Source organism: Pelodiscus sinensis, chromosome 3, assembly GCF_052426305.1.
Source record: "Pelodiscus sinensis isolate ZL-2025 chromosome 3, ASM5242630v1, whole genome shotgun sequence".
NCBI lineage: Eukaryota > Metazoa > Chordata > Testudines > Trionychidae > Pelodiscus > Pelodiscus sinensis.
Genome location: NC_143054.1, coordinates 12,694,741 through 13,848,173, shown reverse-complemented (window position 1 = coordinate 13,848,173; position 1,153,433 = coordinate 12,694,741). Strand labels below are relative to the sequence as shown.

Sequence of the window (1,153,433 nt, the reverse complement as noted above, 5' to 3'; positions counted from 1 at the left end):
ACGATGTAGCCTTGCCCATTACCCTTTGTGTGAAGGAAATAGTGTGTTTCTTATTGGTCTTATGAGGGTGAGCTAGCCACTCCTCTCACAGCTTGTTTGGAAGTTAGGACCTTGCTAGCCTGGGAGGAGGTAGAAAACATTTCTGTGTTAGATCGCCTCTATTTCACGTATGTGTAAAAATCTTCTGTCTCCGTATGGTTTTGGGTGCTTTCCAACCTTTGGTAGACAAGTAAAGGTGTCTCTCTCCATCATGGTCTCCATTGAGTCCAAGGCCAGAAGGGACTACTGGATCATTTAGTCCAATGTCCTGAATAACACCGGTCATAGAAATTCCCTCCAATAATTCCTAGAGCAGATCTTTTAGAAAAGCATCCAGTGTTGATCTAAAAATGGTCAGTGATGGAAAATCTACCATGACCTGGTAATTGTTCCAATGGTTAATTACCCTCAGGGTACATCTACACAGCTGGCCTAAAACTGAATTAAGCTATGCAGCTTCAGCTACCTCAATTGCATAGCTGAAGTCGAAATAGCTTAATTCATCTTTTCGCACTGTCTACACAGCAGGAAGTCAAAGGAAGAACACTCTTTCTTTGACTTCCCTTACTCATAAAATGAGGGTTACCATGAGTCGAGTAAGAAGTCCTCCAGCTCAACAGTATTTCGAAATAAAGGCTGTGTAGATGTGAACTATATTATTTTGGAATAACGTCAGTTATTCTGAAATAACGCTGCTGTGTAGACATACCCTTACTGCCCAATGTATGTCTTATTTCCAGTCTGAATTTGTCTAGTTTCAAATCCTGGCCACTGTAATCATATTATGCTTTTGTCCGATAGATTGAAGAACCCATTGTAAAATATTTGTTCCCTATGTAGTTACTTAATCCTACTCTATACTAGGGAGTTATTTCGAAATAATAAGCCAGTTATTTTGAAATCTGTACTCCTGCTTTCTTTAGGGACTAACTCTTATTTTGAAATAGTTATTTTGAAATAGCAGTAGTGATTTGAAGTAATTTGAAGTAATCATTCTCTAGTGTTTCCTGGGGGCTCTAAGGGTGTGTCTACACAGCAGAGTTTAACTTGAACTAAACTACGCAAATTGAGCTATGTCAATTGTTTAATTTATTTTGAAAGAGCTTATTTCAAAATTGGGAGTTTCTACACAGCACTTATTTCGAAATAGAGCACGAGGGTATGTCTACACTTGTACCCTCTTTCGAGAGAGGGATGCAAATGAAGACATTTGAAATTGCAAATGATGCCAGGATTTAAATATCCCGTGCTTCATTTGCATGTTTGCATAATGGCGCTATTTTGAAATAGCAGATGCTGTAAAGACACAGCTATTTCAAGAGAAAACCCTTTTCTCGAAATAACCCTTATTCCTCATTCAATGAGGTTTATCAGTTATTTCGAGAAAAGGGTTTTCTCTTGAAATAGCTGTGTCTTTACAGCATCTGCTATTTCAAAATAGCGCTATTTCAAAATAGCGCCATTATGCAAACATGCAAATGAAGCATGGGATATTTAAATCCCGGCTTCATTTGCAATTTCAAATGTCTTCATTTGAATCCCTCTCTTGAAAGAGGGTGCAAGTGTAGACATACCCTTATTGCATACAATGAGGGGTACAGGATTCACAGTAAGAAGACCTTCAGCTTGGTAGTATTTCGACATTATATTGAAATAATTGCCTGCTGTGTAGACGCGAACTAAGTTATTTCAAAATAATGACTAATTTCGATGTTCCCCCTTAGTGGGGACATGCTATTTCAGTTTTATTATTTTGAATTTAGTTATTTTGAAAGAATTGCCTAGTGTAGACATGCCCTTACAGACCGTACTCAAGTCATCCCATAATCTTCCCTTTGTTAAGCTAAATGGATGGCGCTCCTTTTTAAGGAAGGTTTCTATTCCTGTAATCATTCTTGTGGCTTTTCTTGGAATCCTCTCCAATTCCTCCGCATCTTTCTTAAATTGTGGACACCAGAACTGGACACAGTATTCCAAAGTGGTTGCTCCAGTGCCAAATATGGAGGTAAAATAATCTCTCTTCTTACTCCAGATTCCCCAATTTGTGCATCCCAGTGTCACACTAGTTCTTTTGGCTACAGTGTCACATTGGGAGGACTCATACAACTGAATAGAGCAGCAGGTGCTGAGAGCAATTCCTTCAGTGGCAGCTTCCTGCCTCTTCAAGGGAAATGCACTTAGAGAGGCTTGAGTTAAAAGGGAATTTTTTTTCCAGGCTGCGGGAAGGGGTTGATAGGAGTAATGATGTTCTAACTTGAAAGCTAAGCCCTTGAAAATAGGCCCTACGGAGAGTGATTGTCTGGTCCCTGGTCCCAGGCTTGATTTAGAACATCTGTGAAAAGTGAGTGTAAGACCCCCTTAGAAAGGGGTACCACCATCTCAGCACGGGAGTAAATGACTACACCAGGAGTCAAACAGTGGCGTTTCAGTCCGAGGCAATTTGTAAGAGAGAATTCTGGGATAGTACAATTTATAAAAGGGAAGGGGCTTTACTCACTTCTTTCATTCTTAGCCCAATTGCTATAGGGAGTAGTTACCCGGGGAGTTAGGAACTGACTTCTGCCACCATTTTGGTTCATTGCTTTCTGTGTCTTACCTTTTGTTGTGCTGTAGTTAGAGATTGACGTTCTGTTTGTAACAAATGCAACACTGTGTGCCTCAAGACAGCTCTAGGCCATACAATCATCACTACAAATTAGTTGTTGAATTTAGCAGAGGGGGAATAGATCAAATGAAGATATGTCCTCTTAGCCCAAAAGAGAATTGAAGCAAATGGGTAAGTCAGGGTAAGGGTAGGTTGACTGTCGTACTAGTTTTGTGGCTAGACAGAAGCTTTCAGTCCTCAGATCTTCTGCCAGTCAGAAATATTTTTAATTAATTAAAGAAGAGATGTTTTATATATACTAGCCAATAAATGGCTGAGTTTCTTATGAGTTATATAAAAAACCTACCACTTGTGAGACAAACCATGCATCATTACTGTGGCTTTCTTGAGAGCCAGCAATGGGCTCAAAGATTTAAAAAAAATGTTTTTCTTGCTAAAGGCGCCTATAATGTAGTGCAGAAGCAGACAAAACCATCCAGGAATGTATAACACAGGCTATATAGATAAAATATACTGACCTCTTGAGGTCCCTTTCAAGCCTATATTTCTATAGGTATGTTTACACTACAGGGCAAAAGTCAAATTAAGATATGCAACTTCAGCTAGGTCAGTTGTGTAGCTGAGGTTAAAATAGCTTAATTTGGCTTTTGAGCTACCTACACAGCAGGAAGTCTAAGGAAGAGCACTCTTCCTTCGACTTCCTTTACTCCTCGGGAAATGAGGCTCATAGGATTCGCAGTAAGAAGTCTTCCAGCTTGATGTTATTTCAAAATAATGTCACTCATTCTGAAATAATGCTGCTGTGTGGATGTACACTATGACTCTATGAAGACTTGGTGTATGAGGTCTAAGGTTTAAGGCTGATTAAGGCTGATTACCTGTATATTTGTACAGAAAGTAACATTCTCCCTGCACTACAGAATGTTTTCCTTCAGTTCTCCTCTCTGCTTATTTCTTACCTTGGAATATGAAGTTATCCAGTGGCCCTCCAATAATCTCTCTAATGCTAGTAGTTAGTGAAATTCATAGATTTTAAGGGCAGACCAACCATTAGATCATCTCCGCTGACCTTGTGTTTAACAAAGGTTGAGGCCCCTTTTTCTGTCCAATACTCTGTGGAGAACAGTTAGCAGCACTGGGAGAGGATGGGGTAGGAGATAAGAGGAAACATCCCCTATGGGTAGTTTATCCTACAGTTGCCCACTTTAGGGTAAATGCACATTCCTTTGAAGCTTCTGGTGCTGGACATTGTCACAGACAGGATGCTAGATTAGATGAGCAACTGTTTTCACTGAATATGGCAATTCTTATAGTTCTGTGAATTGATAATTGCCCATGTAAACAGAGCTACTGTGAAGGAATCCATAATTGATGTCACATTTGCTCCACCGTCGGTCTAGACACATTTGTCTAAACTATTGTTTTTAAAAAAGAAATGAAAATATGAAAAATGTCAGTGAGCAGTATAGAGGGAGTAGAGGATAAATACAGACTGGCAGCCTCTTTTACCTTTGATCTCTTTTGTTACATTCTTAGTTGTTTTCTCTGGGGCTCAGGGATAGATCTGTTGCAAGTGGTTTCCACACTATGTTTTTTTCACTTTCTTGGGCCTTAGACTTATGCTGTCCTGGGAGGCTTCACACAAACGAAAATCTTTAGAATTCTACAGGGAACTTAATAAAAAAGCCACAGAATTCAGAGTCCTGGAGATCCCCAATTCCCCCCTTCTGTTGTGCTTTACTCATCCAGCTCATGCCAGTGCTTTATGTTTACATAGCATCTCCCAGCCAGAAGGCTTTCTAATCATGTCTCTCTATACCCCGTACATGTGTATAGGAGTCACTTCATGCATTTCTGAAATCTAGCCACCCTGGGATGGAATGCAGCACCTGATTAAAATGATCAGTAACAATGCTGCACAGGATAAGACAGAAATTAAGACTGGAGTATCTAATTGCTCAGTTCAGCTGCAGGGGGAATTTAACTCAGCAGAATGAAGTTGCTCCAACCTAGAATACAGGAAGTTAAAGATGAACTTTTCTGAAATTCCCCTATAGAGGACTATGTCACTGATCACTGTCCAATATTATCATCTACTAGTAATATGGTTTTGTTTTGATTTACTTGCAGAGACACAAGACCATACTATGTATTCTAACTGCAGATGAACTTGCCAACCTCTAATATAGTTTGATAGTCTGAATAACTTCTGGCTGTGCTAGAGCACACCTTTTGGAAAGACATTCAGTCTTGATTGAAGGACTTTGCACAATGGAGAATCCACCACATCCCTTGGTAAGCTGTTTCAATGGTTAATTACCCTTACTGATAAAATGTGCTCCTTATTTTCATTTGAATGTGTCTAGCTTTCTCTTGTAGACATTGACTTTTGTTATGCCTTCATCGGCTATTGAAGACTGCTTATGTAGAATGATGTTGGAAATCGGACCTTAAGAGGTCTACAAGATAAATCTTCATTTTAGACTTTAAATAACATATTTCCACCCTTTACCCTGGCTCAGGGAAAATGCCACAAATCCTAGTATCTCCTACCATCTTCTTTACAATGAGAGATTGTGGTGAGCTTGTGTGCTATAAATTGCAGTCCCAATACACTGGCTACTGTTCTCTTTATTGAACTGTGATTTTTGGGATCAATAAACAGCTGCAAAGTCAAATTAGCACTGTTTACTGTCAAATTATCATGGAAAGTGATACGTTCAGTGCTTTGTTTATAGCTCCTGCACAGCCCGCGGAGGCCCTGGAGTGACTAAATGAGAACGGACAGCTCCCAATGGTAGATGCTCTTTTAGATCAAACAGCAGGAAAATTTTGTTTGTCTTATAAAATAAACAGTATCTTTTCAGGTTCATGGGCTCGGAATAGCAGCGATTATATTTCACCAGCTGTTTTTTATTTCATTGCTAATTGTATGTCTCCTTCTCCAGCCGACTCGCAAGCCATTGTCCCCTTGCCGATGTTGGTTTAGGGGGAGAGAGAGAGAGAGAGTCTATTGTGTGTGTAAGGGCAGTGGGGAGATGTCTAAGTGGCTAGGAGAAAGAGAGTGGCTTATACTCATCAGTTTGCGGTACACCAAGCTTCTGAAGACATTCCCTTGCTTTTCAACACAGTCTCTTAGTTTCATTCTGGGGGATATGCTGTAAGAAGGATCCCGGGCACATGCTTGTGACAGCTCTGAAAAGCCAGCGGAGGTCCTAGTTCAGAGACGCTTTTTTTTAATGGCGCCTCACGCTGTAGCACAAGGGATACGATACATTTTTCATGTCATATTTGTGAGATTACTAAATTTTGCATGAAAAAACGCATTTGCTTTTTTAATCAGCATTTCCATTAGAAAACTAGAAATACTGTTCAGCGTGGAAAACACGACCTTTCACCTTTATTTGGCTCCATTTTTTAGGGACCCAGATAATGGTAGGAATGTTTCCTGCTCCCACTTTAGGCTTCATACCCTTTTCCATTCTGTTTAAGAACATAAGAGCATAAGAATGGCCATACTGGGTCAGACCAAAGGTTCATCCAGCCCAGTATCCTGTCTGCCGACAGTGGCCAATACCAGGTGCCCCAGAGGGAATGGACCGAACAGGTAACGATCAAGCAATCTCTCTCCTGCCATCCATCTCCACCCTCTGACAAACAGAGGCTGGGGACACCATTCATTAGCCATCCTGGCTAATAGCCATAAATGGACTTAACTTCTATGAATTTATCTAGTTCTCTTTTAAAACCTGTTATAGTCCTAGTCTTCACAGCCTCCTCAGGCAAGGAGTTCCACAGGTTGACTGTGTGCTATGTGAAGAAATTCCTTTTATTTGTTTTAAACCTGCTTCTTGTATCAGGAATGCCTTTTTTATCCTGATGCACTAGACTCTCTTCATTCATTCAGCAGGCTCTTCATTCCATCCCCTCCTTATTAAAATATCTCCTCCATTCAGTTCTTTTGCCCACACATTCTGACAGTAAAAGCTGTCATCACCCAAAGAAATCAACAGCTGTATGGCCTCAATCCTGCAAGAAGCTACAAGGGTTTATCTGCAGAGGGCTCCTAGGATTGGGACCTAACAGAACAGCAGCCAGTGGTGCGTATCATGTCGCCCCATTGCCTTCCTAGTGAACTTCAACTCTCAGGTGCAGGGAATGTCTTCCTTCATGTGTTGAGCAGTGCTTAAAACACAGTGAATGCTGAACAAATAATTAAGAAGTGAAATCCTGGACAGGAAAGATGAAGCTGGAAAAGATATTTAGACTCACAGCTTGCCTTCACTCCATGAAAGATGGACACTGCTACAATTAATTTTCCGGAGTTTGATTTAGTGAGTCTAATTAAGACTCACTAAATCAAACTCAGAGGGTTTCCCCCGCTAGTGACCGGTACTCCTGCTCTTGGGAGGAGTAAGGGAAGCCAACGGGAGTGTTTGCTCCCATCAGCCTCCCACTGTGGGGATGGCACCAAAATCAGCTTAAGGAAAGCCAACTCCAGCTATGTATTCTACGTAGTTGGAGTTGAGTACCTTAAGCCGAGTTTCAGGCTCTAGTGTAGACCTGCCCTCAGAAATCACACTGATTTTGCTACAGGACAGCATGAGCTGGCAGCTAAAAATTAGAGAAAAAGTCACTCTTGTATATTGATTAGTTTATTTATTAACATACATAATGGTTTGTGGGATTCCAGCCCACAGTCTTCCCAATCAGCTACTAGCTAATGAAAGTGTTTCCTTAGATGACACACCATATTCAGTGTTTCTAATCATTCCTAGTCAGCCAGTCCCTTCAGATCCTTAATCCTTTTTTCTGCTTCTCTCTGAAGTCCCTTCAGTTTGTCAAGCTCTTTCCAATATGGATTTTCCTGTTTCATTTTGTCATGAGTGCTGAAGCCTATGCCGCATTCTATAGTGAAAAGGCATCACTAGGCAGGACAGCCAGCATGTTCTTGTTCAACCACCACCAAGGCAGATTGGAACCTGGGATCTCGGGAGCTGACTCTAGGAGCCTCTACCCGCTGAGCTAAAAGCCAGCTGGCTCCCAGCCCCTGCTGTAGAGGTCTCTTGATCTTAACTGTTGCAGTGATCTAGGTGCCACTTGCAGTACACAGTAACCACACTAGTTGTGTGGGTTATACTTGCACCTGGATCCTAACCATTTCCTAAACGTTTATTATGTTTGGGTTCAATCCTGAAGGGCTCCAAGAGGCGGAGAGGCGCTGAGAGTTAGACTCTGCAAGCTAACTGCTGTGCATGACTACAGCTTCACTGAAGATACTATTTATGAATAATATGACATGTTGCTGGGTGCCAGCAATGCTGGGTGCCCCCAGCAGTTCCTCTGTCATAATGGTTTTCATAGACGTGTTTAAGAAAGGGCTTCTAGTTCCACAGGGCAGAGCTGAGAGCAGAGAACAGGCTGTGACTCTTCCTGCTGAACTGTGTGTTTGGGACAACGGGGAAGGATTGGGCAGGAAGCAGTGGGCTGACCTGTCACCTTCTCAAGCAGCTAGAAGCTAATTGACGTACCCGATGAAAAGTTGAACAATGGGACCAGGCCTGCAAGTCCTTACTTTAGAATATAGCAGTGATGAAGAAGGAAGGAGAACACCTGGGAGAGGCTTGGTGGCAGGGACATCGTTACCCAGATGCAGCCTACACAGCTGCGTAGGGCACCTGAAAATTTGAGGCACCACTGGGTCTTAATGTCCACCCACCTGCCGCTTCCTGTCCCTTTTTTGTGGCTTTGCTTCCTCTGGAGAGGATCTAGTGAACTTACAAGTGAAAAAGCCTGCCAGAGCTATTAGTAGAACATCAAAGATCCATTCAAGTGGTAATAAATTCATTTAACAGGCATTTGCCAACTCCAGGTATATACTGTCGGTTTCTGAATTTAATGTGTTAGTCGACAGGGCCGTAGTTTAAAATGCGCTTTAAAATATTTTATTGGTGTGTTGCTGAAGATCATAAAATCACATCTCTAAAAAAATCCCCCCCCCACCAGTGTCTGTGGGGCAAAGGGGCATCAATGTAATAGCGCTAAGTAGGGCCCCATAAATCCTAAGGATGGCTCTGCTTGGTGGGGCTAGAACAGGGCCTAACTTCTGCTTCTCATCCCAGAAGCAGAAACTGCGGGTCTTCTAGGTCTGAGGAGCCACATGAATCCAACTGAACCCAACAGCCAGATCTGGATCTAACGTTCTAGATATAACAGCAGAATCAAAGAGTTCTGGGACTTGGTAATTCATCCCAGCTGTCTCTCTCTCCTGGTGTAACAGCAGCCTGCTCTAAAGTAAATAACGTATCGACACACACACATCCACTAAAATATGTTTGAATACTGGAAGTGCCCATGGCTTTGTGTCAATGAGTGAGACGGCTATTCCCCAGATAAAAAGGGCTTGTCTTTGTAACCCCTCCTGTTGGGAGGTTATTCAGCATAGGGGAAGCTTGTGACTTCTTACACCACTGTGGGAGGGGACTAGGCCTGATGCTGCTTGGTGTGCTCTGCGTTGTGTATGTGTGAGTGCACCTCAGACCAGACCCACTCTGACAAGTCACCAAGAACAGGCTTTATTCTGTAAAAACACAGAAGAGGAAAACAGTTCAGCAGCCCCTTCTCTCAGCATGCAGCCTGTGTGCTGCTTCTAGCACAGTCCTTGCTGAGACCCTGCTGGGGGCAGAGGGCGCACCCTGGCAGGAACCAGGAAGTTCTCCCAACATGCCGCAGTTTGTAGTCCACAACTTGTAGTTCCCAGGGCTGCTGCTGAAACACACTGGACCTTGGGCTACACCCTGTTTGTTCGATTGCTCCAAGGTTGAGCTGTGACACGCCAGGGAGGGATACATTGATGAACATTTGTCTTCCTGCTTCTCATTGCCCTATTTTATCAAATGGACGCTCCTGGCTTTCATTGGTACGTTTTCCAATGCCTTATTACGAGCAGAAATATTTCAGTGGAGCAGTAATGGTTGTGATTTTTTAAAATTGTCTGTTCTTATATTGATACTTTACGACTAGGGAGAGAAAATGTCAGGGCCGTGAGGTATGTCTGTTCTGCATCTGAGAAGCAGCCTCCTAGCCCAGGTCCCTGTGTGTTCAAAAGAGCTGTGTAGATCTTCCTTTGATGTTGCAACTCTGTCTGGAGAACAACCTCTGAAACCCACCCAAGCTCAGGTGTGAATGGTCAAGCTTCAGCCAGAGTCACAGCATCCACAAGCCTTTTTTTTTAGTGAATTCATGTAACTCTGACAGGCAGAACCAAACCTGGGACCTCTGCAGCTAAGTGCATGAGCCTCTACATCTTGAACTAAAAGCCAGCTGGGCCCCCAACTAAGGCTGTAGAGAAAACTCATTCTCTCTCTCTGTGTAAGCGGTCTCAGTGCCACTGCATGGGACAGTACACAACACCTAGTAGGTCTGCGGGTTACATTAGCATGAGCCCTACTAACACTAGTCTGTCAAACCGGATTGGGAGGCTTGCTCCCAGATACAGTGTAGACATACTCATAATGGAGCTCCATTTCAGTTTAGCATCTTAACGACAGACCTGGGGGACAGAGGAGAGGACTACTGGGAGAAGGGACCTGATGTCAGTTTGTGATTTTGGAGCTGCTGGCACTGCTCAGGGTGAAGGAATGATGCTTTGAAATATGGGTGGATCAAGTTCCCCTGTCTTTCAGCCAGCAGGGTAATATGTAGCCCTAGGCCTTCACAGCAAGGCATGCTGGGAAGATGGAGCTGGCTATAAGAATCCTTTTACCTCGTGATAGTGGAGACTGTGGAGCGACTCCTGCAGCATAACAGTGAGCTATGGGCTTGTAGAAAAGAAGGAAGGTAAAGAACCTACTCAGACAGCTTTCAATTTAAATAGGCAGAGTACAGATAGGGGACTGGGAGGGAACATTAGAGAAGCAACTGAGCATTGGAGATAGCAAACGGCTTGTCAGGAATTCCACAATTTTTATTCAGAATGCGTTGGTTTTTCTTTTATCTCACCTCTATTGTTAACATTACCTTGAGGAGAGGACTGACTTTATACAGGCCTTTTGGAAGAAGGGTTGTTTTAATGAATGTAATGAATTCCTGGAAATATTTGTACTAGTTGATTATGCCAAGTTTTCATTGGATCACTCTCACTTGGCAGAGATGGAGATATCAACTTTGATTTTAAAGAAATAGCTGCTGCCCAATTTTCTAAGTCAACATTTTGATAATTAAAAATATGTGTGTGATTGTCAGTTGGCTGGGAGGCATTTTAAGGTGTATGCCTAATCCCCTTGCGGGGTTGGAAGATTAAGGTGTAACAGCTAATGGGCTGGAATCTGCTTTCTGTCACACAACAGCGTAAATCTACTTAATTCAGGGAAGCAACGTGGGTGCCACACAGGGCACAATATGGCCCATTTTGGTTTTTTTCAGGGTTTAGAGGGGGAAAGTATTTCATGTGCATATTTTCTCAACAAAGTAAACAAAAAGCCATGTCTTTGAAATGAAATCCATGCAGTCTTGTTGACTCTCTGCATGCAAAAATCAAGGGCTGAGAGAGGCTGATCTATGATCTGTTGTTGGGGGTTCACTGATCATATTTAATAGCTGAGATGGCTGCTGGTAGGTTCTGTTCAGTCAGAATATTATAATGTCACTGCTTGTTACAGGGCCGGTGAGGATCACCAGAGCTCTGGATGGCTGGTTGTGCCTGCCAACAGCTAGCCTGGAAGAGATATATCCCGTACTGTACGTACATCGTGTGTTTTACTGCAGTGCCAACTCCATGTTGTAAAGACAGCAGCTTGGCCAAGTGAGGCAAAGCAATGCCTCCTAGCTGAGCTCTCCTATGCTTGCCTTGGGTGGAATGCACTTTTCCCTCCTCTTCCAGGAGCTCTGTGGGGGAGGAATGACCAGGAGTTTCACTGATGACAGGCAGACAGACACTGGAGTGGAACAGCCCAGTTTTCATGCCAGGGGCTGGATTCCCTGTATGTGCCACTAAGTTTCTCTTGCATGACTTTGCAGCTGAAACTTGGGTGTGGACTCTTGTATGCAAAAGGCTACCAAGGGAGTCAAAAGGGAAGGTGGCTTCCTTCTGGCCTAGCCAGCCAGAGCTGTGCTGAGTGGGAAGTTACTTTTTGCAGAGCTTGGATTCGGGGTGAGGAACCTAAGACCCAGGGACTGGATATAGCCCCCGGCTTGCCAGGATCCGGACCCTGAGACTCAGGGCTCCATGCCCGAGCTTTGGGGAGTTTGTTCTGGCGCTTGAGCCTCTCCCCCGTCCCACTGTGGGACTGAAGCACACAAAATCTACTAGCCCAGGACTCCCTAGGCTCTGTCTTTCTCCTTCTGTCGGGGGCCACCTCAGTGAGGGTTTTGTTTTGTTTTTTTGTTTGTTTCTCACTTGTGTGCGGCCCCCGACTGACTTTTCTGTGGGTCAGCGGCTCCCGACCCGAAAAACGTTCCTCCCCCTGACTTAGAGGCTGCATCTCGCGCTCCATTTCCTACCATTTTGTGTCGCGCTTCGTAATGACCTAAGATTTGGGATAAAAGGTGGACACAGGAAAGCCCGCGAAAGGTTAAAGCAGCCTCCAGCAGAGCCTCTGGCTCAAGCTCTCACTGTGTTCGCGAATGAAGGCAGGCAACACAGAAAATGCTGGTGGCGCGCTCCAGCATTCACTGAGGCCACAGACGTTGCTTTCTACATTTTTCTTTTGAGTTGAGACAGCTTCCGTGGCTCAGCCTATGATTTGGCTCCGAGTGCAAAGCTCAGCCCTTAGACTTGGCAAAGTCTTGGCTTGGGTTTGGCTTCCTCTTCTAGCTTTCATGTGAGTCCAGATCTCTTCATCTTAGCTCTCTGAGAGCCTGCGTGACAATGACCCTCTAAGTGCTTTCCACACAGATCCTGTTCGTGTCTTGTCTTTTGCCTTAGCACCCGGGCGCTAGGTGCCCTATGGACCTATAAGCGGTGCTGTGCAGCAGGCTCCCCCTTCAGCCCCAAATTAAGGCTTTCAACTCCATGAGGGTTAAGCTTCAGTGAGTCTGTAATATTAAGGTTCCTCCCGGTTGGAACTAATTGGAGCCATACTCCAACATTCGTGCTTGTTTCCAAAAAGGGTATAATGATACCAGCCAGACTGTTTGCTCAGTGTCAGTCTGAATTTAACTCCCCACCACTTTGTTTTATTTTAATTTGACATTATTTTCATGTTTATTTTACCTAATAAGTGAATCATTTAACTATAAAAGACTCATTTTGGAGGGTTAAGGGTGGAATTCAGGAATGGGTGAAGTCTGGAATAACCACTGACCTGCTCAATTATGTTGGAATACGGCATGAACAATGATGTCACGTCAGTGATGCAGGCCAGACACATAAGGATAAACACAGGCCTGCCGTTCTCCCTTTGGTGGAATTGAAAATGCCAATATACTTGCTCAGAAGGGGGGAGGAGTGGTATTGATTTCATTATAAAGACACCATAAAGTCTCCACAAATTAAAATGTGTTGAGCTTACTGTACACTTTTAAATCAGGGAATAGATTTTAGGAGAATGTTGTAGACATTAGCCTCTGTGAAACACCAATCCACCCAAAAGCTATATAATGCCAAAGAGTACAATCAAGACTTTTAAAGGTCACTATTGGCTTGGGGTCATTTTCTGGTTGCAAAACATATTAAAGGCACTTCATTCTGAGAGATAAGGACCAGCACTTTTCTGAAAATGGGTTCCCTTTAAGATCCATTCAGTTGAGTACCCAAAATCATGAGTCACCTCGGACCTAAGGGATTGATTTTCCTCTCAGTTGCAAAACGGCAGACGTTGTAAGTAGTGATTCCTGATTTACACAGGCAAGTAGGTGCAATTTTTTCTGAGAGACATTTTGATATCTACTAACTTGAATTTCTGTCCATCTGCATTTGCTTGTGGATGAAAAATTAAAACTGTCCAAAAAAATGAACAAAGGTTTCCACAGAAATTTTCAACTGTCAATTGAAAATCTAGAAATGATTTTTTTTCAGCTGAAAATGCAAACCAGGCACTTTTCCCACACACACGCTACCAGTTCGTTGGGCACCCCTTCCAAATAGTTTCACGTGAAAACTTTTGAACAGCCCTTTAAAAAAATATATCATTACTTCATAGTCCTTCTATATTTCATAGGCGCTGATGTCTCCTCTTGCAATGGGGTGCTTGCCCCCACATCCCTAAGCTCAAGTAGCTAGCCCCATTTCACCCCTTTTCCCGAACTTCCACCCTGCTCTTCCCTTCCCACCTCTGCTCCACCCCTGCCTTTTCTCTTCTCTTCCTCCTCTCCTGAATGCAGCCCATCCCCACTCCTTCCGGAACTTGAACACTGCAAATCAGCTGTTTGCAGCACTCAGGAAGCACTGATAGGAAGGTGGAGGAATTGGTCAGCATGGAGCCACTGGCATGTGAAAGGCATGGGGGAGATGGGTAGAGGGGAGACCTTGATGCTGGTGGGTGCTCTGCACCCACTAATTTTTCCCCATGGGCACTCCAGCCCTGGAGCACCCACAGAGTCAACACCTTTGCTTATGTTTCACATCAAGAACACATAAAAGGAAAGAAAGGTGGACTTGAACTGTTGCCCCTCAGAATGAAAATATACTAAAAAATCCATGGCCAGCTAGGATTGCTATAGAGCCATCGTATTTTAGGCCCAAAGGAACCATTAGACCATTTTTAGTGTGACCTGGATATCAAAGGCCATTCATTACCTTTTTACTGAATCACCCAGGTATTGAGCCCAATAACTTGTGATTAGGCTAAAGCATCTCTTCCACAAAGGCACCCACTTTAAATCTGAGGACATAAGAAGATGGAGAATGCACCACGTCTCTTCGTAGCTTGTTCTAGGGGTTAATCATCCTCCCTATTAAAAAAATCTAATTTGAATTTGTCTAGCTCCAGCTTCTGGTCATTGACTCTGTTTATGCCCTTTCCTGCTCTTTTAGGGTATGTCTAGACTGCACTCTAAACTCAAAATAAGATCCGCGATTTGTGCTACACAAATTGCGGATCTTATTTTGATTTTATTTCAAAATAAGCTATTTCTAAATTTGGCACGTCTACACGGCGCTAAATTTTGAAATAAAGCTCTATTTCAAGACATCCCTTCTTCCTCACGGAATGAGGTTTACAGAGATGCCGAAATAGCATGTCCATTATTTTAAAAATTATTTTGAAATATTGGATGTGTTGCTTGGATGCAGGGTAGCTATTTTGGGATACATCAAGCATAGGAAACATTCTTTAGCCATCACACCACGCCTGTGACTCTTTTCTACACTCTGCAATCTTTCTACATCCTTTTTAAAATGTGGACACCAGTGAAATACCGAGTATTCTAGTATTAGTCTCACCTAAGCCATATTCAAAGGGAAAATTGCCCCCAGTTCCTATTCACCACTCCCGTTTTATACATCCGCAGATTGCATTAGCCCATTCTGCCTCTGGGATGTCATGTTGAGTTGCTTGTGCACTGTGACTCGTAAATCATTTCCAGAGTTACTGCTTTCCAGGACACCATCACCCATTTTGTAGCATGGCCTGCATTCTGCTACATTTAGCTGTATTAAATGCACCTTGTTTCCAGCCCAGCCTGAGCAGCCCCTGCCTGTGCTCCCCCCTACACTTGTTGGGGGCCCAGGCTCACAGTGGACAGAGGCTGCTGGAAGACCGGAGCAGTCTCTGTCAGAAGCGCTGATAGGACTGTGGAGGAGTTGGTCAGCATGGAGCTACTGGCATGCGAGCAGCCCCTACCCACAGCTGGTGGGAAGCTGCTCTAGCCTCCACCAGTTAATCTTAACCAGCAAGCCTCATCCATTAAGGATGAGGTTTACAGGTTAACCAGTTAACCGTTAAACCTTCCCATCCCTATTTACCACCCAACTGATCTTAGACTATGTGTACACTACACTGTTCTTCACAGAAAAGCAAGCTTAAAGAGAATATTTGTTTGCAATTCTCATAAAACTCCTGAGCTTGATCTCTGAGTGGAGGGAGGTGGAGCATCCCCCACCCCCAGGCAGTAAAAGCGTTAATGTGTACCTGAGAGGCCAGTTATGTTACCTGGTGGCCCCTAGAGGGTGGGCCAGGTTTCATTAATGACTCACCCCATCTATGGAAGGAGTAGAGTGGTGACTATGAAGGAAGGAAGACCAGATTAGAAGGGAGCTGCAAAGAGAGAGAAGAACTTTGTGATCCTTCTCAGGGTTGCAGAGAAGCATCAGGAGAGATTTGACACCCTGACTTCGATGGGACAGAGTAGTAGGGGTGAAAGAGATGCATGAAGTAGGCCAGAAAAAAGGCAAGCCACCAAGGAAGACCTTCAGGGTAGTGTAAATGTGAGGATCCAGACAGGGAGCAAGACTGTAGGACTCAACCCCTTAGCCTACATCTACACAACAGCTTCGATCAACGCTCTGAAATTGATCCACTGGTGATCGATTTAGTGTGTCTATTTCAGATCCACTAAATCGACCACAACCTGTCAACCCTGTTACTCTACCCAGGACAAGAAGAGTGAGGGTATGTCTACACTACAATGTTAGTTCGAACTAACGGACGTTAGTTCGAACTAACATTCATAGCCGCTACACTAGCGCTCCGCTAGTTCGAATTTGAATCGAACTAGCGGAGCGCTTAGTTCGAACTAGGAAAACCTCATTTTACGAGGATTAAGCCTAGTTCGAACTTACTAGTTCGAATTAAGGGGTGTGTAGCCCCTTAATTCGAACTAGTGGGAGGCTAGCCCTCCCCAGGTTTCCCTGGTGGCCACTCTGGCCAACACCAGGGAAACTCTATGTCCCCCTCCCGGCCCCGGACCCCTTAAAGGGGCACGGGCTGGCTACGGTGCCCGTGCCAGGTGCAAGCCTGCCAGCACCCAGCCGGCAGACCCTGCACCTGGCACAGCACAGAGCCACCCACCCGATGTCCCCCAGCCCACCCCCTCTTCCCGGGACCAGGCTGGCGGCTCCCGGGAGCTTGCCCGGGACCGCAAGAGGCGGGCACCTTCCTGGGCTAGTGCGGACATCGTGGACCTCGTCCACGATCTCCGCACTAGGCACAGGAAAGTGGCCGTCTAGGGCAGGAGAGCTGCCAGCCTGGCCACCCAGGAGCAGGTGTGCATGAAAATCAAGGGGGTCCACTGAGACCCCCGACCCTGAGCCCTGAGCTTACAATGGCCGTCCTGGGTCAGACCAAAGGTCCATCTAGCCCAGTAGCCTGTCTGCCGACAGCGGCCAACACTAGGGACCCTGGAGGGGATGGACCGAAGACAGTGACCAAGCCATTTGTCTCGTGCCATCCCTCTCCAGCCTTCCACAAACTTTGGGCAGGGACACCACTCCTACCCCCTGGCTAAGACTACTCCATGGACCCAACCTCCATGACTTGATCTCACTTCCCTTTAAACTCTGTTCTAGTTGTAGCCTTCACAGCCTCCTGCAGCAAGGAGTTCCACAGGTTAACTATTTGCTTTCTGAAGAAGAACAACTTTCTCTTACTAGTTTCAAGCCTGCTACCCATTCCTTTCCTTTGGTGTCCTCTAGTCCTTCTTTATGGGAACTCATGAAGCACTTTTCTGAATGCACCCTCTCCACCCAACCCCTGCTTTTAGAGACCTCTATCCTGTCCCCCCTCCGTCTCCTCTTTTCTAAGCTGAACAGTCCCAGTCTCTGTAGCCTGTCTTCATCTGGGACCTGTTCCCAACCCCTGATCATGTTAGTTGCCCTCCCCTCTCCCAGCCTTTCTCTTCCCCTCTCCCACCTCCTTTTCCCAGTCTCCCCCAGTTTTGTTCAATAAAGACAGAGTCAATGTTGGAAGAAACGTTATCTTTATTTTGTACATCAATAAAAAGGGGGGCTAGGGAAGGGTAAGTGGAAGGAGATGAGGGAGGAATGGGGTACGAGCCCCCGATGGGGAGGACTGGGCTGGCTCTGCGGGCTTCTGGGGGTGGAAGCTCTCCTGCAGCCCCCCGATTGCCCCCTCTCCCCAGATGGCAGCCTGCGGCAAGTGCAGCCGGGCTGATGGCCGAATGGTGTGATGTGCCCGGTGTGGGTACTCCGGGCACTCCAAGCCAGAACTTCTTTGCAAGCGGACTGTCTGTCCGGGGTGGGGGTCGGGACCCTTTAAGCGCAGCCCTCGGCTAGCCTGAGACAGCATCTCCACGCTCTAAGTCCTCCTCTGATGCCCTGCCGGCACTGCTTCCGGCCATCCTTAAGCCCTGTTCAGGGTCCACTCAATGTGGACTTGCTAGTTCGAATTAGCAAAACGCTAATTCGAACTAGTTTTGAGTTCTAGACGCGTTAGTTCGAATTAGCTTAGTTCGAATTAACTTAGTTAGTTAGTTCGAATTAGCGCTGTAGTGTAGACATACCCTAAGGGAAGTCCAGGAGAGAGTTTCTCCCATCATCCTCCCCCACAGTGTAGAGCCCGTTGTAACTCAACTTAAGGTATGTCGATATCAGCTACGTTATTCACATAGCTGGAGCTGTGTAGCTTGATCTGACTTTCTGCAGTAGTGTAGATGCAGCCTTAGACATGGGGGGTTAAAAAGTTCAAGCTTAGGAAAGTGCAAAAGTTGTTTCTGGGGTGTTCATTTTGCTTCTAGAATCATAGAATACTAGAACTGGAATGGACCGTGAAAGGGCATCGAGTCCAGTCCCCTGCTCTCACGGCCAGACCAAGCACTGTCTAGATCATCCCTGATAGATGTCTGTGTAACCTGCTCTTAAATATCTCCAGAGATGGAGATTCCACAACCCACCTAAGCAATTTATTCCAGTGTTTAACTGCCCTGACAGTTAGGAAGCTTTTCCTAATGTCCAACCTAAACCTCCCTTGCTGCAATTTAAGCCCATTGCTTCTTGTCCTATCCTCATAGGCCAAGGAGAACAATTTTTCTCACTCCTCCTTGTAACATCCTTTTAGATACTTGAAAACCACTATCATGTCCCCTCTAAGTCTTCTCTTTTCCAAATTAAACAAGTCCAATTCTTTCAGTCTTCCCTCACAGGTCATGTTTTCTAGACCTTTAACCATTTTTGTTGCTCTTCTCTGGACCTTCTCCAATTTCTCCACATCTTTCTAGAAATGTGGTGCCCAGAACTGGATGCAATACTCCAACTGAGGCTTAATCAGTGCAGAGTAGAGTGGAAAAATGACTTCTGGTGTCTTGCTCACAACACTCCTGTTAATGCATCCCAGAATCATGTTTGCTTTTTTTGCAACAGCGTCCCGCAACTCATGTTTGACTTGCCATCCACTGGGACCCCTAGATCCCTTTCAGCAGTACTCCTTCCTAGACAGACGCTTCCCATTCTGTATGTGTGAAACTGATTGTTCCTTTCTAAGTGGAGTACTTTGCATTTGTCCTTAGGAAACTTCATCCTGTTCTAATTTGGCTGAGGGACTCCCCAGGGTAACCCCTGTACTCACCGCTCTCACAGAAGAGTGGAATGCAAGAGGAGCCCTGTAGGGGCAAAAGATGGCAGGCTGATGACAAGAGATGTATGAGATACATCTGTATGGGACACTAACACCATGGGAGGTGATCTGACTGTAGCGATGAGTCTTTCACTACGTGTCCAAAATGGTGATAAGCAGAAGGTGCTCCATGACAAATAAACTGCTCTCTCAGCTACGTGAGCATCTAAGAATGGCTGCTAATAATATAAATCAGGCATCTAATTTCTTATTTCCAAGTTATTGATCCAGTTGGCAAATGGCTGATGAGGAGTCCACCTGGCTTCCTAAGTAGCTCATCTGAAATAAAATGAATAGAAAGCAACAGGAACTGAGTTGAGAAGTTCCACAACTTGGCCCTTTCCAATTCTTTAAAAAAAATTTAGTCTTGTGTGCACTTATGTAGACAAGGTACAGCGGGATAAATTCTGCTGACTCTGATCTAACAGGATAGATGGTCATGTGGACAAGGCACTGGATTGGCACTGAGGATATATGGGTTGAATTTCTGACTTTGCTTCAGTCTTCTTGTCAGTCCATGGGAAATTGATTTTAATTGCTCTGGGTCTTAGTTTCTTATCTGCACAATAGGGCTAATTCTACTTCATTACTATCAGTGCTGTCCATACAAATTATGTGGCCCTACGTAGCCTGAGCACCTGTACCTGCAGGGAAGCCAGCTGCTCCATGGGAGGAAGGGGCTGTTCTTCAGGGCTGCAGAAGGAAGGGAGGCTGGCAGAGGAGCAGGTGGGAGGTGCAGACACCCCTGGAAGGGGGAACAGATGGTGAGCTGTGACTGGATAGGCAGCACGCGGGGGGCGGCATGGGATGGGGCTGGCTGCCAGAGCTGGTGCTGTTGCCCATGAAACACACAGCTGCACCATTGTCCCAAATTCCGTGGCACCCTGAGCAGGTGTGTATTCCACTTATGTCTACAGATGGCCCTGACTACTGTCTGGGGTGGGGGTGGGGGGTAAGGATAATCTAGGGATGGCTGAAATATAAGGATCTAGCTCAATCTGATTCACATTTGTATCTGATGTCAGGGGTTTCAGAGAAACATTTCTGACCTACAGCCATGTCTAATGAATTTCATTTAAAAAACTTTCTTCTGCTTTTCTCAGATTGAAGATGGTCATTTTAGAGTGAATTTTTAGGATTGACTCATAACATCTTCTATAGCAAAACATACAAGCAAGCTGCAAAGTTACTGACTTGACCATCTTAATTTGCATAAATACTTAATTTGCATTCCTCCATTGTAATAAATGTGAACATAAATCTTTCTCTACAAAGGAAGGTACTAACAAGGACATAGTGTGATATGACAAGAAGATACATATATTACAGCTGTGGTTTCTGTCACCTATTTTTATATCGTGTAATAGATGATGCACAACTAGGAATGATGTTCACTTTTCTTTAGGACCCGCTTTATTCTGGGTACAGATCTATATAACTTCTATTATTGTTGATGAGAGAGATGTGGGGATCAACAGGAAAAGACACCTCAGTGCAATCAGATAACCTGCACCAAATCAACTGGGTTAAACAAATTTGTCTGGCTGAGGCTGAGGTTGTATTGGACTATCAGCCATACTGTACCACAGTAATTGGATATTTAAAACTTTCACAATTGGCTTTGGCAGGCAGTCCTCCATCGTCCTCTTCCGATAAAACCCTAGACAATGGGGTGAAAAAAAATCCCTTCAAAGCTAGTGTGCTAGCACATGATTATAGTGGTTTGTGTAATAGCATTTGGAGGAAAACATTACTGCTTAGAAATTGGCCTTGGTGGTGTGGCGAACACCATGGGGTCTTCTAATTTCAAAGCCTAATATGCCAGTTAGCGGATGACAATACCCACTTCCTTGTACCTTACTGAACTTACTCACTGTGCCTTTTGAAAATAATCTTTTCTACCACAAGTGACTCAAATGATAATTCCTCTGCTGAAAAAAAAACACATTAGGAAGTGTACCATAGAGTAACATATGCCCCTGTTTACACAGGCTTTGACGTAAGTGAAAGAGCGCTGACTCTGAATTTTCTAATTTTAGTATAAAATGTTTTTCTGTTATTTTTCAACCTCTCAAGAAATTGAACTCTGCCCTCAGACATACACATGAAGTAAAGGAACAGACAAGTCTAAAGGCTTGGACCTTCATGAAGTGTAGAACTACAGAAACGAAAGGTGTCTGTCTGTCTGCCTATCTAGGTCAGAAAGCACTCATCAGCTTTAATTATAGGTGGGACTATTGGCACGATCTTGTATTAAGATTGGTTGACATTTCCCATTATAAGATCTTGTTTTCAATTGTTTGCAACTTTGCCAAAATTGAATTGTTAGGACTGAAACTTTAACCATTTGGACTCAGCTATTAATAGTTATGAGCATCACAAAAAAGCTTACAAGGAACTTAATAATTTCTGTCTGCAGAGCAGGGTTTGAATTGAGTCACCTTGTGATGCATGGGGGGATTTTCTGTAATTTTATGAGCTAGCTGTGTGACTCTGTACTTAACACCTTTACAACCACTACCCACTGGGAGGGAATAACTGATTTTCTCTCTAAGATGAGACATTCGTCTGTATATTTGAGAAATAGAAACAGTAGGGCTCTCTGTCTGAAATTAACCATTTGATGCTTAAATAGAAGACTTTACAGAGACAATGGGAACCCTGATGACCAAAAATTAAAACCTAGTTGCAGAGGCAGCTGGACACATGAACATAACATGGCTGGGTCCAGAGAACGAAGACAAGTGGTGTCAGATGTTTAAAAAAAACCCTGAACTCTCAGAATCATAGAATTGGAAGTAACCTCGAGAGGTCATCCGGTCCAGTCCCTACATTCATGGCAGGGTCAAGCACCAGAGACACGGGCACACGGACCTGTACATATAGACAAAGGTCCAAAGACAGAGAGTACCAACATGGCTTCTCCAGGTAGTCCTGGCTTGGTGCTGGCCTGTCTAAACTCTCTCTTAATCTTTGGCTCTCTATGCTAACCCAACGATTTTCAGAGTCTGTGTGCCAGGAGACTAATACATGGTTGTCTTGCTTTGAAAAGGCTCTCTAGTGTCACTTCAGAGACTCACTGACAGCTTGAAACCCTGAGGGGTACAGTACAAGTCTCCCACAAGAGTCTGGGTCAGCTAAATTCAGTATAGGGAGCCCCGAGGGAGACCAGGATGGATGGGTCCTGATGGCCCAATTTGAGAGTCCTGGAGGCTATAGATCGTCCCCTGTGGAATTGTGTGGGTTCTTGTAGCCTGCCACAGCACTGGGGTCACTCCCAAAGGACTGGTTACAAGCTGGGGCATAGACCAGACCCTTTGGATCCATGACAAACCCCAGGTTTTATTTACTATGCACAATAAACAACAAGATAAAAAAACCCGACAAAATATGGAATAGTTTTTCATTAAGTGTGCATGGAATGAGGTAGGTTTCCTGTGGAAAAAAGCATGGGATCATGTAATTAAAAGTATCATGATTCATACACTGAAAGGGGACAAATAAAGGTTCCATGGGCATTTCTAAACATGAGTACTTGACTTTTCAACTTTAGTAATGTTATTTTTAATGTTTATTGTTACTCTGTGTGTGTGTGTGTGTGTGTGTGTGTGTGTGTGCGCGCGCAATATCTTAGACCGTTACAAATTCTAAATTATGTACACCAGGGGCTGTGCAACTCATCACATTTTACCTCTCAAATTAAGGTTTGAATTTCCATTGTCAATGATAGATTTGTGCTGGGAATGCAGATCTAAAGGAGTGGATTTTGCATTTTGATTTGATGGTTTTATGGAGAGTCTGATCTCCTTCAGCAGTGAGTTCCACTCGTTCAGCCCTCTGCGGAGAACACAGTTCCAGATCCTTTTCTTGTGGGATCATTATCTCAGAGTGGTCATCAGTCAGCTCAGTGAGTAAATATTCAATGGCGTGTGAACCAGTGCTGTACTCTTTTCTCACTTATCACTGTAGTACTTTTAGATCACCTTGCTTCCCAGAAAATTTTAATAATTGGACAGTCTCAAAATGGCTCCCAAAATAACTTTCATCTTTATCCTTCAAAATTAACTGAAAGTTAACTTGTTCCCATGTTAATACATAAGAAATGAGGAATCCATCTCAGTAAAATTTAAAATGAACACCTCCCATCCAGTCCCTCTCGGTGTTCATTGCATGCTCCCCAAAATGTTATCTGAAAAGTTTCAAAAGTATCCAAATTAAAATAGGGTGATGGCCCATAAATGCTCCCTGTTTTTCTGGTCTTTTAGTTTTCAGGAATAGAAGGTTTTTAATTTTCCTTGTTTTCCTTTTTTCCCTCTATTGGTTTCATTATAGAAAAGCTGTGCCAAATAGATACATCATGTTGTTCTTTCTCTCTCTCACTCACACATACGTTCCAGTTCATGTATGTATAATGGATGGAGCATAAAAAAATCGGAAACCCCAATCTTTATATTAGTATGTATCTCAATGAGTGCAAGCTAAGAATCCTGAAGTGTGGGAGTGTTCTATTACAGCCACTAAGCCTGTATGTTGTAGCCTAGATATGTGTAGTCTGTTTGTGGCTTTTCACACTTCCTTGACCACAACAGAGCATGGAGACAAAAATCCGTCGCTGAGGCTTTGTAAAAGCTATATTAGATTGTTGAACAACTGAATTCATGAGGCTATATTTGTTTCCTTCTTTGTGGTGTCTCTCCAGTTTCCTAGACACGGAATAATAAGCCGTTGATTAATGTATTTTTATCTAGTTATACTTTTGCAGAGAATATTGAGTGTATGTGTGGGGAGAGGGGTGTGGGAACCAAAAAATGAACTTGAAATATTTTAATGCACAAAAAGTAAAGTGAAAAGGACATTATTACGGTTGCATTGCACAGTCAAACATTCAAGTTAGGAAATGCAAGAATGAGGCTTGTCTGTGCAATGTCAGTCTGGCCCCCTTGAGCACATGCATTATGACGCCGTTTGTAATTATATGATCATGCTCGCATATGATTTGGTTCCATAGATGTCCTCCCTGTCTCATTCCAATGCATGGGATAGACCAGGCTATGAGAATGACTGGATCGTGAAGGAAGCTGCCTGAAGGATCCCTGCCTGCCTTGTGTCTTGCAGAAGTTGGCAATTGTGCAGTGAAGATTGTGTATTTAAATTGTATTTCTCAAAGGCTTATAACTTGGCCAAACATGGGCAGGCTTTCCCCAGGAGAGGAAAAGGCACATCCTTGGCACCAGGCAGGCCTGAGGTCAGAGGGGGAAGCAAAGAGAGCAATTGCCCTGGGGCCCATTGATTGAAAAGTTCCCTGGGCTCCCTGCTGTGCGGTTGCTACTGCAGCTGCAGCCAGAGCCTTGGGCCCTTTAAATCACCACCAGAACCCCTCATGGCATGCTCCAGACCTTTGGGGGCTCGGTCCAGGCAGCACTGAGGGCTGGCTACCCCCATCCCCACCTCTTCTACCTGAGTAGAGCTTCTCAATGCAATCCCTTTTGACATGGCAAAGTAACATAATTCCCCCTTGCTTCCTCCTCCGACATGGCTGAACCATTTTTGCTAGACTATGCCCTAAGGCACAAACGCAGCATGGAAAACTTCAGCCCAGCTTTTGGCAGAGATATAAGCAACTGAAAATATAGCCTTATAATGGGAAATGCAGGGCAATCTTAACTATAGGCGGCTTCACACCTATTTTATGTATTTATAGCCACATAGACAGCTATACATGATCCTCCAGTAGGATAATAATGGGCCTATGTTAAATGAAGGGATTTGTCAAGGAGAATGGGGCATTTTGAGCTGATGAAAAATTATATTGATTCATAATGTTGCTGCTACCCCTTTATTAAGCCAGAGAGGTTCTGAAAACCACAATTTACAGAAAGGCAAGCTATTCAAAGCAAATAACAAATACCACAGTGTTCTCATGGCTATCCTGAGATGGCATTTAGGGACAGAGACAATATTATGTGACTTAGATTGCCAGTCATAGTTTAAATGTCAGCATTTCAAAGGAATATCCTTAGTCAAGCGCAGCTAGCCTTGGGCCTGATCCAAAATCCGTTGCAATCAAGGGGAATAAGTCCCCTCAAGCACACTATTTATTATGTAGGAGGCGTCAGTGGCAGAATGAGGATGGTCATAAATAAAGAACAAGATTCCTGGGCCAGAAAAGGGCAGAAGTCTAACTCCAGCATGCACTGAGACTTTTCTGCTTGAGTCCTTGGGGAAACAAGTGGGACCATCTTGGTACAAGCCACTGTGAAATGGTAGAACATTCTTGTGGTTGGCTCTGTTATAATTTGCTTTAAAAATATTTTGGATGTCTTCACTCTTTTGTGTGGCAGGGAGAGGGGGGGAAAGAGGAGGAAGAATTTGAACCTTTAAACCCAATGCTTTTGGCTATGTCCCTGCTTACAATAATATGAGAGGAAGAAGGAAACATCTAAGTTTGACAGAACAATAGGACTGATTGAATTATGTGTGGCTGATAGTAGTCATGGAGAATTTGACATTTTTTTCATCAAACAATTATTGTCAATTAATTTTTCCCATCATTTGACTGTCTCTGAAGAGCAGAAAAATTAGGATTAAAAAAAAAAAAAGAATAAAAAGCATCCCCGCAAATACTTAGAAATTCAAAGAACACTTCTGGGATTCTCCCTTCTTCATACCGTAGTTTCCGCAAAACATCTCCTGATTGCTTGTAAGGACAGTAAAACGTCTATAGTAAAACCATATGACAGCTGGGATTTCACGACTGTCTCTGTACTAGACACCAATATAAGAACCTGGAAAGACAGATACCATGTCAAAACTCCATTTCCACAGCAAGGGGAAGAGAACGCACATCCAACCATTTCCAGAGTACAGGTTCTCGTTATGTGAGCTGTAAGAACTTGTATGAGCAGTTAGCAGTGTAGGAGGCAGCGTGAGCTAACTCAGCTGACAGAAGAGTAGGACTAGGTATAGCTGAGCACTGTTCTTAGCTGTAAGTCACTTCAACTCTCTTTGCTTCCCTTTCTGTAACGGGGATAATGATATTGCACCCTTTCAATGTGATTTCAGAATTGCTGATAAAAACACCATATTAAAACAGGATAGTTTTATTGTATTTAAGACATAAGAATATAAGAATGGCCATACTGGGTCAAACCAAAGTCCATCTAGCCCAGTGTCCTGTTGTCCAAAGGTGGCCAATGTGAGGTGCCCCAGAGGGAATGAACAGAACAGGGAATTATCAAATGATTCATCCACTGTTGCCCATTCCCAGCTTCTGACACCATTCCTATCCATCCTGGCTAATTTATCCTCCATGAATTTATCTAGCTCTGTTTTGAACCCTGTTAAAGTCCTGGCTTTCACAATATCCTCTGGCAAGGAGTTCCACAAGTTGACTGCACTGTAAGAAGGATTACTTCCTTTTGTTTGTTTGAAACCTGCTACTTACTAATTTAATTTGGTGAGCCCTAAATCTTGTGTTTATGTGGGCAAGGAAATAACTTTTCCTTATTTACTTTCACTACACCAGTCATGATTTTATGGAACCCTATCTTATCCCCAACATCCCCCCATTTGCTAAACAAATGACACAAAGTTGAGCAATTCTCATTCCATTCAGCAAAGGGCATTTTATATATAGATACTAGCCACTTACAATCACGATTTGAGAGTCACACATCAGAAGTCATAAATCTGGTCTTATGGCTGCACAGTATAACATTTCTATAGGATTTGTGCCAGTTTCGTGGAAATTTTTTAATTAGCTACAGTGAAACTTCAAACACATTGGTGCACGGGTCTGCAACACTTACTTTTGGGCATAGTGTTTATTATCATGAGTGATCACACTTGAGGATCATTTGCTTGCTGGGGCTGTGCAGCCAGGAATCCCCAGGTCAGGGCTCCCCAGCCACTGCCAGCCCCACTGGGGATCCCCACACCTGGCCAGAGAAGATTGGAGCTCTTTGGTCCAGCAATATCCATGGTCCTGCTGGACCACAGATGTTGTCGAACCGGAGAGTCCTGGATTGGAGAGGTAGAACTTGTAGCAGTAATTGGCACCTTGGTTGACAGTCTTAGCTGGAAAGCCAGGGCCTAAATGGAAATATCAGTTACATTCACCTGAGAAACGAACACCTCAGGTCAAGATTGAGGGAAAACTTGAAAGAAAATATAGATATTTACTGGGGACATATCTTTCTCTGTTTGCTACAGACCAAAGCACAGTGTTTCAGACTCTAGCTTAGCAGGGCAATTCAGGCTAGAACAAATATGTAGATTTTGGAAGGTCCAAATAGGCATACTTTCTGTCTTGCAGCAGGATCTTTTTCTCATTTTTTTAATATCATCATAGAGACGAAAGACCCCAACCAAGATTACTGCTCTATTTGTACAAACATGGAGTACAGAGGAGTCCCTGCCCAGAAGAGATTACAATAAACAAGACAGACAAAGGGCGGGAGGAGAAACAAAGTGATTTGCCCTGCTCACACAGTGAGGGCAAAACCAAATCCCAGGATCCCTCAGACCTGGCTGCTTGGAGTGGCTCATGAGCACAAGTAACAACCTGAAAGCAGACTGGGAAGAAGTTTGCCATAAACCCCAAACTGGTTGTGAGTTCCATGCTTAGATTTCAGCAACTACATATCAAGTGTAAGCTCCTTACGCCTTAAAGCAGCTATACCATGGAGTTACCGGTAGTCCCTTCAGCTTACCTTGCCATGCAGGAAAGCTTGATAGAGGGCCTCTTACATCCAACTCACAACAGTATTCAGGTTTCTCCTAGTCCCAAAGGACCAGTCATTTGTCCAGGTCAGTTGTACACTAGATCGCTCACCAATGACAATGAGCGTAGCCAATCCCACAATAAACTAAAGATTTATTAACTAAGAAAAAGAAATAAGAGACTTATTTAAAGAGTTAAAGCAGGTAAATATACACTCCTGAGGCTACGTCTAGACTGCTCAGCAGAGGGATGCAAATCAAGCACTTCAAAAATGCAAATGAGCCCGGGATTTAAATATCTTGGGCTTCATTTGCATACTCACGTTCGGGCACTGTGCTGATCAAGCACTGTTTCAAAAGTGAATGTGAAGTCTAGCCGCAGTTCTGCTGACAACGGGGTGCTTTTTCGGCAGATCCTGTAAACCTCATTTTACGAGGGGTAAGGAATCTTTCAAAAAAGGCTTTATTTTTCAAAAGAGCCGCATCTAGACTGCCGGGTTTTTTTCGAAGAAGCTCAATTTTTTTTTAAAAAAAGCGGTGGCCATGTTTATGCTAATGAAGTGTGGGATATTTAAATCCCCGCATCATTAGCAATTTCGGCATTCCTAATCTACATCTCTCTGTCGACAGAGAAGTGTAGTCTAGACACACCCAAAGTGAGGTATGGTCCTAGTTTTACTAGGGTAATAGAAGCTGCTATAATATGCAAGTTCTATAAGACCTCTTGGGTTAACCCAGTCCGAAAAGCTGGGGATCTCTTGCTTATGCTTAAGACTCTTTGCCCCTCTGGATTCAAATGGCATAGAGGTATAGTTCCTTATTGTCAGGGATTTTTATTCCCTCTTCCCCAACTGCTGATTTCAAGCACATCTCCTCTTCTTGGATGTGGGGGCGCAGTCAACAAAGTCTTTGTTCTTTGATATTTCACAGTGGCTCATTTTGGTTTCAATAAACAGGACCTTCTGTAGGAAGCCAACATGAATTTTTGGCATGAATTAATGCTCATTTCCTGCTTGATGACTTACACAACCACAGAGGGTGACAATCCAAGCACCCCTTATAACATGGGGTATGGATTTTATAAACCAGATTAACACAACCCTACAGGCATTTTACGAAGTTGGAACGCATTTTTATGAATCTAACACTTATTTAAAGAGAGAGAGTGAATCTAACACAGGAGAGCCAGAGTGCTATGCATTTGTGAGGTCTTTGGACCTTAGCATGTACTGGCCCCTGGTCTGCCAGTGTCATGATATATTATGTAGTAGGGTTTCAATCTTACAGTTCTTGATCATAGAACTAGAGTGACCAGTGAGTTCAGTCTCCATGCTTGTGTGTGATTGGGCTCTGAAGCTGCAACATTGCTCCTGCAGTTCTGATTTCATTTAGCACATATTCTATTGAAGGGAAGGTTCCTGTCGCTTATGGAAAGTCCACACATGAAGCAGCATTGGACCACATGACGTGAAAGTGATCATGTCTCCATCTGACCCTTCCCCGGTTTCTATTTTATTCCATGATAGAAACCAACAAAATGGCTGGGAAATTAATCACCTATGCAGACTGTTTGCTTCCAACCAGTAGGTTTAAATTCCAAAAGCCAATATCAACTGCTTTAATGTTTCTTAGCTATATATAATAAACTGAATTAGTAGGGCTTTTATCTGACCATTTTGTGAAGAAGAAAAAAAAAAGAAAGAAAAGCCCACAACTCGGTGGCTTGTGTGGCGCATTGCCCATTTGGATCATTGTCCATAAAAATATTAAAAACCAGAACACAGAATAAAATAATGACCTGGGGCTGACTTCAAGCCACAGAAAACAAGAACATTCAGAGTTAAGGCTGCCACTAAATCTATAATGCAATCTTTTGTGCTTGGTTTTTGGAACCTCAGGCTGAAAGCAGCTGTATTAAAGATAAGGGAAGTATGGCACTAGGGCGGGGCTGTTTGCGTTTTAAACAAGTAGCAAACTGAACTGTTTAGCTTAGCATCAGAAGTATTCATAAAAAATTGTGAACAGGAGAGTGGGGGAAATGTCAAGCTATCAAAATCACGAAAGTTAAAATCGTGTGCATGTTTGCCCTCTGAGCTTCTCTCTACACCCATGAGGGTGTGAAATTGCCTTTCCTTTTTTTTTAAGGGGAGTTGAGATTTTTACATAATCAGCCAGTCCAGAAGCTGGGAACTAAAAAGTGCACCTAGTATCCTGTAACTCGTGGTATCATCATGAGGCTTGCAACATAGCAGTGGACATTTCGATTGAGGGAATATTTGCACAATTCCATCTTGGGCCTGTATTTTTTTAGGAGAGCAAGGAATGTATTGTTATCATAGTGAGGCTGGAAGAATACAATGTATGCCTAGTTTGCAAGACAATTTTGTAAGGCAGTGAAAAGGTTGAGCTACTGGGAGGATTGTTAAAATGCCTGAATGGGGAGGATATGAGGTTGACCCATTCTAGTTTGTGGGTAGTACCATCTCGAGGCAACTTGCCTCCAGAGGACTGAACGGGAAAAATGTTGTTTGAATATTTTATTTTTAATTGAAAGTGCCAGAAAGCTAGTGATTTCAGAAGTATCATCCTGAGTTAATGTTAACGTGTAGGCCCTGATTCAAGGAAGCACCTTGATTCAGCATGCACTTATTTAGTCTCAATCTATCAGCAAGTCACGCTGTATCGAAGGGGATATGGGTTGTATTCCTGGCTCTGCCTCTTGCCAACTGGATGATCTTGCACAAGTCACTTTGACATCCTATGTCTCAGTCCCTTCTGCCCCCCACGGTAAAACAGAGGTAATGATACTGACTTGCTTTGAAAAGCGCTTTGAGCTCTACAGATGAAAAGGGTGATATAAAAGCTTGGTATTATTAAAGAAGTAAAATATTACACATTAGCACATCCCACTGCTTTTCTGAACAGGGAAGGATTTAAGCATTTGCCCAAATTCTTTCCTGAATAAGAGAAAATGATGTGGAAGTAGCGAGGTCTTTTGTCTGCTGGTATCAAAAAAATCTGATGAGACTGAAGTTTCTCCAGAACATCTGTGTCTCTTAAAAGAGAATCCCCAAGGGGAAAGGACTAAACAAAAATATCTCTGGTGCTTGAAATTAAAATAATAAGTGATAATGGCATTGCAAGTTTCAGATAATGGTTGATGTCAAGTGACTCTATTAAAACAAAAATGATAGGCTACCATGTTTCTTGAAGTAACCAATATTTTCCTCTTATTTTGACTGGAGAATCAAGGCACAGTGCTGGTACTATAGTTTATTGTCCTTGCTTCTAGGGGCAAAACACCTATCAAAAGGCCTTTTTGCAAAAGAAGGCTTTGAGGTTTTTTAGTATGAAACAATGTGGTACCTCAGAATAATCTGGTGTAGTGGTTAAAGCAAAGAAATGAGAGACAGGAGTCAAAAATCAGAGCCCCACAATGATAAGAACAGACACATTGAAAGCGAGTCCCTTCCCAAACAGCATGCAATCTAAATAGAGAAAAAACTTAAAAACCAACAAAGGGTCCTGCAGCACCTTAGGGTACGTCTACACTACAGCGCTAGTTCGAACTAACTTAGTTCGAATTAGTTAATTCGAACTAAGCTAGTTCGAACTAACGCATCTAGAACTAAAAACTAGTTCGAACTAGCGTTTTGCTAGTTCGAACTAGCAAGTCCACATTGAGTGGACTCTGAACAGGGCTTAAGGATGGCCGGAAGCAGTGCCGGCAGGGCATAAAAGGAGGACTTAGAGCATGGAGATGCTGTCTCAGGCTAGCCGAGGGCTGCGCTTAAAGGGTCCCGACCCCCACCCCGGACACACAGTTCTAAGGGGTGCCCCGCTTGCAAAGAAGTTCTGGCTTGGAGTGCCCTGAGTGCCCACACTGGGCACATCACACCACTCGGCCATCAGCCCGGCTGCACTTGCCGCAGGCTGCCATCTGGGCAGAGGGAGTAATTGGGGGGCTGCAGGAGAGCTTCCACCCCCAGAAGCCCGCAGAGCCAGCCCAGTCCTCCCCATCGGGGGCTCGTACCCCATTCCTCCCTCACCTCCTTCCACTTACCCTTCCCTAGCCCCCCTTCTTATTGATGTACAAAATAAAGATAACGTTTCTTCCAACATTGACTCTGTCTTTATTGAAAAAAACTGGGGGAGACTGGGAAAAGGAGGTGGGAGAGGGGAAGAGAAAGGCTGGGAGAGGGGAGGGCAACTAACATGATCAGGGGTTGGGAACAGGTCCCAGATGAAGAAAGGCTACAGAGACTGGGACTGTTCAGCTTAGAAAAGAGGAGACGGAGGGGGGACAGGATAGAGGTCTCTAAAAGCAGGGGTTGGGTGGAGAGGGTGCATTCAGAAAAGTTCTTCCTGAGTTCCCATAAAGAGGGACTAGAGGACACCAAAGGAAAGGAATGGGTAGCAGGCTTCAAACTAGTAAGAGGAAGTTGTTCTTCACAAAGCAAATAGTTAACCTGTGGAACTCCTTGCTGCAGGAGGCTGTGAAGGCTAGAACTAGAACAGAGTTTAAAGGGAAGTGAGATCAAGTGATGGAGGTTGGGTCCATGGAGTCCTATTAGCCAGAGGGTAGGAGTGGTGTCCCTGCCCAAAGTTTGTGGAAGGCTGGAGAGGGATGGCACGAGACAAATGGCTTGGTCACTGTCTTCGGTCCATCCCCTCCAGGGTCCCTAGGGTTGGCCGCTGTCGGCAGACAGGCTACTGGGCTAGATGGACCTTTGGACTGACCCAGGACGGCCATTGTAAGCTCACGGCTCAGAGTCGGGGGTCTCAGTGGACCCCCTTGATTTTCATGCACACCTGCTCCTGGGTGGCCAGGCTGGCAGCTCTCCTGCCCTAGACGGCCACTTTCCTGTGCCTAGTGCGGAGATCGTGGACAAAGTCCACGATGTCCGCACTAGCCCAGGAAGATGCCCGCCTCTTGCGGTCCAGGGCAAGCTCCCGGGAGCCGCCAGCCTGGTCCCGGCAAGAGGGGGTGGGCGGGGGGCATCGGGTGGGTGGCTCTGTGCCGTGCCAGGTGCAGGGTCTGCTGGCTGGGTGCTGGCAGGCTTGCACCTGGCACGGGCACCGTAGCCAGCCCGTGCCCCTTTAAGGGGTCTGGGGCCGGGAGGGGGGCATAGAGTTTCCCTGGTGTTGGCCAGAGTGGCCACCAGGGAAACCTGGGGAGGGCTAGCCTCCCACTAGTTCGAACTAAAGGGCTACACAGCCCTTAGTTCGAACTAGCTAGTTCGAACTAGGCGTTAGTCCTCGTAAAATGAGGTTTACCTAGTTCGAACTAAGCGCTCCGCTAGTTCGATTCAAATTCGAACTAGCGGAGCGCTAGTGTAGCACCTATTAAAGTTAGTTCGAACTAACGTCCGTTAGTTCGAACTAACTTTGTAGTGTAGACATACCCTTAGAGACTAACACGGCTCGCACTTTGAGACAATCTAAATAGAGAAGACTGAGGAGTGCTGTTATCCCTATGTTATAGATGGGGAACTAATGTTGGGTCCTTTGCACACAGCAGCAAACCTTATAGTCAGAGGAGGAATGATGGAAACCACTTTTCTTGTGAAAGTTTACTCCAGACCACATTAGAGTCACATTGGAGCACGTACCATTAGGACTAATTCTGAACCGCCAGAGGGGCTGGGTCGGATGATTTAATGCAGGGGAGCCGACAGCCACTCTGGGCCCCTGGGCAAGGTGAGGGGGGACGGCTCCATGCTCCCCTCAGTGCCACCCAGACTGCAGCGCCCCCTCCCAGCACTGCCTGGAGCACACCACACAGCACCCCCACCTCCTCAGGCAACCCTAAGAGTTGCCTGGAGCACACTGCATGGCACTCCGGTGGCGATGTAAAGGGTTTGGAACTCCAAGAGCTGCAGCAGCAGTGTCCCCTCCTGTCAGTGGACCTGATTGAATAGGTCTATCCCATCTCCAATTTCTAAAAACCGATGCACTACTTGATGCTGGGATAGATGCCCATAGTGCTTTTCCTGCAGCTGCAACTCAGCATCCTTCTGTGTTGGAGAAGCAAACAAGATATAGTCCTAGGTTTCCTCTTCTTTTTATTCTCATCGAGGTATGCTCTCTTCTCTGTCTTCTCAGCAGCTGCCTCAGTGGGCCTTGCGCAACAAACGCTGATGCTTACAGAACAGCGTGACATTTGCCCTGCCAATCACACCGGGGATTGAACTGTTGACCTCCAGAGCTAAAAGCAGGAACTGCTATGACTCGAGCTAAAATCCCCTCACTTGGAGGCTGTAAAAACGCAGATCTTTTGAGTGGGACCTATAATATACACTTACCAGTGGGTTCCAAAAGCAACAGAAGCACAGGGCAAAATGACAAGTTAAAGGCAGACTACTGGTCCCAGTGAACCAGCGGGAGTTTTGCTTTTGGATTTGGATTTTACCGTAACCAGATAAAATGTCTTTTTTGTATCCTTTCCTACCCTGGGTTTCAGTTTTCAGGCAGTGAAATGGCCGCCTATGCATTGCAACTAAATACAGCTACATCTTTAGGTAAGCATGATAATAATGGGTTATAGAAATACAGTTACCACAAAGTCAAGGCATAAGTCATAGCATATGAGAAGACCCATGTTTAGGGCTAGGTTTATGAGAAATGAGGACCTGAATGATGCTGGGCTTGCGAGTCATGGGTCTCATGTTTTCATAATGCCAGGAGTGATTTATTTCTTGTAAACAGTTTTGCTCAAGTGGGGCATCCAATTACTACAAACCTTGTTTGGTATAAAAACTAAGTGCATAGAAAAATATTGCTTTAGCAAGGTTTAACTGGTTGTCAGCCCAAACATGTGGCCGAACACGAATTCCATCGCTCGAAATATCCTCTAGACGTTCAGCAACATCTTAATGTCAAGAGGAGATTATAGTCATCACTCCCGTTGAGCCATGACTCAGAGGTAGTGTATGGAAAGAGGACATTTCCAGCAAAAGCATGATATGGAAAGTAAACACTGCAGTGCTGGAAATCTTCCCTTAGGTAGAAAAAAGAAAATGCAAAAGCCAAATCTCTTTGAAGTGCTGTTGTTGGGAACATTGTATATAACTGTGTTTCACAGCACATTTCATCACCTACCTTTGCCCACCTTTTTGATTAATAAAAGATACACACAAAAAAGTACAACCTAACAAAAATAAGAGCCAAATAGATGGAAGTTTTGAACATTTTTGAAAAGTGGAAATGTTGATAACTTAAAAGCACAAGGTGGTTTTGCTTGCGTTGCATAAAAGGAGCTATTAACATATTTTAAATACTTTGGAAAGCATGGAAATGTTTAACAACGTGGAATGAAGAAATTGGCTCCAATGACATTTACATTTAAAATAGAAACACACAGATGCTAAATATTCCGTTACCATTTTTAATATTTTACCCCGTAGGTTTCCTCGCAGATACGTAATTATTAGCTGTATTTGTGAGATGCCCAGCAGTCATGCATTCTGATGGTAAGCGCATATTTCCTTTTCGTATCTAAGGGGGATATTTTAAAATATATTTTTTTTATTTAAGGTTGTGACCATGCATATACTTACACACTAGTGTAGCCTAAGTCCACTGGGACTGCACACATGCTTTGAGTTACATACATAGGTTTTTGCAGGATTGGTGGTGTTTGGAAATAGATATGGTCCAAATCAGTTTAGAATAATGTGAGTAAAGAAAAAATTGTTATTATTACGATATACTTGTTGGTTTCTTTATTTTCAGAACATCATAAGTGTACATAACACTTCACAGACAAATGAAAGACATAGCCCTTGCCCGAAGGAGTTTAAAATTAAAGGTTCTGATCCTGCCAAACTTCTTAATGGAATCATCTGCCCAGAGTGGAAGTTTCTTCCTAACCCTGGTCACTTAGTAGATGATTTAAGTCCTCACACATATATCCCTTTGAAGTATTTGTTTTTGCTAATGTAACTCTGGGTGTTTGTCTTATCCATATAGATGTCTAACCCTTTCTTAGTATACCAAGGTCTTAGTTTCAAGGATTCCAGGGGCAATGAGTTCCACAGGCTAACTGTGAAATGCATAAAAAGTTCTTTCCTTCCATTAGCATTACATTTCTTTCCTTTCAATTTCTCTGATTGCCCTCTTGTTCTTACATTGTATTGATGAGTAAAATAGGAGAACCTGGTTTCTTTTTTTGTTCACACTACGGCTACACTACAAGCTTTTTCCAGAAGAGGAAATGCAAATGGAATGCTCATTTGCATATGTCGCACTCTCATTTGCATTTTCTCTTCCGATCCTTTTTGAGGAAGAGCTTTTTGCACAAAAAAGCAGTGTGTAGACAGCGCCTTTTTGTGCAAAACCCCTCTTTTGTTCAAGAGCCCGTCTTTCTCAAATTTAAGTGGATCAGTGGATAGGGAATGGCATACCCAGGATGCAGCTTTTTAAGAAGAGCTTTGAAGGAGGACTATGGGATAATTCTGCAAATGTTTACAGGGGTCTCCTTTCAAGCATGAGGACAGCATAGGAGAAGCATGAAGCTGCTTGTTAGAAAATGAAATAAGTAAGTTATGAAGACTTGTGTTATTGTCTTATTGGAATTAGGTATCCTTATATTGATATCTAGTCCCTATTCAACAGGAAGCCTCTTTTGAAACATCTGTGGAGTTATCCCTTGATTTGCTCTGCAATAATTTGGCGGAGAATTGAGCCCAATGTCATCAAAGACACCATCCCATCTGGCATCAGCTGGAACCCATTTCATATATGGATAAGCATATGCATGGAGGGCATGTATAATAAACGAGCCCATCAATTGAGAGGTGTCTTCCCAAAGCCGGGTCAGAGCCTCATCTGCAAGGCAAAGTGGTGAAACTTGTCTGGTTAATCCTTGTGCTGTATGTGGTCTGTGCATAAAGAGAACACTCCAGGGCTGCCAATTGGACACCTTTCCTGAACACTGTATTCACTCTAAAAAAATAAATAGTGCTGGGCCGATCAGTGCGCTTAGCCCCAGTGAAGTCATTAATGTGGTTTCTAGCAAACTGCTCATAAAATTCATGGCAGCACTTAATTGCTACCATGTTCTTCCTCTTCACATGTTCTTACATTTTAGAAAGAGCCTAAAGCCATAATAAATTGTGCAGAGAAAAGAAACTATTGATCCAAAGAGAGCTGTTCATATCAGCACAGGTACACGGGCCAGTTGTCAAATGGTGGATCATGTGTCACTTGCAGGGCATGGGAATAATGGTCCATGGGAGACCTGTGTTCTCTTCCTGGTTCTACCATTGACTTGGTATCCAACCTTATTGGCTGCACTCTTATGCAGAGAGCTAGCACAATGCTGATGCACTCCATAAGTCTTTTGGCTCTCCAAACAGGGTCAAATATCATCCTGTGTACAGGCTCTCTCGTTCAGCACTCTCTGGTCTGGCAACATCTTTGGTCCAGCATGATTTTAGTTTGCTGGATGTCCACATATCATGGGCGTGGCCAAGTTTCCTGCAGGTTCATAAAGTTTGTTTACAGACACCAGTCTTGGCTCTCAGTGTTTTGTACTATTATTTAGCTCTAATTCATCCCTACATGTCTTCTAAGAGCCCAGTAAGCAGTGGAGGTGTGGGTAAAGACAATATTGACCTCAACAAATTCTCTGGTTTGGCACTGGTCAGGTCCCAAGGGTACCAGACCAGAGAGGTTCAACCTGTATCTGTTTTTCCTTGCCTACTAAATGGAGATAATAATTCTTACCATTTTTATCTCTAGGGGTGAGTGCTAGGTAGTTGATGTCTATGCAATGCTCTGCAATCCTCAAATAGAGGATGCTATATAAGATGAGCATTATTAGTGTTAATATTTTTGTCCAAGGGAGTTGCTGTCTGTTCACACACTGTGTGCTTGATTCACAACTTAAAGGTGATGATCAGGAGCTCCCTCTCAGATGATTACCACCGGCTTTCAAGACGGTACATGCTCAAGCTTCTATGCACACTTTTCCCAGTCAATCCACACTAGAAAAAGGATGATCCAGCTGTGAGGAGATATCAACCTGATGGAACAAAAATCAGCTGAGGCAGAAGGTTGCAGTTCATTGCAACTCTGGACATTATGTGTCTTAGAGATCTTCACAAAACCCAAAAACCTGGGGATGGATACAATGCGCTAGTAATGGATTAGAATGGCATGGCACAGTCCATGAGGTCCATGCTTCATCTCACATGAAGGTTAGCATTATCTGCTAGTTTGAAGTGACCATCTCAGGAAGGCAGATGGAATTAAACATTTCTCTAGTAACTGTGGCCCTTCACCTTGAAGAAAGAAGGAAGGCAAAGGCTATCTGAAAGCCAAGGAGAAAGCAGGGCTATGGTCACTTGCTTACAGGAAAACTAACTTGTGAGTGGACTCCAGCCCCTGAATGTTTAAGTGGGGATACTGTGCACACTTCATGTTATTTAAATCACATGCAAACTTTGGGATAGGGACCCGTGGCTCCCTGGGTATGTGGAGAACACCTATGGCAGTGTAGTTGTTATAAAATAGTGAAGTCAATGGATTAACGTCATTCATGAATCTGGCCTCACATGTCTAACATGTCTAACATGGCCTCACATGTCTAACTCATGCATACCAGATTGCAGGAGGATGTTGTCAGGTACACAGGATGTCCATTCATTTAAGATAAATGCTTTGTTACACCTCATTCAGAATGTCTGCATGCAATTCAGTCTACCTTTACAGTATCCTCTAAACCAGCATTTTTTCAAACTGCAGATCCCAACCCAAAAGGGGGTCACAAGGCTATGAGGGGGGGAGGGAGGAATCACAAGATTAAGGTTTATCATACACCCAGGTTTTCCCAGACATGACATCATCCAGGTGGATTTTTGAAATACAAACAAATGTCTGCGATTTTTCTTTGCTTATCCTTTTTCCTTGCCTTCAGAGCAGGATGGCTGAAAAGCAGCGGCTGCTGGCCAGGTGCCCAGCTCTGAAGACAACACTACTGCTCAGCAGCAGCACAGAAGTCAGCATGGCATGGTATGGTATGGTATTGCCACTCTTATTTCTCTGCTGCTGCTGGTAACATAGTCTTCAAAGCTGGATGTCTGGAGGGTGACAGCCCAACTATCAAGGTAGTGTCACTGATAGCAGCAGCACAGAAATAAAGGTGGCATGTTACGGTCACTTACTGAACTTACTTCTGATGATAGACAAAAAGCAAAGGGCTTAAATTGCAGCAAGGGAGGTTTAGGTTGGACTTTAGGAAAACTTCCTAACTGTCAGGTTGGTTATACACTGGAATAAATTGCCTAGGGAGATTGTGGAATCTCCAACATGGGAGATATTTAAGAACAGGGGATGATCTAAGTGATGCTTGGTCCTGCTGTGAGAGCAGGGGTCTGGACCTGATGTCCTCTTGAGGTCCCTTCCAGTTCTAGTATTTCATGATTCTATGAAGGAATCTGCACTGATGCTGAAAAAGTAATGTCCGATACCAAGATTGGGGCAAGAGGTTGTCATAGCCTAAAATATTTTCAAGAGGAAGGCTCGGTAAAAAATGTTTGAGAGTGTTTGCCCTAAAGTATTTCACTCCACCTTGCCCTTGGGTTCTTGATTAGGTTAGAGTTTCTCAGTGGAAGGGTTGGGAGACTGGCTATTTTCAGCTGTAGAAGTAATTTGGCCTACTGCTGAAAAGCAGCCTGTGGCAGCGTATAATACTACACCACTCATTTAGGGCCATGCTGTGAGACAGTTCCTTCTTACAGACACTGCATAGCCAGACTTTGCAGATAGTCAGAACATCATTACCCAAATTGGAATTTAGAGAGCGGGATAATGTAGCCTAGAAGAAAATCTATTTGCATCACCTCTCCATCGAAGCAGATATTGAAAGCTTAGCAAGAAGCTTCTACCAAAAATGTGAGGGTTAGCTTTAGCACAATAATCGCAGTAAAGAAAGAGAGTGAAATACCCTTTTCACTAGTAACTTGTTTAATAAAAATAAAATTCCTCTTGCATTTCTGACATGGGACTATAATCACTCCATCTTAACCCACTTTGGCACACTAAGATCTATGAAGTAAGAGGAAATTATAGAAATTTATCATGTCTGGGTCTCAGGATTGATTACGACTCACTGCTTTTATCTTCCAAACAGTCACTAAATCTAATTGCCTTGTTGTAATGGATTAACCTCTGTGGTCCACAGTAGCATTTATATTATGCTCCAAGACAGCATTACAGCCTTAGAATGCTTTTCTCAGCAACATACTTTCATAATACACAAGTGCCCTTGGGGTGAAACTCACTCTTATTAAGGTCTTCGGGCTTAAATTGGTGAATTTTACCCTTTGAGTGGCACTGTGCAGCAGCTGGCGGTGTAATTCCCACAGCAGGTGGACAGTGGGTTATCTCTGCTCAAACTAGCAAGTTTAAAAGTAGTAGCATGGCCATGGGTGCCACAGACTAGCCGCCTGATTACATAGCTAGAGCCTTATGCATATTGTACCCCAAGCCACTGCTTGTGTTGCCACAGACACACTCGTGACTTTTAGGGAGGAAGTGGTGCTTGTTCATGACTGTGAACTGATGATGGAAATTTCCATTCTGGTCCCTGGAGTGGGAAGCACTCCCCTAGATGCTATATAGACCTTATGTATCCTTTGGCTGGGCAAATTTTTTTCATACAATTTTGGTGGCTATTAATCAATATTTAATAATCAGATTTTTTTCTGTTTTTATTTAAAATGTTCACAGTTGGGCAAAATTGTGGGGCTTATGCATTTCCCCCTCTTCTTTTAAATTTTCACAGTTGCAGGACATCATGAGGAGAGCCCCCAAAAACTATTTATTGATAGTAGACACTGGGATTGAAAAGGTTCACCCATCCCATGTTAAAATAGGCAATGTAAATACCCTTATGTCCAACGCTGATTCGGTCTCAAGCAACATTTTTCTTGTTTTGCCTAATTGTACATTTTTGTTTTCATTGATGAAAATATGTTTTCATTGGTTGGTACAGGTTGGACCTCTCTAGTCCAGGATTCTCTGATCAGGTAACATCCGTGGTTCGGCATTGTCGGGAACCCCTGGGTGCTCCGGGGTCAGAGCCTTTACTGGGAAAAACTGGTGCAGCCGGACCAGAGAAGTTTCCAGATCAAAGAGCCAGGCCTGTGTCTGGGGTCAAAGCTCAGTAGCCAGAGCATGGGGCTAGCGGCTGGAGACCAGGAGTAGAGCCCAATGGCAAGGAGATGGTGACTCATATTGTGGGCTGGGAGCAGAGCCTGGTGGCTGTAGCCCAGGGGCTGGTAGTAAGGGCTGGTGGTTGGTAGTAGGAACCTTTGGCCAACAGCAGAGGGTCCATCATTGACCTCCTCTGGTTTAGCAAACTCCCTGGTTTGGAACCAATCAGATCCCGATGGCGCTGGACATGGAATTCCTAATGTGTATGTTCATGCTGACATTTACTGGTAAAAACCTACTCTTACCTAACCAACCTACTCTTAGTTCATACTTCTTTTTCGACCAAATATTGATCAACATAGATGACCAATAGCCTTTCGATAATATTGTTAGTTCTTTTTAACTGAATGCAAACCCATATTGCAGCCCCATTTAGAAATACTTTAAATTAAAGCGCTCGCTTTGGTGAACTGAGATTCATGGGATCAGATTTTTCTCTCACTTTATGTCTTGGTAAATCAGGAACCATGCTATTGACAACAAAAGAGTTACACAATTGTGAAAACCACTAAAAGTGAGAAGAGAATTGGGTCTGAGGTTTAGAGATTTTTTGAATGTAATGTAGTCTAACTCCCACTTCGATGAGGTGTTCACCAACTACAGGACTGGTAGGAGTAGATGATCTGGTAGGTCTTCCCTCATAGGTCATGTTTCTAGACTTTTAATCACTTTTGTTGCTCTTCTCTGGCATCCAGAACTGGATGCAATACTTCTGTTGAGGCTTAGCCAGTGTGTAGTAGAGCGGAGGAATTCTTATATCTTGTTTACAACACTCTTGCTAATACATCCTAGAATGATGGTTTTTTTTTTCTTTTTTGTTTTGTTTTGGTTTTTTGCAACAGTGTTACGCTGGAGTCTCATATTTAGCTTGTGATCCACTGCAACCCCCAGATCCTTTTCTGCAGCAGTGCTTTCTAGGCAGTTGTTTCCCATTTTGTATGTGTGCAACTGACTGTTCCTTCCTAGGTGGAATACTTTGCATTTGTCTTAACTGATTTTCATCCTATTTACTTCAGACCATTTCTCCAAATTTTCCAGATAATTTTGAATTTGAATCCTATTCTCCAAGACACCTACAATCCTTCCCAACATGTGAATAGCTGTGTAGACCTTGGTCCCTGGGGTGAAACCCAGAGTAAAGGGTGAATCCAGCTCCCCTATCAGCCAACGGGATATGGCAAATACCAGGCAGAGGACAGCAGACTGCCTGGAATGTTTTGGTCCAGGAAAAACTTTGTTATATGCCTCTCTGGGAAGGGGAACCATGTTGTGATCTGGCCAGATGGCCAAGTAATGAAAAGAAGACTTCAGTTCCTGGAGCAAGAGGTGCCGTAGGGCATGAGCATGGTGGAAGAGATACTGCTAGAAGACAGTGCTCCAGCTGACCAGAGCTAATCCCCAGGAGTGAATAAACACCATGATACCCACCTTCATCCAGCCCTTTGGCATGCAACTGATTCTTACAGTCTAGAAATGATCTCTCAATAATGTAAAAAAAGAGAAAGTGAGATCAAGCAAATGGGTAGATCTGGTAGAAATGTGAATATGATGTTTCAATAGGTTTTGCACTTTCCTTCTAGTAATGTCCTCTAGATCACATCTCTAGTTTGCTTATGAAAAGATCTTGTGGTGGAACTGTGCTAAAAGTCTTATTAGAATTCAAATATTATCTGTCTGCTACTTCCCCTCCATCCAGTAGGCCAGCAATCCTGTCAACGAAGGAATTTTGGTTGGTTTGCCATGTCTTCTTCTTGACAAATCCACATTGTCTATTACTTGTTTACCATATTATCCTCTACCTGCTTTCATATTGTTTATTTAATCATTTGTTCCAGTATCTGGATACGTCTACACTGCAACACTATTTCGAAATAACTAGTACTATTCCAAAATAACTTAGTCTGCGTCTACACAGCAGGCAGTTATTTTGAAATAGTGTCAAAATACTATCTAGCTGGATGACTTCTTACTCTAACTCCTGTAACCCTCATTGTATGAGGAATAAGGAAAGTCAGAGGAAGAGGGCTCTATTTTGAAATAAGTGCTGTGTAGACGCTCCCTATTTCGAAATAAGATACACAATTGATGTAGCTCAGTTTGCGTAGCTTGTTTCGAGTTAAGTCCTGCAGTATAGATGCACTCTATGTCATATGTCAAAGTTAGGTTGACTGGTCTCATTTCCCAGTGCCTGTTTGATCTCCTGTTTAAATAAAGATATTATTTTTGTCTTTTGCCAGTCCTCACTCATCCTCCAAAAATTGCTGAAGGTAGCCATGGATGCAGTTTAAAGCCTGCAAATTTGAAATTTAGAAATTTTTCATAAACGTTTCATTGATTAGCTCTGCATGTGAAGTCATATTGATGTCAAACTGGTTTAAGTGAGGTCAGACTTATTAGACTTTCAAGGGTTTATACCCACTTGCCAACACAGTTTATACCTACTTACACAACACCTCTGGCCCAGGGGTGAATTTCAGGAAGATGTAAAATTGCTTTTATTGTAACTCTTATCTTACAACATGTTGGCCCCAGCATCTTTATGGCTGACCTTGAACAACATTTCCTCAGCTCTCGCCCCCTAGTATCCTTACTCTACTTACAGTACATTGATGACATCTTCATTATATGGACCCATGGGAAAAGAGACCCTTGAAGAATTCCACATGGATTTCAACAACTTCCACCTCACCATCAACCTCAGCCTGGATCAGTCCACACGAGAGATCACTTCCTTGACAGTACTGTACAATTACATGATGGACACATTTCCACCACCTTATACTGGAAACCTACCAACCACTACACTTACCTTCCTGCCTCTAGCTTCCATCCCAGACACATTTCTCAATCTATTGTTTACAGCCAAGCCCTAAGATACGGCCGGATTTGCTCCCATCCCACAGACAGAGACAAATATCTACAGGATTTATACAGAGCATTCTTAAAACTGAAATACCCACCTGGAGAAGTGAAGAAACAGATTGACAGAGCCAAAAAAGTACCAGACATGAACTACTTTAAGACAGACTCAAAAGAGAAAACAACAGAATTCCACTTGTCATCATCTACAGCCCACAACTTAAAACCCCCAACGCATTATCAACAATCTATAATCTATCCTGGAAAATGACCCCTCACTCTCACAGGTCTTGTGGGGAAGACCAATCCTCACCTATAGACAACTTTCTAACATCAAACAAATTCCTTCCAGTAACCACACATCACACCTCCATCATAATCATCCAGGAACCCACTCCTGCAATCAGCTCTGGTGCCAACTCTGTCCACACATCTACACAAACGATTTCATCACTGGACCCAACTACATCGGCCACTACATCAGGGGCTCATTTAACTGCACATCCACTAGTGTGATTTATGCCATCAAATGCCAGCAGTGCCCCACTGCCATGTATATTGGCCAAATTGGACAGTCTCTATGGGAAAGAATGAATGGGCACAAATCAGATATCCAAAAAGGCAACACACAGAAACCTGTTGGAGAACACTTTAACCTGCCCAGGCTCTCATTAATGGATCTCAAAGTCACAGTATTGTTTCAGGCCAATTCCACAAACCAAATACACAGAGAAGGGTTGGAACTTAACTTCATTTCTATCAGGAAGGAATAAATAAAGATATTGGCTGGCTTGCACAGTGCCTTCTATATCCTAATGTCTTAACCAACCAAACAAACAATGGGTACTTATAGAAATGCAAATTGTTCTTATCAGCCTCTTGTAACTTGAACAATCCAATTCACTATTCCTCCCCTCTTCCCCCCGCCGCCTTCCCTTATTTATTCTTGGATCTGGACTTTCAATACTCCAGTCATCTGAAGAAGTGGGTTGTACCCATGGAAGCTCATGATACCACCTACATGTTTTGTTAGTCTTTAAGGTGCTGCTAGACTATTCATTGTGTTTTAAGTTTTAACATGTTGGCATGTGAGCTATCCTGACTTATTCAGTAAATCAAATTCAGGTGTGCTAAAGGCATGTGTATCTTACACATCACTCAGCCTAGACGAGTTTGAGGCTATGTCTAGACTATGAGTTTTTTCCGGGATACTGGAGGTATCCCAGAAAAACTCTGCTGCATCCAGGTGACATGTCTGCTCTTCTGCTTTTTTTTGCAGAAGAGCAGACACGCTCTTTTGGAAGCCCTGTTTTCCTCCTCCCACGAGGAAGAAGGGCTCTTCCGAAAAAACTATCGGAAAAAAGTACACAAATTGTGGAGCACAATTTGCGTACCTTTTTCTGATAAAGCCCCACAGTGTAGACATAGCCTTAGAGAGTCTTACTGGATCTAAGAAGAAGAGCCAAATCCTCAGCTGGTGTAAACGACTGACGGCAATGCAGCTACACTGGTTTATACTGATTGTAAATGGGTTTATTTTACATTATGAGGGATGGGGAAAGTGTAGGATTCACTAATTTAGACTTACCTCTGAAGTCTACTTTGGTCCAGTGTGCCTAAAGGTTACCTCAGGAGATTGGAATGCCTATCACTAATTTTATGTCATCTGATCCATCCTTAAAGCTAATAATTTTTCCTACCATGGCTAGCAGTCATAAGGATTTGCACAAGCAGGCAAGGGATTCCTATGTCTGAGGCTACATTATTGTGGGATAACCCTGACATCTCTCCAATCAACAAAGCTTTCTTATCTGGGAGAAGCTTAACTGTACTACTCAGACGCTGTACTGCAGAATAGTTTATTACAGTTCAGCAGGTTGGCAGCTGATATGGAGAAATAAAACAATGTTTTTAAGTAGCTCTTCCGCAGCTTGGGTTAACTGTTTCACTGCCTTTTCAGGGACCTTGTTAACTGGTTTAGGTCTTGGCCTGCTCTGAATGTTCCTTATTAGAATGAAAATCCAGTACTGCGGCCCTTAGGGGAAGACAGCATGGCTTAGTAGATACCACATTGAGTTGGGATTCAGGAAACCTAAGATCTACATTTGAATCTGTTGCTTGGGGACCTTGGGCAAGTCCCATCACATCTTTGTACCTCAGTTTCCCCATTTATTAAATAAAGATAATGATATTGACCTCCTTTGGAAAGCACTTTGAGGGTACTTCTACACAGCAACATTATTTCGAAATATCTAGTGTTATTTCTAAATAACTTAGTTCGCATCTACACAGCAGGCAGTTATTTCAAAATAACGTCAAAATACTGTCAAGCTGGAGGACTTTTTTACACCAACTCCTATAACCCTCATTGTACAGGGAGTCAGAAAAGTCAGAGGAAGAGTGCTCTATTTTGAAATAAGTTCTGTGTAGATGCTCCCAATTTCAAAATAAGCTATTTTGAAATAAGCTACACAATTGATGTAGCTCAATTTGCATAACTTATTTTGAGTTAAGCCCTGCTGTGTAGACATACCCTAAGACTATAAAAGTAGTAGCAACCTTTTTTAAAAATCCTACTTAAATTAACTCTGGGTGTTATCATCTATTGCTGTTTTGACTACTTAGCTCTTGGTGTTAGTGATACTTGGCGGCTGCAAGTATCATCTGTTAATGAAACGTTTTGTAAGGGTGTTTGCAGAAAACCTGAACAATGAGAAATTAACTTAAAAAACAACAAATAGTATGGTAGCATTTTAAACACTAACAAAACATGTAGATGGTATCATGAGCTTTTGTGGGCACAGCCCACTTCTTCAGATGACCGGAGTGTACTATTTGTTGTTTTTTAAGTTTATCCTGTACAGACTAACTCGGAAGCTATTGAGAAATTAGTTTATTTTAAATTCCTTGTGATATCTAGGTTGCTGCTTCACCATACCAGTCCCAAAGAGAATATGAATCATTCAGGACGTGGATGTGAATTGCAAAGATGATTACATTAGGAAGGTGATGTCTGGGCCAGTGTCTAGCAAATCTGTTGGCCATGGCTCCATAGGGATTTGACTGCACATGGTTGAAAGAGGCCATGAGGGTGGGACGTGGGTATGTGTTAAGGACAAAGGAATAAGTCCCAACAGAAACAAAACTAAAAGGAACAAATGTACAGACTCAGGACGAATATGATGGTAGGAGTCTTTGCCCATGCTCCGAACTCTGGAGGCCCACTTGCTGGCAGAGAGCATCTGGAAAAACAAAGAGTGGGCTAATGAATAATGTGGAACCAATGTGGCAAACTGTATTTAGGTTTTATACCAATAGCTTAACCGTTTCCATCTGCAGACTGTGGGTTTGAATTGCACGAGGAAGAGGTGATTAGAGCTGTGGGTTTATTTATTTTGGGTTGTTTTATTTTTGATCGTACTGTATAGAGCCCTAGACTTCCAAGTATGGCTTTGCCCATGCCCGACACACACTAGCAGGGGTATATGCTGGGACTGTTTTCACGTCTCTAAGGCAGTGAAGGAGTTGTCTGCTCTGTACTTATTTAGTAGGTTTGAAGTTCATTGCTTTATTAGAAACTAGCTGGAAAACAGCTACTAGACAGTAATATCCACCACATGTCCGATAAGATACCCTTCTGCTGAATGGAATGAGTGATGAAGAGTCTGGGTATGTTCTAAGTGTAACTTGGCTTTTTTTTTTTACACATACATATCTCTCCTAGAACAGGCCTGCTTACAAAGAGCATGCAGGGTCGTTCATTTTTCAGCTCAACGTCAATGCCTAGTTACCAGAAAGCAATCCACATCTAGAACTCGCTCCAGCCAGTGTGCTGATCTGCACTGCTTCCCACAGATCCCAATGGCCAAGAACGGCGATCCGTGGCCAATGGGAGCTGTGAGCAGCCATACCTGTGGAAGTGCATGTAAATAAAATGCCAGCAGCCTGCCAGGGGCTAACCCCAGAGAACGGCCTCCAGCTTATTGCCCGCCCTGTCCTAGGGGCATCATGAATATTGCTAAGATTTCGGCCACAAGTGCAGGAGTCTGCCTGGCTCCGGGTCTGTGCCCAGCCTGCATCTGCCACTCCAGGCTTAGCCCCCGATGCCAGCACCAGCCACTGCTTCAATGCCCTGCCTCCTCATGGGCTACCAATCCAATCATGAGGCACTCATCAGGAGAGGTACCAAGGCTGTTGAGGGCTAGGCAGAAGGGGTGGGTGGAGGGTGCGGAGAGTTGGGCACAACATATGGGGCTGAGCAGGATTGTGGACAGGGCCAGGCAGAGGTGTGCACAGTACTTGGGGCTGGGTGGAGCCAAGTGGGTTGGAATGGAATGGGGGTGTGGAATGCCGGGGCTGAATAGGGCAAAGCGACTCAACAAATGGCCTGTGGCCCATTTGTTTGTGGCCTGAGGTGCGGTCTGGGTTTATGCAGGGCTCAACACGCGGTCCGCAGGTGGGATACTTTGAACATGACCTCCACTGGGAACATGCTCCACAACAGCGAGGCATCTCCCAGGCGGGGTGAGCACTGAAAGACGCAAGCGAATGGGCTGGCTGGAACAGACGGGTACAGGGTGTTGGCGTTTCTAGCCCCCAGGGAGGAACACTGGGGCATTGTGGGAAGTGCTTTGTATTCATGTCCATCAGTGTGAAAGAAGCTATTTGCATTTATTTGCATATATATTTGCATGTATATGCAACCACACTTAAGTTGCAGTCCTCGGCATGTGCTGTGAGTATCATTGTGGCCTCCGGGGCTTCCAAAGTTGAGTAGCCCTGGACTAGGGGGTGCAGGAAGAGCTGAACTGAGGGTGCATTGTGTGGGGGACAAAGTGCAGGGGTGAGCTTAGAGAGCCCCACTCTGTCCTGTGGAAAGGAGTCCACCACCCCTTGTGCAAATGGAATCAGCCCCACTCCCCATCCCGGATGGCTTAGTACAGCCCCCCTGGGACAAGAGCTGTCCTCTGCCACAGCCCAGGAGTCAGACTGTTCCTATCCCTTGGAGGTCTGTCCTTAGGGTACAGTAACCTCGGCAGCCCCAGGTGAGGGTCTGCCCAAACAGCCTCACAACCCGGTTTTACAAAGTTCTTGACTAGGGGGTATGTGACAGGTTTTCTACTCATCTCTGTGGCACCTTTTTGGGGCCACATATGGGGATTAGCTCCTGATCAGATGCCCCAGGCTGTGGTTTCTCACTCCATGGTCTGTGTCTGTCTCTGGACCCATGTTACTTCCCCTTCATAACTCAGGATGCTCCCCAGCCTGGCTTGGTCTTTCCTCTTCTGGGATATGAAAGTCTCTCTGGACTAATTATCTTAGGCAGTCTTCTGATCTACCACCTAAACCAGGGGTGGCCAACCCGTTGCAGACAAAGAGCCAAAATAGTGGTCGATACAGCACAAAGAGCCAAGGGAAAGAAGTTGTTGAGAAAAAAAACCCGCTGCCCCTTTAAGGTGTGTGGGAGCCACAATTTTTCCTTGAAGAGCTGCATGCAGTTCGTGAGCCATGAGTTGGCCACCCCTGTACTAGACTGTGCCATTTGCCCAAGGGCTGGTAGGAGAACCCAGCCCCACCACGATTCTGGGATTCTAAGACTAACAACCACAGTTTGTGCAACACTTGACCCTAGAGATGTTTCCCCAAGCTGCTTCCTACCTTTCTTCTCTAGCTCCAGCTCCCCTCTAGGCTGCTATTGGAGCTGCTTCAGCTCCCTGGAGCTATTTCACCCTTCCTGGGCTTGCCAGAATGTATTGTCCAAGGCAGAGTCTCAGGGCTCACCCTCCACTTCCCCATCTCTACAGAGTGACTGAACGCTTTCTTCCTACAGCCTCTTTTTATCTGTCACTTCCTGGTTTTATACCAGCTCAGTCTCCTCCTGCCCAGCTAGGATTCACCACCAATCAGTTTGCCAGCCCTGACTCTCGTCTAGGTGCAACTTGTCACAGGGGTTAATTGGCCATTTTTATCCTCTTGGGTTTTGTTCTGTTGGTTTCCAGAGGGCCTTTTGGGTTCCAGAAAGTGGGCAAGCATAAGCCTGCCCATAGCTAAAGGATCCCCACCTTTGGGAAGGATCCACTGAGCCGGAGCACTCAACTAATTACTGAGGACAACCAAAACGCAAACAAGGGCAGGTGTGAGGGTCCAATCATCAAAACAAGGGAACCTGAAGGGGACAGCACCCACTTCTCCACAGAGGTGTCAAGAGAGCCCCGGACAGCACCCACCTCTCCACAGAGGTGTCAAGGGAGCCAGTGGAGAGCACCCCGAGTGATACTGCCCAGATATGTGAGGAGAGCAGACTGGAAATAGACCCCTCAGCCAACATTTTCTCCCTGGTGATATGGATGATGGCCATCACTCGGAGGAAGTTGGCAAGGAGGTCCCATGACTTTATGGGTCCATGGATGGGGTGTGCATATCTGAGAAAGTGGGAGGAGAAGTGCAGCCAAGTCCACAAAAGTAGGTCGAGGAGCAGCCAGAGAAGGCAACTACCTGGAACACTCACGGTAATCATGTACCAGGGTCTTCCTAATGCTGCAAAAAGGACAGGCCTCAGGGACAGGGGGGAAACCATGCCAGGTACATGCCCCTGTTCATGGCTCTATGAAGGAGCCACCAACTGCTATCTCCTCCCTCAGGCTTTGTGTGGAGAAGTTACCTTGTCACAGAATGGCAGCAGCAGGGAAGATGCCGGGCCTCAGCCATCAACGTCGAAGAGGGCAAGAAGGGGGCTTCCAAAGTGAAGTTTGCAAAGGACAGCAGATGGTTTTGAATGGCCTGTGCTTTCCTGTAACCGTGATGTGACTATCTAGGGCCAGATATTCCTCTGGTAAAATCCTACATGATTTGGGAAATAGTGCTTTGCCCCCTGAACTGTAAATCCAGGGTCTTACGTGTAAATGATAGACATTACAAAGATGGCTACTAAACAAAAGCTTGGAGAGATGTCAGTGTGCCCTGGAATTCCTGAGGATTTAGTTCCTGTTGTTTTAAAAGGGTTTGGATGGATTAGCAGGGTTGCTTTGAAAAGTAAAATGGAGTAGAAGGTTTTCATCTGTAGCCTGTGCTCGTCTGCTCCAATATTAATAAATGTTGCATGAGCCCGAAAAAAAATATCAAGCTGCTAAAAATAATGATGAAAGTATTTGGAAGAGTACTTCCATTTTGGAAGTAAAACAAAAGCTTCAAGTAAATGCTGAAGAGTAAATTACATTTAATCCTGAAACCTGTCCATGAAATCTGAAGAATGTTTAAAAATTTATTGTTTCCTTATGGTCAACTGAGTCACATAAACTTATGAACATCGGTGTAATTAGGCATCAGGCGTATTGCACTGAATGTCCCAAGGAAAAAAGCCCCAACTGCAACATATTTCAGTATAAATAAATATCTCTCTCTATACATATTTTTGTGTATTTCGTGAAAGTTTCTGGCTGTAACATGTAAATTCTTGGCTCCCAAGACTACTCCACATAGATGTTGAACTTTAGTCAGCAAAATAAGCAGAACATTTCACTTCAGACCTTTTCTTTTATGCCACACCGTTCCTTGCTGTTTCCCTGCCGTCCTTTCTACCAGCTACGCCATAAAGAAACCTGGGCACAAATATAGAGCAGTTTCCTTTGCTGGCCAAATAGAACATGCTGTGAATGAAGCCTAGATTCAAGAGATTTTCATGGGAGACAGGAGAGATCTTTTCGCCTTCAGTAATGCTTTTACACTGATAAACGCCAGTTAGCTCTTCATGTTTCACTTACTGGAGAAGGCCTGAGAAGGCTGAATGAGCTACTTGTTGAAACTTTACCTTTACTCCCAGCACCCTTTCACTGCTTTTATGACACACCATACTAAAATGGTGTTTAGTATGTTGTGTCATATCTGTGTTATGGAACATGCAACCAGCCTTCTGAGCTAATATGGTCCCTCTGTTCTGCTGTTATTAGCAGAGCCTACTTGATCTTGCAAAGTCCTTGGCAGTGCACTCTTCTGACAACAACGGCATTTCATCCACTGATACTCGCAGAGAATTTGGCCTATGGTATTATTATTTGCTTTCACTGTATTAACACGGGGTGGGATTTACCTAAGAATTTTGGTCTCTCCCAATGGCAAATACCCTGTTATGCTAGATGCTGTACACACATAGACTAAAAAGAGTGTCTGCCCCCCCCCAAAGCTTACAATTGAAGTCAAGAAACAACAGATGGAGGCAGACTGATGCAGGAAAGTGTACAAAGAAATGGTGACACAATATTGGTCATCCTGGTAGTCAGTGGTTTCAGCACTTGAGCAGCGTAATGGTTTTGTCAAGATTTTTGTAGGCATCACAGCAAAGAGGAGTTTTGGCCAGCCCCTCTGGGATCATGCAAGCTAGGCCTGTTGCTGGGAAGTGTAAAAGTGGCAATTGCTCCAAGGCTGGGCCATTCAAAGGGGTCCAGGGCTCACAGCTATTGCCACTACTACTACAGCAGACCTTTTAAATCACCATTGGAGCACTGCACCATGCACTCCTTGCAACTCTTAGGGCTGGGGAGGGTGTGCTACGTTCTGGTCAGTGTGGAGAGCTGGCTGTCTCCAGCCCCGCCCCTTCCATCCAAGATCCCACCCATTCTGGGAGCACAGCGCGGCCTCCCCTCACCTTAAGCAGGGTCCTGTGCAAGCTGTCGGCTCCTGTGATGCAAGCAAGAGGCTGAATACAAAGTATCTTTCCCATTTTTGCATCCAGGAGCCAGCTTCAATTTCAAGGCCTTTTCTCAAGAGAAGGGGCAACTCTGGCAGCGCTAGCCAGCCCAAAAAAGGCAGCAGGAGCAGGGATAAAGTGGGACTGGTGTCCGATTTCCTCACCCCACCCCAAAATAGCCAGATTTGTTGCTGTCTGTGCTATACCCCTGAGAGCCTCAGAGAATGCTTTCTGTTGCTTCCCCTGAAACATTAGGGTCGTGACAAACCCTTTTCAGGCTGTGGCTTAAATGCCACACTCACTCCCACATTTCATAGTGTTTTGTGAGGAAGATTTCTGTGTTAAATGTAAACCTTAAAATACCACACTTTTCTCACTGCAAAGTCAACACCATAAAAAATATTAAAAATATGCAATGAAGCCAGGTTAATGCTGAATCAGATCCCGTGTGATGTTAGTTTCCATGGAGTTGCACCTGTTTACACCAGCTGAAGAAACTGTAACTTTTTCAATGTCCTTATTTCTGTGTGCTTGATTTCTCACCCTTAACTTTGCATTTACATTGGGTTTTGCACCTGATTATAATTATTTCTATAGCCTGTGTGTTGCAGGAGCTCAGATGAAATCATTTATGAATCACACAAAAACTGCACGCAAAGAGCATTAAGGTTACAAACATCAAGCACTCAGAAATAAGTAAATGCCAGAATTAAGATGGCCCACACAACCTGAATTCAGCCCCTTCCTATGTATGCATTATGATATAGTCTTTAATTACATGAAGGGAATGGAATCCCCACCACTGGAGGTTATTAAGAACACAAATGCCTGTTAGGGATGATCTCAATATATTTGGTCTTGCCTGAACACAGACTGCTGGACTAGATGACCTCTTGAGGTCTCTTCCAGCCAACATTTATTGGATCCATTATCTTTTCCCACAGGACTGCTGCCTCATTCAGTATGTATGTTAGAACCGCTCTAAGGAGGAATCAGGGTTGTATAGTAAATGAAGCCATTGTCCATAGAACCCTACCTCATTTATTGTGAAGTTGGAAGGTGTGTGTCATGAATAAGATACAGGATTGCAGGAAGAAAAAGGGTGGTCTCAAGGCAAAGGCAGCTGAATACTGTTCAACAGTCTGATACCCCCAAGCTACTCAGCTGATCTCAGTTGTCTTTTGCCCTGTTCCTTGTTCAGCCAGTCGCATTCTCCTCTCCCACAACACTTCCTCATCCAACCCTCACACCTATTTTTAATATGGGCAAACCAATATGTTTTTTTCTCAACCTCATTCTTAGTCATGGCTAAACCATTTTTGCTGAAACTTTCAAGAGAAGAGTAACTGGAGGCAGACACCCTACTCAGAAAAATTCAGTCTGAACATATTAAAGTCTGACAGTTAAAAGCAGCTGAAAATAGGATCTTATAATGGGAAGTGTAACTCTAGGCAGAGCTACTTTAATAATTTTTGTCTTTGTTATTCAAAGCTTGCTTCAGTGGAAGAGGACATTAGGCAAACTAACCTACTTCCACAAATGCTGCAAAACCTTTGTCTTCAGGAGTGCCTTTCCACATAACAAGAATGACACTCAAAGCAGTGCCTCCCCATTCCAGCCATAACTCGTTACCCTTTGCCCTCTCCAAAAAATCAAACCTGTAAGAAATACAAATTCAGGAAAACTCTAAGGCTACATCTACACTATGAGTTTTGCCAGAAGAAGCAATGCAAATGAAGCACAGGTTGACATTATCTCATGCTTCATTTGCATACCCTCTTCTGATCCGTTTTTGCGCTAGGGGATTTTGTGCAAAAACAAGGAGCGTGAATGTTTGCTTTTTGCGTAAAACCTCCTTTTTGTGCAAGATCGGTAAACTTCCTTTTTTGAGGCATAAGGATCTTGTGCAAAAAGGGGTTTTTGCACAAAAAGGAAACGTCTGTGCTGCTTGTTTTTGCGCAAAAATGGATCAGAAGAGAGTATGCAAATGAAGCACAAGAAAATGCTTATCTGCACTTCATTTGCATTGCCTCTTCTGGCAAAACTCGTGGTGTAGAAGTGTGAAGATGCGCCAAATTTCAAAATAGCCTATTTTGAAATTCAATCAAAATAAAAGATACAATTTGCATAGTCCACATTGCATATCTTATTTTGAGTTTAGGGTGCTGTGTAGATGCACCCTAGAAGACCCCAAAGTAGTGAGCAGGTAAAACAATCAGCTTCTGCCATGTAGAGCTTCTATACCCCCCAAAGGGAAAAGACTCAGTATGTCAATGGAGGTCACTAGCAACTTTACTATTGATAATGTGGTGATGGACAGCAATATAAATTCCCTAAGCTAGGTAGCATAAACCTTGATACACGTAGAGATCAAGTCGCTACATTAATAGGCTTTGTCTAGACTACATGCCTCTGTCGTCAGAGGCATGTAGATTAGACACATAGGCAAAGTCAAATGATCGCGGCTTCATTTACATTTACATGGCTGCCGCGCTGAGCTGACAAACAGCTGATCAGCTGTTTGTCCACTCAGCGCGCTAGTCTGGATGCTCCCCTGCTGACATCAAAGCCCTTTGTCGGCAGCCCCGGTAAATCTCGTCCCACGAGGAATAACGGGGCTGCCGACAAAGGGCTTTGATGTCGGCAGGGGAGTGTCCAGACTAGCACGCTGAGCGGACAAACAGCTGATCAGCTGTTTGTCGGCTCAGCGCGGCAGCCATGTAAATGTAAATGAAGCCGCGATCATTTAAATCGTGGCTTCATTTGACTTTGCCTATGTGTCTAATCTACATGCCTCTGACAACAGAGGCATGTAGTCTAGACATAGCCATAGTTACCAGAAGTGATTTCTACGACAGGCAAACTATCTTTTGAGTTTTATTGATCGAGTGTTTGTTTATTCGTATTGATTGATTGATTGGTAGCAAGAGGGAATAGTCAATAACTTGAACTTTATAAAATAATCTGTTAACAGAGATAGAGATCAAACTGGTCCAACACACCTGGAAGTATGGCTCCTCTTTCCTAACATTACAAACTATTTGCTCAAGACTTGTCAACCTCTTGGGTTTTAATTAATGGAATTCCTGTTAAGGACATTTTTTTTTCATCACTCATTCTATTCCAACACATTTCTTTCATTTGGAACCTGAGAGCTCTGCCAAACAGGCCCATGATCTCAGAAGGGGAGGGAGAGCCTGCCTAATCTACAGTCCGCTCTCTGTTCAACTTGATTCAATTTAGTGGAATTTCACTTTGTCAAATGACAAGATGCTGTATTTTGACAGTTGCCTATTTATGCTAAAGTGGAGGCATAAAAAAATCAGTTTGGTGTCTGGCTCACTTTATCTGTAGCTTTTGCTTAAGAATTTGATGATCCTTTTTCATTTTGACTGACATTGGTATTTGGTTTCTGGTTGTTTGTTTTTAAAGGACAGAATACCTAGGAGGCTGCCATTCTCTCCCTGTAATACACCCCATTTCAACTGCAAATGTGGAAAACTAAAAAAGGAGATAAAATGCCCTCCCCCAAATAAAACAAACGAGGTGGTTATTTTGACGGTCGTGCAACAGGAAGGAATTTGTTTATTGGAAAAAATAACTATGAAAGGTAAACACAAAGTAAAAACAATACTGATGCAGCAAATGTAAAAGCAGGGATTATGGGTCCCTGCAATTCTAACTGAGGGAGAATTTCCCATTGATTTCAAAAGCGACTGAACAAAGGTTGACAGATTCTGATTTTGTAATTGATAGTGTATTGGACTTTCTGTATAATAAGGTTACATCTGTTCTGTTCAGGTTCTTACACTGTTCTCAACACCATAGCATATATGAGTTTTTCGGTAGTGTAGTGAGGGACATGATCAGTGATTCTTATTTGTTCTTTGTCCACTCCCCAGGAGGGAAAATGTGTAGAAAGAAGGGTTTTGTTTTGTTTGGGTCCCCCCTCCCCGCAGTATGCATGTTTCTATGTATTTATGGCTGAAAAGGAAGGTCAAAGAGATGTGCTTTGCACTGGGAGGGGAATGTGGGTAGGTTTGTGATGATTCTTAGTTCTTGGATTTCATACCATATTCTCAGACCAGACTCTCCTGCATAAATGAGTATTACCCTTACTGCAGCAAAAGTTGTCAATGCTTGTCTTCAATCCCATGCTTAAGAAGATCTTGTGGATTCTTTGGGGACAGGTCACTGAATGCTTTGAAGATAAGGAGTGAGGCCTTGAACCTGACTCAATAATTCTTTGGGCAGTCAGAGTAGAAAATGGAGAACAGGGTCATCAGAAACAACAAACGTGTTCAACAGAAACATGAAAAGGCAGTGGGGTTTTGAGGTGCAGACGGGAACTCTGGACTGGGGGTAGAGCCAGGGGTTCAGAGTCTGGAAATGGGTCCCAGGCTGAGGCAGAGGGTTGGGATATGGGACAAGGTATGGGGTGTGGGTTAGAAGTGCAGGTTCCAGAGTAGGAGCAGAAATTGTAGAAGAAAGAGAGGGCAAAGAACTGGGCAGAGATAATCCCTATAATCACCTGATGGAGGAGCACCCCGTGACAAAATCTTACTCCAGACCCACTGCTATATTTGGGGTGCACTTAGTACAGCTGATCAGAGGTGGGAGTAAAAGACAATTTACCAGTTTTAGGGTTTGTCTGTGATGAGCCAGTCTTTGCTGGTTGGCCATTGCTGCAGCTAACAACCCTGGGGAGAAGCCAAACCCCTGAGTTGGCCATAGGTAGATGGGAATGGCAAAGGAGTGCTTGTGACAGATTTATGCCACCCACAAATTCCATCACTGGAGAGTCCTGCAATGGCCAACGAAGCCAGCTTTAGGGCAACTTTGTGCCAAAGCAGCAGGACAAAGGTACCAATAATCTAGTGCAGAGTCTGGCCCGTAGTATTTGGCTAAGATACTGTATTAATAGAACAGTGCTCCAGTTAAGCAATCTGTACTCTTCCACAGCAACAGAGGCAAAGAGGAGCCCTCATCTCAAGCCACAGGAGTCAATGATCTACAGTTGGCAAGTGTGTAAACCTAATCCTGCCAGACCCAATGTTCCCCAGTCCCAGCCTAAACCTTAATGCTGGAGTGTACCCAGTTTTGTGCACTGAGCAAGAGATCATCTGGGAGATCCCAAAGGTCTCTATTCACTGAAATCAGTAGAAATTAGCCTGAGTTAGACAATTTCGGAATTTGCTTGAAAGAGAGGAAGAATCAAAATTAGTAAAATATTTAAGATTATGTACCAAGAGCTCCAACTACATAGAAGTTTGAGCTCACTACTTCTCTATCTAGTGCCTGAGGAAGATTTTCCCATTCCTCTGCTCAGTCAAAGAAAAATAGTTAGTCAGATATGTTAACCCTATATTGGGCTGGATTTTGCTCTCAGTTGAATTTTTAAAGTATTCACTGAACCTTTACCTCTGCAGTCCCAAGCCTACTTCAAGGGTCTTCCTCAAGCCAGACCTCATGTTTCTTCATTCAGTGGCGTCTGGGATGTCCCCCTTTTTTACCATGGTTTCTAGAGAATTGTGAGGGGTAAGCTGTCCCACATCTAGGCTGTGTCTAGACTACATGCCTCTGTTGGCAGAGGCATGTAGATTAGACAGATCAGCAAAGGCAAATGAAGCCGCGATTTAAATGATCGCGGCTTCATTTACATTTACATGGCTGCCGCGCTGAGCCGACAAACAGCTGATCAGCTGTTTGTCAGCTCGCCGCTAGTCTGGACGTTCCCCCTGTCGACATCAAAGCCCTTTGTCGGCAGCCCCGTTATTCTTCGTGGAATGAGGTTTACCGGGGCTGCCGACAAAGGGCTTTGATGTCGACAGGGGGAATGTCCAGACTAGCGCGCTGAGTGGACAAACAGCTGATCAGCTGTTTGTCAGCTCAGCGCGGCAGCCATGTAAATGTAAATGAAGCCGCGATCATTTAAATCGCGGCTTCATTTACCTTTGTTGAACAAACAAATCTACATGCCTCTGCCGACAGAGGCATGTAGTTTAGACGTACCCCTACAGTGCCATTCATTGCCTAAAGCCATGCATGATCTCTGTTATCTTGAATAAGACATTCCTGCTAGCTGTGTTCTATGTTTTATGACTTGGGTTTGATTTCAGATTAAATTTATAGCCTCCTCTTTGGTACTCTCTGAACACACTGGTTGGTAACATCCCTAATTAATTATTGTAACAAATATTCATTTATTTTAGGCCATCCATCTCTGCTGATTATCATAATCCCTGTTTGTCATGCAGATAGAACAATTATTTCAGCCAAACTAGCCCTGCAGTCTGAATGGAAGAAAATCAATTCCCACCCAGACGGTTTGAAAGCCAGCCATTAGGAGGTTCCCAACTCCTTCCCTAGATTTCAGTCCTAGACACCACTAATTCAAATTTGGTTCTCCCATTCCCCCATCCCCCAGTAGAAATATTGCAGGATGTTAGTCGTTAAATGCACATGAGTGAGAGTTGTTCCTTCTAACCTCAATTAGTGTAGATCAAATTAATTAGTGCAGATCTATTTTGCTTTATTAGAACAAGGGGAAAAACAGAAGAAAATGAACAACTTTTTTAGCCACTGGAAGAGGGACATTTAAAAACATTCTTATTATCAGGTACAAAACCCTTTCACTGGCTTGAAAAAGTCACACATTTAGGGCATGTCTACACTAGGAAATTATTTTGAAATAACTTATTTCAAAATAATAACTCCCTAAAAAACTATTTCAAAATAAGCATTATTCCTCATGTAAAGCAGGAGTTATTAATACGAAATAACCAGCCCCTTATTTCGAGATAATGGGCTTTGTAATATGGATGCTCCACTTGTTATTTTGAAATAAGGGGAGTTATTTTGAAATAACTCCCTAGTGTGGACCAGGGCCTAGTGTCTTCTCACAGCTCCTGTGTGACTATCAGAGATTGTCCTTACCTATAGTCTATTATGTCACGCGAATATCAATAATCATTATTGTTTATATTAGACTCTTCTTAGGAATTGATGCTACAAATACTTATTCATGAAATTTGCCTTTACTCATGGGAATAGTCCTGTTTTGATGGAGTCACACACATGAATAAGGGTTGACAGGATTTGGCCTTTAAGAGGAAACCTCAATTCACATCCCAATTGAGGCCTAATCCTGAAAAATACGTGTATGTTTTAGTCCCATTAATTATTGTGGGATCATGGCTCGTTGCTCACTTTGACATAGGCATAGAAAAACAAAACTGCAACAGACCTACCATAGTTCATTTGCAGAAGGGCTTATGGGATAGGAAATGAATCTTGCAAAACTAGTTGAAAAGCAAGAGGCGCATTTATTTTAAACAGCACCCTTAAAAGTGTTTGAATTCCAAATGAAACAGGGAAGAATGCAAAAATCTAGAACAGACGTGGCTTCTGGCTTAGTGCCAGAGAAACTTTCCAGGCCAAAAAGAAGAAAACACCTCCAGGTCGAGACATTGCAACTTTTTCTCTCACATATCCCCAGCAGAGAAGAGCATGGGACACTGGATCCTGTTATTGTAAAGAGCTTAGAATTCTGCTCATAAATAAACACAGAAAACCAGGAGCCAAAGGCATAAGCACTATCATGAATACACTACGCCTGATTTTAAAGGTTCTGCGCATCTGCCGCTCTCACTGAAATCAAAAGGAACTGAGGGTGTTTTGGCACCTCTGATATCAGGTGATTAGTTAGGAAGAAGAAACATAGAACAATTCCACTTCTCAGCTTTGTTCTCAGAAATATCTGACTTCGGCTCTAATATCTACCCTAACCCCTTTGAAGTAAGGTTCCATCTATTTGTGTAGAAGTTTTCAGTTGCATCTAATTATATATGAAAAGATGAAGGCATGGTTGGGGAACAAACCCCCCATAATTCACTCCTGGGAGGGAGCTAATGGCAGGGTGTTCTTTGTTTCATCTCTTGAATGTTGTTTCCTCCACCTGAGTCCATGAGAGCGTATTTTTGCTAGACTTCTAAACCAGGGGTGGGCAATAGTCTGGAGATGGTTCACCAGGGTTAGCCCCTCGCAGGCTGCTGGCACTTGATTTACTTATGCATCAACAGGTATGGATGCTTGCAGCTCTGTTGGCCGCAAATCACCATTACTGGCCAATGGGAGAAGAGGGAAGTGGTGCAGACTCAGATACTGCTTTCTGAAGGTTCCACTGGCCAGGAACGGTGATCCTCATTGCTTATTACCTAGCCCTGTTCTAGACTCAGGATCATAGAAATAAAGAGATGGAAGGGACCTCAAAAGGTCTAGTTCGAGCTGATGAAGGATTAAATATTTCTAGACCATCTCTGACAGATATTTGTCTTATCTGTACTTAAAACCCTCCAGAGGCAGGGGTTCTCTTGGTAACCTATTCCAGTATTTAACTATCTTTATTGTTAGATTTTCCCAATATCTAATGTAAATTTCCCATGCTGCAAACTAATCCAATTACTTCTTGTCCTTACCTTTGTGGACATGGAGAACAATTGATTACTGTCCTTTTAATGACAACCTCTTGAATATATCAAAACTGTTATGACTTCTTTTCTCTAGATGACACGTCCAGTTCTTTTCCCTTTATGCATAGTTCATGTTTTCTGTGGAGCTTTTGTCAATTTTTTGCTCTCCTCTGGACTCTCCCCAGTATGTTCACATCTTTCTTAAACTGTAGCACTCAAAACTGGATACTCCAGAAGACGCTTGGTAATATACGTACTTCCTGGTATTATGTAAAATGCTTCTATGACTACATTTCTGAATAATATTTGCCTTTTTCACTGCAGCATCACACTGTTGACTCATGTTTAATTTGTGACCTATGATATCCATAGATTCTTTTGTGAAGCATTGCTGCATGGCCCGATATTTCCCATTTTGTATATGAGCATTTGGCTATTTTTCCTTTGAGTGTAATACTTTGTGTTTGTCTTTATTGAATTTCATCTTTTTTATTTCAACCCAGTCAATGTATACGATCACTAGAAGATTTACCCATCATTGATTGGATCCTTAACTCAAATAATGTTTGTTTTTCTTCATTTAAATCGTTGCTCCAGGGTGGGGCTGGGGATGAGGGGTTCAGTCTGTAGGCTTCCCTGGAGAGAGGGGGCAATCCCAGCCCTCTCTCACCGCAGCAGGTTGGGGCCAGGTGAGAAACACTTGATTATGGCCACTACAGCTGCATCAGGCACAGTGAGGGGAGGGTGCATGGCCCTGGGCTGGGGGATAGACAGACACACGGCCAAACAACCCACAAACTCTCTGAAATATATAGTAGGTAGTTGTCCCTTTCTCCACTCCTTCCCCCTGCTGGCCCAATAGGGTTATAGCTGTCCTGGTTCCCATCTCTAGCCCCTTGGGTGCCCCCTGTGGTCATTCTACAGTATAACTGTCCCTTTTACCAGACTCCTCCATTTCCATTTGATGAGAAACAATCTTCCATTGTCCTGGCACAACCAAATCCTGACCTTGCTCTAAGTTAGGGTGAGGGGAAGCTACATACCGAATTTGATGGTCCTAGCTCTTACCATTTAGGAGGAGTTCTTGAACAAATGGACTCACAGACAGACAGACAGACAGCTGCACATTTCTAAAATACATAGTAAGAAGATTTGAATTCCAGCCTTGTCCTCCAGAGTTCTTTCAACGACTCCCAACGTTGTCATACGTAAATGTTTCAAGCACACTTTCCACTCCATCATCCAATAAATAAAAATTGAAGAGTACTGGAGCCTATGAACCCACTTGATAGGTTCTCCGAGTTTAACATGCTGCAAATTACACCAGCTGAGGTATCATTAGATGTACCATGCTCACTATTCAAACCTTCATAATTTTCCTTTTGTAATCAGTTAATGCTAATGGTACATAATTCATAGTATTTCCTTGTCCTATTTCCATTACTACCATGGATACAATAATTTCTTGCAATTGGGGGCGATAACGATTTTAACACTGAAGAGTTAATTTGTCACGGCATAATTCCATAATCAGCTTTGCAGTACTTGTCTATAGGAGAAGCTATTTACAGTAAAGACCATCATTATTTTTAAATTATAATTCACCTTTTCCTTGTTAGCCCTCCATACTTTTGTTAGCCAAAAAGAAAGCAACATGATAAAATTCTCCACTGCCAGATAGGAAGCAGATGCAAGGCGTCTTAAAGGTTCTTTCCAAGGCCTGTTATAAGTTTTAGCTCAAATGTCAACATGAGTCAACTTTTTTCTTTTAGTGACAGGTTGGTTTAGTTTCCTATTTAGTATTGGGTGAAATTCTGTAAATCCACTTGGAGACAAAATATTGAATCCTTAATAGAAAATTGTTCTAAAAGCCCCAGTGAATTTTTCCAATGTACTTTTGTGCATTTTCTCCCCATTTCCTTGAAATTGCAGTGAGAAGGAATGCTGTGATCAAAGTGAATTGAATTGGCAGGGCATGGAGGAATACAAACCAATAAGGCTCCCATTTTCAGTCTGTTTGATGAGATCCATGCACTGTTACTAAGTGTTCTGCCCGTGGGGTGAGCCAAGCCATCATGCTGCTAGTGCTATTCCATCGGTACATTCCAATTGCCCTTTAATCCATACAGAACTGAATCCAGAACCTGCCCGGGGTCTTGTACAGCTATAGTGGGTCACTCCTATGACATTCCTCAGTCTTTTGCTCTGTGATAAGAGATTCCTTTTGGCTTTCATAGTACAGTAATAGTGTTTGGTCTTTATGGAAACGGCTCCTGAACAGGAACGTAGCTTCTCAGGCCATTGCAAGTAGAACTGGCTGGAAAACAACAATTCCATTTCATGAAAATATTTAACGTTGCAACATTTGTTTTTGTTCCAGTGAGGAAAGAAAACAAGCTCTTTTACAGAAAAGCATGAGAAAGATTCACCCTCTAGAGTCCAGTAGTCAGGCATTCCCCTCACATGTGAGAGACCCATGGTTAAATTCCTGCCCTGAATGAGGCACAACAGAGACTGGAACCCGGCTCTTTCCTCTCCCAGAAGCATGGGCTATTGGTTATTCTAGGGTGAGGCTTGATGCTGAAATTCCATTCTGCACCTGGAAAGTTTTGTCAAAATCGATACCTTTGTGCAAAAATATACATTTTGGCAAAACAGCATTCCATCCAAAAAAAAAAAAAAAAAGAAAGTTCCAAGCAGCTCTACTTGCAATGAGCTTCCTTTGGCAAGGAAGGGGGTATGTAGCCCATTGTTCAGTATGTTTTATGGGCCCCTACTCTATGGCTGACCCAACTGGGATACAACAGCCCCCTGCTTCTTGTATTGTTTGCATTAACGGAGTTAGAAATTTGTCCAGCACACATTGAAGTCAATGGAAATGGGGCTGTTAGTCTCATCCACTCGGGTGAGAGATGTCTGTGCTGCTGTGCTGATAGTCCTGATCAAACCAAGTTTCTGGACCAGGATGGAGTTCCTTACAACATCAAAACAGGGACTTTCACTGCTGTGTGACAATATTAAGGCTATTCCATTTGATTCTGGTTTCTGTGACATTTGTGACCAGTGGAGCAATAATACTAATAAAGTCCATGCAGAAAGATTAAATAAAAAATACTCCCGAAGTTTGAGTTAACTTCAACCATCCGAGTGCACAAAACCATGAAACATAGGATGAAGAGATTAGGAGTCCTAGTGGTCTGCTGAGCTATGTCGACCATTTGTTAAGAACTTGGTGCTAAACTGAATTATTTGCTCCTGTTTCAGACATTTCACTTCACTCTTCTTTGTCCCCCTAATGCGCGGTTCTGTTCTCAGTCCAGCAGAAGGTTCAGACAGTCTCCCTCATTAGTGGCCATGCCAGCCTGGCCCCACCAAGCAGGGCTTGTAAGGGAAGCAGAAGTTCTGCTTGCACAGACTGTTCTTTGTTGCCTGTAGGGAGAACTCATTGGGGTCCTGCTCAGACAAGGCTGTTGACTTAGTGCTATTGAGAGAAGAGCACGTCATGCTGAATAACCTCGGAGCCAAGCCCAGGCGCTGCTGAATGAGGTTCTGGAATCATTTGCCTGCACTGAGGGCCCAAATCTTGAGTGAATTTGAACAGATTTAAACGTAAACATTATTAAAAAATATTCATGTTCTTTCTCACTCTTCAGCTACATCTATATAACATTCTTCCTCAAAAGCCTATGCAAATGAAGTGCAGATTAGCATATTTCCATGCTTCATTTGCATAATTAATTAGGAGCCGTTTTTACGCAAGAGGTTTTTGTGCAAAAAGGCACAGTCTACACAGAGCCTTTTTGAGCAAAGACTCCCTCTTGCGCAAGAGTCATTCTTCCTCATTTTTTCAGGGAGAATGGCTCCTGCGCAAAAACCTCTTGAGCAAAAACGGCTCCTAATTAATTACGCAAATGACGCGTGACTAATTATGCAAATTATGCAAATGACTTCATTTGCATGGGCTTTTGCGGAAGAGGGAAGCTGTGTAGACGTAGCCTTCATGAAATGCCACAGTATGTTACCTGTTTGAGGTCAAATGATTCCCTTACTCACCACTATTAATTATTGCTTTGTTATGACCTTTTATAAAGTTCTCATTTCTAAGTGAAGTCTCTTCTTTGCTTAAAAAGATATGATTTCATGGAAATCTTACCTCAATACTCAAGAGTGTTTGGGAAGATACAGTGTCCAGCAGTGACCTCCTCTGTACAGTGTTTTGAGACTTACAGATGAAAGTAATACATCACAGCTAGGTGAAAGCAGTACTAATAGTATGTATCAACTGTTAGCAACGTCTAACATAGACACAAAGAATCATATGAACACAAAAAGAATTTGTCTCCGGGGTAAGGTTGGAAGATGCAATTTTGGGGAATTTAAGAAACCTACATTCTCTCATACAGAAGGAAGACAACTTACAAGGGCCCATTCAAGGTGGAAGTCTGTTCTACATGACACCATGGCTACCTTATAGTCAAGTGAATCTACTTGTGCTGCTGCTGTTGTGTGTTGGTGTGTGAAATTGTTGAACCTCCCTGGTTTTTTGTCCACATTCTGTTATCAGTCATTCTATCTTCCTTTTTGTGTGTGTGTTTTCTTGGGGGTAGGAGAGAATGTATTTCTAATTTTGTTTCAGAATCTTAGGCACACGATGGGAATGTTTTTCCAAATCAAAAATGAAAAAAAATGGGAGTTTTCAAAACCAAAATATTTTGGTTTTTAGGAATTCTTTTTCTAACCAAAAAAATGAGCGTACTTCAATAAAAAAGTCTGTCAATGAATACTGTTATTGTTATTATAGCCCATCCCTCTTTTTCTCCTGTAATTTATTATGATCACCGACATGCATCTGACAAAGTGGGTCTTTCCCCACGAAAGCTTATACTCCAATAAATCTGTTAGTCTGTTAGGTGCCACAGGACTTCTTGTTGTTTATGCAGATTCAGGCTAACATGGCTACCCTTCTGATACATATGATCACTAGGTGCATCTTTTCTTAAATCAGATTATCCACTCTTCATGCCAGAGACACAGGTAACTTCTGGGATGGTGGGTAGGTGGGAATCCTCTATCCATTCCTCTCTGCAGTCTTATTTGTAGAGGACATTAAAATTGGCTGTGCCTTCACCTGGACCCAGTACACACTCACTGGTGTGCCTAAGGAGCCTCCAAGAGTAAGCCTGGGCTAAATTATGCAATGGGTCAGCAAGCCAGAGTTCTGGCTAATGGAGAAGACCACTCTCCCTCTTCTCAGACTCAGACAACCCCTAGTCTATTTGCTTGCAAGTACTTTCCTATACCAGGGTCATGATTACTCACACTGCCTTTACCTCAGTCCGTTCTAAGTACAGCAACAGACTCTGCCCTGCTTCCAATGAAACCACCAGCCACCTCCTTGCTTATTCTCAGCCCCATCATGTTCTCAGCAGCAGCTTGTGGCTTCCTACCAGCAGTTAGCAGGAGCTCCTGGTACTGATAGTGCAGCACAAGCCAGGAGAAGTCAATGGAATAACTCTCCTCAGTTTCAGTGAAAGTCAGATCAGGCTACTCAATTGGATATTAGGAAGATGCAATATAGTTTTGTGGCAAATATTGTACCGGGCTTAGAAACGTGACATATAGGAATAGGATTTTCAGTTACGTTAGCTGGGATAAAAATGAGAGAGGGTCATCTGAGGATATTTATAGACTAATATGTAAAGCTGAAAATGACTCATAAATAGCGACTTAGAAGAAATATCTATTTAAACTAGAGAGAGCACAGCCTGGGATAATAAAAATGGTAAATGCAACAGAACGGCCCATGTGTGAAAGGAATTGACCAAAACTGGGATTATTTAGTCTTTAGAGAATATGATTGAGAAAAAGGCATGGAAGAAGAATCGAAACTAAATAAAGATCATCATAAATGAACATTGATCTATATGAATGTAAGTGAATGTCCTGTAGTTCATGGCATTCCATTTAAATGAAGAAGGACTATATTATATAATGTGAGAGAGGGATTGTTTCTGTGGTTAGAACACAGGCCTGGGAGCCAGGAAAACATGGTTCTGTGCTCATTCCAAAGATAAGTGACCTTGACCCAATTATGAAGGATAGAAAGCAATTTTAGAAATATGGAAATAATTGATTTTCTTTGTTAGTCCTGAGACAAGCTGTCACAATCTTTCTAGTTAAACTGATCTCTACAATCTGATAAAGAAAATATGCAATCTGAATAACAAAGAAGAAATCAGACGTTTTCCCTTTTAAGATGCACAAGGAACAGTCAGAGCTAATTAGTTTCAAAATATATTCCAACTACCAGCACTTCATCCAAACTAAAAAGAAACCAGTCAAAAAGGTTTGAGAACAATGTGCTTGGCATCCACTCTGTTTCCTGGAGTCATTCTTTATAAATGTTCAGGGTAGGATTTTCTATGACTTCCCTTTTAGTTTGCACAGGAACCAGTTACTCAAAAATTCAGTCCGTCTCCATGAAAATAGGAATTTCAGTTACGTTGTTAATACCAGATCTCATGCAAAAGACCAAATTCTGGTTCATGCAAGGATTGTGGCTTGGTCCCCTGAACAAGTTGGGGCATATACACTCAGCAAAACCAGCACTAGTGTCATATCTTGCTCATGCCACTATTACACACAGCCATTTGTGCTTTTTGTTGATACCAAACAAATGTTCAAGATATTCTGTGTAAGGATCGTGTCTCCAGTTAAAAAATTATACAGACCACACCCTTTTCTATGGTGCAGGTCGAATCTTTCTGCTCCAGAACTCTGGTCTGGAAACATCTGTTGACCGGAATGATTTTAGTTAGCTGGATGCCACTTTTCATGGGTGTGGCCAAGTTTCCTGTGATCCCATAAAGTTTGTTTACAGCCACCAGTCCTAACTCTCAGTGATATTTAACTCTAATTTACCCCTAAATGTCCTCTAACAGCCCAGTAAGCTGTGGAAGTGTTGGTAAGACTGCTAGACAATATTCACCTCCCATCATCCGGAAAATTCTCTTGTTTGGATCCTGTCAGGTCCCGAGGGTGCCAGACAAGAGAGGTTCAACCTGTACTTACATGGAGAGTGTTATAGTATATGAGCACCTAATGACATGTCTCCACTGCATCTGGGAATGAATCTCCCACTCCTAATTCACAGACTCTTGCTAGTGCTCTATAAGTAGCTGTGTAGACTTTGCAATCTGGGCTAGAGCTGACTGGGCTCGAGAACTTGAGCTGAATTATCGGCACAGCAATTTTTAGAGCACTAATGTGTCTGTGGACCTACATGGGGAAGGTCACTCCCAGATGCAGCATGGACATGCCCTAAAAATCTTGGAACATGCTTTTTAGCCCCTTACAGCGTTGTTGTGTAACTAGGCCACATCTTTGCCTGGGAAATTGAAACTAAACAACCTGCTCAAGTTCACACCGAGGCATACGGGGGAGCACAGAATTGAACTTCAGTCTCCCAAACTGGGTCCTCACCACTGAATCTTTTGATTACTTGAATGGAAACACATCCATTCAAACTGAGCCAAATGTAAGCATACTTACTATCCAGGCAATGCACATAGTTAAGACAGTGCAAGCAAATAAATACATACATAAATAATAAGGATCAGCTTTTGTTGCCCTTCCTTATGTTACGAAGTACCACATTCCACATGCAGTCCCATTACTCACCAAATAAGAAACTACACAATTTGACTGTGGGTTGCAGAAACTGGGCCTGCAGAAGTTATTCAGAATTTGCCCCCATTGTGTCCTGTAATTTTTCTTGAACAAGTAGACACTAACCTTCTTGACAGCATTCCTTTAAATGTGCTAGATATTTTTATAGTGATAGAGGATTAGAGATACGTAGGTAATTAAATATTTGGTATCCAGATCTACCTGCACAAGTTTTAATAATGACTTGCCAGCCTGTTTTTATGTTGTGTGTCACTTCTGGGAGGCAATATTGCTAAAGGTGACATCGAGACACATGCTGGTTTTAATCAGAACAAGAAATGGCCTACATTTAGGAATGCTGTTCTTACCTATAATACAGTATCTATCCACAAAGTTAACAGTAAATCTTGTCTGTGCAGGAGACAACGTTCTCTGAAGGCAGCACTAGAGCTGAGGTGCAGGGATAGGCCATGGATCAGAACCAAGGGCAGAATCCATAGGCTAGCTACATCAGTATCCTAGACAGGAACTAGATGCAGACAAAAGGTCAAAGCTGGTGAGGCACCAGTCTGCGTGTCTGGGAATCAGTAACAGGCCTATATCAAGGTTTGAGTAGGGTCCAGACTAGGCTAGGACTGAAACAGGAACCGGGCAAGAACAGGCTGGGAGCCAAGAGACTCTATTGCATTGAGTGGAAGCTGGAAGGCTCCTGGCTAGGTAGTGCTGTTGCACAGACTAACTTGCAGCTCTGATAGGGTTGTAAAGGATCTGGACCTGGAGGTCATCTGACCTGAGCTCTGCTCAGGGATAGGCTGCTGCAGCATGCCTGAGAGCTGAGTCACTGCAGGCTCTGTTCTAAGGGTGAGTCTTAGTACCTGGGCCGGCTGTGGGTTTGCCTCACAGCTGTGCTCCAGGAATGATTCTGGGGAAGTTCTATGGCCTGGGTTATATGCAAGCAGCCTAACTAGATTATTACAATTAGGGGAGCTGATAGCTATGCCAAGCTCCTGGGCAAGGTGTGGGGAGGGGCTGGCTCCATGCTCTGAAAAGGAGTGGGACTGAAGGCATCTCCCGTCTCCCCAGGCAGCCCTAAGAGATGCCCGGAGCACACCAAGTGGCCCCTTTGCCTCCCCCTGACAGCGGGCCTGGTTACGATGGTTCCTTCAGCCCTTGGAATTTGTGACAATATGGGTAGTCACATTGCTACAAGGGTGAAAGCATAATTCAATGTACTCAGTTACTCAACTTACATACTTGATTCTTCACAGAGACTCCCATGCCATTCTATATATTGTCTGTCTCCTATCATGGTTACAATAGCTCAGATCAGCTAAAACACGGAGCACCAAAGCCCCTCCAAGCTGTGTGATCTAGTGGCAGCATGAACCTGTGGGTAGCTCAATAAACTGGGTCTGAGGAGACTTGGTTTCTATTCCTCTCAGCCACTTTCCTGGCTTTGTAAACTTGGGCAAGTCATTACACCGCTGCATGCCTCTTTCTCCTTCCCACTTTTTGTCTGCCTTGTCCGTTTACACTGTAAGTTCTCTGGGGCATATCCTGTCTCTTCCCATGTGTTTGTACATTACCTAGCCAATGGGAACCTGATCTCAACTGGGGCTTCTCGGTCTATTGAGACACCAAAAAATAACTGAAAACAAATGTCGTGGCTGGTCAGAAATTGGCTGAGGAAATAATATAATTATTAGGAAAAAATTAAATAAGGTGAAAAGATTTCTTTGTTTTAAAGCAATGGTATGATCTGGGGGAATGTGGTTCATAACCTACAAGAGGAACAATAGTCACAGTTGGGGTGAAGAAAATGTTGGGACCCTGTGCAGGGAAGTACTAGTACAAACTAAGGGTAAGTCTACACTACAGCGCTAATTCGAACTAACTTAGTTCGAATTAGTTAATTCGAACTAAGCTAATTCGAACTAACTCATCGAGACTAAAAAACTAGTTCGAATTAGCGTTTTGCTAATTCAAACTAGCATGTCCACACTGGGTTAAGGATGGCCGGAAGCAGTGCCGGCAGGGCATCAGAGTAGGACTTAGAGCGTGGAGCTGCTGTCTCAGGCTAGCCGAGGGCTGTGCTTAAAGGGACCCGAACCCCACCCCAGACAGACAGTTCTCAAGGGTGCCCCACTTGCAAAGCAGTCCTGGCTTGGATTGCCCGGAGTACCCACACTGGGCACATCACAGCACTCGGCCATCAGACCGGCTGCACTTGCCGCAGGCTGCCATCTGGGGAGAGGGGGCAATTGGGGGGCTGCAGGAGAGCTTCCACCCCCAGAAGCCCGCAGAGCCAGCCCAGTCCTCCCCATCAAGGACTCGTACCCCATTCCTACCTCACCTCCTTCCACTTACCCCTCCATAGCCCCCCTTCCTGATGTACAAAATAAAGGACAATTGTGTTCAAAAATAGACTCTCTCTTTATTGAACAAAACTGGGGGAGACTGGGAAAAGGAGGTTGGAGAGGGGAAGAGAGAGGGTGGGAGAGGGGAGGGCAACTAAAATGATCAGGGGTTTGGAACAGGTCCCATATGAAGAGAGACTAAAGAGACTGGGACTTTTCGGCTTAGAAAAGAGGAGATGGAGGGGGGATATGATAGAGGTCTATAAAAGCATGAGTGGGGTAGAGAGGATGCATACAGAAAAGTTCTTCATTAGTTCCCATAAAGAAGGACTAGAGGACACCAAAGGAAAGGAATGTGTAGCAGGCTTCAAACTAATAACAGAAAGTTCTTCTTCACAAAGCAAATAGTCAACCTGTGGAACTCATTGCTGCAGGAGGCTGTGAAGGCTAGAACTAGAGCAGAGTTTAAAGAGAAGTGAGATCAATTCATGGAGGTTGGGTCCATGGAGTGGTATTAGCCAGGGAGTAGGAGTGGTGTCCCTGTCCGAAGTTTGATGAAGGCTGGAGAGGGATGGCACGAGACAAATGGCTTGGTCACTGTCTTTGGTCCATCCCCTCCAGGGTCCCTAGGGTCGGCCGCTGTCGGCAGACAGGCTACTGGGCTAGATGGACCTTTGGTCTGACCCAGTACGGCCATTCTAAGCTCAGGGCTCAGGGTCAGGGGGCTCAGTGGACCACCTTGATTTTCATGCAAACCTGCTCCTGGGAGGCCAGGCTGGCAGCTTTCCTGCCCTAGACGGCCGCTTTGCTGTGCCTAGTGCGGAGGTCGTGGACGAGGTCCACGATGTCTGCACTGGACCAGGCGGGTGCCCGCCTCTTGCAGTCTTGGGCAAGCTTCCGGGAGCCGCCAGCCTGGTCCCGGGAAGAGGGGGAGGGCTGGGGGGCATCGGGTGGCTGGCTCTAGCCGTGCCAGGTGCAGGGTCTGCTGGCTGGGTGCTGGCAGGCTTGCACCTGGCACGGGCACTGTAGCCAGCCCATGCCCCTTTAAGGGGTCCGGGGCCGGGAGGGGGGCAATAGAGTTTCCCTGGTGTTGGCCAGAGTGGCCACCAGGGAAACCTGGGGAGGGCTAGCCTCCCACTAGTTCGAATTAAGGGGCTACACACCCCTTAATTCGAACTAGTAAGTTCGAACTAGGCTTAGTCCTCGTACAATGAGGTTTATCTAGTTCGAACTAAGCACTCCGCTAGTTCGAATTAACTTTGCAGTGTAGACATACCCTAAGAGCCTAGAATAGACCTGCGTTAGGAATTGAGCCATGAAGGAACTTAGAGGTGAAGTGACTTGGTCAAAGCACACAAATCAGTGGTAAAGCTAAGGGTACCTTTAACTGTTCTTTGCGTGCCTATTGCTGCATTCTAACCATGAACCAATGCTCTTTCCAAATACCATGCACCAGAACTGGAATCATTTATTCGAGATTTACTTGATTTTAGGATTCTGGTCAAAGAGAACATAGATCTGAAGCATTTGATTTTTGGTTTCACAAATAAAACCCCAACAACCTGAATTACTGCAGTTTTTGAAAACCAAAAACACCCTTTATTTTGTCCACATTTAATTGCAAAAGTTCTGGCAAATAGGAAGCCTGGGTGTAGATTTGCACCTCTGAATTACAAGACAAATAGCACTATTTGTATTCAACACATTATAAGGAGCCCTGGGCCTCTTTGAATCACCATGCGCCAGGGCAACTGTCCCCTTTACTCCCTCAATTGGCAGTCCTGACCATAACCATGGGACAAAGGAAACCACCTTGATTGTCTCTGAACTTACATCCTAGATTTTGAACTTCTAACCCTGTTGCTATAGTTTGCTACTTCTGCAAAAGTCTTGTATTAGTCACACAGAAGAGGATATGAGCTGCTGAAGTACACCAGTCTGAAAAGCAGTGGCTCCTGGAAAGAGCATGCCTGCAACTCTCTTTTATTAGATATGAGACGCTTTCTGTTGAATTATCATAATGTAAAGAACAGGAGCGATTTAGTTTTTGATGGTACACTTGCAAAAAGCTCAGGCTGTACAAATAAGTGCCATGCGGTAACTGAAAGTCAGGGCAAATTCCAGAAAGGATGGGGGGAGTCATCTTGATGCGTGTCAGCCTGTGGTTTTGTACTAGAGTAGTGAAAACTCCATACAAGATAATTACATTTACAGTAAAGCTACAGGAGTTTTCCCGCAAGGTAGAGCAAAGCCATAGAGGATTATTTAACCTTCACAGAGCTAACCATGCAAGTGTTTCAGAGGGCCAAATTGGCATAAAAGGGATCTATTTTTCCATAGTGGCAAATGCCATTTAGATGCCAATGAAGCTAGTTCACATGGCCTAGACTGTGCATAGTTAGCACAAGTTTACTTCTAATTATATTTAGTCTGCTTTAAATGGGCCTGTCCCTCAAGGGGAGATGCAGATACTCAGAATCTTGTAAGAACAGAACATAGAGCATGTTAAACACAGCAGCAAAAGTTCCCAAAGAGATTGGCTATTTGTGGGTGCTTCCATTTTAATCTCCTTTGGGGGAGCTGATTTTTTTAGGAAGAGCAGGTTTTTTACAGTCACTAGAGACCAAGCTTGCTGTGCAACCTTAATTGGACCCCTTTGTGCATGCACATTATGATGCTATCTTTAATTAGAAGATCACATACTATTTTTGCAACAGGATTCTGGTCTCATTTGTGCACAGGATGGTCCTGTATTGGGGATAAATCAGGGGCTGTAGGGAAAGGGGTTGTTGTCTATAGGTTCCCTTCCAGTTTCATTTGTTGCAGATGCTTGAAGCTGTGTAGTGAATGAGTCTGAGATTTGGAGACAGAGAACAGATGGTCTCATGGTGAAGTCGGCTGGCTGCTGTCCCAGGGGAGTGGATTCTGTCCCTGCCTCAGGGGTGTCACTAGTTTTGTGCTTCTTGTTTTCTTGGGGTGTCTGAGTTAAGGCCCTGGGATCTGATTTGCAGAAGGGCTGCTTGCACACGGGTGCGATTGTGACCAATGAGAGCTATGATCTGAGCATACAACGTGCTAAGAGCTCTGAACAATTGGGTCCTAGTCATCTTAAAATTAGTGGCTACTTTTGGCCTTCATGCCTTTGTGGTAATAATACCCCCCTCACCTCACAGGCATTTTGTAAAGATCAAATAATTAATATTTGTGGAGCACTCAGGCTATGTCTAGACAGCGGTGCTATTTTGGGATACCAGAATGTCTTTACACGCACCTGTTATTTCAAAACATATTTTGAAATAATGGGAGCACTATTTTGGCATCCCCAAAACCCTCATTCCACGAGGGTTAAGGAACTTGTCAAAATAGCACTTAGTTTCGAAATTCAGCACTGTGTAGACAGTGCCAAATGTCAAAATAAGCTATTTCAAAATTACCTCAACATAAGCTATGCAATTTGTGTAGCGCAAATTCTGTATCTTATTTTGAGGTAAGGGTGGAGTGTCAATCACCCTTAGGGTATGTCTAGATTGCATCCCTCTGCCGGCAGAGGGATGCAGATTAGGCAGGTCGACATTGCAAATGAAGCGGGGATTTAAATATCCTGCGCTTAATTTGCATAAAAAGGCTGTCGTTTTGCCAACTCAGCACTTTGTCGGCAAAAGGCAGCAGTCTAGAGGGGGATCTATTGAGAAAGAAAGCCTTTTTCGACAGATCCTGTAAATCTCCTTGCAGGAGGCATAAAGTACTTCCAGTATCTTGAAATAGCACTGCTGTCTAGATATAGCCAAAGGGAAAACAAAATAGTGAATAGCAGTGAATAATGAATAGTGAATGAGAACTGTTCAGTTTCTACCACAATGAGGCAGGCATTAAGTGGCCTACCCAGCATCATGTGGTAACTCTGTGGCAGAAACAAGGATGGAATCCAGTACACCAGGGCAATCATTAACTGCCTTAACCATGAGATCATCCTTTCTAGTCCTCTAATGCTCTGTGTCATCCACTGCTCACATTCCAGTTTCTGCAACTAATGAGGCAGTGGGTCCAGGGGAAGCAGTCAGCCACACCAGGCACCTTGGCAAAGCATGGGGGGGAAAGCTTAGTGCTCCTGGAAGGGATGGAGCCTTAGGCAGAAGGGGCGGAGCCAAGGCATCTGGCGCTCAGTGCTACCTGGGCTGTAGTGTGGCCACCTGCCTCCCTCCATCCCTCAACACCATTCCACAGTGCTGCCAGCAACATGTTATGCTACACTCTGGCAGCAATTTAAAGGGCCCACAGTAGCAGCGATGGCAATACCTGGGAGCTCTGGGCCCTTTTGAATTGCCAGGCCCTGGAGCAGTGGCCCTCTTTTCCCCCACATCAGCGGGCCTGAGTGGGTCTTACAGCCTCCTTGGCTATCCAGCCCTGATTCATCTCCAGAGCTGATCTATCCTAAGTAATGAATGAGGCAGGGATCCTGTAGAGGGAAAGTATGTGATCATTAAATAATAGACTGTATCATAATACATAGACAGAAAGGGGAAGGCTGCACAGGCAACCTTAATTCTGGCATAGCCTAACTTTTGAGTGTTTGACTTTTCAACTGTGATAATGTTCTTTTAACATAGTTTGCATCTGTGTGTGCAATATATATAATAACTAGCCAACCAAATAATTCAGGGGGAAAACAAGGTGTCATCCTGTGGCACCTTAGAGACCAACAAAAATATATATGGTATCATGAGCTTTCATGGGCAAAAGCCACTTCTTCAGATGAACTTGAGTGGAGGGAAAAAGGGGGGGGAGGGACTCTCAGAATTTATAACAGAAAAAGAAGGGAGATGGGAAAAAAGTACCTGTCAATTTTAGTGTCGGTGCTGAGGGTAACTGAGTGGGCTGGAAGTATCCCATACTTAGCCTGTGATGTCAGTGAGCTGTTAAATGCAAGGAAAGCTGGTTTTATAATGGGTCATCCCATTCATGATTTTGTTCAGGCTAAGGGAAACAGTGTCAAATTTGCATATGAAGATCAATTCCGCACTTTCTCCGTAGTTGGCTTGTGAAATTCCTTTGTAGAAGAATGGCTACTTTTAAATACATTCATGAGTGCTTAGGTGGGTTAAAATCTTCCCCTACAGGTTTCTGTGTGTTACCATTTCTAATATCTGATTTGTGCCCATTTATCCTTTGCTGTGGAGACTGCCAAGTGTGGTCAATATACATGGCAGAGGGGCATTGCTGACACTTGATGGCACATGTTATATTAGAGGATGTGCAGTTCTATGAGCCTCAGGGAAAGAAGGGAGCTTTGAGCAATCAGGTCATCTATTATAGACAATTCACTACCTGCACATCCTTCCAAGAAGCTGCTGCATGTGTTTTACTTCTGGATTATTAAAACATACAGAAATCTGTAATGCAATGTTTATTTAAAATCCCTGTTTTGGGAAATCATTGAATCATGTCTGTCTTGAGGCATTTGTGGTTCAGTTTCTAAATACTTCTTCCTGAAGATATTTCACTGTAAAACAACCAATCTCTAGACTACCCAGTCCACAGCCTGGGAAAAATGGTTTGCAAGCAAGAAATGGACTAAAAATTAGATATCCCTTTAAAAAAAACAAATCTCCCCCTATTGTCATCAAGGTCTAACTATAGAACTGCTTGGGGGAAATTGACAAATGTATTTTATGGATTTTCAAGAACGTACTTTGGGTACAGCAGTCTTATATTTTTCAGGGTGATCTTGGGCACATATGAAGCCTTCCAGGGCCCTTCTGCTGAATTAAATGGAATTCAAGATTTGTGAGCAAAGCTCGCTGATCCCATTTATAGTCTCAGATACAGGCGGACGCTATGGAAACAGAAAATCCCTTGCTGCACTGTTCAACAGGCACACAACGAACAGCTCCTCGCTAGAAATGGCAGGATACCAACAGGCAGAACCTTATAGGGGGCTTGGAACCATGATGCTAAGCAGAAGGCTGAGTAATTAAGCATGGGAGCCCCTTGGAAACAATGCTGCAGCAAGAAGGAGAGGAAATATCGATTTAAACGTTCACACTTCCCACACGTGGGAGGGAAAAATCGACCTGGACAAGCAAACCTAGTAGAATAGAAACGGGGTTGCTGAAAGTGAACAGATTGTCCAGTAGGTCCTTAGAGGAAAGGAAGTACTTTGAAAATCCATTGACTTCAACTGGCCCTTGTGTTGTACTTCTGCATCAGAAACTGACTTGCTCTTTGGGCAGTGCGTAGCCACTACAGTCAGACAGGCAGCTGGGGTCTAGTGGATGGCATGTGGTTCTGGAAGAGAGGGTTCTGTTCCTAACCCTAGTTGCTAATGTTCTGTGTAACCTCGGATAAATTATGTTGGAAACAGGCCAGATTCTCTGTTGATGTAATGGATGCAAGTCAGTGGAAATGGTCCAAATTCCCTGCTAGTGAAAACAGGCCCAGCACATTTGTCAACTGTTGATGCCCAACGTTAGGCATCAAAATCCCCACTTGGGCCCTGTAAATAAAATTGGCCTGATTGTGAAGGCTGCAGAACTCCCACCCGTTCATTTGAAGCCAGTGGAAAGCAAGTCGGTAAACACTGATCCTAACGTATCTGAACTTGAGCTGCTCCACAGTTACCAAGTATTATTACAACTGGTTTGGAATATATATTGGGCCAGATCCTCAGGCGGCGTAAAGCAGCAGTGTTCACTGACTAGGAATCTACACCCTCTGGTTTCCAAAGGAGGGGAGAAAAGCTCTTCTTTTCCTGGTTCTTCATTTCTGGTTTTCTTTTCTGTATTTGTCATTCCCTTTGTCTACAATTTTTAAAAAGTTGCTTTTTACAGCCTCCCAAGAGAATTTTAAATAATCCAAAAAGTGTCAACAAAGGCATTGTAAACATATCCATCACTGAGGGTTAATTAACAGAAAGAGACACTCAACCGGAGTTCCAAAACAGCACATAACGCAGGCTGGTCTAGCATAGCTAAACCAGTAGGACTGTCTGCGCTGTGGTGAAGTTGAATGTGCCAGTTCTGGGCAGAGAAAGGGTCTGGGCAGCACCTTAGCTGTCAAATTAGGTAGCCAACGAGATCCTCAAATAATGTTTCCCTCCAGTGCCAGTTCATCGGTTCTTAATTAACCAGCCAATGCATAGGATGCCAACAAAACTTTAATGCAAAATATGGATTACTCCTTCACAGCCCACCACTCTCTCTCTCTGGGACTGGCTTGTTTAAAAACGATATTTCTGCCTAGGCATTCAAAAATGCAGAGAGCCTCGAGCAAACTAGTAGAATAAGCATGTTTCTCTACTGTTTCTTGGCAGGCTCTGCAGCCCGAGCCCTGCTTTAAATTAAGGCACATGTGGCTTGAGTTTAGCATTATCATGAAAATGAAATTACCACTTTAGAAAAGTCAAGTTATTTTGGAAGTGAAAACTGCAGGTCAGAGCCCACCAAAATTCCAAAAAACTTGCCCGAGAAACATCTTGTGAAAGGTTCAGAAATGCTGCAGGACTCAATGCATCCCTTCAGGGTCTGATTTATGGAGACTTCTCCCACACAGTTTCCTACATTTGTTACATCCTTTAAGGAAAACCTTAAAAACCTCAGCTCATTGTCACTTTGACTGCATTTGCGTTCCCCCATGGAAAGAGAGAAATCCCTCAGACACCAGCTAAATTGACTGAGGCTCATCCCGTTGTTTTGAAGCTCTTTTGAAAACAACCCTGGTGGGCGGTAACCGAAAACCATGCAAGTGCTGGTGGTTTGCTCAATGCCTATTACAAACAAGTTAATTGTCTTGCCAATAGACTAGCGTTGCCATTGTTTCTGGGCTTTGGAACCAGTTCTTGTGTGCTTTAATTGATGCCCAGAGATTTAAGTGGGTGGGAAAATTCGCATGTTGCAGGGACATGGTGGTTAGAAGGGGATTTTTGTTTGTTTAAGTCCTCCATTAACAGCTTTTTTTCTCTAGGCTTGTGCAGTTCAAAACTGGAAACTGCAGGTAAAAGTGAATCTGAACGGAAGTCGAGTTATACTGGTCTTGGCTACAGGAGGAGCTAATTTCCATTCATCACACAGTCGTAGTAATAATAATAAATGTGCACATCAAGCCACTTGCTAATAGCAGAACTGAACATGGTTTACCTGCATGCAAATTAGACCATCTGGGTCTTTGCTCCATTTACACCTATTTTAGGTCTGTGTAACTCCAGTAAAGGCCATGGAATTAAACCTGTGCAATAGCGTGGGATACTGGATGCAGTGTTGCCAGTATTACTACTAATGGAGATTGCCTGCTGAATTATATAACCCTTTTGGTGCCTGTAAAATGATTGTGCAGGTGAGCTCAGCTCTCTTTTACTCTCTTAGGGTATGTCTACACTACCCCCCTAGTTCGAACTAGGGGAGGTAATGTAGTCATACGGAGTTGCAAATGAAGCCTGGGATTTGAATTTCCCGGGCTTCATTTGCATAAAGCCAGCCGGCGCCATTTTTAAATGCCGGCTAGTTTGGACTGCGTGCCGCGCGTGTAGCCGTGCGGCACGGACTAGCTAGTTCGGATTAGGCTTCCTAATCCGAACTAGCTGTATGCCTCGTGGAAGCCTAATCTGAACTAGCTAGTTCGTGCCGCGTGTAGCCGCGCGGCACGCAGTCCAAACTAGCCGGCATTTAAAAATGGCGCCGGCTGGCTTTATGCAAATGAAGCCCGGGAAATTCAAATCCCGGGCTTCATTTGCAACTCCGTATGACTACATTACCCCCCCTAGTTCAAACTAGGGGGGTAGTGTAGACATACCCTTACACACAAAGAGAGGGCAGGATGCCTTATAGAAAACAATTTTTCCTCTAGCAACCTCAGAGACATTCCTAAGAACAGGGGAACAGTGGGTGCTAAGAAAATTTCCCTCATCTAAGAATTGCTATTACTAAAAATAATAGTGTTCTGTTTTATAGAACACTTGAGGATTTACCCGGTGTTGCTCAGGTCCTTAACTGAAATAATTTTGTTTTTCTTCATCTAAATCATTGTTCTGGGTGGGGCTGGAGATGAGGGGTCCAGTATGCAGGAGGCTTCAGGGAGAGAGGATCACTCCAGCCCTCTGTCACTGCAGCAACTTGGGGCCAGGTAAGACACGCCTGTCCGTGGCTACCGCAGCTGCAGCAGGCACAACTGGGGGAAGAGTGCATGTCCCCCATGTGGGGGACAGACAGCTACACAGATAGCCACACATAGTTGATAGTCTGATAGCTGTTCCATTCTTCACCTGTACCCCCTTGATGGAGCTATAGTTGTCCCAGATCCCAGATCCCATCTGTGACCCCTTGCTGCCCCCTGTGGTCATTACATAGTATAAGGGTACATCTACACTAGCTCGTTAGTTCGAGCTAGGTAGGGTAATGAGGGCAAGCGGAGTTGCAAATGAAGCCCAGGATTTAAATATCCCGGGCTTCATTTGCATGTTCCCAGGCGCCGCCATTTTTAAATCCCTCTTAGTCCGAACTCTGTGCCCGCGGCTACACGCGGCATGGAGTAGGTAGTTCGAATTAAAGATCCTAATTCGAACTACCATTACTCCTCATTCCACGAGTATGAATACATGAGGAGTAACGGTAGTTCGAATTAGGATCTTTAATTCGAACTACCTACTCCGTGCCTCATGTAGCTGTGGGCACGGAGTTCGGACTAAGGGAGATTTTAAAATGACGGCGCCCGGGAACATGCAAATGAAGCCCGGGATATTTAAATCCCGGGCTTCATTTGCAACTCCGCTTGCCCTCATTACCCTACCTAGCTCAAACTAACGAGCTAGTGTAGACGTACCCTCAGATGTAAAGCAGATGTTCCTCTATGGGGACTAATTTTGAAATGAAAGAAAAATGTACTCTGGTTACCAGGATCAAGATTCATAACACTAATTTCTGGCAAGGTGTAATTGCGGTTTCTGATTGGCTAAGTAATTGACACATTCTATTAGTTTATTACTCTGTCTCCTCCACCTCCCACCTCCTAAGAACATAAGAACGGCCATACTTGGTCAGAACAAAGTTCCATCTAGCACAGTATTTGTCTTCCGACAGTGGTCGATGCCAGATGCCCCAGAGGGAGTGAACAGAAACAGGTAATTATCAAGTGATCCAGCCCCTGACAAACAGAAACTAGGGACACCATTCTTACCCTTTCTGACCACATTCATTCATCTCATCCGTCTGCTAGGTCTTGCCTTTTAGACTTTGGGCAGGGAATATCATTTAGTATATGTTTGTACAGCAGCTCACACAATAAAACCCTGACATGGTTGTTCTTTAGCTGCTACCACAATACAAATGCTTAGAAATTATTACAGGTTGAACTCTGAAAACCATTACTCTCTGGTCCGGCAACAACTGTGCAGGACAACAAATGGTCCTGAATCAGATAGCCCGGGAGCCTAATGCTAGGAGGGCCAGTAGCCCGGCTGACGGCAGCGGGGTTGGAACCCCACAAAAGTGCTGGGGCCAGGCTGGAGAACCCCAGCACCCTGTGGAAGTGTGAGACCAAAGAATCGTAGCAAGGTGGGGGAGAACCAGACCTGGATGCCCAGGGCAACCTGAGGCCAGGAAGCCGGCAACAGCAGGGTGTAAAACCTGGCTGGCTCAGAGGTAGGGGAGCCAGAGGCTGGGGGCTAGCTGGCTTGGGGCCAGTGGCAGGGGACACCTCTCCTGAACCAGAATATTCTCTCATTCAGAACCAGTGAGGTCCCAACGTTGCCAGACCAGGGAGGTCCAACCTGTATTATTATTGTTATTACTACTACTAATAATAATAATAATATCAATAATAAATAATCTTGATGTAACAATATATCCCAAGTGAGGAGGTAGAATCCCCATTGCAAGATTCATGTGAAGCTTCATTGGACAAAGCAATAAAACCAAATCTTTCATTGACAGGTGGAAGGACTGCATGACCCCACTTTTGTAGAGCTAGGAATAGAGAAAACAAGCAATTTTTGTCATGACTGTGGGCCTAATGGAAAGGCTCCCATTAACTATTGTGGGCTGTGCATCAAACCCTATGCCAATAAGTCCTACCACTGATCACAAATTATTTTTATGGGTCAATTCCCTATTTGTGTGTGTGGCTTAAAAAGATGAGGCATCCTGCCTTAAATGTAAATAACTCTCCATTCACATCATCGATTGATACTTTTGCAGTGACAATAATATTCTTCCGCTTTCCATGCTTGCTATTCCTTGTAATGCATATTGGACATGATTGCAACACAGAGGTGAGAAGAAAAGTTATTCCACTGTGCAGGGAGGAAGCCATTCCCAGCTTGGAGGATGCGCAAGCATGGTTTGGTGTGCTTAATCTAGAGTCCAGATTGTTTGCAAAGGACAATGGTGAGTGAACTAATGGGCTTATTGGGTTCATTTTGAATAAGAATTCCACCTGTCCACCCTACCACTGCTCCCACCTAGTAGGCTGAAAACTGACTCCTGTTTGTTGTGGACTAACAACTACTGGCCAAAAGGACATGGAGATGCTGACCAGAATCATAGAATCATAGGGTTGGAAGAGACCTCAGGGGGTCATTGAGTCCAACCCTCTGCCCAAAGCAGGATCAACCCCAACTAAATCATCCCAGCCAGGGCTTTGTCAAACCAGGACTTAAAAACCTCTAGGGATAGAAATTCCACCACCACCCTAGGGAATCCATTCCAGTGCTTTGTCATCCTCCTAGTGAAACAGTTTTTCCTAAAATCCAACCTAGACCTCCCCCACTGCAATTTCAGACCATTGCTCCTTGTTCTGCCATCTGTCACTACTGAGAATAGCCTCTCTCCATCCTCTTTTGGATCCCCTTTCAGGTAGTGGAAAGCTGCTATCAAATCCCCCCTCACTCTTCTCTTCTGCAGACTAAATAATCCCAAATCCCTCAGCCTCTTCTCATAAATCATGTGCTCCAGCCCCCTGGCCATTTTTGTTGCCTTCTGCTAGATTTTCTCCAATGCGTCTACATCCTTTCTGTAATGGAGACCCAGAATTGGACACAATACTCCAAATGTGGCCTCTCCGTTGCCGAATAAAGGGGAATAATCACTTCTCTAGATCTGCTGGCAGTGCTCCTCCTAATGCACCCTTATATGCCATTGGCCTTCTTGGCTACAAGGGCACACTGCTGACTCATATCCAGCTTTTCATCCACTGTAATCCCCAAGTCTTTTTCTGCTGAATTGTTCCTTAGCTAGTCGGTCTCCAGCCTGTAACAGTGCTTGGGATTCTTCCATCCCAAGGACAGGACTCTGCACTCGTCCTTGTTGAACCTCATCAGATTCCTTTTGGCCCAATCCTCTGATTTGTCTAGGTCACTCTGGACCCAATCCCTATTCTCCAAGATATCAACTTCTCCCTCTAGCTTCGTGTCATCTGCGAACTTGCTGAGGGTGTAATCCATCCCCTCATTCCAGTCATTAATAAGCAGTCCCCTTACATCTTTTAGAGGCACAGAAACACAAAACCAAAAGATGGGAAGGACAAAGATCCTTGGCGTAGTCCTCGGATGCTACTCATAGATACTCCCATCTCCTAGCAGACTAATAACATCCAGTGTTCCATGTGAATGGAAACTGCTCTATGTCCATGCCCTCCAAGTTCCTTATCAATATGCCATGACTGCAAGAGTCATTCCTGGAACTACCTTGCACAATAGGTAGTATTTTCCCTTCATTGCCTGCCTACGGCAAAGTGCGCTGAAGTCAGTGGGAGTCTGTATTGACTTCTGGTGTGGGAGGAGCGGGTATGAATCAAGCCCTTTAAAAAAAAAGTAATATTAGCATCCAACGGGAAAGAAGGGAATCAAGGAAACTGAGAAAGTTGGTTTCACACAAATGGGAGGTGGGTCAGTAAGAGCACATGCTTGATTTCCCAGGGCCCCATCAAAATATCTTTCGGTACATAGTGAAACATGTTTTGTAGCTATTCAGGAGGCCAAGAAAGGGCTCAGTAGAGGGGGGTGGGTCTCCTGTTGAAGGTGGAGCAGATTGATTCCTGGGGGTGCTCTAAGGTGGTTTATAAGACAGGAAGTTGTCTAAGCAGTGTAGTCTATTTCATTTGCCCCACTGTATCAAACAGTAAGAAAAATAATGTATTGCAGGATTACTTCAGACCTCTACTGCCCCTACACGCTCCCGCTCTATAGCTATGAGAGAATGAGAGCGACATATATAGACTCTCTGGTAACTCTATTATTTGGTTAATGGCCTGTAAGTATTTAAATGAGCCATTTGGTGGCTCTCCACATCATGATTGGTTAAGCTATTTAACATACTTTATTTCCTCCTTGATTTATTGCCTGATGAGGACACTCAAGCCGGGCTGAGAACCTCTCTGGGATTTACTGAGCTGGTACATATTTTATGCTGATTTCAAATAAATCAATGTCTGTTGCAGCCTAAAAAATAGGCGCATTGGAAAGAACATTGAAGAGAACTATTTCCGGAGCTTTGTGTTCTGCTTCATGCATACGGCATGAGGGCTTCATTAACATGGAAGTATGTGCATGTGAACCTTTAAGTCCTTATTAATCATCTTTGTGACTAATACATGGAACCCAATGATTCCCATAAGCTTCCCTAAACTGAAGCATCATGTACATGCTGCGTGTGTAATGTTTCCTCAAAGCAGCGTGAAAAAATAATGAACTGAGCTGGGTGTGTGTGCATGTGAGTGTGTGTAAAGGGATTCTCTAGATACTCAGCTATTCATTGTTTAATGTATAGTTCCCACCCCACTCTCTGCATAAGAATCAACCCCACCAATAAATGAGTCAGGAATATCCCAGACAACGCGTGGTCACTACACAGTCTTGCCTCATTTACCACCTATCCTGCTCACTCAGCACCTAATCTTCCACTAGGGAAGTCAGTAGCAACTTTGCTATTGAATTCAGTGGGGGCAGGACTGAGTCATCATGGCTGCAGGAGTCCTTAATAGGTGCTTACAGGGTTTAAGGCTGTTTTGTGATGTAGGCACACAAAGGGCCAGAGTTAAGGTGGTGAGACGTTTGACTGATTCGCTTTGCAACATTTGATCAATAGTGTTACTTACCTTAGCCAGACAGTCCTTCCAGATATGGAAGGGGACATACACCCATCGCCATACCCACTTGTGTTACCTGTCCAGATCAGCACTCTGGGAATAGAAGGAAAGCTGTCTCCTTGGCGATGCTAATCGTATTACAGCCACATGTGCAGGGGGATAGGGATAACTCACTTCTTTGCCAGGTCTGTCCCCAGAGGGATACAGCTATGTGCCCTCCCTTAGACGGGACAAGAAGTAAGGTCTCACTGTAGCCCTTAATATTCTTTTTTAAAGCCTTGTGTATGGTATGTACTTCAATAAAGTGTATTATCAATGTCACTATTATTGTCTCATCTAGACCTCATTGTGCTAGGCACTGTGCATATATTTGGGGCATATCCACACTAAAGGGGAAGATTGACTTGAGAGACACAGCTCCAGCTACATTAATTACATAGCCAGAGTCGACATATCTTAAATCACTATCCACACAGTGGGAGGTGGATGGGAGCAAACACGCCCGTCAGCTTCCCTTACTCCATGTGAGGAGCAGAACTACCTGCACTGATGGGGGTGCCCTCTCAGTTTGAATTAGTGTGTCTTCACTAGACCTGATAAATCGAACCCTGGAAGATCAACCGCAGCATCATGGATCTTCCTCATAGTATAGACATGGCCCTAGTGAGAGACAGTTCCTACTCTGCACGGAATACAGGCTTAAGAGGTAAGACAAAAACAGGCAGTGAGAATCAAGCATTATTTTTCCCAATGTGCAGATGGAGAGCTGAGGCACACAAAAGTGAGTGTCTTCCCCTAGGTCACACAGGAAGTCTGTAACAGAACTGGGAATGCAATCCAGATCTCCAAAGTTCCAATCTATCGCTGCATCCTTCCTCTCTTGACTGTGTCTGATTTCAATTATAAGTACCTTGGATCAGGGTTCATGTTTGTTCCTATTGCTGTGTGGAGCGCCAACCACACTTGGCACTCAGCGAGCAATAAATAACATGGCTTGCATTCCAAGAGAGGAGGAGGCTGGAGTGAGTCTCACTTCCAAACACCGAAGACGCTCGCTCGTAGAGTACACCATCTGCGTGCGTCAAAAAATCGAAACGTGTGTACAGCGGAACTTGCAAAACTACGCACTCAGTAACTGCTGTGAAATGCCTGTGCAGCAGGAGCGCCGTGGGTGAGGCAGCAGCCCTGTAGATGTGGCTTAGTCCTCCAGCCAACTCATTTGAAAGAATTCAACCCCTTCCAGAGTTGTGCAGTCAAAATCCAACCGAGACACCAAGAATCCCCTGCCTGGCCCCGGGCTTGGCTTTCAGCTCCGTTCCCAGTGTACATGCTCTCAGCAGCAATCGCTTGGTTTGGTGCCTCACAACAGGTTCCTGGATTTCAGTCAAACCAACTTTAGGGGTCAAGCCCACTCTTCTACAAATGGGCTCTGGCAGACTACCATCCACCCTTCAGCCAGGCTTCTTGACACACCCAGGGGCAGCCTTCCACATCAGCCTCCAAATATTGGGCTCCCCCACCTCTTTAAACCCATCTCTGAGGCATAGCACCTAGCATCGGTGTAGCAGGGCCAGGCTAAATTAGCCCATAGCTACTCTTTAACCCCTTCCTTTCTGGCGTAGTGTTTAGACACCCCATCAGTCTGAAAATACTTTTGCAGTATGTGGTGGATATTTTAGCACCACAGTAGGCAAATGAGATTAAATATCATCCTGACTTCCTATGGCAGTCTTCAGCAACACTTTATTATAGTCTTCCTGTAATATCGTTCCCAGGCGAGCCATCTTCGGCTCCACTGGAACTGCTGCTCTCATGTGCAAAAAAGGAAATAGATTCACTTGCCTGTAGAAAAATCTGAACCGTTGATTACTCAGTTCACTAGGGTTATTTGGGGAGACATTAGAACAATCAAGGATAGCAGAATGTCCTGTTCTGAGTCTAGTGAAGCAGGATAGATAGGGATGAAATTTAGCAATTGGTCTGGCCTGAGATTACAACTACAACCTCTGAAATATGTCTAGTATCCTGAAGCCCTGGAAAACCTGCTACAGCATGGGGTGTCTCTAAAATATGGTGTAAAAGGAGTGCCGTGGGGTTTTTTGTTTGTTTGGTTTTGGTTTTCTTCACAAAAGTTGTTCTGAGGACACAAAGTTCTCATCCAGACTCAGGAGTCATGTCTTGAGTTACAAGAGCACAGGAGAACTGGCAAGACACTAGGAGCCTATGTGAATAAACTAACAACACAACAGATTTGCAATATTTAATCAAATTCGTAGTGATCACAAATCTTGCAACACATTCCAAGACTACTAAAAAATGTTTTGCAGAAACCAGCTGAGCCAATATTTAAAGCCTTTTTAATTTAACAGAACCCATTTTTTATAGTATCCAGGATATGTTTCTGGCTTTTGTACTTGTCACATGATCTCCTGTCCAGATGTGCTGGTGTATATCTAATAGTGGACCAGCCAAACCACAGTCCTTTCCTCCTGCTTGTAGCTTGTTACTGTAATTCAACCATACTTCTCTCGGCTACAGAAGCACTACATTAATATGCGGTATAACAACAATAACACAGGAGGGAATAAAGTTAACCATAACATTAATAAGTATCAAAAATAACAATAATAACAATGATATGACCCGATTCAGACACTTTTTATTTTTCACTCCAGTGAACAAATACTGAATATAAAAACCCCAAGTGTTGTTTGAAAACTTCTCCTTTTTCTCACCTACAATAGAAAACTTGTACGCAAGGAGAAGATTTCCTGTAACTTTCTCCAGGAAATTAGCCAGCTCCTTTGTTTAGATCTGCAGATTGCACTGCACATTCTTCAGTGCTTCCTGGGCCAGGCAGCTCGTTCAGCTCTAGTACATTTAACTGGCAGTGGTGTTACTCTTGATTTCCTCTGGTAGAAGAGTGGGGGAGTATCAAATCCACAACTGCTGTTTTCTGAAGGCCTATGGATTGACTGGCTGGATCCTGTACGGTGTGAGGGCACAGGGCCCTGTAATGCCCTTGGTGTCAATAGAAGTTGAGGGCACTGAGCACTTTGGAGGATTAAGCCTTAAAAGAGCACATGGTGAGGGTCAGTATAGCCAGGACTTCAACCCAGACCTTCCATGCCCTTATCTATCAACCTAACCGAAGAGTCATCCTTTTATATGTTGCAGTGGTACAAACCATAAAGGCTGGTGGCCATTCAGGGCTCACTCCTCCATCTTAAGTATGCTGAGTGGGAACTTACTCTCTCAGTAGTCCTTGGGACTAGGACAGATTGTAAACTGAGTGGGAGTATTGTACCCCCAAGTTCCTGATTGGTGCTTCTTTTTGGCACAAAGCTTTCCTGGCTTATTTATTTGTTTTTGTTTTGGTTTGTATTTTCTCTTCAGCTGCATGTTAGAGCAAGATGCTGGCTTAGATTATACTGACTCTGCAAGGGAGGAAGGAGGAATAAAAACGCCTCCTTTCACGTTTTCACAAGCGACCCGTAGCTTGGGTCTGGAAACACAGGAGCAAGAGAGCTGTGTGCCTGTGTATTCCCTCTTCTTCTGTCAAGCAGCGGGCTCTGCCTTCCCAATGCACCTGACAGCATAGCTGAGTTGGTGTAGATGACTCTTCCCCTTTGCCTAGGGGAGAAGTGTGAGTCAAGAAGAGAATCATCTCTCAGGGGGCTGTGTGAGGCAGAATGCCTCCCATGGGCAGTGGGTGAAAGTCCAGCTGGGGAAGGCCAGCCTCAGCCCCACCCTACCTTGCCCCTTCTGCCTGAGACCTGTCCACCCCCAGCCCAATCGTTCCTGGCCACGTGGAGGGCTGAATCTGCAGTGCTGTGCACCGGCCCCATCCCTCCCTGCCGGTGGCCTTAGCCTTTGGCGGTTGGGCATGTAGGCAGTTTTGGGAAGGATGCGCCTTCCCCGACCTACATTACTGACTACCCATGATGCCTCCCAATGATTGTTCTGAGGTGCCTAAAGGTCATTCTTCTTTCAAGTAATTCAATTAGAAATGCGCTAAGTGTCTATCTCCCACCACCCATTCCCCCCGAGAATGCATATGCCCCAGAACAGCAAAGCTATGGAAGCTGGGTCCTAAGCCCCAGACACACTTCCCCAGGAACACACACCACACTTGCCACGGCACTGAGCATTTAATTAGATTTTTCTTCCCCACCCCCTTTGCTTTTCATTTTGCATGATTTATTTCCTTTGAGCACCAATCCTCTGTACTCAGGTCCTGCTCAACTTCAGCTTGAACCGCGATACTGAAAGATTTATTTCTCAAATTTTCTGCAGGGAGTGGTTCACAAAAAACGTATTGTTTCTAGCTGGGATTTACACCAAACTAAAAAAAAAAAAAACCCAAACCCTATGACATAAATCCCTGCAGAAACAATATTGTGTTTCTTCTTTGAAATCAGTGACACTGAAAAAAAATCCTGTTTATTCCTTCCATACAAAAAATCTTGAACTCACTGTACAGCACTAACCTTCAGTCAGGGACTCTGCCTTTATTATTTTAAGTTTCAGCAATGATATATGACTATTTTAAAGTGCTTCTTAGTTTCGCAAGGCTAACGTGTGTGTGTATATATATATGTATATACATTTTATAGATACATACCTTTTATACATGTTTATATATATTAATAAAACTTGTTTAGTCAGCAAACTAAATGGATATGATTTACAGAAACACAGGATCAAGTTCTCTTCTATTATATCAGTGCAACGGCGACTGTGAAGCTGTCTGCTATGCATTAAACCTACTATCAACAATTTCATTGATTTCAGCAATACACGATCAGCACTGTAATCGCTTTTCCAATTGCACGCTTATTTTAGCCTGCATTTGGTCTGTGTGATAGTGATTTGCAACATGGTTCTGATACATACCTGCATGCATCATAAACATGTTGGAAGTCATCACCTCATAGAAGAAGTATGAACTAAAGGATGTTTGTAATCAAAAAAAGGATTGTACTACCGGTGCTAATCTTACACTACTGATGTCCATGAAAGCATTGATGTAGACTTCAATACAGGTTGAATCTCTCTAGTTTGGCACCCTTAGGATCTGACTGGTGCTGAAACAGAGAATTTGCTGGGAGATCAATATTGTCTAGCAGCGTTACCAGCACTTCCACTGCTTACTGGGCTCTTAGAAGTAAATTAGGGATAAATTAAAGCTAACTAACAACACAGAACACTGAGATCCAGGACTAGTGGCTGTAAACAAACTTTATGGGACGGCAGGAAACTTGGCCACACCTGGGATAAGTGAACATCTGGCTAACTAAAATCATGTTGGACCACAGAGTGCTGGACTAGAGAAGTTCAACCTGTACATAACAGGCATATTCATAGTCAACATATCTACATCATTGCTGTTGCACTAATGTAACTTGAATCTATGTCCATGCAAATCATACCCATTTAGTTTACTGACAAACAAGTTTTATTCCTACAAGCCTTACTGAATCAACACAGCTATAGGGAGAGTGAGCCAGACTCTATTCTGGCCTGTCTATCATCTGTGAAATTGTCAGATAAGTTCCGGAGTCAGAGTCTTTATTACTATGAGAGATTTAGTAGGAAAATGTAAAAGAATGGGAAAAAACACATCATGAGAATCTTGTGGTGCATTTTAAAGCTCAGAATTTTAAGGATATTTCAAGAAAGTAGGTGAAAATTTATTCTTCCCATTGGCCAGTTCTACACAACAATTTGAGGATACTTTTGCAGGGAAGAGAGAAAAGGAAAAGAGAGAAGAGGATACTTGGTTCTTGACTGTATAGCATTTCTGAAGCTCAGGCACAGAGGTAAACTATCTGAAGGTGCAACTGCAAACACATTCATGGAAAAAGAAAAATTATGCAACCTAGAATACATCTGTGTCATTTGGAAAAGCATGCAGGGCTGAGAAAAGAAGTGAGGGCTAAATAAGAGGGAGGTTTGGGAGAAGAATATATGAGAGGATTGAATGGATGTCTATGAGTAAGGCAAAATAATCTCCAAATACCTGGTGTGGGATTTACTGACCTAGGAGCATAAGTCCCATGGAAAGTTAATGGGATTTTTACTCTCCATCATTTAGGCACTTTTGAAAATCTCTCCCATAGCATTTTAAAATTTTATTCAAAGCTATGTATATTGCAGGTGAGCCACTGGATCTGATTAATTAGTAGGATAAAAATGAATGATTTGCAGCAGATGATGCAGGACTGGAAGGATGTTTTAAGAAGCCCTGATTTTGTGCTTTTTTAATCAATATTCTGGTAGCCATAGATCTGAGTAGATTTCAAGAAAAATGTAGTAGTTGTGCCCTGTGTCTGCCTGGCAGTTTATTAAGCAGTTGTATTGGTATCACAGAAAGAATTTAACCTCTGCACCTCTCTTGAAAAGGTAACTAACAGAATTAAAAGATCATCAAGCTCACGCATCAGGGTGTGAGATACCAACTCAGTCATCAACTGGCTGTGAATGATTTTCTAATGACTTGACCTATTGACCATTTGCTGCAGTGCCCTGTGTAGTAATCATCTCTTTAGCCACTGTTGGAAGTAAGGGTAAAAATTATCCTGCTGTCCCCATGAGACCCTCTGAATCATCATTTCTCCCCCTCCCTTGGACACCAGAGAAGATCTTTTGAGAACTGAGGAGTCACTCATAGGCATAGGACTGCCGTAGCCTACAGGGGGATGGTGCAGAACTGTGGTGGGCAACCTGTGGCCCATGGTCTGTATGTGGCCCATTGAGCATCTGGGTGTGGCCGGCAAGACATTTTGTTTACTATTATTGCCTACGTGCCAGGTTGCCAGATTCCATGGTTTCCATCCACATCATTTTTTTTCCTACCAGTATTACAAATGTGACACGCGCGTAAAGCAAGGTCCTGTGATGTGAGGTGCATGCTGATTGCACACCTATGGACTGTGAGAGATGTGCGCGCCCGCTGAATCCAATCAAAGCGCTGCTACAGTTCTGTTGTCACGCCCCGCAAATTCTAGGCACGCAAGTACAGTTAGCAACACTACCAGGGCTGGCCTTACCATGAGGTGAACTGAGGCTGCTGCCTCAGGTGCCAGACTGGGAGGGAGAAGGGGTGCCACTAGGACCCAGTGTGTAGAAAATTGTGTCTGCTGCTGGTGCATATGTATTCTCTCTGCAGTGCCATGAGAGGAGTAGAATAAGAAAAAGGCAGAATTGAGACTTTTCAAAGTTTTAGCCCAAGCAAGGGGTCAGGTGGTGTCATTTGAGCTCCAAAATGCCAAAATGTTGTGGGCTGGCCCTGAACACTACCCTATCCTGGGAGACCATCTTGGTTATGGCAATCTTGCGGCCCTCTGAGATGGAGGGCCACTCATATGGCCCACTCACTAGCTTAGACTGTCCATCACTGGTACAGAGCCATCTGTTGAATCTCTTCTGTGGACAGCTGGTAGTAATCCCAACCACTGGAGGAATTTCTGGAGCAAGGTACTAGAAGGAGAACCAGTGGGTATATAGCTCTGATGTAACCATGGTGCCACAGAGATAAGAGAAGTCCAGAGAGCCTGGATATACAGAAGCTATATCTCTCCTTTTTGTGGGGTGGGGCCAGTGCTCTGGCTAGTTCCATGAGGAAGCAAACCCCACTTTTAGCTACCACAGACCTCCCAGAAGCAACTCAAATGCAACTCCACAAGAGGAGTCTTGTGAAGTTGCTGATACCCTACATGGATTTTTCCTATATATTTGATGAGCTAGGCCAAAGTTAGAGACCCAACCCTGCTCCTGACGAGGAATTTTGCTGCAGCTTTTAATGGGAGTTGGATGTTGAATGTGCAGCTCTGAGAGTTAGAAAAGTCATCTCTTATTTTGTAACCAGAGCGCTTCTGATATAGAACTATAGAGAGAAAGAGCAAATATGGGACCTACAATATCATCTTCACAGTCCCTTTGCTGATATAGACACACTAGCTAATCAGCCCAGAGCCCAGAGTGAGTCTAACAATGTTACACTATCTAGCCACTCCCATAAGGTGTTTCAGGTTTATGGTAGGTTCTGCCCCACATGAGGAAATACATGATGCTCTCCAGCAGTCATTGGTAAATGATTACTACTCACACAAGGAGAAGCACTGTAATTCACTGCACCGTCTCTGCTACTGGCTAAATTTCACTCATCAAAGAAATGTGTGTGGGAGGGAAAGAATGCTCTTCAGTATCTATTCATCCATCCCTCCATTGCATTTCTATATAGTCTGTCAGCTTGGTAGCTGTGCTCCATACGACAGCTCTGAAGAAAACATACAAAGTCTAAAATGGCATTTTCCTCCCCCTTGGTGGATGTTTCTATAGGAGTCTTTAACTAAAGAAAGACTTTATCAAAAAAGCGTGGTTTTTATTTTGATTTGAGCAAAGGATCTGGATTCACTCTGACTTCCTTCAACAAGGTGGCCCGCTGCTAACAATTGCCTTATCCCTGCACCTGGAACCCTTACGCCCTGTGTCTCTTCTGCCGCAGCCTCATTAGAAACCCTTTTAAAATGCTTAGAACTATAGCACTGAGGAGTACGCCTCGGCTTGATGGAATTATAGTTGCACAGCATTTTAGTACTTTGGAGCCCTCTGCATGCTAAGTTACTTTACACTCTGATTTTCATATTGTACAGTCACCAACTCTCCTCTAGATTCAGAGGGTACGTATTCCTGCATGGACATCTGTCAGCCAACATCTGGCCACCAGATCTGGCCATGAGGGCTGATTGAGATTGTGGCTTGCTGACCATGTCCTCCTTTCCCTGGTCATATCTCCAGCATGTCCTCTATTCCCGAATCCATGAGAGGGTGGCACAGGAACTCCTAGGAAGCCAGCTGAGCTGGATTTAAGGCTGTTTTGCATGGCAGTAGTGACTGACAGGGGTCAGAATCTGGCTCTCTGTTTCCAGGAAAGATCAGAATAAGGCATGAGAGATGGCTTGGCACAGACTCTTCAAGGGATCCTTCTGTACACGAGGGCAGCATGGAAAAGGGTGTGGAAGCCGGACAGGAAGTGGCTACCATCTGTTGTTGTTTTGTTCAGAGGAGGCACAGAACGGGATATTTTCTGAGTGTAATTCATAGAACTGCTCTTTGAAGCTCACAGATTATTTCGTCAACTGTGAATTTATTTGGATACCGTAAACCCATAAATCCAGATGAAGCAAGAGCTTTATAGAACTGAACCAGCAAAGCCACATCTCTTAAATGTAAAAGGAAAAATCAGCATTTTAGTACCCCAACCTAGATTTTTCCTCTCCACTAGCACCCCAGTGACTGGTTTATCTCCTGCCCCTCAGTTTGAGTATGTGGCATATTCAAATTATTCAAAAGAGAGTCTCCCTGGAGTATGGATCCCACATGCTCATAAACACTGGAGTCTTCTGCTGGCAAAAAGATCACATGGAAACAATGAGAAGGAGGAATAAATGGCAAAGAAGAGTTTTGAAAAGAGAGGAAAAAGATGGGAAAAGAGAAAACTTTGTGGATTGTCATAGAGTCCTTAGAGGGCCAGATAGTCCAATGGCACCTAGTATCACTTCTCACCAGGAAGGCCTTGCGGTTCAGCTCCTCACTAAGGGTATGTCTACACTGCCACCCTAGTTCAAACTAGGGTGGCTAATGTAGGCATTCGAAGTTGCAAATGAAGCCCGGGATTTAAATATCCCGGGCTTCATTTGCATCTTGTCAGGCGCTGCCATTTTTAAATCCCCCTTAGTGTGGATTCCGTGCCCGCGGCTACACGTGGCACGGAGTAGGTAGTTCGAATTAGGCTCTCTAATTTGAACTACCGTTACTCCTTGTTCCACAAGAGAGCCTAATTCGAACTACCTACTTTGTGCCGCATGTAGCCGCGGGCACGGAGTCCGCACTAAGGGGGATTTTAAAATGGCGGCGCCCGGCAAGATGCAAATGAAGCCCGGGATATTTAAATCCCAGGCTTCATTTGCAACTTCAAATGCCTACATTAGCCACCCTAGTTCGAACGAGGGTGGCAGTGTAGACATACCCTGAAGAAGAAATGTAGCTTCTTGAGTTGCAATGTCCTTGCCCACTTATTTTCGAAAAGTAGAGGTGGACTAGAGTAGACATTTGCCCCTCCTAAACCAGGGGCAGTTAGCAAGGGAGCCTCCCCCTCCTTTGGGCTCCAACCCAGTGCTAGCTGAACCTTCGGTCAGACCTAGCCTGGCCACTGTTATGTTCTTTTAACCCAGGCCCACCTTCAGAAATAAGAACTGACAGGGACATGAAGATCAGTGTCCTTGCCAACGGACTGAGCTTCCGCAACCCTTTACAATTCAAGCTGCAATTTATTGAGGAATTTTATCCACAGGAAACATGATCCCTGTTACATATTCCAACACAGCAATCAATAGTAGAGGAGAAAGGGAGGGGAAGATTAAGTGTAACCGTCTGAGTTTTGCAAAACGTCTTTAGATTATTTTTGATAAATGGCTTTTGGGTGGAGGACATTTTCCCTTTAATGAGCATCATCAGCCAAATCACAGTTAAAGCATGAGATAAAATATTTCTTCAGTTACAAAAGGTAACCATTATTCTAATTAATGTTGCTTGCTGAATGGCATCCATTCTCTTCGTTCCCACACCCTCTTTGCAGTCCAGTTTCACTGCAGTTTACTAACATTGCAAAGTCTGTTCTGGATAGTCTGCCACCTCCCTCATCCCCCAACTAATTTGTTCATCTGGTTCGAGACTATTTGGGGGTAACAACAAAATCAACTTATAGCTCTGTAAAAAACAGCTCTAGTCTGAAAGGCAACTATGTACAAGTAGCTCAACAGATGGGCTGATGTTGCTGACTTTGGTGACAAGAAATTTGTCTCTCCGGCTAGCTTTGCGGAGTTGATGCAGCTAAGAGAGAGCGTGAGCTGAAGTCTGCTTCCTCTTGTGCATACACAATTGTTTAATATGTCCCAATTTTATTAAAGGTGCTGGGACAGGACAGGGGTGGCTGGCAGCCAAACGAAGGCCAGTTCTAAGGTCAGTGGGAGTTTTTGGAAAAAACAGGATATGGATTTCAAATCCAGTGAGATCTGAGAAAAGGTGAAGAAGGGGAAAAGTGAAAAAAAAATCTAAGAGAGAAATCCAGTAGTTGTGTAGTAATGCCTAGAGTCCCCATTCAGGATCAAGCCCTTGTGACGTAGGCACTTTACAGCACAGAGTGAATGCGGAGATAATAGATGCTCCAAAAGTAAAGCTGCATCTATTTCCCCCTCCCCCCTTTAACAGGGTCTTTCCCCAACTGCATGTAGAAAATAGTTGATTTTGTGACAATATTTATTGCCAATAGGGAACTTATTTATGACAGTTCTAGAGTCTCTCCTGGACGTATGATAGATTCCTCAGGAGCCAGAAGCACATGTTCATGAAAATGAATTCAAAATGGGGCATAGGTTTAAATTTCCAGGACAAAAGGGAATCAACAAATTCAGACCAGTTCTGTTAATCTTGCAACCCCCAAAAAACAGTTTGAAATTTCACTAGCCCCGAACTCCAGAAGGCTCACCTCTTTCTATTGGCCATTACTTAAATACCGGTCTAACACTTTAGTATAAACTTCAGTTCCTGTCTCCTGACAGCTTTCTGTAGACATCTATCACAGCACCTTTGGCCATTATTTATATAAGCGACATAAATCCGACTTTTAATCTTGGTAAGCACAATGGAAACCAGCTAGCCTTTTCAGAATGTGCATAGAAACCCATCTATTTCCAATGCTGTCAGTGACTCACAGCCTTCTATTAACTGTCTTATCTGTACGTACAAATCCAGTAGAGGGAGGCATTACACAGATATGGCTCTGGAGCTGAGGAATTATCTTCAGATATTTGGAGTCAATACTGGGAGGTAAGACTGGAAACAACCATGTCTCCGCTTAGTCCAATGGAGAAGTAGGGAGCTTGTGGGGTGAAACATTTTAAAGGAAGAGAAAACTAGCTTCTTACAACTGCACAAATGAGCCTTCCATCGCTAGAGCCATCCGTGAGGGAGAATAAATTGTGAAAAGTGAGAGCCCTCAGAAAAAAGAATTAGTTTAGATTTTTCAGAAAATGTGAGGAACAAAAAAAGTTTTCTGGGAAATCCATCTATTAAGCCCATGTTTTCTCATTCTTTTTTTAGCAAGTATCTCCCTGTAATATTCTTTTCACGCCCACTTAGTGGTCAATTTTTATTTATTTTTTTAAAAAAGCTTCTATTTCTTGTGTCTGTTTCTATTTTTATTCTGACCAGTTTATTCCATAGTGTCAGAGCTTTGGCAGCAGCAACAGTTTTTATAATTAAGGCCCTGATCCTGCAACATATAGACCACGAGTAGGCTGTTCTTCCCACGGGCCACCCATGCAGTCATGGCCCTGTTAGAAACCCTATTTTCAATGCCCTGCACCATGAGCTTTGGAAAGGGAAAAGCCTTCTTGACCTGCAAGTGTGCATGGCTTTTGTTAGAGAGAAGAGAAAATGTTTATGATGTTTCAAGGCAATGAAGGAAACCATTTTATTAGCATTAGCGAGATTTCTTTATTATTATTACTGATTTGTATAATTCTCATACCTAGAAGCTCCAGCAGAGTTCAGACCTCCCCTGTACCCGGCACTGTAGACATTCATTGTGAGAGTACTTACAATCTGACTAGGCTGGATAGACAAAGAGTTGGCAAGGGGATTATTGTGGCCCCCAACGGTACAGATGAGAGCTGAAATGTAAAGAAATGAAGTGACTTGTCAAAGTTCAGCAAGCCAGAAGTAGCACCTTGGTCTGCTGAGTCCCATTCCAAAGCCTTAATCATAAAACTCGTTTCTCTTTCAGTTTTAGGTAATTCTGTCAGCAACTTCCTCTTATCGACCCATTCTTTCATCACTGTTGTCACTGTGGCTGTTCCCCTGCTATGTACATGGCTATCTTGCAATTATCTTTCACATCCTGATGTGCAGTTTACTGGCTTCATAGTTTTTTTTACTCTTTCCCAGTTTCTTTCTTAAATAAAGCCAAATTCAGATGTGAGGGTATGTCTACACTACAAAGTTAATTCGAACTAACAGCCGTTAGTTCGAATTAACTAACAGCCATTAGTTCGAATTAACTTTAATAACGGCTATACATACAAACCACTAGTTTGAATTTAAATTGAACTAGCGGGGCGCTTAATTCGAACTAGGTAAACCTCATTCTACGAGGAGTAATGCCTAGTTCGAATTAAGTAGTTCAAATTAAGGGCTGTGTAGCCACTTAATTCGAACTACAGGCAGTCCCCGGGTTACATGGATCCGACTTACATCGGATCCCTACAAACGGGGTGAGGCAACCCCGCACTAGCTGCTTCCCCCCAGCAGACCAGGGAGACACGAAGCTAACGCCCCCCCCCCCCCCAGCAGACCAGGGAGACGCGGAGCGGCTTTTCTCAGCAGACACCTCAGCTTGAGAATAAAGGACTGAGGGAAGTGAGGTGTGGGAGAATAAAACTGAGCTCTGGAGAAGTGTTTGGCTAGAGTTTCCCCTACAATATGTACCAGTTCCGACTTACATACAAATTCAACTTAAGAACAAACCTACAGTCCCTATCTTGTATGTAACCCAAGGAGTGCCTGTAGTTGGAGGTTAGCCCTTCCCAGCTTTCCCTGGTGGCCACTCTGGGCCAAACCAGGGAAAATCTTCTGCTCCCCTCCCGTCCCCGGAGCCCTTAAAGGGGCACGTGCTGGCTACGGTGCCCGTGCCTGGTGCAAGCCTGCCAGCACCCAGCCAGCAGACCCTGCACCTGGCATGGCATGAGCCAGCCACCCGCTGACACCCAGCACTCCGCCTCTTCCCAGGACCAGTGTGGCTGCTCCCAGGAGCCTGCCCGGGGCCGCAAGAGGCGGGTGCCCGCCTGGTCTAGTGCGGAGATCATGGACCTCATCGAGGTTTGGGGGGAGGCCTCCGATGTCCACGATCTCCACACTAGGCACAGGAATGCTGCTGTCTAGGGCAGGATAGCTGCCAGTCTGGCCACCAAAGGCCACATGCGAACCCAGGAGCAGGTTTGCATGAAAATCAAGTTGGTCCAGTGAGACCCCCAACCCTGAGCCCTGAGCCTAGAACATAAGAACATAAGAATGGTCGTGCTGGGTCAGACCAAAGGTCCATCTAGCCCAGTAGCCTGTCTGCCGACAGCGGCCACCACCAGGTGCCCCAGAGGGGATGGACCAAAGACAATGACCAAGTGATTTGTCTCATGCCATCCATCACCAGTCTCCCACACACAGAGGCCAGGGACACCATTCCTATCCCCTGGCTAATAGCACTCCATGGACCCAACTTCCATGAATTTATCTAACTTCTCTTTAAACTCTGCTATAGTTCTAGCCTTCACAGCCTCCTGTGGAAAGGAGTTCCACAGGTTGACTATGTGTTATGTGAAGAAGAACTGTTGCTTATTAGTTTTAAACCTGCTACCCATTAATTGCATTTGGTGTCCTCTAGTCCTTATATTATGGGAACTAATGAAGACCTTTTCTTTATTCATCCTCTCCACACCACTCATGATTTTATAGACCTCTATCATATCCCCTCTCAGTCTCCTCTTTTCTAAGCTGAAAAGTCCCAGTCTCTTTAGCCTCTCTTCATATGGGAATTGTTCCAACCCCCTGATCATTTTAGTTGCCCTTTTCAGAACCCTTTCCAAGGCCAAAATATCTTTTCTGGTGTGAGGAGATCACATCTGTACACAGTACTGAAGATATGGCGTACCATAGTTTTATACTTACCCTCCTCCTTCTTCCCCTGGCTTCCCCCTTCCAGCTCCCTCCTCCCAGGTTTCCCCCTCCCCTGTCCCACCCTCTCTCTTCCCCTCTCCCACCTCCTTTTCCCAGTCTCCCCAGAGGTTAATCCCCCCCGCCCTCAGTTTTGTTAAATAAGGAGAGTTTCTATTTTTGAACACATGTCCTTAATTTTTTACATCAGGAAGGGGGGCTAGGGAGGGGTAAGTGGAAGGAGTTGAGGGAGGAATGGGGTACGATCCCCCGACGGGGAGGACTGGGGTGGCTCTGCGGGCTCCTCAGGGTGGAAGCTCTCCTGCAGCCGATTGACCCCCCCGGATGGCAGCCTGCGGCAAGTGCAGCCGGGCTGATGGCAGAGTGCTGTGATGTGCCGAGTGTGGGCACTCAGTGCACTCCAAGACAGGACTGCTTTACTGTCCCTCATCGAGTTAGACAAGCAAGCAGGTAACCCTGAGAACTGTCTGTCTGGAGTGGGGGTCCGTTCCCTTTAAGCACAGCCCTCGGCTAGCCTGAGACAGCAGCTCCATGCTCTAAGTCCTAACCTGATGCCCTGCCGGCACTGGTTCCGGCCAGCCTTAACTTCGGTTCAGGGTCCACTCAGTGTGTACATACTATTTCGAATTAGCAAAACTCTAATTCGAATTAGTTTTTAGGTCTAGATGCACTAATTCGAATTAGCTTATTTCCAATTAACTAATTCAAATTAAATTAGTTCGAAGTAGTGCTGTAGTGTAGACATACCCTGAGTTACACCCATTTGACACTGTTGCCTACAAGGAATTTGTCCTAACAGTACTGAAGGGTTTGGCCTTGAAGAGTTTATGGGCCAAATTCTGCAATGGTTTGTGTTAACTTTAGAGTGATTACCTGTAGTGTATGTTAGTACAGAAGCTGTCCCTACCTGTTTTGAGTCCCACAGTGCATCCAGAAACTTCAGGATCTCTACTATGCATTTATAAACCTCAGCTACCCACCTGGAGAAATAAAAAAACAAATTGAAAGAGCCAGACGAATACCTAGAAACCATCTACTTAAAGACAGACCCAAGAAAACCAACAATAGAACACCACTTGTCATCACCTACATCCCCCAACTTAAACCTGTCCAACACATTATCAATAAACTACAACCTATACTGGAACAGGATACTAAACTCCGAGAGCTCTGGGAGACAGACCCATAGTCTCCTATAGACAACCACCAAATCTCAAGATGATTCTTACCAACAACCACAGGACATACCACACTAATACCAACCCTGGAACCTTCCCTTGCAACAAACCCCATTGCCAGCTTTGTCCACATATTCACTCTGCTGATACCATTATTGGACCTAACCAACTGAGTTATAAGATCAAGAACACAGATTCTTGCTCATCCAGAAATACAATTTATGCTATCATGTGCCAAAAGTGTCCGTCTGCTATGTACATTGGACAAACATCTCAGATACTTCGCCAAAGAATCAATGCCCACAAAACAGATATTAGACAGGATCACAAAGAAAAAACAGTTTCTTGCCATTTCAACCAGAAAGGGCATTGTCTCAATGACTTGATTACCTGCATCCTGCTTCAAAGACATTTTAACACCAGACTTGAAAGAGAATCCTCTGAACTGTCATTCATGCTTAAATTTGACACTTTACACCTAGGTCTAAACAAAGGAGGTATCTGAGCCTCTATCTATCATTTTTGGAAAATCATGGGAGACAGGAGAGATCCCAGAGGGCTGGAAAAGGGCAAATATAGTGCCCATCTATAAAAAGGGAAATAAGAAGAACCCAGGAAACTACAGACCAGTTAGTTTAACTTCTGTGCCAGGGAAGATAATGGAGCAAGTAATTAAGGAAATCGTCTGTAAACACTTGGAAAGTGGCAAGGTGATAGGGACCAGCCAGCATGGATTTGTAAAGAACAAATCATGTCAAACCAATCTGATAGCTTTTTTTCATAGGATAACGAGTCTTGTGGATAAGGGAGAAGTGGTAGATGTGGTATACCTAGACTTTAGTAAGGCATTTGATACGGTCTCGCATGATATTCTTATCAATAAACTAGGTAAATACAGCTTAGATGGGACTACTATAAGGTGGGTGCATAACTGGCTGAATAACCATACTCAGAGAGTAGTTATTAATGGTTCACAATCCTGCTGGAAAGGCATAACAAGTGGGGTTCCGCAGGAGTCTGTTTTGGGACCAGCTCTGTTCAATATCTTCATCAACGATTTAGATATTGATATAGAAAGTACGCTTATTAAGTTTGCAGATTATACCAAACTGGGAGGGGTTACGACTAATCTGCAGGATAGGGTCATAATTCAAAATGACCTGGACAAATTGGAGAAATGGTCTGAGATAAATAGGATGAAGTTTAATAAAGACAAATGCAAAGTGCTCCACTTAGGAAGGAACAATCAGTTTCACACATACAGAATGGGAAGCGACTGTCTGGGAAGGAGTACGGCAGAAAGAGATCTAGGGGTTATAGTGGACGACAAGTTAAATATGAGTCAGCAGTGTAATGCTGTTGCAAAGAAAGCAAACATGATTTTGGGATGTATTAACAGGTGTGTTGTGAGCAAGACACGAGAAGTCATTCTTCCACTCTACTCTGTGCTGGTTAGGCCTCAATTGGCGTATTGTGTCCAGTTCTGGGCACCGCATTTCAAGAAAGATGTGGAAGAATTAGAGAGGGTCCAGAGAAGAGCAACGAGAATGATTAAAGGTCTAGAGAACATGACCTATGAGGCTGAAGGAATTGGGTTTGTTTAGTTTAGAAAAGAGAAGATTAAGGGGGGACATGGTAGCAGTTTTCAGATATCTAAAAGGGTGTCATAAGGAGGAGGGAGAAAACTTGTTCATTTTGGCCTCTGAGGATAGAACAAGAAGCAGTGGGCTTAAACTGCAGCAAGGGAGGTTTAGGTTGGACGTTAGGAAAAAGTTCCTAACTGTCAGGGTGGTCAAACACTGGAATAAATTGCCCAGGGAAGTTGTGGAATTCCCATCTCTGGAGCTATTTAAGAGTAGATTAGATAAATGTCTATCAGGGATGGTCTAGACAGTATTTGGTCCTGCCATGATGGCAGGGGACTGGACTCGATGACCTCTCGAGGTCCCTTCCAGACCTAGTATTCTATGATTCTATGAAAGACATTAATTACCTTACCCATTACAAAGATAGCTTCCCCAATTATCACCTCTAATATCATTAGCTCACAGACATTTAACCTCCCCCCCCCCATCCTCCTTCTGTTCTGAAATTTGATTTGTCCTTTTCATATGTGTTCATTTTTTTTATTATATCCTTTGGTATATATGGTCATGCCAATTTTCTTCCACTATTTGATCTGAGTATGTGGGTCTGGCCCACAAAAGCTCATCACCTAATAAACCATCTTGTTAGTCTTTAAAGTGCTACATAGTCCTGTTTTTTGTTTCAGTGCATCTTTGTTTCCTTAAGGGTTATAAATATCAAAGATAAAAATTTCTCCTTTCTCTTTAGCCATTTCTTTCTGAGGTCAAGGATAGACAGTGCATGGTCCAACACCTTTTTCAGCTAAAGAGTTTTTAATCCCGTGTCTGTTCTGACACAATCCTAATTTCCTAATCCTAATTTATCTCCAAATCCCTTTGTTCCTTACAAACCTTTATTGCTTGCTGTCTAGTCCTTCACCTCTATGAAAACCAAGGGAAAGAATTTTGTCCAAGTATTTCTTTTTTTGTCCATTTACTTTCCTTTTACTAAAAGCAAAATTTAACTCTGAAATCCTCACACAAGGACAGAATCCAAACCATTAGCAGTTGATGGGAGTCTTCATACTGACTTAGGGGACATTGAATCAGGCCTACGTTGCAAGGAGATTTAGAGGACAGTGCCATCAATATGCAAATGACACCCAACTCTATTTCTCTGTGACATCGGATCCAGGTGTGGCAGCGATCAATCTGAACCCATCTAGAGGTAGTGATGAACAGAATGAGGTTGAAGCCAAATACAGATAAGACTGAGTCTTGTGGATCGGGAAGCCATCTGTTTGGGAATATGGTGTGTTATCTGTTCTGGACAGGGTCACACTCCCCCTGTAAGAACAGGTACGCAGTTTGGGAGTCCTCCTAGACCCTTTTTTAACATTTGAAAATCAGATTTCCTCAGTGGCAAGGAATGCTTTTGGGCAGCTTTGGCTGATCTGCCAGCTGTGACTCTCCCTAAATAAGAACGACTTGGCTACAGTGATTCATGCTCTTGTCATCTCCTGATTGGATTACTGCAATGCGCTCTATGTTGGGCTGCTTTCGAAGCATCCTCAGAAGCTTCCACTGGTCCAGAATGTGGCTGCTTGAGTTGTAACTAATACTCGTAACACGGAGCACATTATGCCGGCGCTCTGGCAGCTGCACTGGCTTCCGGTATGTTTCCAGACACAATTCAAGATCTTGGGTTCTGACTTATAAAGCCCTAAACGGGATGAAGGACCGTATCCTCCCATACGAACCAGCCCAGGGATTGAGGTCAGCTGGGGAGGTTCCTTCACTTATGGAGATATGGTTGACATCTACGTGGATCAGGGCCTTCTCTGCCTTTGCCCCTAGCCTATGCAATTCTCTCCCCTGGAACATTTGCCTTGCGCCAACTTTGGCACTGTTTTGGTGTCAGGCCAAGGCCACCCTTTTTACCCATGGTTTTATTGGTGGTTAGGTGTGCGTGTGTGTGTGTGTGTCCCTCCTCTTGAAGTGGTTTAGCAGGTTTTATGGCCTCCCCCTTGGGGTCTTGTATTTTACTTTATATACATTTATTTATTGTGTTTTTTAAAAAATGATAAGCTGCCTGAACTATTTTAAATAGAGAGGCAGGGTAAATATATTTTAAGTACAGGCAGTCCCCGACTTACGCGGATCCGACTTACGTCGGATCCGCACTTACGAACGGGGCTTTCTCGCCCCGGAAGTCGGGGCGAGAAAGCCCCGTTCGTAAGCTGCTCCGGTGCCCCTGGTCTGCTGGAGACCGTCTCCAGCAGACCAGGGGCACCGGGCGGGTTCCCGCGCTTCTGAGGCTTTGCCAGAGCAAAGCCTCAGAGGCGCGGGGAACCGCCGCTGCTGCCGCTTCAATCTGGGTGCCTGTGGTCTGCTGGGGACCGTCCCCAGCAGACCACAGGCTCCCAGACTGAAGCCGCAGCCGCGGGGGGGTCCCGCGCCTCTGAGGCTTTGCTCTGGCAAAGCCTCAGAAGCGCGGGAACCCGCCCGGTGCCCCTGCTCCTGGGGACGGTCCCCAGCAGACCACAGGCACCCAGATTGAAGCGGCAGCAGCGCGGTTCCCCACGCCTCTGAGGATTTGCTCTGGCAAAGCCTCAGAGGCGCGGGACCCCCCCGCGGCTGCGGCTTCAGTCCGGGAGCCTGTGGTCTGCTGGGGACGGTCCCCAGCAGACCACAGGCACCCAGATTGAAGCGGCAGCAGCGGCAGGGTCCCTCTCTCTGAGGCTTTGCCAGAGCAAAGCCTCAGAGGCTCTGCTCCCCATGTCCCTGGTCTGCTGGGGGGGGAGGGGTGCAGCTAGTGTGCTCCCCCCCCCCCCAGCAGACCAGGCTTTTGTTTTGGACTCTGGGGCAGAGCAGCTGGGGCGCTGCCGATTGGTCCTGCAGCGCCCGCTCTGGGCACTACTGGACCAACCCGGCAGCACCCCAGCTGCTCTGCCCCAGGTCCTGATTCAGCCGCTGCTGGTCAGTTTCAGCAGCGGCTGAATCAGGACCCTGGGGCAGAGCAGATGGGGTGCTGCTAGGTTGGTCCAGTAGCACCCAGGAGCGGCGCTATTGGAGCAACCCAGCAGCACCCCAGCTGCTCTGCCCCAGGCGTCCCCAAGTCAGCTTCTGCTGAAGCTGACCAGCGCTGACTACAGGAAGCCCCAGGCAGAGTTGCTCTGCCCCGGGCTTCCTGGAATCAGCTGCTGATCAGTTTCAGCAGCAGCTGACTTGGGACGCTTGGGGTTCTTAAGTTGATTCCGTATGTAAGTCAGAACTGGCGGTCAGTTTCAGCAGTGTCTGAATCTGGACGCCAGTTCCGACTTACATACAGATTCGACTTAAGAACAAACCTACAGTCCCTATCTTGTACGTAACCCGGGGACTGCCTGTAAATAAATGTCCTTCACTGTTCCTTAGTTAATCAAAAGATACTTAACTACAGTAAAACCCGTGTTATCCAGCACACCCAGGGTATGTCTACACTACTACCCTAGTTCGAACTAGGGTGGTAATGTAGGCATACCGCACTTGCAAATGAACCCGGGATTTGAATTTCCCGGGCTTCATTTGCATAAGCCGGCCGGCGCCATTTTTAAATGCCGGATCGTTCGAACCCCGTGCCGCGCGGCTACACGCGGCACGGGCTAGATAGTTCGAACTAGCAAGCCATTCCGCACTATCTGTACGCCTCGTGGAACGTGTACAGATAGTGCGGAATGGCTTGCTAGTTCGAACTATCTAGCCCGTGCCGCGTGTAGCCGCGCGGCACGGGGTTCGAACGAGCCGGCATTTAAAAATGGCACCGGCCGGCTTATGCAAATGAAGCCCGGGAAATTCAAATCCCGGGCTTCATTTGCAAGTGCGGTATGCCTACATTACCCCGCTAGTTCGAACTAGTAGTGTAGACATACCCCCCGGGATTAGGGTGTGCTGGTAACCTAAAAATTCTGGTTATCTCAGTGGGAGAGGGCGGGAGCCATGCAGGGCCTACTACGGGAAGGGTGGGGAGCACAGGAGCCATGCGGGGCCTACGGAGAACCATGGGATCCGTGCGGGACCTATGGGAGGGAACGGGAGTCATGCGGGGACTGGGATGTGGCCTGGTAGGGGAGCCATGAGCCGTGGGGGGAGCCGAGACACTTGCTTCTTGTTTCTGACTGCCGTTCACCCCTCCCCCAGGTACATGCTGCATGCTTGTCTAAGGAGCATCCCAGCACTTAAAGGACCAGTTTCCTCCCCCCCCCCCCCAGGTTTTTTTGCCAGTTTCTACAGTTTTCCGGATGCTTAAGTTCCAGATAGCACAGGTTTTACTGTATTTCAACTTACCCTCTTTCCTCCATTACCAAAGTCCTTATTGCTTTAATTGTCCCTTCCATGCTCTGAAGTTTCTTCTGTCATCTCTCCTGCTGATATTACTGGTAGTTTTGTCAGAGTAATAAAGGCAGAATTAGACTCTCATTTTATCCAGATTCAAGTCCTCTCCTACTTTGTGTTTTATACCTTTTTTAAGAACTCAGTAAGACCGCTTGACCCACCAAAATGTGTATCTAGATCTGGCAACACAAAACAAACATCATCTAATTGTGCAATGTTCTTGAGACCAAATAAAAAATAAAAATGATGGTTTATGACTCAGAGCATGAGATTTGATTACTTTACTTTGCTGCAGATGATTAAATAAGCCTACCTTTTTAACTCCAGCCACTGACCCCCTATGGTGTGAATCCCTTGTGTCTCTTATCCTCAATTACTGTTCTGCACTTCATTGTTCCTTTGCCTCAGCCCTCTCTAACATTAGTCCATGCATTGTTAAGCAGTGCACATGGCACTAAGGAATACATAATTGTTCTTTGGACATGTTCTTTTCCCCCCATATGCCCCATTGTTTTACTCCATTCAGTTTCACCCCCACACTTCCTGCACTGAATTCTTCCACTGTTTCATCTGCTGAAGTGCTGCATACTTAAGTTTTCTCTCCATAGTTCTAATTACAAACCTGAAGGATTTAGCTAGAATTTTCATGGTAATATAATATGTTGCCTAGAGCCAAAAAAAGTAGTTGTTATTTTAAAACACAGTGAACAGAGCAACAGATCGGGGGGTGTTAAGACATAAATGTGCAAAAAGCATTTGAAGAGACCTTTATCCATAACTTAAATTCATGTTCTTTTTCCCACCAACTGATTTTATTAGGGAACATTTAATTTAAGAAATTGAAAGGGGTTTTTTTCAGGCTTTATAAAGAGAAGAAACTACAAAAATTTAGATCCTATCTCGTGCCAAAATATTATTCCAGATCTTGCCACCCATTTGTGTTTCAGTAGAAATATTTGCCTCCCACTTCTTGGCACTGAACCAAAACCCTCTTTCTCAAAGGAGGTGCTGAAAAAGCATCTTGAGTATTAATTTGTCTTTTGTGGGAGGTTTTAGTACTTGTTATAAATCATTCTAAATCACCAATCAGGCTTTAAACAGGAGGCTTCTTAAGTTGCTCTCGCTGTGTAAGACCGTGAAACTGAAAATCTTGAAGCCAATGTTATGTGGATGTGGCGTATTGTAATAGTCTATGGCAGACCTGGATTCTCACACAGCTGACCTTTTCATTCAGACAATAACGAGAAATGTGTTGGGCATTGCTTGACATACTGATGACTGTGACCCAATATAAACACTGAGTCCTAGTTTGCTAGGCTGACTTTCTTGTGTGGATGCATCTCATGAGAACTGTAAGCAATAATTATTTGTCGCATGTCCAATGTATGGTCTGAGTTTAAAATTCGAAGTGCTGCTAATTATTATAAAAGTGTGCTGCTTATTATGATATCAATTATATAGGGGTATGTCTACACTATGGGACAAGGTTAAATTAAGATACGCAACTTCAGCTACGTTAATTGCTGTAGCTGAAGTCGAAGTATCTTAACTCGGCTTTTGGCGCTGTTCACACTGCCGGAAGTCGAAGGGAGAACACTCTCCCTTCAACTTTCCTTACTCCTCATGGAAGCAGGACTACCGGCATCGACCGGAGTGCCCCTCTCAATTTGAATTAGTATGTCTTCACTAGACGAGCTAATTTGAACTCTGGAAGATCGGCAGTGGCAGCTTTGATCTTCTCTATAGTATAGACGTACCCAATGTGTGATTCAATAGAAAGAACCTTACCTACAGTTCTTATAAACCCAAAAAGAGACTTACTAACTTCCATTCATCTAGCATTTTTCAACCCAAAACATTTTTCTAAGCCTCATATACAAGTTACACTAACTCTTCATTTCCTCATTAATTATCATCATTACTATCATTTACCCACTTTGGCCTTGTCTGGAGTGAAATGGAAGAGCAGTTTAACAAAGGATCATCAAAATTACACACCAGTTTAGGATAAGAAGTGAAGGATACATTCATAAATAGAAAGTGTATAGTGAGTTTAGCTAGACAGTGTTCCAAGTTGGAATTTGGCCAGGACACCAAAGTCATTGCAAAAAGTCATGAGATTTTTAATGACCACAAGTGTTCAGGACCTCCTCTGAGTTTTATGAGTTTAATATCTCATCCAAAGAGCAACTCCGCCAGCAGCACAGGGCCCCACTGCATTGTGCAGGAGCACTAGATCAGTAGTAATTCAAGGAAAAGAGTACCACACTGACTCACTTATGCCACTTTACCCAACAACCCAGATTTTCCTTGTGTTTCTCCCATCTAAATATCACAGCCCTCCTTAGTTCATGAGATATGGCAAAATCCCAGTAGAAGGTGATATGGCTTCAAACCCTCTGAGACAAAGGGCTTTAGTATCGATGGCATTGGTCCAGATTCACTGAATTTGGCATAGCGAGATATAGTTTACACCTCCATAAAACAGCCTGACTCCTTGCATCCCAATGGAAACTTCATTACCACTCCACCAGACAGTACATGGCTAGGGGAGTCTGCCAGGGTCTAGAATTTAGCATGAATGTAGCCCTATGATTACTGATTTGGCAGTTCTCCCTCCCCCCGATAATTATAGTGTGCAAACAAATACCTATTATAGTATAGGCTTTTTCACTTAGCTGTCCCATATCAACCCAGCCTCAGAGTTCTCATGCATCCTTTTGCTTTTGAACTATTTCCTGCCAGCAGCTAAGTAGGGCTGCATCTGCTCTCTGCAGAGAAGAGGACCTCAGATGAAAAGCAATGTGATGCATGGCAAATCTTGAGAATCAGCTCAGGCTCTCATAGCCACCATGGTGACCCTGGACCTATGCCAGGAAGCTCCCATTTTAACTCACATACTTGGCCACATTCTCAGTCTATTGGTGGGGCTGGAATTGAAGGTGAAAATTAGGTCCATGTTAAGGGTCAACCATCAGCTCCTATGTTTTGAAGTTGAAGCCAACCTACCTTGTTTGGTCAAGGGGTGTGTTGGAATGGCACTTCCTTGAAGTTTGATGGAATCAGAATAACAGATGGTTTCTGTCCTGTGCCAGTAATTTGTCTAATCATTTTCCAGTCTTCCATTTGTGTTCAGGATTATAGAGTATGTTTTCAAAGGGTATGCCTACACTTCATTCCTCTTCCGAGAGAGGAATGCAAATGCAGACACATGAACTTGCAAATGAAGTGCGGAGTTGAATTTCCTGTGCTTCGTTTGCATAATCGCATTATGGCGCTTTGCAGAATAGCACTATTTAGAGAAAAAAGGGGTTATTCCGAGATAAAAGCCTTCCTTCCAAATAACCCTTACTCCTCATTTTTTGGGTTATTTCAAAGGAAGGGTTTTATCTCAAAATAACCCCTTTTTTTCTTGAAATAGCGCTATTCTGCAATAGCGCCATAACACGATTATGCAAATGAAGCACGGGAAATTCAAATCCACGCTTCATTTGCAATTTTGGGTGTCTGCATTTGGATTCCTCTCTCGGAAGAGGAATGAAGTGTAGACATACCCAAAGTGCCTATGTAGCACCAGCATGCAGAATCAAACTTGGGACCTCTGGAGCTTAGCATATGAGCCTCTACTGGGTGAGCTAAAAGCCAGATATGTATTGGCTAAGGCTATACTTTCCAATACACAACATGCATGGTGCTGCAGACCCAATCAGTCTACTTTAATTCCATTGACATGTAATGAACTTGTGATAACCACACCTTTCAAAGTTTCTTTATATATGGGCACACACTGCTTCTATACACAGAGTAAATATTATTTCTCTGCTGTTAAAATGCTTCATTAGCATCTACTCCTGTTATTAAAGCCATCAATAGACTTTAGTGGGATTGCAGATATTGTGGAGGTTTATGCATTAATATATTAAATCTATTGGCTCTCAGTTGATCATTTCACGGTAATAACTCACATCTTAAGATACACAGAAGGCAAGGGAATAGCACATGCTCTCTGATTTGGAAAACATCCTGCAGTTAAGGAATGAGAAAGACACAAAGTTCTCTTTTGCCTCTTGCACATTATTATTTTCTGTAAAAGACAAATGGTCCAGTCCCCCATCCCAGGCTAGACAAATGTAGCTTACAGAGCTCTGTGCACACAGCACTTAATAGATCTGCTTTACATGCCCTGTGGCCATCTGGAAGGGGCCAGCTTCCAATACATTGAATCTGAGTATTCTACATTTTAAATGTTACCTGTAATAATGGGGGAAACACATGCTACATACTATTGTGGTCAGACTCCTTACCCACTACCCAGGCTGCATCAGTCACATGTTTTCAATCATCGTTTCAACAAGTTATTTGTGGTATGAAGAAAGGGGCGGTCATTTCTTCTTTATGTCTAGCACGGCACTTAGAACAATATGAAAGCTGGAAGAGCTGTACCTGGAAAAAGAAATATAATCAGTCATCTTGTGGAAAATATTGATGCTATGCTTCATCAATTACTAAGAGGTGGCATTTGTCTTAAGATCAGTCAGGAGCGATTTAGCAGGTTTCCTCAGATGGAAACCCACATATTAATGGTGTGCTTTTGTTTTTCACTTGTAACAAGAAGAGGATGAGATTCTATAGAAGGAGTAGAGTGTTTGCAAAGGTCAGCAGAGCCAGTGAATGGGTGGGTGGGTGAGATTCCTCACTGGCTGAGTCAGTACTGCTTCTGAAACTATGCCCCAGTATGGTGTTGGAGGACGCAGTGGTGTTGATGGGTGCCCTCTCTCAGATGAGATGAACATCTGAGATCCTGACCGTTTGTAATCTGCCCATCTATCACAGGCATTTCTCTTAGGAGAAAGGGTTGTACTGCCCAATGCCCTAGTTAAAGTCCAGTTGGTAATTACAGTTAAATAGCCCCATTGGGAATACCAGATAAATATTTTCAATTGCATCTATTTGGCAACTATGTTTTAGTACAAGACAGGGGGTCTATCTATCAGTGCTTCGGTTTGGGGGGGTTCATGGTGTGTGAACAGAAACCAGCAGAGATTATCAGAAGGCTTATAATGGAATCTACAAGAAAGAAGTCACTTTCCATACTAGAGGTAATTACGTTTGTTTGTTTGTTTGTTGCAGTAGTATCTAGAGGCACCAGGCAATATCACGGCCCCAGTGTGTTAATTACTGTGCATACGCATAATAGGAGATAGGATAAATAAACAAGAAAGAGGGATACAACATACAAGCAGAATACAGGAAACTGAAACATAAAGGATAAGCAACTTAGAGCACATTTGGACACTGTGGTAGAGCCATGAAATTATTCCAGAACCTCTGCTTCCCAGTCTGGTGCCTAAATAATAATAATCACAATAATTAATATCTGTCTCAAATAATTAATTTTCCACAGATCTCCAAGTCTTTTACAAAGGAACCAGGCTGTCGCGGTCATTCTTGACATTTTACAAGTGAGGCAATGAGAAGTGATTTGTCTGGAGTCACCTAGCAGACTTGTGGCAGTTCCGGGAATAGAACCCAGGTTTCCTAAAAGTCTGACTGAAAGCCCTGTCCCTGGGGTCCCACTGCCTCAGCCTACCTCCCTTTTTCAGTAGTGGATGAAGTGAGTGATGGATAGAGTGTTAGGGAACCCATTAGGATGTAACATGCTATGCAAACGTAAGAAGTATGAGTACCAGAAGGAACACAATGGTCTTCCTTGTTCCATATGTATGCATCCAGGAGTATGCTCGTCTCCCAGTAATGTCAATGGCAGTAATGTGCATGAATTAACCTGGAGCAATAAAAACGTACCCTTCAGTGAGTCGTCACAAACGCCTATCTCAGAAGGTCAGGGTGATATCTGAACTTGACTTTTTCCCTGCCCTCTCATCTAAATAATCTCCATTAATGATAAAAATTGAATCATGAATGGTCTGGGAAAGGTGAATAGCAAAGTGTATTTTTTACCGTAATAAAGATATTATTTACCATTTCCCACAATACAAAAGTCAATGGTCACTCGATGAAATTGATAGGCAGGAGCTTCTAAAAGTAGACAACTTTCCTCCTAGTGAACAGTGAGAAGAAGAGATGTTCTGTGATGGTGCCGGCCAAACACCTAGAACTTTACATGATCATACTAAAAAATAAACAAATTCTGACACTGGAGGAGTGCAAAGCTATATTTTTCCTACTAAGAATGGAGCTCTGGATAGTGTTATATTTATTGGTTTGTTAAGCTCCATTTCTTTAGGGTGCCATTTGAACCAATGAATAGCGCTTTTAAAGTTTTCAGCAAAAAGCATTTCATTCTGCATTTTGTACTCCTCTCTTATAGCCATATAGCACAAAAAAGAGATTTATATTGTACTCTTCTATTTAATGTCCAACCTTTGTTCCTCATAATCCTTAACAAAGACTTTTTAAAAACATTTCTGGATCTTTCTTTCTCTCTCTTCTTCTTGCCCCATGGAAATAACAAGTTCATGGACAATGCCTGACATAATTTAGACATTGCACAGCTATATAGATACTAGATATGTCTTTGCAGAATTCAGTGGTTCATCATTTTATTCCTACTTTATGTGTGGTGGTTCAGAAACTGTAAAGAAATTAGCACCTGACTATATAGGAATTGGTAAGAAGAAATGAGTGATGATAGAACTTTTGGTGACACATTTAATTGTCTCTTCTTATAAGGGAAACTGGTCCTATTTTCTCCTAATGTGTTCTCCAATCAGTCATTACTTACTAACTGCTTATTAGTTTTTTTCTGAACATTTACAGGTAATTTCTATTGCTAGAAGCTTTTTCCACTGAATGCAGAGCTGATCATCTGTAAACTCTGCATTTACTTATCTTGTCCAGCAAACTGCTCTTTTGATTGGTGTTTGTGAGCATGCATGTATGTATGTGGGAGGTGCACAAGAGGTCGGTGTGAATCATGCCCTCAGATTCAAACTCGACTGAAAACCAAACATGAATCCCAAATTTACAAATGGCCTAAATTCAGAACTGGTGTAAAGCAATGCAGCTCCACTAACTTCAATGGAATTATACTCAGAATAGACCAGCTGTGAATTTGTTCCCCTCCTTATCTAATAGGCCTATTATATTTTCTGAAACATGCCACTTTCAGGGACAGATCCTGAACTAGTATAAATCAGCCTGACTTCAATGGAGCCATGCCAATTTACTTCCTCCACTTAGAACTGAGTCATTTGGGGGGGAAATTAGGTTTGTGTCAATCAAAATGTTATGTTTCGATTTTGACAGTTTTTAAAAATAAAAGGTAACTCCAGTGAGCTAACAATTTAAACAAAAAACATTTTGAAGAGGAAAACCAGAATTTTTCATTTTGAAAATGCCCAAAGGGCAATTCAACAATACATAAACTTACTTTCATAAAAATTTAAGTTAAGAAATTCCACAGGTCCTTTCTCATAAAAACTTTTCACTTCAATGAATAAGCAATGTTTTTACAAAAAAACATGGTCAGAAATTCCCAGCCAGCACTAACTGATGCTGACATATTTAAAGGAGCAATACTCACGAAACAATGATACTATCTCCTGATGATTAGTTAGCCACTAACACTACAGCTAAAACCACATATACACAAAAGTAATCTGTTAGTCTGTAAGTTATGTGTCCCCTTCTATGCCTAAGCCCCAGAGGATAGTGGTATGTTATAGCAATGAAATAGAATAGCTTGGCTCTTTTGTTCAAGCTGAAGCAGATCATTAGATCTATGAAGATAGCAGCTATCACATGAATACTCCCAAACTTTGAGACTTCTGCAGCAGGCTCTGAGTCTTGCATCTTGAGCCTGTCTCTTATCTGTTGCATGATAAACTCCAACAAATTTGTCCAGGAAAAATTGCAATCAAAACGAATAGTTTCTAAATGTGAAAAACACTGTAAACAAATGCACAGATAAGAAAGAAAAAAGAAATGAAAACCCGGGAAGAAAACACAAAGAAACAATAGCACAAGAATGAAAAAGGTCACATTTGATACATACAGAGTTATGGTGCAGAATCAAGAATGGTGTACAGGTAGTCCCCGGGTTACATGGATCCGACTTACATCAGATCCCTACTTACAAACGGGGTGAGACAACCCCGCACTAGCTGCTTCCCCCCAGCAGACCAGGGAGACGCGGAGCGGCTTTTCTAAGCAGACACCTCAGCTTGAGAATAAAGGACTGAGGGAAGTGAGGTGTGGGAGAATAAAACTGAGCTCTGGAGAAATGTTTGGCTAGAGTTTCCCCTACAATATGTACCAGTTCCAAGTTACATACAAATTCAACTTAAGAACAAACCTACAGTCCCTATCTTGTACGTAACCCGGGGACTGCCTGTATTCTCATAACCCTACCATAAGCAACCCACACAAGATAGAAACTTGTAAAGGTGTCTAGAAGTTAAAGCATCAGTGCCTTTCCCATCCTGACTGTTGGCTTTGTGGAGCACTGCCCAAAGCAGTAGCTGATGTGGCAGAGTACAGTAGTCGTACAGTGCACCCGTGAACTGGCTGAATTATAGAAATTAGAGCTGGAAAATACCATTAGGTCATCTTGCCATTGCAGACTTGCTCCCTACAATATGTTCCTCATTGCTTTGTCTAGTCAGCTTCCCCCATTTCCCTAGGGAGACCATTCCACAGACTAATAGACCTCATTGTTAGGAATATTTTTCTGATGTTCTGCCAAAAGTTTCCTTGGCTCATTTTCATACCGCTACTTTTTTTAAAGCCTCCTGGACAGCCCTAAACAACTTTTTCCACTCCACAGTCCTTGTTCTCAGCCACAGGATACCAGTAATTCCCACTGAATCAAGCCCTTTGGGCTTAGTAAGTAACAATAATCATATCAAGCTTCTATATCTCTATTGTGATAATGAATATAAAATTTATAGTAGAACATAAAAATTCTGTTAGTTTATACGGAGCTTATGAAGTAAAAACTGTTTGCTCCTATGAGGGGCCATCAGAGCTGGCTTAGAGAGCCACCAGCATTGTGCAAGTAAAATTTATGGGCGCAGGTTTTCATCTGGTGTAAATTAGCCTGGCTGCACTGAAGTCAGAGGAGCAATGCTGATTTACATCAGCTGATTATTAGCTCCAGGGGTTCCAATTCACAGCGGGTGCCAGCAGTGGTAATGTGACATGGCTATGTGACAGGTCATTCCAGGTATTCTGTGCCCCTTACTGGAGCCCCCTGTCTTGGCTCACCCTCTCCAAGGCAGGTGGGGTAAAAAAGAAAAAAAAATGGCAAAAAGTTTAGACCTCCAGGAGCTGCCTAGAGAGGCTGCTTAGGATCAGCTGTTGGTGTGATCAGCCAACGTTGGTCCTCCAGTGGCTAAAAGGACCCAGCAGGCAAGATAAAAAGTGCTGTCTGTCTCCTCCAGTGTGGCATTTCTGGGTGAAGCTGGCGCAGAAGGAGAAGGGTCTCTCTGTCTTAATCAAAAGCCCGGCATGTGAAGGGCCTAACCGAATTACACTATTTTGTTGGAGTCAGTGAAAGATTCTTTTATTTCATTTTATATAAAGCCCAGAGAGTATCGAAAGGTGAATATAATTTGACTGCAGTACCAATTAAAGGGAGTTTGCTTTGAGAGCTGCGTCTGAGGCAGCCTGGTAAGGTGCATTATTTCCTACAGCTCAGGAAGCCTTTCTTTGAAATACTGGCTTAAGTTTGTGGAGGAGCTGACAGATTTGCTGGGCCCTGAGAAGGAGCCCAGCAATGCGCTCCCGGAAGGGCTGGGGCCTCAGGTGGAAGGGGCAGGGATGGGGGCGGCCAGTCCTCTGCACCACCCAGAGTGTGCCATACTGTGCTAGGCACTACCCCTCTCCCCCAAGCCAGCCCTCAGAGCTGTCCAGAGCATGCCGCCTAGTGCTCCAGCCATGATTTAAAGGGCCCCAGGTTCTCGCCACTGCTGCTTCTGTGGTAGTGGCATCAGCAGCCAGTGAATTGCTGGACCTAGGGGCAACTGCCCCTTTTGCACCTCTCCCCATCCGCAGTTCTGATTATTTGCAATAAAGACCTCTACAGAGCCGTTTCAATGAGTCATGTGAAGTTTTATTCACAGTTCCATCATAAAAAGGAATCAAAATGCAAGAAAAACTTCAAAAACACATCTCTCAGAACTGCAAAAGTAGCCAGAGACTGAGGAAACTGAGGAGACTTAGCAGCTATGTGGAATGTATAGATCATAAATTCATAGATTCAAGGCCTGAAGGGACCATTACGATCAACTGGTCTGATCTCCTGTACTACACAGGCCACAGAACTTCCCCAAAATAATCCCTAGAGCAGATCTTTCAGACAAACATTCACTGAAGTTTTTAAAATAGTCAGTGATAGAGAATCCTCCACAATCCTACATAAATTGTTAATTATTTTTGCTGTTAAAAACTTACATTGAAAAGTAAGGAATAAGTAGGAATAAGAAATCCTCCGGAAAAGGCTTTATTTTCCGAAGAATCACGTCTAGACTGGTGCTTTTCTCCAGCTTATCCCCAAGCCGGAAAAAAGCGGCAGCCAAGTAAATGCAAATGCCGCGGGGGATATTTAAATCCCCCGCGGATTTGCAATTCCGACTGGTCTAATCTGCATCCCTTTTCCAGAAAGGGGGTGCAGTGTAGACACAGCCATATTGTTTGCTTGTTCCAATTACCAAATAATCCAGATTACTCTGAGTCAGTAACCTGCCCTCTTCATTATTCCCTCAACTTTTATGTCATATGCAAACTTTATCAGTGATGATTTGACACTTTCTTCCAAGTAGTTGATCAAAATTGTATATAGTAAAGAGGCTAAGACCTGATCCTTGTGGGATTCCACTGGAAACACACCTTTATGATGATTCCCCATTTACAATTACATTTTGAGGCCAATCAGTGAATCATTTTTAATTAATTTCATGTGTGCCATGTTCATTTTCTGTTGTTCTAGATTTTTTATCAAAATGTGTGGTATCAAGTCAAATGCATTACAGAATTCTAATTAGAATTATCTCGACACTATTACCTTTGTCAACCAAATTTGTCAGCTGATAAAAAAAAACAAGTTAGTTTGACAGGATCTATTTCCTATAAGCCCATGTTGATCTGTATTACCCTCTTTTAATACTTTGTTAATTGAATCTAATATTAGCTGCTCCCTCATCTTGCTAATGATGACCTATCAGGCTGACAGGACTATAATTACCCAAGTCAGCCTGTTTCCTGTTTATCAGAGTGTATGATATACAAAATACAGCAAGCAATCCCAGCTAACTGTGAAGCACTTCCACAAACAAAAACAGCAGAGAAAAGTTACTATTTATGGCCAGAATATTTTTGAGATACTGTTTGAAACAAAATCCAGCAAGAGGCTGTGGTACAATCATCCTCTAAGCTAAAATGTAGACCATTGAATTCAACTCAGTTGAGATGAAGAATGCATTTTCAGTGTATACCAACAAAATGTATTTAAATTTAAAAAACACTCTTTAATAGAGGCCTTACAGGTAACGAAAGAAAGAAAGAAAGAAAGAAAGAAAGAAAGAAAGAAAGAAAGAAAGAAAGAAAGAAAGAAAGAAAGAAAGAAAGAAAGAAAGAAAGAAAGAAAGAAAGAAAGAAAGAGCGTCACCAATTTATACCAGCTAAGAATCTGTCCCAGAATGTCTTGTTCCACTTTTTCTCCTTTGCCCAGACACCAATTACATTGTTTTAGACCCTGTTCTCTTGACAGGGTGGTAATGAAGTCACTGGTTTAAGTTTAAGAACACCATGTAAGGTCTAGAGAACATGACCTATGAGGGAAGACTGACGGAATTGGATTTTAGTTTAGAAAAGAGAAGATTGAGGGGGGGACATAGAATCATAGAATCATAGAATAATAGGACTGGAAGGGACCTCGAGAGGTCATCGAGTCCAGCCCCCCGCCCTCAAGGCAGGACCAAGCTCCGTCTACACCATCCCTGACAGATGTCTATCTAACCTGTTCTTAAATATCTTCAGAGAGGGAGATTCCACCACCTCCCTTGGCAATTTATTCCAATATTTGACCACCCTGACAGTTAGGAATTTTTTCCTAATGTCCAATCTAAACCTCCCTTGCTGCACTTTAAGCCCATTACTCCTTGTCCTGTCCTCAGAAACCAAGAGGAACAAATTTTCTCCTTCCTCCTTATGACACCCTTTTAGATATTTGAAAACCGCTATCATTTCCCCCCTTAATCTTCTTTTTTCCAAACTAAAAAAGCCCAGTTCATGAAGCCTGGCTTCATAGGTCATGTTCTCTAAACCTTTAATCATTCTTGTCGCTCTTCTCTGTACCCTTGACATGATAGCAGTTTTCAGATATCTAAAAGGGTGTCATAAGGAGGAGGGAGAAAACTTGTTCATCTTGGCCTCTGAGGATAGAACAAGAAGCAGTGGGATTAAACTGCAGCAAGGGAGGTTTAGGTTGGACATTAGGAAAAAGTTCCAGCTGTCCGGGTAGTCAAACACTGGAATAAATTGCCCAGGGAGGCTGTGGAATCTCCATCTGTGGAGATATTTAAGAGTAGGTTAGATAAATGTCTAGCAGGGATGGTCTAGAGAGTATTTGGTCCTGCCATAACCAATTTGACAGCGGGTCTTAACAAAGACGTTAATTATTATCCATTACAAAGATAACTTCCCCAATTATCACCTCTAATATCATTAGCTCAGACATTTACCTCCCCCCCCCCCAACCGCCCTCTGTTCTGAAATTTGATTTGTCCTTTTTATATGTGTTCACTTTTTTTTGATTGTATCCCTTTGGTATATATGGTCATGCCTATTTTCTTCCACAATTTGATCTGAGGAAGTGGGTCTGGCCCATGAAAGCACATCACCTAATAAACCATCTTGTTAGCCTTTAAAGTGCTACATAGTCCTGTTTTTTGTTTCAGCTATACATTTATAAGGCACTTAGCACAACAGGACTCTGATACTGCTTGGGGGAAGCCTGCCGCTTCGGTCACATTGATATTACATTTTCTGAGGGATCTAACACAATACAGCAGAACTGGCATAAAATTAGGAGACTCGTCCATTGATAGGGTGATTAGGAGGAAGTCCACCGCCCTGGTATGCTGCACGGCATCTCCATAGTTACTCTCTGCTCCCTGGGGCAGAGGCTGAGGGCTGATATACCCACTGGACTAATAACACCAGCCTGAGGCTGTGGCAGAGTGACCCTACCAGAGATCTCAAACCTGAGAGGAAGGATCTTCTATCCCCAGATGCCCAGAGAGAAGTCTTTTGCAAAATCTATTGGCTTGGGCTTTGTCCAGCAGTCAGGTTAGTTCCTGTGGATGTGCATTCAACCAGTGTTCTGACATGGGTGGCCTGGCCCAGTGCTCATAATCTGAACTAAATTAAACAGAAGCTCAACTAACTCTGAAAAAGGCTGTGGTAAAAGCTCTAAGGGGAGATTGAAGGCATGCAGGCCACATTACTTTGTGGGTTGAGACAGGGATCCTGAAGACTGTACCAGCATTATGCCTCACATGATGCTATACACAGAGTGTCCACAGACTGTACCTGCATTATACATCGCAGACAAAAACACACTGAATAACCATCTTATCCCTAGTAGTGACTCCATGTCCAGGCAGCAGGCACTGCCAGCTTTCAGTGAAGAAACATGCCTCCTTCAGTCAATCTGTGCTTTCTCCCACTACGTACAACTCTCTGGCTTCTTGCAGGAGTTTCCATTGGGACACTAGGGCTACGTCTAAACTACAATCCTCTTGCGGAAGAGCAAATGCAAATGGAGTGTTCATTTGCATATGTTGCACTCTCATTTGCATTTTCTCTTCCTTTCCCTTTTGTGCAAAAAAGCACTGTGTAGATGTCACCTTTTTGCACAAAAACCTCCTTTTGCACAAAAAGGGGGGGTAGTGCAAAAAATGAGGAAGAATGGCTCTTGCGCAAAAGGAGTTTTTTGTGCAAAAACAGGGGGTTTTGTGCAAAAAATGAGGAAGAACGGCTCTTGTGCAAAAGGGGGTTTTGCGCAAAAAGGTACCATTTACACAGCACTTTTTTGTGCAAAAATCTCTTGCGCAAAAGGGAAAGGAAGAGGAAATGCAAATGAGCGCTCCATTTGCATTTCCTCTTCCGCAAGAGGATCATAGTTTAGACGTAGCCTAGGAGATGAAGGTATGTCTACACTACCACCCTAGTTCGAACTAGGGTGGTTAATGTAGTCATCTGAAGTTGCAAATGAAGCCCGGGATTTAAATAGCATGATAGCCAGTGATGGCTCCCTTGACAAAGAAATCAATGCCAGGATCTGGAAAGCCAATCAGGCATTAGGACGTCTGAGAGCACAAGTGTTGAATCAGCACAATATTTGACAGTCCACTAAACTAAAAGCGTACAAGGCTGTAGTCTTGACCAGCCTCCTATATGGATGTGAAGCCAGGACCTTGTACAGGAAACGTGAAACTACTGGAGTGCTTCCACACATGCAGCCTGAGGTCATTACTGCACATGTGATGGCAGGACAGAGTCACAAACTTGGAAGTCCTTGACAGAGCAGGAACCACATGCATTGAAGCCATGATTCTGAAAGCCCAGCTTCGTTGGATAGGGCACGTCATTCGAATGGAGGAGTCATGAATTCCTAAGCAACTCCTCTATGGTGAACTCTCCCAGGGCAAAAGGAATCAAGGTAGGCCTCGCAAGAGGTATAAAGACTGTGTAAAGGCCAACATTGCTCATGCTGGATTAAAGCCAAAGCAGCTAGAGCAGCTTGCAGAAGACCGAACAGGCTGGGGTGCTCTCGTACGACACGTGTATGACAACTTCAAAGAGCAGCGATGCATACGCCTGATTGATGCTCATGAAAGGAGAAAAGCAACAGTAGCAGCCACACTGACAGCCAGGACAATTCCTTTGCACCCACTGTGAACGCCCATTCCGTTCAAGGCTTGGACTCCTCAGCCACATGCGAGTCCACAACCAAAGAGCCTGTGCAAGCTCAAGATGTCATTGTCGGACATGACAGACTACCGTTATTATTATTAGGAGATGAGTGTATAAATTAGGCTCCACATAAAATTGCTAAGCTTCTAGTTGCAACCTAAGAAACAAGAGAAAGGAAAGGAAAGCTCTAAGTCTCAGAATCATTCTTTTTGTCCATGAGAGGAGCGGGAACTGGAAATTTGTTTTAGCCTAATTCCACTTTCCCAGCTACTGATAAATCAAGCAGAGGGCATAAGTGAAGCTAATATTTAGATGTGACACCAAACTAGAGTCAGCCATGAACACAAAATATCTCTGTACAGTGTCAGTGTATGTGTAGAACAGCCGATCAGCAGAGCTATTCTCAACAGTTCACACAGTGTAGTTGTAGATTTTAAGATCATTATGAACACAGTCTGATCTTCCGCATAACACAGGTGATTCCTGCACCAAGCCCACTCAGGCTTGTTCATAGTGCAAAGGATGTGAGAAGTTTGGGAAGATTTAGAGAAGAGCCACAAGAATGCTTAAAGGATTAGTATAAGTGGGTTTCATAGAATCATAGGACTGGAAGGAACCTCGAGAGGTCATTGAGTCCAGCCCCCCACCCTCAAGGCAGGACCAAGCTCCATCTACACCATCCCTGACAGATGTCTATCTAACCTGTTCTTAAATATCTCTAGAGAGGGAGATTCCACCACCTGCCTTGGCAATTTATTCCAATATTTGACCACCCTGACAGTTAGGAATTTTTTCCTAATGTCCAATCTAAACCTCCCTTGCTGCACTTTAAGCCCATTACTCCTTGTCCTGTCCTCAGAAACCAAGAGGAACAAATTTTCTCCTTCCTCCTTGTGACTCCCTTTTAGATATTTGAAAACCGCTATCATGTTCCCCTTTAATCTTCTTTTTTCCAAACTAAACAAGCCCAGTTCATGAAGCCTGGCTTCATAGGTCATGTTCTCTAGACCTTTAATCATTCTTGTCGCTCTTCTCTGTATCCTTTCCAATTTCTCCACATCTTTCTTGAAATGTGGTGCCCAGAACTGGACACAGTACTCCAGCTGAGGCCTAACTAGTGCAGAGTAGAGCAGCAGAATGACTTCATGAGTTTTGCTTACAACACACCTGTTGATACAACCTAGAATCATATTTGCTTTTTTTGCAACAGCATCACACTATCGACTCATATTCAACTTGTGGTCCACTATGACCCCTAGATCCCTTTCCGCCATGCTCCTTCCTAGACAGTCGCTTCCCATCTTGTATGTATGGAACTGATTGTTCCTTCCTAAGTGGAGCACTTTGCATTTCTCTTTATTAAACTTCATCCTGTTTACCTCTGACCATTTCTCTAACTTGCTAAGGTCATTTTGAATTATGTCCCTATCCTCCAAAGAAGTTGCAACCCCACCCAGTTTGGTATCATCTGCAAACTTAATAAGCGTACTCTCTATCCCAATATCTACATCATTGATGAAGATATTGAACAGTACGGGTCCCAAAACAGACCCTTGCGGAACTCCACTTGTTATCCCTTTCCAGCAGGATTTAGCACTGTTAACAACAACTCTCTGACTACGGTTATCCAGCCAATTATGCACCCACCTTATTGTGGTCCTATCTAAGTTATATTTTCCTAGTTTATCTATAAGAATATCATGCGAGACCGTATCAAATGCCTTACTAAAGTCTAGGTATATGACATCCACCGCTTCTCCCTTATCCACAAGGCTCGTTATCCTATCAAAGAAAGCTATCAGATTAGTTTGGCATGACTTGTTCTTCACAAACCCATGCTGGCTATTCCCTATCACTTTATTACCTTCCAAGTGTTTGCATATGATTTCCTTAATTACCTGCTCCATTATCGTCCCTGGGACAGACGTTAAACTGACCGGTCTGTAGTTTCCTGGGTTGTTCTTATTCCCCTTTTTATAGATGGGCACAATATTTGCCCTTTTCCAGTCTTCTGGAATCTGCCCTGTCTTCCATGATTTTTCAAAGATCTTAGCTAAAGGCTCAGATACCTCCTCTATCAGCTCCTTGAGTATCCTGGGATGCATTTCATCAGGACCTGGTGATTTGCTGACATCTAACTTTCCTAAGTGATTTTTAACTTGTTCTTTGTGTATCCTATCTTCTAAACTTACCCTCTCTCTTCTTGTATTCACTACGTTAGGCACACCTCCAGACTTCTCAGTGAAGACCGAAACAAACCACCATGTAACTCACCACCATGGCACTTCCTGTTGGTCACTCTGGGAATAAGTCCTTAGCAGGGCTTTAGAAGCATTTGGAAGAGCGAAAAGTAGTCAGGCATAGTCAACATGGATTCATGTCATGTCAAGGGCAAGTCTATGACAAGGTAATCTTCTATGACAAGGTAACTGACTCTATGGATATGCGTAAGGAAGTGGACGTGATATACCCTGACTTTAGCAAAGCTACAGTCTCCCACAGTATTCTTGCCAGCAAGTTAAAGAAGTGTGGATTGGATAAATGGACTGTAAGATGGATAGAAAGCTGGCTAGGTTGTTAGGCTCAAAGGGTAGTGATAAACGGCTCGATGTCTGGTTGGCAGTCAGTTTCAAGCAGAATACCCCAAGGATTAGTCCCAAGGGCTGATTTTGGATGAGGGAATGTATTGCACTCTCAGCAAGTTCACAGATGACCCTAAGCTGGAGGGAGAGGTAGATGCGCTGGAGGGTATGGATAGGGTCTTGAGTAACCTAGACAAATTGGAGGATTGGGCCAAAAGAAATCCAATGAGATTCAACAAGGACAAGTGCAGAATCCTGCACTTGGGATGGAAGAATCCAAAGCATGCTTACAGGCTGGGGACTGACTGGCTAAGCAGCAGCTCGGCAGAAAAGGACCTGGGGTTTATAGTGGATGAGTCAACAGTGTACCCTTGTAGCCAAAAAGACTAATGGCATATTAGGGTGCATTAGGAGAAGCATTGCCAGCAGATCTAGAGAAGTGATTACTCCCCTTCATTCAGCACTGGTGCGACTACAACAGCTCCCTTCACCAGCCAGGTGTGAGCGGTACGCACAGAATGCAAGCACTTTCCCCTCACTCCCTTAGCATCTGGGGAACCGATTAAAAGCTAGCCAGGTCCCGGAGCACACGGCTGCTACCCCTCCTACCCTCCCGAAATGGCGCCCTTGGCTGTGGACTGTGTAGGAGCTTCACCAGGAGATGTCCACACAGGCTCTGTAGGTGGTTTAGCAGGAACTGCATTGAGACCTCAGTTCATCTTACACCCATTGAAGAGTAAAAATCTTTAGTCACTAGAAACTTGAGCTGGATTTAACTGAGTGACCTGGAGATAAGGGTCCTGTATTTTATCACCAATCTCTTAAACTAGGGACTATGATGCTTTATAGCAAGGGAATAACAGTTTATATACCATACACAGCCAAAGGCACATAATCTTCATAGGTGCTGGGCCTCTATATTATCTACAGCCACACTGCGGTTAATTTTGACTTAGAAGCTTTGAGATGAGCTACAGTCCCCAGCTGTTCTAGACCACTTTCCTGTTCTTCTGAGGTAGGGAGAGTACAACAGATTTCCCCTTACTAGCAAAGTCTTGGATCCCAACAAAAAGCGGGATGTGATCTGGAACCTGACAATAAGCGGAAGGCACTTGTTTTCAGGGAGATACATTGAAATATAAGCATAGAATACTGTACATTGTAAAGTGAATTTTCTTATTAATTTGAAGTTTGATGCAAGGTGCTAATGAAGATGAATTGTGTCACACAGAAATGGCTACAGTATGTGCTGTACCTCGATGCTGAGAGCAAACTTGGGAAATCTCTGTTTGGTCTGGAGCCCAAAGAAGGCAACAGCATGCAATTCTATAAAGAAAAGCCATTTTTAAACCACCAAAGAAAACGTATGAAATGCTGACACGATAATGTCTTGGCATGCTGAATAGTACTGTACTTGCAGTGAGGTCTCTTCCTGCGTCACATGGAATAAAACATTTTTTACTTGTTTGCAATGTAAAAATAGATTAAAAACGTCTTTAAGAAGAAAATGTCCCCATTGTTTTCTGCTTTCTGTGCTTTGCTTCCTTGACCTGTAATCCTCCTCAGTTTTGCACATGGCCTAATAACCTTTCTTAAAAGCATAATTGTGGCATATTCTGTGGAAAATGTCCACAACCTGTGACTGTTCTGTAAAGGAAGGCTCCTCTGGTTTATCATCTGATGCATTATCTTCCTGTGCCCCTTGTGTCACATCAGCATGTGGGCACTTCACGGATACTATTGTCTCCAGGAGTTCTGGATCAGTGAGCTCATACTTTTCATGTGCAAACAACTATCAGATTCAAGGATGGGCTCCAATTTCTCTGCTGTTAGATTTTTAGGGACTGAAACATCAGCTAGCACATCAAAGCCTATAGGGCCAGCATTTTCTTTTGCTGCTACAAACTTTCCCTTACTGAAGCAGCTGGTTTTGGGGAAAAAAGTAGCCAGCAGCCCATGACTTGTCAGCAAGAGGAAGTGTATCAGTCAGTGTTGTAGATGTAGGCCAGCATCAAAAGAGGGAATGATGTGAGCATTAAAGTGAACATGGTGGTGACTTTTCATGGCACCCATGTCCATCAGCTACATGAGTGAGGTGGCACTGCATTAGCAGAATGAGTTAAGCAAGTGTCTCCCAATTTTATTTGGCCATGGAACCCTTTTAAACTCAATTTTATTTTGGCCATGGAACTCCTAATAAGTCTTATATATGGAGCTGAAAAAGTAGACCACAAATAAATAAGGATAATAATAAACAAATGCTAAACAAAGTCACGAGAACAACATTTAGTTTAATTGCACATAGATTAATCTATCGTAGTCAAATTATATTTGTCATGGTTACATTTTTAAATACAAGAAATTCGGTGATTAGACTGAAGTAAAGTATTCGCGAGAGCACTCTGTGCACTCCCATACAAGCAACTGGTTTGACAGCTGAAGCTTCGATTTTGTCTGACGTGGTGCTAGTATATTTGTATTCAGTCACCCACGTGATCCACGCTCCCTGAGAGTGAGTACGGGGATTTATGGTGGTATATAACAGGCGAACACACTACTGACTAACTGCGCGCGTAGCGCTGAGTAGTGACATTATCATCCCCACTCTCTGGCTCCGTTGGCATTACACAGGTACGCTTATTGTGGCAAACACAAATTAAAATTATTTTCAATAAAATTCATAAATTCTTAAATATTAATTATAATTTTTTTAAAAAAAAATCATAAAATGTTATTGTAATGGAATTTTCACATGGAACCCTTATTTTCACTTCACGGAACCCTGGGGTTCCTCAGAACACTATTTGGGAAACACTGAGCTCAGCAATTGTTCATCAGTAGACACGTGTGACAGTCTTGTAGGCACAGCTCTCTGTTTCAGCTCTTCCCAGAATAAACTGCATCCATCCATACATTCACAGAGCTTCTGTAGATCAAGGACAACTTTGTGTTTTGCTTAGGAAAACAAGGAGTGCATTTGCTCTTTCCAGTCACCATCAGAGGCCATCTCTTCATCCCAGTTTATGGAGTGCAGCAACACACCATGGTCCATAGCTTTTTTCTCTCCTGCAAACCCTTCTTCCAGCCTGTCAGGAAAGCCCCAGCAGAAGAAACCAGTTTCATCTGCACTGAGGATGTCAGATGGCTGGAAAGCCTCTAGTACTCTTGGTGTCATTCCACAGCTGCCAGAAAGTCAGTGTCTTGTTTCCTCACAACCTTGTGCTGGGCTTTCCAGGAGCGAGGCCAGGCAGGCCTGCAGGAGCAAAAGCGCAATGTTCTTGGTTCCACAGATGTTTTGACTGAGCAATGGCAGAAAAGGGATGCTAACTCTTCCCAAATCAAGGAAGTCTTAATGGGTGGGGACAGAAATAGATCTGTGTACCTCCATCAAGCAGCATGAGTGGGAGAATACATCTGCTTTTACTAATGCAGCCATAAGTGGTACGGACAGTAATGGTTCTTAAATTGCACTGTGGCAGCTGGCTTATTCCTTGGGTTCCTCAGAAGGGAATTGTAATGAAACCCAATGACTCACTAGCTAGATTGTTCATTAAAAAAAAAGGACTCTTAAAAATGTGCTTGAAACTCTGAAAAAACTGGTAGCACGTTACTAGATGTTCTTGCAACACTCTAGTACCCTGTTGAAGTACAGCACTATCCTCAAACCTAAATTGTCTTCTCTGTGATGCATAATGTCACATGATAAAATGAACCGGTGCACTCGGAACATGCTTGTGTCGGTGTTGAACATCTCAGGTAATGAAGGAATTTGTGATGGTAGAAAAAAATATAAGTATTTCTCAAGAAAAATTTTAAGAACAAACTAAAAAAAATTATTTCACTCTAATTTTTATGGATTTCTCCAGTTTTTCAATTAAAACAAAAAATCCAAAATTTTGATTTTGATTTCATTGTCAAAAACTGATTTTTTTTATTACTAATTTTCAGGGTATTTTCCCCTTGCTACTTCCTGACAGGATCACCAGGGTAGCTAAAAGAAATTTTTACCTTACATTATTTGCCACATAGTTGAAAACTTGCTAGAATTAACACAATCACACACTGTGTATTCAACAACTTTGTAATTTATATTACACTGGAAGCAAATATACCATCATAGGGTAAAACACTATTCCTCGGAACCCGGTGTCCATGCCAATAAATATTCAGGCATTTCCCAGTCATGTAACCTGATACAGCAAAACTAAAATTGAGTGTCTTGTTGGTATGTTCAGAAGCTTTGGGGGGTAGCCGAGTTAGTCTGTACAAGATAAATTACAAAAAACCAACAAAACATATAGATGGTATCATGAGCTTTTGTGGGCACAACTATGTGTATTTCATAGGAGCACTTGATGGCCTGTGATGATATCTCTGTAGCAACAATAAGCAACTTGGCTGACTTGACTCAGTCTAAATAGTCCAGTCTAAAATAGTCACACATGGGATAATCTGGCACATCCTTTCCCAGGTTCAATAGGAGCAGGTAAATACAATCCCCAAACAGTAACCCCCTGACTTGAGAACACAGCTTAGGGAACAGGGGCTTTCCTGAAACATTTGACCAGTCTCTGTAACTAAAAGATGGTGGACTCAGAGTTGCACTTTGTGCGACTGCATATATGGTGCACATGGATTGACAGAGTAAGTTCAAATCCTTGCTGAAGTGATTGGTTTCAGTAGGCCCAGGAGCCTTGGCTCCAAAACCACAGCTCTGTAGCAGCTCAGCTGCAGGAGAATGTTCATTACGTCCATGGGAGCAGGGGACTGGATTCGATGACCTCTCGAGGTCCCTTCCAGTCCTAGTATTCTATGATTATCATTATATGCTCTCTAGGCCAGCCTTTAAAGAAAAGTGTTATATAGACACAATAGTCAATGCATCACTTACCCAGTTTGAACATCTGGGCTGTGACTAGACTGGCCAGTTTTTCCGGAAAATCAGCCGCTTTTCCGGAAAAATTTGCCAGCTGTCTACACTGGCCGCTTGAATTTCTGCAAAAGCATTGACTTCCTACTGTAAGAAATTAGTGCTTCTTGCGGAAATACTATTCTGCTCCCATTCAGGCAAAAGTCCCTTTTACACAAAGCTTTTGCGCAAAAGAGCCAGTGTAGACAGCTCAGATTTGTTTTCCGCAAAAAAGCCCCAATCACGAAAATGGCAATCGAGGCTTTTTTGCAGAAAAGCGCGTCTAGATTGGCACGAACACTTTTCTGCAAAAAGTTCTTTTGCGGAAAAGCGTCTGTGCCAATCTAGACGCTCTGTTCCGAAAATGCTTTTAACGGAAAACTTTTCCGTTAAAAGCATTTCCGGAAAATCATGCCAATCTAGACGCAGCCCTGGTGTATATAGTCCAGGCATGTACAGCACAGTCTAATAGAAAGAGAGCAACCTTGTTTTAACACCTTTTGTGAAGCCCAAATTCTAGCCCTAACATTTCCTGGTAAGCAGCACCCAGATGTGTACAGTAATACACAAAATCCTCATTTTAACCTCGCCGGGGGCTTGTTAATGGATTTAAAAGTAACCATTCTTCCATGAAGGGATTTCAAAACCTGTTACAGAGAGAAAGTTCAGAACTGACCTTCATATTCAAATCTGACACTATCTCTCAGGGCCTGCGCAAAGACGTGGACTGGATAGGCCATTATATTCAATACCCAGTTGACATAAAAGCTAAGTATGGGACACTTCCAGCCCACTTAATGAGCCTCATTAGCCCTGGCAGTGCAACTGACAGGTACTTTTCCCCTTCCCCCTCTTCCTTCTTTTTCTGTTATCTATTGAGAGGTTCCCCCCTTTTTTTCTTCATTCTGCTCAGCTGAGGAGGTATGTTTTGCCCACAGAAGCTAATGGTACTATATGTATATTTTTCTTAGTCTCTAAGGGTATGTCTACACTACCCCGCTAGTTCGAACTAGCGGGGTAATGTATGCATACCGCACTTGCTAATGAAGCCCGGGATTTGAATTTCCCGGGCTTCATTAGCATAAGCGGGGAGCCACCATTTTTAAATCCCCGCTGCTTCGAACCCCGTGCAGCGCGGCTACACGGGGCTCGAACTAGGTAGTTCGGACTAGGATGCCTATTCCGAACTACCGTTACTCCTCGTGAAACGAGGTGTACTGGTAGTTCGGAATAGGCATCCTAGTCCGAACTACCTAGTTCGAGCCCCGTGTAGCCGCGCTGCACGGGGTTCGAAGCAGCGGGGATTTAAAAATGGCGGCTCCCCGCTTATGCTAATGAAGCCCGGGAAATTCAAATCCCGGGCTTCATTAGCAAGTGCGGTATGCATACATTACCCTCCTAGTTCGAACTAGGAGGGTAGTGTAGACATACCCTCAGATGCTATAGGACTACTCGTTGTTCTTTAGGGCTTCACACAAGGAACACAATTGCCTATGCTGAATGCACCATGAATTTCTGGACAGTTTTGGAACCAAATCATACTGCCCTTACTCATGCAAAGTCCATGGGAATCCTAGTGGCAGATGGTTGTGTTTTTAGAGCTTCTATATTTAAAACAAATGCCCAGTGTTTGGAGCTTTGGCTTACATGGACAACCAGTCAGCAGCAGGCACAGCAAAAAGCAGTTCCCGAATTAGCTGTTCAGTGACTTTACTATTTGCCTTGAGGCATGACAGATTGAAGAGTTTACTCTCCTGGAGCTGGTTGCCAACTCCTGCCTGCCGATAGTTAAGTGGCTTCAGACACAAAATCAACAAAGAAGAGGCTGAACAGGCAAGCATGCTGCTGTGCATGCTGGCTGGACACCTTCCCCCAATCTGCAAACAGCATACAAACCAGGGGCCTGATCCAATGCCCACTGAAAACGTTAGGAAAACTCCTGTTTGGATTAAGCCCTACATCTACATGACACTTTGATGCAGCAGCCTCTGAGGGAAATGCAAGTGCCTGGAGATCCAGGTTGTGGTTTCCAGCTCTGTATTCAGTACTGCCCTCATAACTGAATTTGGATGTTATGTAGAATGTTGGGTAGTGCTGAAAAACTATAGGAATGGGCATCTCTATATAACACACTCAGGTAGATTTTTAAACCAGTGCAAATATTAAGGCACTGTCATGGGTACAAAGACCCAATTAAGTAACAGTTCTAGGAGAATCTGAGTAACTAGGTGTTAACATCATATTATTGCTATTTCTCTCACTGTTGTTTGCAATGGTGGTGTAGTCATGATTGTTCCAGGATGTTAGTGAGACAAGGTAGAGGCGGTAATATCTTTAATTGGACAAACTTCTGTTGATGAAGGTATAAGTTTTCAAGCTACACAGAGCGCTTCTTCAGGTCTGATGAGCTGTTCCTCCACTAATGTGTACTTTCCACCAACAGAAGCTGGTCCAAGAAAAGATATTACCTCACCTACCTAGTCTCTTTCATTATTTCTGGCGTCTGAAAATTCTGATGTTGTAAAAAAAAATGTTTTCATTATAGGCAAGTTTGTATTCCAGGTAGTAAATTGACACTGCAAATCAAATGAAGCTGAAAGCTTTCACTCTCATTTCTGTGGCATGTTAACACCAAGAGCAGTCAGCTCTTTAGAAGTCCATCTTCATTCCCCATTAGAATCCAATTCTTTTCCTAAAGAAAAATCATGTGTGGACTGAACATTTATATGACACTTTAACATGCATTTAAGTCTCCGAGATTTGTATGGAAAGTTACTGCAGTTTTCTTGAAAATTTATCCTTCTTTTGGATATTGGCTTCCTTCGTTACAGACAGACTCTGTCTATACCAGAGTTCAAACCATGTTAACTAGAGATGGGATGAGGAAGCTGGGTTTTGGCTTTACAAAATCAAAACAAAAATGAGAGGCGCTTCAATTCCAGCTTCCATTTGTCTCCAAACCACCAAAGTTTGTGGTATTTCAGAGAAAAAACAAAACAGATTTTGGTTCAGCTCAAGTGCCAACCAGAATAGTGTTGAAGGGCCATATATAGACTGGTTAATCCGTGTCTACACTGCTCAAAGGAACCAGGCTAAGTGAAATGCTTTTCAATACGTGGGTGAGTAGATGATTCAACATTCCTTGAGGAAATCTGGTTTAGACCTAGGACTAAGTAAGCATTAACAAATGATCTTTAAAAGCTAACTGCTAACCTTTTATAAAAAAGTAGCACAGTAAAAATCTTGTCTACAACTGTGCTTCTCATCAACCTTAACCATAGCTCCCACCAAGGTGCACTCCTGCGTGGCTGCACACAAAAAATTCTTCCCCCGCCCACCTCATCTGGAGAGCCACACACTCGTGACTCCGGTAGGCAGGGTCGGCTGAGATGGCATGGTGAGGGAGCTGCTACGGTCACGTGGTGGTGGTGGGGAGGCCTCCTCCGGTGGCCAGGGCTGCCACGTGGCAGTGGGGGCTGGGGCCTGTTCTGGCAGCTGGGGCCAGGAACAGGACCTGCCACACGGTGGGGGTCCGAGGGGAGGGCAAGGTCTGCACTGGTGGCTGGGAACAAGACATACTGCATGGTGGGAGTGGGGTGTCTGCTCCAGCAGCCGGGAACATGTGTGTGTTAATAAATTGGGTACCACGGTGGCACCCATCCAAACCAGTGCACATGACTTCAATATTGGTGCACAAGCCAAAACTCACTCCGCTTTTGGTTGGAAAATCTTAGAGGGAACACTGCCCTTAACCCTTTTTAAAGACACTACTCATCCCTCGTCTAGAGCCAAGCCTTCTTTGAAATCTTCTTTAAAAACTTATTTCTGCTGTGATGCCTGACAGTGCTGATACCAAACAATGACTAAACAGATGGCATGCTGAGGTTGTCTGAGAAGGAATAGCATCTGTATTTAACCTTTCAAGACATCTTAATTCATTTCGGGTTTTGGTTTCTTTGTTTGCTGTGCTTGATCATTGCTTTTATCTAGCCTGTAACCAAACTAAATCAAGCTGTGATTTCTTTGCCACTCATAAACTAAACAGGGCTGGATCTGGTAGAAGGGAAACCTCTAGTGTAGTGGTTCCCAAACTTTTCAGCATCACGTCTCATTTTTGATTTTTGAGAAACCCTCACACACACACACACCAAAAAAATTGCAGCAAAACTTGTTGAGCAAAAAAAAAAAAATTGCCCTTTTAAGAGCAGAGGAGGCATTGCCCTTTGAAGTCTGCCTTGGGCGCTCCAACCTCCCCCTGCCCCAGCAAGCCTTGGTGGGGGGAGATTGATAGGGGTGACTGGGTCACCTCACAGCCCCCCCTGGAATTTCTTCATGCCCCCCAGTTTGGGAACCTGTGCTCTAGGGGGGAAAACTAAGGCCGGATTTTTCCATTGCCATTGACTTGTGAACTTGTGTATAAATGTTCATCGGAGGCTAAACTGCCTCTTAATACTCCTTTCTCACTCTCTGTGCGTAGTTGCTAATGATGGCAGAAGTCATAAAGCACTGGAAAATTAGCCTCAGGGGACAAACACTGTAGAATCAGCCCCCCTAGAGTGCTGTAGTAAGTGTGTTGGAAGTTCAGTAGGTGGTGTTCTTGCCAGTGAGTCAGTACTGAACCAATGCCCCATTATAATGGTAAGGGGTGCTTTCTGCAAGGTACTGGAATGAGTAATACAACTCCCACTAATGATCTAGCGTGTTGCAGGTGTTCTTGTATATTGTGTTTTCTGGTTGTGTTTATAAAGCTAGATTAAGACTGTGTATGTACACCTCACTCTGCAGCTGCTCCTCAAGACAGCTGCACCACACTACAGCCTCATCTTTCTGATGAGAAGTGAAGCCAAAGTCCTAAAATTGTGGTACTTGAAAATCCTATGTCGTGAGGGTTCTGTTGTCATGGCTGCACCCCAACATGGGAATATACCTTCTGCCTCTCTAAACCCATCCATTTCAAGGGTCCGGCAGCTTCAGTTGCCATACAATGTTCTAAAGTTGTGAGGGTGTAGTATCACACTGTTAACCAGTTGCTGTGCAGCCTTACAAGTGGCTGCATCTCAGCTCTGTGAAAAATCATTCCTGGACGCTAAAGTATATCTGAATGAAAACATGGATCCCTGGATTTGTGTGTGTGGTTTCAAAACTTGGATCTAATTCCAAACTTTATATCTTGCGCCTACCTCTTCATTAGAACTCCCCAGAACCCTGGATCTGAATATTCTTTGGGAGTGGGGATTGGAAATATATATATAATCAATGCAATAGCATTAGCATTAATTATCCTTGCATTAATATCTGGCTTTGATCAAGCCAGGCTCCCATATACTCACTTGGGAACCCATGTCCTTTTAAAAAAGGGTTTTTAAATTCCAAGACGCTGAGATATTTAATAAAATAATTAATTCTATACATTTAAATTCTACCCATTCCAAACTGTAGGGGCATGTACTAAATATTAATTAGAAAATCCAGACCAGATGACCAAATGTTCAAAAAATAACACACACACACACATGCGTGCACACATAAACACCACCACCATAACTCTACTTCTGAACTCAAACCCTCTCAGCATTCCACAAGAAAAAAAATGAGAACATAAATGACCTTTGCAGAGTTACAGGAAGCTAGCCAGATCTAGGCTGTGGTGGACCAAATTGTGACATATGCTCAGAAGTTCAAGAATCATACCAAACTTGCCCAGCCTCCATATCTCTACTGTTTAAAGTAGGGCCTGGTCCACAGTAAAGTGGCAGGTTGACTTAAGATACACAACATCTATTTTAACACAACGTCAACTTAAGAACACAGTCGCTGTATCTTAAATCACTGTTCACACAGGAGGAGTTTGATGGAAGCACACACTTCCATCGGCTTCCCCTACTCCTCATGAGGAACTGGAGTACTGGTGCCAATGGAGGTACCCTCTCATTTCAAATTAGCACGTCTTCACTAGACCCACTAAATCGAACCCCACAAGATCAACCGCAGCTGAGTTGATTTTCTGTGTAGTGTAGACATGGCCTAGGAATCTGTTAGCTGAAGTACCTCAGATAGGCTCAGTCTTCTCTACTCTGACTTTTTCAAGTAGCCTTTAAATGATCTGGTCTATCTTTAAAGGCAATCCATGGCTTTCTGTATGAGAGAGGAGCCTGTTTGAATTCCTCATGTACAAATTGTGGTCTGCTATCTGGTTTTCTCTCTTCAGGTACAACATATCAAGCCTGGCTGGGATGGTATTTTAGGTGACTAATCACATTATGACTCCTGCAAAGTTGTGCTCTTTCAGAATCTCTTGAGTAAAAATCTATTATGAGTAAACACTTCTTCCCTTTTCATGTGAACAAACTTGTTCTCATAGTTTGTCATGGGCAGTCCACTGTTTCATCTTTCTTCCTGGCTTTATATCAATTAGTTTTTATTCATTCGCTGACATAGATGAGTCTTTATCCATTTGCCTGGGAAAAGTAACGGCCCCTTTGGGACTGGGAGTAAACTGAATATTGTGATTTTTGGTATAAAATACCATCTATCATAAAGGCAGGCTTGTCTGGCTGGCAAGACAGATCAGGGTCCTTAAGGCTACATCTACACAGCAGAGCTCTTTCAAGATACTTCTGGTATCCCAAAATAACTATTCTGCATCTTAAGAGCAAGCCCGTTATATCAAAATATAACAGGCTCACTATTCCAATGTCCCTGGGTTAAGGGACATTTTGGAATAGTGCCTTATTTCAAAATTTGGCACTGTATAGACAATGCCAAATTTCAAAATAAGCTACACAATTTGTGTAATGAAAATTGCTTAGCATATTTCAAAAAGTGCTGTGTAGACACACTCGAAGAGTCCTGTCTGTAATTCCATGTTAAGGCTATTAAAGTGCTTGAGGAGTTCACACTTGATCCAATTATGGAACAGACAACCAATTTGGGTTGGTTTGTAGCAGCCTGCCCTGAGGTTGGCTTCCACATTTGTTAGCCACTTCAGACAGTTTGACAGCTAGTACCAGATGCTGCAGAGGAAGGCACAAGAAGACCAGCAGTAGATAGTTAGAGAATAACCAGCCCCATGGGAAATTCTCCCCAACCCCCATTAATTACATGTTCACTGATTCAAAGGGCAGAAGAAACCATTACATCATCTCCTCTGACTTCTACTATGTAGAATTTTATATACTTGCTCCAGTATTAAGACCAATAGGTTGCTTTGAACCCTGAAGTAAGAGTCTATATCCATTCAAAAATTCTTGGTTTAGGGTGAGGGTTTTTTTTTTTTTTTTTTTGGCTACTGCTTGTTTGTTTCAGAGTAACTTTGAAAGTTCTTAGCACTCCTACAAATGTCCACGCTTCTTTCAAATCCCTCTACACCCTTGGGCCTCAATTAGATCTTGTGGCAATGAGTTCCTTAAGATAACATTACTGTGGGTGTAAAACAATGCTCCCTCTAATCTTTTCCTCCCATGAGCAGAATCATTTTTTTAATGTTCACCAAGGCATATGTGAATAGAAATTAGCTACGGGCACTCTGCTAATCAACTGGGCGGCATTTGGATTTCTCATGAGCAGCCGCACAAGGGCACAGCTTATGGTGAACACTGGTATAAAAGTATTTCCTTTTCAACAACAGATTTTCAACCCCAATTAACCAGGTAGCAGCAGTTTCCCCACAACGAAAGCAAAGCAAAGCAAAATGGTCCTAATCTGCCGGCATAAACTGGCTTCCAGACAAATATGAGCACAAACATAGAATCATAGAATCATAGAATAATAGGACTGGAAGGGACCTCGAGAGGTCATCGAGTCCAGCCCCCCGCCCTCAAGGCAGGATCAAGCTCCGTCTACACCATCCCTGACAGATGTCTATCTAACCTGTTCTTAAATATCTCCAGAGAGGGAGATTCCACCACCTCCCTTGGCAATTTATTCCAATATTTGACCACCCTCACAGTTAGGAATTTTTTCCTAATGTCCAATCTAAACCTCCCCTGCTGCACTTTAAGCCCATTACTCCTTGTCCTGTCCTCAGAAACCAAGAGGAACAAATTTTCGCCTTCCTCCTTGTGACACCCTTTTAGATATTTGAAAACCGCTATCATGTCCCCCCTTAATCTTCTTTTTTCCAAACTAAACAAGCCCAGTTCATGAAGCCTGGCTTCATAGGTCATGTTCTCTAAACCTTTAATCATTCTTGTCGCTCTTCTCTGTACCTTTTCCAATTTCTCCACATCTTTCTTGAAATGTGGTGCCCAGAACTGGACACAGTACTCCAGCTGAGGCCTAACTAGTGCAGAGTAGAGCGGCAGAATGACTTCACGAGTTTTGCTTACAACACACCTGTTGATACAACCTAGAATCATATTTGCTTTTTTTGCAACAGCATCACACTGTTGACTCATATTCAACTTGTGGTCCACTATGACCCCTAGATCCCTTTCCGCCATGCTCCTTCCTAAACAGTCGCTTCCCATCTTGTATGTATGGAACTGATTGTTCCTTCCTAAGTGGAGCACTTTGCATTTCTCTTTATTAAACCTCATCCTGTTTACCTCTGACCATTTCTCTAACTTGCTAAGGTCATTTTGAATTATGTCCCTACCCTCCAAAGAAGTTGCAACCTCACTCAGTTTGGTATCATCTGCAAACTTAATAAGCGTACTCTCTATCCCAATATCTACATCATTGATGAAGATATTGAACAGTACGGGTCCCAAAACAGACCCTTGAGGAACTCCACTTGTTATCCCTTTCCAGCAGGATTTAGAACCGTTAACAACAACTCTCTGACTACGGTTATCCAGCCAATTATGCACCCACCTTATCGTGGCCCTATCTAAGTTATATTTGCCTAGTTTATCAATAAGAATATCATGCGAGACCGTATCAAATGCCTTACTAAAGTCTAGGTATATGACATCCACCGCTTCTCCCTTATCCACAACGCTCGTTATCTTATCAAAGAAAGCTATCAGATTAGTTTGGCATGACTTGTTCTTCACAAACCCATGCTGGCTATTCCCTATCACTTTATTACCTTCCAAGTGTTTGCATATGATTTCCTTAATTACCTGCTCCATTATCTTCCCTGGGACAGACGTTAAACTGACCCGTCTGTAGTTTCCTGGGTTGTTCTTATTCCCCTTTTTATAGATGGGCACAATATTTGCCCTTTTCCAGTCTTCTGGAATCTCCCCTGTCTGCCATGATTTTTCAAAGATCATAGCTAAAGGCTCAGATACCTCCTCTATCAGCTCCTTGAGTATCCTGGGATGCATTTCATCAGGACCTGGTGACTTGCTGACATCTAACTTTCCTAAGTGATTTTTAACTTGTTCTTTGTGTATCCTATCTTCTAAACTTACCCTCTCTCTGCTTGTATTCACTACGTTAGGCACACCTCCAGACTTCTCGGTGAAGACCGAAACAAAGAAGTCATTGAGCATCTCCGCCATTTCCAAGTTCCCTGTTACTGCTTCTCCCTCCTCACTAAGCAGTGGGTCTACCCTGTCCTTGGAACACAACCATAGAGTTATAACTTTCACTTAAAGATTTCTCCTCTGTAGCTATAGAAAGGTGAGTTGAGAAAAATAGAGTCCTCTCATTCAATGGGAAACAAAACCAGATTTCTTTTTCCCTCTGCTTTTGGCTTAAGGCAAAATATTGTGATCATTGTGAAAATTTGTGGGGAGTGGAAATCAAACCAGCTCTTTCACTGTAGACATTTCAAAGCCCACTGGAAACAGAATGAAGATAAAATATCCATTCTTCATCAAATACGCTGAACATTTTCTCATTGCAAATGTGCCATTTTATCAGATGATATAGTAAAGTGAGGCTGCTAGCTAAGCAATAATTATGACATCTACTAAACCAGAATTCATGGGCAACACTGAAAAGGACTGATTGTATTACCAAATAACTAAATTATGCACACCAGATTTCAGAAAATGGTAACATTTAAAGTATGCCTATCAGTAAGTGTTCTCTAAAATAGACAATCCACAGGTCATTCACATTTATTGTTATGATTTGCTCTTGCATAGATAATGTGAAAGTATCTAATTTAGCCTGGATATGTTGTTGTTTTAGATTAGTAAAACAACAAAGCAAGCAAAAAATCAAGCAAGAAATAAGGAACAAATATAAATTCCCTATGTAGGAGGGAGTCACTCCCAGGGATTAGATTGCAAACAGATTAAGAGGCCTGAACAAAGAACATAGAAAATAATCTTACCTAGCTATATACATTGCACGTGAGGAGAACACTATGACTTATATTTCAAACACACATACACTTCTGAAAGCACCTTGTCTCAAGGCTGGACTAACACAAAAATAAAATACACAAGTCTTCAGTTGCAATGCCCAGTTTCAGTGTAATGGGTATCTTACTTGTAAAACAACTGAGTCCTGGTCTACACTAAAGGGGAATGTCCTTTTAAGATACACAACTCCCGCTACTTTAATTACATAGATGGAGTTGAAGTATTTTAAATCATGTTTTGTCACTGTCCACACAGCGGGAAGTTGATGGGAGCACACGCTCCCATTGACTTCTCTTACTCCTTGTGAGGAGCAGAACTACCAGCACTGATGGGAGTGCCTTCTCAGTTCAAATTATCAGGTCTTCACCACACCCACTAATTCAAACCCCGGAAAATTGATTGTGGCAACATAGATCATCTCCATAGTGTAGACAAGCCCTGATTGAACATGTATTTATTTAACACATAATTCTTAAATGATTTAAAGATCCAAGTTAAAGTTAGCAAACATTAAAATTAAATGAGGCCCTGTAACCTAAGAATATCTCTGTGCCAGAGGGCAAAGAGCTCCCCAATATCTGATGGTTTAACCTGGTTTGGCCAGATTGGTCATTAATTCATTAATATAGTAAATTCACATAATGTATTAATATTAGAAATGAAATGACCAGTGTGGTCATTAATTCATTCATATCTTAGACTGTAAGGAATCCCCATCCTTACAGGTTTGTGAGGCCAGGCTTGACAGAGAGCTGGCTGGAATGATTTAGTTAGGATTGGTCCTTCTTGAGCAGCAGGTTGGGCTAGATGATCTCCTGAGGTCTCTTCCAATCCTAATCTTCAAAGATTCTATGGTTCTAGCTGAGGTGTATCACATAAGAAATCTTTGGAAAACTAATCACACTCATCATTGATATTCTTGCATGGTTGAGGTATGGTGAAGGAAACCAGGGATTAAAATAGGTTTACTATACAAGTCTGGAGAGTGGCTAAATGGGTTTCTCCCAGACAAGCCAATGCATCCTGCCAGATGTCATGAAAGTTGACTGACAATTATATGTCAGGTGGTCATTTATTTACATGGGGGAAAATGGGACAGGAATAGATCTGTATTGCATTATACCATAAACCAGTTGGGGAAGAAACTAATGTGGAACTTCCTCCACCACCCGACTCTATGTCTCCTTCCCTAGAACTTGAATGAACTCTTTTTGGGGAAGGGAGGGTAAGTTTCAGAAGACTCCATTTCAAAGGTTCACTGGACTATCCAAGAGAAGGGCAAAGAACTTCAGTGATATATTTCCTAAGAAGACAAAGGAATTGAGCTCTTGGGACTTTGTGGAAGATCCTGTCCAAAGGGGTGATTAGCCATCTGACATGGGCCACTGTGACAAAATTGCCACCTCTGGGGCCCATTATTTGTGTATATTACATTAGCATCAGAGATTATAGAAACCTCCCACCAGTGAGCCATGTCCCTGTTGTTACATGTGGGCTGCTCCAGAGTAAATTCAGCAATCAACACAAATCCAATAGATGCAAGAAAGAGGACATGGAAATGCTTAACACTTTTTTACAGCAATTTAGACTGAGGCAGCACATTATACCAGCAACATGTCTAGAAAGGTTAGATGGGATTCATATTTAGTTAATTAGTTGTTTGTTTGCTTGCTTCAGATTAGTTTTCTCTCTTTACTTGTTCCTTTTGGAATCTTTGAACACGCACAAAAAATTAAGATTTTGATTAACTAAGCCTAATAATATTCATATGCTGTTTTGCCTCTGGAAAACATAAGACACATGGTGCAATTTTATGGTTTTAATAACCAGTGAGTCAAGTCTGGAAACACAGTACCTATGAGTCAATGAGATTCCAGGTTCTTACAAAATGTCAGACAGGAACATTGTTCAGTAATATGCATCCGTGCTTCCCCTACCTAGTTCTTTCTGTCTTCCCTTGCATTGATTTTTGAAGGAAACTGCTATCAGTGTCACCTTGAACCCAAGTTCTGTTATGGTGTAAATGATATTACCCGTCTCAATGGGCTGTTGAGCCTATGATCTCTGCTGGAATAAAATGCGATTGAATCTAGTTTCCAATGAATTTGAACCAGCCAAATGCATGAGTGTAAGGTGATCTTTAATTCATACAGAGAGTACATCACAATTTTGTTACTAGCACAAGCCAATGGTGCAGTGGTCCATTTTGCCAATAACATGTCTCAAAGTGTGGACACCAAACCTTCAATGAAAGATTCATAGATAGTAAAGCCAGCTCAGCATTGCGCTCATCTAGCCAGCTCTCCTTTATAACCACCCCCAAGTTATTCCTGGTTGAATTAGAACATATATTTCAAAATAAATTCATTTTGATTTTAAAGTTGCCAGTGACTTTAAAAGTGCCACCACAACCTTTCATCAATTGTTCCAGTGGTTAATTACCCTCACTGTTACATTTATGGGTTATTTTCAATCTGAATTTGTCTAGCTTCGACTTTTAAACATTGAATCTTGTCTGATTTTTGCCTGCTAGGTTGAAGAACCCTCTATCAAATCTTTGTTACCCATGTAGATACCCCATAATCAAGTCACCCTTTAACTTTATCTTTCTTAAATTAACAGAGAGAAAGTCATCCTATCTGTAGCTGGTGATCAGTTTCTACCCTGAAGCACAAAAATGTCTGCTAGTTCTTGTAATAAGGAAGCAATAAACAGAAGGGCCATATTGACTTTTACTAGACATAAAAATTTGAGTATTAATAATGAAGTTGCTGAGGCAGACTTTTCATCTTTAAAGTTCTGCAGAACATGAATTGATCCCCACAAGATATCTTTAATCACTCTCAGTTTTACAGCTGAGTAAAGTAACTGAGTAATGTTGAATGTCCATGCATAGCGTGCAAGGAAGTAGCAAGCAAGCTCTTTTTTCCCTTTGTGCAGGTACAAGCCTTTGATGGGCTGGGAAGTGAAGGCCCTGCTCTCTTCCAGTTCCCGTGTGGTGCTGCAAAGGAGCAGAAGGAGGGCAGGGCTATGACTAAATACAGTAGAGAGCATGCTACAGCTTCTGCAATGTTAGTGTAACTGCTACCCTAATGTTCTACGTGATGTTGGACAAAGTCTGCTTATCAGCCTATGATTCCATCTGGATGTCCTAAAGTGTTTTCTGCTTACATTCAGGGTCTGATCTGTCTATAAGTGTAGCAAAACACTAAATGGGTCATGGAAGTCAATACATTTGCATCACTTTCCCAGAATGCTTCAGTTCCAGAAGAACCGTGCTGCCTCTATAAGGATGCTTCCACCAAATTGCACAAATGGGGGAATTCTTCCCATATTCACACAGTTTACAGTAATGATGAAGACCCAATTACAGTTTGCATCTGAACTCCCAGAGCATGCCCATGCAGCGACATGAGATCCAGGGAACGGCTCGCCGCACAAAGACAGGTGTGTCCACTGACATTTTTATTCTTCAGCATGGCCCAGCCAGAAGGGAGTTCTTTTTAATCATTCCCCAGCAGGGGGGCTGACAGCTTCCATGGGCTCCTAGGCCAGGTGGGGGAGAGGCCAGATCCGTGCCCTGGGAGGGGGTGGGGCCTTTGGTGGAAGATATGAGGCTGGAGCAGCAAGTTCTCAGCCCCACCTAGACGGTGGCGCTGGATCTCTAGCCCTCAGAACTGCACGGAGCTGTGCTCCAGCAACAATTTAAAGGGGGTCAGGACTCTGGTCACCACTTCTGCTGCAGACAGAAACCTGGGGCCCCTTTGAATCACCACATCGCAGGGCAGCTGCCCTGTTTCTCCCCAATTCCCGTCGGCTTGCCTGTTCCCCAGCGTAACACACCAGGCCCCAGCTTAAAGATCTTACACACAATTGTAAGGAGGCAGAGCGAGCCCTGCAGATATTTCATCCTTTGAAAAGTCCTGTTCATTTTCTTTGCTGTGCTTGGGATGCCTTGGCATGTGCACTGTGAAATGAAGAGGCAAGAGAAAATGACCGGTTGTGTAGCAGATAAATATAGTGTCCAATATATTTTCCAATATAGGATGCACAAAATAAAGCAACAATACTGTCCTGCTCTTTGATAGCACTTGCCCTTAGAGGACCTCAAAGCGATTTTCAGACCTTCATGAATTTAGCTTTTCAGCACCCTGGTGAAATAGACCAATATCATCCCCAGGTTATAACTTGGGAGACTAAAGGCAGAGAGACTCACCCAAGGAATGCCGCAGGGGGCAGGCAGGCAGAAGCCAGGTCTCCTAACACGCAGATCTGTGCCTGCACTTTAAAAACAGCATTCCTCTTTTAATAGTTAAAACTATAATGGCCTATAGCCACCAAGACTTTATGCCTTCACCCACAGATACAGGCGTCAACCATTGTCATTTGGCTCCCTGCTGTTCCCCTTACCCTCAGTTTGAGTTACTATGTGACCTGGGTGGGCTAAAGTACGTTTCCTCATACAAGAGTCCTGAACCGGCAAGAGATCGACAGTCGACAGCTACCACCTGTATGCAGTGACTCCTGGTGCTCATTCATCCATTGCCCTGCTGATGTACCTTGGGACCCAGACCCCACTGAGCCAAGGATCTGCTTTGGTATAAGCAGGCGAGCCTACAGACTCGTTGGGCTCCTGGGAAAGGTGGGGGAGGGGTGCTTCCAGAAGGGGCGGGGCCTTGGGTGGAAAGGGTGGGTGGGGTCAATGCAGCCCCCTCAGTGCTGCACAGACCACACCACCCTCTCAGCACCATCTGAAGCACACTGCACGGGGCTCTGGCAGTGATGTAAAGGGCCGGGGGCTCCAAGCTGCAGCCGGCGGTGGCCCCAGGACAGTTGCTCCCTTTGCTCCCATCCCCGTTGGCGGGTCCTAGGGATATACTAGGTTTTTCACAACACATTCCATGGGCAACAGCACTGAGGGTGTGTTTAGCAGGGAGAGATGAAGAAGGAGCCAATTACATTGAGAAAGCAAGAAGGATGGAAGAAAAAGCCTGTAGTCTCCCTAATTCTACTTCCCCCACATGTACACCCCTATTCTGGCAACCAGCACAGTGAGCTGTTACCCTTCTTTTGTTGATAAAGAGTAATGACAGAAGTCCTGCTGTCTGTCCATTCAACCCTGAGCGCCATTGTTTCTGCCTAGTCAGAGTGCTGTGACCTTAAGTCCTCTGATTTTCTGACTGAATTGTACAGCACTTTTGGATCCTTTGATCTGAAAGATGGAAGATACAAATCTGGACCTTCTCTTGCCATGATTTCGTAAAGAGCCTGAACATATTCCATCCTACAGCTCAGTGAGAGGATCAAATTCTCATTTACAAAGGAGTAATTCCACTAAGGTCAGTACATTTACAATCAGTGAGAGAATAGTAATGAGGAGAAGAAAAAAGTGGCCCACAGTCTATGAACAACCACAGTAAGGATGGGAAAAAATCCCTTTCTGATGGGTCAGTCCCTTTAAAGGAGGCAAATAGAATGTTGGAACTTAGAACATTCTCTAGTATTTTGAGAAATTGACAATTCGCTCGGAAAGAAAGGGTGAAGCCGCAAAAGGTAAGGTCAGATAGAGACACCTGAATAGGGGAAAGGCCTAGCAAAATAAAGCAGTTGATGAACTATGCTATCAAAATCTGCCATCACACATGGGTGAGATTGTACAGACAGGTATCAGCTCAGTGAGAGCCTGAAAAATCTTGTTCTCACTAGCATGGGAAAATTTAAACCTCAGAGAGAACCATGACTAAACCTGAGAAAAGAGAATGACTGCATGGAAATGTTTAAGGGATGACTTTTGTTGATTAATGAAACAAAAGGCCACAGTTTATAGCATGAGACACTGGAAAGAGGCTGTGAAGTCAGAAGGCAGGGAATATTTTTTTAAAATAAACAAGATTTTAGAACAGCTTGTTTGGAGTCTCATTCAAAACTGATGTTTTCTTTAATAAAATATAATGATTATTGAACAGCGAAAGTGTAACATTGGCTGAGAGCTTGGTTGCTCAGAGGTCCAGGTTCCTCGGCAGTAGGTTTGTGGGATTTACATTAGAAGACTTTACCATTTGGATTCTTAGACATGTCAGCAACTTTTCTGACTGGAGCCTGGTATTATTTGTGTGTTGAATTATGCAAACAAGCAATAAGCCCTAGCCAAAAAGGGTGTAACCAGATCCCTGTCTGTACTTTGAACATTCCCAAAGTTTGTATGTATTTAGATACAGAGTCTTGGTTTGGATCCATCTCTAACACCAGAAATATATACATATGTCCAACCATTTCTTTTAATGAAATGAGGACATAAGGGCACAAGGCACGCATTCCACGGGGGTTGACTCCTACACAAGCAGCTTCTCCCTTGCTTTTGGGAGCTGCTCATTTTATTTACTAGACTGCCTTAAGAAGAGGGGGGTGATTCTGGCAGCAAGAGGAATCTTCAGTATGCCAAGAGGAAGAAAGGCCAAGGGGTCAGCTCCCTTGTAAAAAGAAGGCTGCATGATTAACTTTATGGAAAGAAACGGAGCAGTAAAAAGTCGGCATTTTGTCTCTAACAAGGCCTGAGAGTCAGGAACTCAGCCAGCTGGGTAGTCTGTGCTAACCCATGACTATTAGAACACCAAGGTCAGAAAAAACCAGGACGCCACCAGGAATGTGAGGAGAGAGACTGTCTGCCGATGTGGCTGTATGGAAGAACTGAGGTGCAGCTGCTGAGGTCCAGAAATGAGTCAACAGGCAAACTAAGTCCGAATCCAATCTTCGAAGAAAGAGAATTAAGTCTTCCAAGACAAAAAAAAAAAAGATCTCCTCCCCCCAAGTCTGTCTATACATCTGTACTGCATACATATATTACATCAACGCAGAGACGGAGACAAGACAGAGAACATATTTCAAGAGAGCATCACCATTTATGTTGTCAACAGTCTTTGTGGAAGAAGATACATATTAACAAATGACTAAAAGACTCCAGAGAGTTCCTGTCTTGCATTCCCTATGTCTAATATTGTCAATAGAGTCTGACAGCAGAGGTTTGTAATAAAACGCTTAGTTCCAACACACTGAACGCAAGTCATGGATGGGCAAGTCATTTGACTTTGTAATTAGAGATAGTCCTTACTGAAAAATCCAAATGTGGACAAGCCCTCTGACACAGCTGTGATCCAGACAGGAAGACTGTCATTAGCCCTCACATTTTGCAATGAAGTTGAAACACCTCATTCTTTGAGATGCTTGAGTTCTGCGGTGAGCACAAACTCCAACTTCGGTATTAACCTCAATTCTCCATGGCCCCCAATTCAATAAAGTATTTAAAAAACCTGCTTAAGTCCCATCAAAGTCAAGGGAAGCAGGCTCATGTGATTTTCTGAATAGGGATGGACTACAGGATCAGGGCCTATAAGGGGTTGAACAAAATCCCAGATCTAAACAGCCTCAACCCACAGTTTGAAAAGTTTGAATCCAGATCTAAATGTTATGTCTTGGATCCATCTTTAATTGGGATGGTTCTGATGAGGGAAGGAGAAGGGAATCTGTTGTAATTAAAACAAAAATCTTGAACCACACAAAATAAAATGTTTGAAAGATCTGGCTGTGATATGAGCCTGGAAATCCATAAGAACAGCCCTAATGGATCAGGTCCATCTAGTCCAGTAGCCTGTCTTCCAACTAGGGATGTAAGGCTGTGTCTAGACTACATGCCTCTGTCGTCAGAGGCATGTAGATTAGACACATAGGTAAAGGCAAATAAAGCCGCGATTTAAATGATCGCGGCTTCATTTAAATTTACATGGCTGCCGCGCTGAGCCGACAAACAGCTGATCAGCTGTTTGTCCGCTCAGCGCACTAGTCTGGACGCTCCCCTGCCAACATCAAAGTCCTTTGTCGGCAGCCCCGTTATTCCTCGTGGGATGAGGTTTACTGGGGCCTCCGACAAAGGGCTTTGATGTCGGCAGGGGAGCATCCAGACTAGCGTGCTGAGCGGACAAACAGCTGATCAGCTCTTTGTCAGCTCAGCGCGGCAGCCATGTAAATTTAAATGAAGCCGCGATCATTTAAATCGCGGCTTCATTTGCTTTTGCCAAAACAACAAATCTACATGGCTCCGTCGACGGAGCCATGTAGTTTAGACGTACCCTAAAAGGTTAACCAATAACCCTTAACGGGTGAGGCTTACCAGTTCCAGTTAACCACTACATGCTGGAGCAGCTCCCTGCCTACCCTTGGCAAGAGGCTGCTCCAGCCCTGTGGGGCCCATCACAGGCAGAGGCTGCTCTGCCCCTATCTTGGCAGGGCTGGCCCAGCCCGGCCCCTCCACCACAGCTGCCTGCAGAGCATGGAACAAAGGCTTTCTGGGAGCAAGACTGGCAGCCCCTGGTTGCCCTGCTTCTAGGGAAGCTTCGCTGTGGACTGCAGAGCGAAAAGCACGTGGAACCATGGAGGGCCAGATTAAGACCTTTAGAGGCCCTAAGCACTGAAAAGCTGATGATACCCCCCCCCCCCATATGTAATTCAAAATAAAAACAATACTATACCGTAAAATCTCGGGGGTTTTTTGGTCCCCCTGCTTTGCTGGTGCCCTAAGCACGTGCTTAGTCTGCCTATTGGGTAATCCAGCCCTGGAACCATGTACCCGCTAAAATTTTTAGAAGGTCCATGGTTACCTTTTTAAATGACTCTTTACATCCCTACTTCCAATAGTGGCTATGTCAGAAGTTTCAGAGGGAATGAGCAGAACAGGGCAATTGCAGGTACTCCATCCTCTGATCCATCCTCTGTTGTACTGTCCCAGCTTTTAGCAGTCAGTGCATTGGGTTGCATCTCTGGCCATCTTGGCTAACAACCATTGATGAACCTATCTTCCATGAACTCATCTAATTCTTTTCTGAACCTAGTTATATTCTGATCTTCATAATGTCCCCTGAAAATAAGTCCCACAAGTTGACTGTATGTTGTCAGAAGCGCTTCCTTTGGTTTTAAACCTGTTGAATATTAATTTCACTGGTGACCCCTGAATCTTGTGTTATGTGGAGGGGTTAATAATTCTTCCCTAGTCACTTTCCTTGTACCATTCATAGAATCATAGAACACTAGGACTGGAAGGGACCTCGAGAGGTCATCGAGTCCAGTCCCCTGCCCTCATGGCAGGACCAAATACTGTCTAGACCATCCCTGATATACATTTATCTAACCAACTCTCAAATATCTCCACAGATGGAGATTCCACAACCTCCCTGGGCAATTTATTCCAGTGTTTGACTACCCTGACAGTTAGGAGCTTTTTTCTAATGTCCAACCTAAACCTCCCTTGCTGCAGTGTAAGCCCATTGCTTCTTGTTCTATTCCCAGAGGCCAAGATGAACAAGTTTTCTCCCTCCTCCTTATGACACCCTTTTAGATACCTGAAAATGGCTATCATGTCCCCCCTCAGTCTTCTCTTTTCTAAACTAAACAAACCCAATTCTTTCAGCCTTCCCTCATAGGTCATGTTCTCTAGACCTTTAATCATTCTTGTTGCTCTTCTCTGGACCTTCTCCAATTTCTCCACATCTTTCTTGAAATGTGGTGCCCAGAACTTGACACAATACTCCAGCTGAGGCTTAACCAGCGCAGAATAGAGCAGAAGAATGACTTCTCATGTCTTGCTCACAACGCACCTGTTAATGCATCCCAGAATCATGTTTGCTTTTTTTGCAACAGCATCACACTGCTGACTCATATTCAGCTCATGGTCGACTATAACCCGTAGATCCATTTATGCCATACTCCTGCCTAGACAGTCGCTTCCCACTTTACATTTGTCTTTATTAAACTTCATCCTGTTTACCTCGGATCATTTCTCCAATTTGTCCAGATCATTTTGAATTATGACCATTTTGAATTCATGACTGTATAGACCTCCATCATAGTCATTTCTGTTATAAGCTGAACAGTCTGAATAGTCCTAGAACTTTGTGGGTTCAGGCAAAGACTAATTTTTCATCAAAGGACAAGATGGAATGGGCTTAAACTGCAGCAGGACTTTCAGAAACACTGATCTAGACTGTGCTTGGCCCTGCCATGAGGGCAGGGGACTGGCCTTGATGATCTCTTTTGGTCCCTTGCAATTCTAATATTCTATGATTCTATGAAAGCCTCTTAGATGCAGCATGCACCATACAGAATAGTCCCTATGTTTCTCACAGCTCTGCGTTGCTGATGTACAGCAGTGTGAATTAAGTGGGGAATAGAAACATTAACTTGGAATTTCCCGGCTTGTGTTGATTGGCTGTTCCATGTACTGTAATTTAGCCTTCTAAGCGGGAAAGGTACTTGAGGAGCAAAAAACTGTGTGGAAGAGCCAAAAAATATATTTACCTGGTCTAACAGGATAGCAATATCATGAAGCCAGTTGGAATGTCAGATGCTGAGGGTCCGAACTAGGGAGATACCAAATTCCCTCAGATTGACAAAGGGAACTACAATGAGAAGGACTGTTTCAAGCATCTGCTGGACGCCAGCGCTGCTTTGGGAAACCAAAAAGCCCAGTGGAGTGCCAAGCCCCAATCTAGAGCCAAGCAATTACATTGTTGAGGGACAGCACTCGGTCTACAAATCATTTCTTTTCATTCCTATGATTCTGGTGAACTGCCCCAAAAGTGCTGGGCAGAGATACTGCTGACATCCCCTCAGCAAAATGGGAAACCATCACTCAGGACTTGTCAATGAGTTGTTCCATTAAAGGCCAGTTTATCTTGAACAGATGAAGCAGACTTGAATTTGGCCTGAATCCACAGCTTTATATCTTCCTCTATGTGGGTGTTATATGAAAGGAGTCATTCTAAGAATCTGTGGCCTGAATAAACATTTTCCAAATGGACGCCACAACCAATGTCTCATTCCTCTTCTTCCTTCCTTTCTCAATAGGGACACATTCAGGGAAAAGGGTACTCTTTCCATCAGATTTCTTTCTCACTTGCTTACTCCAAAGCATCTGGGGGCAAATTCTTTCCTGGTGCACATCTGGGGTAAATGCGGCCTGCAGAACTTTTTATTCTGCACTGGATTCTCCTTCCACCTACACTGACCCTCATATTTAAATACTTTGCAATATAATTTACTGGCATACATTTACTAAGCTTTACTGATATAGCTTCTTCTGTACAAGAAATGAGGACTATCTGTATACTCCCTTTAAATGATGGCCACTGTGAGTGTGTCTACACAGCAAAGTTATTTCGGAATAATGGCTGTTATTCCGAAATAACTATGCCAGAGTCTACACAGCAATTCCATGATTTTGAAATAATTTTGAAAAACAGATGGCTTTTTCTGACTTCTGTAAACCTCATTCGACAAAGAATAACACCTATTCCAAAATAGCTGTTTGGAAATAAGGCGTGTGTAAATGCTCCACTTCTGCTATTTTCAAATAGCCCCTCACCAGGGCCATTCTAAGTTATTCCTCCTACAGCTCTAAATCGAGATAGCATGTCTACATTAGGAAAGCCTGCTTCTCTGCAGTGTGGACGTCTTCTTTTGAAATAAACTATTTCAGAATAGCTATTCCGGAATAGTTTATTCCAAAATATCTGTGCAGTGTAGACGTACCTGTGAGCCTCTTAACAGACTTGGAGCCTAATCCAGCTACTTTTAAAATCAGCTTAAAGACTTCAGTAAGAGCTGGATCAGACCCTGCATTTCCAAATTTTGAGAAATGTGCACATGATATATTGATCACACTTGGAGTGATGGCCTAAGAAATAGTCCTTTTTCAGCAAGCATGTAAATCATTGTTTTTGTTATAGTATTGTCCAGGGATTCCAGTCAAAATCAGAGCTTTATTGTATTGCACATTGAACAGCGCATCTCCTCCAGTAGCCCTCCTTCTCCTGTAAGCCAAAGAATCCTACCATAGTTCTCTGCAACAGTGTCTAAGCAATTATGTCCTACCATAAGACTATTTTTTTTCTGTTCTCATTAATGTTAATACACCTTGGATCACCACCAAATGCTGCTGACAGAAACGTAGCCCCTAGGCCAGCTGTTGCTGTCAGTTGTACACATGCAAGACCATAAATGAGTCAACAAGCGAGATAAGTCAGATCCATTTAAAAGTTAGTGGAGCTTCATGGGTGCAACTGAGAATAGAATTTGGCTCCATATTTTTAAAACAAAAAGTTTCACTAATACAGCTAGACCAATGTGCCTCCTGGGAATCCTTTCTTTGGAATGAACCTAGTGTTTTCCTTGACTTCAGTACAAATACTTACAGTGCTTTCTGTCAATGTAGAAGTATACCTACTCCTGGTGAAAGTGGAGATGCATGCACAAAGTTCAAAGTTCTCTTCTCAGTATGGAATTCTGGTTCTTATATATTTCACAGAGATTTCTCTGATTCAGATATGCTAAAGGATTTGCCCTGAGTTGGAGAGTTAAACTAACTCTAGCTTTAGTCTTTCTCAACAGAAAGGGCATTCAGAGCTGGTGTTTTGGCTCAGGAAAAGTCATTCTAATCTACTTGCTGTATTTTCTACAGAGTGATAAAATCCATTTCCCATAAACATATTTACTTCAGCTAGACACGCTTAGGTACCGAAACACCAGTCCCTTTTACTTCACTGACTATAACAAAATACCTAAGAGGCCACAGTGCTGTTTGTAATAGTGCTGTAGAAAATTATTCTGTGTATAAATTGTGCCTTTGCCTTTTTGTTAAAGGAACATTAGCATAAAGATGGAGCCTTTGTTGATTTAATTGGCTACTGTGTACTATTTTTTCATTAGAAATCAAAATAGTTTAGCTAAGATATTAGTTACTCTGGAGATGGTTCTAAGGATTATGGTTTAAGGTAAGGAATAACATTAGTGGCAGAAAAGACTCAAGGTTTCTGTTTCTATTTCATGCAGGATACCTACTAAGGATGAGAGAAATAATAATAATAATAGTTAATAATAATAAATATGTCTTCATCTTATATTTATGTTATCATGGATCAGAACTTTGCTAGGTGCTATTCAAACATTAAACAAACAGACAGTCCTGCCCCAAAAGTAACCATCTAAAACATTCAGACATATTGCAAGGTCTTGCAATTAAAACATAGGACTGGCAGTCAGGAAATCTGGGGTCTAGTCTCAGCTGTTTTACTGATTTGTGGCAAGAACATACTAAGGGTATGTCTATACTGCAGAGTTTTTCCGGAAAACGGCTGTTTTTCCAGAAAAATGACACTTATGTCCACATTGCTATTGCATTCTTTTGACAGAAAGTAGAAAGAATAGAGGGGTTTTTCCAATAGCAGTAAACCCCTTTCTATGAGGAAGATGACTTTTTCGGAAAAAGCTTTTTCGGAAAAAGGCATATGTGGACGCGGAAGAGAGTGGTTTTTTGAAAGAAGAGACCTCCAGGAACAATCACAGGTGCCCTGGTGGCCACTCTATCCACAGTAATCACAACTGAAATGTGAGATAGCATCCAATCAGTGTGGACGCTATCTTTTGAAAAAGTAGATCACTTTTTCATTGCGCTTTTGCTGTGTAGATGCTCTCTTTCAAAAAAAATTACTGGAAATTCTCTTCCAGAAAAGCTTCTTCCGAAAAAAATCTTGCAGTCTAGACATAGCTTAAGGGCTGAGTTCCTGAGCTCCTAAGGAGTTTTGTCCAAGTTAGCACTTGATGGATAAGCTCCCTGCCATCCAGTTTTCCCCTCTGTAAAATGGTATCTGGGGAATGTGATGTTTCATTCACTGTCTGTAAGTCCCATTGAAATGTTTGCAGAGGAGGTTTTGTAGAAATGCAAAATATTATTGCCTCCTTATTATAAGGAAAACTGTTTGAAGTTTATCACTATATATCAGAGTCTATTCCACTTTGTATCAGAAAAGTTAATGGTTAACTGTGCAGGATCCAGATTCAATACAAACTTCCCATAGAAATCATTTATGATATCCGTTTTTAATGGGATAGGGACAGAAGCAGGTGAGAACTACAATTAGCACACAAGGTCCAAAGGAGTTGTCTCCCATTACTAATGCACCCTAGGAGTTACCTAAATTATCACCTGAGGGCTTTGGGAACACAAGGAGGCTGTGAATTGACAACTCTGGAAACTGAATTGCTCTTTTCTTCCCCTACACTGGTGAAACATGGGCCGCTCCTGGATGACCACACCACCCTGAGCTCTAACCTAAAGAAACCAGCTGTAGAAATGGGAAGAGTACTTTATTCCCCATAGCCCATTCCGTCCATGACCTCTCTTCTGAGATCTTACCAGTGCCAGTTATGATGATGGTTTTGTGGTGTGGATACCCGTCCAGATGAAACTAGGCTGAGATCACCAAACCCATTTCCTGCAAGCCACTCAAAAGCCTTCATAAGCTAATAGCTTGTGGCCGTGACGAGGTTCAGACTGGTGATGCAGTGGGAGAAGATGCTTTCATCTTGTTGTCCTGCTAACCTGTGCATGACAGGGATGGAAGAATATCAAGCAGGGGCTATAACTGCATTTCATTGTTAGGTATGTGTGCATGTGAAATGAATTCTGCTGGTCTTTCCCTACCTCCATACACATCCCATGTAAAAAATCTAATTTTGACACTCTCAGGTGCTTTGCCAGCCAACCACATGTCACCTCAGAGGTGGCCGCTGGTCAGTGTTTGCACATCAACCCACCTAATCAGTGTTTGCAAAGGGCTTTGATATCCCAGCATGAAAGGGCACTATATAAATGCCCCCTTTCATTTAGGTTACATATAGTATAGCAGCAAACAGAAAAATCATTTCCCACAGGTTTAGAAAGGAGTATTCCTGTTTATTAATTGAAGACCACATAAAGAATGCTTGGTTAAAATGTTCCTTTCTGAGATGGCATTTCAGTGCAGGCCTAGTGAATGAAAATATTGCATGAGCAAAAGGTTCAAATATAAATTTTGCACAGTTCTGTAGAACAAAATTTCCTTTAAAAGTACAATGTTTTTATATGGGTCTTTTCTTGTTCTACAGAAGTCTATGGAAATTGGGGGCATTCAGATCTTTTACCAGGTCAGGTACATATTGAAATCATTTTCCTAGAGATAAAAGTTCATTAAAAGCAGGAATGTAAAAGGATCTACATTTTAAACAGAGATACAAATTAATGTATTTTTTTATTCTTAGCAGCTAAACTTTGCAGCACACATTGTTGAGAAAATGTAACTCCTCCGATGGAATTGTGGTATAGTAAAATATGTCTATGCGTTGTTATAATGGAAAAACGTTCACAGCAAGTACTTATACAAGAGATGCACCAAAAAGAGGATAGATGTTTGGAAATTTGGTCACTCTTTTTTAGCATGCTCAGAAGAGGAGGGTTCCCCAGCAAGTAAGCCAGAACCTATAGCCAGATTTTTTTAATTTAACTTTATCCTGAATAAGTAATAAGTAATAAGTAATATAAGATGCAGTATGTTAACATTTTATTGCAGCTCTGCCTTAATAAAGTTTCCAAACAAAAAAACCCCACCAGAAATGCAATTTGTATATTACAGTGCATTGAAAAAATCTGGAAATTTCAATATATTTCACAATAAACCAGATAACTAGGGCAAAATGCAGGACAATGTAGCACTTTAAAGACTAACAAGATGGTTTATTAGATGATGAGCTTTCGTGGGCCAGACCCACTTCCTCAGATCAAATAGTGGAAGAAAATAGTCACAACCATATATACCAAAGGATACAATTAAAAAAAATGAACACATATGAAAAGGACAAATCACATTTCAGAACAGGAGGGGGATGCAGGGGGGGAGGGGAAGGAAGGAAGGTAACTGTCTGTGAATTGATGATATTAGAGGTAGGGAGAGTGGGATGTTTGTGAGTTCATGGTATTAGAGGTGATAATTGGGGAAACTATCTTGGTAATGGGTGAGATAGTTCAAATGTTTGTTGAGTCCTTTTTGGAAAGTGTCGAATTTTAACATGAATGACAGTTCAGAGGATTCCCTTTCAAGTGCAGATGTAAAAGGTCTTTGTAGCAGAATGCAGGTGGTTAAGTCATTGGGAGAGTGTCCTTTCTGGTTAAAATGGCAAGAAACTGTTTTCTCTTTGTGATCTTGTCTGATATCTGTTTTGTGGGCATTAATCCTTTGGCGAAGTGTCTGAGATGTTTGTCCAATGTACATAGCAGACGGACACTTTCGGCACATGATAGCATAGATTATATTTCTGGATGCGCAGGAATATGTGTTCTTGATCTTATAACTCACTTGGTTAGGTCCAATAATGGTATCAGCAGAATAAATATGTGGACAAAGCTGGCAACGGGGTTTATTGCAAGGGAAGGTACCAGGGTTGGTATTAGTGTGGTATGTCCTGTGGTTGTTGGTAAGAATCATCTTGAGGTTAGGTGGTTGTCTATAGGAGACTATGGGTCTGTCTCCCAGAGCCTCTTGGAGTATGGAGTTTCTATCACTATTCCAGATAACTAGGGTCACTATATGTACGCTACTTTTTTGTTTATGTGCATGATCCATAACCACACTGAGAACTGAATGTTATGAATGTGTTTTTATATAAGCTAGGCCTGTATAAAATTTCTCTCTATCTGGTCATGTACTTTTGAGTAGCCCTCTTAGTTCATTTAAAGAGTTATGTTAAAACCCTTCTGTCTGTTTTCTACTATAAGAATATTCAGTGCTTGGAAGATGTCCATTCTTGATCTCAGGAAGCATGGGATGTTTTTTTTTCATATCATAACTATAAAAAAATTACAAAGCAAAATGGAGATAAGACACAGGCTTAGGCTGCCTTTTGAAGATTTATTAAAACAAACTGATATTTCTTATAATGTGCATGTAACCAGAAAGCGTAATTGACAATGATAATCATTAACAGGGTACTAATGTTATTTCAGCACCAAGAGTGCAGCAAGACAGACTAACATACCATGCAGACAGTAGAGGAAAGCCAAATTGCAATAATTAAATACAAATAAATCCTGGGGTGAAATTTCCTGGTCTTCCTAAGATAAGAGAAATATATTTCTATCGTCTATACTTCATTTATTTCTCTTGAAGACTCTAATTTGTTTTTAAGCTAATAGATCAAACATTCTCGTAACAGTTCGTACAACTGTCTCAAATATGTGCAAAGTACCCGCCAGGCTAGGACCACCAGCAATTTTTATGATTTCTTTACACTACAAATATTTGGCAGAACTGAAATCACCCAATAAAATAAACCTGTGGATTCATCTGCAGTTTTAGACTCTCTCCAAGTATTCCCTGGACTCTTTCCCAAAATAACTGATGCTCATCATATTCCAATATCAAATGAAAATATGTCCTAATTTTCATGTCTCACTACCCCCATCTGTTATTAAAGAGAAAGTCTTCTTTTTCATAGCCAGCCAGGTGGCTTGGCAGCAGCCATGCGGCCATGAGAGAGGCTCCGGTCCTGCAGCACCTTTGGTTCTCGTCACCGCCAGACTGGCGGAGTTGAGACAAGTCGCAAAGGCAGAACACTGACGCTGCGGTGGTGGAAGAGCAATGCTTCCGGCATCAGCACCTCCTGCCAGCTAGTACCGAAAGAAATGCTAGCATCAGAACATAGACACTGGAGCGTTTGCATAGTGTTTATGTGCATCCAGGAGACAGGAAGTGGAGAGTTTAATTTGGGAGAATCATGTCAATCTCTCTGCTGGAAAGAAGGATTCAGGAGTCTTCTCTGGAAATGCCTTTGGTCAGAATTAGGCAAAATTGAGGGAGGCCCCCATGTGTGTGGAAATTAACACTGAAAGTTGCTTTTAGATCAACAAACTCTATCACTATGCCACTTGAAGTATTAATTTGGGACCTGATCCAAAGCCCATCAACCCCAATGGGAGTCTTTGTATTGACTTCAGTGGGCTTTGATGATTTAGAATCCCCACATTTTAGCTTCACAGGGTTAGACCCATGAGAATGTGAACATTAAAGTCTCTCTCCCCACCCAAGGTGTATTTATTTATAAACCTACTAAAGCCTGTGTTCTCTATGCCATTGCCTTTGGCAAATCAGAACCAGCTTTACTTTCTGTAGAGCTCCAGTCAAAACATCCAAGATTGCTTCCCTTGAAAAGAACTAGGCTGCATTCTGGACAGGTGTTCCAGAGTTCATTAAAGCCTTTTCCATTGCATAACACTCAGATTGTGCATTTATAGCGCTACTTACAGTAGGCCTTGTAGATCCCATAAAACTACTGGAACATCTGGTAAATGGTGTCGATTTTACAGGTTTTCCAGCAGAAAGGAGCCTGACTTTTGTTTCCATTGGCCACCAGCTGTGTGGGTGGGCCATGCATTTGTGAGTAGTGCTGATTAAGGTTGACAACCACCCTGACCATCATAAGGCACTCCTGATTTTACAAGGCTTCTCTCACACCCCATTAGACTACTTGGCATGTTGGCTAGTTTACACTAGTTGGTAGAAGAAAACCCTTTGCTTGGTGATTTGGTAACACTGACATGATATTGCATGGGTTGCAGTCTAAGACATTTTGATGCAGCAGCACAACTTTGTCACACACAAAATATCAGGAAAAGGTAGTGATGAGAACTGGTCAGGAACTTTCCATCAAAAGATGTCTGATGTAAAATGCAGTTTCTGCAAAACTGGTATTTTCCATCAGAAAATGTTTGTTTTGCTGAATGTCAATTGGGAAAATCAAAACAAAGCATTTAGTTTTGGGTCAACTCAAACTGAAAACCGTTCATGTTGAGTTTTCCCAAATTGAAAACTCCTAGGGTATGTCTACACTACAAAGTTAGTTCGAACTAACAGACATTAGTTCGAACTAACTTTCATAGGCGCTACACTAGCGCTCCGTTAGTTCGAATTTAATTCAAACTAACGGAGCGCTTAGTTCGAACTAGGTAATCCTCATTCCACGAGGATTAAGCCTAGTTCGAACTAGCTAGTTTGAATTAAGGGGTGTGTAGCCCCTTAATTTGAACTAGTGGGAGGCTAGCCCTCCCCAGGTTTCCCTGGTGGCCACTCTGGCCAACACCAGGGAAACTCTACTGCCCCCCTCCCGGCCCCGGAGCCCTTAAAGGGGCATGGGCTGGCTACGGTGCCCGTGCCAGGTGCAAGCCTGCCAGCACCCAGCCAGCAGACCCTGCCCCTGGCACGGATCGAGCCACCCACCCGATGCCCCCCAGCCCTCCCCCTCTTCCCGGGACCAGGCTGGCAGCTCCCGGGAGCTTGCCCGGGACCGCAAGAGGCGGGCACCCGCTTGGGCTAGTGCGGACATCGTGGACCTTGTCCATGATCTCCGCACTAGGCACAGGAAAGTGGCCAGCTTGGGCAGGAGAGCTGCCAGCCTGGCCACCCAGGAGCAGGTGTGCAAGAGAATCAAGGGGGTCCAGTGAGACCCCCGACCCTGAGCCCTGAGCTTACAATGGCCGTCCTGGGTCAGACCAAAGGTCCATCTAGCCCAGTAGCCTGTCTGCCGACAGCGGCCAACCCTAGGGACTCTGGAGGGGATGGACCGAAGACAGTGACCAAGCCATTTGTCTCGTGCTATCCCTCTCCAGCCTTCCACAAACTTTGGGCAGGGACACCACTCCTCTCCCCTGGCTAATAGCACTCCATGGACCCAACCTCCATGACTTGATCCTCACTTCCCTTTAAACTCTGTTCCAGTTCTAGCTTTCACAGCCTCCTGCAGCAAGGAGTTCCACAGGTTGACTCTTTGCTTTGTGAAGAACAACTTTCTGTTACTAGTTTGAAGCCTGCTACCAATCCCTTTCCTTTGGTGTCCTCTAGTCCTTCTTTATGGGAATGAATGAAGAACTTTTCTGTATGCACCGTCTCCACCCAACTCCTGCTTTTAGAGACCTCTATCCTGTCCCCCCTCCGTCTCCTTTTTTCTAAGCTGAAAAGTCCCAGTCTCTTTAGCTTCTCTTCAAATGGGACCTGTTCCCAACCCCTGATCATTTTAGTTGCCCTCCCCTCTCCCAGCCTCTCTCTTCCCCTCTCCCACCTCCTTTTCCCAGTCTCCCCCAATTTTGTTCAATAAAGACAGATTCCATTTTGGAAGACACATTATCTTTATTTTGTACATTGAGAAGAGGGGCTAGGGAAGGGTAAGTGGAAGGAGGTGAGGGAGAAATGGGGCACGAGCCCCCAATGGGGAGGACTGGGCTGGCTCTGCGGGTTTCTGGGGGTGGAAGTTCTCCTGCAGCCACCCAATTGCACCCTCTCCCCAGATGGCAGCCTGCGGCAAGTGCAGCCGGGCTGATGGCCGAGTGCTGTGATGTGTCCAGTGTGGGCACTCAGGGCACTCCAAGCCAGGACTGCTTTGCAAGCGGGGCACCCCTGAGAACTGTCTGTCCGGGGTGGGGGTCGGGTCCCTTTAAGCACAGCCCTCGGCTAGCCTGAGACAGCATCTCCACGCTCTAAGTCCTCCTCTGATGCCCTGCCGGCACTGCTTCCGGCTATCCTTAACCCCGCTCCAGGGTCCACTTAATGTGGACGCGCTAGTTCGAATTAGCAAAACACTAATTCGAACTAGTTTTTAGTTCTAGATGCGTTAGTTCGAATTAGCTTAGTTTGAATTAACTAATTTGAACTAAATTAGTTCGAATTAGCGCTGTAGTGTAGACATACCCCTATTTATTTTGGGTCTGCATGTCCTAAACTCAAAACTCCGGTCATCTGAAGAAGTGGGCTGTGCCCACAAAAGGTCATGATACCATCTACACGTTTTGTTAGTCTATAAAGTGCTACCAGACCATTTGTTGTTTTTTTCTGTACAGAGTAACTTGGCTACCCCCTAAAGCTTTTGAAAATGTTTTGTTTCCTCTGAGGTTCAACATTAACCTGAACTTATCTAGGCTGTTACAATGTATCAGAGAAGTCCCATAACTGCTGTGCATCATGGGAAGCATTCTCTGGCCAGGGAGCACCATGCATCCAAAGTACAACTCCTGCAAACTGGGGCAGCTCATGCATCTGCAATTAAATGTTAAACCACATGGCAAATAAACATTTTAATTCAGGAATGTTGATGTTCTAGAATCAGACTCGTGAGGGGGTGGCAGGTGATGGCAGGACAAAGAGGCTGAAATTGTTACATGTTTGTAGAATTACAGAACTGTAAGGAACCTTGAGAAGTTATCAAGTCCAGCCCCTTGCACTCATGGCAGGACCAAGCACCATGTAGACATCCCTGACAGCTGTTGTTGTCTCGACTGCTTTTAGAAATCTCCAGTGATGGACAGTCCACAATCTACCTAGGCAATTTGTTAGTGTTTAACCACCGTGACAGGAAGATTTTCCTAATGTCCAACCTAAACTTCCCTTGCTACAATTAAAGCCCATTGCTTCTTGTCCTATCCTCAGAGATTAGGAGAATAATTTTTCTCTCTCCTCCTTGTAACAACCTTTCAGCTACTTGAAAGCTGTTATCATGTTCCCTCTCACTCTTTTGTTTTCCAAACTAAACAAACCCAGTTCTTTCAGTCTTCCCTTGGAGGTCATGTTTTCTAGATCTTTAATCATTTTTGTTGCTCTCCTCTGCACCCTCTCCAATTTCTCCACATCTTTCCTGCAATATGGAGCCTAGAGCTGAAAATAGTCTAATCAGGCCTAATCAGCCCAGATTAGAGTGGAAGAATTACTTCTCATGTGTTACTTACAACACTCCTGTTAATACATCCCAGAAACACGTTTGCTTTTTTTGCAACAGTATCACATGATTGATGCATATTTAGCTGTGGTCCACTATAACCTGTAGATCCCTTTCTTAAGTACTCCTTCTTAGGTAGACATTTCCCATATTGTATGTGAGTAACTGATTACTCCTTCCAAAGTGGAGTACTTTGTATTTGTCCTTCTTGAATTTCATCCTATTTACTTCAGATCATTTTTCCAGTTTCTCTAGATCATTTTGAATTATAATTCTGTTCTCTAAAGCACTTGCAACCCCTCCCAGCTTGGTGTCATCAGTAGACTTTACAAATGTACCCTCTATGCCATTATCTAAATCACTGATGAAAATATTGAAGAGAACCAGTCCCAAAACTAATCGCTGCAGATTCCCACTTGTCATGCTCTTCCACCATGACTGGGATCCTTGATAACTACACTCTGGGAATGGTTATCCAATCAATTGTGCATCTACTTTTCAGGAGCTCCATCTCATTTGTATTTGGCTAGTTTGTTAATGAGAAGGTCATGCAAGACTGTAACAAATGCCTTATTGAAGTCTAGATATACCACATCTACCGCTTTCCCCTTAGCCACAAGTCTTGTTATCCTATTAAAGAAAGTTAGCAGGTTGGTTTGATGTAATTTACAAATTCATGTGTTTTACAAATCCATGCTGTTAATTATCACCTTATTATCTTCTAGATGTTTGCAAATGGGATTCCTTAATTTTTTGCTCCATTATCTTTTCTAGTACAGAAGTTAAGCTTTCTGGTCTGTAATTCAATGGGTATTCCTTATTTCCCTTTTCATAGATGAGCATTATATATGCCCTTTTCCAGTGTTTTGGAATGTTTCCTGTAGTCCATGACTTTTTAAAGATAATAGCTAATGGCTTCAATATCTCCTCAGTCAGCTCCTTGAGTATTCTAGGATGAATTTCATCAGACCACGGTGACTTGAAGACATTTACCTTATCTACATAATTTTAACTTGTTCTTTTCCTATTTTAGCTTCTGAACCTACCCATTTTCACATGCATTTACAATGTTAGGCGTTCAATTGCTTCCAGCCTTCTGAGTGAAAACTGAAATTAAGAAGTCATTAAACACCTCCACCATTTCCACATTTTCTGATGATGTTTTATATATATGTTGTTTATGTTACTACTCAGTAGACTTTTTGCACAGCTGCTGTGCAGATTAGATGAGAGCAGCCTAACAGCTCTGCTGCTTTTACATGGATAGATTCCAGCACCAGAAGGGACCACAGTGAACATCTAGTCTGACCTCCTTACATTAGTCCCACATGTCAAGTTTTTCCCAGACACCCAGCCTGAGTATCAGCACACTGTAGAATTTTGCACTCAATGTTCCTTCTTGGCTAAGCCATGCCCATTTGGGGGAGGGGAGGAGGACTACCTCAGAGGTATCAGCTTTTGTCTTGACCATCACACTAGGGCTTTCCAGAATTAGCTGGTGCTGGAATGCTCATACCAAGGGGGACTTGTAACACATACTCACCATGTGTTACACACCCACTGCACACAGGCACAGTGGCTTACACATTGTGCCACAGAATGGTGAATCAAGTCCATATCATAAATGTGGACAGAAGAGTGAAATGGTTCTCCCAGGTCCACTCCATAAGTCTGTGGCTGGAATCTCATAACTCAGGAGCCCTTGGCTCCTCGTTCAATCTATGCTGCCTCCTCTAAGGCATAATATATTGGGCTCATTGTATTAAAACCAGACCCCTTTTAAAAAGGAGTGCATGACAGAAGCAGTCAAAATTAACTACTGCTTTTGTCTTTTATTTCGTGTTCAAAAAGTAATGGGGTCAGTTTTGCAAAAGGTACATTTGTAAATTAATTTTGCACAATTTCATTAGGAAAACTCCTTCCCAGAATAAAACTCTATAATGCCAAGTTTCAGCCCATAAGGGTGTTTTTGTTCCCCTTTTTCTGGCAACGATGTTAACCCCTGAAAATAGAGGTTTATTATGGAAATGCTGACAGCTCCTTAAGCAGAGCATCACATTTGCAACTCTGTAATTATGCCTACTTCAAAATTGCTCCAAAGAAAACAGGATTTTCTTGTTCAAACAAATCTTGAATGGTTTTAGATCCCGATTTAAACCATTCAGACCAAGAAAGGACTGCCTTATATATTCTAAAGCAGGGCTATACATGGAAGATGTTCTTGGAGATAAATGCCGACTAACTTTACAACATTGCTCTAATTAGATCCACAGCTCTGCCTTTTTCTCTTGAATGAGCAAAGCCCAGATTAACCTTGTTATTAAGTTTATTTGATTGACTTAGAAATTCAATGTGGATTAAAGAGAGTCTAGATGTCGTCTTCTAATCACCACCCAATATGGAGCCAATCAATATGTCTCTGTAAATAATGATCTTGTTTTATTTCATCTCTCAGCAAGATACTGCATTATTAGATATAAGGTTAGCTGAATTAATGAATGGCCGTTAAAGCAAATGGAGTTTAGTAATTTCCATATTGCATTTTTTTTCTCCCCACAGAATACCACACATCAGATTTTCCATGGTCTTAAAGATAGTTACAAGTAAATGTGCGGTGCCTAAAGTGTGTGGCACATTTAAATTATAGAGCAACCAACTTTCCTGGTAAAGGAAGACATATGCCTATGTCGAAAGCTTTTCCAAGATCTTATTTCAATAGCATGTAACCAAGGCACCGCTAGCCATATGTACCCATATGTACAAGATATACAAAAAATCATCAAACTGCATTGAAAAGCGTAAAATAAATTATAGAGGGGAATTTTCCCTCTCCTTCTGCAAGCTGTGATTTTTGTCGTGATTGTTGTTTCTAAATAATAATTCTTCCTAATCACATTCATTATACCCATTCTTTACTACAGATAGTTATAAGCCTCAAACTAAGGAGTAATTTGGTTTCACTGTGGTCCTCCTTTAAAAAAAATTATATGGTGGGCGGAATTACAAGTGATTCTACATCTTGTTACCATCTTGTTCATCTACCCATGGCCTAATCCAGCTACTCAGACTGGGTGCTAGCATGAGGATTTGGTTCATTAGCAACCAAGAATCCTCCCTGACTACAAAACACCTTGTAAATTTTCAAAATGTAGGTGGGTATCTTGTGTATCTTTCTTGGGAGTGGTTTTTTGTACTTCTGATGTGACAGGGTACCTATCATGAAGACACGATGTTTGGGGTTGTCCTTTTGGTGGCCTCATTCCTCCATCTCATGTCACTTTCTCCTTTGTGGTTGCTTACTGTTCTGGTGCCTCCACAGCAAAACCTCCTGAGAGTCTGGAGAAAACCCCACAAAAACCTGAGTGGCTCAGCCAAAGACTGAGCATCAGCAATTAGACCCCTCCTACACCCTTTCAAACCATCGGGCATGCCTCCACTTATTCCGCTGGCAGACTCAGAACATGGGGCAACCACAGGTCTTGAATTTAGAGAGTTCAACACCTGAAATTATGTTTAGCCCCTCCATAGGATTGCAGTGGGGGGCACAGACTTGGACCCAGGTACCTCCATTAGTCCCCCATGCCATAATCCAGCCCCATGTGTGTGGTGCCCAAAGCTATGCAAGTATTAGGATTTTATTTGCTCTCTACTGCAGCCTTAAATTTCAAAGACAGCTAGCTGTCTTCAGGAGCAGCCTCCATTTTGGGATGCAGACATGCCGCATGCTGCAAAGGAGTCAAGCCCCCAGTGCTATTTACTTTTGTTTTTCCTCTGCCCTGTTGTGGTTCCCTTAGCCTACCATAAAGGTAATTTAGACTGAAAGTATTTGGTCTTTGTATATGGAAAACCGTGACAATTTAGCTTCTGTATTAGCCACATAGATACAGGAAGGTGCTGCACTCATTTCGGTACAGGAACATGACTGCAGATAGTCCATTAGTTAAAGGTGCAAGCCTGGGACAAGGCAAACTAACATTCAGTTTTCTGTCTCGATACAAGCTGTCTGCGTGACACTGCTTAAGTGACTCAGGCAGAGACTTTTGCTTCTCTCAGTATTGCAATCCCAAAGTCTTATTTTCAAAAGTGATTTGGGCACCCTGGTGCCTAAATTCCCAACTGCCTTTTGTCTCCTAAGTGCCTAAATCCCTTTTGAAAATGAGACTTAGTCTCATAAATCAGTTAGGCATTACAACATCGAACACAAAAATACCTAAATACCTTTAAAACTCTGGTACTTAGTCTCTTTGGGCATGTCTATACTAGGAAATGATTTAGAAATAACTAAATTCAAAATAACTCCTGAAATAACAAAATTGAAATGGCATGTTCCCACTACAGGGGAGCCTTGAAAATTAGTCCAAGGTAGGCTCTGTTACTGTGGACGTACTATCTCGACTTAAAGCACTGGGGAGTAATTACTTCAAATTACCCTGGGGAGTAGTTATTTCAAAATAACAGCTGTGTAGCGTCCACACTAATGCTAGGAAAGCAGGAGTACATATTTCAAAATATCCATCCTGTTATTTCAAAATAACGGGCTTGGTAGCGTGGACCCTCAACTTATTATTTTGACATAAGCAGGTGTTATTTCAAAATAACTCCCTAGTGTAGACCAGGGCTCCTTGCCTCAGTTCCCCACCTGAAAAATGGAGTAATGGCACTTTGCTGCCTCACAGGGTGTTGTGAAGATAAGTGCATCGAAGACTGTGAGACACTCAGATAATGGGGCTCATATAAATACTCACCTTAGTTAGAATCTAGAGCTGAAAAACACTTTGGGTATGTCTACACTGAATTCCTCTTTCGAGAGAGGAATGCAAATGCAGCTAAGCGAAATTGCAAATGAAGCGCGGATTTGAATTTCCTGTGCTTCATTTGCATAATCACGTCAGGGCGCTATTTTGAAATACCTTATTTCGAAAAAAGAAACATAGTCTAGACACAGTTATTTCGAAACAGAACCCTTCTTTCGAAATTACCCTTAAACCTCATTTTATAAGGAGTAAGGGTAATTTCAAAAGAAGGGTTTTCTTTTGAAATAACCGCATCAGCTGCATTTGCATTCCTCTCTCAAAAGAGGAATGCAGTGTAGATATACCCTTCTTCATATGCACTAACAAAGCTAGTTTATCAGCCTTCCAAGTCTCCCTTCCTGTATCCACCAGAGTTTCATCTCATTTTAGACATAATCTGACTGAAAACTTTCTGTCAAATGCTTTTGTCAATGGAAAACCGGGCTTTAGGCTGAATAAAACTTTTCGAGGAAAGTGTTGCCTGAAAACAAACAAAAATCCATTGAAAACAAACCAACATTTTCTATGGATTCTTCACCTTGCCCCCCTTTGTCATTTTCTAACCAGTTAATCCAGAGGCTAATAGAACTCACTGTCAGATGGTTGTCCATGACACTCACCTGAATTTTCCAAAGAGGAAAGACAATCTTGTGTTAATGTGTGGGCTGGAAATCAGGAGATTTGGGTTTAATTACCCTCTCTGCTATGTATGTCCTTTATGTGTGTCCTTGGGCAGGTGACTTAGAATGTGCCTCAGCTTCTCATCTCTAACGTGAGGGTAAAATATATTCCTTTTTCCCATCCTTTATCTATCTCGTCTATACAAAATGTTAACTCTCTAGGTAAGGACAATCTTTTGGTGTGTGCATGTACATCCCTCACCAAACCAGATTCCACTTTCAATTCAGTCCTCTGAATGCACTTGTAATGTGGTATACATAATAATCAAATTCAGGTATGAATTCTAAAACACCCAAGCTTTTTTGAGCTGAAGATATGTTTTATTTAACCCCCTGGAAGAATGCAAAATTTGAATTCTGATTAGAGTTTGCAGCCACTTTTGGATCAGGGGTTATTTGGACACATCTCCAACTTTTTCTTCTTCATCTCTTGTCTTTATCACTAGCTGTATTATTCCATTTCATACACTAAATAACTACTGTCTATGTGTAACCCCTCCTGTTCACTAGCCCAGTGTGAGGTTATTCATCATAAGGGAAGCAAGAAATTCTCCCAACATGCCACAGTTTGTAGTCCACAACTTGTAGTTCCCGGGGCTGCTTTTGAAGCACACTGGACCATGGGCTACATAGGCTCGGGTCTGGAGTTTGGTTTGGTTTGGTTTTTTTACAAAGGAGAAAAATTTAACCTAGGAAGGCAAAAAGTTCTTGCTGGTCTCTCTGCTGTGGGAAGAAAACAGGATGAAGTGGCAGGGACAAGCTGTGAAAGCAATAAATAAATACATACATAAATAAAATCCAAGTAAGAGAAAAAAGGTATCTGTTACATCATCAGTTTTTGCAAAGAGTCAGCCAAGGTTTGCTCACTTTAATAACTACATGGGTGAGCGTGAGCTTGCAGGATCCTGCTAATAGCGGCGAGGAAGTTTTGTTATTGACATAAACTCTACAGTGCAAAGTTTTAGACCCCAAGCTACACCAGAGTGCATTTGCTTTAGTAAACCCAGTAGACTAGAGGAACGAAAGTTCAGATGAAGAAATTTTATGGACACCTTATTCAAGCAAAACTTCTAGCTTAGTGGCAGTGGTCATCAGTGAGGAATTGTAATATTGTGGTGATCTGTACCATTCAGCAGCAAACCCCAAATTCCATATGATTCTTTGCTTCTTACTGACACTTCACAATATAGATTTTAATAGATTATAGATTATAATAGGATTTTTTTCCAGTTGGGGTAAAGGGCTGGCCTTTGAAATCAGGCAGAATCCAACTACAGGCAGTCCCCGGGTTACGTACAAGATAGGGACTGTAGGTTTGTTCTTAAGTTGAATTTGTATGTAAGTCGGAACTGGTATATATTGTAGGGGAAACTCTAGCCAAACATTTCTCCAGAGCTCAGTTTTATTCTCCCATACCTCACTTCCCTCAGTCCTTTATTCTCAAGCTGAGGTGTCTGCTGAGAAAAGCTGCTCCTCATCTCCCTGGTCTGCTGGGGGGGGGGGGGGGGGGGGGGCGCTAGCTTCGCGTCTCCCTGGTCTGCTGGGGGGAAGCAGCTAATGCGGGGTTGCCTTACCCCGTTTGTAAGTAGGGATCCGATGTAAGTCGGATCCATGTAACCCGGGGACTGCCTGTACTCCCATTGCTGAGCTATGTTGTAACTAGCTTCCTCTTGCAAGTGGCAATAGCTCCTTTGGAGTTTTCTGAACTCCTGGGGCGTTTTCCATTTTTTATTTTTGAGCATGTGACACATTCTTAGAGGAATGCAAGATCTGGACACTAAACTGCAAATTTTAAAGTGTGTGTGTATATATTGAAACAACGTCAAGATATCTATCTACTCTGCCATTATCTGATTTGTAGGCTCTGTTTAGTTTACTACGCAGACCTTGGTCTTGTTCACAAGAAGCTCAAACGTATCCACTTTTTTTAAATACTGGAGAGACATTTTGTAATTATTGTATTTATACAGCAAATCCCACCCCCTTCCAAAAAAGCCCCAAAGTAAAACAAAAGCCCTTATATTCACAAAGCAGCAACAGCAATGACAATTTGTAAAGCCATGATAGTGTTTTTGGATTGCTGCTCTCCTTCAGGAAAACAAAACAAAACAAGACAAAAGTCTCAATAAAATGGATGGCTTAAGAAGAGATAGCAGTTCCACAGCAATTCAGGCTCCATATGGAATTTATATGGAATGCAAAACGCATTAAACAATAGCACACACAGATGAATCTGTGGATGTTCTCCAGCTGTCTGCCCATGTCTTTGATGGTAAGCTACAAAGTTCTTTCCCTACATAGTCATCAGGAGGAAGCATGAGGTGACTCGCTATGTTCTTGCATTGACTGTAGCAATGGAATAATAAAAAAGGAACCCGAATGCTTATGAAGCCCCACAGTATTGTACCGAGCTTTGTTTTCCATCTGGTCAACACAGTATACTTCCTATTATTTAATTCCTATTAAAATGAGCTATAGAGTGAATGACGACAGTGAAATGCTGTATGACGCATATCCATGTTTTCCCAGTGATATGTACCTTGAAGCAAATACTAACATAGGTTCTATTATTGCCGGCCTCATTGGAGACAGCAGGCAACCAAAGCTAGATTTCTCCAACCTACCTGAGCTGTGTGTGAATCATATATGAGCTAGACATATATATCTTGATGCTTCTTGGACCAGACTGACTTGCAAAGACACTAGCATAGAGTCTGACTGGGCTGGAATGAAAATGCTGATCCCTGAAACAAGCAGTAGCCACTTCATTCCTCTCAGGTTTACCACTGTTCTGACTCTACACCGAATTTTGCTGTCCTACATGGGAGCTTTATTGAACTAAGGTCTACAGAATTTGGTCCAGATTTTTTTCCCCCTGCTTGGGAGCCAACCGCAAACCAGCTTTTTAGGGTAAACTCATTATTTTCAACAGGGTGATGGCACTAGATGTGTTGCAGCATCAGGAGTGCTAGAAAAATCTGTATAGTGGGGGGTGCCGAGAGAGGTTGAACCAATCTGCAAGCCCTGTATATAATGGAAACCAGTTCAAACCAGAGGGTACAGCAGCATCCCTGGTTGCAGCATCTATATGTAGGACATGTGGGGAAACACAGGCTTGCACTGAACTTAAGGCATTCAGGGGGTTGCCTAAAGAAAACAAAACCCCAGAGACTCTAGAAGTTCTACAAACAGGGCTACTATACCCTTCATGACAGCCTGGGATGCATCTAGATATATTTCATGTGATAAGTCACGTAACTGCCTGAGATCTTGATCTCTTTGTCTGGCATCATTTTACTCAGAATTTACACCAGCATAGACTGCTCACTGGAATCCAGCATTCTTCATCTCTTTCTGCATCTGCAGGCTGGCGACAATAAGGCTAACTTACCTATTCCTTACGGGACTATCAAGGGGACAGCTTGGCCCATGCTTGTGCAACGTTCTGAAGATGTAAAGTGTTCTGACCAGAACTTTCACAAGCATGCAGCGCCCAGACTCGGCACATTTTCCAAAAGTGCTCAGTACCCATCTAGGGGTCAGAATCAGTGGGCACATATTTAAAAAACCTGAGCATACTGGAGGCAGACACCTTTGAAAATCTGGTCATTTCAGAGGAAGCAGCGAAAAGCGAAGCACTTCTGGAAAATCTAGCCTTTTATTTGGGGCTTAAATGGGAACTGGGCTCTTTTGAAAATCTAGAGCCACTTGTAAGTGCTGACCCCCAGCATGGTAAGCTTTTCTGAAAATTTGGCCTCACATAACTGGTGATTTGGGAGCCCCATATCTTGAGGTCCTTTTTCCCAATCCCTGCTCAAACTAAACATTCATTGGCTTCAGTAGAACTTTTCTCCTCATATGGACTGATCAAGGGGCTCAGAATTTGGCTCATTATTATTATTGTGATTTGGGGACATTGGATAGCAGAAGGGAAGGCTTTGGCCTGTTGGAATCCAGCTTGGGTGAAAGTGAGAGTTGTTACACTCTGGAATGATGCCTGTTCCAGAGAAGCGACTTGAACTGAGCTAATGTTTTCAGTCCTGCTCCAAAGCAGATAGATGTCCACATAAAAAATGCAGCCTTGCTGCAAACCTCCAACCACCCCGACGCTGGTCCCATCAGGCTGTTTCTAAGAATACTTCTGTTATCACTGCCCAGGCTGATCTGTTCTACGCCATGAAGGCACAACTCTTCAGAAACACGCAACATCGAGGGCATGTCTCCACCGCAGAAAAGATCAACCCTGCAGAGGTCGATCGTCTAGCGTTCGATGTAGCAGGTCTAGCGTAGACCCCCAAATAGAACGCTTAGGGCAGTCCTTGCTGGAGTCCTTTACTCCTCATTCTGTGAGAAGTAAGGGAAGCTGATGGGAGCATGTGCTCCCATTAACCTCCCGCAGTGTAGGTGCTGTGGCGGCTCCACTTAAGGAAAGCTGTAGACCAGACAAAGACAGCTACATTTTGTAAAGCTGTAGCAATGGGTCCTCAGTTACCACCTCCATGCCACAGCAACTACATGGTTTTTACAACAAAGGGAAACGCAGGCAAAGCAGAACGTTTCATTGACAAGCCTGAATCAATTTGTTGAGGGGGAATGTGGGTCAGTGGGTAGAGCACTGCACTAGGACACGGACCCAAGTAGTTTCTGACTCTGGACAGATTACATCCCTCTCTGTGCCTGTCTGCCTCCCCATTCTTTGCCCATCTTCTCCATGTAGACGAGAAACTATTCAGGGCAGAGACGGCTTCTAGGTGCTACTTAAATGCAAATTATTATTCATAATTCTGAAATATGTGTAGTAGCTACTAAATTAGGCCCAGATTGTGCAAACACTCATGCACTTTGTGCACGTGAACCCGTCTCAATAGGATTACTCATGGGCTTCAATCCTGCAAGATGCTAAGGACTCCTGAGAGCTGCTGACGACCCTTCCACTAGCTTCATGGAAGGAGAGGATGCTTGATCGACCTGAATGTGCATAAAGTCACTCATATGTTGGCAGGAATAGACCCTCAGAGTGGCCAGGTAGCTGTGTGTTATATGGATTCCTTTTCAGTAGTGAAAATGGACGTGTGGGGGAAAGGAATCTCAAGAACAGTCTTTTATTAGTTAATAGGATATGGTTCAAGATTTCCTTATGCTGCAGCTTCCTGCTTACTGTATTTCCAGTCCGACGCCATTGACTTGTGCGATGTTGTGATGCTTGGCTGCTTCTCAGAAGATTTAACGGGGATTAGTGGTTCCCATGTTACAGATATAAACATCCCCCTGCCAATCACTTCATCCACTCTTCTGATGCCAGCAAAATATTATGTGATCCTGCTCACTTTCCTTCTACATTTCATTTTATTGTACAGATTTTTTCCCCTTTTTAAAAAGAACATACAGTGAAATCAGGGTGGATGATTAATTTAACTGTTGAGTTAAAATCCCGGACTGGTACACTTGTTTGCTTCTGACCAATGTTGTTTTCAGAAGACTGGAATGATCCAAAAGAAAGTGATAAGTGTTAATATTCTACATTCAGTTGCTTAGTACTTTTGCTTATTCAGTTAGAAAACAGTGAGGGCTTTTTAATCAGAAATGATAACCTCATTACAAATGACACTGAAATGGTTAAATTTGGGAATAAAGAGCTTTGACTGAAGGAAAATGTTCAAACAAAGGCTTTCCTGTACAGGCAATTGCATTCAATTACTCCTACAGCCCCATAAGTTAAGTGAGCATTTTTTTAATAGTAGGTTATTGAACTGCTGTTATGGAAAGCTCTGACTTTGAGAGAATACTATGCAAGGTTTCTGGCACAGGCTGGCTGCAGTGTTCCACCTAAGAGGTAGTTGCATTTCCACTGTGTGGCTGGGACTACGTCTACACTACAAGGTTTTTGTGCAAAAATGGCCATTGTTGCTCAAAAACCCACAGAGCATCCACATCTCAAGCACATTTTTGTGCAAGAAAATCTACAGTCAATTGACAGAACAGAGGGCTTTTTGCAGTGTAGGTAAACCTCCTCCTACGAGGCAGCACTCCTTTTTGCACTATAGCTCTTGTGCAAAAAGGCATGTGTGGATGCTCCACAGGGGTTTCTTGTGCAAAAAGAGCCTATCCAAAAAACACAGGTGCTCTGATGGCCATTCTGTGAATAGCCATCAGAGCTTTCTTGCGCAAGACCGTCCATGCAGTGTGGATGCTCTCTTGTGCAAAAGCACATCGCAAAAGCATTGCGCTTTGAGGTGTGGACGTGCTTTTGCACTTGACGTTTTTGTGCAAGAACTCTTCTGCAAAAGACTTCTTGCACAAAAACCCTGAAGTGTAGATGTAGCCCGAGTGAGGGATTGCTATATATTTTGGGCTATGTTCTGATCTCCTTTGTAGCAGTGTCATTCTGAAGTAATTCCAACTCACTTCAAATGAGTTATTCTGGGTTTCATTAATGTAACTGGCCCACAGCCTTGAAAGGACTTTCAGGTTTAATGGAGGAACACAGTGTAGAAATGTGTTTATTTGCTGTTGCAGCATGGCTTTTCTATTTTTATTGGCTGAAACACATTTGTATTCTATTTAACAACTGTGGGAGGTTAGGACAAAGTTGGTTTTACATGAGCACTGTGACTTTTCTTCTTACAGTCATCTTACAGTAGGCTTGGCTATCAGTGTAAGTTAGAGCAGCCCCAGAACTGTTCTAACCTCCTCTTGATTCCAATAGTCTCATACATGCATTTGCAGAAGCTGAAAATAGCTGGAGTACAGCATGCTCTGGCATGACTACAACAGAGACAACAACAGAGACTGAGGGGCACCACAAAGATGTTCTGGCAGTTCATGGCCACTGGAGGAACCGGTTTACACTAAGAATATTTCCTGTGGACCAGACATAAGGTCCCTGGTGGGGTTACTTGCTTAATTGATAGTAAGGAAGAAAAATACATAATATATCTTTAGTTTAGTAAGGCTTTTGAAGAAAGTAAATGTTGTCTAAATAAAATGCTGTGATGTGGGTGTACAACTGATTGAAAAACCACACTGAAAGAGGAACTATCAGCGGTTTGCTCTCAAATGGGGAGGATGTAGCTAATGGGGGCCCCATAGAGTTAGTCCTTGTCCTTCACTATTCATTAATTTGCATTAGTGACTTGGATAGTGGAGCGGACAGTATGCGTATGTCATTTGCAGGTGACACCAAATTGGGAGGGCTTGAAAGCTCTTTGGGGGACGCAGTTAGATTTCATAATGTCTTTGATAAATCAGAGAAATACTCTGAGTTCAACAAAGATAGGAGCAAAGTTCTCCATGTAGGAAGGAAAACTGAAATCCACATCTGCATAACTGGGGATAACCAGATAAGGGGTAGTACTATTGGAAAGGATGATAGTGGATCCAAAATTGAACATGAGTCAACAATGTGATACAATTACAAAAATCTTCTTGCTCCATGGAAATAGCACAAACTCCACTAAGTGTGAATTCCCAGTGCCATTGATTTGAGTTCCCTTCACTACCAAAACCATCCAACAACAGTCTGTTTACAATATCCTCGGTGCTTTCGGCCTGCCCCTCTGGGTAGGAGAGGTTTTCCTTCCCAAGGCCTCTGGGTATTATGTCTACATGGCAATTAAAGACCCGTAGCAGGCCTATGCCAACCAGCCCAGTCTCAGGACTGTTTAACTGCAGTGTAGATATTCTGGCTCAGGTTGTAGGCCAGACTCTGGGACTCTCCCACCTCATGGGCTCCCAGAGTCTGGGCTCCTGCCCAAACCCAAATGTCTACACTGCAGATGAACAACCCACTAGTCTGAATCCCTGGGGGCCCTAACCAGTTGGCATGGCCCTGCTGTGAGTTTTTAATTGCAGTGGAGACATACCCTATTACCCCCATTCTTCCCCCTGCACTCCCTTCCTGTGTCTTTGTCCTTCTGGGTGGCTGGACTAATGCACTTTTTCACTCAAGGCAGCCTGCCAGACTGATCACCTAATTCACTCAGGGTATGTCTACACTACAAAGTTAGTTCGAACTAACGGACGTTAGTTCGAACTAACTTTCATAGGCGCTACACTAGCGCTCCGCTAGTTCAAATTTAATTCAAACTAGCGGAGCTCTTAGAAAAATCATTTTACGAGGATTAAGCCTAGTTCGAACTAGCTAGTTCGAATTAAGGGGTGTGTAGCCCCTTAATTCGAACTAGTGGGAGGCTAGCCCTCCCCAGCTTTCCCTGGTGGCCACTCTGGCCAACACCAGGGAAACTCGTCTGCCCCCCTCCCGGCCCCAGAGCCCTTAAAGGGGCACGGGCTGGCTACGGTGCCCGTGCCAGGTGCAAGCCTGCCAGCACCCAGCCAGCAGACCCTGCACCTGGCATGGATCGAGCCACCCACCCGATGCCCCCCAGCCCTCTCCCTCTTCCCGGGACCAGGCTGGCAGCTCCCGGGCGCTTGCCCGGGACCACAAGAGGCGGGCACCCACCTGGGCTAGTGCGGACTTCATGGACCTTGTCCACGACCTCCACACTAGGCACAGGAAAGTGGCCGGCTAGGGCAGGAGAGCTGCCAGCCTGGCCACGCAGGAGCAGGTGTGCATGAAAATCAAGGTGGTCCACTGAGACCCCCGACCCTGAGCCCTGAGCTTACAATGGCCATCCTGAGTCAGACCAAAGGTCCATCTAGCCCAGTAGCCTGTCTGCCGACAGCGGCCAACCCTAGGGAACCTGGAGGGAATGGACCGAAGACAGTGACCAGGCCATTTGTCTCGTGCCATCCCTCTCCAGCCTTCCACAAACCTTGGGCAGGGACACCACTCCTACCCCCTGGCTAATAGCACTCCATGGACCCAACCTCCATGACTTGATCTCACTTCCCTTTAAACTCTGTTCTAGTTCTAGCCTTCACAGCCTCCTGCAGCAAGGAGTTCCACAGGTTGATTCTTTGCTTGGTGAAGAACAACTTTCTGTTACTAGTTTGAAGCCTGCTACCCATTCCTTTCCTTTGATGTCCTCTAGTCCTTCTTTATGGGAACTAATGAAGAACTTTTCTGTATGCACCCTCTCCACCCAACTCCTGCTTTTAGAGACCTCTATCCTGTCCCCCCTCCGTCTCCTCTTTTCTAAGCTGAAAAGTCCCAGTCTCTTTAGCCTCTCTTCATATGGGACCTGTTCCCAACCCCTGATCATTTTAGTTGCCCTCCCCTCTCCCACCCTCTCTCTTCCCCTCTCCCACCTCCTTTTCCCAGTCTCCCCCAGTTTTGTTCAATGAAGACAGATTCCATTTTTGAACACAATTGTCCTTTATTTTGTACATCAAGAAGAGGGGCTAGGGAGGGGTAAGTGGAAGGAGGTGAGGGAGGAATGGGGTACGCGCCCCCGATGGGGAGGACTGGGTTGGCTCTGCGGGCTTCTGTGGGTGGAACCTCTCCTGCATCCCCTCAATTGCCCCCTCTCCCCAGATGGCAGCCTGCGGCAAGTGTAGCCGGTCTGATGGCCGAGTGCTGTGATGTGCCCAGTGTGGGTACTCCGGGCAATCCAAGCCAGGACTGCTTTGCAAGCGGGACACCCCTGAGTGGGGGTCGGGACCCTTTAAGCACAACCTTCGGCTAGCCTGAGACAACATCTCTAGGCTCTAAGTCCTCCTCTGATGCCCTGCCGGCACTGCTTCCGGCCATCCTTAAGCCTGGTTCAGGGTCCACTTAATGTGGACATGCTAGTTCGAATTAGCAAAATGCTAATTCGAACTAGTTTTTAGTCTGGATCCGTTAGTTCGAATTAGCTTAGTTCGAATTAACTAATTCGAACTAAGTTAGTTCGAATTAACGTTGTAGTGTAGACGTACCCTCAATCAGCTTTCTCCAAGGGAACTAACTGGGGTTTCAGTGACCTGAGTGCTAGCCCATCTAATGGCTCCCTGCTCTCGGCCACATGGGCTGTGTCTAGACTGGCCAGTTTTTCCGGAAAATCAGCCACTTTCCTGAAAAAACTTGCCAGCTGTCTACACTGGCCGCTTGAATGTCCGCAAAAGCACTGACTTCATCCCATAAGAAATCAGTGCTTTTTGCAGAAATACCATGCTGCTCCCATTCGGGCAAAAGTCCCTTTTGCGCAAAACTTTTGCGCAAAAGGGCCAGTGTAGATAGCTGAGATTTGTTTTCTGCAAAAAAGCCCCGATCACAAAAATGGCGATCAGGGCTTTTTTGCGGAAAAGCGCGTCTAGATTGGCCATGGATGCTTTTCCGCAAAAAGTGCTTTTGCAGAAAAGTGTCCGTGCCAATCTAGACACACTGTTCCGAAAATGCTTTTAAGGGAAAACTTTTCTGTTAAAAGCATTTCCGGAAAATCATGCCAGTCTCGACGTAGCCAAGGTGTTTAACAGGAGTGTTGTAGGTAAGCCCTGCTGTGCTCCACTCTGCTATAGTACTGCATTCAATACTGGGCAACACACATCAGCGATGTGGACAAATTGGGGAGAGTCCAGAGGAGTGCAACAAATATGATGAAAGATTTAGACCTGTGAGGAATGGTTTTAAAAAAAAACCCTGGGCATGTTTAGTTTGGAAAAAGCAGACTGAGGGAGGTGCTGAAAACTGTTTTCAAATCTGTTCAGGGCTGTTCTAAAAAGGACTGTGATCAATTGTTCTCCATGTGCACCGAAGGGGAAAAGAAGAAAAGGGCTTAATCTGCAGCAAGGGTGATTTAGGTTAGACATGAGGAAAAAGCTTTTTAAGTCTAAGCATAGTGAAGCTCTGGAACAGCCTTCAAAGAGAGTTTGTGGAATCCCCACCACGGGAAGCGGTTAAGGACAGGTTGGACAAACACCTGTCAGGGAAGTTCTAGGAGTGTGTGGTTGTGCCAGCGCAGGTGGCTGGACTTGATGACCACTCTAGCTCCCTTCCAGCCCTACATTTCTATAGCCATGTCTTCACGTGCAGTACCGGAGAACAATCTTCTGGTATTCACTTTAGTGGGTCTAGTTAAGGCCCACTAAATCAAATGCTGAGAATGTCTCCAGTCGGTGCCAGGGCTCCTCGCAGTCACAAGAATTAAGGGACGATGACAGGAGCATTTGCTCTTGTCAGCCTCCCTCTGTGAAGATGGCACCAAACTCAGCTTAAGGTAAGCCAACTCCAGCTATGTATTTTATGTAGCTGGAGTTGCGTACTACCTTACCTTCCAGGTCTAGTGTAGACCTGGCCTATGTCTCTATGGGCATGTCTACACAACAGGGAAAACGTCAAATTAAGCTACGCAACTTGTAAATCAAAACAGCTTAATTCGGCTTTTGGCACTTTCTACACAGCAGGAAGTTGAAGGAAGAGCACTCTTCCTTCAACTTCCCTTACTCCTCGTAAACTGAGGGTTACAAGAGTCAGAGTAAGAAGTCCTCCAGCTTGCCATTATTTTGAAATAATGGCTTTCAGTGTAGACACACTCTTTGTTATTTCGGAATCATGTTAGTTATTCCAAAATAATGCTGCAGTGTAGACATAGCCTCAGATTCTATAAAGGCCTCAGAGCAGAACACTAAATCTGGCCATGCATCTCCTTAAGGTTGGACTCCATAACTTCTAATACATCATCAGCCTCTGAAATTTTAAACTGCTATAAAATTCCGGTGGTGTTTGATATTATCCCTACTGTACAGCTGGATGAACTGCCCGGTGTCACCCAGGTATTCTCTGGCATATAGGGGGATACAACCTAAGAATCTTAATGCTCACTCCTGTCTTTTTAGTCAATGTCCCTCCCCACTCTAGAAAAAATAATAATTCAGTTTTGTTTTCCTGGTGATGATGTCTTGTGGCCTCAGGGCTTCTCCACAATAATATAATTGAAGGAAATATTTACTAAAGAGGTTAACATGCTCCAGATACACAACAGAGCAGATCAAAGCAAATGATCCATCATCTCTTCCTGTGTATGATAAATAACTTCACAGCAGATGTCCATCTTAAAATTAGTATCAGGAACGTTGTTTCCTTTGTGAAGGGCTGAAACCCCATTTTCAGGGCATTCGCTCCAACTGTGAAGCATTAGCGTGTGTGACTGTCAGTTACCCCAGGGTGGAGAATATGTTTCCTTTTGAGGTTAATGCTATTCTCTGCTGCCATACCGCACTAGGCTGCAATTTCATCAGTTCTCACAAGCCAAGCAAGGTAGGTCTTGGGGGAGTAAGTGGATAAAAGACTTCCAAAGAGCGATTAATTGCTGCAGCAGAAATATAACACTTCAGTGGGATTTCATCAAATATTTGAAGTTAACCACATGACTCAGATTCGGACCTAAAGCATTAGGGCTTCCATCATCTCTTAGGAGACCGTTCACAGTCTAGTAGGGATCACCATTAGGAAATGTTTCCTAATGTTCAACAAACGTTTTCCTTTGCTGCTTCACCCCAACATTTATTACAATATTTTCATGCGCCACCTTAGGTAAATTTTCTCCTTCCTTGGTATTTGCATTCCTTAAAATACAAATGTGCTGTTATAGTTTCCCCTCATAGTCATTGGTTTTGATCAACCTTGCTCATTCACGTGCTCACCCTTTTTTTCTCTGAGTATATATGGCCAGATTCTGATTTCAGCTTAAGCAATATAGTCAATTTCCATTAGTATATATGAGATGAGACTCCAGTCTATTACATTTAATCTTGGTCCCAGTGAAATCAATGGCCAAACTCCTACTGATTTTATTTGGACTGATTTGCTCCATTATGTTCTTTGAAACTTGCTCTGTATCTCACAGCCTCAGATCATCTTATTCATCTTTGTTGATCTTATCGGAGTTGTCTTCTGTTTGTCAACATATTTCTGCTCTCAACTTCTAAGGCCAGCTGTACACTAGACTCGGCTGCTCAGCTTAAGGTAGGCAACTCTAGCTATGCAGAATACATTGCTAGAGTCGGCTTACCTTAAGCCAAGCTTGGTGGCATCCCCACAGCAGGAGGCCTTCCCTTACTTCTGGCAAGAGCAGGAGTACCAGATGCAAGTCTTAACTAGACTTGCTAAATTGAACTCTGGAAGATTGATCCCGGCAGCATCAGTCTTCCATGGAGTGAAGATGTGTCCTAGATGTCAGAAGTGGGTGCTATATTTTGGCTGTGGTTTCACCAGGGCTTCAAAGAGAAGTGAACCCCTTGTAGCATCTCACGGCCTTTTTATCTTCCCAACAGTTTGGTGGGGTAGGACAGCGCTATTCTCATTTTTTTATTGTGGGGAAATGGGAGCTGAAAGAGGCTAAGTGTCACAAAGGAAGTTTGCAATCAGAATGGGAAGTTGAACCCCAATCTGTCTTTACCCACTGGACCTTTTTTCCTCTGGCTGGCACAAGAACATGTAAATTGCCCCTTTCTGCACCACCAGGGTCCTCTGTTCTTAGGAGAGATTTCACCACAAGGAAATGAACGATCTTTCTACTGCTGTACACTCTTGGGCACTTGTACAGCAAAAACAGTTTTATTTTCCATTGACAGCTCTGCAGAAGACCCACTAGAAAATGTCACAGGGTGGAGTTGCTGATATGTACCGTTATCAGAATATTTAATAGCCTATATGAATTTCACCTTGGGCTATGATCATGTTAGAGCCCATAAACTGTCATATCCCAGCAAGCACAGGGGACCCTTAGCTGTGGATCATCCAGCTCCAGATATCCATGGGTATGTCTACACTACCACCCTAGTTCAAACTAGGGTGGTTAATGTAGTCAACCGAAGTTGCAACGAGGTGTAATGGTAGTTCAAATTAGAAAGCCTAATTCGAACTACCTACTCCGTGGCGCATATAGCCGTGGGCACAGAGTCCGAACTACCAGGGATTTAAAAATGGAGGCGCCCGGCAAGATGCAAATGAATCCCGGGATAGTTAAATCCTGGGCTTCATTTGCAACTTTGGTTGACTACATTAACCACCCTAGTTCGAACTAGGGTGGTAGTGTAGACATACCCCATGAGACTACAGGTTGAACCTCTCTAGTCCAGCATTCTCTGGTCCAGCTATATCTGTGGTCCAACATGATTTTAGTTAACTGGATGTCCAAGCCCGAATAATGATAACAGAAGAAAAAATTGAAGAACTGGAACAGTAGATATATTCGGGCCAAGAAGTTAATATGCACCAAGACCTGAACAGAGAACTCTTGTGAAGTATTCGGGCAGGATGGTGTGCATTCAATTCCATCAAGGATGTCCTCAAAGGAAAAATCGATAAAACCACACGTACAAATATCTTCAATTCAACAGTGCTGCCAGCCATGTATGGCAGTGAAACGTGGGCACTGACAAAGAGAGAAGAGCAGCGACTATTGGTAGCTGAAAGGGCAATGGAGCGAACTATGTTGGGTATTGACCGCCCGTGGATCAGCAAATTCTCTCGTTTGACATTGGTCAGGTCCCGAGGGTGCTGGACTAGAAAGGTTCAACCTATACCTGCATCCAGCCTGTAACATGGGTGTTGCTGACTGGGAAAAAGTATGTTTGACATGTCTGGATCATTTGCCGGCTTGGTTCATCTCTTGGGCAGCCTCCCAACCTGCCCTTCTCTGTGCGTGAACACCCTTCGTGGGTTTAGCTATACCTGCTGGGCCAGTAGAGCGAGGATTGAGTCCGGCTCAGGAGGAGTGAAATGAGTCCATTGTACAACACTTCTGGATGAAATATGCTTTATATATATTATATTTATATTTATTTATAAAATTTTGTATTTTCCATAAAGATAGTAGCCACATTTGCTTAATGCCATGGAGTGATTCACTTCTAAGGACAGGTCTCACTCAACCAGTGTGAGAGGAGAGTCTTTCTTATACATTTGTGAATGGAAAGTTGCCTTTCTATAAATGTCTGGAATTTACGAAAAGCATTCTTGGGTCAGATCATTATCTGACCTAGTGGTGAATAATGCCACAGTATGATATTGCTGATGATAGATGACTTGCGTTGACTTCATTGACACAACTGATATCAGAATCTAATCCCCTATATTCACACTTGGTGAACAATTGATATAATTTTCAGAGCTGATAAGGGGATTTAATCACACAGCTTCCACTCAAATGAATTAGATTTGGGAGAGGAAATCTAATTCAACTAGGGGTGTGAACGGGAAGTTAAATTTGACTACTTTTGGCAGGGCATGTTCTGTGTCCCCACGGTCATCTCAGGGCCAGAGGAGTTCTGTGACCCTGATGATTACTGAGAGGGTCTCCCAGTAATGTCCATGTCTCTGATTCCAACTAGCTGTAAAGTGTTCTGTAGCTATTGCTGAAATATAAGGTACTGCATAGATGACATTTTCAGTGTGAAATTATGTGACCCAGTGTTAGTCAATGAATAATTCTCCACATTTCAGGAGAGGAATCAACTCTAAGGCTATGTCTACACTACAAAGTTTTTTTGGAAAAATGGGCATTTTTCCGAAAAAAATTCACTTACATCTACACTGCAATCACATTTAAAAAAATCAAAAGAACAAAGGGGTTTTTCTGACATTGGTAAACCTCTTTCTACAAGGAAGAAGCCTTTTTCTGAAAGAGCTCTCTCAGAAAGTCATGTGTGGACGGGGAAGAGGGAGTTCTTTCAAAAGAAAAGGAAAGAGGAAAAAGCACAGGTGCTCTGGTGGCCACTCTGTCCATAGTAATCACAGCTTAAATGCAAGATAGCATACATTCAGGCTGTGACTAGACTGGCCAGTTTTTCCGGAAAATCAGCCACTTTTCTGGAAAAACTTGCCAGCTGTCTACACTGGCCGCTTGAATTTCCGCAAAAGCACTGACTTCCTACTGTAAGAAATCAGTGCTTCTTGCGGAAATACTATGCTGCTCCCATTCGGGCAAAAGTCCCTTTTGCGCAAAACTTTTGCGCAAAAGAGCCAATGTAGACAGCTCAGATTTGTTTTGCGCAAAAAAGCTCCGATCGTGAAAATGACGATCGAGGTTTTTTTCCCCAAAAGCGCGTTTGGATTGGCCACGTACGCTTTTCCGCAAAAAGTACTTTTGCGGAAAAGTGTCCATGCCAATCTAGATGCTCTTTTCCGCAAATGCTTTTAACGGAAAACTTTTCCATTAAAAGCATTTCCGGAAAATCATGCCAGTCTAGACGTAGCCTCAGTGTGGATGCTACCTTTCAAAACAAGCGGATTTCTTTTTCGATGCGTTTTGGCAGTGTGGACACTCTCTTTTGGAAGAAGTTTTTTCGGAAGATCTCTTCCGTAAAAGCTTCTTCTGAAAGAAGCCTGCAGTCTAGACATAGCCTAACATTGGATCTGCAAGTACTTCAGGCAGATAAATGTTCCTCTACTCTGCACTTCACTTCTGCAAGCAAAATGTTTGCACAGAGCAGCAAAGTATGAGAGTTTTTGGAAAGATATAGCACAGGAGAGCCAAAGCTTTGCAGTTGCCATCATTTTCACTGCAGAGTCACTGTGATGTTATAGTTATGAAGGCCACATAAGAACATAGAGAGAGGTGCATCCCACGGAGACATCAGATATGAGTTGGCATGTCAAGGATCAATCCTGCCAGATGCCAAACTCCTGAAAGCGCTCATCACCCTCATTTTTGAATGAAGCTGAGAGTTGCTCAGCACTTAGCAGAATCAAGACCTTTGCCTGCAAGCTGCATTTGGGTCACCCCATTTTAACCCAATTATTGAAACCGGGGGCATTTATAGAGGTGCAGGCCTGCAGAGTAACTATAAATGCTGTGTTCTCACGAGGATGTTTTCATTATATCTTTGTAAACTGCAAGGGCTATGTTGGTGAAAGCTGCCTTGTGGTTCTCTCACCTCTCAATCAGTTGAGATCTAAACAACATGTGATAAAGACCCAAAACAAGATTAAAAAATAGCTCAAGAGCTGAAACTGATGGGTTTCATATGATTAGCATGAAATGGCATCAGAAGGATAATTGACTGTGGTGGGGTGGCTATGATGAAATGACTAAGCATTTCCTGTGTCTCGAGTTGTTTTTCTCATTTTGAACAGGCCGGAGTTGAGGTGTAACAAACAACATCAGTTTTGCCACCAACAAAAAGAAAGCATTTCTTGATAGTAGTCTCCCAGGGGCCTTGTGTGGCTTCATTAAGAAATTTTGTAGACTGATTTGGAACACTCTGTTGCCAGGAGCAAGATTAGTTGAATTGGTGATAACCATACAATCGTAGGACTGGATGGGACCTGGAGAGATTCAGATTCCTGCACGCATGGCAGGACTCAGTGTTATCTAGTGCAGGGGTGGGGTCACTGCCTCATAGAAAACTCATTCGAAGGCTGCACACAAGTGAGAAGCAGGGGGGAGAATCCCTCACTGTGGCCCCCAACTGAGAAGGAGAAAAACACTCCTCACATTCTCCTCACACACAGAGCCTATGGGAACCAGCCAAGTAGATTTTGTGTGCTCCAGCTTCGCGGGAGGCAGCAGGGGGGCTGGAGTGCCAGTGCAGGCTCTTCTATGCTGGAGGCAGCCCTGAGCCTCAGGGGCCAGATCCAGGCAAGCCGAGGGCCACATCCGGCCGCTGGGCCTGAGGTTCCCCACCCCTGATATAGAGCTTTGTTATTGCACAACCACCCTCGCCAATTTATTTCTGTGTTTAAGAACCCTGCCAGGATTTTTTTTCCTTAATGTCCAGTCTAAACAGCCCTTGATACAATTTAACCCCATTGCTCTTTGTTACTGATTAAAGAGAACAAATTTTGTCCTTCCTCTTTGTAACTACTTTTCATGTACTTGACAACTGTTCTCATGTCCCCTCTCAGGCTATATCTACACTGGCGCGATCTTGCACCAGAGCTATGCAAAAGAGGCTAAGCGTGGAACGCCGAGCCTTATTTGCATATCTAATGAGCCGCCATTTTTGTGGAAGAGGCTCTTGCGCCAGAAGGAGCTGTCTACACTGCCCCTTCTTGCGCAAGAAAAACCCTCTTGTGCAATGCCATTACGCTGATTATTTTCAGGAATAACAGCATTGCACAAGAGGTTTCTCTTGCGCAAGAAGGGGCAGTGTAGACAGCTCCTTCTGGCACAAGAGCCTCTTCTGCAAAAATGGCAGCTCATTAGATATGCAAATGAGGCTTGGCGATATTCCACACTTAGCCTCATTTGCATAGCTCTGGCCCAAGGTCGCACCAGTGTAGACATAGCCTCAGTGTTTTCTTCTCCAGACTAAACACATTTTTAACTCTTCCCTCATAGCTCATGTTTTCTAGACCTTCAATTATTTTTCTGGATTTCCTCCATTTTCTCCACATCTTTCCTGAAATGTGCTCCCCAGAATCCAGTTGAGGGCTAGTCAGCATGCAGTAGAGAGGAAGAATTATTGGAATTATACTCATGTCTTGCTTACAACATTGCAGTTAATAGATCCCAGAATGATTTTTTTTTTTTTTTGCAACAGAGTCACACTGTTGATTTATATTTAGCTTGTGGTCCATTATGATCCCAGTTCCTTTTCTGCAGTACTACCTCCTGAATAGTCTTTTCTAATTTTATATATTTATGCAACTGATAGTTTCTTCCTCAGTGGAGTGCTTTGCCTTTGTCTTCATTGAATTTCATCCTGTTTATTTCAGACCATTTCTCCAGTCTGTCCAGATCATTTGAATTATATTTCTATCCTCCAAAGCACTTGCAACTCTTCCCACTGCAAACATGTTCTCTCTATGCAATTATCTGAATCAGTGGTTTTCAAACTTTTTTGTGTGTGACCCAGTTGAAGAAAAATATTGATGGCAGTTTCCCAACATAATTATATTGGTTAATTAAATTATGGGATCTGATGTGGGGCCAGGGCTGAGGAGATTGGGGTCCGGCAAGGTGTGTGGGGGGGGCTCTGGGCTTGGGAGGGGCTCAGGGCTGGGCAGGGAGTCAGTGATCAGGATCTGGGGCACGGGCTTACTTATGGCAGTTCTTGTTCAGCTGCGCAGCAGGGGACTTGGAAGCAGCCAACAGCAAGTTCTGGCTTCCAGGGAGAAGCGCGCAAGAGGCTCTGTAGGTTGCTCTCACCCACAGCCACTGAACCTCCAGCTCTCATTGGTTGGTTCCCAGCCAGTGGGGTACTCAAGGTGGGGGCAGCATGCAGAAGCCTCTGGCTCTCCCACCGAGGAGCCTGACCTGCTGCTGGGTGCTTCCAAGGTTCAGTGCTGTCTTCAGTGTCATGACAGGCAGGAAGCCTTGCTTAGCCATGCCCCCTTGCCCCCCATTGGTCAGCTGGCCACCCTACTGCTAGGCAACCCAGTGCCTGACATTTTGCAACCCAGTTTGAAAACCACTGATGGAAATCATTGATGAAAGTATTGAATAGAACTGATCTCTGTGAGACTCATGCAGTACGTCCTTCCAGTCTGACTGTGAACCACTGATAATTACTCTCTGGGAACAGTTTTCCAACCAGTTATGCACCCAGCGTATAGTAGCTCCATCTAGATCAGAGCTACTCAACATATGGCCCATGAGCCACATGCGGCTCACGGCCCATTTGTTTGCAGCCCGCGGGCAGTTGGGTTTACACTGGCCTGAACATGCAGCCTGTGGGTGGGAGCCAAAACAAAAAAGTAGTCAATATAATAGTCTTCTGTTGATATGTGTTGTAGTAGTTAAATTCCTGGACTGTCATTGGAAATTGGGCAAATATTGTATTTTATTAATATCAGTAGAACTGATTTAAATGGGGCCTATGTGTTGTGTAGTCTTGCCTTAATCTTTGTATTCATTCCCATCAGTGTGAAAGAAGCTATTTGCATATATATGCAACCACACTTAAGTTGAGACCCTCGGTATGTGCTGTGAATATCATTGTGGCCCTCAGGGCTTCCAAAGCTGAGTAGCCCAGATTTAGATTGTATTTTCTTGGTTTATTTATGAGATGGTCGTGAGATAGTATCAGAAGCCTAACTAAAGTTAAGATATGCCACATCTACCACTTCCCCCCAGACACAAGGCTTGTTACCCTGTCCAAAAAAAAAAGCTATTTTGGTGAAAACTGAAAGACAAGAGGTATTTAACACTTCTGCCACTTCCACATTTTCTGTTATTACCCCACCTTAGTGTGAAACAGGCCTACCCTATTCTTGGGCTTTCTCTTGTTTCTGATGTATTTGTAGAATGTTTTCTTGTTACACTTTGTCTCTAACTCGTTTTGTGCCTTGGGCTTTCTAATTTCATTCCTAAGCATTTGTGTCATTTGTTTATATTTATCCTTTCTAATTTGACATAGTTTCCACTTTAATCATAACTGTATTATGATTTCCAGGCAATCGGTGAAATACGTTCTTTTGTTTAATTAAGGCAGGTGAGGTAGATAGCAGATTTAATGCAGAAGAAAGGGACAGCTGCATGAACAGGATAGAATACATTCTAATACCAGGCATTTCATAACAGATGGAAACATTTCCAGTAGCGAGGGGTACAGCTCACCCCTTACAATCTCGGGACAATGCTTGCAAATATTCTCCACCCTCTGCAGATTGATTCATAAACATCCTGGTCGGATAAATGTGGCATACTAGATTGACAATTGTGTCTTTATTGATAGTGGTGAAACTAGGCATGACCTCCTCCTTCAGAAATGCAAAGGATTCTATGCCAAGCCAATTATATCCGGTTCTACCTGCAGAATAATAATAGGGAATTGGATTGTTTGTGCAGAAAGCTGTCTGCATCTTCTTTCACTGCCAGGAAATATAAGGGTGTTAATCAGCAAACATCAGGAGCCAGATTGTCTGAAGCCGGCATAAGAAAGTGCACAATTTCCCACTTACCTCCAGCAACTGAGCTCCTGGGGGTAAGAAGTTTCCTGCCACCATTTCATTCTCTAGCTCCCTGCCAGGAGACAGCACGTTTGGTTGAGGGCCAGAATTTCATTGATCATTGATCTATATAAGCTACTGAAGGACTGTCTTGAATCACCCAGAGACACTTCATAGACAGCAACCCCTGCTTTTTGTTCTATGCTGCCTCTACCAGAGAAGAGGTTGTAGCTGCTTCCCACTGCCAAAGCCAACTCCTCTGCTGAACTTTCTGCAGCTGGTGTCATATCCCTGGCTTTCTAGCAGCACTAACACCAAGATGCGTCCGTCCTGAGGGCTTGACTTAAAAAAATTTGACTAACAAAGCTGAAGATGCTGGAAAGCTCTCCCTCATTGGGGGTTCCTGGTGGAGAAGAAAGAACATGGTATGTCTTTGGAGACCCAGGCCTCAAGGACTATGTCTACACTCGTGGCTTGCACGAGAAATATGCAAATGAGACTAAGCGTGGAATATCGCTGAGCCTCATTTGCATACCTAATGAGCTGCCATTTTTGCAGAAGAGGCTCTTGCGCCAGAAGGAGCTGCCTACACTGCCCCTTCTTGTGCAAAAAAAACCCCTCTGATGACTCAAGAGATGGGTCAACATACCATCAGGACTCTGAAATTTTGGAATGACAATTTTATGGGTTAGAGATGTCTTTCCTGTGATACAGTCCCTTTAACTTTCAGTTAGCACAGCTTCCACATCAATGGATTTTTAAGGCCAGGAGGGATCATCTTTTCTGTCTGCCTGAAAGATTATCCACTGCTTTGACAATCAACGATTCACATAATTGTGCCCTGCGTCTTCGGCACCAATATCTCATTCTTCTCCTGAACCCAACACGATCTGCCCAGGGACAAAAGAACTACACAGTGAGATGTCCCAAAACTCTTTGCCAGTAAAGGCAATGTTCAACTGCAATTGGTTGCCTCCAACATAGGCAAACCCTTACTTACATTCAGACACTCATTGTCTTCATTGTGATTACTCATATGGGTAAGGACCCATCCAGTGTGTCAGGACTGCAGGATCAGACTACAGTAGACTTCCGATAATCCAGCACCTTTGGGACCTAGGTGGTTCTGGATTATCGGATATGCTGGAGTATCAGGAGGTACTGCATGCTCCCAACCCAATCCCCCCCAACCTTATGCTCGAGTCCCGGAACCGCCGGTACAGACGCACGTCTCCCTCCAGGCACTGGGGCATGTGTGTTGAGTGGCCGGCTTTTAAATCAGCTGGCTGGGACATCATGCGTGACCTAATCCCCCTCCTCCTTTCCCTCCCCTTCCCTGGAGCCAAACACTTCTCCCAGCTGTAACCTGATCCGCCTCCCCTTTCCCTTACCCGGAGCCAAACACTTCTCCTCCCTGTGTAACCCAATCCCACTCCCCCCCCCAACCTTATCTTCGGGTCCCGGTACAGCTGTATGTCTCCCTCCAGGAGCTGAGGCACCTGCGCTGAGTGGCCGGCTTTTCAATCAGCTGGCCAGGATACCGTGCGTAACCCAATCCTCCTCTCCTTCCCTTTCCCCTTCCCCTTCCCCGGAGCCAAACACTTCTCCTCCCTGCTGTAATCCACGTGAGAGTGGCTGACCTGAGTGGTTCTGGGTTCCGTCCTGGTTCCATCAGGAGTGCTTGCCCTTTTGATACCGGACCATCGGGAGTGCCAGACAATTGGGTGTCAGACTATTGGAGTTTTACTGTATTTATTTGTATCATGTGATGGCCAAGAAGTTGTCACGCAAGCTCCTGTAAGTCTGAACTTTCATTATAAACTTCCAACTGTAACATATATTGACTTTAAATTGCAATTTTGGAAGTCACGCACTTCACGCAAGGACATTAATTCCATAAACATAAAGCATCTCATCTTTTCACAATCCCTATTCTGAAATGATCCCAATGACTTCAATAGAAGCACATGAGTGAGGAGGAATGCTCTTGCGAGCAAGGGGCAGCTGGACCTGTTAGCCCTTCATAGTTCAAAGGATGATTAAGGAAACAAACAAATTTAGTGGCATAAGCCAAATATGCAGTATGATGGGTCTATGACGCTTCTGTTGCCATTAGTTTGCAAAGACCATGTTGGCAATACGATCTTTGTAACTCCCACTTAAAAGCATGTTCTATTCACATTGTGGGTATGTCTACACTACAAAGTTAATTCGAACTAATGGACGTTAGTTCGAACTAACTTTGATAGGCGCTACACTAGCGCTCCGCTAGTTCGAACTTAATTTGAACTAGCGGAGCGCTTAGTTGGAACTAGGTAAACCTCATTTTACGAGGACTAAGCCTAGTTCGAACTTACTAGTTCGAATTAAGGGGTGTGTAGCTCCTTAATTCGAACTAGTGGGAGGCTAGCCCTCCTCCCGGCCCCGGACCCCTTAAAGGGGCACGGGCTGGCTACGGTGCCCGTTCCAGGTGCAAGCCTGCCAGCACCCAGCCAGCAGACCCTGCACCTGGCACAGCTCGAGCCAGCCACCCGATGCCCCCCAGCCCTCCCCCTTTCCCGGGACCAGGCTGGCGGCTCCCGGGAGCTTGCCTGGGACCGCAAGAGGCGGGCACCCGCCTGGGCTAGTGCGGACATCGTGGACCTCATCCACTACCTCCGCACTAGGCACAGGAAAGTGGCCATCTAGGGCAGGAGAGCTGCCAGCCTGGCCACCCAGGAGCAGGTGTGCATGAAAATCAAGGTGGTCCACTGAGACCCCCGACCCTGAGCCCTGAGCTTACAATGGCCGTCCTGGGTCAGACCAAAGGTCCATCTAGCCCAGTAGCCTGTCTGCCGACAGCGGCCAACCCTAGGGACCCTGGAGGGAATGGACCGAAGACAGTGACCAAGCCATTTGTCTCGTGCCATCCCTCTCCAGCCTTCCACAAACTTTGGGCAGGGACACCACTCCTACCCCCTGGCTAATACCACTCCATGGACCCAACCTCCATCACTTTATCTGTCTTCTCCTTAAACTCTGCTCTAGTTCTAGCCTTCACAGCCTCCTGCAGCAAGGAGTTCCACAGGTTGACTCTTTGCTTTGTGAAGAACAACTTTCTGTTACTAGTTTGAAGCCTGCTACCCATTCCTTTCCTTTGGTGTCCTCTAGTCCTTCTATTATGGGAACTAATGAAGAACTTTTTCTGTATGCACCCTCTCCACCCTGCTCATGCTTTTATAGACCTCTATCATATCCCTCCTCCATCTCCTCTTTTCTAAGCTGAAATGTCCCAGTCTCTTTAGCCTCTCTTCATATGGGACCTGTTCCCAACCCCTGATCATTTTAGTTGCCCTCCCCTCTCCCAGCCTCTCTCTTCCCCTCTCCCACCTCCTTTTCCCAGTCTGCCCCAGTTTTGTTCAATAAAGAGAGATTCTAATAAATTGTCCTTTATTTTGTACATCGGGAAGGGGGGGGCTAGGGAGGGGTAAGTGGAAGGAGGTGAGAGAGGAATGGGGTACGAACCCCCGATGGGGAGGACTGGGCTGGCTCTGTGGGCTTCTGTGGTTGGAACCTCTCCTGCAGCCCCCCAATTGCCCCCTCTCCCCAGATGGCAGCCTGTGGCAAGTGCAGCCGGGCCGATGACCGAGTGCTGTGATGTGCCCAGTGTGGGTACTCCGGTCAATCCAAGCCAGGACTGCTTTGCAAGCGGGGCACCCCGAGAACTGTCTGTCTGGGGTGGGGGTCGGGTCCCTTTAAGCACAGCCCTCGGCTAGCCTGAGACAGCAGCTCCACACTCTAAGTCCTACTCTGATGCCCTGCCGGCACTGCTTCCGGCCATCCTTAACCCCGGTTCAGGGTCCACTCTGTGTGGACATGCTAGTTCGAATTAGCAAAACGCTAATTCAAACTAGTTTTTTAGTCTGGATGCGTTAGTTCGAATTAGCTTAGTTCGAATTAACTAATTCGAACTAAGTTAGTTCGAATTAGTGCTGTAGTGTAGACATACCCTGTGATACTTATACTCTGGGTAAGTATCAACTTACAGTGCACACAAAGCAAATGAATTCATAAGCATTTATTATCAGCCAGCAATTTATCTTCTTTCCTAAAACAATACAGTTACAGTTACATTGGCCAAAATTCTTTCCCAGAGTGGTAAAGTAGCACGCTGTCGATACTAGTACTATGCATTTCTATATATTTCTTGACTAGACACCAGTATTCCTCTCTGGAATAGTTGCAGATCTTTAAAAATAAGCGAACACATTAAGTAAACAAAACTAGCAAAGTTGAGCGGTTACAGAGAAAGATTTATTCCAGTCTCATGAATCAGTGATTGTTCAATAATTTCAGCCATAAATTAAGGTGCAGTGCAAAGGGGAAAGAAATTGTGTGAGCAGAACAGGCAGGAGGTAAAGGCAATAAAAATATAGCAATTGTGCTTCCAAGTGCCTGGTTTATTTCTGAGTTTGCTTTGGAATAGTTTAGCTTGAGCAACTACCCTTGCAGGGAAATAGGAGCTTTGGATGGAAAGGGGCTGCAGAAAAATAATAATACTTACCTATAAAAAGCACTTTTAATCTCCAAAGCAATCAATGGACATTGGCTAATTTATGGATTCATGGATTTTAGGGTTTTAAATAATCCTGGTAGCATGCCTGTAAAGGAGGTAAAAAATATCTCTACAGCTGAAGAAATAGAGGCTGAGAGATTATCCACCAGAGGCCTCCAAGAGAACTGAGATAAGAACTCACAGCTAGGGCAGTGTAAAACTAGTGGGAAAAAAACGTACACACATTTTTGCCATTTAGGGATATTTAGGGATAGCTCCCAAATTTAATTTTCTTCTATGAAACTTAATAACATGTCTATCTCTGCATGAATAAAAGGCAAGTGTGTGAAATTGGATCTTTCAGTTCTGAACTCCAAAGTTATATTTGGTTTGGTAAGAGATGGTCTCCACGTAGAAATCGGTTCCTGCCTAGTGGAAAAGTGGCCCATCTTCATACAAAAACAAAATGGGGGAAATTGGAGGCAAAATATGCCCTTTTTCTGATGCACGAATGAAAGCAAACAAAATGCAGATCTCAAGTAAGTCCCAGTCTACACTGGGGTTTCTATCAACAGTATTTACAAGGGCCACATTATCACTAGTGCTATAGCACCTCTCATTCTTTAATTGATTTATCCTTACAGCACCTCTTGTGGGCTGGGGGAAAATGTGTGTTCCTATTTTACAGATGGGAAAATGAGGCACAGATTTAGAACTTGCCTTCATACAGCTTTTGCACAGGCTTAACTGAATTCGGCCATGTCTAAACACACAGCACTGCAGCATTGCAGTTGTAAGGATACAGCCATGCCACTACAGTTTGTGTGGTGAAGGTGTTCTATACGGACGGGAGACAGCTCTTCCATCGGCATAAAAAAACCATACCCGCAAGTGGCAGAATGTATGTAGACTGGACAAGCTCCTGCAACTCGCATAGCACTCGCATAGCACTGTCCACAGGAGTGTTTATGCCCTGTCCTAAGAGCATAAGAACGGCCATGTTGAGTCAGATGAAAGGTCTGTCTAGCCCAGTATTATGTCTGCCAACAGTGGCCAATGCCAGATGCCCCAGAAGGAATGAACAGAACAGATAATCAAGTGATCCATCTCCTGTTGCCCATTCCCAGCTTCTGACAAATAGAGGCTAGGGACACCATTCCTACCCACGCTGACTAGTAGCCATTGATGGATCTATCCTCCATGTATGTATCTATTTATATGTCCTTACAATAGACATTGTGACGGTCCCATGCAAGCTATTAGTTTTAGCACAGGCAGAACAGGATGAATTTTCATCCAATTACAAGTTAAAAGAATTCCTCCAATATCTAACAAGTTCGCTTGTCCCAGGTACCAAAGTAATGAGTCAGAAGTGAAGCCCAGGGTCAAAGCCTACTCTTGCTTAGGCAGGTGTAAAATTGGAGTAACTCTTCTGAAGTCTCTGGAGTTATTTCAGATTGACACTAGCATAGGTTAACAGAATTTGACCTTGGAGAAATGATCCTATCTTTAAACACCCATGTAAGCCAACATAATGCAATGGATCCCCAGGGAGTCCTCTTGAATAAATGTAAACATATGTTTCTACAGTCATTTTCATACTAATGGTGTTTTACTGTAGATTTCATTTAAAATATTCCGAGAAACTTAACAATTGATACTACACTTCAAAATCCTCCTGGGTGAATTGATTCTGGAGAAGATGATAATATTCTTCCTACAATATGTGGATTGGACCTATTATTTATTCATTTGCCTTTCTGGGAATAGCAGGAAACCATAATAAATTGATAGTTATGCAGTTTATTCATTCAAAAGAAAACTGACAGATTAAACAAATCCCATTTTGTAACCCTGACATCTATTTCATGTGCTAGCCCAATGTATTAAATGAATGATGAGTCAAAGTGGAACATGAATTAAATTCTTTGAAAAGATAGAACTATGTCATAAGAGCCTCTGCTGATGTAAACTGAAGCTGCTCAGTGGAGCTACTTTGATTTACATCAGCCAAGTATCTGGCGGAGTTTCTGGCTTTTTAAAGTTGGCACTTTTGCTGGATGCTTGTCCTGCTCAATGAAAAATTCAACTCCCCAATATACATTATAGTAAAGTACTTACATAGTAAGGTCTTCAGAACGGAGGCCTTTATACTTATCTGCAGTGGGCACTGGGAGGGGTTTGGTCACAGAGATCCCTTGAGTCTGTCACTTGCTGGGCTAATCATATCACTGAGGCCACCTACCTCCTCTCTAGGGTGTTCTAGTACCCTGTTCTGCTGAGCCAGAACCTCTGGTCTCCCTCAGTGATGGCACAGAGTTAGAATCACAGCCCACAGCAGAGAAACACAGACACTGAGAACGGCTCTGCTCTTGGACGGCTCAGTCACAGGGCCGTGACACAGCCCCCAGGTGCACAGCCTCAATGGGACTAGAGCCCCAGAGAAATCTGCCTGACTGTGTATACAAGTTTTAGACACAGCAAACTCATAAGTTGTCTGTGCCTTTTACCAATGAAAGAGAGAGAGGCACAGCTTTGTCCCCAGGTAACAGTTATTTACACCAACACTGAATTGAATAATAAATAAAAATGGTTTTATTAAATTTGGAAAGTAGAATTTAAGTGGTTGCAAGTGATAACAGACAGATCAAAGTAAGTTACTACGCTAAATAAAACATGCACACCAGATAAGCTTAACACTATAAGGCTACGTCTACACTGTAGGCTTCTTGCTTTTCTTCTCCCGTCAGCCTTCTGCTGTGTGGACAGGGATTTAAGATATGTCGACTCCAGCTACGTATCTTACTTCAACTTTCCCATGTAGTGTAAACCAGGCCTAAGAAATTTTCTACATGCAATTTCTTACCCTAATAGTAGTTCTAATAATCTTTTCTCACAAGCTAGGCAGTCTCCTAGATTGGGCATGATCCTTCCCCTGTTCAGTCTGGGTGGTAAGTTGTGGATATTTTAATGTCTGGCAACTACCCTACTGTTTGGTTTTCTGTTTATAAATAAAAGCAGCCTGTTTATCTTTTATTTCCACTAAGTATTTCCTTTTTCTTTTTCTTAAAGATAACAGTGACTACTAAGCACTGCCATTAATTACCTTTTCTTCTAAGCTACGTTTAGACTACAAAGTTTTATTTAAAAAAAAGGGTATACAAATTGTGATCTGCAATTTGCGTACCTTTTTTCGGAAGAGGCTTTTCTGAAATTTGGCTCATCTACACTGGGCCAAATTTCAAAAAAACCTTCTCTTTCAGAAAAGCCCTTATTCTTCATGAAACAAGGAATACAGGGGCTTCTGAAAGAGTACGTCTGCTGTTCCACAAAAAATGTTGGAAGAGCAGATGGGTTCCCTGGATGCAGTGGAGTTTCCCAGTTTTCTTCTCCCCAGTGCCCCCTAGCCAACGAGGGGCCTGTTTTCTCACCCTGACCCCCTTCCTCTGCCAGGGTCCTGTTATCTCCCCCCCCCCCCCCGTCCCTCTCTCCCCCAGCCACTAGGGATTTTCTCCCCACTCCCCTCTGGTGGTGCAGAGGGAGGGGGGCAGAGAGATGGGAGAAGGTTTGGGGCAGAGGGGCTACTTACCAGTGAGCTCATAGGCAAGATGGCAGAGGCCCAGCCCTGCTGACCACTACCGTGGTGGCACAGCTGCTCCCAGTGGCCCCTCTGCAGGATAGCTCTCGCCTGTGGGCTCGGTGCCCTTCAGTGGCCACTCTCATATTGCATCCCTCCAAACAGTAGCCCCTTTCTTTACATGTTATGGAAAACAGTCCTTTCCCTGGGGCTTCCTCTTGTCCTAGCAAAACCAAGTCCTGACCTTGCTTTTAGTTAGGAGAAGAGGAAGCTGCATGCCCAATTTGGTGGCCCTGGCTCTTACCATTTAGGAGTTAGAATCATAGAATCATAGGACTGGAAGGGACCTCGAGAGGTCATCGAGTCCAGCCCCCCGCCCTCAAGGCAGGACCAAGCTCTGTCTACACCATCCCTGACAGATGTCTATCTAACCTGTTCTTAAATATCTCCAGAGAGGGAGATTCCACCACCTCCCTTGGCAATTTATTCCAATATTTGACCACCCTGACAGTTAGGAATTTTTTCCTAATGTCCAATCTAAACCTCCCCTGCTGCACTTTAAGCCCATTACTCCTTGTCCTGTCCTCAGAAACCAAGAGGAACAAATTTTCTCCTTCCTCCTTGTGACACCCTTTTAGATATTTGAAAACCGCTATCATGTCCCCCCTTAATCTTCTTTTTTCTAAACTAAACAAGCCCAGTTCATGAAGCCTGGCTTCATAGGTCATGTTCTCTAGACCTTTAATCATTCTTGTCGCTCTTCTCTGTACCCTTTCCAATTTCTCCACATCTTTCTTGAAATGTGGCGCCCAGAACTGGACACAGTACTCCAGCTGAGGCCTAACTAGTGCAGAGTAGAGCGGCAGAATGACTTCACGAGTTTTGCTTACAACACACCTGTTGATACAACCTAGAATCATATTTGCTTTTTTTGCAACAGAATCACACTGTTGACTCATATTCAACTTGTGGTCCACTATGACCCCTAGATCCCTTTCTACCATGCTCCTTCCTAGACAGTCGCTTCCCATTTTGTATGTATGGAACTGATTGTTCCTTCCTAAGTGGAGCACTTTGCATTTCTCTTTATTAAACTTCATCCTGTTTACCTCTGACCATTTCTCTAACTTGCTAAGGTCATTTTGAATTATGTCCCTATCCTCCAAAGAAGTTGCAACCCCACCCAGTTTGGTATCATCTGCAAACTTAATAAGCGTACTCTCTATCCCAATAGCTACATCATTGATGAAGATATAGAACAGTACGGGTCCCAAAACAGACCCTTGCGGAACTCCACTTGTTATCCCTTTCCAGCAGGATTTAGCACTGTTAACAACAACTCTCTGACTACGGTTATCCAGCCAATTATGCACCCACCTTATCGTGGCCCTATCTAAGTTATATTTGCCTAGTTTATCAATAAGAATATCATGTGAGACTGTATCAAATGCCTTACTAAAGTATAGGTATATGACATCCACTGCTTCTCCAATATCCACAAGGCTCGTTATCCTATCAAAGAAAGCTATCAGATTAGTTTGGCATGACTTGTTCTTCACAAACCCATGCTGGCTATTCCCTATCACTTTATATTACCTTCCAAGTATTTGCATATGATTTCCTTAATTACCTGCTCCATTATCTTCCCTGGGACAGACGTTAAACTGACCGGTCTGTAGTTTCCTGGGTTGTTCTTATTCCCCTTTTTATAGATGGGCACAATATTTGCCCTTTTCCAGTCTTCTGGAATCTCCCCTGTCTTCCATTATATTTCAAAGATCATAGCTAAAGGCTCAGATACCTCCTCTATCAGCTCCTTGAGTATCCTGGGATGCATTTCATCAGGATCTGGTGACTTGCTGACATCTAACTTTCCTAAGTGATTTTTAACTTGTTCTTTGTGTATCCTATCTTCTAAACTTACCCTCTCTCTGCTTGTATTCACTACGTTAGGCACACCTCCAGACTTCTCGGTGAAGACCGAAACAAAGAAGTCATTGAGCATCTCCGCCATTTCCAAGTTTCCTGTTACTGCTTCTCCCTCCTCACTGAGCAGTGGGCCTACCCTGTCCTTGGTCTTCCTCTTGCTTTTAATGTATTTATAAAAGGTCTTCTTGTTTCCCTTTATGCCTGTAGCTAGTTTGATCTCATTTTGTGCCTTTGCCTTTCTAATCTTGCCCCTGCATTCCCGTGTTGCTTGCCCATTTGTTCTTGAACAAATGGAGGCACAGACACACAGATAGGTAGAAGCACTCCAAAATATATAAATAGATAAAAGGTTTTCCAGTCACAGGAATAATGATCATTTTTGTTGACTGTACAATTTATAGAATCTACGTTCCAACTCTCAGTTGGAGAAGGCTCTCTGCAGCTATTAGTGCTGTCTTTACAGTGAAATGTAAAACCAAAGTTCCAACCCCTTGCAATTGTTGAAGGGCTGATGGCAATTTTGTCAGGATCTGGGTTATTAACCCTGATAGTTTGACTAAAGTACTTTTTGAGCGATGGCTACACTATATCTATAGTCACCCTGCCCTTTCATTTAGATCTCTGCTTGGTGGTGCTGTGCCCTGCTAAACAGTTACATATTCTACTTCAAAGGTGTCTCCTTTCATTGATGTGTGAAGTAATTCCACTATTTATCTTTCTGTTATCAGCCTATTGCCAGGGTAGCTATCTATCTACTCTACTTTGTGGTCTGTGAAATTGTAATCCTAAAGACAGTTTTGATGTGTCCAGAATATCAATCAGTAGTAGAGCTGAGTGAAATGTTGCAGCTGAAATGCCTTTTCAATGAAAAATGCAGATCCAGCTACACAAAAACATTTTACCACATTGTTTGACAATAAAACAAAGAACAAACCACAACAAAGTCTGATGACAAGCAAATGTTTTGTGTTGACGTTCTTGCAACAAAATGTTTCATTTTTTATGTGAAATGGCTTTTTGCTCTGAAATGTCATTTAATTTTCTTTTTAAAAAAAGATAAAAATAAACAAAATTATTTATTTCAGGTTCAACCAAATGTTTTATCTGATCTGAAACAATTTTTTTTAACTTTTTATGTGAAAAACATTTTGAAAAATATAATTTTTGTTTTGACACAAGTCATTATATTGATTTTTTTTCTGGGATTGTTAGTGAACCAAAATCCATTAGTCACCCAGTTCTGTGAACAGGTGCAGCTAACATGGAGTTTGTGAGGGAGTTCTCCAGGTGAAGGAGGAGCAATTATGGGACCCTTGTGATAAGTGGCTGTCTGTTGTGTTTGTATTTGGGGGTTACTTGCTGGTTGCCTGAAAGATACTGTGTGCTGAGCTTGTGTTTGTTTATTTGGAGATCCATATGCTGAGCTGTATGTATGAAGGACCATGTGCTGAGACTGGCAGTTGGAAGCTGTGAGCTTCTTAGCTAGGATTTGAAATCTAGAACCCTCTGTTCATTAGTTAAGCCTTAACCAGGGGGCAGGGCTATCTGGAAGGGAAGGCCAGGGCTATATAAAGCCACTACTAAGCAACCAGGGAGCTTAGTGAACAGGAGCATCTAAAAGGGAGTTTCATGAGGGAGTTTAGAGGGGGAGTTGGAAGAGGGCTAATTCACTTGACATTCTTTTAAACTAAACTAAAACCAAAACTACCTCATTTAAATAAAAACCCTATCAATATTCTAATTATCTGCAGGAGAGAATGCATTCAGAAGCCCAGCAACAGAGTGGGGGCTATCCTGTTTATTGCACCCAATGTAGTGTGTATGATTACCTGCCCTATGAGTGGGTGGCATATGTGTACATTTGGTGTAAGGAGCTCCTGGGCTTAAGATATAGCATATAAGCTTTGGAGGCTAGGGTGGCTGAATTGGAAAAGCTAAAGGAAGCAGAGAGGCATGCAGATGAGGCTTTCCAGGACACTGTAGAACTGTCCCACCGCCAGTCAGACAGTGCCTGGTGCTGTTAAGGAGGATGGCAGGCTCAGGGAAGGAGCTCAAGACTGTGGCATTTAATTTCAGAAAGGTACAGTGACAAAAGTAAAATCCTTGCAAACTGTATGGGAACTTTTCAACTACACCATAATAGAGGTCCAAATTAAAAAACACAGTAAGAGAACCAAAAAAGTGTCACTGTGGCTTAAAAACCAAGTAAAAGAAGCAGTGAGAGAGAAAAAGGCATGGTTTAAAAAGTGAAAGTTAAATCACAGTGACGAAAATAGAAAGGAATGTAAACTCTGTCAAATTAAGTGTAAAAATATAATAAGAAAAGCCAAAAAGGAGTTTGAACAACACCTAGTCAAAAAATCAAAAAGTAATAGCAAAATGTTTTTTAAGTACATTAGTAGCAGGAAGCCTGCTAAACAACCAGTGGTGCGCCTGGACAATCAAGATGCGAAAGGAGCCCTCAAAGATGATAAGATCGTTGCGGAGAAATTAAATGAATTCTTTGCTTCGGTCTTCATGGCTGAGGATGTCAGAGAGATTCCAAATCCGAGACATTCTTTTTAGGTGACAAATCTGAGGAATTGTCCCAGATTGAGGTGTCATTAGAGGAGATTTTTGGAACAAATTGATAAACTTAACAGTAACAAGTCACCAGGACCAGATGGCATTTACCCAAGAGTTCTAAAAGAACTCAAATGTGAAATTGTGGAACTATTAATTGTGGTTTACAACCGATCCTTTAAATCAGCTTCTGTACCTAATGACTGAAAGATAGCTAATGTGTCACCAATATTTAAGAAGGGCTCTAGAGGTGATCCTGGCAATTACAGACAAGTAAGTCTAACGTCTATACTGAGCAAATTAGTTGAAACTATAGTAAAGAATAAAATTGTCAGACACATAGATGAATATAATTTGTTAAGGAAAAGTCAACATGGTTTCTGTAAAGAGAAGTAATAATTTACTAATCTGCTAGAGTTCTTTGAGAGGGTCAACAAACATATGGACAAGCAGGATCCAGTAGATATAGTATACTTAGATTTCCAGAAACCCTTTGGAAGGTCCCTCACCAAAAGCTCTTGAGTAAAGTAAGAGGGATAAGAGGGATAAGGTCCTGTCATGGATTGATAACTGGTTAAAAGACAGGAAACAAAGGGTAGGAATAAATGGTAAGTTTTCCGAGTGGAGAGAGGTAACTAGAGATGTCCTCCAAGGGTCCATACTGGGACCAGTCTTATTCAACCTATTTATAAATGATCTGGAGAAAGCGAGGTGGCAAAAGTTGCAGATGATACTAAACTGCTCAAGATAGTTAAGACCAAAGCAGACCATGAAGATCTCACCAAACTAAGTGATTGGGCAACAAAATGGCAAATGAAATTTAATGTTGGTAAATGTAAAGTAATACATATTGCAAAAATAATCCTAACTATACATACAATATGATGAGGACTAGTTTAGCTATAACTACTCGAGAGAGAGAACTTGCAGTCACTGTAGATAGTTCTCTGAAAACATCCACTCAATGTGCAACAGCAGTCAAAAAAGAAAATAGAATGTTAGGAATCATTTAAAAAGGGATAGAGAATAAGACAGAGTACATCTTATTGCCTCTATATAAAACCATGATATACCCATATCTTGAATACTGCGTACAGGTCACCTCATCTTAAAAAAGATACATTGTCATTGGAAAAGGTTCAGAAGAGGGCAGCAAAAATTATTAGGGGGTTTGGAACACGTCCCATATGAAGAGAGATTAAAAAGACTGGGACTTTTCATCTTAGAAAAGAGACTAAGGGAGAATATGATAGAGGTCTATAAAATCATGACTGGTATGGAAAAAGTGAATAAGGAAAAGTTATTTACTTGTTCCCATAACATAAGAACTAGGGTCATCACATGAAATTAATAGGCAACAGGTTTAAAACAAACAAAAGGATGCTTTTCTTCACACAGCTCACAGTTGGCCTGTGGAACTCCTTGCCAGAGGATGTGGTAAAGGCTATGACTTTAATCTGACCCAGTATGGCTATTCTTATGTTCAATATATTAAACAAAAACAGGGGAAGGATGGTATTGTGGCTAATGAACACAAGTAATATTAACCATTGTCAAGCGATAGTGACCTTTGCCAAATCGCTTATCTTTTCTGTGCCTCATTTTATGAATGCACAAAACAGGAATAATTCCCTCACACACAGGTTTTGTGAGGATTAATCAGTTAATAGCCCCAATACAGTAACATATTTAAGCACATGCCTAGCATTAAGTATGTGAGTAGTCTCATTGATTTCAAGGTGACTGAGCATATGTGCAAGTGTCTTGTGGACTGGTGTAGAGAAAGTGATTAACGGAGTGTAATCTATTTCTTCCCATAACACAAGAACTAAATTAAGAGGTATCAGGTTTAAAAAAAACAAAAGGAAGTATTTTCTCACATAACACATAGTCAACCTGTGGAACTCCTTGCCAAAGAATATTGTGAAGGCCAAGACTATAACAGGGTTTTAAAAAGAGTAAGATAAATTCATGGAGGATAGGCCCATCAATAACTATTAGCCAGGATAGGCAGGAAAGATGTCCATGGCGTCTGTTTATCTTAAGCTGGGAATGGATAACAGGAGATGGATCAGATGATTATTATTTACTAGCAGAAATACCTGTTGTCACCAGGGGAAAATATAGTAAAAGGTGTGATGAATGAACTACATCAATGCCATTTTCTCTTAGGGTACGTCTACATTTGCTCCCTAGATTGAGCTAGGGATGCAAATGTAGGCCACCGAAATTGCTAATGAAAAAGGGATTTAAATATCCTGTGCTTCATTAGCATGATCTCGCCGGTGGGTTACTCCACTCAACAGATGATTCGAACCAGGAAGTACACGCCGGGATGCATTAGTTCGAACCAAACTAACATTACTCCTCAAAAAATGCACCACCTTGACCCCAGCCCCAGCACCCTGCCACCCACCCCAGGACCCTGTCCCTGACCCCAGCATCCTGCCCCAGCACCCCACCATCTGTGCCAGCATCCTGCCACCCAGCAGCACCCTCTCCCCAGCCCCAGTACCCACTAGCACCCTGTCCCCTGCCCCCACCAGCACAGGTGTGAGGCTTGGGCGTTTTGGAGGGGGTTTTTTGCATCTCACTTGTGTGACCCCAACTGACTTTTCTGTGGGTCAGTGACCCTTGACTCAAAACAAGTTCCCCTCCCCTCTCATAAATAAAGACAATGCTAAAACCTTTTGGCTACGTCTACACTGGCACCCTTTTCCGGAAATACTTAAAACGGAACAGTTTTCCGTTATAAGTATTTCCGGAAAAAGCGCGTCTACATTGGCAGGATGCTTTTCCGGAAAAGCACTTTTTCCGGAAAAGCGTCTGTGGCCAATGTAGATGCGCTTTTCGGGAAAAAAGCCCCAATCGTCATTTTCGCGATCGGGGCTTTTTTGCGGAAAAGACTACTGTGCTGTCTACACTGGCCCTTTTCCAGAATAGTTTTTCCGGAAAAGGACTTTTGCCTGAACGGGAGCAGCATAGTTTTTCCGGAAGAGCACTGAGAATTTTACAGTAGATCGTCATTGCTTTTCCGGAAAAGCAAGCGGCCAGTGTAGACAGCTTTCAAGGTATTCCGGAAAAGCAGCTGCTGCTTTTCCAGAATAAGTGGCCCAGTGTAGACACAGCCCTAGAGTTTGACATAATATTTTATTTAAAAATGAAGCCTGGCCAACATGCCTCCAATTGGGTCCAAATCCCCATCTCACTGCAGCTTCATAACACTCCTGCACCACCTGACCCCAAATCTGAGCCTGTCATACACTGGAACCCCCTGTCCTGAGTCTCTGACATCCCCAAACTCCTGCATCCCCACATCTTGTCTTATGCCACAACACTCCTGCACCATCCGCACACTGCAAATCTGTGTCCTGAGCCCATCATACTCACAGTCTCCTTGCCCTGAGCCCCTCACATATCCAACCCAAACTCCTGCACCCTCACATCCACAAGCCTGTGACTTGCTCGGCATCCCAACCTTCCACCTGAGCCCAACACTCCCCAGCCTGGAGCCCCCTCCCCGAGCCAGCATCCCCTTCTCCTGCATCCAAATTCCCTCCCAGAGCTTGCACTTTTCACCCCTTCCCACACCCAAATCCCTCATTCCCACCCCAGAGCCCGCACCTCCTGTCTCAACCCAGTGAGAGTGTAAAAGGGCTGGGGATAGCAAGTGATGGAGAGGAGGGGAACAGAGGATGGGACCTCAAAGGTGTGGGGCCTCAAAGGAATGTGATTTTCATGCACTGGTGGGTTCCCCTCCTTTTTATTTTTATTTTTTTGCTTGACAAACCTAGGGGTTCCCTTAAATTCTGAAAAGCTGAAAAGGGTTCCATGGCCAAATAAAATTGGGAAACTCTGCTCTAGGATCTTGTAGTTGTGGTTTATGTGACACGCTTAACAGAAGAGTCCAGCAAATGCCTATGATCAGGTGCTACTAAAAGCTAGATATCAGTGGGCCCAATTGGGGTTCTGGGGGAACCGATTTTGAGATATAACCAATCCAGTTATTGAAGTTAGGAAATCAGTAGTATCAGTGCAAAATTTGGTGTTTCTAGCTCTTACCAGTTCAGAGATCTTTCATAATTATCAGTGGGCCCAACTGGGGCTCTGGGGGACCCAGGGGAACCAATTTGGAGATATAACCAACCTAGTTATTCAAGTTAGGAAATCAGTAGTATCCGTGCAAAATTTGGTGTTTCTAGCTCTTGCCGTTTCGGAGATATTCAGGAATTATCAGTGGGCCCAATTGGGGCCCTGGGGGAGCTGGGGGAACCGATTTCGAAATATAACCAATCCATTTATTTAAGTTAGGAAATCAGTGATATCCATGCCAAATTTGGTGTTTCTAGCTCTTACCTCTTCAGAGATCTTTCGGGACAAACAAACAGACAAACAAACAAATAAACTTTCAGAAATATTTATAAGAAGATTCTGTTCATTCCCTTTGGGGCATCTGGAATTGGTCACTGTCAGAGAACAAAATACTGGGCTAGATGGACTTTTTCCAGGACCCTGTCTGGCCATTCTTTGGTTATGTTTTTATGCTGTAAAGCCTTTTGTTGTAAAGTACTTTCCATTTGAGGATTTCAGTCTAAGAGTGGTTGTGGACTAATGGATTGATCATGATCTAGGCTTTGGATCGTATGCCTGAATTTTTCATTCTAACTCTCTGTGTAACTTTGGCCAAGTTCCTTCAGCTCTGTGCCTCCATTAACTCTTATGAATAGAGGGTGCATTAATACTTACCTATTGACATTAAGTACAATTTAAATACAAAGCAGTAGCAGTCGATATTATATGTAAATGTAGAACATTATTATTTTTATAGTGTTGCATTATATAAATAAAGAATAGCATTTTATTTTAGCATGCTTCTGGATGTGTTTAGTGATATGTACATGTTAAATACAAAGGTGTTCTCAACATAGTTTTACATAAACCACTGCTTATTCATCTCTTATCTCCGTACAACAGAAAACATTCAGCAGACTAATTAGGAAGACAGATTCCCTCTATAAACATTTTCTGCTCGTGTGAATACTTTTTTTCTTTTTCTAGCCCTGTGGGATCATTAGCAACAGCTTAATAAATCTTCACCATCTAGACCCCTTATAAACGTGATTCTCTGCAGTTCGCCATGTTACAAGAAGTATAACTAGAACCCATTCATCTGATAGATTAATGAGAGGAGCTGCAAAGGCTAGATAGCAGTATATTAAACACCTAAATATTTCAGTCACTGAACCTAATATAATAATGAAATAGCACATCTTCAGTAACAATTATAGTCATTTCAGAATATTTATTCTTTAAAGTGTATCAGTTTCATGGTACATTTTTACTGTGCCTTGGTATAAAAATTTATGCTTGTGGCTTGGCTCACCACTAAGTATACAACATTTTGTCTTATACCAGGATGGCCTCAAATTCATGCACATAAAACACTGCATAGACTTGAGCTGCTGAGAATGTGCATTTGGCAATAGACATATCTTAGAAGGACTAACAAATAGTCTTCAACCTGCTTCTTAAAGCTGCTATGCACGAGAGAGACACAAAAGATAGAGTTCCCCAGTGGTGACAACATACACAGCAATTTTAAGTGAGCACATTCGATTAAGCTGTGTTAATATACACTCATTGGGGGTGTCTTTGTTAATATCTTTAATACCATTTAAGCAAGTGGATTGCATGAAACTGATCAATGCTGATCAAATAATTCCAAGTCTGCACTATAGGTCCAATACTGCTCCTATTAATGCAATCTCAGACTTTTGTAGACTTTATTTGGGGTTAGGGACTGGCTGTTAATAAGCTTCAGGATGGACAGGGGATTGTTGTTTAAATAGTGATCCCTAATCAGGGATCTAGACCCTATGAAGGAAGGCATTTTACACATTCCTATTCCTCAAAGAGCTAACAGTCTGAGATGACAGACATCTGGTTCTTATGAGCATAGTAACCAAAAGAGTGCCCAGAACAATGGAGTTTTTAGGAGATAATCTTATAATATATCACCAGCAAAACAGGCTAATGCATGGTCACTGTTGGGATGGGAAAATGGACAGAAGACACAAGCGATGCACTAGGTAGAAGGCTTCCATTCGGGTCAGAAGTGATCCTCTCCCTTTGTTAGAATGCATGGCACTGCACAACAGGAAACACTGTCTTAGGGTACATCTAGACTAGCCCCCTAGTTTGAACTAGGGTGGCTAATGAGGGTGACCGAAATTGCTAGTGAAGCACGGGATTTAAATATCCTGCGCTTGATTAACATATTCCCGGCTGGTCGCCATTTTGGAAACTGACTATTCTGAAGTAACTGCCAGTGTCTACACGCAGCAGAGAAGCGGGATTCTGAGATAAACCTCTTAGTTTGAATTAACTGTTAAACCTCATTCTACGAGGAGTAACAGTTAATTCAAACTAAGGGTTTATCTCGGAATCCTGCTTCTCTGCCACATGTAGACGCGGGCAGTTACTTCGGGCTAGTCAGTTTCCAAAATGGCGACCGGCCAGGAATACATTAATCAAGCACTGGATATTTAAATCCCACGCTTCATTAGCACTTTTGGTCGCCCTCATTAGCCTCCCTAGTTCGAACTAGGGGCTAGTGTAGACGTACCCTTTGGGATAAAATGTAAAACTAGTGTTCTGATGAGAGATGAAAAAAAATGGAAAATTATTTACTTGACAAATCCGTTTTCAACCTTTGAACAGATATTTTGGCTTGAAATTTTCCATTTCCATTGAAATTTTCAGGTTTTGTTGAAAAGTTTGTTTTTGAAAACCAAACATATTTCCAATTTTGGTTTTTTATGAAACCCAAAAATTCAACAAAAATGAAAAATCTTTGTTTCCTTCAATATTTTCCCAGGTACGGAGATGCCTAGCAGCTCTAGTCCTGATCAGTTATAAGCAGTGTTGCTTTTTGCTGTGATCAATGTGACAGATAAGAGGGTCTGGCTTGGATGCATTTAAGAAATTACATTTTGTTTGTCTACACTGACAGTGTTTTATTAATATTGTGGTAGAAGGTACAGTTCCCAGGCATAGATCTCATGGTAGTAGGTGGTTATCCAACCACAAAATAGAAAGATAGTCCTTGCCCTTCGTGCTATTATATAACTAATTTCATTAACAAATCTGCAAAGCAAAGGTGCAGCAGTACTGAACAAAAGTGTTTGTGCATATTATTGGTTAACATAATATCACTGCAACAAAGTCTAATTTCAAAATAACCACAGCAAAACAAACAAAATAGAAACCCTCAAACACTAACCCAATAAACGAAACAAAAAACCAACGCACAGCTCCAAGGCTGACCAAATCACTTAGTAATCTCCCTATCTGACTTATCCATTCAATTTCAAGGGTGTATAGCATTCTTCACTTCCTCCGGAGATTCTGTGTGGTGTCCTTGTGTACTCAAACCTCTGTTATGTTCCACCCACATTTCAGTGTTTGGTGAACTTATTCCTTCTAAATTGGTGAAGTTTAAAAGGCACTTGGGGATCCTACTGGAAGAAAGGGACAATTGAGAAGTTTGCACGCATATAGGCGCATTCAGTCTTGGATATGAGCTATCAAAATTCTAGATCAATATAAAGAAGTTACAATTACAAGACTTTTTTGGTGTAACATAGAGCAGCACACAAATACTTTCTAGAAAGGGGTAGTGTAGAAAGTGAATGCATCAGAGTTGGATTGTCTCTTGTTGGTAGTTATTTTGCCCCTAACACCGGGCTATCTGAGCACTTCAGTCTTTAATCTATTTATAGTCTCCCAACACCTCTATGAGGTTAGATAGTGATATTATTCCCATTTTGCAGATGGGGAACACACAGAAACTAAAGGATAGATTTTAAAAGCTATTTAGGTACTTAAAGAAACGGTGGGGTATTCAAAAGCACTGAGGTGTGTAACTCCCTTTGAAATCATATGTATCTTTAGGTATTTAAATAACTTTAAAAATTTGTTCCTAAGTGACTTGCCTAAGCTCACACAGTGCATCTGTGACAAAGCAGGAATGGAACCTCTTTCTTTCATTGCCCAGGCTAGCATTCTAACCATTGGGACCATCATTCATTTGCAGTATGGCATGCTAATCAAAACAACCCTGCAACTCAAATGTGATAAAAGTGGAGACAAAAATTCTCACGATCTCGATCCAAAGAGGTGAGACAGGAGGTTGAGGCAATAATGGAAGAATAAAAAGTGTGTATTGAGTCAGAGATTAACGCAAACAAGTAGATTATAAGGCAAGTTTTGAAGAAGAAAAAAGTGACTTAGAGAGTTGGAAAGATGGTTCCAGTTAGATTGGGCAGCCCAACTGTAAGACTTTGTCTACACTACACATTTCTGAAGCAGAAAATATGCTAATGAGGGAATCTTTAGCATGAGTTGTGACATCATTAACATATTTTCTGCCTTTTATTTTTGCACAAGGGGTTTTTGCGCAAAACGAACCAGTGTAACTGCTTCCGTTTTGCGCAAAAACCCCATTTTGCGCATGATCCTTATGCCTTTTCGGGACAGGCGTAAGGATCTTGCTCAAAAACCCCTTGCGCAAAAAGAAACAGCAGAAAATATGCTAATGATGTCACAACTCATGCTAATGAGTCCCTCATTAGCATATTTTCTTCCACAAAAATGTGTCGTGTAGACAAAGCCAAAGAGTTGATAGCTCTCGCTCTCTTTTCAATGCTGGGAACTGGATAGAAGAGAGGAAGCTCAGACTGAAGCAGCAAAGTGGATAAGTGGGGTGAAACACAGACAGGTGGATAGAAGGTCAGAGATAAGCTATGTCTAGACTGCAGGCTTCTTTCAAAAGAATCTTTTCCAGAAGAGATCTGTAGTATACACCCACACAAACACACGCACACTTAGTTACACACGCTCACCCACACACCCAGTCCCCACACCCATACCTTTAATTACAGTTTTGCCAGTATCTCTACATCTTAAGTATGAAAAATAACTGGAACCACTTAGATCTGAAGGGCTACACTCACCTAGCAATTGGTGGAGAGACAATGGACCAAATAAGAGGGAGCATCATCAGCTTACACCAAGGCAATGTTGGGTCCCATTGTCTCTGTTTTAGGAGAAACCAGCAAAACATTAGATGGACCCTCAACCAGCAACAGTTAATATCTTCTAGTCACTGGTATTGTACGTATTGCTTGCCTCAGATTTGGCAGTGGGATACTGAGCCTTTTTTACCCTCACACCACCAGCTCAAATGTGACTCAGGTTGGTGGTTAGCAGAAGTCGTTACTATCTGATTATCATTGTTAGTGGTTTCTGTGAAATGAGATGGATTTTCAGTTGCTAGTGAACAGGTGGTCTGCATCACAATGGACATCCTTGTGAGTAGTTTCCAGTAATAAACAAGGAGTGAGGGAAGTGGGTGGGGAAAGCCACCCTATCAATCACCGAAATAACTTTGTGGAAAAGGATGGAGGCATTTGCGAAGGGCACTGGAGTGAGTGAGGCTGCAGAATCATGAGAATGGAAAATTCGTCATGGGGTCATCTAGTCCATCTGCTGCAACTGTGGCAGGACTAAGTAATATCTAGACCCACGGTCTTCAGATGCTATTCACATGATCCAACTGAACAAAATTGTTGATGCTCACAACCCAGTATAATTATATCTTTTGAGTGTAGGTTCCAGGATGGGGTCAGGGATGAGGGACAGGCATAAGGATCTTGCTCAAAAACCCCTTGCGCAAAAAGAAACAGCAGAAAATATGCCAATAATGTCGCAACTCATGCTAATGAGTCCCTCATTAGCATATTTTCTGCTGCAAAAACATGTAATGTAGACAAAGCCTAAAAGTTGCTAGCTTTTACTGCCATTTCGACTCTGGGAACTGGATAGAAGAGAGGAAGCTCAGACTGCAGCAGCAAAGTTTCTGAGTGGAGTGAAATACAGACAGGTGGATAGAAGGTCAGAGACAAGGCTACGTCTAGACTTCGGGCTTCTTTCAGACGAAGCTTTTCCAGAAGAGATCTTCCAGAAAAACTTCTTTCAAAATACAGCGTCTACACAGCAAAAGTGAATAGAAAAAGCTATGTGCTTTTTCGAAAGATAATGTCCACATTGATTGGACGCTATATCGCATTTAAGTTCTGATTACTGTGGATGGAGTGGCCACCAGGCACCTGTGCTTTTTCCTGAAGGCCCCTTCTTTCAAAACAAACCACTCTGTTCCGTGTCCACACGTGCCTTTTTCCGAAAAAGTAATCCTCAGCAAGTAATCGTCAACAAGGAGTTTCTCAGGTTGACATAGTGTGTGAAAATATTCCCTTTTGTTTGTTTTAAACCTAATGCCTATTAATTTCATTTGGTGACCGCTAGTCCTTGTGTTATGAGGAGTAAATAACACTGCCTTGTTGACTTTTTCCACACCATTCTTGATTGTATCTACTTCTATCATACCCCCCCATTGGTAGTCTCTTTTCCAAGCAGAAAAGTTCCAGTCTTATTAATCTCTCCTTATACAGAAGTTATTTTGTACTCTTAATAATTTCTGTTGCCCATTTCTGAAGCTTTTCTAATTCCAATATATCTTCTTTGAGATGGGGTGATCACATCTGCACACAGTACTGAACATTTGGGTGTATCATGGATTTATATAGAAGCAACATAATATTTTATGTTTTATTATCTATCCCTTATTTAACATTCCCCCAACATTCTTTGCTTTTTTGACTGCCGCTGCATATTGAGTGGATGATCACTGAGAACTATCCACAATGACTCCAAGATCTCTTTCTTAAGTAGTAACAGCTAATTTAGACCCATCGTTTTATATGTATAGCTGAGATTATGTTTTTAATAAGCATTACTTTGCATTTATCAACATTGAATTTTGTGAGATCCCTTAGTAGCTCTTCATAATCTGCTGGGGACATAGCTATCTTGAACAGTTTTGTCTCATCTGCAGATTTTTCCCCTTCACTGTTAATCCATCTTCCCAGATCCTTTATGAATATGTGAATAGGACTGGTCCCAGTACAGACCTGTGGGGGGACACCACTAGTTACCTCTCTCCATTCTAAGAACTAGTAAGAACAAGAATGCGGGATAAAAACAAGCTATTTTGTAGCAGAGTCTGTGTTCTTCTCTAGCCAAACCTTGACTTACACTGTTGCTGCAGATGCAGATCCCAAAGAGCTGGTGATAATTGGGGAAGCTATCTTTGTAATGGGTAAGTCAGTTAGCATCTTTGTTAAGGCCCATTTGTAAAGTGTCAAATTTAAGACTGATTGACAGTTCTGAGGCTTCCCTTTGTAGTCCAGTGTTAAAGTCTCTTTGAAGTAAGATACCTGCAGTTAGGTCCTTGGGACAATGCCCAGTCTGGTTGAAATGAAAAGAAACTGTTTGTTCTTTGTGAAACTGTTTAATGTCTGATTTGTGGGCATTAAAGATAGCTTCCCCAATTATTACCGCTAACATCATTATCTCATAGACACTAACCTCCGCCCCTCCCTCCTCTGTTCTAAAATCTGATTTGTCAATTTTATATGTGTTCACCTTTTTTTTATTGTATCCCTTTGGTATATATGGTCATGCCAATTTTCTTCCACTATTTGATCTGAGGAAGTGGGTCTGGCCCATGAAAGCTCATCACCTAATAAACCATCTTGTTAGTCTTTAAAGTGCTGCATAGTCCTGTCTTTTGTTTCTGCTAGACCAGACTAACACGGCTACATCTCTATCAGTATAAATCAAGTTACAGTGGGGGAGGTCTAGGTTGGATATTAGGAAAAACTATTTCACTAGGAGGGTGGTGAAGCACTGGAATGGGTTCCCTAGGGAGGTGGTGGAATTTCCATACCTAGAGGTTTTAAAGGCCAGGTTTGTCAAAACCCTGGCTGGATGATTTAATTAGGGTTGGTCCTGCTTTGAGCAGGGGGTTGGAATTGAAGACCTCCTGAGGTCTCCTCCAACCCTATGATTCTATGAAGCAACATCATTAACCTCAGTCGTTACTTAAGGTTTACAATCATAACAATGTTTATAATCATAGGATAAAGAGTCTTGTGGATAAGGGAGAAGCGGTGGATGTGGTATACCTAGACTTTAGTAAGGCATTTGATATGGTCTCACATTATATTCTTATCAATAAACTAGGCAAATGCAACTTAGATGGGGCTACTATAAGGTGGGTGCATAACTGGCTGGATAACCATTCTCAGAGAGTAGTTATTAAGAGTTCACAAACCTGCTGGAAAGGCATAACAAGTGGGGTTCTGCAGGGGGCTGTTTTGTGATCAGTTCTGTTCAATATCTTCATCAACAATTTAGATATTGGCATAGAGAGTACGCTTATTAAGTTTGCAGATGATACAAAGCTATGAGGGGTTGCAACTGCTTTGGAGGATAGGGTTATAATTCAAAATGATCTGGACAAACTGGAGAAATGGCCTGAGGTAAATAGGATGAAGTTTAATAAGGACAAAGGCCAAGTGGTCCACTTAGGAAGGAACAATCAGTCTCACAGATACAGAATGGGAAGCGATTGTCTAGGAAGAAGTACTGTAGAAAGGGATCTAAGGGTCATAGTGGTCCACAATATGAGTCAACAGCCTGACACTGTTGCAAATAAAGCAAACATGATTCTGGGATGCATTAGCAGGAGTATGGTGAGCAAGACATGAGAAGTTATTCTTCTGCTCTACTCTGCGCTGATTAGGCCTCAATTGGCGTATTGTGTTCAGTTCTGGGTGCTACATTGCAAGAAAGATGTGGAGAAATTGGAGAAGGTCCAGAGAAGAGCAACAAGAATGATTAAAGGTCTAGAGAACATGAGCTATGAAGAAAAACTGAGAGAACTGGGCTTGCTTAGTTTGGAAAGGAGAAGACTGAGAGGGGACATGATAGTAGTTTTCAGGTATCTAAAAGGGTGTCACAAGGAGGAGGAAGAAAAATTGTTCTCCTTGGCCTCTGAGGATAGGACAGGAAGCAATGGGCTGCAGCAAGAAAGGTTTGGGTTGGACATTAGGAAAAACTTCCTAATTGTCAGGATGGCTAAACACTGGAATAAGTTGCCTAAGGAGGTTGTGGAATCTCCATGTCTGGAGATATTTAAGAGCAGGTTAGATAGACATCTATGATTCTATGATAAATGAAAGAAGAATTTGTCCCAACATATATTGAAACAATGAGGTTTTCTTTAAGCAAAAAATTACACTAAAATGTTGGTTTTGATTCAGTTTTTAATGCTGTCAAAGGCCAGAAGCTGCAATGATGCAACAAAGGGTTTGGTTTGTTTTAAACCCAAGCTTTTAGTTTTGGAAGAGCCACTGAGTGTTCCAGTTCTATTTACAGTTTTGACGTGTTCCATTTCTTCAGGACAACAGTACAAACCGAGCTGGGGGCACTTTCTGAACAACAGCATGGAGCCTTGGAACTGGAACATATGAATCTTTTTTGTTACGAAACAGCTTAAGAATCCCCCTTCACAGTCGAAGCATTTACGGGACATTCGCGCAAGCTCAGACATCTCACAATCACACAGCCTCAAACCACAGTGTCAGTCACACAGGCACATACTGTGCCACCCACTCTCACAAACAAGATACCTGCAAATATGTCTCACCATGCTCTCACAAACTGAAAGCCACATTCTGTACTATACACCCACACAAACAGACAAACACACGCACACTTAGTTACACACGCTCACCCACACACCCAGTCCCCACACCCATACCTTTAATTACAGTTTTGCCAGTATCTCTACATCTTAAGTATGAAAAATAACTTGAACCACTTAGATCTGAAGGGCTACACTCACCTAGCGATTGGTGGAGAGACAATGGACCAAATAAGAGGGAGCATCACCAGCTTACACCAAGGCAATGTTGGGTCCCATTGTCTCTGTTTTAGGAGAAACCAGCAAAACATTAGATGGACCCTCAACCAGCAACAGTTAATATCTTCTAGTCACTGGTACTGTACGTATTGCTTGCCTCAGATTTGGCAGTGGGATACTGAGCCTTTTTTACCCTCACACCACCAGCTCAAATGTGACTCAGGTTGGTGGTTAGCAGAAGTCGTTGTTATCTGATTATCATTGTTAGTGGTTTCTGTGAAATGAGATGGATTTTCAGTTGCTAGTGAACAGGTGGTCTGCATCACAATGGACATCCTTGTGAGTAGTCTCCAGTAATAAACAAGGAGTGAGGGAAGTGGGTGGGGAAAGCCACCCTATCAAACACCGAAATAACACCATGGGGGCAGGGGACTGGACTCGATGACCTCTCGAGGTCCCTTCCAGTCCTAGTATTCTATGATTCTATGAAAAGGATGGAGGCATTTGCGCAAGGCACTGGAGTGAGTGAGGCTGCTGTTGAACTACAGAATCATGGGAATGGAAAATTCGTCACGGGCTCATCTAGTCCATTTGATGCAATTGTCGCAGGACTAAGTAATATCTAGACCCAGGGTTTTCAGATGCTTTTCATATGATCCAACTGAACAAAATTGTTGGTGCCTACGACCCAACATAATTATATTTTTTGAGTGTAGGTTCTAGGATGGGGACAGGAATGAGGGGTTTGGAGTCCGGGAGGTTGCAGGGGAAATGAAGGCTCTGTCTGAGGGAGCAAGCTCTGGGGCAGGAGGTGATGGGTTGGGATAGAGGAGGGGGCTCTGGATTTAGGGGTGCTTAGAGCTGGGGTAGGTAGCTGGTGCTCAGGGTTTGGGCATGGGCCTACCGCTGGTGGCTCCTCATCAGCAGTGCAGCGGGGGTGCTAAGGCAGGCTTCCAGCCTTTCCTGACACCACAGACTGCCCTGTGCCCTAAAAGCAGACAACAGCAGGTCCAGCTCCTAGGTGTAGGCATGCAAGTGGCTTTGCACAATGTTCTTGCCCACAGTCACTACCCTTCCACTTCCCATTGGCCAGTTCCTGGCCAATGGGAGTACAGAGGCAATGCTCAGGGCAGGGGCACCATGCGAAGCCTTGTTGCTCCCTGGTTTAGAACCAGGACCTGCTGCTCGGAGCTGTCCCTACTGAGAGGCAAAACTTGCAGCTGCATAGGGCACCATTAAATTTGGGGCACGAAATTGCCCCAGATTTCATGGTGCCCTATGCAGCTGCATGCTGCCTATGGACTCCGGCCACTCCCGGCCCCATCGTTGGGCTGCCCACCCCTGGTTAAGCATTGGTCCAGCCATCCCCATCCTCATCCCCCGGCTGCCTCCCCAGGGCTCAGCGCCCAGCCCTTGCTCACCAGGCAGAGTTGAATGGTCATCACAGGCTGGAGGACTGAGGAGGGGGTAGCAGCGCTGCAGGTGGCTAGAAAGAAGCAGCACTTTTCCCTTAAAAGCACCGCTTCTCTCCATCTGGCTGTGCTGCTCCTCCGGCTGCACCTCCCTCTCAGCCCTGCTCCAGGTTGCCAACTCTCCTGGACGAGACATCACTACATGGCATCCATCCAGTAAATGGCGTCCATTCCATCCAGTCTGAGAGAGTTGGCCACTACTTTCCCCCACAGCTTCAGCCCCTCTGGTCTAGTTCAAGCACAGAGCTGGGGTACTGGACACCTGGGTTAAATTCCCAATTTTGACTTCCCCTCTGACTTCCAGAGTAGTTGTTCAACCTCTCTGTGCTTTCACCTGCCCAGGGATTGTGGTAAATATTGGAGGGCACAACACGGTCAGGTAGAAGTAGCATCCTTGGAGCAGCTCCATGATGTTCTCTCTGCCTCATATTAAAGATTCTTTCCCTCTCATTGTCGTTCTCTCTGCCTCATATTAAAGATTCTTTCCCTGTCATTGACCACACTCATGTCCAGCTACATTACTGAGGTTGAGTGCTCTGGTGTGTTTCTGTGCACTGAAGCAGCATATGGTCCCTTAATGCTGATGTTGAAATATACCTGAGTAATTTATCAATTCATCTCTGCCTCTCTCTCTCTGCACAGAAAAAGTACACATAATCTACTGAGAATCACCGTGTCAGCTGAGGTAACCACAGTTGATAGCATCATACCAGTCACAATAGAGTGAAGTTCCCAGATCTCTCTCAATCCTGCAAATCTACAAATATCTGGGGCAGACCAGGGGGGAGGAGGGGAAGGGAAATGCAGGTCAAGGCATTTGCCGCTTTGCACGTCAACAGAGAGCATGATGTGCATTTTAGTCCATCCTGGTGAAATGGCTGAAGAGTGTTTGAATTCAGTGAGTAACTGGAGGGAGGCCAGACCTTGGTGAGATTATGGCATTTTGCACAAAGTCGAACCACTTTATGCTATATATAATATAGTTGAATATTAATTTTCTTCAAAGAAAATTGAAACAGCCACATGTTTTACCTGGCAAATGTATTCAGAGTGACTCATTCCAAGAACACTCTGAAAAATCCCCGCCTCCCTTTTACCTCTAGGAAATTCCCTTTTCATGGGAATGAAAATCACAGCTCCCACGCCCACAGATTGCAGGGCCTTGGCCCTTCGAAAGGCTACAGAGACTAATCAGCCTTGTAGCAACTGCAACGCTTTCCCCTCTCCGGGTCATATTTTTCAATCTGAGCATTTTTATGGTAGGCTTAAGCTACTTCCTATGTTCCTATTGTTGCTTTTAATTTTTTCCTACTTTGGGTGAAACCCCTCCTGGGGGAACTGCACAGGGGAAAAAAGAGAAAGAGAGAGAATAAATAAATAATGAAGAAAATGTTTCTCTTTCCCCTCCCAATGTAATGAATGTATGGAAAGCTTTAAGCTGCAGCAGTATTTTGACACTGTGCACAGGACTGCTCTGCCCCCACCCCCTCTATTCCTTTGAGGTTCATCTTTCAGACCACAGCTCTGTTCCACTGCCAACTTGTTGGAAGTGTTTAGTGACTGGAGAACTGTTGCCTGCTCTCTTCAGAACTTCACACTTCATTTTTCCAGATCCCTGCGAGCAGCAGCAAATATTTCACCAGCCTGGTTTGCTGGCTACCACCATAAATCAGACTTAGAACGCAAAAAAATATCCAGGCCTGTCAAGGCATTAAGCTTTTATTTTCAGGCTGAATCCAGTGGTAAATGAGGGCTTGTATTTTCCTTTAAAACTGTAAAGGGATTTTTAAGGATTGTCGTTGGACAATGGCCAGATCCAAAAGATACAATGCAGAATGTAACTGGTTAGAGGAGATTTGAAAAATCCCTAAGTATGAAAAATGGCTTTTCTTAAAGGTTGTTCAGTGAATGTGGGACTGGGCTTGAATTTCATAAAGGCGTTGGGCATAGACGGCTTATAAGGAAAACAAGAGGAGAAGCACAAGAGGAAGATCTTTCTGGAAGCATGGCTGGCTATTTGTTCAGGCCGATGGGCCCATTCATTAGCCCATCGCTTGCCATAATTACTGTCAATAGGTCAGTGAGGAAAAACTGAAGTAGACATATTTCTTTTCCTGGAAGTAATTCCTTTAAAATGTTGATATAGAATAGGGGACCTCGTGTAACACAATTGTGGGAATACACTGAAGTGAGGTGCAATGGATCAGGAATCTTGTTTTCAGTGTGACCGCTGTGGTGAGAGTAGAAGACAGGAGGCTAGTGTTTTTTTACATAAAAGCCTCTTGCAGCAAACAAGCCGAACCTCCCCTCGCTCTGCTATTCATTACTGCAAACAAATAGCGGCGCAGCTTAGTGAATAGACGCTAGACTGGTAGTCTGGAAATCTGGATTGGATTTCTCTGCCACTAGCTTGCTGTGTGGCCTTACACCGTCAAGTTTTAGAAAGCTGGTGGTTTTATGCAAATGCCCTAATTTGCATATTTGATTCATTTAACTTATTTACACAATTTAAATGATAACAAGTGGCCTGTATTAAGCCTGGCCAGTTTCTCTCCAGCATGGAATGAACTGTAAGAACACAGGAAGTGCTATACTCCTGACAGGCTCCTTGGTGTCCAGGAAACTGGTGGCTCAGTAGATTCTGCCTTTGATTGCTCCTTGTCGTAGGCAATGGCCGCGGCTTGCTCTGGGCTGGAAGGGGAATCTGGCTGGGCTCAAACAGGGATCTGGTGACTATCTCCAGAAGCCCCTTTGCTCACTGGCTGAGGTAAAGGAACAAGCTCTGACTGACTTGTCAGAAGACTGAGGGGGGGACACGACAGCCGTTTTCAGGTATCTAAAGGGTGGCATAAGGAGGAGGAAGAAAACTTGTTCATCTTGGCCTCTGAGGATAGAACAAGAAGCAATGGGCTGAAACTGCAGCAGGGGAGGTTTAGGTTGGACATTAGGAAAAAGTTCCTAACTGTCAGAGTGGTCAAACACTGGAATAAATTGTCCAGGGAGGTTGTGGAATCCCCATCTGTGGAGATATTCAAGAGCAGGTTAGATAAATGTCTATCAGGGATGGTCTAGACAGTATTTGATCCTGCCATGAGGGCCGGGGACTGGACTTGATGACCTCTCGAGGTCCCTTCCTGTCCTAGTATTCTATGATTCTATGACTTCAAGCAGCTGCCTCCCAGCTTTCCTACACAACAGCTGCTTCATACGGAATTTTATGCTCAGGGCAAGTCACTTAATGTCCCCTGGGATCAGTTTCCCCATCTCTACAATGGGGAGGATGACACCTACCTTTCTGTGGTGATATGCTTTGAGAGCTAAACACAAGAGCACTACATAGTTGCGCATTCTTCTTCATAGTATGTTCAATGGTTGCCTTGTGGTTAACTCACTGATCTGGGCCCACCAGATCTTAGCCCTGCCACAAACTCCCAGTGTGAGACCTTGGGCAAATCACTTCACCCCTCTGTGCCTCAGTTTCCCACCTGTGAAATGGGGATAAAGAAATGTGCCATGTACCAGTGCAGTGAAGCTAAAATGATGGGTGTTTCAAGAAACTCATTCTTTGTGGCTATAGACAAAGCCACCAAATATATAAAATGTTGCAAATATATTGGAATCGTTTTTTTTAATTGAGCCAAATAGCCCTTTCCCAGTCTGCATGCTGGACAACTGTAACTGTCCATGGCATGTTGGTTTTGTAGCTGCCAGCTTCAACCAGGGCTGAGAGCAAAAACTGACTGCAATTCAAATTAAATCAGCACGGCAGGGTATTGTTGTTCCCCCACATGCTGCTTGGTGCTGCTTTTCCTGATGCCCAGGGCACTTGGGATAATAATGAATAGCACTTCTAGAACACTTTGCAAACATTAACTAATCATCATACACACACGCAACTAGGTCAGAGTAGTTTCTTCAGCCCCAAATGACAAGCGTGGAGAAGCTGAGTGATTTGCCGGATACTACACACACTCAGGTCCTGAAAACACAGGGGCAGGGACTGTCTTCCTTATCTTTGTAAAGGATCTTACATGCTCAGTGTGCTCTGTCCATAACAAATAATAACCAAAAATACGGGAGCCGATTTTATTTGGAGAGACTGATTGGTTGTAAATAAAATTACTGAAGCCACGGGAGAAAAATGGTGATGACAGATACCTAACTGTTGTTCCTTTTTATGACCAGAATGATTGCCCATGGGCTTATTCCCAAACAGATGGCATGTCTGTGAACGAGCTACATAATTTAAGATTTCTTTACCAGGCAAGAATGCTGTGCATTGCTCAGTGGATTCACAAAGATAATCTTTGATGTGCTCATTGCAAGCCAGGAGAGAGAAAAGGGGCATCTCTAGACGCATGTACCCCATGGTGAACCAGAAGCATTCCCAATTAAAAGACATAACCAGCCAGCCTCCCCTTCTCCCAAAGAACACAAACTTCTCCTGAGGTCTCTGACTTGCCTCCCCTGGCTGTGTCTGATCTGAATGCTTTCCTTTTTATGTTTCCTCACCGCTGCCCGTATTCCGCTCTGCTTCTGGCTCGCTACATTTGTTGCAAACTTTCCCACCTCCTCTGACCTGGCTGCTGCTGCGTCTTGGGTGTTCTGTATTTGCGGCGGCTGCTGCAGCAGCAGGCTCTGAGTCAATTAATTTTCCAAATTATAGCTAACTCAGCAAGCCGTTCACGAGCAGCAAAAGCAAGGAGGTTAGTTTGCTTGGCAGAAAAGGAGTTTAATTGCTGGATTTTTTTTTTTTTCAATTTTTAAGCTTGGAGTATGGTGAGGGCAGGCAGGAATGGATGGGTGCTGCTAAGCATGACAAATTCCAGATTAGGCAGCGTGCACCAGATTTGTGATTAGGAAAGGGACTGACTTTCCTCTCATTAGGAGAGCCAGGCCCTGGGGAAAAAATCCTCTTCGTTTGGAACTGTTGCAGGGCTTTGCATTTGGGGGAAAACTTGTCTTAACTGGAATTACTCCTGATTGACACTACTGCAGAGCAGAAGTAGGGCCAATCTCTTGCTTTATTTTTAATAGCACTGAGCACACAGATGGTGCTTAACAGATATGTTAGTTAATAATCATACTAACTAACTGGAGAAGGAAGGTCTGGTGGTCACAGTGCTAGCTTTGGATATGGGAGATTGATGTTCCTTACGTTGCTCCACCATAAATTTCCTGTGTGACCCAGAAAAGTCATATAGGGCTAAATCTTTAGTAGTACCTAGGCACCTAACTCCCATTGGCTTCAATGGGAGTTAAGTGCCCAAGCACCTTTAAAAATCTGCCTCTTAATTGTGCTGTGTTTCAGGTTCTCATGAGTAAAATGAGGATTAACAACAGTGCCTTACCTTGCAGGAGTATTTTAAAAAATAAACATATTAAAAATTATGAGGTAATTGGTTTCTATAGTAATGGTGGGACATAGAAGTACTTTTGATAAACACCAACAAAATAAACTCTCTTTCTATCTAGTTGTCACTATATAAATTACATTTTTAAATTATTTGTAATTTGTCTTCCTTGTGTACCACTGCTCTGTAATATGGAGACTTAGAAGCATGGTACAGTACCTTTGTGTGTGAGGGTGTGATGAACAACTTAACTATATGGTCCTTGCACTTTCTCCCCTTCCTTCAATTTAACAAAAACAGTGGTTGTCACAGACAAATCTGCAAGCATATCTGCATGTACTGGTGGTATGTGGCTGTCACTCATACATTAATTTTTTAAGGTGAAGGCTATCTGTAACATAATTTCTCTGCCTAGAAAAAGAAAACATTCTTTATAAACAGTGTAGATAATTACAACATACTCACATGTAATCTAGCCCCAAATTGTACATCTCTAAATATCTCCTCAAAGATTTAATGCAAGTAAGAGCTGGGGGTGGCATTTTCAGACATGTTTTCCATGATTCTAATTCTTCTGGCTGCTGTAAAAAGGCCCTGGTCCGTTGATGTTGCGATTGTTCATAATAGCCTACAGAATAATAGCACATCTTCCCAAACACGGCATACCTATCTTCAAGTAGAATATAGAAGCCCCAATCAGGAATCCAAACCTCGTTGTGCTAGTCAGGGTACATCTAGACTACAGGCTTTTGTCGGCAGAAGTTTTGTCCACAGATACTGTAGACAAAGCTTCTGTTGACAAAGAGCGTCTAGACTACATTCAGTTCTGTCGACAAAGCAAGCTGCTTTGTCGACATAACAGTGTGGACGCAAAGGACAGTTTTGATGCAATAATGCCTTCTATCGACAGAACTCTGTCAACAAAAGGCATTATTCCTCGTAAAATGAGGTTTACCAGCGTCAACAAAACTGCTGAGTTCTGTCGACATTATGTCGACAGAACTCAGCGGTAGTGTAGACGCAGGTTTAGTTTTGTCAACAAAAGTCCACTTTTGTCGACAAAACCCTGTAGTCTAGACACACCCTCAGTGAGCACAGACACTAAAATAATGGTCATATCATGCTGAAGTGCTATCATTTTTCTGGGGTGGGAGGAAGTTTAGTGGAGGTTGCAGGCTGAATTGAAGGCATCACTAATTTTCCACGCAGGTTGCTCTAACAAAAGAACAAAACAAATAAAGACAATGGTAGAGTGCATCTTCTCATCACTGAGTTCCTTTTTGCCTTTAGTCTCTCGGCTAAAAATAGGAAAGTCTTTGTTCTGTACTCTTTGGATCATATTAACAAACAGGAACCGTGAAAGAGTCTTTCAAATCTTAGTGATTCTCCTGCAAGAAGGGAGGCCATTACACAAACAAACAGGCTGTTTTGTTTGTTCATTCTCTGAAGTCACAATTTCTTCCACTAAATGTTTATGCATTCCAGAATCAAGTAATTTGACTTGCTTCTTGGGAACCCAAGGGTGGTGATTCACACTACTTTACTACAAATCTGAAGATGCGTGCTTGATGGAACTTTGGTCAATGATGTAATTAACCTGTTTTTAGTTGAGGTTTAACCTTCTGCTGAAATCAAAACACAACTCACATTTATTTGGATGCTAATGGGGGAATTTTTTTTTAAATAGTAAATTCAGTGCTGGTGGAAGGATTCAGACTTTGGCAGTCTTTCAGAAAGAAAGACTGATGCTGAAGTCCCACTGATGTTAATGGGAGTCATTCCATTCCTTTCAGTTTACTTTCCCTCAGGCCCTCTAATCCAACCAGGGAACTGATAAGACAATGCAGGCTTGTCACATGACCTCCTCAACCATGAACTGGAGGAAATGTGAGAAGAGCTTCATCTTAGTGGCCCAATCAGGGTTCTTCTTGGAATGTTTCAACCAGGGATTCAAATTACAGTGCAAGTTTCTGTGTTGTGCAGGGATCAAATGAGAGCGTCGAAAGCTTTGTCTTTGGCTAGATTTGATCCAGTGACCTAAAGGGCGGGACTCTGTTCCCCATGCAGATTCATTCACTGCGTTTCGGCCATTTCAGTTACCCATTCATCTATGAAGCTGTTTCTTTTCCTTTATTTTTATCTCCCCTACTCTGTTCATCCTGATTTCTCCCCTGATTTTTGTTATATACAAAATAACTAAATACTGTTAACCCCACAGTATTGCTATCAGGCCATTATGGTAGGCATCATTTAAGAAGTTTCCCTTTGTACACTTTCCTGTTCATGTATTTCAGACATTCAAGTAGCATAGGCAATAAACATTCTCAGGCTAATGTCCTATCCCCTTTACTGTGGTTGTAAAGCCTTTCCTATGGAAAGAACTGTATCATATTGATGGCATGTGGTGTAATGCATTTTCATATCAGGATGAAAGCTGACAAAATAAACTTTGTAGTGTGCTGTAGGAAAATCTCTAGATTTTCACTAGGTGGTGTAGCATGTACCTTTGCATATGCTGCAGACAGCGATTCTGCTTTGGAGTGAGGACAAGGTGATCTAATAGGCCTTTTTCAATTGAAATATTGATGATCGATTATTACTGTAACTCTACTCTGTGTTGTGTCTATTCTGCACTGATTAGGCCTCAACCGGAGTATTGTGTCCAATTCTGAACACCGCATTTCAAGAAAGATGTGGCAAAATTGGAGAGAGTTCAGAGAAGAGCAACAAAAATAATTAAAGGTCTAGAAAGCATGACTCATCTAAAGAAATGGGTTTTGCCCATGAAAGTTTATGATTTTATATATATATATATATATATATATATATATATATATATATATATATATATATATATATATATATATATATATATGGAGAAAATTGTTCTCCTTCCTCTGATGGTACAGCAAGAAGCAATGGGCTTAAACTGTAGCAAGGGAGGTTTAGCTTGGATATTAGGAAAAACGTTCCAACTGTCAGGGTGGTTAAAAACTGGAATAAATTGCCCAGGGAGGTTGTGGAATCTCCAGCACTGAAGATATTTAAAAGCAGGTTAGAAAGATCTCTATCAGAGATGATTGGTCCTTCTGTGAGGGCAGGGAACTGGACTTGACTTCTTGAGGTCCCTTCCAGTTCTAGTATTCTATGATTCAGCAGTGATTGTGTTTGTATGTGTGTGTTTAGTGTTATTTCTATCTGCCATTCAGTGTCCCACATGTTTCCACAGAACTGGCCTTCCATCCTGTCTTGGTAGTAAACGAGATGGGAAAGCAATTTGTGGACCTGCTCCTTCTCCAGCAGCTAGTTCAGGAGAAATGGCTTGTTCTCCCAAATCTTTGAGGACAGCAAGCGCGGTAGAGGCACTCCATAAGGGACCTGCGCTGGGATGAGCTGTGCGTCTGTATGCGGGAGGGGGGACATGTAAGGTGGGTGAGTTGGGTGTTTTCACAATTCAATAAATAAAGGTGTGAGAGAGATGGGAGGAGAGATGAAGTGGTGTGTGTTCGTGTGTATGGAGGAAGGCAGATATATGAGGGCAGTAAACAAGCATGCAGAGCAAGCAATGCACTGCTCAGGAGAACAATAGCTGGAGTATCTCCCTTTACTCATAATTATAGCTTCTTTGCTGTTGAAGTGAAGAAGCCCAATGTGTTTTCAGTTGTAGGATTTTGAGCCATATTATCAGGAAACTTAATATAACTGACACTTCAGACTGAACAGATTTGTAATCCCTGTTGTTTGGCAGACATCTAGTGTCCTTGGCAATGGAGAGTACGGTGATTATTTCTTTGGGGAGACAGGAGGCGGGAAGGCTACGGATAAGAGACGGCAGCTGGAGAGGCTGGTGCATTTGGCCTCTTCTGTTAGCAAAAATAATGTGTTGCCTAATCCCTCCTTGCACGTCTATGTCCATTTCCAACTTTGCTGGTCACTGTAGGTCTAATCCGCTTCCCATTGCAGTCTGTGAATGTCTTTCCACTGCCTTTCCTGGAACATGATTGGACCCCACCTCTTTTGCTGCATTAGCAAAAAGAAAAAAAATCTACCCAACCAGTTCGTCTTCGGTGTCATTTAATTATCTTAGAGTTCATGACCTCACAGGGACTATGAATTATGTTGTCACAGATGCTGAATGGCCCAGGCAAGAAGAGTGAGTATGTGTATCAACTACTTGACAAATATATTGAGAATCAGCAGTCATGGGAAAGGGAATACATATGGAGCCCAGAAACAGGACATACAAATTGTTTGTTACAGCCCAGGCTAGCCACCTGCTCTAAGCCCTTTCCTTGTAAAAAATGTGCACGATCATGGGTTAATTAGTTAATGTTGGCATAACACTTTGATAATATTAATGTGATCTGAAGTCCTGGAACAGAGGAAGGACATGATGTGGTCATCTGACCTCAGAAAATGTCTTTGTTTTAGCAAACAGCCTTTCTGGGATTCAAGACTGTCGCACTCTGGACTTTAAATTTTTCCAAGGTGCACTTGGATCAACCTTGCCCATTGTTATCCCCTGGATGTCAGTTCGATGCTGCTGCACATTCTTACCAGCATACACATAGCTAGTAGGAAAATGGTTACACTGGTTTCTCATGGATGCAGAAGTGACTTTATTTCTCTCCTAAACTGTCACACCAATGTCCCTGAATATGTTCATGAAATAACCTTAATTCCTTGACTTAAAAAAAAGTAAATCTGGGAAGTAGATGAAGTGAACAGTTTAATGGGTACATGTTTTAATAGGGCATTCCATGCATAAAGGACATCATCCAGTAAAATCCCTCCTTGTGTCTGTTATTACTCTAGTCATTTCCAATACAGAAATATTGTGGGAAATGGTAAAATGAAAAAAATGGAATGTGGTTCTCTGTCAAGGAGTCTATATTTTATAATTAATTATGTAGCAATTGAAAAGAACTTCTAATGGAACACTTTTTAAATATATTCATTATATATTCAGAGGCAACATGGCTACTGAAAATTTTGCAGTATTAATTGTATTTATTTGATTTCATATTATTTAGCCATGTGTCCTGTTAATTACCCTTTTTTAATTCTTTCTTTCATAACATTTAAAAATATATATAAAAGATATTTGTTAGCAACTGGTGGATACTACGGTTGCACACATCCGAAGAAATGCACATGATCTCAATATTGGTGCACAAGACAAAACTCACTCCGCTCATGGATGGAAAATCTTAGAGGGAACAGAGCTACCTGTGGAAATCTCTCCATGGAATATGTATGCTCTGTCTTGGATTGTGCGAATCAGGGCATGCACTTGGCTCATTAATGCAAAACGCCCACCTGGCACCAAGTGGCTTGCTACAAGGTACACATAGTTTGTCATTTACTTCAAATCTGATATAATTACTTGGTTGGTTGGTTGATTTCTTCACTTTCTTGCTATTTACAGAAATATGTAGTATGGAAATAGGCCTTTGTTTTAGGTGCTACCGTTTCCATAATCCATCATCACTACTAGTATTTTGTGATCTAGTTTCTTACATTATTAATTGGCTCATAATTTAACACTCTTTAGATTTTGGCTCTTTGCCATTTCAGCCTCTGCTTCTCCAGTTTCAGATAGTTTACTTCTCTTTCTATGCTTTCCTCCACTTTTGATTCTCTTATGTTTAATTTAATTTGTGAGATGTTACTCTGCAGCCTCTGTTTTCATGTGTTTCCTATTAATTCCTTTAGTCTTCTTGCCTCCTCTCTTTTGGGATCTCTTATCTCTTTCCAGGCCTTCTCTCCTTGTTCAATTTTGCTTTATTCTGATTGTAATATTTTGGGTTGGGGTTTTTCATTCGTTGAGAAGGTCACTTGTTTGTTTTTTATGGGTTTTTTTTCTTCATTTTTTTTTAATTCACATTCTCTCCATTTGCTTCGCCCTTCTGCCAACACCCAAACTAAGCTCAAGTCAAGACTCTTCTTTTAAGATATTTTGGGGAAGTTCTACGATCTGTGTTATGAGGAGGTCTGTCTATGCTTGGAATCCACAAATCTCCGAAGTTAAAACAGAAGTATTTTTCCCCGCTATTTTTGCACATCTTTGCACTGCTTTGTTTCTGGCCAGGACAGAAGGTGAAGTACCAAAATACAAATGACGAGACTGTTCTCATGGGACGTGACTGAAATCTCACTCTACTGCCTTCACTGGAATTACCACAGATGTTCATCTATATTTTGGGCAACTCTCCATGGTAGTGGGATAGGGATTATTTAACCTGAACCTCAGAACTCTTTGAGGTTCTACAGTCTCTATTAGTTAGTCAGAATCTGAATAATTAATTACTTAATTTTAATGAATATGGTCTCATTGTTTATTTGTATACATTAATGTGAGGGGTGGCTTTCATCTGCCCCTCATGCACAAGAAATTATCCCCCATCCCTATCCTTCTCATTTGACTTCTCAAAACAACTTGGTATCTACCAGTGAAAGGGAACTCTTTACACCCAGTGCAGAAGTTATAATGCTTCAAGTCATGGCTGCTTGTTAACTCTCCATCCAGAGAGCTGAAGCAAACTATCAGATGGCTCTATGGTATGTGCGTTCATTTAACTGAGATTGGTGTTCTCAATCCATTTCTTAGTGGGGAAGCATCCGCATCACTTTTGTTGGTACTCTCAATAGACAGAACAAAGAATGGAATGGGCAATGGAGAACCAACAACCCCTAGCACCAAGAGTTAGAATGCTGCAGATCAGTGTTTAAATATGTTGGTTGGAGAAGGCTTGATAAAAAAAAATGCTTCCACTTTGCTGATATCTGAGCTGTACCTGTTTTGTGGGCTACAGAGAGGTTTTCAGCTCCAGCTGGCACTTTTTCCAGCACTAAATTTACTTTTACGCAAACCAAAACCTGCCACCAACAGCTGGAGGCAATATTTGTTCCTTTCTCATATCTAAGACTTTTTGCCATCAAGTGCTCCACAAGAAATGAATACTTTTTTCACAGCAAAACAGTCCCCCGGGCTCATGATATAAAATATTATTATTTATTTTTATTCTGATAACACATCTGTTCAAGACTAGATGTTGTACATACATGTGGTTGTCCCTTAGCAGGGCCGTACGGGCTATACAGGTGAACTAGGCAGTTCCCTAGGGCTTCAAGCTTTAAGGGGCACCAGGTTAGATGGATGTGATTTTTTTCTCTATTTAAAATATATGAATAGGCTATTTCTTATGAATAAAAGTATTGAATATTATACTTGTAAATCAGTGCAACATTGCCATGTCAGAAGTTGAGTTTTATTATTTATTTCACATTGTGGAACACAGCTAAATATGTAAATACAGTTAAAATGAGTCACGGCCAAGCTTCAAAGGAGCACTGCCTGAGTTTGCTGCGTGGGGGCGGGACCTGGCAGTTCAGTCATTCTCAGTAGCCCAGTGATAGCCAATTGTGAGGAGGGAGGGATAGCTCAGTGGTTTGAACATGGGCCTGTTAAACTTAGGGTTGTGAGCTCAGTCCTTGAAATGGCCATTCAGGGATCTGGGGCAAATCTGTCAGGGATGGTACTTGGTGCTGCTTTGAGGGTAGGGGACTGGATTCAATGACCTCTCAAGGTCCCTTCCAATGAGATAGGCATATCTCCATGTATTACATTAATTACAAAGTTGACTCTGTGTTGCTCTCACCTTAGTGAGGGCCAGTCAGCCACCACAACAGCTGTTCTGTCACATTATGTCCCAGTGCCAAAGGGTTACAGCTCAAAACCCGACTTTATTCAGTATCAAGGAAAAAAGATTTTCATAGCTTCCCAAAAACCAAGGAAGAAAACAGTTGCTACTTGAAATGAAACTATTTATAACACTGAGTGCAACTCAAAACAGTTAGGCTACATCTAGACTGGCATGATTTTGCGGAAATACTTTTTACGGAAAAGTTTTTCCGTTAAAAGTATTTCTGCAAAAGCGCGTCTAGATTGGCACGGATGCTTTTGCGCAAAAAGTGCTCCTCATCCCACAAGGCGGAATACTTAATTTGAACTATGGAGTTAGTTTAAATTAACATTTAACTGCTGTGTCTAGCCATGGGCAGTTAGTTCGGACTAAGGGGGATTTAAAAATGGCGGTGCCTGGGAACATGCAAATGAAGCCTGGGATATTTAAATCCCGGGCTTCATTTGCAACTCTGGTTGCCCTCATTTGCCTACCTAGTTGCCTACCTAGCTCGAACTAACGAGCTAGTGTAGACATACCCTTATATAATAGTAAACATGCACTGACGTGGGCCCCAAATGAGACCACATTCCCCTTGCACACCAGAGCCTGCGGGGCCCAGGCTAGTAGATTTTGTGTGCTCCCAGCACTATGGGAGGATGGCAGAGGGGCTGTAGCACCAGCATGTGTTCCCCAATGCTGGAGGGGAGCCTTGAGAGCCAGATCCAAGCAATCCAGGTGCCTCATCTGGCCTCCAGGCCTTAGGTTCCCTACCCCTGACCTAGGGCATCAAATTCCCTTTGGCCAGCCTTGTCTACTAGTCCTAGCTAGGTATTGCCTGTTCTTTTGCTAATGTTTGGATGTTGCAAAACCCTTTCCAGAATAGCCCAACCTGGCTTTACTACAGTGCCTGCTTTATTATTTCACTGTTTACTGTGGATGGTATGTGGCATGGTATTTTCTCTGGAAAAGCATCACCCTGAGTTCCTGTAATCAACTGAAATCTCATTTTTACTCACAAATTTTACATTGGAGTTTTTTACTGCCTTGCTTCGTCCCTCTCTGGACTGTGCTGCTGAATTCTTAATCCTCGTCTTTCTGGTTTCTGGGGCATTTGTTGGAGCTAACATTTTTTGTTTCTTTTTGCAAAACTCCATCTTTTTTCAGTATTTATCCCATCACATCCTGAGTTTATTGATTAAAAAAAACAAGACTGCCATCTTAAAATCGAGACTAAGCCAACGGCAAATCAGATAAACATGCTCAACAGAATCCAAGTCTTTCTAACAATATATTTTCCTGTATAAGGAGATTTATTCTATGGGTAAGAACAGGGGGCTGTGCATCAGGAGATGTTTAAGTTATCTTCCAAACTCTAAAAGAGACTCGTGTGACCTTGGGTGAGTCACAAATTTTGATTCAAGCTTATCTTCAGTTGTGGGATTCCTAATACTCAGCTATTAAGTTGGCAGAAGTAATCATCAATGTGACATGGTCCTTAGAAGGAATGATAGATGGTTCATTCAGTGGATCCAAGTACTTGGTGTTCCAGAGCATTTGAAAAGTTAGCTCACCACAGATTAAGCCTTCCTGAGAGGGTAGAATTACCACATGCCTCTAAATTCAAAAATTTAACAAAAATAACACACACTCTGCAAGGCTTTGTAGATAAGTCAACATCTGGAAGTTAAGAAGAGGAAAGCTTTTATTATTGCTACCTCTTTGACAATAATTAAACTCCTGGATGACTTACATTGAGAAAGACAGCATGCACTTTGGATGTTGAGGTGCAGTTATTAGGTAGATACAACGAAGCCTAAACTGCCCCTTTTCCCAGTACCATAATCAGTGAGGACTTGTCAAGTGGCAATGTAGAGCACTAGAGCAAACGGAAACTTTCAGCAGAGGCAGTGGGACAGAAATACTAGGAGTGAATCTCATCAGGTCTTTGTCACCTTAGTGAAGGCCCAGAATTTAGGTTCCATAAAATATGAAATAGTAGAAATGTTCAATGGATTATAAAACAAAAGCCTTAATCATAGAATCATAGGGTAGGAAGATCCCTCAGGAAGTCATTGAGTCCAACTCCCTGCCCAAGGCAGGACCAATCCCAACTAAATCATCCCAGCCAGAGCTTTGTCAACCTGAGACTTAAAAACCTGTAGGGATGGAGATTCCACCACCTCCCTAGGTAACCCATTCCAGTGCTTCCCCACCCTCCTAGTGAAATAGATTTCCCCAATATCCAACCTAGACCTCCCCCACTGCAACTTGAGAACATTGCTTAACCATTCCCTTGTTCTGAAACTCAAACCAAACAGCATTGTTTTCCCCCAGCAATTCAGCCACTTCCCCTACCTCTTGTGTTTGCAAAGCACAATTCTTACCTGTGGCGTGGGATAAATGAGTGCCAATACCAATACATATAGAACCCACTCTACACCAACGTGAGACAAAGGAGTCCTGACCTACTGCCCCAGACAGTAAAGCACAAACAGTGAGGGTGCATCTAGATTGGAAAGATTTTGCTCAAAAGCGGCCGCTTTTGCGCAAAAACTTGCCAGCTGTCTACACTGGCTGCTTGAATTTGCACAAGAGCACTGACTTTGTAATGTTCAAAAACAGTGCTTCTTGCGCAAATACTTTCACACTCCCACTTGGGAAAAAGCCCTCTTGTGCAAGAATACTTGCTCAAGAGGGCCAGTGTAGACAGGGAAGAATTGTTTTGTGCAAAAAAGCCCCGATGGCTAAAATAGTAATCGGGGCTTTCTTGCTCAAAATTGCATCTAGACTGGCCACGGATGCTTTTGCGCAAAAGCATCCATGCCAATCCAGACGCGCTTTTGCAGAAATACTTTTAACGGAAAAACTTTTCCGTTAAAAGTATTTCCACAAAATCATGCCAGTCTAGACGCAGCCATAACGTAAAAGCGAATAATGAGGTCACACTCACATGGCTCAGTCCTTTCCTCCATGCTATTCAACGTCTGTGAAGCTGTTTGGGCAGTTGGTGGCATAGCAGGTGTGGCAGTGCCGGTAATACACAGATGACACGCAGCAATCCATCTCCTTTGCGTCAGATGTCAATAACAGCATCTTCTGAGGCAAAATCAGGCAAGTGGCAAAAACAAATCACAGACAAAATGGGCCACCTCTACAGAAATGTTTGCCCCCACATGCATGCCTTGCCTCAGTGATCTGTGCATTTGTGATCTCTCAGGTCGTTTTATCTTGGAGTGAAGACACACATCTAGAAAAACCTCCTCTTGTCAGGGCTGGCCTTGCCATGAGGTGAACTGAGGTGGCCACCTCAGGTGCCAGACTGTGAGGGGGCGCCACTAGGACCCAGAGTGTAGAAAATTGTGTCTGCTGCTAGTGCATATGTATTCTCTCTGCACTAGATGCACAGAGATGGTGGAGTGCTGTGCTGGAGGACAGAGGGCACAAGAGACATAATAGGCAGGCAGGAGAAAAGGTGGCATGAGGGCCTGCCCTCCCTCTTGTACAAAGTGCAGCAGCCAGGGCATGGGAGCAACACCAGCTGCTGTAACCACATCCCAATGCAGCTCCATTCTCTGCACAGGCTGCCCATTCAATCTGAAATCTAGTTCAAGGTCTCTCTCCTGATAGTCAAAGCCCTATGTAGCTTCAGTCCCAGCTACTGGAGAGGTCTTCTCTCTTCCTGCAACTGTGACTTTCCACAGCAACACCGCACGGGCTCAATGGAACTGCTGAGCTATACAAGGAAGCCTTATGAGTCTCCTTCTCTTGAAGGCTTCAAACCAAGACTGGATGCCTTCCTAGGACAGTGGTTTCCAAACTTTTTCTCTCATGAGCCAGTGGAAGAAAATTGTTGACGCCTGCAATCCAACATAATTTGACTGGAGTGTGGGCTCCAGAGTGGGGCTGAGGATGAGAGCTTTGGTGTGTAGGAGAAAGCTCAGGGCTGGGATAGGAGGGGCTTACCTTGAGTGGCTCCCAGTTACCAGTGTAGTGAGGGTGTTAAGGCAGCTTCCTGCCTTTCCTGGCACCACAGACCATGCTGCACCCCAGAAGCAGCCAGCAGTAGGTTCCCAGCCAGTGGGAGTTCAGAGTTAGTGTTTGGGGCAGGGACAGTGCACTCTCTCTCTCCTCACATCATCTAGGACTGGGGTGGCCAACCCATTTAACAGAGAGCCAAAACAGTGGTGGAAAAATGTGAAGAGCTGTACCAGAATTGTCAAGCAAAAAAAAAATAAAATTTTTTTTTTTAAATGAGGCTGCCCCTTTAAGATGGCCGCCATCTTGGGTGCCATTTTTTAAACACTGCAGCTCCGACCCGGTAAGCACAGGAAAGATGGGGGTTGGTGGGGAGCCAGCACGGGGCCTTTTCAGGGGCACAGGAGCAGCTTTACGAGCCGCGCTTTTGGGGGGCAAGAGCCGCATGCGGCTCACGAGCGGCAGGTTGGCCACAGCTGATCTAGGAACCAGTCCTGTTTCTGGCCATTTCTGAGGTGCAGTGCAGGACAGGCAGGTACCTGCCTTAGCACCCCCACTGGTTACCTGATCCCCCTGCAGCAATCAGACCTAGTGCATGACATTTCGGCTGTGTCCAGACTCAGGGGTTTTTTCGGGAAAAGTAGCCTTTTTCCGAAAAAACTTCACCTGCGTCTAGACTGCAGCCGCGTTCTTTCGAAATTAAATCGAAAGAACGTGGCTTTTCTTTCAACGGGGGTAAACCTCATTTCACGAGGAAGAACGCCTTCTTTCGAAAGTGCTTCTTTCGAAAGAAGGCGTTCTTGAATGTAAATAGGGCTTCTTCGAAAGAGAGCATCCAGACTCACTGGGTGCTCTCTTTCGAAAAAGCGGCTTGCTCTTTCGAAAGTTCCGTGTGCAGTCTAGACGCTCTCTTTCGAAAGAGGCTTGCAGTCTAGACATAGCCTTCATGACCTAGTACTAGGTCATGACCTGTAATTTGAAAACCACTGTCCTAGAGGACCTGCTTTACCCAAGTACAAGTTATTGGCTCAGTACAAGTGTAAGCGGGGGAATGGTCCCACTATTGTGGGGAACTTTCCTGGCTTATATACCACCCCGGTGAAATGGACCAGCGAAAGGATCTGAGTCCCCGCTCCCACTTCCTTTATCCACGGCTTCCCTGATCCTGAGGGCTCCCCCTCGACTCTCCTGAGTAGCAGAGTCCTCGAAACCCCAACAAGGCTGGGCCCAGGTTTCCTGGGGCTTAATCCCCGACCTTGTAGTCACTAGGGGCAGGAGTTAGGGTGTCCCCACTCCGAGGTGCTCTCTTTACACTGCAGGCCTTCTTGGCCCAGTGATGATTTCATCAGGTTCAAAGAAAATACAATTTATTAAACATCAACTGATTAAAGAGAAAAGAATAAGAAAAAAATGAGACTGGTTAAATGAGAACACACAGCCCTGCTCTGTAGCACAGGGACATCAAAACAGCAGCCTGCAGAGTGTAAGGACAGTTCACAATCTCTTCCTTATAGGCCCCTTAGAGGCCCTGAATGTGTTGCAGGGGGGCTGCAGGTTGGACACTCTTGGTGATATCTCCCTGCCCAGAGCCTCTCCCCGCACTTTGCTGGTCCCAGCTCCTCACCACACCCAGCTGTAGGCTGTGCTGCCTTGTCAGTCTCCAGCTCCTTGCGTTGCTTCTCTGTCCCCTTTGGCTCTCTGAGCACTGCCAGTCTGCTGCTCAACAGAGGGTCTGTGCTCCTTGAGCTGTGTGTGCCTGGCTCTATTGCTGCAAAACTGCCTCTCCACACAGCTTGCACTCCTTGGGCTGTCTGAGTCTGGCTCTGTAGCTGCAGGACTTCTTCTCCACACAGCTTGCACTGCTCTTAGCTGTCTCTCAGCTCTCTCCTTGCTCAAAGAGACCCAGAACAATCCCAACTCACAGGGAGGACGGGGCCTGGCCTCTTGCTTTCCTCACTGGCCTGTCCAACCTGTCAATCAGGCTGAGCTGGAGTGTTGGCTGCTTTCCATTGTCTCTGGGGTCTGTCTGTCTCAGGACCCTTCCCCTTTTGATACTGGGAGCTGGCAAACCAAAACTCCCACAGAGTTTTAGTAAGGGGCTAAAAGTCGCCTTACACAAGGGTAACTAAGTGAAATTCTATGGCCTACAGGAGGTCAAACTAAATGATCAAAAGGGCCATTCTGGCCTTAAAATCTATGCTTCTGAATGCAGTAAAGGCCTGTTTCTGCAGTAAATAACTCAGTCCTAGAAGAAAAAAGGCCTCTGCATTTGACCCAAATGCAAAACTAATTTCTTCAACATCGCTTTCTCACAATAATGTTTTCACACTTTCACACAGCCCGAGAACTCACAGATTCACTTTCACTAAGAAACATGAACCCACCCTCCCAACCCAAATGAACTAGTCAAATTATATTAGTATAAGCTAATCAAACTATTTCTTTGCCAAGCTGGGAAGACAACAAGTGTGAGGAGGGTTATTATTTCTATTCTTAAATATTTGAATGGCATGTGGATAAGTCAGTAATGGGTGCTATATGAGTATCTAAATACAAGTTTTTAATATACAGGCCCTTAATCCTTGGGTACAGCCAAAAGGGCTCATGGCTTAAGGAGAAGTAAAGGCGGCCTTACAAAATTTGCATGCCCCCCTGATCCTGAGGTAATAGCAAGGTCGGTGTGGTCCCCAGCACAAAGTAAGTTAATGTAAAGGCTGCGTAAGAAATGCACATGCAAAGCTGTATGCTCATGCAGTCATGTTAAATGGGAGCACAACTTCTCCATGCACATTTGGATAGATGCTGCTACAGTGTCCGCACTTCTAAAAACCAGATGCAAACTTTCCAACCCATCACAAACATCATTAATCTACCAAAGCTGTCATCTTTGACCATCACTCAGAAGCAGAGGGGAAACGTAATTGTGACTCATCTGATGAAGTGGGTTTTTAACCAATGAAAGGTCACAATCTTATATATTTTGTTAGTCTCTAAGGGTATGTCTACACTACCCTCCTAGTTCGAACTAGGAGGGTAATGTAGGCATACCGCACTTGCAAATGAAGCCCGGGATTTGAATTTCCCGGGCTTCATTTGCATAAGCGGGGCTCCGCCATTTTTAAAACCCCGCTCATTCGAACCCTGTGCCGCGCGGCTACACAGGGCACGAACTAGGTAGTTCGAACTAGGCTTCCTAGTTCGAACTACCGTTACGCCTCATTCCATGAGGAAGCCTAGTTCGAACTACCTAGTTCGTGCCCCGTGTAGCCACGCGGCACAGGGTTCGAATGAGCAGGGTTTTAAAAATGGCGGAGCCCCGCTTATGCAAATGAAGCCCGGGAAATTCAAATCCCGGGCTTCATTTGCAAGTGCGGTATGCCTACATTACCCTCCTAGTTCAAACTAGCGGGGTAGTGTAGACATACCCTAAGGTGCCACAGGACTACCCAGTGTTTTTAAAGTTGCAGTCTAACACAGCAACCCCTCTGAGAGCATAATTGTAAGGCACACAAACCCAGCTCAGCTTTTTCCAAACCTAGGTCAGCTGGTTCTCTAGCCCTTTCCATACAAGCATGCAAGAGCACATTGAAATCATCAGTGGTTTTACTGTCATCCCCTCACCCCTCTATCAGGCTGTGTCTAGACTACACCTCTCTGTCAACAGAGAGATGTAGATTAGGCACGTCGAAATTGCTAATGAAGCAGGGATTTAAATATCCCGTGCTTCATTAGCATGAAAATGGCCACCACTTTTTTTCAAAACTGAGCTTTTTCGGAAAAAAACAGCAGTCTAGATGCAGACCTGTGGAAAATAAATCTTTTTTTGAAAGATCCTGTAAACCTCATTTTTTGAGGAATACGGGATCCTTTGAAAAAGGGTTTATTTTCGACAGAGCCGCATCTAGACTGCCGTTTTTTTTCTTCGAAAAAGCTCCATTTTGAAAAAAAGTGGCAGTCATGTTTATGCTAATGAAGTGTGGGATATTTAAATCCCTGCCTCATTAGCAATTTTGACGTGCCTAATCTATATCCCTCTGTTGACAGAGAGGTGTAGTCTAGACATACCCTCAGACAGGTACCGTGGTACCAGTGGTGCCAATGAAGGAACTGAAGCACACAATGTTTTCCAGAGAGTCTGCCGAAGAGCTGAGAATTGAACATGTCTCCTGAGTGTAATGTAATGCACACGGCAACGACTTTGAACAGGGATGGAAGCAGAAGCACAAAGTGGATTTCCAATCCTGATTCTGTGATCTTGCTGCCAAACGGGTTTGCAAAGCAAAGGCCTCTGAAGATTTCTCATACGTCTTAGCTTAATCTCCTGGTGTTCATCTTAACAGAAATCAGCTGTTCCCCTTCTCACTTATCCAGTTTGTTGCACGGTAGAATTTAGCATCTGGTCTGCCTAGTGTTAAAAATAAGAACATCCCTGCTCAGTTAGAAGATCACCACCACTGGCAATAAAAAGACAAAGACCTTTCAAGATTCCAGAGACCTGCTTGAATTATTCTCTTTCCACTTTGCCCTCAATGGACAGAGCCCATTCCTTGCCTTTCATATTCCCTGACGTTTCCTTTGCTTGACATTGTGTGCCTGATTTCCTAGAATTTGGAGTCAGGATCATTCTGTTTTTGAGACAAGCTGCACAGAGAAATTAATCTTGCAGTAGCTGGATGCAATAGGATGAGATCAGGACGCTGAGGACCTGTTTTTATGTTTGGTGAGGTTTTAGGGGGTTCTTTTATTTGTTTGTCTTTTTGGGGTGGTTTTTTTTACCATCGCAGACAAGAAAAGGAAAACCACTGGTGAGGGAGAGGAGGAGCAAGGGGACTGAACAGAATTTTGGGGAAGGGGGTATGCGTGTGTTTGCAGGGCCGGCCTTAAGCCGATTCGCCCAATTTCCCAGAATCGGGTCCCGCGCCTAAAGGGGCCCTGTGCCCTGAACGCAGAAGTGTGCCAGCGCGCCATGGGCGGTGAGTTAATATTCAGAGCCGGGGGCCCTGATCCACCAATATTTGAAGCTGGGTCTCTTCCCTGGCTCTGCCTGGAGTGGTCCCTGGAGTGGTCCCTGGCTCCTGCCGGGCCCCCCGCGCATCCTCCCAACCCAGCCCCAGAGCATCCCCCTCAGCCCCGGATCGTCTCTGCCATGCACAGCTCTCAATGCGGATCCCCTTCACCAGCATGTGCTGTGCTGCTGCTGCCGTGCGCAGCGTTTGCAGGTGAGTGGGGAAACGCCCGGGTGTGACGTGACTCACAGCCCGGGACTTTAAAACTGCTCGGCACCACATGGTGCTGCTTGGACTAGCTCTGGGTTCAGAGTCTGGGGCCCAAGTGCAGACTCCGGCCCCACAAAGTGGAAGGCAGAAGGTAAGGGAGGGGGAAAACTAGGGGGAAGGGGTGGGAGAGGAAGGGGTTTGTGCAGAGAGGGGAGGGGGAAGGGGCTTGTGCAGAGGGGGAGGGGGAAGACAGGGGAAGGCACCAAGGGACAGTGTGGAGGAGAGACAAATGCCAGGGAGCCAAGTGCAGACAATGAGGAAAAGGGCAGGAGGGGAGGTGTCAGTGGGAGGGGGGACAAAGTGATGCTGGGAGAGGAGAGGAGAGAGGAAGGGCATTGGGGGCTAGAAAGGGGCAGGAGAGGTGCTGGGAGAAGGCTTGAAAGGATGTGTGGGCATGGGAAAAGTCATGTGTGAGGGCACAGAGGGGCAGGAGGGGAATGGGGACAGAGAGTGGTGAGGGGTAGGTATCAGGGAAAAAGAGGGCAAAGGGGGCAGGGGCAGTAAGGGGAGGGGGAGGCACCAGGAGGGCGCAGGGGTAAGGGAAGGTGCAGGTGCCAGGGGATTCTGGGTGTGGTTTAAAGTAAAAGGTTCGGAAATGTGGCTAGTCCCAGGGAGGCGCAGAAACAGGCAAACTATTACCAAATATCTTTTAAACTTTTATTAAAGTGCTTCTATGTATAAATTATTATTTTATCAATTTCTTACATACATAGGCACCAAATAATTATTAGAATGTCCAATAAGCAAAATGCAATACAGTAAAGAAAATTCCTTGAGGTTTCTCTAAATCCCAATAGTTGTTAACAAGGGACTAGGGATTATTAACAGTTACATTTACATCAGTCTTACTTATAAGAGTAATCATTTATCTAAAACTTTTAACACTACTACTTAACAATACCTCTAAACAATTTCAGATAACAATACTTACATTTAACAGATACACAAACTACAACAACAACATATTTGGTATTCGTTATATTTGGTATACGTAACGCTCTACAGGAACTCGTTTGGTTCGGTGAGCGAGAGGTGGCTCTAGGGTGATCAGTCCTCGGACCTGGCTCATATTCTGCCATCCAATGTTTATTCGGGTTTCCTCAATTTGATATAGGAGGGGTAGCTGTTTTATAGAGAGAGCTTTTTGTTCACTTTTTGTGATAGGCTAGCAGACCCTGTCTGTGAAGTGACAGGAGTAAGGGGGTGAGATGGTTTCCTGTTTTTCCTTTTCTGCCTTATCGGACATGGCACAGTCAGCACAACCAGCACAAACTTTACATGAACTTTTTGGGTCTGGTTTTGGTTCCCGTTCGTCGCTGACCTTTAAGTTACATAGTGTAAGGGTTTTCATCAAGGGGAACTTGACCTTTTGCTTGGATGGCAATACGCACCGCGAGAGGCCTGGCCAGCAAAGAGCCTGCTTCCACACTGGGGTGAAGCAGAAGGGCAGACACCTGCAGGGGAGAAACCAGCACCAGAGGATAGAGGCAGGGCAGGTGTGTAGAGGGAGGTGTTAGAAGAAGGGATTAGGAGTGGTAGCTTACATGATCAGAGTGGGTCTACTGGAGGAGTGGGCACAGGGAGGAGAGAAGGGCTGGTGGAGGGGGAGGCCGGTTGCAGGAGGGCTGAGGGCAGTGAGATGGGCAGGAGTCAGGACAGCAGAGGAGGGTGAGGAGTTGGAGGGCAGCAGGCACCAGGGGAGCTGATGAAGCAAGGGGAGGAGACATGGCAGAAGAGAGAAAAGGTAAAGGTTTATAAAATGTTTATTAATAACTTGGGTGCCACAGTGGCACATCCAAACAAGCCACATGAACTCAGTACAGGTGCACAACACATAACATATTCTGCTCATGGGAGGAAACTCTTAGGCTGTGTCTACACTGGAAGCTTCTTGCGCAAGAACATCTTGCACAAGGGTTCTTGCGCAAGAAAGTCCAATGGCCATTTTAGCCATAGGGGTTTCTTGCGCAAGAAATCCCTGCCAAGGATCCACACTGTCCTCTTGCGCAAGAGAGCCTACTCCTGTTAGAAAAGAGTATAGCTCTTTCACGAGCCACCCTTTCTTACCACGCCATACTGTAAATTTCCTTGTGTGAGAGCAGGTGGGCAGTGTGGCTGCTCTGTGGTTTCTTGCGCAAGAACGGCTGTACTTGCGCAAGAAGCCGTGAGTGTAGACATAGCCTTAGAGGAAACACTTCCCCCAGCCTCTCTGCCCCCAAGTTAATGTCACACACATTGGGTTACTGCAATTGCAGGATAGTTGCATGAGGGGAGTTTGGTGGGGGGCCAAACTAATCCCTGTTGGTAGGAGGATGGTGGGAAAAGTCCCTTGAGAGGGGTGAGATGACACCTTTTACTTCTGGTCATGTGTCCTTCTTGCCCTGAGCATGTCACCCTCCAGAGGCCTGGTCAACGGGGGTCAGGAAGTGTTGCTAATAGAGGTCTGGGCATGGTTAACAGGGACAGGGGGGTGTGGCTAATGGGGCACCACCAAAAATTATACAAATCTGCTGCCCCTGCTGGCCCAGGAGAAGGAGTGTGTCGGCCGCCTGTGCGGCAGGAGGTGTGAGTTTAGTACAGGGTTTTCCTGCGCTCTGTGTGTGTGTGTCTGTGTGTGTGTGTGTCTGTGTGTGTGTGTTGGTGGGGGATTTTGTACTGGGTTTTGTTGTTGTTGTTGTTCAACCAAAATTGCTGCGGAGACCCATTGAAATTGTTCTAATTGGGCCCCGCACTTCCTAAAGCCAGCCGTGTGTGTGTGTGTGTGTGTGTGTGTGTGTGTGTGTGTGTGTGTGTGTGTTTAAGTGCACAAATGCCAGACTTTGTAGGACTACAAATGAAGGGGGACAGCTTCAAAGCCATAAATGAGTGTGGCACTCAATTCCCATTGACTTTTTATGGAATTTGGGCACCTTCCTACTTTGTGTCTGTAAGAATCTTCTCCCGCCCCCACCCTCACCCCCACCCAAAGAGCCACATGGTGCCGTCCCTTAAAAAAATCACTGTTGAAGTCCAAAGAAAAATTCTGACTAAAAAAAAAAACTGGTGGAGTAATAAAACCTTACGCTACTGAGGGATATCAGCTGAGTCCCTGCGGACGTAGGTATAATGACAATTGGAATCCAGACTGGTTAACCATAGACAACCTGACAAGTTACTACATAATGCCAGTGTTACATTTTATTTTACTTTTTCCCACACGTTGGGTCATTCTATCAACTTTTCTTCTGTAAATTGATTATTCTTTCTGTTTGCGAAGAAGTTGAGAATTATGTTCAGTAAGGGTACGTCTAGACTACATGCCTCTGGCGACAGAGGCATGTAGATTAGGCTACCCGACAGAGTAATGGGATGAGGCATACCTGGGTTGTCGACAACTCCCTTTGATGTCGGCAGGGGAGCGTCCAGACTATCGCGCTGAGCCGACAAACAGCTGATCAGCTGTTTGTCGGCTCAACGCGGCAGCCATGTAAATTTAAATGAAGCGGCGATTATTTAAATCGCCGCTTCATTTTACTCTGTCGGGTAGCCTAATCTACATGCCTCTGTCGCCAGAGGCATGTAGTCTAGACGTACCCTAAGTGTAGACCAAATTGTATCCTGCTCTGAGCTACACTTTTGTAAATCCAACATTAATCTGTTGACAGAACAGAATTTGGCCTTATGTCTGCATTGTTATTGGCCAGCTCAGCAATTTGCAAACTTGGTGAACTTTCTGTAAACATGTGGTTTAGAAGCACACTGTTTAAAGAGATACTGACAAGTGGCTTGGGTCCAAACACCAAACTTGCAATAAAAAGGGAAATTAAAAATAACAAATAGCATGTTGAAAGCACTCAGTAAATATTAACTAAGCCTCAGACAAGCCTGAGAAGTAAAGCAGTGTTAATCTCTCTATTTTACATTTGGGGAAACTGAGGCACAGAGTAAAGCTGAGGAAGCAGGGGCAAAGCTCTGACTTCCCAACTCCACACCCCAGGTTCATGACACTCAACCTTACAATGTCTCAAAAATATAATTAAACTGATAACGTTTTTTTTTTTTAACTAAATAGTTCCATGCAGGACTAGACACCTAAATGCAACAGCTTTGTGATTGTATGTGAGACCCAGAAAACAAATCCAGTCGGTCAAGATTCACTACCCAGCCTATGTGAAGTGCAAATAATCCCCCAGCACTAATGGTGAAAACAGTATCAAATTCTTTCCATTATTTGGGGATCATTAACAATTCGGGGAAAGATGTTTTGGAGGCAAGTTATTTTAACCTAAATCTGCAAGTGGCTAGTGATTTTTGGTGCTGATTTGATTGTGGGAGCAAGGGGTGGATGCCGAAAGGGAGGGAATTAGTGGTTGGGTGGGGTTTTTTTAAGAGCTGAGCCACTTGCCTTCTGAAAATTGGGACCTTTTAAAGGGCCTCAGGTTAGACACCCAAAAAGAATACAGGTGGTAAACTCTCTGCATGGGAAGAATGGATCAGCTTCATGTCCCACTGCCCAGCCCGGCCCAAGGAAGCTAATGATCCAGCCAACAGACCCATTTCAATAAAGAAACCTGGGCAAGAAGCAGCTCTCTGCACTTATCTGTTGAATGGGGATAACAACTCCGTGTTCACAGAGGCTGTGTCTAGACTAGCCAGTTTTTCTGGAAAATCAGCCACTTTTCCGGAAAAACTTGCCAGCTGTCTACACTGGCCACTTGAATTTCCGCAAAAGCACTGACTTCCTACTGTAAGAAATCAGTGCTTTTCGCGGAAATACTATGCTGCTCCCGTTCAGGCAAAAGTCCCTTTTGCGCAATACTTTTGCGTAAAAGGGCCAGTGTAGACAGCTCAGATTTGTTTTCCGCAAAAAAGCCCCGATTGCGAAAATGGCGATCGGGGCTTCTTTGTGCAAAAGCGCGTCTAGATTGGCCACGGACACTTTTCCGCAAAAAGTGCTTTTGCGGAAACGTGTCCGTGCCAATCTAGATGCTCTTTTCTGCAAATGCTCTTAATGGAAAACTTTTCCGTTAAAAGCACTTGTGGAAAATCATGCCAGTCTAGACGTAGCCAGAGAGTGCTGTGAGGCAGAAAAAAAATTGAAGCTTGTGAGGGACTCAGATAACACAGTGAATGGGGGCCACATACCTACCGAAAAGAGCTAGTGGGATTTGGGAGATAAGCCCTGTTCAGATTCTACAGCCATGGAGAGAGATTTATAACGATTGTGTGCCAACAAGAATGGACCTTGTATGCTATATTTCTTTGAGCACAGATTTTCCCTCTACATTCATGATGTGCTAAGGGCTGTTTCCTTCAAGGTGCGGAGTTGAGCTGCTCAAACTCTTCATGCAGACCTTTTATTTCCTGGACTCTTTCTCACAAATCATCTGAACAGCTCACAAGTTTTTAACACGTTTATTTGTTATTTGAAATTGTCCAACATACTTTTTACAAACAAATGTTAGCCTCTAGTTCATGGGCAGTGGGTGAAGGTAGGATTGAGGGGGACAAGCCCTCAGCCCCACCCTTTCTGCCCAGGAACCCCCCTTCCCCCCCAGCACCATGGGAAGGTGGGGCAAAGTAGTTTTTTAATCCACAAGATTAAAAAATAATGCAAGCTGATACAGTGAGGCTAAAGAATTCTGTGGGAATGCGCCACCAGGGATACTCTTCACTACAGGCCCCTTGAGGAGGCAGTGAGCAATCCAGTGAGGCTCAATTTATCGCGTCTAGTATAGACATGATAGATCAACTGCCAATCACTTTCTTGTCAACTCCAGTACTCCACCAGAATGAGAAGAGTAAGGGGAATAGATGATGGGGTTTTTTCTGTCAACCCATTGTGGTGTGGAACCTGGGTAAATAGATTTAAGCTACATCAATGTGAGTAATGTTAGAAAACGCAAAGTTAGTAAAATTTGAGTTTTCTAACTTTACTCAAATTGTGTTGCATAGACTGACTTGTCCCCGCAACGTAGACCTGCCCTTAGATGCAATCAATGCAAACAGCTATATGTTCTCTTCCTCCATACTCCACATGGTCCTGTGGCAATGCAGCAGCTCCTACGTCAAGTTGCTCTCCCACTGCTGGTGCCATGGAGAGAAGAGGAAAAGTTAACTTCTCTCAGAACTCCTCCCCACAAGTTAGACCAGGTGCAGGAATCAAGTAGAGGTGAGAGTGCCAAAATCCCTTCAAGTTCTACCCCAAATCCCATTCTCTGCTCACTCTGCCACATGAATTGGCTGTTTCTGCTAAAATTCACCATTCGGTTTCAGAGTGATCACTCCATTAAAATGAATCAATCAGTTCACATCCTTCTGAGAAATTGTGTTAAAATTCTGTCTATAAATTCAGGCTCGGGAAAACAGTACTTTCAGGGTCAGATCTGGAAGGTTTTCTTTGCAGCCCCCCAGATTGGAAACTTATCTTGATGTTTAGATGAAAGCTTACATTCTGCAGAGAATGAAGGAACAACCCATTAATTTTTTATATAGTAACCCATGGCATATCAGCTCTATCTAGTCCTTGACTGTTCATGTGTATTACTTGGATAATTAAAGAGACAGCCAGAGGAGAAGAAGCAATGAGGAACATTAACAAAAAAAAGCCATTTTATTGAAAATGAAATTCAAACTTCAAATTAATATTACAACCATGAGAAAATGCCAAACAATTCAATTTACAGTTGCAACATACAATACAAATAGTCCCTTTGAACTTAAAGTAAACTCATCCCACAATCACTGTCTGTGGCACAAAGCAGAATGTGTTTGTACAATATGTGCATGAAAAGCAAACCATGGGCAACCGCATTTGAAAAAATAAAACAATTAAAGCTTGTATTTACAAGAAATGCTACAAATGTTTTGTTCCAGCAGAAATTCAAGACTGGTAAAACATAATTATCAACAACAACAAAAAGGAATGTCACTTGTATTACCTAAAACAAAGTTACTGTAAAAGTATGGTTTTGGCTGATATACTTAAAAGTATTGCATTTCTCTTAAAAAGCAAAGAGTACCTGTAAACCTGGAAGTAAACAAACATCTAAAAAAGTTCTCAGAAAATGTTAAAATGAAATGCATCATATTAAAAAACAGTAAGAAATTCAGGGGTTCAGAGAATCGGGCTTCTTTGATCTTGTACTCATAGCTGATGTAGGTTACAATTATTGCTTTAGTTCATGGCTTATTGTCGGTCTGAATCCTGGCACATCATGTCACCTGGATTCCATGGCAGGCTCCAGTAATCAAGACAGAGCCGTATTCCAATAAGTATGACAGTGCAAAAGTTTCCCCACTCAAAATGGCATCTTTGAGACCACTAAATCTTTGCTTGGGAGGCTGCTGTCAGGAAGTTCAAGACTAAGAAGTACACAGCAGCTGATCTGGTAAAATAATCTATAAATGTCACATTTTAGATCAAATCCAGCTTCAACACATGTGGTCCCATTGACTTCAGTAGGCCTACTTACATGGGTATGAACAGCTGGATTTATCGCTCTGTTTTGCATAAAGGACATCACACCTGTTCTGATGTAAGTACATCTTTGGTAAAATCTGAGAGAGCTGGAGATTAATAAAGACAATTCTTTCTTTTAAAATCCATGAACTGCACTCACCCTTCTACTCCTCGAGGAAAAGGACTCTTGTGCCACTGAGGAAATAATCCTCAGAATAATCATAATGTAAAGGACATTCTATGATTAACTCCATAACGCATAGTTACCTGAAATCCTGAACCAACATTTCCAAATGCACCTGGAAGCATTTTCCAGAAGCTCAGACATGCAATTGTCCACTGATGTGTTTGTGCAGTTACTCCTAATCACCAATACAAATATAGGAGATTTCTTAAAAATGCCAAAGGGATTTAGGTGCACATGTCCATTTAAAGTCAAAGGGACTTGTGCGCCTAAATCCTTGGGTGCTTTTGAAATCTCCTTCTTGGTATTTGTCTGCTTACATGAGCAGAATTTGCCATTTGCCTGTGTGATTCTGGCAGCTGAGACTATATCTACACAAACTATGGCATCAAACCCCCTTCTGCAAAGCCTGGTCAACGGACTCTGGGTCGGGGGTGGGTGCTTGTGACATTTGTGCTTAAAGCCTAAAAAGGGGGGTGAACTTTAGAGCCCAACTGCAATGTGTAGGCATCTATTTTTAGTATGAGTACCCTAATCCCAAGTCTGTAGACCTGGGCTGGAAGGTGGGCTGTGTCTATACAGCCTGCCACAGCATAAGTGCACAAATTCAGCATGCATTTTGTATTGCATAATTGCATGCTTAAGCTCTTTGCAATTCTGTCCCTAATGGTCAAGTTTAACAATGTGGTGACACAAACAGATGTAAGTACTGAGCAAAACAGAAATCAGGTCTATGGTAGATTTATCCAGAAATGAAATGAAGTGCTTGAATTGTTCTACAAAATCTTTAAGGGGAAAAAAAATTCGGGGTTGCTGCCTGCAGCCACTCTAACAACATTTCAACACAAAAGCATCCTTAAAAATTACTTAATATGCATACAGTAAATCTTAAAAAAGCCCTTCTCAGCAATAACAAATAATGTACAAATATAGTACCTTTTATTAAATAGGAAACAGCTTGCACTGGCAGTACATTTTTTTTCTTTTGCTTACTAAACAAAACACAAAACTGAAATGTGTAACCAGACACTGGCTTTTTAAGTGCTGCTGAAATTCGCAAACGTATTTTATAGTTACAAATAAATGGACAGTGGCATGCTTCAAGCTACCACAAACAAACAATAAATAGAATCAATTACAGCTTCCATCTTTGAAGGAAAAACTAAGTATTAGAAAAGTTACTTATTTAAGCATACTTAGTATACAACCTTTAGAAGGCAAAGACTTTTTGTTTTTTAAGAGCAAGTAATCACACCAAATTGTGAGGAATGTACCATGATGATGTTAAATCCCTGTAAGTTGACTGGCTAAGTCATTAACTGAGGATGACAATGTGTGTATTGTACAAATAAATTATTATACTGGAGGACCATCGTTGATTTAGTATGAGGGTTACATCCTCATTTTCAACAGAATTTCAGCCCAAGGAGGATACTGTTTACTGGACGCAATTAAGGCTAGTTGGACCAACAGAGAGCACTGCATGCTGGGAGTATAGAACCAAACAGGCTGCACTTATTAAACACCAGGGTGGCTGCAACCTGATCCACTCTATGGCCATGATTCAGCAAAACACTTAAGTACATGCTTAACTTTAGGCGCATGCCTCATTTCCATTGTCTTCAGTGGGACTTGAGCACATGATGAAGTGTTCTGCTAAATATGGATGGATTGCTGAATCAGAGAGGAATATATACAGTAGGAGACTGAACCCAAAGCCCATTGAAATCAACAGAAAGATTGCCACTAACTTACAAGGGCTTTGGGTCAGGATCCGACTCCTGAGAACTTACCAATGCAGCCCTTGATTGGCAAAATTTGAATACCTCTGTTGATGAATGGTATTGGGTATAATTTCATATCCCTGTATTAGTGTACCATGCTTAATAGCCAGGAATGGGCTTTAAGGTGACTTTCATCTTCAGTATTAAGTGTGAAGATCTGAGTATTGCTGAATGCTGTACTGGCAGAGCATTGGTCTGCAGAGCAGTTTTTCCCTTGTGCTTATCTCTGCAACATGACAACTGCCATAGCTATTTAAAAGTAAACAAAAAAGAATCCTTATCACTCTAGCATTTGATGCTAGTGAATTGTGACTACATCCAGTCAAGAGGCTAGCTACTTTTAGTTTTTATTTCATAAACTGATTTATAATATACAGCTGGCTGAAATCTCAGAGAAAAAACATTGATGGGATTATATCACAATTTCTCTCCTTATCCCTTTTCTAAACAGCTGTTAGTTGAAATGTCTATGAATTTTGAGATGCGGCAAAAATTTTGACAGTGTTTCAAAATTAGAAACCTGTTGTCAAAATTGACATTTTGAATGAAATATTTTTCAAATGTGGATGAAAAAAACAGGGAGAAAAGAAAAAAATAAAGCTCTCATTTTTCCTTCCTGTTTTCCAACCAGCTCAGCTTTTTGAAAGGCAAAGACTGTGTTGAAGGCAACCAGATAGCTAATAACATATTAAACACAATATTTCCTTCATAGGTTATTTTTAACAAAAAGCTACATCCAAACTAATTTGATATGGATGCATTTTGGCATGGGTGGGCGGGTTAATTGTGTTGTAACCAGTTAGCACTGGAACTGTTTTTCAGAGTTCAGGTACAGGTCTGACGTTCATACCCTTGAAGAAATTTAATATTTTTTTAAACAACCCACTTTTAGAGACCGAAGTCAACACAGCATTACATTAAGAGACATTTAAAGGGTCCAAATGTCATTAAATAATTTAAAGAAATATTTTATAAGTTATATGATGATTTATGTTAGCAAATAACTTCAAATTTCACACATTTATAACTTAAAACAAAAAACAAAAAACAAACACAGCCAAACACAAGTACTACCTATACCATTCTGGCTCGAGATTCATATATTGCCATTTTTATTTTTTGCATAAGTAATAAGATTTTGCTTTAATTTTGGAGGGTTGAGGGGATTTTGGTTAATGGGACAAAGGCAAAAATAATTATAGAAAAAGAAAGAGGAAACCCCAAGACTGTCTATTCAGATTGGTACCTTGAAGACTCATTCTTTTTAAGTACCTCCCTCCCCCCCAAAAAAGCCATGAACTGAAAAGTTCAAACTTTTATGTGCAATAAGGCTTGGATAGAAATTTTGAACAGCTACCATGATCTGAACGTACTATTGCAAAATGGAAGCAATTTGGTCTGTGCTGTCCGTTTCATGTGCACCAATACAAGCCAGTTGAATTGCACTATGTGAGTGAACAGGGTCCCCATACATTGTATGATTGCAACTGTATCTGGAGTTCAAGGTTTTTAAAAAATAAAATGGAGCACAACCTTTGTCTTGCTTCACCATGTTTTTCCTGATAACGGGGGGAGTCCGTTTTCTCCTTATTGGCAAACGAACTCACTATTTATTAAAACAGTCTAGACAAAAAAATGGATTTTTTTGTTTGTAAAAAATATATTTTAAATATAAAACAAGGTGTAAAATATTTCCAAGAAAAATATGTGATTTGATCCACATAATCTGAAACATGGATTGTGCTTGGTTGGTCACTCTTGTGTTATTTAGGGCTATTACCATCTCATCTAAGCAGTTGCACATAACAGAAAATCTATTTTAAGAACAGGCACTTTGTAGTTTGTCGACCATTTGTTTTTGGCTCACGGAGATTGGGCTACACGGAGGAAATTTCAATATGGCCTCCACACGGACTCATCCATTCTGCCACTAGAATTCAAAACAGTTGGGGAGCTGCTGTGGCTTCCATCAGCCTCCACCCCATCATTCTGGTTAGGCAAGTTAGGATTTAATAGTGTGCTTCCGTTTGATGTGGTGGTGCAGGGAGGAAGCATTCTGGAAGGCGAGCGGTCTCCTCCCGGCACCATGGGGAACTGGTATGATCCTGATGAAGTGCCATAGTAGAGATAGGGAGTGCTGCTGGTCTGGAATGGTCCACTTTGGTTTTGGGAAGAGCCTGGGTAGGGTGGTGGTAAGTAGGTGTGGTAGTGAGTGGTTGCTGACATACCCAGTGACATGCCTGAGGTGACGGGCGGTGTATAGGTAAAGGTAGCTGGATAGTGCATTCGTGGGTTGGAGAAGCGGCTTTCAGTGAGGGATGAAATGCTCGTGAACTGCCTGGGATCTGAAAATGGCCCCAACTCCGAAGCACCTAAAAATTATAACAAAAAACGGGGGGAAATTCTGTAAATATAATTTTTTATAATAAAGTGATTTTAAAAAGAAAAGAAAACCCACTTACTTTGGTCCCCAAAAGAACAGCACATCATATCAAATAATACATTGCAAGGAACAAAATCATAGGCCTGTCTTGTACAAATGCTGGACCAAAAGCATTCCTAGGGTAACTCCACTGATGAGAATGGTGTCAGTGGTATTGACAATGGCAAGTACTGAAAAAACACTTTCTCAGACCTCTCCCCCGAGACTTTAAAAAATAATAAATGCTGAGTTATATTGTATTTGCCTTCTGGTTTCTGAGCATAGAGGGTGCACTTGGGTCACCTTTTCAGGCTTTCCTCTGCAACCAGGAGGGCTAGAAACCTTTTGTTTTAAAAGACAGCTAAGTCTCCTGTGAGCACTTGCCTTCAGAAGCTGGGGTTTTAAGAAAAAACAAGTAACTATCCCTAGACTTACAATAAAATCACAAGGGTTGGCCACACTGAGTTAATCATGCCATTACCATCAACAAGAGTTAAACCAGGGATAACTATGCCCCTACTCCACTTATCACACAATATATCTCCAGTGGACAGGGTTTTCATCTCTGAAAAAGGCTATTGGTTGGATTTCAAGAGCTTTAAAACAAGGTGAGCCACCAACCTGCTAGGAAGTCCGAGTGTTTTAATTTTCTGCACAGTGCATGTTAAGTTGAAAGCCCTAAACTCCTTATTCACAGAAGCTGCCTGCCTATAGCGTTTCTTCCATATGGATGTCTATAAGACCCCACAGCATGTGCTTACTCCAATGCTCTCGATGGTAACAGTCTACAATACATTTGTCTCTGACATGAAGCAGGAATGGGTGAACTCATTCAGCTCAATTTCCAATCCACTCCAAACATCCGGGGTTTGAAAGTACCCTTGGAACTCGGAGGTTAAAATAGGTTGGGTGGTCTGCTTAGGAAACTGGAGGAGAAGGAGCAGAATTAGGAATAGTGGAAGTCAGAGAGCTGGCAGAATGAAAATGGGGGGGAGGACAGAGAAAAAAATCTAATGAAAAACTACAGCACAGTCTAGGGCACTTAATTTTGCCAGAATACCTTTAGAGGCTGTGTGTGTGTGTGCATGCACACACACACACACGCACAGAGGGAACACTGGTTTAAATTGCAGGGAAAGTGTTCATGAGCTAAAACTGGTTTGGTCCTATGCTCCTTTGTTTGTGAACTTAGCAGCTTTGCAAAACTTCATGACCCATGAGGTTAACCCATCTCCTCTCCCAATGCCACTAAATCTATGGTATTATAGAGGGAATTTAGGGCTCCTGTCAGGTGCCAGATGTCTGCACTGAACACTGAATACCTGCTTATCCACGGCATATGCTGCCCATGAGAAAGCAGCAGTGCTTTCCTACACCATGACAACAATGCACCTCAAACCTGCCCTGCAAACATTCTGTTAAAACTGCCATCAGCTGGCTTGGTGGTTTTTATGATTTCAACACCTCACTATGAGAAACTGCACCAAGACGACTAGCTCATTTGACATAAGCCAGTCAAATGCTGCCGAGTGGTGATTAGAAATGTACCAAACAGCAATGTTCAGAACTGGGTTAGCCATAGGGTTAAATCACGAGGTCTGACTGAGAGTGAGGGAGAAAAGCTGGATTAAAAGTTCTAGTGTGGGGCCGTTTCTAGGTGTGATCATTGTTTGATTACTACCACCTGATCAGGAGTTTAATCAGTGACCTAGAGGTGAATGACTTCCTATCCATTGCCTGTCTACTAACCCCTCCCCCCCCCCCCATACACACACATACGTATATAGCTTGTACAACAGAACCTTAGAGTTCTGATCTGCCTGGTCACCATGCACTTCATTTCAAATCAGAAGTACACTTCAACCTCCATACTCCAGGGCTATGTCTACACTACAGGCTTTTTGTGCAAGAACTGTTTTACACAAGAGTTCTTTCCCTCCCCCACAACTTCTGTAGTGGCAGGAGGTGGTTCCTGGGAGTGGCATGGTACACGGAGCCATGTGTGCCCCTGAGAGCAGGGTGCCAGGTAAATGCCCCATCCCCATCCCCATCCCCCTCGTAGACCATCCCGCTTTCCCTCTCTCCCAGATCCTGTCCCAGCACCCTCCATGGGCCACAAAAATTCCTTAATCCAGCATATCCCATTTCCCAGGGTTGCTGGATTAAAGAGGTTCAAGTGTACACAATCAGCAGAGACCACAACAACAATAAAGCAAAGGCAAGCACCATGTTAAACATAATCTACTAAAAAAAGGGAAAGTTTAAAAAAATGGACCAGATAAGGAAACTGTTCCTATGCTTGTTTCATTTAAATTAAGTTAGTTAAAAGCAAAATTTTTTCTTTTACATATTAAAGTTTCAAAGTTGTATTCAGTCAATGTTCAGTTGTGAATTTTTTAAAACAACCCTAGCGTTTTGGTCAAAGTTACTTACATTCAGAGTTATGAACAACCTCCATTCCTAAGATGTTTGCAAGTCAAAGCTTCTACTGTACCTTTAGAGCAAACACTGTTTGTCTACTTCAAATTCTTTAGTTTCTAACTACACACAACAGCCTAAAGCTAAACCACCCAGAAACAAAGCTATTATTTTGGAAAACTATCATGTTGCTCCCTTTATACTGTGAAGAGGTCTGATACATATCAGGAAATGTACGATTATTGTACAGTTTCTCCAACTGCTTGAGATACTGAGTCAGAATCTGTTAGTGTTTATGATGCTCTCACATTAGTGTAACTCTACTGTCTTGAATGGAGCTGCTCCTAATTTACATTGGTGCAAGTTAAATTCAAAGGTAGATATGAAATTTGTACAGTTTTAAGTATTTATTTATTTTTTGCAACCACTTTCTGTGTGTAAGTTTAAGCAAGTACATAACTGTTTGCAGGACTGGGACCTTAGACAGTAAGCTTTTGTGGGCATGGAATCCCTTTATTTGCATTTGTGCTATGAAATGGCATGCACATAAGTAATGATGATGAATGAGAGATAATAATTTGAAAGCACAGTAAAGTATGTGTCTTGAAATACCTCCACCCTCCCACAACCCCCTCACCTGGTCTCATTCCACAATTAAAAATTTACACTGATTTTTCTGATTTAACAGTGGTAAAAATAGTTTGAATGTGAGGCCTCCCAGTCTCACAAAGTGTCACTTTCACATTAGTGCCATATGCAACCTATAGCCTATTAAAGGACTGAAAGCTTTACCTAAGCTACTCTTATTTAGTGAAAACTGCATCACCTCCACTGCTGTTGCAAGGACATGAAATGTAAATCTACATCTCTAATACAATTTCTGCCTTCTATGATATGACCATTTTAGGGAGCTTAATCTACTATATATTTGAGAGAGTTTGTACATCTGTCTGCCTGTGTATTCGTCTGTCCATTGAAGATCTCCTCCTAAATGGTAACAGCTAGGACCACCACATTTGGTATACAGCTTCCTCTTATAACTTAAAGCAAGGTCAGGGTTTGGTTGTGACAGGACAATGGGATGTGCCTGGAACTGGATTGTTTCTCATAAAATGGAAAAGGAGGGGTCTGATACGAGGGATAGTTACTCTGCAGAAAGACCACAGGGGGCAAAGATGGGGATCCACTAGGCCAGCAGGGGGGGCATGGTGGAGAAAGAGATAGCTATCTACTGTTTATTTCAGAGTTTGTGTGTGTGTCTGTTTGTCTGTATGCCTGTCTGTCCCCGAGCCGAGGAACATAAATCCTCCCCCGGCTGTGCCTGCTGCAGCGGCCATGGATGCTTCTTACCTGGGCCCCAGCTGCTGCAAGGAGTGAAGGCTGGGGTGGTCCTCTCTCCTGGGCAGTCTGCATACTGAACCCTTCATCCCTTGCCCCACCCCAGAGTAATGATTTAAATGAAGAAAAACAAAACTTGAGTTAAGGACCAGAGGAGCAACACCAGGTAAATCTTCTAGTTAACCACATAAAAGAAAAATCAAATCAAAGTTTAGCTCTTTATGCAAAGCATTTACATCTCAAAAAGTTTAGGTGAACAGTTTTAAAATTTACTAGCTAAATTCTGCATAAATGTAGTTTGGCATGCAAATCATCCATGAAATATAAATTTGGAACAGAAACGTAGTCATTTAAAATGTCAATCTCCACACTAAAGCAGTAGGCTAGTATATACTTTCTTTACCGAAGACCATGCTGCTCTTGTGTGTTTTGTATTTAAAATAAGAACAATTAAAATTCCATGTGGTTTCACTTATTTTGATGCAGAAGCCTCATTAAAAGCCCTAGACTTGGGAGCTTGCCAGTAACAGTCTAGGACTGGTTTTGAATGAGATTTTTTTTTACCTGTTGCAGCTTCACTGATATATTGTTTACAGCACAGCGTGTGCCATGGTCATTTTTCCATTTCAGTTTACGGATGCCAGTTAATGCCAGTTGACATTCATTTTTCAATTAATGAGCGTGGCTTGTCGTTTATAGAGAATAATGCAACAAATTTCCTCCTGGTTTCAGCACTTTGCCCAATCACTTCCAATTATTATGGACTGTAATGTACTGTGGGTAGATTAACTCCTTCTGGGTACAGCAAGCTGATGTGGACTTTAAAAGGATTATAGGATCATTTTATAACTTACAAACATTGCAATTTGCTGGAATGTGCTTAGTCATTTTTTTGTTATTGGGACATTACTGAAAAAACAGTCCTGAAACATATTGCACATGTCTGCTGTGGAAGGGGATTTTAAAAATCCAGTGCAGTATGTAATTATTAAAAAAAAAAAGTATGAGAAAATACAATGGTGTTTGTCTATTCTGTGCCATATTAGAAAACAACTGAACCTCAGCTTGGTATATTTATAATTATCTGTAGGGACTATTTTAATAATTATATTTTACCTAAATAGTGTACCACAGCTTTTAGGCTTTCTGGTATGCCTTGCACTGTTTAAAGATTGCAGTAGTTCTTGTATATTGAATTCTGTGTTCAGTAGTTATTCTAACCTAAATAATTAGGGATGTAGGATTAACTGATCTGTTCAGAATTTTTTCTTCTCTAATGTCTGTGATTTACTTATAGACTAACCAATTTATTGGAGCATAAGCTTTCGTGGGCAAAGACCCATTTCATCAGATGCATGTCGACATGCATCTAACGAAGTGGGTCTTTGCCCACGAAAGCTTATGCTCCAATAAATCAATGAGTCTATAAGGTGCTACGGGACTCCTTGTCACTTTTACAGATTCAGACTAACACGGCTACCCCTCTGATACTATGATTTACTTGTAGGCTGTGTCTAGACTGGCAAGTTTTTCCGCAAAAGCAGCTGCTTTTGTGGAAAAACTTGCCAGCTGTCTACACTGGCTGCTTGAATTTCCGCAAGAACACTGACGATCTCATGTAAGAAATCAGTGCTTCTTGCAGAAATACTATGCTGCTCCCGTTCGGGCAAAAGTCCTTTTGCGCAAAAGCTTTTGCATAAAAGGGCCAGTATAGACAGCTCAGATTTGTTTTGCGCAAAAAAGCCCCAATCGCGAAAATGACGATCAGGGCTTTTTTGCGCAAAAGCGCGTCTAGATTGGCCACGGATGCTTTTGCGCAAAAGGACTTTTGCGCAAAAGCATCTGTGCCAATCTAGATGCTCTTTTCCACATATGCTTTTAACGGAAAAACTTTTCCGTTAAAAGCATTTGCGGAAAATCATGCCAGTCTAGATGTAGCCGTACAGTTTAGCTTATTATAGGCAGAGGTGATAGCACACCTACTATAGAGGTTGCCTGAATCTTCCCATTATAAGATTAAAGGTTCTGGTTGTTTATAACACATTTTAAACCATTTAAGATGAAATTTTCCATATGGAGTCTCTGCCTTGGGCTATTATTATTATTTTTATTATTTCAGTCAAAACAGTTGTGTTATTTCTGAGAATGAGGCTAGTAGAAAATAATTGTTAACCCTTATGGGGAATAGGGCTGGGTCCAGGGCAGGTTGGTGGGAACAGAGAAGATGTCATGCTTGGGCGAAACAGTGGCAAGAGTCTTTGTCCAGGGGAGCCAACAGACAGGCTGGGCCTCTGGCAAGGTAGAAGGGGGCTTAGCTCTGCTCTCTCAGAAGGGGTGGGACCTCAGGTGGAAGGAGTGGGGCTAGGGATAGCCAGCCCTCAGTATCGCCCAGAGCATCCTGCACCCTTTCAGCCCCTGCCAGCAATCAGAGGCCAGAAGTGTCGGTAACGGCTGGAACCCCTGGACTCTTTTGAATCACCAGGCCCCAGGGCAGCTGCCCCCTTTTTTACCCCCTGATGGCAGGCCTGTCTGTGCCCCCTAAAGTCTTCGCAGGCCCTTGACTTCAACGAGGCTGCATATAGGTACAAGGGTCTGACTGTGTGGCTCCAACTGCAGGATTGGGGCCTGAGATCAGAGGCAATACATGAGGGGGAAAAAGATACAGGGTCACCTGCCCCCCTTCAGATTTGTGGCTTGGGTTTTTTACTCACTATGCTTACATGGACTGAGCATGCTCAGTAATACTGAGGAAGTTGGCTACCCTCACTCCATCCTCACTGCCCACTATGAGAAGCCATGGGCGGTCTCTGCCTAAGATTGTAATTTCCAAGGGGCACAGGGTGCCTCCTTTATTGTCTGTTAATTGGCATGCACGCATAGGCTCTGATGCTACACACACTCACATATATGCTTACCATTCTGCACACGCTCAGTATGACTACTTGTAGGCATATAGCTGAGCATTTATATAAATACTGGCAAGATTGGGGACTTGTAGTCCTAGGGAGATAATTATCATCATATTGTTTTTTCTCAGTGTCTCAGATTCTCCATTTTGAAAGGAGAATAATACTTTCCTAATGCTTGGGCTAATTCTTAAGAAACCCCAGGTGTACTTTCACTAAGTGCTTCATAGTTGCATAGTGCTAGAGAAACAAAAAATTAGTTGAATGTATTATTAATGTCATTATTCATACAAGTGACCTTCATAACTTTTACCTCATGAAAATAACATTCTGTGAAGTCTGGGACTTTGTTTTTTAAAATAATTCAAAGTTTGTATAGCTACTACATTATATCACAAACCAAGTACATCTTTAATTAAGGGTTTCTCAGCCAGTTATGCTGTCAGGAAATTATATATTCTTAGCAAAGCCAAAGGAAAATTGGGAACATCTTTAAAAAAAGTGAAATAGGGAAAGATGTTCCCCACAATTTTTGCCGTGTTCCACTCTTTTCTATACTGTGATGCCCAACTAACAGCACAGTAGAGTTAGGGGATCTCCCTTTCCATCTAGTCATAAAGAAAGGCTGTGACCCTCTACAATCTATTTGAAACCTCCAAATAGAAAACCCATTTTTTTTATGTAGTCAGAGCCTTTTTCAGGGGTATTGTTAGCCTTCTCCAAAGTGGAGATAGAGTACATTGATGCATAACTGCCTTGTTGTAAGTGAGCTGAAAATATTTTAATAATAATACAGAGATACATTTATTTTTATAAGAGCTGAACACAGCTTTTGTTACAGCTGACAATATCCAGACAAACAATAGCAGCAATAGAAGGATGAACTGCTCTCCCGTTTGCCTCAATGAGATGTAAACTTCATAGCCTGAGTGGAACCATTTAAATTGTAATATTGAACACATCAGTCTAACAAAACTCAGCTGAACGTTTTAACTCTTCATCTGTACCATTATAGCATTTTTCCTGGTCATATCTTTCCTTCATTTGAATGTGAATTTATGTGATACCAGTTGAACCTCTCTAGTCCAGCACCTGGAAACATAACTGGTGTCAAACCAGAGAATTTTCCAGACCACAGGAGGACATTATTGTCTAGCAGCATTACCAACACTTACATTGCTTACTGGACTCGTAGAAGACATTAAATTAGAGCTAAATAACAGCACAGAACACTGAAAGCCAGCACTGGTGACTGTAAAAAAACCTATGGGACTGCAGGAAACTTGGCCACACCCATGATAAGTGAACACCCAGCTAACTAAAATCATGCCTGACCATGAATGTTGCCAGACCAGAGAGTGCCGGACTAGGGAGGTTCAACCTGTATTTCACTTTTTTTAACGCTGACTTGTGTGTTTTGGTGCTTAGGCATGATGAAAAGCAAATTAAAATATCATCTGTTTATTAGCTAGATAGATTAGACAGAATTGTCCTTGAATGATTAGACAGAATTTTTCCTTTCTCTTTGGGTCATCTAATGTCAAACGTCAAAGTATACAACAAAGGGGAGTGATTCCTAGGCATATCAGACAGACCGCTTAGCAGGTAAAGTGATGTCTTTTCACTTTCCCATTTAACTCAGCATTGATTCTATCTTTACTCACTCCACTCCCTTAATAAGACTTATCTGCTACAGTGGCTGGACAGAAAGAAGAAAGAGGAAATCCTGTTTCCTTCTTTATGTATTTTAACTATGTTTTGGCCACTATTGCATATCTGTGCACTGGTTTACACTGAGTTCTCTGAAATGGCATGAAAGTTTTTCTCCTGATAGTTAGTAAATGTAGAAACCAGCAACATGAATGAGTAGCAATTCATTCCAATGTGTAATTCCTTGTACAACACCACCCCTGTGCATGGACTGCTGACAGCAGGGATCGAATCAGGGATCTCTGGTTATAAAATGATGAGTGTCTATTACCTGAGCTAACGAACCAAAATACCTTAGTGCTCAGGCTATTGCAGACTCCTAATGCTTTCTATATGTGGCCCAGCCCCTGAAGTAGAACAGAGGGCATACTGTGTACATGTAGTTTGCATTTGTCAAGAGGGAATTTCATCTGCCATTAAATGCTACCCATTCAATTTGCATTATTAGGCTCCTTGCTGTCTTCTCTAGTTTTCCATGTCCTATCTTCCCCACCATCCACATGCCAACCCTGTGTGATCATGGTGGAGAAGAGGAAGTGGTTATATTTTGGAGGTGTCAGGAATCGGTTCTCCGCTAGCTTGACTTGAGAAATTTAAACCTTCCTTAATGCGGGCACAGAGCTGGCTTCTGAAACAATGGAATTTAAAAGCCTGACACTTCTATGCATTGAAAAACTATTTGTAAGTCATTTTTATATAATATACCCCTCAAAAGAACTATTCACAAATAACTATTGGCCATGGATGATGTGAACTTATATAGCTGTAGCATGGAGTCTGTCATATATAGCACTTCTCCCACCACTGCATTCACACAGTATTTCAGTTTCTGTTGCAAAATGCACCCGTTCCTTAATAGTTTAGGGTACGTCTACACAGCAAAGTTATTTCGGGATACCAGAGGTAACCCGAAATAGCTACCCCACGTCTTTTGAATGCATCCGCTATTTTGAAATATAGCAGATACACTATTTTGCCATCACTGTAAACGCAGGGGCTATGTCTACACTGGCCCCTTCTTCGGAAGGGGCATGCTAATTTTGAACTTGGGAATAGGGAAATCCGCGGGGGATTTAAATATCCCCCGCGGGATTTAAATAAACATGTCCGCCGCTTTTTTTCAGGCTTGGGGAAAAGCCGGAAAAAAGCGTCTAGACTGGCGTGATCCTCCGGAATAAAGTCCTTTTCCGGAGGATCTCTTATTCCTACTTTGAAGTAGGAGATTCCTTTGAAGTAGGAATAAGAGATCCTCCGGAAAAGGGCTTTATTCCGGAGGATCGCGCCAGTCTAGACGCTTTTTTCCAGCTTTTCCCCAAGCCTGAAAAAAAGCGGTGGAATGTTTATTTAAATCCCGCGGGGCATATTTAAATCCCCAGCGGATTTCCCTATTCCCAAGTTCAAAATTAGCATGTCCCTTCCGAAGAAGGGGCCAGTGTAGATGTAGCCTGGGAGTAAGGGATGGCTCGAAATAGCACTTTATTTTGGAATTTGGTGCTGTGTAGACAGCCTCAACTGATGAAATAAGCTATTTTAAAATAGATTTGAAATAAGCTATGTGATTTGCGTAGCGCAAATTGTGTATCTTATTTCGAGTTGCAGGTGCTGTGTAGATGCACCCTAACTGTGCACAGCAACACTAACACAAACTAAGTCAGTCCTTTTACTAGAGTTCATCGTTACTTGTACCTCTTTATTAAGGTAGGCAATCAGTGCAGTATTTTGGAAATAGAATATATATAATACTTCTTGGAACTATCACAAGCAATCTGGCAAATCTGCAACACTGCAAAAAAAAAGCTATCACTTTGTGAGGTCACTCACACACAAAATACACACCCTGTTCAATTTCCCAAAAGTTCACCACTTGAATTTTGGTTGCTGCAGTTTTTCACCAGCCCCAATAACGAGGCACTATGGGGAAAGTTTGAGGCTTTTCTTGGACAGCAATCTAAACAGAGCTACATACGCAAAGCTACAGAGCTGAGATCTTTAATGCACAGTAATAGAGAGTCTCCGTACAATAATTCTGTGCAACTCCCATGAATGGGAAGATAATATACAACAGGGATAGGAGCCCAGTTTATTGTTATTATTATTATTATTATTATTATTATTATTATTACAGACAAATGTGCCTTAACAATCCAATATAAATATTTGTTTCCCATGTTGTCATGAATTGTACTTTTCCACTGCCTGCTAGCAACTCTCAGATTCCATCTGATCCTCAAGCCCAGGCAAAGAAACTGTGCTGTGCAAGGGGGAAAATAAATCTTGGCATTTCACTGTAACTTCAACCTTTAAACCCCCTCTTTTTTTTCCTCCCTTGCCAAATTTTCTATTAGTATCCTGTTCAAATAATACACTTCCCTTTTGTGGAAAGAAAGACAGAGGATTCCTTGCTGCTGGTTCTTGATTAAGAACTTTTAAGAAAGCGGGAAGGAAGAGACTCTTTGAAACTGGATCTACTGTAGGACAGAAGCCAACACACAAGACACCGTGTCTTTTAGAGAAGGCCACACACAGTGCCACTGCAGTCATATGACTTCTCTGACACATCCTGAAGCCATTTCCAGCCCGTGCGCAAGTTTGTACTCCCATTTAGAAGAGGATGGGATATATTGGGAACACACACATGGAAACACTTTCAGGGAATCAGTTTCCATGAAATCCATAATGAGCCAAGTGGCTTCAGATGTGGCGGCATGCCTCAGATTAGCAGAAAGAAAGAAAGAAAGAAAGAAAGAAAGAAAGAAAGAAAGAAAGAAAGAAAGAAAGAAAGAAAGAAAGAAAGAAAGAAAGAAAGAAAGAAAGAAAGAAAGAAAGAAAGAAAGAAAGAAAGAAATCCACCCTTATTTCAGTTTCAGAAAAAAATTAGAAGCCACTAATGACTTATGGCTACCAAAACATGAAGCCACATACCCCCAAAGGAAGGGACAGCCTTCTCCTCTTCAATACAGCTTTTTTACTGATATTCTTATCCATTGGATGGAACTACTTCTCTCATGGCATTAGTTTGCTTTTTCTGGAGTGTTGCTAAAAACACTGTGGCAGTGAGGTGTGGGCAAAGTATGTGTATGAAGTCGGGAGGCAGTTTTTGCTTTGACAGCATGTGTGGTCAATTAAGATAGTTTCCAAAATTGTCCTTAAATGATAAACTATTGGGCTGTGTCTAGACTACATGCCTCTGTCGGCAGAGGCATGTAGATTAGACAGATCAGCAAAGGCATTCATTTACCTTTGCTGAACAAACAAATCTACATGCCTCTGCCGACAGAGGCATGTAGTGTAGACGTACCCTTGGTGAAGTAAATGTCTCCAGAAAAGCTGGGTTCAGATGGAACATCCTTGTATTTTCCTTTGGCCCATATTTGATATAACGGGGTCCTATGCAAAGCAGGATTTATGAGCTGGCAGGTATGTGGTACATCACACACTAGTGCCTGGTGGAGGCGTGTATCCACATAATGTGCTCCAATGTCAGGAAACTTACAGTTCAGGAGCAGACCTGTGCCTGCCTTGCTGAAGGTTCCATGTGATGGGGATTGGAGGAGTAGTTCTCAATCTAGATTATCAACGAACCATTCATTATGGATCCCAAACACTGAACTGGAGATAGCACTGCAGTGTAACCAACAATATAGTAAGGACTAGGAGTCAGAATTACTGGTGAAAGAACAGAGTTGAAACCCTCATCCCAATCTGAGTATTAAGTCAAATAGTTGGAATTGAATAGCAAAGGATGTAGGGAGCACTGGGAATTCATGAATTGACTGAATAGGGACATTTAAATAGGCACAAAAAAGATGTTGCAGGTATCTTTTATTAGAGTGGTTATATTTTTTCACTAGCAAATATGCCCAAAATTTGGCAATAGCCCTTAATTTGGCTACGATCATGTCACTGTTACTTTCCTGAGACAGGTCTACACTAGATCAGGCAGGTCAGCTTAAGGTATGCAACTCCAGCTACATGTAAGCCAAGGCATGGCTGGCATCCACTCAATGGAAGGCTGATGGGAGCATAAGCTCCTGCTGGCTTTCCTTACTCTTTGCAGAAAAAGGAGTACCAGACACCTCAGCATTCGATTTATCGGTCTATATTAGACCTGCTAAATCAAATGCTAAAAGATGGATCTCTGGAGGGTAAATCTTCTCGCTAGAGCAGACATGCCTCCTGAATAGTAACTTGCTCCTCAGACAATCGCTATGCTTTTAGTAAGATTACTTGTGAAACAAAGGGTTACCCAACATTAGAGTAAGTGAATCAAACCCTCAAGTAACCAGGTTGGATCTTGCTTGGGCCTCAAAAAGTGAAATTGGAATATAAAATCACAATTAATTTTGAAGCGTGTATCTATTGTTGCTGCTGCTAAGACTTAGCGTGGAAAGTCTGAAAGAGTTTCATACTCCATTAGTACAATGCTCTTCTCAACTTCCGCCTCCAAAACTAGATTTGAGATTTGTTTTTCAGACTGTTCTTTCCACTAGAGATCAGCACAGTAAACTAACTCAAAACTTCTGCAGCAAGGAAAAGGTCTCTCTTCAAAGTTTAGTTTGGCTTTGCTTTCAAAGAGCTGTCTGTATATTTTAGAATATGTAGAATTTTCCTTTGATTTAAACTTCCCTTTTAACAATGGACAAGAGATGATTTCTCTGCTGAGTGATTTAAACAAAAACAAATATATTTTGGTTACTCAGGGCCTTGTTCTTAAAGTGTTTGAGCTTTTTTTTTTCCCAGGAACAAATCAAACCTTACAAAATTGTTAAGCTTTTGACTAAAACGTAAAACTCCCAACTCAGTACAAGTTTATCCTTCTTATATTAACTAAACAGTACAAAAGAGCAGAAAAGGTATTTCCTTTTTCCACACATATGTAAAAGGACTTCGTGTGTAAGGTAAACAAATGCCAATATACTGTTCTAGTACTGAAATAATCTCTGTCTCTTACAAAGTACATTTTCAACCTCCATCTCTTTCCATTTCCAAAGCCCTTGGTTTTTTTTTCTTTCCCCCAGTGTGAAGTTCTCTGTCTCCTGAATGTAAACAAATACACCTAATTCTGTTTTAAGGTGTCTGAAAGCAACTCCTTGTTTTCAGAAAAAGAACTATGTGGAAGACAACAGGACTGAAGCCGTAGGAAGCAGGAACAGTAGCTATTGAACTGTGTGGAGAGTTTAACATGTAGACTTCTGAGTATAATGGAAAAAATATAGGACTATCTTAGGTCAGGTCATCTCGTGTAGGGCAAAATACACAGCTGTAGCTCAACCAATGGAAAGAAAACTTTGATGGTAAAGCAGAAGGAGACAAGTGAATTTGATGATGGTGAACATACAGTGATTTTTCTAAATGATATCCAAACCTTCTTATTATTGGCAGCAGGTTTGAGGTAAAATTTTCAAAAGTGCCTAAGTGACTTAGGAATGTAAGACCCATTTTTTTTCCAAATGATCTTAGACACTTAGCCCAGATCCTCAAAGGTAGTTAGGCACCTAAATTCCAATGGGAGCATAGGTTTTCTTTGAGGATCTGGGCCTTAGGAATCTACATCCCCTTGTCATTCTATGAGAGTTATGTCTTGTAGACACACAAAAGTTGTACCCATTTAACTGCATCAGTACAGTTCATTTTATATATATCAATATAGTTAAAGCTGTACAACTTCCTCATGTGTGGATACAGTTATATCTGTATAAATGGGATTATTATGATAGGGTATGTCTACACTACCACCCTAGTTTGAACTAGGGTGGTTAATGTAGGCAACCAGAGTTGCAAATGAAGCCCGGGATTTGAATTTCCCGGGCTTCATTTTCATGTTGTCGGGCGCCGCCATTTTTAAATGTCCGCTAGTTCAGACTCCGTGCCCGCGGCTACACGTGGCACGAACTAGGTAGTTCGGATTAGTCTTCTTATTCCAAACTACCTAGTCATACCCATATAGATTATTTCAATATAGGAAAGGAAAGAACCTATAGTAGTATAAACCATCTTTATGTCAGTATAAGCACGTCTATATATTAGGCTATGTCTAAACTGCAGGATTCTTTCAGAAGAACCTTTTTTTGGAAGAGATCTTCTGAAAAAACTTCTTCCGGAACAGAGCGCCCACACACAAAAGCACATAGAAAAAACTATCTGCTTTTTCAAAAGATAGTGTCCATTCAGTGTAGATGCTATCTAGCATTTAAGATGTGATTATTATGGATGGAGTGGCCACTAGGGCACCTGCGCTTTTTCCCATTTCCTCTTCTTTCAAAAGAACTCCCTCTTCCCCATCCACACACTCCTTTTCCCAAAAGAGCTCTTTTGGAAAAAGGCTTCTTCCTCGTAGAAAGAGGATTACCAATGTCAGAAAAATCCCTCTGTTCTTTCAATTTACTTTCAGAAGAACGAGATTGCAGTGTGGTCTTAACTCAGGTTTTTTCGGAAAAATGGCCATTTTTCCGACAAAACTCTGCAGTGTAGACATACCCTGCATAGACCTTCATCACTACTGGGCTAAATCAATATTCTCTAAGAAAACATTAGCTGAATTGGCCCAACGCCAGGAGACCATGGAATGTCTTCTTAGAAGGGAATTTGGAGATGGGAGTGTCATGGAAATATTGCTCAGGATGTCTGCAAGTGGGGAGAGAGGAAGGTTTTGAAAGCATCCTCCTCTCATCCAATCACTGCAACTGCTTACAGAGGGGGAATGCAACATGGTCCTTAATGCAGAGTTATTTTCCGTATCTGACACTGACTTGCTGTATGCCATTCAGCAAATCACTTAATTTCTCTGCCTAAATTTTGCCTCTGTCATATGGTATTCCAGTATGCTATCTGCCTGACAAGGTTTAATTAATTAATGTTTGTGACATGCTTTGAGATCTTCTCATATGGAAACTGCTAGGCTATGTCTACAGTACATGTTCTGTTGGAAGAGGCAATGCAAATGAAGCGCTGATTAGCATTTTGTCATGCTTCATTTGCAAAATCTAGTCCAATCCCTTTTTGTGCAAAAATATGCAGTGTTGATGTGTCCTTTTTGCGCAAGATCCCAGAGAGGCATATGGATATTGTGCAAAAAGGGGTTTTTGTGCAAAATGGACACTTCCACACAGTATGTTTTTGTGCAAAAACGGATCGGAATAGATTATGCAAATGAAGTCCGACAGAATGCTAATCAGTGCTTCATTTGCATTGCCTCTTCCAACAAAACTCTTAGGCTATGTCTAGAAAGCAGGCTTCTTTCGAAAGAGGCTCTTTCAAAAGCATCTTTCGAAAGAGCCTCTTTCGAAAGATCGCGTCTAGACTGCAGGCGGATCTTTCGAAAGAGAAATCCGCTTTTTCGAAAGAGAGCACCCAGCGAGTCTGGATGCTCTCTTTCGAAGACGGCCTCTTTACTTTGAAGAACGCCTTCTTTCGAAAGAGGAGCTTTCGAAAGAAGGCGTTCTTCCTCGTGAAATGAGGTTTACCGCCATCGAAAGAAAAGCCGCGTTCTTTCGAAATAATTTCGAAAGAACGCGGCTTGAGTCTGGACGCAGGGGAAGTTTTTTCGGGAAAAGGCTACTTTTCCTGAAAAAAACCCTGAGTCTGGACACGGCCTAGACATAGCCCTAGAGATAGAAAGACCTGAGGCAAACCAATAATACCTTAGAAAACCACTTCGGCAGATTAAGTTGAACAAAATGTGGAAACCACAGAGCAAGTGGAGAACTCTGCTTAAGACAAACTTCCTCATTCAGTCACGACATATAAAGTACATTTGAGATCTGAAAGGTAACAGCAATCAATCCGCAATATCTGTTGCCTTCAGCTGCTCTCAGAGACAGAGTGGTCTTAACCCAAACATCCCCAGTTCATAAGCACAACCAAAAGGGGCTACAAAATTCAGAGCCTGGCCAAAAGCAGACCTCAGGCAGAGTTTAAACTCAATTTCTAAGAGCCTGTCTACACCGTGAGTGACTGTAAAGGAAGATATGATGGGCATCTAGAGTGCACCGGCTTGCTGTTCAGCAATGTCTGAGGAGGATGCTGCTTAGAGCAAACTGAAACTCCCGGGCAGCTTAGCCTACTGTGCTTTCAAATAGTAGGATGGTAAGCTGCATTCCAGGATTTCCAATGTGTTGTAGCACTTGGGATGTTACCATGTGATGATCTGGCGTGCTGTAGATTCACTCCCCTAGCTTGCCACACAGTAACTCACCAAGTAGAATAGTGATAGAAATGTAGCCGTGTTAGTCTGGGGTAGTTGAAGCAAAATGCAGGACAATGTAGCACTTTAAAGACTAACAAGATGGTTTATTAGATGATGAGCTTTCGTGGGCCAGACCCACTTCCTCAGATGGGTCTGGCCCACGAAAGCTCACCTAATAAACCATCTTGTTAGTCTTTAAAGTGCTACATTGTCCTGCATTTTGCTTCACCAAGTAGTCGTGGCCTAAAGTGAGACTGCAGCTAGCACCCTTTTAGTAAACACTGTTCAAATCTATTACAGAGAGAGTCTGCAGAACTTGACAGATTTGACACTGTTACCCTGGACTTAAACAAAGACATTAACTGGTTGGAGCATTACAAAGCCAATTTCTCCTGCCTTTTACATCTGCATTTCCACATCAAAAGTGATGAATGGGATACATTCAGCCCACTTAATTAGCCTCATTAAAATGGATACTACAATTGACAGGTACTTCTACACACACACACACTTCTACACACACACACACACACACACACACACACACACACACACACACACACACACACACACACACACACAGGGGTTTCTATTATTTTAACTCCAATTCATCTGATTAAGTGTGTTTTACCCATGAAAGCACATGATTTTATATATGTTGGATAGTCGTTAAGGCGTGGACTACACTAAAAGGCCTAAAGGGGAAAGTTGTTAATTACGTAACTGGGGTCAAAGTATCTTAAATCGCCTTTTGGCATCATCCACGCAATGGGAGATTGACGGACTAACATGCTCCCATCAACTTCCCTTACTCCTTGTGAATAGTAGAACTACCAGGGTCAATAGGAGTGCCCTCTCAGTTCAAATCAGCAGGTCTTCACTAGACTTGCTAATTTGAATCCTGGAAGATTGACTGCAACAGCCTCGATCTTCTCTGTAGTGTAGCCGAGCCCTTAGATGCCACAGGACTACTCGTTGGTTTTAAAGTTACGGACTAACACAGCTATTCCTCTGAGATGTTCCAATGCAGTTTGGCACATCTACACTGGCTGGGCTCAACTAGGAACTAGCTGGGCTGGGCCCATATTTAAACCCTTGTGACGTAAGCAAGGGTTGTTATGCCATGTTCACACATCAAGAAAGCAGGCAAGTGCCTGAGAAGGTGAGTTGGGTGGGAGGCAAAAGGATTTAATGTTAGTGGGTTAAGTACAGTTACTGGGAGTTGGGTCCAGTGTTCCCTCTAAGCTCTGTGCACAGAGCTCACTGACCGGGCAGGGCTGATTAATCACCTGTGAAGCTGTGCTGCCCTGAAGTTTAGCGGGAACACTAGTTGAGTCTGATATTAGCTGTTGCCACTGATTCACTGTGTGGTCTTGGGCAAATCACTTAGGCCAATGTTTTCAAAGGTGGTTGCCACGAATGGGAGTCAGAACATCTGAAAATCAGGTCACTTGTTTAGGTGCCTTTATATGGATTTTACATACATGACTGCGCATCCATACTTGAACATTTTGGCCTTTATCTCTCCAGGCACAAGAGCTGTCAATGAGCTAAGCCTACCTTAAAGGAGTAAAGAGGGTTGAGGCAGAATTCATGTTTGTACAGCACTCCTCTGAAAGTCATAACTAAAGTATACACACTGGCTGTGTGTAGACTGGCCAGTTTTTCCAGAAAATCAGCCGCTTTTCCGGAAAAACTTGCCAGCTGTCTACACTGGCCACTTGAATTTCCGCAAAAGCACTGACGATCTCATGTAAGATTGTCAGTGTTCTTGCGGAAATACTATGCTGCTCCCATTCGGGCAAAAGTCCTTTTGCGCAAAACTTTTGCGCAAAAGGACCAGTGTAGACAGCTCAGATTTGTTTTCCGCAAAAAAGCCCTGATCGCGAAAATGGCGATCGGGGCTTTTTTGCGGAAAAGCGCGTCTAGATTGGCCAGGGACACTTTTCCACAAAAAGTGCTTTTGCGGAAAAGCATCCGTGCCAATCTAGACGCTCTGTTCCGAAAATGCTTTTAACGGAAAACTTTTCCATTAAAAGCATTTCCGGAAAATCATGCCAATCTAGACGTAGCCACTGTCATTAAGAAAAATAAGCAGTCCTGTAGCACCTTAGAGACTAACCAAAATATACAGAATCCTGGGTAAAACCAGATGACCTGGAGTGGAAATAACAGTCATTAAAGCACATGCATGGTAGCAATGGATCTGGAACCACGTGGGAGATCCTGGCTCCCAGGCCTCTGCTCATTCCACTAGACTGTGCTGTTATCACCATGTAAGACCATTCCACTGAGGCTTCCCAACTGCACCATGGGCATGGCCTCAGTTCTGGTGATACTATGGCCTCCCCGTGTTAAGAAACTCACCCGTGAGCTGCAAAATACAGGCAGTCCCCGGGTTACGTACAAGATAGGGACTGTAGGTTTGTTCTTAAGTTGAATCTGTATGTAAGTCGGAACTGGCGTCCAGATTCAGCCGCTGCTGAAACTGATCAGTTTCAACAGCGGCTGAATCTGGATGCCAGTTCTGACTTACATACAGATTCAACTTAAGAACCCCAGGCCTCCCCAAGTCAGCTGCTGCTGAAACTGATTAGCGGCTGATTCCAGGAAGCCGGGGGCAGAGCAACTCTGCCTCGGGCTTACTGTAGTCAGCCGCTGGTCAATTTCAGCAGTGGCTGACTTGGGGACGCCTGGGGCAGAGCAGCTCGGGTGCTCCCGGGTTGGTCCAGTAGCGCCGAGGAGCGGTGCTGAGGGACCAACCCAGCAGCGCCCCAGCTGCTCTACCCCAGGCGTCGTGGGCAGAAAAGCCTGATCTGCTCGGGGGGAGGGGGCACTAGCTGCGCCACCCCCCCCAGCAGACCAGGGAGACGCGGAGCAAAGCCGCGGAGGACGCCCGCAGCGGGACAGCCCAGGCGTGCCGCGGCTGTCCCGCTGCGGACATCCTCCGCGGCTTTGCTCCGCGTCTCCCTGGTCTGACCAGCAGACCAGGTAGACGGGGAGCAAAGCCTCGGAGGCCGCCCACAGCGGGACAGCCGCGGCACGCCTGGGCTGTCCCGCTGCGGGTGTCCTCTGCGGCTTTGCTCCGCGTCTCCCTTGTCTGACCAGCAGACCAGGGAGACGCAGAGCAGCTTTTCTCGCCGCGGAGAACGCGGGCGGCGGGACCGTGGCTCATCTGGGCGTCCCGCCACTCCCGTCCTCCGGGGCGAGAAAAGCCCCATTCGTAACTGCGGATCAACATAAGTCGGATCTGCATAACTCGGGGACTGCCTGTATAGTGTTTTCCATAGCAGGACACCAAAGATATTTCAGAGAATTAAGTGAGTTTCTATGTAGAAACATGGGAGCCACTCCCGTTCACATAGGTGAAAATGTTCTTTGTGCACAAAGGAACAACTGAATACAGCAGGTGCTTTGCCACATTGAAATAGCAGAAGTTAGCTGTACATAGGGAGAGACAATATCTGAAAATATGGGAGAAAGGATGGTCTGGGGACAAAGGCTCTGTCTCTAGACCTATACGTCGTAGATTCAATACCCTGTTCTGTCACGGTTTCCTTGCGTGATTTTAGGCAGGTCATTTGGTCTCCCTGCCTTTCCGTGCCACATATCAGTAGATCTGGGAGACTTGTAATTTTGCCACTTCCTGTGTTTATTTGGCTAGTAAGCTCTTCAGGGTTCTTATTATGTGTCTGTAAAAAGCCTACCAAAGTGGAACCCGATCTCAGGTGAAATCTCTCGGTGCTGCTATCATATTATTCATATTCATTCATCATAATGAAGCAGGTCACATGAAGAAAGTTGCCGGTGTAGACCTGAGCATCAGGAACCAAGAGGATAAAAAAGAGCTGGTCAGCTAGGCTGCTGCGTCCCCCCATCCCTCTCTGAATTTTGCTCAGAAGACGATCAGCAACAAATGGCCCATTTCACCATCAACTCAAACATCAGCTACTTATCTTCTTTCAGGCCCTTTATGACTCATCCCTGTATCTTCCTTATTGTCTCTTATTCCGTACTGAAATTTGACTCCAGCTTTCAAACCACCTGTGTCACAAGCATCTGTTGTCTGCCTGTTACATTTTTCAAATAAGCACTCGGTGCTTTCTCTCATGTTGGCCCTCTCTCTAGGAAGCCGTAAACACCCCCAGAGCTATGCCACTGTCCTCCTTCAAATCCCTCCTTCAAAGTCTCCTTTGATCTGATGCCTGCAAAAACTTGACAGTGGGTAGGCTGCTGGCATGATGCCTCTCATCGTGAGTGTTGCTGCCTTGTAGCTTTCTAGTGTTCTCTCATCCGTCTATCTGTGTCCATCTGTCTGCATGCAGTATTGTTGTAGTCCTGGTGATCCCAGAACATTAGAGAGACAAAGAAGATAAGGCAATACCTTTCACTGGACCAGCTTGGGCTGGGGAAAGTGACAAGTTTTTGAGCTTACACAGAGCTCTTCAGCTCTGGGAAACGTACTTGGGCTTTGTCTACACTTGCAGCATTCAAGGGCTGCTGTGGGAGGGCATCAACATGCCACTGCTCTGGAAAAGTGTGTATTAAGAAAAACAAAAATGCAGCTTGGAATTTGCAAATGCAAAGCTGCACCCAGGTTCAGCTCTCAGAAGCCCTCTGCTTCTACCACAGAAAAGGGCCAGAATTTCATCCGGCATGGAATTCGAATAGGCCTGGAGTGGGCCATGTGTTTCTCAGTGTATCCTAGTCCCATATCCTAGTTTTTCCTGGGCACATTGCTGGGGCTGATGTTGCTCTGTGTTGAGAATGACACCAGCACTTGGCCTCACAACATGAATTCACACAAGGTGGACTTCCCTCCACCCACTTCTCAATATTCTGCTGCCCCCAGTCCAGATGTTAACAGATATTTGTTGCGTGAAACATAATGCTTTTCCAAAGATGACATCATAAAGCGGAGGTGCCCATGCATTTGACAGTGACATGCCAGCTAACCCACCAAGGACATACAGTTCAAATTGCTCATGTGTCGTCACAAACAACTTCACCCCTTTCTTTAATCCCTTGCCTGAGAGACACCATGTTGATGCAGATACTGATATGTTGCACCCAACTGGCAAAGACAAGCAAGAGAGGGACTTTCCAAACAACCTCCTCTTAATTACTGTGCGCTGTTTAAACACAGGTGTTATTCCACAGACAACAACATCAGTCTTTCTGAGGGAAGAATCAGTTTCCGGTGGCCCCTCTTCTGCCAGTGCCAATATGCTGTTCAGAAAGAAGGAGTATCCACAGTCCAATTAAGACATTCAAATAGGAGCTGCCCCTCCACAGCCACCACAGGGCGAAGGATCAAGCTATTTTTCCTCTTCCTAGTCTCAAAGATGTTGTTGATGCGCTGTATCAGTTTGGATACCCTCTGCTGCATCATTATTATTTACGTCTCATAAAACAAGAACTAGGGATTCTAGAACCCAATGAAATGAATGGGCATCAGGTTTAGAACAAACAAAAGGAAATTTTTTTCACATGCTATGTAAACCTGTGGAACTCTTTGCCGGAGGACGTTGTGAAGGCCAAGACTATAACAGGGTTCCAAAAAAAGAACTAGATAGGTTCATGGAGATTAGGTCCATCAATGGCTACTAGCCAGGATGGCTAGGAATGGTGTCCTTAGCCTCTGTATGTCAGAAGCTGGGAATGGGTGACCGGGGAGGGATCGCTTGATTCCCTATTCCCTATCCTTTCTCTCTGGGGCACCTGGAATTGGCCACTGTTGGGAGACAGGATCCTGGGCTGGATGGGCCTTTGGTCTGAGCCAGTTTGACTGTTCTTATCTCCCTCCCAGAGCCATCTCCTCACTGTGATATCTACTCATGGCATTCCCCTTCCCCATCATCCTAAGTCTGGGCTGCCATTTCAGCATCATCAATCTCAACACCTGACAAAGCATCTCACACTCAGCTACTGGCAACAGTGTCCACATTTCCGGCAGGGATGTGGACTCCAGCCTTCAGCCCTGACGTAGGTCTCCTTGGTTTCTGCTTGATCATAGTTGAGCTGGATCATTCAAGAATGTTTTGAGTAAAAGTACCATGGGGGCTTGCAGGTGGACGTGCCTGCGAGGAAGGTGGACAATGCTGATGAAGTGAAGCACGCTTTGCTGCTGCTTCCACCGTGTGCATCTGACAGTCCCTTGAAAACACTGCAGAAATGGCCTGCGCAAATGATGTCTCTGCTTCTGAAGTTGAATTTCTTTGTGCGGCAGGGGCACTACCTACTCCCCAGAGAGCAAGGGTTGAACTGAGTCTCTGCTGCCTCACGCCCTGGCACTCCTGGTGTGTGAGAGAGGAGGAAGCTTTGGAGAGGCTGGGCTCTATGTTTATAGGCTGTAGCAATGGACTGACCCACAATTTATACTTAAATAGCACAGGTTTGTAGTGCTGAATGTTCTTGGCCACACAGGTTTCATTCCAGGTGTTTAGAGGCTCCATTAGGTTATGATGCAGCGTGGAATCATGTATGATCGTGGGGCTGTTGCCAGTACCTCAAGTCCAGTCTTCGAGGCTTGATGTGCAAGAACTTTATCTCTGAGGCAAAAAGACTCAGCCAGCAGTGACCAATAATGGCTTCATTCCTCTTGAGGCCAGTTTGCAATAATACATCCCTATTACTGATAAAAATCAACCCCCCACAAGCCCAGTAGTCACTGCAAGTAATGCATAGGAAATGCTTCAAGCCTTCTTATGTCTTGTTTCAGCAACATCCATGATTCAGAGCTGTGTAAGAGTGTTGGAAGTCCACAGGTTTGACAAATCTGTACTTTTGTATAAGATTTCACCTTCTTTTTGCTCCATGTCCTAAACAGGTCTTTCACAGCTGAGGTGACTAAACTGGTCCTCCTTAGGATGTCTGGTTGGTTCAGGACAATTGACTGCCTACACAGATGAAAACATCCACTGGTTCCCCAGTTTGTCTGGAGGCACAGAGGTACTTTTGCGCCGACACTCTGGATTTTTGTTTCTCCCCAAGTAATCCCCAAATAGAGAGTTTTGTCTCTGCTTTCTGATGATGTCCACTTGCCCTAAGTTTTGAAGAAAAGATCTTGCTGACTGTGACTATGTTTTTCTAAGGGAATGGCCAAATTCAGAGCAGAAGATGCAGGAAAATGTGTGTGTGTCTGTCCAGGAATAATATTCCTGCCCTTCAGTCTGATGCAACAAGACAGGTCTAATATCAGTGAAACAAGTAAATTTTCCTGTGTTAAACTGAGTGATACTTAGGTCAGGATGAGCAGGAAAACATGACCACTATAGGAATTTCAGAAAATAATTACCGTACCAGCCTACTATCTGCAAGATATAGGGTGAGGAAGGGGTGAAAATCTTTCCTCAGTGGAGTTTTGTGGATGAACTAGAAATATAGCCTCTTACTGATAAATCAGATTGCACTAAGTCCTGTTAACCTGACCTTACTGATCTTATCAGACAAGCATAGCCAATTAGGGACAGAGAAGTGTCATGTCATTTCCACCATAGGATGCATCCCAACACAAGCCAGCTCAGACTCAAATTACACTTTGAACAGCAGCCTGAAAAAAATTCTGCAAGCAGCCAAGTAGAGAAAAATAACTTCCCCAAAAATCTCCAGTGGGCAGTTTGCATATTCCTCCCCCCAACCCCCCACCCCGACACAGTTCTGACAAAACACTGGGAGGGTGTGAGGTCTGAATAGAAAGGTTTTGCACAGCACTTCTCTGGCCTTTTGGCAAGTTAAATTGTTGAATTTTGTTCTCTGATTTGATTTTGATTTTTCATTCTCTATCTTCTGTTAGATCCCTAAGACCCACTACAGAAACTGGTTTGTTTATGCACCTCTCTCCTGTGTCTCTGCAGTAGTAAATGTAAACATTCCAAATATTAACCTGATCTCAACTGCTGTTCTCTCCTTAAATCCATTGCCACTAAAATCCCTGGCTTTTCAAATACAGTGACAACTCTGCATTTCATACTTCCCGGCATGTCTGCAAAAGTTAAAATTTATGCACACTGTATAAAATGGCTCTAGTTACAAGTGACCAACAAAAGGTTTTTATCTTCCCCGTGGCTCTTACTTTTGTAACAACCCTATAACCTATATTATTAGGAACTTAGGGACAAGTTTTCAGAAAGGAGCCTCCCTTTCTCAGTGTAAAATGCTTCTCTCGTATTACTCTTGCTCTTTAAAATGCAGTTTCGGGTATTCTCCTCCACCTCTACCTTCCTTTCTGACTAGGTTTTGTCCTTTTTACTACCAGAGGAAGTATGACTCATTGTCTTGGCTCTTATCTTCCATTTCTATCACAAATATCAGTTATTCTTTTTAATCTCTCAGTGAACAGACAACAACACCTTGCCAGTTTTGCTTTTCAGCTGAAAAGTTCAATTCCGAATCAGGAGATAGGTGAGTGTCTAGTCTCTATGGCTCTTCATTTGCCCCATCTGTAAAATGGGGATGAAAATACCAGCTCATCTACCTCTGAAGGGTGTTGGGATGGTTTATTAGGCTCCAATTCTGCAGCCTTCATAACAGGTTAAATTTTGCACTGGTTGCAATGGGTGAAATTACAGTGAAAGTCAATGGAGCTGCACCTGTTTACACTAGCAGAAGATATGCCCTGTTGAGTTGGCATTATGACACATGAATCAGGGTTGCAGAGTTGTGCCCTTTAGGGTATGTCTAGATTGCATTGCATCCAGAGGTATCCCAGAAAAGCAATGCCGCATCCAAGGAACATGTCCGCTTTTCCGGAAAAAAAAATTGAAAAAGTTGACGCGCTCTTTCACCATCCCTGTAAACCTCATTCCACAAGGCATGAGGGATGTGTCAAAAGAGCAGGTTTTTCTGAAATTTGGCGCCATGTGGACATGCCAAATTTCAGAAAAGCCTCTTTCAAACGTAAATCGGAAAAAGATACGTAATTTGTGTACCACAAATCGCGTATCTTTTTCTGATATAACACTGCAGTCTAGACGTTGCCTTAGTGTGCAAAGCTTTTGGAGACAAGAGAGTTGTCTTCAGCCTATGCTGCAACCTCAAGCATACTCGTACTGTTACAGGACTGATTCTCCACAGCCCAGCGCCCAGATAATTTCTACCAGTGTAAGACAATGCAAATGATTAAACAAGGTGCAAGTCCCATGGATTTTAAGGCTAAGAAGAGACCATGATGCTCATCTACTCTGACCTTCTGCATAATACAGGCCAGGGGACTTCATTCCTAGAGGTTTTTAAATCCCGGCTTGACAAAGCCCTGGCTGGGATGATTTAGTTGGGATTAGGTCTGCTTTTTAGCAAGGGGTTAGACCCAATGGCCTCCTGATTCTATGACCTCGATGACCTTCCAGCCCTGTGATTCTATGATTCTACATAATGATTCCTGCACTGGAGGGAATTACTCTCCTTATTACTGATAGGAGTGCCTTCAAACCCAGCAATTGGTGCACAGGCCTGAAGACGGTCGATCTCTCTGCAGCTGAAAAGTTTTCATCCTCATTCATGTCGAATTCTTGTTGATGTTGATGGGACTGACATGTACACAGGGAGGCAAGAGAGCCCAGCATAGCACTGTATTTAATCACCCTTTGATAGTTTCTGTAAGTAGAACCAGTGCTGGATGCTGGAGGAGGAAATTCTCACCACACACCATAAAGGGGTATGTACTAATCTAAAAAGTAAGCCATCTTCCTGAGAAGAAAAGTCACAGAGGTCCACCCAGCAGGACACAGAAATGGATGTGTACCTATGTATAAAAGATAAGATGGCCAAATCCTGGAGTCATCATGTGAGTAGTTTGTTGACTCTAATGGTACTACTCTCATAACTAAGAATGACAGAAGAAAGCACTTTTAAGTTTCTGGACTCTGGCTGTTCTATTGTCCCTACTAGTAGTTAATATTCTATTTACAACAGGCAGCAGAGGCTGGTAAGAATAATCATTACAGAAATGTTCAAACTATGAGGCCTTATTCCGGTTTTAAGTTCATATAATTTTAATTAGCTCTTCAGAAAAGGCCTGGCACTTATGGAAAATATCCTTAATTAATATCAGATGCTAAATTAGTAATAAAAAATGAATATCATTTGGTCTCAAGCTGGAACTAACGTATGTTTTGGCATCATTACTAACTGTTAGCAGCAAGTTCTGGAAACAGATGCAAATCTAGATACGTTTCCTAAATATAAAACACATTGCAAAGAAAACTCAGTTAAAAATATATCTATACATACCCATATATTTGAGTGTGCTATTTCCTGTCTGTATCAGCAACAAATTCATTCCACTTCAAGTTCCACTTGTTTCTTTCTTTTCTGTTGTTTTTAATCCCATACTTCTGGAATAAAAAATCTTTGCCTCTGCCCCAAGTTCTGCTATTTATTTCATTTCTCAATGGTAATTTTAATAAATGAAATGGGGATACAGTGAGCACCAGGACTGGGTCCTTCAATTCAATTGGGATCTGAAAATCAGGCCTTTTATTTCCATGTCTAAATATAGATGTGGTTACCTAATTTTAGGCCACACATATTTGAAACATTTGGCCTATATCCTAGAGGCAGGGATCATGCAACCCAGCTTCTGGACAATAGTTCCAATGAGAGCATCCTCTGTACAGAAACACTTCTATTAATGTTCTACATGTCAGTGCCAACGGGGCATAATGCCTAGGTGTAATTAAATGGACAAGAGGGGCTAAAAATGGACAAACTGTGGTTTGCAAAATAAATAGGGCCATTTTAAAAATATGACGAGTCACAGGTTTAGGTACAAATGATAAATGAGAGTTGTGTCTGAACAGCACAAGTTTATCTAGAATGTCCCACATGACATTCTCATAAGCAAACTAGGAAATGGAGAAAAAATTACTATAAGACGTGTGCACTGCTAATTGATCATTTTTCTTTTAGTATGATCTTTCAATGGTTTGCTTTCAAACAGGGAGGCATATCTAGTGGGATCCTGCAGGGGTCAGTCCTGGGTCTGGTACTAGTCTATACAGGCAGTCTCCGGGTTACGTACAAGATAGGGATTGTAGGTTTGTTCTTAAGTTGAATTTGTATGTAAGTCGGAACTGGTACATATTGTAGGGGAAACTCTAGCCAAACATTTCTCCAGAGCTCAGTTTTATTCTCCCACACCTCACTTCCCTCAGTCCTTTATTCTCAAGCTGAGGTGTCTGCTGAGAAAAGCCGCTCCACGTCTCCCTGGTTTGCTGGGGGGAGGAGGGGCTAGCTTTGTGTCTCCCTGGTCTGCTGGGGGGAAGCAGCTAGTGCGGGGTTGCCTCACCCCATTTGTAAGTAGGGATCCAATGTAAGTCAGATCCATGTAACCTGGGGACTGCCTGTAGTTTCATTTATTTGTTATATAATGGAGTGGAGAGTATTCTTTAAAAAGGCATTGTTTAAAAAGTGGAAGTTAAATTCTACTGAGGAAAATTGAAAAGACCATAAACTCTGTCAAAGTAAGTATAAAAATATAATAAGAAAAGCAAAAAAGAAGTTTGAAGAACAGGTAGCCAAAAACTGAAAAAGTAATAGCAAAATGTTTTTTAAGTTCATCAGAAGCAGGAAGCCTGCTAAACAACCAGTGATGCCCCCGGAGGATTGAGATGCGAAAGGAGCTCTCAAAGACAATAAGGTTATTATGGAAAAACAAAATGAATTATTTGCTTCAGTCTTCATGGCTGAGGAGATTCCCAAACTTGAGCCATTCTTTTTAGGTGACAAATCTGAGGAATTGTCCCAGATTGAAGTGTCATTAGAGGAGGTTTTGGAACAAATTGATACACTTAACAGTAACAAGTCACTGGGACCAGATGGCATTCACCCAAGAGTTCTGAACGAACTCAAATGGGAAACTGTGGAACTATTAACTGTGGTTTGTAACTTATCCTTTAAATCAGCTTCTGCACCTAATGACTGACAGCTAATGTGACACCAATATTTAAAAAGGGCTCTAGAGGTGATCCTGGCATTTACAGACTGGTAAGTCTAACATCAGTATAGGGCAAATTATTTGAAACTATAGTAAAAAGTAAAATTGTCAGACACATAGATGATCATAATTTGTTGGGGAAAAGTCAACATGGTTTCTGTAAAGGGAAATCATGACCTACTACTCGACTAGAGTTTTTTGAGGGGGTCAACAAATATATGGTCAAGGGGGATCCAGTAGATATAGTGTACTTAGATTTCCAGAAAGTCTTTGACAAGGTCTCTCGCCAAAGGCTCTTAAGTAAAGTAAGTTGTCATGGGATAAGAGGAAAGGTCCTCTCATGGTTAAAAGACAGGAAACAAAGGATAAGAATAAATAGTAAGTTTTCAGAATGGAGCCAGGTAACTAGTAGTATTCCCCAAGGGTCCATACTGGGATCAATCCTATTCAACATATTTATAAATTATCTGGAGAAATGGGTAAACAGTGAGGTGGCAAAAGTTTCAGATGATACTAAACTGCTCAAGAGAGTTAAGACCAAAGTAGATTGTGAAGAGCTTCAAAAAGATCTCACCAAATTAAGTGATTGGGCAACAAAATGGCAAATGAAATTTAATGTTGGTAAATGTAAAGTAATAGTTGGAAAAAATAATCCCAACTATTCATACAATATGATGGGCATTAATTTATCTACAACTACTCAAAAGAGAGATCTTGGAGCCACTGTGAATAGTTCTCTGAAAATATCCTCTCAATGTGCAGTGGCAGTCAAAAAAGCAAACAGAATTTGAAGAATAATTTAAAAAGGGATAGAGAATAAGACAGAGAACAACTTATTGCCTCTATATAAAACCATGGTACACCCACATCTTCAATACTGCGTACAGATGTGGTCGCCTCATTTCAAAGTAGATATATTGGCATTGGAAGAGGTTAAGAAAAGGGCAACAAAAATTATTAGGGATTTGGAACGGGTCCCAGATGAAGAAGATTAAAAAGACAGGGACTTTTCATCTTAGAAAAGAGGAAACTAAGGGGGGGATATGAGAGAGCTCTATAAAATTATGACAAGTGTGGAAAAAGTGAATAAGGAAAAATTATTTACTTGTTCCCATAACATAAGAACTAGGGGTCACCAAATGAAATTAATAGGTAGCAGGCTTAAACAAATAAAAGGAAGTTTTTCTTCACACAGTGCATGGTTGGCCTGTGGAACTCCTTGCCAGAGGAGGTTGTTAAGACCAGGACTTTAACAGGATTCGGGAAAGAGCTAGATAAATTCATTGAGGTTAGGTCCATCAATGGCTATTAGCCAGAATGGGTAGGAATGGTTATCCCAAGCCTCTGTCAGAGGCTGAGAATGGGTGATGGGAGAGGGATCATGTGATGATTCCCTTTTCTGTTCGCTCCCTCTGGGGCATCTGATATTGACCACTGTTGGCAGACAGGATATGGGCTAGATGGACCTTCGGTCTGACCTAGTATGGCTGTTCTTATGTTTTTAAAATGTTCAGATGACACCAAGTTGGGAGGGTTTTAAAGCTCATAAACTTTATGATAGGCTAGGATTAGAATTCAAAATGACAGACGGATTGGAGAATGGGTTTGAACACAGTAAGGTTAAGTTCAATAAAGACAAATGCAAATACTCCACTTAGGAAGGAAAAATCAAATGCACAAACAGAAAATGGGAAATAACTAGCTATGTGATAGTATTACTGAAAAGGATCTCAAAGTTATAGTGGATCACAAACTGAACAAGAATCAACAGTGTGATGCAGCTGCACGGAAAGCTATTCTGGTGTACAGTAACAGGCATGTCATACGTAAGACTTGGGAGGTAGCTGCCCCCTGTACTCATCATTAGTGAGGCCTCCGCTGGAGTACTGTGACCAATTCTGAGCACAACACTTTCAAGAAAGATGTTGACAAACTGGAGAGATCCTGGGATAGTGCAACAAAAATGACAAATGGTTTAGAAACCTGAGGAAATATTTAGAACAATGAGCATCTCTCCCTTGAGAAGACTCTGAGTAAGTAATAACAGTCTTCCAATATGTCAAGGACAGTGCTATAAAGAATATAGTGATCAAGTGTTCCCCATGTCCAGGGAAGGTAGGAGAAGAAGGACAGGCCTTAATCTGAACAAGGAAGATTTAGGTTAGACATTAGAAAAAAAAAACTTGATAACTACAAGGGTAGCTAAACTCTGGAATAAGCTTCCAGGGTTAGTTGTAGAATCCCTGCCACTGGATATTGTTATGAACAGATTAGACAAACATCTTTCAAGTATGGTCTCAATTTACTGGGTCCTGCCAAAGAACAGGGGATTTTCGGATATCCCAGCCCTATATTTCTACCAGTCTATCATTCTACAGTAGACTTCCGATAATCCAGAACCTATGGGACCTAGGTGGTGCTGGATTATCAAATATGCCGGACTATCAGGAGGTACTATAAACTGGTTATATATATACTGTATACATTATATACTGTATATAAAGTGTTCTTAACCCTTTTTATTGTACATACTGTATACAGTATACTGTAATATTTTAGGTTTTTTAAGCTTTTTTTACCCTTTTAGCTCAGTTCAGCTGCTGCCACTGTTACCTTGTGACTCATTTTTTGCTGAAGCTCACTCACAAGGCTCTTGCCATTTTGATGCCGGACTATCAGGAGTGCCGGACTATTGGATGCCAGACTATTGGAGTTTTACTGTACTTACACAATCCTTTGTGATTTCAAAGTTCCTTTTGGCTGTTTAGTGAGGTGTACAGAGGAATATCCAGGAGAAGGGGGGAACAGGCAAACCTCTCCGTTGCTCTTGCGCATCAGCTTTTGTTTAAAAAAATGAGTAAGGCCAGATCTACACTAAAGAACTAAGTGGACCCAACTATGTTGCTCAGGGGCATGAAAAATCCAGACGGTTAATCATACTTAACCCAACCTAACCCCTGATGTACCTAAGGAGGAAAAAGAAAGCAAGGCGGGCCAAGAACTGGGGGAAAATACCACAATTAGCAAATAACTATCAGTAGCGGAGAAACTGAACTGCCCAGTGGCTCAGCAGGAACTAAGGCCTAAGTTCTGAAATGGGATCAAAATAGTGCATACTTTTTTTTCTTTACAGGCAGATGACCTTTGATGCAAAATTTCAGTGTCAGTTTTAATGCCCTTTCTAAGTCTTTCTAAGTCTGACTTTTTTCATTCATTTTTAATAGTGACTGTGTGAAAGTGGGCTTTAGTTAAAATTTGTCCCTGCTTTTTGTCAGCTATGTTTTAAGAGAAACAGTTTGAACCTATTCAAAAATTGGCAGATAGGAGACTCTTGAGCAGATTAATAGGTAGAATTTTAAAAGAAATATATTGGTTTTATGAGTCTTTTGTCAGTGTTTTTAAAAAATGAAGGTTTATCTGTCAACAGAAGCTGATGAATAAAATCTTCTCATTCAGAAAAATTCAAAATGGCTGCCATTTCCCATCATTCTCTAGGCCCGGAGACTGAGGCCATACATCAAACTGCTACAATTCATAATGCTAAGGGGGATAGAGTGGTGAAGAAGGAAAGGTAAAGCGGTAATATGGTGGTTGTAAAGAATACTTTGGTAAAAAGGGGTGATGGAAGGCTAGCATCCTCTGGCAGATGAAGTTTAGTTTATGATCTGTGAGTTATGGTAGCTGAGGTAGTGGCAAAGCGTGTGCCTGAGGGTGAAGGGGCGGATGGGTGTGCCTGTGGTTTGTACTGTTAGTTGGCTGACTTCCTTGCTTGTGTGTCAAGTACCGTAAATGTTTCATGACTAAGTTCTTGTGTATTAATGTTACTACTTATTTACCATTTATTGGCCAAAGCCTGCAGTTGCTGAAGGCCTTATTTCTGCAAGTCCTTGTGAGATATACAGGATAGTATTTGGGAAGTTAATCCGAATCTCTGTCTGCATCACTGTGACCACACTGCTATTTTTAGGCATTAGCTCAAGGAAGGTGCATGAATCCACTTGTGCTAGGAATTACAGCAGCACTTTTGTACACATGTCCTTAAAATGTGTTAGCTGGCATGTGGTACCCAACACTTTCTCACCAAGCTTAAATATCAGTCTAAACAAAGCTGTACAGGCCACCAGCAAGGACTACAGTGATATGTTGGTATATACGGGACATAACTGAGGGACGGGTCAGTGAAGAATTCTGGGACTGTGGACATGAGGCCTGATTCTGAAGTATTACCTAGGAATGTACTTTTTCTTCTCAGAAGCCTGGTTCTACTCTGAAAAAAATGACTCTGTAAAAGTGGATGAAATGGATGAGGATCCAGTTTTCTCAGTTTACAAGTGATAAGTTGGTTGCTGCAACTGCCAGCCCAGCAGACTCAACCTAGGTTTTTTTCCTTCTGACGTCCTCTTGCCAGTAACAAAGTACAGCCCAGTTTTTCTGCTCGGTTACACCTGTGCATCTCCACTGCATTCAGTAGAGTTATGTAAGTATTTCTGTCTAGCTGTATTTGTGCTAAGGGGCAAACAATATTATTTGAGCCCCATACAATCATTAGTGATTTTTATACTCTGTCTCATAGGGAGACATTAGCCCCATTTTACAGATGGCAAGATGAGGCACAGAATAGATTAACTGACCTGCCCAAAGTCGTATAAGGAATGTGTGGCAGGAACTCAGGTCAAAACTCTTGAATCCCAGGCCAGTGCTCTATCCACAAAACCATCCTTTCTTATCTCACCTTTCAGTGTGGTTGGGGACCTGAGGCCCCAAGTTTGGGACTTAGTTAACAAAAGGGTTGACAATGTGTGAGGAGGGCTATAATCAAACTCCCCTCCCAGAGCTATGTTGGTTCCACAGGGCTGAGAGAAGAAGTAAAAAACAATGCAACAGTTTTCATTTGCTGAAGCCAGCAGTTAGGAACCGTCAGGAGTCCAAAGAAAGCACATTTCTTGAGTAAGAAGGTGGCATTTTCTGCAGTCACAGAAGCACACTTTAACATTCCACTCCACACTTCATAAACAGCATGGGCCAAATTCAGCCCTCGTGTGTTTGCCATGGCGCAATGGAATTCACTGTGTGGCTGGGGCATGCAAGCGAAGTGCCAGAGTTTTCAGCGTGTGCTATAATATGTGTCTTTGCTGTTTGAGAGTCAGATCTAGTCCTCAACCTAAGAAAGCCACTGGCTGCCATTCTAAATGGGAGAGAGTTAACACGTAGTATTACAGATACTCTCAGATCTTCGTGGCAGATCTAACTCCTCTTTGGTCGTTTCAGGACTCAGTGACTAAGCCAGCTTCCTATGTTGGGAAAAGACAAAAACAGCAAGAGAGGCTGTTCACCAAGTTTATGACTACACTGCTGATTTTTTTGCAGAAGAGGACATGCAAATGGAGCACTAATTAGCATATCTCGGGCTCTCATTTTCATATGCTCTTCCGATCCTTTTTTGCAGAAGAGGTTTTTGCACAAAAAACCGCAGTGTAGATGGGGCCATTTTGTGCAAAAAAAAAAAAACCCTGAGGAATAAGGGTTCTTGAGGAAAAGTGTTTTTTTACACAAAATTGCCCCCTTCTATACTGCATTTTTTTGCACAAAAACCTCTTCTGCAAAAAGGATTGGAAGAACATATGCAAATGAGAGTGCAAGATATGCTAATTAGTGCTCTATTTGCATTTCCTCTTCCACAAAAAAGCAGCAGTATAGACGTAGCCCTAAAGGTGAAGGACAGGAGAAGTGGGGATAGTTTGCTGTGAAATAAAATACAAAAGTACTGCAGATGGTCCTGTACTGTAAGTTAGGTCTTTCATCCATTATGTGTGTGCCCCACATGCTAGGCACTCACGCTTGAATACACACACACAAACAAACAAAGGCTGCAGGGTAAGTAACTTGTACAGATGCTGAAGTCTCCGTCGGGGCCTTTCCCTGCAGCTATTGCTGGGGACACAAGTGCTGAAATAACTGTTTTGACCGCACAGGCCCACGCAGCCCATCAGGAGTCTCAAACTAGAAAGACATCCATCTAAAGCAACTGCATCGTTTCCTCAAAACCAAGTTTTGTTTTTGAAGCCAAATGAGCATCATAATGAAAGGCTAGAAGGGCCTGTCGGGTTCTGCCAGAACTGCTGACCCATATGGAAATGCTGCATTCTCTGAAAACCCAGAGAGTGCCAGGGCAGGAGATCTTTGGGGCTATTTGTTTGGGAAATAAAGCTTCCCTCCTCCAAGATGAAAGAAAAAAAAGGAGTCTAAACTAATCAAATCCTGCATGCCTGTTGGCTGGCGTTCAGTTTGTCCAGGGTGCTCAGTGAAGTGAGTAACATTTACCGTGCTATGAGCTTTGTGGAAGGGGGAAAAGAAGACAGAAATAAATTCACCTGGCTGTAAGTAAAACAGGTGTATGGGGCTAGAATCTGAGACTATAATTGTGTCTTACAAACATGAGAAAATAGAATTAAGATAAATTCTTATTCTTTATAAATAATTGTAAAAGTTCTCTTTATATTTTACACATCCTTTTGGCAGATATCTGACCGATATTTCCACACCTCTGTTTAAAATTGTAATGCTCCAGCTAAAACACCTTCCCCCCTTTGCTACCCTCAAACTGATAAAATACACCAGGCGACTTTCTGCCATTGCATGCTGTATCTCACAGTGGGGCAATTGGCTTATTATACACAGCTGGATTACCTTTGTGACCATTAGAACAAGGGCTGTATGTGTATTCATTTAATAATGTCATTGCTGTTTAGTGTGTAGACTAAAAATATTTCCTCTCTCCTTTATCATTTCACAATTTGTCCAGTCTTCCCAAGATTGCTCGGTACCCTGTAGTAACTCAACCGGTTTCTGATAGAGATCCTAATCACACATTAAATAAGGAAACTGGCTATCTTGAACCAGTAAACTGAAATAACCAAAAGTGAGCCTTGCTCCTAAATATTAAAGAAACGGAGGCCATAGCCTATAAGACAAATCTAATGTATGAATCAGAAGTTAAAAAAAAATTAAATGGAGAGATTATCATAGTTGCTTCACAACAGATAGACAAGTGGCCCCGTGTTGAAAATAGCATGATATGGTAGTTGAATCACACCATAGCCTGACCTAAATTTGACCTTCAGACCCTCAAACGACACACTCAGAATAACACAGCAGCACTTTAACTTGTGAATCAAAACCTTAAAATAAAGAGATTTTGACCCTTTTACAATTCAGAAACTCTGGTACCACAGACCGATCTTCATTTTTGCTGCTCAGCTGAGGCTGCTTATGTGGAAGCTTCCCTGTTCCTGTCTGCATCAATATTTTAGCTGAAGCATGGTCTTTACCTGAGAGGCGTCTGGGCACATCGGTGATGGCAGGAAGGCCTGTGCCTCGTGAAGAGGACAGGGGAGTTGTGGAATGAATGGATGGTGAAGTCATCTGGCTCAAGTAGGATGGGTAAGACTGGTCATAGGACCATGGAGGGGATGATTGTGCCTGTCTGGGGTCTAAAAAATAAAACAAAAAAGAGAAAATTAAAAAAGAAATGAAAAGACTGAGGCTCCATGGCAGCTTAAGCAATGATGGTGGCATCACAGAATCTAAGTGCATCATGTCTGATAAATAAAAGCATCCAGAACCCTTCCCTTCTCCATGGCTCTAAGTTTTTCACCTTGGAAAATAAAATGCATAGTGCACAACAAAGCACTTGCGCTCAATTTCTAGTCGCAAGCAGAATTTTAAATGTGTGGCCAGTGTTCCAGAAATTCTTTCACTCTCTTGTCCAGTCCTAATAAAGCATCCCTCCAGCAGCTCAGAGCTGTGTTAATATCCTCCATGTGTGTGGTGGGGGTTGTTTTGTTTCGGGGGGATTACTTTTCTTTTCTTTATTTAAAATGCTGCAGCTAAACTTAAAACTGGCTTTCTCGGAAGGGAAGGAGAACTCAAAAGTTGATGGCCACATATGTCAAGTTGTTATCCAGTTTCAACATGAAACAGAAGCGTTTTCAACACTGAGAAAGTGATCCAAGAAGGAAAATGTCATTAATCCTATTAGCGTCTGCCCAAAAATTGTCATGTTTGGATTCTAGCCCGGTTACCTAAAGTCACCATCAATATAGTATGAAAATGAATGGTATGGAGTAACTATTGAAAGCTAATTATACCTTTTTTTGTCATTTTTACAGCATGCCTTGGAGAGAATGAGTCAAGGGCATTCAGATTCTCTTTTCCATTGACGTTCTGGTGGGCTTCACTGGGTGAGAGAAGAGGGTGGGCAGTCTTATTTCCTTGCCACTAGGTTTGGTAAATAATTTTGCTTTTAGTCAATAGCTGGTGATTCACTGCTGGCAGGAGGAATTACTCATCAGCATTTATTTTTTTCTTTTACATTGGTGAAGACCTCGCAGCATTTCCTAGCTAAGAGAACTAGGAAAATTTGTCTAGTAAGGTAGGGGGTACACAGGAGAACTGTCTGCACGGCTGCCTTTGGATTACTTTATATATACTGCAACACATCCAGATTCTCTCCACTGTTTACCAAGTAGCAAATCAATGCCAGTTTGCCTCTCGAGAAGTTGCTAAATTTGAGCAGTGTCTCAAGACTCCACTTTATTGACAGAAACACAAAATCTGAATGGCATAAGCAATCCTCTCCCCATTTTTTTCATCTTCAGAAAATTCGCCTTTAGGGGTAGAAAAAAAACTTTCTTTCTGCTCTTCCACATGGCAAAACCTTGTAGTGTCATCTATTTCTTGTTTATTTTCTTTGCTCGGACATGATTTGTTTAAAGAGATGTCTGGAAAGCAGATACTTCCTTGAAGCAAAATAACTGTAGAGAGACAACCAAAAACATCCTTTCCAATTTAATGTTAAGAGGATTTTCCTTAGGTTTGCCATTTATATTAGAGTGGAATAATATAAATGGTTAACATAAATGCTCCTCAGAAATCTTCTTTGTTTTAATAATTTCAAGGCCAGGGCTGTATAGATCGGCACAATGTTAAAGCTGACTGGCTATTATTGTAGCTGATATTGACACTTCTTTCTGCCTCATACCAGTAATAGAATTCACTTGTTCAGTGAATGGCAAGTGGTCTTAAATTGGGGGTTGGGGGAAAAAGGTTTATGCACAATGGCAAAACAATATTAAAAGTAATGATGGGTCAAAACCAGAGCCTCAAATCCAAACTCCCTCAAATTCAAGGTTTTCAATCCCAATATTATGATCCAAACGACCCTCCCTTATGGTTTTGATTCTAGGCCACATGTCATACTGGAATGGGCTTAATTTCCCTTTCAAATGTGGAAGCAATATCCAGAGAATGGAAATTCTCAAAGGATTTGGGTCCACGACAGGGAGAATCTCATGCCTACAGTTACTCTCACGGGATTTCTGCCACTGAGAATTGTAGAAGTCTCATGGGAGCAGAAGTCTTTGATACATTTGTGCACCATCACATCTAGAACTCAACTCCTCATCCTCCTTTGGCCTGGGACCCCAAAATCTAGCCTAGCCCTAGATCTCAATACAACCTCCTTGCTCGTCCTGTCTTACCATAAGAATAAAGGCTTTTAGGGTCATGTAAGCAGGTTCTTCTTTTTGATACTTGATTTCAGCAATTCATGCTTGTAACAGTTGGAGTTTTATAAGCAAAAACTCTTTCAGAATAAGAAAAGAGGGGCTCTCATTTGGGGAAGACACTGGATTGTGACTCGGGAGTGCTGGATTCAATCCTGGCTCTGTGACAGGCATAGGTACTGGAACTAGGGGTGCTGCTGCCTCCCCCCGTGACTTGAAGTGGTTTCCATCATAGACAGGTTTGGCTCAATGGCTCTCAGCTCCCCCATTAAACAAATTGTGCCAGCATTCCCAGCCAGTCTCCTGAAGTGACACTGGTCTCCCGAAGTCACTTAACCTTTCTGTGCCTCAGTTCCCCAAAATTCTCTCTTTTTCCTACTCTTTGTCTTGTCTGCTTGGTAAGGTCTTTGAAGTATGGCTTGTTTCTTCCTATGACATTAGGGCCCCTGATCTTGGTTGGAGCCTCTCAGCCCTGATAGGTCAGTGCAGAGACCCATGCCTGCCAATAGCGGGGGGATGCAGCGAGGGTAGCAGCTTCTGCAGATGTAACTGAGCATGCTCTGTACAAGCCAAGCAGTAAATGGGGGAGGGACACACAACCCCACATTCCTCCCACCCCATGTCACCTCTGGCTCAATGGCCACATATTCCAATGTGACCCCTTCTCAAATGGGAGGGAGAGTAAGTTCTGCCTGAGATCTGCAGAGAAATGAGGGATCCGTTCATCTCTGATTAGAAAAGCAAGCAATTGAAAAGAAAAATAAAAAACCTGAAGCCAAGCCAGGTCCAGGCAAAAAGTGATAGAAAAGTCACTGCTGGGGAGGAAATCAGGGCTGTGCCAGAATAGAGAGTCATAAGACTTCTTGCTCTAAGTCAGCGCTGAGGTCACCTTTGGGGCAGGGTGGAGAATCTTGCCCTATGGCTGGCTGGCTTTGTTCACTCTGGGTGGCCTGTTAACAAACAGGAAACTGATGTGTCTAGCTTCTGTGAGCAGAAGAAGCCTTCAAAGCAATGCCACTAAGAACAGCAGGTGTGTGCATGAGTGGGGGCTGTGTGGGGGAAGCTACACCCCAGCTGCCTGCCAAACTTGCAGAGCCGAATGGTAACCTGCACTCCTGTCACCAAGCTGGGCCGAACACATTCATTCACCAGGCCACATGGGAAATTCAGTGCGCAGACTTCCAAAAGAACTTAGTCCTTCAGGCCACTGGCCTGTGAGAAACCCATAAGGTGGCACTAGGGAAAGGCTACACTAGAAGTGCTATAGCTGCGCCGATGCAGCTGCACTGTCGTAATATGTCTGGTGGAGAGATCTTCTCCGTCGGCATAATAAAACCACCTCTGCAAGAAGAGAGGGAGACGCTCTCCTGTTGTGCTTTCCACGCCGGCGCTTAGTTGGTGTAACCTACGTCGCTCAGAAGATGGTGCATTCATATCCTGGGGCAACATAAGTTATACCAACATAATCTGTAGCGTAAACAAGCCTGAACATAGATTCCCAGAATGCCAGTGAAGCAGGAACATAGGCTATAAGAGATCAAGCAATCCTATTTGTTTGGAGGGGGGGGTTCCACAAACACCACAGTTGTATTGAAAACAGAGCCCAATACAGAGAGGAAAACCTGCCCCTGCAAGCCCCACCGAGCCTGTTCATATCCCAGAGTTTGCTCTCAGACTGATGTTTTCTGAGACATGTGGCAAAACTGGGCACAAGCACTTAAGGGAATCACAAAGAAGTTCTGGAGAGTTCTGTTTTCATTGCTTCTGTGCTGAGTGATCACTTAGCTTGGATATACTGGGTATTTAATGTGCACTGGTGGAGTGCATATTAGCATATCAGTGTGAGCATATTAGTTGGAAGCTTTTTCTGTCTTCTGTACAAGAAGCAAATTCTCCTGTTAGCTCTACCAGGGGGCGGGTGAGATTTGCCAGGTGATCTGGGTGTCGGAGAGCTAGGAGCTTTGCACTGTCAGATGAAAGATCCTGGGCGCTGACAATGGCAGCATTTTCCCAATTGTTAAAAGCCTAGACGTCCCAGCCAGAACGGTTACCTAGAGGAAGTATGACTCTGCCTAAAGGAATCCCCAGCACACAAGAAAATAAAAAGCATACTGAGCAGGTGTGTGTATGGGGGTGGTGAAATAACCTACCCACCTGTCTTGAGGCAAACACTAAGAAAGGCAAAGCACAGTGAGGTGACCAAAGCCAGGCAGGTCAGGGCTATCATATTTCTGCACGTCAGAATTTGGAGTGATTACTAAGAACAATCCTCCGTTTGTAAACATTTTTGTTATGCCTATGTGGGTGTGAAAAAAGTGCTGCTTTCGTAAGTCATTCACAACAGGGCATGTCATGCAAATACTCCTAAACTTCATGCACAAATCGGCTGCAACGAGTCAGCAGGGGTGAGGTCTAAGCTAACAAGCACACAGCTACTTCCTGTTTGCAGTGCCAGGTAAGCTTCTGTGAAGCAGGAAATATCAAAAGACTGCGTATTATTTCATTCCTAGGCTTCACTGCCACATTCAAAGTTACCGCTGGTAAATTTACATACTTATTTGTCAATTGCTTCCATGGTCTGCTGAACACATGCTACTGGATACTTGGGAAAACAAGGGTGTTTAGAAATTAGTCAAATGTTGGATGGACTATACAAAATTAAACATCAATGTCCCAAGTCATTTGTCAATTAGACACCGTTTCCTACTTAAGTAGCCTTTTGCCATGCGTTGGCAGTAGGTTATAAGACATACATACATCTAGAGTGGAGAGAAATCAATTTTCCATTCCCCAAACAAGAAGAGTACAGGTTGAAACTCTCTTACCCGGGATTCTCTGATCTGGCAACATCCTTGATCTGGCATGGACCAGAGAGTCCCAGTATAGGGTGAGCCATAAGGCTAGCAGGGCAATGGGCTGCCTGCAGGGAGCTGATGGGGTGGGGCGCTCAGCACGTGGCAGCAGGACTGACGTGCGGGGTTGGGAGATCCGGTGTGTGGCTGCCCAGCACGGCTGAGCGCTCTGGCGTGGGGCTGTTCACGGAGGTCTTGTATAGTGTGTGCGCCCACTCAGGAACCCCAGCAAGCAGCATGTGGGTCTGCCCAGGGAGCCCTGATGCATAGCTCTGTTCATGGAGACCCAGAGCGTGCATCTGCTCAGGAAGCCCCAGCACACAATGTGTGGGGCTGCCTAGGGACCTCCAGCACCCAGTGTACGCAGCTGCCTAGAGCCCCAGAGATGGCTGCCCAGTGGGTCGGCAGGAAAGTGGGGCCAGAAGGAGTGGGGAACTGGCTGGGAGGCCAGTGGGTGGGCCAAGGGGACCAGTGGCAGGGGTCCAAAAATGACCTTCCCGGGTCTAGTAAAATCCATCATCCGGGACCAGTCAGGTCCCGAGGGTGCCGGACCAGGGAGGTCCAACCTGTACTGGAGAACATGATCACAAGGTGATCATTTCTCACTGAAGGGCAGTAGCCCTCAAACTGTGGGGCATGCCTCCCTGGGGGGATGTGGAGAAACATGTGGGGGATACAGTGGGGCTCAGGCCAGACCTGAGGAGCGGTGAGAAGGGAGCACACCTAGCCCCGATCTGCCCCCAGCTCTTCTCTGGCTCCAGCCCCAGCCCCAGCCAAGGCTCCAGCTTCAGCTCTCGACTTTGACTCTAACTGGGGCCTCCAACTGCAACTTGGCTCTCAGCGCCCAGCTTCCAGCCCCCTCCCAGCTGCAGCTCCAGCCCTGGCTGCGGCCATGGCTCCTCTCCTCATCATGGCTCTGGCTCTAAGCCCCGGTCTTTGCTTCTTTGCCATGGCCCCGGCAGGGCATGGACAGATTACATTATGGGCAAGAGGGGGTGACAATAAAAAGTTTGGAGACCAGTGCTGCAGAGCCTACAATCCAAAAGAGCACATGCGGGCACATATTGGATATTAGGAAAAACTATTTCACCAGGAGGGTGGTGGAATGGGTTCCCTAGGGAGGTGGTGGAATCTCCATCCCTAGAGGTTTTTAAGTCTCGGCTTGGCACAGCCCTGGCTGGGATGGTTTAGTTGGGATTGGTCCTGCTTTGGGCAGGGGGCTGGACTTGATGACCTCCTGTCCTGGGATTTTATGATTCTATGATTTTACACAACGTTCTCATCTGAGTCTGTCATCCATTCACCTCTGATGCCACATCTGCTTGTTGCTGACTGGATTAATGCTACTGCTCATGCTGAGAAACAAGCCGTCTGCGACCTCTCCTCAGTAAATATTTAAAGCGATATAGCCTCAAATATGGTCCTAACAAAGCAAAACTGCTCTCTGCAGGAGTAAATGGGCTAGAGTGGAACACTCTCTTCTCTGAGTTTCTCATGGACCCTTAAACATTCTGGGCCAGATCCCTTTGTGTGTGCCCAGACTCGACCCATTGGACAATCACTATGACAAGTTGCCAGTAGCATCAAGGATGCAATGAAGCATCAAACAGTGCAACAGACTGCAGTTCCCACTGTCCACAACATGGAGTAGCAGCCTACAGCTCTCATTGCTTTATGCTGATACATGTAACCAGGCATGCTTGGTCCTCTCATTTCTACCAGCCACATCTCTGTATTAAAGTCAAAAGCAGCCAAAACTTGCTTCTCTGGACTAAATTTTGGACGAACGTTCTTTATGGATAAAATTCAATTCAGTACAGAGGGTCTAGCGCTGAGTTTAAAGGGCACAGTGTCATGCATGCTACAGCTAATCTCCCCCTTTTGATGATAAAGGGCTGTTCTGGGCTATGGGAAGCGGTATCCTCAACAACCTAGTCCACAAATCATTAGATAGATTTTGTACTAAAAGCAGCTTGCTTCGTTCCATCAAATTCCTGACAATCTACAGCAGACGCCTATAAAGCAATGCTGCTAAATGTAGAAAAGCACCCCGCCTAGAAAAGAAGGCTCTCTTTCTCTCATCACTCTGCAGCTAGATGGTCAGCACAAGGCCTATCAACATTTAGCACCTCAACATCAGGACTAGTGGTGTAGAATTATTGCCCAGGGTGGATTTTTCTCTCTGGTAGTCTGTTTGCACTCTAAGAACACACCAGCAAAGAACTTTCTTGGCCTGACAGAGCAAGTGAGTTCCCCACACTGACTGAAGGGTAAGTAAAAGCAGAAGGATCCAATCCTCATGGCATTAACTCTGCCTTCTGCCACCCTAAATGTCATAAATGTCATGAGTCAATAAGGGAACGTGCTTGGTCTTTCCCTAGTCTAAAAAAATGAAGCTAAAGGTTGCTGGGGAGGGAAGGGGAGGAGACGAGAGGGAGGGGGAGAAACATGTCTCACACAACCTGCTTTTGAGTGCTGTTATTTCAGTTCCTAAAGTCACAGATTGCCTATAGATCAGATGGGCCTTAGTGGTGATGGAGCATGAAACCTCACTTAACTCCCACTTTACAGTTTCTTCTTTGCAGCTGAGAATCTTTGCAGCCGCATTCTTGCCCTTACGCCTGTGGCTTTTCCCATCTGATAGAAGCTAATCCTCACTGGTTGTATATTAGGGGGAAAAAACAACATTTTTTTTCTTTGTTCATGTTTAAGAATTGATGCAAAAGTCCACTGGTTGAATGGGAGGGAAATTTGATACGCAAGCAAGTCCTTCGAGTTCCACTTAAAAAAAAAAAGTAGCAAATGTACCTGGATCCAAATGGGAATGGACGGGAGTCTTGATTTATGAGCAATATGCAGGGTTTAAATTGGATCTGCACTACCTCAGCAAAGGTATCTGCTTATTGGATGATTTGTTTTTTAATGACCCTTCGATGTTGCCTTTGCAGAATAACAGTTAAAATGCCATGTTGAATAAGGACAAGTCTGTGCTAAGCTATGCTTGCCCGGCAACAAGCTGGTCTTGTATCAGGTTCAAGAACATGGTGTATTTAAAAAAAAGTATTTAGATACTATAGGAAAACAAACACAACCCAGAAAAAGAAATGTAACAGTAAACCAGCAACTGTGTTATGGCATACTCTTACTTCTTTACTACTCAGCAGGGAGATGGCCAGATTTTAAATACTATTTGTTTGATCTTACAATGATCATGCAAAACCTAAATGGGAATTAAACAAAAGAAGTTTAACTGTGCTTAACGGTGTTACACACTGGCTTTTACAATAAGGAAACAATTGTGTGCTACTACAGTTGGTAGGAACTAATGGTTTTCTTTTATCTTAATTACTAAGTAAAAAATTACCAAACTAAGACATTTGCAAAGCAACACCTGGTCAATTTTATCAAATGTAATAAAAAGCCTTTCTTTCTGTACAAAGGTCACTTCTCTTTTTACTGCACACCCAAATCCTATTCATTCAAGTGACTGTGCCAAGAGTGCACTGGATAGAAAAGGCAAAGTTGTTCTTGATTCCTTTCTGGAAGTGTGCAGAGTATTGCATGTTAAATGGAGAAAATACAGTACCATAGGGAAGCACAAACAGCACCTATCCCAGGCTGCACTGCCCCCAAATAAGCACACATTCGGCAATCTTCCATGTTCATGCAATAAATGGATTGAAGAGGGGTGCCTCCCTCAGCTTTCTGGGCTGCAAACCTTGTCTCCCTCAGGCCTATGTTCCTCTGCAAGGGATTCCACTAGCCACAGTAAACGCAACCCCCAAAAGTGCACACAGGGATTATCACAAGCAGCGCCACAGCCATCATGGTAGTAGAACATGGGAAGAGAAGTGTTCCTGAAAGCAGCCCCATCCCACAATATAGCAGGTTATACAGATTAGAATCAACACCTTGAATAGTGCCCCAAAACAGATGCAATTCACGGAGCACCGATGAAGTAGGCTCTCTCCCTGACGGCTCTAGTAAGCAGGTGGGCTACCATCATGCTAGCAAGTGGTCTTCAGTGGCTGAGTGCATTGCATTCATGCAACCAGGGGCAGGCAAAGCGTGGGGGGCCGTGGCGAGGTCTGAGTTAGGTGGTAGGAGTCATTGCTGCCACTTGTGGAAGTGACAGCCGTCAGGGATTCATCAGTACCCCACAAACGTGAATCTCTTTGACAAGGAGTGGACGGACTTCACAGCTAGAAGTCGCCCCTTCCTGATCCAAGTCACTTTCCCTTCGGGGGGAGGGGAAAGGGGGGAGGAGAGCCAACAGGATTGCCAGGGAAGGGGTGGAGCCTCTGGTGGAAGGGGCAGGACTGGGGCTCAGATGGCATTGTGTCCTCCCCGCTCCTGCCGGCCCTCAGAGGAGTATACCATGTGGAGCTCCGGAGCATGCGGCACAGCGCTCCTACGGCAATTCTAAAGGGCCCAGGCCTCTAGCCATTGCCATGACAACAGTAGCAGCAGTGGGAGCCCTGGGCCCTTTAGATTCGTTGGGCCCTGGGGCAATTTGTCAGCAGGCTTGCTTCTCTCTGCCCCAGCAGCCCCAGCCTGAATCTCAGGCTATGTCTAACGTAGCACTTCTGACAGTAACACCTCTGTGGGTCGGGGAGTGTGTGTGGAAAACACACATCTGATACATGTTTTACCAACAAAAGCACCAGTGTGGACAGCACTATGCCAGCGGGAGACACAGTCCCAGCAATATAGCTACCGCTGCTCCTTGGGAATGGTTTAATTATGCCATTGGGAGAGCTCTCTCCCATCATCATAGAGTAGGGTGACCAGATAGGAAGTGTGAAAAACTGGGGCAGGAGGTGGGGTAATAGGCACCTATATAAGACAAAGCCCCAAATATTGAGGGTATCCCTATAAAATCAGGCCATCTGGTCACCTTAGCATAGAGCAGCTGGTAGACCTTACAACAGTGCGGCTGCAGCTGGCCAACTGCGTGGCTGTAAGATCTGAAGTGCAGACATAGCCTCAGTCAGCACAGTCTTCATCACTTTTATCTGTTGACTCTAACCATGCCGTGAGTAGTAAAGACCAAGGCTTTGTCTGCGCTCAGACTTATTTGAACATCTGACGTTTTCACCTCCAGGATTTGTACGTGCTGCTGCTGATTCATAACGAGGCAAAGAAGTATATTATTAATCAAACCCAGAAGCACAATTTCTACAGGAGGCTTTTATGTGAATGAGAACAGCATATGAAGTTACACTTAGCTAGGATTAAAGTTACAAGGGGCTCTCTCAGTCCTTCTCCTTCAGGCCATAAGCTGATCACCAGATGCGGGTCAAGAAGAATTATACACACACACACACATGCATCCCGGCCTTAACGGTGTTGCACAATAGGTAGACTCCAGAGAGGCAAAAAGAAGAGGATTATGGTTATGCCTTTAAGGGCCTTATCCAGATGTTCTGAAGTGGGAACTCTGTCCCAATTTTTCTGGAAGTTAAGGCGAAGCCTCATTTAGTGTCAGAAACAAGACACTAGACTAAAGAGATCACCGGTCTTTTGGTCTGGCACTTCTTAACTATAGCACTATATGTAGCAAAGCCCAGTTTTCAGATGCCTAACTAATGAAAGGGAAGCCTGGCAAATGAACCTGTTATGAGAAATCAGTGGATGGCCGGTCCCATGATATCTCTACATATTATATTCATATTTCACAAAAGTTAAAGCAAGAATTCTAGAGCTGTGAGAAACCTGGCAGTTTCCATTCACCAAGGTTCATGAGAACAATTATTTTTCAGTTTCAATTCTCATGAGGTTTCATGTTGAGTTTTGGGTTCAAACAAAAACCCACTTATTCTTTACTGCAAATTAATTTACCAGTTGAACTTTTAAAAAAAAACCAACAACAACAAAGCCACAACATTTCATCTAAACCACTGAGTTTCAGCTGGTATCATGTCAAACCACTTGAAACATGAAACCATAAATCTTCCCAGGTTGACTCACAATCAGGCACAGGTTGTCTGGAAAAAGTTTGCAAAACTTACTAAAGTCTTCGTGTTTTTAACAAAATACTAATCTCTGTGAGTTTTGTATGCTTTAGGGTTTTGTTGCGTATCTCTGGCACAATTATAGTTAAAATCCCATTTCACTTTTGTAATTTGTTACACACAGTAATTTATTATTACTCTCAGCACAGTGAAATCCCATCCCTCAGCATGCACTCAGAACTGCTGCATACAATCCTCTTTAGCAACCTAGGGAGATTTTCATATGCTCCAGTTTGTGGATGGTGACAGAGATATAAATGGGCACTAGAGAGAAGCCACAAGGTTTGTCTAGACTGCATCCCTCTGTCGGCAGAGGGATGCAGATTAGGCAGGTCGACACTGCAAATGAAGTGGGGATTTAAATATCCCACGCTTAATTTGCATAAAAATGGCCGCTGTTTTTGCCAACTCAGCACTTTGTCGGCAAAAAGTGGCAGTCTAGAGGGGGATCTGTCGAGAAAGAAAGCCATCCCATATGCCTCCTGCTTTCTTTCTTGACAAATCCCCCTCTAAACTGCTGCTTTTTGCTGACAAAGTGCTGTCGGCAAAATGGCGGCCATTTTTATGCAAATTAAGCACGGAATATTTAAATCCCCATTTCATTTGCAATGTCGACCTGCCTAATCTGCATCCCTCTGCCGACAGGTGGATGCAGTCTAGACATACCCACAGTGTGAGAAGGTTGCATTGGTATCATGATCTCGTCAGTACAATGTTGGCCACTCTTTTCCAGCAAAGTAAAGAGCACAGCTAAGTAAATATGTTCAGAGAGACTATTTCCACATATTGCACCACTGCACATGGGTGGGTTATTTCAGAGCATCATGGTGCTTGGATTTCATCAGATTTCTCCCCTATTTGCTGTATTTTGACACTTTGGTCTTTTAAAAATATTAATTGAAGAAGAGAAAGACATGTGCATCTTTAAATGCCCCAGAATAATCTGCTCCCCAGCTAGCTTTGATTGGTGCATATCTCTCACTCTGTAACAGCCTCGCTTCCCTATAGCCGACACAAAAATATCCACAACCAATTACTACCATTGCCTGTGCAAGTTAAACCTATGGTTCTGTCTCTTACCTGTAATCTGACTCTGTCCTTGTGGATTAAAAGGACTTGGTGCAGAGTTCAGAGAGGGCCGTGGGCTCTGAGTCGGGACCCCTACTCTCATACTGGGATGAGGAATGCGCCCTAAATCACTGAGGCGTTCAGAGAACAAACTAGGTTTAGAGTCATCAAGCTTCTGTCTGTGCCCTGGAAACAGCAAATCATAAAATAAAAGGGTTATTAACACGTCTAAACAATTTACCATACAAAAAAAAATCCCCAACTTATCTGTAAAGACCTATTTACTGTTTTGGGGTTCTCTAGGCATTTTGGCTAGAGACAGAAACCAGCACGGGTCAAAGCAAAAGTGGCAGAGTCTTCTGTACAGTGGTGCACCTAAGTATTAAAAACAGTGCCGCAGATCGTCAGCTGGTCTAAACTGTTACAGCTCCACTGTTTCAGCTACGACAATTCAGACTATCTGAAGATCTGCCCCACGGTGAATTCTGGAGACTGAAAGAGCAGTGTGTAGTCTACACTCAGACATTGTGCTGGTAAAGCCAAATTGATTAGAGGCGTCATTTTTTGGAGACAGCATTGCCAGTAAAAGTCCTAGTGTGGATGCAATAATCTTATCATATACTTTACAAATGTGTGTTTGTCTGTCCGTCCATCTGGGAGTACATTTTCCCAAGAGCTCCTCCTAAAGAGTAAGAGGTAGGACCACCAAATTTGGTATGCAGCTTCCTCTTATCATAACTTAAAGCAAGGTCAGGGTTTGGTTGTGCCAGGACAATGATATATGCCTGGAATTCAATTGTTGCTCATAAAATGGAAAAGGAGGAGTCTGATGGGAGGGAATTATACGGTAAAATGACCACGGGGGGGGGGGCAACAAGGAGCCACAGATGGGGATCAGGACAGCTATAACTCCATTGGGCCAGCAGGAAGCAGGGGTGGAGAAAGGGACAGCTACATTCTATACATTTCAGAGAATTTGTCTGTTTGTGTGTTTCTTTGTCTGTATGTCCGTCTGTCTCCCAGCTGAGGGACATTCGCCCCACCCCCAGCCACACCCGCTGCAGCGGTCATAGAAAGGCACTTGTCAGCTGCCTCCAAGCTGCTGCAGTGAGAAAAGGGGCTGTCCTCTCTCCCCGGGGCAGCCTGCATACTGAACCCCTCATCCTCAGCCCAAACCCAGAACAATGATTTAAATGAAGAAAAAAACCACTTATTTGAATTAAGGACCCAAGCAATGCTGAGTAAATCTTCTAGTGCCATTGTAAGTATATACCTATGGCGTCTGGTTTTTCTAGGTTTATTTATTTCATTTTCTGGTGTTCATATTTTGCACTTTTTCATTTGTATGAGGATGTCCAAAACCAGTATTTTACGGGGTCTTCTCTTTGCATACACACACAGTGTTGTTTCAAACAGCACTATGGTAAAGAGCACTAGGGACCTCTTAGTGTGCACTAGCAATAGTCTACACAGACCAACTAATGCACGATTCATTGGTGCACTTCAAAAAATCACACCCTTGTAGTCCACATTACTGCTCCAACTAGACAAGCCCTGAGATACAATCCAGGGAGCAGGGATATCACCTATATACAGTTCTGCAATGGGAAAAGGGGGAAGTCAATATGAATTGAGTAACCATTTTTGGTATTTTTCCAGTGTTCACTGGATAAACACTGATTTCATTTTTGTCTCTGTGAGTGTTGTTACTAGCGTTTCTTAGTTGAAAACCTAAAATCAGAAGTCCTATGTCTACCACATCCACTTCCCAAATCAAACTGAACTATATTAGTATAAGCACTTTTATACTGGTAAACCGTGTACATACTGGGGATTTTTTACTGCTTTAATTATACTGGGATAGTTAAACCGGCAAAAGTTTCTTACCTAGGTAAACCTCCTATCCATATATGTGTGCGAGTGAGAAATTGTTCGAAGGACTGGTTCTATTTATTACAGAGATTTTCACTCAGCTAAGAAAATCTGACTTTTTTTTAATTACTCTGTTATAATTATTCTTCATGGCTCATTTATTATTCTGTAACTTTGGAGTTTATTAAAAAATCAGAACTAAAGAGCCCGTCTCTTTTAAGAAGCCAAAAGAGTGGTGTAATAAGGGGAAAACGGTAAAGAGACATCTGGTGAAACCAATCCAGCTGGGTTCCATACCTCCCTTCACTTAATGGACTACCCCTCATCATATCTCCCTCTCCAGCTTTTGCTAGCAGCTCAGCTGCACAAATGCTGCCTGGATTAACCAGGAATGCTCTTTAATGTTGTGCAGTTGTTAGAAGTTAAAGGGGAAAATGACATTAATCAAAAATAAGAATGCCCACTCCAATGTGCTGATACTAGAAGTACTTTTACTTAAGATCTGCCAGATCTGTCACAGAAATTATGCATCATCCATCATCCTATTTGTATTCAAAGACTTGATTCATTTTAAGGCATTTCCATCATGCTCATCACCAGAGTATGAGAGCACTTCACCACGTTTAATGAGTAGACCCATAAGTAGGGAACAGCTAGAGTTCGTTTCCCCTATTTTACAGAGGGGGAAGCTGAATCACTGAGAGGTGAAAAGGGCTAAGTCACAGTGAACTCAGAAGATAGAATCCAGGTCCTATGGCTTGTGCTATAACTCTAGAATCACACATTTTTATAGCATGCATCATCTGAGTACCCGAGTACCAGGGCATCCAACTGGAACCCTGACAACAGGCAAGCAATTCTGGTATGAGTACTACAGGTTGGGTCTCACTGGTCCAGCACCCTCAGGACCTGAGGGGTACCTGATGAGGAAATTTTCCGGACCAAGGAAGGTCCCCTGTCACCAGCCCCCTCAGCTTGATGGCTCTCCCTGCCACCGGCTCATTCAGCACTGCTGCTGACCAGGCAACACAGCTACTCCAGCTCCATTGCTGGCATGGCAGCATGCAGACCTGGCCCGGCTGCCGTAGCACCAACCCTAGTGGTGGCACGTAGCCCCGATCAGGCTGCTGACCCCAGCTGGATTGCTGCAGCCCTGGTTCCATTGCCAGGCTTCCCCGGCTGGGCTGCCACGGCTTGGTATGCAGCCCCGGTCAGAATGCCGCGGCACAACCCTGCTGCTGTGCCGGCACACACGAGCTGCCCCGGCCCCAGCGGGATGGATGAGCTGCTCCTGCCCCACTACCACAGCCCTGCTACCACCACCGGGTTGCTGAGACCCTGGCTGTGCTACTACCAGCCTTGCTTTTCACGGGGCTCTCGGATACTGGCCCTCCTGCCCCAGGGCTCTCTCGTTCAGCAACCCACGGATGTTACCGGAGAGAGTCCCAGTTCAGGGAGGTGCAATCTGTAGTACAGGACTCTAGAGGAATCCTATTTCAATACATAAGATTGAGAGGCTGGAATGAGCATGTGCAGAGAAATTGATCTACCTTTGAGAGTTGAGAAGAATCTCAACCAATTTTTAAGATTCGTGAAACCAATGTATTGACCCATTTGCCTGTCACTCTACAGCATGTTTTCCCCACAACCTACAAACATCTTTCCTCTTCCTAGATAAAGGGAAACAAGTGCTACATATTAGAATAAGCCACCCAAAATTAGCCCGGCACAAGTGGGTGCCTTATGGATCTAGGAGTGATGCTAATGAGCAGAGATATAGAATGACTTCTTGGCTGGTTTGTGGTAATGTTGTCATTGCAGGCTAATTAATATGATAATACCTTAGCTGGCAGCGTTTAGCATTGCCTCTTGAATTTATGAAAAGCTCTGTGGTACAAGTTAGACGTTATTAAATCTAAAGAAGTAACTCTCACACATAAAGTATTTTTCCATGGAAGTTCTCTTTCTCAACCTTTCCTTTTCTCAAAAGCTCCGTTTGTTTTTCCTTCGGCCTGTGCCATTTTCCATCCTGGTTTTTTTTTTCCAATGGATTTTCCCCTTTCTCCTTTGTTCGCATTTGTTCCTAATCAGAATATAATCTCTTTTCAGTGAGTTCAAAATAACACAAACTGAATTTGCCTATCTCTAATCTCTCTCACCAGGACTGAATCTATAGGTTGAACCACTAGTCCAGCACTCTCTGGTCCAGCAAAATCCATGGTCCGGCATGATTTTAGTTAGTTGGATGCCCACTTATTATGGGTGTGGGACAAGTTTCCCATGGTACCATAAAGTATGTTTACAGCCACCAGTCTTGGTGCTCAGTGTTCTGTGCTGTTGCTTAGCTCTAATTTACCCCTAAATGTCTTCTAAGAGCCCAGTAAGCAGTGGTAAGCCCATGGTCCGGCAAATTCTCTGGTTTGGTACCGGTCAGGTCCTGAGGATGCCAAGCTAGTGAGGTTCAAGCTGTACCCCAAAATGAGCTTTTGTTCTTATTTTTTAGACAAAAACTATATTGTACATTTCAGTAGTGCCTTTCTCCTCAGGGATCCCAAAGCACTCTCCCAAGCAACTGGTACATAAACTTGGACTACATAATGTGTTAGCTATATATGTGGTTATTTGTAAGTCCTCACTGCTGCCCAGTTCTGTAAAAGTACCCTTTAATTTCCTTTTGAGCATGCTCCATTCTTCAGTGCAGAGCTTTGTAAAGACAATGGTTATACTTAACTACACACCTTATTTACTCCAAATTGAATCCATCATTGAAATTCAGCCACCTCTGGGACAGAACCCAGCAACTGTCTACTAATTGAAAATAACCGCACGGAGTTGTTTAGGCTAGGAAGTGAGGTAGAAAGAACTCTGTAGCTGATTCAAACGAGAGGAGTCCATAGTAAATTTTCTGAAAGGCCCAGGAGGAGAGTTCCCCTTGTCTGGCAGACCCGAAGCATTGAGGAAACTAATGGCATGTCTACATGGCAGTTAAAAACCTGTGGCTGGCCCCTGCCAACTGACTTTGGCTGAACTGGCTGTTTAATTGCAGTGTAGACATTCCAGCTCAGGTTGCAGTCTGGTCTCTACGATCTTGCAAGTTGGGAAGCTCTCACAGCTTTGGTTGCAGCCCAAACCCAAATATCTATACTTCAAAAAGCCCCTTAAGCCAAACACCATGAGCCTAAGTCAGTTGGCATGGGCCAACCACAGAAATCAAACTGCCATGTGGACAAATCCTATGAGTCTCTAGATGCCAAATCGGAGCCAATAAACACTTTTGGCTTGTACCAACCCTTGTTGACATTTTAATTTTAGGGCCAAGACACAAATGAACATTGGGACAAAAGGAATTTGGGATCCCAGATAGGACCCAGATTACCTAGTGAGGTCCCTTAGAGAAGTTTTATTAAATGTCATCTTCTCAGGTTTGTGTGGTTGTTGTACTATAAGTCCCTTTCTTATCCTTAATGACAAATAAAACCATTCTAACCAAACCTCCATTGTAATGACACCTGTGTGTTCCTGTGATGTGACCCTTGCCATGTTTTTAAATAAAAGGCCACCAGGCAGTCCTTGGAGAACAAGCCCTGAAAACAATAAATTCAGAAGGTGCTTACAACCCACAGGAGTTAGGGTGCAAGTCACAGAATTATCTAAGTGCCTAACTCCCATTGATTGGAAGGGGAATTAGGCACTGCTGTGAAGTCCATACCTTACATACCTATGGGCTTCACATACCTATGGGCCTGCAAACCTCTCGTGACTGTGGAAGAGCTACTTCATGCAGTGAAAAACCCTAGAAAAAATCCTTTCCAAACAGCATGTGAGCAGGAATAATGAAATGCATGCTATTCATGTGAAGTTCACGGCACAAAGGCCGCTTTTCATCTTAGTAGTGATATATGCATCCGTTGACAGAGAAATTCCTGATCCCCAGGGAGCACACTAAGCAAAGATGTATTTCGTTGTCTTGAGTTGTGAGGCATAATTTATTTAAGAAAAAAGACCTGGGCGTCATGGTGGACAGCTCACTGAAAACCTCTGATCCACGTGCATGCGAGTGATTTAAAAAAAAATAAAAAAGCAGTGTTAGGTTGTATAAAAAATGGATAATATAACACTGGACGTACTTTAATAGTATTATATAGCTCAAAGAGATGGCCTCACCCAGAATACTGTGTTCATTTATGGTCAACATTTCTCAAAGGGTATGTCTAGACTGCATCCCTCTGTTGGCAGAGGGATGCAGATTAGTCAGGTTGACATTGCAAATGAAGCGGGGATTTAAATATCCCGTGCTTAATTTTCATAAAAATGGCTGCCATTTTTGCCGACTCAGCACTTTGTCGGCAAAAATAATCAGTCTAGAGGGGGAACTGTTGAGAAAGAAAGCCTTTTTCAACAGATCGCATAAACTTCCTTACAGGAGGCATAAGGGATCTGTCGAAAAAGGCTTTCTTTTTCGACAGATCCCCCTCTAGACTGCTGCTTTTTGCCCACAAATTGCTGAGTCAGCAAAAACGGTAGCCATTTTTATGCAAATTAAGTACAGGATATTGAAATCTCCGCTTCATTTGCAATGTCGACCTGCCTAATTTGCATCCCTCTGCCAACAGAGAGATGCAGTCTAGACATACCCAAAGATAGTTATAGCAGAAACAGAGCAGATTCAGAAGTAGGTTACAAAGGTGATTAGAGACACACTTAAGTCTCCAATATGAAATTATATTGAAAAAACTGGGCCTGTTTTGTTGGGTACGGAACAGGGTGTTTTGTGGGGTACTGAACAGGTTAAGTCCATAAATGGCTATTAGCCAGTATGGGTAAGGAATGGTATCCCCACCCTTTGTTTGTCAGAGGGTGGAGATGGATGGCAGGAGAGAAATCACTTGATCATTAACTGTTCGATTCACTCCCTCTGGGGCACCTGGCATTGGCCACTGTCAGCAGACAGGATACTGGACTGGATGGACCTTTGGTCTGACCCAGTATGGCCATTCTTATGTTCTTATGTGTGATCTAAAGTCCATTTGACCGAGGCCAAAAAGAGAGGATTCAACATAGGTGTACGCAGAGTTGGAATGAGCTCTATTCTGACATCTAGGGTACGTCTAGATTACATCCCTTTTCTAGAAAAAGGGATGTAAATTAGACACTTTGAAACTGCAAATGAAGCCGGGATTTAAATTTCCCACACTTCATTTGCATAATGGCGGCTACAGGTTTTTTTCAGGAGTACAGGATCTTTCAAAAAAGGGTTTTATTTTCAAATGATCCCCGTCTAAACAGCCGTTTTTCTTTCGAAAATCCCTTTGTCGAAAAAAAAACACAGCCTCTATTATGCAAATGAAGAATTAAATTTAAATCCCGGCTTCATCTGCAATTCCTAAGTGTCTAATTTACATCCTTTTTTCAAGAAAAGGGATGTAGTTTAAACACAGCCCTAGTGATAAGGAAGGGACTTCAGGAGCAGACCTTGTTTGCATGGGCACACCCACCTGACGCCGTTGCCCAAATGATCACTTGCTGGATCACACATCTCTGTTATTGGGGCAAGGGTACTAAAGGGATATTTTCCTTGTCTGAATGACGGGTAGCAAGACTCCATTTGGCATACCCTGATTGAAGAACTCACCCCAACTACTCTGCACTCACGAAGCAGGGGACATGGATGCCGATACCCAATGAACTGGGAAAGGGTGAGGAGAGTGGTGATATAGCTCAGTGTTTCTAAACGTTATTTTATAAAGTACCCCTTTTTAAAAAAAAACTGTAAGTCCCCTCAATACCTAGAGTTTTCAGACACACCATTTTTTTTTCTACCATTGCAACACATTTGTTTCAACAACTTAATTGTAGCCTGGTGAGTGCTGAAATTTTTGGGTGTAAAAAGGACAAAAATAATAAAGCGCTGTAAAACTTAGAACAAAACATTCAGTTTTCTCCAAATTTCAGTTGTGTTGACGTACCCCCCAGACTTGTACCACTGGTTGAGAAACACTGATGTAGCTGATGGGAGGGGTGCTTACCTCAGGATGCTAGGTACCTTTTAGCCCTTCCTTTCTCCACTGGGCGATAACAGGGCTGATTAAGACTCAGTTGAATGTCTTGTTACATGCTACACAGCTGACATTACTGATAACCAGGTCTAAGCCTTAGCCCTGTTTTGGGACTGTGTCTCTGATGTAAGAGACTGTCCAGCATACACCAGCACAGAGGCTCCCTCGCTAACAGCTGAAATTACTGAGAGCTGTGTTAAGTGGTGGGGCCTGAAGATATAAGGAGTGGCTGGAGGAGAGGAGCAGTGAACACATGTACCTGGACAGCAAAGCAAATAAGGCACAAAGGACTTGTGACCCTTGCCTTCCCATCCTGTCCCCCCAGGTGGGAGGTGAACTCGGCAGGTGCACCTCTGAATTTAGAGTCTGCACTGGCAAAGAACAACTATGAGTGTGGTGCAGTATAGGGAGAAAGGAGGGGCATGCTGAAGGAACATGCGGTCGCTGGACTAAAGAACCTGAGGGGAAAGGACAACTCCCAATGTACTCGGGAGTGGGAGGAGAAGGGGTTCTTCTCATGGCTTTGTTTATGAATCCTGGTTGTGATGTTTTCCCAAATGTAATGCCAGGTTAGTTCCCTCCTTTTATTCAAAATGGTTCCTCTACATTCAGACTCAGTGCTTGCCAGTGGGGAAGTATTGCCTTTCAGAGGCACCCAGGGCTTGTATATAATTGTCCCAGGTTACTGGGTGGGGGTTTGAGCCAGTTCTGTTGAAAAGGAACTCCTAGATATTGAACCTGGCCCTGCCTGGTGCCCCTCCAACTAGCAGAAGGGTTACACAGGAAGAAGTAAAACCCAGCATTCCAGTATATCTGTCCTCAGAGCCCAAGAACACAGAGCCTGGGAATTCTGATCCCCAAGTCCCAATAGTTTCTTCTATCCACAAAAGGCTAGATTTATAAAGGTACTTAGGCACTATAAAAGTCACAGGAACATAATGGGGTTCACTGAGCCTGAGTTAGGCACCTAGGTAATGAATGGGGAAAAATAAGAACTTGAGCCTGATTCACAAAAGTGGGTGTGCTAGGCTGGGAGAGGCTGAAGCTAGCCAATGGGAGATACCAAGGAGTGGGGTGTATCCTCCTCTCCTTCAGAGATAGGTGCATCCCTCCAGCTTGGATTTAGACACCTATCTCTGCGAGCCATTCGCAGCTACGCACCCTCTTTGCAATTAGAAGCCAAAGGCATTTAGGAGGATAACAGGGAAAAGGACAAGTCCCTTATAATGTCTAGCCTAGTCGTTAAAGTGCTCGTGTGGGAGACTCCCCAGGACGATTTCACCGCCTCTTGGCCCTCATAAATAGAAAGGATTTGAACAGGGATTTGCCACAGCTTAGGAGAGTGCCGTGGGTTTGTGGGATATTCTGATGGGGAGGAGGGTCCCTCCGTCTCTCCTGTTTGAAGCTGTTCCACTGTGGCCAAATACATAGTCATGTGGGCTGGAGAGAAGGCATGTGCGAGAGCAAGTGAGCGAGAGCACAGCCTCGGGACATGGGAGACCCAGGTTCCACTCTCCCTGTACCAGTATTCTCTTCAGTACTTATCCACAGTGGAATAACCTCACCAGGAGAGACTGAGAGAGCCTCATATCAAAGTACCCCACAGACCCGTGATTTGGGCACAGGGCAATATTCTTGGTTGGCAGCCCAACCCACAGGATGGGGCCCCACAAATGCATCAGTTGCCCAAATACCTATCTTCCCCCCAGGTTGTGTATGCTCTGGCATTCAGCCAGGAGATAGATGTTTTGAGTGAAGCAGCAGGGCTCATGCTGGGTATGTCTACACTTGCCCCCTACTTCAAAGTAGGGAGGCAAATGAAGCATACCGAAGTTACAAATCAAGCCCGGGATTTAAATATCCTGTGCTTGATTGCATGTTCCCGGCTGGTCGCCATTTTAGAAATTCACTAGCCCGGAGTAACTGCCCACATCTACACGTGGCAGTGAAACAGGAGTCCGATTTAAAGCCCTAACTCGAATTAGCTGGGATTCCTCCTGCAATGAGGTTTACCAGCTAATTTGAATTAGGGGCTTTAAATCGGACTCCCGTTTCACTGCCGCGTGTAGACATGGGCAGTTACTCCGGGCTAGTGAATTTCTAAAATGGCGACCGACCGGGAACATGCAAATCAAACGCGGGATATTTAAATCCTGGGCTTGATTTGCAACTTCGGTATGCTTCATTTGCCTCCCTACTTTGAAGTAGGGGGCAAGTATAGACATACCCGCTCAGAGGCGGAAACCCAGGGTCCTAGCGACTTTCTTACTAAAAAAGCTTAGGCACTGAGTATAGGATTCAGGGGGAGTTTTGTGAATCCCAGTGGGGCTTAAACTGGGAGACTGGTGCCTCAACCCTGAATTAGGAGCCTACTTTGACAATATCCTAGTCTATCAACCCTCCCCGGCTCTTTTTAACCAAACTTGTACATCAAAGGTTCTGGAAACAGCCTGCACTGTGGTTAACCTGTTGCAAGAGTTGCAGCACCGATTCAGAGTAGGAAAACAGATCTGATACAATCAATGCAGTAAAACAAAACAAAGCCGTGGCTAGACACGCATGCCATGACTATGCATGCTATTAAAATATGCCAGTCAAAGGAGGAAAGCTTCATTCAGGAAAACGTTAAAGATGGCACATAAGTGCTATCATCTGTTACCCATCCATTCATGGCAGAAAACATACTGTAGCTTTGACTCTAGGTGGATCTTACTCTATCCCAGTTTCCGGGATCACAGAAATGCTGCCCATGTCTGCTGGCTGGTGACTTTTTCTCTGATCACTGGGCTGTTCGGGTACATCTAGCTATTCTGCATCTTTTACGCACGCCTGTTATTTCGAAATAGATTTTGAAATAATAGGTGCGCTATTTTGGCATCCCTGTAACCCTCATTCCACGAGGGTTGAGGGATTCAAAATAAGCTATTTTGAAATACATTTGAAATAAGCTACGCAATTTACATAGCACAAATTCCGTAACTTATTCCGAGATAAAGGTGCTGTCTAGACGCACCCTTGCTGTCCGTTTAGATGACACCTTCTGGTCACTTCAAATAAACATTTGACAGGGCAACCTAGGGAACCCTAATGTAAAGCTAATGCTTTGAGATTTTTACCTCTTTTCTTTTTTTAATTTTGCAGCTTTTGTGTGTGGGTCTGAAACCTAATCAGATCATACTTGGTCTAGCCATATGCAGTGACAGTGCAGAACTTCCTTTTTAGCACAAAGCAAACCACTCATTAATTCTTTTATGGGACCAGTTAGCTTTGGTTACCAGATTGTCAACAGACGTTTTTATTATCCTTGAACGGGCTGGGTATTTTCAATCTTCACCCATTTGCACCTTTTTCACTTTGATATGATTCTGTCACAACAAAAATAGCAATTGATGATGGGGACTCAAATATCTATGTATGAAAGTCAAGCATGGAAAATTTATAGATGGAGCTGAAATTAAGATCCTTTACACTCACTTGTTGTGAAGTGATTTCATGGGTGATCCCAGTTAAAATGGAGGCTCTGACATGCAGTCTTTGCCTCAATATCCAGGCACAGCTGTTATGTGTTATATGCCAACAGTGGGCTCACAGTATATAAAAACAGAAGAGGTCATGGTCACTGTCCCACTTACAGTCTGAAAGGGTGTAAGTGGCATGGGACACTGGCATATCGAGATTGCTCTTTGTGGCCAAAGGGGTGTGCAGGCTTTCTCTATCCTTCCAAATGATGGGATCTCAGACTGTGATTGGCAAAAGATGTGTGTTTAAAGGAGAGAGGTGAACCAAAAAGAGGCAGCAGCCTTAAGCAACACACACGGAAGCTCCAGGAAAAGGGCAGAATAAAGAATAGTGGGAGAAGAATTAGATTATGGACTGCTGACTTTTTTTTTTCCATTGACATCAATGGGAGCAGGTTTAGGGTCTAAGGGGGGAATTTCTGATTATTCCTTCTCCCCACTAATGGTAGGAAACTTGAAAAGGGAAATGTTAGCTTATATAATAGAGAAAAGTCTCAGAGAGGTAGCCATGTTAGTCTATAACTCTAAAAAAGCAAGTAGTCCTGTAGCACCTTAGAGTCTGGCAAAAATATACATATATAGTGTCAGGAGCGTTCGTGGGGAAGTGGGTTTTGTCCACGAAAGCTCATTTATATATATATATATTTGTTAGTCACTAAGGTGCTACAGGACTCCCCGTTTTTTTAATAATAGGGAAAGAAAATCCCTATATTGGAAAAGATTGACAGATGTAATGATCTGCCAGGGGTTTATTGCACTAGACTAGTATATTTCAAGATCATTACATTAGTAAAATGCATTACTATCAATAGGAATTGCACATGTGAACTTACTGCCTGATATGTCTCTATGGGCCTGATTCTGATCTCAATTATGCTGGTGTAAATCTGGAGTCTAAGGAGCTACTCTGCATTTACACAGGTGAAACAGCTCAAAATTGGGCCCAAGGATTTCAAGATAGCTTGATTCAAACAGGGATATTCATCTTTCCTGTAATATTCAGACAATACATCATGTTAGCAAGGTACAGCTCCAAAACAACTGTCTATCTGAGCTCTAAAGCTAACACAAGAGGATTATAAATCATCCTCTAGCCAGAAGGATCACGTTAGCTCGTTGGAAGCAAGGCCCCTGAAATGAGCCAAAAGAGCTCCTGTTTACGAAGCCCATATTCCTGTAAATATTTGCGACAAGCCATTGTGCTCTTTGTTGATTTCCCTCCGCTGCCCCCCTCATTGAGCCATACATGCTGTATACAATTCCAAATTCAACACAAATGAAAAAGAGAGCCAAACAATTTCTCCCCATGAAAGCGGAACGCTTGGAGCCCTTCCAGTCTCTTGGGTAAAGACATAATTATGAGAAGAAAAATATCTACCCAAGAGACACAATTACATAATTAGGCCATAGGTTCTAAATAGGAAAAGTCCTTATAATTCATAAAACAAGGCGCTACATAAGCACAATAACTGACTTTAATTCACTCGGTGGAGGGAAAAATACAGTTGCTTTTTAACTAGCTAAAGGCACCGGTTTACATTAAAGACAGCTTACTTTCCCAACCATGCACACAGGACTCTCATTAGCATTAATGAGGGTTACACATGCACATGGACAGAAATCAGGAACCCCTCCCCTCCCATCCCCCAAAGGATTTTGTTTCTAAAATGGAGACTGTTTTACACAGAGCAGGTCAAAAATAGCCACCTGAAACTGACCAATGCATAAATAATTGACATGGAAACTAATGAAGTGCACTGATGGAATCCCAGCTGACAACCGCTTTCCAGTTCCTTCACCCCAGTGATCTTGGAGAGGTTCAAAGCAGGCCAGCAGACCAACAAAGGGTTGCTCCAGACCCCATGGAAGTGTGTCTTTTCATTGATTTCACTGGGCTTTAGATCCGGCCCAAAGTGGGTAGGATCACCCCGGGATGTACATAAATGGTGCAAAATCTGGTTCCTAATTCAGTGGGAATTTTGCCACTTGGACACAAAAGTAAGTTTCATTACAGCTCATCATCCAGGTAGCCTTAGATGGGCTGCAAAAGCCCTGCTAGCGTTTTGTTTCCTGCAAACTGAGGGGTAATTTCAATATGGGACAAAGTGCATCGCTCTCTCTCCATGGGAGTGAGTTAAGCCCAGGGTATGGCAGCTTTGAGGGCTGGCCGGTAGGACACACAGCAGCCCATGCTGAAGGATGGCTGCCCTTCCAGGAGTGTGGAGCCAAGTGTCCTGCCCTCCCACCTTGCCCAGGGGCCCGGCGAGGCTGTCGGCTGCCCCTGTCTGCTCAAAATTACGCGGTTCTCCTCATTCCCTCCTGCCCACACCCAAAGAGAGCCACAGAGTTCAGACACACTGCAGCACTACAGGTGCTCGGTGCTTTGGCATCCACCTTCCACCCACACCCTAAACCCATCCTCATCTATGCTGCGGGTTAGAACTGTGCATTAGAGCAGTTCCTGTCTCCTCTCATTGGCCGATCCTCCCTGGCTCACCACATGATTTGCCATTTCCTCCAAGCTTTTTAATTCGCTCAAGGAAATGGCTAATTTCTTTTAAAATAAACTCTACCTCCACAAACACACGAGGAAGTCAGAGTAGGTTGGAGCCCCCTGCATCGTGATGCTATTCTCGTTCACCTTTGAACCTTATGAAAAAACATAAGGCATCAGTGAATGTGCCAGCCACCCAGCTAACCATGGCTGGCATCTTTCTTTAAGGAGTCTAGAGACAAATCAGACACACAGAGACTGTCACGCAATTCCCAGGCCCTGGCTTCATTCCCGCTGCATGCTAGTATCTGCTGCGCTTTTTCCTAGTATTTATTTGTGTTTGGTTTTTGGTCTATTTATTTATATTTTTGCTTTTTTTGAGCAACAGGGAAAAATTGAAAGGGAGCAGCGTTTCAAAAGTCAAAAGCTCCTCATCCCTACTTCGTCATCCCTCATCACTATCAAACCATCTCCTTTAACCATTAAAAAAAAGTATAACTACTCCATAAAGTAGGTCTTTAGCCTGGTTTTGCTACATTGAAGAGCAGTAAAGAAAAAGGGGTGGGGGGGGGGGGTGAAAAAATGTCTTGATTGAATGGGCTTTTCTCCAACAGGCAGGAGGGGTTGGTTTTCTTAACACTTGCGAAACCTGATTACAATAAAAGAACAAAGAGAGGGAGATGTAAACACAATCATTAAACCAGATTTAAGGCACTTAGTTTTAATCTAGTCTAAGGCCTCTTCAATTGTGTGCTGCTTTGCAGTCCTCTGCTCTCTAGATATCAATAGGATGCACTCTCTTTTTTTAAATTTCTCTCCAAAACCAAGGGTATATTATAAGTTGAATGCTGTGGTGAGAGTAGGAGTCCAGGCCTGGACAAGACATGAGTCAAGCAATCATGGAGGGGTATATGCGTGTGTACCTTTCAAAAGGCTGTCTTGCTGCATGGAACAACTACTGTGTTTATATCTGTGCCACAGGTTTTAAGCAGATTGTTTAAACTTAATTAAACAAGGGATGTTTCTAAAATAACTTCGCTAATAACATTCAGATGGCTAAAGGAAGCTGCAAATGCAACTGAAAATAAAAAAGATGCCGTTTCAGTCTATGCTTGCAAGGGAAACATGATATAAACTCCAAAACAAAACAGTCTTTACAAGTTAGACTTGAAGGATTATCTTGTGTATCAGCACCCTCTGTGGCAGAAAAGCATTTCTCCACATATCCACCCATGTTAATGCGATTGCACAATTGACTACAGCCTTGATAGACAGATAATTGCTTTATCCACCCATGTGTAATAAACATAGTCTAGCATGTTAATCCGTGAGTTCTTATTGTCTGTGAATGCCAAGCGAGGGAGAGACACACACTGAAAGCCCTACCCTTTCATTCCAGCACTACTGGAGTTTACTCACACTCAGAGCTGCTAACGTGTTCCTGTTACATTCCACTCTAGGGCTTGGGGTGCCAAGTATTGTGAAGAGTATCAAATTATTGTTATAGAAAGGGCACCTCAAATCAAGCTAAATGTAGACAGAAGCCAGGATGTGACAGCTTTGATTATTTTTAAATCAAATACAGCTTTTCAAACTTGCCTAAATAAGACACCACATTATCTGTGATGATAACACAGAAACCAATGAACCCAAGCCATAAGACTGGACTTCTGTCTAGTTTGCGTGGAGTCTGTCAGCGCTTTAGAGAAACATGAAACATCTCTTGGCCCATTAATGTTTACCATGAAAATCTATAAAGGTTGCCTGTTAAAAAAAATGTCAAAAACATGCGTAGCCTTTAAAAGGTGTACAGATTCCTGGCTTCTCTGTGGGTTTAGGTCTGTGGCCTCTAATTTGCAACGACAGCTTGAAGAATGTCTCTTTTTCTTCCTTTCGAAAGGTATAAAGAATTGGTGGCTTCCCCAGTAAAAAGTACACTCAACACCTTTCTGTTCCAGTCTAAAGCCTGGTTAAAAGGCCAGAATATGATGCAAGTCTTGTGCTGTGGGTAATATATGAGTTTAATGGAGCAGCAGACAGGTGACAGAATCCATTCAGTTCTCCGGGTAAAATTCACCTCTGGGCGGAGTGCCAGCACAAGCCTATGCAACACTTAAGTCTGACAGATGCCTCACCGTAAGTGATGCATAACTGATGTGCTAACTGATGTTAGCTGAGATGGTGTCCTGAAGATGCCCCCCTCATCCTCCTTGCGGTCGGCCACCATTTTGATCCCTTCCTTTTCTTATGCTCTGTCCCCTTTCTGGTGATCTCATTAGAGGCAGAGAAAGCACTGTCGAATGGCAAGAGTGCAGAGTTCAAAGAGGTGGAGCAGGTTTGAGCGTGCAACTGACTCACGGTGCAGTCTTGAGCAAGTCACCCAGGCAACATTTTTTAAATGTGAGGGCCTCGGGTTAAACTCTTCAACCAGCTCTGGGGCTGGTGTTCTGAGTGAGGCTGAGTGGCTGCAGCTTCCACTGAAGCCAATCGCTAGCATCAGGCTGCCTAAGTATAGACTGCAGTAACTAAAACTTGAGGAAGCCACAGTTTTCTCCAGCTACACAAACACCCATCGGGCCCCCAGCAGGCATTACTAAGGATAAACAAATTAGTAGCACAGATGCTGGAACTAAGGGTGCTGGACATGCTGTCGCGCCCTGAGTTTTGAAGTGCTTTTGATTATCTAAAGCAGGGGACTCAAACTCACGGCCCGTGGGCCTTCTGTGGTGGTTCGGGTGGGTGGAGGGGTTTCCGTCCTTGTTCCCCAAGTCCCATACTTTCCTGCCACCACCCCACCTTCTTCCCCATTGCACCCCTTCCCCAAGGGACGCGGCCTCAGGGATTGCCAGGGAGACTGCCTAACCTGAGGCAGCAGCAACAGCCTAACCCCCCACACTCACTGCAGTGGCACAAGCCATGGGGAAACTGGGTGAGTGTGCTCACTGAGCATGAGACGCTATCCCGTGGCTCCTGCCACTGCGGTGAGTGCAGGGGAGTGGCTGTGCCCTGCTGCCATTCCATGCTAGGCCTCCCCAGTCATCCCCAAGGCTGCGTCCCTCGGGGGAAGGGATGCAATGGGGAAGAGACGGCAGGGCAGTGGGGGAAGGGAGAGAGCTTGGGGGGATGGGGACACACCCACCTCCAGGCCCTGGGACAGATTGTGTAAATGCTCGAGCCATAGATGACCCATGAGTTTGAGACCCCTGATTTATAATTTGTGCAGTGGCTCTCAGCACTCATACAAATCATTCTAGAATGGAAGGGGGAGAGATGTGGGTCTCCACCTAAGAAAGTCTGCAGCGAGGGAACTGGAAGCCTGAGAGCAGGTGTCCTTGCTGGACAACAGAGGGACAATACAGGTACAGCTGCCCTGACAATTCTATCCTATTAATTGTTCCGCAGGAGATGATTCTATGCAGTGAGCAGCTATTACTATGGTGCAGCGATGGAACCCCGTACCCCTTATCCACTCCAACCTGGAGAATGAAAAACAATGAATCATTTCTGCTGCCACAAACCACTAGCTTCGTTAAGGCAGTGATTCCTGTACTCCTGGGAGTGCACAGAGGACTTGCAGAGCGTGCATTCACGCATCTAGACAGCTGCCTACTTTTACAACAAGCTACATAAAAAGCACTCATGAAGACAGTACAAACTCAGATTTCACACAGACTATGACTTGTTTATACTGCTCTGGAAACCATATGCTGAAACGTAAGTACAACCTTTATATTCCAATTGAGTTATTTTATCATTATATGGTGAAAATGAGAAAGCTGGCCATTTTTTCAGTAACAGTGTGCTGTGAGACTTTATGTCTGATTTTGTAAGCAAGCTGTTTTTAAGCGAGGTGAAAGCTGGGGGGGGGGGGGGCAAGACAAATTAGACTCCAGAAAGGGGCAGATTGGTGAGTGATTCCAGTTTTGTATACAGGCAGCTGGGAACAGAATCTGGCCCCATGCCTCAGGGCTGACCTCACCTGCCACATGTCAGCTGTATTAATGATGGGGTTACATTACAGCCCCAGTTCAGCAAAACAGTTAAAGCATATGACTTAATGAGAAATAAGGACATCGCTGCAGATACACACGTGCTTAAGGGCTTTGTAGAACAGGCAATCACAGAGTGGGTCCTTGCTAAGTCAGGGCCTAAGCCAACACTATACTATTTAACCTGCTCGTTACAGCGATAGGTTAGGTCTAATGTCAATATCAAGCAGGCATCTAGGAGGATGGCGGGGAAATTAATGAGCTTATGCTTGACCACAATGAAATATCATAGAATCATAGAACTGGAAGGGACCTCGAGAGGTCTTCGAGTCCAATCCCCTGCCTTCATGGCAGGACCCAGTACTGTCTAGACCTTCCCTGACAGCTATCTATCTAACCTGCTCTTATCTACTTTAGAAAGCCTGTGGCAGGAGGCTGAACCCCCTTGCCTTCAGTTCTAAAGTTAGTTTAGAAAGAGTGAGACTCCCTTAAACTTAAAAACAATAGGAAAACAAATCTTTCCCCTCCACCTCCCATCCTCGGTTCCCTGTGTGGTTGGCTACCAGAAGGCAGCACATCCCAAAGAATGTATGCAAGGGGAAGGGGAGTAGGAAGAGGATCAGTCTGTGGAAACAAAAAAAAATCTGGAGTGAGTCCAACGCAACCAGTGCGTGATGTCACTTACAGCATTGCTCACTGAAATGATAAACACGCAGTGAAGGCTTTTGAACAGCATCTGGGCTACTGCAGGGGGAGATTCTTGAGAGTTTCCCTTTCTTCCTTTTCACTGAAGAAGGTCCTTGTAGTATAGGACCACTACAGTTCTGCTTGGACATTTCCCGCCTACAGAGTGGCAATGATTCTAATAATATAGTAAATATTAACATACTTTTTTGCCATGACACCTACTAGAAATCTGCCAGATAATAATGTCACTACACAAGGATCAGGAAGGACAGTTCAATTACTTATTTTTAAGTGTTCACTGTATAAATTGGATCTATTTTGCCTGCATGAATCATCCTTCTCCTCCACCCTTTATACATTGTGGCTGTGTCTAGACTGCATCCCTTTTCTGCAAAAGGGATGCAAATTAGACACATCGCAATTGCAAATGAAGTGGGGATTTAAATCCCCCCCGCTTCATTTGCATAAACATGGCTGCCACTTTTTTCCAGCTCGGAGCTTTGCCAGAAAAAAACGCCAGTCTAGACGGGGATCTTTCAGAAAATAAAGCCTTTTCCAAAAGATCCCTTATTCCTTATTTTAAGAGGAATAAGGGATCTTTCAGAAAAGGCTTTATTTTCCGAAAGATCCCCGTCTAGACTGGCGCTTTTTTCCGGTAAAGCTCCAAGCTGGAAAAAAGCGGCAGCCATGTTTATGCAAATGAAGCGGGGGGGATTTAAATCCCCACTTCATTTGCTATTGCGATGTGTCTAATTTGCATCCCTTTTATGGAAAAGGGATGCAGTCTAGACACAGCCTGTTAGTCTTCTTAGACTCCTATCTTGTAGTAGGCTCTGCCTTTGTGTAACTCTTTACAAGATCAGGGCCTTAGACAACAAGCTCCTGCAAGCAAGAAAAGCATCTCTTTGTATGTAAAGTGCCTAGCATATGCCAAGTACCCCCAGAATATTCATAATGACTCTGGTGAATTCTGTGTTTGTGATAAACTTAAAAAACAACAAATGGTCTAGTAGCACTTTATAGACTAACAAAGCATGTAGATGACTGACAATCCTAGAGTCACAGTTTCTCTGCATGCACAGCAAGGGCGTAAGGTTCTGCATTATGCCCTGGCCTACAGAGGGGATAGTTGCATCTGTGCTTATTCTAATATCATCTTATTAACAAGGGCACCTGTTACACTGACAGTGTTATGAAACTAGACACTTGCATCTAAGACTTGGACTAAGACAACCAATTCAATTTACATTCGCTATAATGGTATTAACTTTTGATTAACTCCCAACCCCGAGCTGGAATGAATCCAGCAACCTAGAAATGAAAGTCTCTGTCTCATTACCAACATACTTAGCCATGCGGTCCTTCACAAAGCTACCGCTCTTTTTTCTATTATTGACTCTAGCTCACGCGCTTTGCTTTGACCATGCTATGACTGCTGCTACTGTTTAAAAGAAAACCCCTTGCACATTACATTGTCAGTGTGATCCTTTGGAAAAAAGAAAATTAAAGAAACTAAGCTGTAAATGTGCACTTATAAAAATCACAAGCTTTTCAAAAGTGCAGCTGTGAAATTAATGGTGTCCAACATGTATATGTGTATGTATACACCGACCCTCTCTTTATTCAGGGGTGTATGGGCACGTGGGGGTGTCTGTCTGTGTGTTCAACATTTGCAAAGGCCTTAGAATGCATTGGAGCTTCACTGGCAAGTGTTCTGGATAGTCTAGCTTTTTTTTCCTTTCTCATGAGTCACTAGGTTCGGCTTCCCACTAAAGTGCACCTTTGGAAAACATTTCTGCAGTGCGGCAGTGGCATTATGTCTATCTCCTGAAGTTGGCAGGAGTAGCATTAATGCTGGCAATGAGAGTCATTTCTGCACTATTAATAATGATTCTAAATAGCCCATTTGGCGTAAAGCAAGTTTCTCTCCTGGGGTTTTGTTTTGGTAGCCAGTCCTGTTTTCATTTACAAAACAAAAGGTGTGACCCAAGAACAAGAAAAAGAGAATTTATATTGGGGCTGATCCAGCTACCATTGAAATGAATGGTTTGGCTGCTGACTTCATTGAGGCAGCACTGGGCCCAAAAGTTTTTCCATCTTTGTGAAAATCTGCATTTTATTAGTGACTTGCTTCTCTGACTGCCATGTGACTTATTCCAGGAATACGATGCCTGCTTACAGTCTACAATTATGGTTAAAGGACTGTAGGGCCAAAATGTAGTCTCCTTTAAAAAGGGAGAAATCCTCAGCATTTTAAACAATGAGCACAATTATATAGGACCTACATAAACACAACAGAGAGCACTTTCTTCTCCCCAGGTATGAATATGGTCAACTTCCATCCTTGAATTAAGGAAACATGAATCCTGAAGCTTTGTTCCTCTTTTGCATCAGAAACAAAGATGAAAAGCATTAAAAGTTGTGGCAACAACATCGATGATGTTGAAGAGTGCAGATGTTTGGGTGGTGCATAACCTTGAAACACTGCTGTGTTAACTGGTTTAATAAAGTAAAGCCAAATGGAAAAGGAGGCCACAGAACTTATTTTTCCAGCTTCAGAGAACTGCTGAAAAGAAGAGAGGAGTAACATTTTAAAATAACCGGGTGACCTTCTCCAATGATAGCCTACTTCTGCTAGGAACTGGAGCTTACTCTCTGCATTGCCAAGGAATAGACAAGAAACTGCTCTCTCTAGCTTCTTTGCAATCAGAGGGTCATCTGAGCAACTTTTGCATTTCTCCCTCCCCCTTTCTTTTCACTCCATCCTCTGGTGATTTTCCGAAGGAAGATGTCTAGGCCCAACCTTGCTGCTCCTTGCGATGACAAAAAGGGTTGTGAGAAAGCCAGACAAGATGTTTCCTCCTTCTCTGAGGGCCTGTATAGGCTCTTAGTCCCTACTCACATAAAGGACTGGTTAGAGCTTGGAGCTGAGCTTAGGACCTAAACTCGGATTTGACCCTATGACCTGTGCTCTTCTTCTAGGCTGGTCCTGCCTGCTCCATAAAGGCCAGGCACTATTTTCTGTTATAGTACACACATACCAATGCATTTACCTGCAACTATGAAGCAAGTCAAGACCTAAAGGGCTTGGGGGGGGGGGGGGGAGGGACAGGTTAGTACCATGAAATATATCTGAGAAGCAGCAATGGACAAAATGTTTAAGGTTTGAACTTCAGTGTGGCATAATCACCACAATCCAGATATATTTTCCAAGACGAGTTCATGAACCATCAGATTGGGGCCAACTTTATAAGCTGAATTCCTATGTAACAGGAGCTGTGCTTGTGTCTTAGAATGTAAAATTTGGTCCTATATCTTTCAAAGTGGTGTGAATTGCAGGATGATCTATGAAGTTTTTTATAATGTGCTCATTAGAGAGGTCTCTATCAGGGTCCAACTCAAGGGAAAACACCAAGTAAATAAGATGCAAGTGGATCTGCTCCTATGTAAAGAGTGCAAGTGTAATTATTTTATGTTCCTACAATAAATATAAATAAAGCACTCACAGGGGTGGCATTAAGAGTTGTAGTTACCTGTACAAATCTCACTGGTTTAAAAACGCAGATGGATAAGACTAAAGAGAGACTAGTGACTAGTTTAAAAACTGAATTATAATAAAAGTGCTATTTTCCTTGTCTGTGTCACTGCCAACACCATATTAGATCTGAATAAATATTAACTGGGCATTTACTTTTCACCCTTTATGCAGATTGTTTACTTTTCTGTACTTCACCCAGCTTTGACAATAAAAACAGTTTGTTACTTTTGACCTTATTTTGAGGCAGTTTTACTTTCTGAAGCACAAGAAGCCTGATTATTTTCTCACTGGTGTAAATCTCCATTGAAGTCAATGGAAATCTACTTATGTAAAACTGATGTGAGTGGGGAACCGGACCCACTGCCCTTAAGGAAGCAGCCAAGTCATATTCAAATAATGGTTGGAGCCGCTATGTCTGCTCTATCACGTTTTGTGGTTTTCGCACTTTCCTGTCTCATGTTGGTCATTTCTCACTTTAACAACATGGGAAATTCACTAGCTTAGGGCCTGATCCTGCAAATACTTATGCACAGGGATAAGCCCAATTGGTATCCATGGGGCTATGTGCCATGTCAATATGGGAAGGGGACAGTTATAGGGCAAGAGGTTTGCAGGATTGATCCCTCAGGCTCTGATCCCAGAAGAAGCTTTGTGCAGGACTCAGGGTATCTGAGTGGGATCTGCCTGCATTGATTCAGCTACAAAACTGGAGCCTGGCTACTTAACAGAGACAGTGAAACTGACTATAGACAAAGCGCTGTCAAATCTTTATTCTCTTAAAAGTTACAGTAACCTTGGGGACACGTGTACACTGCGTAAAGTTTTTAACTATTATTTTTAATTCTCCCTGAACATTTAACATCCTTCCCTTTTACTATGAACTTAAAAAAAAGTGGGGGAAGGAATGATTCTCTCTTTTGATCCAGGGTTTTAATAATGCTTTTACAGAGTCTAAGCTTGGATCCTAACAATCTGACAGACTCTTTCACTATATATTTTTGCTAAGTATACATAACAATACATGCCTTCTGGGTTTCTGACATTTTACAATTGCTGTATCATTTATTACAATGCATAAATTAAGCAAGTATATATAAACACACACACACACACACACACACACACACACACACACACACAGAAGATAAAATGACCCTTTCATATTTCTTCACAAAGAGAAAGAGTTGCATTTATTATGCACAAACATGACTACTTTCTCTAATTTTGCCTTGAAATCGGAAAGGGAAGTGCCTCTGTAATCTCATCTCTTCGGAGAATAGTGCCATATGGTTTTAACAGAGGTTTATTTCCTGAAGCAGGGGAGAACTGCAGATTTTCAATCCAACTAAAATAATTATGCAGACAATTTCACTCTATTACTTTCAGTGGAATCAAATCTGTGTGGTCCTCGCATGCTCGCTGACACCTTTAAGGAGATATTAAGCCATTTTTATATAAAATTCCCTTAATGGGTGACATGTAGGATGAATTTCCTGGAAGATTAGCACCTGTCGCATTGCATAAGGCATGCCTTCAATTGCTGCATTAACTCTCTCAGCTAGTAGGCAGCAAAATCTAAGATTGAGGCCTTCAGAATTGGAAACAGCAAAGCTTCAGCTAGGGTTAACTAGATTTCTGTTTCTAGAGGGTGAAATTTATCTGACTGCCAATGATTCATGCAAAGTCACTTTATCCCACTTAGGCCCCAATTAAGCAAAACATTTAAGCACAAGCTTGTGCCGAAGTCAATGGGACTTAGGTACAATTCTAACGTTAAGTATGTGCTTAAGCCCATTGCTGAATGAGGTCCTTTTATGTCACGTAATGGTCACAAGACTGAAACTTATGCAGTGCCTACCACCTTGTGCAGAACTGCACTGATATGAATTCTGCCCTTGAATTGCCGCTGCTCTCTCTAAACTAGATTCACATTCTGACTCTGGAACCTTGGATCATTCCACCCACCAAGGGGAAAAACCCAGGCAACATTCAAATTCTAACCTCGAAACAATCAAAAGGAAAAATCACCTCACCATTTCTGAATCTAAACAAGAGGGACACTATAAAAACAGGACTTTAAACCAAGAAACACAATGGTTAAAGAATACTTTTAAGAAAGACCACCCTTTAAGCATGAAAACATCTTTTGGGAGAAAAAAGCAATCTTGCACTTTTTTTGCACCACTGTGTTTGATTTAGTTAAGGTACCTAATTTATGAAATTAGCAAACACTCTACTTCACAGACTGGCAAATCTAATTAAATAAGAAACCATACAACTATTTATTTATTATGCCAATTTGCCTATGTTATTGTAAAGATTTCCCCCTTTAAATGCAAGGCGGGGAAACAAAGAGCTGTCAAGAGGTTCAGAAGATTTTCATGGGGCTTTGCTGAATTCAAATTAAAACACAAATTTCTCCAGATCAAAAAGGTAAATTAAATAAAATCAGTGTCCTTAGGCCTGAGGTCAGATCAGAAACCAGATATGCAACTGCACAACCACATGGCAGACCAAAAGGGAGCTCCAGGGCTGTCTTCATTACAGCTCAAGAATCTTGCCAAGGCACCAACTGATGCTGCTGAAGGAATATGTTCCACATCTGGGCAGCTGAGTACCATGATGGTTAACTGTGGCCCTGTGTGTGGTCCAAGGAACAAAGAAACCTAGAGGAACTGTGCTTCTAATATTTTCTAGTGGCAATTTCAAAACTATGCTATAGATACACAACAGCAATGCAAACAATACAATCCATCCCTTAAATTCCTTAGCTCCGCTACTAATAATAGCCTAGATTTTTGAGGCATGCTAGTCTAGTGGATAGGACACTGAAGATTTGGATGCTACTTTTAGTTCTGCCTGATCTTGGGCAAGTGATTTCCCTTCTCTCTCTTCTTCTTCTCCTGTGTTTGTCTATTTAGACCGTAATCCCTTTATGACTGTCTCTAGGGTTCACACAGTGCTTAGCATCTCAATGTTGGCTCACAATACTTACTGTAATATAAATTATAAAACCTCCATAAGCTGGAGACAGCTAATTTACTTTCTATCACTGATTTGTTTCCTATTTACATTGCTCTTCCAATGCAACTAGGCTATCAATGCCATTTATTGCCAGTTATGCTTTCTGGTTCTCACGCCCTAGAAAAATGTTGTTGTTTTGGGCTTTCACTGCTGCACAGGCATGTTGAAACCTTCAAATGCTTCCTGTTTATATGTGTGTTTTTTTAAGATCTGAAAATATATTTCTTCATAGGGGCTTAACAACCATCCCCTTTTTTTAACAAATTTCCCCATCCCCTTTTTAAAAAACCTACATGTTAATACTTCTAGTGGTGATAACGGTGGTAAGGAGCAGGTATGTATTTTGCTGGTCTGACTAAAATCTCCCATTCTGGTAGTTGTGAATAAGTTTCTTAAGAACTAGATGTGGTGAGATAATGGTGTGCGTTATGGGGATGATACAAATATCATGCAGGACTGCTTTCTGTTACCTATGAAGTCAATGGCAAAGTTCCCATTTATGTTACTGGAATCAGGACTGATGCCAAACTTTCTATTTCCAGTTAGCGCTCCTCTTTGTGGGGAAGAGGGACAGTGGCTTGTCTTGCTTTATTCCCTGAAACAGGGAGAAAATGCTCCAACAGGGAAGAATTAAGGATGTTAAGAAGCCGGTAACTGACTAATTGTGTATTCGATACAATTTGTATTGAGTACATGATTAGTTGATAAGGGGCCCCACTGTGGTGCTGCCTTTTAAATGTAGTAAGAGCCAGGTGGCTCTTACTACATTTAAAAAGCAGAGGCGCAGTGATCTGAGACCCGGCATGAACCAGAACTCATCACTCCCAGCTCACGCTAGATATCAGACCTCTGAGCCTCTGCCTCCCCTCCCCCCCCCCAGCACTGGCTACTGCTCCCCTCCTCTGCTGCCTCTGATACAGAGGCAGCAAGGTGGGGGAGTGAGTAGTCAAGTAAGCCTAGCCTACTCGACTACTCACTTACATCCCTAGTAACAGAGGGGTAGCCGTGTTAGTCTGAATCTGCAAAAGCGACGAGGAGTCCTGTGGCACCTTATAGACTAACTGAAGTGTAGGAGCATAAGCTTTCGTGGGCAAAGACCCACTTCATCAGAGTAAGAATATCCCTAGTAAGAATATCTGGTTTTGTCTATCTTGCAACTTATTTTTGATGCTGCATGCCACTAATGTCTTAAGTGGAACTTGGGGAAATTACCCATAGTGGTTTTGAGGTTTTGAATAAGAAAAGGGAAAAAAAGATAAGGAAATTGCATATGAACACTGATTCACTCTATACATTGATATAATTTGCTGATTGTTGAACTGAAAGGTAACTATACTATCTTGTTTATTAAATGGCTGAAACCCAAGACAAAGTCAGAGCCGTTATATGCCGACAGCACATTGTCAAAATGGCACCTTCTTCCCCAATAGATCTGCTCCTTTTGCAACGTGTATACAAAGTCCTCCCTGCTAACTGCAGTGAGAAAAATAAACTTCCACTAATTCTTAGTCCTGTTCACATGGCAGAAACATTGCAGCTGCTATACAGATCCAAACTAAATAGCTGGGATTCACAGATGTAACTGTCGGCAGAAGTTTGCCTGAATAGTCTTTACTACAGGTGATTGCATGAAAAGCAAATAACCAGCTTTCAGACTCCAGGCTGAGTTTTCCTGATAGTAATTGTTTTTAAATGTATTTATTTTTCTTGTAAAATGACCAAATCATAATATGCATGGAACCTTCCAACACCTTTGTCTACATTAACCCCTGCTGCCGATCTAATCTATGCAAATAGCGTAGCTGATGTCAACGTACTTACTATGGTGTCTTCCAGGCAGTAAAGTCAGGGGGGGCTGCTCTCCTGTCAACACCAGCTACTCTTCTCATGGGGTATGTCTAAAGAGCAGGGCTAAACTCAAAATAAGCTACGCAACTTGAGCTATGCTAATTGCATTGCTTACCCTGAAATAGCTTATTTCGAATTTGGGTACATCTACTCAGCACTTATTTCGTAATAGAGCATTCTTCCTCTGACTTCCCTTACTCCTCATTCAATGAGGTTTACAGAAGTTGGAGTAAGTAGTCCGTTATTTCAAATTTATTTCAAAATAACGGGCATGCTGTGTAGACAAAAGAAATATGTTATTTCGGAATAACGCTGCTCTGTAGATGTACTCATACTGGTGGAGTACCGGCATCAATGGAAGAGCACTCAGAGATTGATTTAACACGTCTAAGCAGATGCAATAAATCAGCGGCTGGTGTTTCGATTGCTGCAGTGTCAATCCCTGGCATAGTAGAGACAAGCCCCAATTTGCCCTTAGAACAGAGTGCTTTAAGCGACAAACTGCAAATACAACTCTTATTTCTAGTAACAAAGCTCATGTGTCTGATTTCCTATACATCTCTTTAAACACTTCCTAACTTTTCTAAGTGGCCCTTATTTATAAGAGAAAGAGCAGTGAAACTAAATTCATGCTAGATGTGTGGCATTTTTAAGTGGTTATCAATTTATAAGCATTGCTAACACTAGTTTATTCTGAAGGAAATGAAACAGAATGCAAATTAAAAATGGGTTGGTACCCAAGAGAAATTCATAAATTCTTGGAATTGTATCATTTGCTTTCTCCTTCCTATGCTACTGCCTATAAGCAGGATGTTATTGGGTTGGTGGGATTTTGACCCCGAAGTAGTTCTGACTCATCACTTCAACCTTTTCCCTCCTCCATTAATTTGCATAATGCATCGCATTGATGATAACATGATCCTCATTTCATTTGCAATCTGTAATTTCTGTTGGTAGAAATGAATCATGGAGGATGGGCAGCACATGGAGAGAATTTGTCTACCTCCTGTTTCTCATGCACAAAAACCCCCTAGTGGTTTAGAAACGATGAATAGAACTTGTTTTGCCCACTAAGGGAATGACAGGGGCTTTGAGGATGATGCACACAGGAATATAGGACAAGTTGTTATGAAGAATGCAGTAGCTAACTGAAACGTCAGGGGTAACAGAGGTGGACAGGATGGGTGTACCAACACTGTAATTGGCCATCACTCTGGGACCAACATTACTCCCCTTATGAAAAATGAGAGGAGATCTTTGGCCATAAATCATCTGAGCCTCAGTTTTACATCATCCCTGAAAGGCAACACTTCTGGCAATGCAGCAGCTACGTAGCTCTCCTCTATGGCATTGGTTCAGCCTACTGAATCCCTGGCACCATGGGCTTTAGCACTTTGGAATGAGCCTATAAAACAATTTTTCCAGACCTTGTGAACTCTGACTTATGTTCACCACTATCGGAATGATTGCCCTTACTCTTTGATGTCATTCTGGGGAAGAAACCAGTTAACTTTGGGTGAGTCTACACTGCAGAGCTTAACTTGAAATAAGCTATGCAAATTGAGCTACATCAATTGCGTAGCTTATTTCGAAATAGCTTTTTTTCGAAATTGGAAGCATCTACACAGCACTTCTTTCTAAACAGAGCACTCTGTCTCTGACTTCCCTTATTCCTCATACAATGAGGGTTATCAGAGTCAGAGTAAGAAGTCCTCCAGCTTGGCAGTATTTTGGCACTATTTCGAAATAACTGCCTGCTGTGTAGACACAGATTAAGTTATTTTGAAATAACACTAGTTATTTCAAGATAATGTTGCTGTGTAGACGTACCCTAAATGATTAATAAGAATCATCACACTAAACACACTCATGTGACAGTGCTTTTAGGATGTCATCAACCTCCGCTTCTTTACAAATGAAGCCCTGTTGCTTTCTGCTGAAATCCACAGGTAGCTACTGAATAACACTGAAATTTGTTATTTCCCTAAATAAGCTCAAAGACATGCCTGCCTCTTGTCCCTCCTGCACTGGGCACTGAGTGCTTTCTAACCAGGAGTAGGCCATATCTCCTCTTTATATTTAACTAGTGCGTCTGATGTAGACAGTAATATTTATATACTTGTTCCAAAATATTGACCCTTATGGCTTTCAGTAGGTCATCTACCTGGGAAAGAAATAAAATCAAGCAGCCCACTTGGTGCAGAAGGCCCTGAGCTGCAAAAAACAGTTTTGGAAGTAAGAACACGTTTATAAGCACCAGCAGATGCAATATGTAAGCATATGGCACAGGTGTCTCAGAAATATTTGAGGGACGATGCAAAGAAGAAACAAAAAAGCAAGCTATTAAATGATCAAAACCAGATAGTTTTGAAATAATGATGGCAAGTAGAAGTGAGTGAAGCAGAAGGATAAGCCAGTGGACAGCTGCTAGCCTGGGACTTGGGTTTCCTAGCTTCAAATTCCTGCTTGGCCATAACCTTGACCTGTGTTATTTTAGCAACCCACGTAGCCCCTTTACATGCTGCTGCAGCAAACCTCCCAGCTAGGGTCGACCGACTGGGCCTTGTACTGGCACTCTAAAAACAACTGCTTAGGCAACTTTTGGAAGCTAAGGCTTGGGCAGGAGCTCAGAGTCTGAGGCCCACTCTGCTCATTAGGCTTCACAGCCCAAGCCGCACTGTCTAGTTGTAGCACACGAATGCGAATCTCGCAAACCCAAGTCTATTGACAGGGGCAGGGACTTCTGTGCCACCGTTCCCACGGTTCCCAACCTCACAGGCAGGAGACTGCTGAAGATCGAGAGATGCTCACACGCTGTAGTGATGGGAGCCACATTGATACCTTCACAAGATAACTATGAAACCTCTTGTTTCAAGATGCTGTTTTAACCCTCACATTAGCATCCTACACTCATGAACATGTCAAAGCACAAACACCTTACGATCAATTCCTACTCATTTACAGTGAACAAACAGATGGAGCCCAAGCAGAGACCCTGGCAAAAACACCTCTGTTTGGTCACTAACATCAGACTGCAGAATTCCCAGTGGGGGAAAAAGGGCTGTCTGGCTTTTCCCCTGGTCTAAATATCAAACTCTTCAGGTTTTTGGTTTGTTTTTCATTTAGGGGAGGGCTGGGGGAGTAACCAACCAGGCCTTACTGCAGAGAGCTGCTTGCACAGATCTGGCTCACATTCTGTCATCATTTTCATTATCAGTTTCATTTTCGGAGCACTGTAATTCAGATCTCTCAGGCTGAAACCTTCTTTGTTTAACAGACTCTTTACACAGCTATAAATTTTTAAAAGCTTCTTTTAAAAAAAAATCTTTCCCAGGTGCTCAGTCATTAATGGGAACTGACTTTTTGGGGGCTTTCTTACGGTTCCAATTTTTTAAAAAAACCCACTCACCGTGAAATTAAACTTTGAAGGCCGGTTACTGCTCCTTTTGCAATAACTATGCTTCATCAAGAGCTTTGGAAGGATGGTCAGTGTACAGGTTAACCAAGCAAAATGCCATAAGGAACCATCACAGGGCATATCATACTCCCAGAATGTTCATTTGAGTGGAAGGGTTTAGACCCCCTGAAATGGATTGGTGCTGAGAACCCACAGATTGTCCTAATTCCAGAGAGATCTGTAGGAGGTCAAAGGCACTCATGCCAGAAGACCTCACCCTCTGAGACTTCCCGCCTTTCCAACTGGAATTGCAGTAGATCCTGTTAGCCAGCTCTTCCATACTGCCCCTGGAACTCCTTTAGAGGGAATTTCACAGCATTGGCGTGAGGCACACAACTTACTGCTGTGTCAAGAGGCACTGACTTTTCCTTAATTCCCTGCTGGGTTTGGATAGGGATAATGCACACCTGACATCTTCCTCATCGTCTGCTTTTCCCTAAGCCTAGCCAACTACCTCCCATCATGGACCGTAATTCTCTACTGACTCCGTGGATCAGGAGGATAGTGTTATAGAAGGGGCTGTCCACTGTCCTCCCTTATGCTGGCATATTGCACAGGGGTGAACACCATGCAAACATACCGAGCTTTTAATGACTACTGTAAGGCAAAATGCAAACCACTTTGCTTGTGTTTGAAGACTGAAACATTTGCCTGAAATGCTTTGAGCCGAGAAAAAAGAATTGTGCTGCCGTACAAGCAACGGAACATGAGAATGACTAAAAAACCAACTGTGTGACGGACAAAGGTCTTCTGGGAACAAAATGCAAACACTAAACAAAAGGCAGATAAAGAAAAGCTAGGTTCTTAAAGCTCTTTCCGTTGAAGAAATGAAGCTGTGGTTGGTAGCAGGTAAGGCTACTCCTGTCGGCACTGTCAACATTTTGACTTTCTTTGCAACATTAAAACAACAAATCTTCTATCGGTGGGAAACAACAAAATCACTAGGGAAAGAATCCCCCACCTCACTCACACATTAATAGTTCGTTTCGTTTTTATACTAAAAAGTTTGGAGACGCCAAAAAGCTATGCAAATCACTTCTACATGGACGGTATCCCCTTATTTCTGCATTTCTTTGCTATGTTGTTTCTTGTAATCCTTGGGGCTGCAGTGCAAGTAAGCTAGTATGGCCCGGTACAGCGTACCAGCAAGATATTTAGTCAGTATGGCATCCCAGACAGATTCTGTACTGCCCCCAACCCCACCACTCCTCTAGCCACCACTGTACAGCAACAGCTCATGAGGAGAACAAGAATGGGTTTGGTACAACAGCTAGAGCGTCTGCCAGTGTCCTGCTCTTACCTGCTGCCCCTCCCAGTGGGGAAAGGAGCAGAACCTTTCAGCCTTCTCCCCCACTCTCAGCCTTCTCCTCCAACTGTATGGAGCCAAGGAGACAGCTCTGTGGAAAAGCTGGGGGTGGGGGCTGGGAGTTCTGCTCCTTTCCCAGCTGGCAGGAGCAGTGGGAAAAGCAGCAGAACAGCCAGCAGCCCCTCCAGATGTTGTACTACCTCTGGCCCCCACTTGGTAACATGAGATGGATCATGGGGAGCAGAGGGGACCAGCATGCGGGCCCCAAGCTGGGGCAGAATTACATGGAGGGTCACAGTGAGAGGTCACATAGCCTGCACTTAACTGCTGTGCCTCCCCCGTACCAGTAAGAAACTGATTCTACTTGCACCGCTACCTTGGGGCATGATTTTTCGAACATCTTCCTTTATTTTCAGGTGCAAAACATACATGCACAAACTAGGTAACTATTCATCTAGCCACCTGCTCTGCAAAGGAGGCCAGTTAAAGGAACTCCTAGGTCACATTTTTACTATGTATTAAAGATTATGGACCTTGGGCCTGATCTGGAATTTTTTGCTCAGACTTCAGTGCAAGTTTTGCCTGTTTAAAGAGAGTAGGAGTAAGCCTACCATATACATGCTTCCTCACTGGGCCCATATCTTTTTGTTTCATTGCTCTAAATGTTGGAAAACACTGAATTTTAAAATTTTGGTGAGAGGGGTTTGGGTTTTTTTTCCAAATGAATTGTAAATTCTGCTTGGTAAAAGGAACTCGCGCTGACTTCCAACTCCTGTTCAGATACAGAAGCTGTCTCGCCTCTGAGAAGTTACATTTGCCAAAGAGCATATCCTTAATGAAGTTCCAGATGGTTATGACTTCAGTAAGGCATTCTAGCCAGTCGTCTCAAGTCTCGGGTTAAACAAGCCGTTTGTTCCTTTCTTACATCAGCGCCGAAAGACAATACTACATGCGAGTGCATAAAAATATTTTAATTGGTGATGATTTCCAGACAACTATGTCAAAATTAACTTACGGTTGATGCCCACTTGCCTAAATTTCATTCATCTGGGTTCAAATTATGTGCTTAAAAGAAGGAACATTTCCTTTTCTACACACTTCAGTTTTAACCTCCAAAACCATTGCTAGAAATTAGTCTTAACCACCCCATCGGCTGCCTCAGAAACCAAGCTCAAATACATCACTTTAATGACATCAATAACAAATACACAGTTCTAAACCCTATTGTGAACAGTGGCATACCAAGGACTATGTGTTGTTGTCATTTCATTAGTCACTTAAAAAGAAAACATTGAAACTAATAGTGCCTAACCATGACAAATTATTCAACAGTTTAACCCAAGACATTAATGAGCCTTAAATAGCTTGTTTTCATGCTTGCATAAGGAGATTTGCTTAAAATCTCACCAACCTTCACTGAAAGTCACTTGGCTACATAGCTTATTCCTGTCAAGCTGGTTTTCCTATTCCAGCTAAAATGGAGAGTTGTAAAAGGTTGGCTTAAGGATGCCCTTTTTTTCTCTCTCTCTCACACAGAGACAAGATCCCTGTTTTGCTTTCTTACAGATTCAAACAATGTGCTGACCTACAATTGAGCTGATGATACAGCTTCCTCTCCTTCAAAATGCTTTCTGAGTCAAAGGTGAATGTTGAGGCCGATCCTACCCCACACCCACACCCGCACCCCCCAAAAAAGTTGTAGACAATTCAGAATCGATTTCAGATGCATAAATATATGCACCAGATACTGTTCACACCCCTATAACAAGTAAATCAGGACTATCTTGATCTGGGAAAATCAAGGCATATATGTTAATTCTGCTTCTCCCAATATTTTATCTATTTTGCCCTTTTTAAAAACAACCTTTCCCACTCCTGCCCCTTTGAAAGTTGGACGGAAGTTAGTAGAGTCCTTGCTGCCTGTTGGCTAAGCAAGTCCTGATCTGACAAGATACACAAATTGCCTTTATCTCCTACCCAGTCTTCAGCTGAGGGTACTGAGCTGTGCTTGGGCCTTAAGCAAATAACACGACTGTCAAAATGGCAGTAGAAGCTAGCTTTGGCCTCTCTCTTCTGAAGAAACTCAGCCTTGAGTCGTTTTACAGTTATCGTAGATAATTACTGTAGTGTCTGACTACCTCACAGTCTTCCCATGTAGTTTCCCTCACAACTCCCTCAGAAGTGAAGTGCTATTATTCTGCTATCTTACAGGTAACATTGATATTTACAGAGGTAGTTAGGTGTTTAACCTGCTTACAGGCCCGCCAACAGGGCGGGGAGCAAGAGGGCAGCTGCCCCGGAGCCCGGCGATTTAAAAGGGCCCAGGGCTCCCCAACTGCTGTTACAGCAGCAATGGCCATGTCCAGAGCCATGAGGCCTTTAAATCACCATTAGAGCCCCCGGCGGTGCATGCCGGGTGATGCTAAAGGGCTGGCTGGCACAGGTTAGCATCAGACCCTGCCCTTCCGCTTGAGACCCATCCCTTCTGGTGTCCTTCAGCTGTCCCATCACCACCTTGCCCAGGTCCTGGCCTAGTCTGTCAGGCACTCTGCCGCTTAGGTGCTTTTGAAAAATCTCACTATACGTGACCAGTCCAAGGTCATGCAGGAAGTCTGTGGCAGAGTACAGACTTCAAAGATCCACATTAAAATCCCAGACTAGTGCTTTTGACTTTGGGTCAGGACTCCTGTCAGCTTAAATCCCTTAAGTGTGAATTAGATTAAAAAATAAACAAGAACTAAACAACAAACTTGAAGTGTTTTGCTTCCTTTAAGAAGAAACACTTAACCAGACAGCTCTACTACAATGTTCCAACTGCACTAACAATGCTTTTTGCTACATAAACGGAAAATGTCATTCAAACAAGGCATGCATAGAATTCCAAAACAGGAGCAGTCTCAGAAACACACTCCAAAAACCTGAGTTCCAATACAAAAATCTTTTTCAGTCCATATGAGAGATCTCAAACATTTGCAAGGCTATTCTTGAAGGGTCTGGCTTTTGTTTTAATTAAATTCATATAGGAAAAATCATCTTATTTTGACCTGATGAGTTTTTTGTCAAAATCTAAATTTTGGACCAAATTTCACTTGACACTATCCCTTTTAAAGAGAAAAACAGTAACTACAAAATTGTTCCATACTGCATTCGTGCACTAAAATCTAATAACTCCCCAACTCAAGTACTTATAAAAATGTGAAGCCCTCCAGTACTTTGAAATTATCCTGCACAGTGATCTTCCATTTTGGCTACATCTAGACTGCAGGCTTTTTTCAGAAGAAGCGTTTCCGGAAGAAATGTTCTGAAAAAACTTCTTCTGAAAGAGAGCATCCACACTGCCACAGCGCATCGAAAAAGCAATCTGCTTTTTAGAAAGATAGTGTTCACACTGCATGGACGCTAGCTCGCATTTCAGCTGTGGTTACTATGGATGGAGTGACCACAAGGGCACCTGTGCTTTTTCCTCCTTCTCTTCTTTCGAAAGAACTCCCTCTTCCCCATCCACACACACTTTTTCCAAAAAAGCTCTTTTGGAAAAAGGCTTCTTCCTCATAGAAAGAGGTTTACCAATGTCAGAAAAAACCCTCTGTTCTTTTAATTTTTTTTTTAAAGAATGTAATTGCAGTGTGGACATAATTGGAGTTTTTTCGGGAAAATGGCCACTTTTTCGAAAAAACTCTGTAGTGTAGATGCACCCTTATTGAGTGTTTTGTGATTTTTTTTGTAACCCTACAAGTTTGGAAGTTTCCCCACTTGGATTTTTGGATAATGGGTCAGGACACAATTAACTAATATTTAAATGTAAATGTATAAAAAAATAGTATCAATGAGTGACAAATTAGAGAAAATAGAAATAGATTTTCGAATGCATTGCTTTCCACTGCTTTTACAGCAAGGCTTCTATGGGTCAGACTTTTTTGGCAAAGAAAGACAATAAAAATACATACTGTAAACTCTCTTGGTAAAGCTACTGTATCTGACATAACACTAGCTCAGAGACACAAAGAGGTTACTGAACCTTGGCTCCCAGCTACATTAATCCCTTTTATAATCACTCTCATGACAACACTTTTTTAACCTCTCGAACTCCCTGGCTCCCAAGAACAGTAACACAATGAAGGGAAAGAAGAGGAATTGGAAAGGGCTTCTTTTAAACCTGCAAGAGTGCAGAGAATAAAACTATCGCCAGAGGTGCCTTTTGATCAGCTCTAAATTGGTTCTCTCTTTCAAACGGTTGGTTAAACACAGAAAAGACCCGATTTATAAAATGACCAGTATTTTTTGTGAATGGTAAGTTTGCACTCTGCTTTGTTGCACCATGAATTGTGTAGTCTCTGTGGAGGATTCCTCATCTCCCCCTCTAACTAATGTGAGGGGACCCATACAGAAGCAGAATGGATAATGAACACACTCACGCATGCATATGTATGGGCTACCTGTAGCAGAGGTCTGAACTTGTATGATTAAGCAATGGGTGCTATGTGCCTAGTCATTTGCTGCTGAATTACTGCCCTACTGAAGCCAGGAGAAAGCAGGGAGATAACGGTGGGTCCCTAAGACATAAAACTTGAATCTAGTGTTTGCCCACCCCCAAGTCTGCCACCTAGATCCAGGCTACCAGCTTAGTGTCATCTGAAATTGGCCTGCCCCTGCTCTGACAGTTCATAATCCGATGCTCAGTGTTAACTCGGCACAGGTTCTTTCTCTACTGTTAATTTCCTGTGTTTGTTGTTCCTAAACCTAAGTGTTTTTTCTTTTCTTTTTTTTTTAATCCCTTTTCAGAAACACACCAAGACTGACACCACTGCGCACACAGGCCCCTTTCAGAGCCGCAGCGGTGAATCATGTATCCAGGTCTGTGAGGACTCGGAGTGTGAATGACTGACCCCCCGGCTCCGCAAACTGGGAGCTTTGACACGGCTATGGTCAATTGCACAAATCTTTCTTGGCTCGTGCCCTGACTGTATTATGGCCTGCAATGTCTGTGTGGATTGTGTGAATGCGAGTGACGTGTACACACACCAAATGACACCTCTGAAGAAGGTGAGGGAGGGAAGGTGAAGTCCCGCTAAACGGTGCTGCCTGGAGACATTATATCTGCCTAAATCATAAAGTCTGCAGAGGCCCACTGCAACAGCTCTTGTTTCATCTCTCACAAAGTTTGTAGCCATCTCCTCTGCCCACCCTTGTGAACCACATTAGAGCTACCCTTCTGAATGGCTGCACACAGGGGAAGAGGTTTCTCAGCATACCATTCTGTTACAAAACTGAAGCCAGATCCTATCCCCAATAAAGTCAATGGTGGAAATCCCACAGACTACCCAGAGAGCAAGCCTGCTCCTGAATCCATTTCCTATGCAGAGTTCCAACTGAGGTCAATGGAGTACTTCAAGTGCAAATGAATGACGAGGTAAGTAAAATATATTACTAGATTGCCAAACACTTTGCATTAGAAGACCTTCTTGTCAGTTGCTTTTAACTGTGCCAAACTTCAACCATTTGGGGTCAACTTTTCCATGCTGGGTGTCTGCCTCAGGCTGAATTATTTATGAATGTGTTCACTTTAACTTTAGCCAAAATCATTCAGCCATTTCGGAGAACGAGGCGAAGGGGAAAAAAAGGTTGGTTGGTCCACGTGAAACATCCTGATGATTTTGTTGCCTGCCTCTGACGCCCCATGCTCTGAAGGAGGGATTTGAAATTTGCCTTAGTATTAGATATGTTCCTTTTGCTGTCCCCATGTCAATCCACATCCATGTGGCCAAGTGACAAGCCTTTGGAAAAGTCTCATTTGCACATGCTCAATGAGACTCCTTAGATTTTAGCAGCTAAAATCTCTCAAGATTTTATCCTCTCTGCGCACACTGCAAGACTGGGCTGAACAGGACTGTCCCTGCAATTCCTGCTCTGGGCTGCTGTGGGCTGGGCTGGTCTCAGCTCTGGACACTTGAATCAAGAGCAAGGTGACTGCTTCTCCTGTGCTCTCAATGAAATACCTCTATCTGCCCCTCCCCCATCAACTCACTGGGCCCAGACCACTTGGTGGAGGAAGCTCCCTGACTTGAATAAAGAAGAGACAAGAGTTGGACCTGCAGCAGTGTACGGGGAGTAGATTGGGACAAGGAGCATGGGACAGAAAGAGGGGCTCATACTGGGAGGTGGGCAAGGAGACCAGCCCTGAGATGAGACGCCAGGGATGGGAAACAGACAGGATTGGGACAAGGACTAGTGCAGGGGATGTGGTAGAAGCTGGTCACACTGAAGGGGAAAGGACAAACTGGCAGAAGTCTACTTCTGCCAGAACACTCTCTTGTCCAGAACTAGAATTCCTGAATGCCTACATTCCTCTGCTAGCCAGCAAATCACTAGGAAACCAACTTGCCCATCTAATGCTCGACCACAGAAAGGATAACAACCTACTACTCCTTTCAGTTCCTTCATTAGTTCAAGGGGCAGAGCTTATATGATGGCGCTAAAGCCTTCAACCTGGCTGATAGCCCATATAATGGAATTTCTGTTCTTTCAGTTAGCTTTAAAAAAAAACATAGGCAGCTGCATAAAAACGATGTTAAATAATACTAAAGTTTCAAAGCCATGCACTCAGAATTAGGTAATGCCATAATTAACTGTGCAGCCTAAATTTATTCTAACAAATGTTAGTGACATGATTGACATATTATTTGTCCAGTGACCTTTACTTCAGTCAGTGTATAACATGACTCTGCTTTGGAAATTGTGTCAAATCAGGGCTGTTTAGCAAAGGAAACTGTCCTCCGTAAGAATTCTGATTCATTTGTTGCAGAAGATGTACAGTGAAGGTGACACAAGACTGCAGCATGAAGTCTCATTAAAGCAACTGGACGTTGCCCTGAATAACTGGATTCTGCTTCTGGCACAACATTTTTGTGAGATGTTAGTCAAGCTGCTCAAACCAAACTTTTCACAGGTGGCAACTAACTGTTCCTTATTTTCGGCATCTGTAACTCGAGACCCTGAGCTCTGATTTGCAGAAGTGCTGAGCAATTGCAGCTGCAGCTGAAGTCAATGGCAGCTGTGCTGTGAACATATATATAAAGTGCTATATAATGTTAAATACTCTCAAAAGTCAGGTCCCGGATGTCTAAAATGGGCACCCAAATTATGGATATTTTTTACCGCAGTCTCAATGCCTCGATTTTCCATCTGTGAGATGGGGTTAAATAATATCCCCTCATCTCAGATGGGTTTTGTGCAAATTTATTTATTAGCATTTGTGAAGCACTCAGATGTTATAGTGATGATTGCCATAGAAAGCCCAGAGGGACAGAAAGAATTCTGTCTCCAGAGCAGGGTTTAAACAGTATGCTGTAAATAAGGCCTGGGGCAACACTTTGTTCTAAGAAGATAAAACAAAATATTGAATAGTGGCTCATTAAGTGAGCATCATCCATTCTATGTACTTAATAAGGCAAGGATCCTATGGAAAAATAGTATATGCTCATGTAATTAAAGATTGTGTCATCATGCATATACACAAGTGGGCAATACTGAACTGCACTGTCAATTTTAATTCTAGCATCTCCTCACTTTTGACTTTGCAACCTAAATAATGTTCTTTTAATGTACCTTTTTGTATGTAATATATATTTAAATGTACATTGAAGCTAAGAAATCTGTCCACCCACTGAACAATATCTGTCTCTTTGGTGTCCCAGGCTTCCAAAAGGAGAGAGCGTTTCAATCACGTACTCATGGAATAGTAGAACAAATAATTTTAAAATGTGACTTATTTGTAAGAAATTATATTCTTGATATGGCGTGATGAAAAACCTCAATGCATAGCTATAAAAGGTACATTTTTTCAATAAGTGACTTAGACGCCTTGGTACTTTTGAAAGCGTCAGCCTTGTCTTTTACAGTAACTCTCCTTTTGACTGCCAAATGCATGAGCTGAAACCCACTGAGACTTTATTTTCATGGGTCTATCTTCCAGCCTGGGTTTCTAACACATCCATTTGCAAAGGTGCTGGTGTTCGGAACAAGTGTTATTAACACACACACACACACACACACACACCTGACGAAATAAGTCTTTGCCCAAAAAAGCTTATGCTCCAATAAATCTGTTAGTCTATAAGGTGCCACAGAACTTCTCATCGCTTTTGCAGATTAAGGCTAACACGGCTACCCCTCTGATACTAGACACACACAGAGAGGTCCAAAAGCAAGCAATCTCCTGAACATAACCTACAGAGCAGACACATGAGTGTCAATCTAAAGCAATGAGAGTGAAAGCAGAAAGTCCATTCCATATAGTCAACTTTTACACCAACGAGGGTTTTAATGGATAAATTATTTTAATGGATAAAGGAGGGTTTGCTCAATATCCTAGAAATTTCAACACTGAAGCAATAATAAGATTTCAAATGCCTAAAACACATATTTTCATCCACCTAAACTTATTTATTTGTCAGATGTTATTGCCTCCAAACCCCTGTCAAGATCTGGGTCTCTCTTGCTGGTTGCTGCACAAACACAAAAATAGATAGAATCTTTGCCAGGAGAAGCACTTCCCTTTCCCTCGACACACCTCATTAATTGTACATTCTAGCAAAGGGGGTGGGGTATTTTATTTCTAGCACTCTGTAGTTACTTTTGCGTCACTTAAAGATACAGGGCTGGACTTTCAAAAGAGATAATTTTGAATATTTTTCCCTTTTAGCCCAATAGAAGACTTACTAAAGGGACTTGATTTTCGCAGCATCTGCACTTTCAGAAAAATCAGCCTGCTTTTGAAAATTAGGCCATAAATTAGTACCATATTGGAGCAGACAGTTTGCCTGTCAAGTTTGGTCTCGTATCCTTCATACTACATCTGACAGAGGTCTGTCCTATGCATGGTGCTTCCAGGAAAACCTCTGTGGGCTACACATTGTTCATACAGAAATAATTTCTTCCTGTCCCTATGGACAGTCAAGTGATGTCCAGCCACATATGTCCGGGTTATCCTTGTATTTTAACACCTTAAATTACAAATGTTTCTATGAGATTTATCCAGTACTTTCTTAAATCATACTATAGTATTTTATTTAGGTGGTTATTGTCTTGTTTAACTCATAAAAACAATGTTATTAGCCTCTGAAATTCACACTGGTGGTGGTATTCCAGATCATTTCCACTACGCTGGGGATACAAAGAGTTGGAAGATTTCTTTAAAAGTAGCAAGTTAATTCATATCAGTAGTTGTGATTCTGACAGCCTTACTCATACTGAATAGTATCTTAATAGCGCCAAAAAGACAAATGGGGCAACACGAAATGTAAGGCAACTCAAAGAGAGTAAAATTAGCAGAATGTGGCACTGCGTGATTAGAGACTAGGCGGCAGCAAAACCACTTGCGTTGGTGATGTTCAGTGAGAAGGGTGTACATGGTACTGTGAAACAAGTTCCATGCTAGAGGCAAGGTGAGTGGGTAGTATGAAAGTTTGAGTAAAGAAGAAGCGCGTAAAACATGCTGATGTAGGACAGCAATGCAAACCTTGCAAGCATCTCTGAAAGCTCAATGCTCGCAGCAGACCCTAAAGCAAGCAATATGAAGCTGGCATCCATGCAATCAAGAACTATGCTCTTTTCTGACCTTGCAGCTTCTGTAGGCGCAAACAGCATTTTTTAAAGCAAAAGGCATGTGCTTTGTATTGCTAGATTTTATTCTTCCTTCCTTGAACAAATCTCCACATCGGTAACATAAGGGAAAATCCCTCTTACCATACATATTTGGGGCTTCACGTGCCCAGAAGCAACGGAGTTGGGATGGAAAACAGAAGTGCCCTCATTTTTATATTATGCTAGGAAAAGAAAGTGGGGACGTTGGCATAGACCTGAACCCTCCCCTCGCCACTTGCTTCTCAAGCTACATTGTCTGTAACAATCACACAGTGCATGATCATCTTTCCATACTTTTGGCAGCTTACATATTGCTACAGTGTTTTTGTGAAACGGAGAATATTATGAAATACCCAGCCTGCAGCTATGCCACCTCAGGTTTTGATCTCAACTTGGCTGACAGCCTTGCAAGAAATGTTATCAGTGATTCGTCTAAGGTTATGATAGAAATAAGCACAATTAGCACTATATTGCTTGAGCTAGCCCGTTAGATGAAACATTGAACAGAGAAGCTAATTATTTGCACTTATTAACGATCCCAGCACTTTTCATGGACTTTGTTCTGGTATTCTGGGCATATTCCAATATGGGATTATTGCTAAGTGTTATTAACAACTCTCCCCTTCCACCTCCCCATATAGCTGAACTTTCAATTAGATATATTCTTCACGTCCTTGCCTAAATTTCTTTATCTTATGGTTGTGCATTGTGAAACACTCCCAGGCCTCCACTTTTAGAAGGACTGCATTTCAGTGGGTAATAGATTTCTATCGCTAAAGCTTTCAAATAAATTTGGGAGAGCTGAAAAGGAAATAAACTCCAAAAAGGTCTGTTATTTTCATGCTTTCTTTGTAGGATCCTGCTGCAAGATTAATACAACAAAAGTACTTGTGATGGTTTTTAACGGTCAGGTCTATCTCTGGCAGATCACAAGTGCTTTGGTGGAGTCTTTCCCTCACACACACACACATTGCGCCATGTGAAGGGACAGAATGCCTTCACTTCCGCTGTAGTCTAGAGTTGTTCAGTTGTGCTCCTTTTCCCCCTTGCCTATTCACTATGGTTGTGTCAACACTGGTATGAATTTCCGGAAATGCTTAAAACGGAATACTGTTCTGTTTTCAGTTTTTCCGGAAAAGGAGCATCTATATTGGCAGGCTGCTTTTCCGGAAAAGCCCTTTTTCCGGAAAAGCATCTGTGGCCAATGTAGATGCGCTTTTCCGGAAAAGAGCCCCGATCATCATTTTCGCGATCGGGGCTTTTTTCCGTTAAAGACTACTGGGCTGTCTACACTGGCCCTTTTCCGGAACAGTGTTCCGGAATAAGGACTTATGCCCGAGCGGGAGCAGAATAGTTTTTCCAGAATAGCGGCTGATTTTGTACAGTAGAGCATCGTTGCTTTTCTGGAAATTCAAGGGCCAGTGTAGACAGCTCGCAGCTTATTCCGGAAAAGCGGCTGATTTTCCGGAATAAGTGGCCCAGTGTAGACACAGCCTATGCGTTGCAAGCTCTTATTATGAATGTGTACAGCATCAAGCTTGATGAGAACCTGAATTCAGCTGGGGCCTGAAAAGACTTTTATAATACAAATAAAATGATTGCCTGATTGGAGGATATTGTGGTATCATCTGATACACCAAATGAGATGGTGGTGTAAGCAGTATTATCTCAACAGCACCATGAAAATAGTCCATTTTCGAATTGAAACATTCCAGCTGGGTGTCTCTCTGAACTGATTATGTTTTAGGGAACAGTTTTGTGTTCAGACTCCAATATTAGCTTTTTAATAAAGTCTTCGGTAGGATTTTCCCTCTGGGCAAGTTGTACCTCCCTAAACTGGAACTCTCTACTCTGGCAATATCCAGGTCTGGAGGATGTTCCTGAACCAGAGTACCCCAGGGTCAGGAGTCTGGCAGCTGAGAGCCCTAATGGGCAGAGAGACCAGTGGCAGGGGAGCTGGGGCCAGGAGCCCATCAGGGGGGCAGTGTCTGGGGGCCCTGCCAGGGCCAGAGACCCTGAGGGCGAGGGCCAGTGGCAGTGGGGCTGAGGCTAGGGTCCGGCAGCACCGTGGTAGGCATAGGGAGACCAGCAATAGCAGGGCAGGCATTGGCAGTAGGGGGGCAGGGAGACCGGCAATAGGGGGGTAGCCCAACCAAGTCAGAGGTAGGGGGTCGGCGGGCCAAGTGGGGAGTGATGGTGGGCTTGGAGGCCTATGGCAGGGGACTTCCCCATGTCTGACAAATTCCCTCATTTGGTACTGATCAGGAACACTAGGGAATTCCCACCTGTAACTAAGTATATGGTCAGCCAACAGCCTCCCCAGACATCTCTGGGCAACTGTGTGTTCCTGAAGAGCAGGCTGATGCAAGCCATTTGGATTGCGGAGACTTCAAAACAATGTACTGTACCAAACTGAGGTTCTGGCTGCACTGCACAGCTCAGTCTTTTGTCCTCACTCTATCCGGCCCAGGATCAAAAGGTATGAAATAAAGTTAGCTGTCTCAGTCACATGCCTGGTAAATTGGTGTCCATCTCATTAGCGACAACTGTCATTAATGACAATTGGTGTATTGTGTCCAGTTCTGGGCACCGCATTTCAAGAAAGATGTGGAAAAATTGGAGAGGGCTCAGAGAAGAGCAACGAGAATGATTAAAGGTCTAGAGAACATGACCTATGAGGGAAGGCTGAAGGAATTGGGTTTGTTTAGTTTAGAAAAGAGAAGACTGAGGGGGGACATGATAGCAGTTTTCATGTATCTAAAAGGGTGTCATAAGGAGGAGAGAGAAAATTTGTTCTTCTTGGCCTCTGAGGATAGAACAAGAAGCAATGGGCTTAAACTGCAGCAAGGGAGGTTTAGGTTGGATATTAGGAAAAGTTCCTAACTGTCGGGGTGGTCAAACACTGGAATAAATTGCCCAGGGAGGTTGTGGAATCCCCATCTCTGGAGATATTTAAGAGTAGGTTAGATAAATGTCTATCAGGGATGGTCTAGACAGTATTTGGTCCTGCCATGAGGACAGGGGACTGGACTCGATGACCTCTCGAGGTCCCTTCCAGTCCTAGTGTTCTATGGTTCTATGAACACCTCACTAGCAGCCTCAGCAGTAAGGATAGGAACTGAATGGTCATGAAGGCTGAGCCATCCCTTTTTCTGTAACAATAACTCCAGCGGTAGAGGCAAGCACGTGGGCAGCAAGGTTCCCTCTGAGCAGCAGCATGTCCCCTTCTCTGCTAATGAGCCCCGCCCAGGCTCACAGGGCTGCCACTCATGCAGCTGGGAGGGGGCCTTCTCCTTCAGCAACATCAGAAGCTCCCTGATGAGGACAGAGTAACACGGTTCTCCCAGCCCGTAGGGAGGGGACATGTCCCTACCAGCTGAGAGAGACTCGCTGCTCTGTCCTCAGTAGGGTAGGGCTAATTAAGCAGCTGCGGAGCCGTGCCACCACATAGCTTAGAGCGAACCCAGGTGGGCAGTATTGGCCAAACATATGCAGCTGCTGCTTCTGTTGTACTTATTCTATGGATAAACGGGGGATTAAGTCTTCAGGTCTGTAAGACCAGAACCTTCCAACGCTAGAAACATGACACTTTTTAAAAAGCCTGTACGTTGTCTATTAATTAAAATACACCCAATGAACTCAAATGGCAATGTAAAAGATTTGCGGTGAATGTGCATATACATTGTTTTCACGATGACTGCAAGCAGCCCCACTTGTTATGAGTTGCACACCCGTACCAGAAACAAATCTAACCCTTCAATGTCTATTATAATACCATACCTCAATATGTACTTTAGACCAAAGCCGTTAAACTAAACTAGGGGTCTTCCCAAAGCATCTGAAACCAAATGGGGAAAGTACATATTAACTGGAGAATGGGGAAATGTTCTTCAGCCCATCGGTTATATTTGGTTTCATGGAAAGTGCATGCTTGCAGAAGGTAAAGCCGATGCAGCGTGTGCTGAGGGAAACAGTTATCCTCCAGTTTACATCATAAATGTATCTTAGAGAGAAATGTATCTGGCCTTGTACCACTGAAGTCAGTGGGAGTTTTGCCATCCCCTTCAAAGGATAGAAGAATGAGGCCGTGTTGCTTAAGGAACCTTGAGCTTGACTAGGAAAGGTCCAGAGCACCTGCAAATCCCAGAGTCATTAATGAGTGGTGTGGGTGCTTTGCACTTTCAGGATCAAGCCTAGAGTGGATTATGTTCTATGGCAGATAGTAATGGTGTGCAAACATGAACAGCATTGCACAGTAGTGCTGAACATTCCTAAGCCTCTATGGGCACATTCCAGCTCGCATCTTCTGGAATGGAATGTCATGGCTCATAAACATGAAGATCTATCGAAGGCAGTCGCTGCAAGTGTCAAACCATGCCCCCTTATTTGGCCCTTATTTTCATCTCAGCTACAAGGGCAGAAATCCAGAGTAACCTCATGGATTTCCACAAAGAGAAAGAGATCAGAATCAGACCCAGCCTTTCTAATCTCCACTTCAATGGGAACCCAGTACCCTTTTTTTCTCAAGGACCTCAGTGTGGATTTAAAATGGAAATTTCCTGACTATGCCAATATACACTGGGACCTCTTTAATCCGGCAACCCTGAGAAAACAGGATATGCTGGATTAAAGAATTTGCCGGGCCAGAGGGAGCACTGTAGGGTCTGGGCATGACGGGCAAGGGGGTGGGCTGCTTACCTGGTGCCAGGCTTCTGAGAGCACACATGGTTCCCAGCCCCATGCTGCTCCCATGCACCGCCCACCCACCACTACAGCAGGGGAAAGCCTCAGAGGAAGTGTGTCATTGCAGTGCCATTTCCCCAGCTGGGGGGAGGGAGTGGCAGGGCACAGAGATGTTTCCTCCTCCCCCCGCTCCGCTAGGGTCCATACCATGGGTGTTCCCAAATTAAGGACACTCAGAGTACAGAGATTCAGGAGTATTACCAAATTCATATTGTGCACGGCTTCTGGAATACACATGACTTAAAACATGTTAAAACCATGTTTAATATAAAATAGCTATAAAGTGGAATCTGAGAATAGGTCAAATGTGCTGTTATTCTGAAAACTACACATCTCCTTGCACTAAACAAACTTACCACCATAGAAAAATGTATTCAAATCAGTACATATTGGGCTAAGGAAGGGTGACTGTAGCAGTCTTTGAAAGCAAGCCAGGGAACATTGTAAATAGGGGACACACTGCATGTTTTTTAACTGCAGTGATGATTCTGCATAAAGAGATGAGAAGGCTCCAACTCCTTGCCGTAGCATGCCATGTGTCTCTGAATAAAATTACTGCCATGCAGTCTGTTAGTGAAGGAATGCATAAACAGGCACTGTAGCCTTGCATCAGTTCCACAAAATGTTGCACAACACAAATGCCTCTCGATGTGTCATTTCCTGCTTGGCCACCAGCCCAGCTCCCGACAGTCAGTCAAAAATAAAAAAATTAAGAAAAAAACCCCAACAACCCTGAAAGAGATTTAAAGCTGATCTACTCTAAAGCACATTCCATCAACCCCAGACTTACTCGTCTACCCCCACGCCTTGGAAGAAAAGCGCGAGAACTTCCTAAGAGCCATTCTGGGTCTAAATCTAAGAATCTCAAAAATCTCAGTCACTGTTCTGCATTGTGTAAGCCAGTCAGCCAAACAGTTAATACTCAGACTGACCAACCCCTCTTGCTAGCTTTTGCTTGTCTTTTGGAGAACACTTAGACAAAAAAGACAATGTTTGCTCATACCTTTCATCACGTGTTGCCTCAGAGGCTTCAGCTGCAGATAAATATTCTGCAAGGAAATGTAATGAAAGCAGAGTTCTTCCCCTATCATACACTGAAAGCAGGGCTGATGTTAGGGGGTCGCAAGCAGAGTAACTGAGCGGGGCCCGGTGACATGGGGGGGCCCACATGGCAGGAATCAGGCTTCGGCTTCAGCCTCACATGACAAGAATCAGGCACTGGTTTCAGAAACGCTGCTGAAATCCAATGTGTGGGGTAGGGGCCCAAGCCTTCATTTCTGCCCTGAGCCCCAGCCAGTCTCACAGGGTATGTCTACATACCCCGCTAGTTCGAACTAGCGGGGTAATGTAGGCATACCGCACTTGCAAATGAAGCCCGGGATTTGAATTTCTCGGGCTTCATTTGCATAAACTGGGCGCCGCCATTTTTAAATCCCTGCTCGTTCGAACCCCGTGCCGCGCGGCTACATGCGGCACGAACTAGGAGTAACGGTAGTTACTCCACGAGGAGTAACAGTAGTTCAGACTAGGACGCCTAGTCCGAACTACCTAGTTCGTGCCGCGTGTAGCTGTGCGGCACGGGGTTCGAACGAGCAGGGAATTAAAAATGGCGGTGCCCAGTTTATGCAAATGAAACCCGGGAAATTCAAATCCCGGGCTTCATTTGCAAGTGCGGTATGCCTACATTACCCCGCTAGTTCGAACTAGGAGGGTAGTGTAGACATACCCACACTGTCCCTGGCTGAAAGCTCAACATTTCATTGTCATTTGCACCGATCACAAAATATCAGTTTTGAGGCGACATTTTATAAGGCCATTACACTAATGAGAGCATGGTTACGTAATAGGATACCTCGGGTATTTTAGCAGGCACAAATTTGTCCCAAAAATTCCTATCCCATGTATTCTCCAGATTCTATGACCCTGTATGTCAGCATTTCCCAAATGGGCCGCGGGAAAAAAATACCGGGCCTCAGCATGGCTGGTGGCTGCCGGCAGGGCCGGTCTTAGGACGATTTGGGCCCCGTGCCCCTGAACCCGGAAGTGCCGGCGAGTTACAGAGCCGGGGGCCCTGCTCCACCAATATGTGGAGCTGGGTCTCTCCTCCGGCTCTGCCTGGAGCAGGAGCGGGAGTGGGTCCGGACCCAGGCCCTGCACGTCCTCCCACCCCGCCCCCAGAGTATCCCCGCCATGCGTGGCTCCTCCTCACCGCCTGCTGCTGCCCATGTGCAGCGTTGCACGTGGGCGGGGAGGATGCCAGGGCGTGACGTGATGTCACGGCCCAGGATTTTAAAACTCTTCGGAGGTATGTGGCGGGGCCACGCTGGCTCCGGGTTCGGCCTCCAGGGCCTGAGCGCGGCCTCTGGCCCCGCAGTGTGGAAGGCAGAAGGCAGGGAACGGGCTTGGGCGGCGGCGGCGGCGGGCTTGGGCAGAGGCGAGGAGGCAGCAGCAGGAAGTGGGAGGGGAAGGCACCAAGGGACAGGGTGCAGGAGAGAGAGACAAATGCCAGGAGGCCAAGTGTAGACAATGAGGGAAAGGGCAGGAGGGGAGGTGTCAGTGGGAGAGGGGACAGGGTGATGCTGGGAGAGGAGAGGAGAGGAGAGGAGAGGAGAGGAGAGGAGAGGAGAGGAGAGGGGCATTGGGGGCTGGAGGAGGAGGTGCTGGGAGAAGGCTTGAAATAAGGGGTGGACATGAGGAAGGCCAGGATGGAGCAAGTCATGTGTGAGGGCACAGAGGGGCAGGAGGGGAATGGGGCAGAGAGTGCTGAGGGGGTGGATATTAGGGAAAATGGGGGCAGGAGCAGTAAGGGAAGGGGGGGCACCAGGAGGGTGCAGGGCTAAGGGAAGGTGCAGGTGTCAGGGGATTCTGGGGTGAGGAGGAGGGGAGAGCTGGCCACAGGAAGCAGCACTGGATGGGGGAATCGGGGCAGGCTGGGGAGACTGGGAGGCCGGTGGAATCAGGGCTGCCGGGGGGTACCAGGTTGGGGGCAGGGAGGTGGCCAGGGAAAATGGGGGGGGGGGAGAGAAGCGGCTGCCGGAAGGAGGGCTGGACGCGGGCAGCGGGGCTGGCCAAGGGAGATTGGGAGGAGAAGTGGGGGAGAACTGGCTGCCCAGGAGGGGGTTGGGGGAAGTGGGGCTGGCCAGAGGCGCAGCGGGGGGAACAGGGGGGAGGAATGAATCGGCCTGCGGAGAGTGGGACTGACCTGGCCATATGTAGATCTTGGGGCGCTGCCCCTGTTCCCCCTCCCCCCGCAAAGCACAAAGCTTGAGTTAGTCCAGCCCAGGGATTCTATTGTCCCCCCCCCCCACAAACACACCCCTCAAGTAGTTGCGAACTGTCTGGCTGGTAGACACACTCATGCAGCCTGAGCACATTTACCAGCCAGGCAGTTTGAAACTACAAACTGATACACCTAGTAATAATACAACTTACCTAATGAGAAAATACCAGACATGTTATATGTCTGGTATTTTCTCAGTTTGTTTTTTATGTGTTTATATTTTTGGGCTGCAAAAAGTAGTACTGAAAAAAAAGGGTTCCAACTAAAGTAAAATGTTTGGGAAACCCTGGTCTAACCAGCTTTCTGTCTGTCTTACAGCCCATTTATCCAATCCATATTCCTTAACTTGCTGTCAAGAATACTGTGGGTGACCATATCAAAAGCTTTGCTAAAGCTGGCACTGGAGGTTTTGGTAGGACCAGAAACAACTTATTTGAATATTCATCATTTGAATAATGAATATGTAAATATGCAAATATGCAAATGCACATTACCGGTCCTCCAAAAGTTCGTGAATGGATTTACTGGTCCCCGTGTCAAAAAGTTTGGGAACCCCTGCTGTACACCATACTCTGTCCTAAACCAACACATAGATTGGGCAGCTGGGTAAAATTCCCTGAGCTACATTCTGGCTCACTCTGAGTTAACTAGTCAAAAAACATCTCTTGCCTATGAAAAGGCACAGGAAGACGTTCAAATTTCCCCCAAGTAAAAATGGGCAGCTTTAACCCTTTCACTTTCTAGACTCGGTCTACGAAGGCAACCTGACACCACTGTCTTAATATTTTTTTCAAATAATAACAAAGCAGAGTGAGGTGAAAGCAGCAAGCTTCTATGAGCGGATGTTTAATACAACGAAGCAGAGCTAATATTCAGAGCTTGACTTCCCAAACAGCTGAGCCTCCAAAGCTCCAATTGAAGGCACTGGCTGTCATGAGTGATCAGCACCTCTTCAAGTCAGGCTTTAAATGATTGCAAGATCTGTCATTGTATTGCTGCTGCTCCTGCTGCTGTTGGAAAACATACAGTGTTTGTTCTCTCCAATCAACTTGCCAACAGAAGGTCAAAGTGCCTTGCCTCTAAACACGCCTTACAAATTTAGGATCTAAAAAGCATGAAGTCATGTCTTAAAATGATAAGCTGGCAACCCAAGTAAATAGCATTCTGTAAAGATGTGAATAATTTTATGTTTACGCTACTTAGGATGAAGGTTCTAATAAGTCATTGGTTGTGTTCCTTTAAAAGGAAGTTTTATAACTGAGATGAATCACAACTGCAAAAGATCAAAGTTAAAAAACATCAATGATGCCATGGGGTACTTTTTAATCTTGTAATGAATGATGATCATGTGCTCTTATGAAGTTGGTCCAACTGCCAACGCCAGATGTGTATATTAAGAAAAGAACTTGTTTGTGATGTGACAGCCCTGGGTTAGCCGCCAGAGAGAGAGAGGAAAAATAGGATAACATGCTTCAGACATTTGAGTGAAATGCAGGTCCTGGCAAAGAGAAGCTCTGTTCACTGATACGTAACTCATTAAGAAAAATACATCTGCTATCAAAGCCACTTGTTGAATAGAAGTTATTATTTCTCCCAACCACCTTGCTTTCCTTGTGCAAGGCAGGTGCCAAATGTGCTAATTTATTACAATGATTAATGTAATTACTAAAGGGTAGAAAGTAGTTCAGAGATTCTTAGAAGAAAAACACTTCAGTCAAGCTTCTATAGAAGAGTCTATTTTCCAGAACTGCTCTCTCCCTAAAATTCACATTAATGGCTCCCATTCAAAACAACTAGTGAGTCCCCAGTTATTATGATCACATATCTTATACATCAATACAAAACAGAGCTTGCACAAACCAACAAACCCTGAAGATGAGCATCATGGTTTCCAAGTCATCCATATAACATTCTCAACTTAAACTGAACCTTCGTGGCCACATCTGAAATGACTGGGAACAACATATAAGCGGACTTCATCAAAACTATAGGAACTCTTTTCAGAGATAGCAAGCATCCACACTTAAGAACAGCAGACACTCAGCATATATGAATGTCTTACCCAAAGAGACTAGAGTAAAAAATTCAAGTCAGTCTTGATAGTATTTCTAAGATATATTAACATAGCCTGGTGGTTTTTTAATTGCTTGTTGTGATGGGCTAGTCCCAGTCTAATTAGATTATTCATTCTATAATCTGTGCAATCCCTGTCTATTCAGATGCTGCTCCCTATACTGTATACTCTTCTCCCTTCATCTCCACACCCACACTGTCTCCTCTGCTTGGAAATATTCAATATCATGGATGCATCAACATACGGAAGCAACCTCTAAATGGGATTAGACAAATTCATTCCTGATGGAATTAACTCTTTTCGCATTACACCAGGGACACATTTAGCCTGAAGTCTTCAAGCTAGTTAGACAGGGCCAGCAATCACAGGTGAACACAACATCTTTTGCAAGAATATCAAAATTACCAAAAGAGAGTGGATAAAACAAAACACTCTCTGTGGTGAAACCTGAAAGCAGAAAACCTCCAACAACAGCAGGCAGCACCAGAGGCATCTATGTATTGAAATGCATCAATACATAAGACCAGAGTAACTTGACTGTTCTCACTTGCTGATCAGGAAAAATTATGCAGATGGGACAGATCTTATGTAAGGCAGAAGATATTTAAACCTCTTGTCCCAATTTCAGGGGAGGGACCTGAAAATTCAGCTTTACTGGTCTGGGAGACACTTCACTTGTGTACAACTCTACCTAAAGTTTAAAGTAAAACTTCCTAAGAGCTCCAAAAAGGTCTAGTCTGAATTTGATACTCAAAGACGAAACAATGAATCGAGATGCTTCCAATCAAATAATCGTTAATCACTACATATAATTTAAATACAGCTAGACCTTTAATCCCAATCAATTTGGAAACACTGTTTCTTGATAGATTAAGAAATTATATAGGACTGGCTTTTCAATTATACCTGAATGATACAAGATTGATTACCAGTTAAACATGCCAGATGGACAGATAAACCAAGGTGAATTAACCTGGTCTGACTGTATCTATTAATAGAAGCTATATATAACAAGTACAGGAATATGACCAAACACCACTATCATAACAAGAAAGCTAGTGATCATTCCAAGTAGAATTAAGGAGTGTGGATGTTATACAAGGTACAGGGGTGAGTGAAAGTCTTTTTTTTAAATTAAACACCTTCTCTGTGCTTTGTAAATACACAAAGACAGTGCTGACAACATGCTAGGGCTTTTATGGTTACTCATTTCGCTCCTTGGCTCCCAGGATCTGTGATAAGTACCGTGTTGAAAATGGATGTTGTGCTAGAAAAAACCACTTTTGGGTGCGACACGATTAACCAGCAATCATTGGGCCAGACACATGGTCTGGTGACAAAAGAAGTTCTGAGATAAGAAGGTACTACTATTTCCCCCACATTCACTGGGACTGATCCTGCAAGGTGTGGAGAGTTTGCTAAGTTCTGTGTGTGCTCAGTTTGAAGTCAATGGAATTTGAGGGCACTCAGCACCTTGCTGGATTGGACCCACTGTCTCAAAATAGATTATATCTGGAAACAGTGAGCCTGATTCTCATTTACACCAAGGCCCCTTTACTCAATTTGCGCCGTATAAAGGACACTTGATGTACATAAGAATCAGGCCCACTGTTTCTAAAGGCCCCTTTTAAAACCAGAGTAGTGTATGGGGGCCTTAGTGTACATGAGAATCACGCTCAATGCTGTCCTAATTCAGCAAAGAATTTAAGCACATGCTTAATTTCAATCATGTGAGTAGTCCCACCAAGTTCAATGGAACTACTCACATACTATAGAGCTAAGCATGTGAATTAAGTATTTTGCTGAATGGGGATCTATGTTTCCTAAAGAAATGTATTCCATATGTCACCCAGAGGCACTGAGAAGTCTGCTCTATTAGCCATAGCTAGGAGCCCACTGGCTTTTAACTCATGCTGTAGAGGCACATGACTTTAGTCCCGAAAATCGCAGGTTCAATCCCTCCTGCTGATGACCAAGGTCTGTCAGCTTTACGTGTTTATAAGACTTTAGTAAACAAAAACAAACTTTGTCTTTTACAGATTCATTCCCTTCCACAGATACTAAAGAATAAAGAGGGAACACAGTACTTACTCCTTGGCTCCCTTGGTCCATCGACTGTAACCTTTATCGCTCTGTGGTATGTAGCAACTTGTGGAGGGTTTGTAAGGACAGTTATTGTCAAGGTAAAACTCTTTCCTACAAAGAGAACAAACATAAAAAAATGAGGTGTGACTATAACACGTAAACAGCCATATGCATGGGCAGTAAAGAATAAAAGGTATTTACAATTCATCCCAGTCATTTCCACAATCATGAAAATTAAAAACAAAACTGATTCTGGAGTTTTCTTCCCCTTCAGTTATGCTATAATATCAGCAACACCATCCAAGTGTTGGCAGTTTAATATTTCTATTTAATATTAAATCATGACACAATGATAGAACAAGAGTAATTCACTGCTGAGAATAAGCCAAATTCTGCTCTCATTTATATCACTGTAAATCCAGAGAAATTTAGTTAACCTATATAGAGTGACTCAAGTTTCACTGTGGGGTGATAGAGAGCAGAATTTGTTTCTAATGTTATATACTTTGCATGGTTTTATCATTTGATTTGTTTGACTTCACTATAATAAGATGAGGAAAAAATGTATTTTCCTCATGGGTGCCATTTAACATTTAGTGTGTCTATCTTGAATCTCCCTCTCACGATATTATTCTATCTTCATTTCCAGAGCAGACGTACTACCTTTAGAGATGTAAATGTTAAATGGTTAATGCAGGGGTGGGGAACCTAATGCCCAGGGGCCATTTGCCTGGATCCAGCCCCTGGGGCTCAGGGCTCCCCACTTAGTATTGAGGAGCCCATGCTGGTATTCCAGCCCTCGCTGCCCCCCTCGCTGGGCTGGAACACACAAAATCCACTAGGCTAGGCCTTCCCAGGCTCTGGTGTGTGAGGGAAATATGAGAAGTGTCTTTCTCCTTCTCAGTGAAGGGTTTTCTTTTTGTTTTTGTTTTTGTTTTTGCTTCTCACTTGTGTGTAGACCCCGACTGATTTTTCTGTGAGTCAATAGCCTCTGACCCAAAAAAGGTTCCCACCCCTGGGTTAACGGGTTCTCCAGTAAGCATTAGCCTTACCGGAATGCTTACTGGGCAACCAGTTAACCAGAGGTCCTGGCTGGCAGAAACAGCACCCCCACCCATAATGGCCTGGCCGGCAGGATCCCAACCACAGTAGGGCCAGAAAGGCCCCCACTGTCAATGGCTGTGGCACAGTGGGGCTGGAACAGCCCCCCCACCTGCTGCCAGTGGTTAACTGGTTAAACAAATCATTTAACCTGTTAACTATTTTTGGTGGTTTTTACATCCCTAACTCCCTTACATATATACCATCTATTATTACATCTTTAAACATCTATCCACTGAGTGAGAAATGGTTTTTGTATGTACAAAATACTTTCTACCACAAATCTGCATTGTAACATGTCAGTGTTAGATTTCATATAGACGTTGTGCATGATGATCTGCAGCGTTGGGCACAACAAAGAACTTAATAAAGAAAGAAACCAAATGACTGGGTCTCAGTATACATTCTCCCAAGACACTGGCCTCTGTTCTGCAGACTCACTGACAGTTGTAATCAGTCAGATATGCAACGGTTAGTCATGTCAGATAGTCAAAACTGCAAACTGTTTCAAGACAGGAAAAGGTGGGCGTACAACACTGACTCAATAAAACAGTCAGCAATCTCAGGCCTTATTGCTCATTTAAGCTGCTACTTTACCAGAATCATACCCACCCCCCCTTTTTTTTTGGCCAGTGCCTTTTATTCCCCTCTCACTGAACTCTGAAAGCACTCACCCAAAACACAAATCTTAAACAATATGTAAGAGCGCAAAACTTAATGCAATCAATTCAAAGCCTAATACAGAACAGGTTATATATAAGGCCTAATACAGAACAGGTCTTTGGCTGTCAAATCTGGTAATTGGTCTTTCTTTTCAAGCCAACTCATACACTTTCAAAACCTGCCTGAGACACACATCATTTATTATCAAGCGTACGACTTCAGACAGTCTTGGCTGTATTTTTTTCTAAGAGCAAGCGACAAAGAATGTTTCAAGAGAATAGAACTGTCACTTAGAGTAAAATAACTTTCCAGGTAGAACTGTGCTCCAGTGAGGCCCATTTCTCCAATAGACACACGTGAGAGTAAAGTCTGTGAGTTCAAGGCTCTGGCAGGGAGATGGGAAACCTAAAAGGTTAAATTCTGGTAGCTGGTAACAGAAGGAGCATGTGGAAGAAGTTGGGTGCCCTTATTGTTGCTCCTCTAGAAAAAGGTAAAGAGAGACCCTGTCGAAGGTCTCTCAAAACTGATATTGGAAAGAAAAGTGTGTATACTCCCTGTGAAAAGACTTACTATTCCCTCAGTTCCCATATAAACCATTCGTTCTCTCTGAACAAACAAAAATTAAATATGGGGGGATTCAGACACATAATAATGTCACTAATACAACACACACTGCATATACAAGTGCACTAACAAGTTTTATGCCATTTTTCTCACCATAGAAATAATTTCACCTATTGCTTACACAAAATTTCACTGATGACATTTCATCCACTTGTCCAGGGGTGGCCCATACTGCTAACATCTATGGAAGTTTCCAAGTTCATCTACAGACCAAAATTGGTCATATTATGGTTTTATAAATATGTCAAATGGCCATAAAAGCTGGCCTGGATTTTAAAAAAAATGATAAAGCACATTGCTTGTAACGGTTTGAAAATTCATTCTACGAGACAAGTACTGCAAAATTCTCTAAACCAAAAATATCTCTGCATAATACAATGGCCAAAAAATACACACTTCATATAAAGGGCTATATTTTGCCTTCTGCCAAGGCCTGTGCGCATGTCTAAATGATCATCCTGCCAAAGCTGAACTACGAGCAGTTAAGCACGTCCAACATCTAATTTGAAAGGGGGAGAGTTTTCTTTTTCCCTACTTGATATTCTTAGCTAAACAGATGCAATAACATATCAGCGCTCGGGAAGTCTCAGCCCTCCACGTAATCAATCTACTGCTTTTTGTAGCAGAAGGGCCCGATCCTCAAGGTGCCCAGCACCCTCGACTTCCAGTGAAGTCAAAGAGGGTGGAAGGCATTTGGCACTTTTTTCAAGAGGTGTTCTGCGCATTATAGGATTGGGCCCAAAGTACATTTCTTAAAAGTATGTGTTTGTGTGGACACTTATGCTTTCCACAGTTCGATTTAATGGATTTCCTGGATATCTTTCATCCGCGGCAATATATTTCTATATACCGTTTTTAATAGCTTTCTTGGTGCCCTTAAAAATGTAAACTATTTACTTCTGGTAGCTAATGAATAATTATAGCACTCTTTTATGAGCCTCACTGGGTACGAAGTTATTTGGCACTGTTGCTCGAATGTGTCCCCAAACTGTGCATTCTTTGCCATTAACACATGTGAGACCAGCTGACACGGCAATCAGCAACTCTGACATATGCTGAAGCAGAAAGCTAACAAGAGACATTAGTGTGGGAGCATACGGATGACTTGTGGATGTGTGGCACTTTTTCCCCCATCCTGATGCTACTGTGATTAATTCAAAATATTGAGACACGAAAACATTCAGGGCCTAATCCAAACCCTACTGAAGATGGGTGTCATTCCATTGACTCCAATGGGCTTTGGATCAGGCCCCTAAGGACAAGTTACTGCCCTATAATCTGGGATCAACATCTGCTATCGAGACTAATTGGACTTTTGCAAACATGTTTAGGGCCTCATGTTAGGATGCTTGTTTTTCCTAATTGAAAAAAGGGCTTGTCTTGAGCTGGCATAGAAAATAAGTAAACAAACCTGTGAAGTTGCAGGTATTTTCTTTTGTTGGATAACAACATTAATATATGTAAACATCAGAGCATCCCTATTGGGTCATGGGAAAGATGGTAGAACATGGGAGACAAGGTAAGGAGGTAGGGTTGATGATTCAGATTTGATTACGTTTAAAGAAACAAAGATCAAAGAGGGAGCTATTTTGAAAAATGTAAATTTAAAGTCAGAAACAGGTGGGGATTTCTTGCCTCTGAAAAAGGATTTCTTCACGGTTTTATTTTTCCTCCCCAACTTCGTGGTACCTTCCAATATTCTTCTCTGCTCTATATGTAGCTTTCTCACTTCTGTTTGCTACTGCTGTGCTCTTTCCTGCTATTTTAAAGGGTGTTATAAAAATCTATCATTAGAGATAACTCTCTCTCTCTCTCTCTGTTCTAAGTCTGGAAGACAAGTCTGGACCAATTTCTCCATCCTGCCTCTGGCACCAGAATGTAGCATTTCAGATCTTCCACCAAGTCCCGGCTGCTTCAAAGGAAAATCCCTACTTTCTTCCGTTAAGATCATAAGAAATATAGGGGGAGGGGGTCAGCTCTGTTTGGACATAATTACACTTCATCAAAAGAAGCTTTCTTCATCTTCCATGCGTGAAAAGTCTGCAAGCAGTTAAGTCTGTCTTTTTTCTTTCTTTTTTTTTTAATATAAAAATTGCTATTTGGGAAACTAGCCAAAACTCAGAAAGCCAATATAGTAAAACAGTGCACACCCTTTGTTTTTCTTTGAAGTTTCTTAAATAAATATGTTGAGGGTTTCTAAAGTACACTATCACTTTTCCATAGATTTTACCCAGACTGATCAGAGAAAACTTCTTAACCAAAGACTGAAGAACACAAAAGATGAATTAAACTATTTTGGCCAAATCTGAAAAGTATATAGAAAGATATATAAAATATAATTTTAAATATGTGTGTATATGTATATAGTACCTGATCTTTTAGATACTCTACTTCGTTTCCAATGAGATTAAGAGTGCACAGGTAGTACGTCATATGTCATTTCTTTTTCAACACTTGTTATGGGTTATAACTACTGTGCTTTTATTATAAAGCTGCACTAGTAGTAGAGCCACAGAACTTTCAAATTTAATCCATCAATGGAAAGACAAAAGCAGACAGGAACTTTTTTTTTCCCAAAAAAGAAAGGAAGATGAACAGGAGAAGAACTCCTTAACCTGGACCTAGAGGGTGGGGCACTCTATTTTTATATCCTATTATCTTTGCAGTAGAAGCGGTCCTTTATTACACATACTGTTTTAAAAGTTAAAAGCAAAAAAATACACATTATTGGCCACATTCCTAAAATAAAATCTATTCACTGAAAACAGTCCTCACATAATCACTTTTATCAAATGCTTATAATTATAACAATGGGCCTTCTGATTTAAGCTATAGAGACATTTGTCAGATATTTAATTTTCTCTGACAAATGATCACACTGTCAAAGCTGAATTGCAACTCTACTCAGCGTATTGTTATAAAATGAGCATTGTTATTAAATTGGCAACAGTGTGTGTGACCTTTATTTCTCCCAGGGTTACTTTTTAAAAAGTAAATATTACATTAAATGGTTAAAAATAGTTAGGATGTCTGTGGCCTGATAATAGCAAACCCCTCTGCAGCTTTCTTCAGTGGAAACTGACAAGTCAGTTTTCTTCAAGGCACCCTTTCAGTCATTAACTCAATTTTTTAAGTAGCTGCAAGAATTTTAAAAGGAAATTCTTTTAAATCTTGCCTTCCTTATAAAAGCTTCTGATGACTGGGGTATAGATTTCAGATTAGAGGAAGCTCTTAAGCAGCAGAGAGACAACTTCAAGGCTCTAAATCTTTAGGAAACTAGAAAGTTATCGTCCTGCCCCACTGTTCTCTGCCACTCTGATGTAAGCAATGTGTATTAGAGCAATGTGTATCATTCCCAACCAAATGCCTACAATCTAGATCTATAAAGTTAAGCAAGTTACTAACAGGAAACATAAGATTGCATTTTGCAACACAAACAGAGACTGATCTAAAGCATGCTGAAGTCAATGGAAAGTCCTCTGGGATTAGGATCTATAGCTCATGTGAGATGCAACAAATATAATGATAGCTCTTCCTGCTCCCAGTCAAGAAGAAGCTTTACTACTAAAGGAACACATGCATTTTTCTTCTCATGGCCTGAAATCTGTTGTCTGACTTCATATAACTCAGCATATGAAACTTCTCAACTCATTCTCCCTTCCCAATATGAGTAAAATAGAGAATCAGGTTGGTAAATACTTTTTTTTTCCAGAATTGAGATTTCATTAAAAAATGCAAAAAAGTCAGGCATCAGAAAAACCTGGCAAGGTACAAAGACAACAAACTTGGTTTGGAGAAATGCTGAAGTTTGGGAACAAAACCTGCATTTATCTTTCGAAATGAAAGGCTAATGGATATTTATTTACAGATTAATCAGTATTTCATTTTGGAATCAGTTTCAATTTCTCGACTTCATTGTAAAAATAGAAAATGTAACAGCCTACCTCTTCCACTCCTGCCCACAAATCTTAGGTCATTAAACCTGGCCACTTGATTCTTCATCACAGCAGAGGCATTCCTTAGCTCTGCAGAATAGTTTTCATCATTTCCAGCCATGACAGTGACCACGGTCCCATCAGGTACTTCACCCAAAGCCACCACCTGTAACAATGGGGAGACATCAATAATTCTTGAAATTAGGTTGGAAAATATTTGTCTTTGCTGCAGTTTACAATCTGTGCCCTCGGTAGTAAGCTCTGTGGTGGATAGTACTATCAACTGAGTCAACAGTCATGAGCCCGCTGAGTAAGGAATGAAGTGTTACATCAAGCAGAGAAACATCTCATAACATCTTGCTTTCTCATAGTCTAATAGAGGATCCTTCTTTGTTTCACCTCTTCAGAAACCTTCAGTATCTTTTTGGAGAGTGTATGGTTTAATAACTCCTGAAAGCCAACGTTTTTCGTTGCAGTCTGTGTGCAGTGGGAAAACACGACGCATGGTTGACATCCATAAATCGTACATGAGAATGTATTTGAAATGGAAAGTTGGATATTATTTTCAGCAGCTATCTCGTGCTGCAGTTCTGTTCCACTGAAACTTAGACCGGCTCCTATCACTGCAGGATGTCAGATTTCACAAGAGAAACTGAGGCAGGCCTAAAAAGCTGGATGGGAGACCTCCAAATAACATCTAGCTGCAGTGGGGAATCATGCTGAGGCTTCAATATAGCACACCCACTTTGGAAGAGTGCTCCAACACTCTGTTACAGGGCCTTTTGCTGCTGAAACTGACATCTTTCAGATGCAACATAAAACCCTGGGCCCATCCACTTCAGTTAAAGATCTCACAGCACTTGTCTCAAGGGTAGGCTGTGGTTAACCCTGGTGTATTGTTCTACTTGTAACTTGGGCCACAAAGATGATACTAACATAATTTTGCCTTGAATTTCAAATAGATAAGGTTTTCTCATAGATTGTGTACTGCTGCAGTGAGCTGTTAAACAGATACTGCTTTCCACTGCATCCACAGGTGAGAACAAATTATTATATGTTTCTCTGAAAATAACTTTGGGGTGTAAAATAATATTGTAATATTCAAATTAGAACATTAGCACTGATTCATTAGGGAAGTTTATTTGAACATTACTTCATATAGGATGTAATAATTCTCCATTACAGTACCTAACAAATATTTTTCCTATGGTCTTTACAGTAACATTAATAACACCAAATATAAATGGGTAAGAAATACAAGCACACATTTTGCACATGAGAGTTTTACAGCTTTTTATAAAATCAGTTGGCCTGAGATAGACTATCTTATGATTCTACTGAACTCTGCCCACTACCATTTGATGGTCAGATATTACTGCTTATATTATTCATACTACAAAAGCAAATGATGATCAACGCTTTTTTTAAAAATATATTTTGTTATGAATTCAGCTTTAAATGTCTTTCTCAAAAATGATCATGTCTGAAACTAATCAGCTCAGGTCAAATTGTACCATCAATTAAGTAGAAATAATGAACAGTTCTGAATAAATATGACTGGCACAATTCAGCCTGTGTGCTGAACAGCAGCAAAAAATAGTGACAAACACATCAAATTTGAAATAGGCTTTAATTGATAGATTTTATTACTAAAAATTACTACTCTGGTGATCTGATTAGACGCAAGAATGTAGCAAAGCTGATGCACTGCATATGATGGATTAAATGTATGCCTGTATAATTTTCCAAAGACCACTTAGCACTCAAAGGGATTGTTGCCACTCACTTCACTGAAGCAGAATTTCACCCCTAAAATTACTGTAACATTACTGTAATGTCACTGATCACAAGAACATAGGAACCAATACATTGCATAAGGTCCATGGTCCATCTAACCCAATATCCTGTCTCTGGAAGCTGCCAGAACCAGATACTTCAGAGCAACATGCAAGAAACCTCAAAATAGGCAGCTGTGGGATAATTTGCCCACCTAACATCTACTTAAATCCTGAAGCCTGGGATTTTATATGAATTCCTTAAAAAAAAAAAAGACTTTTTACTGTTATAACTGTGGATGTTCTAATTATCCATATAGATGTTCAATGTGAGTTACAAAATATTTTTAAATATCTTTAAAAAAACAAAACTCCCAACACACAGCAACCAGAAAAGCAAAAGAAACTCAGAGCAAAGAAGGAAGTACAAGTCTGGCAGGGGGCCTCAAGAAGAGGGAGTGAAATTATTCTGTCCTCAATTCACCTCCTTGTGTCCATGTAAGCAGCAGATCAAATGTTAGGTAAGATTGATTACAATCTATCTTGAATCCATTCTAATAACGAACAACATAGATTGCTATCTGGACACAATGGAGTGAACATAAGTAAGACTAAATACTCTTTGATGACCATTCTATCTGGGATTCCCAAAGTCTTTATTTTCAATGGGTTTCACTCTGATCCATAAGTGTTTTTTTTTAATTGTTGTCTACTTAAGTTCAATTTGTCATTTTAAACACCAGTACCATTTGTGTATGATACTTTGTGGGTCACCGTGCTGGAGTGCCTAATGGGCAACTACATTATTCTTAAAATACAGCATCCTTTGACATAGTGTTATATATTCTCTCTGAATATTATTCTTACTAAGAACAGATCCCTGGAGCTCTGGGTGCACACATGAAACTTTGTCTAATAAAACAAAGTTCAGTCATACTGCGCAAAATGTGTCTCTACTACTTCGTAAGAACAATACATTTACCGCTGCCACTTTACATTTTTATAATGAAATATTAATAGGCTATGGCACATGTGTAATGTCATTGTTCTGGCCCATAGCTTTACAAAAAAGTCTGAACATTAAAAAAAATACTTGTTATTTATCCACTTTTTAAATTAAAAAATAACTTTATTACTGCAAGACTTTTTGTGCAAAGAAGTGAACGTAAGTTGGAGCTTTTATGCCAGCTATAGACCTAAATGATTTAAAATATTTTAGATGGAAATCAAGGATTGTAGTGCACTGCAAAAACAAAAAACAAAAAAAAACAAACAAGCAGTAGTACTAATCATTAAATATAAATAACAAAACATAACTACTTTATGGGCTGTTCAGCTATTTTTCAAAGATTAATATCTCAGCCATTTAAAATATTTCTTTTCCAAAAGGCACCAATCCATACTAAAATACACATAAATTCCAAAGACTAAAAATGTAAGTATTTGGAGGAGCTAGCTAGGTCTCAGCAAAAAGGTACATGAAGCCACAAAACACAAATCTTCTTACAATTTGAAAATCACTTTATCAATGCACGTACTTTTTTGCATAACAATTCATGTCTGGTCTGGCAACCTGTTTGCCCAGTTTTAGTCCAATGGGATTTGAAATGGCCAAGGTATGCACTCTAAAGACTGACATTATAAATGTGAAGCAAATATACTATATAATAATATTATGCAGTAAGACTCTCTACATAGTAAAAAGATTGTTTCCAGAAAGAGCTCATGCACATGCTAATAGCTATTTTCAAACCCTACTATCTCTATCATTTCAATACCTTTGCTTGCAAAAACACTAAAAAACATTATTCGTATAAAGGGCTACCAGAATATAAAATCTCCTGTTATTACAAATAATGTTTTTTCTTGCCTAGAGTTTGCCAAAAGAGCATCTGAAGCTATTAAAAGTATTTTAACGGTCTATAACTTAAAACAGAATAACTGATTTGCACTACTTTTTGTTTAAAAAAATACATCTGGACTGACAATTTATACACCAAGTTTCAGCTTGAAGCTATTTAAAACAGCTGAGTTATAAACTCTGGAAACTGGGGGTTAGAGTGAAAACGCTGACAGACCCTTAACTACTGGTGCTACTGGGTATAGTTTGAATACTGTACGTTAATTTTTTTTCTTTATTGTTATTATCTTTTGTTACCTAATGCTTTTTGCTATCGGCATCTTGCACAACAACAAAGAACATACAAGCCTGATGTAACAACACTGTCTTTGTGCATCTCAGTAAGATGCTCCCAAAGGATCTATCAATTTAGGGACAAATCCTGTTAGTCCTAATCAAAAAAGTAGTTCCGTTGATTACTATGGACCGTGAATGACATGAATATGATTTGGCCCCAGTCCCATAGTTCCAGTTTCCTTTATATCTTAGCCACCTGAACATTATTAAGCAGCTATGTTAGTAAGTGCATTGTTAACATTCTTCACTATAAAAATAGTTTGCACTAACTTAGTCTTACTACTCAGTACATTAAATAAGAACTCCCTCCACAGTTCATGTAAATATTAATATTCCAATTCAAGTGTCTTACTGAGCCAACATTATTTTTTTTAAAATACAATCAAAACTACCACTGTTTATAACATACTTCCTTTCCTACAATTGATTTATATGTTTTCTTTTAATTAAAACAGTGGTATGTCCAAAGTACTTTTTAACTAGAGAATCCTATACAGAATTATGATTTACTTAACACACCACTCAAAATATTATCATCAACATATTATTTATTGTCAGTAAAACTTCAGTTGCCAAATTTTAAAAAGCATGTCATATATAAGCTAGTTACGCTACACCCCACATCTGTATTTTTTTGTTGTTGCTGTTAAAGATAACTGCTAATGTGTCATATTATGTTATAGTGAATTTTTTGTTATATATGCACTGGGATTATTTCATCTTGAAACTGTGCAGTTATGTATCATTTCAATGTATGCAATGAAAAGAAAAATGATAAAAAATATACGTGAAAAATAATTAAGTAAATGTAAATAGGATTTAAAGTACAGTTTTCAGTAGTAAATAAAGGTAATAGATACAGAATTTATACAAAATACATGCTCATATAGTAGTCTCTGTGTGAAAATACAGATGTATGTAAGTGCACACAAGCTTTTATAGCTGAGTGATGGTTTAAGTGGCCAAAAAACTGCTGGTAACCATGTCAATATCCCTGACACCTCAATAAACTGGATAAGTCTATGTAGGTCTGTCAGAATGGCCTTTCTTACTGTAGTATTTGAATAGTGTGCATACTCAATATTTCATCCAATTTAGCTAGTATGTGCATACATATCTACAGAGAGAGAGGGATTGGGAAATGCTCTAAAGACATCTGTCCTTTTGTCTGGTTTAAATATGCTCTCTTTCTTTTTAGTAACTATATCTTACAGTTCATGCTTTTCTCCTAAACTTTTTATTTTAGCAGATGTGATAATATCCTTTACATGCAGGTTATTTAAATAAGACACAGTAGGAGATGCCTGACATTTCAAAGGAAGGCAGAGATAGAGATAACTGCAATGTGTAATGTTTACTTCTGTGAATCATAACTTTAATACTAATCTAATCTAACAATTATCAAAATTACAATCAGAGTTACCAGAAATCTCCTCCTCCTACTACCCACCTCCATCAAACCCACCGAAGGAGAAGTGATCCACACCTGATCTTTGCCTTGCCCCTTTAATACTTGGCAAAGTTACAGAAATAGAAGAAGTTTGTCATGGCTCTGCTTAGCATGTTCTCTGCAATCTCTAACCAGGGGCCCACAAAGACTACTAATCATTTAACTTGGGCACCTGGGCTTCTTACACATCCTTTCTCTGTCATATAAGCGAGCTTCAGACAAATGCAGTCTGTTTCTCTGTTTGATATTAGAGCAAGCTATTCAGTCTCCGCGTCAGCTTGACAGACAGTCATTTTAACGTCCGTTTCCTTTACGCCTGCTATTGATTTTTCACTTAAAAATATACCCTCCTTCCTAATAGTTACATCTCTTTCAGTCAAGAATTTACAGCACCCTCAGATCGTTTTAAACTTTGTCCTAGAAAATACTGATTTCAAACTCTTCTGCTTTCCAGGCAGGGCATCTGGATTTTGTCGGGGATCCTGCGCTAGCAGGAGGTTGGGGGTATTTTCGATTTGACACAGGCAGTAACATCCAAAGTTGCAAGGTTTGGAACTGCTAATTCCGGTGCAGGGTTTTGGACTGACTCAGGTGCTGATGGACAGGCACAGGTGTTTTAGGGCAGCGGAGTGACTACTCATTTCACCGCTGAAGGAACTGAGAAGGAAATCTACAGTGGAAAGTGAGGTGGGAGGGGGAAGGCTTGCTTAAAAGTCAGCACACAAACAACCACAGGCTAATCCTCAGTAGAGGGTGCGGAGGTCGGCCGAAAATGAAAAACAACATTCCCGATTTAGATCCGGGTGGTATTTATTATCTACCCAGAGTCCGATGTTTCTGATAACTTCTGCGCGGTCCCCTGCCAACACCAGTGGCTTCGGGACAGACACTTCCGAAAGTGCCTAGAAGAAGTGAACGGGCGCCTTCCCCCAGTGGGGGGGGGGGGGTCTGTCCTCCCTCCCCATCCCTAGCCCCAGGGCAGAGCCCAGTCTGACAATCTGGGTATTTTTGTACCCCTGGCTCAGGAGCTGCAAACCGGTGTCACTCCGGGGGCAGCAGCCTCTCCCTCTGCCTCCTCACCTAAATACAAAGAGCCTGACACTTCGCAAAAAGTCAAGTTCAACCTGACACCTAGAGAGACACGCCCAGGTGACAAAAAAAAAGGGGGGGGGGACTTCCATCGGGCACGTGGGTGCTTACTCCTGGCGTCCTTCCTCCATCCCCAGTGGGGCACGCACATGCACGGTCCCACACCGCTTCGGCCGGTTCACACATCAAGTGAAATGCCTGTAGAAGCGGTGAAGGGCCGGGGGCCAGCCCTGAGTGCCGAAGCAGGGGAAAGGGGCCATTCGGAGGAAACTAAAATCTCCCTTTCTCCTGCTCACCTTCCCCATGGCTTTATCCCTGGCTTCGGGGACGGGCAAATCCCCCTGCCCCACTCCTTGGAAGCAATTCTGCCTCCAGCCCCCCTCCCTTTCAAGCTGCGCTGCCCGTGGGCATTTTTCTCGCCGCTTGCTGCCCTGCCCTGATAGTTCTGGGGAGCCTGGCTTGTCCGTGGGTGCAAGGGAGTGCCTGCCTGTGGGGAGGGGGCGGTGATGGGGCCGCTCTGCGGCGCACAGGGTGGCTAGGCGAGGTGGGTGGGAATGGAGGGGGGAGGTACGATGCCCAGCGTGGCTCAGAGGAGCTGCTGGTTAAGGGGAGGCGACAGCCCGTGTGGCTGGGGGGGGGGGTGTCTGGCCGTGGGAGGGCGGTCCGGGGGGGCCCTTTCCCTTGCGGCTGGGGGGTCCTGCCAGCGGGGAACCCTGTGGCCTGTGCAGTCCCTAAGGGGGTGCCCGTGCCCAGCGCGCGGGGGTGTTTCTGAGCCATTCCGCAGGGGGGCACGGTCGAGAGGGGGCGCCCCGGGGGGCAGGCAGAAGCCGCGGGAGGCTGCAGGGGGACCCGGCCTGGAGAAGCGGCGCTGCGGACGGGGGAAGGGGGGGGGGTCTTACCTTGAAGGCCACCGGGAGGGTCTTGTTGCAGCGCCAGTGCGAGGGCAGCACGGAGCACAGGAAGTTGGGGCTGTCGGTGCGGACCAGCTCGGCGGGGTGGTCGGCGATGATCTCCACCATGGTGCGGTTGTCATGCGGGCGCAGCCGGGGCACCGCCGCCGCCTCTTGCTGCTGCTGCTGCTGCTGCTGCTGCGCGGCCACCACCGGGCTCACGTCGCTCATCTTGCCGGGCTGCAGGCTGCTGGAGGGGGGGCTGAACCGCCGGCTGGTGCTGGGATCTACGGGAATACGCATCACAACAGCCACAAGTTAGCGAAGTGAGGGGGGCGGCGAGGGGGCCACTGGAGGAGGCGTGTAGCCGGGGTGGGGGGGCTGCCAAGGGGGCGAAGGGGAGCGGAGGAGGGAGGGGGGAGCAGGAGCGGGCTTGGCTCAGGGGCAGCTTGGGGGGCCGAGTCTGCAGCCGGCGGGGACGGGGGGCAGAGTCTGGCGGCGCAGTCCTATCGCTGCCCCCCGCTTAGCAAAGCCCAGCTGGAAGCGGCATGGTCCGGGGCTTGCTGCAAAGGCGCGTCTCTTCCTTCCTTCGGGCTGCGTCTGCCTGTGCTCGGGTCCCTTCCCTTCCTTGCAGCCACCGCGTCCTCCTCGCCCGGCTTCCCGTGTGGCTCTTCCTTCTCCTCCTTTCGGGGGCGTAAAGGTGGCCCGGGAGAGGTAGCGCAGCGCCTGGTCGCAGCTTCCTGGGTTGCTGCTGTGTGCTGGAGAAGCAGCCGCGGGAAGAGGAGGGTCGGTTTCAAGTCCGGAGTGGGGGTGCTCAGGGGAACGTCCCGTTTTCCTCTAAGGAAGTCTCCCCCCCCTCCACACACACACACACACACACACACACACACACTTGATCGGAGCAAGTTTACATGCCAAATGACTTCTCAGCGTTATTAGGGCTTTTTTTTTTCTTCAGGAGGGCGAGGGGGGGGGCTGGGGCGGGGGGCAAAAAGTTTTGCAAAGTGTGTCTGCCACGCTGTTTCCCTTCCCCCAAAGCTACTTCAGCGCAAAAAAAAAGAAACAAAAAGTTCTTGGGGGTTTAGCCAGAAAAAAAAAGAACCCTGTAGTCAAAATACTAATCATTAAAAGCGAAACATTAGGAGGCAGCGTCCGGAGGAGCAGGGTGGGTTTTTTTTAAAAAAAGTTCAGACGGCTGAATCCCGGAAAAATAAGCAGGGAGAATGGTCAGAAGCGATTGTCAGGCTGTTTTCTAAAATACGCTCAAGAAACTTGTGGCAAAAGGGAGCTCCGGTCCCTTGTCATTCAGTCGCTGCGGGCTCCAAGTCCGTTGAGTACCAAAAAAAAAAAAAAAAAAAAATCGCCCCCTTCTCTTAATTAACAGCAAAAAGATAATTTTCTTTTTGAAAAGCAAGTTTTCAAAAACTTCGTTGGGGTTCCAAAAGTTGAGCTCGTGGGGGGCGGGGGGGAGTCTCCGCTGGATTTTGATTTGGGGTGGGGTTGGGGTTTTTCTCCTTGGCCCGAAATGTGGTTTTTTGGAGGCTGGGATGTCTAATGATTAGGTTTTTGTGGTTTATATATACAGGACTCTGGCGAAGGCGAGCATGATGTTGATGAGAGTCCGCAGCACGTGGTGTCTCAGCCCAGTCCTCAGCCTTCTGCTGCCTTCAAAATAAATAAAACAATGTGCACCCCCCACCCCACCCCCAGCAGCAGCCTGGCTTTACGGCGATCTCCCCCCAGGGGGGCAGGAACAGAGGGAAGGAGAAGACTCTCTGCGATTTGTACTTTTCTCTCCGGGTTTTCCCACTCGCGCATTTGCAGTTTGTTGGGGGGGGGGGGGGGGGGGAGGATCTACCTTTGCCAAATAACAATGAATAGTCAGTTAATTTAGTGCCAAAGGGTTTTTCTACAACTCAGGGGTCTACAGCCTAAGACATTCCCTTGCATACATGCAAGCCGCTTAGACACCCCCCTCCGACTAGAGTCTGGTTTGTTTTCGCCCTTAAAAAAAGGCAGCTCTTTAAAAAACACAATTTACATACCCAATAGTAAAAAAGTGTAAACGCCTTCCAGAGCAGATAACAACCTATCAAAATTCTCCCTCTAATTTACTTCGACGTGCTACTTCCACCTTCTTGTGACAAGTAAGCGCTGTGCTGGGGGGGCGAGGGGAGGGGGGTTTAGTAGTGCGAAGTGGCTGTGTGGTTTGGGGTAATGGGGGGCTCCGCTTAGCATGGCTTACACCGCTTTTTTGGGGGAGTATTTACGCACCCTAAAAAGATTTCGCCCTCCCCCAGGCGCTTTCCCCCTTTCCCAGGATAAAATCTGATGTCCCAGGTAAAGGATCCGAAAGCACCTAACTGAGGTGCGAGGGACCACACCCGGCTGTAGCAAACACTTCTCTCTGCCCATCTTCCAGCTGTCCGGCTTGTTTCCACACTAAGAAGATCCGCGGCAACTTTCGAAACCAACCCGTAAGGTTACACAAAAAAGCGCACGCTTGACTTCGTCCTGCTAATTAACACGGGGCTGACCCCGACTACAACCTCCATCGCAGGTTGTGTGGTATACATTATACAGGTGAAGCGTTCGCAGCTTTGGTCTTTGTTTATTTACCCACTTCACATGAAAATGTTCAAAAGTATCTTTTTTTTTCGGTCACATGGGAGAGCTCTCGCTCTGTATACCGCTGGCTGTGGTTTGCAACTCTGCTAGCTAGCCCACGTCCTTGAAGGAAATGCAGCGGATGGCATGTATTTGTTTATTATTTTCATCCTCCCTCCTTCTTCCCTGGTTAATACGTTTGATAGTAACCCCTGATCACCTGGCAGCGATCTCAGTTTTTTCTCCTCTGTATACTTATGAAAATGGGGGCGGGGGGAGGGGGTTATGGAGTGGGGTGAATTTACTATTCCTAAGTGGAAATTGAAGTATTAAGGCTACGTGCTCCCATATTAACAACAAAACGGGCAAGATCCTGTCCAAAAGGAGAAGTGTGCACAGTTCCTTGAAAAGAGGAATTTAACACAAAGAGCTGAGTAGTTTAAAGATTTTCAGAGATCTACTTAAATAGAGTTGCAGCACACTTTTGGGACAATGTTTATTCTGGTTTAGGGAGGGGGAGGCATTTTCCATGATGTAAAAGGCATAGGTGTTGGGCAAAAGAGAGGTTAACAAGAATTTAATGTTTCCAAGCACAGAATTAACTTGACAGTAGCAATTTCAGTATTTGTTTTAAATAAAAGGATGTATTTCCTCTTTTAATTAGTCACATCATGATTTTTGCAGTTGCCTCTCTCCATACGAAAATTACAAAATGTTTATTAGGAAAATCAAAAGAAGTTATAGAAAGTGTAACGTCATTTAAAACAGTCTATTGTTATTTATATTTTTTTCCACTGAGCACCCTAACAACATTTCAAGTACCTGGCATCGCTGGTTTTTAGTCTCTTTGCAAAAATGTCTTTCTGCTTAACTTTTACACATTTAACAGGAACTTGCTAAAGCCTGGAACAGATTTCAACTCAGAGCACTAGAATTTTATTGAAATGGTTATGTACACCTTAATAAAACTACCCATAATGTTTATGGACAGCCTTTATGCTGTCTGGGATTCTTTTTATATGTTGTTTACGCTATGTTCTGAATTATCTGAATTTTGGCTATGGATTTGGCCAAAAGGTACTTGGGGCAACCCTGCCCTTCCTTAGCTTTCTTCAGTTTCCACTTCAGAAGCACTCGTAATTTTAGCGTGGGTTGAAAAGTGAATAATGTTTTAAGATATCAGCCAGAAGAGTTTAAAGAAAAATGATTTTTTTTTAAATTATGTATTATAAAAACCTCCAGACTCACTTTATAAAATAAGATTTTTATGAGTGCAGCTGTGATTGCTGCAAAAGCAGCTCTGATGATCTTTTAGCTTTTTCACTTTTAACGTGATACAAATACAGCTGTACTATAAGGAAGGATTTTGTTAAAAATATATTTCAAGTGACAATATATATTTAATTTTTAATTGGTAAAATTTGGACTCAGTAATCTCTGGATGAATCAATAATATACTGGCCTAAACCTCATCTGATCAAAGCAGAAAATAATTGATAAATGTTGAACATTTCTGTACTGAATGATGTTTCATCAAAATAGTTTCTCCAGTGCTAGTTTGAGTGAAATGTGCTGTAATCATGGTACATGTTGAACCTTTCCTAACCTTCCCTATGTGAGTGAATAGCCTTGATGGAAAAGAGAATAAATTTATTTGTTTAGCAGGTTTATTATTGTATCAGATATTTTGCGAGAGTCATTATAGCAATGTCAACAATTACTACTGTAGTTAAGGGCTTGCCAGTATTTTCTTTCCACTCATGAATATAGCAGGCTGAAATGTGGTGTTAAATAGAGGTAGTCCTGATCACATTGCTGTCACGCTCAAACTTCTATACACTTCAGAGGGAGCATGATGAGGCCCAGTGTCCCATGGCAACACTTTGCTTTAGTTACAAATTGACTCTCTGTCCAACTACTCTTTGCACTTAAAAAGTACATCAGGTAGAGTTCCTCAGAAGCTACAGACTTTTGTTTGATAGATTTGGTTGGTTCATTGTTTACCATGCTAATGAGCGCACAATTCAGAAGTACAAACACAATATTACAAGAGTATATAACCTCCTTTGATCTCTTTATTTTAGCTTCCAGCTCCCTGACCTGTTGATTTATGACTGAAATTCAAGACAATTCTATTGCTATCCTGAAATGTGCTGTATGTATTTTATGTCTCAGCACCGTAAATCAGTAGTGGGCAAACTGTGGCCCATGGGGTGATATGTGTTGCCCATGAGACATTTTGTTTACCGTTGCCCACATGCATAGTTGCCAGATTCCACTGGTTTCCAACCATGTAGTGTTTTTCCTACTGGTATTACTAAAGTGACACACACTTAAAGTGAGGGCACATGAAGTGAGGTGTATGCTCATTGCACACACCACTGACCATGTGAGCCATGCGCTGCCTCTCAGCCCACCAAAGCGCTGCTACGGTTCAGTTGGTAAAACCCACAAACTCAAGGTATGCAAGTGCAGTTAGCAAAACTACCCTCTCTTGGGAGACCATCTTGGTTATGAGAATCTTGTGGCCCACCAAGGTAAAGGAGAGCCACTCATGCAGCCCACTCACTAGTCTAGGTTACCCATCCCTGCCGTACACTATTTGTATAGTGTTCACTATTTCTGCAAGTACTACAGGCAGTCAACTCTGAAAGACACGGTAGAAAATGACTACCATAAAACAATAACCGATTGACCTGTAGAACAGTATGATTCACACATTATTTTCCAGTAGTAGGAAGAGACAACTGTTAGTTGGGATTCTTGGGTTCTATTCGGGGATTTCTATTTGCTCACTGTGTGATGTTGGCAACTGGCAAGTCACTTAATACCTCTGTGCTTCAGTTGAATGAGGATAACTTACACTTGGGGATTGAGACTTTAATAATGATTGTCATCATTATTGTCATGACTGTCATAATGTCTTTTGAAATCCAAAGATGAAAGGGGCTATGTGAGTGAAAGTATTATTAATAAGCTTTCTTTGTTGATAATAATAAAACAGCTATGTCAATAATGAAATCTAATGTGGTCTTATTCCTATTGGCTTTATTAAATCAGTAGCTCTCTGAAAGGTAAAACTGAATAGATGTTGGCTCCTCAAAATGCACATAAACTAAAAAAAAATTGTAGATAATTGTCCAAGATTGGATTTTCTTCCTTCCCCCATCCAGGTTTTTTTCTGCTTGTCCAGAAAAAAAACTGTTGCTAACCTAGATCTCAATCCCCCCTTCAGGATTCACTAGGTGCCCTCCTGCAGTTCCCTTTTATTTAATGAGAATAAAAAGTTAAACAGCCACATTAGCAGATTCTACTGGAAAACTATGGCCCTAACTATTAACCTATATTAACATATCAAAGCAAAAGTGTGGACTTTATTTTCTGTCTGGAGGACAAAGTTTGAACTCTGTATTTTGATTACCAAAATTTTTATTTTTGTCAGGTAAATCATACTATTGCTTTGTTTAGTCGAAAACAAACAAACAAAACCCCCCAATGTAATTATGGAGAGTTAAGGATAAAACTGACTTTCCATAACTAGGACAGTGGACAGTTTTGGTATCATCTCTCCCTCCATTTATTCTTCTCACATTTTCTCTGAGAATAAACAAATCTATGTGAAATTCTATAATACCGATTTTATTGCCAAGGTAAAACTTTTCTGGAAAATGTCAAATTGGACAAATTATTTTAGTGCAAATTATTTTAGAGGGTTAAACAAAATTAAGGTTAATCTTTTCCTAAGTTATTTTGTTCATAGTGTATTTTAAAAAACCGTTTCAGCTAGAAACTTCACTGCTTGACCACAATGAACTCTAGACTGAGGGGAGATTAATTGTTAGCAATTAAAAGGGGTTTATGTACACATTTGGAATCTTGCAAAGTTCCTAAATTTTGCATGCTGGTTTTTAAGAGTCTAATGAAGTACACTCCGGTCAGATAAAAACTCCATAAAGTTCACACAGGAGATGCTGTGAAACCAAAGTTAATCAGTCAGGAGGGAATAGGACTGTTTTCAGTATCACAAACACAAGCATTCAAAAATCATGAGTCAGGATCTTTCCTTCAAATCATGAGATTTCCTAAAACCCATGAGATTTCAAAATAATAAATTTTGGATTCTTTTTATTTGTCCTGTTATGTTGTAGCATTTTACTATTTTGAAATTTTAGGATTACTGTTTTAAAAAAATTTTCCACCATGAGGAGGACTAGAAATGTACTTTTAGGGGAGAAAAACTAAAACTGAGATTCTTAGTAAAGAATATGATTCCAGCAGCTTGGGCTTTAAGAAGAACATCAACTATTGTGAAGATTTGACAACACTGATATCCTATTGTGAGACTTGTGAAGATTTGACAACACTGATATCCTATTTGTGGCACATTGCAGGGCTGAAATATGAAAATGAAGCACATGGTAATGAAAGTATGGGGTAAAGTGCACACAAGGTATATACTGAATGAGCTTATTGATGATCACTAATTATTTTCATTAATGAGTTGCATAATAGGATACATTGCACACTCAGCAAGTTTGTGGATGACACTAAGCTGGGTGGTGGGGGAGAGATAGATATGCAGGAGGACAGGCTTAGAATCCAGGGTGGCCTAGACACCTTGGAGGATTGGGCCAAAAGAAATCTGATGAGGTTCAACAAGGACAAGTACAGAGTCCTGCACTTAGGATAGAAGAATCCTATGCACTGCTACAGGGTAGGGACCGATTGGCTAAGTGGCAGTTCTGTGGAAAAGGACCTGGGGAGTACAGTGGATGAGAAGCTGGATATGAATTGACAATGTGCCCTTGTTGCCAAGAAGGCTAACAGCATATTGGGCTACATTTGTAGGAGCATTCCCAGAAGATCTAGAGAAGTGATTATTCCCCTCTCTTCAGCCTAATGAAGTACACTCCGGTACACCACAGCACTGGTGTGGCCACATCTGGTACATTGCATCCAGTTTTGGGACCCCCGCTATAGAAAGATTGTGGAGAACTGGAGAGTCCAGTGGAGGGCAATGTAAATGGTAAGGAGGCTGAGGCCCATGACTTTGTGAGGAGAGGCTGAAGGTACTGGCCTTCTTTAGTCTTCAGAAGAGAATAATGAGGGTGGATTTGATACCAGCCTTCAACTCCCTGAAGGGGAGTTTCAGAGAGGATGGAGCTAAGCTATTTTCAGTGGTGGTGGAAGACAGAACACGGAGCAATGGTCTCAAGTTACAGTGGGGGAGGTCTAGAGTAGATATTAGGAAAAGCTTTTTCACTAGGAGGGTGGTGAAGCACTGGAATGGCTTACTTAGGGAGGTGGTGAAATCTCCATTTGTTGACGTTTTTAAGGCCAGGCTTGACAGAGCCCTGGCTGTGATGATTTAGTTGGGGTTAGTTCTGCTTTGAGCAGGGGGTTGGACTACATGACCGCTGAGGTCTCTTACAGCCCTAGGAATCTATGATTCTATAATGGCTGACTCCAGCTCTAGGGAATTCTCAAGGCTTTATTACAATAATCCCTTGACCCCGCACTCCCCAATGATGCAGTGAGCACAGGCAGGCCAAATCTGAAAAACTAGACTGTAGGACATCATACTTACCACATGTCTCGATCCTCCAAAATGCTGAACACTGGTTTCAGTACAGGAAACACCTGTGTGCTCAATCTTAAGCATGTACTTAAGTGCTTTACTGGCTGGATGCCAGAATGTCCAGCATGTTTCAGGTTCAAGACCTTTGTGGATTATTATGAAGATGGTATCAGGAGGATAGCAATATGAACACAGAAAGAAGTCAAAAAGCAAGTGACAATGGCCTAAGAGATTCTGTTCCCATGTGAATTTCCTTTGTAATAAAGAGCAAAAAATAAAGAAAATATTATAAATGAAGCTGGCAGCAATACCTGCAATTAAGACTGCCTCCTTTCCTCCATTATAAGAACTTGTTTCAGTTGCCTAGAACTTTGCTAAATTTTAACCGTTTGTGCTGTGGTTTTCCATACTGGGTGTCTGCCTCTGACTGACATTTTTGGAAGTTTCTGCAAGAACATTCAGCCATTTCCTAGATGGATGTTAGGACACAACACATTGTTTTGCAACTGTTAAAATATTCTCCTAATCATAACGGTGGGGAGCTCTGACACACTCATAATTTGGAAAAGGAATCTGAAATTGTGCTGGGGTTCATTGAAGTGACTTTTGTTATCCCCGTAAGAATCCACTCAAGCCTGGCTTAATTACAAGTTTCCAAAAATCGTTTTTAACACACATCAGTCAAGACTTAGTGACTGGCAACTAAATTATCTAAAGATTCCACAGGAATCATCAGGCTATATCAGACCTATGGGCAGGCTAGACTAATAGCCTGGCTCTGAGAGTGGTCAGCACCAGATGATTCAGGATAAGGTACAAGAAATCGCTCAGTAGGCAGATGTGGGATAATTTATCTCTCCATGAAGGTCTCATCCTAATCCCTAATAGCTTGAAAAATATTATCAGAATGACTGTCAGCAGTTCAGTTTTCAACTTTGCTTTCAGAAGTTTATAACTCAGCCATAAAAATTCCTTTCAGACTGAAATCTGGCATATGATGTCTCAGTCCATAAGTAAAATTTTATGCAGATTTAAGCAGGCTGTTATTAAGTTACAGAACTTGAAGAAAAAACAGTTTACTAATTTGGGACACTAAACTCATTTATCACTTTCATAACTCAGTAATAGATGTGTTTTTCAAGAAGATAATTTGCAAGCTGTCTGCTCCAAATGTGGAACGGGCTCTTTAATGAAACTCAAGTACTTAAAACCCCGAAAGTCATTAACACTTGAAAGACAGATGCAAAGGAGATTCTATTTCTATGACTGATGTGAAATAACAGTTAATTATAGTGAGGGTGTGCATGAAGCAATATGAATAAAACAGCCATTAGGTTCTAGCAAATACATTTGGATATAACACATTATAGAGATATGTTTTTAAAAAGACCATGGGCCAAATCCTTCAATCCTTGCTTTTGCATAACTCACATTGCAGTCAATAGGCCTGCAGGTCCATAGGTTCTGGTGTAGATCAAGAGCAAAAGAGCTGCATATTGGGAATGGCTCTGAGGAACAAGGGAGCAGTCAATGGAAAATGACTCCTAGGCTGTGAAGCAGATGATCATCTTTCAGCTGCTCTTGCAGGAATATCTATGGTGGTTCCTAGAGGGGCCAAAAGACTGGACAAGAAGGGGAGCGCTCTGTGCTCCCCAAAGGGTGGGAGTAGCTTGGGCTTAAGGGGGTGAAGCAGCCAGCCCTCAGCATCGCCAGCAGTGTGCTGCACTACGCTCTCCCCCTCCCCCAAACTAGCCCTAAGAGCTGCCCAGAGCATGTTGTGTGGTGCTCCAGCAGTGATTCAAAGGCCCAGGGGCTCTGGCTGCTGCCGTAGTAGCAGCAGCAATGGCCAGCCAGGCCCGGGGGTAGTTTCCTTATTCCTCCCCCCGCTGCTCCCCCGGTTGGCCGGCATTGTAGTTCCTATTCCTATTATGCTTCCCCTTGTGGTGGAGGATATCCAGCAACCTCGCTCCTGCTTTGTCCCTGGAATATTCTCAAACTGTTCCCTCTTCCCCTCCCTTAGCAGCATGGGGTTGGCATGATTTGCACTAGTGGAAGCTTTGGTTGAGTAAATGATACAGCATGCTGCTTAAAAAATACAATCCTTCATGCTATGCTTATTCCTGCTAGTGAGCCCTTATTGATGTGAGCAGACTGATTGATTTCCATGAGTCTATGTGCCAGAATAAGTGCTCACCAATTTAAGGGCATGTCTATACTGGCAAATTATTTCGAAATAACTTATTTCAAAATAATAACTCCTGAAATTACTATTTCAAAATAAGCTTATTTCCTAAAGAAAGCAGGTGTTATTATTTTGAAATAACCAGCCCCTTATTTTGAAATAACGGGCTTGGTAGTGTGGATGCTCTGTTTGTTATTTCAAAATAAAAGGAGTTATTTCAAAATAACTCCCTAGAGTAGACCAGGGCTAAGTGTTGAACAACTGACCCCTAAGCATCTGTATTTCAAAGCGGCATCAGTACACTCTCAGATTGTACCCAAATTACTCATGTCTAAATGTTTGTGCACACAATGTTTTGTATCTACTTTTTGTACCTTATAATCCGCAGTTTTTGCAACTTCCTTTTCACACATAAATCTGAATTTCTGCATGTGCAAAAATGTGTCACGCAAAAATGCGTAGGTGCCATTTGCAAGGATTGTTTAGAAACTACAGGCCAAGGTATCCTATTCCAAAGAGCTATTATGATCCACTGAATAAATAATTCACATTTTAAAAAAGTATCAGGAAACATACCAGTATAGATAAGGTCCATGATATTATAGGGTTTAGTCAGTAATGATCAGAATCTACCTCTTTTATTCATATGGTGCAGTACCTTACTCTGTGAGTAGCCCCACTGGTTTAAATAGGAGTCTTTGCAGAATAGTGTAGCAATCAATATAAGAGAAACAGCCAAGCCTTTTAAGTATTTGCCACTTGTGGTTATTCTTCACATACACTCACACTTCCGCATTTCTCTATCTAGATTGCTGCAGAGCCTTTGTGTGGTTTTGCTGCTTTGTGCATATCTGCTCTGATTTAAAAAGCTGTAATTCTCGGATCATTTTAATTCCCAGAAAATTTTGTTACAACTCCTATTGATAAGTGAAGGAAATAACAATAAAAACTCTACTTTCTAAACACTGCATACATATAACCACCTATAGTTTTGCTAAGGAAATTTGTGTGAGCTACAGGAAGTAAACAAATTCCCTTCCTGGTAAGAAATCAATATGCTCTTTGAGTCATGCTTGTTTGGTTACTAGTAAAGTCTATGATGGGCTTTACTACTGCTATTAATTTTATGTGGAAGGCATTTAGATACTGTAGTTATGGATGGTAATATAAAATCCTGCTAGATAGATAGTTGATAGATCTGAAAAAAAAAGCCAGTTTTGACATCTGCTTATCATGAGCTTGTTTATGGGTTATGAAAAATCCATACTGATTCAGAAAGGGTAAAAAGATGTTCAGCGGCTAACCAGGCGGATGATAATTGCAATAATAATTTTTTTCGCTTACATGTTGCCTTCATATAAAACCCTGACTGCTAGTCACAGCTGCATGCTACAGTGATTAGGCCTTTTATATACCTGTGATAGAAAGATAGATCTCACAATGAAATTTAATTAAGCATCAAAAGACCCTTGGCAGGTAGGTAAATATCACTAGCAATTACATATGGTGAAACTGATAGATACAAAAGTTAAGTTGCTTGCTCATGGTCACAGTAAGGGTATGTCTACACTACCCCGCTAGTTCGAACTAGCGGGGTAATGTATGCATACCGCACTTGCTAATGAAGCCCGGGATTTGAATTTCCCGGGCTTCATTAGCATAAGCGGGGAGCCGCCATTTTTAAATCCCCGCTGCTTCGAACCCCGTGTAGCGCGGCTACACGGGGCTCGAACTAGGTAGTTCGGACTAGGGTCCTATTCCGAACTACCGGTACTCCTCGTGAAACGAGGTGTACCGGTAGTTCGGAATAGGCACCCTAGTCCGAACTACCTAGTTCGAGCCCCGTGTAGCCGCGCTACACGGGGTTCGAAGCAGTTAAAAATGGCGGCTCCCCGCTTATGCTAATGAAGCCCGGGAAATTCAAATCCCGGACTTCATTAGCAAGTGCGGTATGCATACATTACCCCGCTAGTTCGAACTAGCGGGGTAGTGTAGACATACCCTAAGTTAGTTAGATCTGGGGACAGTTTTCTATTCTCCTACTTCCAAGACTTATGTTATGATCATTATGAATTCTTTCACCTGAATTTTATTACAAGGATGCCATGAGATTTAATTGCTCAAAACAGTAATTTAAATCAAGTGATTAAATATTTTTCACATTTGTTACTAGAAGATTTACTCAGTGTTGCTTGGGTACTTAGTGCAAATAAGTTTTTTTTTTTTCATTTAAATCATTGTTCTGGAGTGGGGCTGGGGACGAGGAGGAGTTCAGTATGCAGGCTGCCTGGGGAGAGAAGACAACCTCAGCCCTCTCTCACCTCAGCAGTGTGGGGCCAACTGAGAAGTGTCTGTCCATGATGGCTGCAGCTGCAGCTGACACAGCCAGGGAAGGGGTTCTTGTCCTCCAGCTGGGAGACAAACAGACACACAAAACCTCTGAAATGTATAGTAGATAGCTGTCCCTTTCTCCACCCTTGCCCCCTGGTGGCCCAATGAAGTTATAGCCATCCAGGTCTCCATCTTTGGCCTCTTGCCACTCCCCTGTGAGCATTCTGCAGTATAACTGTCCCTCCTACCAGATCCCTGCCTTTCTATTTCATGAGAAACAATCGAATTGCAGGAACAGCCCATGGTTCTGGCACAACCAAAATCTTACCTTGGTTTAATGATAAGAGGACGCCGCATACCAAATTTGGTGGTCCTAGCTCTTACTATTTAGAAGGTGTTTTTGAACAAATGGACTCACAGATGGACGGACAGACACACATTTCTAAAATATATAATAAGATTATAATATAAGAACATAAGAATGGCCATACTGGGTCAGACCAAAGATCCATCTAACTCAGTATCCTGTCAGCCGACAGTGGCCAATCCCAGATGGCCCAGAGGGAGAGAACACAACAGGGAATCATCAAGTGATTCCTCTCATGTCATCCATTCCCAGCCTCTGACAGGGGCTAAGGACACCATTCCTACCCATTCTGTCTAATAACCATTGATGGACCTAACCTCCATGAACTTATCTAGTTCTTTCTTGAACCCTGTTAATATTCTGGTCTTCACAACCTCCTCTGGCAAGGAGTTCCACAGGCCGACTGTGTGCTGTGTGAAGAAAAACTTTGTTTTGTTTGTTTTAAACCTGCTACCCATTAATTTCATTTGGTGACCCCTAGTTCTTATAGTATGGGAACAGGTAAATAACTTTTCCTTATTCACTTTTTCCACACCAGTCATGATTTTATAGACCTCTATCATATCCCCCCTTAGTCTCCTCTTTTCTAACATGAAAATATGTATCTTCATGACAGATTTTTCAGAACTATTAGGGATAGCAGCTCTTCTGACTTATACCCATTTTACAGCAGGGTGACTCTGTTGACTTCAATGACATTATTTGTAATTTACAGTAGCATGAGAGGAGAATCAGCCCCTTCCAATCTATGCAGTCTTTCACTACAATACAAATAGGCAGTTTAAAACTAACATAAGAAAGTATTTCTTCACGTGATGTACCGTCAAGCTATGGAACTCATTGCCTGGGGATGTTGTAAAAGCTAAAAATATAGCTGAGTTAAAAAAAAATTAGAGAAGTTCACAGAGGATAGATCAATCAATGGCTTTTAGTAAAGATGGTCAGGGATGCAAACTCATACTCTACATGTCCTGGGAATGGACAACAGGAGATGGCATCATTTGGTAAATTGCCTTATTGTTTTCACTGCCACTGAAGCATATAGCTACAGCCACTGTCGAAAGACAGAATACTGATGTAGGGACTACCGGATCACAACTTGTGGCCTGTGTCATACCAGAAATCAGACTAGATGGATCATTAGTCTGATTCAGTACTACCAATGCAGTTAACCAGAAAAATCTACTTGACAGTCAGGTCTTTTGAATGTAAAACAAGAAAGTTCAGAGTACGGGCTAGAATGTTGGGTGATGAACCTCTATCCTTAACTCACCCTATTGCATTTCAGCACATATGCTATGTATTGTCACTTGAGCTTTGTATGCTCTTGAAAAAGGAGACATTTTTGATAATGACAAGTTAAAATCAGTTTCCCACCTTCAGCCCACTACAAATAATGTTGAAAATAGTGGCTCTGCTAGTGTGAACAATGTCAGCTGAGTATCCCTTGTGGTAGTAAATCATGCTTGATGAGAGGCTTTGGGACCACTTGCCTGAAATAAGGCAAGCAGGATTTGGGTCCAGGTATACAGAACAGCGTGTTACAATGGGCGTTCAAGTCCACTGACCTTGTTCACCCAGCAGCACAACTGTTTTCAACACCACTTGAACATGTGTGGCGAGAGGACAGGTTTTTAATATGTTATTTGTGAAAAACAGCTCATTTTCCTAGGGTAGAAACAGCCTTGTTATTCCAATATGTAAGCAATACTAAAGTCACAACTGAATGAAACTGCAACAGTGTTAAGTCTGCAATATTAGCATTAACTGTGAATTTCCATGCTTTTGTAGACTTTAGAGTATATCAGATACTTGACCATTATTGGGGAGTGTTAATCTATTATGACTGAGTATATACATAAATATTGTGTGCAGGAACTGAAGGTAAGTAGTAGTCTCTGCAACACTTGAATCTTTAAATCAAGTCTTTCTAATGTCTTTCTAAATCCCCCTGTTCAGTGGCTTTTAACCTGTGGTCTGCAGACCCTGGAATCCTTTGACTATGTCTGAGGGGCCTGTGGAAGGTTGTTGTTACTACAGAACAGTGGTTTTCAGCTACAATTTCCAAAGAGATTCATACCACCATCTAAAATTTTGTAGGGGGCTGCCAATGAAAAAAGGTAAAAAACCCACTGTCCTCCTACTTCAACCAAATATTATCAGGCTTAATGCAGGGATTAGTGGGTCAACAGCTCATCAGATTTTTTTCCCTTATCTTCCCACTAATGTTTCTTTTTTTCTATGTGAGTATTATTTAGTATTTGGATTCTAGTAGCAGTCACAGTGCTAGGTGATGTTCACACAATCGCAATGGAAGACAGTCCTGACCCCAAAGAATTTATGATTTAAGGTAGGTAATGTACAGTGTGGGATAGCAGGATACAACCTCAATATGTACAGTTTTGATAGATATCATATACATTTCTCTATACTTACACTGGGATTTGTTTTTGTTTTTATTAAATATACATCAACCAGACCCCATTACTCTTCAGCCTCTTTATTATTAGTTGACTAGTTTATTGAAAGCATCAGGGCATTAGGAGAGTTTTCCTTTTTGTATTTGGTGTTGCTGTTGTGGCAAAGCTAAGCTAACACAAGAACAATAACAAGGTAACCATCAAGGCAACACTTTAACAATTTATACAAGATGATATTTTCTTTTACACATAACAGATAACCAACCTGTCCAACTCATTGATGTCAAATATCCTGGAGGCCAGGAGCTGAATAAGATTTTTAAAAGTTTAGAAATTTATATTTTACCTACATATTTATTTAGTCTGGGATTTTTAAAGAAAGCTAAGGGAGCTAGGGATCCCAACTCCCACTGAAAATTTCATCTAAAAATACAAGGCATCTATTTTGCAATCTAGGTGGTTTGGACCCAAATTACCACCAGAAATAAATAAATATATAGATAAGCAGCTAACTAACTTTTTGAAAAATTCCCCTATATCTTTCTACTAACTTTAGTCACCATCAAGACCCTCATACATCCAAAGCTCTATTAAGCTACAGAATGCTTTGAAAGTCAATATTTGATATAATGAGAATATCCACAGTGACATCAAATAAGACTAAAACACTTTTAAAGACTATATAAACCTTTATGCTCCACACTATAAGTCAACCACAACTGATGAAGATTAGGAAGAAATATCCAATGTGGTAGTTCTTTGCAGAATTATTCTCTATGAGATTTTTTCCCACTTTTTCTCTGAGTGAATAGGTGAGGTTTACATCATACTCTGAAGACCAAAAGAATTATAGAAATACATAGCAGAAGAAACATAGGCCCTCAGCTATCTGTGTTGACAATTAACTGATAATATAGAGCAGATGGAAGAAAAGAGGAGAAAATATTCCAGAATCTAGAATTCTTGACTGATTATGCCCTGCCTCAAGTCCTAGAGATTGCCAGTAAAAAATGCCTCAACTGATCTCAGCCTATACACAGGTTCATGAGAAAGGAGATGGGGTATATCATATTCCCACCTTCAAACAAAGAAGAATTGGATAGATTAAAATCAATATTTTGATCTGTTCACAATTTACAAACTATACTTTATCTAATCTGTTCATCTCGTGGTGTCCAACACACTAGCCACATGTAGCTATTTGGCCGGTTGAGGCTAGTTATAGTGTCTACTTCTTCAGAACTGGTTGGACACCAATCTATCCAATAGTATTTCTAAAGTGCCTGTTACCATTGTATCATGGTGCTGAATTAAAACTTGCAGAATGGAAATGGGGGAGGAGTAACACACAAATAAAATGTATCTTATCTGTTTCCCAGTCAGATAAATGATCAAAACTCTGTATGAGAGGAACACTTTCTGTTTAGAAGAGAGGGAAGAACAGTCATCAAGAGCTTTCTTAAAGACAGTTTTTTATATCCACAAGAAAGGCAGAAATGTGTAAGTGTACCCTGTGTATTATAGTCCACAGTATACTTTACACTGGAAATTTAGTGCTGAAATCTAAAGCATAAAGGACAAGTTATGTCATTAAATACACATGCACAGCTCTCCGTTAAGTCAAGGAGAGCTGTGGTCAGATATTTAATGGTGGAATCTGGCACTAAATATTTAAACATTTGTTGAGAAAAAAATACTCCTTACCATCAAAGATAATCAACACATTTTTATCTGACAATAATGGGCTGAGAAAATCATCTGACATAAGAATTAAAGAAATAAGCATTTTCGGAAGATGAGACTGTAGACTCAGCATTCTGTCTGCTTCGCATGGTCAAGTAACATTAATTTGTTTCAGGACGCTGAGGAAATTAAATCCTTAGCAGCTTGTGGCTGATGTTATTTATTCTGAAGCCCAAGAGTAATTTGATGCAACTTCTCGGCACTGTTCCCGTACTTCCAAAAATTACTGTTTTGAATGTGCTTGATTCTGGAAATTTTCATTATACTAAATACAGGCCAGAAAGAAGTAATAGGGCTTTATGTGCCTCTGCCTTCTCTGAACAGAGAGGAGCTGAGTCTTTTGGCTTATTCTCCCTATCCATCACAGGCCCATGGCCAAGGTTCATAGCAAGACAGATGCATGAATTGGGAGTGACAAGGACTGAGAGTCCAGCTTCTCTCTGGGGCAAAGTCTGTCCCCAAATCCCTACATGATTTACATTATGTTTTGATTTGTATATTTGATTAATATATTTTACTTCACTTACATAAATGACAGCAAATGTCCTGAATACCAGGACTTAAATTGTTATTATAGTAATTGCTATGCTTCTGGCTGACTTTGGCACATCGCAGAGAGCTGGGCTCCTAGGTGGGCTGTATGCTCTGTGGCTGGAAGGAACTCTGGCTGGCTATGTTTGCTCCTCCTAGCTAGGGAGCCCTGCGCAATGCTGCCTGATTCCTGTTCACTGTTTAGCAACAGCATTCCGCTCTTGCTTTAGTCATGGCTCCAAATGTATGGGCAATGGGGATGGGGATGTGAATCAGGCTTTATTCTTCAAAGTATGAGCCCTCCTGGTCGGGGCTCTTTAACCACAGAGGTCTCTCAAGAGAAGGTTTATCCCTGGAGAGAGAATCTGGAGCAGTGGTTTTGAACCTGTTTATCATTGTGCACTGCATGTGCATCCCGCAATGTGTTAGGTGGGCCGCAGGTTACAAACCAAAGTACTCCCCTGAAAACGGCTCATGGTTCCCTATGGCCAGTGTGCTCCTCCCTCCCCGCCACCTCTGCAGAGCAGGGCCAGGAGTGATGCCTTGGACACGGGACCACACAGCAGCCAAACCCCTCCATCACGTGGGGCCAGGCATCTGGGACCCAAGTGCTGTGGCGTGTGGATGGGCAGCCGGGACCCCTGGCAGGGAGTGAGGTAGGGGAAAGGGGCAGGTGACAGTTCATAAGCAATAGGTCTCTGCATGTCCTTGCTTCCAGTGGATTCCCTCAGATCAGGGGTGAGGAACCTTTTTTGGGCTACAGACCCACAGAAAAATCAGCCAGGGCCACACACAATTGAGAAGCAAAAAAACCAAACCAAACCCTCACTGACGTGGGCCCTGACTGAGAAGGAGAAAGACTCTCCCCAAATTCCTCTCATACACTAGAGCCTAGGGGAGCCCAGGCTAGTAGACTGTGTGTGCTTCAGCACCATGGTGGGACAGCAGGGGGGCTGGAGTAGGGATGTTAAATATCGAGTAATTACCTAATCGAATAGTCAATTCATTTTTGCATCGACTATTCAATTAGTGAATAGGGCAGCTCCGCCCAGCGTCAGGCTCCTCGTGGCATTTCAAAGTGGCGCTGCCACTTTGAAATATTCCCTCTTCTTCCCCCCGCTTGCTGCCTGTTTCTGATAGAGGCGGCAAGGCGGGGGGAAGTGACTAGTCAATGAGACTGTCCAATAAGCATTTGCTTTAGGATAGTCAACTAGTCGACTAGTTGTTTACATCCCTAGGCTGGAGCACCTATGCAGGCTCCCAATGCTAAGGGGAGCCCTGAGCTTTGGGGGCCGGATCAGGGCAAGCCAGGGGCCACATCCGGCCCCCTGGCCTGAGGTTCCCCACCCTTGCCTCAGATCAATAAAGTCAGTCTGTACTACAACTGCAACTGTAGCTTTTGCTATGTTTCTATACAGAACTGATAAAAGGAAGGATGTGTAAGTATGTTACATAATTATTACAAATTCAGGTCTGAAGCCAGGGGTGGCCAACCCATTAAATGAAGAGACCTGAAAGAGCGGTGGAAAAAATGCGAAGAGCTGCACCAAAATTGTTGAGGGAAAAAAAAATGACGCTACCGCTTTAAAAACCACAGGCAGCCTTTTTGGCCACATCAGGCTCATGTTGTCCACCAGCATCTTGCCGGTGAGCACAGATGGCCGGGGGCCGATTGTAGGGGTGTGTGGAATGGCTTCACGAGCCATGGGGGAGGCTTCACAAGCTGCACTTTCAGGGGTGAAAAGCCGCACGCAGCTCACAAGCTGTGGATTGGCCACCTTTGTTTTAAGCCATATCTGGATCTCACAACCCAACTAATCTGTCATAACAACACATTGTGCTATCTAATGCTGTTTTTCAAATCTTGGTTTACTCTAACTTGTCCAAGGGTGATACTAAGGATGTCAGTGGTTAACATTACCTTAATGGGTAATGCTTACTGGATAACTGGTGGCCTGGCTTGGCTGGAACAGCCCCCCTCTGACATGGGTGGGGCTGCTCCAGCCCAGCTCAGCCTGCTGCGCCACCAGTGGGGGAGGGCACTCCAACTCAGCTGAAGCAGCTCCCCCACCCACCTCTGGTGTGGTGCAGTACACCTGGCCTGGCTGGAGCAGCCACCTATCTGCAGCCCGGCGGGCCTAGCCTGGCTGGAGCAGCTCGCTGTGCTGCAGGCGGAGGGTGCTCCAGTCTGGCCTGAGCAGTCACAGCCTGTGGTGGGGTGCCGGGAGTAGCAGGGTGCTCCAATGAAGTCTAGACTGCTGCATTGCAAGTTGAGGGCCGCTCCAACGCACCACCAATTTATGGTTAACCAGTTAAACATACCATTTAATGAGATTTTACATCTCTAGCAAATACACCATTATTTTCACATTCTTCTGGTCTTCTCTCGTGCTTTTATCCATATGAATCAGAAGCTAATAAGAGTTGGCAACTACATACGTATTATATTATACAATACACTTTAATCAGAACCCTAATAAACAGCCTGCCCAGTTCATTGGGACAATTGCCAGGGAGCAGATTTAGCTGACTGCACTAGCATGGTTTAAATGATGCAAAAGCAACATGCTTCCTGTTGTCTGCAAACTTATTTGTAGTAATTAGCAGGCGTCAATTGGTGTTTGCTGGCATATGTCTGCCCCTCCCCCTCCTTGTCATTCTATTCAGTTTATGTAAATTCTCTGCTCTACCTTAAAGACAATTTTCTCCTATTGCCATGGTTTAAAAATGGGTTAGTGATTTGTCTGTTACTCTTTTCAAAGCAACTGGTGAAGCAGAAGTGGTTTCCACTGTAACACATTCCTATGAGGCTTTGATAATCAAGATGATGGCTTAGTTTGCATGTTTCTCTTTCCGCCAGTCTATCAATTGAGAGGATTCTGCCTTACTATGGAATGGCTGATAGAACAAGGGATACATACATGAACAATTTTGCTCCAGTTTTCTAGAGCTACCTTTGATGTTATACCCTACATATCTGCCATTCTTACTTTAACGTGGTGTTCCCAGGAAGAGAAAAATCTGTATTTAAAAATAAAACCTAGCACCTGAAACTGATATATGCTACAATTGACTGCAAACACATGTGACATTTTTCTATAATTTGGACACCCTTTGCCAGAAAATTAAATAAAATTGAATACAGCAAACCTCTCTAATCCCCACATTCCTCCCAGATTGTTTCTACGGAGACTGTGAAGCATTAGTGAAAGCAAACAAAGTAAGTTACAAAAAAGGAGGGAGGGGAAAAGAACTCCTTAATAATGCTTCTTGAAAATGAGAACCATCATGGTTCAGCAAAAGGTAGAAATATTGGTATAATTAAAAGAGGACTTCATTTGTTGGTCATTCGAAAAGAATTGCCCATTTTTGGCATTTGGCTTGACAGTCTGGCAGGAGGAAAAGAGACCTCCTTGTCCTATTGCAGATGGTTCCTTATTGGTTGTGGCTTCTGAAGAGACTCTGGCTCCTCTTTGGAACATGGAGAATTTCTTTCATTACATATTCTGGACGCTATATTTTTAAAAACTGTTTTAAAAAAAGATGTTTTCCTCCACCGCGTGTAAATTCTCGCTGCCCCAGTTCTTCTGTTCTGAAGTTACCATGCCAAAGGAATGCAAACGTCTAGAGCAACAATGGTTCATTTTCCTTTAATGACTTTGTCGACAGGATGGAGACATTTTTGTGGTGTGATGAATTCACTCGGTCTCCCGTTGTGTTTTCCCCACATGCTTTGGAAACTCTCTCTTTCTCTAAGAAGTTATGTCCATCCACTCTGGCAAGAGCTTCATTACTTTATATTCATTGTGCTTAAATGACACCCCAGTGGCACTGACCTTCTGGGATGACTGATGTAAATAATATGCTATGTAGGGGAAACTAAAATCTTTTTCTTACTTACGTTCTGCAGAGCAATCAAAGTGAAAACAAATGACAGAGAAAATGAGGCTTATTCAAAAGTAAAACTTTGTCTATGTTATTCCAGCAGACTCCAGTTTGTGAAAGCAAGAAGACATTTCTTAATGAGCTGTGTATCTTAAAGGAAAAGTAACAGGAATAACCCCATGCACTTAGTTATGTCAGAGGCAGTGTTACAAATCATGTCTAGTTAAGCCTCTTGTGAAAAAAGGGGGTTTTGCGCAAAAAGGAAACATCTGCACTGTTTGTTTTTGCGCAAAAACCCTCTGGGCAAAAACGGAACGAAAGAGAGTATGCAAATGAAGCGCAAAAAAATGCTAATCCGCGCTTCATTTGCATTGCCTTTTTCGGCAAAGCATATAGTGTAGCCTTAGCCATATTGTTTGGGATAGTAGGTTAGCAGCTTCCAAGTAACTCTGATTCTCAGTAATTTGTAACGAAATCAGCTTCCCTTTTAGGAATCTGTGCCCTGTACTAGAAAGTTGTTGAGACACTGGAGGAAATTCACAGAAAAGCAACAAAATTATGTAGAGGTGCAGAGATGTAGGTATTTGAAAAGGGCAGATGTCAAGGACAGAATGAAATTGTTTAAGGTTTAATAAGAGGGTACAATTAGCAGTCATGGGATGGAATTGGAGAGAAAATCTAGGCCTTGGCTACACACAAATTGTACCACTTCAACTATACTATACCACTAAAGTTTATTCCCATACAGGAAGGGAAATAAAGTACACTGGTATGTTATCTTTATGCAGTGTCTAAACTAGGGTATGTCTACACTACCCTCCTAGTTCGAACTAGGAGGGTAATGTATGCATACCGCACTTGCTAATGAAGCCCGGGATTTGAATTTCCCGGGCTTCATTAGCATAAGCGGGGAGCCGCCATTTTTAAATCCCCGCTGCTTCGAACCCCGTGTAGCGCGGCTACACGGGGCTCGAACTAGGTAGTTCGGACTAGGGTCCTATTCCGAACTACCGTTACTCCTCGTGAAACGAGGTGTACCGGTAGTTCGGAATAGGCACCCTGGTTCGAGCCCCGTGTAGCCGCGCTACACGGGGTTCGAAGCAGCGGGGATTTAAAAATGGCGGCTCCCCGTTTATGCTAATGAAGCCCGGGAAATTCAAATCCCGGGCTTCATTAGCAAGTGCGGTATGCATACATTACCCTCCTAGTTCGAACTAGGAGGGTAGTGTAGACATACCCCCAGGGGGTTTATATTTTACTGGTGTATCACATCTCCAACCAAAATAGTTGGACTGGTATAAAATCCAGTTATAAATCAGACCTTAGGCTGAATAGCCCCCCAAACCTTCCTGACAGGGACAGCTATTAGGCTGTGGAGAAGCTTTCTGGTGAGAATCACCAGAATGGATCTATTTTGCAGGACATTTAAATTTGCCTAGAAGAGAGGATCTTGCAACAAAGTGAAACATCACTTTGAGATGAAGCTGTTGTCTTTAGCAACCCTTTGTGTGCCCCTGGTTGCTTATTATTTCTGGGTTAATTTTTGTCTGATAATCACAGGAACGCTTCCCTACAGCCTGAATACATATACTACCTCCAGAATTGCATGGTTGCTTTAGGGGCTAAGCTTCAGATACATCACTTTCAGTAGTCAGTAGCTACTATTAGGGATGTTAAAATGTGTATAATTAAGTAATCATGTAACCGCTGAAAATTTCAGCAGTTACACTGTTACACGCAGGGGGCAAGCATCTCCCAGGGAGCTGGTGTGTGCCAGGAGCTGGCTTTTAAGCTGGCTCCCTGTGTATAGCTGCTCCTGCTTGCCGCCCTGCGCTGCTGCCTCTGCATCACGTGTACTGGGAGTGTATAACTGTGAACATTAACCTTACACATTTAGGTTGTGCCCACAAAAGCTCATGATACCATCTACATGGTTTTTTTTAGTCTCTAAGGTGTTGTAAGACTATTTGTTGTTTTTTAAGATTCATCTACACTGTTACGTTTTAACATCCCTAGTTACTATAGGGCCAGTTTTTTAACCCATTTTCCTTTGTGGATCCCCTAAAAAATTTCAGATAGAGGTACAGACTCCTTTGGAGATCTTAGACATAGTCTGTGGCCCCACAGAGATCTGGAAACCGTAAACTGAAAACCACTGTTCTGTGGTAACAATCTTGCACAGCTCCCAATTAAACAGGCTCCCCAGGGGTCCATAGACCACAGTTTGAAAAACCACTGCTAGAAGGTCTTGTGCCTCAAACAAGTCACAGTAGTAGTAGTGCCTATTTGATAACAGGACAGTGGTTCTCACACTGTAGTTAGAGAACTGAAAGTGGGTTGAAATACTGTTTTAATGGGGTCAAGAGGGCTGGCTTAGACTTACTGTGGCCTGGGGCCAAAGTCCAAGCCCTACCGCCCTGAGTCAAACCCCAAAGCCTTGAGTGGCATAGCTTGGGTCACAGGTCCCCTGCCTGGTACTGAGTATTTGGCCTTTAGCTTTAAGCCCCGTCCCACAGTAGTGGGGTCGGGCTTTAGCCCCTCCACTCAGGACAGTGGGACTTGGGTGGGGTCAGATGTTGCCTCCCCCCACATCTGGAGTTGGATAATAAATTTTGTTGTCAGAAAGAAGTCCTGGTACAATTAAGTTTGTAAATCCGTTCTATATGGGGCTCTCCTGTCTGGGAGCAGGGGGAAGAAATCCATAAGCATCTCTATTTATGGCAGGTATTGTAGTGTGTTGGATTACTATGCCTGTTCATTTCTAACATATATACAACAGATGGGACTTCCTAATCAGGAGCCAAGAAGAAGAGACTGTCAAGATCCTTGTAGTCTCAGGATGACTCCTGGCTCATTCTTGAACCTGACTATAGTGTATATGTGAGCCCCTACAAGCAGAGAAGTCCTCTGGGGGAGTCTCTAGCTCTCCTCTGCTGTATTGGCTGCACTGTTTTCCATGCCACCATAGAGGGGAAAACCCCTTTCTGAGGGAATCTGCAGCAGCGGTCGAGCCAGGGCTGGGCAAGATGTAACCCGCACCAGCTCTATCCTCCCTCTTAAGCAGGACTCCGACTGTCACTGCATGCCCAGGGAAAAGGGGCACAAGCTGCCATACAGAAGACGGAGGCCGAGGTGCACCACAGCTGGTGTGTGGTAGAACTGGTCCCTCCCCTGGCAGGCAGCACCATTTTCCCTGGACTGTCACCTCAAAACTAAGTAGCTGCTGAGAGGCCTCGGTTTCTCTTTCCGGGTCTGGTGACGAGGGGAAGGAGTACGGTATAGCTCCTGTCCCCCATGCCCAACCATTTCCCTGTCTCTGGACACCGGCCCAGGCTGCAAATTCATTCCTTGCACACCTCTGCATTCAGCCTGATGTGCCTGAGACTTTCAGTGAGTCACCAACAAGGGTGAGTTGTGTGCCACTGGGGTGTCCAAGGACAGGCCACCTGGACTGCGGTTCGTGGGGGAGTTCAGGGACAGGCTGCAATAGGGAGAAAGGCTGGGCCACTGCAGCTCTGGCAGGGGGAGGCCCTCCCACCCAGTTACTAAATATAAACTGCTTAACTTACAAGGGCTAAGAATATCAGGTATTATGGTTACAAAGGAAGGCACTTTTGAATTCAGTAGGAATTTTGGATGTGCACAGAACACCAGACTGGTTCCTGCATGGTTACAGAGGTAAAGTAAAGTGGAACAATTTTCAGTTGAAACAAAATACAGGACTATGTAGCACTTTAAAGACTAACAAGATAGTTTATTAGATGATGAGCTTTCGTGGTGCCAGACCCACTTCCTCAGATCAAACAGTGGAAGAAAATAGTCACAACCATATATACCAAAGGATACAATTAAAAAAAATGAACACATATGAAAAGGACAAATCTAATTTCAGAACAGAAGGGGGATGCGGAGTGGGGGGGGGGGAGTAAATGTCTGTGAGCTAATGGTATTAGAGGTGATAATGGGGAAGGTATCTTTGTAATGGGTAAGATAGCTAGAGTCTTTAGTGAGACCCCCGCGCAGAGTGTCGAATTTTAGCATGAATGACAGTTCAGAGGATTCCCTTTCAAGTGCAGATTTAAAAGGCTTCTGACATAGTCCTGTATTTTGTTTCAGCTACACCAGACTAACACAGCTACATTTCTATCACTAATTTTCAGTTGGTGTGATTGGAGGATATCTGGATACATATTGTCCCACATGAGGAAAAGTTGAGGTGCCTTTGTTGTTCTTTTGTTCCACTCTTGGTTTCCTTGGGAAATTTGCCAATGCAAGACCCCTGTATTATTTTTAAAAGAAGAAAACTTAAAAAAGTAACGGCTGTTGGAAACAGCAACTCCAGTCCTAGTTAGTACTGGGAAGACGCCAGCATGTGTTGCTCGATCTGATCCTATTTTTTGTACAGCAAATTACAGTGGATCAGTGCTTGACTTGGGAGAAATGAAGTAACAGCCGCCCAAATGGAATCTGAACACATCCAGATTTTGAGGGTGTTTAAAGCTGGAAGACAGGTGCTCGATTCGCTTTCTGAATATTAGATACAATATTTTCCAGGAATAAAAAAAAAAACAAACAATTTCTGCTTCCATGGCTCAGAAGTGGAAATTGAATCAAATCCTCCCAGGTCTCTGGTATTATGCCTACAGCTGCCCAGGCCCCTCAGTAAGTGCCTTTCCTCCCTTACTTCCACATACCTCCCTTGCTAAGCTTCAGACAAAGGTGCAATATCCATTCATTCCACCCAATTCCTTCTTTCGGGACTGCCAGCACCCCTAATCCAGCTTCTGAGGGTGATAGCCCGGCCAAAGCCTTCTGCTCCCTTGTGCACCCATCTCCCTCCAGGCACAGGGCCACCCCCCTTCCAGCAGCAAGCTAAGCTCTCTTAGCCACAGCAAGCTGCTGTGCTCAGCGCCTCCCCCTCCCTTTCCTGTTACTAGCGCCCCCCCAAGCCATGCTGGGAAATGTAGTCCTTGTCCTGCTGCGGGGCCGATTGTCTAGGCAAAGAGCTGGCCAAGGAACTACAACTCCCAGGGTACCTTGCCCTCCGCGCTCCCATGCTGGATCCGAGTGCTGCAGGCTCCCACAGCGCGGAGAGGGGAGGAAGCCAGGGGTACGGGTCCCTTCTGGGCTTGGGTCCGGAGCCACAGAGCCACTGTTGCCATGGTGACTCCGGTAGTGTGCTGAGCACCCACCGCGCCTCGGCCGCTGTAGACGCTCGCCGAGTCTGACATTCAGGTTTTAAGTCCCCTCCTCACTGGGGCACCGGTGACCGCTTTGGGGAGCAGGGGTACAGATTGCCTGGTGGTCTGCACCTTGCTCCTCTCCTCAGCCCCCCGGGGCTTTCCAGGCTCGCTTCACGACCTGCTTCCCCGTGCGCTGGTTAGAGTCACCTCTGTAAGCAATTTGGGAAATGTTGTTTGCACTTCTTCAGCCGTGAAAGTAACTTAAAATTTCTTCCAGGTAAGCAGCCTGGGTCCCTGCCAGCTTGCAGTAGCTCCCTGCTGGCTTTTGCCACAGCTCAGCCAGCTCTTGTTGGAGCTGCGCCCCCGCTTACTTTCACCTCTTTTTTTTTTTTTTTTTTTTTTTTTTGTAGAAGCAGTTGCTTGTCATCCTGTTACACCACAAGTGTGCAAGGCTCTGTTGAGTGTTGTTTGGGGGTGATATATTTTTTGCAGTTCTCAGAGTTGGATGGTTTTCTTCCACACCTTTTTTTTTTTGGGGGGGGGGAGGATTGTATTTATATAGCAGTACAAGTGTGTATGGTGTTTTATAGGTGAAGGGCCTAGACTTTGCAGTGAATAAGAGAACTTTCTGTCCCCAGGTTTTGAGCATTTAATACATTCCCAGGTTCAAGAGAATGTATTTTTTTTTCTGTTGAAGTTCTGTAAATGTGCACTGGCTTTCATTATGTACTAAATATATTAAAATGTGCTTGATATGTTGGTCAGCAACTTCAGTGCTAGAAATTACACAAATAAATGATTAAAACACTTTGTGACCCTATCAACGAAAAGAACTATAAACAGGCAAAGTATTTCTTAGGTATGCATTCCAGGAGAAAATGAAGTTTTGGGCAATATACTTAGCTTCAGGGTGTGTCTACAGTGGGCAGCTGCAGTGGTAAAGAGTAGACCAGGGGTGGGGAACCTACAACCCATGGGCTGGATCTAGCCCTCAGCTTACTTGGATTCAGACCACAGTGAGGCTTGGGGCTTCCCCCCCAGCAGGATAAGCCAGTGCTCATGCTTCAGCGCCATGGCAAGTCTCTGACTCTTGGCACCCTTTCCCCCTCTTGGGACTAGTGTGTGAGTGCCAGCTTGCCCCATTGCTGGGTAAGCTCCAAGCTTGTAGGAAGCCAGGTCCGTGAGGTTTTGCTTTGGTTCAGTTTTATTTTTTGCTTGTTTGAAGCCGATTTACAGACTTTTTCTGTTTGTTTTTCACTTGTGTGCAGCTCCCGAATGATTTTTCTGTGGGTGGTCCCTGACCAAAAACAGATTCCCCACCCTGGTGTAGATGCCACCTATGTCAACAGGAGCAGGTGTCCTATCAGCATAGGTAATTCAGCTTTTTCGGAGATGGCAGTTAGGTCAATAGAAGAATTCGTCCATCAAGCTAGTGTTGACGGAGATTAAGTTGGTATAGCTACCGCTCTTGCATTTTTGACATCCTTGAGTGGTGTAGTTGTACCAATGTAAATTCCCAGTGTAGACCAGAAAGTCCAGTAGCAGCATTATGGGTGTGTTGTGCGATATTTCAGAAGATTTTTGTAGATCTGAATTTACTTGAAGGTTTATAATTTGAACAAAGTGAAAATTAGAAACTAATTCTGTTGATTAGGTATTTAAAGAGTACTTTCCTTTTGAAATGTTCAGCTAAACTCCTGTGTTCTTCCACCTATTACAGATCGTCTTCTTTTCTGCCTTTTTCCCCACAGAAGACATTTTTGGAAACTGTACTTGTCTCCCTTCCCATTCCTTGCCCATTTTAAGTTTATTAATCTTTACTATGGGCCAGATTCCTATTGACTTCAATCGGCTTTGTTCAGACCTTGTGTCTGTAGATTGGTAAGATACAAATCAGAACAGTTCCTATTATGATGACTTGATCTTTGTTTTTGCTGCATTAATAGTGAGAGGAGTGTCTTAAGAAATGTTGGCAACTCTTGAGATATTTGGTAGTTTTCTTAAAGCCCCAGTTCCTGGAGTTATGTGGATACATGAAAATCTCAGCTTTTATTTAAAAAATAATTACAGGAGCTTGAACAGATGACCAGAGTATGCTCTAAAAGCTTGAAAACTAGAAGACAAATAAAGAGAACCCCTGACCTTTTTTTAATTTTTAATTTTTGGGATCTGACTCATGTTTTTCAAACAGTGTGATTGATAATAATGTTCACAGTTTAATTGAATTCACTAAGCTCTTCACCGTACAGGTTTATTTGCTAAGCCAAAAAGTGTCACAACCACTTACATTGCTCTTATGGGCTTGATTTTGAATGAACACAATATGTGACTATATGGAACTTGATTAGTAACTTGTCAGCATAAGCAAATTAACAGTTTAATAACCTAAGGCTGTGTCTACACTGGTGGCCTCTTGCGCAAGAACATCTTGCACAAGGGTTCTTGTGCAAGAAGACTTGTGCAAGAAAACCTCCAGACTGCCATGTGTGCGCTGTGCTTTTGCGCAAGAGCTCCCATGGGAATGTGGATGCTCTCTTGCGCAAGAAAGCTCCGATGGCCATTTTAGCCATAGGGCTTTCTTGCACAAGAAATCCCTGCCGAGTGTCCACACTGCCCTCTTGCGCAAGAGCTCCTGCGCAAGAGGGCTTACACCTGTTAAAAAAGAGCGTAGCTCTTGCACGAGAAGCCCTCTCTCACTACGCGGTACTGTAAATTTCCTTGCGCAAGAGTGGGCGGGCAGTGTAGACGCTCTGCGGATTCTTGGCCATACTTGTGCAAGAAGCCGCGAGTGTAGACATAGCCTAAGTGTTTTAGGAATTACATTTGCATAATAATTGTTTTAGGTAATGTGGAACACCTTTCATGGTTGTTAACACCATTGCTACATGATATTGTTAAGTAATAAGACATGCTAGGCTGTGTATTTGTGGGTGATGATTGCATGCTTCAAGGGGTGTGGTAAGGCACCAAGCCAAATCCAAAAAGTGTCATAATCCTACAGGAACTGTGAGGACTGCATTATTGCTATCATGTAGTGTACAAAGGAAATGGGGAAGCCTGTTACCCACGTGCTTTGTGTGTTCTGGGCATTATTTAGTTGACTATGACAGTGTTTCTCAACCAGGACCCTGGGACTCCCAGGGAGGAGGAGGGTTGGCAACCCAAGTTTTAGGAAGGCTTCCAAAATAAGCTAGAAAGTAAAGCCAGTGTTAGATTCACTGGAGCCCAGGGCAGAAAGCTAGAGCATGAGCAATTTAGCTTTGTGAGGCTCCTTGTGGTTTGGGAGTCCTGGGCAATTGTCCTTCTTGCGACCCTCTAACGCTAGCTCTGGCTTCTTAATTTACTGACTATGTAGAAAAATAGTCAGTGGCACAGGTAGGCCATGGAATTTTTATAGCATGTTGAGTGTGCCTCAGAAAGAGAAAGTTTGAGAACTCCTGGGTTATGAGATCCTTAATAACATGTCAGCAATCTGTGTGTCCAAAACTTAAATTGATGCCTTTGTGGGAAACTGTATTTTGCTAAACTAATTTACATTTGATATTTCATAAATGGATCTGCAGTAATAATGCTAAAAATCATGATTATTTTCTACAAAACTGTTAAACATACAAAATAATTTTCTTTATAAGTAATCTTCTAGTCTCCCTCTGTTCTTAAGTGCATTGACAGGCTTGAGATACTCAAAACCACAGCACAAATGTTTTCAAAGCTAACAAAATATTTGCAATCAAAACAACACCTTAAAATTTTCAATAGGAAAATGAAAAGGAATAATGGGAGGTAGTAAACAAGAGGTTAATCAATGGTGGAGGAAAACATTTGGGACAAGGGGAAAAAAGAGGATATTTTCAAAAGCACCCAGGGTTTGCTTAATGCTGCTGCTATGAAGTTGACAGTAAAACTTGCAATGACTTGAGCAAGACTGTTAGCCCTACTCAGAGGGCTTGAAATTCTTGGTCTGTTTAAAAGTGAAGAAAAGGATGTTTGCTCCCATTGTCATACACCGAGACAGATGTCAAAGCAGAAGAAATTTTGTATTAGGATATGTAGCAGCAAAAATTTGGTGGCTCACAAGCCTCATGTGTTTTAGTAGGAGGTTGTATTGACTACCAATAAAATATGACTAAACTTAATTTTTAATTTTACTATAGAATGTTATTATTTTATTATTTTATTTTATTTATTATAAAATCATAGAAATGTGGACCTACAAATCCACTTAGTTCTACTTCTTGTGCAGCCAGTCACATACTCAAACAAGTTAGTTTACATTTGCAGGAGACAGTGTTGCTGCTTATTGTTTACGTATAATAATACCTGAAAGCGAGAAGAGCTGTTCGTATCACACTGTTGTAGCCAACGTCACAGAATGTTTACATGATGGATGCACTAAAGATTAATGTGTCCCTTCATGCTTCAGTCATGATTCCAGAGGATATGTGTACATGAGCCTGATGGATTCTGGTCAATAATGATCCAAAGCAATACAGACTGACACATTATCTGAGTCAGATGCCACCAGCAGAAGAGTGATTTTCTTTTTGGGTGATTCAGGTTCTGTAGTTTTTGTATCAGAGTGTTGTTCTTTTAAGATTTCTGAAAGCATGCTTCATGCCTCCTTCCAAAATCTGAGTGGGAGATACTTCTAAGTCTTAAAGCTTGGATTGAGTGCTGTAGATCTTTAGAAATCTCACACAGGTACCTTATTTATGTTTTGTCAAAACTGTAATGAAAGTGTCCTTAAAACAAACAACATATGGCAGGATTCAAGTAAAACAGAACAGGAGACATACAATTCTCCTTCAAGGAGTTCAGTCACAAATTTAATGAATGCCTTTTTCTTTTTTAATGAGTGCCATCAGCACGGAAACACCAGCTCTCTGGAATGGTGGCCAAAGCAAGAAATCAGAGTTCAAATGTTTAGCATATTTAGCATGTACTGTAAATACCGTGCAAGATCAATTACAAAAGTGCCATGTGAAAACCCACTTTTACTTCCAGATGGAAATGTAAATATGAAGTAGGCAGCATTATCTCCTGTAGCAACTAGATGAACAAGAAGTAGGACTGAGCGGACTTGGGGACAATGTTTTGTTTCTGAATCCAGTTTTATTAAAAAAACAAAACAAAAAACCCCCAAGAACCCTACATTTTTAAGTTGCACTTTCTCGATAAAGAATTCACACTACTATATTCATGTGAGTTGAATTGAAAAATACTATTTTATCATTTACAGTGCTAACATTTGTAATAAAATAAGCACTGTACACTTCATATTCTGTTGTAATTGCAATCGATATATTTGAAAATGTAGAAAAACATTTCAATTGCTATTCTGTTGTTTAGCAGTGCACTTAAATTGTGATTAATAATAATTAATTTGAATTAATTGTGTGAGTCAACTGCGATTGACAGACCTAATAACTACTCTTTGATTATTATCTTTCCAATGGTGATGCACACACCTTGCAGTAATTTCATCTGGACTACATTCATTAATGCAAATGGAGACTTTAGAGCTCTGTTAGACACAAGCAGTAAATTATTTTACAGGAATTTTGCAGCCTTCAGTTTTGTGAATTGGGTTCTTCACCAAGGGTTTAGCCTTTACTTTAGTTAGTTAAAAACATCAATGGGAAGTATGGCAACATTTGTCTGCAAAAAGCACAGTGCATTCTGTGGAGAGATGGGCAAGAATCTGAGATGAATTTCTTCCTCCTCTCAGCACAAGTACCTCCAGAGAAGGAAAGACATCCAATAATAGAGATTTAAAGTAAGAAATGCCTGTGACTTTATCAATACCTTATAATGCAGAATCCTACATTCCTAGCACAATTTTTCAGTAAGAGGCCCCTTGTATCCAGTAGATCCATTGAATTAATGGTCTGTCTTTCAGTAGCTGGGCCCAAAATACTTCAGACATTTCTGCCAAAGGTGGCTTAAAGCACTCTTATTACATTCATGTAGCTTTCAAAAAGGAATATGTGAGGAAGATTATAGACAGTGCATTTGGAGACCTATGCTTGCACTACGCCAGGGTTTCTCAGAGTTCATTGTACTGTGACACTCTTCTGACAACAAAATTTACTGCACAACCCCAGGAGGAGAGATAGTAGCCTAAACCTGCCCAAGTCCAGCCATCCTAGGCAGAGACAAATCCTTAGTCATACCAACCTAGGGTAGGGAGGTCACAGCTGAAGCCAGACGGGTTCAGCCCCACGTGGCAGGGGGAGGGCTATAAGACTGAGTAGGCATGTAAATGAGTAGTCGAGTATACAATTAACCTATAAGCCTCCTCTCCTCTGTGTCAGAGGCAGCAAGGAGGCACTGCTGGGGGGAGCCGGCTTAAAGGCCAGTTCCTCCCAGCACTAGCTCTCCAGTGCTGTCTGCCCTTCCCCGCTGCTGCTTCTGCCAGGCGGGAGAGACCAGGAGAGGCTACCATGAAGGTCCAAGCTTCCCACGGACAGAGGCTACTCCGTAGCCCCCCGTGGACAGGAGCTGCTGCTGGACCACAGCAGTCTCTGTCTGTGGGGAGCTTGGATCTCCGGTAGACGGGCAGCTGCTATCCCGTGCTCCTGCCTCTGTATCAGAGGTGGCAGAATGCGGTGACGGGAGGCTCTACAGACTATAGAATAGTCAAGTAACTGATAATAGTTTATGCGGTTACTCGACTATTCCGTTACCCAATATCTAACATCCCTAAGCCTGAGCCCCACCAACAAGGGCTGAAGTCCTTTGGCTTCAGTTTTGACCCTGGGCATTGGAGTTTGAGCTTGGGTTTTTGTCCTAGGCAGTGGAACGCAGCCTTTGGTTTTGGCCTTGGGCCCCAGCAAATTGAATGCTAGCCCTGGCATACCATTTAAATGGGGTTGCGGCCAACTTCAGTTTTAAGAACCACTGGTATACAGGACAGAGGCTGGTTGACTGTCACCCAGGGGTGTGAAAAATCCACACCTCTGAATGTCATCGTTAAGCCAACATAAGCCCCATTGTAGGGAGCAGTAGGTCAACAGGACAATTCTTCTGTTGCCCTAGCTACCACTTGTTGCAGCGGTGGATTACTTGTAGCAACCTCTCCCATCGCTGTAGGTGATGTCTACACTAAAGTGGTACAATCGCACAGAAGTAGCATTTCAAGTGTTGAGAACTCTGGAGTATTATGTGCCTTCTAACAGGATCACAGGTTTACTGCATAAGCTTGGTCAGGGCAAGCAGAATTATTTTTTGTCTAGTACAACTAGTTCAAACTGATTAAGAAGGAAATATTTGTTCAATTGTAGATTTGAGATAAGCTTTTTTTAAGGAAAGCAGATTAATATGTGCAAAGAGGCAATGTTCTCTCTAACTTTTTCCATTCAGAATACATTTTGTTATGTTGCAGAGGTACACCACCAATAGAAACCCATGCTGCCGGCTGTGGGAGTCTATGGGTGCTCTGCTAATCAGCTGGGCGACATTTGAATCTCTCCTGGGCAGCCTCCCAAGCACTCAGCTTACAGTGAAGAGGCATTCCTGTCAGGCACAGATGTGAACCTTTGAGATGGTTTATCTCTTTTGAGATGAAGGAGAGGAGTTGTGAAGAAAAAGTCAGCGGGGTTCATTTTATTCTTGCATTTGCATGCATTGCATCCATTGAAGTTGATGAGAACCACCTCTGAGGACAGATTTTTGTCCTGTGTCTATACATAGTTGATATTCTGGTGTCGAAAACAGAGTCTCAGACTCTCTCACTTGAAGAAATAGGGCAGTGGTTTTCAACCTGTGATACCTGGGTTGCTTGAAGACCAGTCAGCACCCAGTTGCAACCCATGTGATATCCTCAGGGCCATACAGGTAAAATTATATTGAGATAGATATTGTGTGGAGGTGGCCCATATAACATATGAAAAGCTGCATGTGCGGCCCACATGGTAAATAGGTTGAGAACCACTCAAATAGTATCTGTGTAACACTATATATGGTCTAGCATACAATTCTTTTGACTGTCCATTTTCTTTAATACTTTTTAGAAACTAGATAGACTAGTTTATGAAGTGTAATTTCTTGTGTGTTTGTTTTTGTTTTGTTTGATTTTTATTATTTGTATGTTCGTGTTCATAGGACTCTGAAGTCCTAGTCATGTATCAGAACTGTGTTGTGAAGCTGACAACATTTCTTTTGCATGATAAGATAAAACCAAAGATCTGAATACATGTGCATAATGAAAACCTTACTTCCTAAATACCAAAGGAGCAGGACTGCTTCTTGTGCTACTTCTTGCACAGTGCTGAGTATTTGCACACAATACAATATTTGGTGGGGACATTTCTGATTTTGACTTACGTGTAAGTTGCAGACTAAAATGTTTAAAACAACAACACTAATTTTAATACAGCATTTGGTCAAAGCATCTTAGCATTCAGTGGTTTCCTTCCTTCCTGTTTTGTATGGTGTTTATGGAAGTAAAAATGTATCCCATTTTGCATTATTTCAGATCATATGCAAAATGTAGTTATGAAAGAAGTGAAATGAGGGGCTGATGGCAGTACAGAAATTAGATGCAAGTCTTCAGAAATAATTTCTTTTAACAGTAATTTATTTTTGCACTCAAAATAGGCTATACACATTCCTTATCACCTGCTGACTGGGAACATGTAATTAACTTCTCATTTTTTTGGAACCTTGTAAAGTTTTATATAGTTTGCCTCTTTAGTCAAGTTACAATAAGCTGTTTTTTGTATTTCTTATATGTAAATCATAGTTAATGATACTGACTTCAGAGGAGTTTTGTAGGTAAAAGTCTAGTGTAAATGGAGGAACAGTCAGGCTGGTAGGGCAAAAACAACCCAGTTAAAGTCATCTCTCTGTTAGAAACTACATTCCTCCCATTGTGAAGAGACTTTAAATAAAGCTGAATGAATTCAGATCTCACTCTATTTCTGTAGCTGCATAGTAAGTTTTGGAGTAGATGAAAGCTAAGTTTTCTCTGGTGGTGTTTAAATCAGTAACTTTTAATTTAATTAATGAAGGGTTTGGAGACCTTTTGTTCTTTAACCTATCCTTTGTCTCGGTAGAAACCCTCATGTGATGCTGCCGGAACAGCAGTTGATGGCGGCACTTGAGTACCTCTCTGTAGAAGATAGATATGCTGATCATGTTCTTTGTGAGGCCTCCCTGACTTAGGAACGTGATTCCTTTCCATTCTTGATTGAAATAGTCCAAATTTTTTGATATTCAGGCCTCATCTATTTATACAAGCTTATGAGGTAGTGCAAAATACCATCTCTTATGTGCCCAAAAGCTTGAGTCAATAGATGTGCTGTGCCTTGAAGATTAGTCAGTTACTGGTGTGACCATATCACCTGGGAATTACACAGGAAGAACACAGACCCAATGGACAGGCTATGGAACAGGAGGTTTCCAATATTTCTTAACTTTGTGATAATTTCTGGCCTGAACTCAACCAGACGAGTCTTAGCATTTATCTACTCAAGGTTGTTAGGGTGCGAGGGAGTTACTTGCCATGTTTCCTCTATAAGTGTATATTTAATTTATGTCAAAGACACTGAGAGATCAGGATCGGTATTTTTTGTACACGTTTTCATTGATTGAAATTGTTTACATAAATTTATTTTCTTTCCTTTATAATTCTAAGATTGCTAGATTTTTTGAGAGAAAATATAATTTGCAAGTATGACATAGATTTAGATAGGGCCTTATACTTTCTAGTTTTAAATATTGTTAATCAAAAGTTATGTTCTCCTTGCTAAAGTTCATGATTAAACTAGGGCATGTTGAAATAATCTGTGACCCGATCTGAACATCTGAATTCACTTTGTGGAATATGGCAAACAGCTGTATTTCAATTCAAAGCTAAAACAACTGTAGTACATTGACCCATTGAAGATTACAGTAGGTTTTTAATTCCATGTTAGCTGTATTTATTGGAGAAAATTGATTTGAGAGTGCTTCTGCTTTTGACTTTGTTTTTAATGTCCGGAAGAAAGGAAATAGAACATGCGGATGATGGGACTTTGATGTGTAAAGAAGTTAATTATCTAAACCATCAAACAAAATGTGGGTTGGGGAAGTCATTATTTTAAAGGCTATGACAGGGCCTGATGAGCTGTTGGGTTCATCGTGTCAAGAAAATTTTGTACACCTGCTTGATTTGAAAGTTAAATAATTTGGTTTTAGTAGGAAGACAGTGGTTTAATGGATGGGTAGAGCTGGTATGCTCCTAGTCCTTGATCTTGCAAAGACTTATGAAGGCAGGTAATCCCATTGGATTTAATGGGATTGCTCACGTGTGTTTGCAGGACTGGAGCCTTAGCAAGTAATTCTGCTGACAAAACACATGAGTATAAATGAAACCCTGAAAGTTCTACTTCTGGGTGAAACCCTTTGCAGGATTGTGGCCTAGGCACATAATATTTTTTGGAAGAGTCCAATTACTTCAGTATGGTTACGTAAATATAAGGCAGTATAGCCAGCCTCAGATGTTAAAAAATCATTAGTTCAAAACTCATGAGATGTAACTTTTATTTAAGTCTTTTTTTAGTTTCTGAGTGTTAAGGTACATGCAACTCAATTTCAAGCTTTTCTTTGCAGCCATAAGGGCTAGATTTTTTTTAACAAGATGAGATTGTCACATAATCACTTGTCTCTAGTGTGTGCAGTTTAAAGTACTGCATCAAATACCATGAAAGTTGGCAATACTGGTAAGGGATACTCTTGTATGTAACAATTAATAACATGAACAAAGGTTGCCTGATTGGGCCTTAGTTAGGATATGTCTTCACTATGAGCTGGATTAATGGGCAGCAATTGATGCAGCAGGGGTTGATTTTTCGCATCTAGCTCTTCTGTCAATTACAGTACTCTACCAAAATGAGAAGAGCAAGCAGAGTTGAGGGGAGAGCGTCAGCTGTCGATTTAGTGCTGTGAAGATACCGCAGAAAGCTGATCTGAGTACGTCGACTTCAGCCACATTACTCATGTAGCTGAAGTTGTGTAACTTAGGTTGACGGCCCCAGTCATATAGACAAAGCCTGAGTGAGTGGGGAGTGGGAGGGAAATAAGACTGCATACCATATACTTAAATTTTTGAATAAGCCCAAAGATTGCAATTCTGTAGACACATGCATATATAAATGTACTCACACAAGCACTTCCAATGAAGTTAATGGCACTATTCATGCTTAAAATTAAGCATGGGTACTTGCAGGATTGGGGCCTTATCTTATTAATCATTAACTTGAATAATATTATAGGTGATCCTGGTAGTTATAAACAGGAAAGTCTAACATCAATACCAGAAAAATTAGTTGAAACTATAGTAAAGAACAGAATGGTCAGACACGCATATGAACATAATTTGTTGGGGTTAAAAGTCAACATGGTTTCTGTAAAGGGAAATCATGCCTTACTAATCTACTAGAGTTCATTGAGGGCATCAGCAAGGAGGCTCCAGTGGATATAGTACTTAGATTTCTAGAAAGCCTTTGACAAGGTCCCCCACCAAAGGCTTTTAAGTAAAGTAAGTTATAATGGGATAAGATGGGGTCCTCTCATGGACTAATAACTGGTTAAAAGATAGAAAACAAATGGTAAGAATAAATGGTCAGTTTTCAGACTGAAGAGAGGTAACTAGTGGAATCCCACAGAGGTCCATATTGGGAAAAATCCTATTCAACATATTCATAAATGATCTAGAGAAAGGGGTAAATAGTGAAGCGGTAAAATTTGCAGATGATATTAAACTGCTCAAGATAGTTAAGACCAGTGGTGGCCAATCCATTTAACAAAGAGAGCTGAAACAGCAGTGAAAAAAAGGAAAGCCCCCCTATAATTGTCAAACCAAAAAAAAAAAAAAAAAGGCTGCCCCTTTTGAGAAACAAGCTTAGGCTTTTTGGCCAATCAGGCGCCTGTTGATGGCCACCATTTTTAATTGCTGCCCCGGTGAGCACAGGGGAGCCAGGGCGGGGGCTGTTGGGAAGGGGCGCTGCAGGTTGGCCACCCCTGGTTAATTCCCAAAGCAGACACTGAAGGGCTTCAGAAGGATCTCTCAAAGCTAGTGACCGGGCAACAAAATAGCAAATTAACTTTAATGTTGATAAATGTAAAGTAATGCATATTGGAAAATTTAATCCCAGCTATACGTACAAAATAATGGGGACTAAATTAGCTGTTATATCCCAAGAAAGAGATCTTGGAGTCATTGAGGATAGTTCTCTGAAAACTTCCATTCAATGCGCAGCAGCAGTCAAATAAGCCAACGGAATGTTAGGAATCATTAACAAAAGGATTAGAGAACAGGACAGAGAATATCTTATTGCCTCTGTATAAATCCATGGTATGCCCACATCTTGAATACTGCGTACAGATGTGGTCACCTCATTTCAAAAAAGATATCTTAGCACTGGAAAAAGTTCAGAAAGGACAATAGAAATGATTATGGGTTTGGAGCAGCTGCCATATGAAGAGAGATTAAAAAGACCGGGGCTTTTCAGGTTAGAAAGGAGAACACTAAGCGAGGGTTATGATACAGGTCTATAAAATCATGACTGGTGTGGAGAAAGTGAGTAAGGAGAAGTTATTTACTTGTTCCCATAACTTAAGAAGTAGGGGGTCACCATATTAAATTAATATGTAGATGGTTTAAAACAAGCAGAAGGAAGTACTTCGTACAACACATAGTCAACCCCGGAACTCCTTGCCAGAAGATGTTGTGAAGACCAGGACTTTAGCAGAGTTCAAAAAAGAACTAGATAAATACATGGAGAATAGGTCCATCAATATATATTAATCAGGATGGGTAGGATTGGTGTCCCTTGCCTCTGTCAGAGATTATGAATGATGATTTCCTGTTCTGTTCGGTCCCCCTGGGACAACAGTCATTGGACACTGTTAGAAGACAGGATACTGGGTTAGACTGGACCTTTGGTCTGACTCAGTATGGCTGTTCTTTTATTCTTATGCATTCTTTCAAAATTTGTAAGGGCAAGAAAATTCTAGCCAAAAGCTAGTGTTAATGCCTTGTATAACTTTATTGAATTGTATTTCTACTTCTTTATGACCTTTTAATATAAGATTTTGACATTACTATTAGAGTGTATATACGTATTTTGAGTTATTAAAATTAGACATTAACTTATATAAACGATGAAATAAAATAGAGAGCAAGAAGCAAAATGAAGAAGAACAAAAATAAGACTAAATATACTCTTGATTTAAATTTCCAAGCCTGTGGGTCTTCATTATTCTAATCCAGTAGCACCTCCAGTGTATAGAAGCCTCGTGGTAGAGGTTGCACATAAAGATGATAAATTGCAATTATCTGGCTAAGCGTGTAGTCAATACAATTTGTATCGATTACACAATTAGTTGATAAGGACCACTCTGCAGAGCCATAGTGGGGGTAGCTCAGGGAGCCGGCTTGAGCCAGTGCTGAGTAGTCCCAGCTTGTGCCAGCTCCAGGAGCCACTCATGCTGATGCTCTGAATTTTAAATGTAGTAAGAGCCACAAGGCTGTTACTACATTTAAAATGCAGAGGCTCAGGGTCCTGGACTAGTGCGAGTTAGGACTGCTCGGTCCTGGCTTATGCTGACTCCAGCAGCCCCTGTTCGTGGCAGCCAGGGCTGGCCATAAGGCAGGGACTGCTCCAGAAGCAGCCCCTGTCTGCAGCAAGCCCTGTCCATCGCTAGCAGGGGCTGCTGTCAGAGCAGCCTCTGTTCGTGGCAGCCAGGTGTTGCTGCCGGAGCAGCCCCTGTACACGGCCAGCCCAGACTGCTGTGAACAGGGACTGCTTGGTGGCAGTAGCCCCTGTCCATGGGGGAATGGGGAGGACCCACTCCCTGCTAGGATCCCCACGGATAGTGGTTGCTGCCAGAGAAGCCTCTGCCCACCGTGAGCCTTGGGCTGCTGCAGGCAGAGGATGCCTTGTAGCAGCCCCCCCCCCCCCATCCACTCCACTGCCTCTAATAGAGGCAGCGGGCATGGGGAGGAGGGCAGGTGGCACTGTGGAGACAGTGCTGGGGGGAACTGGCTTTTAAACCGGCTCCCCCTGGCACTTAGTCCTGCTCCCCACCCCTGCCTCTCTTTGAGGCAGCAAGTGGGTGGGGAAAGCAAGTGGTCAATACTTACTCACTAACATCCCTCATTGCACATACTCTTTTTACACACTCGAAGACAAGTTTATTGCATTTTTAAAAACTCACTGATTTCACTGTTCAGGTATGAGACTAATGCTAACTGCTGACCAAATCGCTGGTCCTATTAATACATAAAACTGGGCGCCCCTGCTCACATGACTAAAATCAGACTTCAGAGGAACTGAATAAGTGAGTAAAGTCACACATGTGCTTGTGTTTGTAGTTTGGGAAACTAAATTACAATATTCTGGGAAATAAATAGAATGTGTTAACTTATGTGAAAGTATTAATATTAAACAGTTTACCTCTTGTATTTTAGATACAGATATATATTACAAGTTTCACTATTTCTTTGATTCAGCTCTGTGCTATATATCCTTAACCTTTTTAAGATAACCATAATTATATTAGTACTCATTGAAAATATCTCAACATGTTGTATTCAAAAGATTTAATGTCTTAAAAAATGAAAACATATTGTAATTAACCATATGTAGTGCTAGTGGAGAGGTGTGGTATGCACTTTGTATTATTAAACTTTTTTTTGAACATAGGTTAAAGGTAAAATTATAGGTGGGAAGTGTCTGACTGAAAACAAATGATATTAACATCTGCTTTTTATTATCACAACTACCGCTAAAACAACATAAGAAATGAGCAGATATTGGTTAAGTGAAAGTTTACTAGCTCTCAGCAAACCAGACAGGAGAAAAAAAATATTCTCTGTCTTCTCCTTATCAGAAGACCTGTGATGTTTTAGTGTTGCTAAGTGTTGTTTGGAGGTAACAAGACACAGAAGACTAATATGTGACATTTTTGTGTAGAGAAATGTAGTTGGATAATATTTGGCTTTTTATATTGCTTGTAATGAGTGATGTTTAAACATGAACTTGTGTGTTTATTTTTAATTGTATTAATTTAGTTTATCAAGTTAATTTTATTATTTGATGGTCTTCATAAAATATCTGTTACACATTGTCTTTTGTTTGTTTTCAGTAAATTGATTATAGATTATATGATTTAAAGATATTTTGACTCGCATTTTATTAGAGAGGAAAAACATCTGAGCTGAATTAGTATATGTGATCTGGTTAGAACAGAACTGTGTGCATGTTTCAATTTGGAATAAACTGTTTTAATTTTACAGGAATTCTGTAAGGAAAACCATAAACATGTTACAATAATTTTTTTTGTTCATGTCGTACCACTGTTTTCCACCGACACTAGGCCATACATAAAGCTGAAAATAGTGTAAGTGGGTAAATCACATTCAAAGCTGATCATTCCACTGTTGAGATCATTCACGTTTCTTACTGACTTTTTTTTTTTTAAAGATTTCAGTATTTGGTTTCACTTCTGTAAGGACCTTAGTAATTCCTGTGAGGATTAAGCTACAGTAAACTAAGGCCTCTTTCCTTATGAATGAAAGCTAGGTTTAATGCACTTTAAGTTGTTATGTACATTAACTTCACAGCTATATTTAATTCGTTTTGTCTGTCTACAAGGACAAAACCTGCATGAATATAGTCCCTATGGGATTTGGTTGCTGGCTGCGTGATCTGAAAGTCATATGCTTCTGTTGCAAGACTTGGCCTATGAAAGCCACATATATGGCCCATAATAATGTGAGCTCTTGAATAGAGATTGAGACAGGCTTGCATTGATGATTCTTGAATTATTTGAGAACCCATAAGTGGCTCCCTAAATGTTTTAAAACAAAGCCAGTGGAGAGGAATAAACACAAATACAAACCCAACACACACTTTCAGTAACTGTTAGTTGCAATGGTTGCTGATCACATTTTGTGGTTTGTGGATAATGCAGGTGACAACTCAAATAGGCTTCTGTTCTACATTGAAAAGACTTCTTCGTGTATTGTATTTTCATTCAGGTCTTGTTTGAATTTTTTTCTTCTGAATCTGTAATGCAGTCACTAAGGTGAAGCTATTACAATTATTACTGATTCTTCTTATATATCTAGTTACTAAAATGAACAGTGTGGTTTTCTCAATTTGTCCTGTAGTAGAGAAAATAACTTGCTGGTAGCACTGAATAAAATACATTGTTAATGTCAACATGAAACATAGTATATATTAGGCTGGATATTTTAAACCACATGTACTTTGTGAAGTGGTTTATAATTGCTGCCATTTCCTAGATCCTCTGTTTATTAAATTAAATACATTTGCAAGCTCTGTTGTTTCTTTTTGTTTACTCAGATGAGCAATATTGCAGCTAGCCCAATGTCAAATGTTGCCTCTTCAAGCAGCACAAGAGGGGCAGGGAAATCAACAAGCTTTACTCCTGAACTGCAAAGTATGATGTAAGTAACCTATCCAAATATCTCGGACTGTTTGCATTTTGAATGTGGTTTTTTGTCATTCTTTAAGAAAATAGGGCAGAAGAAGAATAGATACATAAGATAGCCATCACAGTGTTGACATTTTAAAGACACTTTAGGCAAATAAAATATTACTTCGCTACAATAAAAAGGGTTATACAAATTCTGCTAAATAAGGGATATTTTTGTGTATTGTATATGAAAATAAGTTGAGACCTACATTTCTTAATTCATCATCAAATAATATAATGCTGACATAAAATTATTTTAAAAGTAGCTTTTCGTTATAGTTTTACAACAATTTTTGGTGATAATGCAGAAATATATGTTTGTTGGTGAGATAATGCTATTTCTTATGGAATTAACATGTGTGGACCAGTTGGAACTGATTACATTTTAGTCTTGATGGAGAGCAAAACTGTTATAAAGAAAAATGATTTATTATTCTAAAATGCCACTGGAATCTGGGTTAATCAGAATTGTAAACTGTGATATTATAAGGTTTTGTAGCCCAGAACTTCTAAACATCTCAAGATATTTAAACAACCATTCACTCCATCTTTAAGACACTGCATAATCAAGAATATTTCCTTACCTAAGGCACTCTTCTATTTGATTAGTGGCCTATTACTCTGGGCCAGGCTTCAAATCTTGATTTGGTAGAAGGCAACTTATCCATCAGAGAACTGGACCTGCCAGCACTGTCATTTTCCCCCCTTTTTATTATGGATCCAGGACACATTGATCTGTAGCGAGGGGGAGAACTCAGGCTAATGAGCTCTTCTTTCCCTATGGATCATTATTCCTGATTTATCAGGCAGTTTAAAGAAAATTTCAGCCTGAATCTGGAGCATATCTTCTTTAAATCTGCAGATGGAGAACTGGGCTGGTAGCCCAACTCCAAATTATGTGCAATTTTTTTTATACACTACAGTATTATGAATATATCTTAACCAGTGTATGTATGGTGGGGGATGGAAATTAGGGTATACATATGAGTTCAACTGTACTTAAAAGGGGAGCTGTGCGATATGAGATCCTGTTGGATTGTTTAAAAGAATTTTCTTCTCCCACTGATTTCTTTGCTAGATTTTCAGGTCTTACAAAGATAGCACAGGAGTGCCAATCCTATACCATTAAAAACAGAACATCAGCCATTTTTGGTTCTCTCTTCACTACTTAAAATTGCTGAAATTAATGTCTCAGCTTTTGAAAATAGTTTAACACTTCAATAAAAACGATGATGTGAAGTAGGTTAGATTTAACAGTAAAAACATTTTGGTCTGTTGAAATTTATATTGGTTGGAGCCATAAACTCTGAAGTAGAGAGGACTTGAACACTTATTTTTACTGTGTACAGGTTGAACCTCTCTAGTCTGGCACTCTCTGATTCAGCAGCATCCATGGTCTGGCATGATTTTAGTTAGTCGGATGTGCATTTATCATGGGTGTGGGCAAGTGTCCCATGGTCACATAACATTTGTTTACAGCATCAGTCTTGGCTCTCAATGTTTTCCATTGTTATTTAGCTCTAATTTACCCCTAAATGTCTTCTAAGAGCCCAGTAAGCAGTGGATATGTTGGTAATGCTCCTAGACAATATCGACCTCCTGTGGGTCAGCTAATTCTCTGATTCGGCTCCAGTCAGATCCTGAGGGTGCCGGACTAGAGAGGTTCAACCTGTACACATATACAGGCAGTCCCCGGGTTACGTACAAGATAGGGACTGTAGGTTTGTTCTTAAGTTGAATCTGTATGTAAGTCGGAACTGGCGTCAGCCGCTGCTGAAACTGATCAGTTTCAACCGCGGCTGAATCTGGACGCCAGTTCTGACTTACATACAGATTCAACTTAAGAAACCCAGGCGTCCCCAAGTCAGCTGCTGCGGCTCTGCCTCAGGCTTCCTGTAGTCAGCCGCTGGTCAGTTTCAGCAGCGGCTGAATCAGGACGCCTGGGGCAGAGCAGCTGGGGTGCTGCCGGGTTGGTCCGGAGCAGCGCTGCGGGACCAACCCGGCAGCCCCCAGCTGCTCTACCCCAGGGGTAGGCAAGAAAAGCCTGGTCTGCTGGGGGGGGCACTTGCTGCACCCCCCCCCCCCAGCAGACCAGGGAGACGGGGGTGGCGGGACCGCCCAAGTCCTCCACGGCTTTGCTCCGTCTCCCTGGTCTGCTGACCTGGGAGACGCGGAGCAAAGCCGCAGAGCACACGGACAGCGGGACAGTCCAGGCGCGCCGCGGCTGTCCCACTGCTGGCGTGCTCCGAGGCTTTGCTCCCCATCTCCCTGGTCTGCTGGTCGGGAGACGGGGAGCAAAGCCTTGGAGCACGCCCGCAGGGGGACAGCTCAAGTGCGCCTGGGCTGTCCCGCTGCGGGCGTGCTCCAAGGCTTTGCTCCCCGTCTCCCGACCAGCAGACCAGGGAGACGGGGAGCAGCTTTTCTCGCCCCGGAGGACGGGGTGGCGGACCGCGGCGCATCTGGGCGTCCTGCCGCTCCCGTCCTCTGGGGCGAGAAAAGCCCCGTTCATAACTGCGGATCCGACATAAGTCGGATCCGCGTAACTCGGGGACTGCCTGTACCTACAGATTTTGTATTTATAATTTTAGTCATAACGAATAATATGTGAAAAGTTTACCTTCTGTCTGGTACTTTGTTTACAGTGTTCCTTGAAAAAGTTAATATTTTTAATACAGTGTCCTGGAAACAGATTGATTTTAAGCACTGATCTTGATCCTGTCATTTTGAACCATACTTAAATCTATTTCTTTCTTGTTCTCTCTTCACATATATAGGTTTTTAATAAACTATATTGCACAGGCTTATAAAGTTTTAGATTTTTCTTCGATTTATTGAGGGGCTCTATTAGGGATTAAGAACACTTATATTGAGCTTGTATGACATTGTGCTTGTGTCCAGATAAGGGTGTGACAAGATTACCCAGCAATATTTAGTAATATGTCATTCCGTTAAATCTGCTTTCCATATTTGGCAATTTTTCTGGGAGAGGTTACTTGGCTATTCAGAGCAGCAATTCTCAATCAGTGTATGTGTGCCCCTGCAGGTACACAGAGGACTTCTGGGGGTACATCGACTCAACAAGCTGTATAAAAAACACTAGTGAAGTCAGTAGAAACTAAAATCTCATACAGATGTGTACATACTTGTTTATATTGCTCTATATATTATATACTGAAGTGTAAGTACAGGTTGAACCTCTGTAATCTAGAATTCCCTGGTCTAGCAACACCCATCGTCTGGTGTAGGTGCAGACTCCATGGTGCTCTGTGGCTGGAGCATCCACAGGGAAAAATTAATAGGTGCTGAGCACCCATTCGTGCAAAGCTCCTTCCTCTGTGCCCCTCCCCCTGCTTCTCTCATGTTGCAATGTTCTTGCGCTGATAGTCTCCTCCTCTTTCCTCCCAGTGCATCTGGAGTGTAGTGAATCAGCTGTTCATGGTATTCAAACTCTGGAGGAACAGGGGAGGAGCAGGAATGGGGCCCATTTGGGGGAAGAGGCAGAGAAGAGGTGAAGTGGCTGCAGAGCCCCAGTCTGGCACCAGGAGCTGAGGGACACACTGCTGCAGCACCCCCTCACATATACTTCCGCCAAATATGGAGACCTACTGGAGCTCTGCATTGATCTCCCTTAGTCCTATAAATTCTCTGGTTTGGCACGAGTTAGGTCCCCAGGGTGCCAGACTAGAGAGGTTCATCCTGCACCATATTTATATTTCAATTTATGTATTTTTATAATTACATGGTAAAATGAGAAAGTAAGCAATTTTTGAGTAATAGTGTGCTGTGACGCTTCTTTATATTTTTATATCTGATTTTTGTCAGCAGGTGGTTTTTAACGGAAGTGAAAATTGGGGGTATACATGTCAAATCAAACTCCTAAAAGGGGCACCATAGTCTGGAAAGTTTAAGAACCACTGCTTTAGAAGTAACTGCCAAACCTTGAAGATCTCATTCTGTTTTCAGTTAGAGGCAATGAGGAAGGAAGTATTAGAAACATATAGATAGGTAGGTAGATGGTGGTATTTCAGTATACAGGCAGTCCCCGGGTTACATGGATCCGACTTACATCGGATCCCCACTTACAAACGGGGTGAGGCAACCCCGCACTAGCTGCTTCCCCCCAGCAGACCAGGGAGACGTGAAGCTAGTGCCCCTCCCCAGCAGACCAGGGAGACGCGGAGCGGCTTTTCTCAGCAGACACCTCAGCTTGAGAATAAAGGACTGAGGGAAGTGAGGTGTGGGAGAATAAAACTAAGCTCTGGAGAAATGTTTGGCTAGAGTTTCCCTTACAATATGTACCAGTTCCGACTTACATACAAATTCAACTTAAGAACAAACCTACAGTCCCTATCTTGTATGTAACCCGGGGACTGCCTGTATAATTGAAATTAGATGTTTTACTTTACATGTGCTGCACCATTTAAGCTAGAGGAACCCCGATGGCCAGCTAGCATAACTGCGAAGCATCTGGTGTTCTGTGTATCTTCAGTGATGTAGTATGTTGGTGACTCAGTGTGTTCCCTCTTTCATGGAGACTTAATTTTTTCTTAAACCTAAAATAAGTGATTTGCTCTGAAAAAGCATTTTTTTCCCTCCGAACACAAAGAGAAAACATAACTGATCACCATTTGGGCTCCAGAATCAAGGGCAGGCCATGAATCTAGGGAGCTGAAGTCTGTGCTGCTTCTTTGGGTCAGTGTCTGAGGAGCCTATATTTTATTTAATTGGTCACTTCCTGATTAAGTGCTTTCCCTTGGCCTGCCAGCATACACACGATTTCTGTCAGAATGTAGAGGTTATTGTTGGCTTTATAAATGTAAGAAACAGATGTTTTCCTTCTGTTTCAGAGCCTGTTCAGTTGCTACTTTAAAAATTAAACAAGTCGTCTGTGTCTTGAGATAATATTTTTCATAAATAGTTTCACAGAGATGGTTAGGAATCAAAAGAATCCTTCCAATATAATCAGCTTATTAAAATTATATTTTAGTGTATTCATATTAAAATAATTTTTTCTGCTAAAGTTTTGCCAGGGATGGACCATATACAGAAAAATTAGTTGACAAGGTAGTTGTAACAGCACCCAGGTGGGATGTTACTGTATGGCAAGCAAGCACACTGGCTTGCCAGTCAGTAGTTTGCTGTGTAGACAAATCCAGGTAATATATATATATTAACTTGCAGGATCGCCCTATGGATTGCCCTACAGAGGGGGTATCATTGACGAGTTTATGCCTCTTCGGCTAGAAAGGGAACTTACCTCAGCCCTTCCTGGGATTTGATTTTGTTAACTCTCAGGCTACATCTAGACTACACCCCTCTGTCAGCAGAGGGATGTAAATTAGAGGCTTCGAAATTGCAAATGAAGAGGGGATTTAAATATTCCAGCTTCATTTGCATAATCACGTCATGGCGCTGTTTCACACAAGCACCATTTTGAAAGTGAAACTGCAGTTTAGACGCAGTTCTTTCGACAATGGGGTACTTTTTCGAAAGATCCTGTACTCTTGAGGAGTACATTAAAAAGACCTCAGGAGGAGTACAGGATCTTTCGAAAAAGTACCCCATTGTCGAAAGAACTGCGTCTAAACTGTGGTTTCACTTTCGAAATGGCGCTTGTTCGAAACAGCGCCATGATGTGATTATGCAAATGAAGAGTGGGATATTTAAATCCCCGCTTCATTCGCACTTTCAAAACATCTAATTTACATCTCTTTGCTGACAGAAGGGTGTAGTCCAGACGTAGCCTATAAGAATATACACACACAAAAAGATTGGGCCATAAAAGTACTGTTTCTTTGAATGGGAATCTTTTCATAGAGCATGATAGAGCTTAACATGGTAAAACGTTTTCTAGTTTTTCTGTTGATGTTTAGTGCAACTTAAAACATTTGCTTGTATGAGGAGACGGTATAAAGCCAATTGCTGCTAATTCTGTTTAGTATGTGAACTTTTATGTCTATATACATATTTTTCAGGTGTAGTTAGCAGTAACACTAAACTACACTAATGTTTGGCTTATGGAGGTAAACAGAAATAGTGCAGCAAGCTCTATAGGCAACACACAAACACATACGTAAAAAAATATTGTGCTGTAACTTGACATTAATATATGTAGCTTTTAATTGAGGCTTTTGCAATTGGTATTTTGATCTTATAAGCATTTAAAAGAACTTAATGAGATATAGATCTTGCTTTGACTCAAATATCCTTTATTTATGTGTAGTATGTGACTTCAGAGCTTTCAGTTCAGTAGTAGGTGTTAAAATAATATAAAAATTTCAGCAGAACTAGTACTCTATGCTTAGGTTTGTTTTATTTCATTTGGTTACTCTACATACATACTGTTTCCAAACTAACTTTTGAAGCCCTGAGGTCTTTCTAATTTAAACTACAGCTTCAGCGCAGGAAAGAGACAGCCCTGATGAACATTTTCATGTAGCAGTTTAAAATTCCAATTTACACATTTAATTGGTCTATGTCATTTATGACGTAAAATAATTTGCATATAGTATGACTTTCTGGAACCATTAGTATTATTTTAAATATTGAGCTAAAGGACATGAAATAATTTGTTTTCTTCAGTCAAAGGTCTTGATGAATTGAATTTTGTTTGAAGGCAAGCCCAAATCTACCTAAAACATTAATTATTTTCAACGATTTGGGCATAGTCACTGAAATTAATTGTGATCTTAGACTACAAAACTATGAAGAATCTGATCCTGCACTCCATGCACACACATGGCTCTCCCGTGGGAATGTTGGCTTGGGCTCCAGATTAGTTAACTACCAACAAATTTACTTTTCAAAACTTACTTGTCTGTGGTTTCCATTGGTGAACTTATATATTTAAAGTTGGTGTTTGTTTACTGTAATATTGGCACACAAGTTAATGAGCTGATCCTACAAGGCCTTATTTGTTCACACGTTTAGGAAGACACATGAATAGTCTAGTTAATGTCAAATATTTATTGGATGGCCATTTGATTGATAGTTTTGTTGAAATAAATCACAGGCTGCTTGCTTGGATTACTTGTGTGTGTGTGTGTATGTTGTGTGTGTTGCACTTTATGCACCACCACCTGCAGGTTGATAGGCAGTGGCAACGTGGGTGATGACCAAAGTCATTTGGAACATGTTTTCTTTTGAAGAAATTTTTTGACAAAAAAAGTAATTTACTTCAATATTTTTTCCAGTGTGTTTTTGGGGTTTTGTCAAAAATATGAAAACCCATTTTTTTTTGTAACATGGGGTACAGATCACAGCTGGAGGATTCTCTGCATCTTGGGGTCTTCAAAGTATTTGAAGGCTTCAATATCTGAGATATAGGTGAGAGGATTATTCTAGGAGGAGTGGGTGAGATTCTGTGGCCTGCACTGTGCAGGGGGTCAGACTAGATGATCATAATGGTCCCTTCTGACCTTAAAGTCTATGAGTCTATGTTTGGCTGAAAACAATATTTTTAAATTTTTGATTGCCAAAAACCAAAACACTGTGGTTTTATAACAAAAGCTCCAACATGTAGCTGAAAATGGAAAATTCATGGAAAATTCTCCTGACCGACCTCTACATGTGGGTTAACTTGTGAAGATTAGATGCTTCCAGTAGCTGTTGGGTTACATTGAACTGCCCTCATTATATGTTTAGTGGAAAAAACTGTTTGTTTTAAAGTTGTTTTTCTTGGTTTGTAATCATAGATTACTAGGACTGGAAGGGACCTCGAGAGGTCATCGAGTCCAGTCCCCTGCCCTCATGGCAGGATCAAATACTGTCTAGACCATCCCTGATAGACGTTTATCTAACCTACTCTTAAATCTCTCCAGAGATGGGAATTGCACAATCTCCCTGGGCAATTTATTCCAGTGTTTGACCACCCTGACAGGAACTTTTTCCTAATGTCCAACCTAAACCTCCCTTGCTGCAGTTTAAGCCCATTGCTTCTTCTTTTATCCTCAGAGGCCAAGATGAACAAGTTTTTTCCCTCCTCCTATGACACTCTTTTAGATATCTGAAAACTGCTATCATGTCCCCCCTCAATCTTCTCTTTTCTAAACTAAACAATCCCAATTCCTTCAGCCTTCCCTCATAGGTCATGTTCTCTAGACCTTTCATCATGCTCGTTGCTCTTCTCTGGACCCTCTCCAATTTCTACACATCTTTCTTGAAATGTGGTGCCCAGAACTGGACACAGTACTCCAATTGAGGCCTAACTAGCGCAGAGTAGAGCGAAAGAATGACTTCTCGTGTCTTGCTCACAACACACCTGTTAATACATCCCAGAATCATGTTTGCTTTCTTTGCAACAGCATCACACTGCTGACTCATATTAAACTTGTGGTCCACTATAACCCAAAAACCCCAAGATCCCTTTCTGCTGTACTCCTTCCCAGACAGTCGCTTCCCATTCTGTATGTGTGAAACTGATTGTTCCTTCCTAAGTGGAGCACTTTGCATTTGTCTTTATTAAACTTCATCCTATTTATCTCAGACCATTTCTCCAGTTTGTCCAGGTCATTTTGAATTATGACCCTATCCTCCAGATTAGTCGCAATCCCTCCTAGCTTGTTATCATCTGCAAACTTAATAAGCTTACATTCTATACCAATATCCAAATCGTTGATGAAGATATTGAACAGAGCCGGTCCCAAAACAGACCCCTGCGGAACCCCACTTGATATGCCTTTCCAGCAGTATTGTGAGCCATTAATAACTACTCTCTGAGTACGGTTATCCAGTCAGTTATGCACCCACCTTATAGTAGCCCCATTTAAGTTTTATTTACCTAGTTTATTGATAAGAATATCATGTGAGACAGTATCAAACGCCTTACTAAAGTCTAGGTATACCACATCCACCGCTTCTCCCTTATCCACATGACTCGTTATCCTATTAAAGAAAGCTATCAGATTGATTTGACATGATTTGTTCTTTACAAATCCATGCTGGCTGTTCCCTATCACCTTGCCACTTTCCGAGTGTTTATAGATGATTTCCTTAATTACTTGCTCCATTATCTTTCCTGTCACAGAAGTTAAACTAACTGGTCTGTAGTTTCCTGGGTTGTTCTTATGTTTGACTCCTCATTGTTTCTCACTGACATGCTGAAAAAGTTCTGAATACAGTTTTCCATTTAACCACAACTCCTGCTCCTCCTTGCCTATGTAGTCCTATTAGTTCTTACATTAGCTATTTCATGGTTTGTATTGATGCATTGTCCGAAAATCAGTACATTACAGGTGCCCTTATTTTGAACATATCGATTTAAGTTTCAGAAATGTAACAATCAGCAACTAATATAATCTAGGAATTGCTTAATATTTCTATTAATGGTAAATCGTGTATCAAAATGAAGTTCTCCCCTCCCTCCATAATCCTGGCACATTAATACTGGAGAGCATAACATTCGGATACTTTAGCTACAGTTTTTTGTTTTACTTTCCATAGTTGCTGACAAAATAATATTCATTGACTTAATACTGAATTTAAAACCATTACCCTGTAGAAACTATTCTTCCTCAAAGTGTGAAAATGTAGCAGTTCCATAATTCTTATTTTCAGCTACTTCCAGATTTCTTTCAATAAAAGCCTCTATTCATCTCTAGCTTAGGCCTTGTCTACGCTAGAGTTTTGTCAACACAAGTTATTCTGCTCTACAGCCACCGCTGTAATTAAACCACTGTTGCACATCCACACTCTGTTCCTTATTTTGGAGGAGCCCATCTACAATTGCAGCTCTTCCATCAACTTTGACATGAGAAGTGCATTGTGTGTAAGAATCCCACCGTGCAGCTGGTCTCAGGATGCATTGGGAAGGGTCTGCAATGATTTATCAGGAAAGGTACAGTGTTGCTTGATGGTTTCTCACTCCCATCATTTCATGGGCATCCTACTAAATTGCCAGCCACTTTTCAACTGCCTTGGTAATCTTCAACTGAGCCATTTCTGATAAAAGCATGGATCTTTCACTGCTCTTCAATACTGTGCTCTGCATTCTGAACATAAGGCTATAAGAGGAGTCCATTGGGGGCTATCTAGCTGCGGGATGCCTTGAAGGAGCATATTAACACCGAGCGACAATAATGTGCTTTGGCATAGTGTGCTGAGCCTGGCATTATTTGAACCATGCAATGACCACAGAACAAAGGGATCCACTCCCTCCCCTCTAGTCCCGGCAGGAGTGCTTTTGCTGCCAGGAGCCAGCATGCTGAGTTGTGTAAATACCTGCATAGCTGGATGAAGGGCAGTGGAGTTCAAACTGGTAAGTAAAACTGTTGCGGTGAAGGTCCGTGGGGTATCTCCGGGAGGCCAGTTACAGCAAATGCAGTGTCTACACTGACACACTATCAATCTAAGTTTGATGCAAAAAGCTCTATTCCTCTCGTTGAGGTGGTTTGATTTTTTTGAGTAAAACAGGAGAGTTTTGTTGGAAGGAGGTGCATTGTAGTGTGTACACCTCACTGTTTTGTTGACAAAAGTTGCCTTTTGTGAACAAAACTGAACTATAGACACCCCCTTAGTTTAGTGGAGGGCAACCTGAGGCCTGTGGGCTGCACACGGCTTGTCCGGGTAAGCTGCTGGAAGACCGCCAGACAGCTTGCTTACCTTTCATCCACAGGTACAGCTGCCTGCAGCTCCCCTTGGCTGTGGTTCACCATTCCCCTCTAATGGGAGCTCTGAGAAGTCGTGGCTAACAAGACCCTATGAGCTGCACTGCTTCCTACAGCTCCCATTGGCTGGGAACAACAAACTAAGGTTGCCTACCGTTGACTTACTTAGTTTAAGATTATGCTAGTGAGAAACATTACAGATTTACTGTGTAAATGTTCACTTTTCTTCTGCTTTTGGAAAACATATTGAAATCATAAAACCATAGAACCACAGAATGCTAGAACTGGAAGGGACCTTGATAGGCCATCAAATCTAGTCCCCTGCCCTCATGGCAGGACCTAGCACCATCTAGATCATCCCTGATACACATCTATCCAATCTGCTCTTAAATATCTCCAGTGATGGAGATTCTGCAACCTCCCTATGCAATTTATTCCAGTGTTTAACCACCATTGCAGTTAAGAAGTTTTCCTTAAGAGCAACGAGAATGATTAAAGGTCTAGAGAACATGACCTATGAGGGAAGGCTGAAGGAATTGGGTTTGTTTAGTTTAGAAAAGAGAAGATTGAGGGGGGACATGATAGCAGTTTTCAGATATCTAAAAGGGTGTCATAAGAACGGCCATACTGGGTCAGACCAAAGGTCCATCTAGCCCAGTATCCTGTCTACCGACAGTGGCCAGCACCAGGTACCCCAGAGAGGGTTGACCGAAGACAATGATCAAGCGATTTGTCTCCTGCCATCCCTCTCCAGCCTCTGACAAACAGAGGCCAAGGACACCATTTTATCCCCTGGCTAATAGCCTTTTATGGACCTAACCTCCATGAATTTATCCAGCTTCTCTTTAAACTCTATTATAGTCCTAGCCTTCACCGCCTCCTCTGGCAAGGAGTTCCACAGGTTGACAACATGCTGTGTGAAGAAGAACTTCCTTTTATTAGTTTTAAACCTGCTACCCATTAATTTCATTTGGTGTCCTCTAGTTCTATTATGGGAACTAATAAATAACTTTTCTTTATCAGCCCTCTCCACACCACTCATGATTTTATAGACCTCTATCATATCCCCCCTCAGTCTCCTCTTTTCTAAACTGAAAAGTCCCAGTCTCTTTAGCCTCTCCTCATATGGGACCCGTTCCAAACCCCTGTTCATCTTGGCCTCTGGGGATAGAACAAGAAGCAATGGGCTTAAACTGCAGCAAGGGAGGTTTAGGCTGGACATTAGGAAAATGTTCCCAACTGTCAGGGTAGTCAAACACTGGAATAAATTGCCCAAGGAGGTTGTGGAATCTCCATCTGAGGAGATATTTAAGAATAGGTTAGATAAATGTCTATCAGAGATGGTCTAGACAGTATTTGGTCCTGCCATGAGGGCAGGGGACTGGACTCGATGACCTCTCGAGGTCCCTTCCAGTCCTAGTATTCTATGATTCTTAATGTCCAACCTAAACCTCCCTTGCTACAGTTTAAGCCCATTGCTTATTAGCACCAGAGGTTGAGAACGATTTTTCTCCCTCCTCCTTGTAATACCTTTTTAGGTACTTGAAAATTGTCATCATGTCTCCTCTCAGTGTTGTCCTTTCCAAACAAAACAAACCCAATTATTTTGGACTTCCCTCATAGCTCATGTTTTTAGCCTTTAATCATTTTTGTTCTCCTCTGGACCTTCTCCAATTTCTCCACATCTTTCTTCAAATGTGGTGCCCAGAACTGGACACAGTACTCCAACTGAGGCCTAATCAGTGCAGAGTAGAACGGAAGAATGAACTTCTCGTGTCTTGCTCACACTCACAATCGTTTGATGGTTTAGCTACTACTTGTCCCTCATTTCCTGAAAATTTTCTGGGGGAGCTCTTCATCTGAAATAGGATTAATTGTGAATCCATGTTTCATTACAAGTGAGACAGAACAGATCCCGGTATTCAAAAGATACTTATACAGACTCCTATTACTGAAGTATCTGAGCACTTCTCCCATATTTAAAAACAGAAAGCATCGATTTAGAAAGCTCAGCGTAAAAGAGTGTGTTTAGATGTCATGGAGGCTATTCCACTTGAAATCAGCCTACAGTCAAAGCCTGGAGGCCTGCTACTTTACACTGAATAGCTCATATTAATTTCTGATAGAGCAGAATGGTGCAAATTGAGTTTTACAAGTTCTACAAGGCTCTGCAGATAGGTATTCTGAGGCAAAAAAGCTGTACAGCTTAGATTCCTCCCCCCCCCTTCTTTCGTCCTCCCTCCAGTCCAAAGATAATGTCTAGAATTTGTTGTACTTCTCTTGGGGATGCAGAGCGTGACTTCTTGCAGGAAAAGGGAAATACAGAGGTAGTGACTTCTAGGGGCCTGACTTTGATCCATCACTAGCCAGCAGGGCTAGTATGTGAATGCACATCAAACAAAAGGTGGATCTTCAAGAGTCTGTCTACCTGAGGTATAGTATGTCTGGTTGATCTCACTGGACCAATTTACCTCCACATTACTCCTATCTCTGGGTAGTAGCTAAAAGGCACAAAGAAGTTCTGAGGTTGAGCTTTCAAACTTAATCATGACTGTATCATGTTATTTCTTAGGTAATACAATACAAATAGGATTTTTAAAAGTCTGTTTGTAATGCACTGTGAAAAGAAGAATCTAAACAGAGTTTATATGCCATTGTCCCAAATGAAATTCTGCCAGTTTACTCCCAGTTGATTACATTTCTCAAGTTTGTAGTGTGGGAAAAAGTTCTAAATAGCATTAACTGTCTGTCATGTATTTTTAGTCCATTATAAGATTTTTGACATAGGAGAAAAAGAAATGTTTCTACACAAGTTTGCCTAGTTTCTTTCTATCGAGGTTAACTGTTGTTTGAGTGGGTAAACCTGAAGCTTTGATAGGCTGTGCAGCAGAAGGAGATGAAAAGTATCAGTAGTGTGCAAGCACAGAATAAAGGCAATGTTTTAATTGAACTAAACATAACTTTTCATTTTTAAAAAAGTAGGCTACTCTCTTGACTAGACTGATTGAATCTGCCAAGCTGGATAGAAGTTGGTTATTTAGACCATGGCTTGCATTTAAAAAAGTGCCCCCAAAGAAATGACTAATTGGGGCCTCCAAACTTTGATAGAAGAGAAGCACAGGCTTGAGGCTTGGTCGAGCTGAATGCTTACTAATTGATCATTTGCTGAAGCAAATTAATTGATTGAAAAAGTTATTTATAAAAATATTTATGGTTTGTGAGTTAACTTCTGCATCAAAATACTGCAGGAAACATAAATGAGAAACATCTCAAAATAATTCCCATATTACAAATCTCCCGAGTTTTAAACTGAATAAACTGCAGATAACCTCATGCCTTCTTATGGCTTCTGCAGGCAAGCTCTTGTTATGATTAGTCTCACTTTTGTATGCCCAGTAGTATTTGTAGGGTCAGAAGTTTGGTTAATAAATAACTATTTACTGAATGACGGGGCATATAGAAGTGTTATGTTATGATCTTTTTTACCTGACAGTAATATTGTATAATCATTATTTGTGGTTTGTATTACTGTAAAAAGATATTCCAGATGTAAGGTATTGCATTTTGTTGTCATTACAGAATTATGAAGTAGGTACTATAAATAAAAAGCAATTAAAGAGCTAGACAGAACAGGGACTTAAGTTTTACAAACCGTAAAGAATTAATATTTCTTAATTATTTGGATCTGCAGCTTGTTTTCAGATGACTTCTAAAAAGTCCTCATGTACTATATTTACATATGTACAGGTTGCTATCAAAAGTAGCGCCTGTTCTGTCAAAAAGTACACAGATGGGACTTCCAAAATGAATTTCTTTAGTTTCAGTAGCGTTTACTGGTTTAATAGTTCAAAAGGGGTAATAGAATCCTAACGGGGGAAATGCTATCCACTGTTAGAACAGTTTTTAATGCCAAAGTATGCAAAAAACATGGGAGTGGATATTGTATCATCAAATCCATGACTCCAAATTAATTGAAGAAGAAAAGTAAGTTGGGTAGTAAGGTAAATAACAGTGAAGGCTCATTGTCAACTTACATGTTTTTTTACTCTTGAATGGTATTAGAAAATTATTCTGTTTTCTGTTAAATACATTGTTGGTGGCTACTTGTTTCCTGTAGTGGTATTTTAATGTTTTAATTCTAGCTGTCTTTTTAAAATTCCTTTTTAGTATAAACATTTAAAGCATTCTAATCTCTTTTTTGGCGTGAGCTTTTTGTTGTTTGCTATTTAAATTAAAAAGTCAAGTGTATTAGTTTTTTCCTTTTTCCATGTAATACAGTTTTCTTTTTATTAATATGTTGCTTTAGTATGACAAAACTGCCAGTGGAATGGAATCTCTGTTTTTAAAACGTGAGGTACAGGTTGAACCTCTAAAATCTGGGACTCTCTGGTCTGGCAACATCCGTGGTCTGGCAGGATATTGCTGAACCGGAGAGCCCCGGCTAACCAAGTTCAGAAGTGCAGCCCCGGCTGTCAGGGCTCACGGCAACGAGTGCAGCCCCAGCTGGGGCTGGAGGCAGCAGGGCCAGTGGTCAGGAGCACAGCACTGGCTGGGGCTGGCGAGGTGGGAAACCAAGCCTACGTGGGGGAGGGAGTACAGCCTCAGTCGGGGTTGATGCAGTGCGGGAGGGGGCGCAGCCTCGGTTGAGGCTGGCGACTGGGAGTACAGCCCCGGCCAGGGCTGGAGTCCATGGGGCCAGCAGCTGGGCGCGCAGTCTGGGCCAACGTTGTGATGGAGGAAGCCCTGGTCAGGGCTAGAGGCAGCGGGACGGGCCCCTTTCTGTGATTGGTACAGTGGGGGACGCAGACCTGGCTGGGGCGGTAAGCAGTGGGGCAGGCAGCATGGAGTGCAGCTCCATCAGGGAACAGAGCCTGACCTCTCCTTATCTGGCAAAAACTCCATGGTTCAGGACCACTCAGGTCCCAAAGGTGCTGGACAAGGGAGATTCAACCTGTATTGAATGCCCACAACTCTCATTGATTTAATTAGGAGTTGTGGGCACTCCTCTCTTTTCAGGGATGCGCAACATCTTGAAGGATTACTGATTTAGGAGTTTTCAACTCCCATTGAGTTCAGTGGGAGTAGAGTTAGCTCAATCCTGAATGATAGTGAAAAACCCACTTTTACCATCTTTGGAATCTGTTTTTCTATCACTGCTGAGCACCTGTTACACCCATTACAATCAGTGGATGTTGCTTGTGTTTTTTAGATCAAAATCTTTTTTCTATTGTGGTTTTTTTTGGCTTAATTGGCAATATTGGACTTTAGGAATCAAAGTTAGGAAGTTAGCAACCTGGAGCTCATAGGGTTTAAGAAATGTAAGCCATATACATTGTACAGCTTCTGTGTCATGGACAATTGGACAATACCAATTTGGGTTGTTTTTGTGTGTAGTAATGTAACAATATAATGTTCAGTTTTGATGCCCATTTAAAATTGGGTAAATTTTTTTTAATCTCTGGATCATTTATATCACATATTAATTACAAAATTATCCACTAGGAATCTTCTGTCTGCAAAAATAATTTAATGATATAAAATCTATATTTTTAGAACACTGACAACATTGTTTAAAAAGTATTTTTATATTTTCTTTAGCTGATCTGTAATGATATATTATTAATGGCACTCTGGGACACTGATATATCCAGTCTCTTTTCCAAATACATTGTTTCTGTGAAACATTTATAATCCTTGCTATTAGAACACAGAAGCTCATTTTGGTAGCTTTGTTATCAGCACTGCTATTGTCTTTTCCATGATATGGACCATGTTGTTATTGAGTTTAGTTTGTTGTTGTGACTTGGCGGCCTTGAGAATCCATTCCAGTGGTTGTTAATGTATTTCCCTGTTATACTAAGATCCATTAAGAGGGTTGGGTGTGAATGTGTGACTCAAGCTAGGCAACTTTTAGGAACAGATTTAATGCCTTATTTTTCCCTCAGATCCTATGTACAGGGTCTGTTCTTCAGCTAATAGGAGGACTGTTTTGAGAGTACTGGCTTTGGGGAATGCAACTCAGTGGCTTTTGGAGGACTTCTTCCACTGAAACAAGTGAACAACTATAAGAGCTGAGAAATTCTGTTGGATAGATAGGCAGGCAGGCAGGCAGGCAGGCAGAAGAATGGATTTAAGAGTGCTTCAGGGTTTAGATAACTCTTTATATATAACAAGTAAGAAATAGCAGCACTTCAATTTGCTGAATATTAATAATTCTGTGTGCTCTTATTCCTAAGATTTCAGTCATTTTAATGAGATTTGCTTATTTTTTGTTTTGAGGCCCATCACTAAAATCATCTCTGACTTTGGGGAGGTCATTTGGGATGATATTGGAAGGGAACAGCAGTTATGATCTGGCCTAGAATGTGTTGGTTAACCAAACTGTAATTTGGGGTTATAAAGAATTTCTCTATTCCATTCTATGCTTGTTTACCATATTTGAATCCAGAATTTTGCTGAGACTGCATTGTACTAAAATAACTAGTTGAACTAATTGAGCTGAAATCTTGCTTTCATGCATGATGTTTTTAAAAACAAAAAAGGACAGTTCAGGCAACTGATGGATTTCATGCTAATTTACACCTTGGCTTTTTAGTGGATAATTAGCCTTATAAATCAGTAAAATGTTAGGGGTAGGATAGAATTAAGAAACAATACTTCATGCGAACGGCAGTTTGAATTCCCCTTGCGGGAGTAGCCACCAATAGACAAAATATTGTTGGGAAGGACAGTGAGCAGAAAGAAATTATTTAATAGCTTGCCATGATTTCTATTGCTGGATCTAGCACAGTGTTTTGGGGAAATTATCGCAAATTAATACATTTTAGACCAAGTTAACTTTGTCACTATTTAATTGGTTCATTGTGGTTATTTCAGATCTGCCATTTTTAATACAGGTTGAACCTCTCTGGTCCGGCACCCTGAGGATCTGACCAGTGCCAAACCAGAGAATTTGCCTGACCATGGGAGTTCAGTGGTGTCTAGCAGCATTACCTACACTCACACTGCTTACTGGGCTTTTAGAAGATACTTAGGGGTAATTTAGAGCTAAATAACAGCACAGAACACTAGGAGCCCATACTGTGGCTGTAAACAAACTTTCTAGGACCGTGGGAAACGTGGCCACACCCATGATAAATGGCTAACCGAAATCATGTCGGACCATAGATGTTGCCAGACCAGAGAGCACCAGATTAGAGAGGTTCAATCTGTATAGTTGAAAAATCTCAATTTGATTCCTCAGTGATCTTTCCCAGTAAGAAAATATGAGTGTGTGGGCCTTTATTAGACAGGAAACATTCCTTGCTTTTTATGTCAGACACAGGGCAATTTCCTTCTCCCTCTCTAGAGAACTGTGTTTAAATCTGGTGTATCTGACTCCATGCTCTGCTCATGGCAGGGATAAGGAGGGAAAGGAGGTGGAAGATTGTAATTCGAGATAGAGGCTATACCTGAACATTCTTCTATATAAAGCAAAATATAAATTGCTGAGTCTGACCAAACTGATGGGGGAATATTCCTATATAGTTCACTTTAAAATGACACTTGTGCATGTCTTTTGGGATCTTTCTGACTACATGGTGAAAGATGATTGTGTGTTGAAAGGTGGTGAAGGTTAATATGGGGAAACATTTTTTACAGTTGTAAAGACGCATGCTTTGTATGTCCTGAGGGGAGAGGGAAAACTAAAAGTTAGGTTCCATATACTTAATCTTTGTGATACTGTTGTGCCATGTCCACTTCTCAAGTCTTTTTACTGTGTATATATATGTATATATATACAATACTTTACTATTTTTGAGTACTTGTTACATTTGTCAGTTTGCCTGCAAGCTATTAATATTTATTTCAAACTTATGTAGATGTTCTAGTAGGATGTTTGATGTAGTATGCTGGATATTGTAATAGGCATAAGAACTGTTGCTTATCCTGCTTGCTTCTAATGCTCAGATTAGGTTGGTAGGAGTCAGGGATGTAAAATCCCATTTAATTGTTTGCCGGTTTGTTATGGTTAACCATCAACCAATTAAATGGGGGTGAATGGAGTAGGGCTGCAAGCTTAACTGAGCTGGAGCAGCCCCCCTAGCCCACCATGAACGGGCTGGAATGTGCCTTGCCCACAGTGGATCTCACGAGGCTGGAATACCTCCTGTCTGCAGCAGGCGAGGGACTGCACCAGCCCGTGCCAGTTAACCGTAACTGGTAAGCATCACCCGGTAATGTCTGTGCTTTTCTGAAGTTCACTTTTCCTTCTGATGGTTCAAATCTAGTGTCGATTTTGGAGTTAATGGATTAAATGTATACAGTTGTCCTCAGAAAACATTTATTTTAAGATTGGATAAAACATATACAATTCAGTTAAATGATTGTGTTCTTAAGTAACAAGGCATAATTCTCATAAAATAAATCTGAGAAGGGAAAAAAGTGGGTAAGTTAATTTGGTTATATATCAGTCTGCAACCAAGTACATCAGCATTTGTCGAGTTTGATCCAGATTTTTAGAGGTACTGAGATATCTCAATACCTTTTTAAAATCTGGACCCTTGTCTAGTATTTTTCTGAAAAATATGCTAATATGAATACATACAGGTTATAGAAATATAGTAACTAGTTTCAGCTCCCCCATCCCACCCCGGAGCCTTATGCAAGGTGTTTTGTATCATCTGGCTTTGTATAGGACTACGATTCAATTTTTGGTAAAAACTTCATGGCATGGCATAGTACAAACGTGTATTAAGAGTCCAGTCTGTGAACTGCTGAGCACCTTAACTCACCATTGATGTTAAATATTTGAAGGTTGCTTTAAGATCAGAAGAGAATTGTTAGTTTATCAGAAGAGGATCATGTAGGTAATTTCTGAAGTAGTTGCTATGATTGTAAAAGCACGCAGTTTAAATATTAATACCAACTTCTTTGCTTGATAATAGCATTTTACTTTAGGCTATTTTTGAAAAACTGCATAACGCATAGTGCAAAAGTTTGACAGCTAAAAGATTCTGGGTAGGGTAGATACATTTTCTGTTTAAGTGATAAAAATGTGCACAAATTGTTAATTGAAACATGTTCTTGTACAGCTTAAACTACAAACTATTAAGTTTATTATATGTCTGTGAGCTCTGTAACTTTTTCCCACTGGAATATGTTGTAATAAGTTAGCACCAGCTGGCTGAATCTGAAAATCCTACTTAATTAGAGCTGTAACCATGACTGGTGGATTTGCCTACTCTTATATTATTTTAATCTTTAGCTGCATCTGCTTGCACCACTATTATCATCTCCTGGCCATTTTGGTAATATCTGATTTGACAGAAGAAATCATACTGCTGGTTCTAAAAGGTTCAGGGAGGTGTTTGCACCCACTCTAGTCAATTGTACTTAACAGCCATAGGGAAGAATAGGTTGTACTCTGTGGTGTTCCCCAGAGGTTTTCTTCTAGTGCAAGGTTCCCTGTAAGCTGTGCGGTAGCATGGCCCCATAGCTGTTTAATGAGCTCTACCCAACCAGGGGCTCATGGCAGGGTCTCTGCTCTGCCCTTAGCAGCGAGCAGTTACCATAGCTGAGGGAGAAGTACCTCTCCCTCAGCCAGTCAGCTCCAAGCATAGAGCCTTGAACCCATGGCTGGGCAGGGCTCATTAAGCAGCTGCGAGCTGTGCTGCCACACAGCTTAGAGGGAACCTTGCTCAGTTGACACCCAACAGAGTGCTTATATCCAGAAAAATGTTCTTTTTCTTAATTTTATTCTCAATATAGTAATTTACATTCCATCCTCCCTCAGTCTTTTCATAAGGTTGCTGTCTTTTCCTCAGTGCCTGCTGCTGAGATGAGGGATCATAGTATACTAGGACTGGAAAGGACCTCGAGAGGTCATCGAGTCCAGTTCCCTGCCCTCATCGCAGGACCCAGTACTGTCTAGACCAACCCTAACAGACATTTATCTAACCTACTCTTGAATATCTCCAGAGATGGAGATTCCACAACCAACCTAGGCAATTTATTCCAGTGTTTAACCACCCTGACAGTTAGGAACTTTTTCCTAATGTCCAACCTAAACCTCCCTTGCTGCAGTTTAAGCCCATTGCTTATTGTTCTATCCTCAGAGACCAGGAAGAACAAGTTTTCTCCCTCCTCCTTGACACACCCTTTTAGATACCTGAAAACCGCTTTCATGTCCCCTCTCAATCTTCTCTTTTCCAAACTAAACAAGCCCAGTTCTTTCAGTTTTTTTCATAAGTCAAGTTCTCTAAACCTTTAAGCATTCTTGTTGCTCTTCTCTGAACCTTCTCCAATTTCTCCACATCTTTCTTGAAATGCGGTGCCCAGAACTGGACACAATACTCCAACTGAGGCCTAATCAGCACCGAGTAGAGTGGAAGAATGACTTCTTGTGTCTTGCTCACAACAGTCCTGTTAATGCATCCCAGAATCATGTTGGCTTTTTTTGTAACACCGTCACACTGTTGACTCATATTTAGCTTGTGGTCCACTATATCTCCTAGATCCCTCTCTGCCGTACTCCCTCCTAGACAGTCGCTTCCCATTCTGTATGTGTGAAACTGATTGTTCCTCCCTAAGTGGAGCACTTTGCATTTGTCCTTATTAAACGTCATCCTGTTTACCTCATACCATTTCTCCAATTTGTCCAGATCATTTTTAATTCTGACCTTATCCTCCAGAGCAGTTGCAACCCCTCCACGCTTGGTATCGTCTGCTAACTTAATAAGCCTCTATGCCGATATCTAATTAATTGATGAAGGTATTGAACAGAACTGGTCCCAAAAGAGAACTCTGTGGAACCCCACTTGTTACTCCTTTCCAGCAGGATTGTGAACAATTAATAGCTATTGTCTGGGAACGGTTATCCAGCCAGTTATGTACCCACCTTATAGTAGCCCCATTTAAGTTGTATTTGCCTAGTTTATTGATAATAATATCATGTGAGACTGTATCAAATGCCTTACTAAAGTCTAGATATACCACGTCCACCACTTCTCCCTTATCCACAAGACTTGTTATCCTATCAAAGAAAGCTATCCGACTGGTTTGTCAAAGCTGTTCTCTATCCCCTTATTATCTTCCAACTGTTTGGAAATGATTTCCTTAATTACTTGCTCCATTATCTTTCCTGACACAGACGTTAAACTGACTGGTCTGTAGTTTCCTGGGTTGTTTTTATTTCCCTTTTTATAGATAGGTATTATATTTGCCCTTTTCCAATCTTCTGGAATCTCTTCTGTCTTCCATGATTTTCCAGAGATAAAGAGCTAAAGGCTCAGATACCTCCTCTATGAGCTCCTTGAGTATTCTAGGATGCATTTCATCAGGGCCTGGTGACTTACAGGCATCTAACTTTTCCAGGTGATTTTTATCTTGTTCTTTTATTATTTTATCTTTTAAACCTACCCCCTTCCCACTAGCATTCACTATATCTGGCATTCCTTCATCAGACTTCTCGGTGAAGACCAAAACAAAGAAGTCATTAAGCATCTCTGCCATTTCCAAGTTTCCTGTTACTGTTTCTCCCTCGTCACTGAGCAATGGGTCTACCTTGTCCTTTGTCTTCCTCTTGCTTCTAATATATTTATAGAATGTCTTCTTGTTTCCCTTTATGTCTGTAGCTAGTTTGAGCTCATTTTGTGCCTTTGCCTTTCTAATCTTGCCCCTGCATTCCTGTATTGTTTGCCTATATTCATCCTTTGTAATTTGTCCTACTTTCCATTTTTTATAGGACTCCTTTTTTATTTTTAGATCATGCAAGATCTCCTAGTTGATCCAAGGTGGTGTTTTGCCATATTTTCTATCTTTCCTATGCAGCGGAATAGCTTGCTTTTGGGCCCTTAACGATGTCCCTTTGAAAAACTGCCACCTCTCCTCTGTTGTTTTTCCCCTCAGTCTTGCTTCCCATGGGACCTTACCTACCAGCTCTCTGAGCTTACCAAAATCTGCCTTCCTGAAATCCATTGTTACTAATTTGCCATTCTCCCTTCTACTGTACCTTAGAATCATGAACTCTCTGATTTCAAGATCACTTTCACCCAAGCTGCCTTCCACTTTCAAATTCTCAACCAGTTCTTCCCTGTGACGGGGTGGCTCCACCCCACACTCAAGCCCAGGGAAACCCCATGGTGCCGGGGGCGGAGAGGGCCCCACCCACACAGCCCTACTGGGCATGCTCCAAGGGGAGTGCAGGTACAAAAGGCTGCTGGCCTGCTCAGAAGGGGCAGACTGTGGCCCGAGCTGGAGCTAGCGCCCACCGGCCAGAGAGGGAGTCACCAAGAGTGCTGAACGCACCGCTGCCGGGCCTCAGCCGGGCTCGGCCCCAACGCCGGAGCCGCCGACCGACCCCCCTTGACCTGAGTGCCGGACCGGACCCTGCCAACCCCGACGTTGCCGGGGGAAGTACCAGTACCGCCACCCGACCAACGCCGACCGGTGGGGCCGCGGTGGGTCAGGGGCAGGGGGTAGGAAGTGACCCAGGGCAGGGAGCTGTAAAAGCCCCTGAGGGCTCGGGGCGTTGCAGGGAGGAGCCCCCGCTGAGCCAGTGGTGGGAACCACCCGCCACTACTAGGGCCCTGGGTCGGGGCCCGGTGGAGAGGGAGGGCCCAGGCCCCCCTACTCCTGCTGCCCGAGACCCCGGCGAGTGGGGGCTGGGATAAAGAACTTTGGACTAGGCCTCTGGGCCTGAGAACTGTGGACTAGGCTGTGAGGCCGTATTTCCCCTATTGCAGGGGCAGCGAACTTTGGAATAGGCCGGGAGGCCGTATTTCCCCTATCGCAGGGGCAGCGAACTTTGGACTAAGCCGGGAGGCCGTATTTCCCCTATCGCAGGGGCAGTGAACTTTGGACTAGGCCGGGAGGCTGTATTTCCCCTAAAAAGGGGCACCACGCTTCAGGCCGAGGCCCAGGCTGGTTGGATGATGCCCCAGAGGAGGGTGGTAACCCCCGTCAAGGGGGGGGGGGCCCCGACACTCCCTATTTGTTAAAATCAAGTCTAGAATAGCTTCCCCCCAGTAGCTTTTTCAACCTTCTAAAATAAAAAGTTGTCTTCAGTGCAGCCCAAGATAGACTGTGCTCTACTGTCTTAGTTTCCCAACATATATCTGGATAGTTGAAGTCCCCATCACCACCAAATCCTGCACTTTGGATGACTTTGTTAGTTGTTTAAAAAAAGCGTCATCCACCTCTTCTGCCTGGATAGGTGGCCTGTAGTGGCCCCTGTCATGACATCACCCTTCTTTTTTACCCATTTTAGCTTAACCCAAGACTCTCAATACGCCCGTCTCCTGTGTCCATCTCCTCCTCAGTCCAAATATGTACATATTTAATATATAAGGCAACACCTCCTCCCTTTTTCCCCGCCTGTCCTTCCTGAGTAATCTGTACCCTTCTATAACAATATTCCAGTTGTGTGTATTATCCCACCAAGTGTCTGTGATGCCAAAGATGTCATAGTTATATTTATTTATTAGCACTTCCAGTTCTTCCTGCTTATTACCCATACTTCTTGCATTTGTATTTAGGCATCTAAGATACTGATTTGATCTTGCCTCCCTCTTTTGTCTCTGCTATTATAGCCCACACTCCCTCCCATTTCCGACCCATCTCCCAGGTCTCCATACTCTTCCCTTACCCGTGAGCTTTGGTCACCTGTCCCAGTCGAACCTAGTTTAAAGCCGTCCTCACAAAGTTAGCCAATCTGTATCCAAATACGGTCTTCCCCTTCCTCAAAAGGTGAATGCCATTCCTGCTTAGTAGTTCTTCCTGGAATAGCATCCCGTGTTTGAGGAAGCCAAAGTCCTCCTGGCAACACCATCTTTGCAGCCAGGCATTCACCTCCAGGATGCACCTGTCTCTGCCTTGGCCCCTACCTTTGACAGGAAGAATCGAAGAAAATGCCACCTGCGCACCAAACTCCTTCACCCATACTCCCAGAGCTATGTCGTCACTCTTGATCCACTCAGTGTCACACCTCGCAGAATCATTAGTGCCCACATGGATGAGTAGCATGGAGTAGTAGTCAGAGGGCCGGCTAATCCTCGACAGTGCTTCCATAATGTCTTGGATACGGGCCCCTGGCAGGCAGCATACCTCCCGAGATGACATGTCAGGGTGACAGATGGGTGCCTCCATCCCCCTCAGAAGAGAGTCTCTGACCATGTTAATGTGTGGTCATTCACACAATTAACTGATAAGCCTGGGTTTGTGAGTTAATCCTAACAACTATACACAAGCAGAACTAGAATGAATGTGGCTCCCCAATCTGAGATTGCTGCAATGTAGACATGCCTTTTTACTCACTTGAGTCTTGTATCAGATAAGAGTATAATTCTTTATAATCTTCCCATATATTTGTGCAGTCCCAGACACAATGGGGCCCGGGTCTGGGCGCTGTCACAATACAACTACCATACAACTGGGAGGACTGAATGTGACTCCCTTTCCCTTGCAACTAAAATGGTTAATAATCAGCTGGTAGCTGGGTTGTCAGAAAGCTCACTGAATCCTACTCTGCAGGAAACATCACTTTTCATTTCCCCACACCTTTGCTGGCTCTTGGAAACCCCTTCAGAATTTGACCCCAGCTCTGTTGTTTGAATAAGTGTCTCATTTGCTGTGATGTCATTTGCTTCATATATATCATATTTTCCTCCTCCACCTGGTTTGCCCTCTAACAGGAACAGTTGTTAGCATATTTAATTATACGTTGTCTGTTTATTCTACAAAATAATACTGGCAACATTGCTTAATTTAACACATTAGCAGTGATGTGCTTTCGTAAAAACCAACAACCTGAAAAATATAGTCTTGGTTGAAAGGTATTTTTTTCTTTCAAAACATGTTGAACAAACAACTTGTTTGCTCTCCTGATTTAGTGTTTGTGGTTGTGACTTTTTTTTTCTTGATTTGGTTTTCAAGCAGAAGTTTATGGTGTTAAGAAGCAGGAGCTCCTGACCTAATGTTCCCTTCTCTGAATGATAGTGTTTCTTTGTAATTTATTTTTAGTTCAAATTATTTTTTTCCTCCTGTCCTTCCCCCAGTAACGTGACTCGTACAACCTTTAGAAATGGACGATGATTCAAAACCACAACTACTCAGTTTTCTAGTCTGAATAAGTATTTTTAAAAATCACTGGCTCACTTTTTTTGTTGTTGTAAAAAGACAGTCCCAATAAGAGAAAACATTGAGGACCCTTAACAGATTATGTGGTGTCTGTGAAGGGGACAGTATTTTAAATAATCATTCATTCTGCTGAGCTATTCTTGTATTATTAACAGATGTCCCATTGTTTCCTCTGACTGTATGATTCAGAGTCATTTGGATAAAATATTTTGAAGTGCTGAACTTCTTAGTACTGAAACAAAGCTTGAGTGCTAAATATGAAACTATGATCATGCTTAACTATGAATTAGTCTGTATTTGTCATCTTGCTTTGCATATCAAGCCTGCAACATGTCTAGTAGGATTCTGAATATTTGTAAAGATAGTCAGATGATGTATACATTGGGGTCCTGTGCAATGCTGGTTTTGAAAAAAGTGCAATATAGCTCTGAAATAATATTCTGCAGAATTCTAAAGTAAAACTTTACATCTCTATTGCCCACTATAATAAATAAATGGATATACATGAAACACAGGAAAAGCTTTGATGAAAAATAAGTTATTCAGTATTGCTCTTGAAAAATAAAATCCTTATGTATAAAACGTGGTCCTTATTTGTAACTGCCCCCCCAAATTAGCCAATAATTGAAATGTCAAACTAACTACATCAAATTAGCTGAGTAATCTGTTTCAGGTATTTTCTCTGGGGCCAATAAACTGATGGAAGGTCTACCATAAGATTTTTGTCAGAATGTCAAGGTCAGGAGTGTGCTGTTATATACAGGCTTGTTGATGGGCTGGGGATGGGGGTCCTGGAGCCAAGGACCCCCCTTTAAATTGCCTCTGGAACCATGCACAGCATGCTCTGGGCAGTGCTGAGGACTTCTTGGGGGTAGGCATGACATGCAGCACAGAAAGCTAGCCCTGCCCTGCTTCTTCTGCCTAAGGCCCCTTGCTTAGAGACCCAGCAAGTCTGTCGGCCCCACTGCTTATATATAATGTTTCTGTACCTGCAGAAGCCCTAGTATAGACAGGGTTAAACTCGCATAAATGTGCTTTTACATAGTATTGTTTGTTTTTTTGCCCACTGAAGCAGGACAAGTTATTTTGGCAAATGCTGGTGACATTTTGCTGATAGAAGGTGTGTTTACATGAGGAGGTTTTGCCAGTGTAGTTAAACTGTCAGGTTTAGACTGGCCTTAGTAACTAGTTTCCATCTAAAATTACTAAAGAATATTTAATTTTCTTCTATGGAAATTCTTTATTACTAGACAAGGTAAGAGGAGGAAATACATAGTCCCTATGGGAGTTACGTATCGGTATCGTTGGCTGTGTAGCCCCCTAACCTGTGACCTCTTTTTCTGCTAGACTACAAAGCTATTGCAAACCTGTATTTTGAACTGTAGACATCAGAGTAATTCTGTGTATTACCACATGAAAACATTGCAGAATAAAAAAATGCACTCTTCATTAGCTGACTCAAATATATGATGAGCTTAAATGTTAAAGCTATTGCAGGTATTATTTGATTAACCTTATTTTTATACATTGAGGACACCTGACATTCATTTATGGCTGCAGACCAGTTTTCTGTTTGTGTACTTGTGTATGTGTACATTTACGCATGCACTCCACATACACACATTTATGGTACTATAGACAAGTGTTAATGCAATACTTCATAAGTAATGTGGTACATGTACTATACTGTACTTTAACAACTTTGGCAACCTTATGCATCTTCAGTAAAACACCAATATCTTATATTGAATACAAATACATGCTTAAGTTATTAGAAACCCAAACATATATTGAAAACCCTGCCAGGTGTTTTTCATCTTGTGCAGTACTCACAAATTAACCCATATAGCTCACTTCTTGCCACACCTCAGGAAAATATTACACGTTTTTGTTAGAGAGCATCTGTCCTATAGTATTATTTTAGTGTAAAGAAACATGCACTCAGCTGCAAGCCAGAAAACCAGGAGAACTAGTCCCAAATCTCTGTGTTCATCTCAGACCTTATTAACCAAGCCTTCATATCTCTACCTTGGGCAGAGGGGGGAACTATTCTAGATGAAAAACCTGAGAGGTTATACTCAATCACTTCAGGAAGATCTAGGTAGCAGAATCTCAGTCCTTAATAGGAGATACACATTTTGTCCACTTTCCACACTGCCTTTCAGAAGCATTGTGCCCCTTATGCTGTTTGTAAAAAGGACTTTTAAACTCTAAAAGTCTTAGGCTTATTCATTACTCTTTGGACATCACCAGAAATCCAAGATCTGAGTTGTAAACTCTAAACTCTTTTCCTCAGCAATATATGGCACTCAATAAAAGCAACACTAAACATGCTGTCAGTTTTTCAGACCTACTATACAGTTATATAAAGAAAGGCATATACATGTATTGCCCTCCTCTCTATATTTTATATATCACATGCAGACAGTTCAATTTCTACTTGCTTCTGGATTTCATTTAAAATACTGAAGAACACTTTAGATTTTGGACTTGTATATATTCATGTATTGTGAAACATTTAATGACCCCCTTCCTCATAGACTTATGCATACATTTTCTGTTTGCTACAACCTGCATAAAGCAATTGCAACTGAATAATGCTTTCACATTCTGCTAATCTAGAGTCGTTTATATTTTATTTGAGAGGTATACATCTGATTGATTGGCCATTAATTATATTATTACCCTAGATTCATATTGTCAAACTTTAGCCATCTTGAAGCAGCAAGAATTGTATCCTGACTTGGACTGTATATGAACTGGTGACTGAGAGCTGAAAACTCTGTGCCATAATTTATCCCTTAAGCCATCAAGACTCACAAATTCTTGCAAGTTCCATCTCTCCCCTACATTAATTTCAACGTTCTGGGCCTTTGAAAAGCTAACAATGCCCTAGTTGTAGAAATTCTACAAAACAATGCAAGGCAATTCTAGTTAAAGCCTAGAGCCAGGTTTACTAGCACATTGTAGTCTCACATGTGAACATGGCTTATCCAGCCAGTTAAGCTGAATTTTCATCTGCAGAGCAACTGGAATTCATAGTATCAGTGAATTTGGACCCTGATTTTTTTCACAATTCTGCTCCGTGGGAACAGGGAGACAGACCATTCCAGAAAAGAGTTAGTGGGAGCAGGAGCAACAGGTAATTCCTTCCTGAAAAGGATAGGCAGTAGGAACCCGTGGTAAGGTCGGGAGGTGAGAGGCTCTCAGGGTAAGGAAGTTAAATAATTAACCAGTAGGCATACCAGTTTGCATGAGGTTAACTGACCCTTGGCAACGAACTTTGTTGGTAGCCCATTGGGCTGGAGCAGTGTCGGCCTCAAAGGGACTGGGGCTGGGCCACACCACACCTCATAGCTGTAGTTGTCCGGGCGGCAGGAGCTGAGACAAAATAGTTTAATCATTTATGGTATGTCTACACTACAAAGTTAATTCGAACTAACAGATGTTAGTTCGAATTAACTTTAATAGGCGCTACACATACAAACCGCGAGTTCGAACTTAATTCTAACAAGCGGAGTAGCGTAATTCGAACTAGGTAAACCTCATTCTATGAGGACTAATGCCTAGTTCAAATTAAGTAGTTCGAATTAAGGGCTGTGTAGCCACTTAATTCAAACTAGTGGGAGGCTAGCCCTCCCCAGCTTTCCCTGGGGGCCACTCTGGGCACCACCAGGGAAACTCTTCTGCCCCCCTCCCGGCCCCTGAGCCCTTAAAGGGGCACGGTCTGGCTACGGTGCCCGTGCCAGGTGCAAGCCTGCCAGCACCTAGCCAGCAGACCCTGCACCTGGCTTGGCACGAACCAGCCACCCGCTGCCACCCAGCCCACCGCCTCTTCCTGGGACCAGGCTGGCGGCTCCCAGGAGCCTGCCCGGGGCCGCAAGAGGCGGGCGCCCACCTGGTCTAGTGCGGACATCGTGGACCTCATCCACGACCTACGCACTAGGCACAGGAAAGTGGCCGTCTAGGGCAGGATAGCTGCCAGCCTGGCCACCACGGAGCAGGTTTGCATGAAAATCAAGGTGGTCCAGTGAGACCCCTGACCCTGAGCCCTGAGCTAAGAACGGCCGTACTGGGTCAGACCAAAGGTCCATCTAGCCCAGTAGCCTGTCTGCCGACAGCGGCCAACACTAGCTACCCCAGAGGGGATGGACCGAAGACAATGACCAAGCCATTTGTCTCGTGCCATCCATCTCCAGCCTTCCAAAACAGAGGCCAAGGACACCATTTCTATCCCCTGGCTAATACCACTCCATGGACCCAGCCTCCATGAATTTATCTAATTTCTCTTTAAACTCTGTTCTAGTTCAAGCCTTCACAGCCTCCTGCAGCAAGGAGTTCCACAGGTTTACTATTTGCTTTGTGAAGAAGAACTTTCTGTTATTAGTTTGAAGTCTGGTACCCATTCATTTCATTTGGTGTCCTCTAGTCCTTCTATTATGGGAACTAATGAAGAACTTTTCTTTATGCACCCTCTCCACACCACTCGTGCTTTTGGAGACCTCTATCCTGTCCGCCCTCAGTCTCCTCTTTTCTAAGCTGAAAAGTCCCAGTCTCTTTAGCCTCTCTTCATATGGGACCTGTTCCAAACCCCTGATCATTTTAGTTGCCCTCCCCTCTCCCAGCCTCTCTCTTCCCCTCTCCCACCTCCTTTTCCCAGTCTCCCCGAGTTTTGCTCAATAAAGAGAGTTTCTATTTTTGAGCACACGTGTCCTTTATTTTCTACATCAGGAAGGGGGGCTAGGGAGGGGTAAGTGGAATGAGGTGAGGGAGGAATGGGGTACGAACCCCCGATGGGGAGGACTGGGGTGGCTCTGTGGGCTCCTCGGGGTGGAAGCTCTCCTGCAGCCCCCGGATGTCAGCCTGCGGCAAGTGCGGCCGGGCTGATGGCCGAGTGCTGTGATGTGCCGAGTGTGGGCAGTCAGGGCACTGCAAGCCAGGACTGCTTTGCTGTCCCTCATCGAGTTAGACAAGCGAGCGGGGAACCCCTGAGAACTGTCTGTCTGGGGTGGGGGTCGGGTCTCTTTAAGCACAGCCCTCGGCTAGCCTGAGATAGCAGCTCTATGCTCTAAGTCCTAATCTGATGCCCTGCCGGCACTGCTTCCGGCCATCCTTAACCTCAGTTCAGGGTCCACTCAATGTGGACATGCTAGTTTGAATTAGCAAAACACTAATTCGAACTAGGTTTAGGTGTAGGTGCACTAGTTCGAATTAGCTTAGTTCGAATTAACTAATTTGAATTAAGTTAGTTCGAATTAGTGCTGTAGTGTAGACATACCCTTAGAGTGCTCCCCTTTAACCGATTAACTGTTTTAACATCCCTACCCCAGGGAAAGAGTTCTGTGAGGCAGTGCTCAGTTAACGGAGCATGAGAAAATCCTGCCAGAGTTCCTGGAACAACAGTAACAGAAAGGCAAGGAGGAAAATCCTCTTGAAGCTATAGCCCAGGTTGGGCTGGGGAACAGTTTATTACTTTCTGCTTATGTTTGGGAAATGAAACTGCCTTGAAGGAGACTGAGGCTATGTCTACACTACAAAGATAAATTGGAAAAAGAAACACAATTTGCAGTACACAAATTGTGTAACTTTTTTCAATTTACTTCCGAAAGAGGTTTTTCCAAAATTTGGCCCATCTACACAGGGCCACATTTCGGGAGAAAACTCCTTTTTTGGAACATCCCTTTTTCCTTGTAAATGAAGTGTACAGGGATGCTGAAAAAAACGTGTCTGCTTTTCCTAATTTTTTTTCAGAAAAGTGGACGTGTTCTTTGGATGTGGCAGAGCTTTATCCCAGAAAAACTCTGTAGTTTAGACATAGTCTCAGTGTAGCATTGGGTCCTTTTGGGCTGGGGACAAGTCAGCACCTTACAAAGAGACTGATTTTCATTTTCTCTAAGGTTCCTTTGCACTTCTCACAGTGAACATATTACCTTTACACCCATCTTAAAGCCTCTTGATACTGCCAGATAACAGCAAATGTTTATTTTCTTGCTTGTCTCTGATGTAATAGTAGAATCACTGAAAGGCACTGATATATCAAGATGAGATTCCAGGTGGCGATATTACATTTAGCCAGGACATATGCATTATTACATGCTTTAGAAATAGCAATGACAACTTAAAATCAAATTTTCACTTTAGAGGCAAGTGAATGTGATCATGGTTGTACAAAACAGTGATCAGACTTGCTGGGATATTCTGAATATGTAGCAAACCTTTGAGAGGTGTTGGTTGAAACCCAGGTGAAAGAAGAAGGCAGTAAACAATGTCACAGATTGCTGCTGGGACAGAATAAGTCCACCAGAATAAGAAATTTTCAAAAGCATCTCTGTGACTTTGGCGATTTAGGAATTGTTTCTATGTAAATTATAGACGGAAAAAAAAACATTTAATACTGCATCAAAATGAGGAAAAGGTGTGATAGAAAATGATTTCAGGATTCTTAACCTTGCTATTTTCAAATATGTCCCCTCAAGAAGCAGAGACCTAATGAAGGTTAGAACATTGCTCTAATCCAGTTAAGAACACTTTTGTTTTCATTTGGTTGAGCATACCTAGGAAATGATTACTTAGGAAGGAGTGCTACGGAAATGGATTGGAGGAGGTCATAGTGGACCACAAGCTAAATATGAGTCAACAATGTGACTTGCAAAAAAAAAAAAAGCCATTCTGGGATGTATTAACGGGAGTGTTGTATGCAAGACACAAGAAGTCATTCTTCTGCTCTGCTTGGGCCTCAACGGGAGTTTTGTCCTGTTCTGGGAGCCACATTTTAGGAAAGATGTGGACAAACTGGAGGAAGTCCAGAGAAGAGTAACAAAAATGATTAAATGTTTAGCAAGTATGACCTCTGAGGGAAGACTGAAAGAACTGGGTTTGTTTAGTCTGGAGAAGAGAAGACTGAGAGGAGCATAACTTTCAATAACCTAAAAGATTGTTAAAAGGAGGAGGGAGAAAATTGTTGTTAACCTCTGAGGATAGGAGAAGAAGAAATGGGCTTAAATTGCAGTAAGAGAGGCTTATGCTGGACATTAGGAAAAACTACCTAACGGTCACAGTGGCTAAACACTGGGATAACAAATTGCCTAGTGAGATTGTGGAATCTCCATCAGTGGAGATTTATTAAGAGCAGGTTGGTCTAGATGGTGCTTGGTTCTACCATGAGTGCCAGGGACTGGATTTGATGACCTCTCAAGGTTCCTTCCAGTTCTATGATTCTATATATCCTCTAGACAATGTTCCAAAGCAGAGACAAATTGCAGTGTCCTTTTGTTTAAAAATAATCTCTTTTATTTACGTAAAACAGAATGGGAAAAAAGAACCTTGGGAGATGGTGCATATTAAACCCCTATATAAAGATGCATAGTGGTGTCTTGAGTCTTATTTTATGAGTGGTAACAAAGTACTTCTAATTTAAGTTGTTACAGAAGTGAAAAGTATTATTACACTTGCCCGTGACCTCCAGTTGAATCTCTCATATAGGTAGGGCTGAAACCACTGAAGGGCACATCAAACAACAATGATTTCCTGTCACAGCAACAAGCTAAGAATAGCCATAGTTGGTCAGACTAATTGTCCATCTGGCCTAGTATCCAGTCCTCTGACAGTGGCCAATGCTAGATGCTTCAAAGGGAATGAACAGAAATTGAGTGAGCTATCCCTAGTCATCCAGAACCAGCATCTGTCAGTAAGTTATTGAGGGACATCCAGATCACGGGGTTGCATCCTTTACCACCTTGAGCAGTAGCCATTTATAGACCTATCCTACAAGAAATTATCTAGATCTTTTTTGATCCCAGTTATACTTTTAGCCATTACCATATCCTCTAGCAATAAGTTCCACAGCCGGCAGAAGGAGAGGGGATAAAAATTATTGTTCTTAATCTCTGAGGGTAGAAGAGAAGCAATGAGCTTAAATTGCAGCAAGGTAGGTTTAGGTTGGACATTGGGAGAAACTTTCTAACTGTCATAGTGGTTAAGCACTGGAATAAATTCCTAGCGAGATTGTAGAAAATTCATAATTTGAGATTTTTAAGAGAAGGTTGGTCTGGGTGGCGCTTGGTCCTACCATGATTGCAGGGTAGTTCTTCCATTTTTAAATATAAACCTACTGTCTGTTAGTTTCTTTGGGTGATCCCTGATTCGTGTGTTATGGGAAAGGGTAAATAATACTTCCTTCTTCACTTCTCTGAACTACTCATTTTATAGACTTTTATCCCCTCTTCATTGTCTTTTTAATCTCTCCTTTTATGGAAGCTGTTTCTTACCCTTAATAGTTTTTGTTGCCTTTCTCTGTATCTTTTCCAATTTAAATATACCTTTTTGGAGATGGGGTGATTAGAACTGCACGCAGTATTCAAGGTGTGGGTGTACAATGGCTTTATATAGTGGCATTATAGCTTTGTGTCTTTTTAATCTATCTCTTTCCTAATGGTTCTTAATATTCCGTTAGATTTTTTTTGACTGCTGCTGCACATTGAGCATATGTTTTTCAGAGAATATCCACAACGACTCCAAGCTCTTTTTTGAGTGGTAACAGCTAATTTAGACCCCATCATTTTGTATGCAGAGTCGGTATTATATTTTCCAGTGTGCATTACTTTGCATTTATCAATATTGAATTTCATGTGCAATTTTGTTGCCAGTCACCAAATGTTGTGAGATCCCTTTGTAACTCTTTACATTCTGCTTTGGTCTTAACCATCTTGAGTAGTTTTGTATTATCTGCAAATGTTTCTACCTCACTGTTGACCCTTTTTAAAGATAATTTATGAGTACGCAGAATAGCATTGGTCCCTGTACAGGCCTTTATTTTTTTCTACTGTGAAAACAGATAATTTATGCCTGCCACTTGTCTCCTGTCTTTTAACCAGTTACTGGTCCATGAGAAGACCCTTCTCATGACTGCAAATTTTGCTTAAGAGCCTTTGCTGAGGGACCCTTGACATAGACTTTCAGAAAATCAAGTACACTATATCCACTGGATCACCACTGTCCATATGTTTGTTGATTCCCCTCAAGAATTCTAATAAATTACCGAGGATTGATATCCCATTATAAAAACTGTGTTGACTCTTCCCCAACAAATTGTGTTCACCTATGTGTGGCAAGATCAAAATGGTGTACACCCTCTAGTTTAAAACCAGCAGGGGATGATTTATGACCTCAACTTTAAAAGGAAAGCTAGAGTCCTCATGGGATGAGAGTGGGTTCCAAGTTAACTTGAAATTGACTAATTGCCGTTTTCTTGAAAAACCTTCACCAAAAGAGAGAAGGAATTGTGTGATAACTCTATTATAGGATCTAGAAAAGCTTTCTGGAGGAAAGTCAAACTGAAGATTGTTTGGCATCTACTTCTTCATGCAGTGAAGTTGTAAAAATGAAACCATCACATAGAAGAACCAAGATGGAAAAGGGAGATTGTTCAGCTGATACCCATATCTAACCCAGTAAGGAGAAAGCAGCCCTTGAGCCTATAACTTTCACAGTTAAAAGATTAGTGGCAGCATCATTAAATTAATCAATATTAACACCTAACAAAGTGCTGGAACTGTTTTAGAATGATCAGAACCTATTAATCAGGAAAGGCAGTCTGGATTACTCATAAGGTACACTAAAAAAGCCACCCCTGTTTCCCCAATCCTGGATATTTCATCCCAATATCCATTACCAAGAATATGTATGAGAAATTTTGGTGTTTACACCAAAGGTCTTATGTACAGCTGTATACATTTCATAAGTCATGTAACTCTATAGCTGTATAGTCTTAAGTGATTCTTGACTATCTTAATTTCTAACAGGCTGTGGTTAAATCATGGTACTTGCTGGACACACGCAACCAGGATATGACTGAATTAACATGTACTAGCCCTCCTGACCAGTTGATGATAGGTGTCATTAACAATAATTAATTGACCTGATCAGTGTTCCCTCTAAAATTTTTCCATTCATGTGCAGAATTAATTTTATGTTCACCAAGGCATGTGCAGATGTGCACCACCAATGGAAACACATGCTGCTGGTTGTGGTCAGCTGCGGGCAGGTCTGCCAATCAGCTGGACAGCCCCTGAATCTCTCCTGGGAGGCCGCCCAAGCGCTCAGCTTACAGGCAACTCTGGACCTGAATAATCCACAATTGGAAAGCTGAAATAGGTCATAGTAAATATTTTATTAGGAACTTCTAGCAAATGGATTGCTTTGCAAATATCAGTAAATTATCTCAGAATTCTTTGAGATAGACAAGTATAATCCCTGTTTTATTGCTGGGGAACTTAGATAAAGTGTTTATCGTTTGGGGAAAGTCATCAGCAGAATGGAATCAGTACTCTGAACAAAAGTCATGGAAAATTAAGAATTTTTTTTGATGGCAAAAGTTCTCCTATTAAATAACTGAAAAGTCCTATAGAGGGCCCACAGATAGTCTTGCTCATATTGCTGAAGCAAGTCTACTCCAAATTCCTTACATTTTCTTATTTCATTGGGAACCATGGCACACTTGGCCAAGATGTGAATAATTACAGTTCTTACGGTAACATCTCAAGCATACAAGGTGAATTTTCTTATTTAAGATTCCCCAAAGGAAGGAAAAAATACATGTGTCCTCTTTCTTTTTTTCCCCCTGCTACTTTACTGTACACAATTAGTTTCCAAGTGCCCTAATAAAGCATATTTCTAGAGATTTATATCTCCTCATCTTTCTATTCTTGGTCAATGAAATTTGAGTTAGAAGTTTCAAAGGTCTACAACATATCTCCCATGCATGTTTTCTGGTAGGGTGAAATATTTGTAGTCAAATATATTGCCACTTTTATTTCTGGGGTAATTTACAGAACTCCTCCCAGGTGTGAAAACATGAAGGCAACTATATCATTGGCAAATCCCTAGTAGGCCCACCCTTTGATTGAGTTATTGAATGGAAACTGTCCTTTGCGTCCAGACTACCATGTCGACAAAAGCAGCTTGCTTTGTCGACAGAACTCAATGTAGTCTGGACGCGCTTTGTCGACAGAAGTTTTGTCGACAGTATCTGTCGACAAAACTTCTGTCGACAGAAGCCTGTAGTCTAGACGTACCCTAAGAGGCTCACAATAAGATCGCTTCAAAATGCTGTGAAATTAGATCCTGTCTACACTGATGATTTTGCTGCTATAGTTAGTCGGTCAAATTAATCTAGTGTGGATGCAGTTATAGTCATATATACAAGATCTTATATCAGTGTAAGCACAGTTATGTTTTTGTAGCTATGTTGGTAAAAGATTCTACTGCAAAACAACTGACTTAGCTGTGCTGGTAAAACTTTTAAGCATAGAGCAGGCCCAAGTTTACAATGCACCACATATGAAAAGTGACAAAAGGTATTTTAATCAAGACACTATTATGCAAGTGAGGCACTGTTCTATAAGGAATCTGGTACTTTCTCTTCTAAACCGTGGATGGCCCATTGGGATGCTTTGTCTAGTAGTTTGGCAAAGTTAATGAGGGCTAATCATCAGTAAATATATTATCCCAGAGATTCTTGAACAGATGACAACCAAAGAGTTTTCTTTTGCAAGCGGGCTAATGCACAATTTACTCTTTTCACAAAGTTCACACATTCTACTTACTACCTAGATACCTACAAACATAGATTCAGTTCTGCCTGTGGGTCCCTTCCCCAAATGTCCCATGAATGGCCATGAAAACAACAGCTAGAACTTAGTGATACCATCACTCATGACATATGGCACTGTTCAGGGAGTACAATGAGGTAACTCAGAAATTTGTGTGTGTGGGGGGGGGGGGGAAGTGGGGGGGAGAATTGATACAGATTGGAAAACTGAACCAGATATATAAACTATGTAAGTTTGGGATGCAGAGTAGAAATGTAGACTTTGGACCTGATTGTGCCATAATTACTTGAAGTCCCACTGAAATCTTACTGCACAGTTTCACCAAAGATGACAGAATTGGGCTCTCTTTAGGGTGCACATAGGATTTGGGAGTTTAATTTGGCCAATTTCAGATAGTAATCAATCACAAAGTTTAGCTTCTAATCTGAGTCTTTTGAAAATATGAAGATATTTAGGCAGTGGATTTTGGTTGAGGCACGATGTGTTGTTGTATACAGTGAAATCTTTGTTATCCGGCACTCTTGTTAACCAGAAATCTTTGTTAACTGACATTGCCCCCAGCCACAATACTGTCACATCTTCAGGTGCACAGGCACATGGTTTACCATGATTGGCTTAACAATTTTTTATTTAAGTACTAATCCTCTTTAACTCAAAATAGAAATGTGAGACCAACTGCCTCATACTACAAAACTACCAATATTAAAAACTTGAGTTTTACTATTATTGTCCATTGGTTTTTCCTAGATTGATGGGACCCTCAGATAACCGGAATTTTTAGATAACCGGAACTCCCTAATTCCCGAGCGTGCTGGATAACACAGGTTTTACTGTATATTCTAAATCATAAATTATATGCTTAATCCCAAAAAGTAAAAAGAAAAAAAGGTTTTTGTCTTAAAATAAGCTTAATAATTATCCTGTATTACATTTGTAGGTATGTATCCAACATATTTATGGAAACGTAATTTCGTTTATAATCTTGTATATGTAGTATCTAGGGCTACGTCTAGACCCAGAGGTATCCAGGAAAAACTCCTGGGAATGCATCTGCTCTTCTGACATTTTTTGCGGAAGAGCAAATGCGCTCATTCAGAAGCCACTGTATTTTCTCGTTTCACAAGGAATAAGAGCTTTTTCGAAAGAGGAAGTTTTTCCAAAATTTGGCCCAGTGTAGATGGGCCAAATTTCGGAAAAGCCTCTTCTGAAAAAACTATCGGAAAAAGGTACACAAATTGTGCTCTGATAAAACTTTGTAGTCCAGATGTAGCCTAGAAGAAAAGGTAATTAATGGCAGTGCTTAGTAGTCACTGTTATCTTTAAGAAAAAGAGAAAGGAAATACTTAGTGGAAATACAATAAAATCAGCCTGTTTATCTTTTATGTTTTAGGGCCCATCTAAAATGTTTTCAGTGTACTCTTCTCAGCAGTATGGAAGACTGCACTATGCAGTTCTTTCTGTTAATAATTACTTAAAATAAGCATCACTTTATTGATCACATATCTCCATTCATGGTTGACCTTTCTTAAACAATGATGGTACCAGGTATTATTTTGACACTTCTTTTACTATGTTAAATTTTTAAAACACAATTCCAGCATGTGAGATTTGTTTACTTGTGTTTTCTGAAAAACAAGGCATCCCTGGGAATGCTGAAATGTGGCTTATAATATTGAAGAAGAGAAGAAATACAAAAGTATGACCTCTTCAAAGTTGCGTTCTAAATCAATTAATGATGAACCATTATTTCATGAAGATATTGTTTGAAATGTAAGTAAAATGAATCTTTGCTGCTGAAGGAATTTTAGAATAGCTACTTTGGAATTCTTGAGAAAGATACAGACCTTCTGTATATGACTAGTATGCAGCTCAGTTTGTTAAATAAGGTCTGTAAATTCTGGAAGATTTAACTTGATATGTTTGCAGGTAACATGATTGATGTGTAATTTTAGTATGAAAGGAGTATTTAGAATCTTGGCTAACTTGTATCAGTTCACAGGATTTTATTTCTTAAACAAAGGTAGTCTAGATGTTCTTATTGTAAATGCATTTTAACTCTTATTTTATTGTACCAATCCATAAAAATGCAAACTGATAAATAACTTAACTTGTGAAAGCTTGTTGATCAATAGATTGGAAGAAAAAATAATAATAGTGGGGAGGGAATTAATGTATCTGGCTTAATTTTTTTCATAGCTTCTCAGAGGTGTATCATATTATAAATGCATTAGAAATGTTTTGCTCTGAGGATATGTAGCATTCCTATAAAGGTTAAATCAATAAAAATGATTTGGCCACATTCCTAAGCATGGCTAGAACAGGTAGCCCGTTGTTTAAGGTACCCTTGAATTTCTGGATCAGACCATTATGGTACAGCAAAAAGGGCTTACTCTAAAAGCTTCTTACTGTATGCAGACTTCTGTGTTTCTTCTAGAAGATATCATCGGCCTAAAAAAAGTGAGGTTTTCTGAGCTACTGGAAAATAAGAGAATTTTCAAAGGTTTATGTAAATGTCTCAAATATTGTAGTGTATGCTCTGAGTTTTAAAGGACTCTTTTGCAACAAGAAGGGTGAAGATACTTCAGTAATTGATAAGAACCAGGTATGTAAGGACAAAATGCAGCACAAATTGCTAGAGAAATCTTTTAAATCAATTTTGAGACAAATAAAAATGAATTTGAATTCTGATTTTATGCACATCAGGTAATATGCTGCTACCATTAAGTGATATTTATTCAATACATCTGAGTAGTTCAGCAGGCAGTCTTGGATTTTGACAGTAGTGTATTTTGGTAGACTTCACATTTGAAAAGCCTTTACATCAAAGAGCTACTGTCTTTTACTATTGCAAAGTAGAGTTATGACTTATTCTGTATATTTGCTATGCTGCTACCCTGTTGACATTGTTAATATAGATGTACTAAATATCAAATGATTTCAAGATTAAGTCACTGGGATTAGTGCACAGATTTTATGTATACATTAAATTTGCTTTCTTCATACTTTCAGATTATCTAAGATGCAAATTCTTCTTAAATTGTGGGATGAGTTTTTTTTTTTTTAACACTTTAAGAAGTATCTTAAAATTACTTTGGAGAAAATCATTCCGAGTATATGGTAAAAAGCACATACTTCTAATACCTGGATTTTTACCTTTTAAGAAGTTTTTAAATAGTGAAAAATTGATCAGTGAATTATCCCATATCAAGCTGTGCACATTTTTATCAGAATTGGAACTTTCCATTTCATGTGTATGTATGTATAACTTAGACACATCAAGTAAATTCTGTACATGTGCATTGCACATGTGCCTTAAAATTACTGAGTAAATGAACATTATCCCTCGGAGTGCATAGCAAAATAAGACTACTTTACATTCTGTCCTGCATATTGTACCTACATAATATTTATATAGAGATATAATGTGTTATATAATATTAAACATACAGAAAAGATTTCTCTCTCTATCCAGAAAAGTTATGTTTACAAATGAAAATTCCAGTTCATTATAGGGAATGTCTGATTGAGACAATCAGCATATAGAATCACAACAGAATATGGACTTAAATCCTCCTTCTAATGTATTGCAAAAATAAGAAATCATTCTAGATCTTGCTTATGCATTATGTGGTCACATTTTTGCATTGACATTCTATTTATTCTTGCTTAGTTTGAAATTTTGTTAAGTGAGAAAAATACACAGACTTCTGTTTGGTGCTAAATTAAAATCTTTCATACTGTGATCTTTGACTGTGTGAATTATTTTATTATCTACATGTCACTGGATTTTCTTTGATTGCTGTTGGTTTCCTATAATAAAATTTTGGTAAAAATATTGGCTTGTGTGTCTGAAATTTTTAATGTTTTTGTAGATTTTCAATTTATGCCTCATAAGCAGACGGACAGGAGTACTGAATAACAACACAACAAAAAAAATACAGTGCATAGTCTTGAATGTAGAAAGTTGGATGAGATTGCAGTGGAAAGGAAGTGAAGTAAAGTGAATGCCCTTCATGCATAAAATCCTTTTGGGAAAAGAGAACATTTTTACTAGTATATATTAAGGTACACTGCCTGTGTAAATAGTCACTGCTTTCTGGTCCTGTCAATTTTAAATAAGCCGTTCATTGTTATAACTTAGTTACTTCACATTTTAAAAGGACAGTTGAGTTAAACTTTTGATACTCTTGATCAAAAAAATCTAAGAAGATAAATTCAGCTGTAAATGTATATTGGTAGCCATTATCTGTGGGAAGCAAGATGCATAGATCATATTAGAGCACACATATGGTACAAACTTATTAGAAGTTTTCCATTACAAAGCTGCTTCTGTACTTGGGTATTGTACTTCAGTGAATACCGTTAGCTTTCATAAACTCTCATTAGTGAGGCCTTCCGATGCTGTACTGTACAAAACCCTTTATATCCTATAATAACCGTGACTCGTTTGTTTGCTAATATTTTCTATTTAAGAATTAATTATGTGATATGTGGTACTTACAGACAGTAATTACAATTTATATATAGTTAGTCAAACAACACTATATACTATGTTTCACTCTTGTCCCAGAATAAAAAAATGTAGTGGGTCTCACAAAAGCCTTTTTACTTTGAGCAGGTTTACATCTAAACTTCTGTTCTGTCACAGCTATGTTCTTCCCTGCTGAAGCTGACTCTCTTGCGTTTTCTACAATAAGGCTGATACTGACAATAATATAAATACTGATTTAGAGAATTCACATTTTAATGGCCGAAGAGAGCCTTATGTGTCAGAATAGAATTCTTATAAATTAAATACAGTGTGATGAATTTGTTTAATCACTTGTAGAAATAATATATTGCAGTTTGTCATAAACAGCAATTATACAGTAAAGTAGAAACAACCGCAGTTATAAAACCATGGTCTCGCTTTATTTTTAACTCTTGATTGAGTTCACCTTGTCTAATACTGATATTCCCAAATGCAATTTCTGTTTTCTTGAGTATGTATTAGGAAAGGTGAAGGTATGAAAAATGTTTCCTTACTTACACATTTCCCTAGAGTATTGCCATTTTTTTAATATATAGTATTTGAACAATCACTTACTATGGTATTACTGTTATTTATATTGTGCTATCAGTACACCTTGCACTTGACAAAGACAAGATCCTTTCCCCCAAAAACTTACACTGAAATAAGTCCTAGGACATTAGCAGAATAAGCTGTTCATAGCAAAGATTTGTAAACAATGTTATGAAATTCAGACTGTTAACAAATTTGAATGTGATAGTACATCTCATCCCTGCATAATTATAGTGATAGGTTACTGTATGCTAATTTAAATGATTAGATATTATGCTTAGAGAAATACAGGTATTTAGAAGTAGGGATGTGAAAATGTAGAGTTAAAAAAGCAATCAGTATTTAAATTTGTCTGTGTGTTAGCAGGCAGGGTGTTCTTCCTGTTTAAAAATGTAAATATCAACTGTATATATGTGTTCACATGTGTGCATGCATATTTGCGTATACACTGGTGATATATTTATTTTGAAAAATGTTAATTTTTCCTCTTTCTGGTATCACAGACAAATTTAAATACTTTGTTTATTTTAACTCTGTGTTTTCTGATCCTTATTTAAAAGATATTCAGATACTTTGAAAAAATATTGCCTCCAGAAGTAAATGGTTATGTATATGTAATATAGATATAAATAAAAAAATCTGTATATTGTTTCTCATAAAAAGGCTCTTTTGTTAAATTGTTATGTGGCGATCATGTTAATTGAGTTCATTTGGCAAAAAATTATTTATTCACCTGCTATAATACCTGTTGGTAATAAATATAAAATATATCATTTTATACAATAACCCAAGTTTCAGAAAGAACAGTGCTTGTGTAGGTGTGCATCAGTATATATGCTCACATGCATTGTTAATGTTATTAATTTTTGTTGAGATCTTATGAAACTGGTAGCCTCTGTTTTTGTCTCTTACTAAACCACAAAGTGGATTTAGATATAAGATATCTGACCAAAAGGGATAAGTTAAACAATGGTTTGGCACACTTGTGGTTCAAATACATTCAGAAGAGATAAATATATAAGGTACTTGAGTTTTAATACTTTCTGTAAGAAAATTAATACTAAATTATGATTTATTCTCAGACACCAACAATTCCAATGAAATATAGTATGTGAACAAAAAAAAATCACTGTCTATCAGAGAAATACTGTAACAAATCCTGTTGGATTGACTTCCTGCCAAAAGTTCTTTGCCACAGGGTTTTTAGCTATAACATGTTAAAAGTTAAAACTATTGTTAATTCCGGGACTGCCTGACTTTAATGAATGTAACATTTCTTGAAAACCAGACAGCAGAGGAAATAATGGTTTTAACCTGCACTATTACAATAAAGGTTGTTTCATTAAAAAGAGATGAGATAATACTCCTGAAATAAACTGCTTAGAATACATACAGTAAATGCTATGAAAAAATGTCTGAAATTCTGAAGTACATGCTTATTTAAAGAAAAGAGAGTAGTGTACTTAGACTTACTGTTTTACAGTAATAAAATCAAATATTTTGGGGAAATTAGAATATTTAAAAAAGTATTGATTAAGTCACTCACTGCTTCCATTTAAAGTGATTTTAACAGTCAGTGAATCAATATTCAGTCGCTCCCTACCCCTTGGATACAAGTTTATATATTAAATAGGAAACTTATAGCTACATGATGAAGGCTAGATCAGTCCACTGCATGCTAACAAGCAGAATTTTAAAAAAATACAGGAAACAGATGCATGAATAATAGACTTTTTATTGGAAGTGTTGAGCTGTTTTATGATACAGTAACTCAGGTTTAGGAGGCTATTTTGTCCCTGTGCTCATCTTTAAAATATTCTCTTTAAGGTGTATTTTTCAACATATTAAGTGGGAAATCTTTTATTTATTTGTAGAAGAGAGAATGTTTATGACAGGAAACATGGTCTTAAATTTAAATTTTATTAACTTAAAAACAAATACCCGAGAGCAAAAAAGGCACCCCCCAACACCGTTCCCCATACGCCTGTAGAGGGGAGTGTGAAAGAGACTGTAAAAACTGATGCTATTATAAATAATATAAGAAAAGTGCAATTGTTGGAGGCCTACGATGGAAAGGGTGGATGTCTGGTGCACTTGGTGGATGTCTGCTGTCCCTGCTCTAAAACTTGTGGTTAACTCTTAAGCCTGGAAGAATTTACCAGGAAAAGCCTTTGGAAGAAAGCATAATATTTCTTTCTTCATTTTTTGAAATGGAAATACATTTATCAACACAATATGAATTTGCGTGGTGTTTACTCTTTGTGGGTAATTTAAATTAGTCTTTAGGGGTCTTTTTTAAATGACTATTGTATACTTTTACATTGCAGTTAAACTGTGGGCAAATTTGATATTTTCATTATTTCACGTTTAGATTTAAATTGCTTCAGGTTTTTGCTAAGTTTGCTTTATAACTTGAGGCCTCCTTCAATTAAAATATTTTGGACCTCAGAGAACATTAAATGTGGCAGTTTATTGTAACTCTTATTAATCCAGATGATTTAACAAGTTTTCAGAGACAACTCCATCATCTACAATACACAGTACTGAATTGTATTAGGTACACAGAGTATGGCCTGATTTTTCAGAGGTGATGAGCACCCACAGCTCCTGTTGACCTTCATAGTAGCTGGAGTGGAGATCTGTGGGTGCTCCATGTTGCCATGATCCGACCGGTATGACCTACTTCTGCCCTGCCTTGCATTCTTTAACGTCCACTGAAGTCTGTTGGACATAGGTGTGTTACAGAACATAGGACACGTCATTAAGCATATTTACAGAGTAGCTTTTACTTGAAGGTAGGAAGCAGCTGCAGTGTATAGTTTCAGCCCTCTTTGCAAGAATATTTTGCATATTGATTTGTTTTCCATGTATACCTGAAAGCATAAATGGTGTTTATGTCTTCATTACGGGTGTAGACTCTTTTGAACATATACTAGCCATATGAAGTACTGAACTGCATGTTGTTGTAAAAGCTAATGAGAGAGAAAAATAATAATAAAAAAATAAGGAATGGCATTTTTATACTATTCAAATATATTTTAAGGTTACAGTTAGTTAGACCACCACCAAGAAGTCACACCGTTTGGGAGGGACTTTCAGTATTATTGTTATACTATTAATGTGGGGTGGCAAAGTCTTTAAATATTTTTGGTAAAGTAGTTAATACAGCATGGAAGTTTGATATTTGTACAGTTTGTAAAAGAATTTGAGGTGTTACCCTATTTTGACTTGAGTTTTCAAGTATGTACTGGTGCATCATTAATCATAGGAAATGCAAAAATAAATAATATAGTCCCTTTGGATTTTTCATGTGAATACTTACCTTTTCCTTTTTTTGTATATACAGTTGAGGTATTTAGGTAACCCCTAACCTTCTGCTTCAACAAGGAGGTACAGTATAAAAATATTACCACAGTCTTCATATGAGCAGTTCTCTCTAAGAAAACCTCTAGATGAATATTTATTGAAAAAAGCAAAGTTGCAATACAGAATGACTTAGCTCGGCCTCAGTACTATATTTTAGACCACCAGTGTATAAAATTAAAAGCACATGGATTTTTGAATCACTAGAAAAGGTTTGTAATTGATTAGCACTCTATGAAAGTATTGAAGTGGAGTAAAGTTTGATTTGTGAATGGTTCTATTCAATAAAGATTAATCCTGTATGCTAGATTTTATCATTAGTGCCTCTAATGAGTTTGGCTGGGTTTTTTTCTCCCTAGTTTATTTAACCATCAGATAATTCAGTGTTCTGTTAACAAACTGGAACATTTGTATCTTAGCAAATTATACATCAGCATGGCTGATTGAACAATCCAGACTATCAGTGGTTAGTTCAAAGGAGGTAATTAAATGAATACATACATTTTATTCCTTACAAGCCATTTACAAATATAGTGTAGTCATGTATATTTCATGTGTTTCACATGCTTATTAACTGTAGTGTCGGGAATCCATTTTTCTTAATTTGAATGAGAATAGTAATCTATTCTTGGTGTTCCATGTTATACTTTATATTCTGAGCACTTTGCATTATGTTTTAATATAAAAAGTGTTGATTAAAATTGATTTAGTTCATATGTTTATGATTGTGAAAGCTAGAGGCTGAATTTATAGATGCTTTCTTCTTTTAGTCCACAAAAATATATACCATCCTGATTTCTGAATTTCTTCTTATGAATCCTTTTCTACATTGTGTACTTTTATATTAATGTAAAATTAAATTGGTTACAAAGTGATAGAGTAGCTCATAAATAGTTGAAAGGTTTTTTTTTTTAAATAGTATACATGTCATTGTGTAGTATCATGATATCAGGCTTATAACAAAAACTTCTAAGTGGTACAACTTTAATTTCCACGTATTACATCTGTTTATCCGGATCAATTACAAAAAAGTTAGCGTATTGGCCAAATTCTTGTCTTATTTAAATTCTGGGCAACTTCATTGAAGCCAGTGAGGATGCACAGAACATACATACAGAGGATGCATCAGTGCAGAATGTGGTTCCTGTTATGTATAACTGATATGGTATGTATTTCAGAAGTACTACATGAACTGGAAGATCCTCTGTAAATCATATCCACCGGATGTTTTTCAACAATGTGTTGTTTGTTGGTTTTTTAGAATTAATTCTAAGCAATCTACTGTTGCTGTAGTTTAAACCAGAGATATAAGATTATAAGTGTCTTGACAAACTCAAAATTAACAGGCTTGAATTAAAAGATTCAAAGCGTTACTATTCACAGGCAGAACTCAGTCCAGCCTGGGATTTAGCTCTACGTTTACCTGTGCTGTACAACAGTTTAAATCCAGAACACAGTTTTTGGATAATTCAGAATTCATTAGATTAAATAGGAATTTGTTTTTTGAAGTTATAGAAAATGCATGATGATTTCAGTTATGATTAAAATGCATTGCATCAGGTAAAATAAAAAATTGCAGAGATACTATTAAACTTATTGATAAGCAGATCAGAAGTCTGATGCATTTTACTTCCTTGGCTCTGCTATCAGCCATCAGTAGTTCCACAGGTGAGTTCTTAAGAAAAACGCCATCAAATTTAACAGGCCCAATAAGAATAAATTAGAGAACAGAATGGGAGGAGACTAAATGCGGGACCTGACTATAATGAAGATCATAGTTGGATTATGCATTCTATACAGAACCACGCTATTTTGCTTGGAAACACTATTTTGATCTTCTAGCCTCTATTCTTATTTTTTTAAGATTAAATATAAAGTCAAGGAGATATTCTTCTCTTACTTTAGAAATTCATTGTAATTTGTCTCAAAAGACACATTTATTTGTTCAGCCTTACCTATATATGCAAAATTTGGAAGCACATTGGAACATTATTCAGTAGCTTAAAGAATGGCCAAAAGTAGATGAATTAAGCAGTCACCACTTCATGTTATGATAATTTTAGCCAACTAAATTTCTCCTAATCTTTTTTGGAAGTAAAAGCAAAAGAAAGTCCCTATACATGTAAACTGTATTTCCTGTTGTAAACACTGGGATAATGTGGTCTGGCTACACTTCGGCTGCGCTTCATTAGGACAGCAGTTTTAGTAGAAATACTGCCTACCATTAAAAAGTCTATTTTTTTGTGTCCATATTTTACCTCAATATTATGTGTAGTACACCTTTGCATGAGCACTTTCAGACAGCTAGTGCTGAGAAGCAGCACTATGTAGTCTGTCAGTGCTTTTGTACATCATAAATGAAAGTTATTCTATTCCTTAAATATGAACTTTCTTTGTTTGATTGTGCTTATAGACTTACAGTACATTCATGTGCTTAACTACTAGCCAGTTGAAACGTGTGAAGTAGGAGGGGTAAAGGGAACTCCAACCATAAGCTAGTTACAATATAAGCTTAATCTAGGTGTATGTGCTGAAAGTATTTCTAGCATCCTTTTTTTTTTTTTTGTTCTCTGAAGTGTTTGTGGGGGAGGAGAGGTAAAAGTTTAGCTACAACCCCAACAAGGTTTCAGCATGATGGACAGCATTAAGAAAATCTTGTAAGTTTTCATGTGCTTTTCTTTTGGTGTTCTCTGAGATCAATCAGATAGTTTTATTGACCTGTTTCAGTTAAAAAATTTGCATGTATACCTGACCGCTGATCAACTATTATGATGCTTTGGGATTTTGCTGTCACTCTTTCAGCTAACACTCAGCTGCATTGTGAATTTCATAGAAATCAGAAAATAATTATTCAGTTTTAGCGAATGATAATTAATATAATAGAGGATTAAAATGTGATTTATTGATTTTAAAAAACAGGTCTGGGAAAGGTTTAAAATTAAAGTGATTGCAATATCAATTTACAGCGTATATGTACTCTGTATATGGAACATGTATGTAAATATACACATGTGTAATTAATTATTATTTAATGAAGATATTTTAAGACCTGTTTACAGTTTTGAATATCAAGCTGATATTTGGCAAAATACTATTATACAGAGCTGCTAAAAAAATGCTACTTACAAATTAAACTGAATTTCTTCCACATTTTTAAATTCCACATATGAATAGTTTTTACAGAAAAATGATCTCAACTGATTCATGATTAAAATGTAGTTAGAAAAACTATTTTTAAAGAGCCCAATGCATTGTAATGCGTGTTTTACTGATTTTGGGGTTGACTCTAGATTAATGCTGAATACTTTGACGTTTATGCTAAATGACGTTTCTTAGTTTATGAAACATTTAAGACAATGGTAGGGCAGTTGTATAGGAGAAGTTTCTAAGTCCTGTATTTTACTTATTTTCTTCAGATACAGAGAACTAGCAGTGATAAATTAGTAATTCATTTGTCCATTGCAAAGATGCTGGAGCTATAAAATGCCACATTTCACCTCCCCCCCAGCCTCTGAACCTGATGCTCTTCTGTGATATTGTTTATTGTGCTCATTTAATATTCATATTTTAATAAGATTTTTGATTTTTTCAGAGCACCATCTTACTTTGCTAAATGCATACAACTAGAAACAGTGACTTACAAAAGTGACAGCACACCTGCTGTCAAACGCTGGATTGTACAGTATAGTGACTTCACTTTGCCTACCTTGTCAGATTACTATTTAACAAATTAGTGCTTAAATCTACATGTGTTATTTATGGTAACCTCTTTTTCATGACTACTCCCAAATATACTATGCGTTCTAAATACCATAAATATTATTTAACAAGTTTTTGGTTTGATGGCAGTCAGTGAGCATTGATAGAATTAAATAAACATAATACTTACCCCAAAAGAAGTTTTGCTGACATGGTGTCACTGAGCTGAACAGACTGTTTGATGCCATAGTCCTCTGTTTTCACACGCAACTTGTATCTTCTGGTGTAAATACTGCTTGAAGCCTTAAACTGAAAATACAAACCATACCCAATCCCAGTTTTAGTATTACAGTGTGTCTAGAGTGCATAAACTCTGTATTTGTTTTTTTCTGTCAAAAAATTGTGTTGCACTGATAACGTGAAAAGCAAGGAAACAAAACAAAAAGAGAATGAGCAAATATTTGAAGGACCTACTATTACTGCATAGACTGTGGTTAGAGAGCACTTACTGACTTGGTTGGTCTCAGTGGCTGGTAGTGACCTGCGGAGATTAACCATTTAAAAACCAGAGACTTCTTGCTATCCTCCTGGAGAAAGTTTGCACCGCACTTGTGGTTCTGTGGTTGTTTGTGAGGCGAATGAAGCATTCACATAATCCAAAAAAGCAAAAGCTTTAAAACTCCTTTTTTTTTTTGGAAGCACTGTTACTGGAGAGACAGAATCATGTGGTTTGTGACATCACAGTCCTCAAAGTAAGTGGGACTGCCTACCAATGTGGCTTTTCTTTCTTTTTCTTTGTCTTTTTTTTTTTTTAATTTTATTTTGACAAAAGGCCTGTGGCAAGGCCCTTCCTGGCATCCAGAAGGATATAGCTTTTTAATTTTTGTGACTCATGAGGATTTGGAGAGAGTACAAAATGCTGAAAGAGCCCAAACTCCTGTACAGTTAAAGCATATGGACAGCAGAACTTTGTACTCTCAGTACAGGCTCTCCCTCACCCCCCCCCCCCCACTTTCATTCTTTCTTTTGTTCATTATTGTGTCTGTGGAAAAGTAAGCAAAATTGGCGCAAGTGGCTGTGTGAAATTCTGAACAACAGTGATGATTTACAATAATTTACATCTTTGGATTGTATCACAATCTTGGGTCTGCTTCATATTTGCTGGGTGGCTGGATTCCTTCTGTTTTTCTTTTTCTTCTTGTCTTCCTATACTTGTGAATCTGTAACTCATTGTAAGAAATTTTACCTTTCCTAAGGTCTGGTAGCAGCCTGCTTGTTGGGGCCGTGTTTTGTAGTGTAATTGGCTGTCAGAGAAGCGTTAGTCTGGGTATTCCTTTACAAATCTTAAATCATGTCTGTCTTGCTTATGTACCTTAAGATTAGCTGGCAGCTTTATATAATGAAAATTAAGGGCAATTATTTATCAGTCTTGGCTTTTTTGCAGAATCTATCATTTGTATATTGTAACTACTTTGAGTACTGTATTATAAAATATGCTTTTTAATAAAACATTTAATGATTGAAATAGACATTATTAAACTGTGAATTTTATTGGTTATGGAATTTTGATTGCTAACATCAATTACTTACAATTTAAGTGTTTTAGAGAAACAGTATCACCTGAGACTTTTTGAGGGATCCTGTTAATAGTTTTATTTTGCCATTAATGTTAGTGCTTACTTTGAAAATGAAACATAATTTTGATGAATATGTGAGGCTTAAACACAATATAATATGCATGTATAATATTTGTATATGCTTAATGGACTACAGCTTTAATTTAGTGCAATATAATCTTTTAGTATATCAGGACACAATGTGTTAACAAAAGCAGTATTTTTTGTTTATAATAGAGACTTTGAAATAAATTGCAAAATGCTGTGTGTAGTAGAGAATAATGTGTTCAGTAGTCTTGATTTGCTCAGTCAGATTCAGAATAAAATTGGAAACATCTTTAAGAAACTATCTTATTTTTGTTCCCTTTGGACATGTGTTTGTGTAAAACTCATTTTATTGTTAGCATGATTGTATCATATGAGCGCTGTATTTTATAATTCCATTATTTTTTGTATGTGGGGAGTCAGAAGAAAGGCAGAAAAGAAATACAGACTTGAAATTTTCTGAACATTTTTCATCATTTATTTGTAAAACTCTTCATAAGCATGTCTCTGGCAGTTGGCTTTCCTCACTCCTTTCCCCCTTTATCTCCTCCATTGCTTCTGCAATAAGCAGTTGACTAGAAGTGGTGTGAAACTAATTGGATGACAGATGGGCGGAGAGCAGGGTCTTTCTGTTTTGGGTGGGTGGGTGGATGGAGTGTGGAGAGAGGAGATGGAAAAGGAGTATTTCAGTAAAATTATTATTTGTACATTTTGCTTTTCTTTGGCAGATTCTTATCAGAAAAATATAAACCGAATCCTGTTTCTGAACATCTCAACGCAATATGTATTGGAATGTACACTATATTGTCTTCAGTTCAACACTTTACCTGTTCTATAGAGGTTGCCAAATGTCTAGGACTGTTTCTTTAAATGAAAACTTACTAGGTAGTGTATGAACTGATATATGTAGTTTGTAAAAAGTGCAATCGATATCAACTCAGCAAAACAAAAACCCACCTGTCCCTCTAAAAATGGGCTTCTTGTATCCCTGAATATAGATTTGTATTACACGATAGTGTCATCACCAAGAAAGCATTTTGAAGCATAAAAATGAATAAATAGAGTATTAATTATGTTGGATAAACAAAGTGTGCATGTGTGAGTTAGAAGTCATCGTTTAATATAATAAAAGCATTTGAAAGTGTTTGTATCTATGATTTGTGGAATTTCAAATTATAAGTACAAAATCTCAGCGAATACATTTACATGTTGAGAAAGTTTCAGATACTATATTATGCTAATGCTAAGTATATTCAGTTACCATATAATAGATTACTGTTGGAGGCAAATTCTTATATTTTCTCTCATTTAAGCCTGATCTTTATAATTTTAAAAGACAGAAGCCCCAACATTAATTATTATTCATTTCTTTAATAACTGAAAATCATACTCATCACATAGGACTGGATCTCTGAACTGGATACACTGAAGTAAAATTGACAGAAGATGCTTTTTTTTATTACTTTGACTTGAGTACCTTAAGTTCATTCAACTAATGTTTCTTTTCTTAGTTTACTTAAATGGGATAACCTTTTGGACAGTAACAGGCTATTTTATTTATCTTTGATATCCAGGTTACGATTGCCACAATAAATTCTCCATTTAGCAGGGTGAAGATCATTGAACCATAAGAACACATTGTACCATGTGGGATTGAAATGTAGTTTTAGACATTTTCTATATTCATTTAGAACATAAATTTGTTTTCTCAGTGTTACAAATATTTTCTTGTTATTGTTTAAGTAAACTTTTTAATTATGAGAGAGTTTCTTAAACAAAAACATGTATAGACGTAATACCTACCAACTTGTTTCTTCAAAAATAACTGTTAATGTGATGAAGATATATTATTTCTGACAACTGTGTTCATTCACTGTGTAAACAAATTTAATTGCAGGCTTATACTTAAGACTTTTGTTCAGAAAGCAAAATTAACTTAAAATTACTTTAGGCTACTAATATAATTATAGCTATAAGTATTAGGCTAAAGAATTTGCTTTGTAAATTATGGACTTGTTCATGTGGACCATTATGGACTTGTTCAGTTATGGAGACAGTAAGTCTCATTTTGAAATTAAAATCAGTTTCAACACAAATCTAATACCATTATATTCTTGATCTTTTATTAAATTTGTTTTCAAAACCTGTAAGCCTTGCTTTATCTTATTTCCAAACATTTTGTTTTTTGTACTTTATCTAGCATAAAACCTATAGGATACATCGTAGAGAGTATATTTCTATTTAAAAAAATTTTTTTTTGGTATGGTCAACTTACTACCAGCTAATTTTTTAAAGGAATAACTTATCCCCTGTGTTTTATGTTTCCCAGAAGAATAAGATTTTTATAATATGCCATATCCTTATGTTGCTACTTTTGATGCATCAAACTCACAGATACTGCTGCGTTTGGTCTGTCTCTAACAGTGCTGCATTTTCCTGTTTCTGACGGCAAGAAGTCACTCTGCATTTCACAAATCCTTAGAAAAGTCATTCTCATTTTGGGTATAGTTTTGTTAGCAGTGCAGCAGTTTCTTACCTAATTTATTTACATTTTATTTCTGTGCAGGTGTGTAATTTTGGTATTTACACATTTTGTGAAAACTCCATTATATCGACTAATGTTTACTTGGATTTTAAATTTCCAAATTGTTACAGTTGTATGAATTATATTCAGTATCACAAATGTTAACTTATTACCACAAACCTTGTGTACTATTTAGCAGAAAGAGAGTATTTAATAGAAATACTTCTTTATGACAGCTTATATTGCTATTCATAGACATTCTTGCTGAAAGGCCACCAGGGTACTGAATGGATAAATGCCTAATTTTCCATGTGTGTTTATGATTGCCTTTGTTTTATATACATTGTCACCCCACCCTCTTTTTTCTCTTGAATCATAATTTAACTAGAAATGGAATGAAGCTGATAGTTTGGTTCTGTATGAAAAATTCTATCTCTTCTTCCAGTATAAGCAAATATGGGTTGTCTTTTCTTAGTTTACTCTTTGGACTCTTACTGCTAAAGAAGTGTTTAACCCTAAAACAGAAATCTTCTCTACACATGGAGATGAGAGTAATTTTCTGTTAATTGGGAATTAATTTACTTCTAACTAACATAATTGTCTCTTATTGCCTGGGGTTACGAACCTTCCTTTGCCATATTCAGTAAAAAAAAAGTAGTCACATAATGCCCATTTGAACAACAGTAATGGAAAACTTTGCCTGCTGTTCAGTCATTGAGCAAGGTTCTGCATCTTAGAAGCCAAATATATCTTATTGACTGCTGCTTTTGTACATTATTGCTCAATTATTTTTCTTCTTATCATTGGTATTCTGTTGTACAAGTCCTTCTAGTTAAATATAGTCCAGTAACCAGTCAATAGTTGCTGTTTAAAATCATTATAAACTTTTTGTCTTTTCTCTGTCTGTTTTCTTTTAAAAAAAAAAAGTCAACTTGCAGAAAATATGGGAAACTTGTCTCATATAACAGCTGAGGATGTGGCTAGGTTAAGGCAGGAAACTGCTACCCACAATGCAATGTTACATACACTACCACTTAATAAAATTTATTTCAAACATGCTACTGACAAAACCAAAGAAAAATAATATCCTAACTATGCTAGTTAGTACACTAAATAGATCTAGGGAAAAGTGAAAGTAATCTGTATAAAGTCTTTTTTGCTTAGGGGATACAGTACTACCACTAATTAAACTATAGGAGATCTCAGTAGTTAAAGCAACCCGTCTCTGGAAATTAATGCTTGTATGCTGCTAATTGATGTTGAAGTTGCTATTTTTATACTCATAATTTTGGTTGGTTCTTTTTGTTAGCTTTTGGAAATATCCAATATTCTCATATGGTATGAAACTGGCAACTTTTTCTATTTATTTTTTTTCTGGTTGGTTTTATTTGTACCTTGAGTTTACCTACCTGTGCCATATCTAAGCAAGCCTCTACCTCCTTCCCTTCCCAGAAGGAGAGACGAGGCTAAATATTTAACCTGTTTGTGGTTTGGCAGGAAAATATTGTTCATGCAGTTCTTAAGAACTAAGAACAGAAAGAACATTTATTTATTTATTTACTTTTCCTGCAGGAAGACAGACAAACTTAATGATGTTTTATTTGACTGCTGACATTTTGGATAAAGTGATCTAATAGTTATTTACTATGCTTTGGTTAATTTATGAGGTAGATAAAACATTGTATACTTATTGTGTACATTTAATATGTTTAATAAGTACTTATTAAAGCAGTATATTTTACATGGATAGTGATACCTGTTTGGACATTTATGCCATTTCAGCATAAATGTCTTGAGGGTTTTATTTTAGAGAGGGTAGAGTCCTTGTTTCTCATTGTTTTTAAATACATATGTAATAAGGGTGATCCTGTTATGGAAGGATTTTTTTTCAAGTGTTTTCCCCTATAGTTAAATGCTTATCAAGAACAGCTGCTATAGTGCTATGGATCCTGTCCATGGACTCATGGTGGTCCGCTGAACAACGTTCTTCAACTTTGACAGGTGAGACAGAGACTCTGCAGTGCCACAGCTTTTGGATGAATCTAGCTGTGGTTGGAGAAAGTGCATCTTGCCAAAATATATGGGTAGGACCACACACAGCCTTTAAAATAGTTATTGTAAGCTTATTTTTAGGCAATATATGTCTTGACAGTTCCTTTATTTGCATGCCAGTTTCATTGCCGCTTATAGATTTTTCATTTATTTTAGTAATGGCAATTGCAGATTTAAATCTGTGTTTGTAAAACTTTTGCACAACATTTACACTGGAAAACGACAGACTTTCTCCTTTCAAACCTCAATCAAGATTAGGAGGCAGGTTTTTAAAAAACGTTGTAGCAGAACATTCATGCTGCTCTTAGATGGTGTCGGTGTTTTCGTGTTAAGCCACTGTTTTCTGGGGCATAGTTCAACAATAAAATGTTGCTTCTGGATTTAAAATTATACCAGTTTCAGATGCCTCTATGCTTTTTTAAGTCTGAAAGGATGTATATTTGAGAAATGACGTTTATTCAGTAAGCCTAATAAAGGTTAAATGCTTTTAAAAATTTCTGAGATACTAAACATTGAAATTAAAATCACCACTTGATTTATACATTATTTATAATAAAAAGTATTAAATATTCTAAATATCTGTCTAGATGATTGTCTGGATAATACACATTTGACAGTCAAAAAAGTTGCATACTGTAGGATTTTTTGGGTAAATAATACTTGGTATCTTTCAGAGCAGATGTTTTTAAAATACCCCAGGGAAAATTAAATTTATAACTGAGATGGAATAACATAAACTATTCAGAATTCAGGGATGCTTTTCTTTATATTCATGTATATGTACTTGTAAGGTATATTCTAGTTCTGCAGTTCCCAGAGTAACATGCGTAATCAGTGTATGGTTAGTTCTCAGACATATGTTTTTGTTTATTATTTTTATTTGTTAATTTTGCATACCACTATTATTGTGCCAGGGGATTTTACAGACCAGTAGAACAGCGAAGTCAGTGTCCTGAAGAGCTTACAACAAAAAATCACTGTCGTGAAACAAAAACAATTAAACCAAAAGTGGAAATGAGGGCAGGATAGTATGTAATAGAAAGCAAGTGATTTGAGCAAATAGGGATAGTCACCAGGTACCTGAGAGAAAGAGAGTGTGCATGTGTGAGCATTCTTCCCATAGGCTCTGGGGAAAAAAGAATGGTTTGTAAGCTTTCATTGTATATGCAGCCTTGTATTCTAATTGGGTGATGGTCATCAAATCAGAGTGCAAGGCAGTAGTGTGTGTGTGTGTGTGTGTGTGTGTGTGTGTGTGTGTGTGTGAGAGAGAGAGAGAGAGAGAGAGAGAGAGAGAGAGAGAGAGAGAGAGAGAGAGACAGATGACATGCACACACTCTAAGATTCCACGATTGTCACTTTAAAACCTAGAATGTATAAGTCACTGTGAAGCAGTGGAAACAGCTATGAGCAAAGCTGAGCTCTTTTTGTTCAGAATATCACTAGGTTTAGTCATCACTAGAATTCGTGGTCTGTAACCATCTAATTTTTTAAGTTCTCAGCCATATTAATTTTACAGATTACACCCATGTGACAGCCAGGCATATTTCTATATCATGCCAAGAGTTGTAGACCATTTTGATGGTAGAGGTAATTCAGCCAGTCACCACGCTAATTGGCATACAACAATTTCATTGATTATAATGGGGGAGAACTGCACAGATGTTGGATTATTTGGCCCAACAGTCATGGCTTTCAGCTACTGGATTCTTAATATTTCTGTGACTATTATATAGCTCGGCTTTCTGTTTCCTTGTCATACATTTGCTCTGTTCAGAATTTTCAAACTGTTTGTGAGCCACGAAGATATTGCATCAGATTCTTAGTGCCCTCGACAGAAATAGAAAACTGAAATTTGTGTCAAAGTGCTAGGAAAATGGGGGGGGGGGGGGGGGAAGCAATCCAGCGAAATCGAATTGTCAAACTTCTGAAAGGGAAAATAGGTTTTTTTAAAAAAATAATGTAATTATTGTTTTTCTTTCCATCCTTCTTCCTGTTCCTCTCTCTGGATCCTTCCCAGTAAATGAGGAAAGCCCTTGTCCTGAGAATTTACTTCTGTTGCACAACTTCATACATGGTGAAATTCCTAGCCATTCCCAATTAAAAAATACTATAGATATGTGAAAAATAGCTTTTTAGGGTTGTAAGGATGGAAATGTGCCTTGGAAAGGAGAAGGTAATGGGAATAGAAGAAGTAAAATTGAAGGCAGAAGTAAGGGAAGGGAGCAAGAAAGACATTTTTAATTCTTTAATGAATTTGCCTTTCAGCAATGTGGCAGATTTTGGGGGAATTGTGAGGGTGGTTAAAACAGTGGGAGAAGCCCAGGAACCAAAACTGAACAAAGAAATGAATTGCCACAGACCCCTTACAAGCTGATGCAGTGGTTATGGTTTTGTACAATACGAGGAAGTAGATGGAAGATTGTGGCAACTATGTATACTGAGAAACAACTGTATACTGAGAACAAACATCAGTGGAGATCATGAGAGATACTCTATTTTTTTGTTATGAATGTGGCATATGCCTCTGTCAGACTACCTGTGGGCAGCGCCTCTTTCTGTTACGCTGTTTACATGGCCCCAAGGTTGAACTATGAGGATGTGAATTGCAGCAACCACTAGCATGCTGTGCTGTAATTTCTCTGTATGGATGCTCCAGATGTGAACTAAAAGATATTTAGTTCATGTTAACTGAGTCCTCTTTAAAGAGGACTAATGCAAACTGGGTACTGCTTATTTATTTATTTATTTTTTGCTGGAGCATCCACATGGGGGAATTACCCATAATCCAAACTGCGGGACCATGTAGATTAGCACTCCGATTATAGCCATGTAGCTGACCATATAATAGTAAATGCTAACTCAGTCCTGGATGGTTTTAGGACTTGCCTTCAGCAAGGTAGGCAAGGGTTGCAAGGATTAACCGATGATTAATAATTAGTACAAGTGTCCATTCCTGTGGAGTTTTAAGTCAAGCACAATCTGAGTAACAGCTGGTTGATAAATAGGGGGTAAGGAAGGGTGAGGAGGAGGAATGAAAGTAGAGAATCAGTGAAGGAAGAACTTGGAAGCTATTAAAAACCACAGCACTAAAGCTGAGCAGGAGATGCAGGATCTTCAAAGAAAGAGAGTATGATTTGGTCTTTAGAAGAGCTGGGGTCCTAGGACACAGTTGGGCCTATGTAAATCAAGAAAGGAAGTCTCTAATTCGGAACCAATCCAATTGGACCTGCTAAAGAAACATTGTTGGTAAACAGAAGTTCTGTAATCTGGAGACGGATCTGTAAGTGGAGTGAATCACAAGATTCTACTCAGAGAAAAGTGAAAGTGCTGGACTTATCCCTTGGAAAAGGTTTCCTACAGTGACTGAGTTGAGGGATCAAAGGTACATCTTACCCTGGAACCACCACAGGAACTGTTGACTCTAAATAGCAAGAGCAGGGATTTTGTATTTGCGGAGAGGGCTGGTAAAAGACAGGGACAGAGACAATATCCCATTCAATGATCCGGAAGAAAGAAGTTAAATGGAACCAGAAGCAAAGAAGGGAAAGTGCCTAATTATAATCAATGAGACTGTAGTGAGCTGGGCTGATGGCCTTATAAAACGGAATAGTGCACCAAAGATGAGGATGGCATGACAAGGGAACTAGGTATCTTAAATAATTTTACTGATTACAATTCATGTGAGAACAACCACAGCAATGAATTAAAATTTATCACAAATCACAATAGGAAGCTTGGAAGAGAACTGACTCAAATGATCTTCCAAGAAAATCCCTCTGAAACCCAAATGAAGAAATAGTAAGGATCCTGATACAGAAATACATGTCTTGCTAAAAGGACACAGAGTACCTGGATGCTTTTTGTGATAAGATTCTAGATAGAATGGGCACCAATCCTAAGACAGAAAATAGGTAAGAGCAGGTATCAGCAACCTTTTCAAACAGAAGAGCCAAACTATGTCAAAATTCAGAACAAGTGGTCAACAAAGAGCCAGTATAAGAATGCCCATTTGCATGACTGAAAACATACAGCTTAATATGATTGATAATTGACGTGATGATTAATAATAGCATAAATGAAACGTACTCATAGATTTCATTTAATGGGACTTCTGCTGCTGCATCTTTTCACACATTTCTTTGAAGTTTACATCATAACTGGTCAAATTCAGGTTCATGCACACATTCAAGCTACATGAATAATTACACGTTTTTAAGTGTGAATTAATTTTTCATTTTAATTTAAAAAGTTGCATGCATTTTGGGAATGACAGGAGCTATATTTGGTTCCATACTGAGCCATAGGTTGCAGACCCCTGAATTACAATGTACTAAAAGGCACATTAGTTGCCAGTCTCAGCAGAGTGATAAAGATTGAACTGTCATGGAGAATACACCACATTTTGTGACTGTTTTTAGAGTTCCTTTAGATTATGGCTTGAAGTATTTTTGACAGACCTTGCATGATGCTGTTATACCTATTCTGTGCATTAAGCAAACTTTGGGTTCAAATTCAGCACTTCAGCTAGCAATAAATAAATTAGAGAACCAAACAGATATCTCTTTTGTATATTTAACTTGATATAAAAACAGTTTAAGTTATCTAATCTAATATTTTTATGGAATAGATCAGTTTTTTTATTTATCTTTTATTGTTTTATGACCGGAGTAACTGAAATTAAATGAACATTTTCTTTTAGTATTTTAAAAAAATAATTATACTTTAATTTGGGAGAATGATGGATTTAATGATTTTAGATATACATTAAGCAATATTGTTTTTATAAGAGATGAATTACACAACCACTAGGTGGGACTGGTTGTAACACTTATACATGCTTCATGATATCTGCTTTCTCATATATAGGAGGTTCTGATCATTCCACAAGATCCAGTACCTACTGTGAGAATTACATGACATGGGTACATTTTCAGAGGTACTCTTTTAGGAGTGTAAAGGTCTGTGCAAATGAATTCAGTTGTAGAAGCAGGACCTTAAAGCAATTTAGTCTGTGCAGTTGGAACCCTCTTTGTGCCTACCCCTGTACTGAAGAGGTGGGTTCTGCATGAGCATGACTCCAGCCTTCTGGAATAAATTGTGAGGCTGGGCGCTTGGGGAGTGACTATGCTGATTGAAACAACATAAGCAAACAATAACCTAATCCCTATCCGTCATGTCCTGTATCATTACCAAATCTTTTCACTTCCAGAGAGAATACAATAATGAACCTTTACAGCCATTTTCATTGTCGGGGTCAAAATACTGTATATCATGTAATGTTAATACAGTAACAGGCTTTAGTCTTGTCATTGTCAAATTCTGTTTTACCATTTTTTCTTGCCTTTTCTATGACATTTATCATTTTTCTTATTGGCTTGCACAAGCTCTTACTTTGTAAGAAAAAGCTAGATGTGATTTTCTTGCTTTGTGAGGTCCAGGTTTGCCTTGTGTGGGTTTGAAATAGCTCTGCAGCAGTCTGTTTATATTTCAGTTTCAGGAAAAATGATACCAGTCTTCTGAGAAATGCAGTAATAAGTGGCATCTTTACAAGTTAAACATAATAATCAAAGAGCTAAAAAATAACATTTAGTTGTCTTTCAGACAAAAGTTACACTGAGGTAGCTGCTTTTTTACCATTAAGAGTTGATATAATTTATTTTTCTTTTTTAACTAGAGAACAAATTCCACTGGTTACTGCATAAAATTGAATCCGTATTTTTTTTGGTGTGGGTAGAGGAAGGTTGTTGTTTGTTGACTTCTGTATGTGGGAACTACAGTCATTTAAACTACTTTTCCTTCCAGGTAATTGGATTAGAGTGGACACCCATCTACAGGACTATGCTTAGAATGATGCATCTGTTTTCTAGAAAAAATAATCATGCTTTTGTACTTTAGGAAATGCTTTTCTTTTCTCTAAGGTGTACTAGTAGTGGTAGGTAGATGATGAACTGTTACCAAGCCATCTTTCAATCTGAATCGCAGACAAAAAAACCTAAAGCAAAAGAATATTAAGGTTGTGAAGTCAAGCACTCAGCAATTAAAAAATGGAATTAAGGTTGCCTGTGCATCTTTAAATCGGCCCACTTGTATATATGCATTTTAATAATCCCTTTAATTACATGATCATGTATTATTTTTTCCACAGGACCTCTGCCTCATTCAGTGCAAAGCATGAATAATGCTCCATGTATGAACTGCTATATTTTGTTTTCTCTTGATTTGTTTAATGTGTGGCCACATGTCTTATTTACAGCACGCTAGTCAAAGTTTGCTATGAAAGCAGAATTTTTAAATTTTGTCTTTGGCTTTCTGCTGCAGCGGTGGTGGCTGGAGCTCCAGGCCCCTTTGAATTGCTGCTGGAGCGCCAGAGTTCCGCTCTGCAAAGTTCTGAGGGTTGGGGGTGGGAGTGCCAGGGCTGACTCCCTGCGGGCCCCACCCTTCCACCTGAGGCCCTGCCCCTTTCGGGAGCACTGGCGTGCCTTGGGGCCTGTGGTAACTGTCGACCTGGCTGGATATTAGAGTGGCTAAGAAACAATACCTGACCTTACCGGTGAGGTGACGGGATGGTAATATCTCTGTTTTAAAGATTGCGGACTGAGGTAAAAAAAAATAGTTATTTTGAGTGCCTAATTTGAAATGTTTAAAACCTTATTTTTCAGTGTACTTGGCGTTATGTGTCATGTTTTATGGTCAAAACTCATCTCCCAGTCAGTTCAATTGCAGTTCTGAGCCATTCTGCACTTTTTTGCAGATCACATTCCAGGCTCCACTGAATCATTCATGATATACCATCCAACTACTGAAACAAAGGAGGCATGGATCCTAAAAAACAACAATCTCCTTTACTACACAACCCTGATTCATTCCTAGACCACGTCTAGCTTGTGCTCTGAATGAGGCTGACATCTGTGGCACCCATTGCCACAGGATAGCTGTTAGGCTAAGACAGTACTAGGATTCAAAAACAGGAGTACACCACATTCTTATAAATAATGAGAAATTCCAGAGTTATGTTTGATGCTAAAAGGTAAATGGCATAACCTGGTTCACAGCTCAGGCTGGTAGTCTGGCCTCCATCCTGGCAAGATAATGGAATTGCTGATACAAAACTCAAAGGAGGCTATTATAATTAATGCTAATTAGTATGCATTTATGGAAAATAGATTTTTTCAAATTAACTTGATATCTTTTTTTTTATGAGATTGCAGTTTGCTTGAAAAAGACACTGGTATTTGATATTACCCATTTCTGTATGGTATTGGATTTGATACTGAATAGCATTTTGATTAAAATACTTGAAAGATATTGTTAACATGGCACACATTAAACAGATTGAAAAATGTGCAATCTTTGGATCTCAAAATGTAGTTGTAAAGAGGGAATAATCATCAACCAGATGTGTTTGTAATAGGGTCTCACAGGTGATCAAGTCTTGGTTCTGCACCATTTAATAAAAATGTTAGTTTCCTGGAAGAAAATATAAAGTCATCACTGATAAAGTTTGCAGATAATTACTGCCCACGTTTGTGTGCCAGTCATGAAGAGTACAGGTCAAAGATAGAGAGTGGTGTGCGTTGCTTAGCAAACTGGGCATAAGCAAACAGTGTGTGTTTTTAGCATGGCTAAATATAAAAGTAGTAGGAGACTTACCCAGTGTTGCCTGGGACCTTCAGGGCAGGGGGATGTGAGAGTGGGGTGTGAGAGTAAGGGTTGGGGGGGTGAGGAAGGGCTTGTGGAGGGGGTCCCATCAGGCACAGGCCTTTTTTCTCCCCAGCATTTTCTGTCCCTCCAAACCTCTTCAATTGCAGGGGCATTTTTTTCTATCCACCCCTCCAGCCCTCTCCCCTGCCTTTCAGGGGCCTTCTTTCTTCCCTCAGCCTCCCCACTTTCCGTCCGCTGGGAGCCTTTCTTGTCCTTCACCTGCGCTGTGTTCAAGGTCCCAGGGGCGGGAGTGGGGGAACTTGGGGCAGGCAAGATGGTGGCACCTCAGTCCTGCTGGCTACTTCCTTGGTGGTATGGCTGCTCCCAGTGGACACTCTCTCCTCTGCAGGCTTGCAAGGAACAAATGTCTATACGAGGAACAAATATTCAATTGTTAGCTTTTCGGCCTACAAAGAAGAGTATAAGATAATCCATAGGGTGGAAGTTTAAGCTTGAGATATTCAGACTGGAAGTAAGTTGTACATTTTTAACACAGTTTTAAATTTTTAAACAGATTTTAAAAGGTTTTGGTATATTCTCCATCGCTGACCACTTTGATATCAAGTTTGAGTATTTTACTGAAAAATATTCTGTAGAAATTATTTTGGGATTGTTTTCTGGCCTGCGTTATACATATTGGAATGGATTATCAAAGTTGTTACTTTTGGTTTTGGAATCTCTGAATATTTTTAGAAGAACATTCTTAGCCTCCATGCCTAAAGGTATAAGTCAGTCTCTACCTGATGTGGGCAGAAATAAACTTCTTTATTGGCAGATTATTTGATAAAGGTCTACCATGTGTTTTTTTTCATGTCTTCTGAAGCATCTGATGCTAGCTACTTTGAGACTGGATAGTGGACTAAATGGTCTACTGGTATGACAATTCGCTATACTTCAACAGAACAAAATTTAGTGTGATTTGAAAAATGGACATGGTTAACTGGTTGGCAATTAGTGAATCTGTTTTTAGGATGGAGGTAATCGTGCCTAGATTTGACTCTGTGGCTTCAAGAAGACTAAATACTTTGAACATGTTGTATAAAGTGAGAAGGTGACTGATTAGACTGATACCCTGGGTTCATTTCCTTTGCTCTACCAAAATAGAATGACCCTAAACTAGTTGTTTTTAGGAAGCTCGAGTTCCCCATCTATAAAATGTGGATAACAGTCCTTCCCTACCTAATGGATGTGTTGTGAGGATAAATACAGGCAGTCCCCGACTTACGTGGATCCGACTTATGTCGGATCCGCAGTTACGAACGGGGCTGCCCTGGAGTACACGGACTGCGGGACCTCGCGGTCCCGCCGCCCGTGTACTCCGGGCGAGAAAAGCTGCTCTGCGTCTCCCTGGTCTGCAGACCAGGAAGACGCGGAGCAAAGCCGCTGCCCGAGCTCCCCCCCCCCCCGCGGCTTTGCAAAGCCGCGGGGGGCTCGGGCAGCGAGGCAGCCCAGGCGCGCCTGGGCTGCTTCGCTGCTGGCTTCCCTGAGGCTTTGCAAAGCCGCGGGGGGGCTCGGGCAGCGAGGCAGCCCAGGCGCGCCTGGGCTGCATCGCTGCCGGCTTCCCCGAGGCTTTGCAAAGCCGCGGGGAAAGCCGGCAGCGGGACAGCCCAGACGCCCCGCGGCTGTCCTGCTGCCGGCGTCCTCAGAGGCTTTGCTCCCCATCTCCCTGGTCTGCTGGTCTCCAGGAGACCAGGGAGACTGGGAGCAAAGCCGCGGAGGACCCAGGCGGCGGGACCGCGGTGCGTCTCGGTCCGCCGCCCGCGTCTTCCTGGTCTGCTGGGGTGGGGGGGGGCCCAGCTAGTACGCCCCCCCCCCCCAGCAGACTAGGCTTTTCTCTGGACACCTGTGGCAGAGCAGCTGGGGCGCTGCCGGTTGGTCCCGCAGCGCCGCTCTGGGCGCTACTGGACCAACCCAGCAGCACCCCAGCTGCTCTGCCCCAGGCGTCCTGATTTAGCCGCTGCTGAAACTGACCAGCGCTGACTACAGGAAGCCCGAGGCAGAGTTGCTCTGCCTCGGGCTTCCTGGAATCAGCTGCTGATCAGTTTCAGCAGCAGCTGACTTGGGGACGCTTGGGGTTCTTAAGTTGATTCTGTATGTAAGTCAGAACTGGCGGTCAGTTTCAGCAGTGGCTGAATCTGGACGCCAGTTCCGACTTACATACAGATTCAACTTAAGAACAAACCTACAGTCCCTATCTTGTACGTAACCCGGGGACTGCCTGTACATTAAATATTGTGAGTTGCTCACAAACTGTATTGTGAGATATAGGTATCTAAGATTATTAGGTAAAACAGCAAGATATTTCTTCAAGCAGAAGTGTAAAAGTTTAATTGCAACAATGTGTACCTTCACTGTCTTTGTTCCTTTATCTTCAGAAAATTCCTCTGCCAAACGTTTCCTCTTTCCCAAGACATCATGTACTCTTCTCAGATCAGTGTGAAAGGTGGTAGAGGAATGATAAAGGAAGTAAACGCTGTTGCTTCTTACTGTGTTGCTGCACTTGGCTACATTCAGCTGAACAGTAAAGTGGGATACAGAGGGTTTCATACATCCAGTATTAACTAGTCAATATTCACAATCTTCAGCCCCTGTTTAGAAAGCAAGTAGGTATCTGTGTTTTTCAGATGACATAACTGAGAGGCTATATAGGATCTGGTTTTCAGAGTTGCTAAGCACCTGTACTTAAATTGTATTTAAGTGTGAACAGTGGGTTCTCAGCACTTCTGAAAAACAGGTCTTTAGTGCCTTACTAAAGTCACATAGTATTAGAAATTGGATGAGAATCCAGCTTTTACGGCACTTAGGACCATATCTCTAGTGCAATATGTCACAATGCCTTTGGTTTCAGAAAACTTGATAGAAATTCACTAGTAATATTAAATATGTTCATTCAAACTGAGATTATTTAAAAATAAAATCATAATATAGTATTAGAATGTAAGAGATTCTGTATCTATACGGAACCTGAATTGGGAACTCAAAATTTCACCACTGGTTTGTTGGTTTTCATATAGTCATTTATCCTTATTCTCCTTTCAGTCTACCCAGCTGTAATTCAGGAGTAACACAATTGAGGCAATGCAGTTTCCTTATAGAGAAACAGCTGTGAGAAAAGCAGGAAGGATGGTTTAGTGGATATGGCTTTGGACTGGAACTTGAAATCTGGGTTCATTTACAAACTTAGCTACAAATGACAGGGCAAGTCAATTTACTCTATTGATGATTCTGAGGTGCTATGATATAGCTGCGGTAAAAGCCATGTAATTGCTTAGACACTAGTTGAATCAGCCCCCAAGTGTGTTTAATGGAGCCATTAGTGCTTATGTAATTGAAGGTTCTCTAGTGAGCGTTGACTAATACTTGTATTTTAAAAGTCTTTGAAGCTGTATTAATGTTTATGTAGTTGAAGTACCAATTGTTATGTTTGTTACTGAATACCCAAAGTATTTAGTTAAATAGTGTACAAAAGGGAAGTCCTTACATTTCAGAATATGATCCTTTTTATTCCAGAGGGATTATATACTGGTGCCCTCTATGAGAACCTAGAATACATTCATATTTTTGTTGTTTTTTTCCTTCCACTATCAAAGGCCCTGCATCTAGCTAATCTCAGTCATTCAGTGGAATAGTTAGTGGCTATACTACTTCCATATTTCTGGAGCTATGTTGCTACTGAGTTCCTAGCCCCACAGATTTTTTTAAACTAAAAATTAATATAAAATATAAGCAAGTGTATCTTATTTAATCCCTTTGTTACACAAGATTCATAGAGCCATCATAGTATAGTCAGACTTTGTCTTTGTGATGTAGTCAGTATAGCTTTTTGCTCTGTAAAAGGCAGTGCTTTGAGGAGCGCTTACACATCTTTTGAAAAACAAGACATTTCAACTGAGATCAACATTTTGTTGTTAGAAATAGGATAACAGCTGTGACTTTGTAAGCTACTGTTAGTGGTTTTTAGAAGCTAGTTTGTCAGCTAGCTGGCATGCTGAGCTCATTTGCCATAAGAAGTTGATGTCATCTCCCATGTAGCTCTTTGTTAAAGAGAAGGGTCTTTTCTTTTACCAGTAATTGTCAAATTAAACATTGTAAGAAAGGTTATATGCCAATGACATTAGTTTTCTGTTTATGTAGTCTAATTTTAGACCATTAATGGGTGAAGACAAAACTGTATTCGTCTGTGAAAAGGTAATTAATCTTTTTTGTATCTTCAGTTCATGAAGTGCATATCTGTTTTGTATGAACTGGATAGAAAGACTTCTGGAGAACAGAAACTTTTTAAAATTATTGCTTCTTAAATCATTCTTACTATATACAAGTCCTCAATTTAGGCTTGGTAATCTTTATATGCCGGCACTTTCCAAATGCCATAGAGATTCATTTATTATTACTTTGTGCTTTAGCCATCACTTTTAAAAGAAAGTTTTTTAAAGAAAAGAAACATAGAAGGTGAAAAAGATAAAGTAAAATAAGTGGTTAGAAATTATCCTATAGTATTGCATAATCTTCTTAATGGAAAATTTAACAGTTTTGCAGAACAACCTATCTCAAAAGAAACGGTAGAACCGCAAGTGTGTGTGTATATATATACATAGGTGTGTAAAAAAAATACTCCAGTGGTTTGGGCCTAGCTAAGGACTTAGGAGATCCAGGTTCAAGTCTTTGCTACAGGCTTCTGTGATCGCTGGCAAGTCACAAAGGGTATGTCTACCCTGTAGGTAGGCAGGCTTGAGCTGTCATTAAAAATAGCAGTGTGGATGTACATTCTGTACCAGCGAAAGCTTGGGCAAGGCATGTGAGCAAGGACCCCCACGTTAGAAGCATGGATGGCTAGACTGAGCCTTTTTGCCAGTGCAGCAACAATTGCGGTGCTATTGTTGCACATTAACTTGAGCCCCACTAATCTGAGTCCATCTGCCTGAGCTGGGAATCTTGCTTCCAGTTGTAGTGTAGATGTGTGCCCTCCCCGCCCGGCTGCATATGGTCCGTCAGGCCAAGTGCTAGAATGTGACCACTGGCAGCTGCGGTGGTTGCACCTGTGGAGGTTCCATGTAGACAAACTGTCTCCTGGCCCGCCAGCAACTTACCCTGACAGGCCACAAACTGCCCACCACTGCTTTAGTGTGGCTCTCTTATTTCCCTATCTACCCTTCCCTTCCTCAGAAAGATATTTTGAGGAATTAAAGGAAAGGATTGTGAGGTGTTTAGATAGTTAAGTAATGGGGAGCGGATAAGTACCATACATAGCGATAGCCCCACCTATTCTATAGAACCCACATACTATTTTAAAAATGTACCATTGTTGGGCAACATATCATTGCACATGAAAAGATCCTGCACTAAGCACAAAGGAAAACTGATGAAGATGAAGAGGAACAAGTGAAAGGGTTTTAATGTTGTGTAGTGTGTGTGAAGTAGTTAAGAAGCATGACTAGACCATAATTTTACTAGGATGTTGGAAACAGTTTATTTTGATACTTGTGTAACCGCAACAATTCTTAGCGGTTACACAATTATTTAATGCTCCCCAGGAGCAGAGCCAGCAGCCAGTGCACCCTAGTCTCGGCAACTCTTCATTTAAAACTAAGACCATTGGGCTGGGACTAAGCCAGCCTGCTGGTCCAAGTTTTAATGCAGAGCACACGAGGAAGGGAGGGGTTGTTGCAGTTAACCAGGACAGCTAACCGATAAGCAAATGCTCATCGGTTAAATGGTTATCCGGCTAGCTGGTAGCATCCCTAAATTCTACTTCAGGTTTTAAAACATGCATGCCTATGTAACTCACACACTTAGGTTGTGTCTACATTAGCACTCCTTTCCGGAAAAGGGATGCTAATGTAGACTTCGGAATTGCAAATTCCGCGGGGGATTTAAATATCCCCCGCGGCATTTGCATTTACATGGCTGCCGCTTTTTTCCGGCTTGGGGATAAGTTGGAGAAAAGCGCCAGTCTAGACGTGATTCTCCGGAAAATAAGCCCTTTTCCGGAGGATCTCTTATTCCTACTTTCAAGTTGGAATAAGAGATCCTCCGGAAAAGGGCTTATTTTCCGGAGACTCACGTCTAGACTGGTGCTTTTCTCCGGCTTATCCCCAGGCCCGAAAAAAGCGGCAGCCATGTAAATGCAAATGCCGCGGGGGATATTTAAATTCCCCGCGGAATTTGCAATTCCGAAGTCTACATTAGCATCCCTTTTCCGGAAAGGGGTGCCAATGTAGACACAGCCTAAGGGTTGCCAGATGTCCGGTTTTTGCGTCTTCTCTCCAGTAAAAAAACCCACAGTTTTGTTTCTCAGACAGAAGGCTATGGGAGGAGGGAGAATGGGAATTTAATGGCGCAGCGACCTTTTTGTTTGTTTGTTTTTTCTCAACCAATTTTTTCCCTGTCATGTTTGGGATTTTTGGTGAAAGTATCTGGCAACCCTACACACCCAGCTACTGGGTATGGTTCACTGTCCCATGTAGTGGCACTTAGACTACTTACAGTGAAAGATAAAAACAAGTGAGTCTATCGTCTAAGCTGAATGCCAGCTGGCTTTATAGCTCAAGCTATAGAGACTCCTACACTAAGTTCCTTAAGTCCCAGATTCAAATCTGCCTGCAAGTAGTTACATATACACAGTATATATTTCTATATATGGATTCATTTATAACTTTTTTAATTATCCAAATTAATCGTCATGCTTTAGTTTTCAGTTTGATTTCTTTTACGAACATTTTTTTTGCTTTCTTCCTATAATCAGTTTAATGTGTACCAAAAATGAGAGTTTGCAATACTTACATTTTCAAATTTCATTTAAATGTTAAGGCTTTGTAAACCTGCATTCTTAGTATTTGAACCATGACACTTAATGTTTCTTTCTAAATCTTTAGCAATTCGTTACAAATAATTTCACAAAAAACCTTAGTTTGTGGGCTTTATTTTTATTTATTCCAAATGTCATTTCCAGTATCTAAATTTTAAATTAGATTTTTTTTTCTTATCTTGTCCCATTGAAAGCAACATGACTACTCATGAGAATAAGGCAACCAGAAATCCATTTGTGGGACTGCTCCAATGGGTAAAAGGAGCAGCATTTGTCCAGGATTTATTTTCTAAATATTTCTGGACATTTTCTGCTGTATAACTTAAATTCCTAAACGTGCTCTAATACAGCCTGTTGGGACCAAATCCTAGTCCCTTTGACTTCACTGGGGCCGTGTCCAGACTCAGGGGTTTTTCCCGAAAAAACTTCCCCTGCGTCCAGACTCAAGCCACGTTCTTTCGAAATTATTTCGAAAGAACGCGGCTTTTCTTTCAATGGCGGTAAACCTCAATTTACGAGGAAGAACGCCTTCTTTCGAAAGTTCCTCTTTCGAAAGAAGGCGTTCTTCAATGTAAAGAGGCCGTCTTCGAAAGAGAGCATCCAGACTCGCTGGGTGCTCTCTTTCGAAAAAGCGGATTTCTCTTTCGAAAGATCCGCCTGCAGTCTAGACGCGATCTTTTGAAAGAGGCTCTTTCGAAAGATGCTTTCGAAAGAGCCTCTTTCGAAAGAAGCCTGCAGTCTAGACATAGCCTTGGACTAAGAGCTGGCCATTAAGTATGTCTTTAGGAATGAACAATGCAGTAGAAGAGAGAGCCTTTAATATTACAGTAGGGAATAACTATTAATTAAAATAGTTAATATGATGGGCAAACAATATGGATTGAAACCTTTGTGTGTACATGCCAGTATTAAAGTTGCAGCGTACAGTTTTTGATTTCTTATTACATTTTGGGCTTTCAGCTTGTATCATCTTATATTTCAACCACACTTCAACACACGCCTGAGGACGAAGTTAATATATCTCTTTATAGATTAGAAACACAAAATGTTATCACATTTCCATCTGGACTGATTTATCCGTGTATCGTCACAGATTTATGATGATTATATTCAAACATTTAGTGTTTTCTTTTTTAAACATTTCAACACAGTAGAATACTAAATCAGAACTTCCTTTTGAAAGATTGATTGCTGCGAATGTATCTAATCACATCCATCGCACACTCAGAACCCTATTCAAAGCATTGATAGAGTTTTTTGGATTGCTGAAGGACCACACAAATTGTATGTGGCTCTTTCATGGCTGCGTAAAACTCAATGCTATTTTTTCTGAATACTGATTATTTCCAGAGGTTTGAGATTAAAAATGCCTAACTTCCTGTTCCTCATTTAAGAGTTTTCTAGGGTGCCTCTCTTGTGCACTAGTTGCAGATTTGCCACATCGTTGTCTGAGACAGCTGCACCTTTATCCCTGTGATATCATGGCAGTTAAGAGTGTATGTATGATGCTGTGGAGCTGCATCTTCCACCCACCTTTCCCTGGTTTAAAATGGAGAGTGCTAGAACCAAGATTCACAATTTTGGGTTCATTGACTGGAACTTGTTTCTCTTCTGGGTTTGCTCAGATTTTGTGACTTTTAGGACATGCTGTCAGAGTCAGCAACACAAGTATTTTTCTAAGGATGGAGTTAGTGGGGATGTATGTTAGAATGGAATTTAAGTTTTTTGGCCGGAGAGAGATTTTGAGATAGTGTAGATGTGTTATATACTGTCAGGGTTGACTGGGATTACAGGATGACTGTTCTGTATTAGGGTAAGGGTAAGAGCCTTTTAAATGATCTTTTTGACATATTTGATTGAATGTGCAACTTTTCAGGCATTTTTGTAAGTGCTTAGAGATTTCTGATAGAAGTAATAAATCTAAATGAAACTATTTTCTAGGTACCACGTTCATTTATGAGTTTGATTGTTTAATTGCTGCAGGTGGTTCAGCTGTGCGGAAAGAACAGAAATCATTTGTCGGAAAAATGAATATGTGAAAGTCCTTGTATCCTCACGACCTTGACACTGGCCTCAAATATAGACTGAAACATGAGAGATCACAGATAAAATAGGGATATGGATAACATTACTGGCAATTTGCTACTAAAACCAGTACTGGACAAATAAAGCTAATTAACTTTACTCAAATATGATGAGAATATTTTAGTGCTACTAAAGTTCAAGTGGAAAGAGAGTAAATATTTAGTATGAATTTAAACATAGTTAATGCTTAATTGTAATTACCTGTAATTGTTATAGTGGGTCTGATCTGTTGTCCATGTATTCTGGTATTGCGCCTCCAATAGTGTCCAGTACCAGATGCTTTGAAGGAAGTTGCAAAAAACTGTATAGAGGACAGTTGTGCAGAAGTCTACCCATAGGAGAAATCTCATCTTAATAACTATCAGTTATGGAGGTTTCATGCTGTGAAACATAAATCTGTATCGTAACAATGTGTAATAGGAACAAAGAAATTATCATATTGGATCTGACTTGTGATATTGTGTGTCTCATCATAAAAAGCACCAGAGACAGGCAAAAAGACTTTGTAGTGGACAAATATGGGATATCTTTCTCTTCATGAGAGTCTATTCTTAATTCCCAGTAGAAATTGTTTTAAAACTCAAACCATGAGGGTTAACACTTTTCAATTTTTTGTTAGGCTTAATTATAACGCTGGATATTCTTGTGATCCATATAAATTTACAGTCTTTTCAGTGTTGCTAACTTCTTGGCCCAACAACATCTGGTGGAAATGGATACTACGGTCTAAGTGCATGTTGTCTGAAAAATTATTTATTAATGAATAGAGTGCTCTGTAGGCCCTGGTCTACACTAGGACTTTATTTTAAAATCACCATCCCCAAGGTTGAATTTATAAGTGGAACATCCATACTACCCAAGCCCGTTATTTCGAAATAATCATCCGAAGAATTCAGAATCTGTACTCCTGCTTTTCATCAGGAGTAACTTTAATTCCAAAATAGTTATTTCAAAATAATAGTAGTGTGGATGCTCCAATGCCACTATTTTGAAATAATTACTCCCCAGAGTAATTTGAACGAATTACTCCCCAGTGCTTTCTGAGGCTCTAAGTCCAATGTAATGCATTCACATTAACGGAGCCTGCCTCAGACTCATTTTGAGTCTTCCTCGTAGTGTGGACATGCTAATTTGAATTGTTAAATCTGGAGTTAAGTCAATTTTAGTAATCTCAAAATAGTTTCCTAGTGTAGACATGGACCTATAGGGGTTGTAATCCCTTCTGTCCCTAGAATGTATTTCCCATGGCCTGTGCCCCTACCCACAGACTATTAGTTTTGTATTTTCAAATTTACATTTTAATTGAGTATTCCGTTGTTCTTGTCTGATGAGATAGGATCAAGAGCTTTTTGTCTTCTCTGTATCATTCTTTGTGATAGGTGGAATTGGCAGTGCTACCTGTAGTAAGGTTGCCAACATTTATGACAAGATCCTGATTTCCATTTCTTATGACTTTGTCAGCCATTTGGGGTAAAATGTCCCATGTTGTGTTTCTGCCTCAGACTTGAGTTATATCTTTGCCATGCCAGCAAAAATGAATCTGGTGTTTCCTAAAACAAAGTTAGGGGAGGATGTGTTGCTTTGCCCATATTCTCAGCCATTTCACTGAGGAGCTTTGGAACCTCTGTAGGTGCAGGGATTTGAAATTTGGCAGGGGGTCACTGTAGTGTGTGGGAGATGCCTTTTGCCATGAAAATCCATCCACATATGTCCAAGTTATAAATCTGTGAAAATTCCCATTCATGCATTCTAAGTAGAGGCCTGCTAGTTTGCGGTTACATTACCTGAAGAGTGTAACTCTGTTGGACTATAGGAGCAGAGCAGGACTTTCCCTGCAGTTGCTCCTTCTAGCAACTAAAGTCTTTATTGTTCTGGATAGAAACTCAGTGCAGAAACTGGGTTGTCAGTGTTCTGACTGGTGTCTGTAAGATGGAAACAGCTGGGGACTTGAGAGAGGGGATAGGCTGTGGGTGGGGGAGCAGGCTGCAGGGAATACATTGAAGGGACATAAGGGATTACAACCCATACAGAGCATTCCCTTCACTAAACTGGAAAAGAACCCAGGATTCTTGAGTCTAATATTTTGCTATCAGCAAACATGCGTAAAATCCACTGAACGATTTTCCCATATCCCTTTAGTTCTGATCCATAGAGGATGACAACCTAATACTTCTGTCAGTTACTTTGTTGAATTTAGTGGTCTGTTCTATGGATTTAAAGGTCCTACTCTTCAGGTTGACATGTACACAGAAAATATGATTCCACACAATGGATTTTTTTTTCTGTTGGCTTTATTAAAAACCTTAGAAATTACAGACAAGTACATACATGAAAGCAATGTTCATGTTTCCAACTCAAACATTCAGACATTCAGATGAAACTAAAAAATAACAAATGGTCTGGTGGAACTTTATAGACTAACAAAACATGTAAATGGTATGAGCTTTTGTGGGCACAGTCCACTTCTCCAGATGATGATACCCTCTACATGTTTTGTTAGTCTATAAAGTTCTACCAGACCATTTGTTGCTTTTTAGTTTATTCTGTGTACAGACTAACTCGGATACCCCCTGAAAATTCAGAAATTAGCAAATGATGTAATTAAGGCTGACTGCAACCTGAATTCAGTCCCGTTGTTGTCTATGTATTATGATCATGTATAATTAGATGATTCCTTACTGTTTTTAACATAGAATCTTGTCTGATTCAGGCTACGAGAATGGTAGTTGTTACCTGTTATAGCTGTCTTTTAAATGTGTGCAAGAGCATTGTGGGATTGGAAGGTCCATTTGAACCCGTGCAATTACAATGGTCCCTTCCTGTTTCTGGTCATACTGAAGTGATTCAAACACTGAATCTTCCACTGGTTCAGTTTTTTGGAAATTAGCTCAGTTACCCCTGTACTTTTTTGAAGTGTTGGTGAATTGTTAGGAGCACCTTTTTGTGTGGACACAGAGTGGGTTATAGTTGTTCCATGGTCTTGAACCTGTACTAGCAACACCAAAACCCCATGGTTCTGCACATCTCAAGATTGCAGCATTAAGGCATTCTGGGACTTAAATTTCACAATGGAAGTACCACTGTTGTTCAATTCGCTATTCTGCTGTGCTTGTTTGTGTGGCATATTCTCAGGTTGGCAGTGATTAAAAGAGCTCTGTCAGTGATTAAAAGAGCTCTGGTTGAGAATTTGAAAGTGGAAGGCAGCTTGGGTGAAAGTGATCATGAAATCATAGAGTTCACAATTCTAAGGAAGAGTAGAAGGGAGAACAGCAAAATAGAGACAATGGATTTCGGGAAGTCAGATTTTGGTAAGCTCAGAAAGCTGATAGGTAAGGTCCCATAGGAATCAAGACTGATGGGGAAAAACAACCGATGAGAGTTGGCAGTTTTTCAAAGGGACATTGTTAAGGGCCCAAAAGCAAGCTATTCTGCTGTGTAGGAAAGATAGAAAATATGAAAAAAGACCGCCTTGGCTTAACCACAAATCTTTAATGATCTAAAAATAAAAAAGGAGTCCTATAAAAAATGGAAAGTCGGACAAATTATAAAGGATGAATATAGGCAAACAATACAGGAATGCAGGGGCAAGATTAGAAAGGCAAAGGCACAAAACGAGCTCAAACTAGCTACGGGAATAAAGGGAAACATGAAGACTCTTTATGAATACATTAGAAGCAAGAGGAAGACCAAGAACAGGGTAGGCCCACTGGTCAGTGAGGAGGGAGAAACAGTAACAGGAAACTTGGAAATGGCAGAGATGCTTAATGACTTCTTTGTTTCGGTCTTCACCGAGAAGTCTGAAGGAATGCCTAACATAGGGAATGCTAGTGGGAAGGGGTTAGGTTTAGAAGATAAAATAAAAAAAGAACAAGTTAAAAATCACCTGGAAAAGTTAGATGCCTGCAAGTCAATAGGACCTGATGAAATGCATCCTAGAATACTCAAGGAGCTGATAGAGGAGGTATCTGAGCCTCTAGCTATCCTCTTTGGAAAATCATGGGAGACAGGAGAGATTCCAGAAGACTGGAAAAGGGCAAATATAGTGCCCATTTATAAAAAGGGAAATAAGAACAACCCAGGAAACTACAGACCAGTTAGTTTAACTTCTGTGCCGTGGAAGATAATGGAGCAAGTAATTAAGGAAATCATCTGTAAACACTTAGAAGGTGGCAAGGTGATAGGGAACAGCCAGCATGGATTTGTAAAGAACAAATCATGTCAAACCAATCTGATAGCTTTCTTTGATAGCATAACGAGTCTTGTGGATAAGGGAGAAGCGGTGGATGAGGTATACCTAGACTTTAGTAAGGCGTTTGATACGATTTTGCATGATATTCTTATCAATAAACTAGGCAAATACAACTTAGATGGGGCTACTATAAGATGGGTGCATAACTGGCTGGATAACCATACTCAGAGAGTAGTTATTAATGGTTCACAATCCTGATGGAAAGGTATAACTAGTGGAGTTCCGCAGGGGTCTGTTTTGGGACCGGCTCTGTTCAATATCTTCATCAATGATTTAGATTTTGGCATAAAAAGTACACTTATTAAGTTTGCAGATGATATTAACCTGGGAGGGGCTGTGACTGCTCTGGAGGATAGGGTCATAATTCAAAATGATCTGGACAAATTTGAGAAATGGTCTTAGGTAAACAGGATGACATTTAATAAGGACAAATGCAAAGTGCTCCACTTAGGAAGGAACAATCAGTTTCACACATACAGAATGGGAAGTGACTGTCTAGGCAGGAGTACGGCAGAAAGGGACGTAGGGGTTATAGTAGACCACAAGCTGAATATGAGTCAACAGTGTGATGCTGTTGCAAAAAAAGCAAACATGATTCTGGGATGTATTAACAGGTGTGTTGTGAGCAAGACACGAGAAGTCATTCTTCTGCTCTACTCTGCACTGGTTAGGCCTCTGTTGGAGTATTGTGTCCAGTTCTGGGCACTGCATTTCAAGAAAGATGTGGAGAAATTGGAGAGGGTCCTGAGAAGAGCAACAAGAATAATTAAAGGTCTAGAGAACATGACCTATGAAGGAAGGCTGAAAGAATTGCGTTTGTTTAGTTTAGAAAAGAGAAGACTGAGGCTACGTCTAGACTACATGCCTCTGTCACCAGAGGCATGTAGATGAGGCTACGAGGCATAGGAAAATGAAGCGGTGATTTAAATAATCTCCGCTTCATTTAAATTTACATGGCTGCCGCGCTGAGCGGATCAGATGTTTGTCGGCTCAGCGCGGTAGTCTGGACGCGCGGGTGTCGACATCAAAGGCATTTGTCGATCACCCAGGTAAACCTCATTCCAGGAGGCATACCTGGGTGGTCGACAAATGCCTTTGATGTCGACACCCACGTGTCCAGACTACCGCACTGAGCCGACAAACAGCTGATCTGCTCAGCGCAGCAGCCATGTAAATTTAAATGAAGCGGTGATTATTTAAATCGCCGCTTCATTTTCCTATGCCTAGTAGCCTCATCTACATGCCTCTGGCGACAGAGGCATGTAGTCTAGAAGTAGCCTAAGGGGGGACATGATAGCCATTTTCAGGTATCTAAAAGGGTGTCATAAGGAGGAGGGAGAACAATATGTTGGCTTAAACTGCAGCAAGGGAGGTTTAGGTTGGACATTAGGAAAAAGTTCCTGTCAGTGTAGTCAAACACTGGAATAAATTGCCCAGGGAGGTTGTGGAATTCCCATCTCTGGAGATATTTGAGAGTAGGTTAGATAAATGTCTATCAGGGATGGTCTAGACAGTATTTGGTCCTGCCATGAGGGCAGGGGACTGGACTTGATGACCTCTTGAGGTCCCTTCCAGTCCTAGTATTCTATGATTCTATGAGTGTTTCAGTTTTGAATACTGTGAAATGCTTCTGTTGTTGAAACCAAAGCTTGCCTGGACCCAAGTCCAGAAAGAAAGGAGTGTTTTTCATGCATGACTTTCTGTTGTTTCTTGATATGAAATCATGCCCTTGTCTTATTAATTTTTCATGTGTCATAAAAATGTTTTGCACATTGCAGCTCAAATTGATGGTAGATTTATTGAATTCTGGATGCCTCTTCTACCATGAAATAATCATTCATGTATATGTGTATATAAACATAATATTGGTTTGAAGAAGATCAGTCATCATTAGCCAACTACTTTTATAGCTGTTTCCTTAATTGTTCTCTCTAGTTAAATGGTATTGTACTGTTCATAAACTGGAGAACTGGTGTGAAATCAACAAGATTAAATTCAATAAAGAGAAGTGCAAAATATTTTACGTAAGAATATCAACTGCACAAGTGAGGTTTGGTAATTAAGTTCCATCAGGTGGCCAATCACAGGTTTTTGTCCTCACATAGGATGAATTTACTGGAATAAATTGCCCAGGGAGGTTGTGGAATCCCCATCTCTGGAGATATTTGAGAGTAGGTTAGATAAATGTCTATCAGGGATGGTCTAGACAGTATTTGGTCCTGCCATGTGGGCAGGGGACTGGACTCGATGACCTCTCAAGGTCCCTTCCAGTCCTAGTATTCTATAATTCTATGATAGGTGTTTAGGATTATTCTCTCATGCTATTATGAAAAGATTCCTAGCGGGCTAAATAGGTTGTTTTTGCCCATCAGAAACCAAACACCTTCCTGGGGCCTGCACGTATGGATCCTGTTTTTGAGCCCTTGACATCGTGGTCATTTTTGCACCTATTAATGCGTGTGACCTTTGTGGTGACTATTACTGCTGTGAGGATAGACGGAGTGAAAGCATTGGTCACTGACCCACTATGCTCAGGTTTTTACAAGGATAAGATGTAGCTGAGCTAACACCTCCGCTTCCTTTAGAAACTGGTTTCTATTTTTTCCACTTTGAATCGATCGGTCTACCTGCCTGCCAATGTTCATCCTGAAATTGCATCGACATAGGGGTGGGCAGAGATTCCAAATCCTACATGTCATTAGCCTTTTACTTGGATAGGAGGAAGCACTTCTGAATTTAATTTCAGTGTTTTGTCTTATGCAGACCCTACAAGAGGTCTTTCAGTCACTTATTCAGGCTCTCAAAATGGATGATGAGGCTGTATCACTATGTGGCAAAAGGTGTATCTTGGCTCTCACTGGTCTCTCAAGGGTTAATAGAACTCTAGGCAGGCTTTGCAGGAGGCAGCCAATCGTAGAAGGGCTTAGAGAAGCAGCCAATCAAGGCCAGGGTGGTCCATATAAGAAGGGTTGCACAGCAGTTTGGCATTTGAGGAGGGAGGAAAACTTGGCTGCATTTCAGGTGGAGAGCAGTAAGCACCTTGGAGATAGAAATGCTGCAGGCAGAGACCCCAGGGAAGTGAAGGGAGCTCCTGGCAGGCTGCAAAGATTTGCAGGCTGAGTCCCTAGAGCAAGAACAAAGAAGATGTTGGGGCTTCGGGGATGTAGGCCAAGGAGATCTACAGAGGAATCGGAGGAGATATAGCTAGTGGTGGCCATCTATAGGGTCCCTGGCCTGAGACCTGGAGTCGTGGGTGAGCATGCGTCCCCTACCTGCACTCATTACTGAGGAAGTGGCTGGACTGAGGGACTGCCATACTGTCCGCAGGGAAGTGGGGGGCAACACCGAGTGTGACACAGATGAAAGACTGTATCGTGAGAGAGCGCCACAGTCCTGGGAGTGACGTGGGTCCCTAAAGCCAAAGTGATGGTGGGGAGACATCACCAGAAGAGGGCACACCAGCATACAGAGCTAATTCCCCTCAACAGACAGCAGGAGGCACTGCAATGGTAAATTGCATCTCATGCCCCCTGCTGACAAATTTACAATGCACTCGAGCAGAACTCACTTAGCCTTGGCAATGTTTGTGATGCGTTTATAGGTAACAGCATGGCAGTGGCCTATACACGGTCCATACTTTTAGCAGACATTTCTGGGCAGAGCAGTCATGCAGTTCTTCTTCAGATAAAACTCTGAGCCCACTGCCTAGAGCAGGGGTGGGCAAGAGGCTGCCAGCAAGCTGGATCCGGCTCACCAAGCCACCAGATCCAGCCCGTGGCCCCCCTTGCTGGAGCCCTTAAGAGGAGATCAGCTCACGTTTTAGAAAGCCAGCTGTTCTCTGCTCTGGATGTCTGGGGAGGGAGGCTGTAAACTTCTCATGCTGTTTCTGCCCCCCAGCAAAATCTCTTACTCTGCAAGGCTGGGGAAGGAGGTTGTAGACTTCGCATGCTGTTCCTGCCCCACTTGCCACTCAGATCCCATGGTGATAAGTACAATATATAAAAATAAGATGTATAAATAATAACCTAATGTCACTACTAACTACATATTCTAATCAAGATGGAAGCCCAATTGTGCTAGCCCCAATGAGTTTGTCTTCTACTGCAAAATACATAATTTCACAGTAACTTTAATGTACAAGTACTACCAACATTTCAATTCAAATGACTGGAGACCATATTATTGCCAGCACAGTTTTTTTTTAAAAAGTCATTTTTAAAGACAGAGAGGGTAACTGAAGATGACACCTAAACTTGAGGAATGGGGAATACAGTGGTTGTATCAACAGTTAGAAAGAGAAGGAAAGGGATTTAGGAAGAAAAATGGTAATTTGTCTGTCATAACTTTTTCAAATTACCTTTCAACAATAGGTATATGCATGCCTCATGCACTGGTGCCCAGTAGTTTTCCTAACTAGTACTCACAGGGGAGCCCCACCCATTGTAATGCTTCTTACATGAGGGTTTGAAGGGTGGAGACACCCTTCCCCCATTTTCACAACGAAATCTGACACTAGACTTTAAGTCAGGGCTACTCAACTTTGGAAGCCCTGGGAACCACAGTGATACTCACAGCACATGCCGAGGGCTGCAACTTAAGTGCGGTTGCATATACATGCAAATATATATGCAAACAGCTTCTTTTACATTGACGAGCATGAATACAAAGATTAAGTCTTAAGCCACAGCGCTGGACCCAAACTTGGCCGGCGTGAGCCAGTCAGCACCTCTCAGGCTCTGACCACAAGGCTAAGCAGCTAGCACTTCCCACAATGCCCCGGTGCTCCCAGCATGTCCTCCCCGGGGACTAGAAATGCCGACACCCTGTACCCGTCTGTTCCAGCCAGCCTGTCCGCTTCTGTCTTTCAGTGCTCACCCCGCCTGGGAGACATCTCGCCATTGTGGAGCATGTTCCCAGTGGAGGCCATGTTCAAAGGATCCCACCCGTGGGCTGTGTGTTGAGCCTTGCATAAACCCAAACTGCACTGCAGGCCACAAACAAACAGGCTGCGAGCTGATACATAGTGGATAACTAGTTCCTTTAAAAATTTGATAGGCTGTTAGTATGTGAAAATAAAACTTTCATTGTGGTTCTTGGAGTGAGCTAGTATTATGTAGCCCAGGCTGCTTATTGCTTAGTAATTTTTTTAAATGAAGTAGACGCTCATATGTATCAAGAGAATAAACGTTTGTAATATGAATTAGGAAAAAAATAATAAATTTCTTGTAGCCACTCTATCCAAAAGGTTTATTGGACTACAGAAAGTTTTATTTCATCTGTAATAACAAAGGAAATATGAGATGTTAAACCGTTGGGTTACTTCAGGTTACAGTAAAATAATAAAGAACATCAGCTAATATTGGCTTGCATCTTTAAAGAATATTGGTGAATAGCTAGAGATTCTTATATCAATTACATTTACAATATTACCCATGAATGGTGTTACATTCTTTTTAGTGAAAGTACTCGGTACAATCATTCTTGTTCCATCTAAAGCTGGGAGCAGTCATTAGAGTCTGTGCAGCGTAAAAGAATTGATTTTTTTAAAGGAGGTTCATGTGGACTGAATTCCCTCTTATAAAACGGGCATATTTCCCAGAGAAAACATGATACTACTTTACTAATCAGGATGGAGCCTTATCCTGCAATGGGACCTAAGTTTTGGTATTTTTACCACATCATTGCTGTTTTCTACATGGACAAAAATAGATATAGAGTAAACCAACCCAAAAAGTCAATTACAGGGTTTTATAGTGATGTACTGTGAAAAATTTGGTCGTGTTTTTCATTATACAGAATGTTCTTTCCGAAGACATAAACAGAAAAAAGCACATATGTTTGATTTTAAAAATAACTTTGCTTAGCTCTTTAAAAATGCTGGAGACATTTTAGATAGTTCTAAATGATCAGCATCATAATTATATGATAAAAACTTCTGTATAAAGACAGATCTGGTTTATAATTATTTAGCTTTTGGGGTACAAGAAGTATAGTTGGAAAGTGTGCCCACACACATTTGACTAGTCTGTGGTATTCATCTTCCTCTTATCTCTAATCAAGAAGTAATTTATAAATCTGTGATATCAGATAAAAGGGGACTATTAAAATGAGAGAGAAATTTTGGATAAAAATACAAACGGTTTGGTCCATTGACTTACTTAATCCATTGATTCTCCTAGAATAATACAGCATCTAACACATCCTTGAATAACTACATTTGTAATGCCAAAGCAGTAAAAACATTACCATGTAATAATGGATAGAATATAACTTAAGGACACTTTTTTTTTCTAATTATGAATACTGAAGGTTGGAGCATTTCAATTGTGAATGCTACAAATAAAAGTAGACTGAGTTTCAGAAACTGAGCACTTGCAGCATTCTTAGGGTAGAACTGAATTAAGTAGTAATTGAGTGCTCAGCTCCTTGAAAATTGGTTCACTTTTATTCAGGTGCCTAAATACAAATTTAGATTTCCAGTTTTAGGCACCTCCTACCTTTGAAAATTGTGTAAATTTGTAAAATACTTTTAAAAAATATATGCACGAGCATGCTAGGCTTTAAGGAAATGAAGTATTTTTCAAATTAAGCTTACTTGTTGGTTTTAATTTAAAGGGAGCCTGTCCATCTTAAGAATCATATTTATCTTTTAATCTTATTTTATTTAACTTTGGATCTGATCTGAATTTAGTGGAAAACTTTAGACTGAATTATTTGGGCATTGGATCGTGCTCTTGTTACTAATGCCATGTTTTTACTTTGAATTTGTGTTTCCTTACACAACTTGCTTTTATTTTACTAGACACTGAAAATAGGTTGTTTACCTAGTGGTTTGTATGTACATGCACAATGAAACCACTTACTCATTAAAGGAATATTACTACTAAATTGTAGTTAAATATATTTAATGTTATGAAATATAGTATGTGAATATTAATGAGGGCTTTTAAAATCTGAATGTTTCCTCTTGTTTTAGTACTGATTCTTTTGTCTCTTTTTTCATATCTCTCTTATCCGACGTCAAACATATTGACCTACTAGTACCCTGACATGAGACTGAGCAGTAACCTGGTTCTTCAGCAGGACTTCTGAGCTCCTCTTTAGCTTATGTGCTCTCCTCCTACTTCTTTACATTGTCACTCTCATTCAGATTTTTCTCCTCCATACAAGACAGATTTTACTTACTCCTTTCCTGCCAGTTACTAGATTGTTCTAGGCCATCTTGGAGAGAAATCCCCTTCCCCATCTGTACTATGAAATTGTGTTTTCATATGGTGACTGATGGGAAGATTAATGACTGGCAGAGAATAGTGAGGTTTGAGAAAAGGTATTGAAGTTGTTTCTTCTGGGAAACCTGACAGACTGTTTCAGACTGGGTAAGAAGTTTTTTCTTTGTTATTACCCAGGAATAGGTTAAAAATTGGGCTAATATAAACAGGATACTGAAGTAGGATGCAGCAGCATAGAGCCACCACAAATACTGCCTAAGGTATGCCTTCCCAAACTTCTACCCTGTCCCCTTTCTACCTGCTACAGCAGCCAGAGGACAGACCCTATTTTTTTGAGACACTTGGCAAATGCTCTGAACTTAAGGGTAAGGAGGTGTGGGTTTTTTTTAATATATTAGGAACATGGATCCTAACAATGTTATTGGTCCATTATTAGATGGAAATGATGATATTATCAATAAAAATGCTGAAAAGGCAGAAGTGTTCAGGAAATATTTCTGTTCTATATTTGGGGCCAAACAGAAGTCTCATACTATGGTGAAAATGCTTCCTATTCCACTAATATCTCAGGAGAATGTTAAACAGAATCTACTAATGATGACCTTTTAAAATAATTATGTCCAGATAGCTTGCATCCAAGAATTTTAAAAGAGCTGGCTGAATAACTTGGACTGTTAATGTTTCTATGCATTTCTCATGATCATTACATCTGCCAGATGGGTAGTAGGGTTGGGTGCTCTCAGGGAAGAACTTGTTTAAAGATAAAATATTCCCTGAAACCATACCCTGAATATCTACCAAAAGTTGTCTTGGCCTTTGACCTTAACCAGTCCATTTACTTACTGCTGTTCTACCCCAAATCCCACAAGTATAGAAGACAATCCTTACTCCATGCTCTCAACATATGGAGGGCATTAGTAAATCACCCAGACTGTTCATTTCCATCACCAAACATTCCAAGGGGTGCACCATATCCAAACAGAGGCTTTCCAAGTGGATCTTCAACTGCATAATACTATGCTATGACCAGTGCGATTGAAAACCCAGTGAAGGTATTTGCATGCATTCCACCAGAACCCTATCAACCTCTGTTGGTTTCCTTAACAACCTAGCCATTGCGGGCATCTGCAGGGCTGTAACCTAGGCTTCTGTAAGTACCTTTATGCAACACTCCACCTTACAAGATTAGGCAACGTCTAATGCCACCTTTGGGCTTACTGTACTGTCTTCTATTACTACTTCAACTCGGAAAAGTCCCCTCCTACCAGAGGGCACTGCTCTGAAGTCACCTAAAGTGTCTTCCCCACAGGGAGAGCACTGGGTGAAGAAAAGGATACTTAGCTTGTGTAGTAACTGAGGTTCTTTGAGATGTGTGTCCCTGTGGTTGCTCCAATACCCTTCCTCCTCCCCTCTCTTTGGAGTTTATTGTTTACGCTCTGTGGTAGAGAAGGAGGTATGTGTGGGGGTGTCAGTTACATTGGCCAGTTCACCACCTGAAGGAGTGCAAGAAGGGAACGTGCATGTGTGGCCTGACTAGGCACTACTACCAAAAATCTGATTATGAGTGCAAAGGCGCACAATTATGACAAGTGGAGCACTCACTGTGATACACATTTTGAAGACCCTCAAGTTACTGAACAAGGTGAGTAACCTTCCCTTCAGTAACTCATGCTCTTCATTGTTTACACTCCCCCAGTTTTTCTTTTCTCTGCAAGTTTTATCATTGATGATTTTTGTGTTTTTCCCCCAGGCCATTAATCGAATGGCATAGGGCCAAGAACCAATCCCCAGGATCCTACTAGAAACACATCAATTTGATGATGATTCCCTGTTGACAATTGTATTTTGAAACCTACCAGTTAGCCAGCTTTTAATTCATTCTATGTGTGCCATGTTAATTGTGTATCTTTCTAATATTTTAATTAAAATGTTATTCAGTACCAAGTCAGACACCAAGAAATCTAAGTATCAACACAATTACCTTTATCAAGCAAACTTGTAATCACATTTAAAAAAATGAGGTTAGAATCTGTTTACTACAAATCCATGCTGATTGGCTTTAATTATAATATCCCCCCTTTAATTCTTTATTAATAGTGTCCTGTAACAGCTGTTCCCTAAAAGTGATGGGACAATAATTACTTAGGTCATCCCATTTACCATTTTTAAATATTGGCACTCCATTAACTTTTCTTTCAACGAGTTCCACTTCTTTCCTATCGTCTTTTTTTTTCCTTTGAGTAAAATGGCTATCACTAGTTTTACTCTAAAATTACCAGTTGTGCCTTAAAATATCCTTTTAAAATTATCAAACATCCCATTTTGTACATAGGAGGAAATACTTTTTACCTTTGTCATTTTCAGCCTGCTAAACTGCGTGAAATGTGTGCAGTTTTTCCTTTAAAACAAGAATATCTTTGCGTGCTGCCTACCCCGTCAGATATTCTTAATTGACATATTTTACGGTTGGATCTTTCAGTTTACAATTCAATGCTGAAACCTTTTTGGTTAACTATGGCTCCAAGACTTTCAGAGAGTTTATGGTGGTAGTAGTTACTAATTTCAGGAAGGTGGTATATAAATTTATATTTATCCAGAAGATCTTTTGATCATTACTCTATGCTGCTCCATCACAGAAGCCAGCATTTTTCCCTGTCTGTCTCAACAATCTCAACTTTTTAGACCTGGAAATTATAAATAACAATTTTACAAGGTGTCTTAATGCCATTTAGTTTCACAGATTCTCTTCTTTTCTCCCCTTCCTCCTCCTGCCCTGGCAGAACCTGGTGGCCCCATAAAAACTCAATATTGACCTTAAGGCCCTCTGAAAATCTTCTTTGAAATCTTGAGTTTCTTTTCCTTCTACTTTTTAATGGTTAAAGTGAACATTTTACTAGCTATTTAAAAGGTGTGGATCAGCACCTTATTTGAAGTTTTATTTAAAGTCGTTGGTGTTCTCAAATCTGACCTGAGTTTTCTTCCTTAGATTAATTTTTTTTAACTCATAAGGTATTTCTGTGTCTTTTTGCCCAAATCTTAAAAATTCCCAGGAGAGGAATTTTCACTTTCTGGAGTTTAGGACAGAGTTTTGCAAGACGCCTTCTCTGTTTGGCTATTTCCATCTTAATAAGAAGGGCTTTATGTCTACTAAACCACTATTTCTATGTTTTTATGGAGTTGGGCAGTGCCCAGTTCCATAAAAAGCCATTGTACCATAGCTGTAGCAAGTCAGTTTGCAAAGTTTGGAGTACTCTGGAGCCATTAATAGTGGTGTGTGTGTGTGTGTGTGTGTGTGTGTGTGTGTGTGTGTGTGTGTGTGTGTGTGTGTGTGTGTGTGTAAAATAAAATTCTGTGTGTGTGTAAAATAAAATTCTTCTTTGAGTGATGGTCCTTACATATATTCCAGAAGTGGGTACATACGTACTATGTGCCTGGGCCGGAATAGTTTTGTAATAGTGTCTGTTGACCCCCACACATTGTTGTACCAAATAAAAGCAAGCAGGATCTTATGAGGGGGATAAGGCAAAAAGCCACATTTATTGTAAAGATAATAATAAAAAAATAAAGAAAAGATAGAAGCAAACAACGTTGTTTAACTACTTATTCCTATCACTACTTAACCCTTATACACTTATACATATATATATATATAACCATTCATTCATACATCCATTCATTCAAGTTCAGTGTATAGTTACCAGCCTGGAAGTTGCTTGTGACAGAATACTGGCCAGGTATTCTGTACACAAGTGATGGTAGTGGGGAGCGAAGTCCTGATCAGGTGCGCATCTGAAGCTCCTGGTGGGCTGGCAGCAGAACCTTGGACTCTGATTCCATAGTTTTTTAGTCCAGTTCTTATAGGAATTTCTTCCTATGCCAGTCTATGGAAATTGCTGTATCATGCTGATGTCTCCAGGGTGGCTGCCAGGTGCTCATCAATGATCTCATCGGGTGGACCTCCAGTTTCTCCACTGGACACCTTTTGGTTGCACTGGCACCTGACGCCTTCTTCAGCCCTTTGTTGCTGTATTCTCAGGCTGGCACCTCTTAGAACCATTCACTCATCATCCAAGCACTCTCTCATACATTCATACAGTATTTTGTATAATAATAAAAGTTGTAGTTACAGAAAGTTTCTGGGTGGTATTGCTTAAAACATTCTCTGAGTGCTGAATAAAGTTACAATGTTTTAAAGAGAACAGGCCTCAATTAAGTAACAATGCCCTTAGTCAATTACAGGGCTTGGCTCCCATAGCAGAGTTAGTGGCTTGACAATGCATTGTTACAATGTATCTCTGCAATGTCAATTTCAAGCAGCCCCTTGCACAAACTTGAGCATGCCCTGGAGCACGGGGGGGGGGGGGGGGGGGGGGGCTGTTTCTGGCTACATAGGATTATATTCTTAACAGTTCTAAGTTACATGACCTAATACATTATATTCTAAAGGGACAATAATAATAATAAATCTAAACATTTAACAATCTTAACAAATAATAATAATAATAAGAAGAAGAATTAATAATAAATCTAAACACTAAGTTGTGGGGAACAAATTATGGGGAGTCACTTCCATTTGGAGGAATCATTTTCAATACATTAATATGTTATCCCTACAACATGTGCGTTTTCTGTGTCTGAGGCTATAACAGACATGCAGGTCGACACCACTCCAGTTCTCTCTCAGGTTGCATGGCAAAATTCAGAACCCCTGTTCCTTGTTGCTCATAGTTCTTTGGCGATAACCCTGTTTCTAGTTTGTGTATATAGTTGTTTGAGAACTTACATTTGTTTGTAGGAATCTTTGTACAGTTCTTAGTTGAGCTCCTCAGCTGGATTTCTTCTCTCAGTGGGGAAACACTCTCCCACCCCACCCACTTACCAAGGATTGTGCCTGGGGAACATAGTTTCAAATGCTGTGCTTCATAGCTGTACTCCTTTTCTGTAAACGATGAGCCCTAACGGTGTCTGGACTGCTTCAGTGAAGCCCACGCCATTGCCAGCTGCTGTCTGCCACTCAGTTCTGCCTCAGATTTGAAGGAGGAAGCTATATGCCTAGGTGCCTGGTCAGACCTGGGACCAGCAGATCCTCTGGAATGGCGGCCATGACTACTGGTAAGCGCCCTTCTCTCTTCTTCTAAGTATCAGGACCCTTGGTGCTGCTGTATCCTCCAAAGCCTCACCATGAGCATAAGAAGCATGGACATGGGCGTAAGGGCTAAATGCAGCATTGCAGCCCCCAGTCCAGGTCAGGTGAGAAGTTGCGTGTCAGCTCTTCTTCTTCTGGCCCTATAGAAGCCCCGGCTGGCTCTTATGGCAAAACACCACTGCGAGCTGCAGGTGTCATCTCCCATCGTGATTGCCGGTCCACCACCATATTCATCACCAGCACCATCGACACAAATGGGCCTGTGTGGACTGTCACATGGTGTTTCCTGCATACCAGGAACACCAGATACTGGTGACACCTGTGAGCTCATGCTCGTGTATGCCAGTTACCCCTTACGCTCTGACCCCCTAGATACCTTGCTGCTTCCCTTTCTAGTGGGTGAATCTCTCCTGCTCCTCCTTCCACCCACCTGGTACTGAAGGATCCACCTCTATGGATCTGTCCTTTCATTTTGATTGGTTTTCTCAGCTGGACCTTTCCTCCTTAACTGCATGCTCTCATTCTGGAAACAACTACCCTAACTACCTAGTTACGAACCTTTCACTGATCTGTAGTTCCATTACCCTGGATTCCTACAGATACTCAGGGACACACACACACATATATATATATATATATATATATATATATAGCCATACTGGACTACCTGGGATAACTACTCAGACTGTTGGGTGCTGCTGCTGGCATCTTACTGGCTGTCTTCTACCCACACTGTGTCAGAAGAAGTCATCATCATGTAACCAACACTAACAGTACCGCTAGTCCCCGCCAGAGCCTTAAGATTTGTTATACTGCTTAATATTATTGGTCATTCGAGTGTTGGAATAAATTATGTGGGCGCACTGTGAATTTATGTAGTGACATTACAATATTTTTCTCTTACTAGCCATATCTATTCTTAATGCTTCCTAACATAGTTAACTTCTTTTTCTGCTGCTGCTCACTGAGCAGGTGTTTTCAGGGAATGGTCCATGATGAATCCATAATCTTTCATGAGTAGTAACAATTAATTTAGACCCTATCATTTTGTACATGTAGTTGGGATTTTTTTTTTTGCAATGCACATTACTTTGAACTTAATCAATGTTTTGTTTCATCTGCCATTTTGTTGCTCAGTCACCCAGTTTTGTGAGATCTCTTTATAATTCTTTACATTCAGCTTTGAACTTAACTAGGTTAATTAAGTTGCATTCTATTTTGTTGACCATGCCAATTGATATTAATTAAAGTATTAAAGATCACATTGCTTTTTGCATGCTATAATTATTGGCAACTTCCATCAGTAAATTAACAGTTGCAGTAGTTTTTAAGGTTGTATTCCCTATGTCAAGTATGAGCATATTGATGCAGAAGTAAAAATTCAAATATACTTTTTTAGTTTGTTCACTTATTGGAATTTTAATGCACTGAGAAACTGTTTTTACTCTGAGTAAGACTGAGATGCATTGGGGTCCTCACCCCCTGAAAAAAGTAATTTTTGTGTACTGCTGGAAATTTATATAATAATTTTTCCAACAAAATTCTAGTTTCCCCTTTATAATTGGCAGAGTTTAAGCTTTCTTTGAAGAGATTTTTCAATCATATATGTTTCAGCTTGTTAAATTCATACTGTAAAGCTAACACTGTTTCCCAAGCCTTAGGGGTATCCTGCCTATGTAATTACAGGTTTATGCAGCAACTGTGCAGACATGATTATTACCAATAGTATGAATAATTGCACCGCTTGGCTGCTTGTGGTCAGGCAGTGTCTAGCACCTAGATATGAAGCGGTTAAAATGAAAAAAAATTAAAAACAACCCCCCCCCCCAAAAAAAAACAAACAACAAAAAAGAGGGAGAGAGAAGTTGCTGAAACACAAAAGTTTTTGCTTCCGTGAATGTGCATTTGTGAGGAGACTTATTTGAATGTCAATCCTTTAAAGATTAAAAGTCTTGAAGTATATCCCAGTTACTGAAAAAAGGCAATGCTCAGAAGGTAATACACAATTTTATTGTAAATTTAAAAGTGATTCTTTTCCACCCTGTCTAGAAATGTGAATTCATTTATAGAGAGTACAAATAATTGCTCTGTATATGCCTTGGGTTCTAATCAGAGTAATTGTTTAGCAGAACTGGTTGTTGAATAAACTTGAGATAAAGAGGTCAACACTTACGCCATATACAGTGTACCATTGGATGCGTTGCAGTGTGGTTCAGGTAGGGGGTACCCCAGGATAGTTAAAATAAGAACATACCCAACACTTTGCTCATCTCCCAGAATGGATCAAACTTTTGAGCTTTTTGATAGATATGCTTAAGTTTTTGTGGACCCTTTTCTTCATATATATACTTATTACTTTCTGGTGTCAGAATACTGATTAGCTGCTGCTACTGCTGTATGGTGCTTCTCTGGTACTGAGATACCAGGGTTTGCAGGATGTGAGGAGTTTTAAACCTTATATATTTGAAGCTTTTCAGGAGCAGTGTGTATTTTGGGATGTTAGTTCTGGGAAGCCCCAGAAATGTAAAGAAATTGGCAGAGGTATCTGAATCTCTTTGATTAGACGTCTATAGGTAATACCCCAAATACATTGATTTTTACTATTAAATATAAAGTAAACCCATTTCAAGACCCATCAAGAGACACAAGAAAGTACATAATTGATTATGGCTCAGTAGAGGACAAATATATATTTCAAGATAAACCAAGTATATGTGAACAACTTAAGGATAAAAACATAGAGGGTATTGTCGTTACACCCAAAATAAGCATTATATACCCAGGGAATCCAGAGTTATGATTAAATTGAAAAGAAAGTCAAACATATTATGGCATGGAAATGCACAGTTAAGGCACTTAATGACCGCTACCAGCATTATCTTCCTAGAGTGCAGATCCTCACTCTTATTGGGAGGGGGAGGCCATTTTGAAAGATGTTTATTTTAGGAGTATCTGTGATCTCAGTCCCACTGAGAACAATAGGGGACAGAAGTTGTTTATGGAATTCTGTGGAGAACATCTTTGTTCAGCTTCTGCTGATGAATAAATTATGAATAACAAAAATACTATTAATTAAAAACAAAACCTTACAAATGTTGCCAATTCAGAAATTTTCAATGTGTTTTACCTATAAGGAAACTTTCAGAATTTGCATTATTGAACAATTGAAATTATTCAAAAAGAATAAACTCTCTGACCTAAAGGGAATAATTTAAATAATTTTAAAATAAATTGAACTCAGAAATTAACTATCTGGATCACTTGTAAATTCTCAGAAAATTCATTCTGGATTTAGTGTTACAATGTTGGGAAACAGTGGTGGTCCAAAACCTGACTTCTAACACCACTTGGTATATGTGCCAATGAGCATGTGGGTCATGGATCTTCTCACTTCAACCATTTTGATTGTTTGTTGTTACAGTAATGTGTAAGACCCTGGTTGAATTGGGTGCCCAATTGTGAAGGACTGCTCCTAACCCAAAGTTAACAATTACATAGACAAAAAGGAAAGGGCAGGAATGGAAACATACCAACTTTCCTTTCCCTTTTTTAAAATTTGTCTTTTCACAATATTGCTATTTGGACAAGAGATTACCTTTTGATATGCTTGCAGAATGCACAGAAAAAAAAAAGATGCTACTACAAGTTGAATCTCTCTCAACCGGGACTCCCTGGTCTGATAACATGCGTGATCTGGTAGGACCACGGATGTTTCTGGACCAAAGAGTTCCAGTAGAATGCTAGAAGCAGGAGCCCTGCAGGGGCTGGAAACCTAGCCAGGCTGGCTGCAGGGAGTCCAGCGGCTGGGAACCCTGCCCCAGGAGTCTGGCTGAACTGGTGGCAGAATGGCTGGGATACCAGGGGACTCCAGTAGGGCAACGGTCTGTTATAGAGGCTTCCACAGCAGGGCTGGTTCTGCCCTGGTAGGGCTGGCAGGGTTGGGAACCCTAGTGGCTGAGAAGCCAGGACTGTGGCAGTCTGGCAGGGATCCAGTATAGCCATTGCAGGGCCGGGAGCACCAGCGATGAGACAGTGGTTTGCCACGGCGAAGCTGAGAGCCCCAGTGGGTGGAATCATGGGCTCCTGTGGTGGATAGCAGGGAGGAGCCTGCTGGGAGGCCAGGGCAAAAGTGGAGCCCGGCTGAAGGGCTGGTAGCAGGGAGGCAGAAATGACCTCCCCTGGTCTGGTAAAATCCCTTCTTCGGGATCAATCAGGTCCCAAGGGTGCCGGACCAGGGAGGTCCAATCTATATAATAGAAGTCAGTAATCTTCACTATAAACCTGCATGGTAGGCAAGTATAATTAGCCTAGTTGCTGAGGAAACTGAGTGGAGGGGATATGACTTGCCAAAAAAGTTAATCAGCCAGGTACCAAAAATGACTATTTCAGCCACAAATGGGATAACTATTTTTCTGAGAAAATAAAAATGCAATAATAAATAACATTGATGATCCAAAAAATAAACTATGTTCATGATGTTAGCAGGAGTGTGAACATCTCTGGCACTAGTATATGTTTAACTGTTGCTGTAGAACTGACATCTGAGCTAATGCATTATATGTTGCGGTTTGTCTTACAGAAGACTGGCTGTTTTGTTATTATTTCTCTGCAGTAGAGTGCCAAATCATTTAAATATACATGTATACTGTACCTCAGCTGGAGTACTGTGTCCAGTTCTGGGCACCATATTTCAAGAAAGATGTGGAGAAATTGGAGAAGGTTCAGAGAAGAGCAACAAAAATGATTAAAGGTTTGGAAAACATGACCTATGAGGGAGGATTGAAAGAATTGGGCTTGTTTAGTTTAGAAAAGAAAAAACTGAGAGGGGACATGATAGTGATTTTCTAGTATCTAAACGGGTGTTACAAGGAGGAGGGAGAAAAATTGTTCTTGCCCTCTGAGGATAGGACAAGAAGCAATGGGCTTAAATTGCAGCAAGAGAGGTTTAGGTGGGACATTAGGAAAAACTTCCTAACTGTCAGGGTGGTTAAGCACTGGAATAAATTGCCTAGGAGGGATATGGAATCTCCATCACTAGAGATATTTAAGAGCAGGTTAGACAGAAACCTGTCAGGGATGAACTAGACAGTGCTTGGTACTGCCGTGAGGGCAGGGGATTGGACTTGATGAGCCCTGGAGGTCCCTTCCAGTTCTCTGATTCTATGTAGCATAGCCATTGGCCATTATCTTTGAAAACTCATTGTGAAGGGGGAGGGGGATCCTGAGTGATTGAAAAAGGTCAGTATAGCGCCCATCTTTAAAAAAGAGAAGAAGGACAATCCGGACAGGTCAGCCTCACCGTAGTCCCAGAAAAATCATGCAGAAGGTCCTCAACAAATCCATTTTGAAACTGGAGGGGAAGTTGAGCAAGAGCAGTCAACATAGAATCACTAAGGACAAGTCATGCCTGACCAACCTAATTGCGTTCTATGAGATAACTGGCTTTGTAGGGAAAGTGCTGAGTGAGATATACCTTGACTTTAGTAAAGCTATTCCACAGTGGACAATAAGGTGGATAGAAAGTTGGCTAGATCATCTGGTTCAATGTGTAGTAATCAGTGATTCAAAGTCCAGTTGGCAGCTGGTATCAAGATGAGTCCTCCACATATTGGTTCTGGGCAGTGTTCCCTCTAAGGTGCATGGCAGCACAGCTTCACAGGCGATTAATCAGTCCTGCCCAGTCAGAGGCTCAGGGCTCTGTGCATGGAGCCTACTGACTGGGTGGAGCTGATTAATCACCTGTGAAGTTGTGCTTCCACACAGCTTAGGGGGAACACTGGTTCTGGGGCCAGTTTTGTTCAACATTTTCATTAATGATCTGGATTGTTGGAACAGAGACTGGACACTGTGTATGAAGCAAGCAGAAGGGTTTATTAACACACAGTGCTGGTGGAGTGTCACTTTGCTTATTAGGCTTGGTGAACACTGCCAGACAATAGGTTATAATGGATTATATAAGCTGTTGATGGGTGGATGAAGTGATGGGGGGGAGGGGGGAAGATCCTGGACCCCCTGGATAGGTGCTAACCATGAGACAAAATAAAAGCAATAATCTAAAGGTTACATAGTGTTTTCCACCAATAGCTTACAGGATACCTTATATCTATTTAAACAAGTACTTAAACAAAGCAGACATCAGTTGTCAGTTATATGTTAAGTAGCGATGTGTCTGTTAGCTTCAGGAAGGTATCTTTGCATGGATGTGATCCATTGGTGTTGCACCTGAAGATTAAAGCAGAGACCATAAGCATTTGTTCCTAGCACTATTGAATGTGTTATGTCCTGTCTCTCACCCATTGTCTGGATCGTTAGCTCTATGATGACCTTCCTCTGAGGGGCTAAGTAGGGGAGGGAAGGTAACCTTCATGTTCTGTGTCTTTGACATAGACATAGATGTTTTGTGTGCCAGTTCCAAACTTTAAATTTAGAATAGGGGTTCTTAACAGAATATCATAGCCTGTCTCAGAAATTTGTACCCTACATGGATGATGGGTTGGATCACACCTTCAGCAAGTTTGTGGATGACACTAAGCTGAGGGAAGAGGTAGATGTAGTAGAAATTCTGGAGGGTAGGGATAGGATCCAGAGTGACCTAGACAAATTGGAGGGTTGGGCCAAAAGAAATCTGATGTGATTCAATAAGGACAAGTACAGAGTCCCAAATTTAGGATGGAAGAATCCCATGCATTGCTACAGGTTGGAGACCAACTGGCAAAGCAGCAGTTCTGCAGAAAAGGACCTGGGGACTGCAGTGGACGAGAAGATGGATGTAAGTGAACAGTGTGCCCCTGTTGCCAAGAAGGCTCACAGCATGTTAGGACCATTGCCAGCAGATCTAGGGAAGTGATCTTGCCGTTTCAACCAGAAAGGACACTGTCTCAACGACTTAACTACCTGCATCCTGTTACAAAGACCTTTTAAATCCGCACTTGAAAGGGAATCCTCTGAACTGTCATTCATGCTAAAATTCGACACTCTACATCTGTGTCTAAACAAAGGATCTAGTTATCTTACCCATTACAAAGATAGCTTCCCCAATTATCACCTCTAATATCATTAGCCCACAGACATTCACCTCCTCCCTCCATCCCCCTTCTGTTCTGAAATTTGATTTGTCCTTTTCATATGTGTTCATTTTTTTAAATTGTATCCTTTGGTATATATGGTTATGACATCAGGCATTTGATACAGTACCACATGGGGAATTATTGGTTAAATTGGAAAAGATAGGGATTAATATGAAAGTTGAGAGGTGGATAAGCAACTGGTTAAAGGGGAGACTACAGCGGGTCATATTGAAAGGTGAACTGTCAGGTTGGAGGAAGGTTACTAGCGGAGTTCCTCAGGGATCAGTTTTGGGGCCAATTTTATTTAATCTTTTTATTGTTGATCTTGGCACCAAAAGTGGAAGTGTTCTAATAAAATTTGTGGATGACACAAAGTTGGGAGCTATTGCCAATTCAGAAAAGGATCGGGATATCATACAGGAAAATCTGGATGATCTTGTAAATTGGAGTGATAGCAATAGGATGAAATTTAATAGTGAGAAGTGTAAGGTTATGCATTTAGGGATTAATAACAAGAATTTTAGTTATAAGCTGGGGACACATCAGTTGGAAGTAACGGAGGAGGAGAAGGACCTCGGAGTCCTGGTTGATTATAGAATGACTATGAGCCGCCATTGTGACATGGCCGTGAAAAATGCTAATACAATCTTGGGATGATTTAGGCGAGGTATTTCCAGTAGGGATAAGGAGGTGTTAGTGCCATTATACAAGGCATTGGTGAGACCCCATTTGGAATACTGTGTGCAGTTCTGGTCTCCCATGTATAAGAAGGATGAATTCAAACTGGAACAGGTACAAAGAAGGGCCACTAGGATGATCCGAGGAATGGAAAACCTGTCTTATGAAAGGAGACTCAAGGAGCTTGGCTTGTTTACTATAACCAAAAGAAGGCTGAGCGGGGACATGATTGCACTTTTTAAATATATTAGAGGGATAAATACCAGGGACGGAGAGGAATTATTTCAGTTTAGTACCAATGTGGACACAAGAACAAATGGATATAAGCTGGCTAGTAGGAAGTTTAGACTTGAAATTAGACAAAGGTTTCTAACCATTAGATAGAGGAGTGAGGTTCTGGAACAGCCTTCCAAGGGAAGTAGTGGGGGCAAAAGATCTATCTGGTTTCAAGATTAAACTAGATGGGTTTATGAAGGGGATGGTTTGATGAGATAACATGATCTTGGTAGCTAATTGACCATTCATTATCAATGGGAAATAGGTCAATGGAGGGATGATAGGAGTTACTGTAGAGAACTTCTGGGTGTCTGGCTGATGAGTCTTGCCCACATGCTCAGGGTTTAGCTGATCGCCATATTTGGGGTCGGGAAGGAATTTTCTCCAGGGTAGATTGGCAGAGGCCCTGGAGGTTTTTCGCCTTCCTCTGTAGCATGGGGTACAGATCACAGCTGGAGGATTCTCTGCATCTTGGGGTCTTCAAAGTATTTGAAGGCTTCAATATCTGAGATATAGGTGAGAGGATTATTCTAGGAGGGGTGGGTGAGATTTTGTGACCTGCACTGTGCAGGGGGTCAGACTAGATGATCATAATGGTCCCTTCTGACCTTAAAGTCTATGAGGCTATGAGACTATTTTCTTCCACTATTTGATCTGAGGAAGTGGGTCTGGCCCACGAAAGCTTATCATCTAATAAACCATCTTGTTAGTCTTTAAAGTGCTACATAGTCCTGTATTTTGCTTCCCTTTCTTTGGCACTGTTGAGGCCACATCTGGAGTACATCCAGTTCCCCTCTACCCCAACTTCAGAAAGGATGTGGAAAAAATAGACAGTATTCAGCAGAGGGCAACAAAAATGATTAGGGGACTGGGGCTCATGATTTATGAGGAGATGCTGAGGGAACTGAACTTACTTTGTCTGCAGAAGAGAAGAGTGAGGGGGGATTTGATATCAACTTGCAATAACCTAAAGTGGGCTGGGGGGAGGTTCCAAAGAGGATGGAGTCAGGCTGTTCTCAGTAGTGGCAGATGGCAGAACAAGGAGCAGTGGCATCAAATTGCAATGGGGGAGGTGTAGTTTGGATATTAGGAAAACCTATTTCACTAGGAGAGTGATGAAGCACTGGGATGGGTTACTTGGGAGGGTGGTAGAATCTCCATTGTTAGATGTTTATAAGGCCTGGCTATGAGGTTTTAGTTGAATTGGTCCTGCTTTAAGCAGGAGGTTAGACTAGATTGCCTCCTGAGGTCTTTTCCGGTGTTCCCTCTAACATTTTCTCTCCTTGGGTGGGTTGAATTTTCTTTTAGGCTGGTTGAAATTTCTTATGTGCAACATCAATATTGAGGTAGTGTGTGAATATGCACCACCAATACAAACAAAAGCATATATATAAAACAGTCCATATGTGTAGAAGAAAATATATTGAAATGAGGGATAGTTAACAAGGAGAAATGCTTACGATATTTAATATGAAATCAAATAAAAAAGAAAATTAACAGTACCTTTGGAGTACATGTATCATCATTGTTTCTAACAATTCAAGATAGTAAACACACCAGAATGCATGTTATCCACATGTATAGTAAAATATAGCTCAACTTTAAGATGATAAACAAATCTATGAGTTAACTAGAAATAGTATTTGCAAGGAGAGCATGACTAATACAGTATTTACTGACATTGAAAAATAGGCATTCACTAAGGCTTATACAGTTTCTCTGGGTAATGTTTAGGATCCATGCTGTAAAAAGAGAGAAAAATTCTTCTGTTTTAGAACGTTCACCTTGTGTGTGTCACCAACTCAGAGTAGAAGGCCCAGAACAAATTAACACATGGCTTCAGGGTCTATAGACAGATGTGTTTCAGAGAGCTTGCAAGTAAGGTTTCATGCTACAAAACTTACATCACATCTCGAACTTTCTACTTCTGACTCATAAGAGGCAGAACTCTACCACATACCAAAGAGCTGGCCTTAATGCAATACAATTTACCATGTATTAATTAGTAATACAGGATTAAAAAATCATTAAGATTAGAGTTTTAGATATCTGCAACATTCAAAAACAATGTTAAAAGAATCTTTTTCTTTCTTACCTTAAGCCATTAACACTTATGTAAACTTTGAAATGTAATCATGCAAATGTCCTCCTGGCACAACCCCTCCCCCACCCAGACAGACAGAGAGAGAGGACTGCAGCAAGTTAATCAGGACATCCCAAACAAACAGCCCCTGCCTCCAACTCACCCCATGCCAGCACCCATGCATCCCCTTTTCCCCCACCTACCCCATGCTGTCAGCCCCTTATCTCGCCCTTCAGAAGGCTTGAGGAGAGTGCTGGGTTTCTGCCTCTGTCTTTCTCCCTCTCTCTTTCTCTCTCATGCAGACAGGATTCTCCCAACTCCTTTCCCCTTTGACTCCCCCTCAACCCAATTAATTAATTACTCACTCGCTCGCTCACTCACTCACTCCCCCCAGCAACTTATTCCTTCCTTAGCTTGCCTGCTTACCTGATCTGGGAGCTCCTCAGTCCAAGCAGTTAGCTCTGTTTAGCTGCTGCTTAGCTAGACACCCCTCCCCCACCTGTCAGCTGAGCTCCCTGCCCATGCAGAAGCTTTGAACCTCTGAGAAGGACTTAGAAAACTGCTGTGTGGCTGCACAGCTTACAGGGAACTTTGGTCTCTTCCAACCCAAATCTTCTATGATCCTATGGTAATCAAGCCCCTTAAAATTTGAGCCTAAGTTTAAAGTTTAAACAGGAGTTGTTTTCTTCCCCTGCATAAGTATCATTGCAGTGGTTTCTGTTTAGGGCTCATTTTTTAATCATAGGATCACAGAACTGGAAGGAACCTTCAGAGTTCATCAGGTCCCGATGCCTGCACTGATGACAGGACCAAGCATTATCTAGCCCATCCCTGATAGGTGTCTGTCTAACCCGCTCTTAAAAATCTCCAAAGATGGAGATTCCACAACCTCCCTCTGCAATTTATTCCAGTGTTTAACCACCCTGACAGGAAGTTTTTCCTAATGTTCAACCTAAACCTCCCTTGCTGCAATTTAAGCCCATTGCTTCTTGTCCTGTCATCAGGGCTTAAGTAGACACATTTTTCTCCCTCCTTCTTGCAGCAACCTTTTAGATACTTGAAAGCTGTTATGTCTCCTCTCTCTCTCTTTTCCTGTCTGAACAAATTCATTTTATTCCAGTATCTAATGATTTGCTATTTTTGATCTCTATGGAACACATTTTTTTGTTTTCTTGAAAAATAATTTTAAGGTGGCATGTAAGGGGATCAGATGCTGGGAATATGCAGAGGAAGGCTGGGTGTTCTGACTCTCCAAACTCCACTCCTTTTAAAACACATGTTGAAATAGTTTGATAGGTTATCCCATATGTATATTACCACTGTTTCCTAAAATTTTGAATGAACTGTGCATAGTAGGAAAAATAGTTTCTGAGAGTTTGTTTTAATTGCCAGGTTAGTAACATGTCTCACTGATAAGGGATGAGAAATTAATCCTCTGATATGTGATCATGTCATTTTGTAACATAATACTTATTGGCTGTGTCTACACTGGGCCACTTATTCCGGAAAATCAGCCGCTTTTCTGGAATAAGCTGCGAGCTGTCTACACTGGCCCTTGACTTTCCGGAAAAGCAACGATGCTCTACTGTACAAAATCAGCCACTATTCCAGAAAAACTATTCTGCTCCCGCTCGGGCATAAGTCCTTATTCCGGAACACTGTTCTGGAAAAGGGCCAGTGTAGACAGCCCAGTAGTCTTTTCTGGAAAAAAGCCCCAATTGTGAAAATGGCGATTGGGGCTCTTTTCCGGAAAAGCGTGGCTACATTGGCCACAGACACTTTTCCGGAAAAAGGGCTTTTCCAGAAAAGCAGCCTGCCAATGTAGACGCTCCTTTTCCAGAAAAAATGAAAACGGAATAGTATTCCGTTTTAAGCATTTCCGGAAATTCATGCCAGTGTAGACACAGCCAACGAGGGAAGGAGTCCGTAATGCTAAATAGGCCCATACATATGGAAACAAAAGCATGAGTTCAGTTTCTGTTCTAACCTTTATTTCCCCACTTATTTGTAACTTCCTCAAATATTTTTGGATGGAAATTTCTATGCTTACTTTTAATCTCAGTGAATTTTTCTGGGTTCTTTTGAGCTGAATTAAAGTGAAGCCATATCTGATTTGCATGTGTAGTCAAAAATGATGGATATTGGAAAACATAGTTTTGCTTTATGTGCTAATTGATTGGTTTTACTTTAAAAATAAAAGTTGGCTCAACTTTTAATGCTAAAGGCCACTAACAGTTTTCTCTTTTTCTGTTAACATTTTTAAAAACAAAAAACAAATCTAGAGACTGAAGGATAACAAATGGTAATTAACCCAAAATGTGGGAAAATTAATCACACAGTTAAGAAAATTGTCTGGATCTATATTGTTGACAGGAATCTCTCAAATGATAATGAAATTCAGAAGGGAACAACTTGCATGAGAAATTATTGTGGTGGTTTACCTGTGGAATGGGCCAGTGCAAAGCCTTAGATCTAATCAGTCACAAAATTTGTTGGGAATTCCAACTTGATGCCAGTTTTGAATTTCACAGCTTCTCCCTTTTTCTAAAATCATGAATGCAAGCTCCTCACATTTTGGTAACTGGTCCAAAAATCCAGATTTGAAGCTCAGACCCAATTTGCATTCTCTTTTGTTTCCCTCTTTACATTAAAGTAAAAACCGAAACAGTAAAAAACTTCAGATTTGAGTACAGATGTAATTAGTATAATTGAATATGAAAATGTAAGACAACTTTTGAGACCGCTAAACTATCAAAAAATGGTAATTATCAGTCACTGCTAATCTGCAGTGGATTCAAACAGGCAGCATTAAATTGAATGATGAGGTACTGAGTGTTGGAGGAAAGATGCCCTGATATTTAGAACATGGGATTAAAATCAGATATCTGAAAGTCTGTTCCTAACATTTCCAGAAACTGCCTGGGTGAAACTTCCTAGCCTCAGTTACTCCATTTATAAATGTGGTGTGAGGATTAATATTTGTGTAAAATTCCTTGATCCTTGGATGGAAAGTGCATTAGGAATATCTATTACTATTAATTTTGTTTACTAGCAATTGTTACAGACAGCCATTACGGAGCAAAATTGTTCCAATTTATGTTCCCTGCATATGAGTAGCTTGGACTCTACACTGGGGATCATGTGAGCTGGATTCTATTCTTGGTTCTGTAATTGATTTACTTGACAACCTTGGGCAAGTCATGTCACTGCTCCATGCCTCAGTTTCCCCATCTATAAATATGGGGACAATGATATATTCTTTTTTAATGTACTCTGACAGTTACATATTAAGTCCTGGCAGACTATAGCATCACAGAATGAACCAGAACATAGCATGGCTAGTATGTTATGTCCATGAACTGCACTTTAACTGTTCTTAATTATATATTGACCAATCATTAAAACTCAAGAGCTTTAGAAGGATGAAAAGGAAATACTGTAAGTAAAGTAAGGACAAAACCATAGCACATTCTGCTTACCATTTTTATTGTGTACATGCCCTGTAAATTTATCTAGGACTTTTAAAAAGAGTATTAACATAAAAAACAGCTATACTGAGTCAGCCCAAAGGTCCATTTGCTCAGTATCTTCCAACAGTGTTCAATGCCAAATGCCTGAGAGGGAGTGAACAGAACAGGTTGTGAGCATCCCTGATGGCCATTCCCAGTTTTGGCAAACAGAACATCATTCCCACCCATCCTGGCTAGTAGTGATCGATGGACCTATCCTTCATCAATGTAGTTAGCTCTTTTTTTGAACTGTGCTACTGTCTTGACCTTTACAACATTCTCTGGCAAGGAATCCCATGCGTGAACCCCTCCTCCCCCCCACACACACATTCTTTGTCTGTAAATGAGTGACAGGAGAGGGATAATGTGAGGATTACCTGTTGTGTTCCCTCTCTCTGGGGCATCTGGTATTGTCTACTATCGGCAGACAGGATACTGGGCTAGATGGACCGTTAGTCTGACCAGTATGGCCATTCTTATGTTCTTATCTTTTTAACCTGCTGCCTATTGCTTTCATTTGGTGGCTGCTAGCTCTTGTGTTATGAGAAGGAGTAAATAACACTTCCTTGTCTACTTTCTCCATGCCACTACTAATTTCATAGACTTCTATCATATTGCCCTTTAATTGATTCCTTTTCCAAGTTGAAAAGTCCTAGTCTTATTAATCTCCCTTTGTATAGCAGTCATTCCTTACCCCTAATCATTTTTGTTGCCAGTTGTGAACCTTTTCCAATGCCAAGATACCTTTTTTGAGAAGGGGCGACTACATCTGCAGGGGGTACTCAAGATACGGTTGCACCATGGATTTATATAGAGGCAAATGGTATTCTTTGACTTTTTGTCTATTCCCTTTCTTACTGAAGGGAACATTGTTAATAAACATATTAACATTGTTCTCTTTTTTGAATGCCATAGCACACTGAGTGGATGTTTACAAATAGGTATCCAGAGTGACTCCAAGATCTTTTCTTTCTTGAGCGGAACAGCTAATTTAGACCCCATCATTGTATACTGTATATGGATGGGATCATGTTTTCGAATGCATATTATTTTGTATTTATCAACTTGGAATTTTATCTGCTATTTTATTGCCCAGTCACCCTGTTGTTTAAGAACCTTTAGTAGTTGTTCATAGTCAGCCTAGGACTTAACTATCTTGAGTAGTTTTATATCATCTGCAAGTTTTGATACCCAACTCTTCAGCCATTTTTTTAGATCATTTATTGGTATGTTGAATAGCACTGATCCCGGTATAGACTGCTCGGGGACACCACAATTTACCTCTCTCCATTCTGAAAATTGAGCATTTATAACTACCCTTTCTTTCCTATCTTTTAACCAGTTCCCAAACCATGAGAGGACCTTCCTTTTTATCCAACAGCAACTTATTTTGTTTAAGAGCCATAGGTGAGGCACCCTGTCAAAGGCTTTCTGAAATCTAATTACGCTACATACACTGAATCCCCCTTGTCAACAAGTTGTTGCCCTCTCTAAGGCTATGTCTACACTGCTGGCTTTTGCCAGCAGAGAGTATGCTAATGAAGCTCTCATTAGCAACTTCTCGTGCTTCATTTGCATATTCTCTGCCCGAGGCTTTTTGCAAAAGAGGCTTTTGTGAAAAAACAAGCAGTATAGATGGATCTGTTTTGCACAACCCCCCCCTTTTGTGCGAGATTTTTATGCCTCAAAAAAGGAGGTATATAGATCTTGCACAAAATGGAGTTTTGTGCAAAAATCTCTTGCGCAAAAAGCCTTGGGCATAGAATATGCAAATTATGTTCATCTATATGTCTGACAAAATTGTTTTTTAGCTTAGTTTAAACCAGTTGGCCAAGAACTAAAGTCAGGTGTAATGGCATGTAATTGCCGGGACCACCTCTGGAGCCCCATTTAAAAATTGGCGTCACATTCGCTCTCTTCCAGTCACGGGGTACAGAAGCTGATTTAAATGACAGGTTACAGATTAGTGTTAGTAGTTCTTCAGGTTTCACATTTGAGTTCCTTCAGAACTCTTGGATGAATGCTGTGTGGTCCTTATTATTTATGGGTTAGTATATCAATTTGTTCCAAAACCTCCTCTAATGACAACTCAATCTGGGAGAGTTCTTCAGAGTTGTCACCTAAAAAGAATAGGTGCGGTTTGGAAATCTTTCTCATGTCCTCAGCCATGAAGACCGATACACTAAATCCATTTAGTTTCCCCACAATGACCTTATTGTCCTTGAATGCTTCTTTGGCATCTGGGTCATCCAATTACCCCAGTGATTGTTTAGCAGGCTTCTTGTTTTTTAAATATGTAAGATTTTTTTTCTATTACTTTTTGAATTTTTGGCTAGCTGTTCTTCAGATTCTTTTTTGTCCCTCCTAATTATATTATTACACCTTATTTTAAAGAGTTTATGCTCTTTTCTATTTTCCCCATTAGAATATAATGCTGACATTTTAAAGGGTGCCTTTTTGACTTTCACTGCTTCCTTCACTTTGTTGCTTAGCCATGGTGGCACTTTTTGAGTTCTTTTACTATGTTTTTTTAATTTGGGGTATACATTTAAGTGGAGCCTCTATTACAGTATCTTTAAAATATTTTCATGTATTTTGCAGGGATTTCACTTTTGGCGCTGTATCTTTTAATTTCTGTTTAACTAACTTCCTCATTTCTTGTAGTCCCCCTTTTTTAAATTAAATGCTACCATGTTGGGGAAAACACCCCAACAGCCCACCACAAGGATTTTAAATTTATCTATATTATGGTAATTATTACCAAGTGGTCCCCCTATGCTTACCTCTTGGACGAAATCTTGTACTCCATTTAGGACTAAATCAAGAGTTGCGTCTTCGTTTGTAAGTTCCAGGACTAGCTGCTCCAAGAAGCATTCATTCTAGGTGTCAAGGAAGTTTATCTCTGTATCCTGTCCTGAGGTGACATGTACCCAGTCAATGTGTACTCTATTTGCAGCAAGGCTATCAAGTTTAGAATTGGGACATACACAATCAGATCGTCATCCTAACAGCTTACTTGTAGGAGGAGTTCAGAATGTAATCGCAGACATACTCATCAGGCACATCTCTCAAGATCACAAGTAGATGATTGCTGATCATACCTATTACGTATTCCAGGAATGTGGCATCCCTCAAATAGACCTGATTGTCACAGGGATAAACAAGAAATTCACGCAGTGCTGTTCAGAGGTGTTCTGTGCTACCAATCTGTATGCATTCTCCCCAACTCCTGATGCCCAAAGTTCTATTCAAAATAAGGTAGGACAAAGCCAGAGTCATTTTAATAGTTCTGACTTGTCCCAGACAAACTTGATTTACTTTCCTGATACTCACCAATCATTCTCCAAGCCATTCCTGGTCTCTTCTCCCAGGAACCTCATTGCTTCCACATATATTGGACTATATTCCGACACTAAAAACCCTCAGGACTGTTGCGGACTGCCATTAGGCTCTAGCTACTAGTAATTGTGGCTTTCCATTCTCTGATAGAAACTTATTCTATTTTTGCTCACACAACAACAATGAGATTCTTTATGGGACTTGGAAATCTGTTTCCACCAGTCAAGCATCCTACTCCAGTTGAGACCTCAGACTGGGTCTTAAGGGCCTTACAACATCACTGTTGGAATTGATGGCTACCTGTTCATTCTTCCATTCTTCATTCTAGCCATCACATTGGTGCAAAGTGTTGGGGAAATAGCATCCCTTATGCCATTCCCCCTTTTCCCAATATTTGCAAAGACAAGGTCACATTATAACCACACCCATTTTTTAAAAAAAGTCATCCAAGTTTCATATTAAGCAACCCATTCACCTGTCTATCTGCCGCCCTAAACTACACCTTGGCACACCATAGATGTCAGGATATCCTTGACCATTTATCTTAATAGGACTAAAGGACTTGAAGGAGAAATGGTTGCTCACCCTGTGATGTGGTCCTTATGGTTGCTCCATTACTCATCTTCCTTCCCTTCTGCTTTGGAGTTGTCTGCTATGTGGCTTCATGGTCAAGAAAGAACTGAGGGCAGTTCATTCAGAGAGCAGAGAGCACAAGATTGAGTATCATGAATGCACAGGCCAAATAGTCACTGCTATGAGAAATATCCAATCAAAGGTGTAGGAAGCACAAGCACACCTTGAATGGAGCATCCCCAGGGACATCATTAAAAATTACAGTTGCTGCACAGGTGAGTAACCATTTCTTTTTGCGTTTTTGTTAAAAGTGGAAACTACATTTAAAATCCGTGTCTAAAGAATTTGAACATTGCAAAGTAAAGCACTCAGGTTTAAGAAATGCCAGAGTTAAGGTTACATGTGCAACCTTAATTCAGCCGTCTTGTGCTTGTGCATTATAATACAGACTTTACATGCTCTTGCATGTAGCATAGATGTATATTAATGAATTAAAATACATATTTACAGGGCTTGACAAATGGCGGTGAAATTTACTTGTCAGCCCCGCACTGCGCATGCGCAAGATCTGCATTGTGCATGCACGCGCTGCTGGTGAACGGGGCGACCAGCTGCAATCTACTTGCCACGGGCTAGTAGAAACAGTGATTTGTCAAGCCCTGCATATTTATATATAAATGTTGTAAAATTCATATATATTGCTGTGCCTATATAAGACTTCCCCCAAAGACTTTATTCTTCTAAAAATATTATTAGCTCCTCTGTCCTATGTGCAAGTATTTGATTAACTTCATAATCATATTTCTGTAATCTGTCCTTGTACCCTCCTCATCTTCTTTCATTTTCATTAACTGTTTGTGGAATAATGTTTGCAGTTGGACTCTGAGCTTTTCAGGACATAAAACATGATTTTCTACTTGTGCTCTGAGGTGCGTAGCACACTTTGGGTGTACCTATACGGCACCCAAAACTTGAAATAAGCTTTTTTTGAGTCTATTTCGAAATAGCTCATTTCGTCATTTGGCGCTGTCTACACAGCACCAAATTCTGAAATAAAGTGCTGTTTTGAGCCATCCCTTACTCTTCGTAGAATGAGGTTTACAGGGATGGCAAAGTAGCGCAGCTGCTATATTTCAAAATAGTGGACACGTTCAAAAGACGCGGGGAGTAGCTATTTCAGGATACCTCTGGTATCCCAAAATAATGTTGCTGTGTAGACATACCCTCTGGGTGCTGAAAAGAGTAACTATAGGCAGTCCCCGGGTTACATGGATCCGACGTACATCAGATCTCTACTTACAAACGGGGTAACGCAACCCCGCACTAGCTGCTTCCCCTCAGCAGACCAGGGAGACGCGAAGCTAGCCCCCCCCCCCCCCCCAGCAGACTAGGGAGACGCGGAGCGGCTTTTCTCAGCAGACACCTCAGCTTCAGAATAAAGGACTGAGGGAAGTGAGGTGTGGGAGAATAAAACTGAGCTCTGGAGAAATGTTTGGCTAGAGTTTCCCCTACAATATGTACCAGTTCTGACTTACATACAAATTCAACTTAAGAACAAACCTACAGTCCCTATCTTGTACGTAACCCGGGGACTGCCTGTACTGGAAACAAGTGTGAAAGTGACAAAGTAATAATTCTTGCTTTAACTACAGAGATGGAACTTGTTTCCTTTAAATGTTCCTGTGGGAAGGCCACCAAATTATTTGATAGCTAAACAGGGATGTCTTAGACCTGCTCATGTAGGGAAAGTTGAAGGTATTCAACACCTTAACTGCAGAGGGAACTGAGGGCTGTCATCAGTTTACAAGAGTTATTTGGCACCTTGCAGGCTCTGGTCCTCAGTGATATAAGGTGTAATTAAGGTTGACAGAATTCAAGCCTTATATTTTTATATTTTGACTGATAATGTCTTTGCTGGCTTTTTAAGCATTTTTTTTATCCGTTTAAATTTTCATTGTTGTGGGAAATTGAGTGGCCTCAGACAATTATTCAGTTGTTCAGTGGATTCCGAGATTCAAAAAGATAACTCTTTATAAACTGTTAAAACGTTTTGCATATTTTGACTTGTGATGTTTACAATTTGCCCTTAAAAAACACATAATAGCCATAATACCTGATTAACTATGTGTTTGTAATTTAAAAGTCTAAGGCAGTGGATTTTGACTCTATGTTCTCAAACAGCATTTTTCTTTTTTTGCCTGTCTGTAAATGTTGATGATCAGTGAACATATTTTTGCATGTGTGTGTGTGGTGCAATTAATATTTGCAGCTTTTATCAATTAAAAATCGTATCCTTTCAAGCTTATCTTGATGCTGTTCAGTTCCAAAATTTTACCAAAAAGTCTTAGGAACCTTTGGAATCTTTTGTGAGAGAAAAGTCCCTGTCTGATCAGTGTAGGTATTAAAGTGCATGTGGCACTTTTTGTAATACTTGGTGAAAATCTTAATTCCTTCTTCTCCACACCATGGTGCTCTAGTTATTTAGCTAATGATTATCTTTCATAGAAGGATGCCAGCATTTCAGAGAGAGGTTAAATAACTTCCGTATGATATATAAGATAGAAAAATATGCCCTTTTTTACATATGCGATTCTTAGCTAAACAGTTTGCATGCTGAGCATGGATATTAAAATGCTTATTTGCCAGATTTATAATATCAGGAAAATAAAATGTATTAAAACATAGATGGGAAACATATTTATTATGCATGGAACTTTAAAAATCAATTAAAATACTTAAACCTTTTTAATTGACAATTTAAAAAAATCTGCATTCATTATTTTGAATGTGTTTTTCTTATGAAAGTTATGTAAAATCTGTTAGCTTAGAATGCTGTATTTAATATTGTTTGATTGCATTTTTCCATTCTTTGGGTACTGGCTGTTAGAGACCATTATTTTTTATATATATCAGCCTGCTGGTATTTGCAAGTTTATTTGGAATTTCCCCTCTCAAATCATTATTTTAAGACATTGCTTAGTTTTAATTATTTACATTTTCCCTATTTGTGTAACAACAAAAGGAAAACTATGTAGCACTTTAAAGAATAACAAGATGGTATTTGTGTAATTTTAATATTAAATAAAGTTTTAAATAACCTGCAAATCATCTCCATTGGGGTATTTGGAAACCATTCTGTAAGATCTTTTGAGTATTACACTCTTTTCTGTAAATTGAGAGTATAAAGATTGCTTTGCTTATTTTTATGATGCTGTTGCATGTATCAAAGCTGGAATTTATTTTAAGTGGATAATAGTAAACCATAGGCATTCCCCCCTCCACACCCTTACATGTTAAAGTGTTGACAACATTAGTCAATCATTGATGGAAATTAGTGTTTCTGACCAAATACTACTGTATGTGATGAATTTTGATACATTTTTTTTCTCTCTCAAAATGTGAGATTTTGTTAAATCATAGGGATGTCTTGGTAAGGCATGTAGCCATTCTTTTAAATTATTTCTGTGTCAGTGTTGATTTCTTGAACATGCCATTTTATGTAACAGAAAAAATATGTGACATTGAGAAGATTTTGTAAGAGGAAAATTTCATCGTCCAATTCACAAAAATAATTTTTCTGATTAGATACACTATTAAGCAAAGTTTAACATTTCAGTAATCTAATGTAGGAATTAGTGAGTTACATAATTTTGTACCACCATTAAAATATATATTTTCATATTGTTATTTGATAATCCTTTAAAACATAGTCTTATTTATCTGGTCAGAAAGGGGCATTTTATTGTGTTTATATTTACATCTAGAAATGTGTGTGTATGGCAATGTATATGGTAATAGATTTATGTTGAAAATAAATGCTGACTTGTCTTGAGGGGCAGCTGATTGTAGTCAATGAAACAAACCCTTCAGAGGAGTCAGAGACTATAGGTTGAACTTTGCTGATCCAGCACCCTAGGGACCTGAGTGGTCCCGAATGAGGGGATTTGCTGGACCAGAGAAGGTCCCTCCCCTCATGGCCTGAGTAGGATTGCCAGGTGTCCTGTATTCACCTGGACAGTCTGGTATTTTCGCTTCCTAGCCGGTAAAAAAATTCAGAATACCGGATACCTGAGATGTCGGGTATTCTCTGAATTTTTCCCCAGCCAGGAGGCGAAAATGCCAAGCACCTGGCAACCCTACAAACACTCAGCGCCCAGTCTCCCCTCCTCCCCCGAGCCCCACTCTGGTCCCCAATACTCCCAGCTCCCATGCTTACCTGGTTCCCCAAGGCTGCCGGCACAAAATGGCTGCCGGCCAAAAGACCTAGGGGAAACAATGCTCAACCTCTCCCCTGTTCCTATCCCAGCACTCACTTAAAGGGGACATGCTGTTTTAATGCTGTCTTGCTTTAATTTCTTTTGGCTTAATAAGTCCTTGGAGTCCTCTTTTTTTTTTGCTCAACAACTTTGGTTCCCCCCCATCCCCGCCCAACAGATTTTTTTCCCGGTGTTTTTTTTGGGGGGGCAGGAGCGGGGGGAGTTTGGTATTTTTGTTTCAACCATTTGTCAACCCTAGGCCTGTGTTGCCACTGGGCTAGGGTTCCAGCCTGCCCGTGCTGTTGCTTCAGCCCTCCCAGGGCTCTCTAGATGCTGTCGGGGCCGGAGTGCCATGGCCAGAGCTGTGCAACCGGGGCAGAATTCCGTGGCTGCCTGGCACCTTGGCTGGGGCTAGGGCTGAGGGATGGGGCCAGAGCTGTGTGGCATGGACCAGAGGTCCCTGGCTGCCGCTGGGGCTGGGGAAAGGGCTCCCCGGCCACTGGAGTCAGAACAGGGCCATAGCTCCATGATCCCTGGCTACCATTGGGATCAGCGCTCCTTGGCTGCAGCTGAAGCTCCACGGCCGTTGCCAGCTGCTAGGGCCAGGGAGCTGCACTGAGGCCAGAATGCCTTGCTTTTTCACCTGCCCATTCCTTCCCTTTGTCACCTGCCCAGTGCCCCCCACGGCACTCCTTCCCCACCGCCAGACCTCCCTGTTCCTGGGCTTGGTGATCCAGGAGCCTCCATGTTCCATGCTGGGCCACTGATGTTGCCCGACCAGAGAGTCCCGGTTAATGGAGGTACAACTTGTATTATAAGCAGAGGGATGAATTCTGAGTCATTCCTTTTTGTGCTGGACAATATGGGCAGGGCAGGGGAACTTCAGCTTCTCCCCTGCTCTCCCTAAAGGTGCCTGTGGGCGCGGAGTCTAGAGGTGGAGGGGGCACACCCTCAGCCAGCCACTTTCACCTGTCTGGTGATTCTGTCTCTCTTTCTGTATGGCTTTATGAAAAGCAATCCCATTTTCCTGGTACAGCCAAACTACTACATTGCTTTAAGGTCTGATAAAAGAGGAAGCTGCATACTGAATTTGGTGGTCCTAGCTCTTACCATTTAGTCGGAGTTCTTGAACAAACAGACAGACAGAGAAACTCACTCAAATATATAGCAGATGACATTTTTTCCTGCAATAAATTAAGGGCCTTTTCACTTCAATTTGATTAACTCTTTTAGGGTACGTCTACACTACAGCGCTAGTTCGAACTAACTTAGTTCGAATTAGTTAATTCGAACTAAGCTAGTTCGAACTAACGCATCTAGAACTAAAAACTAGTTCGAACTAGCGTTTTGCTAGTTCGAACTAGTAAGTCCACATTGAGTGGACTCTGAACAGGGCTTAATGATGGCCGGAAGCAGTGCCGGCAGGGCATAAAAGGAGGACTTAGAGCATGGAGATACTGTCTCAGGCTAGCCGAGGGCTGCGCTTAAAGGGTCCCGACCCCCACCCCGGACACACAGTTCTAAGGGGTGCCCCGCTTGCAAAGAAGTTCTGGCTTGGAGTGCCCTGAGTGCCCACACTGGGCACATCACACCACTCGGCCATCAGCCCGGCTGCACTTGCCGCAGGCTGCCATCTGGGGAGAGGGAGTAATTGGGGGGCTGCAGGAGAGCTTCCACCCCCAGAAGCCCGCAGAGCCAGCCCAGTCCTCCCCATCGGGGGCTCGTACCCCATTCCTCCCTCACCTCCTTCCACTTGCCCTTCCCTAGCCCCCCTTCTTATTGATGTACAAAATAAAGATAACGTTTCTTCCAACATTGACTCTGTCTTTATTGAAAAAAACTGGGGGAGACTGGGAAAAGGAGGTGGGAGAGGGGAAGAGAAAGGCTGGGAGAGGGGAGGGCAACTAACATGATCAGGGGTTGGGAACAGGTCCCAGATGAAGAGAGGCTACAGAGACTGGGACTGTTCAGCTTAGAAAAGAGGAGACGGAGGGGGGACAGGATAGAGGTCTCTAAAAGCAGGGGTTGGGTGGAGAGGGTGCATTCAGAAAAGTTCTTCCTGAGTTCCCATAAAGAAGGACTAGAGGACACCAAAGGAAAGGAATGGGTAGCAGGCTTGAAACTAGTAAGAGAAAGTTGTTGTTCTTGACAAAGCAAATAGTTAACCTGTGGAACTCCTTGCTGCAGGAGGCTGTGAAGGCTACAACTAGAACAGAGTTTAAAGGGAAGTGAGATCAAGTCATGGAGGTTGGGTCCATGGAGTCCTATTAGCCAGAGGGTAGGAGTGGTGTCCCTGCCCAAAGTTTGTGGAAGGCTGGAGAGGGATGGCACGAGACAAATGGCTTGGTCACTGTCTTCGGTCCATCCCCTCCAGGGTCCCTAGGGTTGGCCGCTGTGGGCAGACAGGCTACTGGGCTAGATGGACCTTTGGTCTGACCCAGGACGGCCATTGTAAGCTCAGGGCTCAGTGTCGGGGGTCTCAGTGGACCCCCTTGATTTTCATGCACACCTGGTCCTGGGTGGCCAGGCTGGCAGCTCTCCTGCCCTAGACGGCCACTTTCCTGTGCCTAGTGCGGAGATTGTGGACGAGGTCCACGATGTCCGCACTAGCCCAGGAAGGTGCCCGCCTCTTGCGGTCCAGGGCAAGCTCCCGGGAGCCGCCAGCCTGGTCCCGGCAAGAGGGGGTGGGCTGGGGGGCATCGGGTGGGTGGCTCTGTGCCGTGCCAGGTGCAGGGTCTGCTAGCTGGGTGCTGGCAGGCTTGCACCTGGCACGGGCACCGTAGCCAGCCCGTGCCCCTTTAAGGGGTCCGGGGCCGGGAGGGGGGCATAGAGTTTCCCTGGTGTTGGCCAGAGTGGCCACCAGGGAAACCTGGGGAGGGCTAGCCTCCCACTAGTTCGAACTAAAGGGCTACACAGCCCTTAGTTCGAACTAGCTAGTTCGAACTAGGCGTTAGTCCTCGTAAAATGAGGTTTACCTAGTTCGAACTAAGCGCTCCGCTAGTTCGATTCAAATTCGAACTAGCGGAGCGCTAGTGTAGCGCATAGGAAAGTTAGTTCGAACTAACGTCCGTTAGTTCGAACTAACTTTCTAGTGTAGACATACCCTTAGTGCCTGCCAACATAGTTGCTGAAAGAAAGGGAGCATCTTTGCATAGTCTCTGGATTATAGCATAACCCAGGTAATTTTGTATGAGGGACTGTTTTAGATGTTACCATTAATGTTAAAGGCATTCTTTAATGTATACTGTAAAATAGTATGATGCATTTTAGGATAATAGAGGGAAAATAATAAACAAGTAATCTCCATTTTTTAAAATCCTATTACTTTGCACATGCTCTTTCAATGTTTCAAAAATGTTTCCACAACACATAGTTTTGTATAGTTAATACAAGGTTTATACTAGCCACGTTACAATGCATTTATTTTGGTAAATATGTACCTACTGAAATTTTCAGCAGGTACACGTTTACACGTGAGAAGGGAGGGGGCTCTCCCTGCATATCCTTCCTGCCCCCCTTTTAAACCAGCTCCCCATGAACACCATGTCTCACGGATCTGCCTGCACCAACACCCTACCCCACCCCACCCCACCCTACCCTGCTGTGTGTGTGTGTGTGTACATACGTATTACGGTCACTGTTTTGCTAGGTAATATGCAATCAAGAGAAAATATATTATCTCCTTAGGGCTCTTGGTGTTAGTGTAATGAGAATAATAAATAATATTTTAGATGCTAATTTGTTGAAGAAAACCAACTTCCCTTTGATTTCAATAAATACATTTTGTGAAATGCTGTATAATAATGCATAATGCATATATTTCCAGCTATGACAGAATAATTGCAGGAAACTTTTGATCTAATTTGTATGACATTTAGTGCAAATGCTTACATGTGCAATGTTTTATGTGTGGATAGGTGGATTATCGGGATTGCAAACGTGAATTATTTTAATTATCAAAATTAATTTTTTTTGTGAATTGTTCTTGAAACACAGGGAGAAGTGAATTTTCTCCATATAACTCTCATTCTACCAATCTTTGTGCCTGAAACGTTTCAAATAAAGCCTTCCTGAATGCTATTGGTCAGGAAATAGTTCTTTTTCAAAACACTCGCATTTATATACTGCTGTTTAAATTGTTAGGCCATTTTCCTTAATATTTTTTCTCTTGCCACACAGCCTGTGTGTGGCCAAAGAGTTTTTTGAGATTGTTGTAGGAAGCACATTACTTGCTTTTAAACTACTTGTACTTGGGTGGTCATTGAATAGCTTCATACTGTAGCAATGAGCCATATTTGCTCATTTATACATAGCTTTATTGTTTAAAATCTCTTCCTGCAGTTAATTGCTCTCATTATATTGACATTTTTCAGGTTTATAAAGTTCTCTAACTGTGTGGTTGACCGTCCTTGCTAGATTTTATTATGTAGGCAGCAAGATTTAACTTAACACGCTATGTTAATTTAAGTAAATGTTAGGTATTTTGGAATAACTATTGTTTCTAACACCATATTTCAGAATCTTGCACATTCTTTCTCCTTTCTGCAGAATATCTAGCTTAGATATTTTTCCTTCTATTTTCAACATGTAGATCCCATAGAAATTTGTGCAGACATTCACTAGTGCTGTGAGTTCAGGGTAGTGTCTTTCACCCTTTTTGTATTTTATGCCTTAAATTAGCTATAAGTTGACCCTCTGTAGTCCAGCACTCTCTGGTCCAGTGACATCTGTGGTCAGGCATGATTTTAGTTTGCTAGATGTCCACTTACCATGGGTGTGGCCAAGTTTCCCGCAATCCCATAAAATTTGTTTACGGACAGTAATCCTGGCTCTCAATGTTCTGTGCCATTATTTAGCTCTAATTTACCACCAAATGTCTCCTAAAAGCCCAGTAAGCAGTGGAAGTGTTGGTAATGCTACTAGACAATATTGACCTCTCGTGGTTTGGCAAATTCTTTGATTCGGCACTGGTCAGGTCCTGAGGGAGCCAGACTAGAAAGGTTCAACCTATAATGGTAAATGATGCTGGGTTCTAAGCCTTGGGGAATGAAAGAATGGTGGGGACATTTTCTCAAATGCTATGTTGCTAATGTGCCCCAACCCTGATCTCCTTCTGTGGATGAAGCTGAGCAGTACTTCCAGCAGTATAGAAGTCAGGAGATCTCTGTTTCAGTTCCTGGCCCTGGTCCTGCCCCGACTCGGGGCAAGTCACTCTATGACTCAGTTTCCCCATATGTAAAATGGTGAGAATACTTTCTTTGAAAAACACTTGTGGTCTGTGGATGAAAGTCCTGTGCAGGAACAAAGTATTTGTATTGGGCTTCTCAGAGGACAGTCCTTGTTGGGGCAGTTGTTGGGGAGTATTCTGACACATGCACTTCTAAACTGAGCCCCACATGAGGCCCAGCTATTCACTGAATACAGATCAAAGAACTTTTAGTCTTTAGTAGAGCCCTACCAAATTTGTGGTTCACATTTAAATCTGAAATGTTGTGGTGTTGAAACTGTAGGGGTTGTGACCCAAAAAGGAGTTGTGTTAGGGTCACAACTAAGGATATTATTGGGGAAGGGGTTGTGGCACTGCTATCCTTCCACCTGTGTTGCTGTTGGCATTGATGCTGCCTTTTCATATGGGTAGCTAGAGAGCAGTGCCTACTGGCTGGGAATCCAGCTCTGAAGGTACATCTGCCGCCAGCAACAACACAGAAGAAAGGATGATATGGTATGGTATTGCCACCCTTATTTCTGCACTGCTGCCTGCAGAGATTGGACCCTGACCAGCACACAGCTGCCGCTTTCCCGGGTGTCCAGTGCTGAAAGCAGCTGTAAAGAAGTAAGGGTGACATGGTGGGTATGGTATTGTCATCCTTACTTTTGCACCCTTGCTGGCAGGGTGCTGCTTTCAGAGCTGGACACCCAGCCAACATTGCAACTATTGCTCTCCAGTTGCCCAGCTCTGAAAGCAGTGCAGAGTAAGAGTGACAATACCGTGATCCTACTAAAATAAATGTGTTGATCTCCAGCAACTCTCTTTCTGGTCAGGACCCCCAATTTGAGAAATGCTAGTCTCCTCCATGAAATCTGCATAGGATTGGGTAAAAGCACCCAAAAAGAGCACACAGATTTCCTGGGAGTGCACCAGATTTCACAGTCCATGACACATTTTGCAAGGCTGTGAATTTGGTGGGGCCCTAGACATTCTCAAGAAACGGTTGAATAGAAATGGAAACCAGAAGGTGAAAGGCCTAATAGCCCATCACCATTTCACTGAGCCATCTTGTCTTGTAGCTAAGGCCCTACCAAATTCACAGTCCGTTATGGTTAACTTCATGGTCATAGGTTTTTAAAATGAGACAGTTTCATAGTTCCATGTGTTTACACCTAGCATTTTACAATGTTGTAAGCTTGGGGGTCCTGAAAAAAGGGGAGCTCTGAAGGTAGTAGCCACAGAGCTGGATGCAGCCAGGAGAGGTACCCAGAGGTGGGGCTGTTTTCATTCCCCACCCCTTACTAAGAGCAGCTGTGTAGGGAAAGAAGAAGTCTTGTCCCTTCCCATCCTGGAGCTTAGTGCATGGTAGGAGCCCTGCCCCTTCCCAACAACAACTAGATTTCACAAGGGAGATCTGATTTTATGGTCCGTGATGCATTTTTCATGGCCACGAATTTGATATGGCCCTACTCAAAACATTTCTATTTTAATTTAATTGTTTGTGATTTAATATGAAGTCTATTTTAATTTACATTGAGCTTAAAATTGGTATACGAATTTCCATCAAGCAAGAAGTGCCTGTCAGAACAGAATGCCATCTAGATGAGTGATGGTAGATCGCTGGGTTTCTTGCAGGCAAAAATTTAATCTGGAAGTGTTGTTAAGACTTAAGACATTGTTATTATTCTGCTTATTAAAAGCAGAGAGAGCTCTGTTTGCCAGTTCAGTGGCTGCTGTCAAAGCTGAGTTCTCAGTTCTCATTCCCTGTTGTGATGAGCCACAAAGAACCAATGATTTCAGTGGACTTATTGCATTGTAATACTGGTGTGCATGGCATTTGCAGAAGAGTGTAAGACATGGCCCCTGTTTTGAGGTGCTTACTATATACACTAAATCAATTTGAGAACAAAATAACCAGCTAGTCAAGGAAGTAGCAAAGAGATAACGATACTGATCATGGAGAACACAGTTTTTCTGTGAAGAGCAGGATGTGTATATTGTGATGGCATTTTAATGAATATATTTAAGTAGTAATATTGCTAGATCACTTGTGAAAGACCACAAAAGAATTGTGTTACAAAGATTTTTAAAGGAGAACTGTTTAAGTGGAGCCAATACATTCCCCTCTCCTGCTCCCCCAAACATAAGAGATTTCATGAAGGAAAGTGGCAACGTGAGAGTGGGAGAAAGATACAAAAAGGAGTGCTTATGGGAGAAGCCTGTGACGAGAGAAATTGCCAAGTGAAGAGTAGGAGGAAATGAAAATAGAAATTTAAGCAGGTGCAGAGTTATGCAGAACCTTGCAGGTCAATACAAGCAATTTCAAATTTGCCTTGGATTGGAAGGTGAGGGGGAAGTCAGTGTTCATAGATGGTTTTACACATGGAGTGAGTCAATATGAAGATGGGTTTATGAGCAGAATATTTCATTGGACCAAGAGAGTCTGAGGTGAGTAACAGGCTATCCAGAGGAAAAGGAGGTTGTGGTGGTTAAACGGGGAGATGAATGGTCCAGGGTTTTGGCAGAAGGGTCAGAGAAGAACAGATGGGTTTTGGGAATGCAACTAATGTCCAGCTTTTTGCCCTTGCCTTTTGAAAGATAATGGGGAAAGAGGAATAAAAAAATGATTGAAAGACTACCGACCTTAGGTTTGATGGTGATAAATGCATTAGGAGTTCCTGAGGGAGACACGTAGACAAATCTAAGCAATGGGAATGATAGTTAAGTGTACAAAACCAGGGGTTAGAGGAAAAAGTTAGGAGTTTGGTTTTAGAACACAAGGTCAGTCAGGAATTCTTAGGCTCAGTGTAGGGGGTTACTGAGGTAAATTTTATGGCCTATGCCAGGTAGAAGGTTGGGTTAGATCAGGAGTTCTCAAACTTCCTTGCACTGCATCCTCTTTCCGACAACAAAAATTACTATAGATTGAACCTCTGTGGTCTGGGACTCTCTGATCTGGCACCATCTGTGGTCTGTAGAGAGCCTCAGCACAGAGGTTGCTGGTGGAGAGTAGCAGAGCTGGCTGTTAGGGCTAGCAGGAGCGCAGAGCCCACAGGGCACCAGAGCTCACAGTGGCTGGACTGGGAAGCTGGCAGGAGGGCCGAGGGGGGCCTAGCAGAACTTGCAATGGGACAGAGCCAGGAAGGGGGCTGTGAGTACTGGTGGGGCTGTGAGAACGGGAGGTCTGGTGGGGTTACAAGTGCCTGTAGGGTTGCTGAAGCTCATGGAGCTGGCAGGGCTGGGGAGAGGGGATGCCAGAATTTGTAAGACCAGTGGGGCCTGCAGGGCTGCTGTGGCCAGGGGGCAAGGGCACTGATACTAGGTAGCTGGGGAGAGGAGTCCAGCAGAGAGGCTTGTGCCTGCCCCGACCTTCTCTGGTCTGGAAAACGCCCTTGTCTGGGACTTGTCTGGTCCAGAGCTGGACCAGAGAAGTTCAACCTGTACATGTCTCCAGGAAAGGGAGCCAAAGCCTGAGCCTTCCTGAACCCTCCACCTGAGGTGAGGGGGGCCCAAGTCCAAGGTCGGGGGGGAGGGGCGGGAGAAGAGCAAAGTCAAAGCCAGCCTAAGGGCTTCAGCCCCAGGCAGGGAACCTATAAACAGAGCCAAGGTCAGGGAACCTATAAACTGAGCCAAGGGCTTCAGCTTTAGCTCTGGGTGATGGGCCTCAGGCTTTGGCTTCGGTCCAGATGATGGACACTTGCTAGACTTCCGGGCCCAGCAAGTCTAAGCCAGCCCTGGCAACCACATTAAAACAGTTTGAGAACTGCTAGATTAGACTATTATAATGGTTCTTTCTGTTCATAAAATCTATTGATCTAAATGTGTTTAAGGGCAAGCTGATGTTTTCACTTCCTTATGTAGCACAAGAACACTGAGTAACTGTTTGATAACTCGAGAGAAATATTTTCAGTCTGGCATTTTACATGGCGTGCCAGAGTTGGAGATTGCACTGTATGTGATGGGGCATGGTCATTTGTGTGTTTCCAAACATGTGAAAGCAGAGTTCCTCAATGGTATGAAGTCTTCATTTTATATAATGATGAAGAGAAAAGTGTAAAATTTGATATTGTGTATATCAGATACATTTTTTTTGGTTAAATTCTCTTTAATCTATACAATGAAGAGTTCTCAGGGTAGGCCTTAAAATGTAGAAATGAAACAGTTGGCTGAAATCCTGGTTTAAGAGGCTTTTACATTGCTAAAGCTTCAGAAGGGTAGCTGAGCTCCCGCTTTTTTTTTCTCCCCCACCTCGTTTTTTCTCCTCTTCTTTTCCCTCTTCATCCCCTCCCCTTTCCCTTATTTATGCTTGGATCTGGACTTCCAGTACTTCAGTCATCTGAAGAAGTTGGTTGCGTCGACGAAAGCTCATGATACCATCTATTTTGTTAGTCTTTAAGGTGCTACTAGTCTATTTGTTGTTTTTTAAGTTTTTACATTTCTAGTTAGCCTTCTCTGTGTGAGGTACAATTTAATCCAGAATCATAGAATACTAGAACTAGAAGGGACATCGAGAGATAATCAAGTCAAGTTCCTTGCCCTCATGGCAGGACCAAGCACCCTCTAGATCATTCCTGATAGATGTCTGTATAACCTGCTCCATTGATGGAGATTCCAGAACCTCCCTAGGCAATTTATTCCAATGTTTAACTGCCCTGACAGCTAAGAAGTTTTTCCTAATGTCCAACCTAAACCTCCCTTGCTGCAACTTAAGCCCATTGCTTCTTGTTCTGTCATCAGAGGCCAAGGAGAACAATTTTTCTCCCTCCTCTTCATAACACCCTTTTAGATACTTGAAAACTGCTATCATGTCCCCTCTCAGTCATCTCTTTTCCAGACTAAACAAGCTCAGTTCCTTTAGTCTTGCCTCATAGCTTATGTTTTCTAGACCTTGAATATTTTTTGTTGCCCTTCTCTGGACTGTCTCCAATTTCTTCACGTGTTTCTTGAAATGCGGTGCTCCAAGTTGGACACAATACTCAAATTGAGGCCTACTCAGCGCAGAGTAGAGCGAAAGAATGACTTCTCCTGTCTTGCTCACAGCATTCCTGTTAATGCTTCCCAGAATGACAGTGGTTTTTTTTTTTTTTTTTGCAACAGGGTCATGTTGTCGACTCATATTTAGCTGTGGTCGACTGTGACCCCTAGATCCCTTTCTGCAGTACAATAATTCCTCATTTAACACTATAGATGTGTTTCTGAAAATGTTTGTGCTAAGCGAAAACATGCTATGCAGGATCAATTTTCCCATTAAAAATAATGGAAAAGGTGCGGGTTGCGTTTCAGGTGCTGGTGGCAAAGTCAATTTTTTGTTGGTGCTGGGTCATCAATGTCAGCATTAGATATCTAGCAATACACGATAACTAGCAATACAAGTCACCGTGGTTTGTTAAAACATAAAGATAAACACGTGAGTGAGTAGAGGAGCGCTGTGACCACATGTATTCATCCGCTTATGTGTATTACCACTGTTGGAGGCACTCAGTATATTTCGGGATTAAGCCCTACAGTGTGGCTTTGATAGAAGATCAAATGATTAGTACAGAACAATCAGAATAGACAATGACAGATAGTATTTAGTGAACAAATATGGCACAGGAATCTCTGAAGAATAGAAAAAGAATAAACAGGTGTTGAAGTACAGTATTTTATGGTCTAGAAAGTGGTGGTCCCTCTCAAAAGTTGTCATGTTACTCTTTAACTCAGCCCTGCTCAAATAAGTTGAATTTAACATCACCTTGGCATCTTGGATAACTGTAGAGGATGCTTTAATTAATAATTTGTCTGCACAGAATTAAAATGTATGGTTTTTTAATATGATTTTCAAGTTTTGTGTGCATATGTTTTTTTATTTTCTTTTAATTATTATTTGTTATTCATCTTGATTTTTTTTAAACATAGCATATACAGATTTTGATTTAGTGCTGTATATATGGTATCTTATTTGCTATGAATTGAACTGTGGTAACATAAATTAACATATTGAGGGATCACCAGTATAATTTTTCTGCCTAGGCAACAGAGTGCCAAGAAATCAAAACATATTTAACAAATACAGAAATTTAAAATGGATAGATTTCTCTGCTGGTAACATAAATTTTGAATGTGAGTGTTTAAGGTGAGACCTTCTCCTTAGTATATTGATGTTGGAAAATGAGGAGTCTGTGTGTGGTGACTGAATTTCCATTGATACTTTTTTGCCATTTCTAGCAGTGCATACTTGTTATTTCAACTGTTCCTTGAAAATGGCTATTTCAAATCAATATTAAAACTACTTGTCGTGTAATACTGTCATTTATTCTGACGTGTAAAGTTGCTGATCAAAGAGGAAAATATCTTTGAAAACATTTATTTTAGCTATTTTAATATATCTGTAGCATTTATACCTTACGTTTCTTAAAAGTGTGAAAGAAGACATTTCAGTTTTTGGAATAATGTTTTCTGCTTTGCTTCTTTTCACATAGCAAGAGTGAATATATTTAAATACGTAGTTCAGAAATGCTATTTAGTCTTTTATATTTTATTCAGAATGAGTGTGTCATAGTTATGAGTATGTATTGTCTTAAAAACACTTTTGTGTTTAGAGTATAACTACAGATATCAATGATATTTTAGGAATTAATATATCAGAAGTAAATTTTGGTCATATATCAATTGCAGATATGTTTTGGTCATAGCTTACTAAGGGAAAAAAGAAAAGTTATTTAATTGTACTGTTGGCAATAGCTTTTTACTCTAATATAAGTGTAATTGAAGGCCTACTCTTTTTGTTTAAAGTATTCAGCTTTGAATATGACTGTTGGTTGATGTACCATTTTAGTAAACGTAGAACTAAGGGAAAATATTTTCTTTACTGAAAATTTTCAAATTTCCATTTTCTACTAATGCTGCATTTTAGAGCACCAATTTTGCTGTAGAAATGGAGGCTTGCTTATTTTGACTGTGTTTCGCAAACGTGATGAAGAAATTACCCCACAGTTGCCTACAACTTCTGGGCTTATATGTTTTGCATTTTTGTTGTAGTGGTTTTTTGTTTAACTTTCTTCATAATTTACTCCATCTTCACTCCTTTGGAAATTTCCTACTAAGGTTTACGGTGAGCTGCCTACATTTCATTCATCTCAGTATGCAGCCTGAGAAGTTGAACTGGTAAATTGAATTCTAATGTGCTTGGAACATAGCTGCAAAGATCAAAGCATAGTAATGGCTACCACTGAATATATTTAATGTTAGAGAAATAGTCTAAAAGTATAAATTCTATACATTTTTAATAATGTAAAGCAAAATATTTGGGAGAAAATAGCTAGGAAACATTTTACGTTTAATTCTTCTGTTGGGCTTTTATCATCCAGAGATGCCTTGTAAATGTTCTACTTAATCATGAGTTATTAGTCTTCAATTTCCCTATTTATTACTACATTTATTCTGCTAAACTTTTCAATGTTAATTCCTCATTTAATTTTGTATGTTTCTGAATGAGTAGAATGGATACATTTTGTTTCCTCAAAAATACGTAGTGTAAAAATTCAAAATTATTCTATGTCTAATTACTAGGCTGTATTACTATAGAAAGATACATGTTGGGCTTGATCTTGCATGGTAGCGATCACTTTCAACTCCCATTTTTGAAGTCAGTGACTGTGATAGCATTCTGTACCTGGTAGTACCTGACATTCAGCACTAAATAACTTTCATTTAGTACCTGACTGAACGTTGCTTCAAACTTTTTTTTAATGAAAAAATTATCATATCAGCAGTCATGGCACACTTTTGTATAAACGAAGTACGGAAACAATGTACAGACCCTTAATGTGTATAGACATAATGTCAAACCCCCTTGAGATCAGCAAGCCAAAGAAAATTGATTCTGTGATTTCAAAAATATGAATTTGCTTTACGCATGTTCAGATCCGTTTCTCAATCAGAACTGACAAAAGGCTTTTGAGAACAGTTTTCCTGACTTGAGTCTTTCTTCAGGCTTTTTAAGATCACAAATCAAGAGACTGAAGTGATTTCAGTTGCAGGTATGGATGATTATATTGTCTGATAATAAGTCATAATACAGAACCTGAAATGGTTACAGAACCAGATCCATAAATCAAAGATGCAGAACATGTAGAATATTAGAAGTAAACCATAGCTTGTTTTAAGTCTGAAATCAGTAAAACTGTTTTTCAAACAATCACATATCTGAGATCCTGCTATATTTATGAACAAGCATCATTGGAATCATAGGGCTGTCTCATAATAAACTCAGAGCGCTTATATAGTAAACTCTGCATATAAATGTACGTGATGTATAATTAGTTTTCCATTATCAAATGCTAGACAGTTCAACAAATGAGCCAGGTTCTGAAAGTACAGTGTAATTAATTATACATAATTGCATACAGCTTTGAAAGGAGCAAGCACTTTAAATTTGTAGATGTGAAAATAACTTTGAGCAATGTCTTTTTATGAACACAGTGCTGCTAAAATTAAAACAAGGAACTGTAATCTGCTAGAAATTCAGCTCCAGGCAGTTTGCTAAAAGTTTAAGAAGTTTAATGTTTTAGTTGGAACTGATGTAGAAGACGTATTATTTTAAATGAAAATGAAGTCTACAGCTATCTGGTTGTGAATGTCTCTCAATTACAGTGGCGTCCATGGATCTTGGATCTGAATGAAGATTTGGCTAGAAATTCTCCACATCCTATTCTGTATTTCCCTCTGAATAAGAAACAGCATGTGTGAATTACATTTACTATAATCCACTCCATACTGGGTAATAAAATTCTGTGAAAAATTATTATTCGTGGTTTAAAATTACAGTGATTATACTGCATCTATTTCCAGTTTTAGCTAGTTATGTGTAAAATGAGTTTGAAAATGTAATGCTGAGTTGCTAACATTTTGATATTTTGCAAAACACATGCATATGAATAAGCACAAACTGTAGTTATAGACAATCACATTCCAATGGTCATGTAACTTCCTGCATTTAACCTTACATGAAACATAATTCATTGAAAAGGAAAAATACTTTTTCCTGAGTTTGCCACCCAAGCAATTAGAATGAATTGCTACTACTGTAAAGTGGGGAGTTACTGAATGAGATAATCTGTATTTAACCTTCCCATAACACAAGACTAAGGAATAAAAACATGTTCTCTTATGCATCAACTTAAAATATTTTTACAGTTGTAGTTCAGTTTATAAAGACGTTTATTCTGTTTTATTAGAAAAAACCAAATGTGTATATTTTAGAAATCATTTTCAACTTAACTGCAGAAGTTGCTACAACACATGAAGGTTAAAAAAAATAGCTAAGAAGTTACACCAATACTTTCACTATCCAGTTTTAATCAAAACAAAAAGGGGCATTGCTACCATCAGTGCATATACGATTAAAATGAATGGTGGCTATGTGTGAATTTTGAAGGGAAACTATAACCCTAAACTACAGATGCCTTATTTCTAAAAGTTTTTAATAATGAGTATTTGGTGAAAGGTTACATGACAAACTTCCTTCTAATACTGAAATTTAGTTTAGATCTAACTAATTAAATTATAATGTTTTGAATTTAAACTAGGCTAAGATTAGTTTCTCATTTAATATTTCTTATTTCATGGAAAATATGGGTCAGGCTTTTTCATGTGGCAGTGCAAAACTATTTTAGATGAAAACCCAATATTCTGCTCTTCCCTTCTTTCTTGTTCCCAAAATGTGAGAGAGAAGTTATGGCATATGATGTGGGATAAAGAATAATTTTCTACCTTCAGAAAACTTAGACTAGTCCAGGATAAGGATAAGGATAAGTTTCTCAGAATAAACTGTGCTAAAATTATAGTACAGTATAATCATTAATATTTCTTTCACCAAGAAGCTTCTTAATTAAATTGCATTCAAATTGAGATATTCTGATACACGTACAGTCTAATTTTTATATGGTACTTCCAATTATTTCATTGGGGAGGTGGAGTGAGGGGAGAAAAGGGAGCCAAAACATAAGAAGATTCAAAACAGGGTCATTTAACGTTAATCTAAAATCTGTGTCAGGCACAAGTATTTTCTACTAAGATATTGCGTCTGTGTAAAAAGACTAAATCACAGCTTTAACCATGGTTATCTACACATCTTGGCTTCTGGAACAGCGAAGTTCGTTATACAAGAGAGGCCCCATATCAGAATCGCTCTCATGAATAGTTACTACACAAACTTGTGTAAGAGAAGCGCAGAGAGCAAGTCTTCAAATGTACTGAAAATTTTTTTCTAGGTGCCGTTTTCATGTCTCCCAGCAAATTAGAGGTCGTAGTCCTAACAGCTTGTAAAGCAGAAGCATTTAGCCCATGGCCTCACATAAAAAATGTAACAGTCAGTCTGTTCCTCATATGCCACCTTCATATTTAACCAAGAAATAGCTGCTAGATATATTTTTAAAAATAGAAGTCTGTTTACTTTTCTTGATCTGTCTTGCAAGCTGAAATATTTCTGACCCTCCACCCTTCTCCCATAGTTTTTCTTTTGTGTTTGAGACAAGTAATGAATCTTATAGATTGGTTTTGGACTGCCAGAAAGATATAATGTAATGTAGTTTACTTACTGGTTGCCTTCCAGATGTATACAGGGGTTGAAAAGTGGATTATGGTATTTAAGATGCAAACTGTCTGCTTTGGCTTGTTGCACAAGAATACTCCCTAGTTAAGCCACAAACTCATATAAATAAGGCACTCATCTTAAAGCAATATATTTTTCAATTGATCTTTGAAAATATGACTTCAAAAGGTCCATGTTACAATTTTTTTCTAAATTATGTTTGTATATTACAGAAAAAATATTTTGTTATAGGATTGAAATAAAAAATAGGCAAAGGCAAATGGGAGATAGGCTCCAAGTTACATGGTCAGATTAAATTAAAAAAAAAAAAAACCTTGTACAGTCCAGGCAGAGTAAAACACATAAGTGGCTTAACAGTGGTGTAACGTAAAGATATGGATCACTAATCATTATGACTGCTGGTCTTATATAACCACAAAGTAAAAAAAAGAGAAAAATTGAATTTTGTAAAACCATATTAAACACTGTTCATGCTTTATCTGTACTTTTCCTTCTTGGAGATAAACAAACAGTTTTGTTTATAAACTACATGAAATTTATTGAATTGAATTTGTATTGAAGGGATATTATGGCAAAATATCTCTTCTGCAGCCTTTCACTTAATTGCAATTGTTCTGTATTTCTCAGTATATTATGGCAATGTGATTTCTAACTTCTACACAGTCTCAGGAAAGCCAAAACATATTTAACCTGCTAAAATTGAGATTTTTGATGGCTTTATTATATTTTGATATTATATAAATGTATCATACTTATGTTTGCAAGTTTGCCCTATATAGTAAGAAACTATGAGTTATTACATTTTGACAAAATCAGCAAAATAATACTGGCTTTTACCTTACGCTCTGTTAGGCAGTTTTTCTAATTCATTGAAATATCAGAATAAGTCATCATGCATATTTATGTTTAATTTTTAATTTTAATCAATGTTCAGTATTCATGGATAAAATAATTGCTCTCAAAGTAATACAGTCCTCAGCAAAATAAAATCTTTATTCAAATCTTGTTCTTAATTTAAATAGCTTAGCAGTATCACCATTTCACCATTATACAAGGGGCTGGTAGCACTGCCTCTTACTAAGGTTACCAAACATTTCATACTCTATGGCCATTTCAGTTATTTATAATTTTGCCAAACTTTAACATTTAGATTGAAATTTTCTATGCGGAGAGTGAGCCTCAGGCTGAATATTCTGGAAAACTATAGCCAAATGGTTCATCTATTTCCAAGAACCAGGCTAGAGTAAAATACATTATTATGTACATATTTAAAAAAATTATCTTGAGGAATTTTATTTGAAAAGCCCATGCTTTAGAGCAGGGACTTGACAGTGAGAGTCACACTTGTCTTGAGCTTCTGTCTTTCTGCTCTCCTCATGCAAATTCAACCAGATTTACCTGAATAACATCTTTGAAAATGGCTGTTTACATACACATCTCTTGTGCTCTCCGTGTTCCTGGTGCCGAGGGGGAGGAATCTGATTGACTTAAGTGTAGAAGCACAAGAAGCAGAGAGAGGTGGCAGAGGTTCTTACTTTAGCTGAATACAGTTTAATTAAGAATCTTCTTGGTGAAAGAATTATGGGGAAGTTGGGAGGAAAGGGACAGGCAAGCTGCTAGAATGGGGAACGGGGCAGAGAGGAGGAAATGCTACAGGTTGGACATAAAGGTTTGTTGTCACTAGGTCACGCTCCCTTCCATAACCTGGAATAACTCAGGATTCCTGAGTGTCATTATCCTTCTGATGTCAGTAAATAGCTGTGAAACCGATTGGCATGGGGTGTGAAGACTTAGGACTGGGAGTTGGGAGGGGAGACATGAGGACTGGGTTATGGGTGAGAAGCATAAGGAGTGACGATGGGGACAGACTAGGTAAGAAAAGGTCTGGGACAATGACTCAGGTATAGGGAAGAGGCTGGATGGGGAGAAGGACTCATGCTTGGAGAAAATGGGTAGAATAGTTTGTACCCACTAGAATACACTTCCCTCTAGAACCTGGAATGGAGCCCAAAATTCCTAAGTCTCACTATTCCTTTGCTGTCACCAATATTTATGAAACCTACTGGCAGAGTAGTCCTCTCCTCCCTCATGTTGGTCCATATGGAGGATGACAACTTACTAATGCAGTCAGGGTACATGTACACATCAGGGCTAAAGTCAAATTAAGCTACAGAACTTCAGCTATGTCAATTGTGTAGCTGAAGTTGAAATAGCTTAATTTGGCTTTTGTCGCTGTCTACACAGCAGGAATTCAAAGGAAGAACACACTTCCTTTGACTTCCCTTACTCCTCGTGATGAGGGTTACCAGGAGTTGGAGTAAGAAGTCTTCCAGTTCAATATTATTTTAAAATAAAGGCTAGTAGTGTAGACATGCACTTTTGTTATTTTGGAATAACGTCAGAACCTTATAAGGACCACAAACTCAAGCACAGAAAAGTTAGGAAATGCCAGAATTAAGATTGCCTGTGTGAACTGAATTTGGCCCCTTTGCACATATATCGGGGTTACACACATGCAATATGATACGATCTTTAACTCCACAAGCATGTACTATTTTTTTCCACTTTCAAATTCTGCTCTGAAGACAGAATTATTCATTTCCTCGTGGGCTCTTCTTGAGGTACTCGCCGCTACAGTTATTTCATAACTATTAATGATGTGATTTTTACAGCACTCCTGTGAAATCAGGGGTATGATAGTGATTTCCTCATTTTACAGACTGGCACCTAAAGCTCAGAGAGTATGGCCAAAGACATCTACTAATTTTGTATGCCCAATTTGAAATGTCCAAGATCTGATTTTTGGGAGTCTGTCACATTATATGGCACTCCATATATGTTAAAAAACAAGAACAACAAAAACAGCTGCTATTGTCTTCAAGTGCAGCTGTGAGTTCTGAGCACGTCTTGAAAACAGATCTTGCCAGTGCACCTGCTCTGCTGTAGCATTTTAGTGAAGATTCAGCTCCTGTTGGCGTAGCTACTTCACCTCCCTGACAATCAACGGCTATATACAGTAGATAAGAGAAGCTCTGCCTTTGACATGGCACTGTCTACAGGGGGGATCAGGTCTGTAGTGTGGATCTGGCCCCAAGTACAGGCTTCACTTTACACTGGACTAGTTTGAGTAAAGTCAGTGAGATCTCTCATTGTGTGTAAAGTTAAGCAAATATCTTTGCTGGGCCCGAGCTGGACTGTGCATCTTTTAATTTTTTGCTTTTTCTAAAAAAGGCCTTTGTTTGCCATGTGTTTTAAATCAACTTCAGTAAAATGCTAAATGCAGATATAATTAAAATAAATCATTTGAGTGTCACGAGTCATCATAGTGTTCCTGATCTCAGATACAGTCCTCCCAATAATTTAACTTTCCCGTTATTTTGAAATTCTGTAAACTTGGAATGATACTCCACTCTATTACACAGGTGTAAAATCAGAACAACTCCCATGCAGGCAGCTCATCTATATGGATATAATTGGGAACAGAATTTGACTTTTAAAATTATGCAAATAATTCAGTCCTTTAAACTTTCACATCAACACTGTCTATAAATCTCATTCATGTTATTAGGTCTGCTGCAGCATCTCTAGATTCTGACATACCATATATGGGTAAATGGGATAATATGTAATTTATTATTTAAAAATTACGGGGAGATGATTTCATTATATTTGGCATGAATATCAATTTCTCATATATACATTTAGACAACTCATTATCGGATTAGTCAGTTAGGAGTAACGCATTATCAAAGTGTTTCTTACATTGAGGATGTGTTTCAGAAAGTCATTGGGTTAAATCACCCCTACCTGTGGATACCCCTCAGCAAAAATAATGCCTCAAAAACTCAACGAGTTCACACTTGGGAAGCTGCTGCCCTCTTTTGTTGTCATTGGAGAGTGGGGTTGCAGTGCAGAAGGACTAAGAACATGTTCATGAGAACCTGTGCAGGCCAGCTCTCCGCCTCCAACCCCATTAGTTCCCAAGGCATTTTGCTGTCTGCCCTCTCTGCCCATTTTCCCTAGCATAATTTATTCAGTGACTGTGCTGATATTGGTGCTACCTTTATCTGTACTTCCCCAGGAGGGATAAAGCAGCTTTAACACCACTACCTTTTTCCGATGATGTTATGGTGGTAAGCCAATGGATTTTTTGCACCTAATACCATGTAATATAGCTGCTCTTTGGTCATGTGTCTACCTGAACTTTCAAGGCCCATACCATCTTCTGTTATTGTAGTACAGTTTGTGATTAAGACAGGGAACATGGACTTTGGGAGATCTGATTTTTGTTTACAACACTGCTCTGTGATTTTGAGAAATTTGCTTCATCACTCTGAGCCTCCATGCTCCATTTACAGAATCAAGATAATACCTCCCTACTTCACAGGAGTGCCTGACAATAAATGTGTCACGCACGTACAAATATGCCAGAATGATGAGCACTAAAGAATATCCCATTATAGCAGTTTCTTGCTTCAGCCCCTGGGGTTTGGTCCCGTTTCTAGTATTGGTTTTTAAGGAATGAGGGAGACACTTTGATTGTCTGAATCAGGTGTTCACTAACTCAGTTGTTCCTTTAAATACTTTTCAAAGGAAGAACAGAGTTGTTATACGTTTCTTCTATTTTTTTCAATGTATTTAGTCCTGAGGATGACATAAAATGTGTGTATTTAATATTACCTATTATACTAATACAAAATTGCCTACTTAAATTTTATATATGTAAATATTAGTACATTGGATTCTTTTTTTAATAAAAGAGAAGAAAATGGTGCCATTAAATAAATGTCTTGTGTTTTTGCTTATGTTGAGTAATCTTTCTTTTTAAGGTCTGTCCATAGTACTGCAAATCCTGTTGGGTGGCAGGTGCAGTTAACCACATCACATAGCTTTAGTTCTATATTTAAGTAGGAAAAATCTGGTTATAAAGTTATACTTAGCAAACAGTTCAAATTTTAAACTAATGTTTTGCTTTGAATGAGCCGTTGGGAAAGGTTTTCCCATCACAAAGTGTAATGTCAAATGAAAACAATGTACATATAGTTTTAAGGTTATGAGGCAAACCAAGCAGCAAGGAAATTCAGTGTTAATAATAATCCTGTATTAATACACTGTAAAATTGTTTAGAGGAAATCTGTACAGCAGTAGCCTTAGTTAATTAAGAATGTGTGAGTCTTCACTTAGTTTTTCCTAACATGTCTACTAATATAATAACATTATATTTATGCCTAAATTTTCATGGCAGTTTGACCTAAGATAACATTCTCTAAATAAGTCTCTAGTAGCTTCTAAAGCAAGGACATGTGGTGGTATTTGGGCAGCAGAATACCTATTTGTGATTTTAATTAAGTTTTAAATAAGCCATAGATGAAATAATCTAACAGTTTGAAAGTGGCATGTGGTGCATTCTACAAGTATACTTCAACATGCATATATAGATACTATGTAGGGGGGTGATCATGACTTGATCTCTGAGTCAAGGGACAAGAACACACAGTGCAAGAGTATTGTGTGGTATTTTCTCACTATTACTCTGTCTAATTTCCACAAATGCAATAAGAAACGATTTTTTAAAATCAGCATGCTAAACAAATTGATTTTACTTATTGTCAGCAGTACATAGTATTTTAGGAGCTGAAGGCCAGAAATTAAAAAAAAAAAAAAAAAAAAAAAAAAAAAAAAACTAGTTCTGAATGCCTCTACCAGCTTGCCAACAAAACAAAAAAAATGTTGAAGATTTAACATATATAACCTTAATCCAACAAAGTTATGGCCTATATTGGTCTAACAGACCATAGACACTGAAAATGATGGGTATATCTCCTAGCAATGTAGCCAGTTGCATACACTTTATAGATTTCAGATTGTACATTTCTGTTCATGGGTCTATAATCGGTGCAACACAGTAGAATATCATTTTTTTTCTTCTGCCCCTGGATAAAATGACTGTTAAGAGAAAGGACGTAAAAAGAATGTATGGAATTATTTTTAGTGAAAAAATATCAGTAGTCACTGTATATAAGCATTCTCTGACGTGAACCTTTACAGGATTTTTTTTTAAATTTGGCAACAAATGAGCCTTCTTCGTCAGATAACATGCAATAAATTTGAACAGCACATTTGATCACAACACAGAATTGAAAGAGCAAATTTTAGATCCACTTTCAGCAGTTGCTGTATAGCCTACCCCAGAGATGGCCAACCTGTTCTGGATGAAGAACCAAGATATTAGTGGATCCAGCATGAAGAGCCGGGGCAAAATTGTAGAGCAAAAAAAAAAAAAGGAAGCACCGAATGGCTCCCCTGCCCTGGTGAGTACAGAAGAGTTGGGAGGCGGGGGCCATTCTCAGGAATGCGGGAGCAGCTCGCGAGCCGTGGATTGGCCACAGCTGTCCTCCTCCTTATCCCAGCCCCATTTTATTTTGAAGATTGAGAAAATGTATGTGCTATTGTGTAACTATATTTTGGAACTCTGAAAGATGCATTTAGTGTGTATAATAAAACCTGTACAAATAGTAACTGTAGGGTAATCCCTTTTATAAAAAATACCATCTTGGCAGTTATCATTTTCCCTCTAAAGTTATTAGACTATATTATGGACTAATTTCTTGTCAAGTTTTATTTTTAACCAAAGCCATTTTTGAGTTTTATATGACAGCGAGAAAACATCTAAAACCGTTAAGCTGGTTTTCTTCCCTTCCACTGAAAACATTCACATTTTAAAAGAAAAATATCTTGTGCTGCTTTGGTTTGAACCAGATATGACACAGTTTTGCCTACAGTAACTTTTTAGAAATAACTGTTTAGAATCTTGGAATTTATAACAGAAATAGCAGAAATGCAAAGAGATCTGTTTTAATATAGGGACTATTAGCTATCACCACTTCAGAGGTGACCATGGAGGGCGTAATATGTTCTCACATTGCACAGGGATTTTTCTTATGTATTTATTTTGGATCAGACATATAAGAGTGGAATCCTGACCCAATTGAAGATGAACTTCCATTGACTTAATTGGGGCCAGGACTTCACCCCAAGAAGGTGCAATTCCCAACGGTACTTGTAAATGAACAGGGTAAGATGCTTGTGCAATCTTTTATATTTCTGAAATTTAGAAAGATGGTATACTCACTTTTAGTAATATTTCCTCCTTGTCATCCATTTTTAAACTACACCACTATACACACACAGTGTATGCTCATCTCTCGTGTTTTTCAGCAGAGATCCCATTCATAAAGACACTGTATTAGTATAATACACTGGACTAATATAATGAAAATATTACTCTAAAACTTGAAATATTTAAAAATGCATACATTATCTTTTTTTGGATAAGTGCCTATGAAATTAGGGAACTATAAAGTAATTTGTACTTCCATTAACCAATATGTAGTAAGAATAATTTTGCAAAAACTAATGCGCCTCAGAGTATTTCATATTAAACACAGTAATGCAAGAGGATATCTAAGGTGAAAGATGTTTGTGTAATGCTAAACATAACCAGAGAAACTGTGGTTTTAGCAAAGGTACCATTGCTCTATTTTATCAAGTGCCAGAAGTTGCATAATGAAAGTCTTTCATTTTGGGGGGGAAAACAGTAGAGAAAAAAAAACACAAAAATGCCACCCAGCTGGTAGAGATCTTCCTAATTTTTACCTGATTGTATTTCTGAAGAAATATGGCAGGGCCCTCGTAAATTTTCAACATGAACTGCATTTTTGTTGCCAATTTCCATATCCTTTTAAAAGTGCTGAAGCGTGCATTTGCTATTTATGTTTGCAGTAGACTGAGTACACTTTTACTATTTGTGGTTTTAGAAATTGGAAACAACCAAACAGTGGTGCTATGGTCTAAAAAAATAAATTTTAAACAGCTGTGGGACAGTATTTTTAGAATGGTAGAAGTCCTTCTAAAGACAGAGTTGTAACTGTGTCTTTCTGTGCAAGGAAATAAATAAAAAAGATCAGAATTCTATTGTGATTACATCTTCATTCATTTTGTTCTTTAATAATTTAGCTGAGATTAGATGATTTTTTTTTTTTGACAAATAAATCCAGTCATGTAAATACTATTGTGCCAAATCTTTTCAGGCTCTTCATTTAGCTATTTGAACTGCAGGTTGAACCTCTCTAATCCAGCACCCTTGGGACCTGACTCATGCCGAATCAGAGAATTTGCTGAAGGTCAATATTGTAGTGAGTGGGTGTCTCTATTTTTATTTAGCTAAAGCAAATAAATGAAACAATGCTTTCGATGATGCTTAAAAATGTACACCCTATATAAGCCTGCGTCTACTCAAAGCTTATCATTTCGCTTCATACCAAATTGTTAGTGTTGTTACACAATTTTGCAGCACAAGGAAATAAGTAGATGAAACATAAAAAAACCCATGCTTATGCTTAGCAGCATTATCAACACTTCTACTGGTCTCTTAGAAGACATTTGGGGGTAAATTAGAGCTAAATAATAGCACAAAACACTGAGAACCAGGACTGGTGGCTCTAAACAATCTTTATGGGACCGTGGGAAACTTGGCCACATGCATGATAAATGGCCATCCGACTAACTAAAATCATGCTGGATCATGGATGTTGCCAGACGATACAGTGCTGGACTAGAGAGGTTCAACCTGTAGTTAAAACAAGGTTTCTATTTATTTTTATATAGAACTTTACACATTTATAGCACTTTTGCTAACTACTACTTCCAACATTCTTCTGGGGTAGGTAAGTACATAAGTACTACTTAGAGATGGGATAACTGAGGTAAAGAGATAAAGAGATGTACCCAAAGCCATGCAGCAAGTCAGTGGTAAATCAAGGTTTGGAAGTCTGAACCATCTGGCTTTATGGTTATTCCTATTTAGTTTATTATTTCTCTGGATACGCTAATGTTTGGGACTTATTAATAAAATAATTATATAAAATATACATCAGTAATTTTTATGTCTCTTATACCATCTGCCCCAGGAATAGAGCTGGCTCTTGCACTAGGAAAGCAAGATAAGGGACACTCTTAAGGTAGCAAGGTGGGGTTGGTTCTGGAGTGGTCTAGGAGGTACAACATTTGCCTGGGGAGCACAGGGTTGGGGACTTGAGTACCACCACCCACCCACCCACCCTGGGAGCAGCCAGACAGCTGCCCCAGGAATGGACTAATTTTTATGTCTCTTAATGGATGCCTGCTAATCTCAAGGAAGAGATCTTGGAGTCATTGTGGATTGTTCTCAGAAAGCACCACTCAGCATACAGGGGCAGTTAAAAAATCTAACAATGTTGGGAATCAGTACGAAAGGAATACATAATAAAGCAGAAAATGTCATATTGGCTCTGTATAAATCCAAGATATACCCACATCTTAAATACTGTGTGCAGACATGTGGAAAAAGTTCATAAAAGGGCAAAAGAATTAGGGACATGGAATGGCTTCTGTATTGAGAGCAATTAATATGGCTAGTACTTTTCAACTTGAAAAAAACTGGTGACTAAAGGAGGGATATGATTGAGGTCTATAAAATCATGGCTGGTGTGGAGAGAGAAAATAAGGAAGTTCTGTTTACGCCTCATAACACAAGAACCGGAGGTTACCAAATGAAATTAATAGCAGTCTTAAAATAATCAGAAGGAAGTATTTCTTTGCATAATGCACAGTTAACGAGTCGGCCTCCTTGCTAGAGGATATTGTGAAAGCCAAGACTGTAACATAGTTCAAAATGAACGAGATAAATTCATGGAAGATAGGTCCATCAATCACTGTGTTAGCCAGGATGGGCAGAGATGGTGTCTTTAGACTCTATTTGTCAGGAGGTGGGATGAACACTTGATTACCCATTCTGTTCATTCCTCATAGGGTGTCTTGTATTGGCCATTGTTGGAAGAAAGGATATTGGGCTAAACGGACGTTTGGTCTGACTTAATATGGCTGTTCGTGTGTTCTTATGTATTAAAGCTAGAGACAATAACATATGGTGATTTTGGATTTGTGCTTATCTTCTGTTAGAATATTTCAATGTGATTATTTATTTCCAGATATTTACAGTATATTGTAGAAAGTATAAGACAATTGAAAATAATTCTTTAGGTCATGAAAATATGAACCTAAAAGAAAACTCCTCTTTCAGTCTTTTTTAATTGGGCCCAAATTGTGGGTTGAATATTATAACTATTAACAAGTTGATAAAATTTAAGGATAGAATGGGATCCTCATGGACTTTTAAATCCATCTCCTGCATAACACAGTTGTATTTTACACAGTAATTCATATGTTGATCCCAATAACTGGTTGAACTAGATCATGTCTCTTAGAAAGACATAAAGTCTGGAATGAAAACCTCAGTTTACCAACCCTTGTTAAACTGTTCCAATAGTTAATTGCTACGAGAGAGACTATGTGAATATGTGCGTGTGTGTGTGTGCATGTCCCTTCTTCCCAGCTTTCTAGTTTGCAGAGCTCTACTATCAGCTATTGATTCCCTGTGTAGCTACATATAATTGACAGACTATTTACCTCTTAACTAAAGCTGTTAATTACTCATAATTTAACTCACACAATCAATTTAAAAACGTAATCACAATTAATCACATTGTTAAACAATAGAGTATCAATTGAAATGTATTAAATATTTTTGGATATTTTTCAAGATTTTAAAATATATTGATTCTCTTACAAGACAGAATACAAAGTGTGCAGTTCTCATTTTATATTCCAATATTTAAGTACAAATAGCTGAACTGTAAGAAGGATAACATAAATAGTGTTTTTCAATTCATCTCTACAAGTACTAGTGGAATATCCTTATCATGAAAGCTTAACTTACTGGTGTACATTTTTGTTACATAATTGCACTAAAAAAAGTGTAAAACTTTAGAGCCTACAAGTCCATTCATTCCTACCCCTTGTTCAGCCAATCGCTAAGACAAACAAGTTTGGTTACAATTTGCAGGAGGTTATGCGGTCCACTTTTTGTTTACATTGTCACCTGAAACTGAGACTGTGCATTTGCATGATACTTTTATTGCCAGCATCGTAAGGCATTTACATGCCAGATGCAGAATAAACCAAACATTTGTATGCCACTTCATGCTTTAGGTCATCATTCCAGAGGATATGCTTCCAAACTGGACGGCCCCTACGACATAAGTAGATATCAGGGATGGAAACACACACAGTCCTGTAGGGGAACATTTTAACCTGCCAGGGCACTCATTAATGGATTTTAAAGTAGCTGTTCTTCTACAAAAGTATTTCACAAGCCAACTACACAGAGAGAGAGAGCATGGTATTGACCTTCATGTACAAATTTAACACTGTTTCCCTTGGGCTTAACAAAGACATTAACTGGATGGCCCTTTATAAAATCAGTCTTTATTATATTCAACTTGTCATTGACCTCAAAAGCTAAGTATAGGACACTTCTAGCCATCTCAATTAGCCTTTTTAGGACCTGCTCTATTATTGGCAACGATGACAGAGGAAACTGTAGGACCCTTTCCCACCAGTTGGAACTGGTCTCTCTCCGCCAGAAGTGGAGTTCCATGGTGTTCAGGAAATAGGAAATTGAGGATCATTTCCTGCACACCATAGAACGCCATGCACACCATGAAACGCCACATCTGGTGGAGGGAGACCAGTTCTGACTGGTGGGACTATATAGTCATGCTTTGATGGGACGACCAGTAGTGGCTCCAGAACTTCTGCATGCAGAAGGCCACCTTCCTGGAGCTGGACGAGTGGCTTGCTCCACCCTCAGGTAACAGGACACCCTGTTGGGACCCGCCATTCCCCTGTAGAAACATATCTCCATTGCCCTCTGGAAGCTCACCACATCGTACAGCTACTGCTCTTGGGGAACCAGTTTGGCATGGGGAAATCCACGGTCGGGGCCATGCGTATGCAGGTAGTCAGTGCAATCAGCACCATCTTGCGGAGGAGCATCACTCTGGGGAACATCAATCCCAGAGGAGATATAGATGATGCCCCAGGGGAGCCTTGCCTCCCACACATCCTGGGGGCAAACAGACATGGGAAGGCCAAACCAGGAGCCTGTGGGCAGGAGGGGGGGATGGGGTGGCTCAGCTTCCTTCTGTGTACTGCACATTCCAAGTCCAGCACCGGCAGCATTCCACAATGAGATAATTCTATCCCTGCCCTCTGGAGGGTGTGTGTGTTCGGGGAGGTGTGTGGGAGCAGCAGAGGTCACTTTCTGGGGAGATTGCTACTGGGGTCCCCTCCTCTTCTTCCCCAAGCAGGTTCCCATCCAAAGGGTCAGTCTCTTCCACATCACCATTCTTGACCAGGAGTGGATGCTGCCGGAGTCTGTGCCATGTGTGGGACTGCTGTGTGTTTCCATGACTCCAGCCTCCTTAGAGGTGGCTTGTTGTGGAAAGGTCAAGCCAGAGGCCGGAGTAAGTCAGGCCTCTCCAGCAACCTTGTGAGAAGGATTGAGTGGTTCCTGTGTGAGAGTGACATGGAGCTGAGTGCTCCAGATTGGTGCTCCATGTGCACCCACATGCACAGGCTGTTGTGTGATCCTCAGGCTGAGAAGGCCAAGTGAGGAGTGTGTAGCCCCTCCCAGCTCACCACCTGCCTCTGTGTGTGTATAGAGAAAGTTATTGAACTCACCTGAAGTTCCTTTGCTGGGATTGTCTGAGCCCTGGGAGACATCCTGGCTCCAGGGTGAGGAGCAGCTCCTGGCTGGCAGCCATGGTGTCCTGGCTGGCCTGCTCTTCCTCCTCCTCCTGCTCTTCTACAACCCTCCTGGAGGCTGATGCTGGGTGTGTTCTGGCTGGAGTTGACGATGATGGTGGTGGGAGAGTGAGTGTGATCAGCCCCACTCCCAGGATGGCATCCAGCTGGACATAGTAGCGACAGGTGTGAGGATCCTCCCCAGAGCATCCATTTTCCTCCTTCACCTTAGTGTAGGACTGCCAGAGTTTTTTTTATTTTCATCCGGGCCTGGCTGAGGGTCCGTATATGTCCCTTCTCGGACAGGCTGGCAGCCATACAGCGGTTCACATCTACATTCCTACTTCTGGTGTGGAGATCATGGAGGTTGGACTCCTCCCCCCAGACCTTGATGAGTTCCAGGATCTCTGCACCAGTCCTTGCTGGTGCCCTTTTTCGTGCCTGGCCAGGGGCATCTGAGGGTGCTGTGGGCATGCTGGCAGCCATAGTGGGTGCAGAGGGAGTGCTGGGGTTGGCCATGGCTCCTACAAAGGATGTTGTGTGATACGGGGCTGGGAAGGCTGTCCTGTTGCCACAAGTCATTTCCCTTCTGCCTGCAGCTTTAAACTGTACAGAAGGGGAGCACTGGAGTTTTCAGGGGTGTGGCCAGAGTGGCTTCAAATGCAGTTGTGAGGCTTCTGGAGGCCAATTATTTTGAAATAACAATTTTGAAATAAGTGTTATTTCTTATGAAAAGCAGGAGTAGTTATTTCAAAATAACCGGCCCATTATTTTGAAATAATAAGCTTGGTAGTGAGGATGCTCTGCTTGTTACATTGAAATAAGAGGAATTATTTTGAAATAGCTCCCTAGAGTAGAGGGCTAAGGTGCCGCAGGGCTACTCATTCATAATAAAAAGATTGTACTTTAGTACTTCTGTTAGGTGAATTGAAAAATATTTCCTGTTGTTCACAGTGCTAATGTTTATAATCAAAATAAATATAAAGTGAGCACTGTACACTTTGTATACTGTCTTTTAACAGAAATCAATATATTGGAAAGTTTAGAAAACATCCAAAATATTTAAATAAATGACATTCTCTTATTTTTTAACAGAGCATTCAATTGTGTAATTAATGACAGGTTCATTATAGGTCGACAGTCATATTCTGAACTCTTTTTTATTGGATTGCACTCTTAAATAGATTGAACTCTTTAAGTCCCTATTGCAAGACATGTTTTCCAAACTTCAGAATACTCACACAGCTAGTCTCTGAATCCTTCCCAATTTTACACCATATTTTTAACATGTATATACCTGTTTCAACAGTGCCAGTTAGGCTAGATCCACAGAGCAGCTGGAAGTGTACTTCTCAGCTCAATTAGACAGACACCTGCCAGCTGCACTTAAGCTAGCATACTAACAATAGCAGTGTAGCTGGGAGCAGGTTGGGCTTGCCTCCAGAGTGCAAACCTGCTGCTACCCTTTGGCTTCATTGGTATTTTTGGCATGCTGACTTGAGAAAAGTTAACACACGTCTATCCATCTGATGTAAGAAGCAGCCATATATATTATTACTTCAGGGATCTCCTTTTTTTATATGTCTGCTGCTAGCCAGAGTTCTTTGTAGAGTTACTTCTTACCAGACTACATTTCTCCATTACAATTATAGCCTAGGTTCTTTATTTCTAGGGGTATGTCTACGCAGCAAAATTATTTCGGAATAACGGCTGGGTGGTTTATTCAGAAATCCGTAAATCTCATTCTGTGAAGAATATCGCCTATTCCGAAACAGTTATTTCGAAATAAGGCGGGTGTAGACACTCCACTGCTACAATTTTGAAATAGCTTCTCACCAGGGCCATTCTAAGTTATTCCTCCTGGGGCTCTAAATTAGATAGCACATCTACATTAGGGAAGCCTGCCTCTGTCTAATTTTGAGGCTTTACTGCAGTGTAGACGTACTATTTAAAAATAAGCTATTTTGGAATAACTATACCGGAATAGCTTGTTTCGAAATTGATGTGCAGTGTAGATGTAGCCTAGATGTGTATCCTTGCATTGGCAGCATTTTTTTTATTGTATTCAGTTTACCAGATGATCCAGATCTCTTTGTGTAGACCTGTTTTTATATACTGTTCTAGCAAATTGTCTCTCTAAATTGTATCAACAATGTTCTTGTATTTTCTTCAAGATCATGTATAACATTTTTGAATACCTCCATCCTGAGAATCAATTTCTGCAGTGCACCAGTTGGAACAACTGTACTGTTTTGATGATTTACTGTTAATATTTGTATTGTGTGAGCATTGAATTAGTTGTCTGATGCTAAATATTTTAAACTATTTTTACTTACTTTGTTACTTTTTATGTGCTTGTGAATTTTGGAGTTAAGGACAAATATTTGTTATTGAAAATAAACCTTGGTAGGAAATAGTAGATGATTTTTAAGAAGAAATACATGGTATGTGGTTCATATTTGCAGTTAGTTCTGATTTAAGAGGCATTTCAAATACAAAGTGGGAGGCAAATACAACAGGGTCTAGTGAGCCTAGAGAAATTATGTGTTTTTTAGAAAACTGTCAGGAAATGCATTTATGAAGAAATAATTTTCGGCATCAGTATTAAAACAGTATTTTGATTAGAAAAGAGTAATTAGAATAAGCAGTTATGGAAGGAGTTTGCTAAGAGCTCACAGTGTAGTAGAAATGACCAATTTGATACAGTATTCAAGTATTTGCAACTTGATACAATATTTGAAATAAAACATAAAAGGGAGAGTCTCATTAGCTGTTAAAGACTAGTATACATTTCGTTAAAATTACTTATTTAAAATTAAAAGGGAAATATTACAACAGTTAAAACTTACCCAACAGACATCAGTTAAATAATGAAACACTTGCCATGAGGTATACAGGCAGTCCCTGGGTTACGTACAAGACAGGGACTGTAGGTTTGTTCTTAAGTTGAATTTGTATGTAAGTCAGAACTGGTACATATTGTAGGGGAAACTCTAGCCAAACATTTCTCCAGAGCTCAGTTTTATTCTCCCACACCTCACTTCCCTCAGTCCTTTATTCTGAAGCTGAGGTGTCTTCTGAGAAAAGCCGCTCCGCGTCTCCCTGGTCTGCTGGGGGGGGGGGGGGGGGGGGGGGGGGCTGGGGGAAGCAGCTAGTGCAGGGTTGCCTTACCCTGTTTGTAAGTAGGGATCCGATGTAACCTGGGGACTGCCTGTAATTGGTTCACTAGCTCAGTGTTTCTTAACCTTTTTTTTTTATAAAGTACCCCTTTAAAAAAAATTAGAAGTACCCTCAGTATCTACAGTTTTCAGACACACAATTTTTTTTCTATCATTGCAACACATTTGTTTAAACTACTTAATCGTAGCCAGGCAAGCGATGAAATTTTTTTGGTGTAAATAGTACAAAAATAATAAAATGCTGTAAAACTTAAAACAAAAATTCAGTTTTCTCCACATTTCAGTTGTGTTGACATACCCTCCAGACTTCTCTCGAGTACCCTTAAGGCAGGCATGTCCAATGTCCGGCCCGCGGGCCAATTGCGGCCCGTGTTCCGGTTTAATACGGCCCCACAGGTAATTTGGCAATATCTATCTTTTATGGCCCCCAACGAATCCATATGTATTGAGATGAATACATTGTAAAATCTCAGTTAATGTCAGTTGGTCTAAATCAGTTATAAATATATTTGGACACAACATATATACTTGGTGTTATGTTCCTGTTCATATTTTTTTAACTTAAAAGTTGACAGACAACCTTTATTACCAATAATATGTAATGTACTTTACAATGTTCCTGACATATATTTCAGCTTCCTGGATTTTTTTTTCATCTGGCCTTCAGATATGAAAGGCAGAGTGATTTAACACCTGTTTAGATTTGTCATCCATGTGACGAAATGAAAAGTATGCCGTTTGCAATAAACTTTGCATAAAATAGTTAATTTGCATTTAATTTTAATGGTTCAAAGAATGTCAGGCAAAATGGTCGGCCCTCACGCTTGTTCACTTCATCAAATCTGGCCCTCTTTGAAAAAAGTTTGGGCACCCCTGCCTTAAGGGTACTCATACCATTGGTTGAGAAACACTGCACTAGCTATAGAGGTGTTCAAAAGCGAACTACTGTTGAAAAAACATTTACTCTTCATTTTCAACGAGATGCACTCTGAGACCAGAATGATTTATAGGGCTTGGAGGCAAGAGATTTACAAGACTCTTTTAGAAGAGAAGCAACCAACTAAAAGTCCAAGGGCTGCTGAGATCAGTTTAATCTTTTCAGTTATCGCTGTAGGTTTCTAATATAGAGTGAATCTGAATTTCCAGTCATAATAAGAAGAAATTCCAAACCCTGATCTCAGCCACTGAACTATTTGCTTTAGTCAGAGATTGAAGGATTATCCTTTCTTCCTTTAGTGCAGATGAAGGTTGCTTTTGCAGTGGACAGTTAACTCTATCCTTCCAAGTGGTGGTTAGTTCTCTTTAAATGTTGGAATGGAAGATTTTTCAGGTCCCTGCTGTGTCTATGACTTCCAGTTAGTGGCGTCTCATTTTAGGGAGTCTTATAAATCTCACACCAGCAAACCCTATAAATCATTTTGGTTTCAAAGTGGATCTTGTTTATGCTTCTGTTCTCATGATTTATACATTTTCTTTCTTCATATATCAAAAAAGTAAGGTTCTTACATCTATTTAACTTGGCCCCTGTTTAATGCATGGTAATTTGTAGGTCAGTTAACCATAATTTCCATTTTCTTAAAAAGGATCCTTATTTACCACCTTTTAGGTGTTTTAGGATACTAATGATTTTTTACCTTTGAATTCAAAAAAGGCAATGAAGCCATTTCTCTGAAGGAATTACTCACTAAGTTAATTAATTTAGACTGTTCTCTTTTAGAACAGTCTGAGTTCTAAGGGCCTTAGCTAAATTTGCCCCATAAATAGTTTTTTCTGGACAAGGTGCTGTTTTCTTTGGTCCAGAGGACTTCCTCTTTGAATTTCAGAGCTTTGACCATTTAAAATGTTGTTGTGTGGTCTGTGGCCTGAGGGTTTGAAAAAGGGATCTTGCCCCCACTTTTTTCCTGAGAAATAGCAACTGTAGAATTCCTTTTTCAAATCCCATCTTTTTGGTTTTCTTCTAAGTTTTAGCCAAATGCTTGGATTGGGTTGTGTTTCTGTATTTGAAGATCACTTTTTAAAAGGGCTGTTCATAGTAAATCTACTTAAATCAACACTTAGCTTGATGATACACGCAAAATGATACATTGTTCAAAAGAGAAATCCTGTGACAATTTTATTTTAAGGGTATTGTAAGATCTGCCTTATAAAAATGACTGCAAATGCAAGTGTTATTGCTTGGAAATCAAATTATGATTTTGCAGTCACTCATATAATTGGATTTATGAAACTGGGTGAGCGCGTGTCTCAAACAGGCTACTAAGAGAAAGGAGAAAACCAGGAATGGAAGAAGGGATGGATCAACAAGGAAAGCTACCTCTTGGAGATCAGAAAGTATAGGGGAAAAGTGAGAATTGCTAAGAATCAAGCACAGTTGGACCTTGAAAAAGAAAATGAAACCAAGACTAAAAACTATATAAATATAAAGAAAACAAGAAAAGAAGTGGGACTGGTAAGCACTCAGGATGGGGTAAATATTAATGATAAACTAGATAGGGCCCAATATCTGATTGAATACTTTGCCTCAGTTTTTAATGAGGATAATAAGTGCGGGAGCAGTAGCAGGGTGACCCATGAGGACAAGGATGTAGAAATAGAAATTACTATATTTGAGGTAGAAGTACATCTCTAAAACAGATTAATGGGTCCAAATTGGGAGGCCTGGGTAATCTGCATCCAAGAATATTGAAAGAACCATCACATGAGACAGCAAGCCCAATAGCAAGGATTTATAATGAATCCATAAACTTGGTGGTTGTATCCTATGGAGAGATGGGAATACAGTACCCATATTTAAGTAGGGGGGAAACTATAGGACTGTTAGTTTGCAGTTGTATGCTGGTTCTTAGAAAGCGAGTAGTTAAGGACATAGGTGTAAATGATAATTGGGATAAAATACAACATGGCTTTACAAAAGCTGGATTGTGCCAGACCAACCCAAGCTCCTTGTTTGAGAAGGCAAAGGAGCTGCAGTAGAGCTAATCTACCTGGAATTCAGTAAAGCATTTGGCATAGTGGCACACTGGAAATTATTAGTTAGAGGTTAGGTATTTATATGAGAATTGAAAGGGGAGTAAAGAATTAGTCAAAGCCAGACTGTCATGGGTTGTGCTGGAAGGTGAAATTGGGAGGTATTGCCAATAAGCAGCTTCACTGAAATATAATACAAGAACATCTGGGTGACTTTGAGAACTTGAGTAATGGAAATGGGATGAAATTTAATAGTACAAAATGCAAGGACATACACTAAGCAAAAAATACTTTTTGTTAGACCCTATTGATTGTGGATACATTAGTTATCATCCTGTGGGGCAAAGGCAGGGCTGGTCTAGCTCAGAAGAAAGTGCTTAAGTGGCTGATAGGATGCTTGTGTTAGGGAGCTAATGCCCAAGTGACACAGAATGATTGTGAGCAGCCAAGATGATGTGGACATAAAAAAGGCTAATGAGATCCTAGGATGCACCAGGTGAGGTATTTCCAACAGAAGTAGGGAAGCATTATTTACCTTTAGACAAGACATTGGTGAAAGCTCCTCTGGAATACTGGGTACAGTTCTGGTCTCCTGAGTTTAAGGAGGATGAATTCAAACGGAAATGGGTCCGGAGAAGAGCAGAGTGCACCAAAACATCTTAATACCAATAAAGTGATTATTTAATACCAATTCGTAGATTATTTTGGTCTCTGAAAAGTAAAGACTGAGAATTATCAAAATTATTTGTTGAGATTAAACACACAATCCTGATTGAAATTAAAAGTAAGGTAAATTTGTTAGATATTGGTGTAGATAGAATCTTGGGTTTAAATGAAATCTAAAACAATTGTGTAATTACAAAGTAGCAAATCAAAGCAAGCTCTTTTATTACAATAAAAGGCATATGTAGCATATAGGTTTATTCTAAGAATATTTGTTATTTAAGTATTGGAAAAAGAGGAGACACAAGGTTGGGTAAAATATAATTCTGTTGCACATGCCATTAATGGCAGCCATCTTTTTGTTGAGAGGGCTTGCAGTGACCAATTCCTAATGTCTGAAAGAAGTGCTGGGATTGGGCACGAATGACACGAATGACATGGGCTCATTAGAAAGAAGACTATGTGAAAATAAGCGTTTTTTTTGCCCTCTACTCACAAGTATCTCATCCTACATCCCTCGTAGGCTAATGGTTACTGTAATGGTAGTGTGCTCAGGGGGCAACAGGTAACTGCAATGTTTTTGTGTCTCATGAGGTTATGCTAGGGACAGGCTGGATTTGGAAATGATTTCATGATTATCAGCTATGCAGCATACCCAACTAAGTGTGGTAGTTAAATAAATGTATAGCTTGCTTATTTGTCTTCTCACAAGATCACTTAGTGATCCCTGGCAGCAGAGTTAGACTCCCCTTGAAGGGATAAAAGTTATTCGGGTATTCCTGGCTGGTACTCCAAAATCCACAGAAATTGCTTTTGAATAAATACCAACACATCTTTTGTGCTTCAGGCAGTTGGATTTGTAGGTACCTTGCCTCAGATAGTGTAGTTTGGCATTTTCTTATCCATAGGGTTGTCAGATGGTCTCCCAAAAAATACCGGACACGCGGGATAATAAGCCCTCCCGTTCTAGGGTGCCCAGAGCAGCGATCGCAACCCCACCTCCCAGCTGGGACTTCCAAGCTGGGAGGTGGGGCCACAATTGGCGCTGGGAGCCTGTGATTGTATAGAAGCCTTGCGGGGGCGAGGGGAGTGGCTGGGACTCCCAGCCATTCCCCCTGCCCCAGCTAGGCTTCTGAAGTGCCCTGAGCAGCCATCATGGCCCCGCCTCCCAGCTGGGACTCCCAGCCTGGGAGTCCCAGCCACTTCTTTCGCCGCCAGGCTTCTGCGCAATCACAGGCTTCTAGCACCGATCATGGCCCCGCCTTTCAGCCGCTCCCCCTGCCCACGCCTGGCTTCTGTCTGGTGCACAGCTGGAAAAATCAGAGAATATCAGACATTGCACATGTCCGGTATTCTCTGATTTTTTTTACCAGACAAAGAGCGCAAATGCTGGACTGTCCGGTAGAATACTGGACACCTGGCAACCCTAGCAGCCTGCATGGGGCAGCAGACCTTGGCAAAGCCTTTGGATGGTGTAGGCCATGTGCTTCAAGATACAGTCATTTAAAGAGTAAAAAAACAAAAACAAAAAACCAGTCATTTTATAATTATCCCAACAATAGGCATTACAAGCCTAGGAAATTCAGAGTTAAGAAATTCAAATATTTTAAGGTGTGAGTATGCATAGCTAAAGCACCTAAACCACATTAGGATAGAGCCACTTATGGCTCTTCTGAAGTTAATATGTGGCTCCTTGCTCAGGCACTGACACCAGAGCTGCAGCTACAGGTGCCAACTTTCCAGTGCTCAACTCCTAGGTTCACTTCCTCCTCCTCCAGGCGTATTGCGCCCTCGCTCCTTCTCTCTCCCACCGAGACTGCCGAGTGTCATGAAACAGCTGATTGCAGTGGGCAGGAGGCGCGGGGAAGGGAAGAGGAGACGCTGGTCGATGGGGCTGCTGTTGGGCAAAAAGGAGGCACCTCGTGGGGGCTGCTGACAAATTACTGTAGCTCTTTGGCAATGTACATTGGTAAACTGTGGATCCTTCTCAGGCTGGCCACACGTGGCATAATGGTACATAGAGAGAGTGGTATCATGCAGGGGAAAAAAGAAAACTGAATTAACTTTCAGAAACAGTGTATTTTTAAAAATCTGCGACCACAAACTCTAAAATACCTTAATCATAAATATAGTCATCTACTTTAATTGCATTGTGTCTACTTCTTGTGTTGGCAGTGCTTGCTTCTGGGATAATTGCCTTTAAATTAGTAAATGTGCACTCAGTCTTAACTCAGTGTAATGTAGGATTTTTTTTTCAGTGTAGACATTTCCTATTTTTAGTTATTAAAAAAGTATACATTAACACTGAAGAGAATGCCGCCATATGGTAACTCTAATGAATTGAAGATATGCAGTTAATCATTGCAAAACAAACAACAAACCAGCCCAATCATTTAAGACCAGATATACCTCTCCAGGACAGCACAAACTAGTCAGAGCGTACTAATGAATCTTGCCCTTAATTTCACTGCTTGCAACCACAGAGCATTTGCTAACAGTGATAGTGCCACTTCAGAGGCTTTTGAGTGCACATTTATTCCAGTGATTTAATTTAATTTGTACATTTGCATCACATGAATTAATTGGAGAGGAAGAGTGATGAATGGCTGAGCTTAACCCTGAGGTAACACTGGCCTACTTAACAGTGACCTGAGCTGCTGACCTGGACCATATCCTACTTTATTAGTCTATAATTGTAATTAGACACAGTGACTAATAATCTAGTTTCGTTTTAACCTAATGTCCACCGTTGGATTAAAATAGCTAGTTAGGCCTAAGACATTGTTGTAAATGTGTGGTGATGAAATTTATACTTTCTTTTAACCCTAGCCTGTTATCAAGAGACCTTGTGTCCTACCCTAGCTCCTGCTACTTAAGGCATCCAAAAGGCCATGAGATTATTCACTGATGAATTTGTAAGGGTGGTGCAGATGTCATGCTAAGAATATGGGCCCCCCCCCCCTGCAATCAAACCTCCACTCTCCTTAAGTAGTTAGCTTGTTTTAGTTACCCGGTGAGGGGAGAAAGGTAAGATTCCTCTGTTTCCCAGTGGCATTCCCAGGGTGTGTCTTGTCTCTACTAGGTGCCTAAGTTTTGACGAAGTTTATTACATAATTTGAATTTCAGTCTTTAATCAGGATGTGTTGTGTGTTCACAAATGGCCATGAACAGATTCCTCGAAACTGTGGGTCTGACCTTCCAACTTCTGCTGAAATCGACAGGAGGTGAAGATTCTCAGCAGTTTTGAAGGCTGTGTCCTGCGGTAGCTGTACTGACTGTGTGGTTCCAGGCCTGTAACTGCTCACTGGAATTTTGATTATGATTCTTCCACAAGACTGCTACTTTGGTTCCCATTATGCCACTGTTTCAATCCCTGGAATATTCAGTGTTCCATACCAGTTCCACTTTCATGCAAATTATTTCCTGTAGACCTAGAAACTCACTGAATTAGCAGTGCTAAACTTAAAAAATAAAGCCAGTATATTAGGCCTACAGCAAAATGATCAAGTTGTCCACTCTATGGCTTGAAGCAATCTAAGTCAGTAAAGGTGAAAATGGGAAGACTAAGTTTCAGAAATTTGTATTTAGAAAAACAAGGGATATCCAAGCAAGATGATCATGTTTTAAACATATTTTCTAGTCAAGAGAGCAAACGATTCTGGTATATATCTATTCTCAAAAAGGAGCTGAAACTTTGTTCTGTTTTCAGAGCTGCTTCTTAGGGTGCAAGGTATTTGATCTCCAGGAAGATATCCTCAACATTTAAAAAAAATAAATAATTGGAAACATTCTGAGGGTCGCTGAGCTAAGGTTTACTGTACCAGGAAGACTAGAACAGTGGTTCTTTCTCAGGAATAAACAGAGATCTTCCAAGGGTTGTGCCATCTCATTTAGATATTTGCCTAGTTTTGCAGGGCTATATAAACATCACCAGTGAAATCAGGACAAAATAAAATTTCATATAGCTAATGAGTACAGTATTTTCCGGCGTATAAGGCGACTGGGCGTATAAGATGACCCCCTAATTTTCTAGTTAAAACATAGGTTTTCGCCTATACTCACCGTATAAGACTACCCCCACTTAAGAGGCCAACCGGCCAGCTGCTCTGCCCCAGGGTCCACAACAAAAGCCTGGTCTGCTGGGGGGGGGGGGGGGCGAACTAGCTGCGCCCCCCCCTCAGCAGACCAGGGACACGGGGAGCAATGCCGCAGCGGTAGCGGGGTGCCGCAGCAGCAGCGGGGTGCTGCAGCGGCAGCGGGGTGCCGCAGCGGGGTGCCACAGCGGCAGCGGGGTGCCGCGCCTCTGAGCGTCCCTGGTCTGCTGGAGACGGTCCCCAGCAGACCAAGGGCACCAGGAGCAAAGCCGCAGCCGCGGCGGGGTCCCGCGCCTCTGAGGCTTTGCCAGAGCAAAGCCTCAGAGGCGCAGGACCCCTCCGCCTCCCCGGCTTTGCTCCTGTAAACATGTAGACTTGAATATTTGGAACTGTCACCCAATTCTGGAAAAACAGATTCATTTTCAGACAACCACTGTACCATCAAGAGTACAAACAGCACTTCTTCTCTAAGCATAGGTTTACTTATCCACTCTTTAGGGAAGTTGCTGAGATGACAAAACAAAAATCTTCGGCAAATCTGACCCGATCATATTATATCTAGGGATGTAAATACCCAGGAAAAAAGTTAACGGGTTAAACAGTGTAATTGTAATAATTTAACCAGTTAATCACGGAGGGCTGGTGGATCCCAGCAGTAGGGGGTCTGCTGACCAGCCTGCTGCGGGCAGGGGACTGTTCTAGCGCCACGGGCATTAGGGGCTGCTCTAGCCCACTGAGTCGCAGGTGTCAGGGTCTGCTCTGGCCTGACCACACCACGGGTGACAGGGGCTGTTCTTCTTTGAGTGGCCCCATGGGTGCTCCACTCTAGGTGTTGGGTCCCATCCCGGCGCCGCGGCTCGGAGATTTCTCATAGCCGTGCTCCGCCAGCTCGCGCATGCGTGCTTCCCCAGCGAGGAGTTCGTGCCTTTGATCAGCTGTGCGCGAGCCGGCAACTGTCAGTTCCTCTCAACCACCTCAGGTTGTGTTCAGAGCTCCCTGAGTATTTCTCTTCAGAATGTTTTCAGTCAGTTTTTGCATCTGTAAATAGTTAAATTTGTTAGTATTAGTCGTGTTCCTCCTAGTTTGTTCTCCTGTTCATAAGAAAGTTTAAAAAAAAAAGAAAGAAAAATAAGAAGTTTTTTTCCTCAAGCCGCTTATCTTAAAGTGCTGCGCAAAGCGCTAAAAGTGAAATTGACAAGGCTTCACACAGGGCTTATAAAGGCATTTATTCTGTACTAGTTTTGAAAATGCCTGGATCAACTGGTTTTAAAAAGCTTTTGGCATGCCGTGAGCCCATGACAATGGCTGATGGCCATGACACCTGCATTAGGTGCCTGGGGGAAGCTCATGTCCCCGAGTAGTGCTCTCACTGTAGAAAATTAACATCGAGAGCCTGGAGGGAGTAGGAGATGAAGATAAGAATGCTGATGTTCGGGAAGGTGTTGCAGCCTGACCCGATCCCTCCCGCAGCCACAAAAGCCCCCGAACAAAAACGCAGGGCAGCTTCCCCGGGACCAGCCGGCTCTCAGTAATCTAAGCCGTCTCCAGCGCGATCCTTCCCTTCAGCAACTGCAACGGTTTCAGGGGTGTCCAAAATGACCCCTGGGGGGTCAGGACAATCTGCTGGAGTGGCCATCAGAGAGCCCCCACTGCTGAGAGCGAGAGAGGCTTCGGTGCCGGCATCGGGAGTGGTGCTGCAGCTAGCCGGCAAGTCTGCACCGGCCTCAGCTGTGCGCTCTGTGAAATTGACGCCAGTGCCGCAATTGACCAACCGCTCTGCACCAGCTTCAGTGGCACCGGCTATAACAGCGCCTGCCTCACTGGCCCCAGTTATGGCGGCACCATCCTCCACGGCACCGTCTCCTCTGGCACCGGGCTCCGAGGCAGAATGTCTTGATGCCTCAGACCCGGGACCGCTGCTGACTCCAGCACTGGACACTCTGCTGGCACCGGCAGCAACAGCTGCTCTCCCTGGCACCGCTCCACTGCTATTCTGTGCCTGGCTGTCTTGTGTCCATTCGATTATGGAATTGCTGTATCAGCAACAACACCGTTCTAACAGCTTCGTATCTTCCAGGTGTCTACAACTTAATAGCGGACTCTCTCAGCAGGCGTTTTCCTCACGACCACGAGTGGGAGATTCACACGGACGTACTGACTCGTATTTTTGCCTGATGGCGGTTTCTGGTGATAGATTTATTCACGATGGAACACAATGAGAAATGTCCCACCTATTGTTCAAGAGCTGGAATAGGACGTCATTCTCTGGGGGACGCCTTCCTTCTCTACTGGGGAAGGTCATTACTATATGCCTTTCCCCCAGTAGTCTTGATTTCCAAGGTTCTCCAGAAGATCAACACAGACACAGCCTGGGTAATCCTTCTAGCTCCGGCGTGGGCTCGTCAGCCTTGGTTTTCAATGCTCCACCGTATGTCAGTGAGAGCAACGTATCCTCTGCCTTCTCTTCCAATTCTGTTGAGCCAAGACAACGGATCTCTCAATCACCCGAGACCTGAAGTTCTGCACCTCACAGCGTGGATGTTTGTTGGTTTACCGATTCCGAGCAGTCCTGTTCTCAGCGAGTCAGGGAAGTCTTAATGCATAGTAGGAAACAATCTACCCAATCAGCTTATAGAGCTAAGTGGTCCAGGTTCCAGGCATGGTGTGTGGATAATGCTGTAGATCCTCGTTCCGCAACTCTACCCTGTATATTACAATACCTCTTGCAACTGCATGACAACGGCCTGGCAGTCGCATCTCTGCTAGTACATTTAGCAGCAATTAATGCATTCCATCGTAGGGATGGGGATGTCTCTTTGTTTGCGCACCCCATTACAAAAAGATTTTTGAAGATTTTTGAATCTTCATCCTTCGCGGAGACCTCCTCCACCTCTAAGGGTCTTGGATCTAGTCCTACAAACTTTGACTCGTCCTCCCTTTGAGCCTTTGGCTACAGTACCGTTGCATTTACTTACTGTCAAGCTTCTCTTCCTCCTAGCCCTCACATCTGCTCGCAGAGTGAGTGAGAGAGCAGCTTTTATGGCCTCACCTCTATATACAATTTTTTCCAAGGATTCAGTGATGCTGAGGACCCATCTGGTGTTTATTCCTAAGGTTTCTTCTGAATTCCATATAAATGAACCGGTGGTTTTACCATGTTTCTCGCCTAAGCCCCATACCTCAACGCAAGCAGCACTGCTATACACGTTGGACATGAGGAGATGCTTAGCATTTTACATTGATAGAATGTGGGTTTTTAGAAAGACAGACTGCTTACTGGTATCATTAGCACACCATTCAAAGGGACAACCTCTAACTTCTCAGCGTATCTCCAGGCTGATAGTTTCATGCATATCCATGTGTCACTCGCTACGAGGGAAACTCTCCCTTCTCTTCTGAGGGCTCATTCAACTAGAGCAGTTACTACGACCACAGCTTTTCTGAGCGGAGTGTCTTTTCGTGACATTTGCAGAGCAGAAACATGGTCTTCTAATGTGACTTTTATGAAGCATTATGCTATAATCAATCAGTTTGCTTCAGACTCTTCTGTGGCTACAGCAGTACTTAATCGTGCTGATAGTCTTGACTCCGGAGCATTCTAACTTTGTCATAGGTACTGCTCCGGATTCTCCTAGAGTGGAGCACCCACGGGGCCACTCGAAGAAGAAGAGGAAGTTACTCACCCTGTGAAGTAACGATTGTTCTTCAAGATGTGCCGCGTGGGTGCTCCACGACCCGCCCTTCCTCCCAGCTCCGGAATTGTTTATTTATTTATTTCAGATGAGCGGGTGAGAGGAACTGACGGTTGCCGGCTCGCATGCGACTGATCAAAGGTGCGAATGCCTCGCTGGGGAAGCACGCACGCGCGAGCCGGCAGAGCACGGCTATGAGAAATCTCTGAGCCGCGGCGCCGGGACAGGACCCAACACCTAGAGTGGAGCATGCACGGGGCACATCTCGAAGAGCAATCGTTACTTCACAGGGTGAGTAACTTCCTCTTCCGACCCCACTGTGCTGGAGGCTTCTATGGCCCTGTGGATTGCTCTAGCTTTGCCGCACTACAGGGGGCAGGCTTCTACAGCCCTGTGGGCTGGGGGCTGTTTCAGATCCGCCATACTACCATGGCTGGGGCTCTGCTGGCTTGACCACCGTAGGTGTGGGGGGGTGATGTTTACTCCTGCTGTCCAGGCCCTCCAATTAACTGGTTACCAGGTGGCATGCTGGTAAGGCTAATGCTTACCGCAGACAAAGGGAACCTTTTTGAGTCATGGGCCACTGACCCACAGAATAATCTGGAGCCACACACAAGTGAGAAGCAAAAAAAAAAAAAAAAAACCCCCCCCCCCCCCCCCAAAACAAACCCCCAGCCCATAGGGCTGGAGAAGCCTGCCCCTTGTGGCATAACAGAGCTAGAGCAGTCCCCGGGGCCATAAAAGCCAGATGATTTAACCAAAAATACTGAAGTGAACCCCCTCCCCCCCCAAAAAAAATACTGGGGAAAAAATTCTGTTGAGGGGGGGGAAAAAAAAGAGTGAAACCAAAATTGTTGAGGAAAAAGTGTGGCCCCTTTAAGAAACGCTTTTGAGGCTTTTTGGCCATAACAGGCTGCTGGTGGCCGCACACCATCTTGTCTCCTTGTGCCGGGCTGGACAGCTCCCCTGAGGAACCTGGTAAGAATCTAGGATTGTTACCTCCTGGCCGGGAAAAAATCAGAAAATACTGGACATTTTAGGTGTCTGGTATTTTCTGATTTTTTTTACTGGACAGGAGGCAAAAATACCAGACTGTCTGGTTCAATACCGGACACCTGGCAACCCTCAAATCCCCCCAAGTTGGGGGTGATACACAAGACAAATCCAGCTTCCAAAATGGGTACAATAGTCTGGGAAGGTTCAAAGACACTGAATTAGACATCTTAGAAGCTATCACCGTAAAAGGTGTCAGTCCAGAGGAAATCTTAGCAATTAGCTCAAAACTATGTGAATAGTGAACAGTCTAGGATTTATAAGGATTTTGATGCCCAGATAAACTGAAATCCTGCAAACATGTCAACTCGAATATTTGGAACTGTCATTCTATTCTGGAAAAACAGATTCATTTTCAAACAATCACTGTACCATAAAGAGTACAAACAGCACTTCTTCTCTAAGAAGAAGGACACTCCCCGTGCTCTCCTTGCACACATGAACCTAGGAGGGCCCAGGCTAGTAGATTTTGTGTACTCCAGCCCTGTAGGAAGATGGTGGGGAGAGGAGGGAGCTGGAGCGCTAGTGCAGGGTCCCGAATGCAGTGGGGGAGGGAAGCCCCACGGTATGGAGGCCATATTTAGAGAAGCTGTAGGTTCCTCACCTCTGGTTTACTGTGCAACTGGTTAACCATTTAAACATTTACATCCCTAGTTATGTCCTCAGGTTATAAGATGCATAATATATAATGATGGTAGATTCATCTATGTGTCAGGCAGTCATTAGGACTATATGATTTTTTTATTAAAAATATCTAGACTGAATCTAAATAAAACGATACATAGTATGCTCGAGACAGAAGCTGTAGTAAATCATACCCCTGATATGAATTCTGAACACTGTTGCTAACAGTTCATGTTTGTATTTCTTTCATCTGTTTACCAAAATGTATCCTGGCTATAGATTGCTTTATAGAAATGTAATAGCTGTGTGTGTGTAGTAAAGGAACATTTTCATCTGCAAGGGAAATTACATTCTGAAATTCATTAAACCTTTTTCCTGCTGCTCACATGTCTCAGCTTTTCTTTCCAGGGATGCGGAATTCCAAAAGAGTGGTCACAGTTAGCTAAACCAGTTATTTACAGCTTGCTTGTTCTCACTCATGCTTTCTCTCTCTCTCTCTCTCTCTCTCTCTCTCTCTCTCTCTCTCGCTCGCTCGCTCTGTCTCATATACATTTTCTATAATTAAGAGGAAGAGACAGCTGAAAAAATGGTCTAAAAATGTACTCTCAGTAACGGTAACCTGATATTTTCACCTTTCCCTATTCTTGCAGGCCTTGCATAACAGTCCACTTTTGAGACACTTGTGTCCTCATTGTATGATAATTTGGAGTCATGAATGTGAGATTCTTTTAGCATTAGAAGCATGTATTGGAAGGGTAGTGTTAGATGCAGTTTTGTGCATGGACTGCTAATAGTCCTCGTGAGTAAGGCTATGATTATGTTATGGTGGTCACGGTTGTCATGTATTTGGACTTCCAGAGGCCTCCACGACATTTTCTCTCCCAGGATTGGAGTTCCAAGGGGACCCCCCTCCACAGTCACTCATCTGTGAAGAGTTGGTGAGGAGCCCTGCAACTCTCGAATATGGTGGGGGATGGGGGGGAGGAGACCCTGCAGCAGCTTAGCTCCTGTGAGCAGTGGGGGACCTTGTCACAGGTGGTGGAGGGTACTCGGAGCATCACTGGCAGTGTAGCCACTAAGCTGATTGGTTGGGTGTCCGCCCAGGAGAGATTCAAATGCCATCCAGCTGATTAACAGAGTGCCTATAGCTGGCTGTAGCCAGCAGCATGTGTTTATGCTGTGGTGCACATCTGCACATGTCTTGGTGCACATAGCAAAATGTATTCTGCACCTGAATGGAAAAAAAAATTAGATGGAACATTGCCAACAAAGTGCTGAATCCACCTCCCATCCCTGTTCTGTCAGGGTTACAGGCAGTCCCCGAGTTACGCGGATCCGACTTTCGGCACTTACGAACGGGGCTTTTCTCGCCCTCGAACTCGCGGGCGGCGGGACCACCCAGACGCGCAGTGGTCCCGCCACCGCATCCTCCAGAGCAAGAGAAGCTGCTCCAGGGACACCCGGAGCAAAGCCGCAGAAGTGGCGGGGACCCCGCCGCCTCCGCAGCTTTGCTCCGGGTGTCCCTGGTCTGCTCGGGGTGTCCCTGGTCTGCTGCGCGGGACCCCGCCGCCTCTGCGGCTTTGCTCGGGGTGTCCCTGGTCTGCTGGGGACCCCTCCCAGCAGACCAGGGACACCCCGAGCAGACCAGGGACACCCAGAGCAAAGCCGCGGAGGCGCGGGACCCCGCTGCCTCCCCGGCTTTGCTCCTGGTCTCCTTGGTCTGCTGGGGGGGGCGCAGCTAGTGCCCCCCCCCCAGCAGACCAGGCTTTTGTTGTGGATGCCTGGGGTAGAGCAGCTGGGGTGCTGCCGGGTTGGTCCTGTGGGGACCTACCCGGCAGCGCCCCAGCTGTTCTGTCCCAGGCTCCAGATTCAGCCGCTGTTGAAACTGATCAGTGGCTGATTCCAGGAAGCTGGGGGCAGAGCAACTCTGCCTCGGGCTTCCTGTAGTCAGCCCCTGGTCAGTTTCAGCAACAGTGGCTGAATCTGGAGCCAGTTCCGAGTTACGTACAAATTCAACTTAAGAACAAACCTATAGTCCCTATCTTGTACGTAACCATGAGTTGGTCATGACTTTTACTAAAAATATCTGACACCGGAGTTTTGCCTTACTCATGAGTGATTAGTCAAACGTGTCCTGTTCCAGTACTGGGCATCTGTTGAGCAAAGACAGACATTTGGATAGAACTGTGTGGTAGTCTATGACGTGGACAGGCATCTATAAGTAACCTGGATTTGATCACTGAGTTCATTGTTTCTCTAGACCCATCCAACTCTCCAGAATATTTAAACCATTTTGTGCTTCTTGTCCCCCCAGAATGCCTTTTTTATGGTTCTATTTAAGAATTTCTGCTTAAGCTGAATTCCCATTATTTTCACTGGGAGTTTTGCTTGAGTAGCAAGTGTCAAAGAGGGCTCTTAAAGAAACAGCCATACTTACTTCAACATAATTCACAGTTTTGTAAAGGAATACTTTATTTTAGAAAACCAGTAGTGTTTTTAACTCAACTTTCTGTTCTGTTTTCCTAATTTAACTTGAGTGACTGTAAGCAATTCATTTAACTTCTTTGCACTTTACTTACCCATTTTAAAATAGGGATACTGATAAGCACCTTTGTGCAATTTTATGTCTCCCTATAAAAATTTTATAAATGTTAGAAACTATCATGATTATTTCCTCCTATTATAAGAAAGGATAAAGCAAAATATTTTATGTAATTTTAGAAAGTGATATTTCTCAGAGTCTGTGAGCTCTGTTCATTTCTCACTGTGGGATGAAGACAGTGAGAGGAGAGGGTAAGGTTTGTACTTTGTGAAATATAGTTTGGGTCTTTTTTTCATGAATTGATCATAGAGTCTGTACTGCAACTTTAAAAAAATATAGGAAGCAACTTGATTATTTTTAAAGTTGGTTCCTGACATGATTTGTTTTCTAGTCAACTAAAAGGTGTCTGCTAATAGTATAGCCCTACAGGGGTGCATGTTACTCAATTAAAATGTTTGCTTTTTAATAAAGGAAGTGAAAAAAGTACTTCTGCTTAAAATATGCAAACAGTGTTTAATCATTCAGATTCAAATATATTTTCTCAAGGCTTTTAAGGCTTTCAACGGTTGGATGAAACGAGTGCTTCTTATTCCTATTCCTGGTGGATCTAAATTGCAAAAATCACCATGACAGTTGACACTGATGGTCATTTTATCTAAGCCACCATAGCAGACCCATGAAAGTCAGTGGTCATGTCCTACAAACAACAGCCTATTTCTCTGCCTACCCCTCGTTCACTCCCTGAGCACTTTAAGTCCTGTGAAATGAATAAGGCACTGGTACTGTGGAAAAAATAGTGTGTGAACTTGTAATTAGAGATATCATAATGCATACATTTAAGAGGCCCAAATTAAGTTTGTACAGGCAGCCTGAAGTCTGGTGTTTCCTACATTTTGTGCACTTGAATGTTCAACATAAATAAGTATTCTTTTAATGTATATTTTAAATGTAATTTCCCATTTTTTTAAACAAAACATATTGTCTGAGAGGGAACAGACTGGCTCCCAAATAGGTCCCCAAGAAAACTGGAATCTGTAGATTCACAGCATAAACCTCCAGCATTTGATCTGACTGACATCTTTGTCAGTTGAGCAGCCCCTAGAAGAAAGAACCATTTTTGCTGGTGCGATTCACAGCTGTTTGCTAGATAGCAATGAAATGGTGAGACTCAAAATTGAGTCTCATTCTGGAGGGAGTTAGTGGTTACAGACTCTTTTATTCCCGTTCACCTTTGGGTCATGTCCTGTCTGCCTCAGACTCTATATTTTTTGGATGGAGCATGCATGATCACTTGGGAATGTTTCATGTGCACCTTTATCTTCATGTAGGAGCAAACTCAGTGCATATGGAAAGTTGAAAGGCTGATGCTCATCTAGCAAGTTTCACTGCTTATAGGCAAACTGTAATATATGTGGAGTCTTCTGAATAGGCCAAATTTTGGCAGATTTTCATGTGATGCCAAAAGTCACGTCATTTACAACCTTTTTATTTAACATGGGCAAAACGTATTATTTCCTAACCAATGTTTAGAAAACCACTGAACTGCTTTTGCGGAAACTTGGAAGGAAGAAAAATCAGTTGGCGGCAGATACCCAGTATGTAAAATCTGAGCTGGCATAGTTGAAATTTGGTAAAGTTATAAGCAACTCAAAACAGGGTTTTGTAATGGAAAGAGCCGGGCAACCTTAATTATTAGTGGTGCCACCATTGCAGCCTATCATCAATTAGAAATGTAAAACTATTAATTAAAAACTATGGATTAAAAAACAGTTTCTCTGATTCTTGTCTCAAAAGTTGTAATTTCAATACCCACCAGCATTTTCACAGCCTTTGTTTGATTTCCTGCCTTGCATGTCCTAAAGCTTCAGAGGGGTAGCTGTGTTGGGGGTAACTAAAAAAACGTTAAAAATAACAAATAGTCTTGCAGCACCTTAGAGACTAACAAAAAATGTAGATGGTATCAAGTGGGATAACATCTACATTTTTTGTTAGTCTTTAAGGTGCTGCAGGACCATCCATTATTTTTTGTTTAATTTTGTGATTTTGTTGTTATTTCCTAGTTATACTCATTTTATCTTCTGTAGTACTCCTGCCTCTTCTGTTACCTTTAACAAGAAAAAAAAAATCTATCTCTTAAAAAAATATTGTAGGCAACAGGAAATCCCACCACAATTCACTTACATATGCAAAGAGATTTGTTTTCACCAGCTAAAACAATATTTTTGGTTTTCAGTTCTGCTATGCTAGCAAAATCTACCAATGCTCTTATTCCTTTTTATGGAAAATCTTTACATCTAAACGTTTATTTTAATAAGCTAATTTTACACAAAAATTAAAAAAGATATTTGCTAAAACTTCTTTATGCCTTGCTCCAAAATATTATACGCATTCAGTATAGAACAGGTATATCCAGGAGTCAGTTCATGCTAACAGGATTGATGTTCTGGTGAGAGAGAATGCTTCTAGCATTTACATCTCATTGACACAGTGGTATTCTGCTTTTGATTTAACATTCATGTTAACTTAATATCTAGATTGATATCGAGAAGTTTATGGAATGATGAGACTGCCTATAATGGAATATTGTTAATCTGCAACTGCTAGGAGCGCACATCTCCAACAGCCTCCTGAGGCTCTTGTACATTAAAAAAGCAGGGAGCATGGAGCCAGAGAGGGACTTCTTGAGTCCCTCACTGGCTGTGCTCCCCACGGCGCTTCTGCCTTTGAAATGTAGCAGAAGCTGGCGGGGCTCTTGCTACATTTCAAAGCCGAAGGCACCCTTATCGACTAATCAAATATTAGATTGTTATCTTTTCCACTATATAATGTATTTTCAGTTTGGATCTCATGTTCTCTTTGGACTTGTTTACACTGTGCTGCAGTGTTCTCTACAAGGCTATGAATTGTAGAGTGCTCTAACACATTAGAATGTAATGCATGTTAGAGCACTCCCAGATGGACCCTGAAGGAATGTCTACACTACAGAGTTTTGTCGGGAAAACAGCTGTTTTTCCAACAAAACTTGAGTTACGTCCACACTGCAATCACGTTCTTTTGAAAGTAAATTGAAAGAACAGAAGAGTTTTTCCGACAGCAGTACTCCTCTTTCTATGAGGGAGTATGAACAAATAACTGGTTATCTGGATAACTAGTACCAAGAAGCAGCCCCCCTTCCAGAGATCTGTTGGGGTCAGGGCTTCCCTCCAAGCATGGGGGGAGGGGAGAGAGGCAGCTCCATGCATGGAGAGATAGGGGTGAGGGCTGAATCATGCTTAATTGTTTAACCGGTTAAACCTAAGGTTTACATGGTTAACTGATTAACAGGGATTTTACATCCCTACTCTACACTTGTTGCAGTTTGAACTAATCTTTCTTAAAAATTAAGAGACCAGAATTAAATGAAGCTAAATGAGATTGTAATATCACATGCTTATTCATTTGTTGTTGTAAGTAATGGGAATGCTACATGTTTATACATTTTGCTCAGAAATAACACTGTAGTAGTTAAACAATAAATGTAAAAGTTAATTAATATGTGTAAACGAGTCCCCGGAAGTCCCCGGCTCCCCACCCTTGCGTCTTTGTCTTTTTATAATTGACCTCAAATGGCCCCTTTCGCCTCTCTCATACCGACACTCTGCGCTCTGGCTGCATGACCATCGTACCCCACGACAGGGAGGGGGGGTCCGGGCCCGCCCTCTCTCACGGATCCCAGCCCAGGGCCCTAAGGATGCGGACTCAATTGTGGTCCGGTCCAGCTGGCTGGGCTTCCTGCCGTAATGCGCCAGCCCACAGGCTCTTTTCGCCCACTCTGGGCTGCTTCCTCTCCCTGACACTGACTGTCCCACCCTAAGGCAGCCTCGACCTGACAGGCTGTTCTGGCTTACCAGCGGTCTGGTCCCCTGGCAGTCTCCTCCCCGGGGAGGGCTCTTCCGCCTCCCTCTCTCCCTTTTGCGGCTGGGGGCCGCATTTAAATTTCCCCGCCGGTGGCCGCTCGATGGAGGCTCCACCCTCTTCCTTCTCCCACCCTTCCGGAACACCGGCGTCCATCTCCCAAGTGAAGGCGCCCCACCCCTGAGATGCTCCGGGGCTCAGGGCCCCTCCTGTGGCTCAACTGTGCGGCGGCTATGGAGCAGCTGCTGCACCGCCGGTACTCCCTCTCAGATGCCGCTAGACAGGTGGCGATCAAGAGAGTATGGGTGCAGGGCATTTCCACCCTGTCACATATGATTAACAGCAATACACTTTTCTGTGCAGAAAGGACAGTTTCACAGAATTTTCTAGGTATAATTATATGTAAGGAATACATAATCATTCTTGTGACTGTGTAATTGAAGTAAAGTTTGTAATGTACCCTTTCCTTTCTCACCTTCACCTTTCCATGTGTATGTGAACACATGGATTGTTTGTTATTGGGTGATTGTTAGAGAATAATGGATGGTGTCATTCATTCTTTTAAAAAAAGAAAAATCTAATGTGTTTATTTTGAAAACTCACATCACAAAGTAATCAGATTTTTTAAATAGATATATAAAGAAAAAACGTAGGTACATTTTTTGGGGCCTGCGAACCTTGACAATTTCTCTTTAAATGAAGAACAAGTTATCAAAAGAACCATTCAATTTTTGCATCTAGCTCCTGACAATAGAGCACAGGAAGGAGCTAAGCATTTTGTTAGTTAAAAACACTATACAAATGCAGAGGATGTTACATGACATTAGTGAATTGAAAGCACTTTGTCATCCTGTATGAAGAGCAAGCCCAGGTGCCTACAGTCTGTGGCTTAGGATGTGGGTTTCTTTGGTCCTGCTAGTTCCAGACACAGGGGAAGCAAGTAGAGTATGCAAAACAAGCAATATTTCTGTATTCTCCATAGTTACGCCCTGCTCTCTCATAAGTTCTAGACATGTGATTTCTATGGCTTGCCTTTTCGTGACAGCATTACCCAAACTGCTTTCCGGAGTCTAGGTTGATGACATTAATGACCAAGAGTGAACCCTCTAGCTGGTGAGAAAAAGGGATAATACTTCATTTTTTATTTTTATCATATGAGTGAGATTGTCTGATTAGTGGTTTAGTGCCTTACATACTGTCTGAGGTGCAAGACAATTAACCACTACTGTCTTTCTATTCGGCATAGAATAAAACGACCATGTATTTATGAAAATGAGTAGTGCTATGCCTAAAAATTCAACAAAATATATTATCTGTTAAAATATAAGGTGCAGCAAGGTGTGGTGTTTTGTGCTGGTTGCAAAGGTGACTTAAAGTTACCTTTGCTGCCTCCATTCCTCCCCTGTGAGTTTTGTGCTACACTTTTTGGAAGCACAGTACAGAATCTCATCCCTGGTTCTCCAATGCCTTTTATCTCTGGATTGTTAATTAAGGATCATATTTAGCTGACAATGGCAAGAATCCTCAAACAGGTCTATATATTACACTGAAGTGAATTTGTATGGTGTTTATTGCACTGGAAGTGTTTTGTTTCTTTCCCTGATAATTTTACCTTTGAACTAGTATCATGCTATGAGGAGAAAACAAAATATGAAAGGGATCTAATGTGCTTTAATATACTGTGGGTGTGTAAGAGGGACTATTGCACAAATAGTAGGGGCTCTTTGTGTTCCTCCAGGCCCCACCCCCAGGCTACTCTTCCATCCCCCTTTATTTAAGAGACTTCTTTGTAAACTCTCCTACCTCCTCCTTCCTGCTAGGAGTGCTATGAGCTGCTCCTAGCTCCCTCTGCCCCTATGTTAGGGACTCTTTGTGGCCTCTCTTCTCCCCTTTCCACAACATGGTCCCTTTTCTCTGTGCCCAAAGGCTTACATGTTCCCTCCGGTTCTCTGTGTCCCCCATACCAGGATTCACAGACTGCCCCTGCCAGGGTTCTGTGCTCCCATTCCTCATTCTATCGCAACAACAGGGACTCTGTGTAACCTCCTTCCTTTCATGTCTTCCATTACAGGGAATCTCTTGCCCTTCCTGCCCTCATGTGCCCCATTCTCTCATCCCCACCATTGTTTGGCAGATGAGATCTACCAGGAGGATGGGCAGAAATGCGTTTGGGGGAGGATATTATGTTCTGTGGTGTTAATGGCTATCATCAACTGATTCTTTGATCTGTACAGTTTACAGAGGTTGTTGAAGATGCTTGATCTGCTAACCAGATGCTGGAGTCTCCGTGTGTCCCCATTTCATGCTTTCCCATTTTCCCAAAGATTGGTAGGGTTCTGCCCAGTGATACTTAGAACATTCCCTGAGCTCTTGGAATTAATTGGTTTTGGTGTTCAAAAGAGATTATATTACATCCAAACAGATACTCTGAAAAGTTCCATCAAGTGCAGTGGCTTCACTTGGCCAAAAATGTTTGCACCCCCTGCTCTAGTATTAGTTTATGTATATTAATCTGTATCATTCAGCAGTAATCAGCAATATTTTGTGAGCTAAGAGATATTTTATACCATCAACTGTAACAACGTATGTGTCATCATTTACATTGCAACATTAAGCAAAAATGACTTTAAAAAATCACTTTAACTGGTAACAGCTCATGATTTTCATCACTTCTAGATAATTACATATGAGATATAACATATATGGTATACTTAGATAGATGTGTGTGTTCTCCCTTGCCTGTTGATACACACTCTTTTATAAAAGCTTCACCCATGATTACTAGTCATGGGTGGGTTGGGGACAGCCTGCCACATTCTCTGCAATTTCAGGGAAGGAAGCTCTTACTTCCTGTTTGAGTACTATATTAAATTATAGCATATTGTGACATTTCTACTTTATAAAGTTTTTAAACAATAACTTACTCAAATATTTGTTATGACAAATAGTAGCAGTAGTCTTGTGATGTCTTCAGTTAAGAGTATATCATATTCTGAACACAAACTGATGGATTATTTTTGCCATCTTAATGGTTAAACGTTTATCTTTTTTTGTTCTTTAACGTTTAAATTCTGCACAAAGTGGATGCACGTGTGCAAAAGCCTCCTACTTTCCAGTGGCCTTTGCATTTGATTTTTAAGTCTTGATAATTGAACACTGGGATGAAAAAGTGTGTGTGTGCGTGTGTGTGTGTGTGTGTGTGTGTGTGTGTGTGTGTGTGTGTATATATATATCTTCATAGGAAAATGACGAGAGAGAGTCCACTAACATTTGCAACTGAGGTTTTGAGGTATGTGACTCATGACAGACGTCTGGTAGTTGCACATTGTGGGAGAGAATGAACAGAGGAAGGACATCAGTCTTTTGTTCTCTATGTGTGGTAATTGGTTTATTATCATCAGTATAGAATAGACTTCGTATATATTAAAGTTCCAGCTCCTTTTTTGCATTTTCACTTCCCCATTTAAGAAACAATGAATGGTCCTGCAGTACTAACAAAAAATGTTAGTCTTTACGGTGCTGCAGGATCATTTGTTGTTTTTAAAGTTTTTTTCAGTTAGGGTACGTCTACACAGCAGCGTTATTTTGGAATAACTGACATTCTGAAATAGCAAACAGCACATCTACACTGCAAACCATTATTTCGAAATAATGGTGAGCTGGAGGACTTCTTACTCCGACTCCTATAACCCTCATTTTACAAGGAGTAACGGAAGTCAAAGGAAGGATGTTCTTCCTTTGACTTCCTGCTGTGTAGACACTGCCAAAAGTCAAAATAAACTATTTTGACTTAAGCTACGCAATTGACATAGCTCGGATTGTGTAGCTTAATTCGACTTTTACCCTGCTGTGTAGATATGCCCTTACAGACTAACATGGCTACCCCCTGAGACTTCTCCAATTGTTTAAAAAGTATTTTCCAGATAATATTGTCTTGTTTTGCACAAACTTAATGTTAAACTTGACTTCCTCTGCTCTGGCAAATTCTCTGTTTCATTTAACAAAACATTACACCAAGTACAGAAACTCAGTCTCTAACTTGAGTAGTTTGCTTACACTGCACTTCAAGAGGTATCATCAACCAGTGAAATTGAAACTGTATTGGGCAACAAACCAAGTGATTGATCTAAACTAATAGACCAGGAGTGGGCAAATACTGGCTTGCAGACTGGATCCAGTTCCCCAGGGTTAGTCCCTAGCAGGCCACTACCACTACATATATCTGTGCCCCCACAGGTATGGATGGTGTCCTTGTCTTCGCCACTTCCTGCAGCTCCCATTGGCTGCAAATAGTGATCTGCAGCCAATGGGAGCTGCAATCACCCATACCTGTGTTGGTGCAGGTAAATATAGTGGCGGCAGCCCACCAGGGGCTAATCCTGGCAAATTGCTGCTTTCTTATTACCCACCCCATCATAGACTCATACACTTTAAGATCAGAAGGGACCAGCATGATCATCTAATCTGACTTCCTGTATATTTCAGGCCACAGAACCTCACCCACCCACCACTGTACTAGATCCTAACCTCGGAGTTACTGATGTCTTCAAATCATGATTTAAAGAGTTCAAGTTACAGAGAATCCACCAGTTACACTAGTTTCAAGCTGCAAGTGACCCCATGCAACAAAGAAAGGAACAACCCTTCCCCCACCCCCCACCCCCGGTTTCTGCCAGTCTGTCCCAGAGGAGAAATTCCTTCTCAACCTCAAATATGACAATCAGATCCTGAGCATGTGGCTGAGACTGACTCAGAGCCCTCCCCATCTAGTGTTCCATCACATCATTACCTCTGAAGATATTTGCTGCTAACGACTAAAGATTGGCTGTATGCTGATGTGAGCAGTTCAGGGTGTCATCCCCGCTCCATTTTATCAAGCTCAGTCTTGAATCAAGTTAGCTTTTTTTGCCACCATACCACTATCTGAAGTTCTTCATTAGCCTTATTAAAAACAGAGGCATAGTTTAGGTGTTGGGCCATATAAATAAGGGATGGGGGGGAGGGAGGGTGCTTGAGTCCCCCCTCTGCCTTCCCTAAAGGGTGCCTGAGAGCGGGAGGCGCAGTACTGGGACAGCCCCAGATAATCCCATTCATCTGCCTGATGATTCTGTCTCTTGTCTGTATGGTTTTATGAGAACCAGTTCCATTCCAGGCACAGACAGACACACAGATAACTCTCTCCGTTATATAGTAGATAGCAATCCCTTTCTCCATCTCTGCCCACCTGCTGCTCCAATGCGGTTATAGCTGTCCTGATCCCCTGCAATCATTATAAAGTATAACTGTCCCTGCTAGCAAAGCCCTTCCCTTTCAGTTTTATTTGAAACAACTGAATTCCAGGCACAGCCCATTGCCCTGGCACAACCAAATCCTTACCTTGCTTTAAGTTATGATAAGAGGAAGCTGCATACCAAATTTGGGGGTCCTAGCTCTCACCACTTACGAGAAGTTCTTGGGCAGACAGACAGACATACTGTCTCAAATATATAGTAGATATAAGAACAGTTCTGATGAGATAATATTGTTTTTTCACTTATGCTCTACTCTTGCGTACACACTAAAAGTGTGGGCTTATTCTTAAAATTCTGGCTCTGTGAATGTGGAAAACTTTACAATAATTGAGGTAATGTATTGAAAGTCTAAACAACATATTGTAAATGTTAAACGAATGTTGTCCTTAAATGAAAATATTTTGTACCATTAAAAAGGGCATTAAAATAAAAATAGTTTTAATTCCAAATATTGCAAACACTTTCGCACATGCATGACTTAAGAATATGAGGAGCTAATGGAAGGAAAGTTACAAGCTTACTTAAGTATTTGCAGATTCTAGGTTCAGTGCCTTTTCAATAATTTGCTTTGTCTATAGCAGTTTTGTAAAATCCAAGGAAGATATTCTACCATAAGTGACTAGGCATATATGTATAGAGGAAGAGAGAGTGACCAGGGACCCTAATGACAGTAGCAACAGATAGTTTTTCCTCCACTACCAGAGCAATAGCCCTGTCTTGGGTCACTTCCCCAAATGGCCTCTCCCAGTGCCTCCTTCTGGTAACTGATGCTCATCTTCCCAGCTCTCCACAGCACATCACCTTATTCCCATCTTCTCACCAACCACCCTCCAGAAGAAGAGCCTTTTTAAACTAGTCCCAGCAGGTTCTCAATAGGTTGCAGGTGTTCTGATTAGCCTGTCTCTCTTAATTGCTTCTAGCAAGTTCTTAATTGGCTCCAGGTGTTTTATGGTGTCTGCCTGACTTAATTGGTTCTAGCACATTCTTGATTGTTCTGGAGCAACCCCTGCCCTGGTCACTCTAGGAACAGAAAACTATTCATTCAGTGGCCAGTATACTTGCCTTCTACCAGACTACTGCAACCAGCTGGTCTGAGTCTGTCACATATCACAAATTTTCAGCTTAATTTTACAATTAAAAGCATCTACCTGACTTAAATCTGGTATTCATAACCACTCCACCATGGCAGAAAATACTACTTTTTGCTTTTCAGGGGTTAATAGGGAATCACCACTGCACAGAAGGCCAGTACAAGCTGTCTGAACAACTTAAGTTCCACTAGAGCTTTCTTTTGAGGATCCAAGTCCTTATGTGGGTCCTGTTGGCATGGCTGCATTTCACCCTAACTACATTCAAACAATACATATATATGCATTAAACATTTTATTCATATAAAAATATAAAAAATATTCTTAGGGAAGATTTTCTTTAAAGATTGGTTTAAGCAAGTTGCTATGAATCCTTTTAGAAGCATTATATATATGATACAAAAGGCATTCTGAACAAATAGTAGTATAGTAAGCAACTCTTCCAAAATCTCAACATAATTTGTAATTTTTTTGTCATTTAGTAATACTTTGCCTGACCAGTAACACATGTCCTAACCATACAAAAATGCCAAAAGGGAATAGTATGTGATGACATAAAATACCTGAAATATATCTCAAGTAACATGACTTGACAAAAATACACATTAATATCTGGCCATCACAATGTGCATTATTTTATTGAGAACCAATAACATAAGCATTACATAGCGTGTGACAAATGCAAAAGAAGTAAACTAGAAGATGACATTTATATTAATGCCATGTATGTTAAAGGAATTATAGTGTACCAAGCAACTCTTTACAGTGCTATTCCAATGTTACCTTTATGCCACTTCTGCTTATTTAATATTATAAACGGGCTTAGGCTTTCATTTCCTCTTAATGAAAGAGTAAAATATCCCCAACTGTGTATACAACTAAGACAAATTGTTTCTGAAATAACAAACAACGCTGCCCATAAAAGCCCAAATTTTGAACCAGTGTCAACTGGCTCTAAATCCTGAAATATAGTCAAATAACAAGAAAGAGGCTTAGAAACTGTAAGAGATGTAAAGAACATCACACGTATGTCATTTTTATTGCAACACAAATTAATCACACTCAGAAGAAGAGAAAGAACACTGACCATTGTAAATAGAGCTAAGCTGCAGAAAGAAAAAGATACAGCCATTGGAATGCTTATATCTGGAGTGAACAGTAACAAGTATCACCAGGGAAACTAAGGACAAATCTATACTTACTCAGAATTTCGAATTAAGATATGCAATTCCAGTTACGTTAGTTGCGTAGTTAGCGTCAACATACCTTAATTCAGTCTTTTGTGTCTACTTCACAGTTGGAGGTCGATAGTGGGTGGGATGTGTCCCATTCATAGCTTTTGATGTGAAAATGTGGATGTCAAAGGCAGGGGAAATTGGCTTTGAAATGTGTTAACCAGTTCATGTCTTTATTCAAGCCCAGGGCAACAGTGTCACATTCATAGATGAATTCCAAGTTAGCAGTCTTTCTCTGTAATTGGGTAGTGAAATTCCTTTGTAGAAGAATAGCTACTTTTAAATTCATGATTGAGTAACCTGGTAGGTTTAAATGTTCACCTACAGGTTTATGTGTGTAATCATTTTTGATGATTTGTGTCTGCAGTTAGTCAGCTGGGGGCTATGATATGCTGCAGAAGTGTTGTCATGGGTCTTTGGCTCCATTCATGATGATAACCAGAAGGCTGCTTGCGTGTGTGCTCAATGAAATGTTGACTTGTGCACTTAGCCTCCACAGCGGACCCCAAGAGAGCCCCCTAAGACCACAAACCACATAAGAATCGAAGGCACCCAGCCAGGTTTATTGTTAAGCGAAGTACAGTGAGAGTTGTCAGTAGACTCTGCAGAACCACTACGCATATGTACCCCGTAACAATGAAATGGCTCAGTCGGTGGGAAATTTCCACTGCCCCCTAGGTCATACAAAGACTGTCCCCCCCAAGACACCACTTTATATGCAGGTACTAACAACTTACACGTCACTGTTGATGTATCAAGATGCCAGCCTCTGATGTTGTCAGGTTACCACCCTCTGACACTACTTGGATACCACCCATCACCCTGTATCTCATGGTTTGATTAGATTGTCTCTATCCATTATGCTGTCATTTTAGACTCCATCCAGAACCTGGGTCTGTATCTGTGAGGAGTGGGTACCAAGGTCTTTTTTAACAAGCTGGTGTTGCCATGTACTTTCCACTTCTGACCAGTACCAATTATTGTTCAGCAGTTGGTACCTAGCACCAATTACTGTTTTACACTTGAGCCCAGTTAGGCTGTGTCTACACTGGCATGAATTTCCGGAAATGCTTAAAACGGAATACTATTCCGTTTTCAGTTTTTCCGGAAAAGGAGCATCTACATTGGCAGGCTGCTTTTCCGGAAAAGCCCTTTTTCCGGAAAAGCGTCTGTGGCCAATGTAGACGCGCTTTTCCGGAAAGAGCCCCGAGCACCATTTTTGCGATAGGGGCTTTTTTCCGGAAAAGACTACTGGGCTGTCTACACTGGCCCTTTTCTGGAACAGTGTTCCGGAATAAGGACTTAGGCCCGAGCGGGAGCAGAATAGTTTTTCCGGAATAGCAGCTGATTTTGTACAGTAGAGCATCGTTGCTTTTCCGGAAATTCAAGGGCCAGTGTAGACAGCTCGCAGCTTATTCCGGAAAAGCGACTGATTTTCCGGAATAAGTGGCCCAGTGTAGACACAGCCTTAGTGTTTGCACACTCAGCCCTGTTCATGCCAAGTTCTGTGAGCAGGAGCCTGTCTCTTGCTCACAGCTTAGCCATGTTTTATCTGTTGTTAGCTAGGCCTCAGGCCTCAGACCAAGCCTGTGCTACATGGGCTTATGTTATCTTTATCCTTTGTAACAGAGACTGTCCAGTTTGGCTAATATATATGGAAGAGGAGCATTTCTGGTACTTGATGGCATATATCACATGAGAGGCTGTGTAGTTGTATGAGCCCACTGATTCCCGTTGTGACACACATTACACAAGATAAAAACAGACAAAACCAAGATTATCCTCATAGTAATGATGCGGGCTTCTTGGCCATACCTTTCTGGGTTGCTCAAAGCTGCAGAAGCTCTCCAGTTTGAAGGGTCTGAGCTCTCTGCAGAGAAGTCAGATTTTTTTCTCCAGACCCTATAGGATTCTTGGGCCACTTTAACTTCTGTGGGAATCTACACTGCAGGACATCTGTTTTTGTGCCAATACTATTCAGTATCTTTACCAATGATCTACACAAAAATAAAAAATGGCTACTTCTAACATATATAGATGACTCACGTTACTGGAGTTTTAACGAATGATGGTGACAAGTCAGCTATCCATTTAACAACATATATTTTAATACAGTAAAATGCAAGGTCATATGTCCAGGAAAAAAGACGTGGTCCACACTTACAAGAAGAGGATCTGTATCCTGGAATAAAGCAAATTGTCCTGAAGACAATGGGGATCATGCTAAATCAGTATTTATAAGACTGTAGGTTAGTTCCAAATTTTATTATAATCTAATCCCGAGAATATTTTACTCTCCCACTTTCTGTATACCCTTTTACCCTTTCAAAATCATATCAGCCTCTCAAAACAAACAAATTGACTTATTGATATCATTGCTTTTTTATTTTTCTAATAAATGTAAAGGACTTGTGGAAATATTTGTCTTCCAACAATAGTCACTAATCTGAAAAGACTGAGAAATGCTGCAGCAGATAGCAAATTGAAATCACCTTCCACTGTGGTGTTCCTCCTAAAATGGTGAACATTATCCTTGGACGTATAAGGAGGGTACTATCAAGTAGGTATGGGGAGATGGTATTGTCTCTCTTTATGGCATTAGACAAATCATTGCTAGAATAGTGATAGAAATGTAGCTGTGTTAGTCTGGTGTAGCTGAAACAAAATACAGGTCTATGTAGCACTTTAAAGACTAACAAGATGGTTTATTAGATGATGAGCTTTCGTGGGCCAGACCCACTTCCTCAGATCAAATAGTGGAAGAAAATAGTCACAACCATATATACCAAAGGATACAATTTAAAAAATGAACACATATGAAAAGGACAAATCACATTTCAGAACAGAAGGGGGATGCGGGGGAGGAGGGGGGGGGGAAGGAAGGTGAATGCCAGTGAGTTAATGATATTAGAGGTGGGGAAGGGTAGATGTCTGTGAGTTAATAGTATTAGAAGTGATAATTGGGGAAGCTAACTTACCCATTACAAAGATAACTTCTCCAATTATCACCTCTAATACTATTAACTCACAGACATCTACCCTTCCCCACCTCTAATATCATTAACTCACTGGCATTCACCTTCCTTCCCCGCCCGCCCCCCGCATCCCCCTTCTGTTCTGAAATGTGATTTGTCCTTTTCATATGTGTTCATTTTTTAAATTGTATCCTTTGGTATATATAGCTGTGACTATTTTCTTCCACTATTTGATCTGAGGAAGTGGGTCTGGCCCACGAAAGCTCATCATCTAATAAGCCATCTTGTTAGTCTTTAAAGTGCTACATAGTCCTGTATTTCATTGCTAGAATGTTCTGCCCAGTTTTGGTTTATGCACTTCAGAAAAGATGTTGAAATATTGGAAAGAAATCATAAAAGAATCCATGAGTGCAAAACGTTTAAATAATGATTTAAACCAAAATTCACCCTGACACTGACATATCAATAAATCAAAGATATGGTTCAAAATTAAGAAAAATATGATGTCCCTAAGAGGCCATGAAAATATACTGCTCCTAACCCATCTAGCTGAATCTGTGGATTTCATGCCACTTTGTAAACATTTTTAATTGATTACACCTCTGTGAAGTTGGTAATTATTGTGTCCATTACATGGATACATAATTTGATGCAAATTGAGGTCAAATTTTTGCCAAAGTCACATAGTGAATCCTTCATATAACTGGAAATAGAACACAAAAATCCTGATGTTTAATGTCTTTTTCTAGACATAAGACCCTTGTTCCTGAGAACTGGAACGTTTGTTTGCACCCTGATGTGATAAACTGTGCCAGAATTTGTGTGTTGAAAACTTTTCATTTGCGAGCATATGCCAACTAGATATGTCTCTGATTGGCATGTAAAAAGTTAAACAAAACTGCAGGCAGAAGTGCAGTGGCCTATAAAGTATTGTGTTTTAGAAATACAGTCCTATACATTTTAGAGGTTCTTTTCCTTTTTTAGCCATATCCTATTGTGTCTTTTGGAGAGGTTGCATTACCAGTGCAGAAGGAGATAGGAATAGTATTTCAGCTACATTTTTAAATGCTGCTTTTTCCATTCCTTTCTCTTGCAAATATTAATAATAGATACAGGACTGTTTGAAATACTTTGAAAAAAATAAGACATAGATAGCATAAATTAAACAAGATCATTTTCAAGGTCTATTCTACTTTCATACCTGCTAAAGTACATCTCAGTTATATGTGAGAATGATATTAATATCCTTACTTGGAAACTACTGGTGAGATTTTCTTCTTAAGTTTTTATTGTAACTTGATTTTTTGTTTTGTTTTAAAGATGCATATATCATTTTTTAATTGTGCATAAAGGTTTCAGTTGTGTCTATTGGACACATTGAAAATATGCAGCTTAATAAATACATTTTTGTTATTTTTCTCCCTGAATCATCAATTGTGGGAGATATCCTTGGTAAAGGTGTATAGACTTTCAGTGAATGAGTTTCTGTCTTTTTCTCAGTTTCAGTACAGATACATCAGTGGTCCACCTTTTTCTTTCTTACAAGATCTCCATACGTATGCTACAAGTTGAACCTCTCTAGTCCAGGCACTCTCTGGTCCAGCAACATCCCTGGTCTGGCATGATTTTAGTTAGCTGGATATCCACATATCATGAGTGTGGCCAAGTTTCCCACGGTCCCATAAAGGTTGTTTACAGCTACCAGTCCTAGCTCTCAGTGTTTTGTGCTGTTGTTTAGCTCAAATTTACCCCTTTAACAGCCCAGTAAGCAGTGGAAGTATTGGTAATGCTGCTAGACAATATTGATCTACTATGGTGCAGCAAATTCTCTGGTTCAGCACTGGTCAGGTCCCAAGGGTGCCGTACTAGAGAGATTCAACCTGTATCAGCAAGACTTTCACAGAACTAAGACTTGGGAACTGTTGATACTGACAAAAATACAATAGAATCCTTTTCAGAGCTCTGGCCGGACGCAGCTCTTTATAATCCTCAACTCTTCCTCAGCATAGCTCTTAACAAAGGCATCTTTCTTCCCTTACACACAGAGTGGTAGAGAGGTGAGTGTGAGTTTAGAGAGAGTGGGTGCAGAGTGCAAAATATAAAGGGACACTCCAGAAGGGATGAAAAATAGCCTAAAGGAAATATAGCACAAAGGGAATAGGGGGAAATGAAGGCAATCAATTTTGGAGAGTCCGAATTTAAATGGCAGCAAAGAGCTCATGCCTGAGAGATGGTTCATGATATGAAAATGAGCAAAGAGGGAGTGGCTGGGGTTAGGGACAGATTTTGGAATCAGGTGCATAAAAGTAATAGTCGAAATCATTGGCAAAGATGTAGCTTACATGAGTTCTTCTTGATGTGCATGGATAATTCATATTTTTTGGCCTTTACAGTGCATCAGACACAGTAGAGGAATTGAAAGGAGCAGTTGTGGTAACGAGAAGTCAGAATTGGCAAAATTACCAAAATAACCCTGACGTCTTGCACTTCCATGACAATGCTGGCATTGTTGACACTTCTTGAATGAATAATATATTATGTTTAGTTCCTTCGACAAAACTGTGACTAGAGTCCTGTGATTGTTGAACAGTTCCAACTCTGGTATTCATTGTGCAAATAACATTAATGTGCTAAAAATTGTATTTGGGTTGTCTCCAAGACTTGTAACCTGTTTCTAAACAGTGTTTACATATCAATATAAAGGAATTGTCCATTGAGGGAGTCTTATGCAAGGAACACCGTCTATATTTTTTTGTTGAACTCTCAATTGAATATGAACTTTGCTTTGGGAGTATGGGTTATAGTGTTGACAAACACTAAATATTAGGATCTGTGACTTTCTTCCTCATTATATCTGTAACAAATTCTACTCTCTTTACAAATGCTTTCCAAAAAAGTATAAAATGTGCTGGAAGGATTAAAAACAGAGGACTTTCACATCTGGAGAGTTGGGTTCAAATCGGATTTAAACTGCAATATAAATAAATTTGGTGGTTTCAGTCTAATCCTTAGTGAATAGACATTCCTCCATCACAAAACCACCACATTTCATCCAGCTAGCAACCTCTGTTTAGGAGAAGCACATTCAAAAAGTATGTTGGCAGAGCTGAGTGTGGGAGCTCCCCTGTTTTCTGATAATATTAAGCCAGCATCTTTGACAGAGATGTTTATTTTCATAGGTACCTAATTTACCACAAAAGTGAAAAGAATATATATTGTGTTGGAGTACTATAGTGAACAGAGTAGTTAGAATCCAGCTTCATCGGGATATTTTAATAAAAAAAATTCATCCTACATTCATGTGGTGAAATAGCTGTATATGTTCATAGGTCAAATCCTGTGTATTTTTCTCAGATTACACAGATGTAAAGGGCTATCAAAGTACTTTATATGATAACAACCAAAAAGTTCCCTATTCTGGGAAACTCTTATTTAATTGAATGAGCGTTTGACTGAGTAGAAATAAGTAAGGACACTCAAGATTTATGTCTCGATATTTTTTGTGAAAACTTGAGGAGTGAATTAACCTTTCCTCCCTCCCCCACTTTATTCTAAAACATATGACAATAATGTTAAATTGGCTTCTTCCAAAGTTAGTGTAAAAATCTTTGTACTCAGTGGAATCCCAAGCAAAATTGCCCATAGGTGGCTGTTGAAGAGGAGGACCTATTGGTGTTATGTGGAAATCTTTGGGCCTCCCAAAAATTGACTTTGCGAACTATGGTTTGCATGCACAAGTCATTCACACACATGCAAGAAATTTTCTTGAGTTTTGCAAGCTGCAGTAAAGTCAATGAAATTACAGAATAAGTGATTCGTTGTAAATATTTAGTGACCTGTGACTAAGCACCTTTTAATAGAAAGTGTCAGTGTTTTAATTCCAGAGGCTTGACTGTTTATGAATGGTTATATTTTATAAGGTACTTTGTCATGGCTCAGAAGATATTTACAGCAAATCTTTTTTTAGCAACTTTTTCATTAAGGAAACTCATGAGAATTTCCTGAGCATACAAAGCAGGCTCATGGTTGCACAGTATAATCACCCCTTGGTTTCTTTTTCTTCTGTCTGAGGCTCTAGGGACTCCACTAGAATTCTATTACCTTGCCTCCCTTCTTGGACCAAATGATGAGTGCAGGAGGAAAAGGGGGGGGGGAGAAAGGAGAGAAAACATATTAATTATAGTTCTGAGAATACATGTAGGCCTGGTATGCTAGACAAGGAAGGTCAGCTTAAAGTACGCAACCCCAGTTACACAAAATGCATAGTGTGACAGACCCAAACTAGCTGTCTGCCGTAGGGATGTGAACGACTAGTAGACTATCCGATAAGCAAATATTTATTGGATAGTCGACATGCTAGTCGACAGGTTGCTTCTCCCCCTTGCTACCTCTATCAGAAAGAGGCAGCAAGAGGGAGGGGAAGCGAAGGGGGTCTTCAAAGTTGTAGCACTGCATTCAGCCCAGGGCCAGACCCTGGGCTCCACGTGTCACTACAGCTTTGAAATGCCATGTGCAGCCTGGGGCCAGCCCCGGGCTGCATGAGATGGGCGTTTGAAAGCAGCAGCGCCTCGTAGAGCCTGGGATGTGCCACTTGGAAACACAGGCCCTGGGCCTGTTGCTACACTTCAAAGGAGGAGGTCCCCTTATCAACTAATTGAATAGTCGATGCGAATTGCATTGACTATTCAATTAGCTAATTAATCCAAATTTTACATCCCTAGTCTGCTGCTCACTGATGGAGGGAATACATGCTGGAGCTTGGATGAACAGCTTTCTCTTTAGTGAGTAGAAAAAGGCCATGCCTAAGTCCAGCATAATCAGGCAGACACCTTGGGTCACTTAGAACTTGCTAGAAGCTACAGGCTGATTAATCACCTGCAGCCAATTTAATCCTGTGGTGCCACTTTAAAAGGGCTCCCCCTAAAGAGCAAAGGACTGGAAGAAGGATGTGCTGTGTGGGTGTGAGCGGAGGACTGACGAGCAGGTACCAAAGGAAAGGTGCAGGGAAGGATTGTTTGGGGAAGTGGACCAGGGAAAAACTGCCAGATTGAGAGTGGCAGTAACCCTGCCTGTTGCCGCTACCTTAGGGTCCCTGGGCTGGAACCCAGAATAGTGGGCTGGCCCAGGTTCTCCCCATCCTCCCCACAACATCTCAACCTCTGCCTCCAGAAGGGAGATCAGAGCTCCAGAGGGGAGTTGACCCCAAACTTATGAACTAGCCTGTAATGAGCATGGCTCAGTAGGCTGTGGCTCCTGCTTGAAGTAAGGAGAAAGAGGCCGTGTGGAAGGCCACAGTGAGCCTTTGAGACTAACACTATCTGCCAGTGGTGCAAGACCCGCAGGCTGTGTCTACATTGGCACCCTTTTCCGGAAAAGGGATGCTAATGAGACAAGTCGGAATTGCAAATGCCGCGGGGGATTTAAATATCCCCCGCGGCATTTGCATGAACATGGCTGCCGCTTTTTTCGGCTCGGGGCTTTGCTGGAGAAAAGCACCAGCCTAGATGGGATCTTTCGGAAAATAAAGCCTTTTCCGGAAGATCCCTTATTCCTCTTAAAATCACAGTTGCAGCCCCCAACTGATTTTTCTGTGGGTCAGCGACCCCCCAAGCCAAAAAACGTTTCCCACCACTGATGTAAAATACTATATAATACTAATTGCGGTGAAAAAATGAGACCCCAAATGTCTCAAATTGAACACCCAGAATTCCTAGAGATGTTGAATTTAATCTATTTGGGGGAGAAATTCGATTTAAGATGTGCAACTTCTGCTATGAGAATAGAACAGCTGGGGTTGATGTTTCTTAAACTGGATTTCTGTGGTGTCCCTGCTGTAGGAGATTGATGGGAGAAACTCTCCCATTGACTTCCCTTACCAAGGTCGACGGTGATGCCATCAGCGTTCAATTTTATTAGACCTGCTAAATCGAACCCTGGAAGTTTGATCTCCGAAGTGTTGATCTTCGGGTAAGTATAGATAAGGCCTTAGTTCCCAATTAATAAAATGTGGGCAAATGGGTAAATGAGTGGCATAGAAACACCCATGAAGAAATTAATATTTCTTTCTTCAGAGCAGGGTTTGAGTAGTATCCACCGAATATGCCTTGGGTCCACAAATTGAACAACGGAAGGCTTCTGAGCAACTGCTCATTAAGTGAGCACAATCCATTCTGTGCCCTGAATGAGTTAAGTATCCTGTGGAATTAATAGTATGTGATCGTGGAAATAAAGAATATGTCAAAATGAAGGAGGATGAACTAAGTTTGTACAGGCTGTCTTAATTCTGTCATTTCCTGTCTTTTGAGTGCTTATCAGCAGGCTTAATATTCTTTTGCTGTATGTTTTTAATGCACAAAATGTAGAGAGTATGTGTGTCATCCTCATGGGCTGACTTCTTCCCTTGGTTACACCTTTGCTAGCATGTTTAATTCAGTGTAGTTTGATGGGTATAAATAAGTGCAGAATTTGGTAGTATAAGATAGTTTTGCAAAAGAGCAATGAACTGGTTTTTGTATTGCAAATGTTTGTATAGGCTCCCACTCCATTTCTGCTACTTGGCTTCAGTTGACCTATTGTACTTCCTCAGATGTTTTTTAGGGAGCATACAGGCCGGGGAATATTCAGAAAGTGGATATAGAATCACAGAAATGTAGGGCTGGAAGGGTCCTCAAGAAGTCACCAAGTCCAGACCCTTGAAGCAGGGCCAAGTAATCCTGGAAGATGTTTGTCCAATCTGTTCTATAAAACCTCCAATGTAGGGGGTTCCACAACCTCCCTTGGAAGCTTATTCCAGTTCTTAACTGATTTTATATTTGAAAAAAATCCTATATTTAACTTAAATCTGTTTTGCTGCAAGGTAAGCCCATTCCTCCTCCTCCTCCTCATCCCTTCACTGGACCTGGAGAACAATTTATCACACTTCTCTTTATAGCCTCCCTTAACATATTTGAAAACTGTTACTAGTTCCTCCCATAGTTGTTTTTTCTCATAGCCTGTTTTTTAAATATTTTGTCATAGGTCTGGTTTTTTAAACTGATTGTTATTTTTGTTGCTTTTCTTTGGACTCTCTTCGATTTGTCCACATCTTTTCTCAGGTGTCGTGCCCAGAAGTGGTCATAGTGCACCAGCTGAAGTCTCACCACTGTTGAATGAGACATTTACCTCCTGAGACTTATCTATGACAATCCTGTTAATACACCCCAGAACAATATTAGTCTTTTTTTGCAACTGCATCATATTGTTGACTCAGATTCAGCTTGTGATCTGCTATTGTCCCCAGTTCCTTTTCAGAAGCACTATTACTTAGCTGGTTATTCCCTACTTTGTACTTGGGAATTTGATTTTTCTTTCCCAAGTGTAGCATATTGGACCTGGTTTGACTGAATTTCGCCCTCCTGATTTCAGACCAATTGTTCAATTTGGTACAGTGGTTTTGAATCGTAATCCTGTCTTCCAAAGTGCTTGCAACCCCTCCCACTGTGGTGTTATCCACAGATTTTAGAAGCATACTCTCCATTCCATTGTCCAGGTCATTAATGAAAATATTAACTTGTATTGAATCTGGAACTGAACCCTTTGGGATCCCACTAGATGGACCCTCCATGTTTGAGAGTGTGATCTTTCACCCACCTTATTGTAGTTTCATCTAGACCACATTTCATCTATGACCAATTTGTTTGAGTGTCATTTGGGGCTCTGTCAAAAACCTTATAGGTTGTCTGGAGAAACTCACTGTGCATGTTAAGTGACTTTAGATCTTAGAAACTATTGAGATAGCTCCTAAAAGAAATATTTGAGTAGCAAATGTATTGTGCATTGTGACAATTTTCCACATGCTACTGTTATGCATTTGTCATATAACATTCCGTCCTTTATGAAATGCAGCTTTTCTCTGTTGTTGAATTACTATGATTCTAGTTCCTTTTATTACACTGATGTGCCAGCTGTGCAGGAATCATCTGTGTCCTTCTGTCTGTTTTATCATTAGTGATCTCGAGTTTCACTTGTAAATCTGTGATCTACTAATATTTTATAAACCTAGAAAATAACTCAGCCAATATAACCTACAGATATTTGATCCCAATTAATATTCATCTTTCCTATGTATCCAGCTACTGATGAAGACATAACTAGGAAAGAATATGACTTGGAGCTTTCCTCCTTGTATGTAATGGCATTAGGTCAAGAAATGTAATTCTTACTCTCATTAATTTTATTACATTTTCCTTTGTGTTCAGCAGTGATGGCCAACATGTCAGCAGATCTTTCAATGAAAAACTGAAGGATATAATTACATTGAAAGGGGAATAAATAAAAGTGCTAAGACAAGGGTTCTCAAACTTTTAAATACTTGAATTACATCATCATAAGGAGGTTGTCTTGTGGATTTCCTCTTTTCCCATTCACAGTTATAAGGGCCATCTCTCCTCTCACTGGCAACTGTATAACTTTCCTGTAGCCTATGTGTTGCCCACATGGAAAAGTAATATTAGGAAAAATATTAAGTAAAGCTAAAATACATTGCATATGAGTTATCATCTGGAAACAAGGAGAGCTGGCACCATGTTACCATCCATCTCTCAATGGATTACCAGCAATATGCTCCGGGAACCATTGGTTGCAACCATCCAGCCGGATGTATCTTATTACCTGCTTTGGAATATGTTGTAAATTGTTACCCAATTCACAGAATCATAGAGCTGGAAGAGACCTCAGGAGGTCATCAAGTCCAGCCCCCTGCCCAAGGCAGGACCAATCCCACTTGCTATTACCTTTACCCCAGAAGGCTATCCAGGCAAATCATAAACAACAAATTTACATGGTGTGCCCAAGAGAATTAGGTTTAAATAAATTCTGGTATGATACCACACATTTTTGAAGAAGCAGAGGTTAAAATAGACCACACAAATTATTCAGTAATGCATGCTATTGCTTGTACACTCACTGATGCCAGGTTAGAGTTCTAAGAAGTAATGTCTGTGGCTGGACAGAGAAATGGAGCCATCCTTTAAAAAAACAAAACAGAACAAAACAAAGCCCTAAACCCATTAGTACATTACTTCCTGAAGCTGTTGTCTGACAAATTCAATGGCAACAGGAGAAATTGAGTGCCTCTGTATTGCCAAAGCACCTATGGCTTCTCATGTAGAAGGTCGAAATCTGACATCTATAGCACGAATGAAAACAATAATTACTATCTACACCCAAAACAGCAATCATTTTCATTTTTGCATGTTTACCACAGGGTTGCTTCACTGAATGGAAAACACCACTTTTCCTGGGATAATTTAGCTCAGTCACTGAAGCCAGGTATTGCTTGTCTGGACCAAAGGGAGGAAAAAGAGAGAGAGAGAGAGAGAAAGTTCCTTTAAGAGCCTTCTCCCTCACCTCCCATGTGAGAGGGGGTCTGAGCTCCTGGACTGAGCCAGAACTGACCTGTGCTGCCTGCCCGCCCAGTTCCTAATACACAGTCCCACAGCAGGCGTAGGTCCCAGACCCGGCGCAAGCTGGGACTGAGCCAGGCTGCTGGCCAGCCTGCTAAAAAATTTACTGGCAAGGGAAGGGAGAGGGAAATGCATGTAGTCTATAGCATTAACTGATAAGCTTTTGCTTATAGGTTAATTGGTTAATCGACTACATTATTATACCCCTAGTTGGTTTCCTAGCTTCCATACTATCTTTGATGTACAATTTGCTGCAGCTGGTTGAAAAATACCTGATGGAACAGTTTTCAATTAGAAATGCTGATTTGACCAAATAGAAAGGTTTTAGAGGTACCTATCTAGTGCATCAAAATGTTTGAAGAATGATCAAAATATTTGGTTTCAATAAAGTTAAAGCACTTTATTTCAACTTTATCATTTTGATTCCTTTATTAAGAAAAAATGAAGCAAGTCAAAATCAATTTTGAGAAGGCCACTTTGATATTTTGAAAGAAAATAAATGTAGATGTGTTTGAAGACTTTTTTGGAATTTGGGCTTTTTGTTCTGATTTGTGACTAAAGGAAATTTTTAAACAACATTTCCCATGGAAGATAAATTCCAATTTCAACCAACTCAACAATGTGCTTGTATTAATGTTACTAAGTGAAGATTATCATTGGAAATTTTCTGGTTTTCAGGTGTTTGATTTCACAACCTTAAGGTTGTCTGGGACCTAGATTTTTACACTTAGGGTACGTCTACACTACACACTTATTTCAAAATAAGCTGTTCCGGGGTAGTTATTCTGAAATAGCTAATTTCGAAATAGCATGTCTACATTGCAGGGAAGCCTCAAAATTAGTCTGAGGCAGGCTCCCCTAATGTAGATGTGCTATTTCGATTTAGAGCCACAGGAGGCACTGGGGAGGAATAACTTAGAATGGCCCTGGTGAGGGGCTATTTTGCAATAGCAGCAATGGAGCATCTACCCACGCCTTATTTTGAAATAGCTATTTCGTAATAGCGTTATTTCTTGTAGAATGAGGTTTACGCATTTAGGTATAAGCTGGCCGTTATTTCAAAATAACTTAATGGCTGTTTAGACGCTCGCATTTTTATTTAAAAGTAACACTAGTTATCTCAAAATAACGGTGCAGTGTAAACACACCCGTAGTAAGATTGCTGCTTGTTTTCCTCTGTTAAGCATTTCAGTATATATGTATGAGTAAACTGTAGAAAATTATCCCACTTTTTTTTCAATAGGATATGATTGTTTTGATGATGACACGGCATTAAAGCTGAATATAACTGCTGGAGCACTTTCTGGGACAAAGTCAGAAACCAAATTATAATTAATGAACACGGATGTGGTCATCTTCCAAACTCCATGCTTTTGTTTTTATAGCAAATAGATCAAAACTAGGGTGACTTTAAAACATCAATATTTTATAAAATTCTTCTTTTCTTGTTCCAAAAATCCTGCCAAATTGTACTTAAATGAAGTCTTTTAAGGAAAAACCATGTAAGAGTTCTTAAGTATAAATACATTTTTGTGATTTTAAGAAGAATGGGGTATTTATAATGGATTGAACTAGGGCTTTTCTGTTCTGTGTTATCTTTATAATGTTTGCCATAAAGTGCTTCCAGGCGACATCTTGACTTCTGTAATTTTTTTTCTTCCTTTTCGTTGGTGCCTGGAACAGATTATTGTGGGTTATAACATTTTTAAACATTTAAGTATTCTGTTTGAAACCAGGGAAAAGAGCACAACACTGATATGACAGTTTACTGGCTTTTGTGAAAAGAGATCATCACGGGATTTTTAGTTTTTTACTCTAGGGAAGCATGTTACATAGATTGCATTAATAAAAATAATAATTTTAAAAAGCTTTTTTTTATTTATAACATACTTATGATATTGGAAATGGTACATCATAGTGCAGAATTTGGTTCTCTGAATTTAATAGCTAATGTACAAGTGAAGATAAAGCTAATTATTCTAAGCAAATATGTTGTATTTGGAGTATAATTTTGCTATTTAGACAGATTTATTCTATATGTGCCCGTTTGTGAATAAATTCTTTTACTCACTGAAAACAGTAATGATGACATGGAGTAATTGGTGAATAATCTTTCAGGCTACTTTATTATTTTATTTGGGAGGCTGAGAGATCTGTTTAACTGAGGGGAGTCTGATTCACAGCTCTGCCAGTAACTTGGTGTGTGTAGCCTTTGTCACACTACTTAACCTCTCTTTGTCTGTTACCTTATTCATATCAGCTATGGAGAAATAACTATGTAAGAGCTGTTACAAGGAATAATAAATGAAATTAACTGCTACCTACATGCATAACTTGTCTTTTAAAAGTGCTGAATACCCTGAAGTGATCATTGACATCTTAGAAAACTGCTGAGTGTTCAGCATCTTTAAAATATCATGTATTTTAATTAGATGCTTGAAGAGTCAGAAACCTACCTGTAGCCATGTGTTTTTGTAAAAAAAAAATTGCCACTAGGTGATATTTATTATTAGGAATTTTAAAATCACAATCTCTGAGGGAGTTTTTCAGTAAAGAGTTTAGCCTAGTATAGAATCGGCTTAATCTGTCATATAAATTTGAAACTGACTTTTAAAGAAATGAATATACAAGAATTCTCTTACAGAAATATGAATAGAATATTTAAAATAATTTAAAAGTAATGAATTTAAGATTTATACAAGACATCTATACTAGCTTGTATTTTGGAATTGTTCCGTGCTTTTGATTTAGATTAAACATAGCTAGGGATTTCCACATTCCATTAACACTTAAAATATATATATACAGTGGAATTATGTTTTGACTTCCTCCTCTCCTCATCACTTTTTTATCCTATCCTCTTGAGAGCAAACTGAAAATTCATCTCTTTTGGCCTTGTTAAATTCCCTTTGTATTGTTGAGACTGGAGATGAACTTTTTCATAGATCAGAAATAACTGATCACAATCCAGTCTTCATACTCTAGAAAGACAATTCACTCATTTATTTACTGATCCAAACTGAAGCCCTTTGTGAATGAACAAATGGAACACATTATACTCTACAACTGGAGTAAATTATATATGTTTTCCTTTTGGCAGTCATAAGGATTTATATAATTAATCTATGTTTCAAACGCGTAAGTGGAAATGTAACAATTTTGTATTCCAAGGTTCTGATTCTAATCTCACTTACCCCAGCTTCACAGTGGTGTAGCATTAGATGTTATATATCTCAACATTAGTAAGGGTTTGGATACATGCTCACATGATCTTCTTATAAGCAAATTAGGGAAATTCAACCTAGATGAATCTACTATAAAGTGGATGCACAAGTGGTAGGAAAATTGCGCAGAGAATATTTATCCATGGTTCACAGTCAAGCTGGAAAGGCATATTAAATGGGATCCCATAGGCATCTGTCCTGGGTCAGACTCTATTCAGTATCTTCATAAATGATATGGAAAATAGCATAGAGGGTACAATTTACAAAGTTTGTAGGCAATACCAAGCTGGAAAGGGTCGCAAGCACTTTAGAAGACAGGTCTAGAATTCAAAATGATCTTGACAAACTGGAAGTAAAGAGGATGAAATGCAATAAGGGCAAATGCAAAGTACAGTAAAGTCTTGGTTATCCGGCCTAAACGGGACCGGAGGATGGTCGGATAACCAGAAATGTCGGATAATAGGGACAGCAGTGGCAGCTGTGGGAGGAGCCTCCCAAGCAGGCTCTGCTCTTTGTCTCAGGGGCAGTTGGCGCGTGTGCTGCCCCCTCCCCGGTGGATTCTGGATGTCACATCCTCCCTCTTTCTCTTCCTCCCCGGTGCTCCTGCCCTCCTCAGCCCGGTGGCGGCCCTCCCCTTGCCACCCCCTTCCCTTCCTTTCCTGGCTCGGCCCGAACTCCGGGCTGCCTGGACATGCCCAAGGCCCCGGCGCTCCTGCCTCTCCTCGCCACACCCCCCTTTCCCCTTCCCTTCCTGCCTCCGCCCGGACTCTCTGCTTGCTCCGGCCAGGAGCCAGGCTCGCTCTTCAGGGGGGCAACTCCCTCCCTTCCCCCCCCCCCCAGCCTCCTCCTTTCTCTTTCTCGCCCGAGCCACCTGGATGAGCCCAAGGCCCCGGCGCTCCTGCCTCCCCTTGCCACACACACACCCCTTTCCCTTCCTGCTTCGGCCTGGGCTCCCTGCTTGCTCTGGCTGGGTCCAGGCCCGCTCCTAAAAGCGGAGCCACTAACACGGCAGGATGGCCAGGATTGGGCCCCGAGCGGGACATGGGCCCAGCGTACCTGAGCTCCGGGTGAGTCCGCAGCACGGGCGTGAGCTGTCCCAGGCGTGGGGTGGGGAGGTAGGGTTGCCGAGCCCATGCTGAGTGCCATTGTGGTATGAAGTGTCTCTAGAGCCCCGTGCCTTCACGTGACATGCGGCACCATTGGATAAAACTGAAGGTCGGATAGTGAAAGTTGGATAACCGAGACTTTACTGTACTACCCTTAAAAAGAAATAACCACTTGAACAAACACAAAATGAGAAATGACTGCCTAGGAAGAAATGCAGAAAGGTATCTGGTGGCTCCAGTTGATCACAAACTACATATGAGTCAACAATGAAATAGTGTCATCGAGGCTTGTTCCATCACTGAAGCTTGTTCCGCTGTTGGCTATTAGCCAAGATGTTCATGAATGCAACCCCATGCTTGGAGTGTCCCTATCATATGTTTCCCCAAAGCTGAGACTGGATAACAGTGGAAGGATCACTTGATGTTTGCCTGTTCTGTTCATTGCTTCTGGAGTGTCTGGTATTGGCCACTGTTGGAAGACAGGATCCCGGGGTAGATGGACTATTGGTCTCGCCCAGTATAGCCGTTCAAAATAATGGAATGGCTGTGTAGTCACTTGCATTGTTATTTTGAAATAATACTAGTTATCTTTAAATAACGGTGCAGTGTAGATGCACCCATAGATCTTATACCTGATAACTTCATCCCTTGCTCCTTCTGCAGGAAGGGCTGAACATAAATACTCTGTTCACGCTCTGTGATTTGAGTTTCTCTACTCCCATTCCACCTCTGCCTTGAGGAGCTCCAGTTATGCCAGCTGCCAATGAAAGGGAACAGGTGGAACAGCAGTCCCAAAGCACAAGACACAAAAGAAAGGGATTTGTTTACTTTAAATGTCGGGGAGAAACTCATTTGTGGGATTGCTGCAAAATCTGCAGACTTCAGGAACCCATCCAAAAAAAAAAAAAAAAAAATAGGGACACCAGACTTAGGTTTCGCCTCATGGAGGTAGCACTTGTCCCTCCTCAGAGCTGAGTCACTCTAACTTGGCATTGAGTTCTTCAGCCTTAATCAGAGGCTCCCTGACTTCAATTAGGGAGACTCAGAGTTGTTCCATGTTGTCCAACTGCTTTTGCTTCTCAAGACTCCTGGCACTATCATTCCTGGTGCCACAAAAGATCACCCCAGCAAGTGTCTCTTGGTACTGCTTTTCAACGCTGGTGCCGAGAAAGAAGCAGAAGAAGACAGATGAGGAAGGTCCCAACTCTGAAGTCACTAGGCAAATTGACCCTAGCAGAATGTGACCCACAAGAGCTCATTCTGAGATCTCTGCAACTCATCCAGAGCTGTTGACTCTGGCACTAGAACAGACACTGTTGTGTCCGGCACCAATGGACTTTCCACCACACGAGTCATCTGAGCTCTGCTCCCTGCCAATACTTTCTACATCAGAGACTGTGAGAGATTCAGTATCTGTTTCAGTACTAACATGTCCTTCCATTTGTGATCATGTCATTAAGGAGTATATCATAGTAAATGAGACTCAATGAAGTGAAGTGTGTGTGCACCTCCCTCCAGTGGCTAGTCCGCATACAGGATAATAGTCTGTCACTGCTACCATTTCTCCTTTAGTTCAAGTGGCATAGCTCTGTGCTGTGAACTGAAAAGATCCAGGGTTCCAGTCATGCCAAGCATTTCTGGAAGCACGTTAGGAATTGAGACTCTTGGGTTCTATTCCTGGCTCTGGAGGAGAGTATGATTTAGTAGTTACAAATGGCACAAGCAAGCCTATAGATTTGGCAGATTAAATCTTAAAGGCAGTATGACTAAGGGGATGAAACTTAGCTCTGCTGCATTACAGAGTTAGGGCCCTGTTCTGCCTCTTCAAAAAAGCTTCTTTTTGCTCTGACACTGAATATCAGCTCAGCTTCTAGAATCTGGGAGGCTTTGTGCTCTGCTCCCTCTGTGGCTGCACAGAATTGGGCTTCCAAGTTCTATTCCTAGTTCTTCCATAACTCACCCAGTGCAAAGCCTCAAGCGATCCCATCTGTAAATGGAAGAAGAATTTTACTATCTTGCCTCCCAGTACAGGGGCAGGAGACATTATTCAGTGGTAAGGGCTGTCTGTTACTCAGAATGATTGTCAGAGGAAGAGCTCAGACCAGAATTCATGGTCTTTACCCGCCATGTAGAACATATTCCCTCAGTGCTTAAAGTAGATTGGAACTGTATGGAAAGACGCTTTACCACATTCATCAAAAATCCATAGAGAAGAGGGGCAAATAAGCTCACACCTGTCACTTAATTTTATAATAACCCTGCTTTCCCCAAGAGGGGACAGCAGTTGCTGTAACTGTGGTGCATCATTTTCCTATTTGGTGCTCTAACTCTGTGTCTGAGATCCCAGTGGGTTGTTCTATTATGGAGCTCTTTGGGGCTGTAGCATATTCAGTGTGGTACACAGGGAGGCCTGGAGGCTTAAGTATGTTTACTGGAGGAAGAATGTTTGGAGAGTCCATCAGCAAGCTCTCAAAGGTGCTATTAAGCCTATGTACCTACCTGGCATTTTTCAGTCTTATTACTGGGTTTGTCAAGCAATTTTAAAAAAAGTGATTAATTGCACTGTTAATGAAAGAATACCATTTATTTACATATTTTGGATGTTTTCTACATTAAATCAAATGTATTGATTTAAATTACAACACAGAATACAAAATGTACAGTGTTCACATTATATTAATTTTGATTACAAATATTTGCACTGTAAGAACAAATACAAGTAGTGTAGTGCAATCTCTTTAGCATGAGATGTGAACTTACAAATGCAGAATTATGTAAAAAAATAATTGTATTAAAAATAAAACAGTATAAAACTTTAGAGACTAAAGTCCACTCAGTCTTACTTCTTGTTCAGCTAGTCACTCAGACAAACAAGTTTGGTTACAATTTACAGGAGATAATGCTGCCCGCTTCTTGTTTAAAGGGTAACGTGAAAGTGAGAACAGGCATTCATTTGCATTGGACTGTTGTAGCTGACATCACAAGATATTTAATGCCAGATGTGCTAAACATTCATGCTTCCATGGCATTCCAGAGGATAAAACTTCCTAACTGTCCAGGTGGTTAAACACAGGAATAAATTGCCTAGGGAGGCTGTGGAATCTGCATATCTGGAGATATTTAAGGGCAGGTTAGACAGACGTCTATCAGGAAAGATCTAGATCAAGGGTGGGCAAATTCCGGCCCACGGGCCGGATCTGGTCCGTAGGGTTAGTCCCTGGTGGGCCACCACTGCTATGTTTACCTGCACCTCCACATGTATTGGAGGATCACAGCTCTGGTTGCCCGTGAATCACCATTCACGGCCAATGCAAATGGTCACAAATGGTTATTTTGCAGCTAACGAGAGCTGTGATTCTCTGATACCTGCAGAGGTACAGGTAAACATAGTGGCGATGGCCCGCCAAGGACTAACACCGCAGGCTGTTGTGTTTTTTATTGCCCACCACTGATCTAGATGGTTCTTGGTCCTGCCATGAGGGCAAGGGACTGGATTTGATGACCTCTCAAGGTCTCTTCTAGTTCTAGTCATCTTATAAATATTTCGGAAAATTTGTGGTTTTTGTTTGTTTGTTTGTCCCAAAAGATCTCAGAAATGGTAAGCGCTAGAAACACCAAATTTTGCACAGATACAACTGATTTCCTAACTTAGATAACTGGATTGGTTATACCTCAAAATCGGTTCCCCTAGTTCCCCCAAAGCCCCAATTGGGCCCACTGATAATTCCGAAAGATCTCCGAAACAGTAAGAGCTACAAACACCAAATTTTGCACAGATACTACTGATTTCCTAACTTAAATAACTGGATTGGTTATATCTTGAAATTGGTTCCAATGATAATTAGCTTTTAGGAGCGCCTGATCATAGGCATTTGCTGGACTCTTCTGTTAAGCATGTCATATAAACTGCAACTGGGAGACCCTAGAGATAAAGCATATGACCACCTGCAGCACTATCAAAGGAAAGCCCATGGGGGAGAGGCTGCAGTGGGGCAGAGAATCAGCAACCTCCCCTATACTAGGGCACCAGGAGGTCTCCAGGAGAGACCCAAATGTGGCTGATGCTGGCTGGGGTCTGATCTTGCTAATTGTGGCTGGGAGAAGCCTCCAGCTATCACAGCCTTTCAACATCTTCACACAGCCAGGCTCCGACTGAAACCCTTCTGGAAATTAAAGTTGCTTCCCTCCCTCCACACCCAAACGAGCCATCCCACCACTCGCCCACCTTTGTGCTGTGTGCGTTCTCCTGGCAGGACTGTGTGCATTATCAGCAAGTGCCACGGGCATTATGCACTTTGCAGGATTCAGCTCACAGTACAAAGAGGAGGTGGGTAGGAGAACAAGGTTTTGAGCACCATGGAGTCTGAGGAGGACACGGTACACTCAGAACAGCCTATTCTCATTAGAACAGGTACGTTCAGGTGCTGTATGTTCTGATTTGAGAAGTAGAAAATGGTGTAGTGGAAAGCAGAGATATTTCAGAAACAACATGGACAAGGGTAGGTGTCTATAGAGGCTGGGGAGAAAATTAAGTGCAACTCTGCTGGGATCAGCTATGGGCATAGTGGTTTGGGGATGTCTGTGAACAAAGAAGATAGACAGACAAACTCTCTGAAATATATAGGAGACTGGAAGATTTACCTGGCATTGCTCTGATCCCTAACACAATTAATTTTTGTCTCTTGGAAAATAAAATGAAAATGTGCATGCTTCATTTAAATCATTGCTTGGAGGAGAAGCTCGGTCTGCAGGCTGTCCCAGGGAGAGAGTACTTACTAGGGTTACCAGGTGTCCGGTATTCTACCAAACAGACCAGTTTTTGTGCCCTCTGTCAGATAAAAAAATTCAGAAAATACCGGACACGTACAACGTCCAGTATTTTCTGTTTTTCTGGCTAGGTGCCAGACGGAAGCCTGGCGGGGGTGGGGAGAGTGTCTGGGAGGTGGGGCGCGATCGGCGCTGGGAGCCTGTGGTAGCATGCAAAAGTCTGGCGGGGGCGAGGGGAATGGCTGGGATGCGGGGCGTGATTGGCGCTGTGAGCCTGTGGTAGTGTGCAAAAGCCTGGTGGGGGCGGGGGAAGTGGCTGGGAGGCGGGGCGCGATCGGCGCTGGGAGCCTGTGGTAGCGTGCAAAAGCATGGCGGGGGTGAGAGAAGGGGCTGGGAGGCGGGGCGCGATCAGCGCTGGGAGCCCTCAGCTGATTGCATCTGAGGAGGAATGACGCCTTGGGGAGGAGGAGAAGCCCTGCCTCTGCTCCTGAGCGCTGGTCAAGCACGTTGTGGCACCGTAGTCCAAGAGAGAAGCCCGCAGGTGCTTTGTGGTTGCATTTAGGCACCTTCCACAGGCTCTCAGCCAAAACTGACGGGGGTGGAATTTCTGCTTCTTTTTTTTGCTCGACAAATTTTTAGCCCGTGTGTTAGGTATTTTTTGGGAGACCATCTGGCAACCCTAATTCCAGCCCTCTCTCACAGCAGCAGCTTGGGGCCAGATGAAAAGCGCCTTCCCCCTTCACTCCACAGATAGTGAGGAATGCAGCAAACTGTGTGCTTTCCTCTCACTCCCTGATGAAGGGGAACAGCTAGTAATCTCCCTGTACAAATTGGGGGGTGGGGGGAGCTTCAGTCCCCACCCCCCGTAGAGGGCATCTGGAGTGTGGGAGTCTCAGTGTCCCCAGCCAGCCTTTTTCCCATGCCTACTGATTCTGTCACTTTTCTGCATTCTTTACTGAGACACAGTCCCATTCCAGGCACATGCCATTTTCCTGGTACAACCAAACCCTTGCCTTGATTTAAGTTTTGATAAGCAGAACCTGAATTCCGAGTTTGGTGGTCCTAGTTCTTATAGTTTACGCAGAGTTCTTGAACTGGTAGACAAACAGATGGACAGTCAGAGTCTCTCAAATATGTAGTAGATAATATCTGGGAAATTCTTACACAAAACTTTTACATTGAATTAATGCTGCTAGAAAGCGTAGTCTGAACAACCACTATGTTGTTTTAGCCCCAACCATATCTATAGCGTAATATTTAGGGATGCAAGAGTTTAACCGGTTAACCAATAAGCTAATACTTATCGGTTCCTGTTGCCAATTAAACTCTGCTAGGGAGTGCGAGTGGGCAGCCAAGAGTTTGCAGGGCCAGAGGCAGCCAGCAGCCTGGCAGCTACATGAATGTCGAAGGCCGGAATCCCGCCGCCCAGAGCCTGCGGTGACCGGCAGCCTGGATCCTTTTATCTCCCCCTGGCATGGACTGATGTAACATCTTCCTTAGGATATACTGTCAGCATTATTCTGATGAAGTGTGTGAGTGGGTGGGACATTGACATCTTTTGATATACCTTGAGAGATCATGACATGGATAGAGACAGAATGGAAATGGAAGCAACTAAATACAAAAGACTGCTGCAGTCTTTCCCCACACCATAATTATTTTTACTCTCTGGTTAATAACTTTTGCATTGATAACCTTGTTGCACCCAAACTTGCAGTTTTTTAAAAAAAGCTCTTTGAAATGAGGTTATCTAAGAAGGATTTGTTGTTGTATGGATGTATAATGGTTAGGTGTGCAGTAAATGTGTTTATTTAACAAATCTTTTCCTTGATCAGGTATAGAATTTTTTTAAGTGCTGTCTACTGTGCCATTTGGGGAGAAAAAAAGCCCATAGGAAAAGAAACACACAAAGTAATATTAAACCAAGTCTGATTTCAACCCCAAAAGCAACACATTAAGTTATGTTCTGTCCTCTACCTACCATCTAGGTCGTAGTTTGGTGAATCCTCTTCCCCTCCTATTCCAAGTTTTAGTTTACCATTTATTCAGCTACAACAGCTTAAGTAAAGAAAGGAATTAAAATCTAAACTTTTCAATGTACGTGTATTTGTCAGTTTCATGTCAGATGCATATCCCAGGAAATAGGAAGGGGCAGAAACATTCCTGTTTGACATAGAAACAATTATTATTAATTAAACAGAATCCAGAGGCTAATAGGGTAATGGATAGATGCTAAAATATCATTAACAATTATTCAGATTTAATTTTTTTTCAGTAGCTTGAAAATCCACCGTGCATTACTGAGAAAAAGGAAGTGGCTGTGGGTACATATGGCGGTTTTTATTTTATTTTTTTGCAGAAACCATCATGCCAATATCTAGCTTTCCCTGTGTGGGAAGAAAGTTGGCAACAGTAACGTGGGAAAAAGAGAAACTGAGATACACATACCTTTTAAATATGAAAAGAAAAAGAATGAGTGTGTGTTTGTCTGTGTGTGTGTGTTTGGTGGTAGTGGTAGTAGTAGTAGTGAATCTGCTTTTACATATCTCTAGTTAATGGTTGCTGGAATATGGAATTCCAGCAATCAAACTTGATATATCCTTTTGCAAATCTGAATAGACCAAAAAAAAAAAAAAAAAAAAATGTGGGGCAAAATTCACATCTTAGTTCTGTATATTGGATCTTGTCTGCTGATTCTTCACTCCTGTTACATGTGGAGATCTGTCAGTTACATTGGTGGGACATCTATGCAGGCAGGGTAACACGTTATCTCAGAGGAGAGCCAGTTCTCTGATCAGAGAGCAGAAATTTGCCCTCAATTTTTTGTTCTTTTCAGAGAAATTGTTAATTTATTAATATCTTTATTTAATGTTCATAGAATAATATTAATATAGACCATGGTCTGTTGCATCCAACTTGTTAGTTGCCAGCCATTTATTTGCTCTGTTCCAAATTTGGTTTCATGTCTTCTAAAGTCTTAGCAACACAGGCAATAGTTTTAAATTTAAAAATATTGGTATATAATAATGATCAGTGCGGTCTGCTCATGACTGTTTTAAATCCTTTTAGTTTAGATTAGGAATGTGAAGGTTTAACCTGTTTACCAATCGGACTGTAGCAGCTCCCCTGCTGTTGGGTGTGTGTGGGAGGGGCTGCCTCAGTCCTGCAGGATGGCCTGCTGCAGACAGGGGCTGCTCCAGATGTCAGATGTTACAGCTACTCTGTTTAGTTTGAATCAAGAGGTACTAATAAAGCGTTGTTATATAGAGAGAGTATCTTTTCCAGGTAGTAGTAACCCATGGTCCTTCACTTCATGCCTGGAAATAAATGGTTTTTGTCTTATTTTTATGTGGAAGGAGGAATTGAGGTGAAGGAAAAGTGAGAATGATTTTTTTTTTAAAGAACTCTTTGGTTCTTAAATTTATGGGATTTGTATGTAAAGTAGGCAAGGGCTGAGTACTGTTATCTATTTTATAGCTGCCTCTTTCAAAGTGTAATTTGGCTGATGTGTTAAAAAGTCGGTTCTAATTTATGTGTGTATTTTACAGTAATTCAATTGAGCTGTTGTTATGTATTTAAAATTTTTGTCAAAGTGTTAGTGTAATGATGACATGGTAAGCAGAACCCCACAGTCAGAATCCTGGATACTCCATTTCTCCTTGAGTGGGGTTTGGGCTTCTAACCTCCTTTAAATCATCTTTTGTACCAAATAACTGCAAGATAGATAATGTGATGCCAATTTTTTAAAAGCACTGTAGAGGTGATCCTGGCAATTACAGGCTGGTATGTCTAACTTCAGTGCTGGGCAATCTTTTTGAATCTATAGTAAAGAACAAAATTGTCAGACTCATAAGAACATAATTTGTTAGGGGAATGTCAACATGGTTTCTGTAAAGGGAAACCATTCCTCACCAATCTACTAGAATTCTTTAAGGAGGTCAACAAGCGTGTGGACAAAGGGAATCCAGTGGATATATTGTACAGTAAAACCTGTGTTATCTGGCATGCTCAGGGATTAGGGCGTTCCTGTTATCTAAAAATTCTGATTATCTGAGGGTCCCATCAACCTAGGAAAAGCCAATGGACAATAATAGTAAAAGTCAGGTTTTTAATATTGGTAGTTTTGTAGTGTGAGGCAGTTGATCTCACATTTCTATTTTGAGTTAAAGATGATTAGTACTTCTTAAATAAAAAAATGTTAAGCCAATCATGGTAAACCAAGCCAGGCCTGTGCGCCTGAAGATGTGACAGTATTGTGGCTGGGGGCAATGACGGTTAACAAAGTTTTCTGGTTAATAGAGTGCCGGATAACAAAGGTTTCACTGTACTTACATTTCCAGAAAGCCTTTGACAAAGACTGTCGCTAAACTTTCTTAAGCAAAGTAAGCTGTCATGGGATAAGATTTCCTCTTAAGGTCCTCTTATGGATGGTTAAAAGATAGGAAACAAAGGGAAGGAATAAATGCTCAGTTTTCAGAATGGAGAACAGTAACTAGTGGTGTACTGCAGTGGTCTGTACTGGGACCAATCCTATTCAACATATTCATAAATGATTTGGAGAAAAGGCTAAACAATGAGGTCGCAAAATTTGCAGATGATACAACACTGCTCAAGTCCAAAGCAGACTGTAAAGAGCTTCAAAAGGATCTCATAAAACTAGGTGACTGGGTAACAAAATGGCAGGTGAATTTTAATGTTGATAAATGCAAAGTAATGCATCTTGAAAAACAATTAAAGATATAAAATGATAGGGACTAAATTAGCTGTTGTCACTTGAGAGAGATCTTGAAGTCATTGTGGATATTTCTCTGAAAACATCCACTCAATGTGCAGCAGTGTTCAAAAAAGTAAACAGAATGTTGGGAATCATTAAGAAAGCGATAGAGAATAAGACAGAGAATATCATATAGCCCCTATATAAATCCATGGTACATCCACATCTTGAATACTGTGTGCAGATGTGGCCACCTTTTATCAAAAAAGATACCTTGGCATTGGAAAAAGTTCAAAAAAGGGCAACAGAAATTATATGGGGGTGTAAGTAATGGCTGCCATATGAGAAGAGATTAATGAAACTGGGACTTCTCAGCTTGGAAAAGAGGTGACTAAGGGGGGATATGATAGAGGTTTATAAAATCATGGCAGGTGTGGAGAAAGTAAATGAAGGAAAAGTTATTGACTCCTTTCCATAATGTAAGCACTAGGGGCCACCAAATGAAATTAATAACAGGATTAAAACGAACAAAAGGGAATATTTCTTTACACATCACACAGTGAACCTGTGGATCTCCTTGCCAGAGGATGTTGTGAAGACCAGGACTTTACCAGGGTTCAAAAAAGAGGTAGATAAATTCATGGAGGATAGGTCCATCCGGGGCTAACAGCCAGGATGGGCAGGAATAGTGTCCCTAGCCTCTGTTTGTCAGAAGCTGGGAATGGGCAACAAGGTTAGGATCACTTGATGATTACTTCTGTTCATTCCCTCTGGGGCACCTACTATTGGCCACTGTCATAAGACAGGATAATGAGCTAGAAAGCAGACTCCCCATGAGCAGCAGCTCTCGCCTATTCTTGCCATAGTCTGACAAAAATTATCCTTTGTTGTAAAGCTTTCTCTTTGTTTTTACCAGCATTTCACCTAAATCCTTAATTTTTCTACTCGTATCTCTTTCTTTTCAAACCTACCACAACAACTGTCTGTAATTATTCCTGTTACTGTAAATACTATGCATTTTGAAATAGTTATGTACAGTGTGTTGTAAGACTGAATTTTAAATATCATATAAGATAATTCACTTTAAAAGGCATTTGATAATTTATAAAAATTTCTTTTTTTCAGTTACACTTTCTTCTAAAAGTATGCGCTACTTAGCATTTAGCTTTGGGAGAAGAAGACACTAACATAAACATTTAATGTAAATTGAGTAAAAACTTAAATGGCTGTGTGTCAGTTTGTAAAAGGAAGAAGGAATTATATCCTTGTTCTTCAATACAATACCATGACGTGGCTGAAGGTGCTTAATTGAAATTAATGGTGGTTAAGACCTAATAACACTACAGTACATTTACTACAACTTGGGCTAGCCTAGGTTTGTCCCTAATAGGTGGAATTACATGTCTTCTCTTCAGTGTCCGTTACACTCTATAATTTATGTCACTATGCTAGGATTTTCTTTTCTGATATTTATCCTCAGTGTTCTTTCTTCATTTAATCCAATTATTTTTATGTATACTTCCTTGTACCACACTAAACAATTTTCAATTCAGTAGTTTAAATACAGGTGATCCTTTCTTTTTTACTTGGTTTAATGTAAGGTTTTTGCTTTTCTTCTAACAGTTTGGTAAACTTATGTGAAACAATTTTCTTTCAGGTTTTCCTTAGGGGATGCTCGCAGACCTCTCCATGAATCAGCAGTATTAGTGGAAGATATCATCCACACGCAACTGATTAATTTGGTAAGACTCTCTTTAGCCTTTGATTACAATGTGTTCCTTGGGATTGCCACCCAGTCTTTCCCGTAAGACTATTGAGAATGTTCTACCTCTTGTTCTTAAGGTGGTATGTGATCATGTAGGCCGTGTCCAGACTCAGGGGTTCTTTCGAAAAAAGTAGCCTTTTTTCGAAAGAACTTCCCCTGCGTCCAGACTCAAGCCGCGTTCTTTCGGAATTATTTCGAAAGAACGCGGCTTTTCTTTCAATGGCGGTAAACCTCAATTTACGAGGAAGAACGCCTTCTTTTGAAAGTTCCTCTTTCGAAAGAAGGCGTTCTTCAATGTAAAGAGGCCGTCTTCGAAAGAGAGCATCCAGACTCGCTGGGTGCTGTCTTTCGAAAAAGCGGATTTCTCTTTCGAAAGATCCACCTGCAGTCTAGACGCGATCTTTCGAAAGAGGCTCTTTCGAAAGATGCTTTCGAAAGAGCCTCTTTCGAAAGATGCTTTCGAAAGAGCCTCTTTCGAAAGAAGCCTGCAGTCTAGACATAGCCTCAGTGACTGTACATAGAGAAAAGGAGGATTGCCTTTACAATCTGTGAGCACCCTTTTCAGCCAGCCACTAGAAATGCTATGTGGAGGAATCCAAGCCTCTGTGCTCTGGATTCCCTGGGATGTTTTAAGCTGCTGCACCTGCACAGAATCCGACCACTGCTCCAATCTTGGGTCCTTCAACACACACTTGGGATATAGTTCTCTTATCTGACACCCTCTTCCAAAGTTGGAACATGCTGTACAGCATCCTGGCCCTTCTAGGCCCAGAACTCCATCCCAAAGGTATGAAACTTCTCATCTGCAGTTAACTCTTTCAGGCCATGTGTTTAACATATGAATGCTCTTTTATCTTTAATCATGTAAAGCCCAGGAGAGTACAGTTCATACAAAACAATACACATTATATGTATGTCATTGCCTCAGTTTCTTCTTCACTCCAGGGCACTCTTTGGTTTGAGTCTGAGTTTTTAGGGCTGTCCAGAGTCCTTGAGGCCATCTAGGAAATTGTGTGTAGGGCTCCCTACTCCACAGAGTTGCTACTTGCTGGTTGCCCTCACTTTCTGGAGCCCCTTTCCCATATCTGTGACCTTGCCTTTTCTTACCTTTTCTTTTTGGTCCTGTCTGGTCCTCCTGTTCCTCTATGGCTGGGCTGGTCCAACCTGGCTTCCTTTCTTCTGTCCTGAGTAACTTTCCACAGTTCTTATCTTTCTCCTTCCTTCAGCTAAAGTGGATTTGCAAGCCTTGAGCTGCTTTTATAACATAACCTTTTGACAAGTTTAAGTACTGTCATTAACCTTTCATTCCCATTGTAATTGTCTTGGGTTTATGTGCTACAGGACTTGTCAACAGTGGTAGGCCAACATATTTATACACTTTTACAATACGCACTTGGCCATAATACAGTTTTGCAATATCAGTCTGATAAATTGCACAGACATAGCCTTAGCGCATCATACATAGTGTATGATATCTGGTAGCGCTTTATAGACTAACAAAACATGTAGACTGGTCATCTGAAGAACTCCGGATGACTAGAAGTGGGTCTTTGCCCACGAAAGCTTATGCTCCAATAAATCTGTTAATCTATAAGGTGCCACAGGACTCCTCATCGTTTTTGCAGATCCAGACTAACATGGCTACCCCTCTGATACCAGACCCAGTTTGTTTCCGGTTCTCTGGTGCTGTGTAATTTATATGTAAATAATTCCAGACCCAGCTAAAGTGGGCTTAAAGCTGGTTGACATTTTTCAAATAATAGATTTTCAATTGCAAAATGGTATTTTCCTTTTCAAAACTAAAGGATTTCTCAAAGTATTGATATTTTCATTTGTGTGCGATGGTATAAAACAATTATCAAAGACATTATCAAATGGTTATGGGCATTTTGCTTACAGTATACTTAATTAAAAACTGGTAATATTTTCATTAAAAGACCTCCTGATTATATTGCAGACTGTGACCAAAAAGTTGCGTAGAAAACAAAATAGGCTTGTTCTGAACCCTGTGAAATTCAAGCAAATTTGAAATTTTGATTTTTTTTTTTTTGGTTAGTTAAACAGTCATCTTTACTGAGAACTCTATACAGGCTGTACCTCCCTTAACCTGGTCTCCCTCGTCTGGCAACATCCGTGGTCCATGCCGGACCACAGATGTTCTTGGAACACAGAGCCCAGGAAAAGGGAGGTCTGGCAGTGGGGCAGGAGCAATCCAGTGTGCATGTGGGGGGAGGAGGAGGTGGGAACAGACAGCACAGCAGGGCATTCTGGCCCCAGTAGTGGCCAGGGAACTCTGTCCCCAGCTCTCAGTCCCAGCCTTGGCTGCACAGCTCCGGTCATAGAACCGGGTGGCTACAAAGCTCCAACCATGGAACGGGGCAGCTGCGGAACTCCATTGATGGTGCTCTGCCCTGGCAGCAGCAGGGTTGGCAGCATCTAGAGGGGCAGCGGGGGCAGGCTGGAGCCCTGACCCGGTGCCAGAACAGCCAGGAGGGGAGTGACCTTCCCTACTCCGGCAAATCCCCTTGTTTGGGACCAGTCAAGTCCCAAGGGTGCTGGACCAGCGAGGGCCAACCTGTATTAAGAAATGATGGTTTCAGACCAGAAGCAGAAATTCTTGCTCCCTGTATTATGACACTCAAAATTATTGCAACTCCTTAAGACTGTCCAGGTGATCATTTAAAAATGTTATCTTATTTGCATTTTTATAACACTTTTAGCTATATTATTGACTCATGTGTCCCCAATACTTGTGCAAGCCTAATGGAACATATTTAGTCTTGTGGACATGCACCTCGCTATAAATATAGTGAATCTCACTACAAATTAATAATGTATTTTTTTATAGTTTATTTTAAAAAAATCTGTATTGGAGATAGTAAGATTTGGCTTGAGCCACATCATAAAAGATAAGATGACATTTCCAATTCTGATCTTATAAATATTTTGAAAAATTAATTGTTGTCTTGACCTAACAACTAATCTATTGTGTCGTAATTTTTTTTTTTGTTATGGTTGCCTCTTTAAGCATAAGAGATTATGGCCACAGCTGCACTATTTAGCTGCAGTGGAAGGTGGATTATTTGTTTTTTTTTACATTAATCCTTAGCTGCACTTTAGAGTAAAATTTGTGTTTGACAGAAATTTAACCTGTGGCCTGTACAGCCTTTTCTTCTTAATAAATAATGTATTTCTTTAGCTGGGTACTTAGTTGATGGCCATGACCCTAGGTTAACCCTGAACGCTGTGTAGGAGCGTGTGTGATTTCCTGTCAGGAGGAAGAATGGGACTAGACCAGCAGACAAACTGCTTTTCTAACCTCTCACCTTTTGGCCCAAGACAGCACTTTATTTCAGGGGAAGTGAAAGTATCTTTAATAGCTCATTGCTTTGACCTTTGACACCTAAAGGACGGAACTCTTAAATCATGGTCTTTTTATATGACATGGTGGGCTTCTGGAAATCATTTTTGCATATTCATTATCCTATAATATTTCACATTCTTACTGAGCTGTTATTGAATATTCATACTGTTTGTTCTCATTTTTAGATAACTATATATACCTATATGAGAGGGTTAAAAACCCACTAACTGTGTAATAAATTCTTCTTGCAAATGTGAGTTTATGCACAGTACCCATGTTTTATTCATGTTCCTCAAAATACTGGGCTTTAGGGTCACCAACTTTCTACTCACACAAAACCCAGCACCCATATCCTGCCCTCTGCCCACCACTCCTCTTAAGCTCTACACATGCCCCATTCCTTCTCCAACGCGCTGCCCCCTCGCTCCTTTCTCCTCCCCCCTGCTGCCCTCACTCACTCATTTTCACTGGGCTGGCTCAAGGGGAGGGGATGATGCCCCTGGCTGGGAAGGGTAGTTGGCTCTGGCAATGGGAGCAGCAGGGGCAGTGCTTGGGTGGGTGCAGCATGAAGAACCCCCCTGGCTACTCCTACACATAGGTGCTGGAAGGGGGACATGCTGGCTCCTTCCCAGGAGTCGCACAGCACAGATGCTTCCAGGGAGCCTGCCAGCCCCCCTGCATGGCACCCCCAGCTGGACAGTCAGGGCATGTCTACACAGCAGGGCAAAAGCCGAGATAAGCTATGTAACTTGAGCTACATCAGTTGCTCAGCTTAAGTCCAAATAGCTTATTTTGGTTTTTGGCACTGTCTACACAGCAGGAAGTCTGAGTTAGAGCACTCTTTCTTCGACTTCCCTTACTCCTCATAAAATGAAGGTTACAGGAGTTGGAGTCAGAAGTCCTCCAACTCAACATTATTTTGACATATTTGAAATAATTGCTTGTAGTGTAGACATGGACTATGTTATTTCAGAATAATGTCAGTTATTCCGAAATTACACTGTGTGGAGATGTACCATCAGTGGCCCTGTCAGTGATGCAGACCGGAGCTGTGAGGATCCTCTTTTGGCCAGGTGTTCCAGTTCCAAACGGGACACTTGGTCACTCTAACTATGCTACGTATTTAGCATATGATAAATATTTGACATATTTGTTAACTATTACATTTAAGAAATTGTTTGCATACGTGTGATGCAAGGCTAACATGTTTTTGTTTACATTTTTCTTGGTAGACATTTGTAGGAAGAGAGAATACTTGTTAAATCTAGATAGGAGCTTCTGATTTCCCAAATAAGTTATCATCTTGATAAGCACTTGAGGGGTTTACTTTCAACATCTCTCAAGTTTGTAGCTCTGACTTCCTGTTTTTAAAAATTTACCAGATCCCTTATAAGAGGGCCTAGTTTGAACAGATTTATATGGTAGCTATTTTGAACCATTCTGTGTATCATGAAATCTGGCTGCCTTGGGAGATGACAGCACAAGACAAATCCTTGGAAAGCACACTGCTTTGAGATTAATGCATCATGATTGCTACCAGAATCTTTTTGATGCACTGAATAATGCACTGGAAAAAAAATGGCCAATTTGTTACTATTATTGTATAATTCTAGCAGGTGCTATGCTATCCTAGGCACACACATACAAGCTCAGTATACTAGTACATGCAAATGGCCTAAGTTACTATAATAATACTAGGAAATTAACGATGGTAATACAGGTTGAACCTCTCTACTCCAGAACCCTGGAGATCTGACTGGTTCTGAATGAGAGAATTTTCTGGACTACGGGAGGTCAATATTGTCGAACAGCATTACTAACACTTCCACTGCTTGCTGTGCTGCTAGAGGACATTTAGAGGTAAATTAGAGCTAAATAACGACACAGAACACTGAGAGCTAGGAATGGTGGCTGTAAACAAACTTTATGGGACCGCAGGAAACTTGGCCACATCCATGAAAAGTGGACATCCAGCTAACTGAAATCATTCCGGACGACACATGTTTCTGGATGAGAGTGTTCTGGATTAGAGAGGTTCAACCTGTAATATGTATCTTGTGGCAAGTCTGGGCTAAGCCCCTTGGGTTCTGCGCTTCCTGGTGGGTCTTTGTGTGTGCCTCAGAGGCTTGCGGTGTCCCTACCACTGCCAAGAAGGCAAGGGTACCCTGCTCCAAGAGCCCTTTTCATCATTGGCCAGCCAGGTTTTGGAGGTCAGTCCATCCGGTAGTTCACAGGGCTCCCCTTTTCCCTTTCTGGCAGCCTACCAGCCAGGAGGAGGGTTGGGGAGAACCTGGTCCCACCCACTTGCTCCGGGTTCTGGCCCAGGACCCTGTAAGGAGTAGCCCCGAGTGGGCTGTGAGGCTTGGCCCTGACCCCACTGAATACCGGCTTCTCCTTGGGCCACTTCCCCAACCCTTCCTGGGTACCTTCTCCCTGAAGCCTTGGACCAGGCCCTGTTGCAAGCTGCCTTGGGTCTGTCTCCTGTTTTGCTCAGCTTGTCTTGTCCTGTCCTGTCCTGTCTTCTCTCCTCTCCTCTCCTCTCCTCTGGTTGGTCCCTTTTCTGTGTGCCCATAGCCTTAACCGGGGGCAGGTGCTCTAATTAGTCCACCCTCCAGGCTGACTTCAGATAGGCTTCAGGTGTCCTAATGGCTGGGCTGCAGTCTTTGGCAGCCTACTCTGGGAACATAAACCCACACACCCAACTCCCTATGTTCCAGAAGGCTTCTGCAGCCCCCTGCTCTTGGCCTGCCACAATACGTATATCTATATCTACATCTATCATAATACATTTTTGAATACTGGCAGAACTCTTAATAGAAAACAAAAACAATGAGCAAGAATAGAATGAAAATAGGCACATGAAACTTTGCCTAAACATAGTCTCAATATAGCAAAATAATTATATTTTTAAAAGATCATATTTTAAAGTTCAAAAAATTAATTACATTTCCTCTCCCACATTGCACAATAGCGAAGTGTTTATTCTAAAGTCAAGTTCATTAGCAATCTGGAGCACATTTCCAGGGAAGAGCCTTGCTGAATGAAAGCTTTTGTTCAAATGTTTAAAAACTGATGTGCATTTATTTATACACTAGAAGATTTACTCGGTGTTGCTCAGGTCCTTAACTCAATTAATTTGGGGGGTTTGGAAAAAGGAATGAAAATGTCCATGCTTCATTTAAATCATAACTCTGGGTTGGGGCTGGAGATGAGGGGTTCAGTCTGCCCCAGGGAGGGAGGACAACCCCAGCCCGCTCTGAGCACAGCACTATGGGGGGGCAGGTGAGAAGTGCCTCTCCATGGCTGCTGCAGCTCCCGTGAGCACAGAAAAGTGGAATAGCCAGCCTGACAAAAGTGGAATAGCCAGCAAAGTTCCCATAGGAACCAGAGAGGAAGGGGGGAAGTTTCAGCCCATCCTCCCTCCCTAAAGGGCACCTGAGGGGTGGGAGACTTGAGCTGGGGCAATCACAGAGGAGAAGAGCATGCTCCCAGCCAGCTGCTTTCACCTGCCTGGTGACTCTGTCTCTTTTCTGTATGGTTTTATGAGAAGTAATCCCCTTCTAGGCACATGCCATTTTTCTGGCACAACCAAACTCTTCCTTGCTTTAAGTTGTAAGAGATAGCTGTATCCCGAGTTTGGTGGTCCTAGCTCTTACTGTTTAGGAGGAGTTCTTGAACGGATAGACAGGCAAACTAATTAATAATTCTTAGATTTTCTTTCTTTATTTGTATTTCAATAGCACTTAGATGCTCCTTTCAAAGCTTTATTGTACTGGATGTTGTGCACAGACGAATAGAAGCCATTGCTCCAAAGAACTTGAAATCTAAGCTGAAGGAAACTGATTGCTCCTGGATAGGTTACTGCTTATTGATCAAACAGATATTTTCAGTAGTAGGGGCAGTACTCCTAAAAAGTAGTATATTCACTTTTGTTGGATGTAAAGGTAGATTCTGGAGAAGGTGCGGTGAGGTGGCTAATTATAGAATCATAGAATACTAGAATTGGAAGGGACCTCGAGAGGTTATCAAGTCCAGTCCCCTGCTCTCACGGCAGGACCAAGCACTATCTTGATCATTCCTGATAGATGTCTGTCTAACCTGCTCTTAAATATCTCCAGAGATAAAGATTCCACCTCCCTAGGCAATTTATTCCAGTGTTTAACAACCCTGACAGGAAGTTTTTCCTAATGTCCAATTCAAAACCTTCCTTGCTGCAATTTAAGCCCATTCCTTCTTGTCCTATCCTTTGAGGCCAAGGAGAACAATTTTTTCCCCTCCTCTCTAGAGTACTTGAAAATAGCTATCATGTCCCTCTCAGCCTTCTCTTTTCTAAACTTAAACAAGACCAATTCCATCAGCCTTGCCTCATAGCTCATGTTTTCTAGACCAGGGGTTCCCAAACTTTTTGACACAGGGACCAGTAAATTCATTCACGAACTTTTGGAGGACCTGTAATGTTCATTTGCATATTTGCATATTCATCAATCAAATGATGAATATTCAAATATGTTGTTTCTGGTCCTCCCAAAACCCCCAGTGCTAGCTTTAGCAAAGCTTTTGATATGGTCACCCACAATATTCTTGCCAGCAAGTTAAAGAATATGGATTGGATAAATGGACTGTAAGACGGACAGAAAGCTGGTTAGACCAGGGTTTCCCAAACTTTGTACTTTAGTTGGAACCCTTTTTTTTCAGTACTGCTTTTTGCAGCCCAAAAATATAAACACATAAAAAACAAACTGAGAAAATACCAGACATATAACATGTCTGGTATTTTCTCATTAGGTAAGTTGTATTATTACTAGATGTATCAGTTTGTAGTTTCGAACTGCCTGGCTGGTAAATGTGCTCAGGCTGCATGAGTGTGTCTACCAGTCAGACAGTTCGCAACTAGTCGAGGGGCATGTGTGGGGGGGACAATAGAATCCCCAGGCCGGACTAACTCAAGCTTTGTGCTTTGCGGGAGGGAGAGGGAACAGGGGCAGCGTCCCAAGATCTACATATGGCCAGGTCAGTTCCACTCTCTGCAGGCCGATTCATTCCTCCCCCCTGCTCCCCCAGCTGTGCCTCTGGCCAGCCCTACTTCCTCCAACCCCCTCCCGGGCAGCCAGGTCCCCCCCCGCTTCTCCTCCCAATCTCCCTTGGCCAGCCCCGCTGCCTGCATCCAGCCCTCCTTCCGGCGGCCGCTTCTTCCCCCCCGCCATCTTCCCCAGCCAGTTCCCTGCCCCCAACCTCGCACCCCCTGGCAGCCTGCTTCCACCAGCCTCCCAATCTCCCCAGCCTGCCCCGATTCCCCCGTCCAGTGCTGCTTCTGGTGGCCAGCTCTCCCCTCCTCCTCACCCCAGAATCCCCTGGCACCTGCACCTTCCCTTAGCCCTGCACCCTCCTGGTGCCTCCCCCTTCCCTTACTTCTCCTATCCCCTTTGCCCTCTCTTTCCCTGACACCTGCCACCTCAGCACTCTCTGCCCCATCCCCTCCTGCCCCTCTGTGCCCTCACACATGACTTGCTCCATCCCCACCTCTCTCATGCCCACCCCTTCTTTCAAGCCTTCTCCCAGCACCTCCTCCTCCAGCCCCCAATGCCCTTCCTCTCTCCTCTCCTCTCCTTTCCTCTCCCAGCATCACCCTGTCCCCCCTCCCACTGACACCTCCCCTCCTGTCCTTTCCCTCATTGTCTGCACTTGGCCCCCTGGCATTTGTCTCTCTCTCCTGCACCCTGTTCCTTGGTGCCTTCCCCTCCCAAGCCCCTTCTCCTTCCACTCTTCCCCCTCCGCGCAAGCCCGCTGCTGCCTCCGCCCAAGCCCGTTCTTTACCTTCTGCCTTCCACATTGCGGGGCCACGTCCATGCCAGGCAGAGCCAGGGGAGATACCCAGTTCCACATATCGGTGGAGCAGGGCCCCAGGCTCTGGAACTCGCCGGCACTTCCAGGTTCAGGGGCGCAGGGCCCAAATCGGCCTAAGGCCGGCCCTGCCAGCAGCCACCAGGCATGCTGAGGCCCGGTATTTTTTTCCCGCGGCCCGGTACCCATCGTTTGGGAAACGCTGTTCTAGACCTTTAATCATTTTTGTTGCTCTTCTCTGGACCTCTCCAATTTTACCACAACTTTCTTGAAATGTGGTGCCCAGAACTGGACACGATACTCCAACTGAGGCCTAATCAGTGCAGATCAGAGCAGAAGAATGACTTCGTGTCTTGCTCACTACAGTCCTGTTAATGCATCCCAGAATGATGTTTTCTTTCTTTGCAACAGTGTCATATGTTGACTCATATTTAGCTTGTGGTCCACTATGACCCTTAGATTCCTTTCTGACATACTCCTTCCTAGACAGTCGCTTCCCATTCTGTATGTGTGAAACTGATTGTTCGTTCCTAAATGCAGTACTTTGCATTTGTCCTTATTGAACTTCACCCTATTTACCTCAGACCATGTCTCTAGTTTGTCCGAATCATTTTGAATTATGACCCTATCCTCCGAAGGACTTGCAGTGCCTGCCAGCTTATTATCATCTGCAAACTTAGTAATTGTAGTAAGGATGCTTAAGACTAGTTGACCAATCAACTATTCGATAAGCAGATGCTTATCGGACAGTTGAGTTGACTAGTCAATTCGCCCCCCCCTTGCTGCCTCTATCAGAGGGGGGGTAATTCAAAGTGTCAGCGCTGCATGGAGCTCATATCCAGGCTCCGTGCCACTTTGAAATGCCTTGAAATGTCATGGTGGCATTTCAAAGGGGCAGCGCCACACAGAGCTGACCCCAGGTGCAGTGCTGCCGCAGTGATGTTTCAAAGGAGGGGCAGTGCCACACAGAGCCCAGGATCAGCTGTGCAGTGCTGCCCCTTTGAAACGCCTCTGCGATGTTTCAAAGCAGAAGTGCTGCGTGGAGCCCATGGTCAGCAGGGGAATCTCTATCTGTTCCCAGGCTCCGTGCGGTGCTGCCACTTTGAAATGCCGAGTGGAGGCCGTGATCAGCTGCGGACTCCCCAGCTGACTCTGGGTTTTGCGGAAATGCTGTATGGAGACTGAGGTCAGCTGGGTACTCCCCAGCTGATCTCGGGTTCCGGGGAATGACACATGGAGCCCAGGACAGCTCGGCAGTTCCCAGCTGACCCCAGGCTCCACATGGCATTTCAATACAGGCCTTGAAGATACTGATTTGATTTTGCCCCCACCCTCAGTTCTGCCTTATCCCTCCTTTATCTCTGCTATTATAGCCCATGCTCCCTCCCATTTCTGACCCATCTCTCAAGTCTCCACGTTTTTCACTTACCTGTGGGCTTTGGTCACCTGCCCTCATCGAACCTAGTTTAAAACCCTTCTCAGTAGGTTAGCCAATCTGTGTCCAAATATTCTCTTCCCCTTTCTTGAAAGGTGAACCCCATCCCTGCTTATTATGATACAGGTTGCAGCAGTAGGAAAGGAGGAATTCAAATCCCATGCCTCCAAATGTAGAGCTGCCCTAACCCAAAAGGGAGAAGGAAAATGGAGATGTTTTCCTTGCCAAATAGCAAAAAAGCTCATCAATCTCTTGAATGCCAGTAACAAAAAGTATCTCACTGGGCTCCCTCCTGATGCCAAATGCCCCAGTTGTCTCTGACTGCCAAAATTCTTTTTTCTATCTGAAAACATCTGTAGTGTGGTTAGACATTACCATAAATCTGCAATAAATGGAAAATTTGGAAGCAGAAGGGAACATATTGAATTTAATACCTGTATTTAATTAACACAATATTGTAGAATCTGTGATTTCCTGGATCAGAGAGTAGTAAATAGGAAAGGGCTTAGGGGATGGTGCTGAAGGAGAATGCTGCATATCCTGATTGCCTGTCTCCAGACGTGTAATATATGGGGTACTGTTTATGAGCTTTCATCTGTTTACAGCTTGTTGCAAACAATTATAGTACTAAATGTAATTCTTATCGATGCATCAATTACAGCAGCAGATTCTGGGAAACAAAACAGGAAATGCTGGGTAAAGTTCATATAAAGAACTAGAAGCAGTCCAAATGCAGAAGTAACAAGAACAGAAGAACTGAAAGCACTGTGCTACTAAGTACTGTCCACCATATTGTGCTGTCTGAATGGCATTCTTCTGTCAGTACATTCACTCATTTCTGTGCAATGTATGGTATTTTTCTATGCTTAAGGGGTTATATTCTGTCCTCGACTCTGCACAAGTGCCTCCCGTGATTTAAGAGAGGACATGTCTAGACAGTACTGGGTCTAGACGGTACCGGGTCCTAACATGAGGGTTGGTCTAACATGAGGGCTTCCCCATGCGGGCAGGGGACTGGACTCGATGACCTCTCAAGGTCCCTTCCAGTTCTAGTGTTCTATGATTCCATGATATCTGAAGACAGAATTTACTCCAAGAGATCCACTTCCTGGACACTACAATGCGAATAAGTGATGGTCACATAAACACCACCCTATACCAAAAGCCTACTGACTTCTATGCTTACCTACATGCCTCCAGCTTCCATCCCGGACACACCGCACGATCCATTGTCTATAGCCAAGCACTAAGGTACAACTGCATTTGCTCCAACCCCTGAGACAGAGACAAACACCTACAAGGTCTTCACCAAGCATTCTTAAAACTACAATACCCACCCAAGGAAGTGAGGTAACAGATTGACAGAGCCAGACGTGTACCCAGAAGCCTCCTGCTACAAGACAGGCCCAACAAAGGAAATAACAGAACACCACTGGCCATCATCTACAGTCCCCAGCTAAAACCTCTCCAACGCATCATCAGTGATCTATAACCCATCTTGGACAATGATCCATCACTCTCACAGACTTTGGGAGGCAGGCCAATCCTTGCCCACAGACAGCCCGCCAACCTGAAGCAAATTCTCACCAGCAACTATACGCCACATCACAGTAACTCCCACTCTGGAACCAATCCCTGCAACAAACCTCGTTGCCAACTCTGCCCACATATCTACACCAGCAACATCACAGGACCTAACCACATCAGCTACACCATCCCAGGCTCATTCACCTGTACATCTACCAATGTAATATATGCAATCATGTGCGAGCAATGCTCCTCTGCCATATACATTGGTCAAACTGGACAGTCCCTATGTAAAAGAATAAACGGACACAAATCAGATCTCAGGAATAGTAACATACAAAAACCTGTAGGAGAACACTTCAATCTCCCTGGACACACAGTAACAGATTTAAAAGTAGCCATCCAGTAACAAAAAAACTTCAAAAACAGACTTCAAAGAGAAACTGCAGAGCTACAATTCATTTGCAAATTTGACACTTATCGATTTAGGATTAAACAAAGACTGAATGGCTAGCCAACTACAAAAGCAGTTTCTCCTCTCTTGGTGTTCACACTTCCACATCAGCTGCTAGAAGTGGGCCTCATCCTCCCTGACTGAATTGACCTTGTTATCTCTAGCTTTAATCTTGATTGGTACTCTTTTCATATGCGTGTATATTTATACCTGCCTCTGGAAATTCCACTACGTGCATCTGACAAAATGGGTCTTTGCCCACAAAAGTGTCTGCCCCAATAAGTCTGTTAGTCTATAATGTGCCACAGGACTTCTCATTGTTTATGAAGAATTTACTCCAACATTCTAGTGTTATTTTTATTAGTTTCCATATATTGACAAGACTTTAAAAATATTTAGTAAGGCTGTAAAAATGGTTAATCAGTTAAACAATAGCATTTAACTAGTTAACCGTTTTAACCTAGTTCCCATCGCCTGTCCCACCACCCATCCCAGCCATAGCCATGGAGTCCCACTGCTGATCCCATCATGGCTGTGAGGTCCATCTGCAGCCAGGGTGCCGCAGTTAACAGGCAAGGGCCAGTTAACCAGTAAGCATACCAATAAGCCTCATGCTTACCGGCATGCTTACTAGTAAACTGTTTATCATTCCTCATATTTTCTAAAGAGTAGTGAAATTTTATTTCATGAGAGGCATGGTCTGAGCACAGGACTCTGAGGAAGAAATCTCAGCTATGAAGCTGAGTTTCTCTGCATTTGAGCAAGTAACGTACAATTTGGCTGCCCATGTTTCCCCATCTTTAACACAAAGGTGAATATGTAACTCAGTATGTATCCATTGTGTGGATTAAATATTTTGAAGATAACAGTGCTGCTTATGAGCTGTGCATTATTATTGTTTAGTGTTCTTGTACATCAGAGACACTTAAAATATTGCAATGAAAAACAGCTAATATACAGAAGTGATTGTCAGTCTCCCTTTCCACCTAGCAAACAACCTGAAGATCTTGGCTTCCATTGTTGAGGCATGAAGATCCCTTCTTATTTCACTTAAGGAAAGACCCCATTCTATAAGTCCATGTTTGCTATTTCAGGTGAAACCCTGACCCCATTAAAGTTTCTAGGAGTTTAGCTGTTGACTTAAGTGAAACTGTAATTTCATTCAGGATGTAAAGGTTCTCTTACCAGCTAATACAGAGAGAAAAGCTTTTGAGATGCAATTTTTTCTTTAAAAGAGGACAACTAAATATGCACATGGGGCTTAGTGTCTCAAGTTGGTAGAGTTTTCTAAGTTTAACTGGCTAGACTTAATTTTCATTTGTGATGCTTTTTATTCTTCCTGGTCCCCTTTCCTTGTTCATATTTAGACATATGATTTTATAGGTCAAGGTGTTACTTTTAGTTCTTCTGGGACTCTCAGACTGGTCCATGCATCTGACAAAGTGGTTTTTACCCATGAAAGCTTATGCCCCAGTAAATCTATTAGTCTTTAAGGTGCCACAGGACTCCTTATTGTTTTTGCAGATAACACAGCTACCCCTCTGAGACTTGTCTCTGGCTATTATTGTTTTAGCAGTTCTGCACTTCTCCTACACACATTCTGAGCCAAGAGATTCAGTATGTCACTCCTATTACAGTAGCAGAAGCTGTTGGAATAACAGAGACCCTCTCAAAGGGAACCCTTGTCAAGATGACTCTGGATCATTGCAGGACAGGTGATTTCCGCACAGCTACAGATGAATAGAAGATCTATATATTTCACTGTTACACTGTTTGGGGCACCTTCTGAGCCTAGTTGCAGGGATAGGAAGTTAATCATATTTAGTTGTGAGATTCTTGGTGTTCTTGGCTGTATGAAGGCCTGGGCATCAGCTGTCAGAGGGTATGTTATCACATCAATCTATCTCAAGTTAGACTACCTCAAATAAGAGTGACCACATTTCGAAACAACATGAGACAGATTTGATTAGCAGCACAGAGTAATAGCATTAGCTGCTGATGCTGTTGCACACTCACTGCATTACTAGCTCTCTCTCAGAGGTAAAATTCTCACTTGTGTTTTGTTCAGTTGTCTTCTTGAAACAGTATCTGAGAAGCTTCTACCATAGGTCGAGTGTGAATTTACCTGCGGTCAAAACACAGCAGTCATTATTTTGTTGCACCCCAGGTTGCTGTAGCCATGTCAGTTCCAAGGTATTGAAGTGAGTATTGCAGAGGGGGAAGAGAAGGGAAGAGTAAAACCCTTGTTCTTCGAGGGCAGTGAAGGAATTTGTGTAGGTATTATGTGTTTTCTGAGTTATTTTGTTCGGTGGGTAGAGCCTGCTAAGGGACAGAATATTATGTGTGAGGAGTTTTGTTGGAAGAAAAGGGAGGAGGCAAGCCCCATTCTTAGGAGCAATTAATTAATTTTTGGGGAGTGCTGAGTGTTTCTTTTCTGTGTGGGGTTTTTTCCTTGTTCCGTTTGTAGAGACTGGTAGGGGACAGTGTGCTATGAGAGAAGCAGAGTCCTGATTAATAGGTGGGGCTTCCCTGGCTAGGGGCTTATAAATGCAGCCAGTCAGACAATAGCCCAGACCAGTGGCAAAGGAGTCAGCCACCAGCGCTGTAAACTAGAGAGTTTAGGTCAGAGTTGGGAGTGAGAGGGAAGGAGTATGTGGTGGCCTAGTCTTGTTTTGTTTTTTTACCCCTTTTTCCATGGCAGGAATTTATGTGGGAAGGCTATGACAAATGCAGAGCAGCAGTGACCCACCTGATGGAAGATACAAAGAAAATGACCAAATATGGAAGCTGTGGAATGTACATGATTCTAGTGCAAGTACCTAAAAAGAGCTTTATTTGTATGAAGTGGAGCTGAGGTAAGAGACGATCCAAGGCTTGGAGATGCAGATGGATACGATGGTTGAGTTTTTAAATGGATTTGGGAAAGTCAGAGTTCAGAGCCCCAGGATAATGCAGGATGATTTTCAGAAGATTTTGCAAGGCAGAATAAAGTACAAAAGATCTTGCGTCAAGAATCACACCATCACCAGGAAAATGCACGTCTATATGATTGGGGAAAACTACATAAAGTCAAGCATGTTATATACAGTGGCGGCAATATCTGAAGTAACATTTTCTTAGATCAAGAAGTAACAAAATATGAAAGACAACCCAGGTTACTCAATCAGGATGTCATCAAACTGTCAAAAAAATCCCCTCTGATGTCATACAGTATAGTAATAATAGTGCCTCTTTTACATGGAGGTAAAAATAGGCAGTTTACCACTAAGAAATCAGGCACGTTGAAAAATGTCATATGTGCTGTCTTCATTCTATTTGAAAGGTTCACTTGCAAAGCAAAATATCAAACATTAAAATCCTTGAAAGAGCAAAAACAATTTACATCAAGAAAATGATAATCAAAGCTCAGTTTAGATGGATGAGTAATGTAATCGCAATGGGTAATGACATACTTCCAAAGAAGTCCTTTATGGTGAGTTGAAACCCAAAATGCAGGAAGGGCAATCGCTGTAAATGCTTCCTAGATACCATTTGCACAATCTCAGTTCATGTTATAATTTGAAGTCAAAGCTGTGCATAGACCTGAATGGAAAACAACTATCAATAAAAGTTGTGAACACTTTGGGCATGAAAATTGCAAAAACCTGACTCAAAACGGGACGAGCATCATCCAAATTTACGGTGGATCTACACATTTCTGTGTGGCATCTGTTTTTGACCTTATTCCTTGCAGATCAATGCCTGGAGTCACAAGAGAGCACCAAATGCCATGCTGTTATTGTCCTATACAATATTAGCATCAGTGCTTCAACATAGCTACACTGATGGACTAGCTAGCTCAAGCTTAAATCCTTACATAACTCGAACTACCACGTGCATCGAACTGTAGAAGTTAAGATGTGTCTGTGCTAGCTGCAATTAAACTAGCATAATAAAAATATACTGCATCCACAATGGTGCGAGAGAAAGTAGGGAGTAGTCATCCTAAGAATGTTCCTAGTGTCTCAGGACACTCATTTGAGCAGCTAGCCCCTCCAGCTGCTTGTGATGCTGTAGCTACAGAGCTAGCATTAGGATGAGTCCTTAAGCTTTTTTTTAAAATTCAGAACCAGCTGATAAACTAAAGACTCTGAGTCTCTGTCCCCCAGCTCACATTAGTTCTGTGCCACCTTTATTTGGTGCAAGCTCCTTGCACAGTTGCTCCCTTCAAACCTTTGAGAGAAATCGTTTTTCTTGTTTTTTGAGCTGCTTTTCCGTTTTCTCATTCTTGTGTGCAGAAAAGGGTTTGACTGAGTGGAGTGGAATTACTTAAAAACATTTTATGGAGCTTACATTTGTTGGAAAAGATTTAATGATTTGATCAAAACACTGTGTGGTACTCTTTTCCTTTACTCTCATCCCTCGCTTCATTCTGAAAGAAGAAATAGAGACCTATAACAACTTTCCCCAAGTGCTCATATTTCTGCTCTAGAGGTGCACGAATCTGGAATTGTTGATAGGTCTCTTTTCCCCAATTGTCTCAATGACTTCTCTGTGCTTTTCCACCAATTTCCCCTACTCTCTGGATAGTGTTCTAGATCAAGAGGGGCAAGGCTGTGGTAATCCTGATAGCCAAGACAGTTCAATAAAGGAATTTGGAGGATGCAATTCTTCTGTTTGTATCCTTAAAATCAGTGAATTATCTGTAAATTGTTCACTCTCCAAAGTAGTATGATTGAGTTTTTTAGCCATATTTTTTTTTAAAGTGGATTAACTGTGAAAGACCTTGTGGATTAAAGTTTGATTAAAGGGGAACATTTTTAATGAAGAATGGGGAGGTACTTGCTTAACACACACAGAAATAGGAGACATTGGGGAGTTGAAAGTATAGCTCTGGGTAAGAACAATGGTACGGGAAGTTTATCAGTGTGATGTGTTAAGTTCTAAAACATGCCTGGTGTGAAGTGTTGTTTTCAGAAGCTTGAGCATTTTCTGAATGGTCTGAGTTAAGTTCATAAAAATTCAGTGCCTTTTCCTCTTCTATACTTGATTCCTACCCTTAATAAACATTTTAGAGCAGAATGAAAGCAGTCACAAGGCCAGGAGAAGAAAAAAACCTTTGTGTACATTCAAAAGAGAGGCATAGATGTAGCATAGACCGGAGTGGAATTGGTAAGATGTAGCATAGACAGGAGTGGAATTGGTAGGAAAGTAGGAGAAAATGAAAACTGACACTTAGATAGGAGTTGTGCTGTTGTATTGGTCCTTGACCATATATTCTTATACTTTTTTTCTGAAACCAAATTACACTAATTCCTCATTCTCAAACTGTTATAACCTGTCTAGTCCTCTATATTAAATACATCAAAATTATGATTTAAAGCTCATCTTACTGCATTTTTAATGTTAGCTGTAATGTTAGACACTTAAATTTTAAAATGTCTGACATTCTTAAAAAAGAGGGGATTTAAATGTGAAAATAGTGCATTAATTTACATAAATTACTGACTCGTAAACAATCAGTGGAAAGCACTGTTCAGTCTTTGTCACTAAGTTATTTCCAAATGTCACTTCTGCCAACCAATAATGGGAAAAGACCTTGTTTTATGAGACTATTTTAAAACAGTAATAAAGTTTCCTGTGCAGAACATTAATTAGAGGGGTTATCAAAATAAGACAAACTAATAGAATTTGTGATTGTATAAAATAAAGGAAGTAGAGGTACCATAGGGACCTAATGAATCACAGGATGGAAACAATCTTCTGGCTAACTAAACATTCAGACTTTGTACTAAGTCATAGAGTGTATATACAACTCAGCAAACCGGAACACACTGTGTGTTTACATGAATAGGAGAAAGGAGTTCACAAAAAACATCTGGGAAAAATCCTCAAGTACTAGTTTGTTCATACTGTAGGATAAATTAAACAGCATACATGCAATTATAGCAGACTCCTGACACACCTGCTTGGAGTAAAACAAAGTAGAAAATAATCCTATTATACAAATATTTCCCTGAGTACTGATAATAGCATTTTATTGGTATTTCACTTGGATGAGGAGAGAGAGAGAGAGGACTTATGATTGTCTGATAATCAATCACATATTTTTAACTAGAAGTGCACTTTAATAAGATGTGGTCATTATGTGTTTTGTGTTCTTGCACTACTAATGATAAGGTCATACACTAATATGACACACAGTAGTGGTAACTTGATATGGCCTCTCTACCTTTGTGTTCCAATAAAATTTTGGAGAATTTCCTGATGTGTGTATTGTTAAACAAATTTGAAGATCAGTTTCAGGCAATGGTTCTAAGCAAGCAGAAATGTTACTAAAGTAGGATGTTTCTCATAGACTAAAGAAAAGTACCCTGTTTACAGAAGACTAGACTGGACTTTCTATTATACCATTGATCTTAGATGAAGAATTAGAATAGTCTCAACTTTCTCTCCTTGCTCTTCCTGAGCTCAGGTATCATTTACTTTCATGACAATTAAGCCCCAGTAGAGGGTGTCCTGACACTTAAGATTTCTGCTGCTTAATTAGTATATGGATTTCTGCAGCTAGGCAAGCTGTAATTATGGATCTCTAGGACATAATGCAAAAAAAGGGGAAAACATAAATTCTTGAAAGTCCAAAGCCAGAAAGCATGATGAGATAACTTAATCTGTCCTCCTGTATATAACAAGCCATTAATTTCACCCTGTTACCCCACATTAATCCAAATAATTTGGGACTGGCTGAAGAATCTGTTCTTAGTGTGAAGACATGAAGAGATGGAGAATCTACCACTGCTGTTGGCTGTTTAGTCCACTGATTAATTATCCTAAAAAAAAGTTGTGCCTGTTTCTCTTTGAATTTGTCTGGCTCCAGCTTCTAGCCATAAGTTCTAGATGTGCCTTTGCTAGATTAAAGAGCTCTTGACTACCCGACCTTGCTACCTGTCTTATTTCAGAAGGGTGCTTTGAAATAAATATAACAACATTAGAGAAGCACTCAGACTCTGTAATGAGGAGTGCCATACAATAACTCATAAGGAAATTAATAATTCTCTCATCATAGCAGGATTTGAATAGTGTACATCATCGTGTCCATTGTATGAGATAGGGAAAGGTCCTGTAGAAAAACGTGTCATTAAAGACGGTATCATAATGTGTACCCATAAAGAGGCTGAATTAAAGTTGCACAGGCACAGCCTTTGCTCTAAAATTTCCTAAGTTTTGAGTGCTTGACTGTGCAACCTTAATTATGTTCTTTTAATGTGTTTAGGCTGGAGTGTAACGAAGGAATGGAGTAGTACATATGTCACTTCAAATAGTGTGGTCAGTGGGACCGTGCCTAAAGTTACACTTGCGTTTAAGTACATTGAAGATTTGTTGGGACCTGGATTGGATTTTATAAATATAAATGTTTTTGAAATGACTTTTATTTGATGTTTAACATATACTTTGGTAGTTGTAAAATAGACTAATAGTTATTTTTTTGATAATTTATGATCAACTGTGATGTTCAGTTGTTCAGTGTCCAGATTGCTTTGATGAACTACATTGCTGCAATCTATTATTTCACACTAATAATCCAGTCTTTCCTCATTAGTAGCTCCTTCCTCATTAATATGTTTGATGAGAATCTTTTCTGTTATGTGGGAGACCAGAGGTTTTACTGTCTAACAGGGAGACTGCACTATCCAGATTGGATGTTCTTTAAGAAGATATGCTCTAGAAACTATTGTGGGGAGTGGGGAGGGGGGGAGTTCTGTAGTCTGTGTTGTACAGGATATCAGGCTAGGTGATCACAAAGGTATTTCTTAGCCTTGGAAGCTATACATTTTCCTGGAGTGTGGTGGAGTACTGGGAGAATGTCTTGAAAAATCTGATGCACATGCGTATTTTGATCACAAAAACTTGTGATACTGTATATTTTTATTCCCTCTAAGGTGCCACAGGACTACTTGTTTATGAGAAGGGGAGTAATCTATATGATATGATGTTACATAAATGATTATATTGTATTATGGGTGATGAAATATCTTTCATTGGACCAACATATGTTGAGGGATGTTGGTATGTAGGAAGATGACATCTGTGGTGGCAAGGTTATTACTAAGGATGTTAAGTATCAGGTAGCTGACTAATCAAATAGTTGTTGTCTTTTGCATTGACTATTTGATTAGTCGATAGGGCACCTCTGCCTTTTAAGTGTAGCAACAGAGCTACACTTCAAAGGCAAAAGTGACGTGTGTTGCATGGGGTCAGCTGGAGACACCCCAGCTGATCCCGGGCTCCATGCGGTGCTGCCTCTTTGAAATGCTGCATGCTGCCTGGGGACACTCCAGCTGGCCCTAGGCTGCATGTGGCTTTTCAAAGTGGCAGCGCTACATGGAGCCTGGGATCTGGCCTCAGGTTTCAAGCGACTCTGCCGCTTTGAAGTACCCTCTCTTCTTCCCCCCTCTTGCTGCCACTATCTGATAGAGGCAGTGTGTGTGGGGGCGGGGGGGGAAGCGACTAGTCCTTCACATCCCTAATTATTACTTCTCCTGCCTTGTCTCTCTAAAGTCCTAGATCTGACAAAGCTACAGCAACCTTGCATATATTACATTATAGAAATTTGACTAGATCAGTGTTTTTCAAAGTGGTCTGTGGACCCACACTGAGAGCTGCTACCGGGCCGCTCCGGTTTGTTTACTTACCAGCTCTGCAGCCACAGAGCCTCGCAGCTCCCATTGGTTGCGGATCACCATTTGCAGCCAAGGGGAGTTGCAGGAAGCAGCGTGACCTGGGCCATTGCTTCCTGCACTCCCCTTGGCTGCAAATGGTGAACTGCAGCTAATGAGAGCCGCAAGGCTCTGTGGCTGTGGAACCAGTAAGAAAACAAACTAGAGTGACCCGGTAGCAGCTTTCTCAGAGTGGGTCCACGGACCACTTTGAGAAACACTGGACTAGACTAAATCAAACTTTTGCATGTAGTTCTACTTTAAGTGTTGTTTTATTTACAGATAATGTTATTAATACTTGCCTAGCTCATTTTTTACTGTAATTAAAATAGTGACACAAAAAACTTTTTACTTTAATTTGTATTGAACTTTGGCTGGATTTGAAAAGGAGATGTAAAATTGTATGATCACTAATTAGTAATATCTGTAAAAAATGATCACATCTCAAGTTTCCAGAGTTTAAGCAATAATCTGTCAGGTTCAAGATCAGTTTCTTTGTCTATATAAATATGCTCTTGGGGGAATTTTTCTCTTCTTTTGAAATTATGTTGACTAGCCAATACCATATTCAGAATACCAGACTAGATGGATCAGTGGAGGATGCCATATGGAATATTCCCATATTTGTGACTGCTTAATTATTTTAAAATGGTTTGGGAGCAAAAACCCTCCTTTACCCGAGAGCCATCACAATACATCTCACATGTTCAAATATAACATACAATTGTATTTAATTATCTTTCCTGGAAGTACTATATGCCTCAACTTTTTTGAGACTTGTCAAAATACCATCTGATTAGGATATCTGAGTTGGCAACTTCAGGTAAAATTTTCAAAAACATAAGTGATAAGGCACTTTGAAATTTGATCCTTCTTGTTTGCTGTATTTCCAAGAATAATATAAACACAAGTGTGAGATTTTTCACACACAGAAACAAACACTGACATATCCAAGACTTGATTTCCATGGCCACAAATTAGTTATATTTGCCAAAACAGAGCAATTTCAATATTTAGAAAACATACTAAGTAGTTTTGAGAGGTACAGTAACTTTAGCAATGTTTTCCACTAGTTCTGATAAAGTAAGATTTTGCAAATTATGGTTGTGTGTGTCTGAAAATATTGGGGGTTTCCTGAGAAGGGAGGAAATGACAGAGGTGTATATATATAGCATATACAGTCTTCTTTCTGTGTGTGTCCACACACGTCAAGATTTTGGAACTACTTTTAGTTTCTACTGTGTTATTTCATAATTGTGTAATACAGAATTTTTGCAACTTGCAGTCACGGATGACTTGAACAAATTAATGGATATACAGGCAGTCCCCAGGTTACATGGATCCGACTTACATCGGATCCCTACTTACAAACGGGGTGAGGCAACCTCGCACTAGCTGCTTCCCCCCAGCAGACCAGGGAGACGCGAAGCTAGCGACCCCCCCCCCAGCAGACCAGGGAGACGCGGAGCAGCTTTTCTCAACAGACACCTCAGTTTGAGAATAAAGGACTGAGGGAAGTGAGGTATGGGAGAATAAAACTGAGCTCTGGAGAAATGTTTGGCTAGAGTTTCCCCTACAATATGTACCAGTTCCGACTTACATACAAATTCAACTTAAGAACAAACCTACAGTCCCTATCTTATATGTAACCCGGGGACTGCCTGTACATGACAAATTACATTAATACATAATATTGCAAGGTACATAAATGTGCTTTCAAATGTTTAAGATCAACTTTTTGTGTTTTATAGAGCTAACTCATTATCATTTCTCACAGCTACTTTATCTGATTTCAAACAAACCTGATGGTTTTGCAATAATTTTTTAGGAAGATTGCCTTGTTAACAGTATTATGCAGTTACAAGTAAATGTGGTTACAGCTGTTTCTGGTTTCTTAGCTAATCCACCTGATTGAAAACAACAGGTTTTTTAAAAAAAATATTTTCCCATTTCTTACACTGACACCTAGTGTTCACAGTTCTTGAGTTTTCTGATACTATGCTTTGTTAGTAAATAGCTGACAAGGCTAAGATTATATACCTCTGTAATTTCCTCCCTTCTCAGGAAACCCCCAATATTTTCAGACACACACAATACCATAGTTTGCAAAATCTTACTTTAACAGAACTAGTGGAAAACATTGCTAAAGTTACTGTACCTTTCAAAACTTCTTAGTACATTTTCTAAATATTGAAATTGCTCTATTTTGGAAAATGTAACTAATTTGTGTCCAAGGAAATCATGGACAAAAACACCAATAAAGTCTTAAATATGTCAGTGTTTGTTTCTGTATGTGAAAAATCTCATGCTTTTTATTTGTGATTATTTTATCTTCAAGTCACAAGTCTCGCCCGATGGGTCTGTTGATGTTAACACAGTCCTTGAGTAGACCGAAGATAACAAAGTTACAAAATCCAGTACAAAACAACCATTGCTTAACAGAGGGGCAGAAATAAGAAAACACTCAGATTGTGAATTGCTCAGAGTTTCTGATAAGGTTGGTAATTTGATTTAGAAATGTCTGAAGTTTACACTATCCCATGCTAATGCCTTCACTGAGGTTCATGTATCACTACTAAAACATTAATTATAAGGTAATGCTACTTTTGGGAATTGCATATGGGTTATCTTAAACTATCACTGACTTGGGAGACTGCTAAGTTTTACAGAAGGATGAAAAATAAGCAAAAATGTGCCGGCACATAGAAAATATCTATTCATGCAAGTGATCTTTGAACAGACTATAAGCTTTTATCAGAAGAGTTTTTGGTTTGTGCATGTCATGGTCCTCTGTTTTGTTCATATAGCATTTTCTGACTGTAGATAAAGATACATTTTGGTTTGGTTACTAATTTTTTAATTTCTTGATTGGATTTGCCTTTGGCTCTTCATGGTGCTGTGGCCAGGTGCACCAAAGGAGTGGAGTTTTTGCACAAAGGCATTGGTGTTTCAGTCATTGCCACAGCACAGCTGCCTTGGCTTTTGCAGCAAACCAGGCAGCGGTTCTGTGGGAAATCTTTGAAGCTTCAGTGTTTTGCTACAGAGATAATGGTCTGTTTCCCAGGACCCTTCTGTTTGTCACCCCATTCAGGCTCCCCACTTTATTACCCCTTCAACTCCCTCCAGGAGTCCACAGACCTGAAAGGGGAAAAATGGGCCCAAACATACCCTCTGTTTGGGCAAAATTTGGAAACTCTTCAAAGAGGAGCTACTCTCTGGATTCACTTCTCTAACCTCCAGCTGAAGATATACTTCTCCACTGATGCCATATTCCATCCCTACCCCCAAGGACTTCCCCCTCTTGGTCCCTTCTCACCCTAGATCCTTGCTTGCCTATTTAATTTTTAAAATGCTTGTGTTTATCATTGTGACCTTCTGCTCACAAACAGGGAGGAACTAATAGGGGAAGTGGAGGTGGGTGACAACCTGGGAAGCAGTGATCATGAGATGGTAGATTTCAGGATCCTGACCAAAGGAAGAGAAGAGAGTAGTAAAATACACACCTTGGACTTCAAAAAAGCAGATTTTGACTCCCTCCGAGATCTGATGGGCAGAATCCCCTGGGATGTTAACATGAAGGGGAAAGGAGTCCAGGACAGCTGGCAGTATTTTAAAGAAGCCTTATTGAAGGCACAGAAAGAAACCATCCCGATGCGTTGCAAGAGAGGCAAACATGGTAGGAGACCAGACTGGCTTACAGGGGAAATCCTTGGTGAACTTAAGCACAAAAAGGAAGCTTACAAAGAGTGGAAACTTGGACAAATGACCGGGGAGCAGTTTAAAGGTATAGCTTGAGAATGCCGGGGGGTTATCAGGAAGGCAAAAGCGCAAATGGAATTGCGACTGGCTAAGGATGTGCAGGATAACAAGAAAGTTTCTACAGGTATGTTAACAAGAAGAAGGTGATCAGAGAGGGTGTGCAGCCCCTAATGGATGAAGGAGGTAACCTAGTGACAGATGATGTGGGGAAAGCTGAAGTACTCAATGCTTTCTTTGCCTCTGTATTCACGGACAAGGTCAGCTCCTGGACTTCTGCGCTAAGTGACGCAAGATGGGATGAAGATGGACAGCCCGTGGTGGGTAAAGAACAGGTTAGGAAACATACACAAATCCATGGGTCCGGACTTAGTGCATCCGAGGGTACTGAGGGAGTTGGCAAATGTCATTGTGGAGCCTTTGGCTATTATCTTTGAAAAGTTGTGGAGATCGGGAGAAATCCCAGATGACTGGAAAAAGGCAAATGTAGTGCCCATCTTCAAAAAAGGGAAGAAGGATGATCCAGGGAACTATAGGCCTGTCAGTCTTACCTCGGTTCCTGGAAAAATCATGGAAGGAATCCTTAAGGAATCCATATTGAGGCACTTGGATGAGAGGAAAGAGATTAGGAATAGTCAGCATGGATTCACAAAGGGCAAGTCGTGCCTGACCAATCTGATTAGCTTCTATGATGACGTAACTGGCTCGGTGGACATGGGGAAGTCAGTGGATGTTATATACCTTGACTTTAGCAAGGCTTTTGATACGGTCTCCCACAATATTCTTGCCATCAAGTTAAGGGATTGTGGATTGGATAAATGGACGGTAAAATGGATAGAAAGATGGCTAGAAGGCCGGGCCCAGCGGGTAGTGATCAATGGCTCGATGTCAGGATGGCGGTCGGTTTCTAGCGGAGTGCCCCAAGGTTCGGTTCTAGGACCGGTTTTGTTCAATATCTTTATTAATTATCTGGATGAGGGGATGGATTGCACCCTCAGCAAGTTTGCGGATGACACTAAGCTGGGGGAGAGGTAGATACCCTTAAGGGCAGAGATAGGGTACAGAATGACTTAGACAAATTGGAGGATTGGGCCACAAGAAATCTGATGAGGTTCAACAAGGACAAGTGTAGAGTCCTGCACTTGGGACGGAAGAATCCCAAGTATTGTTACAAGCTGGGGACCAACCGGTTAAGTAGTAATTCTGCAGAAAAGGACCTGGGGGTTACAGTGGATGAGAAGCTAGATATGAGTCAACAGTGTGCCCTTGTAGCCAAGAAGACTAATGGCATATTAGGTTGCATTAAGAGGAGCATTGCCAGCAGATCCAGAGATGTCATCATTCCCCTTTATTCGGCTTTGGTGAGGCCGCATCTGGAGTATTGTGTCCAGTTCTGGGCCCCCCACTACAAAAAGGATGTGGACACATTGGAGAGGGTCCAGCAGAGGGCAACCAAAATGATTAGGGGGCTGGAGCATATGACTTATGAGGAGAGGCTGAGGGACTTGGGTCTGTTTAGTCTGCAGAAGCGAAGAGTGAGGGGGGATTTGATAGCAGCCTTCAACTTCCTGAAGGGAGGTTCCAAAGAGGATGGAGAGAGGCTGTTCTCAGTAGTGACAGATGGCAGAACAAGGAGCAATGGTCTCAAGTTGTGGTGGGAGAGGTCCAGGTTGGATATTAGGAAAAACTATTTCACTAGGAGGGTGGTGAAGCACTGGAATGGGTTACCTAGGGAAGTAGTGGAGTCTCCATCCCTAGAGGTGTTCAAGTCTCGGCTTGACAAAGCCCTGGCCGGGTTGATTTAGTTGGAACTGGTCCTGCCTAGAGCAGGGGGCTGGACTTGATGACCTTCTGAGGTCTCTTCCAGTTCTATGATTCTATGATTCTATTGTTTAAAAGATGAGTGAACTGAGGGATTGGAAGATATGGGTGCAGTATCAGACTATTCAGAGGAGGTGGGGCAATGCATGCTCTCTGGGTGAACAAGACTGCAGGAAGGAGGCTATGCAGGAAGGTATAGGAATAATTGTTAAAATGTGGCTATCTGAATTGATAGATACTTATTTGTTAATAACTGAGAAAATCCCCAATATTAAAAAGTAAATAATTTACAATTAATCTTGCCTAATTGCCTTTCCTGTCAAAATAATCATTACATTTCCAAAAATATACCAATTACACCCACATTCACAACAGATGTCAGTCTTAGCTGCTGTACCTCAACACCCATATATCCTCAAAGATGGCTCTGCTCTATCAAAACTCCCTTTCAGTGACAAAGCATAATCAGCCATGGCACCTCCTCCATTTTCTCACATCCTGGACTCTCCTTTTTTTTATCTGCCAGTCACATTTTAGAGAGTTTACTACATGTTTCTCTAGAAGCAGTTTATCTTGACCTAGCTGAGGTCAGACTTCAAGCTGTATAATTGAGTGTTATAATGGGGAATTGGCCATATGCATTTCAGTTAAATGAAATGAGATTCTGCATGGGGGGAGGGAGGGTCCAGAAAAATGTCTTTGACAAGTTCTTTTGAAAAATAAAATAGCAGCTATTTGAAACTGCTTAGAAGGATAAAGTGCCCATGAGCTGCTAAAAGTTTGTTATGGCAGTGGACATTTTTAGGACCTTACAGTGGAAAGACAGGCAAGTTGGTGGATGAGGCAAGGGAGGTTGTACCATGCAAAGGAAGTTGTCTGGAAGATGGCAAAGGAGTGATTGTGAGAGAAGCTGGTGGGTAGAACAAGATAAAAACACTGGCAGGATAGAGAGCAACACAGAACTTGACAAAGGAAGAAAACAGGGAAGGGCAAAGTTATGTGGAGTTTTGAAGGTGGTAACATGGGGCTTCTCTTTGATGTAGTAGCAGATTGGGAATCAGTGGCGGGATTCATAGAAGGGCCTGGCACACCCAGATTCAGGAAGTTGTACATTTGTATGGATTGAAGTTGAGGAATGTGTGTGTTTGGGGGTCCACAGAAGAGCAGGTTGCAATCATTGAGTCAGGGTAGTTAAAGAAGGCCTGAACAAGTGATTTGGCTATGTGGGTGAAGAGAGAAAGACCAATGAAGGAGGCACTGAGGAAGAAGCAGCAGCAGGGCTTGGACACAGTCTGGATGTGTGGGACAATGGGGGGAAAGGATACAAAGTGTAACTTTAGTCTGGACTCAAGAAAGATATAGGAGGGTGGTGTAAACCATAATAGTAAAGGAGAGAAGAGGAGAAGATTTTGGAGAAGTAGTAGAGAATTATGTTTTGGCCATGTTACATTTTAAATGATTATGGAGCACCTAAGATTAAACTTAATAGAGGCAGGGTACCATATGGGACAAAATGGAAGATGGAAAGTGAATGGTGGGCAAATAGATTTGCATGATTTCCTTGTAGATACCATAACTACCGTGTGAACTAAAGAGATCTCCCAGAGAACGAGAGTGTGTGTGTAAGGTAGGAAAAGCAAAGGGTAAAGGATAGTGCCACAGAAGGTAAGGGAAAAGAGAAGCAAGAGAACTGACCAAAAATACACTGAAGGATTGGTCAGAGAAGTAGAAAGAGAACCAGGAGTGAACAGTATCTCAGAAATCCAGTCAGGATACGATGTCAAAAAGAAGAGAATAATCGACAGTGTCAAAAGCAGTAGAGATTGAAGATGATGAGGTTGGGGTAGAGGCCCAGAGTTTTGACTACAAAGAAATCATTATGGACACTGCTGTGATCCGTTTCAGTGACATGGAGTTGTCAAAAGCCAAGTTAGACTACATCCAAGATGGAGTTAAGAGGAGAGGATGCCAGTGCATTGGTTAGAAGACTTTTGGAGAAGAAGGGAAGAAGAGATGGGGAGGTATTTGGAGGGGCAGGTAGGTTTGAAATATTTTTTTGAGGAGAAGGGAGATTTGGGGCATCCTTATATTGTGAGGGAAAGGAGCCAGAGGTCAATGAGATGTTGGGAATTAAAATAGCTAAGAAAGATGGTTAGGCAGGGTCAGTGGTGGAGAGAAAGCTAGAGAAATCAGGGTCAGTAACAGGAGATAGTGTTGAGAAAGGAAAGTTTTTTTCTGGATTTTTTGCTCTTTATCTGTGCAGAGAGGGATAGGGAGATGTGATAATGAAGGAGGCAAAGACTGCAGGTAAGTGACAACATTGTTGGGACTTGAATACAGTGAAGTTTTGTTTGGCTAGGGAGATGGCAGAATTGGAGGAGGAGAGAACACATCTACAGTGGAGGGATGGAAGGAGGGAAGTCATGAGACTTTTTCCAGCAGCATTCAGAGGATAAGAACAGGACTGGTGGAAGTGGATGCTGAATCTGATCCAAAGTTATCTTAGTGGGGTGCATATTTTGGTGGAAGAGAGGGGCCTGGGAATTAAGGGTGAATGAATGAGAGTAGAGTGGCGGGAATAAACAAGTGCATCTCCTAAAATGAGGAATGAGAGAGCTTGGAGCAGGATGCTGAGCAGTGGCATAGAAATCTTCACTGCTGGTAGAATGGAGGTTGCAGAAGAGCTGGGTTGAAAAATTACTAGCAGTGGGAAGTCAGTGGTGTTGAAAGAGGTTAAATGATGATCAGAGGTGAGAGCCAGGAGGCAGGAAGCTGCTGAGTCAAATGAGACATTTATATGTAAATTGAAGTCACAGGAGATTAGAGTAAGAGGTTGACTGGAAAAGGAGGATGAAGTATTTAAAATCCAAAGAAGCATCATTAAATGGAGAATCATGTGATAAATGTCACACCATGGATATTATCACCACATATATGAGTGTAAATTCACATTCATGTATAAATACATTTACAGTAGTTGGGATATGAGATTAGTAAAACTGCTTGATAATATAGGGACTGATGTTAAAATGCACATTTTTCTTTCATTGTCAAGTTAGCAACTCAGCTGCTAGCAGTCATCTTGTATATATGTCTAATAAGTATATTTTTCTTAATTTCTAATTATTGGATATGACCTTAAATAATACTGTGTCCTTCATTTCATCCATATAGTTTCTGAAAACCTATTTCTGCAAGTGTTACAAATGCTTACACTAAGATGGTATAAACATGCCATCACTATCTCAACTTATAAAAAAACTGGGTCATTTTATGGAGAGGGAAACTGAGGCACAGAGACATATAAGTACGTTTTCCAAGGTCACAGAGTGAGTTTGTAGCAGAGCCGAAGACAATTAACCAGCTGTAGCTGAGAGGAAAACATTGCAAAGCTTTTTAATATTGATGGTCTTTGTCTCAGCCATTTAGATTTTTATTTGACAATCCAAAGGTGCAATAACTTTTATAGTGAGAGGAAGAAAAAATTCACCAGGAGTAATAACTGTTGGAGGACCCATTAGGGATATGCATAAATGTGTATCCTGTCTCTATGTATATATAAGCTTAATTGTGTCCCTTTTAATTTTGTCAGTTGATTCAACTGGATTGTCAGGTGATCGTCCTATTGAAAGAACAGAGGAGGATAAAATTTCACATAACTTTGTTAATCTCTTCTGGCTGTTAAAAGAAAAGATTTATTGGTATCAAATTTTATTGCATTCTTAGAATTTATGAATTGATTGGCTGCTAGTTTAGCTTAGTTGTCTCTTCCAGTTAGAAACCCAAACACAACAGAAGAAAGACATCACATTGAAGCTGACATGCAACAAGTGAGTGAAAGTTCACTTGGCTTTTTCTCTCAGCACCAGGTGCAAAAGTTGGCTAAAACTGCTGTGGCAGGCAGTTATTTTAAAGCAGTTTCTGGTTTAGTGTTTTATCAAGCCCAGGAGTAAAATATTCTGCAACTACTGCAGTTTCACAAAGCTACTTTTTAAGGTAGAACTCTGAATGATTTAGCTAATTAAAATGGCCCAGAACATACCTTAGATGTGCAATAACAATAGAGTTTTCACAGGATTTGTAGAAACCAATATAAAATACTTTAAAATTCTATATTGTTTCTTTATTATGCTTGTATTCGCTGCATAGTTTTCAAAGTACTTGAAATCTTGAGGGAGTATATGTCATTATATATGTCTCTATTTACAAAGGATGGAGGTGTATGTGAAAGAGAAAGAAAGAAAGCTATATTGTGCCATGTTGGAAGATGGACTCAATCTAGCACAATCTTTCCATCCTTAACTAATATAGAGAGCCTTACATTTTTCATTAGAAATTGTTCTCTACAATGTAATTTTACCAAAGTAGGAGATAGATGGTTTGATGATGACATAAACTGCTGAAGTGTAGACCTCAAATGATTTACATCATAGCTTTTGGGTTATGCATATATCAGGTTTTCAGTATCCTTTGATTTTATTAAATATATTCTCTTTCTCAGACTTCTTGGCTTCCTGCTGTGGCCAGCTTTGCCTTCTTTCATTTTTACCTTGTTGCCTAAAAGAGCACACTGTTGACTCATATCCATCTTCTCATCCACTGTAATCTCCGGGTCCTTTTCTGCTAATCTGATGCTTAGCCAGTTGGTCCCCAGCCTGTAACAGTGCTTGGGATTCTTCCATCCCAAATGCAGGACTCTGCACTTGTCCTTGTTGAACCTCATCAGATTTCTTTTGGCCCAATCCTCCAATTTGTCTAGGTCACTCTGGTCCTTATCCCTGCCCTCCATCGTATCTACCTTGCTCCCCAGTTTAGTGTCATCTGTGAACATGCTGAGGGTGCAGTTCATCCCCTCATCCTGGTCGTTAATAAAGATGTTAAACAAAACCGTCCCTAGAACCAACTCTTATTCACTCCGCTTGATACCAGCTACCAACCAGACGTTGAGCCAATATGTAAACTTTATCTTCTGTACTAAAACTCAGGCAGTGTGTCCTGTGCTTGCCCTAGTACAAGGGTAAGCAATAATATTTGATGGGGGAGTCATTCCAAGAATTTGCTACGTGGTCAAGGCCACACTGTTCTATGATATTAATGGATGAGGGCTGGGGTCTGGGATGAAGGTTTGGTGCAGAAGGGAGCTTGGGGTAAGAGATTGGTTGCAGGAGAGCATGTGGGAGGGAGTTTAGGTGAAGGAGGGAGATGTGACCTGGGACAGGAGATTGGGGTGCAGGAAGGGGTGCAGGGTCCAGGAGGGGATGTGACCTGTGGCAGGGATGCAGGAGGAGGTACAGGGGATTGGAGTGCCGGGTCTGGGAGGGGGTATAAGTGCAGGAGGGTGACAGAGGGTTTTGGTTACGTGGAGTAGAGGTACAGGAGCGGGGCAGAGCGTTGCGGAGAGGAAGGGTTGGGATGCCAGAGGCAGATTCTGGCTGGGAGGTGCTTACCTGAGCAGCTCTCAGCCAGCAGTCTAGCAGGTTCCTCAGCTAGAATCCCTGCCTTCCATGCCCCTGCACCAACTGTAGGGACCATGTGTGTCTCTGAATGCTGCAAGCCGGGATTGGGAGGGATACGTCTCCCATCATCTGTACTGCAAACAGGAATCTTCCATTGGTTTACGGCACATGATACCAACCATTTTAGAACAGTAAGAGAGTACACTTTGATTAATACGGGTGTCATAATAAGAAGTCACTGTAAAAAGTACTGCTCCAAAATGCTGGCACTTCAAGGAGTAATTCATTGTGAAAGGCAACACAGCTAAATGTAATGCTATGATTTTTAGAAATGTTACTTTCAAGATTTTCTTTGTTTAAATTAGGCACCTCATTTGAGATAGTAGACCTCATTACCCAATGTACCTAAGTAGGTTGGATAAATTCCAGACTGTCTCTACCCTGCAGCTGTATGGAAAAATTATGAAACAAAGTATCTTCTAATCTGTCACAAATCAGAGTTAAAACTGGAAATCCATGCTGACACTGGAGTCTTGATTTGTATAGCTTGCCTAACTCTGTCTTCTCTCTGTGTGTGGAGGCTGGAGTTTTAGCCTAAACTATTATTTCCTTCCTTTCATGGGTTTAACGCATGCCTTCAGTGTTGCTTCAGCATAGTTTTAGTACTTGAATTCCTTGAGTGTTCTTTTTTATGCTTCCTTAGTATTTATGTACATAGTTTGGAAAGCCCTTTGGGATCTTTATTTATGAGAGATGCTGCATATTATCTTGTAGATCGAGTCTCGAACTCATGGCCCATTGGCCATCCCCAGCCAGGGCAGCTGTGCATCTGGCCTGGGAATCCTGTCATTTCTCATCTTCCAAATCCCATCCTACCTCCCCACCCTCAGACACTGTCCCCCAAGGGATGTGGCTTACAGGATTACCAGGGGGCCTTGCACGGGGCAGCAGCAGCAGTCAGGCTCTTCCGCACTCCCTGAGGTGGTGGGAGCCACAGGGAAGAGGAGTGATGGGAGGAATGGGGCTGCATCCCTTCCCATAAGTATCCGAGGAGGAGAGGATGGATAGGCTGGCCAGGGTAACCGAGACCACAGCCCCAGGGGCACACCCAGAGAGTGGTATCAACTCACAGGGGCTTGCCGTGTTCCACCCACCTTCCTGGTGCTCCAGCCGGAGAACAGGGTCCCAGAGCAGGTTCTAGCCCTGCTCTTCCTACCCCCAACCCCGCTTCCCAGCTGGAGTGTGTCCTGATCTCACTCCCTGGTTTGAGCGCCGGGTGGGAAGACAGAGCGAGGCAAACCCTTGGCCCCACTCCCTGGCTGGAGTGTCATGTGGAGCAGGAGAGGCCCCAGCGGTCTCAACCCTGTTCCCCAGCCGCAGCACCAGATTCAGAAAGCCTAGCTTTCCATCCCGCTTGCAGCCTGTAGCAGCTGGCAGAGCAGGATAAGCACCTGTGCTCCAATCCCACTCCCCAGCTGGACAGGCTAGCAGAGTGGGACAAGTGTTGGGGGATGAGGAGAGCCGTGGGGGGCTGTGGAAGTGGTCATGGATGCAAAGTGGGTGGGCCACAGCCCACTCAGGCCCACCCATGGCTTTGCCTCTGCTCCAAGGCAGGTAACATCTCTGTTGTTTGATTGTGCAGAACTTAGCACTAGGTAGGACAGTGATAGAACAGTGCTCTACTGCAGTGCTAATAATAATGATGATAATATAAGAAATAGAAAAACAAAAATTAAGACATTTCAGATTTAAGCTTAAGCACATAAGGAATCCAGACCTTTAAAAGTGTGAGAATTCACAGCTACGATCGCCAAATGACCTTAACTCTGCCCTTGTCATGAACACCTGGATCAAATGTTTTATGGGGTAGTGTAAAGATGGCCTGCATAAGTCACTTGTTGATTTGGGACAGAATATGAAATTAAGGAAGAAGCTGTATCTTTTATGTCACATAACCGTGAGTGCCAAGATGATGAAAACATTACATGGGTGTCCTGCAGTATGCACTTGCTTCCCACTCAGTTCTGCATCCACTTGAAAATGTTAGTTCTAAGGACCCATAATGGGACATGCCCACAGTCGTAGCAGAATGTTTTACCTTAAAGCTGAAGTGAGCAATTTCACCAGAGTAAGGTATTAATACGTAAAAGTATCGCTTCTCTGTTTAGCTGCTGCCACAGCCAAGCAATCAGCTTAAAGAATTGTCTGACTGCAGGCTGTTTTTCTGTTGTAGATTTTCCAAACTTGTATATGCAGTGGCTATGGTGAGCTATGGTGCCACCGAAAACAAGATGTCATTAGAATTTATGCCAAGGTGCTTTTTTCACAGCATATTCTTTATGTTACCAGCCATGATGTTCAGGGAGAATATCCCATCTGGATACTATTACCTGTAGGATGTGCAGCTTGTATGCATCTTCTGGAGGTTAGCTCCTAATGTTAAACAAAGGAAGCTGATCAAAACCAGCTGTAAAACATTTTCATAGTTCATATTTTATACAGTGGGTATTGAATTTCCTTGCACATGACTTCATGTCTGAGCAAAAAACAAGGTAAATCTTTTCCTTTTATTAAAATTAGTATAATATTGATTTTATAGTAAAACTAAGTTTAACTGTTTCCCTACTTGGCACTAGAATTTAATGTTGCTGACATCACTATGTGTTTTACATGCCACTGAGAAATAATTGTTCATTTATTGATGCAGTGTACTACAATGAGGACATTTTAGGCGCAGTCAAAATGTAAACATTAGGTTGAAATACAATTTCTTATTTAAACGTGTGGCATTTAATAAAAGCAAATAGAGAGACTTGCCAGCTAAATGTGTAAAGTTACTGACAATTAAATATATGATGTAAACTAGTTATATAAAATTATTGTAGCACTGCCCACTTAGGTATTAGGTTGAGTTATGAATTAAGTTTGAGTCCCTAGTAAATACCAAAATTGCTGATTCTAGATCAGTATTTATTAGTATGAGGGGAAAATAGCCTGATAAATTTCACAGAAAGGATTTGTGTATTGCAGTCCTGACAGAGAAAGGTGTTATTTATGTATTCATAGTTAAAATGCAATTGTAACTCTAGTGCTGTGAGTTGACTAGGGTGATATAGATTCCTGCACTGGGGACCTTGCATAGTAGTTATTACCATAGTAATTTTAAATTATTTTTTAAAATAACCTATAAAGCCATATGTATTTACTAGGGATGCTAAAATGCATTTATTTTTGTAAATGTGTAGCCACTGAAATTTACAGTGATTACATGTTTACACTCGGGATGAGGGGGGGGGTCAGGCGTCAGGAGCCAGTTCTTGCAGAGAGTGGACATTTAAGTCTCTATGGGAGGCAGCAGTGCGGGGTGAGGGGGGGGGGGAGTGCTCTGCAGGGAGCTGGCTTAAAAGACAGATCCCTGGGAGCACTGGCTCCTGCCTCCCTCCCGCCCCACTTCCCTGCATGTATGAGACTCGGAGGGCAGTGGCTACATGGGATTAACCAATGAGCCAGACTCATTGGTTAACTGTGTATGTGGGTATACATTCACATCCTAGAATTTACAATAGTAAATAATACCCAAGACACTAACATTCAAGATTTTTCATTTAGTATCATAAGCAGGAATTTCATGCCTTTCTTTTGTGACAAATAACATGACTGAAACACACATATCAAAAGAGAAAGTAGCAAACATTATTCTCTGAGAAAATGTTTGCAATTCAACAAGTGTTTTGAGAATGATTAGCATTGTTGTTGATTCTAAGTGTTCTCAGTTGGTGAAAACAAAGTGTTGGTCATAAATACCAGGCAGGCTCAGTGGCCAAGGGCATTTCTCATCTTTGGTATTGAGCCACGTGGTTTTCCAAAGCACTTGTATCCACCACAAGTGCTTGATTTTATTATTCCTCTCCCCTAGTATTTTGGAAATACAGCAAGTGCGAGTGAAGCAAATAGTCTGGTATGTGTACACATTTGTTATTTTTATTAGCAAAGTGGATCAGTATAAAAATAATTTTCAAAACAGTAGAACAAGAGGAGTTTTCATTTCATCCAATTAGTAGCTTGTTCTACACAGAGAGATATCTGGTATCTTATTGACATGTTGGAAAGGCAGTGAGCTGTTTTATCATTTGAAAATTAAGAAGACATCTCGTACCATACAAGTGAGATTTACAGAGTTTATCTTACTACACTCCTTGGGACTGTATGTTTCAGCACTGATAATCAGGCTCATTAAGTGGCTCTGAGTTACATGAAATACGCAATAATGCTCCTTTCTAACATTCTAGCTCAAAACAAATGTTAGTGTATATTTTCTTTTGGTCACTGATGAAGAGTATTTCAACAGTGGTGCCTTTTTGATAGTATGTTTCTCTATTACATTGAATTTCTCAATATGTCAAAAAATTAATCCCTCAAAGCTCTAAAATGGAAGAATAATAAAACTAACATTCACGATTTTTCATTTAGTATCATAAGCAGGAATTTCATACCTTTCTTCTGTGACAAATAACATGACTGAAACACACGTATCAAAAGAGAAAGTAGCAAACATTATTCTCTGAGAAACTGCAGTAGTGCAAATAATATTACTTATACACAGATGGAAAAATTCTCATCCGATATACAGTAATTCCTCATTTAACACGTGCCCGCTTAACACGTTTTCGCGATAGCATGATTTTTTTTTTAGGGAACGTTTTTTGAATTATACAACCGTCCCCGGAATAACATGATTTCCCCAGCCGACCCGTTGCCGGCAGCTGTGCGGGGCTTCCCCTGCCTCCCCGTAAAGCAGCGGGGGGGTTGCCTCTCGCTGCACCGTTGCCTGCTGACTCCCCCTTGCCGGACACCTTGCCCCCTCTCCTACGGCCCCTGCTTGTGGGCCGGCGGCTGGGTTTCCTCAGCCGGCCCATTGCTGGTGGCTGCGCAGTGCTTCCCCCGCCTCCCTGCAAAGCAGCGGAGGGTTCGCTGCTTGCCGTGCTTTTCCCTGGTAACCCCCCCTTGCCAGACAGTGCGGGTCCTGGCAGACCTGTCACAGGGGCATACTCCCAATCCAATCCCCCTTCCCTCCCCTCCCCTTCCGTTCCCCAGAGCCAAACACCTCCCCTCCCTGCTGTAACCCAGTCCCCTTTCTCCCCCCAACCTTATGTCCTGGTCCCAACAGACACCACCGCTTGAAATGCAACCCCCACCTTTTCCATTATTTTCAATGGGAAAATGGACCCCGCATAACATGTTTTCACTTAACATGATCATTTTCTGAAACATATCTATAGTGTTAAATGAGGAATTACTGTACACTGTAGATGCCTTATCTCTGAAATTCTGCTCTAGAAGAGCTGCTGCTAAAAACTCTGCATTTGCCAACAGTTACTTTATATGGTTGATAATACTATTAATATAACAGACTTCTGAAAGGCATTGAACTATATACTGCACAAAATTTTGATTAAGAAACTACACTGATAAAAAATTAATGCTACCCATTAACTGGATTAAAACCTGGCTAACTCACAGGGCTAATGCAATCCTTTGAAAATGGGAATCTTGAGTAGGAGTTAGGAGGATTCTTACTTCTGTATTTGGCATTGGTGCAACAGCTGCTGAAATACTGTGTTGAATCTTGGGGTCCATAATTCAAAAAGGAAACTAATAAATATCAGAAGAGCCATGAGAATGATTAAGGGATTGGAATATATGCTTTAGAGTGATAGACTCAAGGAACTCAATCTGTTTTGTTTAACAAAGAGAAGGGTGAGGAGTGACTTGAATTATAGTCTATAAATACCACCATGGGGAATAAATATTTAATAAAGTGCTTGTCAATCTATGAACAAAGGTATAACAGGGTCCAGTGGTTGGAAGTTGAAGACAAATTTGAACTGAAAATAAGGTGTAAAGATTGGATTTTCCCCCCAAAAATGTACGATAGTTCAAACAGAAATTTTGGGGAAGGTGTATAGTCTATGCTGAACAGATGGTCAGACTAGATCACAATTATCCCTTCTGACCTTGTTATCTATTACTCTATAAACCATTCTATGGTATCCAAGAATCCCATAACTCTTGTTCTTCTTTGAGTGCTTGCTCAGATCAGTTGCAGTTAGGTTTGCACACACCATGTGCACAACTGTTGGAAAGTTTTCCCCTAGCTGCTACCTGCCAGGCTGGCTATGGAACCCCTTAGATTGGCACCGGTGAGGTGCACTATACAGGCAGTCCCCGGGTTACATGGATCCGACTTACATCGGATCCCTACTTACAAACGGGGTGAGGCAACCCCGCACTAGCTGCTTCCCCCCAGCAGACCAGGGAGATGTGAAGCTAGCGCCCCCCCAGCAGACCAGGGAGATGCGGAGCGGCTTTTCTCAGCAGACACCTCAGCTTGAGAATAAAGGACTGAGGGAAGTGAGATGGGGGAGAATAAAACTGAGCTCTGGAGAAATGTTTGGCTCGAGTTTCCCCTACAATATGTACCAGTTCCGACTTACATACAAATTCAACTTAAGAACAAACCTACAGTCCCTATCTTGTACGTAACCTGGGGACTGCCTGTATATGACACTCTGACTACAAGTGATCCCCACAACTCTTGCTTATGGTATCTGGGAGAAGCCCTTCAGGCTGACTAGAGCAAGATCTGCAAAGCATTCAAACCTCGAACTAGGAAGGAACAGGACTTTAGACTTAAACAGCTCCTTATGGAGTCTGCTCTCCACCTGCAACAGCAGGATCCAGTTCCGAGTGTATTGGTGTGCAGTACACCGACATCGGTTGATTTGATGCAGAAGGCCGACTCAGTACAACAGCCTTGGTATCGCCGTTCACCAAAGCTGTTGACCTCCCAGAACCAATCAGACTCCCTGGCAAAATCTACCAGATCAAGACTGCACCCCAGCTGGCTCTGGTCCCAACAGCACCTGAATGTTCCTCTTCATCCAAGTCTCGAGGACCTCCGGTGCCGCATCTATCTTGGGAGCTGAGCTTGATCTTGCTGGGCTCCCTGTGTATGGAGCCATTGGAGATTGGACCCTCCTCCACTCTGGACACATTTGAAGCAGCTCAGGGCCTCATAGAAGCACAGAGCCTACGTCCTCTGTTTTCTGAGATAGGTCATAGCCCCTTTCCCATCCACCTTCCAAGGGGAAACCTGCCATGGTTGGCCCACCAGTGCCAGTGTTTACAACCAGCTCCTTGGAGTCCCAGTGCTGCCCCTGTGAGTGGTGTTGGTCAGTCTTGCGGCAACAGAGTGACTCACCAGCAATGGTCCTGAAGTAGGACTTACTGAGCTAGGCTCGTTCAGAGTATCTCAGATACCCATTCCTAGTCAGGATCTGGATCCTCTAACCTAGTCAGATCCCAAACCTCTTGGTACCAATGCCAATCACAGCACCACGGGTCTCGGCACCACTCATACTCCTCCTGTCACTCTGGGGAGTATGCCACTCTCCACCTCTGCACTCGCCTCGGCACCAATCTTCCGTTGGCAGTCGAGGTTGCTGTCTAGAGAATAGAGAGCAACACATCTTGAAGAACAACAATTACAAAAGTTAAGTAACCATTTTTTTTCTGTTCACAGAGGAAAACTAACTGTGGTAACAATGGACACATACTGACTTTTAAATTCTTTTTGCAGTATGTGTGCTGATTTCCTATTGATGATGGTGCGAGTTCTATGAAACCATGTTTCAAAACCAAGGTCTGTTCTGCAGGTTTGAGAGTAAAATTTTGCCCAAAGGTAAAACCTGCCTGGAAAAGCTTAGAGATACAAAGCTTGCAAGAAGCGGTGGGCAAGCTGACGGGGGAAGGAATCTGGCCAATACATTTGCAACTGTATGGATCCACCAGCAAAACCCCTCCACTAATATTAGTCACTCAACAAATACAAAAATAAGTGATCACAGGAACTTTTTTATGGTCCAAAGACCTGAATTGTTGCTGCACTGCAGTGCACCTTAAGAAGTGTAAAATTGCAAAGCTTACTTGACAATTTGAAATAAGAATAACTTGTTTGACCTAGCGCTTAATACAGCCTCTTACACCACATTATGATCATGTGAGCCAAAGTGATGTGCTTTAGAACAGGAATCCGTGCTGTTTGCCAGGCTAGGCTCCAAGCTAAATGCTAGATGAGAAATTGCTGTTACTTAGCTTGCTTATTTTGTAATTGCAAGTGTATTGGGGATACTGGCAGAACTGTTTGTTTAAGAAAGTTGAAACACCTGCATATGGCACAGCACCTCTCTTTTAACAACCCTATAGGTGCTCATACAGCAAATTATCACCCCAATAAATCCCCTTCATTTTAAGTTGAGTCCTTGCCAAACAAAAGACATAGCTGATAGAAAGCTGGTTAAGGGACAGTTGATTTTGGATTATAACTCTGAATTTAACAACTCAGGTCAGTGAATGCTTTTTTCAAAGATGCTATGGTTATAAACACATTAAAGGTGAATTCAGTGAAACAGATTAGCCCAGAATTACTGAAGTTGGATTTGAATAAAGATTTGATGCGTTCTAAAATAACTAAGGTAGTTATCAGGCATTAAAATTATATGTTCATTATATATGTAGGAAAGCATACATGTTAATTTCTGATTTATGGATGTCATACATTTGAAATAAGAATAACTTGTTCCAATAAGCATACTAGATTCACTGAATAAATCATTTTATCTAAAAAAATTAAATAAAATCAATACAGGAACTAACAAGCTGTGTATTAAGTACATCGCATGATCTTTCAGTGGGGAAATCCTTCTCCTATATCTCCTCTCATCCTTGCCCTTTGCACTCCCACTCCATACATGCTCCCCTTGTCAATTTCACCATTCTCTGAATCTAATTGTCTAATTTAGGGCCTCATTTTTCATGGGGCTGAGTGAATCCCACTTGATGTAGTTCAATGGTTATCTTAAAGTGCTTGGAATCTTACAAGATCGAATGCTGCAGTTCTAAATTCTTCATGGCAAGGACTTGTTGTCTTTACAGCCTGCATGGTTGTGTCATCTAATTCTAGTAACAGAAATGCCCAGATAAAATTGTCTGACAGTGGGCCTATTTAGGTGAGAGAAACTTACCTGTTAATTACAGTGTCTCCTTCATAATGGAATGAACTGACTCCTTCTGCCTGTCTGTTGATCAATTCTTTATTATTCAGCAATGATCCTGCAACAGAACCTGTACTCTGCCTTCTGCTGTGCTCTGGTAATCCATCCACATGTGCATGATGTTTTAATGAAGTACATTTTGATAGCAGATAAAGGACTGTGTATTCTGCGAGCCCTGCCAGTCATTCAGCATGAGCATGACAAGTGCTTCTACACTGAGAAACCCAGTACTTTCCCCTCCTTCTCCCCCCTCTCCCCAGTAACAGTGTAGAGAAGGCTGTGCTATACAAGTGTCACAGATTAAGCCCTTGCTTAGACCCAATGACTAGGACAAAATCTGGATTCTGTGCTGGGCTTCACTGTTGATTTAATAGTACAAAGTGTTGCAAATCGCCTAGCCCCTCTGTGCCTCACATTCCTTCTCTGTGAAGCAGGAATACAGATACATACAGTTTTGAGAGATATGAATAACATACTACATACCCGTTAACGGTTATTCTTTTTCAAGTAAATCAAATAGGAGAAAGGCCTGAGGCTTTTAAGGAGGCAGGAGGGTAAAGCCTTAGCATTCTTTTAAAGGCTATTTTTGGTATGTAATTTCCTAGGCTGTTAAAGAAGCCAACTGAAAAGACAAATTCCATCACATGGAACCATATGGATCCCACTTGATTCATCACAGTGGTAGAATCTTCGATCCACACAATAGCCCTTGTTTTATGCAAAAGAATGACTGATAACTGTAGTAGGTTTTATGGGTAATGTGAACCAGCCAGTAGAGCAAGATGAGAGACACATTTTGCCAGTGAATTTCACAGATATTGCTGACAGCAATGGAATGGTGAGACTCTGGAGTCTTGGCTTCCATTTCAGGTTTTGCAGAAGTGTGTGCGGTATTGCGCACAGACTCTTTGCCTCTGCCCACCCCAGAGCCTTCTGTCCCTTGCAACCTGTTCTTGTGCCATTCCTCCTTGCTTGCTCCCCCTCTACACATGCTAAACCCTGACTACAAGTCACCGTGCCTCTCCTCCATTTGCAAGCTCCGCACCAGTGACCCCAAACTTTTGAGTGTCATGCCCCCCCCGGAGGTGGGTCTGGGAGTAGGGCCATGGCTTGTGTGGGGGACATGGACAGGACTAAAGGAGCTGACATTTGGACCAAGGGGTGGTGGGGCTGGGGCTGGGAGCAACACTGGAGACACAACCAGGGTGGAGACTGGAGGTGGGGTCAGGAGTGAAGCTGTGCTGAGTCTGGAGAGGGGAACTATGGAAGGGAATGAGGGGTGGAGCAGAACGGGTTGGGTGGCATTCCCTCCCTACGTCTTGGGGGTGGTGCGGCTGGCCCAGGTCTCAGCTGCACCTCCCTCAAAACGGTCCTCTCCCCACCTGCCCAGTTTATGGACCTCTGCTCCTTATCCTAATCCCAGTTCTCCATCTCCCCAGCCCAATCCCCCATCCTGTCCCTTCTTCAGCTGCTCATCCCAATCTCCATGTTCAGCTGCTTCTGAACCCTTGTGTGACAGTTCAGGGCAACTGCCCTTGTGTTGCAGACTGTACCATATGGTTGCAGACTGTACTCAAACTTCCAACTCTCTTGGGTGGTTACCACCATCTCTTCCCCTCCTGACCTGGGTATTCTAGGCTGCACGGTTCCCTGACTACACTCAGTTCCCCAGTGAAGACAGACTGTCTAATGAGGACTATTTTGCTTCTCTTTGGAAACTGCTTCTGTTCATTCCTGAACTGTTTCTCTCCATCCATATCTGCATGTGTGCCTTTCTCTGACATCTCCTTATATATGTCTTCTCATCAGCTGAAACTCAACAAGACCAAAACCCAGATTCTCAGCTTTCTTCCCTTCTCTGTCAGCACTGGATAATGCCACCATCCTCACAGATTTTCAGGCCCTCAATCTGAGTGGTTTTGGTTCGCCCTTTCTCTAGATGGTTCTTCTAGGTCATGCCCAAATGTTGCCTGTATTTCCTACATAACACTTCAGAGACAGAGTGTCCTTTCTTTCCTGCTGCCAAATTTCTCATCTAGGCCCCTACCTTGACCATCTAAGGTGAGTCTTGACCTCTTCAATGGCAGTTAAATAATTGTTTGTATTTTTAATAAATACAAGACTGGATTAAAATTGCAATGATATCTTAAATTTTTCCTTTCCTGACTTTTGTGGTTTATTTATTTGCAGGTTTCATATTGTTTCAACTTAACTTTTTTGGTATTTAACTTGCTAGTTCTAAGAAAATGATGAAATAGATAAAAATTAAAATGTGTAGGAAACATTTTAAAGTGCATGAATGAAGTCTTTAGTGTAGTGTAGATTAGTCTAATACCATACTTAATTTAACATTTTTTCAAACTTATCCAATAACTCCTTACTGATGTCTAGAGATAAACAAGCTCAGAATTTCGGTATCAAATATTTGTGAGTCTGTACATCAGACATTCTTAAACGTATTTTTAAAATGAAAAAAGTGTTATTTTTCCCCATCTGGGATAACTTGAAAATGGCTGAGTGAATTTTCCTTAACTTTTCAAAATATATACATCCTTGGAGTTAGAGCAGGCATACAATATTTCAGAACACAATTTTTTTTAGAAAGTTATAAACAGGTGAAGACAGGATTTATAATGAAAGCTGCTTAAGATTTTCTCTACAGCATTCACAGTAATCTATTTTAAAAGGTAAACAAACTGTTTTAGAATTGGTTGCTATATATATGAAACATAATGCAAATGTTTCTAGCAACTCTGGCAAGGGCATCTAAACTAAAGTGCCATATGAAGCCAGTCAAATATTGGTTTTGTTGTTGTATTGTTGTTTTGTTTTTGAAACCATGGGGTTGGGATTATTTTGAATGTGCTTCATGTTTTACTAACCAATGTTTATACCAATGGCATGGCTTATGTTGCATAAATGTTTTTGTAAAATCGTAAGGACATTAAACACTTTTGAGATTGAATATCTGTGCTTCTGAGAAAAGAAAGCGTAGCTGTATTAGAAAGTTGCAGAACTATATTTATCCAAAGGTGAGGTACAAGTGCAGTTGGCTACAATATGAAATTTTCCCCACTTCCTCACCAGTGACCTCAACCTTGGCTTGGATTTTAGAGATAATTAAGGCTGTACTAGTCGTTTCCTGAGCCAGGCTGCCAATGATGTCAAATTGCAGTGAATTATGTATTGGCGCGGGGGAGGGTTGTGATGTGGATGGCAGCTAAACATCAGAAGCTGATTTAATTTAGTACTTCAGATTAGATTAGAGTTGTGGGCCCAGAGGTGAAAGTGAAGTGTGCTGGTAAAAGTGGCCTTAATCTTACTCATAATTTGAACAGCTACTGGTGCAGGAGGTTAGAAAAGGGTTGAGGATAGATGATGAAGTAGAACATAAAAATAGTTTGAAACATGATTATTTTGTTTGAATACTTTCCCATTAAAGTAAACAGAGTTTAGACTATTTCCCTGAAGAGAGAGAGGCAAACTGTATAAAACATCACAAGCTTTGCTTAGATGGGTTAAGTCCATGCACCTGGTATTAGCATAGTTACATTAAAATGAGAGATGTAATTAGAGTATAGAACAGCTTTTCAAATACTTTGTGACACCAGGAGTATAAAAATTGTACTTGGAGGAAAACAAACTATATTGGCACCAGTAATAACGTGCACATACAGTAATTATACCAAGATTGCCTTTATCAAATGGGAAACTTGGGTCCTATTCCAGCAAAGCACTTGAGCACATGCTTAGTTATAGCACAGGGGTATCTCTGTTGAAACCAAAGAGATTGCTCATGTGCTATGCGTTAAATATGTGCTGACATACTTTGGTAGATCAAGGCCTTAGTTCTTTATGACATGACTCTGAAAAACTTACCACAGAAGAAAGCAGTATGTAAAAAGGTTTTGAACATTTAGTGATCTTGTAGTGTCCCATAGCTACTTCATGCTTTGCCAGAGCGTAAAAGGGAACAATGGAAATGAATAAATATGAAGCTCTATTAAGGCTAAATTCTTGCCCTCATATACACAAGCAGAGCTATATTGAAATCAACCATGCCACTCTGAGTCACCTTGGGAAATCAGTAGAAGCTGTGCATGCATATTTGATGGCAGAATTTAGTACTACATTTCTAAATTTCTAATTATAATGTAAACAGTTATGGTTGTAAATTACTAATTTAAACCCTAGTCTGTAGTCCATGCAGGGCACCATCATTTTCTCTTTATAGGAAAAACCATTAAAAGTTATGGCAATAGGCATATTCAGGGTGGTATGTAGATCCTTGAAGGGCACAGATCCTCTGAAGGCAAAATTAATTCATACGTTTTAATGCCAGAAAGGACCATGTTTCTAGTAAGGTGACCCACCAATTCCTTTTTTTTTTTCATGACTCACTCATGGTCCAAATTCAGGAGGGCTGGAGAGACAAAATCACAGGTCAATGCTGTTGTCATCCTGCTTCACCCCTGCACTGCAACTATAATCCCAGCCTGGAGTAGAGGGATTTGGGGGAGTGAGATTATAGGGTTGAAGAATGAAATTGCCCTTTCAATTAATATAGCTAGCAATGTGAGATTATGTAACCCCATATTGTAACTGAAAACCCCATTTTAAACTTTCTATTACCTTAACTCTTCTTTAAAAAGATAGCTATGTGTGTATGTCATCTCATTTAAAAGTGTGAATATGGGTGGGTGACCAGCTATTAGCACCAACCAACCTCATGGCTGAAGAGCAATGCAGGCAAGTCCTGCAAATGAACCCATGCAAGGAAGAGAGAGAGAAAAACCCCATCAAGAAAGGAAGAGCAAAGTTGCAGCTGCCGTTAAGTGATGACTCCTGGTCATACAGTGCCCTGGGGCAGTGAGACAGGACAGTATCTATGGACTAAAACATATTAAAAAGATGGATGCAAAACTATAGGATTGGGTCTCTTGGTTCTACAATCATCCGCCAGTAGCATCAATGCGCACCGCACGACCCGCTCTCTTCCTCATGTCTAGACCACCTGGCCCGTGGTCTAGCATGTGCAAGGGAGATTGATAATTATATCCCATCCACGGAATTGTGTGCGTGTGTGGGAGGGATAGTTTTAGTAGCTAGAGCAAAGGTGAGCAATAATTTTTGTAGGGCGGCCTTTCACCAATGTTGGTAGTGGTCACAGGCCAGCCCCAGAAGGGGCAAGGCCTCAGGCAGAAGGGGCAGTTCCCTCTAGGCATCATGTGTCGGGGGGGAGACTTCGCACACTCCCCTGTGGGGCAGGGGAGCACAGGGCGTCTCTTTCCCTCCACCCTGCCCTTCCAGGAGCACATTGTTCCCTCTGGCGCCACACACCCCTGGTGGGGGGAGGAGACTTTATGCGCTCTCCCACCCTGGGGTCTTGATTGGCCTGGGGATGAGGATGCAGCAGGGTTGGCTGTTGTCCAGCCCTGAGCTACAGTCAGTAAATGAATTCAGCTTTCACAGTAAATGAGGCATATTGCCTTATCCCCTGAACAAGATTCTGCTAGTTCTGTTTCTTTAAGTGCAACAGGATAGCGAGTGAACCCACACTGCACTTATCCAATCGTAGAGGCTCCTGGTCTGCAGGACAAATTCCCTCTCCCCCCATTAGGCATTGTGATCTGATGCACAATGTCGCAATACCACTTAGGTTTGGCTCAACCACTTTTCTGATGTGGCTTGGCCAAATTTGAGTGAATGCCTCACAAAGGGGTGAGCAAACCTAAATGGCAAAGTGAGCCGATATACCAGGTTCTGTAGCGAAGTCGCCTCCCTGAGACCGGGGCCAGGAAGGGCTGCGGGCTCTGCAGCAGACTTTCTGGGAGCCAAGGCGTGTAACCTTCAGTGGGAGGGCCAGCCAAGAGCAGCCCCTGTCTATGGTGGGCCCTGTGGGGCTGGAGGAGCCTCCTGCCTGGGGAGGCAGGGAGCTGCTCCATCCCCTACCAGTTAAGGTCGAGGATTACTGGTTAACCTTTTACATCCCTAGATACAGTATACATCAAGGAGGTATTGGAAAATCTGAACTGAATCTATTGGGCAAAGTGACTGCATGGCTAGTGCACTGGATTGGGATCTGAATTCTATTTTGGGCTTTTGCTGCCCATTGGTTGCATGATTTTAGGTAAGTTATTTCATTGTTCTGTGCCTTGATTTTCCCATCTGCAAAATGGGCACAGTGATACTGACTCCTTTATAAACTGTTTTTGCAGTCCACTGATAAAAAGCAATATATAAAAGTAATGTTATTATTCATCATTATAAATAAAATCTGATATTTCTTAGGAGTTGGTGACCTGAAGTCTTAGTCCCATCAGTCTTTGATGCTAATCCAACCTCAGCTTTCTCACATCCAGGGTTTTTCTAATGAATAGCATGTAAAAAGTAGGAGGGGGGAGTCATGGAGAAGATTGTCTATACTTCTACTTTTTCATACGATAATTTTTTTTCATATACTGGTATAGTAAAAATTATATAATAAATTATTTCAAAAGGAATTCTAAAAATCTTAGAACTTAATTTGATCAGTAGGTGTATCAAATTATCTCTGGTCTGAAAAACAACAGCATTGTTTACATGGTTCAGTTTAAAAGGCCCAACTTCTGAAGTTCTTACTCTGTCAGATTAATATCTTTCATTGGACCAACTTCTTTGGGGAGGAAGACAATCTTTCAAGCCACACAGAGACCTTTTGCCCTTTTTTAGGTTACGCTGCATAAAACTTCAGTGAGGCCTTTAAGATATAACCCATAGAGTTTTAAGAAGGAGGAAAAGACTTGCCGAAAATATAAAGTTAGCAGCGAAAACTGAACCACTTTTCTGTAGCATGTGGCAAAGTATTCAAACCAGAGATACTCACATCTGTAATTAATACGTTTCTCCCCCCCTTAAATGAAGCTCAAACTTATATTAGTGCAGCCTGTTTATCTGAATGAACCAAGACTGCAAATAATTAAGGACTCTATTCTGGGAATACTTACACCCTTGTAGAAGGCTGATTTTCATTCAAGTTCTTTCAAAAGAAACCCTCGCCTCAATAACCCTGTTCAACTCATTTTACACACAACTGCCATTCATCAACCTGGATTACTTGCTGCAGATGAACCAGTTATTATTTACTGAAGGAGTAAGCAAATTCCATCCTGTCGTCCTCCTTGTTCAGTGTACATCTGGGACCACTATGAGGGTTTGTAAGGAGGTATGGACTCTGTTTCTCCATTTCAGTGGTTTTCAAATCTGTGGTCTGTGTATCTTTGGGGGTCCAAAGACTATTCTCTAAGATTTCCAGAGGCATCCACACCTCCATTCAGAAGTTTTTACAGGTCTGCAAATGAAAAAAAGTTGAAAACCACTGCTTGTCTTATCCATCCCAGGCTGTGGTGTTGCATACTACACACAATGTAAGAGAGTGGGGCATGGAATAGAAGAGGCTTAACGAGGTGATGAAGGTAGATTGGGGCAGTAATCCCAAAATGCAATGAAGTTTTCTGCCTTTGACTACAAAAATGTGCTCACACTGTTAGTTTTTAAGGTTAGTAAAGTTAGAAATGTTTTGGACCCCCAGCTGCTGTTGAATGACTTATTACAGTTGATTAAAATTATAGATTTATAGAAACATAGAAGGAACCGTAAGAGGGCCTCTAAGCCAGTGTCCTGAATTGAGACAAGCCATCCCTGGCTGATGTCTCTCTAACGTGTTCTTAAAAACCTCTAGTGATAGCTGTTCCACAACCAACCTTGTCCATTACTTCTTGTTTTTATCTTCAGTGAACATGGAGAACAATTGATCAATGTCCTTTTATAACAGCCCTTAGCATATTTGAAAACTATTACCTGTTCTCCCTGCATTCTTGTTTTCCAAGACTAAACAACCCAGTTTTTTTAACCTTTCCTCATAGGTCAGGATTTTGTTAACCTTTATCATTTTTGTTGTTCTCCTCTGGTTTCTATCTAGTCTGTCCACAACCGGACATGATGACTATGTCTAGACTGCAGTGGTATCCTCGAAAAGTAATGCTGCATCCAAGGAATGCATCCACTTTTTCAGAAAAATTTTCGAAAATTTTCGAAAACTTGCTATTTCACCGTTCCTGTAAACCTCATTTTAGGAGGAAGAAGGGATGTGTCGAAAGAGGGACTTTTTTCCGAAATTTGGATCTGTATACATGTGCCAGATTTCGGAAGAGCCTCTTTCGACAGTAAAGCGGGAAAAATACGCAATTTGATACGGTTCTTTTTCTGATTTATCTTTGCAGTGTAGACCTAGCCAAAATGTCTGAGGCCTTACCAAAGCTAGCAGAATGGTGCAGTTATTTCCTGTGTCTTAATAAGAAACAACATCTGGAACTTTAAACCATACATATTCAAATTAGAAGTGAGGGAGACAATTTTAACAGGGAGGGTAATTTACTATTGGAACCAAGTACTAAGGGAAGTGGTGGGTTCTCTAGTTTTTGATGTTGTCACATCATGAGTGAATACCTTTATGGAAGATACACATTAGTCAAACTCAAGTTTTTTGGGTCAGTGCTAAGGTAGTGGATGACAGTCTATAACCTGTGTTTTACAGGAGATCAGACTACATGATCTAATGGTCCCTCTTGGCCTTAAAATCTAAGAAGGTAGGAGTCATTCCTTCCAAAAACAAAATAAGTTAATTTACATTAAGAGAATGTTAAATTTACAAAGTTAAGCATGCAGAATTATGTTTGCGCTAGTGGAATCCTTATGAATAATAACTGTATGTACATTTGTGACATTCTAATTTTTTGTTTTGTAATTGCATAAATAAATATCAGTTTTGCACATTTTCCCATGAGCTTAGCCATAGTACTTTGGTTGATTTCTTACGGGCACAAGTGGCTCTCCAGACCTTTGTGAAGGAGGAGAGGTTAGTTTTGGCATAAGGGATGGCAAAGTAGAAAGCCTAGTGATACTTCTGGAAGGAACAGATAAGAGGTTGGTCATCGCTGGCACTGGTGCTGCCAGACAAGAAGCGGAATGATGAAGAGTGGCCAACAGATTTGCCGTGCAACTGGGCAAGATGGTGGGGTGGCTCTGTGCCCTGGAAGGGGTGGGGCCTCTGGTGGAACTAGCTCAGTCAGCCCTTCAGCACCACCTGGAGTACAATTCTTGAAGCTCTGGGAGTGATTTGAAAGGCCCAGGTCTCTGTCGGCCACGGCTGCTGTAGTAGTGGTGCATAACTTGCTGGATAACCATTCTCAGAGAGTAGTTATTAACGGTTCACAATCCTGCTAGATGGGCATAACAAGTGGGGTTCTGCAGAGGTCTGCTCTGGGACCGATATCTATTCAATATCTTCTTCAACAGTTAAGATGATGGCATAGAGAGTACGATGATTAAGTCTGCAGATGATACCAAGCTGGGAAGGGTTGCAAGTGCTTTGGAAGATAGGATCATAATTCAAAATGATCTGGACAAACTAGATAAATGTTCTGAGGTAAATAGGATGAAGTTTAATAAGGACAAATGTAAAGTAGTGCACTTAGGAAGAAACAATCCGTTCCAAACATACAGAATGGGAAGCGACTGTCTAGGAAGGAGTACTGCAGAAAGAGATCTAGAGGTCATAGTGGAACACAAGATAAATATGAGTCAACAGTGTGACACTGTTGCAAAAACAAGCAAACATGATTCTGGGATGCATTAACAGGAGTGTTGTGAACAAGACACAAGAAATCATTCTTCTGTTCTACTCTGCACCGATTAGTCCTCAGTTGGAGTATTGTGTTCAGTTCTGGGCACCACATTTCAAGAAATATGTGGAAAAATTGGAGAAAGTCCAGAGAAGAGCAACAAAAATTATTAAGGGTCTAGAAAACATGACCTATGAGGGAAGACTGAAAGAATTGGGCTTGTTTAGTTTCAAAAGTGAAGACAGAGAGAGGACATGATATCAGTTGTCAAGTATCTAAAAGGATGTTACAAGGAGGAGGGAGAAAAATTGTTCTCTTTGGCCTTTGAGGATAGGACAAGAAGCAATAGACTTAAATTGCAGCAAGGGAGGTTTAGGTTGGACAGTAGGGAAAATTTACTAATTGTCAGGGTGGTCAAACACTGGAATAAATTGCCTAAGGTGGTTGTGGAATCTCCATCACTGGAGATATTTAAGAGCAAGTTGGGCAGACATTTATCAGGGATGATTTAGATGGTGCTTTGTCCTGCCATATGGGCAGGGGACTGGACTTGATGATCTCTCAAGGTCCCTTCCAGTTCTAGTATTCTATGATTCTATGATAAACATTTTTCACATCGGGACTTGAAACTTATATGCAATTGCTTCCAAATAATTCATTGTTATGTTTTACTTGAAGGTTATCTGTGAAGTACAATTCTACTTTAATATTTGTTTTCAGTTTTGACAAATATTAGCAGTCAAGCAGTATTCTCCCTTTCTAGTGTAGGGAATGCCTCTCTAAATTTTAAAATATATTAAAAAAAAACCTAATTTTTTAAGTGCAGCCATTGCATGGAGTGTTATTTATTTCTTATAGTACGAATCCCTTAGAAGCAAAGTTTTATACTTTAGTAGATGAAATACTTTTAATAACTAAATACTATCTGGTGTAATTCTCTACTCATATTCCAGATGACCTACACTGAAGTCAATAGGACTATGTATGATATAAGAGACTACAGAATGTGACTAATGCTCTTTCAGTTGTGGGGGGGTCTATGCCAGATGCAAAGTATGATAGAATGACACTTATCTTTTCATTAATGTTTAAGAAATCCAAACTCTCTTTCTGCCAAGAATATAATCCACAGAGAAAAAGTTAAAGGGGTTTATTTCCTAATGTATTACATTTGGAAGATCTAGCGAACATTACTCAAGCATAACTAAGGTAAATCCTGTGTGGCTAATAAAACTTTGGTTGTAATAGCCAGACAAATTTTGGCGGTTTGATGGTAAACAAACTAAAACAGTCTTCAACACAGAAAATGTAAAAGGCAAACCAATATTAGAAATTGTTGTACAGTTGTGAGGCTCTCTTCAAGTTATAGGAGAATATTGAATGAAGGCGGAGGTTTTGTTTTTCCCAAATGTTGAAAGGGTGTTCTGGTAGAAATGGCTGATTTTTATTTTCTACTTTCAACATATATTTTGATTAACATTTTTAGAGTGCATTTGCAGTGTTCTGTGCCTCAATAAAGAAGTCCCTCACCACCTTAGTAGTTTGATTTGAACTGTTTGGATAATTTGAACCCATACATTTAAACTGTCTTCTGCTCAAAAGGAAGTATAGTAATTTATTCTTATAGGGATGTTGTGACTTGAACACTCCCTTCTCTTCCTGTTGCTTGATCCAATGTAATTAAATAATAGATTTCATTTCATAACTTTGCAGTAGCAATAAAGAGGAAATTATGTTCAGCAGGCTTGTTTATTTTTTTCTGTGCCCTTTCACAGCTTAAAAGTGATCCTTTCTGTCTGTGATGTGAAACAGCCCATTCAAATCAATGTCCTTGGGAAATGAATGCTAATTAAAGAATGCACATTAAATAAAACTTGGGATTCTGTGCTATTTTTCATGTAGAAATATCTCTTGTTCAAAGTTCATGTTTATGCTACTTTGCATTTCTTTGTATTCTTTTCATTTGACCTGCATTTTTCTCTTATCTTCTACTTCACTGTTTTTCATCCACCTCTGAAAAATCCAATTCTGATCTTCACACCTTCTTCCATATTCTTATTACAGCACAATTCTTTGATGGCTATTTAAAAAAAATCACTTCAATAAGATGCCTGTAACAACAGTAATACTCGGTTGGTTGAAAAACAAAACAATTTTTCTTATGCAGTTCCCCATTTGCATTTTTTAAAAATCTGGAACTCATGGGAAAAGAGAAATATTTTCCACAAATTCCATCAATTTATTGTTCTTATTTTCATCACAGTTTCATGTGGATGGAATTTTTCTGGCCAACACTTTCCCTAGCCCACATTACTTACATGGATACTTACTCATGTTGTGTCTCCATCTGTCTTAAGTGCAAGATATTTAAGTAGTTCTGAGGGGAATTTTGCTGACTTATGTTTTTGAAGAGTCGTGTGCTGTTGTCAGTTCATTAAATTTATATCTTAAATACTTATCCAAAATATTAAAATTATATTCATTATTTGTCTATTACAGAAGTGCAGGCAGGGCCCAAGGGGATTCAGGGCCTTGTTGTGAGAGGTATTATACATGAGTAATAAGACCATTGCTGCCCCAGAAAGCTCATATTTAACAGTGTTGCTATCCTCACATTTTAGCCTTTATTTGTTAAATATCATTCATGTTGAAACTAAGTGGAGATTTTGTGACTTTAAATATTTCCTGTGAAGAGAGTTTTGTTTTCCGTAAATCATATTTGTATATATTCTGATCATACTTCCTTTACGAACTGAAAGATAGTTTCCCTTAATACTGTGAATAAAAAATTGAATCAACGATTGAAGTATTTTGGGGGATAACTGTAACTATCAAATTATATATTAGTTTAACTATATGTTATACTGCTAAAAACAGAATGCTGAAACTAAATGCTTTGTGCATTTCTTATTCTAACTTCGTTTGCATGCTGCTTATATTGATATTCTAATGAAATCTCATTTTTGTCTTTTGTAATTATATTTATCATGAAATCATACTGTTAATTTGTATTAGTTACTATAATTACTTCACAATACTCTCTAATGCAATGAAAACAAAGTCTCCAGAAAAAAATGGATTCCTCCTATTTCTTGAAGAATTAGTATGAACATTATTTAAGTGATATGGTGAATTGGAAACGCAAATACAAAATTAGTTAGCAGAAACATATCTTCCTGAAACAGATGATGTTGCTAAATAAGCTTGTTTCCTTTTGTTTGAATAGTTATGCTTGTCAAGAAGCCAATCAATGTACCCGAAGATAAAAAGATTTTTATGCTAGCTTCATGTCAAAAATGTTTTAGATAAATTCAGTTTGAGAATAATTATCAAGAAAGCAAGCTTGTTCCCCACAACTAGTCTTAGCCTTTCCTCAGCTGCCTTTAAGTAGGTACAGTAGTAAGGTATATGTGATACCGACATTTAGTTTTCTTTTCGAGCAGTCGGGTAGAGTTTTCAAAAGCACCTAAGTGACTAAGGGTATGTCTACACTACCCCGCTAGTTCGAACTAGCGGGGTAATGTAGGCATACCGCACTTGCAAATGAAGCCCGGGATTTGAATTTCCCGGGCTTCATTTGCATAAGCCGGGCGCCGCCATTTTTAAATCCCGGCTGGTTCGAACCCCGTGCCGCGCGGCTACACGCGGCACGAACTAGGTAGTTCGGACTAGGCTTCCTACCGTTCCTAGTCCAAACTACCATTACTCCTCCAAGCTTTGAAGGTGAGATTTGGAGAGAAGGCCTTAATGTCATTTCTTCTGAAAAATGTTATTTTAGTTAATTATCTCATTTATATTTTGTTTACATTTCATTTCCTTGGACATTTTAGTTGTAGAGTATTACAGAAACATTAGTATCTCCTTAATTAGTTACTTGATTATATAATCGTGTACCAAGGATTACAACTAATTTTTAACTCTTGTGCTTTTGTGGCCAAAACTCTAGAATATCAATTTTGTTTCAGAATCCATGTTAACTTTATTTTTGTGATACATTGCTTTGGAATAATCTTGAAGTTCATTATGAAGAAATTTTCAGTGTCATACTGATGACGTCTTTGATTTTTATATCTTCTAATCCTGGTGAAGGGCTTTCTTGGGCGAGAATTAGAAATTGGCCTTTCAGTCTGAAAACTGCAGTGCAGCACAAATCCTTACAAATTCAGTTCTTCACTTGAAAGATCACCTGAGAGGTCGAAACTTTGCTCCCCCTGTCCACTGGGACAGAACTATCAGGTAGGAGGCAGAATTATATGTTTAATCAGGGTTTTAAGGCTAGCATAATAAATCATTTTATCTCTGGGTACACTAAATGGCTCCTTGGCTAGCCTTGTTAATGATTCTTAAGCCCTTTATTGATATCCATTTTGCCACCATTTTGTTCTGTTTGGTCAAATCTTAATGTTTTTTCCATTTTGCCCACCTAACAGTGAAACTCTTTCTTAACCATTTGTTGTATGTGTTCTCTATAGTCAGTGCCCTAGTTCTTCACAACTTAAATTTTATCTTAAGCATTTGGTCTGTCTGCTCTCTTTGCATCACATTCCATGAGAAAGCGGCTGAATGCTGCTTTGATTTTCATTTGAATTTTTTTTTCCTCCCTGGTAATATTTTGTGAACTTCGGGCATACCAAAAATGAGTTTAATCTTCATTTTTGAATAGGTGAATGTGTATTAATTTCCTGGTTTATGACAAAAATGGAAACCAGATAAGTATTGCTTCGTTTTGAATTACATAGAACACATTTTCAACCAGCTCTGCTTTATATATCTGTAAAGGTTTGCTATATCTACCGTTTTATTTAAGCTAAAGCCTCTCCAGGGTAACCCTGCTAAAGGTCACTGAATAGCACTGACACAAGAGAGAATTGTATTTATTTAGTATCTTGCATCTAATTTGATTAAATAAATATAGAATAAATACTGTTTCCCTGTATAATCAATTTAATGATACAGCATTTGAATAAATGCTACTTTCTGTAACACCAGGGGTGGGTAATAATTTTTGATCAGGGGCCACTTCAGAAATGTTTGACGTGGCCCCGGGCTACCCGAAAGGGACAGGGCCTCGGGTGGAAGTGCAGGGCCAGGACACTTCCATGCTTCCCCACGCACAGACCCTGATTTGTCTGGGGGTGGAGAGAGCGTTCAAAGTCTTTGCCCCACCTCCAGAGAGAACCGCCAGCTGTTTTGAACAGCTGGTGGTTCCCTCTAGGTACCCATGCCCCTGGCAGTGGGAGGAGACTTCTCGTGCTCCCCCCGGCTGCCCCTAGCTCAATCAGGGCCTGGGGAAAGGGTGCACATGAAGTCTCTGGCTCCCTGCCCCGCCCTGCAAGGAAGCGCCGTGCTTAGAGTTAACCATCAGCTGAGCAGTAACTGGTGGTTGACTTTAAGTGCTGAGCCCCTTGCAGGGTGGGAGGAGACTTCACGTGCTTGACAGGCCAGATCCAGCTTGTGGAGGCCCTTTTGCCCACTCCTGTGTAACACCATAGGGAGGAAACATTCATATGCTAACAACGATGCACATAATTAGAATAACTTAAAAAAAAAAGCTTCAGAGGAGTAGCTTAATTAGTCTGTAACTAGAAAAAACTTAAACCCCCCCCCCCCTAATAGTCTTGCAGCACCTTAAAGACTAACAAAACATGTAGATGGCATCATGAGCCTTCGAGGGCACAACCCACTTCTTCAGATAACAACTATGGAGCAAGAGTTACATAGAGTTTGAAATATAAAGCAGAAAAAGAGGGGAGAGGAGGAAGAGAAAGGAAAAATCGTGTCAGTTAAAATGTCCGTGGTAAATGAGGCTTATAGAGTAGGCTGTAAATGCCTGATACTTAGCTTTTGACGTAATTTGGGTGTTGAATATAATGGCCCATCCAGTCCCTCAACATATTCTGCATCTTAAGAAGTGGTTTGTGTCCATGAAAGCTCAAAATACTATTTATATATTTTGTTAGTCTCTAAGGTGCTACAGGACCATTGTACAGTTGTTGTAAGCTTTTTTAGTTGCAGACTAACATGGCTACCCTTTCGAGACTTCATAATTTTACAGTCAGAGGGGTAGCCGTGTTAGTCTAGATCTGCAAAAGCGACAAGGAGTCCTGTGGCACCTTATAGACTAACAGATGTATTGGAGCATAAGCTTTCGTGGGCAAAGACCCACTTCGTCAGATGCATGTAGTGGAAATTTCCAGAGGCAGGTATAAATATGCAGGCCAGAATAAGGCTAGAGATAATGAGATTAATTCAGTCAAGGAGGGTGAGGCCCACTTCTAGCAGCTGATGTGGAGGGGTGAACACCAAGAGAGGAGAAACTGCTTTTGTACTTGGCTAGCCATTCACAGTCTTTGTTTAATCCTAAACTGATGGTATCAAATTTGCAGATGAACTGTAGCTCACCAGTTTCTCTTTGAAGTCTGGTCTTGACAGTTTTTTGCTGCAGGATGGTTACCTTTAAATCTGCTACTGTGTGTCCAGGGAGATCCATTGTCTACATCACACAATCTATTGTCTACAGCCAAGCACTAAGGTACAGCCGCATCTGCTCCAACCCCTCAGACAGAGACCAACACCTACAAGATCTCCACCAAGCATTCTTGAAACTACGATACCCGCACAAGGAACTGAGGAAATCGATTAACAGAGCCAGACATGTACCCAGAAGACTCCTACTACAAAACAAGCCCAAGAAGGAAACCAACAGAACACCACTGGCCATCACCTACAGTCTTCAGCTAAAACCTCTCCAATGCATCATCAGTGATCTAAAACCCATCCTTAACAATGATCCCTCACTTTCACAAGCCTTGGGAGGCAGGCCAGTCCTCACCCACAGGCAACCTGCCAACCTGAAGCAAATTCTCACCAGCAACTATACACCGCACCACAATAACTCTAACTCAGGAACCAATCCATGCAACAAACCTCGGTGCCAACTCTGCCCTCATAGGGTATGTCTACACTACCCCCCTAGTTCGAACTAGGAGGGTAATGTAGGCATACCGCACTTGCAAATGAAGCCCGGGATTTGAATTTCCCGGGCTTCATTTGCATAAGTGGGGAGCCGCCATTTTTAAAACCCCGCTGGTTCGAACCCCGTGCAGCACGGCTACACGGGGCTCGAACTAGGTAGTTCAGACTAGGATTCCTATTCCGAACTACCGGTACACTTCAAAGAGAAACTGCCGAGCTACAGTTCATCTGCAAATTTGACACCGTCAGTTTAGGATTAAACAAAGACTGTGAATGGCTAGCCAAGTACAAAAGCAATTTCTGCTCTCTTGGTGTTCACACCTCCACATCAGCTGCTAGAAGTGGGCCTCACCCTCCTTGACTGAATTAATCTCGTTATCTCTAGCCTTATTCTGGCCTGCATATTTATACCTGCCTCTGGAAATTTCCACTACATGCATCTGACGAAGTGGGTCTTTGCCCACGAAAGCTTATGCTCCAATACATCTGTTAGTCTATAAGGTGCTACAGGACTCCTTGACCCTTTTAATTTTACAATCTTAGCATAGAGTGTAACCCAACAAAGAACAATTACCTAATTTTGTAAAGTAGAGGAATTACATCAAAATAATCCTAAATGGTGCCTGGCTTTAGCTGTCAAGTGCATTTGAAATCATAGGAGAATAAATTGCAATACTAGTTGAATCTCTCTAGTCCAGCATCCTCAGGACCTGACTGGTGCTGAACCAGAAAATTTGCTGAACCACAGGAGGTGAATATTGTAGTTTTAGGTCTCTTTATTTTTGTTTCACTAAGGCAAATAAATGGTGGAACAGCACTTGAAATGCTGCCTATTGTATGACTGTACTGACACATCCTATATAAGTCTATGCCTGGCCAAAGCTTATCAGCTCTCTTCATAACAAAATATTAGTGTTGTTACTGTATTGACACAAGGGAATAAGCAGATACTGCATAAAAACAAGCTTATGCCTAGCAGCATTACCAGCACTTCCACTGCTCTCTGGTCTCTAAGAAGACATTTATGGGTAAATTAGAGAAAAATAACAGCACAGAACACTAAGAGCGCCAGGACTGATGGCTGTAAACAAACTTCATAGGAAACTTGGCCACACCCATGATAAGCGGATACCAAGTAACTAAAATCATGCCAGTCTCTGGATGTTGACAGACTAGATAGTGCTGGACTAGACAGGTTCAACCTGTATAATGTAAACCTCATGCATATTGTAATAAACACTGGGGGAAGAATAGAAATAATCAGCACAGAAGAAATAACATTTAAACTAATAGCTTAAGTATCAGAAAACATAAACTGTATTCAGTGCCTATTTAAGAAAACCTCAAAGAATGGTTCAGTTATGTATTTCTAATAGCTTTATAAATTAATTTGTATGGAAAAGCAGCACTATGGAATCATGACTGGGCAGTCAGACATATTTATTTAGAAGGAATGTGCTCCTTAAATACACAAAGTGGAACTAGGTAACACAGTTTGGGCTGGATTGCTTGTCCAGCACTTTGAGTCAGATGTGGATTGTAATATTCATCATGCCTCAGTGTAAAGATAGCAAACCCTTTTAGCTTGCACCATAGATGTTGTTTAATAAGTAGCATTCAGTTATCTCTCTTTATTTTCTTTTTTCCCCTCCTTTTTTAATGTTCTCCGTAGATGAAATATATCCTATGCCCATCTCAGCCCCCAGAGTAGAACTCAGGGTTTGTGCAGGGATGTCTACTGGTATGAAATTCACTCCACACTATGTGTAAACTATTACTCCACTTGATCCATCAAGTTTAAAAAAATGACTGGCTGGATTTTTCTTTTCTGTTTGGGTATGTCTACGTTACACGCTTATTTTGAAATATGCTATTCCAGAAGAAATACTCTGAAATAGCTTATTTCGAAATAGCACATCCACACTACAGGGAAGCCTCATAATTAGCCCGAGGAATGCTTCCCTAATGTGGACATGCTACCTTGATTTAGAGCACCAGGCGGCCCTAGGGAGTGATTACTTTGAATGACCCTGTGGAGGAGCTATTTTGAAATAGCAGCAGTGGAGCGTTCACACTACTGCTATTCTGAAATAGCTATTTTGGAATAGGCGTTATTCCTCTTTGAATGAAGTTTACAGAAGTTGGAATAAGCTGTCTGTTATTTTGAATTTATTTCGAAATAACGGAATTGTTGTGTAGCCGCTTATATTGTTATTTCGGAATAATGGTCGTTATTCCAAAATAACTGCTGTATAGACGCAACCTTTATGTTTAAAAGAGTCTTTTGCAAGAGATAAGGAGCAACAGCATGGAACAGGCTGAAAAACACTTCTCTTCCCTTTTTAATTCCTGTAAACGTATGCATGCTGCTTGCTAACTCTTCTGTTTCAGATCTGTTGTCATTGGCAAATGCCCTTTTACAAGCCCTAAGAAGGGATTTGTAAAATCAATAAAATAGTGAAGCTGACTATATTCAAAATTTGTGAAGTGCACAATACAAACAGGCTGGTACGACTTCCCACTATGCTCTCTTCATTACAGTAATCGGTAGGATTTATTTTTATAACCATAATAGATTTTTAAACGTTCAGAGGGAATCAGGAGGCCGGTTTCTGGAATATAGACAATATGTACATGGTGTAGTTCTGGAGATAGGAGTGCAAAGTTCCTCCATTCATCCTGCAATCTGATGTAAGGCTCGTCCTCCCCAACATACATTAGAATAATCTGAAGACTGCTCTGTGGCATCTCTATGCCTTTAGGTTGATATACCACTGGAGCCAGATAGACTGTGTGCTCAGGTGAGGCTGATGAAATAAGAGGATTTTCAAATCAGCGATTTTCAAATTGAGGGGTTCTCTTTCGCTGGAATAAGTGAAAAAATTGGGGTGCAGGGTTCTATCCTGCCAAATACTTGTCTGTATTACAGTATTTTCAAAGCCACTTCTTGGCCACATTCTTTTTGTTCTCCGGGTGGTTCATTGGAAATTCACAATGGGGGCCTCTGGGAGTTACTGCTATACAAGGAAGTCAGGTTTCTTGCCAACGTTCCTGAATAAGTGGCGCTCTCAGTGCACATCTATACTTACCAGGAGATCAACGCGCTGGAGGTTGATCTTCTGAAAGCATTCCATTTAGCAGGTCTAGTATAGACCCGTAAATTGAACACTGAGAGCAGCTCCCGCCAGCCTCTAATACTCCTCCTTTTCTGAGAAGTAAGAGAAGCCAATGGGAGAGTTTGCTTCCATTGGCTTCCCTCAGTGTGGACACTGCCCCGGCTTGGCTTACGGCAGGGTGCGGAAGTTCAGGCCTGGGGGCTGGAGTGGCCCTCAGCTTCCCTGTATCAGGTCCCAAGGCCCAGGGCTCCCTCCGCCCCCAGCACTGGGGAGCCCACGCTGGCACTCCAGTCCCTGCACTTTGGGGCTGGAGCACACGAAATCTATCCTGAGCCCCACTGGGCTCTGGTATGGAGGGGAAAGTGTGGAGTGTCCTCCTCCTTCTCAGTCGGGGGCCACATAAGTGGGTTTTTTGTTTGTTGTTGTTTTATTTTGTTCTGTTTGCTTCTTACTGGTGTGAGCCTCCTGACTGATTTTTCTGTGGGTCAGCAGTCCCCAACCCAAAAAAGGTTCCTCACCCTTGGCTTAAGGTAAGCCGACTCCAGCTACACATTTTGCATAGCTGGAGTTGTGTACCTTAAGCTGACCTTCCAGGTCTAACCTGGCCCAAAGTCTGTTCAGATTTCTAGCCCTTTACATGTATCACGGCCACAAACAGCTTTCTGTTTTCTTGTAGTTGTCCTCTTCGCACCCTAAACCACCTGCTTATTTTTAGTACCGAACAGAGAGCTAGATCCTGAAACACATGTAGAAAGATAAAAAGGAAGCTGACAACCTTGAAAATTTGGCAAGTGCTGCTGCTCCTTTATGGTCGACATCCCTGCTCTGAATATTGCCCAAGCTGTGACATCTGAAAGCTATTCTCTCATGGCTACCATGAGGGAATCATGAAAATAACATTGTGGCTTCTGTCTAGATGCTAGTGAGCAAATATCCACATTTAAAAAAAAATCACAAATGATACTTGAAGGCAGTGTCATCTGAACGTCCAAAAACTGAATTGCAATGGAGGATGAACTAAACTCTCCTTGTCCAGATTACGGTTGAGATACATGTCACAATGTCAATTTAGAGTGCTGAAATTCTCCCTCTGAGGAGGGTTAGCAAAGGTCTATACCCCGCTAAGGACCTCAGCATATAATATAAGGCTGTAGTCTCTAAGTTTTGCACCTTGTTGCTCCATTACATACACTTCAAGAAAATATATTAGTCTTGATTATGTCTTCCTGATCATTGGAAAAAATTAACAGAAATCCATCAACCTGCAAATGAAGCTTACTTTTTCAGAACACAGTGAAGGAATTTAGTTGCGCATTTTAAAGACTGTGTTTCTCCCAAATCTTTACCTACAATAGTGCTGTGGTAATAGACCACATAATGTACAGGTAGTTATTCTCTGTGCACTGTGTCTCAGTGTAAAGAGTATATAGTGCTGACTTGTAAAACTATTTATTAATATTATTCCCTACTACTGTAAATTAAAACTAGAATTTCTGGAGAAGGCTTTAGTTGCTTATAAAAATGGTGCATATGAAAAAGCCTAAAATTAAAAACTATGTTTGCATCTGACAATTATATGATTTCAAAGGGTAAAGGGGTGGCATGTACAGAATATACTAAGAGCTATTTACAGCACTGTACCTGAGTTCAAAATAAGCTATTGTTGCACCTTTCTAGCATAGTGGAAGATGAAAATAATTGTTTTTTTGATAATCCATAAAAATCCCAAAGGTGTAACAAGGTGAACTGAGATTTAATGTACCCTCATAATGAAAGCAAAAACACAATTTCCTAAAGCATTATTTTTTACTGTAACCACTTTAAAGGTAATTTAAGAACTATAATGATTGTTCCACCAATATAGCCTGTTTGGTTTCCGGCCTTTTATCTGTTTTATTAAAATATTTTCTTAAAAATGTGTGCAACAGTTGTGCACTATGGGTATGTCTACACTACAGAGGTTTGTTTGTTTTTTCAGAAAAACAGCTATTTTTCTGAAAAAACTTCAATTACGTCCACACTGTAATCGCATTCTTTCGAAAGAAAATCAAAAGAACAGAGGGGTTTTTCCAGCCTTGGTAATCCTCTTTCTATGTGGAAAAAGGCGAGTGTGGACAGGGAAGAGGGAGTCCTTTCGGAATAGGAGGAAAGCGGAAAAAAAGCTGGTGCCCTGGTGGCCACTTCCTCTATAGTAATCACAGTTTAAATGTGAGATAGTGTCCATTCAGTTTTGAAAAAGCAGGTCGCTTTTTCAATGCGCTTTCGCAGCATGGACGCGCTCCTTTGGAAAAGTTTTTTCGGAAGATCTCTTCCAGAAAAGCTTCTTCTGAAAGAAGCCTGCAGTCTAGATGTACCGTATTTTCTGGCGTATAAGACGACTTTTTATGCTAAAAAACATCCCCCCAAAATCGGGGGTCGTCTTATACGCCGGGTATACAGGCAGTCCCCGACTTGCAGGTAGGAATGGGGCTTTTCTCGCCCCGGAGGACACAGATTGCGGGACCTCGCGGTCCCGCCGCCCGTGTACTCCGGGGCGAGAAAAGCTGCTCCGCATCTCCCTGGCTGCGGCTTTGCTCCCGGTGCCTCTGGTCTGCTGGGGACCGTCTCCAGCAGACCAGGGACACCGGGAGCAAAGCCGCAGCCGTGGCGGGGTCCTGTGCCTCTCAGGCTTTGCCAGAGCAAAGCCTCAGAAGCGCGGCACCCCGCCGCCGCTTCGGCTTTGCTCCCGGTGCCCCTGGTCTGCTGGGGACCGTCTCCAGCAGACCAGGGACACCGGGAGCAAAGCCGGAGAGGTGGAGGGGCGCTGGGGCGCTGCCGGTTGGCCTCTTAAGGGGGGGGTAGTCTTATACAGCGAGTATAAGACGAAAACCTATCTTTTAACTAGAAAATTAGGGGGTCGTCTTATACGCCCAGTCGCCTTATACGCCGGAAAATACGGTAGTCTATGAAAAAGTTCATTGTGAAAAAACAGACAGTAACTGACTGAAGTAACTGTTTTTGTCACAGCTGTGTGAGTTCTTCTTTAACCAAATTTATATTTTGCAGAAGTTACAAAAAGAAGGAAAGAGAATGAAAACTAAACAGCCCTACAGTGATATTAGCATACTCTAGTTAATCACTCTAGTTTTAAAATATTATTCCCCAGTATTCTCACATTTTAAAATATAGTTACAGTATTTACTACTTTCTTTGTAATATGCAAGACTGTGAAATACACTTATTTTTCGTGAAGTCGTTTGCACCATTATAGTAATGGTTATTTCAGCATTTTCATTTTCAGAAATTCATGATTTGACTGTGATAAAAGTATAATTCTAGTCTGAGGTCTTTTTTTTTTTTTTTAGTTTGAGAAATTTGGGCTTGATTTTTTTTCTTAAAAGGCTCAATATATCTGGTTGCTTCCTGTGCATTAATATAGCTCAAAATCAAATGTTTTCAAATACAGACTAAGCATTTTTAATAATTTAAAAATAAAAATGTACAGTAGTCAGACTACAGGAAGTTCTATTGTTAGCACTGAATGCTCTCGTTAGATTAGGGTAAGGCCAAGGGAACTCCAGAAGGCGATGGTAGGAAACAATTCTACATCTTCACCTGGGGCCAGGACACTAGTGTCACTCCCAGTTGTTACTCCCTCCTCAAAATGAGAATAATCTTCATAGCCCCTATACTAGTCCCCCCACATGTGCGCACGTGTATACACACACACACACACACACACACACACACACGGTCAGTGGCATTAGACCCACTTGTCCATCACTGGCTGTTCCACCCTTAAAAATGCCACTACGCTTGAGAGGCTGATTTTGCTCCCATTGAAGTCAAAACTCCCACAGGCCACAATGATGCACATGGAGTTACTAGAGAGCTGAGTTCTGCAGAGTAGGGATGTGAACAGGTTACCAGGTGATGCTTACTGGGTACCAGTTAACTGGTAGCCAGGAGCAGTCCCCCTCCTTTGACCTATCATGGGCAGAGGGCTGCTCCAGTCCCACAGGGGTTGGGAGCTAGCCACCCCCCATGCAGGGAGGCCGGGAGCAGAAGAACCCCCCCCCCCCCCGCCGCACTTTTGGCTGCCAGCTACCTCCAAGTTCAAGGGCAAGGGGGAGTGGGATCCCTCTTAATCGGTTAACCAATTAACCAAGATTTTACATCCCTACTACAGAGCATGGTGAAAGTATATGCCCTCTGTGCAATTTCCTGATATCCCCATTTCCCATGAAATGTGATCATAGGCATCCTACTTTAGACAGGTCCCTCAGTCCCTAGGAAGCGAAGAAATGTGTTGCATATTAATAGTAATTCTGTGGCAGTTACATAGGACAGTTAATTATAATGCTAATTACAGCTTTGCACTCAGATATTCTGGTTGTATGAGTCAATTACCTGTAGGTTAAAACTATAAATACCTATTTTGCCCCCAACGTGGACTCTGTGGTATATACTTTTTAAAAAATGCCTAAATACATATTTATCTGAATGTATTCCAGTTACTCATATAAATATGTTTGGAGTTATGGTCTCTGAATAAATAATTCATATTTTATAACCTTGCATGCAAGAAATACTCTTCTGTTTTGCCTTTTTTTTAAATTGAAGAAATGAAATACAGAGCTTCATTGTGCTTTCACTAAAGTAAGGAGGTGCACCAGCCATCAAGAGCAAGAAAATTCAGGGATGTGGCTCCTATTGTGTTGGTATGAACAAGTGTTCCCTGTAAGCTGTGTGCTTGGTAGATGCTTAGGAGCAATTCAGATGATGCACAGCTGATTAGTAGAGTGCCCACAGTTGGCAGCATGTGTTTCTATGGGTGGTACACATCTGCACCTGCTTTGGTGCACGTGACAAAACTTATTCTGCACACGGATGGAAAAAAATAGAGAAAATATTGATATGAACGAAGGACATTAAGACAGATTTTGATCTTACTTATACCAGTGTAAACCTAGAATAATTCTGTTGAAATCAGTACAGGCAGTCCCCGGGTTACGTACAAGATAGGGACTGTAGGTTTGTTCTTAAGTTGAATCTGTATGTAAGTCGGAACTGGCGTCCAGATTCAGCCGCTGCTGAAACTGACCGCCAGTTCTGACTTACATACAGATTCAACTTAAGAACCCCAAGTCAGCTGCTGCTGAAACTAATCAGCAGCTGATTCCAGGAAGCCCGGGGCAGAGCAACTGTGCCTCGGGCTTCCTGTAGTCAGCGCTGGTCAGTTTCAGCAACGGCTGACTTGGGGACGTCTGGAGCAGAGCAGCTGGGGTGCTGCTGGGTTGCTCCAGTAGCACTGCTCCTCGGCGCTACTGGACCAACCCAGCAGCACCCCAGCTGCTCTGCCCCAGGAGTCCTGATTCAGCCGCTGCTGAAACTGACCAGCAGCAGCTGAATCAGGACGCCTGGGGCAGAGCAGCTGGGGTGCTGCCGGGTTGGTCCAGTAGTGCCCAGAGCGGCGCTGCAGGACCAACCGGCAGCACCCCAGCTGCTCTGCCCCAGGGTCCACAAGAAAAGCCTGGTCTGCTGGGGGGGGCACACTAGCTGCGCCCCCCCCCCCTCAGCAGACCAGGGACACAGGGAGCAAAGCGGCAGCGGGGGGGTGCCTCGCCTCTGAGGCTTTGCCCTGGCGCGGGACCGCTTTGCTCCCGGTGCCCCTGGTCTGCTGGAGACAGTCCCCAGCAGACCAGGGGCACCGGGAGCAGCTTTTCTCACCCCAGAGGTCGAGGTGGCTGACCGCTGCCTGTGAGCTCCGGGGCGAGAAAGCCCCGTTCATATGTGCGGATCCAACATAAGTCGGATCCGCGTAAGTCGGGGACTGCCTGTACAGTATTTCAGGAACTCCTTGAGTCTCCTTGTGCTTAGCTTATACCATTATTTTGTTGTAAAAGAAACTTAAGCCATCACCTTATTTGTTTGTATCATGATCACACCTTCATTATAATTTAAAATAAGCTTTGTTTGCACTTGACAAAAATTAAAATGTAATTTTTGGGGGATTAGAAGAATGTTGTAAGGATAATGCAAGTATCTTAAACAATGGTATTTTCTGCACAGAAAAGAGTTGCGCTAGGATATCTTTTCAGTTTCAATAGTTCTACAGCTTTATATGATATTTGAAAAAGCTGTGTTGCATTATTGCCCATGCCAAGGTCAGTTTTTGAAACACTTATAAATGTATTGGCCCAAATTCACCCATAGGATAACTCTATTGATTTGAATTGAGTTACACCAGGGATAAATGCAACCCATTCTTTTTATATTTTTACCCTGCCTCTTTATATTTTATGCTGGAAATATAAGTACCTTGTGTGCCCTCAGACTAATCAGAATAAGAAGCAGTTTTGCCTTTGCCAAAAAAATAGAACTATCATTTTTCACATTCTTACATTTTCCAGTTCAGTTTCAAGTAAGATTATGTTACTGTGACTTCTGAATTCCTGAAAACTCTCTGGTCTCTGTAGCTGTAAAGGCCCAAGTGAGCATTTCAAGGAAAAATCTGAAGCTTTTCATGCAGTATGTTTTGTGTTGTATATACCAGATACAGTTAACGTTTTGTGTGCATGTGATTAGTGTGGAAAAAAATTAATGCAGTCCAGTATTATGATTTATGGACTGAATCCTTTGCCCACTGAACACTTGCCAAAATGAAAATCTTTTTTTTCCCCTCCTTTGGATATTAGAAACAGCTACTGTTTTTGTTGATCTTTTAAACTTCTGAATAGGTCTATTTCAAGACATAGCAGCATGGGAGCTCAGATTAATAATATACTTATTCAGCCAGTGATGCTGAGTGAAACCATTGCTAGCATGAGTATGAAGGATAGAATTTCTTCAAATTATTTTCAGGTGCATTAATGTATTTCTGAAAGTGGAGTATGAAGGCATTTTTGCATGAGAAGAAATGAGATTTATACTTTTGTATAATATTGCAGGTGTATACATGAGTTTTAATGCAATTGTATTCCTCCTACCAGTTGACAGAGACAATTATGAAAGCCAACATCATATAATGAAATCCTCCTAACTGGAAGAAAATGTTCCCAAACCTTGGAACTCTAGGTCTCCCCACCTGGTATTCAAAGTGACCATCATCCTGATTCAAAATCCATTAGATTCAGGGGAAGGAATCCAGTGACTTTATTGAGTTTTGGATTAGTCCTTATTAGCCCGACAACTTGGTCTTTATAAGTTTGCCATAGGCCTAGTGCCAACTGGTGTTATATTGTCTTTAAAGTGGATTACTTTGGGACTTGAAAGTGGACTCACCCCAGATTTCTTGAAGCCACTCCCTCTGCCGTTCATGAAAAGGGTTTTTTTAATTATTATTATATGTTAAAGGCTTTCTCAGGAGATCTATGATCCATGGACAGAAGACTCATGGACTTGGAAGTCTTGCTGATCTGTAAAGGCACAACTTTTAGGCAACAGTGATGACACTGTAGATGAAGGCAGTTCTTTCCCTTTGCACTCTGTTGGCAGCCATGATATAAGTCTATGAAATTTCTTTCTTGTGTCCTTCAAGTCTGAGTGTAAAAGGTTTCTAAGTTATGGATAATACTGATATGGTTGGAAGTGAAGCACGTTCCCCAAAAATGACTTTATGTATATTTATAAGATTAATATTTGCTATTGCTCAGAGATTCTCAGCAGGATCAGCTAGCTGGTCTGGCCCATTTATACAAAGAGCTTTGCTTTTTACTTTTTTGCATTAGAGGTCTCATGTCTGTTTTTTACAGTGCACTAGCAAATGAATTAGAGAAAATAAACAAGGTAGAAATTACAATGGTGTATGCTGAGAAACAAGAGGTTTTACTTTTAAATGCAGCATTATGATTACTGAGATATGCCAGAAGTTTTTCTGTCTTTATATAATTTATGGCTGGAATTTTGGCTAATGGGAGTTGGATGACTGACTCCCTTAGGCACTTTTGAAAGTCCCAGCCTATATTTTTAAGATGATATATATTTTCCAGCATGTCACCACAGTGTATTTATCTGAACTTATTTTGAAACATAGTAAATACAACCTATGTTAGAGAAGCAGTAGTTTAACATTTCTTTGTTTTTATTAGTTGCAGCAAGCAGCTGAAGTTTCTCAGCTAAGAGGAGCTCGAGTTATCTCTGCTGAAGATCTTCTGTTTTTGATGCGCAAAGATAAGGTACAGTAACAAGCTAGTCAGTTTTTGTTATAAATTGTAAGTTAGACAATGCATTTGTTAGTTTAATGCATTTACTTAGTTTAAACCAGGGGAGGCATCCTTATGAATAGCAATTTATAATAAGAATAATTTCATTATTAGTTTAGTTTTATTACCTAGAATAATTTCAACATATCAGTAGATTTTTCATTTGATTGTTTTCACCTGCCCTAGGAGAGTGATGGAAACTTGATCTAGTGAGTTGTTTTCTTCTCCAATAATAATTAACACTATGATGAGCCTCAGCCTATATCTCCCCCTTCCTCCCCTCCATTTGTATCACTGTCAATCATTCTAACATGCTTCTACTAACTGAACTCTGGATCCTGATGTGACACTGGGCACACACTGTCCTTTCTCATCTCTGCATGTAGGATGTCGGTAAATCATGTCTATTTTTATATTTCCCCAAACCATCTCTCTTCCCTCTCCTGCCCTCCCAAAGAAGCTTCTAAAACCCTGGTTAATTTCCTATTCCTCTCTCATTTTAAGTACTGTCACCTTCAAACTGTATGCTCTGGTTAATCCTGCATATTGCAGCTAAAATCATCTTCTACTTTCATTATTATGAATGGTTCCTTCTAATTTCAATCCTTCTGCAGGCCTCTGATCTCCTTTTACATGACATTTAAAATGTCTATTAATTGACAGCCATCTTCCACAACCAACAATTGTTTGCACTGTCACCAAACATGAAATGCCTTCTCTGTTCCTGTTTGCCATTTCTCCTTCAAATTCTTCTCTTGATTAATCTTCCACTACTGACCTTCACTTCCTTCCTCTTACCCTCAATTTCCTCAAAATAAGAACATAATATTTTATTAAAATAAACTAGTCTATCTAATAGACTTCTAGCCAATTCAACATTATTCTAAAGTATTTTAAGGCCAGGAATTAACAAGATATACAACCCCTCTTTCTTCACAGTTGTATCTCATTGTCTTGTCTACTTAGATAATAAGCTTTTTGGAACAGGGACCATTGTTTCTTTATTATATCAGGGGCTACTAGCATCGTCTGTTCCTAAGGTGGCCTTTTATAAGACTTTATTTTCAGTTGCTTATAACATTTCTGAACTTTAACTATTTGGATGGAAAATTTTCTTGTCTGCCTCAGGCTGAAATTTTTGGAAAATTGCGACTAAAATGTTTTTGACACTTCTAAGAACTAAGCAAGGGACAAATACACTGTTTTGGCCACTTTTGCTTTGAGACGATCTAGTCCCTTCATGCTGAGAAATATGAATGTGAAATTTGACAGACATGTCAGGAATACGGTTTTTGCCATCCCCATGAAAAAGCACCCAAATTAGGTCAAGTTATGAACCTATGAAAAATCAGTTTGCACATGTGCAGTAGAGACTTGCTAGAGGTTAACAGATAACAATGCCAAGGACTACATTTATAATGGTCATGCCCCAGCTGATGTGACTGAGCATGATTTTCCATACTGTGTCAGCTCTGGGCTGATGCAGGACATGTTGGGTAGGCTACAAGAACTGAGGCCCGGTCTACTCTACAAGGGAATGTCAAATCAAGATACGCAAATCAAGCTACCTTAATTATTTAGCTGAAGTTGATGTACCTTGTTTTGCATTTCCCTGCCATCCTCACAGTGGGAAGTTGATGGAAGTAAATGCTGCTGTCAACTTCCCTTCCTCCTCACAGAAGGAAGAGTACTGGCAACTGACCAGGGCACCTTCTAATTAACTAGACTTGCTAAATCAAATTCCAGAAGATTGATTGTGGCAATATTGATCTTCTATTTAATGAAGACATGGCCCGAGACTAGGAAACCTGTCTCTGTGCTTTCAGTGTCCCCTTGTTAGCTTGAAGGAAGAAGCTGTCCAGTATAAATGCAGAGAGGACAGAAGACAAAGCTGCCATGGGGGAGAATAAATTGGAACAAGGAGTTCGGGGGAGCCCATGACTGAGACTGGAAATAGATTTTGGGGGAAGTGGGTCTGACTGGACAAGGAGACATGTATTGGGAGCAAGGGATAAAGACTGGCTGGACAAGAATACAGAAAATGGGAAACAGTGTAATGGAGATGGTGTGGGGGAGAAGAAAGAGATCTGATAAGGAGTTAGGATGCAGAAGGACTGCTGGGATTGGCTAGCCAAAGGCACTGGGACAAAAAACTAGGTGCAAGGAGGAGCTCATATGAATAAGGGGGAACAAGACATCAAAGGGAGTAACTTAAGAAAGGGGTCACCTGGAGATGGAGGGAAGGAAGAAAGACATCAAAGTTTCAGCCAGTATGGGGGAACGGAAACTCACTGATCAAGGAGTCTGAAGACAAGGAGGTGTTGGGGTGGGAAGGAACTGGATGGCTAGGCAAGTAGACTAAGACTGGGAGCAAAAGTTGGAGGGACAGCTTTGCAAAGAAATGGTAAAATAGGTTCTCCTCCAGAGTCTGAAATGGAACCCAAGATTCCCACCATTCATCTACTTTCAGCAAATATCTATGAAATTCACTGACAAAAAAAATTTCATTCCCCTCTAGTAGAGGGGTGCTAATTGCTACTGCTGTCACATAGTACCTTGTCTAAAGGGCAGAGGTCTGTGTGGTGGATCTACAGACTCCAACCTTTCTGATGACCCATGAGGTGGCAATATAATGCCACAGAATGGATATTCCATTTTTATTAGTTTGCTTTTTAAGAAAGTAGAAAGTTACAAGCAAAACGTATGTTCAAGGAACATTGTTAAGGTTGCAAAGTCAAGCACTCAAAAGTATGGAAACTGAACAATGAGGAGAAAATAAAATATTGAGTAGCTGCTTTGTCCATCCTGAGCACTAAATGACGCAGGGGTTCTGTGGAAGAAATAGTTTGTGGCCATGAAATTAAATATGCAATACAAACATTCCAAGCTGAAAATTAAGATTCCATGGGCAAATGTAAACTCTGCTGCCCTGGCTCACTGGGGCCCCCACTGTCGCCCAATTCACAGCATTTCCAAGGAGCTCCAGCTCCATTCCCCTCTGTTTGCAGTGAACCTCAGACCATCTCCTTCATACTCCCCCAGCCCAGCTTCTGCCCAACTATGCATGGACCTGTTCCTGGGGAGAGCAGCCCAGCCTTAGCCCCATGATTCTGCATAGTCCATTCATCCGGGAGGAGACTGACAAGCTCACAGCTCCTTACCTGATGGTTGTATGGTTCTGAGATGAGCCTGGGGCAGGAGCCCGAAGGGGGTGGGCTACAGTGCCGTGTGCACCCTGCCCCCTTCCTGCCACCAGCTGCTTGCAGCCAGATAGGACCTGGGCCTGGCTCCTCTTTCTTTTCCTGTTGGCTGGTGAGCAGCAGGCCTGGCAGGGAGGGGGATGACATGACTTCCTTAAAGGCCACAATACCTGTTCCACAGGGAGCCCCTGGCCACCAGGGTGGCTGCTGGCTGGATTAATCCTGCTGGTCCCAGCTGGCTGCCTTTTCCAGCCCCTCTGCTGGGATCTGTCCCCTGCTCGCTGGGGCTTGCATTGCCTCCAAGCACCTTAGAGAGAGCTGCTGCAGGCCCTCTCCTCATCCCCCGTCACCAGTTGGACTTTTAATAGCCCAGTGAGCCATGGTGACCAGAGTTGCCAGGGTTCCTTTTCAACCAGACACCTGGCAACCCTATCCTGAGCCTCCACCCCCTAGGGAATGCAGGATACTCTGCCTTGCCCCATTGCTCCACCAGATTTTATTACCCTAAAACCTCCCAGTTTGGCTTCTCAGGCCTCCAGGAAATATAGCCAGATTCCAGGAGACTCCTGGGGAAACGGGGGATGGTTGGTAACCGAAGACTTGTGCTATAGAGAAGGTCAGACTAGATGATCACAATGTTCCCTTCTGGCCTTGGAATCTATGAATAAGTGCTCTAGTCAATAAATGCAAGATCTTTGATTAAACATTGCAATTATTTTCATTCCCCAGATTTACAAAACAATCAAGTTTTCACGTAAAGGCCATCATCATTATAAGTCCAAGATACGTTCAAAAAAAACTTGGACTTATAGGCTGTGTCTAGACTACATGGCTCCATCAATGGAGCCATGTAGATTAGACAGATAGGAAAAGGCAAATGAAGCCGCGATTTAAATGATCGTGGCTTCATTTAAATTTACATGGCTGCCGCACTGAGCCGACAAACAGCTGATCAGCTGTTTGTCGGCTCAGCGTGCTAGTCTGGACGCTCCCCTGCCGACATCAAAGCCCTTTGTCGGCAGCCCCGTTATTCCTCGTGGGATGAGGTTTACCGGGGCTGCCGACAAAGGGCTTTGATGTCGGCAGGGGAGCGTTCAGACTAGCGCGCTGAGCCGACAAACAGCTGATCAGCTGTTTGTCGGCTCAGCGTGGCAGCCATGTAAATTTAAATGAAGCTGCGATCATTTAAATCGCGGCTTCATTTGCCTTTGCCAAAAAAACAAATCTACATGGCTCCGTCGACGGAGCCATGTAGTTTAGATGTACCCATAGTGAAACAACTTAAACCGGGGATTTTTTTCCTGCAGCTGACATCTACTTGTACAAATTGGTGGTGGGGGGAAAGGTTTGTGCAACTTAAGAATGGGGAATGGGTAAGGTTGCCAGGTGTCCGGTATTGACCCGGACAGTCCGGTATTTTTGCCTCCTGTCTGGTAAAAAAATTCAGAAAATACCGGACACCTATTTTCCCAGGAGGTGAAAATACCAGGTGCTTACCTGGTTTGGCCCGGAGCAGGAAGACAAGATGACGGATGGCTGCCGGCAGCCTTTTAGGGCCAAAAAACCTCAAAAGCATTTCTTAAAGGGGCCATGCTGTTTTTTAAATTTTTTAATTTTTTTTTGCTTAAAACTCTTGGGGTCTTTTGGTCTCCCTCTTTCTTTTCTCAACAGAATTTTTTCCCTGGTGTATTTTTGCAGGGGGGGGGGAGGTAGAGAGTGTTTTCGGTATTTTTGGTTAAACCATCTGGCAGCCCTAGGAATGGGAGGGCTTATAACGCATCAGTTCCTACAAGCCTCAACGACTTTAATGCAGAATGAATGTGACTTATAGAGGAAGATGCCCTGTATTCTAACTTTTCTTTGAGTTTTTTCAAAGTATGTGTTTCCTTTTTTCCCCCATTTTCTTTATACCTCTTCTTTTTCTCTTCCCCACTTTCTCCTTTTTTAGCCCCCACCCTTTTTTTCCTTTTGTCAGTAAATAGGGAAAGGATAGAAAAGAGAGGTAAAGGAAAAACAATAAACCAAAGAAATCTGAAAAGCTGAGAAACATCTATTGTTTGTATTTTCTAATTTTGTTAAAACAAACATTCATTTTGAAAAATGGGCTTTTTGGGCATATCATTTGAAATTATTCCTCTCTAATAATAGGATATGACATGCACACAGTAGAAACCACCAAGAGGTGTTTGAGGAAATTGGTTAATGTTCATTAGGAGCTCCTGGAACTGAGTGTTTATAGGCCTAAATTTTTCACAAGAAAATTATGATTTTGGGTGCCCAACTTGAGATACATGAAGTAGACCTGATTTTCAGAAACTATTGAGCATTAGTCTTCTGAAAATTAGACCCCTTCGTGGTTTGGCACCAAAAATCACTTGTCACTTTTGAAAATTTAGGCCAGAGTCAATAGAATTTTTACCACTAGAATATATGTATAGAGGGCCCAAATTAACAGCTGCTCACATTTATGATTTTTTACAGTCAGTGGGATTTCCTATGCATTGGGCTGCTGCAAAATTGAAGAATCTGGATATATTTAGTTAATATTATGTATTACATGGAATAATATACTTTCTGTCTCTTGCTACACACACACAGTGTGTGTTCCATAATGATACCTATTCTGTAAAGCAATTTTTTGTATACATTTTAATAATTGTCAATGTATTTTTCCCTCCCATAGAAAAAACTTAGAAGGCTGCTCAAATATATGTTCTTCCGAGACTACAAATCTAAAATTGTCAAAGGCATTGAAGAAGATGATCTAATTGAAGGTAGAAAATCTTTTAAGATACTTTTGTAAAGAAATAATCAAATTGTGCACTGTGTATCCCAACAAAAATATATAGCCATCTAACTAGTTTTCACTCAAAATATTAGTTTAGTTGGCAAGTCTATTTAACCTGGTGCTTTTCCATTCAGATTACTTCATAAAAGTTCAATATTTCCATTCACCATCCACATGATAAGTGGGGCTGTTTAATGTCAGAACTGTGCTGAACTAAAAAACTGGTGCTGATTAAAAGGCTAATTGATTTCAGCGTGTGTAATTTAAATGTGGCAGCTCCAGTGTGCGGGGGAGGGGAGGTTGCATGGATTTGACATTCATTTGAATGGACATTTGTTAATTTATTATCAAGGGGTTTGACATATTTTATGAAGCAATCATAATCTAAAGTCACTTAATACTGATATATGACCAGGACTTTCTTCCTGTGTTGTTTGAAGTGTTAAGGAACCAATGTATAGTTTAAAGAATTGGAAACACTCTTCCTTCTCCATTTCATAACCAAGTCACGGAATTTATAACAAATGTGCGTAATTTTTAATCTGAGTAGATTTTGGTTTTATCGTGGGCCAAATCCTCAGTTAGTAAATATCCATTTAACTCCACTGAAGTCAGGGAAACTATGGTGATTTACACTAGTTGAAGAGCTAGTCTCTAATTTACAAATAGTAAAGCTAGACCCTATTTGAGGTAAATCTTTCTTACTTCTAATAGAAAGTTGAGGAAGGGAGTCTTTCTGTTTTACACTTTGGCCACACTTATGTAGCTTTTCATGCCAATAAAGTCTCACTAAATTGAGCTGAATTGATTTGAATGAAGTAGTGAGTTACAATTTTCATACATCAATCTTCTGTACATTGGGAGCTTTTGAAAATGCCACCTAAAAATAAGCTTTTGAAAATGCCACCTAAAAATAAATTTCCTCTGAAAATTAAGGGTTTATTTTTCAAATGGGGCTTTGCAGTTGCAGCCATGAATTTTAAGCACACTGTTATATATATACACACCCACAGAGTATGTGCACATTTTCCCGATGGAACTATGGAAGCCCCATTTGAAAATGCGATCCTCATTTTTGTGGTCTTCTGTACTTGGTGAATTTTCATTATTTATAGCAAAATGATGTTCCCAGCCTTCATAGAGATAGGTCATCCTGTGCCAGGAATTCCTCATGGACTACTTAGCAACTGGCTTGTCATCTTCCTTCCCCTTTTTTCTCGTTTGTTTTTCTTTATTGGGAGGAGATTGTCCTTTTGGTAAACAGGTTGTGTGGCCAACTATTTCAGCAGTTGACAGTAGGATAAAAAAGACTATCTGTGGAGCCACTCCTACTCTAATGCCAACAGTTTAGTTAACTCTTTACCCAGGGTCTTCTGGAGTGTGGCTGAGGGTGATGCATTTTATCTCTTGTGTTAGCAGCACAGTTGCATTTTGAGGTTTGTTTGATGAATGCTTTTAGAACAGAAAAGCCTTTAAGATTGAGGGATAGTCATATATAGGTTTGGGAAGGAATTTTCTCCCCCACGTTACATTGGCTGAGTATATGCATGCACATGAGAGAGGCATCACCTTCCCGGGAAGATTCCGTGCAGATCATCTAGTAACGAGAAACGGCTTAAGAGTGTTTGCTTATGAGTAGCAAGGCAGGGAGCATATCAGTTATTATTGGACCTAGGGCAATTTGGGCTCAGATGATTAGCTGGTAGTGCCATATTTGATACAGTTCACTTTCATAGTGCATTCTGGTTGTGAAAACCTGTGATATTAGTATTAATGTTGCAGTAACATCAGTGGATGTTATTGCCTGATTTTCCAAGCTCAGACATACATTAGGGGTCAGAAGAAGATAAGGATGATGTGAAGATATAAGTAAAAGCAGACCCTCATAACTGTGTACAGGTACAGCACCTCCCATGAGCAGAAATATTCTCTGAAGTTACAGCTTGGAATCTTGTTTGAAGCTGAAAGTGAAAGAAAATAAAATGAAGCTAATTTTCTCCTCCTTTTTGCCTTGCTTTTCAGCCCAGATCTCTCTCTCTCTCTCTTTTTTTTCCCAAAGGAGGGTTTAAAATTAGAGACTAACAGAACATTTAAAATATATTTGTCATCAGAATGGGAAGCACTGTATTATTCAAACAAGTCCTCATGTTTAATGTTATTAAAGTATGTCTTGCAGATGTAAAGATGAACCAAAGATGTCAAGAAGACACCAAATGAAATTAATGGGTATCAGGTTTAAAACTAATAAAAGAAAGTTCTTCTTCACACAGCGTGTAGTCAACCTGTAGAACTCCTTGCCAGAGGAGGCTGTGAAGGCTAGGACTATAACAGAGTTTAAAGAGAAGCTAGATAATTTCATGGAGGTTAGGTCCATAAAAGGCTATTAGCCAGAGGATAGAAATGGTGTCCCTGGCCTCTGTTTGTCAGAGGCTGGAGAGAGATGGCAGGAGACAAATCGCTTGATCATTGTCTTCGGTCCACCCTCTCTGGAGCACCTGGTGTTGGCCACTGTTGGCAGACAGGCTACTGGGCTAGATGGACCTTTGGTCTGACCCAGTACAGCCATTCTTATGTTCTTATGTATGTTCTTAACCAAAATGGCATACTGATTTGTAATTTTGTTTGCCTTTCTGCAGACAAATTCAGCAATAGCAGTGTCAACAAACGTCAGAAGCTGGCTCAAGACTTTCTGAACTCTATTGATCAGACCGGGGAGCTCTTGGCCATGTTTGAAGATGATGAAATTGATGATGTTAAACAAGAGCGGATGGAGGTAATTTCTGTCTTTTTCTCCACTCGGACCCAATCCCAGAATAGAAAGGAAACATGTAATAGATTCATACATCATGCTATTCTAATATATTTTTCTTACCCTTTTTAAGCCTTTGATGCTTTTCTAGGTAGATGGTATAAACAGAATCTTATTTCCATATTGCTTCCCAGAAGTGAATGTTTCTTGATTACCTATGTATGCATGCTGGGAGGCAGGGAGGGAGTAGACTAAATGTAGTGATAGATCTTTTAGTCCATCTTAGCTCTGTTTCCCTTGGATATACAGCAAATTCTATTTCAAAATATTGTGGTTTGGATAGTGCCAGTTGTGAGGAAGTCCTTCTGATTACTCCTTTTATATGGGAAAATGTTTTTAAAGAATATATAATCATCTTCCATTTTTCCATGGCTTAGAAATCAGGTGGAAAGTGGTCTGCTCCCACGCCATCTTCAGCTTACCATTCTTTCTTTAAGATCATCTTCCTTTCCTATGTATACATTTAAAATCTGTCTTCATTATTACTTCAGAGTTCTTTCTGGAATTTATAATATCTGTAAAGTGGGGTTTTTTTTAAAAAAGAATGTATAAGTTTTCAGGGATAGAAAGGTAGGTAGGATAGAGAGTTTGGGGGATTTTTTTTCTTTTTGGTTTGGTTCTTTATGGTGATCTGCCTGACATATTGAGCCGTATTTGTAAACTATGTTGTCTTGGTTTTTCTGTCTGCTGGTGGATTTCCTAAGAAGCATGGATAAGAAATAACTTGACTTTCATCCTGTGCTAGAGTAGTAGTTTTCAGTTTTTCCTGCATTGTACTCTCTTTTCTGTACTGGGATCTCCCATCCTAATCAAGCAGAATCTTGCTAGTATCTCCCTCCCATTTAATCATGTGGGGAGGGCTGGGTGGTTGTGACTCCCAGGTGGGGAAACCTTGCCATAGAGCAGTAGTTTCCAGCCTCTGTAGCTGGAATGGTCGTTCAGACTAGTCATTTAAGATCTTCCCTTTCTGCTGCTCTGGAAGGACATTTCCTTTGATTGGTTCTGTACAGCACCATGCATGCTTTCGGCTCAGTATACAAGTAGTAATACTATATTAATGAGAGTGCAACTGTTCTGTGCTCTGGCCCACAAGTGTTCATTGCTTTCCATTTACTTGTGCCAGTACAGCCTACATATTAATCACGTAAACCATAGGAGTTGTTTTGGAAAAAAGGGGAAGACCCTTCTGGAGGAGCCCTTTCTAGATAATTCTTTTCTATCAGCCTGCTGAGAAACCTGCTCCTATGCCATAGGCTAAGCTTCAGGACCTTTGTCCCCCTTCCTAAAAGTTGGGTTCATGTAGGGCAGGGGTGGGAAACCTTTTTTGGGTCGGGGATCAATGACTCACAGGAAAATCAGTCAGGGGCTGGGAGCTGCGGGGAGGCAGCGGGTTGGGGGAAGGAGCTGGATTGCCAGTGTGAGCTCTCTAATGCAGGGGGAGGTCCTAAGCCTTGGGGGCTAGATCCAAGCAACCCAGGGGCCGTGTCTGGCCTCCGGGCCTTAGATTTCTCACCCCTAATGTAGGGGATGCAAATAAATTCATAATAGAATTGATTCTCCTCTCGTGCTGGTTTTACAGTGATCTTCTTACATTAGTTTCAATTAATTTATTCATGATTTGCACCAGTGTAAGAAAGAAGCCATGCCCTATAGCTTTCACAGTACATTTACACTAGTTGAAACACCATGACGTGCTTAGACAGTGTTTAAATATCCCATACAGTTTGTAACAGAACCAGAAATCTAGTTTGTGATGCATATTACTTCAAAGAGCTCAAAATTTTGCCCCCGTGCACAGTTTTGTTTTTTTTTTTAATTTTTGGAATGGATCCGGAGAAATAAGCAATTACAGGGAATGTATTCCATTCCTTAAAAGAAGAGCTGTTAGTATGTTAAGTAGTGTACTGTATCACATTTTCTGTGTGCAATAGATTATGATTTACCCATGCTATGTTTTGGAGGAAGTCCAATAGACATACATACTTTAAAAACTTTAACAACCTTCTTTAAGGAATTAGTGTACTTAAATCGTGAACTGTAATCTAAAAGTAGTGTTCCTTTTAGGTATCAATTACCTCAGAAATGTGTGGTTATCTTGGTTTGGACAACTGCAAATGGTTTCAGTTCGAGTTTGCCCAAGGCCAAAAACATGCTAAGTTGTCCAGAGCAAATGATAAACATATATTTCTGATGTCATTATGGGCTAAACAGGATATGATTGTTTAGTGGTATGGTTTCACTTATGATACCAAAAGCAAATATTCTCTATGCGTTATTTCTTTAAAAAACATTTGATACAATTATAACTGAAATTACATGAATTGTCTTCCTCTTCTATGATGTCCATCACATATTTCAATCACTGAAGATTAAGAAAAGCTCCAACCCACTTTCAAGCACTAATGAAGTAGAACTAGTAGCTTTACAGCTTGATTGAAAAATGCCAGCTAACTGTAGATTTGCCTAACAGGGGCATTGTATAATCAGATTATCTTGTATCTAGAGGCATTTTTCTATAATGTTAATCTGACACAAGCATATTAGCTCTAGCAATGGTAGGAATCAAAAGGGTACAAGTGAAAGCTGAATAATTTTAAAATTTAAGGCTGTAAAAGTAATTGAGAGTAGAAGAATCATTCTCAGTTCAGTTAGGTATGAGATTACATTGCAATTGTATTACATATTACAATCAGTGTAATCAATATAAGAAAGTATCAAAACCAGCAATAAATAGTTGCAGCAGTCAGCTGCCTTGTCAAGAAAAGTGAATTAATGATTCTGTATCACTGAATCATTAAGAACTTCAGTGTCCCAAGCTAATGGTAAACAACCCATATTTATGCTTCCCAAAGCTGTAGCTGGAAAAACTATTCCACCTCATAGACATTACTTGACTGTAGACCGTAGAAAGTGGAACTGTCAGGGGCATAGAAATTACCTGTTTCTGTTTTAAAAGTTATAGTTTTGCCAGAGTGAACCACAGCCGTGGTAGTCTGAAACCATGTAGCTCATGGATTTCGGCCTCTTGCCTTTAAAATGCAGTAAAATCATCACAATTGGCATCACACTGTGAATGAATTTTCCTTCTGCTGCCTCTTGTGTACCACAGAATCCACAAGCACAATGAAACACTAAAATGTTGCTTTCCTTTGTGTCTTAAACATTGCACTTGAGACGAGAGAATGGGTTAGAATTGGAATTTCTGTATGACATGGAGTGAGCTGACCGTCAGGTGCTGGTTGGTGTAAGCTCTTTGTGTTTGTCTTTTCATTTACTGACCAGGGTGTGTGCATGTGCCTGCGCTGGTACTCTGAGCTTTTCAGGTGGCCTATTTACATAAATATTAGAATGGCCACTCTCTTACCTCTCATAACACAGGCTGCTGTGGTCTTCGATTTGAGGCAATCTCTCTCTCTCTCTTTCTCTCTCTCTCTCTTTTCTATGTATGTGTGATTGGTGCCACCATTTCCCACCTTCTAAATAATAAGATCTTAATGTGTGGAGGATGGGCCCTTAAAAAAAGTAGTAGTAAGTTGTTGAGGTTAAGAAGAGGAACACTTTACTGTCAAGAAGTACAGAGTGAAAGTACTCTTTTATTTGGGGTAGGTATAGATAAACTACAATGTTCTGATTCACTGCCCTGCACAACTTCAGCCCCAGCATGAGTTAGAAGAACTAACCTGTCAGCTGGTAACAGTTCCCAACAGGCCATCCACCAATAAGTATTGCAACCAATGAGTCATGCTTCTTGAGGCTCATCGCTTATGTCTGACCAAATGGTGAGGTGGCGTAGGAGCATATTATGCTGGATTTATGTCAGCGGAGATATCCCCCCTGCCAGGGGAATTCACAGATGGATAGATATGGTTAATATGTGGCCCTTCTGCACCTCCTCGATGGGGAAATGGCCTGGATCGGTGAAAAGAATCTGTTTTTCAATCTTAGTACATTGTACGTAAGTACAATTTACCTCCGTAGTCCTTATGGATTCTGCTGTACACATACACGGAGTAAACCACAGCATTTACAAAATGCTATATATGTGTATTTGGCTATAAAAATTGTATATGGAATCATAATGTGAAGTGAGGATGCTGTTGGTGTTTTCTTACTTCTGAGAGCTTAACTGTTCAAATACAGGGCATTTTCAAAAGCATCTAAAGGAATTAGGAGGACAAGCCCCTTGGAAAGTCTGTGGGGCTTGTGTTCTGGATTCCCTTAGCTGCTTTTGAGAATACTAGCATAAAGTTTGCTTAACATCTTTCACATAAAAATGTGTCAAAATTACTACTATATGCTGATAAAAATAAGCAACACGTTTTAATAACCAGAACTCTTGTTTATTTTCAGCTAAAGTAATTGCAAAAAAAAGACCCGTTTTAAATGTAATTTAATGTAGAAGCTTTCTTTTCCTTTCTAAAAAAAGTCATTTGCCGTCATTTGTTTTATAATGGTGATATCTCTCCCACAGGGAAAAAGCCTTCCCATCAGAAATCTGAACTGACATGCAAAGGAATGCAAACAGCATCACACTGTGAATGCTGTATTTCAGTTGTTGTTCCCTTAGGATTAAAAGGAACACCATTCATCTGTCACTCTGTCTGCTAGTTTAGGGATATATTTCCAACACTCAGATTTTATATAGCAATAATTCAGCAGGAGTAGCCACCATAATGCTTTCATAGTACATTGCATTTTTGAATAAACAGTGGAGGGAAAATAACTTCAATAGAAGAATACAGTACCTTTAGAAAGCAGGCTTTAAGCCAAGAAAAAGTTAAAGCCTGGTTATACTTGGAAAGGGATAGGCAAAATGTGTGGCTTGTTAAAAGACATTGTCCTATAAAATTACACACAAGACATATTTAAAAGTGAAGTAGGCCAGTATACCACCTGTTCTAACATCTACAGATTCATATTCAGTGTAGACCCAATTGTCTGTATACACTCCCAATGGAACTAATAGAAATACTTGCATTCATTGAAAAGCCTATAGTGAGCTGTGCATAGTTCACAGAAAAGAAACTAATTTCAATCACTCTTTCTCAAAATTGATTGATTTGCAAGGAATTCTGTCTTAATCTCTCAACAAGAAGAGAGATTAATTTCTTGTGTGTTCTGTAGAAACAGTGAGTGTGGAGTTTCAAATAGAAGTGTGAGGCCCAAATACCTTGTCCATTATACTCATATACAACATACATTTCTGCCCCCAGCTGCTGTGGACCAGGTTGGGGTCTGGACACTGAAAGTGAGAGCAGAGAGACCATGTCTTCTGTGCTCTCAATGACTACTTCCTGGAAGAGGAAACCATCTGATTAAAACGCAGAGGGAACAGCCTGGCCAGGAATGGAGAGAGAGACGTACATTTGAATAGGCAGTCTAGTAAAACCGGGATGAGAGGGAGGGATGGAAAATCCACTGGAAGCTAAAGGGGCAAGACCAAGGCTGCTTCAGAAAGGAGACAGAAAGAGAACTGTGAGAAATAAAGGAATTGGGTGGGCAAGAAGACTGGGAAGTGCTGGGAAGTAAGGCCTTGTCTACACTATCCGGTGGATCATCACTATAGAGATCGATCCACTGGCCATTGATTTATTGAGTCTGCTTAGACGTGATAAATTGATCTCTAAGCACACTCCTGGCAATGCCAGTACTCCACCATGATGAGAAGAGCCGGTGTTGACAGGAGAGTAGCCCCCCCTCCCTCTCCTCCGCTGATCTTCCCGCACACAAAGCTCCTCAGTTCATATGTCAACTTCAGCTATGCTGTTTGCATAGCTAAAGTAGATCGGTGGCATCGTATAGTGTAGACAAGGCTTAAGTGAGCAGCAATGATTCTATTCATTGAATGAGAAAGGAATCCTATGGGAAAAAATAGTATCGTGATTAAAGACAGCATCATAATGCATATTTCCAGACAGCCTTAATTCTAGCATTTCCTCACTTTTGAGTGGTTGACATTTCAACCTTAATAACATTATTCTAATGAAATTTGTGTGTGTAAAAGATATACACACAGAAATTAAACTAAATAAAACCCCAAACAATGTTATTTAGGCTGCAAAGTCATACTCTCAAAAATTAGGAAATGCCAGATTTAGAGTTGCCCATGCAACCTTAATTCAATGTTCTTTGGCACTGAATGAGATTGGGGTCTCCTGGAAAAATGTGTGCTTACGATCACATCCCAGATGATCACGTAATTAAAGTCATATGCACAATGGGATCAAGCAAAAGTTGCTCAGTCAACCATTAAACTTGGCATTGCAACCTTAATAACATTCCTTTGAAGACATTTTCGTTTGTAATTTCCAAGTTGTACTTTTTAAAGGTAAAGGTAAAAACAAATTCTGTTTTGTATAGCTCCCACAAAGTCTCCCCATTTATATCATTAGCAGGGTTTGAACCTTGAGCCTCAGCACTACCACCCAGACCTACTTGACCTGAACTACAGGCCTTATGAAAAAACCATGAGGAGTCCTGTGGCACCTTAGGCTGTGTCTAGATTACATCCCTTTTCTCGAAAAAGGGATGTAAATTAGCCACTTTGAAATTGCAAATGAAGCCGGGATTTAAATTTCCTGCACTTCATTTGCATAATGGTGGCTGTAGTTTTTTTGAAACGGGGTTTTCCTGTATGCCTCAAAAAATGTCATTGGCATCAAAAAATGAGGAGTACAGGATCTTTTGAAAAAGGTTTTTATTTTTGATCAATTCCCGTTTAAACTGCCGTTTTTCTTCCAAAAAGCCTCATTTAAAAAAAAAAACCCGCGGCTGCCATTATGCAAATGAAGTGCAGGAAATTTAAATCCTGGCTTCATTGCAATTTTGAAGTGTCTAATTTATATCCCTTTTTTGAGAAAAGGGATGTAATCTAGACACAGCCTTAGAGACTAACAGATTTATTAGGGCATAAGCTTTCGTGCATAAAATCCACGTCAGCTGTTAGTCTCTAAAGTGCCACCGGACTCCTCGTTGTTTTTGCAGGAACAAGCTAACACGACTACCCCTCTGAGACTTTACAGGGCTCATTGGATTAGCTGGCCTCAACGAAGGCACTTGTCCTAGAGCTGAGGATTGGGTTGCTGGCTCCATGGACTGGGTCCAGGTAGTAGTGGGATGCAGCAAGGCTCAATGCTGCTGTTTTCCTTCCCTTTCTGTTAGGTTGGGGTTCCTACCCTATTTAATTCAACTGTTGTGGGGGATGGGCTGCCAGGAGTTGGGGGATTTCCTTTCCAGTGCTATGCCCCAGAGGGAGGGGTGTGGGGGATAGTATGCTGGGACTGTAACAGATGTAGCAGGAGAGGTAATTTTACAGAGCGCCTGCCTTGTCTCTGTCCATCTGACCCTCCACAGAGTTGGGGTGCTCCTGTTGCATAATGTGCCACCACAGAATATGGGTTGATGGAGCCATGTGTGAGGGGGAAGCCCAACATGGCTGCCACTCTCTCTTCCGCTTATAGCTGCTCCTATGCATTTCTAATACAAAGTCCACTTCCACTGCTTTGGTGGCAGCATGAGCTGGGCTCTTTAGAACACTCATGCTGACAGAATTTTCCTGTGGCACTCGAGCGAGAGAACAGAAATGGTGATTTTCAACACTTTACTACTCAACTAAACATTAATGGAATTTCACAGAAGAGAGCAAAGGCCTATTGCAAACAATGGGAATGTTAATACTTCTCCAATGAAAGGTTGCAAGAATCCTTTATAATAGAAAGTACTGGACAACCTAAATATATGCCGCCCATACTGGATTATTATCCTCACAGCAAAACGATGGGCATTTTCTTTGAGCATAGGCAATGTAAACCTTGAGCTTGTGAAAGCTTAGGGTTGCCAGCTTTCCCTACCAGACAGACTGGATCATATTGCCTTGAAATTTGGCAACCTTAAGGGGCTAGTCCCCAGCCTGGCCCACCCCTCCTGCCTGAGGCAATGATGGAAAATTAGTTTTACTTGAGCATTGACATAGCGGCCTTATGGATATTACCTGTCATAGACCAATGTGTGCGCAATCAGGCCTACTGGGTAGACCTCTCACAGGATTGGTTGCAGCTCCAGGTGTCATCAAGAGCAATTCTGGCAACCCCACTCAGCCAATGATGAGATTTGGCCAATTAGTAGCAGTTAATTAGTTGATCCCAGGTGCAGCTGCAGGTCCTCATTCCTAACATTTCCTTATTATACCAGCTGTCTGGATCTTAGAGTACTTTTATACTGTTTATTCTGAGAAAGGAATGTATGGGTATGAATGCTTCACTGGTGAAGTGACATGATTATTAGTGTTGTAGTATACTGATGTTCAGTAACTGTTACGATAGTGAATAGTATGCAGAAAGAGTATATTATTTACCAATTTTACAGTGGAACCAGTAAATAGATTTCAAATGGAACAAGTTTTCAACTGAGGCCAGTGAAATGAATAGAACCTTATTCAACTATTGTGCTTAGGTTATTAGGGGTTTTGTCCATGGCTTATTATTATGGTCACATGTAGTCTGGTGGTTGTTTGGATTTCCAGTCATAGTAAATGATGATTTTAGAGCATTTGAGAGAACAAAGCTTACATTGCAAACTTTATGGTTTTGCTGGGAGAAGAGGGTACTATTTCATTTACTATATTTTGGACGTGTTTTTGAGGTATTGAGAATCTTTTTCTACTACTTGTTTTTTCTGATGAAAGGATAGAATCTGGGCCTTTGTGTTTTGCATATCTGACACCTACATACCTGCATTTTTAAGCGTAGTTTAACTTTTTAAAGGAAACATGGTTCATAGAAATCCGTATTTCTGGTGAAGATAATTAGCAGTCAAACATGAAGGGTATGACTAGACTGCATCCCTCTGTCGGCAGAGGGATGCAGATTAGGCAGGTCAACATTGCAAATGAGGCAGGGATTTAAATATCCCATGCCTAATTTGCATAAAAATGGCCACTGCATTTTGACTCAGCACTTTGTGGGCAAAAAGTGGCAGTCCAGAGGGATATCTGTTGAGAAAGAAAGCCTTTTTTGACAGTTCCTGTAAACCTCCTTGCAGGAGGCATAAGAGATCTGTCAAAAAAGTCTTTTTTTCCTCAACAGATTTCGCCTCTAGACTGACACTTTTTGCCGACAAAGTGCTGAGACGGCAAAACGCGGTGGCCATTTTTATGCAAATTAGGCACAGGATATTTAAATTCCTGCCTCATTTGCAATGTCGACCTGCCTAATCGGCATCCCTCTGTAGACAGAGGGATGCAGTCTAGACATAACCAAAGTGAAATATTTTCCTAATGTTTGGGTATTTTGAACTCTTTTTATCAATGCATTGTACAGTGTATGTTGCCTAGATAGTATATATTGATGCATCACAAATAGAGACATACATACAGGAGTTAGAATGGGGAGGGGAAGCATATCATAGAGTACATTCACTATACATTGGCTCTGACAACCCCAAAAATTACTTGTCCATTAAATGTGCACATTGGAAAACAGGAAATGGTGTAAAAACCCAGGAAAGTTCCAGTTGCGTGCAAGTTTGTCCTTACTGCTTTTCTTATGATCTAGAGCAAAATCAATTTGTTTAATTCTGCTTTCATTTCTCTGGGTGGAGGGGGATATGTATATGGGATAATCATAAGTATACTACAGAAGAATATTTTCCTTATTATGGTATTGTAGACGAAAATCAAGTGCTATCCAAAAAGACCCTGACCCTTCTGCAAACAGTTCTGTATGTGAATGATATGTGAGTAGTCTTATTGACTATATGGTGGATATTTTCCATACTTGTCTAATGTTAGTGGTACCTGCCAAGCATGTTGGTTTTTATGCATCTTTTAGATCCCCTTTTTTGTTAAATATGAATAAATAAATCAATATAACTAAATTATTGTGTCCATCGATCTCCAATGGAACACCAGTCTATCAGTTACATGGTTAACTGTGGGACTGCTGGATCTGGACCAGGTGCCAGTAAACCGGTTATCAGTTAACCTGGTTACATCTGTAGTACTAAGTTGTATGGCCTCTTCAACTTCTGCTACACCCTTTGTTCATCTGGAAATGATGTGACTCCTACAACACTAAGACTATGTCTACACTTAAAACATTAAAGCTTGGCCACAGGCCCAGCACTGAGAGAGAGCTCTCCTAGCTCTCTGTGGAAACAAGCTAAATTAGGGGCCAGCTCCTAGCACTGGGAGCCTGTTTGCACTGCTGCTTTACAGTGCTATAACTTGCTGCATTTTTGGGGGAGGGGCAGAGGAGGGGGTGTTTTTTCATACCCTGATGGAGAAAGTCGCAGCACAGTAAATCAGCAGTGTAGATGTGGCCTAAGTAACATCTCATCATTTTGAAAAGGAAGCTAATCATATTGCCTAAACTACTTCAATAGCTTTGCTGGTGGGAGATCAAAAACAATGTATTGCAAGGGGTATCATTAATTCCTGCATCTCCTACTGTTAAACCAATCACAGATGCCTAGGTTGGTGTTCTCATTGTCAGGACGTGTGCACGCATGGCCACTGGCACACCTGGGAGTCCAACTCCACATCAGTGTTCTGGATCTTAGGACTATAAGATGTGCACCAAAATCCTTCCGCCAGTCCACAAAACAGTGTGTAGTATAGGTGCTGGTAGGCAATAGCATGGCCCTTTTCCACATCAACAAACAGTGGGGAGCCCATTCCTAAGCCCCCTCCATGGTAATAGGGAAATGGTGGCTCTGGTATATTCACCGTCAAATTCACCTGTTGGCAGTACACCTAGTACAAGAGGGGAACATACAGTCGGATGCACTCCGCAGGATGTCTTGCAGCCAACCAAATTTGTCTTCAAACTGGTCAGTGGTATCCTCACTATTTCTTATTTTCATATCTGTAAAAACTTTGTGGCTGATATGAGCTATTACATATATATGCTGGGTTGTAGGGCTGTTTTTTCTACATTTCCAGTCTGTACTACATTTTTACAATTATGTGGATTAAAGCAGACTTCTAGGGTGGGAAGTAAAGAAAACGTGTGTACTTTTGATGCTACAAAGAAAGGGTATGTCTACACAGCAGTGTTATTTTGGAATAACTGACATCATTCCGAAATAACATAGTGCTACACTACAAGCCTTTATTTCAAAATAATGTCGAGCTGGAGGACTTCTTACTTTGACTCATGGTAACCCTCATTTCACAATGAGTAAGGGAATCGAATGAAGTGTTAAGCCGAGTTAAGCTATTTCGACTTACGCTACGCCATTGACGCAACTGAAGTTGCGTAGCTTAATTCAACTTTAGCCCTGCTATGTAGACATACCCAAAGTGAATTAGACAGATTGTAACTAATCCATGCTGGAAATTGGCCAGGACATTTGGGATAATTTTCTCATTCTTCTGAAAAGTCTCACTGGATATTTAATTATCACAGGATTGCCAGGACCTACATTCCTATGTCTTCAGCACCATATAGCCCTTTTATACCAAGCTATCTTGGGTACTGAATCAGGCTGACTCACAAGGAATGCTATATATTTAATCATCAGTACCATTTCTCCAGGACATAGGGATTCCTTAGAGGTCCCATTCAAGTTCTGACTTATACAGACACCTCTCAGATAGTGAGATCAGATGGCATGGCAAATGGTATGGCCTCTTTTTAAGGGATTTAGGCAATAACCATGCACATTTCCCATTACAATAGATTTTTTTTATAATTTAGTGACTATTTACAATAATGAAACTATACTTATTTGAGTTTTTTAAACCAAAAAATCATGCAACTCTTTACAAATGTTAAATAATTAATCTTCACAGTAGCATTTAGTGTAGATAATTATTACTTAATTTGTTTTACATTTAGGTAAACTGAGCACAAAGAGGTGAAATCAGTTACTCAAAGACCTGGGAGCAGAATCTACAAGTACTGATTCTCAGGCTCCGTCTTTACTGCTACATAAGTTATATTTTTACGTTAAGATTGCCTGCTTGAGCTACTTATCTCAGTATAAAATCTTAGTGGAATTAAGATAACAGGTGATTTTTAACATCATTGCAGGTAGTCAGGTTAACACTATAACCTCCTCCTCCAGTTTGGGATTTACCTCAACTAGCTATATCAAGGTAATGACTACAGTATCTTATCATACAATCATAGAAATACTTCAGGAGGTTATAGAGTCCAACCCCCTGCTAAAAGCAGGACCAATCACAACTAAATCATCCCAGCCAGGGCTTTATCAAGCTGGGACTTCAAAACCTCTAGGAATGGAGATCCACTACCTCCCTACATAACCCAGTCTCCTAGTGAAATGTCCATTATAGCCACTATGATTTTACCTCAAAATAGCTATATTGAATTAGCTATCTCCAAGTATTTCCAGTGAAGAAATAGCTCCGGTCCTGTGCTATCACTATGGGCACATCTAGACGACGTTTTTCTTTTGAAAGAAGATATGTGAATTTGGCGCCAATTTGCATATCTTCTTCCAATCGCTTTTTCGAAGGAAATTTTTTTCAAAAAAGCAAGCAGTCTAGATGCGGTTCTTTAAAAAAAAAAACATCGTTTTTCCAAAGAACCCTTCTTCCTCAAAAAATTAGGTTTACAGCATTCTTTCGAAAAAGGGAGGGTTTTTTTCAAAAGAACCGCATCTAGTCTGCTTGCTTTTTCGAAAAAACCTCTTTCGAAAAAGCGATGGGAAGAAGATATGCAAATTCACACCGAATTTGCATATCTTCTTTCAAAAGAAAACTGTATTCTAGACATGCCCTACTAGAAATAAATTGCTATGAACTTGGGGGATTGTTTTCGGTCTAAAATAGGGGACTTGGTTTATTTTTACTTGTAGAAAAGAGCCCCTAACTCCAGCCTTTGGAATTACTGACTCGAGGAAGATGATGTTGACCCCTTTTATACAGATTGTTTCTTGCTCTTATAGTTTTCTTGGTAGTCTGGGATCAATATTGTCAGTACCAGATTTGAGTCTTAGCATAGTTATTCTTTTTAATTCTAAAAATAATTTCATAACAAACTATGACATTAATTGTGAATGTGAAATCACGTTAATATCAAAAACATATGAAGATGCCTGCTATAGTATATTCAGATGGTTCTTACTATTAGCATCTTTCTGAAATATTCTTTTGAATGGCATATTTAAAGGGCAAAAATGAATGTTCCTTGGCAGTCCATTTAAATGCTGTTGAAACATTGCCTCTCGATCTTAGAAAGGAATCATTAAATTTGGATTTTCTTCTGATCAAACAAAAGAAGGATGAGAAGACTTTGTCAGTGGGCTGGATTTTATTTCCCAAGGCTAACAGCCATCTCCAGGACTTTGTCAGACCTTTTAACAATTTTTTCTGCCATTGTCAGATGGTATTATTTAAAATTGGTTCATCCACTTGTGTGGGATTCATATCCTATAACATACAGCAACTGTGACAAGAAGACTCTTATGCTGGAGATGTTATTCAAAGCCCTGTTGATTCTCTCAGGCTGCAGACATCTGCCGGAAAACATTGTACTACACACAGCAGCTGGCGTTAGGTCCCAACTCCTCAGGAAGACCAAATCAAACGATTTAGAAAAAAGAGACACACAGACACTACATCCGCTTGGAAAAAATGTATACCATAGATGTTTTAGCTGTCAATTCATATCAGAAGCTAATTATTTTATATATTATAATTATAATAGTATTGTCAGATGTATAGAAGTCAGACTGTTTTCCATACATGCAACTTCTCACAGGACTAATTGTTTCAAAATGGAAGTGTTAGTTGCACAATCTTTCCCTGTGCATTCTAAAGAGGGAGAGCTGTTTTTTAGTTACTGAACTTGAGTAAAGTTCTCAGGGAAATAATATAACAATATACTTGATCATTTTGATAGCTTTAATATTTTTAACTTAACGGGATACCATTTTGAATGAGAGATCCCAAATATGACTTTCAAAGAGCCATGATAAAGCCAAACACCCAAAGCACGTAGGAGCAGTCATCACTACAGAATCAGCATGATAACCCAAAATTACCATAGTATAGCATATAGGATATCACGGTTCAGATAACATGGTGTGGTAATTGTGGCGATAGTGTGATTTTGGGTGGTGACTGCTATAAGAATAGAATAAAAAACTCTGGTCATCTGAAGAACTGGGCTGAGCCCATGAAAGCTCATAATACCATCTACATGTTTTGTTAAGACTATAAAATACTACCAGACTATTTGTTTTTTAAGTTTATCCTGTACAGGCTAACTCAACTACCCGCCAATCCATAAGAATATTAGTTCTGGCAGCCAAGGCTCAGAAATAGTATCATTAAAGTTGTTGTTCTGTACAAGCTGAATACAGTATACCCAGGATTCTGAATTTCAAATGCACCTGTATTGAAAGCACAGGAAAATGGTGTGAGCATGTAGATAGATGCATAGATTTCATTTATCAACCCACAAAAAGAATTTACATCTAACATTCACACACTTTCACTGTATTAATAATATTTGCATGTGGCATGTATCTGGAAACTTGGCATATGTAGTTTAACTACCCAAAAGTATCTGGAACCTGTTCTTTTTATTAGATCTCATTGTAAGAGAATTTGCAGAGAATAGACTCTTGTTATGTTGACTTCCTCAGCCAGTGTTTATGTGTATGAATATTTTATGCAAAAATGATTGTTAATGCAATAAATATAATGGATAAAATTGAACTTTCAAAACTGTCCCTTTATATTTAAACCTTGAACAGGTTCACCAATGGGGGCAGGTTTCAAAAGGGCCCAAGGCTCCTGCCTGCCACTGCTGCAACTGCAACAGTGGCAGCGGCTGGTACCCTGGACCCTTTAAGTTACCACCTGAGTGATGGGTGGTGCTCTCCGAGTGGCTCCGAGGGCTGCCTGCCAGAGCCTCGCCCCTTGTGCCCAAGGTCCTGCCCCTTCCAGGAGTGCGGAGCCAGCCTCCCCCACCTTGCCCAGGGACCGAGCAAGTTTGTTTGGCCTTGTAATATCATCCCTTTGTGTATTGCTTTGAATTGCTAGTGTCAGGAGAGCTGTAGTTTCTTCAGTGATGAAATCTGTGGAGCTCTGCCCCTTATAGCTAGAATTTGCTTACGTCTCAATGAGATTTGCAAAACTTCCAACATTTTTTTCTAAGTAAGTTTTAAATTTGTGTGTGTCTAAAATGTATAGCAAAAGTGTTAATTTTTATTTTATTTTTACTCAAATACAGCTGAGAAAGTAGCGGAACAAATTTTGCTACATATTTTTCCGACCCACTCCTAAGAGCTGAGGAAATTCATGGAAAATCTCCTACACAAATGAAATTGTTCAGTGCACTACTATGAGTAATTGATACTGATGAAGGCTTATAATGGATATTAAACGTCACCCTTGCAGCTTCTGCTAACATGGATGGATGGTCTTGTTTGCGTATGTCTGTGTGTATACTGGGTGTCTAATATACCTGTATATGCACTGAGATGCAACATTTTCAAACATGTAAACAGGACATCCCAATCCTGATTGTGGACACTCAAACCCAGGCCTTAGTGACTAAGAACCCACTTAAGTGTGCAAAATATGCAGACATGGGATGTCTTCTTTAGATAGTCCCATTTATAAGTTGGATCCATGATATGCAATATGGTTGATTTGTGTAGGTGACTTTGCAAACCTGTCCAGAGAGAGAGAGAAAGAGAGAGTACATTTTGATGCAGAATTAGAAAGTTTTGAAATGAACCTGTGTATTAAACATCTAAAGGCACATGACATCTACTTGAGTACATGGCCAGCAAGCATTAACTGATCGTATATATCTACATTTCTAACATTATGGTTTTCAATGTCTGGATCTTTGAAAAGCTGCACATACCCATTATCAGTGTAAATCATCACTATAAAACTGCTTTTGTTCTGGAAATGTAAACAAGTGTTGGCTGTTAAAGAGGATGAAGACACTTACCATAAGGAAAGTAAGTGAAATTTTGACAAAGGGAGCAAAAGAAGTGATTTCAACTAAACATTGCTTTTGTGTAGTGTGCTTTAATTAAAAAAGCTTTGAACTAATTTAAGAGAAATGTTTCTTCTAATGGGTTGCTTTAAATATTATACTACTTAAAAAAATATTTAAATATTGTATTAGCTTTTCTGCATACTTGACATGAATATAATTCTACCTGCTTGCCAAGTATGTCAAAACCCCAAATCCACTTGCATTTGCCAGGGTAAATGTTTATTTTGTTTTCCCACATAATGTGCTCTTTAAAGTGTCACCAGCATACCAAATCTGATTGCTTTTTAATAGAGAGATGGTGATTTTTTTGATTTCATTAGGAAACAGGATAAACTATCAGTAAAGCTTATGCTAATTAATCCACATATAGTAGATGCTCGTTGCTCTCCCTTTCTCCATTCCAGGAAATATACCTTTCAAAACTATTGTATAGTATTTTATTTTTATAAATACATAAAACATAAGTATTAGGATATTTATTTATAGTGTCACAAAGCAAAGACTCAGCTCTGAGAAATGTGTAGGACCCGCTCCCTCCCTTGAAGTCAATGAAAGTTATGATGCTCTGTACCGCTCTCCAAAAATATAAATACTCTATGTGCCATGAAATGGTAGACATGATTTAATACCTGGTTTATTGGAGAGCCATTACCAGGAAAATTAATTTTTGCAGTGTGGAATATCCACGTTTTGGGCACTAAATGGAATCCTGCAAAAATATACCAATTTCCACATATAAGGGTTTTGCAAACTTTTTCTTCAGGGGTTTATTTTTTGGAAGGTTTTTTTTGGTTTGCATGGGTTTACATCTCATTGTGTTTCAAGTGTGAGCAAACTTCAAATTTAAAGCGATTCTCTAATATCAGCTGAAATAATCAAGTCTCACTGGTTTTATTTTGGAAACCATAAATTTTAATGCAGTTTCCATCCTTAATCCATAAATGAACCCAGACTCATCAAAAAGTCGAAGTTGGTAAAATTTCGGTAAACAAAAATACTTTGGACTTTGTTTGTTTGTTTACTTATTTATTTCTTTATGCAGAAAGTTTCATAGCATCTGGCTTAGTTGGGTTTTTGGTTTTATATGAATACTTTGTAATGTTGTGAGTTGCTTATTCTTGGGCTCAAAAGCCAAGACAAATTAAATTGAGAATGATATCCCAGTTTTGCTTGATTTTCTAATTGCATCGACTGAGGCAAATTGAAGAGCTAATTCTGAATCATTTAATTTATTCCAAGGGTTTGCCTCCAACCTTTTTTGCAACCATTGGAAAAGAGAAAGTCTTATGATTAAAGCACTGCACTTTGGGAAATTTACACTGAGGGTTCTGTGATGCTAAATTCATTAATGGCCGTGAGCTATTCTGATATGGTGGTATGAATACCATGGAAAATCCTACACAAGTAAACAAACAAACATTAAAAGGTCACACAGATTAGCATTTGATTTATGAAGTATACACTGTGAGTCAAATCCTGCTCTCAGTTACATATGTACATCCTCAATATTATCTTTGTAGAATTAAAGAAAGTCAGCCTTCAGTTTTCAGGCTGAGGGTTTGATTCTCCATTGTCCTACACCTTGTGTAGCTTTTTACGCTGCTGTAAAATGAGTTTAAACTGCTGTGTTTCTGACTTGGGAGTCTTATGCATACCTCTCTGCATTCACTTTGTTCTGATGTCAATAACAACAAAAGGTTCAGAATAACTGAGAATCAAGCCCTAACATTTACCTTATTTTTAAGCATCTTTAATAACCATGCAGTGATCAGCAAATGCCTAACAAACATTTGCTTATACCAAACTCACTGACTCTTGTCTCTAAAGTCGCATGGTAATTTGGTGGCAGTGCCACAAATAGGACCTAGCAGGCTAGTGCCCCATCCCTTGCTCAGGCATCTGGACACTCACACACATACCTATGTTTGGAATCATGTATCACTTGTGTACTGAATTCATACTGCAGCTTCCCAAAGAGTATTTGCATGTAATGTTGTAGCATGCTGATCACATGTAGTTGACTTAACTCAAGTCGGTGCTAGTTTTATTATTCATTTCAATGGGAGGAAGATCTGGTCCGCACTGTGTACATAGTAATCTGTAATATATTAAACAATTCATTTTAATAATGCGTTGCAGAAAATTTACTGAATGTAGCTCGGTGCACAGTGTGCAATAAATAGCTATCACTTCAGCACAGTTGGTTGAAACTATACTAAAGGTGCAGATTTATCAGACCCATCAATAAATACAAGAAGCTGGGGAAGAATAGAAACAGCTTTTGTAAAGAAAAATCATGCCTCGCCAGTTTATTAGAAAATTGGGCTGCAAACCACAGTGAACTCAAGTGATTAATGCATATCAAATTAATTAGATTTAAAAATCGATCCAATTAATCACAGTTTTACTCACAACATTAATAATAAAATACCCATTAAAATGTATTATATTTTAGGTGGGGATTACATTTTCAAATGTACCAATGTCATTTGCAACCCAGAATACAAAGTATACAGTGCTTACTTTACTTATTTTTATTACAAATATTTGCATTGTAAAAAATTTTTTAAAAATAGTAGTTTTGAATTCACTTGGTAGAAGTATTGTAGTTTCAGAAATGTAGCAATGTTTCTCTGTTTCATTAAAAAAAAAAAAAAAAAGTCCAGTAGCACAGTTTATCAGATGCTGAAGAAGGAAAAAATTGATACAGAGAAGGCAGTGTGACACCAGTTCTAATTTAGTCAATAGGTGAAATCACTTTATCATGAGAAGTTGATAGAGTAATGGCTATTAGCCAAGACGCTCAGGGACCCAATATGGCCAAAGTAATAGAAGAAGAAGAAGAGGGAAAACAAATCTATAACACCTCTATATAAAATGTCTTCTTGTACAAATTTATAATTATACTTGGAGGACTTCTGTACAAAAACTTAAAAATTCTGCACACAATACATGTTGAAGCTCTCTAGTCTGGCACTCTCTGGTCCAGCAACATCTGTGGTCCAGGATGATTTTAGTTGGCCAGATGTCCACTTATCATGGGTGTGACAAAGTTTCCTGTGGTCCCATAAAGTTTGTTTACTGCCACCAGTCCTGGCTCTCAGTGTTCTGTGCTGTTATTTAGCTCTAATTTACCCCTATCAGTGTTCTAAGAGCCCAGTAAGCAGTGGAAGTGTTGGTAATGCTGCTAGACAATGTTGACCTCCTGTGGTCCGGCAAATTCTCTGGTTTGGCACTGTTCAGGTCCTTGGAGTGCCGGCCTAGAGGGTTTCAACTTGTATTTTAAAATTCTGCATACTTTATTTGTTCAAACAATGCAACATAATCAAACTGGTTTCATTTATCTTGTTAATTTATTTAAACTACAGTATAATGGATGGAGAATGGGAAGCGGGAGCATTGGAAGAAATCCCCCAAATCCCTCTATCTAACAATAATGTAGCTAGTATTGACCCTTTACTTCTAGTTATTAGTCGACAAATATATGCAGCCATATTCTCAGTGTTACGTCATAGAAAACTGAAGAGAAAGTGAGGGCTGGGGATTCAAACAAGTTATGTTGACTACTGACCATCTATAAAGAGGGAAATAGCAAACAGTTCCAGGAGCACATTTTGATAGACATTTACTTTTCAGTCAAAAAAAAAAGTATCCACTTCTTATCACTAGACCATCATAAGCATTTATAAGGCCATGTTGTCCTTTGCAATAAGGCTCCTTTATACACCACTCTGGCAACGTAAATGAATTTTAAAATGTTTACACCTATTTTATATTCTTGGGGGAATTCACTACGAACAATGGGAATAATTCACTAAACAGGCCAGCTGCTACTCTGGTCTCTGCCTGAGGGGACAGAGCCTGTACCACACCTACCTCCTCAGAAACACTCCAAAACTCTGCCCCTCAGTGTGACGTGCTGTAATAGCAAGTAAAAGGGTCAGACAGTCTCTTTCTTTCAGACTATGTCTACACTATGGGGCTTTATCAGAATGTGCCTATCTTTTTCTTGATCGTTTTTTCAGACAGGGCTTTGACATTCTACACTGGGCCAAATTTCGGGAAAAAATCCTCTTTCGGAAGAGCCCTTCTTCCTCGTGGGACGTGGAAGACAGGGCTTTCGAAAGAGCGCATCTGCTCTTCCACAAATAAAAGCAGAAGAGCAAACGCATTCTCTGGATGGAAAAATCCCATAGTCTAGACATAGCCTCAAAGACCTCTCATCCTTGCAGTAGTTTACATGTCTATTGGTTGTTCCAGGCACCCAAACTGACCTACCTGCATTGCTGGGGAGGAATGTCTAACTTGCTCCTGCGGCTTCCCTTTGCTTCCGCATCAGATGTCGTTTTTCTGTAGGAAAACAAAGAGGTATGCCGGGGCCATGAGTTCTGTGCATGTGCCGTGATTCAAAATTCACCAGTAGTAGCTTATAGCAAATTATTAAAGACTTAGTTTGGATCCTTCCTGAAAATTGCTTTGTAACCTTTCACCTTGTTTCTCTGGTTGAGGGTGCCCGCTCTCCCCTCCTCCCTCCCCACCCCCCCACCGCCCCGCATGATGGTACTCCTCAATTCGTGAGGAGTAAGGGAAGTTGATGGGAGCATTTGCTGAGCAGACGGTACTGAAGGTTAAATTAAAGTACGTTGACTCCAGCTATGCAATTAATGTAGCTAGAGTTCCATATCATAATTTGACCTTCCAGGTATGCATGGATAATGAGTGAAACTAGGCATAACTAGAGATGCATTTTATTATTTTTTCTTTGTTAACTTAGACTTTAGCTATATCTGCCTACGTCGCAGAGTTCTGTTGAGGAACATATTTACTTGTGACGCATGAAAACAATTTAGCACAATCTTAATAAAAACCCTGCATCTTTTAAAATGATTAGGAACATTCACTTTGGATGACAATCTTAAATCAAGAATATTTTGTAATCTTAATTCAGATGGCACCCAATTGTAAGAGGTTTTTCCTGTTACAGAATCTTTCAAAACATCCATATGCTCTTACATGGTTATTGCTATTGATGCTTACAGTGATCCTATAATAATATTCATATTTTCATCCAGCTTGTCTCTTTGAATGTATTTTGTGTGTCATAGTGTTTTTGAAAAGAAAACCATGCTTTCAGAATTTGTTGACTTTTTCATTGTACTAAATTTGAATCCAGATTTGTTCATGAATAATAAGTTTTCGCAATCTTTATTGTGCCTTTATGTGGAGAAACAGTTTGACTGATCTCAGATGTCAAAGTGAAAAAAGCAGGCAGCTTGTCTTAGTTTAATTGAACTGAGGTGCATGCGCTTAGCTCCTGGGGTACGTCTAGACTACAGGCTTTTGTCGACAGAAGTTTTGTCGACAGATACTGTTGACAAAGCTTCTGTCGACAAAGAGCGTCTAGACTACAGCCAGTTCTGTCGACAAAGCAAGTCGCTTTGTCGACATGAGTGTGTAGATGCAAAGGACAGTGTAGATGCAATAATGCCTTCTGTCGACAGAACTCTGTTGACAAAAGGCGTTATTCCTCATACAATGAGGTTTACAGCCGTCAACAAAACTGCTGAGTTCTGTCGTCGTTATGTTGACAGAACTCAGCGGCAGTGTTGACGCAGATATAGTTTTGCCGACAAAACCCAGTAGTCTAGACACACTCCTGGTGGCTACACATATCAAGTGCCTGCATCTAAGGATAGAATTTGTTCAGCAGATATCAGTGTTGGTGCTAGACACTTAGCATGATTATGTTCTATAAAACTGGCCTTATTGAATTCAATGTTCTGGTGACTCTCACACGTTTTTAAAAAAGGATTTTCTGTGTGTGAAAGTTGTACATTTTTTTACCAAATTAAAAATGTGTAAGATACATTTGTGCTGTCTTTACAGCAGTTAATGTTTGTTTTGCTACTGACTTTAGTGAAACCAGGATTTTCCCATAAACAAATGGCTGAATTCAGACTTCAGATATATGAAATCAGTGGAATTGCACTCAGAGTGGCTTGAATGTGGTTTATTGTTAGAAAGTAAGAGTGATAGCAGTGGTCAGTATTATGATTTTAAAAAACATCAAACCTCACCTTATAAAAGGTGATTTGTATAATAACTCATGTGACTTGTATAGATTTCTGTGATTTGAATTCTTTGACTTTGAGCACACATATGTTGCCATTATATTTTGGAATTACTGTTACTATTACTATTGTGTTTAACACAGGTCTTCAAATATCTGTTTGCTCTCTTGAGTGCTTAATTATTTCTCCTTGGATTCCACCCAAAATTGGGATCTAAAATAAAACTTCTGAAAATGACACAAGGAAGACAATAATAGTAAGGGAACAAGAATTCCTGGGGGGTTTCATATTTAAAAATTTGTAAAACATTGTAATTGTATATAGACTTAGGTTTGCATGAACAAAATGAGACATCACCTGGCTTATTAACAACCTTCAGACCTTAAATGATTTTTTTTAGATACAGGTTTTATCGTGCAGTGAAAAAGAAATGTGTGTTAATTGTCTCCAAGTTTCAGTTTCTTACAGAGTCTGTCTCTGGAGTAGTTGTGTCAATATTAAACAGCAAGAGCACAAGTGACAGTTTTAGCCTCTGAGTGGAAGATAATAAAGAAAACACCATTGTGCAGAAAAAGAGCTTTTGTGTGCTGTATGTATCTCCCAGGCAATACTTTGAAGTTTATCCTAAATGACCAAAAGATTGAACTGTGGCCATGCTTTTATGGGTGATTGTTTAGAGTTGTTTATTTTTATCTGATATGGAAACTGATGTAAAAGTAGAAGAAGATTAGAAAAATGCTACTCAGCAAACATAAAGGTCTCTTGCATATTAACCTAGTATGTAGAGTTTTTGATGTATAGCCAATTGGAAACCACAGAAAAAAAAAGTTACAGCATCCTCAATCACAAAAGTAAAAGGTTGGTCTTCTTAATTTATTAGTGTGGTAATGAGCCACACATAATTTTATGTTGTTTGCTAGCATGGCTTATCCAATATTATTTAACAGCTTTTGGAAAACATTGGTAGAAATCAGTCATAAATTTAACACATGATTTACAACATACATTGAGATGTATTTAGGATTAGAGAAAAATATTTTCCTTGTGAAATCAAAGGTATTCTATGAACAGGAAATGTTTCATTTACAGGTTCCAGCTCCCTATTTCACACCAGAAGTAATACATTTAGAGAAGGAAATTTGAATCCAATATGGACCTATGTTCAAATACATTCAATATTTAGAGATTATATATGTATACTTGGCATACCCAATACTGAAGGAACAATGAGCATGTAACTTAAGTCATGTTGTATATATTCTTTAAACGTTGAAATTATACTTTATGGGGAAGAATACTTTTTGTTAGTTACAGGATTTATAAATTACTTATAAATTCTCTCAAAACTTTTCACATTGTCTAAACGTTGCTTGACAATAATCTTACTCCCATGAACGTTAAAATTAAATCAGATCGACAATTTTTAACTGAAACTATTTTTCGGTAAAATGTGTAGAGTCAGACACACATAAATACTTCAGAAATTCATGATGGTTTCCCCAGACTGTTTGGTAGGAAAGAAACCTAAAATAAAATAAAATTTTAAAAAATCTGAAAAAAAACCCAAATATTTTGTTTCAGCTGTAGTCAACATTAGGACCTTAGTCCGAAATAAACCCCAAAATTTGAATTAGAAGCGGCGCGTGCACACTATCAAGCCCGTTATTCCTGAATAAGGGGCTGCAGAATTCAAACTCTGTACTCCTGCTTTCATCAGGGATAACATTGATTCTGAACTTATAGGTCCGAAATAATGTTAGTGTGGACAATCCGGTGCCACTAATTCCAACCAATGGCCTTCAGGAGGCCTCCCACATCTCTCCAGAATGCTTCCTGGGGCTCTGAGTCCAATGTAGCACCTCCACATTAATGGAACCTGCCTTGGACTAATTTCAATGCTTCCCCATAGTGAGAACAGGCAAGTTCGAATTTGTTAAATTGGGAGTTCTTAAGGCAAATTTAGTAATTTTGAAATAATTTCCTAGTGTAGACATGGTCTTAGTGTTTTCTGTATGAAATGTTTTGATTTTCTAAATTTCAGAATGACTTTTATTCAGACATTTTTGTTAATTTTATTTTTGAATTTTTTAAATATTCAAAACCAAATCTTTCATTTGACTGCTATTTATATTTTTTTTACTTTTCAATTTCCTGAAATTTTCAAAAGATTTCATTTTCTGTTTAACTCAAACATATTAACTTAGCTACACTGATTGGTGCATTGAAGGGGAGGAGAGGGGACAGCATCCCATGGCAGTGAGTTCCACAGGTTAATTGTACATTGTGTGAAAAATTATTTCCTCGTGTTTGTATTAAAACTGCTGCCTATTAATTTCATCGGGTGACCTTTGGGTTTTGTATTGTGGGAAAAAACTGACACACTTCACAATTCACTATTTCCACACCATTCATGATTTTATACACCTCTGTTATATCCCCCCTTAATAATTTTTCCTTAAGCTAAACAGCCCTAATCTTTTTCCTCTGTCTTATACAGAAGTGTCTCTCTCTTTAAAAAAATGCATATACTGTATTCAAACTATCCTGTGATAACTCATAAAGAGTTACAGATTCAACACTCAACTATGACTCATATCAGATATAGTTTAAGGATTCTGACAAACATCATGTCATTCACACAGACAGCAACTTCTTTCTTAAGGAACTTCAGTACTTCATAACCAATTGTACAAGTGGAAAGATTGTGCAGAATGCTGATCTTTCACAATAATATATGCATTTTAAGTGCCTGCTTTTCCTTTCAGCTCCTCTGAAAATCATCCCTTAAAAATTTAAATTCTGTAAATCAATTTTATGTTTCTGAAAATTCATGTTTGCTGTACACATTTATTAAAATTGAGATTGTCTCATTATACCAGAGTGAAGATATTAGGGCAAAACGCCTATGTAAGCTATCCCTACAAGAAAGCCGGGCCAAAACAGCATGACATCAAAGATCTAACGATTGTTGTATGGACTCACTCAAACTAATGGATAGCACAGAATGTACAATATGTTTTATAAGGCAAGGGTAAGGAAGATAACAAAGAATTGCCTGTATATTTTGTACTTTATGGCCAAACTTGCAGTAAGTTTTATCCCAACATCCATCTATCCATTCCAAAGTGACATTATTATTTTCCATATAAAATCCTGAGAATGTTTAATCTTTTTGAAGGCTTACTCCTTAAACCTCTTTTTCTTTGCAACCACTTACATTAAAAGTTGTTTTAAGAAGACCAAGTCCATTTTTTCTTTGAAATTTAAATAATGAAAAGCCCCAGATAACATTTCCAAGACAGATAGGATTTGCATTGTATTTTCAACATACTTCTGCTAATTCTATGCCATTGGGCTACATTACAGTCTCTCTTCCCCCCCAGGTGAACACCTTTTCAGATTTGATATGTGAGATCTCACAAGTACAGTAAATGTCACTGCACTGGTTCTAGTACCCTAAAAGAAAACCACTCTGTTAGAACATTACTGGCAAATGGCACACATTTTCAGACACCAATGTCTGAGGCCATGAGGCATTTGTTCTTTTAAAATAAATGCCTCATTTTCTCCTTTTACTTCATAGAAATTCCAGCCAACACAGGGCAAAGCTTTTTTTCTCTTTAGTACATTCCTAGTGCCTTTGAAGCTACACAATGAAGAGGTCTTTGGAAATAGGAACTCCTGACACCATAGAAATATGCAAGTAGTTTGTGAAGCCAGCAATTTCATCACAAATGTTGCCAAACACCAAGGAGGGAGGTGTCCCAGTGGTGGTACGTACATTTTTGAAAATCATGTTTCACTGTAGCAGTTACTTGATAAATTTCCTCCAAACACTAAAAACTTACCAAATTAGGTGTAAATTCCTAGTGTAGATCAGGCCTAAGATAACATCTGGCCTTTTACCATCACAAACAAAATTTTTGTCTGCATATGCCAACTGTAAAATCTTTCAAATGAAATAAAAATAAAAATATTTTTCATCCTAGATAGTAGGAGACAACAGGTAATGCTATACCTTTTTTTCTTTTGGTCTTCCTGTTTAGTTCTTCATACTGAAAGTAAGATACAATGCAACACATTTTTTAAAGAGTCTGTATACATTTACAGTGTGAGCTCCTATCCGCTGCAGCCTTCAACAAGTTCCAAGGAAAGCATACAGAATATTTTAATTGTGCTGTATGCCACATCATTCAGCTTAACTGCTTTGAATGACTAATACAAAGTGGATGGTCACTGTCTTAAGTTGGTTTTTATTTTCCTTCAGATAAACCATTCGGAAAGTGTCACCCACGTCATTCCTTGTACCTGAGTCCAGAAATGAAACAAAATACATCAACCTGCAATGGTTTGTAGCGAGCCTATCTCTAGGGTTTCATAGCTTTCACACTTCAGTTAAGCCCCACCAAGCAAATGTATTTTTATACTGGAGCCAGAAAGTCTTTTGTTTTTTGGAGGTACTTGCTACCTTTCCCTTGGAACAGAGTGAGGAGACTTCCCCCTGGAGCACTGCATTTCTTAGAAAAGTATGTGTTGTAGGGACTGTAGCCACAAAAACAAAGGTGGCAGGAAAAAGCAAGTCTGTGTATGCACTGGAACATATTAACATTGCTTATAAAAATAACACTTTACAAGCTTTCTACAACTTCTGTAATCTCAAATTTTGTTTTCTTTACATGTGACTACCTATGGGTAAGTTCCAGAACTTGTGGACTTGCACAGAAAAGTTTCTTCCTCCTCCTCATCCCCTCACTATTTTTATCTTGTCATGTTAGTGATTCTATGGTTAGGGTTAGCAAATGTAGCATTTTTAGGTAAACATGGAGATGCTGGAATCCTAAATGGATAAACAGTGGAGTTCTGATACTAGACTATTTTAAAAGAAAAACATTTTGCATCTCACCTATTTATAGATGTTATGAAGAGCTGTATTAGAGGTGGAATGACAAACTATATCCTCTGAGATGTAGTCTGGAATAACCACTCAGATTTGCAGGAGTGTGAAATAAGAGCTGTTAAAAAGGTGTAGGCCCTAGTTTTATTATAACTCTAGTGACATGATGTCATATTAACTTTTATATGAGAGAAGAATACTGTGTATTAAATAATATATGGTATACGAATGAAGCGTATTTTAAGTAAACTGTTGTTAATACCAGAAGATCATTTTATGCAGGCTTCTTCTACGAAAGAGAAAAAGTAAAGGAAAATGTATTGTTTCAGAAGTGGCAGGTACTGTACTTTTACCATGAGGGAAACATAATTATTCACTTCGTAGGTGAGAGCTGAAAATGAAGTCTAGAATAAGGAACTTTCATGCAACTTACCTGTGGAAAGTTAGAAGAAAACAAAATTGGAACGGGTCCTATTTGTTTATGATATAAACATTTCAATGTATATAGGGTTGCCAACCCTTCTCCTTTCTCTTGGAGTCTCCTGGAATCGCACCCTGTCTGCCAGAGGCTACTTCAGACAAACCAGGAGATTTTGGGCACTAACAGTCTAGTGCAGCAGTGGAGCTAAGGAAGATTCCCTTACTTACCTTGGCTCCACACCACTCCCAAAAGTGGCCAGCTCTGTTCCTTCAGCTCCCGGGATAAGGGTCACTGTACATTGCCCCCTCCTTGAGCACCAACTCCTCAGCTTCCATTGGCCAGGAACTGTGGAGACAGTGCCTGTAGACAGTGGCACACAGAGACTTCATGCCCTCCGCCTCCCAACTCCGGAGCAGCTGCCAGAGGTAAGCATCTTTTACTTTTGAAAGCTGCCCAAAGTAAGCATCAACTACCTCCCAGATCCTGCGCTCCCTCCCTCACTCCAACCCACTGCCCCAGGCCCGAGCCTGCATCCAAACTCCCTCCCAGAGCCCAACCCGTCACCCCCTCTCATAACCAAACTCTCCCAGAGCCTGCAGTCTTCATCTCCTCCCTAACCCTCTGCCCCAGCCTGGTGAAAGTGAGTGAGGGTGGGGGGAGAGCAAGCGATGGAAAGAGGATGAGGTGAGTGCGGGTGGGGCTTCAGAGAAGGGGCGGGGCAAGGACATGACCTCAGGGAAGGGACAGTGAAGGGGGAGGGGCAAGGGTTTGTGGGATTAGACAGATACCCTAATGTATGAAGAAACCTGCATTCTCTTCAGTAGTAGAGCTCTTGTGAGACCTGCATCAGAGAATTTTCAGGTTTCACCTGGTCCCTGATCTTTCTAAGGAAATACAATCTGAAAGCATACCAACAATTTGCCTGTTTGATTACCATAGGTTGTTGCTGTCCCATAACTGCTCTCAGGTTCAGTTTATGAGGCTGATCATGGACTTGTGGTCTTGCTGCTGTATGTTACAGGAACTGTGGGGTGCTAGATGCTGTTGGACATAAAGCCTGTGATTTTGTGTTGAAGTGTCACTGTTGTATATCCCAAGGTGATGTGGTTATGCTAGATTTATTTTTTCTTTTTGAATTCAGTGGTGTGGCAGCAGGAATTTTTCCTGTCTTGTAACCTCTCATATACATCTTTTTTTCCTTGTCTATTTATTTTCCTATGTACACAATGAAGCTGCCAATGGTTATTCAGACAAAGTTACTAATTTACCTCTTTGTGCCTGAGTAACAGTTCTTGTTTACCAGTCTTGCTCTGGGCTACATTGTGAAGGTTGTCCATTTATTACGTGTTCAAGACTCCCTGTAACTGTCTTGTGTTGAATGAGTGTGTGATCTTGGTACATGATTTGACCTGCATAACCTATAGATACGTCAAACACAAGTAAATAAAGTTGGAACCATTTGAACTACTGGGCATACAGAATCTAATGGATAATTATTGTTAATTCACACCAAGGCATTTACTGATGTACATTTTTCAGAAGAAACTACTGTTTATTTACAGCAGGAACTAAAGAAGCCGAATCTAGTTAGTTTAGCCAGCAGAGATGTAAGAGGTTACATAGGAAGATGTCTGATAGGAGACAGCTTGTTGTTGTGGCAAAACAAAGCAGAATCCAATGGCAGTAAATCAGAGTATGTATACGGTGAATTATTTAAAAATGAGGGTAATTATTAACTAGGATGTGACAAATCCTCTATTATTAGATGTTTTTCTAAAAGGAATGCTGGCACTCAACCAGAAATTGTGGGCTTGATGTTAGAATCAGTTGGTGAAATTCTATAGCTTGCATTATAAAGCTCAGACCAGGTATTGTAATGGTTTCTTAAAATGTGTGACTTAACATGGAAGTGGTAAAGTGTCCTCCAGAATAAATCACTGTTACAGTATCATTACAAGAAGTACTGAGCTGGAACACATGTTAAAATAATTTTTTTAGACAATAAGAAATAATACTAAAATCATGCTTATGCATTTGGGTAGAAAGAGGAGCAGAAATGGAAAGAAATTTTGTAGCAAAGTCTTCAGCTCTCAGTCCTTGACTAAATCATAGAGATGGAAGAAACCTTGAGAGGTTATCACATCCAGCGAGAAATCTGAAACAGCAATTGCTCCAAAATGTAAACCCACACAGACAGAACAGAGGAGGTGAAGGAAAGACTGTTACACAGCAAAGGAACTTAGAGCATAAAATAATGAAACACAACAACATCTGTCCTTGCAGTTAGGTCTCACAAAAGAGAATAAATATGAGGCATTAAACGTTAACACTAAAACTTCCCTACAAGTCAGAGTGACTGAAGAGACAACGAACACCTGGATATTTTTCTAGTCATTTTGGTGACAAAAAAAAATTAATCGCTAATATCGAACATGTTCACAGAGCTTCACATAGACATACAGTCGTTGAGCTACTCTTGAAGAAGCTGACTGTGCAAACAGCTTCATTGAGAACTTGTTTTAGAACAGGTGGCTACTTTTTGTATGTTTTTGGGGGGGGGGGCAAGTCGGGCTTTCCTGTGTATAATACAAGCAGTCCAAACTGCTTATGGTGCAACTGCCTGCACTTAGATGACTAGCCTGATGTTTTTTCTAGTCAGTATGTAACCCACACATCTTCTGGGTGTGGTGTACTTTCCCATTTAGTGGCACTTACACCACTTACACAGAGAAAGAATGAGTGAGCTCTACAGCCTTACCTGAGAGCCGGCTAGCTTTTAGTTCAGGTGATATGGTTCCAGGTTCAGTCCTATCTATCAGCGTTACAATTGCACAAGAACTGTTGCTGCAAATTCCTGTATACACTGCTACCATTCCAAGCCATAATCCGAGACAAAAGTTTCCAAAAGTGTGAAGAGCTGTTCCCCTATAGCACACTCTGGCAATGACCAACGAAACAGAAACTCCTCTTGGAGTTTTTTGTCATTTTCAAATTTTATGTGTGTCAGCCTCTGAGTAGCACCTGATACATTTGTTATTTCATTAAGTTGAATGGGGGGGAGAAAAGGACTTCACTTGATTTTAGCAATCACTTGTTCAGTGTCGTCATTTGCCATATTTGCCTGGCAATAGTGTCGTTAGACAGGGGAATCAAATCAAGTTGAATCACTGCACCTTGCCCCAACATAATCAAAACCATTTTCTTGGCACGTGGCAAAAAAACCTTTTCTCCAATAGTGTGTGGTTTCCCAGTTTTAGTTATCCAATGTGACACATCAAAAGATGCCTCAAGGGTTTTCTCATTTGTGGGAGCTGCTGTTCTCAGTACTGTTTTCTGGCCCTGTAGCGCACTCAGTTTTTGCTTAAAAAAAAAATCAAGTGGTTTTGTTTGAAGAGAACTGTGCCATATCTGCAAGTGCCATAACATTTTAGAAGGTCTTAAGCTATCCTTTGCCGGAACTTCAGTATACACCAGACACTGTGGTCGTGGGTACTTCTCAAAATCAGTCCATGTAAATCCATATTCCAAATGTTTCACATCATATTTGTGGTATCTTGGTTTTTTACTGCTGTTAGAATCCTTTCTGTCAATCCTTCTTTGGCTGTGAGTGGCAATCAGCTCCCCACTTTTCTCCAATTTTCTTCAGAAAACGATCCTTTGCTAAATGTGTATCTGCAGTAAATTTTCAAACTGGCTTCAACTGCAACATGCTCAATCAGTTCCTAGATAATCGTTTCAGAGTTCTGAGAGGCATATGCCTGAGAAAAGAAGTGGTGAATAGGGCCAGCATTACAGGGTGGCAAGCAAGGCAATTGCCCAGTGCCTCACACTATAGGGGATCCCTTGAAGCTAAGTTACTCAAGCTTTGGGTTCAGCCCTGCATGGGCGGCTAGGCACCAGCTTCAACTTTCTGCCCTGGGCCCTGGCAAATCTAACACCATCCCTGGCAACCTCCTTAAAATGAGCTCATGACCCACTCTTTGTGAACTGCTGATCCAAACTATTTTTAAAAGCCTCGAAAGCCTGAGAATTCACACCTCCTGAGGCAATTTGCTCCAATGCTTAAGTCCCTTGATAGGAAGTGTTTCCTAACGTATAGTCCTAACCTCCCATGCTGCAAATCAAACCCGTCAATTCTTATCCTAGCCACTGAGGTTAACAAGAACAATTTTCCACCCTTCTCCTTGTAAAAACTTTTTATGTGCTTGGAAACTGTTGTCATGTACCCTCTCAGCCTTCTCTCCAGACTAAACAAGCCCATTTTGTTAAATCTTTCACTGTCGGTCATGTTTGCTTAGACCTTTAATCTTTTTTGTTACTGTCCATTGAACTTTTTCCAATTTGTCCACATCTTTCCTGAAATGTAGCTTCTGAAATGGAAACATTATTCCAGTTGAGGCCTTATCAGTGCAAAGTAAAGTGGAAGACTTACTTCTTGCATCTTACTGAGAATACCACTGCTAATCCATCTCAGAATTATGTTCGCTTTTTTTTCCTGCAACAGTGTTTTAATGTTGATTTATTTTTAGCTTGTGATTCACTATGCTTCCTAGAGCTGTGTCTACACTCACATGTTTTGTCACCAAAAATTGCCATTTGGTGACAAAACAGAGTGTTCACACTTCACTGCAACTTTTGTCAGGGAAAACATCCCGTTTCAGTGACAAAACACTTTCACCTTTGCGAGAGACTTTTCTTTTCTTTTCCCCTCCCTTTATTGTAAAATGCCAGTATGGATTCTGCTGTTTGTTTTGTCAAGAAAACTGGCTTCTGCCAGTATCCCACAATGCCAGCCCTGATAGCTGTGCTTACTGTTTTGTGATCTCTGCTGCCCTGCAACCATGCTCTCCTCCCCTTTCAAAGCTCCAGGAAGTGTCTGACAGCTGAGCAAGGGGAACAAACAAAAAACAAATAATTGGAGTGCTCCTGTTCTGCCCTGCTAGGAACACAGCAGCAGGCAGACTGCATGGAAAGCTCACAGAGCTATGTGGGAATGCCAAGATGCTCAGGAAGCAACTTTGCCTTCCCATAACACTGAACTGTGGGATGCTTACCCATGTTGCTTTGCTCTGTCTGTTGTCAAGGTGCTAGCAACATGGCCATGAAATGCCAACAATGGGAGGCAGAAAAACCGATTTGACCAGTTTTTCACTTTTGGCAACATTTGCATATCGACTGCACTTTTGTCACCAAACCTTCATAGTGTTCCCAGAGCCTAGATCCTTCATTGGACTACTTCTTCCTAGGAGTCATTTCCCATTTTATACGTGTGCAATTAACTGTTCCTTCCTAAGTGGATTACTTTGCATTTGTCCTTATTGAATTTCATCCTATAGATTGCACCTCTCTTGTCTGGGACTCTCTGGTCTGGCAACATGTGTGGTCCAGCAGGCCCATGGATGTTGCTGGACCAGAGAGCACCTGGACCAGAGAACCCCAGCAATTGTGTGTCCAGAGACCTGGAGAGGAGCCAGGGCTGGCAGCGCAGCCTGCCCAGAGGTTTAGAGCTTGGCATTCGGAGCCAGCCCAGCCCTGGCGGGGGTGTGGAGCCTAGCGTCTGGATCCAGGGCCAGACCAGCAGTGCAGTCCCAATGGGGGCAGTGGCCCAGGGGCAGGGATCCTGGCAACCAGAGCTGGCGAGCAGAAGGGAAGCCAAAATGGCGTCCAGACCAGCAGTGGAGCCGGATGGAAGCATGGTGCCCAGAGGGGAGCCCGACCGGGTCTGCTGCTGATGCCAATGGCGTGCGAATTAGCCACCCCAAGAGTGACACTGAGGGTATGTCTACACTACCCTCCTAGTTTGAACTAGCGGGGTAATGTAGGCATACCGCACTTGCAAATGAAGCCCGGGATTTGACTTCATTTGCATAAACTGGGCGCCACCATTTTTAAATCCCTGCTCGTTCGAACCCCGTGCCGCGCGGCTACATGCGGCACGAACTAGGTAGTTCGGACTAGGCTTCCTAGTCCGAACTACCGTTACTCCTCATTCCACGAGGAGTAACGGTAGTTCAGACTAGGAAGCCTAGTCCGAACTACCTAGTTCGTGCCGCGTGTAGCCGCGCGGCACGGGGTTCGAGCGAGCAGGGATTTAAAAATGGCGGCGCCCAGTTTATGCAAATGAAGCCCGAGAAATTCAAATCCCGGGCTTCATTTGCAAGTGCGGTATGCCTACATTACCCTCCTAGTTCAAACTAGGAGGGTAGTGTAGACATACCCTGACTGAAGCGCTGGTGTGGACAGTGCTATGTCAATGTGAAAGCTTTTCCCAACAACATACCAACATACTCATTGGAGATGTATTAATTAAGTTGACGGGAGACCTCTCTCCTGTCATCTTAGAACTGCTGTACTAGAGAAGTTACAGTGGCACAGCTGCATTGGTGCAACTGCACTTCTGTAAGCTCTCTAATGTAGCCATAGCCTCAGTTAGACAAGATGCTAAACCTCTACACAAGTACGTGTTTAACATGAAGCACACAGTGGGCCTACTCACTGACTTAAATGCGTATTTCCCTGAGTCAGTGTCAGAGTATATAGCTCCTTGCAAGCTTGAGCCCTAAGTGCTGTTCTGCATAAGGAACAAATATAAGCAAACTTCTGGAATCAAAATTCTTGCTCTTACCATTGTCAAATTTTACCCATGAGAAATTAACCCCACCCGTGTTATTTTTCTGCACTTTAATTCTGTTAAAACCATAATTAATTTCTGAGTGAACTTCAGAATGATTGATGCCTGCAAGAATTTTGTGAATGGCATTTAGTTTGCAGTATGTGGTTCTTGTTTGAATAAAATGCATTATTTAAAAATCTACCTGTTGTTTTGCAGAGAGCAGAAAGACAAACACGAATGATGGACTCAGCCCAGTATGCAGAATTTTGTGAAAGTCGCCAGTTAAGCTTTTGTAAGTACTGTTATATAACACCTGTATAGTATAGAGGTGTGTAGTTATTTTATGTACACTGCAGAACCTTCCATTTATTTATTGAATATGTATTTATTTAATCTGCGAAAGAGTGTGTTAGGTTCTCTGACCTCATAACTGCTAAGTGATGCTAATTTATTCTGCTGTATTGAGATCAGGCAGACTATTTTATTTATTTTTATATTTTACAGATTTCATATAAGAAAAATACTCTGGTGCTGAGTGCTAATATAACATAAACGCACACATACATAAAATTTCAATCGGCTTATGTGTTAAAACAACCGTGTCTGTTTACAGCTTACGTCAGCATTATTACACACAGCTGATTAATGAAGTGTACCCTCCAGGTTGTGATTACTCCTGAAGGCATCTAAAATGATCTAATGGTAGCAAATTTTCCTTTTTATTTCTGCATCCATAGACATACAAAGAACATAGTAAAGAGTCTTTTTTCTATTTTAAGCCATAGTCTTCTGCTGTGGACTTTATTCAGCATTAGCCAAATTCATCAGAGCACGCAATTCCAAGACAAATAATATGATGACAGTATTAGGGCTTTACTAACTCTGAAGACAAGCTTACTAGTAGTCATATGGGCTGCAGCTATAATGGGTTATAAATTAATGGGTTTGATCATGTAGCAAAATATCATTACAGAAGCAGTTATGTGATGATTAAGGCTTTAGGTTAAAGGTCAGAGAGAAAGTGAGGTGAAAGAGCCAGTAAAGCATGACAAAATAGCACATGACCCTCACAATACAAAATTGAACACAATGGTGTCTTTAAATGAGAGATGTGTATCTTGTTCTTTATAACCAGGCATTTGAATTGGGTACATGAGTGATTCATTTATGTATCATAAAGTACAAATCCATGACACATCCAAAAGAGCACTCTGTGTAAATGTCAGCAAATGTAGGAAAACATATTTTTAAGCATTTATTCTTTTTCTTATTCAGTATGCTTTGAAAGCTGAGCTGTGATTGAGCATCACACATCTGTGAGCCATTAGGTAAATGGTCCTTCAGACTGGATTATTTCATCCAATGAGGGGTTAGTGATAATGCCATTTTTAAACCTAAAAATTATAATCAGAACTCAGCACAAAATAGAAGTCTTCAGTTTACAAAATAACATTGAATGCTGATGAACTGAAGATCATAGTTATTTTTTAAATGATCTGATGGATACTATTTCTACATTTTTGAATAACCATAGCCTCATTTCCCCCTCACAATTAATATCAATCAAGTTGTTAGTTGATATCAATGGGGTTTTACTGATGCAATACCAGTGAAAAGAAGCATATTCACGATTTTACCTAGCATAAAGCAAACCAGATAATATACAGGCAGTCCCCAGGTTATGTACAAGATAGGGACTGTAGGTTTGTTCTTAAGTTGAATTTGTATGTAAGTCGGAACTGGTACATATTGTAGGGGAAACTCTAGCCAAACATTTCTCCAGAGCTCAGTTTTATTCTCCCACACCTCACTTCCCTCAGTCCTTTATTCTCAAGCTGAGGTGTCTGCTGAGAAAAGCCGCTCCACGTCTCCCTGGTCTGCTGGGAGGGGCGCTAGCTTCGCGTCTCTCTGGTCTGCTGGGGGGAAGCAGCTAGTGCGGGGTTGCCTCACCCCGTTTGTAAGTAGGGATCCGTTGTAAGTCGGATCCATGTAACCCGGGGACTGCCTATAGTTAAGATGCTAAATGGCACATGGCCTTTTATTATAAATTAAGACAAATTACTTTTTCTTTGATTCCCTTAGTTGTAGTAGAAATTGAATTTAAAATTTGCAGTGTTTTTAAAATAGACCCATATTACTGCAAGGTATGTTAAACGACTGTTTTTCTGAAAAAACTCTGTAGTGTAGACATGGCCTGAGACTAGTCGCACCAAAGGCACTGAGGACTTCTTCCTCGCTACGTTTTTTTTTTTTTACTTTCTCTGGCCATTGATCTACATAAGACCATAACAATGGCTATACTGGGTCAGATCAAAGGTCCATCTACCCTATTAACCTGTCTTCCAACAGTAGCCAATGCCAGGTGTTCCTGCGGGAATGAACACTCTCGATTGATCACTCTCTCCTTAACAGCATTTTATCTTTCCTTTGTCCTTTCCTGATTCTCCTCTTAATTTTCCTGCCATTCCTTCAGTGTCACTTTTGGCCTTCCCACCTCCTCCCTACTTTGAGCAAGCCCCACACAGCACTCTGCCTTTGCCCATCTCTTCTTTTTTTCTTTGCCTTTCCTGAAGTATGTTAAGAGAGTGTGAGATCATACAGAGATTTCCGTGTTGATGATTTATAGATCTACACAGCTGTCCCTTGTATTTCCCTCTGCCTATGAGCACATTTCAGACATATCCAGCGAATCATACTGAATACCTTGTCGTCATCTAAAACCTTAACATAGTTAAAACTCAGCTCCTTAATTTTCCTTCTAAATCACTTCCACCTTTCTTCATTGCTGTCAAAAACACTGTTATCCTTCTCACTCAGATTGCAGACTCAGTCCTCTTGGATTCCTATATTTATTGCCATTCATCCAATGGGTGACACAAGTCTATTTTTTAGTTTTCTCATAATATATAGTAAATCCAGTCTTTCCTTTCTGTCCCAACTGCAATCTCCTGCATTGATTCCTGCATCTTTTTTTTCTCTCTCTCCTTCATGATGGTCAAAGCCTTCCCTTATAGGCTACCCAAAATGCTGCCTGTGAAATTATCCTCTTTTCCCATTAATCTGACTCAATCCTTGTTTGAATCTTTCCACTGGCTAGTTCTTGTCTTTCACATCAAGTTCAATTTTAGGGTTTGACTTTCAGATGTAGAATTAAGCAAATAAGAATGTAAATCTATTGCTAACCTTAACTTCTGTCCATCTGTTCATTGTTTTGGACTGATAGCCAAGAAAGCTTCCAAGTTTCGTGATTGGTTGGACTGCAGCAGCATGGAAATAAAACCAAATGCAGTTGCCATGGAGATTTTGGCATATTTAGCATATGAGACTGTGGCACAGGTAAGGGAATGAGCTGTACCTGTTGTGATACAGCAGAAGAAACATAACTAGTAATCTTAAACATCTTTCAAGTAGTCTCAGCAAATACTTCACACTGTATTAATGTTTCTTAAACATGTGTTTGACCTTTTAAGGGACTGTTTCCTGTTTTCTTTCTAACTTTCATGGAATCTGCTGTATCTGAACTTTTGTACTGTACCATGCTTATTGCTCTGGTGTGTAAGTGGCGCTTTTGGCTAATGGTTATAGCAAAAGATTAGCAGCCACTAGGCCACTGAAACCACTCACATGCGTTCTGGCAATTCACTTGGCAAGTCATCCCAATTGTAAATAAAAGAATTTTTGGAAGCTAAGAGACAAGTCTTTTTACCTATACAAATTACTCAATACATTTGTAAAACGTAATGAGACAGTGGTTCTGCGAGTGCTGATCCCAATGTGTATTCCACATGTGCCAAAGTCCAGAGGTCCTTTGGCCTACCTATGTGCCATTGCCCTCTAAGCATGAGCTTGGAAGCAGAGTCCCACACAGGTCTATTTCTGAGAGAAGAGATCTCTCCCCAACCCCATCAGTGTTGGGCAAACCTTCACTCACACATCCCCCTGGCTCCGAATTGCTTAAGGCACCAGGCAGGCAGGAGAGTGAAACACAGGAGAAGGAGGATCTGTCAGTTCTGTTGATTGCTCTGACTTATAAACGTAAAGACCAGCAACCATTGGCTCCATCTAAGAATGCTGCACCTGATCTATGACTGTCCTGGCCCACCCTTCTTAGTGTCAACCACTTGAAACAGACATCAGAATTGTAATAATAGAATCATAGGTCTGGAAGAGACCTCAGGAGATCATCAAGTCCAGCCCCCTTCCCAAAGCAGGACTAACCCTAATTAAATCAACCCAGCCGGGCTTTGTCAAGTGGAGACTTAAAAACATCTAAGGATGGAGATTCTGCCACCTACCTAGGTAATCCATTCCAGTCCTTCACCACCCTCCTAGTGAAATAGTTTTTCCTAATCATCAGTCCTGACTTCCTGTACATCCTGAACCGTGGAATATGTGGACACTGACAAACATCCCTCAAAAAATAGAGGGAAGACAATCCAGCACCCTATCCCACAGCATGCAGCAGCTGGGAACTGTGGCCCAACCCTGTGAGCTATGGGGGGGGCCTCTGCTGGGGAGGTGTGTGGGGGTCCCCCAATTTGTGGTAGTTAAGAGTTGTGGGCTGAGGGGCCCTGTGGGCTGCGGAAGCTGTCACTTGTGGGGACATCCCGCTTCTTGCTGCAGCTGGCCGAGGAACTCAGATTATAAAGATTCAGCTAGGAGCTTCTTCCAAGCTAAATGGAGATGCTTCTATACCTGGCCACAGCACAATTAGTCTTGGTCAGACTCTGCATCTATTCCAGGCATTTTAAATTATCTCCTGTCACTTAAGAACTTGAGTCTTTTCCTTAGCTCTTTGTAGGTCCATCTTGCAGAGATCAGTGCATTCCTTCCTCCTTACATGGGCATTCCATTTTTATTCACCCAACAGTAATTAGATTCCTGATGAATCTAGTTAGGACTTTGTACTAGTACCCCTTTGAGGAAGACTCAGGAAAGTTGACAACAACAAACGTAAGATTTATTCCATTCACTCTTTCGAAGAGTTTACATTCATTCTTTCCCTTTTCTCTTTCTTGTGTCTGCTCTTTTTCTCCCTGTGTAACTACCCCAGAACAAATTTACAAGCACAAACTGGTGTTGCTGTCGAATACTAGCTAAGTGCAACCAGAGCATTTCCATCAGGGGCTAATCCAACACCTCAATGGGATCTCAGTCTCATCATATATATAGTAGCCCAATGTCTGAGAGTCTGTAACGCTGAAATGCTGGCTGCTCCCTCTGGAGGGCGCTGTTGCCTGAAATGCTGGTTGTTCCCTCTAGGCGGCCCTTGCTCCATGGGGAGTGTGGGGCCCAAATGGCCGCTTGCGCCACTTGTTTCCCCCGCGGCGGCCCAGCTGAGCGGTGCAGAAATCAGCCAAGAGCCATGGCAGGAGCTGAAGGGGGCAGGGCAGTGATGGGCAGTGTGACAGCGGCTCCAGGCCCTGCCCCCGGCCGTGAACATTACCACCCCACCCCCCTTCGCCTCCCGCCGTGGTGCTCGGATGACTTCTGCGCGGCCACCGTGTGGGAGCAAGCAACCTTTTGGGCTCCACACCCCTCATGCAGCACAGGGAGTGCGGCGCCCAAACGGCCATTTAGGCTCCGCGGTCCCCCGAGTGAGAGGCAGGAGGGGGAGGAAAAGAGAAAGAGAGAGACAGAAAGAGAGGCAGGAGGCAGAGAAGAGCTGAGAGGGGGGGGGGACGCAGTATGAGGAGGGGGGGGGGGAGAGAGAGAGATACGGAACGAGAGACCGGAGGCTCAGGAGAGAAGACCGACGTGGAGGAGAGACCTGAAAATCCCATCTTATGACGGGCTAATTGGCTAGTCCTGTTAATACTCACCAAATTACCATTTGAAATTTTGGCTGCAGGCTTTATCTTTCACCTTCCATGAAGGTCACATTTTTAGTCCAGAAGGATGAACAAGATGGAAGCACTAATGGCTGATCCACCATATGCCCTTTTTCACAAGGTCTTCACCGTAAACTGCTCACTGCATTTCTGTTTCCTTCACAAACCCAAAGCTTCTATTGAAAAGACTTCATTCCCCAGATGTCAAGTGTGACCGGGAGTTCCACCTGCCAAGGACCAAACCAATCAGAAAATCTCCAGGACTATTGCTCACTATAGTAGAAAGGTCATATGGACAAAAAATATTCCCTCAGAGAATCAATACATTGATTTTTGGTTGCATCATTGCATACCACCAGTTAGTGCATTTCCCTCGTCCTGATGGAAGAAGGAGAATCTCTGGGAAGTATATGGAGTTCCACTCACATGTTCACAAAAAACATTGCACAGTATTAGTTCAGTCCTCTGTTACAAGATCTAGTGATGGGGACTGCAGTTCTTCACCGCTGCACCATACGCTGGTCTAAATACTGCTTGTCATTCACCCACCTGAATTACACATAGGGAATACACATAGGGACCAACACTTGAAGAAATGGAGTGTACTTACTTGTAACTAAGTTCTTTGGAATGTACCCAATCTGTGTTCCACTACCCGCCCTCTGTCCCCTCTGCTTCAAATCCTGTTGAATTCATGGTGGGAGAAGTATCAGCCACCACTATCTCTCATGCCTTTGGTGTGGAGCATAAGGAGAGCAACTGCATGTGTGAATGCCAATGAACACTGCATGTTAAGAATCTGTGGACTCAGATGCATGGTGCACATGCATACCATGTGTGGAATACAGACAGGAACCACGCATCTCAAAGAACTTCCTGTTAGAGATGAGAAATGTCCAGTTCTTTAAGTTAAAATAACTCATTGCAGTTTAGTCTCTTCTAAGGAGGCATTTATAGTTTCCTGGATTTTCAGGCGAGAAAGGGCCATTAGATCATCTTGTCTGGCCTCATGTATAACAAGCCTTTAAATTTCATCCAGTTACACAATAACCGGGGATAGACCAAAGCGTTTCACTTTTCATAAGTCTAAACTGTGTGCCACATGCATAAATCAGGTGAGTTGCTGCCCTTCAGTGGTAGGAAACTGATTTGGAGCGATATGTCTAATGATCCTAGTGGTGTTCCATGCTTCATGCTGCAGGGGATGGTGAAAACCCGCTCACAATTCCAATCAATCTGACCTGAAGTAAAATTCCTTCGCAACTCCAGATCTGGTGATCAGTTGATCCTAAGCATTTAAGCCCGGCACACCAGCCAGGCATTTGAGAGAAAGGATTCTCTCCACTACCTCCAAGTACTCTCATCTCTAGCTGGGGTCATTCCCTGATGCTTCAAAGGAAGATGGAGGGGGAAAAAAACACAGAATACACCTGCCAGCTTGTACTTTGGAGGGGGGGAGGATCCTTCTAGACTGCTGCAGAGTGAGTTGCACACAGAGTTTGGTGATCATATAGAGAGAAATGGAACATTTCCTGTTCTTTCCATAGCCCATGAAGGAAGGAAATGAATAGGGGGATTCATACATTCATAGACTCCAAGGCCAAAAGGGATAGACATCTTACATACAACGACTTCAGAATTTCTCCTGGAAGCTGATTAAAGCTTATCTTTAAAAGAATAATAATCTAATCTCGCCTTAAAGACTTCAAGCAATGATGAATCCCTCCTTCTGTGGTAAACTGTTCCCGCATTTAATTACTGTTTCTGCTTGGAAAATTGCATCTTATTTCAAGGCTGAATTGTCTAGTTAACATTAGAATTAGCATCATTTGTGTCAACACACAGTGCCTTGATTCACTTTTGAGAGCTAATTCATAACCAGTTAATTCCTTCTCAGTGAACCTGATTTTTAATAGTTCATTTTATTGCTCTTCTAGTTGGTGGACTTGGCTCTTTTGGTCAAACAGGATATGGCTCCCAAGGCAGGTGATCCATTCAGTCATGCAATATCTGCTACTTTTATACAATATCACAATCCTGCTGAGGTAAATACTTGTTTTTATTTAATATTATTAGTGTATCAGCATTGCATAAGAGTAGAAATAAATATCACAGGGAAAGAGGTACTTATTTTATTACAGGTGAGCCTCTCTAGTCCAGCACTCTCTGATCCAGAAACATCTGTGTTCCGACATGAGTTTAGTTACCTGGGTGTCCACTTATCATGAGTGTAGCCAAGTTTCCCACGGTCCCATAAAGTTTGTTTACAGCCACCAGTCCTGGCTCTCAATGTTCTGTGCTGTTATTTAGCTCTAATTTACCCGTAAATGTCTTTTAAGAACCCAGTAAGCAGTGGCAATGTTAATAATGCTGCTAGACAATGTTGATTTCCCGTGGGCTGGCAAATTCTCTGGTTCAGCACCGGTCTGATCCCAAGGGTGCTGGACTAGAGAGGTTCAACCTGTAGTACGTACATTTTTTTGGATTTGTTGAATACATATTCACATCTGACAAATATGGGAAAAATCACTGTATGTTATGAATGTTAAAAAAAATTTTAAAATGTGCATATTGATGACTACACTTGAACCTTGGTAATCTGGACGTCTCTGATCTGGGGGAATGGCAGCACAGCGAAGCTCTGGTTTGGTGGCTTTTCCCCCTCCCGCTCCCATAGTTGTGGGAGGCAGTGCCTGGGACTGGTGGGGGGCACGGAGCCACATGTACCCCCAGGAGCAGGGCGTAAGGTAAGTGCCCTACTGACATCTCCCTCACACCCAGATCATGCACCCCCATCCTGCACCCTCCCTGTCTTCCAGACCCTGTACCTCCAATCCCAGCATCCTCCATTATGGTGAACATCCATGGTCTGGAAAATTTCATAATCTGGCATAAGCCTGTTTCCCAAAATTGCCAGATTAAAGAGGTTCAAATGTATTGAAAACTGTCAAATACAGCTTTTCATTTAAAAAATGGAAAATTCTTTCTGCTTGTATAGAAATTACACTGTCAGTCCTGAACCTACTTGTATGTGGACCTTTACTGGAAATTAATATTCACACATTTGGTCAATAACAAATGAAATAGGTGCTGTAATTACCTCAATCAACAATCACAGTAGTTTTCAGAATGTGCAATTCGAATGTATTATACTTCCTGTAACAGTAAATCCAGGAAAGCAATGAAACAGTTTTTAAAAAATCTTCATTTAAAAATGACTGCTTGACTTTTTGTTTTGATAGCCTCATCTCTTAGGTCAGAGCACAGGTATGAAGAGCAGTCTTGACTCTCCCGAAAACACACCACCCCCTACACCCACTCCTCCAGCCTCAACAGCGCCACAGCACCTTGGGAAGTCTCTTACAGGAGCCTTGGGGAATGGAGGCATTGGACAAGACTCCACCAAAGTCAAACAAAGAAAAAGAAAAAAGGTTGGTGTGGATGAGCAATAGCAGATAGGCACTCAAAATATCTGCTGAAGATTTTGATCTTTTTCTTGCATTAGAAATATTGGATTTGAAAGGTCAATAGTAAAATATGCATGTAGTTTAAAGATATCCTTATTTTATTTTGGTAAATTCAGCTGAGTTATTTGAATACTTTTTTTTAATGAAATGTTAGTATCTTTTACTTCACATTCCAGATACCTAATGTCAGTATTACCAGTCCTAGTTTGCACTGTAATCCCAGGTGTTCCAACTGAACAGATTATGTGTTTTTTTGCTGTAGTCTTCAGATGTTTTGGGAGATTTTGGGAGAATATGTTACTGTTCCTCAAAGTGAATATGTATGAACTGGATCATTAGTGTTTCTTTCACGTACATTATTTTCTTGCAACAAACACTCACGTTTCTCTAGCAATTGTTACACTGATATTATCAAACAGTAAACAAGGTGTATAGATGCTTCTCATAGAATCATAGATGTCCCCCGTAGAGTTGAACTTCCCCACGCTAATAAATTAACTGTCAGCATTGACTTTGTTACATATCACACACCAGTAAGGAACTCTTTGGTGAACTGTAAAAATATTTGCCTTAGGAGTTCTGAATATTACTTTTTCCCCTTCCTTTTTACATTGGGTTGTTGGTGTTCATATGGATGATTTGCACTGCAGTTCACAGGCCCAAAGTAGTAGCTAAGGATACAATTGTAGCGAAGGATACAACATTAGGTACCATTTTGAAATTTGTTTAATAAAGACTCATAACCTTACTTCGGTGCCATTTTAAAAATGTAACATTTATAATTTTCTTACCATTTTACTGGAATGTTTCCAGTAGGTTCACTACACATGCAATTTTATCAGATGTCTGCTAGGCATAGCAAAGGTGTTGAGATAGACCAGCTGTTTAGAAAAGAGTGCTATTCACACTACATGCTGTTCATACATCATTCAGACCAACACAAAGCATTGGGTTTCACATTCCCTTTACAAATGTCATTTAGAAAGGACATACCAACACATTATGTAACATTTGCTTTACATTCATTGATACCAGCTGGTGGTCAACATTTCTGAAAATCAGGCACTTTATTCAGACACTTCATTTTAGGCATCCAAGTCTGAAAATGGGATTTGTGTACAGAGTGTTTATGCAGTGTCTGTTGTATACTGGTTATGCTTACTGGATTCACCTGGTCTTATCACATGACAATCCCTGTATGGAATCTATGAATTTTTGCAATCAGCTGTTGTGGGTAGCCAGCTGAGACCTACACCAACGTTGCAGTTTGCCTACTAAAAATACAATACAGCTTCTACTCCTGCACAGTCAGGAAGATCTTTGTAGCATCTATGGACCAGCATGCATAGAATTTGCTGTTTCTTGCACCAGCCCCTTAGTTCAAAAATCTATTCAGAATCTGAAAATTTTCCAATGTGAATCTTTTAAAAATATTTCTTTACCTTTGTGACTTTATAATTATGTTGCAGGTTTAATTTTGATCTTGGTGTCTGCTTTGAAATAGTTGCCGCCCCTTATATTATAATGAAAACTTGAAATGTTTCAGAAATAGTTTTTTGTGGTTATTGCAGCATGACTTACATTTGAATTTGAGCATTTGCTGCTCTTTTCCATTCCTATATACATCAGCCGTGGGTAAAAGATTTAAGATTGTTCTTTGGGTCTGTTAAGCAGAGGTCATGTAAAAGTCCTCTTTGGTTTGTTAATAGATTTTTAAGATGTAGTGTGTGGCAACAATGATATTTAGCCGCAAGAAAAAAAAATCCATCCACTTTACAAAGGTTTATTTTCATATTTTATGCACTGCAGGTCTATTGTGTGTTTTTGATTTAGTAACAATTTATGTGTTTTTCTGTTGCAGAGCGCTGCAGCCTGTGGTATAGAGGCTCAAAGCGATGCCATCCAGACCTGCCACATCAGAGAGGCCATTCGGCGCTACGGCCACAAGATTGGCCCCCTTTCCCCATTCACAGTACGTAATAACAGAGTTATAAAAAGTTATATTTATAATCTTAAAGAACTTTGATTTTCAAGTGGTCAAATGAAGAAGCCTTAGAATTGTTGAGAGCAATTTGTGGCAAGAGTAATTTTCTTTACAAAAGTGGCATAATTCTCTTGGGAAATAAAACTTAGCCATTTCTGTCTCTTTTTGGAAGGACAAAAAAGTTTTCTCTTTTAAATATTATTTTCTTTCAATTACAAATTATGCTTTTTTTGTTAGCGCTCAAATTTTCTGTTTTTGCAAAATTTAGGTTTACTGTTTGTTTAAATTATAGGTATTGCAGTATGTTGAGGGGCATTTTGCATTCTAAAATTAGTTACATGTCAGCTACTGCTCCTATTGGATGTTCAAATCTCAAGTGATACATTTAGGATTGGAGACTAGTAGATTGGTTTCTTTAAGCAATTTTGTGCCTCCACTGAAACTTAATAGAATGGATCTTGCTGTGAAATGTTGCTAGATTGTGAGGTTTCTCCCATCAGATTTTCTACACAAATTGAAAATCCATTGTTCAAAGCAGCCCAAACAAATTCTTTATTTAAATTTTCAGGTGATGTAATCTTTAAAGATGCCGGGTGTGTATCAGATGTCATAAATTAGGAGCATCTCCTTATCACTTGTTTACTGTGCGTGGCCCATGGCCCTTTCTATTTCATAATGTCTCACAGTTTAGAAGAGAGTGCAACTCACATAAACTTCTAAATCAGTAAAACTCAGACATAATGCTACGTTCATATCTGAATATCTGACAGCCCCAAGGAAGTTGATGACTTCGAGGGATTTGCGAAAAGAACTTCCAAAATGACAAAGTGGTTGAAGGAAATAGCTTAAAAGGAAAATTAAAAGAAATAAAAAGATATGCAATATGCTTCTATGTAAGATAACGCTCTATAAGTATCTGAAAATGGTTGGCAGGAAGAAGGTTTGTTTAGATGGTCCCAAGAGATTATACCCAGGATTAAAAATCTCCTACTTAAAACTAGGATTTAAAAATTTAAGAAAAGTAAATCTAAATTATTATTTTCATAATGTCATAGGTGAGTCTGGTACTTTTTTGTGTGTGCCTATATGGTATTACATATACATTTTATTCATGATAGTTGTAGATACATGTTTTTAATGAATCTCTGTATCATTTGCCACCCACAACTATTAGAGTAACATTATGTAACAATTTAGCACAGAATTTATATTCCAGAGTGGTGTACAGTCTTTAATAATAGATTTAGTGATATTCCGCTAAAACCTTGCAGGAAGTCTCTAAAAGCAGATAATGTGAAATGAAATACATTGTAAAAAAAGAAAAGGCTGATTGCACCCAATTATAGTGAAGCAACTTTGTTTTTCTAAAAACAACTAATTTATAAGTAGATGTTTGAAATTCAGGAGTAGACTATCTGTGTTGCTGGACAAGATGGTACGTTATAACCCCATGGCAGACCAGGAATGCAGAGTACTATCAGAACAGTAACCTAATATCCCATAATAACCAAATCTGTGCATCACTGCCATCATATATCTGAGACATTAGCTTCGACCCCTGGTGCTTGATGAGAAAAAGGCGACTGGTCCCACCGGCAGCCCAAATAAGAGGGGGTTTTAGGCCATCTAGTCAATAGGTTAGGTTGCTGTAGAGCACATCCTCTAATAATGAAGATGAGGAAGATCTTGTGTCAAAGATATAAAGAGTATTTAAAATAAGTCTATGTATATTCTACTTCAAGAATTCTCCCCTCTTGGGAGAAGTGTACCTATTGGGACCACTCACCCCTCTCCAGTCACACACAGTTCCAACAGTAAGAAAAAAAAAGGGGGCAGTTTCCTTTACGATTTCCTTTCCTTTACAGTTTCCTTTCCTTTACGATTCAAAAATACAGTGATCACAAAAGGCATGTGATGCTTCCTTTGTCATTCACATTCTTTTGCTACTCATTATAAGGATTTTTATGTAGTCAGTCAGTCATTTTGTACCGGAGCCATGGCAGCCACTCTTTGGGTGGGGGCCAGTGTGTACTTGAATCCACCACCCTGTGCTCCCCAGCAAATGCCATATCTCTTAGGGCCAACTCCAGAACTCTGGAACACAGCATTCTTGGGTTTATAGTAGTTAAAGATAGTAGACCTAAAGCTGTCTTCTGCCAATGGCAGGATTTTGTCCCCTTTATTAAACTTTTACTAAACATGGTTAAATTAGAAGGTCAATAACAAAACAAAATAAGAAATGGACAGTAGCTGCAAAAAATGTTATTTTAAAATTATTTCCATTTCATAGCAGCAAGTCGCTTCTGGCAGAGCATAGGCAGATTATTTTTCATTGGGCAGATTACTTTTCATTTAATTCTGTCATTTTTGGCTTCCTACCATGCTGCCTCACCTGCAGTGTTCAGCAATCTTGCAGTAAGTCACTGCCTGTCATGTTTTAGCACTTAAGAGTAGAACAATACCATCTTTAGAAGGACTGTCTTGTCTACACAACCAGATTGAGTTTAAATCAGCAGCATATCTGAGGGAAACAGACAAAAATTTGAAGCTGCAAATATGTTTAAATTGAATGATACTGAAAAACTTCTGTCCTTTAGAGTTAAGGTTAGGAGAATTAAAAATTACAGGTGAAAATTCTAACTGCCTCTGACAGAGTGCTGGGAGTCAACAGGTGAGTCAGCACTCTGATCACTCTGGCACTGATTAGTTTTCCCAGGAATAGCTAACTGGGGATCAATATGGAATTAGCTAACCAGGCTAACATCTTGGGTAAGCTAAAGGTGAGTCCTCATCCGAGGACTGATAAAAGATACAGGAGGGTATTGCAGAACAGAAAGGCTAGCAGAGACTGGAAGAAGAAAGGTCTTGGGTGATAGGATAGGATAGCTTCTCTCCCTGGAAGAAAAGCTGTGGATAGAATTAGTGTTAACTCCATAGGTGTTCCCAGTGCTTTTTTTGTTTTGTTTTTTAAAAAGGTGCCGGTACTACAGGGGAAAATTTGTTGACTGGAGATGCTGGTACTGCATCTGGAGGTGCCGGTACTGAGTACCAGGCAGTACTGTCACAAAAAAAGCACTGGATGTTCCAGAGCTTAAGCACCCACAGTGAGGGGACGAGGGGAGGCGAGGAATATTATCCCAGTGATACATACAAAATGATGGCGCCTAAATAAATTAAATGTTACCCATCAAGTAAGATAATTTGATTAAATTTCTGGTGCAGCCACAGATTTCCTTTGTAATCTTAGGAAAGTAATTTATATTCCTTAGGTAGATTGTAAGCTCATTAGGGCACGGACCATATTTTCATTGTGTTTCAATAGTGCCTATCACAAGCAGATTCTGGCTAGGACTGGGAATCTTCAGAGTTATTGCAATAAGAAGAAGAAGAACATAGGACATTTGACTGGAAATGATCTCCTGGGTCATCACATCCAGTCCCCTACTCTTGAGGGCAGTTTTGTCACATAATCCTAATTTATCAAGATGCATAATACCCATAATTTATCAAGATGCATCAAGAAAGATGAAGAAAAGTGTAGGTCCCCTTTTAGCAGGGACAAAGAGCTAATAACATTTGACATCAAGAGGGCTGAGGTATTGTTTATTTTCCTTTATTTCCTCTCCCCCCCCCCAAAAAAAAATGGTCTCAAATTCCCAGTCCGCAGGCCATCCTTGGCCTAAGTAGTTGCACAAACCAGTTCGAGAGTCCTGCTGGGCTGGGGTGTTGGGCTGTCTGTTAGCATTTCCCAAATCCTGCCACTGCACCACGCTCTCCTCCCCAGTGCACACTGTCCTCCGAGGATACGTCTTCAGGGATCACTAGAGAGGTCTGCTGATGAGGGCATCTGCAGTAACAATGAGGAGAGCATCCTGCTTGCAAACCTCAGGCAAAGCTACAGACACTTTTCAGATGATTGAAGCCTTTCCTTTTGACAGCTGATCCCTGTTTTCTGATAAAATGGATAAAACCTTATGTTCATGTAAGTACTCTCAAGCTAATCTTGACTCCTCACAAGTGTATACCGCAGATCCTGGAGACATTAATCTACACTTGTACAGTAGCAATGGTAATATTATAAGCAGTTTTGTTACCCTTCAAGACAGACAGTTGTCAAAGAAGAGAAATAAGACTTGGTGTACAAGATCACCTAATTCCAGTGCTGGGCTAGCAGTTCAATCTCAATCAAATAAGGAAAGCAGTCCTTTGCATAGATACATAAATTCTATGGTGTAAGGGACCACTGCGATTATCTAATCTATCCTCCTGCCTAACATGGGCCTATAAAACTTCCCAGCAATATTTCCTAAAGCACATCTTTTAGAAAAACCTCCAGTCTTAATTGAAGATGGAGAATCTACCGTGCCTCTTGGTAAATTATTCCAGTGATTGATAACTCTCACTGGTAAATTTTCACTTCTCATTTCCAGTCTTCTATACAGCATGTCTAACTTCAGCGTCCAGCCATTGAATCAGCTTCCAGCTTCCAGCCACTGAATCAGGTTATTCGGTAATGAAGAGCCAATTATTAAGTATTTGTTCCACATAGCTCTCGATAAAGCATAATCAGTCACCCCTTAATCTTTCAACTTCTACTTGAGTTTCTCTTGATTATGCATTCACGCTTTTGGCACATCGCAGTGGGCACTCATGTTCAGCAGATGCTGGCCACAACTCCAAAATCCTTTGCAGAGTCACTGCTTCTTTGAGTAGTCTCCTATCCTCTAAGCATGGCCCCACATTCTTTATTTCTGGCTGTATATATTTACTTTTAGCTGTAATTAAAAGTAGATTGTTTACATGCAGTTTACTGACCTTCTCATTGCTTACCTCTTCCCCCAATTTTTCTGGAAACTTTGTGAGTGATTATTTTATATTTTCTTCTGTATCATTAATAAATATGTTAAATAAGATGGGGCCAAGAATTAATTCTTGGGGACCCCACTGCAAATAAACCTACTCAGTGACAATGCCTCATTTACAGTTACATTTTGAGACCTGTCAGGCAGTATTTAATCCATTTAACTTGTGTTATGTTGATTTTGTATCATTATTTATTAATCAAAATGTTATGTGGTTACCAAGTGAAATGCCTTACAGAAGTCTAAGTATATTACATCACGACTATTACCTTTATCAAGCAAACTTGTAGTCTTGTCAAAAAAGGTATCAAGTAGTTTGATGGGATCTATTTCCAGTAAATCAGTGTTGATTTGCATTAATTGCATTACTCTCCTTTCATTATTTATTCATCTATTTAATAATTTAGTTGACTTGAGGATAGTAATACAGTCATCTGTCATCAACCCTTCATCTCTCTTCCCATTTGTGGACAGATCAACCCATTTTCTCGGTGCCTGGGAGTTCACAGTGATGGACAAATTGGTCCTCACTTTTGGACAGGGATAGTCTATCTAGTTTTTTTTCCAATCCAGCATCAACCCATTTCCCATTCCTCTTCATGGACCAGTGTTCCCTCTAAACTGCACTCCAGCACAGCTTCACAGGTGATTAATCAGCCCTGCCCAGTCAGAGGCTCAGGGCTCCATGCAAGGAGCTCACTGACTGGATGGGGCTGATTAATGTGAAGCTGTGCTGCGGTGCAGCTTAGAGTGAACACTGTCAGGGACCTCTCTCCTGTGCTCAACAGATTCAGACTCTGCTTCGTTGGTGGGCTGTAGAGGAAGTTCTCCATTAGCACTGGAACAGGAGAAAAGATTATTTCCGATACATTCTCATTCTCTGGGTGAAGGTTGTGGTGATCTGACAGCCAGTCTAGATCTTCAGAATCTCAACAATTCCCTCAGATACCTAAGGTTTTGGGTGTTCTTTCCAACAATGATTATTCCTTCCCAAAAACACAACTGTCTTGCTGCCTTCAATTAGCAGGATACCTATTTCTACGTGGTAGTGTTGCTGAGTCACAGAAAGTTTCAAAGATTGATACACATCTTCAGCACTTCCTTTTTACCTGTTGTCAGCCCTGTAACTACTCACCAAATGCTGACAATAGTGGCAGCATTCCAGAAAAGAAACAGGATCTGTATCTTCTCTTACCTGTATGATTGGTTAGTTCAGGGTAGAACTAACAGCAGGTTCTGCACACAGTCCAGTACATTCTTCACCTTTTCATTCCTCTGGAACTCAGAGGAAACTAAAGGAAATGTGTGTTCATTCCAACACAGAAAATTGGGGTCCTTCTAAACTCTGTGATCTCCATTGCCTATATTCTTTGTGCAGTTCACTTGAGTCACACTCCACCACCACAGTTCAGTCCTGTCTTATACAACCTGGGTAGGGATCAAGAGGACATGCAGGTAGTGGGTACTGTTGCAGAAAACTCTCTAGTTTTTGCATTCTAGGTGTATGCACACCTGAGTGGGATACATATGTGCAACACCACTCAAAGAACAGCAGTTAAACACAGCTAAGTAAATTGTGTTTCTGAAAAAAACATTTTGCCCCAAAGCGGGACAAAATATTGAACAAGTGACATTTTTCCGAGAAAGGATTTTAAAGAAAAATTCCATTTCAAAGAACAAAAATATCTTTCCCTCTGCCTTCAAGAAAGGATCTTTGCAAATGAAATTGAGGAAAACCTTCCAGGCCATAAGAACATAAGACTAGCCATACTGGTTCATACCAAAGGTCCAGCTAGCCCAGTATCCTGTCTGCTGATAGTGGCCAATGCTGGATGAGCTGCCAGAGAGGCAAAGTGCCCAAGTACTCTGCCAACTCTCCTTCACCTCCCCCCCAGCTGCAGAAGGTGGAAAGAAGCTGTCTATCCCCTGGAGATTGGGGCAAGAGGTAGGAAGATGGAGAAGCAGCTCTCCTTGGCATTGTCTCTTGCTATTCTCTTGGAGCTACTGAGGTTGGAAGGCAGGGCACTGTTCTCCAGGAGCTGCAGAAAACCAGGGAGTTCTCCAGTTCACAGAACTGTGGGGATGTGGGGAAGCACAATACCCTGGCTCTGTGCCTCAGTGTCCTCTGGAGCTAATAGTAAACTGGGAGGCAGGGCACTATGGTCTGTGCAATCTTCTGGGAAAGCTTTTGTCAATTTCACTGGACAAACGTCATATTGACTAGTGCTTTCCAGCATGGGTCACAGCTAGGAAGCCATCATTTCGATTTTCCAGGTAGACAATTAACATTTTTTCACAGAAGATACCTGTTTTATGAAAAAGGCATCCTTTGTTATAAAATCATTCCAGTCAGCTCTTGCCCTGACGACTGTCCTTTCACTAGCTGATTTTTAACTTTGAATCACAGAAGCTGACTGCCATATTTGATTCTACTCCTGCTTAAAAGAAACCTGAGAGCAAACATAGGAAACATAGGTTATTTTGTCAAAAAATCTAGGTTCCAGTGGGAATATGCTTTCCAACATGACTATTATTATTTGTTAAGCATTAACAATGTACTTGGCACCGTGCATAAGATTTAAAATATGGAAATATTCTCTGTCATATAATCTCCTTTCATTTTGTTGTTTCACCATTTTCCCCATCTCCTTCATGTGATGATTGTGATGTGTGCTATTAATAAGGCAGTTTTGGAGAAAGAGTTGACTTGTGTAATTTATTCGCTAGTATTATTTGATAGATGTTGGTTTGGACCTAAAGAGGACTTTAAAAGTTTCATAATCATATGGTAACAGAGTGCTAACATTAAAGTAGTGAAAATGATCCGTTTGCATTTATTCTAACCTTAATAGTTATGTCAAAATGACTAACATAATTAGAGCATTTCGTTTTTTTGCCTCAGAGCATAAGCCACAATGGAAAGCCGGCAAGTGTATGCTAGATTCTTCTGCACTCTATCATGTCTAAGATAGTCTAGACGTATATTTTATCCATATATTCTGTATTGACAGCTTATGGGTGGTGCCCTCTATTATCTAGTTTAAAGCATGATCCCAACTTTCAACCAGCAAAGATGTAAATGACTGATTTAAAACACAGCGCCATATAATTTTGCAAGACAGGAATGGGAAACATGTAACTCTTCATCATGTGGGATGATGTAATTCCATATGTTGTAACTGAATCTGTTTTTTTCTGTGCCACATGCATATTAGCTAAAACAGTCAGACATTTCTGTATTATTTCATTGTGGGCTAAATCTTGCTTCCTTATTCAGGCAAAAATCAGTGGGAGATTTGCCAGAGTACGATTAACAGAATTTCTTAGACTGAGACGTGAATGTATATTTGAGCAGACAATTAAGATAATGTATTTGAATGTACTGCTTTTATGCACTATTAAATGAAATTACATTTTTTTCACATTTTTTTACTTAAAATGAATCAGAGCTGGAAATAAGGGAGTGGGGTGCATGGATCTTAGTTCTTAATCTTTCATTCAGTCCAACTCAGGGTTCTAAGTAGAATGAGTTTGGTGATTATAGGGCATCACCTGCATAATTAGCTCACTTCATCATTCATTTGAGATCTTTGCTTCAGATAGACTCAGGTCATAGCTGTAGTGAAGAGTGTAAGTGAATTACCTCTCTTGCCTTTAATAATGGATTACATTTTGGGTCAAATCAGAAATAACTGAAAAGTCTTTTTGGAAGAAAGTAAACTGCTTTGGTTGTAGCCTGATCAGTGTATATAGTTCGTGCTAAGGCTCTGATGCTAGACTAACTTATGCTAATTTTACACCATTGTAATGCCACTGCTTTCAGTGGCATTTTTCCTGATTTATTTGGGTGAAAGTGAGATCAGATTTAGCCCAGTGCTCTCATAGATATGAACATTAATCCAGAAGCTGTAGTAAATATAATGCTTGTGTGAATTTAAAGACTCTACAGACACTTTGCAAATACTCATTAACTAAGCCTCACAAAATCCAGGGAAAATCTTCATTATTGTAAATTACAAAATTGTCAACAGTTGATTAATATAGAATTATCCAGCTTTGATGTCCCTTGTAATGTACCCTGGCCATATCATATGTTTTTCAAAGGAGCTGCATTCAAGGAACATTGCAAAACTGGAGTTGATAATTTATAGACTAGAATATCTAAATATAGTCATTAATAGTGAGTTCAAACCATAAATATTTAAAACTGGAAACCGTCTAGGGCATTGTGTCCATTACTCAAGCTGAGCTGCTTGAATTTGGAGTGCACATCTCAATGGGGAGCCATTCTAATATAATCTGATATGCCCATTAATTTATTCAGTGTTAAACATTTCCAGTGTTACCTTAACAAGTAAAGTTCTCTCTGCTGTCCTGTGGCATTTTTATGAGAGTATGGATTTCCGCCTTGTCTGTAGCCAAAGATTGCCTTTGTCTCCCTCCTCCTTGCCATCTGTTATACACAGCGGCACTTTGTTGTGCTCTCCTGCCCTAGCAGGGGCAGCATTTGAGTGATGCTGTGTGCATATTGTTCATGAAATGCTTTGGCAATGCTGGGAATGACAGACCCTGTTCCTCCATCTGTTTATTGCACCTGCATGAGGCTCATTTTCAGGAGCTGTTGAGCTTTGTGTTCTTCATTTAATTCAGTGGAGCCCTCATGTTGTTTTGCCCTTAAGGGGCTGTTGTAACAAAGAGTATGGGCTGGCAAATGGTCATTATATGATGATGCCCGGGGTATAGGAGAGTTATGGCTAAGGCAAGATTTTTGTCATGATTATTTTAGTGAATGTCACGTCACGGGTAAATACAAAAAATGCACAGAAGCCTGTGACCTATTCCTGACTTTTCCTGGAAATGGGAAGGGAGAGAGGGACTAGCACCCAGGGCTGCTCTGGCTCTGTGATCCCCACCGCTGCCCTCGATGGCTGAGAGTGTGGGGTTCCCCATGGCACCACTGCCAGCGGGGAACTCTAGGGTCTAAACTGTGCCTTTGGTGCCTGAACACGCCCCGGTCCCGACTCTCCCTGTAGTACCTGGGAGCTGAGTGGTTACCCCTGCGCTCACTGTGGCTTAGAGCTCTGAGGAACCCCTTCTGCCTGTGGTGGCTCTGACCTGTGGCATCTCCCTGCCATCTGCAGCAGCTGGAGCTGTGGGGACGCCTCAAGCCTGCAGGGTCCCCCACCACCTGCAGTGGCTGGGTGTGTGCAGCTGGGAGCTGCAGGATCTCTGTGCCATGCCAGATGGCTGGGAGCTATGAGAGAGCCTACCCGCCCCCCTTGGGAGCTGTGGGTTTGCTGCTGAGCCCCCACATAAGAGCGGCCACACTGGGGCAGACCAAAGGTCCATCCAGCCCAGTATCCTGTCTGCCGACAGTGGCCAATGCCGGGTGTCCCAGGGGGAGAGAACCCAACAGCTAATCACCATGTGATCCCTCTCCTGCCATCCATTTCCAGACAAACAGAGGCTAGAGACACCGTTCCTACCCATCCTGGTGAATAGTCATTGGTGGACCTAACTTCCATGAATCTATCTAGCTCTTTTTTGAACCCTGTTAAAGTCCTAGTCTTCACCCCCTGCCTTGCTGCCCTGAGGTTGAAGCAGAAAATGTCATGGAGGTGTTTGGAAACGACCGGTTCTGTGAACTCTGTGACAAAATCTAAGCCTTAGCTATGTCCAGCCCAGAAATGCAGTCTCATTGGAACTGAAGTTCAGCAAGTGTTTATTGGTGTACAAGGACACTCATAAAGGATGCTTTAGGACACAATGTGAAGGTTATTGTATGTAACTGAAATCATTTTGAGCCAGGACACACACGTCTCTAGGGTTGCCAACTATCTAAATGCACAGAACTGAACACCATTGGCCCTCACCCTGCCAGAAGCCCTGCCTTTGCCCCACCCTCTGGGGCCCAGCCCCCATTCACTCCAGTTCCCCTCCCTTTGTCACTCACTTTCCATCACGCTCGCTGACTCATTTTCTCTGGGCTGAATCTGCAGGCTGAGGTGCAGAAGGAGGTGAGAGCTTTGGCTGCGGATGAGGAGTTTGGGGTACAGGAGGAAGCTCCAGGCTGGGGCTGAGAGGTTCAGAGTGTGGGAGGGGGACTCTGGGCTGAGGATAGAGGGCTCCAGGTGGGAGTGTTGATGTTGGGGAGAGCTAAGGATGAGGGGTTTGGAGTGCAGCAAGGGACTTCATGCTAGGGCTGTGAGAGGTTCAGAGTGTGGAAGGGGTTCTAAGCTGGGGCACATCAGGGTTGGGGCACATTGGGGATGTTGGTCTCAGGAGGGAGTTTGGGTGTGGAAGGGGGCTCAGGGCTGGGGTTTGGAGCATGGGAGGAGGTGCAGGAGGAGGAGGAGGAGCAGAGTTTGGGCAGCGCTCACCTCAGATGGCTCCTAAGAAACGACATCTCTCTCAGCTTCTAGGTCCATAGGCTCTGGCTCTGCCCACAAGCACTGCTCCCACATAGGGATGTAAGCGACTAGTTGAGTAGTCGACTACTACTCGACTAGGCTTATCAGGTAGTCGAGTCACTACTTGACTAGTCACTTCCCTCTGCTCCCCTTCTCCTCCCCCCCCTCCCTCCCCGCTGCCTCTGTCAGAAGCAGCAAAGCAGGGGAGGAGAGGAGCCCGTGCAGTGGGGAGCTGGCTTAAAAGCCGGTTCCCTGGAGCACTGTCTCTGGGGGGGTAGGGGAGGCAGAGGTGCAGCGAAGCACCAGGCGCGAGCCAAGAATCAGCTGATACCTGGCTCACGCCCAGTCCTAGACACTGCACATCTGCTTTTTAAATGTAGTAGGAGCCTGCTGGCTCTTCCTACATTTAAAAGGCAGAGCTGCAGTGGGGTTAGCTCCCAGGGACTACTTAGTAGCCACTCACGCCGCCCCAGGGAACTATCCCCAGTGCAGCTTTGCATTTAAACTGCAGCAAGCACCCTCCCCCCCTTATCAGTTAATTGCGTGGACAATGGAAATTCCATCAACTACTCAATTCGCTGATTATCTGCATTTTAACCTCCTTATTCCCGCTCCTCCCATTCACCATGGTTCCCTGCCAATGGGAGTTGCAGAGCGAGCACTTGGGGTGGGGGCAGCTCACAGAGCCTCTGTGACCTAGGAGCCCAGGGGCATGTGACTGCTTCCAGGGAGCTATGCAGAATGAGGTAGACAGCCTGCCAGCCCTCCACCAACCAGACTTTTCCAGACACCTGGCAAACCCCATAAATCCCACTTTTATCTGCTGTGTTTTTATGCTATTTATGAATGCACACCTTCTCCTCAAGTGCCTGAAAAGTAGCACATCTTGTCCAATCATCTCAATTTCTCCTCCACTGGACACTGCTTAACTTTTGCTTGGAGCTATAATAATTCTGTATAGAATGAGCATATATTGGAGGGGACTGGAAATCTGTTTGGAAATGTTCGTATTCCTTTGGCGTATGCCCTTATTTGTTTACAATTGACTATTTCTCCTTTTAAAGTCATGGTGCTGAGTTTTGGAATTTCCAGACGAGAGAGTGATCAGGATGGTGACTGCAAGGAAGTTTACAGGATCTGTCGAAAAAGGCTTTCTTTCTCAACAGATCCTCCTCTAGACTGCCGCTTTTTGCCGAGAAAGTGCTGAGTCGGCAAAAACAGTGGCCATTTTTATGCAAATTAAGCACGGGATATTTAAATCCCCGCTTCATTTGCAATGATGACCTGTCTAATCTGCATTCCTCTGCTGACAGAGGGATGCAGTCTAGACATACCCAAAGTGTATGTCTAGACTAAAACTAAAAACAAGTGAAAGATCATTCAAAGAGCTTGGTACAATTTCCTTTTTCTTGATAAATATTTCTAGTTACAGATACCTTTTTTTAAACTAACAGGACTGAATACTAATTAATCCCTCCATAGAAGGAATGCCACAGGAAATTAGGGGCAGGGACTGATTTTATTTGTACCTCATTCAGTGTTGGCCATGTTGTGTGTAGATAACAAATAACACATTTAATTGAGTAGTAGTTAATGGTACCTGCTGTGTATGCATGTTAGCGTGTATGTGTGTGTATTAACTTTCTATATGCACGTGTAATATATAGTACAGTTAAATAGTAAACTTTAAAAAGAATTCCCACTTCATTGAAGATGAAAGATGCTATAGAAATAGATCATTACCACCAATTCAGCAGATCACTTAAGCAGATGCTTAAATGCATCCCATTCAACAAAGCGCTGAAGTACATAGTCATATCTTTTTAAAACTTTAATAAAGTTGGTGTGACGGGGCAATCCAGCCCCACACTGGCCAAGGGAGGAGCAAACTGGCCTGCGGGGCTGGTCAGGCCTCGCCCCCGCAGCAGTACTGGGCATGCTCCAACTGTGGCCCAGGATAAAGGCAAGGGAGACAGCTCAGTTGGGGCTGGCCTCCAGAGAGGGAAGAACTCCTGCCCAATCTCCGAAGCCCCAGCTGGACCCGCCGCCGGAGCGAGAGCTGCCGGGCCTGACGCCTCTGCCGCAACAGTCCCAGGGCTGAGCGCGACCGCAACACTGACCACGGCGGGCAGCCCACCCAGCCGCTGTTGATGCTAGGGTTGCCAGGTGTCCTGTATCGTACCCGAAAGTCCGGTATTTGCACGCTCTGTCCAGTAAAAGAAATCAGACAATACCGGACATGTGCAATGTCCGGTATTTTCTGATTTTTACGGCTGAGTACCAGATGGAAGCCTGGCGTGGGCGGGGGGAGCAGCTGGGAGTCCCAGCTGGGAGGCGGGGCTGCGATTGCTGCAGGGAGGCCTCAGTTGGTTGATTGTGAGGAGGAGGGAAAGCCTCCTCCTTGCTCGTGCGTGGCCAGGAGCCTGCACGGGACAGACAGTGCCCTGGGATCTGCAAGTGCCCGGGTCAGTCCCACTCTGCGCCGGCCAATTTGCTCACCCCCCCCCTTCCCAGCCCGCTGGTTCTCCCCCACTTTCCCTCCTGATCTTCCCCACCCAGCCCCCCTGCACCACCCCCACCTCTGCTTCCTGCCGGCCTGTTCCTCTTCCTGATCTCCCCAGGCCAGCACCGCTGCACCACCACCACCCCCGCCAGCTCTGCTTCCCGCCCCCCTTCCTCCGGGGCCCCCCTTCCTCCTGGCCAGCCTCATGGCCCCCGACCCACCCCCTCAGCTCTGCTTCCCGCCGGCCCGTTCCTCTTCCTGATCTCCCCAGGCCAGCGCCACTGCACCCCCTCCCCCTGCCAGCTCTGCTTCCTGCCCCCCCCTTCCTCCCGGCCAGCCCCGCGGCCCCCGCCCCGCCCCCAGCTCTGCTTCCCGCCCTCCCCCCTTCTTCCCAGCCAGCCCTGCCCCCCTTTTGACCGTTCCCCCCACCCCCCACAATCAAGTGTGTCCATTTTTTTGGGGGTAGTCTACCTGGTAACCCTAGTTGACGCCTTCGTCAACCCCGCCCCAGTCGTCAGGCCTGCCAATGTCATTGCCACCACCAGCTCAGCGCCTGCAGGTGGGATCTCTGTTGGCCATGGGGCTGGGGTAGGAAGCAACCCAGGGCAGGGAGCAGGAAAACCCCCGGCGGGCTTGGCGCGTTTCAGGGAGAACTCCCTGCCGAGCCAGTGGTGGGAACCACCCACCACTGATAGGGCCCTGGGTTGGGGCCCAGTGGAGAGGGAGGGCCTGGGCCTCCCTACCCCATCCTCCTAGAGCTGGGACTAGGCCTCAGGGCTTGTGTTTGTAAGGGACTAGGCCTCAGGGCAGGCGGGTGTAAAAGCTCGACCCCAGGGCCGAACTGTGCAGGGTTGGGCACCCCGCCACAATTAAGTATTAGGATTTACTGATTTCCAGTGCTCACTGATGAAAAAGAAAACAAAATTATGAAGCATTATTGCAATGCCAATTCTTAGCTGTTGCTTGAGGTTAAAATAGAATAGTGGCAAATGTGGGGGGAAATTTGGTGGTGAAGAGGGGTTAAAGTTTTTTAAATAAAGCAGTACACATTGTTGGGATCACAAATAAAGTAATATGATTCAAAGGTATCCCAATAAAGAAAAAAACATACTGGTACGTACTCTGTATGGGTGTGTCTACATTACAAAGCTTAAACCAGGGGTGGGCAATAATTTTTGATGGGGGGCCATGCCAAGATTTTGGAAAGTGATCAAGGGCCTTACTCTTCCAGGATATTAATGGAGGAGATGCAGGGTCTGGGATGGAGGTTGGGTGCAGAGGGATGCTTTGGGTAAGGGATTGGGGTGCAGGAGGAAGACTGGAGTCTGGGAGGGAATTTGGGTGAAGGAGGCAGTTGTGACTTAGGGCAGGGGACTGAAGTGCAGCGGTTTGTGATGTGAACTAGGCTAGGAGGGGCCGGAGATTGGGCTGCCAGATCTGGAAGGGGGTATGGGTTCAGGAGGGGGCAAAAGGTTTGGGTATGGGGGGCAGAGGGTTGGGGAAGGGAGGAGCTGGGGTGCCAGAGGCAGGCTCTGGCCCAAGGTGGCTTGCTGCTCCACGTGGCTCTGCTCTCGGCATGAGAGGAATGGGGTGGAAGGACGAGGAAGGAAGGTGAAGGCATCCTACACTGCCCCTGTGCCCAGCAAAAACTCTTGGCTCCTATTGGCAGGAAATTGAGAGATTGGCAATGGCAGTAAGAGATTTTGCTGGAGGTCGGGGTCAGCATAAAAAGTCTACAGCCTCCCTCCCCAGCCGTCTGGAGTGGAGAACAGCTGCCTTTCTAAAACATGAATTGATCTCTGCCTAAGGGTTCCAGCGAGGGGGCTGTGGGCCGGATTCGGCCCTCTGGCAGCTTCTTGCCCACCCCAGCTTAACCCGAAATAAGCTATGCAAATTGAGCTACATCAATTACATATCTTATTTCGAAATAGGGAGCATCTACACAGCACTCATTTCAAAATAGAGCACTCTTCCTCCAACTTCCCTTACTCCTCATACAATGAGTGTTACAGGAATCGGAGTAAGAAATCCTCCAGCTTGACAGTATTTTGACACTATTTCGAAATAAATGCCTGCTGTGTAGACACAGACTAAGTTATTTCAGAATAGTGTTGCAGTGTAGATGTACCCCAAGAGATCGGTAAGATAAATTGTATGAGAAATATAGAAAAGCAAGGATACTTCAGGCACTCCATATCAAATGTATGAAAACGTACCTGGAAGTATTACAGGCAAACATTTCAAAAGTACCTCAGTGATTTAGAAGCCTAAGTGACGTTTTTAAAGTTATTAGACACCGAAAATGTGAATGAAATCCTGACCCATAGAAATAAATGTTATTTTTGCCATTGAATTTATTTTGGCCAGGATTTCACCCTGAGTGCATAAGTTATTTTTCCAAATTAAATTTAGGCTCTGTGTCCCTTTGGTGCTTTTGAAAATGTTATCCAAAATATTATCAGTTGCAAAGGAGTTAATATATGTTTTAAGTTCATACAAAAAAATCAGACAATTCTGGTTTTGGTTTTTCTTTTTCACTTTTAAAATATGAATATTGTTCTTGCATGATAAACAGTTATGGTTACTTTTCCATCTTATATATTTCAGGGTATTGTCCATTACTTGTTATTCTACAATATAAACACTTTGTATTTGAAAATATGAATTATTATTCTATAAAAACACAAGGAAGTCAGATCTCAGTTTGAAAATTTTGTTCCCTTCCCCTCACCCCAAAGTTCCTCCTCTCAGATTTATGAAAGAAAACATTTCTTTCTGTAAAAGGTTTTTGTATGCCAGCATCTGGAAGTGTTTATTTCAGTGGCGTGTAATCTATCTGTGGATTTAGTTAGCACCAGACCCCCTTTTGTGTACTCCTGACTTAAAATTTTTATAAATGATCTTGTTGAATTTGTGCCAGCGTGCACATGGTTTGGCTGATTGCTGCATATATCCTTTACCTGCCAGTCACCTTTGATTTATATTCCTTCCCTTCTGCTTTTGCCTTCCAAAAATGGTGCCACTGAACTGTCCTGTAAATCATCTTATTGGATAAATTGCTCCAAGGTTAGATGGTACATTTTTGGCTGCTTTATGGACAGAATGCAGTCCTATAATCCATTCTTACGCACTTTCTGTGGAACCATTTGGGAAGGAATACTAGACAGTGGAAACTCAAGCTGACACTACTTGTTTATTACAAACAATTCTTTAAAATACTGTGCAAAATGCTGCAGATTTGTTCAGTATTTGATTGTGATAAAAATTGGAGCTGCCTTGTCCAGTACTTCTCTCTGAATGGAACTACTCCTAAGAATAAGATCTATATGATTGTCTCCTGGGATTAATATTCAGAAGAACTGCACACAGGCTTTTGAATTTAAGACTATTTTAAAGCATTTTATTTGGAAAGTCTAGTATACATGACAATATTTTTTATTTTAAGAAGTCCTGTTTCCCTCGCTACATTCAACAGATAAATGTTTTCAGGATGACAAAGGTTTTGTAAGCTTTACTTAATGACATTACTAATTTGGAGGATTTTATGAAGTTTCCTGGAGAAAAGCAGGTGGCTTGGCAGTAATTTAAAAGTTTCACTATTTGTGGTAGCGGTTTCAAAGAGGTTTCATATTTCTAAAGAGAGACCAAGCAGCATATTGCTTAAGAGTATCTGACACAATGATGTATCATTCTGGACTAAGTTTCCAGGAGTTCAATGGTCATTAAACATGTTGTTTGACTTTATATTACAGTTTCCCAGCTGTCTCTACTGGGGATAATTTTAGCACTCAAAGAGAATTTAGTAATGAAAGAGTTAGCACGTAGTGCTGATGAAACAGTAAGTTGCCTAGATAATTTTATTAAACAGGAACATAGATTTTTAGATAACACAAAAATGTCATTTCATTACATTTGAAAAGAACTGGCTCATTTTCTGTGGAGCACTGGGAAAGTATTTACAAATGATCTGGATAGCATTTGATATCCTGTGGGGACATTTAAAATTCTTGGATTGCACATACATCAGTGTCTTAACACACAACACAGTACATGAATTGTTGTAAGCAGCCTACAAGACTTCTAGACGGTATAGATGTGGTCCTGTTCAGCTAGGAGATGTTGGCATAAAGTGACTGTGCACATGAAGTTTTCACTACCGGAGTGCAAAAGACCACTACTGTAAAGTCTTTTCACACACACAGTGGGGGCAGTGCAAATGCTTGTTTAGTTATGTGTGCAGCTTGCTCTTTCACACGTATGTATCTAATTGTTTATTCCTTTAGAGTCATAGCTCACAATAAAAGAACTTAGTGAGAAATTGTATTAAATCAATTAGGAAAAAAGAAGCACAGGAAAGATAGCTGTAAAGTCTACATTTGCTGCAATATTCTTAGGAAACAGAGCAGCTCTTAGGGTTGTAAAACATTTTTAATCTTTAAATGTTCCTCTTAGCCATATGGCCAGCTTTTCATTATCATCAAAGGCTTATTTTCGTAGTTTAAAAGGATCTTAATGTGGGAGTATGTTACATTTATTCTCTCTTTAAGTTTCCTCACACTGCCAGAGTGATGTAAAGCTCTGTAGTATAAAGAGAATCTGGACTCGGGGTTTCTGTGGAACTGGCCTATAGTACACTGCAGCACCACAGATGCACGCTTTATGGCTGTTGTAGACTAGTATAGTACTAGATGCAAATACCATCAGATGTCTGAATGACAGAGTATCTCAGGGTACGTCTAGACTACAGGCTTTTGTCGACAGAAGTTTTGTCGACAGATACTGTCGACAAAGAGCGTCTAGACTACATTCAGTTCTGTCGACAAAGCAAGCTGCTTTGTCGACAAAACCCTGTAGTCTAGATACAACCCTAGATGCAATAACACCTTCTGTCGACAGAACTCTGTCGACAAAAGGCGTTATGCCTCGTAAAATGAGGTTTACCAGCGTCGACAAAACTACTGAGTTCTGTCGACGTTATGTCGACAGAACTCAGCGGTAGTGTAGACGCAGGAATAGTTTTGTCGACAAAAGTCCACTTTTGTCGACAAAACTCTGTAGTCTAGATACACCCTCAGTTATATAGCAGTTATACCAAAGTTAGATACAGAAGCATGCACATGCTATGCATTGATTGTAACTTATGTTAATTTTAAAAAGATAGTGCAGATACATCCACACAATGTGAGAGAGATTCTTATGAAGATCATGCCTTTCTTGCCATTAGTTAGAAAAATAGTCGAGATTCCCTGTTGTTTTTATATTTGGTGGGTCTGTTAGTCCCTGGTAGTCATAAAATAAAAACCTTATATACTTGGACATCACTGGCTATTAGCCAAGATAACCAGGGACACAACCCCATGCTCTGGGTGTTCCTAAACCTCTCATTGCCACAATACAGAACTACATGGCAAGATATGGATCACTAGATAATTGCCCTTTTCTGTTCATTCCCTCTAAAGCATCTGGCATCAGCTACTCTCAGAAGATGAGATGCTGGGCTAGGCGGATCATTGGTATGACATAGTCTGGCCATTCTTATGTTTTTATGGACCGTTATGCAAAATAATATAGGTTGACATAGTCACAAGTCTCTTAACTTCCCTCAGTTCCCCTTGATAGAATGATCATTCATTTATGTATTTGTCTTTCTTCCTGAAAGATCCCAAAGCATTTTACAAATTTAAGCTGCACACAGCAGTCAATTCATCCATCACTGAGGTTGAGCCTGGTTTAAGGTGAAATGCAGCAGCAGCTGTGTAATGGTACACAGAAATGCCATAGTGCTGTTTAGGACAGGAAGTGAACAATCTAGTTGGAGTGGCAGGGGAATTATAGAAACTAGAATATAATTGCCTGAGTTGGAATTAATGGCCCTGTTTTAAGAAAATTCCCCTGGAACTTTTAGTTTCTACAAGTAGTGAGGAATTTGGATTTACATCTCATCTTGTTTCTAGGACGAGAAAGACTTGTACTTTTGTATTGAGCTTGGACTCTTAAGGTATACCAAGAGTCCCTAAAGAGGGAATAACAGAAAGGCAACACTGTCCAATAGTTTTATAACACATCTGGGAGACAGAAGGTGTGTTTTATACTCTCAAGCCTGTCGCAAGTCACTTTTCTTTTTGTGACTATTTCCTCAGCTGTAAAATAAGGATAACAACATCCACTTCAAAGCCTTGTTGTGAGTTTTAATTCAGGAATGTCTGCAAAATATGCATGTTCCATTGAAAATTCCAGCTACATCCATTGCTTTGCAGGATCAGATGCTGAATTTGGGCATGACTTTGGATTTGCTTTATTTCACAAGGCACATGTAAAGCTGAAAGCTTCATGGTCAGGTGCCACTGAGAGATTCCTGAAAGGCGCGAAAGTGCCTTCAGCTATTGCTGAAGAAAGTGGGATTTCAGGGTGCTCATCACGATGCAGAACTGGGCCCTTCTGTTGTATTCCATTGACAAAATTCTACCCCAAGAAGCTCATGAAACCATTAGAAGCTGCAAGTTTCAACATAACTATGGCCACAAAAGTATTAGATACACAGTGCTGAAACAAGTAACATTCCTGGAAACGTCTGTGTGTTGAAAAGCAGCAGACAGGATGATCTGGCAAAGTAGGTTTGGCGCCTGTGTGCTGATGTGACATTGCCCTCTTTGGTCAGATGGCCTATTGAACAGAGTTCACGCAATTGGACAAGGTGATCTGTCATCTTCTCTTGCCGAAGACTCTATAGTAGTCCAATTCTGAGCTATGAAAGGTGTTTACTTTTAGTCCCACTGGCATGAGTGAGTGTGACAACCCCCAGGACTTACTGTGAAACGGCTGTGCCCTCCTTAACTCTCCTGCCCAGGTTATCTGCTACTCTGCTATGCCAAGGAACAGCAAATCCCTCCAGGTTCTGTTCACTTAGCCATCAGTGTGCAGAGGCATGCCCAGCAAAGTTACATGAAGGCTCACATAGCCACTTGTAAACTGTTTTCAGAGAGGTGCCAGCAAATTCCCTCTACCCTTACCCTTGCACCCAGAAATATGCATTTTATGCTGCTTGAGACCTTCTTGACGATGCAAGCTCATTGATTAGTTCACTCCATGAAAGGTAATGGACATGCACCAGCCTCCTTAATCCAAGCAGATGCCCTTTGGTTTAGATTGAACGTCAAAATAAGTTTCCTAAGTAGAGGAAAATTTTAAGTGATTATAAGTGGCAGGCTTAAAGGTCACATTTGGCTACATAAGAAATAATAAATAAGCACACATTCTAAATCCTTAACTTTATCAGGCTAAGCAAGATTTGAACCAACCCATTTTTCTCACCCTACTGGACATTGCAAGCAGTTTTCAGTTCACAGTTCATACTAATTAGAAACCTTCTACTTAGGGCTATCCCTTCCCCCCTAGTTCCAAGAGGATTCTTTTTGTCTTCCACAAAATCTTGTTTCCAAGTATTGATATGGGGAAGGAGAGAGAGAGGCCCCTTGGTGATGTTACTATCCCCCATTAAACTTTTCTTCAGTGCTGGAAAAATCATGCTGTGTCATGAGGTTAGTCAGCCTTCCTGGGGTATGTGAGCTGTTGACCATCCTTAATTATGAATTATAATTTTTTGCTTGCACTTTTTGTCAATGTGAGGTTTGACATACAAGGTCTCTGTTTGTGGTTTCTTTTTCCTCGCTGAAGGGTAAATCTGTGGGTATTCCCCAGACTCACAACATGTTTCAGTAAGAAAAACACATAGCAAAATCTCATAACTTTATATACAGTGATGATATATATGTTTTGACAAGGTGAGGTGCATTAAATCAAGACTTTTTTCAAATGATGCTTCACAAGAAATGCTTTATATAAAAAATATAATAATGCATTGGGGTGAATGTGGGTGTAGTGGGTACCATGGGTTGCAGTAGGTCACAGTGGTTTTTCTCTTTATATTTGGTGAGGTCAGCTTGGTACTGCTACTGAAGGGGTCTGGAAATCCCTTCAGTTCGCAAGCCTCCAAGTGGCCAATAAGAGAACCAGGCCTACCCACTCCACCAGTTCAGGGCCCTTAAATCAGGCAGGCAGAATCAGGTGTCGTCAACTCCTGCTTTGCTCTGAGCTCCTTCCTACCTCCCCTGGTTTTCTATAAGCTTCTCCAGCCTATGGATCCCACCGTCGCCTCCCTGGGGTGCATTCTCTAGACAACTTCTCAATAGCTTGCTGGCAGGGGTTTTCTTCTGCAGGCTGTTTGCTCCTCTAGAAGTCATTCTTGCCCCTCTGCTTCTCAGCAATTTTATCCTCCCAGCTGCTGTAAGGCCGCCAGTGCCAGTGCTAGTCAGCAGTTCTTGAATTGACCCCTGGGGTTGCCAGGAAAGCATAGGGTTTATGCATCCCATGATAGAACTCTGTGGAACACATCTTACGGAACTCTCATATCTTTCCCTTCCTGTTAGCATTCTCTTTCTTTCAGCTTAATCCTACGATTCTGTTCAGAGCTTTCAGTTAGGATTGAGACCTCTTTGTGTGCTATGTACAGGAAGATATGGCCTGTGCCACACGGAGGTTGCAATATAAATAGAAGAGCTTGTTAGCTCATTGGGGCAGAGACCATGTCTGCCCATCTCTATGTATAATATCAAACACTCAATGGTAAGTGGAGTCTTTCATGCTGCATATTGACGTACATAATAATTGAATTCTAGCCCACCAGGTTAGATAAATATAGATTTTTGTCCTTCAGTTGCTGAAAATGTTGTACTGCGTTGTATTCTGAGGGTGAATGTCTATCATATTTTTGTAGTTTACAGACCTGCGGTTCCATTTTACTGTAGAGTCTGATTCTTCTATGTGCTGCATGTTTCTTTTTACACATTGGAGATGAGCCTAATAGCAAATTTTTTTCTTCTCCAAATAGGACTAATTCAGGGGGCCAAATTGCACACTTGGCAGTGGCTGTAAATGTGTTTGCCACCGCACTAATGTAAAATGGCAGACATTTGGCAGCTAAACAGTATTTGAGAACTATGGGAGGAGCGGGGTATTCCCCACCCTTTCTCTGAACATGGGAAACTAGTGACTTGGCCTACCTTTGTGAAATTAAATGTAAGACCTTAATGGACTGATGTGCTTTTTACTTAGGTCTCAGTTCAGCAAAGCTATTAAGAGCACACTTAACTTTGGCAATGTCTAACTTCCATGGGACCTAGGCAAATGCTGGAGCCTTAGAGATGATTATAGTAGAAATATTTGTAAAGAATGTCGAAGGTTTTTTTTTTAAATTACTTTTTTACTTTCACCACACCACTATAAGCTAGTTATACATGATGTGCTTTACTTATTTACTCCCAGGGCCGTTCTCTAATTAGTTAATCTTTTCTGCCTACATTCCCAAAATAGATCGATGTGAAATAAATTTGACGTTTATGATGATAGTGTCTTTGGGCTTTGATATTTAACATGGATTTAACATTATAGCATCAGGCAGTTGATTTCTTGGTTTTTTACTATAAAGATATTGTTGCAATTATGATAGTGCGCTTCTTTTTTTAAGCCAGTATAAGACTTTTGCAGCACTTTTCTCTGTTTTATATTTTTCTCATATATACCATTAGAAAAATACTTGCTTTTGGCAACTATTATATAGCTGAAGATGAATAGTTTACATAACTGAGTGTATCATGCAGAAAATTAAAGTAACAATATTACTTATGGACTAATAAAGTGAAATTAACATTTCAAAAATAACAAAAATATCAATAAACTAGAAAGAGTAAACTCAAAACAACATTATAATTCCATCCTTGACTTCGGCCTTGATCATCAGTAGTGTCATAGTCAATAATAGCTAGACTTACAACCGAGTCTTTGTGAATGAGAGGAAATAGCTGTGGGCCAGACTCTGGAACCTCATGGAACCTCTTTTAAAGTCCATAGAAGTTTAATGCAGGAACCAAGTATTGTAAAGGGTCTTGTTCATATAAAGTAGGCTTAAAATTCCCTTATCTGTCTGAATAGTGATAGAAATGTAGCCATGTTAGTCTGGGGTAGCTGAAGCAAAATGCAGGACAATGTAGCACTTTAAAGACTAACAAGATGGTTTATTAGATGATGAGCTTTCGTGGGCCAGACCCACTTCCTCAGATCAAATAGTGGAAGAAAATAGTCACAACCATATATACCAAAGGATACAATTAAAAAAAAGTGAACACATATGAAAAGGACAAATCACATTTCAGAACAGGAGGGGAATGCGGGGGGGGGGGGAGGAAGGAAGGTAAGTGTCTGTGAATTGATATTAGAGGTGGGGAGAGTGGGATGTTTGTGAGTTAATGGTATTAGAGGTGATAATTGGGGAAGCTATCTTGATAATGGGTAAGATAGTTCAAGTGTTTGTTCATTCCTTTTTGGAGAGTGTCGAATTTTAACATGAATGACAGTTCAGAGGATTCCCTTTCAAGTGCAGATGTAAAAGGTCTTTGTAGCAGAATGCAGGTGGTTAAGTCATTGAGAGAGTGTCCTTTCTGGTTAAAATGGCAAGAAACTGTTTTTTCTTTGTGATCTTGTCTGATATCTGTTTTGTGGGCATTAATCCTTTGGCGAAGTGTCTGAGATGTTTGTCCAATGTACATAGCAGACGGACACTTTCGGCACATGATAGCATAGATCCATCGTCTATAGCCAAGCCCTTCGATACAACCGCATCTGCTCTAATCCCACTGACAGAGACCAGAAGCTTCAGGATCTCTACCAAGCATTTATAAACCTCACCTACCCACCCGGAGAAATAAAAAAGCAAATTGAAAGAGCCAGACGAATACCTAGAAACCATCTACTTCAAGACAGACCCAAGAAAACCAACAATAGAACACCACTTGTCATCACCTACAACCCCCAACTTAAACCTGTCCAACACATTATCAATAAACTACAGCCTATACTGGAACAGGATACCATACTCCAAGAGGCTCTGGGAGACAGACCCATAGTCTCCTATAGACAACCACCTAACCTCAAGATGATTCTTACCAACAACCACAGGACATACCACACTAATACCAACCCTGGTACCTTCCCTTGCAACAAACCCCGTTGCCAGCTTTGTCCACATATTCATTCTGATGATACCATTATTGGACCTAACCAAGTGAGTTATAAGATCAAGAACACATATTCCTGCGCATCCAGAAATATAATCTATGCTATCATGTGCCGATAGTGTCCGTCTGCTATGTACATTGGACAAACATCTCAGATATCAAGATAGCTTCCCCAATTATCACCTCTAATACCATTAACTCATCTAATAAACCATCTTGTTAGTCTTTAAAGTGCTACATTGTCCTGCATTTTGCCTTGTCTGTCTGATTTTTTTAATAGTATAACACTGAAATTATGAACACGCAAGAAGTCAAGAGTTAAAAATTAATATTTAGATTTGCAGGGACTCTTCTTGACATCTTAATTTCTTTGTGATATGTGGCAGCAGAAAGTGAATGTTCTGATCCATTAAAAAAACAGTTATGGATAAAAAATATATTCCATTTAATTTACAGTAGATCTTTTCAGCTTAGAAGGATTTCTGCCCTCGTTATGTAATTAATGAAGCAGGGTAGATCAGGAAGAGTGGTGTTGAAGAGCACAGTGCAGGCACAAAAGAAGGCATTACACATTAAATGTGTACATGCAAGTGCTTCTAGAAGCTTTTTAACATCTCTACAGCTTAAAGAAGAAGATACCTGTAACTAGCTGGAAGAACTCATATCATAGCAAATGTAATCTATATTAAGTAGAGTGCTGACACGGCTCTGGTAGTGCTCTGAATGTGAAGATGCGTTGACAGGATTGTCATTATAGATAATAATGGATTTGGACAACAGAAGAATAAAGGCCTCCGGGGATCTGTATGTGTTTGTTATATAGGAGAATGCGATAAAACTGCCAGAAGCAAACAATATCCAGGTGGAATTATTACAGTGTGAATAGCCTAGAAATGAAATGTGTAGCGCTTGCTAGCTTTGTTTATTTTGCAGTAGTAGAAAGAACCCCATTCTAAATATTTTGGTTGCATGAAAAATATTTACTAATGACAGGTCCTTAGGAATGTTTCTTAATTTGGCACAAGGAGCAGACACACTTAGTATGGAAGCAGGGCATGAGCTTTTGGGGAAAAGGTATGTAGTCATAAATTCAATGCCCTATTCTCAGAGTTTCTGAATTGATAAGAAAGTTTCAGTGCTCTTGCTGTGGGGCATATAGCAAAATACAAATGCAGTGGAAAGATCGTGTTTGCTGCCCCTTTAAGACATTTCATGCTTAGTGGTTTACTAGATTATTGAGGAAAAGATCCATCTGTCGATAAGCATTCATAGAGGTCTTACCAGCATAGTATTTAGGTGTTTACAAGTGTTAGCACAAGAAGATCTTTCTTGGAAGTAATTCATCTGTCCATCTATAAGTGTGACTGGATCAGCTGCAGTGATTGCTGAACTGGATGGTTTGCACAGAGGTGGGCAAACTACGTCTCACAGGCTTCTTCGACAATATTAATCTGGACCTTCAGCTCCTGTGCAATGTCCCTGCCCAACCAAGGAAGCACAGCCAATGGGAGTAGCAGGGGCAGACCCTGGTTGTGTCTCCACATAGAAGCAGGAGGAGGGACATGCTGCTGCTTTCAGAGGTTGCTTGAGGAGATAACCACAGCCCAGAGCCTACACCCTTGAACCATCCTTTGTGCCCCATTCCCCTACATCAGCCCTCATCCCCTTCTCATCCTCCAAACCCCTTGGTCCCAGCCCAGAGCACCCTCCTGCATCCCAAATCCCTCATTCCTGGCCCCACCCCAGAGCCTGTACCTCTAGAGCCCTCACCCCCCTGCATTCCAACTCCAATTCTAGGAGCGTCCATGGCCTGCCATACAATTTCCATATCCTGATGTAGCCCATGGGACATGAAGTTTGCACACCCTGAACAGATTGGTAATGAACTATGACTCTGTAGTTGTAGACCACTTGTTCAAATGGTCCAACTTTGGAAGGGAATGCTAAATTTTCTATAACTAACCAAGGCTTCATTTTACTGGGAATTTCAATTGTCTGACCACACCAGAAGAAAGACGGGCAGCAATGGATGTAGTCTAATGAGACCACAACTTTATTTACTTAAAATATCTAAAAGAATCCTACCGTAGCTCGTATAGTGATAAATCATTTCCACATAATCTCCAACCTGATCCCAGCTATTCTCTTGCTGGGGCCCCAGTCTTTCTGCCCTCATGACTAGAAAAGAAAGGGGCTTTTCTCCCTGCTATACTAGACATAGGATTCTCTAACCTCTCTTCCTTAAAAGATGCTTCCCTTTGAATCCTTTCCACATAATCCCCAGCCTGGTCACAGCCATCTTGTATGAAGGTTAAGGGGGCTAGAAAAGGAGGGGTTTGGCTCCCCACTGTATGAGATATACAAGCCTTAGACACCCCATGGCTCAGCTCCTGTAAGGAATGTTTCACTTCAAAACCTTTTCTGGTACATTGTATCCTATAACCATATTTCTTCCATAATGAGAGCCTTCAGTAGACATCAGCCACAAGGATGTGCCAGCAATTTGGATTGATTGTCACCTTCTCATCACCTGTCAGGTTCCCAGGTATTACCAAGTCCTTCCTTAATATCAGACAAAAATATCTGCTCCCCAGTCAGATGGGAGTACCCAATCATCCCTGAATAACTTGAGTACCGGTCAGAGAAGTCCAGGTGAGTATTTACAAATCCTCTTGGTCCCCTATGAATTTGTCCACCTCCTGCTTCATATACCCCCAGCCTTATACCCCCGCAGCAACTTCATGGCTCCCCATAATACCCTCTATGGCAAACTCCATTCTGACTAAATAATCACCAATGGGAAACATCTTGGATCTGCCCCAAATCCCACGTAGCCTTGGTCACCCAGTCAACACTCATACATATTCCTACAGCATTTTTGCCAGTATGAAAAGAGTCACATCCAGTGCCTGCTCCTGGGCTGCCAAAGAGTGTCCAAGTGGCATCAGCTGCTCCCAGAGCATCCCTCTTCTTGACCCCGTTCCTTGTTCCTTGTAGAGCGCTGCTCCATCCATGCCAGCTCAGAGATGTCTCACTGCTGAGGGACAGCTGTGAACCCGAGAGCCAAATGCACAATACTGTGCTTCCACATCCAGTTACCAACGTTGTGCCTGTCCATGTGATCCTGAAAAAAAGAAGGAATAAATGCAGAGTTTAGCACATAAACCACTCAATTCTCCTCCTTAACAGGGAGTCCTGAAATTGTGTGTGTGGATCAGCTTGATTTATTGGACGCTCATTCAGTGTGCAGTGGATGTAACAGTGCAGCCTGGAACTGCTTCCTGAAGTGAATCTCACCCGTGTGTATTCTTTGGCATTGCCATGATCTGAAATTTCCTTCTCTGGGGTAACACCCTTCCCCATGAGGAAAGAAGTGGCACCTGCGTGAAGCAAGTCTGCACTGCTTTGACTGGGCAAATCGCAGCCTTCCCATGCTCTTGACTTCTGTTTCCAGCTTTCCCCTCTCCTCCAGCTGCCTCTGCTACTCATTACAAGGGTGGAAGCTCTGAAAGATGCAACCACCCTTCTAGCCAGCCAGACCCCAACCCACCGCATATTGGTATGTTCTGCACCTTTCACATAGGCCTACGTTATCAAAAAATGAGCTATTTTAACTTTTGCAAAATTTTGACTTACGTCATCAGAGCAGAGACCCTCATTGGAACAGGAATCAGAGTAGTTTCTTGGACACATGCTCTAGCAAGTTTAAAAGAAGAGTACTTCTTTATTTTTTTGCAAATACATAAGATCACTTTGGTCCATATCTGATGCAGAACTCCCTACAGAATCAGCACCTTTACATTTTTATTACTCTTCACTTTTCAGGTTGCACAAGATTACTTTAGTGATAGCTTAATGTGCCCTCTTGAATGTGTTTAAGGATTGTTAATTAGAGATTGGCAAATAGTGACCTCTCCTGTTGGTTAACAAAATGCTACCTTGACCACTTGGTAACCTGGCCCAAGCAAATATGTATTTCAGTACATCCAAATGCAAGGTCATATATCTTGGAACAAAGAATGTGGTCCATGTATACAGATTGTATCCTAAGAGGCAGTTACTCTGAAAAAGACTTGGGGGGTTATGTTTGATAATCACTTCTCAAAACGTCACTCCAGCCAAAAAGGCTAATGTAATTCATGGATGCATAAACTAGGGATGTAACTGGTTAACCTTAGCGTGTGATGCTTACCAGTAACTGGTTAACTGGCAGTCTGGCTGGGCTAGAGCAGCCCCCCGCCTGCTATAGGCAAGGTGTACGGAGAGGGGAGCTTCTCCAACCCAGCAGGCCCACCAACCTGTGCCATGGGTTTTGGGATAGTTCTAGCCTGGCCTGGCCCACCGTGCTGCAGGCTGGGGATGCTCCGGCACATTGGGGTTGGTCTGGCCCAGCCCGAGCAGTGCACAGCGTGGCAGGCCCAGCTGGGCTAAAACAGTCCCCCATATGCAGGATCCCAGTTATGTGGTTAACTGATTAAATGTAATGTTTAACCAGTTAAGTGATTAAATACGATTTTACATCCCTATCATAAACAGGGGAATCTCAAGTAGGAGTTGGCAGATTAAAATATCTCTCTCTGTGTTTGGTGCTGGTATAACCACTGCTACATATCAGTGTCCAGTTCTGATGCCCACAATTCAAAGATGTTGAATAGCATTCAGAGAGAAACCTTGAAAACAATTAAAGGATTGGAAAGATGCCTTATAGCGATTGACTCAAGGAGTTCAATCTATTTAGCTTAACAAAGAGAAGGCTAAGAGATGACTTTTTTACAATCTACAGGTACCTATATAGGGAACAAAAATTTCATAATGTGCTCTTCAAATAAGAAGACAAAGAAGTAACAAAGTCTAATGTCTGGAATTTGAAGATAGATAAATATAGTTTAGAAATGAGATGCAGCTTTTTAAGAGGGTAAATTAACCATTGGAACAACCTACTTAAAATAGTCAGATTTAAAATCTAGATTGGAAGTCTTTTTAAAGGATAATGTGCAAGATCCACCACAGCTATTGGACATTCTATGGTCTAATGTTATGTAGATAATCTGTCTAGATTGTCCCTTCTGGCCTTAAAAATCTATGAATCTTTGAGTTATAGTTTATGAAGTAATGCAGTACTGTACTCAATAAACTGTTAGCCTGCATGTCCACATAAAGTGCAAGTTTATGACTTACCAAATGTGAATTTGTGAGGTTCTGGTGTATGGCTTTCATGTGACATAATTTACCAAAATGTGCAATAATAAATGTGGGAAGTTAGTTTGGAATAAGAAGGTTCATTGTCTATTTATTCATGCTGGGTTATGTGGCATATTTGGATCTTGTTTACTTCTCATCTTGCATTACTCAGAAGGTCAGGAATGCTCCCTTATCATTACTAAGTATTAATAAAGTTTGGGCCAAATGTGCAATTAGTGTAAATTAATGTATCTCCTTGAAGTAAATGGAACTATGCCAATTTATACAAGCTAAAGATGTGGTCCATTGTTTTCATGTAGTGCTGCATTCAGTATATTTGCTCATGCTTACACATGTACACACTTCTTACACATTAATAAAACATGCTAAAACACCACCTTAATTACAGGAGTGGAAATAACAAGCTATTTCCATTCTTTGGCTGTCATTGGCATATTTCCATTGTGTCAACATAATTAAGATGTATTAATATTAATTTGGTATGTACCATAACTTTACATAGTGGAAAAATAAAATAAAAAGGGACCTCGAGAACATATTTTCAATATGTTTCAATTTTAATATTTTATATTGTTGTGAAATGTTATAAAATGTGTCATTATGTCATTAGCCCATTAAAAACACAACACACCAACAGATGCTAGTTACCCTGATTTTTCTCAGTCTATTTATGGGGATGTTTTATCAAAATGGCTCTTTTAAAAGTTATAAAGATGTAGTACTCTCCTAAATTAGGTCATAAATGCCTAATTTGGAAAACTAATACATTTTATTATTTTTCAAGTGTGGGATTATGCATATTAAAATATGCAGCTGTTAGGAAGTCTGACTTCAGTATAACAGAAACATATTGCATTATAAGATCTCCGAGTGTCTTTGTGTATATATACATTCTTTATATATACACACACACACAAGATTTCAGCATGTAAATGATTAATGAACACTTGTCCAATATTACTTTGGAATAACATGACTGAACTGTTAAAAAAAAAAAAAAAAAAAAAAAAAGTGTGCATACAAAAGACCAAATATACAGCTAAAAAATGTAGCCTGATTTACAAACTGTGTCTGTCCAATCAGGGCAGGTCCTAAACTAAATGGAGCCACAAGGAAGGAGTGTCTTTGGTGCCACCTCTCTATTTGTTAAACTTTTGAATACTTTATTTGTATTGCATTTGTAGCCCATTTTGTGACTGTGTGATTTGCATGCATGATTTAGCCATGTCATATAAAACAATAAATTTGCATGCAAGGATCTCAAGATATAAGCAAAGAAAAATTCATTCCCTCTAAGCTTATAGAAACTTTTTAAGCTTCAGTTAAGAATAACTGAAATGAACTAACACCAAGAAATTGAACTGTGCTCCAATATACGGTGAACCAATAATAAATAGTATTACGGGTTGAATCTCTCTAGTCCAGCACCCTTGGGATCTGACCGGTGCCAAACCAGAGAACTTGCCGAACCACGAGAGGTTTTACTCTCAATATTGTGGAGAGTAAGTCTCTTTATTTTTGTTTCACTGAGGCGAATAAATGGAACAGAGCTTTCAGTGCTGCTTAATAATGTATGACTGTATTAATACACCCTATATAAGCCTATACCTAGCCAAGCCTTATCAGCTCTCTTCATAATGGCTGTGTCTACACTGGCCACATAACCCGTAATAGCTATGGAAATGAGAGAAGTCAGAATAGGGAAATGTGCGGGGGATTTAAATATCCCCTGCGGGATTTAAATAAACATGGCTGCCGCTTTTTTCCGTCTTGGGAAAAAGCCGGAAAAGAGCGTCCAGACTGGCGCGATCCTCCGGAATAAACCCCTATTCCGGAGGATCTCTTATTCCTACTTGCAAGAGGAATAAGAGATCCTCTGGAATAGGGCTTTATTCTGGAGGATCGCGCCAGTCTGGACGCTCTTTTCCGGCTTTTCCCCAAGCCGGAAAAAAGCGGGGGCCATGTTTATTTAAATCCCGCGGGAGATATTTAAATCCCCCGCGCATTTCCCTATTCTGACTTCTCTCATTTCCATAGCTATTACGGGTTATGTGGCCAGTGTAGACACAGCCATAAAGTGTTAGTGTTGTCATTATATTGGCACAAGGAAATAAGCAGATAAAGCATAAAAACATGCTTACATTTAGCAGCATTACCTAAACTTCTTCTGCTTGCTGGACTCTTTGAAGACATTCAGTAGTAATTTAGACCTAAATACTGAGAGCCAGGACTAGTGGCTGTAAACAAACTTTACAGGACCGCGGGAGACTTGGCCCCACTCATGATAAGTGGACATCAGCTAACTAAAATCATGCCGGACCACAGATATTGCCAGACCAGAGAGTGCTGGATTAAAGAGGTTCAACCTGCACAGGAGGTGGCAGCCTTAGCATGTTTACCCTAGTCCTATAATCTACCAGGTTGCTTTTCTCGCCTTTGCTCTTGTTTACTGAAGCACACAGCCAGAGAGATCCAAAGACTGGCCAATGGCCTTTTCAAGCAATAAAATCACAAGCAATGTCAGTCTTTTGTTGGCCATCATTGATCCAAGATATATTTTCATGAGCCGGAGCTTCAAAAAGCTGTGCTCACTATTTGTGACTGTGACTGCCAGTATGTGCAGGATCCTCAAAGCTATCCACACCACATCTTAGGAAAAGAGTCCTTCACTTCTGCATGATGAATGAACTGGAGAACTTGGAGTGGAGAGTGCCACTGTTGCAAAATGAGCCCAATATGATATAGAGCTCTTTATCGTTGATGTCTGAATAGTCCGCATATGCCAGTGTCCAGTAAAGATCTGTACAATTGTTCAAAAATGTTTTCCTGTTTGTCAGGAGCTTACTAAGGTCATACAACCCTCCCTACCTCCAGGTCTTCTTTTGATGCTTTGTTTGGTCAAACTTTTCTACAGTAGACACTTAAACAAGCAAAAAAACTCAGTTTTTCCTTCCACATTTCCCATCAGGTCATTTCTGCCCTCATAACCAAACTGTTTCTTCTTCTAATGAATATGAGTTTCCTCAAGGACAGGCTCAACTCCTAAGTTTTGCACCATTTCTTTGGCTGTGGAGATGTTATCTTGAAATCCATTATCTCTGTAGGAAACAATGAAATCAAAGCAGCTTCTCATCAAACTAATAGCTGTTGTGATGTCCATCCACTGAATTTGTAATGCCTTGCCTATATTTCCTTGGAACAGTATATCACCCCAAACCACAACTGAGACCAGAAATTTGAAGTCAGTGATCTGATTTGCCAGGCTTTGTGCCAGGACTCCAGCCTCGGCTTTACTCGACTGTGCCAAATCCATCAGGGTGTCATAAATTTCAGTGACTTGGTACCTCGCTGGCCTCATGCTGTCAATGCAACTCTCTCCAAATAGCATACTGTCAACTTGGTTTGTATCTTTTAGACTATATATAAGTACATGTGATTTAAATTTTTTGAATTAATGTCTAAATGTTAACAGGCTAGGAATGAATAAAATGAATAAAATGGTAACAGTTCTTTCATATAATGTAATCTCAATGCACATATAAATAAGCATCCATGTAATGGCTTATTTGGAGGGAAAATATAGTTATGTTTCTATAGAGTGTGGAATGTTAAAATATTATAAACAAACTCATGGCATTTGTAATGACATTGGAGCTGTTTTGATGTTTGAGATGGAAGAAAAAGAGTGATAAAAATGGTGGTGGGAGGAAATAAGTAATTTTTAAAATTTTCCATTGATGTAGTTTGACATTACTTCTTACGACATTAATGTCAGTCATTTCACTTCATATTTTAGAAGTTACTTCTGTTGATTTCAAATAGATAGATATACATTTTGTGGGATTTAGCATTTCAAATGTTAAATGTGTTCTAGTTCTAACATAAATAACATATTTTGGTGTGTTGTGGAGTTGGATTTTTATATCCATAACCAAATTTGCATTCTGCTGGTATGTTATGTTCTAATTAAGAAGTTTGAAAAAATAAAGCAGAACTCTGGTCCAGATATCTGCCAGTTGGAAGAAAATAAGGTGATAGGGAACAGCCAGCATTGATTTGTAAAGAACAAATCATGTCAAACCAATCTGATAGCTTTCTTTGATAGGATAACAAGTCTTGTGGATAAGGGAGAAGCGGTGGATGTGGTATACCTAGACTTCAGTAAGGCATTTGATACGGTCTCGTATGATCATCTTATCAATAAACTAGGCAAATACAACTTAGATGGGGCTACTATAAACTGGGTGAATAACTGGCTAGTTAACCATTCCCAGAGAGTAGTTATTAATGGTCCACAATCATGCTGGAAAGGCATAACCAGTGGGATTCTGCAGGGGTCTGTTCTGGAACCGGTTCTGTTCAATATCTTCACCAATGATTTAGATATTGACATAAAGAGTTCGCTTATTAAGTTTGCAGATGATACCAACCTGGGAGGGGTTGCAACTGCTTTGGAGGAGAGGGTCATAATTCAAAGTGATCTGGATAAACTGGAGAAATGGTCTGAGGTAAATAGGATGAAATTTTAATAAGGGCAAATGCAAAGTACTCCACTTAGGAAGGAACAGTCAGTCTCACACATACAGAATGGGAAGTGACTGTTGGGAAGGAGTACGGCAGAAAGAGATCTAGGGGTTATAGTGGACCACAAGTTCAATATGAGTCAGCAGTATGATGCTGTTGCAAAGAAGGCAAACATGATTCTGGGATGCATTAACAGACTTGTTGTGAGCAAGACACGAGAAGTCATTCTTCCAGTCTACCCTGCGCTAATTAGGCATCAATTGGAGTATAGTGAAAAGTGGTTTCTGGCACCACATTTCAAGAAAGATGTGGAGAAATTGGAAAAGATCCAGAGAAGAGCAACAAGAATGATTAAAGGTCTAAAAAATATGAGCTATAAGGGAAGACTGAAAGAATTGGGCTTGTTTAGTTTGGAAAGGAGAAGACTGAGAGGGGACATGATAGCTGTTTTCAAGTAGCTAAAAGGGTGTCACATGGAGGAGGGAGAAAAATTGTTCTCCTTGGTTTCTGAGGATAGGACAGGAAGCAATGGGCTTAAACTGCAACAAGGGTGCTTTAGGTTGGACATTAGGAAAAACTTCCTAGTTGTCAAGGTGCTTAAACACTGGAATAAATTGCCAAGGGAGGTTGTGGAATCTCCAGTTTTTGAGATATTTAAGAGCAGGTTAGATAGACATTTCAAGGATGGTCTAGACCAGTGGTTCCCAAACTTTTTGGCATCATGCCTCCTTTCTGATTTTTGAGAAATCATCACATCCATTCCCCCCCCCAAAATAGCAGCAAAACTGGTTGGGAAAAAAATTGCCCTTTTAAGAGCAGAGCAGGCATTGCCCTTTTAAGGCAGCCATTTTGAAGTCTGCCCCAGCCATCCTGAACTGCGCATGTTCTGGCGGCCACCTGAGCAGACAGACAGACTGGGCTCTTTCTTGGGGGAAGTTGCCGGAGGAGTGAGGCTGGGTCACCTTGTGTCCCCTCTGGAATTTCTTCATGCCCCTCTGTTCGGAAACCCATGGTCTAGACAGTGCTTGGTCCTGCCATGAGGGCAGAGAAATAGATTTGATGACTTCTCGCGGTCCCTTCCAGTTCTAGTGTTTTATGAATTTATTTGAACTTTCGGGACTTTTTGGCACTAATCTTGAATTAAATAGTATGAGCCTAAATCTCCATAATTTCAGTCTTCATTTGCTATTGGTATACTCATTGAGAGGATTGGATGGCCTTATACTCTTCCTACCCTTTCCTTACAATGCTAGCAAAACTGACCCTGTCCACGGTATGGTTATGGTTGGAATCATGCTCTAGTGCAGTTTTCCTGATCAATATAAATAGAGACTACACCCAAACGTGGTCTAGCATAGTTTAATAATTGACCTAGTTGGTCATAGTTGCTGTGTTGTTAACCATGAAGGTGTAGGTAGGTCTTGTGTCAGGAATCTCTATCCATCATCATTTGGTTTTAGTATACAGTTAGGGTAAACGTGTTATAATAATAAGCTATATTGCCAACGAAACATTAATCTTTGGTTGATCTGCCATTTAAAGGTCATGCTTTTTCTGGCTGTCACATTGTACAAATGCATAGTAAGTTGTGAGTCATTGATAAGTCCAGGGTCTCACTCAAACTAATCGGATTCTACAAAGACAGCGTCAAATATGCTGTGACGTGGCTTCAGCTCCAAAGATTAGCCGTCAATTGTGAACGACAGACAGTGTTCAAATTAGGAATTTCTGTGTCTGAAAAGATCAATATTGTGTAAAACTCAGATCAGTTGAAAACCTTTCCAGTGTTTTTCTGAGGGAGTTTCATAACAGACTGTTGCTTTCAGTGGGTGGATGTGCCTGTTGCTTCACAACAGCCTGATAACATATCTTAAGGCCCACCCCTTGTTGAGGCTCATTTCTTAATTTAGCTTAGAGTTAAAATGTCCATAACAAAACATAAGCATTGTGAAACTTGGTAAACAGTTTTTATGGCTCCAAGGTCTTTGTTTCAGATAGCTTCTCATGACAAATTATTCAAATCTAAATTTGCTTGTTGTGTACATTTTGCTTCTCTTTCATCCAAGCATTGACTTTCAGGCATTAACATGTTAGTTGTGGATATTTTTCTAGGCCTAAATTAAGCAGCATGACTTTTTCCTCCCTAGTCAAGACAGGAGTATTGCAAGATCTGTTGGTAGTTTAACTGCACTCTTTGTTATGTGGCAACCCACCCCTACAACAAAAGAGGGTGTTGGTGTTCTTTTAGGTCCTGTCAATGACTCTCCTAGGACTACCAGAGGAAACTGCTTAAGTAAAATTGAGGCAGTCCATGGTTCCCTGGTCAGAATATATTGCTGCCAGGTAGTAGAAGACAAGATCTTTAATCCCCACCATTCTAAGTACACCCCCAGACTTGGAATTTACCAAGACTTTTGTCAGTTTACAAAGTGCACAACTGTTCTAAAATATATTTTTGAACAATTTGTATGGTATGTAAGAGCATTGTGACTGTAGTTCAGGAACTTATTTTCTTGTGCTGTTTTCAGAGATTTATCAGCCTGTTATTCAATAGTGTGAACCCTTGTCTTTTAAGACCAATATTGGGAAGGGGGGGGGGGAGGTGTATGACAAGGATATTCTATTTACAAAGGTATATTCCACATTTGAAATCATTTAAAATATTTTAAGGCCGTTATTCACAGTCTGACTGGTTTGACAATCGGATTGATAATAAAGACAGGTCAGCAACCTGTTTGAAAGAGATTATATAATTAACTTCAGTTTTCCAGAAAATGTCAGTTAATGCATTTACACAGAAAAGATGTTATGGTACAGTGCTTAAAGAAGTAAATATTTTCTAAGAGTGGCCAAACAATAGTATCTGAGGGTTTTTTTATTTTGGTTATTTTCTAGTCTAAGTATGGGATGATAAATATTATATCACTCTGATGACATAGGCAAGGGTTTTGCATGTGAGGTATTGTATTTATGTTTTCATAGTTAATGCCAATACTAAGAATGCATGTAATTACCCTAATTGTCATGTTGTGTTCAGGTTCTTATACTATGACATCTGGGTTGCCTCTTAAAGGGACACCATCAATTTGAAATCTAGTTGGTTTATAAAATCAGAGTCCCCTTGTCAATGTTACAGAAATTTTTTTTTTATTTTTGAAAAATATCCAAAGAGGAAACTTACTGAAGAAGGGAATCAGTGAACTTTATTATATAAAAAATGATGTCAACTGGACAAAGTGTTCAATCGTAGAAAAAACATCTTCTATCTTTAAATAGCTATTTTAGGTGTCTACTTATAACAATAGATAGTAAAAAGGTTTTTAGTCTAGAAGCCTGATTTTTAAATTGATTTTTCTCTGTGTCATATACAATAATAAATATACCGAAACTTTTACTCTATATGGATGAATGCATATTGTTTTTTTTAATAACATGCATTTTAAATGGATTTGAAACTATTTAGCCAAGAAATACACACACAAGAGAATACTTCATTATGTCTTTTCCCTTTTAAATAATGCACATGCTAAAAACTACATACCACAATTAGTGCACTAAAATACATATTTAACAGGGTTAAATGATTTTTATATTTACTTGGGAAACACGCACTCAAATATAGATATACATAGAAAAATGCAGCACTCTTTTGTGCCAAGTTAATAATGGGCACCACAAACTTCTGAACTCTGGGCACAACTGATGATTTCTGATTTAATATTTATAATTTCTAATGTAATAATGTTTCAACGGTCCCAGTCAGGACTAGGATTCCATTATGTTAGGCAAAGTATCAATGCACAGGGCCTCTTCCAAAGCTCCTCTTCAGTGGCCTTGAACCAACTCCCTACCTCGAAGAGTTTACAGTATAAGATACAATGTATCAAAAAAGAGATGAAAGGAAAAGACCAATGGAAAACAAAGATAGGTAAAAAGCCCATACAGTTACACAGACTAGCTACATGCGTAATTTTATGATCCAGATAGTGGCTTCACAGACTAATTCTGGGAATATGTGGGATAAGATGAAAGAAGGGGCAAAGTGATCAAATGAATCTGTGCAGTTCAGGAAAGTTACAGTCAGATACAGAAGTTACAATTAGAAAAGAGGGTCAAAAACCGATTAGGACAAGAAGCTTGGATTTGATGCACTGGGGGGAAGGGAGAGCACTGAGTACTTCAAAAGCTGGGGAGACATTATGACAGAGCCAGGATGACAGGCAAAGGATATAACCTCAGAAACTTTATTTATTAGAATGCATTAGGAGGAGGCTGCAGTGGTCATGCTGGAGATGTTCGGTTAGGGTTTCAACGGCGTGGTTAGAAACAGGGCTAGATTTTAGAATGTTTTTTTGGCGAAGGTGTGGCAGTATTTGGAAAAGGCAGTAGAGAAAGGAGGCAAAGAAGCCATGCAAGCGGGGAGCCTGGTAACGTACTGGTTAGTAGTCTTTTCAACAGTAACAGTACTCACTGAGTGTTTTTGAGAGGAAAGTTGGGGAGCTCAGTCTTTGCCAGGTTAAGTTTAATGTGAAAGAAGCAATGTGTTCATTAAAAAAAACCTCAAATCCATTAATAGGAAACTTCGCTATCTACTCACAGAAGCCTAAGGGAGAATTTACCTGGCTGCCCAGATTACCTCTAGGAAGAGCTCTTTGGGATCTCTCACCTACTCAAGTGTACTACCTTTACTTGTTAATGGGATGTGTATTTATGAAAAGGCACTTAGCATGTTTTAAAAAAATGTTTTTAACCTTAAAACAGTTCAGGAACAATCTATTCAAACCTAGAAAAGCCTGCCTTTGTTTCTCAGAGCAGCGAGAATTGAAGATGGGGCAGAGAGAAACAGAAACTGTACTTATAATTTGCAGTAGTGCTTACAAACCGTGAGTGCTGTACACACTTATCGAAAATTGCAGTTCCTCCTCTAAGACCTTGCAGTCTAACAGGCAAGACATGAGAGGTGGGTGGAAAAAATGAGTGAGTGTGGAGAGCAATGGGGCAACAAAATATGGGAATAGGGAGTTCACATATTTGATTCAGTTGCAAATTGTCATCTACTAATTGCATGAACTTACTGTTCCTGGCTTGTTTTTTCCTCTCCCTTTCACCTCATTTCTGGCTATTTGTGTCGCTTGGTGATTCAGTCACATCTAACTTTAGACCATGAGTTCTTTGGGATAGGGAGCAGATTGTTGCTTATTTCTTTGAAGTGCCTTATGCATTCCAAGATCTACTGTATGTTTGAGACAGTTTGTCTGTGTGTTTGTCTGTCTGTTCAAGAACTCTTGAAGGGTAAGAGCTGGGGCTATCAAATTTGGTATGCAGCTTCGTCTTATCACAACTTAAACCAAGGTAAGGGCTTGGTTGTGCCAGGAAAATGGGATGTGCCTGTAACAGGACTGCTTCTCTTAAAAAATCATACAGAAAAAAGATAGAGGCACATGAAAGGGGCTGGCTGGGATGCCCCTCCATCCAGGACTGCCCTAACACCAAGCCTCTCAACCCCTCCTCACCCTTTAGGGAGAGGGCAGGGGGACTGAAGCTTCCTCCCTCCCCTCAATTTGTATGGGAACATTGTTGGGTGTTCCCCTTCGTCAGGGAGTGAGGGGAAAGTGCAGTTTGCTGCATTCCTCACTTTGGCTGGGAACACAGGGAGCAGATGAGCCCAGACCTGCCCACCGAGGGGACATACACCCCTCCCCCAGCTGTGCCCGCTGGAGCTGCAGCGGCCATGGAGAGGTGTTTCTCATCTGGTCCAAGCTGTTGCGGTGAGGGGTGTCCTCTCTCCCAGGGGCAGCCTGCATCCTGAACCCCTTATCCTCAGCCCCACTCTAGACAATGATTTAAATGAAGAAAAACAAAATGTAATTGAGTTAAGGAGCTGAGCAATGCTGGGTAAATCTTCTAGTGACTAATAGTTTTGAGTCTTGTTACTCCCTTGGCTTCAGTAGCAGTGGGCTAATTATAGGTTGAATTATAAGTTTCCTTTTGCCAATTTAAATGTGTTGTTCTTCAATTTCATTGACTGTCCTTTTGGTCTTCTGTTATTTTACCTTTTCTGTGAAGTCATTGTTTTCTTGTATCTCTTTGACATTGTATCTCTTTGTCATGTCCTTTTCTTAATTATCTCTTCTCTACATTGAATGTGTCCTGAGCTTTTCTCAGTTCATGTGGAAGACACCCGAAGCCTTTATTCCTATCCTGCTTCTTAACGCCTTTTTATTTATGCTGTATTATTTTTGTAGTGATTTAATGGAACAAAGTATTCCAGGCATGAAATGGTTATTGAGTCAAGTGACAGACACGGGTGTATGTTTTTTTTTGAATCTCCCAACCTGCTTGTTTTCATGAGTTTGAATCATAAACAAAAAACAAATTAGAACAGATCCAAATTCAATATTATGTCTGCATCCCCATAGGCGATTTGGCTCAAAATAGCAGTTGGACCATTCTGATACACAAGGACAGGAGACAGCCTTTAATGTTTAATTGCTTTTGGAAGGGTTTGCATCAGAGAAAATAGGTTTTCAGGAAGTGAAGGTCTTTTCTCCCCATTAGTGGATCAAGACCCTTATCAGCACATAAACACAGCCTTCCTAGGATCAGATAGATACCTGTTTTGGTCTTGTCCCACTCCCCAAAGTTCACACATGGACAGGCTGCTAATCGGCTGCTTTGGCAAGTAAAGTGTATGCTTTTGACTGCCGTTGTTTTTTTTTAAGTAAGACACAGAAGTAGGAAACTTTTTTTCCAGTTATTTGTGCTGAGATTTTCAAAGGAGCTGATGGGATTTGGGCACCTAATTATTTTTAAACCTTTGAAAATCAGGCTCCACAGCTGTGATTTTCAGAGGTGAGGAGCACCTGCAGCTCTCCTTATGTTAATGTGGATTTATGGATCCCCAGCTTTTCAGATAGGTACCTTGTAATGTGATATTACATTGAAACCTTATGCATGGAAAAGAAACCCTTTTCTGTGACAAAAAGGTGCTTTTCTGTTCTATGTGGTTCCTTATGCTGCACTTACACAATAGTATCTGAGCGCCTTCCACTCGTGCATTGAGTGACAGGACTACACATTTGTCACATCTTGTTCTCTCCTTCCTCTCCCCAGGACAGAAGAGTGTGCAGTGGAATGGTTTGTTTTGGTAGAAGTATGTAGCTTGTAATGTATTTATGTAAGAGATGGCAAGGTCAAAGAAATGCTCCTTTGCACTTGGAGTGGAAGGTGGTGAGGCATTTTGATGGACCGTAGGCTACTGGTAGATACCATTCCACAGTTTCATACCAGCCCCAGAGGAAATTCTGTCTCTTTCGCAAATGAGTTTTACTTTTATTGTGGAAAATTCCATTATGTTCAGAGGAGTGCTGTTTTCAATCACTGTTTTCATCTCAGGACTTCTGTTTTGTTCTACTTAACCTGGGCCCAGTCCTTGGAGCACCTTGAAGATAAGGACAGAATTCCTGAGCTTGAGTCAAAATCCTGTGGGAAATGAGGGACAGACCTGATGTGTTCATGGTAGCCCGTGTTACTAAGGAGGCATGCTGCAGTGTTCTGCTCCAGTTGGAGTAAGAGCTAAGGACTTAATACCAATTATATCGCACTGCTATAGACCAGCTGAGAAGCGATGAAGGTGTGGATAACTGAGCCCATGTTATCATCTGTCACCTTTTTCTAAAAACAGATGAAGCTGGATGGGTAGGTTGTTATTTTAAACTAGCCAATTAGCCCGTCATAAGATGGGATTTTCAGGTCTCTCCTCCACGTCGGTCTTCTCTCCTGAGCCTCCGGTCTCTCACTCCGTGTCTCTCTCTCTCTCCTCCTCTTACTGCCTCCCCCGCCCCCCCAGCTCTCCTCCACCTCCTGCCTCTCTCTCTGTCTCTCTCTTTCTCTTCTCCTCCCCCTCCTGCCTCTCACTCAGGGGACCACAGAGCCCAAATGGCTGCATGGGGAGCACGGAGCCCAAACGGTCGCTTGCGCCACTTGCTCCCACGCGGCAGTCCGGCTGAGCGGCGCAGAAGTCAGACGAGCGCCACTGCAGGGGGTGGTGACGTTCACAGCCAGGGGGTGGGGCCTGGAGCTGCTGTCAAACCGCACGTCATCGCCCACCCCCCCCCAACTCCCGCCATGGCACTCAGTTGACTTCTGCGCCGCTCCGCCAGGCCGCCGCGGGGGAGCAAGCGGAGCAAGCAGCCGTTTGGGCTCCCCCGCGGTGGCCCGGCTGAGCGGTGCAGAAGTCAGCCGAGCACCACGGCGGGAGGTGAAGGGGGGGCGCGAAGAGGGGAGGGGCAGTGACATTCATGACCAGGCCCTGCCCCCTGGCCGTGTACATCACCGCCCCGCCCCCCTTCTCCTCCCGCCATGGCACTCAGCTGACTTCTGCGCCACTCAGCCGGGCCGCTGCGGGGGAGCAAGCGGCCGTTTGGGCCCCGCACTCCCCATGCTGCACCCCCATAGGACATGACTCAGGCAACAGCACCACCCAGAGGGAACAGCCAGTAATTCAGCATTACAGAGTCACAGACATTGGGCTACTATATATATCAGGGGTCCCCAACACGGTGCCCATGGGCACCATGGCGCCCGCCGGGGCATTTGTGTGTGCCCGCCTAGTGACCAGGGCCAGCCCGAGCCATTCTTGCACCCTGGGCGCCCGGCACATGCACGACCCCCACCCTGGGAGCATGGCGCATGCGCAGTGCCACCCCCGGGCACGGCACATGTGCGGCCCCCTACCCGGGCACTCGTCAGCCCCAAAAGGTTGGGGACCACTGATATATATGATGATCTTAGATTTCACTCTTCTCCAACTCTCAGCTTTGTGCATTCTTCCATGTGAGTGCTGTACTCGGAACTGCATCTGCACACTGACATTAATCTTTAAAATACACTGTTAACAGACTCACAGTGAGAACCCTCTAACCCAGGGTTACTCAACTTTGGAAGTCCCAGCGGCCACAATGATACTCACAGCACATGCCAAGGGCCACAACTTAAGCGTGGTTGCATATATACATGCAAATATATGCAAATAGCTTCTTTCAAGCTGACAGGCAGGAATACAAAGATTAAGGCAAAACTATACAACACTCAGGACCTATTTAAGTAAGTTCTGCTGATATTAATAAAAGGCAGTATTTACCTTATTTCCACCCATATGACAGCACTTTTAATGAGCAATGACAATCTAGGAATTTAACTACTAAAATGCATATCAACAGAGGACCATTATATTGACTACTTTTTGTTTTGGCTCCCAACAGCGGGCCACGTGTTGAACCCCGCATAAACCCAAACCACACCGTGGGCCTCAAATAAACGGGCTGCGGGCCACATGTGGGCCACAGACTGCATGCGGCCCACAGGCCATGTGTTGAGTAGCCCTGCCCTAAGTAGTAATAATACTTAGCATGTTCATGTGTATGGCACTTTGTGCATTCAAACATTAACCAGGTAATCCAAATATGGAAGGTAATGGCAAGAATACTTATTCAGTTTTATAGATAGGCCTGTTTTATTCCAAACCGCTTTGCCATACTGAAATAGTAAAATGAGTCTGAGGGTTTGGGCAATATGCATTTTCATTAGTGTCTACAGCATAACGATATTTTAAGAACACAAGAATGTCCATACTGTGTCAGAACAAAAGTCTATCTAGCCCAGTATCCTGTCTGCCGACAGTGGCCAATGCCACATGCCCCAGAGGGAATGAACTGAACAGGGAATATTCAAGCAATCCTTCTCCCGTCACCCATTCCCAACCTCTGACAGAGGCTAGGGACACCATTCCTACCCATCCTGACTAATAGCCATTGATGGACCTAACCTCCATGAATGTATCTAGTTCTTTCTTGAACCTTGTTGAAGTCCTGGTCTTCACAACCTCCTCCAGCAAGGAGTTCCACAGGCCGACCATGCGCTGTGTGAAGAAAAACTTCCTTTTGTTTGTTTTAAACCTGCTACCTATTAATTTTATTTGGTGACCTCCAGTTCTTATGGGAACAAGTAAATAACTTTTTCCACACTAGTCATGATTTTATAGCCCTCTATCATGTCCCCCTTAGTCTCCTCTTTTCTAAGCTGAAAAGTCCCAGTCTTTTTAATCTCTCTTCATATGGGACCCGTTCTAAACCCCTAATAATTTTTGTTGCCCTTTTCTGAACCTTTTCCAATGCCAATATATCTTTTTTGAGATTATGCCAGTGTTAACTAGTGCACATGTGTGAACATACCTTCCTCCCCCCCCCCCCCTCCACTTCCCGAGTTCCTTCTCAACCACCTGGACTAGAAACAGAGCTATTAGCAGTAAGTTCATCAGAGTTTTACCTTTCTTAGCACTTCATTAGTTAGTTAATCCCTTTCTTAGTTGTAGAGCTTTCTTTATTCTCTCTTTCTTTTGAGAAAGAAAAGTTTTTAGTTTCCATTTTGTCTAGGTTGCCCCTGCATAGGGTATGCCCAGGTCACTGGGCTTTAAGAGGTGCCTCTGATGGAAGGATACCATCCTTGTAACAGATAAACATTCTTGCTGCATCTGTTGCTTCAGGGAAAGCCATTCCTCCTCTTGCAGAACAAAGGATGCATTCTCCACCCTACCTGTGTGTACACTGGCTCAAGGCTTGGTTCCTTCATGATTCTGGCACATAGAAAGCTCCCACTCTGAGGAGATACAAAAAGTGTTACTACACAGAGGAGAATTGGTTACCTGTCTTACATACCTGCAAAAGTGGACCAGGTTTCAGGCCTGGTGAAATCTCAGACAAAGTGCCCCATCTGCTGTTCTCCCAATGGTCTTAGATCATAAATTAGCTCACAAGAAATCAGGACTATCTCTCAGTTCACTCAAAGTTCACCACGCAGCTATAGCAGCCTTTCACCAGCAAATAAAAAGATATTCTGTGCTCTCACAGCCAACCTCAAAGAGATTTCCGCAGGGGTATAGGCAAACCTTTCTCTCCAATGCAGTCATCCTACACCAGCATGGGACCTAAACTTACTTCAAAAGAGCCTGACTAGGATGTCCTTTGAACCCATGGTTATTTGTTCCTATGAATGAAGACAGCTTACCTGGTGACAATCACTTCAGCAAGATGTGTAGGAGAATTAGTGGCACTACTAACACACACCTCTTAGTCAATAGTCTTTTCAGACAAGACAAGGTTACTCTCAAATTGCCCCCAAAATGACTTAGTCTTTTTACATAAACCAACTGATTCAACCTCTTGACTTTTTACCCTGAGCATCACCATGATAAGGAGGCTGTATTGCACACTCAGTTGTTAGGAGAGCCCTGGCCTTTTACCTGGACAGGATGAAGGCCTTCAGGAGATCTAAGCTTTTCCACTTCACTGGAAAAAGGTCTAAAGGCACAAGAATTACATCCCAAATAGTGCAAATGAGTGTCGAACTGTATCAGACACTGCTATCAGGACCATACCATAACATCTCCATCTGGAGTCTGCACACACTCCACAAAGTTGGTTTCCTTCTCTGTGGCCTTCCTCAATAATTTCCCTATCTTGAAAATCTGCAGGACAACAACCTACACATACCTGCACATACCTTTGTACACTATCTGATTATCAGAGACTCTGCTTCTGATGGTATCTTCAGCTTCGCAGTATTGTCATTCATAACAAACTCAACACCAAAGTCTCAGTCTCCCATTGAGGATATTGCTTGGTAGTTACTTTCAGTGAAGTACCCATAGGGACACTGCTCAAAGAAAGGAAAGTTAATTCACCCCCCCCCCCCCGATGGTAACAATGGCTGTTCGAGATGTGTTTCTCTATGGGTGCTCCACGACCCATTCTCCTTTTTCTTTTGGAATTCTTGACAATCATTGAGTCATAGTTCTGGAAGAGACCTCAGGGGGTAATTGAGTCCAACCCCAACTAAATCATCCCAGCCAGGGCTTTGTCAAGATGGGTCTTAAAAACCTCTAAGGGTGGAGATTCCACCACTTCCTGATTAGCTTAGGAACAAAGCTGAGCATCTTGAAAATGTGTGTATTTAGCAGCATGTTGTACGGATGTGAGACATAATCTTTCTAATCTAACGAAAGATTAGAAGAAAAAAATACTGGTGTTGAAGAGGAGTTGTTATAGATAGATCCTGAAAATAGGATGGAGGCAGAAGGTCACCAATGAGGAATTATATAGGAATTATATATTGCAGATGGTTATACAATGGAAATTACAGCTATTCAGGCATATCTGCAGAATGAACAACGAGCGAATAGTTAAGACCTTGGTATTCGGCATACTGGATGGTCCAAATAGGAGAGGCAGACTCCACAGAGAATGGGTAGATGATATAGTAGATTGGTGCGGAGCTAGTCTACAGAAACTAAGCCATTCTGCACGCACTGGACAGGGAAAGATGGAAGGAAATAGTGAGGGAGGCATCAGACACCAATGGGCATTGAGCCCATGGTTGTTGATGACGATGATGATGAATATCCAACCTAGGATAAAGGACAAAGACTCTGCGGTAGTGCTGAGCACAAGTGGGGGACGACACACATGCTGGCCAAACAGACACTGCTACAAAAATTCTCCAATCAGCAGTGCAGGAATGCAAGTACACCTACTGTGGAGCTCTCATAGGAGGTCACATCTTGAAGAGCTTACCTATACTGGGTGAGTCAACTTACACTTTTTCCTCTACATTATAATATTGGAGGGGAAATGAGCACAATGAATATATAAACTAACAATGCATTGAATAGGAACCTGTATTCCCTTCCTCTAGAACCATCCAAACAACATTTAATAATTGACATCAGGCACTCTCATTGTGAAGAATGTATCCCAATAATTCACAGGGAGTGATTTTGAGAATATTAGGCCTCCAGCTGTGCACTTAATGCCACAGCAGGTTTGAATTAATTTCACCCAGTTTCCCCATTGCCATGCCATATTGCTTGCTGCAGGTTTTTCTATGGTTATCACGGGCCCATAGGACTTCTAGTTTCTCCACTACTACTGGCTTCTCATATGACTGTGTGCTAGGCGCATTCCTTTTCATCAGGCTGTACAATGGGAATATTATTTATCTTTGTCAAAGGACATTGGAAGGATTAATATTTAGAAATTACTTTGAGATCCTCTGATGAAAAGCACTCTATAACTACAAATAGTATTAGAAAATGTATAACCTCATTGGTGCACTGTACTATGGTCTGTTTCTGTGCCTCATACTTATAATAATTAAAACATTATCCAAAACATCTATTTAACTGTTAAATGAATATTTTTATAGGCTCAATAACGTTTCCACATAACCCATCTTGTATTTTGCTACTACATACATCAAATGAAGTCATTGCACTTGGCTTGTGACATCGGACTGTTGCTATGAGAATGTATGTGAGCTTACAATGATTTCATTGCTTGTCTATGGGGGGAAAGAAAAGGTAAGTTATAATGCAGAGCATTTTTATTTACCTTTATGTTTTTATAACCAACTTAACTTTGGAAGAAGTCTGGAAAAACAGCAAAAAGATAAATGTACTTGTGTTTCAATGTTACGAATTTTTGCCAAGTACAAATTACATATTTAAAAAAAAAACACCTTTGAATTTCAGAGAAGGCTCTACAAAAGTTTATAGAGGCTGAAAATGTGTTGAATTTGGAGATTTGCAAATAAAAATAGAAAGCATATCTCTGAAAAAGTTCCTTCTTAGAAAACAAGTCCTATTCTCTCTTGTGAGCATTATCCTTGTGTAACATTATATTAGTAGCTAAGGCATTTCTGTCATGGATACCTTTTAGTAGTTGAGACATAGCACCATTCTTTTCTTGAGGGAAACAACTAAAACATTCCAAGTTCAAACTGGGTACCTTAAGAACAAACTGTAAGTTGTTTTAAATTATGCTGAATATCTTTGTGCCTTTTACCTCGTACACGTTTTAGGCTATAGCAGGTTAAAGTTAGAGCTGTGCAAACTTTGCGCTTAAATCCAAATTAACTCTGGCAAGCTTCCTGGGAATGTTGAAGCTGGCAAATTTAAATAATTTTCAATTCAGACCTACTTTTTCTGAGTTTTATGTCATCATATATGAGTTAAAACCAAGGAAATACCTGTTTCTAACCAATTTAACCTTTTTGCCTCTTGCCTTAGCCCCATATCTTTTGTCTTTTATGTGTGATTGTTCTCTAAAGGCTAGTTATGTAGGCATGCCTTATGGAATTATATAAATATGTAAAATATATGGAAAGGCACATTTCGCTTATTTAATAAAATACAGGTTTTTAAAAAAACTGTTAGGCATTTCTAGAATGCCAAACATCTTATGCCTATGCATCAATAGTAAGAAATAGTTTACTGAAACATGTTAAACTGATTTTGTGAGTTTTGACACTTTTTAGTTTTTAAGTTGAGCTATTTATACATTCTGGCTCTAAATACAATTTTAAACAAATAACTCATATACCAGAATATTCAGTGAGTTATAATTGTGACATGAGAATAATGATCAGTTACTCAACCAAGTGATCTCTAACACTTATCCATCGTATGTTAATGGTTTGGCATGGCAATAATCTTACATATGTGATATGTTTACAGAAAAATTACACTTAAACGCCAAACCAGAAAAAAAAAACACTTAAGCACATGCATGATACCTGCCGAAGATATTCAGAAGCCACTGGAAACAGTTTCCTGCACCATCAGAAATTCTAAGTTGAGCAAAGCAATCTAAAGCATCAAATATGGTAAGAGATAGCTAGGACAAGCTTTAAGGATTCTACCAACTTGACTTTTATGACGTGATAATATGGACACCACCTGGAAAGTGAAAAAGGGGGTGATCTAAAGAAATATTACACAAATCAATAGACAGAGAAACCAAATCCATCAAAATGATACTCAGAAGCCAAAACACATCTACGCAAGACCAAAATAAATAGCAGAAAGTGGCGGATGCTCTATTCATCTTAAAATCTGGGAAGAAAATGAAGATGACAGGTGCCTTAGGCCATTGTCCCACATTGGAAGTCCCAAGAAGAAACTTACTTGAATAAAAGGCGGGGCATAGTTAGAACTTTGTGTTTGTTAAGAGCTGTACAGTCTTACATCATTGTTGTGAAGTAATGAGTAAGCATTAGCTTAACGTTCCAACAGATGAAACTGGGCTGTGAAAGAGTCAGGGTTAGACCTCAGGAATTCGTAGCACCTAGTTGCTTTCTTAATCTTATTAGACTGTCCTGCGTCTTACCTACAAAGTTGAGTACTCCTTTTGTTTTATAAGCCATATGGAAGTTGGAAGTAACTATATTAGTTTGGCTAGGAAAAGGTTAGAATAGAAAAGGTTGAGGGAGTATTTTTTGTTTCCCTCCTCATTAAGACAAAGCAAGATCCAATTTAGATCTAACATGGTGATTGTAAATGAAACTTGCTGGTGAATTCTTTGCTCATTCTTATTAAACTAACAAATGCTATAGGGGATAACAGCGTATTAAACCCGCTCTTCTCGACTGAAGCAAACTTGGAAAAGGACCATGTTATTTCCTTTTGGAATGCCTTCTCTCCCCAAAAGTGTCAGATTGTGCAGCATACTATTCATATAGTTCAATGAAAAATGGTTTGATAAAAGTGGCTGCAGTCTTGCTTGTTAGTAGCAGAGCTATCCATATGGACTGGACACACAGAACTGAATAGATAATGAAGGTGATCTAGTAGCGTCAAGAAAAATTAAGCACAATGTATATAATAAAGGAAAAAACAGCAATTTGGACATTTACATTCTGATGAGTTTAGTAGTCTTAAAATAGATTAAAGGGGTAATCCCATTTCTAACTATTAAGATTTTTATATTCCCTACTAAAATATTTTTCTTGGGTTTTATGATGTAGTGAACCAAAATACTTTTTTCCCTTGTAACAACAAGAGGTTCATATAAATAGCAGTGGAAGTAATAGATCTCCCATAAGTTATTGCAGACTTTATAAGAGTTTACATGCTTAACTGTTAAATGAATTACTAGATAATCACTTTAGCCTTAAATTAGCATAGTTCGTTATGAGGGATAGCAGTGCTGTATACCTCGTGAAGGGTTTGTCATGCATGTGTGCCTCACATTTACATTCACACCATACTAAAATTAATGTATAAGGAATTTGTTTAATTTACAGTTTCTTGTGCTGCTTCCTGCCCCTCCTTAGCTGAAACAACACTATGTCTGCAATGAATGCTCATGGCTACCACCATGCTCAGCTTCAAACTACAGTGAAACTGAAATGATACAGGACAAGAGGGCAAATGTTAAGAACTGGAAAAATAGAAAAACAGAGCAGCATGAAATGTCAAACCACATATTTAGGGCGCTTTTTACTATATTTCCATAAATGCATGAAGGAATTATGTTGCAAATACTTGAAACTGTTTATTTTCATTTTTGGCTTGATTTTCTAGCATTGAAAAAACCATGTCTAATGATCTTGAGCATTCTTAAAGAAAAAAATTATATTTTACATAATGGTTTGCATGTGTGAGTTCCCTCTGGCAGAAGCACTATAATTAGCCTGTCGTCTCTCAGAGAAGAGACTATCTGTCTTAAAAATGCAATAGCAAGTTTTGGCTGCTGGGGCTGAGAGCAGAACATTGTGATTTTGTTAAAAGATAAACATTATCCCTTTTCACTTATTCATCTTTCTCCTCTTCCTGCTTCTTTGGCTCAGAGCTGAGCTGGAGAAGTAAAGGGCAGCTGAGCACAAACAGTTTTCTCCCTTCCTCATGCAGCAAACCATGGCGAAAGATCTTGGCTCCTTGACATCAATAACTTTGCCTCAACCCAACTTGGAATTATTTGGGCAGTCTTTCCAAAAAAAGTGGGGGGGATGTACAGTAAAAGGGGACACCAAACTTCCTGTTTTAATCATAAAGTAGCAGATTCAGCTAAGTCCCCTTTGCCTTTGGGATTGTCCATAATCTGCCCTGGAGAGTCAGGCATGTGGAATATTATTTCCTTACACAACTTTATTGTAGCTATTAAAAGATAATCAAATAAAATAGGGTGGGTAGTAGACAGAATTGTGTGTTTCAGTCTTTTGCGGTCTTGTTACTAAAGGAGAGTAATTTTGGTAGAAATGCTTTGCTGCTTTTGGGCAGCCATATGTGTCCCTGATCGGGGGAGGGGAAGAAAACTTAAACCACCACAGAGCCAGAAAAAAAAATAACTGGTTTGAGCTGGCACAGCTGTACTAGAGTGTGTTAACTCTTGGTAGTATTACAACTGAGATTTGATTCCCAGCATTGAAAATGAAACATGGAACCTATGATCACAGTTGGTATTTTTTCAGGCCTAAATGGCTCCACCAGGGATAGTAAGAAGGCCAGGCTCTCATTGGGGCAAAGAGTACAATTAAATTCCATTTTGAATATTGTCATATGTGCATCAGCCCATGAGGGCGTATGGAGAACTGTCATTGAAGGCTAATTGCAAGGATCTTAATCCATGAGCCACGATCATGGACTGTAGACCTTAAGGAAAGTAGTTAGTAGCTATTCTGACTTGTGTAATTAAAATATATCACGTTTACTTTTATATTTTTCCTGGGGACACTAATTCTCCTACTGTTACTTTATCACCCTGCATGTTTACCATCCTTTGCATGTCACGTATTTTGTTCGGAATTCAGTAGGATTATTTTCTCTGCCCTCCTATCCCCTTTTCATAAAATTTCTTTTTGCTAACAATGGTGGAAACTTCCTGAATTATGGGCTCTTTCCTAAATTTATAATTCTGTTCATTTTAATTCTGCATTGCAAGTGAATGCTGGTACAGCATTAAAGAAAAAAAGGAAAGCAGAGGAATATGGTAAATCTGAATTAGGTACCCATCTATGCTACTGTAGGTCCTTGAAGGGCTGGAACTGAATGTTAGACCTGCAAAATATTTTTAACACCAACACTTCGCTGATATTTTAAAGGCCAGCTGCCTTCAGATAGTCATGGGAGTTCTTCAAAACTGCAGATTTCCCATTTCATTTGGAATTTAGCTCCCTCTTAGTTTTGTCAGGCACACAATGACCACAAGTAAATTTGGCGAAAGGTTCATTCATATATCAGTTGATTTTGCGATATGGTCCAAAACCCAAAATAGGATTAAATGTAGCTTGTTTCAAGTTTAATTTCTAAGGAATCAGCCGCTGATCAGTTTCAGCAGCAGCTGACTTGGGGATGCCTGGGGTTCTTAAGTTGAATCTGTATGTAAGTCAGAACTGGCGTCCAGATTCAGCCACTGTTGAAACTGATCAGTTTCAGCAGCGGCTGAATCTGGACGCCAGTTCCGACTTACATACAGATTCAACTTAAGAACAAACCTACAGTCCCTATCTTGTACGTAACCCGGGGACTGCCTGTAAATGTATCATCTTGTGATATGTTCTGTAGCCATTCAGTTCATGATACTGGTAAGTCTGTACCCCTCTTTTATGCTACAAATGAATCCTCTTTAATTATCTTTTATTTCAAATGTCTCTCTTCTCAACTTGTTTTTCCCAACATTTTCTCCCACTCATGTTCATTTGCTCCAGAGATCGTTCTTCCATCTTTCTGTTTATTGTAGAAAGCAAGCACACGTACACTGCTCAGGGTTACATCACAGGAAAGCAGAGCATCTCTTTAGCAATGTGCTCAGTTGCTGCTGATGTAACCCACACACCTTCTGGGTGTGGTTCACTGTGCCATGAAGTGGCATTTAGACCACTTACAGAGAGAAAGAGAATGAGTTTGCTCGACAAGAGCCAGTTGACTTTTAGCTCAAGGTAGGGGCTCATGCACTAAGCCCCAGAGGTCCCAGGTTTAGTTCTGCCTGTTGCATTATGCTGGCACACAGCCTGGAGAACGGGTTCTGGAAAATCAGTAGAAGTTAGGTGCCTAACTCGCTTAAGTGCTCTTGTAAATCTGACTTAATCCTTGTCTGCATCTTTGGGAACATAAATGACTTTGTTGAAACTGGCTCATGGTGTTTTTAATCACCATGACATCTATTCTGTCTGCTCTATTGCTACCAGCCCTATGTTGTCAGCAAAAAGCCAATAGTTCAGTCAAAAAAGCTAGCATAGAAACATTCTTAGACCCTGTTCCTCCAGTATGTGGAAATAAAAGCCAAAAAAATTCAAATGTTAAGATACACATTTTTAACAGAGAGCATAATAGATATTAGCATAAACTCCCAAGGAAAGTGATGGATTCTCCAACTCTTGATGTCTTCAGATCAAGACTGGATGCATTTCTGGAAGATATGCTTTAGCCAACCCAGGTTATTGGGCTCAATGCAGGAGTAACTGGGTGAATTTTATACAGGTCAGACTAGATGGTCTATTGTTTCTTCTGGCCTTGAAATCTGAGTCTATGAATATGCATGTTCCCAATGATACAAAAAGCCTGCCCAAGTTAATAGGGATGGAAAAGAGTAGTCGACTACTTGCATTTTCCCCCCTCCCTCTGCCCTTGCTGCCTCTAATTCAGTGGCAGCAAGGGGGGAGAAGTAGAAGCCAGTGCTGGGGGACGCAGTGGCACTGAGGCTCTGCCTTTTAAGTGTAGTAAGAGCTTCCCAGCCGCAGCACAGGCAGGGACTGAAGCCATCCCCGCTCATGCTGGATCCCCAACTGCTTTGGCTCTGCCTTTTAAATGTAGTAAGAGCTGCCAGGCTCTTTCTAAATTAAATGATAGGGAAGAAATTAGAGCTCATATGCATCATGAGCCAGTGTATAGCATTCCTGGTTTTAATAGACATAGCAGATCTTCATTAATAGTTCACTTGGCACTGTTTCCAGATAATGTGATCATGAACACACAGAGTAGGGAGGTATGATATAACTTGAACCTTTCTTCCACTTGATTCACCCAAAGGGAAACCAAGTGGTGTTAGGACCAAGCCCTCCCTAGCTGGTTTTTTTGCCACAAAGTGGAGGATGGGTCAGGAGCGCAGTTCTGTTACATACAGGGTTCCATAAAATCTCACCAATAGAAACTATTTGACTGATACACTGAATGAGAACATCCGCTGACTGTTCTACCCACCCCAGTTCCTTTTTTGAACTGCGCTGGCCCTCTTCAGTGAATGGAATGTTGCAGTTATTTTGCACCTATATTGCACCTTGAATCTAGTTCATTTGTCAGGGTTTTTTTAAATTTTCTAGATTAATATTGCTCATTCAGTCTTAATTCTAACCAAATTGTGGAAACTCAGACACTGCAATATCTTCATTAGAACTGGTCACAATTGGGGGAGGGGGAATATTTAAATCCAATTTTCAACAACAACAAAATTCCTTGGAAATTGGGAAATCTTGATGCAGCTCTAACATTGGTAGTAAATGGGTGGAACATACACGAGAACTGGAAAGATAAAGATTGCTTGCTAAAGATAGTTGCAACATGAAAAGTATTTTTTCTTTTACCACAACTCCAAGCATACTTACATGATAAAACGTTCTTAACCTAAAATATCTAATTTTCATGCACCCATGAAGGAATGTTGACTATGAAAGACTGTTCAACTTTCAGTTTTTAGAATGTCTCCAGAGTGTAAATGCATTCTGTCAGTGTTTGAATTTGAGGCCATTTTCCTCACTCCATTTTCATAAGTAAATCAGAAGTAGCTCAGGAAAAAAGCACAAGTGGGTGAACAGACATACCTTCAGCTTTTTAATTACACAAATTTTATTTCCATGTACTTAGTTGGAGCATCTGGCTTAGACTTTTTTGTGTCGACAGTGGGAAAACAAAAAGAAAAACAAAACAACATTTAATAAGGAGCATTTGGATTTTGTAGTAAACTGTTGGCATCTTTTAGAAAGCTATAAATTAATTCTGCAGTACTTCATGGCATATTTTGCTTAAATCTAAGTACTATGCATACTCTGTTCATCTAGAAGATGATCACTTAAATTAGTTAAGTAATTTAGGCTATTGTAGCAACAAGTTATATCTGAATATCTAATTATTTTTGATTAAAAAATGTATTTTTGTTTATAGTAAATACATAGGTTTGTATTGGATTTTTTTAATTAATGGTTGACTTTGCCACCAATCTCTCTCTCTCTCTTTCTCTCAGAACTTTGAAAAAAAAATGTTAAATATATGGCCTAGTCTAAGGAATATTCATGAAGTTTGTTTATAGAGGAAATTGCTTGATAAACCTGTTCTGAGCAAGTTACATGTTTTCTGGGAAACAAAGTCTCAGAGCTGGACTGGGTAATGTACAATGGAGACTTTTCAATCTGTTGCCTGTTTAAATCCAGCCTAAGTCCAGTAGACTGAAGACTGGCCTAGGAGTAATGAGTTGATTATCTAAGTCTAATGCTTTGCTGAAAAATATCCAAGAAACCAAGACCCCATTTGGCAACGTGGTATGTAGTTTCAACAGAGAGGCCCAGGGCTCAGCTGGTAATGGAGACTGGAATACTGTCTCATCCTTCCCACTTCAGACTGAGACACTTCATTGGGGCAGCATGAGGAAGTTTGTATTGACTGTTCTGTGGATAAAAAAGGACTTGGTTCTCTGTCAGTCTGGTATGTCTCATAAGCACGAAATAAAATGGGGTGTCTGAGAAGCCACTTAAAACTGAAATTCACCCCTCAGCAGAAGGCCAGGGAAGAGTTTGCACCGCTTACACCCTATTTGGAGGGGTGGATTTCACCCCAAGAGAATGCCCTGGTACATAACATCTGTGCATTTTCAAAGAGCTGCATAAGATTTAATTGCACAATTTTCATTGACTCATACCCTGTGAGGGCTGAAGACAAAGAAGGGAAATGGTGCAGACAACTAAATAACACTGATTCATGAAAAACAAATAGAAACTTGCTATAAAGTGCAGTTTGTGAATTAGTCTAGTCCCAAAACAAGGCCAAGCTACGAGGCCAGCAGGTCTGTGGTAGAAGTTCCAGCTTTTCACTGACTTCAGAAGCATTTATTTATGTGTGTGGAGGGGGCAGGGGAGTGGAAATGTTTTCAGGAATCTGAACTTTTTTTTTGCAGTGCACTAGGCCCAAATATGCTTCTCTTAGGCATAAGGTATTTATGTACATTTTCCCAATGCTTTTCTCCTTAAGCAAGGACCCAATAAAAAGAGAACTAAATTCTCCATTGATATTTGGGTTCCAAGGCTGAGCTTGCATATGTAGGGAGTGTGCAACAGCCTAAGGCTTTGGAGGGCTGTCCGCTATGGAGCCCCATCCCTGTACAACAAGGAGGAGAAAATTAATGTTAGCCTCAAGTGGCCAAGACCCCATTCTCAGGCCACAGGGAGAAGGAAGGGCTGGCTGCTTCTGTGTCAGCAACCCTAGAAAACTTTGCACCCCACCTATCCCAGATGCCAGTACCTTCCCCAGCTGCTGGCTCTGTACAATGTCACCTGTGCTAGGATGCAAAACTCACTAGATCCCTATCAGAAGTGCTTCTACTCCTCTTCCAAACTGTCAACAGTTCCCCCATGAAAAGCATCTAGCAACCCCAACCAAAAATATTCCTTTTATATAAAATCATCCTGATTTTACTTTACTCCTCCATTCTCAGTGCCCCTTTTTCTGCTGTCATAACCCTCCCGCTCCACTTGATAAACAATAAATCCAATTTTCCGCAGATCTAACAATATAGCCCTACAGTAAAACTAGAACTGCCTGCAGGAGAGGATAACGTAGATGCTGCCTAGGATCCAGTCACAGGGCTGCTCCACTTCTAGTTGATGTTGGTAAGACCCAGGAACTACGGGAGAAGAGACCTGGAAGAAGTAGAGGGAGAATGTAGGAGAAACAGGAGAGAAGCAATGACTCATGAGACACACTAATAATAATAATGAGGGAGACAGAAAGGCAAGGAGAGATTGGGACAATGTGGGGGATTTGTAAGCAGGATGGGGTTGACTGATAGAGAGACACATAGAGGGAGAGGCAAACTGTGATAAAGGATTTAGAAAGTAACTAGAGAGGCATAGACAAGAAAGCAGGAAAAAGAGCTGAAGAAGAAAAGGAAATATCAAGAAAGATGAACGCTTTTACATATTAGGGTACATCTACACAGCACCGTTATTTCGAGATAACTAGCATTATTTCAAAAAATAACAATGTGAGTGTCTACATAGCCATTCCATTTTTTAGAAATAATTTCAAAATAATGGACGGCTTATTCCAAAGTGTGTAAACCTCATTCTATGAGGAATAATGCGTAATCCAAAATAGCTATTTTGAAATAAGGCATGTGTAGACACTCCACTGCTGCTATTCTAAGTTATTCCTCCCCAGTGCCTCCTGGGGCTCTAAATCAAGATAGCACATCTACATTAGGGAAGCCTGCCTCAGACTAATTTTGAGGCTTCCCTGCAGTGTAGACATGATATTTTGAAATAAGCTATTTCGGAATAACTATTCCGGAATTGCTTATTTTGAAATAAGCACGATATGTGGACGTACCCATATAGAAAACTGATCTGGGGAGGCAAACAGATGTGAAATGACACCTTGGTGAAAAAGTGCAACAAGACTTAGAAGGAAAAAATGAAAAGGAAAGGGAAAGAAGGCAGAATAAAATTCAAAGTAGATATTATTTGAGAATTTCAAAGCCGATTTAACCACACAGTTCCCTTTTAATTGAATGAGAGTAGCATGGCTAAAATCTCTACTCTGCTATTAAAATCTACAGCAGAGTTTTAAATTTATAAATATTGGTGCCAGTTATTATATGGTAAAATATATACGTTTCTAAATATGTATAGCTTTATAATTATTGCCTAGCCTGAAGGACAGTAATAGTACAGCTTTGTTTCAAGCTAAAAATAATTCCTTAGATTTTGCAGAACTGACTCAAGCCATCGATAAACTGTTTTTACGTTATGCATTTTATGGGGGGAGGGCTCTGAGCCAAGACCATTGTATATTTTTGTGTAGTTGCGAACATACAAGCCCCAAATGTTATGCTATCGATAGAATTTCCAAAAGCATTCAGCATCCACATTCAGCGCCAGATTTTGAGAAGGAGCACACTGGATACTGTACTCTTTTGAAAATGTATCCCTATGTATCATAAGTGGGGGGCACTATTGGATGTTGAATGATTTTGAAAATCTGGTCCTTATTTTGAAACTGAGTGGGAGCTCAGCACTTTTAAAAATCTTGCTTCGGTTGTCCATATTGAACACTTGAAAACATAACTCTACACTCTTTTGAAACTCTGGCCCTTTATCAAAGTACATTTCAGTTGTATATGCGGTAGGCATTAGCCCGGATGACATGAAGTCTGGGTGTAACCATGGACTGCTTCCTACCACAAAATGTGTGTGTTATGGAGGGCCTCGGGTCATCTTCCACCTCTGACTTTGCACTATTTTGCTGGCAAAGTAGGACTAGCCCTATTGAATTCCCTTAGGTCCTCCTTACTGCTGACTCAGCAGTTTATACCACGCAGGTTGCTCCATATTCATGAGGATTTTTTCTAGGGTTCTTGTTGAACACTAGCTGCTGATTTGCAGAACTGGAACCTTGAAACAGCTAACTCATCTTCAGAATATGATGATTTTGTCATTTTAGTCTCAAAGTCAGGCAGGTCTCCCTTGAATAGGGATGCAGTACATGAACAAAATGGAGTGATGGAAATGTCAGAACTGTCACAATAAACTGCGCTGGTGCATTTTCCTACTTGGTACAATGAAAATCGACTTGTTCCTCCATACTACCTGGTAATGGAGGCTGGTGCTGAATATCTCAGCAGTGTTGTCTGTGCATGTGTTCTGGAATGGGAGAACACTGATGAGTGGGGTCTGTCACTTTCCACGTTTCATATGGAAAACATCTGCAGCTGGCCATGTGTCTTTCTGAAAAGCAATGTTCTGCTGTTTCAGAGCTGCTTTAGCATTACATAGGTCCAGTGTATCAACTTGTCTTTGCAAAGATGTTGATTATCACCAGACTCCAGATCCAGGTCATTTGCAGAAATGCCAAAATAATCTTTCAGCAAGACAACCACTAATGTTTTATGCTGCATTATGCAAAATGAACATAACAGCAACTGGAAAAGTACATGGTAGTTAAGATGTTTCCAAAAATAAAACAAAAGAAACAATGTCTAACCCTTTGTAGAGGCCCCTTAACTCCAGTCCTTGGAGAAGCTTGCTGATTGATGCCAGTGATGCAACCTGAAAATTAATGTCAATTACCCAAAACAAATGCATATAAGTAATGCTAAGGGGCTGATTTAAACCCACAAAAACAAGGAAATCCAGAGCTACTGTAGGGCTGAAAGCCTGGACTTGACACTCCAGTCTTACCACAAGCCATTGTGTGGCGAAAAAAAGCAAAGGAAAAGGGAGCTAAACCATTATGGGGAATAATGCAGCTAAGGCGCCACACCCTGCCACACAGGATCCTCGTATACTTTACTATGAAAGTAGAAGGTTAGTGTGGATCAGGGTTTAATAGCGCCTCCTTTCTCCCTTGTTTAATTAAACAAAACTTTATTTTTTAGGATTCAACATAAGTGGTCTTTATTGAGACCAAAATAAGCGATCATACATACAATACCTGCATCCTGTTTTTGCTTACCCCAAAATCTGAAGTGAAATAATTGCTGTCAATGTAATTACTACATGTGAAATATACTTGCTGCAATAATCCCACATCCTAATGACATCAACTTTGCACTCATGATAAATGAAAACATGCAGTAATCGAGCTGCTCCAGTGTCAGCATGCCCACAAATCAAAATGTTCTGACATCAAAAGAGTACTTATGAAAAAAAAAATCTTTCCTACAAGATTTAAATATTTTTTCAATATATGATTTTTAAAAAAAATGGGTTGTGATATCATGAAAAGCCCTTGATGGAATTATGAGTGGGTAATCCATCTTTCCCCATTCATATGTCTAGATTTAAATGGTTGAACAATGGCAGTCAGCCAGGGGGATCTCTCAGCCCAGACAGTGTGTTGTTAGACAAATACTAGTTGTATATTTAAACATGCATATCTGCTGTAATATTTTATACAAAAGAAATATAAGATGGCTAATTTTCTTTAATGGAATAGATTTTGCCACAATGGATCAAACTAATGGGCCATCTAGCCCGCTCCTTTGTCTCTGACATTGGCCATTCCCAGACACTTCAAAAGAAAGGTGAAGTTAAGTGGCGACTAACGTAGGAAATACTGCAAATAGGAGAGGAGATATTGAAGTGAATAGTGGATCATTAGCTTAGCTGAACAACTTAGATATGTTGCAAAGATGATGGATAAATTAGAAATGGTAGAAAGACAGTGTGGCAGGGCGTTGCCCTGCACTGGCCCTTTAAAGGGCTGGGAGCTGGAGTGAGGGAAGCCCAACTGAGGCAGATAAGGAGGGCCCAGCTGAGGGCTCTAAGAGCAGCTCCTGGGAGGAGGAGAGAGATAAGCCTGCTGGCCTGCAATGTGAGTGGCTTTGGCCTAACAAACCCAGGCTACCTGGCCTGAGGCCCAGGACTGCAAGGAGGCAGTTGCAGCCGGGGCTCGCATGGAGGCAGCCCTAAAAGGCCGGGCTGCAAGGAGGCACGGAGGAAGCTGCAGAAGACTGGGGGAGTTTGAGCCAGGGAAGCCCCAAGCCATATGACTGCAAGGCAAAGTTGCAGGAGGCAACCGAGTAGCAGAGGTGTGCCTGTGGCCAGGGAGGAGGGGCCTGGAGAAACTGCAGTCTACCTGGAGAGGCTAGAGAGGGACTGGCAGTGGGCCACTGAGGCCAGGAGGGTGCAGCGGAACCAGGAGGGAGCTGGGTGTTCTCAGAAAGAACTAGGGGTCCCAGGGTGTAGGGAGGACCCTGGAGGAGGACCAAAGCAAGAACAATGACACTCCTCCCCCCCCCCCCCCGAAGGGGGTACGGACCAAGAATGGAGTGGTCACTGCCAGAGGGCAGTGACCTGAAGAGAACATCTCACCCAAAGGGGGCACGTCGGCATCGGAGCAGCTAATGACTTCCTCACCCTGAGGGAAGAAGCTGTGCGTGAAAGTGAGTGAACCCGCTACAACAGGCAGACACTTGGAAAGTATGGATAACCTGAACCAGGCATCAGAAAGCATGGGATGGAATCTTTCCCTCCTCTTCTCAGACAACTGAACCACTTTATGAATGAGGATGGTCCTTCATGTAGAAACAAGGAGCCTGTGCTTCCCCACGTGAGAACTCATCACCCTCTTGCTCTTTCATCCATGAGTAACTGACTATCCTGGATTCTGAGAAGTGCTGTTACACCTAGGAAGTCTGTAGAGCAGTGTTCCTTGTTAGATTAGCAGATCAGTGCTTTGATTTAGCAGAGCGTCCACAGCTGGCAGCATGTGTTTCTGCTGATGGTGCACATCCACATATGCCTGAGTGCATATAACACAAATTATTCCATGCATGTGTAAGGGGACTGTTAGCCCCTTACTAAAACTCTGCGGGAGTCTTTGATTCACCAGCTCCCAGTGTCAAAAGGGGAAGGGTCCATGAGAAATCAGGGCCCTGAGACTGACAGACCCCAGAGACAATGGAAAGCAGCCAACACTCCAGCTCGGCCTGATTGACAGGTTGGACAGGCCAGTGAGGAAAGCAAGAGGCCAGGCCCCGTCCTCCCTGTGAGCTTGGTTTTGTTCTGGGTCTCTCTGAGCAAGGAGAGAGCTGAGAGACAGCTATGAGCAGTGCAAGCTGTGTGCAGAAGAAGTCCTGCAGCTACAGAGCCAGACTCAGACAGCCCAAGGAGTGCAAGCTGTGTGGAGAGGCAGTTTTGCAGCAATAGAACCAGACACACACAGCTCAAGGAGCGCAGACCCTGTGTTGAGCAGCAGACTGGCAGTGCTCAGAGAAGCCAAAAGGGACAGAGAAGCAACGCAAGGAGCTGGAGACTGACAAGGCAGCACAGCCTACAGCTGGGTGTGGTGAGCAGCTGGGACCTGCAAAGTGCGGGGAGAGGTTCTGGGCAGGGAGATATCACCAGTCAAGAGGCCCAGCAAGCCAGATTGGGAGAGGGGTCTGGCCACTTAGAGCTTGAGGCTGTGTGGTCACTGCCAGAGCAAGCATGTCCAGCCTGCAGCCCCCCTGCAGCACATTCAGGGCCTCTAAGGGGCCTATAAGGAAGAGACTGTGAACTGTCCTTACACTCTGCAGGCTGCTGTTTTGATGTCCCTGTGCTACAGAGCAGGGCTGTGTGTTCTCATTTAACCAGTCTCATTTTTTTCTTATTCTTTTCTCTTTAATCAGTTGATGTTTAATAAATTGTATTTTGCTTAGAACCTTATGAAAAGATCACTGGGCCAAGAAAGCATGCAGTGTAAAGAGAGCACCTCGGAGTGGGGACACCTTAACTCCTGCCCCTAGTGACTACAAGGTCGGGGATTAAGCCCCAGGAAACCTGGGCCCAGCCTTGGTGGGGCTTCAAGGACTCTGCTGCTCAGGAGAATGGAGGGGGAGCCCTCAGGAACAGGGAGGCCGTAGGGTAAAGGAAGTGGGAGCGGGGACTCAGATCCTTTCGCTGGTCCATTTCACCAGGGTGGTATAGAAGCCAGAAAAGTTCTCCACAATAGCGGGACCATTCCCCCGCTTACACATGGCTCCAAAAAAATAGAGGGAACATTGCTTTGGAGTCTCTCTTTTTTTTTAATCTTTTTCTTTGGATTGAGTACAACCAAGATTCTCTTATACCTCTGTTGTTCTGTTGATGCGGCCTTGTGCAAAAACCTTCTGTATTTTCCGCTCCCAGGGAGTGCCACCACTTAAAAGAATGAAGCAGTCACTCTTCTCTACATCTAATGAACTCCACTTGCTAATGTTGTTGAGGGAGGAGAGCTTTCAAACCAAGGGCCTAAGCACTGCACCTCAAGGAGTGCAGAGACTATAACTGTGATTCACGACAGAAATAGTGGAAATGGGAAAATACTTTTTGCACTCTCTGACCTGTCCAACAGGAAAAAAGAAATCCACATTCTTGTCCTTAACACGATAGATACATGTATTTTTTGAGCATATCTCAGTATTGAGATCTTAGTTGTGTACTGCTAGGAGATAGTGAAAAGCAAGGGTCATTATCTTAAAGGCCCTGTCATTGGATCAACCAGTCTCTGTGGACAAGTTGATTATTTTTATTGAAGTGGTTGTCTTCTCTTCCCATATCTTTTGCAGTATGCTAATTTATCTCTTTTTTACACTGTTTTTATTCTGTAAGCCAAGGCTAAGATACAGTGTTTATACAACTATATACTTTCCATTACTTTGACATGAAATACTGTCTACAGAAAAGATACTTGAGCAAAGCTAAATTAATTTGGCTTGCTATTTAAGGGAGAGCGATTTTGTTATGGTTGTCAGTTATCAGAAACAAAGCTTGCAGAATAAATTAATTGGTGTCCCACCAGTGTTTTAATTGCTGTCCCTCACATTTTTAATTGGAATATTGTATTGTGCACCCAGTATATAAGATACTGTGCATGCAGTACATAAAAAGTAACCCTCAATATTTAATTAGAAGTGCCAAGTATAATTGAAGATCAAATAATTCTAATAGTACATAGCCTGACTACAGTTTATTTTAGAGATGGGCCTTAGTTCTAAGTGCTCTAGATATTTGGATATGGTGTTCCAGTTCTGGCCCATTACACAGCAATAACAAAGTTTTTAAAGTTCAGTACTAGATCCAAACTCTCCCAAAATTCATGGAGAATCAGGTGTCATGTTTTGGTTTCAGTCCATCTCAAATTAAAATGTTACAAATGCCACATAATAATGTATACTGCTGGTAAAAGATTAATATTGCAGGATAAATTATATCCGTGCTTAGTCGACAGCTATGTGTGGTATAGAAATACTTATGAAAGATAGATTTAGTTCAGTTTTAGAAACTAATCCTGAAATCTTACTCAGGACCAAATACCACAATCTTTACGCTGGTAAAATCCCTCCCTGTTAATGTCAAAGGGATCTTTTCATGAGTAAAGACTCTCTTTTTAACTGATCTAGCTGCCATTTATGCTGGTTTTGCCTGAGAAAGGAGTGAATAAAAATAGAGTAAAGGTGCTTAGGATTTGGCTCTTAATTCTTATCCTAAGGGCAGAATTCATTCTATATGATTTTTAAGCTATTAAAATGTTGGTTGGCTTCCATATGAGTTCAAATCGTAATATTACCAAATAATTGTGTGTGGATGAATAAATGAAAAAAACAGGCATGTAGTCTCCAAATGCACATTTCAGACTGGGTGGCTGAAATAGCTCGTAACATTCAATGCATGAAAATTGGGCGGAATTGAATAAATTAGCGGAATCACAAAAGGAAACCACTGTAGGAAATAGTTTTATATGTGTAATCACTGAAATACTCTAGTGAATGTGTCAATCTGTACTAAATAAATATATTTGTTTATAGACATGCTCTGTATTAGCTTCCACTCTTTCACAGCACTTTGCCAAATAAAATCCCACTCGAAGTAGGATGTTCGCACCCGAGTAGGAGTTTCTTGGATAAATATTTTTTCTATATTTGAGACCAAAACCACTTCTACAAATTTCAGACTTTGATTGAAATAGTATATTTCTTTTGCCTTTTTTCTTCCCATCTCCTCCACTGGCAACCACTGATGCATTACCTTAACTCCTCTTACCTCCCACTGCTATGGTGAACAAGAACCCCACTGGAAACAGAGTGCATCAGTCAGTAATGAGTGCTGACCAGTAATAGAACTGGCCGCACCCAAATGCCTCTACCAGCCACGGCCTAGGAGCCTGAGAAAATTTCTCTGTTTGCAGAACAACTTTCTGCACTCTGCTATTGGATAGGGTCTTATTTTCCTAGCTAAAACAATTCATTGGATTAAAGAATATATGCTTTAGATAGCATATATTGAATGAACCATTAATAGAACACATGGGCAGGGTGGGAGAAGAGGGAGGAAGAAATATGTTGCTAGCTATCTCTGGATACTGTGTTCCAATTTAACATTTAAAAAGGAGTCAATCAAATCCCAAGAAATGACTGAGTAAAGCTAAAGGCCTTTTATGAGCTATTGTTTTCCCCACGTCAGTTAATTCATTTCCAATAAAGTGTCATTCCTCTAAATCAGTAGCTGCTGATTTCAACATCTGCCTCAATAAATGTAGTATTTTACTCATAAGAATTGATGGGGGGAAATAATCTAATAAAAATAATAATGATATAGCATGCTGACTTGATGAGTGGTAGTATTCCCCTTTCAAAGATGGGGGAAATAAAAACATGAAAAAGTTAAGTGGTTTGTCTGAGGCTACACATCAAGTGTCAGAGCTGGTAGTCAAGCATTTGCTGGCTAATACCCCTGTGCTCAAGTCACTGGACCACACTGTCTCACTACCAAGAAAAATGTTTTCTGTGACCAAGTGGGGATTGTGAGCATAATGACATCTCCATAAATTAAACTCTTATCTTTGCCCCCCTCAGCAACTAAAATGAAATTTTGAAAGGCCAAAAGTATCCATCTATGGAGAGGAGTCCAGTCAAGCCATTTCATGTTGAATTAATGTGTGTCACAAGTCCACGGAGGTCCTAAAGTTTGTGGCACATTTTCACATGAGAGTTGGATGACTAAATCTCTACACAGTGCTCTTAGTTATGAACAGGGGCGGCCCGTGGCTATAGGCCTAGTCGGCCATCACCTAGGGCACTGCCTTCAACGGCGCCCGATGATGATGTCACCGGGTTCCCTGGGAGCCTGGTGATGACATCACTCCATTGATGGCCATGCAGGCGGGGGTGCCAATCACGCGTTCCTCCTGGGGCGCCAGCTGCCGCAGCCTGCCTCACGCCGCTCCTGGTTATAAATGGTAGTTTTCAGATGCCAACCTCATATCAAAGTTCTCCCCAAGTGTCACAAGACTTTATCCTCAGTCTCAGACCTAATCAACTTCCAATACAAACATTATGGTTGTGACAGTGAAATCCAGTAAGTTGAGAAGTATCGAAAGAGGACACTCCAGCACTCTTTATCATGCCAGTTGGATGTTAATAGGTAACATTTGTAAGGGGAAAAAATTCTGCCCCATGCTCTTATGGAAACAGAGAGACCATGTTGCTGTTCTGCTGTGATGGACAGGCCACTCAGAGGTGAATACCACTTTCAGACCAGAGTCTGGGAGTGGCTAACAGGGGAGGGCTCCCTCCATGATTGCCTGCTCTGTTCATTCCCTTTGAAGCACCTGGAACTTGGTCATTCTCTGAAGACAGGATACTGAGTTAGTTCGATCATTGGCTTGACCCAAAAGGGCCAATCTTATGTTCTTATACAGTGGAGTGAAGATCCAGGAGAGGATCCTTGTGTGCGATTGTGGACAGAGATGTGGGGCAGTGGTGGTTGAGCTCACCAGATTTGTTGCTGTACTGCTTTGGTGGAGAAGCCATGGGGAGTAACCCACCATCTACTCTGTCTCCTAGGAGACACAGTTCCTATTATCTCACTGTGACTGTGCACTAGGAAAAAGATTTTGGTCTGCATGAAAGAAGAGTCAGAGCAGGATTTGTTTCCCAGTACTCTAAGTAATGTCTCTTTTTCTTTAACAATGCACAAGACTTTCTCTTTCTCTGACAAATAAGTCTATTACATTTGGTGACAGTGATGGGAAGGACTTTGTAAAAGTATGTTTGTTTTGCAAAGCGCGTTGCCAACTATTGCTCTATGGTTCAATTATTCCTTTCACTTTCCATTGTTTACAGGACCTCTGAGAAAATTAACATGTTTCTCTCCCTATCAGTCTTGTTCTTTTTCTTTTTGCAAACATTGATACCCTACTTTCACACCCCACTTTTTACTGCAGCAGAAGCCATCATAACTTTACTTTAATTTTGCTTCATTGTAATGAAACCAGCACAGCCCTGAAAACAGCATTTGATAGTTACCTGCTGTGTTCCAAGCTGGAAAAATTTGATTCATGACCATACATAAGCCAAAGTCAACCGCTTTCACTGTACAACCTCAGTGGGTAACTGAGGTAAGAATTTGGTCCTTGATTTTCGTAGGTCCTATGTATAAACAGAGTCTCTAATCGGGGAAAACAAGTAGCCTTGGAGTAAATAAGACTCTCACCAAACCCTTTATTTTCTGCCACCGCATAGTTTGTCTCATTTTTTAAAAAGGAAATTGTTGTGTTTATAATTGTTATTCTCAGCAACAAAAAAACAAGATGTTTTTAAGTTACTTTGAATTTGGGGTGTAGGCTATTTTCTTTAACCGACATGGCTAGAATACAAGTGTATGTGATTACAGCAGCTCTGTTCTGTGTGATTATTAAAAAGTTGACACCATTGGCAGAGAAATAGCAAGCAGCATCCCAGAACTGACTTCTCGACAAACATTTTGTTTCAGATTGTAGAAGGGTGTTTTTTCAAAACTGCACTTCTATCAGTGTTTGCCTGTGGTTGCCTTCATAAAATGTGCTGGTGATCTTGCTCCAATTCCTGGCAGGCAGAGGTCCACATCACAGAAGCCACTGTGGTAATCTCAACAGTCAAGGAATAAATAGGCAGAGATACTGAAGTTTTTGCTTATACCTAGATGTGACTAGGATTAGATTGAAGCACATGCATGGATGACTTCTGATGAACTCACTATTTTGAGGACAGATACTTCATTTTACAATACTGTCAGTGTGGTGATAACATAAATTAGATGCATGAATTCAGGAGGGAGCAGAATTCAGCTGGCTCAGCATTGCTACGCATGGATACATATGTGGTATTTATTATTCATTTTTTGTATAATGCCAACAGTATGTACTGGGCACTTCTATGCATACATATAATACACACACACACACACACACTTGGAATAATATCAAACATCTGTGCTATGACTACTGATTTAACATGGGGTAGTTGAAGTAGAGCTTTGATTGCTTTTGTCATAAATTAAAGAAGAGACATACAGTATTATATACTTTTGTTATCTTTTATGTATTTTTCAGATGGAGAATTCATATCCACATAGGTGAAGCTGGACCTAAACAGAAGCAATTAATTCTAAATGACATATGGATTTTTTTCCTACAATGCTGTTTATACTAAGCTCCTTAAGTTAATTATTATTGTAGTCTCAAAATAACCTGTCACTTCTTTGCACGTGGTTGGATGAAGCAGGCTGGAGAAATTAGAAGAGTAATCTTTTAATCACGGGAGGTTTTAATGTGGACATTTTTATGCTCAAAGAGTTATGAATCTGTTCAAAATGACTTGCTTGATATTATGGGGGCTTATGAAGTTTCAAAGTTAACATTCCACAAATAAAATGGAAAGAAGGAATGGGGGCAGAGCATATTTAAAATTAGAGTATCTTTAGGTTTTATGGGTTCCAGGTTATTTGGAATGGAATGAAAGTTAATGATACATCCTTTTTTCCATCCTGCCAGCCAGTATCTGATCCAAGAATGTCTCTTACTTAAAGGACAGGGCTCCCTCCGCTGTTCTTAAATAAAGGCTTCTACTGTGTGAGTTATAATCCTCCCCGATTTTCACAGTAAAATTGTAAAAATGCGAAAGGAGAAATATTTAATGAAAAATGTTTCCGTATAAGTCCTATATCAGAGAAAAATTAAACTCATATGGTTCAATTTACATGTATGCAAATCTCAGAGGTTAGAGCAAAATTATCGAAAGAAGGAAAGGCCGATGGCATGTCACAAACAAGATGTGGAGCCTATTTGTATTTGTGTGTGCTAATGAATTACACACACACACACACACACACAAAAGGATTACAAGAAAGGAAGCCTTTCTGTTTTGAAAAGCTGTGGCACAACATGTATAGAAAGGGGCCTTAATTAAGAGAGAGAGAATTTTTCAGGGGCACAAAGCACCTGGTTGGGGGGGGGGGCAAATTGGCACAATGTACTTTAGCTCTTGGGATGTACATTGGGGGTGTTCTGCTCCTAAACTTTTATGTTTTTAAACAGTGACAAAATTAACCCAAGCTAACCAACTCAAAAATCATAGCACAGGTGTTTCTTTCTCAGCCCAGTCTCAGTCTCTCTCATCATGAGAGAGCAATGAAATAATTCATGCAGTAATAGAGGTTAACTAGAGATGGATCTGTCCAGCAATGTTAGTAGTATGTCCTGGATTTCTAACAAATTCAGGAGTATTCAAATTCTTGGGTTTGGTTCTGGCCCCCTCTGTGACTCACTGTGCTTCCCATTCAATAAAGTGATATTGTGATGGGCCTCAAATGTACTGTAAGTTGTGTTCCATTGTGTTTGACCCTGGGCACTTATTATGGGATAGGAGTAGTGTTCTTGCCTTTGTTTCTTTGTACATCTTAGCAGTTTTCAAGTATCTAAAAGGGTGTCATAAGGAGGAGGGAGAAAACTTGTTCATCTTGGCCTCTGAAGATAGAACAAGAAACAATGGGCTTAAACTGCAGCAAGGGGGGGTTGGACATTAAGAAAAATCTCCTAACTGTCAGGGTAGTCAAACACTGGAATAAATTGCCCAGGGAGGTTGTGGAATCTCCATCTCTGGAGATATTTAAGAGTAGGTTAGATAAATGTCTATCAGGGATGGTCTAGACCGTACTTGGTCCTACCATGAAGGCAGGGACTGGACTCGATAACCTTTTGCGGTCCCTTCCAGTCCTAGTATTCTATGATTCTATCTCTCGTCATTGTGTCAGCAGATCAGTGCTACAGTGATCAGTCCCCCAAGAGTCGATTTAGCTGGTTTAGGAAAACCCACTAAATTGATCACTGATTACACTCACATCGATTCCAGTACTCCACTGAAATGAGAAATGTAAGGGGAGTCAAAGGGAGACTTGGTATGTTGACTCCTGCTATGCTATTCATGTAGCTAGAGTTACATATCTTAGGTCAACATTGCCCAGTAGTGTAGACCTGCCCTAAGAAAAATATATGTATGGCAGTAAAGATTAGAGGTTCTTTTTGTAGCATTCAAGAAGTCCTTTGGTGAATACCTGTTTTCCAAGCTTGGTTTCTGAAGAATGATGTGCAGCTACCATTTTGTAGCTAGACAAACAGTAATTCTTCCCTCTCCCATCGAAACAAAGGGAAAGAAATTGAGTCACTTTCCCCTCCTGACAAAGAATTAATGCCAGGGATTTCATGCTATTTATAAAAACTGCATTTACTAGATGACCTCAATTATATTGAGTAACAGTAGGAGTTCTAGAGAGGGATATTTTTGCTATCGACAAGCATAATTCTGCTTAAATAAATTAAGGGCTGTAATTGTTCCTGAGAGATCGGTGGTGTGACTCTTTTCCAGGATACATATACAGTAGATACATGAGACTACAGTGTAGTAGTGTTAAGGTTTTATTGGCATGAGTTTGGGATTGCCATGTTCCTTAGAAATGGGAAGCCAGGCGGATGCCTCTACAAGTCATCTCAAACAAGTGAAGACAAAGGGTCAGATCTTCCTTTACACCAAGGCTGCTGTCTACTGCCAGAGTGATATAAAGTAGACTTGGCATAAAAAAGAATCCAGACAAACCCTTTATTTTATGTTACAACACAGATTGTCCCCTATTTAAAAAAAGAAAATGGTTTTAGAATTGTAATGAATTTGTAATATACTCGCTGGCGCTGTTTTTCACCTGTGCTGGCCTGAAGAACCATTCAGTACAAGTTGAACTTCTCTAGTTCAGCACTCTCTGGTCTGGCAACATCCATGATCTGGCATAACATTAATTAGCCGGACGTCCACTTATCATGGGTGTGGCCAAGTGTCCCATGGTCCCATTAAGTTTGTTTACAGCATCAGTCCTGACTCTCAGTGTTCTGTGCTGTTGTTTAGCTCTAATTTACCCCTAAATGTCTTCTAAGAACCCAGTAAGCAGTGGAAGTATTGGTAATGCTGCTAGAGAATGTTGACCTCCCATGGTCCGGCAAATTCTCTGGTTCGGCACCAATCAGGTCCTGAGGCTGCCAGACTGGAGAGGTTCAACCTCTACTGTGAATACAGCTGCCATAGAATATTTATCTCTTAAGGTCTAACATTTTAGAAACCTGTAAAATAGCTCTCCTATGCATAACAGTGTTTAGATGCTTAGTTCTGATGTCTTAATATATTAGGACTAGGGTTGTCTTCCTATGGAAAGGTGTGATTCAAGCTCCCAGCTGCTATAAAGGACCCATTTCTGGAAACATTCACTTTTGGGATAAGGTTGGAGATACAACCAGTGTTTAGATGAATTGCTTTGAAACCACTGAGAATGAGTGGCACTCATTTATAAACGTTATTCAGTAAAATGTGCATAGATGAAAATCACTTTGGCAGGCAGTGGAGGGGATGAAATTTTGTTTTCAGTCTCTCTGAACTCCGAAACGGCTGAAGGGATTTTGTTCAGTCTTTCCAGAAAAATTCAACTTCAGGCAGAGATTAAAGGATGGAAAATTCAGCCCAAGGGTGAATGAGTGAAAACAGGGAGTTAAATAGTAGGAAACTCATTTACAGCCCTAACTATAGCGGACACTAACTATACCATCTTGCTAAATATAGTCTAGTGGAATGACCTTCTTTGTGAAGGTGTTGTTTTTCCTCCCCTGAAACTTGCTTGTAAATCGACTTCTTCTGAGGTATAGGGAACCATATAACATTGCATATGTTGGAAAATGTTAAGCTTGATTATTTCCCAGGTGACTTCAGCCAAGCCTGAGTCTGCCTTTCAGCGAAAAATCATTTCCATAACAGGACAGAATATAACCATTTATCTTTAATGTGAATCCAACATTCGGCTCATGTTCATTTATCACAGTGTAAACTGCACAGTAGTCCTATATATTGTATTTATGTGTTAAAGGGTGTCACTGTGGTTATAAACGCTGTAAAATATTGAGGGCAAGGAGCTAAAGCATTATTTTTGCATGGACTTCAAATTGCCAGCCATAACGGGTTGGGAAAGAAGTAGATCCAGCACCCCTGAGAGTTTATGCATATAGTTGTAGGAGTATATTGTATCTTTTTATTAAATTGTGTGACCTATTTTTGTATATTTCATGTTAGGGTATTGGGTTTTCTTATTGTTTTTTGTTTTGTGGTAGGATTGCCTTATCTGAGGCCTGGCTGATGGTGTATCCTATTGACTAATGTTCTTCTTTTATATCTTAATGCTGTTCAATCCGTATACTCTCTTGTGTGATAGAGGGTGCTACAGTAAATAGCTTGTATGGTTTCTTTTTGCATATTCAGTGTATCTGAAAATGTGTCTCTATAGAAATTGATTGGTGTTAAATCAAGCCTATTCACTTACAATTCAGCATACATATCATTTACATCAAAAAATTACTCGAGACTAACCCTTGTACTCATTTAACACCATTATTCAACATCCTGTTCCATAGAGGGAAAATTGAATATTCTCATATTAGTTAGGAAACAAACTCAGAGTTTATATATAAACACTCAGAGGGTACGTCTACACTACAGCGCTAATTCGAACTAACTTAGTTCGAATTAGTTAATTCGAACTAAGCTAATTCGAACTAGCGCATCTCGACTTAAAAACTAGTTCGAATTAGCGTTTTGCTAATTCAAACTAGCGCGTCCCCACTGATTGGATGCAGGGGCACATTTAAGGGCGGCTGAAACAGGTTCTGGTAGGGCATCAGGTCAGTAGTTGCTTTGTGTGGCTGCTGTCTGAGGCTATCTGAGGCTCGTACTTAAAGGGACCCACCTGGACAGCCGGTTCTCAGCTTTTCCGCTTGCTTGCCTACCTCACCAAGGGATAGCAAAGCGTTTTTGTCTGCGCCCGTCTGTGTCGGTGCTTCCCTTCGGGGGGGCCGCCGCAGGTGGCAACATGGAGCCAGAGCTCGCCCTGCACTTTCTGGTGTAGCTTATGGACTTGCTGCTGCAAGCCTGCCAGCAATGGCTGGAGGCTGCCTGGTTCCACCTGGTGCACATCAGCCCCCTGCCTCTCCGCCTGGCCACCCTGGGGGCCATGGTGCAGCTGCGGCGGCGCCCGGGCGCCGGCATGCCCCGCCACATCTGGTATCTGGACACCAGCAGCGACTGGTGGGACCGCATCATCCTGGAGCGCTGGGGAGACCAACAGTGGACCCAGAACTTCAGGATGAAGAGGGACACCTTCCTGGAGCTCTGCGAGAGGCTCGCCCCTGCTCTGCGCAGAAGGGACACTCGCATGAGGCCCGCCATCCCCCTCCAGAAGCGTGTGGCCATCGCCCTCTGGAAGCTCTCCACGCTGGACAGCTACCGATCCGTCGGGAACCAGTTCGGTGTGGGGAGATCCACCGTCGGAGCGGTGCTCATGCAGGTACGGCACTCGCCAGCCACTGGGCCGGGAGCGAGGGGGGCTGCAAGGAGGGGATGGGCCGCCCCAGGGAAAACGGGGGGACGAGGGGGGAGGAGGCAAAAGTGCCCCGCACCGGAGGGGCCGGTCTCTCCCGGCCGTATTACACGCCGCCCGGGGGGGGTTGCTCCTAGGAGTGGGGCGCGGGGCACTGCCAGGGCACGAGCACTCCCAGCCACCCGGGCGCCCCACTGATTCGCGCTTTGCTGTCTCTCCCCGCAGGTGGTCAAGGCCATCAACCGGGTGCTGCTCCGCAGGGTGGTCCACCTCGCCGACCCGGACGCTGTCATCCGGGGGTTCGGCGCCCTCGGCTTCCCCAACTGTGGGGGGGGGGGGGGCATCGACGGGACGCACATCCCCATCCATGCCCTGGAACACCAGGCCTCCCAGTACGTGAACCGCAAGGGGTACTTCTCCATCCTCCTGCAGGCCGTGTGTGACCACCGGGGACAGTTCACGGACATTAATGTGGGCTGGTCCAGCAAGGCACACGACGCCAGGGTGTACCGGAACTCCGCCGTGTGCCAGAGGCTGCACGCAGGGTAACCTTCTTCCACGACCGCCACATCAGGGTCGGGGACGTGGACATGCCCATCTGCCTGGTGGGGGATGCGGCCTATCCCCTACAGCCCTGGCTCATGAAGCCCTACACGGGGCACCTCAACCCCTCCCGCCAGGCCTTCAATGCGAGGCTGACCAGGGCCCGCATCGTGATAGAGGGGGCCTTCGGGCGACTGAAAGCCCGATTTAGGTGCCTCCTCACCCGCCTCGACCTCGCCGAGCACAACATCCCTCCTGTGGTGGCAGCATGTTGTGTGCTCCACAATTTATGTGAGAGAAAGGGGGAGGCTTTCCTGCCAGCCTGGATGGCTGAGGCTGACCGCTTGGCTGGCCAGTATGCTCAGCCCCGCACCGCCGCCATCCGGGAAGCCCAGCGGGGGGGCCGTCCGGATCCGGGAAGCCCTGCGGGAGAGCTTCCAGGTGGAGGAGGAGGACTGAACTCTCCATGCATGCCCCACTGGGCCTTCTTCCACCCTCCCCCCCTTTCCCCTCCCTAACCCTCCTTCCTAATGTCAAATAAAGACACCTGTTTTGGCAAAAAAACCCTCTCTTTATTTTACATAACTGGGGTGGGGGGGGGAGGGGGAAACCTGGGAGGAGGGAGCTGGAAGGGGGTGGAAGGGGAGGAAGGCAAGGGAAGGGAAAGCTCAGGCTTGGGGGTCCGGCTGGCTCTCCCGTCTCGCAACACTGCAGGTGCGGGGGCCTTGGGGGGGAGCGGGTGTGGAGGGTGGGGCAGGAGGGACGGGGGGTGTGGAGGAAGCGGGAGAGGGAGCAGGGGCAGCAGAGGGAGCAGGGGCAGCAGGGGTGGGAGGAGGAGCGAGAGCTGGGGCAGCCACAGGGGCTGGAGCAGGAGGAGGCAGGAACCGGTCCACCAGGGTCTGGAGGTGGCCTCTGAGGCCACGGCCCTGCTCCTCCAGCGCATCCACACTCCGCTGGTGCAGCCGAAGGTCCTCCCGGACCCAGTGCTCCTGGTTGCGGAGCAGCTGCTCCATGAACCGGAGGTGCAACCTTTGGTAGGCCTCCTCATTCCTGGCACGCCTGCTGGCTGTGGTGAAACAAGAGCAGCGGTCAGCTCTCCCTGGGGAAAAGGTGGATGAAACCCAGCCCCCCTCTGCAAGGCCAAGGCCCCTGCATGACACCCAGCTGCTGCTCCATGGTGGGCAAGGCCCAGGCGCATGGTCCTTGGGCTCCCTCTTCCCCCCACCCCTCCGTACACATAAGGGGAGCATGATAGTACTCACAGGTGGAGGCCTCCCCGGCCTCGGACGACACAGGAGATGTTGTCTGTGGGGTTCTTCGGGGGTCCTGGGCAGGCTCCCGGCAGGCTCCTGGCTCGCGGCGTCCTCCGGCTCCTCCTCCTCGGTGTCCAGGACGGGTTCCTCTGCCCCGGGGTCGATGACCACCCGGGGGGCATGGACGGCGTGAGCCCCCAGGATGCGGTCCAGGGCGTGAAAGTGGGGGCAGGCCTCCGGGTCAGCCCCTGGCAGGCAGGCCCGGGAGTAGGACTGCTGCAGGTCCTTTATTTTACAGCGGACCTGCTCCCGGGTCCACTGGTGGCCTCTGTCAGCCAGGCTGTCAGCCATGCGACCGTAGACAGCCGCGTTCCTGTGGCTAGTTCGGAGATTGTGGACATTGGAGGCTTCCCCCCAAACCTCGATGAGGTCCACGATCTCCGCACTAGACCAAGCGGGCGCCCGCCTCTTGCGGCCCCGAGCAGGCTCCTGTGTAGCTAGCCCATGCCCCTTTAAGGGCTCCGGGGCCGGGAGGGAGGCAGACAAGTTTCCCTGGTGTTGGCCAGAGTGGCCACCAGGGCAAGCTGGGAAGGGTTAGCCTCCCACTAGTTCGAATTAAGTGGCTACACAGCCCTTAATTCGAACTAGCTAATTCGAACTAGGCGTTAGTCCTCGTGGAATGAGGTTTACCTAGTTCGAATTAAGCGCTCCGCTAGTTTGAATTAAGTTCGAACTAGCAGAGCGCTAGTGTAGCACCTATCAAAGTTAATTTGAACTAACGTCTGTTAGTTCGAATTAACTTTGTAGTGTAGACATACCCATAGAGACACAAAGGTGGTAATGGATAAGTACAACTAAAGGGGAATTAAACATCAAGGACATGTTTACACTTGGAAATTATTTCGAAATAACTCTAAAATAACTATTTCAAAATAGCATGTCCACACTAGAGAGAAAACTCGACATTAGTCTGAGACAGGCTCACTCAAAATGGACGTGCTACCTTCACTTAGAGCCCAAGGAAGCACTGGGGAATAATTACTCTGAATGACTCTGGGGAATAGTTATTTCAAAACAGCAACAGTGGAGCATCCACACTACCGCTATTTCAAAATAACTATTTCAAAATAAGCATTATTCTTCATGGAGAAGTTATTATTTCAAAGTGATATCTGTTTTACAATCTCAATCTGTCCCAAGCTTTCCAAAACTAAAAAAAGTAAAAATGTCTCCACCACTTTTAAAAACTTCAGCGGAGAAAATATTTCTGTGTGGTGGACATACATATATTCTTCAACACTTGGATCCTTGGATCATTATGCTTGTTATGCATAATTATCTGCTATGGTCATTTTAGCCTTTCTTGTGAGGCACTGCCAAAGATAGGATGTTGTACTAGACAGTCTGATCATATATGACAGTACATATATGTGTCTACATAAAAAGCAGAAAGTAAACCTGAGTAGGAACTATGGTATAAGCAAAATGATACATTTCCCAAGCTAAGTGAGAAACGTAAAGTAAACCAACAGCATACATCGGAAAAATCATTTAAAATTCTTTCATTTTGAAGATGTTATTAGTATCACAAATAAAGAAATATGTTTTCAACTATATGTATTTTAACTTCCTCTTAAAACTTGTGGTGTCCAGTTTTGGGGTAAAGGAGTCAGTTTCCTGCCTGAATTCAGGAGATGTTTACAAGTATACAGAAAATATATTAGTAAGATAGAGCATTATAACTTATTAAAATTCTTTCTCAGCTACTGTTTAAATCTCCCATTTCTTTATCACTGGAAATTCCTAGGCTAGACTATACGGGAGATCAAGGTTTTCTGTACTGTACAAAACTCCGTTAAGTTTAATTTGGTTTGGGGAGGATGCACTAGTGTCTGTTTATATAGCTTTTGGCCCAGACCATAAATTAAATCTGAAAAAGCTGTAATGAGCCACTAATTTATAGACTATTAAGATTTTTAGGTTAGAAGTGATTCTTTAACTATTTGAATAAAGAACACATGGTTATAAAGGACAAACAGATTCAGCATAATAGTATATTTTTGTCCCCATATATTTTGAAGGCAGTTAACAAGTATGGCATATTTTTGCATATCTGTTGCTCTCCTGAAATAGAATCGCTAACCACTTGTTAACCACACTGATTTTTTAATAGACAAAGTGGTTGCTCATAGCTTCCTGACCAGATTAAGCACACTATTAAGATTGCAGCTAGAATAGTCTACACAACAGGAAGAAAACCTTGACTTTCTCTGCCTCCTTCCCTTGTTTGTATTGATGTGATAATTGATTACAGATTTTCTCTTTCTTTGACAGAGTGTCTATTGCAGAAATGGGATGACTTTTCTAGCCTGCTAATATGGATGTGGCTGCAGCGACACGAAAGGCAGTGTGATATTAAGGTGATTTTCTATTCCCCTCCATGGAAGAGAACAAAATTACAAGCTCTAGTGTGTCTGTGTACCAGTGAGTGGGCTGGTTTGTTGTGACTATCTACTGGCTGACTCTGTCTCTTTTCCAGCCCCCTCAATCATTATTCTTGTTTACTAGCTGGAATGTTAAGCTAATTAATGGCAGGATGTTTGGGATAGTGTGTAGGTGGACAAGAATGCAGATCACACAATTTTGAAATTTGTAATGGGCTTACTGCTGTCAGCCCCCATATCCAAAGTGCAGTGTCATTTTTATTTTTATTTTGAAGTCTGTATTTTTTTAATAGATGTGTTGTTTTGTAAAGCAAGTTTAAGGCAAAAAAGATGCCAAAGATTTGGATGATTAATTATGTTTTCCCTGTGTTTTCAAAAGTACAACTGCATTGTTTTGCATTTAATTCCTCTCAGATCAGTTTCTTAGACAATGCTAAACCAATAATACTCTATCTAGCCAAACAAGGGATTTTTCATTGAAAATGATAAGGCTTTTCAGATAAGAAAACTTCAGATAAATGACTTCATGTCTTAGTGTTTCAGGTAAAAGAAATATATTTGAGAGACACAAGGAATACCTATATTGAAATCTATAATTCTTAATATTGAAATCTCTTTTCTCGTCTTCTTTCCCCTGAAGACAGTGGGAGTCTTATTATTGATATTAATGATCACTGAATCAGGCCTTTTGGCCCTAGGTCACAAGGTACTTAAAACTAAGTAACTAAGCATATTGTTTTGTTGACTTCAGTGGGGCTACTCAGAGTCTTAAAGTTATGGCCCTGCTTAAGTGCTCTGCTATACCGGAGAAAAACTAGGCCCTTATTTATCTTTAATTCCTCTTGCTCCACTTTTGTTTTGTTTATTTTGGGGGCTTGTTTTGTTTTGTTTGTTTAATCTCTGGCTTGCCCTTTACCCCTCTTCTCTGCTCTTCCAGTCTTTGATAGTCTCACAAGCACATTCACTTCTTCCCATGAAAAGTGTACATATATAGAAATAACTAAAGTCATTCTTGAGGAGACAAAAAGGCTAGGGACTTCATTCTGTATCAGAAGCTACTACTGTGTACCATTTGTGCCCCTAGGGCATCCCATGAGGACAGAAGTCAGTGCTAGTGTGTCCCAAAGCACAGGCAGGGCCTCAAAGACTAAAGTAAACCTTAAAGAAAGACGGAAGACTCAAGAGACCTGGGAAATCAACTGACTGTATTACTTCCATACAGTGTAAGCAGTTTCCTTTGTGCTTAGTATGTGAGGTTTCAACTTCTACCACTCCTCTGATACACTCTTATAATTTATAAATATTTTCATTAGACAGTACCTGGACCCACTTGTGAAAAAAAAAATAAACTAAAAACATGTGTGTCTTCCTTGTGATCAAAAAATTGCAAAGCATTGTAAATGTAATCACAGTGCATCCAATATTACTGCCATCCAAACTGCCTCCTTTTTTACCTGCTACATGCCAGTCCTTCTGGAAATAATCTGTATGTAAAGGACTAAAAATAATGTGTACAATACAGTATATTAAAAAAGAAAAAAAGTTTTCTGATGTTCCATCTGTGCTTGTGGAAATGTATGATTAAACTTTTCTTTTTATCATCATTCCTATTTTTCTTGGCGTCCCTAATCATGGAAAATTATATGCTTGCAGTAAACATCCAGACTTTTTAAAACGACACCAGCATTTATTGTATTTGGTTTCGATCTGCAAGCATATAGACAGAAGAAACCATTTCAGGCACTGGGTACTGGAATCCAAATTCATTCCTTAGCTGTATCTCTTCCATATTATACGTTTTAAAATATGCATAAGAAGGAAAAATTCTGGCGCTTATATTTTACTGGTCTACTTAAAGTCTCAGAGAATGAAGACTCAACATACATTTCTCTCAGAAATATGACAGATCATGTTTTTGTTGGTCAGCTGTATGTTTGTCTATCTTGAACAGTTTGACAGGCAATTATTTATAAAATCTGGGTTTTCCCAGTAAACCCATATAATAACTTTTCACTTCTCTCCAGAAGCCAGTGAGCAGAATTTAGAATAAAACAAGGTGGGTTATGTCTCCCTATCTTGGACTAGGCTAGATATTCATAGAATTGGGGAATATTCATTTATATATTTTTCCTGTCGCTATGTAGTCCTTTCTCTGATTCCCTCCCTAACATAAATGATGGCAATGTTAGTGAGCATCATTGATGCCATTTTTCTATAAAAGTTCCTATGCAACATGGAAAACAAAGGAACATTACACAAAAATTAAGACAATAATGCATGGGATGATTTTGTATCACTTAGGAAAATTTGTAGCTGATGATCAAATGTAATGCCATATATTAACAACTTTGTTTTACATTATTTTAATTGGTAAATGCTGAGTCCCATAACAGGTTTTATAATATTACAACCAGTATTTGTAGATCAGTCATCATGCTATAAATTAACTGAACAAGGTGGCGACAGTGGGTAAAAGCCTGTCAGTGGAAGTTTTGCCATTGATTTCCCTAGGGCCAAGATTATACTAATGAGTAAAGAACAGGGCTGGAGTAGGAGAACATTGGTTTTATTCATAGCTCTATTTCCGAGTTGCTGTGTGGCTGAATCTCCTATGCTTTCCATACCTCAGTCGACCTATCTGTGAAACGGGAAAAGTTACATCTGAATTTTTAAACCAGTTTGAAATCTTTAGATAGAAAAAAGGTATTAAACGCAAAGTGCATTTCTAATTGGAGGTTATCTGGTCTTCACACACAGTATGAATTGTCACTCTTCTTTTTGTAGCTCCCACCAAATTCAGTGTGAACTGACTGATGATGCTCTGAACTTCTGAGGATATGCTTAGCCCTTTGCAGGATCAGACACAAGCAGTGTTTTTCAGATACTGTACCACTGGTCAAATGACAATCACTTTGCAAAGAATTATTTTCCAGCGTGCTCTGATTTTAAATGGGATCTTACTGCTGTATTAATATTCTGCCATCAGTCATGTGCAGATCTTGTGAAATATTTTATAACTTCCTGTCTAGGTCACACAGAATATTTCATAAACACTTCTACAAATAAAGAATAAATAGAGTATGACATATGTCACAGGTCTACCCCCTAGTTAAAGCCTATTCTATTACAGTTGTATAAGTGAATCTTCTTGTTTTAGAGTCCAAGGTTTAGGCTTTTTATACCCCTACGGTACATCTGTACTGAACAGCAATACAGCTAGTGAAACGTGGTGGCATGCATTAAATCCTGGGCTTTATTCAACAGGCACCAAGCCAGCATTGAGCAATGAAACCGTCCCTGAAGGAACTGAATGTAAATTTGATGGTTTAAATAAGGCCAGATGCCTTTTTAAAAAGCTACTATTATTTTAAAGGCTGAATCTTCTAATGCAACTCTTTATTTATTGTGCTTGAAGACAATGACATTGCTTTAAAGAAAATCCAATCCGTTGTGAAGTAGCAAGAATAAGTTCCTTAAACTTTCATAAATAATTGAAATGTTGGCAAGTGAACCAAACTTTATAAAGGCAGATGATTGCAAATTTGAAAGAAACTTTCATACTTTATTGTTAGGAATCATTTTAACTCCCTAAAGAGCACTCGGAGCCAATACAGTAATTGCCTTTCTCGGTAATCAAGCCCCATACATTTATTCATCATTTTTCCTAAATAAAAGGGATAAGTAGGTATCACAGCCAGAAAGATAAATGGGGAAAATCAAGAGCTGAGCTTATAATAATACAGTTTTATTTTTCATTTCATAGCTTTTGTCTGTATTTATTGATAATTCGTCGGAATTCCTATTGGACAGAAAACCTTTCGACTGATGAGAATCTCGCATATCACACTTTTCGTCCAGATGTTCCAAACTTTCTCACTGACTGTATGAAGAAGTGTCGAGCATAGGGAATGTTCCCTCTAACTTTTTCCTTCCATTTGCAGAATAAATTTTGTTATGTGCACCCAGGCATGTGCGGATGGGTACCAACTAACAGAAACACATGCTGCTGGCTGTGAGAGCTGTAGGTTCTCTTCTAATCAGCCAGGTGGCGCTTGAATCTCTCCTGAGCTGCCACCCAAGTGCGCTCATCTTACATGGAACACTGATTCATGGGCCTCGTCCATGCTGATGGTGGCATGAGGGGTCTATATAGCTACAAGTAGCAATGAAAAGCAGGCTGCATCCATACATAGTTACATGTGGCAGTGAAAGTCTCTGGCAGGGGGGTAATAACAGGGAAAGACTCCAGCAGCTCTCTGCAAATAGGAGCTCCCTGTTGCCAGAGCCTTTCCCCACTACCAAAGTCTTCCCCTGCAGTTGGGAAAGACTCTTGCAGCTCCCTTCGACCGGAGCCTTTCCCCACTGAAATCAATGGGAGTTAAGCACCACTAGGCCGCTTTTGAAAATCCCACGAAAGTGTCTGCCTGTTTCTTTAGGCCATTCAATAAAGGTAAAGATCTGGCCCTAAGTTACTTGCCTAAGATCACAGAAGAAACCTGGGGGAATGCAGGGAATTGAACCAGGATCTTCCAAGGCCTCTGGGACACCCTTCATTTCTGCATAGTGAAAATACCACAGATGTCTTAATTGTGCACAGCTCAGCCCAGTCACTGAGGACTTGAGGTGGCAAATACAGTATCCTGCTGGAGCTTCGAGGCAAATTGGGCAGGAGGAATGTAATTACTCAGTTTGGAAATTGTCCAGGACACAGTAGGTAAAATCCTTTCTCTCCTAATAAATGCCACAGGCTCTGTAATAATCACAGCTTGTAAGGACAGAGGCATTATTCGTCATCAAAGAGATGGCTGCTCCTGCAGTATTCAGTCCCTTAAAATCATGCTGCCAATCTCTGACAGAAGATGGCAAATTATTTAATCAACACCACTTCCTCCATTACCCGATTGTCCTCCCCACAATTGCTTGTCCAGATATGAACACAACCTGCCTATGCCTAGTGTATGAGAGCTGGCCAGGGTCAGATGGCAGGCAACAATCGTACAATTTTTAAAAACCTGCTGTGTTCTAGACGGGGCAAAAAATGGGCTAGTAAAACTACAAGTAGAGAAAACCTGGGTGACTTCACAGGCAGATTAATTGACAAATATGAATGTGTTTGGTGGTTTCACCCTATTCTTATGTTCACACTGCAAATTCACCATGTAGCTTGGTGTACTTCACCTGATTTTGACAATCTTTGCTAGAGAGAACCCTGGGACTGTAACAGCAAAGGTGTTGCAAATCACGACTGAAGTTCCAATTCAGCAAAAGCAGCAAAGCTGAAACCAGACTTTAATCACAGAAATAAGTTCTAAATCACTTTGCAAACCTAAATTAACATGGACTTTATGCAGGAATCACTTCATTTGCTTACACAGCCACCTCTGAGGTGAAATGCAGGTGCTGTTCACCATCACGCAGCAGCTCCCAGCACATCAGGGGAAGAAATGAAAGACATCTGAGTGGCAAGGAGGATTTTGGAAGGGAAGAGGTAATTATCCAAGTGCATTATTAACTCTCATTTCCACAAGTAATCCGCAAAATAAAAACCCCTAGAGATTGTTACATTTCTTGTGCTGATATGATTTCTTCTGAACCCTGGAATCAAATGATGGCTAATGTGTGGTGAACTAAGATGGTGAGTCAAAATAGAAAACTGGACAAACAGCAGCTCTGTGGCTACCACATGTCCATCAGAAAGAAGGTCCACATAGAGCACAGATGCCATTAATAGGGCCCTGTGACTATAGGACAAGCCACCCTGGTTGCTGCAGTTGAAAAGGCTGAATTTTGTGCTATGTGGACTCCTCTTGCTGCAGCTTCAAGTGAACAGAGTTTTTTTTTATTGAGGAGACATGATAGGTTCCTTGTGTCACCCTGCATGTATTTGAATGTTAAACTCAACACAGATCTAAGTTTTGGAATATTTTTAATGTTATGCCGCTCCTGAATTTTCAATATGCCCCATTTTTTTGTCTAGACCACACACACATGCATTGCACCAGTTTTTGCAAGTCAGTTTAGGTTTTCGGCACCATTGAGCTTTTTTTTGCACGAGGGAGGAGGGTCATTGTCATCTTTTACCTGACCCCTGCAGGGCACTGGTGGATGTGACTTTATACTTCCGTGGGACTTAATTCTCCTTAGTTTCCCAGCTGTACAACTCTTTAACACTGCTTCCAGCCTATTTTGCAACATCTGGGGCTTTGTCCCATGTTGTGGATAATGACTATTGTTTGCAGCTATAGGGGTTATGAACTTAGTTCATCCTAGAAGAAAACTGAGATTCTGCAACAGATTCCACGTTGCATTGCTCCTTGCATTATTATGCTACGGGAGCAGGAGCAGTGATCTACGCTTGATAGCCCTGCTCAGCTGCTGTGTCCCAAAGAAAGCCACCATGAATCTTCTCTGGAGCAAACCTTCCTAGAAATAGGAAGAAAACAGAGGGCCACTGGATGGTCAGGAAACAAATGGAGAGGTATCTTCTGCCTCAGGAGTATAGATGCTCCACAGAGATCCTAAAAGGAGAAATAGGTCTTGCCTCCTTCAAAAATATCCAAGGAAGAATGGACTTGCCAACCACCTCCTGGAAAGAATTATAGGTAAGAACATGTCAGGATCTCTCTGGCAGAAAGAGGGAGCTATGTGTAAAGACCATGGTTAAGGCATTGGGCTGGGACTCTGACCAGTTCCCAGCTCTGCCACAGACTTCCTATGTAATCTTTGGCAAATCACTTAGCTTCTCTGTGCTTCAATTCACCATCCTTGAGGGATCAGATTGTAAGCTTTATGGTGCTGCTGGACTCTCTTTTACTGTGTGTATGTACAGTGCCTACCTTAATGTGCCCTGGGCCTTTATTGGGCCAGTGCGTACTACCATCATAGCTGAGAAAGAGGGAGGAAGGCTGTTCATCATGATGGGACATGACTGTCTGGAGACACAAGGCGATAGGGCAGGTTGTAATCCGCCATGTTATGGTAAAATAGATTGTGGGTAACCTGGCAAACTTTTGAATACTTGTGGAAATTCCGAACCTTTTTGGTTTTTGCCATTGCAATTTGTATGTGCATTTTAGCAAGTTGAGATTGGGTATGTGCCTGATATTTTATGAATTGTTAATTTGCTGATGTATGTTTTATGCATTCTCTATTGTGGATTTGCAATGTGTTGTCTGAGTTGTTTGCATCTTCCTGGATTTTTCTGGTAGTCTAAGAGACAAGGCAAGAATCGCCTGAAGAGTAAAGAAGAATATGGTTACTATTTGATTCACAAGTATGTGGGGGAGACTTAGGAAATTAAAAATAAATACCCCATATTTCTAGAGGACCAAAACACACAAACTAGCCCTGATTTTGCATAAATGCAACAAAACTATCCAGTTTTGGGAAAATCATTTTGGTTTATCCTGTCTGCAATACATGGAATATATTTAACTTGACCTGTATTTGCAGAGTTAAATTTGACAGTAAAGTATTGATTTATTTACTCTTTTTTTGTTTTCATTTGCCTTGAGCTTAGTACCATTGTTTAGAGCTTTTAAAAAGAGCCCACTTCTTGAATGGAAAAAAAATCAAGTTCTCTGTATGGTATGGAAAAGGCATATTTGAATACGTAAGTGTATTTTATTATTTTCAAAGTATCTAATAAAATGTTGTTTGAAAAGCAAAGATACCAAAAGACTGAGACTAAGTTCCCGGTTTGTGCACCGAAGCAGGTATTTTTACAGCACTCATATTTCGAAAGGAGTTGTCAGATTTGGACACTACAGAAATATCTCATTGCTTACTGAAATTGTATTTGAAATTTCCTTATATTTTATTATACAAGAATTGTGCACTTGGCTGCCACTTGCTTCCTTCAGACTCCCAAAGGTAAGTCGATTGTGCCCTCTGGGGGCTTTATACTGCTTTAACTTAGATTTAAGTTTTTTTTCTTTCTTGCTTTCACATAAAATATCACATTGATTTTTCCCCCTTCTTGTGTCTTATGAAAGGAGAAATTTATGGCCTTTTTTACATCAGGAAGTCTAGCTTTTCCTGACGTTTTATTGCTTTGAATATTTGAAACATTTCAATCCCAGACAATAAATATTACATGATTATTGTTTTCATATGGATTGGCTATTTCCCCTGGTTTTTCCTAGCAAGTGACACCCAAAAATTTATGGAGACTAAAAAACATTACTATTAAACTTACCTTGAAAGGTCAGAGATAGTCCCTACAATTTGTATGCCGTTTATGAAAAACAGTTACAATAATCTCTTATAGATTGAATCTCAAAACTGCAAAATTGAAGTCGAAGATTTTTTTTTAAATGGTCATTGTAGGTCTTCAATCTGTCCCACTCGCATTAGTGGGAGCTCTTCTGTGGATTGTTCCTCTCTAAGAACTCAGTTCTGCATATTCTGTGACATGCAGATTTCAGATGAGTTTGGGGTGGCTGGCTGTTTATAAAGAACATTAACTAATATCAAGGTTTGTTTCCACTAAGTCAAAACAATATGACTTTAGTGCATTATCTGAGAGTGCAATTGGAATCAGTTTGTTACGTTTTGTAATCAGCTCTTGTTTTCTGACACTTATGCTACGTGAGGCAGCATGAAGGGCCAGTCCATCTTTCTACCCCGGTTCTGCAGTGACAATCAGAAGAAAACAAATGCTGTGTGGTGCTTGCCTGCAATAGCTTCGAACCAATTCACACAGATAACAACTGGAGCAAAGACAATGCAGTCCAGGTTTCACTGTGGGCGATACAAGTCCAGTATGGACTCTATGATATGACTCTACTGTATTGACCCAGACAGTCTGGTATTTTCGCCTCCTGTCCAGTAAAAAAATACAGAAAATACCGGACACCTAAAAATGTCCTATATTTTCTGGGGGGGCTAGGGGGGGGGTGTTCCCTGCCAGGAGGCGAAAATGCCAGACAACTGGCAACTCTACGACACACTCAGCAACTGGGCTGGGTCCTGGGCCCCAAGCTCAGACCCCCTGCTTACCTAGTTCTGCAGGGAAGCTCCCTTCTGGCTCAACCAACAGAACAAGATGGTTACTGGCAAAAACCCTAAAGACCTGAGCAAGGGGAAGCAATGCCTTCTCTGGGTCTTAGTGCTCAACCTTCCTCTTCCTATCCCTATTCTGACTCTGCATGTACTTAAAAGGGGCCATTCTGTTTTAATGCTGTTTTTTTAACTCTTGGGTCTTTTTTTTTCCTCAACAATTTTTTTCCCCATCAACAGAATTTTTTCTCCAGTGGGGTTTTTTTTTTGGGGGGGGGGGGGCGAGGGCGGGGAGGTGTTCGGAATTTTTGGTTAAACCATCTCTATGTATGTTATCTGCAGTAACTAGATTCATAGCTTTTGCTATGTAGACATACATCTGATCTGTGTACAGCAATCATCTTGAATTGAAAGGAGGAAGGACCCTGCCAATATTACTCCCATGAATGTACCCTACTGAAGTCCATGGGTTTGCTCATGTCAGTAATTACTATTCACACTGATCAGAGTTGTAGGCCCTAGATTACCCAATAAGTCTCCTCCATCTCTGTGTCAGCCCCTGCTTTAACACATCATCTGCATCAGAGGAATATATTTATCATTGTTAAAAGAAAATATTTCCTACTGTGTCTTGGAAAAATTCAAGCTAGATTTCTCAGCTACCACGGAGAGTCAGTAAAATGAAGCATGAGCCAGAGCAGTGTTTAGCTCTGGAGCTGAATCCAAACATCCTCTGCAGGGAGGGAAGGTTTGGAATCAGGGGTTTAGTTCAGACCTAGCAAAACAATCAAGAGTTTTTAAAAGCTTTCAAACCAAAGAATGTATGGATCCTTAACTGGTGTAAACAGCATGATCAGACTCTATATCCCTTTTAGAGGAGACACTAATAAGTATGCCTGGAAAGTCGTTTTTTAATGTCTTTTTCTCTCCATCCTTTTGGGAGAGTTGAAAATAGCATTCTGTTCTCTACCTGCTTTGTCCTTTTCCATTAGTAAACACAGCTTTCCCCTTACCCCCCGTTTCTTGTGGGGCTTAAGCCAGCTCAGCTTTTCCTGTTTATTTCCTTGTCAGAAGCGTCATCAGTGGGATCATTCCAGCTATAGAAATGAGATTTGTTCTCCCTTCTCTGCTGAACAGCTGCCACTCCATTACCTGGGTATTTCAGGGTAATACAGTAACAGGCAATAAAGTGGTGATTTAAAAATAAGTCTTGAAGGCTAAGGCACTGGACTGGAGTTCAGGAGATCTGGGTTTGACCTTGAGCAAGCCATGTAAGGCCAACTTGTTAAAGGTATTTGGGCACGTTGTAGGATTTTCAAAAGCATCTAGGTACATAGCACCCACTGCGATTAATGAAATCAAAGGATGGTGATGCATAGCATCAGAATCAGGCACCTGAGTACTGGTCCTTAATCTCTCTGTACCTCAGTTCTACCATCTGTAAAATAAGAATATCATATCCTGCCCCCTTTTGGCTAATAAAACTGTTAGATTTGGGGGGCAGGAACTGTCTCTTTATCAAGTGTGCTCTGCCTTGAACTCTGGCAGTTTTGAAATCCAAACCCAAATCTAATCAGCTGCCTTTTAATATGTATGGATACGGCTAGACTACACCGGTTTGTCCAATTCTTTTGTCGGAAGAGGCTTTTCTGACATTTGGCTCATCTAGACTGGGCCAAATGTCAGAAAAAAGCCCTCTTTCGGAAGCCGCCTTATTCCTCGTGGAAGGAGGAATACAGGGGCTTCCAAAAGAGCGCATTTGCTCTTCCGCAAAAAAAGCAGATGAGCAAACGCATTCCCTGGACACAGAACAGTTCTTCTGGGATACCTCTGGTTGTCTAGCTGTACCGTAAGCGATGAACCGAATGGCATACAAAATGCAAGGTGGTAGAGAGGGGGAACATTGTGGATCCGAGGATTTATATGTAATAAGAATAAAAGCTTGTGGTGAAAGAATCAAATGAAAAAGCAAGTCGGTCACAGCAGTGTTAAGGCTAAAATAACTAACAGGGCAGTAGTCTAGCAAAGATTTGCAAAACTACTTCTGTTGCTCTTGTTATAAAGATAGGGAATACAGTGAACCCTCGCTACTTCGCGGTTCGACCATCGCGGATTCACGACTTCGCGGACTTTTTTCATTACATTATGTATATACGTGAATCCGCGATGGTCGAACCGCGAAGTAGCGAGGGCTCGCTGTATACATGTTAAATATACATGTCCCTACTTCGCGGATTTTCAACTATCGCGGTCGGGTTTGGAACCTATCTACCGCGATAAACGAGGGTTCACTGTACCAGCACCAGAGCAGCTGCTACATCACATGCTGCATGTGTTTCCTTTGATGTACAGGGACAAGGGTATTTCAGTCACTCAGGAGCAAATGATATGCTAATGAGTGGAGCTTCTTGTTCACGGTTCTCTTTACTGAGCTTGGGAACTTCTGCAGAATTTTTAACAATGATTTGTCTTCTGTACAATAAAAGCAGAAACTGAAATGTGGAAGCTGTGACTGGTTTATGTGAGACCACAACAGCTTTGGTTTTATAAATCTGCATGTTTGACTAGAGCAGTGAATGCAGCCCAAGTCAGCCTTTGAGCCCAGTTCTCTGATCATGCTGGCATCAATCAAGAGAAAATCCATTAGAATCAAAGGAATTACACTGGTGACGCACAGCATCAGAATCAGATCCATTGATATGTCCTCATATGGTCATATGAAGCTTCAGGTCCATTGACTATATTGATGTCTGATCATATGAAGTGTTGAATAGCTTGGATCCCTGTTAAAATCAGGAGAAAATGAGTGTTCTCAGCATAGATCAGATAAGGTCTTGATACGAGATGGTAGTGTATCCAAAGAACCAACATTTAGCAGATCGATTCAAAGGTCCAGATTCAGGAGAGAACTTAGTCAGTTGCTTTAAACACTTGAAAAATTTGTTTTAAGGCCCAGTGATTTTAATCAGAGCTGGATTAAAGCATAGGCACTCTAGGTTTTTGGGTACCAGCTCCTAGAATCAGATGATTATCTCTAAATCTCAGCTTTCATGTAACAAAAAAGTAAGTTTCTAGCCTTCACAGTTCCAAAAAAACCCTTGAAAATGTGAACCAAGCATATCCGAGGCAGAGTCTGGCTGAAATTGCTGACAACTTGAGGTGCCAGTTGAGGGGGTGAATTGTCCCTGTCTTCTCAATCTCCTGAATCGGGATATTTTCTATAGCTGAGCCTGAATGAAGGAGAAAAGGACTCATAGACTTTAAGGTCAGAAGGGAACATTATGATCATCTAGTCTGACCCCCTGCACAGTGCAGGCCACAGAATCTCACCCACCCCTCTTAGAATAATCCTCTCACCTATGTCTCAGATATTGAAGCCTTCAAATACTTTGAAGGCCCCAAGATGCAGAGAATCCTCCAGCTGTGATCTGTGCCCCATGCTACAGAAGAAGGCGAAAAACCTCCAGGGCCTCTGCCAATCTACCCTGGAGGAAAATTAAGGAAACTATATTAAAAAGAAAAAAAAAAGTATAGCCTGGAGGAAGTAGGGAGGATAATGTTGTGATTATGGAGGTACAGGCAGTCCTTGGGTTACGTACAAGATAGGGACTGTAGGTTTGTTCTTAAGTTGAATCTGTATGTAAGTCGGAACTGGCGTCCAGATTCAGCCGCTGCTGAAACTGATCAATTTCAACAGCGGCTGAAACTGACCGCCAGTTCTGACTTACATACAGCTGCTGCTGAAACTGATCAACTTAAGAACCCCAGGGGTCCCCAAGTCAGCTCGGGTGCTGCTGGGTTGGTCCAGTAGCGCGGCCACTCCTCGGCGCTACTGGACCAACCCAGCAGCACCCCAGCTGCTCTGCCCCAGGCGTCCTGATTCAGCCACTGCTGAAACTGATCAGCAGCGGCTGAATCAGGACTCCTGGGGCAGAGCAGCTGGGGAGCTGCCAGGTTGGTCCAGTAGCGCCAAGGAGCGGTGCTGCGGGACCAACTGGCAGCGCCCCACCTGCTCTACCACAGGCCCCGGGCTTTGCTCCACGTCTCCCTGGTCTGCTGGGGGGGGGCTAGCTGCGTCCCCCCCCCCCCCCCAGCAGACCAGGAAGACGCGGAGCAAAGTGGCGGAGGACCCGGGCAAGACCGCCGCGCTTGGAGATCAGCTGGAAGCCCCGCGGGTCCGGCCCCGGGTCCTCCGCCGCTTTGCTCAGCATCTCCCTGGTCTGCTGGCTCCCCCAGCAGACCAGGGAGATGGGGAGCAGCTTTTCTCGCCCCAGAGGAGGCGGGCAGCGGGACCAGGAGTCCCACCGCTCCAGTCCTCCGGGGCGAGAAAATCCCCGTTCGTAACTGCGGATCCAACATAAGTCGGATCCCCGTAACTCAGAGACTGCCTGTAATTCATATGCGTGGCAGTCCAGTCTTCAAACCTAGATGAAGATAGCTAGCTGGAATTATTACTCTTTCTGCAACATTTTAAGTATTGCACCGCAATGAGATGTCCACATGCTGTGCATTAATCCATTCTTACAGATTGGAACCTCCAGATGTTGAGAACATGATCTCTCCTGTTGGCCTTCAAAGGTATTCTCTACATGCACAGTAAACATGGTTATACTGATTCTTCAGTTTGCCACTGTTGTATTTGTAGCATGTGCCACCTTAAATCTGTCATTTCCTCTGATTAAGCAAAAGCAGTGAAGGTGAAGGATATGTCCCTGAATTAACAACTTGGTGGGAGGAATCAATTATTGAAGTGCAGCTGTGAGCGATTAACCCACAATGGCCATTAATCCCAAAGGCGGTGGTTACAACCTTATAACGTATTTAGAGGCAACAACTAAAGAAATTACAGTTTAGCATCAATTGTGATCTTAGTGTGATGTCACTGGTATTGGTCAGTCCATCTCTGTGGACTGTTCATTTCTGGAGTACTAATCTATGGAAGTCCATAGAAGAACTCCTATTGACTTTGAGAGGATGTGGATAAAAAACCCTTAACACCTACTACACTGGACAGTCAGATTCTAGATTGTCATTCTTTTCACCTTTTAACTGTGTGAAACATACAAAAATATTTACGTCCACTGCACAGTTTTCTCAACCTTCTTCCATGTTTATCCCAGAGCCATGCATGCGTCGTAAGGAAAAATCCTGATTTTTTTGTTTGTTTGTTTCCTTCTCATAGGCTCCCCATAACTTGCTGCTTATGCAGAATACAGGAGCCCTGTCTCCTCCATTGCCTGAGCAGCCAAAAACCTATCACACCATTATGCCTTTCTGCAATCTGATGTTGCTGACTTCACTGGTCTTTAGACACACCCTTCAATAGGCTGGTGACCAAGGTTTGCCATGGAGCTTGGAGGGTGTGGACATCACTTTTCAGCTCGCCTCCCACATTTAAATAAATAAACACAGCAGGTGGAAAGGGGGCATTTGAGGAGTTGGATCAGCTGTAATTACTGTCACTGCCATAGCCTCCTTTCCTGCTCTTTGGCTTTTCAATATTTTGCCTGCCTCCTTTGTGACTTCTCACACTCTGTTTTTAATAGAACTCTTTGTGCAGCATCACGGTACATATGTGAAGTAGTTTTCTAAATTGTTTTATTGTTTTATCTAGGTCAGTACAATTGGGACATCAATTGAACATAGGACCCCATTGTGCTAGGTGCTGTGCATAACTCTAAATCATCTATGATAGTGGCCCCAGGGTTTTGCCTCCTGTTGTCCATGCACACAGTTGCCAGTTTCTGCTGGTTTCCATCTGTATAATTTTTTTCCTACCGGTATTGTTGAAGTGACACACACATAAACCAAGGGCATGTGAAGTGAGGTGCATGGTGATTGCAGACAATATTGACTGTGACAGCCATGTGCTCCCTCTGCATCCAGTCAACCCCTGCTATGATTCAATCAGCAAATTCTAGGTACGCAAACACAGTTAGTAAAACTACCCTATCCAAGGAGACCATTTTGGTTACGACAATCTTGTGGCCCAATGAGATGAAGGAGGACCACTCATACTGCCCACTCACGAGCCTAAGTTGCCCATCTCTGATCTATGACCCTCATGACTGGAGTCTCTGAGTGCCTCGCAGTCTTTATCTGAGAGATTGGGAGGGTCTACTGTCCCTATTTTGCAGGAGAGGAACCAAGACACAGAAACGTTGTGATTTACCCTAGGTCACACGGAGGCCGTGACAGAGTTGGGAATTGAACTGAGTTGGGGAAATTGGCACAGTGAAGAAAAGTAAGGAGTAAAACTGAACCCCATAACTCACTGCCCAGTGTCCCAATCACTGGACCAAAGTGGCTCTTACAGTGGAAATAAATATTCCGAGTGATGACCGTGGTCTGTATGTGCTGAGGGATCAGGAATGAAAATGTTCACACAAAGCCTGCAGGCAGAAACCACAAAGTCCCCCCACAGCTCTACTTCCACTTTATTAAAAGTCACTGTTTCTGTGAAAAATGGGGTTTATAAAGTTAGCTGCCTTAATTATAAAGTTATGTGCATTTGAATGACTTGTTTCCTGTTAACTGTTCATGACAGCCTACAAATGTGAAAAGTATTACCAACCCTATTTTTAACACGGCTTTGGCAGGGCTGTACTTGCGGAAAATCAAATCCTATAGAATTCTAATGAGAAAGTCCAATGAGGCTTTGAAGTATGGTTACTGTTCTTTGAGTTATTAACCAGTGATGTCATTGCTATATGAGAAACAGGAAACAGAAGGGTCTCTCTTTAACAGTATGCATTAGATAGCAATAGGAACTGATCTTGATCTGGGTTTGAGCTCCAGGGTTGCTGATATGTGGCTGTTCGGGGAAGGAAGCCTGTATATAAGCACAGGCAGTGTGTACACACATACTCCTGATCATTTTGGAGAAGCTGATTCCTAGAGTATTTACATTTGTTTTCTGCAGGGCCTTATGTCTCAGGGCACATCTACACTGCAGCATTATTTCGAAATAACTCACGTTACTTTGAAATAACAAAGTGCGTGTCTACACAGCAAGCCCATTATTTTGAAATAATTTCAAAATACCGGGCTTCTTATTCCGACTCTTGTAACTCTCATTTCACGAGGAGTAAGAGAAGTCGAAGGAAGAGTGTTCTTCCTTTGACTTCCTGCAGTGTAAACGGCACCTAAAGCCTAGTTAAGCCACTTCAACTTCAGCTATGCAATTAACATAGCTGAAGTTGCATATCTTAATTCAACTTTAGCCCGCAGTATAGACATACCCTATGACAGCTTTTCCCCCCCATTACCTTCTGAACTGAAAAATGCTGGTTTATGTTGCATAAAATCAAGCAAGTGCGTAAGTGTTTTGTTGACATCCCCGATACTTCCATCTCTGTGGACTCCATGTGATCATGGGGCTGAATCTGTGGGTTGTGGCTCATGGGTCTGAACTTTTGGCTTTCTTAACCCCCTTCCCCCAAATCAACAGATGAATCCAAAATATATGATTGATAGATAGATAGATATGCAGTAGGCACCAATAGCATTAAGCACAAATATTATAGCAGTTATCTAGCGTAAACTGCCCGATTATTTTTATATAACCCTGCTTACTTATGCCAAGTATCCCATAGTCCCTTGCATTCACTGGAGTAAATTTTGGCTAGAGCAAATAGGAAAGCTGTTGAGATCAGGATAGGTGAATGCTTTGTCACAGAAACAGAAAGAAAGTTACCCTCACAGACTTGCACCAGTATGTCCGAAAGGAAGAGGACAAGAGATAAGATTAATCTACCCTTGTAGACCTAGGAGGTGTCTCCATGCCCTTTGGTACCTGAAATGCATGTGTTCCTAACAAAACAGAAAGTGGTACACCAGAGCACCAGAAAACATGGTAAACAGCTGATGTCCATAATAGACCAGGAGAGAGAATGTGGGTGAAAAATGGGAAATCTCTGGACTGGATGGCATTCATCCAAGGGTTCTAAAAGAACTCAAATGGGAAATTGCTGAGCTATTATCTGTGGTTTGTAACCTATCCTTTAAATCGGCTTCTGTACCTAATGACTGGAAGGTAGCTAACGTGACACCAATATTTAAAAAGGGCTGTAGAGGCGATCCTGGCAATTACAGACCGGTAAGTCTAACTTCAGTGCCGGGCAAATTAGTCGAAACAATAGTAAAGAATAAAATTGTGAGGCACGTAGAAGAACATCATTTGTTGAACAAAAGTCAACATGGTTTCTGTAAAGGGAAATCCTGTCTTACTAATCTATTAGAGTTCTCTGAACGGATTAACAAACATGCGGACAAGGGGGATCCAGTAGATATAGTATACTTAGATTTTCAGAAAGCCTTTTACAAGGTCCCTCACCAAAGGCTCTTGTGTAAATTACATTTCCATGGGATAAGAGGGAAGGTCCTTTCATGGATTGAGAACTGGTTAAAAGACAGGAAACAAAGGGTAGGAATAAATGGTAAATTTTCAGAATGGAGAGGGGTGACTAGTGGTGTCCCCCAAGGCTCAGTCCTGGGACCAATCCTGTTCAACTTATTCATAAATGATCTGGAGAAAGGGGTAAGCAGTGAGGTGGTAAAGTTTGCGGATGATACCAAACTGTTTAGGATAGTCAAGACAGAAGCAGACTGTGAGGGACTCCAAAAAGATCTCACCAAACTGAGTGATTGGGCAACAAAATGGCAAATGAAATTTAATGTGGAGAAATGTAAAGTAATGCACATCAGGAAAAATAACCCCAACTATACGTACAGTATGATGGGGGCTAATTTGGCTATGACAAATCAGGAAAGAGATCTTGGAGTTATCATGGATAGTTCTCTGAAAACGTCCACACAGTGTGCAGTGGCGGTCAAAAAGGCAAATAGGATGCTAGGAATTATTAAGAAAGGGATAGAAAATAAGACACAGAATATCTTACTTCCCCTGTATAAAACTATGGTACACCCACATCTTGAATACTGTGTACAGATGTGGTCTCCTCACCTCAAAAAAGATATTTTGGCCTTGGAAAGGATTCAGAAAAGGGCAACTAAAATGATTAGGGGTTTGGAACGGGTCCCATATGAAGAGAGGCTAAAACGACTGGGACTTTTCAGTTTAGAAAAGAGGAGACTGAGGGAGGATATGATAGAGATATATAAAATCATGAGTGGTGTGGAGAGGGCGAATAAAGAAAAGTGATTTATTAGTTCCCATAATAGAAGAACTAGAGGACACCAAATGAAGTTAATGGGTAGCAGGTTTAAAACTAATAAAAGAAAGTTCTTCTTCACACAGCGTGTAGTCAACCTGTGGAACTCCTTGCCAGAGGAGGCTGTGAAGGCTAGAACTGTAACAGAGTTTAAAGAGAAGCTAGATAATTTCATGGTGGTTAGGTCCATAAAAGACTATTAGCCAGGGGATAGAAATGGTGTCCCTGGCCTCTGTTTGTCAGAGGCTGGAGAAGGATGGCAGGAGACAAATCACTTGATCATTGTCTTCGGTCCACCGTCTCTGGGGCACCTTGTGCTGGCCACTGTTGGCAGACAGGCTACTGGGCTAGATGGACCTTTGGTCTGACCCAGTACGGCCGTTCTTATGAAATGAAGCCAATTCTGGAGCTGTAATAATGACCATTTTGCTCCACATGTGGTCCTGGGCAGTGTAAACCAGGAATAGTCTTTTTCCAGGGCACATTTGGCTTGCAAGACATCCAACTTCTGGAGGAGCCATCACCCCTATGGCTGTGTCCTGGAACAGCAATGCAGTGATTGGGTGGAACAGAGAGGCCAAGCAGTAATAAATAATCGTTTATTAAAGCAACATCAACCTTGTAACTCAAGCCTGGGCAATGGAAATTCTTCCTCTACACAGCTCAGTTGGCCTTCGGAACTCATTGGCATAGAATCCCACTGAAGCTAAGAGCTGATCAGGGTTTGAAGACAAGAATGTCCAAGTAAATATTTTAGAAATAAGCAAGTGTTTGGGAAGGGATAGAAACCAGCCAGGCTTCCAGGCATAACCCAGTTACAATTTATGGATGAGGAGGAAATTTTCCGTGGGGGGAAGGTTATCCCAGAGCTTCCCATTTGCCCGGTTTCTTGCATCTTCCCCTGAAACAGCTGGTACTGGCCACTGCTGGAGTGTTGTGGGGCCCAGCAGTCCTTCCAGATTCTCTCATCTGGCATCATGAGCACATGTGAAAGAAGGCTTTTTCTTCTCCCAATAGCCCTCCTTTGTGAAAGCGGTGAGAGAGCTTTGCCATGAAACCACTGAGGTCTGGTCTGGGGTTTTGTGACAATCACAGTGTTTAGGGCCACTTATGCTGAAAAGTTTGCTGGGTTTTTTTCCACTCTTGGGCAAAGCTTTGAGTGCACCTGGGTCAGTTTATGGTTACAGATGAACACCCTGTGAAACGGAGTGATTTCAGCCTGAAACCGGCAAAACACGTTGGTTTTGGCTGGGTTTCACTTTGCGTTATTGAGTTAATCGGAAACCAAAACTCAGAGGGGGATAAGCCCACACAAACCAAAGCAGAAGAAAAGATTTGCATGAGCTCTTGTGAACTGAAACGGCACAGTTGTATGAATTATGTCATTCCTTGCTTTGCAATGACTTGAACACTCAAATGCTAAGGTTTGGGTATAGATTTGATGGTGCTGAAGCAAGGATGTGTGCATGAAGAGTTCCCCTTTTTCCAGTGTTTCCTTCTCTGGGACAGGAAGACCTGACAAAATTTTCCAGAGGTGTAACATTTTTCCAGAGATGGAATCAAATTTTGATCTCGTTTCTTGCATCCCACATCTTTGTCTCTCCATATTCTGTTGCCCAGACCTTTCATTGCCCTTTTCCCAAATGTTCTACTACTCCAATAGTTGACTGCATGCACAGTGAGCTTCAGAAACCATGCAATAAGGTATTTTTGTTGTGACACCGTAGTGCCAGCATCTGATTCTGTAAGATGCATGTTAACCAAGGTGTGTTTGCCTATGAATTCTCAAGAAAGACCGCACCTCAAAACCCATAAGCTCAGCTGCTCAGAAGCAGTCATTTACAAAACCCCATGTTTACGTCATAGTCAGAAGTCAAAAGACCCTAAACAATGTGGTTCACTTGGAAGAGCAGTGAAAATTCTTCAATATGTAAAGCACTTTTGACTTCATGCACCATCCTAACTGCTCTTCTGGTTCATGAATTCGGAAGTATCTGTTTCCTGATTCAATCTCACAGCAAAAGTTTCACTTTTACTTTTTTTTTTCTTCAGAATCTCTATGGGAAACATTCCATTAACGTGCGTATTTGTCAGATAATCACGGTCCTTTAAAGAAATGTTTAATCAGTGCTTTCAGTCATGATAAATGAAATGATGAGTAAATATGGAACAGAGGAATTTTTCATAGATGTTACATATTAAACCATAATTTAATTATAATAACTAGAGCTAAGTGAATAATTCGCCACAAATAATTTATTCAAGTGTAGCCTCTTTTTGTGCTTAAGAAATATCTTTGAGCCAATTGCAGCGTAGGACAGTGTATTTTCTTTGACCAATATTATGAATGTTTTTGGTTGCTGATTGTGAATAATAGCAGTTGAGCAGAGTTGCCTAGTTGCGTTGATGAGATAGTCACATGGTATTGTCTGTATTACTTTCCTTGAAAGAACACAGCAAGTGCTTCCAGCACAAGCGCCTGTGTATGTGAATTTAAAATTCAATTCCTATGACTACTCTTCCATTCACCCTTGAAATTCACTTTCCTGGACCATTTGTATCCATAAGTTCCAACCACTGGAATGTACAAATGGCAACTGAAGCCAATTCATAAAAAAATAAATGTGAACAAATATTCATCTAATGGGGAACATTGCATTATCCTCTCCGCAATAATAATACAGCTGAACCTCCGGATTCTGGGTGTTCCTAATCCAGGAACACCTGTGGTGTGGAGGATGAAATAGCTATGCATGCTGCTGCTCCCCCTCCATCCCAGCTTTTCCTGAGGCTTTTCCTCACTGCTCCCATCATGGCAGGAGGGCAGTGCCAGGGAGCGTTGGGAAGCATGGAGCAAGCACCTCACACCCAGACCCCACAGCACCCTCCATGGCCCAGCAAAATCTTTCATCTGGCCTACTCCATTCTCCAGGATTGCTGAATTAAAGAAGTTCTGGAAGCCCCCATACCTAATAATTGCCATTGAACCACTCAATGTTCCCCACATGCCCTTGAAAATTCTATTCTCACTGAGCATGCTCCCACCTCAGCAGGACTTTCTCTGCATTTGGCACTCTGGATTTCTCCAGGCTGTGCCGGTTCTGAGTCTGGGCATTTGAACACTTGCACATAGAACCCTGTATACATGAAAAAGAGATGAAGGACCTGACATGGGGCAGGTAAATTATTCACTTTGTCTATTTATAACTCCATTTGTGGGGGACCATCACAGTTTCAAAGGTGACTTCCCTGCTCCCTCTTGCTCCAGGCCTGTGATCTGAGAGATGCTCTCCATTTTCCAGAGTACAATTCATTTAAATATAGATCTTGCCCTATAAGTCAGCTCCTTCTGAGAGGGGCAATGTGTAAATGATGGAAGACTAGAAGCTTTTCACAATTGGTTGTGAGAGGCGGGTGGTGATAACTGGGATTCCTAACATATGAGAAAATCATCCCCGTGCCAGCTACATCTTGAAACATTTTCTTAATATCAAGAATGATCTTTATGCAAATCTCGGGGCATGTCTGTTTGTTCTGTTGCAAAACCCTTCCGAGCTATGACACAAAAGGAAATGTAGTGAGACAGAGTAATAGACACGGAAGGCTGCTAATAGAAAGATTAGGTCTCTAGGCTGTCAGACTTGTCTCCCTTAAACACATGTTCATGTTTCTAGTCAACGTAGCTTGCATAACTATTCTTCACTGCGTCTTCATTGCAGAGAACAATATTTTAGCATTCATGTGTTCAGCACACAAGTGCTTGTTTGGGATTTGTAGCGAGTTACGGGTGACAAGCCCTTGTGATTGATTCTAGAATTTTCAGGTTCTTGTATCCCTAGGTAGGTGCAGTCAAAACCAAAGTGCCCTTTCATGGTGAGCCCTGTTCTGATACTGTAGAAAGGCCTGGTCCTAGGAGTCAGTGACACAGCAGTGACCAGATCACTAGAGTCCTGATTTCATTTGTGGTGCCTATTTAAGCATTTATACCTGGCTTATCACTAGGGCCCTACCAAATTCATGATCCATTTTGGTCAATTTCAGTCTCAAAAGATTTTTAAGCTTGTAAATTTCCTGGTTTCCGATATTTAAATCTGAAATTTCACTGTGTTTTAATGGTGGGGGTCCTGACCGAAAAGGTGGGCATGGGCAGGGATATCTCAGGGTTACCACCCTTACTTTGGCGTTGCTGCCTTCAGAGTTGGGCAGTGGCTGGCAAGCTGCCCTTGGGGGGGACAGTCCCACTGCCAGCAGCAGTGCAGAATTAAGGGTAGCATTTGTGAGGAAATGGACGAGTTTTGGGACGTTCAAAGGGGTTGTATGCAGAGTGGGGACACTCAGTGTCCCTGGTTGTTTCTGGTTTAACGAGGTGAGGGGAGAAGGAATTTGTTGTTACAGGGAACAGCACAAAACTGGAGGCTCCAGCGACCGGTGACCAGGAGACCCAGCTAAGATGGCACGGCCAGTTCTGGCCAGACGGGGGAGAATGGGCTGCAGAGAGACGTCAATGACCTGCCCAGCTGGTTCCAGCCACGGAGAAGAAAGGGCGGAGGAGAGACGAGGTGGAGAACCAAGGGGCCCAGGCATCCCTGTTTACCTGAATAGAAGACAATGGACAGGGGAGAGGCTCCTGTACGGGGATACTGGAGGCTCAGCTGGAACAATGGGGCTTCTGAACTGGACAGTGGGAGAGCAAGCAGAGCCCACCTGGCTGCAGGTGAGACTCATAGACATGCTGGGCTAAGAGAGACCAATAGGCCTGGGAGATCATTTGATGCATTTAAAGCTCAGTAAACCTTCCTGTTTTATGCTGACTGAGAGTCGCTCTGGTCTGGAGAACAGGGGGTCCACAGCAGAGACAGGTGTGCTGAAGGCCCTGAGAGATGCCATCCTGGAGGCAGAGGAGCGGAGCCCCAGGAGGGAGTGGACTCACTGAGAAGGAGCTGTCGCACTGGAGTGGACCCCCGAGAACGGGTTGTCGCATTGTTTGGGGTTCCACACGGGGACCAGTGCTTTTTTTGGGATGGTACTGCCCAGAACGGTGTACTGTCACCTATTTCCCTAGCCCATAGAAAAGGAACGGGAATGGGATTTCCCTGCGCATACCAGCACCTGTTTTCCTGGGGCGGCTCGGCTCCTGACGGAAGCCTGCTTGGGATGCTTCCAGCTCCCAGCGCGGTGCTGTGGCTCTTAAAGGGGATGTGACCGAATTTTGGCCCCCAGTGTGGGGTTTTTTTGGAGGGAGGGGGATTTGCTCAACAAGTTTGCCCCAGAGTACCAGCACCTTGTTTCTGACAAAAAAACAAAACAAAACCATACTACACACCACCACACTCTGATGGGGACCAACTGGCCAAGTATGGGCATGACCTGTGAGACTGTGACAGCAATACCATGCCAAGCCACCCTCACTTATCTCTGCTGGCAGTGGCAATGCTTTCAGAGCTGAGCTCCCAGCCAGCAGCCGTGCAGCTTCCTGCAACCAAGGGAGGTTCTCACATGTGGGGCGGACTCAGCCTCATTAGTGGCCTGTGCAGGGAAAGAAGAAGCCCTGTCTTTCCCGAGCCCATCCATGGCTAGCAGCTGAGGTCAACAAGTAGGAGCCCCCAGCTGAGACAATCCCAGCTCTGCCCTTGGCCCTGTGCTTGGGAGTTAAAGGAGCTTTGGTCTGGCTGTGTGTGTATGTGGAGGGGGTAGACCAAATCGTGGGGCCCTGAGAGGTCGCCTACTCACCCATCCATAAAGCTGGCCTGAGCTCCCACAAAAAGTGACAACCTCACTCCTATGCTGCTGGCACTACCTTCAAAGCTGGGCTCCTGGCCAGCAGTTGCTACACTCTGAAATCTGGTCTCCCCTCCAATAGGCAGATTTCACAGGGAAAATCAGATTTCACGGTTTGTGAGACACTTTTCATGGCTGTGAATCTGGTAGCACTCCTCTACTTATCACTGTAGTGTCAAATTCCCAGATCCCTGCTGTAATTATTAGGTAATACTACCTGTATTTTACCCTTCTTCATCCATTTAACTCTGTCACCAATGCCACCTCCTCCCACAACTGACCCCATCCCCTCCCCACTGTCTTGTCATCACCACCCATAGCATTGCTTCCACAGTTAGGGCACATCTTCACTTGCTGTGCCGGAGATTGACATTCTGGTGTTCGATTGAGTGGGTACAGACCTGTAAATCCAACACTGAGGGCAGCTCCAGCTGGCGCCTGTTCTCCTTATAGTCATGAGGAGTAAGGGAAGCTGACGGGAGCATTTGCTCCCATCAGTCTCCTGCTGTGAGGACAGTGCCAAGCTGAGTTCAAGGTAAGACAACTCCAGCTATTTTACGTACCTTAAGCCCACCTTCCAGGTCTAGATAGATCTGGCCTTAGGTTGGTACTCTGGGGCACAGCCTATGTCTATCTGTTTGTACTTGTAACATGGCGGCCTCCTCCCAAGTGCCCTCTGCCCAGGCTACCTCTGCAGCACCTTGTACTTATTTTCTTCTTCTGAGCATCTAAAACAAAACTCCACTCAGTCTTGCTCATCCCATTACAGCCCTTCTTGGGATCATCTTTCTTTATTGACACTAAGTTCCAAAGAGCAAACAGAAAACCAAATCTTCCACCAACTGATAAGCTGGGCATGTCCCTCATCCCAGGGGTTCTCATCCTTTCATTCTGTTTGAGCAGCTGTTGGCGGGAGACAAGGCCTGACCTGCCTTCTTTGGCTTCTCCCAAAGGACGAACAAAACTTTCAGCTGGATCTTCTTACCAAGCCCTTACTTCCTTCTTCAGGGACCACTGCAGGAGATCCTCCTTCCCTGTGGCTTCACTCTGCACTTATTGTGTTCCCTCTGGTCCTTAATAGCCCAGCTGCACCAAAACCCATTCATTGGCTCCATGCAGAGCACTTGATCTGGCACAGGTGCACTGGACTAATTTTAAAGCCAATGCGCCAGCTGCCTTGCAACAGTACTGTAAAGTGCCTGGCATGCTTATCAAGAAATAATATTTCTTAATATCTTGACTGTCCCAGGGGACAATAATGAGAGTAAAGTTATGAAGCCAGTTCTGGAAACTGGTGTGTCTGTCTGAGCTGATTTTATTAAACATCCTTTGATCTGCTAATAACGGTTTTCTTGTGCAGGTTTGCTCACAGAATGTTTATCCTCCACTTCGCAGGACAGTCCCGTAGCTTGTTGGTGCTTTCACAGGTAAGTACGGTGAGCTCCAGGCAGATTCAAATAATGACTCAATACAACCTCGCTCTAGGAAAGCTGCTGGAAAATATGTTGTTGTTCTTCAACAAAACAAGGACAATAAAAGCACAAGCCTGTGTTACTTGCGACCTCGGCACCTTTTCATGTATCTTCTGATTCCTTTCTCCTGCCATGGGCAAAAGAGAAACTAATTCCACCGGATCAGGCCTCCCCTCAGTTAAGACCATATTCATTGAATCATAGAATACTAGGACTGGAAGGGACCTCGAGAGGTCATCGAGTCCAGCCCCCTGCCCTCATGGCAGGACCAAATACTGTCTAGACCATCCCCGATAGACATTCATCTAACCTACTCTTAAATATCTCCAGAGATGGGGATTCCACAACCTCCCTGGGCAATTTATTCCAGTGTTTGACCACCCTGACAGTTAGGTACTTTTTCCTAATGTCCAACCTAAACCTCCCTTGCTGCAGTTTAAGCCCATTGCTTCTTGTTTTATCCTCAGAAGCCAAGATGAACAAGTTTTCTCCCTTCTCCTTATGACACCCTTTTAGATATCTGAAAACGGCTATCATGTCCCCCCTCAGTATTTTCTTTTCTAAACTAAACAAACCCAATTCTTTCAGCCTTCCCTCATAAGTCATGTTCTCTAAACCTTTAATCATTCTTGTTGCTCTTCTCTGGACCCTCTCCAGTTTCTCCACATCTTTCTTGAAATGCGGTGCCCAGAACTGGACACAATACTCCAACTGAGGCCTAACCAGTGCAGAGTAGAGGGGAAGATTGACTTCTTGTGTCTTGCTCACAACACACCTGTTAATGCATCCCAGAATCATGTTTGCTTTTTTTGCAACAGCATCACACTGCTGACTCATATTCAGCTTGTAGTCCACTATAACCCCTAGATCCCTTTCTGCCGTACTCCTTCCTAGACAGTTTTTTCCCATATTGTATGTGTGAAACGGATTGTTCCTTCCTAAGTGGAGCACTTTACATTTGTCTTTATTAAACGTCATCTTGTTTACCTCAGACCATTTCTCCAATTTGTCCAGATCATTTTGAATTATGACCCTATCCTCCAGAGCAGTTGCAACCATTCCCAGCTTGGTGTCATTTGCAAACTTAATAAGCATACTTTCTATGCCAATATCTAAATCGTTGATGAAGATATTGAACAGAGCCGGTCCCAGAACAGACCCTTGTGGAACCCCACTTGTTATACCTTTCCAGCAGGATTGTGAACCATTAATAACTACTCTCTGAATATGGTTATCCAGCCAGTTATGCACCCACCTTATAGTAGCCCCATCTAAGTTGTATTTGCCTAGTTTATTGATAAGAATTTCATGCGAGACCGTATCAAATGCCTTACTAAAGTCTAAGTATACCACATCCACTGCTTCTCCCTTATCCACAAGACTCGTTAATCTATCAAAGAAAGCTATCAGATTGGTTTGACATGATTTCTTCTTTATAAATCCATGCTGGCGGTTCCCTATCACCTTATCACCTTCCAAGTGTTTACAGATGATTTCCTTAATTACTTGCTCCATTATCTTCCCTGGCACAGAAGTTAAACTAACTGGTCTGTAGTTTCCTGGGTTGTTCTTATTTCCCTTTTTATAAATGGGCACTATATTTGCCCTTTTCCAGTCTTCTGGAATCTCTCCTGTCTCCCATGATTTTCCAAAGATGATAGCTAGAGGCTCAGATACCTCCTCTATCAGCTCCTTGAGTATTCTAGGATGCATTTCATCAGGCCCTATTGACTTGCAGGCATCTAACTTTTCTAGGTGATTTTTAACTTGTTCTTTTTTTATTTTATCTTCTAAACCTACCCCTTTCCCACTAACATTCGCTATGTTAGGCATTCCTTCAGACTTCTCGGTGAAGACCGAAACAAAGAAGTCATTAAGTATCTCTGCCATTTCCAAGTTTCCTGTTACTGTTTCTCCCTCCTCACTGACCAGTGGGCCTACCCTGTCCTTGGTCTTCCTCTTGCTTCTAATGTATTTATAAAAAGTATTCTCGTTTCCCTTTTGTTCCCGTAGCTAGTTTGAGCTCATTTTGTGCCTTTGCCTTTCTAATCTTGCCCCTGCATTCCTGTGTTGTTTGCCTATATTCATTCTTTGTAATTTGTCCTACTTTCCATTTTTTATATGACTCCTTTTTTATTTTTAGATCATGCAAGATCTCGTGGTTAAGCCAAGGTGATCTTTTGCCATATTTTCTATCTTTCCTAGCTTGCTTTTGGTCCCTTAACAATGTCCCTTTGAAAAACTGCCAACTCTTCTCAGTTGGTTTTCCCCTCAGTCTTGATTCCCATTGGAACTTACCTATCAGCTCTCTGAGCTTACCAAAATCTGCCTTCCCGAAATCCATTGTCTCTATTTTGCTGTTCTCCCTTCTACCCTTCCTTAGAATTGTGAACTCTATGATTTCATGATCACTTTCACCCAAGCTGCCTTCCACTTTCAAATTCTCAACCAGTTTCTCCCTATTTCTTCCTCCCTATATTGTTCTGTAATTTGCTACATGAATTCTACAGGAGTGTGAGCAGCAGCTGAGCACCCAAGGTTCCAGGCCCAAAAGGGGCCTAAGCATCTACACTATGGTATCCAGGGTCCTAGATTCACACCCTTGTAGAAATGACCCATCCCTTTATTTTTACCATGGCTGCATACAAGTTTCAGATGAGACCGTACAAAACCAAAGCGCTTTCATGCATAATGCTAATGATCCTCAGGCATGCATTAAAAGAGCAAAGATTTGTTGATGAAAGAGAGGAACATTAGCATGGTGTCTACTCTGTGGTTAGCTGTCCTTGCTGTGTATGATTCTGCATCGCAGCTCTTGAAAGAAGCAGGATCACTTACAGTGGAGTCACTGGGCTGTGAGGGGGCCAGCTAACACTGTAGTAAGTTTCCAGTGGTGGGGATCCAAGCTCTCTTCTTGAATGCTTAGATCGGCAGGGGTAGAATTGTTTAAAAAAAGAACAAGCCCAGTGCCGGCAGCTGAACCAGGTGGGATCTGGGAGCATCGCTCCTCACTCAGTAATGACCCCCCCCCCCGCCAAGTGCAAGACTGGTTCCAGAGGGGACACTCAGACCCAGACATTCCAGCTCACTCATTCCAGTTAAACACTGAAATAAATTGCCCAGGGAGGTTGTGGAAACTCCATCTCTGGAGATATTTAAGAGTAGGTTAGATAAATGTCTATCAGGGATGGTCTAGACAGTACTGGGTCCTGCCATGAGGGCAGGGGACTGGACTTGATGACCTCTTGAGGTCTCTTCCAGTCCTAGTATTCTATGATATGCAGTGTTTACAGTGGTATGTGTGTGTATTTCTCACAAGGGATGAACTTCCAAATTTCAGTGCTCACATTTGTCCCAGGGTAGAAACAGCCGAGTTTGAAACCAAAATAAAATGTTCATGAGATTAAAAAACTATAGGTTTCCTGTGTTCATAGAAAGACTTTTTTTAAGTCTTCATAGGTGGCATAATTGCCTTCAGCTTGCAGTCCAGTGTCTTATCCACTAGTCTATGCTGCCTACTCATTTTAAAGTAGCATGGATTTATGGTAAGCATGTTGTTGGCTAAACTTTATTTTGAACTCCAGTGCTGGTTTACAAAAAAGGCATAAATCGGGTTCATTCTGATTGATGCCATGTTCATCTATTGGGGAGGGTTCTCAGATGAATGGAGGCCATTGGGGAAAATAATCAAACTCTTCCCACACTTCTGAAGAACAGAAATAAATGTCTGTCTGCTTGGAAAATATACTGAAAATGTCACAATCAAGGCCTGCTGTTTTCCTTGGTATTGAGCCTGTGGGTAGTGGTAGCCACCTGTGAGCTAATTTATGCATCTACCCACTTCTTGTGGCCTTACCTTGGGTTAAGCCAGGTTATGTTCTATCTTACCCCTTCACTGCCCACTTGGAGGTTGGTTTTAACAACCCACATAGCCCTATACTCCTGTTAATAGTGCTGGAGAAGATATTTTAACATGCTGCTGCTACTACTACTAATTAATAATTAATAAAAATAAAAACATTTCATGGTCTGAACAAAAGCAGCTGGTGGCCCCTCCATATTTTATGGAGTGAAGGAAAGATAAGTCAATAAGCTGAGAGCTGAAAAACCTTAATTAAAAAAGAGTAAAGCATTTACAGCTGAGTAATATGCTATTTGCTAGCTACAACCACCCTTATTAACACTGTTCTCCTGTGCAGTGTCTTGATTTCACTGGACTGCTCATGGGTGAATATAGCCCTATCAGGGTTCTGTTGGTGAGAACATCCCATTGGTCAAACTTTCTGACTTCCTGTACAGTGGGTCTGTGAGAGGTCTTACGGTGTCTATGCTAAGAAATGTGACATTTAGGGGAGTGGAATATTCATTTATGCCTCTACGCTTGAGAAGTGAAATAGTTGGCACTTCCTTCTGAAGTGGCAGGTGATAGCTCTAGGGGGAGCAATGGCTCACTCTAGCCAGAAATTCTATGTTTCTTTAGAGAAGTGAAGGACACAATTAAAGGCACGTGAGTTTTGTTTGCTCCACTACAAATGTATGCTCCAGCTTGCAACTCCTGCTCACTTGAATAGCCCTCTTGATGCAAGTAGACCCACTGAGGTCATATGAGACCACCAATGGAACTAACGCCTTAGGATTGTGGGATCAGGTGCCTAATCTATCAGTCATGCTTTGGGGGATCATTGAAATACCCTCCCAACTCTGCGTATACATCTCTGCAAACATCTGTGAGTATGCACCAGGTATATGCAAAAGTAGAGATACAATAATTGGGCACCATGATTCTCAGTGTGAGTGCATCATGTCCTGGAAATCCCTTTGAAAATGTTTCCTACTCTCCCAGCTAACTGATTCATCTGCTAATTGTCGACTCATCCATAGCATCAAGAGCTTGCAGTTGGGAAGGTGCTCAGGTAAGCACGACAATAAAGGTGAAAGTTTGGGGTGGATTTCCAGTGCTGAGGAGGGCAGAAGAGACTGGAAAACTTGGGGGGGGTGCAAAGAAATCAGGGTGCTTTCATAGTTGGAAGTGTTACCTGGTCAGTCAGGGATGTTTGAGTATAATGGCACTATCGAAATAGGAACAGAGGAAAGAGTGTATTTTTCTTCAGTTCCTCCCTGCGATCTAAGAACTAAATATTCCAAAGCAACTTCCAAAACTTAATGTCTTTGGCTGGGACTTTGGGTGCACAATAGCGAGCTTTGTCCATGTAAACAGTTGCACACCTCTGCAGAGGGCTAGAAATGCAATTCCAGGAGTCAGCGGCGAAAATGTGGGCCTCCATCCTATTTATGCTGATGACAGCTCCCTTCAGCCCCCAAGTTTCCAAAGTGCTTTACAAATCATATGCAAACAGCACTGCCCCCCATGAAGAGGACGGCAACCCTGTGGGGACATGGCACAGTGCCCGGCAGCAGGGGAGTGGAGGAAAGTTAGCCAAGGAAACTAGAGCAAATGCCTGTACTTACATGAAGCACCATCGGATGCTCGACAGACATAGTCAGCATCCCGTTGCTTTTAAGGTATCCTATGGAAGAATTCCCCTTCCCTGGTGTGAGCAATTCCATGATGAGGGGTTCATTTACCTTAGAAGCATAAAGGGGTGGTTCCACGACTAAGAGATGATGGAAAGAGTGGCCAGAGAAAACCGTTTACTGTGTGCAAAAGTATTGGTTGTATTGGTCATACAAACCCAGGAATAATGTTAGTCTCTAAGGGTATGTCTACACTACCCTCCTAGTTTGAACTAGCGGGGTAATGTAGGCATACCGCACTTGCAAATGAAGCCCGGGATTTGAATTTCCCGGGCTTCATTTGCATAAGCGGGGCGCCGCCATTTTTAAATCCCCGCTGGTTCGAACCCCGTGCCGCGCGGCTACACACGGCATGAACTACCGTTACTCCTCATTCTACGAGGAGTAACGGTAGTTCGAACTAGGAAGCCTAGTTCGAACTACCTAGTTCGTGCCGCGTGTAGCCGTGTGGCACGGGGTTCGAACCGGCGGGGATTTAAAAATGGCGGCGCCCCGCTTATGCAAATGAAGCCCGGGAAATTCAAATCCCGGGCTGCATTTGCAATTGCGGTATGCCTACATTACCCCGCTAGTTCGAACTAGCAGGGTAGTATAGACATACTCTAAGGCAGGGGTCTCCAACCTTTTTAAGCACAAGATCACTTTTTGAATTTAAGTGCAATCCAAGATCTACCTCAAATATAAATACCCTTCCCGCCCCTTCTCCAAGGCCCTGCCCCTGCTCACTCTATCCTTCCTCTCTTGCCCATCCTCACTCACTTTCATCAGGCTGGGGCAGAGTGTCGGGGTGCAGGCTCTGGTCTTGGATTAAGGGATCTGGAGGGTGAGAGGGGCTCTGAGCTGCTCTTGCGGCAGGCAGTTGGGATGCTGGGGGAGTTGGGCAGGGGTTTGGGGTGTAAGAGGGGGATCATGGCTGGGGTAGGAGTTCGGGATGTTGGCTCCAGCTGGGCCCTGCTTACTTCAGGTGGCCTCCTGGGTGATGGTGCAGTGAGACTAAGACAGAATCACCCCTGCCCTGGCCCTGCACCACTCCCAAAAGCAGCCAGCAAACTCCCTCCTTCCCAAGTCCTGTTGTGCCGCCTCTCTGCTTTGTGGAGAAAAGATACAAAGTGGGAGGGGGCACCCTGACATCAGCGCCCCTCCTGTCCCTCTCCTGCCCTGTCCAGAAAGTAGGAGGCTCCCCGGAGGGAGGAGCAGCTCCAAAGAAAAGGGCAGGAGATGTGCAGCAGTGTGGGAAGGGACAGCTGAAGTGCTGCACTTGATAGCCTCTTGGCCAAACCAGTCAGGATCACCTTTCAGAGGCTCCACGATCTACCAGTAGATCCCGATCTTCTGGTTGGTGACCACTGATCTAAGGGTAGGTCAACACTATGGGATAAGGTTGAATTAAGGTGTGCAACTTAAGCTATGTTAAGTGTGTTGCTGAAGCCGAAGTACCTTACTTCAAATTTGGGCACTCTTCTTTCGACTTCTCTTACTCCTCGTGGAAGCAGGACTACCGGCATCGACCAGAATGCCCTTCTCAGTTTGAATTAGGTGGCTTCACTAGATATTCTAATGTAAACCCTGGAAGATTAAAAGCAACAGCTTCTATCTTCTCTGTAGTGTAGACATTCCCTAAGGCAGTGTTTCTCAACCAGTGGTACCAGTACCCTTAGGGGTACTTGAAAGAAGTCTTGCGGGTTCGTCAACCCAACCTAAATTTGGAGAAAACTGAATTTTTGTTTTAAGTTTTACAGCGCTTTATTATTTTTGTACTTTTTTACCCAAAAATGTCATCACTCGCCCGGCTACAATTAAGTTATTTAAACAAATGTGTTGGAATGGTAGAAAAAAAATTGTGTGCATCTGAAAACTGTAGGTATTGGGGCTACTTATAATTATTATTTTTAAAGAGGTACTTTATAAAAAAAGAAGGTTGAGAAACACTGCCTTAAGGCATAAGTTCCCAATCTTTTTTATACCGTGGACTGGCAAACTTATTGAAAAGTGTTTGGCAGACCAGCATAGAAACAGTTGCATATCCATTATGGTCATCAATTTATTTGCATATTCATTATGGTAATTCATTTTAAGTGGTCCCATGTTATTTTACATTGCATTTGTACGCATACAATAGATGGCAACATTTTTATCTAATCAGTGGCTGGCCTGTATTGTTCTTTGATTTTTAAATAAATAAAAAATAAGAGTTTCCATGTGAAAAATGAAAAATGCTAGGTTGATGTTATCTAAGAACATAAGAACGGCCGTACTGGGTCAGACCAAAGATCCATCTAGCCCAGTATCCTGTCTGCCGACAGTGGCCAGCACCAGGTGCCCCAGAGAGGGTGAACCGAAGACAATGATCAAGTGATTTGTCTCCTGCCATCCCTCTCCAGCCTCTGACAAACAGAGGCCAAGGACACCATTTTATCCCCTGGCTAATAGCCTTTTATGGACCTAGCCTCCATGAAATTATCTAGCTTCTCTTTAGATTCTATTATAGTCCTAGCCTTCACAGCCTCCTCTGGCAAGGAGTTCCACAGGTTGATCTATATCTGCTTCTTTCTTGGGTGGGGGGAAGCGAACATTGTCTGCTTTGAGGCCAGGCCATTTTTGCAATGTGGAGAAGTCTCTTTTTGAAAATTTGCACTGGCTCTGCTTCTGTGCAGAGCTGAGTCCAGATCTGATGGTTTTTCTGCAGCTAGAGTCCTGTAGCTGGATGGCGCTCAAATCCCCAGCTCTGGAGTATGCAGCTTGTGTCCCTTCTCCCAGAAAGAGAGTCTTTTGTGTGCACAAATGGCCAGATGCTTTCCTCAGCAGGCAGCAGCTTCATAAACAGGGGTGGTCAATAATTTTGGAAGCCGGGGCCACTTCAGAAATTACGGAAGGGGTAGGGCCTTGGACGGAAGGGGAGGGGTTAAGAACTACCCCGCTGGGAGCTTTGTTTGGCCAATGGAAGGGACCTGGAGCAGAGGGGGAGTGTGCTGGGGGCGAGCCTCCTCCCAGAGTTGTCTGGGGTGCAGGCTTAGAATTCACATAACATGGCTGACAACTTTGGCCCTGCTGCTAACCTGTTGCCTAGCAACTGCCCCGCAGGCACAAGTCCATTGACTAGGAGCAGTTGAAAGGGCTCCCACCTCCTGGGCAGCTCCCAGGCATGGGCCAGTGGGACCGAGAGCTGCGGGCCCTTCCAATTGCTTCTGTTTAAAGGGCTTGTGTTTGCTGGGTGGCCGCCAGGCAACGCAGCCACCCAGCATTTGTGAGTCCTTTAAATAGAAGTAGTTGCAAGGGCTCATGCATCTCCAGCTCCCAGGCAATGCATATGGGGCAGGGGTAAGCAACCTTTCAGAGATGGTGTGCCGAGATCTGACTTATTCGTCTCTATGCATGGGTCCCAGTGCCGGTGACACTTTTTAAAGTCAATAATAGTCCTACTTACAGCAGCTTCATTAATAAATAAATTAAGATGAAGATCTTACCTTTTAGTGCAGGGGCCAGTACCCTTTCAGAAGTGGCGTACAGAAATTTAACTTATTCATGGATCTGTGCACCAGGGGAAGGAGGGGGGAGGGAAGACTAAGGCAGGCTGGGCACAGCGACCTTATTTTCTGAACCAGCTGCAGCTAGGGAGAATGGTTTAATTTAAATTATGAAACAGATTAAGCGTTTTAACTTCCTCATGTTTATCAAACTTCATTTTAAATAAAGTAAAATATTATGTCCAACACAAAAGGTTTCAATGTTTTCTTTATTTGTGGCAGGGATGGGGAACCCTTTTTGGATCGGAGGTCACTGACCCACAGAAAAATCAGTTGAGGGCACCTCCAACTGAGACACCTCATTCCTCTGGTGCCCCAGCCTCATGAGGGGAAGGGAAGCAGGGACTGAGATTCAGGGCTTCCCATAGAGCAGATTTACTTTTCTGGGGTTCTGGAATTAGTGGATTTTATGGAACTCTGTAGGCTCTGGGATAGGAACAAAAAGAAGAGGTACAGTGCACAAGACATGGCTGCCAACAAGTAGGATAGGGATGGGGTGCAAAATCTGGGAGGGAGGTGGGGTGCAGAAGCAGGCTGGGAATAGGGTGTCTGGCTGGAAGGAGCAGGAGCAAGTGAGGGTGCCGTGGGTGACCAGAAGAGAGGGTGCAGGAGCAACGTGGATGAAGGAGCAGGGTGGGGTGTCTGGCCAGGATGGAGGTACAGGTACAAAAGAGGGTATTGGAATAAGTGGGGGGTGCCGGGTCTTGTGGGGGTAGGAAATTGAAGGGATTGAAGTCAGGAGGAGGGGGGGCAGGTCTGGGCATGAGGAGGGACCTTACCTGGCTTTGTGCCCTCTTGCAGCAACAGCTGCAGCCTCGTTATCCCAGTCGCCCCAGAGGGAGGTTCCACCTCTGGCCCTCATGATGGTCGGGTCTGGCCCCAGCCCCAGAGGCCCCACTGCCACTGTGGTCTGGGGCTGGCCCCATAGACCGGAGGTGCCGCTGCTGCAGCCATGCAGCCCCAGACCACGTAGCTGCAGCAGCAGCGCCTCCAGGGCTGGCCAGGGACTGCATGGCCACAGCAGTGGCGCCTCCAGGGCCAGCTCCAGCCTGCATGGCTGCAGCAGCAGGACCTCCGGTCCCGGCCAAGGCACCGCTGAGGAGCCTCAGCCCCAGTGCTGCCTCCCTGCACCACAGCCTAACCTGTTGCAGGGGAGGGAGTGCTCTCCACTGGCTGCATGGGGGAAGAGGGGTGGGGCTGAACTCCCTCCCAGGTGCTGCTGAAAATTGGCTTGTGTGCCACAGGAGACAGAGCGCTGCAGCAGGGCAGTAGGAGCAAGACAGAGGCAGCATCTCTGCATGCCCCCCTCCCCCTTGCCCAGGGAAGGAGGATGCATGCCATAGGCTTGAGAGATTTGCCTGGTTTTGTGCAAGCCTCCACTCTGGGCTGTGCCCAGAAGGCAGGTGCTGAGGCTGCTGCTCTTGCCCTGCTTTGGGCTGGCTCCCATTGTGCATTGATTGATCATTTCTAGGGGATTAACTAGAATCATCTGCCTAGTAGAGACAGGGGATGGAGAGGTTTTGTTTGCTTGTTAACATCAAGCAGATGCACTGGATAGTCAGGACTGCTTGAAAATGGCTATTTACACCTTATGAGGGGTTGTCACAAATGAGATAGAAACACATTTACTATTGTTTGTAGATGGCACCACTGATTAACAGCCAAATCTAGGGTAGCTAGCATGACTAAGGTACTACACAATTACAAGAGACCTTCAACTTCAAGGAGTTCAGAACTGCAGTGGCAACAACCCAATAAATATTAAGAAGCCACCCACACAAGAGTATATTCCAAATACAAGGGACCGTGGGGCATTCTTATACAGAATTCAGAATTTTTTTTGGAAACCGCTAAGAACAGTGGTTTGCCTAAAAAATACCAAAGACACCATGGAGTCCACCCTCCGCCCTCCAATCCCCAAGCCTGGGGAGCCGGACAGTAGCAAGTTGAGCCTGCAGGGAGGAGACGGTCAGGGGGAAATTGCAGCTCAGCTGCTGATAGTGGGGAGACGCATGTAGGTCCATGCAGGGGTGCATTCCCTACCAGATTGCTCATTGTCCGGACTCGGAGCAGGGAGCTTCTGCTGCTGAGGGAGTGCCCCTCTCCAGCCAGGAAACTCTCTGTGCAGCAGCCCTAAACCTCTGGGCGGCGCTCAATTAGCAACTGCGCAGCCATACTGCCATGAAGCTTACAGGGAACTTAGATTCCCACCGAGCCAATCATCAAGCCATGGGTGTGGCCTGGCAGTGTGCTGCGGACCGGCAGCCAGCGGTTTGCGGACTGGCACTGGTCCTCGAACTAGCGGTTGTGAACCACTGCCCTTAGGTCCCACAGGACTACTCATCGTTTTTCTAGGAATTATGCTATCTGTTCCTTAGTGCCACCTGCTGCCATTGTCTGTATTAACTAGCTATTAACATAGATGCAGCTATAGAGCTCTCTCATAACACCCGCCTTGATGTAATTCAGATCATCGTTTGCAGAGCTGTAATTAGCATACACCAAAACTCATGAGCTTGAGAAACCATCTGCATCTCTAAGAGACCAAATTCTCCCATTGAAGTATATTACCATAGCTCCAGCCTCAGTTTATACCAATCAGGATCTGCTGAGAGCCTTGAAGCAGATGGAGGAGGTAGCATTCATCTACTATGCTTTTAATTATTGCCCTAATATGTATGTAATTTCCAAGTAGAAGCTGTGACCATTTAAAAGCAGAGGGGTGTAGGGTTGAACTGGTGTTTTCTTTGTTATGGTTGTAAAATACTGCTCTTATTGAGATGCACAAAATCATCACATTGTCCAGGCTTATTTTGCCCATATGTGAGGCTTTCTGCCATTTCAGTGATCCACTTTTTAATCGGTGATATATTTTTGAAGATGTCAGTGCTCTTGTTGGCTAGCGGACAGCTGTATCACAAGGATTTCCCTCTGGTATAAAACACAGAGCTCTTCTGTGTCCACGTGGAATGCAGTAGCAAGTCAGTGTACAGTGGTCCATACGGATCCCAGCTACCCTTATAAACTTTTTATAGCTTAGGAAAATAAACATGTGGTTTCAAGGCTCTGCATCGCCAGTGCTCGCTGAGTTTGCAGAACTAAGAAAGAAAATATTGGTAAAGCTAATAAATTTCTGAGGCAGCCAAGGGACACTATTCTGAAATCCCTGGGAGCATTTGATGGCTTTATAGATAAATTTGTATTTTATCTTCAGAATAATCAACCAAGGTTAGCACTAACATGCAGTGTTTTACATAATGAGCTCTGTGAACAGGGAGCTCCTATGCGACCCTGGCTGTGTATAATCTCTGAAGAGACTTGCTCATTTAGAGGATCCAGGATATAAAAGTTTTAAGCAGAGGGCATTCTGTCTAAGCTGAGGGTTAAAAGAACAGGGGATAGCAGTGATCCCCAGCTTTGTCTGTTGTGCTCCCTCTTACCCATAATGGAACCTGTCTGTGCCCCTCTCCTCCAAGAACCGTGGTCAAGAGCTGTGGCTGGGAGCAGGGCTGAAGCCATGGTCAAAAGCTGGGGTTGGGAGCTGAGCCGCAGTCGGGAGCCATGCTCAGGACTGGGAGCCGGCGGCTGTGGTTGGGGCTGGAGCCAAGAGCTGAGGCCAAGGCCGGAGCTGAAGCTGGGGCTGGCACTGTGGCCAGGGCCGCAGCCAGGAGCAGAGGAGGGCTAGGTGTGTGGTTCCCTCCCTGCGCTGTGTGGGGACTGGCCCAGGACCTATTTACTCCCCGAATGTTCCTCCGCAGCCCCTGAGGGGAGCGCAGTGCAGAGTTCGGGGACCATAGCAATGGCAAGAAAACACCCAGTGCTATGTAGATGCTTGACTTAACGTATGTCCTTTATTCGAAACCATCTTCCTAGGCTTTCAGAAAATAAACAGAGACATTGAGCGCGAGTCGCTCTGAGGGCAGGCCCATCAATAGGAGGAGCAAAGGGGGCAATTGCCCTTGGGCTCAGCAATTCCTGCTACTGCCCTGGCTCCTTTAAATCACCACCAAAATGCCACACAGCTCGCTCTGGGCAACTCTTAGGGCTGTGGGGCAGGCTCCAGGTAGTGCTAAGAGCTGGGGGGCACCCTGCGGTCATGGTGGAACTGAGGGCCAGCTATCCAGGCTCCACCCCTTCCATCTGAGACTCCACCCCTTCCAGGAGCATGGAAGGGTCCCTCCATTTCTCTCAAATTCCCAGGTAGCTAATTGTGCCCTCAAGAAAAACTCTGCTCATCGTTCTAAAGAGTTTATCTTCTCACTAGACCTGGGAGAAAAAGGATTGGAGAAGGAAAGTGTGATTATCTTCATTCACAAATGGGGAACTGAGGCAGAGAGACCAAGATTGAGTGACTTGCCCAAGGTCACACTGAAAGACTATGGCAAAGCCAAGAATTAAAACCAGATCTCCAAGTCCCAGTTCAGTGCCTTAACCACAAAACCATCCTTCCCCTCGCTGAAACATCCTTTCTCCCAACAAGCTGCCAATGGGAACTGATGGGGCAATAAATGGGAGGGAGCTACAATAATAGAAACATGTGTATACTCAATTTAGGTCTATGTGCTTCAATTAAATGTATAAAGCTTTTCACTTACAGGGTAAAGGCTCTGCATTCCCATTGCCAATCCCCTGGGTCCTCGGGTATTTCTGTTTGAAAAGCCAAAGCAGGACATTTACAAGAAAAATGACTTTTATCAAGAAAAAAAAACAATAGAACTACTGTACAGAGAGGGGAAGAAATGAAATTTGGACTTGCAAACTGCCAGTTTGCTGCATAAAGGCTGAAACATTAATGCCGATGTTTAGCTCAGATAAAATTATTTCAGTGCCAGCAGAAAATACCCTGCTTAGGGAAGGTCTTCCAGGTTCTAATGTGGAAATTCCAAAGGGCTTGAATGTCTCCAGCCAGGCACTTGTCACGAGGTGAGAGACCTGTCCACAGGCGATTTACACTATGTTTTCCCATGTTTTACAATTTGGTAATTTCATATTGCTGCTGAATACCTACCAATATCAAATCCAGCGTCAGCAGCTAAGCCAGGAATGAGCTTGTGCAAGAGTCCCTCTGTGAAGGGCATGGGCAATATTATGTCTCTGTTTGCCAGTGCCAGAGCTGCAAATACGACTGTGCTGAGGTTAGTCTTGGCAGGTCAGCCGCCTAACCTGCAAGGGCTGCCCGGGTCCATCTCCCTGGAGTTATGGACAGGTAGAAATAGGCCATTCTGCAAAATCAGTGGAGGTGAGGCTGCTGAACTGTAACACTATGGACCTTGGGGGTAGGAGCGGCACCAGGGGACAGCTCAGGGAGAAGGGGTGGTATGAAAGTGGGTCCTCATGAGAAGGGATGGGCTGGGGCGGGGTGTCAGAGGGAAAGTCTGGTGTGAGGGCAGAGCCTCGGAGAAGGGCATTGTGGGAATGGCCACATTTCAGGTGGCAGAGGGGCTCCCCCTACACAGGAGTGGCCTGAGGCCGGCTGCGGCAGCTGGCGCCCCAGGTGGAATGCGCGATCAGCACCCCCGCCTGCAGGGCCATCAATGGATTGACATCATTGGCGGGCACCCTGGGCACCCCCATGACATCATCATCGGGCGCCCCAGGCGGCAGCGCCCTAGGCAGCAGCCGAGTCCACCTATAGCCACAAGCTGCCCCTGCCCCTACACTATTAGGCCATATCTATACTAGGTGATTATTTGAAATATACTAAATTTGACTTCTGGACACCCGATTTTACAAATTAGAAGTTCCATGTCCAAAGTAGCATGTCCACATTAATGGAGTCTGCCTTTGACTCAGAGCTCTAGGAAGCCACAGGAAACTCTCTGGGGAGCTGCAGGAGGCCTCCTGGAGGCTAATTAGTTTGAATTAGCAGCACTGGCACATCGACACTAACATTATTTCAGACTTACAAGTTCGGGAATAGCGCTACTCCTCGTGAAAAGCAGGAGTACAGAGTTTGAATACCGCAGCCCTTTATTCCGGAATAAGAGACTTGGTAGTGAGGATGCATCGTGTAGAAAATCGACCTTGGGGGACGAATTTTGGACTAACATCCTAGTGTAGAGCGACCTTCCACCACCGTAGGGACCTTCTACCACTCTTGGTCTGGGTTGTCATATGTTTTTGAAATTATATTTAAACTGTTTCATTTTACCTGAAATGCATTTGTTTTGTTTTGTTTTTTTTGTTTTTTTGTTATGGAGGGGAAAAATCAGTTGTAGTTTAAAAAAAAAAAAAAAAAAGAACGGGTTTTTTTTCCATGAAAATTTTGGTTTGTCTACCAAACTGAAAAATCAATTTAGTTGCGCAGCTCGATTAATCGTCTCCCCTTCCTTTCCCAAATATCATACTGCTTTCTAGAAAGTCCCTGATTGTCTGGGCCTGGGGCTTCTCATCAGATCAGGCTCTGTTGGAGACAGTGTTTTCTCCTTATTTGTTGCAGTTGTCCCCTTTTGCCCTTTCATCAGCAGGCCTGACAATCTCACATTTTCATACTCACAAGTGGAATCCCATCATGGAATAATGGTGGATCTGGTCCTACCAGATACTAGCTTGAGCCCAGACTAACAGTGACACCTTGCTTTAAGTGTAAATGCTGCGGAGGGAGAGGGAGCTGTAAATTGTTCACACTGTGCTGCAGCAAGGGAGCTGGGAATAATCTGTGGTCATTGTGTGGACACAGAATGATAGGGATCGGCTTCAGAGTAACGTTGGTCTCGTTGGTTAAGGATCCATAGTGGGGTTCAGGAGCCCTGTCTCTGATTCTCTGTTTTGTGTGATGCTGGGTTTCCATTGTTCCCTGTAAGCTGTACCCCAGAGAGATTAAAATGCCATCCAGCTGTTTAACAGAGCTCCTACTGGTGGTGCACATCTGCACATGCGTTGGTGCACATAACAAAATGTATTCTGCACCTGGATGGAAAAAATTAGAGGGGATGTTAATCTCTTAATCTCTTTCTACCTGAACTTCCCATCTCTCCAATTGAATACCATTTGTCTGCCTTTTTCGTTTAAATGGTAAACCCATAGGGTGGCACTTGTTTCTGCTTCTGCACTGTGCAACACCGAGCACAAAAGGGCCTTCAACTTGGTTGGGGCATGAGTCAGCAACATTCATGGCAGTATGGCATGAGAGGTCGGGGACCCCAAGCGATACCATCTCAGAAGTCAAGAACTGTGTCAGGAGTTCAGCCTGGCTCACTTTGGGAGCATTTAAAATTGCTTTTCGGCTGAGATAGCAAATCTTTCCGTGTCAAACTGAAAATTGTATTTCTGATTTATTTTGTTTAGATAAGGGTTAAGACGACCGAGTCAGAGCCCCTTTGTGCTCTGATGTGGGTGGAAGTTTATTCAGCCACTGAGATAGACCTGTTCCCCCTGCCACAACTTCCCCCCCAACTTGCACTCACCACACTGGACTAAAACATATGGGCCTAATTCAGCTTGAAGACTGAAATCATTGCACAGCTCTGGTTAAAAATTATGGCTTTGTATAATGAAATCTTTGTCAATGGAAACTTGAAATAGCAGCTCAGCCTGTGACTTATGGGGAGAACGATGATGGAAATCAATTAATCATTCCACTTCCCAAATCGGAACAGGAGGACAGACTTGAATCAGGACTGGGCTCTGGCTCACAAGCTACTTGGAAGGCTTCAAAACTTCCATTCAGAGCTCGAGGAGCATGAGCGGGAGCAAATACAGTGAGACTGAAAGATTTTTCTTTAGGAAGAGGAGCGAGGAGAGGGGATCAGAGATCTTGCTGTATAGAATTGTTTGGTTTTGCCTCTACGGGCTTTCATTCCATCTGGTGCGAGAGCATTACTATCTATAAGATATGACTTTACAGTCCCACGTCTGTTTATGAAAAGAACCGTAATGCTTTAAAATGAGGGAAGGGATCTTCTAAAATAGCAGACTCAAGTACAGCCTGGTGAATACTGACTTTTTGGTTTGGTGGCAGTTAGAAAAATAGCTGTTTTGGTTGAACCAAATCTGCACATTTTTGGTGAGCTGAAAAAGTCCATTCTGGGTCTCTTCCAGACTGGGGATTTGAATCTGGTTCTTGCATATCCCAGCTGAGTGCCACTGACTTGAAGTTTATAGGGTGGGGGACAGCAGCAGCTGGGGTAACCTTATCCCTTTCCACTCTCTTTCCTGGGCCATTTTATCGATGGTCACAATTATTCATGTCAAATTTATTAATAATTTCAGGTCAACTAAAACTGCCTTATTGTGTTGAATAAATTACTCATCTGAAAAATGTCGGTGGTTCCAAGCCCATGATTTTTCCGCTCTAATGTATTTTGATTATTATTGCCCTAGGTCAGGATGAGACAGATCCCGTTCATGATTAAGCGGCGTCATTGCTTCAAACTAGCGTACAACCATGACACGCTGTTTTCTGTGGCTACATCTACACTGCAACGCTATTTTGGGATACTGGAGTATCCCAAATAGCTATCCTGCATCTTCACAGCAAGCCCGTTATTTTGGGTTCGCTATTCCGACATCCCTGTAAACCCCATTCCGTGAGGAGTAAGGGACATGTCGAAATAACGGGTTATTTAGAAATTTGATGCTGTGTAGACTGCGCCACGTTACAAAACAAGCTATTTCAAAATAAGATTGAAATAAGCTATGCAATTTGTGTAGCTCAAATTGCGTATCTTATTTCGAACTACGGTGCAGTGTAGACGTAGCCTTCCAGACCACCTGAAGTCTTAGAGGTACCTCAGAGTAGCTCTCTCGGCCAGACTGTGTTACACAATAGAGTCACCACCTTGAAGCTTCAGTGCATTTGGAATTAATGTCGAGTGTGTGTGGGGCGGAGGGGAAGTGTCAGGGGCAGGTTCACTGGATGAGTAGTGCAGGAGCAAAGGAGCCAATCAAAGCTCATTATTTGGCCCAAGAATGACTTCCTTTGCTGTCCCTCTCACTTCCTGCCAGTGGGTCAACTTAGATTAATATTGGGAGATGAACAATCATTTTGGTTTCTGCCTGGTGTGGGAAGAGCTGACAAAGTGTTTAATGGAAGTTGACAGTTAAGTACCCCCGCCACAGCAGTAAAGTGGCAGACAAAGCATATGAAAATAAACAGCCCAAATGAAAGCTATTTCTGCACAGATTGTTGGCACGCTTTCCCAACCCCAGGCAGGTTATCTGAGATGGTAATTGCTGCCAAAGAATTCTTGAGTTTTTTTTTTTTAATATCTCTTTATGAGACTTACCTCAAGGGAGCACAGAATGTATTTACGGATACGCTTAACTTTAAAATAAGCAAAATCAATACCAGAAAAAGCAGAGCTGGTTTATGGAGCTTATCCTGTGTTGATTTATGTGTTTTCTAAAGCTGGCGTCTTAATCGACTATATATTTGAGAGAGTTTGTCTGTTTGTCCGTTTGTTTGCTCAAGAGATTCTCCTAAATGATAAGAGCTAAGAACACCAAATTCGTTATGCAGCTTCCTCTTAATATCAGTTAAAGAACTGGTCACCAACTGGTCGATCAGGATCTACTGGTAGTGCCTGGAGCCTCTGACAGGTGATCCTGACTGGTTTGGCCAAGAGGTTATCAAGGGCAGCACTTCAGCTGCCCCATGCTCCACTGCTGCGCAACTCCTGCCCTTTGCCTTGGAGCTGCCCCTCCCCGGGAGCCTCCTGCTTGCTGTGCAGAGCATGGAAGAGAGGGGAGGGGGCACTGATGTAAGGGTGCCCCCTTCCACCCTGTATCCTATCTCCACAGAACAGAGGGTGGGGGGACAACAGGGCTTGGGATGGAGGGAGTGTGCTGGCTGCTTTTGAGACTGGTGCATGGCGACAGGGCAGGGGGGAGCCTGCCTTAGCCCCACCACCCAGGAGCCACCTGAGGAAAGCAGGGTCCATCATGAGTGGTGTGGAGAGGGCCGATAAAGAAAAGTTATTTATTAGTTCCCATAATAGAAGAACTAGAGGACACCAAATGAATTAATGGGGAGCAGGTTTAAAACTAATAAAAGAAAGTTCTTCTTCACACAGCGTGTAGTCAACCTGTGGAACTCCTTGCCAGAGGAGGCTGTGAAGGCTAGGACTATAATAGAGTTTAAAGAGAAGCTAGATAATTTCATGGAGGTTAGGTCCATAAAAGGCTATTAGCCAGGGGATAAAATGGTGTCCTTGGCCTCTGTTTGTCAGAGGCTAGAGAGGGATGGCAGGAGGCAAATCACTTGATCATTGTCTTTGGTCCACCCTCTCTGGGGCACCTGGTGTTGGCCACTGTCGGTAGACAGGATACTGGGCTAGATGGACCTTTGGTCTGACCCAGTACGGCCATTCTTATGTTATGTTCATCTGGAGCCAGCTCCAATCCCTTGTCCCAGTCATGAATCCCTTCCTGCACCCCAAGCTCAGCTCAGGGCCCCTCTCACACTCCAAGTCCCTTAGCCCAAGACTAGAGCCCATGTTCCCATCCCTCTTCCCTAGCTGGGTGAAAGGGAGGGACAATGGGGGAAGGAGGTGGCGCAAGGGTATTTGAATTTGAGGTAGATTCTGGATTGCACTTAAATGCAAAAAGTGATCTTGTGCTTAAAAAGGTTGGAGACCCCTGAGTTAAAGCAATGTAGGAGTTTGGTTGTGCCAGGAAAATGGGGTATGCCTGGAAGGGAATGGCTTCTCTTAAAACCAAACAGAAAAGAGTCAGAATTACCGGGCAGGTGAAAGGGGTTGGTTAGGGGTGTCCCCCTCCCTCTCAATCTGGGACTGCCCCAGCCCTGAGCCTCTCATCTATCAGGTACCTTTTAGGGAGAGCAGTGGAGACCTTATTGGCTGTTCCCCTTCATTGGAGAGTGAGGGGAAAGTGCACAGTTTGCTGCATTCCTCACTCTGGCTGGGGAGCGCAGGGGACAGACGAGCGGTGCACTTTGCTCTCGCTCCCTGACAGGGACAGTAAAGGGAAAACCCAGTAGCCCTGGTATAAATCTCAGGGGAGGGCTTTTGCCCCCCCTCCCATTCACCCCTCTGCATACAAACACAATCTTCTTTCCAGAGCCCCTCTTTGCCCTCCCAACCATATCTCCTGTACCCCTCACACCTGAGCCCCAACCCTAAGCTCCTCCTTAAGGGCCTGAACAATGCTGAGTAATATCTGAGATGTGATATCTGAGAGAGAAATGAGCGGTGGCATCTGAGTGTTTCAAACGACCTGAAAAGGAGATATGTGCCTAGCTTTCAATGGAAATCCCAGCCCATATTATTCTGGACACGTGCTCTTTCCAAGTCTGGGGAGGGGGAAGAAGACTATTAACTGCAGACCAACATCCAGCCTGTGTGCACAGCAAACCTTGCCATGGTCAACTCCATCTCTCCATTTATTTTGCGCTTATTGCCCATTATGTCTAGTTGTGTTGTTTTAAATCCTGCCGCATTGTTAATCCAAGCCACTGCAGGTTGGTGAAAGCAGCCTTACATTTTAAAAACAGGTTTTGTGGATGCTAAGGCCCAATGAGACCATTAAGATAGTTTAGTATGACCAGCCGCATAACACAGACTGAAGAATAAAATTAGAATAGGGCACTCACTTAGCAGCCTTCTGCCTGGACAGTAAGTGATCATAATGGTTAGAGCAGGTAACGAGGAATCAGAATTCTAGGTTCTATTCATGGTTGAACTTCCCTGTACCTGAGCTGTGAAATTGTTACAATAACTTTTCCTTGTCTGATTGAGGCTAGTGATGTTTAAGTAATTCCTCCCTTCAAAAAGCAAACAAAAACCTAACTAAACAAATTAACAGATGTTTGAATCCCAGACATTTTAAGTTAAGGTTAACATTTTAAAACCTAAACATTTGAAAGAATTGAAATATTTAAGCTTCCATTACCATGACTCCATGCATTTCTGAACCACTGGTATGATTTGCTTATAGATACAAGTGTTGGATGCTTCAATACAGATCATTACTATTGATACAGTTATTTGCCTCAGGCGGTGTTTCCCAAATGGTGTTCCGTGGAACCCCAGGGTTCCGCGAAGTGAAACTAAGGGTTCTGCGAGAAAATTCCATTATGATAACATTTTATGATTAAAAAATAATAATTAATATTTAAGCATTTATTAATTTTATTGAAAACAATTTTCATTTGTGTTTGCCACGATATGTGTCCCTGTGTAATGCCAGCTGAGCCAGAGAGCAGGGATGATGATGTCACTACTCAGCGCTGCGTGCGTAGTCAGTTGGTGGTGCGATCGCCTGTTATATACCACCGTTAACGGTTTGTACACATTAAATGTGATTTTTGTTTTTAAATACAGGCAGTCCCCGAGTTACGCGGATCCGACTTATGTCGGATCCGCAGTTACGAACGGGGCCCTTCCTCTCCCTGGTCTCCAGGAGACCAGGGAGAGGAAGCAAAGTGGCGGAACACGCGGGCAGCGGACAGGGCTGTCCGCTGCCCACGCGCTCCGCGGCTTGGCACTGCTTTGCTCTACTTTGCCCCCCCCCCCATCCCCCTGGTCTGCAGACCAGGGGGACGGGAGGGGAACGGGGGGGCAAAGCAGAGCAAAGCAGAGCCAAGTCGCAGAGAGCGCGGCCAGCTGACAGCCCAGACGCGTCTGGGCTGTCAGCTGGCCGCGTGCTCCGCGGCTTTGCCCCCCGTTCCCCTGGTCTGCAGACCAGGGGGACGGGGAGCAAAGCAGAGCAAAGCCACGGAGCCCGAGGGCAGCAGGACAGCCACGGCGCGTCTGGGCTGTCCCGCTGCCCCCGTGCTCCGTGGCTTTGCTCCGGACACCTGTGGTACAGCAACTGGGGCGCTGCCAGTTGGTCCCGTAGCGCCGCTCTGGGCGCTACTGGACCAACCGGGCAACACCCCAGCTGCTCTGCCCCAGGCGTCCTGATTCAGCCACTGCTGGTCAGTTTCAGCAGTGGCTGAATCAGGACGCCTGGGGCAGAGCAGCTTGGGTGCTGCTGGGTTGGTCCAGTAGCGCCGAGGAGCGGCGGCGCTACTGGACCAACCCAGCAGCACCCCAGCTGCTCTGCTCCAGGCGTCCCCAAGTCAGCCGCTGCTGAAACTGACCAGTGGCTGACTACAGGAAGCCCCTGCCCCGGGCTTCCTGGAATCAGCCGCTGATCAGTTTCAGCAGCAGCTGACTTGGGGACGCCTGGGGCAGAGCAGCTGGGGTGCTGCTGGGTTGGTCCAGTAGCGCCGCCGCTCCTCGGCGCTACTGGACCAACCCAGCAGCACCCAAGCTGCTCTGCTCTGCCCCAGGCGTCCTACTTCAAAGTAGGAATAAGAGCCTCCGGAAAAGGGCACTTTTTCCGGAGGATCGGGGCCAGTCTAGACGCTCTTTTCCGGCTTTTTTAAAAGCCGGAAAAAAGCGGCTGACATTTTTATTTAAATGCCGCGGGGGATATTTAAATCCCCCGCGGATTTCCCTACGACGACTAGTGAAATTTACATGCCCCTTCCGGAAAAGGGGCCAGTGTAGATGTAGCCCTAGAGATTTCATTAACCCTTTTTGCCACAGCATTGCACTGGGGTGCTCATGTAGAATTTCTTATCCACAATGACCCTTACATCCATTTCAAGGTGACTGCTTTCCAAAATACAGTCCCCCCCCCCTTTTCTCTGTATGGCCTGAGTTCCTTGTTTCTAAATGCATAACTTTTTATCTCTCTATATATATTTTATAGAGTTTGTCTGTCTGTCTGTCCATGAGTCCATCCATCCATCCTTCTGTGAATCTGTTCTAGATCTCCTCAGAAACAGTAAGAGCTAGAACCACCAAATTTGATGTGCAGCTTCATCTTATCCTAACTTAAGGCAAAGTCAGGGTTTGTTTGTGTCAGGAAAACAGGAAGTGCCTGGAATGGGACTGTTTTCCATAACATGGAAAGGGAGGGGTCTGAGAGTAGGGACAGTCATGCTCTGCAATGACCACTGGGGGCAATGAGTGTGGGGGAAGGTTATATGAAGAATGACTATAGAAGAGTGGCCGCACCAGGAAGAGAGTGGCCAGCTGGGGCCAGAGCTCTTCATATTGCCAGACACTGGACACGTGTAAGTAAAGTAGCCCCCCTACCTTATCCCCGCCCCTCCAGCATCTGAGGATGGGAAGTCCTGCTGGTCCTGCTATCCCCCGGGAGCACTGCTGAGGCCAGCCAGCATGGTGGCCTAGATCCCATTCCGTGGAGGAGACGTAGGCCAGGACTGGGCAGCGCTGCCCTCCTCCTTCCCCCTGAGGAGACACAGGCTGGGAACGGGGCCGGACAGTGCAGCCCCTGTGCACCCTGAAGAAGAGCTGCCAGCTGAGGCCAAACAGCACAGCCCTAGCCCCCCAAGGGGAGCTGCTGGCTGGGCAACATGGCCTCCAATGCCCCAAGGAGCTGGCATCATCAGAGTAGCACCGCCCTCGCCATGGCGGGTGGCCCTGGTGAACCCCCCCAGACCTCCTAGCCCCCAGCCTTGACTCTTGCACCTCCCACCCTCTGCTCTGAGGCCCACAAGGACCCAAGCAGTGCCGGTTAAATCCTTATTTAAAATATATTTTGTTTGAGTGGGCCCAACGTACTTAGTTTGATCTGTATAACTGCCATTGCCTCATCTTTATTTCCTACTCTGCCACTCTTTGTCTCATCCATGCTTTAAGATCACTGATGAAAATGGTGATTAGCATTGGCCTAGTGCTGAGTCATGTCAGATCCCTCTAGAAATGCCTTCATGCCCTGTGGGCAGTGACTTTTTGGGATCACTGAGTTCGCAATTCATTTAACATCTGCTCTCTTAATATCATTTAGCATTGATTGCTTTTTAATCGGCGTGTCAAAAAGCCCCTCGCTTCCCTGAGCACGGGCACTCAAATTCTCCCAGGTTATTCTGCACAACGGCAAGTGATGCTTTTCATTCTCTTCCCAACCCTGCCTCCCCCCCAACTGCGCACCCCTGTAAGGGCCAGGCAGAATTCACCATATGTGAATATTTTTTCTGATTATAACCTAGAAACCCGTGGGCCTGGTTCTCATTTACACTATGTCCCTTTGCGCTGCTCTGGCAGCATAATCTGTACCCACTTCAAGGCCTGTTTACATTGCCAACGTGACATAAGGGGGCAGTCTTAGTTTAAATGGAAATCAAGCCATTGTGTTGTTTGCATGTGGTGTGAGGCAGATACTTGTGCATTGCTCACTTGTTTCATTGGTGGGCATTTTTCAGATTTATTCAAGACTTGGATTACTGTGTTTCAAATTCCCTACCAGGGGAGGGTGAGCTGGAGGGGGTACAGTTATGGGAGGGGACATTTGAGGGTGCTAGAGAGGTGTGTGTACTAGGACGGGAGGTGACATTTGGGGAGCCTGGAAGACTGTGTACTGGGATGGAAAGGGCATTTGGGCAATGCTGGAGAGATGTGTGTATACTCGGTAGGGAGACTTGGGGGATGTTGTAGGGTGTGTGTGTGTGTGCTGGGTTGGGATCTTTTGGAGTGCTGGAAGGGTGTGTGCGCTAGCTGGGGATATGAGGGTGTGAAAGAAAAAAAAAGAGCATAAGAATGGCCATACTGGATCAGATCAAAGGTCCATCCAGCCCAGTATTTCATCTTCTGACTGTGGCCAACACTAAGTGCCACAGAGGGAACAAGCGGAAAGGCAACCACCCTGTTAGGATCATAGAATCATAGAACACTAGAACTGGAAGGGACCTCGAGAGGTCATCAAGTCCAGTCCCCTGCCCTCATGGCAGGACCCAGTACTGTCTAGACCATCCCTGATAGACATTTATCTAACCTACTCTTAAATATCTCCAGTGATGGAGATTCTACAACCTCCCTCGGCAATTTATTCCCGTGTTTAACCACCCTGACAGTTAGGAACTTTTTCCTAATGTCCAACCTAAACCTCGCTTACTGAAGTTTAAGCCCACTGCTTCTTGTTCTATCCTCAGGGTATGCCTACACTACAGCGTTATTTTGAAATATCTTATTTCAAAATAGTTATTTCAGAGTAGCTTATTTTGAAATAACGCGTCTAGACACAAAATGCATTTCAAAATAGCCTTTTGCTTTTTCGAAATAGCGCGTCCACATTGATGAGATGCTGAATCACATTTAAGGCTGGCCAGAACCGGTTCTGGCAGGGCATCAGGTCAGGAGTTACTCTGTGTGTCTAAGATCTGTGCTTAAAGGGACCCCCCCGGACAGCCGATTCTAAGATTTCCCTGCTTGCTTGCCTACCTCGCTGAGGGACAAGCATTTTTTTCTCTATGTGCTCTGTTTGCCCTCACTCAGGATACCACAGCACTCTGCAGCATGGTGCAGGAGCCACCCCTGGGCACTCTGGTGCTTCTCCTGGACGTGTTGCTGGGAGCCTGGCAGCACATTCTGCAGGCAGTAACAGTCTCCCTGGTGTGCCCCACTGGGGACTTGTGCCTCATTCCTCCCTCACATCCTTCCACTTACCCCTTCCTAACCCCCCTTCCTGCTGTACAATAAAAGACACGTGTTCGTTACAACAAAGCCTCTTTATTGAACAAAACTGGGGTGTGGGGGAATGAAACTGAGGTGAGACTGGGGGAAGAAGGTGGGAGAGGGGAAGAGGGAGGGTAGGAAAGGGGAGGGGGAAACCTGGGAGGAGGAAGCTGGCAGGAGGAGGCAAAGGGAAGAAAGGGGAGGAGAAGCTCAGGGCTCAGGGTTGGGGGTCTTACCGGCCCAACTGTCTCCAAGCACCGCGGAGGCCTCAGCGTCCCTGGGGATGTGGGGAGGGTGGGGAGGAAGAAGCAGGAGGGGGAGAAGGAGTGGTAGGAGGAGCGGTAGCTGGGGAGGCAGGAGGGGCTGGAGCAGAAGGAGGCAGCAAGCTCTGCCCCAGGTTGGATCACCACCTGGGAGGCATGGACCGTCCTGCCCCCCAGCATGTGGTCCATGGCATCAAAATAGGGGCAGGGGTCTGGATCTGCCCCTGGCTGGGAGTTGCCCCTTGTGGCCCTGGCATACACCTGCCACTGCTCCTTTATTTTCATGTGAACCTGCTCCTGGGTTTACATGTGGCCTTTGGTGGCCAGGCTGGCAACCATCCGCCTGTAGACAGTTGTGTTCCTTCATTTAGTTTGGAGTTCATGGACGTTGGATCTCCACACTGGACCAGGTAGGCGCCCACCTTTTCCTGCCCCTGGCAGGCTCCTGGGAGCTGGAGGGCTGGCTGGCACTGACTGCCTGGCTCATGCTGGGGCCACTGGGTCAGGTGAAGCGACTGCTGGCTCTGGGCTGGCAGGCTTAGAGCTGGCACAGGCACTGTGGCCAGAGTCAACCCCTTTAAGGGCTCCGGGGAGAGAGAGAGGGAGAGGAGTGTTCTTGGTTGTGCCCAGAGTGGCCACCAGGGCACCCTTGGAAGGGCTGGAGACCCCCTATTTTGAAATAAGCGTCTACACAGCACTTATTTCGAAATAGCAATTTCGAAATTGGCGCTATTCCTCAAGGAATTAGGTTTACCAATTTCAAAATAAGCCCTCCGCTATTTCAATTTAATTTTGAAATAGCAGTTTGGCTGTGTAGACGCTGGTGAAGTTATTTCGAAATAACTTTGCTGTGTAGACCAGGGCTAGCCCAAGCCATACCGCTCCCCCACCTCGGCACACGGCGTATGCGTGGGCCTGTCCCCAGGGTGCATGGCGCATGCGCTGCCCAGCCCGGCCCGGCCATCGTTGCTCGTGCATGCACCGGGCTGTGCAGGGTCCTGCGGCCGTGGGGGGAAGGATGCTGTGGGGCCAGTGCTGCGAAATCCAGGCGCACGGCACCTGATGGCAGCTATAAGGGATGCTTTGCGCCCCTTACAGCTGCCATCAGGTGCTCCCCATCGCTTGGTACCCCGGGCAGCTGCCTGGCTCACCCACCCCTCAGTCCAGCCATGGTGTAGACATACCCTCAGAGGCCAGGAAGAACAAGTTTTCTCCCTCCTCCTTGTGACACCCTTTTAGATACCTGAAAACCGCTGTCATGTCCCCTCTCTATCTTCTCTTTTCCAAACTAAACAAGCCAAATTCTTTCAGTCTTCCTTCATAGGTCATGTTCTCTAAACCTTTAATCATTCTTGTTGCTTTTCTCTGAACCTTCTCCAATTTCTCCACATCTTTCTTGAAATGCGGTGCCCAGAACGGGACACAATACTCCAACTGAGGCCTAATCAGCGTAGAGTAGAGGGGAAGAATGACTTCTCGTGTCTTGCTCACAACACACCTGTTAATGCATCTTAGAATTATGTTGGCTTTTTTGCAACAGCGTCACACTGTTGACTCGTATTTAGCTGTGGTCCACTACAACCCCTAGATCCCTTTCTGCCATACTCCTTTCTAGACAGTCGCTTCCCATTCTGTATGTGTGAAACGGATTTTCCTTCCTACGTGGAGCACTTTGCATTTGTCTTTATTAAACTTCATCCTGTTTACCTCAGACCATTTCTCCAGTTTGTCCAGATCATTTTGAATTATGATACTATCCTCCAGAACAGTTGCAACTCCTCCAAGCTTGGTATCATCTGCAAACTTAATAAGCGTACTCTCTATGCTGATATCTAAAGTGCTGATGAAGATATTGAACAGAACCGGTCCCAAAACAAACCCCCTGTAGAAACCCACTTGTTACTCCTTTCCAACAGGATTGTGAACCATTAATAACTATTCTCTGGGAATGGTTATCCAGCCAGTTATGCACCCACCTTATAGTAGCCCCATCTAAGTTTTGCCTAGTTTATTGATAAGAATATCATGCGAGACTGTATCAAATCCTGACAGAAGCTAGGAACACCATCTGTGTCCATCCTGGCTGATATCCATTCATGGACCTATCCTCCATGATGGACCTACCCTCCATGAATTTTTTCTAGCTCTTTTTTGAACCCTGTATGTCTTGGCCTTCACAACATCCCCTGGTAAGGAGTTCCACAGGTTAACTGTGCATTGTGTGAAGAAATGCTTCCTTTTGTTTGTTTTAAATCTGCTGCCTATTAATTTCATGTGATGACTTCTACTTCTTGTGTTACAGAGGGTACATCTAAACTACATTTTTTTGAGAGAGGATCTAAACTACATTTTTTTCCATGGGAATTTGCATATCTTCTTCTGATCTCACTTTGAAAGAGGATCTTTCAAAAGTGAAAGTAGTCTGGATGCAGTTTTTTCAGGAAAAAATACCTTTTTTGAAAAAACCACATAAACCTCATTTTTTAAGGAAGAGCGTTTTTTTCAAAAAAGGGTTTCTTTCAAAAGTGAGATGGGAAGAAGATATGCAAATTCCCGTGGAATTTGCTTATCATCTTTCAAAAATAGAATGTAGTCTAGACATAGCCAAAGAATAAATAGCACTTCCTTATCTACTTTTTCTACCCCAGTCATGCTTTTATAGATCTCAATAATATCCCTCCTTAGTTGTCTCTTTTCCAACCTGAAAAGTCAGTCTTATTAATCTCTCCTTATACAGAAATCATTCCATACCCCTCATCATTTTTGTAAGCATTTTTCTGAACCTTTTCCAATTCCAATATGTCTTTTTTGAGCGGGAAGATCACATCTGCATAGGTATTCAAGATGTGGGCGTACCGTGGATTTAAATAGAGGCAATATGGTATTCTCTATCTTATTACCTATTCATTTCCTCATAATTCCCAACATTCTGTTCACTTTTTGGACAGCTGCTGCACATTGAGTGGATGTTTTCAGCAAGTTACGTACAATGACTCCAAGATCTTTCTCTTGACTGGTAATAGCTAATGTATATCCCATCATTTTATATGTATAGTTGGAGTTATGTTTTCCAGCATGCAATTCTTTGCATTTATCCACATTAACTTTCATCTGCCATTTTTCTGCCCAGTCATCCAGTTTTGAGAGATCTTTTGTAGCCCCTGCAAGTCTACCTGGAGACTTAATTATCTTGAATAGTTTTGTATCATCAGCAAATTTCTCCATCTCACTGCAAATTTCTCCACTTTACTGTTTACCCCTTCCTCCAGATCACTTATGAATATGTTGAAGAGGACTGGCCCCCGAACAGACCCCTTGGGGGGGATGCCACGATTTACCCCTCTCCACTCTGAAAACTGACCCTTTATACCTACCCTTTGTTTCCTATCTTTAAAGCAGTTAGCAACGCAAGAGCTGGACTTTCTTCTTATCCCATGACAGCTTACTCTACTCAGGCCTGCTGACAAGGGTAGCAAAGGGGGCAATTGCCCCAGGGCACAGTGATCCAAAGGGGTTTGGGGCTGCTGGCCACTGCTACTATGGCAGCAGCAGCAGCCATGAGCTACTGACTCTTTAAATTGTTGCCGGAATGCTGCACTGCAGGCTCCGTGCGGCTCTGAGGGCTGGACGGAGCATGCACCACATTCTGCTCGGCGGCCCGTGGAGGCTGTTGACCCCTTTGAATTTACTTAAGAGCCTTTAGTGAGGAACCTTGTCAAAGGCTTTCTGAAAAATCTAAGTACAGTGTATCCACGGGATCACCCGTATTGATCACCTGAAAGAATTATGATAGACTGGAGAGGCATTATTTCCCTTTACAAAAACCACACTGACTTTTCCCCCAACAAATTATGTTCGTCCATATGTCTGACAATATTTTTTTACTATACTTTCAACCACTTGGCCAAGTACTGAAATCAGACTTAATAGCCTGTAATTGCCGGGATCGCCTCTGGAGCCCTATTTAAAAATTGGCGTCACATTCGCTATCTTCCAGTCACTGGGTACAGAAGCTGACTTTTAGGTTACAAACTACAGTTAGTAGTTCTGCAGTTTCACATTTGAGTTCTTTCAGAACTCTTGGGTGAATGCCATCTGGTCCTGGTGACTTATTACTGTTTAATGTATCAATTTGTTCCAAAACATCCTGTAATGACACTTCAATCTGGGACGTTTCCTCCGATTTGTCGCTGAAAAGGAACGGGTCAGGTTTAGGAATGTTCCTCACAGCCTCAGCTGTGAAGACTGATGCAAAGAACTGATTTAGTTTCTCCACAATGACCTTATTGTCTTTGAGTGCTCCTTTAGCACCTCACTCATCCAGTGGTCCCACTGGTTGTTTAGCAGGCTTCCTGCTTCTGATGTACTTTTTAAAATTACTATTAATTTTTTACCCTTTGGCTAGTTCTCCAAATTCTTTTTTTGCCTTCCTATTTATATTTTCACTCTTCATTTGCCAGAGTTTATGCATCTTTCTAATTTCCCTCACTGGGGATTTAACTTCCACTTTCTAAACAATGCAATGTTGCCTCTCCCTGCTTCGTTTACTTTGTGGTTTAGCCATGGTGCCTTGTTTTTGGTTTTCTTTTTATGTTTTTTTTTTAATTTGGGGTATACATTTAAGTTGAGCATCTTTTATGGTGTCTTTAAAAAGTGTCCATGCAGCTTGCAGGGGTTTCACTTTTGGCATTGTACCCTTTAATATCTGTTTAGCAGCCTCCTCATTTTTGTGCAGCTCCCCTTTCTGGGTATGTCTACACTACCCCGCTAGTTCGAACTAGGAGGGTAATGTAGGCATACCGCAATTGCAAATGAAGCCCGAGATTTAAATTTCCCAGGCTTCATTTGCATAAGCGGGGCGCCGCCATTTTTAAATCCCCGCTCGTTCGAACCCCGTGCCGCGTGTACGGGGTTCGAACGAGCGGGGATTTAAAAATGGCGGCGCCCCACTTATGCAAATGAAGCCTGGGAATTTCAAATCCTGGGCTTCATTTGCAATTGCGGTATGCCTACATTACCCCGCTAGTTCGAACTAGTGGGGTAGTGTAGACATACCCTCTGAAATTACATGCTACAACAATGTGTTTTGCTGCCATGGGTATTCATGCTGGGTGGGGATATTCTGGGAGTGGATGAGGATTGCATGCGCTGAGAGAGGATATTCTGGGGGTGCCAGAAGCATTTGTGTGCTGGGCGGGGATATTCTGGGGGTGCCAGAAGGGTTTGCTTGCTGAGTGAGGATATTCTCGGGTGTCAGATGGGTTTGCATAATGGGTGGGGATATTCTGGGGCTGCCAGAGGACTGTGTGTGCTCAGCAGGGATATTCAGAAGGTGCATGTGATAGGTGGGGATATTCTGGGGGCAACAGAGGGTTGCATGTGCTGGGTGGGGATATTCTGGTGGTGTCGGACTAGTGTGCATGCTGGGTGGGGATATTTTGGGGCTGACAGGAGGATGCATACGTTGGTCAGGGATATTTTGGGAATGTTGGATGGATGCGTTTGCTGGGAGGTATATTTTGGGTGTGCTGATGGAGTGGGTGTGTTGAGTGGAGATTTTCTTGGGGTCTTAGAGGGTGTGCATGCAGTGTGGGGGCATTTGGGGAAGCTGGAGGAGCATGTGTATACTGGGAAAGGATGGGGTATTTGGAAGGCTGGAGGGGCATGTGTGTACTAGGGTAGGAGTATTTGGGGGATCCTGGAGGGAGTATTTGGGGAGGTAGTGAGGTGTGCCTGCTGCTTCACTTAAGGTGAGGACAGTCTTATGCCCCCTGTCATTGTGGCAGGGTGGCTGGTGCAGGCCTTCGATGCAGTGCTGGATCATCAGTCATCATCTCCCTATGTATCTCTCCCCCTCACCAGTATGGGGAGCTTGGGGCTTGGCCCTGCTACTGCTCCCAGCCAGCCTCTAGGGTTCTGCAGGGGACAGGTGGTCCAACCAAAAGGCACTTGGCAGTGCCACTTACCTGGTAGCAGCAGGGGAGAAACCAACTGGGGGCACAGAGAAAGCTCTTTCTGAGCTGCAGTGTCTGCTCCACAAGAAAAAATCCTGAACATTTCCTCTGACTGGAAAAATCCTCCTGGACGGGGTGGATGGACCAAAAGAGATGAAGTGTCTAGGAAGCCCCAAAGGTACAGTGACCCTATACAAGAAGGCAAAAGGCTGATATTACGCTCCCCGAAAATAGCCCCTCTGCTATTTACTTCTCCAAAGTTTGTCATGTACCTCCCAGGGGAGACGGTGAGCAGTGACTTATGTTGACTGTATCATGTGCTCTAAATCTGCATATTCCTGGCTTCTTTTGCAGAGTGATGCAACCAGAAATCTTACTCAAGGAAAGGTTAGATCAGCGATGAAGTGAAACAGGGGGCGAAAAATTACCCAGAAGACACAAAAATCCCACAAAGTCTGACTACTGAGGGGGAACTAGTTCTGGAAAGATGAGCACAGACTGTGTGCACTGCCTCATCAGAATGGGTCAGCAGTGTATTTAGATTACAGTAGTGCTGTGACAGGGCGGACAAGGTCCTGAGCCCAGAAAGAGCCATAGATAAGTCCTCCAAGAGGCTAGAGAGGCTCTGTAGGAACCGGCCAATCGGGCCAGCATGGCCAACAAAAGGAGCTGCAAAGCTCAGCAGCAGACAGTGTGGGGCAGAGTTCAAGGTGCAGATGGTGAGGATGAGGAAGTTGCTTTCAGGAGGGGAAGGTCTGGAGGTGCCATTCTTTCAGAGTGAGGAAAGAAACTGAGGGGAAACAGAGAGACAGACTTAGGGTATGTCTACACTGCCACCCTTGTTCGAACTAGGGTGGCTAATGTAGGCATTCGAAGTTGCAAATGAAGCCCGTGATTTAAATATCCCGGGCTTCATTTGCATCTTGCCGGGCGCTGCCATTTTTAAATCCCTCTTAGTGCGGACTCCGTGCCCGCGGCTACACGTGGCACGGAGTAGGTAGTTCGAATTAGGATCTCTAATTTGAACTACCGTTACTCCTCGTGGAGTGTAGACATACCCTTAGAGTCACTAGCAGAGGGCACAGGGATGGGCCGCTGTTAGGTGTACCCTGGAAGGGGTTGTGATCTAGATGGTGCTTGGTCCTGCCATGAGGGCAGGGGACTGGACTTTTTGAAGTCCCTTCTAGTTCTAGTGTTCCATGATTCTATGATTACACAGAGAGTGACTTGGCTGGAAGACTGAGTAACCAAAAAGGCTTTTAAAGAGACAGTGCAGGCAATACGTTGGACTTTCATTTAGCGTTCTTTGTGGAAAGAGTAGAACTGGTCAAAATTCTTCAACAATGTTAACAATATATTTTGCAAATATTGTTTCTGAAAAAAAATTATTTAAAATTGTTTCTGTTTTTAACCAAGTGAACTCTTTGGGGGCAGATACGCTTTTTTAAATTTTGTGTGTGTGCAGCACCTAACACAATGGGCTTCAGATCCCTGACTTGAAGCAATACTTTAATACAAACCAGTAGTAATTGAAGGGAACCTTTTGGTGTTTCACCAGAAAAACCAGTGATTAAATGAACAGAAAGACTGCCCTACCCTATGATGTCTTAATATGGTTAATGTAGGTTCAGTGGGTGCCAACACAATAGCAGGATGGGTTTCTAGTCTTCATGGCTATGAATCCAGTGCCTTAAACCAGTACGAAATTCACACCAAATCTCTCCATTGAAATTAGTTTACAAGATGTATTTTCAAGATGTTTTTTAAAAACGTGAAGAAATCTTGGGTGGAGTAAGTATTTTTTCTGCCCTATTTTTATACATGTGACTTTCCTGTGAGCTGTAACCCATTACCTCAACATGGAGACGTGTGGGCCATGATAATTTCTTCCTAGAGTAAAAGCACGATTTGAGAAGGGAAGACACTCAATATAAACAGGCACTGCCTGGACACACAGGTGTGATTTTTCAATGGAATGTATGTGTTAGTTTCACACCGAATACAATGAAAGTGGGGGGCAGAGGTTGGCTATTATTTCAGAGACATCCATGAACAGATGTTCTGCATACAAGGTTTTCCCCTGGCTAGACTCTCTTGTTACTAAGAAAGTTCTCATCGGGATGTCACCACCTTATTGGACCAGGCAAAGCATGGATTATTTTCTGAAGATGTCATTGGAATTCCTAAAGGAAAACACTTGGTTGTGTTGGTGTTGTTGTTTTTCTCATTTGGTTTTAGGAACTGTATGAAGCACACTGGTGGGGAGGAAAGTCTATTAAACTGAGGCCGTATTGGAATCTAAATGTTCCTTCTTGCAGTAATATTATAAGAGTTTGTATTCTCTCTTGTGCAGTCAGCGAATTCTCTATAGGGAACTCCGTCTATCTGGCAGGTCACATTACAGCCCTGCACTTGAAACTGATCTGTCCACTGGTTTCCACAGAAGAAGTGCTAGTGATAAATTACTGCACATGGCAATGACAGTTATGTTGCAGAGTTGTTACTTTTCATCCAGGGAGCTTTCCTGGGAACTTTCCATGATGTGCTGGACAGCTAAAGAGCTTTGGACAAGATGTAATATACTGCAGACATAACTCATTCAGGCCAATAAACAGAGGGAGCAAAATGGATAGAAAAGTTGAAGATCAAAGGCACCAGTAGGCCATGCATGTCTGTGATTATCATGCTTTTTCCTGTGTGATGAATTTGGCTACATTACATGAATACTAGCAAAAGTTGTAGCTGACTGCTCTCAGAAAGTCACAAACTTTCCTGCAAGGAATGAATATGAGGCGCCAAGACTCACCGTGCCATAACATTTGCATTGTCATGAAATGATGCATCTGTAACTCCATCACGAAGCATCACTAACTGTAATGGCCATGCTGCCAAATGGCACAGTCGTGCTTTGTCTTTGTCATGCTCCAGTTTTTTTCAAGTGAGCCATCTCCACTTTTTCCCCAGGGCTGCATTTCCAGACGGTAATGATAACCTCCCCACTGTGAGTGAGTAAGTATTGCAACAGGGTTGGAAATGGTTTTTCTCTCCTGGAAAATCTGTGAGAGATTAAAAAAATTCCGAGCCCAAATCAAGGTGAAAAGTCAAAATTGGCAAAATTTTAACTAACCAGACATCTGAAATCAGTTTAGATCAATTGAAATATTTAATTGAAATATTTTGTTTCAATTTTGACCAATTTTGGATTCTAAAATTATTTTTACTATAATTAGTATGTATGTCTAAAAAGTCATTCTGAAATTTAAAAAGCCAAAACTTTTTGTTTGGAAAATGTCAAAATGGGCTTTTTTAGCCATTCTGAAACTTTCTGTTCATCATTTTTTGAGTTGAGAAATTAATTAAAGCTGATTTTCCCATGAAAAGTTTCATTTTGACAAATCACCATTGTCTGATGTAAAACATTCTGACAAAAAAAAATCCCACAAGCTTCACTGAGTATGATAAAATGATTCGCGGTGGACAATGTTAGGAACCATTAGGTAAGGAATGGATAAAATCAAAATGAAACTTTATTAATCCAGCCTTCCTAACATTTAACACCTCATTGACATCAAAAACTAAGTAGAGGACGCTTCCAGTCCACACAGATTCATTAGCACCAGTACTACAACTGACAGGTACATTTTTTCCCTCTCCCTTTTTTTTCTGTTATACATTTTGAGGGTACATCTATACAGAAGGGCATAGCTCAAAATAAGCAATGCAATTTGAGCTGATTGTGTAACTTATTTCGAGATAGCCTATTTTGAAATTTGGCACTGTCTAAACTCTGCTAATTTCGGAATAGAGCGCTATTCCGATGAGTCACTTAATCCTCATGCAGTGAGGTTTATGAGATGTCAGACTAACAAGGCTGTTATTTCTAATGTATTTCAAAATAACAGGTTTGCTGTTAAGATGCGCAGAATGTTATTTGAGGATTATGGACAGTATCCCGAAATAGCGCAGCTGTGTAGATGTACCCTGAGAGTCCTCCCTTTTTGTCATTCAAGCTCATCTGAAGAAGTGGGTTTTGACCACAAAAGCTCATAATACTATATATTTTTATTAGTCTTTAAGGTGCCAAAGGACTACTCATTGTATATTAATCCATGTATGCCCTCATTTTGAATATTATGCACAATTCTGGAGGCCTCATCTCAAGATACATAGATATGGAAAAAGTGCAGAGATGGGCAACAAAAATTATCAGGGAAGAAATTAATAAGCTTGCATATAAGGAGCATTTAAAAAGACTGGGACTGTTCATCTTAGAAAAGAGATAACTGGGGGGGGTTTTAAGAGAGTCCTGTAAACTTATGAATGGTGTGGAGAAAGTGAATAGAGAAGTGTTAATTAACCTTAGACATAACACAGGAACCAGGGGTCACCCCATGCAATTAATAGGCATTAGATGTAAAATAAACAAAATAGTACTTCTCACACAACACAGGGACAATGTGTGGAACTTGCTGTCAGTGTATGTGCAGGCCAAAAGTATGCTGAGTATTCAAAAAAGAATTAGATAAATTCCTGAAGGATATTTCCAAATTAGTGAGGAATACAGGCAACCCCATGGTCTAGGTGTGCCTATACCTCCAAATTCCAAAGGCTGGGAGTGGACAACAGGTGATGGATCACTCGAAATTGCCCTGTTCTGTTCACTCCTTCTGAAGCACCTGGCACTGGCTACTGTCAGAGACAGGATATTGAGCTAACTGAACTGACCCTGTATGACCATTCTTATGATAGCGCTGATAGAATGGATGTAGTAGTATCCAGGAGGGTCAAAGGATGGAAGGAGACATACTCATCAAGTACCATCCATATTTCACCTTCTTTGTGTACAAATCACCCTTAAAAATAGGAACATCTGATATGATTAACTCTAACTCTAACTATACCCTTTCAGAAGTCCAGAGAATGAAAAAGTTGTAGTGCGAATGAGAATTTGTATGTTCCCATCTATCTTTTGGGAAACTTAGCAACATGGTAGATGGACACTTGATTCACCTTATCAAGTGGCCCAGTGGCACGTTATGGTGCTATGTAAAATAAATTCAGGTTCATAGCCACACTGGCTCTTCTGTCTGCTAGGTGATGCTCTAAAGTGAAATGAGTGGATGATCAACATACTGTTCTCTGAGGGTACATTTACACAGCAGGGCTACAGTTCAATTAAGCTACACAACTTCAGCTATGTCGATTATGTAGCTTAAGTCAAAATAGCTTCATTCAGCTTTTGGCGCTTTCTACATGGCAGGAAGTTGAAGGAAGAACACTCTTCCTTCAACTTCCCTTACTCCTTGTGAAATGAGGATTACCATGAGTCAGAGTAAGGAGTCCTCCAGCTCATCATTATTTCGAAATAAAGGCTTGTTGTGTAGACGTGCACTGTTATTTTAGAATAACATCAGTTATTCCGATATAATGCTGATGTGTAGATGTACTCTGAGTCTTGGACTGGCAGTTTTGGTGTTTTTGAACTGAGGTACTATGCTTGTCTGGAGAGTAAATGTTATTGTGATGTTCGACAATCAAGAACAACTGAGATGAGAAGGACAAAGGCCTCAGACAAAAGACACCGAAGAAACAAACAAAGAAAGTTTTCTGTGCCCTAACGAAATGACCTTGGAGTTATATTAAAAAGGTGACTTTTGTCAGAGCAACAAAGTTTGGTTCTGGATCCAAAGTTTCCAAATCTTCAGGAGTGTTCAGCTGTGGGGGTTTTAGGTCAGCTCATTAACTGAGAAATTAGTTAGCTAGGTATTGTAGTTCAGATAGGAACATGACTCAAACTTCCCTAATATCTGGGATCTGAAATTTTACTTCCTCCCATTACAAAGCTAGAATCCATTTGTACTATTCACTTCTGGCTGCTGGTTTGTACTGTGAAAACCCAAAAAGCGTTAGGTAAGGGGAGAGTTGGATCTGGGGTATTGATTCAGTCACGTCTCTTTTTCAGATGTGAAGTGTATAAGGGTGACGATCTTTTAATCTGAAGTTTATTAATAATCCTCGCACACAGGAACTGAAAGTTGCAAGGCTTTGCTTTGACTCTGGGGCTCTCCCATGTGCAACAAAATGCACTGCTAGCAAGTTGCAGGTGCACACCATATGAGCAGAGGAAAACCTAGGATTGCGCCAAAGCAATTTGATGACTGTTCTGTGTTCTGTACTCAGAATATATTCATGTCAAGGTGACATTTCTCTGGCTCATTCTCTCTCCCCGTCTTGTACCAAGGAGCTGTAAATCTTTTTTCCTGCAGCCCCCTTTCTTTTTTTAAATGCTTAATACATACAAACCCTAAATGCTTTCACAGGTGATTACTGTGAGAAGTTGGCCAGCTTTTTACTCAGACCCGTACATCTAACCTCTCTCTACATGCATGGTTCAGTAAGCAAAAACAAAGCAAGCGACCGCAGGAAGGGTGATAGTACAAACAGCTTTGGCCAGTCCTGGACAGGTTTATCCGCTGTTTACTGTAAGGATCACCGCAGGAAATGCTTGTACTGATGTTCATAATTCTGACTTCTCATTTTACTTGAGAGGATCCATATTAGTAAAGTTGCACCATTCACTTGAGTGCCATGGTTTACTTTAAGGAAGCAGCACTTTGAAGTCCAAACATTAATTCATTGTGCTTGCGGTGAGTCTAGCAGAGCTGAAAATTACACCTCCAGTTTCAATGTAGACATAATCTTACAGTAACTTGATGGGACACTGCAGACATTTAGGCCCCAGTTCTGCAAATATTTACACAAATGAGTAACCCCAAAGTAGTCTGTGGAACTATTCTCGTTTATAAAGTTAAACATGTATGTGATTGCAGAGTTGGAGGCTGAAAGTGTAACTTGCTGCAGCCATCTAATTGCTTTTAGACCTGCTAAGTCTTTTCCATGTCTGGTGTATCTCCTTGAGGCAGATATCAATATCTTCAAGGTTTGAACAATGATCTGATATCTCCAACATTAATGAAGGTGCAAAGGTTTCTAAATAAATTAGACTGAGCTAGTGACAGTCCATTCAAATGGTGAGCTCAGACTTTTGGGGCTCTTTTCCCATCTCTGCAATGGACTTTGTAGGCAGTGTGAAGCTTTGTGACTTCAGTTTACTCTTGCAGATGCTCCTATAAAAAGAGAGGTGGTTTGCACTATTTGTCACTAATAATATTTGTTGTGAATTAGAACATAACATACAAACATAAGAATGGCCATACTGGGTCAATCCATCCAGCCCAGTATTCTATCTTCCAACAGTGGCCAGCAGTAGGCGCCACAGAAGGAACAAACAGAACAGGCAATCACCAAGTTATCTATTCCCTGTTGCTCATTCCCAGCTTTTGATAAACAGAGGCTAGGCATTCCATCCATGACCATCCTGGCTAATAGCCATTGATGGACCTAGCCTCCATGAATTCATCTAGCTCTTTTTTGAACCCTGTTATAGTCTTGACCTTCACAAAACCCTTTGGCAAAGAGTTCCACAGGTTGTCGGTGCATTTTGTGAAGTACTTAAACCTGCTTCCTATTAATTTCATTTGGTGACCCCGAGTTATTATGTTATGGGAAGGAGTAAATTTCTGTGAGGTACTTAAACCTGCTACCTATTTATTTTATTTGGTGACCCCTAGTTATGTGAAGGAATAAATAACTCTTCAACCACTTTTTCCATGTCATTCATGATTTTATAGATCTCTATCATATCCCTCCTTAATCTCCCATTTATAAGCTGAAAAGTACCAGTTTTATTATTCTCTCCTCATATGGCAGCTGTTCCATACCCCTAATCATTTTTGTTGCCCTTTTCTGAACTTTTTCTAATGCCGAGATATCTTTTTTGAGATGAGGCTCCCTGTGACCCTGCTAAGGAACGTTTTTCCCCTCACAGTTCCTTCTGTTGTTGGTTTTGAAAGTCACAAAAGTAGGGTTTTGTTAAACCAGATGGTTTAACAAAAAATACCGAATCCCCCCCCCCCCCCCAAAAAAAACACCAGGGAAAAATCCTGAGGAGAGGAAAAAAAAGGAGGGGGGGGACCAAAGTTGTTAAGCAAAAGTTGCACCACTCCCTCCAGTTTGGGGCCACACACTAGCCACCAATGCACCCACCCCTCCCCCAGAGCCAGGCCCCTCTAGAGTCCCCCCATCCCAATGCACTCACCCCTCCCCCTGAGCTAGGCATCCCCAGTCCCACCCCAATCAAATCACCTCCTGCCCCGCAGAGCCAGGCACTGGAGAAACGGGACAGCCAGGTAAGTTAATCTTACTTTTAAAGTCACTGCTCCTGCTGCCTGGCCCGGCTGCCTCAGCTCGCATTGTGTAGAGGGAGGCATCATGTGGCCAGCTCCCGGGTCTCTACTGGTCACGTGGGCCAGAGCAGCATGCACTCCACTCCCACCCCAGCCCAGCGCCCCCCTAGCGTGGCGCCCGGCAAGTGCCCCCTGTCATAGTTTGTCAGAAGCTATGACACTGCCAGACGCGGCAGGGGAAAATTCTCCCCACCGGACTTCTATCCGAGGGAAACAGGAAATACCAGACATTTCACATATCCGGTATTTCCTGGTTTTTTGTACTGGACGGAGCCCGCAAATACCGGACTGTCCGGATGAATACCGGACACCTGGCAACCCTACTAACAATGGAGCATTGTTTCCTGCCACAGAGACGGGGCTAAATGTCCTGTAATTTCTAGGACACCCCTCTTATTTTACGAATGAATTAAGGCTCACAGCATTGCAATAAAAAATAATGATTGATTTGTCTCACAGCAGCACCTTGAGCCCCCAGCTGGGATTGAATTCAGTCCCGTTGTATTCAGTGCTGTATGGGTACAGTGAGAGACAGCCCCTGCCATAAAGTGCTTACAATCTAAATAGGAAAGAGAGACAAAGAGTAGGAAGGGGAAACTGAGGCAGAGACTTGCGACGTGTCTTGCTTGAAGTCATCCAGCAGAGGCAGGAATAGAATCCAGGCCTTCTGATTCCCAATCCCATGTCTGCAGACCACACTGGCACGCTCAACCTCAATGCTTTAGCTTCCTTAGGTGTATCTTGGGACTTACCCAAGGCTTCTTGTGACCAGCAGATGCACTAGAGGCCCCAGGACCCTCTCTTCATTAGCATGGCCTATGCCAGGATGAAAGACAAACACAGAGCTTGCATCGGAAGCTCAATTTGGCATCTGTAGCCAGTTCTTCTGACTCCCAATCATGTGGCTTAACCCCAAAATTGCCTCACTTCCCCTCTTCCTAGGGCAGACCTTTTCCATTAAGGCGCTCCCTGTCTGGTTTCTTTCACACTGACAGTGCTCCCTGCACCCCTAATTAACATCGAGCTCGTCAGCTCTGTGTGCTGAGATTTTGACACAGCCGTGCCACAAAATAGGATGCTGCTCTCCCACAGGCTTCAAAGAGAAGCCAGGAGTCGCGGAACAATTACACCCACTCATAAGACCAAGGGAAATCCTCTTCCAAAGCAGGATCATCCTGTTAAAATAAGGACGTCTGGCAATTTATTATTCACGGCTTAATGAAACCATGGCAGACAGCAAAGTGGGTGGTGTACAGAAGGGGGAATAGACATGGGCATTGGCTTGAAGTATAGTGAGAGGGTAGGTAGAAACCCCTCCTGCCATTTTATTAGTGTGAGTTTATTAATAGATGTAAATAAACACTGCCATGCACATTTGGTCTCCAGACTAAGGCCTTGTTTGTATGGGGGGGGCGGTGTGTATGGCACATGTGGCTGCACACAGCAGTGAAAAGCAGGCTGCAGCCACCCTGTGGTGTGTAGCTACAAAGCACTGAAAGCTGGTGAGGCAGCAGGGAAAGGCTCCAGCAATGGGGAGGCAACAGGAGACTGTACTGCTGAAGTGTAGACATGCCTGCCAGGCATGTAGAGAGCTGGGTTAGAGACATAGCCTAATGCTCTGGTGTGCCTTTCCTCTGCTCACGCCATGCCTCACTTTCTACACTGCTATTTACACCCGTGCAAGGGATGCGCCATGTATGTGCTGTACTCACCGCCGAAAGCGGAAACATGGCCTAAGAGCAATACCTAGCAGTGGTTCTCAAACTTCATTACACCGTGGCCCCCTTTCTGCAACAAAGATTAGTACAGGATTCTGGGAAAGGGCGGAGCTAGAGCCCGGCCCCTCCGAGGCCGTGCTCAAGAGCCACCCCTGCTACCCCAGACTGAAGACTTTGGACTTTGACTTCAGCCCCACAGGTCCTAGCAATTCTCATTCTGGTGCTGGTGACCTGATTAAAATGGGGTTGGGACCCACAGTTTGAGAACTGCTAACTCAGTGGTGGGAAACCTGCAGTCCAGGACCCACATGTGGCTCATTGGGGTTCTATGTGTGCCCCATTTTGTTTACTGTTGTCCTCATGCAGCGGTGCCAGATTCTGCTGGGTGTTTTGTTTGCATCAGGTTTTTTTTCCCCCTTCCAGTGTGACTGAAGTGACATGCACATAAAGGAAGGGCCTGGTGAAGTGAGGTGCATGCTGATTGCACACCACATTGTGAGAGCCATGCACTCTCTCTGCAGCCAATCAAAACCCTCTGCTGTGGTTCCTTCGGCACACCCCGCAAATTCTAGGTATGCATGCGCAGCGAGCAAAACTGCCCTGTCCCTAGAGATCGTCTTGGTTACAACAATCTTGAGGCCCACTGAGATGAAAGAGGACCACCCATGTGACCCACACACTAGTCTAGGTTGCCTCTCCCCGCATTAACTGAATTTTAAGGCCAGGAGGAACCACTCAGACTGACCCCCTGTATAATGTGTGTTGCAGGTAGCACTTGCAGAAAAGTTTCAGCCAAAAAATGGGGGGGTTGTTGGAAATGAAAAGTTTCGTGGGAAAATCTATTCAATAACTTTTTGAAAATGTTTGGATATGAAATTTCAAAATAACGCTTTCTGTTCATTTTCCTGAAAGCTGACATTTTTTCAGGATGTCAGATGTTTGTTTTGTCCCTGCTGGGTCCTGCCTCGTGCCGCAGACGGAACAGGGTGTACGGCACTGCTGGGTAACCTGCCCCCGGTCAGGGTAAGTTCGTGGTGGGCTGTGTGAGACAGTTAGTTTAGGCTGAGCAGTTACAAAGTGTGGCCCCTGCAGCTCCCAGCAGCCACGGTTTTGCCTATCCTGGCCAAATAGAGCTGTGGGAAGTGACGGTCAACACATCCCTGTGGCCTGCTCCTTATAGCTCCCATTCGCAGGGAATGGTGAACCATGGCCAATGGGAACCAAGGGAAGTTGTGCTTGCAGGCACTCAACATAAACTTTCTCATGGCCCACCAGCAGCTTCCCCTACCTGGGTATAGGGATTTTCCAGCTTTTATTCCCTTTGTCCAGGCTATCCCTTTAACATTTTTCCCAACTTTGGAAAAACAAAAGATTGTTTCTTTGCTGCTCTGTGACTGTAGTAACTAATATTCATAAAGGACCCTTAGATGCTATGAGATTGCTACATACCGAAAATATCCCTTCCTTCTCTTAGTCCAGCCTCAAGAACTGCTGACTCCTTGCAGGTATGGGAAAGATACACATGAGTCTTAGGCTCATTTGGGTGAGATCAGATATTCAAAGATCTGTTAAAACAGATCTTCAAAAGCAGCAAAAGGCCTGGGGCTGTTAGTTTTCTCATTGAAGCCTTTCACCCTGGCTTCAGCCCGGGAACTAGCTGTATAGCTATATTTATCTTTAGGCAACCTTGTTTCTAAAATATAAAAATAAAGATTATTAGCAGGCTGTGCCCAGTACTTGCTACACTCACCAACCCCCCTCTCTCTGGTCGCTTTTGCGGCCAGAAAGTATGATGAAGTCATTCTGCCTCCCGGCAGGAAATACTTTTTTATAGAGAGAGAGAGATAAACATTTAGGGCTACATCTCTAGCTCCTCTAAATCAGTGTCATTCCATTAGTACAGGACTAGATCTTCATCTGGCGTAAATCATTGTCATTCCACTGACAGAAGGCCACCTCCTCAGGTGATGTAAATCAGTGTCTCTCTGTTAGTCTTCAATGGAGTTACGCCAGATTACACTGGCAGAGGACCTGTGTAGGCTGTAGCCACTAAAAATAGGAATGTTCCAAATTCTGCTCACAGTCGGGCCATATGCATGCAGAATAATTCCATCCGCTTCAACAGAGCTACTTGGATTTTTACACCAATGTAACTGAGTTTAGAATTTGAACGGGGACATTTAGCACCAGGCATTAACAGGACAGGACTTTCCCCGTGCTTAAAAGAGAAACCATGATTGTGAATTATGAAGCCACATCCTCCTGGGTGGCAATAAATTTGTATAAGCCTCCTCCCCTTGTGCTCTGGCTTCTTGCTTGCTGTCTCCCCTGTCTGTTTCTCTCTCACTTGTGAAATATATTACAGTAGCCACATTTCTAGGGGATGAAAGGCCTCAATAAATTCACTTTTTCTGCCGTGAGCAGAGAGCAAGCTCTGGAAAGCCACACTGAGAATATATATATTTTATAATGGCCATTACTCCCATTTTGCCAACTTCACAGGTAAGTCCTTTGACCCAGTGCCAAGTTTTTCTGTCTCCTTCCACCTCTGAGCCCATTTTTACATGACTGTATTTTATTCAAGCATCAGCAAAACATGCATTAAAACACAGACAAAGGAGTGGAGGTCCAAATTCTCAGCTAGTATAAATTGGCATAGCATCACGGACTTCAACAGAGTGGTGTAAATGTGCATAGCTCTATTGGCTTCAACCCAACTGTGCTGATTTGTACCAGCCAGACATCTGTGCAGCAGTTTTGCTCGATTAGGTTCCAGGCCATACTTAGTACAATCCTACTATAGTTTTTTAAATATTTGCTGAGTGACTTATGTTTGAGGGGTAAATTAGAAAACTGACTATGAACATGACCAATTTTATCTCTATTTTCCATTCATTGCTTCTGTTCAATGCAGAGCACACTGTGTTACCTCCCACCATGCAGGTATGTCAAGTCATCCATCCTTAGTTCTGAGGGACAGGAAGGAAGGTGTTTATTATCCAGTTTCAGATTGTTAACCCATCTTCATCCAAAGTTCAGCAGAAATCCAAGGGCCTGCTTTCCCTACATCTGTAAATTGGCTCCGCCATGCAGGCAGCAAAAATCCTAGAGGAAGTGATTTCCATGTTGGATCCTAGAAGCATCAAGACAAGTTCAGATCTCAGAAGGTAAAATGTTCTAAACTCCTCTTGAGGGGATTTCCAGAACCATAGTATGAGCAGAAATTATTTCTAAAGTTACCACTGGTTTTCTCAAACTCCTGCGAATATCAGTGCAGATTCCATCCTCACAGAGAGAGAAGAAAAGCAAAAGAGTATAGCTTTTGCTAGACATTGTGCAGAGACTTCCAAGCACTGTGAAGCACTGGCTGCATAAATCTTGTGGGAGAGGAACAAAGAGCAAAAGAACAACCAAACTTAGTTACTTATCAAGCCGGTTCCCATGATAACTCAATAAAATGTAAACTACATGAATGGGGAATCAACTCTATTCTATGGTATTTGAAGTCCATCACCATGGTATCTGAATAGCTTAATTCCATGGTTCATCTCAGCAGCAGACAAGGAACCTCTTCCATTTCTTTTGTGTAATTATCTACCCTTCACCCAGTGCCACTTTTCTCTGCAGTATGTAATGGCATATCAAACAATATAGTATAAAAGTGTAACAACATGGTAATATCCCTTTAAATAGTTTGTTTGCCCTGTCATAGCATGTACTGTGTGCTGTGTTTTAGAAGCTAGAAACTAGTCAGAGCTGTGGTGTGGTTTTTGCACAGAGAGCAAAAGACACAACAAAACTTGCTCCTAAAATTTGAGAGCCAGATGCTTTCGTGGTGGAATTCCATTGAAGCCAAAGGTGTTGCACCAGAGGAAGGTTTGGCTTTAATGCCTACCTCTCTGGTTAGTCATAGACGGATTTAAGAACCGGTTGCACAAATACCTGTCAGGAATGATCTAGGTTTACTTGGTTCTGCATCAGCACAGGTGGCTGGATGTGATTTCTTGAGCTCCATTCCATTCCTACCTTTTCAGCTATGTCTACAGTGACTATATAGTTGTGGGGGGAGAGATAGCTCAGTGGTTTGGGCATTGATCTGCTAAACCTAGGGTTGTGAGTTCAATTCTTGTGAAGGGGATTTGGGGCAAAAATTCATCAGGGATGGTACTTGATCCTGCTGTGAAGTCAGGGGACTGGACTTGATGACCTTTCAAGCTCCCTTCCAGCTCTAGGAGATAGGCAATCTCCATTAATTAATTAACTAGAGTGTTGTGAGCAAGACACAAGAAGTCATTCTTCCTCTCTACTCTGCACTGATTAGGCCTCAGCTGGAGTATTGTGTTCAGTTCTGGGCACCACAGTTCAAGAAAGATTTGGAGAAGGTTCAGAAAAGAGCAACAAGAATGATTAACTGTTTAGAGACTATGACCTATAAAGGAAGACTGAAAGAATTAGGGCTTGTCTAGTTTGGAAAGGAGAAGACTAAGAGGGGACGTGATAGCAGTTTTCAGGTATCTAAAAGGGTGTCGTAAGGAGGAGGGAGAAAACTTGTTCATCTTGGCCTCTGAGGACAGAACAAGAAGCAATGGGCTTAAACTGAAGCAAGGGAGGTTTAGGTTGGACATTAGGAAAAAGTTCCTAGCTGTCTGGGTAGTCAAACACTGGAATAAATTGCCCAGGGAGGTTGTGGAATTGTGGAATCTCCATCTTTGGAGATATTTAAGAGTAGGTTAGATAGACCTCTATCAGGGATGGTCGGGATGGTCTAGACAGTATTGGGTCCTGGCATGAGGGCAGGGGACTGGACTTGATAACCTTTTGAGGTCCCTTCCAGTTCTAGTGTTCTATGATTCTATGAATGTAAAAAGGCTGGCCCTGTTTCCATTAGCTTGTGACTCAGTTCCACATGTCTTCTTGTGGAATGAGACCCAAAGTGAATAAGCCCATTCAGTGACCAGGCCAGAGAAAGAAGAGAGGAGAGTTGCATCTCATTTCCTGGTCCAAAGCAATAGAGACTCTACTCCATAATACCAGTCAATGGACTCACACCCACAGGGAAAATGGGTGACTAGAGAGATGGGGAGAGGCAGCTGCAGGCAATGTGCTTGCTGCCTGCCCATGCAAGTGTAAACCTCATCCAAGCTGGATCTCAAGCATTGGAGGACCAGATTTTTAAGAGCACATGTCCCATTTAGTTACCTAAACAAAGGCCACGTTTTACAAATGGGATTGGCTCCTACCTACTCATTTTGGTGCCTAAGTGGGAGCTGAGTATTGCGGGTTGAAATTTCTGCATCAAAACTTTTTTTTTAATTTTGGGAAAAAAATGCTTTCTGGCATCCCCTAATTTTGTGGCAAGTTTTCATTTTAAAACAAATGACATTTTGTGCCAGGCCCCTCCCTGCACTTTTTAACAAAATACAAAAAGAGTTCTGATTTTGGCTTCACTTTTTTGTTGTGAAACCAGAAAACCTTTGCAGGAAATTTTGAAAATTAACAAGTGAAGAAAAAAAACTAATTTTCATAAACCTTTCCAGGGATGCATAACGGACACTTTGGAACAGCTCCAGAGCAGAACTTTTCTGGACATCTGGCCTTGACTCAGCTTGTTGAATACTTTTGAAAATTCTTCCTTAGCTGGCTAAATGTAGACAGCTGTAGGGGAGGCAACACTCTATATATAAAGGGAGAATCACACCCTCATTAAGACTAACAAAAAGTGGATAGTTTATTCTATATGTTGGGCTTATAAATGAGACATCTGATTCACAAATGCGGATATAATAAGCTGGGACAGAGGTGCACATGCCTACCTAAGCCCATCTCAGAGATCCAAAGAGGCCCAGGTCATGTGCAGCTTTTGAAGTTCCTAGACATAATGAAAATAGAAAATGGTGACACTGATCCAGCCACTTGCTGATCAGCTGATCTGAGAGGACACATTCATCACTGTCTAATCTTGTGCCATCAGACCTGATCTGTTTTTATTAATATTTATGAACATTTTAACTCTTTCATGTGACAAAATCTGTATCTGTTCACACAAAAAAGATGCCTTTTACCAAATCGCATCTCTTAGTTGCTTAAAGGTGCAGGTCTCAGCTGAGTGTGTGTGTCATATTTTGGTCCAATAGGGATGCGCATAAAAACAAGTTGTGAAATTTATCAAATGCCAAAAAATTAACAAGTTTCTAAATTTGAGGCCCCCTTTGCATTTGAGGCCCAGGCCAAATAGCTCCTTTCGTCCCTCCTCTGATTGGCCCTGTGCCTAACTTCTGAAACAAGCATCCAAATGCTGTTTAGGGGGCATGTATTTGAAAAGCGGGTTGTCTCCTGTGGGGTGCAAGTCCATTATTTGAGGGAAAACAAACCCCAGGCCTAGAGCCACAAAAGAGCCCTGTGCTCCCAGTGCTCACTCTGAATTGCAAAGGAGGAAGCTGCAAATCCAGCTGAAAGCTGAAAGATTTCTAGTGTCAGCTTCGCAGCCCCTCTGTGCCAAGAGCAAACACATCCTCACCACCCCATAATGCAAACATGATGCTCTGGTAATCTGCTGCGGGACTTTGGGAATCTGCCTCCCGGGAGAAAAGGCAGGCCGGGAAAGCCCTTGAAAACCTTTTTTTTTGGGGGGGGTGACTACAACCATACTTTATTGAAAGTGTGCAAAGGGCTGTCTCTCCTTTCCAGCTTGATGGTCCCACCTGCCGTGCTCTACTGATTTAATAAGGGCTGAAAGGGATTATCAAGTTGTGAACTTGTTTGCATCCTACCGGGCTGTAATGAATGAGGGGATCTGTTCGGCTCAGCCTCACTGAATGTTTCTTGGAGAGATCGTAGTGTAGGGGAAAGGCAGTAAGTGACCAGCTTTTTTGGTACATGGTTAATATTTGAGTACTACATGATGAAATGGTGGCTACATAAGCTCTCTGTGAATTTTGTAGCGCGTTTCTTCCTACCCACCCCCCTCTTACACTGGCTGTGGGCTAAGAAGTCCTGGCAGTGTTTTTCCAGCCTGCTTTGGTAACTCAGCATTAAGTGATTCATTAGGTCTTTTAACTGAAACAGAAAATAGCAGTTTCTTCAAATCCCATGATTGACGATGAGTGGGAAATAGCACTTTCTGTTGTGGGAGTGCGCACACGTCGCTGTGAGCTTTGCCCTCAAACCTCTGCCTCGGGCTGGAAGTTTGGTTTGGTATGAAAGGATAAATCTTTATAAAAATAATAAACATAAGGATGCTTATCCACATGTGGAGGCCTCTCCTCCCAAACCAGCGCGTCAATTCTCAGAGGCTATTTTCCACAGCCCTCCCCATGGTCCCTCTCTGTTTGGGGCTCTGGGATTCAGATGTGGAGCGGGAAGGTCTCAGGAGCTTCAAGCCCCTACACGAGCTGCCTGGGGGTTTTAGCATTGCAGGGAAGAACCAGGGCTCGGGGATTCAGCCCCACAGAGTACTCTGGGCCTCCCATGGTTTTGAAAAATATTTACCAGAGCTTTGCTCTGGCTGGTCCTGGCTGAATTTAAGCCCTGTCCCAAACTGATCAGACTTCATTCTTCCCACCCCCATCTTCTCTCTATCTTCCAGTTGTTCCTGGTGCACATCATTTCTCCCCAACCAAGTCTCTATGTTCACTGAGGGTACGTCTACACTGCATGCTTATTTCGAAATAAGCTGTTCTGGAACAGTTATTCCAACATAGTTTATTTCAAAATAGCACGTCTTCACTACAGGGAAGCCTCAAAATTAGTGTGAGGCAGGCTTCCCTAATGTAGACATGCTATCTTGATTTAGAGCCCCAGGAGGCACAGGGGAGGAGTAACTTAGAATAGCCCTGATGAGAGGCTATTCCAAAAAAGCAGCAGTGGAGCATCTATACCAATGTTTCTTAAACTTTTTAAGACCTCGGAACACCAAACAATATTTTTTTAATGAGGAATACCAAGGATTTTTTGTTGAGCAAAAAAAAAGGTGGGGAATGGGTTGGGGGGGGAAGTTATTAAGCAAAAAAAAAAAAAAGGCACCTGCCCCTTTAAGGGTGGCCATTTTGAACTCTGTTGTTCAGCCACAGAACACAATGTAAGAAACACTGGTCCACACACACCTTATTTTGAAATAGCGATTTCTGAACAGGTGTTATTCATCATAGAATGAGGTTTACAGATTTCGGAATAAGTCGTCCATTATTTCAAAATTATTTCAAAATAGCGGAATGGCTGTATAGATGCTTGCATTGTTATTTTATTCCGTAATAACGGTGCAGTGTAGACGCACCCTGACAGTAGTTGAGGTCTCAGGTCTGGTACTCTCATCACTATCCTCTTATTTAAAATGATGTCCAGAGCTTTGCTGAGTGAAAAGAAGGCTGCAGAGCACAGGTTGAATTCTCCCACCCCCTAAAAATTATGGGATGTCAGTTGTCTCCTAGCACTTCAATTAGTCTCTGAAATGTCCTCGACATGGTTCATCACCAATTCAAGCTTGGGGTGAACTTCTTATTCTTCCTAAACTTTCTCAGTTTTCCCCATTCTCTACAAGTGTTGGCAAGACCACCATCCTGCGCTCTCTTTATCTTTTAGGTGATACACGATTCATACCCAACCTACATCTCCTGCCTTGTCCCTAATGAAATCATCCCCACTCCCTTCATTTCACCAGTGATTGTAACATAGACATTTGTTCATGTTCTTTTTCCACTCCTGTCCTTTGGCTTCCTTGGTTTCTATGGTGGGGATGACCATCCCAATTCATCAAGTCACCACCTACCACGCTTTCTTATCCCTCCTACGTGATGCTAATACGAAATTTTTATTGTAATTATGATTGGGAAAAAAAAAAAAGGTTACACAAAAATTTCCTGTTATTCCCACTCTGTATTTCGTGGTGGGTCCTGTATTTGCAGGAAGCACCAAATTATGTTAATCAAGCTTTTAATATCTATGGGCTTTGGAGAGACCTTTATTTTAGAGCAGGGGTGGGCAAAATATCACCCATGGGCCAAATCTGGCCCACCAAAGCTTCAGATCTGGCCTGCCATGATACTCTGGGCCCAACCAATGTCCCGCTGAACCCAGTTTCCAGCCAATGAGAGCTGCCTGGGCTGTGCTTGTGGGCATATGCATCATATAAAGTCTGCTCCCTCCACAGGCATGTGATGCAGAGAAGCACATTGCACCAGCAGCCTGCCTCTTCGAGTGGTATGCAGGTGTGCAGCAAGCAAGGGTCCTGATGGGCTTCTGGCCGGGAGCCCCACAGGGTAAGCACCTCCTTGTCAGAGCACACACATGGCACCCCTCCTCCTCTCATGCTACAATCCCGTGTCCCAGGTCATAACCCAAACCCCTTGCACCTCCTCCTGGTCAAGATCAGAATCCTTTCCTCTACCCTAGTCCCCTACCCCAAACTCCCTTCTGTACTCAACTTCCATCTGAGACTCCTCACCTCCTCCATTAACATAGAAGAATGCAGCCCTTGACCACGTACCAAATTCTTGGAGTGCCCCCCCATCAAAAATTATTGCCCACCCTTTTCTAGACTGTACTTGTTGCCTTGCATTCAGATTCCCCCTAACCTCCACCTCTGGGCTCTCAGACCATGAGCCTTGTTCCTGACTCATGTTTACCAGCTGGAGGAAACGTGACTAAACAGTGCGAAAAGCCTGCTTTGAACTTTAAACTTTTTTGGTGAAAGACTAGAAACTACCGTTTGGCCTGCCAACGCTTTAATTGTCAACTTATGTAAGAAAGTCACTTAATCTCTTTAGCACCTGTTTGCATTCACCAGTGGGTTCATAAAATAATGATCAGAATCCAGTGATAATCTTTTTTTATTTTCATCTTTCAGTCCTTGTTCTCCCAAAATGTCACTTAGCACACACACTCCCTCAAGCGTGAAGCTGGCTGTGTCATTCTCTTACTGTATGGCTCTGTGTCTATTTTATTCTTATTACTTCATTGTATTATTTGGATCAAAGTTGGAGTTCACTGTTCAGCTTTCATGTTGTCTTCAAAGTCATCTTTGTGTGGATTAAAAAAAGCCCTCTCAAAAGGAACTTTGAAACAAAAATCGACAGCTCCACATTTTTCAGAGCTGTGTGATTAAAATCATATGATGAGTGTGTCATCTCGTGAATGTTCTACAGCAGGCGTGAGAGAACCACAAAGCATGGCTGAATACAAGACAGTATTCACTAGTGGTTAAAACAGAGAGCTGAGAATCTGGAGATTTATGGATTCTGATATTCAGGTTAGCTTGCACATATTGCACATCTTATACATTGTTATATATTTCAGGATAACCAGTCATTGGAAATACTCACGCTCTCTCTTTGCAGTGCTCAGTAGGGGAAGGAGCTAGCTAAGAACTTTAACATTTTTATTTACAGACTATTTCACATTCTAATTTGCAATCTTAATATTGCATAAAAGTAGGTTTTTCTGTTCAATTTTCTTCATGTTTTAAACACAGTTCACTAGATAACAGGATTGAACTTGGAAAGTTCCAGTTCTCAAACCACGGCAATTTTTCAGTCCCTTATTTTACCTGCTATAGTCTGCTGCTATAGCGTATCAAACAAGAGGAGGGGAAGAAGGAAATATTTCTTGTATGTGGCATGCTGTGCTATTTATACCCCCAAATCAGCATTCCACCCCCATTCAGCAAAATACTGAAGCGTGTGCTTAATTCTCTTTGAAGTTAAGCACATGCTTATGTGTTTTGTTGAATATGGTTAGCTTAACGTAAGCATGTACTAGACTGCTTTGTTGAACTGGAGTCTATATGACATTCATACTTGAGAGGTTACAGTCAAAATAGCAGCTACCTAGAGATTTCTGCCTAAGATTGCTAGGCAGATGGGTTACCAAATATGAGATGTGACTGACTATTTCTGCTTCATTGTGATCCTGCTCCCTTGCCATAGCAAGAAAGGAAAAATTCAACAGAAGAAACTGAAAACAGCACACAGAATCACAGATGTCTGTGCTATGGATTGTGTCTCCTTAATAGATCTATGGATTTCCTTGTCGAATATGAACCTCTCTTAGGACTTCCAATTATCTCCCAGTAGACATAAAACATTATCTGTGATAAATATTCATTTGGCAGATAGCAATGTGTCTGAAACGGCGAATCTGGAAATTAGGATTCTGTGTCTCGAAAGGAAAGTGGCCAGGAAAATAGAAGGATTTTTGTATCATATAACAGTCGTAAGTCTCCAACACTGCTTTCTTTCTACAGTCCTTCTTCCTCAGGATAGGATAAGAAGAATTCCCACCGGCAGTGTAGCAAGTGGTTGCACAGAAAAATTGTTTTTAAAAACTTGTAAATAGAGGCCAGGAATATTAGAGAAACTTAGAATGTGTTTTTTATTATAAATATTGAAAATGGGCCCATGTTTGGTGGAGAATTTCGCTACAAGATGCCCAAGTATTTTAAGCAAAAAAGGACTAATTTGTTATTTGAGGCAAAACCCCACTCCTTTTCTAAGGTAAAATGGTGGCCAATTCTCTGAATCAAAAAAAAAATTTTTTTTTTTGCACCAAAACCCATACATGAATGTGGAAACAATCATTTTGTCTAATTTGCAAACAGAGCAAAATTTGGGCAGGGAGGAAAGTAGTGGGAGAAGTACAATACGAAACTTGTCAAAATTACTGTGCCAAACCTTCTGAAAGAAGAATGCAGAATTTTACAAAACTCTGCTGAACTTCTGAATGAACACAGGGCTGGTTATGTGTCTGATTACCTTGAAGTTCATCAAAAATATTCTGAAGACTTACACAGTTCAGAGGTGGGGACATCTGGATGTGGCAGGGTATGTCTCTGGTGGGTGTTTTATTGCTGTGTCAATATACCCATAGGGTTCACTGATATTGCTTTAAGATTCCTTTAACCTGTAGGTTGTCCATTCACGTAAATAAAGTGCCATTCTATAAAAAGGGAAATAAGAACAACCTGAAGAATTACAGACCAGTTAGTTTAATTTTTGTCCCAGAAAAATAATCAAGCAAATAATTAAGTAATCAATTTACACTCAGAAGATAATAATAAGATAAGTAACAGCCTGGCTTTGTCAAGAACAAAATGTATTAAATCAACCCTTTCTTTGAAGGTGTGAGGGAGTGAAGAGAGGAGGGCCTGGCATCACAGGGGTTAAACGAAGCCTTTTGTCCCAGCTAGCCCCACCCTGCTTTACCTGTAGCCAATGCTAGGCCTGGAGGGATGATAAAAGGAATGAGTCTGGCTCAGTTAGGGGCTGACCAACAAGGAGACAGAGCACAGTTCTGCAGTCTGAAGGACAGGAACCAAAGCCCAGCTACCGGGCCAGCCACAGGAGCAAATAAACCTCCAACCCCACCCCTGGAACAAAGGGGGGAACTAGAACCCTAAGTAAGGTGCAAATCTGGACTCTTGGGGCCACAACCCAAACTTAAGGGCTGTGTCTATACTGGTAAGTTTTTCTGCAAAATCAGCTGCTTTTGTGGAAAAACTTGCCAGCTGTCTACACTGGCCACTTGAATTTCCGCAAGAGCACTGACTTCCCACTGTCTGAAATCAGTGCTTCTTGCGGGAATACTATGCTGCTCCCATTCAGGCAAAAGTCCCTTTTGCACAAAGCTTTTGCGCAAAAGGGCCAGTGTAGACAGCTCAGATTTGTTTTGTGCAAAAAAGCCCCGATCGCAAAAATGGCGATCGGGGCTTTTTTGCACAAAAGCGCGTCTAGATTGGCACAGACGCTTTTCCGCAAAAAGTGCTTTTGCGGAAAAGCGTCCGTACCAATCTAGATGCTCTTTTCTGCAAATGCTTTTAACGGAAAACTTTTCCGTTAAAAGCATTTGCGGAAAATCATGCCAGTCTAGACATAGCCAAGGACTATACTAAAATCGTGGGCCAGGGTTTCTAGACCAGGGGCAGCGGCGGCAGGGTTCTGCACCCTTTTCTGCTGGCTAATTCCAGGAGCTAACCGGGAGGCCACCCCATCACTAGGGAGACCTGGCCACAAAAGGGTAATAAATATTGTGGGATGGGGGTTATGGTGGTAGAGATCTTGACTTTAGTAATGCTTTTGATACTGTCTCATATGACCATCTCATAAACAAGCTAGGGAAATCCAACCTAGCTGGAGCTACTATAAGGTGAGTACCTAACAAGTTGGAAAACCATTCCCAGAGAGTAGTTACCAGTAGTTCATAGTCCAGATGAAAGGACATATCAAATGGGATCCTGCCCCAGTTCTGTTCAATATCTTCATCGATGATTTAGATAGAGGGTACACTTATAAAGTCTGAGGATGATACAAAGCTGGGAGGAGTTGCAAGGGCTTTGGCAGACAAGATTAAAATTCAAAATGATCTGGAGAAACAGGATAAATAGGATGAAACTCAATAAAGACAAATGCAAAGTACTCCCATTAGGAAGGAAGAATCTGTAACAGAGAGGTGATCTGAGGAAGTGGGTCTATTAAACCATCTTGGAAGAATCTGTGTCACACATATAGAATGGGAAGCGACTGTAGGAAGGAGTACTGCAGACAGGGATCTAGGGGGTCATAGTGGATCACAAGCTAAATATGAATCAACAGTGTGACACTGTTCCCAAAAAATCAAACTCTGGGATGTATTAGCAGGAATTCTGTAAGAAAGATATGAGAAGTATTAATTCTTCCACTCTACTCCATGCTGATCAGGCCTCAACTGGAGTACTGGTGTAGACGGAGCTTGATCCTGCCTTGAGGGTGGGGGGCTGGACTCGATGACCTCTCGAGGTCCCTTCCAGTCCTATTATTCTATGATTCTATGATTCTATGATACTGTGTCCAGGTCTGGGCACCATATTTTAGGAAGATGTGGAAAATTTGGGGAAAGCCCAGAGAAGAGCAACAAAAATGTGTAAAGGTCTAGATAACATGTCTTATGGGGAAAGATTGAAAATAGCGGGCTTGTTTACTGTGGAGAAGAGCAGACTGATGGGGACATAAGAGTTTTCAAATACATAAAAGGCTGTTACAAGGAGGAGGGAGAAAAATATTCTTCTTATTCTTCTGAGGAGTAATGAGTTTAAATTGCAGCACTGGTGGTTTAAAGGTTGGGTATTATGGTGGTTAAGAACCAAAATAAATTTCCTCGGGAGATTGTGGTTATGTCTACACTAGGAAGTTTTTTCTAAGTAAATAATAACTCCCGAAATAACTATTTTGAAATAATCTATTCCTCTTCACAAGCAGGAGTTATTTTGAAATAACAAGCCCTTTATTTCAAAATAATGGGCTCGGTAGTATAAACATTCATCTTGTAGTTACAAAATAAGGGGAGTTATTTTGAAATAACACCTCAGTGTAGACAGGCCCAGAGGATCCTAGGTGTCAAGGTAGTTAAGAACTGAAACAAATTGCCTTGGGATTCTGTGAAATATCCATCATTGGAGATGTTTAAGAGCAGTACAGACAAATGCCTGACACAGATCTTGATAATAATTAATCTTGCCATGAGTGCAGGGGACTGGACTAGATGACCTCTTAAGGTCCCCTCCAGTTCTATGATTCTAAGAATAAACTGTCTTTTTTCCCCTTCTCCTTATGAGACAGCCACATTTGCCATCATAGTTCCTAAATGACCCGAAAATCATTTCATATGATGGAAATGAAGAAAACAGAAGGGGGAGGAAAGAAGGAGGGGGGGAGGAAGGATAGCACTTCTGCCCACCCCTGGCATTTTAATTATTTTCTTACAAATATGTAAGCACTTTTGATCATTTCAAGCCACATCAAATCACTGCTAAAAATCTGCATTTTAGAAACTGGAATGTGAATAATATGAGTGGCTTAGGGAACAATAAGCTAAAAAAAATGTTGATGACACTTGGATTATCACACAGCTGTAGAATTTAAAAGGGGGTGAGTGAGGGTGGAACAAAAGATTTGGGATGCTTTGGTCAGGTTCTGGGTAATTTTTAATAGCCCCTCATAATGGAGAACTTTATTCAAGTCACCCCGGAATCTTGAGTTAATTGTTCTGAAGGAATCACATCACGGATAAACCAGGCTGTAGTTTAGAATCCCTGAATGGGAACATCTGGCCACCAAACTACTGGGACTGCCATATTTTGTGGAGAGATGCCTGTGAGGAAGAACTGGAACAAAGTGTGACAAATAAGGGATTTTGCTGGCAGCTTTAATATATTTAAATGCACCCACAGCTTTTGGGCAGCGTCTTTGTTTTGGATGATATGTAAGCATGTCAAAAATCCTTTCTCCTGCCTCCCCTTCTTTGCACATGACAAAGAAAAGATTTCTCGGGCTGTCTGTGGAGTAGGAATGACATGCTGAGCTTCACACGAAGTACCCACAAGGAGCTCTGAGGAGTTATTTTTCAAACTGGTCCCTAGTATGGCCACCCACTCCAGATGGAAGAAAGTTTAAATCCAGCCCTGAGAGAAGGATAAGGATTTGGAGCCAGCAGCTGTGGCAGGTAGCAGCCAATTAAGGCTCAGCTCGGGTAGTATAAATTGGGGGTCCTGGAGAGGAAGAAGAGACTCTTGCTCCAGCTGTGAAGCAGGAAGGGCCTAGCAGCCTAGGAAGCTAGAGAAGGGTAACTGAGACTGAGCAGGGCTGGGGAAAGGCAGGCAGAGCTGGGAAATTCTGCCCAGGCAAACTCCCAGGCTCTCTAGGCCTGAAAGTACTAGTGGTGCAGGGAGGCAGCCAGAGCAGCAGAAGGCAGCAGGTCAACCCCCTTGCCAGTGATGAGTGGCCATTTCAGTTTGCCCTGGGGGCTGGAGCCAGATGACAATGGACAGTAGGTTACTGAGGCAAGGTGGGTAGGAGGGGGTTGAAGTTCTCTGGGACTGAAGTACCCAAAGGTTGGGGGGAGGTACTGCCATAGGACAGTACTGTGAAGAGATGGCACTATGGGCAGGGAGGGACATGGGGCCTGAACCAGGGCAGAAAACAAATAACTAAGAATGAGATACCCACCAGCAGGGGTTGCTCCAAAGCTGAAGAGCTAATTCCTGAGGAAACCAGCAGGAGCCGCCACAGTGGTGAATCACAATCTTGGCCTTTCTGTGGATTAACTGGGAAAATCTAATTTATTTTTCCATTGAAAGGCAGGGTTGCATTAACCAGAGTTTTGTATCGGAGCATGTCTGGCGTATGTATGAAGTCTAAGATGGAAGCTATAGTTAAAGTTACGGGCTTCTGCCACTCCGAGTGCTTGTGTATTAGTTCCATTTTAATAACTGAACTCAGCTTTTATGATATAAAACTTTAAGGAACAAAAATGACTAAAGGTCTAGAAAACATGACCTATGAGGGAAGACGGAAAGAATTGGGCTCCTTCAGTTTAGAAAAGAGAAGGCTGAGAGGGGATGTGACAGTGGTTTTCAAGTATCTGAAAGGGTGTTACAAGGAGAAGGGAGAAAAATTGTTCTCCTTGACTTCTGAGGATAGGACAAGAAGCAATGGGCTTAAACTGAAGCAAGGGAGGTTTAGGTTGGATATTAGGAAAAACATCCTAACTGTCAGGGCAGTTAAACACTGGAATAAATTGCCTATAGGGCTTGTGAAATCTTCATCTCTGGAGATATTTAAGAACATCTATCAGGGATGATTGAGATGGTACTTGGTCCTGCTGTGAAGGCAGGGGACTGGATTTGATGATCTCTCAAGGTCCCTTCCAGCTCTAGTATTCTATGAGTCTAAGGTTATAGAGCACTTCACAAAGATTTACCATAGGACCTACTGTATATATAAATAGGGGAGACAGAGTTGTGAAGGACCTTAGAAGTAAGGAAAAGAAACTTGAACTTTATGTGGCTTAAAAGGGAGGAGCCAGTAAACGAGCACTGATAATGGATAAGTAACTATAATGGCTCATGGTAGCAAACATAATCATAATATTTTTGCTGCTGTCCCTGTATTCCTCTTCCCATGTGCTATGAACACCCAGACTCTGGCATGTGAAACACAAACAAACACACACACACACACACACCTGTACAACCAGATAGTTGCACAGTAAACTTTCAATTTTTGGTTTGACTTGGTATCAACAATCAAACCCACTCAGATACATTGAGTGCTTTCCTTAATTTTCAGGCACAAGGAAGAACATTTTCACACTTAGGCTATGTTTACACTGCAGATAAAAGTCGGAAAACAATGCGCAAATTGCAAACCGCAAATTTGTATCTCTTTTTCTGCTTATTTTCTGAAAGGCTTTTCCAAAATTTGGCCCATATACACAGGGCCAAATTTCAGAAAAAAACTCCTCTTTGGGAACATCCTGTATTCCTCTCACTGAGAGGAACACAGGGATGCTGAAAGAACACACCTGATTTTTCGGAATCTGTTCCAAAAAAGGAGACGTGTTCTATGGACGCGGCAGAGCTTTTCTGGGATATCTCTGGTATGTCTATGCAGTCTAGACATAGTCTCAGTCTGTACTGCATGCCGCATTTTTTCTTAAGACAACTATCTCTAAAAAAGTGTGTCTTGTAAGGCACAGGGTGGTGGATGGGCTGAGGCACTCCTGCCATTGCATTAACTTCCTTTTTGGTCGGTTTTCTTCCCTTTAGTTTTAGGGTTGAGTGCTTATGTGGGGAGCTGGAATGAGAGACTGACAGCGAAGGTAGCTCTGTTGTGATAACCACTTATTCAGACCTTGATCTGTTTTGTGAGACAGCCAAGAGGAGTGCTGGTTAGTCATGAATGGTGACTTTTGTGATGTGGACACTTCTTTTAGTACTTGGCTGAGGCCACTAGCTCATTATATATCATACAAGTCAAACATCTATAGCAACAGTTTTCCATCATTCTCCATCTAGGCTGGATCTCAACCAGTGGCTTAAATGAAAGGCTGTGTATCTCATTGCTAGCCTGAGTCACTTTTACCTTGCCCCCAAGAGAGCTCTGTGTAGCTTTGTGATCATAGGCACTCAATGTGTTGCTCATTATACATTGGGTCTCAAACAAATAATATTCACAGGGCGAAAAGGGCTCAAGAGAACAACAGGTCAAAACTATGGCCATTGCAGAACCAAACGATGCATAAAGAGTTACTTCCTTTCAGCAGAAACAAGTGTAGTCAGCCCACATTGGCTTGGTGCGGGGGTGGGGAGGTTTAGGAAGGTCAGTTGTTGTGGCAAAGTCTCCAAATCTGGAAAGACTACAAGGCCTGAATTAATTACACCAAGGGCCCTTTATACCACAATAAATTGCTTCTACTTTAAAGTATCCTTCAGATGCCAGAGTTTGTCATAAATGAGGCCCTAAGAACTTACATTCCACTCCTGGTTGTACAGGATAAATGAAGAACAACGGTAGTCACTCCAGTGGGAGCTACACTTAATTGGGTAGGTCAGTTTTTTCTAGATTGTTACAGTGGTGATGGGCACTAATACATCTTAGCACTTTGCAGACGTCAGTTGGCCGGGCACAATATGGACAATTGGCCCAATGTGCACAACTGTCAGGCAAGTTATTTATCTGTACAAAGATTCCATCATAAAGAGCCCCAGAACTGAAAGAAAAAAATGACAGTCTTCTTGAGGCCAAGCTGTTATTATTTTAAAGAAAATATATTTAATCTGTGTTTGAAAAAGTTAACAGACTTAGGCTACATCTACACAGCTTCCCTCTTCTGCAAAAGCCTATGCAAATGAAGTGAGGATTAGCATATTGCCACACTTCATTTGCATAATTAATTAGGAGCCATTTTTGCGCAAAACTCTCCTCTTGTGCAAGAGTCATTCTTCCTAATTTTTTCAGTAAGAACGGTTCTTGTGCAAGAGGGGAGTTTTTGCGCAAAACTTGGTGTGCAAAAATGGCTCCTAATTAATTATGCAAATGAAGGATGGCAAGATGCTAATCTGCGCTTCATTTGCATAGGCTTTTGTGGAAGAGGGAAACTGTGTTGATGTAGCCTTGCTCCTTTGGATGAGGATTGAAGGAACCAAGAGCTTCAATACCCTCTGTCTTCAGTCAGAACGCTGGAATGATCAATAAATCAACCTGACTGACCTCAGACTCTGAGAATGTTTAAGAGGAACATGCAGCCCCATTCAGTAAGATGGAGCAAGTGAGTAAGTCTGGTAGCTCTGGCGCCAAACCCTAAAGTAGACGCAGAATCATATGCAGAGCCAACACTACAATTTTCAGGACTTGGGTGATGTAAGGATTGACTGCCGTTCAAGTACGTAATCTACTCATCTGTTCACAATTTTGAATTACGGCTGAGGCAAAGTCTCTACTGGCAAGCCAAAAAGGGTGAGAATTGCAGGAGATGAATTGTGCCAAAAGTAGGGATCAGCATCTTGGCATCAGCCTCAGGGGATGCTGGTTTCTTGAAAAGGCAGTTCAAGGTTTGACACGGCCCTGAGATTTTTAGGCCCATTATTGGATTCTAAACAAAACATTTTTGAGGCCACTGAAGGGAGAGAGACACACACAGAGAGATCCTCCTATAGCCCTATAAGAACAAAGGAAGCAACTATTCTGAGGACACATAACCAAATCCGAATCGGTAACATCCAGAGTACAGCTTTGAATGTATACTCTTCTGTGGTGTTTGAATTCCACTTAAGAACATTTAGACTCATCCAGGCCCTGACCTTTAGTAAACCACAAAGGCAACCCGTAAACCACAAGGCTGGAGTCAGCCAGAGAGGACAAGTCAAATGAGCACACTTGCACAGACTTACGACTGCAGCTGGTAATCAGGGATATTGCAGGCATGAAACACCCAGAGCATCTATTTAAGATTGTAGGAGAAAGAAAGAAAGAGCCTGAAGCATGGGCCTGGTGTAAGCTCGGAGGCCTGAACCAAAGTAAGCAAGAGTTATACTATGAGTAACACGCAGGCCCTGTCAAAAGTGGGTGTTTGCCTCCAAGTCACTGTCCGGGACATGAACTCGACACTGGTACTGCTAGCTCTTCTAAAACACAAGGAACATGTGAATACATTCTTCCAGGACAGAACAAGGACACCCTAGCCTAGCATACAATAAAATAGTTTGACAAAAGTGATGAATATTGATACTTTTGTCTGGAACATCAAGAAGTGAAAGTACAATAAAGGGCAGGGATAGGAATGCTTTGTCTGAAATATCAGGAGGCAAGTACACGGGGAGGTAACAGACATATCATTAACTCAGAAGATAATACATAAGGTGTCTATCATAGATTGTCTCAGTCTATAAATGTTTGGGTACTTTGACTTGCCTCTTTGTGCTGCCTAGGGGGCAGTAGAGAACTCCATGTTACTGAGCTGGATCCATTGTCATGGGCACACATTTTTCGCGTATCTGTAGTCATCTGATCTGGGAAAGCTATTACTATGCTTCATTTATATTAAACCTGACTCAGATGCCTTCGTATCTTATCTGACTCTGTGTCCGTGGGAGCTCTCTTGGAGTCTGCTGTTCTGGCTACTTGTGCAAAGCCACTGCAACATAGCAAGGGAGCACACGAACACACACCCAGTGGAACGGTTATCATCACTGGCAGAGCAAGAGACCTGTCAGGATCACCCATCAGTAACGCCTTACTACTCCATTGGGCTATGTCTACGCTACCAGGTTAATTCAAAATAATAACTCCCAAAATAACTATTTCAAAATAAGCTTATTCCTCTTCATGAGCAGGAGTTATTATTTCGAAATAACCAGCCCTTTATTTCAAAATAACAGACTTGGTAGTGTGGACGCTTGCCTTATTATTTCGAAATAAAGGGAAGTTATTTTGAAATAACTCCTCAGTGTAGACATGTCCTTGGTGACACCAACGTGATTTTGTGATTCGAACATGCAGCCTTCTGATGGAGTAATCAGGTGTTACCTCCTAAGAGAATTTTTTTAGTAATGTGGTAGCCAGGTTGGTCCCTGTTTATTAGAGACAAGGGGAGGTAGTAGAAGATGGTTCCAGCTAAGGTCTTACCTCACTCACCTTGTCTCTAGTATGCTCTGAAGCATTGTAATAATTGTATTGGCATGGGCTTCCAATGTCTGAAATACTGAGCCACAAGAGAATTAGGTAGGTTATTCCATGCAAAAGCCCAGTAAAATATTCTTTTACTCCATGTCAGGCCATCATGTATTCTCTGTGGGCTGATCAAACCCAGTGAAAATTCTCCCATAGGCTTCAGCGAGCTTTAAACAAGGTTTTATATAGATTAATAGATTCTGAAGACCCTCAGAGCCCACTAGACCATCTTGTCAGATCTCTTCTATAACACAGGCCATAGAATTCCATCCAATATTGTGCCCAGTAACTAACGCATATTTTTCAGAAAGGCATCCAGTCTTGATTTTGAAGCTGCAGATTTGTTGTATATTGGACACACAATCTATTTTGAACTATGTGAGTGTCTCATGGGAACTATGGTTGAAAACCCTTTATCTGTACATCTTGCCCTTATAGAGAGGAGTCTGCTCTACAGCCTTAGCTACCGGCCAGTTGGCTTTTAGCTCATGGGATAAAAGCTCATGCGCTAAGCTCCAGAGGTCCTAGGTTTGATTCCGTTCACCGACAACCGGGATCTGCTGGAGTTACATGTGCAGAAGTCAACTATTTAAACCTCATCCCATAAACCTACACTTTGAAGGAACAATGGAGATGAAATGCATATAGTTATACCAACCAGTGCTATGGGTCAAATCCTCAGCTGACACAAATCAGTAGCACTTCGCCCATTTCAGTAGATCTGGTCCATTTGTCTTTATTTAATTAATTGAGAGAGAGAGAGAGAGAGAGAGAGAGAGGTGTAAATAAGAGCTGAGCCATAAAGATCACTGGTGTGTCATAGACATTGGATATTTCTGGCTATCTAGATTTTTATTCTGTGGCTATCGTCATGGTATCTGAGTGCTTATTTTACAAAGAAGTGATATTTGCTACTTGCTACATTGTTTTTATTGTTAACTCTTACCTTTCTCCTTCAATGATCCCGTACAAAAGACATCTTATTTTTCCCATGGGGAGCCGTGCCCAACTTTCTATGACTTACGCAGTGTTCTGATTGTAGGTGACCAAATATGGGTAAAGGCACGACTGAAAAATCTCCTCTGAAATAGTACGATGAATGTGTAATATCATTTGAGTTTAAATGTGCATTTCACATTCGCAGGGCCAGCCAAGGTTTTCCACATATGTGTCGATATCCAGAGATAGTGGCATGGTCACTACAGCCATGTATTTTGCTGCCAGCAGTGTTGGTTTTGACCCTGTGGACTATGTGTTCCTTCTTACTCCATTGTTTTCAGAGCTACTGTGTTTGGGACATTCCAATACTGCGGTAAATTGGTTCAACTCTTTTCCAGCATGTCACTCACAAAATGCTCAGTGAATGTTTCTCTAATACTGTCCAGATGCGCTGTGGATGCCAAGAAAATGCTATTTTTGGTCTTATGCTTGTGCCTATATGCTACTGTTAGGCTCAAGTTCATTCAGAGAAATCACTTCGGCTGGTATGCAGATTTATTTTCCTGATTCTCCCGACTCCAAGCTGGGGCTGTTCAATTTTGCCATTACTATGGGCGGTGTTCAGCATCTTCCTTGGATGCATTTAAATTGGTGGTGCATTCTTTCGAAACATGAATTAATTTTTATTAGCCCTCACGATGGGCCAGCTGCTATCCTTGACTTCCGTGGAGGCAGGATTTTTATTTGTATTACAACAGCATCTTGAGACCACAGCTGGGATCAGAGTATTTTTATGCTACTCTCTGTACACATATGGTAGCAGATCAGTTCTGCTCCAAAGAAGTCACAAAGTGAATAGACAAGGCAGACAAAAAGCAGAAAACTAAGGCACAGAGATTAATTGATTTATGCAAGGTCTTATAGGGACTCTATAGCAGAGCAAAGAATTGAATACCAATCTCCTCAATCCTCGGCCAGTGCTATAACCACAAGGCATTCCTAGCTGACCCCATCCTTATCGTTTCAGTGGATTACTCTCTGATTTGATATTAAGAATAAATATTCTCTTGCAACCTCAGTGATAAAAGACTCCATTAAACTGAATTAGAAGTGGTATAATAGGCAGCACAAGTCGGGGTTTCTATTGTTTGTATGATGGAAAGTGTCACGCAACATTAAGACCCATACTATGGGGTGCACTCATCACTAGATTGTTCCCTTATATCAGGGTGCAGTATCCTTTGCTCCAGAACCTCCTGAAACTCATTTGTCTCTCACTGGGTGTTCCCTGACTCAGCCTCCCAGCCAAGTCACAAAGTTCAAAACCCCTTCTGGGGTAACAAATCTGTCTAATCCAAGGTCCAAAGAAGCCAACAAGTCGTTTTCCCCCTCAGGCTCCATTGAAGTGCTCTTACCGGCATTACCTCAGGCTCCTCTCAGGAGACTAACCTGCTCATGAAGAGTTCTTTACTGGTTCTTGTGTAGCAGGCTTTCCTCCATTGCCTCCGTTCACCAGGCACTTCAGAATTTTCCCCGTCTAAGCCCTCACAGCCATCTATTCTGCTCCCGAGGGTCTGTTTCTGTAGAACAGTCCTGACTTGTCTGCAGTTTGCTTCTATTGAGCTTCCTCAGTCTACTTATAAGGCCCAGTGGACCAGAAGCTCACCACCTAGCTCCTTCTCTTCTGGCCAGAAGTCACATCATCATCACTTCAAAGCTGTGGAGCACGGCACCAATTGGAGGTTTTCAGTTGTGTATCCCTTTTCCAGATTTTAACCATTCACAGTGACCTTTTCCATTCCATTCCAGATTTGAGCTGTCTTGGCAGGTATGGGGATCAGAGAGGCTCAAGTAGCTGTAACCGCTAGAGAATACTCTTCTCAGGGTCTGAAAGAGAACCTAGTATTCCTCTGTTTATTGACAACCTCAGAAGTTACATAGAAAAAGTGACAGTAAAAGGTTATTAAAGCTTCAAAGTCAAGCACTGAGAAATGAAGAAGAGCCAGAATTAAGGCTGCTGGTGCAAATGTATTTGGCTCCCTTGTGCTTACACTTCATAATGTAGTCTTTTTAATGATACGATCACATGCTATGTTTTTTTACACACACCCTGCGTCACTCAAGGCACAGAACGGATGAGGCTCACCTATTGTGTAGCTATTTGTACACCTAGGCTGTGTCTACACTGGCCCCTTTTCCGAAAGGGGCATGGTAATTTTCAACTTCGTAATAGGGAAATCCGCGGGGGATTTAAATATCCTCCGCGGGATTTAAATAAAGATGTCCGCCGCTTTTTTCCGGCTTGTAGAAAAGCCGGAAAAGAGCATCTAGACTGGCCCGATCCTCCGGAATAAAGCCCTTTTCCGGAGGATCTCTTATTCCTACCTTCAGGAATTTAAATCCCCCGCGGATTTCCCTATTACGAAGTTGAAAATTACCATGCCCCTTTCGGAAAAGGGGCCAGTGTAGACACAGCCCTATTGTGTAGCTATTCGCTATTTTGTTTTCACCTCAATGAACATTGTGCATCCTAGGCATCTCTGCACATTATTCCAACCCTGCTCTGAATATAGAACAGGTATTTTTCTCCTGGCCCATTCTATGGTGCTTTTCTGAGTGCTTCCCAAATGTTAATGAATTTGACTTGACAACATTTTTGTGGGAAAGAGGGTGTGATATTTTATGGGAGACCCAGATTAGAGTAAAAAATATCCACTAATCTTGGGGCCCAATCTGGGATTTCTGTAACCTGATATTTCAGAGATATTAGAGAGACTAGTTTTATTTGGAATGGGCTGTCGACATCCCGTAGGCATTCCTCAAAGTTTAGAATTGTTCCTTTTTAGTGCCCAAGGGAGATTTTCAAATGTGCACATGCTGTACCAATATAAACTGAGGCCTGGAACAAATTCCAGCCCTCTTCCCTTCTCACTTTAGAGTTGAAGGGAGGAAGGATGATAATCCCAGCACACGCTGGATGAGTTAGCTAAATCTGACTCAGTGAAGAAAAAAGGGGAAGAAGAAATAGGGAAGATGTTCCAAACCTTCTGCCTATCCCTCCTGACTCTAATGTAATTGCAAGGTGTTCCAGGTGAGGGAGAAAGGGGGATTTTTTTTCCCATTATAGCAGTAGTTTGAAGACCAAATAGATATTTATATGTGTTAGTCAGGAGCTGATCTCAGTGGCCAAAAATGTGAATTAGGCAGCATCGGTTGTATATTGTTAGGAAGTGGGGAAACAACGTAGTCTAGGGCAGTGGTCCCCAACCTTTCGTGGCTGCTGGGTGCCCGGCGGCGGGGCCATTCATGCACCAGGCGTCCAGGGACAGTGCCGCTCATGCACCACGCTTTTGGGGGTGGGGCCACGCATGCGCTGCATGCCCGGGGCCGCCCATGTGCTGCGTGTCCGGGGCCGGCACCACGCATGTGCCGTGCTCCCGGGGCAGAGGCCGCCCACGCGCCCTGCACCCGGGACCGGCACTGCACATGTGCTATGCTCCTGGGGCACGGGCCGCTCATGTGCCTTGCGCCCAGGGCCGGCACCGTGCATGCGCCGGGGGCAGGGCCAGCCCAGATGTTTCGTCAGGCGCACATAAATGCTCCGGCAGGCGCCATGGCGCCCGCAGGCACCGCATTGGGGACCACTGGTCTAGGGAATTTGGCAGTGGGCTGTGTGTCAGGAAACCCGGGTTCTTGGCACTGTCACTGCTATGCTGGGTGGCTTTTGTTAAAGATGGTTCTCTTTGCTATGCCACTGTTTCTTCTCCCACTGTGGCTATGTCTAGACTGCAGGCTTCTTTCGAAAGAGGCTCTTTCGAAAGCATCTTTCGAAAGAGCCTCTTTTGAAAGATCGCGTCTAGACTGCAGGCCGATCTTTCGAAAGAGAAATCCGCTTTTTCGAAAGAGAGCACCCAGCGAGTCTGGATGCTCTCTTTCGAAGACGGCCTCTTTACATTGAAGAACGCCTTCTTTCGAAAGAGGAACTTTCGAAATAAGGCGTTCTTCCTCGTGAAATGAGGTTTACCGCCATCGAAAGAAAAGCCGCCTTCTTTCGAAATAATTTTGAAAGAACGCGGCTTGAGTCTGGACGCAGGGGAAGTTTTTTCGGGAAAAGGCTACTTTTCCCAAAAAAAACCCTGAGTCTGGACACGGCCTGTATGTCTGTCTTGTCTCCCCCAATATGTTCCTAAAACACCAAGGGCAAGCGGAGCAGAAGGCCTCAATCATACTGCAATATTGCTACTACTTACGGTTGCCATCCATCCAGTTTTCACCTAGACAGTCCAGGATTCAGCTATATGTCTGGGTTCCATTTGACAAGCCCTGAGGTCCAGGTTTTTTTTATTTGTGGCAACCCTAAATGGAAGGCAACACACAAGCAGTTACTGCTGCCACCCACAGGGGTCAGGCTCCTCGTGTGACTCACAATGGCATGAGGGGAGAAGCAGGAGGGAAGAGGAAGAAAAGTGGGCAGGGCCTGAGGTATCAGCTTACTAGCTCATTAGAAAGGTAGTAACTGTACTACTATTTGCGGCTGCATCATTTTCAATGCTGCACATTTCTTTGACTTCCTCCAGGGTCTGTGTTCCACCCTCCTCTCCTAGCCATAACATCCTGGTAGATGGTGAAATGACTCAGCAGAAGAGAAAATTAATAATTGCCGTCAGCAAAGTCACTTCCTGCTGGGTTAGTGTTTATAACCGTCCTAAGCCTGGGAGAGGAGTCTTAGCTGCCAAAGACACTCTCCCCCATAATTGCTTCTCCCAAGCAGCCACCCTGGTAATACTTCCCCTGAGCACCTGTGCAAAGAGAGGGGGAAACTGAGCTGCTGTTGATCTGTTGTTCAGCAGGACTAGGTGCTACTCCTGCAGCCCGTTACATGAGCATCTTAAACAGAGGTGCTACTGTAACCATGGGACAGTACCTAGCATAAGGGAGGCCCAATTGCAATACAGGTTGAGTCACACTGGTCTGGCACCCTCTGGTCTGGCAACATTCATGGTTCGGCATGATTTTAGTTAGCCGGATGTCCACCTACCATGGGTGTAGCCAAGCTTCCTGCAGTCTCGAGGGCTACGTACACACTGGTGGCTTCTTGTGCAAGAACTCTTTTGCGGAAGAGTTCTTGTGCAATAAATCTTCCACAAGAGCGTGTCCACACTGCCATGTGCTTTTGCACAAGAGCATCCATGGCAGTGTAGACGCTTTCTTGTGTAAGAAAGTTCTGATGGCCATTTTAACTGTAGGTGCTTCTTATGCAAGAAATTCATGTTGCCTGTCTACACTGCCCTCTTGTGGAAGAGCTCTTGCGCAAGAAGGCTTATTCCTTGTGGGGAGAGGAATAACTCTTCCAGAAGAAGCCTTGTTTTACAACGCTATACTGTAAATCTACTTGCACAAGAACGCTCATGCAGTATAGATAGCAGGCAAGTTTTTGCGCAAGAAGCTGCCAGTGTAGACATAGCCATAAAGCTTTTCAGCCACTAGTCCTGGCTCTTGATGTTCTGTGCTGCTATTTAGCTCTAATTTATCCCTAAATGTCTTCTAAGAGCCCAGTAAGCAGTGGAAGTGTTGGCAATGCTGCTAGACAGTATTGACTTCCCGAGGTGCTGGACTAGAGAGGTTCAACCTGTATTAATGTGAAACAAAAAAATAGTTTGGGTGGAGATGGGCAAAATGCATCAGCTGATGTTTTGTTTTCCAAAATCAGCGTTTTTTACGTATTTGTGGGCTATTTTATCTGAGGCTACGTCTAGACTGCAAGCTTCTTTCAGAAGAAGCTTTTCTGGAAGAGATCATCTGGAAAAACTTCTTTAGAAAAAGAGCATCCACACAGCAAAAACGCATTGAAAAAGTGATCTGCTTTTTCGAAAGATAGTGTTCATGTTGATTGGATGCTATCTAACATTTAAGTACTGATCACTGTGGATGGAGTGGCCACCAGGGCACCTGTCCTTTTTCCAGGAGGCCTCTTCTTTCAAAAAACCCACTCTCTTCCATGTCCCCATATGCCTTTTTATGGAAAAGGTCTTCTTCCTCGGAGAATGAGGTTTACCACCATCGGAAAAAATCCTCCATCCTTTTCACTTTCAGTCGAAAGAATGCAATAGCAGTGTGGATGTAAGTATTATTTTTTCCGGAAAAACAACTTTTTTTCCAGAAAAACTCTGCAGTGTAGACATACACTGAGCCTCCTAAACTTATGGAAGATTTTTGAGGAGAAAGAAGAGACTGAAAAAACTGTTGCAGGTTTGCTCTTTTCTCTCAAGTATCACAAAGCCAGACAGAGAGTGGTTTCTTTGCAGTCAGATGCTGTATACAGATGTATTTTCCTATCAGAAACACAAAAAGGAGCAAGTATGGCAACTCCTCCACACCCACATGTGTCTCTTGAGGAACCATCATGGGGAGCCTGGGCCCGGGGTGACGTTAGTTTTCACCATCAGCATTTTCTGTTTCTATCCTTGAACAAAGTCTGTGACTTGTTTGGTTTCTTTCAGGGAACAAATGGCTCTCCGTTGGGGGGGGTGAGGTCTGGGGTGGGACCAGGGCGGAGAGGTTTGAGGTGCAGAAAGAGGCTCCAGAATGGGGCAGGGGAGCTGGGATGCGGGGAGGGGGGGAGAGCTCCAGCTGGGACTGTCGGCTCTGGGGCGGAGCCAAGAGGGTCAGAGTATGGGAGGGGATTCCAAGCCGGGGCGGTGGTTGGTGCACAGGAGGAGGTTTGGGATCCTGGCTGAGGGGAGTTTGGGTGTGGGCAGCGAGGATGACAGCCACTGAGGGCCTCAGGGCAAGGTGTTGGGGGGCTGCCTTCACGCGCTGGAAGGGACGTGGTCTTGGGCAAAAAGGGCAGGGCTGGGGCAGCCCTCAGTGCCACCTGGATTGTGGTGCAGAACCTCCCCCTCCCCCTCCCCCTCCCCCCATCCTCACAGACTAGTGCTCTGGCAGCAATTCAAAGGGGCGCAGCTGATGTTACTGCGGCAGTGGTTGTTACTGCTGCAGGGCCCCTTTGAATTGCTGGACCCCAGGGGCAACTGCTCCCTTTGCCCCCTTCCGTCCCCCTGCCATTGGCAGGCTCAGGGATGGGACCGAGGGTTTGGATGCGGAAGGGGGTTTTGGGGTGCTGGCTCCAGGTGGCGCTCACCTTGGGTAGCTCCGCATATGTGGCAACATGTCCCCTAGCGCCTAAATGCAGACAAGTGAACTCTACAGCCTTCGAGCAAGGCTACTTAACGCACGGCCCGCGAGTGGGATCCTTTGAACATGGCCGCCACTGGGAACATGCTCCAGAAAGGTGAGGCATCTCCCAGGCGGGGTGAGCACTGAAAGATGCAAGTGGATGGGCTGGCTGGAAAGAGAAGGGTACAGGGTGTTGGTGTTTCTAGCCCCCAACGAGGAGGTGCCAGGAGTGCCAGGGCATTGTGTGAAAGAAGCTATTTGCATATATTTGCATATATATTTGCATGTATATGCAACCACACTTACATTGTGGCCGCTGGCATGTGCTGTGAGTATCATTGTAGCCCCTGAGGCTTACAAAGTTGAGTAGCCCTGCTGTAGAGGCTCCTATACTAAACTCCTGGGTTTAAATCTGCCTCGGGGGGTTAACGCCTGAGGCTCTGATTCTGTGATTTTAACTTTAATCCTCTTAATTTTTCACTTTGAGTCCCCTTTAATGTAAAATAATTTCTAAATATTTAGTAATTGCACGTATGCTCTCTCTTTCTCTTGAAGGCATCCCTTCAAGGAATGAGTGTATTAAGCAGTGGTGGCAACTTCACGGCCAGGGGCTTGATACGGCCCCCAGATTTCCTGGATCTGGCCCCCAAGGCCTAGGGCTGCCCCCAGAACTGAAGAGCCCATGCTAGTGCTCCAGCCCCCTCTCCCCACCCCCATGGGGCTGGAGCACACAAAATTTAGGCTGCCCCCCTCAAGCTCCAGTGTGCAAGGAGAATGTGGAGAGACTCTTTCTCCTCAGTTAGGGGCCACATCAGTGAGGGGGTTTTTTTTTGCTCCTCACTTGTATGCGGCCCTGGATTGATTTTTCTTAGATCAGCAGCCCCTGATGCAAAAAGGGTTCCCCACCCTTGGTATTAAGAATGGCCAAATTATTATGACATTAATAAAGTCCTAGGCAAACTGAGGCATCCTGCTGCTCAGCTGGCTTAGATCAGCATAGCTTCTGGAAACTAGACAACAGTTATCAATCAAAGGATAAATGGCACAACCCAGGATGAATTCCAGCCCAGCACTTCATCCATACCCACCCCTAGTGTCCCAATTATATCCCAGAGGAATCTCAAATGGAAGTAGGCAATGACAGGCGATAAGGAAAGGTTGTGGGAAATGGGTGACTGCTTTTTGTTCTAGAACCAGCAGATTTGTGTGAGTCACACGTGGCTACTTACATCCTGAGGCAGAATCAGGTATCTCAGAGCTTGACACAGTCTGGTTAGGGTGCCTTTGGCATCCATGCTTTGATAGGGGAACTGCATGAATCATGACTCTTCAGTGCTTTCAGCTGGTCGCAGTCATGCTGGTGTTGGCTTCGGTAGCTGGATGGCAGAGCGGGTCATGGGCTGCTTTGGGCTGGCTTCCCTGCTGAAGGAAATGGCCTACGTTCTGCTGCAGAAGAAGGAGAGGGGGATGTGTAAATTAAAATAAATAAAGTAATCCAACAATATCATTAAAAAGGGATCTATCGTGGTGACTATGAGAATATGTGACTCAGACAGCCAGACGTGAAAATTCCTGTAAACCTGCAAATGCACACTTTAAACAGAATTTTTTTGGCTTTCCAGCATGGCTTAATTTTATGATTCCATGACTCACGGGAAATCCAAGTCCTTAGACCTAGGGCACTGAGACCCCATAAACACTGGTTATCGATGCGCACACATAGAGGTGGCAGGGGGGAGACTACCAGGTTGTTGGGGTTTTTTTTTCTTTCTAGTGGTTTTGTAAACATGTTCCTCTCTCTCTCTCTCTCAAAAAAGAGAGAGATTGGAGAGGAAGGGTTAACAGAGGTCATGTTAGTTTAAAAAATTATGGTTAACCTTACAAGTTAGGTTGCCTTAGGTCATGGTGATACAATTCCCTTCCCCTGTCCTGCGAACTGGTGGTTCACAAAAATTCCACTAACGTGGGGAAGGAAAGGGGCCTGCCAAGTCCCTGAGCAATGCAGAACAGACTTACCTGTTTTTATACACTGCTTAACTAATTATTTAAAAAAGAACCAGCCAAGTTGGAACAACTACCTTTTTCTTCTCGAAGGAATATTTTCCCCAACCCTTCTCTTCCTTTCCTCCTCACCGCCCCCCCCCCCCATTTCTTTTTTTTTTTTTTAACTTCATTGCTTGACTTGGCATTTGGAACAGGTTCTCGATACCTGACACCTCTTGAAAGTGTAATTTGGCAAACAGGAATTGAGATCAGCTCCAAAAGGTCCCTGTGCTGCGGCTGCTGTGAAAACACCTGGGTGTCTCCTGTGCCGACAAGAACCAGACCCCCATTCTACAGACCTAACTACCCCTTTCTTGTGCACCCCCTGCAATCTCCTCACAAAATAAAATGCTGGTACTGTTCCTTTAAAAAAATGGGGGCTTTAGAGGGCTGTGAGGGGGAAGAATGCCATTTCAAAAAATCTTAAGGAAAGTTCCCCCCCACTCCTCTTGCAGCAATTGCAGTTAGTTTGCCCACGCTCAGAAGGAATTAAGAAGCTCTGAGCAATTAGAACAGAGGACTTCAAAGTGCAATCAGTCTTTCTTCACAGAATATGGAGTTGGCTTTTTGCTAATCCTGCAGCCTTTTCCAGATTTGTCTCTCCAGCGTGCATTTTCCAAGGCCGAGATGTTGGGCTGCTTTTCAACTGCACCATATAAAATAACAAACACACAGTCTAAAGAAAACAATTTTTAAGACACCATGGAACCCACTTTAATGAAGAAAATGGTTAAAGGCATAAAACCCCCATGTGCCAGTGGCCAAACGTGCTGGAAGTGTGAACTGTTAAACCACCAAAATTGTTAACACATCATACTGGTGGGCAAAAAAATAGAAAGGGAGCAAAACGGCTTTCTATCATGCGGCCCACATTGCCTTTATTGTTCACATTCCTGCTGACATAAAGTTTCCTGATTTGTCCCTGGAGTCCAGAAATACAGCGAAAGCGGGAACATTAATTGTATCTGCCCTGATAAACTTCCCTCCCTGCTCATAGTGCTAAGCAGCCAAAAATAGCGCCATGGAATGAAGAGAGGGGTTGCCCTTTTAGACTCAGTGTAATGAATAAACTACGTTTAAAAAAAAAAAAAGCTGTTCTAAAAATGCACTGCAATCTTTTTGAGAACTTGAAAAAAAATATTTTGGGGGGGAAGGTGAAAGGGATGCTTGAATTTTCAAATCCCTCTGCACTTGGTGGTTTTATTTGGGCTGAGGTGGATATGACCCAAGAGAGGCAGCTATCTCAGTATTTCTGGTCCCTCCAAAGGACAGGAACTCTCACAGAGCAAAGCCTGCTCTCGTGAGAAGTCCAAAAGAAACAAGTTTGATAAGCTTCCAAGCCTGCAGCTGCACTGGCATCATGGCACCTGGATCTCTGTCTCACTTTGAAGTATGAGAAACTAAAAATAAGTCCATTGAATTTAGCCTCTTCCGAATCATAACCTGCCTGCTGTTCACTGCTCTTGCTTCCCAAACTGTCTGACATTTTTCTGTTGAAATGTAAAAAAATGTGGCTTTTGTTGTTGTTGTTGAAGCTGAAAATTTTCTCAAAAAAACCTTTAGTGTAGCTGACGTTTTCTGCCATTTGAAAGAAACCAAAACCTGAACCTTTTTTTTTAAACATAAACCTGAATGTTTTTACCAAAAAGGTTTCTGAAAAGCAAAATTCATTAAATGAACATGATTTTAGAAAACCTGAAGTATTTCTGTTTATTTCACTAAAATACACTACAAGTTCATGGAACATTTCAGTGACACAAACAAAATATATGTTAATATTTCCCAAGAAGAATATTTTTGACCATGCCTATTAGTTTCACTGGATTCCTCTTAAAATCAAAGCATCCCTATGGGGCCACTGCTCTCTTACTCACATGTGGAAATTGCAGCAGAAGAGGCTCTAAAGCAGCAGCAGGGTGACCTTCAGAAGTCACTTCACTGTTTTGTGCCTCAGTTTCCCCACATGTAAAGAAGGATATCATCCTTGGGAGTAAGTCTACACAGCAGTTGGACGCATGCTTTCCAGCATGGGTCAATAGGCATATGCTAGCTGAGCTCAAGCTAGCTTGCTAAAAATAGCAGTGCATTGGCTCTGAATAGCTACCCCAGGGGCTGTGTCTAGACTGGCAAGTTTTTCCGCCTAAGCAGGCGCTTTTGCGGAAAAACTTGCCAGCTGTCTACACTGTCCGCTTAAATTTGCACAAGAACACTGACGATCTAATGTAAGATTGTCAGTGTTCTTGCACAAATACTATGCTGCTCCCGTTTGGGAAAAAGCCCTCTTGCACAAATGTATTTGCACACGAGGGCCAGTGTAGACCGCTAAAAACTGTTTTGCGCAAAAAAGCCTCGATGGCGAAAATGGCGATCGGGGCTTTCTTGCACAAAACCGCATCTAGATTGGCACGGACACTTTTCCGCAAAAAGTGCTTTTGGCAAAAGCGTCTGTGCCAATCTAGATGCTCTTTTCTGCAAATGAAAAACTTTTCCGTTAAAAGCACTTGCAGAAAATCATGCCAGTCTAGATGCAGCCAGGATGTACCCAGGGGATCAGGCAACTTTGTACTCAGGTGGCTAGCCCAACCTCCCATCCTTGCCACTGCATCCATGGTGTTAGCTTTAGCACCGTAACTTGAGCAGAACTAGCTCATATCTGTCTGTCCACAGTGGGAACCATATTCCTGGCTGCTGTGCAGACATGCCCTCTGTAAAGCACCTTAAGGTCTTTAGACGAAAAATACTAGGTGAAAACTAAGCCGTGTGTTATCTTTATTATGATTCTGGAACGGCCACAGCTCAGTCCTGAGTACCACAGGCTGGCTGGCCTTGAAAGGCAAGTGGGGCTTCTCTTTGCCTGGGACCAGGCAGCTCTCTCCCAGCTGGGTATGATGGAGACTTAATTAGAATGACCATGCTCAACTGCAGAGGCCTACTTAAATGGAGCTGTGTGTGCTCTCAGAGGGCAGTGACGCAGGAGAGAGGAGCAAGCGGAGTTCCCTGTCTGGAAGGGGACTGAGGCGATCCACAGGGAGGAGGCAGTGGTGGCGGCTAGGGTTCTTGGGGGGCAGTAAGCCTTGCTGTAGGGACTGTGAAGAGTACTGAAATCCTGGAGTTAAACTGCTGGAACCTCTGGTGAAGGGAAGCACTGAGGAAACATGATGGGGTAGAAATATCTGAGAGAAACTCTACAGGACTCAGGGATAAAAGCAGAAGACTTCAGAGTTATTAATTAGAAATGTATTTGGATTGACACTTGGACCTTGTGTTACCCAAGATGGGTGCTGGATTTTAAGTCACCTGAGTGGAGGGCCAGGCCATGGAGGATTCAGATAGCTCGGCGGGTGGGGGCAAGAAGGCACCCCAGATGGGTGCTAGAGGGAAAATCCACTGCTAACACTATGACCTGATGCTAGTGGGCACTGTGGCAGTAAGAACAACTGCTTAGGGTAGCACTCAGAAGCATCCTGCAATGTACTGTGTCACCTTATTAACGCAGTGGTTTTACCTCAGGCCCACCACTACCCCGTTTATGCCTCTCCTCATCCAACTAGCTGCAACTAGGACTGGGGCTGGGTCAGGGGCCGAGACTCAGTCCACAACAGTGGGTGGGTCTGTGGCTGGGAGTAGAACTGGGGCTGAAAGCCGAGCCCTGAGTGGGCTGTGGCTGGGGATTGAGGATGGCAGGCGGGCCTGGGGCCTCAGCCAGGAGCAAGCTGCAGCCACACCGGCAGCTGGGGTCCTGGCTGGGTATGGAGCTGCTGCTGAGTCAGGAGCCAGGAGACAAGGCCAGAGCCAGACCTGTGGGCAAAGTCAGAGATGTGCAACAGCTGGGTGGGGCAGGGGCTGAGCTGGAGACAAAGTGAGTCTGGGAGATGCTCCCTCCCTGCCCCTGACGGCTCTGGACCAGGCCTTACTGTGTCCCCCCCAAACATTCCTCCATGCCCCCTTAAGGGCATGCCTCAGAGTTTGGGGACCACTGCACTAACCCCAAATAAAATGCTCCCAAACTCTGGCTTGCTCCCAAATTCTGGCTTGCTATCTTGAAATAAAACGCCACAACTTTTGAGTTTGCTCACCATTACAATCAACAGTGTATGCGCCCAACACGCCGGTCAGTGGCAAAGCAGTGAATCTGGGGGATGAATCCCTTGATCTCAATGGAGTTACTCCAGACTTGCACCCTTGTCGAAGAGGGCAAAGCGTGTTTCATTGTGGCAATTTGCCTTTATTGTATACAAAACTCACCATATTAAAGGGGATAGCACAAATTCCATTTTTAAGGATATGCCAAATCAGTGTGCAGTTCATGGCACTCATTTCAGTTGCTTATGTGGCTGGCTGGAAAAGCTGGTGAAGTAAATTATGGATAGATTTCCCTTCTCCCTTCCCCCTCTGCAGTCAGGGGCCTTAGAGCTTTTTATTGTATAGCTAGGTCTTGTATCCTAAGACCTGTTGGACAAACATCTTCAGCTCCCATTAACTTTGTTGAGCAGGGATGGGGTGAAAGTAAATGAATTCTTAGGAGAGGCTCAGCAAACAAGTAGTGCTTCTTTCTGGTGGGGATGTCTACACTCGCACTAGGGATGTAAATGTAGGCATTCAAAATAGTCAATGAAGCGGGGATTTAAATATCCCGTGCTTCATTAGCATGATCTCGCCGGTGCGTTACTCCAATCAACAGCTGTTTTGAAAGTGAAAGTGCGTGCCGGGATGCGTTAGTTCGAACCAAACCACTTGGTTCGAACTAACTTTACTCATTTTTTGAGGAGTAACTTTAGTTCGAACCAAGGGGTTTGGTTCGAACTAACGTATCCCAGTGCGCACTTTCACTTTCAAAACAGCTGTTGATCGGAGTAACGTGCCGGCGAGATCATGCTAATGAAGCGTGGAATATTTAAATCCCTGCTTCATTAACATTTTGAATGCCTACATTTGCATCCCTAGTTCGAACTAGGGTGCGAGTGTAGACATACTCATAGAAATAATATGTATGTTCATGTGAACGGACCAACTATCACTGATATCGTTATGAGCAGGATTAAGCCCCAGTTGAAAACTTTGGCCTTTGAGTTGAAAATTTTGGGATTTTATGAAAAGAGCATTTTATTATGAGTACTGTAATGCTCTGAGGGGTGATCTAGATTTCTAGATTATCTCAAGTGTAAACACCCTGTGACAGTGTATCCAGACTGTGCCACTACCCTTATAGAATTCTATAGGTTGACTGAAAAAATTCCCCATTTGCTATTAAATGTTTTACTTTTTCAGAATAACTTTTCTTTTAACCCTTTATCAAATTCTGTGAAGCATTTACTTAAGAAAACCTAATTTTTTCTATATCAAGCCATATATCTAATATATAAAGGAGAATGTTTGTAAGTTTGTGCTCTAATAACTTGGACACTATACGAGTTACCGCAACCAAACTTTGCATGGGATAACCTTTCCTCCAGGAGAAGGTTTTAAGGTACTTTTGGACCCAATCGGGCCTGAGCTCAAGCTGAAAAAATCAAAAAGTAACCCGCCATGCTGCACTGCAGGGGCAGCCCCACTCACCCTAGGTTCTGTGCCCGCCGCCTGAGGCCCCCAGCACCATCCGGGACTTGCCCCCTCCTGCCCGCAAGGTTACATAAGCGACCCTCTTTTCTCCCCCCCGTGCCAGCACGTAATGCCCTGACCCCCATGCACACAATGGCTCAGGCATCCGCCCTGCCCCCCGTGGCACGTGCAGCCCCGGGCATGAGCTGGGGTGCCCCTCCCACGTGTAACCTCCCCTGCACCCAGGGTCACCCCCCCTCTTCCCCCCAGAGATGACGTGGACCTATATTTTAATCCCTATAGAAATCGGTGCAACTTTTCTACCATTCAAAAAAAGATAACGGACTACTGTTTTTCTACATTTTTGTTCCTCCGGTTTCCTGAGCAATGCCGGGTAACTCCAACTAGTAGGCACATAAATCAAAATAGCCTGGTTTTCAGAGCAGCTCACGGAAGTCATGAAGTTAAGGACTTCAAGAAGCGGGTGATGCCAGGTCACTTCTATATGGCTGCCAAAATTAAGGGCAAACCCTATTACCCCACTGCAGGAGCAAGACCTTCAAATTTAAGGCCTTTGCAAGCCGTATTTCTAGGATTTTTGGTGCCGCAGTTTCGAATCCTGTCCTCATTATCTTAGCTCTTCGCTCGTCCAAGATCAGTAAACGGGACATGGTAATTTGGCATGTTCCTGCCTGTCTTTCAAATAGAAGCATATGCTATTGCCTCCTTTTGTGTAAAAGAGGGATAATAATTCTCTCCTGTCTTCTTACGGTACGTCTACACTGCACAGCTATTTTGGGATACCGCAAGTATCCCAAAATAGCTACCCTGTGTCTACACAAAGAACCCTTTAAGAGGGTTCAAGAAAGAACTAGATAAATTCATGGAGGTTAGGTTCATCAATACTTATTAGCCAGGATAGGTATGAATGGTGTCCCTAGCCTCTGTGTGTCAGAGGCTGGAAATGGAAGACAGGAGAGGGATCACTTGATGTTTCCCTGTTCTGTTCAGTCCCTCAGGCATTGGCCACTGTTGGCAGAGAGCATACTGGGCTAGATGAACCTTTGGTCTGACCCAGTATAGCTGTTTTTATGTTCTTATGTGGTACAGAGCTCAGTGAAAGATCAGATGGCTCCTCCAGGTGCCACTGTCATACAAATAATATTTCCCTTCAAAATTAGCAATAACAGGAGAAATAGTATAATTGGGTTTTTTTTCCTTAAGGCCTTGATTCCTTGGGGTACATCTAAACAGCGAGTAGCATCCCATGACAGCATGTCTCAGAGTCCAGGCCAACAGACTGTGGCTCATTTTAAACAGCTACCTGTTTAAAAAAAATAGCTATGTAGATTTTGTGGTTTGGGCTGGAACTCAGTCTCTGGAGTCTAACTCAGTCTCTGGAGTCTAGCAATGGAGGTGAGCTTTTCAGAGCTGTGCTCCAGCCAGAGCTAAAATGTCTATTTTTAGCACCAGACCCTAACCTAACTCATTACCATGAGCTGCTGCATGCTGTGCAGTGGGGCTATATGAATTTGTCTGTAAGATCAGGGCTTTTACAATCATTGTCTGGGCCAGGACATTGTTGTCTTTTACGATGGAAACTGGATGAACTCCACTGGTGTCACACATGTTGAGAATTCCATGGAAGTCAAGAACCAAACAGAAGATGACTGATGTTAGTCACATCACTAAGGCTATGTCTACACTGCACAGTTATTTTGGAATAAGCTATTCCGAAAGTTATTTCGAAATAGCTTATTTCAAAATAGCACGTCTACACTGCAGGGAAGCCTCAAAATTAGGCCAAGGTGGGATTCCCTAATGTAGACGTGCTATTTCGATTTAGAGCCCCAGGAGGCACTGGGGAGGAATAAGCTAGACTTGCCCTGGTGACGAGCTATTTTGAAATAGCAGCAATGGAGCATTTACACAGCCTCTATTTCGAAATAAATATTTCAGAATAGGCATTATTCTTCATAGAAAGAGTTTTACAAAAGTTGGAATAAGTATCCCCTTATTTCAAATAACGCTATTGCTGAGTAGACACTCACAAAGTTATTTCAGAATAACGGCTATTATTCCAAAATAACTTTGCTGTGTAAACACACCCTTAACGTGGGAATTGCATAGATACCGAGGTAATGAGGCTACTATAAGAATTTATTTAGGCTTTATTAAAATTGAGTTTAGTCCATTTATTCCGTATGTGAGGTAGGACATGGATATTTAAATGAGAATAGTTTTCTCAGTGTTGCTGCGGTCTTCCTGTTCCTGTGAGTTAGTTAAGCAACTGTTTGTCCTATTAATATTAGCTCAGAGCAAAAGCATGCCAAGTAGTTTATCCCAAAAATAAACAAGTTTGCAACGCAGTGGGTGAAAATAGATACTTGGTAAAGAGCACCTTGGATGTGCCTGGTTAAGATTTATGATGCCAAATTATGAAATTAGTGTTGCAGATTTAAATATCTGGTTGATTAGTCGAAGACTGGGCTTAATTCCTAGAACTGGTCTTATCTGTGTTTCCGAAGTAAGCGTTAAGTTTCTGGTAATATTAAAATGATAAACAAAACACTCATTTAAAAGACATATTTACTGTGTGTGCTGATTGATGGCTTGTCATCTGTCCAGCCAGTGTCACTAGGAAAATAACTTTTCTCATGGTGAAGAAGAAAGAAGATTCACAGAGGTTAAGGTCAGAAGGCATCTCTAATCCGACTCCTATATGTTACACCCCCTTGGCTTTCTCACAGCTATTCCTGTTTGGAGCTCAATAACTTGTGTTTGACTAAAGCAAACCAAAGACTAAAGATAAGTCAAAGCTTCTATTCAAAGGCTTGTATATGAAACATACCAAGGTGTGTGAATCCCTGGTAGTTCTTGTGAGCTACCTCTGTTACACTCTAGTGAGGATAACAAAATGGTGGCTAAGATTTTTCAAAAGCAATTCTGGGTGCACCATTTGAAACACTATAAAAAGGGGGACCTGACTTTCAGTGGTGAATGCTGAGCACTTTCTGAGAATTGGAGCCTTTTAAAAGTGTCTGAAATTGGGCACCCAAAAATCACTAATCACTTTTGCAAATCTTGACCAGCATATGTTCGCCATGAGGCATTAAATCATCACATTATTTGTTCTGTCCTTTCTTCCTATCATTGCTTCCAGCCAAGCTAGTCCTTTGCAATGGACCTCACCTTAGAGATACTGGGCTCCCCTACCTCTTGTTGGAGGCCATTAGAGATGAGGGTGCTCTCCACTTGAACTGCTTGGGGAAGAATAATTTATTTCCCACAAAAAGTTTAGTCTAAAAAAAAAAGCATTTTTTTCAGGTTTAGTTAAAAAACAAAACAAAACAAAAAAAAAAACCTCCCCCAAACCAAAACAGTTTGACCAGTCAGGGCAACATTTTTTTTTTACTGAAATTTTTCAGGGTTTTTTTTTTTTCCTTAATAAAAATCATGAAAAATGTTGTTGAAAATCCCACAGTAATTTCTATGGTGATTGAAAAAGCCATTTTAATGAAGAAGAAAAATATTTTGAAGGAAAAATCTCAACCAGCTCAACCCGGAGCCTTTCAACATTGGGCCCATAGTCTCATAACAGTGGTTTCACAATCAATTCCATCATAATGGTGAACAATGATGTCAAAATTGCATCCTTCATCATGAATTATGATGTCACAGGAACTGAATTTTCCGGTGTGAAATGAGACGAAGTGGGCAAATGCTATCCCTAAGTTTTTCCATAAAGTTGGTGGAGCTATCTCAGTGATGAATTTGGCCCAGTGTTTGTGTACAACTTTTGTTAATCACATTTTCTTGTTTTTCTCCCCCTGTTGCTGTGTCACTAGTAACAATAGTTGATGGGAAAAAATCTGTCAGAAGGATGTGAGAGTTCTTATTTTGATGATATCTTATTAAATATTAAAAAGGAAGAATGCAAAGCTTGGATACTCTTTCACTACAAAAAAATCACTTTTAAGGTATGCACGTGTATTTTTTTTTTACTAATTTCCATGTCCAAGCCTTGCATAAACTCTCTGATTAAACTTTAGTCCTTTCACGGATATGGGAGGAGAAAAAAAATCATACTCATGAGTTTTCCTTAATAACATTAGCTTTATAACTCATGCAGTTTGGGGACATAAAATGTCTCTCACCTGGGGTTTTTGTTTGTTGTTTCAAATTTACTGCCAGAAATTTGACACTTACTCCAGAAACAGAGTTGGCTGGGATGGGTTCCAGAGTTGAAAAAAATGATTTTCATCAAGCAGTTTAAATTTAAGTTCTGGGGGCTGTTTTCTAGTTTTATCTTTCTTTTTGAAATGTAATTTATTTGTGTACACAATTTATATAGGGATTGTGTTACTCATCAAAGTGAAATGTAAAAAATGTCAGCATGTTCAAATCTTGGCATATAGACATTTAGGAACTTTTATCAATCTATCATACACTCGTGTCTATCAGGCCTAATTCCAACACAGTGTCAGCAGTTTAAAAATTGGTGTAAAATTGGAATCAATTCCTGTGCTTCCCACCAACAATAATTTTGCTTTTGATAAGAAAAGGCAAGAAACATTGGTGTGGATAGTAGTTATAGCAAGACATTTGGTATCAGAAATTAACATCGCAAGAAATTCTCAACTAAATGTTCTTTTTCATAAAATGAAACTATTCAAAGGAAAGGATTGTTTGGAACAAATTTCCACTTTCCAAAAAATTTGAAAACTTTTGAAATTCTTGAACTATCCAGTTTTGACATTTTTAAATGTAAAAAATTATGGGGGTTTTAAGGTTGTAACATCTGTTTTGAAATTTAAGATAATTTTACAGTAAAAAAAATTAAAGAACTCAAAACATTTTGAAGTTATCAAATCAAAAAGTTTTTGACTCTTGGTTCCAGTTCCAGGTGAGAATTTTTCAAAATCATTCTCATGGCCGAGCAAACCATTTCCCATCCAGCTCTAGTTCCAGCTATGCCAGTGAGATGCTGAACACTCTTACACCAGTCTCTGGCTATGTCTAGACTACAGATTTCTTGCGCAAGAAGCTTTTTTCTGAAGAGATCATCCGAAAAAACTTCTTGTGCAAGAGAGCATCCACACAGCAAAGCGTAACGAAAAAGTGAAGCGCCTTTTCAAAAGATAGCATCCAGGCTGCCTGGACGCTATCTTGCATGTAAGCAGTGATTGCTATGGACAGAATGGCCTGTGGCAGCCGTGCTTTTTCGTCTTCCCTCTTCTTCCTAAAAAACTCCCTCTTCCCCATCCGCACACGCCTTTTTGTGAAAGAGCTCTTTCGCAGAAAGGCTTCTTCCTCGTAGAATGAGGACTACCAATTGCGCAAAAAGCCTTCTATTCTTTCGATTTACTGTCGAAAGAACGCACTTGCAGTGTGGACGTAACTCAAGTTCTGTCGGAAAAATGGCCATTTTTCTGACAAAACTCTGTAATCTAGACATAGCCTCAAAGATTAAACAAATGTCAAAGAGGACACCTGGTTTGGAATGCCTCAGACTTCGGGTGTCCTGGTAGAGGCACTTTTAAAATTGAGGCACCGAGAGCTAGGGTTAATTTTGCTAACGTCTCTGCTTCATTTCACTTGGGTAATAATACTCCTTTCTCAACTTGGGATAAAGCTGCTCATGTCCCAGCAATGGGTGGTGAGGCCTAATTCAGCTCTGGGGGTTGTGGGTATGCTGTGAATGATCATCCTCGCTGTAAGAATGTCTCCAAAAGCAGGGGGATTTCTCCAAATTGACTGCAAATAGCTGTTCAAAATCTTCTCCAGTTCCAAGTAAGAAAGAGTTATGTCTGGAATATTTCGTTTTGGCTTTGAGAGAATAATTTTGTGTATTCCACCATGTGTGAGAGTCAGATGAATGGCAACAGCAGTTCAAACTGTTTATTCCTTTCTTAGAAATAATGTTTAGGTTCATGAAAACCTTCCAAGATATATAGAGTTCCTCATGCTGAGTCAGGGCTCCTTCACTTATTGCTGCTGCTGCACACTATGGGCCATTATTATTATACCTCCCTCTCATTCATGCCTCTATAGTTAGGGGACTCAATGCTGTCACTATAACCCCCTTTATTTTTCAAGGTGTATAATTCAGCTGTAAAAAATGTGCCCTGGGCTGAAATTTGGCACATGAATACTAGAGAGGGGATTTTTAACTTGGTTTTTTTTTAAAGCAAGTTTTTAAAATAAAATAATAATAATAATAATAAAATCAGTTCAGCCATATTATGTTGTAAAAAATGCAGTTGGGGGGAGTGGGGGAGAAGCTAGTGGTTTCAGATGTTTTTTTCCAGGCTTCTCCTGTGTAACTCAAAGCCAGCTTTGTTTTTTAAACTAAAATTTTCCAGGCTATTAGTCCATAACCTGAACTTTGCCTTTCAGCTTTTCCGTTTAAACACGTGCAAAAGAAGAGCCGAGTTATTTCAGTTCGGAACGTGGGTTGTTGTAACTTATTTTACATTAAGGTTTTCACAAGTTTTTTTTTTTTTAATTGATGAGTGTCTGCAACACCTGAATAATCTTTGGGATGATCTCACCAGCCCTCTTGCCTTGCTTGATGGTGATTGGATCTCTGCATGAGTCTGCTAGTTGTTCACTGATTTATCAAATGTGGGTTCTTTAGCTGCTCTGCTTCACCATACAGAAGAAATGTTTAGTAGGCCTCTCCAGTTCCCAGCCCAAATGCAAAAAGTTCCCAGTGAATTCCAAAGGGCAGCAGGCAAGTCCAAAACTCAGCTTATTAATATATCCAAACCTGGGGATTTAAATCTCCAGCTTGACCTCTGTCTCTGTTGTAGATGAGTGACTCACTATGTAGTTAGCCTCAGGACATCCCTGTGAAATAGGAAAGCATTATTGACTTCATTTTAGAGATGGAAAGCTGAAGCACAGAGGGATCAACTAACTCTCTATAGGAAATCTGTGGCAGAACCAGAACTGAGCCCAGATCTTCTGGCTCCTGCCTATTGGAGATAGGTGTTGCATAGGCTGGGTTTTTATTGGTCAAGTCCATGAACGTACATGCATCTGACGAAGTGGGTCTTTGCCCACGAAAGCTTATGCTCCTACACTTCAGTTAGTCTATAAGGTGCCACAGGACTCCTCGTCCATGAACGTCAAGCATGAGGGAAGTTGGAGGGTCTTCAGAATGTCCAGGAATCCTTTCAGCTTGGTGAGTGTGACTTTAAATCTTGCCTTAAAATTACAAGTTAAAATGTGTCCAGTATCTTCTGCCTACTCCCTGGTTTATTCATATTCACAAAATCACAGCACAATGGCAGCCTGTTTCAGAGAGGTCCAGGGCTGGACTAGGGGTTTACCTGTGTGGAGAAAGCTTTCGCGACATGCCTTCTCTATGCCTAGCTGACCAAAGGCTATTTCACTTGAACTCAACGCCTTCAGAAATATAATAAAGGAAAAATTCCTCCAAAATTCCTCCAAATTCCTTGATAGAGCTGGTCAAAACCTGGTTTTTATTTTTAATTTTAAAATTATTAATCACATTTTTGTTCAAATGATTTAATTTTGTATCTGATGGAAACTCAGGGTACGTCTAGACTACCGCGTTTTGTCGACGGAAGTTTTGTCGACAGATACTGTCGACAAAACTTCCGTCGACAAAGAGCGTCCAGACACATTGATTTCTGTCGACAAAGCAAGCTGCTTTGTCGACAGAACTCCGTAGTCTGGACGCAATGTTACAGGCAATAACACCTTCTGTTGACAGAGTTCTGTCGACAGAAGGTGTTATGCCTCGTAAAATGAGGTATACCAGCGTCGACAAAACTGCTGAGTTCTGTCGACGTTATGTAGACGCTGGTATAGTTTTGTCGACAAAAGTCCACTTTTGTCGACAAAACTAGGTAGTCTAGACACACCCTCAGACATGATTTTTTTTAACAAAAATCATTGTTTTGGAAGAAGTGAAATCTGACGGATAAAACAGTGAGAAAAGAGGGAGGATAATCTTCTTTTGTTCATACTTTTCCCCGATCGGAGTGGGGGCGTCACTACTTTGTGTAACTTTTGCCACTTAATGAGACGGTTAAAAAATGAGTTATTTCTAACAGTAAATGTGATACTTTCTCTCACTTTTAAACTCTTTGGCTGTGTCTACATTGGCATGATTTTGCGCAAAAGCAACTGCTTTTGCGCAAAAACTTGCTGCCTGTTTACACTGGCGGGGAGTTCTTGCGCAAGAACACTGACGTTCTAATGTGTGAAATCAGTGCTTCTTGCTCAAGGACTATGATGTTCCCACTCAGGAATAAGCCCTTTTGTGCAACTGTACTTGCACAAGAGGCCAGTGTAGACAGGCAACAGGAATTTCTTGCGCAAGAAAGCCCGATAGTTAAAATGGCCATCGGAGCTTTCTTGTGCAAGAGAGCGTCTACACTGGCACGGATGCTCTTGCGCAAAGGCATATCTTTTGCGCAAAGGCACCTGCCAGTGTAGACGCTCCCTTGCGCAAATACTCTAATGCAAAAACTCTTGTGTTAAAGAGTATTTGCGCAAAATCTTGCCAACGTAGACGTAGTCTTCCTGTTTCCTCATTTTTAACAGAAAAAAGTGAGGAAAAAGTTCACAAACTGGAGAGGAGATGGGCATTTTCCTTTTGAAATGAAAAATATTGAAAAATCCTGCTCTTTTCTTGAAATGTTTAGAATTAAATATTATTTTTACAGAAACTATATTTTTAATTAAAATCCATTTTTGGATGTGAAAGCTATTTGCGCCCCGTGACAGGGAGCTTGCCCTGCACTGGCCCTTTAAGGGCAAAACCCAGCCCTGAGTGAGGGCTGAGCGGGAAGCCCCAGCTGAGGCAGTTCTGGCTAATAAGGGCACAGCTGGGGGCTATAAAAAGAAGGGCTCCTTGAGGGAGAGGGGGAAGCTCACTTTTGCTCTGGCTAGAGGGACCTGGCTGCCTGGAAAGCAAGAGGCTTCCTGGAGGTAGAGCAGTGCTGGGGAAGGCAGGCATGGCTGAGGAAGCTCTGGCCAAGCAAGCACCCAGGTTGCAAGGCCTCAAGCTACTGGGGCTGGAGAGAGGCAGCCATGATAGATAGGGCAGTAAAGAGTGGCTGTTACACACTGCAGTTTGCTCCTGAGGCAGGGGCTAGATGGAGAGTGGCAGTGGGTCACTGAGGCAAGATGGGTACAGGGGAACTGAGTGTTCATGGGAGAAGAACCGGGTGCCCCTTGGGAGGGGCAGACCCTGGAATGTGCCGTTGGGGAAACAACACCCTCTCTCTCTCCCCCTGGAAGGAGGTGCAGAGACATTGGCGTGGGCACTGCTGGAGGGCAGTGTCCTGACGGGGATGACCCGGGTCTGGACTGGAGGGAAGAGAGAGAACACAGGCAGACCCCAGCTAGAGGGAGCTGGAGTGCTAATTCCGAGGACTGGAAGCACCAAGGTGGTGAGTCTGCCCTCAAAAACAAATTTCAATCTGCTTGAGTAGCAGTTACACAACGGCATGTGCCAGGAAAGGGGCTAACGACACATAATGTTACCATCCCCTCAGCCCTGTCTGAAGGGTGTCGCTTTAGTTTATGATAAGGCCCTGTTTGTAGGGTCGGCTCCTGCCTTGATCCTAGAGGTCAAGCAGCAGTTGGGTGGCTTCTGTAACAAGCACAGCCAAACGGCTTCCAGAGCCCGAAGCCCAGCATATGAAACATGGTAGCTGTGCTATTAGGAGCCCTCTTACTGTGTGTCCTGTAATAGGGCTGCTGCCATATTAAAGAGGAAGAGAAAGGACTGGAGAAGCTCTGCCATTTGGCATCTTGTGTAGCATCCCCTGCTAGAGAAAGGGACTGGGCTTTAGAGGCCTGGAAGAGCATGTGATGTACTAATGCTTTTTCAGTTGCCCACTGGAACGGTGTTCTTGCTTGGTTAGACTTGGTAATACCGTGTTTCTATTCATTAGTTTCTAGCCTCTTACCTGGTCTGGTCTACTCTACCAAAGTTAATCGATCTAAGGGATGCTATTTCAGTTATGTGAATCATGTAACTCATATCTACACTGCAGTGTGGACGGGACATGCTCTTCCATTGACTTACCTTATGTTGCTCAGGGAGGTGGAGTACAGAGTTTGACAGGAGAGCCCTCTCCCATCGGTTTAGCACATCTTCACCAGACCTGCTAAATGGAGGATGCTGCGTTATTGGAGCAGTGCCAGTTTTGCGCCATAGTAAAGACATGTGGGTAGCTTCAGAATAGCAGTGTATTTCCATAGTGTCTGTATTGTATACAACTTGAGCACCTCCAGCCAAAGCACTTCAGTGGGTTAAACTGAGATTGAGATGCGTGTTGTTCTCCCCCCATGTCATGGAAGGGGAAGCTGAGCTGTTCAGTGAGTTGCTCAAGGTCACATGTTAAGTCAATGGCATAACTTGGCAGAAACTTGGGTGTCTGGCTGGTGAGTCTTGCCCACATGCTCAGGGTTTAGCTGATCGCCATATTTGGGGTCGGGAAGGAATTTTCCTCCAGGGTAGATTGGCAGAGGCCCTGGAGGTTTTTCGCCTTCCTCTGTAGCATTGGGCACAGATCACAGCTGAAGGACTCTCTGCATGTTGGGTCCTTCAAAGTATTTGAATGCTTCAATATCTTTGATATAGGTGAGAGGATTATTCTAAGAGGGGTGGTTGAGATTCTGTGGCCTGCTCTGTGCAGGGGGTCAGACTAGATGATCATAATGGTCCCTTCTGACCTTAAAGTCTATGAATCTATGAGAAAGAAACTTGCCTTTCTTTCATCTGGGTGTGAGGGATGAGGAGGCCTTCATAATAGCCTGTCATCCATCTGTGAACCCAACAGAGTTGATCATGACTCCCTAAAAAACCACTGAACGATATGTTACTTTAAAGTTGAGTTCTAACCATGCAAGGACTATGGAAGTCAGAGATGTATTTTAAGTTCACTCATCTCTCTGTAAGACCTACAATGAAGTTACCCATGTGAAACAAAAGAAAAGGTTCCTAGATCCTTATTTTGCCTGCTTGTGTTTAGTGTAAATGGGGTTAACCTATTCTCAGCCTTTAGCACTGGGTGGTCTTAAATATCATATGCCTGGTCACATCAAAGCAATAAATTTTAAGGGTGGAGTTCTGATGGGTGGAATTTCCTTGATTTTGGATTTACTGACTTGTGTTTAAATCAATTAACATGGGCTTCAGGCAAATTTTTCTTTCAAGTCCCTATTGGAGTCGTGGAAACATGGGCCTGCCATGCTGAGGCATGAGATCCGTCTTATATTCCATGTTCCAGCCAGCTTTCCTTCAGGCAAGAAAGCCTGGACAAGACTCCCTTGAGAGCCGTCATATCACTCCCTGAGTACCTGGAAGAGTTCCTGCAGAGAAACAGGAAGCACCACTCTATGGAAACTCCCCTGTGGGCAAAGAAGCAGCTGTGGGGAGAACCTGAAAGTGTTTTAGGTGTGTGACTATATTTAGAACATAAACGATAAAAGCAGCACTCTTCAAAGAAAAGAAACTGAAGGATCTAATATTGGGTCAAGCCAACATCTATAAATCAATGTCTGTGAATTTATAAACGGTTTGCGAATGTAAGTGCTTTTTGGAGAGCTGTTTGTTATTACGTGAGGGCATGAGGAGGGAGTAGGGTGTACTTATTTTTGCTCACCATTTTCTGCTCCTGACTCATTCTTACATTGTTTAAGTGAGCAATAAAGCACAGGAAACATGAACCAGCAGGTTTCAAGTAAAACATCTGCAACCTAGTTTCTCCATTTTGCCCAAGAAGCATTGGTACGAGATCTTGTGTGTGGCTGGGGATGAGTGAATGCAGGTGAATTTTACACCTTTTTAATTCCTATTGTATTCTAGGTCTGTTCAGTGGCTTCCCCAGTTGCTAGCAAGTTAGAGCAGCTCCAGTCTTCTTGTCGTGTCTTCGTACTGCTTCCTGCTACATCTGTGCATGTGCAATGGCCTGATCATTGCGCTCCACCAGGGTTACACAAACAGCTGGCCTTGCAGGAGATGCTTCATATTTTGCGGCTCTCACCGTATTGGGGCCAGTGATGTCGCCTCACTTGGTCATTGCATCACTAGACTGGCCAACTCTAGTGTAGAGTAGATTAAGGCAACACCATATAGTCCAGGCCTGACCTGCCACCGGTGGTAGGTGCTCAAAAGGCAGGAACTGGTGTATACAGGCTATGGAGTTGGTCTCTACTTCTGTTTGCCATACATAACTGAACCATTGTCTGTTTTGCTGACAATGGGACAGGTCTTACCGAACAGTTGTCTTTCACACTTTGTTGTGACGTCAGTTGACTCAGTGTTGGTGTTATTTTATATAACAGAAGTCTTGACTATGTGCATTTCCCTGTGTGCTCGACTCTATTAGCAATAGAGTGTATTAGCAATAATTCTGGGCTACGTCTAGACTGGCATGATTTTCCGCAAATGCTTTTAACAGAAAAGTTTTCCGTTAAAAGCATTTGCGGAAAGAGCGCCTAGATTGGCATGGACGCGTTTCCGCAAAAGCACTTTTTGCGGAAAAGCATCTGTGCCAATCTAGATGCACTTTTGTGCAAAAAAGCCCCGATCGCCATTTTCGCCATTGGGGCTTTTTTGCGCAAAACAAATCTGAGCTGTCTACACTGGCCCTTTTGCGCAAAAGCTTTGCGCAAAAGGACTTTTGCCCAAATGGGAGCAGCATAGTATTTCTGCAAGAAGCACTGATTTCTTACAGTAGGAAGTCAGTGCTTTTGCAGAAATTCAAGCGGCCAGTGTAGACAGCTGGCAAGTTTTTCTGGAAAAACGGCTGATTTTCCGGAAAAACTGGCCAGTCTAGACACAGCCCAGGGCTGTATCTTGCCAATCTAGATGCAGCCCTGGTGTATAACAGGAAGAACTATTTCTCCCAGGATGGAGAGGCTGTTGATTTGGGTAGATATAAAGCATTGTGTAATACAGTGGCAGGCGGTGTTAAGTACAGGATCTAGCTTCTTTGCATGAGAAGATCATGTCCACACAACACAATGTATTCAGCAGAGAAGTAGTGTTAGGGGAAGGATCTGCAGCCCACTCTGTTGTAACCATCTTGTTGAGAGTGCTATTTTGCATGCCACCCTTGTCTTACCTTTTCTCCATGCGGGCCCTAAAGGAGAAGATATGTCTCCAAGTAACATTGAAGTGTACCGGGTTTATGAAAAAAGTAAGCTTCTTCTCGAGCAGCTCCACAGAACAGCCAGGAAGGTGTGGGTCAGAATGTGCTAGCTGAAAGCCCTTTCTCTATGTTGGCACTATGTGAAGAGTGGTGTAAAGCCATTCTTGCAACTCTATGCCCCTAGGATGTGTGCTTATAGTCTCTGGGGTATATTTCTGCAGAGTTCATGGCCTCTTCTCATGCCAGAGTGGTGTGAAGGGACATGGGCTAGGAGAGAATCACACCCATCATTTGTGACTAGGAACAGGTAAACTAACCCTCTGCACCTTTGCTCCCAATTCCGTTGAAACCTTTCCTGAAGTTCAAACGTATTTGGATAATTTTCATTCCCAACTCTATTAATTCTTGCACATTTCAGCACCTCCTGTTTTTGCAGCCAATGTAGGCAGTGAAAAGTGCCACAAAGGGAGGCTTTTCTAGCCTGGCTACAAAAAGGAAGTGGAGGAACTCTTGTGAAAGTGAAAAGTTTGGAAACTTTGCTCAGGAAATGTTATGTTGTTCTTGTATGGTACCTTCCATTTGGGGGTCTCGGAATGTTTCACAAGCATGTGTGAATAGAACATCGCACCATCCCTGTAAGAAAATATTATCCTCTATTTATAGATGTTGAAATTGGGGTTGAGAGTACTCTGACTAAGATTCTAAAAATCCGAATACCTAAAGTCAGGCTTCTAAATCCACATTTAGCCATCTAAATATCTGGTCTGATTTTTCATGAGTACTGAGCATCGAGCAGTTCCCATTATTTGAATGTGAACTGCTGGAGTCTAAGCATTTTTGAAAAAATCAAGCTATATATTTAGGAGCTTAACTGTGCCCACTTAAGCCAAAACGTATAAGTTACCTGACCAAGGCCCCACAGCCGATGTGTGGTACATACCATCTGGAGAACCCAGAGCTCACAAGTTTTCAAGTGCTTAGTTCATATTTATTCAATTTATCTGAGCCTCTTAGGACTATAAAACTACTCTGGAAATTCAACTTGCTTCTGATCCATTTAAAAATACCACCAGAAGATTGTTTTACTGGGAGTCTGGAAGTGTAGAGGTGGCTGTGGTGCAATGTGTTATATGGGGACAAAGGAAAATTAATCAAACCTTTTCAAATCTCAGTAAACAGATTCTGATAGAGTAGTTTTAGGCAAAGTTGTGGGATAGTTCCTATTTCATATGACCCTTACCTGAGGATGGGGGCTGATGAGGGTGCCGGGCCTGAGGAAACAATAGGGTGGGGGAGACAATGGTGGAGCCAGGTTGGGTAGGTGATGAGGCAGTGGAGGAGGAAGCAATGGGGTGGGGTTCAGGGGTAGGAAAAGCAGGGGGCAGGGTGAGGAAGCAATGGAGGAATTGGGAACTGGGGGGCGATGGGGTCAGGCTGAGAGATCATTGGATCTGGGGACACATGGTAAAGTGTGACCCCTCCCCACAGGAAGGCTGTGCAAGGAGCAGACCCCAGGGACTGCCCTTAGCTTGACCCATGCCAGAGAGCGGAGCACAGACAGACAGAGCGCCAGCCCTGGACTGATGAGGGAGGGGGTCGGGGAGCTAGGCCTGGCCTGCTTTCAGGGAGGACAAGGATGTCCAGGTCAGTCCGTTGCTCTGAAATCACCCCCTGCTCTAACAAACTAGACCCCCCCCCCCCGACACACAGAGCTGGGGACAAAACATTGATCCTTTTAGCATCACATCAAGGAACTGAGGTCAGCATCAACCAACAGTTCTTCCTGAAACCCACCGAATGACAGTGCAGCGCTGCTTTTAGACAACTCCACCCCAGAGGAGTGGGGCATCTCAGCACTGAGCAGGAGATCTCTGCCTAAACAACGCCCCTACCCCATCCCAGGGCCAGCTGCTTCTCTGTACCAGGTGAGAGATCCCTGTATAACCAGCCCTAGTGCCAATGCTGCACAGTCTGTGGCTCTCTCGTAGCCTGTGAAGCGTGCATGAGAGTCCTGCAGTGGGGGTGCCAACATCTCAGGCAGGGTAAATGCATTGGACAGTCATGGGAATGGGGAGCCCAGGAGCTGTTCACTGGCCAGGAGGGAGCTGAGTTCCCCCTCCCCAGCCCACTGGAGGAATGGCAGCACAGTGATACACTTTCTAGAGGCTTTCCCTACTGCAACAGGGTGCAAAGCCAGGTAAAGCATGCCCCCTCATGCCCAGACCCTGCACCCCAATACCCCTCACTTCCCTCCCTCACCAAGACCCCTCACTCCCAGTTTGCTCTTACACCCTCCCTTGTTCCTGCACCTCTCCCCTTGCCAGAAACCAACCCCCACCCTGCTCCTGCATCCACCATTGCTCCTGCACCCTTCCTTCCTGGCCACACACTGCATCCTCCCTTGCTTTTGCTCCCTCCCACTGGCCAGTCATCCTATTCCTAGCCTGCTTCTGCACCCCACCTTCCACCTAGACCTCACACCCTCACTTCCTCCTGCCCAGATCCTGCATGCCCATCCCTATCCCACTTGCTGGAAGCCCTGTCCCACACACTGAACCCCTCATTTTTGTCCCCATTCCAGAGCCTAATGGGTCCCACAAAATCCACTAACTCTGAAATCCCTGAAAAGTAAATCTGACCGAGGGGAAGTCCTGAACCTCAGTCCTCCCTGTTCCTTCCCTTTGCCCCATGGAGCTGGAGTACCAGAGGAAGGAAGTGTCTCAGTTGGGGGCCACATCAGTGAGCGATGGGGATTTTTGGAGGAGGTTTTTTGCTTCTCACTTGTGTGGTCCTGAACTGATTTTTCTGTGGGTCAGTGACCCGGACCCAAAAAAGCTTTCTTGCCCCTGCCATAAACAAAGAAAACATTGAAACCTTTTGTATTGGACATACATTCAAATTTTACTTTACTTAAAATGATGTTTGATAAACTAACATGAGAAAGTTAAGTCACGTAATCTGTTTAATAATTTAAATTAAACCATTCTCCCTAGCTGCAGCAATAGCAAAATGGCTCGGGCGTAATTATGTAATTAACACTAAGTTTCCATTGCAACTGGTGGCCCGCGGAAAGGTTTGCATTGAGCCAGGTGGTCCATGGGCCAAAAAGTTGGAGAACCAATGCTCCATGTCTACCCTCCAATGGTGTACCTATAATCGTGACCCTGTACTGTTGCCTTATTCAGTGACTCTGGATGTGGAGTCTTTTAGTCCCCCTAATACACACAGCTCTTCTGAAAAGAGAAAACAGTGTTTTTGGGGTGGAGGAGGAGACCCCAGGCTGTCCAGACAGGTCAAGAGAAGAGCAACAAGAATGATTAAAGGTCTAGAGAACATGACCTATGAAGGAAGACTGAAAGAATTGGGCTTGTTTACATTGGAAAGGAGAAGACTGAGGGGGGACATGATAGCAGTTTTCAGGTATCTAAAAGGGTGTTACAAGGAGGAGTGAGAAAAAATTGTTGTTCTTGGCCTCTGAGGATAGGACAAGAAGCAATGAGCTTAAACTGCAGCAAGGGAGGTTTAGGTTGGACACTAGGAAAAACTTCCTGTCAGGGTGGTTAAACACTGGAATAAGTTGCCTGGAGAGGTTGTGGAATCTCCTTCTGGAGATATTTAAGAGCAGGTTAGATAAATGTCTAGCAGGGATGGTCTAGACAGTACTGGGTCCTGCCATGAGGGCAGGGGACTGGACTCGATGACCTCTCGAGGTCCCTTCCAGTTCTAGTATTTTGTGATTCTATGACTTGTGTTGAGTGACTAGTCTTTACCATCTCCCCACCCCCTTCAAAGGGAAATTGCTCCCCTGTGTGGACAGGCTAGGGTCTCCTCCTCCCACCCCAAGAACACTATATATTTTGTCTCTTCAAAAAAGCTCTGTGTGGCAGGGAGACTAAAGCACTCCTCACGCAGTCATTTCATGAGATGATCTGAGTGAGCATTGGGCTATAACATTTGCCCACTTGGGAATGAACCCTTGAAAGTAGGCCAAGTTGTTTTCCATAATGAATGTTATAAACAGACATGGCTCATGGACTGTGTGGAGGTTGGACTTAATAAATAAGAAAATATAGGAATAAAGTCACCTAAGCCAAGTCTGGCCTTACAGAACTGGTGGACAAAATAACGAAGGGATTGCAGTGCTGGATTAAGGCATACATTAACCAAGCTTCAGGCCTTGCAATATGAGAAGCCTCTTAAAAAGAAAATAAAACTGACTGTTTCAAATTGTATCAAAATTGTTTGAGAAATACAGGCATTTTCATTCGAATATACACATCTAACTACACAAATGTCCTTAACCTACCCTAACCCTTCACTAATTCTTCATTATTGGCAGTTAGGAGGCCAGGGGAGGGAAGGGGAAAATCAATAATTGCACCTGTAAAATTAGTATTTCTACATATAAATCTGCTATCAGTCTCCTAAGGCAACGTTTTGTTGGCCAGCTGCTACTGGTAAAATTCTGACCGTGCCTTCATAACTTATTTAAATAAATAATGTCACTGCCAGTAAAATCAGGAAAATGTGAGGTCGGAGATGGCAGTGTCGTGAAGCAATCCTGCCAAACTCATACAGGACTCATCATAGGAGTGAAGTCGTGTATAGCATCCCTCTTTGGTTAGTAATTGCTAGAAAGCTGCCGTCTTTTGTTTGCAGGCCAATTCACTCGATCATATAGTGCATTCATGCCTGTTTTTCTTCATTCTCTTAAGTGTTAGTGCTTTCGTTCTTCTTTTCATCTGTGGATAGTACAATTGTGTATTTTAGTGTGCACACTGCTTTCTGCGTCATACACCCTCCATGCATCATAACTGAGTTTGCACATGATCATCATATGGATCTTGAGGAAGGTAAATTTGTGTTGGCTTCCCTCTTGTCAGTTTCAGGAACCCTTGCTATATTTTTATTGTATGGCAAAAGAAAAATCCCAACACTTCATTGTTTCATAGTGAAAATTAAATGAGAACAACAAGTAGATATATATCTAGTCAAGATAAACTTTGCATTTCCCTAAGAAAAAAAATCAAAGTTTTTTTCATTTATTCATATGAAAAGAGGGATAACTTTCTTTATTCATAATGTAAAAATGATATATCCCTCACTTTCCTGTGAGAACTTAAAGCTTTTGGGTTTATATATTCAGTGTCCTTTCTGTGAAAATAGTAAATTCGTTATTCCTATCAAATGCTTTAACTGTTTTTAATCCTTTTCCATATTTTGAATAAAAAGTTTACAATGACATTTAATGGCATGTTTGCCGTGGTGTTAAGCAAGCTAAGTCCTGTGTATACCAAATCCCAGCCCTTGTTTAATGCTGATTCACAATGGCCAGCGAGAGTGAACATCTTTGGGCCATTTATTTTATCTACATTAATGCAAGACCCATTTAAAACAGTGGGTTTCCAGAGTTAAATGGGGTCCAATTTAGATGAATGAGATAATCCATTCCTCTCAGAATTACTGTTTCATGTTGGCTGCAGACTTTGGCAGATGTCACTGTCTCAGTCAAACTGAAGTCTTGGTTTCAAGACTCTTAACCAGGAAGGCTAGAAACATGATATTCATTTAAATAAAAAGAGAATGTGACATGGCTGGGAAGAAGATCCTGTTCAGGGTGGGGTGGGAGTGTCCGACTCGCACCCGTCACTTCTTGTATTTTCCACTTTTACTCCCTAGACTGTATCTCTCACTTCACTCACTAAGGTCTGCACAGCCCACCCCTTTGACCATTGGATCACCCAGCTCCAGGGACTAGAGTCCCTAACTTTCCCCTATTTGAAGAGCAGCCCAGTTCAATACTCCCAAGCTATGTCTACACTGGCGCGATCTTGTGCCAGAAGTATGCAAATGAGGCTAAGCGTGGAATACTGCTGAGCCTCATTTGCATACCTAATGAGCCACCATTTTTGTGGAAGAGGCTCTTGCGCCAGAAGGAGCTGTCTACACTGCCCCTTCTTGCACAAGAAAAACCCTCTGAGTGGGTTATTCCTGAAAATAATCAGCGTAATGGCATTGCACAAGGGCAGTGTAGACAGCTCCTTCTGGCGCAAGAGCCTCTTTCATAAAAATGGCGACTCATCAGGTATGCAAATGAGGCTCGGCGATATTCCTCGCTTAGCCTTATTTGCATACCTCTGGCGCAAGATCGCGCCAGTGTAGACATAGCCCCAGTCTATAACTTACCCCAATGATCAGAGTCTATATCTTGCCCCAGTTTGCAAGGCAACACAATTCAACAGTCCTAATCAATGATTTGCCTCTCTTCGTGGGGTAGTGTGACTCTCCGGCGTCAGCTCGCTCACCCTGTAGCCATCGCTGTCCCTGGGCTGCTTCCTGCTTCAAGTGTCTCTGCTCACTGATGAACCACCAGCTCCCCTCCTGTGTCTGGGATCTGGCTGCTTCTGCTGGCTCCTGGAACCAGTGAGGTCTCCTAGACACATCTGGCCTCCAGCCTGCATGACAGTGCCTCGGCGTTTGGGCAGTCTCTGTGGTTTGCCTGGAGCTGGCAAGGCACATCCTCTACCTCCAGCTGCCAGCCACAACTGAGCTGGGCTGCTCTCTTTTATAGCAGAGCAGCTTGGGCATGCCCACTAAGGCTCAAGGGGTGGAGCCTTCTCAGCCCTCAGGGGCTGGTTTCACCCCCCTCCTGCTCAGTGCAGGGAGGGAACACCCCCTCTCAGGGAGATTCTGCTGTTATGACATGAATCCTGGAGCCATGGCACTAGGGCTGTGCCTATAATAGGCATGGCCAAACCAAGGCTCATGAGCTTCATGTTGCTCTTTGAGGGGTCAACTGTGACTCATATGGAGTTTGGGCTTCACCCTGCCTGGGTTGCCTAGGGGATTCATGGTAGCACTCAGGAGATGCTACATGGGCTGTCCCCCACATGCCTTCCTACCCTTCTGGGTGGCCCCCCCCAACACTTCCTCCCCTGCAGGCACCTATCAACTGCTGAGGTGAGGGAGAGGGGAGCCAAAGGTCATGGATCCAGCCTTGTGGGGGCAATGCTGAGGGTTGGGGCTTCAGTCCTGCAGGAGTAGGGGTGAGCAGGAGCTTGGGGCTTCTGCGTCCGGGCTTCCGCCCTGCAGATGGCCGCTATGCTCTGGTTTCAGTGACACATGCTCATTCTAACAGGAAATTGCATCACTCTACTGCTGGGCAGACCTTGTGTTCTGTGAAAGAAGAAACATCAGACTTAGTGGCACTAAAAGAAACAACCCGCTGTGCTGACATAATGAACACACGTGGCAAAGCATTGACAAATGCCGGCATAACACTGGATAACCATGACACTGTTGTAACGGAGGAAGCATCTGCAATGATGGGGAAATAAGCCTTAAAGGGCTTTTCAAAAGTGATCCAAAATGTTTGGATTTTGAAGAGTTTCTCCCTCTTCGCTGCATCGTTCATCATGAGCATCTTGCAGGAAGATACTTCACATATGAAAATGTTACAAAAAGAGCCCTGGAAATTGTCAATTTCATCGGCTCGAATGGGAAGATGCATCAACATTTTAAAAGTTTCATTAAAGAGCTGGATCTGGAAGACAAACCTAACGGCGCCTCTTTCTACTGTATTGTGAGGTTGTTACTAACTAGGGGTATGTCTACACCACCACCCTAGTTCGAACTAGGGTGGTTAATGTAGTCATTCGAAGTTGCAAATGAAACCCGGAATTTAAATATCCCGGGCTTCATTTGCATCTTGCCGGGCGCCACCATTTTTAAATCCCCGTTAGTGCGGACTCCGTGCCCGTGGCTACACGCGGCACAGAGTAGGTAGTTCGAATTAGGCTTTCTAATTTCTCGTGGAACGAGGTATACCGGTAGTTCAAATTAAAAAGCCTAATTCGAACTACCTACTCCGTGCCGCATCTAGCCGCGGGCATGGAGTCCGCACTAATGGGGATTTAAAAATGGCGGCACCCGGCAAGATGCAAATGAAGCCCGGAATATTTAAATCCCGGGCTTCATTTGCAACTTTGAATGGCTACATTAACCACCCTAGTTTGAACTAGGGTGGTAGTGTAGACATACCCTAGGTGTGTGGAACTAATAGAGTCTATCCATGCTTTCCTTGAAGACAAGGAAAAATCCTATGCACAACTGAAAGATGAGGAATGGATGCAGGATCTGATATTTTTCACTGATATTATGCAGCATCTGCAAACTCTCAAGTTGACATTCTAAGGAACTATAGGATTATTTCTGACCTTACTCAGGCTGTCTTCAGCTTCCAGGACAAATTAAAGTCCCTGCAAAGTGAGAGTGTCAAGAGACTTCAACCACTTTTCCCATCTCAGGGTAAATTTCCATGAAATCTAAGTATACAAACTTGAGGAATACAGTGGTAAATTACAAGGACTTCTTGCTGACTTTCAGGCCAGGTTGGAAGACCTGAAGACGCTAAGATCCTTCTTTGCCTTTCTTGTAAACCTATTCATGGTTGATGTGATCAATGACAGCTGGTCTGAGTTCAAAAACCAGGATTTCAGAAATATCTACTGTAGAAATGGAAATACTAGAATGCCAGGAAGACCAGACTCTAAAGATGATGCATAAATCACAATCTGTAATGGAGTTCTGGAAGCAAATGCCAGGAATGATGTATCTTCAACTCAAAAAGACCAATGTGTGACTCATTTCCATTTGTGGCACAATATATTGTTGTGAATTGCTATACTCCATGATGAAGTTGATAAAATCAAAACATCATGCAGTCCTTACAAATCAACGTCTGACTGAGCTCCTTCATACTGTCTTGTCAACATAATGACCAGATTTCCAAAGACATAGGACTAGGGTGAAGACCCACAAGCCCGCTAGCTCATGCTGTAATTAGCCACCATACAGTAAGTAGGATATTCATATTTTTAAAAATCCACCTGTAAAGGTTGTTCGTGTCTTCTGGCTCTTGAACTTCTGAAAAATTATCATATGTGGCTCCGAGGGTCAGTAAGATGGACCAGGCATGGTCAAAAATACTTGTGCTTTAATCCATACTAGTGATTTCATCACAGCATGAGAGGAAAGGGTAGAAGCTGATTTCATGTCATCTGAACAGTTCCATTTTACTGGAAATCTGAAAATTGCAGTATCATAGGCAGGGTAGAATCTGGCCCTTCTAATAGCTTCTTAATGGGTTCTGCTGTTGGCTTAAGTAGTAACACATGACAGTGCATGATTTTTCATTAAACAGCTGCCTGTAAACTAAGTAGAAAGTGGCTTAAGGCAGTCAGAAAGACAGCTGTTTTCAGGGACTGCCGAATGACACCAGCCTCCAGTGAATAGATCCAAAGGAGATCATATGATTTTAAAAGTATAATGCTCTTGGCCACAAAGTACATTTCCATGCAATCTTGTTCGCTAGGCACAGTCATTACTAACTTCCACTGGAATAAAAGGTGAGCCTAGAGAAAATAGTGTCCAGAAGTTTGAAGCAACCAGACAGCCTTAACCACATGACAGAGCCAGGGGAAGTCTTAAGCCACCCACCCAACAGCTTCAGGCGCTTGCCAGAAAGTCGGATCCCTTGGCTGGGGAAAAACAGCTTACATCTGGATCTTGTGTTTGAAGCCCATTGTAGAGGAAAATGAGAATGAGGAGGAGGAGTGGGAAATGTGTTCTCCACAGACCAGACTGCATTTTGATTTGAAGCATAAAAGGAAGGAGTTTATTATTACAACAGTAATAAGTTATTTCTCCTTACAAACACAGTACAATTTTCTGCGACTGGCAGACCAGCCAAAAACAGAACTAGGGACATTCCTACTTCTGTGTCGGTCCAATCTGCCTTTTATTTTTAAAAGAAACCCATACGGTTCAATGTTTATGGGACTGGCTAGAGATTAGGAGGAGGAGAAGTTCACTGACTCCTCATCACCGGGGATTAAAAGAAGAGAATCCCTGGCAATCAAAGCTGATCCTGAGGGCAGCCAGTGAAATGCGTTCGTACTCTTAATGCAATGCAGAAGTGTCTGCATATGAGGTGGAGCCAAGGAGGCCTATCCACGTCACAGACTGACCACTTTTTGGCCTGTCATTGCTCAGCTCAGAGCAGGTGATCTGGCAGTGCTAGGGCCAGAGGAGTGGGGTAGGTTGTTATTTAGGGAGGGCCCCGTCTGCAAGCTGTGGTGAGGGCCAATGGGCCAGAACAGGGATCTGGGCTACATCTGCAGGAATGGAGCTGCTGTGTAGTGAGTGTGGGCTGGGTTCATTCTGAGTATGTCTACACTACAAAGTTAGTTCGAACTAACTTTCCTAGGCGCTACACTAGCGCTCCGTTAGTTCAAATTTAAATCGAACTAACGGAGCGCTTAGTTCGAACTAGGTAAACCTCATTCCACGAGGATTAAGCCTAGTTCGAACTTACTAGTTCGAATTAAGGGCTGTGTAGACCCTTAATTCGAACTAGTGGGAGGCTAGCCCTCCCCAGCTTTCCCTGGTGGCCTCTCTGGGCACAACCAGGAAAACTCTTCTCCTCTCCCCCAGCCCCGGGCCCTTAAAGGGGTAGACTCTGGACAGATGGCACTGGAGACAGCCAGCCCTGCCAGCAGTCTCTGCCCCTGAGCCAGTGGCCCCACGATGAGCCAGGCAGCCAGTGGCAGCGAGCCATCTCCTGCCCAGTCCCCCAGCACTCATGGGCCAGCCAGGGGCCGTAGACGGCGCGCGGCCCCCTGGACTAGTGCGGAGGTCATGGACCTCATTGAGGTTTGGGGGCAGGCCCCCAGTGTCCATGATCTCCGCACTAGGAGGAGGAACGTGGCCGTCTATGGACGCATAGCGACTGCCATGGCCCGAAAGGGACACAGGCGCACCCAGGAGCAGGTGTGAATTAAACTGAAACAGCTGCGGCAGGGGTACGCCAGGGCCACCAGGGGCGGCGCCGCTGCAGGGGCTGCCACCTGCCCCTACTTCCCCGCCCTCCACCAACTCTTGGGGGGCGGGGTGGTCCGTGCCAGCCCGGGGGACAGCGAGCTGGGACCGGAGGGCCCTGACCTGGGCGCACCGGAGGGGCCACCGCCAGCTGTTCCAGCAGGGTCGTCCAGGGAGACCGTACCGGGTAAGCAGTTTGAATTAAGTAGTTCGGGGGGGGAGATGGGAGGGAGACCAGAGACCGCGCGCGTGGGCCATGCCTTCCACGGATCACGCAGACACCTGTGCACGTGCGAGCACGTGCCATGCCACCCTTGGGCAGGTGGCTCCAGCTGCGTGACACCCAGGGGCCATGGCCCAATAGGCACATGCTTGTGCAAAGAGACGTGACATGCTCCCGACCCCGGGGCAGGACCCAGCAGGATGCTTTCCCTTCACATGTCCCCTCTACACGGAGGCAGGGGACATCTCCCCCTCCCCCCCGCCGCCCCAGCCACACTATACATGGCACAGGGACATGGGTGTGGTCTTGGGGCAGCTCCCAGGCTACGTCTACACTGGCCCCTCTTCCGGAAGGGGCATGTAAATTTCACTAGTCGTCGTAGGGAAATCCGCGGGGGATTTAAATATCCCCCGCGGCATTTAAATAAAAATGTCCGCCGCTTTTTTCCGGCTTTTAAGAAAGCCGGAAAAGAGCGTCTAGACTGGCCCCGATCCTCCGGAAAAAGTGCCCTTTTCCGGAGGCTCTTATTCCTACTTTGAAGTAGGAATAAGAGCCTCCGGAAAAGGGCACTTTTTCCGGAGGATCGGGGCCAGTCTAGACGCTCTTTTCCGGCTTTTTTAAAAGCCGGAAAAAAGCGGCGGACATTTTTATTTAAATGCCGCGGGGGATATTTAAATCCCCCGCGGATTTCCCTACGACGACTAGTGAAATTTACATGCCCCTTCCGGAAGAGGGGCCAGTGTAGACGTAGCCCCTGTCTCGGGGAGAGCCAGACATCCTGACCATGGCCTCTGTACAAGCACAGCAGCTGTGACGGTGCAGGACATGGTCACCTTCATGTTGCGGGGTGGGGGAGAGGGCTGGGCATCATCCTCTGCATCCCCAGGGAGAACTGACCACTTCTCTTCTGTCTCTACAGCTGCACCAGCTGCTCGTGCAGGGCGCACCACCCCGCCCGGGACATGCTCCCGCACCCGCGGCCTGCTCCGGACTGCCAGCACGGAGCAGGAGTATTGGGACCAGCACCTGGGGTCCTTGAGAGCCGTGCACCGCACACTGCAGGCCTGGATGCGGGAAGACCTGCAGTTCCGCCACGAGCTGCTGGCTGAGGTCCGAGGGCTGAGCACCAACCTGCAGCTCCTGCTGCAGAGCATGGTGCCCCGTGCTGGTCCTGCGCCTGCTGCCCCCCCAACTACTGTCCCTCCTCCCACTCCTGCCCCCCCTCCCACCTCTTCCTCCTCAACCCCCACAACCTCTTCCTCAATGTCCACACCCCCCACCTCAACCTCCGCACCCTCCACCCCATCCCCCCGGGGACGCCGAGGCCCCCTCCCTCGCCATGCTGGGAAGCGGTTGGCCCGGCGAGACCCCCACCCCTGATCCTTGAGTTTCTCCACCTCCTCCTTTCCCTTGCTTCCCCCTTTCAGCTCCCTCCTCCCAGTTTTCCCCCTCCCCTCTCCCAGCCTGTCTCTTCCCCTCTCCCACCTCCTTTTCCCAGTTTCCCCGAGTTTTGTTAAATAAAGAGAGTTTCTAGTTTTGACCACACATTTTCTTTATTTTGGGGGGTTAGGGAAGGGTAAGTGGAAGGAGGTGAGGGAGGAATGGGGCACGAGCCCCCGATGGGGAGGACTGGGCTGGCTCTGCGGGCTTCTGTGGTGGAAGCTCTCCTGCAGCCCCCCAATTGCCCCCTCTCCCCAGATGGCAGCCTGCGGCAAGTGCAGCCGGGCTGATGGCCGAGTGTTGTGATGTGCCCAGTGTGGGTAGTCCGGGCAATCCAAGCCAGGACTGCTTTGCAAGCGGGGCACCCCTGAGAACTGTCTGTCCGGGGTGGGGGTCGGGATCCTTTAAGCACAGCCCTGGGCTAGCCTGAGACAGCATCTCCACGCTCTAAGTCCTCCTCTGATGCCCTGCCGGCACTGCTTCCGGCCATCTTTAACCCCGGTTCAGGGTCCACTTAATGTGGACATGCTAGTTCAAATTAGCAAAACGCTAATTCGAACTAGTTTTTTAGTCTGGATGCATTAGTTCGAATTAGCTTAGTTCGAATTAACTAGTTCGAACTAAGTTAGTTCGAATTAACGTTGTAGTGTAGACGTACCCTCTGTAACCCTGATTCCCTGGGTCTACTTGTTGGCAGAAGGATCTACAGGGCCTGTCACTCCAGGACACCTCCCCTTTAAAAGATGCACTATAACTCCTGGAAATCTGTATGCAGGAAAGGCAGAGTAGTCTAGTGTGTAGGGAGGGCCTTGAACAGTTACTTAGGAGTCCTGGGTTCTGTTCCTAGCCTGGCATGTAATCTAGAGCAAGTTACAGCCACTGATTTTGCTTCAAGTCTCTCATCTGCAAAATGGGGTTACTGATTCTTATCCACTTGTGGGGAAGTCCTTCCAACCTCGGGATGAAAAACTGTGTTTGTGTTGTACTTTAAAGAACTTCACAGGATCCTCTTAAGGAGGATAAGATGATTCGCCACATGTAGGGTTGCCAGATGGTTTAACCAAAAATACTGAACACCCCCTCCCCCCCCCCAAAAATGGGAAAAAATTCTGTTGAGGGGAAAAAAAGTGACACCCCAAAGTTGTTGAGCATGGCCCCTTTAAGAAGAGGCTTTTTTCCTGGCAGCCATCTTGTCTTTCTGCTCCAGCCACAAGACAAGCCTCTGCCGAACCAGGTAAGCAGGGGGAGGGGAAGTGGAGGGATATGGGGGGGTTGCCCACTTGCTGAGTGTGTCGTAGGGTTGCCAGATGTTTGGTATTTTCGCCTCCTGGCAGGGATAAAAAAATCAGAAAATACCGGACGTTTTATGTGTCCGGTATTTTCTGATTTTTTTTACTGGACAGGAGATGAAAATACCAGACTGTCTGGGTCAATACCGGACACCTGGCAACCCTGGCCAAATGTATTGGTAATACTTCATTATGGGAAGTGAGGAGTTGGGCTTCTGTTGGTCCGGACTGATGCTCCGTTGTTGACAAGACAAGACCCAATTCTATATTTGGTACCCATCTTTTTATATAGTTTAGTTCATAGATCTTATGCTGTCCCACTGCCCTAGAACACAGTATGACCCCAAGTCATCAGTTAACAGCAGATAGGACTTTGATCTTTATTGATGGAGCTTTTGTTTTTCTCTTTCTTGGATGGGTTCTTTTGCAGGGCTCCCTTGCATTGTTCTTCAGCCATCAAGGTGGTGCTGGCAGCTGGTCTCCAGACACACACACACACTTTAAACAGAGTTAAGGCAGTACAAAGTTTAAAATAGGGTTTCAGTTACAATTTATTTTTAAAAAAGGTTCAAAAAAAGTTGCAATAACAGATTCCCTAAAGGCAAATCTTAAAAGGTCGCTCACAAATTAATTCAAATCCCATTCATAAAAATTGGGCCACAATTCATGGGATCACATACATAGTGTCACCTTGGTAGATATAGTTTATTAAAAGGGTGGTTTTATGCTGCAGCTCTACATATGAACCATCACCGTCACAACTGGCATTTTTAATGTGAGTGCAATGAACCCAATTTTTATACGGAAACTTTCATGCACACAGTTCCTAACAAGGAGGCCAAAGATGGCATGGGAATGGAACCCGAGTTGTCATTTTTCACCTTGCTCTACCATGCTCGGGTAAAGAAAAGAAATACTCCTTTGGGAATTTGTAGGGCTTTGTACACCAGATCTTTGCACTGCCAAAGTAGGAGGTATGGCCTCGCCTCGCAGAGGACTATGAGTTCTGTTTACAGATTTGACACCATCTCCTTCTGTGACTGTGGACAAATTTCTTTACCTCCCTGCTTCAATTTCCCTATCGGCAACATGGGGATAATAATCCTGCCATAGGAGTGTCAGGAGAATTAATTAGTGCTTGTAAAGCACTTTGAAGATAAAAAGCACTTAACTGCTGGGGATTATTAAAGCAGATCACATTTAATATTATTACAAAGAAACCAAATTGTGCTGAACCTTGTCCAGTCTTGGGGCTTGTATACTTGCTGCTTTGTGGAAGGGGGCCTATACCACACTGTGTAATTCCTCAGTAAATTGCCCAGGGCTGAATTTATCACTGGAAACCACAATCCTGCAAGCTAGCCAGGAGAGTGGAGCATCACTGCCATGAGTCACTCAGCATTCTGGAGAAAAGGCCCCTGTGTAGTTGCATCTGGGCTCTGAATTAATTTTTACTTACAGTGAAACACTTTTTATAAAGTCCATAAAAGCATGTCGTAGGTCAGGTCCCTTACCTTGCTGATTCTTGGGACACCTCTTCTTTATATTTCTGTGGCAGCTGTTCAAGTAAGAGGTGGCTTTTCCTTCTGCGGAGAAAGACGAAGATGTTAGTCACGTCACTCAATGCACTGTTGGAATGCACGCAGAGATGGGTAATGATAGTTGTATACAAACCTATAAGGAACAGACTAGAAAGGCATATTGCCTATAAAAGGTTCTTGGCAATGCCCACAATAGAGGCCTATTAGGGTACGTCTAAACTACATGCCTCCGTCGACGGAGGCATGTAGATTAGCCAGATCGGCAGAGGGAAATGAAGCCGCAATTAAAATAATCGCAGCTTCATTTAAATTTAAATGGCTGCCCCGCTCTGCCGATCAGCTGTTTGTCGGCAGATCGGGGCAGTCTGGATGCGCCGCGCCGACAAAGAAGCCTTTCTTGATCGGCACAGGTATGCCTCGTGAAACCAGGTTTACCTGTGCTGATCAAGAAAGGCTTCTTTGTCGGCGCGGCACGTCCAGACTGCCCCGATCTGCCGACAAACAGCTGATCGGCAGAGCGGGGCAGCCATTTAAATTTAAATGAAGCCGCGATTATTTTAATCGCGGCTTCATTTCCCTCTGCCGATCTGGCTAATCTACATGCCTCCGTCGACAGAGGCATGTAGTCTAGACACACCCCTAGAGTACAAGAATCAGGAAGATGATCTCTTATAAAAATGTGGTAAGATACTGAAACATGCACTGCCGTATTAATGGAATGGGTATAGGTGGGGTGGGAGGAATAACAACTGCTGTCATTCTTCTCTTGCTTTTAGTGGTGAAATGGCCTGTCTGGCTGTAAGTTGCTTTTGGTGTCTCTTTAAATATGAAAATACTGTTTTGCACAAGGAAGAATGGTTGTGTGGCGATACCTCAGGATAGGAAGGGTTGGAAGTCTGGATTCAACTCATAGATCTGCCACATACTGCAAGTGCGACTGTGGATATAACACTTAACCTCTGTGGACTTCAGTTCTCTCCTCTGTAAAATGAGGATCAAATGTACTGACTCTACAGGATATGGCTTTTTCTGCATGTCTGCTTCTAGAGGGCCAAAAAGTTTCCGTGCATTGTGTGGGTGATGCCAAGAGCTGTCAATTATCACAGGTCAGATTTGGATACTCCTGTTCACACTGAATAAGACACATCTCCAAGAGTTATGGCAGGTTTGATTTTCAGTAAGTTTTTTCTTTAGCATTTGAAAACAAAAATGCTCTTTTTTCATGGAAAACTGCCAGCTTTTCAGTTTCCATCTTTTCACTGAACACCCAAAAAAAGGTCAGCTAAGATTAAATACTCCCTCTTGGTGAAAAGTGGGGTGTTTTTTTGGTGTGTTTTTGTTTTTACAAAAAAAAGTGTTGACGAGCAGTGTTGTGGTTAGAAAGGCAAACTGGAGCAAGTCCATGGAGAATGTTGACCCCCCCCCCCCCAACCCGTAGGAATTTACAGCATTAGCCTGAATAAGAAGGTGGATAAGGAATTGTTTGGGTTGATACTATCCCATCCACTGCTAGTGGTGATATGACATCATTTCTCTAATGAAATGTGGGGTTTGTTCCCTTTGTTTGTCCCTCAGGGAATCTTCCAAATCCTTATAAACAAAAGAACTGTGCACCAGAGAGTCACTTATCTTACCATCCTTCCTTCACCTCTCCACTTCATAGAGATCATCTGTCTATTTCATAGCAACGGGATAGGATTCTTCTTCAAAGCCCATTTGTTTCCGTTCTGGTTGGCAGGCCTGTTAAATGGGAACCAACCCAGGTGTTGAATGTCTACACAGCAAGGAAAAACCTGGGGCTGGCCCCTGCTAGCTAAGATGGATTTGTAGGATGCAGATTTCAGGGTTTGGGCTAGAGCCAGAGCTCTGAGACCCTCCCATGCCACTGGGCTTCGGCCTGAGCTATGAAACAGCCTTGCAACCTAAGCCCCACGATCAGGGTGGCTGGCAGATTTCACTGGGCCCAAAGCAAGGTGAGCAGGCTGCTCCAAAAGGGGCGGGGCCTCAGGCTGAAGGGGTGGGGCTGAAGGCAGCCTCTCCAGCCAGCCCTTCAGTGTTGCCCGGCATGCACTGCCCAGGACTCTAGCGGTGATAGTAAGTGCCTGGAGGTCTGTGGCAGGGAGCCCTAGGCCCTTTGAAATGGCCAAACCCCAGACATCAGTTTCCTTTGCCCCCCCCCCTCCTCAATTGGCAGGCCTGCCCATGAGCCAAAGTCAGCTGGCATGGGCCAGCCACATGTTTTCCTTTGTTGTATGGATGTACCCTCACATGACAACACGGAGCTCTGTCACCAGGCCACCCTGAAGGAAAAGTTTTATTAATCCTTCAAATGGCTGAACCCATGTTTCTCTGGTCAGCTCTCTGGGGTATCAGAAGGAAAACATTCAGCTGAAAGCCCATGTAGCCTTCTGGAGAGGCGCCTCGATGTGCATGGTAACATGTCTGGGCATCCTCAGCCTGGATTCCTTTACTCCTGAGTTTCTCCTGAATCCTTTGGGGATGACTGAGTCAGACTGGAAGAGGAAAACAGGACTCTGAGGCTCAGAACTGAAGGTGTATTTTGCTGCTCTATTGTCACTTGGAATGGCAAGCACACCTTTAGTTCCACAATTCCCTCTGGCAGCAGCCTAGATTATTTCTCTCATTTTTTTGCTGTAAATGCTGTTTATCCAAGAGCAGCAGAGTAAACTACTATCCTGCTATCTATCCCCTTTGTTTTTCATTCTCTTGCATCTCGTTCCTCTTTCTCAGCTGACCTTGTACTCTTACGCTAGCGGCATATATTTAAACACCATGAAGTTAGGAAATGAACACGCAAACTCTCTTCACACTAATGTTAACCACTAACTTAGTCACATGCCTGCAGTGTTAGATGGAGAGGATCATAAGTGATCAAAAGTGAAAATATGGAAAATGTAAGACATCATATTATGGGAGGTGGTTGTTAACACTGATGTAAAGCCCTTTTGCTTTTTTATTTCCTAACTTCGTGGTGTTTAAATGTATACAAGTTGCTGTGGGCCATGTTGAGCCTAAGATATTAGATAGATAAAGTGGGCCAGGTAATATCTTTTATTGGACCAACTTCTGTTGGTGAAAGGTCTCTCTCCCCAACAGAAATTGGTCCAGTAAAAGATGTTATCACACTCATCTTGTTTTTCTAGTATTTAAATGTTACATTTAGTGTTACATTAATTCATATACAAAACACTTTGTTTCTCATTGAAAAGCAGTCAGCTCTCTGATAGACCACAGCTGCTGTTTCATAGAGCAGAGCCATTCTCTACAACAGCTTAAGGCCAGAAACTATAGTAAAGAATATAAAGAAGATACAGTATTAAAGTATCTCTTGAGGGAGATAGTTTGGCTTCTCTTGTAGTTTGTGAAACTACAAAAAAATAAAGTTGGGCCCTAGACAAAAACTGAATCCAGATCAGAATCCAAGGTTTTTATTTGGTCCCATTTCTCAAAGTCTCTCCATTTGTGGGTGAGATAAAGAATTCTAGCTGGAAAACAGTGGCTATTATGCTCTATATTAAAATGCTTTGTAAAAGCTATAGCAAATGGGATTATCTATGTAATATAAATAATAAAATATGCAAAACAGCAAATTTTATTCTAAATCATATTTAGAAAACATAAGTGAGACTATAAGAACAGCGGTGTTTTATAATAGTATGTTTAAACAGCTTAAAAGGTACAAAGTATGTAAGTTAACTGGCCTGGCTTTTTACAATATGCAATAAGATCTGAAGCTATGTTGCCACCTTGTGGTTTAGGAGCTGATAAAGCTACATTTTAAAGTCAGTTTTTAGCCTGTATCCTTCAAATCAGACTATAATGAGAAATGACTGTGTGTTTGTCGGACAACAGAAAGCAAGCCCTAGGAACTTATGAGTATTATGGAAAGAGTTTTCAATTATTATATTAAAGTCTGTATGTTAGTGCTTTCATCACTGTGCACACAGTAAATTCATGATTGCTTTGATTTTCTATCTCTCTTCCCTCCCATGTTTAATCTTTCCTTTTGAGAGGCTGGTAATTGAGGAAGATGGCAGGGAAAATCTGCTTCTTTCCTGTCCTGCATGTACAGATTATCTTTATGTAAAGGTCAAGAGAGACCCATCTAAACTTAGTGTATTTGGATTCTACAGTCCCTGCATAGGCAAAACTCCCATTGATCAAATGTAGATTATTTCTTTTTCTTGTTTCTTGAACCACACTTTTATGGGACAGTCCAAAAAAGAGGAAAAAAAACAAAAACCCAACCTTTAAAACCGTGGACAATATCCAGTATGTATGGGCCAAAATGTAGTGCATTATATGTACTCTTGGGAAATCGAAGCTGGGCATAGGGAAACTCTCACTTCAGTTTTTAAAAGGATCAAATGCTTGATCTGGAATTTGCAGTTTTCCATTTCAGCTCAGTTCTAGACGTGGGTTTTTTATCTCCTTCAACTGAGGGAAGAAAATGCTATCTGTGTACAACACCACTGCTGTATTGAGCATGCTGTCCCAGATAACAAGTACTTGCCCTCTTGTTTTTTAATAACACCACAATATACAGTAACATGCTTTACATGACATCATGCAGGGAAGATGAGGGCACAGTCCACCCAAAATGTTCGGACTAGGACCATGAGCCCTCACACTGGCTTTCCTCTGGTCTCGCTCTTTTGATGTTACTCAAGTTGTTTCTGTTTCTGTTTTTTTGTTTCTTGTTGTAACTGGGATGAGAATAGAATTAGATCTTGACCCTATAACCCTGAATGACAAACCAGAGGACAACATAATTATCACTATTATTTAAATCAAATCCTTAGGAGCACCTCGGCATGTACACAGGGAGCTGGTATGAATTTTCTTTTGCATACAAACATAGGTTTTTCCCCTCCAAATGGAAACGTTCGTGATTTTTTTTTTCATTTTTATTTGTTTTCAACAAAATCCAAAAGTGGTAAGAGTTTTGTCTGGTTTCACTTCCCTTTTTTCTTTTCCTTTTTCAGTAGCAAAAGGGGGGGGGGGAGAAAGGGTAGAAAAAGAGGGAGAAAAAATGGAAATTTTTATTTTAAAAAAGCCCACTGTTTTGTAAACTTTTGTTTTTGCAGGTTTTGGGGAAAAAACAAAACAAAAGATTTTAGAAAGTTTTAGTGTTACTTATAAGTGATCAGGATTAGATCCTTCAGCCCGTAGCATCAGCAAAAGCTGGCCCTCAGTGGTTACTGCAATAATACAATGTGAATAACCAGTACTCTCATTTTTAAAAGTGTTTGCTCCACTGTGTGCTCAGGCTATACTCTCTCTTTTTTTAGCTACTAACTCTGTCCCTTATAAAGGAATTTTCTTCCTCAAGGTAGTTGACTGTGAGGTGTTTGTTTATGGGCTTAAGTAATTACTAATGTGCATGTGTGACCACACACACACACACAAAAGCAATCACGTGCACACACATACACACTCTTTCTGAGGTAGAGTGCTTTCTACTGTCTCTCCCTTGGATACATTTTTATTAAAGTCATGCATGCTCTGAGGAACAAGGCTCGATGAAGGTGAAAAAACAGTCTTTGTTGTACTAACACTGTCCAGGTCTGAGGAACACACTTTCTAGCTTTCTCATCAGGGCTCCAAGGTACAGAGGGCTAGGTTTGGAGATTTCTGGGAGATCCTCTCTGTCATCAAACATTGGGTTGACCCCTCTGGCAGCTGAGAGAGATAACAAAACCACATTGACTTCAGTGGCAGTGCGATTGAGCTAATTTTACAGATTTCCAGGGGTCTTCCATTGCTGAGCTTTTAGTGTTTTGGACCCATTTGCCTTCTTCCTGAATGAAACAAACGTCATGTCTCTGGCAATATTGCACCCCGAGCAGGAGAACAGAAGGTATCTATTCAAAAAGTCAGCACTAAATATACTGGCTACTCTGATGTACACCTCTAAGATGCTGTTAATGTTTCTAGCAGTGGCTAAGCTGGGCTTCGGTCCATTCCCATTTAGCATTAGGATAAATATAGCCAATGGATGACGCTCTAGAAAGGAAAATGTGCTTTACCTTGCATGTTCCATGTATCACATGGTTTTTCTAGCTCTTCTTATTCTGGAATGCACTGGGCCAAACTCTTCTCTAGTGTAACTCCACTAAATTCAGTAGAGTTACGCCACAAGTGACCTGTATTACTTTTAAATAATGGCAATTTATTGTAAGGCTACATTTTAACTGAAGACAAGTACAAATGTCAGGGGCTACAAAATGCTCTAATCTACTAGTAATCACAGATGTCCCTCTCTCTTCCAATACTTTTCCCATTCTGCTTCACACATGGGGCCAAATTGTATGCTCTTACATGTGTACAGCGCTTGTTGGTAGTGCTGCTGTCTGTATCTAAGGGCAAGATTAACCTTTGCAGACAGCCTCATGCATCAGTATCAAGCTTGCATTTTAAAATCACACTGGAGACTGAAGAAAACCGTGAGCAACATTTTCAGGGTACCATAAAAATACTTCTTGTGAGCTGAAGAGACCTGAGATGATTTTTATGCTGTGGAGATTTTATGCCAATTATTTATTTGCGATGCCCCCATCAGATGCGAAAGGCAGCAATGGGGGAATTATAATATCAGGCAAAGCAAGATGTAAGTTCTAGCACACTAAAATACTGTTCTAGAGGGGCCTACTAGGTGCATTTTAAATTACAGCACTATCTATGTGTTAATTAATTTGGTTTGGAACTGCTGTCTTGAGTTTTACAGTCTTTCTTTTCTTCCACCCTCCAACCCCAGCCCTCCTTTAAAAACAAGACAATCCCTTGATGACCAAAATTGCTAACCCCCTGAAAATGCTTAAGTTTGCACTATCTGATTTTCCTTTGCATTACTGAAGTGTAAGAAAAAATACCATCCACTATTAGATGAGGAAAATTTCAATCATCAAAATGAAATAAAACAGAAGCAGAGCGGAGCTGTTTTTTAATGAAGACCATTTTAGGGCAAGATGGCTTTTTTCCTCTCTCTTTCTCTATGCACCAAACCCCTTTCCATTCAGTCACAATCAGGGAGTTGAAAAATCTGTATTTAATTGCAGATGTTGTAAAAATAATCACATAGAAGACTAAACTAGCATTAAAAATGTGGATTCTTGACTTGTTGCCGGAGTGTGGGACATCTTTCTACTAAAATGCTTATAAAGCAGTAAACTATGAGTCAAAATTCTTCAAGAAGATGTCTTTTCTAGTTAGGGTTATTTTACTTCTGAGGGTGTTTCCTGGGTTTGCCAGGAAAAGGAGATGGTGGGGAGCGCTGCTGTGTCTTAAAAGACGGCTTTGTTTTTAATTATCCTTGCTATGGCACACAGTGAAATCTTTCTGCTTTTAGGATTCTTTTTTTCCATCTCAGATAAAATTCTCTACATTTCAGCTCTTCCCCCCCCCCCCCCCACTCCGCCACGTCCCCTGCAAGCAGCTTTTTCCCATTTTAACTGTTATTTATTGCTTTTTTACTACCTTTCACTACTGTGCTTATTGTCGAAAGCACTAAAAAGAAAGTTAATTTTATCTTAAGTGGAACATCATCTTCATTGAACAACTGGCTTCTAAACAATGAGAATTTTTTTTCCCCACTCTCCCCTCATAGTTGGTTCTGCTGTCAAGTTTCAGCTCTACAAGGGGAAATGGGTATTTCATTTTTTTTAAATCGAATTGCTTTGCCTTTTTAGTACCTTTATAAATCCAGGAACATTCACTGAAATGAAGCCTAGTGAAAAATGTTTCCTTTCTGTGGGTCCTGACACACGGGAAGGTGCCAATAGGTGGTCATCGTTCATACACTTTAAAATGCAGATTAAGCCCCGTTGAACTGTGCCAAACCTTTTTCAACCCTAGCCAAGTCCAAAATAAATTCACACCTCCTCATTTCTGTCTTATTAATCAATCAGTTCAAGAAACTGCAGTCTGTGGTGGGTATCAGTGAGAGACATGTCTGTTCACTTGGGCTGATGCACAGAATAAATGTTTTCATATATTTTAAAATTAATTTTATTTCCTGTGTCTATATTTTTAATTTTGTTTTCTTTTTCAAGAATGCAACTGTGACTACCTGTTGTAAGGAAGACCATAAATTTCAAAGTTAAAATAACTCTATATTCCACTGTTTGTTTTAAAAAATCAAAATAGCAATCTAACAAAAATAAAGAGGAAACTGTGAACCCAGCTTGGTATAAATGTACAATAATAAGATTTATTTTCCATTTGGCTGTTTGGAACTTCTCTAAATTTATGCCAACAAACATAGCTAGAGTCCTAAAATGATCATAATCCATCCACACCAAGCACAAAGAAGGGTTTCTGTTTTATGGAGCCTTTTCCAAAGTTGAATTGTTATGCGAGGCCAAGAGCAGCATTAGATAATGAAATCTAATCTTTTGCCTCTTTAATCTGCAGATCTTTAAATGTTTTACAAATAGTAATTAATTAAGCCTTCCAACAGTCCTGTGAAAGAACTCAGTGACTACAGGCAGGGAAATTGAGGCACGGAGATGTCAAAAAAGTGATTTACCAAAAATCAAACTCTGAGGTTGTGGCAGGAGAAGGAATAGAATTCCAGAGTCCCAAATCCCAGCCCTTTGCTCTAACCATTAGACAGACTTCCTCCCAATGTAGTGCTGTAATGTGGCATTTTCAGTTACTGAGAGTACATATAATGCCAGTCAGTAGACATTACAGGCATAGTTTGAGATTTATATTGGGGTGTTTGGCTGTAGTCAGGCCACGTGTGGGGGCAAATTCTCTGTCTGCAATTTGGGAGCGGCAATACCTCCTCCTACCCCCCCCCCCCCAAATTATGTCCAATGTACAGATAGACCGCAGAGATGTTTGGAACTGAATCAGGTTCAGGGTTTGGGCTTGTGGCTGTAAAGTAGCTGGGTTTAGGACCTGACAGCTGTAGAATCTCAAAAACTGCTCTTGTGGAGAGTTGGCAGGATATGATAGAAAGCTCATGAGATTTCACCTGCATCTGAATGGTATTAGAAAATAAACCCTTTCCAGTTCTGGACCTGACCCAGTGCCAAAACATGGGAGCAGACTGGAGCTGAGGGAAATCAAGTTGTGTAATCCATCAGTGCTTCTATATCACAGGTGCCAGAGGAAGGTTTAAATTATTGATACTCATGCCCTCAAAAAACTTTTTTTTAAGAGTTGAGATTCAAGGTTCGAGTCTCGGCCTATCTTTGACGCTCAATGGATGCGCTACAGTTCTACCATGACTAGGGAAGGGCTCTGTCACTGTGGGCTGGCCTGCTGAAGGAGGCTATAGGAACACATTATGCTGAACTGTTCAGTGCCAGATTAGACACAGTGAAAGATTGTAGGGCTTGTTTTTAGCTTGGATATTTTTCTTACCAGGGAAGACGACGACTCTGGGATCTCATTGTAAGGCTCAAACACGTCAACAGGCTACCCAGCCAGAGGAGAAATGGAAGCACAAACTATACCACTATCCCCAGTCAGAGGAGAAACTGGGGACTAGCTACTTCCTGACACCAGAACGGTAAGAGAGCCATTGCATAGTGGTAGGTAAGTAGTCTGCATAGAAGAGCTCAGACTGAAATATCTTTTTACTCCGTAGTGGCCGTCTCCCAGGTTAAGCCTCTTGTCAAGACAACATGAGGAAGCTTGTGCTTCTACCTCCTTCCATGTAACAATCGTTCAGAATTTTTTGCATTGTTTTGCTAGGTCTGTGTGATAGGGCATCTCCCCTACAAGAGTTAAAACCAGCGTGGTAGGCAGCCACAGGAGGGGCTGCAGATAACTAGGGCTCCACTGGAGCTGTATATATAGAAGCTCCTGGGGAGGAAAAAAATCACACTCTTGCTCCAGCTGTGGGGGACAGGCCTGGCTGCCAGGGAAACTGCAGAGGCTTTCTGAGACAGAGAAATGCTGGGGCAAACTCCCAAGCTGAGGCTTTGCTCTCCAGGCCTGAGGGTACTAGGGCTGCAGGGAGGCAAACAGGGTAGGTGAAGGCAGCAGGTCCACCCCCTTGCCAAAGACGAATGGCCATGTTAGACTGCAGTTTGCCCCTGGGGCAGGAGCTAGATGGTGACTGGCAGTGCATCACTGAGGCAAGGTGGGTATAGGGTATTTGGGGTTCCCTGGGAGGGGAGGACTCCAGAGTGGGGGGACACTGCCACAGAGCAGTGCTGTGAGGAAAGGGCACCATGGACAGGAAGGAACACAGGGCCTGAACCAATATGGAACGGCAGAAGGCGCTCTGAGGTTGAAGAGCTGATTCCCCAAGTGACCAGCAGGGGGCGCAATGGTGGTGTGTCATGACATGTCACAGCCTGCAAAGCCTTTTATGGAAGATCCCTAAACAACTCTAACCCTGGCTGTGTACCGCTCTGCTTCATTGAGAATAAACCACAGAATATCAGCTCTTGGAAATAACTTTTCATTTCAAACCAAAGAAGTATCTCCAGCTACTGAACTATTGGACACTAATGTACAGCCGCTCATAGTTTTAGATTTAGTTTGGGGAACCCATTGAACTATTAAACTGCCATACTGAAAACTTCTAAGCATTCGTGTCTGCATTTATCGCTGCAAATCCTGAGAGCCTTTCTCAGTTGTCTGAAGACCTCCACTGGGCTTTAAATAGAGCTAGTCAAACAATATGTGATAAATGGCCAAAATGTGGAACACCTGTGCTTGGTGTGCATCATATGAGTCAACTGTGTGACACTGTTACAAAAAAACCCCAAACATCATTCTGGGATGCATTAGCAGGAGTGTTGTGATCAAGACACGAGAAGTAATTCTTCTGCTCTGCTCTGCTCTGCTCTGATTAGACCTCAACTGGAATATTGTGTCTAGTTCGGGGCACCACATTTCAGGAAAGATGTGAAAAGATTGGAGGTCCACAGAAGAGCAATAAAAATGATTAAAGGTCTAGAAAATAGGACCCATGAGAGAGACTTAAAAAAAATGGGATTCTTTAGTTTGAAAGAGAAAACTGAGAGGGGTCACGATAGCAGCGTTCAAGTACCTAAAATGGTGTTACCAGGAGAATGGAAAAGATTATTCTCCTTAACCTCTGATGTTAGGACAAGAAGCAATGGGTTTAAATTAATGCATAGGAGGTTTAGGTTGGACATTAAGAAAATCTCCCTGTCAGGGTGTCATTGGAATACATTGCCTAGCAAGGCTGTGGAATCTCCATCATTGGAGATTTTTAAGAGCAGATTAGACAGACATCTTTCAGGGATGATCCATTCTAGATCCATGGTTCTCAATCTTTTTTATACTACGGACTGGCAAACCCATTCACAAACTTTTGGTGGACTGGTAACATTGTATTTGCCTATGTACATATTCATTATGCAAACAATGAATATGCAAACAGGCAAATACAATGTTGCCAGTCTGCCAAAATATGTACCCCAGGCTGGGCGGCCTTAAGGAAAATGGTACTCTGGGAGAACTTGTATGTTTGCACTTCTGTCCCTCCAACCCTGGGCATGGTACTCCCCCCCATTTCTCTTGACTGCCATGGGCTCTCCCACCGCTGCCCCTCATCCTGTGCCTCCCTTTGCCATTAACTCCTGCCTTTTCTGCACCCTAACTCCTACACTGTCCCTCTAACCCCAACATTTTGTCATGTTCACCCCAACCTCTGCACAATCCCATCTTCATCCCAACCCCAGCACTTCCCTCCCACCTGTACCCCCAGTTCCAGCCCTGCATTGCTAGTGTGCCTACCTCATTGCCTCCCTCCCCAGTATCCCCTAGCCCCTTATGTCAGCAGTTTGCAAACTTTTTGGCTGTGGCCCACCTGGCTCAATGCAAACCATGGACCACCAGTTGCTAATGAAAACTCACCGTTAATTACATAATTACGCATAAGCCATTTTGTTAGTGCTGAAGCTAGGCAGAACAGTTTAATCAGGAAGAAAGGAAATATTAATTTAAATTATTAAACAAACTAATAATGTTTCTCATGTTAGTTTATCAGACTTCATTTTAAATAAAGTAAAATTAATTGATGTCCAACACAAAGGCTATGTCTAGACTATGTTCTATTTTTGAAAGAGGATATGCAAATTCCACGGAAATTTGCATATCTTCCGATCACACTTTCGAAAGCAGATCTTGTGAAAGGAGTCTGGACATGGTGTTTTTTCAGAAAAAAACCCTCTTTCTTAAAAAATGAGGTTTACGCGGTTTTTTTGAAAAAAGGGGTTTTTTCCCCCCAAAAAACACATCCAGACTACTTTCACTTTCAAAAGATCTGCTGTAGATCCTGTGGCATTTGCATATCCTTTTGAAAATAGCACATAGTTTAGATGTACCCAAAAGGTTCCCATGTTTTCAAGGGAACCTTTATGGAGTTGGGGGCCACTGACCCGCAGAAAAATCATTTGGGGACCATACAAGTGAGAAAGGAAGAAAAATCCTCCAAAACCCCCCAACTCTAACTAATCTGATCCGTAACTGAGACACTTCACTCCACTGGCATTCCAGTCCCATGGGATGAGAGGGAGGGGGAGGGACAGGGAGGACTGAGGTTCAGGATTTCCCATAGGCCAGATTTACTCTTCTGGTGGCCCAGGGTTAATGGATTTTGTGGACCTCCTTAGACTCTGCAGCTGGGACAAAAAATAGGTGGTTCAGTGTGTGGGACAGGGCTGCCAGCAAGAGGAATGGGGGTGCTAGATCTGGGGGAGAGGTGGGGCGTAGGAGGGGTGAGGAGGTGAGGTCTGGATGGGAGGAAAGGTGCAGGAGTAGGATGTCTGGCTAGGGGAGAGGGTGCAGAAGCAAGGGAAGATGAAGCATGTGGCAAGGAGGGAGAGTGCTGGAGCAGGCTGGGGGTGCAGGGTTCTCGGTGGGGGGATTGGTGTTTGAATGGGCTGAGGGTGCAGGGGTCTGGGCATAGGGTGGTGGGGGGCATTTACTTGCCTTTGTGCTCTGCACCGGTCCCAGGCACTGCGTCCTCTGCTCCTATTGGCTGGATTCCATTAGATCGCCAGTGCTGGCTCCCCAGTGGGGTGGGGGGAGAGAGAAAGCCCCAAGCCTTGCTGCACGATCCGGTTTGTGGGGAAGAAGCGCTCCCCCACCCTGTCTCCCCAGCTAGGGGAACAGCAGCATGCCTGCCGGGAGCGGGGGAGTGATTCTTCCCTGTGAGCTGGATGGCGCAGTGAAGCTGGAGGCTTGCTCCCCCCCTCGGTGGGAAGCCAGCGCTGGCATTTCAGCCTCGCCCTCCCACTCCCCACAACTGGAGCATCAGCGCCGGCTCCCCGGTGTGGGGTGGGGGAACAAAGCCCCGAGCCTCGCTGTGCAGTCTGGCTCATGGGGAAGAAGCACTGCCCGCAAGCTGCTCTTCCCTGAGCCGGGAGAGGGGGTGGGCAGCTCTTCTTCCCGCGAGCCCGATTGGGGAGCGAGGCTCGGAGCATTCTCTTCTCCCCCAGCAGGAAGCCGCTGTGGCCTGGCAGCCAGCAGTTTGTGGTCCAGCACCAGTCCGTGGACTGGCAGTTGGGAACCACTGATCTAGATCATGCTTTATCCTTCCTCGAGGGCAGGGGACTGGACTTGATGACCTCTCGCGGTCCAATTCTAGTATTCTGTGATTCTGTAACTGACAGACAAGAACGCTTCGCTAACGATAAAGAGAAGGATGTTTTCTAAGGGTATGGATTAGATAAACCAGTTCTTTAAAAAGAAAGTAGGAGCCATAGAAAATCAGTCGTATACACATGAACTAACCCTGCATCAGCATGGGCTTTGCTAGGAAAAGGGCTTATTTTAATGAAAGCTGAGAGGTTCCTTTGCATTTTCAGGTTCCCCCAGTTAGCAAGGGACTGCAATCAAAAGGCCTCCTTTGCTGTTTCATAGCAAAAAGTGTGGGGGGGAGGAGGAGCGTGGAGTGGATAATGTGCACTAGCTCTGCTACATTAATGCCCCCATATTGACACTCATACTCTGCACTGCGCGCCTTTATGCACTTTCGCTTAATGTGCTTTGGAAGCGTATTCACTAGAGAGGCCTAAAGCCATTCTCTGTGAGGAGTAAGCGCATCCGTACGGCTGCGGGTTCATGCCGAGTGGCTAATGTGGTTTACTTTCACACCCTTGAGGACTCCACATTAACTCTGCCATGTAGACAAGCCTGTCACATTTCTGATTTGTCTCTTCGTGCTTCCACTGTAGCAAAATGCATTGGTGTCAAGCTCACTTTTAAAAAACAAAAACAAACCAAAAGGGGGCTGTGGCACAGCGGGGGTGCTGTCTGCTCGGTATCCCAGGGTCCCCCTGCGCTGTGAGGTGCGATGCCCACTGACTCATCCACACGTGATGATGTAGTGTCAGTACCTTGCTGGTTGTTGTGCTTGGGTTTTGGGCTGTGAATGACCCCTACTGGCCTCTGCCTGTGAGCACTGCCCAGCAGGTGGGCTGCCTACGTCAGGTAGACAAAGACCCAACCGGTCAGACGAGTTGGGGCAGCGAGGGAACTAGGGAAGTTAGTGTTCGGGGGGAAGGGTCAGTCTTGGGCTGGAATCATGAAGGAACCAGTCTAAGGAGGGGGCTGGAATTTATGGGCCCAAGCAACCCATCTCAAGGGGTCTGAGGCATCCTGGCCCAGACTCCTGTAGACACATCATGTCTATGCTGTGCTGTATCTTGAAGAAGCAACAAACCCCCTCTATTCTACTGGCTGGCAAAGTCTGTTCTTGCTGCTACGGGGTGCAGTGTCAGGGGAACCCTGACACATCGTCACAGGGGCAAATCAGGAGTTGGTGTAAGTGGGTGCAAATGTATTGACAGCCTTTTAACATCTGAGTGGGCTTCAGCAAGAATGTCTTTACATTAAAGGAGTAACTCTGCTGGCTGGCAACGGCAGTAGAGTCTTATCTTTTATGAGCCAGCCACTAGAAGGAGACAGAGACTCACCCCATATTCCATTCACTGGGGTTTGTGAACCTTTTTAGGAATATTTTTCTCATTTTTTAAAAAAATGGCTGCATACTCTGCAGGACTCTTCCTCCCTTCTTTTTTTTGGTATCTACGGGCTGGCACTGACTTGAATGGATTCACAACACCGTATTCATGTCATCTCTGGCCTGTGTTGCTCGTTCGGTTAATTTCAAGCCTCACGTGAAGAAAGCTGTAACGTTCACTTGCATGCCTTTACAGTTTAATTTCAACTAAACTGCATGAGAGGCATGAACTGTGTGAGTGTAGGTGTGGGAAGAAAGGGAGAACCCTTCCTCAGCTATTCCTTTGGCTGGAAGACAAAATTAAAATTTGTAGGTCCTCTGAAAAGCCATTTTGAACAAAAAGTTTCACACCATTCCAGTCATGCAGGGCCCTCTCATTGATCCTTATGAACAGGCAGCAGCTCATCAAAATCTCCAGTCCAGTCAAAGCCATGGGATTAGCTGTAAATAGTTAATTAATAATCCCTGAGGGCTACGATTAATTGTTTAATATGGCTTGCTCTTGCGGAGCTGAGTTAATTTACCACAATCTCTCTTAATTGCCCTTCACATGTAACCACAGTTACTCCCTTCAGAGCTCAGCTCTAGAAAGCTGGTAAAAGGATTGCACTTACCAAGAGGGAACTCCCTTTGACTGTGGAGAAGAAACATTCACACACACAACTCAGCCCTGTGTTATTCATCATGATCCTGCTGAACTGGGAGTCTTGCCCTCCACCTCACTTTGAGAATGAAAACTCAGACACAGATGGCCCCGGGGAGTTTAAAGGATCTAGATTGTCATATAGGCAATAAGAGGCATTTTGTGTTGCCAAGAAGTGGGAAAAGGAAGTGATCTCATTCTTTCTTTTCTCATGAGGCACAGTGTTCCCTCTAATTTTTTCCATTCTTGTATGGATTTTTTTTCTATTCATGTGTGGAATAATATTATGCGCACTGAGGCATGTATGAATGTGCACCACCAGTAGAAACAAAACCTAGCTGTGGGTTAATCAGCTGGGTGGCATTTGAATTTCTCCTGAGCAGCTGCACAAGCGCACAGTTTACGGGGAGCACTGAGCCCTGGACTGCAATATAACACCCCTTAGGTTAAATTAATAAGTGGAGCATCCACACGATCAAGCCCTTTATTTTCAAATGATGGACCACTTATTTTCAAATCTGCCTTCCTGCTTTTCTCCAGGAATAACACTAATTTCAAAATAGTTATTTTGAAATAGCGGTAATGTGGATGCTCCGGTGCCACTATTTTGGAATAACTACTCCCCAAAGTAATTTGAAGTAATTCCTTTCCACTGCTTCCTGGAGCTTCCTTTCCAGTGCTCTAAGTTGAGGTAGCGCATCCACATGAATGGAGCCTGCCTCGGACTAATTTCAAGGCTTCCCCATAGTGTGGGCATGCTATTTTGATTTTGTTATTTTGGGAGTGGTTAAATCGATTTTAGTTATTTCGAAATAATTTCCTAGTGTAGACATGCCCTGGTGGAGGTGTGTGAATTGGAAGTTAGAGGATGCATGTGTGTGAGTGGCAAGCTAGAGAGGCAGCTTGCTGCAGAGAGAAGGCCCGTTAAACGGGCAGAGCCCATGAGCATGCAGGAAAGCTCCAGCCAAGAGGTAAAACTCTTGTAGTGTTGATCGATGTGCTTGGCCTGAGGCAGGCCTAAAGAAGGAAGAGGAGCCCATCAAGGAGAGAACTGTGCAGTCACATGACCGGGCTGGAGCAGGCAAATGGAATCAAGCGTAATTCACGCTGATACAGTTGGTGCATCTACACTGCAATGAAAACTCGCAACACTGGGGGCACGTTTAGACTACACAGCTATTTCGAAATAAGCTGTTCCGGGGTAGTTATTCTGAAATAGCTTATTTCAAAATAGCACGTCTACACTGCAGCGAAGTCTCAAAATTAGTCCAAGACAGGCTCCCGTAATGTAGATGTGCTATCTCGATTTAGAGCCCCCAGAGGCACTGGGGAGGGGCTATTTCGAAATTGCAGCCGTGGAGCTTCTACACACGCCTTATTTTGAAATAGCTATTTTGGAAGAGGCGTTATGCCTCATCGAATGGGGTTTCCAGATTTCGGAATAAGCCAGCCGCTATTTCGAAATTATTTCGAAATAATGGAATGGCTGTGTTGATGCCTGCATTGTTGTTTTGAAATAACACTAGTTCTCTCGAAATAACGGAGCAGTGTAGATGCACCCTGGGTCTCAGAGCCAGGGTCAATTGGCCATGCTCAGACTATGGAGCTAAAATAGCAATGCGAACACTTGGAACTATCTGAAACTTCCCTGTAGGGTTTCAGAGCTGGGACTCCAATCCAAGCCTGAACACACTACAGTTTTTGCTGCCTGTCTTTGCCAGTGCAGATGGAGACAAAATGGCTCTAGTGTGCTCTACTGAGTAGACCACACAAAAATATCTACAGGTCAGCTACCACCTCCATGCTAATGGGTCCTGAAAACCAGTAGAGACTCATGCTTTTAGATTCAGGGATCTTGGGTCCTTTTCCCCACATATGACCCTACCAGGCATTGTTACACAAGTATAGCTCATGGTAGGGAAAGAACAGCCTCTGGGTGGCCTGGGGAGATGAACCAGCAGCAGCTAAGAAGGAATAGGGTACAAGGTGTGGGGGGCACTTGGCATCATACTTCAGGGAGTGTGGGGGAAGTCTTGTAGTCTGTCAGTTACAGAGAGGTACACTCCTAGGCTGTGTCTAGACTGGCAAGTTGAATGTCTATACTGGCCACTTGAATTTCCTCAAGAACACTGACGATCTCATGTAAGAAATCAGTGCTTCTTGCGGAAATACTATGCTGCTCCCGTTCAGGCAAAAGTCCTTTTGCGCAAAAGGGCCAGTGTAAACGGATTTGTTTTGCGCAAAAAAGCCCCAATCGCGAAAATGGCAATTGGGACTTTTTTGCGCAAAAGCTTGTCTAGATTGGCACGGACGCTTTTCCGCAAAAAGTGCTTTTGTGGAAAAGTGTCTGTGCCAATCTAGACGCTCTTTTCCGGAAATGCTTTTACCGGAAAACTTTTCCGGTAAAAGCATTTGCGGAAAATCATGCCAGTCTAGACGTAGCCCTAGTGTTACTATATTTGTTTTTAGGTAAGTAGTTAATAGGTATGGTACCTGTAGATGACGCTCAAGAATACGCCGCACAGTTCTGGGGGTTTGTAACACCAATAAAAATTGCTCCCTTTGCATATGGCTTCCTTTGCATAACAGCCTTTAATACCCAGAAGAGAATGTGGGCCAATGAGCACAGCAAAGTAGCAAGGGGATTTTATGAAGGGTGGAATGAGCACTGGTGTTACCCAGGAACCCAGAGGTAGGGCAAGTCCATGTTTGTGAGATTGAGAGCCCAAGGCCAAATGTTCAGAAAGGAGACCTGATGTTAGATAGCTAAATCCAGGATGGTTCTGGATTTTCCAGGGATTAAAGATGAATCTTTAATCAAAGATTGTGTCATGTAATGAAACCTCCAAGAATGCACCCAACCAAAATGGGCAACCCTAAAATACCTCGGTAGGCCTCTGAATAAGTGGCCTGATGATTTTCAGAAAATGTTTTAACACCCAATATCAATGGACACTGCTGGGTGCTCACCATATTAAAAAATCAAACCACGTAGGCTGGTAAATCCACAGCAGGTGCCTACACCTAGGCGCCCATGTTCGTAAATCTTGGCCTATAATGTTATCTGCCTCCCAGAGAAGGATAAACTTCAAAAGACAATTTTGGGACTAGACCTAAGGAACCTTGGAAGATTAGCCAGATACCCCTTCCCTTTGAACTGACTCTGGGAAAATTGCTGGGAAATTCTCCAGCTTGCTTTTGTGTCTAGCATGTTGTGCCCACCTCCCTTTTCTGCTGAGCCTAATAAAGAAATATTGTGGTACTATATAGGGCAGGGGTTCCCAACCTTTTTCAGTCCCAGTACCCCCTTGGATCTTAGTAAACCTTCCCGTACCCCCTATTCAATATGAAAGAAAATAAATTCTAGACTCTAGAACCCACAACTTTTTTCACTAACACTACTACTTTTGGAATATTTCAATTAGGATAATCTAATTATTTACCAAATATTCCGCATACCCCCTTGACAAGCTTCTCGTATCCTCTGGGGTACGCGTACCCCAGATTGGGAACCCCTGATATAGGAGGTCTATCTGAACTAAAACTAGCCCCAGGGGTGCCAATTGTTGGAGTTCCATCAGCTTCAGTAAAGTTGCTCCAATTTACACCAGCCAAGATATGGGCCAGTATCTTGGAAAACTGTGTTGTTGCTTGTTGAAAAGTGCTGGCAAAAATTCAGGAGAGTAATGGAAAGGCTTTTTTGGGGTGAGAATCATAGAAATCCAGTACCCTCTTGTGACTGCCTATGCAGCAATAATTCATTTGGGATCAACTCATTCTGTGTACATATGCCTGGAATTTCTGTGGCATACATCGGAATGCCATTTTAGTCAAGCATTATCAGAAGTAGCTCTTGCTGATATGTTTGTGGTCAAGTTAGAGAAGTGATAGATGCTAACAATTAAAGTTATCCCTATTTAACCTTTAAAGAGTTTCTATTGTGGTAAGACAAAAATCCTCAGGAAGGATTTGCACAGAACTGAATGTGGTGTGAAGTTATAATTGTTATCAACCACTGATATATTTCTCTTGGCTAGTGTGCCTAGTGCTATACAGACATGAGAAGATCTGATCTCAAGATCCAGTTCCTCTGAGGCAGAAGTGCGGGGGGGGGGGGGGGGAGCTGGCAGAGCTGGCTTTTAAGCTGGCTTCCCTCCAGCACCAGCTCCTGCCTGCCCCCCTCCCACATTGCCTCTGTCGGAGGCAGCAAGTGGGGGACAGGCGGCTCTGCCAACCTGGCGTGAATGCAGAGCCGGTTTAAAAGCCAGATCCCCATGCGTAGTGGTACCTGCCTGCGCCACTCCTCCCACACTGCTGCCTCTGATAGAGAGGCAGCAGCACGGGGGCAGGGTGGGGGAGGTGGCACCGCATGAGCTGATATGCGTGGGAAGCTGGCTTGAAATAACTTAAGGTTGCTGTAACATGTGGATATAACTTAAATCACTCAGGGGTGTGAGGAAAACACCCTCGTGACTGACAAGCGTTATACCCACAGAAATGGTGGGTGGACAGTGCTTTGTTGGTGGGGGAGCATTTCCTGCTGCCATAGCTGCCATTGGGAGTGGTTTAATTATGCCAGCAGGAGAGCTCTCTCCCATCGGCACAGAGCAGCTACACAGGAAACCTCACAGCAGTGCAGCTGCATCGGTATAGCTGTGCTGCTGTAAGCACTCTGGTGTAGACATGCCCTTTGAGAGGCTAGTGTGGAGCGATGCTGAGATGAAGAGACTGTGAGGGAGAGGAAGTGGGAGGATTGGCGGAAGCAGCCAATCAGTACGGGGCAAAGAGAGTCCAATCAAAACTACACTGAGGGAGGTGTCAGCCCACCTTGCAAACTAATGTCTAGCCTTTCACTCCAAAGCGGGGAATAAATCCTTAGGGAAAAGTCTTGTAAGGAAGAATTTGATAAGAACATAAGAATAAGAACTTGATAATAAACATGTATTTATTAACCACCCTATTGAATTTAATAGAGAATTGCTTCCTGGCCAGAGAATTGTACAGGGTGGTATACAAAACCCCATAGAATAAATCTCATTCTCTGTTAAATACCATTGGTTTCTAGGGTGATGATATAGAACTCTGTTTGGCTTCATTGCTATTAAATTCCATCAGACCTTTCCATAATGGGTAAAATAAGCTTGTTTTCAAGCATCATATTCTTTCTTAGTGAACATGACCGTTGAATGCTTAGACATTCTACTGAAGATGTCTTTCATGGTAAGTTTTTTTAAATAACTTGGACACTTAATTATGAGTCATCAGTGTAGCACCATTGCAAAAAAGTCAAGAACATTTTAGGACTGTTGTAAGCAGCACACAAGAAGTAATTCTTCCCCTTTACTCTGTGCTGATTAGTTCTCATCTGGAGTATTGTAACTAGTTCTGGGCACCACATTTCAGGAATGATATGGACAAGTCCAGAGACGAACAACAAAACAGATGAAAGGTCTAGAAAAGATGACTTATGAGGAAGATTGAAAGAATTGGGTTTGGTTAGCATGGAAAGAGAAGGCTCAGAGGGGGACATGATAATAGTTTTCAAGTACATAAGATTGTTACAAGAAAGAGGGAGAAGAATTATTCTTCTTAATCTCGGAAGATCCGACAACAAGCAATGGGCTTATATTGCGGCAAGGGAGATTTAGGTTGGATATTAGGAAAAACTTCCCAACTGGAGATATTTAAGAGCAGGTTAGACAAGCACCTGTCAGGTATGGTCTAGATAATACTTAGTCTGCCTTGAGGGTACGGGACTGGACAAAATGATCTCTTGAGGTCCCTTCCAATTCTCTGATTCTATGAGTCACTGAAATGAGATCACCAATTCACTTCAAAGAAGCCAGTGCAGCCAGGTCTGGGTGTGGACTACTGGTCTACAAGTGAAAGGCTTTATAAACCATTGCCATATTCACTCACTCTTATCTGAATCATGGCCCTCTAACTCTCATCCAAGCACCAGTGATAAGTAGGTCTCATGAAACTACTCAGAAAAAGCTCACACACATGCCAAAAGTAAAACAAAAGACATTGAAAGCCAGAACAATTTGGGGGTCATAAAAAAATCACTGATGAGAGAGACAGATTTAGGACTTGACTGGTTAGACCCCAGTGTCATGACAGAGAGGACGGAAAAGGATACTGGTCCAACAAAGAAGACTTAATGGCTTCTTGGAAATAGCAGAGGTACTAAGGGACTGAAACACAGCAAATGAAACCCCATTCCAGAGGAAGAGCACTAGGGTGAAGTCAGAGAATTACAGTTTTTGTAGTAAAGTTTCATTTTGACAGTAGGCAAGATCTTGGAGACATTAGTAAGGGATGAGATCACAAAACATCTGGAAAATTATGAGCTGATAGAAAGTAGCCGGCATGGGTTCTGGATAGGAAAATCTTGTCTGACAAATCTGATGGAAGTTTTTGAAACTGTAAAGCAAAGAGCAGACAAAGGGTGAGAGGGTGAGTGGAATCTCCTTGGGTTTCACAAAGGCCTTTAACCCACCCCTAGACAGTACACGGGGATGCATATTTATGCATTTGGCAAAACCTGTACATTGTGGACACCTTCACTAAATGAATAAGGGTCTTACTCAATGATCAATAGCAGATCAAAATGGGAATAGGTAATAGGTCATGGAGGGAGGGATTTGATGCCTGAAGTACCATGGGAGAAATAATGTTGTTCATCATATGTGAATTAAACAATGCTGCCTCTTTGAAGTATCCATATTCTTGACATGCATTAATGTAGTAGGGCTAATGGACTAAACCTAGGGAGCAGTAGATAATTACCTAGGCTTTGATACTGCAACTTGCATTATTAATCCTTTGAGTATTGAGCCCACTTCTTTAAAATTTCTAGCAGATGTAAGAATGGTTTCCTTGTAACTCTGTCCTGGGATAACCACTTCATCAAACTAAGGCACAAATGTGGATTTGTATTTCAGAGTACAATGGCTGCTATGGCAGGTCTACACTTACTGGGGGATTGGCACTGCAGCGATTGATCATCGTGGGGTTGATTTAGCAGATCTAGTACATCAACCCTAAATCGACCACTGATCGCTCTCTTGTTGACTCCAGTACTCCACCACACTGATGGTGTCTACACAGCACCCTAAACTCGAAATAAGATACACAATTTATGCCATGGAAATTGTGTATCTTATTTTGAAACCTTTGTGTAATAGCTTTTTTTTGAAATTTGGTGTAACTACACAATGCCAAATTTCAAAATAATGCACTATTTCAAGCCATCTCTTATCCCGTATGCAACAAGGTTTACCAGAATGGCAAAATAGCATGCCCATTATTTCAAAAAATATTTTGAAATAATGGGCGGCTTGTGTAGATGCAGGGTAGCTATTTCGGTATCCCAAAATAGCCATGCAGTGTAGCTGTACCCTGAGAAGCATGAGGGAAATTGACAGGAGAATTTCTCCCATCAACCCCATGGCAAGTCAACCGAAGCTATGTTGACTCCAGCTATGCTATTTGTGTAGCTGGAGTTGTGTACCTTTGGTTGACATTGCCCTGTAGTGATTCTGAGCAGTTGATTATTTGCTCTACCAATTCCCTACCTTTAGTATGTGGAAATAAATTATTCACTCACAGACTAAACAAGATTAGGAGGAGAACTGAATGAACAGCAAAATCTAGATATTTGAGTTGTTAATCACAGAATCTTGACAACATTCTTATTGTCAAGGGGATCAGTTTCATCTGGTCCATGCAACCAAGCAGTTTAGAATGCTTTCCCTAACTTATCCGCAGCCTTTAAAAGGTTGATAATGGTACAGGACAAGTCTTTCCTTATGCATTTCCCACCACTGCCTATATTTGTCATGTTGGAAATAAAACAAGAGCAGTCTTTTTTGCAAAATCGCAGCATTTCAATTCCCAGGATTGCGTCAAAGCCAGAGGTGTAAGGGGCATTTGCAAGTTCTATTCTAAACTTGTTCTGTCCTGAGAAAGAGTCCAGTTTGGTTCAGCCTGAGAGCTGAATGAAAGAAGATTCAGGAGTGTTCTCCTTTTTCCAAACTTGTTTGTCCACCTCTTATGAAAACAATTCCTGACTTCTTCCCACCCGGCCTTCCTCGACTCCACTGAGTTCCATCTAGATCAAATCTAGGTTTTTAAACTTAGTGAAAGTGAACTGCTGCCGGGATTCTCTTCTCTCCCACCCCCATCAAACTGCATTAAGTTCTGTTTAAGGTGCCTTGAATTTGATTTGGCTGTAGGTCCTAGACAAGGGCCCAAGTGACAAAGTGCAGCGCTGGGTCTGAGTTTTTTGGAGAGCTGGGGTTGAGTTGGATTTGGAGTATTGGTTGAGGATCATCTCTACAAATAACCCTTCATATGTACATGTATAAAATACATTAATATTGGTTGAGTTTGAATGATTTTTTAAAAAATAGATAAATGTCTTCTAACAGATTTTAGAAGACATGGGAGGAATGTAGACGGCATTCTCTTTTTTAATTGCCCCACTGTCCCCAAGTAACTCTTGCATTCTGTCCCAGCCAGGACTGACAGCAGTGGATGGGAGGCAAAAAGGTTAGCTGCCCAGGGGCTCCTGGGAAGGATTTTTTTGGAGGGTGGTCTCATCTTTGTCTGAACATCCTGGTAGGAATCAGCTCCCCACATGCCCTCTCCTCTTCGTCCCACTTGAGGTTCCTACTGTTCACTCCCAGTCCCAGAGTCACTAGGCATCCTCAACCCTGAAGTGGATTAATGCTTGTTACCCTTCCTAGCCCCATGCTTCAGCCTGGGAGCAGGTGCCACAACCAGGGGAGCCTCCCATGCCACCTGGATCCTTTCACTCCTCTAACGGGCTCCGCCAAACGCAACAATCAAGGTTTAGAGCTGAGTGTTTGCCAGAGTTGGAGACTGAAACTATCTGCAATATTTTCCCTGAAGGGCTGTACATAAAAAAGATCAGAAACCACATTCACTGTTCACCCCTTCCCTTTCTAGCCCGAAATCCTCCCTCCTTTTAATTTTTATTCTTGTCTTAAAATGGTTTGATTTGATTTCCTTCAAATATTGCAACATAGAAGGGGAAAAAATTGCTCCCCAGCTGAGAATCTTACTATCATGTTTCAGCCTTTATGCTATTGGAATTTTTCAACAAAAGTTACAAAACTCTGAAAACAGGAGGGTTTATAATGAAAGTGCTGGCAAGGCCTTCGCTGTAGCATTTCCAGATGTGCTGTTGCAATTAAGGATGGGCAAATAGGTTTGGATAAAATAAGAAGTGACCCAAACTCTTTCTCCAAACCTTGAACAGAACCTGAAACTCTCTGGGAGGGTTTGAAAATGTTTGGTTACCTTTTCCTTTTGTTTGCTTTGGGCCACAGTCCATCTTTGGATACAAGCACATAGGTCCCCTTGAACTCGGAAAGCTTTTCTGTGATACGGCATTTCTGCTTCCAGTCCCAGCTGAGAAAAGGAAGTGCAGAGGCATGCAAAAAATGGTGTTTTCCGTGAAGCTGAATCAAGAAACCCTGAGATTTGAACACCCCAAACTACCAGAACTTCCTGTTTCTATAATGGGCCAAGACAAAACTATGGGTCAAAATGCCTCAGCAGTTCAGAACCAAATTCGGCTCTGAATCCAAGTCCTGCACTTTAACCCCATCACTTGCAATAATTAAAGGACCTAATATAACTTTGGATATGCACAGGCAGAAATCCCCCTCATGCCAATGGGAGGCCTGTATATGTACCCAGAGTAAAACTATGGGTATTGAATTATTTTTGTGTGTGTCTGCACTTCCTGGTTTCAGTATAGAGGGAAAGTGTATGATTAAAAAACAAAGGTTGTGGAAGTACTTTGGCTTGTCCACTGGATTCATGTGTGTGGTGACAAATGCAGGCAGATAACGTGGCTATGTGAGTCAGGCAGCAGCGATTCTATGGAATGGATACTGCATGTTCCCAAGACGGGAGAAGAGTACTGTCACTGAAACAAGTTTCCATGTATCAAATTCTCTAGGGAGCAAGAAAAGCAAAAACACCAGTCCTGGAAAACAACAAATATGGTAAATAGCCATGGAGTCTTCTAAATTTCGCAAGCTTTCAACCTAAAAGTGAAGGAATGTTGTTGCTCTGCTCCTTTTCACAGCTGGTTAGATGTTCTGCATTGTACCAGAATTGAAACCTTTATGGGAATTAAAGCCTCCATTTTAGGTTTCAAAGGGACTTTCACTCTATAATAGGAGGCCTGCAGTTCAGCCTTCGCTCAGTGGGGAAAAAACAGATGGTTTCCCCTTTCTCTTGCTGATCAGTGGAGAAGAGCCCAAATTCTCACTCCCTTTTTTACAGCCTCCGCTTGGTGGCACTTGATACTGAATTTGAGTCTCTGATAAGCTAGGGCGTCTTTCCCCCTTCTAATGGCTAGTGGTCTTTTTCCACCCTTGTACAACAGCTGTAAATATTAAATGCCCACTAGTAAGTACTTGGATTTGAGATTTTTAAGAGACATCCAGGTGCTGAGATGATGGGGTTGGGATCTCAGTGGATGGCGTTTCCCCCACAGGGTCATTACTCAGTTCAGTGGTGCTGCCACATAGAGTTAAGTGAGCTTTGTGCTGCTGGAGGAACCATCATTCAGGAGAGACTGAAGTCTGAAGTCCTGCCCATTTGGGGTCAGTGCTTGAATTCAGTGTGGTAGTAGGAGTGAGGGGATATGGGTGGTATGGTGAGGAACATGGAGTTCTCTTACTATATGCTGCCCCCAGCATGGGATACAATTTATCTACAATTTCCATTCATTCCTCTTTACACTTTCTTGCTCAAATCCTGCCCTGGACTTGAAATGGCCTTCTTGGGTCTGTTCGGTGCCCCCCATTTCTGTGAGGAAATACACAAATTCCCACATATCTTCATCTCCATCTCATCTGTGTAATCATAGATACTAGTGTTTATGTGTATATAATTCCCTTCTTGTTTTCTCTGCTTTCATCCTCATGCCATTCTCTTTCCTCTATTACATTTTAATCCATTCATGTTTCACTTCTCTTTCCCCAGATCTTCCCGTCTTTGCCCCTGAATACTCTGTCCTTCCAAGTTTCTCTGCTTTTTCCCGGTCTCTGACCTCCTCTCGTTTCCCCTAACTCTTCTCAACACTTTTCCTACATTTCTCCAGGGCCTGAAGAAGGGTTCTCTCCAACAGGGCTGTCCTTGTTCTAGCTCGGGTATGGGGCATCCTTAAGCAGGTAGCTCACTGGAGTCAGCGTGGGTGGCTTGTTGAGCTGAAGGAGCATTGCCATTCTTTGTGTGGTCCCCACCAAAGAAAACATGGAAGTCAACCCCAATGACACAACTTTTCTCTCCTTCCCACCAAACCACCTTAGCTTCTGTCGCCCTCACAGTTCTTCCTCCCTCTTCCATGCTCCGCACAAATCCCAGCTTTTCCTGAAAGTGGCTCTTCCAAGCTGTCCCTTGCCCCGGCCTGACAGATCAGCTCCCTCCTGTGTCTTCAAAGAGGCCATGAACCACCCCTTTTCCCCCAACAGCAGCTTGACTTCCAGACCTATGCTGCGTTCTCGAGCACCGAAAGAGCAGGATTTACTCCCATATTGGCCAACAATCTCCACACCTGGAAGACAACTGGATTCTCATCTGGGTTATAACCATATTACATCTGTGGTGGTTACTTCCTGCTTACTAAAATTTCCCCTCTGCGTTTTTAACTGGAGAGAGAACTTCTTGCCCTAAATCATTGTGGAATGTTTCTATGCATGTCCACACAGCTGCTATGTTTTCCTTCAGAGGTGGCTGAAGGACCCTCTCTTGGGGTGCCCACTTTCACGTGGGGGGGGTCTGACCCCCCCCCCCCCCCCACCTCCAGGATGGTGTCTCTCAGGGCCTTCAGCACATCTGCCTCCGCCGTGAGCCCCTTTGGGGGGGGTCCACTCTCTCTGGACCCCCAGGGCCGCCTCTCCCAGAAGGAATAGCACCACCCTGTTCTCTAGACCAGAGCAACAATCAGCCAACACGAAACAGAAGGGTTTATCGAACTTTGAACACAGCAATGGGTCTCAGGCCTGTAGGCCTGAGCCCTCGGCCCACACGTCCACCTCTCCCTGCAGCCAGCTGGGCTCTGCCTGCACTGCCCTCAGTCCCCCAAAACAACCCCCAGTCTCCCAGCAGAGCCTCCAATATCCCCAGCCACAGCCCCTCCCCTGCCATTGTCTTCTCCCCAGGTAAGAGGATCGCCTCTCTTCTCTGCCTCCTCTCCTCCGTCCAATGTTCTCCCCTCACTGGGGTCAGCTGGGCAGGTTGCCGGGGTCCCCCTCTGCAGCCCATTGTCTGTCATCTGGCCAGAACTGGCTGTGTTCTCTAAGCAGGGTCGGGGTCACCAGGGTCCCAGACACCACGACTCCAACTCCGGGCTGTTCTCTGAAACAGCAACTCCCCACCTTTGTCACATTAAACCAGTAACTTCTAGGCACTGAATGCCCCCCTGAATGCAACACCCCCCTTGGAGGCCCCAAAACTCCCCACTTCCTCACACATAGGCGATCAGAAATGATCATAACGATACCTTCTGATCTTAAAAATCTAGGGGTGTGCAGAATTAGTTGTTTGTTTGGGATTCTTCAGAAATAAAGATGCTCTAGAAATGCAGAACATCCTTTTGCTTATTCCTTATTCCTTATTTTAGTAAGGTATAGTCTTGTTGATTGTTGTCTAATTGTGGTGGCAGCAATCCAGAAAACTGAATTTGCATTTCAACAGGAAAAAGGTGTTAATAGTTCTATTTACAACTTGTAAATAGGCCTGATAGAAGACAATTTTTAAATTTGTATCATGTTGAGGGATCATATCAACGTTGATTTTAAGCAGTGTAAAAATGTGTCTTGATGTACATTTTCATAGTTGTGCGTAATGAGAGTTTAAGATTTTTTTCAATTTTAATCTATTTAAATTGCCCCAATTGTGGGAAACTGGGGAGATCAGACAATAATTATTTAATGACAGTAGATACTGACATCAAAAAGTTAAAGCTTCATAACAGTTAAAAAAGAAATTGCCAATGTCACATGTCAAAATCTACTAAGTTAATAGCCTTAAATCAAGCTTTCATAAATTCTCAAGCAGCATGTTTTTTACTTTTTCTATTTGTAATTTGCCTTATTATCAATGGGAATATTTTTTCACTGGTTTGTGTAGGCACAGTGAAATAGACTTTTACCAATGAAAAATAGAATTCTTCCATTCCTACTCATAAATATCAAACATGTGAAGGCAAGTAATAAAAAGACCTTTGAAAGGGGGGGGACTTGGGTGAAGAGGAGAAACCACAAATAAAAATCTCACTTTCATACCACCAAGCTAGAATAAGTTCTGCATAGAAACTTCTAGGCTATGTCTACACAGCAGCGTTAGTAGTGTGTGTCTGCATAACAAGCCTTTATTTCTAAATAATGTCAAGCTGATGGACTTCTTACTCCAACTCATAGTAACCCTCATTTCACAAGGAGTAAGGGAAGTCTAAGGAAGACTGTTCTTCCTTCGACTTTTTGCTGTGCAGACAGCACCAAAAGCCAAATTAAGCTATTCTGACTTCAGCTACTCAATTGAAGTAACTGAAGTTGTGTAACTTAATTCAACGTTAGCCCTTCTGTGTAGATGTACCCCCAATGGCCTATTTTTTCCAGAGGTGTTGAGTACTCCCACATCCCATAGATTTCAGTGGCTGCTAAGGATGGTTGTGCCATAATTATTCCATCACAAAGCCCTTTAATATTCTGCTGCTCTTGGCGGTATTGGACAAACTGCCCCTTTTCAGAGAGTTATATTTCTAACTATTTTTCTAATTATATTTTATGCTTCCTAATTCTATTTAGATGAAGCTAAAAATCTATATGTAAATAATTTGTAGCATTCATATAGTGCTTTCCATCTTTGGTGCTCTTCATGCACATTAATGAACTAATTAATCCTAACAGTTGCCAGGCAGCCAAGTAGCAATAGCTCCATTTTGCAGATGGGAAAACTAAGGCACAGAAGAGGTCAGCTCCTAGAATGAGACAACAGGAACTCCTGAAGCTTGGTTGCAGCTCTGGCTGCTATTCCTATACTCAGCCCAAAATTACTTTGGAGGCAATTTTTCGAAGTGCCCAGCATTGGTCTAACTACTGCCAGGGAAGTCAAATAGTGGTTTTAGCCCTGACAATACTGAGTTCTATGGAAGAGTCCACCTTGATTTTAATGAGCATGTGGTGTGAGCAGGGGCAGCCAGTTAGGATGAGTTCATTTTCCCTGTTGTTGATCACTGTGGAGTCGGAGTGTCTGGCATCTGTCTGGACAACTCTGAATATATAAGAGATTTGTCATTGCAAATCCCAACTTTTTCCAGCAGTATGTTCCTCTCATGCACCTTCTTACAGTAGAGTAACTTATGCTGTTTGTATGCCATCTTTAAATAGTGACAATCACAGATCTCTTCGGAACAGAGTAGTAGGTGTATTTAAAAAAGACTGAGGTTGAGATTTGGATAAACAGAGAAAGTGACGTTGATTTAACTGCACGTGTGGCTCTTCCACAGTGGGAAGAAAATCGGGTTTCATATTTTTAACTGCAGAGACACCTCAGATACTGCACAGGGTGAGTTCGACCTTTTTCTGGAAATACTTCACAGTCTTTCTTCTGGCAGTCCTGTGGTGCTTAGAGGCTAACAAATTTATTAGGTCATGAGCTTTTGTGGGTAAAACTCACTTCATTAGATGAGTTGGAGTGGAAATTACAGATTCCAGGGTATATATGACAACAGAAGAAGTTACTTGTCAATTGTAGGACTAGTGTTAATGAATCTAATTAAGTCAGGCTGGATGGGTCTCATTCGAAGTGTGTGATGTGAAAATGCAAATATCAAAGGTGCGGAAATTGCCTTTGTAGTGAGTTAAAGTGAGTTTTACACACAAAAGCTAATGATATAATATGTTTGTTAGTCTCTAAGGCTACGTCTATGCTACGAGTTTTTGCAGGAAAAAATATGCTAATGAGGGACTCATTTGCATGAGTTGTGGTCTCATTTGGATATTTTCTGCCGATCCGTTTTTGCGCTGGGGTTTTTGCACAAAAACAAGTAGTGTGGACATTTTCTTTTTGCGCAAAAAAATTTTCCCTTATGCCTCAAAAAAGGAGATATACCGATCTTCTGGAAAAAGGGTCTTTTTGCACAAAAAGAAAATGACCACACTACTTGTTTTTGAGCAAAAACCCCAGCGCAAAAATGGATTGGCAGAAAATATGCAAATTAGATCACGACTCATGCAAATGAGTCCCCCATTAGCATATTTTTGCCATGAAAACTCACAGTGTAGACGTAGCCTAAGTGCACATCTACATAGCAGGGCAAAAGTCAAATTAAGCTACACAATTTGAGCTACTTCAATTGTGTAGCTGAGGTTGAAATAGCTTAATTCGGCTTTTGGTGCTGTCTACAAAGCAAAAAGTGGAAGAACACTCTTTCTTCGACTTCCCTTATTCCTCATCAAATGAGGGTTACAGGAGTCAAGAGTAGAAATCTGAAGTATGAAGTTTAATTATTTCCAAAATAATGTCTTTCAGTGTAGCCATGCTCATCGTTATTTTGGAATAACATCAGTCATTCCAAAATAACACTGCTGTGTAGACGTGCCTTAAGGTGCCAAAGGATTGCTCATTGTTTTTAAAGTTACAGACTAATACAACTACCCCTCTGAGAATCTGGTATTTACAGTTTTACAGTCTGAGGGGGCAGGGTTGGGGAGGTGAAATGATTGGTGTACACCAGAACATGAGATGGAAGCAAAACTTTTGAACGAAGTCAGATCATGAGTCACATCCCATCTTCAGGAGATACTGAACATATCTCCATAAACAGGCTAAGTCAAACGCACATGTGAACAGCCCCCATGGTGAACAAAAGTTTGGAAATGAATGAGAATTCCAGTACTAGACTTGTAGCTGTGGCCTGTATCTTCTCAGACCCACTTCCTCTCCCCTCCCTCATAAAACCCAATATATTGAATCTGGTTCTAAAAATACATTTTTCATTGTTTCCTTTTGGGGTTGGAGGGATGTCCTTATTTGATCCTTATTTGGCTCCTCATCCTTTTTGCAAGCCTGGAGAATAACTCAACATAAATGTAATTTTAAGGCCACAAAAAACCATTATGACCTTCTAGTCTGACTTCCTGTATAAGACCCAGGACTTGGCTCAGTGATTTTTGAACAGAGCCCAGTTTCTTGTGGTTTGATTTCACCTGCTTCTCTGAGGAGAAAAGAAAAATTTCCTGCTTCTTTGCAGGGGTGCATTGGGGAGAGGGGAAGAAGATTCAATTTACAGTAGAAAAGACTTTATCAATCACAGTTTAATATAAACACTAACCAAGAAACAACCAAAGCTCTTTCTCTCTACTTCTGCTTTCAGTATTCTTCCCTGCAGCTGAGATGACTTGATATGTTTTGCAGATTTTAATGGCTTTCAATTTATATGAACATTAGTAACAGCGAGTAAGCTGAGCATTGAACACTTGACTGTTTGCAATGGTAATTTTTTTTATTTAAGTGAAAAAATTAATACATGTGAATGGAGTGAGAGCACAAAAGACTTAGAAGTAAGGAGACTGGGATTTGCATTGAAAATCTTTCTTGATCTAATTCTGAAGCCAGCCTATTTTGATGTTGAAGTAGTTTCTTATATATCCTGTCATGCTATTCCGACTGCTTGTAAACTTGTCCATTAACTTGGTGACAACTTGGTCAAAGGGAAAACAAGGCATGGGCAGAATTTCAATGCTTTCCAGGTGCTTATGACTTTTATAAACTGTCCAGGCACCTCTTGGTGGATTAAAAGTGCATTTATTTCCTGCACTACTTTTTTGACTAAAATAGTTCCTCTTGCAGCATTTAAAAGATATTTTTAAAATAATGATTAGATGCCAGGAGTTCTAGAGCCAGTTACATTGGTGTTTTCATATTTCTTTTATAAGTCTGGCATGCAAGGCGGCTGTGGACTAGATCCATAAAGGGGACTTAAACTCAGCATTGCAACACCTAACCATAGGTGCCCTACCACATACATTAATCCAGTTCACCATGAGGAAGTGCAGGCATCAGATCCAGGGAGGAGTCAAATTAGTGCTCAACTCGTGGGCAGCAACTGGTAGTTTTCCAAATGGAAAACAGGGCAAGTGAAATTATAAGTTGTAAAGAGCCCCACTCAGAAAGCCCATGATGGGTGTAGATGTCTCATCGCACCGATTGGCTGGATGTACCACTTAAATCAGAAGGCAGAACAGGAAGTTCTGTGAATAACTAGTTGAATCCATGGCTTGATGTTACAATGGTCCCTGTCTATTTGCCTGCTTCTCGATCACTGCCTCCCAGCCGGTTCCTGTCCTCCTTTTCCTAGTCTCCTATCTTTTCCTGGTTGCAGCTTTCCTGTCTCACTCCAGATCTCTTCACCAGAGAAAACCCCCTGAGGAAATTAATAATTCTACAAACGAGGATTCAACAGTATGCAGTAAATAAAGTACAGGGCCAGACATTGCACAATGAGATAAACCTAAATATTGAATAGCTGCTTATTAAGTGAGCACCATCTCTCCTGTAAACTGGCAGAGGTAGGCATCCTGTAAAAAATAGCATGTGATTGCATAATTAAAGAATAATTCATGATACAGCAATATATATATATTAGGTCCAGTAACGTTAGTGGTCCGGCATGATTTTAGTCAGTTGTCCACTTATCATGGTTGTGGCTAAGTTTCCCATGGTCTTGTAAACTTTATTTACAGCCACCAGACCTGGTTCTCCATGTTCTGAGCTGTTATTTAGCTATAAATTACCCCTAATTGTCTTCCAAAGCCAGATCTTCACTGGTGGAGAAAATCGATGCAAGATATGCAATTCCAGCTATGTGAATTGCGTAGCTGGAGTCGATGTACCTTGCACCAATTTTCTGGGGTAGCCCTGCAGTGGGAGGTCGAGGGGAAGAACACTCCCATCCGCTTCCCTTATTCCTTATGACAGTGAGGAGTACTGACACCAGCAGGGGTGCCTTCAGCATTCAATTTAGCTGGTCTTTACTAGACCTGTTAAATCAAACCCAGGAGGATTGATTGCTAGAGCATCAATCCTCTGGCAAGTGCAGACACAGCCTAAGAAACCAGGAAGCAGTGGAAGTCCTAGTAATGCTGCTAAACATAAGCATGATGTTTATGCTTTATCTAGACTAATGTGAATTTAATTTAGAACTACTAATGACACCTACATTGGGTTGAAATTTTTGAAATGATTATGGCCACTTTACAGAGTGAGAAACTGAGGCATAGCCAGGAGAGGTTAAGCTGTGATTCCCTGATAAAACCATTTACATCACTGAAAGTCTGGTCACACTGCCTATTAAAGTTGCATTTGTAAATTGTTAATAGATGTTATACTGTTTGCATCTGTAACAGGCTTATGTGTCATGCATATAAGCACAGCAGGAGAAGTTATAGATGGGTATAAGAAACCCATTGCCCTGTTGAACTCTGTAACAATCAATTAACCATTTATTAAAACATCTATTAATCATTTACTAGCCCTTTATGATCAGACTTTGAATGTACAGTGAAATAGAAATCCTAAAGCCCGGAATTAGTGGGGCATTATGTGGGTGTGTGCTCATGTGGAACAACTTGCAGGATGGGAACCTAAATGTATCAGAATAGAATCTCTGGTTCAGATATTCAAAGGAATTTAGACACCTAGCTTCATTGATTCTCAAAACCTTGGAGGATCTAGGTTGGGACATCTATTCAGATACATTTTGGCCTTCATCCTGCAAGCTGTTTTTACTAAGCTTAGCTGCATAGGGAATATCTGTGGGAAAATATTTAAAGATCCCTTTCCTGTCAATTAAAGGCTGGAAAATCTCAGAGTAACATCTGAGGCCACTTATGCCCCGGGGCCCATACATTCTGTGGAATTTAGCACAGAGTCCACCCCTTACCAAGGTCCCATGCACTAAAATTGAAGCCTTTTTGCAAAATGTACAGGTTTATCCCTAATGGCTGCGAAGAACACCTTTCAATCCCGGACAGCATGTCAAGTGTGGCAGGGCTGTTAACATGAAATAAAAGCTCTGGGAGGTGTAAATTCCCCTGTTGACCTCAGTGATTTTAACTCTGACACCAAATCATGGCAATTTAAATGCACCATTCACTATTTCACTGTAGATCGTTTTGTCCAAGACATCAAACCAACATGTTTGATCCTCCTCCTGCCCCCCAGTACAAAACAATTTCTCCTACCTTTCCCTTTGCTGACAGGCCCAATTGTCCTGTCTCCATCTGTCAAAATCTCCAGCTTCTCTCATGATAACTTGTCAGTTGTGAGTACAGAAATCTGTGGCATGCTGCAAACTGAAAATGTAGGGATAACGTACAACACTCTTCACATCAGAATTAAGAACACAAGGAGGGACTGTGCTGGTGGCACTATTTATTTTTTTTATTTAATTTTTTAAAAAAATCTCATTTTTCAGTTTGCAGGAGGCCGCCCCAAATTTCCAGTCTGCTGCAGACACAAGTAGGCTTTAATTAATTATTTGTATGGAAGTAGGGCCTAGGCAAGAGTTGAATTGGGTCCCTATGGTGCTAGGCACTGTATGAAAACATAGGAAGAGAGAATCCTTGCCTTTAAAAGGGGGGTAACCGTCTAAAGGAGCAAGACAGATATTAGAGGGAACAATGGAAATATTTCAGTCCCGTCCTTCGTATGAAGAACAGACAAATGAAGAGATTTGCCCAAGGTTATACAGGGAGGCTCTGAGAGAACCAGAACCAGAACTCAGGTATCGCATATCTTCATGATCTAGTGCAAGGATGGAGAGGGATGCTGATCCACAGAAAAATCAGTCGGGGGCTGCGTAGAAGTGAGAAGCAAAACAAATAAATAAAATAAAATTCCCAACCCCAAAACAAAACAAAAAAAAAACAAAAGCCCTCACTGATGAGGCCCATGACTAAGAAGGCTGAAAATGGGGATAGGGATGCAAGGTTGGTGGTCAGGCAACGCTTCAGTGTGTGGGGCCAGCCACTGGCCCTCTGGTACAGTCCATGCTGTGTGCCTCCTCTTGCCCAGTGTTCCCTCTAAGCCAAGATTTCTTAAACTTTTTAGGACCAAAGAGCACCAAACAATTTTTTTTAATGAAGAACACCAAGGAGTTTTGGTTAAGAAAAAAAAAAAAAAAGTCGGGGGGGGGGCGGAAGAGTTGGGGGAAGTTATTGAGCAAAAAAAAGAAGGTTGCCTGCCCCTTTAAGGGCAGCCATTTTGAAATCTGTTGTTCTCCGCGGCACACCTCCGACTGCCTCATGGCACCCATGGAACACAGTTTAAGAAACACTGCTCTAAGCTGTGTAGCAACACAGCGTCACAGGTGATTAATCAGCCCCACCCAGTCAGAGGCTCAAGGCTCTGCCCAGGGACCTGACTGACTGGGTGGGGCTGATTAATCACCTGTGAAGCTGAGCTGCCATGCAGCTTAGAGGGAACACTGGCAGGCCCCTCCTCTGCCCTGTCCCCTTTCTAACTAGCACTGGCTGCTTGCTGCCATGGCTGGTGAGTACGGGCTGCTGTGCCCCAACACCCCCTCAGCCCTGCTGCTTCTCCATAGCCTTCCCCCCCCCCCTCCCCAAAAGGGTGCATCCTACTCCCAGCACTGTGAGAAACAGCCCCTGGTCAGAGCATTTCACTCACCAACAGCCTGGCTTACTGGCTGCTTCCTTCCCCCATCCCGCTCCTGGTGGGGCTGGCAGCCGCAGACAGCTCAAGACCCTCTGGCCCGGGATGCTGGTCAAGAGGAGCCCAGGCTCTGCATGTGACAAAGCCCTGCACTACATTGGCAGGGGGAAGCTACGCCACTCCTGGGCTAAGCTCTGGAGTGGTGACAGGGAAGCAATTTCTAGTCTCTTTGTGCTCCGACCCTGCCCTATGTCCTGCTCTGTCCACTCTGTCCTCCCCTGCTGACCCACCTCTCTGGCCGAGTTTGCTGAAGCCCCTGCAATCAGGTTTCCTGGGCCCTGGTGCACAAGGCATCATTAGGGCTTAGGGGCAGAAGACCTCAGGCCCCCAACTGAGGAGAAAAACACTCCCCACATTTCCCTTGCACACCAGAGCCTAGGGGGCCCAGCCTAGTAGATTTGGTATGCTCCAGCCCCGCAGAGGGTCAGCAGGGGAAACTGGAGCAAAAGCATGGGCTCCTCAATGCTGGGGGGGCCCTGAGCCTTTGGGGCCAGATCCAAGCAAGCTGGGGGGCCACATACAGCCCCCAGCCCTGAGGTTCCCCACCCCTAACCCCTTCCTGCCCATGCCAGGTGATAGGAGGTGGCTGAGTTATGTCAGTAGCCAGCAGCAGCTTGGAGGTGTTTGCTGCCTTTCTATGGGCAGGGAGGGACAAGCTGCTTCTAGGCACAGGGGAGTAAGGAAGACAAGAAATGATCTCTGCAAAAACATAGGCCAAGTCATCCCTACCCTCCACCCCCATGCCCGGTGGCTGGAATCAGCTCCTGTCCTTGCCCTTCTGCACAGTGCTGAAAGCCTGCTGTTGGCTGTGCTCTGCACATAATCAGGGGAGGGAGGGCCTCTGATCCTGCCTGCCCCCTGCATGTTGCCTCTAAGACACAGCACGAGGTCCCAGGAGAGGCGGGTCCATCCCAGAGCCAGGTGGGGAGAGTGGCGAGCACGGGGCAGGGAGGTTTAGGTCGGCTTGGTGGGTCACCCCCATTCCCATGTGAGAGAAGCGTACGGGAGTGTGTGTGTCACCTCTCTCCATGCGAACCTTAATGATAAGAAGGTAAATAAAAAGACTCCAGCTACGCAGTGTTTCTTTCTAACAGAGGCTCAGTCAACTTGACGTTAATTTGCATATTTGCACGACACAGTTCTGAACTCACTTTCATACGAGTAATTTTGCCAGGCATCCTGCATTCATGCTAGGGAAATGTAATCTCCCTAATTGTCCACATGCTTCCTTGTCTCCAGCCTCTGCAGAGAAACTGATTTGGCTAAATCACAGAAAGCAAAGGGGCAGGGTTGAAGTAATTGCTTCAAATCCAACAGTACCCCCTCTAGGTCCCATCTGTCCACTGAGATCACCCCCAAAAACCTCTCTCACTCTTTTTTGTTTGTTTGTTTGTTTGGGTTTTTTTAAGAAGTTACCATTTACTCCCATTGCATTGTAATTGTGCTAACTGCTTGAATAAATTAGTTCCCTACTCATAAGGCTCGAGGTGTCTGTCCTGTGGGTTCAGGAATGTGAGATTTCTTTGGCTTATTTTGTTCTTCTTCCGGGACGTGATCTAGGTTAGAAAGTGAAATTATAAGCGGGCGAAGAGTGAGATGCTACTAATGGACAGGTAAACAGACACTGTGCATATCCGTATGCTTTTATATGCTTGTCTTTGTGTGCAGCATACAAATTCTATGCTAACTACCAATACCCCCCTCCACACACACACACACACACACACACACACACACACACACACACACACACACACACACACACACACACACACACACACACACACACACACACACACACACACACACACACAAAGAGGTCTTATAACAGAAACTCATTCCTCCAGAATCAGTTTTTCAGCAAGCATGTGGCCTGGGGTGCACTGCCTGCTGTACTGAAGAGATCGAAGCTTGATTGTGGCTGCGTATCTGGCATTCCTGAGTGAGCGGAGAACTGCTGTGCTTCTTCATCGTAGTTGGGGGTGGGGACAGCAGAGGGGACATCGAATGGATCACGGTGTTGCGAGAGCAATGCCAAGTGTAAGGCACAATGCCTGTTCCTTTTCCTCGCTTTGACCCTTTCTCCCCTGTGACTCTCTTCCAAGTCACAGCCCCTCTGGGAAGTGACCAAAGAAAACGGAGACGTTTCCCATTCTAAAGGGTATCCAGGCAATTAATAATGAATTAAAGAGTTCCAACCAAATAGCATAGGAGAAGACAGTCTCCTCAATTGCAGTGGGTTGGCTGAATGGCTCAAGGACTGGGTCGGGTTGAGTAACTCTGGCATCTCCATTACCATGCGAGTTGGTCAGGGCTTTTCTGACAGAAAATGCTGATTGGACAACAGTGGTGCAGGACCATTTTAAAGAGTGAGGTTGCTGAAATCCAGCTCCCTTATCCCGTACATCCCCTCCCCAGCTAAAGCTGGCAGCAAAATCCTGGTACACAGGGCCAACAGCAAAGCCCCCTGGCATGAGAGGCAGCAGGCAGGAGCCCAAGACATGTGGAGCCAGCTGCACCTCCTCCCTTGCAGCCCTAGTCTCCATGCCTACGTTGGCCAGCTATGAAACAGAAACAGAATATTTTGCAGAAATATTTCCGGTTTGACAAACTTTCAGCAAATCATAGATTCAAAAATTCCAAGGCCAGAAAAAACACAATTGTGTTCATGGAGTCTGAGCTCCTGCATAGCACAGGCCCGATATCTACCCCAAGATCATTTCTTGAGCCGATCCCGTAGATTAGAAGAACATCCAATCTTGATGGAAAATTGTCAGTGCTGGAGAATCCACCATAGCCCTTGCTAATTTGTTCCACTGGTTAATTACCATCCCCTTGACTAGATTCAACTGCCAGCCTCTGCTAGATTGAAGAGCCTGTCATTAAATATTGGTACTTGCAGACTATAATCAAATCACTTCCTAACCTTCTGTTTGTGAAGCTCACCAGACAGAGCTCTTGGAGTCTGTCATTATAAGGCATATTTTCTATCATTTAGTCATTCTCAGGTCTCTTCTCTGCATCTTTATCAGGCAAATCACAGCCAGGTTACCTGACAGTTTCCTTGACTGGCTGTTGTGGAGCCGGGCTTCTGAGGTCCATAGCCCTGCCAGGAGAACTGCCCCAATGCTGGGGCATAACCCAAGAATGAGGATTAATCAATAAATTAATAGGTAGCGGGTTTAAAACCTGTGTTTTTTGTGGACCATCCCCCTGTTCACTCCAGGCCATATTAATTGGCACGCCGTCTTTTGGCTAGCCTTTATTTTTCAATATCCAAAAGCATGTTGGGCCCTTGACAGAACATTAAAAAGACAATGTTCATGCCATGATGATCTTACAACTGTCATTACGATCCTGAAATAAGTTGGTAGGGGAAATTTTTAAAAGGGAGTTAGGAGCACATTTAGGCTATGTCTACACTGCACAGTTATTTTGAGAAAAGCTATTCCAGGATAGTTATTCTGAAATAGCACATCTGCACTGCATGGAAGCCTCAGAATTAGTCCGAGACAGGTGTCCCTAATGTAGACTTGCTATTTTGATTTAGAGCCCCAGGAGGAATACCTTAGAATGACCCCGATGAAGGGCTATTTTGAAATAGTGGAAGTGAAGCATTTACACATACCTGATTTTGAAATAGCTATTTTGGAATAGGCATTATTTTTCGTAGAATGAGGTTTACAGAAGTCGGAATAAGCCGTCCGTTATTTTGAAATTATTTCAAAATAACGGAATTGCTGTGTAAACGCTCACATTGTTATTTCGGAATAACAGCCATTATTCCAAAATAACTTTGCTGTGTAGACACACCCTTGCAGTCCTTTGAAAATTTGCCTGGGAGCACCACAATGGGACCTGCCTGGTGCTGAATACTTTTGAAAATCAGGTATTTATTTAAGTGCCTTAAATAGGAACGGGGCTCTTTTGAAAATATGTCCCCAGTTGTGAGTCCTGAGAACTGGAAATCTGGTCTTGAGGTGTTTGGAGAAGTTAACCCCATTGGAGAACACACTGTAGTCCAGATTTAGATGCTCCTGAAGACTTGCGCTGTTCCAGTGATACAAAGCCAACCATACACCTGGTATAAACAGCCAGTAGATTGAGTTTACAGAGGCTTTGCATGGAGCTGCGCCAACCAAGCAGCCAGAGCAAACCTGTAAACTTGGCCCAAAAGTTTGCTGCCTTGTTCAACATCAGTTTCATGACCGCTAAATGTGATGCTAGTATCAAGATTTTGTAATATGATACCTTGCGCTAGCCAAAATTAGTTTGGATCAAGCTATATTAACACCCTCCAAGTGAAAGATTTGTGGAGAGAATAGCACAGTCTCTGTGGGAAGTGGCTCAAAAATGCCTGCAAAAATCTAGATAGATTGACACTAATAGGGTATGTAACCAAGTTGGTGTGTGGTTCAGAATTATACGAGGAGAAACTCTCTTTGCTAACACATGTATCATCTCATACCAAAGGCATCTTTAGGAATTGGGGGTGGGGGTAAAGGCAGAAGAACGCAAAGCAAAACTGGATGGCCTGAGTTTTGAGGATGCAGCTGAGCATATGGTCTGTTCAAAAGGTGTGCAGGACAAGATCAGATGATGTATTCTTGTGTGTTCTCTGCAACTTCTGCTCTAGATCTTAATAAAAAAAAACCACACATACACTTCAAGTTCTTGTTGGTGCATCTCAGGTGATGATTCAAGTAGCCGGTTTGTATTGCTAGTCAGGACAGAGTATAGAAAGGGATACGCTAATGCTATTATTTAGCGGCTATTACTTATTTGAAACATATTGCAGAAACTGAGTCAGGTGCTGTCGTCACACAAGGTAGGGTCCTTTTCAAGAGACAAACATTTGTGAGCCTATTTCATGATGGACTCAATCATTATGACTAATATGGCTTACTGTTCAAAGACAGTGTCTCCTATTGTTTGAGCTTTTCCAACCACTAGGAAGGGCTATGCTGGATTTCAGCTTCTGGTTTGTATGCTCAAAAATGCAGGGATGGCAAACTGAAAAGGGCAAACATTCTTTAGAGTCCTTAAAGGCAAAACGTCAGAAAAAATTAGATCAATATGCCTGAAACTGCCATGGGAACATGTGGAGGCCAGATTGTAACAGCAGTCACCATCTGTGTGGTTTGAATGCATTGACTCTGCCCAGTGCTTTGATGATGAATAAGAATTGGCCCATTACAACAGTGTCCAAATGGATAATTAGCATCTTTGCATTAGTAGTAAGTGAGGAGGAAAAGAAGAGCACCCCATTTTACTGATGCCTTCACAACAAAGAATGTGGGTTTTGAGCACTGAGTTGTCTGCATTTCCAGATCTATTGGTAGAAATGCTATTGTCCTGGATCACGACAGTGAAATATCATGGCTTTTCCATAACAAACTTCATCACAATAAGATAGGTCCACAAAGTGACTTAGATATTGCAATGCTTGGTGTTGCAACCCCTAGTTTATAAACGCCTTGGACCAGATCCACAGAAGGATTTAGGGTCCTGTTGAGCACCAGCAGCTACAAAGGGTTTTGAGGATTTCACTGATACTACATGCTAGATTTAGGCACCTAAGGTGCCATGTGACTAAATCCTTCTGTGGCTCTGTCGCAACAAGCCTACTGACATATGCACTCCAAGGCTCGATACAGTTGTGAGCGAACGGTCCAAGTTGCACTTTCTAGCTGCACTTGGCTATTTTCTACTCAAATACGTGATGCAGTCACAATGAACTCACAGCAGTGACTGCAGGCAGCAGTCGTGGAGGACTAGAAGAGTTTTAACAGTTTTATGCTTAAGAAAGGTAGAATTTGTTGTTGATCTGCACCTGGTTTGGCCTTTAGTAATCGTGAGTCATAAATTCCAGTTTCTTTCCCCTTTAAAATAAAAATTGACAAGACTCTTGCCCACTCACGGCTGGGTATAACAGTTATTTTTATCCTAGTCTTCCTGGTGTTCCTGTATTTCCATTTCTACAATAGATGTTTCTTTAACCACAGTTTTTGGAATCGGACAGTGTCATTGATTACATCAACCATGAATATGTTTACAAGAAAGGCAAAGAAGGATCTTAGCTTCTTCAGGCCTTCCAAGCTGGCCTGAAAGTCGTCAAGCAGTCCTTGTAATTAACCACGGTATTCCTCGATTTTGTGATCTTCTTTCTCAATTACAAGGAATGTGTTTACCCTACTCTTGAGATGGGGAAAGTGGTTGCAGTCTCCTGAGACTCCCACTTCAGAGAAACTTTAATTTGTTCTGGAAGCTGAAGACAGCCTGAGTAAGGTCAGAAATAATGTTTCTTGGAGTGTCTAGTTGAGATTTTGCAGATGCTGCATAATATCAGTGAACAATGTCAGATCCTGCATCCATTGCTCATCTTTCAGTTGTGAATAGGATTTTTCCTTGTCTTCAAGGAAAGCACTGATAGGCTCCAATAGTTCCAGACACCTAGGCTATGTCTAGACTATGTTCTATTTTCGAAAGAGGCTATGAAAATTCCATGGAAATTTGCATATCTTCTTCTGATCTCACTTTCAAAAGCAGATTTTTTGAAAGTGAAAGTAGTCTGGGCACGTTTTTTTCAGAAAAAAACCCTTTTTTGAAAAAAATGCTCTTCCTTAGAAATGAGGTTTACACCGTTTTTTCGAAAAAGGGTTTTTTGCCCGAAAAAACCGCATCCAGACTACTTTCACTTTCGAAAGATCCACTTTTGAAAGTGAGATTGGAAGAAGATATGCAAATTCCACAGGAATTACATATCCTCTTTTGAAAATAGAATGTAGTGTAGACGTACCCACCACCTCGCAACACAGTAGAAAGAGTTACGGTTGTCTTCCAGATCCAACCCTTTAATGAAACTTTTGAAATGTTGATGCATCTTCCCATTCGAGCAGATGAAATTGACAATTTCCAGCAAATTTGAGCACTCACCCCTTCCTTCACCCCATTCACTTCAGAAGCTAATTCTGACCCCTTACATTGATCAAGGTGGGTTTTTCTAGAGCACTCTAGGTCCAAGTGTTCATTTCAAATGTCTTCCTTTTGCTTCTTTTTTAAAAACCCAGGAAATTAAATGCAAACAATTTGCATCAGTGCAACACACACTGACAGTTTAAATCACAGAAAAGTCAAGAAATGTAAAAACCGACGCTCCACCAACACTGTAAAGCTACCATTGTGAGACAATGCTCCCAACTCCTGTTTTTCTGGATAACTGCAGGAACACTTTCAAATCCCATCAACGACATTATTTAACTAATCCTCACCGTACCCCTTGCAGGAAGACAGGAATGTATTGTTAGCCTCTCCCCCCTCCCCCATTTGCTGATGGGGACACTAAGGCAGGAAGGTGAAACAAAATTCCTTATGACCACCCATGAAGTAAATGATAGGTCCAATATTAGTACTCAGGACCTGTTGACCCCTCAGCATGTGTGCATTCCTTCAGACAGCAATGATGGCTATAAAATATAGTGGAACTGTCTGAATTAATTACTGGAGGTTAGCATCAACTGTTGCATTTCTGGCTTTTTGTGATTTTAACTGTGTTGCATTAACATGGCTCTAGAGCCCCATTTTGCATTGCTCTGGAATAGTGATTTATAGGACAGGCACAAACGTCTCCTTAATTCAGTGGGGTGACATTTGGCCAGGCTGATTAAGCCGCTTTCCTGGAGAAAGCTGCTCTGGAGAGTACTGAGACTGTGCTACTGGAAGCCCATGGTGCTGCTTCGGCAAGGGAGAGGGATGTTTTCTGGTTGACAGTGAATTTCCGAGCTGAAGGAACACTCCCACTGTGCCTGCCTACCAGGACTTCACAACCACATTCCAGCCTCATTTCCTACAATGCCCGCCTGGAAAATGTGAAGGGAGTGCGGGTCGACGGAGTTGCCATTCCGTGCCCGTAAATCACAATGCGGTGAGAAAACAGCAGAGGGAACAGCCAGTACAAACCCTCCTTGTCCTGTTTCCTGAGCCGCCTCCCTTCTGAAGCGGGGCTTGGAGGTGAGCATGCTGGAAAGGCTTCTTATTGCCAGACTCCAGCAAGAAAGGCCTTCCCCTGCGACTCCTCCAGCTCCGTGTGCAGCCGCCAACTGAAATGACAATAAAATAAAATACTTGGCAGCCTTGAGTCGTCTCCTCTTGCCCGCTGTTTCTGGCCTCCCAAAGCCAGGACTGAGTTCTGGGCTCCTGCGTCTTGCGGCACGTCGGTTTAGAAGGCATTTTTCACGTAATCAGGGAATACTGGCTCTCGCTCTGGCAAAGGAAGTATCAGCTCTGGTGGGACTGGAGAAAAAGGGACCTTTTATTGGATAAAGTTCCAGAGGTGACAGTGAGGTGATGAGCTCCGGTGCACCTCTCCGGTTACAAGAGCCAGCTGGCTCTGGGGCGCTCCCAGCTGGGGTCCCAGGCTCTCCTGCAGACTGGCGGGCTAAGCAGCAGGCAGCCATGCGGGTGAAAGGGGGTGGCTAGAGATGCGCTGTCAGAGGCATGCATGTTCCTAACCAAGCTCCTGGTGGGGCGTCTGCATCCTAGCCTGTGCTGCCCTGCCCCTCTCTCCCGACGGCTGGATACCATGCAGCGCAGGAACAGGAGAAGCATGGGGCAGAGACCTGTCCACAGCCAGGAAACCAAGCCATGATCAAGACTGCCTCAGGCCAGCCCCAAGTCCCGCACACCTGAGCACTCCCAGGTGTCATTTATGGAGGGCAGGAGAGGCTTAAATCCCACCCCTAAGATTCATACTGGGATGCTGCTTGCTTTTCTTCCCCTTCCCATCTCTGTCGGGGGGGCAAGAGGAAAGCACACATTTATTCTTCTCACTCCTGGCTGTTGAGAAGAAGGGGCAGAGAAGCAGAGTACCCTCTAAGCCGTGCGCTTGTACCGCCACTCAGGAGGGATTCAATGCTGAGCAGAGTGCCCCCAGGGCTAGGTTTTGTGGTTTTATCGGTGCTGCACATTTGCACATGCTTCGGTGCACATACACATTTATTCCTCACACGCACGGAAAAGGTTAGAGCAGTGGTTCTCAAACTTTTTGGCCCACTCTGCTCAACGCAAACCTTCCCCTGGACTTACCAACCAAGCACCGATGGTGGCAAAATAGGTGCAGGAGTGAGTGGGGTGCAAGGTCTGGGTGGGTGGGAAGGGTGCAGGAGTGGGCTGGAGGTGGGGGTCTGATCAGGTTGGGAGCAGGAGTGAGCTGGGGTTGGGGGTCTGGGCAGGAGGGGCGTGTGTGATGGGAGAGGTCTGGGCATGAGAGGAATGGGGGGGTACTTACTGGATCGATGCACCCTGCTGGTTCCTGGCCCTGCCCTCTGCTGCTCCCATTGGCTGGGATTCTGGCCAATGGGAGCGGTGGTAAAAGCCTCCAGGTGAGTGGTTTCCTGCGTTGCTGTTCCGCCAGGCAGGAGGAGGGGGAATGGCAGCACATGGAGCCGCTTCCTTCCCCCGCAGCTGGATCTGGCCCACAAGGCTCGGGGCAGTGGGAAGCTGGCACTGTTGCTTCAACCTCGCAGGGTGTGGAGGGGTGTCTGGGACTGGAGCACCAGCACGGACTCCCTGCTATGGGGTGTCATGGCTGATTCCCCACTCTGGCATGATGAATGCAGAAGTGGGGGCCTGCAAAAGTCCCCCAAAACCTTGTCTCTCCAGGCTTTGGTATAAAACTTCCCCCCAAAATCCTAAAAACCTAGATTTGGGGGATAAAAATCCGCTGCCACCATCAAGTGCTTTTGAACCCACAAACAGGGGTAGACACTTGAAATTAACCAAAGAGCTTGAAAAAGAAAAGAGAAAATACAAATTGCAGTGTGTGGCTGCTGTCTCCTACTCAGAGGCATGCAGATGCCACAGACAGATTTTCCAGGACACAGAACTGAACCAATACCAGGTTAACAACAAAGAAAGAACTTTTATTATAAAAACAATCCTCCTGTTACAAGCGTAGTTGGATTGGCTAGATGGTAAGAGCCACCAATTAATAAACTCATGGGGAATTTTCCCATGGGCCAAAACTTAGTTACAAAGGAGAAGAAACCCCATTTCTAAATGCACAGACATCAGATTCCCATTCCCAAACCATAAAACAATAAAACCTAACGGATTTATCAAGACTTTGCCCTACTTACAGATGGTGAAGAGTCTTTTCTTTGGAGAGGGACATGTTGTCTGTCCCCCTCAGTACCTGGAGAGTCAACTGCCCAGGGCCAAAGGAGAGAAAACCCAAAAATAGCATTTCTATTGGCTGACCGCTACCTGGCAAGGTACAGTTAACCCCTTAATACCCACGCTGCTGGCCATCCCTCATGACCATGACAGAGGGGAAAGGCAAACCCAAGTCCACAGCCTGCCTGCAAGACAGTCATGGACCACCAGTGGTCTGTGAAGCACACTTTGGGAACCATTGGCTTAGAGGGAACATTGCAGATGACCTGTGAGTTTTCCTCGCTCTCTGATAGTGATGGGAAGAGGAAGAGCAAGCAGCATCCCAGATCTCAGGGAGGGCTTCAGCTCCCTCTGCCCTCCCTAAATGGAATCCTTGCCTCCCTCGCATGTCTCCCTACACAGACAAACACACACCAACCCCCTGCCCTGAGCTCCCCACACTCCCAGCCCCATCCCTTTACTCCTGCACCCCCCCCCCCCCCCCACAAACCCCAAGCCTCTGCCTTGAGCCCCTCCTCACACACCCAACCCTGACTCTTGAACCCCCAACGGTCCCCAGACTCCTGCCCTAACTCCTGCCCCCCTCACATTCCTCCACATCCCTCCAACCTTGAGCCCCTGTAAAATCCATATTCATAATGAAATACAAAAACTTGGATCCCAATGAGCTCCGGGGAGCTGACTCTGATCTTTTTACACTGGCATAAGAATCGTTTTACGCTGGCATACGTCAGATCAGAAGCGGGCCTGGTCTTCCCTAGGAGTCTTTTGGATAAGGCACTAGAATGGGACTTGGTAGATTTCAGTTAATCTCAAAGCTGTTCTATAGACCCGATATGCGACCCTGTGGAAGCCCATTAATCTCTCCAAACTTTAGCTTCCCATCTGTAAAACGGGGTAATTATGCCCCTTTGCCCCCCTTTTTTTTCTTTTCTTTTCTTTTGCCTGTTCTAAATGTCAGCTCCTCAGGGCAGGGACTCTCCCTTAGGGTAACTTTGCAGGTAACGCACGAGACCACCTTGATCAATGTTGAGTCACTAGGGGATACTGTAATATGAATGGAACAATAATAACAGGGGCCATATTCTGAGCAGTGCAGAGCACCCGCCATGCCGGCTGATCTCAGGGAAGGAAGGCCATATTTCCCTATGCTGAACACAGGACACCTGGCAAAATGACTCTTGTTCAAGTGTGTTCCACGGCAAGCAAACATACAGACATTTAAATGAACATCCAGTGGCTTGAGCCCCCTGCTACAAAGCAATACTGTGTAGTTGGAGTCTTTTTATTTGCCGTCTTTAAGACTTAAGGGTACAAACGAGGAGGGGTGACAGATTCCCATTCCCTTCTCTCACGGGGGGGGGATGACGGACCCAGTTCTTCCTGCCCGGCACTCTCCACGCCTGGCTGTGGTCTCAGGACAGACCTGCCTCTGCTGGTCCCTGGCACAGCGCCTTCCTGGGGCAATGCAAGGTCACATGCTACCTCCCCAGATTTCTGCCAGGGTTCATACCACAATGTGTTCGGCAGCAGCTCTTACGCCCTGTGGGGGAGGGAAGGAATGGAAGCTGCTTCCAGCTGCAGGGGAGGAAGGGAAATGGATGGTCTCTGGTCGTGTTCCTCTCTTCTCCCTGCCATGGCTCCCAGGTGGCTGGGAGCAGCTTGTCCCACACAGCATAAAAAAGGCAGCTGACATCTTCAGGCTGTTGCTGGCCATCAACGTCACCCAGCTGCCTCCTGCCCCCGGCTACAGTGCAGGCAGGAAGAGGTGAAGGCCCAAAGATGCTTTGTGCAATAGGACCCAGGGAACCTGGCTGCAGAGGCTTCAGTGAACCCAGCAAAGGAGGGTGCCCAAGGAATGGAGCAGCCCTGTGTTCCCGGGGAGCAGGGACCCACTGATGGTGCAGAAGCAAGTGGGGTGTGAAGATGGTGCAAACTGGCTGGGAATCACTCCACCTCCCCTGCCACTCCAGAGCTTAGCTGGGGGGGGGGGGGGAGGCCTCCCTATGCCACCATGGGTCTTTGGCACACACTGGCCTCTGCTCTTCCTGGGCAGCGCTTGGGTCTTGGGCTTCCCTGGAGCACTGATCCTGCCAGAGGCAGCAGGGGAAGGAAGGAGCCAGGCTGTTGGGGAATTCAATGCTCTGAACAGGGACCGATTCTTCGTGCAGCGCTGGGAGCAGAACACGCCCCACTGGGGGGGATATGGAGGAGCAGTGGGGCAGGCTGGAAGGTTGAAGAAGCAAAGCACGGAGAGGGGAAGCATGTAAGGGGCTGGGGGTGGGCAGCATGTAAATGGCACCTCCTGGCACCTGTCCACATTCATCAACTACTGCAGCCGGTGCCAGCGAGAAATGGGACAGGGGGCGGGGCTCTAATGGCTGAGTGCCCCCCTGACAGACCAGCAGGGGGAGCAGCCAACCCCTCACACTGCCTCCTTACCCTATCACCTTGCATCTCCACCCCCATCGTTGGCCACTAGACTCCTTCCCAATACAAAATACGAGACAATTTTCCCTTTTTTAAGAAAAAGTCGGGACAACTGCAGGAGGGCTTACATGCGGGACTGTCCCTTTAAAAGGGGGCCATCTGGTCCCCCTAGTGCAAGGAAATCTTTGTCCAAGTAAAGCCAGAGGCTGGGACTAGATGGCAGGGAACTGATCACACAATACTTGCCCTATTTCACTCCCTCTGAGGCATCAGAAGCCAGGCCAGTGGGCTAGTCAGCGGTTCCCAACCTTTTCCAGAGAGGGACCCATTTTGACAATTCAGGAAGACTATGGGTATGTCTACACTACAAAGTTAATTCAAATTAACTTTAATAGGCACTACACTAGCAAACCGCTAGTTTGAACTTAATTCAAACTAGCGGAGCGCTTAATTCAAACTAGGTAAACCTCATTCCATGAGGACTAATGCCTAGTTCGAATTAACTAGTTCGAATTAAGGGCTGTGAAGCCACTTAATTTGAACTAGTGGGAGGCTAGCCCTCCCCAGCTTTCCCTGGTGGCCACTCTGGGCACCACCAGGGAAACTCTTCTGCCCCCCTCCCAGCCCCGGAGCCCTTAAAGGGGCACGGGCTGGCTACGGTGCCCGTGCCAGGTGCAAGCCTGCCAGCACCCAGCCAGCAGACCCTGCACCTGGCACAGCATGAGCCAGCCCCCTGCTGCTACCCAGCCCTCCCACTCTTCCCGGGACCAGGTTGGCAGTTCCCAGGAGCCTGCCCTGGACCGCAAGAGGCGGGCGCCCGCCTGGTCTAGTGCGGACATCGTGGACCTCATCCACGACCTCTGCACTAGGCACAGGAAAGTGGACGTCTAGGGCAGGAGAGCTGCCAGTCTGGCCACCTAGGAGCAGGTTTGCATGAAAATCAGGGTGGTCCGATGAGACCCCCGACCCTGAGCCCTGAGCTTAGAACGGCCGTACTGGGTGAGACCAAAGGTCCATCTAGCCCAGTAGCTTGTCTGCTGACAGTGGCCAACACTAGGTACCGAAGACAATGACCAAGCCATTTGTCTCGTGCCATCCATCTCCAGCCTTCCACAAACAGAGGCCAGGGACACCATTTCTACCCCCTGGCTAATACCACTCCATGGACCCAACCTCCATCACTTTATCTAACTTCTCTTTAAACTCTTTTATAGTTCTAGCCTTCACAGCCTCCTGCAGCAAGGAGTTCCACAGGTTGACTATTTGCTTTGTGAAGAAGAACTTTCTGTTATTAGTCTGAAGCCTGCTACTCATTCATTTCATTTGGTGTCCTCTAGTCCTTCTATTATGGGAACTAATGAAGAACTTTTCTTTATGCACCCTCTCCACACCACTCATGCTTTTATAGACCTCTAGCATATCCCCCCTCAGTCTCCTCTTTTCTAAGCTGAAAAGTCCCAGTCTCTTTAGCCTCTCTTCATATGGGACCTGTTCCAAACCCCTGATCATTTTAGTTGCCCTCCCCTCTCCCACCCTCTCTCTTCCCCTCTCCCACCTCCTTTTCCCAATCTCCCCGAGTTCTATTCAATAAAGAGTTTCTATTTTTGAACACACGTGTCCTTTATTTTGTACATCAGGAAGGGGGGCTAGGGAGGGGTAAGTGGAAGGAGGTGAGGGAGGAATGGGGTACGAGCCCCCAATGGGGAGGACTGGGCTGGCTCCGCGGGCTCCTCGGGGTGGAAGCTCTCCTGCAGCCCCTTGACTCACCCCCACCTCCGGATGGGCACTCAGGGCACTCCAAGCCAGGACTGCTTTGTAAGCGGGGCACCCCTGAGAACTGTCTGTCTGGGGTGGGGTTCGGGTCCCTTTAAGCACAGACCTCAGCTAGCCTGAGACAGCAGCTCCACGCTCTAAGTCCGGCACTGCTTCCGGCCATCCTTAACCTCGGTTTAGGGTCCACTCAGTGTGGACATGCTAGTTCGAATTAGCAAAAAGCTAATTCGAACTAGTTTTTAGGTCTAGCTGTGCTAATTCGAATTAGCTTAGTTCGAATTAACTAATTCGAATTAACTAATTCGAACTAAGTTAGTTTGAATTAGTGCTGTAGTGTAGACATACTCTTGGTGACCCAAGGCAATTCAAAAACGGGAGGAGGAGAGGGGGCAGAGCCGCCTGGAGACACTTAGTGACCCTTTTGAAATGTAATGGAGACCCATATTTGGGTCCCAACCCATAGGTTGGGAAACCCTGGGCTTGATGGATCCAATGCCCAGCAATTCTTATGTCTCGACTGTAGGATTTTGGCCTGATGAGCGTCAACATAGTTAGAACTGAGTGAGGCTGTCTGCATTTGGCTCTAGGTTATTAGTGTCACATGCTGTTCCAGCTGTTTAGAAATGTACAGCCCCCAGCCCTGCAGCCCATACTCAAAGGAATTGTGCACCGAGCCCCCTGATCCTGCAGACACAGGCCGGTGCAAGATGCATAAGAGGGCATTTCCTTACACTCATACCCAACTTTCTGTACATGTTCAGGCACTGGTGATGATTTAGCTTTTAGGATTGCCCTGGGAGAGGCAACACATGTCAGTGATTCAGTCAGAGGTGTGGGCGCGCATCATGTGTCTAGAAGCCCCGAGAGTCTGATTCAATGTGGAGCAAACTCCATGTGAGTCTTTCTGCTGACTTCAGAAGCTATTGGATTGGCTCCCTGATGGCACTACTTGTATCCCTGTTATTTCATACCTCATATTTCCTTTAGTCCGTTTGGATGAAGACCATCCAATTCTAGTGATTTACGGCACTTGAGTTTCTCAAATTACTCCATAGATTTTTCTTTAGAAACATCAGTCTCTCTCAAGGACACATTCTGATTCAGACATAAAAATTCCTTGGAACAGGAATATCCCCATCATCTTCTCCAACGCTGCAATAAACAAAAACAAAACCCGCTACTTTGCTGTCTTCTGTAACTGCCTCACCCCCTTGTCCTTGTTTCTTCCATCTTCCCACTGATGAGTCTCAATCACACAGGGAGACTTGTTTTTTCCTTCTGGGGGAATTCTGTGCCAAAAATTTAACATTCTGCACACAGTATTTTCAAGTAAAGCAATATAATCATGCTGGTCTCAGCTATTTTGGTAATTTATTGAAACTACGATACAATGGATGGAGAATGGGAGGGAGGATCTTTTTTTGCTTTTGGGTTTATCTGTGGAAATTCCCTTACCAAAATTCTTTTGAAGTTTTGGATAGATTTTATCCCTCATGGAGTAGCTCGTGAATAACAAAAGTTTACTAATTTCCCTCTGCATGTTACTGGAAGGGGGTGGTTTGCCACGTTCTCTCCCAGAAGTTAGTTCTTGCTGTGCAGCTAACAAAGGTCTGGTCTACACTGGAGGAGAAGGTCAAACTTAAGATACGCAACTCTATCTCCAATTAATTGTGTAGCTGGATTCAACGTACCGTCAACCCCATCCACACTGCAGGAGGCCAACAGGAGCACATGCCCGCGCCAGCTTCCCTTACTCCTCACAGAAGGAGGAGTATCAGGGTGTGTCTAGACTACAGGGTTTTGTCAACCAAAGTGGACTTTTGTCGAAAAAACTATACCTGCGTCTACACTACTGCCGAGTTCTGTCAACAGAACGTGGTAGGTTTGTCGACAGCGGTAAACCTCATTCTACAAGGAATAATGCCTTTTTTCAACAGAGTTATGTTGAAAAAAGGTACTATTGCATCCACACTGTGCTTTTTCAAAAGCGAGCATCTAGACTCTGTCGAGAAAGCGGCTTGCTTTGGCGACAGAACTGGGTGTAGCCTAGATGCTCTTTTTCAACAGAGGCTTTGGCGACAGTATCTGTCGACAAAGCCTCTGTCGACAAAAGCCTGTAGTCTAGATGTACCCTCAGACTCCAGCAGGGGTTGCCCTCAGCTTTCGATTTAGAAAATACACTAGACCTGCTAAATCAAATGCGACAGAGGGGCGATCGTCTCTGTAGTGCAAAAATACCCAAATTGTCAAAGCAGATAGCCAGGAGGAAGAAGTGGTCATGGTTTCGGCACCTTGGTTTTGGGTGCCACACTAGTCGACATACTGGAATGGCTTAGGCAAAAGAACATAAAGGCTGTCCCATTAACAGGCACTTGCAGTGACAGACTGACCCAGGCATCTGGGAGAGCCCCAAATCTGGGGTGTAGAATGATGTGACCCAAGTGTGGAACTGTGCATGAAGTGTCTCAGAGGAAAGAGCTTCTAAACTAGAAACTGGCCTGAATCACAACCCTAGAGCTAAATCTCTGCAAGAGGCTCCTGGCTTGAACGGAAGCTCTGGACATTTGACCATCCTCTTTGGGAAGTCACATCTGGATGCCAACGTAGCCTCTATAAAGGGTCTAGTTTTGGCTCCAGCGCCAAAAGTTAAGGCTCAGGCCTCCTTTAATCTGAAACTGAACTGAGCAGCTCAGCTGCGGAGCAGAAGCGCTCCACAGCCAGGGCACATGCAAACTGTGAAGTGTTAACAGCTGCTAATGTGCTGCAGTTACGGTTTTGCATTCGGAGCATGGTGTGTAAAAAATACGCCATTAGCAGCTGATAACAAGGGGATATTTCACCATTTTCTCGTTTGACAGAATGGAACAGGAGGCCTGGTGAACTGGGAAGGGTTCCATGCAGTGACATCATCAGGCTGATGCACAGCGGAGAACAGATGCATTAATTTATAGCACGTTTTATTAAGCAAAAGAGATTTACTAAGTGAAAATATGATGATCAGAGTTACAATTACGAAAGCACGTCACTCAGAAAACCACGTGCAGGACTTGTGCTTGCGTTGCAAGGGCCTGCATGTGTGCCCAGAACTCCCTCTTTCTGTGGTCCTCTCTTTTCCATATTTTAAAAGCATGCAGTTCCCGGTATTTCTGTGGATGGCTGGCAAGGCCGGGAATGGCTGACAAGGCTTGTTAGCACTGTCCTCTGGAGAGGTCAACATCTGCCACAGGCCTGTGTCCCACTCTTGTAGGCTAACGGTTTGCGGTAAAGGAGATAAACAAACTTTGAACACTAGGCAAAGTGACATCAGCTATAGGGACAAGCATTTGACTACAGGCAGTCCCCGGGTTACGTACAAGATAGGGACTGTAGGTTTGTTCTTAAGTTGAATTTGTATGTAAGTCGGAACTGGTACATATTGTAGGGGAAACTCTAGCCAAACATTTCTCCAGAGCTCAGTTTTATTCTCCCACACCTCACTTCCCTCAGTCCTTTATTCTCAAGCTGAGGTATCTGCTGAGAAAAGCCGCTCCACATCTCCCTGGTCTGCTGGGGGGGGGGGGGGGGGGCGCTAGCTTCGCGTCTCCCTGGTCTGCTGGGGGGAAGCAGCTAGTGCGGGGTTGCCTCACCCTGTTTGTAAGTAGGGATCCAATGTAAGTCGGATCCATGTAACCCGGGGACTGCCTGTACTATCCCAGCATGAGAGTCAAAGGCAGGGATGGGCAACCAGTAATGGAGGGTAGGTTGCATGAATGACCCTCATTCTCCTCCCTGGGCTGCAGTATTCTTCAAAAAGGGTTCCACCTGCAGCCCAATGAGGTGACCAGCTGATTTGCAGCATTCCAGTTCTGGGAGGGAGGGAGAAGAGCAGGGATGGAGCATGAATCAGGTGATTCACGGCTCCTTCAAAAGTGCTGGGAGGGAGGGGGGAGGAGCAGGAAGTGCGATGCTCCAGTGCCCCGATGTGAAGAGGTACGTGGGGGAGGAGAGCCCCAGTGGGCCACACGCAGACCATGGTCTGCAGGGTCTCCACCACTAGTGTAAGGATGTGGTGCTCGAAATACAATGGGCATGGCAGACCAGTACGATGCCAGCTCATTAGCAGGCTATACCAATTTGGACTTTGCTATTTGGTCCTGAAAGAAGACTGGGTCTGTTTGGAAGAAGAGCCTTCCAAGGAAAATGCTGTCACTGTAGAATGTGGGTTTGGTGATTCTGCAGGTGGCATTTCCCTCCCTGAATCAGTCAGTCCGTCTAGTGTGCTGGTGAGGATAATTGTGATGCCAGAGATGCTTTGGGATGAGCATTTCTGTGAAAGCGAGGCCCCGTCGGCTTGTAACCTTTGACAATAGTCAGTGTACAGGGAGTACTGTCTGCTGAAAATTGGCTCATTGTGCCTGGTAAAGTTCTGGGAATGGGTGATGGATTGGAGGAACTCCGGGAATAGCTGAACCTGGGGAAGAATGGTTGGATGGGAAGGTATAGTGTGCTCCTCTTAGTTACCCCTGCTGATGAAGACATTTTCCAGGAAGGGAAAAAATCTAACCATGTACAGTGGAGACTTCATTTGGAGGAGGGTGGGAACATCACCTGCTTACAAGAAGCCTAACCCTTCTCTTTCATGCCCACGTCATAACAGCATTGTCCAAAGTCTTCTTTTACTTTCCTATGAAAAGAAGATGCTATCAACTAGGTTGTCCCCCCACACCTATTTCTAATAAAGGGCAACTGTGCTGCTCCCTTAGTAAGATGGTTTTCCCAAGGAGATTTGGCTCCAAGTCTTTTCCATTTTCCTTTCATTTTCCCACCTTTGTATTCTAATTCTTTCCCCTGCCTTTATTTCCAGTCTTTCCCTTCTCGTCCTCAGTGAAGACGGGAGACAGCATTCTGAAAGGCAGTGACAGTGTAAAGGACTAGAAGTCCTGGATAGAAACCGAGCTGAATATGGGCTCCCAGTGGGGCTCTGTGGGTTTGGGGATGGAGGGAAGGTGAATGTGATTCTTGATCCATAAGCAGGGGTAGGGTGAGTAACAGCAGGGAATTGTTATCACCTGATAGTGAGACCATTACTGGAACACTGTGTCTTTTCTGGTGTCCATTCTTCAAAAAGGATATTGAAAAACTGGAACTGGTTCAGTAGAAGGCTATGGGAATGATTCAAGGCCTGGACAACATGTCATTGAGTAAGAGGCTTTAGAAGTTATTAGTTTACCCTAGAGAAAGTTAAGAAGTGACTTAACCATGGCCTCCAAATACCCGCCCAAGGAGGAGTTTTCTGATATTTGGGAACTCTTACTTTGCAAGACCAATGCATAACAAGAGACAATGGATGGACATTGAAGCTAGACAACTTCTGAAGTAAATATCATGATTTAAAAATGGTGCCTTCTTTATCTACTGTGACAGCTTATCTCGTCTTTAAATCAAGTCTGGCTGACTTCTTAAAAGTGTGCTCTAGCTCAAGCACAAGATATGGTCTTGGCGCAGAAAACTTTGGGTGAAATTCTATGACCTGTGTGATGCAGGAGATCAGGCTAAAAACCTATGAGCTTCTCTTCTTTCACCTTTCTGGATGAACACTTCATAGGGGCAGAGGGCTGGATCTGATTTGGATCCAGGGGACAGGTTAAAAAGGAATGATAAAAGCATACAAAAGAAAAAAAAAAGCGTTGCCAGATTGCTGCGTTCTGAAAGAAAAACAAACACAATAAAGCGATACTTATCTCCACTGCTTGGACCAGCTTCTGCTCCAAACCACCTATCACATCTCATTAGAACAATGTGGAACACTTTGAAAAAGAGGTGCCAGCCCAGTATCTGTTTTCAAAGAAAACGGCTGGGAGTTTACTTGGAGATGAAAAAAAAAATTAGAGCTTTTTATAAAAACCAGAGAGGAGAATTCCTCACTCCAGAGCAATTGTTTTATTTTAAATATTCTTTTCAAGAATCCATTTTCCTCCCCTGCCTTACATGGCTAGGGATATGTTACAAATACAGCTTGAACCAGGCTTTGCAGCCTTAGGATTTCCAGTGGCATTTGGTTTTGATAATTCCCCTTCCCCCGCCCCCGCCCTTCGCCTTGAAGCAGTTTGTTCTCTTGGCAGACGTACAGAGACTGGCAATTGTAACTCACTTGTTGTTGCCAGCAATAAGGAAGGCTTGAGGTTCTCTCTTTCAGCTGTGGCACGTTTGGAACCAGAGCAGTGAAAAAAGGCGGCCGGGGAGAAAGCATGAAGTGGCGAGGGAGGAGGGGGGGGGGGGCTAAGTCTGTTCTCTTCCCTACTGTAAATTACAGCTCTGCTTTTTTAATTTCCTTTCCCAGCACAATGTTATTCATTCATGTCCAAAATAAACAGGGAGCTTAGAGACTGAACAGCTTGGGAGAACAAACTGTCCTCTTTTTCACAGTCTTTACCTGTCAAGAGCCTGATTAAACACATATATCCTGATGGCAAGTATCAAAAGGTACGGTGGCCCACAAGGAGCTTGACTGTCCCAAGAGGCGACGTGACACAGTGTTGATCCTTCAACCACGTCTTTGGAGAACTGGTGGGTTCTTGTTTGGTTCAGAGCCTGAATGGGGCTAAAAATATTGATTTTTCTAAGGGGTCTGGACTTTAAACACAAAATCTTAAGGGCCTGATTGGAAGAGATTGTGTAAAGAAAGACTTCCCAGTCACATAAGCCTTTTGAGGGCTGTACTTTGGGATGATAGATGGTTTCCTTCAAGGAAGGTGACTTTTTGGAGATTTAAGCCCTTTATTGTGAAACAGACAATCTGAATCCAGTGCTAAGAATATACAAACGTGTTTCCCTTTTCCTTTGCACTGTGAGCCAGATTAGTTCCAGGTGTAAATTGGCCTGCTGAATTACACCAGGAAGGACTTTGACCCTACATTTCTTGATTCAGGAGTCAGAGGTCCCTCTCCTATAGGTCACACTTTCCCAATAGTTTATAAATATTTTTTAAAGATGCAGTGTGGTCTAAAATTAAGGCACTTACTTTGCACATCTTGTCTATTTTTAATGCCTTGACTGAGAACACCAGTTGTCCTAATAAGAATAATACAAGGAATAAGGTAGGGTTTTTGGAAGCAAATTAGCAAGTGAGAGTCTTAGGTTATACAAAGGTTGGAAGCACAGCCATGAACATAATCTAAGGCAAGTTGCTTAAGCACTCCATGCCTCCGTTTAATCATCTGTACATGAGAGGGTGTGAAGAAAGACTATGCATGAAGAAAGGATGGTCTGGTAGTTAGGGTACTAGTTTGGGAGCTGGGAGATCAAGGGGGAATTCTACTCTCTGCCACAGCCTTCCTCTGTAACTTTTGCCAAGTGACTTGGGCTCTCTAAACCATTTGGCTGTGTCTAGACTGGCATGATTTTGCAGAAATACTTTTAACGGAAAAACTTTTCTGTTAAAAGTATTTCCGCAAAAGAGCATCTACATTAGCACGGATGCTTTTGCGCAAAAGCTTCCGTGCCCAGTATAGACACGCTTTTGCGCAAGAAAGCTCTGATGGCCATTTTAGCCTTCAGGCTTTCTTGAGCAAAAAATTAAGGTGCCTGTCTACACTGGCCCTCTTGCGCTAGTATTCTTGAGCAAAAGGGCTTATCCCTGAGTGGAAACATCAAAGTATTTGTGCAAGAAGCACTGAATTCTTCCATTAGAACGTCAGTGCTCTTGCACAAATTCAAGCGGCCTGTGTAGACAGCTGGCAAGTTTTTGCGCAAAAGCAAATGCTTTTGCACAAAATCTTGCCAGTCTAGACGCACCCTTTATGTTTACAATGGGTAGCAAGGAGAAGAGAATAACAAGAAGTGGATGTGTCCTTGAGAGAGACAAATCTCAACCTGGACATACCCAGCATAACTTGCAGGCAAAGGGTCCTTAATGACTGCAAGGATCAGGGCCTTAGCTTTATGGTCCTGGTGCTCCACAGCCTTGCAATGTGGGTCTTCATTCATGTCTGTGCCAACTTGGGCATGATTCTATTTCAGCAGCATTTTACACTCAACTGGCAAAACTGGAAATAGCTACCAGCCCAAGGCAGAGGCCAAAATACATTCTGGAGGGCACAGAAGGAGCCGTGGGAATAGCTAGGTATAACATGTGAGTCTAGCACACTGTCCTCTTGTCAGTGGGAGAGGAGTTCATGGAAAAGGGACTTGAGCTGGAAGCTGTATCAATATGTATTGTGGTCCTTCAGATCTCACAAGTTACACAACATAGCAGGCCAGATTGGACACTGAATGTTTGATCCAAATCCCTCTTCCAGACCCACTTGTACCATAACACCTACAAGATGTTAGTCAGCTAATAATGGTGCAGTACCAGGAGAGTCAGGGATAATTGATCTTGGTTATTATTAGGGCCCTACCAAAGCCCTGGTCCATTTTGGTCAATTTCATGGTCAGAGGATTTTTAAAACTGTAAATTTCATGGTTTCAGCTATTTGGGTCTGAAATTTCATGGTGATGTAATTGGAGAGGCCCTGACCCGCAAAAGAGTTGGGGGGTGGAAGAGAGATTGCAAGATTATTGTAAGAGGGGTGTGGTACTGCTACCCTTACTTCTGCACTGCTGCTGGCGGCGGCACTGCCTTCAGAGCTGGGCAGCTGGAGGCTAGCAGTTGCTGGCCGGGAGCCCAGCTGTGAAGGCAAACCTGCTATCATTTTTTACAGAAATAAGGATTGCATGGGATGGTAGTGACACCCTTACTTCTGTGCTACTGTCTCCAGAGTCAGGCGCCTGGCCAATAACTGTTGCTCTCCAGTTGTCCAGCTCTGAAGGCAGCACAGAAATACAGATGGCAATGCTAATACTGCCCTAAAATAACCTTGTGACCTCCCTACAGCTCCTTTGTAGCTCAGGACTCCCAACGTGAAAAATGCTGGTTTTCCCTGTGAAATCTGTATGGTACAGGGTAAAGGCACACAACACCAGATTTCATGGCAGGAGACCAGATTTCACAGTCCATGACACATTTTTCATGGCCATGATTGCGGTAGGGCCCTAATTATTATTATTTAAAAAAACAGCCTTACAATCCATATAAAGCTACATAGCTAGGTTACATGCCTCCCTTATTCTTCCTACAGCATGTTGCTTGTTTTGTTAGATGATACACCATTTCCTATTTGAAAGCGCTTGGTAGTTTAATGAAGGCATGGAGGCAAGATGATTCAGGAGTTAGGGAACTACTATGGGCATGAGAGAGCAAGGTGCAATTCTACCCTCTGCCACACTCTTCCTGTGTGACCTTTGTCAACTCACTTAGGATCTCTGAACCTTAGTTCCCAATTTGTAACATGGGGATAACAGCACTTCCTTACCTCACATGGATGTTGGCAAGAAAAATTCTTTACAAATTATGAAGTGCTCAGGCACTATGTAATGAGCATACTGTGGATAGATTTAATGTCACCTGGCCTTTATGGGAATTTTAGGATTGACTTCCATGGGAGTTTGGATCTGATCAAAGTAGAAGAAAGGGAGTTTTCTGCCACTACTCTTATTGTAGGATATGGATTCATAGGAGAATCTATTTTAATTGTTAGGCAAGAAGAGGAAATGGCCATCTGAGATTTTCCATTTGCTGTTTTCACTGGGTGCAGCTGCCTTTGTATAGTTGTTTTGTTGATGTTGACTAGGATATTGGAAAACTTTCTAGATTTTCCTGTTTACGTAAGTGGGGTTTTGTTTTGTTTTTTTATAATGCTGGAATACAAAATAATGACCAGTTTGTAGAAAACCATCCGGAAGCTCCACTTCATCCAATCCCAGAAGGCAAGAACTAACCGGGGATGTTCAGTCAGCTTGACAGGCAGCAAATTTAAAATGGATGCAAGGAAATACTTCTGTTTAAAGCATATAATCAACCTGAGGAATTCCCTGCCACAGGAAATCATTGAGGCAAAGAGTTTAAGGAGTTCAGGGAGATATTTTTAAACGCTTGAATGTTTATATGAACAAGTACTAAATAACACGTGCAGCTTTGCACTGGCTAAGAAGCTGGATTAAAAGTTACAAGGATTCTAAAACAAACAAAACAATTGTTAATGTCTCAGACAAAACCTATGTTAAGATAAAATTACAAATGAGAGTATAAATCAATAATTTAGGGTACAAATTCTTACGGGGATGTTGTAATTATCCCCAAACAAGCATTATAAACCCAGTTCATTAAAAATTGAATGTTAAATATAAAAGGAATCCAATCATGTTGAAGCACAGAAATGAACAGTTCAGACACTAAACAACCTTAACTGTTCTCTGTAATGACCTCGTTCAATTACTGCGCAATTACACTTAAAGCATAATAACATTCTCAGTGTCTGATTAGATTAAATTGATTTTTAAAGACACATTAGCTGTTTTCATTTTCCCCCCTCATGAAGTCATGCTCTGTTCTTCATATACAGCAAAGATGTTGAAATCCTGCTTTTAATGTAAAACTTCATCTCATCCTTAACTATGGCATAGACACAAGTAGCTTTACAATGGAGCTAAGGGTTCCAATGGAGCTTATTGATAATAAAAATGGGTAAGGGGGCAGGAATCTTTATTGGAACATAATAGTTGCACAAAATTAAAAGTTAAAAATCTAGGAAATTCTAAATTAGGATTATACTTCAGGGAAAAGGACTGTTTGAACAGAAGTAGTTACATAGTTGAGATTTCTCCAATAACCTTAACTCTGCCCCCGTATCCCATCACTCTGTTTAAAAAAAATAACTTTTATGGAATACACTCGTTCTCAATCTGCCACACGTTTTGTCAGTCTGTTGTATTTCTAGATGTATACTAAAAGCAGCTCTGGCTGCTATTTGTTGAATGGTTAGTGCTAGTGTAACAAGATAGTCGGCCCCTTTACTGACCAGGGGCTTTTGTGGACAGCCAGTCCTATATTGTGGCAAAGCATCTTCAAGAACAGGTATTTGAACCAAGTAGCAAGGATTATCAGACTCAGGTGGAAAGGGCACATGAGCCTGATTCGTACCTGATTCCTGTAACAGTGGGAAGAGCTCATCTGCAGCCATGCTAAAGAAGCAGGGTTAGTTCTTGGTGCAGAGTCTTGTTAGTCTTTAAAGTGCTACATAGTCCTGTTTTTTGTTGCAGATACACCAGACTAACACGGCTACATTTCTATCACTATTCTTGGTGCAGGCACTGAAAGGGATGGGGGTTTCCTGGCATGTATTTGAAGGAGTGGGGTAGAGCTGCAGAAGCAGGGATGTTCTGTCAATGAAGCTCTGCTCTCAGGGGAAAGGTAGCTGCTGGATTTATTTGGGAATTTGCTAAAGCATGTTGGAGCTAATAATATACGGTGCCCAAAGGAAGGGCCGGAACAGACACTGGGCATGGTGGTTAATCCATGCTTGGAAGTGGGGAGGCCTCCTGGTGGGATAGATAGCTTGTTGTGTGTGTCCAGGATTCTCTAAAGTGACTGGTGACTTTAGCTGCCTAGTCTGAGCTACGTAAGGGTTTGATTTTAGAAAGTGCTGAGCACCTGCTTCCTGAAAATCAGGCCCCTTACAGTTATCTCAAGAGGAGCCTTCCTCCCACCCAAACTTATGCCCTAAAGATCACTGTTCACTCTTCAAAATCATTGGCTTAGGCTCCTTACACAAATTAACATTGTCTAAGCATGTGACGTGAGGCGCAAAGGCTAATAGCTCAGGAACAGCTTGTCTGAGGTCACCTACAAAGTTGTCTCCTTCAGCCACACAGCAGGTGTTTAAAAATCACCATTTTTAGGGACATTCTGGAGAGAACAAAATCCGACTTTCAACAGAGAGTTGGTCCTAATGTTTTCTAGGCAGAGACGGCTGTCATTCAGAAATATCAGCCAGGGTGGGTGCACAATAAGCTTATGGTGGTAAGAACTTTATGTTCTATAGTTCATGCATGTTTTCTTAGCTATTGGCTTATCCGGAATAAGGATAAGATACAACAGGCTGTGTGGGGAAGTTTATATTGGCATTGCTCGGCCTATTCTGTAGGTATATGGACAATTTCACTCCTCAGTGCTTGCCAGTCTGATACCATGTGCAAGCACGAAAAAGAATAAGGATACGTCTACTCAGTAACACGTACCTCAAAATAAGATACACAATTTGAGCTATGCAAATTGCATAGATTATTTTGACATTGTGCTGTCTACACAGTGCTAATTTAGAAATAAATTGCTATTCTGGTGTCTTCCTTAATCCTCATGCAACAAGGTTTACAGGAAGCCAGGATAAGAAACCCATTATTTCAAATATGTTTAGGGTGTGCTGTTAAGATGTGCAGAATGCTATTTCAGTATAATGGATGTTATCCTGAAATAGCGCCACTGTGTAGACATATCCTTACTGAAAAGATGAAACTGCAAGAGAAAGTTATTTCCTTGCTACACAAAATATGCATCCTATGCTCATGTGGTCCACTCAGGACAGGTAGTCAATTATAGGTTGACTATGTAGTTCACTGGGCTGATGTTGCTAAAGATATGTCTAGACTTGACTCTCATTTTCTTCCCACCCCTGTTGGAAATCCACTGGTGGGAGCAATACTCGGAGTCCTATTGTAAACTGGCTGCCAGCATTTTAACCATATTATCTAAACTTCTACTGAGCAGATTTGAACATGGTGGTTGTTGGCCTTTTGTTTATATATAAGCTGGTAGCAAAAGTGAATGCTTTAAGAAAAGAAAGTCATAGAATCATAGAAGATTAGGGTTGGAAGAGACCTCAGGAGGTCATCTAGTCCAACTTCCTGCTTACAGAAGGACCAACCCCAAATAAATCACCTAAATAAAGTCTAGCACTAGCAAGCCCAAACACTGGAGGTAATCATAGCCTTCAGCGCACAGGGGCTACTACACAGCATTCTCTTCTGCCACATCTGTCAGGGATGGTGTAGACGGAGCTTGATCCTGCCTTGAGGGCGGGGGGCTGGACTCGATGACCTCTCGAGGTCCCTTCCAGTCCTATGATTCTATGATTCTATGATTCTTCTATTGGTACCTTACATGACAGGAATTAATTTAGAAAACCCAAACAAGTGTATTTGATCCCTTTTATGGGTAAGTTGGCTGCAGCCCTGCATATCTTATGGGCTGATCTGAAAGCATATTCTAGAGGCCACTGAATGTCTCATCTTTTTCATCTGATGCTGAAACAACTTCCCAACATCAAAGAATTTGCAAAGGAGATTAAGGAATGTGAAGTACTTCTTGGTGAAATCCCTCCAGCTTTGCTGGGGTCTATGCTGCTGGCTGTAAGGTGGGAGGTCTCCTGAGAAGATTCAAAGCAACAGGAAAAAAAATGCAGTGATTAAACCTGATAAGGGGCTGGCCCAGCAGTTATGAATACATAAATGAACTATAGAAAGAACCAGATCAGATCACTGAACATGAAAACGCTACAGCTTTTGTCTGATTTGATGTCCTGTTCCCAGTGCAGTGGATAATAGTTGATGCTTCAGAAGACTTTATAAACCCCACCTAATTTGTCACAGCCTGGGCAGTGAAGCTCCTGCTGGTTCCTGCACCCACCACATCCCTAGCCCTCTGCTCTGAGCCCCTACTAATGCCTCAACCCTGACTCCAGTACCCCCCCCCCTCAGCCCCAAACCCTGACTCCTGCACTGCATACGCACCCAGCCCACTGCTCTGAACTCCTTATCATCCTCCAACCGTGACTCTTGAATCCCTCCACATCTACAGCCCCCTGCCCTGAGCCTCCCACGTCCCCAAACCCCTGTGATTCTGGCACCCCCCACACATTCCCAAGCCCCTGTGCTGATTCCGGCACCCCCCACACATCCCCAAGCCCCTGTCCTGATTCTGGCATGCCCCCACAGCCAGCCTCCTGCACTGAAGGACCCAAGCAAAGCTGGGTAAATCTTCTAGGGGGATAAAAAAAGTATCCAGCCTTTTATAAATGTACCTGTGGTGCTGTTTTTTGGACAAAATGCTCAGCCCTCCTTTGACAAGTTCCCAATCACATCAGTGGGAGTCTAGTTTGACTAAAGGTTCCAGGATTTGGCCCTTTGATTCTATGATTTCCTGTGTCAGTGAGTTCCCCAGGCTGACTACATGTTCATGAAGAAGTATTTCCCTTGATTTGTAGTAAATGTATCTGTTCATAATTTCTTTCTGATCTGTTCATTAAGCTCTTTCCAGCTAACGATGAGCCAGACTGGAGTTGGGAAGTAAAGAGGGAGCTAAGGTATTTGAGAAATGAACTAAAACAAAAACCTCAAAACGAAAACCAATGAATGGGAGTTGCATTTGTATAGCTGAGAGCAGAATGTGGCTCTATGGCTTTAATGTCAGCAGCACACCGAAGCATGGCTCTGGAAGAGTTAAACAAAAGATTGTATTAATTGACACTATATCAAGCCTATATTTTTAATCCAGTAGGAATAGCAAATTGACACCAACATAAAAAAAAAAATCAAATGCTTACTATTCCTGTGGAGAATTAATAAACTGTGACATCTAAACAACAGAATTTCTTTTTTTTTTTTAGGCTAGAGATATTCTGTATTTAAGTTATTAAACTTTATGCTGATTTCTTAGCTAAAGTTAAAGCACGGACCTCCTTGGATTTGATCAGTGGAAGCTGGCCACAAGCAGTAAGTGTGGCCAAGTGCAATTGAATGTGTTGTGTAGCAAAAAGATGCCATATCTGTGAAAATCTCCCTAAAATGGCCTAATATTGTTTGAGATGAACTGCTTATCAAATTAGTCCCAACGAGGCTTACTAGCCAGCTAATCAGTTGTGTCTAGTTATGAACGGTAGCCAAATCGTTTCCTTGTGGATAAATACTTAAATAGTCAGAGAGAGAGAGACTGACTGTGTGGTTTACAGCTTAATTCAATGGCTCTCAGTATCCCCACTATCCAAATTGTTCCAGCGCCCCTGAGCCTGAATTAGCTTACTGTACTGATAAACATCGGTGAAAGTAACTTTAAAATGTCTTACAGGTACTGTCCTGTTGCAACCCAGCTCCCTGATGGCTCTTTCAATAGCTCCCTGCTGGCTTTTGCCACAGCTCAGCCAGATCGTGCCGGAGCTATACACCAGGACGCACCCGTTCACTTTCACCTTTGCTGATAAAGTCAAAACCCGTCAATTGCAGGATTATTTCCTCCATTGCAGCTAACAGAAGGGTGATGTTACTAATGATTTCATGTCACATACGAGCTTTCTAACATTAAGGATGAATTTTCAGTAGCTCACCATAGTAAAAGCCCATTTACCTGTCAACATGGTTGGGGGAGGGGCACCAGGTTTTGTTTTTTATGTCCTCCATTTTGTTTTCCTCTTTAAGATGGTGGCCAGCCTCCTGGTCACTGTCTCCTGTCAGAAAAGAGCAGGAAAAAGTGGAAAGGCAAGAAAGAGAAAAGGAGGGGAAAATGAGTCACATGACCTTAATTTGTCTGGTCACGAGAGGGTTCATAAGGAAAGCGTTCGACGCTCAGTTTTGGAACATGACTTGCGACTCGTTCCCAGTCAGGTGTCATGCTGCCTGGCTGCTGCTAAAGGTGGGTGAATCTTGGCTTTGCAGCATAGTAGAATCGTTCCTTTTGACATTCCATGCCATTGATCACAAAGAGGTGTAAGAAATCCCAGGAATCTGCACCCTTTCACAAGAGGTATCTAACGCAAAATTGTGTCAATCATTATTCGAGATGGGTAAAATTATGAAGGGGTTTTGAAGGGTCCCCTCCAAAAAAAATCTTTGGTCTAGTTTTGGGTTCATTGGATCAAGCCCAGAGATATTTCAGACCCATTTCCATTTTTTTAAAAGTTCAGGGTGGGTTGGAGGAGGACTATAAATTGGCTTGATCCTGTATCTTTCACATACAAACTAGGGAAGTTGCATTTTTCTAAAAATCAAAATCAGGATGTGGGTCAGAACCACATAATATCTACCTAGATTTCAACATGGGAGCTGGTTGATGTCCACGGTTCCATTCCTGGCCCATGTCTAATCATTAAAAAGCAATGGGGAAGAGTTTCTACTGGTGTTTAGCGCTAAGCTAATGAATCCTAGAATCCTAGAACTGGAAGGGGCCTCAAAAGATTATCGAGTCCAGTCCCCTGCCCTCATGGCAGGACCAAGCACCATCTAGATCATCCCTGATAGATGTCTGTCAAATCTGCTCTTAAATATCTCCAGCGATATCTCCACAATCCCCCTAGCCAAGGGTACGTCTACACTACAGCGCTAATTCGAACTAACTTAGTTCAAATTAGTTAATTCGAACTAAGCTACTTTCCTGTACCTAGTGCGGAGATCGTGGACAAGGTCACGATCCAAAGATTATTGGGATAGAGAGTACGCTTATTAAGTTTGCAGATGATACCAAACTGGGTGGGGTTGCAACTTCTTTGGAGGATAGGGACATAATTCAAAATGACCTTAGCAAGTTAGAGAAATGGTCAGAGGTAAACAGGATGAGGTTTAATAAAGAGAAATGCAAAGTGCTCCACTTAGGAAGGAACAATCAGTTCCATACATACAAGATGGGAAGCGACTGTCTAGGAAGGAGCATGGCGGAAAGGGATCTAGGGGTCATAGTGGACCACAAGCTGAATATGAGTCAACAGTGTGATGCTGTTGCAAAAAAAGCAAATATGATTCTAGGTTGTATCAACAGGTGTGTTGTAAGCAAAACTCGTGAAGTCATTCTGCCGCTCTACTCTGCACTAGTTAGGCCTCAGCTAGAGTACTGTGTCCAGTTCTGGGCGCCACATTTCAAGAAAGATGTGGAGAAATTGGAAAGGGTGCAGAGAAGAGCGACAAGAATGATTAAAGGTTTAGAGAACATGACCTATGAAGCCAGGCTTCATGAACTGGGCTTGTTTAGTTTGGAAAAAAGAAGATTAAGGGGGGACATGATAGCGGTTTTCAAATATCTAAAAGGGTGTCACAAGGAGGAAGGAGAAAATTTGTTCCTCTTGGTTTCTGAGGACAGGACAAGGAGTAATGGGCTTAAAGTGCAGCAGGGGAGGTTTAGATTGGACATTAGGAAAAAATTCCTAACTGTCAGGGTGGTCAAATATTGGAATAAATTGCCAAGGGAGGTGGTGGAATCTCCCTCTCTGGAGATATTTAAGAACAGGTTAGATAGACATCTGTCAGGGATGGTCTAGACAGAGCTTGGTCCTGCCTTGAGGGCGGGGGGCTGGACCCGATGACCTCTCGAGGTCCCTTCCAGTCCTATGATTCTATGATTCTATGATTCTATGTCCGCACTAGCCCAGGCGGGTGCCCGCCTCTTGCGTTCCCAGGCAAGCTCCCGGGAGCCACCAGCCTGGTCCCGGGAAGAGGGGGAGGGCTGGGGGGCATCGGGTGGGTGGCTCGATCTGAGCCAGGTACAGGATCTGCTGGCTGGGTGCTGGCAGGCTTGCACCTGGCACGGGCACCGTAGCCAGCCCGTGCCCCTTTAAGGGGTCCGGGTCCGGGGCCGGGAGGGGGGTAGACGAGTTTCCCTGGTGTTGGCCAGAGTGGCCACCAGGGCAAGCTGGGGAGGGCTAGCCTCCCACTAGTTCGAATTAAGGGGCTACACAGCCCTTAATTCGAACTAGTAAATTCGAACTAGGCTTAGTCCTCGTAAAATGAGGATTACCTAGTTCGAACTAAGCGCTCCGTTAGTTCGAATTAAGTTCGAACTAACGGAGCACTAGTGTAGCGCCTATGAAAGTTAGTTCGAACTAACGTCCGTTAGTTCGAACTAACTTTGTAGTGTAGACATACCCCAATTTATTCCATTGTTTAACTACACTGATGGGAAGTTTTTCCTAATGTCCAACATAAACCTCCCTTGCTGTAATTTAAGCCCATTGCTTCTTGCCCTGTCCTCAGAAGCCAAGGAGAACAATTTTTCTCCCTCCTCTCTGTAACACTCTTTTACTCTTTTATGCTAATATTATTTTGTGTTTCACAGAGCCTGCAGGGGGGATACTAAGTTTGGGAGAGTCTAAAATAAAAAGACTTTCATAAAGTTTAAAAAAAGATAATTATTGCAAAGACTTGCGCTGGTGTTACTCGGCCACAAGAGGCAGGTGTGTCCTGTTTAATGAGCTGTCAACCCATTTTTCAATGGGATTTATTTAATCTGTCAAATGACCTCCTCTAAAGTGCTGCCTAAATTAATAAATGTAACGTTAATACATTTCTTATCCAAATCATTAATAGCAGTATCTGAATTATATGCCTATGATCCTCAGACATTTAATACCTAGACAGCAAGAGAGAATAATCCCTCCGTTTTTCTTGAATAGATTAGGTTTTTTTCTAGACAGTGTTGAAATCAGTCTTCTGGATTGTTCCATTTTCCAATCAACTGCAGATTACATTACAGTGTATTTTGGTTTTAAGGCAATTATGCTTAAATATACTTGTCTTTTAGTTTAAATTTTCCCTTTGCAGTCTTCAACAGTCATCTTCTATTAACAAATCCATTCCAGAATATTTTCAGTAGCAAATGTCACTAAAATCCTCTCCATTCCAAGATGAAATTGTGAGAGCTTTAATGTGCTTAAAAGCCCAGGAATTAAAGACATGTCAGACAAAATATCCTGCTTTTTGGTCTACCAAGGCCATTATAGATTTAGGACCTGATTCTCATCTCATTTATATTCATGTAAATGAGGTGTATCTTCAGTACAGTCAGTCATCTTGGGTATATCTTTATCATCTAGCTCAACCGGGAATTAAAGTCTTGATGCAAAATTTACTGGATGAAATTCTATTACTTGTCTCATATGACTTTGGGGCTTAAATTGCAGCAAGGGAGGTTTAGGTTGGACATTAGGAAAACATTCCTAAATGTCAAGGTGGTTAAACCCTGGAATAAATTGTCTAGGGAGGTTGTGGAATCTCCATCATCAGAGATTTTTAAGAACAGGTTAGAGAAACCTCTGTCAGGGATGATCTAGATGGTGTCTGGTCCTGCCGTGAGTGCAGGGGATGGGACTTGATAACTTCTCGAGGTTCCTTCAGTTCTAGCATTCTATAATTCTGTGATATTGGAGATTGAATTTAATTATCGTAATAGTTTCTTCTGACCTTTGCAGTTAAGTTCCAGCAGGATTAGGCTCATGAAGTCCAATTATTTTCTCATTTGTAGTAATTAAGGATCCAATCTGGAAAACTCTTATACGTACAAGTAACCCTGGTAATAGTTTACTTGACATCAGTATGGGAGTAAGGACTGCACAAGTGACAAAAGGTTGCAGACTGGGCCCTAGATATAAAGAATCATTTAGTGCCTTGTCCAAAGACCAATGACATTATTAGATGCCTTTCCATTGCTTTGGATCATGCTGTTTCACTGCTTTACTTATCTCTGAAAAACAGCTGCTTCCTGGATATTTTACATCATAGCCATATTTTGGCAGATGGGGTATAATAAATTGCTCCTGTGCAGAGGTGTGGGCTTATCACCTGGGAGAACAATGAGACTGTTACAATCTTCATGGCTACTCACATGTCTCTGATTAATATTTTTGAAATGATGTTTTTATTGTTTGTATTGGAAGGCCCTGTCCTCATTGTGCATGAGTGTCCATATGACTTACGCCTTTAGGACTGTTTTTGAGCTCTTCTCCATGTTCCCTTTATGGTGACTCTGATGTTATCATCTGTGACAGGGAAAATGTAAGCCTTTTAATTGAGAAGTTGGTGGGTAAGTGAAGGAGGGAATTATTTTCAAATACATTTTGTTTTATGACATTTCTCATATTGAAGTGTAAACATGCTGATTTATGTTTCTGATGTGGTATCAAAACTATTTGTGGTTTAGTTTTTATAAAGCTTTTTTGACTTTTCTATAATGTTTCTGTCTCTCACTTAATTGAATGCACATAGAAACTAGCTGAACGTGGACCCATACATGCAAATCAGAAAGCTGAAAACCAGTCTCTAAGGCCTGATCTACACTAGGACCTTAGTCTGAAATAACCTCCCCAAGTTAGAATTTGTAAGTGATGTGTCCACGCTACCATGCCCGTTATTCCAAAATAAGGGGCTGTGGAATTTGAACTCTGTAGTCTTGCTTTTCATGAGGAATAATGCTAATTCTGAACTAATTGTATTCCCAAAATAATTTTAGTGTGGATGCTCCAGTGCTGCTAATTGGAACTAATTGACCTCCAGAAAGCCTCCTGCAGCTCCCCACAGTGCTTCCTGGGGCTCTGAGTCCAAGGTAGTGCATCCACATTAATGGAGCCTGTCTCGGACTACATTGTATGCTTCCCCGTAGCGAGGACATGCAAGTTCAAATTTGTTAAATCGGGAGTCCGTAAGTCAAATTTAGTAAATTCGAAATAATTTCCTTGTGTAGACATGGTGGCTACGTCTACACTGGCATGATTTTCCGGAAATGCTTTTAACAGAAAAGTTTTCCGTTAAAAGCATTTTTGGAAAAGCACGTCTAGATTGGCAGGACGCTTTTCCACAAAAGCACTTTTTGCGGAAAAGCGTCTGTGGCCAATCTAGACGCGCTTTTCCGCAAAAAAGCCCCGATCACCATTTTCACGATCTGGGCTTTTTTGAGGAAAACAGAACTATGCTATTTACTCTGGCCCTTTCAGGCAAAAGTCTTTCGGAAAAAGACTTTTGCCCAAAGGGGAGCAGCATAGTTTTTCCGGAAAAGCACTGATGATTTTACATGAAATCGTCAGTGCTTTTCTGGAAATTCAAGCGGCCAGTGTAGACAGCTGGCAAGTTTTTCCAGAAAAGCGGCTGATTTTCTGGAAAAACTTGCCAGTCTAGACACAGCAGCTGTGTCCACATTGGCACCCCTTCCCTGAAAAGGGATGCTAATGAGACACTTCGGAATTGCAAATTCCGCGGGGGATTTAAATATCCCCAGTGGCATTTGCATGAACATGGCTGCCGCTTTTTTCCGGCTCGGGGTTTTGCCAGAGAAAAGCGCCAGTCTAGATGGGATCTTGCGGAAAATAAGCCCTTTTCCGGAAGATCCCTTATTCCTAGTAGGAAAATCCCTTATTCCTAGTAGGAATAAGGGATCTTCCGGAAAAGGGCTTATTTTCCACAAGATCCCGTCTAGACTGGCGCTTTTCTCTGGCAAAACCCCGAGCCGGAAAAAAGCGGCAGCCATGTTCATGAAAATGCCATTGGGGATATTTAAATCCCCCGTGGAATTTGCAATTCCGAAGTGTCTCATTAGCATCCCTTTTCCGGGAAGGGGTGCCAATGTAGACACAGCCAGCCGGTATGTGACTTTAACAAGATCATGTGTGGAAGCACTCCCAGAGTGGAACAAACCCTCTTGACTCACAAGCCCCTGAGTTAAATTTTTATAAAAATCTATCACGAAAAATAATAGAGGAGAGTGAGAAACAAAACGTGGAAAGAAACAAAACTGAGCCCTGCTAGTTCAGATTTCTTTAGTGCCTTACTGCTCTGAGTATTCATGACATCATATAACTTCCGGAATTCTTAAATAACATTGGTGAGAGAATTCCCCCCCTAGTTCTTATTAACAGAGAACGTGATTCTGCAGTTCTTATTATGTTGGTTAATCCTATTTTCTTCAGTAGCAGCAGAATAGGGCTCATGGCATTCTGCCTTCAGGATATAGCAGCAGATCCACCAAACTATTCAACTAACCCAAGAGAGCCAGAAAATAAAACTGATTAGAACTGGTAGGAGATTCTCCAGCTTAACCCTTTTCTGTTTGAGAACACAGATTCATCTGAATGGGAGAAATGTTTCATGAGGGTGGTTCAGTTTTGACAAACTTGCTATTGCTTTTCTGACAGATCCTGCACCCACCTCCTCATCCGTTCACCAGGAGGACTGCCCTGGGAGCAGGGCTGGTGAAAAACTTGCTGGAGTCTTGGGCAGTGTGGGGTAGACTCAACTCTGGGCCTTCAGAAGCAGCGGAACCTCCAGAATCATACAATCATAGAACTGGAAGAGACCTCGAGAGGTCATCAAGTCCAGTCCTCTGCCCTCACAGCAGGACCAAGCACTGTCTAGATCAGTGGTCCCCAACGTGGTGCCCATGGGCACCATGGCGCCCGCCGGGGCATTTACGTGCACCCACCAAGTGCTCAGGGCCGGCCCTGCCCCAGGTGCACGGGCCATGCGTGGTGCCGGTCCCAGGCGCGCCATGCATGCGTGGCACCAGCCCCAGGCACATGGGTGGCCCCTCCCCGGGCGCGTGGCTATAGGGGGCGCTGGTCCCGGGCATGTGGCAAATTGGCAGCCTGCCCCCGGACACACGGCGCATGGGGTCATCGCCCCCGGGCACGTGGTGCATGCGTGGTCCCGCCCCCGGGCGCCCGGCAGCTCCAAAAGTTTGAGGACTGCTGGTCTAGATCATCCCTGAGAGGTATCTGTCTAATCTGCTCTTAAATATCTCCAGTGATAGAGATTCCACAACTCCACTAGGCAATTTATTCCAGTGCTTAACCACCCTGACAGGAAGTTTTTCCTAATGTCCAGCATAAACCTTTCTTGTTGCAATTTAAGCCCATTGCTTCTTGCCCTATCCTAAGAGGCCTAGGAGAAAATTTTTTCTCCCTTCTCCTTGTAACACCCTTTTAGATACTTGAAAACTGCTATCATGCCCTCTCAATCTTATCTTTTCTAAACTAAAGAAACCTAATTCTTACAGCCTTCCTTCATAGGTCATTTTCTCTAGACCTTTAATCATTCTTGTTGCTCTTCTCTGGACCCTCTCCAGTTTCTACACATCTTTCTTGAAATGTGGTGCCCAGAATTGGACACTATACTCCAACTGAGGCCTAATCAGTGCAGAGTAGAGCAGAAGTATCACTTCTTGTGACATGGTCACAACACTCCTGTTAATGCATCCCAGAATCATGTTTGCTTTTTTTTTTTTTTTTTGCAACAGTGTGTCAGACTGTTGACTCATGTTTAACTTGTCCTTTGCTATGAACCCTAAATCCCTTTCTGCAGTACTCCTTCCTAGACAATCCCTTCCCATTCTGTATGTGTGAAACTGATTGTTCCTTCCTAAGTGGAGCACTTTACATTTGTACTTATTAAACTTCATCCTGTTTACCTCAGACCATTTCTCTAGTTTGTTCAGATAATTTTGAATTTTGACTCTTTCCTCCAAAGCAGGTGCAACCCCTCCCAGCTTGGTATCATCTGCAAACTTAATAATTGTACCCTCTGTGTCATCATCTCAATTGCTGATGAAGATATTGAATGGAACTAGTCCCAAAACATACCTCTGTGGAACCCCACTTGTTATGTCCTTCCAGCATTATTGTAAACCATTAATAACTACTCTCTGGGAATGGTTATCCAGTCAGTTATGCACCCACCTTATAGTAGCCCCATCTAGGTTGCATTTCCCTAGTTTATTCCCTAGTTAAAGAAAGTTTTGCGAGACCATGTCAAATGCCTTACTAAAGTCTAGGTATACCACATCCACTGCTTCTCCCTTATCCACAAGGCTTGATATCCTATCAGAGAAAGCTATCAAATTGGTTGGACATGATTTGTTCTTTACAAATCCATGCTGGCTGTTACCTATCACCTTATTATCTTCCAGATGTTTGCAGATGGATTCCTTAATTACTTGCTCCATTATCTTGCCTGGCACAGAAGTTAAACTGACTAGTCTATAATTTCCTGGGTTGTTCTTATTTCCCTTTTTATAGATGGGCACTATATTTGCCCTTTTCCAGTCTTCTGGAATCTTCTGACTACCATGATTTTCCAAAGATAATAGCTAAAGGCTCAGATATCTCCTCTATCAGCTCCTTGAGTATTCTAGGATGCATTTCATCAGGCCCTGGTTACTTGCAGACATTGACTTTTCTAAGTCATGTTTAACTTGTTCTTTTATTTTAACTTCTAAACCTATCCCATTTCCACTCGCATTCACTCTGTTAGACATCCTGTCACCATCCATTTTCTTGACAACAACTGAAACAAAGAAGTCATTAAGCCCCTTTGCCATTTCCAGGTTTCCTGTAATTGTTTCTCCCTCTTCACTGAGGGGCCTACCCTGTCCTTGGTCTACCTCTTGCTCCTAATATACTTGTAGAACATCTTCTTGTTACCCTTTATGCCTCTAGCTAGATTTAGCTCGTTTTGTGCCTTTACCTTTGTAATCTTGCCCTTGCATATGTGTGTTGTTTGCTTCATCCTTTATAATTTGACCTAGTTTCCACTTTTTATACAACTCCTTTTTGATTTTTAGATCACATAAGATCTCCCAGTTGATCCTAGGTGGTCTCCAGCCAGACTTGCTATCTTTTCTACATAGTGGAATAGTTTGCTTTTGGACCTTTGATAATATCCTTTTAAAAAACTGCCAGCTCTCTTCAGTTGTTTTTCAGAAGGGGTGGGGCTAGTGGCTAGCCTCCCCTCAGCCAGTATCAGTATTAGTGGTGGCAGCTGCAAGCCCTGGGCCCTTTTAAATCATTGATCGTCGGGGCAGCTGCCCTCTCCCTCTATCGGTAACTGGAATAGAGAAGTTCAACATGACTATTTGCAAGATAGGATCAATAGTTTGTGACGTGCTTTGAGACAAAAGCAAAAATGTTTATTGAATTTTACCTTTCAAAATGCACTGAAGTAACTTCCAAAGAAGTTGCTACAATCGAAGTGTAAACATTCTTGAAACCCTTAGAAACAGCCATCAATGTTGTTTCACGGGAAGGGGGAAGAGATACATAAGTAAATGAATAAAACCCACAAAGACGGAAGAGGAACAGTTTTCTGGCTTCCAACCAGCTGAAAAAGCAGTTGCCGTTCTGCATTCAGGAGAGAAAAAGCCCAGTAAACAAGACAAAACAAGTCTAATTGGAAGCAGGTCACAGACAACGCTAACGGGTGGAAGGTAAAAGGAAAGAATGGGACAACTGGAGAGAAGACTGCAACTGAAAAACCAAACGAAATCCAAAGGGAATTGAATTAAAAACAACAGTCTGCTTACAAAAGTAAACAACGGGTGAGGAGAGAGGAGGCAAAGGGGAACCAGATGCAAAGCTAGACAGTGCATGAGAAAAAGAGGAGAGAGATGAAAGCCGAATAGAATAAGAGAGAAACAGAATAAAAGAGAGAACTCCTTGGCTCCAGTCCCTCCAATGAGCTCTGTGCTTCAGGGCTATGCATCTTTACTGAGCCCCAAGATGTAAGAGATGGGAGGGTAGAGCTCCAAGAAATCCCAGTCTTGATTTTTTTCATGAACAAGTCAGGTCCTACTTCTGAAATCGGTGTTTTTTAAGTTTTGCTGCAAACTCTGTGAGAGCATGGAGTAGGGACCTGCATCCAGGTGGTGTGAACTCATGCAGTTCTCACAGCAGGTGCTCAGTACCTCTTAGAATTGGTGCCATTTCGGGAGGTGGGAGGCAGCAGCCGTGCGCTCCAGGACGCGGCTTGCTTTTCCTCCTATTCCCCGGATGCTAAGGGAGATTTGGGCCCTGAAGGCACAACCCTGCTGTATGAAGTCAATGCGCTCTCAGAAGCAAAAGGCCCTGCTCTGCAGGGTCTGCTTAGGCAGCATGTTTGGAAATCTGCCCTTTATGGATGTCGAAAAAAGCTTTTTAGAAGCTGACAAAAACAGCTTCTTGGAAACTGACAATGACTCAGAATACAGCAGAGCCCCAGATGGTTTTCTGCTCACTTGCAGGAGATGTAGGACACAGTAGTTCATACTCTGAGAAAACAGGCAGCTTTTTTCCTTTCAAAATCTCTCCCTGGCAGCTCAGTTCTCGTGACAGCTTTAGGGCCGTTTCTGCAAATATTTACATGTGAGTACTTTACTCACCAGCAGAGCTCTCAAGAGTCCCAGTTCCAATAATCTATAGCTCAGGGGGGAAATACACTTCCTGGTATGGTAGCTCTGGCCCCTAGTTAAGATTTGATGGGCATGAGAATGATTTGGTTTCAAAGTATCCTTAAGAAGCTCTCAGCTTTGCTTAGCAGGCTGCTAGCCCCAACACTCAGTCCTTCAGACAAGCTCAGCACATGGACCTCCAAACAAAGAAGCTCAGGGCACAGTATCTTTCAGGCAAGCAGCAAGTGCACCCCAAACACAAAGGCTGCGTCTAGACTGCTTTTCTCTTCCGAAAGAGGAAATGCAAATGAGGAAAGAGGAAATTCAAATGCAGCGCAGATTAGCATATTCTCTCGCTTCATTTGCATATCCTCTTTCGATCCTTTTTTGGAAGAGGGTTTTTTAAAAGAAAAAGCAGTCTAGATGGGGTTTTTCATGCAAAACCCCCCTTTTTCCAAAGAAACCTTCTTCCTCAAAAACGGGGGTTTGCAGGGTTCTTTTGAAAAAGGGGGGTTTTGCATGGAAAATCCCCATCTAGACTGCTTTTTTTAAAAAAATAAACCTCTTCCGAAAAAAGGATCGGAAGAGGATATGCAAATGAAGCATGAGAATATGCTAATCTGCGCTTCATTTGAATTTCCTCTTTCCTCATTCGCATTTCCTCTTTCGGAAGAGGAAAGCCGTCTAGATACAGTCAAACACACATACACACTACAGATAGTCACTTACCCCAAGGGTCATATGATCACTTCTCCTTTACCAGGACAACTCCCTCAGTAAACTCCCGTTATCCTCCCCTGTTTGCTAAGCTCCTGAGACCTGGACTGTACTGAGAGCCAGGAGATTGGCATGTAAAGACTTAACAATGCAATCTAGAGGTCCATCTAGCCCAATATCCTGTCTTTTGACAGTGGCCAAAAGTATCACCTCTTCCACAAATGGCTGGTGATATTGCTGTGTGAATATACCTGTGCGGGGTCATGTTTCTTGTGTCTTGCCCCCTTTATCCCAAATAAAAGGTACTTGTGGTTCCACTTCCATGTTCCCAAGGCTCCAAGGGCTTGTCTACCCGGCCCTGCACCACAGACAACAGGGGTGTGAATTGCCATGCTCACTAAATTGTTGTGCTGGTACTGCCCGGTATGGAGGCTGCAGCCCTAAACTGAAAGGTACCAAGTCTGTGTACGCATAATCTGGTTGCTGTGTGCTTAGGTTAGAGAAGGCAAGGTCAAAGAAATGCACCTTGCACTTGGAACAGAAGATAGTGAGGTCATTTCACTGTCTCCAGGGAAAGTTCTGTCTTCCACAGAGATGGTCATGACTCTTCTTATTGGGAGTTCACTTCACTCAAGCTATGTCTAGATTACTGAGTTTTTCCCTGCCACATCCAAGGAATGCGTCTGCTCTTCTGACATTTTTTGCGGAAGAGCAGACACAATCTTTCAGAAGTCCTGTCTTCCTTGTTTCACGAGGAAGCAGGGCTCTTCCAAAAAAGGAGGTTTTTCCAAAAAGAAAAGTCTCTTCCGAAAAACAATCAGAAAAAGGAGCACAATTTGTGTATCTTTTTCGGGAAAAAAGCGGCAGTCTAGACATAGGCTCAGGGACGCTGTGTCAGTGTTGTGGCACTGACTTGGTGACATAGGCAAACTGTGTAATAAATGTCTGGGGGAAGGGGGAGGAAGAGGAAGATGTATAGGGTAAGATTCTGATCTCTTTTAGGCCTTGCTCCCTCAAAGCCCTTAAGCACACATGTAACTTTAGGGATAACCGTAAACCCATTGATTTCAGCAGGGCTACTCAAGTGTCTAAAGTTATTCATGAGATTAAGTACCTTGCTGAATCAGGACCTTAATTGGCAAAGCCAGTGGCGTTTGCACTAGAGTGAGCAAGATGAAAATCTGCTACAACCGTCTTCAACGTTGTCAATCTGGAGTCTCTCACCGGCAGTGCATTTACATGGAGTTTGATCTTGGTCTGAAGTGTTGTTGGGGAATTTTGTCATTGTCTTCAATGGGAGCAGCAGGATTAGACACAGGCAAAAACTTTGTCACTATGGAAATCCATCTTTGCATGTTTGTGAAACAGCTTGTGCTGTCGTGAAACCTCTTATGTGGTGACCCTTCTGGTGAATTGTAGCAGAGACTTTGGGGACTTGGACCTCTGTTCTTGCTGGAGAAGCAATCAATGACATAATGTCAGGCTACCTTCCCGCATAACGTGCATATTTACACCACATCCACCAGCGCAAAGCTGGTCACAAGCAGCACACGGGTGATCTACTGTTTCAGGAATATCAGCCCCATGATTTATTGCTGGGAAGCAACTCTGCCTCCAAGAATTGACGCTAGTGAGAATGAAGCAAATTCCTGAACTTCTTGCCACAGCACTGTCTGGTGTGACACTCACCACTCCAACATAAACAAAGGACACTTGTTGCTCAGAGACAATTGTCCATTAAACAATTGGTGCAATTTCCCTGTGCCTTTTGGAACAAGCTCTAAAAATATGCAGCTATCCCACAGAGTAAAATTTCATTATTCTGCCTCAAAACACTGTGTCATCCAGTAGAACTTGTGAAACAAAGTCATGGTTTCCTTGCAAACGCATGAGAAGTGAACATCTGACTTCACCCTACTGTACCAGTTCAGAGAATAGGCCATGAGTCTTAAACTGTGGTTCAGAACCCAGCTTCCCCAGAACTCAGGTCTATTTGGACCGGGAGCACTGGTTCATGGGTTTTTTTTTAAGAGACTTTTCCCACAGGTCAGAAGCATTTGGATCTGGGATTTAGATGTGGACATATTAATAAATTAGGGAAAGATACGAAATTAGGACCCCAATCTTCAGAGCCTTTCGAGATCTGTGGTTTTGATTTGAATACATCTCTGGTTTAAAGGGAAGAAGAACAGTTTGAGCCTTGCTGATAAAAGGAGCTAGTAATCAAATCATTTTATCCCACCAACATGTTAAATGCACAGAAAACCGTGAAGTATTATAAACACACCAGTGAGTAAGCTGAAAGAGACCATCGGAAATCTGTACCAGAAGTTAATTTTTTCCAGTTTTTTGGGCTCTGTATCCTGCCTGCCTTAGTGCTTCTGCAATAGGGCTCATTTTCACATAGACCTGTCTGAGAATCATTAAAAATCTACAGCCTTGGCTTGTGTCATATAACGTTGCATAATTCCATTGGCAAAATAGGTGACCAGAATTATATGAGACTAGCTTCTGAATGTCCTTCCATAACTGGAACTGCATGGTCCCAGGTGACATGCTACGGTCACTCATTCAAACCATGCCCTTGGCAGTATTCTGACAATATACAGGAGGCACATTTGTTGCTCTTTGTCTGCATTCTGCTCCTCTGAATTCAAATTGGATGGATCTCATGTTCCTTCTGCCTTTTAAATCTGTGACTCTACTGAGGATGGAAGTCTTTCTTAGTGAGGGTGAGGAGCAATCCTGGGATGTTTCTATTCTAGGGTGTGTCTACACTGGACCGTTATTTTGAGATAACTAATGTTATTTCGAAATAACAATGTGAGCATCTACACAGCCATTCCATTATTCCGAAATAATTTCAAAATAACAGACGGCTTATTCCGAAATCTGTAAACCTCATTCTGTGAGGAATAATGCCTATTTTGAAATAGCTATTTCGAAATAAGCCGTGTGTAGATGCTCCACTGCTGCTATTTTGAAATAGCCCCTCACCAGGGCCGTTCTAAGTTATTCCTCCCCAATAACTCCTGGGGCTCTAACTCGACATAGCACGTCTACATTAGGGAAGCCTGCCTCAGACTAATTTTGAGGTTTCCCTGCAGTGGAGCTGTGCTATTTCGAAATAACTATTCCAGAATAGCTTATTTCTAAATAGCTGTGTAGTGTAGACATACCCCTAGATACAAAGCTTGGTGATCACAAAGCTCATCATGGCACTAATATTCTCCATTTGTTTATGGTAGAACTCACAGTGTACTAGGGAGTTTCCAGATATTCAAGAAGGGATGGTCCCAGCCCCAAGAATAGGGGAAAAGAACCAATGTACAGGAGTAATTTATTTTTAATAGAAGTCCAGTTGATACTCTGTAAGCAACTTGGCAGGAATGGGGTTTTGAGAGACTTAAATATGGGTGGGAATGAGCTAAGGGAGGTGGCACCATGTGGAGGGGACTGTGTGGAAGAAGACACAGATGTGATTGTGTGAGGTGCTGGTCGATAGGTAGGTATGTTTGGGAATGATGGTACAAAAGAGAGGGTGGAGCAACACTACATTTGACAAGAGAGGATACGTCAGGAAGGGCAGAGTCATGCGGGGCTTCGAAGGTGCTGATGAGCTTAAATCATGTGGGAGCCCAGTGAGGGATTCAAAGATCAAATCAGTAAGCAAGGCAGGTGAATCTAATGGCTGAATTTTGTATGGACTGAAGGGAGGCAAAACGTGTGTTCAGAAGATCAAGTAGGGCGGGGTGGGGAACCTCTTTTGGGTCGGGGGCTGCTGACCCACAGAAAAATCAGTTGCGGGGCCGCACACAAGTGAGAAGGAAAGTGAGAAGCCCCTGACTGAGAATGAAAAGGACACTCCTCACATTCTCCTCATACACGAGAGCCTGGGGGGGCCCAGGCTAGTAGATTTTGTGTACTCCAGCCCTGTGGATGGGTGACAGGGGTCTGGAGCGCCAGCGCAAGCTCCCCCATGCCAGAGGGATCCCTGAGCCTCGAGGTCCAGATCCAGGCAAGCCAGGGGCTGCATTTGGCCCCCAGGCCTGAGGTTCCCTACCCTGAGGTAGGGCGATGTTGCAGTAGTCATGACGGGACATAATGGGATACTGAACGAGAGATTTGCGTATGTGGATGGAAACTGAATGATGGACCCTAGAGATGTTGAGGAGGATGAAGCAGTGGGATTTGGTGACAGCCTGGATGTGTGGGGCAAAGGAGAGAGAAGATTCAACAATCACCACCAGACTATGGTTTAAACAACCGCGGTGGGGATATCGATCGAGAAGGAATGTCCTGGAGAAGGACTAGGAGGGCAGGTGAGTTCTGTTTGTCAATGTCAGCTCAACTGACCCTGTGCTCTCTGGCGATAGGGGTTAGGTGTCAGGTGTTGGTGACCCTATGCAGATATGAGCGTTCTCCCCTGGGCAAGTGGTCCTGGCTTGGTCAGTCAGTTCCATATGTAGTTAGCATTACCCTACCACCGAGCTCTGAGGAAGGAGTGGAGAGGTGTGGCCTCCTCTGCATTCCAGTCCTCCTGAGACAGTGGTGTCTTGACAGGAAAGGCAGCACCCAGCAATGTTCAGCCATCCAAACCGAAACCTGCAAACCTTGAGTTTGGCTTATAAAATATCGAGATATACCTATCTCATAGAGCTGGAAGGGACCGTGAGAGGTCATTGAGTCAGTCCCCTGCCCTCACAGCAGGACCAAGTACCATCCATGACAGATTTGCCCCAGATCCCTAAATGGCTCCCTCAATGGTTTAGCAAGCCAATGCTCAAACCACTGAGCTATCCCACCTCCCCAGTGCTGAGCCACCGACTTCTGAGGCATTTCTTTAGTTCGCCAAATTCCTCACTCAGCCTTTGCCTCAGTGGCTGCTTTCTTCCATACAGCTGCCTTCTCTCTTTTGCTCAAGGTTAGTGCCAGAAAACTAGAACAGCACGCTGCAGTGAACGAAAACGGTAGGCAGGGGTGAATGGTCCAGAAAAAAATATTGCCAGCCCCAACCCTGCGCCTTTGGATTCATTTAATTCCTGAGCCCAGAACTGGAAACGCTCACGTGGGAGGGGAGAAACGGTTCTTTTTCTGTTTCCAGCCAGGCGAGGAAGCGGAACGTTCTTTGTTTAATAAAGGGAACGCGATCTAGTGCTGAGAGCAGCAGGCCTGAACCGTAGCCTTAGCTCTGCACCTGCAACAGCACCTGACCTTGTGCATGCCTGAGTCTGTTTCTTAATCTGTCAAATGGGCATCACAATCTTAACCAATTGGGATCCTTGGATGAAAGGACTTAATTAACCAGGAAAGCAGATCGTAAACAGGGTCTCCCAGGAGAATCGGCACAATCTGCACACTGTTAAAGTCCATAGGGATCCTGAAGACAAATGATTCTTTTCTCATTAAGGTAAGTAGAGCTGGCTTCAGAAAGAACCTAACATCAGGGACCCTTCAAGAGCACTCTGTTTGTTGGTAAACCTGCCATGGTGGTCAACCAGCCTTGAAAAAATACCCCTTTCTTTATAAATGCCTGGCACTGGGGACAGGCCAAATAATAAAAATGTAGGTCCCGTCAGTTGCCCCAGTACAGTTTGGGGATATCGTACATGCAAAGCCGTCAGACTTTTGAGCCCTGCTACGCTTTATAACTTACATTTGTATGACAATGACTCCAACAGTTGACCTCCCTATGCTGAATTAGGGGAGTGTCCCGCTTCCAGTGGGCAGTGGCGATCTGTTCCTCAATGGCTATGGGGCAACACACGTTGGTACGCTACTGCTTGGGGTCGTCCTCTCCATCCTCCGCCTCCGTAGCAGCTGTTGGCACCTCATCAGGTTGGTGAAGTGGTGGGTTGTCATCCAAATCCAGGCCACCCAGCGTGAAGAGCTGAAATAGAACGTGAGAAGCCTCTGCCTCGTTGTGGTTGTCAGCATGGCGGCATGGAGCATTGCTGGGTCCAGGCTGGCCGACAGCATGCCGACAATGGCGCTCGCCCACCCAGCAAGGAAACACAGGGCAGAGGCAGTGGAATCATGGTGTTGCTATGACACTTAGTGTAAAGTTTGCAGACTGAAATGGATCCCACATGGGGAAATGCCTCAAGTTCCCCCAGCAGGCAGCAGGCTGGAAGTGACTCCAGCCTGAGAAGCCCGGCTTCCCTGTCCAGGAAACAAAGCATCTTTTGTGCTTCCTTCCAATAAGAACAGAGGCCTGAAATAAATCTTCCAGGGACGGAGCCAGTCCCCTCTTTTATTACACACAGCTGGAGTGCCACCAAAAATGGTCGCTCATGCTAGTACAACAGATTCACTCCTTTTTTCCTTTTTTTTTAGTTTGCTTCTCCAACAGCACCCTGGGTTTTATTGCTTCTTTATTTTCCTTCTAGCATCCAGAGACCCAAGCAATGCCCCCTGCTCCTGTCTCTGTCCCCTCCCTGCACCAAATGCTTTATAAAAGGAAGCTGGGGTTGTAGCCAAGTGGTGCTCACTGGCCCCACGCATGTGAGCATAGTGAATAACAAGACAATTTAATCAATTCAGCCAGTTAGAAACCAAATGAAGTTTATTGTACTTTGCCGCAGAACAAGGAACCAGGCGAGGTTAAATACTTTCCATTTGAGATTAAGGGGGAGCAATTTCAAAGGCACAAATTAAATTAGGTGCCTAATTTCCATTGAAAGTTAATGAGAGTTGGATGCCTAACCACTGGGACTTAATGCCTTTACATGTTCACCGGAAGTCCTTCCCTATAGTAAACCAATACCAATAGTTAGTCCAAAACACCCAGGTCAGTTCTTTTGGTTTTATTATATCTTATATTACAGCCTACTCCAACCAAGATCAGGGTCTCGTTCTGATGCACATTGTAAGATAGTCTTTGTCCCAAGATGTTTACAATCTACATTGAAAAGAAAGTATTATCATCTGTATTTTACAGGCAGGGGACAGGAAATGTAAGCGATTTGCTCAAGGTTACATAGCACCCCAACCTGGTATTCAACTTGTATCTTTCTGAGACAGGGGTGGGGAAACTTTTTTTTTGGGGGGGAGGGGTGCTGACCCGCAGAAAAATCAGTCAGGGGCCACACACAAGAGAGAAGCTTATTTTGAAATTTGGTGTTGTCTACACAGCACTTGTTTTGAAATAAATTGCTATTCCAAAACGTCCCTTACTCCTCGTGGAATGAGGTTTACAGGGACGTCGGAATAGTGAGCCCATTACGTTTTGAAATAACGGGCGCACTCAAAAGATGCGGAATAGCTATTTCGGGGTTCTTCTGGTATCCCGAATTAGCGCTGCAGTGTAGACATAATCTCACTGATGTGGCTTTCGATTAAGAAGGAGACAGACATTTCCCGCATTCCTCTTGGACCCCAGAGCCTGGAGCGGGGCAGGCTGGTGGATTCTGTGTGCTCCACCCCTGTGGGAGAATAGCGGGGGAGGGGAGCCCTCCAATGCCGAGCAGGAACCCCGAGCTTCAGGGACTGGATGCAGGCAAAGCCAGGGGGCTGTATCCAGCCCCTGGGTCTTACGTTCCGTATCCCTGTTCTAAAGGCTTATCTACACTGCCACTTTGCTGCCCGTAATTGTCTCTCTCAGGGGTGTGAATTTCCTTACCCCAAACACAGTAAGTTAGGGTATGTCTACACTAGCCCCCTAGTTCGAACTAGGGAGGCTAATGAGGGCAACCGACATTGTAAATGAAGCATGGGATTTAAATATCCCGCGCTTCATTAGCATGTTCCTGGGCTGTCACCATTTTGGAAATTGACTAGCTCGGAATAACTGCCCGTGTCTACACGCAGCAGTGAAACGGGAGTTTGAAGTAAAGCCCTTAATTCGAATTAGCTGTTAAATCTCATTCCAGGAGGAATAACAGCTAATTTGAGTTAGGACTTTACTTTGAACTCCTGTTTCACTGCCGTGTGTAGATGCGGGCAGTTATTCCAGGCTAGTCAATTTCCAAAATGGCGACTGCCCGGGAACATGCTAAAGAAGCGTGGGATATTTAAATCCCACGCTTCATTTGCAATGTCAGTCGCCCTCATTAGCCTCCCTAGTTTGAACTAGGGGGCTAATGTAGACATACCCTCACAGAGCTGTAAAACAGCAGTGTAAACAGTCTCCCAGCTCAGGAAACCGCGTTCCCAGTGCTGTGAGCTTCTCCCCTTGTGGAAGTGGTTTCCCTACAGTGCTAGAAAGCTCACTCCCTGTGCTCGTACTGTGACCACACTCCACTTTAAAGTACTTTAAACTTAGCTGTGTAGACAGAGCCTACATCTGGGACCCTTGCCTTTACCACTAATCCATCTTCCTTCTCCTAATCTCTAGGTATAACCAAACTCCTGTGAACGGTGGTATCTGAAGGCCATCACATGCTAATGGCAGGTGGCACCATTCATTGGAGGAGCTCAAATAATTTTCCAAATACCTGGAACTGTAGCCTGTAACATGAGGAGCAACGTTCCAAACACGTCCTAGCTCCAACTGGCATCAGCGGCACTTGGAGTAGGGTGGACTCAGTATCTGGCCTGTAGTTAAATAAACATAGTCACTTCCCATGTGAGAAAGGAAGAATCCCCAATTTACACATGGGGAAACTGAGGCTCAGAGCAGCCAAAGGCCAACATTTGCAAAGGTAGATGCCTGAAGTGAAGCACCGGAATCAATGATTAGAACCAAGATAAGTTACTTGATTTTTAGAGGCCATGAGCACCTATGAATCCCATCACAGTTGGCATGAAATCAGGACGCTTGCTTATGGAGCTGGGCGCCTTGCATGAGGCAGCCATGTTTCACAGAGTTGCCTAAGTAACCTTCTGAAGGCTACGCAGTGAGTTGATGGTAGAGCCTGGAACAGACCTCTTAACCCTTTGCTCTTCCCAATAAACCACGTCTCCTCCCTCTTCTAGTTCTGTGCCCATCATGTCACATGCAGAAGCTGGTGCTCTGCAAGAGGGTTTATTTCCCCCTCCCCCCATTACAGAAAGGATGTGGATGCATTGGAAAGGGTCCAGCAGAGAACAAATGATTAGGGAGCTGGAGCACATGACCTGCGAGGAGAGACTAGGAGTTTTGGGCTTATTTAGTCTGCAGAAAAGAAGAGTGAGGGGGGATTTGATAGCAGCCTTCAACTTCCTGAAGTGGGGTTCCAAAGAGGATGGAGAGAGGCTGTTCTTAGTAGTGACAGATGGCAGAAGGAGGAGCAATGGTCTCAAGTTACAGCGGAGGAGGTCTAGGTTGGATATTAGAAAAAACTATTTCACTAGGGCTACGTCTACACTGGCATGAATTTCCGGAAATGCTTTTAACGGAAAAGTTTTCTGTTAAAAGCATTTTCGGAAAAGCGCATCTAGATTGGCAGGACGCTTTTCTGGAAAAGCACTTTTTGCGGAAAAGCATCCGTGGCCAATCTAGATGCGCTTTTCCACAAAAAAGCCCCAATCGCCATTTTCGCGATCGGGGCTTTTTTGCGGAAAACAGAACTATGCTGTATACACTGGCCCTTTCGGGCAAAAGTCTTTCGGAAAAAGACTTTTGCCCGAAGGGGAGCAGCATAGTTTTTCCGGAAAAGCACTGGTGATTTTACATGAGATCGTCAGTGCTTTTCCGGAAATTCAAGTGGCCAGTGTAGACAGCTGGCAAGTTTTTCCGGAAAATCAGATGATTTTCCGGAAAAGCTTGCCAGTGTAGACACAGCCTAGGAGGGTGGTGAAGCACTGGGATGGGTTACCTAGGGAGGTGGTGGAATCTCCATCCCTAGAGGTTTTTAAGTCCCAGCTTGACAAAGCTCTGGCTGGGTTGATTTTTTGGGATTGGCCCTGCTTTGGGCAGAGGGCTGGACTCGATGACCTTCTGAGGGCTCTTCCAGTCCTAGGATTCTGTGATTTCCTATCCTGAACCACGGCCTCTGTAAGCCTTAAGTGGCTGGGTTGGACAACGCCCTACAAATGCAGTTGCTGTGCAGGGTCTGCTGCTTCTTCCCCAGGAGTGGGGAGAGGGACAGCTGAAAGGAAAACCAGGCGGAAAGTGCCTGAGCAATTTCACAGCAAGAGCAGCATCTGAAGTTGCCTGGCTTCGTGGTCTGCACTCTGGGGTTTGTCTGTGGGAAGCCTGCAGGGGTGTTGCAACCTGCCACTGCCAATAAACATCACCACAGGAGTGGTGGTGTTCGGGCCCAGGGATATGAAAGGGAAGAGAGGAAAACGAGAGGCCAAATATGAAGTTAATAAAAATACTTTATCCAATCAGGCTCCAAAGGGATCGCAGCCATCGAGTGGGAGCGGCAGCCGGGTGCTCGGATTTTTCACTCCAGTTAATTGCCTAATGGTTCGCAGAGCCCCTTCAGCTTTATGACTTGCACATTTATTCCTCCCATGTGCAGCTGTGCTGCCTTGGCTCCAGCCGTGCTCTCTGGTGGGGGCACATCCCTGTCAAAACCTCACGGCTCTAAGCACAGAGACAGGCCCAAAATGAAACTCCAGGCCCAAACACTCCTGGGACCTGACCTTTGGTATAGGCCCATCTGTGTGTGAATTATAAATCTTCCCGAGATTAACGTCTAGACTGGCAACAATGAATGAAACCTCCTCTTCCCGTTGTCCAATAGCCTTGGCGTTAGCATCTGAAGCCTCTGTTAGGCCGCTGCAGTGGTCAGAGGCATTTTGTTTGACTCCATAAGCCCAGAAAGGGGCTTCCATGGAGGCAAAAGAGTGGCTCTGGCTAGTTTAATGCCCAAGCAACTCATGCGATGGCTTGGCCCTGTCCTTGCCTCATCGGCTCTGCAGAGCGGCTCCTGTTGGAGGTTTGGCAACTTGCTAATCGCACACATCGGAACAGCCTTGCTCTGCCGCCTGTCCTGTTCCTTCCCCGAGGCCCTGCCCCCTCCCCACCACTTCTGAGGCCTTGCCCCTGCTTACACCCCTCTCACTTGCTCTCCCCCACCCTCACCAGGCTGGGGCAGGGCTTAGTGGGAGAGGGTGCGGGCTCCAGGGTGGAAGCTGGGGAAAAGGGGCTGGGGTGCAGATGGGGGCTCCAGGCTAGGGTCAAGGGGTTTGCAGTACAGGAGAGGTCTCAGGGATGGGGCAAAGGACTGGGGCGTGAAAGGGGGTGTGGAGTTCAGCTGAGGTGGGGCGGGGGATGGAGGAGCTTGGGGTGCACGAGGAGGTGCAGGGGATCCCAGCCTGGGTTGGGATGCAGGCTCTGGCCAGGTGGTGCCTACGTCACACAGCTCCCGGTCCACAGTTTAGCAGGGCTAACGCAGGCTCCCTGTGTGCCCCGGCAGCCTGTTGGTGGAGGGGCTGGGAAGCTCTGTGTGCTGCCTGTACCTGCAAGCATCACCCCCTTAGCTCTGATTGGTCATAGTTCCTGGCCAATGGGAGCTGTGGAGCTGGCACTAAGGGTGGAGGCAGCATGCTGAGCCCTTCCCAGCTGACATGCCACTGCTTCTGGGAGCCACGCAGAGCCACGGCCAACAAGCAGCCTGCTGTAGCCTGACTGCACTGCAGACTGGCCTCTCAGGGTACGTCTAGACTACATGGCTCCGTCGACGGAGCCATGTAGATTTGTTTGTTCAGCAAAGGGAAATGAAGCCGCGATTTAAATAATCGCGGCTTCATTTAAATTTAAATGGCTGCCTGCTCTGCTGATCAGCTGTTTGTCGGCAGATCGGGGCAGTCTGGACGCTCCCCTGTCGACATAAAAGCCCTTTATCGACCTCCCCGGTAAACCTCATCCTACGAGGCATAACGGGGAGGTCGATAAAGGGCTTTCAGGTCGGTGCGGGAGCGTCTATACTAGCGCGCTGAGCCGACAAACAGCTGATCAGCGCGGCAGCCATTTAAATTTAAATGAAGCTGCGATTATTTAAATCGTGGCTTCATTTCCCTCTGCCGATCAGCCTAATCTACACTGCTCCATCGACGGAGCCATGTAGTTTAGACACACCCTCTGTGACAAGGACAGCGTGCTGACCAGAGCCGCCAAGGTCCTTTTGCAACTGGATGTACTGGTCAAAATCCAGACACCAATACAGCCCAGCTGCATTTTAATGGTTAACTAAAACACACCAATCAGCACCCCTATTGGAACATAGGGAAATACCTCCTGACTCGGTTGCTGGCTGTCTTGATGTCAACGACTCTTCTGCAGGTCATGTGATCTTGTCCATGCATGGAAGAGCCCGATGCCTTTTTTAGGGGTTCCTCGCTCTTAAACCTTTCTACTGTACTGAAGAGCTTAGCAGCAGTAATTGAGATGCGGGGTAGCTGTTCTCCACCTGAGAGGAGCTGATGGCTCACACTGCAGCTGAAGATCATTAACCCCACTGGTCATTAATCCTTGGGAAATGCCCTGTGCTAAGGTCATTATGGATATTACAAGCTGAAAAATAGCAAAGGAAGGGGGGAGGGTTGATTTTCTTTACAGCTGGTGTGTTTCCCCCCAGCCTTAGTAGCTAGGGGTGTGTCTAAACTACATGGCTCCGTCGACGGAGCCATGTAGTTTAGACATACCCTAGGTGTTGTTATAGCTTAAGTGGGAGATTCTCAAAGGCACAAAGAGCAGGCAGGTGCCCGAATTGACATTAAATCTGGGTTGGGCACCTAACTCCTGTCTGTGGCTTTTGAAAACAATCTCGCTCTAAAGCACCTTAGCCCAAATAAACACTAGGAAAGCCTCCCAAAGGAAAGAGAGCCCCCAGTCTGGAGTCCATTGCAGTTTGTTCAGTTGTGCAAAGTGTTGTGATTTCAATGAATCTACGTTCTGAAGAAGAGACATTCATTCAGAGACTTTCTGGCCAGTTTTAATAATGACCCTTTCTCCCCTCCCCCTACTTTTTCTTTGGACTTTTTATGTTGTAAGTCATTCTGAGTCGGCACCACTTATGGAGGAAGGTAGTAAGGCCCAGAATCAGGTCCGAGATAAAATTTACATTCAGAGGCCTGAAGTGAGATTGAATTCAAATTTAACCCTAACAGCTTTGATTTCAGGGGAGCCACACTGATTTACACCAGTGATGGATCTGGCCCATGAGACCAGACTTCAAATCAGAGCCAGCAATGGAATTATACAGCAAATGCAGCAGTTAGGGGTTTGGTTTTTTTATGAGCTCGTCATGTGCACGGATTTCTCTAGACAAGGAAGATTTGTGGGCACCAAACATCTCCAAGTCACTGAATGAGGATCGTCCATCTGCCGTGCGGTGTACACTTACATATATTCCACAGTGCTGGCTGCCAATTCTTAACAGACAGATCAAACCAGCATAAAACTAGATTAGTATCTGAAGATCGGATGAAATTCCCTGAAGTTACCCCTTAAAAGTTTCAGGTGGGGGATAAAGAAAAACTTGTAACTCTAAACCTTCTGATGTCCAAATTGTTATGTTGCATAGGAAATCTCCTTCTTTCTTACATTCCCTGGTGGACTTTCACTGATGAGTGAATGGGCCATCTGTTTAATTTCATGATTAACATATGTGTTGTACAGTTACAAACATTTCTTGGAGTTGTCCGGGTGCCTGCATCTGAAGTGTAGCTGATTTCAGTCCCCAAACCACAGCAGGGCATGTAATTAATAAGGGCAATGTTGTGATATGATAAGTGCTGCAGTTTAGTGGGTGGTTAGGCCTATTGTTAACCTCAGAGCTGTTAATTTCAGACTCAAGTTTTAAGTTGATTTGCAGGAGAGAGAAGCAAATTTACCTGTTTTTTAGAAATCAGAATAATATGTAGCACTTGTCCAGCTGCAAATATTAAAACACTTTCTAAGCATTAATGAATTAAACCTCAAGTATATCCAGGCTACAAAAAGATAATGCAGTATAGATCCACGGTTAAAAACAAACTCCAGAACAACAGGGGAGATCAAGCGCAGGCTGACGTCTACTGACACAAACTGAAAACAATGGCTTACAGGTCGCAAGGGATGTCTCGTCTTTGGAACTCAACCACTTTGGGCTTAGTTTTGTTCCTATTGACTCTCATGGCAAAACTTGTATTGATTTCAGTGAGCGTTGGTTAAGACCCTTCCCCTCTTTGAGCTTAATACTTAATAATACTTTGGTTAAAAGCCAGTCTGCAGAGTGGACAACAGTACATTAGGAGAAATATAGTGGCATGTTTCATTCTGTGTTAGTAGAATGTCCTCATTTCTTCATTATCATGTACCACTTCTCGGCCATGCCCTAAAATGTGCAATTGATCTGTGTCTGTTTTCTTTATCTCTGCACCTAGGACAAATAGCTGTGTTGAAAGTGAGCGTTAAATGTCTCCTGGCTCAGTCACTAAGGGCCTGAGCCGAAGCTCATAGAAACCAATTAAAAGATCAGATTTTTAAAGGTATTTAAGGTCCTACCTCCTTTCAATTCTACTTAGGCACTTTCATATCATAGAATACTAGGACTGGAAGGGACCTCGAGAGGCCATCGAGTCCAGTTCCCTGCCCTCATGGCAGGACCAAGTACTATCTAGACCATCCCTGATAGACATTTATCTAACCTACTCTTAAATATTTCCAGAGATGGAGATTCCACAACCTCCCTGAGCAATTTATTCCAGTGTTTAACCACCCTGACAGTTAGGAACGTTTTCCTAATGTCCAACCTAAACCTCCCTTGCTGCAGTTTAAGCCCTTTGCTTCTTGTTCTATCCTCAGAGGCCAAGATGAACAAGTTTTCTCCCTCCTCCTTATGACACCCTTTTATATACCTGAAAACTGCTATCATGTCCCCCCTCAATCGTCTCTTTTCTAAACTAAACAAACCCAATTCTTTCAGTCTTCCTTCATAGGTCATGTTCTCTAGACACATCTTTCTTGAAATGTGGTGCCCAGAACTGGACACAATGCTCCAACTGAGGCCTAACCAGCGCTGAGTAGAGCAGAAGAATGACTTCTCGTGTCTTGCTCACAACATACCTGTTAATGCATCCCAGAATCATGTTTGCTTTTTTTGCAACAGCATCACACTGTTGACTCATATTTAGCCTGTGGTCCACTATAACCCCTAGATCCCTTTCTGCCATACTCCTTCCTAGACAGTTGCTTCCCATTCTCTATGGGTATATCTACATTTGCTCCCTAGTTCGGACTAGGGATGCAAATGTAGGCAACCGAAATTGCTAATGAAATGGGGATGTAAATATACCGTGCTTCATTAGCAAGATCTCACCCGGCGCGCTAGTCTGAATCACAGCTGATTCGAACCAGGAAGTGCGCACCGGGATGTAGTAATTTGAACCAAAGCCCTTGGTTCGAACTAATGTTACTCCTCAAAAAAAGGGGAGCAAATGTAGACATACCCATATGTGTGAAACTGAGCACTTTGCATTTGTCTTTATTGAACTTCAGCCTGTTTACCTCAGACCATTTCTCCAATTTGTCCATAATTTAAATTATGACCCGTTGAGTCCAGTGAGCTTTGGATCAGGCCCTCAGACAATGTCTACACTGAACAGTTATTTCAGGATAAGCTATTCTGGAATAGTTATTCCGAAATAGCTTATTTCAAAATAGCACGTCTACACTGCAGGGAAGCCTCAAAATTAGTCTGGGGGCAGGCTTCCCTAATGTAGACATGCTATCTGAATTTAGAGCCCAAAGAGGAATAATTTAGAATGGCTCCGGTGAGGGACTATTTCGAAATACCAGAAGTGGAGCGTCTACACACACCTTATTTCAAAAGAGCTATTTTGGGTTAGGCATTATTCTTTGTAGAATGAGGTTTACAGAAGTTAGAATAAGCCAGACATTATTTTGAAATTATTTTGGAATAACAAATAACTGTGTAGACACATCCTCAGTGAGCAGTGAAATCAAAGGGAGTTAGCTGCCTACATCACTTTAATAATCTGAACTTGCATAACCTTTGCCAGCTGAAAGTCTCAAAGTGCTTTACAAACAGTGGCTAAATTTCACCAGGATGCCCCTCTGAGATGCAACGGGATACTAAAATTGCAGTATATTGTTCAACCACTACATGGTGCTGCGTGTAACATCTCTTCCCTGAGTTACTAGCAGACACACCTGGCAGTGCATGAAAGTGTCTGAAAGAGAACACAACTCTTGTTTCTCTCCCCAGGATAGAAGCTCTGAAGCCAGTCCAAATCTGGTGCAGAAGTTTGACCATCCACCTCAGTCCATAGAGGAGAGCCACTTCCTGGATACTACAATGCAAATAACTGAGGGTCACATAAATACCACTCTATGAGGGTATGTCTACACTGCATCCCTAGTTCGAACTAGGGATGCAAATGGAGACAATCGAAGTAGTTAATGAAGCGGGGATTTAAATATCCCGCGCTCCATTAACATGATCTCGCCGGCGCGCTAGTTCGAATCACAGCTGATTCGAACCAGGAAGTGCGCGCTGGGACGCGTTAGTTCGGACTAAAGCCCTTAGTCCGAACTAATGTTACTCCTCATTTTTTGAGGAGTAACATTAGTTCGGACTAAGGGCTTTAGTCCGAACTAACGCGTCCCGGCGCGCACTTCCTGATTCGAATCAGCTGTGATTCGAACTAGCGCACCGGCGAGATCATGTTAATGGAGCGCGGGATATTTAAATCCCCGCTTCATTAACTACTTCAATTGTCTCCATTTGCATCCCTAGTTCGAACTAGGGATGCAGTGTAGACATACCCTTGAGTGTGTCTAGACTACAGAGTTTTGTCGACAAAAGTGGACTTTTGTCGACAAAACTATACCTGTGTCTACACTACCACCGAGTTCTGTCGACATAACGTCTACAGAACTCAGCAGTTTTCTTGACGCTGGTAAACCTGATTTTACGAGGCACAACACCTTCTGTCGACAGAGTTTCTGTCGACAGAAGGTGTTATTGAATGTAAACTGTCCTTTGCGTCTACACTACCATGTCGACAAAGCGGTTTGCTTTGTCGACAGAACTCAATGTAGTCTAGACGCTCTTTGTCGACAGAAGTTTTGTCGACAGTATCTGTCGACAAAACTTCTGTCGACAGAAGCCTGTAGTCTAGACATACCCTATATCAGAAACCTACTGACCGCCATACTTACTTACACACTTCCAGCTTTCATCCAGAACACATTTCGTTGTCTTCCACCAAGCTCTAAGATACAACCACATTTGCTTCAGTCCCTCAGATAGAGACACACACCTACAGCATCTTTAAAACTATAGCACCCCCCTGGAGAAGTGAAAAAACAGATTGGTAAAGCCAGTGGATACCCAGAAGTTTCCTACTACAGGACAGACCCAACCAAAAATGCAACAGAATATCACTAGCCATTTCCTACAGCACCCAGCAAGAACCTTTCCTACACATCATCAAGGATCTACACCTTATCATAGATGATAATCGCTTGCTCTCATGGACCATGAGGTAAGCAGGTCCTTGCTTACGGAGAGCTCTCCAAACAGAGACATATACTACCAACTTCACACCCCACAACAGAAACACTAATCCAGGAACTTATCCCTGCAACAAACCACATTGCCAACTCTGTCCACACATCTACCGTAGTGACACCATCACAGGACCTAACCACGTCAGCCACATCATCAAAAGCTCATTCACGTGCACATCTACTAATGTAATATATTCCATCATGTGTCAACAATGCCCTCTACCATGTATATCGGACAAACAGACTATCTCTATGCAAAAGAATAAATGGACACTAAACAGACATTAAGAACGGCACCATAGAAAAAACAGAGTTTTGAAAAAAACTGCCCTTTTTTCGAAAAAACTTCACCTGCGTCCAGACTACAGTTGCGTTCTTTCGAAAGTAAATCAAAAGAACGTGGCACTTCTTTCAAAATTGGTAAACCTGTTTTTACAACGAAGAACGCCTTTTTCGAAAGAGCTCTTTCAAAAAAAGGCATGTGTGGACATGGGGGAGGCAGTTTTTTTGAGAAAAAAAAAGGCCTGCCAGAAGTGGTTCTGGGTGTCCTCTTTGCGAGAGAGCATCCTATGAGTCTGGACGCTCTCTTTCTAAAATGCGGATCAATTTTTTGATCCGCTTTAGTAGTCTGGACACTCTTTTGAAAGAAGCTTTTTTGAAAAATCTCTTTAAAAAAAACTTCTTTCGAAAGAATCTTGTAGTTTAGACATTCCCAGAGTTTCTGACTTGCAAGTAGCCATTTTTGAAAACAACTTCCCCTGTGTCCAGACTGCAGTTGCGTTCTTTCTTAAGTAAATTGAAAGAAAGTGGTGCTTCTTTCGAATTTGGTAAACCTGTTTTTACGAGGAAGAACGCCTTTTTCAAATAGTGTTAGAGATGTAGCCGTGTTAGTCTGGTGTAGCTGAAACAAAATACAGGACTATGTAGCACTTTAAAGACTAACAAGAGCTCTTTTGAAAAAAGGCATGTGTGGAAACTGGGGAGGCCAGGACTGCAGTGTTTGGGACCATTATTGTTGTGGGGTACAGCATCAGGGAACCAAAGTACAAATCAGTATTGTTGTCAGCGAAGATTCTGGTGGGCTGCCTGTACATTCATGTTTGTAATGTGCTTTGTGAGCTGCTGGCTTACAAAAAGACTGTCAAAACCAGACTGCAACAAGAAACTGCCCAGCTGGAATTTATATGCAAATGTGACACCCTGAAATAAGGCTTAAATAGACACATGGGCTGTGTCTACACTGGCATGAATTTCCGGAACTGCTTAAAACGGAATACTATTCCGTTTTCAGTTTTTCCGGAAAAGGAGCGTCTACATTGGCAGGCTGCTTTTCCGGAAAAGCCCTTTTTCTGGAAAAGCGTCTGTGGCCAATGTAGACGCGCTTTTCCGGAAAAGAGCCCTGATCGCCATTTTTGCGATCGGGGCTTTTTTCCGGAAAAGACTACTGGGCTGTCTACACTGGCCCTTTTCCGGAACAGTGTTCCGGAATAAGGACTTATGCCCGAGCGGGAGCAGAATAGTTTTTCCGGAATAGCAGCTGATTTTGTACAGTAGAGCATCGTTGCTTTTCCGGAAATTCAAGGGCCAGTGTAGAAATCTCGCAGCTTATTCCGGAAAAGCGGCTGATTTTCCGGAATAAGTGGCCCAGTGTAGACACAGCCCTGGAGTGATTCTCGCTCGGCAATAGGTAATTTCCTGTTCAGATATCCTCACTTTCTCCATTCTGATTTACTTAGCACTGATGTCACACTCCCATCTCTGTATCCCTTCCTTTTTTCTTTTCTTTTCTCTTCAGCATCTGAGGGAGTGAGATGTATCTCACAAAAGCTTATGCTCTAAAGCTCTAATAAATCTGTTGTCTTTAAAGTGCCACTGGGCTCTTTGTTGTTTTTGCGGAAGCAGACTAACGGGGCTACCTCTCTGAAAGGTAAGAAGTGTTACTTCCTCTGAGCCTCTGTCATTGCTATGGTTGGCTTCTAACGAGAAGTTGGTCATGATATTAATTTATGTAATGAATAGAAGCCTAGGGACCCAATGTGCGAGGCATTGATCATTCACATAGTAAGCTACAGGCCTTGCCCCCAACAAGCTTACATTTAAAATAGACCAATCAGGAAACGGTGGCAAGAAGGAATTCTTACTTTCCCCATTTTTCAGCTGCGTGGGCTAAGCACTAGATTAAGTGATGCATTTTCAGACGTGCTCAGAAGGTACCAAGATAAGCCACTATATTTTCAAGCTGAGTATATTGGGGAATGGTGACTACTGAGTTCTTCTGAGCCTCTATCCCCCTGGGACTTGACTAAGGTTACACATGACGCTAGGACAGAAGCAGGAATTGAACAAGAGAGCTCCTGTGTCTCAGTTCAGTGCCACAAGACTATCCTCTGCTGTGCCTCTTCTTTCTGTGGTTGCTCTAGTTGCATCCCAAAATAAACTGTCATTCAACCAGCCCCCACAGGCTCAGTGAGGCGAAATATAGCGTATGGTTCACAGAGGCCTCCTTATGGCAGTGACAGCCCATAATACTACAGCTTAGTAATATGTGGGATACAGCATCAGGGAATCAAAGTCTTTGCAAATCAGTATTGTTGTCAGCGGAGATTCTGGCGGGCTGCCGGTACATTCATGTTTGTAAAGTGCTTTGTGAGCTGCTAGCTTACAAATTACTAACACCTCAGTGAACGGGGCACCATGTCAGTCTTAACAGGCCATGTGGCTGGTCCCTGGGAGAGGAGAGTGCTCTTTGTCTTAGCAGCACACGAGGAGGGAGAACTCCCTGACACGTGAGCTGTGGACACACATCATACGTGCTTACAGACAGACAGAAAATAACCATTCACAGGAAAAAAAAAAAAGCCCACTTCATCAGAAACACAAGCATGCCAAGAAAACTCACAGCCAGAGCTTCATAGACACTTTCCGGGTGCCAGAGGATGAGTTTTAAACATCTGCTACAGCTCCGCACAGGAAAGAATCATGAGCACATTAGCTTGCATGGCCAGACATTCTATCTCCGAGGGGAATGCACTCATCAACTGACAGAGCTATCTGCAGGATGTAATCATCGGCACCCCCGCCAGGTACTTGGCAAGCACTTTGGTGACGATGTTCTTGGCGTCTCACCTGCCTCATGTCATCCGTCAATGGCAGGGATTTCCACGTCGCTCTCTCTCCCCCTCACTGCCAGGAGAAAGGGCGGCGTGCTCGGAGCAAGAAGCAGCCAGCAGGGAAGTGCCATGTGTCCTCTAAAAGTGACTCTTTATACTAGTGAGGAGCTAGCGATAGGCGGGTCAGTTCTGGATGTTAATTGGCACATGCTGGGCCTGCAGAATGATGCTGGAAAGCTCTCCAGAAGAAGAGCTGTCTTGCAAGGTTTCTACGTCTTCCTGATTTCTCCCGTGTCAGAAATGCTGCTGCACAGAACATGTCTCACAGTAGGGCTATGTCTAGACTGCCACGCTTTTCCAGGATTCCGGAGGTATCCCGGAAAAGCAATGCCGCATCCAAAGAACTTTTTGGGAAATTTTTTTGAAAAAGCGGATGCACTCTTTTGCCATCCCCACAAACCTCAATTTACGAGGAAGAAGGGATGTGTCGAAAGAGCAGGTTTTTCTGAAATTTGGTGCCGTGTAGACGCGCCAAATTTCGGAAAAGCCTCTTTTGACAGAAAAACGGAAAAAGATACATAAATTGCAGTCATTGGGATCAGGAGCGGGAGGGCTGGGAGCAGAGGTTGGCTGCCCCACACATAGTGGAACAGGAACAGGAGCTGGCCCCACTGCGCTTGGGAATTCCGGCTCCTGCTGCCAGCCTCCCTGCATGGGGGGACCAGCAGTCACCAGCCAGCAGAGCTAAGCATAGGACGGCTGGTCAATGGCAGTCCCAAGTGCAGAGGGACAAGGAAAAGAATCCGGCTCCCCGCACTTGGGGCTGCTAGTTCCTGCTGCTGGTGCCCTCGGCTGGGGATTACGCGTAATCGGTTAACCCTAAGGCTTAACTAGTGAACTAATTAACTAGGATTTTTACATCCCTAGTCCAGAGCTGCACTCTGCAGATTACAATATTGCCAATTAATGTTAGACTTCATGTTATTTTTATGTGGTTTGGACAATTGTGCGTGGGGAGCCAGACAGGAAATACTACTTCATTTCACACAGATGTTAGACAGGAACAACGGTTGGTCACTACTGACTCAGCTTGGAATTGGTAAATATGAGGTGAAATGAGCTGTGGTGTGACCAAACCCCAGAGTCACTCAGTCTCTCTGCCAGCACACAGGGCCCAGTTCTGAGCTGCTTCATGGCACTCGAAACAGCTGTAGCTGTTCAGATTGGAGCTGGTGCTCAGGTTCCGAAGTCAGGAGATGAGGGGGGCATGTTTCAGAGTCTGAGCTTCCGCCCGAATTGCTGCATCCACACAGCTGTTTTTAGTGCTGTAGCACCAGCCCTGGCAGCTCAAAGTTTAGGTCATGTCTTCATTAAACGGCAGATCCACACTGCTGCGATTGATCTTCTGGAGTTTGATTTAGTGAGTCTAGTTAAGTCTCGCTTAATCAAACTCAGAGGGTGCCCCTATTTGCATCTGATACGCCTGCTTCTGCAAGGAACTTGAGTTTGTTATGGGGAAACTTGAAACAAGGCATGTTGACTCCAGCTAAGTAAGTAACATAGCTGGAGGTGTGTACAGTAAAACGCCATTGGTCCGGCATCCAATGGTCCAGTACTCCTGATGGTCCAGCACCTTCTGGAACCCGGAAGTGCTCTGGGCAGCCGGATCATTGGAGCTGCTCTGTCCCCAGCTACCCCAAGTCAGCCGCTGGTCAGTTTCAGCAGCGGCTGACTCGGGGACACCTGGGGCAGAGCAGCTGGGGTGCTGCCGGGTTGGTCCCCTAGCACCGAGGGGTGCACCCCCCCCACTCCACCCCAGACCCCTCATAGCCCCCCTTCCAATAGTCTGGTATATTTGATAATCCGGCACCCCCTGGGTTCTAAAGGTGCCGGATTATCGGAAGTTTACTATATTTTGATTCAACGTTCCCTTTTAGTGTAGACCTGGCCTTAGATCTGGGCTCTGAGCCTCGTTGGTGTGGTATTTTAAAAGGCAATGTCCTCATAGCCACAGAGAGAGAGAGTCAGGGTAGAATTTAGTCCTATTTATTAGAGCTCCAACTCTTTCTCTCTCCCATTCATGCTAACTCATCCTGGCTAATGAAACTCTTGCTTTCCAAATGTGCATTAGTGGGTTCTTTTGTATGTGGGGTCCAAACACACTGGACAAATCCAAATCCTGATTCCTCTGCCACCGACTTCCTGTGTGACCTTGGGCAAATCATTTGATCTAGCTGTGCAGCCATTCCCCATCTATAATGTCTCTAACTCCCACCCTTTGTCTTGCCCATGTAGTTTGTAAACTCTTCAAGGGCAGGGGAAATCTGTGCACAGTACCACGTGCAATGAGACCTTGATCTTGAATGGAGCTTCCAGCTCCCTGATAGGGCAGACTGAGGTTTGGCAGCCACAAGCAGCTATGAGCTGAAGGTGTCTCCTGCACCTCTTTATGACACATGATACTATAGCACTGTGCAGTTTAATTCTTACTCAATCTAAATTATTCGGGATGCTTTGGCTATGTTATTAACCATTTTATTTTACTTTATTAGTTTAGTTATTTTAGTTATTAACCATATTATTTTATTAGTTGATAAAATACTTGTTCTGCCATTTTGCTGTGAGAAGACTATATCTATATATTATAAACAGTGTAACAGGTGTGTGTGTGTGTGTGTGTATTTCCCCTGTTGTATTGCTTAAATATGATTCTATAGCACTATAGTAAATGAAACAATGAATTCACACTTCTATGACGCTTTTGGGTAATATTGATGGCTAATTTGGCTCCTGAACCACTGAAGTCTGAGTCTCCCTGTAATATAACTAATTAGGATGACAATATGGAATACACACGCTATTGACTGCAGCCCTTCCCCTCCCTCCCATCTCTGGCAGACTGCATTTTGGCAAGTTTCTTCGAGCCTTTTTTCATACACAGGCTTTTTATAGCTTAAAAACAAAACAAAACAAAAAACAAAAACCTGTTTTCTTTCCTGGTGAGTAATTGAAGGGCTAGAGTGTTAGCGAAGCCAGTGTGAAAGTTGGAGACAATTTGGGTGGCATTCTAAAAATGAGTTATATTTTAAGTCTATGAATGTTCCTTTAAGCCTATTTTAGCGTAGGCCCGAGTTCCCAGGAGTGACTGTTTAAAGGGGTTGGTTTTGTTAATGATGATTTTTAAATGCTGCCTTGGAAGTACCACTGTTGCTGTCTTGGAAAATTCTCCGGCTGGAACCCGGCGATCCGTGTTGCTCACATGCTCCTTATTTTTTTCCTTTCAGTAACACTGTTCATCTGTCAAGCCATGAATGCCTTTAGCGTGGGGGAGGGGAGAGGGAGGAAACCTACCTTTTTTGGGTTGGGGGCCACTGACCCACAGAAAAATCAGTCAGGGCCCACACATAAATGAGAAGGAAAAAAAACCCTAAACCCGAAGAAATCCCCCTCACCGATGTGGCCCTTGACCGAGAAGGAGAAATACATTCTCCACACTCCCCTCGCACACCAGACCCTAGAGGGGGCCAGACTAATAGATTGTGTGTGCTCCAGACCCGCAGTGGGGTGGGGTTGGGCCTGGCATGCCAGTGCAGGCTCCCCACTGTTGGGGGAGAACCCTAAACATCGGGGGCCAGATCCAGACAAGCTGTGGGCTGCATACAGCCCCCCAGGCCATAGGTTCCCCACTCTTGCTTTAGGGACTGAGGCTCTGTTTCAAAGCAAGAATACTTAAATGTAAATCAGGAATACCACCACTGAAGCTAGCGGGGTTTACTCAGTGAGGGTACGTCTAAACTACGTGGCTCTGTCAACGGAGCCATGTAGATTAGTTTACTCGACAAAGGGAAATGAAGCGACGATTTAAATAATTTGAAATCTGAAATTTGATTTGTCCTTTTTATATGTGTTCATTTTTTTAAATTGTATCCTTTGGTATATATGGTTGTGACAATTTTCTTCCACTATTTGATCTGAGGAAGTGGGTCTGGCCCATGAAAGATCATCACCTATTAAACCATCTTGTTAGTCTTTAAAGTGCTACATAGTCCTGTTTTTTGTTTCAGCTGCACCAGACTAACACGGCTACATTTCTATCACTATTCTGTAGAAAGTATATATTAATGTTCAGTGGGCTTTATGCATCCAAGGGTATGTCCACACTGGAGTGAAAGGCAAAGTTCCCAGGTCATGTAGACATACCCGTGCTAGCTCTGATCGGGTTGGTGTACTAAAAATAGCAGTGTACCCATGGCAGTGTGAGTGGCAGCAGGAGCCACTTCAAGGATGGATCTAGGGTGGCTAGCTCATCTTGCTACCCGTGCCATCTTGGCTAAGCTTCTGTTTTCAGAGCATTAGCTCAGTCCCAATTAGCATGGCTGTGTCTACCTCCAGCTCCAATGTAGACATCCCCTAAGTCACTGAGGGTACGTCTACACTGCACGGCTATTTTGGGATACCAGAGGTTTCCCAAAATAGCTACCCCGTGTCTACACAAGCCGCCCATTATTTTGAAATATTTTTCAAAATAAAGGGCACGCTATTTCACCATCCCGGTATACCTCATTGCACAAGGGATAAAGGATGGCTCGAAAATGCGCGTTATTTCAAAATTTGGCACTGTGTAGATGCGCCAAATTTCAAAATAAGCTATTTTGAAATAGATTCGAGATAAGATACGCAATTTGTATAGTGCAAATTGAGTATCTTATTTTTTGAGTTTAGTGTGCTGTGTAGACGCACCTTAGATGCTTTAATTTTTTTTTAAGCTGCTGTAAGTGTATTTGTTAAAGTATCTAATACATTATAAGTTCATCGCTGCTGTTCTCTTTAGAGCCTGGCATTTATTTAGAATTCATGCAACAGCTCAAGCCTGTCAAATCATTTGGCGGCTCCAAATTCATCTCCCATTTGCATCCAGATGTATCACATTCTGACATCGACAGAGGTGAGTAACTCCCATTGGTTTTCTATGTCATTCATTTCTTTGAAAACCTACCCGGGCATCTTTAATTACGCTAATCATGATAAATTACAAAGAGCATCAGTCCACTCCTCATACTTCAGAGCATAAACTGATAAACAGATAACAAGAAACGATTTTCTCTCACTGCCTTATTGCAAAATTGAGGGCATTATCAAGCTTGGTGGTGTTTTTTTTCTGTTTGGGTTCCTTGTGAGCATCAGGCAATGGCCACTCTCAGGACACCAGATTGGATGAACCTTTTGTCTCTCTATGCATGTAGCTATTTATGGTAGCTTTTTGGTAGGTTTGTCACTCGCTCTTCCTTAGCTGAGCAAGATATTGGCAGATTCATATATCTGCTATACATTTGAGAGAGTTTGTCTGTGAGTGTGTCTGTCTGTGTCCATCCGTCCATTCAAGACCTCCTCCTAAACGGTAAGAACTAGGACTACCAAATGTGGTATGCAACTTCCTCTTATTACTTAAAGCAAGGAAAAGGTTTCCTTGTGCAAAGACAATGGGATGTGCCGGGATTGTGACTGTGTCTCATAAAACAGAAAGGGAGGGTTCTGTTGTATAACGACCACATCTGGGCAGCAGAGGATATGGGATGTAAAGCAGGGACAATTATAGGGTATGTCTAGACTTCATGCCTCTGCCAACAGATGCATGTAAAATAGGCTACCCAACATAGTCAATGAAGTGGGGATTTAAATATACCCGGCTATATTAAATTAAAAATGGCCGCCGTACTGTGCTGGCTCAGCTGATTGTCAGCACAGCGTGGCAGTCAAGATGCGGATCGGTCAACGGGGGAAGCCTTTGTCAACTGCTCCTGTAAATCTTGTTCCACGAGGCATATGGGAGTGGTCAACAAAGGCTTTCCCTGTCGACCAATCCACGTCTTGACTGCCACGCTGTGCCGACAATCAGCTGAGCCAGCACAGCGCGGCAACCATTTTTATTTTAATGAAGCCGGGGATATTTAAATCCCCGCTTCATTGACTATGTTGGGTAGCCTATTTTACATGCCTCTCTCGGCAGAGGCATGTAGTCTAGACATACCCCTAATGTATAATGACCACAGGGAGGCAGCAAGGGGCCAGAGATGAGGACCCAGGTAGCTATAACCCCATTGGGGCAGCAGGGGGCAGAGATAGAGAAAAAGACAGCTGTCTGCTATATAATTGAAAGAGTTTGTCTGTTCATGTGCTTGTCTGTCCCCCAGCTGGGGGACATGCACCCTCCCCTTGCCTGTGCCTGCTGCAGCCTGCAACAGCAGCCATGGAGAGGTGCTCCTCACCTGATCCAAAGCTGCTGCGGTGATAGTCCTTTCTTCCCAAGGCAGCCTGCATACGGAACTGCTCATCCCCAGAGCAATTTCAAATTTAGAAAAGCAAAAATTATTTGAGTGAGGGATCAAGCAACACCAGGTAAAACTTCTAGTTCTTATATAGTTCAGCACTCAACTCAGTAGGGCCTCTAGCAGGTTGGCCTCTAAATTGGGCTCTATTAATAACAATAATTAATTGCATTTTTGGATCAGGGCATGGAGTTCCTGGAATATAAAAGGAAGTGCCAATGTCAACAGTACAAAGAAGTCATGTTCATCTATTCAAAAGTGATTGTGCATTTAATTTTGAATGGAGGAGGGGAGAAAGAGCTTTATTAATTATTATGCTTGAACCTGGGTGAAACAGCGAATGTTGCTGTTTTAAAAACTTCCCAGCTGTTCTTTCTTTTGTTCTGGAAAGACCACTTGAAAGTCTGAGTAGCGATAAAAGCAAGGACTCCTAAAGCAGCTTGTAGAGTTGTAGGAGTTTTTAACAGCTGGTATGATAAAATACCCACATTTCCCCTGACAAATGTAAGCTTAACTGGTAGCTTTTAGGGAAAGGGATTCATACTGAGGTCATAAAAGAAATAAAATAGTTATGAGTACAGGTGACTTTCCATGTTTCTTCCAGCTCAGTAAATTTATAGCTACCCAGCTGCTGTCACACAGGTGCACATATATCATTCAACATAAGACATTTAGGAAAATAATCACGTCAGATGTGAGAGTAAAATTAATGAAGGCATTACACCAGTATTGTTGGATGTATAATCAGCATGGGGTTTTTTGTTGTTGTTAATGAACCCCAGGCTTTTGTTTTGTTGATGTGCCTTAGTTTCTGGCTCTGTCAAGTGACATCTTAAACAAATCTCTCTTCATTAGACTTCTACTAAAAACAAATGTGCATTTCCTCGAAGCTAATTAACAGAGGAACTTTGTCAAATGCTTGTTCATTATGGTCCTGATTCAGAAAAATACTTAAACATGTGCTTAACTTGAAGCATATGCTCTAGGCTCACTGATTTATAATGGGGTGGGTGGAGAGGAAGTTATTCAAATGCTTTCTAAATAGTAGATAATGTTTAGGTTGAGTTAGAGTTGAGCTTAAGGTAAAGCTTCCGGTCCTATAAGATTTCCATTATAAAATTTCCTTTGTTACTGGCATAATTTCATGTTAACATTTCTAGTCCCTACAGACACTTTCTTATTCTTATTCTTCTTATTCTTTCAAGGTGTGTCTACACAACTTGAAAAAAGCTACGCAAATTGAGTTACGTCAATTGTGTATCTTATTTTGAAATAGCTTATTTTGAAATTGGGAGAGTCTACATAGCACTTATTTCAAAGTAGAGCACTCTTGCTCTGACTTCCCTTACTCCTTGTACAATGGGGGTTACAGGAGTCAGAGTAAGAGGTCTTCCAGCTTGACAGCATTTCGACATTATTTCAGATGAACTGCCTGCTGTGTAAACGTGGACTACATTATTTTGAAATAACACTAGTTATTTCGAAATAATGTTGCTGTGTAGATGAACCCTTAGTACCAATAATAGTCTGTGTCAGTGTTTCTCAAATTGTTCTCCATGAAGCTTCAGGGCTCCGCGAGACATCTCCAGGGGCTCCGCGAGGCTGACAAACTGGAAACATCAATAGGTACAACACATACAATCAGTGGACCGCTGGGGCTCCGCATAATTTTTTATGCATGTAAAGGGCTCCGGAGCCCAAAAAGTTTGAGAACCGCTGGTCTGTGTCAAACAACCTGCCATTCCTGTTCCAATCCCTCCTTAAAATACATTTCTTAGAAGCATTTCAGAGATAATAGACCAAGTAATGTAGTGGCTGTGGTATACCATGCTTGTTTTAAAATGGCACTGTGGAGTTGATATTGTTGAAGTGAAATGCATTTTATAGTACTTTCTGATGTCGTTTATTGAACATTCGTTAAAAGAAGGGTTCATATGGACTCTTCTAGTCCCATGTCAGGAAAGGCTGAAGGCTTAGGCCAACTCTAGGTCTGAGTATCAACTGACCATATGTCAAGCTTAATGCTGGTGGTGAAAATTGCAATAATATATGCAATTTTTGGACTTTCCTAAATGGGAGTGAATGGATAACTACTACTCATATGCTAATCTCTGTATTTCTCATGTTAGGATAATATCTTTACATGGGTGTGACATAACTCACATGCGGCTAGGACGGACCCTCATGATAACAAGTGCCATTAATCTTTGCTGAGTGTCACCCACAGAAATGGATGTACCCCTTAGCAAGGGAAAGTGGTCTATTGCTACTGAGATACATAATTATTGTACCATATTTGTTGTCTCCACATCAGCCTCTGTGAATATCTTCTTGCTGGGTTCTGGCAGGTATTCCTGGCTCAAGGTGTCTGCCAACAAGTCTCTAGCCAATAGTTGATCAGTACATTGTACTTCTGAAGTTGCATCATCATCTGCTGTAAGTACTTTAGTGCACAGAGTAATGATTTTCTCTAAATGCTTTTGAGAAGTTTGTGGTCAGATTGTATGTCCACTTTGCAACCAGAAGTGTATTGGCTGAATTTTTCCATTCCAAACAGTATTGCTAACAACTCTCCGTCAATTTGAGCATAGCCCTTTTCTGTTGCAGCCAATGCTCTGCTTACAGACTTAACAAGTTGTTCCCCTTGCAGCATGATAGCCCCTAAATCCAACTCAGATACATCATAGTGCGGCATCCAAGGTTCTTCTGTGTGGTAATATTTCAAAATGGGAGATCTCCCCCAATTATCTCTTTTGTATTCTAGAATGCATTGCTGTTTGTCAGAAGCTGATAATGGTGACAGGAGATGCATCACTTGATGATTACCTATTCTGTTCATTCCCTCTGGGGCATCTGGCATTGGCCACTGTCAGGAGACAGGATATTGGGCTAGGTGGACCTTTGGTCTGACCCAGTTCTTATGTTCTTATGTTGGTTCATCCAAAGGTGTCTCAATGTGTCCGCTGTCACAGCAACTCTCTTGCTGCTCTCAGAGATATGGTTACAAAACTTTGCTAAGTAATTGATCATTCCCAGAAATCTTTGGAATCTTTGGATCTTGGCATTTCTTTAATTACCTTCACTTTCTCTGCGTCTGCTTCTAGATCTTTGGAAGTCAACCAATGGCCATTACTCTCAACCTGAGCTTGTATGCCTTCTTTAATATTCTTTTCTCTGGAATCTGGACAATAGCAGATGAAGTACTGATAGAGCAGGAGGATTGCAATCCAGAGCAAGCACAACAAGATCACGACTACTAATTACTACAGTTTTTACACAGATGCAGACAGGCCCTCCAATACTGGGGTCATTCTGCTGTGGAATATCTCTGGTGCCAGGTTGACTCCCACCAGCATTCTTCATGTGATGTGCCAGAATACATTTTTTACACTACAAAAATAGATCTGTTTTAGATAGATCTGGTAATATGTCCTCTATTGTAGGCAAGAGGAAATGACTTCTTTTCAAAGCTTTGTTTTAAGTTTTTGGTTCTTAGTTTTCCAGATGGCTTTCTTACCACCACAAGACTGCTCATCCAGTCTGTGCTCTTCTCTACACGCTGTATGATTCCACGGTTCTCTAGGTTTTGCCGTTCATATTTCAGTGGCTGTAGTAATGGAATGGATACTTTTCTCTTTGGCAATTTAACTGGCTTCCATCTCTGTTTTATAAACACTGCCTTGCTATCCATCTCCCTGAAATGCATTCCTATACTTCCTCTGTACCATTGCCTGATCCCCAGGTAATATCTGGGATGCGGCTTTCTGGATGCTTTATGAAAATATGTATATGAGTATATATATGACATAACTGGAATATGCTTTATACAAAATATTGAATGTGAGATATCATTGAAAAGCTTGTAATCTACACTTCAATATCTACATCATTGATTGTAATCTACTGAACAGTACGGGTCCCAAAACAGACCCTTGAGGAACTCCACTTGTTATCCCTTTCCAGCAGGATTTAGAACCGTTAACAACAACTCTTTGACTACGGTTATCCAGACAATTATGCACCCACCTTATCGTGGCCCTATCTAAGTTATATTTGCCTAGTTTATCAATAAGAATATCATGCGAGACCGTATCAAATGCCTTACTAAAGTCTAGGTATATGACATCCACCGCTTCTCCCTTATCCACAAGGCTCGTTATCCTATCAAAGAAAGCTATCAGATTAGTTTGGCATGACTTGTTCTTCACAAACCCATGCTGGCTATTCCCTATCACTTTATTACCTTCCAAGTGTTTGCATGTGATTTCCTTAATTACCTGCTCCATTATCTTCCCTGGGACAGACGTTAAACTGACCGGTCTATAGTTTCCTGGGTTGTTCTTATTCCCCTTTTTATAGATGGGCACAATATTTGCCCTTTTCCAGTCTTCTGGAATCTCCCCTGTCTGTATCATACTGCTGAGGGCTGTGACACTATCTTTGTCAGGCCCCCTGACGGCCTGATTTAGCAGGACACAGTTGAGAGGTACCAATGATGGCAAGAAGGTGAGCCCAGTGGTATTTCAGCACATCAGGTGACAGTCCCAAGGAGGTCTATAATGTTCAGCCACTCTGCTATTCACTTGCATTCTGCAGAAAAGGACCTGGGGATTACAGTGGATAAGAATCTGGATACTAGTCAACAGCGTGCCCTTGTTGCCAAGGAGGCTGATGGCATATTAAGGTGTATTACGAAGAGCATTGCCAGCAGATCTAGGGAAGTGATTATTCCCCTTTATTCAGCACTGGTGAGGCAACATCTGGAGTACTGTGTACAATTCAGGTCCCCCCATTACAGAAAGGATGTGGACAAATTGGAGAAAGTCCAGTGGAGGGCAACAAAAATTATTGCAGGGCTGGAGCACATGGTTTATGAGGAGAGGCTGAGGGAACAGGGCTTATTTAGTCTGCAGAAAAGTGAGGGGGGATTTGATAGCAGCCTTCAACTACCTGAAGTGGAGTTCCAAAGAGGATGGAGAGAGGCTGTTCTCAGTAGTGACGGATGGCAGAACAAGGAGCAATGGTCTCACGTTATAGTGGAGAAGGTCTAGGTTGGATATTAGGAAAAACTATGTCACTAAGAGGATGGTGAAGCACTGGAATGGGTTGCCAAGAGAGGTGATGGAATCTCCACCTGTAGAAGTTTTTAAATCCCAGCATGAGAAAACCCTGGCTGGGATGATTTAGTTGGGGTCGATCCTGTTTTTAGTAGAGGGTTGGACTCAATGGCCTCCTGAGGTCTCTTCCAACCCTGTGATTCTATTATTATGTTCTGGAATGGAACTTTTATCAAGTTTGTGGCTCTTGGGTGGCCTTGCTTCCCAGAAGTGGTACTGCTACCTCATCATCTATAACCACAAAGTCCAGTTGGTATTTCTTTTTGTTCCTTGGATTTCTTAATTTAATTGTACATTTCACCATGGGCTTTCAAGTGGTCTGGTAGTACATTCTTAACAGCTGGTTAGTCTCTTCCAACCGTATGTCTGGGTACAAGAGACTGATTGGGATACTATTACAACTTGTGCCGCAATCTAATTGAAATCGTATCACTTTCTTCATAAATAACATGGCTGCATACAACTGTTTCTGATACTTAACAGGGTCTTCTTGTACTGTGTTTACCCACTGCTCGGTCATCCAGATAATGTCTCACTGTTGCACTCTTCAGTTACTGTGTGTAACTTGGATTAGTTTTTCCTTTTTCTGGACAAACATCTGACTGCAAAAGTATTAAATTTGTCACAGTTATGGCATTTCCCCCCAGAAGCCAGACCCCCTCATTTTCTGTCTTATATGTTTTCTTCCAGTGTACTTGCACACTTTTGTACCATTGTCATCTAGTAATGCTGTCTCTGATATTTATTTCTGTTTCTTATGAATTGCATGGACAGTTTCTGCTGACTATAGTTCCAGGGTTCCAGTTCTTTCTTTGAACAGCTCAACAGCCCTTCCTATCTCCAAACTTTTCTCCAGACTTAAGTCAACTTCCCTCAGCGACCGCTCTCATGTTTGTGACTCTCATATCTCACACACTATCTGCCGTGAAGAGGAACCCACAGTCCTGAGATACCAAATTGCCAGGGAGGCTGGAACAATTTGTACAGTGGTGGGGAGGTGAGGGGCTGAAAACTATTGAACCAAACTATAAACTCTGTGGTTAGGTCTACACTGACATGATTTTCCGGAAATGCTTTTAACGGAAAAGGTTTTCCGTTAAAAGTATTTCCGGAAAAGCGCATCTAGATTGCCAGGACGCTTTTCCGGAAAAGCACTTTTTCTGGAAAAGCGTCCATGGCCGATCTAGACGCGCTTTTCCGCAAAAAAGCCCCGATCGTCATTTTCGCGATTGGGGCTTTTTTGCGGAAAACACTACTGTGCTGTCTACACTGGCCCTTTTCCAGAACAGTTTTCAAGAAAAAGACTTTTGCCCGAATGTGAGCAGCATAGTTTTTCTGGAAAAGCACTGATGATTTTACATTAGATTGTCAGTGCTTTTCCGGAAATTCAAGCGGCCAGTGTAGACACAGCCTGTATGTAATGGAAGCCACATCAAGCCAGGGGTGCAGCATCCTGAATTCTAAACAGGTCCCTTCCCCTGTACGATTGTGAGAAGACAGTTTGATCAGTCAGAGGATTTTGAGCTGGCTGTGTGTTGCCAGGGTGAGTTTTCCACAAGACGTATCCATGGCCTAAGGTTCTGTTTGGTGTAGTTTCGTATCACTGTGGGATTCAAGCACCTTCCAATAGCGCATTTAGCAACATGGCTACACTTCTACCACATGTTGTTTGTAAAAAAATAAAACTCTACCAATACAAGAGATACCCCATTGCACATGCTTCTCCCTCTGGGGAAAGGATGAGAAAACAAATAGGCCTGTTGTGATGTGTTTTTTAGAGAAGGCAAGGTCAGAGAAATGTGCCTTGCACTTGGACATGGAAAGTGGTGAGGTGTGTGACTGATAGGCCTTAGTTCCTGGGAGGAGTTCATTCCACAGTCTCAGACCGGCCTCCAGAGAAAGTTCTGGCTCCCGTACAGATGATCTTCACCCTTGTCCATGTCAGGATGATGCATTCCAGGTCTAGTTATTTTGAAGGAGTCAGAGTGGCAGTGGGCTGTCCATAACGCAAGGAGCAAACATAGATATGGTGGACTAGAGGTCACAGCACAAGAAGAGGCTGTCAGGAGAGAGGATAATGTTGAGACAGTCAATAGACTATGAGCAAGTTCTACATGGCATGCAGGAAAGGGCATCAAGAGAAACGCACATGCCCTCACACCACATATATCCCCATCCAGCTCCATGCAAAACTCCACCTTGGATACCTGGGTTCTAGGAGAATGTCATATAGATTGTCCACAGGATAAGGACCATCACTTTGTTCTGTGTTTGTATAGCCCCTAATGAAAGGGGACTGGGTCCCTCACAGGGGCACCTGGGTGTTACCACTATTCAATAATAATGTTAACACTTTCAATAGGGTCTAGGATTCTAATGGGTTCCTGGCCTCTCTTAAGGTCTGCATGCAGTCCATATCTTATTGGGCCATGCCGATTAGCAAAAGACTTGCTAATCCCTGCCGAGTTTTGGTTCAAGTACAACTGAGAGTAAGAGAGATGTGAATCTGAATCATAGAATCATAGAGCACTAGAACTGGAAGGGACCTCGAGAGGTCATCAAGTCCAGTCTCCTGCACTCATGGCAGGACCAAACACCCTCTAGATTATCCCTGACAGATGTCTGTCAATCTGCTGTTAAACATGTCAGTGATGGAGATTCCACAACCTCCCTAGCTAAAAAATGTACACCGGAGATCACAAAACATGCCAGCCCAGAATGAGAAGACCTTACCCACAACCGATTCCAAGATGGCTCTGTCCATTACTTCTGTTGCCCTGCTTGTTGGTACTTTATTATTATTTGTAGCTCCTAGAGGCCCAACAAAGACTGGGTCCCCATTGCATTAGGGTCTATACAAAGACATGGTAAGAAACAATCTTTAACCCTAGAAAGCTTATCTCTAGATTGACAAGGGAGTGAAGTGAAGCCACCATACAGCAGAACCAGAAATAGAATCCCCGTCTTATGTTTTTCCTTCAAGTCCCTTATCTACTAGACCCCAGTGCCTCTCAGTATTTAATTATTAATCACTAATTGCTCTAGGAAGCACATTTGTTATCTACCAGTGATCCTCTGCTGGAAGGCATTCCAGCTGCAAACTTCCTTTTGTAATGCTGCAGGAAACAAATTGCTTCTGTCTGATTTATGGAATTTTAAGAAGCCTCGTGACAGAAGATTCTTTATGCTGTTGATCTTTCCAGTGTCATCACTGGTAGTTAGGCTCCAACCTTAGAATGCATGGAGCATGCTTCCAGGATCTAATTAACATTATTAGCAGGATGCTCAGATCAGTTGCCAGCATCTATCCTTCACAGCGCTAGCCATATATTCCCCCCAGTCTGCGTGGGCATATTTAAATAGTATTCTGAAGTTTGTTATCAAGCTATGTTTATGATTCATGGATATTTTATGGTGAACAAGGGATCACATCTTAATGTGATTACACATATCCTGATAAGCAACGAAACCCCAAAGGGCAATGAAGAGAGAACCTATTTTGTGTGTTAGAAGCACTCTGCATACACTGTTAGGTTAAGACCTAGATCATTTGCCAACTCAAATAAAGTTAAATATCTTTACTCCCTGTTACAAATGATGGTAACAATCACTTGGGAAGTTCTGCCAGACTGGATGGAGAGCTTCAGAGGGGTAGCCGAGTTAGTCTGTAACTGGAAAAACTTAAAAAACAACAAATGGTCTTGCAACACCTTAAAGACTAAGGGTATGTCTACACTACCCTCCTAGTTCGAACTAGGAGGGTAATGTAGGCGTACCACACTTGCAAATGAAGCCCGGGATTTGAATTTCCCGGGCTTCATTTGCATAAGCGGGGCGCCGCCATTTTTAAAACCCCGCTGGTTCGAACCCCGTGCCGCGCGGCTACACGGGGCACGAACTAGATAGTTCGAACGAGGCTTCCTACTTTGAACTACCGTTACTCCTCATTCCACGAGGAGTAACGGTAGTTCAAACTAGGAAGCCTAGTTCGAACTACCTAGTTCGTGCCCCGTGTATCCGCGCTGCACGGGGTTCGAACGAGCGGGGTTTTAAAAATGGCGGCTCCCCGCTTATGCAAATGAAGCCCGGGAAATTCAAATCCCGGGCTTCATTTGCAAGTGCAGTATGCCTACATTACCCCGCTAGTTCGAACTAGCGGGGTAGTGTAGACATACCCTAACAAAACATGTAGATCAGTGGTCCCCAATGCGGTGCCCGCAGGCGCCATGGCGCCCGCCGGGGCATTTATGTGTGCCCGCCTAGTGACCAGGGCCGGCCTGAGCCATTCTTGCGCCCTGGGCCCCAGGCGCCCGGCGCATGTGCAGCCCCCAGCTCAGGCACGTGGTGCATGTGCGGTGCTGCCCCCGGGTGCACGGTGCGTGCGTGGCCCTGCCCCTGGATGCCTGGCAGCCTCAAAAGGTTGGGGACCGCTGATGTAGATGGTATCGTGAGCTTGTGTGGGCATAACCCACTTCTTCAGATGAATGGAGTTATTAAAGGTCCAGTATAGAAATAAATAGGAGATGGGGGAGGGGGACAAAAGGGAAAAAAGGGAAAGAAATAGTCAATTAGAGTCTTCATACTACAGTAAACTTCCGATAATCCGGCACCTTTAGGACCCAGGGGGTGCCGGATTATCAGATATGCCGGACTATCAGAAGGGGGGGCTATGAGGGGTCTGGAGTGGGGTGGGAGGGGATGCCATCCCAGACCCCTCATAGCCCCCCCCTTATGATAGTCAGGCTCTGCCCCAGGAGTCCCTGATTCAGCCGCTGCTGGTCAGTTTCAGCAGCAGCTGAATCGGGGATGCCTGCAATAGAGCAGCTGGGGTGCTGCCGGGTTGGTCCCGCAGCGCCGAGGGGCAGCGCTACGGCACCAACCCAGCAGCACTCCAGCTGCTCTTGGGGACGCCTGGGACATAGCAGCTGGGGTACTGCCCGGTTGGTCCCATAGAGCTGCCCCTCGGGGCTGCGGGACCAACCCGGCAGCACCCAGCTGCTCTTGGGGACGCCTGGGGCAGAGCAGCTGGAGTGCTGCCAGGTTGGTCCCGCAGCGCCAAAGGACGGTGCTGCGGGACCAACCCGGCAGGACCCTAGCTGCTCTGCCCCAGGGGTCCCCGATTCAGCCGCTGCTGAAACAGATCAGCGGCTGATTCCAGGAAGCCCGGGGCAGAGCTGCCCCAGGCGTCCCCAAGAGCAGCTGGGTGCTGGTGGGTTGGTCCTGCAGCCCCGAGGGGCAGCGCTAGCAGACCAACCCGGCAGCACCCCAGCTGCTCTGCTCCCGGCTTCCCCAATTCAGCTGCTGGTCAGTTTCAGCAGCAGCTGAATGGGGGAAGCCTTTCCGGCTGCCCGAGCACTTCCAGGTTCCTGATGGTGCCGGACCATCAGGAGTCCTGGAGCATTGGATGCCGGACTAATGGAGTTTTACTGTACATAAAGCTGATAGAGAAGTTGCAAATAGTTCTTAAGTATCCATTGTTTGTTTTTTTATGTCATTAGGATGTGGAATGTAGTGGGCCATTTGCCAATGTCTTTATTCATATCTTTGTGATAGGAATCAAACCTGTAAATGAAGTTAAGTTCCAAGGCTTCCCTGTGTATTTGGCTTGTGGAATTGACCTGAAACAGTGCAATGACTTTGAGTTCCATGATTAGTGAGTGCCTAAGCAAGTTAAAATGTTCCCCAGCAGGTTTCTGTGTTGCAACACCTTAAAGACTAACAAATCATTTAAGGTGCTGCAAGACTATTTGTTGTTTTTTTAAAGTTTTTCCAGTTGCATACTAAGTCAGCTATTCCTCTGAAGGTTTCAGATATCTGATTTGTGTCCATTAATTATTTCCAGTAGAGACTGTCCAGTTTGTCCAATATACATGGCAGACGGGCATTGCTGGCACTTGATGGCATAGATCACATTAGTGGATGTGGGTGGAGGAGGACAGACATATTCTGGGGTAGAATGTGGCAAAAAGACAGCCTCATCATTTGGGATTTTATGTGTATTCTGGGTTCCTGATTCCCCTACAAGTGATCCCAGATTGTTCCCAAAGAGATAGACATTAGTACTATCGTGTATTAATATAACTGAGGGTATGTCTAGACTGCATGGCTCTGTCACCAGAGCCATGTAGATTAGTTTATTAGACATACCCAAATGAAGCAGCAATTTAAAGGCATTTGTCGACTGCCCCGTTATGCCTCGTGGCATGAGGTTTACCGGGGAGGTCAACAAATGCCTTTGATATCGACTGCGGAGTGTCCAGACTAGCATGCTGAGCTGACAAACAGCTGATCGGCTCAGGACGGCAGCCATTTTAATTTAAATGAAGTGGCGATTATTTAAATTGCCGCTTCATTTGGGTATGTCTAGTAAACTAATCTACATGACTCTGGCAACAGAGCCATGTAGTCTAGACATACGCTGAGTGACTACTTCAAATACTTCAAAATGTAAACCAATTTTCTGTGACCCATTCTGTGTTGGCTTGCCAGGAACATGCTAGTCACTGAGTTTGCTGGGGGCCAATCCAGAGAGATTTAGGCTGCATCTAGACTGGCAAGATTTTGCGCAAAAGTGGCCGCTTTTGCGCAAAATCTTGCCGCCTGTCTACACTGGCCATGAGTATTTGTGCAAGAACACTGACTTTGTACTGTACAAAATCAGTGGTTCTTGTGCAAATACTCCGACGCTCCCACTCAGGGATAAGCCCTCTTGCTCAAGTATTCTTGCGCAAGAGAGCCAGTGTAGACAGCCAAGTTGATTTCTTGTGCAAGAAAGCCCGATGGCTAAAATGGCCATCGGAGCTTTCTTGTGCAAAAGAGCATCTACACTGGCATGGATGCTTTTGCACAAAAGCAAATCTTTTGTGCAAAAGCACGTCAGTATAGACGCTCTCTTGCGCAAATACGTTTAACGGAAAAACTTTTCCGTTAAAAGTATTTGCGCAAAATCATGCCAGTCTAGATGCAGCCTCTGGCAAACACCAGAGAATGTCTGCCAAAAGAGAATTGTCATAGCTGCAGAGATTCCATGGGGGAGACAGGACCATACAACAGGCTACAGAATGTCCCCAAAATAATCCCTAGAGCAGACCTTTTGGAAAAACATCCCTGCTTGATTTTAAAATTGCCAGTGATGAAGAAGCCCCAAATTTTGGTAAGTTGTTCCAGTGGTTAATTCTCTCACTGTTAAAAATGTACCCCTGTCCTGTCAGAATTGGTCTAGCTTCAACTTCCCACCAGTGGTGCTGGAACAGTTTTTAGTGTGGGGGTGCTGGAAGGTGCTTTCCCTTATGCCTGTCCACCTGTCCATGCCCCTCAAGCTGGGGCTGGGAGCAAGGTGTGGCTCCTGGAGCAGGGGAGACATGGATTTGGGAAAGGCGACCAAGGCTGAGGCTATAGCAGGGTGGGTGCAGAGCCCCAGACTGGGGCCAGGAGTGGAGACCTGGGTGCGGAGACCCTGCACACGGGCTTGTAGCTGGAACCATAAGTGCAAGGCCAGTGCCTCGGACCTGGAGCTGGTGACCAGGGATTGGCACTGACAACTGGGAGTGGGCCAGCAGCTGAGTTCCCGGAAGAGGGGTTGGCAGCTAGCACCGGGCTGGCAGTGGGGCTAGAAGCCAGGACCAGGCCAGCCTCCAGGACTGAGCCAGCATCAGAGCCCCTGAACGAGATGCTGCAACACCCTCCACCTCCCTAGTTCCCATGACTCTGCTTCCAGACGTTGGCTCATTTTATGTCTTTCTCTGCTAGACTGAAGAGCCCATTATTAAATATTTGTTCTGCATGTAAGTACTTATACACTGTAGTGATGTCACCCCTTAACCTTCTCTTTGTTAAGTTAAATACCATGGGCTCCTTCAGCCTGTCACTATAAGGTTTTCTAATCCTTTAATCATTCTCTGAACCTGCTCCAAGTTTTCAACAATCTTCTTCAATTGTGGTCTCGATAACTGGACACAGTATTCCCGCACTGGTCGTGCTGCTGCCAAATCCAGACGTAAAATAACCTCTCTACTCTTACTCAGTATTCCCCCGTTGTATCCAAGGATCTCATTAGCCCTTTTGGCCACAGCCTCACACTGGGATCTCATGTTTAGCTAATTATCAACTCCCCACCAAATCCTTTTCAGAATACTGCTTCCCAGAAGAGAGTCCCCCATCCTGTAACTGTGGCCTACATGCATTCCTCTGAGATGCAGACATTTACATTTATCCATCTAATAGCACATATAATTTACTTGCTCACAGCTTACTGGAGCAATCTGAATCAATGACCTGTCCTCATCAATATTTACCACTTCCCCAATTTTTGTGTCATCAGAATTTTTTTTATCAGTGATGAGTTTATGTTTTCTTCCAGATCATTAATAAAAATGTTAAATAGCATATGGCCAAGATGTGATCTGTGTGAGACCCCACCCCACACACCCCCACTTCTTGATGGCGCCTCATAATCAATTAGCCAGATAGTGTGTGCCATGTTCATTTTATATTTAGAGCCCTGTGCAGATAGAAAATCGGTATTCGCATCCGCATCTGCAAAAACGATCTGTGGGTATCCACATCCATAAATGCAGATACTAGCATATATATAAAGCAGATATCCATGGATTTGTAGGGCTCTCGTTATATCTTTCCAGTTTTTAATCAAAACATCAGGTGGTACTAAGTTTCATGCCTTGTAGCAGTCTGCTACGTCCACACTGTTAGCTTCATCAACCAGATTTATAAACTCATATAGTATGTCTACACTGGACACTTATTTCAGAATAAGCTATTCCTGAAGAAATACTCTGAAATAGCTTATTTCAAAATAGCACATCTATACAACAGGGAAGCCTTGAGATGAGTCCGAGGCAGGCTCCCCTAATGTGGATGCGCTACCTCAATTTAGAGCCCCATGAAGCACTAGGGAGCAATTACTTTGAATGGCCCTGGGGAGTAGCTATTTCGAAATAGCAGCAGTGGAGCATCCACACTACCGTTATGTCGAAATAGCTATTTCGGAATAGGCGTTATTCCTCTAGGCATGAGGTTTACAGAAGTCGAAATAAGCCTTCCGTTGTTTCAAAATAACGGCCGTTATTCTGAAATAACGCTGCTGTGTAGATGGACCCATAGAAAAAATATAGTTTGACAAGATCTATTTGCCATAAACCCATGTTGATTGACATTAATTTTATTCTTCTTCTTTAATACTTATTTGTCAAGTCCTGGATCAGCTATTGTAATGTCTTGCCCAAAATGGATAGACTGACAGGCCTATAATTCTGTTTACCCTTTTAAAATATTGGTATAACCCACACACCTTCTGGGTGTGGTGTGGTGTCCCACCTAGTGGCACCAAGACTACTTACAGAGCGAATAACTCTACAGCCTGAGTTAATAGGCAGCTGGCTTTTAGCTCATGCGGTAGAGGCTCACGCCTTCACAGGTCCCAGGTTTCATTCCGCCTGTTGGTGTAACACTGGCACGATATTACCTTTCTTCCAATCTTCTGGAATCACCCTGTTGTTCCAAGACTTCCTGAATATCTACATTAATGGGCCAGTAGGTAACTTGGCCAGCTCTTTTTAAACTCTTGGATGCAAGTACTCCTGGGCAATGTTGCCTCTAAATTTTTCCATCCATGTGCAGAATACATTTTGTTATGTACACTGAGGCATGTGTGTATGTGCACTAACTGGAGACATACATGCTGCCAGCTGTGGGCACTGTGCTAATTAGCTGGGTGGCATTTGAATCTCTCCAGGGTGGTCTCCTAAGCACTCAGCTTTCAGGGAACATTGCTCTAGAGGGAATTTTGTGGAAATCAATCAATCAATCAATCAAAATTCTATAAGTCTACAGAATTCTGCATATTTTATTTGTCAAAATAACAATAGAACCATGCCAGTTTCAATTATTTTAAATGAATTCATATGTCTGCCAACGAGAATGTCTGTAATAATATAGACAACAAAAAAGGTTTAGTAATTTTTTTTTTTTTTACAAATAGATTCCTTTCTAGGCATATTAATAAAGAACTTTGAAGAATAATTTACTTAAACCACAATGCAAAATGGTATTTCTCACACCCCTCAGAAGCAATGCAGAGGCGTGGGGGAAATCAGGGGTAAAGAAGGAGCTGATATAAAGTGGGAAGGAGAAGTAATTGTTGGGAGTCTAAGGGTGTGCCTACACAGCAAAGTTATTTCGAAATAACAGCCATTATTCCGAAATAACTATGCGCGCACCTACACAGAAATTCTGTTATTTCGAAATAATTTCAAAATAATGGACGGCTTATTCCAACTTCTGTAAGCCTCATACTACAAAGAATAAAACCTATTCTAAAATAGCTATTTTGAAATAAGGCGTATGTAGACGCTCCACTTCTGCTATTTCGAAGTAGCCCCTCTCCAGGGCCATTCTAAGTTATTCCTCCTGGGGCTCTAAATTGAGATAGCACATCTACATTAGGGACACCTGGCTCAGACTAATTTTGAGGCTTCCCTGAAGTATAGATGTGCTATTTTGAAATAAGCTATTTTGGAATAACTATGCCAGAATAGCTTATTCCGAAATAACTGTGCAGACGTAGCCTAAGAGTGAGCCTGGAGGGTTGTTAGGTTTGGAGGGAGAAGTATGGAACAGGTTTGGGGGGATTGTTAGGGAGCTGGGGAGCCTGTCCCATCTAGACCTGACTCCCAATCTCTTCCATTCATTCAGTAACATCTGCCCATTTCCCTGTACCGCCTCCTCCCTGTCCCCATGTGTTCCTGCTCCTCCACTCAGCCACCCTTCTGCCTCATGCTCGTGTGTCCCTTCACTCCCTACCCCCATCCCTATGTGTCCCTGCACACCCCACTAAGCCATCCCCGCTTCCATGCACTCCCTATGTGGCCTTACACTCCCATTCACCCAACATAAAAACATAAACATAAGAACATAAGAACGGCCATAATGGGTCAGACCAAAGGTCCATCTAGCCCAGTAGCCTGTCTGCCGACAGTGGCCAACACCAGGTGCCCCAGAGGGAGTGGACCAAAGACAATGATCAAGCGATTTGTCTCCTGCCATCTCTCTCCAGCCTTTGATAAACAGAGGCCAGGGGCACCATTCCTTACCCCCTGGCTAATAGCCTTTTATGGACCTCACCTCCATTGTCCCCTGTCCCCATGTAGCCATGCACCCCCAATCCCATTCAGCCTCCATCCCAGTCTGCCCCCCAACTAGCCCTTGGAACACCAGACTATGCCCCCCCAATAGTCCTGTATGCTCCCTTCTATTCCCCTCTCCCCCTTCCCACACACACACATCACAGGCCTTCTCACCTGGACCCTTCTCACCTGGCCTCTCTCTTCTGCGTGGGTGAGCCAGCAGCCCTCTCTTCTGGTGCCACAGCAGCCCCTGGTGGGGAAAAGGCATAACTGCAGTGCCTCTCTCGTGGGATGAATTTTCTACATAGAAAACAAAATTGCAAGGGGACATGAATTTTGCACATGTGCAGTGGCACCGAATTCCCCCAGGAGTAGATGCATGTTATCTGGACTTGCTGATTTTAAAATGTTTAACCTCTATATCTTGCCAAAAAGCACAGCTCACACATGGCAGTGTGGACATTTTCTTGCGGAAGAAGCCGCCAGTGTAGACATAGCCCTTGTGTTCAAAACTCCCAATGAAGTCAGTAAGAATCTGAGTAAATAACGATTGCATCAGAAGTGGGGAAGAGCCTATATTTGGCCCTTGGTATGTAAAGCGCTTTGCAATTATTTGGCGTGCAAAAGATCTGTATGAAACTGAGATATTTCAATATTTTAGGACAGAATTGATTAGACGGGTGCTGAATTTACCAAATTATGTATTAGAGTTCTTCTTCATCTTTCAGAACTCTACAGGGCAAAGAAGGTGGAAGAAAGGCAGCTCAGTATATAATGTTCTGCAACACAATTATTTGTCCAATCCAGCTATACCGTAAGAAAATAATATCTGTTTCAGAGAGTCACTTTGCTGGAAGATATTGATGTTTACCAAGAAACAGTGAGAGCCCTTCCCCTTCCCCCCTCCACACACACACTTTTCCCGTCCTGCAATTTTCTCACTTTTTTAAAATCAGGGCACCCAAACATTGCTTGATGAGGGCTGTGGTGTGACAATTTTCCAGGAGCCAAAGGACTAATGTGCCTCAAGTAAATGGAGATGATTTCTGTAGCTATCCGCAGGTTTAATAGTGCTGATGGCCCTGGAGACTTTCGAAGCCATCACGCAATGCTGCTTCACCTCAGGGAAAAGCCACTCAGTTTAAGAGGGAGCATTAGGCGGTGGACCCTGTAGTCTCTGCAGACTGAAAAGTTGTACCTGTAATGCAGATGACTGGGGAGTGCAGGCAACATGTTCGAATTCTGTGGGCTGCATTTGAACCACTTCTGTTTTTCTTAAAATTTCCCAATTAGCCACAGTAAATGTTTAGTAAGCACATGGGAGTCCAGGTTGCATGCACTATTGCCAACCCCAAACACTCAAAAAGCATGAGTCAGGTCTCATAGATCATAAAACTGGCTTTAATTTCAGGAGGGTTTTTTTTATGTTAATACATTTCAGTTTCCTTTGCTTTGCCTTCTGGTTTCTGAGCCTTCAGAATATACTAGAGTCATGTTCTCAAGCTTTTTCTCCACAAGCCTGAGGGTTAGAAGCGTCTTTTATTTATACAGTCATAGAACAGGAAGAAACCTTGAGAGGTCATCAAATTCAATCCCCTGCATTCGTGGTGGGGTCAAGTACCATCTAGACCATCCTTGACAGATGTTTATCATACCTGCTCTTAAAAATCTCCAATGTTGGAGATTCCACAACCTCCCTAGGCAATTTATGCCAGTGCTTAACCATTCTGACAGTCAGAAAGCTTTTCCTAATGTCAAACCTAAACCTCCCTTGCAGCAATATAAGCCCATAGCTTCTTATTAAGGAGAACAATTTTTCTCCCTCCTCCTTGTAACACCCTTTTAAGTACTTGAAAGCTGTTTTCATGTCCCCTCTCTGTCTTCTCTTTTCCAGACCAAACAAGCCCAATTCTTTCAATCTCCCCTCATAGGCCACGTTTTCTAGACATTTAATCATTTTTGTTGCTCTTCTCTGGACCTTCTTCAATCTATCCACATCTTTCCTAAAATGTGCCCAGAACTGAACACAACACTCTAGTTGTTTTTGCATTTGCCCTTATTGAATTTCATCCTATTTACTTCAGCCCATTTCTCCAAGTTTTCTAGATATTTTGAATTATAAGCCTGTTCTCCAAATCCCTTGCAACATCTCCCAGCTTGGAATAATCTGCAAATGTTACTAGTGTTCTCTCTATGCCATTATCTAAATCGTTGATGAAGATATTGAACAGAACAGGTTCCAAAACTGATACCCGTGGAGCCCTACTTGTTATGCCCTTGCAGCATGACTGTGAACCAGCAATAACTACTCACTGAGAACAGTTATCCAACCCCATCTAGGTTGCAATTCCCTAGTTTATTAATGAGAAGGTCATGTGAGAGTGTATCAAATGCTTTACTAAAGTCTAGGTATACTACATCTACCACTTCCCCCTTATCCACAAAGCTTGTTAGCCTCTCAAAGAAAGCTATTAGATTGGTTTGACATGATTTGTTCTTTACAAATCCATGCTATTACTTATCTCTTTATAATCTTCTTGGTGCAGAAGTTCGTTGCCTGAGCGTCCTTATTTATCTTTTCATAAATGGGCATGTGTGACGGCGCGTTGGGGGTCCCCCGTCTCCTGCACCCCGAAATGGCACAAACAGACTGCACCAGCCGGTGGAATAGAGGAAGTTTATTGCCTCTCCAGGATACAGCACAGCACAGATGGAATCTGGTCACAGAGCTGGGCTAGGATGCCTCAGGCCCCCTTGAGATGGGGGAGACTGGGCCCCTAAACTCCAGCCCCTTCCCCTAGGCTCTCCTCCATGCTCTCAGACAGAACTAACTAAATTCCCTTCCAGCCCTGCCCCCCAGCCAGGGCAGCATTCCACCTTCCTTTGTTCCTCTCCATGGGGGGGTGTCTGGCCACTGGTTCAACAAGTTTGGCACTACCTTTGCATAGTGAGGTTTTCCCTGCTGGGTCTTGCTCCAGACAGCAGGGGTCACCACAGCCCAGCAAGTACCCCCACTACGTCACAGTTCTCCCCCCTCCGAGAGCGAACTGAGCAGGGTCACTCCGCTCGTGACCTAGGGAAGTTCGGGTCCTCTGCGTGGGAACCCGCCCCGGGGACATGGGTGCTCCCCTTGACTCAGGCCGGCCGTGGCAAGGCCCCACATGAGCTGGCTTCCCTCTGTCCACTCGCCGCCCCGCTCCAGGGCGACTGGCGCAGGCCTGTCCTCGGGGGTCACACCCACCCTTCCGCTGGCCTTGATCTCTGGCCAGGGTCTCTCGGGCCGGGGCCATGAGCCCAGTGAGCCTTCTCTGGACAGCCAGGGCGGCTTCCACCCCCGAAGCTCCATCCAGGGAGGTCTTCCCCTCCCATAACTCTCTCAGCAAGCCCAGAGGGTCTATCTGGGGTAGAGACCCCCAAGCCGCTTTCCTCCTGTCTTGGGCCTTCCCGCCCCTCTGGCAGGAGTCACAGGACCGGCAGTACCGCTGCACGGCTGTAAAGATTCCCGGCCAATAGAAGTGCTGGAGCAGCTTCAGCCGGGCGCTCCGGATCCCCCGGTGGCCCCCAACGGGGACATCGTGGGCCAAATACAGCAGCTTGAGGCGATACTTTCGGGGGACGACCAGCTGCCGCTGGACCCCCCATGCCGTCGCCTTCCTGGGGGGAAGCCATTCACGGAACAGGAGTCCACGCCCCCGCAGGAATCTCTCCTGGCCACCTCTCCCCCAGGGCCGAGCTGCACGGAGGCCAGCCTGGTCCCTCAGCCTCTGCAAGGAGGGGTCTGCCTGCACCTCAGCCTGGAATTCAGCTGCTGAGGCAGGGATCGGGACCTGTTCCCCACCTTTGCCTAGGTCCGGAGTCCCAGCCTGGCTGGACCCCGTGTCCACTGGGATGGGACCCTGAGGACGCTGCCCGGAGTCCTTCCCTGGACCCAGGTTGTCAGCCCCCCGCTGGCTCTGGCTCCGGGTAGTGACTAGAGCCCGCTGGGATTCATGGGGCCACTCCTCTAGGTCATTCCCCATCAGCACCTCGGTGGGCAAGTGCGGGTGCACCCCCACTTCCTTGAGGCCTTCCTTCGCCCCCCATTTCAGATGCACCCTGGCTACAGGCACCTTAAACGGGGACCCGTCTATGCCCTTCAGGGTCAGCTGCGTGTGGGGTAGTATCCGCTCTGGGGCCACTATATCGGATGGGGCCAGCGTCACCTCTGCCCCCGTGTCCCAGAAGCCTGTCACCTTCCTACCATCCACCTCCAGGGGTATGAGGCACTCGTTCCGCAGGGGCCGTCCTGCCCCCACCCGGTACATGGAGAAATCCGCCTCCTGAGAATCAGACCTCCCAGGGGAGGTGCACTGAGCATCCTTCCCCTCTCTCTGAGCTGAGGTTTGCCTGCCAGCCCCTGCCTCTGGGGCAGCCTGCCCTTCCTCCCGCCCCAGCCAGTTAACCCTGGAAAGTCCCCGGTCCTGGGACCTGGTGCACTGAGCCCTCTTGTGGCCTTTTTGCCCACAGCGCTGGCAAGTTAGGCTTTGGGCTGTCTCTGTCCAGGCCCTGGCTGGTTCTCTGGGGCGCAGACGACCTGTTCCTTGGTCTCGCCCCGTAGTTGACTCCCTCCGTCGCTCAGCCGAGATCCGGTCTCTGCGCGGTTCCCTTTCTCTCCGGGACTCCCGTTCACACCCGGACCGGCTCTCCGTGAATTCATCCGCCAGTCTCCCGGCCTCTTGGGGGTTCTCTGGTCTCCGGTCCTTGAGCCACAGCCTCAGTTTGGGTGGGCACACTTCATAGAACTGCTCCATCATGACCAGCTTGAGCAGCTCCTCTGCAGTCTGGGCCCCGACTCCAGACACCCACTTGCGGCAGTATTGCGCCAAGCGGGAAGCCAGGTCCACATAGGTCTCCCGTGGCCCTTTCTGTACCCCCCGGAACTTCTTCCTGTACATCTCGGGGGTCAGCCCGAACTTGTGCAGCAGGGCCTCCTTGACTCGGTTGTAATCCCCTGGCTGTAGGTCCTCCAGCTGACTGAGCACTCCGGCCGCCTCCTGGTTCAGTGCGGGGATGAGCTCCTGCAGCCAGTCAGCTGGGGGAACCCGTTGCAGTCCACAGGCCCTCTCAAAGGAGCTGAGGAACCCGTCTATGTCGCCCATGTCCTTCAATTGGGCCACCACAAGCCTCTCCAAGCATCTGGCAGTCCTGGGACCCTGTGGCCCATCCACTCTTGGCACAGCCGGTGCCCCGCCGGTTCTCCGCTCTGCCATGGCCAGCTCATGCTGCCGCTGCCTCTCTCGATCTTGGCGATCCCTTTCTCGGTCCTGGCGGTCCCTCTCTCGGTCCTCTACTTCCAATTCCTTGATCCGCAGCTGGATCTCCAGCCGCCACAGCTCTGCTTGGCTGGCCCCTGCCCTAGATGGGCTGCAGCTTGCAGGCCTCCTGGGGGAAGCTGTCTCATCTCTCCGGTGAGTTCCAGCACTCCTCCCCCTCTCTGAGCCTGACACACTCTCAGGGGGGGTCTGGCTGCTTCCCCTGGGGACAAGGTCCTGGCCCTGTGGCTGGTCGTTCTCTTCTAGCTGAGCAATCAGCTGGGCCTTGGTTGCTTTCTGCACAGGCAAGCCCCTCTCTCTGCACAGCCCCACCAGCTCTGCCTTCAAGAGTCCGGCGTAGGCCATCTGCCCGCTGGTCCCCTCGGTGCAGACTCACCAGTCTAGTGCTGCAGCGCCCCCCGATTCCCAGGAACCGCTTCGCTCTGTCTCCAGCACGCCTGGCTCCAGGGCTCTTGCTTCTACTGTGCCTTGTCGCTCGCCGCTGGAAGCTCCATCCACGGGGTGCAGTGCATCCCACTCCTGACACCAGTGTGACGGCGCGTTGGGGGTCCCCCGTCTCCTGCACCCCGAAATGGCACAAACAGACTGCACCAGCCGGTGGAATAGAGGAAGTTTATTGCCTCTCCAGGATACAGCACAGCACAGATGGAATCTGGTCACAGAGCTGAGCTAGGATGCTTCAGGCCCCCTTGAGATGGGGGAGACTGGGCCCCTAAACTCCAGCCCTTTCCCCTAGGCTCTCCTCCATGCTCTCAGACAGAACTAACTAAATTCCCTTCCAGCCCTGCCCCCCAGCCAGGGCAGCATTCCACCTTCCTTTGTTCCTCTCCATGGGGGGTGTCTGGCCACTGGTTCAGCAAGTTTGGCACTACCTTTGCATAGTGAGGTTTTCCCTGCTGGGTCTTGCTCCAGACAGCAGGGGTCACCACAGCCCAGCAAGTACCCCCACTACGTCACAGCATGTATGGTCCTTTTCTAGTCTTCTCCTTTTTTCCATGACTTTTCAACTGAAAACTGAAATTCCCATTAAACAGCACAAATCCAGGAGCCTGCAGCTTTAACAAGTGAGAGCTCATGATAAAATTGTGAGAATTGCCAACACTCAGTCTTATTACCCTCATGAGCACTCAACTCGATAAGACTATGCTCAGATTCCTGGAACTAGCTAGTTCACATTGGGCATGCTCAGAAACCTGGCAAAATCATTAGCATGATCATCACTATACATAAGCCACCAAGCAACTTGTAGCATGAATAGACTTCTCTGCACTGTTACTGGATGGAAGTTAAATCCAACCGAATTCATTAATTCATTGTGAAAAAAATACGGTAGCTCTGTGCATTGTTCCTTTAGTGGTGGACTGTTTTCACAAGCTTTACAGCATTTTTGTAGTAGGAAGTTTCCTTCAAGTGAACATAAGACCATTTGATGTTACAATAAACCATTCTGCTGGCTCAAATCAAAGATGAGGCACAAAGGTGTTGTAAAAATCTTTGAGTCAATGAAAGACAGCTGGTTGAATCATTTCCCAGTTTTTCGTATGACTCATAAATTTGTTACATGGTGAGGAAATTCCCTGAAAGCTTTTTGGCAGGCATTACCAGTCTGACCAGTAGCTAAGAAACACATAACCCTCCAGTTAGAGGAGGGGAAAAAAAGAACACAAAGACTTTGCCTTAAGGCTTAAATGTGGGGTCATTTTAAAAATGCATTCCTGCTGCTGAGGCCAGAACTGCTGCTCTGCTTGAGGGACCAGAAGATTTAAAGGATAGTTTTGTAGCTATAAAATATACACAGAACAGTCTCTCTCTCTTGCCACACTTATACGTATAAACATACTGGGCCAGATCCTCAGAGAAACTATATCCATTTACTCCAGCAGCCAATCCGGCATGTATAAGCAATCTATGAGCTTCATCACCTCTTTAACCAAGTGTGTCATGGGGAAAAGGACCACACAGGGATTTTTTTCCCTACAGATCACTTTGTGCAAAGGCCTGTTTATAATGTAGATCTGGTTGAGATTGTTGAATAAGCACGTGGTTGATGAAAAATTTCCCCTTGTAATAAGACATTTTCTTTAAATGTATTTTTTTCATTTGATGATGTTTTCTGAACGAAACTAGAAAACAAAAGCATTTTGGGTTGTTTGTTTTTATGTTTCACTTTTCCCATTTAATGTTTTTTCACTCCCCTCTCCCTTTTCTCTCATTTCCCTACTCCTTTCCCAAGTGGCACAGGGTAAGGAGTAAAAAAAGAGATGGGTAAGAAAAAAGAGGCAGGGAAACACAGCTTGTCTACACTGATTTACCAGACTTGCTGTACCAGGCCTCATTCGTGTGATGCAGCCTATATCAACAGATAGAGTTTTTCTGTCAGTACATTTTTGTTAGTCTCTTCTAAGGTGCCACAGGACTACTCGTTGATTTTGCTGTCACTATAGTAATGCTTATTGCCATCAATTGTGCTGACAGAATCACTCTATGCTTTGCAAACAACATTTTGTAGTGTTGGCTGAGGAAAAGCCCAAACTTCAAATAAAACATTTCAATGAAAATATTTGTTGCAAGCATTTATGATAAAAATATTTTCAAATATTTTGAGTGACTAAAATCCATGGAATGAAAATGACGTGACAATCTCAAAAAATCCAGTTAGCTGGAGATCTTTTAAGGTGACCACTCTGCTCCCACAGAAGCCCTGACCTCATTTATTATGGGTATTACACAGTGCTCAGTGAGCCCGTGCCTCATTTACTGTGCATCTTGTACATAATATAAGCAACTTTCATGGCCTCTCTCTGAGTCTTGTTTTACATAAATGCATTTGCTCTGCATGTTGCCATTACTGACTTTCATGGGCTTTCATATCTATCTGGCTTAAACATAATGATTAATACAGCAAGACACACCACTACTGCACAGCCATACTAGCTCTAAAGGGGAAGAAATATTTTTGTAATATGCTATTTAAGGTCTAATATGTGCTCATGTAAGAGGTATCACGACGCATGTGCACAAAAGGGAACAGAATTCAGGTTGGACATGCAACTTTCACTTTAGTATTTCTTTGCTTTTCTATGCTTAAAGCAGACTCTCGCTGAATATTATTATTCTGTTATCATTTAGACAAATTTAAATTGAGCTATGCCATTACACTAGTGAAGGATCTGGCCCCATGCAGTTTGCATACATGCATGCAGTTAATTGTAGTAGACAACCACATATAAAAACATGTGCACATACATTATTCACCATCATATACAATCAGGAACACACACACACACACAAAGTCAGTGGAACTATTTTATTCCCTTGATAAGTTAAAAAAATCCAAGAGAAGCATAAACAATATTTTGTTTTCTCGCTTTGGAAAATGGTCAACAGCAAAAATGGATTTCGTTTCAATGACTTGGCCTTTTTTATCTATACAAAATTCAAAAGAATTAGTGCTTAAATAATTAATTTGTGTCCATGAAAGCCAACTCTTTTTAAGAAATAGCCATCTGATGCCTTGCCAAAGCTCATCGATGGTAGGAGAAGCTTTAATGACACCCATGGACACAATTAAAGTGGATCAATTCCAGCTTGATACATCCTCTAAAAAAGCATCCCCATCTCATCACCAATTTGGCTTCAAATTGCAGCATGAAAACATGTCCAATCAACTGGTTTAGTAGCAAAAGAAAAATCTCTAGGAATTCTGAAACCTTACCAAGCCATTATTATGACTGCTTTCCAGATTTTCTGTTTTATTTTAATTCCGTGCAGGAAGTAAAGGCAAGCAGTTTAATCACAACCATCCCTAGGGACAATTTAGAATAATTTTCTCATTAGTACAACTAATGTTTAATCAGATGACACTAGAAAAGGCCTGTGCAGACACTGCAGTGACATGCACTCCCGGTTTTATGGGAATAATATTGTCTCCTTGCATTTTGCTCTTTTGTTAGGAGTTGGGAAGGAAAGGGGGGGGTCAGAAAATCACTGAAATAAAATTATAGCTATTGGGGGAATGCCTTAGGGAGCCTGATTATAAAAAACAGAGGGTGTGAAAGGCAGGAAGCATTTAGGGAAGGAAGAGAAAATAAAAATACAAGAGCTATAAAATATGAGCTATACAGAGTGGCTGTGTCTAGACTGGCCAGTTTTTCCGGAAAATCAGCTGCTTTTCTGGAAAAACTTGCCAGCTGTCTACACTGGCCGCTTGAATTTCCGCAAAAGCACTGACGATCTCATGTAAGAAATCAGTGCTTTTTGCAGAAATATTATGCTGCTCCCATTCAGGCAAAAGTCCCTTTTGCGCAAAAGGGCCAGTGTAGACAGCTGAGATTTGTTTTGCACAAAAAAGCCCTGATGGCGATTGGGGCTTTTTTGCGCAAAAGCGCGTCTAGATTGGCCCCGGATGCTTTTCCGCAAAAAGTGCTTTTGCAGAAAAGTGTCTGTGCCAATCTAGACGCTCTTTTCCGAAAATGCTTTTAACGGAAAACGTTTCCGTTAAAAGCATTTCCGAAAAATCATGCCAGTCTAGACGTAGCCAGCTAGTGACTGTAATGGAAGAAATGCATCCAGGTACCACCCTGATGGGCACTATGTAAGTATGTAGATCAATTTTTTTCAGTCACCCCGCCCCTTTCCTGTGCAGCTATGGCTTCCCCAGCAGTGGAGCTTGGTCTGAAGGAGGAGCTGGGGACAGAGCAGAGGTCAGCGTGGAGCTGTGACTGGAGGCAGAGCTGGTTTGGGGGCAGCGAGGGAATGAGGGCAGAGCCAGACTGAGGGCAGAGCAAGCACCAGAGGAGCTGTAGCTGCAGATGGAGCGGATGGGGGGTGGAGCTGGGCCTGGAGGCAGAGCAGGCTTGGGAGCTGAATGGGGCTAGGAGCAGAGCTGATCTGGGGATGGAGCGGGGCTGGAAGAGTGACACTTCCCCAGAGGACTGTCCCTAACCCCACTGCACCCTCCCTCTCCCCCCCACACCCTGAACATTCCTCCATGCCCTTCGATGGGAGCATGCCCCACCGTTTGGGGGACATTGTTGTAGAGCCTTGCAAATCCGCGGATAACTGCTTTATGTCCGCAGGTATCCATGGATGTGGATGTAAATCTCCGCAGCTCATTTTTGCAGATACAGATGTGACTGCAGATGCACATTTTGTATCTAGAACCCTGAAAATTTGCAGGGATCTGCTTTATATCTGCAACTATCTGCATCTGCAGATATGGATATGGATTTCCGCAGCCCATTTTTGCAGATACAGATGCAGATACAGTCTGCACAGAGCTGGACAGACAGCTGGATAGATAGGCAGCTAGCGATGTGAACAGGCATGGGGACAATGTCCATGGCTCTCCAATGTAAGGTAACTCCCTTCTTCCATGCAGGCTGGTCCTGGAAGGGGCGTGGCCTTAGGTATAAGGGGTGGGGCCTCGGGTGGATGGGGGGTTCCCTCTAGGCACTACGGGCTGGGGGTGCAGGGAAGGAGGCTTTGCACACTCCCCCGTGGGGTGGAGAAGCACAGGAGGTCTCTCCCACCCTGCTGCCTCACCCAGCTGAGGCGCCCGACGCTTAGAGGGAACCACCAGCAGTTCTGAGCAGCTGGCAGTTCCCTCTGGCCAGGGATATGGAGGGGGTTCACACACTCCCCTGCCCCCAGATCTCGATTGGCCTGGGGGGGCGGAGGTGCAGCAGGGTGGCCCCGGGATGGATCAAACGGCTTGGCCGGACAGATTCGGCCTGCGGGCTGTATCTTGCCCACCCCTTGTCTAGATAATACTCAGTCCTGCCATGAGTGCTGGAGTAGATTATCTCCCAAGGTCCCGTCCAGACCTGTGATTCGATAATTTTAGTGGAAACTCAAATTTAATTTTGGCTACAAAGTCATTCAGTTAAAAGCTGAAATGAAATCAGAACAGAATTTTTCTTCTCCATTTTGCAGCAGGACTGTAACGTTGCCACTGGCCATAAAGTTAATGCAGTGCATGCTTAGGCCCCGATCCTGCCATCTGATCTGGGTGGATTATCCTACAAGTCCTGCTAAAGTCAATGGGAAGATTCCCATAGGTGTTGGCCTGGGCTGATAAAAACCAACATAGGAACTGCTAACACAGTGCTCCTTCTAAGCCAGGGGTAGGCAATTTTAGAAGGGCAGCCACTTCACAAATTTTTGAAGTGACCCTGGGCCACCCCGGAAGGGGCAGGGCCTGGGGACATGGGAGCATGTGAAGTCTCTAGCCCCTTGCCTCTGCTCTGCAAGGGGCATGCAATGCCTAGAGTGAATCTCCAGCTGTTCTGAACAGCTGGTGGTTCACTCTAGACTCCAAATGCCCCTTGCAGGTTGGGAGGAGACTCTGCACGTTCCCCTGTCCCCAGTTCTCAATTGGCCTGGGGCGGAGAGTGAACACGGGACAGATCAACCAGCTTAGCAGGCCAGATCTGGCTCACGGAGGCTCTCCTGCCTACCCCTTGTGTAAATATACCACATCTACTGCTTCCACCTGCTCCACAAGGCTTGTGATCCTAGCAAAGAAAGCTATCAGATACTGAATGGAAGGCTGAAAGACCAGCATTATTGCAGCTCAGCTGGCCAGGAGAATTCTGCAAATACTGGGCTCTCCAAAAAAATATCGAGTGAATATGTGAACCCACCACCACCACACGCACATGCTGGCATGACTCTATTTAATCAATTCCAAGTCCTGGAACATTTTATGAACAAGGATTCTGGGGACCAATCAATCAAAGGCTCAGGTAGGGCATGTGTTGAGCGAATATGCTGATAACATTGGCAGCAAAACGAACATTTTAAATGCAAAGTAGACATGTTTGAACCTATTTCAAACCTTGAAACCGTGTTATGAAAATAAATTACTGTAGTGCTTGCTGCAGTAAAAAGCCATCTTTTGTGAGAGGAAGGATCATGAATTAATCATGCTAGTCTACATCCTAGTACTGTACTGTGGCCATACCACCATCCACTGTGATCTTCTTAGATCTCACTAGGTCCAGTCTGGCCAATATTTGGATAGGAGACCGCAAAGGAAAACCTGGTTAGGCACCACAGTCAGTCACTAGGGGCTGCTCTGTTCTCTGTACCAATGCACTGGGCTACAGGACTTTTAGGTCCCAGCCATGTTACTTACATATGTGCATGTGTGTGTACGTGTACGGGGTTATTTCCAGAACAACACAGCCAAATTCTAACCAGGCTTTTTCCAGCCTGCCTCCGGAACTTGTCCAGTAGTTCCATCTGGATCGAGAGGGCCAGATTGGATGGCGTAAAATGGCATAGTGCCACTGAAACTAATGGAGTTACCCCAATTTACACCACCCAGAGCCCAGCTGTGTATTCTTCTTCTTGCTCTAAACTGCTGCTCTTTGTCGCTGAGCATTCTCCAACTCCTGTGTTCTACCTGTGCAGTGGTTGGATGAAAAGTTGATCCTCACACGTAGCGTGTATATCCATGTAAATAGTAAAGCATGCTGGGCTCCTTTCAGCTACGCTTAAGCATAGGAGATGTCATACGTAAGGGCCCCTCTGCCAGACAATTATCCTGTAGTCAAACCTTCCTGGAGGTTAGGTTCAGCAATGGCTCTTAGTCAAGCTAGGCATGGCTGCAACCCCATGCCCTCAGTGTCCGTGGCTTCTGATTGCCAGAACCCAGACATCAGGCGATGGCTCTCTCAGTCATTTCCCTCTGAAACACCTGGCACTGGTCCTTGTCAGAAGCCAGGATAATGGGCTAGATGGACTTTTGGTCTGACACAGTGTGATCGTGCTTATATTCTATTCTGCGTGTGAGGGCAGAAATGACATTGGTTGCCAATAGAAGTGGCCCCTATCCTGAAGGGTTTACAGTGTAAAAATCAAGCCTGATGTAACAGAAAGGGTGGGTGTTAACAAAGCCTGTTGAGTGAGGTTGGTAGAGGCAGATCACAGCACAGGGAGTTTGCTCTCACATCATTATTCAGCAGAAGCTAGCACCTAACATAGACTAGTAAAATTCACTGTCGTAAATGCTCTTGTTGGTACATTTCTTCCCGGCTTTGTGGAGGATGAGGGTCTTAAGGAGGGAGTGGAATGGAGGGTGGGTCTTGCTTCATGGCTCAGCTCTGGAAAGGAGCATGAGGGCAGGACATGGGAAGAGAGGAGGATCATGGATAATTCAGTAAGACAAGAGGGAGTAAGTGGGGGATTCTGTCAGTAGCATCACGCATATTAGGACACTTCACGCTTAAACCTCGAGTGCTCTGTCCAGAATACTTGAGCAGGAGAAAACCTATTTTGTCTTCATGCCATTGGTGTCAGATTTCCCAGTCTCTCCAGGGTTCTTGCCAATGGTGCCAGGTAACTTTTTCACCAAGACGTGTTTTGATCAGCTGCAGACAAAAGATGCTCTGCGAGGCTGATGGTGTAACAGCCAGGCTAACGTAGGGAGATCAATGGCAGGTTTACGTTACGTTTTCCTTCCTTTGGCTGGGTTGCATTGCAGCTGTCAGGTTATTTTTTCGCAGGTACATGTGTGTGTGTTTCATTACACTGCCTGCTTTGCTGCACTTTTCCAGGGACATCCGCCGAAGATATGCATGGTGCCAAGCTGCACTCAGAACACATGAGCAAACAGCTTCCAGCTGTGCACACTGACAGCCTCCAAGCTGTGCAGTTGTAGGGGCTTTTGCTACCCAAACCATAGACAATTCAAAGGATGGGAAGAAATAGGAGGAGAAAGGGTCAAGCCATTAGGTTTGTTTCCATAATAAGCAAGTCTTTGAACATCACTGCGGGTTGCCATTGGAAACTGCAACAGCCAGGGTACCTAGCACCTTGCCAATAAGTTAAAAGCGCAAGTGACAAATACAACTGATCAGGCTCTGCCTTTCACACCATCACGGTACAGGGTGTAATAGCTCTTGGCCATGGGGCTGACTGACCTAGATAGCGGAAAGGCCGGCCAGCCCATGCAATCCATTTTCATCTCTTGTAGCAGCACTGGCAGAAGCAGCCCTCCATTTTCTAGACTAGCTCATGGCACAGAACTTGTGTTTCTTTCCCACTCCATTAGGGTCCAGACTGGTTACTGACTACAACTGACAGGCCGCCAAATCATAGTAAGCTCTCAATGATTCATCTGAAAATGGCCCTCCTTATTTTGAAGATCTCTGGCTTTGCGCCAGCTAACCCCATGAATGTTGGACCTTTACCCTGAGGCTGTCTGGACTGCCCTCTCTAGCTCTTCACCTTCACTGTGGAGGAAGAACATGATGGATAGTCCTGCGGATATCGGCCCCATCCCTTCTTTGGCAAAGCACCTCATCTGCTTGGGGCCTCAGTTTCCTGTCTGTAAAACAGGCTCCCACCTCAAAGAGTGCTGCAAAGGTAAAATCCATGGTGAGGCACTTTGGTCCAGGTTTCCAAACGTATTCAGATTCTAAAGATGTGGAGTGGTGCCTAGTGGGTATTTCAAAATGACCTGAACAGGTGAGAGGGCTCAAGGTGCAATAAAATCACAGGAATGGTGTTAAACTGCTCTAGAACGTTTGAAAAACCTCACTGCAAATATGATGGAAAAATCTGGCCCTTGCAATGAAGGGGACCTTGTGAGTAGATTGATCTATCCAGCCACCTGACTAGGACTTCCTGCTTGCTTTGTTCTGCTATTGACTCGCCTTTCCCTCCAGCTGTTGTTGCCACGTATGTTCTCCTTCAGTGTATGTATGTGTTTGTCTGGACCAAGTGTTGGCAATAACCATCAGCTTTCAGGGCTGTCCCTTTGCTTGGTACTCAGAGCAACAGCACAGAGTCTGCTCGGTGAAGACATCCAAGTGGGGAGCTTTTCAGCCTAATTCTGTAGCACCCAGGACCTATCGGAGAGAACTGAAGTGTGACTCAGGAGACCATTCCTGGCTTTGTCATTGGCTTGCTGGGGTATCTGTGAGTGTGACGTTGGGCAAGTCACTGTATTGCCCCGTGCCTCAGTTTCCTTATCTGTAAAATGGGGATAATTATACACAGGGATTGACGAATGGCAGCGAAAGCTGCTCACCAGCCCTGCACTGCGCATGCACACGCCGGAAACAAACAGGGTGCCCGGCTGAAATCTTCTTGCCACAGGTGAGTAGATTCAATGCTTTGTCAAGCCCTGATTATACAAATAACCTTTGTAAAGCACTTTGAGGGCTGTGGATGACAAGTGGTATGTAAAAGGTAGGTACCAATAACAGTTACATTACACTCAGGCAACGCAGTATGCCTGAACACACTAGCTCTATCTAGAGTACTTATCTGTCTTGCATCACTGTCTTATCTGAGGGCCTCAGATTTTAGTGCATTGATCCTTCCAACCGCCTGTGATGTAGGGAAGTGCTCCTTGTGCCTGTGTCATGGGGAATTGAGGGCTAGGTTCACAAAGGGACTTGAAGTGTTGCACCTCTCAGTGTGGCCACACCTAACACTGAGGCACCAAGAACTGTCACATGGCTGCATCCGCAAAGGCTGAGTGAGTCATGGAGGCTCCCAATACAATGAATGGTGCTTACTCTTGGGATCCTTAAAAAACCAGCACACAAGAGGGGGCACTGCCTCTACTAGCCCATGACAGCTGTTGCTGAGCGGGGCATGTTTTACGCCCCGCTTCGCTTGGTGCCCCCTCTCCTGGCATCTTGGTGGCTTCGGCACCAGCACCGTTTCCTGGGAGAATGAGGCTCCTGTCTCATTCCACAAAAAATGCGGAAGGGATGGGCAAAGCCTCAACCGCCTTTATAGTGGTCAGCCACTTAAGTGATTAGTGCACACACCTGGGAAACGGGAGTCCCACGTTCGGTTCCTGCCTTTGCCCCAGGAGAAGGAAGGCCTTAGGAGAAATGCCCACCACCTCTCCCAAAAGACATCCCGAGGCAAGACTCCCTCAGTCTCTCCTATTGACGCTGTTGCCCATTGGACAAAGGAGAGAGCCAGAGAATGACACCACAGCCTACCGGTGAGGCCGCTCACCTGAACGGTGGACGTCACAGGGTCTAGCCATCTGGTTCTAATGACCTAAGCTGAGCAGCTATGCAACAGCCTGTTTAGCACTGCCGCCTGGTCCAGGGGAGGGGTGCCACTCCCTCAGCCCTGGAGCTGCTGAGGTAGAGTCAGCTATCCTGCAGTCCCAGCCCTGGAGCTGCTGTGGCAAAGCAGAGGTGCCTTCCCCACCTCTAGCTTAGGTGTTGCTGTGTGGAGGCCTCTCACACCACCATAGCCCTGGGGCAGCCTGCATCCCAAACCCCTCATTCCTAGGCCCCCCTCATACCTAGTGCAACACCTCAGGCCTATGTCCCTCAGGTCCAGCCCCGCCTCAGTGTCCACATCCCCAACCCTCTGTCACGGCCCTGCGCCTTGTCCCGTTCTCGGAACCCGTTGGCCTCATCCTATCCCACCACGTTATGCGCGCCAATATGGGGGTGACGTGTCAACTCATTCTGTCATGTGTGGGAAAATGTAGAGGGAACACGGCTCGTGACTCTCTAGTTTGGCATGCAAAGTGGAAGAGCTCTGCTGGAGTTGGGTGCCTACATCCACTTTGCCCTTTCGCCTGATACACCAAAGACAGAGACTCATTATAGCTAAGTGCCCGCTGATTAGGACATACTAAAGCCTTGGTCTGCCTGCTTTGGAGTAGATCCTTGAGCCCAGCTCATCCAGCTGCCCTCCCCCCACGACTACCAGTGAATGGGGAGTTCTGAGATGGGTCACCCTAAGTGTTTCCTGCTGAAGCTGTCCTGCTTCCTTTAAATAATTAAAATACGCACTGGGCCAGGGAAACGTGAGAGCCTAACTCAAGAGCCTGGGCAGTAGGAAAGGCAGGCTCAGATCTCACACCAATATTTATACAACGTTCCAACAGAGGAGACGTGTTCCTAAGCCCCCACTAGCCTGGTGATTACAGCACACTTGGGTCCCACTCTCTGCTCTGAATCAGGCAAAGGGAGGATTCAAAGCAGTTTCCCACCTCAGTGCCTTAAGTACTGGGCTATTGGATAGCACTCACCCCATTGTCAGCAGGGCCCGGCCTGCTCTGAGCATGCTCACAGGGACACACTGAGAATCCCATTTCAAGGCCATGGCTCCAAGCAGCTCAATAGCTAGAGGGATGCACCAGGACTTAGGCAGATTGCACATGCCCACAAGCCGAAATGGAGCCATCTAGAGGGTGAGATGGCAGCTATGGGGCGGTTTTGAGAACAAAAATGACACCTAGACACTGGACTGAGGCGCCTAAGTATTTATGTGAATTTGGCTCAAAGCAACTTACCTAAGTTCACAGAGGGCAGCTGTGGGGTTTGAACCTGGGCCATAGCTGTCCCAGGCTCCCAAGATAAGCATGAGACCATCTTTCCCATAATAGAGGACAGCTGTGTGAAGCTGACACAATAAGCACTGGAACTGGGACAGCTGAGCATTCAGTCAGTCTGGAAGGAGCAAGCTGGTGTGTGGGGAAGCACTACACTATGCACATATATCAGCGAGGGAGGGACTGTAAGCTGCTGTTAGAAGAGCCAACGTGACATTGAGACACAGGCAGTAAACTACCCCTCAGCAACTAACCTGAAGGCATCCCCCGGAGATGGAATTATCATCCTCCCGTGCTTCCCCTGCTTAAACATATCTGACTGGATCAGCTTACGTAGCAGATGTGCTCCAAAGTGTTGGGTCAGAAGTGCTGACAATATATGTTACTGCACCGATATGGTAACACCACGCACATGTTTGCAGTCTGTGTTTTTTTTTTAAACTGCTTCCAAGCTCAGGTGAGCTCATGCTTCTAAGCTTGTGTGTGCGGCCCAAGCCAAACAGACTGGTGTTGCCTTTGGTTTCCTCCACAAGCTAGTCAGTAACCATGCGTAGTTGTGTCTGTTCTTGGAGCCAACATGCTCTAAGTAAGCAGTTAGGCCACGTGCTCATCTGCCAGCAAAGTGCTTCACCAGAAAATAAACAGGTGCTGTGATTCTCAGTGGTTTGCCACCCACTCCTCCGCTACATCTACTCTCCCTCCATGAGCCAGACCCTAAGCTGGAGCAATGGAGCCATGCTGACTTACACCAGATGAAGGAGGCAGCCTCATGGGGTATGTCTACACTACCCTGCTAGTTCGAACTAGCGGGGTAATGTATGCATACTGCACTTGCAAATGAAGCCCGGGATTTGAATTTCCCGGGCTTCATTTGCATAAACTGGGCGCTGCCATTTTTAAGTCCGAACTACCTAGTTCGTGCCGCGTGTAGCCGCGCGGCACGGGGTTCGAACGAGCAGGGATTTAAAAATGGCGGCACCCAGTTTATGCAAATGAAGCCCAGGAAATTCAAATCCCAGGCTTCATTTTCAAGTGCAGTATGCCTACATTACCCTCCCAGTTCGAACTAGGAGGGTAGTGTAGACATACCCATGTTTATTAGGGCCTAACTGCAAAGCTGTGAGAAGGGAGAACTTTCTTAAGCTGCTGGATCTTTTTTGCTGTATGTCTGTTCTTTCCTCTCCGTTTTCTCTGCCAGGGCACATCTATGCTGCAGGGCAGAAGTCAAATTAAGCTACACAACTTGAGTTATGTCAATTGTTTAGCTGAAGTCGAAATAGATTCTTTTGGAGAGGTCTACACAGCAGGAAGTGGAACAGAGAACACTCTTCCTCCGACTTCCCTTACTCTGCATGAAATGAGGGTTACAGGATTCGGAGTAAGAAGTCTTCCAACTCGCCCTTATTTCGAAATAACGGCTTGACGTGTAGGTATGCTCTTTGTCATTTCAGAATACAGCCTCTCCCTGAGTTACGGACCAAACACTTGACCGTAACTTGATCCGTTCGTAACTCGGACCCCATTGAGTTACACACGACCGTGCTGTTCGTAAGTGTGGGTCACGTTCGTAACTCGGGGACCACCTTTACGACTTCTCCATGGGAGCTTTGGTCGTAAGTGCGAATAGTCGTAACTCGACCGTTCGCAACTCGGGGAGCGGCTGTAACATAATTTATTCCGAAATAACGCTGCCATGTAGACCTAAGGGTCTCCCCACAATTCTCCTCTCCCTGGGTGACTGCGGCAATGAAAGAATACATGAAACATTTAGGTAGCTGCTGCACACTGTTGGTTTGTCTATTAAGTATTCTGCAGCACAGCATGGATTCTGATGCACGGCTGTCAGCATGGATCAATCGGTATTTTAGAGCGGTGAGATGTGAAATATGAATGTCTCTCTTCTTTTGCCACGATATAAACTGCTCCCAGCTTGACTTAGTCTCAACTTAAAAAATAAAAATGAGGAGTTTTCTCTTTTCAGCTAAGAGTGCCATTGAAGTGTGAGACAAAAGGTAATGAACATCTTTGAGATTTAGATTTTAGATGCTCTATGTCTACACAGCAAAACAAACAAAATCCTATAGCAGCAGCCTGAGCCCAGGGTGACTGACTTGGATTCACACTGCACAACTAAAATTAGCAGAATACACATTTCAAGGAAGATGTGGAGAAATTGGAGAGGATCCAGAGAAGAGCAACAAAAATGGTTAACGGTCTAGAAAACATGAGCTATGAGGGAAGATTGAAGGAACTGGGCTTGTTTAGTCTGGAAAAGAGAAGACTGAGAGGGGACATGATAACAGTTTTCAATTATCTACAAGGGTGTTACAAGGACGAAGGAGATAAATTGGTCTCCTTAACCTCTGATGATAGGGCAAGAGGCGAAGGGCTTAAATTGCAGCAAGGGAGGTTTAGGTTGGACATTAGGAAAAACTTCCTGTCAGGATGGTTAAACACTAGAATAAACTGCATAGGGAGGTTGTGGAATCTCCATCACTGGAGCTATTTAAGAGCTGGTTAGATAAACATCTATCGGAGTGATCTAGATCCGAGGCAGGCAATTTTTTTGCCAGGAGCGGGGTCAGGATACTTCCCTGCTTCCCCACTCACAGACCATGACTGGTCTGGGTGTGGGGGAGCACACAAAGTCTTTGCCCCTCACCAGCGGTTCCCCCTAGGCACCCATGCCCCTGGTGGTGCAAGGAGACTTCACATGCTTCCCTTTCTGCCCCCCCCAGGCCAATCAAGGCTTGGGGGCAGAGGAACACACAAAGTCTCCTCCCACCCTGCCAGGAGCACGTGGTGCTTCTAAGTGCCGTGTGCTCCTGGCAGTGCGAAGGAAACTGTGTGCGCTTCCCCCTACTCCCAGGACTTAATTGGCCTGGGGACGGGGCGGAGGGGGACGGGGGCAGTAGGGCCTTCACAGGCTGGATCAACCCACTTGGTAGGCCGGATCCAGCCTGCGGAGGCCGTTTTGCCCATCCCTCATCTAGATGGTGCTTGATCCTGCTACGAGGCCAGGGGACTAGACTTGATGACCTATCGAGATCCCTTCCAGTTCCATGATTTGGGCTTGAGTCAAAGTCTGGGCTCTGAAACGCTCCAGCCAAAGCCCAAAATGCTATTTTTAGCTCCACATGGTTGACCTGGGCTCTGAGACTTTGTGCTGTAGGGCTTTGTTTGGCTGTGTAAACATATTCTAAGGCTTTGTACACTTGGTCTTTGTATTTGATGGTGGTTTGTCTGTGTCTGAGTTTGGGAAACTGGAAGGGGAGTAGGGTCCCTTCCTGGCTTTGCCTGCAGTTTTTATCTGCCTTTCAGTATGAGATCACTCTTCACTAACATAGCTATCAACATGATTGATGGTCATACAGCTATCTAATTTGTTCAAAGAGGTAGCAAAGATGGTAGTCATGCCAAGATCCTGTGACAATTACACTGGCCTAAATCAAGCTATGCGTGTAATGCTTTCGTGGTGGTTCCAAATTATGATGCTGAGTTTCCCTAAGACTCTGTGCACCAATGGAAGAGATAGCTAAATATTAATTTAGTGAAACAAACAATTCAGTCGGCGCCTTTGCATCTGGTGTGTGAGCAGTTGATCTATTCGTCTTAATCAAGGTTAGTTCTGGAACAAGACCCTGCAGGAGATCAAGTTAAAAGAATTCCTTTTAATCTGGTGAGCTGTCAGAATGGCTTATTTAAGGGAGAGTGACTGTCTTTCAAAAATTGATCTTTTTTCTCTCTCTACAGAAAAACTCATCAGATATAAACCTCGTCTCCAATTAAATCAATAGCAAAGCAGCTTCCATGTTTACAATGATTTAAAATGTTACAGGCATAATGATTTCACAAAATAGACCCCACATGTTTGCTTGGTTTTTTTTGTTTTTTTTTTAGGAACACTTTTTTGTCAGATCCCAAGCAATATTCACCTGTAACATATACTTGGCAAGGCATCTGACATATGAACTGACTAAATAAGAAATAGTGTCTCCATTTCCATGCATCACAATTCATAAATGCTATCAATGTACATAAATGATCTTAAAAGTGGTACTTGAGTTTCCTTTGAGAAATCTTTAAGTGATTTGAATACATCAGAACCACTGTTATAACCTGTAAATGTTAAAATGATCTGATGAGCCAAGTTCTGTCTAATCTGAGATGCAGAAAACCTTTGACTAACTTGAAAGGGAGATTTCTTGAGAAGCCCAGCCTTGGCCCAGTGACAGCCACTAACAAATCCAAGCCAAACAAAGGAAAGGAAGAAAGACAAAAGGCAACCTTGAGTTCAAATATGAAGCTCAAGTGTCAAGTGATTCATTTCTCACACCTGTTATGCATTTCACTATCATGGATGAGGCACTGGTAAGTATTAGGAGCCCTTCGCAAAACTAATGATAAGAATATGGGCGCAGACGAAAGGTACCTTGGGCCCTAGCGTGACGTGACTGTGCAAAATGAGGCCATGAGGCTATGCACATGTTTTGTTGAAGAATTTCAAATCACTATGGACTCAGTTCAGGAAAGCACTTAAGCACATGCTTAGGTTTAAACGCACGGAGTCCCTCGTCCCTGCCCCCCCCGCCCCGGCTCAACTTAAGGGAACTTTAGCCATGCTTCAGTGCATTACTGAATCAGGACTTTGCTGAAGAGAGACTGATCTACTCACGTGCTTAAAATTAAGCACATGCTTCAGTGCTTTCTGAAATCAGGGTCTATTTGCTCTCTTCTAGAGTCCATTTGAGCTGTGCCGGTGAATTTCCTGAAGGCAGGATCTGCCCCTAAGTTGCTAATAAATAGCTTTGCAAGTCACAACATTAGAATGATGGAAAGGGGAATCTGGAACCATTTACAGGGACCATGAACTGCTCTTGATTTTAGAATTAATACCTGGCTATTTTTCAGCCAGCATTTCACAACACTAAGACAATGGGGAAAATGAGATTTGATACTGCACTTTTAAATCCTACTTACTATACAGGGGCTGCTTTGAACTCCCAGCACGGGGGATAATTCCAAGCATTGGATTTTGAAGATGAGTGTGAGGGAGAGTATGTCCAGGCCACAACAATGCCATCCTCCTCAGCAACTGTGCTGTCTTGGGGAGTAAAATCAAGCCAAAATTTGTACACTAGGGTAAGGTATTTCTGTACAATTTGTAGCCAAATGTTCAGATTTGGGATTCTAAAAATAAAGCATAAAAATCCATGTTTAACACCTTTGAAAATGTGGCCTAAACTCGTTCTGTAGTCACGATCCAGCCAAATTGGTGATGAAATATTGATTATGGTGTCAAACATTAGGAACTGAAATGTTGGCTTGTGTGTTCCAGGCTTCCCTGATAGGTGCCCGACTAGCTAATAACTTGTAATATGTCAACATGATGGAAGTGGTGTTCACTGTGGAGGAAACAAATTTTCCCAAGCATGGATGGGAGTTAGGGGCCTGTTCCCTTTTGACTTTCTGTGGCAGCGTAGCTGCCCTTTGTGCCTTGGAAAATTGTCCCCCAGCACCTTGCTTTTGGGGTATGTTTAATTTTGTCATGTGCAGGATGCCAGCCCAATCTTCAGCTGGTGTAAATCAGCCCAATTCCCCATTATGTTCACCATGTGCCTGATCCAAAGCCCAATGGAAGGGAATAGCAGTCTCTCACTAAACTTCAATGGAGTGGGCCTCAGCTGAGGATGTGAAGCTCCTTCTCTCTCTCCTACTGAAGTTGTTCCACGTTAATGTCAGTGGTCCAATTAAATTGTTTAACTAGCCTACTGATTAGAGCATTCACCAGAGAGGTGGCAGATCCCTGGTGAAATCCCTTCTGCCCCTCAGAAGGATGAGGAGGAATCAGGAATTCAGGGGGCAGTCACTAGCATGGGTTTACTAAGAATAAATCATGCCAAAACAGCTTAATTTCCTTCTTTGACAGGGTAACTGGTCTGTTGCACAAGGGATTGTGGTGGACATAACATACATGGACTTCAGCAAGGCTTTTGGCACAGTTCCACGTGATATTCTGATAAATAAGCTATGTAATTACTTAAGTAGATATATAATTGGTTAAACAACCACAAAGAGTAACTATCAATGATGTCAGATCAGAGGGCGTGTCTCAAGTGGGGTTTTACAGGGATCTGTTCTTGGTCTGGTGTGGTTAAACATCTTTATGAATGACCTGGATGTAGGAATAGAGAGCATACTGATCAAATTTGCAGATGATAGAAAGCTACAGGGAGTTGCCAACACTTTGAAGGACAGAGCTAAAATTCAGAGGGATCTTGATAGATTGGAGAACTGGGCTAGAGACAACAAAATGAAATTCAACAAAGACAAATGTCAGGTGCTACACTTAGGAAAGAAAAACCAAATGCACAAAGACAGAATGAGGGATAACTGGCTTGGCAGCAGCAATGCTGAGAGAAATCTGGGAACTGTTAAAGTTGTGATCCACCACATGCGTCAACAATGCAATGCTGTTGCAAAAAAAAGAAAAAGAATAAAAAGAAGCAAATGCAGTTTTAGGTTGCATTTACAAAGGCAAGTCACAGAAGGGGATGAGGTGCTGGTTAAGTCTCAGCTGGAGCAGTGTGTCTAATTCTGGCCACCAATGCATAGAAGGAACATAGGAAAGCGGGAAAGGATCCTGTCTAACCCTGTGATTCTATGATTCCGAGAGACAAGGGGCTTAGCACACAATCAGTGTCTTTGATTGGCTAGTTAAACAGCTTCCTGCTTAGCATGGCGGCTTTGTGGATCAGAGTATAAATCAGGCACCTAGTTCTCCCTGTCCACTGCCTAGACACACACCTCAGACTCGCTGGATCAGTCGTGTTCCTGTGATATTCCAAGCACCTCAAAAACTAGATGCCATGATACTTAGTGGTGTGACAGCCAAGTTCCTTTGTGGGTCTGGGCCCGATTTCCTGCTCACATTTAACAATGTAGCACTTATGTACTTCTGTGTAAGGGCCTTGGCTAGTAGTGCATTATCTATTGTCTTCAAGGAATGCTACCAACTTCCATTTTCTTAAACTTTTTTTTTAATTTCAGTTTGAGGCTCCTTTTAAGGACAGAATACAAATCAAAGGCTTGACTACACAGCCCAGAACTTGGCCCAGGAAGGCATGAACTTACGGTGGCTTTAAGACGCCTTTGAACTTTCCTGATCCAGGGCAGCTCTGGGGATTGGAGAGGCTCCCTAGAGCCTGAGTGAGGGCTTGTCTACACATGAAAGCTAATCTGGAAGAAGGCAGGATGTAGATTTAAAGTGAATAAACTATTTCTGATCAATTCTCACTTGTAGATGCTCTTATTCCAGAATTATGCTAATTCAGTCGGGCATTCTGCTCCCAAATAAGAGCATGCACTCATGGAGCTAATCAGGAATAGTTAATGAAGAATTGCTATTTCAAAATAACTCCCTGTAGACAAGGTAATAATATCTGCAGCCTCCACTCGCTGCCCTATGGACCACTGCACTGCTCAGAATCTCCACACCAATGGTCAGCAACCTGTCAGGGAGGGGCAGGAGCAGGAGCAGAGCACGAATCAGTGGATTCACAGTTCTCTGAAAGTGCGGGGGGAGAGAGGAAAAAGTAGGAAGTGTGGGGTTTCAGTGCCCCCATGCCATGTGGGAAGATGGCAGAGAGGTGTTGCGCGGGTCGCAGATAGAACCCCAGTGGACTGCAGGGATGGTACTTGGTCCTGCTGTGAGGGCAGGGGACTGGACTCGATGACCTCTCAAGGTCCCTTCCAGTTCTATGAGATGGTATATCTCCATATATTAGGTTGCCCACCACTGGAATCATGCAGCCCACTGAGACAAAGGAGGGCCACTCAGGTGGCCCACTCATTACTCTTTGTTTCCCATCCCTGCTCTACACATACCACAAGCAGGAGTCCTGCCTAGACACTCCCCTGACCTCCTGCACACGCCCTATAGTAGGGCATGTGAGGAGGTCTCAGAAGCATCTTTTGCCACGCCTGTGCTAGAGGAATGCTCCCCGGCTTAATATGGGGCTCTTGGGGTCCCTCTGTGCTAGACAGAAGGGCTGGAGCAGCATAAAGAGACCAGAGCTGGAATTTATGTTTAATAAGAGTCTTTTCTACAAGGCAAAATCGGACTAAAGATAGGGAAACAGTGAAACTGACTATACAGAGAGTGCTGTCAAAGGCAGGAGGCAAACAACTGAGAACACAGAAAAAGATTGCTGCAAACGTCTTTGAAATGCAGCAACCTCAGATATCAGTAACTACAGAACACACAGAGAAATGTGATTTTTCTTGACAACTCTGTCCCTTTAATTAGCCATCGTAGAGCATATGGTCAGAGACAGAAAGCTTGAGTACCTACCTGGCACTGGAACTGTCAAGAAATAATGTAGGAAACCTCAAAGACTCTATTGCTTTCCTCAACAAGAAAGGGAAGAATCCCAATTGTGGTCGTGGTAAACCTAACAGGGGTTTTGTTAAAATCTCCAGCTACTCTACAACCACAAGAACGGCTGTATAACACACACGATACACATTACAACATTTTCCTTTTATATATGCACCCAGGCTACAATAACCAAAATGCAAGATTGATCCTTATTTTCTTTATCCTTTAAAGACACTTTCTCTGATGTGAAAAAAACCAAAACAGACATCCACCAAAGTAAATACATCTGAGCAGTGGTAATAGTGATGACGAGATTCCCCCTCTAATTAATCTGTTACTGAAGAAAGGGAGTTTTCTGAAGGACTGCTAACCCTCCCGTTAATATTCCGTGGAGTCAGAAACTGACTATTGATGCCTTCAACAGAAATCTGCACACCTAAGATTTTCCTGCTGACCTTCCTATTTCTTCCCATGAGGACTACAACATAATGGGCATGCTGTAATCATGCAAAATTTAGAATTCAAAATTACAGTAGAACCCGAGACCCTGCACAGTCACACAGCAGCTTGATGGGTTCTTCACCACTATTCAATGAATGTAAAAAGTCAGCTGTTTGTGGAGTACATGAATAAAAGAGCAAACAACTGTTTTCAAATCAGCAGGTATGGATAACTTTTAGAATAGCTGGCCGAGGAGCTCCCTGGGTCATTAATGCTAATGTTCAATAAACTGGAAGAAATCTAATGTGGTGCTGAAATTTAAAAAGGGTAAATAGGAGGATCTCACTCCAACACAGATCTAGGGTAAGATAACAGAGCAGTGTATACAAAAATTCAATTAATAAAGAATTAAAGGAGGGTAATATAATTAATGCCAATTGACTAGGGATGAAAAAGGTTCACTGGTTAACGGGTAAGCTGCACCTTTAATGGGTGAGACTTACCGGTTTAGGTTAAGCAGCAGAGTGCACTGCCTAGCCCCCTTGCTGCAGGTAATACAGGAGCCAGCTTCAGAGCCCGCAGCCCCTTTTTAAGTCTTTTACATCCCTACAATTGACATGTGCTTATTGAAAATAGGTGCTGTCTAACCGGATAGATTTTTTTGATGAGATTATCTAGACCAGAAAAAAAGGGAAAAGAAACAATGGATGCAGTTTAAAAAAAAAAATGTTAAAAAACAGCATGAAAATAACATTAAAAAACCTGCGGGTACATACAGAATAGTAAACCCAAATCTTTATTGTCTCGGATTAGCCAGAACAACAAAGAGAAAAAGGCTTGGTTGGGACTCTGAGAAGTTCCTTGGTGTGTTAGGAACACAAGTGCCACCCCTTGTGATTTAGAGGGGGAGTTTTACAGTCAGAAGCGCAATAGTCGGAAAACAGAGGTTGCAATTCTGCACTGAGCTTCTAGAAGGCGCAATACAAAACTTGCAGCTCAGGAGAAGGAGGGCTAAGATGGTTTCAGACCACCATTGCACTCTCATAGTTCTGGGCTACTTGGGGGAGGGAAGGGGGATGGTTGAAGCAACTTTCAGTGTTAGCCCTGAGCCTGGCTGCCTATAGTCAGTAGTACTGCCCAGGATCTCTACAGTTCTGTGATCATAGCCCAGTTATACTCTCCTGCCCTCAACATGCCATCTATACTAGTGCGTGTTAGGGATCCTGACAAGGCAGCCTCTGGCTGCTTTCCTCAGGTTCTTCCCTAACTAGATCAAGTGCCTTCATAACCTCTTTAGGCTGCTTCAGCCTTGTGACCCAGTTTACAGAGCCAAAAAGTAGGCTAGGGTTTCATTCAATAAATCAGTTGTCAGCTAATCCAAGAGGAGCGATACTATTACAGTGGAATTTTCAAAAGTTATCAAAACTGTCCTAACTCTGAAATCAGAGGTAAAATTCCCATTAATGTTGATGGGAGCAGCCAGACCAATGCAGAGTGTTTTTGAAAAAAACATCCTACTCCTCAGTGGGAAAGGTAAAGCTAACCTTATTTCTTCAATCCTTTTGTGTAGCAGTATCATCACACTGGCTATCCAGACATTAAAAATACTGGGATTCTTTAGTTTTATGTGGCTTGCCTATAATAGCAGTAGATTGGACTGGATAACCCAGGGAAGTCCTCCCTTCCTATGTTTATGTAGTTTAGTTATAGGGCACATGTGTTATTGGTAAGAGCATAAGCCTTAATTATTTCACAACTAATTAAAAGAAAGGTTTTCCCATTAGCATGAAACAGACATTTCTTTCTTTACTTCTTTTTAAGATTCCATTCCAAGTCAGAGACAAACATTTCTTTTTATATATTTCTTTACATTCCAGGTTTATTCAAGAGACATTATTCACAAGCACATATACTGCAGATCTCATTGGGAAGATCTTAAGAATGGTAAGTCACTAGGTGCGTGAATCAGCAATAAACCTAGCAAACAACAACATGTCTAAAAAAAATCCCAGTGTGATTTCTTCTTTTAATATCAAAGCCCTGGACATTTAAATCCAAATCTCTAATACTGAATGAAGTTCACACCTAGAACTTTTAGTACAATGACAGTCCATTTATAAAAAACAGGAGTTGCGAAGAGTTGCAAATTTACCTACACTTGATTTCTGAGACATGGATGGCAAGATGCGGGAGAAGTATCCGTGCATTTGAAATATGCTATATCGAACAACCAAGTAATTTTGTGCTTCAATATTTTGATTGAAAAGTCTCCTTATCCAGCATAAAGTCTGCGAATCTCTGCTGGAGCTCCTTCTCTCGCTCTTGCTGCCGCTGCACGTCTTCTTTTAGACACTAATAGGAAAACAAAGTAACAGCTGGTCAGTTCTCCCACAACTGCACTCTCACACACTGAGTTAGCATGGATTATATTTTTCCTTAAGATCAAAGAGTGTCGGTTTGAGATAGAAATGCTATTTGATTGGTTTAGAAACACATGAATTGCCAAACTGGATCAGAGCCATGGTCCATCTAGTCCAGTGTCCTGTCCTAGGGTAGCTTTCCCCACCCCCTACCCCCAGTTGCTGCAGCAGAATTGCAAGAAGCCTTGCACAGGTATGGAAAGACGCACTCCCCATATTAGGTCTCCCCTAATGCCTGGTTCAATTAGTTTAAATCCCATGTCTGAGATGTAATGTCTCTTCCAAATTCTGTTTGTATTAGTTTATTTTTAGCTTTTTGACTCTTGCCAAGTTTTTGGCCTCAGCAACAACCTGTGCCAAGAGTTCCACAGTTCAATTACACTGCGTGAAAAAGGATTTCCTTTTATTGGCTTTGCCAGTTTTAACTAGAGCCAATGGGAAGATGACAACAATTTTATTTTGCGGTTCCTTCCTTTCAAAATTTGCTTTCACTCTGCAGTGGATCAAGTTGAGAGTGATCAGGCCATGTATACAATTAAAATGCTACTATGCTGCTGTTGCACATTCACTTCTGACCGGAGGGCTTCTCCCATCTCTGTAGTTAATCCATTACCCTAAGAGGCAGTAGTCAGGTGGACAGAATAATTCTTCGGTTGACCTAGTAATGTTGGATGTCAATATTGAAAAAAATCCCAGTAGAGTGATCATGCTCATTCTCAGAGGCAAATTAATGTATCTACACTTCAGATAGCTACATGGTGTTAGTGCTTTTAAATGACACACAACTGTGAAAGTCAAGTGTCTTTAACCTCTTATAAAAATATCCTCTTTTCAAACCGCTAAAGTTATGCTGCTTGTAGCAAGCATTCCTTTTTATCTGAAACAACCTCGTTCAAACTGAACCTTTTTCATTGTGTACGAACAGATAAAGAAAGCAGGCACCTAATTTCCCATGTTGTTATACCACACAGTAATATGCCATTCTGATATGGTTCCTCTACCACTTTTTCTTTTAAATTCTAATTTAAAAACATGACCGTAGCCATATTCCTCTTCGTTAAGGCTAATATATGAAGACATAACAGGCCTCTATGGTATAAACTGTCAGATTCATAGTGAATCTATACAATCTATATATATGAGAGAGAGAGAGAGAGAGAGAGACTGACTGACTGTCTGTCCATTTGTTCAATAGATCCTCCTAAACGGTAAGAGCTAGGACCACCAAATTTGGTATATGCAGCTTCCTCTGATCATAACTTAAAACAACATAAGGGTTTGGTTGTGCCAGGAAAATGGGATGTGCCTGGAATGGGATTGCGTCTCATAAACCAGAAAAGAGACAGACTCCCCAGGCAGGTGAAAGGGGCTGGCTGGGACTTCCATCCCCCATTCTCTCATCCAGGACTGCCCAATCCCTGAGCCTCCCACCCCCCCCAGGTGTCCTTTAGATTCCTTCCCATCTCCCAATTCAGGGAGTGAGGGGAAAGTGCACAGTTTACTGCATTCCTCACTCTGGCAGGAAAGCATGGGGAATGGATGAACCTGGATCTGCCCCAACTGAGGGACATGCACGTCCACCCCCAACTTTGCCCGCTGGAGCTGCTGCAGCCCTGGAGAGGCACTTTTCACCTGGCCCCAAGCTGCTGCAGAGAGAGAGGGCTGGGGATGTCCTCTCTCCCTGGGGCAACCTGCATACTGAACCCCTCATCTCCAGCCACACCCCAGAACAATGATTTAAATGAAAAAAAAAATTGAGTTAAGGTCGAGCAACATTGGGTAAATCTTCTAGTGTATTAGAACAGTCAACTAAAAATAACTAAGCAACATATAACTTGGTTAAATCAAACAGCACTTGTTGTAGGAGATTAAAAACCAAAGCACAAACTAAACACAGGTGGGAGAAGCAGCAGCAATAAAAAGATCAGGCTCCGCTTTAACATGCCAGAGAATCTGAGACACCACAACGATGGGAAACAGTGTAAGATAATTATGAAGAAGAAAAGACCTTGACATTAATTTAAAGAAATGCTCTACTTAAAAAAATTAACGTAGACAAGGAGCAGCAGCAGTGCATGCAAATTTAACAGTTAAACAAACATTTCTCTGTTTCTGTGCTTCTAGACGATCCAATAAGTGGTGTTTAGGAATCCTACCTCTAGTCTCCTGGGAATGGCAGCATCTTCGTGTTTCTTTAACTCCTCAAAAGTACGTAACTCGAGATAAGCTTGTTCAATCTGGTCCCACAAATCACTTAACTGTTTGATGAGCCCCATTGCCCGAGACTGGTAACCACCAAGCAAAATCTTCATCTTCTTTTCCATCTTGGCAGCCCTCTTAGCTTCTGTGGTCATGTGTCCTCTGTTTATCTATAGAAAAGAAACAAATATGTGTATTATTCATGCAGAACAATGCTAAATCCTTCTATTTCTATAGAGCAATAACCCATGGCAGACGAGACATTATTGGACTAAAACCTTAAAGCAAGGAGCAGATTTTCCTACTGCAATGACCCCTAGAAAACACTAGCATCGTTATAGTCTATCAGAGTACAGTTTTAGACAAAGATTGTTAAAAAAATTGTGCTGAGTGGACAGCAGGGCCACAGTACATGTAGCTCATGGCTGCATACCAACTCTCAAGGGTATAGCCGGGAGAGAAATCTCTACAACGCTACAGAAAATAAAATAAAGCAGATTAATATTTTCTGCTTTTTAAATATTACACACTTTACCTATAAAGGCTGCCAAAACCTTCAATCTGACTCCCCTTAACTTCCTACCTCCACTATGTCCCATTTAACTTGCTCTTTTGCATTAAAAAAAATGTAGAGCAACTCCCATTTCATATTTCTGTAATAAAAGCACAATTAAAAAAAACACAGTTGCCTCCGCAATAGCACCACCATCACCACTTACTTATGTGGTAGCTTTTCACTTACTGATCTTAACACACTGTAGAAAAACGGGAAAGTAACATGGTATCTGTCCTATTGACAGATAAGAAGAGAGGGGTAAAATGATTTGTCCAAGATCACACAGCAAGCTAGACATAGAGCAGGAGAAGGACTCAAAACTCCTGAACTGGAATCCAGGACCAAGTGCAGCAAATAGGGCGGGTGAACAGTAAAAAAGTAGTACAGACACACCAGAATGACTGGTACATTAGAAAGAAGTGATCTCTTTCTGAAGCATCATTTTTGGATAGTGCCAACAGTGGGGCTCTGGGTCATAAGACATGTAATCGGGGAGGAGTTAAAGCTATTATAACCCTAAATATATCAAAGCAGCAGAGAAGACATGGTTTATACTTGTTTTCCCAATGCTTTACTTTCATCTTTGCTTAGTGGAAAGACATCCTGTCTAATTCCCTGCCCAAACTAGACTTTAAAGCTATTCTATAAGAAATTTCAAATTCTAACAGCATACACAACAGCACTCCTGCACTAGTGCTGCGGTTCAATTATGCACTAAAATGAGAGAAACAAATCTGCATCATGGTAGAGGCCCTCTAGTTACCAGAATTTGATTCTTATTCCTGGGGTCTTGCTCCACGGAGACACCTTAACCCAAGAGAGTGCTGCCCAGGCCTCTAAAGCATTCCTGTGGTAGCTACAATCCGGGATCAGTTGTATGGCACTGCCCCTTTGAAACGCCACCATGGCATTTCAAAGCAGCAGCACTGTCCCGAGCTCTGTGCTTGAAATACCCCCCACTTGCTGCCTCTATCTGATAGAGGCAGCAAGGGGGAGGGAGAAGCAACTAGTTGACTATCCTGTAGACTATCCGATAAGCATTTGCCTATCGGATAGTTGACTAGTCCTTAACATCCCTACTCTAGAACTAAGATTAAATTAAGAGTCTTTTAACACATACCAGTATTTTAATAGGCAAACTACAGAAAAACAAGGAAATTGTCAGGGGGCCACACTGATAACAGGACATGGGTGAGAGATTTGCACTTCTGAACTGCCTAGCTAGCCAACACAAGTTAAGAGTGAAATGGACTGCTGCTCTAGTCAATGCATTTTCAGGGTATCTAGAGTAATGGAGATCAAACTTTTTCAGCTGAGCCCTCACTTTGAGTTACAATTTCTAGTTGCACCTCCCAATCCAGCCAAAGAGAGACATGATACCGGCTCCTTCCCTCTCAGATGTTCAGGATGGGGGAAGGTGCGTGTGTTGGTTTCTGGCGGTGGAGCCAGCAAGGAGGCTGCTGTGAGCAGAAATCAGTGCAGCCACCATTGATATTGACACTGATCAACACGCTGCGTGGCTCACTGAGGTGACTCAGGGGCTGGAAGTGATACTTCCTTCCCAAGCCACTTGGCATCGCTGGCCCAAGCTACCTGCCATCACCACTTACCATCCCCTCCCCAGGGGGGCATGCCACCCAGTTTGAAAACCTCTGATCAAGAGTATGTGAAGAGGTGACCCTTTCTCAACATTTGCAAAGATCTTTAAAAAAATTCACAAATAAATAAATGAATCTTCCTAGGATTACTTTATATCGAAAAAAAAAAACCCATATGAAAACTTTAATGTGCAGGTGGTTAAACGTATTGTTCATCAACAAATAGAGAGATGTAGTAAATAAACCATTTTTAAATTATTACCAATATTAAAAAACAAGTGTTAGGATCAATTTATACTTGGATGCCACAGAATTGAAAGATTAGAGAATTCTGATATAATGAAACTCTACTCAGAGAAAAACAACGAGAAGTCCTGTGGCACCTTATCGACTAACAGATTTCTTTGAGCATAAGCTTTTGTGGGCAAAGACCCAGTTTGTCAGATGCATGTATTGAAAATTCCAGAGGCAGGTATAAATATACAGGCACATGAAAAGAAGGGATGTATCTGTATATTTATATCTGCTTTTGGAATTTCCACTACATACATCTGACGAAGTGGGTCTTTGCCCACGAAAGCCTATGCTCCAATAAATCTGTTACTCTATAAGGTGCCACGGGACTTCTTGTTGTTTATGCAGATTCAGACTAACATAGCTACCCCTCTGACACTTAGAGCAAAGGAGACCAGAATACTACATTATTGCATTGTAATACAGTTCACAAAAGCCAATCTCCACTTACAATGAAGGTTCTCACAGGAAGAGGCTGGAAATGACTTCACTATAAAAGAGAAGGATTGTATAGCAGAACCAAGTTTGCTTTACAGAACTTCCCACTAAAATGCTGAACACCTAACACTGAAGTAGTGCAAACATCTCCATTTTACAGATAAGGAAGCTGAGGCAAAGGGATTACAAGACTGCAGGGTGAGTCAGTTGCAGAAGTTAGGCGTTCTTGGTATGTTACCACAATCCCAGCCATAGCAGCCATAGGCTGGCCCCATATAAACAAATCTTACTAATTCTAACACCTTTGAAAGGTCAGAATTGAGTGCAGAATCTCTATTTCCTTCTAGATACAGATTCTTACTTATGTACAGATTCTCAAGCTGCCATTCATTCCGTGCTTTTCTGAACTGTGTCCTGCTTATCTAGGTAATCACAGATCCCCCTCAGTGTAATAATGGGTGCTTCCTAAGAAATTAAAAACAGAAACAATATATATCCCTTCCTTCCTAGCCTGTAACTGAGAAACTGGTAGATTCCTCACCTTTCCCGCTTACATGTACACTAAAAGACTCGAGGACCCTATGGAAGGGATGGGGAGGAGGGATTTGTAACAAATTCTGTGTTATTAAAAATTACTGACTGATGCATTAATGCCAAGGGTCTGGCCCACGAAAGCTCATCATCTAATAAACCATCTTGTTAGTCTTTAAAGTGCTACATTGTCCTGCATTTTGCTTCAACTACCCCAGACTAACACGGCTACATTTCTATCACTATTAATGCCAACGATTGCATATAATTTTAGTGCTAACTTCATAAAATGTCAAGGCTCAGATACCAGGCTAAAACTCAAAGCTGTTACGGAGAGGTGTGTTTAAATGCATTCTTTACTTAAAACTCAGAAATGGATTTAAGCAAAGTCTGACAACTGGTTTCCTCATGAAAATACCAGGAAAATTAACAACACTTGAAGGATTTCTCTGCTTAGTTACTTATTTCCTATTATTGCTGGGCCAATTTTGGTCATGATGCCTGATGCATCCACTATTCTGGACCAGAACAATGTGCACACGCATGGGGAAAATGATGCAATATAACTGGATCTTGGTAAAACCTTTGTATAATTTAAAAAGACACAGGAACTATCTGCTTCCAGCCCATGTACTGTATTTATTTCTGCAGACGTGCACTGGATCCTTTGGCAGCAAACCTGGAGCTACCTACAAAACCATTCACCAGGGAGGACTTCAGGCACAATCACTATCAATATACAACCTTTCCCTTTCCTCCAAATTCCTGGCTCATGGTCCAGGGAAGGAGGGACCAGAGGTCAGTTCTGTGGGGTGAAGGTAGGAAATGGGAAGGTATCTGGAATGAGTATGTGTTAGAAAAGTTATGGGAATGGAGATTTCCTGTGGAGTGGGAGGAGGAAAAATTTATTTGTGCTCCCAACAGGGCTGCAATATCTATATTAACAGATTCCAAGGCCAAAAGGGACTATTGTGATCTTCTAGTCTAAACTCCTGTACAGCACAGGCCATAGAACTCCCCCAAAATAATACCTAGAGCAGATCTTTTAGAAAAAATCCTCCAGTCTTGATAACTCTGAAAATTGATAACTCTGGAGAACCTGGGTGTCACCACAAAGCTCTAGTAGTATGAAGCAGAGTGTAGCCCCATACCATGTAATACAGAACATGAGTTAAATTTCACTACTCTTTCAAACTAACCCTTGTAAACTAAGACCCCCAGCATCCAGGGTCCTCTGACGCAGGGAGCTCTTTCCAGGCCAGTATCAGCAGTCAGTTGTTTAGGCTGTAGACCAGTTCAAACAAAAGATCACAAGAATTTATTTTTTTAAATAAAATGTTTTTCCTTCCATGCTCCTCATACTCACAAATGACGGTACCATTATTTTCTGCCAATAAATCAGTTTTGAGCAAAGGCCAGGTATGGAAAGTTTCAGTCCTAGATATGAAAACTTAAACAAGTGATTGGAAAAGAGGGGGAGTTATACAATCTTAGGTTTCTGTGCCACTCCCGCTTTAACAAAACAAAGCAGAGCCCTAGGATTTCTTGACTAGATGAACACTGTGCAAGGACAGTCTTGTGGTTAAGGTATAGGACTGGGACTCAGGAGTTCTTGATTCATTTCTTACCCCTGCCACACACTGTGTGGGGCACTTTAGGCAACTCACCAATAGCTCCAGGCCTCAGTTCCTCATCTTCTTTCCTTCAAGCATCTTTTTGTTTTTTTGCCTATTCAGATTGCAAACCCTTGGGGCAGGTCCCATCTCTCACTATCTTACTAGCATAATGGGGACCTAATCTCAGCTAAAGACCAGGGTCTACTGTAATAAAACAACAATGGTTTTAAATAGCCTGCCAGGTCAGACAGTAAAGGCTGCTATCTTCAAAAACTAACTAATTATGTCAACTTTAGCACAAGATCAGCTAATCAACACTATGATTTCATGTGGTTCAACATACTAAGCTTAGCACTTTGCTATTATACTGAAAAGGAGCATTTCTTAATGTAGCTTGGATGCAAGGATCAGGGTATTACCAGTGTATTCGATAAGGGCACTGAGTTTGACATCTCTTAAAAATTATGCAAAATGAGCTTTAAGCCTGATTTACTCAGGAATCTTGATTTTTCTTTGAAAAAAAATCATTCAATAAAAATCCCCTGAAGTATTACTGTATATAATTGTATCTCAGAAATGAAAAACAGACCAGATGTGCATAACTCAAATGAGAAAAGGCCAGCTAACGTTTTATGTTCCTATTTAATATAACAATCAGGAAGCCTACGGATGAATTACTATTTTACACTTTTTTATGTGGATTACATACCACTACTGTTTATTAATACTTGTGGCAAACTGTCTCCTGAATAATTTGGCCAAGATCACAACTAATAATTCAAAAGCAGTCTATGACTGAAATATATTGCTGGAGGTGGGGACTGTTATGAGCCACCTTCAAGTTTCCTAATACATTTTGGCATGATTTTTTTTTAATAAAGCCAATACAAGATTTATATAATGTTGCACCATTAACAATATGTTCCCCAGGCAGTTCCAATACACAAGCTAATAACTTTCTCTGACAATGATGATCCAATTAGCTAAATTCTAGATTTATTTTGTAATCAGAAAAAAATGTGTAGATCTAAGTTCATTAGCAGTTTTTATAAGCACACTAGATTCAGTAAGATCACATCACCTTTTAACATCTTTATATAGAAATTACTTATTCTAACTACAATACACTGAACAACCCTGCCCATAAGGATAAATCCTAATACAAATAAGCCTAGAAAAGTGTGATTTTAATTTTTTTTTAAAAAAAGGTGTTGCCTTGGATTCTCTATTTTTTAAAATATTTTTGAAGTCTTCCCCTCCCCCCTTCAACATTTAAGTTCTCTCATTCCCCTACCCCCAGCTCAATACTATACCATAGGCAACATCTGTTTATTAGCCATTTATGCCAAACAAAAGCCATTCAAGTTCAGTGTCAATGCTTTTCTAGAAAACAGCACGACTCTGACCAGAAAGAGAAATTTCACCACTCTGCCAGGACATAGTACATATACTAGCGCACAATGGTCTGCCAAACGAACAGGAATCAAAACATTCTGTCTGATCATGCAAAAGTGGCGAGGAGTCCTGTGGCACCTTATAGACTAACTGAAGTGTAGGAGCATAAGCTTTCGTGGGCAAAGACCCACTTCGTCAGATGCATGTAGTGGAAATTTCCAGAGGCAGGTATAAATATGCAGGCCAGGTCTCCAGCCTGATCCTGGCCTGCATATTTATACCTGCCTCTGGAAATTTCCACTATATGCATTGACGAAATGGGTCTTTGCCCACGAAAGCTTATGCTCCTACACTTCAGTTAGTCTATAAGGTGCCACAGGACTCCTCGCCGCTTTTGCAGATTCAGACTAACACGGCTACCCCTCTGATGTCTGATCATGGATCTGTAATGAATGTTTGGAAGTTACTTGTCCAACAACACTTGAGCTTATATGGCCAAACTTCCTGACCCTCCACACTGTATATGAAAATCTTCAGAAGCTTGAGAGCTGCAAGACATGCACAACCTGCTCCATGGGACACCACCTGTCAGGATGTCCATAAACCACACCCTCCCTGTACGGCAAAAGCCCCTAGCTACAAGGCAGAAGCTCCAAGCTGCTCCCCTCCAGAGTCTGGTAGGCACCGAATGGGGGGCAGGGATTTAGGGGGCTCTGCAAACCGCACTTTAACTGTAAAACAATTGTATGCCGCTGAGGAGCTGTGGTTTGGTCACGCCTGTTATACAGCCTGTGTTTTTCTACTCCTAGCAACTCAAGAGATATTTATTGCCCATGAAAAACAAACAAATCACAACATTCTCCGTGTCATCATGATAATTTACGCTCAAAGAAACACAGGAGGACCATAGCAACAACCATTATCTCAAAATGGCAGCTTTAATTAACAACAAACATTTCTTTATGGACTGCACAATCAGTTATTACCGGCGATGAGTTATTACAGAATTACCTTTCTAAATAAAATATCAGAAAGATGGGCTTCCATTCTTTCCAATTTCTGTGTTTAACATAAAGGATGCTAAAAATCACATGAAAATTCAAGTAGAGAAAAAAGCTACACAGTAAATCAGAAGAACAAAGTAATCCATCTAGCGGCTTAGTACACAATACAACACTAATCACAAGAAGTAACTGAGCACCTAGGAGATTTTAGAAAATCCTTGTATCCAGGTCCACGAGGCTATCACCAGACAGCTGGAGCACCACAGCAAAAGAGCAAATCACTACCATACCAGCAATTCCTGCTGCTATCTGTGCAGCATGCATAACGGACTACCCTAGAGCCAATCCAGTAAACGCTTAGAGCATTTTCAACTGAAGTCACTATTTTGTGATAGTTTCACAGGCAAAAAGGTGGCCTCAAACTATTGATCATTCTGATTCCTGGCAGATCAGAAAATAAACTAATGTTTAAAAGTTAGCGTTTGTGAAATCCTCTGACGACAGACAGCTCTGTCAATTAAGGATTGTCCTAATTTCTAATCACACAGATCCCTATTATGAATAAGATCAACATACTGTACTGATTATAGTGAGAGACTCTGCTAGTTTAATAATGTGTTCACTTTTTTCATTGTATTCCTTTGGTATATATGGTCATGCCAATTCTCTTCCAGAATATGATCTGAGGAAGTGGGTCTGGCTCACGAAAGCTCATCACCTATTAAACCATCTTGTTAGTCTTTAAATTGCTACATAGTTTTTCCTTTTGTTTTAGCAAGATCAGACTAACACGGCTACCTCTCTATTACTTTCCAAACGTGTAAGCGCTGTTTGCCAAAATAGTACCTAAAAGGCCAACTGCAATGGTTTTAGCAAGAAATCCCCACCTCATTAATGGTAGTTGATTATGCAAACTGTAAAGCCAACCATTTTAGCTCACACTTCGTATTTTTTTGGGGAGATAGGAATTCAAGACATCTACACTTTTTGCTCTGCCAGTGATCCACTGTGTCATCTCCCCGGTGAGAGCACCTCTTTGTGAACTCATTCACCCCTTCAGAATATATAAGGTAGTATCTTCCTTACAAAGGTGCGGAGGATCAATTAAAGTTCATGTAGTGCATGGAATGTGTATAGTAAAATCCCTTTGCTGGGGCTACTGTAAATCACTCTCAAGGGCAATTGCAACCAACTCATCTGATTAGCCCTAGCGTCCCAAAGGTTAAAGACCGAGAGAACTGCTCACTTCTGAATAAAACCAAATTTACTTTCTTCCTCATAAGCAGACTCCACGGTCCAGTGTTGATCAGTTCTAAAACAGACAACCCTATGGACAGATACCCTGGGAGCAGCTCTGCCAACAGAACAATACCAGATCTGAATACCCACTTGACATTTTAACCTTTAGAGACAAACCAGAGACGGTAATATTGTGTATGTCAAATAAAAGAAGAATAATTGAAGCATCGAATAGCATAGAGCATGAAGTCAAACTAAGGAGGATACCCCCTCGCTGGTTTTCCAGTGTAACTGAGCTGAGTCAAACTTGGCTATGTAGAGAACCAAAAATAGCTTTCCTGGTCTGGAAACTTATCGTCTTGCTCATTCCTATCCAGTTCAAAGTAGCAATCATCAGAGAACACTAGCTAATGTAGCTTCAGTGCATTGTGTTTACTCAGCAAAAGATACATTTGCAAATCTGACTGAGTGGAAAGTATAAGTTACTGGTTACTGTGCTTTGTGGATACAATGTAACAAGAGTTTCCTCTCCCCCCCCCTCCTGCCCCAAGATTTGAATAACATTTATAATTTAGCAGTTAACTGAAATGATGACATACCTACCACAATGGAAATAAAATGTATGCTTATTTATAATAAAGCTTATTTATAATGTGCTCCAAGCCAGCATTATGAACTGTCTTCAAAAGACAAAGTAATGCTGGCAGAAAGAGCAACTGAGGTCGGAATTAAGAAGGAAAGAAACTAACTTGTTAAAAAGATGCTCCTTCCATCCTACCCTGGGATGACCAATCAGGAGGCCAATATGATGCAGAATGGTAGACTATGAGGGGGTTTTGTTGTTTTTGAAAGCTTAGGAAATTACACACACAAAACAATGTTAAAAGGTTGAAGAGTCAAGCACACAAAAATGAGGAAATGCTAGAACTAAGGTTTCCTGTGCATTAATTCAACCTCCTTGTGCGCATGCACTAAGATACAGTTCTTAATTATATGATCATATACTGTTTTTTCCATAGGACCCTGCCTCATTCTGTACACAGGAGGATGAACCTGCTCTGGAGATGAATCAGGGTTGTATAATGAAGGAGGCTGTTGTGTAGGGCCCTGCCTCATCTGTTATTGCAGAATTTAGAAGGAACATCAGGAGTCAGATAGGGGAATGCAGAAATGGATAGGATGATGTTATGGTTAAGGCAGTTGAAACCTTCCCTGGAGCACTGGATTTTATTCCTGCCTATGCCACAGAGTTCCTGTGTGACCGTAGTCACTTAAATCATACTTTTCACAAGTAGTGTGTTCCTCATTTTCTGGGCACATAACTTGAGACCTGGAAGTCTAGTTTACAAAGCGCTGAACACTCAGAGCTGCAGCTGAACCAATGAGAGCTGTTCTCTGAATATGTGAAATGCTATTAGGGATGTAAAATCCCATTTAATCAGTTAACCAGTTAAGTGTTACATTTAACCAGTTAACTGATTAAACTGGATCTCATGGGCAGGGGGCTGTTCCAGCCTGACTGGGCCCACTGTGCCGCAGGCTGCTCTGGCCAAGCTGGGAATGCGCAGACTGGGCCCACAGCACCACAGGTGGGTAGGGAGTGTTCCCTTCCCCCGACCCATGGTGTGTCGGGCCAGGCCAGGCCAGTTAACTGGTGACTCCCTAAATGCTATAATGCTCACTACTCAAAAAGGGGAAAAAAAAAACCCACAAAAAAACCAGTTCTTAGTCATTTTAAACTGGGTCCCAAAATTAGCTGAAACTTTTGACCTTGATCTCTGTATTTCAGTTCTCTATTTGTAAAAGGGGAATAATAGCTGTGCATCCCATATGAATGTTGTGAACATAAATTAATATCTGAATAGCCCTCAGATACTACAGCACCTTAGAAAATCCCTCATGAAAACAGTATGTCTGTCTTCACAGAACAGTTTGAATAGCATGCAGCAAATAAAGGATGGGACCACACATTGAACAACAACGGAAAAAAAAATATTGAATGGCTGCTCATTAGGTGAGCACAATCCATCCTGTGCACTTAATGAGCATTCAGAAAAAGAAATAAGTAATCATATAATTAAAGACTGTACTGTAAGGCATGCATAGACACCAAGGGCCAACCGACAGTAGTACAGGCATCCTTAATTCCAGCACATTCTAACTTTTCAGCGACTGACTTCACCTTACAATGGTAATGTTGTAGTTTTTTTGGGTGATGCTTAATTTAAACTGCAAAGTTTATGTATATCTATTTATACATAAATTAGGTGCAGTCCTCAGGCTCCTGGCAAGATGCAATATGGCCCTTGTCTCCACCAAGGCTGGGTGCTCCTGAATTAAGATGTACCTTTTATTTAAAAAAAAAAAAAATCATTTGCAGCAGTTTACTGTCATTGCAACACAGCATCAAGCCTAATGCAGAGCAATAGTGCCCTCTTCTGGAGGACACTGAACATAACCACCATTCAAGTATTAATGGGACAAAGCTCCCTAGAAGGAACTAAGGGTATGTCTACACAGCAGAGCTATAGTCAAATTAGGCTGCGCAACTTCACCTACGTCAATTGCGTAGCTTAAGTCGAAATAGCTTAATTAGGCTTTTGGTGCTGTTTACACAGCAGGAAGTGGAAGTACATTCTTCCTTCGACTTCCCTTACTCCTCGTGAAATGAGGGTTACCATGAGTTGAAGTAAGAAGTCCTGCAGCTCAACATTATTTCGAACTAAAGGCTTGTAGTGTAGACACGCTCTTTGTTATTTCAGAATAACATTAATTATTCCAAAATAACACCGCTGTGTCAATGTTCCCTAAGGGAACTACCACAGCGCAGCACAGTCACCACAGATGCTACCTATGCCAACGGAAAGGATTCTCCCCCCTCCCACCCCAGCACAGGCAAGCCACCTCCCCGTGAGGCGGCAGCTGGGCTGAAAGAATTCTTTAGTTGACGTACTGCTGGAGCTTAGGTTGGCTTAATTACATGGTTCAGATGCGTGGATGAAGGTAGGTCAGCCTGACGTAGTAGAGACTAGGCCTAAGTAGTTACAGATTTAAGTGATCTGCTTTGCACTCTATTTGCTTGGTACAGGTAGTTGGAGAGCCTTCACTACCAGCAACAACAGATGCGCTGATGATAAACATTGACGAATGTACATAAAAAATATCTTCCTTTTATCATGGAAACATATGGTGCCTGCATTATGTAAAGGGACACATTTAGGCTTAAAATTGTATTTGAAATAAATCAGCTTCCCTTGAGTGTTACTGATACCACACACTCTTTAAAAATAATTTCAAGCAAATCTTATTTTACACTATCAATGTTGTGAACATTTTGCACTTACTATTTGTATGCATCAGTGTGTTTTGTACAGCAACAAAGAGGAAGAAACAGGGATTATCTAATGGCTCTGAACAGAGGAGCTGAAAGTCTCACCAGGCCCCTGGACAAGGTGGGAGAGAGGGGGACTCAGTGGTCCCAGAAGGGGTGGGAGCTCAGGTGGAAGGGACAGGGATGGTGTCAGCCAGCCCTGCCTGCATTCTCCTTCACAGGAGCAGCAGGATTAAGAAAAGAGACTAAAAAAGGGATGGAATGAAAGGAAGGTTATAGCCTTGCAGATTGGGAAGGAGGAGCTTAATGAAGAACAAGGTAGCAGGAAAGAGAACACGAAGGCAAAAACAAACAAAAAACCCAAGGGGCTAATGAGACAGATACAGGAACAGATGAGAACATAGAAGAGATGTAGGAGAGGGAGAGGAGTTATGCACAGCCTTGAAGCACAGGACAAGCTTGTATTTGATGCTGAATGTAAGAGTAAGCCAACAGAGGGATTCAAGGAGGGGAGTAATCTAGTCTAGCAGATAGGGGATATAGAAGATTCTGGTCCTATGTGCCTACTTTTATGTTTGTGCTTGTGTATTTTGCTGGATTGGGGCCTGTGGATGCAGCATTTTGGAGGAGCTGGAGGTGAGTGAGATAAGGATGTTAAAATTGCAGTTACCTGGCTAGTTGTGTAGTCAATTAAGGGCTGCTCTGCAAAGCTGCAAAGGGGTCTCGCTCTAAGAGCCAGCTTGCACTGGGATGGAGCAGTCCCGGCTTGTCCTGGCTCCAGGAGCCACCCATGCTGCAGCTTTGCATTTTAAATGTAGTAACAGCTGCCAGGCTCTTACGATGTTTAAAATGCAGAGGCGCAGTATCCCAGACCAGAAAGAGCCAGGACTGCTCGATCCCGTCTCATTCTGAATCCAGCAGCCTCTCTTCGTTGTAGCTGACCCTGTCCGCCGCGAAGAGGCTTCTCTGGCACCAGCCCCTTTTTGCCGCAGACAGGGCTGACTGAGGCCAGAATCGCCCCTGTGTGCAGCCATCACTGGCCGCTGTGAACAGGAACTGCTGCTGGAGCAGCTGCCCACAGCAAGCCTCAGCCTGCAGCAGCTTCTACGCCGGCTCCTCCCAGCACTTGGCTCCTGTTTCCCCCTCCCCCTTGTTACCTCTTATAGAGGCAGCAAGGGTGGGGTAAGAAAGCGAGTAGTCGATACTCCACTCAACTACCTGATAAGCTTAAGCTAGTGAACTAGTCAACTACTTGCTAACATCCCTACAGACTGAGACAACAGCAGGGGAAGCCACTGTGCACAACTCAGACATCTGCAGAAAAAGCAATTTCCTTTTTCTGCTTTCCAGGCCCTAGTGCAACGCTGAAGGATTCAGGCTGTAGACACCACAGTGAAATTTTGAAATCCAAATGATTTCCATTAAACTGTTTCTCTTGCACTCTTTTTTATTCTAAATTTGCTGAAGAGACGTTTCATTTGTAGTTATTTTTTATTTTACACTTGTACATAAAGCCTAACGTACATTCCAGGTCCAGAGGTCCCAACGTGTAAAAAAGCCTGAAGGTTCCTATTTAAATGGACTGGAATCATTGGAATCCACTCTCTTCCCTCCTTTTCTGGGACTTATTGTCCCAGGCAGTCACTGAATCTTGTGAAGTTCTTGGCCTCAACGAGAGATTGGATGTTTACTGGATAACAACAATAACCAGGGTTATAATAGTTAATGCCAAAAAAGCTTGCAGAAGGGAACCTGAAGTATCAGGCTTCTAACGCTGTCCTCTTTTCTCCCCTAACAGTAGAGGATAGCAGGCAATTTAAACTACAGAACATCTTTTGATGCTCCAAAGCTCCTTGATGTTCTTTTCTCTGCAGTTCCATTTGTGATAGCTGAGTCCTTGACCTAGTAATCTGTAAATAGGTAGAAACAATGAAAGCTGGTATTAAAAAGAAATCAAGTGAAAAAACAGAAAATTGATACTCACCTCAAGCCTTTTTTCAAGTGATTCTATTCTGTCTTTTTTGCTGGCCAAGTTAGCTCGTGTGTAGCGGTTCTGTCCTGGTAGGTACAAAACCTGGCTATAGCATTCTTCCCACACCTGGTTATAAGCCTCACTTGAGAGCTCTCCATGTCCCATTCCTTGCTTTACCACTTCCATCTCTTGTGCCAATATATCCTGGGCCTGTTGGAAATTATGAGAAATAAATTACAATCATAAAACACAGACCACGAGAAAACAACTTGTTTTCAGTCCTTCAGAGTGCAATTTTCAGGGGTAATTTCTCTTGCTATACAAAAAGGCCACATTAGAATCATAGAACCACAGCGCTGGAAGAGACCTCAGAAGGTCATCAAGTACAGCCCCCTGCTCTAGGCAGGACCAATCCCAACTAAATCAACCCAGCCAGGGCTTTGTCAAGCCGAGACTTAAACACCATTAGGGATGGTTAAGCTAAATATGAAAAGCAACACGAATGTAGTTGAATATAAATTAAACCTTGGCAGGGGGTTACTTACAATGGAGCTATTCCTCATTTCACACAATTTAACCAATCCCAACTATATGCTATACTTAATAAAAGCAGAGACAGGTTGAGGTGTCTAGCACTGATGCAAGAGGGGGGAAAAGATAAGAGCAAATTATCTTAAGCAGGGGAGAAAGATCAGCTGCTTTAGCACATACTTAAAGAAAGGAAAATATCATTTTCTATTTTCTGTTTCTTGCTCTCTGTGGCACAGTTTAGAAAATCTGTTCTAGCAAGAACGGATCATCAAGTTTCCATGCAATACAGGCGACAATGCAAGAAAGAAGTCTCTGATTACAGCTGAATAAAATATAGCTTGATCTTGGAGAAGGACTTGAATGTTCTACCATTTCCAATTCAGCATAAGCAGCTTGACAATGAGGAAGGAACAGGGAAGAGGAAAAGACTCATGCTGCTCCCCCATAATCAAAAAGCATGACACAATCCATCCGGAATACATATGCCTCCAAAAGAGACCTACTGCACAAGTTCCAGTCTGTTGAAATGACCCTGGAAAGAGACATTTGGGGCATGTCTACACAGCAGCACTATTCTGGAATAACTGACATTATTCCGAAATAACAAAGAGCGTGTCTACACAGCAAGCAATTATTTCGAAATAATGGCAAGCTGGTGGACTTCTTACTCCAACTCCTGTAACCCCCATTTTACGAGGAAAAAGGGAAGTTGAAGGAAGAGTGCTCTTCCTTCGACTTCCAGCTGTCGAGACAGTGTCAAAAGCTGAATTAAGCTATTTTGACTTTAACTACGCAATTGAAGTATCTGAAGTTGTGTAGCTTAATTCAACTTTTGCTCTGCAGTGCAGACATGCCCTTAGACATTAAGATCAAACTAACAAATAGATTTCAAAAGTTCCTCTCACAACCACAGAATGCTGCTACTGTTCTTGAGACAAAATGAAGTTTGAGAAATAAAAGATTACAGGGAAAGTTTTCAAAAGTGGTACTTTAATTTTAGGGTTGGTACCATGACACATCTTATAAGCGCCTGATTTTGAAGGAGGTGCCAAACACCTGTCTTCTGACAATTAAGGAGTATCAAGTTGAACATGCCAAAACTGAGGCACCAAACTCACTAGTCATTTTTTAAAATCTTTGCTTATTTCAAAATAAATACTAAAATACAACATAAGAAAGTAAGAAATCCAGTGCTCCAACTTCAGGAAAAACCCTTGATACATAACAACACAAAAACCCCTGCACAAAAGAATTGTAAGGTTCCAGAATTCATTGCTCTGTTGTATCAGTGTAACTCCTTCAACTTCAAATGTAGTTACACTGACAGAAAGCTGGTGTAATGTAGCAGTGAAACTGACTACTTGCATTAGCATCAGATCTGCTATCCATAACAAATGCATAAGGGAAATAAAAACTACCACGTGACATATAATATTGACAGAGTCATAACTAAACCTTTCTTACAGTATCACACAGAGGTATAAAAGGCAAACTCTGAGTTTTCAAAATGTAGTGATTCACTAGATAAATCACTGAACTTCAACCATGCTTTATAGCAACACACCATCAAGAAGACTACTTGGGTATTTCTGAAATCATCTTATCTGGTGAATCTAAGGAAAGGCTATTTAACAACACAAGCCTGTAGCTCAGAAAGAGGTGTTACATAGTTAACTAGTAAGTATATCGGTAAGCATGAGGCTTCCCAGTACCCTTACTGATTAACCTGCTGTTGCTGGTGGATTCCAGTAGTAGCCAATCATGCCAGGCTGGAACAGCTCCGGTCCTAGAAGAGCTAGCAGGCCAGGAGGCGGGACCCCACAGCTTCAGTGGGACCCCACGAATGGGCAGCAGGCCCGGAGTTAAAACAGTTAATTGTTGTAACAGTCCTAAGTTCCAGTGAGGTTAATATAACTAAATCCCAACAAAGAGTAATTTTTTTGCTAGTATCGATTGACATCCTTTGAAAAATTAGACTACGGAATTGTGAAAGCCCAGGCTTATTGGCTAATTGTGTAAACCAGGGTTGGAGAACCTTTTTTAGGGTCAGGGGCCACTGACTCAGAAAAATCAGTTGGGGGCCGCACACAGGTGAGAAGCAAAAATTAACAAACCCTCACTCACATGGCCTCTGATTGAGAAGGAGAAAGACTCTCCCCTTCTAGCCTGCCTCCCCATCCCACCCCAAGTCTCTGGTGTGCAAGGGGAAGAGCCTCCACACCAGAGTCTAGGGGGGGCTGAGGCTAATAGATTTTGTGCCCCATAGCAGGGGGAAAGGACTGGAGCACCAGCATGGACTCCCCAATGCTGGGGTAGCGTTGTCAGTGGGAGAGGGTCTTCTCTTTTTCTGAACTTCTGTCAGTCAGGGAATTGTTTTTTCCACACCAGTGAGTGACAGAAGATTTAGTGACAGAAGTCCTAGTGTAGACATACCCTTACTTAAAGGTTATTGACACATCCTCAATGGCAACTCTCTCATGGAGCCAACTCCACGGTTTTTCTTCTGACCTGCCAGTCAGTCACTTGGCTGTGAAGTGAAACATCTGTAGCCATTTAATAAATTTACTCCCAGAACCAGAGAGATCTTGATATGTCATTTTGGTCATACAATGCAAGTGGGAATGGAACTCTGAAATTTTCTTTGTTTCAATTGCAGCCAATTCTGCCTACCTAGCACCCCCCATGTCCAGGTAGCTATGGTTTAAACTGAGTTGCTGCAATTGCAGATCATATTGATGTAGAGTAGTAGACTTGGCAATGGCCTACATCAAATGCTATAAGCCTACAGCCATATTAACTATAGTCTATTTTGAAGCTGAGTGACTAGATGAGAAAGAGGGATCAAAAAGGTTGAATTATTATTTTCTAGGGATGTTAAATTTCAATTAATCAACTATTCGATTAGTTGATAAAGGGGAGGTGAGGCGCTTACTATCCTGGCTGCCCCTCTGCCTTTTAAATGTAGTGGGCCCAGAGCTCTTACTACATTTAAAAGGCAGAAGCACAGCAGGGAATATGGGGTGAGCGGGGACTTAAGTAGTTCCTGCTCACGCCATTTCCCCACTGTTCCTCTACCTCCCCTGTCCCCCTCCCGAGACAGTGCTGGGGAGAACTGGCTTTTAAGCTGGCTCTCCCCCGCACCGGTTCCTGCTCCTTCCCCCGCCCTCCCCCCACTCCTTGCTGCCTCCACATAATAGTTCACTCTTCTGTAACTCCTTTCATGTGAAGGTCTCAGTGCACTTTCCAAGTGTTACAAAACACATAAAACAACCTGTGACGTAGGCAATGGAGGCTGGAAGACAGAGAAGTCTGCAGGAGTCAGAAAGCCCCAAATTCTAACCTGGGCTCTGCCACTGCCTCATTGCATGGCTTGGAAAATTCACTTCATCTTTCTGTCTCAGGTTTTCCCATGCACAAAATGGGTAATACAAGAATTCTGTGAGCTTTAATTCATGCCTGTCCCGTGCCTTGAATATATATAATATAAAGTGGTATGCGTTAATTATTACTATGTTTATAATCAGGGCTTGACGAACCGCGGCGAAAGCCGCTCGTCAGCCCCGCACTGCGCATGCGGGCGCCGCCAGTAAAGGGGACGCTGGGCTGAAATCTACTCACCATAGGCGAGTAGATTCAATAGACTGTCAAGCCCTGTTTACAGTACATGGATTTGCTTCCACCTCAGCAAAATTGCCCGCTAACAGTGTACAGGACCACTACACAGCCAGTAGCAGATGGGAAATGAATAATATCAGCTCCAATTCAAACTTGAGGGTAATTTAATTTCATGGAACAGATTATTATCATCAAGACGTAATTTGACTTTAGCCACTTCTGGTAGGGGCTCCTATAGAGCTTTTATTTACTAACAGACAGGTGATCAGGACATTTTATCCAAAGGACATCACCTCCAACCACACAGTGCCTCCTAAAACCATGTTGGAGCACTGGCTCAGTTATAACCTCCAAGGAAAAGTGCCACCTGCTACATCATCAGTAACACTTCCTGCAACACCTACATGCTGTTTGGAGATTTCCCACTACATTTCATCCAGGCTTGAGCTTGTTTTCCTTGCAAGATGGCAGAAACATAATACCTGGAGCCCACTTGTCGCTAATCATGTGACACACCGTGCCTACCTTCTTGAGTTCCTCTTTGGAGTACTTCTCATACTGATTTTGTTCAAGGTATGTCATATGCTCTGCACTGTTGGTTCCAAATCCTGGGCCTTTCCCCTTTTTGGCCCCTGGCTGCTCTCCATATGGGTGATGCAGCAGATCAAAATGAAGCATGGTGATCATCTCTTTCTTTATCAACTCTTCACTTTTCTGCAAGTCTGTGAGAGGAGGCTCTACGTTCAAAGGTCTCAGAATCGTTTCGTTCACCTAGCCAGAAATAAAATATGTTCAGAAATGTTATGTATTATTAATGTCATGTTAGCCGAAATATATTAGTACAATGCACACAGTAATGTTGGCATTTAAAACGGAGCTGTGTGTAACAGATGATTAAAGAACTTTGTACCAGCAGAGTTACCTAAAAAACACATTTTATTTTCAGTTATGTGTATGCAACACCCACTGATTATATCCATATGAAGGCAGAAATTGGCCACAAGATGACGAAATTAGCATACTAACGGAATGATTTTATTCATTCATGATCCAAACTTAGCTGTATTACGCCTCCTGTAGCTATTGTTTAAAAGAAAGCCAAACAACTATTCTCAATGTCGCGTTAAATCCTCTTTTTCCTTTTTACAGCATTTGGATCTTCCACCATAATGAAAGACGCTTCTCTTACTTACTTCTGCGGGCCTTGGCAGATCCTTCTGAACAGCTTTGTGCATCCGCTTTAGCTCCTTTACACGCTCTGCCTCTCTAATCGCCTAAACAGATATTTCAAATGTTAGTCCAACCACAACAGTCTGATGCTTCCCTCTAATACACAAAAGATGCATGTCACTAGACTATTGCAGAAGTAGTATTTGATTTTTGTTGTTGTTAACAAAAGGCTACAGCAAGATACTGTAAGAGAATGGGGGAGAGCACTCTTGCCCTGCTCCCGCTGCCCACGTGGCCGCTTTTGCCACCAGGGGCAGGACGTGGAGCAGGAAGTGCATCCCTCCCTCCCCCTCGGCAATGGCAGCTGGCAGGGACTCCGCACTCCCTCCCTCCCCACCTATGGGGAAGGAGGGGGCAAGAAGAAGGAGGGAGTGCATTGGCGGGCAACAGCCTCTCCTCCTGCCCAGGTGGCAGTAATGACCATGCTTCCTAGGGGCAGCCTCTCTGTGGGGAGTGTGGAGGTGGGGTTGGGTCAAAAGGGTATTAGGTGAGTATGTGGTGGGTTCACAGGGCAAAAGTGTTGGCACAGGCTGTAAGGGTCAGAGGTTAAAGGGTCAAAGGGCATAGGGATGGGGGGTCAAAAGGTGTTAAGCACTGGGGAGCAAGGGGCTGGGTTGGGGCTGGAATGACAAGTAACATTTCACTCATGTATTTGCATATTCATTATCTCCATAATGAATATATAAATAAAATGCTGCTGGTCTGCCAAAAGTTTATGAATGGGTTTGCTGGTCAACAGCATTAAAAAGACTGGGAACCACTGCTTCAGAAATTCCTCCTGCCCTTTGGTTTCCACTCATGAAATATCCACTGGCTCATCCAGCTTAGGTTCCTTCCATTCTGCTGGCAGGCCCTTCCTTTTTCTCTTTATGAAATCGAGGGACTAAGTCTCTGCCTAAACTACAACGATGGAAATTTCAGAGGAGGAAAGTATAGGGGGTGTCTCACACTTTCCAATACACAAGGTACAAATAAAATGGAGAGGCATCTCTGTCTAAAACAGGAGTGGGCAATAACACAGCTGTGATTGCTGGTACCTGTGGCCATGCAAGTAAGTATAGCAATGGGGGCCTGCCAGGAGCTAACTCAGGCAGACTGGATGCAGCCTGCAGGCTGGTATTTGCACACCCCTGGTTTAAAAGCTATGGGGCGGTAACTAGCATCTCCTAAATTTTAATCCCTGTTTTGCCACTGCCTTGCATCTTAAAACAGGATACCAGCAGGCTCCACATGGATGTGCAAGAAGAGAAAAAGACAAAGAGACTTTGCCCAATGTACTTGCACAAGTGACTGCTGGACACTGGAAAGGCTGAAAAGGATAGCAGGCTTTGTCGGCTACTTAGGGACCAATGGCCATTAATTAATTATTATTATTATGCCATTTTTCCAAACACCAGCCAGAGAAGGGGTGTGTGTGTGTGTATGCAGGCAGGAAGTATTTGCTACACCTTTCCAAACGCATAAGAGCCGCCTCCTTGAACGCCTTCCCCTCAGTGCCAATAGAAGTACTGTTTCTTTAAAAGCACAATGCCGCCAAGCATCAGGTCTTGAGCAGTGCACCTAGCCCCTCACCCGGTTTTCCTTCACCCACAAAATGAACACAGTATTACTTATCCTGGTATTTATACCACACATGTATCTGGACACTTGCTTCTCACAGAGCTGTGACTGTTACTTGGTAGTTCTTTAAGGCTGTAAAGTGTAGGCAAGTGGGAATTTGGCACTCAGCATATTTTGATTTCACATGGCACTCCCACCTGTTTACGAGCATCCACATCAGCAGCATCTTCTATATAGGTATCATCCGTTTCATGTTCCTCAAGTTCCTTCTCTGCATTTTCCGGTAAAACAATCTCAAAGTCATTCTTTGGGGCAGGAAGGCCCATAAGCCCTAGACGCAGATGCTCACGAGTCTCTCTTTCCTGTTGAAAGTTCATCAAGTTTTAACCATTCTAAATGCACAGAGGGTTATATTATTTAGTATATTTCAATTTTCCTAAGGCACTCATAAATACAGAGAAAAAGTACACAGATTCCCTTCTACCAATTTTAGCCAGCTATGCAGCCAACTTATCAGAAAATGTAAGGAAAAAAGAAATGAAAGATAAACATTATTAATCCACATTCTACAAAGGACGATGACCCCAGAATTCATGCTCTATGAATATACTCTCCCAAGGCCTACTGAAGGAAGCTTCCCTGAAATCAGCTTGTGAAAGCTTCAAGGAAAGGCATTCAGAAAAAACAGCCATTCAGTGCAGGAGTACAGGACAGGAGTGGCTCCTATTTTTCAATGTCAGTTTTAACATAATACTAGACATTCAAGATGACATGCATTTCATTGAAATTAACAGTCAAAACAGTTTTTCTGTAGCCTGGATATAGGGCTATTTCTGGAGAACTGTCTAACCAGAACATTTCTTTGCAGATATCATTTCTCTAGAATTGTAATGTAATGGCTCACAGATCTGGGAACTATGCTACTATGATAAGGGCTAAAGCACAAACACTTCTGGAAACAGTTAGGAAGCTGAAGTTTAATGATTCCAAACTGAAGAGCCAAGTTTACCCTTGAAAAGAATGAGCTGGCACTGAGAAAATCACAAGAACTCCAAAATACATTTTGTCCTTTAAGCTAAGAGAAAACTTCAGATAGTAGACTAAAAAGAGCTATTTCCTTCAAAAGAACACACCAAGCACTTTGGAGTGGAAATCCTTTGCTAGCCCAAAGAGAAACACTGGTGCCTCTGGTGGGAGACATCCAAAACCACAGTACAGGCTTCAGACTTTGCCACATAAAAGGAGCTCCTGAGGTAATTCCTATATAGTTCTATGCCCTCTTACACCACATCTATTTGATGAGATTCATCTGGCAGAATACCCAGCAATGGAAACATCTGTTGACAAAGGTGATGAAAGAATCTGAAGCAGACTGCTATGTTATTGGGCATTTCAAGGGCTACCGCTCCTAATGGGTAAACTTTAAAACCTCTCTACTTCAATTATGTCAACAGGGTACCCAGATGAGAAAGTCCTATATCTAGAATTGGCAGCCAAGATATGTGGGATTTGAGGGTGGAGTGCGATTACAGGATAAATGAATCTTTTCTTGGGACTAAGTATTTCCTGTTCCACTTGAAAAGTACAAGTGGGACTGAGGCCTACTTAAATCCAAATGTCTTCATGTGATGGAAAATGTTGGAGCTCTGACTGGGTATGCTCAAAGCTGTTTTTTCTTTTTCATATGTGGTGAGATTTTTGCTTTTTAAAGTGTATCCCTGATGTGATGAAAATGCAAAGATGTAATTTTATTAGGTCATGCATGAATATTTATAAGTAACTGGTAACACAAGTGCTGTACAGGAGATGAAAATGAATTTCACATCTCAGGAAGTTAACAGAACTTTCTTCTTTCTCTCACATGTACTACTTACCAGTTGTTTTGCATGAGATGGATCATTGAAATCTGTCATTCCCTCTTCTGGATTGATGTTCAATTTATCTCTCAATGGAGTCCTACCTGGAGTTGCTCCAACCACTGGTTTAGGAGTCATTCCACCACGAGGGGTCAAACTTTCTGCTCCGTGAGATGGTGTCCTAAAGAGTTAAGTAAATTTGATATTTTAATCAAAGGGCATCAGCTCTGAAAGAGTTTGAATGCTTTTTAATAGTAAGATCCAGCTAAATGATCCGATTTTCAGAACTTTTTGTAAAACCATGCAATCTGTAATGACAGCTTAATAAAAGTGGATTCTTTCATAGAAGAAACAATGGAAGATGCACACACACTCAGAGAGAGAGAGAGAGAGAGAGAGAAATCTATTACTCTTCCAAAGCACCATATTTAAGATGCAAAGCCTTGCTATAGCCTTGCATAAATATATTTAGAAAGATACTGCAATACTCTTTGACATGAAAGGATAGGGACTTCATAAAACACTTAACATGTCAGAATGGCAAAGGCCATTTAACTTACCCTATTGATTTTATTTAACCCAGAGCAAGCTTTGTTCTGGATGCACAGATAAAAAATAGAATTTTCCACAGGTGCCAAAAATATTACAGGCCTGAATGTAATGAAGTAACATTTTTAACTTAGTTTTTGGAGGTATTGTTATAACTAAAGGCCCCACGTATTCTGCAGAAATGCCACAGATTGCCCCGGTGTGCAGGAAACATTTCACTTAAAAAGGCTTTTAAATGTTCAAACTTGCTCTGCAGATAGAATAAATAATAAATATTTAACCCATCTTAAAACTGTTGATTTAAAGGTTCTGCTTTGTTTCTTTGCCTCCTTTCAATAAGAGACATTGTATAATGCTGTTTCTAACATAAGAATATTTTTAGTTCATTTGCTTCTACTTTCTCAAGTATAATAAACAGAAGTAAAATTAAAATTTGAGCTGAAAAACTACAGTCAGAAAATATATGATGTCTAATATTTTCCAGTTCCATGGAATATGGCATTTGTGGGATATATGTTTATTTAGGACCTACTCTAAGAGTCAAACTAACAATTCCATTTCTACATTTCTACCACTATTCTAACAATTCCATAGTATTTGGATTGGCAGTACAAATATATATAAAATAAAAACATGGCAGTTTCTCTCTCCAGCTGAAACTCAGATGTGATACTTAGGAAATATTAGGATCAGATGTTATACAGAATGCCACCGTCAATATCAAACATACCAGTAACTGTATTAGTATTATTAGTAGTATTATTAAAAGATCATAGAATCATAGAAAACTAGAACTGGAAGGGACCTCGAGATTTCGTCAAGTCCAGTCCCCTGCCCTCACAGCAGGACCAAGCACCATCTAGATCATCCCCAAGAGATGTCTATCCAACCTGCTCTTAAATGTCTCCTGTGACGGAGATTCCACAACCTCCCTAGGCAACTTATTCAAGTGTTTAACAACCCTGACAGTTAGGGAAAAGCTTTCTAATGTCCAACCTAAACCTCCTTTGCTTCAATTTAAATCCATTGCTTCTTGTCCTACCATCAGAGGCCAAGGAGAACAATTTTTCTCCCTCTTCCTTGTAATAGCTGTTTTCAAGTATCTAAAAGGGTATTATGTCCCCTCTCAGTCATCTCTTTTCTAAATTAACAAGCCCAATTACTTCCGTCTTCCCTCATAGGTCATGTTTTCCAGACTTTTAATCATTTCTGTTGCTCTTCTTTGGACCCTCCCCAATTTCTCCACATCTTTCTTGAAATGTGGTGCCTAGAACTGGACACAATACTCCAACTAAGGCCTAATCAGCACAGAGTAGAGCAAAGAATAACTTTTCATGTCTTGCTTACAACACTTCTCTTAATGCATGTTTGCTTTTTTTGCAACAGTGTTATATTGTTGACTCATATTTGGCTTATGGTCCACTATGATCCTTAGATCCCTTTCTGCAGTACTATTTCTAGACAGTCGCTTTCCATTCTGTATGCATGAACGCTCACATACAGATGTGAGGCTCAATTTGACAAAGTGACAAAGAAAGAGGTGTAATTAGGTCTTTAAAAAAAAAAAAAAAAAAAGCTAGTATTTGCTGTAGGACAATAATCCAGTCTTGTTATTTAGAGTACTGTAAGAACATCTACCTATTCCACCATCTCTGAATAGTTTGCTTTACCTGAAGGGTGTAGAAAGCACTGTATTTGGAGTCTGAACAACTTGTCTCTGGGGAGTCACTCCAGAAAAGTCACTCTCATGGAGGGGGGTATTAAGACCACCTTTCAGGGGGGTGTCAACATTCGTCAGAGCCATCAAGTTCTGGGCTTCCTGTGAGACAGACAATATACACAGGACATAACACCAGGATTTCCATAATCAAACACTGTTATGCAAGTTTAATAGACCTAGTGTTAAACTATATATGGATGCTGAATAGTCATTTAAATTTGAAAGTAGTTTGTTGAAATTATTTAAAATTTCCTAATGTTAAGACATATACACTGGCCACTTACACATCTTGCAATACAGCTGAGTACAGGTTGCATCTCTATAAACCAAGGCTATGTGGTCTGGCAACATCCATTCTAGGATCAGAGAGTCTGGGCACACTGCAGGGAGGGGAAGCCCATCCTGCTGCCCAGCTGGGCTGCCTGGGAAAGCCAGAAACCTGGGGGGAGGAGGTGGCACAACAGGGGTGAAGGGCGGCAGCAGTGGGGACACAAATGACCTCCCAAGGGCTGGAAAGTATCCCTCATTTGGAACCAGTCTAGTCCCGAGGGTGCTGGACCAGGAAAGTTCAACCTGCATTTTAATCTTCCTGACCAATTACTGTATAACACAAGAGTAAAAGTTACAACAATGAGGGAGCTGATTAATATTTCAGTTTCCTTCAATGTGGTAGATACCACAGCTAAGATTTTCCAAAAAAGATCCGTGATTTCTGACATGCAATTAACGACACTTTAAGGACTCTGATTTTCACCTGCCCTCTGAAAATCAGGGCCCTTTAAAGGTGTCTTAAGTTCATGCAAAATTCATCAACATCATAAAGCCACATCTAGATATGATAAATCACCTCTCCAAAAGACAGTAGCTACACTGAAGAATGAATTCTCCCATTGACCTGGAAGTGTCTACACTAGTGCTTAGTTCAGCCTTGCATGGGGGTAAAATTTTTCGAAATCCTATGTGATGGAGTTAGGTCAACTTAATTTTGTAATGAAGACCAGGCCTTAGTCATTTTGGAAAATCTTGGTACATGCCTGAAATGGGTCCTTTAAGAACCTTTTCTTCTCACAAAGAACAATTTTATCCTTTGGTCATAAAGAAATCAGACAACCCTAAAGGGTAACAGGAGATTAAACAATTTTGTACAAGGACTGTAACTGTAGAACACAATCCCTCTATTCTCGTATCTTTCCATGCTTGAGACAGGTGGTTATTCCACCCCATGATGAAGTATGTAATCACATGGGGGCGAGATACTGCAGGAACAGGTGACCGTCAGTTCCTGAGAGAAGTGGGAGCCCCACAGGGTTCCTCCCCTTGCTGATATACTGCCTCCCATGTATTGCCAGTGCAGCTGGAGATTAATCCACTGACAGTGGCACCACCTTGCCCTGGTCTGCAGCAGCTTATCTTCACCGAGCTTATGGTACTGGTGGATCTAGGAGTGCCATGCTCTGCCTCTTCGGCCAGACCTCCTACACATGGCTCATGCTGCCCTTGCCCACAGTAAGGGTGCATCTAGACAGCACCCTTCTGTAAAAATTAGCTATGCAATTTGCGGTACACAAATTACGTTGCTTATTCCAAGTCCAGGTCAAAACAGCTTATTTTGAAATTTGGCGCTGTGCAGATAGTGCCAAATTTCAAAATAAGGCAGTTTTCTGACAAATCCCTTAACCCTCGCAGAACAAGGGTTACAGGAACACTGGAATAGCGCACCCACTATTTCAGGAAATAGTGGGTGCATTTAAAGACATGGCGTTGCTATTTCAGGATACTTCTAAAACAGCACCACAGTCGAGACGTACCCTAAGAGAGTTACCTATTCTCCCTGTCCACAAACCTACTGCTTATGAGTCCTGCTCTCTTCAATCTAGGGCCTCTCAGTTTGTGATGAGGTGGTGCTACAGTGACTATGGGTATTACAATTCCCTACGTAAGCAAGTTTTATATGAGAACTGAGAGATCCCACAAAAGGTGCTCTGTGAAATTAAAAATAGTACTTTTAACATTCAAGCTCACAGGTATATTGATCAAAGCTCTTCTGTTTTATTAGTTCTATTTTTATAAACTATAGGGTTTTCACTCTTGTCGTGTTGTCTTAATAAACTCTGGAGTGGCACAATTGTTTTTTTTCCTTTGCTTAGGGAGGCTTGCTATGACAAAGTCTGAGAACTCTCGCTCTCAGATAACACAGAGCTTCTTCTGTATATTAATTTTTTACCTGCAGGATCCTGTCCTGTGCTGCTGGCGTTTTGGGTGTTCTAAGGGCGATGCTGTTGTTGGTGACATTGTATTCAGACAAAAGGGTGCTGGAGGCAGAGTTAGTAATTCCAGATTCTTCAGCTGTCTGACGTGCGATCTCGCTGGCCTGGCCTACTTTCACTACTTCCTCGAGTTCTGTATCTGAAATCTTTCAAAGGAAACAAGTATCAAACAGTGAGACACCTGCAAGAAAAACTTGTTTGCCCAAAGGTATCAAGAACTACATACCCAAGGAAAAAGAGAACACTTAAAGAATGCTCTCCTCAAACCCAGCTAAAGTAGATACTCTGCTCCTACTTAATGCTCTGGCTAGTTTCAATGCTTATTCAATGCATTTAGAAAAGGAACAACCTGCCTGAAATGTATGATCATAAAAAGGTGTGAGGTGGAGAGGAAGAAAGGAATATAGGTGCAATGGCAGTGCAAGCTTCCCTACACTGCCAATGTACGTCAGCTCTAACCTAGGACAAGGACTTTTCTGGATGACACAAATGTCCTATCTATGCGTCTTTGAACAATTGGTCTCTGTAGCTACTGCATGTCCTGGGTATGGAACAGTGACCATTAGACTCTTTTCACATAGGCCACCAATATCCAACAGACGGTAACAGTTCCCATTTGATCACAATTTACCTGGGGTGCTGGAAGCACTAGTTTGCTTCTTTTTTTAGTAAACTCTGACACTCCACTGGTCTGAAGAATAGCTGAAGGCAAGTCGGATTCTTTCTTCCGTTTCATATGCTGCTTGTCTTTTTTACGCTCCCTTCCTTCCTTCTCTCTGTCACAACGGACAAGAAAGTCATTTAAAATACTCGGAGCTGATCAGCAAAGCAAAACCGGCAATTCAGAAAGAGGCATAAAATCCTTTGCTCCCTCTCCCTCTCTTATCCTCCTCTCCCACAGGAGCCCAAACCACTACCTCCCATGTGGCCCCATCCCCAGGTGGTCATCAGCCAGCACTCAGAGCCCCTGGATGGCATGGCCACAGCACCCCCAGGCTACAGCCCTGGTGCTTGTGGCCAGACAGTGTAATCACCATGCCCCAGCTAGTCCCAGGATTCAGGCAGCTAGGCAGCACAGTGACCGCACTCCCAGCCCCCAAGGTCCTCCTTCCCATGAGCTCCCCCGTACCCCATTCCCCTGCCTTGGCTGCTGAACCTCCACATCCCCTGCCCTGAGCTCCCCTCACCCTTTGCACACTTATGTTTGTTACAGGCACTCTTGTATAGCAGCTCCCCAACCCACTGCCCTGAGCAACCGCCTTTGGGGTTTGCAATATAACAGTACCATTAAAAAATGGAAGTTACTTTCACCCCGATTTAGGAAAAAAGCTTGCTGCTTTAGCTGCAGTTAGTGGAGATCCACTGGTGCTAGACAACATGTCAGTGACTGCGGGGAGAGGGAGGAGTATTGAAAAATCCTAAGAAGCTCCAAGAATTTGTATATGCAAGCTGGAGCTGCCCTTCTTCCCACAAATGGTAGGAGGAAACCAGGGAGTCATGGAAGCTTAGGAAACAAGGCTCTGCCCTTGGAGGAATACGAAGAGAAACAGCAGATGAAATCATGCACGGGAAGTTGGGGGAAAGAGTTCATAGGGCACGGAGCCAGGTCTGAATCTCTACACTGCTCACCCCTTTTTAAACAGACACTTGAATTAGGGACTGTAATTCCAACAAGAATTTCTGGTGAAGACACTTGAACTTCTATGGTTCACAATCACACAAACCTCTCATGGGAATTGCAGCTCTGTAATTCACAGCTGTCTGCTATTTGTACTGTACATCACGGATTGCCTAAGCTAGGAATTGCTGTAAAAAAATTAATGAGATTACAGCTAGTAAATCAAGTTGGATGGATTGTTGGATCTGCCCACTCGATAGAGAACAGTTGGCAGAAGTAACTGGAAGTGAACTGTGGAAGTACAAACACCAGCATGTTGGCTAGCTCTGCCGTCCCATTTGAAAACATGCATGTAAACCGCTCAAGCATGCATTTTTGGGACAAATTTTTCAAATAAAGAAAAAGTACTTGAGCAGATTCTAATAATAATACAATTTCATATAACAACATGGCAATAAAACAAACGAACAAAGTATTGCCATTACACTCTCTTACAAACAATTTAATAAAGCTACGTGCTGTAGAAAGAAAAATCAGTCATTGCTCTGATGAAAACTAATATGCAATTATCTTATTGATGTAAATTATGACAGTGCTAGGTGATGCAATGGTTTAAATTCTTTAAGGCCTTTAAATTCAAAGGATTAAAAATGAGTTTGGGAACCTCATTCTGGTGTCTAGTCAACATTTTCCACATTATTAACTGACCCAAAATTCACTAAGACAAGCAATCATCAGAGACTTAGAACTGACAAGAAGGGGACTGTAAGTCAGAATCAAGATACACTGGCATATACCCAGTGAGAAACATACTTGCCCATACCAGGCTTTTGTTACATGAGCACTTAAAACAAACATACGATCTTAATTCTCCATCCAGGTCTTGCTGACGTAGCTTCCTGAAGTCCGCATCCAGCGCCTGATAGTTTTCCTCCAATGTATCGTAAAAGCCTGGAGCAGGCTTCTTTTCAAATGGGATTTCTGCATTGTAATCCACTCCTCTCTTCTTTTTCCTTTTCTTCTGGATCTCTATCCCTGCAGCTCTAAGTTCCCTTCTCTTCTGGAGAGCAGCAAGACGTCTGAGGAACACAGTGAATGCAAAGGTAACGTCGCCTGTACAATAGTCACCTGTTACCATCAAATAGTACTTAGGGGTGAGATATTTATAGAATGTGAGGGACCATAACACTAACATTATTAAATGTTTATATTCTAGGAGCATCCAGATGCTTCAGTCAGGCTGCAAATTCATTGCACACACATGAAAGGATACAATGACACAACCACTGCCATCCTGAAAAGATTGGAATCTAAAACCTTGACCCAGCAAAGATTTAAGCATGTGCTTTACTTTGTAGATTGCATGTAGGCCCAGTGAAATCACCCTGAGTAATTCCACTGCATCAATGTAAGCACATGCAAGTCTTTGCAGGTTTGGGGCCTAAGATGAGCAGTATATGAAGGGTAAGAAAGAGGAGTACGCTATATACTGCTGTTATATACACATCTGTAATTTTAAAAAATCATTCTAACTAAATAAAGCAAGGTGACAACTATAATCCCATTTTTCTTTCAAGCATCACCAACTTGTTCATTTCTTTTTGGCATCTCAGTAGAAGTGGATCTTGAAGAGAAGTTGAAAAAGGACAGCAATGGCTTCACAGAGCAGGTTAGATGAAAGGAACAGAAAGGGAAACTAAAAACACATTAGAATTAACATTATTATCAAGAGACAACACAGTAGGAAAGTGGAGGGGATGGGGTGTGTCTACCTAGCTTCTTCCAGCTGCTTCTCTCTTGCTTTTCTCTTGGCCTTCTTCCCCTGAGTATTAGCCAAACGCGCTCTAGCTTCAGACAGCATTTCAAGTTCATCTGCAAAAAGCACAGAGAAGGAAGGTTACCAATTTTTTACGTTGCATTATGGAGCTGGAGCCGAATATTAATATCAGAATAAAACCAGAAGCTGCCGCAATTGGTGTGCCAGTATGGATCCTCGTGCCCTCTACATTTTCTCTTTACAATGAGCACAATCAAATGAACACAAGAGCTCAAGCCACCAACCAGATGACCCAAACAGATCACAAGAACATTCATAATGTTGGAAATATTTCACTGATGTGTGAGGCTGTTTAAACTGAAATAAGAATAGTCCTAGTAAAAGGGAGACTGAGCACAATAATAGAAAAGCATTTCATTTGTATTTAGGCCTACACGATAATAATGAGTGACCAATTATGGTGATGATAGGAATAAGACATTTGAGAAACTACTACTATTCAAGAATAGTCCTTATTCAGTCTTCACCCTGGGAAACTTCCTGGAATCCTACACCTCCTAATAATCTAAAATATCATTGGTGTAACATACAGAATAATTTGTACTGGTACATGTCAGTAATAATTCACTGAGGAGATATTAGCTCGTGTGAAGACACAGAGGAGAATTTCCAGTGGGAAGTCAGTAAACAGCAGAAAGCCACGCAGGGGAAAAAACAACCATTCTAAGAAACACAGATGACAAAGAGGGGGCAGATCCAAAGAGGGAAGGAGACCACATGAAACTAAAGAAAAGAAAGAAGAAATCTGAAAGAGGAAAGTGAAATAGAGGGCTTGAGGCAGAATACAAGATAAAAACTGTAGGAGCAGAAACAGGCACCTGAAAAAACAGAAAACAAAAGAGGCAGGATGAAGCAAATAAAGATCAAAGGAACTGCAAAAGAATTAATTTTAACACTCTGATACATGTAATAGTAATAGAGAGGTAGCCGTGTCAGTCTGATCTTGCTAAAACAAAAGGAAAAACTATGTAGCATTTTAAAGACTAACCAGATGGTTTAATAGGTGATGAGCTTTCGTGGGCCAAGTGGATCTGGCCCACGAAAGCTCATCACCTATTAAACCATCTGCTGTTCGTCCATCGAGGTCGATGAGGACCACCCGGTGTTATCAGTTTAGTTGGGGGTGGGTTCGGAGATGGCTGATTAGTCCAATCTGAGCCCGAAATTGACAGTTACAGTGGAGACATGAAAGATCAGACTGCCGACCAGAGGAAGAGAAGATACCATCCCTAGACTTGCGAAGACGACGTTTCTCTGCAGCATAACGCAGTCTCTTTTGTTTGTGGGCTATTGCACCATCATGTATTTGTCTGCGCCAAGTGGAACGATCAACAGCAATACTCTCCCAATTTCCAGGATCTATGTTACAGTTCTTAAGGGAGGCCTTAAGGGTGTCTTTGAATATCTTCTTTTGACCTCCAAGAGATCTCTTGCCGTGTTGTAATTCACCATAGAGCATCTTCTTGGGAAATCGATCATCGGACATGCGCACAACATGGCCAGCCCATCTGAGTTGTGCCTTCTAGTTAGTCTTTAAAGTGCTACATAGTTTTTCCTTTTGATACATGAAATATATTCTTAATTTTTACCTTCATCCATGTCAATGGGATCTGGCCGGGCTGGTTTGGTTTCTGGATTTGGATCAATTTCTCCTGGTTTCAGTTTTCTGGGATCATCTGCAGTTTCTTCCTCATTGTCTCTCTGAGCAGCTTTATCTCTGCAAGGAAGTACTAGCATATTCAGGTGATGAGATTCACTTTATGAATCTGGAGAAAAAGTGTGTCCTGAAATCCCAACCCTCAAAACTGCCCACGAAATGTAAGCCAGTAGCTCACAATGAATATTACAGACACTACCTGCAGAGAATTATGAATCACTAGTATCTAATCTACTAAAACAAAAGCATCACAAACTTAATACCAATAGCGGAAAGAGAGGTAATGAAACACGCAAAACGGACAAGTCAGCACTAATGAAGATGACAGGGGTGAACTCACCTATGGTGGGTAACGGCTGTATATGGAAAGAAACAGACAATAGAGAATTGCTGCAAACAACTCTACATCTCACTTGTCGCTTCTAACTGCCAATAGTCCCAGCAAGAGTTTGTAGGAGAGGAGAGAATTTGGCCTGTTAGTAATCCCTGCCAGCAGAGGAAATGAGCCAGTCATTTCTCTCTCTGCCTTCCTCCAGGCCTTGGCCAAGAACCTCTCTCATCAAGCTAGGTAGTCCAACAACCAGCCAGCAACCTACGTATGTCCACGTAACAAACTACAAACCTTTTCCTGCTATTTATTGATAGCAAAATAGAGTCACTTACAACAGAAATTCATAATGTTCCAAGCACTGTGCAGCTGTTCTTCCAATGATTGGAGCAATGGTCCTCCACTGGGTTGGCATTAGCTTGGCCAAGTGTAAAAGTTTCTCCTCTTCTTCCCGTGACCATTCTGTCTTTTTGATACTTGGATCCAGCCACTCGTACCTGTTACATAGCAGTAAAATTAAAGGCGGGCATTTCTGAGACAGTTTATGACAATTTGATTATGAACAAATCATAGTCCTTCCACATATCAGTTATAATGGGATTTCAGAATCTCATCCTGGATATATCAAATCTATGGCTATATACAAATGTGTAGTATACATAGCACTTTCATACATAGAAAGCTTTATAGTTTGTTCTCATTTGTCATTCAGGTCTTCCCATCTCTCCTCACCCTCACTTTTTTTTGTTTTTGCCAAAAGACTGAATTAATAAATCTAGTCTTTACTTTCAAATGGTTACAAGAAATGGTGGAAAACAATAAGGCCCCAATAATGCAAATACTTAAACATACACTTAACTTTAACATGTGCAAGTAGTTTCGTTAGGTTATGCTTCCATTAAATTTAGCATGAATGCCTCAGTGTCTGCAGGACTGGAATCTAAATCTCATATGCATTAGTTGGAATGGTGTGTTAATTTTAAGGGTTGTTTTTTCTAGTACGCATTCTAATCTAGTATTGGAAAATTTAAAAAAGAGGAGGCTAAACTCAGCAGTCTGAGAGATGACCATTTAGAGCTTATTTTAAATGAATTTTCTCTGTGAGTTCTCCTTCTGACAAATATTTCATCCAAAATATGTAAAATCACAGACTATAAAGTGGTTATTTTGAACTGAATTTTCACAATGATCTTGTATCTTCTGTTTATGTTATGTCACTGATGTCATCTGTAAAGTGAATGGCTTTCTATTTGGCTCGCATTACATTCAAGGAATAGGAATGTGTGATATCTACAGAAGATGAAATCAGATAAGAATCATGAAGTTCTACCTCCCTCCTCTGGACCTGAACCACTGACAAACTCTAGAGTCTATCTATATTATTTTTAAAAGTTTTTCCTCTAGGACGAGGAAATGACATCATCATGTCACTCGGCATCCCACATCCCCTCCCGCTTCAGGCACCCTGCTTCTTCCCTTCCTCCCCACTGCTAATCCACCAGGGAACGGTAACTCCTGAGCAGCAGCAGCACTGAAGGTAAGTTGCTGCTGATGGGCTTCAGGGGGAGGAGGAAAATTCTGGGGGGGCCCACGAGAGGCCTGCTGTAAGGAGCACTAAAAAAGTTCAGCACGGCGGGGGGGCAGCGGTGGCGAGGCCTGCTGTGGGGGAGCGCCAGACTGGGGGATACTCTGGCCCAAGTTGGGACCGGAGCTGGATGTGCCTCTGGCAGCCACCATGGCAGGCTGCCAGGAGCTAAAATTTTGCCTGTGGCACAGGGGTGCAGGGTGCCCTGCTGCAGATGCCTGATGTGGAGGAAGGCCAGACTGGGGATCACCCTGCCCAGAGCCAGGGCCAGGAAGCACCCCAGCCCGAGCCACAGTTGGATGTCCCTCTGGCAGCCGCCCACCCACGTGGCAGATGCCAGAGGGACATTTAGCCCTGTTTCAGACTAGGGCGCCTCCCGTAGTGGGCCTCTGCAGTAGAGACCTCTGTCCCTCCCCATGGGCCTCGCCGCCCCCACCCCGCACCACCGGCCCCTATCCCAGGGTTGGATGTCTCTCTGGCAGCCACCACATGGGTGGGAGGCTGCTGGAGTTTAAACTGAGCAGCATGGCTCCTCCACTGTCCGGGGGCAGGGGGGAAACAGGAGCTGCAAAGCCTTGCAGTGACTCGGGTGAAGAGAGGGGGACGCGCAGGACACATAAGGTGTCTGCGGCAGTCTGGAGGGAGTGAGGCATGTGGCAGTTGTGCAGCCTCGCCCCACACAGCAAGAGGGAGAGTGCTCCACACTCCTTTCCTCCTCCCTACCAGAGGGAGAAAGCCAGGCCAGCCACAGCCTCTGTCTGGCCCAAACCTGCTCCCAGCAGCAGCCAAAGGGAGAGAGCCAGGCCAGCGCGGCCTCAGCCCAATCTCCCGGCAGCCAGAGGGAAAGATCCAGGCCAGCATAGGTCTACCCCACTACCCTCACCAGCAGCCAGAGAGGGGAGAGCCGGGGCAGGCTAGGGCTCCAGGCGCGGCGGCTGGAAGGGGCAGAGAGAGCCAGGGCTGCCTACCACCGTGGGGGGGGGGGGGGGGGGGGGGAGGAGCGTTCACATTAACAATGGATCTCACTTTCCCACTCGCTGTTTCTCTACTTACCATCTGGCTTTGCATTGTTTTGCTGATTTTCTGTGCAACAAGGAAGCAATACGAGACCATTGGTTTTTGCCATATTTCATCACAGCTGCTTTAAGAATTTCATCCTTAAAACAAAAATAATTCTTATTACTATGGGTCATCAGACAACTTCATCAGAGATGAATGCTTGCTTTTAGCTCAGTGTGGAGAAGCATAGATAAGAGTGGTGTACTGGTGGAAAAGGCAAAAGAATTGTCTTTTTCACAAAATTTTGCTCTCATCAAGATTAGCGCTGTTTCACCAATGTCATAAATGTTGCAGCTAACATGTTAAATTACTATAGCTGAATGAAAATTATTGCTGTTTACTTTGAACATTTGCTAGCACTTGGTGAATAGTTAGTCTCATTGTTTCTCCTGCACATGAAGTTTCCAGGGTTGTGTAGATCCTTCACACAACAAAGGTGGAGAAATATTTTAATAAGACATTGTATAAGCTGAAAAGTGGGGCACGTGCGGCACCTAAAACCAATTTCAACTTTTTTTTTTAATTGAGTAGATTTCATATGTCTTCAAGTAGAAGTTTCAGATTTGTGATAGAAATGGAGCCACCTGGCTAAAGAACATATTTGGAAGGCCTTAAAAAGCAGAGCTCAATATCTAGACAAGTACTTTGTTGCCAATCGAGTCACAATTAGAACTGCTTACTTTATGATATTTGCATCCTACACCTAACTAAGTTCCTGTTCTTGTATAGTTCATTTAATACTATACATGGCAGATTAACAACTTGTTTGGAGATAGCAGGCAACAAAATGTTGTCAGAAGCACTTGCTTTGTGAAAGTGCAACTGCAGACAAGCATAATTTTACAGTTTAATGGCACCACATTACTTAGGAGTGCTAAAAGTTCTTGTACTAAACCTAAACAACCAATGGCATATGAAAGCTGTTTATGAAATGTCCCATTTGCGGGTGTTTCAAATGAAACAACTGCAAACCCTCAAGAAGACTTCAAAGGAAAGAGAATACAATTTCCATTGGGGATGTAAAATCCCAGTTAACCAATTAAGTGAGATCCCGCACAGGGTGGGAAGTGGCAGCATGAGCCAGCAGCCACAAGTGCGGGAGGGGTTGACTTGCAAGCCTAGTCTCCTGTGCTTGGGGCTGCCAGCTCCTGCTTCCTTCCCCCCCCCATGAGTTTTTGCTCCTGGTCCCCCAGAATGGGGGGGGAGGAGTGGCGGCTCTTGACCCCCATGGAAATGGAGCAGTAGGGCTGCAGGTGGGGTCTGCTCCTGGGTACCGATTAACTGGTATAAGCATCACTCAGGAAATCGATTAACTGGTTACCCATTCACAACCCTAATTTCCATGTGTTCATGAAATCTTCACTACAATGTGGCTGGGTGGAACTAGGGAAGGAAGGATGGTGGAAGGGCGTCCCTGCGGGCCCTGCAGAGTAAGGCTTATACTGCAGAGCCTGAAGTGCAGCCAGATCCATGAGAGCAGGGCCAGTAGCAGGTGCATGTAAGACAGCTCCCAGTGCAGACCCGCTCCAGTGGCTGGTCCCAATCCTGGGCAGCTAGCTGCCCTGAGTTGCAGACTCTGCAGCATAAGCTTATAAGCCTTATACTGCAGAGCCCACAGCACAGCTGGCTCCCCGGGAATGGGGCTAGCAGCTGGAGTAAGAGGCAGTGCTCACTGGGAGTGGTTTACACACCCAATGGCCCCAGCTCTTAGCTGCTGGCCCCACTCCTAGGGAGCCTGCTGCTGCCTTGTGCTGCAGGCTCTGATACTTCAGAGCCCACAGCTTGGAGCAGCAGCCGGCTCCCCGGGAGAAGGCCAACAGCTGGGAGCCAGCAGGCACTGGGAGTTGACTTGCTGACTGTGCTGAGGGCTCTGCAGTATAAGCCTCATACCACAGAACACATAGCACAAGGCTTACATACCTAGTGTACGTAAATCTTCAGTAACAGTGTAGTCAATTAACCAATTAAGCAATAAGCAAAAGTTTATAGGTTAATGCTATAGACTACATGCATTTCCCACTGCTACCTAGTACAATTTTTAGGAGGCTGGCCAGTAGCCTGTCTCAGTCCTGGCTTGCACCGAGTCTGGGACCTATCCCCGCTGTGGCTCTGCATTTAAAGTGTATTAGGAAGTAAGCAGGCAGGAGCTCAGACCTACCCTTCACCCAAGACAGGAGCTGCTGCCACTCCTGTATAAGAAGCAGCATCATAGCGTGACAGGCAGTCAGTCCATGAGGGGAGGTGGTTTTTAAACTGGCTCCCTTCGCAGACCAGCTTCTGCCTGGCCCTGAGCACTGCTGCCTCTGTATCAGAGGCAGCAACATGGAGTGGCAGGGTGATCCTCAGGAGTGGGGCTGGATTGCACTGGCTGCTGGCCCTGCCCCTGGGGACTATAGAATAGTCGAGTAATCGATGAGAATTCATAAGTTACTCGACTATTCAACTAACTGACATTTAACATCCCTACTTCAGACTGCATTGTGACTAACTGCAAGCTCTGAAATTTGGACTGAGCTATATCAAGGGAATGTTTAGCTCTTTCTAAAAAATTAAAAAGTCTTCTCTGCATAATAATATAGTGAGAGAGGGGAGTATGATAAGACACCATTTGCTATAAGTTAGCACCACAAGTAACATTGCTATGATGTAAAAATAATCACTGGCAATTTTCCCATGACCATCATTTAGCTACACATGTTTACTGTGAACCAGTCACCACAGATGATAGCAGCCCTCAGAGGTGATGGGTCTTTAGGTCACCATCCCCTGAGAAGATAAAGATGAAGAGGAGAGAGTATCTCTGGATGTCTGAGAAGATAGGAGAATACAAGTCTTGCCTAATAGAGGGAATTGTTTGTGCTTGTTAGGTCGGGATATGATCAAACTTTAGTTATGTAAAGGATCAAATATTTGCTTTGTCAGAAATGCTTCTTACCATAGGAGTGCAAGCTATACTTAGCCTCACCCTCCCTCATAGGAAGCAGGTAAAGCAGACTGCAGACAGGAACACTTTCCAGCACACAGGGACCCATGTGGCTCTGGCCAACTGTCCACGTTGCAGTGAACAGCAGCCTGCAAGCGAGAACAACTCCCAGCGCGCACGACCCGTGGGGATACAAGCCACCTACTTATGCTGCACACTGGAGACACCAGGCTGCAGAAGAACCAGTTCCAACAGGTCCCTGCCCATTCATGCACACAGGGACCACTACCAGCACACAGGCACTCATATGGATCTAAGACCCCTGGTTATGCTGCACACTGTGAACCTCAGCCTACAGCAGAACCAGCTCCTGTACACAGGGCCTGTACAGATCTGTGCTCCTTGTTGATGCTATGGGGGAGGGAGGGCAGACTACATATGGGACAGCTCCCAACACACAAAAGGCTGATGTGGATTTGGGTTCTCTGCCCATGCTACATACTAGGGACCCTAGACTGCAGTGAGAACAGCTCTCCACACACAGAATACTAAATACTCTAAATACTGAGAGCCCCAGACTAGAGAGGGGACAGCTCCCCGCACACAGGGCCCATGAGGATCAGAGCCCCTGTCCATGCCACACACTAGGGGCCCCAGACTAGAGAGGGGACAGCTCCCCGCACACAGGGCCCATGAGGATCAGAGCCCCTGTCCATGCCACACACTAGGGGCCCCACGCTGCAGAGGGGGCAGCTCCCCGCACACAGGGCCCATGAGGATCAGAGCCCCTGCCCATGCCACACACTAGGGGCCCCACGCTGCAGAGGGGGCAGCTCCCCGCACACAGGGCCCATGAGGATCAGAGCCCCTGTCCATGCCACACACTAGGGGCCCCAGACTAGAGAGGGGACAGCTCCCCGCACACAGGGCCCATGAGGATCAGAGCCCCTGTCCATGCCACACACTAGGGGCCCCACGCTGCAGAGGGAGCAGCTCCCCGCACACAGGGCCCATGAGCTGCCCATGCCACACACTAGGGGCCCCACGCTGCAGAGGGGGCAGCTCCCCGCACACAGGGCCCATGAGGATCCGAGCCCCGCCCCCTGGGGCCCGCGAATGCTGAGCTGGGGGGGGGAGGGGCGGTAGAGAACCCCAGGCGCATAAAAGTAGTTAAGACTATGCCGACAACACGCTCCGCGCATGCGCACAACCCCCATCCGCCCCATTTCAGCGCATGCGCGCCACTGCCCCTTCTCGCTGCGGAGCGGCGTCTCAGCGGCTAGGCCCGCGGTGGGAAGCGGCCCCTACCTCGGTGTTTCGCCACACGCCCCCTTTGATCATAATCCGCGGCATCTTGGCGGCGGAGGCGAGCGGGCTCCAGAAGAAAAGAGTCGGCGGAGGCGCGGTAGAGACACCCCTCTTCGCGCTACGGGCGGTTGAGATCCTGCGCAGGCGCCGTGGGGGCGAGGGCGGAGGGAATGTGTCAAAACTCCGAGCCGACGGGCCGTTAGCTCGTGGCTCGAAGCTGCACGCAGGCGCGTTGAGAGGGCACGCGGCGCCCGCTAGTGGGCGGATGACAAACGCTGCGCGTGCGCAGCTCCTGTGAAGGACGAGGGAGGGGGAGACGGAATAGCTGGCACAGGCCGGGGGAGAATTGTCACAGCGCCACCTGGTGCCTGGAGGTGCTGCGGGCACAGAACCCCGCCGGCTGGTGCAAGCTGCCGACACTAGGGGCTGGAAAAGGGACGCGGCGGAGGCGGGTAGGAGGGAGTGGGGCTGGGGCTGATCCCGCACGTGGGAGCCTCGTGGGACGGTGGGCGCAGGAGGGGGAGTGTGTGGGTTTATAAAGCAAAGTGAGGCTGTCCAGGGGAGTGTTTCTTGGGACGGGGGGAGGGTTGGGGAGTTGTCCTTCTGTCTGACTTTGCAGGGGTGGTCTTTTGGGACTGCGGTGGGGGAGCAGTCCGTCTGTGCAACGAGGGGGTGTCCCTTAGGATGAGGGGGGGGAAGCTGTCTGTCCGTCTGTGCAAGGGGCGGCGGATCCCTTAGGATGAGGGGTGGGAAGCTGTCTGTCCGTCTGTGCAAGGGGCGGCGGATCCCTTAGGATGAGGGTGGGAAGCTGTCTGTCCGTCTGTGCAACGAGGGGGGGGGTCCCCTAGGATGAGGGGCTGGGATGCTGTCTGTCCATCTGTGCAACGGGGGGGTCCCCTAGGATGAGAGGGTGGGAAGCTGTCTGTCCGTCTGTGCAACGAGGGGGTGTCCCTTAGGATGAGGGGGGGGAAGCTGTCTGTCCGTCTGTGCAAGGGGCGGCGGATCCCTTAGGATGAGGGGTGGGAAGCTGTCTGTCCGTCTGTGCAAGGGGCGGCGGATCCCTTAGGATGAGGGTGGGAAGCTGTCTGTCCGTCTGTGCAACGAGGGGGGGGGTCCCCTAGGATGAGGGGCTGGGATGCTGTCTGTCCATCTGTGCAACGGGGGGGTCCCCTAGGATGAGAGGGTGGGAAGCTGTCTGTCCGTCTGTGCAACGAGGGGGTGTCCCTTAGGATGAGGGGGTGGGAAGCTGTCTGTCCGTCTGTGCAAGGGGCGGGGGGTCCCTTAGGATGAGGGGGTGGGAAGCTATCCATCTGTGCAACGGGGGGGTCCCCTAGGATGAGCGGCTGGGATGCTGTCTGTCCATCTGTGCAACGGGGGGGGTCCCCTAGGATGAGCGGCTGGGATGCTGTCTGTCCATCTGTGCAACGGGGGGGTCCCCTAGGATGAGAGGGTGGGAAGCTGTCTGTCCGTCTGTGCAACGAGGGGGTGTCCCTTATGATGAGGGGGTGGGAAGCTGTCCATCTGTGCAACGGGGGGGGGTCCCCTAGGATGAGGGGATGGGAAGCTGTCTGTCCATCTGTGCAAGGGGGGGATGTCCCTTAGGATGAGGGGGTGGAAGCTGTCTGTCTGTCTGTCTGTGCAAGGGGGGTATCTCTTGGGAGGGTGGGTGGAAAGCTGTCTGTCTATCATCTGTTTATATTGTGTCTCTTCAGGAGGGGAGCCTGTGCAGGTGAGATCTCCGGATCTGTCTGCGGTTCAGTGGCTCTTGGGGGGGGGGGGGAAGCTGTCTGTGATGATGGATACTTCTTAGGCTGGGGGAAGGGAGCTGTTCATCTCTCTGTGGAGGTGGGTGTCTCCTGGGGCTAGGAGCTGTTTGTGCAGGTGGGCGTCTCTCAGGATAGGGTGGTGAGGAGCTGTCTGAAGGTGAGGCAGTGCTTTGGGGTGGGGAGCTGTCTGTGGAGGCAGAACTATGCTTTGGTATGGCAGTGTGTGGAAGTGAAGTGCCTGTCTGTAAAGAAAGTGTCCCTTGGGTTGAAGTGGGATGCATGTGTGCATTGCTGAGATTGCCCTAGGCTGGTTTCCCATTCCACATTGCGTTTGCAGAGCTGGTAGTCAAGGAAGCCACCTTTTCCTTACAAAGGGAGCCTTAGACAAGCACTTCCATAGAGACAATGAGTAGTCCTGTGGCACCTTACAGACTGACAAATATATATATAGTATTGCGAGCTTTAGTTGACAAAACCCACTTCTTCAGATGAGTGAGTTTTGCCTACGAAACTCATGATACTATATATATTTTTGTTAATCGATAAGGTGCCACAGGACTACTCATTTTTAAAGTTACAGACTAACACAACTACCCCTCTGAGATGTCCATAGAAGAGAGCCACATCAGAAATCTGAACTGGAGCATTCTGTAGAGGTTTCAGAGGGCATCTGGGAGAAGATGATACTCTATTAATTCAAAATATGGATCTTCTTCCAGACCCTGCGGCAGTCTTCACTATCAGTGGCTCATTCAACAGCCAATACAAAAAGCAGGGGTCATACCACAATCTTAAGTCAATTTGGGACAAGAATGACTTTTACACATTTTTACTGCTTTAAAAATGTTTTCTTCTCCCTCGTTGCTGTATGAAAGATCCACACAGAGGAAACAGACTATCTGTACCCAACTGCTGTCAAATACACCAATTAAACTGGAAAAATAAAGGAAATATTTTTCTTTCATGTGCATTAATTAAACTTGCATTAAATGTAATTATAGATTTAACAAAGTATTATTGTGCCTCTAATTTTACAATACAGGTACATGGTAAAGTTTGGTTGATATAGTGACATCCATGCTCACCTGAAGCCAGATTTAAGGTGTTTGAATTTTTACATTTTAAGCATTTGGACCTTTTCCTAACTTGGTCCTTTCATCACAACACACAGCTATATGTATTACACTGGTTAAGCTCTAAGAAGGCTGCACCTATACATTTTTTCACAACTACGCAGCAGTAATAGAGGAAAAACAAACAGCTGAAGCAAGTACAGTAGTACCACTAAGAGAAACAGGAACTGTAATCCAGTTAAGGTTGCTCTTCTTCCCTTTTCTAGCATCTCCAGACCCAACACTGTGTAGGGGAGACCTCCTGTCTGGTGCACCAGAGCCTATGCAGTCCCATACTTCTCAACCATGTGAGTTACGACAAAAGGAAGTGCTGGCAGGAGCCAGCTAGAAACTCAACCAGGAAGAGCAAAGGAAAGCAGCTGCAGCAGCAACCTGTAGATGTCAGCAACTTCTTGCTGGTTTTTACAGCATTTACACTGCAGTACTTGCCTCTGTAATGGCAGTCTATTGGCTTCTGCTTCCCTATTCCTGCTCATTTACTCCATCTTCATTCTCAGCTCCCATTATTTCTTCTCCTCCTTAAATGTCAATTTTTTGCCTTTTTTAGCCAATCTGCTTTCAACAACATAACTCCATCCCACTATTAAGAAAAACCTTATTGCTGACATCTCATTGTTTACTAAGATTAGATATTATTCTTTGTCTTGCTTATTTACAGTGTAAACTCTTTAGAGCAGGGCGACTCTTATTCTGCATGTACAATACCTAGCACACTTGTATCTTGTTCCTAATGTGGTCCCTAGGTGCTGCCATATAATTGCCAAATAATTAATATGAGTGTGGTGTATTTAAAACTGTGTAAACTGCCCCTGCCGCAACCATGTCTCCTCTCCTCAGACTACACTTTCACATGTTACCGTGTTTACTGAAGAAGTAAAGGAAGACCCAACTTGTGCAGAAGAAAGTTTTGGTGAAGAAGAGGATGTTCTTTTCTCAAACATGATTCAAACAACATATGTGTCTGACAATAGGTAGAACTCTGGTGGTGTCTTTCCACTGAAACATGAAACCAAGGTTCTGGGTAGTAGTGAGTCATGATGAGTAGTTTGGGGAAGAGTAGGTCTTCATCTTGGACAAATTAAAAATGTGGGTGATTGAGGCTGGCCTATCCCAGATTGTTCCTGAAATTTCATCAGGGTATGATAAACCTCATAGTGTTAAAAAAATAGCACAATGGACACTGGCATCATTGGTGGCTGAGGTATCCACCTGTGTAAAAATTATTTGCTATCCCTCTAATGAAGAAACTGTTCTTTTTGAGCATAAGATATTTCTGCAACTTGCAAGTTCACATGATTACAAATTAGCCAAAGTGTTTTAGCCATTTGGAAACCACCCAGATTTAAGATATACTTGCTTTCCCATGTTATCAGTGGTAGGCCATGTAATCACTCTTTGACTCAGTTTCCCCATCAGTAAAAAGAGTGACCAGATGTCCCATTTTTTAAAGGTCTGTCCTGTATTTATGCCCTCCTACAGTTGTCTTGACCTTTTCTTAAAAATGGGCAAATTGTTCTGTATTTCGTGTCTCCTTCCCATCAGTTACGGTGGGTCCAGCTGTATGGGCTGGCTGGATCCCTGCTTGCCAGCTACTTATGCAAAAGCAGTGGGAAGGGGTCCAATGGCCAACAATAGAGGTGGGTTTGCAAAGCTGGAGGGCGGGGGGTAGCTTGCTCTCCCAGCTTGTCTGTCAGTGCAGCTCTTGCTGCATGCTGGTTCTCAATCAGCAGAGCCGCATCCCCCATCTAGCTGGCATTGGCTGCAGTAGTTGATGAATGCAGGCAGGTGCCAGAAGGTTCTATTTACATGCTGCCCAGCCCTCACCCACTTCTGGGTCCTGCTTCATTCCCTAGGTGCCCTCCTTTGCAAAGCCACCTCTCTGGCTGGTTTTGCTGAAGCCTCTGCTGCCAGGTTCCTGAGCCCTAGCGCTCAAAGCAGTCTTAGGTCTTAACCCCTTCCTGCCTGCACTGTAGGCAGGGGGCAGGAGGCAGCTGGGTTATGCTGGTGGCAAACAGAAGCCTGAAAGTATTAGCTGCTTTTGACACTGTATGGGCAGGAAAGGACAAGTTGCTCCTAAACATAGGAGCAGTGGCAGGGGAAGAGATGAGCGCTGCCAGATTTATCCCTTCCCCCATCCCGAGGTGGAAATAGCTTCTGTCCCTTGCTTCCCACACAGAGCCTAAGAACTGCAGCTGGCTGCATTCTGGGGTGAACATTAGCAGAAAGCTGTGAAGGCAGCATGTGACTTTACATGCCTCACCCCCGCTATTTCCCAAAGAAGACGCTGTGCCAAATACCAGGGCTACGTCTACACTGGCCCCTTTTCCGGAAGGGGCATGTAAATTTCACCAGTCGTCGTAGGGAAATCCGCGGGGGATTTAAATATCCCCCGCGGCATTTAAATAAAAATGTCCGCCGCTTTTTTCCGGCTTTTAAAAAAGCCGGAAAAGAGCGTCTACACTGGCCCCGATCCTCCGGAAAAAGTGCCCTTTTCCGGAGGGTCTTATTCCTACTTTTAAAAGCCGGGAAAAAGCGGCGGACATTTTTATTTAAATGCCGCGGGGGATATTTAAATCCCCCGCGGATTTCCCTACGACGACTGGTGAAATTTACATGCCCCTTCCGGAAAAGGGGCCAGTGTAGACGTAGCCCAGGAGTAACAGCTCTGTGCTGAGGTAGTCCAGCCAGGAATAGCGGGCAGAGAAGGACTAGGTCAGTCATGCCCTTCCCCCATGTGAGAGAAGGTAAAAAGAACCAAACTACACCATATTTAACGGGCTCAGTCAACTTGATGTTAATTTGAATGTTTGTATGATTGATTGTTACTGACTCTACTTGAATGAGTAATTTTACCAGATCTTCCATATACAGTACAGGGAAATATGGTCACTTTATGTATTATATATGATAGGCTGAATAAATGTGTTTGTAATGGATCATGAGGTATACTTTTCACCACTAAGTCACCATGCTTTTCCCATACCAATCTGTATTGTTCGTTTGTATATGGGCATACTGCTAGAAATTGCTGGGCACCCTGCATTATCACACAAATCCATGGCAGAGGGCTCTCATTACCTCAAAAGCAGGCCCAGAATTTGTCAGAACTTCAAAATAAGGCATTTCTTCCTACGATACCTATTTGAGCACCTATGTCTCAACCATTTCACATGGGCATTTGCTTGATGCTTATAAGAGTACTGCAGCCTTCTTAAAAGGGATTGTAAATGCAAAGTATTTCCTTTAAAGCAAAATGTGAACCTATAAGACAAACCATTCAGGATGTAACAATTCTTCATATTCCTTAGAGTAATTTTTGCTCTTTGATTTGTCTTTTAAAATGTTCGTAGAGGACAAGCCTACATTTGTAAAAGCAGGTGCAACGGTATACTACACATTGTACAAAAGCCTTAAGACTAGTTTGAATTAGGTCCCCCAACTCCCTCAGCCCTTCAGCCTTTTAAATGTATTAAGAGCCTACCGCCGTGTTTCTTAAACTTTTTAATACTGAGGAACACTTACCAATAATTATTTTTTATGAGGAAAACCAAGGATTTTTTGTTGAGTCTCTCCCCCCCCCCCCCCCAAAAAATTGCCTGCCCCTTTAGGGGTGGCCATTTTGAACACCTCCAACTGCCTCATGGCACACCAGTGTGCCACGGAACAGTTTAAGAAACACTGGCCTACCAGCTCTTAATACATTTAAAAGGAAGAGCCACAGCAGAGTTAGCTCCTGGGGCTGGAAGCTAACCTCACTGTGACTCCCCTGCTTATCAACTGGTCAATGGAAATTCCATTGGCTAGTCAATTAGTTGACTAAACTAAATTTAACATCCCTAGTCTAGTGAAGTCAGACTAAATTTCAAACATTTCTCTAGTTGAGTACGGACTGTTCTAGGATCAGTTACTAAGCAGACCATAAAATGTAAATTCAGGTGATTGTTGATTACAAAATAACACATCTTTATTAATAAGAAACAACACTGATTGGGAACACTTGTTTTCACCTTCATCAACATTCATGTACCCTGAAGGCCTTTTCTGTGCAAGAAACACTAAAGGAACGTACTTTACGGATACCACAGACACCTTTAAGTGTACCTTTATTCCAAAAGGGACTATTCCTTTTATATAAATTCACATTCTTTTGCCTGCTCTTACTATAAAACACACAAACTTCAAAAAAATGTGTATTAATATTCTCCCATGCACAATGAACATTGAACTCAGTAAGAAACATGGAACAGCCTTCACCTATTTTAATTAATTTATTTTTTTACCCCAATAGCTCCATTAATAGATAAATGTAATGGAATAATTTATTACATGAAATTATGCAATTCACTTACATCCATTTACTTTTCATAAAAATGACTTTTACAACACTGTGCTCTAGAAAAGGCACAATTCCACTTTAAGAGTTGTGATGCACTGCATACAAACAGGACTAAAGTGTAGAAGTCATCTGTCATTACCACATTTTTCCCATTGACAAGGCTATTCTGTTTTCCTGCTTCAACAAGGTTTAGATGGGTAAGATCAAAAGTAGTGGAACATGTGCAGTTATACCTGTACAGCAGTAGGGGGGACCCCCACTGGTATAATGTATATCTTGATGTTTTAGCCTTATTTTTGTTGTTCAGAATTTGTGGTTTCAATTACAAATCAAATGAAGAAAGCTTTGTTTCAAATGTGGATGCTATGGTGTAACAAGCACATCTGGCCTATATGAAATATCAGGAAAGATGAGAGATGGACAGTCTTAGTCCATCACAATAGAGATTTCAAAACCTTGTAGGAGCCAAAAGGCATAGCATGAAGCATTGGCTACAAGAAAAACTCAACAAAAAATGAGGCACTTTTTAAGGAAAAAAATAAAATATAAATGTCTTTTAGACTAACCTGTGCCTACTGAATGGGTAAGTAGATGATGGGAGCCCAGAAGCATCAGTTAGGACTACAACTAATTCCATAAAGTGGAGCACAGTGAAGCCATACTCCGGTAATACTGAGATTCAGCTAACAGACCCCAACCCTCTACTCAGATCAAGATCGCAGCTTGTGCTGGAAGACTGTAGTCTGTATGCTTCAGTGCCATATTAATGAGAAAAATCACAAAGTAAATTTGTTCTCCACATCTCACCTTTAGGTAGTCATACTTCATGCCCTCCTGTTTTGTAGATTTGTTTATTTAATCTACAGTACAACGTTCTTGTGGCTTTAAATAGGAGATTAGGGGATTCTTGGTATCCCCTTCTTTACACTTTCTCTTCCAATTTTCCAATCCCTTAATCATTTGCAATAATTGTAAGGGATGCTGGGCACAAATTTCTGCCATTACAAATCCCCTGGTGCAAGTAGTGCTGGGGAAATCTTAGCACAATACAACTCAGATGCTTAAATAATAAGAATGTTAAATATCAAGTAAATGACTAATCGTGTATTCGATACAATTTGTATCGAGGCACAATTAGTCGATAAGGGGCCACTGCAGCTCTGCAGTTTAAATGTAGTCTGAGCTGGGCATACAGGAAGCCCGGCTCCTACTACATTTAAACTGAAGAGCTGCAGCAGGAGTAGGAGTAGGTCAGGAGCTGTGCCTCTGCCTCCTCTTTCCCTCCACCCCATACACAATGCGGAGAGGTGCTGGCGGGGGAACAGCATTTAAATTGGTTCCAGACCAGCTCCTGCTCTGCCCCCCGCCTTGCTACTTCTGAGAGGCAGCAAGGTAGGGGAGAAATGGGAGTAGTCGACTCAACTACTCTTTTACGTCCCTATCAAACACCACCTTATCTTATAGCATGAAAGGAAAAGTCCAATTTCATTCTTGGGTCTCCCACTTGCTGTATTTTTAAGATATAGCCAAATACTTTGTTGAGCTAGCTCTTTAAGTGGACCTTAAAGAGAGCTTTATAGAAGTATACCAAATAGTCATTTAAATGATTAACCAATAAACCTGGGCTTATCAGTTAATCCAAATAACTACATGCACACACACCCCCATCTGTGTCAGAGGCAGCAAGGGGTGGGAGGAGGCAGGAGCTGGTGCCTCTGCGGAGCTGGCTGCCTGCCACAGAGGCAGCAATGTGGAAGGCAGGTAGGAGGCCAGTGCTCAGGGGGAGCTGGCTTAAAAGCCGGCTCCCTACCAGCACCAGATTCTGTGGAGCTGCCTGTTCCCCCCCCCCCCCCCCCCACCATGCTGCTGCTTCAGAGGCAGCAGTGCAGAGGGTGAGGAGAGGCAGGTGGGAGTCAGCATACACGGGAATCTGGCAGGCAAGAGCTGGTCTGTGCAGGGAACTAATTTTTAAACCAGCTCCCCTTGTGGACTAGCTCTACCTACCACCCTATCCTGTTGCCTGTGATACAAAGGCAGCAGTGCAGGGTGGTAGGATGCTCCACGGGAGTGGGGCCGGGTGTGCACTGGCTGTCGGCTCCGCCCCCGGGGGGAACATTTTAGTAACTGAGTAACCACTAAAAATTGGGCAGCTACACAATTACTAAAATAAAAGATATCTAACATCTCCAATATCAAAGTGTTTGTCAAAATTTAGCAAATTTTCCATCAACATCTTTAATATTACCAAACTCCTTAGATTAGTAACATTATTTCCTTAAAAGGGCAAAGTTAAATATTTTAATGGCAAACACTGAATTTTACCCACTTTCAACATAAAGGAAATTATTTTAGCATATTTCTGAGACTAATGCATCAAAACATTTGAACATGCATCAAAACATTTTACGAACATTTACTAAACCGTTTAACACAAATTGTTGAAATATACATACTACATATTTCCCTTTTTTGTAGGGTTAAAAGGAACATTCAAAAGATACTGAAAAGCAAAACCCAGAATGTTTCTGAAAAACACACCAGCATTGTGCTAAATATATTTAAATCAATTTAGTCATTTCCTTCATCCAAAATAATGAAAAAAGAACAGATATTTGGAACAAACTCTTCATGAATAATGATCTATATTAATAGCAAAGAACATGAGCAAACAAGCAGCTCTCAGTAAAGTCTCCTTGAAGGAGATAAGTTTAAACTGTAGGAATCATAATAGATTCACAGCTTTTCCATCAAATCCTCTTAATGAAGATTTTCAGATATGCAACAGAACTCTTGGAAAACAGGCATCACATGGTAGGTTGGAGGTATCCAATATTTGTATCTTGTGCTTCCTACTTCATTTCTTGCAGTTTGGAACTTATCATGCAACGTGCTTTGGAGGGGGCACAGCATCTCACATGATTAAGCCTTTGAAGGACAATACTTCAAAACAGTCAAGAGCATTTCTACGAAGTATAAACCAAGAATAGCCTCAAAAGTTATTGCGGCAGAACTCATCAATGCTGCATCCAAATTAGTAACCTGTGTTCTGGAATGTGTTTATAGAAATGGGTAATAGGTAGGTTTACATATGTGCAAATATAAACAGTTATTGTAACTAGTGGTTTTTTAAAAGTCACACTTGATTCTGTCCTCTTGCAATATTAGGTAGGTGTAGCAATACCAGTAGTTGAAAGACTCAGAGCAGTAAGTGCAGGTTGTAGCAAATAAGAGGGACTAATTTTAACTAGATTTTTGATGTGCCAGTTACTAATTTGTGGTAGAATAGAATTTTAAAAATTCCTTTCAGAAAAACATAGTATATTTTGGTTAAAAGTGACCCAGCAATGGAATACAGCCAATATAGGAGTGTTAAAAGTCACACCCTCTCCTCTCCTTGCTTACGATAGTGGTATAAAGTGCGCTTACTCAATAGGAGAGCTTTAGCAGAAATTTGTTTGAACATTCCACTCCTGAGCTAGTTTAAAACAGCCCCTTGTGGCTTTTATAAGCCAACATAATTTAGAAACCACTCTGATGCAATGGAAGTAGTGCTCATTAGTAGTAGTAGGGCATTGTTTTGTGTCAGCATTCCATGCCATTCCTTAACTTCCACTCTGTACACTGTGGGAATACTCAAGAGTCTGGTCCATAGTCTTTATCAGGTCACTTTAACCAAGTGCCAGTTGAAGACATTTCATATAGGTGGGAAACAGGGCAAAGAGAGGCAGAAATTATACTCTTCTGCTAAGATGCAAATCCACACTATGGCACACTTTCTAGATCCAAACTTGTTACTGGGGATTTTAACAAATCCCAGTTTTATTTTCCACTTTTCAAATGTGGTTTCTCATGTTTCTCTAAGAGACATATGGTGGAAAATGTTACATTGCACTTTTAGCATTTGTATGCTTTTTTAACTTGGTGTGTTTTTACATGTTTCTCCAGAGCACATTTATCCATGGTGGAAAACTCACATTTGTTGCAACGTAACTTTAAATGAGTTAGTAAGTGGCGCTTCAGGTGGCTAGAAGTGCGGAAAGCAAGACCACACTGATCACATTTGTATGGCTTTTCACCTGTATGAATTCTCAAGTGCTGCTTAAAGTTTCCACTATGGGCAGTAGCATAGCCACATTCCTCACATTTGTATATTTTGACAGGTATATTCTGAAGTGATTTCTCTTGAACTTTACTACTAGCCAGATTTTTTTCATTTGAGTGTGAAGCCAAATGCTGCTTAAGGGATTGCCATTTGTCTGCTGAATAGTCACAGTTCCTACATTTGAGGCGCTCCATCTTTAAATGCACAAGCTTGTGTCGATTTAGATGACTTGAAGTGCGAAACTTCTTCTCACAGGTGTCACAGCTGTGGGGTTTTTCACCTGTATGAATCCTTGTGTGTAGCTTGAGGTTGCTTAAAACATAAGTCATGTAATTACATTGTTCACACTTGTGAAGTTGTGAAAGACTTTTTGATGGCAGAACATGTTCATTTTCTTTGCCCTCATGAACATCCATCTGTTTCTGAAGGTTTTTTGAGAGGAATATGGAACGGACATGCTTTAAGTCTTTTGAGGAATTAAGATCTTCCCTTTTAGGACAGGCGCTCTTATGTATTTCACGGTGCAACTTAAGGTGGTCTGAAGTGTTGCACAAATAATGGCAATGGTCACATTCATGATGGTTTTTTATGTGCATAAGACTATGTCTCTGCAAATGGCTGGAGCTGAAAAACCTCTTTTTGCATTCTTTACACTCAAATAGTTTTTCACCACTATGCATTCTAAAATGCAGCTTCAGGTTGCTAAAAATGTAAGTGGCATAATCACATTGTTGACATCTGAACAGTTTGTGAGAAGTCCCAAAAGGAGGCTGTGCATTAACATACTTAGCATGTTCCTCGCCCTTGGGAGCATATGTAATAATCTCATTACATTCTTCAATTTGTGACTGAGTGAACTTCTCAAAGAACAGATGCTTCTCTTTGTAAAACAGTAAATCATACTGATCACTCATTTCGGTGTTCACAAGAGTTTCTGATCCGCTCCTCACAACAGGCAAATTGTTGGTTCGCTGGCTGCTTTGCCACATTTTTTTGCCATGGGATATATTCATCTCCCTCTCAAATTCATTCTTCTGTTCAAGTTCTGTTCCTGAAGCCAGCATTTCAAGTGTCCCATTAAGCAGGTGATCATCCAATTTATTGTTAGAACCAGAGGAAACCTGATCCTTTTCATAATCGTTGTCACCTTTACATGTTTTGCTTGCATTGTATTCATTGCTCTCATTTGCAAACATCTCATCACAGCCTTTAACATGAGTATGAAATTTCTTATGAAAGTAGAGCAATCCTTTACTGTAAAATACTATGTTACACTGATCACATGTATAGCTCTTTGGAGGACTTTTAGTTCTCTTCTCCTCGACACACAAGCCAAGGCATTGCTGTCTTTGGCATAATTTTTTTCCAGTATGTATATTTGTATGTCTCTTTAACCCACTTGTGCTTGTGAATGACGACTGGCAGAATTCACAGGAATATGGCTTAGCCCCGGTATGAATATAACTGTGTTTCACCATGCTTGCAAAATACAGTGAAAAAAATGTACAGAACCTACACTTATACAATCCATAACCAGCATGCCAGTACATGTGATTTAGCATATAGGACAAACTAACACAAGAATAGTCACACTGAGGACACTGATAAGGCCGTCTGCCTTTATGTCCCTTCATGTGATAAACAAAAAGCTTGGGATCTGGTGAAGCAAAGAGACAAAATTTGCAAGAAAAAATAACTGGAACAGCTGCTGTTTTATAGTCCCTTTCAATTTTGATGAAGAACTTCTCATACTTACTTTCCTTTTTCTTATTTGCAGAGTGTATTTTTACTGGGTTCTCTTTCCTGGCTTTTTCAGGGTTCATACTTCTTCTACCTTTTCTTGTATTTTTCAATCTGGTCATTTTCTTATGAAATTTAAGATGGCGTTTAATGTTGACAGAAAAGAAAAAGCTTCTTTGGCAAAAGCAGCATTTGTGAATTTTTTTATCCTGATGTGCTGAATAAACATGTTTCTTTAGAATACTTTTATTTGTACACACAGAGCTACAAAACCTGCATTTCACATTCAGTGTCTTTTCATGCTTGTACGTAGATCCTACACAAACAGTTTCACTATTATGCTCATTACCTAGTTGGAATGTCTCTTCTTGTTTTATAATCACATGAGAAAAATCACAATCTTCTTGCTTATTCATCATCCTGGGAGATGGAATTACTGACTGATGAATAAGCGCTTCAGAAATATTCAATCCAGGATTATCACAAGCATTCCTTGCCAAGTCCCCTACTTCTTCTAGCAAGTCTCCTGCTGAAGAAAAATCACCATTAGCGCAAGTAAAATAAGTACTTGGGACTTGCTTTGTTTCTTTTATACCATTCAGATCTTCAGTGCTACTACCCATTTCAGAATTCAGAGTGTCATCTTTAGAACCACTTCTCTTTCTTGTTCTGTCATCTGTTGTATTCTTTGCAGTCTCTAAAGAGGCAGTACCTAAAAATGTAAGAAAATACATATGACATCCAGTAATCTGCCGCTGAGCATAATCTCAGTAACTTCCATCTAAGTTATGATCAGATAAACGAAGCACTCTAGTGATAAAAGTAGACAATTTCTGACTGCCATCAGAATTTGTATTCAGAATAGGGAATACCACTCACTGATGCAAAAAAAGGTAAAATGATTTCCTTATATGATTTCATTCAGCTGTAGTAGACGTGAACATAACTACTGGTTCTCCAAGAGTATTCACCAATAGCCATATCTTCATAGTTCTCACCCTCACGCTTACTGGTGAGCAAAGTTAAGTGCTAAATTAGAGACTGAGACACTGATTGAAGGTATAAATAATGTAGGAAAGGTGCAGACCAAGCTTCCCTCAACAATATGGACAGAACATCCAACCTGCAATACACCTGTTATTTTAGCCCTTACCTGCTTGTGAGTGCAAACTGCTGTTGGACAAAGTCTGAATAGAAATTTTGGGCTGGGTGGTCCACCATGGCGCCCCTCCTCTCTAAATTAAAGGAACAGAACAGCTGTGCACCATTACAACACTGGCAGTCATTTTTCTATTATATAAACATATTGTTTGTCACTACTAGGGGAGGTCAAATGACACAAAATGATCTGATGAAGTGGGTTCCAGCCCACAAAAGCTTATGCCCAAACAAATGTTAGTTTTTAAGGTACCACGGGACTCATCATTGTTTTGCTGAAACAGGCTAACATGGCTATTCCTTTGAAACACCTCAATTTCCATCTAAGGATGTTAAAATACAATTATTTGGCTAATAGTATAGCTGCTAGGCTCTTACTACATTTAAAATGCAGAGGCACACCGATCAGCATGAGCCAGAACTGCTCGCGCTGAGTCCAGCAGCCTCTGTTCACAGCAGCCAGGGCTGGCCACAGATAGCTCTGGCCGCTGCAAACAGGGGCTGCTTCGCAGCAGCATTCCCTATCCCTCCCCACCCCCGACACTGACTCTGAGTCAAGGGGAGAGAGGAGTAGTCAGCATCCCGGAAACAGTGTCGGGAAGAACTGGCTTTTAAACTGGCTCCCCCCAGCACCAGACCCTGTCCTCCTGCCCTTGCTGCCTCTCATTGAGGCACCAAGAGTGGGGGGGGTGCCACAGAGAGCATGGAGCCAGCGGGGACTGCTTGAGTCCCTGCTCACCCTGTGCCCTCTGCAGCAATTCCGAAGGGCTCTTGTACATTTCAAAAGCAGAAGTGCCTGCAGTGGGAACCTGCGAGAGCAGGGACTGAAGCAGTTCTCACTCACGCCATTTCCAGCTATGCTTCTGCCTCCCCTGCCCCCCACAGAGATTTACCAGCTTTACCGGTTCCCCCCAGCACCGGCTCCTGCTCCCCCTGCCTCTCTCTGATAGAGGGAGCAGGGGGAGGGAAGCAACTAGTTAAGCCAACTAGTCGCTGACATCCCTAATTCCACCATTGTTAATCCAATATATTTGTTGACTATAACTTGATCAATTATGGCATTAATCCAATACCACAAAAGTATCAAAATATTAAAAATGGTATTACATCTTCAGTTCACTATTTGACTCGTGCCACTTATTAAGTTTCTTGCTTTTGCTGTACTTCCTTTCTCTTCCTATCTTTACCTTTTCTACTATGTATTTGAGAGCGCTTGTGCATCTGTCTGTCAGAGTCAGTTTGTTCAACAACTCCTCCTAAACATAAGAGCTAGGACCACCAGATTTGTTATGCAGCTTCCTCTTATTGTAACATAAAACAAGGTAAGGGTTTGGTTGTGCCATGAAAATGCAATGTGCCTGGAAGGAATGTGATTGTTTCTCATAAAATGCTAAGGGAGGGGGTCTGCTAGCAGGTACAGTTATACTGCTGAAAGACAACAAGAGGTCAGGCATACCTATAAGACAGTGGCTAGCTGGGGGAGGGGATTTGTATATTGCTGGCCACTATCCACAGATAAGACTCCTGTGCTGGTGCTAGGCATAGTTGTTCTCCCTTCCACTCCCCCTGTGCTGGCCCCCATGCCCCACAGCCAGGGCCCAAACCAGTCCTCTCCACCCTCAGCTCCAGACACTGCAGTGGGGAACGGGCAGGCAAGCACAGCTACTGTAGCAGCTCCGTGGAGCCACCAGACGCTGACACTGGCTAGGGCTACCACGGCGACCAGGTAGCCCAGCCCTATGAGTCAACCCCACACCTCTTGAATCCCCCACCACATACCTGATTCCTGCGCTCCTACAAGGACCTGAGCAACACCAGGTAAATCCTCTAGTCTTTCCTACAATACAATTTGGTGTAACTTTATCCTGAGTGATCTTCAGTGCCTCCCCCTTTCCCACTACTGTGTTTTTTCTCACTTCATCCCAAATTTCTCTCAATATCATACTTTTGCTTTTTAACCGTAGCTCATAACTTTGTCCTCACTCTCTCTCACCTTCAGTCTTAACACATCTCTCTCCTTCTTTACAATGGAATGCTAGCTGGTACTCTTGATTGCTATCAGAGAAATTGATTGCAGAAGTCTCATGTTCCAGTCCACCTTTAAATATTGCTCTTGGAATCAACTGCTTGTTTGTCTCAATAGTCAGACCATCCTTATTGTGATCACACAAGAGAGTAACAGGAATCTTTTGGCAATCAATGTCATAATTGCCTCCTTTGCTTCTGACACATACATTTAATGTTCCAAGGTTCATTCTGGGAGCTGATGAACAAGGCATATAATTTTGGTTTGGTTTGCTCCGGTCCAGAGCATATTGATGATTTAAAGAAACTTGGACTGAATTTGATTTCTCAAACACACTCAGAGTAACCTGCTCTTCCTTGGGACATTTTAGAACATTTTCTTCCTGCAAAGTGGGCTGCACCTGACTCTTTAGAGCATCATCACCACTTGAAGGCACCTGCTCTTGCTCTTCACTTTTTTTTAGGAACTCACCGTCATTCGAAGTGGCCACATCTTCTTCACTCTTTAAAATATCATCACTACTCAAGATTTCTTGCTCTTCATCTTCACCTTCACTTTCTAGAAAATCATCATCACTCAGCACAATGATGATAATGGGAAGGTCAATTTCAAATACATCAGATTCTGAAATCAGACAAAAACAGTATTAGCACTAGGGATGTAAAAGATTAACCAGCAAGCCTCACCCTTAATGGGTTCCAGTTAGCCAGCACAGAGCGAAGCAGCTCCCTGCCCGCCCTGGGCATGAGCAGCCCTTGTTCAGGCAGCCTAGCCATCTGCTCCTTCCCCCAACCTCCCACAAGTTACTTGCTGGCTGCGGACCCCACTCCCAGAGAGCCAGCTGCAGAGCTCCCAGGGAATCCTCCCTGGAAGCAAGGTCAGCAGCCCTTTTTCCCAGACTCAGCATTTTGCAGTCAGCGGCTCAGGGACATTCAAAGCATGGTGTTACATCCATCACCATATCTTAGACTTTTAGGACAGAAGGGACAATCAGGACCATCTAATCTGACCTCCCGCACATTGCAGGCCACAGAACCTCACCCATCCACTTCTGTAACGGAACCCTAACCTCTGGCTGAGTTACTGAAGTACTCAAATCATGGTTTAAAAATGTCAAGTCACAGAAAATCCATAATTTACATTAGTTTAAACCTGCAGATAATCCATGCTTCAGAGGAAAGAAAAAAAAGATCAGTCTGACTTAAGGGAAAATTCCTTACCAATCCCACATATGGCAAGCAGTTAGACCCAGAGCATATGGCAAGACCCAGCAGTCTGAGAAAGAATTATCTGTAGTAACTTAGAGCCCTCTCCATCTAGTGTATCTAATAGCCATTGACGGACTTATCCTCCATGCAATTATCAATTTTTTTAACCCTCTTACACGTTAGTCCTTCATAACACTCAGCGTGCACAGTATGAAGAATTACTTTCTTATGGTTGTTTTAAACCTGCAGCCTATTAATTTTATCAGGAGATCCCTAATTCTTGTGTTATGTAAAGGGGTAAAAAACACTTCCCTTTTCATTTTCTCAATACCATTCAGGCTTTATAGACCTCTATCATATCCCCCTGTTAGTCTTTTCCATGAACAGTCCCAGGCTTTTTAACCTTTACTGCTCTGGAAGCTCTTCCATACCTTTAATAATTTTTGTTACCATGCTCTCTATCTTTTGAAATTCTGATATACATTTTTTGAGATGGGGCATGCAGAAGTGGACTAGGGATTTTAAATTTCAAGTAATCGACTAATAGAATACTTGATGCACTTTTCATCGATTATTTGATTAGTGGATAAAGCCCCTCCATCTCTGAAGCGTAGCAACAGCCTTAGGGCTGTTGCTACACTTCAAAGGCGAAAGCGCAGCATGGAACCTGGGGTCAGCTGGGGACTCTCCCACTGACCCCAGGTTCCATGCAGCACTGGCGCTTTGAAACGCCACGGAGAGCCCAGCGTCAGGTTCCATACGGTTTCAAAGTGGCAGCACCACAGGAAGCCCGGGATCACTGGGGGAGTCCTCAACTGATCCCAGGCTCCATGTAGTGCTGCCACTTTGAAACGCTGTGTGAAGCCTGGGGACACCCTGGTCTGCATGAGGCGCTGCCACTTTCAAGTACTCCTTCCTCTTCCCCCCACCCCACTTGCTGCCTCTTTCTGAAAAGCATTTGCTCATCGGATAGTCAACTAGTCATTCACATCCCTAGTGTGGGCATACTATGAATTTATATAGCAACACTATGGTATCTTCTATCTTATTACCTCACCTTTCCTAGTGATAACATTGTTAGCCGTTTATAATTAGCACTATGAGAATTTCAGTGGATCTCTCACAACCCTTAAAAGCTCCCAGGCTCAAGCCATCAAGGATGTGGACGCATTGGAGAGGGTCCAGCGGAGGGCAACCAAAATGATTAGGGGGTTGGCGCTTATGACCTATGAGGAGAGGCTGAGGGAGTTGAGTCTGTTTAGTCTGCAGAAGCGAAGAGTGAGGGGAGATTTGATAGCAGCCTTCAACTTCCTGAAGGGAGGTTCCAAAGAGCATGGAAAAAGGCTATTCTCAGTAGTGACAGATGGCAGAACAAGGAACAATGATCTCAAGTCGAGGTGGGAAAGGTCCAGGTTGGATATTAGGAAAAACTATTTCACTAGGGCTACATCTAGACTGCAAGCCTCTTTTGAAAAAGAGCATCTAGACTGCAAGCAGTACTTTCAAAAAAGCAAGCCGCTTTTTCGAAAGAGAGCACCCAGGCATTCAAGAACGCCTTGTTTGCATTCAAGAACGCCTTTTTTCGAAAGAGCACTTTCGAAAAAAGGCGTTCTTCCTCGTGAAATGAGGAGTACCGCTGTCGACAAAAAAGCTACGTTCTTTCGATTTAATTTCGAAAGAACGCAGCTGTAGTCTAGACGCGGGTGAAGTTTTTCGAAAAAAGGCTACTTTTTTCGAAAAAACCCTGCCGTCTAGACACAGCCTAGGAGGGTGGTGAAGCACTGGAACGGGTTCCCTAGCGAAGTAGTGGAGTCTCCATCCCTAGAGGTGTTTAAGTCTCGGCTTGACAAAGCCCTGGCCGGGTTGATTTAGTTGGGATTGGTCCTGCCTAGAGCGGGGGGCTGGACTTGACGACCTTCCGAGGTCCCTTCCAGCGCTGTGGTTCTACGATTAAGGCTACAAAAGGTAGAGTTTGAGCAATGAACCGATAAGCATCAGCTCGCTGGCTGCGGTTCCAGCTCCATGCTAGCACTTTGGTAGTACCCCTGCCCCCCCCCCACCCGGCTGTCACCCCACGCTGCAGGCTGGGCCGTGTAGAAGTTACAGGGCGCAGCCGCTAAGATTTGCAGGGGGCCGCTCGCTTCCTCCGGCAAAGCGCTTTCTGCATCCCCAGCGGCGCGCGCCGCACGCGCTTCGGTCCGGGGTGTCCCCGCCGCAGGAGCCTGCGACGCACCAGGCGCCCCCCCCCCCCCACGGGGTCTCCTCGGGAGGCAGGCGAAGGGGCGGCAGCAGCGTCCTCACACGCTCCGCGGGCGGGGCGGTTCCCGCGGGAGGGGGCGGGGCTTCAACGAACAACCTGCCGGGGGCGGGGGGGAAGGGACGCTCCTTTTGAACGTGACCCCCCCCCGCCGCCGCCGCCCCCCCAGTGGGGGTGGGGCGCCCCACCCCTCAGCCAGGCTGGGACTAGGGCCAGGCCCGGCCCCGCCTCAGCTGGAGCCAACCGGGCTCCTCCCGCTTCCAGCGCAGCCTCCCGCCCCTTCCCCGACACCTCAAAGGAGACGCCGGGTGCCTACCGCAGCTCCCCGCCGCCTCCGGACTCCCCAGCCCCGCCGACATGGCGCAGGCCCAACGCCCTGCACACGGGCTTTTCCGCGCGCATGCGCCGTGGGGGGAAGCGAAGCCTCCAGCCCTTACCGTGTCAGGGAGAGCGTCTCCTGCGCAGGCGCGGAGGGGGGGGGCGACAAGCGAGGGAGTGACTCGTCTCCCGCCCTTCCCTGCTTAGGCCGCTCTCGCGGGCCTGGTTGCTAGAGGAGCTCGCGCGCCAGTCTCTAGGGCGGTGTTTCCCATACGGTGCTCCCCGGAACCCCAGGGTTCCACGAACGTAAACGGGAGAACCCGAACACTCCCCTCCCCCCCCCCATAAAGCAAAGACGCTGGCTCCTTCTCTTATTCCCCACTGCCCTTTCAGACACCTCCTGTCCCCCCCCCCCCCACTCTGCTTTTACCAAGGGACCTAGCAGCAGCAACAGCTGCTTGTCCTGCTTCTGCCCATCAACCCAAGATCCCTCTCCCGTGTCCCCTGCTGCTGCTCTTACTACATCCCTTGGGAAAAGCAGAGCAGCAGCGGGGGATGCAGGAGAAGAATCTTGGGTTGATGGGCAGAAGCAGGACAAGCAGCTGTTGCTGCTGCTAGGACCCTTGGTAAAAGCAGAGCAGCAGCGGGGGATGCAGGAGAAGAATCTTGGGTTGATCGGGCAGAAGCAGGACAAGCAGCTGTTGCTGCTGCTAGGTCCCTTGGTAAAAGCAGAGTGGTAGCGGGGACGCAGGAGAAGAATCTTGGGTTGATCGGGCAGAAGCAGGACAAGCAGCTGTTGCTGCTGCTAGGTCCCTTGGTAAAAGCAGAGCAGCAGCGGGGGATGCAGGAGAAGAATCTTGGGTTGATCGGGCAGAAGCAGGACAAGCAGCTGTTGCTGCTGCTAGGTCCCTTGGTAAAAGCAGAGCAGCAGCGGGGGATGCAGGAGAAGAATCTTGGGTTGATCGGGCAGAAGCAGGACAAGCAGCTGTTGCTGCTGCTAGGTCCCTTGGTAAAAGCAGAGTGGTAGCGGGGACGCGGGAGAAGAATCTTGGGTTGATGGGCAGAAGCAGGACAAGCAGCTGTTGCTGCTGCTAGGTCCCTTGGTAAAAGCAGAGTGGTAGCGGGGACGCAGGAGAAGAATCTTGGGTTGATGGGCAGAAGCAGGACAAGCAGCTGTTGCTGCTGCTAGGTCCCTTGGTAAAAGCAGAGTGGCAGCGGGGACGCGGGAGAAGAATCTTGGGTTGATCGGGCAGAAGCAGGACAAGCAGCTGTTGCTGCTGCTAGGTCCCTTGGTAAAAGCAGAGTGGTAGCGGAGGACACAGGAGAAGAATCTTGGGTTGATGGGCAGAAGCAGGACAAGCAGCTGTTGCTGCTGCTAGGTCCCTTGGTAAAGGCAGCATGTGTGTGTGGGGGGCGGGGGGAGTACTATCAGTGAGTGAAACACCGGAACTCCTACTCACTGTGAGGATCGGAACAAATCCCCATACACACTGTGAGGACACGTGGCTCCTGTGTGTGACTTTAAGTTTAAGAATTCAGTCTAATATCAAAATTCCCCATGGATCGTTGGTTAAAAGAAGGAACTTTAAAGAGAAAACTGAGTACTTCAAACTCCAAGATTTTTACTGAAACCAGCAAGGAAAATACTGAGGCAGCTCAAGTTAATTATGAAAAATTTCAGCTGACTAATAAGAAACACCGGTATTGTGAGGACCATTTGTCATTTGGATTCACAAGCAATGGAAATGAAGATGCTCCAGGTGCCCAGTGTGTAGTGTGCAACAAAATATTATCTAATAGTTGTTTAGTACCTGCTAAATTGCGAAGACATTTTGAAACCTATCATCCAGAATACAAAGATAAAGACATTAGTTTTTTTAAGCAGAAGCTTGAATCGCTTGAAAAAAGTAAACTCTTCATGTCAAAAATTGCCAAATCTGATAATGAAAATGCAACAGAGGTGTCTTACAAAGTAAGCTATCGTATATCGCTTGCCGGAGAAGCACACACTATTGGGGAATCACTCATAAAACCATGTGCAAAAGATATTGTAATGTGTATGTTGGATCAGGAGTCTAGTAATAAAGTTGAGGCTGTGCCACTATCAAACAATACTGTCACACGTCGTATTCACGATCTTGCTGCTGACATCGAGAAGGAGCTTATTTTTCGGCTGCATTTATGTGATGCATATGCATTACAATTAGATGAGTCCACTGACGTTGCAGGTCCTGCAGTTCTGCTTGTATTTGTCCGTTATGATTTTAATAGTTCTTTTGAAGAACACTTACTTTTATGTGAATTTTTGCAAACCAATACAACTGGTGAGAATATACTCAATTGTATCAATAACTTTATGAAAACACATCAAATAAGCTGGGAAAAATGTGTTGATGTGTGCAGTGATGGTGCCAAAGTAATGGTAGGAACAGTGGCTGGCACTGTAACACGAATAAAAAATGTAGCACCAAACTGCACCAGCAGTCACTGCATTCTCCACAGACACGCTCTGGTAGTTAAGAATATTTCTCCCTTTCTTAAAAATGTGTTGGACAAAGCAGTACAGATTATTAATTATATAAAAACTCGACTATTACAATGAAGACTGTTCAAAATTATGTGTGAAGATATGGATAGTCAGCACACAGCCCTGCTTCTACATACA

At 42.8% G+C, this 1,153,433-nt stretch overlaps 4 protein-coding genes and 3 long non-coding RNA genes across 16 annotated transcripts; 2 read left to right on the top strand and 5 right to left on the bottom strand.

Annotated features, from left to right (window-relative positions):
- Positions 1-207,519: 207,519 nt before the first annotated feature.
- LOC142827555 (uncharacterized) lies at positions 207,520-209,553 on the bottom strand. Its single transcript, XR_012902225.1, has 3 exons — positions 209,395-209,553; positions 209,220-209,302; positions 207,520-207,722 (listed from the first exon to the last, which is right to left on the bottom strand). It is a non-coding gene; the product is annotated as an uncharacterized LOC142827555 (long non-coding RNA).
- A 3,863-nt stretch (positions 209,554-213,416) lies between these two features.
- Positions 213,417-214,324, bottom strand: LOC142827554 (uncharacterized). The gene is made up of 3 exons (XR_012902224.2): positions 214,191-214,324; positions 214,016-214,098; positions 213,417-213,628 (listed from the first exon to the last, which is right to left on the bottom strand). It is a non-coding gene; the product is annotated as an uncharacterized LOC142827554 (long non-coding RNA).
- Positions 214,325-244,371: 30,047 nt separating this feature from the next.
- Positions 244,372-458,359, bottom strand: RUNX2 (RUNX family transcription factor 2). 3 transcript variants are annotated; one of them, XM_075923375.2, is made up of 8 exons: positions 458,234-458,359; positions 457,915-458,033; positions 364,965-365,242; positions 357,564-357,720; positions 351,238-351,342; positions 297,631-297,804; positions 285,450-285,611; positions 244,372-249,579 (listed from the first exon to the last, which is right to left on the bottom strand). In XM_075923375.2, the coding sequence occupies exons 2-8, from the start codon at positions 457,970-457,972 to the stop codon at positions 249,101-249,103; spliced, it is 1,413 nt and encodes a 470-aa protein (XP_075779490.1). In that variant the 5' UTR covers positions 457,973-458,033; positions 458,234-458,359; the 3' UTR covers positions 244,372-249,100. The 3 variants fall into 3 exon arrangements, with proteins under 3 accessions (XP_075779490.1, XP_075779491.1, XP_075779492.1); XM_075923376.2 differs by lacking the exon at positions 285,450-285,611; XM_075923377.2 differs by lacking the exon at positions 297,631-297,804.
- SUPT3H (SPT3 homolog, SAGA and STAGA complex component) lies at positions 391,627-815,005 on the top strand. Of its 5 annotated transcripts, XM_075923378.2 has the most exons (13): positions 391,628-391,709; positions 408,138-408,241; positions 605,653-605,737; positions 675,046-675,132; positions 681,043-681,133; positions 683,784-683,920; positions 718,161-718,236; positions 721,168-721,280; positions 725,713-725,820; positions 727,018-727,206; positions 729,104-729,214; positions 807,206-807,291; positions 811,079-815,005. In XM_075923378.2, exons 2-12 carry the CDS (start codon positions 408,138-408,140, stop codon positions 807,245-807,247), a joined length of 1,143 nt encoding a protein of 380 aa, XP_075779493.1. In that variant the 5' UTR covers positions 391,628-391,709; the 3' UTR covers positions 807,248-807,291; positions 811,079-815,005. The 5 variants fall into 5 exon arrangements, with proteins under 5 accessions (XP_025039189.3, XP_089633148.1, XP_075779493.1 ...); XM_025183404.3 differs by lacking the exons at positions 807,206-807,291; positions 811,079-815,005 and adding an exon at positions 797,725-798,600 and having other exon boundaries at positions 391,627-391,709; XM_006120667.5 differs by lacking the exon at positions 811,079-815,005 and having other exon boundaries at positions 391,629-391,709; positions 807,206-808,919.
- Positions 772,143-797,688, top strand: LOC149524621 (uncharacterized). Its single transcript, XR_016349104.1, has 3 exons — positions 772,143-776,434; positions 777,057-777,210; positions 778,366-797,688. It is a non-coding gene; the product is annotated as an uncharacterized LOC149524621 (long non-coding RNA).
- A 272,522-nt stretch (positions 815,006-1,087,527) lies between the features above and the next one.
- Positions 1,087,528-1,130,990, bottom strand: CDC5L (cell division cycle 5 like). Its single transcript, XM_006120665.5, has 16 exons — positions 1,130,725-1,130,990; positions 1,126,488-1,126,591; positions 1,124,185-1,124,346; positions 1,123,454-1,123,581; positions 1,121,800-1,121,899; positions 1,120,888-1,121,106; positions 1,119,041-1,119,185; positions 1,118,367-1,118,555; positions 1,116,093-1,116,241; positions 1,113,892-1,114,054; positions 1,112,215-1,112,379; positions 1,110,421-1,110,501; positions 1,109,753-1,109,998; positions 1,105,094-1,105,291; positions 1,091,065-1,091,277; positions 1,087,528-1,088,840 (listed from the first exon to the last, which is right to left on the bottom strand). Exons 1-16 carry the CDS (start codon positions 1,130,767-1,130,769, stop codon positions 1,088,736-1,088,738), a joined length of 2,412 nt encoding a protein of 803 aa, XP_006120727.2. The 5' UTR covers positions 1,130,770-1,130,990; the 3' UTR covers positions 1,087,528-1,088,735.
- Positions 1,130,991-1,137,876: 6,886 nt separating this feature from the next.
- LOC142827749 (uncharacterized) lies at positions 1,137,877-1,150,889 on the bottom strand. 4 transcript variants are annotated; one of them, XM_089777021.1, is made up of 4 exons: positions 1,150,767-1,150,889; positions 1,147,457-1,147,609; positions 1,144,955-1,145,036; positions 1,144,457-1,144,513 (listed from the first exon to the last, which is right to left on the bottom strand). In XM_089777021.1, the coding sequence occupies exons 1-4, from the start codon at positions 1,150,807-1,150,809 to the stop codon at positions 1,144,474-1,144,476; spliced, it is 318 nt and encodes a 105-aa protein (XP_089633147.1). In that variant the 5' UTR covers positions 1,150,810-1,150,889; the 3' UTR covers positions 1,144,457-1,144,473. The 4 variants fall into 4 exon arrangements, with proteins under 4 accessions (XP_075779489.2, XP_089633145.1, XP_089633146.1 ...); XM_075923374.2 differs by lacking the exon at positions 1,144,955-1,145,036 and having other exon boundaries at positions 1,137,877-1,144,513; positions 1,146,953-1,147,609; XM_089777019.1 differs by lacking the exon at positions 1,144,955-1,145,036 and having other exon boundaries at positions 1,137,877-1,144,513; positions 1,150,767-1,150,888.
- Positions 1,150,890-1,153,433: the final 2,544 nt, after the last annotated feature.

Coding starts and splice junctions, on each gene's coding strand:
- SUPT3H (XM_089777022.1), top strand. CDS start 408,138: ATGAGCAATATTGCAGCTAGCCCAATGTCAAATGTTGCCTCTTCAAGC. Junction 718,237..721,167: donor AAGTCGCCAGTTAAGCTTTT/GTAAGTACTGTT, acceptor TTGGACTGATAG/CCAAGAAAGCTTCCAAGTTT. Junction 721,281..725,712: donor CATATGAGACTGTGGCACAG/GTAAGGGAATGA, acceptor TTGCTCTTCTAG/TTGGTGGACTTGGCTCTTTT.
- RUNX2 (XM_075923375.2), bottom strand. CDS start 457,972: ATGGCATCAAACAGTCTGTTCAGCTCAGTGACACCATGTCAGCAAAAC. Junction 357,721..364,964: donor CCCTCCCGGTGGCCTTCAAG/GTAAGACCCCCC, acceptor CCATTGTTACAG/GTGGTGGCTTTGGGTGAAGT. Junction 249,580..285,449: donor TGTGCCCAGACGCCTCTCAG/GTAAAGACCATG, acceptor TATAATTTTTAG/GTGCTTCGGAGTTGGGGCCA.
- LOC142827749 (XM_075923374.2), bottom strand. CDS start 1,150,809: ATGTCGGCGGGGCTGGGGAGTCCGGAGGCGGCGGGGAGCTGCG. Junction 1,147,610..1,150,766: donor GGAGGCGGCGGGGAGCTGCG/GTAGGCACCCGG, acceptor GTCTGATTTCAG/AATCTGATGTATTTGAAATT. Junction 1,144,514..1,146,952: donor GAGATGTGTTAAGACTGAAG/GTGAGAGAGAGT, acceptor TTACATTTTTAG/GTACTGCCTCTTTAGAGACT.
- CDC5L (XM_006120665.5), bottom strand. CDS start 1,130,769: ATGCCGCGGATTATGATCAAAGGGGGCGTGTGGCGAAACACCGAG. Junction 1,114,055..1,116,092: donor GTGCTTTCTACACCCTTCAG/GTAAAGCAAACT, acceptor TTAACTCTTTAG/GACACCATCTCACGGAGCAG. Junction 1,105,292..1,109,752: donor CCAAAGAGGAACTCAAGAAG/GTAGGCACGGTG, acceptor AATTTCCAACAG/GCCCAGGATATATTGGCACA.